This window comes from Chiroxiphia lanceolata, chromosome 6, assembly GCF_009829145.1.
Source record: "Chiroxiphia lanceolata isolate bChiLan1 chromosome 6, bChiLan1.pri, whole genome shotgun sequence".
Classification (NCBI taxonomy): domain Eukaryota; kingdom Metazoa; phylum Chordata; class Aves; order Passeriformes; family Pipridae; genus Chiroxiphia; species Chiroxiphia lanceolata.
The window spans coordinates 27193112-28343766 of NC_045642.1; the positions used below are offsets into that span (position 1 = coordinate 27193112).

The 1150655-nt window shown below is 39.3% G+C and overlaps 27 protein-coding genes, 3 long non-coding RNA genes and 3 pseudogenes across 81 annotated transcripts; 11 read left to right on the plus strand and 22 right to left on the minus strand.

Annotated features, from left to right (window-relative positions):
• Window positions 1-808: 808 nt before the first annotated feature.
• Window positions 809-30786, minus strand: EHD4 (EH domain containing 4). Its single transcript, XM_032689794.1, has 6 exons — window positions 30478-30786; window positions 22588-22764; window positions 18182-18279; window positions 10823-11235; window positions 7810-7974; window positions 809-5379 (listed from the first exon to the last, which is right to left on the minus strand). Exons 1-6 carry the CDS (start codon window positions 30711-30713, stop codon window positions 4843-4845), a joined length of 1626 nt encoding a protein of 541 aa, XP_032545685.1. The 5' UTR covers window positions 30714-30786; the 3' UTR covers window positions 809-4842.
• A 3672-nt stretch (window positions 30787-34458) lies between these two features.
• On the minus strand, window positions 34459-75619 carry LOC116788434 (cytosolic phospholipase A2 epsilon-like). Its single transcript, XM_032691277.1, has 22 exons — window positions 75608-75619; window positions 71091-71192; window positions 70665-70748; window positions 63707-63779; window positions 51924-52060; window positions 50984-51112; window positions 50289-50329; window positions 49678-49720; window positions 49211-49274; window positions 48129-48298; window positions 47912-48004; window positions 47113-47150; window positions 45832-45967; window positions 44188-44324; window positions 43643-43868; window positions 42027-42141; window positions 41461-41598; window positions 39626-39733; window positions 38343-38531; window positions 37284-37450; window positions 36382-36568; window positions 34459-34724 (listed from the first exon to the last, which is right to left on the minus strand). The coding sequence occupies exons 1-22, from the start codon at window positions 75617-75619 to the stop codon at window positions 34459-34461; spliced, it is 2655 nt and encodes an 884-aa protein (XP_032547168.1).
• Window positions 75620-82620: 7001 nt separating this feature from the next.
• Window positions 82621-98804, minus strand: LOC116787831 (cytosolic phospholipase A2 epsilon-like). Its single transcript, XM_032689789.1, has 20 exons — window positions 98718-98804; window positions 95993-96065; window positions 94912-95048; window positions 94384-94515; window positions 92907-92947; window positions 92145-92187; window positions 91450-91522; window positions 91086-91255; window positions 90865-90945; window positions 90085-90122; window positions 89266-89401; window positions 88465-88601; window positions 87825-88047; window positions 87023-87137; window positions 86554-86689; window positions 85278-85387; window positions 84533-84724; window positions 83897-84063; window positions 83336-83522; window positions 82621-82834 (listed from the first exon to the last, which is right to left on the minus strand). The coding sequence occupies exons 1-20, from the start codon at window positions 98760-98762 to the stop codon at window positions 82626-82628; spliced, it is 2445 nt and encodes an 814-aa protein (XP_032545680.1). The 5' UTR covers window positions 98763-98804; the 3' UTR covers window positions 82621-82625.
• Window positions 98805-103208: 4404 nt separating this feature from the next.
• Window positions 103209-136680, minus strand: LOC116787832 (cytosolic phospholipase A2 epsilon-like). Its single transcript, XM_032689790.1, has 21 exons — window positions 136183-136680; window positions 134838-134927; window positions 126256-126328; window positions 121763-121899; window positions 121153-121284; window positions 120070-120110; window positions 118646-118688; window positions 117798-117855; window positions 117190-117356; window positions 116988-117074; window positions 115987-116024; window positions 113987-114134; window positions 112762-112898; window positions 111588-111810; window positions 110252-110366; window positions 109012-109149; window positions 107965-108072; window positions 106604-106795; window positions 105679-105845; window positions 104172-104358; window positions 103209-103417 (listed from the first exon to the last, which is right to left on the minus strand). The coding sequence occupies exons 1-21, from the start codon at window positions 136663-136665 to the stop codon at window positions 103209-103211; spliced, it is 2973 nt and encodes a 990-aa protein (XP_032545681.1). The 5' UTR covers window positions 136666-136680.
• Window positions 136681-148673: 11993 nt separating this feature from the next.
• Window positions 148674-179735, minus strand: LOC116788435 (annotated as a pseudogene).
• A 4702-nt stretch (window positions 179736-184437) lies between these two features.
• On the minus strand, window positions 184438-209395 carry LOC116787834 (annotated as a pseudogene).
• Window positions 209396-212549: 3154 nt separating this feature from the next.
• On the minus strand, window positions 212550-244825 carry LOC116787833 (annotated as a pseudogene).
• Window positions 244826-251166: 6341 nt separating this feature from the next.
• On the minus strand, window positions 251167-272889 carry LOC116787830 (cytosolic phospholipase A2 epsilon-like). The gene is made up of 21 exons (XM_032689788.1): window positions 272863-272889; window positions 272489-272572; window positions 270516-270588; window positions 269557-269693; window positions 268611-268742; window positions 265662-265702; window positions 265173-265215; window positions 264359-264422; window positions 262521-262687; window positions 262282-262374; window positions 261881-261918; window positions 260569-260704; window positions 259041-259180; window positions 257797-258019; window positions 257029-257143; window positions 255849-255986; window positions 255259-255366; window positions 254609-254800; window positions 253913-254079; window positions 252883-253063; window positions 251167-251742 (listed from the first exon to the last, which is right to left on the minus strand). Exons 1-21 carry the CDS (start codon window positions 272887-272889, stop codon window positions 251504-251506), a joined length of 2538 nt encoding a protein of 845 aa, XP_032545679.1. The 3' UTR covers window positions 251167-251503.
• Window positions 272890-287859: 14970 nt separating this feature from the next.
• On the minus strand, window positions 287860-313491 carry PLA2G4F (phospholipase A2 group IVF). The gene is made up of 21 exons (XM_032689785.1): window positions 313280-313491; window positions 308930-309002; window positions 307265-307401; window positions 305847-305975; window positions 304334-304374; window positions 303712-303754; window positions 302472-302538; window positions 301999-302168; window positions 299849-299962; window positions 299304-299341; window positions 298253-298388; window positions 297400-297536; window positions 296100-296322; window positions 295446-295560; window positions 294081-294218; window positions 293525-293632; window positions 292410-292604; window positions 291916-292082; window positions 290670-290856; window positions 289135-289378; window positions 287860-289004 (listed from the first exon to the last, which is right to left on the minus strand). The coding sequence occupies exons 1-20, from the start codon at window positions 313388-313390 to the stop codon at window positions 289149-289151; spliced, it is 2559 nt and encodes an 852-aa protein (XP_032545676.1). The 5' UTR covers window positions 313391-313491; the 3' UTR covers window positions 287860-289004; window positions 289135-289148.
• Window positions 313492-317257: 3766 nt separating this feature from the next.
• VPS39 (VPS39 subunit of HOPS complex) lies at window positions 317258-341721 on the minus strand. Its single transcript, XM_032689820.1, is given in 27 exon segments — window positions 317258-319362; window positions 320467-320558; window positions 321126-321260; window positions 321409-321558; window positions 322211-322256; window positions 323180-323282; window positions 323762-323890; window positions 324357-324474; window positions 324733-324831; window positions 325421-325494; window positions 327704-327790; window positions 328064-328205; window positions 328777-328866; window positions 328868-328921; window positions 329781-329923; window positions 331045-331200; window positions 331974-332098; window positions 332467-332587; window positions 332988-333171; window positions 334664-334756; window positions 335444-335542; window positions 336542-336636; window positions 337621-337638; window positions 337641-337662; window positions 338443-338506; window positions 339819-339879; window positions 341544-341721. Coding segments are annotated over 27 exon segments (2649 nt in total). The 5' UTR covers window positions 341617-341721; the 3' UTR covers window positions 317258-319286.
• A 2004-nt stretch (window positions 341722-343725) lies between these two features.
• TMEM87A (transmembrane protein 87A) lies at window positions 343726-368546 on the minus strand. Of its 2 annotated transcripts, none has more exons than XM_032689793.1 (20): window positions 368397-368546; window positions 367321-367378; window positions 363450-363547; window positions 362530-362646; window positions 360848-360901; window positions 360688-360744; window positions 358965-359112; window positions 358199-358260; window positions 356111-356294; window positions 355160-355259; window positions 354320-354413; window positions 353071-353139; window positions 351924-352032; window positions 350755-350813; window positions 350435-350538; window positions 350000-350073; window positions 348746-348807; window positions 347499-347554; window positions 346288-346318; window positions 343726-345957 (listed from the first exon to the last, which is right to left on the minus strand). In XM_032689793.1, exons 1-20 carry the CDS (start codon window positions 368529-368531, stop codon window positions 345916-345918), a joined length of 1713 nt encoding a protein of 570 aa, XP_032545684.1. In that variant the 5' UTR covers window positions 368532-368546; the 3' UTR covers window positions 343726-345915. The 2 variants fall into 2 exon arrangements, with proteins under 2 accessions (XP_032545684.1, XP_032545683.1); XM_032689792.1 differs by lacking the exon at window positions 353071-353139 and adding an exon at window positions 353695-353766.
• Window positions 368547-368704: 158 nt separating this feature from the next.
• GANC (glucosidase alpha, neutral C) lies at window positions 368705-395341 on the plus strand. 5 transcript variants are annotated; one of them, XM_032689775.1, is made up of 24 exons: window positions 368723-368838; window positions 369944-370006; window positions 371523-371631; window positions 373174-373301; window positions 373728-373910; window positions 374756-374801; window positions 376153-376219; window positions 377598-377694; window positions 378257-378437; window positions 379289-379442; window positions 380642-380877; window positions 381872-381998; window positions 382890-382969; window positions 383854-383997; window positions 384383-384479; window positions 384857-384958; window positions 385400-385643; window positions 387314-387378; window positions 387928-388004; window positions 389215-389289; window positions 389704-389817; window positions 390361-390473; window positions 392022-392125; window positions 393467-395341. In XM_032689775.1, exons 1-24 carry the CDS (start codon window positions 368810-368812, stop codon window positions 393502-393504), a joined length of 2673 nt encoding a protein of 890 aa, XP_032545666.1. In that variant the 5' UTR covers window positions 368723-368809; the 3' UTR covers window positions 393505-395341. The 5 variants fall into 5 exon arrangements, 2 of the variants coding, with proteins under 2 accessions (XP_032545666.1, XP_032545665.1); XM_032689774.1 differs by having other exon boundaries at window positions 368725-368838; window positions 392979-395341; XR_004357467.1 differs by lacking the exons at window positions 387928-388004; window positions 389215-389289; window positions 389704-389817; ... (1 more) ...; window positions 392022-392125; window positions 393467-395341 and adding exons at window positions 386595-386723; window positions 386854-387084 and having other exon boundaries at window positions 368705-368838; window positions 387314-387379.
• Window positions 395342-396675: 1334 nt separating this feature from the next.
• CAPN3 (calpain 3) lies at window positions 396676-425491 on the plus strand. 2 transcript variants are annotated; one of them, XM_032689786.1, is made up of 24 exons: window positions 396676-397273; window positions 403480-403549; window positions 405293-405411; window positions 406042-406175; window positions 406592-406760; window positions 407406-407546; window positions 409977-410060; window positions 410472-410557; window positions 411264-411341; window positions 411770-411930; window positions 412484-412653; window positions 413275-413286; window positions 414467-414675; window positions 415193-415229; window positions 415794-415808; window positions 416981-417082; window positions 418424-418501; window positions 419186-419243; window positions 419847-419911; window positions 420963-421031; window positions 421617-421695; window positions 423224-423340; window positions 423814-423872; window positions 424460-425491. In XM_032689786.1, exons 1-24 carry the CDS (start codon window positions 396980-396982, stop codon window positions 424484-424486), a joined length of 2433 nt encoding a protein of 810 aa, XP_032545677.1. In that variant the 5' UTR covers window positions 396676-396979; the 3' UTR covers window positions 424487-425491. The 2 variants fall into 2 exon arrangements, with proteins under 2 accessions (XP_032545677.1, XP_032545678.1); XM_032689787.1 differs by lacking the exons at window positions 415794-415808; window positions 416981-417082 and having other exon boundaries at window positions 396678-397273.
• A 1063-nt stretch (window positions 425492-426554) lies between these two features.
• On the minus strand, window positions 426555-467881 carry ZNF106 (zinc finger protein 106). Of its 3 annotated transcripts, XM_032689759.1 has the most exons (23): window positions 467771-467881; window positions 459775-459860; window positions 458429-458490; window positions 454666-454857; window positions 450360-452450; window positions 448943-449573; window positions 448006-448075; window positions 446260-446414; window positions 446099-446159; window positions 445475-445816; window positions 440923-441703; window positions 440492-440547; window positions 439852-439997; window positions 439415-439549; window positions 438381-438497; window positions 437360-437551; window positions 435597-435659; window positions 434581-434700; window positions 434054-434125; window positions 432521-432592; window positions 431749-431895; window positions 430667-430744; window positions 426555-427338 (listed from the first exon to the last, which is right to left on the minus strand). In XM_032689759.1, exons 2-22 carry the CDS (start codon window positions 459826-459828, stop codon window positions 430688-430690), a joined length of 5616 nt encoding a protein of 1871 aa, XP_032545650.1. In that variant the 5' UTR covers window positions 459829-459860; window positions 467771-467881; the 3' UTR covers window positions 426555-427338; window positions 430667-430687. The 3 variants fall into 3 exon arrangements, with proteins under 3 accessions (XP_032545650.1, XP_032545651.1, XP_032545649.1); XM_032689760.1 differs by having other exon boundaries at window positions 426555-430744; window positions 440923-441700; XM_032689758.1 differs by having other exon boundaries at window positions 426555-430744.
• A 1137-nt stretch (window positions 467882-469018) lies between these two features.
• Window positions 469019-489035, plus strand: SNAP23 (synaptosome associated protein 23). The gene is made up of 8 exons (XM_032689819.1): window positions 469019-469127; window positions 476751-476856; window positions 477449-477490; window positions 478828-478876; window positions 479385-479502; window positions 482922-483074; window positions 483593-483737; window positions 486266-489035. Exons 2-8 carry the CDS (start codon window positions 476800-476802, stop codon window positions 486329-486331), a joined length of 630 nt encoding a protein of 209 aa, XP_032545710.1. The 5' UTR covers window positions 469019-469127; window positions 476751-476799; the 3' UTR covers window positions 486332-489035.
• A 3453-nt stretch (window positions 489036-492488) lies between these two features.
• Window positions 492489-497948, minus strand: LRRC57 (leucine rich repeat containing 57). The gene is made up of 6 exons (XM_032689816.1): window positions 497818-497948; window positions 496963-497139; window positions 495661-495796; window positions 494675-494943; window positions 494043-494228; window positions 492489-493403 (listed from the first exon to the last, which is right to left on the minus strand). Exons 2-6 carry the CDS (start codon window positions 497044-497046, stop codon window positions 493362-493364), a joined length of 717 nt encoding a protein of 238 aa, XP_032545707.1. The 5' UTR covers window positions 497047-497139; window positions 497818-497948; the 3' UTR covers window positions 492489-493361.
• Window positions 497824-502810, plus strand: HAUS2 (HAUS augmin like complex subunit 2). The gene is made up of 6 exons (XM_032689815.1): window positions 497824-498234; window positions 498451-498543; window positions 500337-500406; window positions 501228-501360; window positions 502028-502136; window positions 502274-502810. Exons 1-6 carry the CDS (start codon window positions 497962-497964, stop codon window positions 502421-502423), a joined length of 828 nt encoding a protein of 275 aa, XP_032545706.1. The 5' UTR covers window positions 497824-497961; the 3' UTR covers window positions 502424-502810.
• A 2735-nt stretch (window positions 502811-505545) lies between these two features.
• STARD9 (StAR related lipid transfer domain containing 9) lies at window positions 505546-606507 on the plus strand. 2 transcript variants are annotated; one of them, XM_032689744.1, is made up of 34 exons: window positions 505546-505626; window positions 519236-519305; window positions 521186-521302; window positions 546561-546677; window positions 548671-548703; window positions 548792-548853; window positions 549321-549433; window positions 555847-555916; window positions 557999-558071; window positions 558979-559046; window positions 559612-559709; window positions 559926-560126; window positions 560530-560627; window positions 562779-562856; window positions 563656-563730; window positions 564451-564630; window positions 568448-568499; window positions 569401-569538; window positions 570357-570439; window positions 571458-571561; window positions 574957-575004; window positions 582090-582280; window positions 584360-584843; window positions 585722-596920; window positions 597699-597896; window positions 598675-598858; window positions 599438-599584; window positions 600229-600334; window positions 600948-601090; window positions 601338-601402; window positions 601485-601690; window positions 602107-602186; window positions 602626-602784; window positions 603865-606507. In XM_032689744.1, the coding sequence occupies exons 1-34, from the start codon at window positions 505580-505582 to the stop codon at window positions 603964-603966; spliced, it is 15189 nt and encodes a 5062-aa protein (XP_032545635.1). In that variant the 5' UTR covers window positions 505546-505579; the 3' UTR covers window positions 603967-606507. The 2 variants fall into 2 exon arrangements, with proteins under 2 accessions (XP_032545635.1, XP_032545636.1); XM_032689745.1 differs by lacking the exons at window positions 505546-505626; window positions 519236-519305; window positions 521186-521302; ... (16 more) ...; window positions 571458-571561; window positions 574957-575004 and adding an exon at window positions 576853-577806.
• Window positions 606508-607565: 1058 nt separating this feature from the next.
• On the minus strand, window positions 607566-643134 carry CDAN1 (codanin 1). The gene is made up of 28 exons (XM_032689772.1): window positions 643003-643134; window positions 639817-640517; window positions 638051-638275; window positions 632198-632391; window positions 631657-631776; window positions 630881-630959; window positions 630532-630652; window positions 629402-629511; window positions 628640-628729; window positions 627476-627551; window positions 625071-625279; window positions 624326-624440; window positions 623380-623523; window positions 622616-622782; window positions 621933-622014; window positions 621154-621243; window positions 620029-620083; window positions 618873-619006; window positions 618066-618169; window positions 616431-616580; window positions 615959-616022; window positions 615396-615474; window positions 614242-614399; window positions 612792-612899; window positions 612353-612416; window positions 611020-611222; window positions 610182-610289; window positions 607566-609433 (listed from the first exon to the last, which is right to left on the minus strand). Exons 1-28 carry the CDS (start codon window positions 643096-643098, stop codon window positions 609308-609310), a joined length of 3972 nt encoding a protein of 1323 aa, XP_032545663.1. The 5' UTR covers window positions 643099-643134; the 3' UTR covers window positions 607566-609307.
• Window positions 643135-643965: 831 nt separating this feature from the next.
• Window positions 643966-645644, plus strand: LOC116787846. The gene is made up of 2 exons (XR_004357471.1): window positions 643966-644066; window positions 644703-645644. It is a non-coding gene; the product is annotated as an uncharacterized LOC116787846 (long non-coding RNA).
• Window positions 645645-648678: 3034 nt separating this feature from the next.
• Window positions 648679-734486, minus strand: TTBK2 (tau tubulin kinase 2). Its single transcript, XM_032689773.1, is given in 20 exon segments — window positions 648679-656243; window positions 657229-657339; window positions 657341-657479; window positions 657482-657529; window positions 657532-657747; window positions 657750-657812; window positions 657815-658493; window positions 674654-675254; window positions 676429-676640; window positions 677987-678203; window positions 679776-679933; window positions 683456-683581; window positions 684557-684649; window positions 685224-685289; window positions 702173-702277; window positions 704619-704759; window positions 705776-705849; window positions 711265-711412; window positions 713438-713597; window positions 734231-734486. Coding segments are annotated over 19 exon segments (3735 nt in total). The 5' UTR covers window positions 713507-713597; window positions 734231-734486; the 3' UTR covers window positions 648679-655774.
• LOC116787839 (photoreceptor outer segment membrane glycoprotein 2) lies at window positions 734440-755126 on the plus strand. 7 transcript variants are annotated; one of them, XM_032689808.1, is made up of 9 exons: window positions 734440-734487; window positions 735250-735461; window positions 736506-736629; window positions 737545-737718; window positions 743863-743967; window positions 744042-744295; window positions 747820-748488; window positions 752067-752313; window positions 753740-755126. In XM_032689808.1, the coding sequence occupies exons 7-9, from the start codon at window positions 747908-747910 to the stop codon at window positions 754004-754006; spliced, it is 1095 nt and encodes a 364-aa protein (XP_032545699.1). In that variant the 5' UTR covers window positions 734440-734487; window positions 735250-735461; window positions 736506-736629; window positions 737545-737718; window positions 743863-743967; window positions 744042-744295; window positions 747820-747907; the 3' UTR covers window positions 754007-755126. The 7 variants fall into 7 exon arrangements, with proteins under 7 accessions (XP_032545699.1, XP_032545702.1, XP_032545697.1 ...); XM_032689806.1 differs by lacking the exon at window positions 734440-734487 and having other exon boundaries at window positions 735232-735461; XM_032689811.1 differs by lacking the exons at window positions 734440-734487; window positions 735250-735461; window positions 736506-736629 and adding an exon at window positions 734685-735220.
• Window positions 755127-758568: 3442 nt separating this feature from the next.
• UBR1 (ubiquitin protein ligase E3 component n-recognin 1) lies at window positions 758569-822833 on the minus strand. 4 transcript variants are annotated; one of them, XM_032689765.1, is made up of 47 exons: window positions 822702-822833; window positions 814096-814352; window positions 811984-812062; window positions 809690-809800; window positions 804597-804727; window positions 803856-803994; window positions 802184-802246; window positions 801740-801863; window positions 799762-799869; window positions 799225-799313; window positions 798339-798437; window positions 797497-797654; window positions 796785-796884; window positions 796356-796484; window positions 795958-796138; window positions 795017-795078; window positions 794683-794793; window positions 793709-793774; window positions 793412-793513; window positions 792747-792810; window positions 792219-792343; window positions 790980-791032; window positions 789855-789957; window positions 789258-789306; window positions 787043-787197; window positions 785992-786091; window positions 784272-784381; window positions 783706-783795; window positions 781979-782160; window positions 780625-780830; window positions 779387-779480; window positions 776937-777089; window positions 776431-776528; window positions 775749-775842; window positions 774313-774461; window positions 772684-772739; window positions 772250-772346; window positions 770962-771029; window positions 769934-770084; window positions 769006-769093; window positions 767189-767322; window positions 765850-765958; window positions 763728-763784; window positions 763192-763269; window positions 762373-762543; window positions 762074-762175; window positions 758569-761601 (listed from the first exon to the last, which is right to left on the minus strand). In XM_032689765.1, the coding sequence occupies exons 1-47, from the start codon at window positions 822780-822782 to the stop codon at window positions 761460-761462; spliced, it is 5268 nt and encodes a 1755-aa protein (XP_032545656.1). In that variant the 5' UTR covers window positions 822783-822833; the 3' UTR covers window positions 758569-761459. The 4 variants fall into 4 exon arrangements, with proteins under 4 accessions (XP_032545656.1, XP_032545654.1, XP_032545655.1 ...); XM_032689763.1 differs by having other exon boundaries at window positions 781979-782166; XM_032689764.1 differs by having other exon boundaries at window positions 803856-803997.
• A 2936-nt stretch (window positions 822834-825769) lies between these two features.
• Window positions 825770-846460, plus strand: TMEM62 (transmembrane protein 62). Of its 2 annotated transcripts, none has more exons than XM_032690334.1 (14): window positions 825770-826036; window positions 828806-828917; window positions 829636-829773; window positions 830864-830909; window positions 834321-834462; window positions 835284-835408; window positions 835544-835666; window positions 836536-836691; window positions 838096-838255; window positions 840050-840163; window positions 841108-841270; window positions 842726-842830; window positions 843637-843755; window positions 844657-846460. In XM_032690334.1, exons 1-14 carry the CDS (start codon window positions 825875-825877, stop codon window positions 844981-844983), a joined length of 1992 nt encoding a protein of 663 aa, XP_032546225.1. In that variant the 5' UTR covers window positions 825770-825874; the 3' UTR covers window positions 844984-846460. The 2 variants fall into 2 exon arrangements, with proteins under 2 accessions (XP_032546225.1, XP_032546226.1); XM_032690335.1 differs by having other exon boundaries at window positions 825777-826036; window positions 841108-841192.
• PTGR2 (prostaglandin reductase 2) lies at window positions 833375-867151 on the minus strand. 4 transcript variants are annotated; one of them, XR_004357529.1, is made up of 12 exons: window positions 867111-867151; window positions 862937-863004; window positions 861507-861625; window positions 860322-860513; window positions 859205-859375; window positions 857968-858177; window positions 857080-857201; window positions 855764-855851; window positions 854951-854990; window positions 853834-853941; window positions 850377-850468; window positions 833375-835139 (listed from the first exon to the last, which is right to left on the minus strand). XR_004357529.1 is itself a non-coding variant. In XM_032690336.1 (10 exons), the coding sequence occupies exons 2-10, from the start codon at window positions 862971-862973 to the stop codon at window positions 853877-853879; spliced, it is 1044 nt and encodes a 347-aa protein (XP_032546227.1). In that variant the 5' UTR covers window positions 862974-863004; window positions 867111-867151; the 3' UTR covers window positions 853720-853876. The 4 variants fall into 4 exon arrangements, 3 of the variants coding, with proteins under 3 accessions (XP_032546227.1, XP_032546228.1, XP_032546229.1); XM_032690336.1 differs by lacking the exons at window positions 833375-835139; window positions 850377-850468 and having other exon boundaries at window positions 853720-853941; XM_032690337.1 differs by lacking the exons at window positions 833375-835139; window positions 850377-850468; window positions 867111-867151 and adding an exon at window positions 864745-864818 and having other exon boundaries at window positions 853720-853941.
• A 16337-nt stretch (window positions 867152-883488) lies between these two features.
• MIDEAS (mitotic deacetylase associated SANT domain protein) lies at window positions 883489-942531 on the plus strand. 2 transcript variants are annotated; one of them, XM_032691421.1, is made up of 13 exons: window positions 883489-883609; window positions 913773-915474; window positions 921024-921341; window positions 922288-922633; window positions 923054-923120; window positions 929214-929356; window positions 930212-930315; window positions 931584-931659; window positions 932782-932870; window positions 934009-934158; window positions 934361-934537; window positions 934936-935135; window positions 936483-942531. In XM_032691421.1, the coding sequence occupies exons 2-13, from the start codon at window positions 914008-914010 to the stop codon at window positions 936697-936699; spliced, it is 3354 nt and encodes a 1117-aa protein (XP_032547312.1). In that variant the 5' UTR covers window positions 883489-883609; window positions 913773-914007; the 3' UTR covers window positions 936700-942531. The 2 variants fall into 2 exon arrangements, with proteins under 2 accessions (XP_032547312.1, XP_032547313.1); XM_032691422.1 differs by lacking the exon at window positions 883489-883609 and adding an exon at window positions 883926-884021.
• Window positions 888629-891397, minus strand: LOC116788525. Its single transcript, XR_004357665.1, has 3 exons — window positions 891350-891397; window positions 891083-891159; window positions 888629-889909 (listed from the first exon to the last, which is right to left on the minus strand). It is a non-coding gene; the product is annotated as an uncharacterized LOC116788525 (long non-coding RNA).
• Window positions 928201-969476, minus strand: DNAL1 (dynein axonemal light chain 1). 6 transcript variants are annotated; one of them, XM_032691425.1, is made up of 11 exons: window positions 968701-968933; window positions 965730-965932; window positions 964696-964878; window positions 958513-958551; window positions 955440-955549; window positions 954726-954781; window positions 951920-951975; window positions 950578-950704; window positions 950019-950168; window positions 948260-948338; window positions 928201-929325 (listed from the first exon to the last, which is right to left on the minus strand). In XM_032691425.1, the coding sequence occupies exons 1-10, from the start codon at window positions 968909-968911 to the stop codon at window positions 948277-948279; spliced, it is 1197 nt and encodes a 398-aa protein (XP_032547316.1). In that variant the 5' UTR covers window positions 968912-968933; the 3' UTR covers window positions 928201-929325; window positions 948260-948276. The 6 variants fall into 6 exon arrangements, with proteins under 6 accessions (XP_032547316.1, XP_032547320.1, XP_032547319.1 ...); XM_032691429.1 differs by lacking the exons at window positions 928201-929325; window positions 968701-968933 and adding an exon at window positions 969386-969476 and having other exon boundaries at window positions 944303-948338; XM_032691428.1 differs by lacking the exon at window positions 928201-929325 and having other exon boundaries at window positions 944303-948338; window positions 950019-950114.
• LOC116788524 lies at window positions 961273-966992 on the plus strand. The gene is made up of 3 exons (XR_004357664.1): window positions 961273-961631; window positions 965204-965274; window positions 966788-966992. It is a non-coding gene; the product is annotated as an uncharacterized LOC116788524 (long non-coding RNA).
• Window positions 969477-970455: 979 nt separating the features above from the next.
• Window positions 970456-975835, minus strand: LOC116788522 (acyl-coenzyme A thioesterase 1-like). Its single transcript, XM_032691423.1, has 3 exons — window positions 974870-975835; window positions 973036-973238; window positions 970456-971290 (listed from the first exon to the last, which is right to left on the minus strand). Exons 1-3 carry the CDS (start codon window positions 975477-975479, stop codon window positions 970685-970687), a joined length of 1419 nt encoding a protein of 472 aa, XP_032547314.1. The 5' UTR covers window positions 975480-975835; the 3' UTR covers window positions 970456-970684.
• A 6158-nt stretch (window positions 975836-981993) lies between these two features.
• On the minus strand, window positions 981994-983776 carry RIOX1 (ribosomal oxygenase 1). Its single transcript, XM_032691278.1, is given in 13 exon segments — window positions 981994-982147; window positions 982149-982261; window positions 982264-982308; window positions 982311-982373; window positions 982376-982402; window positions 982405-982463; window positions 982465-982870; window positions 982873-982896; window positions 982899-982936; window positions 982938-982998; window positions 983001-983114; window positions 983117-983456; window positions 983543-983776. Coding segments are annotated over 13 exon segments (1638 nt in total). The 3' UTR covers window positions 981994-982033.
• A 7026-nt stretch (window positions 983777-990802) lies between these two features.
• NUMB (NUMB endocytic adaptor protein) lies at window positions 990803-1081507 on the plus strand. Of its 20 annotated transcripts, XM_032691909.1 has the most exons (13): window positions 990830-990896; window positions 1036876-1036998; window positions 1046763-1046906; window positions 1059022-1059096; window positions 1059466-1061427; window positions 1064283-1064360; window positions 1069733-1069807; window positions 1071740-1071880; window positions 1073314-1073515; window positions 1075373-1075675; window positions 1077397-1077546; window positions 1078391-1078534; window positions 1079558-1081507. In XM_032691909.1, the coding sequence occupies exons 5-13, from the start codon at window positions 1061368-1061370 to the stop codon at window positions 1080271-1080273; spliced, it is 1869 nt and encodes a 622-aa protein (XP_032547800.1). In that variant the 5' UTR covers window positions 990830-990896; window positions 1036876-1036998; window positions 1046763-1046906; window positions 1059022-1059096; window positions 1059466-1061367; the 3' UTR covers window positions 1080274-1081507. The 20 variants fall into 20 exon arrangements, with proteins under 20 accessions (XP_032547791.1, XP_032547808.1, XP_032547800.1 ...); XM_032691898.1 differs by lacking the exon at window positions 1059466-1061427; XM_032691899.1 differs by lacking the exons at window positions 990830-990896; window positions 1059466-1061427 and adding an exon at window positions 1019189-1019302.
• A 1194-nt stretch (window positions 1081508-1082701) lies between these two features.
• PAPLN (papilin, proteoglycan like sulfated glycoprotein) lies at window positions 1082702-1133980 on the minus strand. 5 transcript variants are annotated; one of them, XM_032691892.1, is made up of 28 exons: window positions 1133532-1133977; window positions 1121341-1121403; window positions 1111004-1111119; window positions 1109595-1109655; window positions 1109225-1109327; window positions 1108226-1108356; window positions 1107763-1107886; window positions 1106960-1107040; window positions 1105812-1105984; window positions 1105101-1105224; window positions 1104238-1104364; window positions 1103469-1103534; window positions 1101244-1101451; window positions 1099436-1099612; window positions 1097992-1098148; window positions 1097274-1097360; window positions 1096451-1096739; window positions 1096210-1096330; window positions 1095390-1095519; window positions 1093542-1094193; window positions 1092729-1092866; window positions 1091195-1091319; window positions 1090293-1090431; window positions 1088762-1088899; window positions 1087988-1088115; window positions 1087305-1087413; window positions 1085812-1085987; window positions 1082702-1085288 (listed from the first exon to the last, which is right to left on the minus strand). In XM_032691892.1, exons 1-28 carry the CDS (start codon window positions 1133538-1133540, stop codon window positions 1085113-1085115), a joined length of 4128 nt encoding a protein of 1375 aa, XP_032547783.1. In that variant the 5' UTR covers window positions 1133541-1133977; the 3' UTR covers window positions 1082702-1085112. The 5 variants fall into 5 exon arrangements, 4 of the variants coding, with proteins under 4 accessions (XP_032547783.1, XP_032547784.1, XP_032547785.1 ...); XM_032691893.1 differs by having other exon boundaries at window positions 1096210-1096327; window positions 1133532-1133976; XM_032691894.1 differs by lacking the exon at window positions 1103469-1103534.
• Between the last annotated feature and the right edge of the window lie 16675 nt (window positions 1133981-1150655).

Here is a 1150655-nt window from a genome sequence, read left to right on the forward strand (position 1 = left end):
AGTGGCACAGTAGTACTCTTATTTTTCAAGCTTAATACCCCCACTGAAGTTACAACAGAAATGTTTCACAGTTTAAGGGTGCCAAATATTGGAAGCAACAATTACCACAGAACTTACACACTGGTAGTATGGACATTTGTCTTCTTTCCCTGTTGTCCAAATATAAGCCTGAGGATTAGAGAACAGCTATGAAGTGTGCTGTAAATTTTTCAAAGTCTGAAATATCTTGTAAATGGAGTATGTAAAACAACACTCTTAAAAAAAACAACCCTCCATCTCCAAAACCCATTAAAACCTCATCTTCTTCAGATTATTTCTGACTTTCATAAGGAGTAGTTCAAACAAGTCATTGTGATTCAACAGCTATGTAGCCTTCCAGGAACCCACAATGTGTTGTTTGCACGTGAAACACTTGTTTTCATGTGACATATGGCATGACCATCAAGAGCCTAACAGCCTAGCTTGCCAACACTGCTACATATGAACTCTGCAGCAACTGAAATTTGACAGCAGTAGGAGCAATAGTTAAACCGTAGCAATCTGATGGCACAGGTTTATCCTTGGAGATGACTCAAGTAAACTATATGGACATGGGAGAAGGAGAGGGGTGGGAGGAATTAATTTAAGCACAACATTACAGTGAATGTTCTACTGACATAACTGGTTATCCTTAAGTAGTAGGTAGCATGGTGTGGAAGATGTCCTTGGATTTTTTTGGGACAAATAGCCTACAAGTCTTAAGTAGCAGGATTGCAAAATTTGAGCGACCAAAAGATTATTTCCAGAAAGAAGCATACAAAAGAAAATATCCAGTAGTTCAATATTAGTTTATTAAAGCAGCAATTTTTATCGCCACTTTCTAAAAATGAATACAAAGCATATTAAAATATATTACAGTATCTGCAAAAGAATTTATTGTGTAATAAAAGTGCAATAATAATGAACTTACAACTTTGTATGCCTAGCTGGACAAACCGAAGCACACTGCACAGACCAAGCCTTTCCTCAAAAATTACAGTGCCTCTGAAGTGAAAGCAGTATTTAACAACAATATTAGAAAAGGTGCGCATGTGAAACAGAAAATGAAGTTCATGTTCATTCTCTCAGTGCTAAGTTACACATACCCATCAAACCATACACTTCAAACTCTGCTTGAGGTCCAACAATTTAACAAGCCACCAAAATGAGTGCACATTGTGAAGGGAGGGAAGTGACAAAAAGAAGAGGGTGAATTTCAAGTGCTGGTGATGAACAATGCTGAAAGCCAGGGACCAAAATCCTGCTGCTTTGAGATCAGGTTCCACACAAATCCACACCATCCCCAACTAACAACTGGGACCTCACCCTGACAGAAATCTTCGTAAACTCACTGATTTCAAGCTGTCACAGCTTTAAAAGTCTCTTGGTGTCCTACACTGCTGTTATGAGCGGTAGTCCCACATTTTCTGTTTCAATCTACAACAAAAAACTCCTAATTTTCCTGGGAACAGAACTGTTGAAACTGTTGAACACTGAAAATTATAACTGTGCTATGGAATAGTTGGAAGAAGAGGTAAAAGTAGCAGTTTCTACTTTGGCTTATGGCAATAGACTACATCAGTGGGCAATGATTTCACAGGACAAACTACTGAGAGTTTCGAATGATCTTGCAGAAAACTAAAATCCTAAGCATAAAATGGCCAACTAACCCAACATCCTCATCTCTCTTCAGCAAATATTAGTAATAAACTAAACACCACAGATTACCTTGTACTTCTGTTACCACTAACTACTTAGAGCATAACGTCACGAGAAAAGCAATCCTGCTCACTTCTCGTGCTTCTAACACAGATTCACTAACTCCACAAAATGTTATCCAAACAGCTGCGTGTGGCTGGTTTAGCTAACTGAATGGGCTTGGAGAATCCAAAAAGCCAGACAGCCAGCAAGGCAAATGGGGTAGGCCCGTGGATTTGCAAGGAGGTAGTGAGAAAAGAGATCCCTTCCCCTGAGCAACAGCAACCTATTATATGAGTTTAGTTGTGCAAGAAAGTGCTGTTTAAAGTTCACATGAAATGTACTTTATTCCTATCAACTAAGTACAATGCTAGTTCACTACACCATATACCTAGAAACACATTCACGTAGGTCTGCATGACGACTGTGAAACACTTCTATTCCTCCAGACAGCCAGAGAAAATCCACCTCTACTCCTATACATTTCTTCATACTTTCCCCTTCCATATTCTACAGGAAAACAAAGCAAAATATTACAACCTCATCTAGGCAAAATATTTTAACTTACCAAATTATGTATTTCAATTTGTCTGCCTCAAGACCAAGTTAGCATACTGTCACGGAGACTGAGGAAAAGGCTGTGTTCTCCATTTTACTACCAATAAAACTAGAAAAATAAAACCACTGAAACTATCCTGCTCTTCTCACTGAAGGAGGGTATTTCTACTGGCATAGGATCACATAGCTCCAATGTGTTTGGAGCATCACCCCTGGAAGCTACACATGGTGAGAACTCAAACATGGGTTCATCCCTGTAACCCTGTGCTGCTGCAAACCAAGGTAAGGCAGTCGCAAGATCAGCAACTTCCCAGACCCTCTCAGCTTTGCCTACACTACAGTAGTCACATACACAAGCCTGCATTCTTTCTCCTGGTGGTCTCCTTCTTAAGCTAGTCAACAGCACTAAGCTGGTGAACAGTGTATACACTTGTTACCTTCTGCAGACACTACCCACAAACATGCATACATTACTACTTCCACTTTTTTTTTCTTAACACCTGCAATATCGATAGACTACTTTTTGTTCAGTCAAAAATAAATTACATAGAAAACAGTTACTCTGCAGATGTACAGTCAGACAGGCAGACTCAGTGTCATGTTTTACATCTCTCCTAAAGTGCACAGAGAGGCACTAAGGTTAATTTGGCTCCTAATTTAGATCTAAGAGAAATAAAGCTGGTATGCTTGAATGATAGGAAAACCACAAAAGAATAAAAAAAAAAAATCAAGTCCTCAAAAACTATGCCAGGACATCCTTGATACAGGTTGAGAAGCCTGGCAAGGTAAAGGTGTTCTTCTGCCATTCCTTAAAATAGCTTCATTGTTTTCCCATGGTAGGGCCCTGGCAAAATTCATTTCACATCAGAACAGAACCGATGCAGAAGGATAAGAGGTCCAGAAATATCTGAAGTTATAATAAATCTGACTGACAACCTACAAATATACGATTTGAAAAAAGAAGCTGAGGTTTCTCTTAGATCACCTACAGATGCGAACACAGAAGTGTGACTAAAACCTTAACTAGGAGACAACATTCAAACTACTTCCCTCCTCACCCCTACTGCAAGTATGCTTTTTACATTGCTCTGTGTCAGAAGGCACTGTTGCTGCCACTTACTACTGAGACTCAACGAAAAGTACAGTACCTTTGATGTATAGGGTATTTCATACTACAAATGGAATACAAGTCAATTCCTTCTCCTGGAGCAGAATTGACTGCCAAGTTTGATTTTTGAAAAGAACTGGCCCTCCCTGAAAGACTCAAGTTCACAGGGCCAAAAATTTGCATTCTTTTAAAGTACTGATAAAAATCAGTTTTAAGCAGACGATAAGTTCAACTTTGACTGTGTTGTTAGAAAATTAATGTTTATTAAGCATCTATTCCTTTCATGGATTGTTTTGAGTACACGAATAATATCTGGAGGGATTAGTCTATCACTTATTACAGTCAATGTAATGATTCCTGTTAGCCTCCCCATCCTTCAAATTTGCCAGCACAGGAATCAAATCTCTTTTTTGTTGTTGTCAGCTACATGTTGGCAAAAGAAATCGTTAAAAACTTTCTTAAATATATCATATACTGAAAAATACAGACATAACTGTATAATTACCTGTAAATAGAAATTAAATACCACTGAAAATTTCCCGAGATAATTTGATGTGCTTTGAAGGGGCTGACCTTAAACAATCCGAAAGTGAGACTTGATTTCAATGCACACATGATTTTTTTTTTTAGCTTATACAAAAACATCCTGCTTTCACTTTGAACCATTCAGGAATTTATTGTCTGCAGAGCAGCTAAACTGAAACCTCAAAGAAAATTCTCAGTCCCAGGAACAAACAAGATTCAGTTCTTATACTGATAATACTGAATATACAGTGCTATGTAAAACTGAAGCTGTTCTTCAGACAAAAAGACACACTGACAGATTGAAAGAATAATTTTAATACACTGCAGTTCTAGCTAGAGTCAGTAAAGTTTTAAAACAAGTCTGTTCATATTCTGAGCACTTAAAAGACTTCCCCATCACTCTTATTTCTCTAGCCCCTATAATACAATAAAAAGAAAAAAAATAAAATTTCCTTTTATATCAGCCTTTCCTTAGACTGTAGAGATGCTGACACCCAATTGACATCTAAAGTACATTTTTAGCATATAAATGTTCCTTGCATAGGCAGGTGAATTTAACATTTTGAGCTTCCTTGCACTATTTAGAATAGTTTGGAGAAACTTATGGTTGATAAGTATTTAGGACTGGTGAAGGTCAGCAATTTTTATACATGGTCTTTTCTGCTTTGTGATTACAAAAGCAGCAAGACATGGACACAAGACTACAAAACATTTTTACCATATGGTAGAGCTATATAAGGCACTTGTGATAAGCATGTCTGAGTGAAGATCAGCAGGGACAGCTACATGAATGTTTCCTTGCTACCATGCTTCTAATTTCAGTAGCTTGCATGAAATGTGCTGTGAGATTTAAGGATCTAAACCTAATTTCAAATTTTGGTGGTTTCCACACATTTGTTGAGAGATTTTCAAAACCCACATTCTCCTTGTGTTGTTCATTCTGCTGTCTGGAAAGGTTTCCTGTGAGATGGTGGCACCAGGTGAGAAGGTAGCGTGCCAGGCAATTCATACCCATCCAGTTTAATCTTGATGAGATGTTTTGCTAATGCAAACTCTTCATCATCCAACATCCCATCGCCATCGCAGTCTGCAAGTTTCCAGATCTTCCCCAAGACACTATTGGGTAGTTTGGAAGTCACCATCTCCTTCTTTGCACTAATCCCAGATATTTTGCCATTGATTGGTGACAGAGTATAGAAAATCTCATCGTAAGCAGGTTTATCTTTGGCAACAACCCATTCGTCTTCATCAGCTCCTTCCTTAGCACCTTCTCCATATCCGTGGCCAAAAGGTCCTGCCATGGTGCCATCAAATGCTCCACCATGTACCATCTCTGTGGGCATATTGCTCTCCTCCTGTCTGATTAGGTTCATTAGGGAGGCAATTTTGTTGGCCAGCATGTTATCTACAGCTTCGATTAGCTTTGGTTTCAAAGAATGAAATTTAGTGAAGTCACAGTTCTCCAACAGCTCCTGTGAATGACAGATTTCAGTGACGGCAGTTAGAAACATTTCCAATACATTGAAAGTTAACAGATTATTTTAATTTGAAGCCCATTCTTTAATCTTTTGAAGTGTTTCCATAACTGAAACTTCTCTTGAAGGAGAAACAAAACTGATCCATACATCCAGTAGACCGATCGAACACACTAAGACAATTTTGCACCAGTGTGTGAGTTTGTCTATTAAATTACATTTACAATACAATTTTCAAAATGACAATGCATAAAACCACAGCAGTTGATGAATATTACCCAGCAACTTTCCACTTGGTGATTTTATTCCAAACATCAAAGAAAACACGCAAGTAAATCCTCAGTCCTGTTAGCACTTATGCAAGTGTTTAAAGTTAAAAATAAAAACAAAAGTTTGCAGTATTGATCTGATTTTATGATTAAACTTCTTGTTTGTAGTTAGGTCAGGAAGAAGTGTCCTTTACCAATACGGAAAAACTGAGTTGGGCTAACAGCAGCACTGTTGTTATAGTAGCGCTGCCAGAACTCATGAAGTCATACGGTCCCTGCAGAGTTTGTGGAGTTTCATCTTTTACATAAACTACTAAGTGCAGTGAGATGTTTAACTAGGTGATATGTACTATTCCAACATAAGCCCAAGCATGTTTTACACTGGAGTGTTGGGAAATTAAAAATGTTTTAGGCAATTATTAAACTATTTCTACATGCAAAATGCTTGCCAGGAAGAGAAAGTTACAGTGGAAACTGTTAGAAAAGACCCAAACACCACCACCAGCCCACACCCTTCCTTAAAATGGTGTTACACTGCTTTAACAAATCACATCTATCATCTCAGGGAGCTGCTCCCACACATATCAAAATGATAATGACATGAACCCAACAAACCTGAAGCACAGGCTGAAAACTGTCAACCAACAACTATCACTCTGTTCAGGTGACATACACAGTCGCCTGATTTATACTGATCAGTATAAATTTATGTTGCGCAATAAATCTTAGGAAGCAAAGGTCAAACTTCTGTTTGTTTTGGTACAATTTTGTTTTCTCACAATTTTGCTTGTTATTACAGAAGTGACTGATCTCTCCTGCATATATTTGCTGCCATCTGCTGCTGAGGCTTAAGCAACACAAATTCTAAGTTTGAAAGAGTTTCATTCAAATTTTGTCTCAATGTACTAACTTCTCATTCTCCCATTTTGCATCACAAAGAAAAGCAGCAAGGGAAGAAATAGTCAACTTTTCCCACAGAATCCCCTTTTGAAGTCTAATTCAAAAAAAAAACCTAGCTAAAATACATCTTGCGCATCACTATAATTTAGTATTTCATGGCAATAGTTGATTTCCAAGTTAAACAGTTTAGTTCATGAAAAAAACTTGGGCATTGCTATAGACAAGTTAATCAGCCAATCATCATTCTTGATGATTAGCTATGAAGTGTACCACATATACTATCAGAATGATACACAGCATCACTCTGGAAAACATTCTTCAACACACTCATGACTACTCCATGGTCAGACCAAACTGCAGGCTCCTGATGCCTTGTTCTTCTGCTTCCAAGTTGAATTATCTTCCAATTCAAAAGCCATTTAAGAAGTCTATGATCTGAGATCCAAAAATTGCAAACTGAGGCTTGAGGAATAAATTGGAAAGCATTGTTAACACATTAGCCGTTCTTCCCTAGGATACTCTCTAAACAGCTCATCTCAAATCAGAGGATAGAAAAAGGCAAGAAAGTGACAGAATGCTGGTTATAAGCCTGCAGAAAGCTCAAAAGAGGAAAAGATAAAAGGTATTTAAAATTAACAGCAAGTATAAACCAAGAACTTCTATCTCCCTCCTTTGTAGAATACAAGCTTAACAGGACAGGAAACAAGTGAAAGACCATTTTCAAAAGTGACACATTTTAAGTTGGACTTTTCTGGTAACACGCTGCCTTTATTACTTACTGGCAAACAGCGCCACCAGTAAAGCAGGAACAGAGTAGGGGAAAATGAACTTGTGACTAAGGACACATATGTGATAGGATTACAAAAATTATATACATAACCACATTTAGGATGCGAAACAAGAATGAGCTTAACCTGCAAGTGTTCACTGCCATTTTATTTGCACATGACCTTTAGTACTATCTGCCATAAGGGACTAAACACTGACTAAAAGGACAGAAGGTCAGATTCCTTATGACAATTTCTGTAGTCCTTTATCAGTGAATGCACACTAAGCAAGTTATTGATCTTTTTTTTTGGATTCTGCACTGCTTCCAAGTCACTCTAATCCCGTAACATACACATGACCCACTTCAACTGCTCTATTGCTGAAGACCCTGAGCTATAACGCTGAGATACTCTGTCCTACCTTTTTCCAACTTGGCACTCCTGTTAGAAGGTTAGAGTACAATTCCACTGAAATAATACTATCATCTTACCTGCATTTTCTTGACTTCAGGGAAGTCCCCTGCTGAGATATGGTATTCCCTTTGCAGCTGGATGTAGATCTCTGGCAATCTGTTGATCAAGTCCTTCTTCTTGTTCTCTTTTCCAAATACAGAAGGCATCTCTTTTTTCAGATAGCTGATGATATAAGCATGAACCTAAGAAGAAGCAAAGCTAAAATCAAGCCAACTGTTTACCTACACTTCACATTACTGTTGTTCACTCAGGTCACAAAAAGAAACAGAAACATGTTTCCCTAAATCAGCTCAAGGAGAAGAAATTATCACATACTGTTTCTGGAACTTTGTGTTTACATCAACTAGCTTTTGCTCCTTTCAGCATTCCTTGGAGGGTCAAAGAGAAAGGAAACCCATTTAAAAGAAATACAGATGCACAGTTGCAGTTTTAAGAACCATGGTACAGCATGGTACAACAGAGAGAGAAAAAGCAAGGCCCCAAACACCTGACACTATACATGGAGCTCCAACCATATTGGTCCATCTGTCTCAGTGGTAGAGATTTGTAACTCATTTGTCTCTCCAGCTGTTGTGGGAATCAATGGGATAATTCCAAAAATAATCCAAGTATGCTAAATGACAGGGCTATCTATTTGAAGTGGCATTGTAATCCTACCTATTTACTCACAGAAAAGTGAGTACCTGTAGTCTATACACATGCAGCCACCTATGTAGATGACAGACCAGTCAGTATACTATAGGAACAGCACGCAATGGCTGCCTTGCAAAGCCTTAGGGAGAAAAGTAGAGTCTTTTCAGCATATAAGGAAATACATTAATTTAGGATAACAAGTCTTTAAACACATTGATACTGGCAGAGCTCTTAGAGCTTCCTATCTGCCATGATCGAGACAATCCAACATTGCCATCCAAATATCCGTCCTGCCCATGCACCCTCCTACCTTTATCCTTAACTATTCATCTCATCTCTCTTCCCATTCTCCCACAACTTTTCACCACCAAAAGGATCTACTTGGCCACACAGTGAGTGATCAGGTCCAGAAGAGAAACAGTGGTTGCACTTCTTAACTGAGGTGAGTTCACTTATCCAGCTCGTTGTGTGGTCAGTTATACTTGTTTTGCACATAAGAGTGAAGGCACAAGAGCAGTCTTCTTTTAGAAGCAAAGCACGACTATCACAGCTTGATATTATCAAACTCCTTTCCTAAGCTCTGACCTGGCCAGGACCACTAAAGACAAATGACCTCCACAACAGGATGCCTTAACAGAACTCGTGTCCTTCTTCATTTAAAAAGGATGCAGCTGTTCACAAAAAGAAGTTACTTAGAATTTTCACATGCACAGAAGAAAAAGTTAAAAAGAAAAATGTCCAGCACACTGGTGAGCAATAAAAAGTTGACATTTTGAAGACGGGGAAGACAAACTACCCTTAAAAAGCATCAGTAAAACAAGTGACTGCTTAGATGTGGTGGAAGTATAATACTTAATACCTACCAAACCATGACAGAATGTGTATTATAGTATTCTATATAAACCTTACACAATCTGCACATGGTAATTCTCTCCCATTCATTTCCTTATTTATTTAGGAGGAAACTGGGGGAAAAAATCTTTGGTTTTCAATAAAAATTATTTAAGCAGTTTCTATTTGCACAACCAAAATAAGCATAAAATCATGAAATTTTCTAAGAGGATAGATATAATTATTTCTCCATAATGACAGAATGGATTCAATAAAGACATTTCTAAGTTTATAAATAATTGTAAGTAATTTTATGGACCTTATGTCCAAAATAATGCTTCTACCAAAACCAGAAAAGTATGTTTACAATTCACAAGCACTAACAGTTCCACATGTGTATGCTAAGTGGCCTAAGGTCTGCCAGTATGCACATGTGTTTCTTGTAGATAAGAACAGTTCCCATCTTCAAAATGGGATAGTGAGTCACAAGACTTAAAAAAGAAAAAAAAAAAAAGGCAAAAAGCCTAATGCTCAAATTTGACAGCACATTAAGAGTTCGCTTTTGTTTCTAGTCACTGTACAAGTTTTAGAAGAGATTAAGAACAGGGTAGCATAGAAATAGGGCAAAAAAAGCCATCCATGCAACGCTGTAAAAAAAGATTTCTGAGTGTCTGTACTTTGAGTTCAGTTTTGAAGATAAAAAGACATCACTGGAAGGATTACATTGCTGCTTTCCTGCAGATAAACAGTTTATTCCCCTTCTGCAGCTGTCTAATTAGCATTTCCCTACAAGCATTGTATTTTGTATTCATGTTTATCCATTTTTATTTTACGTTTCATAGAAACACTAAAAATTATTCAATTGATGCTCTTTCAATGCCAAAACAATTGTAACAATTGAAAACAAAAAGCTGCCAACAACAGGCAAAAAACTAACTGAGATCAGAGCAACTTTTAAGACAACATCACTGTGATTTTAAACAGAATTTTCAAAGAAGCATCTTCTACTAGGTGCCCCCATAGCACAAGCCACAAAAAGAAAAAAAAGTGTATCATCATATTCAGAAAGTTAAATAAGCCAACATAGGAAATGGTGCATATCACAAAACAACTATTTATATATCAATGTAATTGCAAGCCCTCTTCGTTTTTGCTTAGAAGTCCACATGGAAATGTGTTCTAAGACAACTGCATTAACTCAAACTCACATTCTGTTTGATAACTGCACAGAAAATTGGAATTCCTGTTTGCTACCAACAGCTTTCGCCCTAAGTATTTCTAAAGTTAGTTTTCCTTTGTTTCCATTTTTCCAAATGACAAATTTTGTTTTTTGAGCTTTTCAAAACAACAAACAGCTTGGTAGTTCTTTTAACTATTATCCTAACAGCAGCTACATTATTACAAAAACACACTATAGAATCAGAGAAACAGGCTTGAAAAAGCGACAATTCAATCCATTTGCTAAAAACACATAGTTACTAGAGAAAGATTAGGAAGGCTGAGAAAGGACACAATCAAAGAGCAGTAGAGATTGCTCATTCAATTAATTTAGTTTTCTTTTCTTACCTTTGCAAGTCTTGCCCTTTTAATGAGATCATTGAGTTTCCTCACAGCAGCCTTCTGTGGGAGACTCTGGATATCCTTGAAAAGATCCTGTGCCTCAGCTTCAAAGAGTCTTCGATTCTCTGTGTTTCGGAGAGGGTGGGCCCAGAAGGAGCCAATGTAGACCCGCAGGACCTCTGGCGTGTCTATCACCTTTCCCAAGGACCACATGAGTGCACCGTAGACCCTCATCAGCTGCTGCGTGTCCACTTGGTCAGCCTTATTAAGCACCACTCGAATCTTGTCATCCTGACCCCGGAATGACTTAATAGCCTCTGAAAACTCATCAGATATATCCAGCTTATGGGCATCAAAAAGCAGGATGATGCGGTCGACCCTCTCAGCAAACCATTGGAGGACTTGGCAGAAGTCATAGCCTGAAGGAAGAAAACACTATTACAGTCCTACCATTCAGAAAAGCAAGAGAAGGTAGGGCTGGGGATAGAGAGCAAGGTGACCATAGCCTCTACCTGGGGTAAAAGAGGAGATGGACCATCAGGACAACTGTATCCTGCATTTCCTAAGACCAGTTCTTACTACTACCAGCTTTTGTTTTTATCACTGCCCTTCTTTTGACCTTGCCACCCATCTCTTATGTCACAATCTTTTGTGCTGCTGGGAGCTATTGTCTCACACCCACGTTTGCCTTCCCCCAGGAGTTCTGGCTCTAGCAGAGCACCCAAGCTACACAGGACTGAGGGCCTCTTATCACAATCTCTCTTCATCACTACTAATGTTGGCCACTTCAGTAGCACTTCTTATCAGAACTAAGAAGGAAAAAATGGTGCAGATGCAGCACTCCAATGCAAGTCAGCAACTAGAAATATTAGGATTTTAAAAGCATGTCCAAACTCATCTCTTCTCGCATTACATCACTTGCTGCTATTTCTGCCACAGTAGACTCAAAAATACAATTTACATGCAATGTGATTGCACTGCTGATGGCCTTGAGGACATGACAGATTATAGAACATGAGTAATGACCTCTCTGATCATCTAAAACAAGCTTTATCATGTTCTAAAGGAAAGTCTATTCACAGTACCTGTCTAAATACTTTTATAAGTGCAGCTGGTACCTAATTCACACAACAAACAGTATCCAGGAACTCCTTATTCAAAAGTGACACATCTAATCTGCAGTCACCACTGATGATGTGGCACTGGGCTTAGCATGGATGTGACTCATCTTGTATGAGTAAGGAACAGCAAAGTATGAGTTGGGAGCTGACATCCCTCCCCTTCTCTTCCTCTCAGAAACAAATCAGATCCAAAAGAGGGAGCAGTCAAAATTCAATGACTGGTGTAAAGTAATCCAAACGGAATCAACAGTTTCGCTCCCAGCAGTATATATTTAAATGCCAATAGCAAAGAAAGGTCAGGTACCAGGGTGTCTTTGGTCATTTCTCAACTGTGCAAGATAAACCTTTAAACTTCCAATCCCCAGCAAAGAAAGCCCAATTAGACTACTCAAAGTCTACTCAGATACAAGTAAAAGCCCCTTCACCACTCTTCATTCTCCCTAGCATCTTTCAAACAGTGAAAATAAATGGTGTAGGATGAAACATCGTAAAGTCGCTTAGCTTTTCTTAAGAGTCATTATTTATTATATCCTCAAGTTGATGGCCTTCAATAGGGAAGTCAAAAGCAAATCAGCTGTTTGTTTGGGTTTTTTATTTTTTTTTGCTTTCCAGTAGAACCTGACTAGGACCAACATCAAGAAAAGCAGACATACATGAATGTAGTAGGAAAAAATGACCTCCCCATTTGTCATGGACCATACTTGTGCATGTTTAGCAACTCAGGAAATAACTCAGCCTTAAACCTTTCATTTAAAAATTACAAACAGCATATGAAATTAAATCCAGAAATTCTAGTTAATAGTAAGAAAACATCCCTAATTACCTGTATTTTCTGCCCTGCCCCCTCCCCACCCCCCAAAAAAAAACTAAAAAAAAATCATAAAACTCCACTAAAAAAACAGACAGACACATCAAACTGAAAGGAGGGGGCTACGTTAAATAGCTGATAGTGCTGCTCTGGGGCTTTCCTAAGTTCTTTCCTGTGACCAGTTCCTGAAGGGCTGAATGCAAGCTGAAAGTTGAGGGGGCAAGGAGGAAAGCTGCACAAAACATCTTTGGAAGAGAACTCTTCTCCCCCTACACTATGCATCTATTCAAAACCAGTACGAGTAATTCATAAAAATTTAGCAGGAAATAAAGGGAGAAGTGAGATCCTCTATGTCACTTGCATGTCACAGCATAACTGCAACAGTACAGTAATGCTGAGCTACGCAATGGTCTGTTATGCTTCACTCACATGAAACGAAATATGGTTGATATTAAACAAAATTGCAAATTGAAGCAAGTTAAATTCTATGAAGTTTTACACAAATGGGTATGTGAGAGGGTGACTTAAAAGCCCAGTTACTTAGGTTCTCACCACCCATTTGATGGTCTGTGAACTAAAAAAAACAACTGCACAGGCAACAAGTGTATAAATAAATTAATTTACTTTAAATGTGGATTAAATATTAATGAAGCATTTGCTTTGAGAAAGAAAAGTCTTTTGAGGATAAGAAAGACCTCAAAAAATCTGAAAAATCTGCTAATTTTAATGAAAATTTGTCATTAGAAGTGAATTTATCTACAGATTCAGTAGTTTTACATTAGAGTATATCTGAACTACAGAGAAGTACTATATGGGGAAGTATTTTGATACATTTGTGTGGATTGTGGCTTTCAAAGTTGAGCAGTACTAGGTCAACACTCATCAGATTGGAAAACTTGAGCAAAAAGTTTTGGTGCTGATACTTTTCGGCCTCTTTTTGCTCTAACTGTTGGTATTTCTTCAAAGGATTGTTCCCAATGACTGATGTCAACAATTCCATCCAGATTGAGAACCTTTATGTCACCAGGTTCAATATCTACTTGTAAATGCATATTAGAAAGTGGCAAGTCACCCCTGTACCTAGCTAAGGGATAGAGGAAAGCAGTGATCCACCAGCAGCACTGTGGAGCTCTTGAACTCATCCCAAGCTGCAGGAGGGAACAAGCTGGTGTTTCAGACAGAGGCATAACTGTTGGGAATCGGTAATGGGCTGAGCAGAGACCACAGAAGAGAACAAAATGAAACTACACGGAAGAGACGAAAAACTCAGAGAGAAACTGCATGTGATTACCAGCTCTGGAAACACCGATGAATGATCATGAGCTACATGTCATCAGTACAGGGCAAAGTGTGCCCTGTGCACAACAGCCACTAGCCATACTCAAAGATACAGCTTGCAGTTGTGCAGTATGAGTGCGGGTCAATTTTCTGTGCCAGTCAGTGATACAGATTTAAAATATGCCCTAATATCATCTTCCAAAGCTTTTGCAATTCAGAAAACTATTTGAGAGACTTGATGGACTCCACCCATCCTCTTTTAGCACAGACAGGCAGGTAGAGTGTCCTGTTCTTCCACCCCTGGGGCTGGCACCATTGGCAGAGCAGCAGAGAGGCATCTCTCAGGTAAGTGCTGCAATGAGGAGCCTCCAGGCTCAGAGAACATCACCCACCTACCAGATCAATCAGGCGTGGGCAGAGTGCAAGAGCAATCCCACCTGCCATTGCTGTCTTAGCACCACACAACCAAGGTTACAACACACAACTTGGACAAGAACAAGTGCAGCCTTTCTCCCCTACCCAATCTGCTGTTCTTCTAATGCCACAGATGAGAATCTAATTTCCCAGTCTTTCAAAGAGAGTTCAGTCACACATGGAAAGACGTACCCTTCTGCTATTTGGAGCGGAAATTTCCAGTTATATTAATGAAAGCTTGTCTTAATCCAGCACTCCTGGATAACACACTTACTGCTCTCCTGTTGGCGGACTAATAAGGAGAATGTAGTGTCTCACTGCAAGGGAAAGCCTGACACAATGCTCCAACTATATATATATATATCACCTTACTTAATCCATAAGTACATTTTCACAAGCAGATTGAACTGTGAGAATTATCTGTATTTAAGTAACTCCAGTTTTAGAAATGCACACTAACCAATATCCATTTTCCCCTGAGCTCTTTCCTCATACTTCTTGAAAGACTTGCTTTCTTGCCACTCAATCATGAACCAAACCCCCCCTCGCCTTGCTAAAAGTGGTTCCTTCCTACATCCTGCCAGACACTCAATGTTCCTTCCAAATCTTGCAGACCATATGCACGTTTCTGTCTGACATAGACGTTGTGAACATCACCAGTGATGCTGCAGAAACAGCACAGGGAAAGGCACTGTCCGATCACAGGATAATTCTGGCATGTCTGCATATTCCCCTCCAGCCACTTGTACAGCCCCTGAAGTGACAGGCAGGAAGCTTCTGGCATATCCTCCTGCCGACAACAGAAGCAGGAAAGGTGTGTCATGAGACATCTTTGAATGTTGCACTCTGTATATTTTTGACCCTTCAAGCAATCAGCTCCTTCATCCATGGCCTGGATGCTTTCCAAAGTTAAAAACAGAGCCATGCTGGGAAATGGTGCATGTCCTGTATTTTTACGAAGTCCCTTTATCGTTTTCCTGCATTTTAAAACGAAGTTAACATTTGATTCTCTCCTTGGTCTCGGAAGGCTTCACCTTGCTCCTAGTGACATCTGTCAAATTTAATCATTATGCAGGTATTACATTAATTCATAGGGAAACAATTAAACAGCTGCTCATGAGAAGATGGGAAAAAACCCACTGACAACAAAGAGTTAAGGTTTTACACTGAGGCCCTGCAACCTTATTCTTCCATCAATGACTTTAAAACATCACCTATAAGAAAAGGTGCTGCTCACCGATGTTAGACACAAGCTAAATTTCTAGAAAGAAGAACTTTCACTGACAGAGATGCATTTAGGGACAGTAGAAAAGATCTTGTAGCATCCTGCTTACACATGCACACAGTGATTTAAAAAGTAATCAAAGCAACTCAAAGTTCAAAACATGCTAACGTAGACTTACAGCATAAATACGTTTAAGTCAGACTGATTCCTTCTGGAAACAGGTCACACAAGCCTTGCTGTGTGCAGCATCACAGGACAAATCAAGTTTGTACCCCAAGACCCACCTATATGGAAACAGCATAAGCAGCCCAAGAATCATATACAGGAAATGTATCTGACTGTGCAATATTTCAGCCAAAGATGAGTCTGGTATTGCCTAATCATGACAGCATGGAATAGGTGGATACAATAAGTCCATAGTCCCCTGTATGTATGCTGATGCTTAAGTAAATGAAACCTTTAACCCACCCTTAAAGCCTGAGGCACAGAGAGAACAATACTCTAAAGCCAACTCCCCAAACCTCCTATACGGTTCAACTGCACTGATTAAACCTAACAGCATACAGGAGAATCATGTTTGTGATAAAAGAACTATGACAAGTGATACATTCAAGACAATCTTTAACACGTTAAAAAAATTCATGAAATGCAATCTAATCAAGTTAAAGCCTTCAAAACAGTTAAGAGTTTGAGGTCATCACTGAGCTATGTCAGCTTAGGTGAAAGTCTACCATATCAAAGGGCAGGCCACCTAGGCCCTAACAATTGATAAGGTACATACCATCAAGAAACAGAATTTCTGAATAATAAGAGGAAAAGAGTCATATCCTTTGTCAAGTTATGAGAGTAATTCTAGATGGCAGTGAAGAGCCACAGTCCTTTAGGTAACACAGGACTATGAGTTAAACATAAGCTGGTGTGACACAACTGTCTTCCACATGGAAATCTGACACTTCCACAGAAATCCCTAATGGTGTTGAATTACACAACTGCTCACCTTTTCAGTGTCATATTAATATGATACTCTAGTTTTTTGCTTATTTCATATTCACTTCCATAATGTTATGAAAGTGGCAACAGAGACTTGAATGTTGCCAAGCATCGTTTTCTCAATTTAACAAGCAGAGAGGGAGTAAGATGCACCTAGTTTTTATTTGAGGAGGTAACAGGGAGCTGGAATCCACAATGGAGAAGTTGGAGATTTAAGACCATCTTTGATTTTATCAGAGTCTGTAAACTGAGACCTACACATTTATGATAAGATTTTTTCAGGATTAAAGATCATCAGTTATACATCCTATTTCTATCTAGAAATAAGAGTCCAACACGCAGTATTTGTTTTATTTCTGGTTTCACAACATTCAAGCCTTTGCTTGCACAGACACAGAGCACTCACACTGTTCACCTCTACTAGTCCACCAATAGATTGCAAAGGAAAGCACAGCACTCTCCTCATGATAAATGCTTTACGTGACTGTATGAGTAATAGAGGACAAAATTTCACTGAACAAAGAATCCAGAAACATCTAGTAGACCAGATTACTAAGCAAATATAATTTAGATTACAGTCCTAAGAAGTTAGTCCCTCATCCTGTCAGTTTAATGTAAAGACAAGACTATTGTTGCACAGTTGCCATATATTGTGCTGACACCAGAATTTCCTCAAAAAATCCCAAGTGTGATATGCTAAAGAACTGTTTATTTCCTCTCACACAGACATGAAACACAAGTTTCCATTTCTTAAACAAAAGTCTGAGAACAGAGGGCATAAGCCACACCCTGGATCACTATCATTTACAACTCCACAGAAAACTGACATGCACTTAAATGCAGCCGAAGAAAGCAAGGAAGGAAGTTGTTTACATTATGCTGCTTTTGTTTAAATAGTTTCTCAAAGACAGGCTAATTTCTTAAACAGCTTGTTAAACAGCATACAGTTCTTTGCAGAATTTTCATATTATTAAAAATATCCTCATTCCCTCTTCCCCCAGGAGGTCTTTTGACTGGAAATTATACTATGGCATGACCGAGCAACCTTAAGAAGCAACACTAGCAGCTTTGCCCGCTACAAAACCACCTTATTTATGGTCCAACCCCCTCATTTTTTAGACATGACCAACCTATAGCTATTATGAAACATATCTTCATTCCTGAACTTCAGTAGTGTATATAAGAGTCTATTTATCTTAACGTCGTCAAAAGCAATTAAAATTATGAAAATAAGGCTTTTTCTCAGGAGTGTCAAAGCACTAATTAGACAACAGACTGTGTAATTGTAGCCACTGCAGCAACAGCAGCAGATGACAGAAATCCCAACCCCCACCAGTCTTCAAGAGACAAAATTCCAAATCCTACATCCAGCCTTAAAACATGGGTTTAACAGGGCTTGCAGTATGAAACTTTGGGACACACCACCAGTCAGTACCACTAAAACCACTCCCAACAGATTACAATGCTGACTTGTTCAATAGAGCAAAAAGAAGTTAGTGAGATTGGTTATTGTCAAGCCCTGCACTCACCTCTACTGATGCGCTGCTTCTCTCCAGAGAGAATGCCAGGGCTGTCGATGATACTGATGCTCTTCAGTACCTGGTTAGGTAACTGAGAACACATGAACCTGCAGGAAAGAAGGCAGAATAGAAAACCATTAACAATAGCTCTAGCTCTCATACAGATTGTTGCTTGAGAGCTCCCCATTATGTATCTGATTTTAGAAAGACTCAAGTGAGATTTTAAAAAGTTTCCGAAGCCCTGATGAACCCTTATATTATTTGGCAACTATACATGTTTAAGAAAAAATATAAAGAGAGCTTCTTAAAAAAGAAAACACAGGAAAACATTGGAAAACTGTATGTGTAAGTGCCGATAAAACTCCAAATTTTGCAAGAGCTGATAACATGGGCCTTAAATGCAACATTAAAAAGACTCCATCAAACCACCATTTTTGCTAGGACCAAAATTAGCATACACAAAACAAAACTGTTCATATACTCCAACTTATGCCCAAACTCAAAGAGACTGAAAAAAAAAGGATAGCAGGAAGAAAGCCAAACCGATGATACGTTTATGTTCCAGTCCCTGGCATATCTCCCTCTCACCTGATTCAGCAGCCTCTGAGCAGTCCCCACTCCATAACCTGCTGCTCTCCTCAGGTGGGGCTTGTGGAAAAAACTGTATTTCTCCCACAAACCAAGCCAGAACTTTCACACTGCTTGAATCAAGAGTTCAAATTACACACAGCATGCTCTAAACAATAACCTCCTGCCTCTGCAACAGGAAACAAATTCAATGGCGGTATTATTGAAAAATAAATAATTCACAAGGACTCAGAGCCCAGCAGAACACTTGGTGTGTTACATCTAAGCTACTCTCATGCTTCTAGGATAGTTCATGACTGAAGAACTTCACCACCCCTCATCATAAACTGCCTTTAAGAGATTTGCATTAGAGTTTAATCTTCTTATCAGGGGCAGCTGAAGACTTCTAACAAGCACACAGTGTTAACCTACTCTCCTCTTTTGAGGCTGCCCAGCATGGGGTTAAGCTGCAGGCTCAGGCTTTAAGGATGCCTGCCCTGTGTCAACCCACGGCTTCAGAAGGTGTGCTGCCTCAAAAACAGCTTATCACAGACAGCAAGTCATAATTGTGCCAAGGTCAGACAAGAAGTCTGAGACCAAAGATAATCTGAGTTAGGAAGAGTTCAGGCAGGCAAATATCGGATATAGAATGTAAGTTATATCAAAATCTGGGTGCTACTTTATAGATACAAACGATTCAAAGGAAATTGGGAAAAAAAGTCCTTACACCTCACTTCACCTTGTTTTTTAGTGGACCTTGTAGTAATGAGCCTGTAACAAAAGTACACAGCGTCCCTTCCTGGGTACAACAGACACTGCAGCATCAGCTATGCCTCTCCCTGAAACCCAAGAGGGGACAAGGAAACAGCAGCCATCTGGGCCTGATAAAACCCTACAGTATGTAAACAGCAGCACCCTTCTTGGGTTTTGTTTGTTGGTTGGGGGGGGGTTGTTTGTGTTTTTAGTGGGACACCAGTGTAGAAAATACCACACATCTGAAGAAAATTTTTTCACTAAGGTAACTTTCTACTAGCTTAAGAGATGCTTCTGAAAGATCAACAAAGAAAATACATTTCATCATGTAAGCCATTACAAAAAGCGTAAATCACTAGTATGTACAGCATAAAGTAGCTTTCATAAATTTTGAACTTTTCAGAGTGAATTTTCATGTATGTTTTTTCTTATCACTTTCATTCAACCTTAGACAGCCCAGCGCTTGTTCAGTATCACCGAGATGTTTCTAGACATATCATATGAGAAGAGAGGCCCTGTTATGTTAGCTGAACAATACAGCAGTATCTGTATCAGAAAACAGAGAACTACAGGCCTCAGAAATGTAGGCGTTGCTGTCTTTGCAGCAGTCATTAGTGGTAATAGGACGAGAAAAGTACATGGGAAACACATATGAAATAGAAGAACAAACTCAGAATTAAGTGGCTGTTACTTTTTGAATATACCCAGATAAGCTCAAGATGACAGATGGGTTAAAAATCTTACCTCAAACTAACATTTCAGACAACTTAAAACTGTAATGCTAGTTGTATCTGAATATCTCTTTTCAACATTTCTTAAAAGCCCACTTCATGCAGGTCACACAAGTGCTGCACCATAAAAAGCAAAACTACACACTATCCACCTGAATGACAAACAGATTTTCACCAAAGAAAAGTGTTACAAAAACAGTTGTGTGAATGAGATGACTGTAATGGCTTATGACACATCATAAGAGAGCCGTGCCACGCATTTCTTCTCCGCAGCACTGATTTATTTACATAGGGTATAATGCAATATTCTTTCCTCACCTGCATCCAAGGGCACACTAGGTCATGTCCCCCTTCCCTTCCCAACTTTTAAGAAAAGTATGCAGGAGAAATAAGAGATTAGTTTCTACACTCAGGAGTCTCAAAGGAACATCTCTCCCAAGCAGTGAGATACAGGGGGAAATAAGCAGCAGTCATGGAAAAAACTAGCAAGGTAACATCAATAAATTAATGTGGCTAATTACTAAGTACAAGCCTTGATTGTACTATTGTGTTCTTGCTTTGTTTTAGTTTCTCCATTACCTCAGTCCCTGTTTCCTGTCATTTGGATAATAAAATTTGGATGAAAAGGGCACTTAACTTCATAGTCTAAGTGTCCATAGCCTAAAGTTCTTCCATAAGGCAAAACACTTGGATTGGGAAATCATTTAAACATAAAGTGGGAGCAGGGAGGAGGAAGTAGAGGAAAGTCTATTAAGGCAGGAGTGAAAAATGTGATACTGAGTTTAAAGTACTGTCAGCATGGCAAATGAGAGAAGGTAAAGTAAAATATGCAGCATGACTGCAGGTAAGATCCAGGGGAAGTTACTCAAAGACACTGAAGCCTAAGACATTTTCAACTAGGGGAAGTCATGAAGTGAAAGGAGTTTGCAAATTCTGAAAATCAGCAACGTGATCAGAGAGGCAGGCTGAGGTGACGCTAGCATCTAGATCTTCACTGCAAAACTAAGGAGCAAATATGACTGTTGGGGAAGATAAGGCTGCTCACAGTACTTCAATATAACAATATCACAGTCACAAATAATTTAGTCAGTTACTTTGAATGTACATCTTTTTAGGTAGCAAATAATCTTGCTTGCATAATATTCAGGACCTGATACAACTAGTTAGAGAGATGATTTAGGCAAAAAGTTATGCCTATACCATTCATTCAAACAAACACATACCATTATCATATGTTCCGTGCAAATATTTGAATACTGTGCAAAATACAATTTAGAGTAATTAACTTTTGATAGAAAGAGCACAATGGTGGCAAAAGGGAGAAACACAACAGTGATCTGGAGGACAGAACTTAGACAATAATCTAAAAATTATTATTTAAAATGAGACTTGGCTGCAGCTTCCCACAGCACATATTCTTATCTTAGCAAAGTGATAGTCAAGCCAACTATAAGCAGCTATAAACGTTCTTCGTTGAATAAGCACAGCAAAAGATAAAACTGCACATGATGAACTTTTAACACATATGCCAGTGTTTATCAGCCAAACAGGAAAGTTTATTGTTAAAAAGAACCAATTTAGATTAATTAGCTTGCGAAGTGAAGCCTCCATGTCAAGCTACAGTCAAATACAGGAAGAAAACAAGGTGATTGCTCAGACAATGTGAACAAAGTTATTAATAACTTTAACTGGAAATATTTAGCACGCTACTTAAGTTTACTATGGCAATACTCACAGCCCCTGAACAACTCTTCCCTTTTTAGAAATACACAGTAGTCATCCAGAAGCTAACACTATCTCCGTGCTCTATGGAACTATGGTCTGTGAAAACCAGCTAGTCAAAAATAAACAATTAAGAGCTTGAGTACATATTTTCTCCAGAAGGCACATTCAAATCTTCTCCATTCTTGTAGGCAGTTTTACATATCCCAGAAATTCACAATTTTAAAGAGCCATACCAAGACATCCAGTGAGATCAATGGAAAGGAACAGGACAGCATCAAAAGGAAATTTTTTTCCCCTTTTTTTTGATGGTACTTTTTATTAATAGTACTAACTTATCAGTTTTATTGAGCAGAAGAATTTATGTCTTGAGTTCCAGTTGGTGTAATGCCTTACAAACAAGTCACCAGTGGAGCATTTCAGCCTTTTTCTGTGAACTGGTTTTAACAAGGGTTTCCTGCTGAGAAAACTGAATCTCTCTATCCTAACAGCACCCACCCTACCTAGTACTGCCTTTTTTTTTTATTCACTTTAACTGCCACTGCTCTTGCTTGTATTTAAATATTTATTCTATGCTGTTCAAACAGAACACACAAAAATTTAAACATAAACATCAGAAGACAGCAAGCAAGCAGGTCCCACCTGTTCAGGAAAGCATTTCCAAAGCGGCTGAGTTTGCGGAATGGCTTCTTAGGATCAACAACTAGGGCATTTCCAGGAACGTTTCCTTCTGTATCTCCATACATCACAGCAATAAAAGAATCTGTGGTAGGTTCTGGACCAATCCGCATGCCTGGAAAGTCTTGTTCAAGTAGGTATCTAGAGATGCAGAATACATAAACATATTTATACAGAATAATTATCTTTATACAGAGATATTCATACAGACTGAATGACTAGGAACTATGATGAGAGCAAATACATTTTTTTTTTTGCTTTGATAATTCCCTAGGATATACATACTCTGTGAGAATAGATTATATTTTCCTGTATTTCATTATTTCATTATTTCTGTAACCTGGTGAGGAGGGGAGGAAGAGAACTGAATTAGTTTTTCACTACAACTTAACAAAGGGATAAAGTAAATCCCTTTACAAAAACAGTGTGGAAAGTATTCCCTCAAATGCACCATCTGAACCATTCAGGTGGATGCTTCTACCACTGATCTCAGTGCTGTCAGTTACATTACAAGACATGGCTGCTTTTCTGAGTTTTTTCAAGCCTATACAAGTGCTGCTGTACTAAACAGGAATGGTTTGAAACTGCATGTGAGCAGATTCAGTTGGCTGACAGATCTAACCCTTTAATGAACTCAGTACGATTTTACTAATTTTAACTCAGTCAGAACTGTAGAACTTGAGGTCTAACAGTAAAGTACTTCCAAAAGGCATCAAGTCAGGCAGTGTATGCCATTGGAAACCATCCTTACACCTCCCTCTGAGTAGGCCACTGACAGATGCAGACAGCACATACTCAGTGGACCAAGTCTTGACTTTCCGGACTACAAAGTCTGAAATGAAGTGTGTATTTAAATATTAAAATTTAATGGAACCAGAGCATGTATTTACAGAAAAGGCCTGCCTGCATCCCTTCCTGGATGGCAAGTGACAAGTAAGAGAAGCCCCAAGCCAATCAAGCAAACCTCCCTCTAGCCTGCATTCTTTGATAACTGCCACTATTCAAAAACAGACTCCGACAATCCCTGCTTAACTTTAAGCATGTGTGCTACTGTTCTCACACACATCAGCATCACTTTGGTGCTCAAGACTAAGACCAAAATGTTTTCAAGTCTGCTGTAATGTGACATTACAGGAGCATTAAAATTATCTCATCAAGTCATTTTAATCAACTACGATTTAACTATTTACATGATCAAAACAGGATCTAAACAAGAATTCTTCAGGCACAGGTGATGGTCCTACATACGACAACAGCACTAGTTAGGTTTCAGTGCATCTATATTAACATTTCTCTTACAATAAAGGTTTGTTTTGGCTTTTAATCCAAGAGCACTATGCCTGTTCTGCTACAATTTCCTAAGTCAATGTTGATTTGAAAGGACTTGCTGGTTGACTTTGCTGCAAAAAACATTTTACAAAGTATCTGTACTTGCTGAACAATTTCTGCCATTAAAAAAAAATACCCAAGCATTCCCTAACTTCATAGGTCAGTGCACAGAAGCTGAACTTAAGGCTTAACTAAATATATGTGACATATTTCAAAGACTGTTTTCCACTAGCCTTAGCAAACTGGCTCCAATTAGCTCAACCTATGATCTGGGAGCTTATAACACTTATTTACGTGAGATTTCCTGCAGCTTTCTGCTTCCAAACAAACAAATAAAAAAAAAGTCACTGCTAAAACTTGTGGGAAAGGGGAACCATAAGAACAATCATGCCAGAACACGCCCAAGTCAATTTGTTCTACTTCTAGAATAAACTGTACCCAATGCATATCAACAGGGAAATAAAACTGACTCCTCTCCAAAAGCAAAAAACTCCAACTCTCAAAGCTCTCTGCATATGCAGGATTGTACAATGCAGCAGATCCCTCACCTTATGAAGTAGATCATGTAACAAAATGAAGACAAAACCCCTTTAATAGCTCAGCAGTTGAACCCTTGATGGATGGAAACTGAGGACAAGTGTTGTAGCAAACAGGGGAACACCTGAAACACAAAAGTGTGTTCCTGCCTCTTCACAGAGCATCATTGCAGACTAGAGTTCTCCAAAACAGGACGCCAAGGCTAATTCATAGGAGCCAGTATAATTTTCCAGACAAGAGTTATCCACAACTTTGATTTTGAAAGATCAATTATACTTTCATCTTCTAAAATAAGATTTTTAACTTGCCATGATAAAATGTTCTATTTCAAAGTCTCTTAATTCTCCTCTTCCTCATTGTCCTTCTTTTAAAAGAGAAAGGATCTCTATGAGACTGGTAAATAAGTTCTTCTCTTGATACAAATTGTCATTCCCAGACTTCTGCTAACAGAGGCAGCAACTCATAAGACGACAGACAACACACACAAGAAGCTCCCACAGCAGCAGTAAAGAAGATTGTACTGAATCAACACACAGGAGGTAAGTCCCAGATTCCAGGTCAAAGAAAACTATATGGTGGGTTCTGAGTGCAGGAGAAGACACATCCAGGGTAACAGGGTAATTGCTATGCATCATAAGCTTATGAACCTGTTAGGCATGGTTATCCACAGCCAGTGATGGTAGTCTTCAATATGCCTAAAAGAGTAATTTCATGGCCTGCTCATGAAGTTGCTGCACATGTAACACTTGCAAAATTTAAACATTTAAAAGTGTGGAGCATCTTTCAGGATTTCCAACATCTTTATTTGCAGCTTGGAACTCAATACTGCAAATTCAGAATAGCTGCTTACTGAAATGACTAAACAAGAATAAAGTGCTACTGAACTGCAGTGGTGCTTCCAAGTTAATGTCACAAATGCAGCTTTAAAAACCTAGCTTCCTAGATAACAATTTAGGAAGGCAAGATCTCCCAAATACCAAGCCCCACCCAGCAGTCACAATGCTGAGCCTGGTACAGCTATTCAACAGAGACAGGAATCACTCTGCAAGGCAGGTATCTTCCATTAAGACTGGCTCACAATTGCACATCAATAATCAGTACAGACAAAAATAAACCCGTTCTTGAGCACTGGCTGTACAAAGTGTGACGGTTTTGGCTGGGACGGCACTAGTATGTGGCTGTGCTTTGAATTTGTGCTTAAAACTCTTGATAATACGCGGATGTCTTCATTACTGCTGAGCAGCACTTACATCGAATCAAGGTCTTTTCTGCTTCTCACCCCACCTCACCAGCAAGTGACTGGGGATGCACAAAGAGCTGGGAGGGGATACAACTGGGACAGCTGACCCCAACTGACCCAAAGGATATTCAATACCATACGGCATCATGCTCAGCATCTAAAGCTCAGGGAAGAAGGAAGAGGAAGACACTTGGAGTGACAGCATTTTCCCTTCCCAAGTCACTGTTATGTGTGATGGAGCCCTGCTTTCCTTGGAATAGCTGAACACCTGCCTGCCTGTGTTAAGTCGTGAATGAATTCCTTGTTTTGCTTTGTGTGTGCTGCTTTAACTGTACCTACTGAACCATCTTTATCTCAATCCACAAGTTTTCTCACTTTTACTCTTCCAATTCTCTCCCCCATCCCACTGCAGGGAACGGGTGTGAGTGGCTGTATGGTGCTTGGTTGCAAGCTGGGGCTAAGCCACACCAAGCTATATCATACTTCTCAGCATGAAAAGTACCCACACAAAAGGTATGAGCTTCTGTAAACTGAAAAGCTGCCAATGGTTTTGCATCATATGCTACATTAACACAGGAAAATACCTAGATTTTCAGATCTGCAGTTGCATGCTCTTCTCAGGAATTTTCAGCAGAGAGGGAGTTCAAAAAGGTTTACAGGAAGAATGCTTAAAAATAGCCAATGTCCCAAAGACAGTCTAGTTCAAATAACAGACATCCTGTTGACTCTTCTCCCTTTGTTTTCACCTGGGCTATAACCTTTCTGCTTTGCCAATAAACATTCAACTACGTTTCTTTGCAAGATGTAGTTTGCCAGTCTAGGGGAAACTAGTTTACAATGTTCCAGAGATAGAAAAGATTACTCACAATTCTGGATACTTCATCTGAAGTCTAAATGCTTTAGCTAAGCCATACTAACGCACAAATGCAGGTGAGCTGGACAGAGCAGCACTAAGCAGGGGTACTCTGTGATGCACTGGGAGACAAACTCAAGGCTTCTTCATAAGTCTGCTCACCTCCATACTACATACTGCACCAGATATTCCACTTATTTTTAAACACAGCAAAACTAGCAGATGTTTGCTTTAGTTTAAGAATTCTGCTCCAAACAACTCAAGGTTTTCATGTAGAGGTAGTATTAAAAAAAATTACAGCTTTCACTCAAAGAAATTAAGAACCTACCCCCCCCCCCCCCCAACTCCTGAAGAAATAGATGCAGCTGTACAAGTGATTGCACACTACTTGCAGACTCCAGATACTATGCACACAAAAGGGTGCTTTCACAAAAGCCAGCTCTGGCTGAGTTTAAATAGCAGGAAGCTTACCGTTTTTAACCTCTGAGTAATACCTATAAGCAAAGTAAAAGCACTGACTGGCAATCTGAGGAATTTACTTCTGGTTTGTCTCGTGTTGATAAGTTCTTTAAAAACAGCAGTCTCTTACACTTTTAAAATAGAAAAATTAATGACAAGGTAAACATTACTAGACTAAAAGTTTAATTAACTGTTAGAAGAAAAAGGTCAAAAACTACAAAATTGCATTGACTACCTTCTATTTCTTTTTCGTACACTACAATTCTCCCCTCCTGTCCCTCCTTTGGCCATTTTTTCTCCTAAAGCAGCCAGAAGAATTTGTGACCATTCCAGAAGCTGCATGGCCAATAGCTCACACACAAAATAAGGAAATGGCTCTCACCATCCTCCCACTTCATTAAACACAATCGGACAAGTATTAACGTTTGGGCGTGGATATATTTGTTTGAATTATCATCATTGTCAAATACTTGAATAAAACATTATCGCTGCACTACACCTTAGACAGCAAAACTGGCTGAATTCACTGCATTGTTCCAAGTGCCAAAGCGGATAAACAGCATCAAGTGAAAAAACATAAGAGCTGCTAGAAACCTGGAAGTATTTGTTTGCATATTTAATCCCAAAGGATATTCAGTCATTGCTAGATCAGTGTTTTCCATAAAGCCTTAGTGGAAGGAACTGGGTGGATATGGATGTGTCAGAGGTATGAAAATGTGAAGTTCTCACAAAAATGGCTAAATCACAGTAAATCCCAAATGAATATTTGACAGCTGAAGAGTATTGTAATATTCACAAGTAAATCAAAACAGTAAACACTTAGGTAGATGTAGTATGCCCTCCAGACTATGAAATGAAAAAATTAGAACAAAAAGCAGTTTTAATTAAGATTTAAAATAATGTTTATTAAAAGGTTTGCAGGAAAAAAAACCCCACTACCGTCTTCTACTTCATTCTAAGAAAAACTATCTATAGTAAACCAAGAATTATATGACAATCTTGAGAGTGTATGACTTTTTTCCATGGGAAATTCAGCCTACCAGAGGAGAAATTTATTTCTGGCTGACCTGGACATTATAATATTTTCCCATATCTTCATCTAAGTTTGGCACTCAACATACAAGAACTTCTCTTTTTTTTTCCCCTTCTTTTTCTTCTCTGAACTGGATTTTGAGTAACAGTCCCTATGACACTATTGTCTAAGTTGCTGCCCATCTTGAATGGAGTGTTTTCTCATGCTGATTAAGCCAATGATTATCTATTCCATACATAACACTGAAGTAATGAATATTGATAATGGTGCAGTCAGACTGTGGTCCTTTAGAAGCAGTAACAGCTGTTCTATTACTGACTTGGGCTCCCCAGTCAATGCCTGTCTTCTCCAATACCCAGTAAGGGATTAAACCACTCTGCAACCTACAAAAAACAGGGACAGGAGAAAGGGTAAGAGAGTGGATGAAGAGAAAGGCACATCACAGTAGAAGTCATCTCCTCCACTTAGTCAGATATTTTATTAAAACACATGAGAAAACATATCTGAAAACTTTATCTCTCTCAATTTTTTCTGGGCATCTTCGCCCAGCAGTGACCAATGCTAAAAAAAAGCTGGGAATAGCTGTTATAAACTATACATCTTTTCTCATTCAGACTGTACCTTAGTATCAGTCAATGCTGTTGCTCAGTATTTTATGAGGACAGTGATAACAAGTTCCTCGCAAAGCAACAGTACCAAAAATACATTTATGGCACTGCAAGGAATATCAGTGTTTCTAAGCACAATATTGACTTGCACTCCAGTCAAATATGGACAACTATAAAGGACAGAAAAGTTGAATGTCCATAAAACTGTGTTCTCATCCAAGGCAAACTTACAGGAAGGGAAAGTTTTTTCCTATGAATTGCAAATGACAGAGTAACTCTGCTGACAGGCAGGACAGGTTCTGGTATGTACATATTTGAGACTGTTCTGTCTCCCACCCCATGCTCTCCCTATTCCCTGTCCATAAGCCAGCTAACAATGCTTATCTGGAAATTTATAGACTCACAAAGCAATTGTAATTTTAACGAAGAACATGAATCAGCATGGTTACAGAAATGTTAGAAAAATCCAAATCATCCTTCCCACAAACACACACCTTCTTGTGACTATATGTGGGGATCCTGAAACGAGGTTTCTTTTCTTTTAATTACAGATATATTTCTCTTTTAATAATATTCCTCTGAGCAACACCACTTTATGTGTTTGCAGGAATTCAGTAATATAATCAGTAAAGAACCAAGTTCAAGCCTGCAATTAGCTGGTTGTAAAACCAGAAAAGACACATGATTAGTTCTGTAAACATCTGAAAAGCTCTCAGGTGATTAAAGGTAAACATTGCTCTTCAATGGAGAGGGGAGGTAGGTCTTTTGCACTGCAAAAAGAAAACAGTGTTATGGCAAGGCTGCCCGTAAGCTTTGGAACCGAAAGATAAATATTTGTAAAATTTACAGAAGGACTATAATGAACCTCAGATATAAGTAAGTCAAAATTTGATCCAATTGACTGGTCAGTGTCTTTTGCAGAGTTGGGCATAACCTTAGATTGATTTGTAAGGGGCACATGAGAGGTAAACACACTCAAATACGTGCAAAGTATTCACAGGTTGCGCTTACCCAAGACATGCTTCGGCTTCATAAAAATGAGCTTCTAAGAAACTTAAAAATAAAGAATACAGGAGAGACAGAAAATACTACAACAGGAACAACACTGTTAAGCTGCCTTAGTAGTGATACTGCTTTTTCATTGTCATTGATCAAAATAAAGGGACGGGCGGGGGGAGGAGAGGGTGGTGAGCCGTTCCAGGTACCCTACGCTTTTTGCCCAAAACTCTTGTCACGTTACTCTTTTATCATCACATGTAATCTGTGCGTGATACTTTCGGGAAAGAAGGGGAAGGAGAGAAGGTTAAACGGTCCGTGACAGCCGGTGTAGTCATACCGTTTTAATACGAAATGCCTGGTTTTCCTTTGAAATAATTTAGAGATTAAAAGAACAAAGAGGAAGTAGACACTTTCTCGGCAGAACACGAAACAGATAATATTCTTGAACAGGAAGCTAGCGGCGAGCTATAGAGCATGTAACAGGCTCGGGAGCGGCATCATCCTCGATACACCACGGAGGCTCTCGGCTAAGCCCCGCTCCTCGGGAGGGGGGCCGCCCGCCCGCCCCGCGGCTCGGCACGGCTCGGCGCAGCGGGTGGGCGGCCAGGCGTGCGGCCGCTGCCCCGCACGGGCGGGCTCGCCGCGGGGAGCGCCGCCAGAGCGTGGGAGGGATTAACCGCAGGGCAGCAACGCCCCGGGCAGGAGGTGACCGACGAGGAGCGAGCGGCCGGTGGGGGCGAGGCGCGCAGGGCGTCGGCCGGCGCTCCCCGAGCGGGGCCGGCCGCGGGTTGCCTACCGGATGAAGGTGGTCTTGCCGGTGCTGTACTGCCCCACCAGAAGCACCATGGGCTTGTTCTCGAAGTCGGCCTCCTCCAGGGCGGGCGAGTGGAACTCATGGAAGCGGTAGTGCTCCTCCAGCGGCAGCAGCTTGCGGAGGTAGAGGTCCCGCAGCCCGCCGGTCACCGTCTGCACCAAGTCGGTGCCGCCGGCGCGCTCCCGCCCGCCGCCCTGCTTGCTCAGCCAGCTGAACATCACGCCGCCGCCGCTCCCGTCTCGCACCGCCGATGCCCGCACTGCCGATCCCGCACTGCCGCCGCGCCTCCCGCGCACGCAGCCGCCCACGGGGCGGGCACAGCCGGGCCGGCCCCGGCTCAGGGGCGGTGCCAGCGGCGCCACCCGCGCTCGGCTCAGCGGCGGGGACGGGCGGGGCCATTCTCACTGCAGTACGTACCCTGGGTGCTGGGTGCGGTTTAGGGTTTTCTGAGGGTTATTACTTTTTTCATAGTCAGAGGATTATATTTTTGTGCCACAAATCCGCCTCCGGAGGTTAATTGTACGCGCTTCTCCTCTACGCTAAAATCTCAGCAATGCAATCCGGAGAGCTTTTGACAGCTCCGATCTGAACGTAGAATCGCCCAAATACTTTTCGTGTTTTTCTGATAATGGTTGCTGTCTCTGGATGCCAAAGAAGTCTGTGACTAAGCGCGGTGGTGTTTAGCTACGACAGCAGGCAACTGGTTTAAACAGAATGAAAAATCTTAGTATAACATTGAAATGTTTCTGTGGGACGTGTGTAACGATACGGCCTTTAGTTTTAATCTTAGGTCCAGTGTCGTGTTAAGCCACATGGAAGGATCACCTTTTCCACTGATTTTACAAGAGATTGTAGTGGAATATAACACCACATTCACGAAAACTTTGAAGAAGTAAATAAAACAAATACGTTTTTCTCTGACATGAAAGTTTGTCTGTGCTCACTATGTAAAGAAAAAAAACTTGGGGTCCCTGAAAAAAAAAAAAGGGGGGGGCATTTTTTTGCTGAATCTGCATGTAAACACTATGTCACAAGTTTTATCTTTTGTGCCTTGGCTCCCTTGCAGCATCCTTATTTAACTCCCCTTTTGCTGGTCCAGCACATCTACTGATTCACATTTTTAGCTAGGTATTTCTCTTCCTTCTCATTCCCATATTGAATACTACATTTTTTCAACATGCTCCAGCTCTTTTCTAAATACATCAGCAGGTTTAGATGTGCCCTTTCCACCTCCTTCCTCTCCATGCTGTTCCTCAAAGAACAGATGTTAGGCTTTAGCAATTCTCAGTCCTGGGCATTTAACCACTTTGCCTTTTCTTGGTTCCTTGCTTGGCATTTTATTTAGGGCCGTGCATATGTTTTGCAACTCTTTTCTTGCAATTTCCATGCTGAGTCTAAAGATTTTATACCATTTCACGTAGGGTCGTGCTGACTGGCTTCCTCATTTTTTGAAATCCCCTTTTTATAGTTAGGTTTTGTATTCCTTTCATTTTCATTGTATTTCTCTATGGGTTAATTCATAGGTAATTAAGTTATCCTTCTCATTACTTACATCTTCTCCATGTTACTTCAGTAATTTCTTTTAAATTAATCTTGTATCACCACATCTTTAGGAGGTCTGACTGCTATTGATTGAGCTATGGAAAACTTAAGTACAGCAATGTGCAGCGAGACTGCTTTCCCATTTGTCTTTGCTGCATCCAGTATTTTAGTGACTGGAAAATGTCACATACCTCACATACCCCACAGGGCAGGCATTGTCTCACACTGTCCTCCTAGTTTCTGAGATTTATGATTCAGTGCAGGACTGAGGCAGATGCAGAACCTTTGTATTTTTGCAGTCCCTAAAATTATTCCAGTGAATGCGTCAGTCAGTTTTTGAATGCATAAACTTTTATCAACAAGAAAATCCAGGGTTAGCAAAGTCTGTAACTTAATTACATGTTGCGTCCAGAACAACTTCACTTTATTACCTGCTGCTTGATAGTTTTGTCTGATTACCTTCAGGTCTGGTCTTAGAAGAGAGGTGCACAGTCATTCTTTGTTCATCTTCCACAGGGCACTCCAGATTTTCTATGTCTCTCTTCTCTGCTCCTGATGCCTCTTGTCCTTTTTCTAGGTTGCAGATTCCTTATCTATTCGTGCCTTGTGTGTAAGCAGTTCCAGCTCCTTGATCAACCCTGTCATTTTCCTCTGTAGTCTCGTTGAATATAGAAAATGGAGGTACTGAGTAATTATTTCATGCAAGCTTTTTGAAATGGGATAAAGTGTTCATTGTTCTCCATGACCCTTTTGTGTCTGCTGGAAAGCAGCAGAAAGGGCAGGGAAGTGTTTGCACTCACACACCTCGTTCTGCTTGTCTTCAGAGTTCCTGTCTAGATGCTTCCAGCTGTCAGTGAAATAATTTTTGCCCTTCAGACAATAAAGCTCTAACTGTATATGGGAACCTGGGAGTGCTTCCAAATTCCCAGGTCTGGCCGTGCCCTCTGGCTATGTCCTGTCCTATATTATGATGACATCCAGCATTCATCAGCACGACTGCTATCTCTTATTTCCATGAGAGATAAATATTGGGCATATAGTCCATACAGGAGCTGTATGGGATCTGGCAGTGTGCAGGTAAACGTTCACAGTGATAAACAGTGTGTAAATTGTGTTCAAGTGGTAAAGAGGACGATTACATTTCTGTGCACCACCTAGGAGAAGACCCTCAACATTGAGGGCAAAGAAATTTGTGAGAATTCCATTTTTGGCCCACAACAACAGGATTTCTTGACAAAGAATGCTACAACAGAACTGAGGAGTGAGGAAGCCTGTTGGAAACATGGGCTTGTAGATACAAGATGTCTAATAAATAAACCAATAGCACTGAATAAAAAACTTAGAAAAAGAATAAATGGAGAGTTGGGATTCAATCTGCCAAAAAAACCAGACTACTTCCTTGTAGCCATGTTAATGTCACAACCAAAGTGCCAGAAAGCTGAAAACTGATGATTAGTTAACTTCAGTTGCAATATTCTACAGCAAGTTAAAAAATCACATTTGCATGAGTGGTATTAGGTATACAATTTTAGCTCTGCTTTGTCTGTGTTTCTTTGTGTCTTTTCAATGTAATAGTCTCAAAAAATTTTAAAGCTTTAAATCTTTGTTATATGTCAGTAACATTTAAATCCAGCTGGAAAAAATAAATTAGCATGAGTCGTTTCTTGTGGAGATGGATCTTAAATGTAACAAGCGTAATCCCAAACTCAAGGGATTCCCAGGATTCTGGGTCATTTTACATCAAGGTCTGGAGCAGGCACAGTTTCTTGTTTAATAATTTTTCAACAGCTATGAAATGTCTGAATGTTGGATTTAATTGTCTTGCTACAAGAGGAAGAAGCACCTAAAAGAAATGGCTTTTACATGTATTTACTATGAAAAATGTTTATTTACTGTAACTCTTACTCAAAAAATGTGGTTTATTATATAAATTTAAGATTTATTTACAGCCACATAAAGTCTCCTTAGTTCACAAATGGCTTTCTTGATTTTATTTTAGAGACAATGGATTTTGTTCTTTGCTGCATTTCTGAACTGACAATCTTCTGTTTTTATAGCACAGGTAGAGAACAAACACAGTCAGTGTGAACTTCCTCATGCTTCTTTGTCCACACATTTTGGCCCTGGTCTGGAAGGTCAATTCTGCAAGTACAAATGGAGCACAGCCTCATCCAGCCACAATCCTGAGATTTTCAACAAGGGAAGCACATCAGTTTATTAAGGAAGAGCTCTGTCTTTTTCTGTTTATTCCCTCCACTGACAAGCAAGCTTTAGCAGTTTTGATGACAAATAAAGTGCTATTCTTAGCCTTCTTTGGCTTTTCTTCACTTCCTAATAAAATTAATTTTCTTCTTCATTAACAGGACTCATAGATATTTTATTTCATATTCCCTAGTTCTGGGCAGTCAGCCAAATGCTAGGTTACCCTCTGTCAGGCACACACATACCGTACCCATCAGGTGCTTTTTGCAGAGGTTGCTCTTTCTTGTGCTGCTTTTTCCGCTCCACAGCAGTATGCAAGGCCTGAAGAATCAAATCTTTGTTGTTCTGGACATTGTAGTAACTGAGATTAACAAGTTTGTCAAAATCTTCTTCTGAATAGCTCAGATTGTTTATGTAGTATGGACCACAGGCATTTGCAACATCAACATCACCGTCTGCCATCTCTGAGGGACTCCGTTTCACACCTAACGGAAAACAATGACTTGGTTAATTTACAAAAAACAGTGTCTGAGTGTTTCGCAGGCATGCAAAAATAGCGGATCACAACCCAAAATTTTCCCTTCGTAGATGTTTTATTGCTGGGATATTTGGTTGGCAGCAGGGAGTGGAGAAGCTTGTAGTGGTGAGTCAAGTAGGAGTTGTCCTGGGTACTCTTGGAAATACCAAAACAGGTAAAATAGTTCTTTTGAGCACAGGAGGGTGAGATTCCCTGTCTCCTCTTCTAGCTCTGGAGTGAGCTGTCAGCATAGTCCTCACGTTCCCCTCCTTGCTGACACTTTCCCAGGCCAGCCTCTGCCTTGCTGCAGCCTCCCAGCCACCACAGCACCCTACACTTTTAGCCAAGGTGCAAGTGAATGGCAATTACTCTTTCTCTCTTTCTTCCCTTTCTCCCAAAGCAGACAGCAGCAGCAAGAGCCTTGTGACAGCATGGGTTTTTTTCCAGATGATGAGCCTGAAATCATGAGTTCTGGAAATTATTGACGGGGAGAGGGGAGACACAACAGCTCTACAGAGCTAGAAGAGCTCTACAGAATGCATTATAGAAGAGCAGCTCAGAAGTTAATTCTCAGTTACTCTTCTAGTTCTTTCTCCTTTTCTCTTTTCCCTAATTCCCTTTACAAAGGGCAGCTGCAGAAACTAACCTTTCAGTTATCTGATCTTTGGAAAAAGCTGGGGTAGAACGGTGTGCACACCTGCATAAATACCCTTAGTCTATTTGAATCCTGTTCACAACCCCAGTTGTATACATCAAATATGCAATGAACTCAATCCAAAATATTGACAAAGCAAAAGTACCATATGATTTTTTTAAACTTATTTAAAATAAAATGATAAGGATGGATACAACTGGGACAATATTTTCTGCATTTGTTTTGATTTTAAATTTATTATACCATATACCAACCTAGAACTTTTGGCTTTCAGGATACTGTGGGGCTTTGAAGTGAACTCACAACTGGAGTTAGGGACTGTAGCATCTGAGACTTTTGGTACCAAGAGAGTAGTATGGCATGTGAGATATGGTACCAGGACTTAGAATTCATCTGTTTTGAAGTGACTGGCAATATTGCTATCGAAACTCTTTAAATTTCAAAGTAAAATTCACTGAAATGAACAGAAACTGTCAGTGTGGCTGTGTTGTACTTTCATCACTTCACTATGTCTCACAGCTACATTTTCATCACTTTGCTAGTTTGCACTTTTGTTTTCAAGGTTATCTGCCTAACTGTGAGCCTGGAAATTATTTTAAACAATGAAATCCTTAGATTCCCCAGAGCATTCTTTAACGGGAAAGGATGACAAGTATGAGAGGAAATAACCCTGCTTATTTCTGCCACTGCAGATAAACAGAATATACTTTTGCTCAGTAAACTCTAAACCTACCTATGAAAAGCCAAAAAAAAAAATCTGAAGAGGGGTATATGGGCCAAAGGCTGATCACAGCTTCTTCTCTACTGTCCAGGACAAATCACATATTTTAAGTTTCATAATATGGTTCAGATCTAAGCAAAGAGAGTCCAAGTCTGTTTTTACAGCATGATCTGAAGAACAGATATTGGCCAGTGAAAAAGAAAAAGAGGGTATCTGCTGCCTCAATGTGATGGGTAACAATAAACTTACCTGGTGCTTTGTATTCCCTGAAGGTGTCATTTACTAGAGGGAAAAATACCACAATGGGTGTTTCTGGGCTTTCTTGATCACCAACAATGTAGCATTCCTTCAGATGTGGGGTTTCCTGATCATCTGGCACCTTTCTAGGAAATGGAATTCCCTGTTTTGCAAAGTATTTAGAGGCTTCTTTCAGGGGCTAGTTGCCACAATAGGAAAAAAACAAAACAAAACAAAACAAAAGAAAACATCAGAATATACAGGAAGAACTTTGAATTTGACCAAAACCTAACTTCACTAGGAATATTTGTGAGGTAAGGGACAGGTACTGACATATTATGACACATACCCACTTTAGATGCAGATTGTTTATGGAGCCAAGACCTGGAAGGCCAGAGCCAAGTGAGATGGATCTGGGTCCAAATGCCTGTCTTTGAAAATCTACATGCCACATTTGGATATGAAAAAAGCTGTCTTTAGATGATGTTTTATTCCTAAGGAATTTAACATTCCTAAATACAAACTGTTCTTGCATTTATTTGCATATCTGGCCTTCTGCATCAAATCCCTCTATTGTTACAGTTGTATTGTCCTGAGAATATATTTTCTTATGCATAAGAATATATATGATTGCATTGAGAAGTCCTGGCACTGTTTAAAGGCATTTAGCTTCATTCATTCTGCATCTGACTGCCTTCAAATCAGCTGAAACCATTTACTCGTAAAAATGGGAAGATTCAGTTTACTAAATTATCACTTCCTGATAACACTTGTACTGTTCAATAAACATATGTAATCTTGGTAAGTTGTTAACTTATTTACACTTCGCAGATACTCTATGAGTAGAGGATCAGCTATTCTGGGAATTCAGTGATGAAACAGAAAAATAATAAAGAAGAATGTACAAGGCTCACCCCTGTCTGAGAGCCTGAACTGTAGTTGAAATGCAAAATGACATCCACTTTCCTTTCTGGTCTCATAAGGGGTGGATAACTGGTAGCAAAGGCAAATGCAGTATCAATCAGGATGAGGTAATCTGTTGCTGTTGTCAGGTGGTTTGGCTGAGAGTCAAGCTCACAGTCTAGAAAAGAAGCATATTTTTTCAAAGGAGGTACCTCAATGCAAAAGAGGTGCTGAAGAAAGTTTATTGTTAACAAAAAGAGAATTTAACTTTTCTTGGGTCTTAGATCTACCTATACAGCTGATGGGTGCAGTTCAGTCATTTCTCAGTTCCTCATCTGGCTTCCTCTTTTCACTATTTACTCTGCAATTTCTTTGGCTTTCCTCTGATTAAAAGGGGTTGATTTGGGGCTCTGGAAAACAGGGTTAATTCCATCCCCTGCTTTTATGTATGAGTCTGATCAGGTTGGAGAGGGGGTGGGTTGTGTTTTGGGTTTGGTGTGGTTTTTTGTTTTGTTTTGTTTCTTAAAATGGGATCTCACTGTCTCAACACGCTAAAGACATTTGGTGCCTTGCTTGCTATGAGAACAGGCGCAGAGCTACAATGGTACATGGAAGACCTGGAAGATCTTGATTATGAAAATTCCCAACCTGGATAAGAGGGAATACTGTTACAAAGGTTGTATCTTACTTACAATTAAAAATGTAACAGGAAATAGGGCTCCATCCCACATCCCATGAGTAATGGCCAGGCAAGAGACAGCGTTTGGTGGCATCAGTGCCACGTCACAAGCATGCAGGTTGGATGGCTGGCACATCAGCAGACATATGCTGAGTGACTGGTAGAGATGTTTCTCATCTATTGGTCATGAAACTTCATGAAATTTTTTAAGAACATATTTTTGAAGCCTCTCCTGCTACCTAATTTCAGCTTTCAGTGCAAACAGTTTCAAATATTATCGGAACATGGGTACAAAACAAAAAAGCAGTCAGATAGATAATCTTTTAAGCATGGTTTCTTTTTGATAAGGATCGTTTAAACAATAACTCAAAGCAGGGTGCTATTACCATACCTTTCCACTTGGAAAACTCGCTCTCTAGGTAGTTGTTGTTCATCTGGAGGCCCTTCAGGAAGTTATGGATTTCTGATGCTGCTGGACGTAACATTGCAACATCTCGGAAAATGTCTGAAAAGCTGTCAGTGGGACAAACCACTCGAGTATCCAGCTCATTTGGTCTTATAGGGAATAGGGTTTCATCATCTGCAGAAGAAAGAACAACAGTTCTTGTATGCCATTTCATTGTTGATGTCAATCTATGCAGTCATGATTTGGTTTAATATGTTTGGCAAAACTGTAACTTCTTTCTCTTTTTATTTCCAGGATTTCCAGAAATATCAGTTTTTCAGTAAGCTTTGAAAAATCTCTTTCTTCTTCTCACTTCACAGTGATAAAGACATTATTTGTACTGCAAAACGATCCACCTCGCCTGTTACAAATTTCATTGCTTTTCTCTTTTATGCACTAAATATCTTGTGCTTACTTTGTCTTCCTTTTCTACTCCATGTTACAGTTTCTTTCTCAGACACACGCATAAAAAGGCACATAAACACAATCTCTCAGCCACATAAATATAATTAATGTTCCTCACGAGTAAATGTAAGCTCCTTGTTTTAAGAACAAGAAACTACACCCCACAAGTGAAAGAAGATAAAATAAATAATCTTTTTTGCTACACTTCTCTTCCTTCTCATCTTTTTTCTCTGTAACATGTCTGTCTTGTGTATTTCTCTTTGAAATCCCACTCTGCAGATCTTTCTTCACTTTTTAGTATGTTTTACAAGTCTAATCCTTATAACTAGTTTGGAGTGACTTCCATTAGTACTGAAGTTTCTATCAATGCTTTGTAGACTTCAGAGATGCAAAGATGATGTTTGCTCTTGCTTCTGTGATTCTTCATGCCACACTTCAACTTCTGAGAAAAGAACTGGGAGATTGTGGAATGCTACGGGAGGCTTTTATTCTCTTCTACTCTACAGAGATATTTTTCTCTAGTATTGCACCTGTGCTCAGAAAACATCTCATAAGAGGGCCATTCTCTCTTTTTTTTTTTTTTTTGTGACATATTCCATGGGTTCTTTTCTTATGCAACTGAAATGATTGACATACTATAATACATGGCATTAATTTCCTCCAGTTTCCATGTGGATAATAGAAATCCCTGAAAAGGAAGTTCTAAAATGGCCTTGAAAAATTCAGTGAGAGAATAGAAGCACAGATAATAAGAAAAAAATATAAAAAGAGATAAAAAGAAGAGAGGTAAAATAAAGTAACATAATCATGTAAGAATAACCCACCTATGTCAGTAATTTTGTCTCGGGTCCATTTGTGCCAGAAGTCTTCTGAATGAACAGATATATACCAAGCATCCATAAGATTCAAGGAGAATACACTGCTCCAGATCCCTGTGGCATAGGATATATTTGACAGAAGATAAACCGATAAAGACCTGAAAGCATTTTCATTCACCTTCGGTATCTTCTGCATTCTCTAGCAAATGTAATTCATTATACTATACTAATTCATTATACTATATTAATGCACAAATAGAAGGGACTGTCTTTCTAAATTGGTATAGGAATCCAAAATGTATTTGAAGAATCTAATTTATTGGCATATATTAAGAGGGCTGGTAGCTTTTTTAGTATATCTGCTAACACATTCATTTTTGTTACATGGCAAGTAATATTTTGTCAAGTTCATCTTAGTATTTTCCATCTGTCCTTATCATTTGTTACTCTCCAAGTTCCCAGCATTTGTAATTCTAAAGGTTTCATTTGTTTCTAGCATAATCCTATTACAGGTATGCAGTTATCATGCAGGACTATCAAGTACATTCAAGATTAGTATGCTAATATTCCTTAGAATGAGGAAACCAACTTAAAAGTTTTGAGAATAGGAAGTGCAAATGTATGAGTCTTTTGATTTTTCTTCTAATTTTTTAGGATTTGGAGCATATCTGCATTCCATTTTCAAATTCATCTACTAACTGGTCCAGGCTGACACCCATCTGCAGTCTATCAGCCTGATGAAACATCATTATGTGATATGCTTGGATGTGCCAGGTGTCCCACAGTGCCTTCCTGAACCTTTCAAACTGGTGCTCTTGGGAGGAAGAGGCCACACCTGAGTAGCCTGGTGTTCTCTTGAGCCAACAATGCCAGCCTGCAGCCAGAGGGATGGGTTTGGCCATGCAGGAAAGGACCGCAGGACCTACATGATCAGTCCTTGCCTTGTTCAGGAGCTGCGGTGCAAAGGAATTTGCTGAAAACCTTTCGAATAATTGTGTCACTGGACACTGCCTGTACGAGGGGAGGAACTCTAGCTCACTGTCAGGGAACAGGGGCAGAAATGTCCTAGCATTGCTCTAGAGAAGCGAGGAAGAAAGCACCAAGGTGGGAGGTGTAGGAAGGGCCTGGTGACTTGCCAGCATTTCTGACCACAGAAGAGGAGAGCTGAGTACCTTATCTGAAATTGCAGCCAGGGAGAGAAAGATACTGAGTTGCTTCCTTACATCTCACCACTAGCTATAGTGAAATCTCCACACAAGCAGAAAGTCTCAACTTCTCAAAAAAACCCCCTGAAACTTCCTTTTTCCTTCATGCAGTTGGTGGAAGTAGGAAGAACAATGAGGCAAGAGATTGCTTTCGCAAAGGGAAGAAAGATTTCCTTACTGCTTTCACTTTCTTGTGCAAGAGGGAAAAAAGACAAATATTATGACCTATCTGCACTCTGAAATGAAAGTGTTATCCTAAGAATTAATCAGGGCTAGGTGTGACAGGAACTTTGTAGATAAAAGTGGGTATTTTGGAGACTTGGGTTGCAGAATAAACTGATGATTTAACTTAGTGGCAATGATATACAAGTTTTGTTGCTGACAAAGACATACAAGTATTGCGAAGGCCTCATGTCAGTAAGCATAACCACATATAAAATCAAGTAAATCTGTTCAGCTGAATAAAATCAGAGAGAAAACAAAAAATCCTTCAGATGGTAACCTGTTATCAGTTCTAATATTTTACCATATACTGCTCCTGGTAGATGAAAAAAATACTAACTGCTTCATTTCAGAAGAAGGTTTGTGCAGAAGCAGATTATATTATTTTACATTTCCCCAGAACAAAAAAATCACCTTCCAAAAAGCAGATTCTGGATTCTGGGATTTTCTTCATGAGGCGACCCATGAAGAACTCACTGCCAAAATCTTCTGCACGAATGAATGCTCCATATTTTGGGAATCCTACCTCATAAGGGGTGAATTCCACCCATTCTAAAAGAAAAAGAACAAGGCAGTCTGATTACAGCATCAGAAGTATAATTATTTGAATAAAACATATGATATTGGCCAGGTTAAGACAGACTGCTTTCTAAATAACACTTTGCAAGAAGACATTTATTCACTGTACATTTCACAGTGGTAAACGTTAAGAGCCAATTGTCCTCTTACATCTAAATGTCTTTACAAACTTTCTGAAGCTTTCTACAGAAATGCATACAGATAATGTCCTCCATCATTCAACTTTTGATCCTGAATACAAGATAAACATACTAAGGCCTTCAAAAAATTAACTATTAAATTTCTGCTCTGAAATAGATTGACCTTTTAGTGTATTTGTGCATTGAATTGATTTCTTCATCTAATCCGAAATTGACCCCAATTAGGAACAAATGTTAAATGCAATTCTAGAGTATTATTACCTCTAAAATCCTGGTCGCTGATTTTATCCTTCACATTGAGAGAGAGGTAGATGGGCAGGGGATTTTGACCCTGATTGAGTGCCTGCTGCTGATCTGTGAGCTTATGGGAGTCCTCCTGTTTTGAATAAGGACAGTAGCTGAGGACAGTTAGATGACACAAAGAGCTTCTCACTTCATCTAAGCCTGAGTGGTGACAACACAGTGCATATAAGACTCCAACTGGGATGCTCCCCACCTGTTTAGTTCAAAGGGTCATGACCCTCCCCTACCCCAGCACTTGAGCACACAAATAGTCCTAAGTTCATATGTTGAAAAAAATACGAGATTTCAATGGTAGGGAGAAAATGTTGTTATTCACATTTTTGTTTCAGAAAAAAATGTCTGGAAACATTTGAAAATCTCTTTCGAACAGAAATATTTAATTTCAAAAGAGTAAAACTTTTCCTGACTGCCCAGAGAAACATTTTTTTCCTCAGACCTGTGACAGAGACAAGGCTCAAACAGAGTTAGTCTTCAGTGAGCCTTGACCCTTAGTGTTTCTGCTGCAGAGCATACTCAGGCAGGGTAGAAAGAACAGGATGGTTTGGGAGTAGAATCAAAGTTTGAAAGGATGCTCAGTGCAGATCCTTCTCAAAGCAGAATTGAAGGTGCTCCTCCACACCAGAGCAGCCCTTGGAAGTATGGCTGTGTCACCAGGGCCACTAGACTTCCCTTGGGCTGTGTTGGTCAGGGGACAGGGCTGTGGCATTGCAGGGACACTCGCAGCTTCCTGCTGAGGAGACCCCCAGGGAGTCTCTAGCACTGTGATGTGGATGCGTGTGGGTTTAATCATATTACAGGGGGAATGTTTTTGGGAGGGAAATATTAATGAAGATTAAAATTGAGCTTGAATATCGCCTTTTGGTGGAAGTGTTTACAGGGTAGCATAATCCCATTAATAGCTCAGAGATACTGGGTTTGGGTTTGTGATTTTCATTTGTTGTCATATTGTGCAGCTTTTTAAAAAGAACAGCGGGATTTTCATTTAAATTTCTACATGTGAGTTCATAGAACCATAGAATGTTTAGGGTTGGAAGGGATCTTAAAGATCATCTAGTTCCAACCTCCCTGCCATAGGCAGGAACACCTTCTACTAGACCAGGTTGCTCAGAGGCCCACCCAGACTGGTCTTAAACACCTCCAGGGACAGGGAGTCCACAACCTCTCTGGGCAACCTGTTCCAGTGCCTCACTACCCTTACAGTAAAGAATTTCTTCCTAATATCTAATCTAAACCTACCTTCCTTCACCTTAAGGCCATTTCCCCTTGTCCTATCACTACATGCCCTTGTGAAAAGTCCCTCTCCATAATCTATATGAAAAACAAACAAGCCAGAAAAAAAAAACCCTTTCTGTAAGGGTGGCCAAACTTATGTTGCCCAGAGAAGTTGTGGAGTCTTCACCTGTGGAGATATTCAAAGCCCACGGTTCAGGGTAGCCTGCCCTTCCTGGTCCTGTTTGAACAAGATGAACTCCAGAGATCCCCTTCAATCTCAACTGATTTTTGATTTACTATCTTCCCTCACTGTTGTATTCACTAAATATTCAAATCTGAAGAGAAAGGTGCTGTTATTGTACCTTGTCATGGAGCATGGCTTCAATGATGAGTCCCCACAGATCCGTGAAACATAGCTGGTGTCCTTCCTGTTTCCTCTGGCACAACTCCTTCAAATAGTATTTCAAACGATCAGTTGCAAAACAAGTAAGAAACTTATTTTTGAGCACATGCTTTCGGGCATCATTGACTGTTTCCTTAAGATCCTTTTGGGACCAGTTAGGATCTTCATACAAGTTTGACATGGTCCTGAAAAAGAAAAACAAAACAAAACAAAAAACCATAAGGAAAGTGTGAATTACTGTGAGTTATGAAGCAGAGCTTTGTGGAGTTATGGAGGCTTGTGTATTATGTCTTAATTTACATGAAAAAACACCATGTATGTGGTACCATCCACGTATTTAATTAATTCCAAATGTGGGAAAATATTCACTGGAAGAAACAAAAAAATGCCACAGCAGAAAAAGAAAGCCCTTTCTTAATAGTAAAGATCATACAACTCTTCAGATCACTTCTTGATGTCATATATAGAAAATTCCTGTGACAACTTTGCATATCTTGGTCTTACCATGTTGTACCGGATAAACCAGTGATGTATGAGACACAGTCCAAGATGCTCATTTCCTGCACACTGAGAAGGTGAGCATACATGGCTGTCAGAGCTCTGGTTCCACCACCTGTTGTCATGATTGCCACCACAGGTACCTGTTCAATCCCAAAATACATGCATTTAGCGACATGGTCTAAGAAGGGAGAGAGACATCTTTGGTTAGAAAGTTACAGCACTGATAAAGTAGTAAAGATTCTGCATGCCAGTAGTCCAAGGTGAAGAAAACCCTGAATTAATAATGGGGCATATAAGGAGTAAGAAATACTTCATGTTTCCTCTGGTATGCAGCTGTGCATTAGAACATGAAATCCATCTTAAACATCGCATTTTCAGTGCTCTATTGCAAAATTATTAACACAGGCCAGCCAAAAAAACTAGAGGAAATGGTAACTCCTACCATCTGAGTCAGACTTTTATCGGACGCAATAGACCAGAAAACATTGGTGCTATCTCACGGTTTCCATGTGAGCAGTAATAACCTCTCTTTTCCTGAAGTTTCCTAAGGTCAGCTTCTAGTATTGTATAGTTATTTCACAGGCCATACTAGAGATGTCATGACTGATGGATCTAAGAGCACAGAGCAGTTCAGAACACCTGAGACCAGAAGCTGGTGACACCATCTCCTTTTACAATTGCTGTAGGGAAAGAGAAGCAATATTCACTCCACCTACCACATGTGTACATACAATACTAGGTATGCAAGTGAGCTGCAATTACTTCTTTCTGTGATCATATGGAAACCTAGGGACTGATAGTCTTAGAAAAAGAATTAATTTGTGAATATGAATTGGCTACATTAACAGTAAAGTCAGCTACCGTGCACTGGGGTGAATTAGTCTCATGTACAAATCATCAGGAGAATCTAGAGAGATTGTTCTGCAGGGAAGTATAGGTGCCTCTACATCTGAGGGGATGGAAGTGGTCCATAGCTTAGTGCTGGAATTTCAAAGCAAGTTCTTGTGTCTGAAAGGTCCAGCTGTGCAAAAAGAGCTAAACCCAGTTTAGGTCAAAATGAGGAAAATTTGTCATCTCTGCATTTGAGTTCAAGCTTCACACTGCAGTTGTGGGCACACAACTAAAAAAGGGAAACCTGATTTCCTTCTGCCTTGGAACCTCTGTTATTAATCCCCTTTGCCAAGCAAGCAGAGGCTACAGCAGGTGATGAAGTCAGACTGGCAGCATGCTGGGCTTACACAACAGGAACGTAAATGCTGGCACAAAAGATAAACAAAATGAAGTCCAGTTTTAACTGTGAGGGAATGAAGTGCTGAATCAACAGTTTAGATCTGGCTGAGATGCCTATGGGGCCTAAAAGAAGATTTGGCTTAGGTTCTGAGAGCACTTCGCCCTTCTCAGCATTATGGTGCAGACTGCTATTGAACACAAGGCTAGATTCTGTAGCAACAGGGCTACAAGGTTTTTATTATTGTTTCCTATGAGTACTCATTTCTTCTCTAGAATAAAGAAATCAGCCACAGAAAAAAGAAGTCAGCCATAGCTTGTACATGAAACTGTACACTGTGTCCAGGAAAACGTAAACATCAATGATATGTTTTGATACTCATCTGCGGAGAAAGCAGAGAATAACTATGTCTCAGGTACCTCATCATCCTGCAAGTTCTCTTCCAGCTGGAGAATGTCCTTCAAAGCAGCTGCAACCACCTTCTTCCTCTTGCGAATGAAATCCCGTTCCTGGACACACAGGTCAAACCCCAGCCGTACATCTAGGTCTTCCTGACTGGAACAAGTATCAAGTGTCTTACATGACATTTGTGTTTTATATCAGCATTTAATTTCTTCTACTTCATAAATAGACATGCCTTCATTACCAGGTCTATGTAAAGCAAAGCAGAGAGATATTAAATGTTCTAGTTTGTTCTTGGAGAAAAATAGTCCATCTTTCTTTGAATTGAGAGGTTTTCTTTTTTTTTTCCTCCCTGCCAAAGGTACCTGAAATTAAATATAGCTACATATAACATAATTGTTCCTTTTCAAACATGAATTCAGAAGCCTGCAGAGGGCAGTGTTTCAGAGGTGGCTTTTAAAAGTTGTGCAAACTTCCACTGATACCTGTGAAACGTGTACTGAAGTTGTAGATTTACACGATCAGATGGGTTTTCTATGTTTACAAGCACTACTTTTATAGTTTGGAAGCTGCTATGAAAATTCTTCTTCAGTGTGGTAAGAAAGTTTTTAAATTACTGTTGTAAATGGTATGTACATCTCATAGCATATTTACTGAAAATAAAGAGCATGATGGAAGATGTACCTGCTTTTTTGGAAGTTCTCTTCCGTTACAATGTGGTACACAATGCAACATATTCACCTTATAAATTTTACTAAGGCTTTAACCATATTCCAAAATACACGATGTGTTTCCTTGGTTTAGAAATAAGCATCACTTGATTGAGTTTATTTGCATTTATCTCATTGAGTACACATTGATTGTTTCAATTTTTTTCATATTGTAGAGCACTCTGATTTTGGTCCTTTAGTGAAAGTAAACAGTTAAAGAAACCCCTTGGGAAACAGAAAGGTTTCTTTCAATTAGTTTTGAAATTATGCTTTTATTGAAAATCTGAATTTGGCAATAAATTTAGAGGTATCAGAGTGGCCCATACCACGTAATATTGATTGCAGCACAATATGAATAGAAAATTGATGTGTTCTTTATAAAACCTATTCTTAACTCACTGTCCTATCACATAAATTCACAGCTGTTGAAAATTTTTGTGCTGCGTACTGAGTTAATTTTATTTTATAGTCTGAAATGAGGATAAACCATCATTCAGGACATCCAAACCATCATACAAAGTCAGTAACAAAGGGATTGGAACTTGATTGACAGCTACCTGAATACAAAGAACTAAGGAGATGTCTTACCATCTTTTCACCTTAAAGCGCAAATCAACTTTTCTGTGCTGAAAATTAAAAAGATAAAATTATGAATATTGATATTTTGTTTAAAACAGTCCTTTTCCCCCATGCAGACTGAGACATAGATCTTTTGGGTCATCATTACATCTACGAAGCTCTGACTCTCAATCAACTGAAATTGGGAAGATAGGCTCTCCTCTCAAGGTTTCACTAGTACCCAGAATGTGCACAGATTAACAAATTAAGACTTCAGTACTATCATCTGTAGTCCACATCTTCTCTATGTTATGAAACTCAGGTGTAGCTTGTGCTGGTACTAGTTTGCTACACGAATAAGTAACGGGAGAGCTGCAGTGCTATACCTCACCTCCCTGGAAGAGTCCACCACTAAATTTTGAAACCTTGAAACTACGTCCTCTCACATAACGATGTCAGATACAAGGCGAAGACAAAAAGTCTGAGCACCCCAGACTTGTGGCATGGGTTGCCTCTTGGAGCAGTGTACCAGGCTGCAGCCTCACCCCTCTTCCCAGTGGTTCCCAGTGAATTTCAGCCTGATTAAGTACATGGAGAATAGAAGGAGCACGAGAAAAAGCCTAGACATTTTCCTTCTCCCCCTTCTCCCCTGTATTCCCCATTTTATTTTGCTCCAAATAATTCACTTCGTTATGCATCACCCTAGATTGAAGGGGGATTAGAAAACAACTGTCTCTGTAAAGAGAGAAGTGGCCTTCAGTTTCTGCTTCTTGATAATCACAATTTTAAAAAGCTTATAAAGGATTCCCCATGGCCAGTAGACACTTACCTCACCAACTACTTCCTGCTCTGAGGGGAGTGACTTCAAAGGGATTGTCAGGGGAATGCTTCTCCTCCTTGCTCCACATGACACACAAGCACACTGAAAAGTAGCATGGAGTGCTTTTTGGTTAAGACAGAAATGTTCTTCTCTTGCTGCCTACTCACATGTAAATGCCAGGTCATAGGACTGTCTGTGTTCTCTACCATGTTCTGGGGTAACGTACAAAAGTGGGAAGCTTCCTCTTCTTTGTGAGTGTAACATCCAGGGAGGGTTGCTTGTATCTGGCATAGTGGAAGAAAGTGGGATCTGGGAGAGGGGAGCGGGAGTCACAGCACACTGAAATTGTCTGGCTTTCTTCAAAGGATCCTCTCACTGTAAATGTTAGCTCATTCTCTAAAACAATGAGATAAAATGCAACACAAAATTACTTATAATTGCAAAAAAAGGAACGGGGGAAAAAAGAAGCAAAAGGTAGCTTTGAACAAATTCCTTCTCTTGTTTTGCATTTGGAAAGCTGTCTTCCGAAAGTGATCCAAACCCCAAACATCTCTTTGTAATGTGCTGAGCAAGAAGTCAGATTAGAGTGTGATGTGAATGGCACTGAATTTAAGACTGATGCATTTCTGTTGCAATTGCATCATGACAGAATGAATACAAACAGGTACTTTGTGTTGTAAATTATCCTCATCTCAATGAGCAAAAGAAGCTCTCAGTCCCCTAAAATAAGATATTACTCTGCAGCAGATGACCCTATTTATATGAAGAAATTAGCTAATCCTGCCAGCGTGCGTTACACATGCTCTGAGATTGCCTACCAGATCCAGCCTCTCAGGGGATGTGGGCAGAGGAACTTCTAGATTCTGGATCTTGATCAGGGTCAGGCAGGAGCCAGCTGCTGAGTGGCTAACCCCTGCAAAAAATGAGGTGTTGCTATGCATATGCAGAAGGTGAATTGACAGAAATGCTGAGGAAAGTTAAGGTTATGGACTACCGTGCCTGAGGAATTAGGCTTCTTCAGGGTTTAGCAGCACTACAGCAGAGGTTTCCAGAATCTCAGCTTGGGATCTAGATACCTTCTGTACAAGCACCTGATGTTGTTTCTGTACTCTGGCACAAGGCTCCCCATGAAGTTGGAACCCTGAGCCTACACCTGCTGCAGGACTGGTAGCATTCTCCACTGAAGAATTTTTACAAATCACCTTTGATATGATCAATTAAAACCTTATTATTTTGACGATTCAATTTCTAGGCCTTGTTAGAGAGAGTAGAATCAGTAATATTCATTTAAACAATTAATAAGCTTACCTGAAAAATGCTTCTTTTGCATTCTGCTGTCCAAGTGAACTTCCAAGCAGGCTTCCTCGCGACACTACAGTAGGCATGATGGGGACAGAGAATTAGAGAACTCATCCAGCCACCTCACCACCCATGCTGGCAGATGTTGGCAGGGGCATTGCTTGAATGTGGGGGCCAACTGTGTTGGAGGCTTTTGCCATATCCAGTGACAGTGAGAATTCACTTCATTGTCACATAGGAAGATGGTGCTCTGCTAAACACATTGCAATTTTCAGTGGATGCAGACGAAATAGGGGGAAATCATAACAGTTGGAAAGCTTCTCTAAGATCATGCTGGCCTCCTTAAAGATAAAGCTTCTAGGAGAAAGTATCACTAAAGAACGAAGAGTGGGGATGTTTCCGTCACTGATGTTATGGTCAGCTAGGGTAAGGAATGATGTGGGAAAGAACACAAAAGAACAAAACAAATATTTTACCACTATTGCTCCATTTGTGATGATGGTTTCAGGAGGATCCAGGCTAGAAAACAAGAATAAATAATATGTATTTTACAAACAATATATTATGGATATTGTCCTGAACAGGACTCACTATTCTCTCTTAATTTTTTTATTGCAATTATTTTATTTGCTCCTTCTTATTGTCTCCAGAAGTATGCTCCCTTTATGCTATATGCCACATAATGACCCAGCAGAAATGATTAAATTGCAATAAGGTACCTGGAATGTGCTTGTAATAGCCTTAGTAGCACAAGTATGTCACAAGATGGGTAACAACCTTCTCCTCAGTCATGACTTTCCCAGAGAATGCTGCCCAGTAAATCTATAGACTTACTGCAGAGGGATTTAGCATCCAACTCTGAACTATGTAAGTAATACATAAATCTTACTAAAAAGTCACAGAATTAAAATTTGGAACGCTCCTCCACATCATGGCATTTTCCTTTCATGGGATGATTTGTTAATGCACACATCAACTTTGGAAAAAGATTGAATTTGGCTATTGACGTGATACTGATCTACAGAAGGTTTCCCTGCACTAATGCACCACTCCAAGCTGTTATTCTGATTATTGGGGTTTTACTCACATGCTCTCCAGTACAAACTCAACTTCCAACTCCTCCTTCCTCTGACAATAAAAAAAGAAGCAATCTCCATTAGCATGTGCAGAGGTTTTCAAAGCGACCTTCATTTTTGCAAGCACAGTTTCCCTTATGTTTTCATAAGTAACAATATTCTGTTTCATGCTTGCTATTGTCAGCATTAAAAGACAGAGATAGCTTTTTCTTCACCAAGGATAAGATTTCAATTGTACTAGCAGACTAAAGCGTGTTTGGTGCTTAAAAGTCTCCCTACTAAACCTTTATGTTTGCCAGCTTCCATGTGCTGAACATGGTATGATAAGACTTGATGTTTAGTAAAATATTGTGGAAATAGGCCATTTTCCTGTCCTTGTTTCTTTTTTCTTTTCATAGTCTTTGAGAGGATTACATAAATTGTCATTTTCTATCAGATTATTAAAAGTGCAAAGCTTCCCTAAAATTGCATCTACACTGGGGCTTGGGATTTTGGCCATGACATGTGCCAGAGGAAAGCAAGAGGAATTTGAGAAGGCTATCTATTTTATCACTGGCATGCAATTTCCAGGATTTTAATAAATTTTGCTACATTTTTACTACCAAGTTGGTCCTGGTGGTAAAAGACAGAAGAGACAGCATGCCTTTTTAATCAGAGGGGAGAGAATGGACATTAAGATGTACTAAATGTCTGACTGAGCTCTTACCTGTGGATTTAGAGGGAATGTTATAAACACTCTTTCCCCAATGGGGATTTTAGCTACATCAAAAAGCACAATTGCGTGGTCATCATCATGAATAATGTCATCATCAGAAACAGTAATTTCCAGAACATTCTGGGAAAAGAAATTAAAAATAACCAATTCATTAGCATGTACTCAAGAAGTATAATATTCTGCAGCTCTTGCAGGTTTAGCATCTGTTTTACAGAGAGGAAATAGAAAAATATTGATGAAAAAATGTCACAAGGAAGAGTAAGAAAGTGAGTCTTATCTACTTTATAAGAAACAGCTCTTAGTCTCATCAGTTAAGGCTGAACTGAGATATCTTTCTGGTCACCTTTTATGCTTTTAAGTAGCTCTCACAAAAAATGCAATCTTTTAGGGAGGAATATGGGTTGCCATATTCCTATATTGTTTCCTATCAACAGAGGTAATAAAGGACACTTCATATCAATAGTCACCTTTCCGGATCCTTGGACATTCATTCTGCTTTCAGCCACCTGTTCACAGCCATTGGAGTGTAGTGTAACCATCAGCAGCAAACTGAGTAAATATCTTCATCTTACTAGAATTTGGCAGCTTCCTGGCATTGATATGCCATTTCATGTCCTCTCAGGAAAAGATGTGTTTTTCTGTTATAGTGTAATTTTATATTTTTGTTTCATAGTGTCTCTCTGTTGTAACTGTCATTGTCCTGTTAGCCTTCCCCAAGGAGGTCATACTCACATTATCCATATATAAATAATAACTATCTGTTGGGAGTAAAGCAGATTCCAGCAAAAGCCAGAACTGTTTTGCTCCAGCTTGCATGGGGAATTTTAAGTAAACTCAGAAAGGCATTAGAAGACATGACCTCCTGTTTTGCTCTAAACTGAAAGATGTTACATAGAGACAAAGTGAAGAAGAGAGGTTTTGGTTTGTGTACCTTGACTTGTCTCTGTATCCGGAAGTAGAAACTTTCATTCCACACGGGATTTCTGCAGTTTTTGATGGCTTTGGTGTGGAGTTTTTCATCTGAAGCAGTTGGCAACCAGAGGCTCACATAGCAATCAGATTGGCTTACTGTAGAAACATAGGCACAAAATATCTGTCAGAGGAATCACAACACAAGCAGTGGAAACATTTAAATGCTCCATAGCTTGAACATGGGTGAGAAATGGCCAGTTCTTTCTGATATACATAGGCCAAACGAGAAAGATAGAAATCACATAGCTGGATAAAATTAATTTGCTCATCACAACACTATTTTTAATAAGCAGTGTATTCAAATAACTATGCATAATATCACACATTAAAATTAAAAATACAATCCTAGCTAGTGGATAGTATGGATAGCCAGGAGTTTTGTATTGCTCCTGATCAACAAAATTAGGTAGGAGAAATCACGACAGAGGCAGCACAATATGAGCTTCAGACCCTGAGAGGGATTGTGCATAAGTTGTATCTGAGGCAACTTAACTTTGTGAGAAATCTTAAAAGAATCAGGTTTCAGTCTGATTCAGATAGTAAATATATGGTATACCTGGTTATTAACTCTTCATGATGGAAAATCAATTATTCAAGTCACCTTGATCATTGTCTCCCTAGGTGGGGTGGGAAGGGAGCACAGTTGCTGCTTGAGGAGGTTAGTAGCAAGCTGGAGCCCTTTCCTGGCATTTGTTGATGCTTCAGAGACCTGGAAGCTATTTCCTACTTCACATCTCTCCTCAGGAAAAATGAAATGGCAGAAAGGATTTGGATCTTGTGGATGAAGGGAGTGAGCCTGCACTTGCTGTAAGGTACCACCTGCCATAGATCCTGAACCGAGTGAACACCAAACAGATTCTCAGACTTCGGACAGGAACTGTTCCAGAAGCAACTGGAACTGATCCATTCTGTTGTGCGAACACAGACTTTGGTGAGAAAAGAGGAGAAGTCTAGTCCCATGTCAGTCAGCAGAGATAACCACCTCATGAGCGGAGAGATGAACACCTACTGTGTATAAGCATGGCGCAGGTCTTGCGGCAGCTCCTCAAGGTTAAAAGAGAGTTTATCCTGGTGTCTTTGTTCAGGATATTAGATGTATTGCTTTAGAATATTTTGTCTAAAAATAACATGTTGGCTGAAATCCAGAGACCCTGTGATTGGGACATCTCCAGAGGAGGATGACTATTAGGCAGGAAGATTCCCATGTAACAATTCATGCTGAATCTGAAGGAATTTCTTGACACTGCCATGAGTTTTCTCTCAAAAAGGTAGTAGATTGCCTTTCAGATTTTGAAATTATTTTCACTGACAACATTTCAGGGTCTTAGATTTTTACATAATGGAAGTGATGGAATAATACATGGACTTTAATATAATATTATTACTTATTACTTGTTTATTATATTTAGTATAATATTATTTAGTATAATATATATTCAATTTACTATGAGCAGGAGGGCTCTGATTACTGATCTATCTCATAACTGAACCATCTCTCATCATTGTGCTGTCTGACAGCTTGCTGAGCTGTGATGTGCTCATCCTGATAAGTGGTATCACTGCCTCTGATCTACAGAGTTTCTCAAGAGCTTATAGGAAGCCGGTACAATAGCCAAGAATTAAATGTAGCCTCAGGGCAGCTGGACCATCCCTCCTGCCATAATGAGAGCACTTACCACTGCCAGTCTCAAGTGTTCCAAAAACATCCCCAAAATCACTAAAGAGGCTGAAATGGGACATCCTACAGAAATTGACATTTCTGAACTGATCTGAGACATAATTTCTCTCATTTTTAGTTTCTAGCCATCATAAGGTGCAGGAAGGGCTCATTTCTATATTTTTGCTGTAGTTGCAAAGGCCAATTATTTTCTTTTCCTTTATTTTTCTTAATGAAAGCCAAAATGCTTTAGCCTGATATTAAATTCCGACTTTCCACCACACAGTGTATAAAACAAGATTCGTGATAGAACTGAGAAAGATGGCAGTACTAAAACTCTGAGCCAAGCACGAATGGACAGCCACAACATTTATGAATGTCTTTTGTCACTGTTTTATCTGGAATTTACTGATATTCTCGAGTATTTTCTTTGACAAAATATTTTTGTGAGGCTACTTTCTAAAATTATTTTTCCATATGTGTGTTGATTTCTGATATGGTTTGAAGCTGGCTCCCTGCCAAGTCTCCAAACCTTACCACAAGAAGTCCCCGTCCCCCCCCAAACCCCAGGGAGAAGAGGGAGAAAAACAACTAAGAAAACCTGAAACGAGAGACAGCTAAAGTGATATATATAAATATACTTACACTTATGTTACAATTATATACAATTGAAATATATACAATTTCACAAGGGAAAGGGAAGGGGGAAGGAAAAAGGAACAAAACCAAAATAAAATATATATATATATATATCCCAATTAGTAGCCCAATATCTATCCACTAAAAGAGTTAGCAAAGAAATATCTCACTACTCTCCTTGGGACAACCGAGAGTCGCTCCGGAACAATTGCCGGCAACCTCCACCTCCCAGGGTTGACAAGGCCTTACCAGGCCTCGCTCCCCAGCACGGCAGACTCAACAGCAGGGAACCTGCACCTCCAAGCCGCCGGAAGGAAAGAGAGCGAAGGCCTTTCCTCCTTTCTTCTTATAGTCTGGCTTACGTAAAAATTGTAGGGAATACTGGGTAAATCTGGGCCCTTCCTTGGTTACAAACTGGTCACCAAGGAAGGCCTAGCCCAAACTACCACAATTTATTAAATATTTATGTAAAATAAGCTATTGACAATTAAAGAATCACAGAATCAGAGATTATGCTGAGTTGGAAGGGATCCAGAAGGATCATTGAGTTCAACTCTTAGCCCTGCACAGGACCATCTCCAAGAATCACAGTATATGCCCGAGAGTATCATCCAAACACTTCTCGAACTCTGTCAGCCTTGGTGCTGTGACCAGTTCCCTGGGGAGCCTGTTCCAGTGACCAATCACCTCTGGGTGAAGATCGTCTTTCTAATATTCAACCTAAACCTCCCCTGACATAATTTCAGGCCAGTCCTTTGGGTCCTGTCACTGGTCACCACAAAGAGAGATCAGTGGCTGCCCTTCCTCTTCCCCTCACAAGGAGTTGTAGACTGCAATGAGGTATCCCCTCAGTCTCCTCTTCTCCAGGCTGAACAGATCAAATGACCTCAGCCACTCCTCATACAGCTTCCCCTCAAGGCCCTTGACCTTCTTCATTGTCCTTCTTTGGACACTCTCTAATAGCTTAATACTTTTCTTATATTGTGGTGCCCCAAACTGCACACAATATTCAAGGTGAGGCTGCACCAATGCAGAGCAGAGCAGGACAATCCCCTCCCTCAGCCATCTGGTGATGCTTTGCCTGATGCTCCCCAGGGCACGGTTGGCCCTCCTGGCTGCCAGAGCACTGCTGACTCATATTCAGCTTACCATCAGCCAGGACCCCCAGGTCCCTTTCTGCAGCACTGCTTTCCAACATCTCATTCCCTAGTCTGTACTAACATCTGGGGTTGCCCCATCCCAGGTGCAGAATCTGACACTTCCACTTGTTGAAATTCATATGTTGGTGATTGCCCAGCCCTCTAATTTGCTGAGGTCTCTCTGCAAGGCCTTCCTGCCTTTGAGGGACTCAACAGCTCCTCCTGATTTTTTGTCATATACAAACTTGCTTAGTATCTCTTCCAGTCCTGCATCCAAGTCATTTACAAAGATGTTGAAGAGCACTCGATGGCTGTGCTGTCATTCAGAGGGACTTGGACCGGCTGCAGAACTGTGCCAACATGAGCCTCATGAAGTTTATCAAGGGAAATGCAAAGTCCTTCACATGAGGAGATATAACCCCATGCACCAGGATGGGCTGAGGGCTGACCAGCTGGAAAGCAGCTCTGCAGAGAGGGACCTGCGCATGTTATTGGACACCTAGTTGAGCATGAGCCAGCAATGTGCCCTTGTGGCAAGCGACGCCAACGGTCCCCTGGGCTGCATCAGAAGGAGTATTGCCAGCAGATGGAAAGATCGTGTCTACTCAGTGATGGCAAGGCCACATCTCTGGGTTCCCCAGTACGAGAGAGGTAAGGATGTAAAGTCCACAAAGAAAATGCAAGATTGGAGTATCTGATGCGTGGGGAGAAGCTGAGAGCCAGGACTCTTCAGCCTGAAGCAGAGAAGGCTCAGGAAGTCTTATCAATGTGTGTAAATACTTGACTGGGGGAGAGGAAAATAAAGAAGTCTGAGTCAGACTCTCCTTAGTGGTACCCAGTGGAAGGTAAAAGACAATGGACACAAACCAAAATAGGGGAAATCCCACTGAAACATAAGTAAAAACTTTGGTTTTGTCATGAGGGTGGTCAAACACTGGCACAGGTTACCCAGAAAGGTTGTGAAGTCTCTGACCTTTGAGATGTTCAGAACACAACTGGACATGGCTCTGAGCAACCTTCTGTAGCTGACCCTATTTTGAGCAGGGGGCTGCACTGCATGATCTCCACAGGTGCCTTCACACCTCAGCCACTTTGTGTCATTCTGCAATAACAAGGCTTAGTTGGTCACAGCCAAATTACATATTATGGTTGGTAATTACTCTGTGCAAATTTGACCTTGAAGATGATGTGAGGTGATACCACTAGGAAAAAGCATGCTTTCTTTTTGTAAAGAAAGGGGACTATGCCACATATGGTTTTGCCACAATTAATCTACAGCCACTACTGATGTGGAGAGGTTATTGTTTTCCAAAGGATTCCTTTGATTTTCCATATTTTCCTTGTACAGTGTGGAATACTGGACAGAGTTAAATCTAGAGAGGATTCAGAATTTTAAGGTAAAAAGCAGCTGCAACTCCCTGGATGGTCTGAGGTCAACATGCTCCCCAGTATAACAATAAACATCTGCTCAGAGAAACAGAACGGAGTGTGGAACAAAGTGGAGACTATGTGCCCCCCCTCCTTTCTAATTCCAGCAGAATGGGAGAACATTGTGGTACTAAGACTGTATAGTACCTGCCTGATAAGGGAGAATCAAGATGTTCTGCTGCTGAAGCCAACAACCATGTCGAACCTCCTCCTCAGGTGCCAAACCACGACCACCATCCCTCGCCCATTAGGCAAACCAATAGAAATAAAAGGTATTTATGACTAGAGACACTCAAACTCCACCCAAATATAAAGAAAATAGTATAAAAGTAAGTTGGAGATAAGGGGAAAGGGGGAGAAGATCTCCACTGAAACTACTGGGATCAGTCGACTGACTGAGTCCATCTTCTTCCACCCCAGAGGGACACCTTGGGTGAGAAATATGCTCTACACGCATTGATTGCTGCTTTTAGGACTAGAGCTTTTGCTTGCGCTTACCCCATAGCATATTAATTAGATTGCTTTGTATCAGAGCTTGTGCTTGCTTAATATATGTATCAGTAGATTGTTTTAAACACATTTTTGCAGCAGACACTATCACCAACAACCTTCTAACCTCATTAATCTGTCATAGTTTGTATTAATAGAAAGTATTATTCTGTAAACTGTTAAAGTAAATCCTGCAGTTGCCAGCAGTGGATAACACCTTGGTGGGACCTGCTGAGGGGTCCTGGCTCTGTTGAGTTCCCTCCAACAAAGGAGGTCAATGTACCCTCCCATCTTGTGAGTCTGTTGGTGAAGGGTCTCCTTACGAGATGCTGACAGACTGTCGGGCACCAGGGTCTCGACTTTCCTGGGGGACTGATGAGCAAAAATCTGAACTTCCATCTTTCACGTGACAAAGAGTATCCCCATGCTTTGACTTTAACTGAGCTTATGTTTTTCTCCAGAAGTGGCAGTTCGTTTGAATCCAGGCTAAACTGTGAGGCAAACAGTGAGAGAAATCAAATAACAGGACAGTTAAATGTCTGTTGAATATTATGAAAACTAGGATACCCTCATTATATGGGAACCCTTGAAATGGCTAACCAGCTTATATTGCTCCCTCTTATCCCTGAAAAAAGTGTACAAGAGAGCTACCGACAATGTTCCAGTTTATTCATTGCTACCTGGGAGCTAATAAAAAAAAAATCAAATTTGCATTTTCTTCATACTCTAGTTGTAATGCAGTTGCTGGGCTTTATTAACAGTTCCATACCATGCCAGGCCCTTACTTCAGTGCACGTGTTGCAGCTTCATTCCCTGATGACATAACGTCACCCCATGTGCATGCTGAGACTTCTCAACTCACAGTCTCTTTGAAAGTCAGCACTAAGTGACCCTGATATCCTTTCACAATTTTTAACTTCTGATTCAATTTGTATGTTAGTGGGACTGTTTCTCATCTCTGTCTTCAAGCTAAAGACGGGTTAAAAATACAAGACCGAAACAAGAAGTTCAGAACTACAGACAGCTGCTTGCTACCCTGTGAGAGTACAACCTTGCGAGCTGTACCTGAAATGAACCATCACATGCTAAAATCATTCATCTCCATCACAAGTAAGAAGGAAATTACAGCACTGAAAACCAAAGCATATAAGAAAAACTAGTCTTATAAGAACAATGAAAGTAAACTGTAAAGTCCCATCTGTCCTGTTACTGCGTTTCATAACATCAAAACAAAGAAATAATTTTCTCCTAGTGAAATCCTCTCTACCTGCACAGACAGGTTCCCCTTGAATTCTAGTTTACTGCAGTTCACCTAAAAGGAGGAGGAGAGCCACTCCCATTTCTCAATTGTTGGACGTGGTCTCTGGGAACATTTTTCCTCTCCAACATAACATGATACAAACAATATTAAGAAGTTACCTCTTACTGCTTGTCTGTCTGAGACAAGATTTAAACTGAACTCAGTCCTCTAAAAGTATCCAGGTGCAACACTCATCTGTAAGCACAATATTACTCTCTGTAGCTTTCTTGTGGAAATAACGAAAGCTCGTAGATCTACCATGCTTAATCAGTGATGTCCTTTACCAGGGATGAACGGAGTCCCCATATGAATCCTCCACCTTGTCCAGCCATTTAAGTCCACTGGCAAAGTAGGATTTTCTCCCTGGAGCAGATTCAGTGGGTGCAGTACCTGTTGCAGTCACAGCACAGATCTTTCGCACCCTGGGTCACCTCTCCGTCTTGCACCACTGTGCTCCCACCAGCACCACTTGCATTTTTGCAACAGGGCCATTAGTATAACCTGCACTAGCTGTACTCTACCTAATTTGCTTGTGCTTCTTTTCTGTAGCAATAATAACCTGTAATATCTCTGGAGAACCACTCTGATTTGCAGAGACTCCAAGTGTATCACCCCAGAACTGACTCATTTCTTCTGAAAGGATAAAATAAGAGCTTCCACAAAATAATTTCATAAGCTGTTAGAGGACTAAGTCTCTGAGCTCCTCCTTTATAAATATGCAAGGTCTCTCTTCATCCAAAGATGAAAAACAAAATGAAGATCTGAAAAGAAAAAGGAAGGTCTGAAAATGAGAGGAAGGTCTGAAAACAAAAGGAAGAGTAGAGGGAGAGGAATTATTGTTCTGACCTCCCAGTTAAGACCAGCAGGTTTCTTTCCACAGCTGACACAGCTTCCACATGCTCCTGATTTCTACAGTTACAAAATATACCTGATATGCACAGTCGTATTTCAATCCAAGACTATAAGTTTCCTACTTCGACTCTTGACTGCTGCTTCACAGGGATGCCTCTACGCACAGCCTCTTGATCTGGCAAGACAAATCCTCTCAGAGAAATTATCATCTTCCAGAAAAAAAGCACCTGTCAGCCTGAAACTCACTCCAAGTAATTTCTTGTTGGACATACGTCTCAAATTCACCTCTGTAGACCAGGCAGAGTATTGCTAACACTCAGCATCACCAAGGCCAAATATGTCAAACCAGACCTGACATCACCACTCTTCACCCCATCTGTATTAACGAGCCTGAACATGCTCTCCAGCAACAAAGGTCAACTCTTGGAATTTGGAATCAGCTAGTACCCATGTAGGCTGCCAGAATTTCAGAGAGCAGTATTGTCACAGAGACCTCTTTACTCAGGTCTTCAGTTACCTGAGATCCAGTGCAGTCCTACAGAGTTTTGCTCTTTCACAAGGCAGTAAGTAGTGGTGGAGAGACCACATCACTACAGGTCTATCACCTCTATCATCTAAGGACCTGGGAGAGGCTTCCTTCCACTTGCAGCATCTCAGGGCAGATCTCCTCTCTTGGTGCTTGGGCTTCAGGCGTGCCAGATGAGGCTGATCCCCTCACTGATGGTCTGTTTTGTCCATGGGAGCAGGGCAAGGTGTCAGCTTCAGCTGTGGGATTTAGAGGCTGTCATAAAACAAGTAAACACTAATGATGGTGCAGGTCTGTGTGGTCACCCAATAACTCATTTGTTTAAGGAGAGCAGCTGGAAGGTATTGGAGAGCCTATGTGACCATGGTCCTCCTCTCCTATCACCTGGCTCCTTTCTCATTCTTTTGGGAAGCAGAGTCACTGGAAGGGATGTTAGCAGCAAGGAAAGGAGCTAATAATAATTTTCCCTGCCAGCTCATCCTTGCCAGATATTCCTCCCACACATGGCAAATTCTGTAGAAGAAGTGGTGCTATTAATAGAGTTAGGAAACATGAGCTTTTGTAAAGGCCCTTGGCACTGACCTCCAGCTGAGAAGGAGCAAATGGACACACCAGTGACCTAAAAAGTAATTCTTTTACCCAAGGCTGTCTGCAGCTCCAGACTGAGGAGGGGAATACCACCACAAAGCAGATACCAGACTATAAGAGACCCATAAACTTCAATGAAATTGCTTTCTTTCTAGTACGCCCAGCACCTCTACAGCCTAACTGCATGCATCATCGGAGCCTGGTGATGACACCCAGCGCCTGCAGGGCAGCAGGATGAGTGTTAGTGATCTTATCTGGGCACCCTCCCTTCTAGAGCCCACAGTGAGGACAGGGAGTGCCAGAAATATTTGAGTCTGACCCATAACTACTACTTGGCATAGAGGTTATTTAGGAGTACAGTGGAAAATAATTAGCTCAGGTCTGCCAAGAGCATTTGCATGATAAGACAACACGATAACCAGTTATATGAAGTATTAACAAAACAAATGTTGGAGTGGAACATCACCTAAGTATAGAGGAGACTGCAAAAGTGGTGGAGCAACAGTAAGTATATGAAAAAGGTTAATTGATCCATTGAGGAGTGGGCTGCTTTCTTTTTGGTTTGATTTTTTTTCTTTGTGTGCTGAACTCCACCAGCAAGTGCTGTCTACAGGCAAAGGTGTAACATCAGATTTCAGCATAAGCTGGGATTTCATCCCAGGCTTGTGAAACACACATCCCATGGATCTTGAGGTGTGAGTTTAAAAAACAGCCAAGATTAAGTTGGGTGCACAAGACAGTGAGGACTGTCAGTAGAAATATATAGAAGTGGCATTCCCTGAAGCCAAGATTTGGCAAGTAGGTCAGGGAAAAACATAGAAACTCTGTGACCAAACGACCTAGTGTGGTAGTACTTGCAACAAACTGAGAGAAAAACTTGGAACGGAGTATTTTTTAGCCAAAATGAAGTGAACAGAAACTCTAGCAAGCAAATAATTGCATGTGCCAAAAAAGATGGGAAGTCAGCATGCAGACGGAAAAAGCAAGTCAAAGAATCTGTTGCACTTGGTTGGAAAGGTGGCTTGTTCCTGGATTTGATAAAGGAAAGATGGAAATATTGGGAAATCTGAAATATGTTATTTAAAAAACTGTCAGTCTTCCACAGATATTTCACAGTTAGATAGCACCTGTATCAGCTGCTTATTATCAGTTTTCCAGAAGAAAGATCATATTGCTGAGAAAAGGCTAGGTAAACATAATTTTGTAATTCTCATTAGCATACAATAGCACGTATATTAGTTTTGTGATACTTCAAATGCATACAGATGTTAAAAACAAAACATTAAGCTAAAAGGACATTAGTACCAGTGCAAAATCAATCACTTAAAAGATACAATATATCTTTTTGGCATTGTACTGAAGTATTTAAACCACATAATATCACATTATTTTTCCTTTGAGGCTCCAGCTTCTTTGAAAGCATGGGTAGGTTGCTGCTCAGCCAACAAAGAGCTATCTAATATTTGTTTATCTTCCTTGTTCAATAGCATGCTGGTTTACAGTGCTTCATTTTGATGTGACATCCTTAAGAAGTCGCAGAGTACCTGGGGGAATTACTGACAGGCAGAAAAGACATCCTTTTCTTACCTGCTGGTCTCTATATCTTATTTATTGGTAATCAACAAGAGAATCTGAAGATACTTCTCAGTGTTTCTAGGCCTTACCTCACATCTTAAATTAGAATCCCTCTACCCATAATAAAAGATTCAAACAGATAAGAGAGAAAAAATGTATGGGAGAAGATATTTGGTTATCCATGTTTTGTAAACAGGGCAACAGAGGCATAGAGCGTTTGGATGTGTAGATGTACTTAAACTTCTTATACAAAAAGTCTATTAACAGAGCTAAAAACTGAGCCCCCACATCCTGAGTCCTACTCCAGGGATGTACATTTTGCTGATAATGGGAATTTTCAAAATGTCTCCATATCACTAAGCAAGACTTTCTCAGAAACCACACTGTCCTCAGGATGAAGGACAAGGTCACAACAGTAATACTATTTCTGAGAATGCAGCATCATTTTACTTTGTGCAATCCCTTTGCGTAAGCTGTTGAATCATGGATCTTATCTTGTAGCTCAATGTCCATGATAGATCAAAGGTGATACTAAGAGAAATTAAATGAACACTTCAAAAGATTGAAGGTGAGGTTTTGCTCATACATGCAGTGTTTCATGGCTGTCAAAAGGAATAAAAATTAATTTTACCTTCTTTGCTGTCCTATAATATTTTTTCTATTCTCTGCAACCCAATATTACAGACTATGTGAGCTGAACACTTCTCTCCACTGGACCGGAAAATAAGCAGTGGTGACATCCATGTTTTTGAAACATCAAATAGAGCGAAATACAAAGAGATGGTGAGACTTTTATCTGTAGGATATTATGGCTTCAGCAAACTTCATCATGATCTCCCAAAAAGGAAGGAAAATGTAAAACAAGAGATGGACATATGATAAAGGGATATGTAAAATTGTAGTTATTAGTGATGTGTCAAATTCATGAGACACATGTAGGAATGGCAGGAGAAAATTCTTCAGAGGAAAACCTCTGTGAATGTGGACCACCAGGTAAGGGCTGGCCAAATATCACACATTTTCAGAGCACTTTGCATGTGAGCTGTAACATATGATGTACTACTGTCTCCAAAAGATTTCTGTTAGATATCTTTCACTCAGGGGCAAGATATAACAATGTGGCAGATGTTATGATGCCCTGATGCTCTGATACTGGAACATGTACACGAGATACCTCACTCAACTTCTGAGATGTGGCAGGGCTTTTTAGAGCAAAGAATTTAGAGGGACTGATGTGTAAGGATTTCAGCTCTATATTCTATGCATTTGTCATGGACATGGGATAGAAACATCTGTGTATTAAAACTGATGTTAAGATATTTTTACACCTCTGAAACAGACAACTTGTCAGATAAATAATGTAAAGAAATGTAAAGGAAAAAAGCAAACAACCCAATAAACCTCTGAAATTGTAAATAGATATTCTGTGGCAGAAATTGCCTTTGATTGTAATTTCTTAGCTAGTATGATTTACAGTATCTAGCACAATCAGGGTCTGAAACAGTACTTTAAGAGCTGTGTAATGTCAATAAGAAAATCTGATACTTACAAAAATCTGCCTGACGAGCATTTTTCAACTTTATGATTCTCACAGTGAGCAAGGAGTAAGGTGTCACTTCCTGCTGAATAAAAACCAACAAAGGAGATATATTTTAAAGTTTTGAATAAGTGATTGCAATGACAACCAAACACTGAAAAGAATCCAAGTTCTGTTAAAGCTATCTCTTCCATTTGGCATCACAGCAAAAATGCAACATGCGGCAAAATGCACTTTCTCCACAAACTTCATTGACCCTAAAGGGTATAGTTATCAAGCATACAAACAGAAGATGTGGAAGAAGAGAGTGAATAGAAAAGTGGAGAGAGAGTAAATAAGCTGAGAAAGTTCAGTTAGCTAGCTATATTAAATCATATACATGACCACTAGCATCCAATATGAAGACAAAATTCAGCGAATCCACAAATCAGAGATGCTTACATTTGGTTGGCTATTCACCAGCAACCTGTGTTGTGCTGTAGATCAAATGAAGGTCTATACAAAAGTTTCTGCTTTTAATACAATGTTTGGATAACTGGAGAGAGGAAAAAAAAGATTGGTCTTTTTACCTTTTCTTGCTTGTTTTTAAAAGAATCATTTTCATGGCAGGCAGGTGTCTAAGTGTTAGCACCTAGGGGAATGTCTCAGGACATACACAATACACAGCTTTGGACACACATTTCCATCTTGCTTTGTGGGAACACAAGTTTTCCTTACCAAATGTGCTTATCTGATTTATAGACGTGGAGTAGTGTAATGAAGTACATAGATTGGACTACAATCCCTAATTTCAAAGAAGGCTGTCTCCAATTCCTTGTTGAAGGTGCCAGGCCTGACCACCTTAGTCTGCAAAAGTTGTGACAATCATGTGTGCTTTATGGATTTTACATCTTCAGAGAACACGCTCATCATGTCCATTAGCAGCAGCTAGAGCAAGCAGGGTATTGGCAGAAAGGGGCAGAAAACAGGCAAAGCTTCATATAGCAGCACAGATGGCTATATTGATACCCTGGCTGCAGGAACAGTTGTAGAAGATTTATCAAAATAGCTGAAGTTTATAGAAAGGAAAGAGAGTTGCACCATGGCTGTACGCAAGAGACTGAATGAAAAGGGTAAATCAGCAGTGGGGGTGGTTACCTGTATCACTGTTTGCGAACGGAAGCAGACGAAAATGAGGAATTTCAGGAATTTCAGACTGTATTAAGTAATAAGTTCCCAAGTTGATGTATGATTACAGTAGGAACAGGTCTTGTTAAATAGAAGGGGTAACAGAACGACTGCAGTGAATGTCAGAGGATGAAGTTCTGCACAAGAAAGAAAATGCAAACTCTGTCATATCCTGAGATCAGACTACTGCTGCATGAAGAGCATTAATCTGCATACAAATGTTATAAGCAGATTCTTAATTGGATATCTCCAATAAATGGGAAAGATATAAATAGTATATCTATAAATAATATATATGTGAAAAAGCCACCTTGAGATAGTCAGGTTATGAAGTACTAAGAAATTTCTTCTGAGCAAAGCATTAATCAAAACAAAATGTTATGGCATTAAAATGAGGCAGATTTAGGAACAGAGAAGTGTTAGTTTGCAGTTCTAATAGCGAGGGTCTTTGGAAGTTATAAAATGATCAAACTTATTATGATGACACTTTTGGATTTGCAAAAAAATATTCAGCCAAATAATACTGAAGGCACAGTACATATTGGTGTCAAGCAATAGGTGGCCACTTCAGTAGAGGCCTGATGGTAGCCACTAATATTCAGAAAGAGCTCAAGGAGAAGTTGAGATAATGGCAGAAGACAAACAGCTCAGTAATTCTTAGTAAGGTAACCTCACAAAACACCAAAACATGAAGAGGTGGCCAAAGAAAGAAGTTGTTGTGAAAGCTAATCACCAAAACTCTGAAAACATTATCTGAAGTAAATGGAGGAAGATGACGAAATAATTGAGAGTTGTTATTTTCTGAGAAACTTCAAATAAAATAACTGGGATAAACTCCTGACTGAAACAAGACAAAGCACATACAGACATGCTGCTACTGTGACAAAAGTCAAAGACTGCTAAAAAGGTCGAAGTATAAGAAATCAATGACACAAGACAGTACATCAGCTGAAGTGTGTAAAGCATTAGACTACAAGGAATTTATCATGACAAAATTTGCTTAACCTCCCAAATAATTTCTATCACTATGAGAAGGAAAGACATGAAGGTCATAAAAGGAATTTTCAAAAAAATGCAGTAATTCTCAGGCTACGAAGTAATCCAATGAAGTGGCAAGATTGAATTTTTTCTAAAATGCTGGGTGATTGAAAGGCATTTTAAATAGATGTTAGCCTAAAATAACCAGAAAGCTTTGCCCATGTGCTCAAGCTTTTTGCTGTGAGGTACAGAAGCATCACACTCAAAACAAGAGTGCTTAGTGCCAAATAAATGCATTCTCTTTATCAGGATACAAGGGGTAGAATATCTTGTCTTCTGGGTAGGTATATTCCAAAACTAAAAAAAGGAATTAATCACTGTTGCTCAAAGTTGTGTGTAGGGCACAGGATATTTTATAGGGCTGTATTCTAAACAGGGGAAGTAACATCTCAACATTGTCAGGACACAGGCTGAGCCAGCTCCACAATATTTTTTCAGCCATTATTGTTAGACTATTTCTCTTCCATCAACAAGGAACCACGCCATGTCTACTTACCTCAACCTGTTTTGTTCTTAGAAGAACAAACACTCATTGGCTTTGTCCTTTTGTTTCTATAACTTTCTCAAAAATGGTACTCAAATTAGAGAAACACATAAAAACTTTGGCAGAAATATTTCAGGAGAAACAATGGAAAGAGTTAAAGAAATTGCATTTAGTATTGCTGATCTCTTAGCCTTCTTTAATGGCACCGGTCCTTCAACCAGCATTTTGGAACACGTGTTTTTAAAAGTTGCCAGAGTTGTGTATGAACTATTATGACTTTGTAAGTAGAATGACAGAAACAGAAATAAATGTGGGTTCTGCAAAGACACACTTTCACCAAGCACTGTTTGTGTGCTTGTACATTGCAGCAGACTAAAGTACAGGCTATGGGACGAATGCATCACAGAAACCTCATACTTTGCATGCAAATGAAAACAAACTGATAAAAAAGTATGGTAGGGCTATATTAAGAAGGAAAAAAAGCCAAACACAACCAAACAAAAAACCCAAACAAAACATTAGAACATATCCAGTGTTTCTATGAAGAACAGTAAATTACGACACAGATTAGACAGTGTTAAAGATTATGCAAGGATACAAACACCTCATTTTTGTAGAATCACGGTGAGAAAGTGGATAGGTATATTTGGTGTCACTGGAAGATAGCTTGGTGCAAAAAGCAGGATTTTATTTAAATTTTAAGAGCTTGACAAGGGAACAATAGGGCAGAGAACCCAATCAGAACAAATGTGCAGATTAGAAATTTGATTGAATGAGAATAAGAATTATTCCACACCTCCAGGAGGAGAGCTCTAAGCAGGGGCTGCATAAGAGAAAACCCACTGTGAGCTGTGCGTGTAAACTGTGTACTAGGAGGAAATCTCACTATAGTGCCCTAGAGAGTCCTATGAGAGCAAGGTACTGGCGATGCCAGCCGGAGCACACTCAACATTCAGTCATGGAACAAAGACCACGAGAGAGAGAATGGAAAAAGTGACTCAAGGAATTAAGAACAGAGGAAAGAGCTAGTGATGGGAGCCTGAAAGATACATTCAGTGTGTTTTGTGGCAGAGAACATGAAGTCAGGTAAGTCATAGCTGATCTTCCCTCAGCCTGAGCCTTGTTCCCTGGGTCTATTCATTGGGTCAGAATGATTTATCAGCAAAATCCCTTCTGCTATTAGGCTTCCCTCAAGAACATGATTAAGTTTGAAGGAATAATGAAAGTACTAGTTTTATCTCCATATCCTCACCATTTTTACTAGTTAGAAAAGGTTTTTCACAGCACACAGAACCAGTCTGTACCCCGAAATGTCATCCTCCACCCCTCAATGACACTCAGATGGCCATATTATAGAAATCAAAGTTCTTTGGAAACAAACAAACAAACAACTTTGTTCTAAAAAATATTTTCATCCCCTCCTTAGGGCATAAAATGAAGAACGATGTTCTTTGATCATAATAATAATAATTTGAGGCACCAATGCCTTTGAAAAGAGCTAATTATTAAGCAAACTATTAACTATAAAGGAAATCTCTGAGATATCCTCCTCACAGAAGTTAATGAAAAATTACTTCCTGTAATATTTTTCTGATGGCCAAACACCAGACATGAGAAATACTGCAGATAATTCAGACAGCAAATAACATCTTCGTGTAACTGAAGTTCAAGTCCCTGGTGCCATCAATGAAAGTCATACGACTAATAATTTTTTCCCTCTAGTCATTGCAATAATACACTGAACAATGCTAATAATCTAAAAAGCAAATGTGCTGCCTCTGCTGATTATCATTTGTGTTACCTTAAAAATCCATACCAAGCCACGAGCAACTCCTGATGCCTCGAATAAAGGAATTATTACCAAAAGTTTGAGAATCCACAGTACACAGACGAGTAAATCCTCTTGCAGTTCCCGCAAACAAAGATAAGTCTGTGTACCATGAACCTCTGAACTTCTCTCTGTAATTCAGAGTGATGGGCAGACTGAGCATCCTCCCTCAAAGGCTCATTGTTACCCTTGCAAAAGGTAACCTTACATGACACAGTTCAATCACAGATGCTTTTTTTATAAGAAGGAAGGGTGACAGGGCCCTAAGTAATGTCATGGCTTTTTCTAGTTTTGCGGCAAACCGTTAAGGAATATGTATAACTTAATGTTTATCAGCTACAGAAATAAAAAAATTATTAAAATTCTCTGGTTTCTGATTTTATGTCCAGCAGAATACTTTGGTGAGACTCTCTGCCTTATGTTAATAGTACTAACCTTGAGCTGAGATTATGCTTATTGGTTTCTTGCTCTTTGCATTCTGTGTATCAGTTTTCATTGCATACACAGGTAATAAGCCAATATCTATTTTTTTAAATTGATAATTTCCCAAGGAAAATACCCTTTTTTTTAATTTTTGGAAAGAAGTAATTATTCTATATAAGACAATGCACTAACAAATAATATCCAGTGATAAACTCTCCAGATTTTTGTAACTACTTATGATCTTCCTTCAGTATGTCTCGTCTTTCCTGTATTCATGTGTAAACTGCTTTAAGGCAAACTGGCAGTTCAGGAGTCCCTGAAAAAGCTAAAGAGATGTTCTCTTGATTCTTTCATTAATTTTAAAATACAAAAGAAGTTCCACAAAGTTGGTACATTTTTCTGAAAATTTAGTAGTGGGGCATATTTGGCTTTGCACTATAGGTAAGAGACACAGCTAAATTTCATGCACAGCCCCAGGCATGTTTTTCTAAACCAAATACAGTAATTATTCAGTTTATCACACAGCTATGCAAAGTTCTCTCAAACTCAAGCAAGTACTTGGGCAAATGTTTGAACATTCACATTAAGGAAAGTTTTATACCCTCTTTACTTCTTCTGGGGCTTAATGTCTTCTACAAGCATATTATCCTTTCTAATAGACCTCTGCTAATGATTATCCTCCTGTTGAAGATGGCAAGCCATGACTTGCAAAAATCTAGGCAACTACTGAAAACTATCCAGGAAACCCAATGCCAGTAAGATGCAGAAATTGGCCAGCTCAGACAAGCCTGTGCCTTTAATGCCAGTTTTCTACCCAGCTTTATTACATAGGAGAGAAGACATATTCAAAACCAGGAGACAAACAAGGAGTGTCTGAGAATCTCTTCATTGTTAAAAACCTGCGGATAGCAGACAGAACTTTCAGAAGTTCCCTTAGTAGTGAGAAATTATGACACAAATAATACATTAATGCTGTGGAAAGGGTTCCATAGGCCCTATATATAGAAGTTTATGGCCACAAAATCCTTTTTTTATATTACTTTATGTACATTCAAAAATATATGCTGGATTATAACGATCTCTGTGTAAATGTAAAGAAGGGTTGGATGCTTTTAGCCATGGATATTCTAAAGCAAAACACAACTTCAGAATGAATACATGAAATGATTACAAAACTGCTAAGGAGATTGGGTCATTGTTTTCCCAAATAGCTGCTTTTCCTGCTTGAGTACACTCCCTTGCTGAACTTTAGCACACAGACACACAGAGAGCAAATTGCGAACACCTAAATGCCATGTCAGCTTTGGTTATGCTACTTTCCCATTTACATCAAGTTTCACACCCCACTGGTAGTTTGTCACCCTTTTGTACACTAATTTCCATCTTTTGGAGCTGCCAGAATGGTGTTAATAAGAGATCGCTTTGATCAATTAGTTTGATAAGGTTATGACATACATAATCAAAACAGTGTTTGTAGTTTTCTGTTGATTTGGAAGTCTGATTACACACACAAAAAAATCTCTGTCACAGGCCCTGCAAATGTTGCTTAAGTTGTTCTTTTGTTGTGATGAGGTGCACAGTGAGCAAAGTGGGCATTTTTTCTGGAAATAGGCATTAATGTCCAGAACCCAAAGGATCAACAACACCCATGCTCTGACTCTTCAGTTCTGGCAACATTCTCTACCTCTTCTGGTTTAAAGCTCCATTAAATCCACAGAGATAGATATCATTAAAATAATGCCAAATTCAGTCCCATTTTAACAGAAAATTGAGAGCATTTTCACTAAAGAATTTCTCTAAGGAATAAAATCATGAAAATAACACACTTTGTGAAAATAGACAGAGGAATGGAATAAAAAAAAATAATGGAATGGAGATGTTTCACCTAAAAAATTTTTTCTTTCATTAAGTATTCCTATTTCTAAATAAGCATGTGAATCTTTAATAGCCAATTTTGGGGAAAAAATATCCTACCCTTCTAAAAAATATTGGTTTAGTCCTGCATATTTCTGGTTAGTTGAAGCTGGTACCTTAGCATCATCGCTTGGGGCTATATAGTGCATCGTCCACTTTCTTTCTTCATTTTCCAAGAGTCTTGATTTTCTGCTTGAATGCTGCTGAGGGAAGAAAAAAAGGGGATGAAAAGAAGAGATGAAAAGATTTTTCTACTTATTTCAATTCCTCAATTGAGATTGAATTGCAGAGTGAAATGGGCAATTTGCACCTGGTCCTCATAGTGGTGAATAAAATGATTGTGCCAGGAAAGTGGCAGTGTGCTATATGGAAAGATAAGGACTCCAGTCCTGGTAGATGCAAATATCCAAGAAAGGACAATCTTGTTTTCCTGGAGATTTATGTCCTACAGGTAACAGTACACTTGAACTGTTGTAGTTCAGGGACAAATCTGAATCAAAAACTCAGAGACTCCTTCCAGGCTGGTTCTGTTTTCCACTTACCTGAGGTAAGGCAGAGGTTGATGCCATCGAGATCGCTGCTACATTAAAAGAAGTTGCTGTGAATGGCACCTTAGTAGTAGGCTGCACAGTTGCCAGTGTCTCCTAAAACAAATTTACAGTCTTGAAGAATGTCAGAAGTTGCTGAACAGGTGTTTTATTAGATTGAGTCAGAGCCCCGCCCTTCCATGATTTCTGAAACCGGAAAATTTCCCACCCACATTATTTGTTCAAAGAGTAGGTCTGCTGTAGGGTATGAATGTTCATATGTGCAGGTCTTGTGACTGAGCAGAGTGAACTGAGAGACCAGATGGTTCCTACCTGGGGGCTCATGGAAATGCAATAATAGCAATAACCTGATGGATTATGTGATAGAGATCATCTATGAGAAACAGTCTTACAGTGATGTTCTGAAAGTGAGGACAACAATAGCCTAATAAACACATCTACCTGTTTTCTCCACACAAAGACCCTGAATTCCATGCATGATGGCCTCCATAATAAAATATAAATTTAAAAAAACAACAATGGATATGATCACTAGAAAAAAGACATTTATGTATGAAGATGTTAAGAATTCTTCTGAAGGAATATTTTCCCTGAAAAATGCTGTTGCATCATGGTTTCTGTGTGTACAACTCATTTTTATTGTAGTATTCTACTTCAAAAGAAATTAAAGAAGACTTGATAAGCTGCATTTTTGTGCTCCCTAAAACACAATGTATCATTTTTTCAATTTGAAATGTGTTACTTATTTCTGGGCTTCACATTTAATACAGTATGCATCTTAACAAATTTAAATGAGATTTAAACATTTCACATTGAAAAATCATGAAGCATTTCAACAAACAATAATGTCATTTTCTGATGCAAGAAACATCCAGATTTCTGAGCAACTTTATTCAAATCACCAGCCACTGGGCACTATTAGGAGATTATTGGAATTTAATGGACTGATTCTGTACATTTACTTTTTTTTTTTAATCTCACGAGGATCTGCATATGCCTAGCACATCTCTAGGAAGCTCAGTGATTAAATTTTCTAATTCATTATGCAAGCATTATTAGGCATACATATGTTTGTATTGAAAGTCCTCCCAAAAGATTAAAAGTAGTGCTGACGAAAGAACTTGAGATTAATAGGATGACAGGGCATGATGCTTCCTTTTACATCAGGTATAAGTATGAAATCACAGCCACTCTGACTGTGGCAATGAGTTTTGTACAGGGACCTTGTCTGACAGAAACTAGACACAAACCCAATCACTTCTAGCAGTTTCATGACATACTTTTCTTATATGAACTGAGGAGTCAATACAAAAAGCTGTTGTTACAAGAAGAACAAGACAACCTGATGATCTTATATGCAGTATTCCATCTTTCCAAAAGTTTGATTTTTTAGGTTTAATTTTGTATATTCATTATCTTTTTTTTCATTATTGTTTAATGAAATAAGCACATTTACTTTGCCAAAAATTTGCTTTGAACTTCCTTTCTCATTTTCAATGTATTGAAACTTTCTGATGGAACAGGAACTGCTTAATTGAAGCCAGAATTAGATAATCTACAGCAATATTTTAAGGAGAATCACATGCCTCTCCCATGCTTTGGTTAATGCTTTGCTTAATATGAGCACTTGTATTTCTGTTAAAAAAGTTTTAGATCTGACTTTTTTTTTTCCTGTAAAAAGGGTGACCAGACACCATTTAGAGAAAATTAACTGTACGCACGAAAACACACACATTTTCTGTTTCTTCTGCTACAACCTATTCGTATCCTTGAAAGAAATGCTAGAAGAGGTACAGAACCACAACAGAGGAATATTAGATACAATTTTTTTGTAAATGTGCCCCACAAACGTTATCAGCTCGAGGTCTTGTTTCTGTGACGTATGGAAGCCAATGGGTGTGAGGTTTTTGCATGAGATCCTGTTTTCACATTGTCATAGTGTACCTCTGGTTTTAAGACAAAAGGAAATGAGGTGCGGAAAGAAGCCTCCAGCATCCCTTAGGAAGCTGACCAGAAGTTGCTTGTTGCCTAACAACTAACTTTTCTTTCCTAACTCAATCCTTCCACATATAAAATACCTGTTCTTTAAGCTCAAGCCAGAGGCAGTCAAAGGTACCTTTGACTCAGAGCTGACACTGGTACGGAATTTCCTAAATTAGTTCAAGGTTCAAAATCGCTTTTTGCTATGAAGCACTATTCCTTTTGAGGCAAACGTCCTTTTCACAAGGCATGCACTTAGGATACACTTGACTGTTAAGTCATCTAGAAGTTAGACTTAGAGTAGAAGCTGATTGCTTGTGTTTCCTCTGTACTGAATGGAGGAAAAGGAAAGCATGGCAACTGCAAGTAGTGACTAAACCCCTCTATACTGGAATCTTCTGGAGAAGCCAGGTCATACCTGACGCCTAACTTCTGAATGTCTGGAGGTAGCCGGGGTGAATCCCACCCTAAGTAATCAGTATGTCCTCTTTAATCACTTGTTTCCAAAGTTACGGATGCTGAGAAACCTGACATTGAGGAACTTGGTTTTGTTGTTACCACATGATTCACCCTCTTGCAATGTGAAGCTGCAAAACACCCTTGGGCAAAAGCTCTATTAGCATATAAATAAAAAAATCCTCTCAGCGATTTATTCAAATAACGAAGAAGAGGTTTTGGGATTACAAGGGTGGCAGAGAATGCAAAATTCAATGTGGCAAGTATCAGTACAAGTACAAACTTCTGGCCATATTCCAGTTCAGGATCACCCCGTGATCATGAAGTGGACAGTCTGACATGGGACTGCTGTTCATAAAGCACAGGCTGTATTGTGGTTGCTCATGTCCAGGTGCAGTAAGGGAGAAATAGTAAGTTTGGTTTTCTGTGAAAGCTCAGACTGTAATCTGTGCAAGTTCAGCAGCAGCTTTATACAAATCTGAGACAAGTTTGGGACAAATGGGGAATGTCAGAGGGGAAGACTGACAGGAGAGACTTCAACAACTCCCTAAACGTAATGCACTCCTGACTTGTGGGGCAGAGCCCCAGTGGTCAAATAAGACATTTAGTGCAGCTCAAGGAGCAGAGAAACTATGCTGGGCTACCACTAGATATTTATACTTACAGCAATTTTGGGGTATTTTGGGGTCTGTCTGTCAGCTGCTGAGCTACTAGTTAAATGCAGATCACTCAAAAGTGCTCTGCCTTGAACTGATTGTCATTTAAGGCTTTTTCTGCAATGACTTTTTTTTCCTGGACTAGTCTGATGGTGCCTAAGACTACAATAAACATATTCTGAAATTACAACCAGTTGCTGAGCTAGGCCACTTTTAACAATAATGCTCAAAGACAGGTTGGATCAGATATAATTATTCAAAGATTTATTAAACTGACTGCTAAGGACAAACAAAAGATTAGATAGATTTTGTGGTTTTTTTTTTACTTTTCTCAATCATTCTTGATGATCCCTCTCTTTAGAGGGAAGCTCTCACAGCTTCTCTGCAGCCTACAGACTCTTCTTTATGTCTCATCCCTATATCATGGGCTTTTGCACATCATATACTTCAGCACATCTTCCTCTCAGATTTTACAGACCACCTACTGGAACATAGGAGAAAGGGCCGGTCCAGCTTCACTGAAAGCCCTTCTGGTGTATTCCTGATTAGTATCTTTGCTAGAAACAGACATCTTCTCCTCCTCAGGGTTAGAGCAAGATGAAGCTAAAGTGCATCAGTGTGATGCTTCAGATATTAAAAGTATATTACAAGGTGGCTCATCTGCATAAAAGCAAAAATGTTCAAGTTCATGTCAGAAAATCAAGAGATCATAACAATCCCCATGACAGTAGTGGCAAATATCACTCAGAAGAATCAGGTTTTAATATGGCAATAGCTGTGAAACTTTGGCTGATCCCAATAGTTGCTTCTGGTGAGCCATATGCCCTTTATTTGAATAAGATAAATATGTATGTAATAATGAGAAATGTATACGTAAATATATTTATCTATAATTCAAATATAGATTAATAGAATCTTTTAGGCTGGAAGAGAGCTCTAAGATCATTGAGTACAATCATTAACCTAACACTGCCAAGTCCACTGCTAAACGATGAAGGCATAAGGACAGAAAAAGTGAAATGGATTGATAAAATTTGAAACATAAAGTAAAATCAGCAGAAAAGGGAGTGTTTCTGTACACTGGGAGTATTTTCAGAGGGCTCTGTATGCTCCTCCACATGACAAATATGAAGTACGGATATTTGTAGTTACATTTATACTAACTTTACCCAAACTCAGAGAAAATGTAAATACAGAAAATATTTCAAAAAACAGTTGAAGAAGTACTTAATGTCCTGGACAAACACTGACAGTAGCTCACATTCGAATGGCTATTTGGTTGGCTTATTCTTTCACGGGAAGTAATCTCTCTTCTGATCTGACTTGTAGAAGACCTGTGCTTAGGCACAAGTACAATTTTTTTTTATTATGGAGCTTAAATATTTGTAAGGCATGCCCTGCATGGATTCTAGTTCTTACCACCATCACCATAGTCTCCCATCAAACACTAAAAGACACAGGAACTGCTAAAGCAACTTATCCTAAAATAACTGGCTTCTAAACATTTACAGCTGTAGTAAGTTAATGGTATCTTAGTATCTTAATGAAACCAGCATGCGCTGGTGAGGTACATCTTTGAACTTGCTATTCTTGTCTAATATCATATGCTATCACCAACTTCAAATTTCCAGTGTTCATTGCAGTTATCTCCAAGGGATAAAATACATTATAAGAATCTAGTTCATACACAAATCTATTGGTCACCAGAGTGCATTTCCTGACTAGAGAGAAAAATGTGGTTTCCCAAGAGGACTGTGATTTGAGAGTCCCAGACAAGATCAAGCAGACCTCAATGCAGGTGACAGGTTTGCCACTGATTCTGGCAGTTCCTCAAAGCCTTCCTCATTGGTAAGGATCACTTTTACTTCCTCAGTGTAAAGGTGACCGTGCCACCTTTCTGAGTGTATTGCCTTTTCAACCAACAGAGGCACAGCTGGAGTGTTTCCACAGACGTCAGGAGACTCCTTTTATCAACAAGGCAATGACTCAGGATTTGTTATAATTCCTAACTTTTCTGTTACAGAAGATGATAGCACAGTGCACTATGAGACCAGAGCCCACCTCTGATGCAGTACTGTGAGAGAATTAAGTCCTTGTCTCTTAATTAACCAAGAGGGACAGAAATAGGTGAGAGATTCTGCCCTAAAAGACACAGCTCCCTGCTCCTCCACAAGCTGGAGCATGTGGCTGTCTCCAGTATGAGAGCCCTGGTGAGAAAACATGAGTTACAGGAAAATGACATCCTTAGGTAAGGCATACTCAGATGAAGAAATGCTCCCAGCCACTGTGGGCATTTCCCATCCCACTTACAGGCTGAAGAGGAAGCACAAGATTAGGCGATGTACTCACTCCAGCTCATCTTTCAGTGCTGAAATTCCTGGTGCGTCTTCCCTGTATGAGGAAGGCCTGGCTGTTGCAGAAGCTCTTGAATCCAGTATCTCTCCACATGTGCTGAAGCTGTGTTTCCAATGCCATGTTGACTTCAAGCCTCGTGACCCATTGTGTAATCTGAAGCCGTGCGCATGGCAGCCAATCTTGCCCTATATACAGTGCGTTGTCACTGGGAATATGAAGTGATAGCCTTTCCAGGCCACCTGGCATGTCATACAAGCAGTACTTAACAAAGCCAGGCTCTGTTGGGAGTCACGCAGACATCCCCCAAAGCGCATTTTGTGCTATCTGAGCTATCACCCATGCCTCATACTAGCTGCTCGTGGGACTTGGTCTCAATGATGCTACATACCTGACTCCATATGGATACAAAAAAACAATTCCATTTCTCAGGGAGTCCAAAAGGCTTCGCAGTTGTCTGTGGAGCCAAATATAGGAGAATTTAGGGCTGGTAGGCAAAAGAGTCTCACTGTCATTCCACAAGCTCCCACTGAATAAAATACAAACCTGTGCAGGAATCTAGTGTGGCCACTTACTCATAAAAGAGCTGATCACAAAGATTAAATTATGTGAGCAACTCCACATGGAAAGACTTTAAAGAAACAGTTGCAAAACATCTTAAGGAAGTGTTTCAGTGCATAAGGAAAGAAGCATTCTCTGGGAGATCAAGATAGGCAACTATGTAAGTACATCCTATTACATGCTAAATTAAATCACCATTGCAACATGATACTGTGCTAAAACTCACAGACATCAAAGACAAACGTGACTCTTAGGTCAGGTCAAGAAAACACAGATTAAAGAAAGACAAATTTGTAGTGGCAAACGTTGCTGAATATCCATTATAATAAATGTAAGGGAGGCACATGTTACTAAAGCAGCTATTGCATGCAACTCTCACATAGTTTTGATATTTTGATCCCATGTGATGCAACGATTGAAACCTACTCAGATCACATTGCATAGATACAAGATGAAAAGAAGAATTATTCCCTATATTTCCACAAGTCCAAGGCAATTATAAGCTCAGGCTGGCTGTTGGTAAATAAACTTGTGATTGACCAGGAGAAATCTGTATTGCTTTGGAGGCTAAACATTGCGGCTTCATGCTAAAAAACAGTGGGAAAGGTCAGGAAGAGCTAAAAGATGTCTCCAAAGATGTAACAATTTGTTCTGCTGCAGGTGAGGAAATCTCAGTGTTATGATATGAGCTTTCCCAGTTTCGCTATTTTGGCTGAAAAACCTAGACTTTTGCATAGTTAATAAGAAGGCAGCAGCTGGATGTGAAATGCATGGTACATGGGAAAATAGAAAATACAAGGCTTTCAACATAAACCAAAATTTAAAGAATATAGAAAAAACCATCATTTCCAAGAGTGACATTAGGAAGTATATCTATACATATGTATATGTGCAAATATAAAGGAAATGTATATGAGTTGAAAGCAAAATGCTATCAAAGGTCTGGACTTAATTACTTCATATAGAAAGAAAAATAATTACTAATTATGCTGCTAAAGTAGGAATGTTAATAAAACATTTTTATTCCATATTCAGAAAGAAACCACTTTACGTTTCATCAACAAATATGAACTGCTTTACAACACATAGTCATATAACACATATTAAGACTGAACAGAGATCATTCTTACCAATTAGTGTCTAAAGTATAATCTAAGATTTTTGACTGTCTGTGGTTCAGATATTTTAATTCTTGGGTTACCGCATAACTGCGGAAAGACAAAAGAAAGTGAATATTGTGCCAGTTTTCAAAAGTAGCAAGAGGGATATGGTAATGTGCCAGTAGTTTTTTTACCCTGGCTGCTATTGTCATAATGGGCCCAATATGTGACTAATTAAAAACCAGTTATCATATATTACCACTCCTGGTTCTCTTCTATTTCTCAAAATGTGGGCTGGCAGTCACACACAACAAATGCTCCATCATTCCTGAAGTAGTTAATAGCAATACTTATTTTAAGTCAAGAGTTGTTTCAAGTTGAACACATTCTTAGCATTTATGTTTCATACATTTTGTACAGCATTTGTTAATATGCACGTTTATATCACATACATAGCAATTATACACTGAAAACTGCACTCAGGGAGTATTTTCCCAAAAAAAGACTGTTGATATGTAATTAGTTGGCCTTAGGCCAGTCATTAACTAGTACAATTTAATGTCTGGACAGCAGGTGATTCCACCCAGACAAATTCCATATATGTATGTGTTGTATGCGTGTGTGTGTGTATAAAAACACCAGGGGAGATTTGAAGCAAAAATTATGTCTGAAACCTTTGCACGAAGGCAGAAATGAGGTACACACCTCACTTGCATATGAACTGAATACCTAGCCATATGATTCAGTAAAGAGCTTAAGAAACATGGAAAATTAAAAGAGCAGGGAAAAAGGACAGGAAAGCTATTGGAAGTTGATATTAATAAAGACAGATATAATTGTGCCTTTCTTTTTATTTTACTTTTTTTTTTCTATTAAGCTTTGGGAAAGTCTTCCTTATATTTGGATTATGCACAGATATTCTTCTTTACTTATCTTAGTATATGTTGTAGAGGTGATGCTAGTGTGTTGCCAAAACTGATGTGGGGGTGTCCTATGAATGTACATTTCATCTTGCAAAGCAGGGTACTGAATCTGCCTCTAAGTAACCAGAGTGCAATGAAGCTGCAAAAGACGTCAAAGCAATTACAGGAAGTTCTACCAGTAAGGTGCACGGGATAGTAAAATCGTGATGCAAGGTAACCGCATGGAAAAGAAATCTTTCTGGAGTTAGCATTAGCCAGGGGTTCCCTGAAAAGTGATGAGCAATTTTGGTAAGCTCTGAACCATCTCTGAAAGCCAGTCGGTAGGAAGTAGTGTTTTTCAAGATGAAGAAGGAGATTTTGTTCTATCCTGCAATAGTAAATTTTTTTTACTAATAGTCTATTGTGCAAAGATAGTAAGATTTTGTTATGCAAAGACTGAAAAGAAAGTATATTACTAAGGTTAAAAATTTGTTTTCTAACTGATTTCAGAATTAGTTCTCAGTGAGAAACATGTCTGAAAAAAGTTTTCTTCTGAGGAATTTTTAAGAGTTTACCAGTCTCAAACTCTATCTGTTTTTGTGAGTGTTTTGGAAATAAACAAGGCACTCTGACTGCCAAATTTGCAGTAGAACAAAGATTGATGGAGTAATACTGAGGACAGGGCAATTATAGAGAATGATCTGACCTGCTTGATAAACTGGCCTGATTAACCATGGTAAAATCTAATGCACTGAAGTGCAAAGTTATGATTAAAGAAATGTCAAATGTATGTTACAATTTACTCCCCCTTACAAAAGGGAAGAGTGTACTGTGGAAAACACTAATTCACCAGCTTATGGAAGACAAACAATTTGTCAGAAGTCTCTAAAGGTAAATGAGGACAACTGGATTCTGTATATAGAAACTAGTAACTCATATGTGAGAACAGAAGAATAACAAAGCAACGTTAATCTCAGTGTGGAAAGGGTACTGAAGTCTACATTTGATAAAGGGACAAGGAAGAGTTGAAGGGAGCGCAAAAACAGAGATATAGCTGGATATAGCAAATAAAAGGATTTTTGTAATCAGAACATGAATGGTTGAATCTACTGGTTTGACAAAAAGAAAACTGTGATATAAGGTTGGTATATTTTATAAAATTGATCCTAATGAAGAAACAGTCATTATGAGATAGCTTTTAAATTACTAGGAAAATATGTAACATATGCTAATGTCTGGGCTCTGGCTAAATTAAATGAGGATGGAAACAAGGTGCATACTTACTGCTGGCACTACAATGTACCTCCATAAAATGTGGTGACTTCACCATTCCTGATATTTGTAGAAGAAGAGGGATCCATTTTCTTTAAGATAGTCTTTGATCAGCCACAGGTGATCAGGATTAACATTTAAGTAGCTGCATGACAGGTAACAGGTCTGACATCTAGCAAGTCTAACAAGATGATCTGATGGCAATTCTGGGCTTTATAAGTCATGGAAAGAAATAAGATACATGTATAATCTAGTGAAAATACAAAACTGCATTTGCTATTTTACTTTGTTCTTCCATGGTATAGTAGGAGCTAATCAGAGCTAAACAATTCAAGAGCTCCATGCTATAAAACAGACTTACTAAAGAAGTGCAGGGTGGTAGGACCATTTAGCAAGCAAGACTGGGAAAGCCCAGAAAACTGTCCCCCAAAGTTTTGCTAAAGGCTTATCATGTACTTGCAAACAAGGAGTGCAAAGGCAAAGGATGAAAAAACCTATATATCACTCTAGGCTTAGTTTTAGCCTGCAACAGCTTTGAAGGCCTTCTTCACATCTCCTAAGACCTTTCAACCTTATTTATTGCCTTATTTCAACTTGTTGAAATTCCTCTTTGGGTTTCACATGTGAAAGGTGTAAAAAGCCTCCTTCAAGCTTGTTGAATCTTGAGATAAGCCTGACTGAGTGATACCGTGCCCCAGAAAATGTCTAAAATGAGACATTTTTTTAAATTACCAGAGTGGTTTCAAAAAGTCTATCCATTTGGGGGGAGGGAGGGGGCAGGGAGAGTAGGATCCTAGAAGAAAAGGTAAGCACAGAACCACAGGGGAGATACCCAGCTCCCCACTGGCATGTGAAGGGCTAAAGCTGGAAGCATGAGTGATACTCTGCAAGGAAATTACACCTGACATGCTTGTAGTTGTAAGAACCATTCTTTGAGATGTGCACACTTACTGTGTAAAGAAAGTGAACTGGTCATGAAAAGATCAGTCCAACCTGACTACCAGAAGATCAATTCTTAGACTTTAATTCTGGGAGAATAAATGTAAAGTGAAAAAGAGCTGAGAGCCAGAACCTGTTCGTAATCCACAAAAAATATCTTTCGAGAATCTACCCCGGATGAACCACACTGTTATATCTGCAACTTGTCAGCAGGACAGAAATAAAAGCATAACTATATCCAGAGAGCTCCCTTTCAGGAACAAGGCAGGCATTTCCCAGACACCCCTCCCAACCACTGACACTTCTTCTTCCCTGTAGTCTAAAACAGAGAGCTGCACAGAGCACTATTGTCCTTGGCTGGCGTGTCATTGCAGAAACACTGTCCCACTCCCTCTGCCAGACTGATGATGCTATTTAAAGCTTCAGAGTGACACGACTCAGCCAAGCACACTGTGGATATCTTCATCTTTTTGTTGGGAAAGTAGAGGTAAAATTCTCCACGTTAGCCTGACCCTCTGTTTTCTTTTCTTCTCTAGTCTGAACAATCCAAGTGACCTCAACCACTTCTCATATGGCTTCCCCTCAAGACTCTTCACCGTCTTTTAGCCCTCTTCTGGACACTTTCTAATAGCTTCATATCTTTCTTACATTGTGGCATCCAAAATTGCTCGCAGTGCTCGATGTGAAGCCACCCCAGTGCACAACAGAGCAGGACAATCACCTCCCTCAACTGGCTGGTGATGCTTTGCCTGATGCCCCCCAGGACACGGTTGGCCCTCCTGGCTGCCAGGGCACTGCTGACTCAGATTCAACTTGCTGAGCAGGACCCCCAGGTCCCTTTCCACAATGCTGCTCTCCATGTGGCCTGTGCCTTTCTTTCTCTCTCACTGCATGCAATGTGCCACGCTGTTTGTCTCACCACCACCTTGCAAACGCAAAACACAAGCTGAGTTCATAAAGTATGCATTTAATGCGGTCTGCCCTGAGCACATTAAACTTAAACATTTAAAGTTCTTTCTCAAGGCAACTAGCACCATGTTTATTATCATCTTAGCACCTTCTTCTTTGTGGCTGCCCATCCTCTGTACCGCACAATGACACATACTTCACTGTTGTTGCTGAATTGCAATGAATTACTGCAGTGAAATTCTTTGGAGAAAAAAGTTTCTCTTCAGTCTCTTTTTTGTTCATCTGAGATTACCATTTAATAAGGTTGAGCAGGAATCCTTTGCAGCCTGCTGGCTAATAGTAAGAGAGCTTCAGTCTCTCTGCAAGTTAAGGGACATAAAAGCATCCCCCCCTTGTCTGACATTACTTCTTTATCTGCCTTTTCCGTGCCACTGCTGTGCGCAAGGCCTGCTTAATGAGGTCTTCATTATTCAGGATGTTGTATTCACTCAGCTGAACCAGACGGTCATACGCCTTCTCAGTGTATTGAATTGAATATGTTGAATAAGGGGAACAGCAGCCATAGAGATCAACTTTGCCATCTTCCATCTCTGACTCTGAGCGTTTCTGACCTAGGAGAAAGGAGCGAGAATCACTGCTGAGAGAAGGGAGTTACTCTGCTCATAAAAAAGTATACTCTTAACAGAGGAGGGAAAGAAGATTTCTCTCCAAAGAGAGAGTTCGCAATCTAAATTACTCATTTATGTTTAATTTAAAAAAATCCCACCACATAATTCTTATTAAAATTGACACTTCAGTCCCTGGATCAGGTGAATATCAGCTGCTTCACATGAAGGGAAAGAAAATGGTGATTATTACTCTTACACATGTCTACCCGAGACTTACATGGTACATCAAAGTTACCTGCAAACTAATTACTTGTAAGCTAAATAGCTTAGGGACTGAAACAGCATAGCCCTGGTATTGAATCTGACATGGTAAAAAAAGTAACTTTTAGCAGCAGAGAGGTTTGATGTACTGAAAAGAGCCAACAGTGAAGTTCAAGAGTTGGAGTATTAAATATATTCCTTTTAATAGACTGTCCATGTTTTGTAACATGTTTGATTACTTACCTGGTGCTTTGTATTTTTGGAAAGTATCATTAATTAGTGGGAAAAATAACAGTATTGGTGCTCCTGGAGTCTCAGCACCATCAAAGAGGTAACACTCCTTCAGCTTTTTCCTGTCTTCTTCACTCAAGTCCACCCTGGGAAAAAGGATTCCCTGCTCAGAGCAGTACTTGCAGGTCTGATCCAAAGCCTGAATGAAGGAACAAAGCAGTATTAAGACTTAAAATAGGATTACAGGGCTCAGGAAGTCTTGGCGTCCAGCAACAAAGCAGACATTTTCCAAACTTGTTATGTGAAAGCTCTGAAACCCCTGTTGGAAAGCACTGTGTAACTGGAGAGAAGGCTTTTGATTTTTCTGAGTCTTAGCACAATACAGTTGTATCATACAAGAAGAAAAAGACAATAGGTACAGCCTATAAATGATGTATCACACTGCAGCATTAGGCTAAAAATGTTAGTGGTTAAGACTTTTAGTAAGAGCAACATAGAAAGCACCTAAGTGTTAAAAAATTTTAGGTATACACATGCTGAAGAAGAAATAAGGACTGCTTCAATTACTCTCACCTGTATCTGGGATCCTGCACTATAATTTAAATGCAGGATGACGTCCACCTTTCTCTCTGGTTTTAAAAGTGGCATTATGCTTGTATTGATGAAAAATCCAGTATCTACCAGAGACAGGAATTCATCTGATTGTGTCAGCTGGTTGGGAAATGTGTCTAACACAGTATCTAAAAGGAAAGATTTTTCTTGCTGTAAGTGCAATAGTGCAAAACTAGTTAGCCTGTTTTCCACCCTTACACCATGGCCACATAGCCCTAACTGGTTTACCATCTTTGGGGAAGGGAGATTTGCCAGATCCCTTCTCTTCTGCCCTCTCAGCTCCAGTCACATGCAGTTCTGGACAGTAGCAACATTCATGAAGGGGGTTTATTATGCTTCTCCATTGAGTGCGTCTTTGAACAGAGGAAAGGAGAGCCACTAGCAGGACCTGGTGGCCCAGCCTGAGGAGGTGTGCCACCAGCAAACCATTGGTATGTAGCTCAACACTACACCATATTACGTCCTGAAACATGGCCAATCATAGATTGATCTAATAGTGATTCTGCCCAAATCTGCCTTCTAATCTAATATCAAATTTGGTGTTTTCTTTTATTCACTTTGTTTATTCTCTCTCTAGGCACACAGGTCTACTTTTACCTTTCCATCTGCAGAAGTGCGTGTTGTCCAGGTAGTCATTATGCATATGGAAACCCTTTAGGAAGTTGTGCTCCTGGGAAATGCAGAGGCGGTCAGTGAGAGCACTACGAAGAGCGTTGCTGAGGGGGCCAGGAGGGGTGAACAGACGAGTCTGCAGCTCGTGCGGCTTCAGTGGTAGGAGAGGTTCCTCCTCTGCACAGGAAAAAGCTGTTAAGTTCTATCTGCCTAGAGCAAAGTCATGACTCAAGAAGTCAGGGTAAGTAATAAAAGCTAGTGCTTTCTCTATTTAAAAGGCCTAGGATGAAAAGGATAACAAGTACAAATGACCAAATGAAAAAGAAAATAAAAAGCTACTCTTACTACTCAAATAACTTCCATACACAATCCAGACTTGGATAAAAAAAACAAGATCTGGTATCAGGCAGCAATGAAAATCTGCTCCAGACATACACACATTTGTGGAACAGAATGAATTCAGGCTTTGGAAAAGGACAACTGTTGTCCTTCTTTGTATTACCAAGCTCCTACTTGAAGCAGTCAAAATCATTTTGCTTTATTAATAATTTACAGATCAATCTTATTATTTCTGAACATTTTAATAATCTACCAACATAAGTGTTGAGCCCTCATAGATCACAGGACTGGAGATTTTTAAATTTTTCAGATGTGCTTTGCAGTATGAGACATCTAACATCAAGTCCATCTAACAATAAATACACAATAAGGAAAAAGTATGATCACTTACCTATATTGTCAATTTGGTCCCGGGTCCACCTGTGCCAGAAATCTTCTGACGAATGGGACAAATTCCAGATATACAACACATTGAATGAAAACAAACTACTCCACATGCCTGTAAAAGGAAAGAGCTTTCTAATTCAAACATTCACATATCATGAATCTCAAAACTGTTATAGTGAATCTCAAAACTGTTATCATGGGATGAAATTTGTGAAGTTTATGCTTTTCCATAGTTTATTTTAAAAGGGTGAGGTGTAATTTTAATTTGGCTGCTGATTTTTAAACCTTTTTTATGATATCCAGAGTTTGTTTTATGGTATTTAGGGCTGGAGATCTTTTTGAAATAATATGATTTAAAGTTTTTAGGAAAAAAATCCAAGTATCATGAAGCTTTTATAAAAAAAACAGATGAAAGGTTGCAATCTGAGAGATTTAATGAGAAATTATATTGATAAGGGCTAATGATCTTGTAGCCTCTGAGTTTGTAGGATTCTCTTTTTGCGAATAAGCCTGTTAACACATTGAGGCATCTGTTTTGACCATGTATTTTTGAGCTTGAGAAGCAATTTCTTTGGTTACCCCTTAGGGTACAAGTTCTTGCTGTTTTTTGATTCAGCAAGTGCACATGTATGCACATGCAGCACAGACTGAGGCTAAAATAGTACGGTACATACTCCTTCCTGCTAAGTGAAATGGCCAGTCAAAGAAAAGTTTGCATCTCAAATCAGTCACAAGCTGACAGCTTCTCTCTTTGTCTGGAAAACACATATCCACACTCTACTTAAGTCAACAGCAGAAATGTTTTGGTTTGAGTATGGCTGTGCCGTTTTCCCTCCAGTCTTACCTGGGCAGTGTGGAGACTAGGGGCAGTGACATGTGGCCAAAAGACTCTCTGGACCAGAGGGGGCCTGGTATGCCCAAACACACCCCAATGCAGTGGAGAATCAACATGAAGGCTATGTAAAATGTCTATAGGGAGCACATGAAATACTGACTACCTTATTGTTAGGCTGGAAACAATACTTTATTATTATTCAAAACTAACTTTAAAAATGTAAATATTTGACTGTCATTTAAAATTTTCTTTTTTACTGTAAACTGAATCCATTGCAGTAAATATTAATTCAGTTATGAGATATTTATCCTCTCTGGTAAAACTGCCCTGTTATTCATGCACCAATACTTTATTAGTGCTTAGTTTATATAGCTCAGAAATAAAAAACAAAAAACCCCCAACAAAACAAACAATGAAATAATTTGATGTTTTTGATAGCTTATCTTCCAAGAAGCAGATCCTGGATTCAGGGACCTTCTTCATCAATCGTCCCATGAAGAACTCACTTCCAAAATCCTCAGTGCGAACAAAAACTCCATATTTTTGCAATCCCACCTCATATGGGGTGAACTCCACCCATTCTGTGAAAAAGAACACAAAGAAGGAAGCAATGTTCTACTACAGCCGTCAAAATAATTTTCGTAGTTAATTCTAATATTTCAGACCTATAGCAATGAGTTGTAAGCAAGGTACAAATGAAAACTCATGAACATGAAAAGGCTTTGGAATGTTTTTGAGTCTGTTGCACAGGCAGTCACACTTTTACCTGACCACAAGGACATTATATGAACACACATCAGCCAAGGTTCTGGTCTTTAAATGAGGGGGGAGGGTTTAGGCTATCTAAAAAGACAGTCCCAGGATTTATCACCTTAAATACAAAGACAAATGACTCTCAGAAGTCTCTTAATTACCTTTGAAATCCAGAGTGCTATAGTTGTTCTTGACATTGACTGCAGTATAGATTGGAAGTGGGTTCTGACCATGATCAATGGCCCGTTGCTGATCAGAGAGTCTATGGTTGTCTTTCTGTGATTCCAGAAATATGGTTAAACTGAGACAAAAATTAGCATGGGAACATTTTCTCTGCATCTAAGCTTGTAGGGCAAAAAAATTTGTGCCTCTAATGTATAATATGTGCTGGGCTTATATTCTGAAATGTTCCATATTTTTCAAAATTCCCATAAGCATCTGAAATACCTGCAGACATGCAATTTGATGACAGATTATTTGATGATTCATTAAGATGAAAGTGAAGGGAAGTAATGAAGAGCAGAAAGCAATACTTTTGGTATAAAACATCTTAATTCATTATGCTGCAAGTTTATGTAAGACCTCTCACATCTTTCAAAAGTCTGCAGGTCTGTTTTTTAACACCTTTCAGGGTGTGCATAAAGTCCGCAGTTTTGTTATTTCTAAATAACTAATTTGCAGAATATGCAAAAAAATTAAATCATAATATTTTTTTCAGAATGTTAGTCTTGGAGTTTTCTCAGAAAAACACATCCAAAATCTCACAAGCAAGAATGTTGATTTCCACAGTGTGTGAGTATATAAGAGGCTGGCACCAAATGTTTTGGAAATGGCCATGCATTTGTACACACACAGTCTCGTAACGAACTACTGCTCTCAGAGGAAACAGAAAAATATCTTCTCCAGAAACAAATTTTCCGAAAATTGTAAGCCCTGTAAATGCTGCTTTATGACATACTGTACCCCATCATGCAACAAAGACTCCAGGACAAGACCCCAGAGGTCTATAAAAGTTGTTCTGCGGCCCTCTCTTTTCCGTTGGCACAGCTGCTTTTTGTAATACTTCAAATACTCCAAGGAAAGGGAATTTATTTTGCTTTTTGTCATATGTTTTCGAGCCTCACTGATTTGCTTGTCGAGATCCTTTTGTGACCAGTCAGCATCTCTGTACAAGTTTGACATGGTCCTAGGAAGAGGAAATACGTATCGAAGAGAGGAAAAAAGCACACCGAGGTTTGAAATAAGCAGTAGCCACATTTTATGTTTCTATTTCAAGTTCTTGATTTGAAATTAAGCTTTCCTGTCTTCAGTTCCCTAAGAAACTGTCATGTTCCCTTTGAAGTCACAGTCATCATCCCTGCCAAAACAGTTTGAGCGATTTTCCATAAACCGTTCTTAGAAGAAGGCTTGTTTTTGTGTTTTTGCAAAGTACGTGACTTTCCTCCACAATAAGACTTTAATCTGTCAATTTTGGAAGAAGATCATAAAAGTAGGACTGGTGAGAAGATATTATAGATAGACTCCTGTACATTAGCCCCAGCCTACTTCAGCACATCGGAGTCACCAGGAAGACTCCGGCCAAGAGCTGCCCAGTCCTACTTACCATGTAGTACCAGACAAGCCAGTCAGGTACGTGGCACAGTCCAAGACACCGAGTTTCTTGAGTCCCCGCAGACTGCCATACAGTGCTGTTAAGGACCTCATCCCTCCTCCTGTAGTCATGATGGCCACCACTGGGGTCTGTGCAACACATGGACAGAAAGGGCTGGCACAGTGATCTGCAGCTGACTGGGGCTCTCAGCAGAGACCTCATGATACATAAAGCCTGACACCACCACATGTGCCCAGACACAGATTTCCTTCTAAATGATTTCTACTGAAATATAGGCTACCATTCATTTCATAAAGGAGAACAGGAATAAAAGCAATGACAATTTTTGCTGAGGCATCTGACACTTGTCTCCAATGTGTTCAACAGAGATGTTTGGTAAAAAACAAAAAAAAATGCGTTCATTCTAACCAAAAAAGAGACAGTGAGGAAAAAAAAACAGTTGAAAAGGCAGGAATTAAAAAGAAATCTCACAGGTCGAAGAGAGGAGAAGGATTATCGAAAAGGATAACAATCATAGGGTAATGATGTGGAAGAAGCCATTTCTCTATAAGGAATATCTAGCCAGGCTTGCAATGAAGGGGTAGAAGGAGAAGGGTTAAAATCAGGACAGCAACAGCAAGGGGCACAAACAGCAGGATAATTTCAGAGGTATGGAATTATTGAAGGTGTACATAAGTTTTAAGATGAGGAAAGACCAGGAAAAAATTTAGCTGGGAAGAAAAAGAGGTCATATTATGCCATTATGCCCTCTCTGCTAAGCACTCAGAGGTTTTGAATATTTGCATGACAGACCTCGTGGTTCAGCAGATCCTGTTGCAGCTGCAAGACCTTCTTCAGAGCAGGAGCAACGTAATTCCACCTTTTGCATAGAAAGTCTTGTTCCTGCATGCAGAGATCAAACCCTAAACGCACATCAAGGTGGTCTGGGCTGGAGCAGAGATCAGAAAAAAGGAATATTCCATTCTATTATTGGTAGACAAGCTCAGAGTTTCCAGTACAATAAAATAAATCAGATCCACAAAGTACCACATTTGCAGGAGAACCCTTTTCTAAATTCCAAAGCAGGTATACAATGCAGCATGAAAGAATCATAGAAAAAGGGACTACTAAATTTCTAAGCAGCTATCAAAAGAAAACCTGAGGAAAGACAATTCTGCAGCTAATTTCTGAGACATCTGCTGTCTGTATTATCTCATATTTTAGCCTGCACTGAGAGCTGCTAGTAAAAACTTCTAATATTTGTCTTGAATTTGGCAGAAAAGTTTACATACTTCATGGTCAACAGTACTAGGTGATCAGCCATGCTCTTGCACAGTGTTATAGAAATGCTGAAAGACTATGCTGAGCATAACACTAGTTAGCATGATTGGCTTGTAATATTATTTTTTCTATTTTATGCATCTTTATCATTATTCATGTCTCAGTATGGGTTATCTGCACGTATTACACTACATTATATATAGTTGCTTTCAGCTCATGTGAGCATCACATCACTTGATCACATAACCTATTGTCCTACTGTGAGTTCCTCCTCCTCGTTAGTAAAGAGCCAAGGGTGAGGTGAGTTCAGCAAAGTACAAGTTAATCTCCAAGAGTGGCCAAGTCTCTTACCAGTCTTCTGCCTTCGCATATAAATCAAATTCTTTATCCTGGAAAGCAAGAATGTGAACAATGTGAGTGTGACAACCTGCTTTAGCACTTCACCTCTGCAGCCTCAGGAGGAATTTTAGCTTGTGCCATTCTAGCAATGCATAATTGAATAATCCAGCAGTGTATGTGAATTGACTGTAGTGTTTTACCAAAAGGGAGGCTGTTAAGTAATTCCTAATGTTTTCTAGTAAATGTAACATCTGAGGATAACTGCTGTTTACAGAGTAATGATAATATACACCTTACCCATTTTTACTAACAGTACATCTCTTAGGTAGACAGTCAGGCTGCAGCCACAATACCATTCTACACAGCAGCATTTGCTTCTCCCTTTCTGTGGCTTGTACCCCAGAACAGTCGTGGTCCTTTCATTCTATACGGATTTTTTTTAACCATGAATCTAAAAGTGCTTTGCAAAGCATGGTCAGAATCAGCAGGAGACTGAAGCTACCTCAGACAGTTCAGGTGCCCCATGGGTGTGTTTTTCTCAAAACAGAGCCTCAAAATTTAGCATGAAGTAAGATCAGGGTGTAGTAACAAGATGCTCCATATTCCCACATCCATTCAAATAGAACGAGGCACAAGCTGAATGAATTGCCAAAAGATCTACCACTGTTTGGTTGTGTCATTTTTGTCTGCAGGCTTTCATTGTCAGAATCAGCCCCCCTGGTAATCATTAGGGGGCTGCAGACTTTCACATTCAGGTTTCTCAGCCTCTCCTACACAAAAGCAGGCACTCACCTCTGCTAAGATCATGTTTTCTCCACTTGGAATGGAATGAAGTTCCACGTTTGGAGAGCCTATATCACGAACACGTGAGCACTGACAAAATACAAATACATTGAAGTTTATATTGTAAGGAATGTTACTATCTGTCCACAATGCCAATTAATGTTACTATATATGGTTCTTGATATTTTATATGCCATTACTATGTTTTATAAAGCTCAGTTGTAACATACTAAGGAGGGAGGTCGTTTCTTCCCTGGTAGTGTAACATCCAGCGTTGGCTGCTTGTATCTGGCATAGTGGAATTTGGCAGGAGAGGAGGAGCTGAAGACCAGATCAGATCCCAGCATAATGTCTTGGGTGCCCTCATAAGAGCCTTGCACTCTAAAGGAGAATTGTTTCTCTAAGGAAGCAACATAAAAGCAGACACAGAGTAGTTTTATCATCAAAATTGGTAACAAAGATTCATGCAGAGACTATCACAAGGCTGTTCTCATATTTTGGATTTATTGGGTTTTTTTCATTCTTACATTAATCCAACTGTCTTCACAATATTAGCACATCAGCTAAAAATAGCTGCTGGAGAAACAACCTTACTTGATAAAGACTTTTTCTCCTTTTTCTTCTTCTTCTCAACCACCTGAACTTCTAAGCAGCAGATTTTGCGAGACTGTAAGAGATATGAACAATAAAATACCTTATGACAGAGAATTTTCCAGTCTGACATTCTGTTCCTAATCTAAATGGGATGCAACCAGGACAAGGTAGGGGTGCAGGGTGAATGAATATGGCTTACAGAAGGGAGAAGATAAGGGTAAAGTGAAAAACAGCACTCTGAGGATCCCAACAGAGATTCAGAAGACTGATTTAGACAAAAATAATGAGGAAGCAAAGCTAATAAATGAGCAAATGTCATGGTTGGAAAGTCCTTGTGCAAGAACCACAGTTATGAAGGCAGGAAATGATGTGTGCCATCGCTTCGGCAATACGGGAATTTCAGGAAGAATTCTTCTAAGGAAGAATTCACTGCTGCACTGATGTCTCAGATGTAAACCACTTCCATGTGTCGCCCTTGCAACAGCAACGGGATGTTGGCATGGGGGATCTCCCTGCTATTCCAGCCTCAGCCTCTCCAGCAGTGCCTTCCACAAGGATGTGTTGTGATGAAGTGGGAAATGGCAGTGTTTCGGTGCTGGGTTTGCTCAGTCAAAGGGTATGTTGTACTATGACTTTGAGTCAAGTGAAACAAGTGTGGCAACAGGACAAGAAAGATTATGAAATACAACACTCACCACTAGTACTCCATTAGTAATGATGGTTTCAGGAGGACCTGAACTAGGAAACAGAAAAATACATTTATATTAACTCACTAAAATTACAGTATAGTTCATGAGCCACACCCTTCTCCTGATCTTCCTCTTGTTTATTTTTAGCTGCACATTGGATTTGAAAGAAAAGTCCCAGGAGAGTCATGGTACAAGTTTTCTCACTGTACTCTGTCAAGGCACAATTGTCATCCTACTGGCTCATCCAGTCCTGGAGTTAAGCAAAAAAAACCTCAAAGGTTCTGCAAGGCCAAAACATGTAGTGATTTTATACCAAGCCCCAAGCTGAGTCCATCGATGGTTTCATGGAATCCATTTTTTTAAAAAATTACAGTTTGTGGTAGGATGGGACAGTAAAAGCTATAAATCAGAAATCCAGTGCATTATTCCATGTTGTGCTTTCAAGGGAGGTGAACCCTCACGCTGATCTCAAACACAAACAATATTGCATAACAAATTAGCAATATTTTGGTCTTAAATAATATTCACTGCACTAGACAAAGAAAAGGTTTTAGGATGCTTTTCCTGTCTCCCTGAAGTTCATGGGAGGTCATTCTGGCATGCACCAATTTATTACACAGCTCATAACACAGATTCCTTGGGAAACCATGTTCATCAACAGCATCATCAAGGAATGATGCACTGCAGACAATTAGACTAGATTATTTCATGTCTCTAAATTGTTGTTTCTTTTTGCTACAGGTTATGTTGCATTTCAAGTTTACTCACATATTATCCAAGGCAAATCCCACCTCTAACTCCTCTTGTCTCTGGAAAATGAAGAAAGAAAAATGTTTTTGGCACTAGTTTACTGGAAGTCTTCATAATACAAGTTCTCATTCTCATCGTATAGGTACGCATGCATTATATGTGACTGGCAGAGCATTTAAAATAGAAGTACCTACCACTTCGCATCTGTGTGTCTTGAGCCTCAAGATTCTTTATTGATAGGAAGCTTGTGGATGGCTGTGATAGCCATTTTTGACAAATGTTTGGCTTGCCTGCTTCTGTGGGGCACAAGGGACAGACCTAGGCAGAGATGCTGTCTCTGAGAGAAGAAGGGGATCGGCCGAAGGGACCAATCCGTCTAGGGAAGAGAAATGGTGACATACAAAGCAGCTATGGAAGAGGAGAATCACTTTGTTTGGCAACATGTTGAGGGCTTTGGGTCAGAGGTAAATCTGACATTAAGGCCTGAACTGTGGAGGGGTAGAAAAGAGTATAATCCCTAGGGGGAAGAAAGCACAGGCAAGAGGAAAACGAAAGTGGAGGCAAAGAGATGATGAACAGTGAAGTGAGACCATGCTATGGGTTGCTTAGTTGCTCAAATTACCCACTGAATTAAAGACAACAAAAAGTTAATAATACAGGAGAAAAAAATTTACAAAGGCTTGAAGTGTATGAGCTCTAACTGCTGTAGCTGTGTGAATACTATAACAAAAGGCTTGAATATGGCACCTGTAACCACTCAAATAGTGGTTAGGTGGGTTACAACTAGCCAGAATTTTAACTTCACCAAGGGTTAGTGGAAGTCCACACACTACCCCTCTGGTATTTTGCAAAGAAAGAAATTCTCAAATAAGGTATTTAAAGACAATGAACTACAAGGTGGAGTTCGGGAGCATATAGATAAGGTAATTCCTCAACTGAATGGTGCATGACACGCACAAGAGGCTAGGAGAAAACTGGAAAAGGAGAATGATAGACAGAACATACTGGGAGGTGAGATGTACAACTTTCAGTCTCCCTGGACATTCAAAATAGGATTATTTCTTGCTGCCAAGCTGAGAGGCATGGCTTAGAAACCTTATCTAAACACCCATGCCACAGTCCATAATCAGGAACTAGTCTGGTTTGACACTTAGTTCTGATCACAGAGTTATTACTTCCTAATTACTAGGTTAAGTAATATGGTATGAGAAAAGCATCAAGTACTGGCATGGACACCCTCCTCAATCCTCAACTGGGGCAATCTTAGCAAAGTAAGAATTTTGCCAAGACACCTGAAATTCATGAGCCTCTGTGGCCAATATCAAACCCTTCAGTGTGCCTACAGATCATGTCAGACTGAAAAGTAACTTCCTTTACGTGGCTGGGCAGCCCATATACAAGAAGAAAAAAAGAGAAATTTTACAAACAACATTTTAGACAGAAAAGCAGACAAACATTCTTGCCAAGCAATTCCATTTCTTATTTCAGACCTCACCTGTGAATCACACTTGAAGTGCATGAAGACTTCCTCTCCAAGGGAAAGTTTGGCTATATCAAAGTACACTGTGAAGAGATGGTCATCTTGAGTAATGACATCCTTATCATAGAGTGCCAGCTCCAGCATATTCTGGGAAAGGAAAGGAAGGACTTTAGAAATGTGTAAGGTTTTATCAGAAGCAGGAGGTCCTGGGGACAACTGTTTTAAGAGTTGTGAGGCATGAGAGGACGTAAAAAGGACAAGAAGGGAAGGAGGTGGAGAGGAGATCAACTCCATGTTGGCATCAGCCTATGAGATGGAATGAGATGAAATCACAGATGTCTCAGATGCCATATTCTACCCATGGCTGAGAGAAACAATCATCTTTCATGTCATGGAAAACCATCATAAGGACATGTCTTATTCTCACATCTTTCTGCATCCCTCCTTGCCTCTTTAGAAAATTTCTTACGTCCCCTTTGCAGAAGGACAAAACCTGGCAGTTGCTCCCTAGGTCACAGCAATAGGGAAGTCCCAGTTCAGTACCTTGACCTGACTCTGGATCCTGAAGTAGAAGGTTTCGTTCCAGACTGGATCTTTGCAATTCTTGATGGCTTTAGTCTGGAATTTGTCATTTGAAGCGGTTGGCAGCCACACAGTCACATAGCAATCAGTCTGGCTTACTGTATATTAAAAAACAAAAACACATCTAAAATGAGGATTTGCTCTAGAAGAAAGAACGAACTGAACAACATAAAGTTTTGTTTTCAAAGCAGGGCACTACGATACATGATGGTATATTTTTCCAACACAAACATTGCAATTTAGGTAATAGGAATGGAGAAAAAACAGAGTGACATGATTCTTCTCTGAATAAATGTGATCAGAGATGCAATAAATATGTTAAAATCAAAGGGGTTTCTCCCCCTTCTGTGTAATCAAGCAATCACTTTAGACCAGGATAAAATAATCCAGGACAAACACAACAAGGGTTAAAGAAACAAAGTGATAGTTTCTCTTTTAGCCAAACAGAATGTTAAAAAAAAAAAACCAAACAAAACACTGTAAAAAAGCTTCCTGATTTCTGCATAAGTCAAGATACAATCTTCTCATATATTTTAGTTGCAGGCCAGCATAACAGAAGCTACAAAATGTAACAATACCTGATGGGCTTTTATCTGGGAAAGCTGGCTCATGGGGAATTGTGGTATTACTTAGCACTGAGGAAGCTTTGAGGACAAACTAAATTTGAAATAAGGCTACTCAATTTTCAGTATTTACTCCATTATCCCAACTATTTTGTCTTCTTTGTTACATAAATATACTCCAGAGGATAACACGGGAGATCTTTCTGCATTTCTTGCTTTCAAGAGACTGCTGCCTTTAGGGACACAGAGAAATATGTGCAATAGGCACAGCTGTGACTTTATAGAATAGTTACTTCTGCACAGAACAAGGGCTGACGCAAAGAAGAGCAACGCACTGTGTTCCTTGCTGGAACCAGCACACCAATGAGAGGACTTTCTCTGTCCATGGAAGAAATCTAGAAAGCACTTTTTCTTGAAGCAGGACTAGCTAGTAGCCTGTGAAGGTGAATGGGACCCTATAGAGCACTACAGATACTTACAGACATCTGCCTGGTGGATATTTCTTGCTCGTATGACTCTTACAGTCAGTAAGTAACACAGAGATGATTCTATCTGCAGGAACAAAACCAAACATACGAAAAACAGGAATGAGTGCTAAAGGTAGGTAGCATTTAGAAGACAGAAGTGATCAAGAGAGATAAACACCCAACTCATGAACAACTTATTTGAATTTTCTATGCAGCTATGAAATGGCCAGTAGGTTTATTCCTGCTAATATCTATATCAAGTACTAGACAGAAAGACTTCTCTACATCTATAGCATGATATGAGGATTTGTCTTATAGATAAGAAGCAAATAAATTCTCTAATAATCTAGCGGTATAAAGTGACAACATTCAGACCCAGCATGGGAGAAGATTTACTTTTGACATTTCCAGCGTGGAAAAGATGCCTTAGCCTTTTTGCAAGTGATAAAATTATCATCATGCTAATTACTTCCTATCCAATTATTACACATATTTGGTCTTCTGGGCTATGGGATATGATTTTCTCATATTCCTGCTCTTTTAAATGTACAGTACTCCCAGAGTCAAATGCTGGCCTCTGATCCTCCAACTGATTTTAAGGTCAGAGAAAGAGATTGCCGCTTTGCTTTGCTTTTCCACCGTGCTATGCACTCTGTATGTGTTTTTCGTTTACAGGGTTATAACTGCCCTCTGGAGCTAAGGTCACCTCTGATTTTTCCTCGTGAGAAGTTTATCTCTAGTTTTGAACCTCATAAACTCTTCACATCTGGAGTTTCTTTGCACTGTTTTGTATAAGAAATGCAAACAGCGTTTTACACCTGATAGGAAACTCTTGTTTGTTCCCTTTGGCTTTCCTGTTTCATATTACTCCATGTCTCTGACCTCATGACCTGCATGACTTCTTAGCCTCTCATATTGCTGCTCTGATCTCATATTGGAGTCCAAACATGAGTTCATATCTCTTCTCCTTTTACCATAAAAGGAGGGGGGGGGGGGAAGACACAACATGCTGGAATATAAATCAGCAGAAAAAATTTGCTCCAAAAGACCTAAAAGGCGTTTATTACAACTACAGGGCCATGCACAGGTAGTGACTCCACCTATACTCCTCCTATACTGCAAAATTACTATAAAAGATGACTGCCTGTCCTGAAGTGGCATTAGCACGACAGTGACCTCATTAGACCCATTGAGAAAGATGTTGGACACAGGTACTGCAGGAAAGGAGAGTAGGACTTTTGCTCTAGTTGGTCTGAGCAGAGCAATTTGGTATGTACTGTGTTAATAGTGTGCTGGGCTTACCATTCGTAAAAAGTGAAGAGCATCAGTGTTCATAGGCTTTGTGGAATATATGTCCGTTTGATGTCTCTCAAAATGTTTAACCTAAATGTATTAACGCATGCAGCCGGGGCTAATGAATATACGTTGTTGAGATTGGGGGCAGTTAGCAAGTAAACTAATGAAAAAAACAGGAAAAAATCAGCCTCTAGGCAACTAAAGTATTCCCTTCTAGGAAAAGTCACCAATGACGTTCATGCTGTTCAGCTGCACAGCAGGTCACTGTTTGTGTAAATCAAGGATGTCAAACCACTGCCAAGAGTCCAAAGAGTAGCTGTGGATCAGACCATCAAGGGCACTTGTATTCATGTCTAAAACCTAAGGCACAGAAGTGAGGCAGGTACAGAAGATGTTCAGTAATCACAGAGCCTATAACTGATGCTGCCAGTGGCTGGCTTTGGAGAAGGCAGTTCTTGGAAGGGCTTAACTCAGTGTCATGGTTCAGGTCCCTTGCACCCACCTTCATGCTGTGTGATGAGTCCAAAGTGCAAACAAGGCAGTACAGATTGAACAAAATATTCAGGCTTGTCGATGTGCCCTGTCATGACCAGGGAGCCTTAGCTTAGACATCACAGAGCTATAAATAACAAATGGCCAAAATCCCTTCAGCATTGTGAGTTTTGCCTAAAAAATTTTAGATGTTTGATGTCTTCTTCTGAACCTATGACCCCAGATGTATAGAGATTTGCATTTTAGGATGTATTTTCTCATCTTTGGGTTTTCCATTCAACTAATGAACAGAAAGTGTTGGCTGTTCCTTAAATTGTAAGCACAGTTGCTCAGCAAATTCACTCGTCACAAAACAGAACAAGGGGGAGTTCCTAGTTATTACTAAATGGCCTCAAACTAGAGAGAAGGACAAAAAACTTTTCTAGCATATCTAGTCCTCTGATTTCCTAGAGGAAAGATGTTGTGTCTGAAGTCTCCTTGAAAACTACTAGTTTTTTGTGGAAGCCAGAGAAGGGATCAAATTGAGGAAATCAGCTGTTGAAAATCCACTTCAACGTTCTGCCATACTCTTTGTGAGAATAAATGGCATAATTTCCCAGCTATTACAATCTACACTGGCAGTAATTTTGCCCTTGGGCCTTAACAAGACATATGTAGAGAAAGCCTATTCAAACCCATCCTTTAAAAGATATTAGTCTTGTTAAAACAGAGGTTGTTTCCCATGTGCCAAGGACAGGAAACCACATTAGGACTTCAACATGAAGCAAGGCTATGTAAGTGGAGTGATCAAAATGATAAGCGGGACTTTGTTTCACAGAGGGAACTGGAAGGGTTAGAGTAGCTAATTAGACTGTTTGGCAGATGCTGAACCCTATCTGTTTTCACCCAGTCTCCACCCAGCTGGAAAGTCCCTTTTATAGTTTCCTTTTGAAATTCTCCTTTGTGGTACCTTTGTCAGAGAAGTCCACTGTTCCCCTTCAGGATTCAGCCACATAGTTCCGTCTCCTAGCCGAGAGGTTTGAGAGATCAGCTCCTGCAACCAGAAGGGCCAACGTTATCTCTGGAAAAACCATCCTGTCTCTTAATGGCAATCCTCATTGGGAATTGAGAACTTCAGAACCGCAGTGACAGGGAGCCCATGATCAGTGCTGGCTGTAGAGCCTTGGCAGGTAAAGGGGTTTCCAGCAGTGCTTGGTGTCACTGCCTATGCTGTGCTTGCCCCAGTAAGCCTGAGCAGAGGCGTAGCAGCCAGTTAAGGTCCACCCTTTGCATGACACGTGGGGAGGGGAAGCAGCTCCTAGCTCTGGCTGTTAAAGGAACAGCAAACCTGTCTCCCATAAACACACCCTGTCATTAATCTTTCACCTTGAAGTACACCTCCGTGTTATTTAATACTTATTCTAAGGTTGCATATATTACATATCCAAAATTAAGAAAACCCCTAAATTTTCAAAATACTCCCTTTGTAAATAAGTTCTTATTTTCCAAGGAGTTTTTGCTTCCTTCCTATGGTTTACTATAATTTTTAAATTTTCGCTATTGAGATCTTGAAGCACTGACTTTCTTCATCCTATGCAGAATTATTATAGTCAATGGTATCTCAAGAAAATAGTATCATCTTTGCACTGCATGCAGTGTAACCAGTTGAGATCCCAGATGCCTTGCTTTGTTCTGTACCTTTCTTACCTGAGACAAAAGGCCATCTTGTTCCATTGTGGTTGCAGTCACATGCAAGTCCTGTGTTATCTGCGGCAATGCAATTTCACATCTCTCAGCTTCCACAGACACCAACGGTTCAAATGTCTCATATGCAGGTGAGCAACTATTTTATAAACTGACTCAGAGCCCCACCTCTGACTGGTTTCTAAAGCCAGTTAAACCCTCCCATTTTCTTATGGTAGGAAGATTAATCCTGTGGTCAAATAAGGAGGAAAAAATACCTTTGCCTATATAGTGTGTGGAAGTATGGTATTTGAGTCACTTTGCTCCATACTGGTCAATGGCAGGTTTATAACTAATGGTAAGAGAAGGATGCCCTTTTTTATCTGAGCACTGAACTTTCAAGTGAGCAAGACCTCAAAGTCTACAGAAGTACATACTCTATAATAAGATACAGCAAAGTACATAAATTGAATTTAGAATAAAACAGCTAATGAAAAAAAAAAAAAGAGACACAACACTATTGCTCTGAGCCTAAACAGGTTACTGCAAAAACCAGTTTAAGACTTTCTGAACCATATGCCCCTACAATCCCAGGTCTAGGCATGCAGGACAGATACACTTGCATGGTGGTTTAGATCCACTCAACTTAGGTTCAGCAGGGCTGGGTCTATCCTAAAGTCATTGTATTCCTTCCCTCTTCTTTCTTATGGTGTGTTATTATTACTTACATGCTTAGATGTAGAGTCCTGAAGCAATTACTTTCCTCAGCTTAGCTTCACCCCCATGAATATTTCTGCATCACTTTCCAGCTCAGACTGACTCCAGCTGCAAACTAGCTGCATTTAAGTGCCCACATCGGACCCAATGAAATCTGCCAGCCAGAGGCAAAACTCAGCACTGACCATGTGCTGCCTTCCTAAAAGTCCTCATCACACCTGTGAAACCACTGCCAGAGCAGTACACCTGCCCCTGTGAGCACCCAGCTGACTCCTATACCACCAAAACTGGCATGACTCCCAAAGCACCAGAAGAAGATTAAAAAAGATAGCCAAATACTGTTGCATCTACAACAGGTCAAAACAGGACAAAATCTCTGGGGGAGGAGCTTCCTTTGTTTCCCTGCTCCCGCAGTACATTGTCTATGAGCAAAAAGTGCTCATTCTCTGAGTATTCTTGAGCTTACCGGTCAAATGGTGCCACCAGCCAGTTCCCCTTTGCATATTCCCCTGCAAAATAACATCAACAGTCATCGCAGTCAACTTGGTAGAATAAATTTTTGGCATAGGCTATGGTATTTTGTAACACCACAAAGGGTTGTGCCTACATATATGGCATGTTTCATTTGTGTACCAGTTGCAATGATGTAGCTTGATGAAATGCATTTTTCATTAGGTCACACAAAACCCTTGGTAACATCGGCATCTTTCAGTCATAGTTAAAGATGGTGCTTTATAATGACACTTCCTTGGAGGGCAAAGCTATAAACCAGACTGTCCTCCAGGACTGGAAATCTGAGGCTGTAACTCCCACAGTACCAGGGGTCAAAAAGCTCTCATTTTCATGAATAGTGTTTGCAATCCACATTAGAGACAGCCCCTGCAGGAGGGAGGGACCATGGCTCACTCTGTACCCCTGCAAACTGTCTCTGATACATTCCTTTATCCACAATGCTCACAGCAAATATTTGGTGTGCTCTTTGCAGAGATAACAACAGTTTTGTTTTCCAGGAACAAGGAACACACTGTGAACCTGGAGCATGTTACTGAAATGTCTGAATATGTGGAGCAAGGCAGAATTTTCATTTTGCAAAGAAGCCTTTATTGTCTGGTACTGTATACACAAAGTATTTGCATGTAAATAACATTTCGTCTAAACTGGAGGCGGCATGAGTTTATGGCTAAAAACTGTGTTTGTATTTTCACAGCAGGATTTTCAAGTAAAAATGGAGGCAATTCCCAGGGTTATATGCAGAGCACATAGCATCCTATTTCTGATTATGACTAGTGAAACTACCATAGAACAAAAAAGATATCAGCAGAAGTTCAGAGTCATTCAAAACCTAAAGTTTTGAATGTTAATATTTATCCTGTGATCTTTAGGCTTGTAACATTAGGCTAAAGTTGCACAAAAATGTAAGGTTTGATTTGACATCATGAGTGACAAAAGTGTTGGCAAAAGTCATTGTGAACCAATTTGTAAGATAATTTTTCATTGCTTCTTGCCAAAACAAAAATCCTCAGAGAGTCATTTTGCAACAAGCCAAACATATTATTTGGCTGTAAATGAAACCTGTTATTTTCAGATTGGGTTCCCTGGGCTGACGAGGTAGGCAGTCTATTAAAAAGAACTTATGTTTCGAAACAAAGATGTTTTGTAAAATATCAACATGAAATGTTTCAACTTACCCAAGCATTTAACCTGGTTTATTTTAGCCACAGATTATAACACCTAGTTGATAGATTTTTTTTTTTTTTTTTACTGAAGAGACTCTTTATTCAAAATTTTTGCAGTTGTTGCTAGGACAACAAAGTGTATTTTTAATTTTACTTGCTCCTGGAATGCAAAAGTTATTATGGATTTATAATTTTTACACTCTCTGCACAGTTCAGAACAGTTCAAAAAAGATACTTTCCATAAAGGGAAAGAGGAAGGAAATTTAAAAATGCAAAACTACAACAAATATTAATTATGGTCTTGTGTTAGATCCCATGGATGGTTTGTGCAGATTGTTTTAAGATGGTTTTAGTTGCTGTAGACTACTGATTCACTCCCACACAGTTTGTACAGGCAGAATTGAACAAATAAGCAGTTTTGTTGACAGGCATATGTCCAAAACTGTTGGCATTGAGTAAGACAACGAAGTTTTCATTATCTATTGGAAGTAAAATATTTTCAAGCACCTTTTCTTTTTAATTTAAGAAGGTTATTTTAATATGAGAAGTAATTCAACTGGGAAAAAAAATTAAGGGTGTTTTATTTTGAAAACTTTGAAATAAAATGTTGAGATTTTATGTACTGTCTCAGTACAAAACAAGACTGACATAAATTCGCAGGAAATTTTGATGTGCCCAAATTACACTCTTTGCTTTAAAAAAAAATTTGTGTGAAAAGTCTTATGCCACTTCCTCCTAAGTTGCTCCTTCCCATCAGGTATAATTCATTCACAGCCCAAGAGAGCCCAGGATGTGGATGCAATTCATAGGGCTGTCTGTGTTCACACACTCATCCCTCCTTCCTCCTTCCAATCTCTGTGGTTGCTCTTTGGGATGCTCGCAAAACAGAGTTGACCCAGGGATCCAACGCCAGCTTCCAGTTGTGTCTCAGGTTCTCTTTGTTTTCCAGGTTGTACCTTGTGTTCCATGAAGAAGAATTGTGGGAGCAGAAGTTTATACTCCCTTCTTATGGCCTGTAGGTGTGTTGGCTGCATTGCATAACTACAGCACTCTGGTGGTAAAAAATTATTTTCCTTTATGTCACATGCAATAATCAGTTAGGCCTAAAACACTCTATTTTTAAAATCTAACAAATATTTTCAATAAAGAATGTTCTACAGACAATCTTACTTTAGAGAACAAAATACATGTAAAAATTTCTCAGGCAATATCTTTGCCTATAGATGCCACTTCTTGGAATAAAAAAAACCCTCAACAAACCACTGCACCACCTGGGGTAGTTTCTTTCTGTAGTGCAGAATGGCCAGTGTTGAAAAAGCTATGTCCCTCTGTGTCCTAGAGCATGAAAAACCCCTCTGAGAAGATAAGGGCAATTGGATGGGCGATCAGCACATCTTCTGCCTTCTCCTTTGCATTGCTATCTGCAAGGCCTGCATAATCATCTGAGAGTTGTTCAGGATGTTGTATTCGCTGAGATTCAGCAGCTTGCGGTAATTGTCATCGGTGTACCTGACCGAAAACATGCAGTAGGGGGAACAGCAGCTGGTCAAATCAAGTTGTCCTCCCTCCATCTCTGAGCAACAGCGCTTGACACCTGGAGAGAAAGAGTTGTTGTTGCTGTAACATAATGTTCGTCTCATTCAGTGTCAGGCTGCCCACAAAAACTCAGAGGGGACTTTTCTCCAGAAGAAAATTCATAGGGTTCAAATGCACAAACAATGTAAGTCATGTATACCCACTCCTAGTCAAGAGAACATTGTAGGCCTGAAGTGAGGGCAGAAGGGAGGAGTGAGGGATTGCATTGTAATGGTTATCTACAGCTTACTCCTAAACATCTGTCTCGTTAAAGCCATGGATCCAACAAGGATGTCAACCTGAAAGGGCACTTTAAAAACCACTCCTGGTGCACTTCAAGTCTTATTCTGAGCAGCTGGGATTCCTATGAACCTCAACTGAGGAAGAAGTCGTTAGCAAGAGAATAGAATTTAAATGAGAAAGGATCAATAGAAACATATGGAAACTTAGAGTTCCTGTGATCCCAGATGTGGTTGGATGGATGCCAGCAGGATCCATCTTTTTCTTTCCATTTCCTGTGTTGCCTGAATTCCACAAAAGCAGAATTTTAGACTTAACCTCCCTGCTGCCAAGGAACAGAACAAATGCATTCTAGTAATCCATGCTAAAGAAGAGGAATACAAAGCTGGTGACCTGGAAGAAAAAGAGTGACAGGCCCCCCGTTAACCCAGCCAGCAAAGATAGCCAGCAACAAAGAAAAAGGTTCCATCTGAGTCAGGGAAGCAGGCAGTGTTGTCTTTTTTTTTAATGCTTTGCCACTACTTGTAACTTACCAGGTGCTTTGTACTCTTGGAAAGTATCATTTACAAGGGGAAGAAAAATCACAATCGGACATCCTGGCAAATCTGAATCATGGAAGAGGTAGCACTCCTTCAGATTTTTCTTGTCTTCATCAGTCAAAGAAATTTTTGGGAATGGGATTTTCTGCTCTGAGTAGTATTTACACGCCTTATCTAGAGACTGGAAGATCACAGACGTGGTCAGCAATGAAATTCAACTTTGTTGTCTAAAGGCCCCAAATTGTCATCTAGTATTAAGGTTTAGTGACTCAGATCCATTGGCTGAGTTCTTTCTTATCAAGAGTTATTCCATACATAATTACAGAAGATAGTAACAACATTTCTAATCACAAGATGCAAACAAAACTTTAGAGTTGGAGAATTCATCCAGGACAATGCTTTTTTCAAAAAATTGAAGCAATTTGCAGAAGTTTAGGGTAAAGCATGAGTTTTAGCAAATAAAAGAGCCTGTGTTTAATATATTGTATAGAATTAACTAGAAAAGAAAACGATAGCAAGAAAATCTTTTAGGCATCTTATTATGTACCTGGAAGCCAGAAGATAAGAAAATTAATTTTAAATGCGCAATTATGTCTCTGCCTGTGCAGGCATTATGGCACAGTGTTAATTGAGATTGACAGTTTACTGAGAAAGTCTGAAGTTCTAGGCTATACCGTATCTTTTCCCTAAAATGTTTAGTAAAATACCATGTCCTAATATGCACTGCATTATTTACTCTGCACCATCTAATAGTGGACACTATCAAGCAGAAAAATTTTCTCCTAAAATGTTTAAAACTCTAGCAAACTTTTTTCCTAAATTTTATCTAACAATGAATGAGACTGAAATTAAACTTCATTAATTATATGTCTCATGCAACATACAGCTTATTAGGGGTAGCGCAGCTGTTCTTGTTCAGAAAAAGAAATTACTTTTAGGTAGGCCAAGATGGCTAATAATGAGTTTCCAATTAACCTCAGTTTCTGACATACAAAGGCCCAAACTTCTTTACTGCAAGCCCTTATAGACAGCTGATTAACTTTATCTCCATGAAACTGGGGTTTCTGCAGGAAGATGCTTGTCACTGAATTTTACTTGTAGCATCTTCTTTGCCAGCTCAGAAATTATCTGCTTCTGATATCCACTTAACCCTTTTAATATTCTAAGTCAGAAGAAATCGCTTCCTCATCTTTATGAATATTCCTGTGCAGGGTCTAGAAACCTGCTTGAGTCAGCATAAAACAGAAGAGGCTCTTTCCATCATTCTGGAAGAGACCATGCTGATGTTCCCTTGAATAATTTGATGTGTTCATAAACCAGAAAGAAGGATTCTGGGAGTGACAGGAAGAAATAAGAACATTAATCCCTATGGGGAAAAACAGACATTAAAATGCAGACATTAAAAACTGAAGAGCTGAAATAACCAGCAGTTCTAAATGTTACAGGCTGGACATTTACAAGTAAAAGGAAACACAACACATGGCAACAAGAACGTCCTCACCGATGTATGTGATCCAGTCGTATAACTTAGATATATGATGACATCTACTTCCCTCTGTGGCCTTAAAAGGGGTGCACTGCTGGTATTGATGAAAAATCCAGCATCTATCATGCCCAGTTGATCAGGATTTTGCACCAGCTGGTTGGGACGTGAGTCTAGCACAGTGTCTAAAAGGAAAATATTTCTCGGAATAAGAATTGATCTGCAGGTATTTTGACTGCAAAAAAAAAGTGTAAAGTGGAATTGACCATCCCAGAGGCCTGGTTCAATTTAATTGCCATACTACTGGACTGTCAAACAGGCGCCAGTAGGACTGCAAAATGCCTAAACTCCTGTTCTAAAAAATCTTCTGTGTTGAGTTTCCAGGCAATATATTCCACTAGCATGTCATACTCGTTAGTGCAAGTAAGCTACATCTGATGATTAACCTAAATCTGCCTTGCTTAATTTCAATCAGTGTTTCATCTCTTATCTATCATTGATTTGGAGAACACAATATTCTCAATCCTTTGTACATTTGGATTTGTGCCTCCCCCTCAGTCCCCTCTTCTTTGGACTACAAACCCCATTCCTTTCTCACTTTCTCTCGTAGGTGACATTTTCTTGGATATTCCAGTTGCATCTGAAGTTAGAGGCATAGTCTTGCCAAATTAAGCTTTCTCCCATGTTCACCCTGCTCTCTACCACTTTAAATTTGATTCTGCCAGCCGCAAGCCTACTCTATCAGTCTGGACTGCAGAGGGCTCAGCCAAGCAAATAAACACATATGTTTAAAAAAAGTGGCAACACTGAAGTCTTAGTATCTTATTTCTGTTCAGAAAATAAGCATTCTCTCAGGAGGTTTTTTCCGCTGCCAAGCCTGACAGGCTTCTTTCCTAAATTGTCCGCCCTGAAACCACCTGAAAATTATGCCAGTCCCCATCACCTTTCCATTGACAAAAGTGCTCATTCTCCATGTAGTTGTTATGCAGCTGGTAGCCCTTCAGGAAATTGTGGTGCTGGGCGACAGAGAAACGATCTGTCAATGCTCCCCGTAGGGCACTGGACAAGGGGCCAGGAGGAGTGTACATGCGAGTCCTCAGCTCATGGGGCCTTGTGGGCAACACGGGGTCTTCATCTAGAGGAGGGCAGAAAAGCTGGTGAAGTGCTTGTTAAATAACGTTCATTTCTGGCTGCCCTGGTGTACAGGGTCTGTTCTGGGATGATTCACTAAATACACACAACCTATTCCAAAGGAAAGGAGTGGCTGCTGAACAAAGCTCTCCTGATGGTCTTAAGCTTTGGCCTAAAGACAGTTCATCAGAAGCAGTCTTTAGTCCTGGAAAAGAGACACCTTGGGAACTAAGAAATTCAGAGAATGTTCTGTCAGAAGGAAAGTTACATATCCTCACAGGAAGGTATCAGAAGCAAAGGCAAGCATGGAGAAAATGGGGCTGATGCATATGCTACTCCTCAGTCAGATGGGCAACAACAGCAACCACGGGGTCTATTGCAACAGTGACAGCTGCTACCTAATATTCACTCCTGGCAGCATGAGCATGTGCTTAATCAGCAGAGTGAGAGCAGGAAAACCTGGGGCATGCATTCATATTCAGAAACTATGTCTAATTTTTAGGGTGGGTACCTGTCGTACTTCAGCAAGAGGTGTGGTTTCCTGAAATCACAACCTGCTTTGCTGGACCAAGAGGCTGACAGTGCAGCAGGAGAGACTTGGTGGTTTCTATGATTGTGCAGATGTATTTCTGTATTTTTCAGGATGTCTGTAATTATAGTTACTAACATATTAAATGATTTAGCAATAAAATCATGGTTTCTATATTTCTTCGGAAAATACCCTCTGGGCCTTATTTATCTTTGTGCCCGGATGAATCCAATGCACTAATTACTGTACTGAGTAATAAAATAAAAACCCAGGAAATATTATTTACCAATTGATATTCAGGTTTATTTTCTGCACAGGCAGTAAAAATAACCATATTCTCTGCCACTGGTTCTTGGTTCTGTATAGCTGAGAGTGAGCAATGCCAAAACACTTCTTGAGAAATGTCTGACCCCTCTAAAACTTCTTTTTAAAGAATCAGTAGAGCTTTAGTAAGTCTTGTGATTACAGAAGCCTTTCTCTCATTACCCCCTTCCTATTAGTCTGTAAAGTATGAGGAGAAGTTGCTATCTCTTAGGAAGATCCTATGATACTAGGTTCAACACAGTTGAAACGATGATACCGAAAGTTATCCAGAAGAGTAAATGCCTAAACGTCCATAAATGAAAGGCTTAATAATTTCTCACCAACTTCTTCTATTCTGTCTTGTGTCCATCTCTTCCAGAAGTCCTCTGAATTGTGGGAAAGTCCCCATATTTGTAACAGGTTCACAGAAAATATACTGCTCCACATACCTGTAAAAGGAATTAGTGAACACAAGGACACATTCTAACAAGAAAATGCATTTTTCCTTCTATTTTGACCTCTTGGCTTCATTTTTGAATGGGCTTAATACAAATATTTCTGAAGTTTCACACTGTTAAATTCCTCTTTCTATGGCATTATTCCAGGTCATGCTACCACCAGCTTTGAGACTAACCTACTGCATGGCTCTGCTAATGGTAAAGAGAGAAAAGAATGTGAGACAAGTAAAGGAGAAAAGACACGATTCACTCAAGAGACAAAATAAGAGTTTATATGACACAAACATCACAAACATATCCTTTCCATTCCTGTCTTTCTTACTCCAGCTTTTTTTTTCTTCACATATTTTGATCACCTTATACACACCCAGAATTTTTTCAAAGTGGAATGAACTGGGTCTTCAGATGTTTGGTTTATATGACAAGATCTCACACCGCAGCTTGTAAAGGCTCACAGATGCAGTGGACTCTAGCTCCACTGTGCACTCTTTTCTCCACCCAGGATTGCTCCTCTCTGCTTCCCCACTGGGGCACTGGTGGCTTTATTGACAAAACACAGTGCCATCATTTCATCTGTCATTTTAAATTTAAGTCTGACTACTACAATTGGTCTTAAGTTGGAGTGCATTCAGAGAGGAATCAGAAGAATAACCAAAGAAGTGGGAAATATTCCTTACAAGGAAAGAATTAAGGAGCCTCATCTATTCCATCTCGAAGACACAGATATCTCATCTACCAAGACAGTGACGAGAAACTGAAATAAGATTTCGGGAGTTTTACTGTATTTTTTTGGACAGACTACCGTTCCCATTTCCTAGCAGGCAATATCATAGCAGTGCTCAGTATGTTAGAACAGAAATATCTACCCTCTGGTTAACAACGTTGCATCCTTCCAAAGTGCTTCTGTGACAGGACAATGGAATACATTACCTTGAAGGTAGCAGATGCGGGATTCAGGGAGCTTTTTTAACAAGCGTCCCATGAAGAACTCACTTCCAAAATTCTCTGTGCGAACAAATGCGCCGTACTTCAGAAGTCCCACCTCGTAGGGGGTGAACTCTACCCACTCTGTAATACAGCCACAATGGGACACTTAGAGGGCTCCCACATGGGTGTGGAGAGAGAGGCAGCTAGGGTACACGTTGATTACTGTGTGTTTACTATGTGTTTACTAAGTTTAATTTTCAAAGCCTCACTTATAAATGACCCTCTCTAGGACAAGCAGCTGAGCTCAGACACAGTGGCAATGGGGAGGCAGGAGCAGTTTACTGTTAACTATGGTGTTGCCTAAGGCAAAAAGTTCACACTGGAAGCAAGGCAAGTCTCCAGATTTTACACATTCTGTGGGTTTTCCAGCATGTACAAGGTTTTGCCCTGCCTTTCCATACACCACATCTAGGTGACAGTACTTCCACTGTTATCAATACAGTCAATTTAACTTCCTTTAAATAATTTGTTTAGGTACAAAGACAGGTACCCAGCTCTTCAGAAATTGTATTTTTATAAGAGACCAATTCTACTCTTTATGTGTTGTACCAAGGAAGAGGGAGCTAGTCCTTGACTTTGTTGGATATCCTCTCCAAATGAAGCGCAGTTGTCCAATATAATTGCAGTGTGAATGAAAACTGGGACAGAAATGGCATAGACCATAATTTCCTTGTCATTCAGAAGTGGTTCAATTTTTCACCTCAACCATAACAAAATTTGATCTTAATTTTTGTTCTGCTTCTTCTCCTCATCTACTTCCCCTCATGGAAAAAAAAATAACCAAAACAATGAGAGAAGAAACAGATTTAGTAGGGAGTAGGTTGGAAACCTTCCCAAATTTTATCATAACTATGTGGTCATTATTCATATTGAAACTGTAACTGGGAATTAAGAAAAAACAATTCTCAGATAATTCCAATAGTCCTCATTCTAGGTAGGTCCAACAATATTTCAAAAATGGCATTTCTGGTAGAATTTCTACAGTGTATGTCTAGACAGTGAAGTGTTGCTCCCAAAACCCCTTGTATTAAAACTGTAAGGCATGGAAGTGAAGGTTATTTCTCCAAAAAGCAAAAGAACACACCATGATTGTTTTCTCCAAGTGCTACCAAGTGGAGAAGATGAAATCACAGGAATTGAGATGCCAGTTTTAGCCTCACATGGTCTGAACCACCATCCTTACCTTTGAAATCATTGGTGCTGTAACTGTCCCGGACGCTGACTGCCACATAGATGGGCAGTGGGTTCTGGCCATCACAGAGTGCTTCTTGCTGCTCTGAAAGTTTGTGAGGGTCTTTCTAGTTTTGGAGGTAAAAAAGAGGAGAGAGAAAACTATTTCTGCATATGTCTGTACATCCTAGAAAGTATTTCCCCGACAAGTAGGAGGAGAGGTAAGCTGCTCCTTAGGCTGAGGAGTGTAGTGGGCCATCCTTGTTCTCCTGAATCTGAAAGAAGCCCTTGAATATGTTGATACTTAAGTTTCCTTTCTTACTACACAACAGCAACCTCAATCCAGCCTTGCAAGGGGACTGGAATTTGGCATTATTTGCATCCCACTCAGCTTCTTTTCTGAAAAAGCATATTCTCATTGAAGAGGTTTATAAAAAATATATGTCATGAACTACTGAAAAATTTAAGAGCAGCTAGTTTTGGAAGATTAGGGAGAGGTTAATTGTTACACACCAATAGTCAGCACTGCTCAAAGGGAAAAATGCTTGGCTAGATTGTGAGGGGGATCTTACCTAGCTGAGAGTAAAAGGGAGGCATCTATCTAGCTTATACTTTTGTTTGATGTCAAGTGTTCCTCTCTGCATGTATTTATTTTCTGTTTACATATATATAATGCTATATATGTGCTTATATAAAAATAAATAAACAAACCCAAATGAATGGTTGAATGACTGCAGCTTTTCTGCCTCCACTGGAGGACACTACTGCCCAATCCTCAACCACTCACCTTTATTGATTTTCCAACTGCCAAAGCACACATCTTTGAATTGTGATCCAGATAGGAAGAAGAGAGAGTGGACTGTTGTTACTGTAAGAAACCACTTCCAGTAACAGAAAAGCAAATTTGTAACTACTTCTAAAAATTAGTATCATTTAAACCATATGAATAGTGCTTCTCAGCAAAAGCAAAATATGTACTTGCCTCCAATGTACTTGCAGATCAAGTTACCTGCCAGAGGATGCAGTTCACCAAGAACTCCAGTTGTTTCAGACTTATATTTTGAACTCCTTCTGCACGAGTAATTTGCATCTTAGACAGACTTCTTGAAATTGACTTCACTTCTAATTAAATATCAGCCAGAGTTCAAATGGCTGCATCCACAACCTAATTTATTAACATATAGAATGCATTTATCCCTAGGTAAACTAATAAAGGAAATCATAAAATCTGGTATTTGGTTGATGTGGAGAATTATACTATATTGAGGTACATTCTCTGAAATGACGGACTAGTTTCCTCTCTATCCACTAAGGGAAAAACACATGATTGAAATGAATATACATCATACCCCATCATTTAGTAAGTACTCAATCATGAGACCCCAAAGATCTATAAATGATGTCCTGTATCCCTCTTCTTTTCGCTGACAAAGCTGCTTGTTGTAGTACTTCATGCGATCCATAGAGAAACAGCCCATCTTGCATTTAGTTGCTTGTTTCTGGGCTTCACCAATATGCGAGTCCAGGTCCTTCTGTGACCAGTAGGCATCTCTGTATAAGTTGGCCATGGTCCTGAAGAAAGATAATACAGACAGCAAAAGTCAAAAGGAACAGAGGTTTACATTCAGGGATTCGCTTCTGCTTGTACATACTCTGGTTTTGCTGCTCCGTCTAGCAGAATGAACACTCTAGAGTTTCTGTGACTGTTTTTAAAGATGGTCCTGAAGAATAAGGTGGAGTTTTTTATGTTCTTGACCTGTTTTTTAAGTAGAACTGGCAGAAGCTTAAGGGATAAAATTGCCAGGTGTGAATAGAAGTACATTTCTGGAGCACAAACTAGGCAGAAAATTATAATAAATTTTCTTTTCTTGTATTTTAGATACTTAAATTCATTCACACCAGCTGCTGTCTCTTGGTTTTGATTCACTTAGTGTTAATCTTATGATACCTTATGATATCGCTATCCTTTAAAAACACTATCCTCTATTTTACCAGCCTCCTCTGCATGAGATAATCACATATTAGGCAGCTATAGGTCCTATGAGCAGGGAATAACACTGTCCAGGAGAATCTAGTCCTTTTACAAACTGGTAGGTTGCACTGGTAAGTGTGCACTATCCTGCAGTTTTTTTCCACATGACTAGCTAGAAATCAGAACAAGTCTCAGAAGTTAATGGGAACCATAACAGCTGGGACATCAGTGGAGAAATGAAGAGGCATGAGGCTATGGTCATCCACAGTTACACCCACAGTAACTACTTAATTAGAAAACACTTTTACAAGTGTAGTTGTCATATGCGCATTTAACTGCTGCAAACATGGAGTTGATAAGCGCAGTAAAGAACTGTTTATAAAAACAAGAGTTCATCAAATCAAGGTAATATTTAATGGCCTGCTACTGAGAAAAAGCTTGTTTCTGTGACGTTTGAAGAAAATCTGGTCTTGTCCAGTTTAAGAAGCTACTGTCTGCAGCAGTGCCACCCTCAAACGGCCTGGTCAAGCCTCCTGCTTGAGCTGGCTTACCATGTGGTGCCGGACAGCCCACTGATATATGTTACACAGTCCAAGAGATTTAATTTCTTGAGTCCCATGAGGCTGCCATACAATCCTGTCATTGACTTCAGTCCTCCACCTGTCGTGATGATAGCCACAACGGGGACCTGTTGGGCAGAGGGAGGATGGGACATTTGCACTAACAGCATTCAACATTGCACCCCAAACTACAGTGAGGCCTGGTCACCACACTCCACCCGGGTCCTGATCACAGAGCCCAGATGCATTTTCAAAGGATGGACTCCAAAACCAAGAAATGACTGCTACTGCTGCTTCCCTTTGGATGGGTTTGGAGATTAACCCAAATCTGAGTTCTTGCCCATCTCTTGGGCAAACAGGGGCACAGATTAATAAGAAGAAACCCTTCTGTAGGAGGAACAATGTATTTTCTCTACATCTCCCACTCCTTCACCACTTTTTTTCTTATTTCACACATTGACTACTACTGTATGAAAATCTCCATTCCAATCCCATGAAGAAATACACTCAGTTCACAGCCACTGTTGTTAAGTTACCCTCTTCAATGCCGTTATTCTTCAGTATCATGAAGTTACTCTAAAATAAATTATATTTATTTTAATATTAGTATTTGGTTAATGTGGAGAATTATACTATATTGAGGTACATTCTCTGAAATGACAGACTAGTTTCCTCTCTATCCACTAAGGAAAAAACACATGATTGAAATGAATATACATCATACCCCATCATTTAGTAAGTACTCAATCATGAGACCCCAAAGATCTATAAATGATGTCCTGTATAAATTATATTTATTTTAAGGAATTTCAAAACTGCAAGATATAAGAAGACATAAGAAGCGCTCAGAGATGTTTGCCCTAAACTCCTACAAACTGGTGAAATCTGAACAAGGGAAGAAATCTTCACTGTGTAATGTATTCAGCATTTCTGAACCAAGCCAGTGATAGCATAGCATGGCAGGAACTAACACACCTCAAATATGACAAATTCCAAAGTAATGAAGGATGAAATTATTGCAACTAGTGATTCTTGCAATAACAAACCTCAGCAGCACAAGCAAATGTGCTTAAGACATACGGACAATCTGGTACCTGCATAGCAGATGCATGTGGCCCATTTTACTGATCACTTATGTGTACATTCTAAATGTACATTTAGAAGTGTACATGAAGGCACCAGGGATTCAAGTTCTACCCCCTCAACACAAATGTACCTCTTGATCCTGCAGTTCCTGTGGTAGGTGAAACACAGTTTTGAGGGCACTTGCTACATATCTCTTTCTTTTTCCCAGGAAAGCCCTCTCTTCTGAACATAAGTCAAACCCAAAGCGCATGTCCAGGTCTTGGTGGCACGAACAATTACTAAGATAAAAACAGACATATATATTAAGTATTAACACACTCACATCAATCTTAGGACTTTCACTAAAATAGATTACATCACCCTTCTCTTAAAACAGGGTGATGCAGCTTGACAGGAGCAAGAGAGAATATTCTCAATTTTTTTTTTTAAATTAAGAAACTTATATCAGTTAGTAAGCTTAACTAGTGACATTATACTCCATTATTACTAAATGATGAAGAAACAATGTACAATACTTACGAATAAAACAAAATATTACAATAAATATTCTAAAACTAAAACAGTGACAAGTTTAGAAAATCTATTACAGTGGTCAAAAGGGAGTGTATTGATTCCCATTTCACATGTTATTTTCTCATTTTAAACCTAAAATAAATCCCAATTTTCAAATGTTGGCATTTCCAACGCGAAGGAAAATTCTCCTTTTAAATAGCCGGAGTGGGAACACTTCCCCCTCTAGCGGTGAGCATCGCTAGAGACAGTGGCTGCGGAACTTGGCTTGCTGAAGGAACCTCGGTGACATCCAGCCCCCCTGGATGAGTGTCGGCGGGTCACTGAGTTTAGTGGGGCAGCACTTCCCCCTCGATACTCTGTTGTGTCTGCACTTGCAGAAACTGTGTCACAGGTCAGTGCTGGAAGTTCTATTTCACATCAACCTTGACTCAAGGCACAACATTTCTCAGAGGAGATTTCATTGGTGTCTCTTCTGAAATTTAGTTAGTCATTCTTCAAGACCCCACTGTTGCAGTTTATTTTCCTGGGTATTTGTGCTCTTCCTCTCCTGCACCTACAAGCCATCAACGGGCAAGATATGGGGTTATGGTCAGATCAGAGCTACCCATGGACTGCTTGGCTGGCCAGCTAGCCCTGGTCAGGCACTGTCAAATGGCAGGGGCTTTCTTTTTCTTTCAGTGACAGAATTATCACTTCTACTGTGTCCATAATTCCAATTAAACTAGTAATGAAATATATTTATGAGTTTTCTTCACCATCGCATTTGGATAAAATCAACCAGATTATTATAACCTTATCTGTTAATGAAGACACACAAGGGGAATTGAGTTAGGTGGAGCTGCAAAAGCCTTTCTCCATTGTAAATCAAGATGCAAACAAACTGTTTTTAAAGTTCTCTGAAAGTAAAATAAATCAGCAGGAAGTGTTTTTCCTGTCCTGGAACAACACTGGTTTTCCTGTTGTCATTGATCACTTGCCTTTCTGAAACAAATGGTAGAAAACACTGTTTGAATTCAAAATTATCTCATTTTTCCCTTTTATTTCTTGAACAGGTACACACAGAAAAACACCATTTTGCCCAGTTCTCTGTGTTACAAGAAGTATCTTCATATTTGCTGATGAGTATTAATGAGCACATCTATAGATGTCAAATCACAATCTGTATTGTTTACCTTATCATTATATATCATTATATTGTTTACCTTATCATTATAACAGAATACAAGGTTTATTGCTACTGAATATTGACAGTTAAGCAAAAAATAATTCATAATTTCTTATCAAGTTAAATGTTTACTCATGTCTATTCTTGTTTGGGTTTTTCAGATTGCTTTGTTCTTTTTGTGAATTTCAGAGACTGACATTGACCGAAAACAATATTCTGTGGTCAGAAGGAGAGGGATAATGCTAAAATAAACACATCCTTATCAATGTTTATTGACTAACACCAAATCTTCCTAAGGCTAATCATGTATAATATATTGTGCATGTATTTCATGTTTTATTACAACCTCATTCTAGTTTTCAGACTGAGAGTGCTGGCTTCTGTCATTTCTATGTGGCTAAAACAATAACAAAATTGATGAACCAAGTCTTTAAAAATAGGAGATCTCTTACCAGGTTTGTGCTGTCACATTTAAGTCAAATCTTTTCTCCTGGAAAACAAGAGCATGTACTGTAATTTTTTAATTTTAATAAGACAGAAATTTCTTTTTTCCCTTTCTGTCTTGGGGTCAGAGCTTGATTTCTACCCAGCAAGTCTGGCAATCACAAAGCTAAATGTCTGAGCTCTCGGCATATATTTCCAAAAGCATTCACTTACCCTTAGTGTAATATCCCTACCTACAAATCCCAAATCCTTCCAGACTGCAGAAACCATTAACAATCCTGGTATAGGAGGTTACTGAGACTCATGCAGAAGATCCCATTTCATGTGTTACTCATAAGCTTTCTGCAGCATCCCGAATTACCATTTTTTGTGTGTTTCTTGTTCTTTATGTTCTAATACACAGCATATGTTTGACGTCCATAGTCTCACAGTGAAGAGATTGCAAGTCTGCATTTGCTTCTGCCAAGGCTTCATCCTGTCTTAAAATCGTTATTGCAATCTTCACGTGAACTGACAAAAAAGTGCTTTGTTCCGAGAATGTGTTTTAATGGTCCTATTCAAGAATTATTCTCATTATGTTCTTTAAAATCCATGTTCTGCCTAATATTTTCAGTATATTTTAATATATTGTCATTTGAAGTACATGGTTGTCTAAGGGAAGGTTTATTGACATTTTCCTAGCTTGTGCTCAAGGAGCAGCTTTCAGTTTGGACCCTAGGCAAAAGAGGAATCAGTGGGTTTTTGGGTAAGCTGAGAGATGTACTGAATGAAGCATCTTATTTTCTGACATCCTTGTTGGTCTCCATATACACTACTGGCACATAATGAAGAGTAGTAGAGTAGTAAAGAGTAGCCTCTGTGGAGAAAACTTCTGGAGAAACAAAGCTCCTGTTTGTTCAAATTCCAAGAAAAAATCAGAATGCTCTTAGCAGCTACATGGGACAACATTATGGGGAATGGTTTCTACTTGCATAACCTTTTATTCCTAACAGCTAGAAGTGATGCTTACCTCTGCAATGGTCGTTTTCCTTCCCATGGGCAGTGAATTCAGCATCACGACTGGGGAGCCCGTCTCTGTACTGAACTTACAGGACCACTGGAAAACAACATGCTTTAGGACAAAACCAGTAATGAGTTTACCCTCTCTCCCCGCTCCCACTTCCTTGAGAGACACTCATAATCACTCCATCACTGAGGCCACTCAAACTTACTGGGTGGTAGCGCTTCTTCTTTGGCAACATGACATCCAGTGTTGGCTCCGCGTACTTGATGTAGTGGAACTTGGTGGGACATGATGGGTTGACCACTCCGTTGGGGCCCAGCGTGATATCCTGTGTCCCCTCAAAGGAGCCCTTCACAGTGAGGGAAAGCTCTTTCTCTAAAGTAGCAAAACAGGTTGTGAGAAATGTTAATATGATTTAACCAGAAAATTGTGCTGGCTTGATTAAAAGTGGGGTGCAGGTAGCAGAGCTGTAGAGTTTGGACCAAGCCTTGCCCAGTGGGAAGCACTCTAAAGGGAATGCTGGCGGGAGAGGGACAGGAGCAAAGCAGATGTTATTTTCATAGAAGGGTGACTCTGAATGTTCTCACTGTGATATGGAACCAGTATTTCAACTTTAATGCAGATCTAATAGGCCTAATTGACATATATCTAGATGCAGTCACTGGAGTCTATAACAGCTTAATGTGTTTACCTGGCATTAACTTCACTGAATACTGTAAGTACTATTTATTCCACTAATACATTATATGAAAGGGGCATCTCCTCATCACTAAGCATGCAATTATTGGTAAATAGATAATAAAACAACAACTTTACTTGATTTTTGCTTTGTCTTCTCTGCCACTTCAACTTCCAAGCAGCAAAGTTCACGACACTGTGAAAGACAGAGTGCAGGAATCTGTGAGAAAGATCACATTTCACTCTCATTATGGAGAGCTATGAATCCCTGAGCTTTTGACCATGTCTAGTCACCTGAAGTTCTTGATTTCCTGACATTTCTGGGCTTTTTTCTCATGAGCCACTAAGGAAAAGGAAAAGCTTTGGAGGGAGATGTATGCATCCTCCAGTGACAATGACACAGTGAGAGGAATTTACAAAGGAAGAAAATCAGGAGCATTTTCAGGATAGCAGCATAAATCCAATGGGTTAAACTGGGAAAAAAATGTAGAAGGAAGATGTGTTGCTGAGAGATCAAGAGTCAGTAGTAGAGGAAGGGCTTTCTGAAGAAGGATTGCTATTAGTGTTTTGTGTTGGTTTCTTTTTTGTTTATGACACTCACTCTTCTTTAACATAATACAATTATGATAGGTTAATATTTAGTGCAGAATTTACCCACAGAGTTTGGTTCGTCTGCAAGTGTAGGAAAGGGCAAGAGAGGTTGTCAATAAGTGGCTGCACAGCATTTTTACCATTGTTCTCTGATAGATAGCAGTACCTATTTTGAAGTACCGGTACAAGAGGAAAACTGTGGTGTATAGAAGTATACAATAAATGGGAAATAATGGGATATCACCAACAAACAGGTAAATTAAATACTCCATTCTCAAAGTATCTAAATAGGAAGAGGGAAGAAAGAGGAAGAAGGGGTTTCTCTAACCCCCGCCCTACCTTCCCTTTTATGTTCAGGAGTCACTTAAAGAAAATATCTTAGGAAAGACACATACCACCAGCACTCCGTTGGTAGCAATGGTTTCATGGGGACCGGAACTGGGAAACAAAATGAAAAACATGTATTTTTTAGATCAAACAAATTCCACTCATCCTTGCCCAGGATGTTACCCTTTCTTCCCTCTTAGAAGAATGACAGAGAGACCCCAGCAGGTATGTAACAAGCAGGACCCCAGCAGGTGCGTAACAAACTCCTTTCCATGCTTGCTTGGACTGACCACTGCTCTGAGGGGACTCATCTCTGTACCAAAGCTGAGCAATATGTATCACGGCTATCTTTTTGCAGTTCAATCTCATGATCACCAAACATGGAATCTGCGGTTAGGCAGTCAAATTCTTCTCATTATAAAATGTAAAATAAATGTATTTCAGCTGTAACATGCTAATACACCAGCATATTCCTGATGGGAAGCCAGTTATAAGTATTTGCTGGTATGTAAATTATAGAATCATAGAATATACTGAGTTGGAAGGGACCCACAAGGATCACTGAGTCCAACTCCTGGCACTGCACTGCCCCAAGAATCCCACCATGTGCCTGAGTGCATTGTCCAAACACTTCTTGAACTCTGGCAGGCTTGGTGATGTGACCACTTCCCTGGGGAACTTGTTTCAAAGGGGCACAGGACAGCAGGTACCAATTAAATGGGGGGAAAAAAAGCTTTCCAGATCATTCAGGTGAAGTCAGGAGATAGTGTGGAGTGACTTCTGGCCTTGGCTCCCTGCTAGTATAAGGGAGCCATGCCTTAATTATCTTGTAGTAACACAGAGACAAAAATACTCATTCAAATGGATGGCAAGCTGACCATGCTGGAGGAAGGGCCTTACACTAGAGTTTCCAACACATTGTCATTATGTTGGGCATAAAGAAAACAGAATTACTAGGTCCCAAACAGTGCTGCAAGGGAAAATTGAAGGAATCAGAGATACGCTGGAAACCTAACCGGAATGGTTCAACACTAAGAGTCTGTACTATACATAACCTGAAACAGGCAAAGAAAAATTGATAGACATCAATGCTCACAGACTCAGAAAGCCTTCTGATTTGTCCACAGGTAGACAAATCAAAAAATCGTAGAATGGTTTGGGTTGGAAGGGACCTTAAATATCACACAGTACCAACCGCCCTGCCATGGGCAGGGACACCCACTAGACCAGGTTGCTCAAAGTTCCATCCAGCCTGGCCTTGAACACTTCTAGGGACAGGACATCCACAACCTCTCTGGGTAACTGGTAGGCGTGTCTTTGAAAGCAGCTAAGCTACAGAACAAGCTAATCAGTCAGTTGTTGGGGACTGCAGTAATGATGTAGGAGAAGGCTGGCACATTTTTACAGAAATACCACAAAGCACGACTTCTAACACTGTTTCTTTATCATATAATGATTTTTGCATTTTTAAAATAATATCTATATCACTTACGCAGACTCCAATTTGAATTCAACCTCTAGCTCCTCCTTGGCCTGAAAGCAAGAACAACATATTAAATGAAATAGCTACATAATGCTTTGTCCCTTGTCTAAACCTAGGTCCCTGATGGGCAATATTGAAGTGATTGGTTGCAATGCATAGCCTGTGATATATATTTCAGACTGAGTGGTCTGAATCAACATTTCAGCCAGACAGTTTAAGGATTCCTTCCTCACCTCCTTCCTTCCTTGAGGCATTATCAAAACAACCTGTACTTCTATTTCTTAGTGTGAAGCTGCTGCAGAAAGACAATTTGTTTCTTCCTTTATATTCTGAATTCTGTCTTTTTCTGCCAACTATTCCTGGCACTGTCCTGCCATGATTTACTGTACTTGCTATTATCTTGGAAATTTAAGATATTTTACACCCATCACTTTAACCTAATAAACAGAGACTGGTAATAGTGAGTGATTCAGAGTTAGTGTTGTGTAACCTCCTGTAAGGCAGTGTTGAACTGCATGAGCCGGTTGTGAATGACCTAGATTGGTTACTGGAAGCAATTTGTACATGGTAGCAAGAAGTTACATGCGAGATATTTTGCTGATCTCACCCTTAGATCTCAAAGGGAATCAAGATTCTTTTGCCCATTTTATAGATGGTAAATTGAGAAACAGAGTGAATCAGCCTTTCAGTATGGGATACACAGCATGGTAACTTCATCTTTGCTTTTTGGGGTGAAAGTAGATACAAGAAAAGGGGCAGTGGTACTGATTATGAGTTACATGGGGAAAAAAATTACAGATTATTCAGCCTTCAACAGTTGCATAGCCTTGGTCTTGCTCAGAGGTAGCTCACAGTAACAGCTCCCCTACATACCCCACTGTTTCAGTCTTATGGTCTTTAATAATCTATAAAAATATTTGGAAGAGTGTCTCAGGCTCTCATTTTTTACATTTTTTGTGCTTATATTTTGAATGGCAATTCAAGTACTCGTTATTGGGATAAGTCATCTATGGCAGGTTCAGAAATATTTTTAAAGTGTTGTAAAACTCTCCAGTGGTTTCTTGGTTGCTTTAGTTGTTTAATTGCTCTCACATTTGGGCTAGGCTTAAAGTACAGGACCACCGTTCTTTCAATTGGAAGTTTAGCTGTATCAAAGAGTGCACAGAGGAGATGGTCATCCGGAGTAGCAAAATCCTCATCATACACTGTCAGCTCCAGCACATTCTGGAAAAAGAGAGAGAAGGTTTTTTTGTAGTTTCCGCAGTCTGGACATCATTGGCTCTCGGTAAGAAATATTGTTGAGGATGTTCTTGAGAAGAAAGTTAAGACATTAAGTATCATCCTCCTTTGCAAAAATGTACTGTAAGTAGAATATTCATTCTTGCCTGGTTCATTTTAATTGCTGTACCATACTATATTGACTATACCTCTAAAACAACTTAGTTAACTCCCAGATTCTGAATCTATCTTGCTCTGACTCATACAAGTCTCTAGTTTCCCTAAAACTTCAATACTGAGCTCAGTTTCTGGCCCTCCTGAGCAGAAGCATTGATCAGACATAAAAATTTGGTTATCTCTACTGTTACACAGTTTGAAAAGTCCTTTATCATGAGTCATCCCTTAAACAATTCCTGGGAACAGTTTAGAAGATAGATACACAAAGTCTTCAGGTTGCATCAGGCAGATGACTTTAGATCCTTACCTTGACCTGACTCTGGATTCGGAAGTAGAAGGTTTCATTCCACACTGGATTGTTGGAGTTTCTCACAGTTTTAGTGCGTGACTTTTCACATGTCGCAGTTGGCAGCCACAATGAGACGTAGCAATCAGCCTGGCTTACTGCGTGGGGAAGAGACAAAATAGTTGGGAATGTGGCAAAGTCAGCAGTGCTGCGTGACACTGGAAAGGTTACTCTATGGTACCAACAACAAGAAAAAGTTATTTAAAGACAGAAATGCCTGTTATAATGTCACTCTTTTCAAGATTTCCTTCTGTAATGGAAAAAGCACAGACCATAAGATGACCTAGAACAGAAGGTGGTTTCTATTCTTCCTTGCGTGAGTTGCAGACAACAGTGATATTGTATATAAAAGAAAAGGGTGAGAATTTCCTCTTCTAGTCAGCCATTTCAGTTTCTCAGCCAACAAGATTTCCTGTGCTCACATGTGCATGCACTCACACATGCACGCACACACTCCAGTGCTTGTCTGATAATAGGTGCCTGGGACCCTCCTCCACCTTTTGAGAGCAACTGCAAAAAGTCTCCATCTCTGCCTTGCTTCCAGTCATTTTCTTGGTGAGTGTTGAATTAGGCATTGTAAGTTAAATAATTGCCACCTGCAGGAAGAGGGGGACTCACCCAAAATGCACTGAGGGTTAGTAAAGGATTTTACATCCCATTTCTCAAAGACACCTAAATTAAGGTATATCTCAAACAGGTCTAGCCAAAAATGCCATGTACTCTGTGCTGGGGGAATGCAATGTTTCTTCATACAGGTTATGCAAAGTACTTCAGTGCCTTGAAAACCTCTCTTAAACCATTCTTAACAGTAATTAGCATGAAAATAAAAAAGATGATGATGATTAAGATGATGAAAAAAGTTATCAGATTCAAGTTGTGGAGAAATAAATATATTCCTACAGAGTCAAAAAAATATTCCTCTGATGGAAAAGTTTGTTTCCAAAATATTCAGTAAGTGCTAGCCTTTTCCACATTCCATATCTTATTTTGGATTAAAAAAAAAAGGTTCTGACAGCAGTTTCACTTCACTTGTCCAGAGTCATATTATCTGCTTTAGTTCTACCTTCCCACCACTTTTATCTCTTGGCCTCCTTCCCTCTACTTTCTTCCTGATTGTATTAGTTGAGTAGACATTTCACCTCCAGTATTCAAGTTTCCTCCTCTCCTCTTCCCGTCCCCTCTCTTTCCCTTTCTTTTCTTCCCCTCCCTTCTCCTCCCCTCCCCTCCAAACCAAGTCCCAAAAGAAAGGAAAAGTCTGCCTTCCTGCTGTGTTCAAGCCCACAGGTAGAAACAACAGAAATTGCCCCAATAGTATTTGTTATCCCTCACACAGATTGCATGATGTGCTTTGCAGATTGATTACCTGAGAATCGTGATTCCCAGGCGTGTCTTTTCACTTCAGACACCCATGTCCACTTTGCACATAGGTCTGGGAGACACAACCAGGTTTTACCACTGCTGTGGTACAGATAAACAATAAGCAGCATCAAAAGACCCACATTTTAAGAAGAAGGAGGGGAAAGTCCTTGAATGCATTCAGAGGAGGGCAACAAAGCTGGTGAATGGGCTGGAATGAATGTCCTGTGAGGAGCAGCTGAGGACTTGGGGATCGTCTAGTTTGGTGAAAAGGAGACTGAGGGATGACTTCGTTGCTTTCTACAGCTTTCTGTGGAGGGGACACAGAGAGGGAGGTGCTGAGCTCTTCTCTCTGGGGTCCAGGGGCAGGATATATGGGAATGGTCAAAAGCGGCACCAGGGGAGGTTTAGACTGGACATTAGGAAGCATTTCTTTACTGAGAGGATGGTCAAACACTGCAGCAGGCTTCCTAAAGGGGTGGTCAATGTTCCAAGCCTGTCAGTGTTGAAGATGTATTTTGACAATGCCTCTAGTAATATGCTTTAATTTGGTCAGCGCTGAATTGGTCAGGCAGTTTGATTAGGTGATTGTTGTAGATCCCTTTCAACTGAAATAGTCTCTTCTATTCACAACAGCAAAGAAACAGTGCAATGCACAGGTGATGCATGTTGCTACAGGTTACCTGCAGGAGACTGCTAACATTGAAAACATTGTCTGCTTACACCAAACATCTCCCCAGTAAGGGTAGGTCTAGGCAGCCTGACAAGTCTGGCTGCCTTACATATTTTGCCTTGTTTAGGCACACCAGAAAGAGGAACACAGAGTCTCACTTGCACGTTCTTCTTGCAAAGGAAGTTACTTGCCTTTATGTCATTTATAGACAGAGTTGATTTAAGAACAACATTTAAGGCTGCCCTCCTTCTGTCTTAAGAAAGCACTTGTAACTGCCTGCTACTTGTGAAATTCCAAAATTAAGTCTACACGTTTCCAGGAAGCATGTCTCTCAAACTGGGAAGTCTCATTTGGAAGTGTTTAGCTTTTAACCAAAGATGATACAGAAGAAAAAGCATGAGGCCTTTTCACATTAAAAAAGAAATTCTTAATCACTTCACTACCAGGTGAATAATTCTTCACTTGCTCCAGAGAAGGAAAAAAAGGTAATTCTAGAGTAGTACTGCACCTGATCCACCCTCCATCTTTCAGGGAGATCCTTACTTTGGCATTTCCAAACAAGAGTTTGCATTTTGAATACCATGTTTAATAACCCTTGCTAGACTTATGTTCCATGAATAATTTCTTGTTGAACACATATATTTTAACATCCACACATTCCTGTGGAGGTAAGTTCCATAGTTTCCTTGTCTGTTATTTATTTTAAACTTGCTGTTTGATACTTTCATGAGCACTCACATTTATTCTCATATTGTGAAAAACAGGGAAAAATCGCTCCTTATTCACCTTCTTTCCCTATTCCTTTTTGAAGAAACAGCTCCCATGACCTTCTCGATAATTTTGCTTCCAGTCTTTAGGACTGTAGCCTACTTAGTCCCTCTGGATGTAAAAGTTGTTTCAGATCTGTCACTGTATTTGGTCCCTTTCTACAGCTCCTTTTGTTACTCCATTTCCTCAAGTGTTTTTATTTATTTTTTTCAATCTGTGAAATTCCATGCAGATAATAATGCTTTGAAGAACTTTGAAACTGCAAAAATAGGTATTGGAATGTATTTGGAGAACCTAGAAGTAATGTTATTAATTTTAAAATGCATTAAAAGTAATTTTGTATAACTACCATGACTTTAGATTTATCCTTGGAGATCAATGACTGTTGCCTGCTTGGCTGGCAAAGCACTCTGTTCTACTGGTGTGATTCATCATCTTAATTGTACTTTGAGATACAGAGCATATCAAGCAATCCTTAATTATATGAGTAGATGCAGCCAAACTAGTCAGCTGTGTATTTAATGCAATATTGCCTCAGTTGTGCTTGCTCAATCTCTTTCTACAACCTCATTATTTGTCTTGTTGCCTGACATGCAGAAGATGAGACCTTGAAGAGACCTTTCTATATTGCCTCTTCATCACACATGTCCCACCGCCATGGACAAGGAGAGAGGTGCAGAGACTGTGACCCAGTGATATGACCTCAGATACAGCTGATATCTCTCTTACTCGAAGCTGTGACATGGGGAAGTCCTCTGATACATCTTTCAGAAAAACATGTGATAATCACAGGGTAAGATGGGAATGGTACTGCAGAGTAAATCCAGACCTTCATCTTTCAGAAAATCTTCCTTGATTTTTCCTGTGCAAGAGACTATGGAACCAATTATTGCTGCTTACAGTGAAACAGGAGAAACAAAAGGATCAAGAGATAATTTCAGCATCCTTTCATCCAGATGGTCACATAGTTGTATTCACTCAAACAAAACAAACAGTTAATTTGTCTATTTTGTGTAAAACCCCTCTCCATGCAAGAGGATAGTCCATGTTCTTCAGTGGTGTTTTCCTTTCCTGCTTACTCACTTCCCACCACTTTCCTGCCATGTGACTCACAGTCTTGCTCAACTGCGAGACTGCTGTATTAGTGTTAGAAGGAACAAATCATCCAGCTCTCAGTCAGCACAATTTGTTTGACTGTCATTTCAGGGTAATTAATAATGGCTTAGCCTGGTAGCAATGATTGTAGAAAGCTTTTTTCTGTTCATTTCATCTTTGTCAGAACCAAGATTGAGGGGCATGAAAAGATTTTCTCCTTCCAGACACATTTCCCAAGATGCTACAAAGCATTACCAGAATCACCTCTTGTTTTTGAAAACACACAATGTGGTCTTCTTCATCTACCTGTAGCAGAAACTCTCCTTTCTTTGAGAGAAAGTACTTATCCTCAGAAACACATTCAAATCTTGAAACCAGTCAGAAAGCACAGACATAACACTCAAAAAGACAGCAGCAAGCAGCACAGACTGACTGGTTTATAACAATTTGTTTACATAAACAGTAGGTTATTTCAGAAACAATAAGAAAAAGTTGCTATACAGTTATAAAAAATATTATGTTGTCTGTATCCCAAGACACCACTAAGAATGGAGATACTTACAGGCATCCACTCGCTGGAGATTTCTCATCCGGATGATCCTTACGGTCAACAGGTAGCAGGGAGAGGATTCTATCTGTAGAAGAACAGTACAAAATGGAGTCTGAATAAGCCTTTGGTAGGAAAAAAGTTTCAAAAGTGCAAACTAACCGGATGCTACAATAATACAGTTGATAACATTTGGGTTTAGCATCTCACTATTCTGCAGAAGAAAATCTGCAACATAAGCTTCTGCTGTTAAAGAAATCAACATTTTTTATATTTCACTGTCTTTTTGCTTTGTTGTTTTGAGTGTGTATTGCTCATCAGAGCAGAAAAGAAAGGGATAAATCCCTGAAAACTCATACAGCCCGTGAGATGCTTGCAAAACCTCTTGCTCTGAAACTGCTGAGTTTAGCTCCACAACATAGCTACAGTAAGTCTCCTGAACAGAAAAATGCACTGGTGAGAACCATGGTGGAGTTGTCAAAATACTGGCAGTCTTACTCAAAGTTACAGTCAACCCTCTTAGTAACCACCCATGAGGTGCCATCTCATTGAAAAAAGTCCTGTGGAGAATATCTGTTGTCCTGGACTCCCATGGGATAAACCTGAAGTACCAGTCTTTAAGAGATACTTTTGCCTTCTGCTTCAAAAACATAGATTTCTTTGTTTTTCCATTTACAGTTGTAGGAGAAAATGAGTAACAATAATCTGAGCTTTTGTAAAGCATAACTGTGAGATAAACCAATGGCTGAAAATTGTTTCCAGAGGATTTAGAGGGCAAAGAGTTAGGTACGGGTTGCCTTTGGGGAAAAATAAAGAATACTACCTTCCTCCAAAAAACCTTGAAGATTGAAAGTGCTTAAGTTCCTTTGTTCCCTTTGAATGTCTCAACCTTAATCTTCTATAAAACAAGTCTCTCCAAATTTTGTGATTGCAGAGATCTCTTCCTGTTTATTATTGGAAGATAAATGTGATTTCCTTCTTCTAAGGAAGGCGATTTCCTGCTGGCTCATTACATAAACCTGTCTCTAGCTCAGACTTATCTGCAAAAGACTTTTCTGACCAAGGCAATAAATAAATCAGCATTTCCCGTAGCTATGACACACGGTCATTTCCTCACACTCCTAGAAACATTTCCACCTGCATAAGTGATTACAACAGCCCTCCAAATCATTCTTTTTGACAACTGCTATTTTTAACAACTGATTTCCTCTCATTTAGGAGCATCTTTCTATTTCTAAAGCACTTCAGAGACGTCCTATAATGACTATAAACAAGCAGACAAAATAGATGTTAAGACAGATAAGGATGGAAGAACCTCACTTAAAACAATATAAGTAATGTGGCCAGGTTTTTTTCAAGAGAACAGATCAAAAGGGCCTTATTTTCAGATGGAAAGACAATTATGTCTCCTTCATGACAAAAAATTACTTTTTCAGTGTGTAATTAAAATCCTCTCTTCTCTCTAACACGTCCTGTTATGCTAAAATTTCTTTGCTGAGCTCTTGAAAAGCATTCCTGCTTCCACCCATCTTATATGTGCCTCAAGAATTCTTTGGGTTTTTTTCCTTTTTCAGTGCTTCTTTATGATTGAAACTAAGAAATCCATCCACTTTTTATTTCAAGTGTTCTCAAAGGAGGAAAAGCCTAACAGAAGCTGCAAAATTTGCAAACTACTGATGAAAGGGTATGTCCTCAGAGCTACCCCATACAAGGACACTGGTTCACATTTCAGATACACTATAGCCAAAATAATACAGTTCTACACCCGGTTATTAACCCTTCTTCTCAGCTGGGTAATTAGCAAAGGTGGATCACCACACTCACATGTTAGGAATGAGCTTGGGCACCTCAGCATAGGTCCTAGAAGGGAGAAACTCGTTGTTCCTTAGGATCTGAATAAGCACAGGGGAAATTCTTGCAGGCATTTATCTCTAGGGATTGTGCAAGGTGCTGCCAGCTGCTGGATCAGCTCCAGATATGCTTCCTCTGACGAGTGGCATTGCTTGAGTGAGAATCAATGAATTCAATATTTGCAAAGCAGTTTGAGATTCTTAGATAAGAGAAAAGGTGGGGTTTTTTAATGATTTTTACGTGTTTTCTGCCATCTGATCACCTTCCTCCTGGTTCCCATGTAATGACTTTCTAATATGTTAGCCAGAGTTCCCCATCTGCCACGGGGAAATAAATTCTCAGAGATGCAGGTTTCACAAAAAGACTTATTGAAATTTCACCAAAAAAAAAAAAAATAAAAAAAAATCAGTGGCTTAACCAAAGCTACAGAAATCAGGACCTGTGCTTGCACTAGGGGACAGGTACATGCCACCAGCCAGTTACCTGAGGAAAAGGCAGCAGCCAGGCATCAGCTGTCCTGGCAGTCCTCACATGTGCCAGTGGGAGTAGCAAAGACAACTGGGAGAGTAGAAATCAGCTGGTGATCAGGCCTTGCTAGTTATTCTGCTCCCAGGAGGATTTGCTATTTTAATTAATTCCAGTAACATCTTAAACAATAGAAATGTATTTAAATAGCAACTGTGACAAGTATAACATGATGTACTAGGATCTAGTTATAGAGACAAAGAAAATAGCAGTCATGTATTTATGAAACGAAAGACAGAAGTTCTGTTATTCTGTTTACTTAACTTGTATTATGATCACTTAAAAAAAAAAAAAAAGAAAAAAAAGGCTGCCGTTGTGCAATGGTATTCCACATATGGAGAGGTTTCCACCACAGCCTTTAATAGTGCAAGTCTCCAAGCAGCATCCTGCCCTGGTGTGTAGTGACATACTAAAGCCATTTAGCACTGTCACATAGTAAGTTTGCTTTTCATGACCCATGTAGTCACTCTGTGACTGTTTCACTAATTCTCAATTTGTCAGCTTGTCCTCAGCTTGTGCTTTCCAAATTGTGCTCGTGTGTGTATAGCACAGCTGCACACAGTAGAGCACTCTGCTATGCCAGTGAATGAGCAGAGTAGGCATTGTTAGTTTCTCTAAACCCCCAGGGATATTAAGTTTTACTAGGATTTTGCAAACAGCAGCTCCAACTGACCTCATAGTCTCCAGAGCAGATCTCCTGGTCTCTTCTTCCTATTTTTCAGCGCTTCTTGTAAAAACAAATTACTATATTGGTGAAAGTAAGGGATTCCTCTGTCATGTGAATTATTCCAGCTTTCTTCCACCAGATGAGTAAGAATTTGAGAACAGAATTTCTCTGTCATGAGCACTCTGGTGATGCAGACTGTCTGCATTCCTGGCAGATTTGTGCCTCCATAGGTCTCTCTCAGCCCTCTTTAAAGTCATGCTTTTATTAAGATGTAGGTATGTGTGGCATGCATCCATCTTGAGAGCCACTACCGTAAATTACTCCACTAGTTTAGCTGTATAATATATCCTGTCACATCACAAGTGGCTTTAGAGCTCTGAAATGGCAGTACTCCTTATTGAGACAACAATTTATGAGACCAGAGAAAGGCTATACTTCTTCACCATTTTTTACTTGCTTTTCTCTCAGTACTTTTCTTGATTCAGCCTTTAGGGTTCTTCATCTAACAGACTCTTCCAGCATGGGCTATTGCTAGCAACATCTTCCCAGCTTGTGATATCAACAGTATGAACACCTACTGTAGACTACCAGTCACACAATTCCACAACAGTACGGTCAAATGTGTGCTGGGTGAATGTGGATTGGGGTTTTTTTCAGTGTAAGCTCTTTGTTTTAGCACAGATGTCTGAACAAATAACAGAATATTGTAGCTGCCTTCCCCAAACAGAGAGCAGTCATCCAAAAACACTGATCCAGAGAGGAGAATTTATCCTTGAACCCTCAGATTCAGCCAACACATTCTCAGACTTGACTGTTGCTCTTTTAGTTTGGCATTTATTTCAAAGCAGTCATAAACTAGCAAAAAAAAATAATGCAGATCATGAAATTCGTATTCAATTTGTGTGTGTGAAAATCGTATCATCATCAAAAAGCATCCAAGCAGGTGCTTTTCTACATGAAATGTGGAATGTCTTCCGCCTGGTCTCATGAGTGGGTGGCCTTTGTCATGCTTGGGGGAAAACAGTGATGAGGAAGCAGAGAAAAGTATGTGTCACAGTGTGCTGGTACCATTACCTATTTAAGTGCAACTGCACTACACACTACCCCACAAACCACCCTGCAAAGACCAGACAAGATTTAAAAATATCTTCAGTACAATCAGTTTACTTTTACAATGGCTGAAAAAGGCCATTTCTACAGACTAACCTGAAACAATGTGTGTTAGCTATGTAAATCATGAAAAGAACTTCCTCTATCCACACATTCCCAGCAATCACCCAGTAATAATGCCTCTATCTGTTTCTATGTGATCTACTAGCACAGCAGCCTTTCCTGGCAAAGATAGTTCCTTGCCTTGACTAAGGTACCGCTGCATTCCTGGCCCTGAGCAGCATTCTGTTGAGATGAAATCACTCTCAGGATGTTACAGGACACTCCTTTTTTCATCTCCAGGTGCTAACTTAACTAGATGGTAGCCAGGGACCAAATCAAAAGAATGAAAATACTTCACTGCTGATGGTGCTAGAGCTGGTATCTTGAGCTGACTGAGAGTCAAGTCTCTTTAAAGAGTGTGCCTCCGTAAGTTTTTTACAGTTGCAGGTGAAATGCTCCAGGCTGTGAACATCACTCAGCCAAGCCCTTCCCCAGCCTGCTAGAACCTATCTCCCACTGCTCTCGGATGTGCCAGGGGGTCCCCTGTGGCATGCTGCCCGGGCTGAGTGCGGTTGGCTGCTGCATTTGGCCACGTCTCTGAAGCACTTCCTTGTTCTTGACAATCTCAGACTCCACAATGGCAAAGCAGATGCTCTAATTGCTTCCTTCCTTCACCTCCTCCAGGCACTGGGGCTGGGCATCTCAACAGAGGGCTGTGGGGCTGTGTGGGTGCTGGGATTGCTGATGATCACTGTGGTAGTTTTCACAAGTTGTGTGTTTCCTGGTTTTTATTAATAATATATCTTCTAATAAGACCACCTTTTCACCAGAATTATAGGAAGTCTGGGTTGGATATTGGTGAACTAAAAACTCCCACATCTGGACAGAAAAGCCCCTTTCATGCATACAGCCACAGTAATCCTGATTGTAGCAGGGAAAATTTATCTGTGTTCACAGGAGCGTGACAGGCGTATGCGATGTCACAAGAATTTTTTTCAATTATTGATCAACACAACATAAATACTCTCAGGGCACAGTGATCCCATCAATGCAGAGATTTGTAATTAATTTATTTCTATTTAATAAATAAACAAATTATGTATTTATTATTTCTATTACTTAATATATAAATCTGCAGAGATTTATGATAATTCAAGCTAGTTGCATAGCTGTTTCAGTACTGTCAATGTCGCCTTCCATCTTTTAGTGTTTACAGATGTTTAATAATCAGACTTTTTCAGGGTTTGAAAAATAGGTCTATTTAAAAACTTAGAGCATTCAGCTGCATGTTCAAAATTATTTCCATATGTAGAACTGTAGCCAGGGGAATATGATAATCCATCTTAAAAAAAACCAGCGCCCTTTTATAGTGCCTTGCCCTTCCAAAGCAGAACAAACCCAAGAGAAAGAAATTAGACTGAGCATTAACCATCTGAGGATTGAGATTCTTTACACCTAATTTCAGATAGCTTTAAAATAAGTGTTTACATCTGACACCTGTTGAGCATTTCTGGATTCTCATCCTAGGGTAAACATTACCACAGGACATAAGTCATACTCTGAAAATGTCTATTTCAGAGAATCACCCTACTGATTCTCAAGGGTGTATAGAGGTCTATCTAAGACACAGATGTTTTTCATTTTTTATGTCAAACCATATTTCAAACTTATGAGCTGATGGAAGTGGCCTCATTTGACTTTATGAGGTTCATTTTTTAAGTGGGAGGTGTGCTGGAACACGTAATTTTGGTAGTCTGTATTTTAGGCATCTCCATACCACCACTCAGGGTGGCAGGAGAGGCACCTGGGCTCAGAACAACTTCTGCAGCTGAGCAGAGGTGCTGCTGGTGTCATGTTCCTGCAAGCACCATGGGGCTGGGGGTAGCTCAGGAGGTGTTGACTCTTGTCTTCCCAGTTGCTGATGAGCTTGGAGTTGGAACTGCTTCTGACCAGAGGCTCTTGTCCTTGTGGGAGCCAAGGAGCCCATGCCTGGCGCCAGAAGGGACCCAGCCCTCCTGCCTGCCTCAGCCCCTGGTTCACATTACAGAGTCTGACCTGTAGTAGAAGCAAATGTCAAAACTTGCTCCTAAACTTGCTATGCAACATGGCAGCTCATCACTCTTCTCATGATCTCAAGAACTACTTCCAGCTTCCAAAACCCAGCAGAAGCCAGAGCTCCTGCTTTGTACAAAGGTGAGAGCTTAACCTGCCCCTCTTCTGTTAATGGGCTGCTGTTCTCCCAGCTGCACAAACCCTGCAAAAACAAGGAGCCCTTGCCTGGCAGGGACATGACGTATGACTTGACCTGAGATGCAGTGCATCTTACTTTTGTTAAAACATGGCTTATGCTGAATTCAGAACTATGTATCCAAATGTTCCCATTACCTTCCCTCACATGTATTATTATATGAGACCTCCTGCAATCCTTATATATTTTAATATAAACACTGATTTTGGATATACCAGAGCTGGCCTTGCCTGCTGCTTTTATATGGGGCAAAGTACCAGCCAAGGCCCGAATAATACAGATTTCTTAATGCAGATAAAAATCAGCATGTTGGCAGAAAGCCACATGAAGTTGCTGGAATATGCTGTCATACATTTCTAACAGGCAATCCCTTTAAGCAGGCAGAGACCTTCATATTTAAGTCTTCTAGAAGTTTCAGTGATGAAAAATTTGCGTTTGAGAAAAACAGAGCGGAAAAGTGTGTATGTGTTCTTCACATGAACATATGATACATTGTAGTAATCAAGTAATGATCATGCAAGTGCGTTGGATAGATCCCCATATTCTGCTCAAGGATGAAAACACAAGGTCTCTGTAACCAGATGCAAGAACAACAATTCAGTTCCTCACCAATGCATTCTCATGAATTTTTGGGATTTTGAAATGTAAAAACTTATCTGTCACTGTGAGACAGGGGCAATATAGTGGTCCAGAAGAATGTTGTGGTCCCACACTCATCAGAAGATTCTTTTGGTCCACTAGTGTCACCCCTGCCCCCTCAAAATTTCATGACCCTTAAATGTCTTTGATCTAAATCTATATCCTGAGCACATAATGGAAAAACAAACACATCGCTGTGTGGGATTAAGAAATGGAGACAAGAAGTTACTTGCCATAAGTATAATTATGATAAATAATTATAACCTGGGAGTTCAAAACTTTTTTCTTTCTCTCATCATGATTTTAGGTTCCTTACCCCTTGTAAGGAGCAGACATTAAACCAAAAACTGATCAATAATTTTTTTCAGTTTTTACTGTCTACAAAATTATTCATCCTATACGTGGTCCAGAATTTCAGTATCCTACCAAGCTGAAGATACCAGACATTGTAAGCTAAATATTTGCAAGATGAAATGCCACAAAGACCCCAGAGTAATAGAGTATATCCTGTGAAAATACAGTATAATCTTTTAGTGACAGTGATTTTTATTTTTTTAATAATAATCCTAATATTGGGCAAACACAAAAGCTAAACTTTGAAACATCCACGTGAAAAAACCAAAAATACTGTGAATATGAATTTGTTTCAATTTCTTGATGCATGAATTCCACCAGGACTACCTAGCAAGCAACTTATAACAAAGCTCGCGTCTGCCTGTTCACACACTTTAGTTTTCAGATAAAGCTCCTTTTCATCTTGATTTTGGCTCAGCAGAACCTGTCTGCATGAATTATAGTTCAAATTGCCACAGAATTATATGCTTCGGAAGCAGATATTTTGTGGGACAACATTGTAATACAAATCACACTTAAACTTCTCTGATCTTGACATATAGGAAACAAAGCTTATATTTACTGCACAAACAACAAAGTAGCAGAATGAGAACCCCAATCAAAATCAGTAACGTCTAACAAAAATAAATCTATGACTTATACTCGAGCACAAGAAATAGCCCTACCACATTCAAGCATCATTCCTTTTACAGAATCACTTGTTAGTTTTTTCCTGATGGAGCAAGGAAGTGCTGAAGCCTTTACAGCAGAACATGCATCACAGTTACTTTTTGCTCTTTCAATTACAAAACGTATCGTGGAACAGAAAGCTTATCAATGGATTTCTTTTACAAGTAAATGAGGGATTAAATAGTAGATATTCTGCCTGCTCCAAATAAAATGTAATAGAGAAATACAACAAGTAATCATGAAAACTGAGCCACCAGGTCTGGTTGAAGGTGTCCCTGCTCATTGCAGGGGTTTGGAACTACATGACCTTTAAAGGTCCCATCCAACCCAAGCCATTCTATGATTCTATGAAAATCATAAATATAAGTAGAATAAAATGATTTAACTATAGACTTTAGGGTGTTTCACTTGTAACACACAAACTATTGTCATCATTATTTATCTACCTGAGCCTTTTCCCCATTTGCTTCCAAATTCTCTTTTTTATAATACCTTGAAATCACCTTTGTCTGGTACAGAAGTTTCTTCTTTCTTTTCTTGAGGTTCACCATCTCTCAAAGAATTGAAGTCTGAGTCTTCATCCTGAAGAAAGAAAGAAATTATAAGCAATAGCATTAAAACAACAGCAGAAGCATTATCAGGGTAGATAATTAATTTCTACTTGCAATAATTTATGCTGAAACCTCGATTAGAACAGCTGTTGGTTACACCCAGTTGAGTTACTGTTCTCAGATTAATGAACAAACCACCACATGGTTTGGCACACACTGGCACAAAATCTATATCAGGGGTACCCTTTCAACAAGTCAATGAAGGAAGAGCCATCACAGCTGTGAGATAACCAAAACGTGTCTCTGCAATTATTCTGTGAATAAAGGTTTGCTTTTGGTTTTGAATATGATCTTTTGGCAATCTGCTCCTGCTCTTAGCTGTGTTAAACCTCAGTTTGAAATATCCCAGAACATATTCTCTGAGTTAAACACAGAGTGTGAAACTTTTTGCAGTTGCAAAATTTTAAATTTAATGTTTCCGGTTTTTTCAGGAAATGAAAGTTCCAAAATAATTCTACAATGTAGGGTGCCTCCTTTTGAAACACTTTGTAGAACACTATTAAAGGACAGTTCCTACAAAAAAAATTTGAAAATATTCTGTTTCTGTTTCCAGAGTACTTCCTGAAATGATGTGCCTCCATTCAGTCAGGGAGCACACAGAACAATGCATAATGTACTACTAGTTTAAACTAAAGGCAGATCTTGAAATGTTGAAGAGAATGCAAAGCAAAATGGAAAAGTCAGAACTAAAAGGGGAATGTGTAAATAAAATTCAGTTCTCTATTCCTGGTCTCTATCCTGTCCTTATCCCATTTTTAATAACAAAAAATATGGGTTGGAGACATTATTATACATGTAAAAATTTTGTTATTGATACAGAAATATGAAGTTTTTAATAAAAGTAGTATTCAATTCCAAAAGAAAAAAGGCATTTTAAGTCTGGGTCTAGGTTCAGGCTGATAATTCAGCCCCTAAAGAATGTTTCCTTCCCTGTTCATTTTTTCCACTTTCTCATCTTTTAATGTCTCCTTAAGACCCTGACTTCTCTCATTTTTTCTATGAAGATGAGATCTTTGGTTCCTGTGGATTCAGGAGGACTTTTGCCGCTGAGAGCCTTTCAGGGAATATTTCTCCTTAAATTCCTTAAGGCAGAGACATTGCTGCCTAGTCCCATCAGACAGCAAGTTTGTACACTAGCTTGAATACAAACATGCTCACAAAGCAGGATTTTTTTTTTCTGTCAAATGCAGAGGACCTGAAGCAAATTTTTGAAGCCATTTTCTTACCTCTAGTCCTTTTGCCTTTGATGACATCATGGTCTTCCCTGGATTCATGTAATAGAGTGTTTCTGGTACCTCCATGGGTAGCAATTCTTGGGACATGTTTTCAGCATTTACTTCTGGCACCTCTACAGGTAGGAATTCTTTAGACAAGTTTTCAGGATTTACTTCTGTTACCTCTACGGATAGGAATTCTTTAGACATGTTTTCAGGATATACTCCTGGCATCTCCATAGGCAGGAGTTCTAGGGACGTCTTTTCAGGATATACTCCTGGCACCTCCATAGGCAGTAGTTCTAGAGACGTCTTTTCAGGATCTACTCCTGGCAACTCCATGGGCAGCGGTTCTAGTGATGTCTTTTCAGGATACACTCCTGGCAACTCCACGGGCAGCGGTTCTAGAGACGTCTTTTCAGGATCTACTCCTGGCAACTCCATGGGCAGCAGTTCTAGAGATGTCTTTTCAGGATATACTCCTGGCAACTCCATGGGCAGTGGTTCTAGAGACAGGTTTTCAGGATCTACTCCTGGCACCTCCACAGGCAGCACTTCCCAAGACATGTTTGCAGGATGTACTCCTGTGGGAGTCAATGACAAGTTATTTTATAAAATGACCTGAGGCCCCACCCATCTCATCTCTATAAGTAAAGGACTCCCCTCCCACTACCGAAGACAGTGGAGTGCCAAGGATAGACTGCTCCAGGGAAGGACCTTGCAGCACAAGCACAACAGCCAAAAGGAACGTGGTATCTTCCTCTGGCTGGGAACCTCTCCCAACCTGTGCCTGCCCCATGGGTCCTGCACTGCTGCCATCCTTTTGCTGTGGTTAGCAGAGTCATGGGCTGTCCTGCCAATCAGAGGAGAAGCACAGAGAGCACCACCACTGAGACCTGCTCCTTCAAAGCCATTTCTTCCCCACTGTGGCATAGGGACTGTCCTGAGCAGGGACAGCTCCTGTATGGGGGACACTGAACCCTGAAAAAGGCCTCTGAGTGTAAATAGCTACCACTGACTTACCTGTGTGCAGGTACATGCCTGTGCACTTTAGTCAAACCTCCCCATAGGTGGGGGGACCTGAAAAGAGATCCTAATACCTGGAAAGAGGCATTGGCCTGTGCCACACAGTAACCCCCTGGGAGAGGGCCACCCCCACTGCCTGACAGATCACTGCATGGACCTGCACCTCCCAGCTCTTCCTGGGCTGCTCCCATTTCTTCTTCCCAGGGGAGCAAGGCAAAGCTGTGGGCACAGGGCTGGGTCTTCAGTTTGCAGAGGTGAGCTACAGGTAGAGGAGGTGAGTGAGGAGCATGGAGTAGCAGTATCAGATTGTGTGTGATAGGACAGTGGGGGAGAAGGAAGTGGACATTTGCAGGGGTTAACAAAGGTCTTAAAGTCATGCAAGCATGACCCAGGATTACTGCTTCATCTGGCAGTACCTTAAATACAACCAAAAAAAGCAAGGAAATATCTACCAGCTGTGAAAAGCTGGTAGAAGTTATGCTTTTATAAATTTTCTAGAGAAAGGCAATTGAACTTTACATGGCAACAGCGGAAAACCTCTGTCAAGATGAATGGAATATAGTATCCAGTGGTTAAGTTCTATTAGTTTTATTTTTACAGAGATTTTGTTCAACCAAAGAGCATGAACGAACAAAAGAGCACATGAACATCTTCAGGCATACCCAGTGGAAATTATCATCTTCAAAGACAGAAAAACAAATAAATAACAAACTAGCAGCTCCAGTAACTGTAGGCTGTGTCATAGCATCTGCATTTGCAGCATGAAAAGTAGCTCTGCCCACACTGGAAGTTCAAGAGCATCTTTTGGCCTCAGGTCACGGACACACTGTGCTGCATCCTGGAGAACTCCTTTTGCAGCCTAATTTAAAGAACAACAATCATCCTTTTTTTTTTTTTCAACCTGATCAGAAAAGAAGACCTGGTTGACCTTGGAAGACCTGTCATGTGACGCTGAAAATACCATGATACTTGTTATTAGAGCAGGCCAACTTTCCCCAGGCTGATTAGTTCAGAGAATCATTAGCATAAGTGATGTAACAGAAACCCCTCTGAAGTTGATGAACCTTACAAAAGTTGAGATTCCTTGTCCTCAAGAAAACCTGTGGAGAAGAAAGATGGATTCTGTGTAGAGGCTTCCGTATCTGCAGAGTGAATTCCTCATAATACACATGCTTAGCTATCTGGAATGATCTTGATAAATCAAGTGCTGAAGTCACTACTCTGAGTGACTCCACAGGGAATGCCATAAAGAAAGAAAACTCCAAGGCTCTCATGAACAACTGAATGAGTGTTATCTCATTTAAAATCTGAATGCACAAAGCTGGATGGTTTCAACTTGTAGAATGAAAAGCAGAGTCTTCAAGTGGAATGATTTTATTTATTCACATTTCATATTTCAGTAATTTAAGGATAGATTAAGCAAAATAACCCACCTGTTTCAAAGATTTAAGTGTAGTTGCCCTGGCAGCAAACCACACACTACTCCTTTAATGTAGTACTTACCACAGTTTTATCTTGCTTATCACACAGAATGTGCCAAAACCAGTACAACCCTGTACATCCTCTACTGCTTAGTTTTCTTACTCGCACTACAATGCAGTCTGTGGAAGCATCACTAACTTGGCAGAGGTACCTGTATTACATCTGACTGCAGAGACAAGCTGTGGAGAAATGGAGCTCCATGACAAACATGTTTTTCAACATGTTCAGATGTAGCTTTGTGATTTCTTTTGTCATAGTCTTGGACTAGTTTGAAACTGCTGATAGCCAGGTCCCCCTAAATGCCTTGCAACAGTATATGCTTGCCTAGCTTTCAAACAGGCCAGGCAAAATGAGCCTGGGGATATTCTGACAAGGTGGAAACACAACCAAGACTGGCTATGACCATCTCACTATTCTCTGACATATAGATATTCCTATACAAAAAACAGCACTGGAGAGCAGAGTCAGATGGGCATTCTGGCTCAGCTACATACTCTTTCTGCAGGAGGAGTGGTGTCTTAGGCCATCAGTTTAGCAGTTAGCAAAGGAAGGAGATGTGGAGCAGGAGAGAAAATTCACAGGGGACAGGGGCACTACTGCTGTTTGTTATCTTAGCCCTGTAACAAGTAAGACAGAATCTTCTGGAAAATTATTTTAAAGTAAGTTTAAAAGTGCTAGAATATATTCTAGTTAAGACACGGTGACCATACTGAGAAAAGCATGGCACTTTACGTCCATTATACAAATGCATCAGCATTTGTATACATGTAGCATATAACTAGAACACAGCTCCAATACTGAGAGTTATTACTTTCCCAGTAGGGATACTAACACCATTAATGACTCTGTACATCACTGCAGTCATAGTTAAATAGTCTTTATGTTTCTTTCGCCCATGCCAGACAGGTCAAAACAGCAGGGCCAGATACAATAAATCTACGGGCAGGATGAGCTCGTTAGCCTCCTGGCAGTCATCCTAGGAGAAGGACAACTCTAATCTCAAACCCGGGCAGATGGAGCTCGCTTAGCCCTGTAAGGCCATCCATCTAAGAGAAGGTCACTCTAACCAAACCTACGTCCTGAGGATTTCGCTGCCACCGTCCAAGCTCGCTCGGCCCTGGTAGATGAACCTCAGGATTAAAGGGTGGGTTCAGTTCCGCGCATACTGCATCTCACCTAAAAAATCCATTGCGCAGGCTTGAAGGCTTTACCCACATGCAAAAAGTCCTGTAGCGACGGACGAGGGTCGAAACGGCAGGTGAAAGATGCACTGGGAGCCGCAGACTCAACTCCGCATGCAGGCGGTTCAGGATATTGGTCATTTGAGACTGACCGGAGTTGACAGTCTCTTGGGGCAGCACCCTGAACGACCAAGCAGCCTTTTCAAGGACAGCACTGCTTGCTCCACTCGGAGAGGGGCCTAGAAAAGGTGGCCTAAACAAAGCTCATCTCCACTTTCACCCGGTTGGTTAACCGCAGACCAACGGGCATCTTCCTCAAATGCGGTCGCACAAAGAGTAAAAGACAAAGGCATGCACCTGCCTCCAAAGGTGTACCTAAATTAACTATAGCATGTTGGAACATCAGAACCATGCTTGATTCTACGGATAGTGGACGTCCTGAGCGGCGTTCTGCCCTAATTGCCCATGAGCTGGCTCGTCTCAACATCGACATAGCTGCCCTCAGTGAAGTTCGCCTTCACGAGGAAGGAAGCCTCAGAGAACATGGTGCTGGTTACACACTCTTCTGGTCAGGTAAGCCCAGAACCGAAAAACATCTCTCAGGTGTCGGCTTCATGATCAAAAACTCTATTCTTCCCAAACTCGAAAATCTGCCAACAGGTCACTCTGACCGCATTATCTCCCTACGCCTTCCACTCCACAACAACCAACACGTCGTCCTCTTTAGTATATATGCCCCAACTCTCCAAGCTGACCCTGCCGAAAAGGACAAATTTTATGCTGACCTGCGCCACCTTACCCAAAAAGTGCCCGCAGATGATAAGATCATTATCCTTGGTGATTTCAACGCCAGAGTAGGTAAGAATTTTGATGCCTGGAAAGGAATATTAGGCAAACATGGTGTTGGTAACTGCAACGATAATGGTCGACTCCTGCTAGAATTCTGTGCAGAGCAACAGCTCACCATCACTAATACTATCTTTCAGCAGAAAGATAGTCTGAAGACAACCTGGATGCACCCCAGATCTAAGCATTGGCATCTCATCGATTATGTCCTGGTGCGACGGAGAGATGTTCGCGATGTCCTCCATACCCGCGTGATGCCCAGTGCAGAATGCCAGACAGACCATCGGCTTGTGCGCTGCAAACTCAGCTTCAATCTTAAATTCAAACCCAAAATGGGCAACATCACAAGGAGAAAACTCCAAGTTAACAATCTCCAATCAGCCACAGTAAGAGAGAGATTCCAGGCAAACCTTCAAACTAGGCTTGAAGACCGTTCCACAGTTTCTGCAGATTCCTCTCCTGAAACTACCTGGCAGCATATTAAAAACAGCATTCTGCAATCCTCCGAAGAATCCTTAGGGTTCTCCCTCAAGAAGAACAAGGACTGGTTTGACGAAAACAATCAAGAAATCCAGGACTTGTTGAGGAAGAAGAGAACCGCCCACCAAGCACACCTTGCACTGCCATCCTGTCACGCAAGAAAAACAGCCTTTCGTCTCGCATGCAGCAAGCTCCAACAGAAACTCCGTGACATCCAGAACAAGTGGTGGATCGATCTAGCTGAAAAAACTCAATTATGCGCAGATATGGGTGATCACAAAGGTTTCTATGAAGCCTTGAAGACAGCATACGGGCCTACATACCAGGTTCAAAGCCCTCTACTCAGTGCTGATGGCCAAACGCTTCTAACAGATAAAACCTCCATTCTGAATCGATGGTCTGAACACTTTCAAACTCTTTTCAGTACCAACCGTGTGGTCCAAGACTCAGCAATTCAGTCCATCACACAACAACCAGTAAAGTATGAATTGGATACAGCCCCCACTTTAGAAGAAACCCTCATGGCCATACAGCAGGTAAAAATCGGCAAGGCAGCTGGGGTTGATGGAATTCCACCTGAAGTCTGGAAACATGGGGGCCTTGCACTCCACACCAAATTTCACGAGTTTGTGGTGCGCTGCTGGGAGCTCGGTGAACTACCATCAGACCTTCGTGATGCTGTCATCATCACTTTGTATAAGAAGAAAGGTATTAAATCTGACTGCTCAAACTACCGTGGTATTACTCTGCTCTCCATTGCTGGCAAAATCCTGGCAAGAATACTCTTGAACAGACTAATACCCACTATAGCAGAAGGAATCCTACCTGAAAGTCAGTGTGGTTTCAGAGCCAACAGAAGCACCACAGACATGGTATTTGTTCTCAGACAACTGCAAGAGAAATGTAGGGAACAGAACAAAGGTCTTTATGTAACCTTTGTCGACCTCACCAAGGCTTTTGATACTGTGAGCAGAAAAGGTCTATGGCAGATTTTGGAACGTTTAGGTTGTCCCCCCAAGTTCCTTAAAATGATCATCTCACTTCATGAGGATCAGCACGGCCAAGTCAGGTATGGCAACACACTTTCTGAGCCCTTTTTAATTAAGAATGGTGTGAAACAAGGCTGCGTTCTCGCTCCTACCTTATTCACAATCTTTTTCAGCATGATGCTCCAAAGGGCCACAGCAGACCTCGACGATCAGGACGGTATCTACATTCGATATCGTACTGATGGAAGCCTGTTCAATCTAAGGCGTCTGAAGGCCCACACCAAGACCCTAAACCATCTTGTTCGGGAGCTGCTTTATGCTGATGATGCCGCCCTTGTTGCCCACACAGAAGCAGCTCTGCAACATTTAACATCCTGCTTTGCAGATGCTGCTGAGCTCTTTGGGCTGGAAGTCAGCCTAAAGAAGACAGAGGTTCTCCATCAACCTGCACCTCAGGAAGTCTTCCACCATCCCCATATCACCATTGGCGAATCAGAGCTCAAATCAGTCCAACAGTTTAATTACCTAGGTAGCCTCATCTCCTCGGATGGCAAGATTGACGGGGAGATAGACAACAGGTTGGCAAAGGCATACAGTGCTTTCGGAAAACTCCACAAAAGAGTATGGCGTAATAAACACTTGAAGAAAAGCACCAAGATCAGTGTTTACAAAGCCATAGTGCTGTCTACTCTCTTGTATGGTTCCGAATCATGGGTCATCTACCGCCACCACCTGCGTCTCCTAGAACGCTTCCATCAGCGCTGCCTCCGTACAATCTTAAACATCCACTGGTCAGATTATGTGACCAATACATCTGTTCTTGAGCAAGCAGCAGTCACAAGTGTAGAGGCCATGCTGATGAGAACACAGCTGCGTTGGGCAGGGCACGTCTCAAGGATGAAGGACCACCGCCTCCCTAAGATCTTGCTCTATGGTGAACTTGCCACTGGCTGCCGCAAGAGAGGAGCCCCGAAGAAAAGATACAAGGACTCCCTGAAACAACATCTCAGCCTTGGCCATATTGATCACCATAATTGGTCCACTCTGGCCTCAAATCGGGAGGCTTGGAGACACAGCATCTATAACGCAGCGGAAGCCTTTGAGAACACACGCAGGATCTCTCTCGAGGAGAAAAGGCAACGCAGGAAGAATCGTGTCTTGCTGAATACTTCATCTAAGGAGTCTTTCTGTTGTGCCTTTTGCAACCGGATATGTCTGTCACGTATTGGCCTCATAAGTCACCAACGTGCCTGTAACAAATGTGGATAAAGCCTTCCCAAATCTTCGTTCGCGAAGCCCAGCCATGATGATGATGTTTCTTTCATGCTACAGTTACTGATGCGCTGAATAAAGCCCAGAACTTACCATACCAGTCTTAGAGCTGCCTAATTGAAGTATAAATTTATGTTCCATTTTATCTCTCTCAGTTTTTATGCATGTTGCATATCTACAGTCCTCAATGGTTACCTGTACAGTGAGAAAGTCCTCTGCACCTGGAGTTCTCTCGCTGTGGGATGTTTTTCTATACTTGGAGAAAGTTTCCCAGGACTGCAGTAAACTAGAAGAGCAGTTCCCAAAGTTTTTTGAATCACTGTTGACTCTCAACATTTCTGCAGACTTACATGCAAGTTTATCATATCCTCATGAGATGGAAACCAGCAATATGACCAGTATAATGCTTCCTCCCACTGTGGGTTACAGGCCATCAGTTCCCGCACCTGCAGAGATCATGGACTAGAGATTAAGAGTGACCCAGAATATGAAGGATTTTCTGAATACTTATCTGTATGTGGGACCAAAAGATTTAACCTTTAACAAATTCTAGGATATCATCTGTTAAACCTCAAAACCAAATTACGTCATATTTGGATTAGTAGATACTAAGCCAAAAGAAATGCAGCTTAAGGAGGAATTTGTAGTATGATTTTCTTTTAAGACTGGGTGACATCCAGCTGAATAGCAGAAATTGCAAAATTAAAGAAACAACTGTCAATTGCACAAGATTTAGAAGCGCATATTAACTCATGGAGAAACTTGCAGCTCCTTACCTGATAGTTATCAGCCTCTGAGGATACTCCATTACCTCAGTAGAAGAAAGGAAATAGGAGGGGAGCAAACTAATTTACAGATTATTAGCTGAGGGAGAGAAGGGTGCAATAAGCAGCAGTTGGCAGGAAAAGTCAGTCTGCTAGAGGGCAAGGCACCATCTCTTCCCAGTGTTTAAAGGCAGAAAAAAAGAAGAGAGAGCTGGAAGCTAGGAAGCGCTCACATGCAACCAAATTATCAGAACCCCAGCAGTGAGATTTAATGCTATGACATTTTCTGGATTAGAGATTTTTAGTTGCTACTCTTTTTAAAGGACCAGTCTACCAAGACTGCCTTGAAGAAACTAGAGTATCTCCATTTTAAATGGTTGTCTTCACCACCTTTTGTTCCTGATTTCCTCTTTTGTTTCTTCTTTCCATTCCTTGACACCTTTTCTTTACCATTGACTTCTTAGATTTCCAAAATATATATTTCCTTCCTTAGTCCATCTCAATACCACATAGCTGTAATTCAATTTTTCACTTTTTCTTGAGTATCATAGTTTGTTTCCCTTCTCTCCTTTCTCCCTCCTTGTTTTTTATACCCTCTGTTTTCTTAATCTTTTCCCTTTGTCTCACATGTCTCCTACATACTGTAATTGTACTTCTGGAAACTTCAAGTTTAAATGATGAAGGTTTGGTCATATTTGGAATAAGCATGAATACTACAAGAATTGGGGCAGCTGGAATCAGGCTGTGACATCTGGATAAGCAATAGTGGGTTGAAGTGAATATGAAGGAGACCTCAGGGCCCCAGGAGGAAGCAACTGAAGACATGACAGGACATCCTAGAGTTTTGATATCACTGGATGGAGGGGTGAGAGAAGTGCTTTATGAACACTGAAAGTGTGCTGGGCTTCAACTGGAACCCTACAAGGGACAGACTTTCAGGAGGAACTCAAAGGTACAAAATTTGAATGGCATGAAGGACACACAGCTCTCACCCATTGCTAACTGCTGACCAGCATACCATGGCCAGGTATGGTATGCATGAGGTATGGTATTCCTCCATGAGGAAATGAGGCTCTGATGGCCTCCTCTGCAGCATTACCACTCTAGAAGACAGTGAGATATTGTACACACATAGCAGAGCTATACATGTAAACAGGTTTTGGCAGAGGGTTTCTCAGTAGGGGAGTCTTCTACCACCCATGTTCTCCTTTATCTGCTGAGGCAAACACATTTCCCATCACTCATGTGGTGCAACCTGTAGTCACATAAATGAATAGCTCACTTCACTTAGAATGTTTGCAGTAATCTCTTGTTTGACCACTTTTTGTGTTACAGAACAGTGTAAAATGCTTCTGCTTCCTAAGTGGCGCTCACCCAATAAGACTGTTCAAATTCTCACATGAGGGGTTAAAGAATCCCACTGCTGCTTTCCTTAGGTTCCTATGGTCTGAGTCACCCCACAGAGCTGCGCAGTTCTTCATGCACCTTAGTGACAATCGGAAGGGCTGGGGCAAATGTGCAATTGCATGCTAATCCCTTCACTTATAGATAATGAATAGGTAAGAAGGAAAAGCCAGACACAGAAAAGATGCAAAACATATTAATTACAAGTAAGGAGGTCAGCGTGTTAGTTTGTAGTTCCTATTACCACATCTACCAAGAGTTTTATCTTCTAAAACATTCAGGAAAAAAAATGTTAACTCCTGCTGATGCTAGCACCATGATACAGCATGGGCTTAGATTTTTGCATTGCTTCTCTCCCCTCTATTGTATTTTCTCTCCTGAAGGGATAATTCCATGAAGACACTCCTTTTTCCTGTAAAAGGAGATACTCCCAACCTGCAAAACCCAAAAGGGTTTTTAAATGCCCACATTTACAGCTGTTACCTACATTCTTTCAATGCCTCAGTACAGCCCAGAGACAGAGCACAGGAAACATACCCCATTAGCAGCTGAACCAGAACAAAAAATGCCAGCAGAAAAAGCCACAGTGGCCATGCTGGCCTGAGAGAACGGATCTTCTGCAAGTGTTCTGTGCAATTAGTTAATAAATGCAATGATAAAAAGCAAGCTGAACCCACCAAGTTAACCAACTCTCTAAGTCACAAACAAAGCACATCTACTAAACACAGATCAGGAGTGCTGATAGATGGTAGTCAGGAGAACAGGCCACTGCTGAGGAGCAATCACCTGGAGACACTTATACAGTATCTCAGAGAAGAAGAAAACAACTGTAGATGACATGATAGGGCTGGTGTCTTTCCCCTCTGCTCAAGGGGTTGCTTCATATCTCTGGGTGAAGGCATCCAGTGCCCCAGGAAAAGGTTGTCTGGATGCAGGCTTGAGCCAGACCTTTTTAAGGGTCTGTAGCAATGCAGGACATGAAGGTATTTTCAGGGTAACAAGCAAAGGCTTTGCTTGTAACTCAGGTGACTGTGAGTTTATCTGAAAGAAGAAAGGCATGGATGTTTCAGGATTGCAAGGGGAGAATTGACAAGAAGATCCAGTTATGGTCTAAGAGCTTTTCCCACACTGAGAGCATCACTAGGAGCTATCATGTGGGCCTGGTCAAACTGCTGGAAGGTAGGACAGACTTAGGCATTGGCAGGTGCAGCAGTGGCACGCTGGGAATAAATGGGGCCTCCCTCTTTTAAACTAGCTGTTGCTGGTTTAACAGAAGACAGGGAAGCAAAAGGGTATAGTTAAATGCAGAGATGGGAAGAGAGAGGCAGGCTTCTTGAAATTTGATGTCATCAAAGGACTTGGATGTTCAGGGCAGGAACTTCATTTGCAGACCTTTAGGATGCCCGAAACCTCAGCTCCAAGATGGGCTGCTGAGAGAAGTAACAAACACATGTGTCACACCAAATGGGTTTGTCATAATGATAATTAGGGAAGCCTGGGAGGGAGTTAGAGCTGGGACAGAGGAGAGGTAATGCCCAGAGGGACCAGATGACTCAGCAACAGAGATCACAAAGAGGGGAGCCCTTGATGAGCACCAGCAAGTAAACAGCCATTTCAGCACACTAGAGGTTTGAACCAGGACTGTAAATTGGACAGAGGTGTGAGAGCCTGGAAAATCAGCTGGGGTAAGGACACAGCACACCCAAGGGTCTGAGGTCATCAGAGGTGAGCACAGGAGACTAAAGTCAACAAAGGCTAGAGGAAGACATGGCATAAAGGAATGCTTGAAGGAAGAGAGACAGATTAGGATAGCAAGAGGGAAGAGAAATTTTCAGCCTTTTTGAATTAAAAATTTACTTTCTATTTTGGTTAAGATACAAGATATTCATAGCTCTGTGTTTGCCATTACATGTTACTTCAGCACAGACAAGTTGCTGCATTTCATTTAAATTTTAAGAAATTAAGGGCTGACTGAAGCATTAAAGCCTTTTTTTTTATTGGGTTAGTATCTCTGTTGTAATGAAACAGGTTTACATAGCATTTTTGTTACTAAAATCCTTCATAAAGCAAATAAATATTTTGGTTTTCATTTCAAAAATAAGCAGTTTCAACAAATTACCTTGTGCTATTTATAGTAGTTGCACAGATCCTGTGCTGCTTGTAGACAGTGAGGGATTGACAATGTCATTACCCATGAATTACCCATGGATGTCAGTGTAAAGCATTTAACTTGCCTTCTGACCACAAAATCTGTCTCTCAGTTTTTGAAGTTTTAATTCTCACAGTATCCCATCCCATAATAACAAGAAATACTACAAAAACTCTTGAAATTAATGGGATGTGGATACTGGGCTGAATCCTCTAAATACCATGACTATTCAGTGAAAAGCAGAACCCTGGATTAGGCACTTACGCCTGCATTAGAAGAGCTGATCCTGACTCACAGTACAGTTTGAAACAGTAATTCCAAGAGATTTTCAAAAACTAAATACTGCTGGTGTAATAAGGCTTCTACATTCAGAAGTATAGAAAATCTGAAATCTCAGATTATCTTTTATGTTTAGCTTGGCACATTATTCCTAACAAAATTTCTTACTGACACTATGGAAAATATAGTTTTCATGTTCTTTGAAGTTGTCCAAATGTATTATGTATTTTTCTGTTGCGCTAGATTTGTAATAAATTAAATATCTGTAGCTAATTTGTCTTCACTTTGCACATAACTTCTGACAGGGTAGTGAATTTTGAAAGAATTTGTACTGCTGTCCCAGATTCATGCATTTAAAAAACTTGCCAATAAACCCTGTATTTCCTAATCTTTAATTTACTGCATATACACATATATGCATGAAAAAAAAGTTCACCAGCAGTGAAATGCAAGATAAATAAAGCACAAGACTAATCATTATTTTGTTTGATTGGTTTATCTAGAATTGCCATGTGGTAGAGAGAAACCGTAAGTTTCCGAAGTTTATTGTGCTCATTCACAGACAGGTCTTGATTCTTTTGCAAGAAGAAAAAAAATCATGCAGATATTTTTCTGGAACTCAGGAGAGTGTTTATTTTTTGCGCTGTCGTTTCTGCTCTATGGCTGAATTCAAAGCCTGAAGGATCAGGTGTTGGTTGTTCAGAATATTGTAGCTGGTCAGTTCTATCAGCTTGTCAAACTCCTCCCCTGTATAGGTAAAGCTGTTTAAGCAGTATGGGGAAAAAATGGTAGAAACATCGACGTTGCCCTGCGCCATCTCAGCAGGGCTGCGCTCCACACCTAACAAATAAAGAAAGGTTGTCAGTGGGGTAGAGATTTGGGCCCACCTCCCACTTTCCAGGTGGAGCACAAGTTACTCTTCGCTGCCTTGACAGTTGCATTTCTCTCCCATGGGAAGGACAGCAGGGGAGGGATCCATCCCAACACAGCCAAAGGGCAGGCAGGTGGTGGGAGGACCATCTCTGTCCCATTGCTTACCTGGCTCTTTGTATTTTCTGAAGGAGTCATTCACCAGTGGGAAGAACACCACTGTCGGTGCCTCTGGGGTCTCTGTGTCTTCAAAGATGTAGCACTCCTTTAGATTTTTCTTTTCTTCTTCACTCATGTGGATTTTGGGAAATGGGATTCCCTGTTTTTGGAAGTACTTGGAGGCTTCTTCCAAAGGCTGAATTCAGAAAAAAAAAAAAGAAAAGGTCAGAAATTCTGCCACACCCCACCACTTTTCCTAGTGCACAATGCATCCATCAAAAGAGCTTCAAAAAGATATGGGAGCAGGGTTTGCTGTCAATATTTCTTCTGTCCTTGTCTCTTACGTGAGATATTAAGTACCAGTTATTAACAGAACAACAGTTCAAGGCTCAGCCTCCAACTTGCACTCCTGATGGTTGTTCTACCTCACGCTCCTCAACAGCCTTAACCTACAACATAGGTAAGATGTTCAAGGCTGTGGGAAGGGTGGCCTGGAAGCTTAGGACACAGAAACACACCTCTCTTGGAGAAAATCCTAAAATGAGTAGAATGGACAGGAATCTGAAACAGCATGGTTTTTAAATGCAGATTCAGAGAAATACAAACACTTTTTTGACTCAGTATGAAATATTTAAAAGCCTCTAACTGTCTTAGATGCCTTAGGATGGTTGTGAAAAGTGATGTAAGCAAAGAGTGATCTGGGAGCAAATACCATCTAAACTGAAATGTTAATCTTGCAGTAATTTTTGAAAATAGGATTTTTGTTTCTGAGTCTGGTTGGCATGTACGAAAATTTTAATCTTCAAGAACTTCTGTCTTATCCATATCTAGTAACAGGAATTATATATCAGATTATTAGCTGGTATTTGAAACAACAGATATGGTGTCAAAGGACAATTCTTTTCCATAATTTAGAATAACAACAAAAAAATCAGTTACTGTTCTAAGGACAACTGGACAAATTACTTCTAATTATACTGCATGTGGGTAACTTTAGATGGATATCACAAGACAACCAAAATGAGTTAATCAGTGGTGGTACCAGTACCAGATAAGCACTCTATGTGAAGTTTTGTCTTGATAGCCATATCAAGATCACAGGAGCACACACGTTTAGGAGATAGCACTTAGCTATTAGAGGGTTAATTCAAATGAAATATTTGGAAGAACTGATACCACTTCTGTTCTCTTCAGGAGATTTTCCATGTTTTACCAGCACCACTTGAGACACCTAAGCATCTGCATAATGGAATCTGCAGACCAAGAATCCTTCTCTCCCATCACTTTATTCTACATAAATTATTCTGAATCCTCAGAACTTAAGAAGGGCTAAGAGGACTAAAAGGCAGCAGTCATTATAAAAAAAATAGAGTGGTCATCGCACCAATGTCTGTGATCCAGAAGAATAGTTTAAGTGCAGGACAACATCCACTTTCCTCTCCGACCTCATGAGTGGTGGATAGCTAATATCGATGTATCCTGCTGTGTCTGCCAGGCACATGAACTCTGCTGTTTCTGTCAGCTGGTTGGGGAAATGCTCTAGTACAGTATCTAAAAGGAAATATTTTTTACAATCAGTGATTCACTGAAGAAGTAATATCTCTGTTGTTTGACTATAAGGGAGGAAAAATGACTCTTGACTCCCCATTACATTTTCTTTCCAAGATCCTGGCACACTACAGAAGCTCAAACTTGACACAGAAAAGAGAGACCTGTTCAAGGTAAAAAGACAAGGGTCTTTCAGTTCTCTTGTTGCTCTTTTTTACTCCGATGAGCAGTAATTTCCTTTCCTGGAATCAAGGGAATTCCTGAAGCTGATTTGGCCGGATGAAATTTAAATAGTTATCTTGAAATATTTTTTTTTAAATGTTCATCCTCTACCTTCCCTGATGAAGACACCAACCATTTAAGAAGGTAATAAATAATATTCAGGGGTGTTTACCTTTCCACATACAGAAGTTTTTGCTTTGAAGGTATGCATTGTGCACTTGGAACCCCTTCAGGAAGTTGTAGAACTTTGAAAAAATCACCCGCTCTGTCAGTAGCCGACGAATAATGCCCACGATGCCACATTCAGGGGTCACTAAGTAAGTCTCCAACTCATGGCTCCCATCTGGTGGAGAGGGTTCATCTTCTGAAGGGTAGAGAAGATGAACAAGTTTGTTGTTTTGATACAGTTCTTTGCAATACTTAAAATATCAGAAGGCATTTAATACTTGCTAGAGAAAAGAAGATCCTAATAAGACATGGCAACATACAATTAAATAAATGTAAAGTAGGAACAACAAGGAAATCAATCTTCAGTAAAGCATATTCCATGAAAAACAGAGTCAAAGTGGCAACAAACTTGCTAAAGCTAGAAAAAGTGATCTACTGTTTGACAGAACCCATGGGCTGATAACCTGCGTGAAGCTCAGGGTAGGCTGAGAAACTGGACCATTTCTTTCAAAATTGATACAAACTGACTTTGCAAAAAGCAAAAAGTGTCAGGAGACTTAGACATCCAGAAAAGAGCATAGAAAATGGTTGTGCGAAATGGCACCTTATCAGATTGGGAAAAAGGGACTTTCTATCACAGGCATTTATTGAACTCAGGATTCTGCAACACTTCCATGGAGAAACTGATGAAAAGTCCGTAAACCAAACTCACTAACCACATCTGAACAAAAGGACAGTCAACACCTCTAAGGAAAACACAGGTTTACAACAAGATCAAAGAAAATCGGAATGGAGCTTCACATAATTGCTATATCTAAGTCTTCAACAACAACATAAGAAAAGCGCCATCTGCTGAGGCAGACAGAGAACACAGCACTGAGATGTTTGTTAGAACACGAAGGTTCAGTGAAGGGCCCCTGGCAAAGACTGTTTATAAACTTCAATAGTTTCATATTTGCATAAATTCAGTTCAAAGGAGACTAATGAAAATAATATTGCTATGAAAGAATTCAGAGGGGAAACCTAGTTAGATGTAGCTGGCAACATGAAATCTTGGAATTTATGAGATAAAACAGAAATGTTACTAACCAACATCAACAGCCCTGTGTTGGGTACACCTCAGTGAGCGCCTTTCTGTAGGATCTGACGAATGGAAGGCATCCAAAAGATTGTAGGAAAAGACATTGCTCCACAGACCTGTCCAATGGTAGAGAACAGGGAAACTTCTTCAGAAACATTTTAATGGGAAATATCCCTAAAAAAAAAAATAACCTCTCAGCTTTGCAAGGAGTATTGGAAAGCCTCAAGGTTTTCAAATTATCACCAAAATCTGTATGAAGTTCTTTTCAGCAACTAGCATTCTGTCCTCAAAGAGGATCCTAAATAGTTTAAAACATTGTGCAATGCCTTTAGCCACTATAATTCATTACCACATACAAACTATTTTCCATCCTATAAGCAATTGTCATCAGAAAGCAAACCCATATCGTTTCTTATAAAATAAGTGTCTGGTCTACAAAGTATGTCATACACAAGTGGATACTCAGTTAAAGTTTGGAAGCTGCTCCTGGACTGCTAACAGTCAAATGGTTAGAGCACAATTTGGGACTGTCTTTAATAAAAGACATCTTCACTGTCCCTTGTAAGATTTCTCATTGCACGAGGTCTTGTGAATGAGACTTCTCTTTCTCTCCTCGTTATTCTCATCCCCATAGTGCTTCTTCCACTTTTTCTCTCCCACTTAAAAAACATAAAAATATCTCCACAGTGCAGAAATCTCCAAAAGTCTCTTGGATCTTAGAAAGTATTTCTTCCTCCACAACTCTGCCACAGGCCCTGAGAGGAAGAAGGCTGTGCTGCGCTTTGCCTTGAAAATCTCCATCAGTGAAAGCTTTGCAAAAGCCATACATTGCAAAGGATGCAATAATTTGAGTTGCACAATACAATAATTATTCATTCCATGAATTAGTAACAGATATAAAATTCCCTTTTAAACCTTGTTTGTTCATGAAGTGAGACAGGAAGCCAAGGGTCTGCTTCATAGGAAGTCCTTATAATACTAGGACTGACATAAGAAATGTTAAAAATGCAAAATTAAGAAATCACATTAGGGCTCTCTGGCTATACACTTAGAGGTTGCAACCAGAGTTGATTTGCATATAATTACTGACTAGTTTCTGTCAAGACAACCTCCTCTCTCTGCAGCTTGAGAAGCTTCTGTTCAGCCCTGCTGTGAGAAGGTAACTCCTCTGGTTTCTCCTGTCTTCTCTTGGTGTCTTTTCACTCCATAACTCTTCTGGCTCCCTCAGTCCTGGGACACTGTTTCTGCATTTTAATGTCTTTCAAGCATTGCTATCTCCCCAGAATTTTGTTATAATTACATAGCAATGTTGCCCTAATCTCTTGCACTGAATTTTCTTGGTACTTACATTTGCTGAAGTAAGAACTGTGGAGAGAGACAGTATCTTTTACTAGGCTGACAGAGTTGAAAAGAGCAGACAAGCTCTCATACACCCCAAGCATTCTTCTGGAAACCTGAGGGACCTGTATCCCATAAGCTCATCCAGTCTTTCCAGCTCTAGCCACTGCTCTTATGAAAGGTCTTTTCTCTTTCTGCAAATGACACACCTTGCTTTTATCCTTAAACAATCATGCTATCACTAATAGTACATTTTAATCATAACCCAAGAGGGCATTGCATGTGGTATCGCTAGATGGCAACATTGCTTTAACTCTCCACCTTATCCTTTTTAAAGATACACCTGTGGCTATGGGGTCACCTGCCTCAGGTGCTAAGGTTGAGAAGAAAGCTCTGCTCAGGTTGGATGTGTTGGGTGTGCTTGCTATCTGGACACCTCAGGTATGAGTACACTACTCCACTGTTATTGAGAAACTGCAATGGATGAACACCAAATAAGGAATACTACCTGGTGTTGCTGATTGCATGGATTTTTCACTTTATAAGTAAACCATTTCTTGCCAGTATCTTTGCTGTTCTGTTGGGTGATGTGCTCATTTACATGTAAAATATCTGTTGTTAAGGGTTTAAGAGTAGACAGACTTGTCTACAGACAACTGCACCCCAGAGAACGAATGTACAAAGGGGGGTAGTAAAGATTTCCAGTATTAGCTAAAATTAAAAGAAGAATTCCCTAAAAGCCTCAAAGCTGTTTTTCATACATTGCTGGATGCTACTTACTTTACTGAAATAAGAATGATAAAACTCACTGATTTATCATGATAGAAAAATTGCAAAGGATTTAGACTACTATTAAACTTGAAAAAATATCAGTAGCAGTTCAGAAAACTACTAAAATTTGCCATATTTTATAATAAACTCAGCAACAACCTTGCTTTTTGTTATAAGATCATACCATTCATAGCCAAAAATGATTTTAAGATTACAGTTTCAAATACAAAGGTTTTTGTGGAACTCTGCTGCTGGCTGGTTCAAAACGAGCCTAACCTTTTCAAGCAGCCCTGAAGCTTCAGGGCATGACGGTCACTGTTCAAGACAAAAGCAACAGTGAACAATGTGATTTGAAATTTCCTCTAAGTATTTTTTAGCTCATCTCCAGTGTTTAAGGAATTCAGTCAGAGGTGAGAACAACAGGGTGTACAATTGGTTTCAGTCCTGCACGATGCCAGGAGCTGGTTGCAATATGCAGGGGTTGCATTATTTTAAAAATAGAGGACATTTTTATGCAATTCAAATTTTTTGCAATGGAGCACATCACCTTTCATGAAACAAATGCGGGATTCTGGGAGCTTCTTCATAAGGCGACCCATGAAGAACTCACTGCCAAAATCCTCTGCACGAATGAAGGCACCATATTTAAGAACCCGACCTCATAAGGGGTGAACTCCACCCATTCTGCAGAGACATGAAACAAGCTTTAAAATCTCATTCCTATCTCTACTTCCCTGCAGGAAGGGCTCTGAAATGGTAAAAAAGCAGCTGCAGGACAAACCCTATTGTCAAGGCAACCACAGCCTGGCCCTCCTCAGGGTAAGGGGGTATCGTTCAACTGGTTTCAGCTGCTCACTCAGTAATCTTTCCCAATCTTTTTCATTCAGAATTTTCCAATGACCATCTCCACAAAGAACATAAGTGAAGTTTATACCAAAAGGGGTCAGCCTGTTACCCCACATGTGGAGCTAAGGTCTGTAAGTACCTTGGGCTGTCCTTAAACACCTCCCAAGATTCTCATGCCCCCTAGAAGATAATTCCTCCCAGAGCCTAGACACAAAGTTTAGAAAATTGAAAAAGAAGTTAAGGAGGAAAAGAAACTGTTTATAAAAACTATGGTTCAGCAGTACAAGAGGTTGCAGCACATGCAGTAACCGACAATGCAGATCATTTAAACACCGAACGAGCCCAGGTTTGCCATCACCTTTGAACTCTGAAAGGCTGTAGTCTTCCTTGATGTTGAGGATCATGTAGATAGGTATGGGATTTGACCCTGATTCAATGCCTGTCGCTCATCTGAGAGTTTGTGGTTATTTTTCTGTAAATTGATGAGAGATAAAGGGCAAAATCAAGGGACCTTTGTGTCATCGTCTATGGGCTTGCAAGATTACTGTAAAATAAGTATCTGTTTCCCTCTTAATTTCCTTATCCTCTATACTCATTTTGTGTCCAAACATTTTTTAACCAGGGAGCGATCTAAACTTTTACACATCCACATCAGCTTATTTAATTTCAGGTAGAGCTGTAGGACACTTTTTGAAAAAATGGTCTCCTGTTCTTCCCAGTAAATACATCCATTTTACATGGATATTTAAGTTTTCACCAAGGAGGAACAGAGGAAAAGAACCAAGTACGAACTCTGCATTTCTCCTACTTGTAGAAGGAGACACAGGTTTTCTACCCTACAAAATACCCTTTCAGCTGCTAATTATGCGTTCAGAGATATGTGGAGAAAAAACTCTCAGCAAATTTACAGATTACACTAAGTAGGTTGGGAGTGTGTGATCAGCTGGAAGGTAGAAGGCTCTAGAGGGGATCTGGAACAGGCTGGATCAGGGGTCCAAGGCCAATTGTATGAGATTCAACAAGGTGAAGGGCCGGGTCCTGCAACTGGGTCACTAAGCAACCCCCATGCAGCCCCTACAGGTTGGGGCAAGAGTGGCTGGAAAGCTGCCCAGCAGAAAAAGGACCTGGGGGTGCTTTTGACAGCTGGCTGAACACAAGCCAGCAGTGTGCCCAGGTGGCAAGAAGGCCCATGGCATCCTGGTCTGTATCAGAAATAGTGTGGCCAGCAGGACCAGGGCATGTGATTTTCCCCCCCTGTACTCAGCACTTGTGAGGCTGCACCTTGAGCACTATACTTAGTTTTGGGGTTTCTCACTACAAGAAAGACACTGAGGTGCTGGAGCACTCCAGAGACGGGCAATAAGGATCGTGAAGGGTCTAGATAAAAAGTCTTATAAGGAGTGGCTGTTTAGCCTGAAGAAAAGGAGGCTCAGAGGAGACCTTATCACTCTCTACACTGCCTGAAATGAAGTTGTAGACAACTGGAGGTTGGTTTCTTCTTCTAATAACAAGTGATAAGACAAGAGGAATGGACTCTAAGTTTTGCTGAGAAAGGTTTAGATTGGATATTAGGAAAAATTTCTTCACTGGAAGGCTGGAACAGGTTCCCCAGGGAAGTGATGGAATCACCATCTGTGAAAGTGTTCAAAACGTATGTACATGTCCCACCTGGGGACACAGTTGAGCAGTGAACATGACAGTGATAGGATAATGGTTGGTCTTGATGTTCTCAGAGGTCTTTTCCAACCTCAACAATTCTAAAACCCCTTTGTTATTCCACAGAAATCATCTGCTGGATAATGCTGCATGCTCTCAGCATCTGTCCCTGGAACTTCATATTCTATACAACAGTATTCACTGTTAGGGAAAACGCTACCCCATCGCTTAATGCTTTTTCCAGAAGAAGCCCCCAGAAATCAACACTAGAGATCTGGTAACCCTCTTGCTTCCGTAGTTTTAGCTCCTTGGCATAGTATTTCAAGCTTTCCAGGGAAAAGCAGCTTAGCTTGCATTTGGTCATATGTCTGCGGACTTCACCAATCGGTCTGGATAGATCCTTATGTGACCACTCAGCACTCTGATATAAATGTGACAAAGTCCTGCAGAAAAGAAAGGAAGTACATTGTCATATGCTTGTGACCCATTCCACTTTTTAGACTTAGATTTAAGGTCCACATCAAATGAAATCGCTGAGATTCATTAAAAACACCTTTTGGGCTCAGTTTGTTATTGAAAAGAAAAGATTTTTTGAGTTAGAGGACTCTCCCAAATCACTGGTGAAACCTGAGGACTTGCAAAAAACCCTCCTTGCTATTAAGGTTTATGCACAAGGCTGTGATTTGCACCAGAGTGACTCAGCAGGAAAGATCCTAGAGCTGAAACAAAAAGTCAAGGAAATTGTTGTTACCTGGAAGCAGTGCCTACACTGGCTCAGGCAATGTGCTCCTAATGCAGCAATGAAAAAAGCTTGAGATTGAACCAGTACACCCTTCTTTACCAAAATGAAGAGGATAATAACTTACACAGCAGGCTACAGAAGTGATGAAGATGTCTATGCTCAGGATCTCCTTACCATGTTGAACCAGATGACCCAGTGATGTATGAAATAGCATCCAAGAGACCCAGCTTTTGAAGACCCAACAGGTTGCCTAGCAGAGATGTCAGTGCCCGGGCACCACCTCCTGTTGTCATGACTGCTACAACTGGTACCTGTTTAAACATCAACACAGCAGTGGTAAGCAACACCTTTTTTACCAGCACATGTGGTTAGAGCTGAGTAAATTGTAACCTTTCAGTCCCACAAGAAATTCCAACATTTCACCATTTCCCCAAGTTGGGGGTAAAAAGATGAAAATTGGGTATTTTGCACAGAAAAAAAATGTAAATAGCTGATTTTGAGGATTTTGATTAAAATCAATAATTTTTTTTCTAAATTGTTGCATGCTGGCTTACCAAAACAGCTCAAAACTTATGGTTTCCAGGCATCTCAGTATTAGACTGAATTTTCCTTAGCAAAATATCATAACAGGAGAGCTGTATCTTGAGAACAAGCAGAGCTCATCCTCTCTTGTAAGTAAAATATAACGGCTAGATTACATTTCCTATAAGGTACCTAGAGTATATAATTGCAGTGATGAAGCCTAATTGCATGGAAATCTCAATTGTGTAACAGGAAGACAAATTCCTCCAAGGAACCCACTGAGAGAAGATGAGCCAACTGACATTTCCTACACACATTTCCAGGCAATTGCATCAAAGAAATGCTCAACTGTTTCCTGATTCAAATCGAATATTTCAGGTCAAAGCAAAGAATTTTTATTTGGGTTTATCTGACTATAAGGAAATATTCTCTTGCTGGAAAATCTGGAATTAGTAGTTAGAACTACTTCCTCCTAAAAAATTCTTATACTTAGGAAACTGGTTTTTTCCACTGAAATTAGTGTGTCAGTGAGAAACAATATGATCAGTTTGTGAACAGGGGCATCATCTATGGTGTCCAAAGTGACGCTGTCATGCATTGCCTAACATGTCTTTGGTCTACCTGTCCTGGACAAAGGGAAAAACACAGATGAAAGAAAAGGAGTCTCAAAATGAAAATTTCTTTTTTCTGAAGTTCCTGATCACAGATCGTGTTCCTGCCCTAAAGCTCCACCATCCCCATGCCAGCATGGGCCAAAATAATACAAACAGTGACTCAGACAAGCAGATCAGAGAAAAATGTCGTGTGCTGTTTGAGGAACTACAGCTGAGATGATGATCAAGAGAAGAGAGTCTGTGATAAGAAACCTCATCAGCCAGTGTTATGCATCACTTTAACTGTTAAATTTTCTCCCTCCAAAAGTCCGATAATATAAAATACCTTATGTGGCCTTGGTGAGTGAATGGTCAGCTAAAAGAGTAGGACTATTCAGGTCTATAATTCAGGTGAAAAATAAATAAAGAAAAAAAAAAGCCAAAAAATGCTGATTTATGGCATTCTATTTTCTGGATAAATACGTACTAAAGGGTTTGATACTACCTTGGCTCTCACATTGCTTCATTTAAACATTTCTCAATGCTTTATGTGGGGCAGTGAATGTATCAGGGATAGTTAAGGAATAATATGTGAATGGCTACAAGAATAACACATTCTTGTTACACAGCATGTTACAGTCCCTATGGTCCTCCCCATACCTCATGATCTTGAAGGTCTTGCTCTAAATGAAGTGTTTTTTTCAGAGCAGAAGCCACAAACTTCTTCCTTTTCTGTAGGAAATTTTTCTCTTCCTTGCACAGATCGAACTCCAAACGAACATCTAAGTTTCGTGACCTCAAACAAAGTCCAGAGTTGAATAGGGTGTGATCACTAAAAATTAATGTCTGTACCCATGCTTACAAGTCATGACTGTATTACTAGGCTTAGAAAAGCTGCTACTGTGGCCCAACAAAAGATATCACAGATAGTATAAACAAGGTAGAGACAAGGCTGAGAAAGTGTAAAAAGTAGCAAAATCTTACAGAAAGCAACAGAAGTGTTCTTTCTTACTACACTGATTTTCAAGAAGTATCTAACATAAATACTGCAATTCATATATGGATACTGTAAACAGTGGAATATTTAGAATTTGTTGCCTTGGGAACTCCAGATTTTATAAAACAAATACTCTGGATTTTTTACAAGTAAGGAAAGTGAAGTATAAACATGTTTTTCTAAACTCATAGCTCTACAGATTTTGCAGGTAGAAAACATTATTCTCCCCAATCAAACTGAACTTCTCTATAGTAGCATAACAGGAAAATTCACCCGGCACAGTTAACCACCTTCTGGACATGGGTAATAAACTTGGGTAAGTAGGTAAAAATAATCATTGACTGAATACTTTCTCCCTTAGTTAGAGAAAAGGTAATAAGGCAAAAACTGTGCAATGTCTTTTTTTCACAACCACAAAACCCAAAGGCAAAATTTCTACCATCATTTGATTTCATATGTAAATTGTTTCATCCTAGGAAAAAGTAAAACCACAATATAAGCACTGGACGTTATTTTATGTTCTTTCCTTTCAGTCAACTCTGAAGTCCTTCCCTTTTCTAAAGCCGTGTTGAGCCACAAAGTCATAACAATCAGAAAATCCATCTAATTTTAAAACTCCTCTAAATCCACTCCATTTTATTATATTGTTTTTACTAAAGATAAAAAGAGTAATCTACAGTAAAAACCATAAAAACCAACACCAGCTCTGCCAATGTGTTCCATTCTGTGTCACCATTTGCACTTGTTCTGATCTGCATTAGTCCCCCAGCTAGTCACAGAAATCCCTCTGTCAAATATCTGGCTGGGATTTTTGGTTCTACTTGGTTCTTATGAAAATGTACAGGTCCATAATCCTCTCTGTTAGGAATCTAAGGGCACTTGTAGCTATGTATCTAGACCCCTACTTCACACTGATCTAATTAACTCATGCCTATTAATCTTTGGTCCATAACTTCACATTTATTCTAAGAAGTGGGTATCAATCACCTTTGCTACTGCCACTTTCTCATTGAATGGAAGTGAATCCAGAGGAATAGTGAGGGATGCATGGCAGTCTTTTTTCTTTTCACCTGAAGTACACTGAAAAATAAATTATGATGTAGAAAAATATTTAATGTACACACCATAAAAAATGTACTGTCTCCAACTTTTTATATGAGTTCTTCATTCAGTTTTCAAGTTAGTATCTAATATTTAGATGTCTCAGGGGTTACAGCGCTCTTCCAGAGCTGAATGTCATGAAACATGGCTCTTAATTAAAAATACATCTTTCCATTTGCCTCAGTTGAGTGTAGAAAACCATGAATTTACTGTGCTTACTCAAGCTAATCATATACCGAGTAGAAAGGAGGCTTCTCTGCCAGAGCCATGTGCAGCTCTGACAGGTTGTACTTGATGTAATGGAAGTCCAGGGGCTTCACGGTTGCCAGAAAGAGCCCAGAGATAGCGTCTGGCTCTCTTCGTAGGAACCCTTCACTGAAAACAAGAATTCTTTTTCTAAAAAAAAACATGAAAAGCATACAGGGAATTAATTACTATGATCCTAGAAACAGAACTTAAGTGGTCATTCAGAAGTTGTCATTTTATATATTATATATATATATATATATATATATGTATATATATACATATACACCCTTCAACAATGCTTAAAAGCCTCCAACTATTTATCCATCAAAGGAACATTGCAAGAAGAAGGAGGAGAAGAAAACAGACAAACAAACAAAACAAAACATAAAACATGAAAGAGTTTATAGACCAGCAGTAACTGTTAAACCTGAGACGTACAGGCAATTGGGCAAAAGTAACTTGAGACAGAATACATATTTACTGCTATTTTACAGCACCTCTAAGATTCATTGTCTCTCTAATCATTCCCTTTAATTTCAAAGTCCAGTTTTTATAATTAGTTAGCACAGACACGCTGTAATTGTTGTATCTGCGAACCTGTCTATAGACCCCTAATCATCCAGTTCTTGTGCTCCATTTTAAGAACAAAGTAGGAAAATTACTGGATAAGAAAATTAAAAAAAAAATAATAATTTTTCAGTTTTTTGTTTCTAGTTTGAAGCCTAACCTGAAGTTTCTTTCTTCGTCCATCTGTTGTCCACCAGGACTTGCAAGCAGGAAATTTCACGAGCCTGTAGCAGGAATGAACAATGAGATAATTAAGTATATAAACATGTCATCTCTTACTCACTTCACTGCTACCTGCCTTTGGTCACCTGGCTCCCTGGAGTCTGGAAAACTGTTCACCCTGTGTTTGTTAGCTGATGAAAGAAAGACTTTGGCACTCTGAAATGCATCAAGTTTCAGCTGAACGAAAAATTGTGTGGTGCTTCATTCATCCAAGCACCATCCCAAGGACGGGAAGAGAGGGAAAATAACAGGAGAGGGAATAGGAATGTACTGAGGCCTCCCAAGGGTAAACTGATGGGTTGGCCAAATTACAGGCTGTCCTTGCAGCCCTGCTTTGTTGAAGCTGGACAGCCAAGTACTATATCCTTTAAATAGTGAGTTAGGGGCAGCTGAGGAAGCAACTTCCATATCATCCATGGAAGCTGGGTAAACAGATGGCCATGAGGGAGTCACAAAGGAAGTCCCCAGAAGGAATAACACAGAGCAGTAAGTCACTGAAAGAGCATTTCAGGCTTTGTAAAGAGGCTTGATATCACTGTGGGGGTGAAACATCTCTGGTATCACAAATGACTGTGTACATTCTTTCCTAATATATCCTTTCACAGGGAGCAGCACAACAGGATGGATGCCTGTCTGACCCCCATCTCCTCCCCTTCAGCCTTGCCTGCAGAGAGGTGTTGGGACACCTGCCGATTCACCACATCCCATCACTATTATGAAACAAAGATAGAAAAGCAATAGTTTTAAATTACCACTAATACACCATTAGTGACAAGCTTTTCAGGAGGGACTGGACTGAAAGAAAAAAGAATGCAATTAGAACTAATACGACCTAAATACATCTTACATGAACACCAAAGATAATACATTCCTTAAAGTTCTTCTTGGCCAGCATAGTCTCAAACATGTCACTGATTTTTAATTTTGGGAGACATCTGAAATGTGTATCTTATTTTTAAGTGACTGAACTTCTCATTACCATTCGTTCTCCTCTTCTTCTCATCTCCTCCTTTCTCCCTCTTCCAGAAAATAATGGGATAATTACTAACCAGGATGATTCTTTGGTAATAAGGAACACAGATTTTTAGCCAATATGCAACTAACTTGATCAATACCAACTGTTACTTACTGTGATGTCTAAGCATTTAAACTATATTACACTAAATGTTAACGTGTGTTTGACTGCTTGCAAAGGACAGTTTTTTTTGGTCCATATGGATTTTACTCACTGCTCTCCGATGTAAACTCAACCTCTAGCGTCTCCTGTTCTGTAAAAGCAATTATTATAAGCATTTGAATTAATTTTCTTTCTCACTAGCTGGTTGTCAATGATTATTCTGGCTCTTGAAACAGTTTCTTCAATCAAATCAAATTTTCCTGCAGCTCTAGGGTATACTAAGATGAGTGAAAGCAATCGAGTTAAAGTGATTTTGAAAAGTGTTCTCCCTCCTGTGTTAACCATCAATCCCAGGCCAACTGCTCTTTTCCATTTGGTGGTGAGGTAGAATAAAATGGCAGACAGTCCTAAACCTGCAATAGTGTTGGCTTAAAAATGTATAAAGCCTAGGGTTTTTCTATGTAATGTTATCAAAGACTGATACTGTTGTATAGAAGAGGGTATCTTAATTCTCTGATCAAAAGAACTCCTATAACACGGACAATACTTGCCAGTCACCAGACGTTAAGGTAACAATCTTCTGAAATCACTGTAGAGTTGAATACCCATACATACCCTATAAGAAAAGTCAGTGAAAGCAGCAATCTATAGTTATATCTAAATGGAATACCGTTCTCGTGTTAAAGTCATCACGTATGTGTTCGGCAGCACTGAATAATGAGATAGTGTGAGCAATTGGCCCCACAGATTTAGCACCTCAGTATGGATATCTGTGTTATATTCAGGTATACAAAAGAATTACAGGGCAGGGTATCAGTTTAAGTGAATACATCTGTTGCCAGAATATGACCAAACTCCAAGTGCTGGTTGCAAGGAAAAAAAATTCTAACAGAGGAATTTTGTTGAAGTGATGAAGTTTATATTTCCAATGAACCTATGTGAGCAATGGAGTCAAGAAAGAGGAGGGAAGAGGGAACTCTGGTGTCAGAAAAAAAGCTGCTTAAGATTGAGGAGCTAGTAAAAGCCTTCGGGGTTATGTTCAAGGTAGGGCAAACTTTGTCTACTTTACTGAGTAAGGTTCGAAAGGTACTTTCAGGATGTATGAAGTGCAAACCAATAGGAAATAAATCCTCCCACCTACAATTGCTTCAAAATCTTAGAGGTATATCAAAAATGTATTTCCTTCCGTGTCCAAGGCAGTTTATCCCTCACCTTGGATTCAGCGAAAAGTCAAGAGAACAGTTCTCCAAGTTGGATTTTAGCAATATCAAAGAGAACAGTGAAGAGGAGGTCATCTTTAGTGGCTGCATTTTCATCATAGACTTTCATCTCAAGAATATTCTGCAAATAGAGGCACAGAATTAGGATCTTAATTTGAGACCTTAGAGAGGCTAGGTGATGTGCTCAGCATGTTAGGGAACAGAGAAAGGATGGGGACAGTGAGAGATCACGTGCAATTTTTACATCCACACAAAGAAAAATATTCTGAACTTAAGACAGAGTTGGGTTTGTTCTGATTTCCCCTGCAGAGTAATTTAAATGACAAAGGCTAGTAGAATCACTGAATATTGAGCTTCCATATTGAAAAACTGTTTGGCCTCTAATTTGGTTTGAAGTCACCACTTACCCTGAACTGTAGAAACCAGCCAGCAGTCAAGACTTTATTGCTATGGGTGGAACAAAAAAAAATCCATGGATATAAGCAACAATTAGAATTTCTTAAGGATGTACCATATAGCTACTGCATAATTGCTAATTTTATCCTGTAAATTATTAAACAGATTAAACATGCAGATAATTATCATGGAATCTACGGAAACTGATTATTTTTGTTAAATTACACAAATCCCACTTTATAATCTCTCCTCTCCCCCCACTGTCATCTGCCTCTTTGGATGGACAGGAGAGGGTAACAACCACCCCTGTGCCTATTAGTATCTGGACATGGGCTGGCTCAGAATGCCTCCCAGAGCACTGAGCAAATGAACATTAATTGTGTTTTCCCAGTGGGGCAATAATTGAGACCTCTCTCATATTTCAGCAGCTCCTTTTCATATAATTACAGGAGTGCGTATCTCAGATTCTTTTTATGCACCAGATTTAACTGAAACTTGCTAAGAGGTTTGATGCTATTAAAGACAAAGGTAGACACATGATCTTATACACAACACATACATAAAAGAGTGGCATGTGAACTCTGTTGCTTAGAAGTTCATAATGTATCACAGAAAGGTCTACACTGAAATCTAAATAAGTGATTGAATAGACAAATATACTGAAGGAAGACACTCCAGAACTCAAGTATTCAATTTTTACTTCTATCATTCTGTAAGAAATTTTGACATCTATCATTCTATAAGAAACCAGCAAGTGAGAGATGGCAAGTGACCTTGAGTTTGCAGTTTACTGTCAGAAGGCAGAAAGGCTGTTGACCTTTAAGGCCACATATGTAAATGCATCACGCTGTGCCTCAGCTAGAAAAACAACTTTATTTGGGACTGACAGAGTCAGTCCTGCCCACCACAAAATACTAACAAGAGGCAGAGTGAAGCAGTCACTGCAACTTAGTTTACAGGCCAGCCATAAATAGCCTGCAAAGGATTATGGAAGGTGACGGAGGGGTTATGCTTTAAAGCAATACTTTACAGCTAGTAGAACAGGTTTGCACTAAAGAGCAGACCAGTTTTCATAGCTGTGATATTGCAATAGACAATCCATACTTGACTAAAATGACTGACTTATTTTCTTAATGACCAACTGATTTGAGTCCCTCAGTTACTCCCAGCTAGCCAGGAGGGACATGGTAGGGTGCTGGATGGCTAAGGGGGATCTCCCTCTGCACCACTGCGATGCTGTGTGGGAAGCAGCCAAGGGATCTGGGCAGTTCACTGTTTCTTCTGCTCCTGACAGAGCATCACTGGGAGCCAGGCAATGGGCAGAGCCAGCTGGCAGGGCTGTGTGCCACAAACTCTGGAAAGGGTTATCCTCCTGGAGCATCATGCGCACAGCACAAGCCTCAGAAGCCCTTTCTAGCTGACTGTCAGACATTCATCAAAACAGATGCCCTTCAGTAAACACCGCTGTTCCTGCTGAGAACCAGCAGAACATACACAAACCAGTTTTTCTCTTCCACAGTGGTAGTGTATTATGTAGTTTTACCGAACTCTGGCTACCGTGATTTGGGAAGTTGAATACCTTAACAAAACACAAGACAGGAAAGGAGAAAATAACCAGATTAGCAGACTCTGGTTCTGTTCAGAGGGTAAAAAGTAGAGCAATTGCAGTGTATACAGAGAAACCTGCAAGACCCTTAACTTAGTCTGCTGAGCCCGGACAGCAGTGAGACAGCAGTGACAGATGTGCCAGAGTGCTCTGGCTATCCGAAATGCTCAGGACACATCTTGTGCAGCCTACACTAAGCCACAGCCACCACCACCACCATGCTGCTGTTGCCACACACTGAAAATTACCGGGCCTAATGTCAGATGTCTTATCTCCTGCTGCAAACTTACTGTAAAGTAAATGTAAGGTCTTCCCAAATGCTGCCCAAGGACTAGTTCAAGCAGTTTCCTGTGGCCAAGATACTTTTCTAACTCCTTTGTGTGGTAATGCAGTTTTGAAAAACCTGTCAGCCTGAGCAGGTGCTCTGGTGTAAGAGCAAGAGATCAGTGGGTGTTTGTTCCCATGCATTGTTTTTCCCTTGCCTTTCGCCTTCCTGATAAACCTGCAGCACACTGTGAAATTGTGTCTCATCAGCATTTTGAAAGGAGTTGGAATTATTTTAGGTCAGCAGGGAAAGCACTGGCTGTGTACAGATGAACAGCTATACCAAACAGGACCAGTACCATCCAACCTCTGTGAAAGCAAGTCTGAGAACATGTATCATGGGCAACTTCTGCAGTCGTAGGCAAGAGGGATTGTTCACTGGAATGTAGCAACACTTTGAGCTATTCTGAATACTCTTTTGGAGGAGTTTATCAATGTTCAAGAGAGTCAGGGGACTGGTCTGCTGATTTGGCACTTGAGAGAGTCCTAATCTACCACCAGTACTGGGAAATGAACAGTGCAGGCTGTTAAACAGAGATGGATTGGCCCAGGTATGAAGTAAGCTTGCTTTACTTCGCCTACCACTGACCTTTGTGAACTGCTAGACCCTGATGTTGAGGTTGTCTTTCTGAGAGAGTAGACAGTAGGACTTGCAAATCTTCTAAAGCTTTAACATTTATCACCATGATAAAAGTTCAGCTAGTTTTCTATACAAACTTTAACTATTTATTTTGTAACTTTTTTATTGCAAGTCATTACAAAGGAATAGGAAAAAAATACAGCCCGCTGCTTCCCCTACCAAGTTCATTCGTGTGTTTTACACTACTGAATTTACTCTGAAATTTTCACTTTTACTCTTGAAAAGCAGTGGTTAAAAAATGGGGAAAAAAAGAAGAAAAATTAAAAGTATAGAACATTGTGTGAATGGTTGTGAAATGCTGTGGTTATTTTTTTACATATCGGAAAATCAAATTGAATTTTACTGCTGCAGTCTATTCCAAATCTCCTTATCTCTATCCTTGTAGTCCCTCACATGTATTTATTTTTATTTTACCCTACATATTTATCACTGAATGACATCTCTGCCCCAAAGAAAAACAAATGCACTCAGCATCTTACTTTTACTTGGCTCTGGATCCTGAAGCAAAATGTTTCATTCCACACTGGATCTTTGCAGTTCATGATGGTTTTGGTCCGGACCGTCTCAGGGGAAGCAGTAGGCAAGGTCAGGCTTACATAGCAATCAGTCTGACTAACTGCATTGGAAAAGATATTTGTAACTAACAAATTACTATAAATATCTTAAAGCACAGCCTTATAGCACTGTATATATTTTTTTCATGGCTAGACTTTGCAAACGAAGATTTGGGAAGGGTTCTACCCACGTTTGTTGTAAGCGCGTTGGTGGCTAAAAAGGTCAATACAAGACAGACACGTCCGGTTGCAAAAGGTGCTGTATATATAAGCTGCAAAAACGAGATACTGTTTCTATTATTTTCTGACAGCTGCTTATTCAATAGCATTTACTCAATTTGTTCCCCCTGCAGGTAGGAACTCTTGTCATTATGCAAATGTAGAGAAACTACTGCAATAGAGACAACTGGTAAGAAAAACGTACACATAACTACTTAACAAACACATTACTGGTATATCCACTGTGGGTTGCAAATTAAGAGGTTTCTGTGATAGAAAAGAAAAAGGCCTACATTTTAAGATAATCTATTTAAAGGGTAAAATACTTATTTAACTTTTGAGCATTTAGACAAGAGTCTGACTTTTTTCTTTACTTTTGAGAGGGAAACAGAAGAGTTCAAGAGGGTCTGGGTACAAAGGATCTTCCCCATCTGGTCTGCTACCCCCACACAGCTGTAACCCAGCCCATGTATTGAGCTGACTGTCTCACCCAACATGTGATCACATCCCTTCACCATCAAAAAGTACATAAAAATACCAGTGCACTTTCATATTGCTGATTTAAACTCTGAGCCTTGATACTGGAGAAAATTCTAATTTCTGAGGAAGGTGGTAATGTAACAGAAAGTTGCACAGGTAGCTACAAATACGACATTAAATCTTCATAATACATGGGGAGTGCTTTGAAGTTTGGTTCCAGGAACCACTCCCAAACACAAGCTGGGCAAATAGCCTCCTGGCTGGGCAAGCACAACTATCGCAGAATCATAGAATGGCCTGGGTTGGAGGGGATTTTAAAGCTCATCTAGTTCCAACACCCTGCCTTGGTCAGGGACAACTTTCACTAGACCAGATTGCTCTACCTGCTGGGCACTGCCACAGGGTGTTGATGAGTTACCTCTTGTGGGTTGCCAGAGCTTTTGAGGGAGAGGAAGGCTGGGTGCAACTAACTTTCCTTTTCTGTATTAGCCTGGTGTATGTAGAATATTTGTTAGTGGTTAGGATTCTCTCTGTTACTTATAAGAAGGGGTTTTTAGCAAGGAGCAGTGCAAGGCATCTGCTTCTAAGAGCGTAAAAGAGTTGATGCCTCATGAACCTGTGGTAACAGAGACCCTGACAATACAGTGAAGAATGATGGGACTCACTCTCTCTACCCTGTTAGTAAGCCTTCCTAGCACACCTATTTTGAGCAAATCTGCTGTCCCTCGTAGACAATGGACATATCTTTTGTCTGCTGGACAACTGCAGCTGTTTTTAATGCCTCCAGCTCTAAAAACTTGTTGTGTATTCACAGAAACAAGTCAGATTGGGTATAACAGGCACTGTGGTACTGTGGGATACGTACTGAGAGGAAGCATGACCAATTGGGTAACCTGCTGGAGAAGGTCTCATGCATGTTGGCTGCAGTCCCAGCTCTGCTCCAGACTGCTAAGTCACTCGGGGCAATTGCTTCCACTTATATTACTTCTCTATCTGCATTTCCCCACCAAGAAAACAGTGAATTATCCTTTCCTCTTTTGTAATCTGCTTAGAACACCTGATGATTAAAAAAAAAAAAAAAATTCCTGCTATTAATATTTCCACATGACCCACAGAAAGACAGTGCCTTATCAGTAATTATATTATTCTTTCTCTACCAGTCTCTTGGCTCTCATTCCACATTTTCTTTAAACTTGTGGTGTAAACCATGTTGCAATAAATAGGTGTTGCTTAAAGCAATTTGTGCAATCAGGTTATGTATGATTTATCTTTCAAGTCTTCTGATACTGTCCAAACAAGAAACATCTTCCAGTTTTTCAGCATGCATTTGATGTCCATGGGAGGTAAGAAATTGCTTTAACATTGCAAATGCAGATGTCTCTAATTCTTGTGTGTAATATTAAGATGTTTTTAGACTTATTATTTCAATCTTAAAATGCAATATACCTGTTGGTAACAATTTATTGGTAAAGGAGGTATTAAAATATTTTCTTTAGCTCTCTCCCACACAACATTTTCTACAATTCTTCTATTGATTTTTAACATTTTAAAAAGATAATATTAACTTTGCATAGTTACTTCTTCAGATGGTGCCTGAGAAGCAGGCTATCTGTCAGTTATGCACTAATGATGTACGCGGGTTTTAGAGAATTTGTTCATTTATGGTCTGGGATATCTCTTTGTTGTACATACAGTTATGACTCCCAATTAAGAAGAAAGGTATTGGATATTGTCAGAGTATCAAAGAAGTACTACACTTGAGACTTATACTCTTGTATCTAGATAGAGCTGTGGGGTAGATCTCTGTTTTTCCTCTTATTAAGGGTGAACAGCCTTGCTAAAGATTGGACTATCTCTCAGGTTGGCTATGGGTGTATTGTGTTTAGAGAGGACAAAGGACTGAATAAAGTCCCGCAACCTGATGATCCACGTTTAACACCAACTCAGCAACTAATCACTAATTACAGATATCAGTCACACTGGGTAATGCATAACTGGCTGAACTGTCTTGAGGAAACCAGAACAACCAGGAGAGATTTTGAGGTGTATAAGAAAATCTGTTGGGATCCAATGAACAAAATGCATTTAAATGTATTTTTCACCTTCAAATAATGAAGATAAGAAGTTGCACCTTTTCCCCATCAAAGGAATACCTCAAAAAATCCTGAAACAGTTGCTGCAATAATTAAATACCTGTTATCAATCTTCATGTTATTTATTAATTCTTTGAATGTCCAAATAACAACTAACAGTGCTGTCAACACAGATCTGCTGATATTCAATTTGTGGTTAATGTTTAATGTCAAGCAAAATGTCTTTTGATCTTAAACTCAACACACAATTGTGCAACAGTAATAAGGATTAGAATAAAATATGGTCCTTATCAAGGATGATCAAAAATTCCAAGGTACAATAACTTCAAAGAAGATGTGGGAGACTGTAAGCATGGAAAAAGGCAATGGTCAGCTCAATTTCTTAAATGGTGAGAAGGTCTTACAAAGGTCAGCCCAAGGAAATTTGTAAATATGGAAGTCCTACTCAGGAATCAAAGCACATGCTTCATCATAGTTGTCTGTTTTCTGAGTGCAAACTAGAAAGTCATTCCCTGAATGGAGTCTGCTACTGCCTTTTAACTCTGCAAGCCAAATGACAGAGAAGGAGTGAAGGATCATGAATCACCATATGGACCTGTGTCCTCTCAAAGCACTGTGGTTTCACATTTCTGCCATCATCACCTACTCATTCCAGTCTCTTCTCCACCCAAGCTTCTCCTTCATTCATTTCTTTTGTCTGCACTCTTTTCAAACCTCTTTTAAAACAGGGTTTGACACTATAAAATATTATAAAACATTTTGAAAGGTGTTTCAATCACTTGCTAACTAGAAGCCTCCACTAAACAAGAGAATAATGAAGTCTACTAGAAACATGTAATACCATCACAAAAGGCTTTAAAGTTCATACCTGTTCAATGAAGGATAAGAACTTCAATGCCACCTGCACTGGCATTAGAGTATTAGAGCACAGTAGCTGCTCTCACCTTTGCCTTTGAGACAGAGATGAGCCAAACATTTACCTAAGGTTCTTTGCTTCTTTTATCAATATCTCAGCTGGTAATCGGTTCAATCTCCTGGTGCCTCTGTGAGGCTCCAGCTACCCTTACTGAAGTCCTTGCCTTGGAAATGAGGAACTAAAGTTTTGAGAAACTCATTGTCTTCAAGATTACACCAAGAATCTAAAGGAAGTCATGGGGGAACATCACACATAATACATTTAACCACCAGACCAGCTTTCTGTTCTTACACACAGAAGTCCACGTGGCTGGAAGAAGATGCATGTATACCTACATACAATCCATTGATATCTAGCAGTAGAGATGTAATTATTTCCACAGTTGTAAGGAGGTACCCTGACCAAGAACCTTAAACAAATAGAACAGTAATGATTCTTTGATTATGCCCAGCATTGCACTTTTAGTGGAAGCTCATGCTGCTATCATGGCACAGAGGAGGGGTTTTGTCTCCACACTACTTATTAGAATACGTACCATAAAATTGCATACAATACAATATACACTACACTCTGTACACTACACTCCATTGTGGCCATCAAAGACTTGAGAAAGGAAAAAAAAAATAGAAATAATCTTTTAGATTAAAGAACACAAAACGGGTAACCTGAGGAAAACTAGGTTTATGTATGTAGCATACTGTAAGTAGCAATGAATTGAGGAAGTGAGAGACTTAGTTAGCATGAGTAAATGAAACCAAAAAGAAGATTGAATAGAAAGAAATAGAGATTGTTAAGAACTGCAGCTGTGAAACTGATTCACATAATATTCACTGAGATTGTCCCTTTATTTATTACTCATATTAGTAACTGTGGCTATGACTTTATTATAAATCTCAGTCAAGACCAGAACTCCATTTCAACAGATACTTCAGTAGTTGTGCAATTAGTTTCATCTTGATCAAATCAGCTTATGATTACAGTATGAAAAGGCCTGCATCATGATATGACATCACAGGGAAGATCTTCTTGATTAGCAGCAGTTTTTATACCTGTTTCAGTTTCTTAACCAGTTAGGAAATCCTTATTTACAGGCCTTGTTGCAACTTGGTAGTTATCCACATAATGAGTTCTCTGTTCTTGTTCAGACTCCTCTTGACAAGCATTTGTCCTGGTCTGCTTTTAGGATTTCTCTCTGTTAAAGCAAAAGCAGCCTGTCTGAGCAGCCAGTGACATCAGGAACTTATGTGAGATGCCCTGAAAAGACATCTATGCTCTTTTTCAAAGGACCATGTCCCAGGATGACTCTTAACCACAGTAAACATCAGTGACCATGGGAAGCAATTTCACCCTAAAGCAAGCATGCCATTAGCACTGGCCAGCCCAGGCATCTGCCTGTTGGCACTATCCATGTCTGCCCTCTGTGCACAAATGCTGCTGCTGCCCCTCATGCCGGTGCTACAGTCAGAGGTAAAGGTAAAGAAGTATACACAGCACTTTGCAAGCATGTCTTCAATCAATCCTTGTCTCACACATGCTTTCCTTTGGAGAGCATGGCACTGAAAGGGATTTTGTTATTATGATGGTGTTACACGGGATTTAGGGGATATAAAGAAAAACATTGGTAATACTACCTTCCAACTTCTAAAATCAATAGGCAGTATAGCATTGGGAGTTTGTTATCAAATTGCATAGCAACAGGCCCAGATTCAATATTACAGCTAAAGAAAAGCCTAAGGCTTTATCTAATGAAAATGCTGATTGAGATTAGCTTGTCGTATTAAAGAGAAAAAAAACACCAACAAACCAACAAGAGTAACCATAGGCCATTTCGTGAAAAGCTTTCTGCAGTCTTGGACTTTGCTAAATACCAAGTAGGACAAGCTACTATTTATAAAGACATTTTTTGTCTCATGAATGGAATATTTCTGTGAAATACATATATGTAGAAGAGGTTAACATTATATTTTATGTAGGCCATGAAAAAACCAGGTTCTCTCCCATATGTATCAATTTGCTATGTAGAAGTTATTTATTTTCCCTCCTGGAAGATCAGTGAACACTGTCACCAAGAAAAGGGCCATGAAAAACCAGATTTGCCAGCTGTGCGAGACCGCCCATGCCCTGCTGTGACTGCAGTGCCAATCTCTGAGATCAGTGAGTGCCGGTGTGCTCAAATGGGACTGTATACAAGGCAGGTCTGAACAGCCATGCTGAAAACAAGATCTGCTCTGGGGAATTTACATAGCACAGCTGGGATTTGGATTAGGGTCTAGTTCTTGCTATAAGCACCACACAGGGGTGAAATGCAGTGGTACTTGGCCAGCTGAGAAGTCTCTCCAGGAAGTAACTGTGTCGTGGTTAAATTGTGGAAATGTAGAGCCCTGCATAAAGTTGGCTTGAAGAAACTGGGAGGGAGGACTTGAAAATGAAAGCTATACCCTCTTCCAGTGATCTTGTCTGGTGGACAAGCCTTTGGAAAACAAGAGTTTTGCAACAACCAGTCCAATCCTACCTGTGGGAAACCTTCTGAAAGTCAATCTCCACTACATTAGCTGACATGGGAAGTCACTGAATGACAGAACAAATTCAAGGCCTTTCAGAACTGAAGGCAAAACAGATTTTTGCCACTACACGGGTGAGGCTTTGAATTGCAGCAAAGGTTTTTGAGATGGAAACCAGAGGCTGGACAAAGACTATTGCTGACACATAGAGTCTGTGTAGGTTCAGAGTAGACTAGAGGTGTTGCTGCATTCACACAGAAAAATTATATTTCACCTGGGAAGTTACTAACTCTGAAGTGATAAAAGGCTGTGGGAGCACACCATACAGAGTGCCCTGTATACGTTCCCTTCACTCTCAAGTGCCCCAGGCACCTGCCTTTCACCACCCTCAAACGCAGGGCAGGAGAGACCTTGGACTGATCCAGTACAGCTGTTCTTGTCCCTGTGCGCTGCAATGGGGGTGCAGGAATATGAAAAGCCCAGGCACCTCAGCTTGTGACTTTTGCGGCTGATGCTGCCACTGGCTCCCAGTGTTGCTGGTGCTGCAAACTAGCCCTGTTGGACAGCTTCCTCCAGGCTGATTTGCAGAAATAGTGGGTGCATTTATGAAGACTTGTGACCACCATGAAACTTTCTCAGTTTTAAAGCCAGAGACAGAGGCAGCCATATAGCTATTAATGATAAGTATTCCACTATATCTGGAATAAATACAAGGGGGAGGTTGTCTTGGTATAAGAGCTAACCTATTTAACATGCAAAAAAGTGCTTTTCACCCCAGACTGAAAAGGATCAGTTTTTCTGAAGCAGGCATTTCTGCTGCCCGTGCAAGGAAAGAAGAGAAAAAAAGAAATGTCTATAACTATTTAATTAGCAATATAATTATATAGACCCCCCCAAAAGAATAACATCTTGAAACTGGGCACAGTGTTTTCCAGTGACACTGAAAAGAGTATCTGGGTTCCTGTTCAGTGCAAACTGAGATGAAAGGTATCAAAGTAAGATCTCTTATTGGCTTCCAGGAGCCAATAACTTGGGGTATGACAATTAAATGCAAACACTACTTTTGACTCAAGAGCCAGATCTCTAAGCCACAGACTTCATGAACCACAGATCTCTTGGGAGAGTGGGCCAGCTAAAAGCATGGTTCAGCATTTGTCCTACCCAAAAGCATTTATTATAAGACAGTTCTGGGGACATATTTTTGATCCAGATGAAATTTTGGACTGGTCTGATAACACTATTCTTACAAATTTTCACAAGAAAAATTTAGTCAAACTCAGACATTCTTAGAAATTGCAACAACTATGTCTTCGGAATTATATATACTACTCAGATTGTAGTTACCTGATAACCTATATAACGTGGGAGCAAATCCTTTGGTTTGTGAGTAAGCCTTATTCCTAACAGACTTAAACTAGTAGCCTAGTACTTATTCTTACACCATGTACAAATACAACTGTCTGACACAAACAGAAAAGGTTACAAGATTGTGATTGTGGATGATTGCCACAGCTAACCTATAATAAAAAGTCAAGTTCTGTGTTACATGACATGTGCAAGATCTAAGGAGACATGGACGCTGTGGGCTGTGAGTAGCAGCAGTCCTCTGCACAAGGAAGACACACTGCCTGTCCAGTGCCACAGCTACAGAAAAGCAAAACATACTCATCTTTGACAGTCAGTCTTCCAAAAAACAGCTTACTCTAATCAGACTCTGACTCCAACAAAGCACCAATGGCTCTTTGCAATTGGAATTATTTCTGGCCATCTTTGAACTCTCTATTGTCATTTCTGTCTCTCTTAACAATTTCAAATTGCACAGAAATAGTGATTAAAACAAATAAATATGAGTGGGAAATATAATCTTTTCCTAAAATATTTGAGCCAAATATATTTTAAAAATTTGCAAATATTTTAACAAACGCATTAATTACATGACAAATGCACTCCCACAGAAATATCTTTAAAAAGTCACTATTGAGCAAAGACTAATCCTGGGAAACTAAAAATCTGTAGATAAACAGATATTTTATCTGCAGATAAACTGTTATTTCTCCACAGAAACAAAGACAGGTAGGCCTAACTAGTTATCTCTACTTTCTTCTTTAATCATTGTTGCTAAATCAGAGTAACTATTCGTGTACAATGAAATGCATAGTTTAGGATTCCCCACTTTCCTTTCAGTCTCCACTTGTCATGCTGCCAATAAATGCACTTCAGCCTAAACCACTCTGAATTTTGTACAGACTACAAAGTGAGCTTTGCTGTACATGTCAAGACCTCTCTTTTCCATGACTTTTTTTTTGACAGGTGCCTTTGTATCTCTTCCTCTGAGGACTTCTCTCATAATTCAGGTGTTGAAATCTCACTGTACAATTTTTTTGTCAAGAATGGAAGCGCTGCCACATAAGAATTCTAGTACACTCTCATGCTGGTTTTCTCATTCAGTTTAATGCTTTTTAGCAGTCTCATTTCTTTTGATCTGTATCACACCATGTCGCATGGCTCCACTAAAAAAAATTAAGTGCTCCAAGGGACCATACAGGTACAATGTAGATAAAAACTCACCGACTCTGCTGTGACACAGATAATTTGCTCCTGATTCTCAGAGAAAAATAAAATGTGGTGCTCTGTTACACAATAAAGAAAGGCAACTGGGATGGGGAATGGATGAAGCAGATCCTCTCAGACCCTGTCACCTAGCACTGCTTCTTCTGGCTCTCGACAGCAAAGACTTTCCTTCCCATCTGGCTTTGGAAGCAAATCTCCAGTGATAGAGCTTCAAACCTGCAATCAGGTAATCAAATATCTGCTCAAAATGAAGAGACAGGATAAAGACTAATAAAAGATAAAGAGCTAAGATAAATAGTATGGATTTCCAAGATCTTTTGTCCTCAAGAATGTAAAAAGCATAATTTCCAGCCATTATAAAATGCTGAGAAAGAGATAAACCTTCCTTATTTTAAGTCCAGAGGCAGATATTTGGTTATCAGCTCTGCGGGTGGTTGTCTTGATACTTTTGGCTGTCAGGGCAGCTTAGACATTCCCTTGGGTTGGCATCATTTATGCCAGAAAACAGTTCAGCTGAGATTTAAAAGAGAGGGAATTGAACCGTCCTTTCACTTTTCTCTGAAGATGTGCTGTTTTCAAGAAAAGGCAATATCCCTGTGCTAGGCTCAAAGGCAGGAAAGGAAAAATTGAATAACAATCTCCATGGAGGCAAATATCCTTGGTACTTATTTATCCTGAAAAGTCTACTTCAAATACATTCCAGTAAAGTTTAGACAGAAAAAAAAATTGTTTGACAATAGGCTATATAATACTCCTTTTATCTTTTTTTTTTTTTTAAAGTAAAAGGAAATTCAGAAACTGCAACTGAAAATTACACTTGAATTTTTTCATCAAAACTTGCTCTGAACCTTGTTAGCAGTTAAGGTACTTCACAGTACACCTTTGCTATTTCCACTAACAGTAACATTCTATAAACCAACAGATACTGTCTATACAAAACTGTATTCTAAGCACAGTCCACATTTAAATTACGCATCAATATTTGAAACCATGGTGTCATTTCATACACAGATACCAGTTACAGTGCTTGCTTATGAACTGCAAAGAAAGACTGTAGTACTCACGCAGATCTTTTTTTCTCAGATTTTTCATTCTTACAATTTTCACAAATAATGAACAGCATGGGCATTCTTCGCTCTGCAGAAAAGTGACAAAGTTATTATCTACATTAATACTAAATTGCTTATGCTTTATATAATGTGCTCTCCCATAAGTGCCTTTTGCAATTTTCAAAGCCATGCAGCAAAGTTGGAAGATAAACTGTTTGCTTTGCTTTGGACATTAAAACCATGTCTACGTAGAGTTAAAAAAATTAGGAAATATTCATCTGTATATATATATATGTCATAGAGAGAAGAAATAACAGTAAAATGGATAACATAGTGAAATGGTTTTAAATAATACTTGGTTTACATGACAGAACACATTAATTTAAAAGAAATCTTTACCAACAATTAGTCTGGAAAAATAAACCAACAGAGAGTGAATGTGCATGAGAAGCACAACCATCAAACATCTGTAGATAAAGATAAAATAAATTTAATTCTCTCAAACAGTTGTTTTTCACATGGAAAATATACTTTCTTCAGATAATTTATTTAGTAAAAATTCCAAGTTTCCATTAAAATCTTTATCAGGAATATTTCCCAGAAATGGTGAAGAGAAAATATTAAAGGTTGTGAGGAGTTCAGCTATTGTGACCAGGAAGAGGAAAACAAGGGATACAAAAGACTGCACAAAAACAATCTGTGGTAAAGCATATAATCACGATGCTGCTGACTTATCTATATTCATAAGCATCATGACCTCAGAAAAAGGCACTGTTAGGTGAGTGAGGTAGCACCAGCACAAACACAGCAAAACTTATATGAAAGAAAACAGCTTTGGAAGAGACGCTAACGAAACTTCCCCATCCAAACCATGGTGGATATTTGCAATAAGTATCATTAGCTGAAACATCAAGCACAGAAGGAAGGACAAATAACCAGACATGACTCAAACAAATTATTAATTCTTGCAGATTTTAGTACCTGAAACTTTAGTTGTTGCCTCACTGAAAGTATTACCTAATCCTTCTCCCATTCTCTGCTAGCAAAATGATTCCACTAAATCCCTTAGGGGCATTGTGTCACTCCTTTTTCTGGTTAGGAATTGATCCAGCTGAGAAGCTGGATACAAACTCTCCTATCATTCTTGAATTATGGTAAAGTGACCTTGGTCTGTATTTTGGGTCTAACTCCAAAACAGAAGGGCGTGCTTTAATGTCTTCTATCTGGATTCAGGTTCTGGATGAAATAAATCTCCTGTCCCTCCCCTCACCAAGAACCCTCTACTTTTATTCTCTCTCATGACGCTGTTTCAGTCGTTAAGGGCAAGGGGAAAAAACAGAGAGGATAGTCTTCTTCCTTGTTTTCTATGCATACTTTCCCTGCAAAGACAGGCTCTGTTCAAAAGGATGAACTTGTAGATCCTTTGTGTTTCTTTAACCAGTTTGGTTAGACATTCACATGTGTTATTTCTTAAGCCAAGGGGATCCCACATTTGAGGTCTCCAAGCATCAATGCACATTTATGTTAACACACCTCCATGTTATGGAGAGAAACTCTATAATCTCCATTTTACAACCAGGGGGCACAGCATGGTTAAATAACTTTCTCATAGACAAATGAGAGGTTTATTTCAGAGCTGAGAGGGGAACAGAGTATGTTCACTCCCTGGAATCCAATGGACCATTTTAGGGCTTTCCCTCCTGGCTTTGTTCCATGAAAAAAACCAAAACCACCCCCCAAAAAAAAAATAAACAAACAAACAAAAAAACCCAACCCCTCCCTCTCCCCCCCAAAAAAACCCCTTCTGACATTATGGACAAAGATAGATCAGATTTTTTCATGTATCCGTCATGCACAAATACCAAACTAGGATCATCTTTGTTTCCATGATTAATCGCTGTTTTTAGGCAGTAATCTTCCTGCATACTTCCAGGTAACTAGCACAGTTACCTGGACATCGCGTGTGTTATACTCTTAGCTGGCAGATGCTGGGTGAAAGAGCCAAACTTGCCTAATGCTTGAATCAAACCACAGATTCAGCCCAAATCTACAGTAGATTCCTGTGGGGCACCTCAGACTGCTTCCCTGCCTCCACTGAATCACCCACTGTGGCTGAACTTCACTACCAAAAGTGCCTCCACAGAGCAGCCGATATCAGCAAAGGTATCAGCCATCCTGATATAAATAAATAAATACATACATGAAATAGGACTAAAAGCTCACCAATAATTGGACTAAAAGCTGACAAATCCTCTTCTAGGCACCACAATCCCAGCCAAAAACCCACCTCAGGCCATCTTCAGCTCTCAAGAGCTTTTGTATTCTTACCTCAGGAGCACTCCAGTATGAGCCCATCCTGCTCCCAGCTGCATATAAGTCAGACAGATGTCACTTCACTGTTAGAGGCAACAGGTGGCAATGATTCATGAAGTACCTCTGCAAACTTTAAGGAGGCACCTGCTGAGGAGCAAGTGGTTTTTCCATGCTCCGCCTTCCTCATTACCTGAAAGGGAAAGTATGAAGAGAGAAGAGGAGGGAATTTGCTTAGTTTATTTGATAGCTAAATATGAGAGGTGTGTGTTTGGGGAAGGCTGTACACACCAAGGTGCCAAGAGTTATCAGCAGTTCAAGATAAGGGAGTGATGACACATAACTTATGCATGGATACCTATGACTTGGCAGCCTAAGCAATGAATGAACCAGAGAAGATAATAGTAGCTACATGTAGACTGGAGGAAACCAGTTCTACAGCACTCCAATCAGCAAACAAAAATATTGTGGATGAAATAATGTTATAAGACCTTTTTGTTCAACAAAATTTTATTTATTTACCTTTTCTTGGAGGTAGAGAGGCTTGAGTTGTTTGCTGGTAGATGTTTCCCCAGTCTAATACATATATTTGTCAGTGGGATATACATTTTCCTGCTTTCAGAAGCCTTCCACAAGCATGAAACTTCTGAGAAACCAAGACAAAGCCCCAATATATGCAAATTAAGGCATATATTGATTCATCTTAAATATTAACATCTTGATATTTTAAGTACAATGCAGTGTCATCCAACTAGGACACAAAAATGACACCAAACTCTTCATATTTCTGGCAGAGAACTGTACAGCAGCAGATATGCACATGAATAGCCCTTGTACAAGTCTTCTACTAACTTGCCCAGATGTCTGAAATGAAACTATCACTTCAGAACTCCAGGAGGTGATACTGTACGCTCACAGTACCCACAACCTGTCTTTCCCTTCCACACACACAGACATCAGGAAAAAACAAAATAAAGACAACTGACAACTTTACATTGAATGAAAATTACTTTAGTCATCAACCATTTTAGGATTAGAAATCTAACCTCAATACCCTTTCAATTAAAGAAATGTCAAAGCTTCAAAACAAGCTTGGCCAGCAGACTGGGAAAGGTAATTCCTCCTCTACTCTACTCATGTGAGACCTCACCTGGACCACATCCACCTCTGGGGCCCCCAACACTGGAAAGGTGTGGACCTGTTGGAGTGAGTCCATAGGAGGTCCACAGAGATGATGAGAGGGCAAAAGCACCTATTTTATTAGTCTGTTCTGCAGCAGTGAACTGATGTTTCCTGAGCCATTCCCCTGGGAAAGTCTGACTCGGGGATGAAGGGCTGCAGTAGCACTGAGACTCTGGAAGATGACGTTTTTCCCATAGGTAAAAAAACCCAAACAACCTCCCCCCCAACAAAAAAATAAAACCAACAAAACAAACACATACAAACAATTGCATCAACAACAAAAAAAGCATACAAAGCAAACAAAAAACCCCCACAACCAAAAACAAACAAACCAGAACAAAACCCAAGAACTCTAATAAACACAACTGAGAAGTTGTGGTGCTCACAAAAACATCTCTATCACACCCCGTTTTCAGGTGGACAATGGAGAGAAAACAATGAAAACTTGATGAAAGGCTCATGGGTTGAGATAAGGTGAGGAAGAGATCATTCACCAACTACCATCATGGGCAAAACAGACTCAATATGGGGAAATTAACTTGATTTATTACCAATCCAATCAGAGTAGGATAATGAGAAATAAAACTTAAATCATAAAACACCTTTCCCCACCCATCTTCTTCACAGGTTTAACTTTACTCCTGATTTTCTCTACCTCCTCTACCCTAGCAGTTCAGGGGGACAGGAAATGAGAGCTGTGGTTAGGTCATGACACATGATCTCTGCAGCTCCTTCATCCTCAGTGGAAGGACTCCTCACGCTGTTCCCCTTCCCCAGTATGGGATCTCTCCCATGGGAGATAGTCCTCTATGAACTTCTCCAACTTGAGTCCTTCTCACAGGCTGCAGTTTTTCGCAAACTGCTCCAATATGGGTCCCTTCCCTGGGGTGCAGTCCTTCAGAAACAGACTGCTCCAGCATGGGTTCCTGCCAGCAAACTTGCTTCGGTGTAGGCTCCTCCCTCTATGGGTCCACAGGTCCTTCCAAGGACCTGCTCTAGCACAGGCTTCCCACAGTGTCAAGCCTCCTTCAGGCATCCACCTGCTCCAGCATGGGGTTCCCCAGGGCTTGCATGTGAATATCTGCTCCACCATGGACCTCCATGGGCCAGAGGGGGACAGCCTGACTCTCCATGGTCATTTAACAGCTGGTTAAATAGTTAACAACTGTTCAGCACAGGTGTCAGGTGAACCTCAGGTCCAAAGCCTTGAGTACCTCCTCCCCCTCCTTCTTCACTAACCTTCATATCTACAGGGCTGTTTCTCACATTTCTCACTCCTCTCTCTGACTGCAATTGCTATTGCACAGCATTTTTTTCCCCTTCTTAAATACCTTATCCCAGAGGCACTACAACTGTCACTGATGGGCTCAGCTTTGGCCAGCAGTGAGCCAACCTTGGGCCAGATGGCATTGGCTCTGTCAGACATGGGGAAAGCTTCTGGCTGCTCCTCACAGAAGCTACAGGGGCTGCCTGCCTACCAAAACCTGTCCATGTAAACCAAATACAGGAGTGTTCAGCTGAGGCAGGGAATTACTGTATCACCCCAAAACACTGAGAAACAACCACTTCTGGGATAAGTCAAGGAAAGAAAATGGAGGACCAATCTCCAGATCTCTGTTACCTCTCCTAACCAAGGGGTAGGCTCTGCAGGAGTTTCCTCCACAGTATGGGCTGGAGGAAGCATGGAGCTGGAGGAAGCCCATCCCAGACACTGGCTGTCAAGTGCCTCTCCTTGAAGAGAATCTACTAGCAGTCCCAGAACAGGATGTGGGACAAAACATCTAGTGTGAACATATGAAACGCCACATCAGCTGCTGAGAAGATACTATTTCTGGTTTAGTTCAAATTACCTGAGATTTTAGGGTGCATCACAAACTCTGAAAAGTGACATACAGAAGGTGGAGCAGGCTGTACAAGGAATCCTCAGAGAACTGTTTTCACTGTCTCAATAATACATGTTTTCTGGCCAGTCTGGTAAAACCAGGAAGGAGCAGATGTTCACGATTCACAATCAAAAAGTCCACAGGCAAAGTCAAGCAGAGTATCTAATCCTGACAAAAATATCCCCAACAGGGAAAATCAGCTGAAAAGTGAAATTGTAGAGGAGTACCTCAGGGAGCCTGAAGACTTGGCAAAGCAGATGGAACACCCAGATCTTAACAATAACAGGAGAACTTTGATAAATATGATGATATCCTCCATGGCAGGCATTAAGGAGTCAGTCCCTGCCCATTTTGGCAGTTCAAGTACCTTATTTTGAGCTCATGAGTGGTGGGTCAGATAAAACAGTGAATGGAATTTTAGATAAGGTTGAAATTGTCTATGTACCTTGTTGGAAAACTGGTGGAGAGAAGAGACTTCTGTAGCTCTTGCCTACTTGTTTTAGGACAGGATCTACGAGGAGTTGAGGTACTCCTGTAAGTCTCATCTTGGCTGACCTTTGACAAACTCCCAAACGCCAGCATCTACCTTTCTTTCGCAATGGTTCTGTAGGACTATTATCAAAAAGTCAGCAAAAAATAACTTCTTAATCAGGTCCAGCTCTAGAAAAGAACACCTCTCTTTTCCGAGTTACCTCCGAGGAATAATTCACACTAGAAACAGAAGCTAAACATCTCTCTCTGCCATACTTTCTTGGTCTTTAGTGTGTTTGTGTGATGCACTGTGATGAAATGAACAGAATATTGGTATCTTACTGCATTTCTCCAGTATGGTTCTCTTGTGTAATTACCATAAACTCTGTAATCCCTTTTACATACTATCCATTTTGGTAATAGTTCAATTCACTATATCGAACAAGCTCCAGATGATGCTAAAGCAAAATGGCATTTTAAGAAGACAACTGCAGAACACACATGTGATCTGGGACAGAACACAGTTGATTGTGAGAGGAAATGGCAATGGTCTTTCAAGACAAACCTGTAAGTTTGATTTAATTGATAAGAACAGATGTCACCAAAGACCTAAACAGCCATGGATCTTTACATTCATTATATAATACAAATTGGAAAAAATCAAATATCCTTCATAAGATATTTATTTCACAACAGTTCATGACAAAAAGCACTTGGAAAACAAAATTCTTTAAAGGCAGAAGACCATTTAATTGAAGTTATTAAAACCAAGTAAAATTATTTCAATTGATACTTCATGGTCACCACCTTCTGTGTCTGAGGAGGGCTTTATGGACGTGCTACCAATAGTCTCAATGAAGTGCCGGAATATTTTGCATATGCAAAAACATTAGCAACTAGCCACCAAGACAATAGGAGGTTGCAGACAGAGAATACTAAGCTATTTCCCTATCACACACAGCTGAATTTTTGCCTCTTGAACATCACAGTGAGATGGGGTTAACAACATAGAGTGTTGTGTTTGCTACTACAGCTCTGAATCAGAAAGCAAGTACTGCTTAGTAAATTAAACTACATGGCTTGGAAACAAACACTTCAAGTTTTCATTTTTGAGAAGTTTACTTAGAAGGAGATGGCCCCTGTCAAGCACAGTGAAGTAGCTATCATGTACTATCACGGTAAATATTTAGGAAGGGAGAGGAAAATGCTGTTCAAGCAGAGGGCTGTGCTTGTGATACTGGCTGGCTAAGGGCTTGTTTCTTCCGTGCCACAGCCATGCGCAAGGCCTGAAGAATCATGTTCTCATTATTCATGATGTTGTAATTAGTCAGCTTCAGGAGCTTGTTGAAATCTTCTGCTTTCAGTGAGACCTCTCTGGTTGAGTATGGAGAGCAGAAACTGGAGATATCAACCTTGCCCTGTTCCATTTCAGCAGCACTACGTGACATGCCTGTCAAAGGAAAAAAGGAATGTGTTTGTACAGTCCCACAGAAATACCATACTCTGATAGAATACATCAAGAATAATGAGGAGAGATCACAGGTGCAATTACTATGATGATAAGTGCAGTGCTATGTTCCCTAAAAAATCTACTTCTGAACAAAGCCTATTGGAATGGAAAACACAAACAATGGTGTCACTAAACGTCATTCCATTGCAATCAGCACCTTCTACTGGTCAGTTCATGGCACATCATTTTATGTGGTCACTAGTGTTCATGTCTTATGCTGAACATTCTTGAGTACAATACAAACTAAAAGGAATAAAGAGATACACAGGACAGGAGGAAGCAGAATACTAGTAGCCTTGGAAATCATCATAAAAGCAATGTCTCAAATATTCACCCAGAAGGACACAGTACATATCACTTTATGTACTATTGCTTTGATTTTCCAGCATAGTCAACCAACACATTAAATGGCCTAAATAGAAAGCACAGTGGTACTCCACATATATATTTATATATGCGATTCTCCCCTAGATCTGACTGTCATAAAAACATAATTTGAAAAATATGCTTTGTTCTACACATTAAAGTAAACATTTGGAAATTACAAGGAAAAAGTAGTTTCCATTCCTCTAATTGAGGAACACGTTCCTTCTTTCACTGAATTACATCAAGACTCAAACTAAAATTATGCACAAGATTTCATCAGATTTTGCAAACAGTTTGAATCATCACATTTTGCAGTATAATCGCTAGTAGGAACAAGCAAACAAAGGAGTTTTGTATTGGGAGGAGGAAAAAACACCCAGAGAGTGAGAAAGCTCCCTGAATCATTAAAATTATCTGTGTACTGTTAACTTACCAGGTGCTACATATCTTTGAAAGGTATCATTCACTAATGGAAAATAAAGCAGCAGAGGAGCTCCTGGGGTGTCTGCACCATCAAACATGTAACACTCTTTCAGGTTCTTCTCGTCCTCCCTCAGTCCAATGCAGGGAAATGGAATTCCCTGCTCTGCGAAGTATGTGCAAGCCTGCTCCAGGGGCTGGTTGTGGCCCAACAGCAGCAGCATAAGGAACAGAGAAGACACCCAAGATCAGACTGCTGCCAAAGCCTGGTAATTCATGACAAATTGCACAAAAAACAGACTGAGAGCACTGGACAACCAGCAATAATGTGAGCACCTGTAGCCCCAGGGACTGCTTTTCTGTTGCCTGAGGAGACATTTGGAAATAGTCTTAACTAAATTTGCAGTCCAAGACAGTAAGCTCCACAGTCACATTATCTGTTTATATAGCAGTATAACTTGTCCATTGACCTCAATAGACTTTAGTAGGGTTTTGAGACCAACTACCCATTTCTATAACCCGGAATGTCAGAAATGAGATTTCAAGCTAACATATTTTAGACCTCAAAATATAGCACTAAAAACATTCATCAGAAAGCTCATTTGTGATGACCAACTTTGTTAAATTATCTAACAAAATACTATCACCTCAGTTGGAATTAAATATTTCCTGAAGAATTCTGAGTACAAGAAAAAAACATAGTGCAATATATTTTTTTTTCAGCTGCAGTACAGAGACTAGTATTTTTTATGTGGCTTTACAGTGTAAGAGCACCATTAAAGTCTCTTCCACTCAAAAAAATGACAGAACCTTAACCAGTGAAATTTGTGTTTTCAGTGGTGTCCCTCAGGGTCAGTTTACAATTACAAGTCTATATTTTGAAGTCTAAATCTGTCTGTTTATGTTTGGAATATCACTTTCAAAATCTATGTAACCATTTTAACCAAATCAGATTCCTGCAAACATAGTAAATGTGTTTGATGTCTTGTTTAAAGTCCACTATTCAAGAGAAAAACTGTATTTGTTAAAAGAAAAAAATAAAGATGAAGAAATTCTTCACTTACTGGTTGTTCCTGGACAGCTAGTAAATCACATTTAATATAAAAGACAAATAAAATTTTACATGCTTAAGCAAAGTACAGATTAAATTCAGCACCCGAATCACTAAGTTTTTCCAGCTATATTTGTGTTATTAAATCTTACATATAACTATAAAGAAGTTGCAGCTTGACCTTCATAACTTCACTATGCTGCTCTATATTTCACTTGTGAAACACTTAGGGCTATTTCAAAAGTAGTTTGAGAAAAATAGAGATATTTCTTCTCTATAAATTTCCATTCCTCTTTTGAGATTTGCAAGCAGCATGTTACTAAATTCCACTAAGTTCCACGTTTTATAGACACCTGTCTAAAAGTGTGAAAAGCAAAGGAAAAGCTGTTACTAAACAAAAACAGTTTTGAGACTTCTCACCAAAGTCTGTGATCCCCGTGTAATTTAAGTGTATGATGACATCCACTTTCCGCTCTGATCTCATAAGGGGTGGGTAACTGGTTTCAAAGAAGAAAGCTGCATCCACCAGCTCCAAGTGTTCTGAGTTGCCTCTCAGGTCATTAGGACAGGTGTCTAGCAGAGTGTCTAAGGAGTAGAAGATTCAGAGCTATTAGCAAACTGCAGAGATATCCATCAAGTTAGAAAGCAAAAGGAATGTGAGCTTCCCTCCATCCAGAATCTTCCTTTACTTTAGGGTAGCATGCAGCAATCCTAAAGTTCCTTCACCCTCTCCACTCACATTTTGTTAGTGTTTCTAAACCCATGAACTGCACCAAACCCTAGGCAGATGTTGCCTATGTGCAGAGCCCCACCCTAGCATTTTTCATCCCAGTAAGGACTTCCAGTACCAAAATGACCCAAAAACTGAACAGCTGTATTATTGAAAGTGAAAGGTGTGAGGAGTTACTCTGTTCTCCCTCCTCTCAGTAAACACTAACAGCTAACCATAAAACCCATTCAATTCTCTTCAGGACATACAAAAGTCTCTCGCTAGTTCCCAACTCCTGCGCCTGCCACAATGACTGCTGAGACATGCAGGCAGGAGAGCTGACCACACCTTTCCATTTTGTGAAATGTTCATGCTGGATATACTCATTGTGCATCTGGAGGCCTCTTAGGAAGTTGTGGTACTTGGAGACAGCAGGGCGATCTGTCAGGATATCCCGGAGAGTTGTGGAGAGGCCGCTCGTAGGAGTGAAAACGCACGTGGCCATCTCATATGGCTTCTCGGGCAAGTCTGGTTGTTCCTCTAGAGGTACATGGCATAAATGACACGCAGCTGAATTATAACCACAAATAAGAGGAGGCTAGACAAAGAGAGGAAACAAGTCTTCTGTACCAATAGTAATCATGTGTTCCTAGCTCTTGGCATTGTGATAGTTCTAGTTGGTCCAGGTGTGGACACCTGAATTCAACAGAAAATTGCAAATTATTATATAAATCCAAGCATAAAGTTTGGAGGGTTTTTTTTCTGAAAACATGGTCCACGGGAATGGGACATAAGTGTGTTCACTGGCTTTCCTTGAATTTTAACATGAAGATGCTCATGAGTATTGTCAAGAAATGGTCTTTAAGTATGGAGCTGCCTCTCTCAGCTGGTGTAACAGAGCTCCACTACATTTACTTCATTTGACCTGTACTAAGTCTTTCAGTTTAGTTAGATTTTGAGAGAGGGATGTGCTGTGTAGGGCAAATAGATGTTGAAACAGGAACACTCAAGCTTCTCTCTGGCTGAAAAATAGGCTTTGACAGAAGGCTTTGACAGAAGTATTCTTTCAAGCCTTTTAAACACAACACTTTAGGGACCACTTTATGTATCCATCCCTATCTCCTTTGCACCAAGGCCTGTCTGATGGTGCCTTTCCTTCTTATCACAGTCTCACTATGTATGCAAAGCACTGGCTATTCAGTAAAATCAAATCACTTGATTTTTCTGGTGTGTCCCATACCGAGAGACTAAGCAACAGGATGACAGAAAAACTCAAAAAATGAGAATGTGAGTGCCGTTAACCTGTTAGAGGGGCCTAGAGGAGGGTACTTTTATTTACCTATTTCAGTCACTTTGTCTTGGGTCCACCTGTGCCAGAAGTCCTCTGAATTGTCAGCTGCGTGCCAGGCATCCAAGAGGTTTTTGGAGAAGATACTACTCCACATTCCTAGGAAGTGGGAGAGGCATAATAAGTAGTGTTGAGGTAAACACAATTAAGTTCTTTTAAAAACTGCCTTCTGTTCCTTCTGCAGCTCTTCTGTAACATTTTCATATTTCTATGCAATTTTTGCACAAGTCCAGACACCTATTTCAGTGATAGATCAAACTCCAAAGGTAAACTTATTTCAGAAATAAATTCAAAATCTTTTCCCTCCCACTATGTTTTACCTGGAACATTTTTTTTTAAATTTTATATCATCACTTTCCTGCTTTCATTTCCTTTTTCTGTTGATAAAGGAATATTTTCAGCTAGCTCCTTCTCTGATTACCCTCTTTCTTGCTCCATTTTTTTCTTTTTAACTTTTCCATTAGCTTCCACAAAATCTCATAGATTTCCAACTTTGAAAATTTTTTGCAAGTTATGGGAAATAGTGATGCCTCAAAAGCACTCACAAAGGTACATGACAACTTATTTGTTATTTTAGTTTCATTTTATCATAGTCCAAATTATAAAACCACCTTTGCTAGCAAGGGTAGCTGAATGAGTCTCAGGAAACATGGAATTATCGAATATCCTGAGTTGGAAGGGATCCACAAAGATCATGCAAATCCAACTCCTGGCCCTGCACAGGACAACCTAAAAATTACACCATGTACCAGAGAGCATTGGTCAAACTCATCTTGAACCCTGTCAGGCTTGGTGCTGTGACCACTTCCCGAGGAGTCTGTCAGCTGACTGACCCGGCACCTGTGCTTCCACGTGCATAACAACAGGTTTCTGGGGACTAATTTCCCGAATCACTGGTGTTTGTATTAAAATCTTGCCAATCCCCCAGGCTGGTGAGTCACCTTGCATGAAACAGATTCGGGACTCAGGGAGCTTCTTCATCAGGCGCCCCATGAAGAACTCACTGCCAAAATCCTCTGCACGAATGAAGGCGCCATACTTCAGGAAGCCCACCTCGTATGGTGTGAACTCCACCCACTCTGCCAACACATGCACCAACAACGTTAGCTCCACTACTGAAAAGAGTGCAGTTGCCAGTCTTGGAATAACTTTTCAGGTGTCAGCTCTTGCGAGTAAGCTGGCTTGCACACGTCCTGAGTAAACCCTGCTGACAGCCACTTAACCAACTATCTCACTATCTATGAGTTTGTGAAAGAGCAATGTCAGGACTAAGGGAAAATTTTAATTCTTCTTTCTTTTTATTTAGTGAGTGCAAATGTTTCGCATGAAGGGTGGACTAGAACACAGATTGATTTCTATTGCTTTTATTGCCTTTAGCCAATCATTAAAAACATAGAATCATAGAATACTTAGGTTGGAAGGGACCTTAAAGATCATCTAATTCCAACCCTCCTGCCATGGACAAGAACATACATTAAGCAAACAAAAAGGTCCAGTGAATCCCTTTCTTTAAGAATTCTTAGCAGTCCTGAGACTGTGTCACAGAATTATGTTGTTTTATTAGTCTGAAATTAACATCTGAATATGCACAATCACATGCCAAGAGAGTTTACAAAATACTGAACTGTCACTGTCTATCCCATGGCTGCCCAGTTACTCTTTACATTTGGGAACAGTACTTCTAGTGGCTTTGAATGAGAATTTAAAACAATTCATCATGATTTACAGTATCCCCTAGTTGAAAAGATAGCTCTTTTTCAGATTTGAAACATTACCTCTAAAATCTTTGGTGGCAACTTTGTCCTTGACATTCAGGGCGAGGTAGATGGGCAGAGGGTTCTGACCTTGATTCACTGCCTGACGTTGATCAGAAAGTCTATGGTGGCTTTTCTGGATTTGGAAAAAAACCTGAAGAGTTAGCTGATTATCAGTTCTTTAAAGATATCAGCTTATAAAATCTGACATATGATTTTCCTAAATTTCCTCCTGAATTTAATTCTATGTGCTCGAATAACAGAGGATAAGAAAATCATGTTAGCAGGAATAATTTCTGCTAAGATAATCATCCATGTTTTGCATTCTGTATACACTGACAGCAATGAGTTGTTTCACATGCTTCTACCTTTACATTTTTAAATGTAAGTCAACAAGTAGGGCAGATCCGAGTAATTCAGCTGTTATCATATACTTCATCTGTTAATCATAAGGGTTCTTCAAGGCAGCATGTTAATGATCCTTCTAATCTTTTTTTTTAAACGCTATATTGAAAGTTAACATCCACAGAGGAAAAATCCTTGAGCTGTCCAATACTAAAAACTTATACATGAAATGGAGATTTGAGTATACTTAAACCAAATTAAATTCTAGAAAATTTTGCTATGCAGCACTGAGGTTTGAAATACAGTGTGAAATATGATATGAAATGAGATTATTCATTTTATCTGTTTCCTCTAGACAAAACATAAACCGTATTTACAGGATTTAAAAATAAAATAGCTTTTTCTCCAGCTATTGTCAGGCTTCTAGTTTACATAGAAGATTTTGCTTGTGTCATTACAACAAAATTAGAAACTGGAGGTCTGGAGAGATCAAATTCAAAGTGGCTGAAAGGCACCTACAAAATCATAGTTTTGGTAGTTAAGATGTCTCAGGAGCTCTGGATCTATATAGTTTCTTATCACTAAATCCCAAAGTTCTGTACATATGAGGTACATCTGCAGTACATTCAAGTTATGAGTGCAGCTAGTGTAAATATTGCAGCAGTGGAGAGATAAAAACATGGGGACATAAAAAGCACCTAAGAAACTTAAAATTTTCTTGGACAGATACAGTGTTAATTAGTTGGTTACTTTAGAGCTAGTCTGAGCATTTCTATGTTACATCTATGACACTTTAGGCTCCAGTGTAGACATAATCTATCTCCAAGTTATTAATGTAAATAAGTGGTGTTCTGCTTGCATACCGACTACAGTGTTATTGACCAGGTTCTCTTCCTAGAGCTTTAATTTCTTGTAATGGTCATAAATATTAAGTCAACAACTTTATGAGAAGAAAGATGTATAGACATTACCCCATCATTCAACATGGATTCAATCATGAGTCCCCACAGATCAATAAAAGAGGTTTTATGTCCTGCTTGGGTCCTTTGACTCAGCTCTCTGTAATAATTCCTTAGACTTTTCAAGCAAAAAGCCCCCATCTTGCACTTTGCTGCTTGCTTCCGTGCTTCAATAATTATTTCTCCGAGATCCTTACGTGACCAATCAGCATCTTCATATAGCTTTGTCATTGTCCTGCAGGCAGGAAACATGATGGAAAGCAGGGGAAAATGACAAGATCCTTTTGAAGCTCAGAGAATACACTTTGCAGATCTTTGGGTACTTACTGTTTTATCTTTTAGTTACTCTCCTCTTTGAGCTTACTTTGAGCAGAAATGCAAGTCTAAAGGCAACTAGTCAAAAATCACTTGATCTGGGATCCACACAAGCCTCTACATGAGCTGTCTATGCTGTTTCTGTCCAACAGTAAACAACCATAAAGCATCATTTTTGCATAGGATTAAGGATGTTTGCCCTTCCAATAAAGTCTACTCTTTGGGTTAGGGATAGGTTACTTCAGTGACACTAAATGTATGACGTACAACAGTCCTTTCATAGATGACTTTGGCATTAATAGCCCAAAGATGGAAGCAATAACTCAATTCACCACCTTTACCCTGAGACCAAGACAAAGCATGGGTTTTTCTTAACACAACAAACTCCAAGCAACAGTATCAAAACTCCTCACCATGTTGTGCCAGATGAGCCACTGATGTATGAAATACAATCCAGAACACGCAACTTTTGAAGGCCCAAAATGCTGCCATACATGCCATGAGTGCTCTTATCCCACATCCTGCTGTGGTCAGAGCCACTATAGGCACCTGTTCACAAAAAAAAAAAGAGAAGAAAACATAGATGGAAAAGTGGCATTAAGAAACAAACAATGTCAAAAGATTACAGAAATGCAAAAGTAACATCCAAACACTAGTAAAATAAACACATACATTAGAGATAAAGCAACATTGCTCTATAAAGCTGCAGGGCATCCCTGTGGAATATATTAGATCTTGGCACTTCAGGAAGGATTTTTATGAAACACAGACCAAACCTATTGGTTTGAAGCTCCTTCAAAGCTCAAGTTGAAAGCCAACTAGAAACAGAAGTTCTGGTCATCCAAACAGACAGCTGAACTGTCCAGTTGAGATCATTCTGATGGCAAACAGCGCCCCGGAGAAGAAGCTCCTGTCAAAGGTCCTCACTCATTCAGATGGAGGTAAAAAAATCACTTCTCGTTTCCAGGCCTGAGAGAAAGGAGAGAGAAAAATCCGCCAACATTACCCTTCCTGATTACCTCATGCTCTTGCAGATCTTCCTCCAAATGAAGAACATCCTTTAGTGCAGCAGCAACCACCTTCCTCCGGTTTTGCAGGAAATTCTGTTCATCAGTGCAGAGGTCGAACCCCAAGCGGGCATCTAGGTTTCTTGGCCTGAAACACAGACCCTGAGTCCTGTGACCAGGGCAAAAATATTCTTATTGTGGACAACTCCAGCTGTGCTTGTGTGTGTGTACAGATTGTGGACAGTATAACGTAATAAATGAGAAAGAACAACACACTTCTGGTTTTATTTGCTCATATAATTATTTTTTCAGTTTCAATAGTTGCTGCCATACATGCCCATAACTAGGCAACCACTGTCAACAGGCATTGCAGTTGAATAGGGAAACAGCTACCATGCCTTGAAGTCATTTGTATAATTCAGAAAAATCATTTCTTTGCAAAGCTGCTCTATCCATCTGTGGGCACAATAGTGCACACAAATCAAGATCTATTACTGAGATGCACTAGCAGTTTGGAAATTTGGAGGAAATAGACTTGTGATTTAATTCACCATCAATGTGAAAAGGAAAACCCGGCAAATAAAAACCTACAACCCAATAATGAACTCACATATTTGCTTAGAACTGGTCTTGCACAGACCCCTGCTGATTTCAAATGAGCTTTGTGTAGGAGCAAATGTCTCCTAGTTAGTGGATCAGGTCTTGCTGGAGACTCACTTACCATTCATTTGCCTTTGTATACAAGTCAATTGTCCTGTCCTGAAAATCACAATACAGACAGTGTAAGCAGCGTAACCTGTGCCTTCCTCCCCTATTCCATCCAGGGCCTGAGTTTCCCTGTCTTGGAAGTATGAAACATAGCTGGAGAATCTGGTCTGGGCTGTGAGAGACATTAACAAGCTCCAGCACTGCCTGGGTTGAGTAGAAATGGGCCATTCACAGAAGCTAGGTGGGCTTAGGGTTCCTCAGCTTCTCATAGTTTAACCGTCGTTTTCTGGGAGGGTCATTGAAAGCTGGACATCTGAACCACACACATACAGATGTTCTCTGTTTGATCTTCTGCTTCAAGCATTCCCTTTGCAAATATATATCTTACTTGTCATATCCATTACTGTTAGCTCACATACTACGTTGATGAACATACATATTAGACATGTCCTGAGGAAGTTAGTTTAAACTCAGAACAGGATTACACAGGGTATGACTGGAACCACGTGCAGAATAAAAGAAAAAATAAATATTGCATAATTGCAGAGTGACTGTCTTTCACACCTTATACTGTAGCATGCTTCATGTCTCACAGGAACTGAATCACTGAACTGTAAGACTAATCATTCGTCAAACTGATGGTGTTGGACTACTTCGTGTTAGGAAAGATTTGTTCTCACCTCTGCTATTGTTATTTTCTCTTGTATAGGAAGTGAATTTAGAGGTAGAGTCACAGACTCGTTCATATCCCTTTCATTTTGACTTGATGTAGACTGGAAAAACGGATAAGAGAAAAAATAAAGACAGTTACCTATTATACAAAAAAAGGAGAAAAAAAAAAGTAAAAGCAGTCTCCCCTGTCTCACTTGCATGCATGCACTTATCAATTCCCTGCAGACACAGATCTGCACAAGCATTCAGATATTAGTGGTCCCCAAAGAAATACACAGCAAAGAGGCAGCTATGTGTTAGTGGCAATTACGTACCCTGCTGAGATGCCTCCGCCGTGGTAGAGCCACAGTGAGCGCCGACTGACTGTACTTGATGTAGTGGAACCTGGCCGGGGAGGTCGGGCACAGACAGGAGCTCAGTGTGTGGGTCTGGGTTCCTTCATATGACCCGTCCACAGTTAACGCAAACTTTCTCTCTGAAGCAAAGGTGTTTCAAACTTAAGTTCTTCAAAAAACTGGGGTAATTTCTTTGCACAGTAATGTACATATGTTTTTCTTAAGTAATTACTTCATTTTGACACCCAAATTATAGGAAAAATAAATAGACTCATCTGGGGTTTCAGCTTTAGAGCTGGTGTGCAGAACGTGCCATATAGCTTTAGCACTACTGCACTTACATATATATGTGATTGCTGAGACTACTGCTGTATTCATTAGGTAAGGACTCACAGCTGATAACAGTTTTGGGGGAAAATCACACTCTCTTCTGAAATTTTCAAAATACCTTAGTATTATACCAGAAAATATTTTAGTATTACATACTGTCTTATTGCTGAGATGTTTTGAAAATTCTAGACTTCATGGAAAAAACATGGGGTTTTATAGCAGAGAAAAACTCTCTCTGGAATCAGTAAAATCTCAGTCCCTCTGTTATGTTTCCCTTTCCTTCAACCTGTAACATTTCTTTTGAAATATTTCTAGCACTTACAAAAATAGTGTCTGGTGGTTTTCTGTCTTCATGCAGTAAGCCTCAGATATGTCTGTTCAAGTAATTAAAAATGGTCTTTATATAGAATATCAGCCTAAGTTCAAGGTGAAATATACTCTGTAAATCCACACACTCAGAATATATAATCAACCTTCAAAAGAATTATCCCACTCAAGCTTCTTCAGTCACATCTATCAAACTTTTTTCGCTGTGACAGCTGAGTTCAACTGGATCATCCACGTGCTTAAGCAGTGTGCTGAATTGGGGTCATCAGGAGATGTCAGAATGAGATGTTTGAAAAGTTGCGTAGGAGGTACACAATTCCACAGGTCTGGACTTGACATGGTAGTGATACACTGCTTGAAATGTGCAACAAATGTCTCTGCTAATATACTGTGAGACTTGTGTTTCACTAGTGGTATGTTTAATATTGTTATACCTAAAGAAATTTTATTAAGTTAAATGGTAAAAGAGGCCTACCTCTTTCTGCCCATTTCCTTTTTCTCAGAATCCAGAAACAACAGGAGTTAGCTTGAGTTTAGGACTCAAAAAAATTCAATTCCTTGCACAAACACTTTGAAAATTGTAAGCATCTGGCAAGATGTTATTGAGAGGAAAATATTTTTTGGGGAAATTAGACCACATGCTCATCACACCACATTCTGCAATAATCTGTATATTTTTGATCAACTATAACCCCCTCCACAGGCCACTGGCATCAGTGGCATTTTGTCTGGCACCTCAAATAATTTTAAACTAAGATGTTCAAGCGTAAAACACTGAGTGCTTTCACCATAAAGTGGCAATCAAATTTGCTCATTAAGTCAGTGAAAGGCTCACCCATAGTGTCCTTCCTCATCCTCCCACCGTTCACCTGCACCTCCAAACAGGAAACTTCACGGGACTGTAAGAGACAACCAGGGCAAGAGATAAGGCATTTGCTATCAGTAGAGCTCTGCCTCCTCCAATCCCTTGGACCATAGTCTCAGGGTGCACCTCAAGGGAGAGGTGATTCCAGACTGTAATCCCCCTACCAGTCTAGGGAGATGGGATCAGGCTTCCACATGGGAAATAACAGACCATGTAGAGATGAGGAAAGAGAAAGGATATACTTGCTTCTGCCTGGAGGAGCAGCCCTGCAAAGGCCTGGGAGAGGACTGGCCACAGGAGAAGACTCTCCAAACAATGCTCAGCCAAGCTGTCCCTGGGCAGATGGAGGGATGTCACACACCTGAGCCCAGCTCAGTTTAGGCAAAGGCAAGCGCTGGCAGCAGCTCACAGTTTTCGCAGCTTCAGCCTCTCCCAGTGAGTCACTAGCTGGGACCGCATGGGAAAGCCAGAGCCAACACCAGCTTTAGCCTGCCTCTTGGTCAATGCCTTCATGCCACCATATGGAGCAACTGCCTGGTACCTTTAATACTAGCTTTGCAATAAACATTCTTATATGGCAGGGGAAAAGATTATGAAATAAAAATTACCACTAAAACTCCATTAGTAACAATGTTTTCAGGAGGATCTGGACTGAAAGACAAAATGGAAAACAACAAATTCAAAACCAACACACTCTTCTTTTTCTTTTTTCTTTTTTTTTAACTCTTCTTTAATGGTTATTTCATTATCTCTATCTTTAAAAGTCCATCTTCGTACAGGCAGCATGGACAAACAGTGCCAGAAATTCTACCTGCACATTCAATCCATTTTGCCTCTCACAGGCTTGAGTCTGAACTTCAAACAGTTTATGGACAAGTGCTGAACAGAGGAGCTCCTCACTGTATCAGGCAGGATCGTGTCCTGACACACCGAAGAAAATTTACACAAGGATGGTATATTTACAGGCATAAGTACACTATTGCCCCATATTGTTCAGTTCAAATCTGTGGGATCAGAGCTAAAAAGCTGGTGAATTCATCCAACATTCCATTAAAAAAAGAAAAAAACTATCAAATGATGGTACCTTAAAAATCAACAGCAGCACTAGCATTGATCTACATCATTCTCCCATTAACTGCACAGTCAGCACAGAAACACAGTAAAAAAAATTTTTAATCTATTTCTAAAACAAATTCCAAGTATCATTTTCCCATAATCTTATGACAAAGCAAATATCTGGGATCCCACAAGTAAGGAGAAAGAAGGGTTTAAAACTTATAACTTCTTTCTGTCAGAGACATCTCTATGCCCCCATCAGCACCTGTGCTCGCTTTTCTCTATGTCTGGATGCCCGGTGTAGAAGCATGCACATCATGCATGGTCATGCACCCCTTTTCCATTAAATGCTCTACACACGTTTCCTGAACACCCAAATCTACCCTCTGCTTTATTCAGATGGTGACAGTGTTAGGGGGCTGCATGTGTAAACTATGCTTTCTCAGTAACCTCATGTCTCCGCCTTACATTTTGTTGCCTATTTCACCTCACGCACCTGCTCTCCATTGTGAATTCAACCTCCAGCTCCTCTTTTCCCTGCAAAAGAAAATGAAGATAGTCACAGCAGGTTGGTCTCCCTGTGAAGAGAGATACCCTACAGAATCTGTGCTCTTCAGAGTTCTCTATAAGCCAGTGTCCACCTCTTGTTACTGCATATGCCACAATTTTATTCATGTTGTATTTGGATACTTCTAGTATCACATACTTCTAGCATCATATCATTAATTTAGCAAACTCCCAGTTCAGACCTTTGCAGGACACACATAATACATACTACAGGGCCTCTTGGTGGCTGCTCCCCCTTTCTGCGGTCTTGGGTTCCCCTCCCACCTGCACTATTTCACAGGCCACTTACATTTCCCCTTTTCTTTCTCCTCACATGGGTTCTCACACTCCCCACTGATTCTTAGCATGTGTGAAAGTGGATTTCTCCAGTTCATACAAATCATTCTGACCTCTCCCAGCCCTCACTCACTCATGCAGATGGGCCTGGTGGCACATTAACATGGTGGCACACTTGGCTGTATGAAGCCCAGGGTGTTCTGGAGGGTGCACTTTGGTTTGGTGGAGTCTGTACACATAGACTCTTTGTGTGCTCATCTTTATCTTTTGTAATTGCTTGTCCCTGAGATTTTCTTCAGAGGCCTTTGTGCAATTCCCATGATCTTCTTGCCCTCCCAGTGTAAGCACTAAGGAGAACATGGCACTGAGAGCCAGCTTTCCAAAACAGGCATCAAATCAAATCAACATTCACTCAAGTCCTTCTAGGCCTAAACATTGCCCTCGAAACTTTAGTATGAAGTTGTCTCAACCACATGAAATTGAGATCTGATGAAAAACACAATTTTTTTAATATTCAGTTCTGCAAGTGTTATGTTCATTTTCTAAATTAGCTAAAAGCCATATTGGGGTTGGGTTTATGACTGCAGATCATTACTTTTGTATCAGCAAAACACAGAGCTCAAAACCACCAGCTACAACTGCAAAATAATGGGGTAAACTCATTTTGACATCAAGGACAGTAAACAGACAATTAAGTCCAATTACATTGGCCAGCTCTTTCTGTAGAAGCACGATCCAAAATTTGCCATAATTACAGAAACAACTGCATGAACCCCTGAAACAGATGGACATACTCAGGTATGGACAGTGAGAAAGGCTTGTATAGGACACATAAGAGGAAAGCTGAGATACTCATATTCTCACCTGACTCCACCCCCTATTCTTTGTCCTTGAAATTTATCCATACCTGTGGATTAAGCTGGAAACTTAGCTGAATGTTTTCCCCAAGCTGGATTTTGGAGACATCAAAGAATACGTGAGGAGATGGTCATCTTGAGTTACATTGTCCTCATCACAAACTTTTAGTTCCAGAATGTTCTGGAATAAAAAATAATTAATTAATTAAATAAATAAATATTAAAGGTTTAACAGACATAACATGCTACAGATATTTCATTTTAGCTGAACAAAATTGACAAAGAATTTCAAGAATGAAAAAATACAAACACTGCAGTTGCTCTCTACATACTTTATTGGCTATGCAGGCAGATACGGTCTTACCCAGCCATCAAAAGCTAAATAGGCACAGCAAGAGGGTGTGAATACAGTAAGAAAGTGTGAATACTTCTCAAGGGAACTCAGAAAGCCCCACAGAATGGAAGGGCTATATGGTGTGTTTGATATCTGGTAAGAATAGCTAGAGGTATCTGCACTCTTACCTTAACCTGGCTCTGAATCGTGAAGTGGAAGGTTTCATTCCATATTGGATTCTTGCTGTTCTGGACTGTCTTGGTGCGGAAATGCTGCACTGAAGCTGTTGGCAGGCTCAGGCTCACATAGCAATCAGACTGAGTTACTGTTGAAGAGAGGGAAAGCAGGAAAACAACGGATCAATGAAACAACCTAGTACCTCATAAGGTGGTGCACTGTGTGAATTTTTAAGCTCAGTACACAAAGCAATACTCAGAATGCAGACCAACAAACTAACTGGGGTACCATCAGGCCACTGCTAGACAACTATCTTGCTTTACTATTGTGAAAGCCTGGTACTGTGCTTTCTTGAGAATTACTTTTTCTAAATTCCTGGAAAAATAACAAATGCTCAAAATATGCAATTGCATTGCTGAAAAGGCATCCATATGCATATGGGCCCATACACACAGCAGTATCACAGAACTGGGCACCGTAGACCTTAGCAGCTGTGATAGGGGCTACCAAATGGACAGAGCCCATCTTCTATACACTGGGCTTCCACAGGTAGGCATGAACATACCTTAGTATGTCTAAAGTAGTTCTAGATTTATGTTTTGTCTCTTCTACTTTCTGGAGCATCCTTCCTTTTTTCTGAGACCTCTGGCTGCCAATGCAGCAGGGATAGGTGCTCATTGCATTGAAGGTTCCCATGAAGCCCCACTGCTGTCACAGAAGACACACCTTCCACCAAGGTACCTGCTCTCACTCTGTTTTCTTCCCTTTTTGGAAATTTAAAGAAGGGGGTACACGGTGCACCACAGACCTCAACAGCACAGATTTTCAAGACAAAAAAATTCAAGAAAAAAATTCAAGAACTGTGGAGATGAGAGGAATTGAATTTAATCTTCTGTAAGTGGTTTAGAATGAGCACAGATAAGAAAAGCATTGAAAAGTTGAACAGTTTGATGGCTAACATTTGCTTTGAGAAGCAACTGTCCTGAGGCAGGGTTTCACCAGTAAAACTGTATAAAAAATATATTGCTTAATGTCACTATTTTCACCTGCATCTCTGTGCCTCAGCCAGCACAGTAAAGGTATTTGCAACACTAAATGTGCAGGTGAAAGCTTGTCTGTGTTTCACAGCAAGGAGAGAGCTGACCTGGCTTCTTTGTATGAAATTGCATTGCTTTTGCCTCCACTGGAGGCGAGTTCAGGTCATAAAGTTCCCCTATCAATTTTAATGTTCCCAGATGTAGTGACAACAGCTTTAGTCTTTTTATTTTCCTTTCTCAGCTGAAGAGGCCAGTTGTAGGGTTGGGCTTCCCACCTGAGCTCCACCATAAGTGATGGACGTTAAGGGCCAAAGCTTTGGTATGAAACAGTCATTAGGAGAAGTCTGCAGTGCTTATATCATCAAGCACTTTCATTCTAAGATCATAATGATCTACCTGCTAATATATTTTGTCATCATTATTAGGAAATAAAAGACAAATATGAATAATGAGATTAACAATCCCGTGGACCCACAGTCAGAATTCAGGCATGATTACCCTATAGAACACAATCTTTTGGTTAGGGATGACAACATATACAAGTGGCAAAGATAGCATGAGGAATATTGCCCATAAATGCCAATTCCATTATTAGAATTGCATTTCCTCTATTTGTAATGCCATGTACTCAGCATTCTTGCTGTTGCATAGCAAATAGACCTGAATAGTAGTGGAATAGGCTTAAGTCTTGTCACATTTAGTTTTACTAGCAGACCTGATTTGGGGAAACACAGAATAATTGTCTTGGCCCTTTATTGTCTCCCCATCTGCAACTCAAGGGTTAACAAAGCCAGCCTTTTTCTGACCCCCACCCCATCTCCCCTGAGGCTTAAGTCATCTTTATTTCTTTTTTAGTAACTCTGAATGTAAAAACAGCTACTTTGACTGATGAAAGTAGTTGTTGTATACTCTAAGATATATGAATTCTACAAAAATATCAAAATGCATAGACATCACGTGAGCTTCTAACAATTCTAATAGCTCTCAAAATTCTGTGTGTATACAGGAAATGTCCATATGAAAATCTTTTTTGGCTCTTAGGAAATCCAGACTGGCATTAGAACAGATTGCTGTTGGCTCTTGTCCCCACTAGAAGGACCAGAAGGACCCAAATGGATAAGGTTATGGGTGAACCAAAGTTTATTTCCTTGACACTTCTCAAATAGCAACACATTCTCTGACTACTCTGTAATTGATCACTCTCTGCTACAACACTGTGTCATACACCTGTAAGAAATAACTACCTGTCAGACAGCAGAGCTCTGACTTCTCATTTAGATCTCCAACTTTCTCTAGGGCACTTCTGACCCAGTCACTAAACAAGCATGCTTCCCTCTTCCCACCTGCCAAATGTGTTTGGTGATGTGTTTTGTAGTTGAGAGGTGTCCTCTGAAACCTAATTACTTCTTGTTTGTGACGTGTTTTCCAGGTGTTATGAAGGAGGCACTTAAAACGCCCAGGAACCTTTTTTTATACATCTCTGATACCTCAGATCCATATTCTGCCTGACCAGTTCCAGGTACAAGCAGATGTGAGAAATGGCAAACCACAGCATATCCTGCGCCTAAACTGGTTGGTCACTCCACAATATCCAATTACCTTTCCACGTACACGTACAAGGCTCCCATTGCCAGCCACATGCAAGAAAATCATTGTCACCCTGGTATGTAAGCCTAACCACACCTAACTACAACAATTACGCTCACACAGTATACAGACAACAAAGCATCACAACAGTGACCTGTTGTGTCCCTCCCCTCAGCCATGACACGTGAACAGCCATCAGACATGCTTGGGGCAGCAGCTGTGGTATCACTGTGGGGCAATATCCTGCCAAAAGCAGGTGTGGCAGCAGGTATTTATGAAAGCACGGTCTCTTCGTCCAGTTATTATGCTAAATGTCTAATTATCTTCCAGTTTAATAGCAGGACTGGATCTTAATTATGCTTTACCATTAGAAAGCATTACAGCAATATGACACATGCTAAAAAACACCATAGCCCCAGCATCATGCTGTGTCCCAAACAGTAGGGTACCAGCAATTCTGGCTCAAGATGAAATCTCACCTGTCTCAGAGGTCAAATTCAAGCAGGGCTAAACAAAGAAAAATTATTCATTCCACCTCCTTTTTTGATCCAATGTCCAGCTCACCTATAACCTGGGCAGAAGCCTCAAGCATCTTTTCCTCTTGGACTGCCTTTAGCTGCTCACTATTTCTAGGGGGTAGATTTTTCATTACTGTCATGGTATAGTTTTCTTCTTATTCTGGTGAAAGAATCTGAACCAAAACTGTGGTCTCAAACACTGTTTGCCCTGATCATCATCTTGATCAGGTCGCCCTGGATTTGGATCTATCCAAGTCATAAAATACAAAGTATCATCACCAGCTGAGAGAAGCATTTTTCTTCTTCACATACTGTGTAGGTGAGTAGATACCTGGCTGAAGGCAAGTGGACAGGCCAGGATTGCTGTTTCCTGGAGTACAGATTATTAGATAATTTACACAATTAAAACTTTTTTATATTCTTTTTTTAAATAAAAATGAGTTACTTCCATGAAAGTAAACGTTGTCCTTCTCAAGGCCCTTTACAGTCAGACCATCAGAATTCGTTCTGTCCTGGGAGATCAGTTCCTGTCTCCAGGGAGCATTCAATATTAATCTTCTAATAGCTAAATTTCAACAGAAAGCTTCCACACTTTCTCCCACCCTGCCCTTCACACTGGGTGGAGCACCTTATAAATATCCCTAAAGCAGTATCAGTAGTCTCATTTACACCCCTCCTTAAAACACCCCTTTGCTGAGATGTTGCTAAACAACCTTACTGTTTCTTTCCTGGTTTTTCCCTTGTTGGGCTTTATCAGTCCACATCCTCTGATATTATAAATATATTTCATGCAGCACCTAGAACAATAGGCTGTTGGAGCATAATTGTAAGTGCTTAAATGGTGAAGTAAGTAATAAATAACAGTGAAACAATAAGAACAGCACAAGAACAGAACACCAGAGGAAGTCTGCAGGTTCCTGCAATAAGCATCACATTGGAACGTAGTCCCTCAAACACTAATGTATTTCACTGATTATATTTCTTTTCAGGATCTCAAGGACCTTTGCACAAACTGATCCGTGGCAGAACTGCTACTACAATCCTGTAAAAAAATGTTTTTATAGAAATGTAAAATACACTTAATAATATTATAAAATATAGCATCAAATTAATGTCTTGTATTAAAAAATCTAAAACTTTAAATTTCCAAAATTAAAAAGTATAATTAAAAAAATCCATAAAAGCTTCAAAAATATCATTTTCTTACTAAGAAAATGATGAAGAATATTTTTAACACCAGTCAAGGTTCCTTTAGTCTAGGGCCCACAGGCAGTGGCCACTGAGGGATCTTGGAAGCAGGAAATGATGGCTTAAAATTGCTCAGCTCAGTATCCCCATCCAGTTACCTGCTTTTACCTTATTTATACCCTTAATACTGTGTTTTCTTTTCTTTTGCATTTGTTAATTTCACTTAATGATTTAGTTTCTCTACAGTATCTTGTTCTTTAGTCCCTTTGACTTCTTTTTTTTTTTAGGGAAGGACCTTTGGTTTGTTAAGGTTGGCCACCACTACCAGAAGTAAATATGCCCCACATTTAGTGATGGGTGTCTAAGGAAGAGTAAAAGAGGGCAAACATCATATAATGCTCACTCAGCCCTCACAATTTAAGATTCAGAGACTTCACGAGCCAACCTTCACTGGATTTTTTTCTTCTATGGACTTGTCCAGTTTCCACCTGAAACTCACATAAACTTCCAGCATTTGTCATCTCCTACCAAGGGGAGTTCCCAAACAAAAAGCCATGTCCTTCTATTTGTTCTGGAGCTGTGGTGGTTGTCCAAGGTCTGTGAGAGGCTGAGTTTGAAATCTGAAGTTCTCTGCAGAGAAACCTGTGTTTTTAAGGGTAGGTTGGATTGGTGCCCACCCCAAGGGTCTCACCCCATTAGGGAGTTAGGATGCAGAGGGGACACACACCCAAATCTGGGAACTGGCAAGTGTTCACAGGTCCAGGAATATCAAGAGGCCTAATGAGCCTGATGGGGATGTGGGTGTGCTCAGTGGAGACAGGAATGTGGAGAACACAAACAAATTAACTAAATTAACAGGTGTTATCAATGATATCAGCTATGCATCAATACACAAGTGGAAATTATTATAAATTACACACTGAGGGAGGAGTGGGAAGAAAACACAGAATAGTGCAATGTGCATTAAAAAGTCAGGGTTTAAAAGGTGGAATGAAACAATTTAAGTTGTCTTAGATAAAAATATTCTCTTAAGCACTGAACTTCCACTAGAAGTCTTCTGTTATCTATTCCATAGGAACATTAGTGAGGTTTTGAGATTCTCTTGTTATGGATTAATTTTCCCATCTCCGTTATTTAGAAAATGGAGAAGACAGACCAATAGTCAAGTCAAACTTCAACACCAGGTTGGGAGACTATGTAGACACTATATATTAAACAGTGATCCAAAAACTCTACAGAAATCTAGTGCAAGGTTGGGCACAACTGGCAAGAGATAGAAGAAGCAGTTTAAAACATCAAAAATCAATAAGGTGCCTGAAAAAATAGGTGACACTTAACAACCTGTTCTATCTACAAAATTTTGCAGGAAAAGGAAAGTAACAAAAAAAAAGAGCTGGGAAAAGAAAGAATTAGAAAAAAAATCAGTGTTAGGAAAATGGTACTGTAAAGAAGTCCACTTCACTTGTGATGAGGGCCACATGCTTCTAAGTTTCGTAAGGCTGTGTCAAGCTCATCTCCAGAGAACTGTAAAGATGATGAATCAACTCAACAATATTCCCCCAGTTTTACAAACAAACCAGGAAAATTTTGTACATTTTTTTTACCTCAAGACTCTCATTTTGCTGCTTCTCAGTGAAAGTCCTATAAAGTTATAAATATAACTTGTACTAGTTTTTACCTTGTCAGTAAAATTAGGCAGAGATTAAATTAGTTCATTGAAACTTTTGAAATATAGGCTTATTTTATATGATAAACAGACTATCAATGAAATATATGACTTCTACAAGCCTGGCTGCACAGAAAAACAGTTCTCAAACGGCTTTAAAGGAAATCTTTCTGGTAAATACTGCTCACAAATTTTATGCTCAATAAAATCAAATGTTATTGGAATTAAGCAGCTGTCAGTCAAAACTAGATTCAACATTTAAACATAAGCAAGGCAGTGTGCCCTGACCGGTATGGTTTTCTTTTCCCACAGGATGAACGTCCACAACAAGCAAAGCATTCACCTTTTGCAAGCATTTTTTCTGTTTTCTTTTTTCAAATTCTTTTTTCTCCTCAATATTTTGACTGATACTTCCATTTCAAAGAGAGGATAGCTTGCCAATGTTGGTGGCGAATGTCTGTTGTTCTGTTTTGTGGGCAAAACATGCTTCAGAGTGTCAGGTTACAGCCTCAGCCTGGAAAGCCCATGGTGTGGCTTTACTGCTGCTTCAGATGCTGTGCTGGACTACAAAATCACATCCGTCATTCTAACTGCTCCTTTAAAAAGCTTTGTGGGCTGGTGGGACATGACTTGGACTGGGAAGCAGAAATGCCTGAGCATTTCAGTACCTGTCCCATGTTCTAGAAGCTTTCTAGTATTGTAAAGGACAGCATCAAAACATAGTAAACTCCATTCAGAATAAAAATAGTTTCAAGAAGCATTGATCTAGATGAGAAAAAAGTGGAGAGGAAGTTTGGTAAGTTCATTATCATGCAGATGGTTTAACAGAACATGATTATCTGGGGAGATACCTAAGGGCTGTAGTTTTCCACAGCTCGCTCTTTCAGTTCAGTGTGCATATTTGAACATTCAGGTAGGTTTTAGCTGTAGCAGGGGATTTCTCTCCAGTCTATAACTGAGCTTCAAATCTCCTTTCTATGCTGTAGAAGTATTCCAGTGGGAAGGTTCATACAGATTCTTCTTCCCCATACATTCAGCATCAACAAAGTATCTTACTGCTCTTCAATAAGTGTTGGAGTGAGAAACTCTTCTTTACATGGTCTCTAGAGAAATTGTCACAGAACTTGAAGCAAATCACATTAGAAAGGCACAAAAAGATATCTTGTCTTGCATCTTTTTAACTGAACAACTTTACTTTTGTCCTGTTCCTATACAAACTTTCTGGATTCAGACCTTTTGCATAAATGAACAGATGCAAGACAAAATCAGTCATCTCCTCAGACTGGAGGTGATTGTCATTCACACCTTTTTTTCTAGTGCTCTGCAGTTCAGGTATTTATGGACCATTAATAAACATTTATGTAACTATATTCTTGGGCATTTTGTAAAAATAATTAAGAATAGAAAAAGCTAACTGTGAGCCCTCAATTAAGTTTTGAAACATGGCTGTGCCTATGGTTGAATCAAATTTGACAGTCCATAAGCTGTCAAGTGTGCAGTCCTGAGCCCACATAAAATATTCTATGATAGGCCCAGGGTTACACAGGCTAGATATTACTGTAAGAAGGAACCATAGAATGGAAGTTCTTATTGCAGTCTTTCCTGTGAACAAAAGAAAATTTATTTGCAGATTCAGATGTGAAACATTTTATCCATTCTATGTAAACATGTTCTGCATTACAACTGGTGGCTAGACTTCAGTGTTGTATTGGCAAGTATGTAAGAATAAATAATATCTTCTGAGTGCGCTACCTCATCTTCAGCATACCACGATCACACATCTGATGTCTCTCTCCTTTTATAAATAGTCTGTAGTGTTTGCGACACTTGGTAATATTCAGAGTAGCTTTACAAGCACAAGGATGCTCCTCCAAAGATACTCACACAAGTCTGCTTTCCTGGCATTTTTCATCTGTATGACTTTTACAGTAAGCAAGTTGCATGGAGAGGGTTCCGTCTGTTGAAAAGTACAAAATGTATAGGATGAGCAGGCAGAAAGGAAGAACAGAAGCATAGTCAAAGACAACACTGAATTAAGTGTTTCAGTTCCAATCGACAAAAACATTTCTAAACCGAGGTCCCTCCTTGAGTATTGTCTTCTTCCTAGAAGGTTGTAACCAGGTGTGGCCACAGACACAAAATGTACAATAACAGACCAAACCTCTGATGTTGTCCACTTCCCAATCTGAGAAAACTTGTGGTAACCCTTAGTTTGACGTGTCTGACTCTTACAACCAATCTCAGAGAAATGTGTGATAGAGAACCTCGCTGCGTTAATAATACAGCTGACATACATCTTGGTCTGTGAAAATTCACAGAATGTCATATGTATCCACTATATTACACAACAAACAGCAAACAATCTAGCAGGGCAGGAATTAGTAACATGGTGTAACAAAGCTGCTCATAAGTTGATTTATAGCTACATAATACCAATCATGATGTAGAGCAGTGCTGGGTTTTAAACAATGAGGACCTGAAAAGTGCCTTTTAGAGACCCATCCCAAACTTCTGAGAAGGGCTGAGTGAGAGCCCCAACTCTGTAGTTATTTCTCCCTGAATAATTCGGCTCACCCAATCTTCCTCTAAGCAAAACTCTCAGGAAAGTATCAAAGGAAATATTTGCAGCCTTCCTGTACTTAAAGGGAGTTATAAAAAAGAGGGAGAGCACATTTTTACAGAGATAGTGATAGGATGAGGGGCAACAGACTTGAACTAAAAAAGAAGAGATTTGCATTAGATATTAGGAAGAAATCCTTTACCCAGAGGGTGGCAAGGCACTGGGACAGGTTGCCCAGAGAAGCTGTGGATGCCCCATCCCTGGAAGTGTTCCAAGATGGGGCCCTGAGCAACCTGGTCCTGTGGGTGGCATCCCTGCCCATGGTGAGGGGGGTGGACCTAAATGATTTTTAAGGTTCCTTCCAACCCAAGCCATTATATGATTCTAATTTTGGGAAACCACCTAAACCAGAGTAGTTATCAAAAGACATTTAAAAAACCTGCAAGGAAACTGGTTTGTTTTTGTCATCCTCTCTCAGTCTAAGCAAAGATCAGACAAACAGGATACTTAATGAATATACAGGAGCTGAAGGTGAGGTACTTTTTTCCCTAGATAAGTAACCTTCTTAAAGGAATAAAAGGAGGAAAAACTGCATTTAATGATCCAAATGACAAAAAAAACCCCAAAACAACAATAACAACAACCCCCCCACACACACACACACAAATCCAAACAACAACCAAACAAACCCTAAAAAACTCCAACAAAACTACGCCAAAAAACAAGTGGAGCAAAAAGGAAAGAGAAAAACTAAGTAGTGAAGCAACAAGCACATATAAGAGACATTTCATGCACACTACCTACAGAGCAGGGGGTATCGCAGCAACAAATACATAGATAAATATATAAAAATGTGCAATGTCTTACCATTCATTCCCTTATGCCCCAAAACTGCCACAAATTTAAGAGAGCTATATTTAACATCTCATATAATATTAGTTTCCTGACTCTTCCTATGCACTCATTGACATTAATGATAACTACTTATTTTTCCTCATGGGTTGTTTTGCCTAGCCTCATTCAGTGGAAGCAAAAAGGCATCTTTTTTTTTCTTTCTAATTGGGGATTTTCAAAATAGATAAATTACTGCATCATTAGTCTTTTGCATTCCTGAAGGCCAAAACACAAAGTAGTCACAAAACCCAGACAGCAGCCCTGCTTTGCTCTTAGCTTTGGTGAAGAAGAATTCTCAGAGCAAATTGCAAGAGTCTGAACACCACCTCCTACAGCAGGTCCCATCTGCCACCAATGGACAGCCAGCTCAGCTCATTACAGAGCCTCCTCTTGCCTTTTCTTACCTCACTTTTGCTGTAGAATAGTCCCATTGTGGTCTTTTCTGCCTCTGAGCCAGGTGTGAAAGGTGTAGGTGGATGGCTAGAGAGGAACTTCTTGTGCTTTAGACTGCCGGGAGCAGGCAGGCAGGTGAGTTAGTGCTTGACTCAGCGCAGCCTCACCCTGCCACCACCACTTGAGCAATTCCCGACTCCTCCTCTCCCTCCTCCTCCTACTCCTTGCTGCCCGGAACGTGAGTGCACGCTGCACACCTGCACAAAAGTGCAGACACCCAGCCTCTGGCACTGCAGAAGGATGGTCTTTGCTGCTGTAGTTACAGAGAAATCGAGACTGAAAAGGGGTCTTCACAGTTATAGGCACTGAGCAATGTTACTTTTCAGCATCCTCATCACTTTTTGGCATGCAGGAGAGCTTGTCAACTGCAACCTCTTGTGGGAAGGTGACTGGAACCAGCAGGTTCATCTGGCTGCCCAGGAACGGGCAACAAGAACTTCTTTAGCCAAGAACATCTGAACAAACCAATGGTCAAACAAAAGACTTTTTGTAGTTTTTAGGCCTATAGGAGGTAGGTGGGTTTTTGCTTAAAGACATATCTGAAAGAATTTTTATTGTCCCCATCTCACATTCCGTTCTTCTAAACTTAAGCAGTAAACTGTCTTTCAACCAAACAGAATTGCAGTGACAAATATCATGTGAAACAATTCCCAAGTCACCTGTTGAAACTGTAATAGAATTTTCTTTACAAAGAAAAAGCTTTAAAAGCTCACTCACTTTCTCAAAAACTTTGTTATTTTTTGCAATCCAAATTAAGGTGTTTCAGTGATCTCCAAGATCTCCAAGAGGATACATTTGTGAGAGTGAAATTAATGTTGAAATTAATGTTAATTATTCTTCATATTCTCACGTATTCTTTATGTCTTCACATTTATAAGGCTTCACTGTGCAGACACTACACATCATGAGGTGGTTCCTGCCTCAGTGAGGGAATACATGAAGTGAGCACACAAGAAGTAAAATGGGAGTTTGAGGGCTGTTTTTTAAATAATCCTTGCTATTATGAAAATTATCAGAGGAATCGATTTCAAAATAATTTCATTTCACTTTGCAATGAATTGAAAACTGATTGATAAAGCACTTTCACGGACCTGAAAGAATTTTAATTTCCTAGAACATTTGGTACTCTGTGATATTCTAACTTAAGAACTAGATCCAACAAGTGTCACCCAGATAAATTTGAACACATTAAGGAAGGCTAAATAACAGATTACAAAAAGCAGCAGTCAAAGGAAGGAAAATATTCCTAGAGATTTGGCAAAAGCTCAGTTATAAGCCTAAATGTTTTTATGGATGATCTTGAAATAAAAAATATATAAAAAAGTCACTAGCACTCTGTTTCAAAGAAGATATTGAAACACTGGGAAACTGAAGAGCTGCAGAATCATCTGAAGAGCAAGAGGAACTCTCTCAGAGGGAAAGGCAGTTTCATATCAGCCAGCTGGGCACAATGAAAAGTCATGTTAATCAGGTTTGGGCTGCATTCTACACCTGCCTGGCTTTTTTCCATCCTGTGGTTCAGTAAGTTTCCCCTGTGAAACAGACTGAAACATCCTCCATCTGCTCTGTTTCATTTCCAGCAAAAAGTTCTCGAAATCATGACACTAATCTCAAATATATCTCTAGAAAGGACACAGAGGGATCACATGAGTTGATAATCTAGTGTATTGGAGCAGAACCACAATTACAGCTGCCTCACACATGGAGGGATAATAACTAGATTTAAACATACAATACTGTACCTAAAAACAGGGTTACACCATGCCCCTTCAAGTTTTTTCAGGAGCTGAACAATGAACACGCTCATAAGTGAAAAACATTGCCCACTCATCCTCTTCCACCACCCAATTTTTTCTAAGACCCACTGTCAGCTGGGTTTTTTTCCCCCATACATTACCTAGAACTTCATTCCATAAAAACTAATTTGTCACTTCGAGCATAGTCAAGACTCTTCTGATCTCAGCACTAATTCTGCCCTGATGACTCTGTCTGAAGTTCATTGCAACAATGGGAGCCTTTTATTAACAAAAGAAAGATAATCCAAAACATTTTCCAAGTTGCTGTGAATAATCTCTTCATGAATCACAGCTCCGCAGTGCAAGGGTGCTGTTGTGAAAGGCTGAGCTCGCATCTGTCTGTTGCAGAACTGTGAGAGTCCACCTTCCCCAAGAAAAACTCTAGGATTTTTGATGATGAGAAACCACTCTTTCAGGACAATCCCTGCAAAGACTATTTGTCCGTAGTGTTGAACAGATGTAAAAATATGTCTGGAAGGGATCTCAAAAGGCTCTCCTGCATTGCCTTATTCTATGCAAACAGCTAACAGGCACTTCCCACCTCATGAAACACTGGGAGAAATTGCAAGGTCATCCTTTAGGAGTAGTCAAGGCAAGTAAAGATGAGTGAGATAGGACAGTGAGCAAAGAGTCCAGGAGAAAACTGAAGTAAAACTGGGCAATATGTCTACTGCTTAGGCTGAATATAAGTGGTTCTGTGAATAGGAGCTCAGTTGTTTATCTCCTGAAAAAAAAATTACCTAATCCAGGGGTATTTTTTGTTGGTGGTGAAAACTTTATAGATTTTACAATAGTGAAAATAACTTAAGAAATTTATTTTAAAGGATTACTGAGGAAAAACAGCTAAATAAAAACCTCATAGTGGACAGACAATCAAATCAGAGATGACAACCTTCAATAATGAAGATAAGCAGGACCAGTACAATAGATTAGTTATTTACCAAAGAAATTCCAGTTTGAGGGATTGCTGTTCTGCCAAATGGAAAACCCACCATGTAAATACTGTTTTGATACACATTTTAATGTTTAACATATTTCATTGTCTTACACAACATTATAATAATTTATATGAACTATATATAACAATTGTTAAAGTAACAAGGTAACAAAACTAAAACCAAATCTGCTGCTTTGAAGTTTGTTTTGTATGAAACCACTGCTAAATTCCAGTCTGTTTGCCTGAACAGCTGTGTAAATAGGGTGGAGTCCAGCATGTCCTTAGGATGATGTGATTTCTACTGCAAGTATAACTGGCAAGTGTCAAACGTCTTGATCTCACCAAACCATAGGCAACCCAAGAAATATCATACAGAAAGTTAAAGCCAGTGTGTGGTGGCTAATAATTCCGCTGCTTCCTCCGTGCCACTGCCAAGCGCAAGGCCTGAATAATCAGCTTCTCGTTATTCAAGACATTGTAATCAGTCAGTTTCACCAGTTTGTCAAAATTTTCTTCGCTGAAACACACCTCCCTTGTTGTAAATGGTGAGAGGATGCTGGAGACATCAACTTTGCCTTCAGCCATCTCTTCAGGACTCCGTTCCACACCTGAGGGACAAACCACAAGGAGATGCACCAATAAGGTTTTATTGCAGCATGTGGCTCCTATCAGTCATTTACATAATTATAGGTAGAAAAGGGAGGATGGAAGGAAAGATATAATTTGCCAGAGGGATGTAAAAGTAACCTAGTAGCACTGTATTCTTTAGCATCTGGATCAAGCCTGTATCCAAATATGATTTTACATCGTTTGACATTTACATCACCCAAACAGGTGGGAATCAGAACAACATTAGCTGCAGCAATGCTAGACCACTGCATAGTCTTTGTTACCCAAACCACAAAAGCACAAGCAAAAGGCGAACAAGATACACCTGTACTAGATAAAATAACAACCCTCTCACTGAAAGTTCAGAAGTAATTATTGCACTCAGACAGAGGACATCATTCAAATTAAAACTGAAGAGCTCTGTCCGCTCAGTCCTCGATCTGGGGGACTACTTTTAAATACATGAACAAAACCCAGGTGAATGGGTTATCACCAAAACCACCAGAAGGTTTTGCCTCATCTTTGTTTGCAACCAGCAGTGCATAACAAGCCCATGTCTGTAGAGGAAAATAGCTTGTGTTGAGGACCTACCACCCATGGTATACATATTTTGGGGTTTTTACCTTCGTACTCTCCCTAGTAGTTCCTGTGAAATAATTGCCTATACTCATCTCAAATGTATTCAGAAAAGCTTCTGGAGCTCAGATAGTTCAGACATACTGACACAGAACAGGTTTGGGTTTGTTTTTTTTCACTGATGAGACTGATAATGCTGACATTGGAACAGTAAAATATGATAGTGGAGACATTAGACATGAAATGGAGAGGACTCACTGGGAAAAAGAATTTTATTAAAAATTGCTACCACAGATGACTCACCAGGAGCTTTATATTTCTTGAAGGTGTCATTTACTAGAGGGAAAAAAAGCACTGTTGGAGCTTGTGGACTGTCAGCATCTTCAAACACATAGCACTCCTTCAAGTTTTCCCTGTCTTCCTCACTTATCTCAATTTGGGAAATGGAATTTCTTGCCCCAGAAGTACTTCGCAATCTGATCCAGAGGCTGAATGAATGAATAAATAAATAAATTAATACAAAAAATCAAAACTGATCCAGAGACCTGGATATTTTAAATCCCAGCAGCAAGTAGCTAACAGAGTATTTTAAGGCTTGAATCTTCCTCTGGGAAGATGGAAATAGCCATAACCACACCAGACATTGCAGCTTATCTATTTTCCACATTGCTTTAGGCAAAATAAGAAAACAGTCTCTTTCTTTGAACTTGAAAATGAAGCCAAAAGCCACAGGACTAATTTCATAATTCCAGTGAAACAGGTTTCAGAAGGGGAAGGCAAAGAAACTGCAAGAATGGAGATGAAACACATCAGTCCAGATTATTCTGTATCATTGTCTTGATATCTTCATTATTTACCACTTTCCCAGTCTTTCTGTCCTCTCCATAATTGGTATTGCTTGATAATGACTCCCTATTAACAAATACATTTATCAACATACCTTACGACCTCATGAAAAAAAATTTAACAGCTATATTTACTATAAACCTATGTTTATTTTTATATTATTCTCATTATATATGCAACACTACCTATATTAATTTTAATTATTAATCACGTCTGGCATCAGCCAGTACATTCCCTAAGACTAATATGAATAAAGAGGCCAAGACACATAGATTTCTCATTTAATTTGTTAAAATATTGTCAGTCTTGCTTTGCACTCTTTCACTACAAGGATAGCCAAAATCAGTATCAGAGTACCAGAACACTTCTGTATCAGCTCTTCAAAACTCTTGAACCCACTGCAGTGAAGACCTTGATGATTTTAAAATGCCTATAATCCATCACTGTCTTCTAACATTTTTCTTAGTTACTGAGAAATAAATTGCTTGATGATCTAAATAATAAATCAATATTAATGATCTAATTCCCATTCCAATACTAAAAAGTTAGGCATTTTATCTGACGAGTTCTAGAAACAAAAACACCATGAATATCTCAGCTACCATGGCTTTCTTACCAGTGTCTGGGACCCTCCGCTGTAATGTCAAATGTAGGATGACGTCCACCTCCCTCTTTGATCTCAAAAGTGGTGGGTAGCTGGTATTAATGAAAAAGCCAGTGTCAACCAGGGAGAGTTCATTGTCTGCTGTTTCCATCAATTTATTTGGTAAGGAGTCTATCACTGTGTCTGAAACATAAATATTTTTCATTACAACAAATAAAACACAAGATTGTCTGCTCCTCTGAAGAAAGTTAAAAAAGGAAGAATGGAGAATTTTGTCCCACCTTGCCTCTACCTTCCTTTGACTCTAGCAGTACTGATTTACAGGAATGACACACTACTGCTTTTTCCTTCCTTCCTTCCTGGCACCATAAGCTGCTTTGGCCCTGAAGGGGAGATCCCTCCTGCCTCCTTAGGCTAAACTCAACTTGTCTGCTGGAACACAATACAATCAGATACAATTTCCCCTTCAACACACACCCCAAAATTGAAATGCTATTCAAAACTGGCTACGTGTTTTTCGATTGTAGAAGGGAGAAGTGGAATGTCAGAAGTCAGCCTCGTCTCTTCCTCTTTGTTGGAAAACCTAAATGATTTCCAAACCTAAACCTCCTTAGAATACTACTAAAAACATGCTGAGTTACTGTTCCTTTCCAGGTAGAAAATCCTTCACTCTCCAGGTACTTGTTATGCAACTGGAAGCCTCTGATAAAATTGGGGTACTGTGCAATGGTTGGGCGTCCTGTTAAGACATCTCGCAGAGCAGAGGAGAGGACGCTCGAGGGAGTGAATAGACACGTGTCCACTTCATAGGGATTCATGGACAGAAAGGGTTCTTCTGCTGCAAGACAGAAAGGAGAAGTTCTAAGTTTAGGATGGTTTTCTGAAATGATCAATATTTAAAAAAATTGAGTGACTAATACCAACAGTAATCACCTTCCCCTCGCCCCAAGAGGTAAATCAAACATAGTTATAAGCCTTAAGGTCCAGGCTACCAAATAAAACTCAGCATTAGACAGTGAATTAAATGACAAATACCTGCAGGCAGTGGGCTGCCAGGCAGTCAGCCCCAACTCCCACTCTAGACTTCCTCAAGTGATACCCGCCTCTATGGTAATGTGTGATAGAGGGGAGAGATGAGTCCCAAAACATACAGAAAGACAACACTGGCCTTTGAACAAGACACCTCCTGAATGTGAATATCACTCAGCTGCAATATCAGCTACCTTAGAGACCAGCCACTCCAGGTTCCCCGTGCAATTAATAGCAAGAGCGAGCTTTCTCCATGGGCAGTTTAGTTAAGAAAACAGCCCTCTGCAAGAGCTATTTTCTCTACACGCATTATTAGCGGCCAAGGAGAAACATACCCTAATTTAACAACCTTAAGATATGTTCTTATACATGACTTCTACATGTCTGCTGGGGAATGTTTTTGTGTCTCTGTGACCTTTAGAAAAAGGAACATCTTTGCCAAAGAAGCATAATTTAGTTCTAAATCAGGCAGAAAAAAAATCATAGTTGATATCTCTACTTTGTTTTCTTCATCTTTTTCTCTCGGACTTTGACGATATTTCTTTATGCATTAGACATCTTCACACAATATAAGCAATATATACTGGTGGTGAAAAAAAATTAAAAATCTCACCAATGTCTTTTACTCTGTCTCTGGTCCATCTGCACCATAAGTCCTCTGATCACAGCCAAATTCCAGACATACATCACATCTATGGAAAATATACTACTCCACATGCCTGTAATATGAACAAGTGAATAGAAGCTGATTGATGGAGTAGCCTTGGAAGAATTTTAATTGATACATACCTTCAGTTCTTCCACTTGGATACTTCCTTTCTGTCTGTATGGATACCTTCACGGCATATTTCCTAAGTATGTCCCTGCTAATGTAAACTCGCACCAGCTCAAGCTGTTTGTTGATGTCTTTCCAGTTCTGCCCACCACAGACCATGAACTCACTAGTGCCAGGTGTCTCTCAAGTAGACCACCTTTCCCACTAGGCATAGTCACCTTGCATATAGCAGATTCGAGTCTCTGAGAGCTTCTTCACCATCCTTCCCATAAAGAATTCACTTCCAAAATGTTCCTGGCGCGAATAGATGCTCCATATTTCAGGAACCAACTTCATAGGGAGTGAACTCCAGCCACTCTATGGTAACAGCAGCCAGACCATGAAAAGGCAGTAATATGTTAGCTATTGCTAAACAGAGGAATACTAGAAAGCAATAATGAGAAAGACACTGGCTAGTTCATAATATGCTCTTCACCAGCTATAGCTGTATCTGTATTGCTTGCAGTACTGATGCCATAAGGTCCTTCCACATCATGGGAGGGCAGTCCCTGGATGTGATACAGCATAAAGCTCTGGCCTCTTAATGCAGTTAATCTTACCCAGAAGTATGTATTGCTCATGTATAACTTGTTCTCTTTAGGGCTCTAGTGACAGAGAGCTCAGTATTCACTTGGTATCATGTATTCAGATGCTCATATTAAACAAATACTATGAAAATTAATAGTAATGGAGATTTTCCTGACACTGGACCCAAAAATTCAAAGTTTTCCCATTCACTGTGCAAAACAAGACCATGTGGAACCATCATAAGAATTTGTTTTATTACAAGGTTTTTGTGACAGGATAAATGGTGACTTGGACATCTTCTATGGTAAAACCATGTTAAATTCTGGCAATATAAAGAACTCAAATGCTAAACACTTAATATTTGTTTGGTTGGTTGGTTTAGTTTAGTCATTATTATTTGAAATGTTAATAGTTGTTTGGGGTTTGAGGGGTGTTTTTGCAGTTAGAGTGAAAGAACTATTGTATTATTAAAGCTGATTATGTGCATATTATTTAAGTTTGGATTACTTAAATTATAAAGTTGTTAAGAAATCTAAATCATAACCATTACCTCTGAATGCCTGGGCACTATAGTTGGACTTGAGGTTGATGGCCACATAGATGGGTAATGGGTTTTGACCATTATCCACTGCCTGCCGTGGTCCGAAAGTCTGTGCTCATCTTTCTGGTTTTGATTAAAATAGTTACGGAACGAGGTGAAAAACAACTTACACTTGAAATAAAATAGTGTGAATTATCAGCTTTATCCAGGTTCCCCATTCCCAGCTCACTGGATTGCTCAGAAATACCTGCCATGGAATATTCCAAACTTGGCAAATATCCCACAAGAAGCAGCTACACCCTATATGGGATCTCAGATTTTGATATATGCAGAAAAGTTGATTGTAGATTCAGCAAGAAAAGAACCCAAAAAACATTTCCAGGAAAAATTATGCTGGCAAGTGGAAGGAAAGGTTCTTTCCTTGGCTGGGTCTTAGCAAAGAATTTATTGTATTTTAAGATAGTTTGCAAGTATATGCATATGCAAGAATATATTCTGCTGCACATGACAATTTAAAACTTCCTTGTATAAACATAAACCAGATGGAAACTATTTAAGATATACTATTTTTAAGGTAATAAGACTTTTATCACTCTTTCTTAAAACTTGATATCATACTCAGAGAATGGTCTTTCCCACTACTTGAAACATCTCCATATGTCACATACTAGGTCACTTTATAAATGCATATCTTCATTTATGCTAGAGAACCAAATTATTTCAAATTTTAAGTCCCTCTTCTAGTGAGAATATTAATGTCCAAAGTGATTTTTTATGATTAAAAATATTTTTTTCTCAGGAATCTTCTTTCTTTAAGGAGAAAGAACACCTTTGACTGCTATGCCCTGGCTCCTTCAGTTCAAGGTCAACCTTTCTTCATAACAGTAGTGCTTTAAAAATAGATCTGAATATATAATATTTAATCAACTACTAAACTAATTATTTGCATTAGTAGTACTGAATAGCATCCCAGGATTTATTTTCTTCTTCCTAGTAGCTATAGAAGTTCAACAGGTTTGTGGAAAAAAAAGGAGTAATACCTTATCATGTAGCATGGATTCAATTACAAGCCCCCAAAGGTCTATGAAAGAGGTGTTATGTCCTTCTTTAGATCTCTCCATCAGGTCATTATAATAGTACTTCAGACAGTCCAAAGAAAAACAACAGGTCTTGGATTTGGTTACTTGCTTGCGAGCTTCCTTGATTGCATCCTCCAGGTACTTTTGTGACCAATTAGCATCCTCATATAAGTTTGCCATGGTCCTGAAGAAAGGTTAGAAGAAAACAATCAAAGAAAACTTTCGTGCAACCTGTTTACCTGTTCCTTAATTCTTGTGGGATTCACAACTAAAAATTAAACATATTTCAAATACTCTCATTTCAAGAGCAAACAAAACCACCAATCTTTCCTGGTTTGGTGATGACAAAAGTTTCTGTAGGCCCAAAAATGATCTTCAAATTCAAGGGAGGAAAAAACCCAAGACCCAAGGATATTAAGTACAAAGGCTCCACAGGTCCTCCTCAAATTCATTTCTTGGAAGGTGGGGAATATTCTAAGGAGCAGTCACTGCTAGTTTGGTCTAGTCCTACATTCAGTTCCATGTATCTGCTAATGGCTTGCACCAGTGAGAAAACTGGGCAGTCCTTAGACATGTCCTTGTATGGCCATTCTTATTTGTCTCCTTGAACTCATAACACAGACAAAGTTCTCAGACCACATACATACAGAGAAGTTAAAAGAATTTTGGGAAATCCTTAGAAAAACTTACCATTAAATTTGGATATAAAGGACTAACACTCAATTCAGTGAAAAAAAATTCTCCACTTCCAAACAGGTATAGAAGAGAGAAGGTACCTAGAATCTACTTGATTAAATACCTTAGTTACTTTAAGTTTGACATCTGCTGTATGCCCACTAGAAGAAGAGAGCACTTAACAATGAGCAACCATAGTTGCAGTTTCTCCAGGGTCAGTAACTTGGTGCCATTTGGTGGGCTTCCTGTGACATATTAATTCCACTAGCCCCACACATCTTTTACCACAGGGAGATGCACTGTAAATCCAAAATAGAAGTGAAAATAACCAACAAGTGGCAGGCATAAATTATTCTTCTCATCTTTCTTCAATTTCCAGTCTAAAGACAAATTTGTTGCATTTAGTCTAAAACAGTTGATAAAATACGAAAAAGGAATAGAGCATTCATATGGAAATATCAGGCATAGACTGAGTCAGTGTGGTGACAAAAGCAGTTCACAAATGTGATGATTGATCTCTTAATCAGTATGTTTTATCTCTTTGTCCCAGGAGAGAGGAGACTATGGGGAGAATGGAAATGCCTTTGGTTTGCTAAGTGCTATATAAGCCAATGGTGTTGTACAAAGAGTCAAGAGCATTGAACAGAGAAATCATAAACCTTGTTTGGGTCATTCTCACCATGTGGTACCCGATAAACCACCAATGTAGGAAATGCAGTCTAACAGGTTGAGCTTCTGCAGACCCAGCAGGCTGCCATACATGGCAGTGAGTGATCTCGTGCCTCCCCCTGTGGTTGTAATGGCCACCACTGGCACCTGTTCAACACAGTAAGGCAGAGGGAGAGAAAGCCATGCACCTATTAGAGACAAACAATCCTTACTGCAGAAATCAGATTAATGCAGGCATTAATACAAGCAGTGATGTTGCTTCATATGAAAAGGGTGTGATTGTTGCAAAAGGCTTCTGTTTGCTATCACCTGACTGATGTGAGAGGGAAGGCTTATGTCTTATCCACTCAGATGAGGCGGACAGGAGGGTGTTTACTTAATATAGAAATGGAAATCAACCTCATCACCCTGGAATTTTTCTCAAAGTGTATTATTAGAGGCCATCATGGAAAATACAGGATTTACCACACTGGAGCAGATTAAGGATCCATGATTCTGCCTCTAACAATGACCAGTGTTGCAGAAGAATGCACAGCACCCTGTAATCAGCCAAACTACACAATAGCTGAAACCTTCCTGGCCGCAGGCCACTAATTACTAATTACTTTACATCCTGAAGCACAGTCATTGATAGGGTTTCCCCCCTTTCACAGTCCAAGTGTAATTGAAGAGACAGACTATTCTTCTCTTAATCTTTTCCTGATCTAGTACACCCTTTGCTTCCGTTAGCATCTAGAGCTGTGTGGATGTTTACATACCCTATGGAAAATGTCTATTTTTATCTTTCAAGTATTAGCTTCTAATTTCATAAAGGAATATGTTATTCTAAAGTCAATGAACAGAGCATGAAAAAACAATTCTTCCATCCTAAAAAACCCCAAAACCACAGAAAACCCACAAAAATAGATGTCTTGGTACTCTAAACTCTTTCAGAGCCAAATCCAGGAAATGAGGAAAAATCTCATAATCTTAACTAAAATCAGAATAAATTCCAAAAATTGTGTTCTGGGTTTTACGTCTTGTAACTTTTTCATTATGAATTAAAACTCTAAATTTTTTTTTCAGTTCAAATGTAAGTCAGTTAACAAGGTAGAGGGGATTTTTCCTAAAATGCTAAAGAGTATTCTTGGTGTTCGTATGTTTACTTTTCTGATTTTCAGCAACCCAGCTAGGCATAAGCAGTTACAAAATTTATGACTCAATTACGGAGACAGGAGCAGGAGCTATAGTGGTACAGCTAAACTTGCAATAAGCTATTTCATCTACAACTCATGATGCTGTAGCATTCACTCTTCCAGGTTGATGGTTTTATTCTATCTGTTGGTTTTCTCAAGAATACAGCTTTTTTTGATGCAGAAACCACCCCAATAATTTTTTGTGAAACCACTCCAAATATTCTGTGAAAATATTTGCTTCTTCCTCTCAAAACCCCTTACATGTGCCATGCCCACAACCTTGTGTCTGTCACTGAGATAAGGCACACTCTTTCCCAGGCAACATCCCCCAGCCGTCCCATGTCTGCCCACTATAAATTTTACTCCTGAGACCCATGAGCAACACCAAGAATAAACAGGATTGGGCTGAATTGAGGAGCTGTCAAGAAGTTTTGGGTCTGTGAAGACATTATCCTGCTCCTCTGCTCTGCTACATTAACAGGCCACTGCTTCTCTTGCTCATGCCTTGCCTTGGGTGGCCAGGCCTGGCCCACAGTAGTAGCATTAATCAAGTTGGGCTTTTATTTGTGGTTTGAATTTGTGAGCCAGGCCCTGATTTCTGGAAAGGAGTTGCTACCATGGACCATATTGGCTTGCCTCATGCTCTTTCAGATCCTCCTCCAAATTAAGAATCTTTTTCAGGGCAGCAGCAACATATTTCTTCCTTTTCCGCAGGAAATCCTGCTCTTCCTTGCACAGGCTAAAACCCAAGCGCACATCCAGATCTCCTGAGCTAGAACAGACAATGGGACAAATCAATGCATGTGTCATTTATAGCTGATTTCAAGATCTGTAGGGCACGTAATCAGAAAATAAATCATCTGTAAAACAAGTTAGTTCCAAGTCTGCATATTGATCGAGGAAAGAAGAAAAACAAGAAAGAAAAACTGTCTACTGACAGTAAGGAGTAGCAGTCAGGATGAAGAGGAGTTTCCAAGGTACTTTAGATTTCTGGTTAACACGGACACAAAGACAAAGCACACAAGTCAGGGAAAGATCACCAAAAGGGGTAATTTTGGCCGTATTTTTTTTCTGTGTCATTCCTGTTTGTCACCATGACATCCTGAAAAATTCAAGTGATGCCATCATCACTTGTTCTCAAGTTTTGACAGCCCAATAACAGTGTTTAAAGTGATGGTCCTAATCAGTTACATGAGGGAGCTTGAACTGCAGAGCAAGGATCACTCCCTGCTCAGCCTCTGTCCTGGGAAATCCAGCCTTTCATGTGTGTCCTTAACAGATTCTTAGATAAGCATTTGCAAGCTTCATCCTGCAAATATACAGGAATATCCATCTTTCTTTTTTTCTCACATGTGCAGACACCTGGAATTTTGTCCCTTGAGAAACTGAAGCACTGTAGCAAAAATAAAAATCGGAAAAAAAGGTGCAAACCCGATCAAATGGCAGCTAATGTTATGTGCCTTCAACAACACAAATACACTCATTACTGAAAAGAGTATTAAATATTGACTAAATCTTCTTGGTCACATCACCCTCTGGTGGCTGCAAAGTCTGTCCTGAATATTATTTTCACCAATATTTCAGAAATTTGAGTGTTTCAAGGATTAATGCTCCTAACCCTCTGTTCCTCTGTTCTCCAGCAAATTTGGTTTATCCCACAGTGTGATTTCAAAAACAGAATAATTTCAACTGATTTACTCTACAAAACAAACAACTGTTTTAGTATTAGATTTAAATTAAAATTTGTCCTGCTCTCTCTATAAATCTGTGTCTTCTAGATTCACATTTCAATATATTTTGTTATGGTCTGAGGTTGAACAGGTAGCTCTGCACCTACCCAAAGTGCTCCCATGTCATGAAAATCCACCTTGATTCCCTTCTATATATCACCCAGTAGTGGGGATGGTGTGAACCATGTGAAGTTTTCAGCTACGCCATAAAACATCATCATCTTCAATTTTACCTATCACTGGTGCAATTCTGTCCCCGCAAGTGGGTTGTCAGAGGTGCAGCTGGTCAGACCTCAGCTTCCATTCTATTTGGTGAAGCAGGAGAAGGGGTAGAAGCCCTATGTTTGTTTTGGTGATTTTGCAAAGTTAAAGAATGATAGAGTTTATTTCAGTCATTATGCAAATCTGACTGTTGGTATAAACGGGAAATAAAATTAATATGTGAGTAGTACAGTTTTACTCACATATAAGAACCATAGTCATCAAATAAACTAATTTACTCAGAAGAAACCTATGAAGGCTCACATACTCATATTGAACTGCACAATCCTGTAACTGTAGCAGACTTGTACTCACCTCAAGCACCACATGAGCACAGGACAAAGCACTCACGTGGCATGTGTTCATCTCTCCATCTATCACAGAAAAAACCTACATAATTAGTTTACAGTAGTCCTGGATGATAGGACAAAAAGAGGCTATCTTACCATTTTCTTGTCGTCAAGCACAAGCAAAATGAATTATCCTAGAAATTGAGAAAGTAAAACTAATTACCACCAAATTTTAAAACATTCTTTCTTTCAAGCTCAGGCAATGCCTATTGAATAAGAGAGGTGGATTTTAAATAATAAATCATAAGGTTAAGGACTTTTTTCAAACAATTAGCCAGTCACATTTTCTCTTCTCTTATAAGCCTGTGTGTTTGGGGCAGGTAGTGCACCACAAGTTTGCATGTCACACCAGTCACCAGTGCACACACTTAGAAGAAGCAACAGGAATAAGTTAACTTATTAAACTAAAATAAAAAAATACATACAAAACCACTCCCACTATCAATATTTAGACAAATTAAAATCTGAATTAAGTTCATAATCTCACAATTTTTTTAATTATTAGCCATTCCAGAATTACCCCAATATAAAAAAAAAATCTTGAATGCATGTACATATGACAGTCATTTTGTTCCTTGAAACCACTTGGTTCTAATTGTGGGATGTAGGTTTACAATGATTTTCATATTACGAAAATTATTGTTAACACCTGCTCCCTTAAAAGTGACTATGACAAACTATTTTTTATCATTTACAATAACTAGCTGTACAATTTTACACAGTGATTTTTTTATTTGGTAACTTTATTTCTAGCAGGACAATATTAAGCACATTTTAAAAATATATATTTCGAAAGGTTCACAGCATTCACCTCTTCTAGTACTATTTCCTTCTGCAAAGGGAGAGAATTCAAAGGGAAAGAAAGGACCTCAGGCTTCTCTGTTTCATTTCCATCAGCCAGCTGAAAAAATGTAAAAAGGAGTTGGGTATGCACACAGGAAATGTTTGTCATCTCTAGAATTTCTCATGCTAAGAGGGCTAGTTCAGTTCACTGATTACATTAATTTCTTGTTCTAATTTCATTGAGGTTAATGGTAACAGACAGAAATAGAACTTACCCCTTCTGGCAATATAATATCCAGTCTTGTCTGGTCATTTATGATGCAGTGAAACATGATGATATGAAGGCTGGGACCAGAGTCCAGCAAAATCTTCTGGCTTCCTTCATGTGATCCTTTCACAGTAAATGTAAGCTCCTGGTCTAAACAGAGAGGTAGGGAACAAAGAGAATTTTAACTATTCTAAGCAAACATACACAGCTAATTAAAAACAAAACAAAACAAAAAAAAACCAAAAACAAACAAAAAAAATCTGCTCCTACTCTGCACTCTTTATGTCTGATTTTCCCTACACCACGATAACTAAGTAGACTTTGAGTGTCTGAAACAGACTGAAAACTGATATAAAATATCTTGGTGAATCTGTATAAATCATAAATATACAGAAATCACAGATTTTTTTAAATATCACAGCTTGCTATTTGATAGGTGCTTTCTATAAATAAATGAAACTAAGGTTTAGATTTAAAGGTGTGTCAGTTTAAAAGTGTTTTGGATTATCCATGCTGAATGACAGAGTCATTTATTTGACTGGTTCATTGTGCACATTTCATTATATTAAGACTACAACCATCAAATGATTCTATAAACTCAAAAATCAAGAAGATTGTATATGCCCTCATGTCACCAAAACTGAAACAACCTGTCAACCCCAAGTTTGTGTTTCTTGTACAGAAAAGCCTTTACGTTTACAGAGAGATAATATACAGTTCTCTTGCAAGATCAGGGCCAAGAAGCATATAATTTTATTTCACTAACCTTTCCTCCCCATGCTAGATTTCTGCCTGAAAGTTCCTGTAGTGCAACTCAGTAATTGCTACCATTTTCTTTATAAAGGTCAATTTTCCATCCGTGAATTAACTCACAATAGACGAGAGTTTTTGAGATTTGCCCCATGAGCAGCTCTACAAAAGTTACTGTTTTTTTGAATGAATTTAAAGACTAGCAAAGAATCCTGCTGTATTTATTAGAGCTAAATTTTACAAACAGTCCTGTTTTGATGATCCTGTGGTTGCAGAGTATTTTCATGCATTTTGGACAGACCCCTTCAGTGCAATTTTACGTTTAAGTTTTAAGAGCTTAAGTTTATTATTTTTACTAAAAAAAAAAAAAAGTCTCTTTCGGAACTCTAAATGTGCATAAACTTTATACATACTCAAACCCAAATCAAACATACAGGATAATATTTTTACATATTATTTGAATTATAAGATAATTTTAAAAGAAGATCCAACTTAGAAAAATTCTTTTTGGACAAGCAATAAACAAAAAAAGAACTAACATAATTTTTCCAAGTCTTTCATTCTAGTATATATGGCTCTATTTTTACATCAGCTTAAGATTTTACTCATAACCAAATACTTGACTAACTTGAATTTTGACAGATACAATCTTTTGTCAGGTGGGACATGGCAAAACTAAGAATTATATGACACAGCTACAGTAACGTGCACAAACATCTGTTATAATGACTTAATCACAACACAAAAACAATAGTTTAATGAAGCAATAACCTCACTTGTGGATTGCTGCTTCAGCTTCCCCATATCCACTCTAACCTCCAAACAGGAAACCTCACGTGCCTGTAGCAAGAGAGGATGAGTGATGACTGAGAGAAGTATAAATGTCATTGCAAGTGATTCATACTGTTCTCAACCAACCCCTCTGGTTGATCAATGAGGAACACAGTTATTATCTATTACTATGTCTTCAGATAACATGAGGGAAATAGAGATAAGGTATTTTTTTCTGAATATGAAATTAAAGAGGAACAGCTCACGAGCTGCTTGAACTTGGAGAGACAGTTAAGTAAAGAAGATGAGCCCTGTTCAAAATAATGGGTGCATTAAGATACAGGACTATTTTATGAGCATTGTATCACTTGCTTCACTAACTCCTGATAGTTCTAGGCCTCCAGTTTGTAGAACAGAGTAGGTGGCAATATTGGCTTTAGGACAGAGCTCAAAGTTTCCAGTTAGTTAGTCTGCACTTGCTATGCAGACACAAGAAAGATTGTAATAAATATATATTACCACTAGTACTCCATTAGTAATAATGCCATCAGGATAGTCCAGACTGAAAAATAAAACAGAAAATATAATGTCATGGGTGTGACAACTCAGACAAATATTTAAGTCTATTAGTTAACACATTACTCATTTCCCCCATCAGCTTTGACATTTCTGACTTCAACATTCTCACACAAACATACTTTAAAGCTTAAGATTAGATGATGACCTGAGTTGCAATTTTTCCATCCACTCATGACAAAATACGAAGTTGGATTTCTACTCCTGTGGTCTTACACATTTGCTTCAGCAAACCGTGCAATGAATACTGATATGTGACATATTGAGTTTGACGACAGCTGGAGGCTGTTAAATCCATCTTGATTGTTTTGATTGTTACAGTTTTACCCAAGGTTTTGTACTTCAAAAACTGATACAACTGCCTAGATTTCCACAACTTAAAAAAAAAATCACCGTAACAGCAGAAGTAATTGTACTCACCTCTATATAGTGACCTGCAAATCACACACGAGATTTTAATAGATCACTATATTTGTAGATGTGTTTCCACTTACAGGGGCAGAGGTTAATTCATAATATATTCTTATTTTTCCATCAGAAAAATAAGGCAATGTCCATTAAGAATATCTTATTATTTACCCGTTTAATAAATTGCACATGTAAATTTATATAGTATCTAAAGAACTCAGAGTAGTCAAAAGGGAATACTTTATGAAGATTGAGCACTGACTCCTCAGCCTGCTACAGAGATTACAAACTGTCTATTAAGACTTTAAAAGCTATGGATTATACACTCTGAGGTTTCACATAATTCTATAGTTTCTGTATTTTATCTCATCTGAAGCCAGATGATACAATTCCTTTGAAAACAGATGAAGGACATTGGTTGTATCCCCTTTAAGTGAAGATTTATCACAACAATTAGATTTCAGTATAAACACGCATTATAATAGCTTTATAAGATTTCCCATGACAAAGAATTCACCTAAAATTGCAAGGCTCATAAACAGCTTAAAGTTTCATTTCCAAATCAGTGTTTTCCTTTAAGAGAAAAATATGAGCTGGCTAAATACACTGTAAAACTTTCCATTAAAAAAAACCAAACAACAACAAAATCCAAGCAAACACCTCTCCTCAAAAAACAATTATACACTTAAGAATTTTGTAAGATCTTTCTTTGAAAGAAGAAGAATTCAAAGAACATTGGTCAGGAATGGGCAAGAAATACTCAGTGTTTCTACCTGTATACAGGGAAATGGGTATAAGTACCATACCACTCAAGTTTTGTTTCAGACACAAATTTTTGCACTTAATTATGATTTTGCGATAAAATAGTCATAACATTACATATGGTGTCACTATCTTCAATGCTTCATTAATAAAAACAAGGAAAGCAAGAAACAGCGTGATAAATATTAAAAGATTTTAGTCTGCATAGCCTGATGAAATGAAGGTGGAAAGAGAGGTAAAGATGTCTCTTCTTGAAAGTAAATGTCCAGTAAAGCATAGTATTATTTGAAGTACTGGTATCAGTAAAGTATAAAGTTAGCTGATAGTCAGGAGGTCCCAGGTATGACCCTCAAACATGGTGGAAAACCTGCACTGTTGTACAGAACAGCTTGGAATGCTCCTGAGAAGAACCAGGACAACTCAGCCATTAAGCACCAGTATCCGAATTTTCTCTATTGGGGTGTTACCTCTGCTGTCATTGCTGTAAGAAAGCCCAGTTACTGTCACTTGTTAGTTACTCTCCACACTGCACTTTCCATTTTTATATCCTGAATTTCAAGATTTCTGCTGGTCACAGCCTAAGACAGATGCTTTATTTTTTTTAACCTGGTTATCCACACACTAGTGTTAGAAGAGCAAAGGCACTCACTTTTCTCTGAAGCTTTGGAAATCAGCCACAGTTAGAAACAGAGATGAACTGCACGCAAAAGAGCTCTTACTATTCAGGTTGGCAGGGACTTTTGAATATTTTGCCTATCTTTGGAGCACTGCATAGCATCCATTTCCTGTGACTAGTTGGTAATTTCTCTACCAATCAACCTGCTATTAGAAGTCCTCATTACACACACTAAGACTCCTGTCCTCTCCTCCATCACAGTTTGGGATCTGTGGTCTTTTTTTATTGCAGACCTCCGTTTCACTATGAGAATCAGCCACATATTACCGCCTGTGGCAGGGAAAGCCAAAAACAGAGACTCTAGACATCCTTCTTCACTACATGTCTGTTGAAGGGGTGCCTAAGGCTGCAGTGGACTCTGTGAGCCCAGGGATCATTTCCCAACACCTGGTATACATCAAGCGGACTGGTATACATCAAACTGCTGCCTTCTCCTTTATAGATTGTGCCTGACTTATAATGAAACAGGAAACATTGTATGGGAAGTTACAGTCACACTGTAACTTATTCTTGTATTGCAGTTCTCATTTAGAATAGACTAGTGTGCTCCATTTCACCAGAGAATCCAAATTTTTTGATACCTATCTACAAAATTTGAATTCTTTCATGCCAGATCCAGCTTCCCTCCTTTTATTGGGTTCCATAATAATACAGGCTACTTTTCTGAATTTTCTGACGACTCAAGAGAAGCATGGGGTATAGTACTGTTTCAGTAAAGAAGGCTGTATTCACCTCAGATGTTTTTTGGTCGTCATTTTTCTCAACTTCTAACTTTTGTCTTCAGTGCTCCTCCAAAATATGAGCAGTACATTTGGTCCCCAATGGATGGAGACAGCCTGAGTGTTTCCTCAGCAGTGCCCAAACCAAATGGCTAGCATGATTCCCACACATGGGGAGAATTTATCAAAATAATACAGCAGAACTACAGAAAGAAAAAAAACTTTTATTTTCTAAAAATTATGCTTTTGCCATGTTTCAATAATCAATATTTAACTTTTATACAACTTATTGTACACCTATTTACATTTATTTATTGGCCTTCGTTTTAAATATTGTCTTTCACATTTGAAAAAAAAAAGGGAGAGGGAGCTGAGATGAAAGGTTGTGTAAGAGTGGTCCTTCATTCTTCTAAGAGTTGTTTGAGATGTACTTCCTCAACTTGGGACATCTGAAAGGAAAAAGAGGCCAAAGAGAAGATCAGCAGGTACAACAAATACCATGGGGTTCTCAGACCTCTCCTTGGAAACTCAAAGTACCTTTTAGTTCATCAGAAGCCTCTTTGTGGCCCCTCAATATCAAGTGTGGGCTTCAGTAGAAGTCAGAGGGGAGGGGGATGTTGAGCGAGCGAAGCCACCTAGTCCAGCGGGACTCAGACCCTGTAGCAACCCGTATAGGCTCATTCTGATGCTGGACCCTACCAATGGAAACACAGGGAAGAAAGCCCACATTACCATTGATAATCACCAGAAAATAACACAAAAAGCACTAAAGTATTCAAATCAGCAACCTGTGTACAACGACCTTACCTTTTCTGTCACTGCCGCTTGAGTGCAGCAGCTCTCATGGCAGCTGGGCTTGTGTTATGGGCCCATAAAACATTGGGCAGGCGTTTGCAATCCCTTGGCTCAGTTGCTGGTGACACTTGGAGGAAGGAGCATGCCTTTCTCTCCATGTTGTTAGGATCAAACATCTGGCTCTCAGTGCCTGCCACTCTGCAGCAGAGAGGTGAGCATTTGCTGATACTGCAGAAGTGGCATAAGAGTTGAGGCAACACTAGAGAGAGTATTCATCTTGTAGTTGTGGAAACCCACCTACCAAAATGAAGGGTTTCTTCCATTTTAAATAAAATAAAATGGGAATGAATGCAGAACCAAATTTCATATAGCCCATCAATGTATCATGAGGGAATTTTTACGATATTCTTTTTGGTAAACACAAACTTTGCAGTGAGAGTATAGGCAAACAAAAACAGGAGTGACAAAGCCACTATCATAGGTGCAACTTAAGAAACTTTCTTGGCCTGGGGTTGCACTTCATGTGTGATATTATTCATCTGAAATACTGGGAAGAAAGAACAAGCTAATGTAGTAAATTTGCAATTAGTGATGTCTGGAAAGAAGATGTGGCAGAAATTAAAAACTACAGATAAATAGCATAAGGAAAAATTGCTGGTGGGAATAATTATTGATTTCAGATATAAACTGCCATATTTACTCCCCAAATGTATGTTCTCATTGTTCCCATCACAATACAAGATTTTTAGAAAATATCCCACATTTAGCTGTAGTTCTTGTTATAAGAGGGTTCTCTTCCTCTGAAAATTATCTCTAATCTCTGTCAACACTTCTCCCATCCAACAGTTGACAAAAAGTTTGCTGAAACCTGCTGATCTTGTTCAACATATGTGAGGTCAGCTTGGTCCATAGCTTTCTGGTGACCCATCTCAGCTACTTCAGTTCAGTTTTTCAGACCTTTTCAGGGCTCTCTCATTTATCACAAACAATGTGATCCATTGCCTCCAATTTTAGTAGAAAAACCCTTTCATTAGTTACTCTGCATCATACTTTCCTTTGCTGAGGGGATAAAAGACCCCTCTCAACATCCTACCAAGATCACAATATTTAATCAGTTCAGATGTGCTTAGACTTTTATTCCAGACTTAACTGATGAGCAGAACAGCATTGACGGCCACACAAATACAAGAAATGCAAATGAGGGATAAGTAGGGGAAAAGTTTATCTCACTTCCAACGGGAAGCAGATTTTCTCAGTCCTACTGGGACCTCACACACAATTCCTCACTTATAATGCAACAATTTCTTCCCTTGGCAAGTGGAATTCTTCAGGCCACAACTATTACATTGGTCACTCAGGAACACTATGAAGGAAAAAAGTAGATCAGATGCCTTCTTGCTGTAGCAACTGAGCCATGACTGTCATTCTTTTTTAAACCACTTCCTTGAGACTACCAAGGGTCCTTTTTATTTGTAAAGTCCCAACCATTATCTTCCAACCAGTAGAATTGCTACTCAGGCATCACTTGCAGAAATTGCTGTGTTTCTGACTTTATTGAATATGACTCCAGGAAAAGGCAATTTGCTGCAATCTCCAACAGAAAACTTTGACACAGAGCTAGTGGCACACACGCTCCGAGGCAAATTCCAGCCTCCATCTCCATATGCAAACCCACTTGTGCACAGCATCCAAGTCAGACAACCTATCTGGACCTTCCCCATTAATATCAAGAGTATGATTCTATATATCAGCTCCATAAGCCATCCTCTAACTTTCAAAGGAAGGAAGGCCCTAGGCAGGTCTTCTGGGACATTGGGATGCTTACTGGGACTTCCCCATTGTCATTACTGATGTCATGACACTCCTGAAGGGTGACAGGCACTGTTTGTCTTGATGCCGCTAGGCCTTCTGCAAGTTTTGGCGCACAGTAAACAACAAACAATCCATCACTGATGAGTCTCCATGAGTTGTAATAGGAGATTCTGGGACTGCCTTTCATGTGAACACTGTGAGATCTTTCCTTTTCCATTCTTAACACTGAGTCATTGCCCTCTCACCAGCAAGTTCTTATTTCACCTGCTGTCGGGAATAAACACATTACTCAATGTCCACCAACACATCAGACCACGACCTCCTGAAGCATCCCAAATGCCTTGAGAAGCTCCCAAAAATATCACCACCTCTAAGGTTGGTTAAATAACACTTTCAGTCCGATAACATGGATTGAACTGGTAATAGAAACTTTTTCAAGTAACTTCCTCAGTCATGAAGTATATTTTGGGGACAGACTAGAGTACCCTTGATGCTGCAACAGACTCCCTCTCCAATTAGGGTGACAGGTTCCTAGACTTCTCCACAGCATGAATTACGTGAAACAAATACATCCTCTAAACAGTCAAACTCCACCAAAAGCTTTCAAGCCTACCAAGTGAAGCTACTGCTACTCCTCCACCTTTCCTGGTTCCTCAGTCCTCAGACTCCCACAGTGATCTTTGGTCCTTACTTTATGCAGAATATTTAGCTCCCTTCTCCACCATAGCTTCCCATGTGTAGCCAGATGAATTGAATAGATCAATTTACATTTTATAATGTTGTGGATGTGAAAAGCCAGATTCCTCAAGAAGGAGGGTAATTAAGACATTCAAACTTGGCACTCCTTCTTTTAAGGGTCAAAACTTCCTGAATATTGTCATTGTCCCCCTACTTTGTTGTATACTGATTTAATGACAAAAAAGAGAACAGTAGTCAAACAGGGCTAAAGTAACATTTCAGATCATTAAAATCTATAAATATGTATTCTGAAATCCTATTTTACTAGACTTGAATAAAAACATCTAGATACTGCTTTCAGAAACTTCAGGTTTAAGAAGAACTCTCCATATGAATTGGCTTTTCAGGCTATTTTTATACTAAATAAAACACTCTATTTAGAATTTAGGACTCTACTCACGTGTTCTGCAATGTGAACTCCACTTCCAGCTCCTCACGTGCCTGAAGAGAAGAGAAAAGGAAACAAAGATACATCACTTATTTTTCTTCTCAGCTTTCATCATACCAGTTACATATAATTTTTAAAATATGTATTTAGAATAGCACTTAGAAAAATTCCCAGAATGTAATGTCAACTGATGATATTGAATTTTAAGATATTGAAAAAGCAGTTGCTAAAACTAGTTTCTTGAAATCTAAATGCTATATGAGCATGCAGATGTAGGAACTTCTATTCTGCTAAAACAACTATTTTTCAGATTTTAAGTCCCAACACAAAAAGAGTCAGATGCTTTACTATGATTACAGTTTAAAGGGGGTGAAAATTCAGAATGTATACCAAGAGCCAACAAACAGGCCAGAAACATTCAGAATTAAGACTCTGGATAATTAGTTCCAGCTCGTTCCACCCTAGATTTTTAGCATAGTGCATGGAACACTCATACAGGAACTTTAAGTCTTTCTCATAATAGCAGCAAAATACTGTTTAAGTAGATGTTCCCTATAATAAAACACTGTAAAAGGATATATTTAGATGGAAGGAAAGAATCTACTTTTGTTCTCACCAACTCCAGTACTCACCTGTGGATTCAGCTGAAACTTCACTCGAACAGTACGTCCAACAGTGAGTTTATCTATGTCAAAGAGAACTGTGCAGAGTTCATCGTCCCTGGTGACTGTGTCTTCATCACAGACCTTTAGCTCCAGCACATTCTGCACAAAGAGGTTAAGAATATAATGGAGTTATTACTATACCTGGGAGCCACATAAGGCAGGAAAATCTCAAGACTAGGTTTTCTTCCCTTGCCCCTCCAATTTTAGGGGAAGAAGGAAAAGGAGAAGGGAAACAGAAAAGGGGAAGAGATTTGAGATTATTAGACTTCACATTACTAGTAATTCTACATACACAAAGAAGCAGGTTTGTTTCACTTCCCCAGGCAGAAGAGACAGGCAGGTCATGTAGAATATTCATGAATTTGTGATATTAATTGTTTATTTAATTGTTTATTTAATTAATTTGTGATATTAAATGTTTCTACATTTCTTTTATGGCCTTTGGGTCTAAGTGTATAAAACAGGCACAGGTACGTAAAGAAGATTTAAAGGATTTCCTTTCCACAATATCTAGAACTAACTCATTTTACTGTTATTTTTACATGATCTTGGGTTTCACTTGTATGTGTCAAGATTGGGAATGGGATAGTAAGGCCATATTCTGCAGGGCGTTCTTACTCTTTCAGCATAGTAGACGTTTAAGTAACAAATAGCTGGAATAGAACAACACTAAGGAGCATGTAAGCAACAAAGATTTTTTCTGAGAAATCTTTAACATCTCCAGTGCTTGGAAACTAGCTATATATGTATTGGTTTATTGTACTTTTGTGTAATCCACTATCTGCAGACATCAAATTATGAAAACCATTTATTTTCATTACCTTGACACGGCGGTCGATCTTATAGCAGAAAGCTTCATTCCAAACAGGGTTTTTGCTGTTCCTGATGGTTCTGGTCCGAACCTTCTCAGCTGAGGCAGTAGGCAGCCACAGTGTCACGTAACAGTCTGACAGGGTGACTGTATAGGGAGAAGATGAGTAGAGTTAAAATGTATCCAGAGAAAGAATTACTGCACAGTGCACATTTAACCCTAATAAGACAAAGATGGCACAGCTGGGGCTTTCTTCCTAATATACAGGGTATGAGTAAGTAGTACAATTAAGCATTTACAGGAAAATAGAGACATCTTCACTCATTTGCAATGCTCATTTACACCTTTTCATTTTTAGTCAGATTTATTTTTTTTTTTTAATGTTGCTTTATATTTGAAATAGCTCTGTACTCCACGTACAGTACATGCACACCTATCCACACCGCATTTTGCTTTATATTCATGCCTTTCCAAATGGCTTGAACAGACAACACACCTCAAAACCTTAAATCTGGGCTGTAGAGATTTATTTTCTATAATTTATTCCCCAGATTTGGGAAGAATCTCATTAGAGAATGAAGAGTTTCAATAACTAAATGAAAGCCTTTATTGAAGTGCTGGCTTAAATATGGAACAACAGATTCTTTTGCCAAAAAGCAAAGTGTTCCCCCATCAAAGCCGAAGAGTTTGATTTCTGTGCCACAAATCAGAATGTGTCAATTCCATATTCATTCATATATTTGACAAAGTTCTTAGAAGTTATATATTTCTCAGCAATTCTTTTGGAAAACAAAAATCAGTTTCATCACCGCAATTAAATTACTAGTTGTTCAATTTCTTCCTAATGTTTTATCTGCAGACTAGAAAGATTCTGCCATCACTCGTGTCTGGGGAAGGAAGCCATGAGTGCCACCAAAGACATTAGCTTCTCCTATATTCTGAGTCCTCGGGTTTGGAGGGAGAACTCCAGGGAGTGAGATTTGCAGAACCACAACACAGGCACAGACAGCCTTTCTCTCATACCTGTAATGCAATCTCCCTATTTCACATTAGCAGTGCTCAGTCAGTCACATGGTTCTTACAGCAACCTTGTGAGTCAGAAGAGGGCAAATAATTCAACCCATTGTCAAGCCCTGCATCACTCCCAAAACCTGTAACAGTGTTATTACATCACATTAAGAACAATTACTTCATGTATTTCCTCTTTATCTTTCAGTAACAACTGCAGATTTAGATTTTTCTACCAGCCAAGCTGTGCCTTTATTGTGTAGTTAACCATGCTATCACGATTAGCAAAATCTTGATAATGACTGTGGGAAGGAAAGTGTTTCCAGAGAGTGGCCTTAGTTACACCTAATCAGAAGAGTGTGACTGATCAGATGTTCAGCAGAGGCACAAGAGTAGGCAGATGAAAATGTAAATGATTAATGGTGATTTAAAGCTACAGTTTCCATTTTCAAAGGTCTTGAGACACACTGATGAATTACTTCACAGCAGCAATAAAAGGATTATGCAAATAAGTACATTGAGAAGACTTGAATTTCTTGGAACTGTTCAAGATCAGGTTGGATATGGGCTTTGAGCAACCTGGTCTAGTGGAAATTGTCCCTGCCCATGGGAGGGGAGTTTGGAACTAAATGATCTTTAAGGTCCTTTGCAAATCAAACCATTCCATGATTATATGATTTGCCCAAGATCTCATAATGTAGTCAGTGTCAGGGTCAAAAACACAGTCTAGTTTTTCAGGCCTATACCCAAACCTATTAAAATTATCTTTTTCTGAAACAACAGTAGGAGGAATACTGTTAAAGCATACTCTTTTTTCACTGGTGAAGTAAATAGGAACATAAAAAATAAATTGACACCACGACTTAACATAAAACCATAACATTTAGACAGACATTTAACATAAGACCAACATTTAACCATCAAAACCAGAAAACTAAAGTGGAGGAAATAAATGCTAACTTAGAATTGTAACAAGCAGCATACTGTTACCATTACAAACAGGTAGAAAAGGGACATTTTCCCATATTGAAAATACTGAGGTTTCAAGGAAAACTAGCTGAAATGTTTGCCTTTTTTATACCTCAGAAGAGGAAAAGACTGCCTGAAATATCCTTCCCACTGAAGACAAAAAAATGGACAGGTTTTTCACGATAATGCGAGTTTCTTTAGACAACAAATTTTCTGTTGAGAAAATACTTTCGCTGAAAAGCTTACAAAACTCTCAGACAGATACACTTTAAACAAATTCTTGGGATGCCCAAGTTCTGAATCTGGGGCATATCAAGGAGGTAAAGATATGATTTTTTTTGTTCTTGAGACCAGAATACAAAGCACTAAAGCCATATGGTACAGCAGATCTGCCAACAAGTTTAACAAAAAAAGATTGCATGATTCACTGTGGTAACAAGTGACCGCGAGCAAGTTGTTCCTGAGAAGGACAGACGCAAGAAACTAGGGTATAAGCAGATGACCTACTGGAGTACACAAATGCACCAATAATTGTGCATGCAGGTTGGTAGATGCAATTGCAGTGCTGGCCTATTTGGTTGGTGCAAAATACCATTTAGGCATTTGAACATCTGGATTTTGTCAAATGAAAAGTTATGCATCCGACCATAAGCCCAGAGAATGCATGTTTCTGTACATAAAAATTGATCTTTAAGTCTCCAGGAAACCTAGAACTTTATGTCTTATAAGGGGCTTTCATCTTGTCTAATGAACCAAGGGAAAACATAAAGAAGCACAGTAGTATTACATTGTAGAAGACTCATGAGTAAGTAACCCGGAATACCACAAGTAAGTGCAGTAGAGATTTGTTCCCTGATAGTAATCAGTCATTCAAAACCACTGCTTTTAAGCACAACTTCCATGTCATCTAACCACATCCCTCCTGCCAGAAACCACCAAATTCAACCTTTGATAAGTTTTCCCTCTATTCCTGACCCATCACACAAGTTAAAATCTAAAAATATAGAATGGATTAACTAAAATTTACAGCTGGTTTTCTCAGAAACTATGATGTGCTGCATGAAATTCTGCGGGTACCAAAAGAAAACTGATTTTGAGCCATGTTCAACGAGCTTTAAAGGAATATATTGTGGACTTTTTGTTTTATACCTTTTGGTTTTATTCTTCTGGTCTTTAGATTCAAATTTCCTTATTCTCTTTGTCTTTATTTCACATTTTTCCTTCATGCCTTTCCAACCTCTTTAAACAGATGTTTCACTACTCACATTTCTCCATTAAAGTGATTCAGTGACATAACTGCATTTTGAAAGACATCTGAACAAGTCTCAATGCACCTAGAAGAGTGTATTATTGAGGATCCACAACTGTGTCATGTAAGTTGTGAGGAAGATATTCAATGAATTGGAAAATTCAGAATTAAGTCAGTCCTTCCCCTGGGTAAGTCAGTGTCAGATCTGGACAGCAAACAAGGTGTTCTTTCCATCTTTTGCAAGTGTCATTTTCCCACTGAGGATTTCATTTTAAATTTGCTGCCACACACTCTGGTTCAACAAGCCAATGCCCACCAGCCTGCAGAGCAGAGACCGTGAATTGTTATAGGGCTTTTCTCAGCTGGATGTCACCAGACTCCCTAGACTTCCCTACTGCAGAGATTTCTTTTGTCCTGGGCCCTTCTCACTATTAACTCTTGTTCTGTGATCTGGCTATGACATTTTTCTCTTGTAGTCTCTATCCTAGACACACTTTTCTCACTTCATCTCACTACCCCCACTTAAATTCCTTTCAGGCTCTCACAGTAATGTTCTGTTCATTTTTTTTCTGACTTTTAAAGTGTTTCATTTTTTAGGTTAAATAAATTTTGAGACACACTGGATTTTATCATAACTTCTTGTGTATTTATAAATTTTGCAGAAGCAATAGAATGTTTTTGCTTGTACTTCTGTTATTTTCATAGGTTTTTCCACTACTGCTGATTTTATGTCTGCATTACCAATTCTCTCCTTTCTTCTATCCAGAAATTCTGTAGGAAATACTCAGGTTTCTTACTTAAAACCACAAGAATTTACACTGTTTACTGAACAGCCCTCTGATCAGCAGCTAAGCGTGATGTCAGAAGGGTAGGAAATATATCTCATACATTGAGGTATGAAAAAAAGACATAAAATGCATCACCTTGCTTGAGTCACTCTTTAAACTGAAGAGCAGAAAACAACATTTCAGTATCAAACTCAAAATAATTCTTGCAAACATGCAGCAATATATCTTTTTACTCCTGCACAATTTGAGAACAATAACACTGTCTAAATATTTTCTTTAAAGAGTTATACAAAACATCCAACAACAGTAGAAGTACTCACACAAGTCTGCCTTCCGGACATTCCTCACTCTTAGTATTTTTACAGTGAGCAAGTTGAAAGGAGATACAGGTGCCTACACAAAAATTAAAAAAAAATTTAAAAATATTACATTATTATTATACTCTATAGTCGTAGATTACTGTAACTCTAAAGTTCTAAGGATGTAGATAAAACAAGGGGTTTAAGGTTGAGCCAATATAATTGCAAACCAACTGGAACAGCTGGAAAACTGTGAACATTTTTGGTACAGAACTCTCTTCAGGTCTAAAATAGAAGCAACAGATTTAAAAATCACATATGAGTAGAGAATAGGTGCTAAGAGTTTGATTTGAAAAAGATAATTTCTTTCTAACATTGTTTCATTATTACCACAATAAACATCCCTACAGTATATACGTGGGTGCCCTCACCTCTTACACACCACTGCCTGCAGTGGGACAGACTGGATCACCAAACACTGTCACAGTAGCTGTGAAAGTAGAGATAAGGGGCTACCATGCACCAGCAAAAGCTCCCTCAGCAGCACAAGCTCCCCTGCACAGCCTAAAATGCCAGAAATGCAGCTGACAGTAGAGATACTTCTCATGAAGACTCTGATCCACTTGTGATCTTCAGCCCTGATCCCCTGCAGAAAGTTACAAAAATCATCCCAGAGATAATCTCAGGATTTAACTCATAACTCCACTAGATAAGAGACACCTTGGGCTCAGAGATATTAAGTCTATAATAACTCATAACTTCCATGGCTCATACTAATGTGTCTTCATATTTCTCAGGCTATAAATTAACCCTTACCCCACTTCACCTTAGAGACAACTACTTTCTCTCTCCCACAATAACATCTCCTCTATTTCATATATAGCATCTTTGCTTTTAAAACCAATGTATGTACAGATATCATTTCTCTCAACACATGCTTAAATTGGTATTTACTGATTCTGTTTTAGAACAGAAACAGGTTTTCTCGTGCCCAAAAACTTATCTAATCTTTCTCTCTGTACCAGTTAGTAAGAACAGATACTAACTCTACCCAAAAACCCTCTCACTCTTGCATTCATAGATACGCTATAAGCTAGTAAAGATAATACAGTGTCTCAACACAAACACATAGGTTTTATTACTTAATACAGGCATAAGAAGTGCTTTTATTAATCATAAGCGGCAAAAGTAAAAATGAGGTACTGATGTTAACTAATAAACTGCTATTATTTCCTTCATACGTGCTATATGTTTTGTTGAAACATTTTTCCTTCCAGTGGTATCACAAGGCTTATCCTGAAGTGTTTCACAATGCTTTGACAAAGTGTCTATCAACTGGGACTATGACACTGGACACTAAAACAATGTAATGAAGCAGGTCCTTGTCCTCACCACTGAAAACCTCAGCACCTCTGAAAAGGCAGAAGAGATGAAGAACAGCCTCCAAGAAATAGCCTAGGTAATCTCTAGCATACTTTCTTGCACTTCCCTTTGGGTTGACAAGAGGCCTGAAGAGGCAAAGTTAAAGGGCAGTGAGACAGTAACAGGAAGGTCAGAGCAGTCATCGATCTGAGCACCTTTGTTCTGCTTTATTTGACCTGACTAAATTCTAGCACAGGGCACAGTTTGCAAGCCCCTTGAATTGTCAGCTGTGGGACATTTCATTCTCAAATAATGTATCACACCATTATCTGCTCCATTATCCCAAACATGGTCACAAAGGATAACTTGGATAGACACACCTTGAAAGAAGAAAATCAGTTATTTGGAGGCGTGGGGGGAAGGATCACAGTCTTCCATCAAAAGCAACCAAAAGACATCATGCCCAAACTATATAGTTGAAATGCCGGAACTACTTTTCTATATGCATTAAATAGAACTGGGTAAAACACAGAAGCACTCCTAGGCACAGGGACCAACAGCCAAGGCTTGTCTACCCCTGCCAAATCCATTCACATTTGCCACAATTATTCTTGGTCCCTGCTTTCTCACCCAATAAATCATAAATGTTTTTGTCCTCAGAAGTGTTATTTCAGCAGAAGAGGTGGAGCATATCTCTTATCCAGAAAGGATAAGGCTTGAATCCCTTGACTATAGAAGAATGGACTTGAGCAGAAGTTCCCGATCCCAGGGAAGTGCTATTAACAACTAGGCTTGACACCATTTTAAAGAAATAAGCTTTGTTCTGCTCTTTGAAAACAAGCATCTAGACCTTTACTTTGTGAATCTCAAGTGGATAGTGGTATCTACCTGAAGCCGAGTGGTACACAGAGATGGGAACTATGAAAGGTATTTCTGTTCTTAGCTGTCCCTGGACATACCTATTTATGCAGTTCCCTGCTCAGCTCTTACAGGGTGTATCTTAGTCTCTAAGACTCTAAGACTTAACTTAAGGAAGCAACCCTCAGTATTTCACTTCAGGTTGTGGAGTCTGTTCCCATACTAGAGTCTTGGAAGTCAGACCTTATAGCTCCTATCTTTTAACTTGAATGCTTTGTCATGTCTAGCTGTCAACGACTTGCTCAAAGTCACACAGAAAAACTAGGGGAGCATATCTTAAACTGGGTAATCTGCTGGTAATTGCCAAGGACTTCCACATCTTTCCCTTTAATATGATGGTGCCCCTATCACCAGCTTAATAAGTTCTAAAGCCAGAAGGCTCCCAGGTCAGTTATTACACACACTTCAACTTTCAGCTTCTATATTTATTTCATCTGTGACATGATTCCTACCTCATAAACCGGAAACACAAGCCAGGCATTTTAATAATCACTTTTGAAACTACTTAAATACATGAGGTTGCAAATGGGAGTCTTGATCACACTATCCTGCGTCAGTTAAAAATTCAATTAAGTCCTGTGGCACACTTGTGCAATCCTTACATATCCAGTCCGTGGGAAGTCAATAGGAGTGTTCACATATGTGAGTGCTCATCCATATGAATAAGTTACATAACTTGTGTGGCTCTAAAACTGCTCTATTTCAGTAAAATTCCAAGCTTAAAAGTTTTTCATGGAATTTTTCCCTAGAGGAGACTAGAGTGAAACTTGTACAACAATCCCAAGTTACATCAAGAGAAAAGGTAGTTATTAAAGCACACATCTATTTGGAGCAGAGCACTCTTCCCTTAACTTTCTCATCAAAAAGAAATAGAAATCTCATCAGCACTTTAAAAGCTATGAAGACCAACACAGAAATCACTCACCGTGTCAGAAAGAGTGCCAGGGCTTTAAAACACAGGTCGCTGCCTTGCTTCTGACCTTGGTCAGGTATGTGGCACCTTTTAACTTCAAAGAGTTTTGGAGCCTCAAAGGCAAGCAGGATTTCATTACATTACTATGGCTACCACCTCATGTTAGGTCAATGCATAAGAAAGACTTTTCCTTGTACTGCATGTTGTGTATTTATTTCAACCATTTAAAAATATCCCATAGTTGGGTCTTATTAGGTCAGTAGAAGTTGCTACTGACCAGAATAAGAACAAACGGAACAGCAGTGACTCAATGCCTGTTTCTTTCCAAGAGCTATGCAAAACTTCTGTGGCTTTAGACTGCAATTTTCATGTGTTTTTTTTTCTTCTCTTCCTGTTTTGAGCTTTAGAACCAGATTTGTGTGTTAGAATAAATCCAAATCTTAGAAGAGAAATCAAGTCAAGCATTTTCACATTGATGTGTTTTGTTTCTCAAGACCATGGTTGTCTTTATTAATTTACTATGTCTCAATATGGCATAGTAATTTGGGTGATCTAAAAAGTGTTACTTTTTTGACTATCAGCATAAGGGTACTACCAAAATTTTCTCACCAGGTATTTTACATATTCACCTTAATTTATATAGCCACTCAAATTGAAATCACACAAAACCTATGGGTTGCCCTGAAACTGACTCTGAAAATGAAAACTCATTTCCTTAACAGAGCCACTGAGTAACAAAAACCAATTCAGGCATACCAGGTTTATATACTTATCATAAATACCAACTTTTATAGTGAGGAGGGGGGGAAGGAGATTAAAAAAAAGAAAAAAGTTCAGGTCATTCCTGATTTTTACCTCTGTGAGCCCTGGAGATTCAGGGCAGCAAGAAGGACCTCTGGGTCTTACTTTAAATTGTACACACTATATTCAGGGCAGTTCTGCCACCCTAAATATACCCTAAAGATAAGAGACACTATCTAAAGCCACAGAACTGTATAGGTTTCATACCTACTAACAATGTAAAAAGCACTAAGGCTAAAAAAACCCTAATTGATCCTCTAAACAAGGCTAGTTTTACAGGACTAAAAGTAATAATTTTTATGATTCTAGCATACTTCTTATGGATGTGAGACTATACACAGAGGCCTACACATCATTTTAAAAGCTAGTTTTTGAAGAAATTCTGCAAAGTTTTTGCTTTACCACAGCATTTCATTTTGAACAGAGAAGGTTCTCAGGCACAACTGGGCATCAGATAACTACCAATAACAGCAAATCTTCACAAGGTAGACTGAATTTACCACCACTGAAGAGAATCTCTGTATCACTCTGAATCCCACACATGGAGTCAAAGCCCTAAACAAACCAGGCTGGGAAATCCCCGTGTCACTGAAGCAGGGGCAAGAGTCCCTCTTTCTGACTGCAGATTCCCAGAGAGTTACAACTGATATGGCAGCCCCAAACCCACTGCAGATGTCAGAAGACAGACCCATCCTATTGCCACTGCCGTTGTTCCTCTTCACTGAATCATAGCAGCTTATCTGATATATTTTCTTTTATGCTAATACCTCTTAACATAAATGTCTGCTAATTGCCCAGGGAGTTTTCCTATGCCTATGCAAAGCATTCCTCCTCAGTTCAGCCTTTACAAGACACCTTTTGCTCTTTTTTTGCATTCTGAGAAGTCTGGGCACTGCTCCCACTCCTACTAGGCTAGATGAGATCATGCTTGTCAGGAGTCTGAACACAACACACTTATTCTGCAGTTTAACCTGTTCTGACATTATGCTTTTAAACACCGCATTACACAGAGAATTGCAAGCTCTATGACAGATCATTACGCTGCAAAGAAAGACTACAAGAAATACCAGAGCACTAAGAACAACTGAGAGACTCATTTGAATGGTCTTCTTATGAAGCAATAAATATAAGAAAAGGTGGTGTTTCAGCCAGAGAAATTAACACACACACCCCCCCAAAAAAGGGGGAGGAATTAAAAAATTAACATGGGTGAAGTACAAATCAGGCCAGACAAAGTGCAACACTGACATCATAAGCATCAGACACCAACAGAGACCAGACTATTTAGAGCTTACACAAAGGCACAGCAATATTTAATCTACAAAGTTGAGTTTGCAGCTCAGCTTTTAAACACTCAGTAAAACTTGCCCCGAGCCATTGAATTCCTAACATTTTTTCTGGTGATCTACATTCAGCACTGGACAGCTTTTAATGAAGGGCCAGCTAATTGCTACCTACCGTTCTCAACGCTGGTGCTGAGGTGCCCGTAAAAGTCTAGGAAAAACAACACAAGGCAAAGTTAAGAAAACTAAACTACATGTTAAATCCTTACTTTAGGCTGACATTTCAAAATATCTCACATTCAAAGCCATATTTAGAGCTATGCTCATTAATGACATTTGTTAGGTTCTTTACCAACCACCATCACAACACTCTGCCAGCTTCTTATTTCCTTGACATGAAGCTTTTTTTTTTTTAAGGAAGCATAATAAGTAACATAGTCAGCCCTAAAATGTAGCTTGAAAGTGCTGGTGTGCCATGAAGTTCTTTAAAAGGCTAGGTTAGAAAAGCCATCTTCGCAACAGCATCTGAGGAAAAGCAAACTAGATTTGCCCATACAATTTGAACCACTTGTTCTCCTCTGTGATCAGCTTCACTGGAATATCAGGCAACTTTGCCCACTTTACGCTTGCTATCAGCTTCTTTTGCTTACCTCATTTGAACTTAAATTTGATCCCATTGCAGCCCCAGTTGCATATAAGTCCAATATCAAAAGTTACTGAGTCGTATGGCTGGCAGAAACTCCTCACGCAGGTTAGGGGTGGAGAAATAGGGATTTTATGATGAGGCTCTCCCGCCCCACCCCTTCATTATTTCCCGTCATTAGGCATTCCCCTCCCTGATTTTTGCAGCCAATTAGAGCACCTCAACTGAGTCAGCAGAATAAAGAGCAATTCCTTTTCTACCCACCATGAGGTTTGGGGAGGACGCTGAAGCCCCTTTCTGCCCAGGGTTTGCTTTCTTGAAATGCTACTGCAAATGAAAAGTTTTGCATTCGTGCAACAGCTCCAACCCCCAAGCAAAGTGCTTCTGACTAATTAAATCACAGCTTTCGGATGATCTCCACACTGCCAGCACCATACTACAGGGCAGTAGAGAGAGATGTCAACAGCTTCTTTCCAAACCATAAACTCAAATACCTGTAGCAGTCTTCCCATAGCAGCACAGTTCAGGTAGGTAAGTCCTGCCATTCAGCAGGGTAAGTTACTCCACTGTGATGGCAAAACTAAGTGACTACAGGACCCATACTCCCCTAAAGCTACAATGGGCATCTCTGTGCTACACTTAGCAACCTCGACACGTGCTCAATATTCTTCTCCTGGATAATTATTGTATATGTAGGAAAAAAAAGTTAATTCATGTCCAGAAATCTCACAGTTTTATTTTAAATCAAACAAGATGAAACTTGGGGGTGGAAGGGTGAGGCAGGAGAGAGGGTTGTGCTCTCCTGTGTGGGCCAAGGGAGAACAGCACTTCACCCATCCTCAGAGCTTACTTCAAAGGGATCTGTGTGTGCTGGCTCTCACAGCGAGCCCAGCAGGCACGCTGTGGGAAATACCAGGGCACAAAACCCTCCCTAACTGCTCTTCACCCCGGTGTGCAGTGACTCATTGCCTGTAAGGCAGTGATTTAGAGTAGCCCTAAACTAACACACATGTGGAGGCTGGTAGAGTTAGAAGCATGCAAGACCAGATTCTGTCTCTGCCACACTCTTCCTGGCCCCTTTGCTTGATGACAGGAGGCAGCTAGTACTCCCCCTTGCATCATGAGATCCAAGAGATTATTTTAAATCAATCTGATCTATAATGATGAATAATTTAACTCATGCAGGTAAAGAAAGTAACTTTTCAAACTGCAGTGGATGTCACCTAAATGAACTTGCCTGTGCCATGGAGGTCAGTACCAAAATAATTCTGCACAGAGGAAGAGAGCAGGTGTTGCCCAAGAAATGTCATTAAGAGTAAAATCAATCTCTACTCCAAAGACAAAATATCTCCCTTAACTTTTGTCTTGATTACTTTTTATCTGTGTTAAATACTTATGAACAAATTTAGGTGAAGCAGTCACAGCTGAAAACCACTTACTTTCACTCCTGCAAAAATAGTCTTTCCAGCTTTTGAAAGAAAAATGTTTTCCTGGAAATATTCCAGTATTAAAATTTAAAGTAGGAATCTGTTTTCATTTAAAATGTCTGTAAAACATCCTCTATCAAAAGAAAGAGAGTAGGCTATCCAGCTCAACTTCCCCAAGTTATTCCAGGCAGATGTAGGTACCCATACAGATTTATACCATTCCAACTGTTTCACAGCCTATACAAGACTCCCTGACATTACATTGTCTTACCCACACTGTTTTTAAGATCTGTAAACGAGACACCACTTCACAATGCAGAAAATTATTCCAGAGTCAGTGCATTTTGTCTACTGAATGGTTTCTCAATGTTCAGATTACGTTTTCCTTTTCTCAAAATAATGTTATCGTTGACATATCAAAAACATGTTCCTAAATAATTCACTCTCTCCTACTCCTGACCAGCATCAGCTTTTGCAGCTGATTTTGTCTCCCTTAACCACTACTTGTCCAAATCACACAAGAAGGCTTTTGAATATAGTACCTTTGAAGGCTTTGTGCCAATCAAGAATTATGATCTCAACAGTTTTTCAGCCATGTAGTAAATTCATGATAGAACTAAGCACTGAATGCTCATAACACCTGTAACAGTAAGTCTTTGTCATCACTGAGAAAACTTGCTTTATTCACTGATGTCTACTATACAGTCTGCTTTAAAAAAAAAATAATCATGACTTTGCAATTTTTCCCACTGGAGTTTGAGAGGCAGGATTGTAATTTCAAAAAAATTACTATTTCAAAGGTCATGTATCCTGTTGAGGTTTTTTGCATTTTTCTTTAGTTCTTCCATAATTCAAGGAGAATTACAAAGACAACCATCAAGCATGCATTGAGTAAATTCATGGCTGAAGTTACCCAAAGTCTAAAGAGATATATATTGGTTCTTTTTAGTAATCACATTTCCAGAGTAACAATTTTAAATTGACAGTGATCTTCATATACATACTACTTACATTCTTTTCTTTTTAAAGATTAGAGAGACTGTGTAACTGATGAGGGAACACTCAGCAGTCTCCTTAAAGCTCTGAGCAATAACAAGGAAAGTAAAAAGGAAGATATAGTTTTCCTCTGCTCTTCACACACTTTGCAGTGCACACATACATGCACATGATTTTGTATCTGTGTATTAATTAAATTAATTAATTAATATTTGCAAAATGGAGCAAATATAAATATCCCAATGATCTGAGGCAGTCAAAATTCACCTAAACTAGGCCTGCTGCAAGTACTAGTTCACCCGACATGACATTCAGATAATTGTATATCTAACTGCAATAGGTTGCAGGTAAGAATAACACCTGCTTTCAATATCCCACAATTATCTTATATACCACTTTGTCACCTTCTGACAATGCAGGACAACAGAAATGTATGACTAATGGGGGATTTCATATTATTGCAAGAGAACAGAATTCTTGTACCACCCTTGGGATGACAATGGGAGTTGTCGTCATTTAAAAACTTTGAATGTAACAAGAAGGGTAAATATCCAAAAAACATTCTAGAGGCATTAAGAAAATGATAGCCAGATGTCACATTAGAAAATAATTACTCAGAATTAACACATAAAGCAAATTAACAAACATAGTGTCAGATATTTTGTGGGTATCGCCTTTCAGTTTGTTTTCTTTTTTCCTTTTTTTTTAATGTTTCCACAAGCTACAAAATCCACAAAGACCTAATCAGGCCAATCAAACAAGAGCAAACAGTTCAAGTCAAACGACAGTTACACAAAGGACCTAAGCTCAATAATCTCCACAGACAAGATTTACCATGGATGAAAAGTGTCACTTTCCCTCCCCATGGTGTCAGATTTCCAACTCTGAAAAATTCAACTTTGGCCAGATAATTTTTGGCTGCCACTAATTTAAAGCAACTCACTGGTATAAAAAAAAAAAACCAAACCTGAAAACAAACAAAACCACACACCCATACACATATATTTATATGGGGTTTTATATACATATATATAACTTTCACATGAATACGTCGGCATTTTTATTTTCGTGTTTCTACATAACTCACCTTCAGAAAACCTGTTCTTCAATACTCAACAGTATTTTATATCACATAAACTCAAAAATAAGATTACATTAAATGCAAAAAGGACTTCCTGAAAAAGTATTCACGGAGAAGGTGACAGAGGGCACAAGTTAGAGGAAAAAAGTCTGAAAAAACCTTATTATCCATTCGTAAGCAGGAGAGAACTTCAATCTGAATCTGAATTTAAATTCATGAGAATGAAAAGTGCAAAATCAGTCATTGAAGAGAGAGATCACACTAGCCGATGAGGTGAGGGTATTATATTTTTGCTTAAGAGGGTATTCTGATTATGACATATATGAAGGAGGACTTCTGCCTTCAAAAGACTATTGAGAAACTTGATTAAAACAATTCCACATGCCTTCAATATGTTTTAGAGAGATAAAATCTCATTCTTCCTACTCACTCAGATGAAGCAATTGGGCTGTTTTACCATCCAAAAATCATCACTAAAGTGTTGGCCCACCTGTTACCAACACATGCAACCCTCCCTTCAGACTTGTTGCAACAGAATTTCAAATCCAATACTTGTCTCAAAAAGTAGTAGTTCACTACCTTTATCTCTGCCTCTCCTTGTGCTCTGTAGCCCTGAGCATCCAGTAGCACCTCTCTCTGCCTTTGCAGGAACACTCAGAGGTTGCCTGACCTTTACAGGTTCATTCAACATTTCAAGCACTGTTCAAGCAGCTTTTTTGCTGCCCTACCCCCATGAGACCACAGGTGTGAGGAACACCAGCACCAGCCTGTGTCAGCTAATTACCCAGTAATTAGTTTGTCATAAATATGACAAGACACATAGTCCAAGACCTTTACAGGGAAATCTAGAGCCAATTCCAACCTGAACCAATTCTCAGAATATCAGGAAGTCACCTCATGTTACCAGCTAATTAAGGGGGTAACTTCATCCACAGTCAGCCTGAGAGATGTGTGAGCCCTAGAGTCTACAAAAATTTACAGTTAATTGTTTTGAGTATCATGCCACTACATTTAGCAGAGCTTGTGTGACAGGTCACAAACAGGTGTTTTCAAAAAAAAGAAATTGTTGCTGACCTACCTGGATCTTAAATAGAGCAATTACATCAATGCTGAATCACTTTGAAAAATCCAGCTGATATGTCACCAAGCCTCAGCTCCTTCCTTAAAAAACACCATCAGTAATACTGAATGTCTCTCCTCTGTTATTTTTGATGAATAGCTGGTAAGTCATTAAAACAAATGCCTCTTCCCCTATCATTTTATGCTGCCTTTCACCATCACATCACAGGCAAGATGATGAAGTATTGCTGCAATGTGAACAATATGAGCAGGTTTTAATAGAATGTAAAAAGAAGCCTTTCCTTCCCCACACAAGAAAGCAAATGAGTCCATTTTGGAGGAAACTCAGAAGCCACCAAGGTAAGACCACCGAGCTTGGGTCTCTCAGGGAAAGCGTTAGTCTCATGCAGTGTTAAATTCTTGGAGCCAGGTCCTAACACAAACATCAGCATTTTTCTGACTTCCCTTAAGTCAAAATACTGAGATGCTAAGCTAGACCGTTTGGATAGCCTAAGATTTTTCACTGGTTTGCTCAACAGGCCCAGATTTCTTAAAACAGACTCCCTTTCCTCAGCTCATTTTAAGCCATCCTAATTTTCTGGATCTGCTGCCAAAAACACACATCATCACCACACCTTGGGTGAGCAAAGCTGAAGGCTCAGCGCCAAGTGTTGTAACCACCAAAAACCAGTCAGTGCAATATACGAGGCACAAACTGTACTGCCTCTGTTACATCTTCCTGGAGCTCTGATAATAAATCTTGAAAATCTTTAAAACACTTAAAAGATTCTTTGCAAAAGGAATTAATCACATTTTTAAAACCTCATTTCATTATTGTTTAAAAATAACCTTACAGACATAACTGAGCTGTCAGAGTGACATCTTCCTTTTCTTCTTTGCTTACAGAAAACTATTGCAGTCTTGCTGGTGACACATAACATCAGATTATCCTACCCAAGAGCAAGAAAAGAAGGTGAAAAACTGGCTTTCTTCTTAAGAGAGCAGAGTTGGAAAAGACAGATTTATCAGTAACTGAAAAAAAAAGAAAAGTTGTTGGACTTGCCCACTTTAGATTCATGAAAATGAGACGCAAAGGTTACTGCCAACAGTTTCCTCTTATGAAAGGAGACTTTGTTCGTTTAATTTGTATTGCAGCAAAGCTTGACAGACACCTGCTAGTGATATCTCCTGTTAATTGAACTAATGCACAGAAAAGAGCTGTCTTAGGGGTAACAATGTTACCTCTTGCTTAAGAAGCAGAGACCTGTAAGACCAGATGACTGAGCCCATTATCATCTGACCACGACACAGGAGAAGGAAAGAAGATGTCATGGTCCTATGGTAATGTAGACATACTGCAATATACAGATGGATTTGATTTTTTTATATACTCATGCCAGTGTATTGAATGAGATGACCACAAAGGGGAACAGAAAGGGCTGATGGAAATATATGCAAGCCAAGTTCTGTACTCCATGTTACTAAATAAATACCTCAGCATTTTCAAATACCAGTATTTGGAGTAGTAAACGTCATATTATCATTCGAGTCATCTGCACTCTTAAAAGTAGTTTCCTTCCATTTTTCATCTTCCACGGTTGAAGCGGCAGCTTTTCTTTCATCCTTCCTCAGAGGTTTTTAAAAAAAGCTCTTTGTTCCCTCGATATTTGATTTCTTGGTATCAGAAGCAAGAATAGCTTTTCCCCAGATCAACTCACTAGCTGAGCTGAGTCCATGGAATTTAATAAAAAAACCATACACCAATGATTGTAGCTATAAAACTCTTCTTCTTAATAAGATTATGCATGGGTACTTAGTATTTGAACAGTAGCTATTACAATGTATGTATATTGTTACAGACAACAGTAAAGATCTAAGAATGATCAGTTAAATACATTTTCTTAAGCAACCATTTTTCTAAGACAAGTATGAAAATCTCATGAACTTTCCCCTGTCTGTACTTTGGATGGCAGTGGGAATAAAATTGTAGCAGCAGCTACACACTGACCACCACACTGTTGCAGAAGTCAAAGGAGTTCATATCAAATTTTGTTGCCATCGTGAACATCTGCAAGCTTGCAGATTAATATTCATTAGTCCAGTACCAAAACATTTGCATATCTCCTGGTGAGATTCAACAAAATATACTTTAAGAGAATTTATGTGAATGAGGTGATGAATAGTTTTTAAATCGCTTCTTTCGTTCCACTGCAGTTTGCAAAGCCTGAAGAATTAAGTGTTTATTATTCAGGATATTGTAGCAGCACAGGTTAAGCAGCTTATTGAAATTCTCTTCGCTATACGTAAGCAGACCAGTGCCATACGGAGCAGTACAGTTGGACACGTCTACTCTTCCCTGCTCCATCTCTGTGGGACTGCGCTCCACATCTGAAATAGGAACACAGCAATGTTATTGATGTGGAAAACTGCTACCAAGCAATCCAAAATACACAGTTACAGACACATGAAACTGAATTATCTCCTGAAAATGGTTCAAGGTTTAATTACTGCATAGGTACTATGTCTGCTGCACTAACAAAATATACAAGCTTGCTGTTTGACTACAGTTACAGCTGATCCAGAAGTGACCGACTGAACAATTTTTCCATATAAAATGCTTTCCTCTCTAAATTAAAGGTTTGCAACAGAATATTTCATTTTTTAAGATTTGGAATTTTGTATGTTTAACTTTCCAATTGAGTACTGAGATGATAGCTCTTATCTACCAACTGGTAGAAAATTATGCCAGAAAGCTCCTGGATTGGGAATTCTCCCTCTCAGGTGGCTGAGATTTTAAGCACATGCAGCAGAATACATAAGATGATGAACTGCATGAGGTCTTTTCCAATAAGCTGATAAATGGATTTTTGTTCATTTTTTGAGGAAAGTTTCCTGGATCATACAAAATTAGCAAGAAAAAAATTGGAGTTGAGCCATGCAAAAGTATTCATAAACTGAAACTGAATTTGCCAAGTAGGGGTTTTTTCTAGTGAAACAAACAAATTTCTTCTATTGCTGAACTAAATAAAACAATACAGCGATTTTTAAAAAATTACAAGTATCAAAACAGCTTGCTACCCTGGCAAAGCCTTTGCTTTATCATATGTTTTCAGCGCTTTCTGTTCTCAATTCTTTTTCATGTAAAAAAAAATAATAGAAGAAATTCTACCTTTGTTAACCAAGTAAATATCATATCTCTTTACAAGACTGTCTGGTGACAGTGTTAGCTACCAGTGGATATAACTTAGTATCTGCCTCTTCTCCTTTAATATCAAAGGAACACAAACTGTTTCAGCTGCCAGATAAGGGGGTTTCCCTCAAGGTATAGCTATTCATGCTTTTAATTTTGAATCTCTTCAGTCCAATCCCCGATTAGTTGGCCAACACTAAATGCATCACAACAGGACTGGGAAAATACTAATTCAGCCAACTCAGAAGCTTGCAAGTGTCCCATTTTGGAAGAGGAACAAATTCACTGAATAAACTGGATGTGACAACCTCAAAAAATTATTAATGCTGTTAACTTACTTGGTGCCTTGTATTTTTGGAAAGTATCACACACCAGTGGAAAAAAGGCCAAGATTGGTGCCTCTAAGCTATCCTCAAACACATAGCACTCCTTCAGATGTTCCCGGTCTTCCTGGCTCAGCTCCGTGCTGGGGAATGGGATACCATGCTCCAAACAGTACTCTGAGAATAGGTCCAGCGGCTGGCTCAACAGACAGGAGAGTTGCAACACAAAGAGAGGTTTAAAGTAAGATTACCAAGTCCCATAACTGTTATTTTGCTGCACTAGGCAATCTGGGATTGATTTATATGCTTATAAATAATACTAACTAAGCACTGGAACAAGCATATCATCTTGATTTTAATAGATCCTTGGTAATAGAAATTTGGTTGATTTGCTAACACTTAAAATTTTCAAAGCGAGGTTATTGTTTTCTGAAATTTATGTGATATTCACAACATTTTTGTGATTTAGAGGATTTGGGTAGGGAAATTTTGGTTACACATGGCATCTCTGATGACAGGTTCTTAAATTTTTGCATTCAGTGCATCTAACAATCTATGTCTTCAAATCCTCTTACAAATAAATTACATTCATTTCAATCAGATACACCCCTCAAGTTTCTTCAAACAGCAAAATAAATGCCTGGGTGAAACTTATGCCAACACCAAGAATCACATATAAAAGAAAAATTTCAAGTTTTCATTCAAAAATTTCAAAATTATATATTAACTAATTACATTGTAAAAGTTATTTAACTAACTATGAAGGAACTTGGTATCAGAATGACAGTCTGCAGAGACACATAGAATAGGACATCTGTGAACTTCTATTGTATCTATGTTCATGTGTATGTCCCAGCAAGATACTGAAAACAGTCCTGATAGAAACATTATGGTCACAGTGTTGAATAGTATCACTAATACGATCACTTAAGTCAATTAAAACCAGACAATTTTCAGGGGGGGGGGGAAAGAAAGAGAGGGAGCTGTCATGGTTATTCAGCTGCTGGAGTCATACAGATAAAAAATCACTGCTTCAAAACATCACCAGAGTCTGTGATCCTCCACTGTAATTTAAATGCAGAATGACATCCACTTTTCTCTCTGGCCTCAGAATGGGTGGGCAGCTGGTGTTGATGAAGAAGGCTGTATCTATCAGTTTGAGGTAGTCACCCATTTCATTTAGCTGGTTGGGAGAAGAATCCAACACTGTATCTGAAAGTCAAAACTTGTATTATTAATTACTGCAGGACCAAGTCCATTTCTTTTCCAAATTAGCATAGCAAAGGAAGAAAGAAAAGACAGTCCACATGTATTAGTCTTTGACACAAAGCCCACAGTTAAATATTTGTCTTTGACATAATTTTAGCATCTATAGCTCAACTCTGAGATCAGTAAGAGGGAGCAGTTTTGAGACTTGGCTTCATTCAAAATGATACATTATGCTGTTTTTTCAACTGGTGTAAATTTGTGGCTATCCCACTACTTCCATGGAAGCTGCAAGTCATTCTTTCATGGCTTTTCTTAGGAAGAATTCAAGCAAGCCTACTGTGGTTTCTCCAAGATAGAAACAAGACCAGCAGTAAATCATCTCGGGTTCAGCAAAACTAGTTCCACAAATATATTAATCAAATAATACTAATCAAAATTTGCCTTTATGATAAAGCTTTTCAAGTATTTGTCCTCAGCAAGTATCAGCACTCAAAACATCTTCAAAGATGCAACGAAACCAATTTACTATTACCTTTCCACATGCAAAAGCTCTCATTCTCTAAATACTTTTTATGTAGCTGCAAGCCCTTGAGAAAATTATGGTAAGTTGAAACCACTGGCCGTCCAGTCATCATTTCTCGAAGAGTATTAGAAGGGTAACCTTTGGGAATGGATAAACAAGTTGCCTGTTCATGCGGCTTCTTGGGCAGAGCAGGGTTCTCCTCTGGAGGAAAAAGAAGAAGAAGGTATATGTCTGCATTTGCTTAGAATGTTTCTCTGATACTAATAACAACAAAGAAAGGGGTGCTGGGCAGCCAAACCGCTGTGGCCACCAGCCCCATCTGTGATTGAGTGCATGCGCCATCATGCACAGTGTTCTGGGCAGAGGTGCATTCAGTGTCACACCATCACCTTGTTGTTCCCTGTCTGGCCTCTCCCTCCCTAAAAGGCTTCTGGTAACACTCTTGTGACTAACAACACTCCCCAGGGATGTTGCACAGTGAGCAGCACAATGTTTTTTCCTGTTTTCCAGCACAACTGTTTCTCTCCTGCTTTTCCTTCATTCCCAAGGGCTTGTTGTCTCCTAACCCAGACAAACTCTTTACCAAATGTAAGGTTTCACATTTCAGAGAAGTGTGAAGATAATGCAGATACAGGAGAAAAATAATCTAAACAACTAACCAATGTCATGCTCAGTGTCTCGGGTCCATCTGTGCCAGAAATCCTCTGAATGACCCGAGAGATAGACAGCATCCATAAAATTCTGGGAAAATATATTACTCCATGTGCCTTGAAAATTAAAAAAAAAAAAAGTGTCATACTTAATACTCGCTTGAATTTTTAGAGCACAGCTATGGCAATCTATTTGGATTCAGTTTCTGGTTTAATTATTAAGTACTATGAATTCTCACATCAATATCAAATGCCATGCCATTTCCCATAATATCTGGCTTACAACCAGGCCATTTTAGAAACTTGGCTGTGTATAATAGTCAGGTTGTGATTTTAAATATTTCAGATGATTAGTTTTCGTGTGTGTGTGTGTGCACATGTGAGTGTATACATATGTTCTATTTTGGTCTAACCTAAGATGTTTAGCAAATTAATCACATTTGCCCCAAGAATTTGTTTCTTCTTTTGTCACTTCTGGCTTATTCATTTGAGATTGAAATTACATTAGATACATTATCTGGTGTACAAGTGCTGCTACTTGCAGATCACCTCTGTGTAGCCAACTATAAAGGTGATGTTTTTTGGAGATAGCAAATTACCTTCCAAGAAGCAGATGTGGGACTCTGGGATCTTCTTCATCCGATGACCCATGAAGAACTCACTACCAAAATCTTCTGAACGAACGAAGGCTCCATATTTCAGGAGACCCACCTCGTAAGGTGTGAACTCCACCCACTCTGCAAATAATGTATCAAAACAGATTTATTACAGACACCTGAACACATGTAAAAAGCAGCTTAAAGAATCAAAATCTGGAAGGTCAAGGCTTATAGCTTCACCATGGTGGTGACAGACATTTCAAACCACCATGTTTTGAAACAAACATGACCTTTTACATGCTCATGTTAGATACATGCATGCAAAAGCCAAATTCACCTCCTCCACTAACACTGTGAAAATCCATTCAGGTTGGGGTTCAGATCCATTTCTGCACTAGGAGGCAAAAATTTGGGCTAATTTCTAAGGCCCTGCACAAGATATGACATTTTTAGCTCCTCTGAGTCAGTCAATGACAGTCAATGACAGTCAATGTCAGTCAATGACACCAGCTACCATTCGTTCTTAACACTACCAAAATCACAGCCTGTGAGGCTAAAAAACTTTGACCAAACCCTCTCCCCTCAAAAAAACCTTGGCTGAACAGACTAGGACTGGAGATGTGCCTAAAAGCAGATGATCAGGTTCAGTTGCAGGGCTTCCTGCTCCACTTGGGCCAGAAAACACTGTGGGAATACCGATCAGGATCACTGACTGGGGCACCGAGTGCTGTCCCTCCTCAGATCCTCTCTGGCTGCGGGGAGCTGCCTCCTGCTCTCACCCCTCTCCACATCTTCCCTTCTTCTCCCTTCTTTACCCTCTTCCTCCCTCTTCACAGCTCTCTTGGACTACTACTGCCTGGGCAGAAGACCCAGCAGCTAAAAGGGGTTGTGAGGAGTAGGTGGGGACAAGAGAGAAAAAGAGCAGCAGTGGTGGCTCTCAAGGCTGCCAGCAAAAGGCATGTCCATCTCTCACAGAGCAGTGTCTATAACACAGGTATCTTCCTTCCACAGTATTAGGATGCATGTTTTTCATGCAAGTAAGAAACCAGGTATGAAGACAGGGGGAAAAGAAATTATTTAAAAGGTGTTTTGGTTTGGACTTAGAGTAAAAGCTTTTGGCATCTAACCAGACTTAAAAGGAAACTCTTCAGAGGTATGAAGGCTGTATGATAATCTTTACCTTTAAAATCCAAAGTGCTAAAGTTATCCTTGACATTGAGGGACAGGTATACAGGTAGTGGATTCTGCCCCCGATTTACTGCTAGTTGCTGATCTGAGAGTTTTTGAGTACTTTTCTGTTTAAAAAGAACAGAAGTCATTGTAAAAGATAAACATGATGCATGGATCTAATACAGTATCCAAGCATGGTCTGTCAATGAAATATCCACTAAACCTCAGCAACTTCAGTTGTTTGGCCACACAAATGTGTTCAGGTGTTATCTGCCATGAGCCTTCGCCAAAGCACTATCCCTGATGCTCATGGGAATTTTGTCATGTGCTGGGACAGGGCAATGTGAGAAACTTGTCTGTACAGTCACTAGGATATGACTTGCTTTAAGGAAAAAAAAATATTTACCTGTCTTGGAGGTGCTGCAGAGAAAAGTCAACCAGGACCCATTTCCTTCAATACAGTTTCGTTTGCTCATATAGGTTTGTATTGCTGTGCCTGAACTTCATTCTGTCAGAGCCATCTTTGCTCTATGTGTTACTAGAATGATCACTTGACTTGAAAATAAAGTTTTCTTAACATTTTGAATTTTTTATATGCTCAGACATCTACCCTAGATGCTTACATTTTAGTGTTACTGTGCTATTATTCTTCTAAAAAGCGAAAGAATGAGCCCCTCAGAAGTCTTGATAACCTCTCCTGTAACTGAATCCAGAACCTTAGATATGGAAAGTTAGAAATACTCTGGAATACATGAGATATATATATAATATAAAATACCTGATTATGTAGCATACGATTAATGAAGAGTCCCCATAAATCTGTAAAGGACACCTTATGCCCCTCTTGCTTTCTCTCACAAAGCTCATTTTCATAGTATTTCATATCATCCAGCGAGAAACAGTGCAGCTTGCTCTTGATCACATGTTTCCTGATATCACTAATTGGCCCTCTGAGATCCTTCTGTGACCAATTTGCATCTTCATATAACTTTGACATGGTCCTGGATAAAAGAAAGATATTGTGGGTCATGACAGGGTACATGACAATTCATTGGGCTTATTACACACAGAGTTGGGTTTTTTTCAGGCTAGACAGGGCTCTTGCTCTCCAACTTTTACCTTAGAAGAGCACTTCAAAGCTCAGGCAGAATTTAGACCATACAGTGATTTCTTTTTGCTGCATAGAAACATTCAAAATCATCCTAGCTTGTTTCTTAACAGAATCGTAAGGGTAATAAAGCAATACTAATAACTTAACACAAGCTTTTACTAGATTTAGCCTTTCATTATCCAGGTTCAAGCCACAGCTTCTGTCTGAGGTCAGCTCCCTCAGCTGCGTCAGACGCTGTGTGAAACATTAAGCTGGAGTTCGGTGGTGAATATTGCCCTGGCCAAGTGTGAGAGCCCCCTCCTTGGGCATGCAGCAGGTGGGTCATCTCAGACTTTTGGCATACATAGGGCCAGACTTGAACTGTCAGTTCCCAGAGCTCAGGCAGATTCCAGTCATCCCCTCTCATCTCCACACCACTTGTTCTAGTTCTGTCTCATGTATCTTTTTAGAACAGCCCTCCAGAGGCAAAATGTTTCTAAATCCCTCAGCCCCTCCTAGTTGTGCAAGGCAGTCAGCACTGAGCGTTCTGGTGATTCACCACATTCCATCTTTCTCAGGGCTTTTCTTTTAAAGTCTACTCTTCAGAGATGTGTAGGAGTTGACAAATACTACAAGAGGATTTCTGAAGTGTAATGTGCAACTAGATGATACAGTTACAGGTAAATCATCCCGGCTTGTGCTTTTTTCTTTTAGTTTCTGTAAACACTTCAGTGTAATTATAGAAATACTGTAGTTCTCATTCAATTTGTTTCTTGTAACTAGAAGAAATAAGGGCTACTAAGTAGTCCCATGAAATGAGTACCAAAAGGAAGCCAAGCATCATGCTGGGTAAATTCATCAGCAAGGCAAATGTTCCACCAGGTTATCACTGTGCTAACACAAATGGCAAGCACCAGCCCAACTTTCCTTACCATGTTGTGGCAGATAAACCACTGATGTATGAGATACAATCCAAAACACCTAACTCCTGGAGAGCCAGAAGACTGCCAAACATAGCTGTCATGGATCGCACTCCCCCTGCTGTGGTCACGACTGCCACCACTGGCACCTGCTCAACACACAAAGAGTTGATCATCACCAGATGAAATAGAGAAGTAATGGCCATGCAGAAAAACTAACAGCAACACCTGATTCAGGTAGGTTTTAATTCAATTCACCCCCTTCATGGCACTGCCTAGGTGTGTATTTGAGTTATGTAAACTTTGGTGGGACTTAGTGTATGCTGAAAGCATTTTCCTGATCAGTGATGCTTTGGTGAGTCAGAAGCTCTAAGTATGGTTCTTGTATGGCATAATCTATTTTCAGATTTTCTCAATGTTTTTAATCTTTCCTCACCTTTTTGCCTCAAAACACATTTTAAAATGTGAGGTTTTAAAAACTGAGGTCAGAGGAACAGAGCAAAAGCAGCCTGCATAATTTTTTCTTCCTCTGCAACATTGCTATTTTCCAGGCAGATGGTGCAAAGCTTTATAGATCTAACACCATCTTTCTAACCCAAATTACCTCCACCTTCCCGAATACTAATGCCATGTGTATTGTACTTTCCTCAAGGATGCAGCAATTCTGTTAGACACCCTCTCTTTTCCCCATAGGTAGCACTCATCAAAAACTGAGACAACAAATATTCAGTTTTAGGATCATACAATGCCACTACCTTTAGTCTTGTGTTCACTGTATTTTACCATCTGCCTGGGGGTTCTGGTTTGTTTTGTTGTTTTTTTTTTAATTAATATGACTCATTAGCTCTTTATTCTGATTTAATAATAACAAGTTCTATTCTACTTGTTATTTAAGTTCATGAGCACTTTGACTTGGTTGACAAATGCTGTCCTGCATATAGAAACAAGGCTTGGATGTGCTGGGACCCAAACAGAGCAGTGGAAGAAATACCACACAGGCACACTCTCTTGGACTCTTGCTCAAGCACCACAGCCCCATAGCAGATCACTGTACTCCAGTAACACAGCAGCTACCTCTGAGTTCAGGGATCCCCAGGAGAGGAGGAAGCAAGAGGTAACACTGAAAAACACACAAGACAGATGCTACCATACCAATGTGCAGAAGAGTTGCAGCCTTCCTCTATAAGCCTTATATAGCAGCACAGAAAAGTGCCAAACAGGAGAAATGGCCTCAGTCTAAGCAATCACATTTCCCCAACCTTGGTTATACACACCTTTGTGTCAAGAAATATGGTCTTTGGGTGCCCCTGAGTGAGGATGGAGATTGGCAGAGAATAAAGGAGCTATAACCAGCCTCCTGTTTCATCCTCTGTGTCAAAAATTCTTGGATATTGTCTTATGTGCAAATGACAATCTGGTCTATATAATGTAGTCTACAATACGTGGAAGAGCTATATGGGTACTCATGCAAGTACATCATATCCACTTCTTTCAAAGTGGATCATAATGCTTCAAGTTCCCAAGATGTTGTCCCACATACCTCATCTTCCTGCAGGTCTTCATCTAGATGAAGAACATTTTTCAGAGCGGCAGCAACCACTTTCTTCCTTTTACAGATGAAATCCCGCTCTTCTGCACATAGATCAAACCCCAAGCGCACATCTAAATTTTTGCAACTAAAGCATAAGAGCAGTACAAGATATTACCTGCAGGCCTTTTCTAAAGCAATAACAATAAACCAGTTTAAAGAAAGAATCCTTCCCTGTACATGAAGGTTCTCCTGCGCAAATGAAGGAAGGTATTTGGATATCACAGACACTCTATTTCCGCCTTCCTATGGAGATTTTAGGCCAAAATTATGTCCTGAACTATTTCACACAATCATAAGTAAATTAAATAAATAAAATTATCTGCTTATTAAGACCAAAGAAATTAACTGAGTTCAAGTTGTTTCACATTGAGCTCTGATATCTGGACACCTCTTCACATTCTCTTGCTATGTATATGTTTCCTGAAGCACACAGAGAGCGTAAGCAGTTATTTAAACTTAAAACACTTTAGGCAAAAGGACCCTAATATCAAATTAGGCTTATCTCTACAAAAAACTTGTGCTGCAACTACTTCAGTCAGAAGATGTCTTTTAAGTGTGTGCCTTAATATCACACTTAATTAAGTGTGTACATTATTATAAATATCATGTGCATCTTCATTAATTCCATAACTTATATTTTCACAGGGCTACTGTTTCAGGGGGTTTTTTCAACCAAAAGATTATTTTGCCTCTTCTCTGAATTCAGTAGAAATCTCTTGCTTATCATCCACCTGCAACTAAGGCTTGCAATGTAGCTAACTCATCAGTAGGGGGTAATGTTGCCCTTCAGAAAATGTCTGCAAGTCAGTCAATAAATTAATTAGTGTCTATGTGTTTCACTGAAACGTGTCAGAAATGTGTTACACATAAAGGTGTATCTATTATAGGTAAAGGTTACAAGACACAGGGATTCTTAAGTATCAAAATGACAAAGCATCAACATTAGGAAAAATGCTGTGTTTTTCCACCTGTTCTATTCTAAGCACTTACCAACCAATTCAAAAGCTTGCATCATCTTATTAACCCTTCCCCCATCTTTAACCAATTACTATCTTTATTCTTAGTTTTGAAATTAGCTACTTGAAGACCAGGAATCTCACAGAATATTCTAACTTGGAAGGGACCCAAGTTAGAATATTGGATCATTGAGTCCAACTCTTAAGGGATTGAACCCACCTGTAGCTTCCTTTCATCTAAAAATGATATTATGAAAGGATAGGAGATGACCTAAGTAATCATTCAAAAGAAATAAAAGATTTACCCATTTTCCTCGTTCACAGACACTTCATAAGATTCCCCCTGAAAATCAAGAATGAAAACACCATAAATATTTAATAGAACTGAAATTTTTCAAAAGCAAGTTTTACAGTATTAGTAATTATTCAAATATATAGTTTAATGATATATCTTTGATGTCTTCTTAGGTCTTCAGCACACAATTATCACTAGGATCCTGCTTTTAAAATACTTTTAAAGCAATCAGTAATTCTGACTATCCTATTTTTTCTTCAAATAACAGTTGTATTTCCAAGTGTATGCAGAGCTGAACATACATATAATTCAGTTAATATATTTTTAATAAAAAATTAACACCCAACCAGATATTACACATATAGTTTACACTTGCTGAAAGAATTCCAAATGCTGTCAAAGGATACTCACTCTCATGACTGTCACTTCCTTTCCCAAGTCCAGGGAATGGAGAGGCACAGCCAGGGGACTACTTACACCCATTTCCCTTCTAGCTGAGCCATGCTGAAATAAATAGGGGGGGGGGGAAATGTTATAAGGAGAAAATTATTTATAAACCATAGGTACAAAAATACCAGAGAAGGGTTAACTCATGATGCTTCTCCCAAAAGTTACTTTAAGTGTTATCACCATCCACAAGCAAAACATACACAACAGAAAACATGCTCCTTTGGCAGTGTCATGAGCAGTCTGGGTTGACTGTGCTTGATATAGTGGAACCTAGTGGTTTCACTGCTTCCCCGTCTGGAGTGAGGACCTATGGAAACATCCTGGGTTTCTTCATAGGATCCTTTCATTGTGAACGTGAAATCTCTGCCTAAGAACAAGAAGCAAACCACAGAGAGATGTTAACTAGCCCTGAAAAATAAGAAATAAAAATGCCCCAAGTAAAGTTTCAGTCTTGGACTGCAATGTTTTTCCTCACCCCTAACCAGCGTGCACAAGGGCCAGGCTGATAAAGCAGAAGGCTGGTGCAGCATTGCACCACACAGTGCATAGGCAGCTTCTCCCCTATGCATCCCCTGCCCTTAGTCCCTCCTCCTGGAGCCTCACTTCTATCTCAGGAATTCTCAGCCTGGATTAATGGCTCTTGGGCAGTTAAGCTCCCCTTGAGCTAATCAGAAACACTGTCTGTTCCCACAGACTTCTGTCACCTAACAAACTGCTGTTGTCTAATAAACAGCCTTGGAACCTTAACTTTGTCTGAATCACAGCCCAGGTGGAAGAATATTATTGTTATCTGGACTTTTCAGGGAAAACTCTGCTAAGTACTGACACAGATGGTGGCCAGAATGGAAATTGAATGATGGCTAAAGCCAATCATCTTAAGACCTTAAAACAGCAGTCGTAAGTGAGGTCTTTTGAACTCACCCAGACTGCAGCAGGCTGCACCAGCACCCCCATCTAAGCAGGATGCCTTCTCCAGCTCTCAAGTTAGTGATACTCAGAGGACTGATCCCAAAAGCTGGCAATAGGGTCTAGGCCGATCCATCCTCTAAGCTCAATCTTTCACCCACTGAGAGACGCAAAGGCATCTGACCATAAGTATTTCACTGACCTCCAGGAGAATTTTTAACAGGTACCTTTGTCCATACTTATTTGTGTGCATGCATGTGTGAATTGATTTAAATACCCCACAGCAGGTGTAGTATGAATGTTACCGTCTTACACTCATAATTAAATTACTTACTTTAGTGCTTACAGCAAATGCTATTGAATAATTTTGTAAATGTTAAATTAGACAACGATTAAGTGCCACTAAATCCTTTACGGATAAGCCGTGATCAAGTCTGAGACTAAGTTTGGCAAGGAGGTCCACTCTGAACCTCACGACTCAGTGGAAGGGTCTCCCTCACTCCTTGGCACCCTTACCCTTTTCTATCTTTAGCCTTTTGCATCCCCAGTCTCCACATAAATAATTTTAGACTGATTCTAATCTGATTTTCCTTTGTGTGTTTCATATATGTAGTAAGTAATAGAGTGAACCTTGCAATCAAATTTTCTTGCACTTTTGCAAATTTATATTAAACCTGCTTTAGCTGATACCTTTGCCTGTGATTCTTTAAGCAATCTAAACCATTCATTTTTGACACCCTGCCAAGTGACAGAGAGCATGTGTTAAAACGGTGGACACCACTAGCAGCATTCACACTGCCTGAGTTTCCACTGTAGTCTTTGCCCTCCTGAGAATTGTGTCTCCCTTATTTTGCTTTCTGTTCTCACCACAATATTTCAGTTCCATCACACTGCAGTGATGTTTCCAAGTCTCCTAGCCTTGGGAGAACCTTCACAGTTTCCCTCAAGCTACACAGTTATGCCATCTTCAGAGGATTCTCACTATTAACAACTAGGTAATTCAGGAAACACCTCAATCCCTAAGCAGCTCTGATGCAAAAGAGACTAAAACAGATCAAGTATTTATCTAGATTCAGCTGCGTTTCCCATAGCATAAAAAGCAGTGACAAACAATTTAAATCAGTAACCGCACCCATGTAAGAGTTCTTCATTTTTGTTTCATTCACATGTACTTCCAAACAGGAAACTTCGCGAGACTGGAAAAGATAAGCAATAAAATCACTGGTCACAGAAACAGTTCAGGATTCTCACTGAGGACCTAGGGATCCTAGAGAAACACTGCACTCAGCCACGATAGTCTGTGGACATAAAGAAATTGTAGAAGCGGATTATCTTGTATAAATATTGCAAGCAATACTGTTGTCAAGGGAGCAGTATAATAAGGGATCTATCCCATTACATTTAAATACCATTCAATTCCCAACAGTTAACATAAGAAATTTTTCTCCCTAGCTAGGCCATGCTTTAAATTTTATCTACAGAAGAGTGAGCTGAAGGATACCTACAGCTCTGCAGAACAACTGGACTGATGGACCTATACTTTAATACCTTTCGGATGAAGGTGAAACTTCCCAAGATGCTGCTGCATAAGAGGAAGTAGCAGCAAAGGAGCATCACACACTTGGACATGGCATGAATAGAACCTTTGGCTCCAGGGTAGACATTCAGTAGTCAACCTTGCAGTCACATTGGTTCACTCCCTTCCCAACTTTCCTTGTTTACTGCCACTTTGACACTGAGCACCTCACTGGTATTGTGGCAGAGTGCTGGTCCAAGTCTCTCCCAACACAGAACGCACTACAGCCCCAAACAAATTCAAAACTTCACAACCACACCTGTGTCTCATCTGAAACAGAATAAAGGCTATACCTAAAGGCATAGCTATTCCAACCACATCCTTCAGTTCTGCCCTATCATAAGAACATTAGAATAAAAAAAATAATTACCACTAGTACGCCATTAGTAATGATCTTCTCAGATACACCTGGGCTGAAAAGCAAAACCAAAAAGGTTTATTTAAAAGTGGGTATATAAAAAATAAGCTTTTAAAAGCAAATAGTTCTCTGAGCTCAATCTTTCTAGCTGGCAAGTACCATCAGCACTTCTACCTTTCTCCTCTTTCTTGTGGTCACTGTCAGGTCACAGTTCCATACCTCCCAAGGACACTCATTCTTTCTTACCTCTCCTGATCAGTACCATCTCTCCTTAGGCTGAATTACAAAATAAACACTCTCTCTCAGCTATAAATAATAAATGAGGCTATCACTCAAGAAGGGATTTCACCAAATTCAGGAGAGAAAAGCAACCATGGGGAAGATGCTGAGATACAATGTCTGAGCACCAGTACATGGGGCCATTTTCCCAGTGCTGCATTACCATACTCTAAAAATGTAGTTTTCTGATGACAAATTCTGTAACATTTAGGCTTTACTCACATGTTTTCCAGTAGAAATTCCACTTCTAGTTCTTCCTGGTTCTGAAAAAAAGATTTATTTTTAATTTAAAGAAAATGAATGAAAAAATATTTTCCTTTGATAGGGCTCTGATGAATTTTTTATAACCCTCTCTTGCAAAGTTTTTTTATTCCTACCCTCTCTACGTCATAATGTAAATGGATGGAGTCTTCTGTGGCCACCCTTTCATTTCAAGTCTCCCCACTGCTCTACTGTTTACCAACCAGCTCTCCCCACAAAAGGAAGAGAATTAAGTATCACGGAATAGGGAGTGAAGGTCCCATTATGCATTTATTAGTAGGATAAGACATGAGTCAATCAATGCCAAGAAAGGGAGGTATAACAGGTGAATAATGTAGAACATACTTAAGAATGAATGGACCTAGTATGGTGAATAAACGAGCAGTGTGTCTGGGTTAAAACAAAATAATTTGCAGAGTATAGTGATTAAATATTAAAAAAAAGGCGGGAGAAGGGACCAAGCTGGAAACTAAAAACCACCAGGGTGAAGGGAAGAAGAGAGATGACTGGAGCTGTGAAGGTGAATCAGGGAAAGAGCTCATGAGAGACAAATCAAGAGTAAAGAGAGGGAAGAATATAAGAACAAGAATAGCAACAGAGAGAGTAACACATCAACAACACAAGAAGGATTGAATAACTGTATTACTTCACTCCAGCCATTTGCTGCTTGCTGTATGGGATACTGCCAATCCAGGAAATATCACACAAAAAACATGTATCAGAGAGATCTTCTGTATCACCCACAGGCAGGAAAACACTAATTACTGGAAGATAAATCTCTTTATGACAAGTGATGGCAACATTTTTTCATTCATATTCAGCACAACTAATATTTACTGCAAAATATTGCTTCTGTCTGGCTGCACACATACTTTAACTTTGTGAAATTACTGTGAAAACGAAGGCAAGTGTGATAATGCAGCTGCCATGGTAAAATCATCACTACAGTAAAGGTGAAGAGTAAATTTGTATTTACTAGTTCACATCAGTGAAGGAGACATCTCTGATGGCTCCTCTGAGGGCTGGATCTGTGGTATGTAACCCAGCAGCAGGTGGTTCTGCTTGCTAATTTCTCCCCAAGTCTCTGTTTCATGAGAATTAGATTGTTTGCAACAATCTGTAGTAGAAGGCTGGGACACAGATTTTAGAAAGCAGTCACCTTGCACAGATGCAAGAGAGACTGTATAAAGTATCAGATTGTGATCAGTCTGTACTATCCAAACTCAATGACAGTCTGTTTCAACCTTGTCCAAAGAACAGCAGAAACAAGGTTCAGAAGACCCTGGCTCAGAATACTTGCCTAATAGTGCTTTCCTTATGTTCCCACTCTTATTATGATGTTTTACACACACTCATACAAATTATATTTCTATTAAGTCCCAGTCACGTTTTTGTGGGTGAAAAACCCAGAGCATAAAAATGCAAAGACTTGTTAGGTCACAGTGAGCAAGAGGCACAGCAAAGCAATCCTGCTGTTCTGACATTACCCATCTGACCTCCTCAGGTCTTCTTTCTATACGTTGATAGATGAAAGAAATCATTATGGGCAGAGGTGCCAGTACAACCTATTATTAAGGTTGCCCAGCCTGTTCCATTACTAAGTCACTTTAAAAAAAAATAATCCTGTCTTCCAAAACTCCATGCACAGACCATAACCTGTGATGCCTCATAGGCATCAATTCATCATGATTCAAAGAAGGACAGCTTGACCAAGACATTCCTGAGACACAACTCACTTTGTCTGACCTCCCCTTCTTCCACCTTGCTAAACCAGTGGGTTAAGACAACCCAGCACATGCCTCAGAGCAAACTCACGGCTTGAATCACACCTCAAAAAATATCAGTCATATGAGGCTTTTTCTAAGGAAGGCTGTAGCCAGCTGGAACAGGTTTATTAAGCAATCCTTAGTAAGGACTGGTCTTCTAGAAGAGTAGTTAATAAGCACTGTTCAAAGCAATAGTAATACAAAAAACAGGGAAGAGGATTTTCCAAAGAGCCTGACACAGTGGTTTAGAAATAAATGGAGCACACCAGTTCCTAGGAACTGTAAACTGAAGCCCTTGTCAGAGGCATGAAAAAACCCTGAAGTTCCACTACTACACACCCTCCAAATAGAGAAGATGCTACGTTTTGCAGAAAGTAATCTGACTATGTATTCTGCTCTCTTAAAAGATGAGTTTGATTTCTCCACCTGTCCTCTTAGCAACTTCACCCACATAACACTTAATAAGATACTCTTTATCTCCAGTTTAATACAACCAAACACAATATTCTTTGAGATACAAGCAGCAAGCAAAACTCTTAGGTCAGACACTGACCTAGAAGAAAAAATAAAATACAGATGAGATTCTCATCCATCAAGGCCTGTCCATTCTTTGCTGGCTCGGCCACTCTAATAGAAATTTTTAACCCTACAACAAAAGAGCATAAACAGAGTTGCTGAGACTTTTTTTCTTAAGGTCGTTTATCAGAAGGAGAAAAAAAAACTAAGATACTATCATTAGAATGAAATGCTTCATTACCAAGCACATTATCTGAAAGAGCAGGACAAAATTCCTAATGAAGCTGAGAGAAAATACCCCCTAGCTGCCTGGAAAGGGGTCAGGTTTGTTCCCACCCCTGTCAGTCTCCTACAACAGCAATGAGATCCCTAATCATCAGCTTCTTCATTTTTTGCTCTCTCTGTTTTTAACAGAACATGGTTTTGAAATCTAAAAAAAAGGAAAATTCAGAATATAAAAACCATTTTGTATCTACTTACAATCACAATAGAGTGTGGTTTCTGACCCCTCTCCTAAAACCCAAGCATTTAACTTTGTATTTAAATCCTTTTAACAAAGTCTTTCTGTGAGAACAACTTTAATGGGACAAAATTCTGAGCAAGAGTATTATTTTATCTGTCCACTCACCTCTGTATTCAACTCAAAATTCAAGTGAATTTTTTCTCCAGGTTGGATTTTAGCTACATCAAAGCGAACAGTCATAAGCTGATCATCCGGCGTAAAAATATCCTCATCACAGACTGTCATCTCCAGGATGTTCTGAGGAGAGAGGCAGAGAAGGAGGTAAAATATATATTCTGGGACTGCTGAGCCCAAAAGGAAGCTCTAGTAAGAGCCAACCTGCAGACCTCATGTTGTTCAACGTGGGCAGACTCCTGAGACAGTGTGGAGCTCAGCTCACAGCCCCTGCGGCTCAGACTGCAAAGTCAGGGACTACCTTAGAAGAGGTAAGTCATCAGATCTGGCAATGAACAAGAGGTCAAAGGACAGGCAGCATTAAGTGACAGGCATGATGGCAACATGCACTGGACAGAACATGCTGTTTATCAGATCCTTTGTGGATTCACAATTACCACCTTGAGAAAATTTTGACATTTCAGCAAAAAGTAATAAAAAAGGGAAAAAACTTAGCCCTTTGCAAATAGAAGTTAAAGCACATGAACAAATTCTTTTAACTGGATTTCAATTGTAGGGATTTTCCTTGCAGTCCCTCAAGGCTCAGAATACCCATAACAGCGTGAGAAAATGTAGCACTACTATACCATAAGATGCTGACCCTCTGTCTAGGTCTTGTATCACTTGCACTCTGACTGCTCATCTGTTTCTGCTAACTCTACAAACATTTTAGCAATTTTTTACAACTGCTCTGGGACAGAAAGAAGCATTCAGCTTTATTTCAAATGTTCCATAACCTTCTGAGCTTACACTCATTTTTCCTGTTACCATCCTATTCTTCAGTGTAACTGAGGTCAAGCTGTGTGAGCCTCAAGACTCCCATAAAGAGCCTGCATGCAGCAGGTGAAGATGCCCCCTTTAGAAAGCACCTGCTCCTTATCACAGCCACAGATCCCACCTTTATTTCACTTTGTATCACGAAGTGGAAAGTTTCATTCCAGACAGGATTCCTGCAGTTGCATACAGTTCTTGTCCGGGCTTCCTGACATGAAGCTGTTGGCAGCCACAGCTTGACATAGCAATCAGTTTGGCTCCCTGTGTCAACAAAAAGTTGCTTGATTAGTACAGCAGTACTTTGTTATTATTTCTTTTGCCCAATCAGGGATAGAAAATATTAACCTCTGAGAAGTCCTAAGTATTTCATTAGATACAAAGGAAAATATTCTGGGGTTAGAGCTATTTAACTTTCCTATTTACATTTATGTCAGTTCCAAACAAAAGCCAGTTAAAAGCACTAATTCTATTCGATAACAAAAGCCAAAATATTTCATTTCAAAAGTACTGAACTAAGTCTTCCGTCTCTTGTGATTTTTTTTACTCCTATTTTCAACTATTTGCAAGGCTCCAAAAAAAAAATTACGTACAACTTCACTTCCTGAAATGTCTCTTTTTAAAATAAAATGAAGAATTTCTTTTTGGGGATTTTTTGGACCTGGTTCTAATTGTAATGCACAAGTCATCCACAACGATATAGCAATGAAGAGACAAACACAGCAGCATCCAACACAACTACTGATTATTCCTGTGTCTTTCACAAAGATGCCCCTTTCAGAAGGGAAATGGGTAACCTGTGGATAAAGGGGCATTGAAGAGTTAGGAGAAAGGGAAATATCACAGAGAAGCCAGTTAAGGGAAGGATAACTACTTTCCCAACACTGAACTTCTATTCTATTTAGCTTCTGTTAACTGTTTTCTAGATTATTTCGAGTTTAAATGAAAATTAAAACAGATACAACTTCTTCAGCCAAAAAAAAATGAGATATTATTGTAATCCAAGCAACAGGTGCACAAGAGCATTAAAATCAGATGGCAGTCATTTTCTTGCTAACCTATAAGCAGACCATCAGTGATACTTACACAGATCTGCTTTGCGGACATTTCTCATGCTTATAATTGTTACAGTAAGACAGCACAACTGAGGTACTTCCAGCTGCAGAACAATGAAAAAAAAGCCTTAATTATTAGCAATATTAGCAAATAACTCAGATATAAATAACATAACCTATTCCATAGCATCACAAAGGCCAATCTCTCATTAATGTAGTGAATATGCTTTTATTTTAACTATTTGAGACATTTTCTGAGAAGAAATACTTCCTTTTTATTTGACATTATATCATGTCAGATTCCAGTTATGTTTAAGATTCAGTTGTCTAAAGATTTAGGTTTTGGAGGTTAAGTTTTCATGCAAGGAGTAGGAAGAAATATCACAAGATAGTTTTCACCTAAAAAGTCATTCAATAATTGCCCATTTAAAGCCCAGCTACTTTTAAACTACAGGGTTTGCTGCTTAAATTTCAGGCTGAGTGCAATAGATTACAGCAAAGCACTGTCCAGTGTGCCAGCCTGGGGACCATGGGATGCCCTCATTCCTCCAGCAGGGACTGTCCATCTGCCACGTAACATTTCTGCAGAACAGGACAAGACACCCTCCATATTAGAATGCCCTGCTCAAGACATCACTGCTCCTGGCCAATCTGGCTGTGGGCTATGTAACACCATAACGTTCTTCACTATACCAAAATATCTGACCCTTAAAATGAAATAAAGGACTAAAAGAGGGCAAGAATAGTTCTAGAAGTGAACAGTCCAGTACAGGATTCCAAAACTCTTCAGTTATACCAGCACAAAGCAGGCTGAAATCAGAGGTTTCTTCCAGTTCACACATAGGACAGCTCCCTATAAGGCAGCTCTCGCATTTCAGTGCAAATTTGAAATTACATAAGATTGAAGAAGCTGTATTGTTTTCTCTTTTTTGGCACTGTGTGACACCGAGTAAAGATAACCTGTCATTCATAGCTAGGGTCTTCATTATTCAAAATGAAACCACATTAACACAGCATGGAGAACTGATATATGTACCTAAACCAGGGTTTGTTTGAAAACTAGAACTCAAGAAAGCAGGAATCACTAAAGCTTCAGCAGAATTTTTGGCAGCAGTGTTTCTGGGGACAGAGAATGAAAGGAATATACGATCCAAATTGCTGAAAGGTCAACTTTACATCCCAAATACAGAGGATTAATGTTTCATTCTCAGCTATAGTACCACCCATGTCCAGCAGTTTGGAGAAAACTCATTCATGAGATGGCTTAAGTACTAAGCAAATATGCAGACATAAACCTAATTATTATTCTATAGTGCTAGCAGTTAGTGAATTCACTCTTCTCCCAGATCTATTAAAGAGTTAGCCTCATACTTTTGCACTGAACGCACCTGGGGAGCAGATTCAGGAAACTCAAGAGGGAAAAAATACATAATAAAATTTTTACTTTTTGTTTATTTAATATCTTTTTATCCAGACATTACTCAGAAAACAGAACAATTTCTAACTTATCCGGTATGTACCATATTCAGCACCTTCCAACACCTTTTACCAGTTCATCTTCATAAAAATTAGTGTTTAGACAAGTGGTAGACACTAGAATAATCCATTTTATCTACTGATATGCCTTCATAAAGTAAAGGAAAAACAATTTAAAGACTAAGCCTTGGGTGTTACGAGATATGATTACCATCATGTAACGATGCCACAAGATGCCAAGATGCCATGTAATGATGCCAAGACTAAAATCCAGCTCTCCCAGTTCCTTGCCCAGCATTTAAACCACAAGTTCATTGCCTTCCCAATCCGTAAGTCATGGAAAATGTTCTGCACTCTAGAGAGCATACTCACAGAAGAAACAAATATTCCCTTAACTGTTAAAAAAATATCACCTCTCACAACAACAACAGTTAAACTTAGGGAGAGACAGGAACGGCTCATGGAAGATTGCAGGTAGCACAGCCATCCTTTATACCCTGCAACTTTGTCCATGTAACTATACAGTACCTCATCTTCAGTGCTATATGGCCTTTCATGATTCCTCCTCCTGATTCCAACCTTCCTGTGTGGGTTTGCTCGGATGAATCGATCCTGGGGACAAAGAGCCAAGAGAGGGGCAGGTAATAAAACCCAGCAGTCATTTTCACTTTCTACTCAGATATACCATGGCAGCATCAGGAGGCCCTACCATTTCTACTCTTCATGATGGGATACATCTCCATCTAACCAAGACCATCTATCTGCTGCTTTTACTAATAAATTTGCCCATTGTAGATGCGTTTTACATTTAAGGATAAAAATTCCCCAAGCATTTGCTTTTCATGAATATCAACCAAGACACCCGAACAGATCCTCCTGCCCCACTGCTGATTTTCACTTACCAGAGGGGAATAAGCTGATGATCCCATTTTCTCTGCTTTATAGAAGGCAACACTAATGCTCCAGTCTGTATGCCTCCCAACGCATAGATGCTCCTGGACCACAGTATTTTCCAACCAACTGTGGCCAGGAAGAAGAGTTGTATAGATTGAATCACAGCTCCACCTCCCACTGATTTCAAAAGCAGAAATGATGCACTTGTTCTGTGCCACAAAAAGACTTGCCTTTTTTTTTTTTTTTTGACAACACGTTAATTTGGGGAAAAGAAGGAGATTGGTCAAACATTCTATCATAGCCTAATCCCAAAATAAAGTAGTTATCCACTACTATAAGGTCTGAATAACCACACACAGAGGGATATCCTGGGGTAGTTGCAACCCTCACAAACTAGAAAGGACCTAACAGAACATTGCAATTATTGATATCTACTGTTACTTTCTATAGTCCTAAAATCTATACCTGTGCTTTAACACCATAGAGCAATCTGGACATTCAAACAACAGCATTCCAGCTCCCACCAACTTTTCCAGTCAGATGCACAACTGCAAGAGTGCAGTGTGAACCAAGTTCACCACAAATTTCAACCACAACATGGAGGTTGGCTCTCAGTCAGTGGCAAAAAGCTAAAGAAAACAGCTTGTTGCTTTCTTCTCTCATTTCTGTTACATATGGGATGTTAAGGGCTCAGCAGAGCCAGAAGGATCTTTTGTTATTGAAATGTTTTCAGTAACAGTGCTGCCTTCAGTTACATTATGTTAGAAACTCATGTAAGCTTTAACACAAATAACAGCATACAATTTTTTTCCAAAATATTTAAACATCCTTGTTAAAATTGTCAAGTCTGATTTCTTTTTAATTATAGCATAATTTCCCACTCTTTTGCTGTAAGAGCACTCACTACATAAAAACAAAAGTACCTAGTACTATTACTAAAATATGAAAATAGGAAGCCAGTTATTGCATTAAAAATTATTAAAATCACTAAAAGCAGTGGTTATTCAGTAGTGAGAAATTGCAGTTGAAATAAGTATTTTTTAGAACTCATTTCTTATTTTTTAGAATTCTCAAGTCGCTAAGTCAAACTGAAAACCCTTTTTAGAAGCAGCAAGACTTATTATAAAAAAAAATAAAAACCTGATTTTTCAACCATTTCTAATGAAAGTGGAACAGTTATGGAACAGTCTTATTACAATACAGACCTATTTCCCTTTGATTATATCAATAATGTTTTTGAAGTAGCACTCTCTAATTTGAAACAAGCAATTCAGCTCACAGGGTTACAAGACACTGAGAACAATAACCATCACATCACCTAACTCAGGCTCTGAAGTCTTTTCGTATTTGATGACAGTGGATTCTCCTCAGCTCTTGAGAACAAAAGTTAGCCATCCAGTTAGACAATATGGCATGTTCCCTGCTCAACTTGCACTCTTTCCACAATATCCACATTTGGGCCCTTTATGGATTCCATAAATTAAATTAAGCAATATTAACTGCTGAAACCACTATATCACTACACTACACATGCTTATTCTGCACATAATGAGAAAAAAGAAATCCGGCTAAACAGCTCTCCCATCCAAGAGCAGACGTAGCCCAGCCATAGTAGGAAATTACATGATAATAAGATCTTGTGCATCACAAACCATGGGGCAAGTGAGTCAGTCAGGAAGCCACAGGCCAGGAGACAATATAGTATTTCACCAATACCATTATAACGACAGAAGTCCTCAGCAATACTAGCTATATGGTGATACGAGGTCTGGAGACGTACAGACACTTGAACTGGGCCACAAAACTTGTAGCAGGGAGCCTGGGGTGGTAGAGGAGCAGAGCACTTGCAGCAGAACCAGCATAGGCTCTGCAGCCTCTTGAGAGGCAGCTGTGAGAGCTGGAGGTGCCCATTGATGGCAGAGATCCCAGATCAATTTTGACACAGGCGCAGAATCACTTTCCTCTCAGTAATTTGAGACAGCTAGGCGATGATTTCTCCAAACTCTCACAGGGTTTCTATAGCTATTTGACATCTCATATTTAACATCAAATATGAGGCAAAGGGGGAAAAGTCTTCAGAGTCTGGCTCACAAGCCTCACAAAACTTCTGAGAAAAAGGTGCTGTGACAGAGACCTCTTGATCTGAGCACTAATGCACCAATGCAGTCACAGGGTCCAGCTTAATTTCTAAAAATACTAGTGATTTTGTTTTTCATAACCACATAAACAAAAGCTATTGGGCACCATCTCTAGATATCAGGCTTCATTTACATGACCCAAATAAGCCATTCCAAAACTGAATAACTCATAATCCTTTTTGACTTAGATTCTGACAAAATCTGAAGTGACAGTGATTGAAATACATAAGAAATGCAGTCTTCATGCAATTTTCAGTGTAAGGCATTTGGGTAAAATGAAGAACAAGAGACATTAAGCTGCCTTTCCTGCTTTGATAATACAGAAAATTCCTCCTGAAACATCTTTCTTGTAGGACAACAACAAATAAACTCTTTGACTTAATATTGTCTGCTGCACATAAGCTGCACAACTGTACTCAAACCCTGTTAAAGTTCTGTTCTAACATACGATTCAGTATGGCCAGAAAAAAATATTCAGACTCACATTGCAAATTTAGGCCTTATTTACAAAGCAGTTGCATCAATTTTCTCAGGTTATTTCATAAGTATGTCAATGCAATCTGAGATGAGTTGACACAAGTGACAATGACAGCAAATGCACAAGCTGCTTTGTGTTACTGCTGAGGAGACAGCTCCCAAGGACTGAATTACTCAAGAGTACTTTCCTCTCAAACAGCACTACTGGGGTGACCCCAGTCACTGCTGAGGGAATGTCCAGTCACAGCACCCAGAATCCACCTTCATCTTCAGCTCAGATCAGAAGATATCACCTCTTTATCACTGACTCATAGGAGACAGGGTGGTCCCACATTGGAGGCTCTAAAGTTAGATCTACACCACCAGTCAAGCATGTGACTGTGGGCATGGGTTAACAGCCTCCAGGCAATGGAATTTCTCATACTTCTAAAGCAAAAGAAGAAAAGACCTCAAGACATCATCAGTGCTTGTTCTTTATCAGCACTCACTGTTACTACTTTTTTAATTACAGCTGTGGGCTTTTCCTACAAACATATGGGAAGACAGAGGTAAGTATAGAGTATGAATTTGTAATTGCATCTGGGTCATCATCCCTAGTTAATGAAAAGAAACAGGCCAAAACATTCTCTGGTAGCACATAAGGAGTGAACTGGTCTTTGGAAGTGCCCAGCTCTCTCCAGTGACTATGATTATCATCCTACACCACTCTGACACTTTAGATATTTACCTACAACTAGAAGTTTGCTTCCTTCCCTTTATTTTTTTTTTTTTTTTGGAAAGCACTTGTACACAGTGCAGCAAAGGAAGGCAGCTAGTAGGTCTATGGAGTATTTAAAAATGCCTATTAACAATGTCCATGATGTCCTAACTATTTGTACACTTTATCTGGACTCTTCTTTATGTGTGGCTGGCAGTGTGCCCAGGAAGCCAAGAAGGCCAATGGCATCCTGGCTTGCATCAGACATGGTGTGGCCAGCAGGATCAGGGAAGTCATCATCCCCTTATACTCAGCACTGGTGAGACCACCTTGAATATTGGGTCCCTCACTACAAGAAAGATATTGAGGTGCTGTAGCATGTCCAGAGAAAGGCAATGAACCTTGTGAAGAGTCTGGAGCACAAGTCTCATGAGGGTAGCTGAGGGAGCTGAGGTTGTTTAGCCTGGAGAAAAGCAGATTGGGGGAGGGGGGGACATGGTCACTCTGTACAACTACCTGAAAGGAAGCTCTATCAAAGTGGGGGTCAGTCTTTTGTCCCAAGTAACAAACAACAAGATAAGATGAAATGGCCTCAAGTTGCTTCAGGGCAGGTTTAGATTGGATATTAGGGAAAAATTTCCACTGAAAGAGTTGTCAAGCACTGGAACAGGCTGCCAGGGAAGTGGTTGAGTCACCATCCCTGGAGATATTTGAAAGACATGTAGACATGATGCTTAGGGACATGGTTTAGTGGTGACCTTAGAAGGGTTATGCTAACGGTTGGACTATGTGATCTTAAAGGTCTTTTCCAGACTAAATGATTCTATGATTCTACAGGGTCTTTAGCCAGCTGACCTTGCAAGCAAGACTGTGGATCTAGCGGCAGTACTCAGGTAGGCCTGATACTTGAACTCCAGCATGACTGGCCATTGTCTCCAGCAGAGGGAATGCAATGAACCTACGCTCCTCTCCAAGAAGGAGTTTAGAAAGCAAGGGGGCCCTTTCTGTACCTCGTGACTCAGTGGAAGGGCTTCTCCAACAAACTTTGTCTAAAGCCCCACTCTCACCCACAACAAAACTCCCACAAGCAGAGTGATGCCCAGCCGGTCTCAGAGCAACAACTACCTAGGAATGCTGCACCCTCAAGCAAAGACAGACCTCAAGACCAGAGAACATCTTGACACATCTGAAGAGTCAGGTTATCCATTTGACTTGAGAACAGATGGTTCCCAACATTGAAGAATTTTCCAGGTGATAACAGTTAGAGAATGCAGATAAGATCTATGAAAGATATCTAATGAAAACTGCTCTGAAATAATAAACATCAATAAAGTTTTGGTTTGCTAAAACCTACCTTAGATATCCAATGAAAAACAGAGAAAAATACAGTTTTAGATTGGAGAAGTTTTTTATCCACATCTGCAGTGAAATGATACATCACATTCCCCACACCCTTCTGCTTTAGGTCAGAATGAAGAAAATACATCACTCAGGAAGATTCAAGTCTTACAGTACTGATTTCAGTTATTGGTACATTTCTTTCATTCAAAGGTCACGCAAAAAGCCTGCAGTATCTGATCTGTTATTCTGGATATTGTACTTATAAGAAGCAGTTTGTCAAAATTATCCTTACAATGCATCATATTCATCTCCTCAGACAAAGAGCAGCTGCCAGTGAGAGGTACCACTCCTTATGTCCACACCTGCACAACTGTGCTTTGCTCCTACAAAAGGGAGAAGAAAACATTCCTACTAGAAAAGTTTCAGACTTCAAACTGGCATCAGTCTTGACAGAACCTCTGCCTGTGACTGTTACAGGCAGTGCTTTATAAAATGGATACTTAGTGGGAAGATATTTTAAAAACAATAACCTCACAAGTTGTGCTCCAGAAGTCATCAGAAGGACAAGGAGATTCTCATGCTTATCTATCTCCTTCAGAAGCAGTGGGTGATGGTTGTTGATGAAATACATAGCATCTCTAAGGCAGAGTTGTTTTCTGCTGGTATCAGTTGATCAGGGAGCAAGTCCAGCTGCCAGTCAGGAAAGCAGACACTCACTAGCCACTATTCGAAGGGTTGGTCTGTACCTATCTTCTTTGTGCAAGACAATTCAGAGATTTCAACCCTCCAGATACAGAAGGCCATGACTGTCTATGTCCATCACCGTCTCTTCACCCCATCCGAGAATAATTCCTTGGAGTAAAAAAGAGGTTTCAATTTATTAGACCCATTTAAATTTTACCACTGCAATATATGCCATAAAAGGAGGGCTTAAAGAAAAAAATTCAGATATTCAGATAAACTCCAGCAGACTAACAATTCTCCCTTGCAAAAAAAGCAAAAGCTATGGAGAATTTCCAAAATACCAGTTTTTCCCATGATTCCACTGAACAATAATAAGTGTTCAGTATATTCATAAGTTACTATGGGATCACAACAGATAATGACATTTTACCTTTTCTATTTCACTTAAAGAGTGACACATTAGACTAATGAACTCATCCAATTTCAAAAGCGCATATTTTCTTCATTTGTTAAAGGATTATCACACTTCAGTCCCAGAACAACCAGAATTTACTTAATAAAGTCACAGTGTAACATCTCATTAATTTTATTTTTCTTTTCAATAATTCTTGTGAGAATGCAAGCCTCTACGTCTTTGATCCCCAAACATTTCAGCTTCACAGAACTGAAGGAGACTAAAAACTGTATTTGTCATAGGAGGAGCATCTGATTAGATGCTCTGGACGAGCAGAAGTGTTGGACCTCCAAACAGAAAGCAGCATCTGCAGTATTGTGTCAAGGGTGAAGCTCGGGTGTAGGTACCCAGGTGTGGTACTCTCCATTGATAGAGTGCCACCTAAAGGCTGACTGTAGGAAGAGAAAGAGCACGCAGAAACATCAGGGATTTACATGGGCCTCAGAAATCCTATTGAATTACTTAAATAAATCATGAGGCAATTTCATAATCAATGATCTGGAAAAAAACTGAGAATCAGTGAATTCACCAGCATTTCAGAACAGTGACCAAATAATAAATATCCCAAAAGATTCAGATAGAACGTAGACAACAGAGCTGACTTCCATTTCCTGATGTGTAGTATGAATTCTACAGGACAGGGACCTCCACATGTACCTCCAAGTATCACAGAGTCCTAGAATGGACTTGGGTTGAAACAGAATACATGTTTTTCCGATTTTTTTAAGCTTCATTTCTTCCTGACACACTGCTTAAATACTGTTGACACATTATAATTGAACCTATGGTGCAACATTTTCCTTAAAGCATCATATACACCATTATGCAGTAATGGTTCCACAGTAAAGTCCAAGGTGAAATCTGCAGATAAAACATGCTTAAACTTGCCATGTTTCACAATGGAGTAATGAATGCAGCTGTCCAAACGACATTTTCTAGCACACCTCATTACAAAACACAGGTTAACTTCTGCAAGGAAAGCATTCACAAAGCACTGAAAAACACAGTCCCATCCACTCTGAAGCTACTTCTCTGCCAAGCTTCTCATTTCCAGCTCTGTTTTTCAACTTCTCTGATTTTCTAACAGGAAAAACTAACCAAGCAAACAAAAACCACATACACACACACACACACACAAAATGAGTTGGGAAATAATCTTAACAGCAGGGAAGCTCCATTGCTCTCCTACATTAGTGATTGGCTCTGAGGTGGAATGCTAAAGGAAAAATATCCCCATACTCTACATTTTAATAATGGATATGCCTGCAATGAGTCTACTAATCCTGACTAGGCCATAACAATGCTACAGTTGTACAGAGGTTGCCTTACAGTTTAGATTTAGATGCATGTAGCCCCTTTCCAGTAAGAACCCTTAGCACTGGAGATGGATTGCAAAGGTACAGAGACTGGTTAACCTCACAGCAGTACTGCAGAAACCTACTTTAATTTCTACTTGTCACAAAGTAGAAGAAAATGCTTGTGATGGTCAAATTGGGTAGGGACAGTAACCATAATTAGTCTTTTATAACGTTCCCCCACTGGGGCTATGTAGTGATTGTTTGTTTTAAAGTTGAAGTTTGTATGTAAAATTTAATTACCCATGATATTGCAGGACTTTTGTTTTTCTAAGGGAAAATAATTTTAACTTTTGTCCATAATTTTCTGATCAGCTTTTAGTGTCCTCTGAATTATCATACCTAGTTAATCAAGCTTTTCAGCTCTATGTGTTTACCCCTAAGGTAAATTCAGCCTGATATTTACATCAACATCCTTGGTTGAAAGCACATGAGGCATGAATCATACTCTCTGTGGAATTCTTAACGCAATTTCTGGTTTGTAGGACATCATACCACTCTTAGCACACCTGAGCTGACTTAATTGTGATGGTCAGCAACCCAACAAACAGTTCAGAAAGAAAAAAATTTGAAAACCAAATAAAACAAACAAAATTGAACCACAACTGAAAACCCAAACACCACACACACTCTTGAGCTTAACTGCAACCATGGATAAAACAATGCAATAGTCAAAATCATAGGCATGATTACACACCCACAGAACTACAACAATTTTTGCAGTTAATAATATACAAAGCTTAAAATTTGCAACAGAATATTTCCCATATCTGTGCTGTATTACTAATCCTAATTCCATTGCCCTGAAATTGAAAGATCCTTCTGTCATTCCAGGAAGTAACACAGTAACAAATACCATTCTATGGCATGTGAAATACAACAATCTACTCTTGCAACAGGCTCATGAAGTTACTCTTCCTGTAGCTCAAGGTCTTGTCTTACGATATTTTAAGATTATAAATACAGCAGGTGATGTCTTGTTGAGGAGTAGATGGAAAGTCATAGCAGTGTCATTTAAGAGGGTACTACTCCCTTTGCATTTGGAAAATGTGGTGGGTATGAAAAAGCACACAGGTATGTGTGCCAATGCTAAACCACAGACTGTATCTCAGCTCCTGCAGTAGCTTTTATTTTAAGCAGAAAACAGTACAGGTTCCCATTGCTTATATAGAGCCTAGGGAGATATCAGCATTTCTCTTCCTACCAGTTGTTGAGCTCTGATCACAAAGAGATGTGTGACAGTGGAACACTTCTTAATAATGTTGACTTACCTTTGTATAAATCATTTGTTCTATCAATTCATCAGCTTCTACTTTAGATGTCCTCCAATAAGTTAGCCTAACCATTGTCAAGTTTTTCACAGATTTCACAAAACTCTGAAACGTCCTTTTCATGTTCAGCCTAAGTTTATTCCTTAATGTATTTGTTCTCACACCAACTTTGGCCTTCTATCTTTATCTCCCTTTTCTAGATTGCTTTCATGAAAAGCAGACAGGTCCATTCTCAATTGTTGCTGTGAGAAGCAAATTAATCTGCAGTCATCTGGTATCATCTCAAATGGTGGGATTTCCTTTTCCCACACATACTTCTTCATCCATGCATCTGTTATGAGTTAATTTTCCTCAAATATGGGTGACCAATCAACATGCATTGTCCTACATAAGACACTATCAGAGCTTTGTTTAACAGTGTTAGTGTTTCCCTTTTCCCACTGGAAATGTTTCAACCTCCAACATCTCTGAATCTCATTACCTTTTTTAAAGCCAAGTCATATCAATATTGAGTTGTGATTAGATGCTTCTTCTTGTAATTGTTTTTTTCCCTTTTAAGGTGTTGATTAAAGTGTCTCACCTGAACACAAATGTGTGATTAAAAGTTGAGCCTGCTGCAGTATTTGCCACATCAAAAGCAAGAGTTAGCAACACTTCCAGTCCAGTTTAAGACTTTTAGCTGTGATTCCAGAAATATTTTTCATCTACTGGAGTTGATAATACTGTAAAGACTTCAAACTGTACTTCTTTACAGTGCTGGGCAATGTAACAACATTGCTTGGCTCTAAATAAATTCCTTGGAGAAATGCAAAAATTTCTTCAACCCTATTCCAAAATACAGCACCCTTAAGACAACACACCTTTTTTCCCCTGCTCCAGTATTTTCCCAGGCAATGGTTTTTTCCAGGTCACAGAGACCTTTACACTTCTGTTTCACAGAGGTAGCTTAAACATGCACAACAGCAGGGCACCAGTGGTTTTCCCTCTCTGCTACCCCTGTCACAAGATGCTGTTCCCTATTTCACCCTGGATCTGCTATTTCTCCAGTGCTGCCCTGAGCAACCTAACAAAGAAGCACATATTTTACCTCCACAGCATCATGATGCATGCATTTTAAGTTTCATTCCACTTGGAATCACTGCAGATACAATACGACCTATGTGTGGGAAGTGACTGGATATGCTGTCAAAAGATTTGCTGCCACAAAGCAGTTTGCCTTTGACACTAGAAGACAAAAAAAGCAGATATTTTCCTAAGAAGTCATCGTTTTCTTAATAGAGTATGATATCCCATTAGCCATTTTACATTTTTACTTCAGTACCTCAGGCTTAAAAAATACACGACAGAATTTATTATAAAAATCTTTCAAAGCATGTTATTAAAAAACGTAAGAATTGTTTCCTTATACAATATCATGAACAACAAGTGAAATTAATTACAAAGTCTTAGTTGCTAAGCACTATAGCTGAAAAGAAGCTTCAGCTAGAGAAGCTTATCAGCTACTTAGGACATAAGTTCGTCATCATCTGTGGAGGAAAAGAAATTATTAATATTATCATTAATGTGAATGCAAAATGGTCCCTGTCCATGACAATCTAGCAACCCCACAGAAGGGAGACTGCATTATCTGTAATATCTGTTGATCTGAGTAGGTGGTCTTGCAGGTGCACACAATATGCTCTTTTTCTAGAGTAATCATAGTTGATCAGATCAGAGAATGAAGTAGGTGCTTAATTCACTTAGTTCAAATTAAAACCAAAAGGTTTTCATAAACCCTTTTATAAATTATTCTGCTGTAGGGACAATTAAAGCAAGATGACAGTGATTTGAGTGTGAGTCAATTGAATTCACTGGCACAACTTCCAACTCTTACTATCATAGTAAAAACCAAAGTTCTTGACCTTGATAATTTTGTCACTTTCAATTTCTCAGTGGAATTGGGTTTTCCACCTTTTTAAGATTCTTTAGGAAGTAATTGGTATTATCTTGTTCATCCTCCCCTTGATCAGGTAGCCTGTAGTAAACACCATGAGGTTTCCTTTCTTGGCTCATCCTCCAGTTTTCACCCACAAGCCTCTCAACCTGGTTGTCTCTATTTTTCAAAGACAGTTCTGTGTAATCAATCTATTTTTTACATGTTTAAGGACTGTATGAAGAAATTCTATGAATTATGTATACTAACCCATGATGTTTTCAACTGGATCATGCCTTTGTTCCTCCCTTACCCTTTGGAAACTCATTACCATGGGAATGGATGTCAAACCTTATTTTTCTGCATGTCATCACATGTGGTTTCCTACAAAATAAGAAGTAGTTTAGTATTCCAGCTTTCTTTAAGTACTAACTTCCTGTCATATTTTGCTAGGTTTTTATGGTTTTATAGATATGTAGATAGAGAGATTTCCTTGTTCTTTCCTTGTTCTCCATAGTTCAGAAATTTATTGCTTTATGGCAGACTACAAAAATGTCTTTTACCTGGAATAGAGGATAAAGCAATCCTGAAGAGCTGTTACTTCTTCCATATAAATTAAGCTACTTTGGTGTGTAAATCCGGGCACATTTAAATGATTATCACACAGATCATTCACTTTGAACATTTATGAAGAACTAGAATAAAAAAAGTTATCCTGCCACAGGACACATACAAAACTGCTGTAAAAAAAAAGTTGCTGTTACTTAGAATTCAGTTTCTCCACTTCCTTTGACATCTTCAGTTGATTCCCAGAGTGCAGACAGCAACCCTTTGAGAACTGTATGATGGTGCAAATCCCTTGTCTCCACTTGCTGCTCTGACTGCTGACTCTGTCCCACTCACAGTTACCTTTTGTCTGCAAACATAAGCCATGCATGTCTCACATCTTGTCTGCACTAGTCCAGCCTGCTCAGCTGGACTTAGAACCCACGGAGTGAGTTCCAGCAAGTGTAGTAATTCAGACAAGTTTCAGAGCACTGAATTTGTTTGGTTTCCTGTTAGGAGTCCCTTGATGCCCTGAGGCTTCTGAGAGCCCAAAGCCAACAACAAGAAGAATCAGTTAGGGCCTGGACTATCCATAACAGCTCAGGTCAAGGACAACCACCTTACACCTGGACTCAACATGTATTGGGAACTAGATGCAATCACCCAGGTTCACTGAAAGTTGTAGGACTTGGGTTTTTACTCCAGTGTGGTTTAGACAGGGATCTTGAGCAACATATTTGAAAGAAAAGGAAGAAAATACACAAAAGATAGGTAAGTGAACAGCTACTCATAGAAGATGGAACAGTCAGGATCAGAAACTTGTGCCCATTTCTACAACAGTATTAACATATGAATTAAAATAAATCAGTTAAATTTTTAATACTATTCAGCATTTGCATTGCTGCACCTACTTCAGTCATATATGGCCCTCAAGTGCTACATGCAAAATTTGTTCTTTTGGACAGTCTGAGACATAGAGAAGGGGAGAGATAAGACAAAATGAAATCAGAGCCCAGGTAGCACTCTTGGGAGAACAGCAGTTCCAAGACTCTGCACTCTGGAGAGTTGAATACAAAATATTTTAAATTATTTCAACAGGATTATCTGAAGATATGGTTGCTTAAATGGTCCAAGCTCTCTTCACCAATCTTAAGGAAACATTCCTGTCCAGCAATTCAGGAGTCATTCTGGCAGTCACACTTGTGTTAGAAATTATATAACTTTTTTTTTTTTTTTAATTAATGTTAGCAGGTGGCTAAGTTTCTTTTCATAGACTCTTGTCAGCTTGATCTTTAAACCACTGAACTTTTGAGTTCCTCTGGACTAGCTCTGATAAGCTTCAGTAAACAAAGCCTGAGGGAGTTGAAGATTAGACATCTGGGATCTTAAATTTATGGTCTCTCAAAGACATGGAGGAGTAATCGGAAGGTACAGAGATCAACAATGACATTACAGCCTGAGAGTTGGAGAATGTCTGTCTGAGGAAGAATTACAAGAGGACGAAATAACGTGGACCAAATTAGCATTAATGGTGAGAGATCAATAGCCAATAAAAGATAGAATATTAATTAATGAAGAGAATTGTGTAACTTAGAACCAACGAACGTTCATTTCTTTGTTTGCTAAATGTATAAATACATGAAAAGTCTTGAAAGGGACATGTAGCTAGAATGATTTGCTACCTATCTCTGGCCAGAATAAAGTAATGCCTGGCTCACTGTCACTTAAAAGATAATGTTGGAGGGTTTCATTTCTTCCTGATGATTTTCAGTGACATACACCATCAGAGATTTTAACTGCTGGGATTGAAGCCCCTTCACAATGAGCAGCTCCAGTGAGCCAACGGCTGCCCTGCTTGACTCCCTGCAAAACCCACACTCAATGCAATCAGAACAGATTTCCTTACCAGCTCAAAACCAGGTTTCCCTTAGCAGAGTCTCAGATGTGTCGTTTCATAAAGCAATTTATTCACGGTGCAGTAACATAGAAACAGCCAGAGCTGGTGCCTCTGAGGAGGGACCCCAAACAAAGGACCCCCTGGGCTTTTTTATACCCTAGTGCATGAAAGTTTCAGCTCTTCCTGCTGAGCCCTCGGTTCCTGCTGTCTCTGAGTGTTCAGTCACCTGGCTGGGCCACAGGTCCCTGTGCCTTTTTTTGTGCAAAGGGTTAGTGCCAGGTCACAGCCTCTTGTCTAGGGCTTCCTGCCCCCAGAGCACAACCTACAGCTCTACTGCTGCTGCACACTGAGCTACTGGCACTGAATGTATTCCTCAACACCAAGAACACCAATCAACAAAATATTTGTTGTGGGGTTTTCTTCCTCCATTATCCAACAATCTTTCAAAGTACATGCCTGTGTACATATCAACTCATTTAATTGTGGAATACAGAAATTCTTCTATGATAAGTTTTTATGAAAGATGAAATTCCCAAAAAGTGTTTCAATGGACCTTGTATGATATATAAAAAAGACTGAAAGGGTTGTATTAAATCCACCACGTAATTAATCAGACGGTGACAGAATAATCAAGAAAAATGATATGAACTTCCCTTTCCCTAAACTACCACAAAACAGAGCCACAAAACATTTCCCAGATCCTCATGATAAATGTTTTCTGTCTAAAACCAAAAGCCACAACCACAACATAGTAAAGACTACCTCAAGGGCACCACTTCATTTTCTACATCCTGGTAAAAGAAAAAAATTTGGCAAGTAAAACTTCATAGTGTTCCAAAGCAGTTCATGTCCTGCAGGACACCACACTTGAAATAAAGTTAGGATATGAAAAAGACAGGTTAGTCTGCAGGCTATTTTTGTATACATCTTGTTTCCAGGCTAACATGCAGCCTGCATGCATACCTACTCCTGTAAAAGTATGGCAAGAGCAAGACTTAAGCACCCATGTGAGCTCTTCCTCAGATTAAAAAAGCTGACTCATTCCTCCCATTATCAGGGTTCCTTTCCCAATTGGCAGTCCTTTGTGAGAGAGCTCTAACCCTGTTACCTAGGATAAAAACACCAAAAAAAAGCCTCCCCGAAAAACTAAACAGCAAACAAACCAACTCCAAACTTACCTGCTTCCCATTTCTTCTGAATGTTCAGGTTGATTTCTCCTTAATAACTAGGTTTGAATTAAAATGCAATGAGAAAAGACACATTCCTCCTACAAGACAAGATGCATATTAACAAGACTGAAGAACATATGCCATATAGTAAATGCACAGACTTGGGGACAACTCCCCTGCCACAACATGGAGTTTCAAAAGAGGTGGCTACTTAAGTTTAAGAAATTAAATTAGGACCCCATATCTGGTTCCAACAAAGAAGCTCTGCCACTGTGGAAAACCTTACAGAGAAGCTGTGCCTTACGTAACTCCATTGTACATGTACATTTTCAGTAGAAATTTTGGAGAAAAACATTTCACCTTCCCGTCTATTAGGTAGTACCTAAATACCTATATCTCCACAGTATCCAAGCATCTCCAATTAGGAAAGAACCTTGAAAACAAAAATGTAGAAATAAATCAAACTATGCAGTTCAACGCAGTAAAGACAAAAAAAATAAGTAAGAACTCATGGGGAACAAAGGAAATTCTACCTTACTACAAATAAACATTCAAAGTCATGGCAGGTTGAAAGGCACCTGAGACATGAGTATTTGTAGACCTTATGTGGAAATAATATACATAAGTCACTCAGCAAATACGACAGATGTCCAAATCCTACAGAGTGGGCAGTCATGAGGCACCAATTATAAAGGAAAATTATAACATTAAGTTGCTGTTTCTCTTATTCCAGCTTAAATAAATAAGTGCTAAGAACATAAAGGATATATCCTTCCAGATATCTGATCACCCAGATGAAGGCACAATTTGAAATAGATCTAAAAAATTAATTTTGAGCCATGCTTCCTCAGAGAGAAGTCTCACAATGAAAAGATTACTTTCTACTGCTGTGCAACACCAGCCTGACATGGACTCAGTAACTCGTTATCCCACTGTCAAGTATCCTGATGCAATAAAAGAAACTATGCAATATAGTATTACAATGACTTCCTTGCTTACTTTTTATTGAAATGAGGAAAAATATATCAAGACAAGCATTTATAAGAAAAACTGTGAAAAGCATCTGAGAAAAACTAATATTTATTAAAAGAGAAACACATTAAAAAATATATCAAGAATCATCCTCATCTATAAGCCTTTACATTCTTTCATAAGACAAATTTTCTGTCTCCAGTTTTCAAATACAGAATCAGTACATTCAACTCAGTGTAAAAGCCACAAAAGTAAACAATGCTTGTTTGTCATGGTTTTGTATTACATATTTTTGTACCACATATTTTCCAACTGCATAATTCAGTCCTTTTCTCTGAGCTTTATGCAAAGTGAGGTGAATTCCATCCCACAGCACTGCAGCACATTGTTTCATTCATTCACATTTGTAAGGTGGGCCTACTTTGACTATTGACGTTCCTGAAATATATAGACACGCAAATTCCTCCAACAAAGGTCTGGTTGAACTGCACACTGAAGTGTAAGGCAGAAAATATCTAATTCAAACCCTTCAAAGGAGCCTTCCTTCCTCTTACACACAAAGAGAAAGATGAGACTTATGGTACTTTCATCACACTTTCATCATCTCATGATGATCAAACTGTAGGAAGAAGCAACACAATCCCACAATGTGTTTTAATTGTTAAACATAAAAAAGTGAATATTTATTTCCTCAAAAACAGATTGTTTATGAAAATAAGGTACTCAATATTGAAGCTCTGGTAGACTAAAAGTCATTAAAATCCCTGAGAAGGGTAGGAAGGAAATATCACAAAGATCTTTGAAATCATGAATGGCAAAAATAGAAAGCAAGTAATCACTGTTCAGTCTTGAAAGTATGCAGGCATCAGCCAGTAACAAGTTCAAAGCAAAAGGACACATCTCTCTCAGTGTGTGTGTATCTGTGGAATTACTTGCAAGATGATGTAAATTGTAAAAGTTCATGAAGGGAGATTCAAAAAGCAGGAGAGATAAAAGTACAGAAGAAATTAGTGTTTCCCAAACACTAACACACCTTTGACAAAAAGAGGTGCATCACTCAGTGGAGTTTGGAAGATTATTCTCCAGATGCTGGAACTGTTTGAATAGACCTCCCTAATCATCTGGCATCAGCCACTGTAAATTGAGATACTGGGCTAGATGATTCCTTACTCTTCCCCACACAAGGAAGCAACATCCATGTTGTACGGTACATCCCTTGAGTTTTCATCAGAGCACATCATCCAGAATGAATTTTCAGTGTCACATGTACTACTCCCTTGTCGAGAAGATAATTCCCAGCTATTCATTTTCAATATTCTGTCTTGAACCTCATGGCTTTTGTACACTGCAGCCTCTCTGTATCCTCAGCTCTGGAAGCTGCTCATGTATTGGACTTACTGATGACCTTCTTCAACTTCCTCCTTTGCAGAGCCAAGTTTAGGGTTTTGAAGAGAGTGTCCTTGCTGTTCAGAACATTGTAGCGATTCACTTCCACTAACCTACTGAAATCATATGGCTCAAAGGTGAAATTTAGTGTACGGTAAGGAGAATCCTTTGACTCAATGATGAAGTCACCAAAGGATTTCTCTTCTTCTGACTCACGTTCAACTCCTGCAACAAGAAAGAAAAAAAAATCATAAAAAAAAAAACCAGCCACAGTAGACTCCTTTTAGTTCAATTCCACTTGGAGTATATCACAGATAATTCTATTGAACCTTAACTTTTTCCCCAAAGCTCCTCTGCAGAGACTTCAGTTCCTTCCAAAATATCTGGAAGCTGAAGGCAAAGTGCTATTATTTGGAGCCTCTTTCCACTAGGCTCCAAAATACAGTACTAAAATACATTTCCATTGTGATAAATTGTTTAGTTCATCTACAATCATGCTTAAAATAGGAAATATAAAGCTCAATTCTTCCTGGAAGTACTGTTCTACACTAAAATAAAAGACACATCATGAGTTCAACTGCCTTTGGGACGTTAGTATAAGCTCTTCAAAATATGGTAACTCGTTTTTTTAGCACCCTGCCACTTAAATTTAAATACCATTTCGAAAGGTGAACATTAAAGTAGTTTGTTAATAACACTTTGCTTGTTGCTGTTAGAGAAATGAAAGTCTCAAGTCACATTCAAGCCCAACACTTTGAAACTCTTCATCTTGATGAGGAAATGCAGCCAGGGCCTGGAAATCATTATAGTATTGATATAGACAGCATTAACAGTGTGCCTTACATCCCCCTTGCCTGCACCAGTCCTGCACGTTCTTTTCTATGTATTCCAATTGTTTTCTTCAGGATGCTGTTTTCTCCCTCATAGGAGAAAAAGGACATTGATTTTTGCCTGTCTCTTTTTAAAGGTAAATAGCTCCATGTTTCATCCCAGCACTCTTGCCTGATAGACTTTACAGCCTATATGAATCACATTAAATGAAGAAAGGATCATTTATCACCTGATCTCACACTACAGGGGCACAGGTCACTTAACACGAGTTACATGATCTGACACACAGATTGGTCCCCAATACGTTGCTGCTTAGTGGTTTATTCTTATTCAATAAACAAATGAACTCCTTATTTAATTTGATTATTAGTTCTTTCCTATATATTCAGAGTAACTAGAAGTAACAGAATCAAGTATCAGAGCAGAAAGGTTCAGAAAGAAGCAAAAATTTAGCCTAATTTTGATTCTTTTGGTCCTTAGGTTTTATTTTTTGTCAGCCTCTTCTCCCACTCTCCCTTCCAAAAAACTAGTGGAAACTCATTCCGCCTTAAAGGTAAATAACAATTTAATAATTACAGGGTAATACTAAGATGAATGAAAAGAGGAACACTGAGCACACTGAATTTTCCCCATCAGCACACCCAAAGGATTGTTACAAGAGCTCTTTAAGATATAGTTCCTTTACCTGGAGCCTTGTATTTCTGGAAAGTGTCATTCACTAATGGGAAATGGACTACAATTGGAGCCTTTGGATTATTATCATCCACAAACACGTAACACTCCTTTGGATTCTTTTCATCTTCCTCATTAAATTTGATTTTTGGAAAAGGAATGTCACGTTCCTCACAATATTTCTGAGTCAGCTCTAAAACCTGTTGTCAAAGAATAAAAAAATAATTGCAACAGAATACCAGCTACACCTCTAAGATCATCTAACTACAATTCTCAAAGGGAAAGAGACTTCGACCAAAAAAAAAAAGGGGGGGGGGGGAAATGTGACAGAACCTCAGCTTCAAATCAGCAGAAACAATTTCTCTGGCTGGTGATATAGAAGAATGAAGAGCAGAATTGAGAACTGCTAGCAAACATCAACAGGTTGCAGCTGAAATTTTTTATGTATCTAAATCTATTCACCTTGACTTTTCTGCACTTAAAAATGAACACTTTTATATACATAAAATAACTTGTTTGCATGAAGAAAATCACCAATAACCACTTTTCCTTTAGAAGTGTATATCAAAGTAACAAGGATCTTATGAGCCAAACAAACACTCTTATTTTACGTAACAATCTACTTAGGCTTCTGAAAATTTTTGAATCTTATTATAGTTGTCAACTTTCTATCTCTTCATGACCTTCATAGGAAAAAGCATAGAAAAATAATGCTTGAAATGTCTTTTCCTATGAAGACAGGCTGAGAGAGTTGGGACTGTTCAGCCTGGAGAAGAGAAGGCTCTGAGAAGATCTTATAGCACCTTCCAGTACAAAAGGGGGCTTACAAGAAGGTTGGAGAGGGACTTTTCATAAAGGCATGTAATGATAGGACAAGGGGGAATGGCTTTAGACTGAAAGGGTGTAGGTTTAGATATTAGGAAGAAATTCTTTACTCAGAGGGTGGTGAGGTACTGGAACAGGTTGCCCAGAAAGGTTGTGGACTCACCATCCCTGGTGTTCAAGACCAGGCTGGATGGGGCTTTAAGCAGCCTGGTCCAGTGGAAGATGTCCCTGCCCATGGCAAATGGGTTGGAGCTAGATGATCTTTAAGGTCCCTTCTAACCCAGGTTATTCTATGATTCCATGAAAGACATAAGGATTTATTTTAATTTATTTGTTAATTAGAGTGTGTATTCAACATCAACTGATCTGTTGTCATTTTGAATATGATTCTGTGCTTTTATGTTCATGTAACGATGTTCTGCTACATCTCTCACCTCAAATGGAGCTTCCCAGGAAAAATTGAATGACAAGATAACATCCACATCCCTCTCTGGCTGAAGTACCAAAGGAAAGGGAGAGTTGATAGAAAAGCCACCATCCACTAAATATAAGTTCTCTTCCATGGGGGTCAGCTGGTTGGGAAATGCATCCAGATGAGTACCTGTAAGATACTCCAAGTAACGCAAGTAACTATATTGGTTCATTACACACCTCACAGTAAAAGCAACAAACAAAGTTTATGCTAGTGTTATAAGAAGAAAAAAGACATTCCAGCATGCACCTTCATCTGAGATTGACCTGTGAAGTCTTATGATGAGCTTGTCTTATATGACAGAACAAACACAGTGGATCAAATTTTTTGCTATGGGGTAAGAAGGGGTATACTCTCTGACTTCAGCAGAACAAAGTCAAGCTCACTTATGTTCTGTGATGTTGACAAAGTATTAACATATTATTTAATATCCCAAACACAAACAGACTCATTTACCTCTCCAAGTCACAAATTTCTTGATGTTAACATAATCTTTATGAAGATACAATCCCTTCATGAAGTTGAAGGTTTCTCCACATGTGACCCGGGACTTGAAGAAATCCTGAAAAATTTGTAGCAAGGGGCCCCCAGGTATAACCAAGCGAGTCTTCAGTCGTGCTGGGTCTCGGAAATGGAATCTTCGGCAGTCATCTGCAGAAGTCACAGAAGGATGCAGAACACAAACAAAATGCTTGTCCAGGTCCAATATTTCAATCAGACCTGTTTCTAGAATATTTAACCAGCTGTCCTAGGGCTGAATTTCTCCTCCAATAAGAGTACTGTTATGAAATGTAAATGAGCTGCATATGCCATAGTTGGACGATTTACATGCCCTGTTTAATGGATATAGCATTACTCATAAATCATTGCCCATATTAATTTCAAACAAAGAAACCTTTGTTACCAAGTGACAACAATTTCTGTCACATAAGACAACATCAGTCAAGCACACACAGTAGCATTTATAGTTACACAACAGCAAAAAGGGTGGGGTGGGGGGCCAACTAGGGCTGCAAAGGCAGAGAAGAAAAGATCTCTTCTTCCACTAGTTACTATAAGGCTATAACTATGCACAGGAATAACTTTCAGCCTTTAAAACACTTCCTTTTCACTGTCTGGGGGGCAATGTATAAATGGAGATCAGTGCATAAATACACAAACAGCTTATCAAAAATTACAAAAAGCAGGACAAGGGGGAAACTGAAAGCCTTTTTTCCACCTCCTGCTTAGCAGTCCAGCTTCTATTCTTCCTCTTCTCACAATTACAACTCCTGCACTGCAATATGTGTTTAAGACAGCTCCCAGAACTCGTCCAAATTTATAGTCAAAGTCAGATACAAATTTTTTTTAAAAGAAGGAAAGGAAAGTGTATTAAAGAAAATGTAATTCCGCTCTTCACTTTATGTGTGAACAAAGGGAATAACACACGGTAAAAGAGAGATCTGTCTAAATCCATCCTTACTGCTAACTCTTGAAAACTACACACAGCACATTTTTGAGTCATATTATTGCGATTATTCTAAAACCAGCAATCTTTTGAAAAATCCAGCTGTTTTCATGCATGCTCTTACCTACAACTTTTATAACATCTTTGAAAGAATCTAGAAAGCTCAGTCCTATACCAACCACCTTCAGGCAGATGTCATCCAAGCTTGCTGCAAAAGCACTGCCCCACATTCCTGCAGGAGACGTGGAAGAATTTAGTACTCAAAAGATTTTACATAGTGTAACCAAAAGGTCTATAATTCCATTGCCATTTGTCATGGGAGAAGGCTGTCACTTGATCCCTACTATTTTAACAGCTGATGTTTGAGTTAATCACGTAACAAATTCTGATGTAAAAATATAACGTGGAAATTTTTCCTAGAGAAAAACACCGAAAAGACAGTAGGGGAAGACCTACAGCAGACATTTTTGACAGGCAGCTCATAATAGAGTCATCCTGTAGACTCAGGACATCAGACTGTAATATTATGAACCAATACCTAAAACTTGAGAAAGACTTGACATTTTTTACTTCAAGTTCTTTAGCAAGGGACAAAAAGGCATGGACTTAAGCTCATGAGTCCTGAAAGCAGCACGGTTCCTTTCCATCTCCTCATTTGAATCATTACCATAATATCATACCTTGTAGAAAACAAATCCTGGGTTCTGGATGTTTCTGGATAAGTCGTCCCATGAAGAACTCACTGTCAAAGTCCTCTGTTCTGACAAAAGCTCCGTATTTGCGAAATCCAACTTCATAGGGAGTAAACTCACACCATTCTAAGAACAAGTCAGCAGGATATTTACTCATCTCAGAAGAAACATAAGCAAAAATATTTATCTGGTATTGTTCACACAAGGGAGACAGAAGGGAGTTTCCCTCCACTTTTCATGATTACTATGGATTTCCCTGCCTCTCTTCTCAGTAAGCCTCTATCTATTATTAATAAAAAAAAAAATCATCTATTATTAACAAAAACTCTTGTACAGGCTTTCATCCCATCTTGCTCCATCTTGAGTTTGCCACTAGAGAAACAAGCTGCCTATTTTACTTTTACTTTAAACCATTTTGATGGCTCCCTTTTCCATCCCAAACGGAAGTTACTTCATTTTTCTCAGCTTTTCTTCACACTGCATACCATCTCTCAGAAACTACTACAGTACTAAGTTGAAAACTCGATTGGCCCACAGAGTCAGTCTTCATTGTCTGCCTATCAAAATGTCCCCTTGTGCCTGAAAGATTTCTACAAATAGCTGAAAGGTAATCAGAAAGATCGTCAAGTCCAACTCCTGGCCCTGCACAGAACAATCCAAAAAAACACAGTATGTGTCTGAAAGCATTACCCAAATGCTTCTTGAACTCTGGCAGGTTTGATCAAATTAAATTCATTCACAAATTCATATGACATCAAATTAATTCAAACTCCTCCAGAATAAAATCAACAAAGAAAAAAGTCCCCTAGAGGTACACAGATGGACATAAATATTTGTGATTGTGTCTCCTGTATCTATCCCCACTTGTTGCATCACGTTTAAAGTTTCAGTGAAGGACTGGCCTTCCATTTTTTACTGTAAGAACTCAAGCTTCTAAAATCCATAATTTTGATGATGCAAACTACAAGGTGGCCAATCCATCATTTTACATCCTACAAAAATTATTTATTTATCTGAGACTTTAAATGAAAGTGGTCACTTAATTAGTAAGGACTCTAATTCTCTGATTCAGACATAGACATGTATTATAGGAATCTTCTCAGCTCCTGAAAATTTCAGGCAGTTTCTAGTAAAACATGTGGAGTGGTCAACAATGTTGAATCTCATTTCTCCATTTTAGCCATGATGAAGACATTTGCTATCAGGATGATAACATTCTGCCAATCAGTATCCTGTTGCCTCTTGCACTACCAACTGCTGCTTGAGCCACATTTCCTTTTGTCAGCTGCTCACTACCTGGATAGGTGAAAGGAATTTATTGATTTTAGCAAACAAAAATAAATTTCTATATACCTGCAAAGTCACCACTGCTCATATTGGGTCTCACATTGACAGCTGCATAGATAGGGTAAGGGTTCTGGGCCCATTTCACTGCTTCTTGCTGATCAGACAGCTTTGATGGGTCTTCCTGGTCACAAGCAGGGAAGGAGAAGCACACTTAGGCAAGCTCTGTACCCATGGAAACTGTTGCTTAGCACTTCTGATTAACAATACTACTAATTCAAAGTCCCTTTTTGTCCCACTGTCAAGACACATGGTTAGTTTGGCCAAAATATTTCTGCAGTTGCATACTTAGAATGTCTAGTGTTATTAATGAACTCAATATTCCTCTGATTTCCAGTCTCAGTTACATAGAAAATATTGCACAGTAATGCCATTCTGCAAAACTAATATCATTCTCTCAGGTTTAACCTGCCCAATACAAAAGCTATTAATTTAATAACAGTCATTCCAAGAAAACACAGCTTTTTTTTCTATAGCACTGATCTGTATGACTTGAAAATTCTTGAATAAAGAAGATACTATGTTTATTGCACAACGCTGTCTATGCCAGAACAGCTCACAAAGGTGGAGAGTAATTGGTTTCTTGAAATAAAACACGTGGGTATGTAGAGCTCCCACCCAGAAGACAAAAAGCAGTACACATCCAAACATAAACCCTTTTACCTTCTGCTGTAGGAAAAATTCCACAATAAGGCCCCACAAATCTGTAAAGGAAACTTTCCGTCCACTATTCTCCATTGCATTCAGCTCCTGGAAATAGTATTTCAGTCGTTCTGGGGAAAACGCCCCTGCTTTGCTGCTGGACACAGCACTCTGAGCTCTTCTGATTGCATCTTGAAGGTCTTTCTGTGACCAGTTGGGGTCTTGATACAGTGTCGATAAACACCTGAAAATGCTTATATTAATGTCATCAGTAACAAAGATCCTTATGTAAAGAATACTTTTAGCTAGTTATAATTAGTGCTTGAGAAGTCTAGTTGAAAGACAAAACATCATGAAGAGTAGAGAGTCCATAAATAAAGGTTCTTTGAATTCTAAAATGTGCTGGACACCCTGACACCTGCAGGACAACTTCATCCCAATTGATAACTTGCCTTCCAAGGATGTTCCAAGCATCATATGCAGGCACACATAAACCAGTTCATAAACCTGAGTTAACTCCAGACCATAACAACTATGATAGACTGGCTGACAGCAAGGGTGCTACTGCATGCAGCAACAGAGGCCATAGCCTTCAGCGGAACAGAGGTGTGATTAAAGAAAAAACTAGTTTGGACCATTGGCTACATTTGTTTGGAAGGGTCTCTGAGTCAAAAGGGGACGGTCAGATCACAAGGTCAGTGGAAGAGAACCAGGTACACAGGAGTTAATTTAACACACAAAGGTCTGGAAGGGAGGGTTACACTGTCAGGTTGCACAACTCCTCAGTGAAATCATTTCACAAAAACAACTTGTACTTAAAAGGGATGACTTCATCACAGACTTCAAGAACTGAGATACTGAAACATTCTAGCCATGTCTAACATTTCAGCACATTGCTTCAGTCCACCAAAAGGCAAAACAGTGCTGTGCCTCTCTTCAACCACTTACACTGTTTTGGAAGGTGATGACATAGTGGCCCATGTGGACACGTTTCCAGTGACTTGCACCACGTCAGTTATCTTCTTGGCAAGAGTAGAGAAGGGAGGAGGGTTTTTTAAGTCAGTGCCCTGAGCAGTTTTATTGATGTAATACATTCTAATATTCAACTGTCAGACTTGCACAAGCAGCAGATTCATAAATTTAACCAGCAGCTGCATGGGTTGGACATGATAATGAATCTCTTAAACTCTTCAAGAGTCTTACAGATGAAAACTGATAAAATATTAGACTTTGCTGTCTGACTACAGATGGTACAAATGTAATTTTGGTTTTATTTTGCATCAACACTAAGTTTCTGGAGCCAACACTGCATACAGCTTACCAAGTAGAGCCAGAAATCCCACACAGATATATTGCAGCATCCAAAAGGCCCAGCTGCTGAAGCCCAGCAAGACTGCCATAGAACGACGTCAGTGCTCTCATCCCACCTCCAGACCCCAGTACTGCTATGACTGGAACCTGCAGACAGCAAACTCAGGAGTCAAACCACAGACTAATCTCATTCAAGTCTCACTCAAATTTAAAAAAAAAAAAAAAATACAAAAATCAATATTTCTATTTACTTTTCAAGTGATTTTAGGTTTGATTTCAAGTAGAACTCCTTTCCCTGTTTTGTAATTGAAATATACTGGTTACTATAAAACAGCAGGGTCAGTCAGGGACAGTCACTTACTGAAACTGTTATGTATACTATCACACATTTACTTTCATACAATATATGTATAAGCACAAAAAAGGCAACTATTCTTATAACAGCAGCCAAACACCACCAAGCAAGGCATCAGGCCATGGCCTATGCAGACATAACAGTGTCCTCAAATAAGCAGTTAGGAAGCTATTCCTGTGGTTTGAGCTTTAATTTAAACATTCTGAAACAGACTTTCCCATCACAGTTTCAAGCCTAAAACCCAAGACACAAGAGTTCAACAAAAAAGTGCATACATTCTGAAATTTCAATGTTTTGCATTCCAAAACACACACACACACACATCCCTCAAAATTTAAGAAATATAACAACATTTGAGACTTCAAAATTAAAACATACCAGGGACTTATCTCACACCACAGTGAATGTAAAACATGTTTTCTGTTATAGGCAAGGATTCTTACACCGTCTAATTATCAACCAAGCATAAAGGATTTTATCAATCTCACTACAGCACCGTGCTCAATACCTCATCTTTTGGAGGGGATTCTTTTAAGTGAAGACTCTTTCTCAGTGCCTCAGAAACTACTTTCTTCCTTTTGTCCAAAAATTCTCTCTCCTCTTTACAGAGGTCGAAACCCAGACGTATATCAAGATCCCAAGTGCTGAAATAGAAGTCAAGCAAAAACACACCCAGATTTTGGAGGATTTGTAATTTGCGCGAAAAGAAATTTTTGTGAACACAAAATCTGAGTGCTGATCTGAATTACTGGATCAAACTATTAGATGAAATTTTAGTATATATACCAGTTATTTTGTACAACAGCTTTTGGAATGAAAAATGAAACTTCTCCACACTGTATTTCTCCCTTAGTGTTTAAATTCAAAATTTGCATCAAACAGTATTCAGATTAAGCTTCAGGAATTTCACAGAGGAAGAAAATATTCACAGTAGGTGAAGAAGATTGTATAAGGAGCAACTGACATCACTGTATTGACATGAGTGGTGAAATGAGGGGAAAAGCAATTTTAAAACAGAAGTTTCTGAACTTAAGAGGCAGAAGGGGGCAACTGCAATTGCCCCCATAAAAGGGGAGCAGAATCTTCAGATGACTGTATATTAAATGACCTTATCAACTTACTAACCAACTGCTTGGGTTTCAGTTATTCTTTCCTTTTTACTCCTTTCTTGCACCCTACATCTATTTTATAGTTCAGGCTCTTCACACACAGAGGTGTCCTTTCCTATTTGTCAGTACAGGACTGAATATATTTTGGGAAGTATCTGTACCTAACAAAACTACTTAATATTTACATCATCAGCTATTTTACATTTAAGTATTAGGAACACAAAATTTGTACAGCTCTCAGCAGTACTGACACCAGCACAATAGACAGTATTTGGAAATTGAAGACTCAGAGCTTTAAGAAGAAAAATAATCAAAGATATTTTCTTTTATTCTACCCCAAAAGATCAGTGAAGAGATGTCACCAGAACATTGAGGAGAGTCACTCAGTTCCTTTACTATGAGAATAAAGGCACTTCCTCATTTTTAAAGGACTCTGAGATTCCCACTCACCTCTCTTCAGTTTTCAAACTCATATCCAAACTTTGTTCCTGTGAAAAGAGAAAACACATCTTACAATTGATAGCAATTATACAGGTGGAACTACTAAACAGAGGTTATGACATCAACAGAGTCACCAGATACTAACCAGAACAGTACTCTCACTCATAAAATGACATCTCTGGAACACCCTTGCACCTATTTCAGACATTTTCAATAGTCTCCGCACAAAGCAAAAACATACTCAGAAAGCAGCGTGAAAGAAATTATTTCTTCTGCAAGTGTCTTGCTTTTCTCCTCCTCTCATAATTTTCTTTCACACTCTGACAGACTTTTTTGCTCTAGAAAGTGATGAACTTCATACTTACTTTGCAAGACCCCACTGTGAAAACATTTTTAGAAGAACTTCACTGAGTAATCTCATTATTTCATTCTAGATATCCAAGAAAACAGCACTCCTGAGAATCACGTGTAGCCTAACTTTCCAAATGCCTGAAGGCATTGGAGGAAAAAGTTATCCCATGTATGCTAAAACAAATGCAAAATATTGACATTACCTCTCCCAAAGAAATGATTCTATCAACTTTTTCTCCAATAGGAAGGGAATTAACTGGTAGAGTTCCCAATCCCAGAACTGTAGTATGCTTTTCAACATCAGGGTTCACGCCATCCTAATAAAAACCAAAATCTTAATTGAGCTCCACAGAAAAAAAGTTAAAGGTATGACTTTCATATGTCAAAACAGCAAACTTAATATCACTATAGCTAAATCTTTCTCAAAAGTCTAAGGCTTTTCAAGAGCATCCTGCTTTCTGCTTGACAGATCTTTGTCAGGATATTTCTTTCATTTAAATGGGGTTTTTTGGTTTTGGTTTGTTTAGGGGGGTTTATATGTTTGTTGTTCTTTGCTTTCTTTAATATACCTGTCTGCCACAAGCAAAAAATCTTCACCTTCAAGTACAAAACTTTCCCCAAAAATAGTTGTGTTCTTGCAATCTGTCTTCAAAGTAGGATTTGGAAAAGATACCAACAAAGCAACAGCATGAGACATACATAAAAAATACTACAAAATAAGCAATAAGATAGTTGCCCTAGGGACAAGATAATAGCATGTAATTTAAAAAACCTAATCAATTTTAAAAGCAGAGAAAATTAAAGTTTGCCAGGAAATCCTTGAGCTTTGTCCCATGTAGCAAGTGACAAGCTCTCAATACTGAGCTGTGTGCAGATTCCTAACTTTAAAAGACATATACTAAAAAAACCTCATATCAGAGGGTCACACTGAAACCTACACAGCCTACCAGGTGGGATGGAGCCCATACATCCACCACAGGGCTCAACCCTTGGGAAGAGACAGTATCTTGAAGGAACAACAGGTTGTCACCCTTCTCACACCAAGAACTGAAGTCAGACAAGGAACTACTCATAGATTTCACAGATGTTTTCTGACCAATAACAGCTGTCCTGAGTCCAATGTCCAACTAAGTTCACTAGCCTCCTCCTCCTAACAGGGAAAATAACATGCATTTAGGTACAGGGTAAGCAACTCTACCACGTTCCTGGCACTCTCCTATCTCTGATAAGAGAAGAAAGGTCAGACTTTCATGCTCTAGGCCAGCCATTGAAGGAGTATGTTCTGCTAACCAAGGTGGTTGGGCTGAGGTTTACCACCTGCTCCAATCTCCATGGTTGACTTCTACTGTGTTTTTGCTTGCCCGGCTCTGAGTCTTTGACTACTTTAGTCCAGGTCTCTCTCTTCAGCTCATGTCTGCTGCCTAAACAACCCCATGTCAAACCTATTCTTCCATATACTTTCTTGTGTCCTCTTCTCCATAGTTGCCTCTAGAGTAGTCAAGATCACCATTTGCAATCATGCTGCCCAACTGCTTGTGGCATGAAAAACATCATAGAATAAAGAGTTTCCTTGCTCTCATTTTTGGTGGCAACAGTCATCACAATGAATATTCAGTCACTCCAATAGGATGCACACACTGCATGGGTACTTGTACAGACTGCAAAGTAATAGACAAAGCTAAATAAACCTTTACAAGTGGCAACTGATTTACAAGTTTCTAATAGAAAGGACTTCCTATAGAGTATCTTCATGCAGCAAGCATGCACAGAGTTAAATTTCTTTAATCCCTGAGTTTGAAGAAATTTTAAATTGTTGGGGAGTGTATATTTTTAAGACAATTTCACCTCCTTATGCAATGCCAAAGACACAATGCAGTCTGACATTTTAAAACAAAAAAAATAGTACTGTGTACAAAACAATGATAGATAAAAACTTAAATCTCTGCCCATAAATTCCTAATACATGCCCAGAAAAAAATACATTCATTCAAGGCAAGCTTCTAGCCCAGAAAATTTTGGTCTGAGCAGTTACAATATGACAAAGTTGCATCCAGAAGGTACATCTGGAAGTGACTAGTAGCCTTTTTAATAGTTGGTCCCCAGCATCACACAAATATTTTACTTCATAAGAGACTTCCTTTAATGCAAGTTTTTGACATCCACAGGTACCTGAATAAAAACCAAAAACTGACATCCCTGAACATCTGAAGAAGTCTCTGGCCCTCTTATGATCAAATCAAGGCCATTCAATTTATATTTAAGGACATTTTCATGGAAATAAAGTCACCAGTTTCGGAGTGGATTTACTCAAAAGTGGGTTGTAAATTTTGTAGTAATCAGCATGGATGCTTACCTGTAGAACAGATATGGTTTGCTCCAGCTGCACTTGCAGTTCTGGACACATTTCTTTATCCACATGAAAAACAAATGAGGTTCCATATTGCTTCTCATTATCTGGTGTCCAAGGAATACTCAACTGCTTTTGATATGCCCCTGGGACAGACAACTTAATTTCACAGCACCCTGTGCATTAGAAAAAAAAGTTTAGACCACAGGAGCCATTTAAATAAATGTTGAAAATCAAGTACTTGTTAAGTGTAGCTGAGACTATGAAAACACAAGCAAAAACTCTATTGTGTGGTACTCAGTAGAAGTGACCCTATATTGTTAAGTATTAAAAATAAAAGCAAAATTGATTTAAAAAGTAAATTTTGTAGTCAGTAAATTAAAATGCACTGTATAGACAGAGAATCAAGTCTCCCTTCTCTCCCAAGGAATAAATATGTTGATAAGTAGTGCTGACTTCAACTCTACAGGCAGCCCTACCTTGCTGTTTCTCTTTTGTGTTTTCCACTTTGTTAACAGTGCCTTGTAGAGACAAGCAAGGATGAACCTATGTAAAAAAGAAACCAGTTCTGGTTATACAATTTTTAGTTCACTTCTTTGTTGAAGTTTAATCCACCTACTATATGAGGCGTAGGTTTACAGATGCAAGCTGTCAAAAAAAAACACTAAGGATTGTTTTGTTATTTCAAATAAAGACCAAGTTTTGTTTCACTAGGACAGGATTATTTGTTCTTGTTTCAAAATCAAAACCACTCTCCTTATTGCAGTTACTGGAGCTTTTTGCAACCAGTACTTCATAGTTACAAGCTGTCAACACCTGGGGTTTTTCTGTTTTTTCACCTTTTTTTAATGCATGTGTGAGTACCTATTCAGAACCTGTCCAGAAGCAAGCACTTCATAAATTCTTCCATGACTTTCTCTCCCAGTTTGTCCATGTCCTCATAAAATTTAGTCTCTCACACCATTCAATCATCACCCCTCTAGGACAGTAGACAAGATACTTAGTAGGCCACAATTGCCCTAAAAGAAACTACTCCACTGCCTAAATGTAAGACTAATTTGCTAAGGCAAATTGGAACACTAAAGCTTCTCTCCTGTGAAATAGTTTGCAGAACTGCGCTGTTAAGTGCCACCGATTTTTCAGGAAAAAAAAGTTAAAACTCTACATTTCAACCATTGTCCTTTTCTCCTTACAAAAAACATGACACGAGTCCCTTTTCTTTGGAGGGAGAAAAGAGGTAGTAATACCTTTATTTTTAATGTATAACACACTGATTTTCTTAGATTGATTCACCCAAGAGAACTGGGAGGCAACACCTACTTAGTAATGGCATTGATAAAAGCTTTGAAGTAATATGTGTTAAAATTAGAAGAGGGACTATACCTGGCCAGCATCTAGGCTGGAAAACACAACACCATCTTCAAGACTCACTTGCCTCATAAAGACATTTTTTGTTTACATTTTTTATAGCAGCCCTACTGGAAAAAAAAACCCCAAACCCAACAACAAAAACCAAGCCACACCTTTCTGCGAGTTATTATCAAGTTTTAAAAATTGAGGAATATTTTTAAATCAACAAATTGAAAAAAGAAAGGCAGATGCTGGAGAGAATAGGAGTTATCTGGAAGCAGGAGTGGAACACTCAACAGTTCTTTCTCCTGAAAACTTATCTTCTGGAGTAAATCACAATATATATGATTCTGACTTCCATGTACTCACCACAAGGACTCCATTGGTCAATACCTCTGTAGGGACATCTGAGCTGAGAAAGCAAGAGATTTAACATAAATGAGTTCTGTTTCTAATTTGCTTCATCCTACTTTGCAAACTAACTGCCTGGATAAGCAATGGGGTAAAAAGGCCCTCACTGGGGGATATCTGTGCAAACATCAAACATATATCCCTTCACAGAACAATGGAGGTTGGGAAATAAAAATTGTCTGCAACTATAAGCACATGATATAAGATCTCCCCACCTCAGTTATTGTGATAACTTAGAGAAAAGCTGAGCTTAGATAGGCTATCAGATAGATTAAATACTCATTTGTGTATTTCACATGGTGAACTGTGAAAGTTTTCCAGTCCTAAGTGTTCATCCACAAAGTCTTCATTTACTTCTCATGGAGTCGCAAAATTTATTTCTTTTTTGGTACCCCAAAAGTTTTGATGACTGGAGCATTAAGGATATTCGTGGTCAACCTTTAATGAATCAACTCAAACACCACGGGGAACTATAAAGTATTAGCCTTTCTATGGGCAAGACTGTCTCTGCACAGAAAAAGTGACAAAGACAACATATTTTCAGAGCTCAATTTCATTCAGCTCTTCAGATAAGACTCACCATTTCTCCAAGTAAAACTCTACATCCAGTTCTTCATTAGCCTTTGAAAACAAAAGTTGGACACTGGTGACCCTTTATCTTGAATATATAATTATGAGACATTTTTCCAAGAGATTAAGCTTTCTTCCTGTTACATACTTAGTAACCTCCCGTTACATACTTAGTAACCTCCTGTTAAAGTAATGGCTTTTATAAAAGTTCCAGTTAAATTTTGAAATGTTTAAATTTATGGTTTTAGTTATTCTTATTGTTCTTTAAACATTCCTCTCCTCCTGGACATATCCTATATGACCAGACACATCTATGTTTGAAGACACAAGCGCACACAAGTGAGAGTTGGCTCTCAGATCCATTATTCTGCTATGAGAAGAAAACCCTCCTCTGGCTCAGGTCCCACTGCAGCGCCATCTCTGCAAACACCTTCTACAGGAGGTTTTGTGCTACCTCCCAATTATTATTATCATTTCAGGAGCTTGCACTCTTAGGTCATTGCTGTATTTGTCTTCTACAGACTTTGATCCAGCCATCTTTTCTCCTACCATAGCATATAGTAAATATTTGATACCAGACATAATGCAGCTTTTAAAATAACCAAGTAGAGGCCAACTTGGGTACTTTTCTTTACTAAAGTTGGAATTTTCAGATCCATAATTATGGATCAAGATGACTTAAGCATTTAGCAAATTGGTAGAGTTAGTGGGAACAAGGGAGTTACTAAGCTTCTTTCCATGATGACAAATCATTTGGAGTGCCTGTGCCACTGCCCAATGTCTCCCTGAGAACTGCATACCAGTTAGCTTTCTTCTGACCACACCAACAGTATTGAAGCCCAGTTTCTCAAGAAAACACATCATTAGCTCACCTTTAATCCTGATCTGTTGTACAAATGTGTTTGTAGTATTTACAAAATAGATCAGATTGGTGATGTGGCTTTATCTATGTAAAACAGGCTGTCTTGTTGTAAGTCCATAAACAGGTGCACAGGATTTGAGAGTAGCTGATACACACATCACCCACATAAAGCAGAGGTTTAAGGTACTGAACATAGTTCAGAGAAAATAAGCTTTTCTTAGACTTCAGACTTATTAGATATCGAGCTAACCTTTGCAGCAATAAACTTCTTTTCCGCCAACTGATGATGCCAAACCAAATAACACAGTCTATAGTCCCCATAATGATTACTGACTGCAAATGTCTTTCATTTTAAAACCAGTTTATGTTCCTCTCATGAAAAATCAATTCCCTTTAAATGAAGATGTTTTAACATCTTCAGAATGAGAGCAGTAAGCTCAAGTTTTATTTAGCTGGGGCATGCCAAAGGCTGTGGAAAACACATAAAATCACTAGGGATTTTAGAAACATCCCAGTTGATAGTAAAACCACATATGCTGACATCACCTGTTGATTCATTTTTCCCTTCTAGCTTCTACAACACAGACAAGTCAACCAGCACATACTGCCAGATATCTGTAATGATGAGCTGCAGTTATTCACATTTGAGCCAGGGACTAACCTCAGGGTTCAACTTGAAAGTGCGCAGCAGGGGCCGACCCAGCTTCATGCCCCCTACATCGAAGACAATAGACGTGAGCTCATCACTGACAAGGACATCCTTATCATAGAGTGTCAACTCCAGAATGTTCTAAAACCAAACAGAAACAAACAGCCTAAGATCAAAGGACAAACACTTCCTGGGTATCTGTATACAACAGACACTCTGCATTAATCAATACCTTTCCCATTCCTGAAGAAAATTCACTATTTTCAGCAGGGCTTACAGCATAGTTAAGAAAAAAAAGCTCCTAGTTGACAACATGTAGCTAAAATATTTTCTGAGCTTCCCAACTAGAGAGAGGTTCCAGTTGAATGCATGTGACAGTACTTTCCACCCACTTCAGGCACAGATTTGCCTGAGGAAGCAATAGCAATTTCCGCTCTTCTAGCACGATTCCGTCCGGGATGTTAAAGGGACTGATCACTTCCTGCTTGGCACTGTCTCAGAGCTGGTAAATTCAAGAAAAACTAACTGAAATAGACACAATGAGTGCATATGGCATCCAAAAAAAATGGCACTGCAGCAACTAGTTTTCAAGTTACATTTTACTAAAGGTAAAATTGTGTTGGTATAGTCTCGCAGCAGTAACCAGACTGAGGCCTCATAAGTCTGCAGGGGAAGAAAAGCTAAACATTAAAGCTTAGTTTTCAATTTTCTTACCATTTAAGCCAATTAGCATTCCACATTTGTCACCAACCATTGTGGAAAGGTACTCCAGTGAGGGGGATAGTTTCTTGTTAATAAGCACCTTATTCCAAAGCCTAGGATGTTATTCAAAGCAATAGTATCATACTAAAACTGACCTTCTAAAGTACAGTTTCCTTCTCTCTACCATTAATGGCTACTTTGAGAATGAATGCTGACAATCTGAAGACTTTGTTCAATACTCTACTAGGTCCTGCACAGACAGCAGACAGATGTACTGTCCCTATTCAAGAGTCTGACTTTTGGTTTTCTTCATCATAGAAACTGATGGTAAAACTTGACTGCACGAACTAGTGGCAGTGAGTAGAAATTTGGTTCCCATTATCCTCATTCAGACAGCTACACTGTGAAAGTAGAAGCAAACATCAAATAGAAACTTGTTTTATCATGAAATTTTCTTGAACTTTACCAGGCAGTGCCGTAAATTTCCCTTCCTGAGTTGCATCACAAGGATGTTCATGGAACATTCTAGCTGCAATTTACACGAGAGTGCAGTTACAAACTGCTGTGGTTATCACTGGACATGCATAGTACAGCTTTTTGTACCACTGAAGGCAACTGACACCTTCCAAGCAACACGGGTTTTGAGGGTTGGTTTGAATGAAGTATCAAAAGCAAGCCAGTATACAAACACAAGTAGTCCAACCAGCTCCACAAAGTGCACTCCTTACCTTGACAGCACTATGGATCCGATACTGGAAAGTTTCATTCCATTCTGGGTTATCAGAATTGTCAACAACCTGAGTTTGGGAGACTATGGGAGATGCAGTGGGCAGCTTTAGTTCCACATAGCAGTCTGCCTTGGACACTACAGCAGAGAGAGCAGAGACAGACGTCAGAATGACTTTAATCAAACATAACTTTTCCCATAAACTCCTAATTTTCTAGATCTCATTGCATCATAGAAAAGTGCAAATTTAAGACTGGACTTCTACAGCAAAAGCCTTTAATGAAGTACATGTTCTCAAACGGTAGCAAATTGAATATTAGGTACCTATATTTCTTTTTTTCTGGTTCATCCAAATCGTAAAGCCCTTAATAAAAGAAACTACTATTTTAAATGAGGAAGATCAAATTTTGAAAAATGATTACTGTTGATACCAGGCTCATTGTCTCTTGTCTTGTCACTGGGTACCACTGAAAAAGCCTGGCTCCATCCTCTTAACACCTTCCTTTTAAATACTTGTACATATCAATGATATCACCCTGAATCCTCCACTGTGTCACTAAGTAGTCCCAGATCTTTCAGCTTTTCCTCATATGAGAGATACTCCAGTTTTTTTACCACTGATCACCACCCTCTGAGTTTTCAGTCCAGCTCCCTGTCTGCTCATCCAGCCCATACTTCATCAGTTTCTCTATGAGAATCTTATAGGAGACAGCATCAAAAGCCTGACTAAAGTCCAAGTAGACAACATCCACCACTGCTACACCTTCATTTAGTCTGGCCAGGAGCTGAGCTGTCTGTTTCCATTCCCTGAAAATAACTGATTGTCTTTGAGCTCTTCTTTCTTCCAGTTAGGGTCCCTTCTTCAATGCAAGTATGGGAACAGTTCTTCACTCCAGCTGAACAGATAGGCCATGAAAAAGAACTCTTCACAGTGTGAATCTATCCCTCAGCCTCTCAGGAGGGTTTTCCATTCCTTGAACAGTTATTTAGCATTCCAAGTAGTTCAGTGCTGGATGCCAGATATAAACTTAAGGCAGACTACCTTACTGGATTAAATCTGAAGTAATTAAATCTCAAATGAGTTTTAAAGATCCAAATGCCTCAAACATTCCTGAGGTCTTTACTTAGATGTGTAAATGGAAGGAAATATATACCATGTTATCAAAAACAGGAACAGATAAAAAGCAGCTTGTCTTGGAATCAGTCAACCACCTACTTCCTTAAAGGCTTCAATGGCAAATAGCAGGTACATGAAATAAAGCACTACTACAGCTGAGAAAATAAACATTTGGAAGCTAGAACTGAAGATTTCTATTTCCAGGTTCATGAAGACTGTTTAGCAGGAGCAAGGGTGAAACTTGCCATGACCAGAGGGCTGAATCCAGAGAAAGGAATACAGAATAGCTCACAGTAGGACAGGTGTAGGAGCAGGGAAGAAAAACATTAGCAGGAGTTGATCTTGTTCTGCAAAGTAGCATGCTTAATCTGCAGCTTGGCTCACATCAAGATTTTAAAGTATACATAATGCTTTACAAGAGAAGCTTTGTTCAGACATAAAGGCAATACAGTATGTGTAAGTAAGAAGCTCCCTTAACAATGCTGCCTGTGTTAGAGGTATGCACTGACCAACCAACCTGTTTTCATAATACCTTGACTAAATACTTACACAGATCTGTACCCTTGATGTTTCTGGCTCGGAGGACTTTCACTGTTAGGTTGTAGTAAGGGTGCTTTTCCCACTGAAAAGAAAGGAACAAGCTAAGTATTTAACTCAATTGCAATGCCTGTTCTATAAACACACTAGAATAAGTCCAGAGAAACAGATCAGACTAGCCAGCCCAAAATAAACTACTAATGAGTCAGTTGGGAATCTCTGCAGCACTTTCAGTGTCCTGGAGGAAGACCAAAAGAGACCAGAAGGAAACTCAATTCCCTTTCAGCAGCACAAGTGATATCTTAAAGTAACTCCTCATAGACTTCAGAAAATAAATCCCTTATTTAGGGTTTCCTCTAATTATAGATCAATTTTTAATTGCTTCCTTAGTACATTCTTACTGGACGATAAACAGATACTGAAGCTGTTGAAATAATTATGATCATGACTCGACTAGTTTAAGACTACTTGCCAAGGGCACATGCACGCTTGAGTAAAAGCAGACATGGCAAGAATCTTAACAGCATGGTCTCAAGACATAGAAGGCATATGCTGTTTACAGGGAGAAAAAAACCAACACTTTCTTGCAGGAACACATACTTCATGGCAGTTTGAGCAAGAAAAGACAAAACTTAAATTCCTTTTCATTCTGGACTGTTACTGATCTCAGCACTCTAAACATACATGTGACTTTACCAACATAGATCAAAATGTAATCCGTGCTCTTGAAAGCTTCTGGGAGACTATTTTTGGAAAGTAATATTAGTATCTAACTGCCAGCATGTGAAGTGGGAAAAAAAGCCTGACTGGATTCTAGAAGATTATGAAGGAAAAGTGGGTGGAGGGCGGAGAAGACAAGAGAAACAGCATGGGGTGACTTAGTACAGAGACTGTACAGAAATAATTGTGTAGGGTTCAGGAACAGAATGGGATTCTGCCTCATCTTCATCAATTATGACACAATCCTGGCCAGCTAGGAACTTTTTCTATTCTTAAATCACATTTTCAAAATGCTTTTCACAAGTGGTCAATAGCTTACATTCATAATTTCCTACATGGTTGGCTTGAGACGAGAGTTTAACTTCAGTTACGCTAAGTATTCATCTACAACTGAATTCAACAGGATCTTCACTTACAAAAAAAATGCTGCAGACTGACAAATGAGGCACTGAAACAGATTTCTCAGAGAAGTTGTGGATGACGCACTCCTGGAAGTGCTCAAGGCCAGTTTGGACGGAGTTCTGAGCACCTGTCTAGTGAAAGGTACCCTTTGCTCATGACAGGGTGGTTGGAACTAGATAATCTTCAAGGTCCCTTCCAACCCAAATCATTCTATAATTCTATGAAATATTATATAAATACATACATATCACTACATACCACATATCACTAACAGGAATCTCAAGGAAGCCAGTGAACCTTGAACTGTTAAACTCTTCTTGAATATTCCTTATCTGATAAATGGCACTATACTATGTTTGTTAAGCAGTCATGCATGGTAAGTTTTCCTCATTTAATCACATGGATGTACTTGCCAGCTTTTGCAAAACAGGGTTTGAACAACACAATAAAACCAAAGCATACATAGTATACTGAATATCTTTGTACTAAGCTGGTACCATCCACCCTGACCAACAAGTGAAGAGTAAAAATTACACGCATCATCTAATATATCACATATGCAGGTACCAAATTAAATTTGGACAAATAAACCCCAATTATACTATTATTAAAGGACTCATTTTCAGCACTGACATGTTGAAGATACTTATTCCTTTATTTGTTTCTGAGAACAAGACACGCCTTTACATCTAATTTCACCATGAGCCTTCACCCTTGAGATGCTAGTTTTCTTCTTTTTAAACCTTTCCTAATCACTTTTATTCAGTCATCGACACTACTTTCTCAGGCAAAGCCTAACCTCCTTTCTACCTCAGCAAGTTGAGGAATGCATTACACAGAGAAATTCAAGATTGTGTGTCATTCCCACAACTTCCTAAAGTGCTGCAACTCTCGCTAGTTTTTTGAGAAATGAAGCTCAAAATCACACTCCCACAGCTGTGAAAGCCATCTCACTCACGTAGCCTGGCTATCACCTGAAATTCACACACTATTAGCAGAGGAAGCTCAGAACACCCTGAAGATAGCCTATGTCTCTTTTATGTATACCATCTGTCAAAATGTAGTTACATGCTCAAAAAAAAGTCCTTTCCAAAGGTCTCTAACAACCTTTGATTTACAGCCAGTCATTACACAGCTGAGGATACATTTTCCACACCCAGATCATAATTTAAGGGCCTAGAACCCAACTGACATTTCACTGTGCTCCCAAGCCTGTGCTATCAATTATGCCAGAACCTTCTCATATGCCTTTTGTACTTATCTTTTAGCCAAGGCATAGCAAGGTCATAGCATGTTGCCAGGTGAGCTTGCAGAGTAATGAAGCATGGAGTATCAGATATGGTCTATCTGAATGATCAAGGAAAAGGCAGGTAGGAAATCTGTATGGGAAACAGAGAACAAATACAGATAACAGTTCTGCCTATACCAGTATATGTGACAGCATACCAATATATGTGTCTGATGCAAGCCACTAATTTCTACTTTGCAGTCTATGATTTTTCAGAATCACTGCTTTTCCAGAGCTTAGGAGAGTCCATCTGAAGCAAAAAAAACCCAACCTTTAAATCCTAAAATGAGGTACAAAGACTGAATTTTCGCATACTTAACTTCGCTAACATTGTCAGTACCTTTCATCTAAACTGAAGGTGCTGATGCAGCAGCAAGCAACTGTAAAAACTAGTCATCCCAGCTACAGGACCCGGAAATAACTGTCTTTATTCAGTGAGATGGAAGTGTTGGGATCCACTCCACATCTGTCAGTGCATGCCAGTTGCATTATAAAAATGCTGTCATAGCAAATAAAAATACATATTTTGTGTTCACAGTTACTGGGAAAATCAGGTAGCTCAAAGAAATGTCAGTATACCAATGGAGCACCTTCTCCCATATCTTGTTCCTGCTCCCAAGTAAACATGCTGCCCATTATTCCCTTCCTTGTGGCCAAGGTGTCACAAGTCGCTTTTAAACTCAAAAGCAAATACCTGGCTTTCCTAGGCGCTCTTTGCAGCTTCCCCTCCTCCCCCCAAGAGTGTGCATCTGCAGTCATGAATGGAGGCTTACAGATGCAGCCTTAAGAACCATGGTCTTTTGGCAGGCAAGATTTATAGTTAGTCAGGTTACAAGGAGTGCTAGCAGCTCAGTAACACAACAGTTACTGACAAACACTGGGGTCACTCTCAGTTTATTGTTGTTTGCCTTTAGAAGTGTGAAAGTAAAGCTAAACCTGGAAATTAAAGAGATCTGATCATGTTAAAACTCACAAGCCAAAAGGATGATCTGCTGCCTCACCTCCTGCTCAACTGCTATCAATTAGACAATACAAAATCTCTTCCTACCAGCCAGCCCAACTTCACTAAGTAGTGTTAAGTTTTTAAAATTTTATTTGTATAGTAAGCACTTAAGGGGAAATATAACATTCAGTGGTTTGCAGGTTAATGGAGGCTAACACTAGCCTCTTCTAGCCTGATTTCCCAAGTACTAAACAACAACATTAAAAGTCAAGCAGAAAATTTTTTATCATACAGCAAGCAGAAGTAGAGAAAGGCATACAAGCAGCAGTCATTTTGTGACAGTTAATGGTCATCTTCAATTTTAAATTGTATATTGAGGGATTAGTGTGAGAGCAACACAACACAGGTGATCAGATTACAGATCAGATCTCCTAGTCAAAGGCTCCTTCACAAACATTTAATGTAATTCAAAATTGAGGTTATTGGTCAGACCATGTTACACAATAAAATGATTTCACACCAGTCAAAGGACAAACACATCAAGACCACCTTAACTGTTGTGGTGCACTGCATTTGAACAGGGACTCACATCATTATTAATATTTGTCTACTTAAGACCATTAATCACTGTAGGATAAGACAGAGAGCATAAAGGAAGAGAATTGTAATCAAGGATATTTTGTAAGAAAACACATAAGCATGGTTTTGTCTCTACTAACGAGAAGTGCAGTATTCTCCCTCTAAAAAAGTACTTGGCATCAGCTTGTGTTCCCCAAAAACTAAGGAAACACAGACCTGCTCTGCATTTCCTCACACAGACCCTAAATTTAATAAAAGCCTGGCATCTCTATTAGCATTATCGTTCAGGGCAAATTTTAAATAACAACAAACTTTTTAATTCCTGTAGAAGTACAGAACTGGTTTTCCACACGTGCAGTAACAGGAAGTCACTACTGAACACATTGGCTAAGGAAAGCCAACTCAAAGACAGCACTATGATTTGTCTTACCCGCCAGTGATAAAACCCAGTCTCTTTCCTCTCCTTCCTTTGGAAAAGCACAGCTGCCAGGAAAGGCAGCACTCCGGGTGGAAGCGGGCCCCGCAGCACCTTATGGAACATGGGAAAAATGTCTTCTTGTCTCTGCAGAAAATCTGACAGGAACACCCAGAAAATAAGGAGAGTCCCTGGACGCCTGGCCGTGAAGCGCTGTTTGCTACAGACTGGTCTGAAGTTTTGCGCAGGACCGGGCTGCACTCCAGCTGTGAGAAACGGAGGTGTGGCCCGCACTTGCCAAACAAGCCAGTTCAAAACCTTGTCAGCAGGTTTTGCAAATACTGGTATAAGATAAGGGCAGCAAAGCAGCACTAAACAGGGAAGCTCTGGGTAGGAGGAAGCACTGTTTGTGATTAAGCCACAACATCAAAACCCCAAGTTCAGATCTTCTTTGAGAGTTCCAGCAACCTGATCCATGACTTTGACTGTTTTAAGCCCTTTTCAGAGTTTCAGCATACTCTAACAGAGTATTTTTAAATAAATTCCCATCTTACCAGCCTGAAGCAAAGCCAAATTTGTCACTGACTGTAGCTGTCCAGAGAGGTTTCAGGGAGGCCAGAGTGAAGGCATCACAATTTGGTCTGCAACAGGGTGCCTCAGAGAACATCAATTCTCCACTATGTCTCACCTCTCACCATGTGAGCGGCCGGTACAAGTATCCCTTTTCTCCTCATTTAGATATAGTACAGTCTTGATTCTTCCACCAAAGGTTCTCAAAAAACTGTACAAGAGATAGGGCAGATTTTTTTAGGAGTCTATCGTGCCTTAAAAAATATTTAAGTCGTAAAAGAAATTGTTTACTGGGAGTGATTAGTTTATTAACAGCTGCTGGCAGTTGGCTTGCTGGAGCTTTTTTATTAAAGAGCATAAACAGAAACCGGAGACCAAAAGACAGACTTTAGTGTTTCAACAATTATAAAGTGGCAGAAAATGTATGAAAGCCAGTAATGCAGCATGTCACTAGCTCCATACAAACATGAGAATGTGACACATTCCCAGCAAGGTCCCATTCATTAATCATTTCCTGTCATTCGTGTCAGTCACCATACCAGAATTTAAGAAAATTAATAAAAGCATAAGCACTGAAATTTAGAACATAAACAAGTCAGTGCTAGTTAGTGAATGCACAGAATTAAAAGTCAACACAGAGGCAAAAACCAAACATCCATTCTGAAACAGTCAGCAACTGTGGTAATGGTCTTGTGTGGTACCAAATAGGGCTGAAACTGGGCTGGAAAAGTTATTTCCTTTTCTGCACTGCACTGAAGGTGAAGGACTGGAGAAGCTTCACTCCTATGAAAACAGGCTGAGAAAGTTGGGGTTGTTCAGCCTGGATAAGAGAAGGCTCCAGGGAGACCCAATTTACAGTATTTAAAAAGGGCTTATATATTTACAGGCCTCACAGTATTTAAAAGGGGCTTAAAAAAAGAGGGAGAGTAACTTTTTACACTAGCAGATAGTGATAGGACAAGGTGGAATGAAGTAAAAGAGGGTCAATTTAGATTAGACGTTGGGAAAACATTCTTTACTCAGAGGATGGTGAGGCACTGAAACAGGTTGCTTAGAGAAGTTGTGGATGCCCCATCCTTGGAAGTGTTCAATGCCAGGCTAGATGGGGCCCTGAGCAAGCTGATCCAGTAGTGGGCGGCATCCCTGTCCAGAACAGGGGGGTTGGATCTAGATCTTTAAGGTCCCTTCCAACCCAAACCATTCTATTACTATCAAACTAGGTTTCATTTATCTTCAAAAAATTGCAGAACAGTGTGATTTTTTTTTAATATTTAATCTAATATAGTTTGACCATAAATTACAGGAAAATGGAGGTGGCCTTACATAGCACAGCAACATGGAGAAATCACATTTATTCTACAGTTTATTACAGGCAGTATAAAAAGCCTCTATCTTGTGAGTGCCCAACTGCATTTAAAATTAGGCTTACCTGCTTCTGACATTCTTGCTCCTCTTCCAATAAAATCTCTCAGCACAGGATCTCACGTTTATAGAATTTCTCTGTCAAGAAAAACTGATATGTTCTCTTTAGAACACGTGCTTAAGAATTTTCGTAGTCAACAACAGATCACCCATTAACAGTGTTTGTGTGCAGTTTTAGCCATCTACAGACACTGCTGTCAGTGAACTTCATACCCAAAGAGAAACTACTTGTTTTTGTCATTTCCTAGCAAGAAAACAAGCAAGTAAAAAGGCATCAAAAGATGAGGTAAAGAAATCCTCATACCCAGTAACTTTACTTCTGCTTGTATTAACATGTCCACACTGGTTTATATACATGTCATGCTTACTTTTTTTGTCAGCAAGCATGAAATGACACCATCATCAACTACACTACATAGTATTTAAAATGTGTCCAGATATCACATGGAGTCCCTTTTGGTCCCTTTAGCAACACTATGAGAGCTGAGTGCATAACTAGAAGAGATGAAAATCTGAAAGGATGCAATCAAGGACAGCATTGGATTTCGGGTTTGTTTTTTTTTTTTTTGGCAGGTTGGTCTTCTCCAGAAATATCAATACACTTTGTTGTTTAATTTATTCATCAGTGACCTGGATGAAAGGACAGAGTGCCTCCTCAACAAGTTTGATGACAACACAAAGCTGGGAGGAGTGGTTGATACCCCAGAGTGCTGTGCAGCCCTTCAGAAGGACCTTGTAGGTTGGAGATGGGCAGAGAACTGTCTGAAATTCAACAAGGGCAAATGCGAGGTCCTGCACCTGGGGAAGAATAACCCCCCGCACCAGTACTGGCTGGGATCTGACCTGCTGGAGAGCAGTGCTGTGGAGAAGGTCCTGGTGGACAACAAGCTGTCCATGAGCCAGCAGTGTGTCCTTGTGGCCAAGAAGGCCAATGGTATCCTGAGGGGTATTAGGAAGAGCATTGCCAGGTGAGGCCACATTGGGACTGCTGTGTCCAGTTCTGAGCTCCCCAGTACAAGAGACATGGAGTTTCTGAAGTTCAGTGGAGGGTTATGAAGATGATCAAGGGACTGGAGCATCTTTCATATGAGGAAAGGCAGAGGGAGCTGGGCTTATTCACCTCCAAGAAGAGACAACTAAGAGGGAACCTCATCAATGTATACAAGTATCTAAATGGAGAGAGTCAAGAGGACGGAGCCAAGCTCTGCTCGATGGTGCTGAGCAATAGGACAAGAAGCAACAGGCAGAAACTGAGGCACAGGAAGTTCCATCTGAACATGAGGAAGAACTTCTTTACCATGCAGGTGACAGAGCACTGGAACAGGTTGCCCGGAGATTGTGGAGTCTCCCTCACTGGAGATATTCAGAACCATCTGGATGCAATCCTGTGCTACATGCTCTAGGATGACCCTGCTTGCGCAGGGAGGTTGGACCAAATGACCAACTGTGGTCCCTTCCAACCTTACCCATTCTGTGAGATTCTGTAACATGGAGACAAAAGACTTCCTCTGTGGTGGTATCTCCCATTTCTATAGAATGGGAAAACTGAGATCTATATTCTACTTCCAACACTAGACTAGTCTGTGACCTACAGTTTAAACAGCTGCAAATCTAAACATTTCCTGATTTGGTCACACAGAGTTCAACATCCTTCCCCCAGCCCAAAATAGCATATCACCACTCACAAAAAAAATTTGTCAGTAAATTTAGTGTTCTCTAATAAGTACATATTTAATGGCATAAGACTTTCAAAAACATTATTCAAAGAGAGAATACAAAAGTGGTTTTAGTAGGATTTTGAGAACATTCACAAGCATCTATAAACTTGTAGATTTGAAAACCTAAGCTGAGAATTGATGACATGGCCACATTTCATTTACACATATTAAAGTGGAAGGGATACTGAGAATCCCTACATTGAGTCTGACTTCCAGGACAAAGTGGAAAATAAAATCTACAGCAGCCCAGAGAAGCTTAACTGCACAATGACTGAAACACACACTGGTTCACAATATTTATTACAACCTATTGCTTTAGATAAACCTGCTGTATGGTTAGTAAACCCAAACCACACTATATGAACCAAAAAAAACAAATTACAGCACAAACCACATCTCTGTAAAAGGTATGCAGTGGAGAGGCACAACCTTAGACCTGTAAGTAAGAGCACAATGAAGATCTTCATATGTGAGTACAGCTCTCCTTGTAACAGAAAATGAAGGTAAATAAAACTCATACTAATGGTAAAAATCAGAGTAGTATTGTTATATCTGTATACAAAGAATACAGGGTCTTTTTAAATACCCTTCTTTCATTCTCAATTACCTGTAAACACAGTTCTCTCAAACCATCTTCCCTCTGTACCTGAACCAGTATATAAAGATCTATACAGAATGTGCAAATCCAGTGTAAGTATTTTTAGGCTCTCTTCTTCAAATAGAAGAAATACAAGTTTAAAAACATTAACACCACAGATTCCCTCTACCCAGCCTCTGCAGAAAGACATCCAAGTACAGAAGTAGCAAAACACTGGACCAAGAAATCCATAAGAATGCATGAACAATAAATACAAAACACATGTGGAAAAGCAAAAAACAAGTTATCAAGGGAAACTACTAATACTGGCAAGGGAAAGTGAATTAGGACTCGTCAGCTTACAGCAGATCTGTTCCTAAAAACCATTCACATATAGGCTTAAGTAAACCTATAATGTTAACTGAGATCCAACTACATCTTAGGCTTACGGGATGTATTCATAAAGATGTGATATCTGGTAGTTACATGCCATGCTCATACTATTTAATGATACCATATTTATAAGTGTTGCTAGAGCAAGGTGTCAGGAGTCAAATAGCTACTCTATTGGGTTATTTGCTACTGTTGCCTTTTCATTATCACTCCACAGATTCTTTCTGCACCAAACATTTTAATACCCCTCTACCAATTTGCTATTTTATGCTTTTGAAAAAATAAGTTAGACAAAAATATTACAGCCTACAGTGAGTGTGGTACAATCTAGTTCTTGTGTTAAGACTTCTGGCCCAAGAATAATTTAAGAACAGTACCAGCCTGAGCAGAACACAGTTCTAGAGCACTTAAAATAGACAGATGCTGAAACAGTCAGGATTTTACTTCAGTGCTGGAAAGTGAGCCAGAGACTAAAGAATTTATATACATAAATCTCAAGCATAGTCTAGAAGCTCAAGCAATAACCAGAGTTCACTCCTTCCAGAAATTGCTTTAGAGGGTGTTCTCTGTATTTTGCTACGAGTGCAGGTATGAACTTCTTCAAATAGTATTTGAGCTTCCACTAAAGCTAAGAGGGAATGTATTCAGTGCAAACAACGAACAAGTTATTTCAATTTAAAGCTCTCAAACTAAAGCGAAAAGAAAAAATCTTACCAGTGATATCTACTGTTTGTCTGACTACCTCCCGTGAAACAACTTTTTATCTGAAGGTCAGGCAATAACACTGAATATCAATAAAGAGTCCTTTGGCCAGCACTTAAACATTTCTGTCACTGAGATGAAAGTAAAATTATACTTTCTATGTCTAGAAATAGACACAGAAGCCTCCTCTATGGCAAACACTTGATGATCTCCATGCAATGCTGATATAGCTGCACAGACTTTAAGGAATTTTATTTTTTTGAATAAATATTTACATACAAGGCCAAATCACAACATTTTCACCCTAAGAAAGTACGTTTTATTGTAAAACTTGATTTGTGGTGAACGGCCAACAGTTCATTTGCAAGGCTGGAGTGCATTACAAAACTCACTACAAAAATCAATTTCTATTCTTAATCTGAGTACTGAGAGTAGTTGCCAGCACTATAACAACTTGGTTAAAGTAATTTTCTAGTAAATCAATATTGCCAGGTAGGTACAGTCAGTCCACATATACAAATGACTCCTAGCCAGTGTAAGAGAACCTAGCAACAAGACTCAAAAATCTCAGACACATCAACTTCTTAAGTCATCAGTACTGAATTTCTTATGAGTGCTGGAATTATTGACCACGACAAGGTCAGGTGTCGAGTGTGTTGACTTCTTTGGAGCAGAAATAATGCACAACTATTGCATTAGGGTATCGAGCAAATGCACTGTAAAGAGAACAAAACACAAAAATCAGCTGTCAATACAGACAAGAACATCCAAGTTGTACAGAATCAGAAAGAGACACCTACATGAAAGTGACTCTCTCTTTTTTAAATTACAGCCTGAATATATTCTTGAGAAAACCAGACAAAAGAATTCTATGGATTTTGTAAGCCAGGGGTTTTTTTGGTGGTTTTTTGGTTTTTTTTAATCTATTTTCATTTCTGTAGGCACACTTCACTTTACTGCAACTTCTTAACAAGCTAAAGACTGGGCAACATGCTTGACCTTCAAAATCTTGTTGAACTTAACAGCATTAGAAAAATTCTATAAAACAAAAACAATACTGCCTGTGCAAACTTAAATTCTGATGCTACGTGCTATTCATTAAGAGCAAAAAACTTAATATGCACAGCAATACTTAGACCTATGTTTATTAAAATATTTTGGAAACAACCTTTCCTATCATTGTCAATGCTACTGATATCTCAGAAGAGTTTACATCAACAAGAGAAACAATGACTAAGTTAGTCATGTGGCATTTCACTCAAGTTCAAAGAGGAAAAAGTGCAAGTAAAATTTACATTATATATTAAGCCATAATTGCCTACTAGGAATAGCAGAAGAAAAGTTATTGGCATCCAGGTAATCAAGTAAATTAGTTTTACCTTTAGATATCCTACGATAATTAGGCTACAAAACGTAAATCAGTCAGAGAACTACAAAGCCATCAGATATAGAAAACTACACATGTATCTTAGTTTAAAATTCTTGATATCATCCTTCATAATTCTAGTTAAGAAGTAGGTAGTAGCAGAATAATTCTAAGCCTTTTAGAGTTGTGAAATAAGAATTCTAGGGAGTTTCTGAAGAGATTTTGTACTCCTTTGTTGAAAGCAGGATAAAACTCTTGCAGTAAATTCACTGAGTAAAGCTTTGAGGTATTCCCCATCACCCAGTTGAGCAATGTAATTTGTAATTCAAACAGTCTTCAAATAGCTCCCTCATACTACTGTTCTCTCTGGATATATACACATTTCAACTTTTCCAACATTTTTAGTTTAACAGTAACAGATCCATGTTTGATTCAGTTTACCAAGCTCTCTCACCTGTTACCTATCTTCTTTTTACAAACAGTGCACACCTTCTCCTCTGTAATAATACATTTCACTTGCTGATGCAAGATCCGCTCCTCCTGGACCTAAAGAAGGATAAAAAACCCAACTTGCTTAAAGATTATTGCCACACTACAGCTGCCTTCTAATCTGGTGAAACTGCAAACTGTCAAAACATTTAATTCCCAGTATCCACATTATCAAGTTGTGAAGCACAAAAGAAGCAGGTCTGTAGAGCAGAGCAGGTGGTATTGAACACCCCATACGCACACTATATGAATTACAGGATTTTACTTTCAACTTAGTCCAAAGACTAAGGCATTCTAACCACTAAGGGGTGTTAAAGTGAACTACTGAACTGCTTCCTTTGGTTCACTTTACTTGAAAGAAATCCAGTCCAAGCCGTTTGAGATGGTTCTGCAATGCACACCACAGCACAGTGAGTCCAGAGACTTACTGGAAAAACAGACACCTCATCCAAACTAAAATGAATGTAGACACCATCTCCTGCTGGGATGTTCAATCTACCTGGGTCACATTTCAAGTGCACTACAGCACCATCTAGAGGACACACATCCCGTATAAGGAACAGTTAATTTAAATATTGAACACGTTTTAACCGTTCCAATAAATGACAGGTGCTGGGTGCTTACCCTCAGAAACTCTGCATGGAGAAGATTCTTGAGCACTTGATTAAATCTTTTCTTCTGAGCATTTTCTTCAAGGACTTTCTCTAAGAAGATGCGAATCTCACTAATCTGTGTATTTGCTGGGAGTAGGTTTATTGCCTGGAACAAAATATACTTGTTAGGAAAAATTAAAAAGGAATAGAGACCAAAATAGAATAGAAATTGACACATTTAGCTTGACACTTACAATCCACTTCTGTAATCTTCTGCCAACAGTACAAACTGAGTAGTTACAGGTCTGATTTACCTTAGTGGTATCCAGTTTACTGTGATGTAGTTCCAAAACCTGCAGAGCAGCCTGCAGATTGGCTTGAGGCTCCAGCACTTCCATCTTGATTGGTCCCAGGCAATGAACACTAGGTGGGGAGAGATACATCCGGAGCAGTGACAGATAGACCTGTTGCACACAAAAGGAAAGTTCTGAAAACACTGCATGTATCCACAACTGACAGTGCTAGTAGAACCCAGTAATGGTACTAAGTTGAACCTATGGCACCCAAAATTCTGAAGCGCTCATTTAAACAGCTCTTACCTTAAAACAATACAACCTGAAAAGTACCAATGGTGTTCAAGGTCTTTCAAGACTTGCATTCTGAAGATTTTCTATAAAAGTAGTTAATAATGCCTCCCTCATCCATCTTTCAGAACTCACTCACAGCGTCAGAACTCACTCACAGCGTTTAGAAACCAACACTTCATTGCTTTTTACCCCTATCTTTTCTGCAGATGTACGTGGAATACAAACACAGTAATTTGTCTTTTGAGTTCCATCATAACTCCAGTGATACAGTATCATTCTCAACAAAAAATAAATAAAAAACACCCCCCCCAAAAAAAAAAAAACCTAAAACCACAAACAAACAAACAAAACCAAAAAGAACCCAATCAGTCATCCAGTAATTCCTAAATTCTAAGAGTTTATACATAGGTTCCCTACAAAAACCCCAAAAAAGTCTATACAGAACCAAAACTTTCAAGTCCTGAAAAAGCTATGAATGGCCTGCTACATCCTTACTGAACAGGAAGACTACAAAGATGAAGCTACTTACATCCTTGCTGCCATCTTTATTTCTGTCATAATGTTTATGGCAGTAGCTAGAACAGAGAGGAATCAAGTAAAATACAAAAACAATTTTAGAACTCATAGAATCAGTTCACAGAAATTAACATTTAAATGCTTTGACTACTGAAGTCATCAAGTTAAGTAACCATACATCCAATTTCGATCAATTAATCAAATTGCACAACAAAATTACACCATTTATTTTGCATTAAAATGCTGAGAGAAGGGAGGTTTTGTGTAAATCTCCCACTACCAATCAACTTAAAAAGCTTTAATGCAGAAGCCAAATTTAATTTAGCTGTGTAAGAAAAAGGGGGAAAAGAGATATCTCCAATCAACACATCACAGCATAATAACACATGTATAGATATTTCTAATTAGTGTATCCAAATCACAAAGAGAAGCTGTTCATTAGAGTACGCTGCATACTGGGGCTGAATGCCCTGTAACAGGCATTTGCTGAAACTCTCTTGAAATGAAGCTACATTGAATAGGTCCCAATGTTCACATATACCTGCCAGCGCTCAGGAGGTTCCCTGGCACAAAATAACTAGAAAAATACTGTATCTTTACTAAGAAGATTCTGCCTAACTGAAGGAGCCTAACTTGGCCCATGGGCTAATGAACGTCTCTCCAAAGAGAAAGGAAGCAAAACAACAGAAGTTCACAGGCTAAGGACACATGGAAACAAGAAACCCATTGATAGCAGTCATATTGCTCTAAAGTGCAATGACAGAAGAGCACGAAAAGGTAAACCTCAAGGGGACAGAATGAGCATCTGTAATGAACACATACCCGGAAAAGCCTAAAAGTCAAAAAAACATGGAAACCCAGAAGATCCTGAAGACTTAAGAGTATTCATGTTCCATATACAGAAACATTTCACTACACATCCATAGGGAAGTGAGCAAACTAAGACTTGCAAAAAAATAAAATAAAATAAAGAAATCCTTACTTTTCAGCCATATTGGTGTCCTTCAAAATATGAACATAAATAAAAAGAGCTTGTTCATGCTTCCCCATACGACCCAAGAGCAGAGCACGTTCTTCTAGGAGACCTAGTGATAGCATGAAGGATTAAGTCAATAGTTACACAGAGAAATGACAGAAAAAGTTCAATTAGTGATCAGACTATCAGTAGGAACTATTAATCTGTGCTCAGACTACAGTTTAAATTACATTGAGACTGTAAGTCTACACTTCACACGAGTCTCAGAAACCTTTTATGAATTCTTAAGTAACCTTAAGAAACAATAATCTTCAGACCTGTTGAAAAATTCAGGCTCATCAAAAAGTTAGGCTGAATATTTAAGTGATAGGAGATACCACAAGGTCTTAGGTCAACAGTTACAGGAATCCTGCAGAGACTGGCAAACCCAACTGTGCCAGCAAAAACAGTATACACACCAGTGGCCTACAACTACAGATACAGTCATCTTGTCTGTTTCTAGTTACCATGATTCTACAATAAGTGAGGAGGTTTTGCTGTACAATGCAATAAGCTAGGGTTTAATTAACCTATGAAAACTGAACTCACCATCAAAGGGGAAGTCACTAATTAGCCGACCAGGTTCATACCAGCTAGACTTCTCCAGAAAAAGTAGAAGCTTTTTACGGTAATCCCCCAAGTCTCCTCCTTCCTCCCCAGCAGGCACTGGAGTTCTATCTATATGGAAGAAAACAACATAAGCTAAATTCTTACAACTATTTTACTACACTAGCACACAGAAGAAGATGAACAAACAAATCATCATGAAGAGGAACTAAATGCTGATAGAACTGTTACGTGGATTGGGACTCCAGTGTACCTGCCAAATTATTTCAGCTCCTTAAACATCAAGTGGCTGGATAAAACAATACTCAGTTATTTAAAACCCTTCCCTACCCTTAACATGCAGGATTCAGGGAGCAATAGCTGCCATTCTACTTAATTATGAATAAAGTGTTGCTTGATCCCTTAAAATCTCTTGGGAGGCAATAAACTAGCTTGCCCTACAAACCCACAACTTTTGTTGTTCCAGTTCCTTCATCACTTAGGGTTGAACAGGGAAGGCTAAAAAAATATGGTATATGAAGGCTCCCCTGTGCTGTCCCATACCCCCGGTCTTCTCACCAGAAAAGGCTAAACATACCTGCAGGGAAAGAACTGAGATACTCTTTCATTAATCCCTGCACTTTCTCACAATACAGTTGGATCAGACAGTTGTGAAAGTCTGCACCGGTTTCTTCCCAAACATGAATGATGTGTTCCTGTGAATACATGTTAAGGTTCAGTTACAGACACTTACTCTGGGAAATAACTTATTATAAGCAAGCAACAGTTCCATGCTTGCCTTTACCAATCCTGACTTCACGATTTCATAAATTTCAATTATGGGATTTTTGCACAACTTATGGCAAAGCTAGCATTCTGTGAGATAGCATCGGAGTCTGACTCCTGGAGAACTACAGTCTTACATGTAACATTTTGTACTGAATGTAATGCACTAGTAGAGATTGAGTTCTTACCAGATAAGGAATAGTCAAGCTTTTAAAATTTTCTATCAAGAAACTGAGCACTTTGTCCCGTGGCAAAGCTTCCACTTCAGGGAGGTCTTCAGTAAATATCTGTTAAACAAAATTTTATTCACAGAAAGGTGTGGAGGTTTTTTAAGTGCCACAGTGTATTTCTCTGAGGCACTGAAGCCCAGCATATCATCACACATGCCAAAGGTAAGCACAAGAAGTATATAAAAAAAAAAATCTGAGCAGTTTATTCAGGCACTGAGAAGTTATTTCACATCTGAAGAGATTAACACACATCTCCACTTCTGCCTTAGCGAACACTCTTCTCTTACAGAGCCCAACATCTTCCAAATACAGGGAGTCAATTTTATATCAAAGAGAAAAAAGAAAATACGGAAGGCAAATCAACATTTGACATTTAAATACTCAATCAGGCTCTTGTGCAAGAAGTGTGACATCAATAACATTAAATGTTGTAAAGTATTCCAAGAATGGACAAGAGTAAGAACAAGTGAAAGACTGTCCTGCTCTATCTACTGCTAACATTACCACAGTACTGAACACAGAAAACACAAATTATATCTTTAATTGGATTAAGCATTAATACACAGCTTCTTACGTTAAGTTATCCCAATTCCATATACTGCATTAAGAATCTCAACGACAAGGTGCCTCCTTCAACCACACTTACCTTCAGTCCATCTTCAGGAAAATCTCTTAGCACCCAGACTGAGTAGGAAAATACCAAGTGCAAATTTTCTGTGCCTGGAATATAAAAAGCAGTAGGGCTCAGTGTTAAAATCCTAAGCATCTACCTACTCACAACACAATCAGATGCCTTCAGAGCCAGTCAAGCTTAATTTACATGAAGAATCCAATTTGTTTTTCTCCCTGCTCAAGTCAAGCAAATTGTTCATTCCAATTCAGCCCAAAACTAAGATTGGTTGTCTTAATCACATTCCAAGTCTCCCTTTAAGACTTGTTTTTAGTAGGGTAGAGAAAGCACTGTACTTTTCACTTATATAACTTCCTTCAGTCATTTTCCAGCCTGTCAGTCTAATGACTTCTATAGCAAATGGTCACATACTTCAAAACAAGTAGTAAAGCCTCATAGTACTGAAGTAACTAGCATAGAAACTACATGACATCTAATAGCTTCTCAGCTTTTAAGAAAATGTAGGACCTGCCCTTTTAGAAAGAATACTTTTGTTTGGACAATTCGGTTCACAAAACTAATAAAACACGCTAGGAAAACATGACTGTGTGTCTCTGTTGACACAAGGTAAGTATCAAATACACATCAGTAATACATACTTGATGACTTAAAAGACCACAGCTACAAGCCTGGAGGAATTTTCTGTAATTACTTAAAAACTATTTCGGAGTATTTCATTAAATCCACAAAAATCTATAGAAAAGAGTCAACTGAGGAAGAGTTTTTATTTCACTCAGAATGTAAGTGAAAGCAAGTAGAAATAGATCCTATACAACTAAAATAATAATAACAACAACAACAAAACCCACAATTATTGCTTAGTTTAGGAGATCATAACTACAGAAGTCTCACCAAAGGGGTGGGTAAAGGGAAAAATGTAGAGAAATCCCATAGTCTGAAATGCTTTTATCATCTTAGTTTAGGGACTCCCAGAAGTAACACTCATCAATTAACCAAGAATGGGCAGTGCAGCTAAAACAACCACACATATAGTGTTATGTTTCTATTATTTACTTGGGGGGAAATTCTGCAAGTGACACCAGTGTAAAACATTCCATTTTTCAGGAAGAGTCAACTTTCTATGTTGTTTCCACTATATTTCACTATTCTGAAGTAAACAAACATCCTTTATCAGTTTTAAAGAGCTGACCAAGAAGAATACAGAAAAAAACAATTTTCAGGGGGTCCTGAAACAGAAGTTCCAAAAGTCTAAAAAAATTTAGCAAGCTGCCAAGATTTTAAAAAAGTATTACAGATCACTTGGGTAATTATAGGTCTTAACCTTCAGCAATCTCAGGTAAAACAAATGAACAGCTGACATAAGTCAATTGAGATGAATTTATCAAGATGACAGAATTACTATTTAAGTAAGATTAGAAGTTTCTTTTGTAAAGCTGTGCTGAACACAACATACTTACATTTCTCTAAGGTGAGTGACATTACCAAATGACACCAATGAGTAAGAAGTGTTAGAGAGACATGGCACACATGGGAAAGGTCTCAATATCATTGTTATGTTTGCATTATCGCTGAATAAATATGTTGCTAATTGAAGCCAGTAGTTTTTAAAATAAGTAATTATGGAAAAAAAAATACCAAATTTGGGCAACAGTATAAGACTAAGAGATGAACAAAGGTATTTCCCTCATAAACTACGCACTACCAAACCAGCAGTGTGATACTTTTGAATAGTTTTGCTTTTAGAAATAATATTGGATGGAAGTGAACTATTCTCAGAATTAGCAAATAAAAAAATGACTCAAGAGTTCACAACAAATAGTCAACCAGACAAGTTTTTACCATGATGCTTGAACAGCAACTACAGTTGTTAAGTCATTATCTAGATCTACTTAAACACAGGAAACAACAACTTAATATAGGATTTTCATCTCATAAAAGACAATACAAAGACCAGCAACTAGAAGTTAAGACTTTCATCTGGAAAGCCTAACCAGAAGTTAAAATTTTCCTTTTGTCAGTGATGATAAATCATTACTGGAAGAAAATTCAAAATACTATGGCCCATTTTCTACCAATGGAAATTTTAATCAGAAATAAGGAATGTTTTCCAATAAGATACTCGAGTTTCAACAAAACGCCCTGAACTAATATTGAAGTTTGCATTATGCAAGAAACCAAACCAGATGACAAGGATATCTTTCAGTTTGATAGCCTCTAAAAGTTGCCAAACAGAAGAATAACCACTAAGCCAAATAGGAGTAACAGTTTCACAAAAATACTCCTCTCCCTGACACTCACCCAAATGCTGTAGATATTGCACTGTCCTCTCATGACCCTTCAAAGGTGAGTTGGCTTTCTTTGACTGATCCACCAGTACCTGTAGTGCTTTCAGAACAAAAAAAATTCATTGCTTTGTAACACAAGTATAGTCTCAACTTGAAGTACAAAAAAGTGCATTTTTCCTGTTCTGCTACTGAAGACAAAACAAAGTTTTGTTCTAAACATACAGTCCAAACTGTAACAGGAACAAAGACTGATCTGATCACCAGATGGTGATTAAACAGCCTCTTCTGAATACTGCCTGCTCACCGAAGACAAGTAAAAACTCAGTACAAGGAATACATGCTTCTATTTCTTCCTCTCCAATCATGTACTTACCTTTCTCGTGCAGACCTTTTTTCTCATACAGTATTATCAGCTCACTATATTTGTGTGCCTTCTTTAGTACATGCTCACTCTCCTCAATATGGCAGTGATTGTTCTCCAGGCGTAGCAGTGGTGCCACCAATGCTACATTTGTCTGCAAGCAAAAAGGGAACACTTAAAGGTACTTCACTGGAAGTGCAACTTCAAAGCATATAGTACAAAACATGAGTTGGAAGCAGGGGCTGGGGGGCAAGGAAGCCTTACAGCATAAGAAATACAAGAAATGACAGTTTAACATCTTAGAGTAAGGCCCATGTTCATTTCCAGCATTTCTGGGACAGAAAGAAAACTGTATCAGAGCTACTCCCCTTCAAGAACAGAGGTCAGCTCTGGAAAGCATTGAAACAGCAAAGATCATACTCTTCTGCATTTAAACACTACAAGGCAAGGTAAGCATTCGTTAGAACTTCAAAATACACAAGCATGCCCATGATCTTTCAACAGACACAGCAGCCAGAAACAGACACATCTGCTTATTCCATGAAACTGCTTCCTGATCAGTGATGAAACTAGCTAACCAAGTCTTACACATCATTTTTAGACCAAAGACAGACAGCTGTGTGAGAATTTCTAAGTAGCTCCTTATCCTCCTTCTTAAATATTCCTGAAATTCCAACAGAGTTCACGTGGCAAAGGAAAAGCCTCTAGATCAGATAGACACTCACATGCAGGTAACACTTTAACAGGGTGGTATCAATGATTTGTAGCAGCTTCTTTTTGGATTTGATCGTGGGTGTTCCTTCCATGAGTGGCGAGGGTACTGGACTGATGGTCAGAATCATTTAGCTTCTTCACTAGTTGACTTCTTTTCTGCAGGACATCAAATGAAATTTTTAACTGGAAAAGGCCATGAATTTCTACACCTCATCTCAGAAAACATAATCCACCAGTAAAAAGACTAAATTAAGCCAATTTAATAACTTGATTTAATAAATTGTTTCCAAAAGAATTTTTATTGTTACTAACTATTCAGCAGATGAACTTTACAACTACATTCAGGTGTATACATTTGTTTTGCAAATTTATAGTTCTGCAAAATGTTCAGAGTCTTGAGAAAATAGTCAGAAGGAAATTCTGTTAACCTGAGTAGAGACATTTCAGAGAAGTCAGGCAACATTTAAAACACTCGGAAAATTATTTAGGTTTTGAACTACTAGGCATAAAAACTATCCCCCTTTGGACACAAGCTTCCTTTTAGTCTAGTAAGGATGGTAACCAAACAATTCAGGTTCCAGTTACGACAAAATAAAGAGGGCAGGAAGTTACAGTGCCCATTATTTCCTGTTCCACATTTTAATGCATGCTCTTGACCTGTCTCCTGGACAGAGTGCCCTCCACAGTAGTCACAAACAAAAACAAAAGATCAAGTGCTCAGTCTTCTTCAGGATACCAGAAATAAAATACTGGACTCGTATTCAGATCCAATCCATAAGTAAATTTGGTCCAGTCACACATGATGTTTCCTACATAACTGTGGGGTATCTCACATGTTCTATTTCCCCTGCTTACTCAGGAGCTGCTGCCATAGTTTCCAACCATGAAGACAGCCCACTAAGGCTAGCATGACAGAGCTGGAGTAGGTGTACTGCTTCCTACACAACAAAGTAAACCAACAAAGCATGCTAAAACTGAATAACCCTGCTCTAAAAACAGGTAGAGGAGCACTCACTTGAGTTAGGTAGTCTATCAGAGCTAAATGTGCCTTCTCCAGCTCTGCCCCAGAGAGCCCTGGCAGGGGGTTGGGATACTGTAGCTGTTTCCTGTAATCTGTGGGCAGGAGGTCAGGATACAGACCCATCACATGAGTGGGATCTAAGCAAAAAATAACTAGGATTAGTAACCATTCATAATATTTTTGTAAACTCTTAGCATCAGCTTAGCTTTCTAACAGAGCAGTCTGTAGTCAAGTGGTATACCCACGAGATTCCAGATAACAAAATCCACTCGTTATAGAAGAGAAGTTAAAACAAGGCAAAAGAAGCAAGAGAAAAACTGTTTCAAATCCAAGCACAAGAAGTTCCAACATCTGCACTTGGCACACCTCGAGGACAAGCCATTATTATAACTGTCTTGCTGCTCTTCCTACAGAATCCCAGCATTAATGACTCTGACAGTAAGAGAGGACTTCTAGGAAGAAGCACTGTTTCAAGAGAAGATTTATTGTGCTTTTGACACAAGAACTGAATAGCACAATCTGTAACTAATGAATACCCACGTTCACAGAGTTGAAGCAAATTCAAAATTACTGTCCTCTAATTTAAGTTTAAAGTATTTTGAGTTCTCAGTCCTTTTCTTTCACTGTAGTTTTCCAAAGCAAATATGATGTGTCATCAAAACAAGTTCTACGTTTAAATGTACAGGAATCTTAGTCTTAAGCACAATTCTATGGTACAGTTGAGTCTTAAGTGTTCTTCCAATAGCCCTAGTACAAATCAGACATGTAGTATCAGAGACTATTTTGACTTCCAAAAGCACAGAAAACTTTGCTCGTTTCAGCAGCTTGGTTAAACCAAGGGTTAAGGGTCCTTTGGTCTGAGTAAAATGACACTGCAAATCTACAGATGTTCCTTACTTTTCATTCTAAGCTACGAGTAGGCTTTTAGCAGCTGCTGAAGCACTCAGCTTCAAGGGTCTGTGCACATGCTATGCATGCTGTAAAATAGCCTAGAATACAAATATATTCTGCACAAAGGGCAAACTCTTGATTTAACTTAATTTACTAGGTGTAGTTGATTAAGTACTATTACCAGTTTCACCAAAAACCAACTAAACAGCTGTCTAGGTTATTTGCCATTCACAGGGGATTGGTCTGCATAAGACACCACTGTTTTAAATTAAACAAAGCATTAAAACAAAAAGCCCCAAGCAACAGCCCATAAGTTTCATTTCATTCCTTCTAACCTAGGTACCTCAAAGCTGACCTAAGCATTTACCTGTACCAAGCTTGGCAAAAACTTGCATAGATTCATCAAAGCGCTTCTGGCAGAAAAGGTTGAAGGCAAAGAGGTTCTTTATGTGGTGAATTTGTTGTCGCTTCTCACTATCTGAATCATCTTTTCATTTCCTACAAACATACAAATTAACAAACACTAAAACTCTCAGGCCTCATATACAAGAAGGAAACACTCTAAGAAATAACAGGAGCATTATATATTGGACAGATTAAAAAGAAAAAAGATAATCTTTCAAAGTGAACATCTCTCATGGTGCCTGTCAGGTGCTATGCTTATTGTGTCATGGAGATAACCTGGAAGGTTTGAAAGCTACTTTTTATTTATCTACATAACAGTTCTGTCACAGCAACTGTCTCTTCATTCATTCACCTTTTCAAAATTTTTTTTCAAGTCAGCAATTCAAAATGCCATTAATTCATTTTTATGTAATTCCAGAGAAGTTTCCAGAAACCAAAAAAACCTAAAACAGTAAGAGCAGTACAATTAAACATACTGCATCAGCATCTATAAAATGTTATTGTTTCAGGAGTAGTACTAAAAAAAACCAAAAGCCATGTGACAAAACACATAAGTTCAAACAACACTGTTTGCAAGCTGCCTGAAGACTTTGAAGTCTAACTGACTTCAAAATCTAAAAGAAGGCAACCAATTAAACAGCTAAGAGGTAAGCTTTTACACACAGATGATATCTCAAAATCTAAACTAATCCACAGATTAATATGGAATAATGGTAGCCCAAAACTAAAGTTTAAGTCAAAAAGGCTAGAGTGTACCAGTTTGTGCAAAGTGGACAGCTGAGAGGTTACACTATGACTGACTGATTAGTGGACTGTAGGCAAGCAGATGGCAAATATCCTTTCATTTACTTTTGCACAATCACATCCACTGCAAACTCAGTTTTTGAGTACTTACTGCCAACTGCAAAGCCAACTCAAACTGTTTGTCCTGCAGAAGCTGCTGGATCTGTGTTGCTATGGACACCGGAATGAGCCGCCAAACAAAATGATTACTTGCCACGTATATAATATTTGTTCTGAAAACAAGATAAAAGTACTCAGTTACTAAGTTCCAGTGCTGAGAAAGAAGCAATACCCTATCTAAAAAATACAATCCTGGTTAATACACACATGGATCAATCTGATACAAGAGCAACTTGAGCATTATTGCAAAGCAGAAAGGACAAGAACGTATGTCCAGTGATCACAAATTCCCAAAGACACTCAACTCTGTAATTTCCTCCTCAAGATATGGCCTTCAACAATCTGTTCATAAAAAACCCAACAGACTGCTTTAATGCTACTTCATACACTGAGAGACCTAGAAAAGCTGCTCCCAGTTTTTCAGAGTGCTACCATATACCCAGAGAGCCTGACAACAGTAATAATCAGTTCTATCCAATACCCTCCAGAGGTGATGAAGCGTGGTCTCTGCAGCTCAATGCTCTGTACCAGCAGCCGGGGTTCAAAAGTGCGGATCTCCACATACCTTGGCAGAACAGCAATGATGTAGGGAGGCTGGTGTTCTATTAACAAAACAAGAAAAATTTAAATTGATTGCTCTCAAGTATTCCTTCAAATAAACCAGAACTTAAAGGCTTCTTTTCAAATTTTTTTCCCTTGAAACGTGCCCTTCTTTTCCCAGAAGAACTACAGTGCTTTAAAACTTTCATTTCAGACCTTGTCCCTTCATAAAGATAAGCATATGCCTATTTTATGAGGAGAAAGGCATACAGACTACAAGCAAAGAAGGTTAAGAAGCAAAAATAAACATACAAAACCTTTCCAATAGTACAACTTAAAATACTGTAGAAACTATCACACTCCAAATCCAGCTAATTTCAAAATACTGGAAACATAACGATCTTATCACATACAAAAGAGTAAAGAAGCAAATTTAAAAAAAAAACACCTGCTACTTCTCACCCATGGCTATAGGAATATCTGTCCAATTCAAGGCACATTTCTGAGTACAGACCCCTTCTTCATTAAGCACAACTGTTAGATCATCTTGGCCAACCGCAACTTTTCCATCTGCTACAGGAGCTACCAATGGTTCCAGCTGCTTCCCTGTGGGAAACAGTTCTTTGATGGATCCTTTTCCATCCACCTAGGATAATAAAGAAGATAAAAAACCTGGTTTTTAAAATAACCTTTATTTCACAGCCGCACAAGACTAAAGCCAAAAAGCCCTAGAGGGATTTACATCCCAGACTAATCACTAACAGGACAAGTGCAGTTTTAAAGAGAAGCAATAACATTTTCTGCATATCCTAACTTATCTTGTTTATACGTCATTGTGGAATACAGAATTAATACTTTGGTGTCTGAGATGATGTATTCCTGTTACTTTAACAGTAGCTGAGCACATCACTCATACAGGTTCATAAAACACATAGCACAGTAGCAATATCAGTTGAAGTGTCCAAACACTTAATTCAGGCCAAAACTTTAACACTGTTTTGTTATGGCATGAGTGAGTGCTGCCACAACAGCAAGAAAAACAAACTAAAAGCCTAGTAACTTGTCTAGTCTTTTTCCCCTGTCCTAGCCAGTCATTTTGTAGCCACATGCTGTCCTGGGAACTGAACCCACACAAAAAATTGCTGTTTCATGAGCTGATAAAACAACTCACTGCCACCAAAACAGAGAATCTTTCTCCTTTAACTCCAGCTACACATTCTTGCTGCTTCCCTTGCATTTACAGCTCAAGCATTTTATAAATCAACAGCTAGCTAGCAGAAAGCAACACCATAAATACATGTATATTTTTTCTGCCCATTTAGTGAAATGGAGCCATTCAAGGATAGGTCTGTCAAGCATCAGAACTAATCCAAAGTAGATATTTGGACAGGTAGTTTCCACCCTGGTTGCTTGAGCAGCTGCACAACTACTCATATAACTAGACTGGAAGGAATAAAATCTAGGAGAGCACTAGAGAAAGGCATCCCTTCTTTTGTGAGCAGCATCAGTTTCAAGTGATCGCAAAAATTATGTGCAGTTTTCCTGTTGCCTACAGATCAGTATTGCCAACCATGCAAGAACACGTGTGGTGCACTTCATCTAATTTTCCTATCCTATCTGCAGAAACCCATTATAAAGGCAGAAAAGAGAATCAACTATAGATGTAAATGAAGCGTAACTGGAAACTGTAATATAATGACAGTAAGTTTAGAGACTATCAAACTGAAACTACTACTGTTCAGCAAGAGAATCAAAAACAAAAAAATAGTTAAGCTTCACTGTATGTCAGATAAGATATTCTTGGTCTTTTTTCCCCTCTTTGAGCTATCTCCTTTCTCAATACATTAAACAAAAAGCAAGCTGAGCTTACACAGACTGCTGCCAAATCAAAATGTATCTTCTCCAATGCCCTTTTTCTGCAAGAGCTGCAAACACTGTTTTCAACAGTAACAAACAAAAGATCACTTCCCAACAACATCAGTTTAAAAGGACAGACTTAGACTGCCCTTCCCATACCAGAGTACCACATGCTGGTTTTCATAAATCTGTTAGCTAAGTCCCTGAGCACAGAAGCAGCCCCCATAGTGTTTAATGCAATCCAAATCTTCTTAAAACACTATTACACACCCCAGTCTTACCCGTATCAGGTAATAGTCCCTCTTGAAGCCTACACAGATGGAGTTTTCACACCAGGCCATAGACTTGGGTACGTCAGGCACACTGAAGTCCCCCTGAGGAAAACAGGGAAAATAGGTTAAACTGGCTATTACAGGAGAAAAGCAGAAGTCAAATCTGACAGCGCAGAGCGTAAAAGGCACCATATTCCCCACCACATGTGCCCGACATCTACTGGTCAAGGAATGGCAATATTCAACCAAAAGGCTAGATTCATGCACAGTAAACAGGTGTGCTCTGAGCTAACTGGTAATTTTCTAGAAGGGCATTGTAGGTGAAAATGCCTCTACCCGTTTCAATTAGTTATTTTTATCATTTCAGTATTCACAACTGCAGCTCTCTACACTTGTTGTCAGTAACCACCTTCTGACTTAATGACATATCTGGAAAATTTCAAGTAGAAGTGCACCCACTCTCATAATGTTGTCGTTAGGTATACATTCACAGATGCTGTATGCTAATATGCTCCACTGACCTACAGTGTACTACAACCAGAATTGGCAAAATATAGGACACAGCCCTTAATTTAATTTATTAACTGTATTAATGACATTAACTGTGATTCAAACCATCTATTTTCACTTTTATTTTCTGCTTTGTTGTTACAACTCTGCAGAACCAACCAGAATCAATGCTCCGGAAGTCAGCAGTGTCTCTGGGCAACGGGGACTGCACAGCAAGTAGTGAAGAGCAACTGCACCCCCTGCTGAGGCATATTAGATTACAGAAACAACACAACTCACCTGTAGTTCATGGAACTCTCTGTCCTTCCAAAAATAAAGCTGTAGCTTCTTACGCACTGCCACACACATTCGCAGCACCTCTTCCCCTGTACCTGATTGCTGTGAAAACAGACAGGCCTAACTCACAGGCACTCACAAAATAGGAGGCAAGTAAGATAACACAAGGCCAAAGAATCCCCAGCCTGAAGCAAAGCTGTTAACTGAAGAGCAGCTTTGTTTAAACCTGCCAGAAGGTCACTGCCTAAAAAAGGAAGGGGGGGGAAGGCGGTGTCAGAATACTTAAAAACAAACTTTGGCAGGGATTGTGATGCCAAGGAAAAGCAACAAATAAAGAGCACCAAAGGCATAAACACCACACAAACAGAAAATAAGTAGAGAGCAACAGTCCAGCCCTGAAACTAGGATAAATAGCTGGAACTCTGTGCAGTATAGGAGAGGTAAGGAAATGGAACAATGCAAATAATGTGTTATACTACAGATGAAAATATTAATAACTTCTAATATTCTAACCTATTGAAAAAGCTTCTTGGACAAGAAATACTAGGAAAGTTAAGTGCCTGTACACACAAACAACAAGCCACTTTGCAATGAACCAGATGTAAGGTGCTTTGAAACACATACTTTTCACCATCTAGAAAAACCCAAGTACTTTCTAGGAAACTATTTACACTTGAGCTTCCATGGGGCAAAAGAAAGAAAACATGATGAAGAGCACTTCTGGTTGTGAAGGCTTCTGAATTATATGGTAGGATGAGAAACTCACTTGGATAAAAATGAGTCACCTAATAAACCACAGCACAATGAACAGGGGACTGCTATACCTTATGGAACCATTTTATGGCTTGAATCTATCACAACTACCCTGGGACTCTGCAGGCCAATAAACAGAAACAAAAACATAACAAAAACAGTGATGGAGTTGCTTAAACAAGGGAACCACTATGAGCTAGTACGCTGGCAATTCTAGGAAAAGGGAATGGCTTTTATAATGAAGAGGACCTTTCAAAAAACAGACAGACAAAGTTAAGTATTTTATCAAAGCTTGCAATCATATTACGAACAGTAAGGACACCTGTGCCACTGTATTCCTCTCCTTACCTGGAGGTCACAAGTGAAGAGAGATGCACCTTTTGCCTTGGAAACCGTGGTGATTTGTTGAAATGTCAACAGGTCATGAACATAAATGTTATTTTCTGTTTAAACAAAATTCCAATTATTATTCAATATTTAATACATGTAGAGGTCATTGCTAATTCAAGTAAGTTATCACATTTTCGTTTATATACAAAGAAGAACTTCTGAAACTAGAGCTGTAAGAAAGGAAAGGACATGTTTTCACAAAGCTGAGAAGTGTTAAGGTACATATAAATACAAAAAAATGCAGAAAAGAAGACTAACACCAACGTTGGTAAATTACATGCAGAACTGAGAACAAGTGCTAACCAAGCAGGAGTGGGAGTGGAAGGGCCAGCAAGCAGGCCAGAGCAGAGCAAGTTCAAGATGGAAGATTGTCTGAATAGAGAGCATTTTGAACGGCTCCTGAAATTAGTGTAAAGTGAACAGTTGCAAACGGAGGGTACTGTGGTCAGGTTTTTATACGCACGAGGACACAAGCAGCAGAAATCTACACATGCTGGAGTTGGAAGAGCCGGAACTTGGAGATTATAAAGAAAGGAAGTAGCAACATAAGCAAAAAAACCCCATAGGAATATCATAAGGTCAAAGAAAGATAGTCAGAGCAAGCAAACTTAGACCTTCCACAGGATGGTAAAAGATTGCCATCTGCATATAAACCATATTGGTCTAACATATTAACAGTAAGTTTGTTATATCAAACAAGTTTGGACAGAAGTTTTAGCCCCTATCGTACGGTGCACACATACATGTGCATACTCAAATGCCGATACAAACTATATGTATATTACACACTCCAGTGTACAAATGTACTTCATTTCTAATCACAAAACAGCATTAATGCTCTGTTCTCCAAGCTGGCTTACGACAAGCAAAGCTGCTTCTCAATCCATGCCACTTAACGCTTCCTCTGCAAAATGGAAAGCTCAAATTCCACACAACTTCTCAACGAGACTGCTATGCAGGTGTGTGGAAGGAGTGCCACATTCAGACAAGTAACTGCATTGAGCTCATTAAATATTAAAAGGTTTTTCTTCACTTACCTAATAGACTGACCAAATTTTAAATTGAGAAACAACATGAATCTGAAAGGGAGAATGCTGTTAATGACTCCATTCACAAAATAAACCTCTGAACAAGGGTTGATTATAGATAGTCTAAGAAAATGCATCTTATATGATCTCAAAATAATGAAAATAGCAAGACAGTTATCTGTGCCCCACCTTCCTTCAGTCACTGCAATCCTTTTAACTAACACTCACTTTTTAAAAGCTAGAATGTAGCACTTGCAACCTAAGCAGGTAAAAAAAAGCTATAATAATTGGCATGTTACTAGTACAAAAACACTTCTAAAGGATATGCAAAGTGCTGCTGAAAGAGGCTGCATAATCATTGAGGTGTTTTCCCAAGAATCAATATAATCAATGAGCACGAGTTCTCCAAAAAAAAAAGAAAATGGTAGCAAGACTGGCAGTTACTTTAGTTCTACATTTCAAGTAAGGGGAATTACATTCACATTCCTATAGGATTGCAATCAGAATTAAATAATATATTACAGTCTGTTCGTGTATTACCATCATATTTACAAATATTCTCAGTCAGAGCAGCTGAAGGTTTACTGCTAACCAAAGCCCAAAATAAATCTGCAAGTTGCAATTCTTTGTTTTCTGCTTTAGCAATCAAACGAAGCTTATTCTGTTATGGGAAGAGGGGCAGAAACACCTGTCTGTTTCACCACTAGAGGAATCTATAGTCTTGGGAAATTTTTTTGTTAAGCTTAGCAGAGACTGAAGATGTACATTACTTCATTTATTGGCTGAAAACAGCAGAAAACTGTCCTCACATCAAGGAGATGGTATTCCTACCTGCTGAATCTTCTTTGAGAAATTCTTGTTGGATTTCTCTAGTGTCACTTCAACCTATTGCAACCTATCAAAGATTTGAGAGAGTATGTAAACTGAGTTGCCCTCACTCATGACTGCACACATCTCACACTAGTAGATTACAAATAATATGAAAGCAAACATAACACTGGAAGAATGACACTTCTAACATATCTGTGCTACCTTTGATTAATAGCTAAATGCATCAGAAGGTCCTCTACATAGTTAGGTGAAAATACAAACTACACTTCTTGTACCCCTCCGAGGGTCTCATCAATAGTTATATTTTTGCCTTGCCAGAATTTTAGGTTACAAGACTTATTTCTAAATAATTTGAAACCCAGAAATACAAAGATACCCATAAAGTCTTTATCCACACTTTATCCATCAAATATCAGCAATTTAAATTGCTAGGGAGCACATCACTGCAAAATAGACATGGAATAAACACTACACACAAGGGTTTAAAAGGAGTTTTAGGGAGAAAGACTTACAGACACTTTCTGATGACATAACCTCTCCTGGCATTGATGCAAAAAAGGGGAAGAAATTTACCACATGAGATAAGACACTAGCAACTCAAAACTAGCATGTTCTGACTGGAATAGATAGCCTACAACTTTCAGAAAAAGCAAGCTGAACTCATTCTGTAGAATCCAAGTAGCTACAAATGAACACTCTTCCAAGAGCTGAGAACTTGGAAACACACATTTGATTTTTACTTTCCTGTCCCATGCTACACAATATTACTGTGTTCAGTAACGTCAGTTTCTACATAATGGCAGATAATGTGAAATACAAATCTGTTATTGAAAATAAATTTTAACTAAACTGTAAATAGAATAGTTCTATTTGTGGCATCTCTAGAATAGGCTATGAACACTTATGACTGTCAAAGAGACAAGAAGAAGAGTATATACATGATAAAACTAGTTAGGAGGGATCCCTCTCCCCCATCTATGATGCTCATGGACTCACTGAATATATATGATCTTTCACTAATCCAGTCATTAAAAGATAACATCAAACCCCTCATAACTGGGCGCTGCTTTGCATATATTTGCGCATTGTATTCATAAAAATTACAGTAGCTTACTATAAATTCAAACAAATAGAAACCAGACATAAAACATAGTTTTAAAACAAAGGCTCACGTTACTTGCTGTCTTTCTTGCACATCTGAAAAATGGTATGAACACTTTCACCAAAGATCATACACAAATATTCATTAAACTTTATGTAGGGAAAAATCAACAATTAAACACACTTGTGTTAAAATCACTACAGCCTCCTAAAGTGCAGGAAATAAAAATAACATAATCAACTTTTTGTGCCATTCTTAAAATAAACTTACCTACGTCTTCTTGATCCTGTAAAGCAGAAGATGCCCTTGTTTGGTACCAACAAGGAGCCATTCTTCTATAAAGACACAGGAGAAAGAGAATCTAATTAGTTCAAAAGTACTGCCCTTCCCAGCTGTGCTGGGTTTGGCCAGAGTAGTTAATTTTCTTCACAGTGCCTAGTATGGGGCTACCTTACATTATCAGAGTACTTGGGAACTTTTTTTCAAATGCCAAGAGGACATTCTCTAGCGACTACTCGTCTCCTATCACCTCTCCAGTGGAAGTGCTCAGAAGTAGCTTTCATTGTCAGGAGAGGATAGCCTAAGATCAAGCAGTAACAGAACAAACAGACTAGGCATCACATTCCACTTGTTTATACAAAGGTAAATAAGCAAATCACTGCCTCTTCTGTGCAGTCAAAAGAGGCAATAAAGTATTCTTCAGATGTTATTATCTCTGAGAGGAACAGTGCTGCACAGTGGGAAGTACTGTCAGAAAGTAAAACAAGGAGTTCTACCTGGATTTGACTGTTGATTTTTTTTAACAGTCAGGTTTTATGAGAACTCTCTGAAAGAGTCAGCTATGTTTGGAAGGATAGTGGTAGCTTTGCTTAGGTGACATTTGGATTGATTGGACAACCAAGAGCCATTTAAGATTTATAAAAGAGAACCTTTTAATCTACGAACTCTATGGCAGGCTTTCAAACTCTTCCTCTTTACAGCATCTACACCATACAAAAGGCACAGAATCTTTATAGGTTGATTAAATAAGAATGAATTTCTTCCTCGCTGAATATCATATAGGAAAGCAGCATACATTAATATTTCTTTCTACATTTAGTACTGTCTCATTACCAAATATACTTGCATTTTAATAGTCTTGTTTCCTGCAAGACCTTTCTTCCACTAGTTGGTACAAAAGTTGTAGGGACAGAATTACACCTCTTTTTACACAACTCTACTGCCAGAAGGTTGTAGGTTTAGGCTTTTTCTCTACTTCAGCAAACTCAGTGCTTTCAAAGAGATAAAAGATAAAAGCTGCAATGCAGGAATAAACTATCTTCACATCCTCTCCAATACATAACTCCAGCATAAACAATCCATGTATAAATGGGGCACTACAATTCAGGATATAATTTCGGTCTTAAAACAGATTAGTGGGGGTCACAATTCCATCGTGTTTGGAATTCTTTTAATTATCATTTTGTGTGATGGTAGTACATCTGATGGTAACTGCCCAAGGCTCCAATAAGCCTCATCAAATCCTATCAATATACAGCTGGTGCTGTCACCTGACCAAAACCTTGACAGTCAAGTATGCCCAAAAATATAACCTAAAGTGATATACCATTAACACACGCAAATAGATTCTAAATCTAAGACCTCAACGTACCACCAGCATTCCAAGATAAACTTAAGTCAGAATACAGGGGATGCTCTTTTAGCAAGAAACTAGCTAGTCCCCTGTTACAGCCCTGGGAATCCTGGCAGCCTCCTGCACAGCCAGGCGGGCAGGATAGCGGGGCCCGGGCCGCGGGCACGGCCGGGAGCCGGGACAGGGGACTCGCTCCCGCCAGCCCGGGGGGCGGCAGGGCCCCGCCCGCACAGGGTGTAGCCGGCCAGGGCCGGGCGGCGCTGCCTCCCCCGGCCCGCTGCAGGGCAGGGCGCGGCACCCCCCGCACGGCTGACCGGGACGGGACAGCGGAGCGGCTCGGACGGCGGCGCGACCCCTCCGGCTCACCCCAGGCCGCCAGGCAGTCGATCTGCAGCGGCAGCTTCTCCAGGATCGGCACATGCTCGAAGGCGTCGTGCATGGCGGCGACTCCCGCGGCCCCGGCTGCCACAACACCCGGCGCAGGTAGAGCACCGGCGGGGCTGGGCGGGGCGGGGGAAAGCCCCAACGGGAAGGACCCCGACGGAAGCGCCCGCGCCGCCCGAAGGCTCCCCGCCTTTTCCGGTCCCGCCCGCCCCACCGCCCCTTCCGCCGCAGGCCCCGCCCGCCGCGCTGCTCCCGCCCCCGCTGGCAAACGCCGCGCTCGTCCCTCCACCACCCCGCGGAGGTCTGGGCACAGCCCGGGGCGCTCCGCCAGGGACAGAACGCCAGGAGCTGTCCCTCAGCGCCGTCCCCGCGCCGGCAGCCCGACAAACAGGAGCGGCCTGCCCCGGAGCTCGGGCGCGAGCGGGAAACGCACGTCGGCATGGCCAGGATGCTGTCCCCAGGGGGACTCTCCTCACCCTGTCGTAATCCGTGTGCAGCTTCATATAGCCCAAAAAAGGGACTGGCTGTAGCAAACACTCGTCTTCCCACAGCGTCAGTCTGAGAGGTGTTTGGTTTCCTTTGACTTACATAAACCAGAGCAGGTAGAAAGTCACATAGTATACAAGGACCTGCATAACCTAAGGCAATCACATGAGAATAGCAAGGCGTATCTTGCAAGTAAATGTCTATTTTTGGAGGTCATAAGTTCTACTTTAGTGAACTTACCCTATGAACTTGGCCGGAAAAGGGATAGAGTACTGATTTAGTGCAAGGAAACAAAAGTTTCAATAACACTGGGTAATAACGACTTCACATGCAAATAGTTGTAATCCAGAGAGCAAATTATTTGTGAGGCATTGGCCTCTTCAGGTTTTAAGAAGTACCACACTTTAGCATACAACATAAAATGCTGTGGATAAACAAAGCCCACAAACACCCACTGCTATATATGCAGAATAAGACAAACATACCCTTCCCTACACCAGGTCTTATGATCCTGACTCACTGCCTATCAAGCCTGTGATTCTTTAATTTCTTTACCATGCTGTGACCTCTTACTCAGTCCCTCCTTCAGAGTTCTCAGCAGGAACATTTTGTCACCCTAATGAAAAGCTGGTCAACAATATCAGCTGCTTCAGTATGTTTTCAGTTTTCTGCATGGTGTGCACATGCTGCAATCGCAACAGCAGTATCACAGCTACTTCTCACAAATCTATACAGAACTAATCAGGCACAAGAACTCTTAAAAAACTTCTGTCAGACATTTTTTCTGTAAGCAGAAAATTATTAGGAACAGGTTGTTGAAGATATAAATTTCCTAAAGAAAATTCAGCTTTTCCACATCATTTTAATTAATAAAAACACTTGTAGATTTCAGACCTAAGAGTAGATCTTTTCTCTCTCCAGCTCACCAACCAAGTCTTTCAGAGTAGTTTGCATGGTTTGTTTTAAAATTCCAATACCCTTTTGAAAGAATAGGTATAAATTTTAATTGTCTTCCCTGTCTACATAATTAAAGTAACAACCTGCAGGATTTCTGGTCAGGCATTTTAGCAAGCTAGCTTGCTGATTAAGCTTTCCTGAGCTTTTCCAAGTCATGGAGCCAACACATCTTTAGGGGCAAAACCAGGTTTCAGAAGAAGCAAAGATCCCCTCAGTAGAACCAACATACTTAACCAAACATGCTGCTGCAGGAGAGGCCACATTGCTGCAACTCCCTTGCACACGCCCTCTTTGCTCCTCACCCACATCTCATCCACTGCTTTTAGCCATCTCTCCTGGAATCATAATTGCAGGAGCAGCTGTGCACATGCCATAGCCCACACTATACTGTGGGAGCTGGGCACTCACACAATTTTTCCACAGGACTACAAAAAAGTCACAGCAGACACTTGCTGTAGGCTAGGAAGCAGATGCTACCTTCCAATGATACAGAAACTCTGCTAAAATAAGTAGAAAACCAAAAATGGCTAACCAAGGGATCAACAAGCCCCTTGTGGAATTCAGGACAACTTCAAATACTGCTTCAGGTAAGTACAAGAATGCAAGGGCAGAAGGCAGCAAGGATTGCCTAAGAACTGCCACTGTAGTCATAGGTTGCATGCACCACACTGCTACTACATTTATTTCAGTTTTTAAATTATTAATTCAATTAAACTATGAATACAATTAGTGAAACTGTTTAGATCTTTTACTTTTGTTCAGAAATTTATTATTTGCTCTACCTTTATTAACTTTCCAAATGACAGACTTCCACTCTATTGTCAAGCTCAACAAGAAAAAAAAGAACTGTTGGGAATAACTGCATTATAAATACTACGCAATAAAGAGCTAAAATCAGGGAGCTTTGTGAAGACGTTAACACTTCCTCCTGTGAGACAAGAGGTAGTAAGAAAGTGGAAGGACACAATATAAGCCTTTCTCCTCTTTGCCTAGCCTTTATTAAATAGTACATACAAACTGTTGTGCTTCCAGTAGAGAACATTTTTACCTATTTGTTTCAAAAAACCCAAACAACCCAGAACAATAGGACTTAAAAAAAAAAATCAAAACAGACCCCCCCCCCCCCATTAATAGCGAGCTTTGTGTAGCTTTATTTCACAAAATTTCCTCTCCTCAAAAGGACATGGAGGTAACATTTTTTTCATCTATATCAATTAAGCATAGCAAATTAGAAGTATTTTTTAATTAAAGATTCTACCTGTAATCTAAAGAAGAGCTATAGCACTCCTGCAGAAGCAGTGAGGTGCTATAGCCACAGCTTTTTTTTCCTCTGCCCATCTGCTGAGAGTTCACTGCCCCACAGCACACCTAGCAGAAGACACTATGTCCTTGTGCCTCAGCTACTCTACTGTAAAGTGCCACATTTCAGCTTGAATTGCTGATAAAGATGAACTACAGCTAAGCTACGAGACCTTACAGTGGAATGAATGAAGTACAGGCACATGTTATTTCTGCTGTCATAGCTATGAGTGAAGAACCAGAAAAGCTTACTCCCTATGCCGTTCCAGCAGCAGCCACATCTGCTCCTGAGCTGTCCAGCTACTGCATACCTGGTAATCATCAGCTGTAAAGGTTATGAACCTGAATTAGACCTTTTGCATACAGTCTACAGTGGGTTTCCATGAGGAAGTTATTGCAAGTGTAGCTGTTACAGCCAAGCAAAAAATAAAAACAGAACACCAAATGCTCTTTTTAATCTCAAAAGGAGAAACAAAATGCAATTATATAGGAGTCTGAAACTTTGACTGAAACACAGTGATCTCAAAGTACCTCTTGGCCACAGGACCAATTGGGACAGGAAAGCTCATCATCAGATCACTTACATGGGAAGCAATTCTAAACAGACACTGGGAATTTAACTATCCCAGCACTGTGGACTCCCCATAAAGCCTCTTTCAAGTAAGGCAGGCAGTGCTTGCACCCTCTAGAAAGCAATGCCATGTTCTCGTAGAAGAGCGCCAACTTCTTGGTGGGAGATGTTACATGTAAAGGGAGAAGAGCTGTGCTGAGTCATCTAGTTAATATCTGCTTAAGGTGTGGTCAAGCACTTTTGGAGCGCTGCAGGAATGGGTTTGGTGATGTTTGGTGGTGTTGTTTTGTTTGTTGTTTTAAATTAAATCATGCAACACGTGAGAGGTAGGGGCAAATAATTTTTCCAGGCATCCACCACATTGCCGGCAATGAGATGTGCCACAACAGCAAGTGTTAGCTCTAGACAGCTGTTACCTATAGGTCAATGGCATTTAAAATAGAAAATCTTTCATACACAGTGTTATGAATAAAATTGCACTTGATTTTGTTAAAAACTCATATCATTGTAACTTTTCCAAATATTTCCATTCTGGCATCTTAATTTTCTTCATCAACAGGAGCTTCCCTCTAAAACCCTCTCATGCATATTGGGCACATGACATACAACAGCAGTTGTATATACCAGTAAATGGGTCTGTTGTTTCTTCAGTGCTTACTTCTAGATGTCCCCACCCTCCCCCCAAAAAGGTACAGGCAGTTCACCTCTAGGTGTCAATTGTAACACTGAAATATAAACTCCTCAAACAGACATTAGGAATTTTAGTTTCACAGATTAAATATTTGAAAAGTTACAGAAGGTGCTGGAATAGGACATATGTAAATTGCTTAAAAATCCAAACTTGCAGCAACTTTGTAAATTCAAATTTCCAAAAGGTTTATAATGTCCTTGTGAACTTCTTCCACAGCAAGACACCCTCCACGACAGTAAAGCATCAAACTTTCAAGGCTGAGATCAACAAACAAATCAGCAGGATGCACTTGCTCCACCAAGCAACTTTAAAAGAGGCGTCTCCACTTCCAGTAGCAAAAAGCTACTCCTTCATTCCATTTTGGACCTTTCAAAGTGTGTAATCATTCTTTCCTGGAAAATAAAATACCCAATGGTGTCATTTCCCCCAGTAGGTTTACCTTATTCAGAATGTGCACATTCACAACAAATGTAAACTCACATGCATTTTAAGTCAGGAGTCCAACTTACGCAGCAGATATAGCACTTTTTTTAGAATACATATTTGGAATACATGTTTGTATTCTAAGAAGTTGTCCCCACTATCCTTCCCCCCTTGTAGCATTTTATTGCTGCACTGACAAGATCAGAGTCCAGTTCTGATAAGCCAAGTCTTTACCAGCTGACTCATGACTCCTTTGGCATGTGAGAAGACTAATTTGAACTGAAGACTTCTTTACTGACCTCATCTGAATCCAGAAGAGCTGGAAGAGCACTGCGGGGGGGGGGGGGGAGAAAAAAAAGTTAAAATGAATACATACTAAGAGCTTACGACTGACAACCATTTTTAACCTTATGTTGCTTTTAGGACACAGAAGAGCAACAAAGACAAACCTTTCAATTTAACAGAAATTAGAGAAAGACACACAAAAAAGGAAGTATCCCAAGGAGTATCCTCAACCACCTTTGCAGTTTCAAGTTCTTTTTTTCTATGCTTCTCATTATCAACTGAACAATTTCCAAGTTTCCAAATAAGCCGCTTCATTCATGCGGGAACACCTGAACTACACTGAAGAAATTTACAATATGGGACCATGTTGTAAAAACACGGCCCAGGAATCAAACAAGTTCCACTGGTACCCCAGCCTATAATAGATATCCCATCTGTTGAGATATTGTCTCTTCACAACCCTGATCAGACTCTCAGGAACAGAAAACCCTGCAGCAGAGGAGCTCAAAGTGTCCTTTCATACCTTACACCAGTCTAGTTGTCTAGTTCTTTTTTTCTTAAGGAATCCTATCAGTCTTCAAAAAATCAGTATTAGAACTGGGAAAACCAAATTCAACTCAGAAAATGCACTTTTTCATCCTCTAGAAACTTAACCTAATTTCTTGTCTTTACCTAACTTCAAGCAAAATTTTGTACTTCAATCCATAGCCTCTGCCAAAAATACCTGTTCAAATTTGTGAACATAATTAATCTGTGAACATCAGTTTTGCTACAAAAAAGGTAGCACTTTTCGGATGTAAAAGTTATTAAAAGCAGAACAGATGCAGACATCATACACAGCTGACTATACTGCCAGAAACATAAAAATTTCAACTTTATTTGGCATGTCAGTTGTAAACTAAACTAAATTATTCCATGGTTTACATTCAGCAAGATACTCAAGGGTCTTTTCAGAGCACTTAACAGAAAGAGGGTTTGTTTGTTCTGTCTTCTAGATTTAACTTTAGTGAAGTGCAAAATAGTCTGTGGTTTCACAGTCCAAGGCAGTATTCTTTAAGTCAGTATGTTCAAATCTGACAGACTGCATACAGCCAAGTGTCATCACACTAAGAAGTCAGAGGCCAGTTCCAGGCTCTGCTCAGCGTACAAGTTAGAAAGCATTCTAATGTATTTGTGTTCCTGTGGGCAAGGAACCTGCTTTTATTGTGACTATAAAAATACTCACACATCTGTCACTGATGAAGGAACATTCTCCTCTACCCACTTCAGGTCATCTTCTTGCTACAAATACAGAAATTAAACAGAAAACAAAGTCAGTTTCCCCAAAATGCTGTCACATGCAAACCTTTTTCTTCTCAACCTACTTGACAAAAAGTAATGTATTTAAAATGTCAGTTAAAAATTTAAACAAAAACCAAAACAAACAACAGGAAAAAACATCTTCAATTTGATTTCTGGATTACAGAAAACACATTCCAGGAAGAAATAAAAAAAGAGGACTAAAGAAAAACTAGCTGTGAACTCTTTAACAGTCTAATGGTGACTAGGAAAAGGAGGATCTCAGGACACTTTGGTTATTTACATAATCTAGTTTAGTCTCCCAACAAAGAACACTATCTTTTGAAGATGTATTAGATGAAACAATATAAAAAGCACAAGTTAGATTTATCAAAGGTATTGTCCATATTGTCAGGATTTCTCATTTCTATCTGGTGAACAGTCTCTTAATTCACAACACAAGCACATTTGTTCTGAAGTTGTGGAAATTACCCTCTCAACCCCCTGGGTCCCAAAACAGAAAAGTTTGATTTTTGTGTTATCCTCAGGTAAGTAGCAATCAACAGTTGCAATCAACCTTTGAGAAAAACAATGTCAATGACAAAAATATGACTGCTATTACAATGAATTCCTACATGTTCTTTCCACTTTTAAGTTTATGCACAAATTCCATGAAAATTCCAAGACATATTTTCTACCTCCTAGATGAATGTGGCTTGTAAGCCACATGGAAAAAAAAATGCACATTATTCTGAAGTATTTAGGCAGGTACATAACAATATCCATATCACCCCATTCAACTAATAAATCACAAATCTCAAAACTAAAAGGCAATTTATTTAAAATATGGCTGAGCCTCCCTCTGAGACTAACAAACTTGTTAAAATAATGTATTACTCATTATCAGAATATGGTATTATACAGTTCTATCTATACTGGATGGCACAAACAGTCCTAAAGAACAGACTGAATTCTAAAGTTTCCATTGCACATACAGGAAACCTGATGGAAAACCTGTATTTGCTTTCTTTTTAGAAGTAATGTAAACTTAAAATGCTTTGACTTACTGACACTGAAGCAAACCAAAAACCTCATATTTATTGGCTCAAAACTTTGCAAAACTACTCATAACTACTGTGAGCAAACAAAGAAGAGATGAATCTATATTCTTTGAGGTAGAGAGAGTGTACTCACAGCTTTGTTTGCTTTTACATTCCCATTTGGTTCTTGCTTTGTACTTCTCATTTTCATTCCCTCTGAAAACAAAAGGAAAAAAGACTGGGATAACTGAACTATAATTGTTCATAGACTGTAAGTGAAAGTGTTGAATCTTCATTTAGGATATTTCATCAGATTCAAGAGGCAGAATTAGACAAGTTAATAATTAGAGACAGCCTTCCCTTTGGAAGGCTTGTAGTATTTTTTCCTGACAGGTGGAATACCTGTTTTTTTCTGAATTTTGCGATTTTACCTACGAAATATAAATTTTCTAATCATTTTATTTAAGCCAGACATCAGCAGCATAGAACTCTGACACAGTTACCCAGAGAGGCTGTGAAATCTCCATCCTTGCAGATACTCAAAAGCCATCTGGACATGGTCTGGGGCAACCTGTTCTAGGTAAACCCTGCTTGAGCAGGGGGTTTGGACAGGATGACCTCCAGAGGTCCCTTCCAGCTTTAACCATTCTGAGACACAGGCAACTCCCAAAGTTTATTTTACCTACTGGCTGCTGACTGGCCACTTGGTTGACTTACCAGATGAACAGCAACATGCATCTCCCAGCCTCACAGATAGCCAGATAGAGCTGATTTGCCAAATGCACCTAATGGATTACACACTTCTCCTCAGCTGCTAACAAGGCAAACAGCACCAATATATCCCAACATAATGAATTGTGGACAGACAGCAGCAAAAGGTATGTGGCCCTACCTTTTACACAGCTTATAAACAGAGGTGTTACAACAGACAATTTCATGAATAAACATATTCATCCCTATGTTTACACTGGCCATTCCTATGCTAGGCCTTAACATGGAAAATGAAGATTGCAGAGTTCAGAGCACAGATAATAAATGAAAATTCTTAAATGGGATTTTAAAAGAGAACTGCACACTAAACCGCTGCCTAGCAACAATATCCAAGAGATCCTTGTCATCATGACTGGATTCAAACCTAAGACTTGACATATTCAATAAAACAAAGTCCACTAGACCTGGCAAAGCAACATCAGCAGTAGCAGTGTTTCCACTGTCAACCCCAGAATTAAACATTGGCAACGTAAACACTAAACATAAAGCCAGTATTTCCTCTACAACTACATGTATCGATGGCAATTGATTCTACTTTTCCAGCAGTAACGAATTTTTTTGCCAGAGAGCAAGACACCTTCGTCCACAAAAGTGTCTTTTTAACACTGAAATTAGGTGGAAAAATTTTTTTTCTTACCAAAGCTTTCCTTTAACATTGGCTCTTTCTGCTCATCATCATCCTCCTCTTCTGACAGTGGTGAGAAAGCAAACCTTCAGGAGTGAAAGAATGAAAGCTATCTTAGAATTGTATCTCTTGCCTCCCAAGAGATCCATTACCCCAGCATTCACATGACTTGATTATTCTGTGTAGTTCACTATTTTTAAGACCGATGCTCAACTACATAATCAAAAGTTTAAGTCACTTCTTTTTAAATAAATTCAGCACCAGGAACAGACTGGATTTTATGTATGTGACTTCTCTATGCTTACTTTTCCTCAAGCCCCTACACAGACTGCTTAGTATCCTTATGGATCGGTATAGAGTAACTAAAAATCACCCTCCAGTACTTCTTTGAATAAACAAGCATTCCCAAAACCCAGTATTTTTAGGAAGAGATAAGACAAGCTGAACCTTTGGTTGTTAGCAGATGGTCTCCACAGAATCATGATGACAAAAAGGATCATTGAAAACAATAAACGCCAGATGGCATCATCCACCCATAGCTCCTGCCAGTCCTGCCAAGAAATACAGCAGCACAAATGGAAAGTATTGAGAAGCAAGAAATTCCATGTCCTCATCTCTTTCCAAGGGTGAATTATAGGCATCTGTCAAACAGGCTCATTACTCACAACAGTGAGAATTTTAGCATGTGGTACTATGTGGCAATTTCACTGCCAAATGTAAACTTATTAAGAGGCAGCAATTGGAGAAAGCATTCAATATAAACTCACCGACTGACAGTCCACCAGCCTGAACTTCATGGTAGTCCAGATGATAAATACAATAGACGCTGCAATATTCAAACAAACAAGTTGCTTATTACTACAAAATATGCCAACTCAAATATCCCACCAACAGGACTCTTTCCAAAACAAAGACCAAAAACCTAAATAGTGAAGTCTTGAAATCCAATTTAATAGTTTTGAAAAACAAGAGATGGATTTATTGTACTGACCTTATATAATAATTTAGGCACAGACACATAGAGACACAAGGCATAAATCAAATATTAAGTATTTAGCCAACTCCTCACTCCTATTTTTCTTACATTACTTTTATCTAGCCACCAAACCATGGTTTCATTATCAGCTGACAAACAAAGCTTTCCTTGAAGCAACCCAGCAATCTGATCTGCTTGAATGCCTTAAGCATTCAGATCTTGACCCGCAACACTTCCAACGCTCAAAGTATGCCCTTACCATAATTTTACAATAGATTTCCTTCCACTAAGGTGTTCTAAGTTGACTAAGAACCATGTGCTGAATGGAATTTCAATCAGAGCTTTAAAAGGAATGTGCTTTTTTGCCTGATTGTTTAAATAAAGGCACAGTCTTTAGAAGTTTTCTGCCCATTGTATTGATAGCAGAGCACCTGGAAGCATCAACAGATTTGTTCTTGAAGTTCAGTTCATCACTATTATAAATGGAAAAAGAAACTGAACCTGTATGCTTCCAGGCATTATGTTACAATACTAAGAATACATTTTTCAAGAATCACTCTGGTCCTTCAGCTATCTGGTCTTCAGACATCTTAAAAATGAGAAAGTATACAGTGATACTGTGATTTTGGCAAAAAGTATCTCTGTGAAGTTAACAGCATAGGATAATAATCTTTTGCCCCCTAGCAGCTTATAGTGGGATTTAAGTGTTCCCTTAGAGGAGCTGCATTACTACTGATTTTATTAACATCAGGACTAATAATCCACTGTCTCTGAAATATCAACCTAACACTTGGCAAAGACCCACTGTTAGAAACAGGTCAAGAGTTAGAAATACCAAGAACTTTGACTGTATTTACAGAAAGGTCACCAAACTTAAAGATTTGCTTTAGTGACCAAATCAAGCCATATATGGAAATGGAAAGTGGTCTTATTATTTGATAGACGTAATTTTCTGCTTACCTGCTACTGCCAAGATGAGCGTGTTCGTGAAGTGCCGATACAAAGAGAGTTTCACAACATTCCTTCGAAGTTTTAGCAGCTTCATTGTTTGAGTTAAGCTGATGAATATGTATGAAAAGTCAAGGAAAAGGCTCTGAAGGGACAATCTGGTCACAGACTTAGCATGAGGAGACGCAGATCTTATGATCAACAGCTCTCCCACCCCCAGAGCCCTCCAAAAAGATAGTTCTCAGTAGAAGAAAAGGTTGATCCTATAGCAAAGGTACCAAAGAGCAGAATCAGTCCCTTATGACTGTTATTTAGTTCATCTACACCTATAACTCTCATCACATAAAGATGGTATCCAGGCATCTATTTTGGGCTATGGTCCATTCCTCCAGAAAAGTGTCACTTGTACTTCTGATAAAATAAAAGTCAAATTTGAACTAAAAATGAGTTAAAATCCAAGTAATCTATACGGGTGCCATCACACTTTCTTTTTTGTTTTATTCCCAGTGACAAAACAAGTGCTTAGAAGAGATATCATGATAGGGGAGAATTGTGGTTTTCATGGTTTGGTAGCAAGCTATTCACATTTTAAATAGAGCTTTTGCTAAGAAATAGAGTGTTCACGAAGAACACTTTATAGGGATTTTGCTATACACGAGTTCAGTATTTAATGTCAGTTGCTAAAGTCACAAAAGATTATGGTTGCTTGTCAAGACACCAAAAAGTGAACTGCCTCGTTTTGTCACCTACTTCAAGGTTATTTCAGATTTTACAAGAAAGACTTTTAGATCTGATGTTGCTAAGCAACCTTCTCCCCAAAACATAAACTGAGTCAGTTCTCCAAAGGTTCCTTCTCTGATGCCATGACACACTACACTAGAACAAACTGCTTTCACACTCAACAATCAGAGACTGATAACAGACAGACTATATTCAGGAGCAGCTTTAACACAGATTCATTCAGTGCAAGAAAAACTAGGTAAGCAGTAGGTAGCAGCTTACCTGAATACTCAATTACAGAAGTTCTATAACCTCTGCCAGAAGTAGAAAAAAATATATACTTGAAGATTATTTAAAAAAAAATTCAGCCCAAAAGACTTCCCAAAAAAAACAAATTTAAAAGAAAACACACCCCATCAAATAAAACAGTGAAGGATATCCACCAGCACAGGGCAGTATCTAGGAAAGCCAGGGGAATAAAAGCCAAGGAGGCAAGATCATTCTGGGCCTGGAGACAAAGAGAGAGCCAATAAGAACAAAACAGAAAACAAGGTACAGAAGTGAGGAGGGTGAGGCTATTTTACGTGAAACTACAAATACACCACCACAATGCTTCTGAGTTTTGCTACAGAAACAGAGGGCTTGAACCAAGAGTTTAGCCCAATGCACAGAGAGGAAGTGACAATACCACACTGTCAGTTCCCAGTTCTCCACCAGCAAGGCAAGAAGCAGTTTTCCAGATTAAGTCAATCTAGCACTGTTAAAAGGAGTCTCTGCTGAGGCAGTTGCTGTGATTAATTGCTCTGGACACTTCCATTACGGAAATCTAGCAATCAGCTTGTTAGAGATGTAGTAATTAAATCTTTTACCCTACCCATGGACAAACTGAAAGCTTCACTGGCAACCCCAAGTTTGACTAAAGAGGCAAAACTTGCCTTTGTGTTTACATCAAAAACTATCAAAGCCCTAACAGAAACAAGCAAACCACATTCTTTTTAAGTGTAAGACAGAAATAATAAGCTGTGAATAAGCTTGTAGCATTCTGAAGTTTATAAAAGGATATCCACAAAATAATACAGGCATCAATCATGGACAGGGCCAAGTTTGCTATCAGAGCCACAGTGTCATAGAAAAACTGGAAAAGTACCAAATATGTGACAGGTTAAAAACCTTATCCCAAAATACCAAAAACAGAACAACAGAAATCTACATCCCAAGATGCACTTCCTAATGAATCCAGGAGCAGCAGCACTTACACACAGTCACAGCCTCCAAACTGGAGTGGTGGGGATTGGGTTGTTTGTTGTTTTGGGTTTTGTTGTTGTTGTTTGTTTTTATTTTTTTATTCTTGGGTAGGGTCTTTTTGACTCATGACCAGGTGACCCAAGCTGTACGTTTGTGTCTGCAACTAGCCCTACCTAATCCAAAGTATTAGACACAAGGGTCCAGGCTGAAACCTGGCTAATCAGAAAACTAGTAGAATTATTTCAAACTATACAGAATTATATCCTACTAAATAGACAAGACACTGAACTTAAAATAATTGTCAATAATCCATATCCACAGTCTCAGAATTTAACCACTTCACTCTCTCTTTCAGCATAGCTCTAGATTCTTCCTTGGCATACAAGTAAATAAAGCTGCTAATGTCTGTGGCATATGGGAAAATTCAAGCAGTTGTTACTGACCCCTGTGACTCTAAGAACACCTTCCATGCCAGAAAATAATAGATAAAGAGCTCCAGCCATAACAACTTTGTGAAGAGTAACTCCAAGGCGAGGCCTGTAGGAAAAAAAAGTGAAATTCAGATTAAGTGGGGAACTAACAGTGAAGTCATGTCAACTTGAGTCTCACACAAGGTATGAAGCACATGAATAAAAGGTCCTTGTGACAAGCCACTTCTGGATCCAGAAATAATTTTATCATGGTGCTCAAAGCATATAATTAATTTTATCTTATGGTATAATGTGACCAAGGGAGAGATTGGTAACAGTCCTGTTTCCTAGTCAACCTGCTTAGTATCTTACAACCGTCACATCCCACTTCTACACCAGTTCCCCCAGTACACTCACACTTGCCAAAAGCTTCCACTACCACACAGTGTGTTGTTTTACCACTGAATATAGTTAGGGATGGACAGATAAGCAGCACTCCTAGCAACAGAAGCCTCCTAAAGCAGATACCCTCCTCTATCAGTGATTAATGACCTTCTCTAATTTCTGTAAGATGCCCTCACCCAGAAGGCAGGCACATAAAGCTCCCATTCCACTCAGGGGAGTATCTCAACAGTGACTCAGACACTCACCCTACAGCAGTATACAGAAAAGGATGGAAGGAAGAGTGATAGCAATACAGAACTGTATGTCTCTGTTTACTAGTGAAGAAGTCTAGATCTTCACAGCACTCAATTAAAGCACCTACCTTTTAACAAGCAAAGTACAGGGAGATGAATATTGCCCTAAGTTATTAAAAAACAATAGCGAAAACCCTTTAAATAGAACACAACAAACCTGTAACAAATTACTTACTTGACTATCCCATATCCCAAGCTGACTATGATGACCAGAGTTCGAGCCAATGATCGCTTCACAGCAGAGAGAAGTTCTGCCAGTATTACTGCTCCTTGAACTACCAAAAGCAAAGAGGAGGAAGTTAGGTTATTAAAATATAATTTCTGTTCTATTAACTATTGCATATGCAATTGTAGCACAAGAGCAGATATAGAAGGTAGGCTACTGAAGTGTATAATCTTTTTATTACCTACATCTGGAGTAAGCTTTCAAAAAAGACAGGTCACTTGGCATAAGAAAAAACCTACTGAAAAAGTTTACATCCACAGAAAGTGGAGAGTAAATGATCCATAAAACATTTATTCATAGGGTCAGCCTGGATACTCTTCCAAACAAGTCAGCCAATAAAACCTTGTGTACCATGGGTGTGGCCAATTAGCAAAGTCATAATGACATTTTACTTGCAGTTTCATTTGTATGCATCCAGCTTCAAAATTCAAAACTAGAGTACCGCAGTTTTATGTGAAGGAAATCTCTTTAAAATGGATTATCAGGTTGGGCTAAATACCAAGAGTTATCTACAATGCTGTCCCGTTGAACAATGAGTTTCACAGTATCTTTCCAAGGCCAACACCAACTGTCAGAAATTAATTACAAACTACACTTAGGAAGTCCTATTTTAAACTTCCAGCCAGCACTAAAATGTATACTCTCCAGAATCTAGCATTCTACATGCCTAAAACACTACACTAAGGAGTCAGACTAAGCAACAGCACTTTAGCTTTAGAAGAACACATAGCATCATGTTTTCAACATATAAAAAAATATAGAGATTCTGGTTCCTTGTTCTTCATTTTGAAACAATCCTCAAGTAATCATATGCTTAATATGCATCTGTCACCCCAATTTAGCATAAGCCATTAGAGCTATGCCCCGTCAATTAAACTGGGAGATGCAGCTGTCACCTACCAGATTCTCCCGTGTAGCGAATATTCTGGAACTCTGCATAGAAAACTGCTTTCTCAAGCATTCCCAGGAAGATAACGGCACCAATCCAGAACTGGATCCTCAGGAGATCCCGCCAGTAACAGGCTGACCATGCAAGCCATAGAACTCCGAAGAATACATACACAATACACATCACCATGAAAAACTATTACACAAAAAGAAATAAGAAATAGGAACTTTAGACCCAGAAAAATAATTTCCTTGTTTCCATTCCACAGCCGTAAGATAACTCTATTTTCTCCCCCAGTATAAGCAACTTTGGAAGTTTTTAAATAGACTGTTTCATTTGTCTTCTCTGCATTCTTTAACAGTGACAGTGTGATTTCTCACTGCCAATCAGAGTAACTGACTTTCTGAGCAACTGCTCTATTGAACAGTAGTCTGCCAATTTATTGACAGGCAGCTTTTCTAAGGAAGATATCATGAGCTACTAGATTTCAAAAACCCAGATAATAATTCAAGCAAATGATCAACTAGTAGGAACTCTACTCCTTTTCCCATATTGTTTTATTAATAACTTCATAGTACATTTACAGTATTCTGCAAATAAACTTACAGGTCACCTTTACACACCATTCCATAGAACAGAGATAAGCAACTAATGCTTGTAAGCCCTCTGTTCAAATAATTCAACAGCTTTTCTCAAAAGTTAATTTCCAGTAAACTGAGTTTTTAACCAAGCTTTAGGTCAGCCAAAAACCTGGAATTGAAAAAGAAATCCAGCTTTCATTTAAACATTAACATTGTGCATTTTTGGGTTTTTTTATGGTCCAATGTTACTTGTTTGAGAAGAACTTTCATGGTACATCTCCTACAGCAAACAATAAGCTTGACAATGTTACTCAATAGCAGATTTTCTAAAGGACAGCATCATATCAGAGCAAGTTAAATTTTCAAAAAGCACACTAAGAGGGATTAGAAGGAGAGTAAGACATTAAATGAATAGCAGGAAGTACTAAGCCAAAGTAATCAAGCAGTCTCCTCTTCCAGAAGGAAGATTTTTTTTTTAAAGCAAGCAAACTGAAATTAGCTGCACAATCCATTGAAACTTTCACAAACTGAAAACACTTTCCTTAGGAGAACAGCTTACTGATCCTTACAGATTTTCACATCTGACTAACCCATGCAGTTAAAATGCTAAAATCCTAGGCATGATAGTTCATGAACAGATGCTCCATTATGGAAACATTTAGAGAGAAAGACCTTTTTCTGGACCTGTCACATGGAATATTCACACTGGTGAATTACATTTCAATAGAGCTGCTGGTGGTTTTTTATTTCTGCGGGAAGTAAAATGTGTTTCAGAAATGCTGTTGGGCTCAGCTGTTTACAGGTCATTCTTGCCAATAAAGTCAGGCTAGAGACTTTGCTTGTTGTTGATCCCCAGCTAGTTTGCCTTCACTACATAAACATTAAAGATTTTTTATTTTTTAGCCTTCTCAACAGAGGAAACTAGCTACCAAGTCAATAACTCCTTTGAATAAAAAGGGGATTAGCTCTTTGTAGCTCAATTATGCTTTCACTGTTAGGTAGTATTAAAGACCTCCTCATGGGGTGTGAGACAGCTGGTGGAAGAAGGAAGATTAAGCTCTAAAAGAACAAAGAAAGCAGTGACAAATGAAAGGGTAGCTGCAAACAAAAACATGGAATAGCAAATTTTGTAAGATGTGAGCTAAGGCGAATAACAGCATCAGTAAAACTCAGTTTAGAGCTAACAATACTGATAACTTCAGGAACTACAATCTAACATCCGTTAATTCAAACAATCCAGAGAAGGACAACATTAGTGTCATGTGCAAGCATTTGAAATCTATATCTGTTTTCCCTATCCTGTACTCAGTAAAAAAGAAAAAGCAAACAAAAAAAAGCCAAAAAACCCTCAAAACAAATAAACTAAAAACCCCACCAAACCCAAAAACACCCTCTGCTAAGTAACTTTTTCTCCTGAGACACTGGTTCTGTGTTTCCTGAAATATGAAAGCAGAGTATTTAATTGACATTCCAATCAACTGACAATTTTACAGATCAAAGAAAAGCTGGTTTACTTACAATCATCAGAGGATAGTCTGCAAGTGAGAGATACTCATACGGCCCCTTCAGTTCAACTGTCACTGTCAAAAGACAATCCAATAACCAAATTGAACAAGAAGGAAGTCAGGACTTAAATGATTTTCACTCAAACATAAATTACATGTCTTCACATAGCTTTTAAATCTAACTTGCACTTTAATAAAGAAAGTTAAGACTTATAACACACTCAGCTAAAAGCATGCAATTAAAATTACATGGTCCATTACCAAGTAACTCATGGCAGTACTTAAAAGTAATTTTTGCTGGAGATTCACGTGTAACAAGAAAAATTCAGAAACACACCTACGTTAACTGCTTAAGGGGATTTTCAAACTTCTCTGAAGTTTGAATAGGTTATCAATGGATGGTTAGGTATCTTATAATATATCAAGGCAACAACTATGATCTTAGTACTCTACATGTTTTGAGCTTATTAATATAAATCACTGTATTGGTCTGCACATTTTTTAGAGAAAACACCAAGCCTCAAAATTGAAATGCTTTGGATTCCTCTTTATTTCCATCAGTAAACAGAAAGAACAACAGTCTTAGGATCTTCAAGACACTAGCAAGCACCTCTTTTCTTATGATAAGAAGGAGCTGTAGTAATACCTATGTGAAGTGATAGTGTCTGATGAAATTGAACCATACAGTATATATTAAAAGTACCTTAGGATACACTTAGACTGGTAATACATAAAAATGGTGCTGTATATTCATATTTCTATATAGACAGCTATCTTACTTGTAAAGAGCCTATTTTGATATGAGGAAGGTGTTGTCCTCTCCATTCTTTTAACTCTGGTAATAGAATCCTTTGCAGTTGTACTTCCAATTTGCACAATAAATATATATGGCCCATCTCGCCAAGTTTTGATAACAGCATTCATTGCCTGAAAATAAAACATCTAAATGTTAACAGTGCACAGCGTGAAGACAAAGACAGAAGTAGACTAGCCATACATGGGTGTTATCTTACATGTAAAGTTCACCTCTTCTGAGACCTAAAACTTGTTAATAAATATTTGATATGTAAATTTTAAATGTATTTATTAGACATAATACTTAAAATTTAGTTGTTTGAATGCAGAAGAATCCTCAAAGACTTGGGAGGTGACCACAGCTTTTTTTTTGCAAATTTAATACTGGCTTACTGCAAGAGTACTCAAAGGTTCTGTAAAAGAACTCAGGAGAGCATCCTAATTCTTCTTTTCAGACTGGAAGCATTAGGACCATCACAGAGATAAGTATTTCCTGCTGCAATCAACTGCTTGGGAACTGTACAGCTACATAAAGCTCAGCTCCCTGGTGAAGGCTGAATTTTACAGTGTAAGACAGAAGAGGTAGCTGAGAGATTTCCATAGTAGTCATTTCCTATGGACACTACTACTGCAGTCCCTGCAGCAGCTCCTACACCTGTAAGACTCAAATCCTGCCAATAAACTAACGGAGTAAGCTTGTCCAGATAAATATTTGCACCGCAAAACAAATCAGAGTTTTCTTTGATTTCCACAACTGAAGAACTTCTAGCTACCTCAGAAACTGCAATATTTACCAGGAGCTTTAAAGTTAAAACTATCTACATGTATGCCACTCGCATGACTACTGCAGAACTGCCACAAAGACTTTTTTTTATAATGCCCTCTCCAAGAGAATTTCAGTATTAAGAGCATGCATTTCTTTTAAGAAACCTCCTGACTGCAAGACCTAAAGCCAACAGCACATTATGTATAAAAAAAAATAAATCTGCTAATATTGACTGAAAATAAAACTTATTTAGAAACACAGTAAACTCAAAAGAAAATGGGTATATTTATATACACCAGTTTTGCCTTTAAACTATCTCTGTCTCTTGCTGCATTGATTCCTTATTTCACAACTGCACACACAGCTATTTATGTTTTAGCTTTAAAGTGAATGGCCTTTAAGTACACAAGGAGTTAAATACATTTTCTTTCTTGGCATCCAGGATGATCAACTTGAAGCTATTTTGACAATTGTTCCTCCTTGAGTCTTGAACATAATATATAATAAAAATACTAACAGGTTTGAAAATCAAGAGTAATCAGTCAACTTGCTAGGTACAATGTTTTAAAAAAATTGACTAAAAACAAAACCAAATGTATTCTGTAAGAATTAGTCACCATTTAAAACAGGTATTTTCAATTATTATTTTAAATTATAATGGAAAAAGAAAATTATTTGTTAATTTATACCATTGGTTTGAATGGTATGAGTTCTATATTTCACATACAGAAGAAGCAGTTACTCTCTTTCTGTTATTCTGCTTTCTGATTTTCAATACAACACTACCCAGTTTCAAGCTGAAAAATTCCAGATGTCAAAAAAACCCATAGAATATCCTACCAATAACTTCTTTGTATACAAATAAATATAAATTTAAAACCCAAACCAAAACAAAAAAAGACTGCTGGATTACAAGCCCTGTTTAAATTCAGTATACATACAGTTTTATCTGTCACCATGGTGTGATTTCCTGTGCTCTCCTTCTTATCTTTTAAGCCCTTAGGGAAACAAAAAACACATCACAGAAAAATGGATAAATCAATATGTCAAAATTATCTCTTCCATGACTATACTCACTCATTAGAAGGGAAGAAAAATTACCTCTTGTTTCTCAGGTGAGAGAGGTTCTGGATGAACAAATTCTTTATAGAAAATCTGCAGGATACAAGAAAGGTATAGCATTTATAGACACTTTAACGTTTATAGGCACTTTACACATCAACATGACCTTACCAGAACAGCTTCCAGTAAACTTGATTATTCTCTCAACAGCTGTATTAGAGAGCTTTCATTTTGATAAATCAACTGTCCATTTGTGGAGGGAGTCTGGTTTTCATCCCCTCAGATAACAGGTATCTATTTTTAGAACCCACAGACATGACAGTAGTGAAGTTAATTTTATTTTCCAAATATTAATCTGTTGGGTATCCCCATTACTAGATAAAGTCTGTGCAGACAGAAACAGGATTTTGAGATTTCTGCCTTAATCCATGAAGTAAAAAGTTCCTAGATGAGTGAGTGCCTATTAGAGATCCAGATTTTGCCAACTCTTTTAAACTACGGTGACTCAAAATCTAGTCAAACTGCTATACCACGAGAAAAAGCCTGAACAATCAGAAGAAATTTCTGTGAAACTTCAGAAATTAGTATCTGAGAGGAATATATTTTGTTAGAAATTCAGTAGACTTTTCAAAGGAATTGGATAATAATTCACTTAAAGACTTTTAAAACCCCAGTTTCACAAACCTGAACTTTCAGTTAAGTTGCCCGAATTCATATTACACAGCTAAACCCACAAGATCTCTTTTATAAAACCCAGTAAAAATAGACTGACACTTGTCATATTATTAAATATAAAAAGCAGGTAGCGTGTAGTTTTTTCTTTCTTTTTAAAAACCTTTCAAGCCATCTTCACACATCAGAGGAATTAGAGGCATTGCAAACAGATTATTAAAAACACTTTTCAAGTCATCTTTAGACACGTCCTTTTTCTTAAAAAAACCCCAAAACAACAGAACAACCAAAACCATCAAAAAACAACCCACAACACTAAGTTCAATAGTTATGAGATGTTTCCCAGTATTGTCTATCCATGAACTTGTTCAAACTACGAATGGCTGAACACAGATGCAACACTCCACAATTTGCCTGGAGTTCTTACGTACACCATTAAAGAAAGAAACCAAGTTCCACTGCCATTGCCATCAGCAGGATTGCACAGCTTTGCCTGCTGATGTACAGCCAGCACAGGGCTGACATCTGCACTTTGCTCCCACGCTAATTTTGCATCGTCTTCTTGCTTCCACTTGATTTGTTTCAAACAAGCACTACTATTTTTCAGTTTTAACCTGCTATCAGTGCTTAAATAATTAACTTCTCAACACTCATTTCCATTATTCTAAATTAACGTCATCTGAGCAATAAATGACAATCCTTTATTGACCCAAATTTAGTGGGATCTTTACTCTGCTGCCACTTCTACACAACTAGCAGTAGCCTCCCATAAATGAAACAAATTTGGAACACAAAACCACAAACAAAAAGAAGCACTGAACTTTACAGTGGTTTGGTTGGGATCTTTTTTCCACCATAGTGAGCCAGATGTTCAATAGCAAGCCAGAAGTAAAGCGAAACTAAGAAATCATCATCACAGCTTGGTTGTCATAAACAGATCTCCCAACCTATAGTGACACTTACACAGGACGCTAACACATCTAACAAGAATTACCACCTTCTCTATATATTGTATGAGACAGAGCAAACTGTGAAATTTCTACCCATACCTGAGGCCTAAAGAGCTCAGAGCAGTTTGGAAAGAGAAGAGAAGCAGTGGCATAGTATCCTGACCAACCCGGATGCTCTTCAGCTGTGGTCCCAAAATAGTTATCTGCTTGTTCATCCTGCCAAACATAGAGAAGAACTTAGATTAGCATCCAATATTTCAAATGGTTTATCTAAGTAGACAGGTGCAAGACCTGGAGAGCTTCACTCTGCACACACTCTTGAACCAAATTTAATAGAATAAAGGCCATCGAGACCACGCAAGATTATAAAAATGATGGCATACAGGCTCTGAGTAAGAACTAATACAGTGCAGGTGCAGTAGCCAGCATAAACTTCTGCCTACACAAACAAACTCTACATTATTATATTAAAGATTTAAGACTCAGTCTTGTGCTAGATTAGTAGTTACAACTGTCATAATTAATATTTAAAGCAAACATGGAAAAGTATAAGCCATATGAAGCACAATTGTATTCTACCACATTTGATAGAAACACTATACATTCATACAAATTGCTAATACTTACAATGTGCATACATAAAGAACAGAATTCAGACTAAACATGAAAAAATTCATTTTTTTCTATTCACTGTCATTAAGCACTGTTGTAAGTATTTTCAACTAGCATAAACTCACACGCTTTAGTTTAGTCAATGTACTTATTTAAGCTCCTGGGTTTAGAACAATTCTGACAAACACTTCGACCTTACCCAAAACCCAAAAAAGTCAGCAATTGCAGCAAGCTGTTGATCAATTCCATTCCATTCCAGAAATTTGTTATCTTCCAATGGAAGAATGTGTCTTTTATGCTCAAATCGGAATGTGGATGCAAGAGCAACATCTCCAATTGCCTCCCCACTAGATTTGCTTACCCAGAAAAAAAAAAATCTAACCTATGTTTTTCCATGCAATTCTTACCCCAAAGTTGAAGACTTCATTGTAGCAGTCAGAATATCTTAAGTACCAAGTAACATTGAAACCTAAGGAAGGATCACAAGCTTTTTCATCGCCTTCAACTATAAAAAACCAAAAAAAAACACCAGATAAGAACACTGTCTACCTTCCATGCTTTTCCTTCCAATCTGTGCAAAACTACCATAATTACATTTTAAACATGAAACTGAAAACAACAGGAAAACATTTTCTTCAAGTAACCCATTACTGTTCAGTGAAAGAAAGCAAGCACAGAATTCCACTATAACATCATACAATTCTATTAAAGAGCTGAAGATCATTTGGAAACCTTTTGTTCTGAAGACAATCAGGGATGTTTCTGCAACTGCAAATACCAAACAAGAGAACAGCAGTGACTCTCAGTGATTACAAAATAAAAAAACAGCCTCCCTTCCAGAGACAGGGGGGACACACACCAAGCGAAGAGAGCTAGGAACAGGATAATACTAAGAGCAATTTGCACATAAAATTTAAATATATCAATAGCATCACCAAGAAAATAAATAAAAAGGTAAGATTTTGCAAGTCAACATCCATCCCTCCCAAAAGACAAATCAGCCATCTATACGTTCACTCTTGCTGCCGATGCTGCAATGCTACCTAAAACAGCAATAAGACAACTTTCCACTTTGACTTATTAGAGAACAACATGCACGAAAGTGAAACCCAAGATCTTCCCCCGTCAGGAAGATGTTTTTTTGTGTTTCAAATATTAAACTAGAACCTCGTGAAAACAATTTGACATTAAGAAGGCAAGCTTCACCCTTAAACAAAATGAGCAGCAATTATTCTGGAAGAGCCATTTAGATGATTATGTTTGCATTTTCCCAGTCAACAGATGGCAAAACTCTTTTGAGTTAACAGCATGTTTGCAGTAGCTAAGAAGTTCCCACAACTTCACAGGCACATTCATCTCAGACTTTGTTACATGTACACTTTTAATGAATGTTTCCATACTGATCACTGCAGGTAAAAAATGCAATTAGAAGAAAGACCCTGCCATGGAATCTTAATTGACTAATCCCACTTTAAACCTCATGACTACTAAAGCATGTATATGTAGAGCTAAGAATTCAACAACAGTTCCTAATACCAAAGGTTTAAGGAAAATTACTGAAAAATAAGTGTTCTTATGACATCTCCTAGTAAGCATGAAAACAAGGCAAACATGTTCCTCGTTGCCCTAGATGTTGCAGAGGGCACCACAAAGAAACTAAAGGACAACACAAGCATTGCAGTGACATGGGTAGATGGCAAATTCTTTGATGACAAAGGCTCTTCTGATAAAATTGATCAAATGAGGAACATCTCAAAAAAAAGCTAGCAAAAGATTCAAAAATACCTTTTAAATACCTTTTTATCTATTAAAAGTAAAAAAGCAACTACATATTCAGCAGCAGTACCCACTAAAGGTAAAACAGGTCATGACTAGAAAAATGCGTGATATCTGCAGACATCAAAATTACAGAAACCTTGAAAAGGAAGTACTCTAAAACAGAAAAAGCATCCATGGCATTTACTGAATTCAGCAGTGTGGAAACCTAAGTTCCTCAGCCTTCAGAAAAAAGCCAGCAACATTCAACTTGAATGCAATCTTTGTACTCATTTACAGAGAGCAGGGTTTCTACCATGATCCTAAACAAGAAACCAAATGCCTTCTAGAATAGCACTTCAGAAAAGTAGTAGATAAAAATAAATTCATTATTGACAATACTAAATGCCAGCAGCAGTCTTCCCAGTCAGAACCAGAAAGCATCAGACACTAATATAGCACAAACATACCAAAAAAAGTCAAGAAGAGGAGAAAAAGAGACAGTGGAAAAGGAGATGCAGGGGCTCACCAAAACCATGGATGACACATGAGCAATCATGTTTGACAAAAAGGGTCATACTGTCCACACAAACATCACACGGCAGATGGAAGAGGCAACAGACACCAAACAAAAGGAGATCAGTTTCCACAGAGACATGGGCAGAAAAGAAAAAATATGCAAAGTTGAAGTTTCTCAGTATCACATGCAGTTTAAATATCATCTAGGCTGAGAAACTGAGTAAGTTCACAGCCTTTGTTCCTTCCTCTTCCCATGATTCATTACCTAAATTCATGTAAATCTTTTAATCACACTGGTATGTAAAACAGGTGTCTTCACTAAAGAATTTTAAGACTTAATGCCTGTTTAAAGGTTGCAAGCACAGTGTAGTTCAAGTCCACATCAGGAGCCAAGAGATCGAATTCTAACACCAGATTTGCCTTTTAACAAACAAATGTTATGCCTTAGTTCCTTCTCGCAGTTATTTCAGCATTAGACTTACCACATACTTCACTGCAAGGACCCACATCTCAGATGCCATGTTACTACAAGTACATTATTTCTATTAAACTTTGGGAAAGAACCTAAAACCTACCAAAGCTCCAAATGCCCTTTCAAACCCTCCTCCTTCTCCCCAAGGAGAAGATTCCTACCTTTTGATCCTGCAGCTGTAAACTAACAATTGTCTCACTGCAAGAAGCAAACCTTAGCATTTGAGCTACACTTGACAAGTGGGAAAGCCTTAACCCTGACATGATGAGTGTTCACTAACAACCACTCAAATACTAGCCTCCTTTTTCAGATTAATGCGGGATCAATGAAGGCACTTAAACTTCATTTGAAATACTGTCCCAAGAAGAGCAGGTATTGGAAATTAAACCTGAAAAACAGTAAGGTAAAACATAACAAAACATAACAGAGCACAGCAACAGGCAATTTCACCAAGAAGTATTAGCCAAACCCCACAATACCTTAATTTTCTCAGTTAAAAAGAATACAATCACTGCAGCAACTAAGTCTTGACATGACACAGGCACAGATTCCACTCATTGTCTCTTATGAGACTTTCACTTCCTCACTTGACACAAGTGCAGAAGGGCATTCACAGGCATTGTACCTGTGTAAGCACCCAATTAGCAGACAGAAACCAAACAGCTTCCTCCCCCCACCTCAATGGTAAGAACTGGTGCAGACCAGCTTCCCCCTCCATGGTGCAAACAACCTCTCAAAGCGTTCAAAGCACATGGCAAAGATTTCAAGCCTTTCAAAGTCAGCTAGTCACTTCTACCACTCACCTACATCATCTTACTGCCATCTAAATGCTGTGCTCATGTTCACAGGTAAGAGGGTATTTCACAGAAACTCTCCTTTGAGCAGTAACCTACATAACCCATCGACCTGGCCAGATCAGCAAAGAGTAATATGCAGAAAAAACTGAAAGGCTGCAAACACGTTTGCTCTTTAGCATATTTGCACACTGGGATCAGGAGAAGAAAACATCTCTCAGGAGATCTCTGCCATAGTGTGCAACATTCCCTTATCACTCCCAGAAACATTCAACTACAAAGGAACAAGTCCTCAAAAAGCATTGCCTCCTGTACAGTGGCATCAGTCACTGCAATACAAACAGCCCCTGTCCCAGTCAGAACCAGATCTCCCAGTCAGAGGAATTCAGCAAATCTTCAACAGGAAAAGCACACCTTACAGTACAGCTCAGCACGTCCCACACCTGATTACCCCCTATCTGAAATGAAGTGGTGCTCCCATTACCCATCTTGCCCTCTCTACAGGGGGCCTGAAGAGCCATTCATTTCTGCTCCAGCCTAAACAGATCACAACTGAGAAGCTTCAAGGCTGTTAACAGACCCAATCATATCAGAGCTATGGCTTTCATACAGTGCTAGATGAGCTGTCATGGCAGCCAGTGCAGTTAAACACTTCACAGTGTTTCAAGTCCCAAATGTTAATAGTAGGAGGGGTGTCCAAAAGAAGAAAAAGCAGGTTAATCCCTTATAACCACTTACATCTCAGGAAAATGGTGGTGTTGCTGAAGAGAATTTTCCCAAAGTTAAACTTCTTCCCCTGTAAAGGTGCAAAAACAGAAGAGACATTAGTGAGCTTAATGTCATTGAGCTTAAGTAAACATAATCTTCCATTCTGTTTTAAGTCAATACAGTAATGAAAGCAAATGCCAAATCTGGAGCCAGACTTACTGGACTTTCCAGTCATGCTTCACCACCCCTTCAACATACTCTTAAAGATGGTTTGAGAGGCTTGGGGCTTTTTGTTCTGCAAACGGAATTAATTTCACATTGACATTTGTTGAAACCATTACCATTTTCTTGTTGATGAGACAGTCTGGACTACTCAACAAAAAATTTTTTTGTTCTAAGAACCAAAAGAAGCATTTGCCATGATCCTTCAGTTTTGTTCCCGAAGCTCAAGGGTCTCAGAGAAAGCACACATTACTCCCACCGCCACGTAAAGGTAGATCTAAAGTGAGGCAAAACAGCTTTCCCTCGCACAACTGCAAGCACACATGCTTTGTCAGAAGTGCTGGAATTCCCTTCACCTTCCCTAAGGCCCGCACCTCTCTCGGTCCAGCGTTCCCGAAGCCAGGCCCCGGCGGTGCGTGCCGCCCGCCCGGCCGCAGGAGGGGCCGCAGGGCGCCTTCTCCCCGCACAGGCCCTCCCAAGGCCGGGCACCAGTCGGGGAGACCCTCCCGCTTTCCTTCCTCCCTTCCTTCCTTCCCTCCCTTCCACATCACGGCTTTCACAGGGGCCGCGCTCCCTCCGCTGCCCATCGAACTATTTCCCGCACAAGCCTTCTCTCCCCGCCGCCACGACCGACCCGCCACAGAGGGCTCCAGCCTGGTAGCGGGGAAGGGGGCAGCCACGGCCCCGAGCCCGAGCACCAGCCCCGGGTGCGGTCAGGCTTCAAAGAGGAGCGGCCCGGGCAGGGACGCCCCCGGCCGCAGCCCGAGGACGACGCGCGGAGCAGCCACGGCCTCTTTCCCCTGTTCCCGCACACGTTCGCCCCGACCGCCGCCACACCGCCCGGCCCGGAGGCTGCAGGGCCCGGCCGCGCTCCCCGCACTCACCAGAAGCACTGGCAGCCGCCATTTGGAGCGCTGCCCGGCGCCCACCGAGCCCGCCAGCAGCAGCACCGCCAGCAGCCGCAGCAGGACGGCTCCAGGCCGCCGCCGCCGCCCCCCGCAACGCGGCGCCGCCGCCATCCCGCCGTACGGAGGCCGCCGCGCTGGCCGCGCCTCTTCCGCTCCTCGCGGGGGGACGCGGCGGCCGTGGGCCGGCGGGAGCGGCGCTGGGCGGAGCCGCTCCCCGCCTCGGCCCGGGCTGTCACCGCCTCCGGGTGTCACTCGCTGACTCGGTCGCGTTCGGGTCTCGCAGTGTTCCCGGACTGACGTCCCTGCCGCCGGGCAGCCCCCCGCGCCCTGCCGCCGCCAGTGGGCTGTCACCCCTTCTCTCCGCGGGGGTCGCTCGGAGCAGCCCCGCCATGGAGGCGGCCACGGCAGGGGAAGTCAGGTAACGCTGCCCGGTGGGGACTCCTTGGCCGATCCTCTCCTCGCTCCTCCGATGTTGCCAGACTGGCTCCCCGGTTTCTGCGGAGAGCGGGCCCGGCTCCCGCAAGTGTGCCGGGGGCGAGGGGCGGGCGAGCGGGGCCGTGGCGGTGCCGTGGCGGTGCTGTCCCCGGCGCCCTGCCCGGGCAAAGCCTCCCCGCGCCCCGGGCCTCAGAGCGGGACAGCTGCACCGCTGGAAGGCAGGCGAGCTGCAGGGTTTTAAATGCAGCAACAAAGTCCCACGCACCTGGAGCAAAACATGAAAGGACGTATGTGTCTTCAGGCAAAAATGGGAATGGCTAAATTGTCTAAATATATGGGTTCTGTGAGATCTCCAATAATAATCTGTAAGGATCTGTAATTGTGACTGAGTTTCAATGGCTGCCGCCTGAATTTTCTATGTTGCATATATGTAATTAGTAAGTATTCTATAAGCATCAGTGCTTTGTCTACCAAACTAATACCTTATTCACTTCCATCTGTGTCTGAATTTAGCATGATCTAGAAAGTATTTTGATGATAGACACTACTGGCAGCCCATTTTTTTCAGGCAATCCAAAAAATTAGTGTTATCTAATAGATCTAAAAGTTACCCCAAGCCTAGAGATAACATAGTGCTGTCAGTAGGGCCATCAGAAGCCCTCCTTCCTTGTCGGTCCCACTAAAGGTAGGAGTGTGCAGGATTTCTTCCTTTCTGCCAGTCCTGCCTATTTCTCCATTCTTTTTACTGTAACGTAATAATTAACTGTAATGACTGCAGAGAGAGGTCTGGCTTCAAAATGCAAACCCCCAAGAATTCAGTCATGCTGAAATTCAGCTCCATTAGTCATGGATTCAATCATTTCTTGAACTTTCAAAGTTTAAAAGGAAATGGTTCAGCAGGGAACTAAATGTGTAAGAAGTTCTTCCCATATCTCAACACAGTAGTTCAAATTTCAACACATTTTATGTTGGATCAGAGTTCTCTGCATTGTCTTTAATCCTGACCTGTCTTGAAGAGGAACCCTGATATCTCATCATTCAGCAGGTGTTCGGTGGACACAAGTAAACTCTTTATCTGCTCTTTCTAGTGTACAAGATGAGGCTGTGGACAAAAGCGCCTTTAAGAAATGCAACCAGATTGCTTTTTACAGGTAAGGAGAATTGTAGTATAGACTGGTGGTTGTTTTTAAACTAGTAATATTAAAAGATACAGGAAGTTACACATTGATTCTTAATCGCAAGTCTGCTGTTTTCAGGATTTATCTTTCAAAGTCAGCATTCCACTCATCTATCAGCAAACAGTAATCACCATATTTAAAAGGTGTAATCTTACATCCAAAATGTCTTCTTTTAATATACAAAAGAATCAGTCCTCTCATCTGACTAAGATCCAGCAATATTTTAACTATAGTTCCACTCAGATGCAGGTTGTTTTCTTGACGTGGATGTTTTTTGACTATCTGTAGTTCAAAACAGCAAAACACTCAATAGAAACCATTAGTCTGTGACAATAGCATACATGATTACAGTCCTGTTGAACAAGTACATTGGCCAGAATTGAGTGTCAAATCTAAATTCTAGTTCACTAGTCTCTTAAAGCTAACCTTATGTTAAGTTATCTTTCTCATCCTATTTCTAACAGTGATACCTCTCCTCAACCTTTTTTACCTCCCATCCTCCATTGTCTTCTGTCCTGTGCTGCCTGACTGAAAGGAATGATTTCCCAGTGTTACACCAATTAGTCACTGATGTACTGGGTTACAGTCTCAGATATTCATATCTGTTCTGCAGGAAATTATGTTCAGAAAACAAACAACAAAAAAAATTTCAGTGCGAGCACAGCTCCTTTCACACCAAAACTTTCTAGAATATCACCATTTAACATAAGACCTCTAATTTCTCAGGAGGAGTTTGCTACACACTGGTAAGTATCAGATCCTGCCTTTACTCTGCTTTTAAAAGAAATCCTTTAACTGATTGCTCACATTTGTGTTCCTGTTTGCAAGGAAATTAAATCAGTTTACTACTGAAGAAGCTTCTTTTTAAGGTAGCCTCTAAGACACTTACCTTCAAATAGTTCATAAAACCTGGGCTTGGCAAGGAGCATTCTACAAACAGCTGAAAGAGCCTCTGTTTCAGGGTTTCTGTCCTAAAAACATTATTGGGGCCAAAAGCCACAGTTAAATCTCTGTAGTCAGCACACATGTTGAGAAACAATTTCCTCAGTATGTATTCAGGAGGTTACAAATTACAAACATACACTGCTGCATCACCACAGAATGTAAAAGCTGTTCACCAGGGTTGCCGAGATATATGACAGAAAATGAAAAACAGATTATTGAGCTGAAATTTCTGGGATCAATGAAAGAACAGTAACTGTAGAGCTAAGAATTTAATTGGACACTTGAATTAAGACTACTATTGTTTAAAAAAAACCTATAGAGTGGTGATGGGTGACCAATCCCCTCTAACATCTCATTCATAAAAATTTATGTGTGCTCAGAACTATATTCCTTTTTTTCCAAGTTGACTTGAAGTGTTGATAACTGTATTTGAAAAAATTCAAGACAAAATTATTAAGTAAACATTTCTACCAGTACTATGTCCCTCTATGTGATATAAACTACAAGAATTAGAGAGACCAAAAATAATTTTCTGTCTTGACAGGCGTCAGAAACTGTTATGTCCTGGAAAATCCTCGTATCAAGCATTGTTGGATTCAGTCACATTAAGTGATGAGAATGTCAAATTCCAAATTATTCATGTGGAGACTAAGGTGAGATCCCACCTTGCATAAGAGGGTGCTTACAGAAAGAGCAGTAAATATTATCAACAAGACTGAAAATATTTGCAGATTTTAAGATTCTTCAGTGATAGATATTTAAGATATAATGCAAACTATAAGCCTAAATATGTCCTTACTGGTCAGTATTTATTTGACAGCTTGAGGCTGTGCAAGAGAAAGAGGTATTTTAAGGAACTTAAAAAAAAATTAATAGCTTTATGAAAAATGTCAATAGAACTCTTTTTAGCTGAAAAATGGTTTCAGTTATTTTGAAATAATAAATTCTTTTTCTGTAATGGAATAAGAGGACATATATTCCAGAACCTCCTAACCATGCCTTTGTATTCCTGTGTTTGCTCAAAGGCAGTTTTTTGGAAAAAAGAAGTCATCTTTGCATTTAAGATGACAAACAGGAAGATGAGGGTCTTTTATTTCTCTAATTTAATGGCATAGCAGCTGGCACATTTACCCAGGCAACAGACAACCTAACCCATGCTCAGATTATGAGAGTTTGAAACTACAAGTCACTTCTATGCTCTAACCATCACACTATGTAGATACTTTTCATAGAGGTATTTTCTGTCTCTCTTGTTAATCCTAACCTTCTTTGCAGTCAACACAGAAAAAGGAGCCTATTTTTTGTCTAGATTTTAAGGAATATGAAAGACTGAAGATTCTGTGGCTTCCTAGACTATCTGGGGGTTTATACAAAGGTAGCATAATGTAAAATATTTCCTAGAAGCAGTGCCTGGAACTCCAAATGAATCTTTTCTGTCTTGCCTACTTTTCTTCTGGTTTTGTGGCTCTTGCATGCTTTCATGCCTTTGAAGAGAGCAGGATTGATTGGCTTCCACATAGTGGGAAAAGGTATCAGGCTAAAGTTCTTCAGCCAGTCTTGTGTCTCAAAGGAGGAGACATTAAGGATAAAAAAAAAAAACAGAAAAAAATCAGACTTGTGGTGTCAGGGTCCTCTATGGAAGAAAAGTAAGTAATTTTTCTAGAATAGGGTGACTTCCCAGATCCCTGAACTAAAAAATAGCAAATTACAGTGAGTAGGGCAGTATTAGCACATTTTCTTTAGGTGTCTTTCTGACACAGTTGATCAGTGTCAGCGCTGTGCATACTAGTGAAGACAGAGCACTGATGTTTTTGCAAAAAGTCCACATCTCAGGATTTTACCACTCTTACATTGACAGCACAGTAGTGAAATTGTACTAACCTTGAGATTAGTGTACACTGTTGCTGTTTTCCATGTTGCTGTGGGGAGAGAGCTGCAAACTGCAGCTATGTGCACTTTGTAAGTTGAGGATAAAGCGTTTGCTTAAAAAATATTGCTTCTTCGAAGGGGTGAAGTAGATTTAGCTGGTGTAAATTCATATGGATGATGATTTTTACTCAACAGTGCTAAAGAACATTAAATCAGAAAGCAGGCATGTTCATTTTTTTCCAGACAGTACGTGTTTGGTGATATTGTGTTAAAAAATAAGTTGATACTTTTTATCACTGACAGTTTATTTGTTTGTTTGCTCCCAGGTTCTTCTACAAGTAGAAATTTATGAAATAGAAGGCAATATTTTCAGGCTTAAAATTGATGAGGCTTCACCTCTCAGAGCAAGATACAAAGTTCCTGATGTTCTTATAAAGGAACCTACCACCCAGAGGTAAGTGATGGGAAGATGATTTAGCACCTTAGTAACTTACACAGCTTCATTTGCAAGTGTTTTTCTTTGTCCCTCATTTGCACAACAGTACAGTTGTCTCTCTACAATACGAAGTTGTTACAAGAATTAAATATAAAAATGCATATGGTTAATTTACATAGGAGGAAAAAGAAACTTGAGGCTATTTGACCCAATCAGAAAATAGCCTACCTGTTATAATGGGTAGTTTTCACAGCAGTTCTGTAGCCACTTGTTGCACTATGCAGTGAACCCCGAGCACAGCATGTATTTCAGGCATTCTTTGCCTCAGCATTACCCTTGAGGTTTGTGTAATGCATGTGGATATTCTTAGTCCATCTTTTGTTTCAAATTGTTATGTAGTTACAGTGGATTCACATGTTGCTGTTGTTGCTTTTCATTTGCCAGACTCTTCATATCCCACAAGGAGGCAGGTATTCTGGCACTGTCAAGTGTTAATGGGGACTACAAACTTCAAGTCACAGCAGACCCCTTCCAAGTTGAGCTGCAGTCCAAGGGTGAGACTGTTATGAGCATGAATTCCAATGGGTTGTTATATTTTGAGCACCTACAACCACCTCCCAGTGATAGGTACAGTATCTGTCTATTGCATCATCATATGTGCTGCTTGTGCTGTAGCTGAAAATAAACAATTCTATGGAATTGCAGTTTCTGAAAGCTCTTGCACGTTAAATTCTGTGTCCTCTTTTACTTTGTAAGTTTAGTAAGTATATGGTGAAGTTTTAACAAACAAATTCCAGATTGACTAGCTGCAGACTTAATCCCTTGCAGCAGCCATGTGCAAAATACTAACCTCATTTAATAGCCAATTCTGTAAAACACTAAAGTATCCTGGTACCCCTTGTATTTCTTGAGAATGAGCAATAGTAGTATGATGAAGTTATTAGTTTCATCTTTTTTATCACAAACTTACTCTTTAGGTAAGTTTTATTCACTTTATAAGCTCTTGAAGTCAAGTTTTGTTCAACTTACAATGTGCCATGTAGCTGCAAGATTTGACAGGTCAATCACACTGCAAAGTGCTGGAAGGATGAGAATCCACAATGCACGACATGTCATGACTAGAAAAAGAGCATAGCAAGTGTATCTCCTGTAGAGCATTATTTCAAAACCAGAATGATAAAGAAGTGAGGATCTTCTGAATCGGTAAAGTGCTTACACAGATGGAAATAAACATGAAAGGCCAAGAAGTCAACCTAACTTGAATATTGAGTGAAGGTTATTTTAAGGCATTGAATATTAAAATTGTTTGCAAGTTAAAGTTCTCAGCTATGAAATCAATTTTCGGAATAGTCAAGCACCAAAACTCTTAGATAATGTATAAAGCAATGCATAGTACTATTCGAGTTTTCTGTTTGAAATCCTTGCTTATATTAACAATAAATTGATTATTTCTGTGTATTTGTGTTCACTAGAAAACCTACAGCTCAAAGTGAGGAGGCAGCAAGTGATTACTTTAAGGTAACTCATACTTACTGCAATCGCAGCATGAATGTATTGTAAAAAAAGGAATTAAAATCACATTTTCCTTCCACCTGGTACTACATTTACAAATATAGTCTAACCACTTTCCAGTGAAATCCAAAAAGGACCTGGTATACCTATTGAGATATTTTGCAAATTCTTAGTTCAATGAAGATTTATGTGTTTTACCAAGTCTGTAGAAGACATCACTCAGGTAGATCTAGCACAAAAATGATTTTTTCCATGGCCTTTTTATTAATAATTTCTTTTTCTTATGTTCTCTTATTTGATCTGGAGTAGATATGTAAAAGGGAGTTTTGTAGTGATATTCGCTCATTTTCAAATTCCCTGTTCCTTGCAAAGACAGTTTCAAAATAACAGTCAAAAACTACACCTCCACATATGTTCAGGCTTAATACAGAAGTAAGATTCTCTCTGAAAAAATATCAGGTCCTGGCAGTGCATAGAGGCACATTGCACTTTTCTGAAGAGGTTGAGTTATGTCTGGGATATAATTTTAGCCTTCCATAGAGCAGATGGCTGCTTATTCTGCTGTCCTGTTGTAAATGGCAAGAGCTATGTGCCTTCAGCTTATTTATGTCTAAGCTCTGAGTTCTGCCAGGGCAGTCACACAGCTGCAAGAGGCCACACTTATTCTGAGATGAATGTAGAAAAGAAAACTAGGAAACACGCTACAAAAAGTGGAAGTTCTAGGACAATGAATGACAGGACACAAGGAGGCTAAAACTATCAGTTACACACACAGGACTCCTGAGTCTCTGGAGAGTTTTTTTGGTTGTCTGACCTTAACTGTTTGGGGGAGTAGGTTGGTTTCTGTTTGTATGGATTTTCCTGTTTGGTTCTATCCATGCAGTTTTGCATTTCAAAAACGTATTCAGCATCCAGCAGAAACCCATTTGTACAGTGAGAATAATTACTCACTGGAAAAACCTACCCGGGGAAATGGTAAAGTCCCCATCACTTCTGGTTTTCAAGATTTATTTCGCCAGGGTGCTAGATAATCTCATCTAGGCTCTCTTTCCCATTAAATGGTGGACCAGATGATCTTTTGAGGCTCCTTCCAAAATGGCCTATTTTATCGTTCTATGATTCTATCCAAGACCTCGAGTATTACTTTTATGCTGTAGCAGATGCCATATGTGCAATATGTGCATGTCAGTTTGGCAGTGTAAATTGCTGCAGCAGAATCTAAATGTGGTTTGGATTTATTTGTATTAACCATAATTGGCAAAAAAGCAGTTAACAATGGTGAAAAAACATACTTTTCTTAGAAATACACGATGTGAGCAGATGCATTTGCTAGGCTTAGCTGTTTCTGTTTGTGCAGGAAAAACAAGAGGATCTAGGTCTCTGGCGAGAGAAATTTGGCAGTTTCTTAGACATCAAAGCTCATGGTAAGCCTCAGTGTAGTTCTGAAAACAGCTTTGCTGCTTTGTATAAACCTGTGTTCATTCGTCTGTCTGCTTTCTGTTTATCTGCTTAAAATTTATCAATGTCTCACTCGCTCCTGCTTTTCAGTTGTCTTAACTTTGTTTTAATCAGAAATCAGTGATGGGTAACAAATTTGACAAAAGTACTGCATATATTCATTAGATTTCTGTTCAAGAGGGAACACAGCCAATGTGGTCTGTTTCGTCAACTCGCTGTGCCATTTCTGGCACAGTATAACACTATGTGTTGTCTGAATGTACATGTACATAATACATTATTTTCTTTGTATGTTCTTTTCTTAGTATTAGTACATAAGATTGATTTCACCTGTAGTTTATTCTCATGACATATCAGAAACCATGATATCTAAGCATTAATAATTGACACAAAGAAACTCTTTTTAAGTGAGGACTACAAAAGGGAATACTGAGCAATCCTAAGAGATAAGGAGGTTACATACACATGAGAGCAGTAGCTCAAATACAATTTAAATTATCAATTACCAAAATGTATGACCATCTGCTGTCTGTCTCATTGTATTCTGTATTAATTAAGTTAGTTAGCTTTGTTCATTACCACTGTCATTCAGAGTTCTATAGCAACCAGCACTACCCAGCAGCTGCAGTAGAGAGAGGGGGGTCTGAAAGCGATTCCTTTTGGTGACAGAAACTTCTTCAGTTCACAGTCAAGACAGAGAGGGCAGGAAGCTGTTGTCTCTTGTTCATGCTGTATCTGATGTATTAGGCCAGCATCAGGGTTTTTTCTGTGTTGGAGGAATAAAGTCCATGTGGTCAGGTTCTGATCCTGAAGCCACTGCTTGTCAGTCTACAGGATCTCTGGTCACCTGCCAAAAGTTGCCCTGGATTTAGTATTGTGACAAGATGATATCACTGGTAGGGACTCTTGTGCATGCTACTCCGCTGGCTGAGGCTGAAGAGAAGAGCGGTGGGAAAGAGGCAGCTCAGACTCTGAAGTCCACTGTGCTGCAAAGTTTGGCTTTTATGTACTGGGATAGAAACAGGAGATAATTTTAAGCCTTTCACTGCAGAATAAAGAAGTGGTCCATGATTATGTGGATTTGTTTGGGGGGGAGGTTCTGTTAAAGTGATTAATTTTATCTTCTTAAGAAGTTCAAAACCAGAATAAATACAATAAAGTCTATTTAAAGCATTACCTCTGTGAAACAAAAGTAATAATGGAAGTGAAGTTGAAAAGAAGTATGAAAGAGTTAATTATTGAAACTTTCAGTTGTTTTATCCAGTTAGGTTGCTCTGCTCTGTTGCTTTCAGATAAGCCTGAGCATGGCACTCTATGTTCTTCTTTTTAATGTTATTTCCACAGGTCCCAGTTCTGTAGGCATGGACTTCTCTTTACATGGATATGATCACGTTTATGGAATACCACAACACACAGAAACACTTCTTCTCAAAAACACCAGGTAAAGGTGCCAGATTGCTAATGAGTGCAGTTGGGGTTTTTTTTGTAGAGGAGAGCTATAACATTGTCTTAATACTTTAATGCAGACAACAGCTTGAGACATGTATATCATATAGTGTATATTTTAGATTAATTATACAGCAAACCACTATCCATGTAGAGTAAGTTGTTCAGCTTTCTCTTTCCGCTCTGCAATTTCATAAATGGCTTCTTCTGTTGTCCCTCAGTTTTCCATTCAGTTTTTTCTGGACTTTAGGATCAGTCATGTTTTAGCAGAACTTCTAAAAGAGCAACTCGATGAGAAAGTTCAGAAATCATATTTTAGGATTTAGAGCAAACAGTCTCACTGGCAGCAAAAATCTTGTTTGATTCAGATAGCGAGGACCAAAGCAAAGAAGCAGTAATCTAGGCTGCCCATATTTCAGCTCTGGATGCCAAACAAAAGGCCACAATACAGAGTGTTTACCGAGTATTCACCAAGTTTAGCGGAATGGCAGTAGAGTTAAAATTGGCCTGGTGCAGGATGCTTACACGTAATAAATACATCTGTTTGTTTGTCCTAGTGATGGTGATGCCTACCGGCTTTATAATTTGGATATCTTCGGCCACAAGATACATGATAAAATAGGCATTTATGGTTCAGTGCCCCTTCTCTTAGCACACAAGCCTAACAGAACTTCAGGAGTCTTCTGGCTGAACTCTTCAGAAACACTGGTGGATATTAGTACAAAGGCAGTAGCTGAGGTGAGAATTATTCACTTTCCTCAGAATTTAATAACAAAAGAAAACACTTCAGGGCAGGGCCAACAGGAATGTAACAACATTATTGGAGATTTATCTTTTGCTCCCTAATGAAGAATTGTCAGTCTCTTCCTCCTGTTCTCCTTAGTACTAAATTTGTTGTATTAAGCCACTGAAAAGAACAAAGAGATGAGTTATAGATCTTGTATCTTAACAGGTCTGCAGGAGGAGGCAAAGAGGTAATATGCAGAAAAGATCTACACAGGTGTACGTAGCAGGCAGAAGAAAGGGTGGACAAAAATCTTGACAATCTCTTGTATCTAAGGAATTTCTCAAAGTTTTTAAATTCTTGGTATTGGCACACATTTCTGCTAAGCAGTCTCATTCTGTGGAATGTAATTGACCTTCAAGAAACATGGAATGTTTGGCAAAGAAATTCACTCAAACTCTTGAAACACAAACATGAATTCTGTTAAAATTGAAACAATGAGGAAAAGGAAAATCTTGCTTTGTTCCAGCACTGCATTATGTGGTTAAAATTATTAATTTTCTTTTTTACTTATGATATAGATATTACTGAAAGATCCAACAGAAAATGCATAGTCTGTAATTACAGAAAAGTTTTAATTATTTTGCCCCTCATTACCCATTTTTCTTCATTAACTATTGCTCTACTTTGTATAAGCAGTATGCAAGGTAAAGGATTTGTGAAGGATATATAAGAAACATTCAGTGTGTATTTCTAATACCTGCCAGGTATGTGTTAGTGAATTTCGTGTGTTTCCGTCTTTGCTCCTTCATTGAATAAAAGTTTGGCAGAGAGAGATTCAGTTTTACCTTGGTTTCCTTCAAAGCACATGTCATCTAGATCTGCTGCAGAGACTGCTAAGCAGAGAGCAGTGCCTGTAACTGATGTACGCTGGATGTCAGAAAGCGGAATCATTGATGTTTTCCTGCTGATGGGACCCACTGCCTTTGATATCTTCAAGCAGTTTGCACAACTGACAGGTACTAACTCACATAACTGGAGTCAGTCTGGCGCGTTTACCTGGGAGATTCTCTGAGGAACACGCTGTACCCAAGAGCAGGTTAATATTTACCTAGCCCATTGTGAGCAGTTGTTCCCAAGCTGCAGTGTGTAGAGCAAAGGCTGGTACTTTGTGAAGACTGGCTTCCGTCCTTGTTTTCCCTAGCACTTGCAGCTGGTCAAACTTGGCCCTAACTGAGAAGCCAGCATAATTACTGCTATCTGAAACTGCACCCTTAGAAGAAGAGGGGAGATACAAGGGGCTAAAACTGCCAGTCACCATTAAGACAGGCCACCTTATAATGTGAAAAGACTGAAGTTATGAAGTAATGTGTCCTGGACACTAGAGAAATAAGATAGGTAAGTGTCCAGTGTGCCCCTTAGGGAAGGGAATACATCCCCATGCATATATGGGAAAGGAAAGAAACAAGAGCCTCAGGAAGAAAGTAAAAAAAATGGAGAAAAGGGGACTAACATTTTATGAAAGCAACATTCTTTGTGTACTAAAGAGAATTAAAGTACCTAAATATTCCTGGTAGTTCCTTAGTCTGTTAGCAATGTTTCTTTGCTGCACAGACGTTATGAAGAGAACGCGGCTCAGCTGAATGGAAATAGAAAAGTAGCCAGGTTCCAAGAAGATCTCGCCAAGCAGAAGTGTATGCTCAGGAAAGTTTCCTAGCTCCCTTTTCCTGTATGCATACATACAAGCATGTTTGCTAATTTTAAAAATTCCTAACAAGTTCAGTTCCAGTGGTTCTCCTTGTACTGTAACACCTGTGGACCTGTTTACACTACTCAAGTAGTCACAGAAATTGCATTGTACTGATTAAAATTTGTGTAATTGTTTGCATTAATGACAGATAAACTAATCTGGAATATTATTTATTAGAAAAAGATAAGGAATAAAATTATATTGGTTACTGGAATAACAGTTCAGCATCATGGAACAGCAAATTCCTTCTCACTCTCATTTTATCATTACAACCCTTTGCTCTTTCTGACTGCTGAGCTCATTGTAATGCTCATTATTTCAAGAGTTAGTCACTTTGGTATGAAGAACTTAGGCCAGCATTCCCTAGCTCCAGAGAGACACATATTAATCATGTTAACTTTTTCTAGAGTCTCTAGATAAATTCTTGAAGGACATTAAGTTTTATCTTCATTCATTTACTCTTCCTAGGCACTCAAGCCCTGCCCCCCCTTTTTTCTCTGGGCTACCATCAGTGCAGGTGGAATTATGAGGATGAGCAAGATGTCAAGGCAGTAGATGCTGGCTTTGATGCACATGACATTCCTTATGATGTTATATGGCTGGACATAGAGCACACAGATGGCAAGAGGTATTTTACTTGGGACAAAAAGAAATTCCAGAACCCCAGAAAGATGCAAGAACATCTGAAGAAGAAAAAACGCAAGGTAAAAACACTGGAAGAAAGAAAATATTTCTCTGTAGTGTGAGTCTACCCGATCTAGCTTTAACCTAAGTACTTCAGATATTGAAAACAGCTTAACTACAACAGAGTAAATTAGACTCTGTTGCTGTCCGGTGATGCTTACAGCATACAAGCTATCATGTTTGATTCAGTTCTTCATGCCATTTTATTATGTAGTTTGTTGTGTATCCTGACTATCAGGCTAAGTGTGACTCATGTGAAGCTCTGTCTTACAGAAGCAGTTCAGTGCTGTGATGGACACAGCAGAAAATTTTTCTTCCTAACATGAGCTTTCACTGTTGGTAGTTGCTGTGCTAGCTTCAGCTCTGCTTTGTGTTTCTGCTTTTACAGCTAAAATATTTTCCTTATAATTATAGAGGTATTAAAATGTAGACAATATCTTAAAGTTGTAGAATTGCTTAATTATTGATCTTCGCCAAAAGTCAATGAATGGAGAAGTGTTGAAATAGCATTCAAGTTTTATAATCTCTTGGTTGGAGCTATAGTACTTTGTCAGCTATACAGCAAATCAGTTAAAGGCAGCAGAAAATAACTACAAAATACAGTATCTGTTGCTGTTGTATCCTACACAAACTAAAATATATTTAAACGTCTTAAGGCATATGATTTTAAGCAGGCACGTGTAAGGCAGATATTTTCCCATTCACAGAATACAGCAGTGAAAAAAACTCACTGTTTTTAGGGGTTGGGATACTTGCTTTTACCTGAAACAATGGGGTTTGTCCTTTGTTTCAGAGAGGTAAGCCTGAGTTTATGCCCTCCTTATAAAGTCAGCTCCTACATGTAAGTCTAGCACAGTATATACAAGAACTGGTAACCGCTTTTTAAAATTAGTGACACAGCTGTCGTTTTTACCTGAGGTGAAATCATTCTCTGCCTTTTATCAGAAGGGAACTCTTACTGTTTTATTAAGCACAATTGATGCTAATCATGATTTTATTTTCTTATCCTGTCAGCTTGTCGTCATTGTAGATCCACACATTAAGGTTGATCCCACATATACCCTGTATTCACAGGCAAAAGACAAGGGATATTTTGTGAAAGACAGAAATGGGCAAGATTTTGAGGGCATCTGTTGGTCAGGTAAAAAACCACTCTGTCTCCATATTTTAGCTGTTTATTTTAAAAATTTTGCAGAATACTGTAATTGGTATCCATGGAAGCGAAATTAAAGTCTTACATTCCTTGCATTTTTTGTAAATATTAATAATTTCAAATACTTTGTGGTTTCTTTGATATAGTCATATTCTAATTGCCTCAGCTGTGTAACGTCCTCTGTTACATCTATTGAATTTGCAGATAGAACCAGTGCCTAGAACTAAAAAAATTGGATTTGTTTATGAGAGCAGCCATTCCTCTTCCAAACTTGTCTTGGATATAGAAATGCAGTCTGATCTGTTGCAGTGAGCACAGCTTATGTAGGCTGGATGAAATTAAGTGAACCCCTGGTACTGAACCTTTGATTCAATCATAATATAGAGATTTGACATGTTATTTTTCATAAGGAGATCTCACTGGGTAGAGGCAAAGCAGGTTGTCCCACTTCTTTACAGACAGGAAGCTCACAGTCCTGGCAAAGGAGCGATTATGGGAAAATTCAAGGACATGTTACAACTTCTGGTAGCATGGCACGATGTAGTTATTCAGCTTCTCAGTGACGCTTTCCTGTTTGAGTTCAAAATACCAGGGATGTTGTATTTCCCTGGCTTCCTGTTCACATCTGAACATGTTTCAGACTGTTAGCAGTCATCCTTAAAGGGTGCTGAACTTCAGACCTCAAGAATCTACATAGGGCAAGGGGTGTATTGAGTTCCAAGTCAGCCTGGAATTTGCTCTTGAGCTTTTATTTCAGAAACAATAGTGACTACATTATTGCTGCTGGTGAAAAGCATTGTAGCTTTAGGCCACTGTATTTAGGTGCAAAGACAATGCTCTTAAAATCAGGTAAATAATTGGGATCTCCCATATCCACAGGTTCCTCTTGCTACCTGGATTTCACCAATCCTGAAGTGCGAAAATGGTATGCAGATCAATTTGCCTTCAAAACATACAAGGTTTGTATTTATTTGCTCTGATCTACATATCCCAGAAAGCCTGAAAATGGAGAAGAAAAAGAAGATACTGGCTAAGCAAATTGTTGGCTTTTGTAGCTGTATGATTGTAATGTAGAGGAAAATATCTTGATAAGCTGAAGCACCATAGAAGGATTTTCTCCATGGACTTGTCTCAACTAAGATAGTTGAAATCCGTATGCCACCAGTGGACGTGCTCACTTAGTTGCAGCAGTAGAAGGGAGAAATTCAGGCACTTTAAGAATCACCTGCTGCATAATCTAATCCAGCTGCTGCTATTTCAGCTTTTACTACTGTGATAGCACACAAAGAGCAATGTGGAAGTCCTCTCTCATAGCTCATAGTCACTTTATTCTGACCGTCCTGCCTAGTGCTGAAAGTGTCTGATCAACCACTGCTGGACACCTCCAGTTCCCCCACCCTGCCCCAAAGTTCTAGTTTGCAGTAGAGTTGTTGAAACCACTCTCCTAGTAGATATGCATGGTACATATTTCCTAGACTGCTTTTCCTCTCCAGTTTTTCACCTCCAGCCTTCTCTGATTTTTCCTCATATCTGTTTAATACTTCTCTTTTCCCTGCCTCTTTTCCCTCACCAGAAGGCAGAAATAGCAAGTGCCTACTGAGTTTGTAAGAATTGCAAAAGGCAAGTGGGCTTGCAGGCTGCTACCCTGACCAGAAGGGCCTCCAAGAGAGATGAGATGAACAACTGGCAGCTTTCAAGTGACCTCAGAAGTGTAATTACCATGCCTTGCTTTACTGCTGCTGTTTCTAGTCACACCCCAGACTGGTCTGACACCCACTAGAGATAAACACACTAAGTCACAGCAATGGCTCTGTCATGGCCTAATTGCAACCCTGTGTTACAGGGATCCACTAATATCCTCTTTGTATGGAATGACATGAATGAGCCTTCAGTCTTCAAAGGGGCAGAACTAACAATGCAGAAAGATGCTGTGCACTACAATAACTGGGAGCATCGGGAAGTACACAACCTCTATGGATTCTACCAGGTAGAGTATCTGGAGACACAAACAGCAGTCACTCCCATGGAGTATGTCTAATGTGGTACTTTACACAGTACTAGGTATTCTGTAGCCTTCATCAAGGATTCTGCTGTGCTGGATATTGCAATATTTGAAATAAACTATGTGATTGGTCACAAGAAAATGTGACATCTGTGCCTTTCTGCCATAACAATGTAAATTACATTGACTGTGACTACACAATATTAATAATTTTTCATTCAATTATATTCTAATAAGAATTTGTTGCTTTAATAATAGGTATTATTTGTGGGTTCTTAATTTTTCTCACTTGGAAGGGCTAAAGAGGCAGTCTAGAAAATACCCTAATTAAAGAGTTCATCTTCCTGGCTTCTATATTCATGATTTTCAGCAAATGGCAACTGCAGAAGGACTCATCAGACGTTCTTCAGGAAAAGAGAGGCCATTTGTCCTCACACGATCTTTCTTTGCTGGATCACAGAAGTATGGTAAGGTCTAGCTGAATGCTTTCATTGCTACTTTGTTCTATTAAGTTTGATGGATAAGAGTCTAGAGAGGAGAGAAATTGTCTTAGAAATACTGACATGGTGAGCTCATAAGAGTGCAAGTGATTAAAAAAATCAGGAAAGCCTAGCAAAGCATGTACAAGTTAAAGGCAGAATAACAACCTGCGTCCTGTGGCAAACCACTGCCTACTTTTTCCTGCATATTTCAGGAACATGTATGTATAAAGAAAAAAAAAGTTCCAATGTACAGCAGTTCACGAGTGGTTCATGTCTATTCTTGTCTTCTTTCCTTAACTGCAAGCATAAATTGAAGTATACGCTTGGTTTTCCTGCATAATGCTGAAACTGGGTATTTCCAGGGGCAGTGTGGACTGGAGACAACACAGCAGAGTGGAGCTACTTGAAAATATCCATTCCAATGCTTCTTACCATCAGCTTGGCAGGGATTTCCTTCTGTGGAGGTAATGTGTTTCTCACTAAGCATAAATGGTGTCACCAAGCTTGTATTCCCAACACAGACTTCAACACAGATGGTGGAAAGCTCAACAGTCCAGTGCATTTCCAGACAGTTTCACAGATCAGTCTGGTTTCAGAAGCTTGAAACCTGGCTGTCATCATCATTTCTCCGCTAGCTCTTACGTGATGTCCATCCGGAGCAGCAGTCCTCAGGTGGTGTTCTGTAGCATCATTGTGACAGTCCTCTGTCACTGAGAAAGGTACTCAGCCTTCAAAAGCTCTCTTGAGATTTTTTTTGAAGGATAACTTGTTACACCGAGCAGAACAGCGAGCACACTGTGAAATGCATGGATTTATACACTTGGAATGTTTGTTAGAGGAGAGTTTCACATTTTTCAGAATAATTTCCAAAAATGTGTATTTTTATTTGTCTGCGCAATATCTAGCTGATGTGGGAGGGTTTATTGGAGATCCAGAACCAGAATTACTTGTTCGCTGGTATCAGGCTGGAGCCTACCAGCCCTTCTTCAGAGGTCATTCTAACATGGAGAGCAAACGGCGAGAACCGTGGCTCTTTGGGGAGAAGAACACCCAGATCATCAGGAAAGCCATTAGAGAGCGCTACGTCCTCCTGCCTTACTTATACACACTGTTCTATCGGGCACACACAGCGGCTGAACCAGTTATGAGGTAAGAACATAAGTCAGGAGATTTAGTGATTATCTTCAGGAAGTTACTTGGAGAAGGGAAGTTAAATTAGCCTCTCTTACTTTTGTGATTGCTTATTTGAATATTAAAAAATTACAAAAACACACACAAAAATTATAATAATAGTGAATTCTATTTTCATGCATTCTGCAAGCTTTGCTAGGGTTCTCAGAGGAAAATTATATGTTTTGGGTTTTTTTCCAAATGACACCTGGAACACACTAATTCAATAAACACTTCACAGTCTTTAAACATGTTTTTAAAATACTGTGGACTTCAAACTTCCTGTCATGATAAAGAACATTATGTAGTAGTCCAACCAGTACATAAAACAGTGCTTAATGGACTCTGAACTTGCTGATCTAAATATGTAAATACCATTTTGCCCCTCATGAAAATACTTGTTACTGCTTAATCGTTATTGTTCTAAAAGCTTACATCACATTAATAAGTTTATAATTTATGTCTGCAGTATCCCTTCTAATGTTTCTCTTAGCAGAGTATCTAATAATATAGAACAGAAATAAAATTAGAAAATAAATTTTTGTTCTGCTGCTCTCTAACCTCTAAGAGTGTGCTTCAATGGAACTGAATCCAGCAATTCTTTCAACAAGAGATGAATGTCATTAACCTCCCTGGTATTGATTTCTGTGTCTTCGAGGTTGCCCTAGAACTGTTCTTTCACACCACGTTTACCTTTATGTATTGTTACGCAGATACATTTCCTAAGTTTTAAAAACATAAAGGTGTTTTTGGGAATGGTTGAGTGATTTGGGTTTTGAAGATGATTTGCACATATATAGGCCAAGATGCACCTGTTGTATGCGCTGACATAGACAGTGGGTTTCTGTCTTTCTTGAAGTGAAGCTTATGTTCACGTGTGAATTGCCCACAATATTAAATAACACTTCTATTGTGTTAAATTTGGTGCAGTAGGTACAGAAGTAGAGAGGAAACATGATATTTTTCTCACTAAGACAAGCAGAGTGGAAAATGTGTCTCATTAGCAGGCACAGGAGGAACAGGGCTGCATAGAACAAGTGGATGCCTTTGAGTAAGAAGGTGAGCCAGGCTTTTTGTGTAAGGAAACCCAGACCCTGTCTCTCAATGAGGTATCATTGTCATAATCTCTCAAACTTTAAATATACAACTCCTGTTTTTGAGAAAGACTGAAAATTAACTTCTGGTGCAGGTTTTTCAGGTGTGACCAGGAGGAGACTTGCTATAGAAGCAGCAGTGAGCTGTTGAGAACAGGAAGAACTATGCTGCAGGGACTAGCTCATCAGCTGCCAGCATTGCTGGTACACTGTATCAGAAAGGCTCATTCATCTCTCCTTTGCTAGAAGGAAGGTAGAATTAGTGCAAGTTTGTAAGGAAGAAGGCAGGAGGGAAGAAAATGAGGCTGCAGGAGATGAAGTCATAGGTATATTGGAGTGTCATACGCCATGTTGTACTGGGGACTCTTTTATCAGTGACTCAAAGGGGAGCTTCGAGTCACCTGGCACAGAAGAGAACCTTGCCCTATCTTCAGTTCTTGGTAGCTGTACCTTGGAAAGAGAGGGAGAAAATGGAGCCTGAAAATGCCAGAAGGACTTGAACGGGCTGACTGGAGAGGAAAAAGTAACTGAATTCCACTATCTTTCTTTCTACAGGCCTCTCTGGGTAGAGTTTCCAGGAAAAACAGAAACTTTTGACGTGGAGTATGAGTACATGCTGGGTAAGCAGGTGTCTTATTCTCTGGAATTTGACTTAAATACTTTTGAGGTGGTAAAGTATGCATAACAGAAAGAAAACACAAAAATTCTGCCCAAGACTTTAAAAAATTATATTGTAATTGAATATAGAACTTGAGACCTCTTGAAGGGACTTGGTTTCAACAGCACTTTGAAAGTAGGGGGTCATATGAGGTGCAAAAATTGAGTTTTATCTCACTAGTCACTTTGAAAAAACATGGTTGGGTTTGACCTGAAACATGAAAGTTCACTGTAGCAGCTAAGACCATAGTCTGTTCAAAAATGGCAGTAGCAAACAACTACCACCCAAACACAATTGTTTTTCACTCCGGTATGGCTGGTTGCTGAAGTCAGGTAGCCATCAGCTCCTTACACATGCCATTTTTTCCAGTAGAAAGTGAACCTAAGCATATGGCATGCCCAAGCAAGTTCCTAAAATGGTTATGGGAGGCTGAAAACCCCAGAGCACACAGTTTCTGCTCTGGTGAGATGCAGCCTTGAGGACCACAGCCATGTTCATGGGTTTTTTCCAGGAAATGCTTTGTTGGTGCATCCAGTCACAGAGAAAGAGGCCAAGACAGTGAGTGTTCTGCTTCCAGGGTCAGAGGAGGTAAGGATGAATATGAACTGCTTAGCTGTTCTGCCCAAAGAAGTATTTTATGCAGGAACCTTCCAGCTCCCCATCTTGTAACTGCTGAGCACTGCTGCCATGTCAAGTGCTGGCCAGCCATCCTGAGCCATTCTGAACCCTTCCTTCCACCTCGATACCTTGCATGCTTGGCTCACAGGAAATTTACTTTCTTGCTTGTCCAAGAGCTGCTGCAGAAATCTCAGATTCCCTATAATTTAAATGTTCCCTCAAGGCTTGCTGCTTCTCACTGAACACCATAAAACAGCTTCACTAAATTGTCAATTTCCTTTTTTCATGTATTTCTCTTTGGGTTAAACTTCACTTTTTATGTGGAAAAAAGGGAACTTTGGAGAAAGGTCATAATGAAATCAGAGGGAAGCTGTGGGGAGGGAAAATTTTAACAAGGAAATACAAGTCTCAGTAGCCTGGGACATGTGTAACAAAGACTGACATATACAGAGATCAGTTCCTCTCTGAAGTAAAAGTATTTATCCACAGGATGGCACAGTCGTCCACTCCTACAAAGAGTGTTAACACTACAGCAGCTGGGAGGTGGAGGAAGGGAAATAATTTGGGGAAAATAGTTCCTAAGGGAAAGCCTGAGACTCTAGAGGGTAAACAACAAAGGGGAGTGTGTGACACCATACAGCCTTGTGACTCCACTAGGGCACCTGAGGACATGTAGAATTCTTCTCAGTGTAGGGAGAAAAACAGACTAGGCTCTCCAAACAAGAAAAATATTTTTATCAAGATCTCTGTGGGAATTGACTGCTTGCACACTAAAAGCAGTTAAACCTGCTGGCAAGCGTGTGTGGGAAGTTCGGGTGCAGCTCTTTTTTGTCACTTGTTATTAGCAACTTTGTTGTTAATTTTCACTTCAATATAAATATACTTTTTCAGGAACTAGATTAAAAAAAAAAAATGTTTCACTGTTTTGCAGTTCCAGATGCTTTAAGACATACAAGATATTATGCAAACTGTAGAAAAGATCAGATTATCTTTGTGCTTCAGGAATGAGAATTGATTCTTTCCATCCAAAAGGTCATTTAATTGAAAAGTGAATGTTTCCTCTTGCACATCAAATAGGTTGTTAGGAATAGTGACAGGCTAAGCAGGAGAGTAACTGCATCTGCAGAGGGAACAAATCTTGCCGCAGATGTCATGCTCATTATTTTTTCATTTTTTCTAGATTTGGTATGATTTCAGAAAATTTAAACGAATGGAAGATGCAGGCACTCTGAAGATCCCAGTAACACTAGAGAATGTATGTTTTTGTTTTAAAATGCTACTTCCTTTGAGCAGAAAAAATACTTTAGCTTTTGTTTTGTCAATAATCATAATCAGAAAAGTGACATTTCAATTTCTTTGTCGAAATGTAACCTAAAATAGCTGTTTTCAAAAAGTCTCATCTCCTTTATTGCTAGATAGAACACTACTGTGTCCTGGTAGTAAAGTGAGGTGATGTGAGTGTGACTCTTCCAAGCAAAATTATTTTGCTTATACACATACAGAAAGTTACTACTATTCCCATTGTTAATTGAACCATTGTCTTTATATATTTGTGGTAGAAGTTCACTTCTAAATTTTGATAAGAGAAAACTTCAGCTATTCCTGATCCATGTTAAAATTATATGATCAGAGTATATGAACCTTTCTACCCTGGCTTTGTTTTTCTCAGCTTCCTGTGTTCCAGCGGGGGGGCACTGTGATACCTCTGAAGACCGCAGCTGGGAAATCCACTGAATGGATGATAGATATTTCTTATGAACTCCGTGTGGCCTTGGACACAGAGGTACTTTGAGATAGTGTTCCCTTTTTACAAAGATGTCTTCTACTCCATCTGACCTTTGTAGGCCCTTACTGCCTATTTGATCAGCACAAGGGTATCTACATCTGTATGCCAGTGGCTCTTCTCCACTTCTGCAATTTGAGGGGACTTCCACCTCTCCTGCACTCTTCCTTCAAAGTGAGGCTGTCTGAGTATAGCAGAGGCAGAACATTTTTCTAACCTTTCTCAGCCCTCATCTAGTCCCTTGGAGGAAGAAGGAGAGAATGAGCAGGCCACAAGCTTCCTCTTGGACATAGAGAGAGAGTTTCCTGCAACTGTCTTTTCTAATAAATGAGGTGACACCTGACACTGGCATCCATTTACAAAACCAAGATGTCCAGCACTTTCAGAGGTGGACTACCTGAGCCTTCCAGGGATACAAGTTGCTAAAGAAAAATAAACACACATCTTCAATATGAAGCGTAACATATAGTGAGACATTTTTAGTTTCATTGTTCAGCACTAGAAACTGCTGTTAATTTGTGCTCCATCTGGTGTGTTTCACAGGCCTGTGCCACCGGTGAGCTCTATGTAGATGATGGACATTCATTTCAGTACCTCCACAAGAAGCAGTTCCTATATCGGAAATTCACTTTCCACAAGAACATTCTCACTTCCAGGTAACAGCAGTTGTGGACAAAAGCCACCCATACATTGTCACTGGAAATGTCTTTTCTAGTTCATGAGGCCTTCTTGCAAATGTAGCAGTATTAGTGTCATCTACTTCTTAGTGAAGTCCCAGAGTGTGCAGAATCTGTCATAAAACTGCAGAGATAAACAATGTTCTGCATAAGTCTAAGGGCAGCAACACATGAAATACTGAGTTGTCTCATTTTGTTTCAGTCTAGTCATATTGTTTCAGTCTAGTCAAATTAGAGATTCTGCAGATTTACTCAAGTACAAAGAAAGTCATTAGAAAGGGTAAAGCCCATCAGAGAGACAAAAGAAGGTAAACCAGGAGATTTGCAAGTAGGCAACACCTGGAGTGTTTTTTGTTCTAAAGTGTATTTTTCTAACATAATCTGCACTGAGAGAGTGGTTGGTTACTGGAACATATTTCCTAGGGAAGTGGTCAAGGCATTAAGCCTATCACAGTTCAAGACACATCTGGATGATGCTCTTATTCATATGATTTAATTTTAGGTAGTCCCGGAAGGAGCAGGGAGTTGGGCTTGAATCTCATATATCACTTCCAACTTAAGATATTCAATGCTTCTGTCTAGGCACCACAAACACATGCCATTGTATTCTCCAAAAGTAATACACAAATTTCACCATGTATATTGGCATGAAGAAAAGCACTTAAAAGGAGGCACAAGCAGATACAACCTGTAAAGGCTGGGTGGCAAAACCTAAAAGCCAAAAGGATCCTTAGCTGCTTGTAAGGAACAAGATGCTAGATACATCACTATAACACTTTTGGTATTGAAGTATGGTGCCAATGGGGCTGTGCAGTGCATAAGTGGTGATTCTGCAGACATTCTTTAGTCCTTCGGGGTTTAAATGTATGCAGGCAGTGGTCCTAAAGCTAAAAATATAACACAGAGCAAAACTGTAGTCTAGTTTGGATAATTTTAAAGTATAATTCAAATCTCTTGATCTGGAATATTCAATCTGAAGATCTTAAAAAATACAGCATGGGAAAGAAAAATTTTGCTAAATTGCTAGCAAATGTAGAAGTTGGAAAAAAGTAATTTTCAGATGAATGATACAACATTTGTTCACTGCGAAAAGTTTCATTTTGATTTGAGTTTTTTTGAGCTTTTTAATAAAAATTAAATTAGTTACAAAATGAAAGATAATTTTGCCTCGGATTGAAACATTTTACTTGAAAAAGTGTTAAAAATTAGCTTTACATTTTTTCCCCAGGAGTTTTAACTACTGTTTTGTGAAAATCCAGAACTTTCCTAGTAGTCAAAGCCATACTTTTTGCCATAAAATACCTTCTCAAACTTTTTCTTCTATATTTGTTAAATCTGATATGTGGTGAAAAATTAGGTGACAGTGGGAGAAAGTTTTACTTGTTTTTAGGAGAAAGGTAAATAGAGGAAAGGAAACCAGTATAGGAAACTTTCAGGATGAGACCAAAGTAGTACTTTCTCTGTATGATACTGAACCTCTACTGTTGGCCAAAAACTAATGTATATAAAATAATTTTCTTTTTTCAGCTGCGCCGATGAAAGCGGACAATACCAAACCTCATGTGTGGTTGAGCAGGTGATAGTTCTGGGATTTGGAAAGCAACCTACTTTTGTGACAGCCAGTTCCAAGGGTAATGAACTGACTTCTATTTTACTACAGTTCTTTGAAATCCTGTTGCTCTGCAGCCATTCACTAGAGATGTCAAACTGACAGCTCTATAATGGAAGCATACAAAGCCTCTTTGTTTAGTTTTCTTTGCTACTTTTTTGGTATCAAGGACAGAATTTAGTGAAAGGAGCCAGCAGCTATTATTACGTGCAGAACTGAAGCACACTGGCTTTGGAAGGCAATAGATACATCAGTAAAACTGGTTTGGAATTAACAAGTTCAGACAATGTTGCCCTGCACAGAACATGACCAGAGAGAGCATTTCAAATGAAGGCCCGTTTGCTCAGATCTGTAAACCTGCCTAGTCTAGAACAGGAAACTTGCAGACAAAACCAGATTTCTTGCTTATTCAAAAGCTCTGGAGTTCTTACTTATGTGGGGCTCTCTAGAAGTTGTGAGGGATCTTATATGGATAGGCAGTGGCATCTACAAGAAAGGGCTTCTAATTTCTGGTTGATTTTGAGGCATGTTCCTTCACTTTGGGAGTCATGGAGAAATGGACTTTCTGCCTCTACCTGTCAGGGGTGTTTGGAGGAAAACCTATGCAGAAACAAGGGTTATTTTTTTCTGAAAAATCCTTTAATAGTACCACAGTTTGACGTACCATAGTTTGAAAGATCAGAGAAAGAGAAATAATTATTTTCCAGCTCTGCTGCATTCTTATGTGTATTCTGGGCAGATTTGCCTTCTCTTTCTTTTTTAATCAATTCTTTCCACCAGTGGCAGGGTCAGTCAGAATTAAAAACTGAAGAGAGTCATATGTAACTGCGTTTCAGAAGAGTTCTTCGTAAATCAAACTCTCTTGTCCTGTCCAGGTGGGAAAGAAAAGGAAGTGGTTTTCACATATGATACGAAGACCTCTGCGCTGACACTGGGAAACTTAGCCCTGAGTGTTGATGCTGACTGGGAGATTTGTATCAACTGAGACACAAGTTCTTCAAAGAAGCAATTCATTGAGAGGTTGAGGAGAAATAAACTGGGAGGACTTAAAACATTCACTTGAATCCAATCAAGTCAACAAATATTTTTTCCACTGACACTCCCCAAACTAACATTTCCTACAATTTTTCTTTTAAAGCACTAATTTAAACTTGGATAGCTCTTCTATTCAGCAAAAGCAATATCACTAGGATTGTATCTTTGGGGAAATAAGCTAAATACCATTTGCTCCAGGCTAGCTTTAGTTAGGCAGTAAGCTTCAGTTCTGCCTTCACTTGCACTAAAAAATCATGAATTGATGGGGTGAAATTGGGGCTCATTGGCACAGGGCTTAATGTAAGTATTTGGAAATCCTATTATTCAGAGACTGAAGCACTTGAGAAGAGATCTGGGCCAGTTTGACAAGCAGCATCAGTAGATATGCCAGATGCAGAGGTTATCACCAGAGTTCTGCCTGCAAGCTGCCTTGTGTAAACAAACACAGAAGGAGCCACCCTGTGTGATTACAGACACTTCCCTTTTCCAGTCCTTATGACAACACAAAATGAGCTGGTCTGTACAGGAAAGTGAACAACAGGCTCACTAAACAGTTCAGTCACTGGAGGTAAGGTTTGAGTAGGTTGTGCCAGTCAGTTGTGCAATAGAAGACAGTGACATGGCAGTGCAGAAGGCTGTCCCACAGCTGCCTTTGAAACTTGGCTTTCAAAAAGGCAGAGGTCCACATTAACTGCAGTACTGGCTTAGGATAGCAGCTATACTCACACGGAAACATTTTCCATATTATTGCTCCCCTCTATCTGCAAGTACTACTTAAAAAAAAAAAAAAGTCTTTTATTAGGAAAGAATTGGCATTGATGATTGAGTGTCATTGATCAAAGCCAGCCCAGGGAAGCAGCTATACTCCTCCATATCTTCCAGCTCCTGCCAAGGTTTAGCTTCCATTACACATGTTTTAGTACTGTCTTGATCAGTTTTTAGTATCTGGCTGAGATTTGAGCTTGGCATTTATGGAGCAGTTTAATAATAATGGGATTAATTCTACATTTAGCCATCCCACTTCATGCTTTTCTCCCATTCTGTTACAATGCCAGCCTAATGTTCCCTTGCTTCCTTTTCACACCATCTCTGCAAACAGGACTGGTTTGTCCTGATGCTTGCTTCCCTTGCAAAACTAGGAGACATCCTGAGTCCCACATCCACTACATCCTGCCCGTTCCCTCAGGCCTTTCCATACTAGGCATCCCTTTTCACGGGCTGCCATTGCTCTACAGTTTGTTTGCCCTTTCCATTTGCTACATTTGTAAACTACGTTATTTTAAAACCAGTTTGCTTTGAGTCAAAACTGAACATGCCATCAGTTGGGTTTCTGAATATAAAAGGACATAGTTTACTTAATTTCTTTTAGTAAGATAAAGGACTATTTTCTAAAAACACTGGTAAATTAACTCATAGGAAACAGAAAGGGATAGTCACGATTTTTGCCAACATAACATTACTAAGTTCCCTGTGCTTAGTCAGTCATTCACACCTGCTGCTGTTTGTCCTCTGCAGGACAGATTTCTGGGAATAGCAACTGTGAGAGCAAACTGAGTGTTCCGCTCTTGATGACTCAAGTGTAGCTTGCTCCCCACCAGACCCTTAAGTTCTTTCTTTTTCATTCTGCAGAGCTGCTTGTCAGCACCTCCTAGGAGACCATGTGAGCCTCTGCTCCAGGAACTGGCAACATAAATACTGTTGTGCTTAATGCAGCTGAGTTAATCCAGGTAGAACAGTAGCAAATACATCTTTTGTGTCTGTGAAAAGAGAGACAGACACTATTTTTCTATCAGTTTCTAAGCTTTAATTGATGATTTCTGAATATGTTTAAGCATAGCAGTGCTTCTGACAGGATATAATTATTGTCTGGTGCATTTTAATGAAATATTTTAACTGCTCTTTCTCAAGTTGGAAAGTGAAATAAAGTAAAAACGAAGCGAGTTACATGCCTTATTCCTTCCAACTTTCTTTCTACCTTTGAGAATCACTACCGAGTATTCTTCCAGGGGTGTCTGGTTAAAGTGAATGCTAAAATGACTAGCTTTTATACTCTGGCCCTCAGTATGATATCTGCACCATGGTAAGTAGTCATGGGTCAAATTTTCAGTGGTATGAAGTGCATAACTTCTATGGATTTGATTAGGAATGAGTTGCTCAAAATCATAGCAGTCATGTCTTTAGATCTGAGGAAATAAATGTCAAAGAATATGATTTACATTGCTATTCGTAGTAACTCACGTACTTATCCATGTATTTATGCCATAATTGAAGAAATAAATTTTTAGTATATCTTTACAAAAGAAATAATTGAAATAAATTAGTGAAAACAACTGGAGAGAAAACTTCATTAAAATAAACTAGCAATATTAACATCGTAGATTAGTTCACTAAAGATTAGTTCATTTTTGCTCTTTTGTAAGAAACTACTGTTTCTTACAAAAAAAAGGACTCCATAACAAAACCACCTGTCCAGTAACAAATAAGAAAAGGAGAAATTGTATTTTGAACATGTGTAATTCCTGAACATACCTAAAGAGCAACATTGGCTTAGAATTGAGAAGTGCATGTCCACCTGCCATTCCACATGCAGTCGCTGTCTGAACTTTTAGCTATAGCAGTAGCAGCAGGTCATACCCTGACACTTGCTGACAATCCCAACAGAAAAAAAAACAAAACAAAACCCACTGCTAATCATTCACTTTATCCTCCCCAGCAGCCCACAAGGAGTTTGTCAAATGTCAGACCTCTCCCACTGACAATTCTTCTGGAAACAGAGCTCTGTATATGAGAATAAACAGATGTACTGTTATATTGGTCAGAAAGGGAGAATATGAAAGAAAGAACATATGCACAGGCTGCAAAATGAGCATCTTTGCTGAAGCTGTGCAGTGAAAGGCCCTTGCATCATACCACTTGCGTTGCAGAGTCAGATGGCTCCTGTAACTTTGGTATATCGTAACACAGAGAGAGCAGCCCAGTTTCCACACTAGGCCCTTTATAAACTTTTCTGCCCTTACACAAAAAGATGCCTTTTATATGGGAGGTAGCTATTATCAGGTGAGTTTTAGTGCTGCCAAGCTGCTCTCTAGAGGAACCAAACCCAGTGGGCAGGTATTGACCTGACCTCAGTAGCATCAAATTACCACCTTTTTCACCATTAGGAGTGTGTCTTTAGATAATCCTCTCTAATAGTAAATTTTTGTCTATATCTTTTCCACAGCAAAGGGTAGAAACAAGTAGAGTACAACAATTCCTCTACGAGTGGCAGGACGAGATTATTGCCTGGCAGTACCTCATAAATAACGTTCCAAAGCCAGCAGGTGTGTAGCTTCCAGTTTCACTGTTATCTAGTTAAGAAAAATATGAACTGCTTCCACCAGGAGTCGGCCCACACACAAAACCTGTCCCAGGAACTCACTTGGCCTCAGCACAAGCTGCACAGAAGTTTGACACCATCTCACTAACCCCCTCCCTCTCATTTTCCCTCTCTCTTCGCCTGTAGCTATTTTTAGATTTCACGGGTTAAAGTTTGTCCCTTCTGGACGCTTACACGCACAGGGCAGGCACACAGGCATGCTGTAGATACTACAAGTCAGACACAGGACTTAGCCAACAGATCATCTTGTCCCACCATCAAGGAATAAATCCCACTTTCTTATGACAAACTACTATCCATTAAGAGGATGAAAAGCCATGTGGAATTTTCTGGCTTGCAAATTTGACTAGAAGACTTTCAACAGATTGAAAAGACGGTTTACATAGCAACTTCCTCTTTTCTGAAATTTCCTTCCAGTTTGCAAGATCCTGCTTTCTTTCAGCATTTGCTTTATGCCTGATTCCCATGCCGTCCGCCATAAATGCAGCGGTGGCTCAGCAAACAGCTGCTGGGTCACTTCCCAGCCCTACTATTAGCACTACAACTGAAGGGGCAGGTGGGGGCACAGGGGGGATTTATTCTGCCATTATAAGTCGCAACCAGCCCATTATCAGCGTAAAGGAGAAGACCTATGAAGAGCTTCACAAGAAGTGCCTGGAGAAGAACATTCTCTATGAAGATCCTGATTTCCCACCAAATGAGTCCTCCCTCTTCTATAGCCAGAAAAGCCCTGTCAAGTTCGAATGGAAAAGACCACATGTAAGTAACATGTTTGCCGAGTGCCTTTTTCTATACATTGAAGTAACCACCCTGAGCTTACATTTTTGCAAGCTCAAAAATGTGTGTTGGGGAAGGCAGGCAGAATAAACTGGAGATATATTTCCTTAGAGCTCTCCTGGAAGATAACTAGCTAGGGCTGTGAAAGCTCAGAGAATGTGAATATAATGACTAAAATACAATAAACTGGAATGAAACAACAACAAAAAAAAAGAGATGGAATGAAATAGGTAGAAAGAGACATAGGGAATTTAATTTTCTTCTTGCATGGTTTGCCGGGATTTTCTCATGTGAAGCTTCCAAAGAAACACTCTCCTCATTCTGCAAGAAGTTACTGGGTTTACTGAGGCTTAATTTTTTTTAATACTACCTTGTTTCACTTACAACTTTATTTTAGCATTCTGCTGTTTTCCTAATGTGTGAAAGGACAAGTTATGATCTAAACCATACTTTTATTTAGTTGTTCCCAGCATTGCTTATCCAACTTGTATTGTTGGTTAGCATTTTACCCACTTAACATGAATGTGGGTGTCCTAATCACTATGAAGACTCACTTTTGGCTACTAATCCCATTCATTTTTCTTATCCTGTGGGTATTCCCCAGGCAGCCTTCCTTTTCTTTTTCTTCTTTTTTTTTTGGCTTGTCTCTCTCACAGACAGAGGACTGATTCTTCAATTCCCAGTTGATTCCTTGTCCTACCACAGGAGGAGTTATACTCTCTTCCTGTCATATCTGCTGGGCAGCTGCTTCCCTCCAGCCAGGCAGCCCCTGGGACACTGCCTTGGCCCCTGCCAGCTCCTGTCTTATAGTGAGGGTCCTGAGGAGCTTCCACAGCTCCATCTCCCTGGCAGTTTTTGGCCACATCTTCTGGATTTGCCATTCTTCCCCTGCACCCAAATCTGTGCCTCAATGGCAAAGTCAGTGGTAATAGATAAAACTGATTAGGAAAATAGATGAAACTGATTAGAACTGTAACTAAATAGCAAAAGACCAGGAACACTTGTGGGTGGTTGTTACAGCTGTGGAGGAAGGCTGCATGCTGCCATCACAGCAACAAGATGAGCAATGTGCAGGGATCAAAATGAGTCCCCTATCTGCTATGCCCTGTGCATGTGTGCCCTGTTATTTCTTTATCATCGCAATGGCTGCATCAGCCCCTGGAAATGTGTGTGAATGAGTTAAATGCAGCCACAAGTCACTCATCTTAAAGGGATGTGATTTTCCCTATTTCTAGAGAGGGAAGTGATACAGTAGTACAGTGCATGACTGCCAGCACTCTGGAGCAGACAGACTGCAAGTGTGCATATCAGAAAGCATCAAAACAAAACAAAAAAAAAATGCACAATGTAACTTCAGACTTGTCTAATATTAACTGTGCATGCATAGATCAAGCCTTTGTCACTGGGAAGGTTCAGACATGGGGGTCTTTATCCCAAAGATATTTCTTTAAGTCACTCATCAACAAGTAAGCTTGGAAGCTCTGTACTTACTATTCATGAAGAAGAAACAAGCTGGGGACTGTTTAAGACTTAAAACACAACCTAAACATCAAAAACAAAGCTATCGATGTTCTTTTGACACAAGTGTTCAGGCACCTGACATATCTGTGGTGCCAGCTGCAAGTAGAGCAGAGGCAGGAAATCCAGAAAGCTGTAGTCTGTGCCTGTTGAGTACTGTCATGCTGTGAGATTATGCCTCCAGTCAGTCCTGACCCTGACAGAGACAGCTGTCCCTGCTGGGGACACACCAGGCCTGATTTGTAGAGATGCCTGTACCTTCTGTAGCAAGTGTGGTTGTTTTGAAACAAACTCTATAATTCATGTCACTGCTGTACCCAGCAGGTGCCCAAAGAGGAGAGACTCACTCATCTGTAACGTTTTCTCCTTTTATCACATGTCCCCATCTTGTCGTTCATACCACAAACACAAAGTGAGACTGCTCCTGGGCGCTGATGCAAAAGACCTGTATCTATTGGCGCTGATCTCTGACTGACCCCAGGCTTTGAAACTGTAGGTTACATAGCACTGGTAGGAGGACTTGTCTGATAATATGTACACAAGTAGCCACGATAGACACGTTAACAGAACTTCATAAAGACAAATGAATATAAAGTACTAATAGCGGGCTAAAGAGTATTTTGCTAAGAGATGAAAGCAATCAGTGAAGCACCACATGTAAAGTCTCAACTGCACAGGCCATGTTTTGTAATAGTCTGTAAAGATATGGACAACTTCTATTCTTACTAAATTGTAATGGCTTTTTTTTTTTTTTTTTTTTGCAAAGGAAGAAACTAGCTTATAAAGTGGTAATTTCAATAACTTTGAAATTTGGATCAATAGTTGAATAAAAATGAGCTGAGATGCCCACTGAGCCCGATGTAAGCAACTCCCTCTCCCATTCGTGGGCTGTGGGGACCGGGGCCCTCTCTGCTTTCCCTGGCAATGTCTGTGCTGTGACTTGACCTTTTCCTTGGTGCTTCTGCAATTCATTAGTAGAGTGGTGAGAGGTGTCCAGCATCCCAGCCCCAGAGCTACCCCTTGATCTCATGCATCTGGCCTTACAGACTGTCCTCTTTGCAGTCAGTGCTACCCAGAGGTCAGGTATTCCTCTCCCACCTCCCAAAACGATTGGCCTCTGCTGCTGCAAGGGCAACAAGTGCATGAGGGCTGGTCTTGTCTGTCACTGACAGAAGGGCAGCTGCCATGCAGAGCAGCTGTGAGCCTTGGCATGAGGGTGGCGAGAAGGCCTCTGTAATTCTACACGGCTAGTGACTGCCATGCCACAACATGAATGCACGGAGAAGACCTCCTAATACTCAATCCAGGAAAAGGCCAAGTGACAGCCCTGAAAGTTTCCCTGAGTAAAGACTGGAAGATCCATCTCTGCAGTATTTCTGATCAGAGTATGCCTGAGCATGGTTTAGAGGGGAAATAGAACCATTCTCACCTGCACCAGGTTATATCCAGCTCAGTAACAGGCTGTGCTCAGTTTTCTTAAGGGCCACAGCCTCCCACAACTACGCTGCCTGTGGGAATTTCTCACAGCTGAGAGCAGGGAGGAAGTTACCGATCTTTGAGAGCTGAGAAAAAGTCTGTATTATAACATAATGCAGAGTATTGAGAAGGCATGCTGCAGTCCTGTTTGGATCTAATGACACTAGGTGTTGATAGGAAGGCTCTGCCATGACACTGTGCTTTCAAATGCACTGTCATTCTCATTGCTCACAGCTAGGTCACAGCATTAACCGCCACATTCAATGACTTCCTAATGGTGATCCTCTCTGCAGCCAAGAAAATCACCAGGAGGAGCTTTCTTTTCATAATGAATACAAATAAAATTAAGTCAACAAACTACTGGATTTTGCTTAGAATGAAAATTAATCAGTCAAATCTGCTGACTGATTCACTGCACACATGTGAAGCTGTTTGCATTTACTAATCACAAAATGGGGCCTGTACAGGTAGCACTACGAGCAAAGATGGCATTTAGTGCCACCAAGGCAGGACTTTCAGAGAAGGGTAATCTGACTCAGAAGCTCTAAAACCAGATTGGTGTCTGACAACATTGAGTTCTGCCTTGAACTGTGTAGCACAGCCCTTTAATAGCATAGTCTAGACCACAAGAGATCAAGGGAGAAGAATGAGGCTACAAATTGTCTTAGGCGGGCTTCCTCTATTTGGTAGGATCAGTTCAGGGAATTTACTTAAAATACCAGAGTTTATTAACAGCATATTTTGAAGGAATGAATGCCTTTTGCTGCAACAGTATGCCTGGCAGATTTTTTCCTGACACAGAAGAAAATCTAATGAAAATATAACAAAGGTCAAATGCCATTCTTAGTTGCATGCTGCCTTTGCATTTTCCAGTGCTCCCTTCCAACTGCCCAGAAAGCAGCATGCACCACTAATTGGTTTTTCCTGAGATTCTTTGTTTTCCTTGCTGTAACTTTGACTCTTTGTAATGAAATTTCAGTCTGAACTGAACCAACCCAGTGCAACACAAAGATCCTTTGGATAATACTAAGGCAGTCTGAGGCACTCAGATCAGAGGGGACTCTTTTAAATGAATCATTGCATCAATGAAGTGCAGCCTGTTGGGATTCTCTGTGATACCTTGACCTAAATGATGAAGAGCAATCCCTTGCTCAGCCAGGAAGACTGGAAGGACAGACCTGCCACCTGCATCTTAGACACCAGTTTGTCCTGCTCTGCTGACTGAGTACTTCAGCCCTGAAAGACCTTGGAACCCTTCTCTGCAGCTTCAACTATACTCAGCACAACTAGCACAGCTGGACATCAACTAGAGAAATACGATATTAAAATCATACTCACAGTGTACTAAACACATCTGGCCGCCATAAAGAAATGAAACAAAAGCATTTCTATCATAACTAAACCAGTCCAAATGACAGATGCATGATTCCCTCCTTTGCATTCCTTTACCAACCATCCTACAAAACAAATAACCCCAAGATGCAACAAATGGCCCTGAGTAACAATCATCACTGTACATTTAATATTTGGAAACACATAGGCACCATCTTACTACTTTCATCTAAAACACAGCATGCCGTATTTCAGAACAAAAGGAGCAGGATCAAGCCGAAATACAACAGAGTTGGAAAAAATACAAACCAAAAACCTGGCATCTCACAGTTGGTTTTCAGCAGAGCACCACAGCAATGTGAGGAAGAATATTTTCAACAAAGCAAGTGAGTGGAGAAAAGCATGAAGGCATCTCAAACAGCTGCCTTGACAGAACTGGAGCCCAGGACAGCTGACCAAGGCCCAAAATAATGGGACAATCCCTACATTCTCTCCCTTGAGGAGAATAAAGTGACGTGGAAGTTGGTCTCTCTATCTGGCTATATGACTAATCCAAATATTTACATCAAAGCTGATTACTCTGAAGGAGAAAAAAAGTGGGCTTAAGCCAAGGGAAATTACTAAACCTGAAACACGAGTCTGGGAAAAGCCGGGGCTACCCTGATAACATGAGTAAAAAGCTTTAGACTGCAGAAGTAGCATCAGCTGCCTGTGCTGCCACACAAGCAATTGTCAGTTGTTTCTTCTTTCTCCTTCCCACTCTAGTCCCAACATCTTTCAGCAGATTCAGTTCTTGGACTTTACTTTGTCTTCTTCCCCATTTGCAGCTGCTCAGGGCAGTGGTCCTCAGCTTGCAATATCTTTCTTTCCTTACCCTCATAAGAGATGGGGCCAAAAGTTATGTCTTTTTATTCTTCCCCATACCAGGTATTTGAATGAGAAATGGGACAAAGCAGGGGCTTTTTTTTCTCTGTAGGACAGGTTTCCCTTGGTTTTCCTACACTCCACAGTTCTTTGTCCTATATAGGAAAGGGCTTTGTAACCTTGCAATAGTCCCACCTCATTTGCTCATAGTTCCTACAGAGTCCTTCCCTCCCTACAGAAATTTCATAATTATTTATGCCTGTACAGCATCTTGTACCCATTCTGTACTAGTATACAGTATATATTTGTCAGTATAAATACTGACAAATCCAATACGTTTTGCTATGTGCAGGACAAAAAAAAAGACTTACTTGTCCTCAGAGACACATGATATTTTTGGCCTTCTTTAATGCAGCATTGTCAATTAAATACTTCAACATAAGAAAAAGAATAAAATCTCTTAACTAGTTATTTCTGGTAATTACATTTGATCCTGGGAAAATTTTGAGGAGTACTACCAGGGTTCATTCCTGATGAAATGCATTTTTCAACCCTTTTAATGCCCCAGCATATTAGTTACTGCAAATTGGACACCATAAACCTGCAGTTATTTTAAAAGTATTTATTCTAGTCCCCTGATATTTTTTTCAGCTACCCGCTCTCCTGTCTCCTCCAGTGTTTTGGTTTTTTTCATTACTGCGAAGAAAATATATTTTTCCCTATTCTAATTTTAATGTGTTTGCACCCTGTACAGAGGGAGCCCCCCAGGGTAGTTAATAGACCCTGTAGGTACATGAAGAAAACTCTGACTGAAGCTTGGAACATCCAGATTCCAAAACATTTTCATAGTGAAACTCTGCAGATGAAAACTGTGTGAGAGGTTTTGATATCCACAAGCTATCCTACAGGAAAATGTTCTAAAACTGCCTTTATTTCTGTCCTAAAGAGGCATCATAATGCATGCTTTTCCTGCTCATCCATCTGTTTCTATTTTGCAGGAAATCTGTGAGAACCCACGGTTTATTATCGGTGGAGCCAACAGAACAGATATCTGCCAAGGAGAATTAGGTATGAAATTCTTACATCAGCTCTGTACTTCTAAAAGTCTGCGACATGGTTTAGCTCTCAGTAAATTTTCTTTTTCTTCCACAATGATATTTGAAATCCCCTGTCTCAGTGTACCACTACACATCTACGGATTCCTTCTCTCTATAGAAAATCTTTGATATCTGCTTAGTAGCAATCTAGGCAAGAACTTTCAGTGAAAGATGCTTTGCAGGGTATTTTGCTTTTCATTAACTAATGTCATGAGTGTGTTTCAAAACACTATTTGGCCTTTCTTTTGGACTTTGAGGAGGGACAAAAACAGTTAAGATAAGAATAAAACATAAAGAGGAGTTATTTGACTGAGAGAAAAATCTAATCAGTTACTATTGTATCTTTTCAGGTGTTTAGTCCTGTCATTTTTGTATAGGAGTTTCTAAAGGCCATTAGCTAAATGTGCATTGTACTCAAGAACAACCACTATATTGAATACTTTAAGCTCAGATGCTCAAAGATACTTTGTTATATAGAGGCACCTCTGCAGCAGTCATCCATGCAGTGCTCACCTGCACTACTTTGTAAAGTCCTTCCCCACTCAGCTTTCTCGTGTCTTTCATGGTTTTATAACTCCTCCTGTGATCTTTTTCCTAAGCTAACACACCCGAATGTGTCTTCATCACCTTCCTAGTACTTTTTCTTTTTTAAATTTAATTAAAACTGCCTTTCTTTTTGAGGTGACCAGAACTTCACAGATACCAAGGGGTGGATGCAAATGAACTTACATGCATAATATGTTCTCTTTTTTGTCTTCCATTCCTTCCCTAACTACTCATAGCATTGTTTACTTTTTTGACATCTGCAGAATATTGGATGGTTTAGAAAACTCCTGGTCAAAGAGGACCCCCATCCTTCATAAGGGGAAATAGGTAACTTAGAAGAGTTACCACATAGTACTGCTATATGTATAGAGTTGGCTTTCCAAAATATATGCACCTTATGTATTTCTGTATGTCTTATCACTCTACCAGATTCATAGATTTCTTTTACAGCTCCCTGCAATCAGGTTAAGTTTTCACTATCTCATATAATTATCTCACTCCTCTATTGCACACTGCTCAGGCAAGCTTACCCTAGAGCCTCTCTTACAATAGCAGCTAGGTTTTAGTTTAGGGTAGAGTCTCCCTCTGCTGAACACAGAAGTAGTATGGGAGAAAACCACTTTCCCAGAGCTCCCACAGAGGCAGCCAACTGTACAAGATTCTGAAGGGGGAACTGAAAAGCATTAAAGGGAACAGTGTTTACAACAGGGCAGACACTTCAAATAGAAGAAAATAGCAGGAAAAAGCTCCCATAGAATGATGACTGGGACAATCATCTTTAGAGCAGAAAATGAGAGTCTGAACCTCAGCGGTAGGGAGCTCTACCTGCAAGAGAGTTATCTCTCAGCCAGTCTCTGTCCTAAGCTTGAAAGGAAAAATTAATGCAGGAAGTCAGACAGGCATCCACATGAGACGGGGAAATCTTAACACAGATAACAGTGCTCATCAGATTTTAGGCTTTTTCTAAATTACAGGGAACATCATCTGTGTAACGTGTGTACCCAGCCATGAACAATTTCTAGAGCGCAAATAGGTAAAATGCTGCAGAACACATGGAGAATCATGCTCTACTGAGAATTAACAAGTCATTTTTCAGTTTCTCAGTTTTTCCCTTTGATTCTAGTTGCTCTGTCCCTTCATTTTTTCTGCTGCTTCTGCTCATTTACAGGTAACTGCTGGTTTCTGGCTGCCATTGCTTGCCTGACACTGAATAAAAAACTACTCTGTAGAGTCATACCTCATGACCAGTCCTTTATACAAAACTATGCTGGCATCTTTCACTTCCAGGTGAGTCCCTCTGCCTAGTGGTAAGCAGATGTATTTACCCAAAATAGAGCTCAGCTCCTCTTGGCACGCTCTTTCCTCTAGCTTCTCCTCTCTTTGGAAGCGTGAGTGATAGCAGGGAGGAAAAGGGATTGAATTGCCTCACGCCAAATACTTCCATTAGGGCAGTCACAGAAGGGCCAGCCCATACAAGTAATTAGGGAGCATTAACCCACCAAGGAAGCATTTCCAGATTGCTGTGTCCTGTGCATAAGGAATAGGAACAGGTGTCCAGTCTTGCTTCACTGCTCAGATGCAGCACTAGAGCCAGCACAGACACATGGGTAGTTGGCAAAAGCATCTATTTTTAGGCCCACAAACAGCTAGTCTGTCAAAACAAGTTATCAAAGAACTTCTTATTCAGAAAAGGTTGACTGCTTTCCACATTTCCCTTGATTCTTTTAAGGGACCTCTCACTGTCCTGTACACATTGCCCAGGAGAATTCAGTGCAGCTGCCTCCCTCCCATTAGTTTTGGCCACATTACAGAGCAGTTGAGCTCCACATTTCCCTTCTCTCAGCCCGACTTTTCAGCCGGGCTCCCCCTCCCTGCACCAAGTCAATCCAGAGTGTTTTTCTGTTTGCCTTTATTCAGTTCTGGCGCTATGGAGACTGGGTGGACGTTGTCATCGATGACTGCTTACCCACGTACAACAACCAGCTGGTCTTTACCAAATCCTCCCAGCGCAATGAATTCTGGAGTGCCCTCCTGGAAAAGGCCTATGCAAAGTAAAACAAAATGCGGGACTGTGATGGGCTCCCCCTCAAGGCTCGGGCTGGGGAGGTGGTTAAACCTCTGCACACAATATTTACAACAAGCACATAGAGAGGCTCTGAACGTACCAGTGCCTTTTCCCATAGCTTCTCATGCCTCAGAATTGGGGATGGGCTAAAGCATAATTTCTAGGAAGTTTTGCTACTCATTCAAAAATCTACATTTGATTTTCAGCATACCTTTTTTTTTACCTATCTGTGCAGGGCGCATGTTTTAAAACTTTTAACTTGTGAGTTACCAAGCAGATGGTTTGGAGGTTTTTATATGATGTGTGTTCACATAGCTGTAGTTATACACACACAAGATAAATATAAAAATATAGGGAGGTATCTCTGTGTAAAAGAAAATCTTTTTCTTTTCTCTTTCTAAGACTCCACGGGTCATATGAAGCTTTGAAGGGAGGCAACACCACTGAAGCCATGGAGGACTTCACTGGAGGAGTCACTGAGTTCTACGAGATAAAGGATGCCCCTAAAGATATTTATAAAATCATGAAACATGCCATTGACAGAGGATCCCTCATGGCCAGCTCCATTGATGTGAGTCCATATGAATTTTGCAGATAAGCCATAAGAAATGGCAGAGGAAAGGGACCTCTCCATCCATAACCAAATATATGCAACCTTTGGAACTGCTTGGTTTAGGCAACATAGAAAACATCCTTTTCTAGGAGATGGAGTAATCTCCATTAAAGACCACTAGCAAATAGTGAGTGCCAAAAGGGAAATAAACAGAAGTAGAACATGGAAGTGGAGAGAAGGGGTACCAGCAAAACCAGCACCCCTTGCCCCCTCAGTACCCTCACTGAGGGAAATGAGATTAGTATGGGAGTGCTGCAACTCTGTTAAGACACAAATCCTCATGTTAAAGATGCTAAGTGTGCAAATACCTAGGAAATTAACCTTTTATTGCCAACGTGGCCTCAGATTGTCTTGATTTATTGTGGTAAATTTAAAAGTTAAAAAATTAATACTTTATAGAATGTGATGTTGCAGTGAAGGTGGGAGAACAAATGCTGCTATTGACCACTCTAGATAACTATGGACATAATGAAGAAGAAGAGAAGTAATCTAGGCTATCTTTTACAACTTATCTTTCTTCTACCCTTTCTCTTCTCTTCTCTTCTCTTCTCTCTCCCTGCCTCATCATACTGCATGATACTTTTCTCTCATTCTCTGTGCCAGGATAACCTGGGCTTTTCCTATGGATCAGCTCCTAGGAGCGACATTGGAGAACTCATTGCTCGCATGGTGAAGAATCTAGAAAATGCACAGATGACTCAATCTACTGCAAACTACCAGGGGATGGATGAGAGACCAGCCTGGGTTCGTATGTCTCCTAAGCAGTTGACTTCACAGTGCTTTTATTTACAAACTGTTAGAGAAACTTATAACCTATGCTTTTAAAACCTTATTTGGCTTCACAGAATTGTCCCAACACTAAAGAAATGTGTTTGACAGACGTGTTAAAAGACTTTAGTGCTTTCAAACACAGTGACTGATAGTAAAGGGCTTCATTGATACTGAGGCAAAGGGCTGTTGGGTCATGGCTTATAATTTCCAGAAAAAGAAAATTATTAGTGGATTTTATCAAGTCCCTCTCTTGCACAGGTGCTAGAGAACAAAAATGTTGAAGTACTAGAACAGAGCAAGATCCCTGAGTGTGTGTAGAATGTGAAAGAAAGAACAAGATCCCCAAGTGTGCATGGAATGTGAAAGAGACCAAAAGCAAGCTCTGCACAGCTCTCACTCCAGGCACAAAAGCCCTTGGTGAACTTATTTTGAGTGTTCTCCCACAAATGCAGGAGAATGCTCTAGGGATGCTCCTTTTAGATTACTGCCATTAAAGTCCTCATTTAAAATGCCCAACAAGGAAGAGGAAAAACATGTTCAGTTTTATATGTGCAATGGAATACAAAGTAACTCCAGCATACCTAAGTATCTTGCAAAATAAAGAGGGGGATGTTAAAACCATTTAAGAAAAATCCCATATCAGGCAACTTAAAAGATTTCAAATCTGTAGAGGGACATGATGCCTTCTCCTTCTCTGTCATACCTTGCCCTTTAGGGAGCTTCATTTCCATGACAATGAAATTACATCTCTTGCTTGGAAGGGGAGGGGTGGAAATCAAACAAAAATCCTCCACAATTACATCACCTAAAATTTTTGGTTGTGCAAACTTTCTTCTGCATTTACAGCTGAAATAGCTGATTTTTCCTCTTTTCACATCCATATTTAGTTCTTCCTAAAAAACTGAAATGCTACAATTCTTCAGGAAAGCCCAGTGCGACTGTCTTGTTTTGCAAGCATGGCTGTCCAAACCACCCACGTTTGGGGGGAGAACTTCCTCCCCAGTGACTGCCTACTGAAAGAAGATTGCAAAACTCTTTCTATATTTGCCGCCCCAGAAGCTGTTGTGCTGCTGGTTATTACATATTCCCAAACTACCACCAGAAAAAAAGTCATGATTATTGATGGAAAAAGGCAGATAAAGCCTGCTCTTTGAGAAGTGATCCAGGACATCAGAAGTTAATGTTCTCAAACAGAAAGAAGAGAAGGGGGTTCTGACAAGTAATGATGGCAAAAACATGAGTAGAAATTAAGAAAAAAGGAAATAGAATTGAGGCTATAGGCATAAAAAGTATGAAAATAGGATCAAGGGAAAGCAAAAACCAGGAGCAGAAGTGAAATAATGGAAAATAATTGCAACAGCCAGGAAATATTTGGATGAGATCCTCCCTGTGCAAGCTGAGAACGTATCTGCGTGACCTTACTAATTCTTCCTCTGTTTCCAGCCCTGCCTTTCTCACGCCATCAGATATGTAAAGAAGAGGTGGTAGAGTTACTGGCAGGGCCTTGCAATCACGTCCCAGCAACAGACATAACAGAGGAGGGGATGTTTTGCATATGGTCCACGTTTGTGTAGTAGGGCCTTCCCCTCCAACTGATACCAGTGATCTCTCCTACAAGTACAGCAACCTGTGTGCATCTGCCATCTTGCTCTCAATTCTTTATCTCCCAGATAACCAGCATTCTAAGATTTGCAAGTAAAAATCTATCAGACACACTAAAAGTTGATTACTAAGACAACAAATGTATTTACACCTGAGCAACACATTGCTATGCCCTTCCTGAATGTCAGATAGAAAAAAATTCAATCATGAGGATTTTAAAAATTATGGAATAAAATGTCCACTTCCACAGGAAATTAAGTAAAAACATAGTGTCAGTTAGTAGCAACAGTGTATTAAATAGGGTGTTTAAATGCCATTGTGATAAGATAGCCATGTGTAAAGATGAAAGTATTCTAGATGTTGATTTGCTCTGATGTTTCCAGTTCATATGTAATAACCTTATTGAGCTATATAAGAACATACTATCCTAGAAAAGGCTGAATAGTCCTACTAATAGGAAAATCTAATTACTTTGATTAAGCATGCTATATACTACCATGTTCTGAGTGCAAAAAGCAATAGTCTACAGAAAAGGGAAATAAGCCATAGAATGTCCTTTCCAATCAATATTAACTTCTTCCATTTTTAGTTCATGCTTCATTCCTTTCTAACCAACAACATGAATTCTATGGGCACTAAGCTTGACCACCTTGACAAACACAGAGAGGAGAACAAGGCAAAAAGTCCTGTCACCTGAACAGTGTCATCCTCCCTCCAAAAGCCCTGGGTGGCAATATCTGCCTGAGAGCAGCCAACTGAGCTTTGCATGACTCCCACAAGTCTTTATCTTGTGTCTAACAGACCATAGTGCCAATGCAGTATGAAACCCGGATGTCTTGTGGGCTCGTCAAAGGTCATGCCTACTCTGTGACAGCTGTGGAAGAGGTATGTACAGTCCCTTTCCTCCAGCTGTGGGGAGCTGTAATCTACACTGGCATGTGTATCTACATGTGACATGTAATCTACATGTCAGCTAAGCTATGAGAGCGGTAAAAAGCAAAACAAATTATGAGAGAAGGAAACAAAATTTATATTCAAATAAGTGAATGCCTTGTGGAGAAACAAACCTATCTAAGTTTTTGCTTTCTGGGGAAATGGATATTCCACCGCTTGGGCAAAGGTGGTCACAGCCAGCCACCTCCTGATCTTACAGTCTTCCTGCACTCACCCCAAGCAGGTCAGGCTGGGCTATGGCCCTGGAAAGCTCCATCACTGGAGAAGCTGGTGTAAGCAATTTGAAAGGCAGAATATTTCTTTTGAACCTCTCAGTCCATTCTTGTTGCATTCTTTAAATAGACAGTATTTAAAGGGGAAAAATTACGTCTGGTACGGCTGAGAAACCCCTGGGGACAGGTGGAATGGAACGGACCTTGGAGTGACAAGTGAGTAAAAAGGAGCTTCATGTGGTTTGAAAAAAACATTGCAGCTTTATATGCCCTTATGCAGCTTGTGCATGACCCTAACATTCAATGATGAATTTTTTTTGTTGTCATTTTGACACATGCACTTGGAAGTCAATTTTAGTTGAGTGTTTAGCTGAAGCTGAAAAAAAAAAGGGTACCTAAACAAGGTGTTAAGAGGGGCTTTAAGAAATGGAAATGAAGAGAGAGCCCAGTATAATGACACATTAAATCTGATTTTACTGTCTATCAAGTTCAGTAATGTCCATTTTCAAAACAAGATGTGACAGTAGAAAAATCTTTTAAGTTATGAAAGAACTGAAGGAAGCAAGGTGTCAGTGTGTTTTACTAAAGGAATTTCAATAGCTACCTCAGTCTGGAAACACCTTTTCCTACAAGCTATACAAGCTAAATAAAATTAACACAGTTCAGCAGATATTTTAGAACTGTTAAGGGGAAGTCTGAAGAGAAGGCAGAGAGAAATAGGACAATTGTTCTTTTTATTTGGGCATGTGAAGAGGAGGGTTGCATTGAGAACAAATGATTGCAAAGCTCACAAATTAAAAGTCTATATAGATGTAGCAAGGTGACTCTTGCCGTTCCCCTCTATGATATTTACAGTAAAGTGTAGAAATTTTAATGAAAGCTGTATTGCAAATCACAACTTAACTTGTTTACTCCTTTGAAGGTCAGAGGAGTGGAACTCTGTTAACGAAGCAGAGAAGATCCGCCTGCAGCACAAGGTCATGGAAGATGGGGAGTTCTGGTGAGAATATCAGTCAAAAACCTGTGCTTCTCTAGGAGAAATGAATCACATTGCAGTACTACAAATCTGCTAAAACCATTGCAGTGATCCCTTTCATATTTCCAATAAGCCCTGCTCTGTGCTTCCCTCATTTTCTCACCAGAGATTATTCAATGCAACCAACACAGTGTAATTATGCTACACTTCCACAAACCCTCTATCACCCTTCCTACATACCATCCTCTCAGCTCAGTTTCCCTGAGTTTGGAGCTATACCTGTGTTAACTGACCTACCAGCAGACCAAAACCATTTGGAAAACATGGCACTCCCACTGCAAACTTGTTTGAATACTGACAGTACTGCTGGTCACTCTCCTCCAGGTGGGTCTTTCAGACAACTGCCCACCATGTAAATCCATTTGGGTTCAATTTCCCCTCAATTCCTACAGGATGCCATTTCAAGATTTCATGAGGCACTTCACAAAGCTTGAGATCTGTAACCTCACACCAGACACCCTGGAAGTGGATAAATTCCAAACCTGGACTGTATCTGTCAATGAAGGGCGCTGGGTGAGAGGCTGCTCAGCTGGAGGTTGCCGCAATTATCCAGGTGAGAAAAGGGTTTTGAGAGATATGGCCTCTTTGATGAGGACTATGTTAGATCCTAAAGTCTAAGTCATATCACAGCCTGATCAGTGCTCAGCCACAGTAAAAGCCTTGCTTCCTCAGAGGACAAGGCATGCAACTGTTAGCTGGAAATCTTCAGTCACTGTGTTGCGACAGAACATCATAAGAGCCCAAAAGGCAGCCCTGACGAAGACAAATCATTGTTCCAACACTTCACAGTGCCCCAAGTGAAAGAGATAAATTTCACTCTAACAGATTTCACTTGGGAAATCCACTATAGTAGATTAGTGATAACTTTAGGGGCTTTGGAAGTTTATCAGATGACAGTTCTTCATATATCCTCCTTTGTTTTGCAGTTTTGTTAGAATTAAGTAAAAGCCATAACATGTAAAAAAACCCATCCATGTTTTAGCCCATTTTTAACCTTTCCCTCAGGAGCCACAGGCAGGAAACTTTAAAGTTCTATTTGATTGTGAGTATCATTAGAAAACTGAAGCTTTACTTATTTTCTTTGGGTTGTTGGTGGGATTTCACAGATACATTTTGGACCAATCCCCAGTATCGCTTGAAGCTCCTGGAGGAAGATGATGATCCTGAGGATGAAGAGGTTATCTGCAGCTTCCTTGTCGCACTGATGCAGAAAAATAGGAGGAAAGAGCGCAAGCTGGGAGCCAGCCTGTATACCATTGGCTTTGCCATCTATGAGGTACCAGCTCTGTTGGTTGCACTGTGGTCACAAATTCTGAGAGTATGCATTTACCAACAGAGTCACTGAATCATTCGGGCTGATTACAAGAATTGCAATTTTTGCTTTGCAAGGAAGTCAGGGAAAACCTGAAAGTAAGGAAGGAAATTCAAATCTTTGTAACTGTTTGTACCATAGTAACCTCAAGGTTTACCCCATCTATTAAGTAACATACTTTATAGGCTCTTACAGTGACCTAATGCCAGATTTTAACATATCCTTTCCCATATTTTCTTCAATCTTCCTTTTGTCCTTTCTGAAACTAAACTTTTTTTTGGCAGAAGAGTGTAAAAAAGGAAACATATCCAAGATGCATACATAGCAATTAACCTGTCCGTACTATTGACCTGACGAAAAAGTTGGTTTGTCCCTTGCACAAACATATTTAGTTCAGATCTTAACTGATCTCATGTAGACTCCAAGAAACCAAAAATGGAAGTGGGAAATTGCTTATCTAACTAGGGGCATTTTGATTACTGTCTATGTCCCCAGAAATCTATCTGAATGCCCTTCTGTATGATCTATAAACAAGAGTACTCACCCAGCAGCTCTGACTGTTTCTTTTCTTTGTTTCTCCCTAAGGTACCCAAAGAGGTATGTGCAGAACGGAGACAGATTGACACCTTGGTGTATATTCACAGCTAGTGTTACTCTAGTGCCTATCTGTAAGTCACTAGGAGACTGCCCAGTCAAGTTCGTTTTCAGGGATATAACAGCAGTGAAACTGCTAACCTTTCTGCTTTGAGTGTTTATCAGTAACATTTTGTGAGTAATTTTTAGTTCTTTTTCACTTGCACCCCATTTTCACTTGCACCTCTTCCTCAGTCCTTCTTTTCTACTCTGTAGAGACCTGGCCATTGCTTGCACAGTCAGTCAGTGAGCCCAGCCTGCAGGAAGCAGTGCCAGCGAGCACTTTGCCTCTGCACTCCATGCAGAACCACCCTAAACCATTTCCATTTCCTCTTAAAAATAAAGCCAATATCCTATATTCTGCAGTCACAATGCAGAATAAGACTCTATAGTCTTAGAACTTCTTTAGAAAAGTAATGGTATTTTCAGCCATTGAAGAAAGCTTATTAAAAGTACACAGACTACATTTTTTATGAGCCTGACAGTAGCTGAATAACTGGCATTACAAGTTTTGCTAACAAGCTCAACTGAAGGCTCTGTTACCTGGAAAACATGAAAATGACAGTCTGAATGTTTTCTTTACTGACTATCTTACAGATGATTATATCTGCAGAAAATATCCTGTAAGTGTTCTTAGCCCACAATTCTTGAACTTAATTTTCATATTTGGACCAATGCCATGTTTGATTGTCATGTTCGTTTAGCAAATACAGAATTCACGTTTTGTCCAGACAAGGACATGCTTCTAGTAGAAAGCACCTTCACTTCACCACTCTGCATATAAAAGTCTGCATACACCATTCCTTGCCATACCACCCTCCAAGGAAAGTAGCTGAACTTTAGTTACACACAACTCAGCATCCAACAAAACAGTCAAATAAAAATGCCCACACAGCAGAAGTCAGCCACACACTCTGCAGGTGGGCCGTGGAGCAGCCCTCAGAAGCCAACTTGACTCAGTCAGTAGCAAATTTTAGGTGATAGACTTGGTATCTGCCTCCAGGTATCACCACTCATCAGCTCCCTGCTTGCTAAGCTGCTGCTTCCTTTGTTTCCTGTTGAAGCCATGTACTGCCCACATGGCAAGCCATCTGGGGAATGGGCAAGGCTCCCTTGAAGACAAATTGACTCATTTGTTCTGCAGATGCATGGTACTAAGCACCACCTGCAGAAGGATTTTTTCCTCTACAATGCCTCCAAAGCAAGAAGTAAGACCTACATAAATATGCGAGAAATCTCTGAGCGCTTCCGGTTACCTCCCAGTGAGTACGTCATCATCCCATCTACATATGAACCCCACCAGGAGGGAGAATTCATCCTGAGGGTTTTCTCAGAGAAAAGAAGCCTTTCAGAGTAAGTTGCAGATCCATTTATCTGGTCATGTAGGCGGAGGTCAGCTCTCTAGTTTGCTAAAGTCATGTTACCAGTTTGCTGCACCCTGCTTTTTATATTCTTAACCTCATTAGAAACTCCAAGCTGCAAACTCATTTCCCCAAGCTTCCCCTATAGTCTAACAAGAACCAGCTTTGAATTGTCTTTTGAGAAGCTTACTACTTGCAGGATGTCCTTTGTAAACAAACCATTAGCCATTTACTAAGACCAAAAAACTTCTGTTTTACTTCCAGTTCACTGTAATCAAGGCTCTTTACAGGAGTAAATCAGGCAGCAGCCCTCCTGGAAATGGTTCTTGGGATGTTCAGCTTAAACTGGGAAAAAGCTACACCTAGAGCCTGGAGCTGTAATGCTTGAAGCCAGCCCACACCACTGGCTGTTCAAAAAGTTCAAGTGGCTGCTTACAAACCACCTACAAAAACCAGCAACATTGGGAACAGTCACTTTCCTGATTTATTTACTTTCTGCTTTCTACTAGGGAGGTTGAAAACATGATTGAGGCGGAGCGTCCATTGGTAAGTACTGTCCTGGTCCTCTTTTGTGTATGAGTAGGGGCAGGGAAAGGAGGAGCATCACATCTGGGGAAACCTACAGCAGGAAACCATTTGCAGCCACATGACAGCTCCTTTATCACAAATTCCCATGTTTTTTCACATCAAGATACTTTTATTGACACTTGCTTTGTATACACTATTTTCTGATTTGGTCAGACCAAAATTTAATTGCCACTTCAGATATCATTGATCTACGGGCACAGAAGTTCAATCTCCACTGCACTGACAGGTTCAAGGTAGAGTAGAGATTTTATTCAAGTGGACAAAGCCCCAGATGAGATGGGACATGGTTTTGCTATGGTTTTTGCAATGTCTGTCCTTCAGTATGCCATTCCTTGGTGGGTGCCTGTTCCCTCATTTTTGGTGATTTGAAAGCTGTGTGAACATAGGAAATGGTAAAATTTGTATGAATATAGGAATGGGAAAGATTAACATGAGAAAGGGAAAGATAAAAAAAATACAACTTTACCATCAGCTCTGCATAATCTGATCATACCCTTTTTAATTTTATCTCTTTTCATACAGAAGAAAAAGGGCAAGGTAAGTACTTGTACAATGTGCTAAGTGCCAGCAAGGCAAAGAGCACACTCAATGCATGCAGCAGGAGCAGAGTTCCTTGGTATAATCATTTCTCTGCATCTGGAACCTGATCTAGTTAATGAAGGGCACTGGATATGAGGCCATTTGCATGCAGCAAAGATTTTGTCTTTCTACATTGGATTCTAATGAAATAGCATTAGCATCATATACCCCTCTCATTCAAAGAGGTGGTAAAAGGGTAACAGAAACTTTTCAGCTTTATCAGGCTGATCCTCTGAGTTGCTCAAACTGCTTTTCCTTCCCCTTCACAGGCACCCTGAAACCCCTTGCTAGTGAAAAGCACCCCTTCTTCAGACATGTGCCCTCACATTTGCTTTCTATTGCCTAATGCAGCTACTCCCTTTTCCTGAAGTTTCTGCTCACCAAAGCCCAGGATTCTATTCTTGATTCTACACAACACATTTAGGACCTTGAAAATGTAATCTGACATTTTAATCTCAAGACAGGTTGATTGTAATTAACACTCTAGAGTACTCTACATTCACATCTTTTAGCAGTTTTCCTTGTTTCAAGTGCACTAAACCAGGACAACTGTACATGGCTGCTTACAGCTGAGTGCTTCAAGAATCAATACATGCAAAAGAAAAAACATGCTTCACATAACTAACAAGCTCCTACACAAATACTCCTTTTCTGTGTAAGATTCACATTGTGTTTGTTTTCAGTATTACTGTCCTTCAAAGAGATGGGCAAGCTCATCAATTTAACTGATGAGAATCTGGGAAGCTTATTTTGCTTAAAAACAGAAAAAAACCCCGAAACCCCCATCAACTGAAAAACAAACAAACAAACAAAACCCACAAAACCCAAATACATTCAAACGGTTACTGGCTTTCTGAAAAGAAAAGCTAGAAGCCAGAAATTGCACTATTTGGCAAAAAGACTTTTGCAGCTATTTTTAGCACAAGGAGAGCAGTAACTTCAGAAATTCCTCCACCTTTCTTTCTTTCTTTCTTTTCTTTCATTCTGAGACCTGGCTTCTCTACCATGCTCTCAGGAGTGGGCACTGTTGCTGCATGCACTTTATCACAGAGTGGTTGTCACCAAATATTTTCCCTTCCACTACTTCTTGTGTAATTTCTATTTCTCTTTTGCTTTCTTTCTTCTTCTAGCCTATCATCTTTGTTTCTGACAGAGCGAACAGCAATAAAGAGCTGACAGCAGATGAAGATGCTGGCAAAGACAGTGAAAAAAACCAAATAGATGAGAAAAAGGTTTCTGCAGCATAAAGCAAAGGGGAAAATAGGGCTTAGTCTGGCTAGCATGAAAGAGTGGCTGGGGAGAGCACAGGAATGGGTCAAAGAGGTGTCCTAAGATACCGAACAGCTTTTCATCAAATCTTATGATAACTTGTATCTGGTTTATGTGGATCTAATCAGAATCAAAAGACAGAGACTACCTCCTCAGTTATTTAACACCTCTGCAGGAGGATTCAGTTGCTTAAAAACATCTGGTTTCTCTCATGATTGCATCATAAAAGGATCCCAGCTGTGAGAGATCCCTCCCGATGAGCAGTGAAGTTCACTCCTGCTCAGCCCCCTGTTGCAGTACCGCTTCACACAGGATATACGCATAAATGCACCCGAAGGGCTTCAGAAGATCCTGGCAATGATCACAGCCTCTCCCCATTACAAACTACACCCCCCTACACTAGTCCCCGTTGGCCAGAGGATAAAGGACAAGTAAACCCAGGAGCTCCTGCATGCCTCCTCTTTTCCCTCTCTACCAGAGAGGAGGAAAGCAGAGTAGCAAATTCAGAGTTTCTGCCTGCAGGTGGGTGAGTGACAAGAAATGTGACAGCCAGATCCCACATTCAGGCTTGTGGCGTCTGGAGGCAGGGCTGGAGCATCTGCTTACAGGAAGGGTGCTGTTCTGCTGCATGACTGCCAGAGCACACAGGTGGCAAAGTGGGAACCAATCTAAATTTCCCTCTGCATTTAGACAAACAAAAACAAGAACTAAGCCAAGAAATTAACTTTGTTACATATAATTTCCTAGTTTCCTTTTTCAGTATCAGCTTCAGAGTTCTGGCTTGCCCTTTGCATGTGTCTGAGAAAGCTTCATGTTCATTGTTTTCTTCTGCCTCACATGCTATATGCTTCCAGCAACGGGCCCCCCACACTATGGAGAGCTCTCATCTGGTTGTTTATAGCCTACTGGTTGGCTGTGAGGCAGATATTGTGTCCCTGCCCATGGCAGAGGGGTTTGAACTAGATAACCTTTAAGGTCCCTTCCAACCCAAACCATTCTGTGATTCTATGATATGCCTCTTCAGCTCCAAACTTCTCATTTGCAATGTTTTGAAACAAAAAATTAGAGGATAACTGCCAGTGAAAGTAAGCATTTAGGCTCCTTCAAATAGAAAAGAGAACAATGGGATGAAGTTAAGTACTTGACAGTACTTAACAGATGGGAAAAGGAACAGGAGGACAACCCATTCCTCCAAAGGGCTCCAGATTCACTAAGATGATGCTCCATGTGAGGGCAAGTGAGCCATCCAGGCCCTTTCTCTTCCCCACTGGGCTAAGGATGTATCTCTTCTTTGCTTTTTTCAGCGTTCTTCAGCAAAAGGTCATGAGGAGAGTGAAGAGCAAAAACAGTTCAGGAATATTTTCCGACAGATTGCAGGGGATGTGAGTATGTAATTGATCCCTGTCTGCCATCAAAGCAGCCTAGCCACAACAGCACCTAAATCAACTGTTTCATGGATTCAAAACACTGAATATTAAAAGTTGCTTTGAATTTCCTTCCACGAAATTCTCTTTGAGATTTGAGGATAAGTAAAATCAAATTAAAAACCCCTTAAGCATACAGCTATCCTCATAGGTAGGTATAAGCTATTCCCATTGTGTATGAGGGAGCCTCATTTAAATTCAGCCTTTTTCTTCTATCCCTACTACAAGATGCTATTTTGCACAGCAAATATAAACAAGTCAGAAATGCAATGCCCTCCAGTATCCGCTTAACAAGGAAAGTTAAAGGTAAAAACAGATGAAAGAACAGCATAAACAATAGGCTGCAAATGAGATACAAAGATTTTTGGATTTTGCTATTTGTCTTATACACTGAAATTACTGGTCATTCTTCTAGTTGTAGTTTAATAAGCATTATATGGTAACTTCAGACCTACCTTATACTGCAGCCTCAAGAAAGATTCAGACTAATGTTTATATGAACTAGAACGCTCTCTAGTTTGAAACATGTATGTGCCATACTGAAAAGTGACCAAAGACTTTATACTTAAAGTCTTATCCATAAAATTATCTGATAAGTAAAGAACATTGTAATCAATTATATTCTCACCACATTTCCATCAGGACATGGAGATCAATGCTGAAGAACTTAGGAATGTTCTCAATAACGTCGTAAAAAAACGTGAGTTTGAACATATTTTTTACTAACCCTCAACAAAAAAAAAATCTGTGGTATAGCATAACCCCCCGCCTCTGAGTTTCACTCTAAAAATTATTTATGTTTTCAAACTCAGAAATTTCCTAGTTACATTTCCACGGGCATTGCATCCAAGACTTTAGCAAGCTGAACTTTTCACAGAGGTGATCTCTACAGATGATCAAGTACTGATAATTCAGAAATGAGCAAATGTTCATTGGAAGTACCATACAGAACAATACAGCATTTCTAGCAGTCTGCAAATTCCCTTTAAAAAAATTTCTAATAGAGAGACAGACCTTTCTCCCTGCTTAGCAAACTTTAGCTTACAGACCCTGAACTTGCTTAGTAACCTGGAAGTGAGTTTAGAGTTTTCCAGAGATTTTTACTGTATATAATAAGTCAAGAAATGTATCTCTAATTCACAGGCAGTAACATTACTTAGAGTCTTTTCACAGTTCTCTACACTCATTTCTTACTGGATGAAGGAAGTAGGTTTGGCTTTTGCTTTGATTAGAGTTGCACCTGAGAGGAAAAATCACTTGCTGATTTGCATTATCTGTATTCATCTGGGATCGTTTATTTCAGATAAGGACCTAAGGTCAGAAGGATTTGAATTGGAATCCTGCCGCAGCATGATTGCTTTAATGGATGTATCCTTTTCTGGTGAAAAAGGAGTGCTTGAAACCAGACTAGTCCACTATTTCTCACCAACACACACACACACACACACACAACTTAGTAAGCCAGGGAAGCAAAACAGCACATTGTAGACTCTAGTCAGATAACACAGCATTCTTGGTTTGGTTACATTCTAATTCCAGTCATCTCAACATTAATGTAGTTGCCAGACAAAATATATCCCAAAACAGAAAACTACAGAATAAATCAGTCGGTATGATACTCTTCCTTAGGTATCAGGGACTGGCCAGCTTACGTACTAAAGCATTATTTATTTTTTTTTTAAACAAACCCAACATAACTATAGTTCTTGCCAACAAACTTACTATATTTCTCTCCTTGAGTTTATAATGTATTACATATTGTACTGTATGCTCAGCATGCATTGCCTACAGAAATTGTCTTGGAACGAGCATAATAAAACACACTACAACGTGCCACATGGGGTTACCTCTGCTATAACATCACTCTGTTTCCCAGTTTGACATAACAGATGATTTTGAGAAGACATAGGTGCATTCAAACATAACCAGAACAAAATTGTAACTGCAAGCCAGAGCCATAATGACTGGAGCCTAAACACATTTTTGTAAATAGCTTTAGTCAACATTTTGCTTAGTCCTCAATTAATTTGAAAGCAAGGCAAAAAGAGCTTCACTTCAGGGTAAAGATCAGTTGTCTTAAAAGATATTGGGTGAGCTTCACATTTGGAGGCATTTCAGAAGAGCCCACTAAAACATCCTACTCATGCACTTTTATAACAGCTTCAGGAGCAAGGCTGTCTCCTGTGCCAGAAGTTTGCTTCTACACAAAGTACAAGCAGTACTTCACACTCCTGAAACAATATGCTATACACAGTAACCAAAATGTTTAAAAATATTTTACTGCACAGCTCAGCCAGCTCTTAATGCTGAGGAGATACTAAACTCAGTTTCACATTCATCCCTTCACCTGTAGTTGCAGACTTAATTAATTTTATCTTAAAAATGTTGTGGGTTTTTTACCTGAATATTTGCATCACAGACAGATGGCTCAGGGAAGATAAACTTTGATGAATTTCGACATCTCTGGGACAAGATTAAAAGCTGGCAGGTATTGCTGGTATTCACATCACTCTTCTTCACAGTTTCTGCAGTGTAAAAGTCGTGTAGGAAAACCAGAACTTTGTACATACACTACAGCAAAAAGAAAGGTTAAAAAAATATTGTGAATTAGCTTCTAAAATGAAAAGTAATGTCTCTCTTCATCCTACTTCACAACCTAAGCAAATAGCCTGAATTTCTGAAGCTCCTGCACTCGAGGAGAGACTTTCCCCATAGGAATAGCACAGGGGCTTACCAACTGAAGAAGGAGAATGATGGGAACTAGAATCAGGCCTCAAAAATAGCTTAATTAGGACAATCAAGAGAAAGGATTAACAGCATAAACTCAAGTCAAACAAGGAGAGTCTCCAGGGGAGGGCTTTTTGCTTCCCAAAAATTGGATCTAAATTATTTTACTTTGTGACTGAGAGGAGCTCTGTGCTAACAATCCAGACTGCCCAGCAGCAGGAATATAAGGCATATGGCAAAGCCTCCAAGTGCCTGAGGCACACATCCTATATCCACTCAGTGGCTACATGCAAGAGAAGTAGAAGTTCTTATTACTACTATGTATTTATTTTTTTTCTTTTTCCAGAAAATTTTCAAGCATTATGACACAGATCATTCAGGAACCATTAACAGCTACGAGATGCGCAATGCAGTCAATGATGCAGGTATTTCTCAATGCACAGTGTCCAAAACCTTATTTTGTTTGATGTATCACAGGGTGAGATCAGAAACACAGTGCTGCCTTGCAAAGACAGACCCTAGAGAAATGATAAAATATTTTTTTGCACCAGCAGAGCTTTTCAAATTTCCAAATGGCAAGCCTTGTATGTCTTGACAGCCAAATAGGTCTCTTCAGCTTCTCTTTAAATTTCTCATGAGTGATGCTCTGCTGCTTTAAGGATCTCCTACTCGGGGTCCTGCTGTTCAGGGAGATGAGGGAGTGCTGAAGACATTTGCTCTTATTTAAGCTGTGGATTCTTTATATTGTGTAAGTAACAGAGAACAGTGGAAAACCTTCAACCCAAGCGTACAGGCACTGAAACCCAGATGGAGCAGATCAGTGCCCAAGTTTGCATCAGAGGCAATCAATGAATGTTTCTTGAGTCATGTTAATGTTTCTTAGGTACTGAGCCACTGTGGGTTCAGTCTCTTCTACCTGCACAATGAGAAGAAAGTATTTTTGCAAAACTTGCAGTTAGTGAAATTCATCCTGTAAAGAGAGACTTGACTTTTCTTGCTTGTCTCAGACACACTGGTGTGCTTCTTTCCCCTGGAGAGCTCGCCTCCCTCTCCAGATGTCTTTAACTAGCTCTCTAAGGGAGCAAGATGACCTCTTTAATCCGAAAATCTGTAGTATCATTATAAACCTAGATGGGATGATGTCAGTGACACTTTGTCTTCAGTAGTATTTTGGCACATCAAGGAAGAGAAACAAATGGCTACCTTGTACTTTACAAAATATCAGTGATTGATCCTGTGCTAAAGACAAAACTATATCTGGATTTGGATTCCTACAGTAGAAATATGGGTAATTTTTATTTTCCAGGTTTCCGTTCTCACCAGGAATGTTGTCAATGTAAAAAGAGAAAATATTTAAATACCTCACACCCTGACTTTAGAACTAAGATGACATTTTACCGTAACCATTTCGGATCTTACAGCACGTAGGCTGTGCATGACCTTGCATTTAGCCAACAAACAGCTGTACCCAAATTGTGACAGACCCTTCTGAGGCATGGTCGCATGCTGCAGCATTCAGTGCCACAATTCAGTCACACCACACCAAGGGATTGCCTCCTTGTCTATTTTTTTACCACTGTGTAATTGTGTTTTCATAGAAACTTCCTCCTGTGCTTCTGTCGCCCAGTTTTTGTTGATTTGTTCTCACCAGGCCCAGCTGAGCAGCACACTCTTCGGTGTCTGCTGCTCTCCTTTTCACACTTACAGCCTGAGGTAACTCACACGCTACTGGCCCTCCCAAATCATAATTTCAAAATGTTACTCTTGTTTTAAGAAAGCAGCTGGACACAGTGAAGCTCCTTTTAGCTTTACTTCATTTTGTTTAGCAGCTGCAGCAGGACCATCCAGCCTGAGCCTCAGCTGGGCCTGGGAAGCACCTATGGCCAAACCACTCCCGGACCAGCGCTTCCCCCAGCCATGGCCCAGCTGTGCCCTGTTCTTGCTCCTCTGCAGGGTTTCGGCTGAACAACCAGCTCTACGACATCATCACCATGCGTTATGCAGACAAGAACATGAACATTGACTTTGACAGCTTCATCTGCTGCTTCGTGCGCCTGGACGCCATGTTCAGTGAGTGGCTGCCCCTGTTCTACTGCACCACCTCCCCTCTTCCCCCCAGACACAGTCACAGAATCATGGGTTCATACAATGGCTTGGGTTGAAAAGGACCTTAAAGACGATCTTGTCCCAACACCCCTGCTGTGGGCAGGGACACCTTGCACTAGACGAGGCTGCTCAGGGCCCCATCATACTCTCAGCAAAGCTTTTCAAAGCACTACTGCCTGTGCAGGGTATTATTAAAGATATGTGCTTAGGGAGTCGAAAATATTACAGCTGTCTCATACAAGCATAAAAGAAACACTGCGTTTCTCCTTTAATGAGCTAAGGAAAAACACAGCAGGAACACTTGCTGACTATGTAAGTAAATACCTGTGCAAGTTCGCATATCACAGCAGGAGCACCATTTGGTTTGCTATCTGGGAATCATCTTTGCACGCACAGTAATTTAATTTATTCCATATATTTTTGTTTCCTTGTTTTAGGGGCATTCCACGCCTTTGATAAAGATGGAGACGGCATCATTAAGCTCAATGTCCTGGAGGTAAACTGCTTTATGCCAGTATTTTTAACACTATGTCACAATACTGAATTTTAATTTTATTATTCATTGTACACGCTCTCAAGAGAGTTTGTCTGAATGGTCATCCAATTGATAAGAGGCCGCAAAACCTCCTAAAAATTTTGCTACCAATTTTACACAGAAAACATCCATGATCTGCCAGCAACAGCTGCCATGTAAGACCCCAGTTGGTGCTGAAAGTTACAGCTGCAGATCCTTCATATCATCTTTAAAGCCCTTCAAAAAATTTTTCAGATTTTTTTTATGAGGCAATTTAGATCAAATGGTGTTAAATGATAATGGAGTTTAACATAGTTCTTTACCTTTCAAAAATCTCATTAAGAGGAATTAGAAAGTTTCAAAATAAAAGCATGTTCTCTGCTACAGAGACCTTAAAAAACCCTTCACTTTTTGCAAAAGGAGAAATATGAGCAAGAGACTCAAGAAAAAATTCTCCACTGTCACTAAGTGACAGCAAGCGGCCGCCTTCCAGCTAGAAGAGGGTGGTGTCTCAATACAATTTTTTGAACGATACCAACAACTCTTTCATCCTTTAACTCTTCTTTCAGTGGCTGCAGCTCACGATGTATGCATAACACTGGAGCCAGTGGCCACCTTCTCAAGAACAAGCTCAACACTTCTGAGTAATGAGCACCATTCATCCCGAGGGCAAACAAGAGCACTTCCTAATTATGTGATTCACTTGCCAAGATAAACAGCGCATGGGAATAAGCCCCTGGAAAAAGAGACAACCATACTCTCGCAGGCACAACAGTGTGCATATTCTGTAACTACTTTTATAGCATCCTGACATTTTTTCTTTTGGGCAACATGGATTAATTTATTGATGACTTAATTAAGCTTTCTCTGCATGGTAAAGACATGGAACATATATTGTTATTCTGCTTGTGCTGACAACTAGAAAGGTTTTCCCTCAAGTCAGGTGAAACTGGAGTTGTATCTAACAGTGAAAGTCAGAGGTGTTTACTGCCACCTTGTAATTAGTAATTCTCAGTGCCCTGCTTTTGGTATTATCCTTTCAGACTCTTTGTAACATTTACTGAATATTTCACATGAGACTGTGCTAATTACATTAGTATTATGCATCCCAATCACACTGTTATAGATTAGGCTGTGCCAGCTGGATCTCTGCTATGCTAAAAATGTGACGGTAAGACATGACAGACTGCAATACCAAAGTACAGCTCAATCTAGTGCCTCAGCAAAACTATCAGAACTGAGAAATTTGCTCTCATTTTTAGTACCCTCATGAGATATTAATTACACATTTGGACATTCTAAGTGTTTTTCATTGTAATTGCATTCTCCATAACTTTGAGAAACTTGTTTACCATTTGAGGTAGAAAACCTCTTATACATACAAATCTATTTATCTACACACACACACCCACACACACACATTTCCCCCACCCCCCAGGGTCCTATTTCTCAACAGTACTCTGTATTTCTTTATTGCAAGAGGTGATTTGTTGCAGAATCAGACACAATGTCAGCATGACCACTTCGAAAATATTATTACAATGTGCAAGTGAAATTACTTTAATTGAACTAAAAATAAAAACAACTGGATTTTGGCCTAAGCTTTTTTTGGTTTTATTTTGAAAGAACAGATGAAGATGAAACATTGAGCACTCTTCCATCATTCCCCTGAATATACAGCAGCTTTTTGAGTTTTATGGCAAGCGTGAAATCAGCTTAATATCTCAAACACTTGCCAGTTTACTCCTTGAAAGCATTGGAAAAAAAAAAAAAAGAAAGCATTTGAGAAGTTCAGAGGTTCCCTTGTTATCAGCTTAAAGGATGACAGGCTTTCAGAAGTGGCCAACCCTTTTTCTATATAAAAAATGGAAGAAAAACCAAAACATGCAAAAGGGACCACATTTTGTCAGAAGAACCTTCTACTTAGTTCTCTAGTGGTGAAAAGTAGCAAAGCAATCAACTACTGTAAAGCAAAATTTTAAAAACAAATCACAGCATCCACTTTAAGTTATTCTGGTGAGTAGCACATTAACTGAAAGGTCACTGAAACAGAAATGTTTTGACTAAAGTTCTTAATGTAGTCTTGCACTGTAACTTACTCTGAAAGAGTAAGAAAATCCTATAGTTTTCTAAAGAAAAGTTTTATTCTCCTTTAAATTCTACTTTTGTTTTAACACAAATAATTTTTAAGATGACTGGAACACTTGGAGCCCCAGCTTCCAGCCACGCATTATCTCCATTAAGCTACTATTACAAAAAGTATGGCAGAGATGCTCTGAGTTGGGATGGTCAGAGAAGAACCAAAATCTATCAGTCAAAAGATCAAAATCAGAATTTTTAATTGGCAATTCAAAACTGGTCCTTAAAGTCCTGGTGAGTGAACCACCAACTTCCCTTGCATCTGGCCATGAAGCAAGGCAGTCAGTACGTCATCTTGGAGGCACCAGCTGGGTGGACAGTTTCCATTTCCCTGCCAAATGAGTAGGTCTGAGACTCCTGCACGCTCATAACATTCTGGCCAGTGCTGGAGCTTCTAAGTGGCTTGTCAGATTTTATCCAGACCTCTTAAAATAGGAAAAAAATTCAGAACAAAGTCAAGTTCTACCAAATCCTATGAAAGAATCATTCTATTTAAAATAAAGGAGAATCAGACTGACAAACCACAACAATATAAAGAACTTTATTTTTTCTCTTCTTTTTTCTTCTTTTGCCATGTAAAGTTTCATTATTACACTCACAGCTTTGTACCAAAGTGAGAGAAGAAAACCAGGGTCAATCTGTGCACACGTTCTACACAGTTTAAATTACTACATATTTAATCAAGTTGTTTTATTCCACTTTCATTCTTCAAAAAGACTGTTTAACATTACAGGAAAATTAAATTTGAGAAGCTGACAGGTGCATACAACAGAATTTATACCTACACAATTCACTCTTTGAAGACTAATTATTTTACAAACAGTAGCTGAAACCGTTTCCTTATCCTCCCTCACTGCAACTCTGGACAACTTAGGCTGTTTAAATTATAGTACCATACAAGCCTGAAAACAAAGAGTCACCTGTACCTGTGTTTTAATTCAACAGAAGGGAAAAAAATATATTTTCCCAACAAAAACATTTTCCCTGGCATTCATTGCGAGTTTGCAGTTATCATTTACCTTGATCTGGCATGATTGTACAGTTTGAAAATGTGCATTAAGAACTGCACTACTTCAAACACACCACACAGCCAAGCTCCTGCTATTTTGCAGAAGTCAACTTATGTGCTGACAATATGTTTAAAGTCTGTAATCCACACATAAGTGACACAAGGCAAACAGAAGCTGGGATATTTAATGCATCTGTGTACCAATGGATACAGCACTTTTCCCTCCATCTCCCTCCATGTACAGAAGCAGCAGCATTAGGCCATAGAGTATTCTGCACTGCCAGATAGCTGTATTTTTCCCTGTATTTGAAAGAGAAAGGAGAAACAAATATGGACCAATCCCAAATGGCCCCACCATATGTAGTCAACCATACAGCAAATCCAGAACTCATTATTTAATATTTGACTAATAAAAACCCCCCCACAGCTAACCACAAAATAAACCTTCACTCTACTCACTCTTTTACCCACAGCTTCTTACTTGCATAAAAAAACAAACCAAAATAAAAAATAAATAGTCCTGAAACTGGCTTCAGACATGCAATGCTGCTTTTCATGCAAATGTTACTCTGTTAAATTTCACAAATAGTTCCTTCCCAAAGTCATTACACTCTTAGACTGGAGGTATATCAGGAGTCAAAACTCTAAGTTTCAAGACCAGAGAGAATCTCATTAATAAAAACCGTGCCAATACATTAGTTTGGCATCTCTCTTCTGCAATTGCCTACAGAAGAAGTGAATGGCCAACAGTGAAATCTGCACTGAATTCCACCTGAACAAATAGGAAACCTCTCCATAGAATTCCAGAGAAGCCTGAAGATTTTCACAGCTGCATAGTTGCATAGCAAATACTTTCAAGACGTCCTCATGACAAAGCAGTGCAGCATTTTCCTCTGAATACCTAAGAACTTTTAAAAATTGTTTATAATAAATGAAGCAAAATTTTTCACTCATGCAGCTCTGCTATTTTCCCACCTCTTATCCATTTTAAGATTCTTACAATATAGCTGAAATGACCTGCAAAGTAGCAAAAAACACCACTACTAAAGCTGGACTTCAGAGGCTCAGACTTCTCAGGAGGACTGTTTTTGATGACAGATTAGAAAATATAATGGACTACAAGCAAAGGAAGACTTCTTCCACCAACCAGAAAAGATAAACCCAGCAAGCAATCAGGAATGCAAATAAAGTGTAATAACTGTGTTTGTTGCAACAGCAAGTGAGAAAGATCTTTACGCATTGCTGAAAACAGCTAAAAGAATGTGAAGAATCACAGTGAAGAAGTAACAAAATCTACTCTCACACACCATTTTTCAGAATGCTACTATTGCCCCACATGCTTGTCCCTGGGACACACCTCCGCATCTTCACTTCAAGCACAGTCCAGGAAGGACAGCTTGAGACATCCACACTGTTTATGCCATGCTTACATGCTCCCTCATTGTTGTTCAAAAAACTCCCAGAAGAACTCTTGAATATCAACACTTCTGGAAATGGTTTAAGTATTATGCAGTCTTCTGCTTTTAGGTCATTAAAAAAACGAAACACTCTCAGAGACTTTAGAGCATTACAGCCTCCATCAGAAAACGTTTACACTGCCTAAGATTTCCCTCAACCTGATTCTCTATTGAATTGCTTCATCCACAAACCACAAAAAGAAAGAAAGATAAAAAAAAAACCAACACCACCAACACACATCCCCAAAAACCAAACCAAGAACACTCTCAAAACAGCCTGAAGTCCGAGCCACATATTGCGGTTTTTTTCTATCCACAAACATAATAAAAAAAACCAACCAAAAAACCGGAAACAAAATCACCACAAAAGCACTGGAACCTCAGAGATCGAAGTAGGATGCTACTGCATCTCCTTCATATTTTATTCCCATCTCACAAAAAACATCATCAATATCAAGCAATTACAAAGAAAAGCCTGTCCACTAAGATAATACAAAACCAGTGTACTTCAGAGAAGGCCCTGAAGTTCCTCCATTTGATGGCAGTGGAACATCCATGGGCTTCCCTCACTTTCTTCGCCTAAAAAGGCTTCTTTATAGTCAAAGAATGAGGCTATAAATCTTATTTGGTCTATGGCTGGCAAGTCTCAAAGTAGTGGTGAAAGAGATGCCTCATAAAAATAGTACATTAAATTTTTTTGCAAAGCCCTGGATTCATTTATAAGCAGCTCAGTTTGACACTGGTCTGTCTTCACGTGTTACAGTTTAAGGAAACTCTGCTTATTTTACCCAGAGCAACAAGTTAGGCAAAAGTGAACACAAAGCTCCTTGCTGGATTAATCTCAATGTTACAAGGGTTCTTTGCTAAACTGGTGTCATTATGGGAGAGAGGATCTCAAGTGCAAGAAGTACCTTTTACTGAACTTCACAGGTGAAGTGTTCCCCATCAAGGGACACCTGCAGAGGAATTCCGACAAGTAGAAACAGCCTTCCCTTCTGCACTGGCCTCTCTGTGGTATTTTCCGTGCATTAGTAGAAACAAGACTTTCACATGTGATATGCATTTCGTATCCTCAGCTTCTGCTTGAGTACTTTAGATGTTAAAATTCTGCTCAATTCTTTCCAGTTGAGATTTTGTGAACTTGACATAGCCCAAGCTAATTAAGACAGTTAACAACAGAAACAAAAAACTGCCTGAGTGGATGCACGTAGACAGGCAGTGCCTTTGCATTTCTCTTAGTTTGCTATGCCATGAAGATATGGGACTGCAAAGCTCAGTCACTAAGATTCCAAATAAAATCAGGAATCCAACTGTGGTGTTGTACCAAGATAGTAGTGGTTATGCTGGTCTTTAATTAAAACAAACCAGACACCACTTATTTCTTTCCTGTACATAAAGACCTATATTTAAAAAGACTAAGATTGCAAAGCACATGAGTAGAGCCACTGTTCTGGCTGTTTTGCTGCTACTGACATAATTCTCAAGAAATAACTGCTGTCCCACAAATAAACAAAATACATCAGGAAGTATGGTATCTATCACTGCATATATTGTGCCAGTTATAGCAATTTTTACACAAGGAATAAAAAATAAGTTACAATTAACATTAAAAAAATTAATTTATTCCAGTCTCCATAAAATACCTTTTCTTTCTATGAAGAAAGTAAAAATGTACAGCAGAAATGCAGGTTACATTTAGAATTTGTGATATTCTGGTTTGAAGAATTTTATCAAAATCGGCTAAAAAATTGGATACAACATAAAAACAGACATGTCTTAGACGTTTAACAGGCTTCAAGCTGAGTTTGCAAACAACAGCACCCATTGGAATCTAAGCTCTCAACACCCCTCTGGATCTCCCAAAGACTATACATCTTAAAACAAACAAACAAACAAAAAACCATCAGAAAAAACCCCCAAACAATAAAAACCGAGGCAGACAAGAGGAGGGAATATTCTCGTCTGTCAATGAATTAAAAAGTTGCAAGAATTTGGGCTAAATCTTAATTGACCAGCCTTGCTTCTACAGAGTGCAACACAACCTGCAGTCTCCATAGCAATGCATTTCAGCCCCACTCAGTTTTTACATTCCAAGTGGGAAAAGAAAGACGGAAGACTGGAGAAAGAAACAGATGTTATTTGGAATAATTCTGACATATAAAATTACTTCCCAATGTGGGAGGTGAAAAGCTTCATGAGTCAATCCTGCTGTCATCCTCAGCATGTCTTTCAATGTGTCCTACAGCATCCTAGAAAAGAACCAGAGAAGTCAATTAAAAACAACCACCATCATCACAAAAAACCCACAGAAAACTTTGCAAAAGATTCTTGAAGCCTCAGTGAAAGTGGAATTCTAAATAATATACATTTCTTTGGCTTAAAACTTCTAAAAAGATAAATATCAATGTCAAGCTATTAAATCACATATATAAAGTATTTCACATACCACAATTTAAGGCAAATAAAACCCATTTTTTTTCTGACTAGAACAGCAAATCAGATAAAAACATCATATCCAAAGCCAGTGCTTAAAGAGAAATTAAGGATTCTACTTCGATTTCTTAGTTCTCAAAGAAACTGCTTCCTTCATATTTTGGAAAGCATTCAAAGGAAGGTAGTTTATATTGCCAAGGAGTAAAATGTGTATTTTACCAATCAGCCTATAAGTAACAGTCCTCCTTACACCCACCACCTAACCCTTTCCACATCGCTCAGCCCAACCCATGCATTCTTAATTTTTTCCCAATCTGAGCTAACTTTGGCTCAGAAATTTATCCACTATTTATTTAAAAATTGGTTTTGCTAACAATCTCACGTGAAAAATATACAGCATCATCATCTGGAACAATGAAAGGGGTAGTGATGGATAAGAATTAAAGGGATAAAAACCTGTTCTCAAGGCTGATGTTTGTTCATTTTAAAAATATCTTTTTCCTACAGAAACTTACTAATATCTTGAGTAGAATTTCTTTAATATTTTAAGAATCTTACCATTTCCACATATTTTACAATCAAACTGTTTTAAACTGATGAAACTGTTTTAAATGGACCATATCTTGTAGCTGCACTTTTCATCTGTCACAGGCTGAAGTGAATCCTGCAAGCCCTGTATGACTGTAACTGTACACAGTTAAGTCTGCCAAGACTAGAAAAATTTAACCCTTTTTAAGAGAAATAGGATCAAGTTCCACAACTGTGGTGATATAAAGTATTTTGTATTATCAAATACAACCACGTTTTTTCAACCACGTACCTGCTTGGAACCTTTCCTGGAAGTAAAGAAAGCGTCACAGTTCTTCCAACGACATTTCAGGGTCTGAAAATTTGGATTGGTGTGGTCAGTTAGCAGGTGTTGTTTCAGATGATCCACAACTCCAAAGATCAGTGAACATCCATGCCACTGGTAGAAAAAACATACCAGAATAAGCCAGGGAAATAGAATTTTAGCTAATCCTTTTATTCTTGCAACTTCATAATATTCTTCCAAAACTGCTAACACACATGCCAACTCCTCTAAGTTTTTTATCTTATTATTGCATTTCCATTTTCAATGGTCTATTCCTTTAATTACAGTTTACAGAAATTCTTCCTGCCTCTGTCCAAGCCTAGACCATCAGCAGGAACGACAGGAGGAAGACAGGAACTAAGTCTTTACAAGATTTAAGCTTACCTGTGACAGAGTCATTTGGAATTTAATTAAACTTATTTAGCAGAGCAAATCAGCTTGTCTGTGTCACTCAGGTGAAGTTTTTGGTTTTAAACAGTTACATGTCACTATTGAAAAACTGCCAGGAAGAAAAATAACTTGAACTATCAACTTGTTCCACAGCATATATATATACACACCAAAGATAATGTAAAATTGAACTCATGATATATACCTACATTTAAAAAGTACATCCACATTTTTAAAAAAATAATGAATTATAATAAATTAAATGTCAAGCTATCCAAGACTAAAGGAGTATAGAGAACACCCCCAGGAAATTCTATAACAAAGGAAGGTTAAACATTTTGCTTCTTACCCAGCAACGATAATTTTGCATCAGATTAAGCCTCACAGCTCTGACACTGCCATCATAGCATCCAGTGTAGATCTGTAAAAGAAACATTTGTGGATAAGCAAGCTGAGAATAGAAGAAAAAAAAAAAAAGAAGTAAAACTTTGAAGGAGGCTTCAGTGTAGAGGGTATTAGGCAAAAAACAATAAACATCAACAGGCAAGGCTTCTTTATTTAAAAAATGATAATAGCCTAATTCTTTTAAGATTTGCATTCATAGTTTACAAAAACCTACTAGTGAATAAGAAATGTTTCCATAATCTCTATTGTTGATAGTGTCATGTGTATAACAGTTTAGAAAACTTTAAAATATGTTTTATGTTACTATTCAGTAAAATTAAAAAAAAAGCAGGTGTAAATGTCAAGTTTAATATACTTCCAGGGCTTAACCAGTTATATGTATATCAAAAAAGGATGGAGAGGAAGGTTGAAGAAGAACATCAGAAATTCAAAAAGACTGATGCAGATTCTGAAAAGGAAGGCAAAATGACATCTTAAATACCATTTTTGTTTGGCAGATGCTCCACATGAAATTATCCTTTTGAAAGAACAGGATGCTAGACATTTATAATCCCATAACAATGATTCATTGTTAAAAAAACTCCTTGCATAATACAGAAAACTCTGCAAGCTAAAGAATCCATTTGTTATTTTTATTCATTTCAGCTCTCGGAAATTTGCCACTAGGATGCAACAGCCAATCTGTTGTGTGTAAGAGATTACACTTTAATCCTAAAACTACTACAGAAAATTATAATCTTTTGCTTGTCACTAAGCTTCTTACCTGAACACTTCTTTGATTTGAGAATGCCCACAACAGACTACTGGTGGGGGACAGTTCAAGCCTCAGATTCTAGTCACGTGAGATGTGATGCTTGGGTAGTATATATTCCAATTAGTAGGAAATCAGTTCTGTTGGACTTCATTGTTCTGTTATTAGAGATCACTAATTTACCTTTTATTTTATAATCTCAAAGAAACTTTGCAAGCAAATTCCTACATATGCAGACAAATAAGTGCTTTAATGACTACTTTAAGAAATGTGTATCCAGAAGTGCTTCTGAAACTTATCTTGCAGGGCAGATGCATGAAGAAGCCTGTGCACCTAAATCAACTGCGTATCTTTGTTTACATTCTATCAAAGGTTACTAGAGGTTTGACTCTAGCATCTGTGTGATTCCCTTGAGTAACAGTCAAACAGGATTGACACTTCAAAAAGAGGAAGTATTTTACTATTTCTGGACACTTCATTGTAGTCATTACAGTAAAAAGAGCTATTGTTTTAAGACTATAGTAAGCTAGAAGGTAATTTTTCTCCAGACAATAATATTACATAAATATAAAGCTGTTATAGCAACTTGACTTTTTGGCTGCATTTCCAAATTGTTCTTAGTCAAATAATAGGTTGATTTCTTTATCCGAAAAAATTAAACTGTCTTGTATATGCCTGGGGCACTTACAACCTTCTCTTTAAGACCAGTAAAAAGAAGGAAGTTACCATGCTTTTATGGATGGTCATACACATGATCATATCTGTGTGGCCTCCATAGACTTGCAAGCGGTCGTGCGACTTGAAAGAAACAGAAACAGACATTTAAAGCAGGACATTCAATAGCCATTTTTCACAGACATGCAAAGGATAATGCTTACGACAGCAGTTTGCTTGGTAGCAACTGAACTCCTCTGGTGGATTCCAAAATTAATAGCCACCTTGAAAGCTCATTGTTGCTTACGTTGCTTCTGTGAGTCTTTTTGTCCAACTAAGCACTTGGTCTTTCAGCAGACAAAACTAACATTTCCACCTTTTTCAGAGCTGTCATTGTCTTAGGTTCTAAAGAAATGGTTTAGGTTATATTCTTTAAAACCCATGTATTTTGGCTGGTGAGACAACTATATTTTCTGAGTGACAGCAAAGAGAGGGATAGGCCAGAGACCAGTAAGCACAAAGATGACTTCTATTTGACTTCAAAATAATTAATTAATGCATCTTAGGTAAGCGTCATTAGTACCCATCTATTTTCTTACCTGTAGTTCATAAACACGAACAAATTTATCCAGACATGCTGTCACCATCACTTTCCCAAGAATGTTCACAACCGTCACTGCATGGTTATGGCCCTTATAGATTCGTACGAGCTCTCCAGTCTGCATCAAGAAAAAGCAAAGGTAATCAGGTGTTTGGTTTTTCTTAAACAACAAAACAGCTTTACTTAACCCAGATAGGGTAGCTAGCTTCAATGCTCAATACTCAAAAATGGAAAACCCCTTTATTACACTTCCACTTCCTATGAAGGCACTTCTAGATTATGATCAAATATCATTTTGTTTGCCCGTCTTAACACAGAGCCATTCCAGTACAACAGAAAAGCATGAGTCTATGAAAAGTTTTCTCTCATCTTCCTCTACTTCTCTTTCCATCTTTAGTTACATATTCCCATCCACCTTGCAACTAGTACCATGCTATTTGTACCAGCAGTATTTAGTTAGCCACAAGGATCAGTGAGTAAATCTAGCTAAATACACAGAAATATATTTTTTTGTCAATTAAAATTTACCTCTGATAAATTTCTTAATCTAACTTATTGCATAGCTACATGAATGCTTCTCCTAGGACTGTGGAAAGATGGTGTAAAAGAGGGAAAGAGTGGCAGGCTAGAGATAGCTTTTGAACCATCTAGTTTGGAACACCATTCCTCATGTTTTTCCTGTAATAAAGAAACTCTTCCCCCACCACAGTATCTCACATGGGTTTGCTTTCAACCCTTTCCATATTATCAGCACATTTTTTAGTAATATTTGCAAAAGCAAGAAGCCCATTAAAAAGGCATTGCATATCATGTGACAAGAGTAGGCATGTTTATGTACTCTTAACATATCTTTATTTAGCTACAGTGCATAGTCACATTAACAAAATCATGAGACTTCCTTTTCTGGAAATTATTTGCTCCACCAGTGAAAAATGTGGAAAATACTGACTTTACAGCATAGGAATTCACTGCCTTAATAGCAAAAGTCATTCCATCCTTATATATGAGACTTACATGAATGTTGTGGGCATGGACAGACTGATCACTGGAGCCACTGAATACCAGATCATTCACAACCTTACAAAAAAAAAACCACAAGTTTTATTTTTTGTAACAGATATTGAAATGGGCAAGTGAAATATTAAGATGCTGTTCAGCTCAGAGTTGTACTGTAGTACTTCCTAAATTTGGCAGACTTCAAATCAATAAAGAATATGAAGAAAAAGCATGCACTGAGTTCTTTACCTAAGAGCTAGCAAATATATTATAATATCCTAACTATGACTTTTGACACTTTGCAACTGACATAAGAAGCTGTTTGACTTGCAGTCCACCAGGCTAATTCATTCTACCTGTGGACAATTCTCAGGCACAGGTCAGCAGCAAATCAGGGATCAAGCAAACTGAATGCAGAATGCTGCTCTGCACGTGCACACTAAAGCCCACTGTTTCCTGAAATTTTGGATATGCTGTGTACTTATATTCTGCTCATGTAAGAAGAACAATGCTCCTAACTAGTACTACTCTAGGAAGAAAGCTCACCAGATCCATCATGGATCAAGAAGGGACCACGGTATGCTGTCATTGAAGAAGAATTAGGACACTCTGCAGGGCAAAAAGGGCTGTGCCACAGCACTACAATAAATAAAGTGACAAACAATTTATGGAAGTCATCGCCTATCTGTTACATGATAGTGGTCACAGCAAAACAGTCAGACAAGCACATGTTCCATCTCATAATTTCAGGAGCCAGAAACCTGTAAATAAGTTAGTGATTCTGCTATTAAAAAAGAATACTTCTTGAGTTCATTTTTTCCAGTTTCCTCTGAGGTTTGTACTATCAGGTTACATGAAGACTAGCTTCACCTTTTCCCCAACTTTCCTTCTGTTGGCAAACTCACATTTAAAAATCCCCTAAATCTTCTAATAACATGAAATAAACGTGCTTTCTACATAGGTCTTGCCCTTGGATCACAACAACCCCATGCAACACTAGGCTTCAGGAAGAGTGGATGGAAAGCTGCCTGGACGAAAAGGATCTGAGGATGCTGGTTGATAGTGGCTGAACATAAGCCAGCAGTGTGACCAGGTGGCCAAGAAGGCCAATGGCATCCTGGCCTGTATCAGAAATAGTGTGGCCAGCACGACCAGGGCAGTGACTGTATTCCAGTACTCAGCACTGGTGAGGCCACACCTTGAGTGTTGTGTTCAGTTTTGGAAAGACATTGAAGTGCTGGAATGTGTCTAAAGGTAGGCAACAAAGCTGGTGAAGGGTTTAGAGCACAAATTGTATGAGGAGTGGCTGAGAGAGCTGGGGTTGTTTAGCCTGGAGAAAAGAAGGCTCAGGGGAGACCTTATTGCTCTCTGTAACTACCTGAAAAGAGGTTGTAGTGAGGTGGGGGTCAGCCCCTTCTCCTAGGTAACAAGTGACGGGACAAGAGGAAAAAGCCTTAAATTGCACCAGAGGAGGTTTAGAATAAATATTAGGAAAAATTTCTTCACTGAAAGGATGGTCAGGCATTAGAACAGGCTGCTCAAGGAAGTGGTGAAACCACCATCCCTGAGTGTTCAAAAAACATACGTAGATGTGGCAACGGGGGACATGTGATATGGCAGCCACACAGAGACAATTCTCCTACCAGATTACTCGGGTTTTATAATTTAAAACAGAGAAATCCTCTATTTCCTATCGCAACCTGTTCACTAGTAGATGAAGAAGAAAATACACATAATTTTAAGCATTCTTTGTCAAAAATGTTGTTTTCAGAGACACTTGCCTTCATGCAGAGTATAGTCTTGCTGTGACCTTCCAGGGTTCTGAGAAGCAGTCCATTCCGTGCATCTCGCACGCTGATGGTGCAGTCATAGGAACCCACTACCAACAACTTGCGTGCTCCTTCCTGAGCTGTGGCTAGACAGCTCACTGCTCTAGGGCCATGGCATTCAAAGGTATCAACCTGTTTATTATTCTGTTGGGGGAAGAAAAAAATGGTATTTAGGAATTAAAACTTTGCTATGACACTGACTAGACCATTGAGTCCTTTTTGTGTTGTACTTGTTAAAGCATCTGATTTCAGTTTAGTAACCCAATTTCAGCATTAGTAAGAGTTGCATCTTAACAACTAAGTTTCCAAATCAAGGAAATAACTCTTTATGTTAGGCTTCAATTTTCTGTCTTTGAAAAAAAATATTTAATTGTTTAGCAAAGGTCCTCTTGCAGAGTCAGAAAAGTGAAAGGAAACAGTGTTATGAGAAAAATGCAAAATAAGATAAATTTGTAAGGATAAATTTGAGAAATTAAGTCTAGAATACATGAAAAGAATAATCGGAAAAAAATAGTTCATTTAAATAATAATTTTTATTCATTTTTAAACATCATGGGGACTGCTGATAAAACCTCTTTGCCAGAAAAACATGTGACTCTCTTTTATAACTGCAAAAGGAGTAGGCAAAACCAGCAATACATAAAATTCTCTCACACTACTTTGAAGGGCAAGAAAGGAGGACTCACAAATAATCAGCTGTGTCAGAAATGACACAGGGCTGGTAGACCAGGAGGAACCTTAAGGAAAAACATAACAATACCGCAGCTAAAAGAAAGGTAACCAAAGGGACAGGGGATGGGATAGCTTCATGCACAGACAAAATAAAGGACCAAAAGGGGCCAACAGTGACCAATTATACCAAAATACTTCCATTACAAATACATTTACTATTCTAGAGAAAGAATGGAAAGAAACACAAAGTGGAGAGAAACAGCATCACAACAGGCTTTTAGGTGCCAATATTTAAACTAACCTTTATGCTGAAAGTAACCACAGTGCCATTTGCAAGGCCTGCATAAAGGATCCGCCATCTACTGTGTAAACAGAGCACTCGATCTTCCAATTTAAATTGTTCCATACACTCTTTGGTCTGGCAATAGAAAGAAGTGTTTAAAACTTTTTAATTAACTGAAAACAATTCAGAGAAAAAAAGCCTGAAGTGAATGATGGTTTTCACCTATAAGCTGCATTTTTTAAACCAAAAGTGCTGGAAAAAAAATCTGACAATCTGGTGTCACATGGCAGTTTGATCCTGGTTTTAATCAGGAACATTTCTCAGACTTGACTGTACTTCAGAAACTAGTTATAATCCTAAACACTTTATTCTATTCACGACCTTTAACGTACACAGAAATTTAGACTACGGACTATATATGTATATATGGAAACCACCCTGTACATGGCTGAGGTTGAGGACTCCCCATAGGGAACTTAAGAGTTTAAAACCTCTGGCAATTTGCTCCCTGAAGCAGATATTTGCTTTCTAGTCCTTCAAGTCACAGGTTGGACAAGCCTTCTTATCATTTACCCTCAAACATCCAGCTTCAGGAAGTCTCAGTCTGCTATTTCATCTGCCCTTGGAATAACAGACACCTGCTGTCTCTATAGCTGCTCTACAGCTAGAGAGAGAACAGAGAGCAGTGCCTTCCACAAACAATGAAATTAGACATATTCCATAAGCAATAAAGTTAGAAATGCAGCAAGAGAAATATGATATTCATGGCCAAACAACCATCCTACACTTTGTTGTTGCCAACATTTGGGATCATGTCATGCTGTTTCGGCAAAAACTCTACTGACAAGCTAGCCAAAGGATCTGGGCAGTTAATCAGTTAATACTTTGCTGTTTTGTTTGTGTGGGGAGGGGTTTCTGCTCTACTCTATGGTGGTATGAAGTAGGGCTTATGTCCAGCTTATATGGGTTTAAAAGGCTTTTTTAATTTATATTTGTAAAGAAACACTTGCATAAAAATGAGATATATGTTAACCAACACAGAGTTTGAGTACCTTGATATTGTAACAGTTGATAGTGTGGTCACTTGAGCCAGTGTAGAGTGCAGCATTCTTCCCATTTGTCTGAGTAACCAGAAGGCAGTTCACTTTTGAAGTATGTCCTTCAAAGATGGCCACACACTTCCTGCTCTAAGAAGGAAAGCACAGTGTCAGTGTAAACACCCATAATACCTCTCAGGATATGTGTATAACAGAATAAGGAAGGACAGCTAAAAAAAAGCAGGACACATACAGCAATCTATCTCTCCTTGCCTCTCCCATAGGCAGAAGGGGTTGGGGAGGGAGGGAAGAGAGTTTTGAAGAAAAGTATAGTATAAAATAAATTACGTGCTTGAAAAAGCAGCTGCTTCCTTAGCTACATAGTGAGGCTTTACAAAAAAACAACCTTTTGATTGCAATTCATTTAACACCATTCCCACAACCTTACTTACAACGAGATTGTAGGCACAAACAGTTTTGTCTGCTGAGCAGGTATACAACAAATTCCCAAAAATCTGAATAGCATTCACTGCAGCCAGGTGTCCCTCAAAGGTTCCCTCTGTAGGTTCTTCGTCCTCACCTGGCTCCGAAGACACTTCTGTAGGACAGAGATAAATGTATTTTGATTATGGGAACACTTTTAAGCAAACACACTACTGTTGTTTGTATTGTCAATCAGCAGAACTATTTAGTGGGCTCAGTACCTTGAAGTCAAATTTAATTGTGGGTCCCAGCTGGAGTGTGGAAGTGACAGAAGGCAATATAAAATGCCAGAAAGACCTTATATGACATTAAGTCCAGAAATATCTTTAAAATAGAAAAATTACTGTATTATTGTTTTTCCTACAGCTCTACAGAGACTGTGGAACAGAAGTGTTTGAGTGGGAGGGGGCAGAGGGCTGTGGAGGAGCCAAGGCACAAAGCATTCAGTGAGAGATGATGTGAGTAGATGTCACTTCCACTTCAGTTTTGAGTGCAGGCTTTTATCTTCAAGGCAAAATTCCCCTCTGGAAGCAGTCTGATTAAGACTTAACTCAAAGTCCTGCAAGATACCACATACTAAGTATCAGCAGGAAAGCATAAAAGATATACCTGAGGAGTTCTTTGATCCTCTCAGTGATGATATGGAAGTCTGCGTCTCAGCCACACTGCAACAAAAATAAAAATTAGCAAGATTGGACTTTGCATGTTCATTTTCAGACAAAATACTGGTGTAAGTAATATTCCAAAACACAAGACTCTGCACTTAGTACAAAATGTGTTGTGACAGATAAGCTCAAACACAAACTTTCCATGAAGGGCAGCCTTGTTCTCGTATTAAGAAAAATTAGTAGGTAACAAAACGCATTCATTTGTTGACCAAAAAAGCCAAGTCAGTTTTTGTTTTCCCTCTTAAGTCACTCCTAAATGAAATAAAAAGTCACTGATTTTGTAAGACTTTCTAAGTAAAAACAAAAAAGAAAAAAGAGAAGCCTCATCAATATTGTAGAAAAATACTTTTGAGAGGTCCACAATAATCTCACCTTCTTTTCCCATCATTCCTATAATTTGTGCCAATTTCACTGGTGGAGCTCACTTCATCATAACCAGAGCAAGATGCCTCTAGGAGTGCTTGATCCACAGAGCTGCGTGAATCCCTCTTTGATGGACTGTCTGGTTTCTCATCTCCTGACTCTGATGAACCAACATCAACCACCTCACACTGAGGTGCTGAAACTTCCACTAGTTCCAGAGAAGCATCACTGTCATTCTTATCTTTGTTTCTTGCTCTTTGAGCAGTAGCTCCATCCTCCTCTCTTGGAGAAGTAGATGTAGTAACTTTTTCTCCTTTAGGAACCTTTCCAGCCTTGACTTTCCGGACAGGCTTGGAGTCAATCATATCCTGCTCTGTATCGCTGTTCTCTGGCACATGGGCTGCCCTCAGAGTTTTCTTCTTCCTTAACCTTCTCCTCCTCCTGCTCCCTTTTTCTGCTGGGACTACAGTGGTTGCCAAGTGTTGCTCAGATGGTTCTGCTGACAATTTGGGGGTTTTATCCATTGGCATTCCTAGGAGGACTGAATGCTTTGAAAGAGAAGTGCTACACTGATGCAATAAAAATTCTTCAGCTACTGTATCATTTGCCTCGCTCTTGCTGAAAACAGACAGTGATTGAGGAGAAGGGTTCTCAGGGAGTCCAGACTTTACTCTGTCTGCAGCAGGTTTGTGGACATCTTGATTACTGTGTTGGAAACAAGATATCAACTCTGATAGGGACATGGTTGCAGAGATAACTGGATACACTGAAGTTTTCTGGTTGGTCTCTTCTGAAGAAAACAGAGGAGCGTTACATTCAATCTGTACAGCAATAAATATTTATGCAAAATGGCTCTCCCTGCATTTTTCCATTTACACTTAATTGTGCATGTAAAGTACATATTCCTGGGGGACCCCTGGTGGTCAGTGGTTAGGATGCAACACGCTCACCGCTGCGGCCTGGGTTCAATTCCCAGTCAGGGAAACTCCCCCGGGCAGATGGAGCTCGTCAGCCCTGTAAGGCCATCCATCTAAGAGAAGGTCACTCTAAACAAACCTACGTCCTGAGGACCTCACTGCCACTGTCCAAGCTTGCTCGGCCCCGGCAGATGAACCTTAGGATTAAAGGGTGGGCTCAGCTCAGCGCACACTGTGTCTCACCGAAAAAATCCACTGCGCAGGCTCGAAGGGTAAAGACCTTTCCCAAATCTTCGTTCGCGAAGATTGGCCATACACACAAAGTACATATTCCTACATGTTGAAAACTATGTGCACATGCAGATCTTCTATTTCAGTCAGCTATCCAGCCTTTAAAAAACATAGCTGGGGAATAAAATGTTTATCCGTGTAGCCAGAAGCAAAGGAATGGCGCACATCATTCAAGCTGCTGGCCGACTATATGCTTTTAAAGTTCTGACAATCTTTGGTGAATCCTACATTGTTGGCTTAAAATGCTACCGCTCCTCTCTGTGTGCTCCCTTACCAGCTGTCACAACTGCTGTAGTAATGATGCATGCCAAGCACAACTCAGCTGTTCAGTGACACAGTATGAAGACCTTGTGCCGAACCCATCTGAATTAGTTATTTCTACCAAGTTACTTGGACATAATTCTAGGTTGATGAGTCATGCACAACCCACTCTGCAGCATTGTACCACATCCAGGGAATGGCAGCACTGTAAGCCATGAGGGTAGGCTTTAGTTAGTTGGTTTACTTAACTTAGTTAGTTCATCTGTGGTGGACTATGCAATGGGGCAAACATACTCTCCCTGTCATTTATTTTAATTAATATGAACCAAAGAATGCAATCCCTCAACTCTCCTTAGTAAGGGCAGCATCTAACAGCTGTTTCCTGCACTCTAAAATTCCCTGGTTGCATTTGCAATAACTACAATCCAGAACAGGATGTTTCAAGTTGACTGCATTTATTGGGTGGGATCACACAATGCGAATGGGAAGCTGGTAGTATTTGAAACATTCCCGTTTCACTCTCAGAAACCACCAAACTAATCCTATAGTAATGTTTAGCCAAAAGCACATTACACGTCACAGTATAAATGAGACACTTTGGAATTACACATCCAACTAGAAACAGCCAAAATGAGAATATCTCACCCACGCCTTCCTCAGATGGGAAATTCCAAGATAAAACTAGAACTTGTTGACAACCCGTAGGGTATGTTGCATTTAAAATAAATCAATGGAAAGATGTTTTCCTCTGGACACATAACTGTTATACACAGCTGTAAAATCTGATATTCTCTATACGGAATAAATGAATGCTTAGATGAAGTCTGAACAGTTACTGTGTTGAATTATTCTCGTAAGAAGGCACACAAACCCTGAAATTGTGAATATGACTCTAATATCACGTGTCACTCATTTCCCACTGGGAGGGGCAAGGAAGGAACCTGGCTGCTTTAGAACAGGAAAATAATAGTAACCAGCAACTTAAACTGAAATTTCTAAACCCAAAAGTTATTCTCAGCACTTGGAGTACTGCAAGTGTTAAGAAAAAAAGTAGAAAATCACCATGATAGTGTAAAAAAACAGAATCACTCAGTTTTGCAGGTGGGAGAGATTCCTGACAATTAGGGGAAACCAAATGCAATCAGCTTCTTCAAAGCAAGGCTGAGCTAACCTCCTAGGGAAGCTAACAAGCCAAATGTTAAACCCCAAAGAAGTAAACAGACTGCCCCAGAGAAAACTCCACTTCCCGAGATTACAGATTTTACCTGATGGTAAATGCTTATTTCCCCTCCAAATTACTAAATTCATCTGATGGCAGACCCATTTTAAATGTAGCACATACAGAAGTTCATCAATACCAAAACTATGTTTGCTTGACAAACAAACACCAAAGAATATTCTTGCTTTTAACATGTCAAAAATAAGTTTGTAGAAAACTGAAAAATACACTAATGTGATTAAGAGATTTCTAATAATTATTGAAGTAATAAATATAGCTACACAGTGAAGATTCATCTTCATAAGAAAAAAATAAAAAACCTTTTCAGCTTCTCTGTTGTGAAGTCTGAAGATTCTGCAAGCAAGGCACTGCGTGCCACTGCAGAGAGTGATCAGTAAATCTTTATTCTCAGTTTTCCAACTCTAACATGAAAGAAAAACGACACTTCTTTTCACTGATGTTTACGCATAACAGTATGGCATATACCAATAAAAACAGGGAAGTGAGGAAAAGGTAGTGGCTTCTCAAAAGCTGAGCTTTACCAGTGGAAACAAAACACAAAAGCTGATTCTCCCCCTGTCCCGAGTTTACTTAAGTGTACACCCCCAAAGCTTCACAGTCCCTGTCAAATCCTCCAAAAAGAGATGAAGCAAAATTCACAATACTACATTAATATAATGTAATGGAGTGGTAGACAGGAAATGCAATGGGGACTAAAAAACCACAAAGAACACTATTTATAAAAAATTCCACATCCAAAGCAAACTGAAATAAGCTAAAAAAAAAAATCAAATTCTTGTATTTAAAGAAGTCTAAGCTTCAATTCAGCCAACATTTATCTTGTGCTTGAGAAAAAAATGTGTTTATAAAAGTAGAATGTGTTTTTTTCCAATAGTATTTTCCACTTCAGTTGAAGGGAAAAAAAATTGTGTTGGCTATCTTCAACAATGATTGATCTTATGAATCTTTATCTCAAATTGTCTGAGTTAAGGGTTTGGGCAAGTGACATTGTTATGGCAGACAAACAACTGTCATTAGAGTCACCTTGCTTGACTTCACAGGCTTTTAGGAAAGTAAGGGATAATTAAGCTTTTAATCTCTTTCTACCTTCAGTCACAGTAGCAAGTTGCAGTGGAAACTACCAATAGCATTTAAGCCTTTAACCACAGACTACAGTACACAGGTTTTATGGGTTTTAAACTGTCTAAATAAAGAATTAGCTATTTCATCTATAGCCATTAAGATATCATTTTCCTGAGGCAGTAGCTCTCCCATTAGTGGTTAATTCACCTGTTTCTCCTCCAGACAAAAGTAAACCCCTATCTTCATTGCTAGCCCTCCCCTACTCACTCCCACTCCCCTCACGTGAGTGAACAGTGCCTAACATCTAGTTAGGAGAAGATGGAGTGTTATTTTCTTAATACTACAAATGATACTCTTTGTGCTTATTCAACAGAGCCCAATTAAAACACAGAATACTCTCAATGTAGTAGGTCATAACTTTTTTTTTTAAATATTTTTTTATATTTTCAGGTACACGTTTTTCCTTTGTAAGCAGACTTTTTAGCTACCAACACTCATTAAATAATGCCGAGTAGAAGACAAAAATTATAGAGGAGATGTTACGGTTTGTTGGGGTTTTTTTCTTGTTTTGGCTGTTTTTTTTAATTTTAGTTAACTAAATTATTCCAAGAGGATATAACCTTCAAATTCATGTTTGTTCTATTTTTAAAGCAAAACTAGTTAGTCCTACACAAGTTAATGGGAGTTTACCCCTGCATGACAGACACAACTTATATTCCTTTGGGGAAAAAATTAATTTCCTTATTTTCTTAAAGCTAATTTTCTTATAACACAGCAAATCTACACATACCATCCTTCTGCTCTACTTCTTCTGCTCGTGAAGCACATGGAGAACTCTGGAGTACAGAATTCACATTTTCCTTTATGCCTTTTGGAGACATAGGTTCTCGTTTAACTTGTACTGAGGAGTCAGGAGCATCGGCAGGTGTGCTGCCAGAAGACTGGAATGGTGATGGCGTGTTTACATGAACAGAAGATCCTAGTGGAGGTACAGAAGAATACAAAGGGTCCAAAAGGGGCTGGAGAGGGCCTGCAGGAATTAAGTCAGCTGCCATCTGAGATTTGCTGTTTCTTCTCTCACTTAAGACACTGCAGGGAAGTTGCTCTGAGAGTTCAGAAGGTTCATAGGTTTCTAATGTCAAGAGACAAAATAAATAAATAAAAAACCCAGACAGAACAAAAATGTTCATATTTTACAATAAAATTTACTTGTGTCAAGAGCTCATTTCTTGCAGACAGTCAAGGAAGAGAAAAGTTTGACAAAAAGCCACTAGATGGCACTACCAAAATCGACAGATCACACTTGAAATGAAGACCTCATTTTGAAAGTCTACAATTTTATTGCACAGTTAAAAGAAGCAGATTCAAGAATATGAAAGTCAGCATTCTGTTGTAGTTTTATGGTATCTTGTACCTTGTAGCCCCTGTAAGATCTCAATTCTCTGACTTCTCAGTGTGCTCATTTCCATTGTTATCTGCAAAACAATTGTGGTTTGTATCAGTTCTACTGATTTAACAGGCAGTTTTTCAGGCTGCTAACTTGTAGTTCAGACAGTTTCAAAAGCCCACTGTTACCTGTTGCTTTAATACAAGGAACCGTTGAACCTCGACATATGCAGCCTGCAGGGCAGCCCTAGCCTGCAAGAGACTGGTGTCCACATTTTGCAGGGACTTGCTTAATTCTTCTTCTCTCAGCGAAATAGCCAACAACTGGTCTACCTGAGAACGTTCTGAAAAAGAAACACAATGTAGAGTGATTGTACTGAACAGTACATTAAGATACATTACACATGACACCACAATAAATACTAACACCTCAGAATGTAAAAATCACATAAATTAGGTCAAGCATTAATAATCACACAAGAAGCTGAAACAGAGTATTTATGCACAGGAATAAGCCATGTCTACATGGAAGAAGAGCACAGTCGAGTATTCCTCTTTACAGGATCTCCACTTTGACTCTAGTAACTATTTCAAAGTCTTGCCAGCAATGATTCAGTTTAGCTAAACAAAGTAAATCTCTTCCACAAAGATCTTTTCTTGAAGTACATGTGTACATGAAATACAAATATACACCTGCCATTAACATAATCAAAAGGTGAAGGCAAATTCAAGCTAAACACGATAAATTATTCAGTTAATTCAGAAGTCAAGGAAGGCTGCTTAAGAGAAAAAAAACCCAACAATAAAAAAATAGCTTACTATTCAGGATCATTTTGGGCCATAAGACTCATGTTTGCAATCTCTTCAGAAAGAGCCTCTGAGCACTGTACTCAGTAAAAGCTCCTTCTATGCAACTTCCTAAAGACCTCAGGCATTACAGATATTCTCTAAACAAATTGAATTTCAGTTTGGTCACTGTCTAGTTGTAGACTTAAAGCAAACTACACATGATGTTAAAGCAAACTAACGGGAAATAGAGATTTTACTAAGTACAATGTGTTATTAGTCTCTATAATGGACGCTAGTCATTGAACACAGAGGCCTATAAACAACCCCACCTTTTCAAGTAGTGAAATATTAGTTCCCACAAAAAAATCCACATTAATTGCTCTGCATTCCAAACAACTGTTAATATCAATAAATAAATAACAAAAGGAAGATAAATGGAACATTTGAAAGCCATCCTCTGGACCCCAAAGCTCCCAGATGGTGTTGCAATGATTTAGTTCCCAAAGAAATATTCGGCCTAAAACACAGATGGTTCATTTTGATATATGGTGATGCAGATGTGTTAGGCATCATTGAGAAAGATCTGTCTAATGCCAGAATAAGAGTTTTCTTCGGTCAGGAGCAGGAAGGAGCTAGGCATTCTACATTCATTTCCATTAAGAACAGGGAAGGAGGAGTAAAATTAGAAAGTGTTGCCAGAAATGTCAAAAACAGAACACAGAGAAAATTATACAGAGTACAAATTTTCTGGTATTACCACCCAGAATTGGAAAGGGAAACGTGCACGGCAAATTAGAAGGGAGCAATGGGCGCTTCTCCCTTCAGAACTTCCATCTAAAGAGGCAACAAACCTCACTTCTCTGAGCAGGGTAAAGCAAAGGTCCCATCTGCACAACAAGGAACATGAACTGCAGGCAGAAACGACGCACATAGCCTTTTCTTAGAAACAACTTCTGACAAATAAAGATACAAGTCCACAAAGAAGAACGTGTTGCAGACTTGTGAGCAGTTTACCCTACGACCTTCATTAAGTGCCCAAGAAGCATCAAAGTAACATTAAGGAACTAGTACTTTAGCCAAGCCAAAATACTGCTGGGTGTTTTAACCTCTACACCAGATGCATACATATATGAGATATTCACTCACCTTTTTTACCTTTGATTTTTCTTCTCTTATTCTTTCTTTCTAGACTGGGGATTTCAGGAGATGATCCCTCCTGCAAGTAAAATCATATATTAACAAGTTACAAGAACAATTTTGTCTAAATCAAAAAGTCAAATATCCATTGTCTTTTCAACCATTACTTGTACCCACAGAGAAGAACACACAATTTATTTTGCACATTCTTGTATAACTCATCCTTTGCTCTGCTTGTAAAAGAGGGAGGACAACAAAATGAGTGCCACATTTTCAACTCAAGTAGGAAGAAATATTAAAGAAGACGATAGCCTTCTCACTCAAATGTTTAAGACCACACCTGAGTCACATTTTTTGTTCTACAGTTTAAGTTGAGGATTACACAGCGAGGAATTAAAATTATTGTTTTCTGCATATAGCAAAGCCATTTTGAGAATTTGATTAGAAACATTTTTTTTTACCCTTGGATAAGTCCAAGACAGGACTGTGAAATAAATTTAGATTTAAGAATACTATTTTAAGCATATAATTTCATAAAAAGCTTTGTCTTTCCTTGCTTAACCACAAAATCAGGAACACCTAAGGAAAGCAAATTTCTACTACAACCTATCTTCCATTTAAATTGGGAAACATGGAGATTATTGCTACAAAATCAAGTAGTTCCACAGAAATATTTTAACAGCTCATATTGTTTACCAACATAGAGTGCCAGGTACCAAATCAAATAAAGCGCATTTGTCATTTCTACTAATTAAAAAATATTATCAGAAGTCCTGCACTAGGAAGCAGAATGGAACAAATTCTTAAAGAAAATTAAGTCAAACAAGCAAATCAGGCAATGAAATGGAGAAAGTCCTCCTTGCAAAGACCATTCCAAGGCTGAAGGACCATTAAAAGGGAAAATAAATCTTTAGGGCACCAAAGCTGGACAGAATTGCACACTTACTCCAGTTGCTCTCCGCTTCTTTCCAAGTCCTTGGCTGTCATTCTGTTCAGTTCCAGATGTGCAGCTACTATCCGTAGCTGCATCTATGTTATTAGACACTGCAAGAAGTGAAGTACTATTTGAAGCTGGACGATTCTCTTCTGAGATCTCTAGCACATTTTGTTTTTCAAGAAGAGTTGTTCTCTTCTCTGGGCTCTCCTGGTCTTGTTTTGTGAGGCCTGTGATCTCAGAGGCAGCCTCTAGGCTGTGACTTCTTCCAGTAGTCTCAGTTCTTTCAGACATAAAAGGTGACAAATTAAGAGATGATGCCTCTGTCTCCTGTTTCTGGTCAGCCTCAATGTCAGTGCTTGCCTCATATCCAGATGTTATGTGATGTGAGTGGCTGGCTTCAATTATTTGCCTTTGCCCACTTTCTTTTATTTTGGCTTGTTCACTGAAAAAGCTATAAGCAGAAGGATTTCTGTCTGCTATGACACTGCTTTCAGAAAAGCTACGTTTTCTGGCTGAGCCAGACACTGCTAAGGAAATGCCTTCCCACTGGAATCCTTCCAGAGTAGACAGATCAGAATCTTCACTGAGTTCTAGACCCTCTTGCTCATTTTGAACAAGAGGCACCATTTCTATGCCAAACCTTTAACGAGATAAAAAGAAAAATAAATACACACGTTACAAGCCAGCTAAATATAGAGAGAAGCCTTTCCCTCCCCCAAATGCACAGTAGTGCATTAAGAGATCTGACAAGTCATTACACTGGTATTCTGTGCTTTCTACCTCATCTGGCAATGGAATATCTTTTGCATATCACATAACCAGATTTAGTGGCTAAGAACTGACAGCATGATTTTCAAGTCAGAAATCATGTTGTTACAATTATTCCAAACCAGTTTTGTGCCTGTTCAAGGTGCTTCAAAAAACCAGGTTTAAAGAAACTTTCAAAAATGTAGTATTATGTAAGTGCTTCCTCTAAATACAAAAGCAAACTGTGTATCAAAACAAAAGATTAACAAATGAAAAGGGAGCATTTATACTGCCTGCAGCAATGCAAGCATTTCTTGTAGTCCTGAATAAAAAAGGAAATAAGCAGCATTGTTCCCATCCTGATGGCATTTTTACATTCTTCCAATTACCAGAACTGGAAAAACAGACATATTGTTACCATCCATATTCAGATATTAAAGTAACCATTATGAACTGATCAGAATGTATTAATCAGATTACTATTACTTACCTATGGATAGACGTTCACAGCAGCAATGATGAAAACGCTATATTATTCGTATATGCAAAAGATCAGGGTATAGCAAGCTTCATTATGAAGTCTTAGTTTTAAGATTTTGGAGTTCATTTCAGATACGGAGAAAAATAACCCTCCCCCCTCAACATGGCCAGAGAGGAATGGTAGAGGAAAGCTACCAACCTTGGTAAACCTTTGCCAAGTTCCTGTTTCTTCTTGGTTACCTGCTGGATGACCTGATCCCAGTTTACATTTCGCCGGGAAGCACTAAGAATCTGCCTGAGGGTGGGTTTAAGCCCCGACTCCTTCTCTGCCTCACTTCTCCGATGGCCACTCACATTCCGAATGCGCCGTGCGTTATTGAGATTGGGCTCTGGGAGATGTGCCCCGACTTTGCTCTTCAGACTAATATGCCGTGTCAGATCTCTTTGCAGAGAAGCAGGGAGGCCAAGTTTGCTTAAATCAGGAAGAAGGCCTCCTGACTGGCTTCCTCCTTTCTGAAGCTCGTTATCTGAAGGATTTTCAAAACCTTCCATTTCAAATTGATCATGTGACTTGACACACTCTTCATTCCCTTCTCCATCCTGCGAGGTTTTCAAATTCACATGCAAACCATCCTGACTGCTTGATGGAGAAACTGTGGATTCCATCCGAAATGTAAAATTTTTTAGTTCAGTGGAAGTAATACTTGAAGCAGCTAGCTTTTCATCATCTTTCTTTTCAGAGGTGGCAAGTCTACCTTCAGGAGTATCACAGGGTAAACAAGACCTAACAGAAGAACCCAACTTGTCAACACTTGCTTCTGACTTCTCACTTCCCATTAAATCATCACCGCTCACATCTTGTAATGAATCTAGTCTGAACTCCTTCTTTGGCAATGCTTTCCCAGTTTCTTCCCTATTCTGGTCACTTGTATCCTTGCAAGAGCTTAAGGGAGCATTTTGCAAGGAATGGTTGGACTGAACATCTTCAGGATTTTGTTCTGCTTCACTTAAGTAATTAACAGGCTCTCCAAGATTGCTACCAAGTACATCTTTGTTGTCATATAAGTTACCAGCACAAGCACCATGCAGCTTTGATGAATAAGAGGAGAAACCATTTGTTTCCAAGTTCACCGCATTCAAATGATTCTGCTCTTCACTACCAGTTGAGGATAAAAGAAGCTTGACATTTTTTAAGAGACTGTTTGTGTCTTGCTTTGTCAAGGATAACTTCGTATCTGCGATATTCAGAAGAGGGGATTTCAGTGATGGCATCTTATTACTTCCACTATCATCTTTGTTAGGCTTTTCACCACTGGAACAGTCTTTCATTACCTGGCAAGAATCAAGGTGATCTGAGGTTACATTAGAAGAGGAAGATTCTTCCTGGTTTTTAAGTTTTGAAAGGCTAACACTGACTTCACAAGTTTTTCCTTTCATTGATGAATCAGTAGAAGCCATAAGTACAGAATCCATTTTATCCGGAGTTTTAGAAACATTATCTTCAGACCATGGTTGCTGCTCTGCAGCTTTCTGTGACGGGTAGGGAGTCCAGCGATATGTTTTATCTCTGGAAGGACTGACGCTTTTTCCACTGGCTCTCGAAGTTTTGCTTTCTGGTTGCTTTGATGTACCAAAATCCAATGCCCCCTCAGAAGGAAGCTTATCGCTAGTAAAATCGAGCAAGTCACTCCTATTTCTTCGATTCCTGTATGGTAGAACATCCTCTTTCTCTGGTCGCTGCCATGGATACCTTTCCTTATTGTATTTAATTGGCTCTGACAAATAGGACTCTCCTGAGCTTCCAAAATTCCAGCCATTTGCACCATGAGGACTCGGTTTCCAGTTTCCTCCATAACTCTTGGAATTCCAGCTAGAAAAATGACCTGTTTCCTCTGAGTGCCACGCAGAACTTCTTTCTCTGGCACCGTGATGCCAATTTGATGTTCCTCCTCCTCGCCCACTTGGATGCCGAACACTTCCAGAATTCCCATAGTTATGCCAATTTGAAGAGCTTCCTGAAACATTCTGGTGCCATCCAGAGCGCCCCCTTGGGCCACCTGAATGTCTGTTTATATTGAGGTTCCTCTGAGAGTGTGAAAATTTGCCTTGCCTAGGACTAATATAATCATCCTTTTCCCACTTCCAGTCCCTTTGCGATGCATTATGATGATGCCATGACGACTGATCATAAGCTTCTCTTTCTTTGTAAGTAGCTCTTTCTTCTCTCCTTCTCTGTGATCTCCTGTCATCACATTCTAATTCTTGGTTTGCACAGCTTGGTTCAGCTTGCCTGCAAAACAATTGAGAAAAACCTAAACTGATGCTATTCTAGTGAAATCCAGCAGGCCACAAGCCTTATGCATTTTATTTGCACTGGGAAGAAAATATTTTTTTATTATTAATTATAAAAAGAGAGATGACTTATTGAGCTGCTTTGCTGTTCAGGCCTCTGTGGTGTTTGACTTTCCAAACTAATGTTGTACCTTTACTTAAATACGGCAATTTAAAAATTGCTCTTATAAGACCAACTGATTTAGCACAGGGACAGTTCAATAGACTAATTCTTAAATACTTCTCTTTACCTTGAAAGATAATAGTCCTTTCTATTTAATAGTTATCGGACTAATAAGAAAATAATAAAAAAAAAAGCTTCTTCATGTTGTATAATTTTGCAAGTTGAACAATCTTGATAGATGAAAAATTCATTAGCAGTGAGATAATTATTTTTTCTGAAGACTATTATGCTTGTGTTAGATGGTGTAACTAGAGTGAACTGAACAGAAAAAAAGCTAGGCTGGAAAATCAGTTATTCTACCTATTGGAGAGAACAACTGAGATGATGGCTCAGTGTATAAAGTTTAAGTTAAAGCACAAATATAAAACATCCACAAAAGTTGCTCCCAAGATATAAAAATATTTTGTCCTGTTTTAACCAACAGTCTGTATGAGCAATGAGTCTGTATGAGCCTTGCAGCAGCACTGTCTCCTGCCACTTGGATAGTACTTGTGCTTGGCAACTTACCATGAACACATGGCAAACTATCACATGTGCCTTTAAAGACAAATGCTACCTTCATAGCGACAGCTATTCCCAGTATCAGCAGTCTAAATGTTCAAAGTATTTATTCTACCAAATGAGGAGTTTTTAATCAAAAGTTTTTTTCAGAAACTGATTACAGAAATGTTTCATTCTGACATTACAGGAATACTTCCATTCTAGATCCCTGGACAAGAAAGAAAACTTTCACACCACTGCCCAAAAACTATTGATTTGAGTAAATTCAAAATTCATATTGCATCACCCTTTAAGTTTTCAATACATTCTGGTTCTGCTAAAAGATTACTAAATAATTACTCTCTAATGGGAATTGGTCTACTGTGTAAAATAATCTGAGCTCTAAGACAAAAAATGATGTTTAAGTGACACAGTAAATTTTAAGAGTTGACTCAACTAGATTATGATCTAATGGAAACAATTTTGCTGAATTAGTAACTTAATCCCTGTACTTTCTGGTTTTCCCCCTTCTCCAAAGAGCACCCAGCAGACAGATTTTCTAAGATTTTAGCTGCCTCAGAACAACACTGTACTGACAGCATTGCTCCTTTACCACAAAACCAGGAAAAGTGACATTTTTGCTATCTACATTGACCAATATGAAAACATTACCATTGTGCAGCACAGAGACACACTAGAATGATAGAGTGGTGTCAAAACCAAATAATCTCAACAGATTTCAACACTTGGAAACACTAATTCAAATTTCTAGCCACAGCAAGCAAGAGCTTCTTTCAAAAATCATACACCCCTTTAATACCATTGCCATGCCATAAACCTACTCAAATAATAAATTCCCAACTGGAACATCATACAAGCAATGCACATGTGCAGAGCCACGTGGAAAATAAAAGGCAACACTTATTAGTCTCTGCAGCCTTCTATTTCATAGTGAGCCAATAGACTATGTTTAACTCGTGGTAAGCAGCAAGGTAAAAACAGGTAAGAAACTTCATGCAAGGATTATGGGAACTCACTGTGACATTGACAGAACAATCCAATTAATTTTAAAAATAGACAGATTAATGTTTTATAACAAAACATGTTCAGCAACAGTTTCTAAAAGGCCAGGTTCCTACAGACATCCTCCACCCTAAAAAATATTAGCATTACTGTCACATTTATTAAACCTTTCAGTCAAAAGGGTGTAAAATATTAAAATAAAAACATTAGGGCTCTCAAAACACAAGATACAACACTGGGGACTCTTTTTACCCATAATGGAAAATACTGGTACTTCTTTACTAGTAGTAGCTCAACAGAACAAGAACATTCAGCAGAAGCACATTTACACATTTAAACTATGATATCCACACAGGTCTCTCGGATTGTTCTCACAACAAGTACACTGGCTACAGGCAGTTTACACTTCATGAACACCTGAGCCTTAGAGTGTATCTTCACTGTGTTAAAAGCAATTCTGTACCTAAGAGGAGAAAGGAAAACTCACCGTTCCTTCTTTTGCTTGATTAGTTGAATGAGTTCTTTGTCAAGGTATTCTTCTTCTGCCTCTTCTTTCTCTTCCTCTTTTCTGTCATGGGCATTAACATTGTCTTTGTGCAACTGGCTGGAGATGTGCTTGGCATATGATGACAAACCCACCAATGTCACTCTGCACACCCGGCATTCATGGTTGCTTTCCCTAGGAAGAGAGGCAGAGGGTGGACTTTCAACTCTGCCAACAGGCATGGCAGGCACCTCTGGTCTTACTTTGTTTCCTCTGAATGTCCTTGAGTTCACGGCAACTAGGTTTTGTTCAGTGTATTTAAGTTACTTGAATTCTCTAGCTTTTTCTTTCAAGGTTTAGTTTTTTGATGGTCAATTTTTAAAAGATTTTTTTTCCAACAATCAAGAGGTAAGAGACTTGGTAATAAAGCTGCGTTAACTGGTAGGAGGAATTCTTCTTGAATTGTTGTACTCAAAATCTTTTCAGAGGAAACATAGTGAGCGAGGAGGCAGAGTGGAAGGCTTACAGAGCTAGCAGGAGCTCTGAAGCCCTTCCATGGTGCCAGCTGCACTGGGGAAGCCTGGTGACAGCTTCTACATTTAATCCTTGCCCTGAGCCTTCCCCCAGTGAAATTTAGAAAAGGGAGGAGGCAGTACATGGATACAGCCAATCCTGATACAACATAACCTAAACTGGGACAGCTGAGACTGCTGCCTGGAATCCAAAGACTCCACAGCACACTGAGTGATAGGAGGGTGTCTTCAGTTCACTGTACTTTATTTGGTTCAAGTGTGCATGAAGTCTACTTTCTACTTTAGAGGACTTATCTTAAAAAATACAGAAATTATTTCAGCTGGAGAAAGTTGACAGCTGTGTCAGACAAATGGCTTTACTCATATTTCAGTGAATACTGGATTAAGGTTACAAGATTTTTTTACCTTTTTTCTTTTTAAGAAATTCATATTTCTAAAAATACCATATTTGTTCTTCAGACAAATGCTTTCAATACTCCAGTCTTAAGGAAATACGTTGTTAATAAGAAACCTAAACAAGGAAAATATGTTCACCAGGTAAAAAAAAAAAAATCAGAAAAAAATTAACCAGAGCATAGTCCACTGCAAATAACTCAGCAGGACCAAGTTAGGACTCACTGAGTGCATCCACAATACTTTTTTCAATTCTGCCAGCTAATAAAAGCAGATCTGCATGTCCCCATGACACACTTGAGACCAAATTCTTAGAATGGAAGTTTAATACCAACACACAGTTCATGACTGAGGTCAAGAAAGTAGGATCCATAAAGGAAAAAGACAAACATCTTTTTGAATCCTCATTTTTTCTAGGTAACAGTTAAAAATAAAATGAGAAAAAGACGAAAAGATGCACCTTCACTCAAGATATTAAGGCAACATCCTTATCAGAGTAGTTAATGAAGTGTCAGCAGCTATGTTTTATTTATCAAGGATATCAGTAGTTTTCCTACTAAAGTAGTTGAGATATTTAACCAATGCAGTCATTCACAGCTAGAAAGGATTTAATTTTAAACAGACTAAGTATTAAAAATTAGAATTTTTATATTTAATTATTTTGTATATTGCAGCCTAACTAATTTCAGATTAAACATCTGGATAAATTTTTTTTACAAGGTCAGTAGCTTCCAAATTTAGTCTGTATTTTCCAGAGTTGGGTGTACTTCAATTTGCACACTTCACACTCACTAATAAATATTCAAAGCCCAAATACTATATATTGTACTTTGGGCTATCTCATTAATCCAACAGAGATAACCAAATCACTAAATTTACTAATGCTGTTGGAAGAACCCTCTCCACACTCATAAATAGCACAGTTATGCATAGCTAGTAAGTCTTATTTTTAACTTATGTCAGCACACAAAGCTGAAAAATACATTCTTTTTACATAATTTCAAACAGGACACTTCAACAAGAAACATACCCCAGTGGTACTAATTAGGTTTTAGAGAACAATCCACATCCTTCATAAGATCAATGGTTCAATTCTTCCATAAATTTTTTATCATCCTCATTTATAGACTAACTAAATAAATGCAAAAAGTTGTATTTACTTTGGACAAAGCCAGTGATTTAGCAGCTGGCCTGAGGACAAAGAACTTGTGTCTATCACTTCTAACTTGAGAGTTACTAATTACAAAGCTGTAGTTTTTGTACCAACTGACAGTCTGAAGACTCAGGTGGCTAGTGACTAGACTTCTCTGATTGCTGTTAATCTACATGAGCCCAAAGAAAAACCACTATTTTTTTCTATATGAACAACTGCTTTAATTGAAAATTAATTAGCTAGGAGATCACTTAAGGAAATTTAGATTTCCTTCAGGTCTTTTCTTTCCTTATCCCCATTAATACCAGTCAGAATTAGCACACTCCATGACACACACTGATCATGTCTACACATTCCCCTACCATACGGGAACACCACATAATCTTAGTTGTTCAACAAGGCAGCCAAAAGAAGTTTGAGGTAAACGTGACAGAAGTATTCTCAATATAAAAGCAGCCAAGAGCTTTATTTACTAGATGTGTACTTGAGACTGTAGACTCAATGTTCCTCATACAGCTACTTAGTTGAAAAGAATATACAACAAAACCAGAAAAAACCCAGATAATTTTGTTTCCTTCTCTGCAGTGCCCCACACAATGGGGTCTTGGGAGCTAGACATGTTCTGCAGATGTGGCTGCGATCAAGTGCATCATGCCAGTTGAGATCTGTTCTGTTGAGTATGAAAAGGATTTCTTCTGTTAATGAACAGCTGGGGTAGGGCTGCTCTGAAACCAGAATGCTCTCTGCACTAGAAGCTTTTTGGCTTCTGGTTAGCTAACTTGTAGAGCATTTCTGTTCTTCTAACAATTATTTTGAGATCAGCTGAAAATTTCACTTATTTGGCATCTTATCTCTGGTGAACAGAAGGAGTCCACCTTCCCAGGGTATAAGACACGTCATGACACGATGAATCTTCCACACCTCTAAGAGTTGAAAAGAGGATTACTTCTTAGTCCTTTAAAAGACATTTAAAAGAGATTTGCCATTTCCATATAAAATTTGTGCTGCAAGATGATTAAATACTTAGGTATTTGATAGTATTTAATTCTCTCTGGCTATGTCAAAATCCACATACCTGAAAATGCCTTTTAAGTATACTCTGCTTGCAACTTGATTCCATATTATTAGGATGATATTTGAATATCCTTTAACTCCTTCTTTCTACTTTCCAAAAGTTGCAAATAAAATCAAGGAAACCAGAAAGAAAACACCATCCACCATGGTAAAATCCCTTAACCACACAACTGGACCAGGACAGCAAGCGACAAGGCAGTCACTCAAGCAGATATCAGTCTTCTCACAGTGTTTTAAAAGATTAACATCTGTTTCTACATCATTGAAAACTTAAAAAATCCCAAAACATTTTAAAAAGGAAAACATCAGTGTTGATGATTCTGCCAAAGGCAGAATTCTAGTGCTTCCAAGAAACCAAGCATGAAACCGCCTAGAATAAAGTAATTTTATTTCACTGCAGTCCAAGAAATGCAGATGAGCTTTTCTGTTTGCCTCCTGAGTTCCTGGCATTAAGAGAACATGTTCATTGCCAGCTTTATGACAAGGCATCCTATCAAGTGATACATAAAAATAAATTGTGCAATTCTGCTTGTATGGGAAATACGTCACGAGCTCTTCCAGAGAGTGACATACTAAATGCACAGAGAGGAAGGATGCAAGATTGTTCTCATACCTTCCCTTCAAGTTTTCAAGTTCTCTGTGGTGAAGCATGCTTCTCATGTGTTCTTCCATCTCCTTCAACATGGGAAAAAAAATAAAATTGGTCAAAACAAAACGGTAATATTATATGTGAAAAGCTCACTTTTGAGAACTCTCCTGCTTTGCACAAAGGTGTACTCTACTCCTATAGGGCTGTAGCAGTTGCCATTCCTGTTTCTGTGACTGTGAAAGCACCAGTAGGCGTGCTTTCAGGAAGTTATACGTCACCCTTCCTGAGGAAGGACACACAGAAATCCTTAACATTCAACACACGGAAAGCAGAATTCCAGAAGAAAGATGAATAACAGTGCATGTAGTAAAGCTTATTGGATTAATTTTTTACAAATTACTGTTGATAGTCATTTTAATTAAAAGTCTTATTGATACCACTCTTCAGAATCACAACACTTAAAACAGTTTTCCTGGGCAATCTGAGCAATTTCTCTGTATTTGTGTAATAATATAGCTGCAATTTCATCATCACATACTATTTTGCTCTGCTAGATGCACTTCAGAAACTGAGATGTCAGTTTGTTGTTTACAGCAACCTCGATCCATGAATTGCAGTGCTGCTATAATTAATTCCTGAAAGGGAGCTGCTGGAAGAGCAAGAACATTCATCATTCAGCAAAAACAAGCAGTTCAGAACATTTAACTTTCTTTTGGTGTTTGAGTCAAAGTGTTTGGAAATCTTCAAAGAACAGATACTAATCACTGTTCTCCTTAGCCCTTGAAATCTCATGTTCAAAGGGAAAGGAACATCAACCTTGAAGACTTGTGTGAATTATCACACTGGCATTTGTAACATCTCCACACGCCATGTGGCTAAGCAATACATGAAGGTCCGCTAAGAGACACCCAGTTTCAACACAGACTTTGCATAATATGCAGTACACAGAAGATGCACACCAAACTGATCCATTAATGAAAATACATGTTGTGCTATACAATTCCACTTTGTCCTTTCGTATGGAAACATAGACTTCTCAAAGGGAATTAAAATAAACTGTGTATTACAGTATTCTTAACACATCACAATTTACAGCAAAATGACTGTGTTTTTCACTTTAGTATCTTTATAAAATAATATAAAAAACTCAAAGACCTCATCATTTCTAGCATTCAGAATCAAGCATATTGCACAGTTTATTTCAAGAAAGATACTCCAAAGCACATGCAAAAATATTCTTCACGATAGACCTAGAGTAATATATATGTAGTAGACGGAAACTGCACTTCACACAATTTTACAATAGAAGCATTTCTCATACACGTTTCACATTGGTATTTACCGATACACGTAAACCATTGATTATTTACCTTTTTTGAGTTGTACACAATGTGACATAATACACATTTTCGTTGCCGAACCATGCTTATTACTCTGGAAAGATCTTATCCCATACCTGCAAATAAAAATAATACAAAAATAACCAACGTTCAGGATGACTTTTTCATTAATCCATTTTACTGAGGAAAGTAAAAAAAGTTACTATTCATCAAAACACCTGTGCTGAGCTTAAGAAAATACATGCCTCTCATGCATAGTCAATATTCTTCAAAAAAGATAAGGTAGTTTTGAATAGTCATCTAAAACATCTATAACAAAAAGTAGCTTTCCATTTCTTTCACTTTGTTCCTTGTCCTCCAAGACATAGCTCTCATTCTACAAGTAGAGATCCGTAGGAATCCTCTCAGCTACTCAAATCAGATTAACAAAGCACTCTTCAACTAGGACGATGACAAGGAGAGAGGAATTGGGGAAACCAAGCAGGGCAAACTCAGATCTTTATTTTAGTACAGAGGAGGGCTCAAGGAAGATATTTAAGGAAAATGAAACTAAGGCCATTCATGATATCAAAGACCACCAGCCTTGAAGGCTTATCAATCCATTTATTCATAAAACCTAACATTAGGTTTAATTTCGTATTTTTCTCATTAGCCTCTGTAAGAACTATGCATTATCATGTACTGAAATACTGATTTAGACAGCATTTTAAGATACATTCTCTAACACCATGCTCTGCTTGGGTACCATATGTGTTTGAATCATTAATAAAACCTATTAATTTTCCCAAGAGTACAAGATTATTCAAAACTTTGCACCAGAATATTAAACATTTTAACACTGATCTACTTAAGACTTGCATATATGCAAAAGAAAGCAGTAGCAGGTCAAATTAAATGCTGTATGTATTTTATCATAATGTTTAACTCAACAGGAGAGTAACTAAATTAGAGAGGTACATAACTGTCTAAGTTATAATACGAAGCCAGGTATGCCTGTTTAAGTAACAGGGTATAATCTTTTCCCTTTTCTTTCTCTTAAAATATACTAAAATGCAGAATGATTGAGCATTACTGTCAATTTTTATTGACATGGCAGAGGCAGTTTCTCACCCTAAACTGGAAACAAATGTACCTTCTTCCTACTACACAAAAATACAAATCCTCTTAAGTTTTGCTATCTCATAGTAGGCAACTTCAGAGCTAACTTAGCTAATACTATCAAACTTAAACTGCAAGAGCCTTTGTCAATAACTCTTCTCCACAGCTGACCCTACAAAGTTAGTTCTTATTTAACACTGACCTTCTGTATCAGGGGCATCAAAACCTCCAGATCACTAGAAGTTGTGAGCAAAGGGCAAGAACTGGATTTTTACCAAATCCAGACTACCTAGAGTTAAAGCAGCTCTGACATTCAGTGGTACCATCTGACTGTAAACAAACAAAAATTAGCAAGTAAAACCACACCCCTCTAAGTCCAAATTGTAATTCTTTGACAAGTAACTTTTTACCTCCAGATGTGCATGGCCATTTACAGTTAAGGTTTGCACCAGCATCTGTCCAGCTTAAAGGGGAAGGATCTGAGAGGTGCAATAGCCCTTGCACCTTTAGACAACATAGAGTTTCCTCCCTAAAAAAAATCCACATCATCATACCAAAACAAACACACTTAAAACACAACAGGAGATTCAATCACCTCATGTTCCCTAACCACCATTCTTGACCTCAGTGAAATACATGATAGTGTTTAAATATGCACCTTTTAGCTTCATCACATTGGCACCTGATGTATTTGAATCATTAGTAACAGCCATTTATTTTGACAAATCACCCCCAAAAATGTATAAGATTATTCAGAAGTTTGCATCAGCCTAGACCATACAGAACATTAGTATAAATTCATTTGGTATCAGTGATATGCATGCAAAAGCACCTGCCTTCATGGAAAGTCAGGATACGGAAGTACCTTGTTTTGGAACAAATTATTTTAAAAGCACATATAAAGAGCATAACTTGGTTTTAAACGTGTCAGTTGAGACAGCAGTTAAGGAAAGTTAAAGCTAATAAGTAAGAGAAAATGAGATATTGAGGCCTCATGATTTTCCATTAAGTTATTAGGCAAGTATAGCAGCACATCATCAACATACTGTTTACACACAGATCTGCGCAGCTGCAACAGATCTAAGGGAATTATTACTGATCATGCAGAAGTGACAAAGGTTTAGATGCCTATCCAACATAGGAAAGCTGTTTTAATGCAATTAATAAGGATGTACTCATGAAAAGCAAAGCTGCTAATCCTTGCACCAATTTCAGACACTTCCTTTTGTATTAAAATACTCTCTACTCCCCCAACATCCTTCACTAGCACTACTTTGTAGTTTAGTGGAATAATGCCCTACATGTGCTCAGGATCTTGTTCAAGATCACCCAAGTATTTACAGAATTCATTCTGCACAAGAGCGAAAGCAGCCTGGGACTTAAATCAGGAAAAGCAGGCCAGTTAGCACGTAACATTTAATAGCTCCCACCAGCAGAGCTAACGTTACACCTGTTTTGGCTAATTAAAATATATAGTAACTATACACGATTACAGGAAGAGTTTTCGGCTAACCGCCCAATCAACTGGGCATTACTTATGACAGAGTACTAAAAATACTAATGGAATTCAAATGCTATTGGATGTCACTATGAAAAGGGAACTTTCATCTCTAAAGAGAGAAGCCTCAGAGGCATGGACTCAGCAGCAGAGGTTCAGTAGATGCTACAGGGACTGGGAGAACATAGACAAAGATCCTATTTCCAGATCAACTCTTGATTTACTGTCTTACATAGGTATAAACCACCTCACATCATCCTTAGCTTTCTCCCAAATCCTTCTATGAAACCCATGGCTCACTTTAATTAAAGTACTTCAATTTAACTGTAAAAGAACTTCCAATCACATAATAAATCCATGGTATTTCCTCAGTCACTATGCAAAATCAACAAGAACCAGACAGCTTTTAAGCCCTGTAGGCACTGACAGCATTTCATCTCCTCATATACTGCTGTCCAATCACAAACCTTTCATACCAAGAAACTTGAGAAACAAAGCTTTCTCTAGATAATGCAGACACTTGAATTCTTAGCAGCACCAACAAATCACAAACTTTAAATATAAACAACCTTCCAGCTTTTATCAGATTTAACACTTCATGCTTTTGAAATCACCAACTTGCTGTATAACATAGGAAACTACTTTTAAGCAACTCGAGCAGGAATACGAGCTACTCTAAAAAAATGAGAAAACTGCAAGCAAAGATAAGGTTTTGCCAAAAAAGACCCCCACCACAACGTAAGAGAGAAACACATGTCAACAGCAAAATGTAGAGCATTGAAAACAAATGAGATGTTACAACAACTTTCTATTTTGAGGGAATGTAATTGTTCAGTGAGTGATTTTTTTTTTGTTTGTTTTCAAGGGAAGAGATGCATTTTACAACGTCATATAAATGCAACTTGCCCAAAGCCTGCACTTGCACAGAGCTTTGGAAACGCCACACAGTTTTAATTAAATTAAGCAAGTCTGCTACAGAGATTTTGGAGAACAATTCTCACAAGTAAAAATAGTCTACAAAGAAAATAAGGCATTAGACCACTTCCTGCTACAGCATCCATTTGTCCACAGTTATTCAACCTTACCGGATAACATACATTAAAAATGTACGTCAAGATTAAATCCACTACAGATTAGTGGCTGAACAGTCTGACTATATAAAGCCACAAGTGCCATGGAGTGGGGCAGGCAGCCTGGCATTCCAGCTGCCTAGAAATTCTCAAGAGGCTTCAAAGAGATCAGCAGTGCTGGCCTGTCTAAAGGCCTGCCTAAATGCTGCATGTCCCTACAGACAGCAGTGGAAATGCAATACTTGAGAAGAACAAGAGTCTACAAATTCACCGTGCAGAATGTTCTGCAGCATCATATTCCTCAGCACCTCAAAGAGGTGTCATTCCTATTGCCTTAGTGACTTCTCTCCTGCAGCAACCAATTGTACACCTAACAGTTGAGTTGTAGAATAGTAATACCAATAATACAGAGGCCTATGTTCAAATTTCATCACCTCAAGCAGAATTCACACAGAATAAAGCAGCAACATTCACTGACTATCTTTTCTTCCCAGATTTCTTGCCCCTGAGGCATTTGAATTTACTATGTTAGTATTACTAATTTCACTAATTACTTCAACCCTACTTCTGGGCACATGTGGGAGGTGGTTTAACCTTCCTTCCAAGATGCTGATCTGTTCAACCTAACCTAATCAACAGACAGAAACTTAAGGACTATAGTCAAGTCATGACTAACAGCATTATTCTTCTCCAGCATGCTATCATGCAGTGTACAAACTACTCTGTAATCACAGGTTTGGGGTTTTTTTAAATGTGGCAAAGGAGAAAACTAAATTACACACCGGTAGTTAAAATATTGTAGCAGAAGCCAAACTTTTAAGGTAAATTTCTCCCTGTTTTCCAAGACTTAATTTCACCCACATGACATACTGAGGGTACACTAGACCCCTCAGCACTGAAGCAGCACATCAAATGTTATAACTGGGAAGACAAGTGCTCAACTGTGTTGACACTGAGCCAGAAGAGAAGACTTAGCTCATAGGTCGAAGTTCTTTAGGTTCCTGTTAAGAGCAATAAAATTTACTCCACTAACTGGCCTAGAAAACATCTAGCAGAAACTGTTTGAACACCATCCCAGGAGTATGGCTGGTTTTTTTCACAATGCACAAGGAAAGTATGCTGGAGATAAGGACACTGTAGAGAAATACCTTAAAAAGATCAGCGCAGGCACAGGAACACCTGGCATGAACACAGAGTTTTCATTGACTTCTATTTTTATTTAATGTAAATCGAAGAACAGGACACAGACCAGAAGTATATATACACTTTAAGACACAGTCAAATTGCAATCTTTCTATACATAGCAATGCTAATAATTTCTTAATATCTGAACTAAGTTTTCCTTGCTGTAAATCGAGATCATTTCTCCCTAGTGAAAGTAAATGCTTTCTTGCTATTACAACAGCTTTTTACTCATCAGAATATTCAGGAATATACTCTGTCCCAATCGGAATTGAGTGTTGTTCAGCATTACTGCTGTATGCTGTTACTTAGAACACTAAACTGCATATGCCTGGAAAGCTTCTGTTTTCCCCTATACTCCCAGTTTGTTTTAAGGTATATGCAAACTCGTTTTCTTCAGATGTTTTCCGCAAACATCACATTTCTTGAGTCTATTAAAATTGTTGTTCCTCTTTCCAGATTGCCCAAAGCACTTCAAAAGAATTCTTAAAAGCTGGACATAGTACTCCATCTAAGACCCCTACAACCACCTTTTGGAGTGGTGAATTTTCCTATCCCTACTACTGTTACAGCCTCAAACATAATTGAAAATTACTGAGACAAAGTCTTACTAAGAAGCAACATAGTGATCCACAAGATTTAGGAAAAATAACCCAACCGATTTAAATATTTCTGTGACTTACAGGAGAATTCACATTACCAGCTTATTCTGGTAACCTTGAGTCACTTTATAAAGGGTCTTCAACATACAGACCTCCTTAAGAATTACAGAAATATCAGACACTTAATTTGACACTTATTTGTGTAACATTTAGTTGTATTCTTTTGTTTCCTTCCTAAGGACAGAAATGTCTCTTTCACCGATTAGAAGTTAAGAACAGGGACTCAGAAGCCACATCGAAGCAGACTACTCTATACATCCCATCTATTGCAGTTCCACAGAAGCAGGTACCTGGCCTTGTCAAAATAACTCAGGCTCCCTAAGAAAGATCTATATAGACACAAAAGAACAAGTAAGGAGAGTATCAGTCTGTAATTGGGCTTCCTCTATTTATACTGTCATTACAGAGTATGAAAAACCACTGGAGGGTGATTTGAGGCACTTGAACCAAGGTAGTCAGGTCACTCTTTAGTATGAGGAGCTTTCATGCCAAGAAAATTCAAGTTAAGGATCCCAAACATTAAGACAGCAGTCATGAATTGCCCAGTAATAGAAAGGGATCTGTCTAAATTATTCCATCTCTGTAATGCAGTTTGTCCCAGAGCTGAACAATAGCAGCTCCATCATCTTAGGACCAAAACGTAAAATAGTCTAGGACTTGATGAAAAAAACCCAAAACCTTACACTACAAATATGAAAAACACTTTTATAAAAACGAAGAAGTTACTTGCAATGCACAGTATCCTCTTACTTTGTTAGAATGAGTTCGAGTCAGACAACACCTCACATCTTATGACACCATCTGGTGGTAGAGTTCACAGAAGACAATGACCAGATGTTAAGAAGAGCTTTAACAATTCAAATGTGATTCTGAACAAATTTAAATTTGATGCTTGATATGTTATGAATTTTGTCTTTACAAGATAAAGTGGAAAGAAAAATGATGGAAAAATACCTCCATTTTACCTAGATAAAGTTATCTACAAGTCGTAGTACCTCTGTACACAATTTGGGTACGTATTTGTTGGATCATGATTGTTGTCATTCTTTTCACTGGATTTACAGTCCTGCATACAGTAAGATGCCTTTACCGGCATCCCTACAAATGCGTGGCATTTTTGGACATATGGACTAGAAGGTACCCAAAAATTAGTCAGAGCAACCAAACTGACTCAAGTAACAGACAAATACAGTTCAGCTAAAACAGAGGACTTGTTCCAAATTGAAAATGCCAGAATATAGCATGTATTTAATACCTTCACATTCAAAAATCAGTCATTAGTGGAAGATACACAGTGGTGCAAATGTAGCTGCCTTGAATTGCCAGTTCAGCTGAAGTCAAGCAAGGACTTAAAAAAAAAGCTAATACAGTTGCCTTTAATGAAAGAGACGTCAGGATAGGAATCTATTTTCCAAGGTAAGAAGTTACAGAGCCACATCCCACATCATATTGGCCCTTAGAGCCATCAGTAGTAATGCCAAATATTGTAGTGCTAATGAAGATATACTTTCAAACTTCAGCAAAGCTATTAACCAAATTTTTGGAAGGTTTAAATGGTCTTTTTTTAAGGCTAGGATCTATGAGTTCAGCAAAACAGTCAATTAGCTTAATGTAGTAATTGAGGCTTAACTAAAAAAGTAGCAAATAACAAAAGAACAGCAATAACCAGCAAACACATAGGAAATGCAGACCCAGGAACTCCTGTTGAAAACAAAGTCCAGGAAACCTCAATCCTCTTCTTTCTCAGGTCATGCCTCAGAACCCATTTGTTCATTAAACCTGGACTTCAGCAAGGAGGGAAGGTGAAAAGGAACATTTTTACTTGCGTGAGGACATTTTGATCAAATCATTATCAATGAGGATACTACTGTTTATACTGAGGTATAAACTTGAATCATCAATGCCAGCACTATCCCATGTTTCATAAACTTCTACGAACTAAAGTTCATAAGCACCCCTGAACAGCTCTTAATATAATTTAAGTTTGCATGTGAATTACCCTGCTTGCAACGATGAATGATCACATGGTACCTCATGTTTCATCGTACAACTAAGGCCGGTTTCACACTCTAAGTCCTACTTCTTTTAGGCTACTAGATACTTATCACCACATTCATACATGATTTTACTTCGACACATTTTTTTAGCTGTATGCTATGAGGAAGGTAACTAAGCCATTCTACTCAAAGCCAAAGTTCATCCCTGGAAACGCTGCTGGCAGGTATGAAGAGACCGCACGCCAGCTCCACATCTGTAACAGAGATCCTGCTCTAACAAAGCTCGGGTTTAGCAGGATAACAAAGTTCAGGGATCATTGCAGCACTACAGGCAAAACAAGGAGCATGCCCGCCTCAAGGCAGATCCCCGCTGTCGCAGCCTCTCCGGGCCGCGTTGACCACGTTGCCCCCCCCAGACCATCCCCTCCGCTAGAACCGGAGCGAACCCCACCACCCCCGGCCGCCGCCGCCGCCACAGCGCTCCCCGAGCGCTCTGCTCCGCGCAGCCCCGGTACTCACAGCTCGCACCCCTGGCCAGGGGAGCGGCCCGGCAGCCCATCGCCCTGCGGCACCGCGGAGGCCCGGCCCGACTGCCCCGGACCCGCCGCCTGCTCGGACCCACGCCGGGCCCGCCCCGCACAGACCCGCGCGCGCGGCGGGGCGGGCACGCGGCCCGCACAGCCAATGGGCCGGCGGCCTCGCTGCACGCCGGGAGGCACGTCTGCGTGCCCGCGAGGGCTGCCGGGAAGTGCAGTCCTGGCAGCGCGGGAGCTTCGCGGCGAAGGCGGCGGCACCGCGGCCAGCTGCGGGCATTTCGCAACCCATAATGATGTTACTGCTGTTGTATGTAAATACAGCGCTGAAAACACGCATAGTGCCACGTGCTGCCGCTCTAAAAAGCAGGCGCCGAAGCCCGCGGTTACCTCAGCAACGAGAAGCCACGAACATCGTGCTGGACCGGCCCTGTCGGGGCGTCTGCGTCCGGGAAATCTGCTCCAGGGGTGGTTTGGAATACAGGAGGGCAAAGGGGCTCGTGCCTGCGTTTTGCAGCGTACAATAACCTTACTCCATTGGGACTTTTTGTGAAGCCAAAGTCCGCAGGAGCTCAGAACATCCCGAGATGCTCCGAGAGGGAGAGGAGGGAAACCAAGGGCCTGAGATCGCAGCAGTTTCACTGGCAGAGGGACCTTGTATAGGCTCAACGAGCCGCGTAAGCTGCTGCGGCCCCGGTGCTGTGAGAGCTCTCGGCAGTACTGGCAGTGCTTGCAACCTTACAGCAGGTACGGGATCCGACAACAACCTGAGCATCCACACCCGAGAAGGAATACATCTTGGGAAAGGCTGCCCAGTCCAGCTGGAAAAGATGAGGTCTGTGACTGCCAACAGCAGCTTTCCCTTTCTGCCCTCGTTCTCTCCGCTGGTGACAGAAGAGAGTTGACACGCATCGTCCTAATAGAGAGAAACTTAACTGGAGGAAAAGCCTCGCTGATACAAACAGGGCTATTTCTGTGCCGCGCTGTTTGCTAACGCGGCTCCGCTCAGCGCGGTCGGACCGCGGGGCACCGCACGGACGGCGCACGCTCCACACACTCTGCATGGACACCGCGCACATCCCGCACGGCCCGGGGCGGCGCTCATGTGCCCCAACCCCGCGCGGCGCCATGAGAGGTGTATCAAGGCCTCTGCGGGAGCGGCTGGTTCCCACCGCCATGTTGGGAGTGGCGGATGGGCGGTGCCCGCCCTCACTTCCGGGGGCGGTGGCGGCGCGCGCGGGCCGGCGCTCGGCAGCGGGGGCGGGCGGGACATGGGACCTTAAAGGGGCGGCTGAGCACGGCCCAGCCCGGCTCGGCGGGAGGGAGCGGCGGCGGCGGTGCCGGTAGGTGTGCGGCGGGGCGGGCTGTGCTAGCTCGCAGCGCCCCGGGCAAGGCGGTAGCCGGGCGGATTCGGTCCTTGGCCGGTTTCCTGCCGCGTAGCGCCCTGAGCAGGGCGGGCGGGAGCTTCTGTGGGCCGAGGCGGCCTTGGCCCGGCCGCGGTTGCCGGCCGGTCTTGCCTGCACGGAGTAAGGGGGCGGTCGGGACGCGGCGAGGCCGGGGGCGGACCCGGGCCCTCCAAGCCCCTGCCTCAGCCTTGGGCTGCGCCCGTCCCCTCGTGTATGGGGAGGCCTTGCGGGCGCCCCCCTGCCGGTGGTTTTTATTTGCTTGGCGAGAGCCCGTGAATAGGATACAGGAGAAAATCCACTTATTGCTGCGTCTTCTTAAACCTACATTGTGCCCGGCTGCCTTTGAACTCAGCCGTAACATGTTGTAGTGGTAATCAAAATCATCGAACGTAACCTGTGTTTTGGTGCTTCCCTCAGCTGTCCGTCTCGATGCTCTTGGCTCTTCTGGGAAGCTAATAAGAGTCAGCTTTATTTTTCACTTTTTTTCCCCTCTTTTCACTTTCTGTTTCACACAAGAAGGTTATCAAATCAATACACGTGATTTGACAACCTAAGTAAACGAGCTTAAGAAACTTTGGAAATTTCTTGATGCAATTTCTGTAGCTATTTACCTTCCTCTTTTTTTGCTCCCTCAAAAAGGGCAGTATATGCTCAGTGTTCAGAACTAAGGATGTTGTTTTACTTCCCCTTCATAAACAAACCTGATCCTGTGCTGTAGAGAGAACAGCTATGTAGGGAGGTGTATAGGGACAAAGGGAAAGCCTCCTATGGTATTGATTGACTGATGGAATTGAGCAGTTAATTGCTTACTGACATTCTAGTAACAAATGCCTGACCTCAGCTCTGCAGTTTTTGAACTAGGTTATTATACAGCACAGTTTGTGTCATTAGAAGAAATGGAATCTGTTATTGTCTGTATGTGAATCAAAGTTTGATTATAAAATTCTGTTGGCCAGTAACTGATTTGAAGGAGGTTTCACGAGGCCTTTCCAGGGACAAAAATGAATTGTTGAGATGAGTACAGAACTGAATAAGCTGCACAGAGGAGGTGGCATTGCTCACGCCCGTTCTTTGTGCTATCGCCTCTGTGCAGTGTGTTCAGGAAGCTGATAAGAAAGCAGGAAGCATGCGGAGTTGTGTCCTGTTCTTGGGCCCTGGCCTCTTCCCCCAGGGTCACAGATGCTTTATTCATTTATCTTGTAGGCATAATCGTGTGGAGGAGTACATTCTGGTGCTGATACCTTGTGCTACCCTGCATTATCTGGGCTGAATTTCTAACAAATAGGATAATTGCTTGTGTTAAGGAAGGGTTTTTAAGAAAACAATAACTACGTTAGCGATGATGAATTTGAAAGAACAAAAGCCTCCAACCCTTAACACAAAGGTACCTAGCTTGTAAACTGCTTAATTTTTGATCTTTGCAAGCATGTACATACATTTCATAATTAACATTCATGTTTCTAAGAATATTGTTTCATGAATTTTTCTGTCTTCTGGTGAAGCCAACAGTTTGCTTTATAAGTGAAAGAACTGAGAGCATCCACAATCACCTGAGTCTGTACCAATTCACTGATGGCTAAAAATACAACTCATGGGATTATGTCTTTCAGTCAATTGCTGCAACAGTAGGGTTATGTCATCACCTAGCTCTTCCTCTTGTGATAAAATGGCATAGGCTGCGTTTCTCAATCTTACTTTTAGATGTACTGGAAAGTAGCTCTTCTTTTTTTCCCTGGTATTTATATGAAACATCCCATGAAAGAATTAGTGAATTGGGAGTTGTATGGGTTTTAGTATTCTTACTAAATGTTAAAAGGGTAGAGTGCAAGTATTACTTTCTCTTTCTTCTGAAATGAAGAGATAGTCAAATACTGTTATTTGGAAGTAGAAAGGGTAGGATTCTTTAATATCATGAATTTATAAAAATGAGTAACCTTAATAAGCCTTATGGTTTTGATATTAAAGAGATAATCTTATACCAACTTTCAGTTCTCGCAGCCATTGTCTTCCATGGCCAAAAGTATTATGTTGATTTCTTCTTCTCTCACTTTACTTCCTACTCACAAGAAAATTGTGGATGCCTTACTTGTTCTTCCTTTATGGAACCAAAGCACAGTCTACTGTGTGTTATCGATGTTACCAAAACATCTTCAGCAGAAAAAAACCTGAAATGCCCAACAATTGGTAAACATTTGTGTTTAGCTTTTAGTTTAGAGTTATTGGTAAAGAAGGAAGAAAATTTTGCGATATTGATTAGAAGCGTATCTTCATAGCAAAAGGGCTGGGTTCGAATAGAGGACCCTCAGATGGTGAGTAAGGGATCAATTTATGATATGTAGCAAATGTGGTGGATATATGACAAATTTCTGAAAGGTATTCTGCCTGTCAGAGGCACAAAACTGTTGCAGATCTCCAGCCAGAGATGCAGGACAAAAGTCTTGTCACTCAAGGTGGTTTTGTGAAAGTGCAATCAGTCAAAACAATTTATTGGTCTGATGCAAGTCGACTTGTCACTTTTGACAGCCTGCTCCTGTCTATAGTCTTTTACAGACATGGACTGTGTAACTGAAGTTGAACAAGCACTTTATTAGGTCTTGTAGTGCCCTGCAGTTAATTTAAATTCATAAAGACCAGTAAGGGTTTCAAGTGCTTTGGATAGCACAGCCTGAATGCGTCATGACTATCATAAAGAAAGGAAGTAAGTTGTCTTTTTTCCTAGAGCTAATGAGCATCAGAATTTCTTCTCAACTAGTGCTGAAGAAAAACGTGTTCAAGCAGCGTGTAAATTGCCTACTATAGCTTATAATAACTTGGAAGTGTATCATAAGCCTAAGAAGATTATTGGTATTGAAAAACCCTTGAAAACACTGTGCAGCCTCACTGTTGTACTGGCTTTTGGAACTTGTTTACGTTGGAAACTGAGTGTGTTGGCACAGAAAGCTGGCTTCCGGTTTGCAAGTAATTCTGAATGAAAATGAAAACCCTTAGTGGTAGAGAGGAGTATCTTAGACCGGTGAGAGGGACAACAAAAAAAATTTCATGTTAATTTTTACTGTGTGATCTGGGAAGGTGAGTGGCCAGGATGAATTATGTTGTTGCTGGCTGCATAAAACAGTACTTGGACCTTGAGAGTCTGTCAATTCAAATGCTTTTTTCCCCTCCAGAGGTTTTAATTTGCCTATTTTCAGGAAACCCAGCCAGTGAGCTGCTGTTGGATGAAGTAATACTGCCTTGGCTTTCTGATCACAAGCAGATATTTAGAATTGAAGATGTGTACATGCAGACAGTAGGTCACTGTGTGTATTGCTAACACTGAATTTGCTGCTATTCCACTACGAAAGTTATGGCTTGGCAGATGTTAGCTCTCAGTTCAATAGTTGGGGTTGGGACAGAACTCTGATTTAACACTTGTGACTGATCCACCTGAAACGTGGCCATGTGAGCAGTGCTTTTCCCAAGCAAAAATTTGCCCTGTCTTCTCCCAAGACCACCCTACTGCTAATACAGATATAACCATAGCTGACATCACTCTGTGTCACTCTCCAGTTTTTTCAAATTAGACAAAGAACCTACTAAAATGCTTCAGCTGCTATGGGTGTGTTGATAAACCAAATCAAGATCTCTAAGCCGGAGATGCTTTAAATGGATCTGGCACCATACCAAAATCAGCCCAAAAGTGCTTGTAATGTCCTTCATTCTTTTGCAGGAAACATCTTAATGTTTTAAACAGTTCGGTAAAATCACCCTTGCGTTCTTTTCCTCGGTCATCTCCAACCTAAGAACTTAACATAGGAGGATGAATTGAAACTTTTTCACAGTTTTTAGAGGCATGACTAAATGCAGAGTAAGTGGAAAAAAATGTATGTGCAGACATAAATCTATTTTCTTTTACCTCACTGTTCCTCTTGTCCAAGAGAAAGAAGTAACTTCAGCCTAAACCATCCTCAGCTGTCTTGGGCAGTAATACCATAACTTTAAAATGCATTATAGTGGCGAGCTTATGGGGTGGCTTAGCCTAACAGGACTTATGAACAGATAACATTGTGGTTGGAATTGGGATTTCAAGGAACTTTTTCTGCCCTCATGATCTCCAAAATAAAATCAGATTATTATGATTTGCAGGCCATGGATTTATTTCCTTGTTGCTCTTGTTTCACTATGAATCTTCCTTTTTTTATATGAATGTGTTGTAGTCTTAAATTTCCTGGTAGAAAAGTTTCATGAGGCCCATTACTTCATGAAGATGTATTTTTGTAGCAAGCTTAGTTTTGCATAGTCTGTAGGTGCCTTCCTATGTAAGGGGCAGAGGGAGACTTGTACTGAAATGCGTTTAACTTTAATCCTTGCAGGTTGGTAACTGAGTAAATACTGCAGAATACTTTTTGATAATGAAAAGTAAATACAGCTGACATCACATCCTTCTTCAAAGGAGTTTTACTTGTATTTAGGCACATTAGTTACTTGTTTAAAACTTGCCGGTCTAGAGAGAAAATAAGCTAAAATGGCAGACTGTTGTTCCATTATAGTTATGAAGTCTCATTTTGGGCTGTCCTCTTTTTTCACGTTGGTTACTTTGTGGTTAGGATTTTTAAAATGGAAGGAGAGGGAAAGCAAAACAAATAGGCATTGAACATGGATATTAAAATAAATGCTTGCCTTGGCAATTATCATAATAAAAATACATGTTAGGTACACTTTAGCCGTATCAAGTTTTTCTGTCTGTATATTTTGTCTTTATTGAGTAATCTTAATGCCTTGGATACAGAACCATTTTGTCATATACCATTAACTTAAGAGCTGGATACCTCAACGGGTGCTCCAATTCCTCAGCAGAAAGATGGGCGAATGAGTATCCTTTATGTATGTATACTGTGTTCTGTTGGAATAGCTGAGTTGTTATTTCAATACAAATGATGTCATCTTGGGTGTTGTAACTTCTTTAGAGATATCTTGCAGTAAAGGCACATACTATGTTCAGCTATTCCAATTAGGCATGCAAATATCAAGTGTGTATTTACGTCTCTGGAAACAGGCTTTTTTGGAAATATTTGGTTTCTTTTAAATTACTGTTGTGTGCTTTTTTGACTGTTTTAAACTGCTGTATGGTGAAAAGTCTTTTTACTGCCTAGGGAATGTCGTTTTCTATTCTGCTTTATGGCACTAATTGCCTCTGCGGAGCTACTGTGCAGGTTATGTGTGGGCTTACAAAAGCAGTGCTGCAAACTAATGGGAATAAAACTGGCTTTTTGGAATCTAACACATTGGGTTTGAATGTTCAGTTTTAAACAGAAATTATAATAAAACAAATTCAAAGAGAATGCTTTCTTGAGCCTGTTTTAAGAAGAAAATGCCATCTTGTTTTGCATAGCTCTAAAGACAATGGCTGAAAAGTGAAGGTGAGTAAGCTTGCTGGGAAGTATAGAGAAAGAAGAGTTCTCTCATTGTTCTCAGTGTCATAAGACCTTAAGAAATTATCAGAAAAGACTAGAAAATAACTGTACCCTATTATCCACGATAAAAGATCGTCAGAACATTTATCTCTTAACCAAGTGTTCTGAGTGGTTTTACTTAGCTTCCTCGCACATAGGTCATTTGTCTTTGCAGTTATGTGAAATATTGTTTTAGAGTATGGTTTCATTTCACAAGAGGCAAAACACTGTGTCCAAATATGAGCATCAGAAGATAAACACATGCTTACCTCAGCTTTGAGGAATCTTGGATTTTCTCTGTCTGCTATGTGGAAGGGTTTTTCCCTCTACATCTTGCAGCTGTATTTCTTCAGTGTTAGATCAATTTAAAACAGTTTCAAGACCAAATACCATTGATTTAAGGGGAAAGTGGAGGAATGCTGTGGGTTTCTATAGAACTTCTTGCTGACTGGCAGTGGAACTATTCAGGAAGATGTGAGCAAGCTAGGGGAACACAAAGCTTGTCTGTCAGCTGTTAGAACTGGTTTGCTGATGACACAAAGCTGGGTGGAGCGACTGAGGCTTCAGAATGCTGTGTAGCCCTTCAGAAGGACCTGGGCAGAGGTGAGCTGTCTGAAATTCAACAAAGGCAAATGCAGGGTCCTGTGCCCAGGGAAGAATAACCCTCTGCACCAGTGCAGGGTGGGATCTGACCTTCTGGAAAGCAGCTCTGCAGCGAAGGACCTGGGGGTCCTGGTGGACAACAAGCTGTCCATGAGCCAGCAGTGTGTCCTTGTGGCCAAGAAGGCCAATGGTATCCTGGGATGCATTAGAAGAGCATTGCCAACAGATCGAGGGAGGTGATTTTGCCACTCTACTCAGCCCTGATGAGGTCACATCTGGAGTCCTGTGTCCAGTTCTGGGTTCCTCAGAACAAGAGAGATATGGAGCTCCTGGAGCAAGTCTGGTGGGGGGCAACAAAGATAATTGAGGGACTGGAGCATCTCTCATACAAGGAAAGGCTGAGGGAGCTGGGCATGTTCAACCTTGAGAAGAGATGACTGAGAGGGGACCTCATCAATGTCTGTAAGTGTCTGAAATGCGGGTGTAAAGAGGAAGGATCCAGGCTCTTCTCTCGGTAGTGCCAAACAATAGGATGAGAGGCAATGGGCAGAGACTGATGCACAGGAAGTTCCATCTGAATATGAGGAAGAACTTCTTTACTGTGTGGGTGACTGTGCGCTGGAACAGACTGCCCAGAGAGGTTGTGGAGTCTCCCTCACTGCAGATATTCAGAACCCTCTGAATGCAATCCTGTGCTGTGTGTTTTTAGGATGACCCTGCTTGAGCAGGGAGACTGGATCAGATGACCCACTGTGGTTCCTTCCAACGTTACCCTTACTTCTGAACTTCTGTGATTTGGTGGCAAATACTTGTGTTTTCAAGCAATTATCTAATGTCAGATACAACTTCAGACACTTTCTGGTTTAGTGTGTTACTTTATCTTATTTGTGTCAAAAATGGATTGGTAGTTCCTCTGTCAGCTAACATAAATAGGACAAAGTTGAGCGGGAATGGTTTGATAGCTAACAGTACATGAAGTAGCTCTTCATGTGATTTGAGGAATTCACCATACCATAACAACAACTACTTCTGGAGTGTGACTGGAATCATTTTAGGTGGTGTTTTATCTATGAAAATGTTTCCCCTTCTTATGACTCTTGAAATCCCTCAATGGGAATGAAAAGAACACTTAAAACTTATGCTAGTAACTTAAAGATCTTAATGAATTTGTTTCTGGATTACTGGGCAAACCCATGTGCTTTTCCAACATGGGGAAACTTGTTATTTTAAGACCTAATTTCCTTATTTTTTTTTTTACCTTAAAATAACAATAGAGTTTTCAAAAACTGTTTAGGAACCCAAGTCTTGGAAAGGAAATTATTGGATATACCAGTTGTTCCTGTATTTCTCTTAGCTCCTAAGTTAGGTCATATCAGCTGAATAATTATTTTAGTGTCTTCTAGTCCTAGGTGTTGTACTAAGCAGAATGAAGTGTATAGGCTTTCATTCTTTGAACTACCTTCTAGTTTCAACTCTAAATACTGATGAAAGGATAAATATGATGCTTAACTGGTATCTCTTATTACAGGGGGAAGATTCTCTTTAGCGTGATTACATACAAGTAATATTACCTCATCATGGAAGAACTATCACCAGAAGAAATTCAGTTGAGGGCCAACCAGGTCACTGATGAGGTAAATATTGTAGGAAGATATCTAGGATTACAATACTTGCCTGATGAAATTAGAATGTCCTTTTAAAAATAGACAGACCGGAGTACTGATTCTGCAAGGGTGTAGCTGAATGTTTTAAATTTTCACTTTACTTGGCTAATACTGGAGTGAAGACTACTCCTAAAAATAAGAATGAATTTAAACATCTGAACTGTAAAGTCACCTGCTTGACTGAGCACTGATCACCCACCCACTCCTGACTGCAGAGACACAATGTGGGTTGAGTACCTACAGTCTTGTTAGTCATATTGATACTTCATGACTTTCTTATTTAACTAAAATCGATTTGAATATATCTCCTTTTATAATGACTTTCCAATGGGATAAGCAAAGTACTAGCAAGGACCAAAAACCAAGAAAAAAAAGTAATGTGCTGCTACTATGACTGTATTGTAGCATGTATTAGATATAAACAGGTTGATGGACCTTGGTATACTCATTGCCTTGCTACAATGAACTGGTAAAGAAGACTTTCATACACTGAGATAGATATATAGATAGATATAAATATACACAGAAAATTAATACACTCATTTTAAAATTCTCTTTGTAGTCTTTGGAAAGCACAAGGAGGATTCTTGGTTTGGCCATTGAGGTAAGGAAAAGCTTTAGAATTCCCTCTGGATTTAAGTATAAGAAGCAACATGTTAACTGTCACAGTTAGCTTAATCAGCTTTTTGTCTTTCTCAAGACACGCGTCAGTAGAAGTTACTGCTTTAATTCAGTAGTAGAGTTGGAATGACTTAAACTTCATGAATTTCACATTATGTCAGAAGGGTTTTACCTGTTTTTACCTGTTTTTCTCTTAAACAAAATTACTTAATCTCCAAATGCTACAGATCAGTTATAAAAAGTCTATGATGGTCAGTTATGACTTTGTCCCTTACTTCTTTCATTTGTCTTTTAGCTCACTTTACCTGTGAACAGTGTGAAAATGTCTCACTTTGAGGACAGTAGGGCTTTATTGGGTGGAGTAATAGAGAGCAGGGCTGCTTTTGGTTCTAAACAGAAGTAATTCTACATACACCTTACAATCTGTTCATCAGTTTTAACTTTAAAGATAAGACTGATGAAACTCTCAACACCCCTGTACATGACTTGAACCAAATCTGTATTTTGGGTTTATCTGAGTGAAGTTGTATGAGGGATCTATTTCCTTGTGCTGTTATGGCTTGCTGAAGATGCTGCTTTTACCAGTGAGGCATTGGAATCAGCATAGCCTAATGAATAACTCTCTAACACAAATGTGAAGTACATGTAGTGAGCCAACAAAAATTTCTGTTGATATCATAGTTTGGTGATTGATTCTGTGCTGCCAGTTTAATTTAAAGCATGGGTGCAACTTGCATGCTAGGTTCAAGACTTTGAGCCAGCAAAGAGCTGTATTGTAGTACATTCCTCAGTACTGATTTCTTTTGCTTCATGTTCTAAAACTAGTGATGGTCTATTCTCTTCATGATCTCTTGTGCTGAATTCTCAAGAATGGTTATGCAGGTTTCATTTTGTTTTCTTCTCTTCTGGCTTCCAAGACTCAAGGCCTTGTCAGCCCTATTGAAGGGTGTAGGGATAAAGAACAGACTCAATGCTGCTTCTCAAAATGAGGCACAGCTAGGTCTACCTTTTTAGCTTGGTGTTGTCATAGTTCAATATGATTATTACAATAAATTTTATCATCTTGTTGTAATGTAAAAAAACAAAGCCAAACCCTCACAAAAGCACCACTAACTGAGATAGGTGAGATGCTTATCAGCCTGTTTCACTAACATAGGATCTAATTTGAAACTTTAAATAGCTTTACTACAGAAGTTATTTCTAGCACAGTGTTTTATTATAAACTTGGCTGGATTATCCGATTTACTATGAAGACCTTCAGATTTTGCACTACTGTGTTGAAATCTGGTTTTATATCTTCAACTAAATTTCTTTCTGCAGTCCCAGGATGTTGGCATCAAAACTATTACCATGCTAGATGAACAAGGAGGTAAGTTCTTCCTTCTTGCTCCCTAACACTAAAAGTCATTATTATGACTGTAAGAAAAAAATCATCATTCAAGAGCTGTTGCTGAAACTAAAGGTTTCTTAAAGACTACTTATGTGAAAATGAGATTTGCTAGTTGGTTTTTCACAAGTGTTTGTAGTATTTAAAAGAGGTTTTAAAGTAGTTCAGAGATAATGTTAGTTACAATGTAATACAGAAGCTGCTTCTTTCCACCATCCCATGAATGTAACTGTGTGCATTTATTTTAAAAGCAGCAAAAAAAGTGCTGGTCTAAGGATAAGGAATATATTTTTCATGTAGTAAACAAAACTTATCACTTAATATTTATCTTAAAAAAAAATCCCAGAAGGCAGGAAAGAAAATAGGCTTTAGTCTTGGTATAAAGATAGAACTGAAACTTGTTAAGTTCCTACTTTAAAGAAATCTTAATATTCCCCACCCTCATCTTCCCCCAATCCATGTTTATTCAGGTTACTTGTTTCTTTCCTAGAACAACTAAATCGCATAGAAGAAGGCATGGACCAGATAAATAAGGACATGAGAGAAGCTGAAAAGACACTGACAGAGCTCAACAAATGTTGTGGGCTCTGTGTCTGCCCTTGTAACAGGTCAGTTATATTGGTACTTGGGTCTGAAGTTGTAGAATATTCCCAGTAGCTGCTGTACTGGGAGATGATCACTAATAAAAGAGCTAATTAAAAAATGCTAGCAAAGTTGATTCTTTTGGTTTGTAGAGCTGCACCCTTATAAAATTGTATAAGAGTAGCTAAAGCTTACTTGCATCTAACCATATGTTGTGCCCCTTCCACTGTAAATATAGCTGCTGTGTAACAATCTCCCCAATTGTGCCTTAACCTCCTTAAAGCTGATATTTAGTGGAATACTATCAATGTCCATGCAAATGAGACCAAATAGGACTGCAAATAAATATGTAAGTGCCTGCCTCTGAGAAATTTGACTCCAAAAATCTTTTTTTCACAAAAACGCTTTTGTACTAACTTAAAAGCAAGAAAACTTATTTTTTGGGGAAGGAAAGTAATATTGGTTCCCTAGGCATTTAGAAAACATTCATGCTTTAGGGAGGGTGAGAGTAGGAGAATAGGAGAACAGAACAGACATTGGTGTTAAAGCTTTAATCTTTTCAATAATGGCTATATAAACTCTTGCAGACCTGCTTCGCACTACCTTTATAACATCACTGTTATGGCTACCATATCCAAGTCAGTTGAGTAATCTTGTATGGCACTTGATTTGTACTTTTAAACACCTAAACAGCCTGAACAATGAGCAGAATTATTTTTTGAGGGTGTACTAGCTTAACCTTTAAGCAGCGTGTCGAATTGTTTTGAGTGAATTGGATGTGATCATATTTCTTCCAAATGAAGGAGAAATAAATTGAGTGTGGTAACTGAAACGAATAGTGTGTGTATTTGTTGTTTTTTGCTCTTTAGCATGAGCAAAAAAATCTTATTCAACTGGGAGGCAGCAGAAGTTTAGATAGAGATTCCTTGGAGTGGCTGAGTCTGGTTATCCAGGAGAATACTTTGAGGATCATTTAGGATAGATATGAATGTGGCTTTTAAGACTGAAAGTCCTAGAGCTTGAGGCCCTGGAAAAGACAGATAGTTCTGTCCTGACCTCTGGATAGGTATGCTTCCTGCTTTATATCAGTTGGATCAAGCTGGTGGACTTTGAGTATTTTGATACACTCAGTCTTTGTTTTCTATAGTTGATAGTCTTATTTCACTGAAGCTAAGCAGCTTATTGACACTGAGCAAGCTTAGAATTTGTGAACTCTTGTGGCACTCCCAAGTACACAGATAACAAGAAAAGAAATAAGAGTTGTGTACCAAATGGACTGTAATGTGCAGGAAAAAAAAAATCTACCAGATAAGTAGAGGGCAGTGCAGAAGAAGAAACAGTGAGTGTCTTTAATATATCTACTGGTACATCAATCTGTCAGTGCCAGAATTATTTGTCAAGCAGTTATCTCCAAAACTTTTCATTTTTTTCATGAGCATAAAGCTAAATTGGAACACTTGTTGAATTAAATATTGCTTTTCTAATTTCTCCTAGGCTTAGATTATGTATAAAAGCTTTCTAAAAACACAATACTGGCAGTACTGTTTTACAATCTATGTACTAATAACAAGTTGCCTGTTTGTTGGTCTTTACTATTCTTTCTTCTCCATTCTTTCCTCCATTCTCTTCTAACACTGACGCTTGCTTTCTAAAAATGAAGACTAGGATAAGAAGCTGTATTCACTTAAACTGGTGAAAGTGGATTTTAGGACAAGGTCAGTCTTAGTAGTGCAGATGCATATTTAACCAGCTGTCTGAAGTGATGCTTCTGTTGTCTTTGTGCTTGCATGTGCATGATGTCTGTCTGCATGCAGGTCTCCTTATGACTGATGTATTGTAATACTGATGTGAATAGCAAATACCCATTACTACAGAGGGGTAGTAGTTACAGAAATGGAGAACAACTGTTTGAGCTCTTGCTGGTATGGCAAGTTGTATAAATAGCTTTAGTTTTACAGAAATGAAACATGAGAGAAGTGAACATTTGAAATATTCAGTTGAATTTGAAAAACAGCTCTTAAAAACAGGTGGTGAGAAATTTTGTTCTTAACTGTGTTTAGGTCAAACAATGCTGTTTCTAGCTGTCTCCTTCAGATGTGATACTAATTTTCAGGCCGCTTGTTTTTTGGTAATAAAGTCCTTACAGTTGCCTCTGAGACCTAAGACTTTGCTTATCCAGAAGCAAATCACGCAAAGTTCTCCTGCTGTTGTGGCTTTACTATGAAAGAGATTAAAATATAATGCTCAATCTAGTTGCTGTAAACCTAAAGAGATCTGTAAGCTTGTGTATGTACAAAGAGCTAGAATTGACTAGTTTAGGTTTCTTTAGGGTTTTGCAAGGTCAACACTTCAATTGTGAACTGACAAGTGATTCCATTTCTTCCCCTTCGTGTATTCATTCTAGATTACTTTTTGTAGGATCTGACAGGGAAAAACCATTTCCCATTTCAAATACATAAATGCCAGTAGAATTAGGGGAATATTTCTTCATTGCAGTGAATTTCACACTTCAAATGTATAACATCTGGGCTACTGAAAGGCACTGTATCTATAGAAATTGATTACAGGTAACTGTAAAGTTAGATGTACTGAAAGACACTACAGATTCCCTTCAAAGGCTTTTAAAGAAGCAGAAAAGTGGCAGTGGAATCTGGATTGTCTAGCTTAAACCTGAAAATGCCAGAAAACAAGGTGAACATGAGAATACTCTTCTCAAAATGAGAACTGACCCCAATTTAGATCAGTTATTTTTGTGTTATATTTTCTTTCCTTCTTGCTTTTGTGGCTCTGTGATTCCTGAGACTGCTTTGTGTCAGTGTGCTTCTAAATTTTTTTTTTCTTATGAATTATGTGATAGAAGTATAATGGTAAGTTGTTTTGATTTAATGGAGTCAGTACAATTGAATTGCATAATGCATTAGCTATTTAAATATGATTACTGTTATTTTATAATCAAAATTACCCTGAGAAACATTAAAAAGAAAGACTTGGCAACAGAAAGTGTTTTATAAAAACCTATAGTGATTTATGGTTTTCTTGCATAGTATAGCTATTTGTGTTTTGAGGAAGTTTTTTCACTCATCCCCATTTCTTCCTGAAAAGTAATCAATCATGATTGATTATACTAATGCCTGTTGTAAGTGCAACTTCATCTTGTGACATGTAAGCCTTCCTGCTACTGTCATAAGCTTCTGTCTCCTGGTGAAGTATATTACTTTAATTCTTGTGTTAAAGCTTAAGATCACATTAATCACTGTCCTTAGTTGTGTTTGTACTATCAAGATATGAGAAATTGTATTATATAGATGAGGCTTTATCCATACAAAACTAAATCTCTTTAAGGCACAAGACAAATGTTTCTGAAAACCCTAGATTGATACTGAATTTCAGTCAGGAAGCCATATTTCTGAGGTAGTCGTTCAGATTTCTTATCTTTCTGGAGTAGGACAAAGAACTTTGAGGCCAGCAAGGCATATAGAGCAACCTGGGGAGATGGAACGGAGAACTCAGCAGATCATGTGATATCCATGCAACCAAGACGTATAAACCAGCAGCAGCCTCAGACTTCTGGAGGACCAAGTGGTGGATATATTACAAGGTTTGCTTGTTCATATTTCTTAGCAGTTATCAGCTTCTTTCAGATGCATTTTAGGTGAAGTTGTTAAATAGTAAGTTGAAGGAGTTGTTATAGCTTGGAAAGGAGATGGCAGACACCTATGCTGTGCTCATCTTACACTTTCTTTTTTTTTTTTTGTTTAATAGTGGTGATATTATCAGTCTATTTCTGGATGTGAGGACTATAGAGCTTAGTGCTCAGTTATTGAGGGGACTCTTAAAAAAAAAAAGGAGACTCTCTTAGTCATAAAGTGTATTTGAGATAAACTCATGTCTTAAAATTCCTCTGTTAGCTAGTATTATAATTTTTAAGGCTATTTTTGTAATAATGGCTAGCTTAGCACCTTTTTTTTGGTAGATGCTTGCTTGGAATGCAGGGGGCTTTGAAAGGGGAAAAACATACCTTGGCTTGAATACATTGTGCAGCAAAGTCCTATTAGACTAGATCTAGAGTAAAGCAAGTTCTTGATTCTTGAAACTTTACCTTAATTACTTGAACAGAATAACAAATGATGCCAGAGAAGATGAAATGGATGAAAATCTTGCTCAAGTGGGAAACATTCTTGGGAATTTGAAAAACATGGCTTTGGATATGGGCAATGAAATTGATGCCCAGAATAAACAAATAGACCGGATAAATGTAAAGGTAAGTGTCAAAGGTGTTCTCTGCTTTCAGCTTAGAGGTTGGAACTGAGAAGTTACTAGGAATGTGCTACTGTCCTATCTATCTGTATTTGCAGTAAATATGCATTAAGGTTATACCATCCTCTAGGTTGCAGTGATTTCAATGGGAAATATACCTTGATGTTTGGGTAAGTAGTGGAAGATTCAAATGCTTCAGAGTGTCAGGAAACCTAAATATACAGCATATATACAGGTTACTACTTACTCTGGTAACAAATAAACTTGATGGAATCAAAAGGAAAAACATTTACTGGAGGTATAACTGGGGGATTGTTGCTTGCAGGAAATCTTTTATGTGGTAGGGAATAGGTATTTTTAAAAATAGGAAGGTTCTTCTGGAATTTCTAAAAAGTCACTAGAATAATTAAATATAAAATAAAACAGGTAATTCATTGCCCTAATTCTTGGGGACAAATTAATATTGGGGCTGAGAAGACTTTGGAATAATGAGGTTTGTAGGTGCCCAGGGACATGGTCTGCCTTCATCTGCACATGAAGTTAGTCACAGTAAATTTCTTTTTTTATTACTTTATATTGCTTAAATATTAGATTCCCCAAACAGATTAAGCATATATAAATATGTTTGGCAGAAGGGGGTGTCTTTCAAAGGGAAACTTAATGAGTATTTTAGGCCTATTTTAGAAATGCCTATATTAAAAATTCTCTTACAAACATCCTGGTTTAGAAAGGAAATGAAAGCTTCAATGATTAGTGTATATTAAAGACTTCAAAAAGCAGCAGTGAATACAAATTCCTGTAAAATTTTAGTATTAAGACAAAATGGGAAGTTTAAAAATCTCAAAGTTAAAAATCTCACCGAAATGTGTAGTAGAGTTAAAAGCAAGATAAATTATGTTTTCTCAAATATACAGAGCTAGTTTGACAAAAATGCTGGTTGTACTTGTGTCAACATTTCAATTTTGTCTAGTAATTAAGGGGTTGTTGTATTAATAAGGCAAATCAACATGATTCTATGGAGGATGCTTTAACTGTCTTTTGCTGTTCTTGAAATTGTAGATCTGATTATCAGGTAAAAAAGTCAAACACTTTAAAGTACGCTAGAATATTCCTTGGAGTTTAAAATTAGGTGGGAAATTCTTACAACTTATAAAGCAGACTAAAAATTGCCTGGTCAAATGAACTGCAAGTAGGAATTACTGTTTTTAGCAATAGTGTTTCTAGTAGATTAAAGCATCTGGTTTTGGCCTGATGCTTTTTTGCTGTAGTGGTCTGAAAAAATCTTGCTGATCAAGTCTTACTAATTCTTAAAATATGATTGTATACAAGTTAGAATTGCTTTACAGAACACAGTGAAAATGAAAGTGCAATTCCTGGCTTTGTGACTAGCAACCTGTGTCAGGATAATTAAATTAATCCTCTTCTGTTGATAACTTTTTTAATCTAGTGAACAGTATGAAAACCAAATCAAAATGCTCAGTGTAAATCTCCAAAGGACAGTATCATATAAAGAAACAAAAAGCAATATTAAGCTTAACTTCAGAATAGAGTTGATGCTTCGTTTTTTTTTTTTTTTTCTTTTTTTAATTCTAACTCATCTGGAAAATATATGGACTTGACTAGGTGACTTTTGGTAGTCTGCAGTGGTGTGCAGGACTCCTAATCTGAATAAACCTGTAATGAAACTTATGTTATTGGCTTTTTCTTAGAAGCAGATCTAGTAGTTAGATGGATGTGTTTCTGAAATGTTGTTAGTCTCACTTCTGTATAGTAGATTCTTGCCCCTCCCTCTACCCTTGACCTGAAAGGCAGGAAGGAGAGAAAAGGAGGGAAGGACTTGAACTGCAGATGTCCTTTTGCCAGCCATTTGCAGTGTGAAGTTGTGAAATAGCTAATACTTGGCACAGGTAGAACTTCTTAGGAGTTCCTCTAATGATGAGGACATTCCCCACTGCAGGCTGGATAACTGAGGAATTATTTCAAAGCTCCTTATCATACCTTTCAATAAAACTGTATTTTGACACTTTTTCAACCTAGATGTTGTGAGCTGATTTTTTGATGCTTTATGGTAGTAAAACAATAATAAAGAGCTTTTTTGTACAAATACCATATTCTTATGACACTAGGACACTGGAGGGTGCGTGAATGAAAACCAGGGATTTGTGCTAAGCAAAATAATTCTGACTTTATGCCAGGTCTACTTTTGACTATCACTTCTAGTTCAGAACAACTTTGTTGCTCTGTAGAGGTCCTTAAGATGTCCAAAGACTTGGAGAGAGGGAATTTTCATCTCCTTATTGTGTTAATATTGTTCCTGACCAGCTGAGGCAAGCTGCTGTTTTGAAAGTCTACAGCTAAAGAGTAAAAACTATTTCTCCTGATTTTGTTTCTGCCAAAATTGACAGCATATACTGGCTTCCCTTCTGTCTACCGCAGTGATAATACCTTGGAATTCAGAAGTTCATGTCAGTTTGAATTTTTAAACTGTTTTGCATGGAGTCTGCAAATGATGTATGAATTTCTCTCTTTCAGGCTGATACAAACAGGGACCGCATTGAGCAAGCCAACATCAGAGCCAAGAAATTAATTGAGAATTAAAGCCTGCTGTCATTGTTCAATGACACTGTCTCTCCAGCTGCAAACCACCATATTCATGGATCTGTGAAACTTCTATTCTTTAATAAGAGGGGCTGGGAAAAATGAAGCAGTAACTTTCTATAGTAATTAATTTTCTCTTATTGCTTCATGTAAACATGGCTTTGACTCAAAGAAAGCAGCCAACTTCCTTCTACTCATCTGCCTTCACTTCCTCTGTACTGCTCAGGGCTAAAAGTATTAGGGCTTTGAGAATCTTCTTGCATGTTTTATTCCTCCTCCCAGTTTTTTCTTTTTTTTTTCTTTTTTTTTTTTTTTTTAATTTCTTGCACCGAAAATACAGTCCTTTTATTGAAGTTGAACAAGCAGGGGTAACCTGAATTCACAGTTGTGGAAAGTTGGAGAGGGCACTTTGCACTGTTTGAAATACCTCATAAGTTGAGTGTCTTCACTAAAATAGGGACTTGGTGAACATTGTCTAACTTGTATCTCTAGCATGCTAACCATAGCTTTACAATCCAAACCACATGACTGGTTTGGGGTTGAGTTTGTGGATCTCAAAATTGAAGAGGCCCATTACTTACAGCTTGTGGGCTGAGGGCTTTAAAACACTTCCTAACCACATGAACTTTAAGGTAATGGTAACTGGAGGGATATAGAGGTTTCCATTTCTTTTCTGTAAATTGGCATCACTTTGGAGGCCATGACTAGGAAATCATGCTGCGTTGTTCTGGTATTTGTTGTGCGTGTATATATATGCCTGATCTAAACCCTGTGCACACGTGAGTAGAAGAAAATAAAACTGTCTCCCTAAAATATTTATTTGATGGAAATTTTTACACCCCTCATCTGAAAGTTAACTTCTAAGTGTTTGAATGATGCATCTAAACTGGAAGAAATTGAGTAGAAAAGCATGCAGATCTCTTGCATCCCATATCTTATTCTCTTTTGGCCAGTTTTCACTGGAGTTCAGTTTATGCCTTTCTCCAGTACAAAATAGTGACTGAAATCTGGTGCAGAGTTTGCTGTCAGCAGTGACTTTGAGAGTACTTTTTAAACTTATCAAAACTTCTTTGTCACAGGTCTGGAGGAAGAAGTAGCCATTTATGAGCTGTATGCTAGTTCTAAATAAACTAGTTCTAAATAGATTCCTGACTGGTTTATTATTGCAGATATTGGGACTGGCAATTGGAAATATTACATGTCTGAGTTACTTGCAACTAAAAGTTCTTGTTCTATTGCAGAATAGAGGAGTTTCTGACCAGGTGAGGTGAAGCTCTTTCCTATGAAGAAAATCATTGTGGTTTTACTGTAATATAATTAGATTTATTTCCAGAATTTTTCTTTAAATCTTTATAGTAATTAAATTGCAAGTGGCTTATATAATTTTAACTCCACCCAGCTATATACTATGCCTGTTTTACAGTTGAAAGTGATGCTTTGGAGTAACCCATGATACTCAGTGTAGGATGGCAAAAATCTTCAAACCAAATTGATTGGAGGAATAATTAAAACTAATAGGATTATGGGGGTTTTTTTGGGAGGACAGTCTACAGGTATCCTGTAGCCACTAATATTGAATCCCAGGGCTAGAGATGACACTAATCCATTGAAATGTTTAGACAGTGTTAGGTATTTTGTTTTCTTTTTAGCATAAATACAGTCAGTATTAGGGGTATATTTTCAGTTCACTCCCAGCACAACTTGATATTTAAAGAAAAAAACCAAAATCAGCAACCACACACACACAAAACTCAACAAAAACCTAACCAAACAAAACAGAAAAACCCAAACAACTGACCAAAGGATGAAACAGCTGCATGTAATAAATAGGCCAGTGGCAGTTTGCCTTATGTGAGGAAGGTGAAGTCATTTTTAGGGCATTAGATGCTTCAGTACTGTGGATTGGCTCCTGTCTAGCTTCCAGTAATTGTTGGAAAGCCAATGAATTTCAAAAGCTTACTAGTTGCCCAATCAGTAAATGAAGATTATATGCTTAAAAACCCAAGTAGCAAAGAAGTACTTTTTAAGAACATGGCATAGTAAACTTCAAAGAACCACCTACATAAGACAGTGTAGGGAATTTTGGATGAGGGGTTTTTTTTTTTCCTTCTTACAAACTTCATGTTAACTGAAGGATTATTTGCTGCTAGTTTTGAAAGCAAAGTATACGTTATTTGTCTTCCTGGAACAGAAGACTGAAGTGGTTACCTTTATTCTGCTTACACAATGCAAACCTGCTCTGTAGCATTTGAACATTCCAAACATTGGAATGTTTTTCTCCGTTGCCACTACAAGTCCATATTCTTGACTCGCCTGAGCTCTAACAACAAATTAACACATTGGCTGACAGAACACTGTGATGGGTATATCAGAATTGTAATATTGCAATGAATACCACACAAGGAAATAATTTCTGAGACTCTGAGCTTGAGTATTAGCGGAGCATCGATACTATTTTCTGATCTGCAAGAGCCAAATCTGTGAGGGAGTTGGTGCCTTTATGTTAGTGAACAACACAGTCTGCTACTTGGATTGTCTTACTGTTGTCTATAGAATAGATGCCTAATTTTTGTATCTATGGTATGAAATCAACCCTTGTACATCTTTGTATGTCTGAATGCTATTAAGAATGAAGGCTTACAGTTTCTGCTTTTGATTGTTAAATTATATATTGTGCACAAAAATACATACTTTTATAACTGAATGTGTTCTAAAATTATTTTCTCTTAAAAATGTCGTTGTTTAGTTTCCTGTCCTTGAAAAACTTGGCAGAAGTAGTTGGTACTATGCAACTAGGAAGTTTCTCTTCTATTTTTATTTCACAGAATAGTACTAACAAAGTATGAGGTGTGGTTGGGAAGAGAGGACTATTGTGAACTTTAAGAGTCTACTTTGGATCCCTGTATAATCAACATCTCCAAGCTTCAAACTATGAAACGTGTCTATCTCTTTGAAAGACTGCAATTTGACATGGGTGTATACTTCAGGATGATAAAGAAACAAAAAATACCTTTAAAACTTTCCAGTCAAGTATCAGTAACAGATGCCTAGAATATACATAGTCCAGTAGGTAAAATCTAGTGATTTAACCTCCTGCCAATGCAATTTCACTTGTGAGGCAATTTAGTTTGTATTTTCTCTAATATGTAGAGCTTGAGATTCCCAGAATGCTCTTAAAGGGGAGTAGGTGTGGGGGAAAACACAGACTTTTGACTAGCAACAGTTCTGAGCCGCAAGAGAGAATAGCCTACCTGGGAAGGGCTTGGAAAAAGTACTTCTAATATAGTATATTACTAATATAGTAACTAGAAAAAAAAAGATTAGGAACAGCCTGCTTTCATAACTAGTCTGAGCAGGCAGCACATGTCCCAGGGGTGCACTTAAATGGCAATAATTGGTAAATTCAAGCTCGTCTATGCCTTGACAAAAGACCAATCTTCTTAACACAGCAATAGCTACAGTATGAATTGCAGCACGTGCTGCTTGTGCAGCTACCTGCAGAACTTACCTCTGTGAAGGCTATATGGTGAAACAATTCACTGTTTACACGATGCAGTGACTAAGTTGCTAATTCACCTTTGCTGCACTTGAAGCAATGCTGTGTCTAAATGCTGTTTGAATAGATGGATGATGTGTATCTTACTGAAATGGAAAATTGGAGAGCAAAAGGTCTGAAATAAAATACATTAATGGTTTACTTTGTTAACTAGGGTAGCATCTTCTACTTCAGTAATTCCAAGGCTATGAAACTGCAAGTGTAATTGTGCATGGAAATAAAATCATTTTATAACTTCAGTTGTAGAGTAGGGGTGAGGAGAAGGGAAAACAAACTCTCACTATAAAACTACAAGTAGATGATACAGAGCACTGAAATGTATAGAACAGCATTCTACTATGTGACTTGGTCACAGTATTCACTGCTGTGAGTTAAACATGTAAGGGTATCAGCCAGTTCTTTTTTCCTTGAAACAGTCATCTTCTGTTCTGGAACAACTTTTGTTAATCCAGAACTAACTCTGCTCCAATCAGTATTTTCCATGGTGCTTTCTCCATTTTGCTCTACAAAAGCTCTGATAGTTGTCATAACTCCAAAGTAGCAAAGGAGCCTAACAATGAGTAACTGAAAGGTTTCTAAATGTATTAGTGATCACATAAAAGAAATGTTATTTTCTCAAATGCTTCCAAAAGCAGTAAGACTTTTTTATAGCATTGCTAACTCCATAATTTTCAACTGTTCTACCATCTCTTCTTATACCTCTTTGTTGAATAGAAAAAAAAAAAAAGATAAATGAGAGAAGCAGCATCTCTGTGCACACATATTTCCTGTTAAAAAATAATAAAACCAAAATGCCACCACAGCAGAGTGGCACCACATTGCCAAGTCTATACATATTGATGATAGACCACTGTGGAGTTGTCAGAGCTGGTGAATGCAAAGGGAAATCTGGTAACTGAAGGGCTTTGTTCTGTTCATATCTTGTGCATAACAACTCTCTAGGAAAAACTAGTACTTCACATGGGATTTAGATATCAAGTAGAAGGAGGTAAACTTTAGAACAAGCCCACAGGCTTAATTTGCTACTGGCTTTGCCTGTCATAGTCTGTGGAATCTATTATTATGAAGCTGAATAGATTTCTGACTCTACAGGGCCTTGCATTATATGTTCTTAAAGCACTTCCCTAGTTATGTCTTGCAAAACAAAGTAGCCTCAGAAATGTTGTCTGCCATCAGCTACTTCTTATGAAAAGCTAGTAGGTTGTTTTTTTCATAAAGTGGTGGAAAAGCTAGTAGGTTGTTTTTTTCATAAAGTGGTGGAATTGGATTCTTAAAGAAAACTGTGTGGTGGTTTGAGCCACCACAAAAATCCAAAATCCAATTTCCAGGCTTCCCCCACCCCTTCCCACAATTTTATCTCAACACCAAAGAGAAACTTTCAGGCAAGAGGCTTCTATAGGGGAAAAGGGGAAGTATATATACATTTATTTCACACAAATAAATATACTGTACAAGCTAAAAGCAACTATATATATAATATTACACACTTCTATCAGCCCCTTTAAGCTTCTCCCTTAATTCAGTCCAGGAAAAGCCCTTCAGGCTGATAGGTAACCAGTCTTTCTCTCGTGGGAGTGTTCAGGGAACCTGATTCATTCCCCCCACCAACCTCCAGCTGTTTGCTGAAGTCTTTTCTTCCTCATGAAGTCCAAGAAGATAGCTCTGAGTGCTTTCTCCTTGGTTCTGTGCCATCTCTGCTGTGTGATTCTCTCTCTCATACCTCGGTTCTGTACTGTATCACAGTACGCATCCTGGAACGTTCATTCCTTCTCCGAGTTTTCGGCTGTCCTCCATTTTAAATCACTGCAAGGACATCCTCTGGGCCTTTCTCTGGTCCCTCTCCGATTTCACCTGGGGTTATCTCCCTGGCACCGGGCTGCATTCTGCCCGTCCACTTTGGCTCTGCTCCAATGCTGAGCCTCCCCTCTACAGTGAGAGGGAAAAGAAGAAGCCCCCTCCACAGTCTAGCTGCAAAGGTGGGGGGAAGAGGGCTTGGCTCCTCTCTCCCGCTTACCTTTAGGTGCTGTGAGTCCTTCCCTCATAACACACACTCACTCCAGTGTTGCCTTCAACCCTGGCTTAGGCCAGAGTTGTGGGCCACAGGGCCCCCCCCTTCCCCCCAGAGGGGAAAAAAGGGGGCCCTGCCACCCGTGGGCCTTTCTTACACCCACACCCCCACACAGCAGCAGACAGACAGACCGATTGCCAACAACTTCCGCCAGTTGTGTATATATGATTTTTCACAGGAGCGAACAAAACAAGCAGTGATTGGCCCTCCAGGGGAAACTGCCCTGGCACCCAATCACCTCTAGGCCCCCTGGCTCCCGGGGGGGGGGGGGGGGGGGGGCAATTTTCAAACCATGACAAACTGGTTGCCTGTTAAGTGATGGATCACATCCATCCTTTGAATAGCTACAAATAGGGAACTAGATACCTCTCTTAGTATCTTATAAAAGAACCACTTACTGCTAATCTTAATTTTGGCTGTTACGTTGAAGTGTAGCTGTTACCAACAGCTGACAGACCCAAGTACCTAAGTGAGGGCTTTCAGCTTAATACTACTTATTAAAGTGAAAACAGCAGGAGTTACACCAAATGAACTGATTTTTTGAAAATAATTTACTAAAATATACAAGTACATTTTCCTTTTCAGTATAAGTTACATAATTGTACACATTTTTACCTCTTTCTAGGTGCTTTTGGTAGTAAGGCAGCAGCAGTGAGCTGATGACTAAAACCTTCAGCATTGCTCTGTACAGAAGGAGTCAGTGCAAGGATATTATATTTTCTAGCAATATACATTTTTAGTAAATACATTGAAGTTGAACCTAGTTTTTATTCAATAAAGCTCAAGCAGAAGTGGGCTGTAGTGCAATTTTCGCTTATGGGAAAAGAAAGCCTATACAATAAAATATGAATGAAGGATGCTCAAATCACAATTTGTTTACTGGAAGCTGTTAATAAAACATTTAACCACAACTACTTGTGCTTCATAAAAAAAATTCATACAGGTTATAAATTAAAACCTTGCCTATAGAAGTTCTTCTCTGTAGAATAGTGCTTACTGCAAGACATACAATGCTTTGGTGGTAGAACTTCCATGTGCTATCATGGAAAAATGTTTCCAGAAGAAATAATCCTCTTACAAATCAACAGCCATGACAAAAGGGAACTGGCAACTTTGAAATGCTCATTCCCTTTCTCTGTGAAAGAACAAGCCGTGACAAAGGAGAACACATACTGTGTTAAAAGCTATTGTGGCACAAAAATCAAAACTGGCCCCTGGGTAGGTTCATCAGTTCAATACCTATGTTCTCTAGTTCAAGTTTATTCAATGCAGCCTTAACAGGCTCTATCAGTCTACTAGAGGAGGAGTACTCTGATCATTTCCTTCATCCGTCTTGGTTTAAGTCAGTGGAGCAGGTCCTTCTAGTCTCTCTTCTTATTAAGTAACATACCGGGTCAGAATAATGATCATGCAAACTTCTTCTTTGTAGCTGTAAATCGTTCCATGTACTACAAAGAAAACAAAAACCATCTAAGATTCATAAATTAATAGAGGATTTGTTACTGCTAAAAGCAGCTAAGCTTCTGCACTCAGACTCAAAAACATTCTGCATCTAAAGCATATTTTTATATCCCAGATGTAACCATTAGAGCTTTAATTTCAAACAAACAAAAAACTCCCCAAAAATTTATGCCATTTCCTGCAATTCAAGTCTCAAGTGTTAAAGATGAACTAATGTTAAATATGAAGCATCCATTATATTTTGTCCCATCAGAAGACACACACCTGTCATCATTAGCTGCCCTTTAAGAGATGCTGATGAAAATCATTAATCCTGAATCCTATGAGAAAGCTAATATTTGAAGAACTCTTGATATTCTTTTTAGAGATAAGCTGTGAATCCAATACCAGTGACAATACCAATATACTATTTTGTGCTTTTATTCACCAGCATAAATGCTTAGTATTCTGAGGAGGTAGGGGGTAAGGACTTCACTTGATAAAAAAACACAAAACAAAAAAACCCCAACCAACCAAAAAAACCCCAAACCAAACCAAAAAAAAAAAACACACAAAACCCCCCCAAAACCAAAACCAAAACCAACAAACAAAACAAACAAACAAAAACAAACACACAACCCACAAACCTTGTCATAACCTTCCAGTTCTCTGAGTTTCTTGATTTCAAAAAGGTTGCCTTCTACTGCAAGCAGTGAGATCTGGGAATCACTAAGGATACTTTGAGGAAGCATGCTGAGTTCTAGACAGTTTTCTTCTAAACGCAAGACTTTGAGGCGTGGACAGTGGGATATCTGCACTGAGATCTGGGAAATCTTGTAGAAATAAACAGAAAAGAGAAATCAGATTAAAATGGTAGTGATCCATGATCATTAAAGTGACTTGTTTCAGACTTATACAGAACAATTACCATGTTGTAAATATAAACTACATTAACTAGTTAGAATGTGTAAGCAACAAATTATCAAAAATCCAAGTAATTTTTTTTCTTCCATGATTACAGGCAACCTACACATATATTTACCACATTCCTACTCAAGAACTGTTCAAATAATTTTCTGCCTGACTAAATTCAGGATTTGTTAATCAAAGCAGGCACTTGGGTGTACTGGTACGTAAATTCTAGTTATGATCCCTCATTTGTGTTGTGTCCAGATGTCTTTTAGCTATAAAGTTTTGATACTCTCATCTTATGTTCCATGGATGTACTAAGTCCAAGATAAACCATGTTCTAAACTAGGTAATATCTCAGTTACCAGACCTGATTCTGATTCAAATTGAGTTCGATAGCCTGCAATTCTCCCACACTGTCGGGCACATTTTGGATCTGGTTTTTCGAAAGATCTACCACATCCAAGTGGCGAAGACCACAGAGTTGTGTAGGCACAGTCCGAAGCTGGTTTCCAGAAAGGCTCAGGGTTTTGAGAGCTGAAAGTTGTCCAAATGCAGCCGGTAACTGCCTCAGGTGATTGCCATTCAAGTGTAGTGTTTCCAGTTTTTTCAGTTTACACAACTCCTCAGGTAAAGCATCTAGAAATAAATGACAGAACAAACATATGACCTGAACTAAGAGCAGTAAACATTAATACCTCTTTAATTCAAATAAGCTTCTGCGTGGAGAGCAGTACTCTATTAAAGTAATTTCTCACAGACTTCCTCCCCATTTTCCATTCATCCCTCATTCTGCCTACACAGGTGTATATATAACCTTTAGCACTCCTGAGTTGCACTACAGTCAGTTGCACTATGGAGTCAAAGGTTTGTAAATTATGTTTGTTTCAAAAAGGCAGATAATACCTAATTAATGCATTAAAACCTAGTTTCTTTACCTCATTCTAATTTTTCCATAAAGTTGGATGTTTGTCAAACAGAAGCAGTAACAACCTCTGAATGGCCAGCAACATTGTCTACATCATCATCATCTTCATTACCTGTTCTCTATGCAAGTACTAAACCATATGACACTGTTAAACCCTCAGATCAGACAAGTCATAGAACAAAAACCTTATGATTTTAAGTGCTCGTGTGTCATTGTAAAACATAAGACAACTAAGTTGGCAATTAGTTTTGTAGAGTTTCTGGTTTTGGGGTTTTTATGCTGTACACGAATTCCAAAAATTTCAGTTTAAGTGACTAACCTCCCCATTTACATCCTGTGAGAGTTAAATTTAATAAATTTAGTTTCTGATCAGAAAACACAGGTTTATTATTTTAAAAATCTGTGCAGATATTAATTAGCAGGCATACTCAGTTTGTTGTTGTTTAGAGCAAGGCTCTTCAAAAAGGAAAATTTTCCAATGAGAGGTGGCAAGAGTTCTATTTTGTTGTTCGACAAATCTATTGTCCTTAAGTTGCTTGTTAGCTTCTGCAGATCTTCAGGAAACTATGGGGGAGAAAAAAGATACAGCATTTAAATAGTTGATACAATTTTGAATGTTCAAGTTATATAAAATTTTAACTGGAATTTGGATCACTATTACATACTGTCATATGCATTGCAATGTCCAATCACCATGGTGTGATTGGCAAATTTGCTTAATGCATATTTTTAAAAATATTTTTTCATCTGGGGAAGTAAAAAAGGATATAAAGAAACCACTAATACCGACGAGCAGTAGTTTTTCATCCAAAGTATTAAAATTAAAAAGGGAGAAGGAAGCTTGTTTACACTTGAGTCCTCTTGTGTGCTTCTCTTAAACATGTCTGTCATTTAAAATATCGTACAGCCAGTTAACAATGACATATTTTAGCAGAGTAAGATTGGGAAATTTTTCACTTGCTTTCCTTTTTCAATAATTATGTATAGCATCTTCCTTACTCTTATTTACACCCTGTATCACTTTGGTACTGAGCCTTGAAACTAAGCTAAAAAAAGAAAAACCTGACAATCACCATCAAGGAGTCCTGGTGAATAAGCAAGTGGGTTTGATTCTCCTTTGGTTTGACAGAGAAAAAGAGAGAAGGTAGCACAGTGGAAGAAGACACTTTAGAGAAGTCATGGAAAATTACGGCAATATAGTTATTTTGGCTATCCTGCGACCTGCTGCTTGACTAATGCTTCCAGAACATGGTGTGTTTTTCTGCAGTTGAGTCTAAGTCAAGACAATTTCCAATATAATAAACTCTCAGGATGCTTACAGCCCAATGAACAGACTATTGGTATGACTACAATTAAATACAATCTAAGTATCTAAATGTAACAAATTGTGGAGTATCTTTTTAAGTAACAATATGCTTACAAAATGTATATTTTCCCCTTCAAGCTTATAGCCATTTTTTAAAAAAAAGCATGTCATAACTAACACTTCTTGAACGTATACGCACTCTAAAACACAAGGTCATAAGCATACAAGTGCCCTGACAGATAAATACTCAGTCAGAAGACAATGCAGGCAAAAAGGAAAAAAGAAAATAAATCTTGAAATATTTTCCATTACCATTTGCGAGAAATACATGTATGCAGTGTGTTATGACAATGAGGTGGGAATTTCTCTCCAAAAGTGTCAGTCATGCACACAAACAGCCATGTTTCCCCTACTGTTACATTACCTCAGTAAGTCCCTTTCCAGTCAGCTGAAACACACCAGTTTTCTGTGCTGTCTCCAGGTGGGCTTTTAATGCACTGTTGCCCATCCTAGCAATTCTCTGTCAAGCACACGGCATTCGAGTGACAGTCTCAGCCAGTTTCTCTGTTACTCTGTGCTAGAGAACTGCAATCCAAAGTCTCTGTGATAAAGCAAATGTAAGAAGTCATTTTATGTGCACTCTCTCCAACACTACAAGCATTTCAGCACACTGAAACATTTCACTGCTGCGTTTTCATCTCCTTCATAACTAAAACCTACTCAAAGATCTGCCTAGCTTAAGGTGCCTTCATTCATAGCAGTTTTACTATGGAAACGATGTAACAAGCACAGTTAAAACTAAGTGGAAAAGCTCCACATTTCGCCTTTCAGCGCCCTGTAGCGTAAGGAGATTCTCCACGAAAACTGGCCGTGATTACTGCGGCACCTACCAGCCCTGGCCTGCCGACAATACTACGGTTTTATCTGCGTTTTTGGAAACATTTATTCTATTTAATAGAGAACTGACTCCTCTGCCGTGGCCCTGTTTGCAGACACACGACATCCATCTTCGTTACCCCAGCAGGGTTTAATCCCAGGACGCGAGAGTCACAGGCCGGAGGATTAGTGCCGTGTTCGCAATGGGAAATAAAGCCTGGGACACTTCTTAAGCAGCCGGCACGGGGAGCACGATAGGAGAGAAGCGCTCCCGGCGCCACGGCAGCAGCCCCCGCCCCAACCCCTTCGCGGCTGCTCGGGCCCCGACCCCAGCCCCGTCGGGGGCAGCCGGGGACAGCTGGCGGCAGCCAAGTCGGGCCAGGCCCGGCCCGGCCCAACCCACCTGTCCGGGCTCCGCACGCAGACGTTCCGCAGCGGCGGAGCCCCCGCACGGCCCCCTCGCTCCGCCCTTCCAGAACCTCCGCTTCAGCGGCGCCCACCGGCTGCCCGGAACCGGACGCGCGTTCAATTTCCTGCCACGCCCAGCATGGCGGCGGGCGGGCTCTCCCTGTCGGAGGCGTCCCACCGGGAGACTGGAAAGCCCGGCGGGCTAGAGAGGTGCTGCCGCGCACTCGCAGCCGTGGAGGCCGCCAGGCCCTGCCCCCACAGGGTGGACGAGCCCAGGCTGGAGCTGAGCTCGGGGCTGGACGTGGGTAGCCATGAGGAGCGGAGCGGCTCCCGCCCGCTCTGGAAGCCCGGGCAGCCCTCGGCGGCGGCCGCGCTGCTGGAGCGGTGCCTGGCGGCGGGCGCCGTGACTCAGGTACCACCCGGGGCCGGGGGACTGCGCAAGCTGTCGGCAGCGGGCAAAAGCGACGCGAAATAATGCTTGCGTCCTATGGGTTGTTCGGGCGAAACGTACTGTATCGCGTAGCGCAGGAGCATCAATAACTTTAAACCATTAAAAGCCATTATTGAGAATGTGCCTGGTACGTTCTTGCTGCCGACTGTGTGTTTTCCCACTGTTTTCTTTTTACAGGAGACATTGGATTTAACTCGCAGAGAAACGCCATGCTTTGTGAAATTCTCAGAGATGGAAAAAATGGCAAACATGCAAGCTGAAATCAATGAGGTACAGCCTTTACTGTTGTCAGTGTACACTCAACACTTTAGTACTTGGAAGTAGTACAGAGTTCCCAATGAAGTATCAGGCTGCCATGTGCCATGTTTCGTGTTTTGAGGGTTTTTTAACAGTTCAGCTCTTTAACAGTTGGTTCTTTTTTTCCTTAGTGGACTGAGTTGTCATAATGGTAAGAACAAAACTATGAAACAAAAGTTTTTACTGTAAGTAGAAAGACTCAGAAAGCTGCACCTTTAACTGAAGTGTTACCTGAAGTGTTCTGAAGAAACTGAAAAGTAAATAAAAATTTGTAGCTGACTTCAATTCACAGAAATGTATTTCTTTATAGGCAACTAGACCATTTTGTTGGTTACCAGGAGGTAACCTCAGTCATTTCCTACTGCCTGAATTGACTGTTGGCTTGTATTTTATAATGTTGTTTTAGACACTATATAGATTATGAAACTTGCTTTGTAGGAGAGACATGGATTTGAAGGGTGATTAAGGAATTGGCTGGATGAAAACAGCCAGCAAGTTGTGGTCAATGGCTCTATGTGCAGGTGAAGGCTGGTGACAAGTAGTGTCCCTCAAGGCTCTGTCTTGGGACTGGTGCTTTTTAATATCTTTATCAATGGCATAGACAGCGAAATCAAGTGCACCCTCAGCAAGTTTGCAGGTGACACAAAGCTGAGCAGTACAGTTGGACAGGAGGACAGGATATTATCCAGAGGGGCCTGGACAGGCTTTAGAAGTGGGCCCATGGGAAGTCATCAAGTTCACCAGGTCCAGGTGTAAGGTCCTGCACCTGGGTTGGGGCAGTCTCAGACCTGAGTACAGACTGGGAGATGAGCTCATCACGAGCAGCCCTGTGGTGAAGGACTTAGAGGTTCTCGTGGATGAAGAGCTGGACGTGAGCCAACAGTGTGGGCTCACAGCCCAGAAAGGCAACCTCATCCTGGGCTGCATCAAAAGCACCCAGGAGACTGAGGGAGATGATTCTCCTTTTCTACTCTGTCCTTGTGTCCTTGTTTCCTTTTCTACTATGTCTCTGCATATAGGTCTGGGGTTATCAGCATAAGAAAGACAGTCCAGGGAAGGGCCATGAAGATGATCAGAGGGCTGGAGCACCTCTCTTGTGAAGACAGGCTGAGAGAGCTGGAGTTGTTTGGCAGCCTTCCAGTACTTAAAGGGGGCTTAAAAAAGAGGGAGAGTGATTTTTTACATGAGTAGATAGTGCTAGGACAAGGCAGAATGGCTTTAAACTAAGAGGAGAGATTTAGATTTAAATATTAGGAAGAAATTCTTTACTGTGATGATAGTGAGGCATTGGAACAGGTTGCCAAGAGAAGTTGTGAATGCCCCATCCCTGGAAGTGTTTAAGGCCAGGTTGGATGGGGCTCTGAACAACTTGGTCTAGTGGGTGATATCCCTGCCCTTGGCAGGCATTTGGAACTAGATGATCTTCAAGGTGCCTTCCAACCCAAACTATTCTATGAGTCTATCATAAGTTTCTGTGTTTTAGGAATGAATTACAAGATCTGTCTTTTCCAGCACAAATCACCAATAAGTTGCAAAATTATTTGAGTTGTTTTTTTTAAACAGTTGTTTCCTATTGACTAACTACTACCACCCAGTAGTAGAAACACTTCAGAGGGCATGGGAACATGCTCTCACACAAATGCTCTCTTTCACATGTATGCTCTCATTTTCTCTCTTTCTACTTCCTCCTCCACCCCAAGAGAGTCAACAATATCTGGATAAGTATGTTTAAAATGAATTTTCATTTGATGTTATTATTGTTGTAGATAAAACTGAAAACTGAAATGATGCAGTTGGAGAATGAGACAGCAGACATTACTCACCTTTTTTACTTAGGTAAGTGCAGTTATACCAGAGAAAAACTAAGAGTCTTAAATTACTTAATCAGCAGATTAATATTTCCTCTGAGTATATCACATTTCTAGAAGTTACTGCAGCAGTCATCTCTGGATAGCTTGTTAGAGGTGGTACAGGTTTTATTAGCACCTAAAGAATGTTTCCATACTATTTGAACTTGCACTTTCTGCTGTCTCAGTAGAAGCTCTGTGTGCAACTCATTCTCCATAAAAGTGTGAGAGGGTGCTCAGCTCCCCAGTGTCAGTGGAGCATGAGTTCTGAGATCATCAGTAACCCTTGGCCTGCATGTGCTGCTCTACTTCTTTTCCAGAAACTCAGTGTATTTCTGTTGCATCTGTATGCCCCTAAAATTACTTGCATTTTTAATTTAGCACTTCGGAAGCATTTGTATTCATTTCTTTATTATTTCACACTTTTTACACTATAATTTTATGGATGCTTAAAAACATTTTATCTTGCTACTATTGTGCTAGGCTAATGAAATTTATTGTATTACTTCAGTGCTATGGTATAGTTCAAGAAATTGACTTCATCTCAAATAGAATTTATTTAAAACTATAGATAATGTAAAACAATTAACGTATCTGTATCTCTTTAAAGTAGGTGTTGTGACTTTGAGGTGCATGCTGATACTAAATCACACACACTCCAACAAACACCATTCTGACTAATGTCTCTCTTGCGTGTAAATTGTCCAGTGCAATACATCAGTGTTTTTTCTCTCTCTGTCTTTCTCCAGAAGAAATGTTGCTCTTGTTTTAGCAGGACAGTAGGTTCAACTTTGCAATTTTATTTTATAGGGAAAAAATATGAGATTTTGCAAGATATGAACAGTCACTTGGAAGCTGTACTGAAAGAGAAGAGGGCTCTCAGAAAGAGGTTGATAAAACCCAGATATCAGGAGAGCCTGCCTATTGAAGCTACTTTCCACAAGTAGGCACACAGAAAATAATTGTTCTTTGTTTACGTGAGTCCAAATTAATTTGAACTAGTAGGCAGTAAAAATCACGTGCTTTCATTCATCTTTCCATTGCTAAGAATAGAAATAAAAAATGGTAGCAGAACCTCAGCTAAAAGCTAGTAGTTTAGTCATTGATAAATTCACAGGAAGGTAGTGATACATATTTTTCTGAATATTTACTTAGGTTATTGATGTTGTCTTCAGAAGACTACAGAACAAGTTGCAATGTGTTGTTTTAAACAAATGTGCTAAATGCTTGATTCATTAAGCTTCTCCAGAGCAGGAATTGTTACTTTAGTGTTGAGTATCTTCCTTCCACTGTCACTTGCTCAGAATAAGTGTGAATGATTGCCAGACATGCATAGTGCATGTTTTAAAAATATAGTCCTTCTTCTTATAGTCTAAAAATCTAACCCAGTTACTGAAGAAGTGGATATTACTTCTGTAATTCCTGCCCTAATTGTTGCTGAGAGTCATAAAATAAGTGTGATTGCAGAAAAATTAATTAGATGGTTGGGAACGTGCATAAAACTGGAGAAGAGGACTAAGAAAATCAGGGCAAAGAAATAAGAACTTGTAAGTATTAAATTCTCATTGTTTAGCACAACTTTTGAGTAGGGGGCTCATTCTTGGTTACAGGTGTATAGTAGAGTTGTTGACTGATGCTGTGACTTTCACTGGGAAGCTTGAAAGCCATTTGCAGTCTGTAAGAAGCATCCCTCAGGTACCGAATATGATGAAGAATATGGTGAGTAGCAAAAGAACTGAGCCTGCTGTCTTGTCCAGCATTAAGAATGGAATGCTGTTTAATTGTTTGGGTCACTTTTATGTCCTGCTAGATTGACGGGATATATAGAGATTAAATCCAACCCTTTTCTGCTTTAGGACACCGCTTTGACAAAAACAGAGGTGTTCGTGATGGAATTGGAGGAGCTGACAGAGCAAATACTGAAATGGAGAGAACTGCAAAAAGAAGTGTATTCTGACAGCATACGCAATCGTGCTGAATTGGACTTTGGCTTATATTTAACCTAACAAATCATTTTCCTCAAATAGGATTTCCTCCTTCAAAAAACTACCTTCTTATGGTCTTCTGTGAAAACTGCAACATAGCTGTGTTGTAATCCAGCAGAGACTTTGCAGGTAGTTGTATTTCTGTTATTAAGTAACAGTTCTCCAACTATTTACTGGAAAAGAAGGATAGTGAGCAGTAGCTCACAGGAAGACAGGCTATTGAGAAGCCTGTTAAGGAATTACTTTTTGGAGTAGCTGGATAGGATTCCCTTGGAGGCTGTATCTTCAACGGAAATTTGTTTTGATAATTTCTTATGCATTTGCTCTAGTGTCTTTATTAATTTTTTTAAGAATCTTGATAAGACATTGTATTTTTTATGCCACTTTAATAAAAGCACTAGATTTCAAGAACTCAGTTTCTTGCTTTTTATTTTGTTGCAAAATCCCTTAAATTAAAATTACAGATGAAAGCTTATGCTTCCACAGGAGTTCCAACCACGAAATTAAATTAGTTTCAAGTTACAGTTTATTTTTACTATTATGTGGTTTTGTGGGAAAGCGGGGAATGGACTTGATGATACAAGATCGACCGATTTGCAAACCATACTTCAATGGTAGTGATAAATATATTCTTCAGATCCTCTTTTTCTGTTGCCTGCCTTAATGTCAGTGTCCCCCTTAGAATAAAACTTTTATTCCATGGCTAAGGCCAACAGTTTATCAAAAGCATTGATTGTTCCAGTTTGTAACCTGACTTCTAGATCAGGAAAAGACTGGTTGGTAAAATGTCACTGGCAGGACATATAATATATATATATATATATAAATAAAATATATATATATAAAGCAGGATAGTTGGTTGTCTGTGGAGGATGTCCAGTTTTGTATTCGGGATACGGAGCAGACTGGAAGTGGTGCGGATGTATTCCATTGTACTGTTGTGTCATTTATCTGAATTCTTCATACATCCAGTCTGTTGATCTCTGTTGCTGAAATAGGAGCCCTTTGCTTTTTGAAAGTAACCACTAGGTGGCTCAGTACCACAAGTTTCACAAGTGTATCTGATTATTGCGTTTAAAAGTAGAATTAAGAAAGAAATCTTTGGCTCCTTGTTGAGCACACTCTATTATGACTTACTTGCAATTGGTCTATTTAATATTTGAAATTTTCTGAGAATCCCATTTTGATCTTTTGGACTATATCATTCTGCTGGGTGTGATGACAAGGCATCCAACTTAACAATTCTCTAGCATACTATATAAGTATAACTGACATTCCTCTCTGCTGCTGTTGAGAAAAGTTAAGAGGATAGAAACAATTTTGATTAGGTCAAGCAGAATGTCACTAGATAGAATCTGAGAATATAAACTGGTATTTGAGTCTCCACAGACTTTAGTGGGGTCTTTGTGTGAACACTTGCTATACATCATTGCAGAATTTGTGTACAAAGTCCCATGTCAATGTTGTTTCAGATGTGGAAACAAAAATCTTCCACACAATTGCAGAGGAGCTGACATTTTTACTGAAAATGCTTTGCATATTCTGTGAAGTGGGAAGAAACAGAATCCAGACTTGTGGACTTCTTCAGGATGGGAGGTGGTCATAGGTTGGACTCGATGATCTCAGAGGTCTTTTCTGTGTTTGTGTAAATCAGTGTCCTGTACCTCTATCACAGGCTTAGCCTCTCTCATTGTCTTACAGTGATGATTTGGGTCAGGCAAATTAAAGCTGTTGTAATTTAATAATTTTAGAGTACAGTGAAAACACTTTTAGTTAGTTTGTTCATTATAATTCCTTGAAATACATGTTTTTGCCATATCCCAAAGAGTTAAGCATATTTTTGTTTTTTACTATGTCTGTTACTGAAGAGTTGATTGTGGAGTTGGTAGAGTTTAGCTAATTGCCATTTGCCATTGATGTACCAATTAATTCTTCAGTATGATTTAAAGGGATAAATCTATTGAAGTATACAGTGATTCACAGCTTGTAGATATTCATTTTAGCATCTCTGGGGTGAGTCATGAATGAAGTGCCAGGTCCAAAGGACCCATACTCACTCTGGAAGGTTTCTGAATTGTGGTACCTTTTTCATTTAGATTTAACGTTTCTGGAGCTTAAGGCAAATTGTCTCATGAAAAGAACTATACTTAAAGTCCAAAAAAAATAGTTCAGTTGAAAGGCAATTCAAACAGAAGTTGTTTAAATGTAAAAACAGTAGAGGACTGTAAACCACTCCTATATGATATTCAGATACAGCTCAGTTTATCATAATTTGAAATGCAAAACCAGAAAAAATGCATTTAAAACTGAGTAACAGAACTGGCAAGTGGAATTGTCAAAATAAACAGGAATTGCCTATCAAGCCTGGCATCTTCTTTATGCCAACGCTACTTGCTCTCGCATCTTCACAATAACATCAGTAGCTGATAGGGACAATGTTCTAACAAGAATGTTTTAAAAATCTTTCCGTGGTTCTTATGTTAGTCTAAACACAAACCTTTATCAATGCAACAGTTTGACATTGATTTCAATTATAGTTCTTTGGAAGTTTGAAAATTTTCTTTTAGATCATAAGTACGACCCACACGAATACTGGAGGTTCTCAAAGGAGAAGCAAAAGAAATCTAAAGCACTTGAGGTCTTTCCTTTAGCGCTTATATGGAAGGGATACTTCTCTTGCCTAAATTCCTGTCGAATTAATGTGGAGTGCTTACAGTGCTGGTCCCTAGTGAGCGCCTTCATGGCGGTGCCCGTCTAATCGGACTGTCGGTGCTGAACTCTGAGGTAAGGCCCGCGTTGTTTTGCTGCTGCAAATGAGAATTTCGGGGGGGTGGGGGGAGGAAGCAGTGGTATCCCCGGGGATATAAAATGTGAAATCAACGTCTCTTACTCTGGGGGTCCCACTCTCCCGGGCAGACCTGTTTCAGGCAAAAAACGGGGTTCGGGTGATGGAGAGGCTGCCGTGCGGCTGCTCCGGGCAAACTTTTCCCGAAACGCCCCCTCTCCACTCGCGGAAGTTTCCCTTCCACCCGCTCCGCGGGGGCTGCCTGGGCCGGGCTCTCCCCTCCGGGGCGGGACGGGCGGCTCCACTCCTCCCCGCTCCTCCCCATCCCGGGCGGAGGGCGGGATGAGGGGCCAGGGCGCGGGTGGCCGCGACTGCGGGGCGTGAGCGGAGCCATGGCCAACGTCAAGGTGGCCGTGCGGGTCCGGCCTCTGAGCAAAAGGTGCGGCGGGGCGCAGCCGGGGGCGCGGGGAGGTCGGAGGGGAAGTACCGGGGCGGCTGCGAGGGGCGGCCGCTGCTGCCGGTCCCGTCAGCCGGGACGGGATCGCCGCCGTGAAGCGGCTTAGCTGGGGCTGAGGGAGGGACCGCAGGCGCTGGGGAGCTTGGCGGTACGGCAGGATGACTGGCAGGACGTCTCTCGCCAGCTCGCTAAATAGCTTGGGAAGTTTTCTTGGAAAAGTCACCCAGTGGAGCTGTTAGGGTGACTTCCCACTTCCTGAGCTCCCCAAAATAGGACAATTGTCATCCAGTGTCAGGGAATCTTCCCTTCCCCTTCTGTTGTTGCTGTTTTTTCCAGCGGGAGGCAGAGCCGGATATTCCCATTGTCGCTCAGCTCCGCTCCCTCCCCGGCTTGCTTGGCTCCAATAGAAATCCCAAAAGATGCATGATACGGCTTGAAGGCAACTCCCACAAACAACAAGATGCCGTAGCATCTGTTGTTGTTTGTATATAATACATACTTAAAACTGTGCAGACTTTGAAAATTTGGGGAGGAAAAGAAAGAGAAAAAGCAAGCAACCCAAATTCCAGCGGCTGGTAATTTACTCCTCCTGTTAGAGAAATGCTATAGCACTCCAGATAGGAATGGTTTGAGAAGTGGTACAAGCTCAGTAGTTTAGAGAGGAGGGTAGGATCAGAAAGGTGGGCAGCCTCCTTCACGTGGCAGAAACTAATCTAATGCTGAAACAGAAATGCTTGTATGAAGGTGAGAGTGGAAACTCAGGGAGTAGTACAGGGAGAGGCTGTTAAGTAATTCCATTGACTCAACTTGTGATGGTGTGACAAATGGGATATGGAGGGAGGCAGAGATGAGTCTTGTGGTATTTGACCCCAAAGGCAATAGGCCATTTGTTCCTTCTACTGTGCTTCCACAACTGAGATCAGCAAAAGCATTTCAAGATGGATTTTAATATTTTATAAATGGAAAGGGGCAAGTGGCTGGATATTCTCTGTGAAAGGTCTGACATGACAACTTGCTTTTTAGCCTTGAACAAAATTTTCCAAATGTAATGACTTTGAGGCAAATACCAAATATGTGAAGGCTTAAAGTAACGTTGATAGACATGGAAGGGACTAAAGTTCTCAGTGGGGTTAAAGGCCTGCTCTTTTCCAGCTTCTTATACTGCTTCCATACTGTCATCACACAAACCTCTCACCGTCACTGTACACACACTCTGCAATTGACTCTGACAGGTACCCATGTTGCCACAGCTCCTAGGATCTCTTAGAGGTTTTAAGAAGGAAGACTTCCTGCAGAAAAGAATTCAGTTCAACTAGATTGAAGTACTGTAATATGTACAATCTCAATTCTAGCCAAAAATATTAAACTTGGCTTTTTAAGAGTGCCAAAAATTAAAATGCTGCAGGCTAAAGCTAGAACTCAAGATTGGTTGTTTCTAGACTATCATGCAAACTTCCTCATTGCTTCTTTTCATTTAATTTACAACAGCACATGAACATTCATTTTGCGTCTTAAAATGTACTGAATATTCAGATATTAAAAGATGTTAATGCAGGAGTTCTCAAAATCCTGCTTTCTGTTTAAAGTTTCTATCTTTTATAAACTGTGTTAATTACATCTGCAACTTGTTATTTGCATAAGGCAAAGAGTGGTCGTTTTGTTCTGTGTCTATATGACACCCATCACAATGACAGAGAGGTCCTATGCACAAATAATCCCTAATACTTATAAAGCCAGTACAGTTACAGAAAATGAAGTTTTTCCTTTGCCTAAGCTTTAAATAGCTTTGCAGTCACTGTTCTTCATAATGCTATCAGTCATTCTGTAACAGACTAAATGATTTTTTTTATCACCAAAATGTAGTTCTGGGAGTACATTCACTCAAATATGTTCACTGGAGTAACATTGCTTTAAAAGTCTTTATTACACATTTACTATTCTACATACTAAAAAAGATTTGTTACTTTGTGTTACATGGATACTTGTTCTGTTTAAATACATTTCCCTCTCACAATGAAATATGGAAGCCTGAATGGGTGCTATAAATTGACTATAGCAATATGTAATAATCAAGTATTAAATAGGATCTGGAAACTGATGAATCCGTTAATGGTTTGTTTCCAGACATCTTAATGCTTGGTCTATTGGATGTGAGACTTTTGTAAGGAAAGTGTAATGTTATTTTTGGCTGTCAGTCAGAAGCTGTTGATGGAAACACTTTCAATGCTAGCATGTAACTATGTGAACTATGAATGTTGTTGCCTTTTCTTTCTTGACTTCTTTGTGGAGTATGCCAACACCGCAGTCTGTAGTGGGGTGCTGCGATAGCAGACCTCACCCTCAACACCTGGTAGTAATGTGACTGGCTGAGAAAGTATTCCAATCTGTGTCTACAGCTCTCCTTGTTCCTGGGTAGCTCTCTTAACACTGTGTTGGGTATTTGTATGCTACAGAAATACCTGCAGTGTTGGACATGTCCTCTTACTATTTATGGCCAGCAGAAACCAATACTAGTTTTTATGTGCTGCTAATTTCAAACATGTTTGTCCCTTTGTTGTGGTAACTCATCGCAATTCTAGTACTTTGTTGTGACTGCTGATTGCTATTGTAGTGTATCTCAGCGCTGTGTTATGTGAGAGGAGGGAGGGAGGGCTGTTTGTGCATGGGAGGCCCTCTGGCAGGGGAACGATCCATGTGTCTAAGGCAGTATCGTGTTGGGACCAGGATGGAGCACAGCTACCTCATGCCTTTCCCTCCATGATCCACGTCTTCTGTTCTCTATCCAGCTGGTCTCAATTCATTTGTTTGTACCCAGGATTCAGTCCCTTATCACAGTGTAGTTTGAGAGCTGCTACATAAACAGTCTTAGAGTGCTCTGTACCACAATGAAGAGCCTCATACATTTCTATAGGATTCTCTTTCTGGCTGCACTAGAGAGTACAAGACCTTGCATTCCTTCACAGATTGTGGATTGAGTAAAATCATTCACAGCAAGTTTGTTTAGTTCAATTGTAAAGTTATAGTGGTGTTAGTTAAAAATTTGACACTAGGGCATTCAAATTGCCTTGTGATGCTTTATGAAGGCTTTAAAGTACTTTGCTGGGCCCGCCCTGAAGTTTGGGAGTTACTTGTGCAGGACCCAGCCAAACAGAAGACATATTCTGCTGTTGAAATATCGTCTCCACTTTTCGGCTGCCTCTGTGGCCTGGAAAAGGAGAGAGTGGCAAAGAGCTCTGATTTGGCAGTCTTTCCTGGTGTCTTTGATAACTCACAAATGAACTTTCCTATCCTCTATGAATCTCACAGACCTGTCACCTGAAAGAGATGATAAACAGATTAAGTAACGCGAAAGCTGCCTTTTGCCTTTTTCTGCTTTGTTTCTGAGCTGTAACTTGAAGTCTTCTGGCCAGCTCTTTATTCCCCAGTCCCTTCCAGAGTTCCTGACCTTGTCATCCACACTCTGGCAAATGAGAGCATCAAAGAAATGTCTGGGTAGTCCCAGGTTTCAAAACTGAACCACACTTCCAGCTGTGCAGGTATTTAGTATGACAGTCTGAGCTGCAGCAATTGTTTTCCTCATTACTGCTGCTCTGTATGACATAGTCCTCTAATTGTCTTCCTGGCATGCAGCAGTTAATGAGGCTTGAGGATGGGATGTGGGGAAGGAGTTAAGTTTGGGTTCCTAAGAACTCAGGTGAGTAAGCCTGTGTCTGAGAGGGAATTGTAGGGGAAGTTTGTCACTTTAAGTTCCCAGAAATTTGCTTGGTGTGCCAGACTTGAACAGTGTTCTGAGCGTAGCTGCACTGAATAGATGAGAAAGGACCTCAACTGATGGGTGCATTATGATGTGAATATTTAAAATCCATTTCTATTCAGAAGGAAATCTCTGTGCAAAAATAAAATTACTTTCAGATAATTTTGGAAATGATGCAAAGTAAATCACTTTTGGTTTTTGCTGGGTATGTCTTCATTAATCTGCTGCAGGATCAGCTTCATTAACTAATCTCTCTGCTGTGCTCCACCTTCTTTGTTCATTGTAATCACATTATGGTAAGCAGAAGGAAGAATTATTTTGTAAGGAACATTTGTTGCTGTTGCTGTTTTATAGACTGTGCTATTAGCTATTTTACATGTTCACATGTAACCACAAGACTTAGAGCAAGGTGGCCTACTGCTAACGAGAGTGATAACTTTTAATAAATTTTGTAGAAAACATTCCTTGAATCTTATGCATAACAGATGTTAAATGCTTTATCAAAATAAAATTAACATCAGATTGGAAATTGTTGTTGTTCTCCTTATACCCACCAAAACAAATTTTAAAATCCTTTTAAAATCTTTGTTCTTCACTAGTTGCTCACTGCTGCTCTTTTTAAGCAGTTTTTGAACCAATCTCCTTCAGGTTGTTGTATTTCAAATGTATTTGATGCAAGTGTATAATGACAGAAGATACTGGCATCATTAGTATTCATATAATTTTTTTTTTTACAACTTCAATCTCTGCTTATGTTAGCTTTTCTGTGCTGTTTGAGTAGTCTTTAAAAATATATATAAATTTAGGAAAAAACAGGTAACAGGTAAGAGCAGAAAACACCTTTTAGCTTGCTTAGGACTGCTACGCACTTCTCATGCTATTTCAAGGTTTAGACTAAGGCAGGCTATTGAACGCAGTATAGTGAAGTGTCTTTCTTATCCCTGACCTGGTTTCCTTACCCTTTTCAACTGTATATTTTCATAGATATATACCATGTGACCTTGGTGCTGTCACCCTCTCACACCTAGAGAAATGGCAGGCTTTTATTTACTTTCATCTGCTGTGATAGTTGAGTGAGTGTTTGTTCCTCTGTGTCCCTCTGTTACACAACAGTCCCTTTCTTCAAGTAGTGGTAGTTGAACTCTGTCTCAAAAGCCATGGGTTTTGGGATTGGTACCTAATGGTGTGAAAGAACTATCTCAGGCCTTCAAGGGTCTTTTGCTGTCTGAAAATCTGTACAAACTGCATTGTTTATGCATTGCTCATGATTTCAAGCTGTTTTTCCACAGCAGAGCTGGGATTTTTAAAAGAAAAGTTGAGATTTTAATTTTGCTTTTATAAAGAAAGTCCCTCCCCCAAACAAATGTATTTTAACATTTGTGTATCCTGTTAAGGCTATCTTGACACCTTCCCCCCCCCCCTCAAATGAGTTATTTCTTTTACTTAGTCTATTATTTGAAGTTTCGTGTAAACTGTCATTGAGGTGGCTGATCTTTTCTCTTAGCATCTGCACTTGGCATTAGCAGGTGGTTTTCATAAGCCGCATCTGTGTTTTGATAAGTGTACTGCATCAGCAGCTTTTACCAGATGTATTCTTCCTGCAGTTGCGTGAACCAAGTTTTCTAACTTTGGTAAAGGGCAGACATTCTAGCTTCTTAAAAGACCAGGACTCTGCATGTCCTAAGTGGCCACCACTGCCTGTTCCGTGAAGATGCTACTTCTGCTCAAGCTGTGTGACAATACTGTGCCTGTACTCATTTAAGCCAGGAGCATCAGGTGCTAGCTACTGATGGTTTACTTCCCAGAGTAAAAGGCTGTCTCTTATCTTGTTGCCCAGGTGAAACCAGTTACAACAAGGTCCTCAAATACCAACAGCAAAACCAGCTTTTGGAAGCCTTCTATTTTCTTCTAGATTTTTACATTTTCATAGAACACATTTCCTCACAAGTCCTAAGAATACTTTATGAGTGTAAAGTGTTTTGGAGCAGGGATCAGACTTTTGTATATGCAGTAAAGAAAAAGGGGGCACAATGGCATTAAAGAACCTGGCCAGAGCCATGTCTTTGCTGGGTGGTTTTGTTCTCTAAGATCACAAAGTGTAATATGACATGACTTCATGTGTAGAGATTGCATCTCCCCTGGGGAATGGTGCAGTGGTTGGCTGCTAGTCTTTGTGCAGTACATGGTGAGACATCACCACTGTGCACAGAGAATGTATGTGAGTTTTGGGCAGGGTTTCCACAGTTTCCCTTTCTTTAGTCCAATGCTTTATGTGAACTTTAAAAAGCAGTGCACTTCACAAATTTTATTACCACCTTCCTATTTGTAGCATAGATTTAAAAGAAAATAAAAGTTTTGTAGAATTGAAGGGTTTACTGTAGTAGCTGCTTTTAATAAAATGAAAGAGGTACCAAAGCAAGAGGGATGAGACAGTGCCTCACAGCATTCAGTGTCACAGTCATTTATTTAACTATGATTGCAGATTGAAGTTCTGTCCAGGTGGAATGAGAACTTGTATCCAAATTCTGGTTTGCATGGAAAATATGGCATTTGCACAGAATTCCGTTGATGCGAAAGTGTGAATGATACTATGTCATTGTTCAGTATACAGCTGGGAAATCAAGGCTGGATGAAAGTGGACTGACTGGACTGTAGCTTTGTTTTAAATCCTCCTTATTTCATGCTTCTTTAAATGCTGGTGGTATGATAGATTAAAAGACTTCCTCTCCTCTTCCCTCCTCCCCTCAATGCCTCTGCATGAAAGGAAAGCATCATTATTCCACAGCGATTCAAAGCACCACTCTATCATCAGGAGTATTTCTGACTCGTATTTATCAAGGAAGATGCCTGATGCTCCCGTTCCAGCAGTTAAAGAGTTTAGGGGTGGTGCAAACAGGAACACTCTTCTTGTACTGTGCCATTGCATGGACAGGATTACAGAGCTTACTGTGACCGAAGGGCCCATCCTGTGCTTTGTCTCCTAGCTCATGAATGTATATCAGAAGTCTGGTAAGATGAAGTAAAGACTTTAATGGTTTTAATAGGGCTGTATCTGAAAAGAGTACTGACAATGCCTCATGTTTGTCTGCACCAAATATTCGTATTTTTATAGTTACATATAATTTTCAAAGAAGACTAGGGGGAAACCATGCAAGGATGATGGTAATCACAAGGAATGGTGATTTTTGACTCTCAGATTGTGTTACATTGTTAGAGCCAATGCAGCTGGGAGTAGTTTCAAAAAATTACTTGAGCAGTATGTCTAGTATAGCAGCATGCTGTCTTGGTGAACTCTGTGTACTTGGCTTCGATATAGATTTTAGAATTATTTATAAACATCTGTTCTGAATTTGGTAGGAGGATTGTTGACTGGGTGTGCACTCCTGTTTGCAAGACACAGCAAAACAGTTTTGACTTTTGGATACAAAATGGTATTGAGTAATAAGAATAATGAGAAACACTGAAAACAAATTTTAGGTAAATTTACTTGATTGTTGATAGTTTTATTTTTTTTTTTATAAAAAATCCTGCATTACCCAAAGTGAGGTTTTTCATACTAATAGCACCTCAACTTTCACAGGTTACAGCAGCAGGTATAAGGATATATATTATGCTGATGTTGCAGAGGGATGCTGTGTTTGGGAAAGTTCTTGTTGTAGGTACCTTAACTTGTCAGTAGAGTGCAGAAGCTCTAATGGCTGAAAGCTTTGGCATTCCTGTCTACAATTTTTGATGGAGCAGCATGGACTCTTAATGCTCTTCTCATTGCACCTTTTTTCTCTCAACACCTGCCTCCTCACCCCATTTTGTCTGGGATAGTGTTCTCTGAAGCAAAATTTAGAATGAGCCCTGCATTGTCTGTTTCTTTGTTCCCATGGCCAAGGCCAGTCCCTCAGGAGGTGCAAAGATGGCAGCTTGTCAAAGATACTTCTGTCAAGGCCACCAATAAATAAGGGGCAGAGACATTGTACAGTATACTGTAAATGGAAAGGAAAAGAAAAATCTAACTCAGGTTTTCCCCGCAAAATCTTTAGACCTCATGACCAAGAAAATACTTGGGTTAGATTTGCTTCAGGATTATATATAAGCTGCTTACATGGTGATTGCATAGGTATGCCGTTAGAAGGCACAAAGTATCCTAGGTACAAGTGAAGGTAGTTTGGTAAATGTGTACCCTACCTGTAGGCTATCATAGGTATCGATCACATCCTGGCAAGTGATGGAATCCACGAGACAACAGCAGTAACTACTGGCATATAGTCTGCCATACTCACTGCAGGTCTGCTGTAGCTGTATTTTGTGGTTTTGGTTGTGTTTGTAAGCAGGATGTGGAGATGCACTCCATGAGAGTAAGCCACAGAAGGGTAGAAAAACCCCCAAAACCCTGAAGTCAATTGTTCAAAAAACCCCAGAACCTACATGATTGCCCAGATCAGCATGAAAAATCTCTCGATGCGGGGAGCGATTGATAATATTGCTGTACTGCTTTTGAGGTACTGTCTCGGCACAGATTGAGTTTGGAGTTAACTTGGGTGATGGGAATCGGCAGGAAAACACAAGTATTTGCAGTGATTACATTGCAGGGTTATTTTCAAAGTTTGTATGAGTAGACACAAACTTAATTCTTAAAAAATTTATTTAAGATTTTCCTTGCACTTGAATTGTATGTATTGGCTTTGGTATGTTTGATTACTTTGGTGAGTAATTTGCTGATCTGTATTTGTAGAAGCAGTTTTGTTACATGACTACTGCCAGTGACTCCAGTATTTTTGCTTTATTGCCTGTACGTGTTTCTAAAATAAACAGGCGACTTAAAAAGTCAGCTCCTTTGTTCTCCAAGTGCCTGACTTATTTGAGAGGGTGGAGAAGAAGTGGGGCAAATTTTGGAAAGTATAAAATAAACAACTGCCCCCTTTCCTTCCACCCACTGCTTCCTCCAGCTCTGTATACCTCCTTGCACTTCTGTACTCTGTGTCTGAACTCATCTCAGGAGATCAAGCAAGTTGTGTAAAAGTCCCTCTCAGGGGTCTTGATTCTCCCATGATTCTTTTCCAGTGGCTCATTCTTCTACATCTTGCAGAGTGTCTTTGTCCCTCTAGGGTTGGATTAGCTTTACATGTTGGCTGCAGAAATGATTTGTCATAGGAGCAGCAAATGGGGTAGGATTTCCTTTGGGCTGCCTGTGTTTTCTGGACTGCTGCAGCAGTCTGTCAGGTCTCTCATGTAGCTCCCTATTAGAGCCCTGCCACTGCATTCTGTACTTGTGTCACTGTTCTGTTGCTGGGTCTGCATTTTTTTAAAGCTTTCTGTGATTGAAAAGGTCCAGATCTTTCCTGGGATGTGCACCATTAAATGGTCTTTCTACAGCTTTATCTTTGTACAGATAGCGCGTTTTCTTGCAAAGCAATTTAGGAGAGATATTTCCCAAACATAGCATGCATTTTTCAAGAATGGAGGATGAGGAAACTAAATGTTAGGGCCACAGTGACTCCTGGGCAGTAGAAGTCAAATGTCTTACTGGAGAAGTGTACTTTGGAGTTGATTTTATTGGTGCAAAGAATACAACTTTCATACCTGTGGAGCAGAGCACCCATTCCTAAGGATGATGGCTTGTTTTGTCATTCAAATGCAAACTGTTGCACATATGTGTAAGACTGTGCTGATGAACACAGGTTTTGCTGAGAGAGCTTTTTAGTGTTTGCAATCTGGAGTTAAGGTCAGAACATCCAGAACAGCTGCAAGTCTGCTTTGCATCCTGGCCTTTAGGTATTAAACTGTGCTTTCTTTCCCAAAGTTCTCTGGTTTGTACCTAAATGAAGCACGATATAAACACATGTTTATGGGAGATCGAATGTATAGTTTGTAGAGCTGGTGGCAGCCATATGTTGTTTTGTTTATGCTCCCTGGTCTCTGGCTTTAAGCTGCAGGAGAACGGAGGGATCTCCATTCTCGCCACCCCTGTTCCTGCCCTTTCTCTTGCTTTGGCTTAGCAACTGTGCAACAGGTGTGCTCAGTGCTCTGGAAGGGCTGGCTGGTCCTGTGACAGCTTGATTATTTATTTTGGTGTGGTTCTTTTTCTGGTCACAGCTGATCTGAGTCATTGCATGAGTGTGTGATTGCTAGAAAGTAGGAACACGTGGGAGGTTGGAGCAGTAAAGAGTAATTACCTCTTGTAGCAACAGTCTACAGTTAAGATAAAAGTTTAGGTGCTGTGAATCTGCACTCAGAGTAAGGGGAGATATTATTTCTATCCTTGTTTGCTAGTGGCTTTTTTTGTTTCATGAGACTCAAACAAAGGTGCTTGGTTGCTGCATAGAACTTTATGGCTGCATAGTGTGGAATCCTTGAACCCTGTGGTAAAAGGTGATGTGGTGATTTTATCTTGTGTTGTTTGTGTCTTGCTGGGATTATGTTTATTTTAGTATAAGTATATATGTATATATGAGTATAAAAATTTTTATATTCAGAAAATTTTTGTATCTCAAAGATTTTATATTTGGAATTTCTTCTTTCTGTAATGTTCGGGTAGTGACTGTGGCCTGGGAGAACATCAGTTAATGAGAACCCACAATGTAAAGTCATTTTTTCATAGGGTTATGTATAATACATGTGGACTGAAGGCAGTGAGTTTCATGTAATTATTATAGCTGGGGTTGAGAATGCTGCTTGTTGTTGAGGTTGCTTTATATCTGCAATTAGAATACCCTGGCATTTAAAACTATTAAAAGCTTTTCCAGATTTCAGACATTTGAGCACAAATGCTCTATTCATGAATGCCTGCCTCAGGCTAGATTTTCTTAAAATTATTTTTAAGCTTCACCCAGAATAGTTCAGCTCCTGCAGGAGATATGGTTACAGGGAAATTATGTTTTATAATATATAAGAGCAACTTACGGTGACCTTTTATTTGAATTTCCCCATTGATTTAAAATTTGAAATCTGATGTGTATTTTTTAATTATCCATCTGAATCCTCACATTTTTGCCCAAGTTCTAAATAACTAAAACTATTTAACATGCTCAGTGAAGACTTATAATAACATATCAGACAAAAGGTTTAAGGGATCTGCTTTCTCTGAGGTTGTACTCTCAAGTATTGACCAATTGTGCTTGCATTGTCCCCTTAAGGGAAAAACCTCATTGAGCGCTGCTTTAATAAATTGAGCTCAGTGTTGTCCAAATAACAATTGAAGCCCAGGAATGGGACCTGAGAAACAAGGTCTTCTGTCTGATTTATTCTCAATAATCTGTTTACTGACCTCAGCTGGCATCCTAGAAGAAACACTGATTCAGTTATGGAGTGTACAAGTAAATTTGGGTTAGACAGTGACAAAAGAGTAGGATTTGGTACCTTTGGAGCAGAGAGATCAGTTTACAATCAGCTATAATACACCAGAAGAGGAGACACAAAACCTGCAGAGCAGTTGAAGACACTAGAAGTGAACGTGGACCCATGGACAAGACGTCAGAGAGAACAGCCATTACCCATAAGAGATGATGTGTGTGCATAGGAGGAGAAGGATATGAACTCAGTGAACTATGTGAGATGATGAGACTGGAGGATTAACAGTAGGACTGAAAATTAAGGATGCTCATGGGATTGGGAAGCAAGATAGGGCTGAGATCATACTAGGGCAGTGAAGGAAAGAGTATATGTAACTGAAGTAACTCCTTCCTAAAGGCTTTCTCTGTTTTTTTCTGTCTTCTGCTGTTTTCAGATTATTGTGACAAAATGTCCCATTTCCTCTTAAATCAGGCCTGCTGTACAGAGCAACTGTCAGTTTTGTCCATTAGCTCACCTGGCAGAGGTTTGTACATGGATATAAAAGTCCCTAAACTAAATTATGTTGGAAAGCATTTGCTGGTCAAAACACCTACAAAGTTACACATGTACCCGTTAAATGCATCATTTGCATGTTTCTACCTTAGATACAGTCTGTATCTTTAGGCACTTGTCCTTGTTCATTTGTTCTTTAGGGAGCCTTATGAGGTCTCTGTTCAGTACTCAATTATATGTAGTGCAACATTTGGTATCTAGCTGTACATAATGTGTTTCCCTTTCTCTTCTGATCTGACTTGGGGCAATGGTGATGAATATGTTGAACAGCTGAACACTCAGCTTAACTAAAATCTCTGGGAGCTGTCCTTGTATTTTCTATGTCAAGTGCCACGTATGTGTTACAGCAAGTACCAAGTTCAGCCTGTCTCAGGGCAGGTACCTCAAAATCAGTAATGTGAAGTACAGAGACTTCAAGGTGAAGCATTATTTCTGTCTGCAAAATGGGATCAGCCTGTGCTCAGAAATGTGTTTAAAACTTCTTTATGCTTCTTTATGGAAATCTTAAGTGTCCTAAGGCATTGTTTTGAATGCTGTTTTGGTACAGAAAGCATGGGGTAAAAACTGAGAACCGGAGAGGAGAGACCCCAGGCAGGGCATATTGTGCTTTGTGCCACCTGAAAGTTAAAGCTTTCAGTGAAAGCAGATTTTAATCAGTGAGGGACTAAATGTTTCTGCACACATGTAAGGAAATTTGTTAACAGGAAGATCTAGGGCCATGAATGAGTGGATGTCAACTGGATTTGAATTTTTTAAGTCTTGTTTTAGCTTATCTAGTTTCCAACTGACCTGATGATACTGATCCCGCTGATTATCAGGGGGATGTGTATACATCTGTGCTGGTTTAAAAGTAAACTGACAGGAGAAATGAACCCAATTCAAGATATTACAAGTCAGACTTATAATTTACTAAGAAGATACAGAGCAACAGTTGTTCTGTACAATGATACAGAGAAAAGTGGTTTTAACCCCCAAAGACAGATGTACACCCCAGCACCCTGGGACAAGAACAGAACAGTGTTCATTAGCCCCTGTCCTGAGCACCACGTGGCCCCCCAGTGCAAAGTAAAAGGAAAGGAACACCTGTTGGTCCAGATGACAGTGCACCTTCAGCTTAATTTTAAACAAAGTGTGGCTAAACTGCATTAAGAACAAAATCATTTTTATTTCTAAATCAATTTCTTACATCTTTAGAAAGTCATTAAGCTTCATCCAAAAAAAACTTTACCAGAAAGTTGCAGCTTACAAGATTTGTCAGTATCCGAGCACACAGCAAAATATAGAAGAAATATAAAGGATCTTTTTCTTGTTCTTGGCTTCTCAGTACTGAAGTCAGATAAATAGGGCACTGACCTCTTCTTCCTCATTTCTATCCTACTATGTATAAAAAAATCCAAGATAATTATTGAGAGAGATTAAGAATGTCCTCAAATAGCTATTATGCTTTCAGCCCAGAAATAAGGTGGCGTTTGCTGTTGGTTTGGTTGCTTGCTTGGGTTTTTTTGTTTGCTTTTGTTTTGGTTTTTTGGGGGGAGGGAGTTGTTTTTTGGGTTTTTTCCCTTTGACCATGTCCTTTTTTCATTTTTTTCTCATATGACTCATTTTGCATGTGGAAATTGTCTGTAGTAGCCAGTCATAGCTGCTTTCAGTGGGAATTTTAGTATTTATGAGTGCATGGTCCCTTGCACTTGAGAAACAATCCTGTCCGTTTACATTTCAAGATAGTTTTTTGGGTTCGTTGTTTGTTTTTTTTCTAAAGAGTACTTTTTGAGGACTACAACAAACACTCTGGATTAAGTGGTAAAAAATCAGTGTGACCTGACAACTCTTGTGGCTCACAAGTGTATGATGTGGATCCATACTCCACAAAGCACAGCCAGTCTACCAGTGCTCCACTCTACTTCCTTGTGAATGTTATTCCTGGAGTTTAGAAAACTGACATGCACCTTTCTGTTCCTTCATATTTTAAATGGATTTTTTTTTAATGTGTTCTGTTTCCAGAGAGACTGCAGAAGGAGGAAGAGTGATTGTAGAAATTGATGACAAAGTGGCAAAAGTCAGAAATGTAAAGGTATGCTGCTTGTCTTCTCTTTCTTATAGAAGGATCCTGATATCCTGATGCTTTTCTGTGTTTGCTTGGCTATTGGATGATTCTAACAGAAATATTAAGGGAGAATTTTAAGCTGGCAGAACTCTAGAACAATTGCAGCAGAAGTATGTGGGAGGATTGTTTTGGTTTTGAGGTTGATGTACATCATTCAAAGCTGTTAGTAAATAGTTTATGATTTTGTGCTTATCTTACTAACATCTGGAAAATTTCTTTCCCTATGTCCCTCCTCCTCTCATATTTACACTCAGAGTGCAAATGATTTGGTAAAAGACCAAGAGCTGTAAGAATAAACTGAATGCAGCCATCATCATTCGTGAGAGTTCTGGAGCCAGCATGCTTGGGAACTAGGCTTCTGCTTTAGACTCTTGAACTGCTTAAAACTGCCACAGTCCTTCAGTAAATTAATAGAACAGGAGCAAAGCAATTCTGTGCTGTCAAAAATGTTTCTGCTTGAAACTCAAATAAACGAACTGTGAGATTACTGTGAGGATCCCAGAAGATGGATGATTTTTGTATGTCGTCTCCTTTTTTCTTTATATCTGCAAGCAACCCACTTATTCCAGATTACTGATTCCAGAGAAATAATACACTAGGTTTAAAAGACAAACCTTGGCAGAAATTAAATGAAAAGATTTGAAATATTTACTTTTTTCCATTATAATTATTATTGTATTGATTACAAGTGTTTCTTATTAAATAAATAAGAGGGAAAAATATTAGGGGTATGAGAGATCTCGTGGATGTAAAGTGTTGTTTATTTTCTGTATCTTCTCTTTTCAAAGGCTGTATTTGCAGAGCCTGAGACTCACTACTTTCTGAAATATTTTTCCCCAGTTCCTTTTACATGTGACAGAGCTCTCAAAGAGACACATATCCTCTGGGACTGATGCTGTCTCTTCTGGTGCTTAGTCAGGGAAGGCTTTGGTCTCCACTACAGGGCTGTGAGGTCTGGGGCCTGGGAGGCTGCCTGTCCCCCTGGGTGAGCCCACCCTGGCAGGTTGTGGCCCTGGTCCTGCAGCTGCCTGACTGACTCCAGATGGGCCTTGTTAGACCTAGAGCTTTCTGTGGTTTATTTGTTTAAAGAGGAGCTGTGGCCTGCCCTGGCATACAGGGGAAACCTTAGCAGCAGTAACATTTATATGTTAGATGTGAATGGTGTTAATTTCGTGTAATGTTTTGACTCATTGGTGAGTAGATTGACAATGTATAGTTCCTTTTTCGTAAGCTTATCTGTTTTATTACGGATCACTTGGCCAAGATTATACAGAAAACCTTACGTGATTCCCTTAATTTCAGACATAATTTCTGACTACTGTGCTAGAAAGGCTTCACTGTCACTGTTACGAACTCATAAAGGTTAGGCTTGGACTGCGCAGTCCCAGTGGCAGAAGTATTAGCTTGCTACCATGACAAAGCAAAGGGGAAATGGGGGAAGACACTTGCATTTCCAACTATGCAGTGAGAAAATTGTTTTTGTCTTCTCAGTTGGTGCCTCATTTCTGCGATGCAGTTCTCAGTGAAACCGGAGAATGACAAAGAAATACCCAAAGGGTTAAAGCTCTCTTGGCAATACGTAGAATTTGAGGACTAGCTGAATTATGTTTATTGTATACATCTTGGAGAACCTTAGCTGCAGCAAAAATGCTTCAGCAGGTCTGTCATGGATGTCTCTGCTCACTCTAAGCATCAAAGAAAGTTGAATGAAGATGTTAAACTATTTGCCATTCCTTTTCCACAATATGGATCCTAGATTAGCTTCTTGTTAATTTGAAATATGCTTCCTTTTTGATCAGCATGTTCAGGGTGAATTGGTCTTTCTGTCTTTTTCCTTTTGTTGTCAGGTTGACAGTAGGCTTGATAGCAGCTGGGACTCAAGAGAAAAAACTGTGGCCTTCAGCTTTGATTACTGCTACTGGTCAGTTGATCCTGAAGATCCAAAGTATGCATCTCAGGAAATGGTGAGTGGTGCTGTTTCTCACACTGGGTTCCCATCCCACTTTGTCCTTCATAATCACATCTACAAGAAGAGATTGAGGTGTAGGATACATGAAATTTCATGTTCTACTCCTTAAGTAGGTGCAGTAGGAATGCAATACCCTTGTTTGTCAACTAACACACTTTCATTAGATATGTTAAATTTGGTAGTGATCATTAATGGTGATGATCTGAGGACTCTAGCTTAGAAATGAGAATTTTTTCAGGGATGGGAATCAGGACCTGGGGAAAAAGCTCTGAAGGAAAGCAAGAGTGTTGAGGTAATTGTTTTGAGAGGATTAACAGTGAAGTAATCACATCTTTAATGGTTGTAAATTTTACTTATAGTATATTGTTCAGAGCTCTTTTCCTTGACAAAGCATCAGAAATTTTATAGTTAGTGGAGATTTATCCTAGCGAGAAGATCCAGTGTTTGATTGATTGAAAAGAGGATTGAAGGATTTGGTATTAAAATAGGATGAGATTACAACTCTTTGTTAATAAACAAGGAATTATTAAATCTATAAATAAATACACTGTACAGCAAAGCTATCCAAATCTTTCATTATACATGCATATGATCACATATTTCAGCATTAAAATCAGGTTTTAGTGCTGTTTTGTCTTCAGAATCGTATAATTTCATTTTCATCAGTTGTCAGTACAACTGCTCCTGAAATTTTGACCTGTATAACTGTGTTGCTTTTCGCAGAAATGATCATTTAAGACTGAGTTAATTCTGTAAAATTTATGTTTCTCGTAGTGATGAGCACAGGATTGTTTTACTTCTGGGAGTCAATATGTGAAAAAAATGTCAAATTTGGCAATTACCAGAGCTGTAGATAAAATTCTTGACTGTGCTTCATTTTCTTTTCAGTACAGTAGTGTGGAAGATATTTTGGGAACTTGGGAAGTGTATTTAGCATTTAGAAAAGAAAATTGTCTTTCTAAAGTATTCAGCACTAGCTAAACTTCCATTTTAAGGATTACAAATAACAAATCTTTAAATTTTGAACTGCTGGTTCTCCCCCCAACTCCCTTATATCATCTTACTTGTTTATTTTGATTTTGTGTTCTTTGTGAGTTTCTCTCATAATACACTTAGAAGCTTCTTAAAAATGTTGAAAATACAGTTGGCTTTCTAGTTGAAATGGTTTAGTATGAAACACTGATAAATACAGTCTGCCAAGTCAGTTTTATCTTTACTCGGTATGAAAATTTATCAGAACTGCCAAGTGGAAAGTATAAATATTGGCTACAAACCATAAATTTTTGTTCTTGTTGTTGTTAAATACAAGTGTGACTGAAAAAGAACATAAAGTGCAATATAAACACTGCAGCTTCATTGCTGGGATTGAGTAGATATTTCAGATGCTGTGGAGAACCTCGTTTTATCATGCAATCCATTTTTATCCAATAAAGACTCTGAGGGGGAAATATGAACTCCTGGGCCATAGAAGATTAAGAAGTGGGAAGTAGTTTCCTTACTTATGCCTGGTGCCAACTGAAAGGACAACCAGGGCTGCTCCATGTAACTGTTGGAGCTTAGACAGACATTTTTCATGAGAAGTTAAAAGATGGACTGGTGCTTTGAAAGGCCTGGAGTCATGAGCTGATATCTTGGGCTTTTTGCAGTCTTCTACAATCTTTGTGATTGAAGAACCAGTAAAACATACCTTATATGCTCTTGAGAAGAGGCTGCTGGGATACTGCAGTCTTACCACGCTTTTATGCATTTCTCTGTCCTCTTACACTGTATGAACAAAGTTTATTGTGCTAATTCCATGTTTTGAATCATTAATTCAGTGATGAGCTTGAAGTTTCTAAGCTTCCCTAAAAACTTCAACAACGATGTTATCAATAGCCAAAGGAGGTTCAGTACCACTGTCATCCAGTAAAAACTTTCTTTCGTGAGCTGACCTTGGATCACTTTTCCCTTGAAGATGTCCTGCCAACTGCTATCATATGTGATTGGTATATTGGTTGAGGATGAAAAGTAGATAAAAGTATCTGTCTTCAGGTTCACTTTTGTAGAATGCTGTCTTTTAGTAAACTGTCTCTTTTTTGTCCTCTAGATGGTTGTATAAAAATGAAGTCCTAACAGTTTCTTCAGTTGTTAAGGATTCTGTGACAATGTAACAATAGTGGGGCTGGAAATGGTAGTGTTTAAGTAAAATTAGGATTTTAAAGATACAGATCTACTTCTCTGAATACTTCTTATAGTTCCTTCCAGATGTTAACATTGTATGCTTCAGGTTCCTGTCTCCTGTATTTCAGAGATGACTACACACAGTACGTTTTATTCCCTATATATTTTAATCATATACTTCAAAGATACTTGTAATAGACTTGGGTCACACATTTGTAAGTACTTTCAAATGTTTGGATTTATTGTTCTGTTTATGAAGACAGTGCTTTCTCTGCCACCTGTACTTTCCATGTATTTTCCAAAATGAGAATACATTTAGCCCACCTTTTGTGTTTTTCCTAATACATTCACATTAGTATTTTTAATTAAAAAAAAAAAGTGCAGAAGGTATTTTTTCACTTTAATTTGGGGAGAGCAAATCTTGCAAAACAGTAAACTGAAGAGGAATTGAACCAATTCAGTAAAATCTGCAATGTCCATGTGACAGATAATATGCCTTTACTTTTATTTTTTTAATAGCACTGAAATCAGAAGTACTTTTCTCCTTCAAAAAGCTGGGGCAAACAATCAGAAATATGAGTTATTTTTAAGTGTTATTGTCTACATATTTTAGGGGACTGAATTTAAAAAGTAATTCTTGTATCATGATGTATACAAGCTTTCTTGATTGGCATTACAGAAATAATGTAAGCAGCCTTGTGTCTCTGAATAGAGGAAAGTTTGCTAAATTAAAAACAAAGCTTTGACTACTGGCAGAAGAACACATCACTGTTGATGTGTGGGAAACAGGCTTCTTAGCAGATATAACCTGCTGGATAGTGGTTGGTTTTGGAAGATGGCTTCAGGTGTAAGTGGATAGTCTACTGTTATTTATGATTATTCTCTCATTTGAGGAATTAGATATGAGCCAGAGTTTCATTTTCTTTATTTCTTGCCTAACTGTGGTGAAATATGAAGATATACAGTGTTTCTAATGATCATCCAGTGATTGTAACCTTCATTTAGAAGTCAAGTATAAGTGAACTGAATTCTTAGTTTTCCTTTAGAAGTTGCATAAATTCTTTACAAAATATAAGATTTTTGAAATAGGTTAGCTATGCAAGCATCGTGTTCATTTTCCAAATAAGCCAAATTTTACAATGTGACCTCTGTTTTTTAGGTGGCCAGTTTGAGATCCTTGGGCCTGTTGCTTTTGTTTTCTCACTGGGCAGTTGAATACTTTGTGTTGATACTGAGCTGAGATTTTCATCTGCTTTCATAGGTGTGCAATTCTTTCCAAAGGAGAGTCTACCTTCTCCTTTTAAAGAAAAGTAGACAATTCTTTTTTCCCTAAGTGGATTTGTTGATGCATAAACAGAATAGAGAAATCAAGAAATACCATAAGAGAAGAGTAATTGGCTAAATCAACTGGACCTTCCAGCTACTGCAGGAAGGAAGAAAGGGAACAGATCTGCTAAATCCTTCAAAGTAGGGAGATATGAGCCAGGCACCAGAGTTACATGGCAGAGAGAAAGAAGCTGAGTATCAAAAAATTGTATAGGACCAGAGAAAGAACAGGTAATAAATAAATATTAATTAAGGACAGAAACAGAACATTGGATGGGCAAAGTATGAAATTAGAAATAAAAGGAAATTCTAAAATATTATAGACATTTAAGAGAAAAAGGTCATACATGGTTTTCTGATCTTAACTCTGCAATTTGTTACATGAATTTTTGATGGTTATAAAAGAGTGAATGGTTTTCCAAACCATCACTGTCAAGGTACAGTTATGCTCCTAAAAAGCCCAAAATAACTAACCCCCATCCTGCAAAAAGCCAAATTCAAAAAGAGAAAACCAAAACCAACCAACCAAAAGAAACAAAAGAAAAAAAAAAAACCCATACACCAAAAACCCCAAACAAAAAAACCCCACCCCTCAAAAAAACCACCCCCAAACCACAGGAAAGGGTAATGCTGCAGGTGATGTTCCTTTTCCTGCATTTTTGAGACAAACTTGATTTTCTGTGTGCCAGGTTGCTGCACAATTAATTCAGTCTCACAGAGGGAAAATTCTGGTTGTCTGCACCTGGGATTTACCACTTGCAAACAATGAAATAGTTTCCTCATGTCTTCCTGAATTCTAAAAATCCAAGGGTTTTTTGGGGGGAGGTGAATTTGATATGATACAAAGCCTTCTTTAGTAAAGGGGAGCATTTTATGTAAAAGCAATTATTGCTTCCTTCTCCCCCGCCCCCTTTCTCCACAGATGTCTTCAGGAAGCTGTGTGTAATTCTAGATTGTTTTTCAAAGACAATGTTGGAAATCTGACACTCTTTGGCCGTTATATAACTATGGGACTATCCTTTACTAGAGGTTCAGGACATTTCCAATTTACAGTAAAAACACTTTGTGATAATGTTATAATCATATTTAGGGTTGTGATTTCTATTCTTACAGGAAAATTCAGTCCTTCTGATTTATTCTGCTGGTTGAATGTGGAACTTAATATGTAGGTGTTGTGAGACATTTATAATTGTCTCAGGAAAAAACATGTAAAGTTAAACTTAAATAAGTTTTTGTCTGGTGTAGAACAGTTTGTTTCAATCTTTTGAGTTTCCTTTGTAAAACCTAAAATAGCTCTTAATGGATCTTTCCCTGGGTCTGGTTTAGCTCCACCAAGCAAAAGAGAATGTTTAAAACAGTTGCAAAACTTATGCAAATGCTCCCTTAAATCCAACTGACAAAAAAAATGTTTCAGCTTGATCTAATGCAACCACAGTTAAACAAATTATTAAGGGTATTTTGCACAAGAATATTCTTAGGGCTACAGGAACAAATGCAAGCATTAAGTATTCTTGTAGCTGGTTGCTATAGCTTCAGTCCTCAGCTTCCCTCCAGCCATCCTTCCCATCCGGTTATTGTGCACGCACAGTAACTGCGGTGGGCAGACTGACCCACAGGATGTACAAGCAGGTATTTACACACAGCAGTTGCCATAGATAGCTGATGTGTAGCAATCTGTTCCTTTTGATAAGAGCAATACATTCCATGACTAATAGGCTTTGAATGGCAGAGATAGAGAAATCCAGAATAGTGTTTAAGTTCCCAACCTGCACTGATTTCAATGGGAAACAAATCTCCAACTGTTTTTTCTTGAAACACTTTTTCTACATCTCAGGCTTAGCTTTTTGTACCCCAGTGCATCAGTTAAATGGAGATGATAATGTTTATAAGAGAAAACACAATTTAGACTTTAAAATTTTTACCTCAGGCCTTCTAAAGAATTAAATAAATAGTATTCATTTTGATCTAGGAAAGTCACACTTCTGGGCTTGATAACTATTTTATTTTCCTTTGACATTGTATATTAAGTTTATGCAGATGTGAATATTCCTTCAGCATTTCTCTGAATATGACCATTTTCAGTAATACTGTGACCCTCATTGGCCCTCCTACAATGCATTCATAAAGGCCCTTGACCATAAAGGCCATGACCAAACAAAAAGATAACTGTCTTTGTAAATCTAAGAAATATGAGAGTGCACAGAGGTAGTTGTAAACAGCTGAGTGATGATATACTCTTGAACCTTTTTCTCTGAATGCTTACATTGTCTTTTTGATGAGAAGTGTCTGCCTATCAGAGAAAAAAAAAGTTTTGGGTTCAGTATTTCATGTGGATTTCCCTGTATGTGGAAGTTGCACCGTGATGTGTCACATGAGAAAACTATTATCTTAATAAATCAGGATGGTTTTACAGTGAGAAACCAGTAAGGGTATGAAAGCAAGTCTTATTGCAAATGCCAGTAACTGCTCCTAATTTCTTGACCTTCTTACCTTCCAGCCCCACTTCCATTCTTCAGCACTGGCTTACTAATGTAAGCAGGAGAATAACAGTGATTTTTTTTTTTTTTTTTTTTTTTGGTGCACTTCCATTAAGCATTTGGACCATTGAGGGTTTTACAAGCCTCTTCAAAAGCAAGACAGTGTGCTCAATTAAAGGTTGTTTATATCTTAACTTTATATAATAAGTGACACAGGCTCTCTTTGCCTGTCTGTCCATTCTGTATATGTGTCTAGAAGGAACTCCTTTCTCTTCTAACACATTATCTAATTGTTTCTGTCTTTGTTTATAAATATACTCATTTGGAAAATATTCTGTGCTCTGAAGGCAGAAATGGGATTTACTAATGGCTCATGCAAGTGAACACACATGAGCCCTGTAAACAGTTTTTTTCATTTCTTATTTGTTTAAAAAGTATACTAAGTGCTTTCCATCACATCTGACTTCCTAGCATAGTTGGTTTTATAATGCTTCCAGCTAATAAAAGTAGCTGAGGAAAAGGGCAGACAGACAGATGATTTTCTTACCTGATTATCAGAGTGTAACTGAAAAGCAAATAGAGAAAGATGTTAGTTTTAATATGCAAGATTTTCAATATAGCAATAGATTTTTTTGTTTTGTTTTTCAATGGTTTTGTTTATTTGTTTTACATGTTAACTGAAAAAGTTTACACAAGTTACACAACAGCATTGTTTGGAAGGAAAACATTGCAACACATTTTCCAACCCTTCATCAAACTAAGTCACTGTACTCATTCCTCTTTTTTAAAAAAGTGCAAACATATTCATGCTTCTAAAGAACTTTACCTGAGAGACCTTTCCTCTTTGAGTTCGTGACATTTTCATGCTTCTGTGCATTCCCTGTGGCATTCACCTTTTTAATAGTTTTGTGAATTATCGAGACAAAAATCAAAACCTGTTGTCTGGCATATGCACCTAATTGTAAAAATGTATAAAACAATAAAGCTCTAATTTACGTATCTTGAAAAATTCTTCAGTTTTGTTTTTTCTCTCTCCTCCCCCCCCCTTGTCTTGGTGTAAAAGATGGGAGAAAGAGAAGGCAGCAGTGGCTGTGGGTGTAAATGGCATTTTTGCACGACATATTTGAAAAGCAGAAAGCATTCCATGCACAAGAGTTTTTTTCTCCAATACAGAGTGAGACAGAAGTCAAAAGGAGAGTGTGCTATAAGAAAAAGGCTTTTTGTGCAATAACTGGATCAGTATATAATGGATTATGTTGGAGGCAGGGAAACCACCATGAGTGCATTCTATATATCTTCTGCCAGCAATGCAGCTGCTGTGTTCAGTTCATGATCGAATAAGGTCGTTCTTTCTGACTCTACCAAGATTCCTTTGCAGAAAGCTTCTCTGGGAATTACTGTGAATAATTGCAAACTTCAAAGCAGGCTTTATTGGAAGACAAAAAAAAAATCAAGTTGATTTTCAATTTACTATGCACAATATTAAAAACATTTTAATTTGGGGAGACAAAAATAGTTTTCAGTAACTGAGGCATTGAGTTAATTAATAGGAATTTATATAGATAAGCTGTATGCAGTTGTCGATCTTTCTTACTTGCAGATGGATGTTCACAGTTTAAATTCCTCTGTGTAATCACATCACAGTTTTTCCTCCATACTCATAAAGTAGTGATATTTTTTCCTTCTTTTAATCTAATCTAAGGACTATTCTGTATTCTTTCTGTTTTGCAAATGGGTGCCATGGTCCAAGGGGGGATGAGGCCGTGACACAGCACAGACGGGTCCAGAGTCAAGGTAGAGGTGCAAATGGAATGCTTTATTGAGGTGTGTGGAGGTTTTATGAGTTCAGGGGGGGAAAGGGCTAGAACATGGGGTGGAGCATGAGACAGACAATCAGGGGAACAAATAGGGTTAGGGATGCAGGCAAAGGGGGAGGAATGTGGGAGGAACCAGGGAAGGAAAGGGCGAATGGTCTCCTCTCTGCAGTTTCTTCAGCCCATCAGAAAGGGAGGCAGGGAAGTGGGCATGCCTGGGTATGCCTGGGAAATACAAATCCTGGGGAAACATACAATGTGTATATTTATGAACACATAAAAACTGTAAAGTCTGTGTCATAAAGTCCTTTCAATCACTCTACATCTCTTTCCATTCCTGAAATCATTCCTATTCTGATTCCTGATCCTAAACAAATGGGTTCCCTTGTTCATTGGCAAGTATTTCCATGGCATGGCTGGTAACAGAATGGAAGGCCATATCCATGGTACTTCCAAAGTAGCAGATTGATCCAAGATTATTTTTTAACCTGGAGTGAGTTTTCTGCAATCTTAGGGATGCTGTCTGAATAACTTCAGTTAGGCTAGTCTTTTGGGAGCTGAATTGACTGAAAAATTAGTCTGAACTTCACCTAAGTCTCTAAGATCGTGTTGGTCCGTGAGTTCTATAGTTATTGAACGGAAGGATGCTGATAGACTTTTGGTTGGAGACTGGGCCAGGTTTGGAGATTTTATTTTCTGACATTGGGGTTTTATTTGGTTTTAGCAGGCAGCTTGCTTATGAAAGATTTTGTTGGGCAGGACTGTGCTAGCACTGAATAGTGAGATATGTTTGTTGCAACAGCTGTGATCAAGTTCAACACAGCCATTTTGTTTATTTCTGAAAATGTGCCGTGTTTCTGACATGTTGGAGGCATAAAATTGGAACTTGCCTTCATAAGCAGCTAAAGTCTGAGAAACCTAAATAATATGTCCTGTATCACTGTTTATTAAAATGTTTATGACCAGCAATTGTTCCTTTACATTATAGCAAAAAAAGACCCTTCCCTTTTTTGTAAATTTGTCCTCCTTAATTTATTTATTTTCAATAGTAGCTAAATTTCATATTTTTCCATTAACTAAGATGGTATGCCTCAGAGAGATGTGTGTGGCCTTAAACACAAACTGAATGAATCATTGTTTTGGCTGTATCTGAGCACCTGCATGCTGACTCCCAATTCAGTTTTGGTTTTAATCAACAAAAAAGCCTACCCTTGAGAGCTCTTATGTGAAAAGCAAAATTAACATCTCTATTCAGTTGTGGCTTTTCTGGCAAAGTGGTTTCTGATAGCAGCGCCTCTAAACTGTGTAAGATAGAGTGAAGGTGAATAAAATTAATTCAGTCTAGAAATGTTTGCAGTAGCCTCAGCACATCAAAAGCAAAATAGTTTGTCAGTTTAGGGTTCCTTACCTTCAGATGTACACACTAATATGGATAGGTTCTCACTCTTAACATCTTCAGTGTTAAAATGTCAGAACATTCTCATCTGAAGCAGGAGTGGTGATGTTCTGTGTCTTAGATTGGCAAATGTATTTTGAAGTATGTCTTACCAGACTACATCACATGTAATAGTTGATTAAGAAATTTTGGAGTGGACCATTGAAATCAATCCTTGCTGGATAAGTAAAATTCCTAAGATGCTGAATGGCAATAAATGTTTTCCTGGATTTTTTTTTGTGTGCCTGTAAGGATTGACTGCTTTCAAATTACATCTATTAACTTTAAGATGGGTCTCAGTTTCTGCTCCACTGTTATTACAAGTGTTTTCCATTCTGAATTTTCAGCCATCCCTTTCCTGCATGCACATATGTCTTTAGGAGTGTGTACATGGATTGTATCATCGATACCACGTGCTTTTATGGCATTGTTGGCAGGTTTTCTTACGAAGAAAAGAGTTGAGTCTCTAAAGAGTATGTGCCTCATCCCATGTGACAGACCTATATATAAAACGTCAGGTCTGAAAAATTAATCTAAGGAACTGTGAGGAACCAGACCCAAATTAATTAATTTGACCTACCTATTTTTTTATATTTATGGATTTTTATTTTATTATGGTTTCATAGACAAAGGTGGGTAAGGAAACCCTTCTCTAGTTAGCATTGCAGAAATGGAGACAGGAAATTGTAGGGGATTATTTAGTCAATGTAAAGTAGACATACTTTCAGGGAAGTTTATATATGTACTTCATATGTGGTTTTGAAGAAGAACTGTCTACATCTCTAGGATTTTGATCCATTTGGAATGTGACTAAAAAGAAGAGCCCAAATTACTGGTGCAAGTCTGCTTTATGCATTTTGTTTTGGCAGCTTAAATTTTCTGAGTTCGTAAATGTTTTGCGAGTTTTGTCCAGATTTTGGTTTTAGTAAAACATCTATCACTGTATATTGAAACTGGGCTTCAGTAATGCAACATTCATGAAAGAACCAATTGCTCTGAAGAGAAACAAAACAGAGAGACGTCTTGTGTTATGTTTTGCTGAGTGTGTTTTGCTATGATAGCAGAAAAGTGGATTTGAGCAACTGCTCGTAGACTTAGGAATAAATCACCTTTTTTTGTCTAGAACAACAATATTGAAAGCTTCATAGGTAATACATATTGTAATCCTCATTGTGGAAAAATGAGATTTCCTGATGAATTTTAAAAGTCGAAAATGTCTGAGGAATGATTCACAGGCTTTTGAAGCAAACTCTATTGGGACAGTCTATGAACACAATAATAATTTGGCCACATGACCAATAAATGTAACCTGAGTCCTTGAAAGAATGATCAAAAAGCTTCATTACATAGAGTCCCTGAAAGCACATATCTGTTTTGGGACAGGAGAGGTACATCTACAAATTCTATGAGCAGAATAGAAAGGTGCTACTTTAGCTCTTGGTATGGTGACACACATGCTTGGCTTGCCTCACTTGGGCTTTGGAATTCTGCCTCTGTGTCACACATAATCTCCAGGACCTTCCTGTACGGAGGTACAGGAGTATGTGTGACCTCATGCATCACACATGTCATGCATGAGGTCATCATGCTGCTTTAATAAGTGACAGTGCTCTAAGGCCCTTTTGTTTTCGAGTCTATCTTATTTTGATGCTCTTAGCTGCATTCTGTTTCTTAATGACTGAAAGTAAAGGCCAGAGTAGTTCATGAGTGACTAGTATATTTTTTTATTGCTATATGTTGTAACCTGTTTCCAAACAGAACATAAATTCTACTTTGAAATGTATGACTGTCTGAATTCACTGACCTTTTCATTACCTAAGCAAGATATGAAACTTACTTACTTTTGTCTTTTTTTTGGTGATTTTTCTTTTGATTTTTATTAGAAGGAAGAGCATTTCTCATAGCTGTCTTGAAATAGGAAAAAAAGATGGATTTGTGTTAAAAATCTAGAGAGAGTTGATAGGAATTTATTGTTGAAGCAGCAAGTTTTTCTTATATTCCATCATTTTTGAGTTCCAATCAAGTAAAGGGTTTGGTGGAGCTAGTTAATGTTTTAAAGCCAAATGTAATGATTGAGAAATGTTTTAGTCCACAATTTGATGCTGTTATTTGTTCCTTATTAATTTTTGACAGCTAACATTGTTATATCTCTTAGTTATTTTTAATGTGTCTTATAGCTCTAAACCAAGAAATTGAAACTGAATTTTCAGTTTACATTCAGAAAATTAGCAAGCTTCTTAAATTTTATGTGTGGAGAATGAGATAATTTAAAGCCTCAGCTCAAGTAGCTTTTGATATTTTTAATTTAAAATCAACAGAAACTCAAAAGAATTGTCAATGCCTTAAAGATACATTGAGTCTGAAAACACAAAGATTTCAGAGGACTGTAGAAACTTACTTCCAGCTCTTCGTGTACTCCTTTATATCACTACTGTGTGTCTGACTCTGTTTGGTACAGTACAATGCTTTTATTGTCTCCCATCCTACTGCATGTCATTTGCATAAATTTATTGCTTATTACAGTGTATGGAATGTAATCTTTTTATTTTCCATTTGCTATGAATCTAAGTGGTTTTCTACAACTGAATTTCACTGCCACGTTGAGTTCAAAGAGGGAACAAAATAGATTAGAAAGTCATCATTTACTTCTGATTTGATTAACCAGGAGTTGATGTTTTTTAACTCATAACAAACTGAAGCTGTATCTGTACAAGCCCCACTTAATGCCAGAGAATATTCCCTAAGCACTGCAGCTTGGTCATCCATGTTGCTAAATTGTTTGAATATTCTTGGTGCTGTTTGGCCTGGGACAACTGGTATTTCTCATAATGGTTTGAAGGCACAGCCTTGGCAAGGACCATGACCATTCCTGACTGACAGTTTTTATGTGGCTACTCTGCTTTGGAGGCTGAGGGTGCTTGATAGGCTGAACATAGGCTGGTCTGTGCCATGTGAGCTGGGCAATTTTAAATTGCTGGTGATGGGAGCTGACTGAAGAGCTGAGTTACCGGTAGAGGGATTATGGGTGGAGAGTTAATTTTGGAGTCTAAATTTTGTTGCATGCAGTTTAGCACCTTTGTTTTAATAGCTATGCTTCACACTAAGTATCAAAAAAACCAGAACTAATTTTTTTTTAAATGTGCTGTCCATGAGACATCTAGCAGCATGAACATTGTAATGTTCTTCTGTGGGAAAGAATCTGCAGACTGTCTTGCAGCCAGACTCTGCCTAACAGAAGGTTAATTTCTAAAGATGAGGAAAGGAACCCAGGGAGAAAAATTATTTGATACTGGGACTCTAAAGGACACAATGATACACATAGAATAATATTTAAAGAGGATGCTTTTAAAAATCCTTTTCGGGTCAGGCTCTTATTTTTATTAGTCCCTCAATCACTTTTTTAAAAGAAGTGTTAAAAGTGAAATACTTTAAATTATACAGAGCACTGTACTACTTTGACCTGCACTTTGTCCAGCTTTGATCAAAGCTGGCAGCCATTTTTAAAACTAAGAATTTGCAGATGCTATGACCTTTTTTTAATTTGAGGAGAGCAGACTATACAGATCTTGAATGTAAGAAGCACCCAATGTTTCTGCTGTAAGTCATTACGCTGAAGAGAGAAGTCTGAGCTGAATTTCCTGGGAGATAGATGGTCATCTTAAACAGCACAGCTGTCCGAAAATCGCCCAGCAACTTCACCATGTGGTCATTATATTCAATACTCTTTTGAAACAGAAACAGTATTCTCTAGTAACTGGATTTCTAGTTAGGTGAGTGATGAAACTGTTCTCAATCTAAAAGGGAAAATAATGGAACTACAAATATAAATTATTAGGTTGTCATATTTCAGTACATCCCGAGGCTTTGTGTGAACCTGTCTTTTTCTGAATCAGTTTATCATAATAAGACACTTGTATTAACGAGCTAAGGGACATGTATTTAAAATGTATTGATTTAACATACGCTCAATACAATACATTTCTTTCGCGATAGAACTGGCCATTGAGTTGCAAACTATAAGTGACAAAATTTATACCTCATCTTAAAGAGTATTGTACCAATACTTTGTAGAAGGGTAACTAGTTAATTAAATCTGGCATAAATGCATTAATGTCTCGTATTTCAACCCTTTTTAAATCACTTTTCTTGAGCCTCCGGTTCTCTGCCCATTGCTTGCTCATTTCTTGCCCATTTTAGTGTACCATAGGCACAAAATCCTTATTTGTAAAGGGATAAAATTTAATGCATCTTCAGCTTGGAAAAACTTTAAATGCTGATGAAACTTCTTCCTTCTGTCTCATTTTGAAAGGGAAAAAAAAAAAACAAAACCTCTGCATGTGTTTTATTAGTCCATGGAAAAAATTGTTGTTTTACTTAAACCAGCAGATGTGTTTTTCTAGATATTCTAAAGGCTTTTTTTTTATTATTTGTCACAGAAAACATCATGTCCAAGAGGGAAGCTCCAGTATGTTCTTCACAGGCAATGTCTTGCCATAATATTATTAAGATTTTCCTTTTTTTGAAAGCTTGCCAAAGGGTCTTTGTTCCTTTTGATAGTACCAACAATGTGGTTTATTACTGCGCTTGTAATGACTTGGAAATATGTGACCTTAATTGGGACATGTAGATTCTCTAGTTTTGATGCCTGGGGTTTTTTACCATTTTTAGCAGATCTGCACATTTTAATTTTTGAAAATATATGGTATTATCTTTTGCTTTATGGAAGTATTGGGCTGGTTGAGTTCTTATATGTTCTACAACTACTTTTTAGATACAGATGATGTGAACCATCTTGCTTTTTGCTTTCTACATAGTTAAGCAAAGTATGGTATGAACCCCTGAACTATCTTCATAGTGTGCCTTGCCCAGTTTTGAGGTTGGTGTGGTATGAAGTGAGTGGGGAAGACAAGGACAGTAAAAAGAAGTAGTTCTGTCCAGCCTAAGTAATTTTTGTCACTAGGACAAAATAGAAGAAACTGATAGTGTCTGCTGCTTTTTGTAATGTAACATTTCTAATTAGGTGAGCTGTGACTGTTCATTGCACCTTTGGCTGTTAATATGCAGCCCCCAGTCCTTGTAAGATGGAAATGAACAGAGGCCACTGGCAAAAGAGCAGAATTAACAATTTACTGAATCACTAGTCCTGGCAAACTTTGTTGTTAATATATTTTTGAGAATAAGATGCCAAGAGCTCTCTCTGTGAACTCATAAGTGACCTTAAATTACCTCCTGTTGTTTGGATTCTCCAGGAAACTGCTAAAACCGTACAAATTTAGAAACTACTTTTTTCCTGATAGTCTTGTATAGCTTCAAACCTTTTGGTATTTTTTTTTTTTTTAAGTTTTAGGAGGTACAGTAGACAGCATTATTTTTTTTCACAATTAAAAAATGCCATGTAACTTTAATATTGCAAGAATTTTTGAAGAGTTGAACCACAGCCAAGAAACTTACTTGGAGATTTGACTGCTGATTTTTGATCTTCTCAACAAACATTGAAATCATGTCTGAATTTGTATGTGTGTAGATTTTTCCTTCACATCCTTTTTGTGGAAGTCAGCTACACATGTAGTCCAGACTAGTTAGGTAGGTGTTTCAAGAGACAGGTGTAAAAATAGTCCCATTGCTGTAAAGGGCTTTACTCAGTGGAAACATCACTGTTCCCTGCTTATTGGAGAGTGAGTGGACTAAATGACCTTTAAAAGTCCCTTTCACCCAAGCTATTCTGTGGAATCATAGATCACTAAGGTTGGATAAGACCTCCAGGATCATCACATCCAACCATTAACCTAGCATGACCATGTCCCCAGGTAAACCGTGTCCCCAGCTACCACACCCACGCATCATTTGGACACCTCCAGGAATGGTAACTATCACTACCTGGGGCAACCTATTCCAATGCCTCACTACCCTTTCAGTGAACAAATTTTTCCTGATATCCAATCTAAACCTCCCCTGGCACATCTTGGGGCCATTTCCTCTGACCTTGTAACTTGTTACCTGGGAGAAGAGACTGACACCCTCTTCACTACAGCCTCCTTTCAAGTTGTTGTAAAGAGCAATGAGGTCCTCCCTGAGCCTTCTTTTCAAGAGGCTAAACAACCTCAGTTCCCTGAGGTTGCCTGTTCTTGTAAGACACATACTCCAGACTCTTCACCAGCTTCATTGCTCTTCTCTGGACATGTTCTAGCACCTCAATGTCTTCTTGTAGTGAGGGACCCAAAACTATACACAGTATTTGAGGTATGACCTCACAAGTGCTGAATACAGGGAGAAAATCACTGCCTCAGTCCTGCTGTCTGCACTGTTTCTGGTACAGGCCAGGATGCCATTGGCCTTCTTGGCCACCAGGGCACATGCTGGCTTGTGTTCAGCCAACTGTCAACAGGTACCCTCCAGGCAGCCTTCCAACCACTTTTTCCCCCAGCCTATAGCCATGCCTGGGGATGTTGTGGCCCAGGTGCAAGACCAGAGGCTTCACCTTGTTGAACCTCATAAAACTGGCTTTGGTCCATCAATCCAGTCTGTCAAGATCCCTCTGCAGAGCCTTTCTGCCCTCTAGCAGATCAACTCTCCCACCCAGCTTATTGTCACCTGCAAACTGACTGAGAGTGCACCCAATCCCCTTGTCCTGGTCACTGAAGATATTAAGCAGGACTGGAAAACACCACTTGTGACCAGCCACTACCTGGATGTAACTGCACTCACCACTCTCTGGGCCCAGCCATTCAGCCAGTTTTCTGCCCAATGAACAGTGCACCCATCCAAGTCATGAGCAGCCATGATTCTATGTGTGCCTCTCTGCCTTTGGGAATAGTGGTATCTGATTCCTCCCTTGTGAACTGTGCTTAGTGAAGATAGCTGGTGGTACTTAATAAGTGTGGGATGAAACCTACATGTGTGCAGGTAGGGTTGATGGAGTATCTGTTTCCCGACCTATGATTTTGGCAAGAAGCCCTGCAAGTATTCTAAAAGCTGGCCAGGCTTTCCTATTAGAAAGCATGTACTTTTATGTCTTTATTCTAAGCAAGCAAGCAACTGAAAAAAAAAATCCCTCTGATGATTAAAACAGATACAGTCCAAAGTCTGTTACCTGAAACTAGCAGGAATACATAAATCTACTCTTTTTTTAATTCCTGTGAAATGCAAAAGTAGAAGCAACTGCTGTATATCACTAGTAAGTGTCCTTTAAACCTTCTCATTTCTCCAATTATGGAGGCATAATTTCTTTAAAATACGAAATTTTTGTAATAAAGTTGCAATACTTCTGGTTTGTGTAGTAACATCATAAATATAATTGTTTGGTTGTATGGAATAAATTACCAGATTTGTTTTATTAACAAGAAATACTGATACAGCTTGTTTAATATTCCAATGTATAAAGAAAATATATATATATATTGTAGTATAGAATCAGGTTACATTTTGGTTCTTTCTTTAATACGTCTGTAACAACTTGAGTAAAAGGATTTGTTTTTTACTGGATTAATTTGATGAGATTAACAGTGCACCAGAATAAGAGAACATGGTAAGCTGCTCCTTTCTTGGCTTAATTGCTGCTGATAGCTTCATGCAAAAGACAGATTCTTCAATCCCAACCTTGGCAGATAAGACTCATAAAGGGAAACAAATTATTGCAAGAAATCTGAAGCCTTTTTGCTTATACTGTTAACAGTAAATTTGAGTATAAAGTGGAAAATTTTATAGTAGTTTCTTTTTTTTGTTTTTTAGTTCTGAGCTTGGATAGTGAAAAATCAGTTTTAAAATAAAACTTTCATTGCTTTATTTTTATGCCTTTTAAAGTCTTTTAAAATCTGAAGTGACTGGTTTTTTGTGTGTCAGTTTTCAGTGGAACTCTTAAAATCAGAACTCTTAGGTTTTCAGTTTTTCAGGAAGATGTGACCTTTTATTTATTGTTTATATTTTATTATTTATATTTTATTTATCCCTAGAGGTATTTAAAAGATGCACAGACATGGCACTTAGGGAGATGGTTTAGCATGGACCTGGCAGTGTTACATTTCTGATTGGACTCGATGGTCTTAAAGATCTTTTCCAACTTAAATTATTCTGGAACTCAAGACATTTTATTGAAACTGTTACTGTATACAAATAGTTGTAGTTGTAAAAAACTGATATTTGAGAGTTCCATGAGCACTTGCAAGGTTCACCCAGATTAAATAATGCCAAATAGAGGAAATTTACTTTTAGAAGTATGAAGTGGAGCATATCAGTTTTGAGTACAATTGAAATTCAGTTGTTACTGATAGTTTTACAAAAAGAATCTGCCTTGTAGAATTTATATTGGTATTTTAAAAAAATTGTTGATATAAGTTAGTATTTTCAATGTCTTGTCATCTCTTTTGCTTCATTTTGCTTAATTTTTACTTTCTTTTGGTCTCTTGTATAAAGGTGAAGAAATTAGCTTATTGCTAGAAAAGTATATTTTATAGGCTTAATAATTGTTTTGCGGTGTTGTAATTTTAAGAACTGGTGATCTAATAGCAAAAATATCAACTTGAGCTAGCAGATACGTGAGAAGAAAATACCCATTTCCAGCTGAAGGGAAAAAAGGCAGAAATCCAATCTCGATAGTTGTTCTGTTGTCTGAATATTAGAAACAATTGTTAGCCCTACTCAAACACTGAAAAATTTGGATCACTACTTTTTCGTCCCACCTCCTTGTAATAAAGTCAAGGAAAAATCTTTTTTCTGTCTCCATCCTCTGTCTTCTCACAAAATTAATGGCCAACTGAGAATTTATATTTGTCCCCACTGTCTAAAATGAGAAAAAAATTAGTAATTTAATGTTGCTTTTCTTTCCTTTCACATGGAATCACAGACATCCACTAATGACCTGGGATCCTAGCCAAGAGCTAGCAGCAGTGGGAGAAAATGCAGGATATTTATAACTTCATTATAATCCATTATTTATTCCTTACTCTCTTCATTGTAAGAGAGATATCATTCAGTACAAAAAAATCATCCAACTAACAAATCTCACAGTATTTATTTTGCTCATTTTAAGACATTATCAGTAAAACTACTCTGCTTTTTTTTTTTTTTTTTGGTAGATATTCAGACACAGATAATGATGGTATCACAACATTTACAGTGACAAATTACATTATTTTTCTGGCATGAAATTATATCTGGACCAGAGGAACAGGATGTCTAAAACATCTTCTGACCCTGGTGGAGTAAAACAGTGTGGCTGTAGAGAGCATTGTGTTGCTTCTTCCAGCTGTGACATTAGCCTTTCTAGACTTTTAGAAAAGCTGAAGTTTTTAGTTTCCCCTGTGGTTCCATTATTGAGTGATCTGGCCTAGAATTCACTCAGGAAAATTTTTCCTACATGGTGTATTGCTGGCCCTAGTGTAAGTCACTGTGTTATTGTTCTGCTGGTGAAGATGCACTGCACAGAAAAGAAATCTTCACTTCTGACATCCAACCCAGCAAACAGACACCCATGTGTATAGAGCAGCACTCAAACCTGCAGTCACAGGTTTCTAGGACACAGAAACAAACCACTTAGTTGCTCATCTGCTCATTAAGTGGTTTGTAGGCACAGTGTGGCAGGTTGTGTGTAGCTATTTACTTGTAATTTTCTCTTTCCTTTCCCTAAGGATGCTTACTGCAGTTTTATCTAAAGAGCTAGATAATACAATGATACTACAGAGTCATCTGTCTTTGCCTTTGGGAAAAGAGTAATTCACTCCTTTGCAGAAGGTGGGCATAATCAAAAAAACCTCGGTGTTTTTTGGGCATATCTGATCTTTAAATACGTTGGTTTCTTATAGCATTTGATAAGTTTGACATGTACCTGCCCACCCACATCCTTTATTGCAACTGTGTCATGACAGGCTTATCATATCAAGGGAAGAAGTGCTCAAAATCAGACAAGGAGTGTTCCTTAGCTGGGAAGTTTTGTCAGAATGTGTTCCTTAAGTCTTGATTGGGAATCCCAGAATTATACAACTGCTCTGAATTTTCTTTTGACGTACATGAGAAGTTATATATATCCAAGTAACTGTGTCTGTAGGAACTATTTTACATAAATTGAATGGAGCTCTTGGAAAAACAGTACACCTGTGATGATTCTGTTTCACAGAATATCTTTACAGAATGAGGATTCAAGTCTGAAGCTGGACTTCTGCCAGGTGATCTGCCTGTATAGATCAGAAAAAGAAACAGTTCCCTAAGACAAACAGTCCTTTTCCTATAGAACTAGACTATAGTTCCCATAGTCACTTTTAAATAGTGACAGTTTGTAACAATTAGCTTTTGAGGAAAGATGGAGAATGTTTTCACTGCATCTCCCTAACAAATATTGCTGTTCTCCTGGAGAGAATTACTAAGCCTAACATCTAATTCACAATTTACTGAAGGGAAGTGATTTTATGCATTCCTTAATGGATAGGATTTGCCTCTGTTGGTTTAATGGGCAGATGAAATACCAGAATAAAACTTACACAGAACATAACATGTTATGTGTGAATCCTAAAGCAGTCATTAATAAAGTAAAAGATTGACAAGTGTTTTTCAGCGTTGAAAGCTTTATGACAAGTAAGGCTGAACTGAGCTAAATCAGATATTGATAGAGTATCAAATGTTCTGGGGTTTAGATTGTATGGCTGTTACATACAAATTGCTCTTCTACAGGTGAGTGATAACAAAAGAGGAATCCCAGTTGGGCGGGAAAAGAGAGATCAGAGAGAAATGTGATTTTGTACAGGGAGATGACAATACCAGCAATAGAATACTGCCAATTCAGTAAAAAGAGAAGGAGAAAAAAAAGAAAACAGAGGGTGGAGTTGTGCCATTGGTGATGAAGCACTTCAGAAGTTTTAAAAGTTCAGGTTCTATCAGAACATTTATAAATTAGATTGATGTGGTAAGCACAGATTGTTTCTTTCTCTTTCAAAAGGAGACAGGTTTTTTTATGAGTGAATAAGATGTATTTTCATGATTTTATAATTCAGTGATAAAATGGCAGGAATATAAAGCTACCACTCATCCTGTTCGGTGTTGCTTATTTTCTTCCTCTCTCCTCCTAGAGGAACAGTATATATTTCTCAAACATTATTTGGAATTTTTTCTAATAGTTTTGTTTTACAATTCCACTTAAATACCTTCATCAAGGTTGAACTTTCATGCTGTTAAATTTAGTGTCTGTATGTACATCACCACACAGAGCAGACAGTTTTTCCACAGGAAAAAAAATCACAGCTGATAAGATGAACAAAGCAATCATTGTGTCCTCTCACAGGGAAAATTAAAGCACAAAGGATTTAAGGACATGCAGGAAGTCTGTTGGCAGAGCCAAGAACAGAACTGTCTCTTAAGTTCTGGTGCAAATGCCTCTGCCATGGGCCAAGCTTCTTGAGCTGGAGAGAAGCTGTTCCTTTCACTGCCCTGCTTCCGGTTTGACTGGGAAAAAGAAACTGAAAAGGCAGGATAGAGAGAGGGAAGAGAAATAACCCTGGTTGTGAAGCTGTGGTCTCTTAACAAGAGAGAAGAAATGTTCCCAAACTAACCAACCGATGCCTTCCTCCCCCCTTCTCTGTATCCCATTCAAGCCAAAAAGTAATGTTGTTTAAGTAATCCTAATGTCACAGTAGACGGTTCTGTGCAACTGATCAGCATAATGTGCTTCCCTGCTTTTTCTGGCCATGTACAGAAAGCCCTTCAGCTGACATTTGTTTAATATTCTTTAAAAGAAAACACACGCAGAAAAAGCCTTGCATTATTGAAACTACTTCGTAGATTCGTTTTCACATATTCCTTCCTTGCATCCTCTTTCTACTTTTTTATTTGAATTCATCTAGGGGAGTTTATGAAAGTTCGGGGACTAAGGCTTTCATTATTTTGGCAGAAATTGTTTAGTTCTGCATAACTCTATTTCATGAAATATTTTTTCACCTTAAATCTAAGTCTTGGATGCTACATCTGAGATGTAGCAGCAATTTAATTTAAAAAAATTTAGTCATAATCCAAACAGTAACAGCTTGAGGGGGGCAAGATTCTGGGAGGAAAACACACCAAATAATGAGATAGAGCATATCTGTAGTTCATAGCACATACTGCAGGACTGAGGCTTTTAGGTTTTATGCAGTTGCTTAAACTGTCCTGACCTATTAGTTGAGAGTGATTTTGTTTGTATAATAAATAATATCCCCTTTTTTATACTAAGATCATTTTGTAGCTGGATCTACTGCAATTGTCTCGACACTCTGAAGCTTTTTATCTGATGAGGAAGTTTTCTGTTTTCTTGTGTGCATGGCAAATCTTAATTGAAATTCAGCCATTGAGTTTTTTCAGCATTTATAAAGTCATTTGTTGGTTCTATGGTGAAAAGTAGCTGTTGACTGTGGTAGCTGTATGTCTTATTTGAGTTTAGACTTTTCCTCTTTCATTAAATTGTGGTATTTTAAAGGCTGTTTTTAGAATGTACTGCACAAGAAGATAATTTTCTTTTGTTTTTTTTTCTTCCCAGTTACATACCTGTGGGAATTTATCTTAGTATTCTAACTTTAACCTAATGTTTTATAGTAAAAGTGGTTTTGTTTTCGTGAGTTGTTTGTCGATATTGATGCTTGTGGACGATGCCTATAACAAGTAGCAATTTTAGTTATTCGAAAACCCTTTTTTTAATTCCTGCCTTTTTGCCTTGACCAAATAAACTCCCTTGAAATTTTGAAGATTAGTTTATTTTCCTAATTTTAATATTAAATATTGACCATTTTGCACACTGGCAAATAAGAAAACAGTTACTGTACAAATAAGATTTGATAAACTACTATTAGCTTGTTGCTCCTAAAAGGTTTCTCTCCTCTACTCCTTCTGCTTTCTCCTCCGTTGTCCTCCACTTCAATCAAAGTTGGTCTCTGCCTCTTCCTTGTTCTTTAAAAAAAATGCAAATATTATTTACCAGAAGTTATTTAGGGGAAAAAAACCCAAATGCCATAAAACCCTTATTTATCAATATTTTTCCCTTAAATTTGCAAATGTGGCATTACATCCTGTACCTGGAAGTTTATTGGATTTTTTTTTCATGTTACTCTGAGACTTCATTTGAGTGACTTGGGAAAACTTTCAGTTTCCTGACTTATTAAACCTCAAAGTACAACAGACAATTTACTGTCATATAAAATAACTGCTTTTTGTTTCCTTTTGCAATTCAGGTTCTGATTGGATTAAGAAAGGGAAGTTTTATGCTTGGTAAATTCATATTGCCAAACCTTCATTTCTGATAGAATGCTTCCATTATCTTCAAAAGTAAAGCATTTTTTGCTGTAAGAGGGACGCTATCACAGAATAAAGGCAACCCATTCCACTTACAGTGTAAAACACATATTTGCTGTTAATTATCCTGGTTGTATATCTGTTAAATGCGCAGTAATTCAAAGCAAGGTCAAAGACACCCATATTAACTGAACCTCATGTTACAATTGTCTATAGCATTAGTTTAAATCACATGCATGAAAGAAGAGTTTGATTATCTCCAACCTGTTGGAGGAACAAAAAAAAAACCTGCCAGGCAACACACTTGTGTCTTGTCTTTGTGTGTGTCACATAGAAGGGAGCTAGATTACAAGTGTTATCCACAGACCATTGGTTTGATAGTAACTAGGAGATCAAGAAACATAAAAAAAAAAGTCTTCATAGTATACACTATTTCTGGTATCTTCTAATGGAGTATTGAAATAGAGTTTGAAATGTTCAAGTGACCTGTTGTTAGACTTGACATAAATGATTATTATCTAATATAAAACAGTCTCACCCCCAAATATGTTCATATTACAGCAACTTGGGCAGCATTTTGGTATGCCTAAGATGCATGATTAGGATATTTTAACTACATTTTAGACCAAATCTTTCCCTTTATCCCACCTGTACTGCAATGAGGACTGAGTTGTATGATCAGGATTTGTTAGATTTGAATTGGAATCTGGCCACGTTCACAGAATCACAGAATATGCCGAGTTGGAAGCAATCCATAAGGAATACTGGCGAAGTACCTTGAATGATAACAGTTGTCTTAATGCCCTCTCATAACTTCTTCAGAAAGGCATGGTTTTTTTCCACTATTAGGACTGTTGACACATAATAACTTGTAGAATGTTTCGCAGATCACCATGGGGTGTGGGCCACGTACAGCTGGGCAAGTGCAGGGAAAAGACTTTGCAAAGCCAGTTAGGGCCTTGTTGAAAGAAGCACTCTTGCATGGAACAAACTGAACAGTGCCAATCACGCAGAGCAGCTGTGCAGGGAAGACATAATCTTCCCAGCCAAATGGCAAGTTCTCTGCAGGAAGCCATATCCAACTCATGTTCTTTGGAAAGCCTCATCTTACTGAAGTTTCATTTAAAAAGTGAGACTTGGAAGAGTCCCAGAAGAGTCTTTTTTTTTTTTTTTTCCTCCCCTCCTCGTGATGAACAAAACCCATGATTCAATCTATTACATCATGAAATATGCTAGTACATATGTCCTGAATGATTAATTGTAGTATTTTTTCTATAATCTGCAGCTGTTATTGCTGATGGGTATTTGGATTAATGCCTCTGATATTAGCACAGAAAAAGCTTTGGTTTCAATTACTCTCCTTCATTTTTAAACAAGTAATAAATTAATTGCTATGCTTTACTTTTCCATTTTTTTCTGCAGTACACTAAAACAAAGAGGCTTTTCTGACTAAATTGAGACTATATTCAGTTAAATGAATTGTAATTTATCCTCACAAAAGGAGAGAGTAATTTACCAGAAAGAACAAACACAAAACGGTACAAATCAGCTTTTAATAGAAGTTCAGTAAGTAATTTTTGAAATCCTCATACTTCATCATCCTAGGGTTGCGTCACTGTTTTCATAGTTATCCAGCTTTGCTTGTATTATACATCTTTTCTCAAGGCCTAATTCAAAAAGGTCTGATTTAAACCATATTTGTATTAAAGTGTCTGAGTAGCCATGTGTATTTAATAGAGAGTAAATGTAAGTTTGCTTTGTTTTACTGAGACTTTGGAGTTAGAGGCTCTTCCTTCAGGGAGTCCAATGTATGTGGAGAGAGTGCCCAATAATTTCCACAGTTGGCTTTAATTGCTTTAGTTATTATAAGATTGCAAGGAACTTTGTGAATATTAGTAAGAACATCTCACAATTTTCTAGTAATGGATAGTATGATTCCTGCTTTATCTGCAGGAAAATCAAACTGTGACAATGTTAAATGAGTTGCACAATGTCATACAAAAGTTTCAACAACAGAGCTAGAAGTAAAATGCTGTTGTTATAAATAACCAACTTCAATGTCCAGATGACATTGTTAGCATTGCTATCCCAAAGGCTTACCACCTTGGGAAGATTTCATTTTATTATGCTTAGCTCTGTTATTAACTCTCAAAGATCCATGGTGGACCTTCAGAAAGGAGGACAGCCCTTAATGAGGAAACTATCAGAGAATCAAGATACTTCTCTAGGGTGCATTTATCCCTGTTGTAAGAGGTTCTACCATATGAACTATAGGTTTTGAAGTTGATATGGAGTACTCAAGCTGTTTTAGGCCACTTCTGTGTACAATGAGCCATGCAAAATTCCTGAATTCATTCAGTGGTGATACTCTGAAGTGGACACAGTATTGCCTTGCTCCCATTACTTCAAGATAATGCATCCTGTAATTTCTTAGTCCTTTGTCCTGCTTGACTCCAGTCCCATTCAGTTTGCCCCCAAATCCTACCCTCTGGACTACAGATCTACAAACATCTGTCTTTCACACTTTTGTCACTGTTCTTCATCCTCCATATCAACAACCCAATGTTTTCCTGCACTTCAGGTTCCAAACCACTGTGCTTGACATACTAGTATTGTAAGAAAGATCTAACAAGTGAATGCAGGGCACTTAACATTGAGTCTGATAAATTTGAAAGACAAATACTGTGAAGATCCCTGTTCCTATGGAATTATTAAAGGGGCAAGATCTGCAAGTAATGGAGAGTGTTTATAATGAGACATATTATTCATGGACTGTTTTTTTTCTTTTGGTCTTTTCAGGTGTTCCAGGACCTTGGCACTTCTGTGTTGTCAGGTGCATTTAGAGGATACAACATCTGCCTTTTTGCGTATGGACAGACAGGTTCAGGAAAAACTTACACAATGATGGGAACACCTGTGAGTTACACCATTCATTTTAAACTTAGGTTTGAGGGCAAGATATCTAGCAGGAACATCTCTTTATTTTTAAACTGTTATTGTAGTGCTTGTTGAGCAGAATGCTTATACATGTTTCATTTGGTATTTAAGTGGATAAAATGAGAGCCTTTGCGTTTAGGTAAACCATATAGTACAGGTAAAATACTAGAAAATACAGTATAGTTTAAATATTTATTATTAGATAATCTTCATCTTACTATGCATGAATCTTACCATCAAGTTAGAGGACAAAGAAAAACTATACACCTGAATGTATAACCCTGAGTTTCAGAAACTGTAGCCCAAAGTAATACAAAGTATTAATTCTCATGGAATATTTTGGCAGTCTGAACTGTGCTGAAATTAAATTACTTTCACAAATAAAACTGAATAAAATTCTCAGTAATATTTTTGTAACAGGCTTAATTATTTACTTGAGATCTTTATTTCTTGCAGAAGTTATTCTTTGGCTTGTGGAAACTAATACTCACTTCACTTCTAGTTTTGAAATGTATTTGAATAGAATTTACAGAAGCTGTTACATTTTAAGATTGTCTACCAGGAATCACTTAAAAAGTGCATTTTAATGTCAGTAGTCAGATTAATAGAGTCAGTTGATGACTTCCTGTGTTCTGCTGTAACACAATGCAATTTGATTTTTATCCAGGAATATTCTTAGCTGTCGGTGAAACATGCCCCTAAAAAAGAAAAAAAATTTGATAGTTTGTGTAAGTGTACCAGGATTTCCTACATCCATGGGATTCAATTTTCAAGGGGAAATAAGGGCAAAATGAGTTCAAACCCTAAAGATAAGAAAAAGTCTGTTCTACTGTGGTTTGTGCTTTTGACAAGAATTTTAAAATTTTATTTTCTCAACAGACATCAACAATAGGATTTTGTTAAATGATTGCCCGTTTCTCCATTAATTTTATGCAAAATCAAATTTTACGCCATGAAAGCCTGAAGAACTGTTAAAATTGGAGTTAATAAGTGATAAACTAGGATATTTGTATTAGACTATTTTGAAAATATCTTAGCAATTCAAAATGGCCACCTCTTGAAATTATCATTATTTCCAAGGAAATTTCTGAATATAGTCTTTCTAAGAGATTTCTTGCTTAGATAATGATTTCTTTCTCCACTGGAATATTGCTTTGATCTGATCTTTAATAACATGTGTCCGCTGTGAAACAGTGTTCAGAACTAAGAAGAAACAAGTGTTTGGTATAAACTGAACTTTTGTACATGGTGGTCTACTTGATGAACCTGGACTTTCTCTCGTCAACACCATTTCAGGTGTGCCTTCTAAAAGCCTTTTGTGGTATTCAGCAGGCAGATTCCACCTAAGCCTTGGAGTCTTTCCCAGAGTGTGTTGGCGCTGCAATCACTGAAGTGTGAGCAATCGTGTCATAAGAACAGTTCATCAAACAAATTGACACCATTTCTTCAGTGCTGTGTAGACTGTTTGGGCAAAATTTAAATCAGCTAGTTTGGGTACTGTCAGCAACCCCATATCCTGTTCTCTCTGAGAGACAAAATTTATAAGTCTAGCTGTTTGAAGACTGCTCTGTGATGCCACAGCACGAAGAAATAAAGGTAGAATAAGGAAAAAAACCGAAATATTCATGACCAAGCAAATTAGTTTCAGTGTTGGCCTGGCTTCATCTAGACTGCAACACCTCTGACATAGATGTGTCCAGTATCTTTACATTAAACAGCTCTTGGATTTAACCCATGCCTCTAAACTTCTCGTTGATGCTGTGTAAGTTGCTCTAAAATTACTTTTGCTATAGATAGCCATACTGTTTTGAGCTACACTTCAGAGCTGTTTGTGCTGTAATCCACCATAAAGTCATTACTGCACTATGATTCTGTCCTTTTCTTATAACTTGGCTTTTATTTTAATAATAAGTTTTGCATGAGTGGTAGCAAGTATGTTGTTTAATTTTTTTTTTCTGTTTATTATTTGAAGGCGTCCATTGGGCTGACACCTCGTATATGTGAGGTATTTTTTTTTCCTTCACCTGCATTTGTTTAAGCAGTTACATTTTCTTAATGCATTTAAAATTTACATAAACTTCTGGTTTGTGCAGGGCCTCTTTTCAAGGAAGGAGGATTTCTCAGACCAGACAGCATCTTGCAGGGTAAAGGTCAGGTAAGTTTGTCACTGGTTTGGACAGTGATATGAAAGCTTTCAACAACATATTCCTGTGATCAAAATAAGTAAAAACTAGGTTATTTTGTTTCTGTTTTCTTAGATGATAGTAATTTTGGAGCACGGGGAAGAACACAGAGGAAGGATGAGAAAGTGCTGGTTTTAGGTTTCCATCCCAGTATAGTTTTTGGATGCTGTATGTTCGCTTTTGTATAGACAGCTGAAATAGGAGTGTAGTGAAAAATTACTTCCTGTTTGTTTAACTCCTAAATTTGAGCCATAATCCTACATTCCTTTCTTATTTATCATTTCCATGGACTTAATAAGCCATATGTTTGGAAATCTGGGGCTTTGAACCCGCTAGTGTAAAACATGTATGTAAGATTCAGTTAGTTACATTGTCTAAATATACAATTTATCCTTTTGCTTTCATTTTGAGTGCATATAGCTTTTTTTTTCCTATTCAGTTTTCTTGAAATCTATAACGAGCGTGTCCGAGACCTGTTAAAACAGTCAGACCGAAAGAAACCTTATACACTTCGAGTTCGAGAACACCCAGAAACAGGACCATATGTACAAGGTGAGAGTGGGCTTCACAATTAGCATCATCAAAATTGCAAGTAAATGTATATCAGGTCTTTATATATCTTTGCATATATTCCTGGCATGTTTCTAATTTCTTCTACTCTTCAAGAGTTACTTTCCTCGAGTGTTTTTTCATGTTAATATGATCATGTATAATACACTGAAAGCTTTGCCTCTGTTATCCTACTGGCTGTATGTCCTGCACCCTTTTGGTTGCTTTTCCAGGTATAGGTCATATGCAAACCATGGTATTTTACTTTCTTTTCTTCTGAAAAAATGTTAACTTTATCAAGAAATTCACCAACATCAACTCTAAATGCATTCTCCAGACCAGTCTAAGGTCCCTCCATAACTATTTTGGTCTCTGGCAGCAGAATGTACATTTAAAAAAAGAAAATGTAGATAAATTCAACTGTTGGATGTTGCAGGGCAGGCCATGATTAAATTCTGTATTATCCAAGCAAGAACCCCAAAAGCTTCATTTTTCTTCATTAAACTGATAAAGCTCAGGATGGGTAATGTAGGTGCATTATATGATTAAAACCATCATGACTTTTTATTTCATAGAATCATAGAATTATAGAGTCATAGAACATCCTGAGTTGGAAGGGACCCACGAGGGTCTTCAAAGTCCAGCTCCCAGCCCTGCACAGGACAGCCACAAAAATCTCACCATATACCTGACAGCATTTCCAAATACTTCTTGAATTCTGTCAGGCTTGGTGCAGTGACCACTTCCCAGGGGAGCTTGTTCTTGTGCCTGACCACCCTGTGGGTGAAGCACCCTTTCTGAATATCCAACCTAAACCTCCCCGAACACAACTTCATGGCATTTTGTCCTGGATCCTGTCACTGGTCACCAGAGAGAACAGATCAGTGCCTGTCCCTCTGCTTCCTCACCATGAGGAAGTTGTACACTGCAATGAGGTGTCCCCTCAATCTCCTCTTCTGCAGGCTGAACAGATCAAGTGACCTCAGCCACTCCTTTTATGGCTTCCCCTCAAGGCCCTTTCACCCCTCTCACAGCCCTCCTTTGGACGCTCTCTAACAGCTTTGTATCCTTCTTACTTTGTGGTGCCCAAAATTGCACACAGGACTCAAGGTGAGACTGTCTCAGTGCAGAGCAGAGCAGGACAATCCCCTCCCTCAACCGGCTGGTGATGCTTTACCTGATGCCCTCCAGGACAGGATTGGCCCTCCTGGCTACCAGGGCACTGCTGACTCATATTCAACTTGCCATTGACCAGGACCCCCAGGTCCCTTTCTGTGGTGCTGCTCTCCAGCCTCTTGTTCCCCAGCCTATACATTCATCGACGGTTGCCCCATCCCAGATGCAGAATCTGGCCCTTGTCTTTATTAAATGTTCGGTGATTGCCCAGCCCTTTGATTTGTTAAGGTCTTTCTGCAGGGCCTCTCTGCCTTCATGGCTGTTAAGGTATTTAAAAAAACTGCTTTTATTGTCCCCACAGTACAGTTCAACTTCAGTTCCAGTTGAGCTTTGGTGACACAAAGTTTCTCCTACATTTCACCCCTTCGTGCTTGTAATAGCAGCCCCTTAGACAGTTCATGTTTTTTAGTGAATTGTAGCTTTCAAATCACGTGACAGAGAACAGATGAAAAATGAAAAGGTGGTTTTTTCCCATTTCAGTTGTCTTTCTTACTTTAGTTCTTCTCTCTCATTTTTCTACTTCCAGTTCATTTTCAGTTTTGATTGATGCCTTCACCTCAGGGTCTCACAGAGCTTTCACTTGCAATTAGGCCTTCGGTACTTCGTAAATCAATTGGCTCCTGGTGTAAAGTTTGCCTGCTACATTGTGTGTCTGACCAAAAACGGACAAAAGGCACATGTCAAAATCAGTGCAGCAGTGCAAAATCATACACTGTAACTTTACACTGGAGATCAGAAGGAAGAGCCTTTTCCAAACTGATGCAAGTTTCTTAAATTAGTGAGGTTTTTTAGGAAGTAAATGCATACATTTCCTTTTCAGTTTGCCTTATTTAGTGGTCAGAATTCCAAAGTTGCGTCTGGTATCACTGACTCTGCAACTGCTTGGCTGGCCACTAAGTGGGTAGTAACACCTTGGGGGTATGCATTTAGTACACAAAATGCATATCACACAGAATTTTGTGGGTCCTGTCACATCAGATCAAATACTGATTTTTTTCTGGATTTTAAATAGAATTCTTGTGTCAGTTTGTTTTGTGAATTTCTTTTGTTCTCCCTGGTTCACTTTTCTCCCTCTCCTTTTCTTTACTCTACGGCATTACACATCGGATTGTTATCCTCACTTTAGAGATTAAGGCAAAATGTGACAACAGATAGGGTGACTTGACTGTGTGATTGAATAGAGCCTAGAATTCCCATCTCTGATTCCCTGGACATCTGTTGTATTGGTCACAGTACATCTAACAACCAGTGGTTGTTACCAATTCCTCTTCTCAACATTTGAAATCAGTGCTTGCAAAGTGTTGAACTTGCATAGTCTTATACACAAGGGTCTATCTTGCATTCTGGTTATTTCAGCTGTGCTTTCCCAGCACATCAGCATCCTGTTTAAGGAGAGCTAGAAAATAGCTGAATTGATGGTCTCATTAGTATGGCAAACTTATCATTCTTTGAAAAGCAGATTCATAGACATTTTGCCTTTATTGAGGTCTTTCCAAGATTCTTTCTACCTGCTTATCGTAGAACTTCATTGTTGGTGGAGTACAGATACTAATTATTTTCTTTTAGCAGCTGCTCATTCACCACACAAGAAAAGGTCTTTAAAATGCTTCCTTCCTTGGTAATTTCCATCTCTTTTCTCAGGCCTTATATCTCCAGTGATTCCTTGGCTGCATATAATGGTGCTTCCCTGTTTTAAAAGAAAATACAGTTATAGCTTCTGCCAATGGGCTGGCTTGTCCTTTGTCAGTATTCTTCTGGAACCTTCCAGGCCCATTCTGTCACTTCTTTTTCAATTCTGCAGTGACTTTTTTTGTTGTGGGGTTTTTTGGTTGTTGTTGTGGTTTGTTGGTTTGGTTTGTTTTTTGTTTTAATTTACCCCCTTTGAAAAAGGATTTTATACTTAGACACAGCTGAAGACTTTGAGTGGAACAGTTTTATGCTAGAGTTCTGAAATATGCTGTGAAGGTTCCCAGTTGATTAGATTTTGTAAACTGAGAGGAAAAGATATTGGCAAAGGATTAACCTCAGTAATATTTACCACTTTTGGCCACAGTTCTAAGTTCAGTTTTAATAATTTATTTTACAAGATTCTCTCTCTCTGAATATTATGACAACCTGCAAAAACCATTGTGTTAATGCCAGTAAGAAAAATTTTAATGGCGTGATTCACATTTTTCAAAAAACTGAACACATGCATGAAAAATGAAATAATTTCTCTACTGAAGGCATCATGGGATGTAATTAGATGCTGTTGTGAGACCATGTGAACAGAAGTGATTTCAGGCTCTGTGAGTCAGTGGCTTAGGGCAACAGATGACACAGTTGGATTTTTTTAGATGTGTATATCAATATATATTAATGAATAAATTTACCTATGTACAGTTTATGCAATTAAGAATTGTGACAGTTTGCTTTACTTTAGGCAGCTCTGGTGTCTGTTGGGGAGAGTGACTAATAAAGAAGGTGTGATAGCTCATTTTGGAACTGCATTCAGTAGCTCACATCGAAAACAAGCAGCAGTGACAAAGTCCAAAGGTCTTTTGAGTGCAGGCAAAGAGTACAGTCAGCTAGATTTTAATATGATCATATTTAAGAAAATGAAGAGGTTCACAGCACTGGTACAAAGTGTGCTTCTCAACTGCAGTAGTATATTGCTTCAATTAACAATTGCTGAGCTCTGTAATGAGGACCTTGTACATGTTGAAGTAGTCTTTGGCAATTTTATATGTAGTGTCTCTGTGCAGGATCAGAGTATTATATTCATCAAGAATATTATTTCCAATAGCTAGGTGGCTGAGATCAAAATGATCAGCAAGTTTATTAGAAGGGCAGCTTGTTTTGTGTTTCTCTCCCAGGCAATTTGCTGTATGGGAGAAATAAAAATGGTGAACATCAACAAGGCTCAGAAATTTTCCATTATTTTTCATAGATCAAACAAGATAAGGACTAGCATCTGTATTTGCATCATACTTCTTGCAAGCAATCAGCAATTTTAAGGTGTACTGACTTTGATCAGGAGCTCCCCAGTGTACCATTAGTTTCAGTTGTGTGTTCGGTGTCAGTGATATCCAGAGTACAGTTAGCAGTGGATGAAGAACAGAGAGAGACTAAAATCAGAAAACTTAACCCCTTTAAGGGTGCTTAGATGCTCTGGGAAATGCAATTTTAATTTGCAAGTCCACTGAGGAAGTCCCAGCTCTGAACACTAAGTATTTTGAATAGTTTCCAGCCCATCGTTTTTACATGTAAAAGCTGAGAGATTGTAGCCTTTAAAATGCTGAAAGTGTTTCAGTGCTTTGGATTGGAATCATTTCAAACTTCTCTCTCACAGATGGTTGCACTGTTAAGGAATCAGCCTCTCTTAAATCAGGAAATGATGCAATCTATTTTATTACTCTGAGACAGATTTCTGGGGGAGATCCTTTCTTACTCCAAGGCAGATTTCCAGACAAACAAGCGCTTTTGATCTTTCTATGGAATTTGAAAATGACCTTTCTTTTTCTAACAGCCAACAAAACACTTTGTCTTTTTTTTTCAAGCAACATTTGCAATATTTCGTTAGTCTTATCAAAAAACTAAATGCTTTGAACTCTGTACTAGATTCACTATTCCAGTGCTTATGGAAATGTAGGCAGGTAAGAATTTCTTCCTCTATTTTTTATGGTTGAGTTTTCATGTAGTTAAATAAGACCCTGAAAAAGGATCCAGGGAAACAATGTAGATAGTTTCCACATTCTGAGCTCTGAAGATCCCAGTGCTGCTGGAAAAATAATGGGCCTCTTTCTCAAATGGAAAATGTGATGACTTCTGGAATTAATGTGTTGTAAAGGGACACTAGAGAGCAGAAGAAATACTTTTGTTTGAAAATCATTCTATACTTTGTGTATGTGCAAGTGTGCATGCATGCACGCTGCAGTGAGGGGGTGTCTTAAAGTGTGGGTGATCCAAAAATCTTTTTTTTTTAATGTGTATCAGTTGTTAAAGGCCTAAAGTAAATTCCCATCTTTGACTTAGATTTTGTCTTCATTTAAAGTTATGCAAGCTGTTATCCTGTGAGAATAGACTCTGACAATGTCAGAAGTACTTATTTCAGTCCTGTTGAATTTTTCATTAATCTTGACTTGCATTCTAGCAGTAGATAAATTTTTTGATCCAAATAAATCAAATTTTTTCAGTACTTTGTCTTCACCCACACTTTTGTGGTCTGTAGTAAAACTGTCCAAACCTAAATCTGTGATGGGGGGAGAAAGTTACCCTGGATTCCAGCTGTGAGATAAAACATTTTGCACAGGAGTGTTTTACTGGGTATTGTATGATGAAGATTTGCTTCATAGCTCAGGTGTTTTTTAAGGAGTCACTGCAGTACAAATGATAAATAATCATCACCATAAAATGGAAATGAGGCATATTAAACTGGATTTATGGGAAACACAAGCCTGTTGAGGATAAGTTTGTGTGTCTGCTGGAATTTGCATTTTGCAAGGAGCTGGCAGGGCTGGTACAGCACAGCAGCACACTGCCCTCCACTGGGACCTGCTTAGTCACGACCACCCCTATAACACAGCAGGCTCTGAATGCAGTATTTCTTTCATTTGTATGACTGATTTCCCCCCCTTATAAATAAAATCAAATAGAAAAACCCCAAAACAAACAAACACACTGAAGCCTAAACTGAAAGCAGAAGACAAGAAAAGGCCAGATGTTTCATACAATTATTTGGGAGATCCCTCAAAAACCCTCTGAGGAGAAAAGTATATGAAGACTTCTAACTGTAGGCTGAAGCCTAACTAAGTAAGTGGTGAATATTCACAGGGGTTAGTTGGTTCTGAATTCTGTTAGTTGTGTGAGCAGAACCATTATCCAGAGGCAATGGCAAAAAGCTTTTTTACAGGATCTGTACCCAATTATTAGGAGTGACATAGCTGAACATTTATTATGGAATTAGGGTTATACTGGCTTTTAAATAATATTGTTCTGCAGACAAGCTGGAAAAAGATCTGCACTTTGAAGGCACAGTGCATCACTGAAGGATGGACTGCAATTTTTAACTTTATTTTTTAAAAATAAAATATTTGGGATTTTCTAAAAGAAAAGTTACTCTAGTTAAGAGACTAATTCTAGAATAGACTGTCATCTCAGCAGAACATCCTTATGCTTCTGATGTTGAGTAAATTGTTGGATTAACTGACTGAAACTTCCTGAGAAAGCTATATATTTAACTCTTCTTGAATCTTTGGCAGGATTGACTCATCATTTAGTTACAGACTACAAGCAAGTTGTAAAACTTCTAGAAGAAGGAATAGCTAAAAGGTATTTTATATAACAAAACAGCTCCATCTGTATTTAACACTTCTTCCACCGTGTGTTAATTTCATTGATGTTTATTTTACTGACCGTGTTGCCAATGCTTTGTCATGACAGGGTGTCAGATTTGCTGATCCTGCATAGAACATACACATAAGATGTTATGCATCCTCATATTATCTACAGCAAGAGCTATAATCACTCATGAAGTTGTTTCTTCAAAACTGATCCCATACTGACTTACCCACAAAATTCAACCATCTGTCCGTGATAAAAGATGCAAGCCAAGAAAACATTTTACTGTAAACAGACATCTGTTTTTCCCCTTCACTTGCTCATGACACTTTAGACTGCATAGCTTTCAACTCTCTTGTTAGTTTAATTTAGTTATCTAAAACTGCTGAAAATATAGTGTATATTTATTTATTTTCCAGAAGTATTTGGTTTATAATTATTTGGTTTAATTTCTATTAATATTTTTAAAAGTTCTTAGCCCGAAATCATGTGTGTTTGCTATGAGAGAACTGTGGGATTTGGTGCACTGGTGAAGTCAATGATTTTGGCTTTCTTTAGTCAAGACAGTTCTGTATCTTCTCAATAAGAAGCCTTGACTATTTTTACAACTGCCATTACAGCAATGGAAAAAGTAATATTTGAATGCAAATCACAGTTCTAAAATTGATATTAACTCTTGTCATAAAATAGTCAAGATTTTAGAATAACAGTGATGCTGGGAAGTAAATAAAAACTAAGCTGCATTATCACAAAAAACATAGAATATACATCAGGATTAAGTTTTGCTGCTTCTGCTTGTAGCAATTAGTAGATGCAGCTCTATGGTAAGAATAGATTATTTCAGAACAACAAGTGGGTAGAGCTGTTTTCTGTCATCTGCCCTTTACCTACTTGTCTTCCTCCTCCAACATCTGGAGACTAGTTTATGTTCTCCTGCTACCTCAGCTTAGGCTCACTTACAACCATGATGCAATAGGCCGCCTGTAGCTTCTGGCAAAACCTGCTCACGTGGCTGTGGAGGAGGTGTAGGAAGCAGAGAACAACAGGGAGGAGAGTCCTGGCTTTACCCACATGCTCTGGATGCTCAGCAGTGTACGCACAACTGCAGCTTTCTGCTCTCTAGTGCAACTGGTCTCTGCAGTACTCTGACAGCTGGGCTCGTAAAAAAAGCATGGTACCACAGTCCTTTTCTATACTGCTAAAAGTTACCTGCTGTTGTTGAGCGTAGGGCAAAAGTGATGCTAAAGGCTGTACGTGTAACTGATACTCAAGGCAAGCTACAAGAGTGACAAAAGAAAAAGATCTGTGACCTGGCTTCTGCCCTAGGCAAAATCCTGCTTTCTTTAGGTTTGTCTAATTAAAACAACAATAGAGAAAGTAGAATTTCCAAAAGTTTGCATTACAGAGACAGTGGGACGGTGCTGCTTCTCCTGCTCCTGTGCCTGGTACCCACTTGCCAGAGTGCAGTAGGTCAGAGCACTAGAGCTGTGTGACCGATCTGTCCATGTCATAAAATCAAGCAAGTGCCACACAGTGAATTACAGTATTCATTTAGTACTCACATGGGTAGACTGGTTAATCTCACTGGACTCCTCTAACAGTGTAAAAGAACTGTATCAGCCCTTTGACATAAAAGAGCCCCAAAAGTGGGGTATGAAGCTTTTTGGACCCTTAGGAAGTTCCAAGGAATAAAAATGGGGACAATATGGAGAAAATGTGCTGGGCTGGTACATTCAGTGATGTTAGGGTGAACTGTTTGATGCTGTTGCTGGCTGTACTTCTCTGCTGCATTCTATGCTTATGCAACACCTTACAGCTGTGCTGTAAAGCTGCTTTAAGGTATTTCTTCAGAGTGCTGCTGGTAGACAGAAACAGCTCTAATCAATCCTCGGTTTCTGCCCTTCCAGGTTCTCTGCCAAATGCTCTGTGATCAGATCCAAGAATGCAGCCTACCATGTTCTCTGAGTTTCACATTCCTTCATCTTCACTTATCTGCTGTATTTGTTGGTTTTTTATTTCCCTGAGTACTGGGAAGTAACCCGTTGTAATTGAATGGTTTGTTCTTCTTTTTAGAATCACAGCAGCTACACATATTCACAGTGCCAGCAGCAGATCCCATGCTATCTTCACCATCCACTACACTCAGGTTAGCTAAAAATAATTCAACTTCCTTTTCACACTCAAAAGCATTGTTCACTGTGTTGTGAATTGTTTACTTGTCATTGTTTTGTGCTGTTTGTATTAATCTCAGTGGAAACTGTTACTTATTTCCTTTGGATCACGCTGCAGATGTGTTACACTTCCTACACAGCCTGATGTGCTGAGTGTTTACTGAAGTATTCTGTTCCTTTGTGCAAGCTTATAGTCAGAAGTGATGCCAAAGACTCACTTAAAAAAGAAACGTTTTCAGTTTTAGTCAGCTCTTTGAAATGCAATACCCCTTCTAGAACACTGTGGAAATTGCATGTGAATATGTTTGAAGTTATGTTTTGTCACGCTTGTTTCAGATGCTTAATTGAAGTATAGCATTAGTTTAACACCAAAATTTTGTATCTGTCCAGCTTTTTAGATGTCCTTGTATTTTAGCATTTGGCATCCAGTACTCTCTCAGAGACAATGCAGCCTTTCTCCGGAGGAGTTATATCCTTCCCTGGCAGGGAACTCATTTAGTGATCCAATAGACCTTTTCTATCTCACACTTCTAACATCCTGTAATCACAGAACATTTTGGGATATTTTTCTGTAGTTTCACAAAAGACCTTTGGAATACATTAATGGAAAATAACTCTACAAGATCTACAAGAAAGCCTTTCACAGCCACTAGGCAGTAAAGTTTTTTTTCAAGAGGAAATTGGCATAAGAGGGTAGTTTCTCTGTCCGGTGAGAAAGCTGTTGAGTTAATAGTTTGAACACAGTCAGAGGTTCAAGGTCACAAAGAAAGGCAGTGAGACAGTCATATGTACAACTCAGTTTCAAATGAAAGAGCACATCAATTTTATTTTCATTCATTAATTAAGAGGAATAATCTTCCTTATTTGTGTTTTTCTCTCCAGGCTATATTGGAGAACAATCTCCCCTCTGAAATTGCAAGCAAGATCAACTTAGTGGACCTGGCAGGCAGGTAATAATATATTGAGGGGTAAAGAGGTAATTTTATTCATGTTCCAAAAGTTCCTAAGTCTCTAATCTTAGCTATGCATTTCAGTGAGGAACATATGGTTGTACTAGATGTGACAGAGAACAGAAAAATGGAAGTCGTGCTGAAGAGTTTTAGAACAGAACTTTTTTTCCCTCAAGAATGTGAAGGCATGTATGAACACAGAAAGTAGAATTGAGGGGACTTTTGTACTGAGCCAATCTACCCTTGCAGAGTTGTGAGATGTATGGTTTTTTTGTTACAGTCAGAACCACTATGATTGGGTTACCCAGTTCAGACTTGAGTTTATGTTTTTGGTGGGTCTTTAACAGAATCTTGCACCCATAACCTTTGCTCGTGGTTGTTTGGACTTTTTGAAATAGAGGGCAATATGAAGTATTCAAAGAATTTAGTTTTTTAATTGCAAAGCTCAAAATTTAAATTTTCTTTTATTTCTTGAAAATACATGATGTTTTCATATTGACTGTACATTCACAATTAATAATTTTTGTTTATTTTGCATTGTCTTTTTCATGTTTGCATGCTACAGTGAAAGAGCTGATCCCAGTTACTGTAAAGATAGAATTACCGAAGGTGCCAATATTAACAAGTCATTAGTGACACTTGGAATTGTCATATCCACTTTAGGTAAGCCCATCAGTTCTTTATACTGAAGGGTAGTGATAAAAGCACATGACTCATTTACCATGTGTCGTGTCTTAATGTTATTTGCATTTACAATAAAAAGCTGCACAGAGCAGCTGTGATGTCTTCAAAAGCTGTCATGACATCTAAGAAAATTAAATAGCCATGACAGGAAAAAAAATAACCCCTTTCCTGAGTTCTGTGGTATTTCTCCTTCAGCACAAAATTCACAGATGTTCAGCAGCTGCCAGAGCATTAACAGCATAGCAAGCGAAGGGGAGAGCAGTCATGCAGACAGTCCTTCCACAGGCAGCGTCAGTGGGACCAGGCGGCCGGCTTACATCCCATACCGTGACTCCATCCTCACCTGGCTTCTGAAGGATAGTCTGGGGGGCAACTCCAAAACCATTATGATTGCCAGTGAGTTTGGTTTCTGTTAATTGTTAACATCACTACCTTGCATCTTTAATATACATCTCTACTGCAGTGAGAAGACAGCTATACCACTTAGAATCTGTCCTTGTAAACATTTTCATAAATACTTCATAGAATAGTCCAGGAAATGAAAAGGCAGCTGGTTGTGCATGAAGTTAAGTTTAAGAGTTTCCAAGGTCATAGCTTTGATTTTAAGTGTTCATTCAGTTATAAATACAACCTTTAGAAGACATTCTCTGTGAGTTTAGTGAAATAACCCTAATAATATTTTCTGATTTGTTTTTAAAGAAGCAAGACTAAAAAAAAAATACACTTTTTTGAAAAATGATGGGTTAAACTGATTACTTTTTAAAATTGTGTTTCTTTTCTGATTGTCTTCTGTCTGTAGCTATCTCCCCTGCCAGCTCCAGCTACAATGAGACCATGAGTACTTTGAGATATGCTTCAAATGCCAAAAATATTATTAACAAGCCCAGAGTGAATGAGGTGAGGCCTTGAGTCCTGCTTTTCATTTTTATCCCATTTGTTACATGTGTTGTTTAAGGTTTATTCAGAATATCTGCTCTGTGAATAAAATTCTTGCTTCTTTTTTTTCCATGTTAATGACAGCTAAATAAGAGCCTGGATATTACAGAAATAATTTCTTTGATTCCCTGCAGTTTAAACCATTTAGAATTTCACACCTATTTTACATTCTTCATCTCTGTCCATTGAGTTTCAATCATCTTTCTCTTTGAATTGGTATGACATGTATGTTTAATCTGTGTCTTTATCATAAATATTGGTAGAGCTACAGATCTGTTATGACTATTTGTTACCATTTAACCTGTTACTGTAAGTGCATAACCCTTGCAAACCCTTCCTTTGGCAAGTTAAATGAACACTGTTAAGGTTGCCATCAAGAATTCAAAAGTTAGTATACCAGGCCTAAGGTAGCCTATGTAGTCTCCATTTGTCTTCTTTTTAGTACACAAAAATAATTAAGCCTTTAAATACATGGGAACAATAGTGACCACAGAGCCCCAGCTTCGTTCATTGCACAAAACAGGCCTGTTCCAGGAATGAACTCTGACTTTATGGCAGATCCATCTGTTCAATTGTACAGAGGTCTTTCACAGGCTGCACAAGTTAAAAGATGTCAGACTATTGAGGGGAGAGTCAGGTGCTGCATTCGAGGGCTGTATTCTGTTGCTGCCCCTGCTATACTATTCTTGTTCAATGCTAGTCCAGATGCTTAAAGCAAACCTTCAATGTGTGCTTTTTTCTCATTTTCCACCCTTACCCCTGTACACATTTATTAAATGTGAAAACTTAAACTCTCCCAATCAAAGGCATGATATTTAAACAGATTGATTAGTAGTTGTGGAGGTTTTAGACACTTATAGTGATAAGAACCAGCATTAAAAGTAATCCATGGGGAAATGCATAATTCTGTATGTTTTCGTAGCAAAATTCAAATAACACATAGTAATCAAGATCTACAATCACATATGCTAGAAATATAAAACTCTTGAATTGCTGCTCTCTAACTGAGTGTGCTTTACCTGGCCTTCTGCATGAGGCTGACTTTACATGTGATCAAATAACTTAAGAACTGAATCACAGTGTATCCATCTAAGGCATATCTGTTGAGTTTAAGTTTCAAAAATCTGATTCCAGCATTTCTTAATCTTTATGTCATTGACTTTACAGCTTTAGTAGTATTCTTTTGTGCTTTGGCCTGAGTGTATCAAGATTTTTTCTGTAGATAAAAGCATAGAATTTTAGAGATGTACTTCACTTATTTACTTTCCTAACAATACTCTGTTAAATATGGGCAGAATTAAACCCTTCTAATCCAAGGTTTCCCAAATTTAATTTGCATCTGTATTACCAGTGCCTTCTGACATCACTAGTGGTAGAAATAGTGTACTTAATTTTGTCAGCAGCAGTTCTCAACTCTTTGACAGGCTAAAGGCAAGTAAACACTCCTGGGTAAGCCTCTTGTCACATACAAGCCTCCCAGCTCGTGTTCCCATCACTCTCTTCAGCTCTTCGGTCTTACAAATTGACGTGAGCCAAAGTGTCACTGGCAGCCCAGAAAAAAATTGATTCTTTACCCAAGAGTTTCCCTGAACTGTCTAAAAAACTGGTTTCCAGAAAGTGCCAGTGCAGAGGTGCTTACTCTGAGAGTGAGATAAATGCCTCCACACAAGCAGGCAGGAAATTCTTTGTGTATCAGCTGCAAGAGCTTTTAATACCATGCTTGGTGACATCCTATCGTAGTCCTCATTAGTCTGATTTTATATATCAGCTTTAAAAAACAGCAATTTTCTGACTTACTGTAACAATTTTGAAGGTAGATCCTTAAAAGTAGTGATGTATCCAGCTAGTCATGATGGGAACAAATGCTATGGTAGGTCTGTGTTCAGAAGAGAGATGGAGCAAAGTTTATGGGAAAAGAGAACCTATTGAAGCTGGGAACCACCTGCCCTTAGGCAGTACATCCAAGGGGCCTGGCGAGTGAAGCAAGGAGTATTGCTGTGAGAGTGCCTGTTCTCCTCTCCTCCTGGCTGTTTGAATATCTCTGCATTGACTTCTTTAGCAAGAATTTTTTTAAGAATTTTTTTTTGAATGGTCTGTGCCTCAATGTTTCAGGATGCAAATGTGAAACTGATCAGAGAACTGAGAGAGGAAATTGACAGGTTGAAAACCATGTTGCTGAGCTTTGAACTGGTATGTAGCAATGCGGCCCCACTGGAGCTTTTATGTTACTTTAGGTAGCTACAGTTGCTTACTTTAATCTGATCTGTGTATCGTTCCATGTTTATTGTAACTGGAGGGAAATTAAACTGTTGTCTGGGTGATTTTGCAGTTATAATAAGGTCAACTGCATTTCTGTAATTTCCCCGTTTTCTGTCATTATATTGATGAACCTGAAGTATAAGCAGCATTCAAAAGGATTTCTTTGTCTTTCATGGAGTTGAATGGTTTTCCTGTCCACAAATACCATGAAATAGAAGTATTTTATTTTTAAGGATATGGAAACACAAAACCAGTACAAAATATTAATCACTGATGTAATTTTCCTGTCAGACTTGTGAAGTAGTGACCTCAAAAGTATCTTGGAGCTTCTACCCTACCTGAACGCTCTGTCCCCCAAAAGAACTTGTGAACATCTGTGAGCCCTCACAATGCAGATTACATCCCTGGTGTTTTTCTCCTTTTGAATAATAATAGTGTCTTGGTTTTCCAAGCCATGGAGAGATTGTTTTGCTGGGAGAGACAGGAACTACACTCCATAATTTATTTGCACAGAAGTATCTCTCTGTTATGTCTTTTTTACCAGTTCTTTACCCAAAAAATTGCATGCAATAGCTAGAGATGTAGGCTAGGTGCTAGAAGGGAGCATGTGTATTTTGTCTTTCCTTCTCCTGAGTTCGTCACTTTGGAATGCTGGAGAGTGAACTAATATGCCTGCCAGTTGAGAATAAGGAAAGTAACATGTAGATCTTGGTGGCTGTTGTTTATATAGAGAAATTCCAGTCCATCTTGGAGTGATGACAGGGATGGAAATCTGACTGAGCTGGTCCTTCAGAATGAAATGAAGGTGTGTATGATTTACTTGATGCTGTAACTATCCACTGTTTCACTAGGCCAGGAGAATAACACTGCTGTAGTTCTGAAACCGCAGTGAAAATGTTATTGGCTTAATCCTTTCCTTTTTACTCTGAAAATTCAGGAAACTGACACCCTAATCCATGTTAAGTGCACTCTACCAATTTATAATGAAAGTCTTGTGTCTTTAATGGGACTTAGTGCATTGTGTATCACTAAGTCTGCACACTCTACTCCTTGTTTGAAAGCTGTCTCAATACACCACAGTAATTAATTATACGGAGTCTGTCCCTTCTAAGATTAAACTCCTCCAATTTATTCAAATGAAATTATTGTGCACTCACTAAAACTACTAAAAAGATTTGGTCACTGGTGACCAGGAAAGGTTTGCGAGACCTTAAGTGTAAGTTTTGCTCAAAACCAGGCAAAATAACTTGTTAGCATGATCATGCCTCTTTCTGACGTTCTGGAAATGAGACTCCAGCAGATTAAACTGGCTTCACTTGGTGGTAGTACAGGTTTTTTCCCAATTTTTTTGTTGCCACAGAAATGTGCTGCAATTAGAAATACACCTGGTTTATTTCTAGTTGTAACTGGTGAGAGAATGTTACATCCAGTAACTGGAAAAAATGCTGATCTTTCTGAAGAAATTTATGAATGAGAAAAATTATTCTGCTAGTAAGTGAAACAGTTTCCTCTCCTATTCTTTAAGATTGAGCAATTGACCAAAGACTGGACAAGTAAGTGGACAGACAGGAAAGCCATCATGGAAGAATACAGTGTGGACATCAACAAAGAAAAAGCTGGAGTAACAATAGATTCTAGTCTACCTCATCTAATGGCCATGGATGATGATATCCTCAGCACAGGAGTAGTGCTGTATCATCTCAGGGTGAGATATTGTCACTCATCTTATTTTACTCTTTAATTTGAAAACATTTGTTTTCTTTGGAAATGGAGAGTGGTTAGGATGGCATTACAACAACAGCTATCAAAAAGTGAAGGTCTCAGATCACAAGACATATAATGGGGGAAAAAAGCAGAAAATACATGGAAATGGAGAAGGAAAAGAATTCATATATGAGCTGACCCTATATTCATATACGAATATAAATTGACCTCTTATGAATGCATGTGCAAAAAATTTGATAATGTATCACAAGCAAAGCAAAATACTCAAATTAGGCATTAGTAGTTTGTCCACAAAGCATGTATGTGTAAACATAAAGGATGGTGCTTAAAGTATACCAGACATACTGGTCCACATTTTATGAAATATTTGTATACTTAAGACTGGAATAGTCTTTATGTGTATAGATAAAAGTAAGCTTTAAAAAACACAAGCTCACTTTGCCAGTGACTTTGACATATTGCTTTTAGCTCTACCAAGTCTGCCAAGTAGATTCCAGGTGTGTAACATGAAGGGTAATTACTTGTGATCCTACTTGAGTAGCTATTTTTGAAGATCAGGTAGAAATCCTGGCCTCATAGATACTATTTTACTTTGTAGCTGCTCATTTAAGGCAAGGTTTTCACCAAGAAACTTTCATAACATTGTGTCTATATTACTGCACATTGTGGCATATGATGTGCATGGTTAGGTCAAATAGTTTTAGGGGATTTTTTTTTTGTTTTAGTAAGTCAGTACTAAACTGGAGTTTAAATTTTTTATGTTGTTTAAATGAATGGAAATTACTGAAATATTTGTGCCATTTCATGTGAAAGGAATGATGGATGGGCACCTCTACAGAGGTGCACTCATTGCCAAAACATGTGTTAAACATGTTTGAAAATCATGTATCTGTCTACTAATAAAAAATCTTTATCCAAACTAGGTTTTGTGGTGATTGATATAGTTTAGGACAGAGGATTTTTTTTATTCCTCTTAAAAATTACAACAAATATTTCAAACAGAAATCATACTATTCTTTTACCATGTTGGAAGAGAAACTTGACTAATTTTTCTCATTCCAGCACAAAGAAATTGTACCAGGTAATAATTAGGGACCAAGTAATGCTATCCAGTGCTGATCAACATGCAACTTCAACTACTCAACCCTACATTAACATTAAATGTTTATTAGAAGCAATTGCTACTACTTAAATGTTTTAGTGTTATGTGCCATTTTGGAAACAGCAAATGTTTTCCCATACTAATTTTGACAACAACTAAAGTAATTAAAATATATTCATTGTAACGGAGGAACCTGGTTTGAAGGGTCACCTTCTGAAGTCATTCGTGTCTCTGTCACACTAACATCTTTGTCCCTTCTTTCTTTGCTCCTAGATGCTGCCTTTTCTTTTCTTTGTGCTTTACATCTTTTAGTCTCTGGTGTCTGTTACCTTCATCTGAACAGCAAGAAGGTAAAACGTTAGCAGTTCCTTACATAACAGGGCTTAAACATGTAATAGCACTTTACATTGTACTTCTAGAGACAGGTCATGGCAGCAGTTTTCAGATCATGTAGAATAAATATTGTGTTACTCCGTTAGTCTCTTGATATTCCATAATATTAATTACACTAATCAATGCTGTGCCTACACTTAATTTTCTGGCTTTCATTAATAGAAGATGTATGTTTTCCTATAAATTAATTGACCTTATTTGCAAAGCTTAAAAATATGCGATTTCTTTACATTGTTTTAGTAAAAGATGTACTTCATAAACTTTTTTCAAAGTTGTAGTACTCCCAAAATTGAAGGGGGAAAGCAATCTCAGACTTTATGATTCTGCAATATATACCTTGGGAATTCTATCCTTAGTCATGAGATACAGCCAAAAGAGGGTAACAATATAAAAGCACTTCAATATATGTAAAGATGTACGATGACATGTTAAGGTCACGTTGTGCAGTCATTTAATCTGAAACATCTTTCACTTTTTCAGGTAGAATACTCAATATTCAATCACAAAAGAGTATAAATATTGAAATTATTAGCTCAGTAATGACATTTTAAAAAATGAAATCAACGTGGGCCTAGTTTATGGCTATTTTTGTTTTGTTTTCTCAAGTTAGGTTAGTTTGCTTGTATTGTATCTGTACCCTTGCTCTCACCTGCAATTTATGGTTGGTTTTAAACTCACCCAGGATCACTCCAACCAACTGAGATACTATTATGAATTTCATGAGCCAGTACTGCTGTAATACACTTTTTAAAATTAAATTGTATTACCAGAGAGTTATTTCAGCAAGTTCGAAAAAGTTTCTTTTGGAATTGCAATAACTATTTCCCTGCTTAGTGAAGAAGATAACTGATAAAGAGATCTTTTAGGAGTTGGTTTACTTCTCTTTGTGTAAAATACACATTGCAACTCACTTGATTGAGTGAGGTGAGTCAAAGGCCATATACGGATCATAAGTTTTCTGGAAGTTGTGGCCAACCCAGGTGGACATTTTGCAGTTGAGTCCACTGAACATTAAACTGACATGTATCTTGGTAACTACTCCAAAGCAGGGGCACTGGGCACAGTCCAGCTTTCAGCCTTTCCAGCAAGGGAAGTCTCAGCAGGGCTTGTGCCAGAGGAGTCTGTTAGTTGGTTCAGATAGCTGAGCACTGTGAGGAGCTGAATGATAACCATTCCCTTTCCCTCCAGTGCAGAAATCCTCTGTGATTTATCCATAATTACCCATAACTGCGTCATCTTAAACAAATTCTGTTTTCCCAGCATTCAGGCTTCTGATTACTGCTTCTTGCTTCATCTTTAAATCCAGGTTACAATATGCTCGGAGAAGAGAGCATATTCAATTTATTCTAATATAAATACAAAAATCACGTAGTTTATTGTCCATACTTAATTTTAATATGACCTTTAGAGGTCATATTAATTAACTTTAAGAGTTAATTAACTTTAGAGTTGCCACTAAAGTAATTTTAGAGTGTGTTTACTAATCACTTTACCATAACCAAGTATAGTCTCTCTTCAGAATTCAGAAATTATTTTGCTTTGATTTCCTAAGAAAAAGTGTAGAACTGATAACAGAAGGTAATAGACAGATGGTAAATTGATTGGCTCCTTTTGGTAGGTTTTTTTTTTCCTTATGGTATTGTTTAAATTACTGGTATTTGCATAGAAATACTGTATTCTGTTACTTTTGTTCCTTTCATTGAAGTTATTGAATCTTCAAGTTTGAGAACTTGCCCATATACCATGATCACTAAGACTTTTCATAGATGTAATTTAATTTTCAGAAATAAGTTCTTCCTTAGTAGTTAGATTGAAGAATTCATAAACTATGACAAAGTGCCCTTACAAATTAGGAATTTTATGACTTTTGTATCTGAAAAGCCTAGTTAAGTGAATAATCATTTTGCAACTTCTTTCTTTCTGCATGGATATTTATTAAAAGCATACTCGCTTTTCTACAAACAGTAAGTCTCACTATAAAAGTTCAATGCATCAGGATGCATGTTCATATTTAAAATATTTGTCTCAAGCACAGTCCAAAAGTTCATCTGTTAGGGGTTACTTCATCTACTGGAGTCATAGAAGCCGACATAGCTGCGTGATGAGAAGTAATTACAACACTAGGGGGAACAGCAGACTGAAGTATTACCAATTACATGGTGTTTGCTTCAAACAATGCAGTCATTGAGAGGCAAATTTTTTTTCAGGTGTTTGCTAAGATATTGTTCCAAAGCTTTTTTCATTACTATATGTAATCCACTTTCCTCAACCAACTTTTAAATTAGTTCTTTTCTTGTTTTAGGAAGGAACAACCAAAATTGGAAGAAGTGATTCAGACCAAGATCAAGACATTGGTAAGAGAATGATATTACAAATTATTTTATGATACAGTCAGGTCAAACCAAGAGGTTTACATTTGTCATGTGTAATAGCTAGGTAATGTTTGTTTGTCAGCTTTCTTTGTAGAAGAAGGTAAGTAGAAGAGACTAATTATTTAAGTTGGCTAAAATATGTTGATTATTTTTTGTTTAAGAGTCTGAAAAGTCAGTGGTCTTCACATCATTGAGATCTCCTCAGAATTTTCTTCCCACTTGTGAAATACTACACTAGAGTTTAAACATATCTTCATTTAACATCCAAGTCCTCGTATATTCTATCCTAAACTAGTGGCACAAGTGATCATGAGACATTGAAAATGCTTTTCAACTCTACTTGGACAGAGTGTTTTAGTATAAAATCCAAATTATTCAGAATATCTTTTATTTAATTTAATTTCTATTTTTAATTTTAGCAGTCAATCTCAAGAACTAGAAAATATGATAGAGAACTAAAACTTTATACTGAAATTGGAAACCTTGTAAAATCTCAGCTTTGGTTAGGTTCAGCTAAGCTTGGTTAAGTTTGTTTATTTTCTACCAGTAGATCAGTAAAATATAAACAATAAATTCCATAATGGCATTAAGAAAATTCAGCACAATAGAAAAATTTGCACATCAGCTCACAAATTAGAAAGTGATGTATAGTTTTCCAGAACCGGAAATAAAGAAACAATCTCACTATTTTCAATAATGAGTTTCGATAATAAGTTTTTCTGTGACCAAGTACTTGACTAGCAGTCAAAGACAGCAATTTAATCTCCTTGTTCTGCACATGATGTAGTTCTCTGTGAAGTGTGCATAGTGTCAAACAGTGTGTGGTACTCTATCCTGAGGAAAATAACCTCTTCAACAGGTGAGATAAATCTATACACTGTAGTTTTGCAGGGACAGTGGATTGAAAGGAATCATTGTATGATAGACAACAACTGTGGGGTCGTGACCCTGCGACCAGTTCCAGGCGCACACTGCTCTGTGAATGGATGTGAAGTCACTGGATCATGTCGTCTGTCACAAGGTAAGATTTGGTTTTTTTCTGTGAATGCTATGTTATAATTAACTTACCACTGGATTTCACAGACAAGGATTTATGGAGTTTGAGCAGATCTAAAAAAGTTATCTCTCAGTCAGCTACTGCTGCCCAGGTTTGATCCATGGCTAGAGCTTCCAGATTGGAACAAATTAATGGCCCCACAGAAATAAAATGAAGACATTGGTGACAATATTCTGACTCCTTTTGGCAGTAGTAGTCTGTAGCCTGCTGAAAAGGGAACACCTGTATTCAGAGGCACTATAGTGTAAAATAGTGGAGACTGGCTCTAAGCCAGCTGACCACTGAAGGGGTTTTTTGACAATTATATAACATGGTTGAAATGACCTTCAGCTTTTTCACAGTGTATTTAGGTAGAGGCTACAAGCCACTAAGTCATAGGCGATGATGAATGAATTCAGGTTAAATGGATCAGGCAGCCATATTTTTAGGTTGTTTAAAGTAACAATTCAGCTTCTGTGAACTTGCAGTTATCTAGATTCTTAAGAAGACAGTGTAAAAACAAGTCTTCAGCAGTGGGTTGGTTAAGTTTTTGGTATGAAGTCATGCTGTCCTTTAATGTGAACAGGGAATTTACGGTTTGCAGAGATCTACAAGATTAGTTTGCTTGGATGCTGTTATTATAGAATGATAATTCTGCCATTCCATTGTGGCAAATTTTAAAAGAGTTTTCTGTTCTGTGATGGTCAGAAAGCTGTTGGTCAGAATTCATTTTTTTAACAAACTATTCTGTAGTAGTTTGATGAATTGTCTCTGTAAATGTCTAATTTATTTTTTTTTCACAGGGGCCCTTGTTGTCCTAGGCAAGTCTCATAAGTTTAGATTCAATCACCCAGCAGAAGCTGCTATCTTAAGACAAAGGAGATCGGTAAGTTCTAAAACTGTATTTTTCTCGCCTAATTTTTCATTTATTTTCCTGGGTTTTTTCTTCTTAAAGCCAGCCTGATAAAGATAATATTTCTTCTTGTCATCATATTCACTTGCTTCATTTCCTCCATCTAATGGTCTGTAATGACACGAAACCTTTTGTGGGAGGACACTAGCACTTCTTTCAGATGTGCTTAGCAAAAGATGATGCAGATCCCTTGAGTAATTTAGTGTTTCCTATTTCTAGTCATGACTACAGTAGGATTGAAACAAAAAGGCTGAATGCTGCAGTGAAAAGACCAGTTAAGAATCTTTCCACATCTGATAATTTTCTGAATTTTCTTTCTCTGTCATTTCACTGTCTTGAACAAGGTATACTAAAAGAAATGAAGATTTATGGGATTACGTACTTAAGTATTACTGATTTTGGAAGCACTTAACTTTTACATACATCAGAAATAGATAAAATATTTCTTGGTATGTTAAGCTCAGGAACTAACTACTATAAGATATTATTTGGTTAGCTAGTTCAATAATATTTAAAAAATGAGATAATTCTTAAAATTACTAGCAGATGTAACTATGAAACCAAATTTAAGGAATATAAATTTTCTGGTTTAGGGGTTAACCATATTAGCAACTGATATTGGCAAGAATCCACCTTCTAGAATGGATTTTCATGTAGTAACATTTTATACCTTCCACTCAACTGTCCTTTTGTACTCACTTCTGTAGTTGAGATAAGGGGCTTAACTTTTTTTTGTTTTCCTTCTTAATTTCTTGATTAATGAAACATGCAGTACATTAAAATAGAACTGCAAAAAGAGATGTACTCAGTAACAAATACTTAGCAACTTTGCTCATTATCAAAGACTAAGCAGAAGTGTGAGATTATAAACTCACATGGGAGCTATTATGCAGCATTGCACATTGTAGTTAACAACAGTGGTATTAATGATAACTTGAAAGTTCCTGGGTTGCTGTGATTTATTTTTCTTCCTGTCTCATGTGTTTTGTAGATTAATGAAACCCCACCCACTCAGAGTTGTGGAGCTTTAGACTGGCTCAACTTAGATGGAAATTGCACCAATTCTCCACATTATGTCCTTTCTTCTCTTTACAAGTAAGTTTAAAACTGAAAAAACCAGTCAAACAGACAATTTCTCTTGCAGGATTATGTCTGAAACCAGGGACTTGGTTAGGCAACAAGAAAGCTATATATAGAATAAGTCCCATCACGTTGTTAAGTTATCAAATAAAAATGTCCAAGAAAGTCCACTGGCCAACTGATTAAAATAGAGCATTAAGATCCCCAAGCAACAAACCTGAAAAATCATTTAGGGATGCATAATTAAGAAAATGCCTCAGATGAGACTGTCAGACAACCTTAATTCAGTGCACTTGCACATCTCCATTACAGCTGTTTTGATTTACAACTAATCTAGAATTTTTACAATATTCTTACTTCAGTGCACAGAATGGACTTTTCAGGATATGATTTATCCAAGTTAATTTTTACCAATTCACTTTCCCTGCTAATTTGTTGTGGACATCAGGTTCATTTGTTCATAAATTCCCTTAAGTTCAAGTCCTCATTGAGCCCTTCATCTCAGAAAGCCAGTGTCATTCTCTCTTTTTTTTTTTTTTTTAAACTGAAGAGTAAATCAGGCATATATTTCGTTGAAAATGTTGAAGGGCTGCTCATACTCAGTGTTTAGTGTATGCTTTTATGACAGAGCCTTTCTGAAATGGAAAGGATTGGTATGATGAAGACTGATTAATATGTATCATAAAAATTAATTGAGATATATTCTGGTTTAGTTCAAAATAGAATATCACAGAATTAAATGTAATTAGATTCTTTCTCTTTTTTAATTCCTCTCAGCCTGGCACATTCAATTGACCTGTTAAAGGCAAGAAACAGCCATCTTTTCATTCATATCTGTTGATAGTTCTGCTTCTTGCTAGAGTGGTTTTGGTGTGGTAGCATACTGGGAGTCTTTTATCTTTTTCTAGAGGAAGTATCTCATTTTTATAAGCATAAAATATTATCTCTATTTAGAACATCTCTTCATAGTTCTAGTCAAATGGCTTCTTTCCACCTTTGATGGTGTGTTTTTATGTGTTCTCTTTAATGTATCTAATCTCTGCATTTGCTTTTCATTTGCCGCAGTGATACCTATCTATGAAAAATGTTATTTCATTTTGCTTCTTTACTGATTAACATTTTATGCATCATTGCTATTATTCTCTTTGGAAAAATTACAAGGAATTTTAAAAACAAGAATTTGTCTAATAACCTTCAAAAGTAGATACTAAGGTGCTCTTTACATGGGTGTAAACATCAGATGTGGAGCTTTTTCACAGAAGTTTTTTGATGATCTTAGAAAAACCTGCAGAAATCCAGAAGCATTGTGAACAGTTTATCACAAATTTGCACTTGTTTCCTCCCTTTTTAACCTGACAAAACTGCAGAACATTTCTGATTGATTTTTTTCCAGACCATGTTGAGATAGCAGATTTGTTTGTGTTGATCAATTTTTTTAATCACTTGGACAGGATATTACAAGCATATTACACTGTTTAACATTACCCTCATACTTAACTAGAGTGTTTCAAATGGTTACTTCAGTGAAAATGAAAAACATTATGGCATTGCATTTGCTTGATTTTTTTGAATGTCCATTTCTTACAGGAATAAGCTGTCAGCTATGTCTAATAATAGTAGTTTCTCACCTTACATAATACAGTGGTCTTTTTTTAACTCTTGAATAGTTATTTGGCATAGGTAAACTGAATTGATCTACTGAGTCTTCCTTTACAGTACCAAGTGAGTCTGTGTTTCTGTACAGACAAGTAGTTTTGCTCATGGAGGGCATTGTGATTGAGACATTTAGCGTAAGATCTATATTATAAGAATAAAACTACATATGTGGTCTCTCAAATGTCCCACTTCCATGAAGAAAAGTCAATGTCAAGTACTAAAAAGTGTTGTTATGGTTTAATCCCAGACAGCAGCCAAGCCCCACATAGCTACTTGTCACCCCCCACCACTGGGATCGGGGAGAGAATTGGAAGGGTAAGAGCCAGAAAACTCATGGGTTGAGATAAAGACAGTTTAATAGGGAAAGCAAAAGCCACACATGCAAGCAAAGCAAAACAAGGAATGAATCCACTGCTTCCCATGGGCAGTCAGGTGTTCAGCCATCTCCAGGAGAGCAGGACCCCATCACATGTGATGGTTACTTGTGTGGTGGGTTCACCTTGGCTGAACGCCAGGTGCCCACTCAGCCACTCTATCCCTTCCCTTCCCAGCTGGACAGGGGAGAGAGTAAGGTGGAAAAAGAAAACAACACAAATAGTGGGTTGTGATAAGGCAGTTTATACTGATGCAAAAAAAAGAAAGCAAAAGCAGCGTGCGCACACACAAAGCAGGAGCCAGCAGTTAATCTCTACTTCCCATAAGCAGCGATGGCCACTTCTCTGAGGAGCAGGGCTCCAGTACATGTAACGGTTGTCAGCAGGCAGCCATCAGAGACAATGAGTGCCTCTGGTCCTGCTCCTTGCCTCAGCTTTTATATCTGGGTTGACGTCGTATGCTATGGAATATCCCCTTGGTCAGTGTGGGTCAGCTGGCCTACTTGTGTCCCCTCCCAGGATCTCGCCCTCGATTGAAGAAGGAATGTTACAGTGCTGTGCTCAGCAGTAGCCAAAACATGGGTGTGTTATCAACACTCCTCTAGCTACCAATGCAGACCACAGCACTGTGAGGACTACTATGGGGAAATAAATTCCAGCTCAGCCAGACCCACCACACTTGGGAAGACAAACACTGTCACTCTGAACATCCTCTCCTTCTTCCCTCAACTTTATATACTGAGCATTATGTCATATGGTATAGAATATCCCTTTGGTCAGTTTAGGTCACCTGCCCCAGTTGTGTCTCTTCCCAACCTCCCTTGCATCCCCAACTTCCTTGCCCAAGTGGCAGTACAAAAAGCAGAAAAGGCCTTGGCTCTGGGAAAGTCCTGCTCAGCAATAACAACAACACCTCTATATTATCAAACCTGCATTCAGCACAAATCCAAAACACAACCCCCTACTAGCCACTATGAAGAGACTTTATGTCAGCCAAAACCAGTCACAAATTTGTCTGAGGTATTTTGCAAACTGTAATACAGGACTAAGGGGACTACGAGAGTGCTTATTTGCTCAGCAGTAAAAAGTTCACCCTAATGCAGGGTCTTGTCTCTGTCAGAAAGAGATGCTTAAAGGAAAATGTAAAAATGGGGAAAGCTCTCTGTGTGTGTGTGTGTGTGTGAGTGAGTGTCTTTCTCTTTTTCTCTGTCTCCCCTCTCACTTAATAGTTCTTGGTGTTCTCCCAGCTGCTAGCAACCTGCATCTTGGCATCTTCCTCTACTGAAAATAACAATAACATCTTTGTGTATAGCAGGCTTCAGTGAAATTTTTTTGACTTTTTTGGAAAATATTTATGATTTCCTGCTTTTATTTTTACAGTCAAAAATGTAGAAACTGTAAAGAAAACAAATGTTCTCCTGGACTAAGGTAAGAATATTAATGTGTCTAAATCATGCTGAAATTTTTGAACCCATTAGTTTTACATTCTCCTGCGCTACACTGATTTCCTCCAGAAGAGCTGGAAACTACACTTCAAACTTTAATTCAAAATATTTTATTGTATTGTGACACACTAAACTTCAAGCTTTAATTCAAGTTATTTCATCGTATTGAAACAAGAATCTGTATGTGCAGCTGTGTTATAGGCAAGTCTCTATAACCATGTTCTTTCTTAATTCTAGATTTTGTGCAAATGGTTTGTATCTTTGTTGCATGTGTAACCTGCATTTAAAAGTGTGACTACAGTGGGGTTTACTCTCAACCTGCTACTAATTTGCAGCATATTAGACCCCTAAATGTATTAAATTTTATGTCAATACTGTGAATACTCATTACTATATTGAAAATTCCTTGGACAAATTGGATTATCTTCTGCTGAGAATAAAATGGCTTAAGGGAAGAGTCAAAAAAAATAATTCCGAGCATCGAATATGGTTCGTTCATGCACAGAAGCACAGCAGCTGTGCATAGAAATAATTTAGAAATTGTTTGGTTTCCATGGGTTAAAGTACTTTTTCACCAAGAACTGATAGTACTTTGCTTCCTTCTGGATTTTTACTTCAGAATATATCAACATATATATTACAATAATGGTTACTTAATGGTATGAGTCTTATCTCCCATGCTGTCAGTATGACAATATTTTTCTCATCTGCTTTTCATGAATTGAATTACCAGTTCAACCTTTAATTGTACATTAGAATATTTTGAGAAATGAGAGAGAAAAAAATTTCTACCATTGCACACAAATATTAAAACTTTATACATGAAAATTTCCTTGAAAAGGGATATGATTAATTTTACTCTTGGTTGCTTCCTCATACACCTTACTCAGAAGAGCCCCAACACTTGAAATTTCTGGTGTTTGCTGTCAGCCAGCAAACACACAGAAGACTTGTGAATGGCATCAGTCATTAGATTATAATGTCACCACAAATGAGTCAGTAATAAAGTCTTGCTCCTGTCATTGCCTTAACACTATACAGCATATAAATATAAACTCTGATTTTATTGTCTTGCTGGTTTGAAAAAAAAAAAAAAAAAAAAAAACCACAACAGTGGAGTTGCTCCATTAGAGTCAAGTGGTATGGCAGCACACTGATTTAATTTTATCTGCTTGGAACATGTTTAAACTCCCTTTCCTTGAAAATACCAACATTGTTAAACTGGGGAGAAAATAAATCTGATACAGAATAACGCAACACAGTTATTATTCTAATGTGGTATAGTTAACATGTTCAACTGATATTTTTAAAATACTCTGAGTTTTCACTAACAGCGTTCATCTGAGAATTTCAAATGTAAGAAATCTTTTGCATCTCTTAAAAGATCCCTCAAATATTCCATTTCACAGAGAAGTGCACTGTGTCAATTACAGAAACTCTGCAACTTGCAGCAGAATCACGTATAGTGGGTTAGCAGGGGAACTAATTCTATATATAACTGAAATTGTGATGGGAAAACCTGTGTTAACTGAACTGAAATTGAGCAAGAAAGGAGTAACCTTTACTGGAGTGTGTGGCTGTGTCTTGTACCTGTGACTCTTTGCCAGAAAGAGGTCCAATTTTGGAGATGTATTTTAAGGGATGCCTTAAATAAGTCATTGCCTTACTGTTATTTTGGGGCCTTAGGCAAAGAAAAAGAGGTTTTGTATGGAAAGGCTAAAAAAAAACACATAAAAGAAGCACAGGTGTGCTTTTTCTGTAAGCAAGCCAGTTAATCAGAAATCCAAATAATACTTCACATGATGGTAATTTCTGTGGAGGGAATTAATCTACATGTACATTTCCAAAGATCCCTTATTTCTAAAGGTCTCTGACTCTGCTGGCCTTTCTGACCGATTTCTGATTCCTACCTCCTGCCCACCAATACCCAACTTTTGCTTTGAATTCTGTGAGTGGCATTCCTTCAGAATACAAGATATTCATATCTTCTTCATTCCTCTTCCCTTTGCTTTAGGGAGAAGGAGGGAGAGATTTGGGCCTCTGTGCTAGGCAGAAGCAGATGTATGATCCTGTGCAGCTGCGTGCTGCCTGCTGCTGTGTGATGCTCTGAGGCCCTGTGGGAAGTGCCCCGGACTGGACACGTGTGGAGCTGGAGGATAGAGCAGGAGGGGGTGTGGGGAGTTGTGTGGATGTATATTAGTAGATAGGCTTTTAACTCTGACTTGTGATTGCTCTCAGTGTGGGATTCGCAAGGATGCAAAATGCCTTGCCAGTATCTTTTTTTCTGCTTTATTTTTGACTCTCCTTCTCTTGGAAAAAAGCATTTGTAAAAAAAATGGGATTTGAACACCAGGCAGCCAGAAAGATGGGGATGCTAACTTGACTGATGTTTTCTTTTGAAAAACTGGCACATTTCAGCTTTTACCAACAGTGATTATTTTCACTGGAGTTTCTCTATTTGAGCCTTAAGATTTTGTTGCAGCAGATATTCAACCTCACCACAGAGCTATTGCTGCCATAGTTACTGGAAACTGCATTATGCTGTAGCAGCCGCCAGCCTCTGCATCAGCAGAAGTGTTTGGGGAAGAGGGGAGGAGAATTGCACAATAGCATCCCAGAGAGCTGACAACAAAACCGGCTGGAAAAAAATGTGGATTTACAGATGGTTCATTTAGCATGCAACGTGCAAACTTTGTGGAGAGGAAAATGAGATGGAAAAACACGCCGGCAGAATCGGTATAATATGAAAATTTTCTCAGTAATTTATGATTATCTTTAGTTTAAGGTTGGTGTCTTTTTGTTGTAATTTTACTTGCTGTTTTCAAAGGTTTACTTGGAGAAGGGGTAACTGTTGACACTTCTTGCTGCATTTGGTACATCTAGAAATCTGCATGCTTTTATGAAATTCTCTGCAGGGCTGCTTTTCTTTATATGCTGTATGCCAGAGTATGCTGGTCCTGTGAAACCAAGATTTTGTGTATGTCTTGATACCTACAGAAATGAAGCTGTTTCTCTTATGTTTGTCCTGAGGTTATATTAATTCCTGCTAGAACTATACGGAGTGTAGATTGCTTATGAGGAAAAGCAGGAATATGAGCAATAGCAGTCTGAACTTGATTCCTGTATCTCATAGTATTCCAGTAGTTCAAGCCTAAATTTAACAGTATATCTGATTTAACATTAAAGAAACAAGTAATCTCATCTACCTATTACAAAATTGGGCTAAATTCTTATGTTAACTGTATTGATATTCGTTTTTAGTTTAATCATTCAAACATATATTATAAAAACTGATTGTTCTTTGGATTGTATATTAGGTGATTTAGTTATGAAGTGTGTGTGAATCTGTTATTTTCTTTCTGAGCCATTGTCATCTCATTTCTTAGTTTAGTCTGTCATGTTATTTCCAAACCCAGCAAGAGTGTGTTGACATGACATAGCACGTTCAAAGGTAGAAAAGGAGCATTCTGACTTTATGCTCTTGGTTTCAGCAGTTTCTGTGAGAGATGGATCTGTATCCCAAACCAGACAGTCATTTTGCTCTCACAGTCAGTAGTCTCACAGCCAGAGGGAAAACATCTTCTGGCAAAAATGTATTATGTAAGTGGCTCTGCGTGAATTTTTGTTCTCTTTTTTTTCCACTCGAGAAAACTGTCTTTAAGAAGCAGCTTCAAAAAAAGAGTATTTAATGTGCAGTCTGTGTATTCACATCTGTCTTTACTGCCCTGCCTGGAGTTTTTTTTGTACTATTGAAAATTAGGAGATGAAGGAAAGAGACACCGAAAGAACACCAAAACCTGCAATTTGTATATATACATTCAGCAACAGTATTTTATTACAGAAACTAACCTTACAGAGAGAGAATTGTACCAACTAGCTACATCACCTGAACAAAAGCAGAAATAATACTGCAGTGGTTGCTGTGCTGTGTTTGTTTTTCCAAGGTTTAAAGTGAAGTATGGATATGCCTCTGTACTCTGCCTTTCTGGGGTGTAGTCACAGTATGGAACTATGATTAGTAACATCAGTTTGGCCTGCATCATGTTCTGCTCTGTGTGCTAACATACATGCCTGTTGGAAAGGATCTCACAGTTTCATATTAGTTCAGCAAAAAGCCATTAGCACACACATGAGGGAATATGCTAGTGCTGCCGAGAACAGCAAACAGCACGCTTCCACGTGCATTGTCTGCATTGCTTATCTCTGATACTTTATAATGTGGGGGTGGAGTGTGGTTTCAGCAATGTTGAAAAGTATGGGAAAAGCTTGTGACCCTCTCCCAGCTGTAAACGGATGTTACCTAACCACCTCTGCAAGCATTGTTAGGTCTTTGGATTTAAATGAAACACTGAGTTGATTCATATACTTAAATGGTTTGGGTTTCAGTTTGTAAATGGTTTGAACTCTGATAAGTCAATTTTATGGAAAGACTGGCTGAGAGCTAAAAGTGGTTAGGAAGAATGAGGGACATTTTATAAGAGGAATTTTACTTTCTCTAGTTTTAGTAAACAGTTGCAGAACAAGAATTTTTCTCTACTGTTTTACTAGCATTCTTCGCTTTTCACCCTGCTGGCAATGATTTACTCATTTCCCTAATCTCATACAGAATGGTCCTAATAATGATAAATCAATAGAAATCAACTCTTCTGATACTTGACTTCCTGATGTTTGATAATGCTAATGGTTCCTCATCACTTCTCTTGTATGAATGTACTTTGCATCTTTCACACGTGTCTCACACGAAGTGACTTGCCCAAGGTCATGTGAGACCAGTAACAGACTCATATTTTTCAACTTTTATACCATCCTAGGAATCAGAGCCTGTTAGTCAGTTATGTCTGTTAGTAGAACAGATTAAAGACTATCCCATTATCAGAGTATGCACAGAGACTCTGCTAGGTTTAGTGCATAGGCATCCAGAGGCAGTCCTCGCCCTGAAGACCTTGCAGCCCAAGTAGGTGAAAGCACAAAGGTGATGTAACTGCTTCAAAATCAAAGATCTTTTGTCTCAGATCAGTACTTTAACATCCAGAGTATATGGCTGCTCCCTTGGAACATATGGAAAATTACCTCAAGGCTGCATTGAGGAAAAGCCTCCCTCAGAGTTACTATTGAAATCATGGGAACTTTTCCTAAATGGGAACTTTCAAATTTAATACTGTGTTTGCAAAGTGGTTCTGCTTCAGCTAACCAGTCTAGCTTTAACCTCTGAGTTTGCCCCCAGTGGTTGGTGGCATTACAAATACCTGAACAGCTGGAGATTTGTAATCGCCATACGAGCATTTCAGTGCTGCAGTGAAGTGTCAGTTCAAACCTACTTGAGCTGAATGAGAAATGAGGCATCCCATTTCTATTTCCTGGAGATCAATTAAAGTTTATCTAAGAGGAAAAAAATTACAAATCACAGGGTGCTGGCATCTTTGTAGTCAAGCCAAGGACAAACAGATCTTGGAGCTGCCTTTTCTTATAATTTGTTCATATGAGTCACAAATAGGCACAAACCATTTAGCAGATTGCAGTAGCAAAGTTTGTACTCTGTTTTCACTGTGCCAGACAATTGAACAGAAGATGTTCTCCTTCAGTTACTCTCACCAGCATTACATTTAGATAAACATTACAGCAAAACTGAGTTCTGTTTTTCTCGTGAGTGAGAGTCACAGTAATATTGTAAATTATCGAGAATCTTAAAGGTTTTTTGCACTGAGGCTTTCCCCCTGCTTCTTAAGAAAGTGAAATGTATGTTCCATGTAAAGGTACTCCAGAAGATTTGTAGACTTTGGCTGCTTAATTGTTTCTGTATCTGTTTTGTCTACTAAATTAGCAGACAATCAAGTTTTTGCTGTAGAAATGATTGCTTTGAACACATGCTCACAGCTCTAAATAGAGATTTTAAATTATTCCTATGTAACAAAGGTCAAATACTCTTTTCACACAGGTGACCTTGTATTGGTAATGATTTTGCAAACTACATGATGTTTCCAAAGGTTCCCTTTGAAATTTTATTTTGGGGTTTTTTTGACCTTAGGGACTCTTTAGTTTTGGTACCTTTACTCCCTTTAGAAGTATAATAAATACATTGTTTACTTTATTAGTAAAATATATTCAGAACATTTTTTCAAGAGTCAAAGGTTTAATTTTCTGAGATTATATATAATAATGCAGTGTTTAGAAAAAAAACAACAGGCAAAGATCATATATCACCTTTATATATAATCAAACTGTAATGTTAGGAATTTCTTGATGATAGCATGTGGAGAGGTAAAATATATATTTTCAGAGAGTTATTTTAAATATTAAAATATTATGCTAATATTTTAGCATGGATTCTAATATTCTTAGCATGGATTATGCTAAGAATAGATACTACTTTGATCGTTACTCTGTGTGTGTGTATAAAATTTTGGCACACAGTAAGGAGACAAACATCTTGGAGGAGATTGAAAAGCAATTTTTCACAGGTTAGTCACTTTTCTGATCACAATTCTGCTCCAAATATAGAAGCAATAACCCAATATAGTCATTGCATCCAACAGAGAATTTGGTGGTCAAGGTCTTCCCTTGGTGCTGCCAGACACTATCGGTGTAATCTCAACAACGCCTGTAAATATTTCTAGGCTGGAGCTTTCTTGGTCTGAAAACAGGGCAGAATGTTTCTCATTTCTGTAAAGTGCTTTGAAGTACTTGGACGACAAATATTTTATATAGTGGTTATTAAATTTTGTAACTTATAAACACCCCTCCCCAATTTCATTTTTGTAAGACTTATAGCAAAATGAAAAGTGACAATATTTTTAAAATTCTTTTTGCTTTTATCTTTCTGGCAGTGGAATTACCTGCTTCACCACTAGGGCTTTCATGTTCGCTGGTATTTATGACACTTACATGATTGCAGCCTGCTGTGACATGCACATACACAGCTACTTTACCATAATGAGTTTTTGTCATAATACATCCTTATTAGACAAAACAATATCTTCAGTGTTGTCTGTCTTTCTTTAGTAAGATGACTTGTTTTACTACAAATAATATTTGTTTCTGGTTTTAATTCACTGTCAACATTTATAACAGCAGAGAAATAAATGCTGTGCGTGAAGAGTACAAGCAGAAACTGAGAGACCAGGAAGCTTTCCACAGAACACAGATTCAACGACAGCAGCTGTATGTTGAGGATTTAAAACAACAGATTCTGAGAGGACAGATCAAAGCAGAGCGGGAACTAGAAAATGACCAAGCACTAATCAACCAGCAAATCCAAGAAAGTGGGTACCTGCCTCTTCCCCTCCCTCAGTGCCCTTCCATTACTGCATACTTTTATCCTCTCAATGTTTTTGTCCTAGTGCTGCTTTATTTTATGGTGGAACTTTTATTACAGCTTATTACTAGTTTTCTCTTACAGTTGCCTTTCCCTTGAGAACAGTTACTAAGCTCTGATTACCAGGACTAAAGGGCCTCCTTCACAGTGCTCCAGCAGCACTGTTTAATTAGCTCTGCAGGTCACTGCTGGGAGAGAGCACCAGCTACTCCCCTGTGGCATTGAGCCTCTTCTCTTCTGGGCTGATCCCCATCCTGCCTCCCTACAGTTTTGCTCTGCTCACATCTGTAGTGCAACTCTGCCATGTTTATTCCAAAACTGGATCAAAAAAAGAGACTCATGCTTTGGTTCAGATAGGAGTTGTTTCTAGGAAGTTCTACGGTGTGCACAACAGTGATCAGATTTTAAATGGCAAATAGCTATGTCAGAAGGTGAAGCCACAGCATGTTTTGAGAGGTATTTTTTAGTGTCAGTGGCTTCTGGCCCCCAGAGGTGCTACTTTGTATGCAGGCAGCCATATTCAGCAAGATGCTTTGGGAGAGGTTGGGCTTCTCCTTAATGAGTTTATAGACTGATTTGGGAACATTTTCAACCTTGAGATGTTTTTGATCACTGAAATTGAGTGGTTAGTGTTCCCTAGTTTGTCTTCTAGTGAATGATTTGATCCAAGTTTCTTGATAAGCCAAGGGTACCTATATAAAGGCATCATTCCTACCTGGCAAAATCTGCTATTTGCTCCTGGAAGAAGAAAACTTTTGTGAATTTTTGGCAATGTCTCAGACCAAAACTTATGCAGTCAGCTGTCTTTTAATTATGCCAACCACAATGAAGAAGGAAAATTGTTTTGATGGGATACAGCAGCATATGCACAGAGAACAGGAGAGTTCCCCCAAAATACCTTTATTTTGTGGCTCTGCAGACTTGTTCTCTGCTTCCCTTTAGTTCTTCTGTTTTCGTTGTGTTCGTACAAAGCATAGCCAGGCAGGTAGTTTTTGCCAGCCAAATACAATTCTTCACTTGGCAACCCACCAAAGTTCTTCACCTTTTCTGTGCCTTCTGTGGCTCAGCTCCTGACAGAGGCAAGTTTGTGAGCAGAGATTAATTAGCGTCTTAGAACTTGCAGGTCTTTTGCAGGGAAACTGATCTGCCAAATATTCTGCTTGCTAAAACATGCTAAGGAGGACACATCTGGAAATAGAAAGTTGAGAAAAAAGGCTTTGTATGTGAAAGTTAAAAGTGTTATTAAGAAAAATTAACTAACATAATGACTAAAATACTTCCTTTTTATCCATAGATTAACCATTGAGCTAGAATTCCTACTTCTGTGCATGTGCTCTGTGTAGAGTGACCAACGTAAACAGAACAGGAGACTTACTGTGGTAGGGATCACTAATGAATCACGTTTAATAAGATGAGTAGTCACCAAGGAAGTGATGATGACAATGTCTATGCACTAGTGATTTCTTATATTAGGGAAACTTCTAGACCCCCAAATTCTCTCTTGCAGCTTAACTGTGCAGAGCTGCAGGTAGCCCTCATTCATCACATCAGACTTAAATACCTCTTCATTCCTACACCCCTGCATAAGCAACAAAAAGTTGCAGTAAAGGACTGCACATTGAAAAGTGCACAGAATTGAACGCAGGTCTTTTCATGCTTCCGCTGTATTTTAACAACAAAATTGAGGAGATGTTTGAGTGTAATCGTTGAGAAATTGAATGTGTTCTACTTTTTACTCACAAACAATGTCTTATCCACCAGTCTCCTTATCTGTACTGCCAAACCCCTGCTCATACCCTGCAGTTGCTACCCAAGTCCTTAACCCAATGGAGAGGCTTTCAGTTATCAATTAAGTAGAGCAATGATACATTTTCCTTTAAATGGTTTGCCAAGTTTCCACTCTACATGCATAGAAATTCTGTTCTCAAATGATCTCTTGAGGCTGATTAAATAAAGAAACAAGGTAGTAACAAATAAAGTTTTTCCTATGATTTTTACTTTCTTGTAATCTTTGTTTTGTTTACAGACCAGCAGTGGCTTATAAATGAGAATAAACGTCTGGCTGCCCTTCAGCAGCAGCAGAGGGAGTTTGCAGTGCAAACAGAGCCTACGCTGTATGCAGAGGCTGAGGTGCAGAGTAACACTGGGGTGGAAATCTGCCTTTCCCTGTTACAACAGAACAAGAAGAGACTGGTGCAGCTGGAGCTTTTGCGAAGACACTCCTTAAAAAAGGCTGAAAGAAACATAAGGCGGAAAAAGGTCAAATTCCAGCTGGAAAGAATAGTCAAGAAGCAGAAGTTACTGGAAGCCAAGCAAAACCTAGAGCAGCTGGAAGCTAGCTGCTGGCTCAGTGAAGAGTGTGTGAAACAATCCCAAGTCCTAAATGAAAATATTGCTGTATGGTCCTCTTTGGATCACCAATTGCAAAAGAGATGGAAGTCATTGGGTTCAAGTTCCTTGCAGCACAGGCAGCATTTGTTCTGTAACACACATCTGCCCCAGGTACCCAGGTAAGTTAACATCTGCCAATTCCTCTGAGCTTTCAAAAGTAATGTAAATTCAAGGTATTTTCAGTGGCCACCTATAATCCCAAATACCTTTCAATGTATTGAAACAATCCCAAAACCTGCAATATCAGTGAACCTACTATACTGTACATCCCACTGGAGCAGTTTGTCCTTTTCCATTGGGTTTGTACTGTGCATTCCCTATTTATGCCTTTGACATATCTTTCTCAATGTTTTTTACATTCCTCTCTCAAGCCTTTCTGCACTTTTTACCTCTTTGGGAATGCTTTCCAAACTGGCTTAACTCTTGTTATTGAGCTTTGCTCAGGCTGTTGGAAAATACTAATCTCTGCATCATTTTATCTTGATTCAGATCAAACTCTTCCTTCAGAATATTGGTATCTTTGGGGTGATTATGGATTGGGCTTTTACACTGGCCAGCCTTTCTCAAGCTAACTAAAGATCTCTATGCAATGCTAAAAAGTTGTGGTGCTAGGGTGTTTATCACAGCATGGTCCTTTGCTGTTTCTACAGCAGGAAATACTAAACTCTGCTAGGTGGATTTCTGTGACTTAGAACTATCCTTTATGTTTAATTAATGTTTACAGCTACTTGAGCCTACAGAGACTCAATACCAAGCTATACATAGCATCGAGCTATTCCTTTGCATGCAGAGCATATTCAGGATAGCAAGGAGATTGTGTAGCTACTGACAGAATTTAATTTTTTTTTATCCCCTGCTAGAATTTGCTTTTGAAAGGCATTAAGATTGTTGCTTCGTGAATTGTTACTCTTAACTGCAAGACATTACTGAGGTGGAAATGTTGTTAAATACATTATTCAAGCATGGATTGGATTTTATTTCTTCTTTATTTCCACAGCTGTTTGCTGAAGAGGGAGTCTCTCTCAAAGTTATCTACCTCACCAAATATTGATCAATACTGTGAAGGCAGTACAACGGGGAGGTTGTCACCTGTAGAATACCTTTACAGAAGTCGTGAAGACATTTCTGAGAGTGACGACCTTAATGATGACAAGGGGATCTCCTTTTCGGTCCAGAGGCAGCTAACTGAAAAACCATCTTCAACTGGAAATAAAAAAGTAGCAGAAAAAGACTCTAATGATTCAGCTATCATGGCTTGTATCAATAAAAATTATCAAAAAATTGCAAAATTGGATGACAATCCAGGGCAAGCTGGATCTCAAAACCAGACCTCTGAAGACTCCTCTCCTGATCTTTTTAAGGAGAAAGATGAGCCTAAAACCTTTATTACAGGGACAAGAATGACAAAATCAAAGTTGCTAGGAGATTTAAGTCAGCCTGCAAGTAGCAATCTAGCACAAAATGGAGCTCAGGTATCCAATAAAAAGATTAGAATGGATATCAATGGAAAAGGCCACAGGTCTTCTCCAGAAAACTTTCCTAAACAAGTGAAGAAAACTGTGTATGGAAACCCATCGGTGCACCTAAACCAAACTTTCATGAGCTGGAGGACAGAGCCAAATTCAGCCTTGCCAAGTCATGAGAAATCACCAGTGGAACAGAAAGAATTTCTGATGGCAGCCACATCAGTAGGAAATCTGACTAAGGTGAACTCACAGGCACCACTTTCTTTTGTTGAAAAAAAGTGGCACAGTGCTGAGAAGCTAAGTGCTGGAGTGTCCAAAACAGCCACAGATGTGCTGGGGAACTGGCAAGAGGATGACGAAAATGAGATTTCTGATACTGACAGTTCCTATTCTGTAGATTCTCTCTCCTGCACTTATGCAAAAGCTTTCCCAGAGAAACTGAAACAAGAAGATTTTGACAGAAATAAATGTCCTGCCAACCCAGAAGATTCTGAGAGTGATGACAGTCAAATGTCACAAGACTCTCTGGTAGAAAAGGAAAATAAAGCAAAAAAGCAAAATGCAAGCCAATTTCACAAGTTAAAGATCCATCATGAGCCAGCTAAGCTTTACAAAAGCAGAACTGAACACCATATTTCATCTTTTGTGACATCATATGCATCTCGTAGGAACCTGGTAAAGGCTGAAAGAAGCTTTTCTCTGGATAGTTTAGCTGATGGAGAAGAGATGCCAGCAGAAGATCTGGTAGAAGAATCCAAATCTGATTCATCTGATGAAGTGCCAACAGAGATTTTCTGGAAGTTACAAACTCCTAGATTACCAGCTATACAGATTGAAGAAGACCACGAGTCCAAGACCTGCAATAGAGATACAGAAGGAACAAGTTACGATCTGAAGCTGAGCAGTTCCTTTTATTTGGACACTAAGCCACAGCCTGCTTTGAGTAATGCTTGCAAGCAGTTGCTGAAGGGGACAAAAGTCTCCTTTGTAGAACAAGAAAGGTGTCCTAATAAAAGACTGTATTATGAAAGTGAAAATCCTTTGCTTACTAATGATGCTTGGCTTTCCTGTGACACAAAGGTTGACATCAGCAGCCCCAGAATAACAGCACCTTCTTCCCATGAAAATTTGGAATTTCAGAAAGCTCATCTGTGTTCTTTGAGCAAACCAGACCTTTGGCTGAAGAAAGATGATCTAAAGCAGTCAGCTGCTGAAGTTTCTTTTGTTTCTGGCTCTAAGCAGATTCACAGCATTACTCACTTATCACATCGTGTAAATGAAATAAACTCAGTTTTCTCCTCTGACAAATCGGAAGTACCTTTACCTGAAACAACAACTGCAAGGAGAGTTTCTGAGAGTGGATCATTAAATAAGATTCTTAAAGAATGGACAAACTCTAACGAAAATTCATCCTTGGAATCTCAAAATGTTATGTCCTCATTTGTTAGCTCAGTAGGACCAGGTTCTTCTTTTGTTCCTACTTCAGCAAAACATGATTATTTTAAACATTCAAGGTCATGTCATCCTGAACAAGAACAACTGGATGAATTAACTACTTACAGGTCTACCACTGAATGTACACAAACATTCAGCTGTTTGGAAAGCAAATCCACTGCAGACTGCTTGTCACTGGTATCTAGGAAAGAGGAGGATTCTCTCCCCACAACTCATCCAGAGCTGCCAAAAGATCACACTCTGCAAAAAACACCTTTTGTCTCCGTGTTGCCTGTGCAAACTGTGGAGCAGAGGAATGTCTGTTTAGATGCAGATTTAGAAGATGATTTCTTGAGAACTTTTTCAAAAGATGAGCTTGACAATGACTATAATAACTTGATGGCAAAATCAAGTGTGACAGATTCAGGCAGGGGAAGTGCATCTGTCAGTGCATCTGCTGCTGAATCTTCTATGGGACTTGCTCATAATATGACCTCAACACAGACATCTGCAGTAAAACACATCCAATTTGGAAACCATGGGCAGCTTTTACCACTACAAAAAATACCAACATGTTGTGATGAAGGTTTCTTTCTCAGTGACTTAGCAAATAAGAACTGCTCTCTAGTAAGCAACTATGAGTTTCAGACACTGGTTGGACATGGAGCAGAATCAACTGCTAGAGAATGTCTCCTCAGCTCTGGGGAGAGTAATTTGGAAACAATGCAAGAAACAGATTATGAACAAATATCTGCAGAAGACATAACAACAGAGACAGATTTTTCCTCACAGGAGACAACATATCAATGTCACCCTTTAGCTGTTGCTGCCAGTGCAAGTTACGGCCAATCTGCAACACCAGTAGAGATGTCTGAAAAAGAGATAATCTGTATGGAAACAAGCACAGATAGTTTGGCAGAGATTGTGCCAGAGGTGCCTTCATTCATAGGTCACAAAGAATACGAATCCAAGGATGAAGACTTGTCTTCACTGAATCATTATGAATTCAAACACAAACCTGTTTCAAAGGATTACTCCCACGAGTGTGCTCTAGCAGACAGTCAGGCAAGTTGCTTATCCCAGCAAACTTTAGAAAAGTCTACATTATGCACTGATAATATAAGAGAAGAAAGCAGTGAAAGCAAAAAACACAATGCCTTGAATTCTCAGGCTGTAGTTCAGAAAGAATTTTCATCCAAATACGAAAACTTAGTGGTAAATGAAGTAAGTTATTTCATAGTGAATGTAAATGGGAAAGACACTAAGTCCTTTCCTGCTGCTATTTGTGAGACTACAAATGATTTTCTCCCAGAATCTAATTCAAGCACATTTTACAAAACTTCAATGAAAGCTAGTCTTTTTCAAAGTGCATCTGAGACTGAAAATTATGATAAACTGTTGGAGCAGGTCACAATGGTGAAAGGAGATTGTAATGCTACATCTAGTCTTACTGTGGAAGTCAATGCCACAGAAAGTTGTTCTGATGTATGTTCTGGCTGCCTTTGCACAACATGCTCTTCAAAATCAACCGAGCAGAAAAACAGTACACATAAGACAACTGACATTTCTGTGGAATTTGATGCCACCATTCTCTTGGAAACAGAAACACAGAACAAATCTTTACTGGAATCAAGAAAAGAGAAAGAAGCCTTTTTTGAAAATGATTGCCCAGAGGACATCTTTCTTGTTGAAGATGATGTAAATTCAGAGTTGGGAAGGGTATTTGAATGCAACACAAAAGCATCGGCTACCATTTCTCAAGAGGAGAGTTCATATATAAATAAAGAATCCAAATTTTTAAGAAACTTAGAAACTGATCCAGAAGAAACCATAGCTCCTTATCAGAATACAGAGGCAAACAGTGATGCAGAAATAATTAACCAGTTAACCAGTAGTGCAATCAACTTAGAAAAAAATATATTGGAAATTAAACCCAGACAGATTGAAAGTTTACCTGACAATCCAGAAGCCAAAGTCCAAAGTGTAACTGAAGACAGCAGTGGAAAGGATTTTAAAGACATTAGTGTATCTCAGAATCCAAAGAAACCTACTGATATTGTAGCTTGTGAAGTTCAATGTGAGTTTAATACAAATCTGTGCCTGATGCATGAAGAAGTGGACAAAGACGAACTGCAGGAAGCCAGCACTGAGGTAGAACATACTGAGGAATCAAAAGCACTCCTGCATTCTGGCAGCCAACTTGAAACAAACAGCTTTTGCCAAAGAGAAAAAAGTGAGAAAACAGAAATAGGTATTTATTCACCAGAGTTTTCTGTTGCTCCCAAAACCACTCCTTCAGCTGCGTGTTCCCACACAACAGATATTGCTCAGAATATTTCAGGGTTCCTTGATACTTGCGAAGGGCTTGTACAGACAAATAGAACAACAGAAAATGTAGCTGCAGCTGTACTAATCACAAGGAGGCAAGCAAATATTTTAGAAAAACTTGAAAATGAAGAACAAATAAGTTCTAACAATTCAACTGAGTATTGTGTACCAAACTGTTTGCCCCAGGAAGACAAAGTTAATGAATGTGAAATGACTGGGAGTGAAAAAGAAATTACTGTGACACACACCAAGGAGCTGGTTATTACAAGGCAAGAAGACATATGCACAGATGAAAATGTTTTATTTACTGAACAGTTTCCAGCTTTGCATCAGATATATTGTGACAGAGATGTCAAAGAGGAAAGTTTAAATCAGTTTAAGATCCCTGAAAGATACCTGACAGCTTCGGAACTAGAACAGAATATACTGTTAGAGAATGATTCAAGATACCATGATCCTACTGAAATGAGTGAAGATGGTGACTCAGCAGACTCTGTTACAGGAATAACATGTCCTGAGACAGGAAATGTAGTTGACTCATGTGAATATTCAGTTGATGATAGTGCTGGTAACAACCAATACAGAATTGAACAAAAATCTGCAAGTCTCGACAGACATACATATACGAGTTGTGTTATGCAATCTCCTGAGCACAGCATTTTGGAAAACCTGAATGCAGGTATTGTTAGAAAAAGACCTGATATTTGTGAGCTGGATCCAGTAGGCTCTAGAGTTGAGGAGGAGAAAGTGCTTTTGGTGAAGCTAGTACAAATGGCCAAATCAGACAAACAAAAGCAGATGTTTACAGAAAACACAGAGGAGGTAGAACTGATCTTTTTACAAAACCCAGATGAACTATTCCCTGAAAACAAAGATAGCTACCAAAAGACACATGATGACAGCAGATTAAATGAAATCTTAAGAGAAAACCAGTGGGTGTCTACCAGCTTTTCTAGAAAGAACGAAGACATCAGCAAGCAACAAAATCCATCAACAACACTGATGTCTACAGAAAAAAACCAAGAACTTCAAGACTCCCCATGCCTGTCTGTAAATCACGTTTTATATCTTGGAGGAAGTGATGATTCCCATCTTGTTCAAGATGTTCCCACTGCATCGAAAGGACATACAAAATCATCTAACAGCAGTCTTGGAACTGGAGCTGTTCTGCCTTACTATGAAACATTAATGGAGAGTGAAGTTGGTGTCCATACGTCTGTTACAGGCAACAAAATGGGAGAAGACAAACATCTTCCAGATAAAATGCAAAGTAAGAGTGTAGCTTTTTCACAAATCATGACCACACAGGAGAGGCAGGAGGAAGAATTGTTTGTAGTTAAAAATGCACCTGATTATGCCATATCTGCACAACATGTCAATGAGAGCAGCTCTTTCACTCCCTACGGTGCAGGTGGTCCTGAGCCTGAAACTGTTGTACTTCAGCAAACAGCCAAAGGAAACTCATTTTCCTTGGAAATATTAGATTCTTCTGAAGATATTTTTCGGGATGTTAACAGTGCTCATGAAGAACACAGTATGGATTTAATGGTTAATAAACTATTAAATGACTGTCTTAATTCCAGGGAAGATACAGCTCAGGAGGAAAAGGATACCAGTGTGCCTGATTCACTGCTCTTGGATAAATCAAACCTGCTTTCTTCTTCAGAGAAAGAAGTGATGGAAGACATAGGGATGGGGAAAATGCATTCTTTACTAGAAATCTCTACACCAAAAATCTTTCACAATATTAATACAACTCAGGTAGTAGTTCAGTCAGGGAGTTCATCACTGCATGATGAGGAGAAAATTTTAAACACAAGCTGTCCTACAGCAAACAGTAAAACTGAAAATGCCAAGTTTCCTGCTGTAGCTGGATATCAGCATGAGCCTGGAAAAAGTCAGGAGCATGAGACTTCTGAAGAGTGCTGCATAGACCAATCAGGCCATGCTGTTTCTGAGAATGCTTCAGCCCTTTCAGAGGGCCTGAACAAGTCTCCAAGGGAAAATTCACATTATAGTAAAGAGTTTCTAAATTATAATAGGAGCTTGGGTGCTTCTGAACATTCTCCTGGTCTTCTGAATTGTGCAGCATCATCTGCAGGTAGTTTGATTGCCAGCAATGGAGACAAAACCGAAAATGATGCTATTCTCTCTGAAGAAACAAAATACTTTGAAAGTGAATCAACTGATTTAAATGTTTTTGTAACTTCTCCTGGTGTTTCTCAAAAAGGAGATGAAAAGGAAAATAATTCTGCAGTGGCAGAGGTCACATATGCTCAGAATAATAAACTCCCTGCAAAAGTGGGAACAAATCAAACAGAGAAAATTATTCAAGGTTATTTCCAGAATTGCAGTGACATAAAAGAAAATAAAGTTCATGAGTACTCAGAACACAGCAGTAACACTAATGGTGTGACTGTACCAGAATCAGGCTTGCTTGCTTCCCAGAGCCAAGGGCAGACTGGCAGTAATGAATCAAAGTCTCTTTCTTCCTACTCAACAGAAGAAACTCCAAATGATACACCATTTCAAAGCTCCAAGAACTTCAGTGCTTTTAACACATCTTGTTTACTTGAGGACTCAAAATCTCTAATATTTAGTCAGCTTGAGGACTCGCTCCAGGATACTTTTTTGACTGAGAAAGTGACCTCCAGTTCTGCAGACATGTGCTCTGTGAAAGAAGATCTTTCCCGAGCATTTGCAAGTGTCAATTACCCATCCTCAGCAGCATTTTCAGAATCTTCTTTAACTGCAGATATAGGCCATGGTGAAACTGGCACATATGATATTCCACATTTAAACATATTGAAACATTCTCCATTTGCTGTTTTTCAAATACAAGACACTCAGTCTGATAAGGCGGTTGTATTTGATGAGCCAGTATGTGCTTCAAGAAGTATTTTACTTTCTCTTGCAAAAGAAAATAGGCATTGTCCAGTGTCAGACACAGAGTGTAGTTCATGTAAAAATTCCGCTGGGGATGTGGAACCTGTATATGGAAGTAATCGTAAAAAAATCGACAATGATACAAAAGTTGATCAGCATCACTGGGATAAGGTTCTACCACAAGAAGCTTGCACAGAACACACTGAAAAAATATTAAGGGATAATCCTCTTTTATTACCATCGTTACCTTTTTGGGATACTGAAAGGGCAATTCTTGTTAAGGAGGGACAAATGAGAAATATCCTTAACAGAAATGAGGAAGAATTGCATTCAAATACTGAGGCTGAACATCTTGCAGTAAAGACAGAGCAAACAAAAACATTAAGTAGAGAACCTGCTGAAAAGCAAACTAATGTATCCTCAAATTCTTCAAATGAATTAATAGGCTCAAAAGTTACAGCGTTTGAAAATCTGTATCCAGGAGATGTTGCAGTGGCTCCTGAATACGCCTGCAGTTCAGTTAGTCCAGCATATCCCATACACAGCAGAAGCGCTGATCCCAGGCACCTGTGTGACACTGTCTTGGGATTTGAAAGAAACCCTGCAGATCTGCAAGATAATTGTCAGTATGTGCCTACAGGTGAACAGACAGAACACATACCAAATAGAACAAATCCAGGGAGTAGAAAAGAGATTTTACTTTGCAGAAGTAAGACAGGTTCAAGTGTTGATAGCCCTGCTGATGATGCTGATGTAGACAATTGTTCAACAACTGGAGACACTATAACGAGGAATAAAACTGCAAAATCAGAAAGACCAAAGTTTTCTGTAATAAGTAATGAAACTACCTCCATAAAGTTTTTGCCAGAAAACCATGATTTGCCTCCTCAAGAATCTAAAGTGGTGCAACTTAGGAGCAAAAGATCATATTCTACTACACGGAATACAAAGAGCTGTAAACAAAGTGAACACAGACCTTATTTACAAAGTCACAGAGTATCAGCCCCAGCTATTGCTGTTTTCTCTGATACAGAATATACTTTGGAAGCTTCATCTAAGGCAGATCCTTTGTTGTATTCTGCATCTAAATCACTACAAGATTTAAATATGAGTGTAGAGCCTCCATCACCAACTGAAGATGATCTTTATGGAATTGAAAGATTTTCAAAGCAGGAATCAAAGAACTTTCTAAAGGTTAAATTTAAACCCAGATTTCAGCAAAGAATGGCACAAACTAAGAAGTTTGCAAACTGTGATCCCAAAAATATACAAAATTTTGCAGGAAGAAGCCAAAGCAGCCAGTCTTTAAAAGACTGCACTACTCAATCTCCATCATGCTTACTGCCCACAGCTCACAGTTCTGTGGGTGCAGAAGTAAATGTCCATTCAAAGAGTAGTTCTGTAGTTCAGTGTAGTGAAGGTAAAGGTGAAGAAGGTGGATACCAGCCAGATTTAATTTTGCAAGACAATAAAGATGTAATCCACTTTAGTTCAAGTGATATCAACCCATATATTCACTCATGGCAACAAGATGGATCATGCAAGATTGGCTGGAAACAGTATGTTTTTGGAAGTGCAAGTGATGTCTCTTGCAATCAAATTCCTTTAAATATGGAAAATCATAAAGTTATGAGATGTTCCAGTGCAGACAATGGATTGAATTCTCAAAATTCTCCTTTTCATTCTCATCTAAGTTCATATGCTACAGCAAAAGTTTTATCAAGCACTTTAAGTAGCATTGAAGGTCTTCAAGGATGGGACAGTGTCAGACAAGACTTTCAGTCTGCATATTCGAGTGACAGTACCAAGCAGTATAGCAACATATCCAGTGAAACACTGGAAAGTAATTCAGAAAATAACACTGCTGGATTTGAGAATCCTTCTGCACAACCTGGTAACTCTTCAATGCAGGTTGATGAAATTGTACTCTTATATCCTTCTGAGACTGAAAGGTCTTCTAAAAAAATACCAGGGATTACATGTGAGCAGGGAACACAAACAGCAACTACAGGAAGGTATAAAAGGCAGAGAAGACATCAGAGAAGCTATACAGATGTTTCTGCAAAAAAGGAGGAAAGAAACAGAGATTTATTTCTTCAACCTTCTTGGACAAGCATGCAGAACCTGTCCATGCATCTATCACAGCTTCTGCAGAACACTTCTGAGTTGTTGGGAAACCTCTCCCAACAGAGTATTATAGATAATGAGCAGAATGCCACAATCAACCAAAGAGGAACTGAAGATGCTGTAAAGGCTACTAGATCAGATAGCTGCACTCAGACTACAGCAGATATAGGCACTCAAACTGAGACTTTGGAAGAACCTCAAAGCAAACATGAAGAAAAACAAGTGGAGGCAAAAATGGAAAATGAATTGAGAGCAGCTCAGGCAGTAAACAACTGTAAAGAAATTGGTGCAGATACAGTAGGAAAGATTCCCGAAAGGAAAGAGGAAGTGCTCTCTCTTGAAGAAAGAACAAAAGAACAAACAGGGATGAAAAGTCTGGGCAATCCTGACTTCCATGACAGTCTTGACAGCATTTTGGAAGACTCCTTTATGCATCTGCCTCTTTTATCCAGAACCTCCGCTCCTATCTTACATTTTCAAAAACCATTGTTTAATGCAAAGCAGAAGGATACTTTCACTAGTGCCAGAGTTTCATCTCTCACATCATCTTTGCCAAGCTCAGGGCAAGATGATTCTTCGTGCACTGTAGTTAGCAGCCCTACTAATAGCACCTCTTACTCTCCAACATCTTACACTCAAGATAAAAGAAGTGTCAATGAAACAGAGGCTCCAGCAGAAAGAAAATTTTGTTACAAAAATACCCTGCTAGTAGATAGGGCCTCTTCCCCTATTCTTACTCTTAGTGCTAGTCCCAACAGCCAGACTGCTTTTAGCAAGTCTGTCTGCACTATTAAGGAACGTCTTGGATATTCCAGTGTTGCTTCAAGTCCCCTTCACAACCAGAGAAAGCAGAGGGCAGTTCCACAGTCCAGCATGCACCCTCATGTAGACAATTTTTCACAGACAGAAACAGAGAGTGATTCAAGCGCTTCTAGAGAACATAAGGGCATAAGAAAGAAATCCGGTAGTTTCTCAGGTAAGAAAGCAGCCAATGAGCTTTTAGGACAGGATGATTCAAAAGACTTGGAGCAACAGCACAGACTGATGGTTGACACCCACACTACCATTTGTGCAAAGCGGCTGTATCACTCTAGCAGTACGTTGGAGGTGTCGGGCCACAGTGAAGTTGTAACAGGTGATGTCAGAGACCACGGTTCACTGGCACATTCGCTTCGTTGTATGTATGTTACAAGGGGAGGAAGAGGTTCTTCAGCAGGAATCGGACATGAAAAGTATATTGAGAATTCTGATACTGCTTTGATTCATAACTACTCATCTCCAAATGCTGATTTATTTTTTAATCAAAAAATTAGTGCCACTTGTTCAAGTAAGACAAATGCTGGCACATCCTCAGAACCTGTGGTAGAAGCTTCTTCTCTACAATTTCATGATTTCTTCTGGAGGAATGAAAACAGCTGCCCTCCCGCACTCTCTGATGTGAGTGATGTGCAAACTTCCTTCCAAGACGACAATACAGGTTTTGTCACTGAAAGTGAATGTGACACTGAAATTCCTCTCAACAAAAATAGTACTTTTGCAAAGCCATACAGGCCTCGGAGCTACAGTCTTCGTGACTTACCCATACACAATAAATTTAGCAACTGGTGTGGTGTTAAGGGCAGCCCTCCTCCATCGTTACTCAGCTTGAGTGGCAGTGTGACCGATTTACGAAGTCAGGCAGAAAAGATGACTAGAAGCAAACAAGCAACAGAAATGGAAGGGAAATCCCAGCCTTGTGACAGCAGGAGCAGAGAGATTGAGAGACTTCAGAGAGAGCGTGCCCAGATCATGTCTGGCATTCACCTGGATCTGCATCAGCACCCCCTCACAGTGGAACTGACCGAAGCAAAACTCAATTATGGCATTGGGGAAACAGATGCCCTGCTGAGGGTCCTTCAGAGTGGAAATGCAGATGATACAGTGGCAATTCCAGTGAAGCAGCAACTTTATGAAAGGTAAACTGCTTAAAGTAGTGTTGTATTAAGTATTTTGAATCCACTTCATGTAACTTAAATAGCATTTAGTAATGAGCACTTAATCACTTCACTTAATGAGTGAAGTATATGTGAAGAGATATAGTATTAAGCTTATTTTATAAATCTTTAAGTAATGCATTTAAGACAAAATTTTGGGGTTACTTCAAGAAAACAGGGAAAAGCATAAGATTAAGTGTAATTTGAAACTTGTGCCACTCCACTCTTAAAATTTCTAGTAGCTGTAAGCATGTGTACCTGGTGATCATGGGAATATATTTCATTGATTTATTGCAATGTAAAATAATTGATACATCCTATTTATGGGGATATCTCATTCATTCTTCTGTGAATAAATGCTGCAGTATGAATAAACCAAATAAAATTTAACCCCCCATAAATATGCAAAATAAATAATTTAAATCAAGATCCTTGATTCTTGCAATTGATTGTAGAATTCAGGTTAGGAAAAGGTTGAAACAAAAAATTTACCAGCTCCCACATTAATCTCCATCCTCAATTTGTCTCTCAACCATTACCAACAGTAACCAAGACCCTCTCGTGCATTTCCTGCTGTTAGAAAAGCAGTTTTAGAATTTCTGCATCATCTGTCAGCATGTGGACAAAGGAGTATTAGATGGTATTAGATTCTTATAAATTTTTACATTACAAAGCTACCTAATATTTAAGTGCCTTAAAAAATCAGAAAACGTAACTTTGCAGGGTGCATTTTGTCACTGCAATCACGTTTCCCTAACAGACACATGAGAGCTATTGAAACTTTGAGGAAGGAAAGAGAAAAAAGGCTGCAGAGATACCAAAGAAGCCGAAGTCTGAGTCCTCAAAAGCATTTGAGTCTGTTCCAGACTCTGGATCCAAGCCAGAGGGATCTAGATCTCCCTAGCAGACGCCGAGAATATCTGCAACAGCTGAGAAGAGATGTGGTGGAAAATACCAGGTAGGGCATTAGAAACCTCTCTTTTGGCCTAATGTTCATTAGCAGTGTTCACAATGGGTGCACATTGTTACTGACATCCAAGACTTCCGTGGCAGAATTCTCAATATGAACACATTAACCTTTGGGATAGAAAGTGTTTTCAGGAAAAACATGTGCCTGATTAAAAAAAAAAAATTAATTAAAATGTTGTGTCTAGTTTTATTTAAGTAACAAGTGTCCATAACAAGTGTCTAATTTATTATATGTATATGATGCGGATAGCCAAGTATTCAGTCTGGACTGATTGGAGACCAATCTGTCCTCTTAATACTTCACTAACTTAAAAGCCACATAGAATTCAGTTTCATTTCAGTTCAGAAAAGTTCTGCAACACTTCACCATTTAGAATTTCAGTTTCTCATTCCCCACCATATCCCCTAACAACTTTTGCTTCCTTTGTGGTCAAGAGATAGTTATTTTTCCAAAATAACTCACATGTGATATGCCAAAGCCCTGACCTTAGATCATATGAAGAGCTGACTTAGAAACCAGTGAAATCACTGCAATAATCTGAGTGGTAAACTGGACTTGCAGTCTGAGTAGTTTTCCAAGGCTAATGTCCACTCAGCCTTTAGTAAGCAAAGAGAAACTTTTTGGAGGCCCATGTGGTGAGTTTCACTTGTTTTTCTGGCAAACTTTCCTGTTCCATGGTGAAATATGGTTTTCTCACGGTATTTTGTAGGGGTGACAAAATTTCCTGTAATTATGTATGTTTCCCCTTACTTGCCTATTTTTACAGAGTTCAAGAACCAAAAAGAAGAAGCATTCAGCATCCTTCAGACATTGAACTGTTGCTCCGAGACTACCAGAGGGCACGAGAAGAAACTAAAACTGAAATTGCACGAGCAAGGGACAAACTTCGGGAGAGAGCAGAGCAAGAAAAAAGACGTATAAGGGAACAATTATTTTCTCAGTTACAGAAGGTGAACATTATATCAAAAGCATAAATAATCTTGACGTTCTCGGTATTTTCTTTTTATGTCATTTTTATTTGGTCTTCTGGGCTAGCATTGAGTAGTAGCATTGAGTAGTAGCATTGAGTAGTTGCATTGGTAAGGTAAAATCTTCAGTCTTTAACAACTACATTTGACCAGGAAGTTAAGTCAGGGGATTGAGAAGTAAACAAAGAGCAAAAGCTGGGACTGAAAAGAGATCTTTTAAAAAAAAAAAGGTTTTTCCTCTTAGAAACATCCTAGCATTGGTTTAATAGCCTGGACTCTTGTATGTGAAGAATAACAACAGCAAAAGCTGCATCTTCCCAGATTGCCTAGTTTTGCAAGGTGATTCACTCTATGGATTATATAATCCTAGTCTTTCAAACAAGCCTGCTTATATAATACTTTCTGTAGGGCAACTGTTTTTGTCAACACTCCTTGAAAGAAACTGGACTTCTTTAGGTCACTCCTCTTTCATCTTTCAGGCTGTTATCACTGATTTGACTAGCTGCTGTGGACAGAAAGTTTTGTGTGGGTTTGTTTGTAATACTGTGATACCTATTACAGGAAGAAGCGAGGCTGAAGACTCTTGCAAGTACAAGCACTTTATGTACAGACTCCAGCCTCAGCCTCTCCTCTGGCCCAACATCTGGTTACAATAGCAGTAATACTGCTACATATACTGCAAGTAACTTCAGCAGCCGGGAAGGGCAGGTGAGAAACCACGGGTCTGTGAGATAGATGTCTCCAGATGCTTCAACAATAGAGACATAATGCAGGAACAGAGACCTTTTTCGAGATGGTTTGTATTCTGTCACAGCTACTGAGCAGCACAAGTTTGCATCACGAGTACACAGATGAGTGACATGGGGTGCAGGGAGCATTACCATTAATTGCAAAGGACACTCACACTTTTATTTTTCCGTGGGGTTTTTTTGTAACACATAGATAAAAATAAAAAAGTCATTATTGTCAGTAATGCCACCCTCTGTCAAATATTTTAGAAACAACAAGCCTTTTCTTGTGATAAACCTGATAGAATCTGATATTCTCAGTGTGCCTCCCTCAATGATACATGCATTGCCTTAAGAATTTCTGTGTGTTAACATGGACTTTCCTGAAGCTACTTTTGAAGTATGCATCTGTGCTAGCTCCTTACATTTTGATTGCTAAATTTCCTGAGTCAAGGTATCATTTCATAACCAGAGGAAAGGCAAAGGTGTTACCTTGTGATAAAGAGAAGCTTCCCACCTTGTAAGGCAGATTTGCTACTAATATTCCACTGTTTATGTAACACAATTTATTTTTCCCTGTTCACTCCAAAAGCTCCCACTTCTGCACTTTCTTTCTTAAATCAGGTTTCTTCTGGAAATACATTGGTTTCAAGAGACACACGAGGTCGTTCAGCTGTTAGAAACAGTCAGCTTTATATGTTAGAGCAACTTCAGAAGGATTCAACATTTGGTAAGTATATCATACATCTGCTTATGTCTGAGTTGTATCCCAAAGCCTAATGACATTTGTCACTTATGCAAATCAAAATCTGATTTGACCCTAGGTATTTTGAGGATGTCCTTACCATTACATGACTTCAGAAAAATACCATTAACCAGTAGCCAGAGCCTGCTTAGAATTTATTGAAGAAGTAAATAGTGATTTGTTCCCTCTAAAACTGGTCTTTTGATGTTGTTACATCAAAGTACAGCGTTCTGAGACAATGTGAGGATAATGCTGCAAATGAAGGAAGGAAGCACAGGGGGGCTAAAGCTGCAACGACTATAGAATTGTACATACAAGTTCTTATTTTTAGCCTCAAGACTTAAGTTGCCTATTCTTCCTTAGGTTACTTTATTTTCTTATATGTGGTAAAAATTGTTAAAACTTGAGTAATGCAAGATGTAACTTGGTGTAATTGCCAATACACAGATTGTCTAGACAAGGGATGTTACCAGAACCTCATTAAGATCAGAATGACTGGGGGCTCCAATGGAGGACTGAAGTCCCTACAATTCAGAATAGTGGTGGGTTTCCTTTTAATTTTTTTTTTATTCCCCTATGGTTTTTTTGTCTCCTGCAGAAACCACCAGAATTCAGCCACCTCTTCCTTCTAGTAGCACCAGCTGTAGGTTCACTCATGGATTAACTATTTCTGTCAACTCCTCTTCAACAAAAGGATACCAAGATTTATCCAAACATATCTTGGCTAATGCTACCACTGAGGTAAGTATGTAAGCAGAGTTTTCACTTATTTCTGCATCTCCTTGTGGAAGTTGTAGCAAAAATGGGTGGGAAAAGTCTTGTTCTACGTTGCCAGTAGTTATCTATTTGTCAGATACAGAGAGGCACACACTGAACAATTTTAAAGCGTGGGGAAAAGTGAGCCAGGCTGCAGCCATGGGGTGCAGATTGTTGCATGTTAGCTGGAATGTTTGAGTGAAGCTGGTGTCATTTGTCATTGTTTTCTAAGGTAATGGCAGCATGCTCTCATAACCTGAGGAACCTCTACACATGCCAAGCAGCAGCTGGGTGGAAGTAAGTTTATGGCACGTCTTCATAATGGGTAGGCCTTTCTCTATACCTGGCCCTTGTGTGCAAATACTTTTGTCTTTGACAGATACCAATGTACAGAAAAAGAGGTGCAGGTGTACTACAAAGTCTTCCCTTCAGCAACAAGGCATGGGTTTCTGGGAGCAGGAGTGATAGAAAGACCTCTTTCCTATGTGTGGGGACTAGTGAGAGATCCTTGCAAAAGGCATCTGTATGACAGATCTATCAATACAGCTCGAATACACAAGAAGGTAACCAGCCACATTCACCTGGGTGAGTATCCACACAAATGACTGACCACCTTATCATTAAGATGGACTTTCTCAGCTCAGGTTGTCAGCCAGGAAGAAATTTAGAGGCATCTTATTTCATTTATTCATGTCCGAATAAACATTTTAATTAGGAAATATGGGAACTTCAGCTTTGCAACACTTTTCCAAAATAAGGATTAATTAACACATCTTGCTGAGAAGTACAACTAAAGTACTGAAAGTAAAGATAAACCTGAAATGGCTTGGAAAAGCATTTTAATGACATATTACAGCATCTTAACTAGAGCTCTGCTTCCAGGCAACAAGTCAAAATAAAATATGCATCTGCATTTAAGGGGTAGGGGAAAATTGTGACAAGTTAAAGTTGTCAAAGTCTAATTCCCCTTTTTTGTTGTTTTGGGTTTTTTCTTTCCCCAGTATATTTAGTGACCGATACCTCCCTATGTTACCTAAAGCAACCCCGGGATTTCTGCTGCATTACTGTAGAAGCCAAAGAGGTAAAGTGAACATTCTCTCTGAAGCATAGAGGAGTAGTTGTTCTGATATCCTCGTTCGAGGACAAAGGAGAGAAAGAAGTAAAGTTCATTTTCTTATTTCCAGAAGTGCCAGTGTAACAAAAAGAAAAGCCATGCCAATATCACACAAGTGAATTATGTATAAAACAGTCTTGTGAATGACAATTTACAATCAAAGCCCATCAGGCAGTAACATAAGTGTCACACAGTCTATTCTGGTTAGAAACATGCAAGATTTTGACAAAAACACATTTAATATATCACATGCGAAATAGTATTTCTCATTAAAAGAGCTCTTTTTAAGTAAGTAACATGATAAATATGCCTTATGGCAAACAAAGATATTACTATTTGCACAAATATACTGCTATATGCATAAGAAATTTTTCAAGTTGTCACCTTTATATCTTGTCACATGCAGGAGAACTTGTCTGTCCTGGCTATTCAGTCTGTTTATGATGCATCCATGCCTCATCCTTGTAAAGAAGCAGTGAGGGGAGAGATTTTGCCAAGTGCTTGGATACTGGAACCTGACATAGTGAATGGAAGAGATATCACCAGAGTTATTTACATGGCACAGGTAAGATTTTGCTGTATGTCCAACTGTAAATGCAAAAAGCCTGTTACATATCAGAACACTTAAGAGCTGGTAAGTAACAAAAACCACAGTCCTTATGCTATGCTCCATGAACTTTATGAAGTGACCATAAAAATTACCTCTACTTCACACTGTAATCTGGCATGATGCGTAGCAGTGCCTGCTAGACAATCTTACTAGGATTGTAATTAAGCACACATTCCTGAGTTTTTACAGCATCTAAAGCTGCTTGTTTGGATACCCAGCTCTTCTGTAAAGGTTTATTAGCAGTTTTAGTGTATGTTTTGTTCTCACATGGCAAGCCATTGTTTGCGTTTTTGTCTTACTGTGGACACAGGAAGTCTACCTTGGGTTATACTATGTTAAAAAATGTCTGAAAATACTCGTTAAATTTTTCTAGCCTAAGTCATTAATTCTTTACAGTTAATAGACACAAAGAGAAGTAAAGATTAGTATTCCAGTTAAGAATAAAAAATCCCACCATCCATTTCTTACAGACTCATCTGAAAAGTAGGCTCTCTTTGAGACAGTGGAACTTAGTATTTAAAAGTGTCCAGAAGAAAATGCTATAATGTGTAAAATTTATTTAAGTGCTTATGTAGAGATAAATGACATTACTCCTTTAAAATCACCTATTTAAAACTTTTCTAAAATACATTTTAAAAAACATCATTAATTAGTATATGAATTTTACAGTGCATATGTAAAATGTATATATGCATTTTAAAATTTTATATGCATTTTATATTGCCTTTTAGTATATGCATATATGTTTTCAGTAACACTATGTGTCTTAAACTAGTAATATTTAATCCAAGCTCAAATTCAAAAGCAATGTGGGTCATACCTGCTAGAAATAACATCAAATAGCAAAGCTTTGAAAGTCTATGGAGTATTGGGAAGGAAAAGATACAAACCACAGAGTAATGACAGCATTTGGCTGTAAAATACTGTCATGCTTAACGTATACTTGATACATCAGAGCTATTCCAGGCTGGAGAAGTGTTCTGTTAAAAAACAGGTACAAACCTCAACATGCAGCCTCTCTTCTAATTCCTGCAGGTGGATCTTGGTGCCCCAGCTATCCCTGCAAGGCTCCTGAATTCCATTGCAAAGCGGCAGCCCCTGGTGATTGCTCGACTGGCACATCTGCTTGCTAGTTAGTGTTTGGTACAAACACAGACACTTCACAGCTGCTGACATTTCACAAGGAGACATAAATGTCAGTAAAGGTAATGGAAAATGCTGGCTCCTAAGGCAGCCACCACCAAGCCTCACTTCAGGAGCCTTACTGCTAATGCTGGACTATACAGAAATATAGTCAGAGAAAAGGATCATTTGTTTTAACCAACGCTGCTTAGAAGAATGCAGCAAGTTTAGCTGGGAACCTATCCTCCTAGAGACGGCAGTGGGAAACCTCCATGGAACAGCAGAAAGGTGTGCTGTCTTTATAAAGAGCAGAGGAAGAGACTTTGCTTTACAATAGCCAGCATCTTAGAGTGTATTATTTAATTTCTGTTTGCAAGCAGTGATCAACCTTCTTCTTTCAGTAAGATTAGGCTGGAAACAGTACACGAACGGCTTGAGACCTTTTACAAGCTCTTGAGCAGAGCTGCAGAGCTGCAAAGCTACTTTCTAACGTTGAGATAAGTATCAAATGCAGAATTCCTAACTGTGTAGCTAAATCATTTATCTTAGCTAGCTGCCTATCCTGTCTTCCCCTTGAGAAGTTAAAGCAGCACAATATCTACTAGTCATCCAACATCCTGGATAGATTTTTCTCATGTAATTGGCTGTCTGCTTGCAGCCAGTGTAAGGTGTTTCAGATTGCCCACTACACTATGCAGCATCAGTGGAAACCAACACACCTCAGGACAGTTTTACTGCACTGCAGAATCAGGTGCTTTGAAATAAAGAAACCAAACAGACAGTTCCAAACAGTGACACTTTGTAATGACTAGGGTAATACTCAGTAATCAGCTTGTTTCTAGAATTTAAATCCTGCAAGTAAGAGTAGCTCCAACATTTTTCCACAATGGCTTTTTCTATTAGCCCTTCTACACATTCACCCAAATGCATTAAGAGCTGAATATATAGGCTGGTCATAGTCTCTTCACACTTCTTTTGTTCATAGCATGACCAGCTGATCCACTGCAGCAAGTATAGACCCTTCCCATTCAATTACCTCATGGGATTTCTGTTGAACTTAACTTAGTCCAAAAAGCCTGCTGTCAGGCTTTACATGTTTGTTCAACATACTTCTTAGTTGGTTCACATATTCCTTAATTTAAAACCACAACCAGTTCAAATATCCAAATAACTTCATTTCATTCTTCAGCACAACAGTACAGAATCACTTTAGATATACCTAAGCAATAAAAGCTGCTATGTTATGCTTTCATTAGCTCAAAAAAGCCCACATTATTCAAGAAGCTCTAGCACTTTAAATTTGTCAAGTGAGAAATGTGTGTTCAAGCATCCACCTTACTGGAGTCAGTGCCTGCTCCTTTAACAGTTACGTTCAGTAAAAGGTCCGTTTTCCCAGCATATGGTGAAGCTGGCTGCACTTCCTACCTTTGAGTTCAAGAGTCAAGATCTACTTTTACTATATCTTTGCACAGGTGTAATTTTGGCTTGCAGCTTCTATGTTACTTCCTGTTACTAATATATTAAGTTTTAAATGAAAAGACAATAGCTATTTTAAATTGATACTTAAGAGCAATTTTGATACATGCCAGCCTAAGGCTTCCTCCCTAAACTAGACCAGGTATAACAGTATAACAAAACTTTTCATTTAGAAATATGCTTTGTTTTATCTTTGGATGGTTGTGGTTACAATCTTAACACCAATATATTACTGTTCTTTTTTTTTGTGAGGCTTAGCCTCTTCCTAAAAGCCTGCCAGAGTCACAGCATGGCTCACTTGCAGCATCATGCATTTTTTCCATAATCCCCCAAGGAAGAAGTTTTCTGCTGTGAGAGAAATGACAGATTTCCTTTGGGGGAAACCCAGAAGGAAGAGCGAACAAGGTGCTACATTAAAACCCTAATAAAAACGAGGAGAAACAGCAGCACGGTGTATTGGGTCTGTCCCCAGTGCTGCTTTCACAAATTTCCACTAAAGATTTGCTCAGTGCTTTGCTTTTTTTCCCTTTTATTTTGGACACGGCACTAGTGATAAAGCAGTTTTTGTAGGAAAAACATCTAGGGGGACTCCTGTTGTTCAACGATGCCAGTGCCTATGAAGGATAGTGTCTTACTGTACAGTGCATCAGATGTTTATTTTTATATATACTTTTTTCCTACGTTTACAAATTAAGTTATTTATATATGCTTGGTTTGAGCCGGTTTTATATGCTATCAAAGCTAAGTTTTATTTTTATTGGTATTGAATTAATGTAATTTTTTTTTAATACACTCTTCAATTAATACTAAAAAGCCTATTTATATAAATGTTTTCTTTTGCAAATACAATATTTTATGGTACTTGCTAATGTATGGCATTGGTTTGTTTGGAAGGAAGAAACAAAAACCCAGCAGATATTGAATTTGTTAATCCACAACAGGCAAAACCCAACTTCCTGTAAGTTCCTGCTGAGCAGCAGATGATCAAACCAATTGTATTGAGCCACCTAGGGTTGCATCTCTGCTCTTAAATCAAGGTTGCTATTTTCATATCCACAATAAATGGTATTTTCTACACAAGAAAATGTGCCCCACCTTATTTTGCTCCAGCTATTTTTCCATCCAGTATAGTTCCATAGATGGATAACACAAGGGCAAGCTTGTGATAACAGCTGTGTGTCTCCCACTTGCCTGCTAAGGAATGCACATCAAATATGAACTTGTGGCACAAGAGTTAATAAGCCAGTCACTGCTTTAATTTGGGTTCTGTGACATATGTCGTCCCAGCAAAGGGTTGGTTTGTTTTTATTTTTGTATTTAAAAAAATGACATTGGCTGGAGCTTCTTCCTGAGTCCTGTTACACAACTCCCCTGACCTGCACATTCAGAAGAAAGTTAATATAACACTGTTTTTCCTAATTTTCTTTTGAGAATTGTGAGTTTGCAGTAGGGAAGACTGGCCGAAGAAAGGCCACAGACTCAGACCTAGCTTTCTGTGAGCTCTCTTCTCCCTACTGCTCTCCTGCTTGCAGCACCACTGGCCCTACAGTTAGAGCAGAGCACAGGGAAGAGGTGCAATGCCTGAGGCACTGGCACTGAGAGGAGTCCACCAGCCCAGTGGGACTGCAGTGTTGTGCATCCTCATGAGCACAGTCCCACTGCTGAGTGTCCACAGGCAGAAAATCCAGTGCTATACAATTGCTTCTAAGGTTTGGTTACAAAGTCAGGTGTCTGGATTTACAGAGCAAACGTGGCTGGGTACCATGGGGTTCCCAAGAACTGCAATAACTGCACTGTCATAAGAATGCAGAAACAGAGGTGCTTCTTACCTGGGTCCCACTGGAGAACTGACTGTTTCCTGGCCCATAGGGCACAACTGTGTTCTTTGGATGTTGTAAACTGCTTCTGAGGCTTGGCCACCTTTCAAATAAATCTTCCAAACGTTGTATTAGAGAAGGATAATATAGGTATGTTGAGTTCATGAAAATGGCTGTAGCAATGGTATCTACACAAACAGTTTTACAATACCCAAATAAAATCCATGCCAGAGCCAAGAGCTCCTTTTTTTTTTTTTGTCCCAGTGCCCCACCTCCCTCCACTTTTATAACAAAGTTCTATTTCAGTAGAAGCAAAGCAGCAGCAGGTTGGATAGCAGGTGTTACTGTACTTTCTCTGCCCCATTCTTTGTGGCAAGGCACCTGTTTTCTTCTTCACCCTAGTACGAAGAGGTTATATATTGACAGCTTGAACATGAGACAAGACATTTTATAACGTTTATTACGACAAACAGCAATTTCAAATGAGATCTGCAGCAAAACAAAACGTAATAGCCTCAGGATGCAGGTATGGCATGATATGGTGTACTTGCTGCTTCAATTTGTATTCTCATGTCTTGCTATATATGCAGCATGGCCTACTTTTAGGGACTCTCTCCTTCATTCACATCAGAAAACCCCCAAAATGAGCAATGCAGATGGAACATGCCAAATCTTTCAATACAGGGCTTAGTAAACAAGACAAGTCTCAGTACAGTTCAGACATTGATGTGCCTCTATGGTTTCTCTCTCTGCATAACATATATTTTAACAGAAGCTACACTTCTGCCTAATGAATCCCGTGTTTTTTCTTAAATCACGGACTCCAAGATGTTCCCTTTTCTCACCTTATACAAGGAAGAGGTTAGTTAATTAGCAAGCTAAAAAATCCTGGTCTTTACTTTGTCTGGATGTTGTTCTTTAACACAGAACTTGCTTTCTGAAAAAACCTACACTAATAGGACACTCCTAGACAAAAGGAAGTAATGTCCTCACTGCTACCGGGCAGTGGGCAGGAGATCCCATGAGACAGCTAATGAGCATCTAATCATATTCTGCTAGTCAGCAGCAGTCCCTGCCACAAACTCCAGTTTAAGGAAATACTTCGGGAGATCATATCCTTGGTGACAATCTGCCTGTAAGGGCAGAAAAATACCACTGTCCTCCAAGAAAAGGACTCCTTTCAAAATCTGCTCTCCAGGGAGCATGACAGTGCTTTTTCACTACTTTATCTGCTCTTCCAGGCTGTAGTTTTCTTGCTGCAGCACCTCCTGACTGAAAAAACCCAAACTCAAGGCAAGAAGAATTACAAAAACCAGTGGATAGCAGCCAGATGCCATTTATGTTCACATACTATAAAAGTGTCTTAAAAATACCGTCTTCAGTAAAAAATAAAAACAGATATTTTCTCCCTTATTTCTATTAAAACCCCTGGGAAATTACAAGTTCTATTTCCAACAAGAGATGGAAAACCACTTTAGCATCTACATCCTTTAAGAATAATGCCATTGATGGTCTGGTGTATTTAATATGATTTAACTTTTAAAATGAGTCTTAAAAAATTAAAATCAAACCTTCAACATTGAGCTTACAATGAAAAATAAATATAGGCACATCTCTGTATCATATAGGTTCACGTTGTCCTTCCCCTGACAGTAGAGGCTTTCTTACAAGACAGCATGAGAAATCACATTGAGTTGAGAGAAGAGACAGACACCAAGGAACTGTCTCTCTGATCACAAAGACACTTGTCCACTTGAATTGATTCCTGGGTTTGGTCACAGCCTGTTGCTGCACAAATAAAAAAAGTGCCTATAAGTCTAAAGAACAGCTGCTCTGAGCCATAATCAAGGTGCTTAAAGGACTTTTGACTTGGAGATCCATTTGCTGATGTAAATCCTTCAGCATAGTCACCACAGCAAATGTCCACGAACAGTGCAGGTTTTGCACAAAGTGACCCCTTATCTGCAGTATGCTCCCAACAAAGAGCTCCCAATCCATTCAGAAATGCTAAAAATCCCATTTGCGTCTTCCTTAGTAATTTTTGCCCACAGAGTCCACCTCTGCTAACTTTGTGCGGTCACAGTACCCAGAGATCGTCTGGTCAGCTCACAAGGGTTAGTCCTGAGCTCCTTTGTATGATGTTCTGATACAAATACTCTGGACAGCATTTTCAGGTCTTTTAAGAAATCCTGTAACAAACAGACACAAACCAGAGAACCCTTACTAACAAAAGTCAACAAAGAGGTTTACTTAATTTTTCTAGTAAAGAACCTTAGAAGGTTTAACACATTGATGGTTTTCCAGTGATGACCCTAGATGAGCTACAGAACTGACTGCAAAGATGAATGCCTGTAGGTCTGCATGTTCAGTCTCCCACCTAACACCCACACCCTTCTCAGAAAAGATCACTGCCACAGTTTAAATGGTTCAACATCTCCAACATGCAAGTGCTCACCAGCCATGAAATACTGCCATTTTTAGCAAGGCATTCGGGTGGTTCCCTACATTTTGACTGTGGCCAGAACAGTGTGATTCCTCTAGAACAGTCTTACTCCTCTCACACTCCAGTGGTAAGAGTCACAGGGTTTTAAAGTGCACTTTGGGTCAGTTAAAACCCTTCCCAACATGTCATTCTCAACTGGAACGCAGCAAGCGCATTCAGGCTAGAACTGAGAGCTGGAAACTGGGACAGCTGGTTTCAAAACTGGTTTACAGTTTTCTTGGAAACATTTTCGCTGCATGGGCAATACTGGATTCACACAAGTACAGCTTTCAGCCAAACAACAGCAACAGTAACAAGCTTGGGCTGCATTAAGCAGGAATGACAGACAGGAAGGTTAGAGGCCTTACTTATATGAAATAGAAATACAAGAATTGGCTGTTTATATAGCTTTACTTTTTATTTCACTTATTTTTCACACACATCTAATTACTTACTGAGGGCCAAGGGAGCTCTTCAAGGCTATGCAGGCAACTCTCTATTTCACTAGTTCTCATTAGTTCATGTTCTACAAGACCATGAAGCAAGAAAAGGAACAAATCCCACTGCAGAAGAGAAAAAAAATATCAAAAACTCAAAAAGAAATGGATTTTGTGTTTGTTTCTTTATCCATACACAATTCACATTTTTCTTTGGGATCAGAACGTGGCAAAAAGAAGCAAACACATTATTTATCTGGGTGTGACAATGAGGACAAGAGCAACATCCAAACTGAGTGAACAAAATTCTTCTACTTCATACATTGTGCCCTACCATAGAGTCTCATAATTTCCAACTCTCAGTTTACCAACACACCAAGTATTTAATTCCTGCCTGTTCAAGAACAGCTTGAAAAATTATTTCCTCATTCTGAAATAAGTTGGTTTTAGCTTGCAACTAAATAGGGTGATTTTCAGCTTCATAGCTGGGGTGCTTATAGCACCAATATGCATGCAAAAATGAAAAGCTGATACAAAACATAAGAATGCAACCAATTACAGAGTCATGTGTGCCCAGTCCTCACCCCATTCCAGGCCAAATGGAGCATTTTGCCATTTGTTCCTAAATGAAACTGTACCTTCCCGAGAGCCCCCCAGACAGGTATCAAACCCTGACAAGTAGCACATGGTCCTCTCTTCACTATCCCTGCAGAAACAGCACCAGGCAAGAGCAGAACAAGTCCCACTGGCCTGGTTCACAGAGGCCATCAGTGAACGCTGTGGGCAGGCAGAACTCACACAGAGTATCTGACCAGAGCGGACAACTGGCAGCTCCATAGATCAGAACAAGCTTTACCTCTCGCAGTTTAACTTCTGCAAGGTAACTAACATTCTTCTTGCTAAAGATCAGCTGCACAGGAACAGGTGTCCCAAAGTCCTCCTTCCAGACAGAGAGCAGCAGTTTTAGAAGGCCATAGGTGGGATCATTCTTTACACGCAGCCTCTCGGGGCTCTTCTTTGGGGATTTGATTTCAAGACTCAGAGGAACACGATCTGAAACTGCGAGGAAAGGATGAAAAATGAACTTCTACAGCTGCATTGTTTCTTTTTATAGTCATCATCTTGGTACAACAGCACACTTAGTGAGTACAAACCAGTGAATCTAAGAGGACTGGAGTTTAGAAATATGCAAAATTATGAGCTTTGAAACTATACAGACAAGTATTACATAGGAAGAGATTTATACTCCTCAGTCAAAGAATACCATTTGGTTGGCATATAGCCCCCATCTGGTTGGCATATAGCCTCAAGTCTTGAAAGACAACTGACTATATAAAGGTCAGTCTCATTTAATTGAAGAGAACCTAGGTGTTACTCCCAAGGAGAGAAGAGTAATACAGTAAAACAACATTTAATTCTATAAACAGATTGAACAATTGCCCATAGTTTAGACTATAGGCAGAGTTACATAACTTCATACAAGAGAAATTAAAGCTGAACAGTGTTTAACTGCAGCTAAACATAGACAGATGCAAGATATGAGATCTTCCTCGGTACAGCCTAATGGAATGGGGCAGATTTAGACTGCTGCCCTTCAGAATAAATTTCACAACATTAGATGTGAACTGCCTTCTGAAAAAATGAATTATGTATAAAACTTCTTAAGCAGGTTCTAAACCCAGGAAATGAGAAGGTTGCCCATTAAAAAACACCTACATTCAGATCACAAGCTACTGCTGAGAAAAACATATTTACACATTAGAGCAAGAGAAAAAAAAACAAACTGAAAATGCTCACGGAAGTCACAACACATAGGAAACAAGTTATTTCCATTCTTTAAAAAAAAAAAAGAAAAAAGCCATAAAAACATAATTTAATGAAAAAGGTTCTTACTTTACAAAAAAAACCCGAAGTCATCCACAATTTTTCAGAAGCAGAAATACTGGAAAACATATCCCATATTCAAATGAATGTATCAATAAATAAAAAACAATGGAGATGTGAACAAGGTCTGAAGGATGGTTAGTCACTGTACAATGCTGAATGTACATTCCGCAGAATGTAGAAGGGAATAAAAGCAACTACTCAAACATCCACGAGCTCTAAATACTTCAGTCTCTGACCTCAAGGATTTAAGGGAATTTTAATAACAGATTTCAGTCTTAAATAGCTTATCATGACTGACTTACCCAGCAAAGAAGCCAACTCAACAGAGCACTTTGCCAGCTGCTGTTCTGATGTGGGACACATGAACTGGAAAACACACAAAAAAAATTGTATCTTTCTCCCCATACTACAAACTGGATAAAACAGGCTTCACAAGGGATAAAAATAACTAAGCAGAGCAGGCAATTTACAGCAAGAAGCACAGAGCTGTAATCAGGAGACCATTAAAGACTGAAAAACAAGAAAAGATCATATATGAAAAGGGGATCCACAAAGGCAAATTGAAGTAACAAGTAGATCTACACAGTATAAAAAAATGCAGTGCAACATTGCCACATTTGAGCTCAAACAAAAAACACTCAACTGAGCTCAGCTGTGAGGCAAGGCAAACTAACAAGTTTACAGATATTGAGACAGCTCAAAGTCTCAAAGAATTTTTTTGTTGCTTTTTACATTTTTTACCTTTCTGCATTGAAGTGTCTGACTCAATCTTCCTAGCAAGCACTCCAACCAGACATAGTCAATCACTTCACCCTCATCCCGTGGGCCCACAGCAACACAGAGCACATCCTTGATGAAAAAGACAGCAGTAACTCACATATTAGTATCCTTCTCTTCCACAAACAGATCTTTGGACCTATGACAGAGCACTTCATAAGTAGCCCTCGGATTTTCATTAAAATAAAGCTAGTACATACATTTAAAAAGACAGATTAAAGCTGAATTTTTTACAACCTTACCAAGGTATGACTTTCTATGACAGTTCTCACTAATGTTATGAAGTCAAATTCAGCGATGGCAATGAGTTCATCTTCCTTAAAAATACTAGCTCTAAAAACTCTAGATAAATCTGACAGTGCAGCAAGCAAGTTCAGGGTGGAAGTGTTGGGAAATCCAGAGCCCTCTCATATTCTCAGGGAAGCTTCAGTGTCAACACAACTTATCCTTCTGTTTTTATTTTAGCACAAGCAAGAAAGCTTTAAAGGATGTGAACTTGTTCCCACTCAGTTGCTGGGAAAGCAAAGACAGTGATATCCAACATTACTGCTCAAACAGACAAGCGGTTGCAAAAAAAAAAAAAAAAAGAGGCAGAACATGTAAAGGTAAAAAAGTGAAGTGTTCAGAATTCTTCCTTTCCTCATAGTTTACATAGGTTATATGATTGTAAGATTTTAACAAGAACAGTGACTAGTTAAAAGACTGGGAGAAATAACCAAAATGTAATTTAAACCAGCTTGAATATAAAATTGCTTGGATCCAAGGCTAAAATTAAGTCCACATCATCACCCTCTTTCAAAGATATTATGATTCCCCCTAATTATAACTGAATGAAGGTACATTTGCAGACTGGCAAAAACCTTTCAATAGATCTGTACAGATTCATCAGACACTTAATTCAATAAAGAATTCCTGGTGTATAATATGGGATAGTCTACCAAGTTCTACAGACTTGAAAGGACCAGCAGGAAATACTCTAAGCAGGGTCCAGGAGACTATCCATAAAAAGAGTAGGTCCACAAAAAAGTAACTATTTTGATATGCTGACTCTTCAGCATACAACTGTACACAACACTCACCATACTGCAGTTTCCATGCTAAACATATCAAGAAGGCTACACTGCCAATGCCACCAGAAATCCTGTATTTGAGATAGTACTCCTAACAGGGAACTCTGATCAGACAGCAGGCAGGTGGTTAAAAAATACCTGAGAACTTTCCATTGTGCTTCCTAAACACTCCCCACAGTCAGTTCCTTAGAACCAAAACATTCTCTTAAAAAAAACTCCAACGAAACCCCATAAAACAACAACAAAAACAAACCATAAGAATTCCATAACCAACGAACCAAAAAACCACAAATGTGAAAAACAGAAAGGGAGTTAGGGTGAGCCAGGAAGTGAATGCTATATACCTTAATCTCATTGATGACTTGAGAGGGAAATGGAGCACAGTGCTGACAGCCTGGAGGGCAGTCCCTTCTCAACTCCAGAGTATCCTCACTGGGCAAGGGAAATCCTGGGACTTTAAGCATTCTGTTGAAGGTTGCCTTCACTTCTCTTTTGATGAGTGCTACAGAGAACAGGGAACAAGTCCTGCCTACTTCAGTTTTTCTCTCCAATGAAACACAGAATTGTTTCCAAACACTCTTAACCTCTCACACCGAGGGCCATGGTGAATAAGGAAAAAAGGCAGTTTACACTTTCAAACCCCTCTCACTCTGACCTCCCACTATATTTAATGGGCAGAGGCACATGTGGAGAGGGTGTGTTAACCCACAGCTTTAGAAGGCAGCCACACATTACTGCCAGGTACCACAGGCAACTCATCTCATTTTCCATCAAAATATTTCAGTCTGTTTAAAAAACACAGTAGCTAAGCCAGGAGGCGATGCCAAAGTAGAAAGCTGATTCAGCATGACCATACCAGTTCAGCCACTGTGCCCATGAAAGCCATACATCTTCTACCAAAATAAGTTTTGATCAACATCCAAAACACTAAACTCCTGTGGCTGCAAATGGTGCTTGAATATTCCTCACCAGACTCTTGCATAACCTCTTGAAAAAAATCGGTTTTCAGAGATTCTGAAGAGTTGCCAGAGCAGTATTACAGAGTAAAAGCACTTACCTTCAGCCTGCAGAAAAGACACCCAGTCCAAGAAGTATTTGTTTTACAGAAGATTTCAGCTCTCTGTACATATAAACCATAAAGTGGTTTGAGAGAGCAGTTGTCTAGCATACATTGGAAACGCTAAGACAACTTCAAAATAGATGACATTTCCAGAAGGAGCTTTCCTTAGAATTCCTTCTCTCCATCCTACGAGACTCTGTAACTAAAAATCACTTCCATGGGCCAAGACTGAAAGACCCCTGAATAAGATTCTTAGAGCTACAAATCATTCTTCTTATTCCTAAACAAGGAGGGACAGGGTAACTGCACACTTCCCACTAAAAGAAAAATTAGTATGACCAAGTACTTTACAACAGTAACTGTTCCTTGATCTCAGGAAAAAAAAAAAAAAGTACAATGCACAGGTTAGAAGCCCCAGTTCAAAGTAAAAGGACTCACCTGCAATGTTGGCAGAGAGCCAGCCACAGGCTTTTTCAGTAGCCAGTTCCACCGCAATGTTTTCTGCACTACTCAAAACCTTTACAGGGAGGACAACAAGTGACAGGAGATTTACTAACAGCCACAGCACTACAGTCAGTGAAGAGTCAGAATGAAGTCTAGAGGAAGAAAAGCTTAATTTTGGCATGCGACGAATAAACAGAGCACCACCACATCTGTGGGAACTGCTAGTTTGAGCAATACGACTGACCCATTTTGATTTTCCAAACCTCAACTCTTGTAGAAGTTGATGCTAAAACAAAAGCATTATCCTTGCAAGATGAATGCAATTTATATAACATTCTAGTCTCAACAGTTACCTATGAGCTAGAGTATCACTTTACCCAGAATACGCAAGGCAGCCCGGTAGAAGCGACTCTCCTTAGCTATCAGTCCTCCCATGAGGGCATTAATAGGTTCCCTTGACCTGAGCTATTAAGGGATCAGATAAATAGCAATGGAAAAATGGTAACAATCCAGACTTAAAGTCAGGGCCTTTAATAAATTTTAATGAATATACATACTGCTGCAGATGTCTCTTCTGGCAACAACACCCTTACTGCCTCAGGACCTTTCTTTTTGCAAAATCTACAAAAAAAGAAAGAAAGCATGGCACAGGATTAGTCAGAATTCTTGGACAATACTCAGAGGTTCACTACATGGCAATGCAATAAATCAGACCAAAAGAATCAGACAAGGACAGGGTAATTACAAGCCACCAAACTGCAATATCGGTTTTCCAAAGAGGGGAAATACAATAGCTGCAGTGGATGTCTGTGTGGAGCTGGATGCAGAGGGACACACAGCACCTTTTCCTTCCCACAAATACAGTATTAACTGGCTGGAGGCACAGCAGACAGTCACTCTAAGAAGAGCAGAGGTCATAGTTTATAATTACCAGAACCTGAGCATGACAGGCCAAGCTAAATTAGGCTTATAGATTCTTCAGTAAGAAGAGATGGGAAGGCAGAAGTTTAAATAAGTTTTCCTCCTTACTCTCTGCCTTTGATGAGTGCCTCGGCCCCTTCCTCATAGAGATGAGTGCACACCTCTTCAAGAAGTTTGTCATGACTAGCAGCATCCTCCTTCACTTTATCTTGCAACATGGCTTCAGCCCTTTGAACCAACTCTGCTACCAGTGTTGCCCTGTAAAAAAACCAAGAACAATCAGACAGACTGAAATCGGTACAAGAAAAAGCACACACTAAGTGTACCCAGCTGTTCTCCTCAGTTTAAGGGGATACTCATCTCGAGTGCAATAAACAACTCTGCTAAAAAAGAATCAATTGCTGTATTTAGTACTGTACCATCTCCTTGCTCTGTACGCAAGGAAGAAAGCAGCAATGAAGATATCAAAATAGTACTAAGACTCAAGAGTCAAAAGCCTTAAGATTTTAGTAGAAACATATTTGGTTACAGGTATACTTTCTGGTAGCAATGCCCTTGTATGCTCAATGGATAGTGCTCAGAAGTTCAAAGATGCCAACAGCAGCCCAGTACAACCAGCATTCCTTATGGGCTGATATCATTTAATGTCTTCAGCAAGCTGGACAATAGAACAGTGCAAAACCCCGAGCAAGCTCATGAGTGACATGCTGGAGGGCAGGGCTGCCACACAGAAGAACTGTGAAAAGGTGGAGAAATGGGCAGACAATGAGGTGGCGACTGTGCACTGTACGGGCTGGGGTCTGGCTACGGAGCAGCTCTGCAGAAAGGATCTGGGGTTCCCATTAGACAAAGTGAGTTGGCAGCATCCAAAGAAGGCCAACATTATACTGGGCTGACAATTGCAACAGTGCAGCCAGCAAGTCAAGGGAAGTTACTGCTTTCCTCACTGCCATGAGGCTGCATCTGGAGTAGTGTGTCCACCTTTGGGACCCCAGGACAAGAAAGCCATGGATAATTTGAGAAACTGCTGGAGAAAAGAAAAAAACCATTAAGATAATTGGGATGCACGTGGTCCCCAAGGAGACTGGGGTAGTCAGTTTCACTTAGCCCAGAGAAAAGGAAAAGGTGAAGGGAGAAGGAAAGGTTACAGAGAAGACAGAATAAGACTCTTCCAGGAAGAGCACAGCTAAAGGTTGACTGACCATATGCACAAACTGGAACAAGGGTTATTCTAATAGGATATAAGGAAACATTTTTCACAAATCCTGGGAAAATTAAGCACTGGATGGTACTAAGAGGCTGGCTGAATCCCCATCCTTAAAAGGTGGAAACTTTTCCAATTGGAAAAGGTGTCAATAAACCTGATCCAATCGGAAAGCTGGCCCTTCTTTGAGCAGGAGCTTGGATGCAATGACCTCCAGAGGTCACTTCTGATATGAGATTTTCCTATTATTAGCAAGAATGTTCTGAAAGGGATATAAAGTCTCAAAATGCTGCATTATGTTCACAACCAAGTGTTATACCTCCTTACACACCTCCTCTCTGCATCTCTTCAAAAATTCCTCTCTGTGATGGCAATAAGACATTTCTGGTCATAGTTTCATGTAGCCTTGGTGGTCTGCTATGCAGTATACTCTGAGGAAAGCTTTCTTTCCCCCATACACACAAGTTCAAAGGATCAACTCTGTCTCATTATAACGTAAAGTCACTTCTTAAGTCACAGAACAGATTACCAGCACTTACTTAATGTGCTTAACACAGTTGGATCCCACCCTCTCTGCCACAAATTCAACTGTTCTCCGTAGGGAAGAAGGCTGGTTGTGGAAGAAGGCCTGTTCCAACTCCACCTGTTCAAGAGAAAGTGCTACAGTTGATTAGAGCACTCCACCCAGACCCTTCTCTCATCAACACAGAAACAGACAGAACTACCATCTGGAAATGTACTAAAAGGTACGCAATTTGTCTACACTAGAATTTTCTGCTACTGCAGCATTCATCATCCCTGTAAATTAGTTACTCCCTATTCCCTTTTAGCCATTTAATCCAAGTTCATTATCAGGGTTTCTGAAACTACAAAAGCAAATGCTCTGTAAAGGGAAGAATGGGAGAGTTCTGACAGCACCTACTAAAAATGAGTCACCACATAGGGCTTGTTTTGGAAAGAAAGGATCCTGTCTTCTAAATACAGGTTGGTAATCCTGTAGGTTCCTACACAGGTTGTTCTTTAAGCAGAAAGCATGGCTACAATCTAACCAAAACAATGGATGAGAAACATACCAACATTTTATATTAAAGAAGAGGGAGAGAGATAAACAGACTAGTTGTTCCAATTGCAAGAATGTTTACTGAAGTTATCTGGATTTCAACACCCACATGGTATCCCAGCCACATAACTGTAACAGAAGAACAGGGAGAGAGGATACCTGACTGTTAAGCACAATGTTCCCTGCTGCCCAGGCCCATTCTCTTCTTTCCCTGGCATTAGGATAATACTGTGTACAAGCAATTTCTCCTACCTCGTTTCCCCTTCTGACTCCCTAATTTTATTACCTGCAGTTTCTGCTGTGTGACAGAAGCCTTGGGTGCTAAAGACTCTGCAGCTGTGGGAGTGATTTTTCTTATAAAGCCACCATTTTTTGCTCCACTACCAGTCACAAAAGAGGCAAGTAGTTTACGCAGCTCACCTGTACAGGAAAACATGCAAAACCAGTCATCATTGCCAAAAGCAAGGGGAAAAAAAAATTAAATCAAAACTCAAAAGAGAGAGTTTCACTTTGCCAGTTCTGTTCCTAGAGCAGATTCTCTCTACTTCTACAAAAGCGGAAGTTTTAGAAAAGCAGAGGAGTACCCCACACATTTAACTGGCACGGCACAGCAAGGCAGGCAAGGCTCTGAACAGAAAAGAGGCAGCTTCAAAAAAAGGGTCCCTAGCACATTGAACTTGTTCAGAAGGATCACGGAGCAGTCATTTTTATACATTGCTTTTTAGTGTGGCAAACGAGAACTGTAAAGTCTACAAGGACAACAAGGCAAGCAGTTACACAAAATTCCAACAGGGGCAGGAGAAAATACCAGAGGAAAAGCTTGATGACACGTTCAACTCCTAGAAGATTTTGTGATGCAGGTTTAACATAGTTTTCCTACTAAGTCCCAAGAAACAGAGCACCATCTCACCATATGGTGCTCTATTATCTACAGAGAGGAATTTTACCAATGGCAGACAATCCCAGGAAAAAACTCTCTCAAACAACAACCTGACAAAACACAAGGGCACAAAAGGATTCTTCCCCTCTGCCTGGAAGCAGAAATATGCTCAAGGACCAAAACATTCCTTGCAGTACAAACACCTCTCCCTATACCTAGGGTGGAAAAGCTGTATACTTACTCCTTATAATGTTTCTTTTCCAGCTTTTTAAGGATGGCTTCTCTTGTTCCTCTGGATTCAAGCCCTGTACATCACTTAACCTGACTGTGTAGCCTCCCTCCCCCGGCTTCACCAGATAGTATTTACAGCTCCATGAGCTTCTGCAATAGAGCTTTTTATCAAGGTTGACTCATACACAACTGAGACCTGAAGTTATGAGGAGGGGTAAGAAAGATGATCCAAGGACTTACAGTACCAAAGGACAAATACAAACAACTAAATAAATTTTAAAAAAGTACTAATATGTTTTATTTATATAGCAAAAATAAAAAAAATACTCACCAAGATAGGGACAGCAGGTATAAAGTAACTGCTGATCCACCAAGGGTACAGAGTCCTGGTGAGAAAAAGAAGGAAATGCTGAAAGGATACTGCGGGAAAGAAACAGTCTTCAAGTCAGAAATCCCATACATATGGTCACAGGAAGGTTTCAGGGCTGCCTTTCCATGAAAACAATAACTGGATTCCAAACACATAGTAAAATGATGAAGTCTGCAGCCCAAGTGTTCAGACAATCCCTGTAACACAGAATGACCTGCTCTACATTTTATTAGTGTAGCTCAGCCTTTGCTCCTGATCACTGTGGAAGCAGAGTTGAAAGCTGCCGTTTAAAGAAGGGAACCAGGACTGTTGCCACAGCTGCTACTCATAAGGGAGAAACCTATCCACGGAGGAGAATACACGAGGCCCATCTGCTATGCATTACCCTGCACAAATGCCTTCCCCCAGACTCACTGGAACCCCATGCTGTGGAGTCATGTCAGCCCAGTATTACACAGCACAGGCAGGGCCCTGGGAGGAAAAGGAACTTCAGATCCCACCCATAAAGGCAGTGTATCTTAGCAAATATACTCCTCACTTTTCAAGGAATACTATGTATCCCTTCGCATGTCTGGGAGTTATCTGAAACATCACACCTATAAACTCACTTGCTTTTCTGCTTGCTCATACTATTTTCAGTTCATCTACCCTTTATCATGTAACTGGAAAACAAGGGACCCCAAAGACAGCAACCTTGCTCATACAGTCCCATCTTACTACTTCTGTTTACAATTACTATTACTTATTTCTGGGAAGAGCTACAGTTCTATCAGCTCACCTTGTACTGCAATAATCAGTGAGTAGGAAAACAGCATCTGATCCTCCAGCACAACTTGGCACCTGTTCTGCAAACTATTGCAGCAGGTGAGATGGCTCCTGCCTGACAAAAAACCTAGAGCTGTAACACAGAGTTCACAACCCAGGATGAAATGCAATTGAGACACTTGGACAAACTGTGGCATCACATCTATTGTCCTACGTATTCTCAACGCAGCTGCCCTGAAGCCAAGATCTTAAAACTCCTGAGGACCTGGTAGGTCCATCTTCATCCACAGATTCAGAGGACATGGTACTGCACTAACTCACCAAAGCCTGAGCAGATGTCACAGTATCCATCATAAATCTCTCCTGCCTGTCGTCAGTGGTAAAAAACAACTCTTCAGGGACTGATGGAACCTGAAACAGAAAATCCAGCAGTTACAACCCAAACAACAGTCAGTAACTTACATTGTTTCTGATAAGAGGACAATGAAATCTCACCACCCTGCCACCAACAAAAAAAACCCAACTAGTACTAAAGATCCACTCTGCCCTAGGCACCTTTCCATAAAATTAAATATTTGGTTTGATCACAATAACATAAGCCACCTTCCCTATCCTCCCTCTAATACCATGTTTCACATTTCCAATACGTTCCCGCTAGGTAGTTACCTTGCTTCCAACTGGAGGCACAGAAGAGTTTTAGAAGTTCATCACACATCATCCCTTTATCAGACAAAAAATCCCCTAATAATTTAAGGCTGACAGCTAGCTGACAGCTAGCACTCCATCTTTGTGACAAGAGCTTCCAGTTCTAACAGGAAGAAGCTGTCAATGTGCTTACAAGGATGCAGATTAATAAGTACAGAATGTGTTTCAGATGCAATTAGAACTCCTTTTGGAAAAAAAAAATGTTGCTTCACACAATTTCACTAATGGAAAATAATTCTCCCTCAGAATACAATTATTCCTTAAACCCCACAAAACCCCACAACAAAATAACAAACTACTATTTTGAATTGGTTTAATTATTTCAATACTATTTTGGTTCTTGGCGGTTTTTTGCTTTTTCTTCAGGGAAGAGCTGCATGCACGCAGGAGACTACCTGAAAGAGCCAACCCAGAACTGCAAGGATCAGCAGCTTGTTCAGGAAACTCATCTTCTTATCTTCAGAAAGGACCATTAACCTGCCATGCAGCAGAAGCAGCAAGAGAAAGTGTGAGTTTTCAGCACCTCCATTTTCATTAAGGAAAAAATTCTCCAATTGTTCACTTTCTAATTACACCATTACTTGCGTGTCTGCCAAAAGACTGGAGAGCAAGCTCTACTTTTTTGTATGTACCTGAACAACATGCTGTCTTAAGTTTACACTGGAAAAGCCATTCTCTAGAATGTGCTTCAAATTTTCCTCATTTTTATAGGAAAGTAAGCTAGAAGATTATTTAGGCATTGGAAATCTTCTAGGTATAAGGATCAAATTCAAGGTTTAAAATTCACAGCTGCTGATGTAGATGAGCAAGTCGGGATTTAAAGACTTCAATTTACTTAATGAAAAAAACACATAACACATATTTGAATCAAAGATTAATCCCTGATCTTAGGATATGCTCCCTTTGTAGTTTCATGTAAGATAAGAAGTGCTGACAATCTGCACCAAAAAAAAAAGTGGTTTTTTTATAAGAATCTCAAACTAGTGCCAGCATGCATTCTCAGTCATCAAGTACCTCAACTATATAATCACATATTCACAGGAAAGTTCTTAATATATATATTTTCCCAGCCTCCTACCTGTATACCTGCAGCAAGAGACCAAATACTTTCCTGTAGTAATCCAGGAAAGGAGCAATATGATCCACAAGGGAAAGGTACTCCACAATCCAAGGAATAGTAAGGATAGAACGTTGATCTCGAACAGATTGTCTCAGAAGCTTCAATATATCCAGTATAGGCAGGGTCTTAAAGGACAATAGAAGTTATTGCAGCAGTTTGAAGTTACTTTTTGATACTTAAAGAAAAACTTTTATCTGTATCTTGACTTTTCTTTCTAGGATTTCATCTTCTATACCAATAAGAGGTGACTTCTAGCTAATGAAAACCCTTCTTTGCACATGAGCAGAGGTAAAAACCACACTACGACTGCAACCAAAGGTCCCACTGGGACTTTCAAAAGCAAGGCTATAAGCCTGACTACGTACAAGTGGAGTCATTGCATTCAGAATGACACACTGGTAGGAGATGGGTGCCAAACTTTCAAAATCATTCCTGCTAGCTGGATTTTACACTATAAATACAGCTAGGTGAAGAGTTCTAGTATGACAGACCCAGATTAGCAGAATTAACAGAAGACTGAGTACCTTACCATCAGTGCATTGCTCCCTCTTTTCTAGGTTATTCAAACTCATTTCCTTTGTTCCCAACCCCAGAACATGCAGAACCATATAACATCATCCAAGGAGCCACTGGCTCACTTCGAAAGGGCATGACAATTCATAATCCCCTCCTTGGATTAGAAAACCTGCCTGTCAAGTGAAGGACAATGTTAGGTTTCTTACTTGGTTTCTTAATGCTAATGCAGAATCTTGCAAGTCTCTAGTTGGCTGCTCCACAGTGCGATATGGCAAGAAAACAAGAAACCCCAGGAACTTGGCAAGGAGTCGCAGACTTAACAGGACCACAGTGAAGCGCTTCTTTTCATCCTGAAATGAAGAAAGGCAAGCTGAGGTAATGCTACCCTAAACTGGCAAAGCAAATACCTATACTAAACTTCTATTTCCTTCATGTAAAAGGACCACACAGCTTCATCACTGCTTTTAATAAATACGTATTTCCAAAATACGTATTTATCAAGCATTTAAAATTGCTTCTGTCTCCATTGCTTCACTTCATCACAAGAAGAAATTATTCAAGAGCTCTCTAAAACAAGTAGCTGCTCAATCTTCATATTAAGAACTTTGGAGTCAATGAGAGGGCAGAGCTGATCTCACATTGCCTCCTTTATACCACTACCACTTTGCAAGTCTTTGTGAACCTTTGGCAGCTACTTTGCTAATGAACTATAAGCTGTGACACCTCTGATAGGTATAGTTGAGTGAAGAAACATCTGAACAGGTATGAACAGGGATGACTACAAATTCAAACTAAAATCCTTCTATGTGGAAGAGTAACAAGGAGCTATTGCAACTGAGTGCAACAACTCAACTTGGTTATTTCCCTGATCTAACACAGGATACTAATAACCTAAAAAGGAGGCTTCCACTTTCCAAACTATTGTGCATTATCTCTTACGACACAGTTCTATGAAGCACCCCGAAGCATGCAAGTAAGTGGCAAGGGGCTCAGACTTCTGTAACTAGAGTTTTGACAAAACCAAACGAAGGTCTTCTCCTGTAATATAGTAGTGGCAGGTCCAAGCAATTCACAGGCAAGCCAGTAATTGTTTGAGTACTGGAACAGCTCAGAGAAATTCCTGCCAGATGTGTTTGCAAAAAACAAGCTTACCTGTTCATCCATATCCGCTTCCCCATCACTGTGCTCATGCTCCACCAGAGTAAGGCCATTCAGTTCAAGTATCTTCAGGCACAGACTATCCATCAGGTGCTGATTGAACTGGTAACTTCAGCAAAAGATCATGATGAGTCAGACTGGGCTGAAAACAGCAGTAAAACCTCAACTAACACACTGCAAAATTTCAAGCTTGTCTCATGAGCATCAGCAGACATCCAGTGGAACAGACTGACAGGCAAGAAAGCAAAAGACAAGACTAGTACTGGCTGACCCCCTTCATTTCCACTTCTTTTGTACTTTTTCAAAGAGATGCTATTTAGCATGTCTTGGCATAAGGATAATAAAACTGATCTGTCAAAGCAGGAAGCTGTGAAACAACTGAATTTAAGATTAAAGTCTCCCAAGATTAAATTCCTCCATGCTGTGAATTGTGAAAAACTCATTAAGCAAAACTATAAACCTGGCTTCATCCTGTACTCCTTGGCTTCATGCAGTATCACGCAAGAAGCACTTGTCCAGTCCACTGTCCTTACTAGGCAGCACTGCATGCCTTGGCACTGGGAAATGCTGAGAGCCTCTGAGAAAATATTATGGCTTTCTAGAAGAAAAATTATTACCATATATTACCATATAGTCTGGTCCCAATCTTTCTGAATAACTCTCTGCTGCAAGAGCAACATGCTGGTGCTCCTGTTACCCACACATTTCAGAAAGGAAACAGCAAGCACAGGCAGCTAACCTTCCTGCACTGAGGATGAAGTCCCTGAAGAATTGCTGACACCCTGGGAATGAAGGGGGTGGACAAGGTCCTCTGATGCTCTGAGGAACAACAAATCTTTCCTGCAGCCTCTTCAGACGGCTCAGATTGTCAGAACCCAGCATATTAAGGACATCCTGGTCTGGTGTGTCTCCCCAGCTTGCTCCACCACCAACAGGACCTTTACACATCTTTAGGAGACAGAAAGAGTAGGGAGGTGGAAATTTTGTAACAAGACATCATTTCACTTATCTCTCATCCAACATATTATCCTTTCCTCACAAGACTGTTTTTGGAGTAGTCCAAGCATGATCTTTTCAGGTATCCACATACAGAACAACTCTTCCTCATTCCAAAACATGCTACCAACCTCGGCCATAAGCAGTCGAGAGATCTTGCAAGATGGAATTCCGATCCTATACATCTAACTAGGTCATACCTAGCAGGCTACGTGTGGATGTGCAGAGAGAACATCTATCACTTGCATGATCTTCATGAACCACTCAGTAGGAGCTTTAGCCCAGTCTCCAAGGCTCATGATGCTGCACTATGCATTCCCAGATCAGGTTTTCCTGGAACTTCCACACAGTTCAATAAAAATAAAAAGTGAATGCCCCACTCCCTCAAACACACAGATACTACTCAAGACTCAAAGAATTACAGAACTGCAGAACTGTTTATGTTGGGTCATCTAATCCAACCCTCTTGTTCAATCAGGGTCAGCTACAGCACATTGTTCAGAGCCATGTCCAATTGGGTTTTGAATGTCTCCACAGACTGGGACTTCATAACCGCTCTGGGCAACCTGCTTCAGTGTTTGATCACCCTCACAGTAAAGAAGTGTCTTCTTGTGTTCAGATGGAATTTCCTTTTCCTCAATATGTGTCCATTGCCTCATGTCCTGTCAGTGAACACTACTGAAAAGAATCTGGCTCCCTCTTCTTCCTTCCCTCCCAGCAGGTATTTGTAATGCAGTGTTAAGATAACATGGAGCTTTCTCTTCTTCAGGCTGAATACTCACAGGTCTCTCAGCTTCTCCTCAAATAAAAAAAATTCTCCAGGTCCCTTAATCAGTTACATAGCCCTGCACTAGACTTGTTCTAGTAAGTCTGTATCTTTCTTTTCTTATGCCAGTGAGGCCAGGACTGGACACAGTCTGGACTGGACATAATGGAGTATATACTCCTAGCCAGTGATGAGTAAAGGGAAAAGATGACTGCACATCCCTGCATCTAAATCACGGTACTTTTAATGAGAGAGATCATACTAAAAAGCAACATTTAACTATGTATGTGAGCACTACTAGGTGAGTAGTAGTAGTGAGCAACTACTAGGTACATTTATTCCAAACAGAGCATCCTTCCCTCCCCAAAAGAATATCTTGTAACGCTTCCCAACCTTTAAATTATAAGGTCTCAACACAAATCCTCAGTCACAGTTCATTTCTGCAAGAGTATCATAATACACACTTTCTAGTCAGACACACCGGATTCATTGAAGATGCCTAGTTACCAGTTTAGATCTTTGGTTACCCTTGTGAAATCCTGAAGTCTTCATTAAGAAGGCACAGATAGAAATACAGCACCTAGGCCTAATTAAATCCTACTGATGCAACAAAGTTCATCTCACCTCTTTCCCACAATTTCCATGAACGCACATATACAATCAGACAGGACACTGACACAAACTCAGACTTGACACTAGAGGAATTTTCAACATTCCAACAGCTTGCAACTTCCTGGCAATGTGTGTGGGCTAACACTCAAGGTGAGGGTTTATGTCTGTTTTGCTATCCAAAAGAAACACAGCAATAAGCCAGGCATTTACAGAGAATAGAATGAATATCTATACTCCAATAAGAAGCATCTTCTCTTTTTTTTATTTCTTTAGTTACAATGAAGGCAAATGATGCTTGAAACTCACAAAAAAAACCCCACTCTAAATTACAACAGCAATACTGTATCAAAAACAGGCTGTTGCAGTGTTATACAGAAGAACAGAGACCTTTTGCAGATAGTAAGCTCATGCTGCTAACGAACATAACTGGAAATCTCTACATTTAATATACATGTCAAAACTTCCAGAAACTATAACTGTATTAAAATTAGAAGAACAAAGTAAATAACCATGAAGAATTAATGTTTATAGACCTTGATGTGCTCAGTGTGCCTTACTTCTGATTTAAACAGAGTTTATCAGTAATTTATCACAGATTATTTCTCAAAAAGGAAAGAAATTCACATCCTGAAAACTTGTGTATCCCAAAAAACAGGTTTCAATAGGAAAATCTCGAAGAAACTTGCAAGACACAGTTTGTTTTCTCAGGCCGAGGAAGGATCAAATCAGTTTTGACATACACCTTCGTTAAAAAAACCCAAGTCGTTTACCTGGATAAGCTGTTTCTGAAAGAGCCGGGCAAAATGGCTGTGGTTGCAGGTTGCAGATAGGTGAGCCATCATGGCCCTGTGAAGGGAAAGATCATGAAATTCTGACAGGAACTCTGTGGTACAAAAAATAGTGTTCTAATTTCAAACCATACCAAGAGCATAAAGTAACTGCTTTTAAGAAAGCAATCTCCAAAGGCCATTGCAAAAAGCAACATCTCTAAAACCAGGTTTCCCAAGCACTGAGCCCCATCTGTTGCTGATATGGAATCAAAAATTCTCCCTGAGCACCTGCAGAGCAAACAACTCTAGAGACAAAAAGAATCTCTTCCTTTCCTGAAATAATGCTGTTACTTGGAAAGAAGAATGAACTCATTCAGCTCCCACTCTTCCCTGTGCAGAAGAGCGAGCCGAGAGTTCACACATACAGAAGTAAGAACACAGCAATAGCGCTACTTCTGATGCCCCAGGAGATGGAAAATTTCTCAGTTTAGGTCTCAGCCTTGTTCTGCTCCTGTAGTGAAAAGCCACCTACATACATGTAACTTGAGTAGGTTGATGGTTGAAACTAACACAGAAACCCACAAGGCAACTGCTATCAAAACCATAGTAGTTTCTTTATGTATAATCTATTTTGATTAAGCAATAAATTAATTTAACAGTCTGCTTTCTGCAGAAAGAGACACAGTTGTCTTGTTTTCAGAGACAATACACTAGAAGCCCCTGAAATAATTAGAAGAGCCAACAGCTTCTGAACATACAACACAGGTCTCCACACTTAAGTGGAGTCAGACATCAGAAACTTGAAATGCACACACAAGTGTGTACAATAACACTGTGTATATAATATATATATTGTATACAATATATATATAGTGTATACAGTAATGATGCTCAGACCACAATACACTGGTAGCTCTTTCTGTGATTATGAATAGGGAAAGAGCTACATCAAGACTGATCAAATTAGGCCCTTGCCACTTACAGTTTGTTTCTTTTAAGATAGCAGCTGATACTTTTAAACATAGAAGCAAGTTTACATGGATAGTATCTTCCAAGCAGCACAGCTCCCTACAGATTAGTGCAGAAGACCAAGGAGATCGTGGAACTTAGGATGCCAAGTCTAGTATGCTGCACCAGCAATTCAGCTACATTAAAGACTCCTACCTGATCTTGTTGCCTAGAACTCTTTCAAAGTCCCAGCCACTTTTCTCATGGTTATCCTCCCATTCACGCAGAAGTTCATAAAATATGTCCCTGAGAATCAAGATATTTAAGGGAATGAATTCCCACTCTTCAAAATTTGTAGCAACAACAACCAAATATCTATCTCAGATTAAATAACTCACGTCTCTAAGCATTCAGATACCTTTGCAAAACTCATTAGTGTTAGCGGGAATTCAATGAGTTTCCATTTTCCATGTCTTTGACAAAAAGTGCTTGAGCTTATGCCCAAGCTTTGATGGAATGACCAAAACACCCATTGCCAGACAGACATACTGAAGATTGAGAGGCAGGAAAGAAAAAGCCAGAGGAAATAATATCTATGAGGAGAGAAGAAAGGACCAAGACAACTTGTCATTCTGCCCTCACCCTGTTGCTGCAAGCATGGAGAGAGGCAGCAGGAAGAATAAAAGCATACCAGATCTATATGCAGAAGCAATCCAGGAGGGTGACGCACTGTACTGGCATTAACAGAAGTCTCAATAACTCCTGAAGAATTGGGCTGTTTTTCCCTAAAGACATTAAGCATTTAGATCCTGCACTCAATATGGACAAAAACTTTTTTTCCCTTTTAACTGAAGTGAAAATTTCAAGATTTTTTTTCTACAGCACGAAGCATACATGAGACATTCTTAATATCCTTTGCTCACAATCATGCAAAGATTATACCCTGTGAGTCATACAGTAATAGTAGAAGAAACTTACCTTTGTTTCTTAAATATGTGAAATGCTCTGTCACTGGGAAAGTTAGAGCGATTATCAGTTTCTGGCTGGAAAGAAACAGACTGTACAGAGCACGGCAACAGGAGAGACACCTGTTCAAAACATAAAGGCAGCCATTAGACTAATGTAAGTCTCTAAAACAATCTGAGACTCAGAAAAGAGCAGGGAAAAGGCATGATGAGGAAACCAAGTTTTACTAGCCAAATTGTCCAGAGATTAGGTACTTCCCAATTGCTAACTACTTACTAATAAACACTAACGGTTTTACAACCTACATTACACTACAGAGGCAGAATCACTCAACATTATGAGAGAAAGCATCTCATCTCTCTAAATCTCTGCTGAACAGGTTGCAACCAGTGTTGATACTGTGTGGAAAGAATGATGCACTGTCAGTGTCCCTTCAATATCAGGCTTCAGAAAATGCAGGATAATGGCTGGCAATTCCTCTACTGTTACTCTTTCTCCAGCTCAAAAAGCCTATGTCTTCAAGTAACAAGAAACCTTTATTTACAACTTTAACAGCTTTAAAGCTCCGTTATTGAAATGTCCTAGTCTAAGAAAGTACACAGTACTTTCTTTGCAAAGAATAATTTCCATTTTTAAAAAATGCATGAAATGAGATAAAAAATGCATTCCTACCATCCAGCTTTACTTCCCTAACCCAGATAATTACATGAAGAAACCAGTTTACACAATCTGTGTTGTCTCCTCTGAAACTTCATTTGCCTAAAAGGAGTCCATATCTATGAAAGAAATCTACTTCTTCAAAACTACCTTCTGATTCTGCATCTAACCAATCATTCTCCTGGGATGCATGTTTATTAGATGAGAATCAAAAGCAAAACCTGACTCTATCAAAGTCTCTGGTTGAGGTCAGGGCCCAGAGCACAATGCAAGGATAGCCAGCAATGATTCAGTGCTATCACTGGACCTAGCAATTCACTCACCCACTGACAAGAAAAAGAAGTAGCTTTTAGACAGTTGCCAGAGACAACATGACAAGATACTTGAAGTAGAAGTAATGAGATTTAACATCAAAGCCATTGCAAATAAAAGAGGAACAATATAAAGGCTTGAAGAAACGTTAGCTGAGGTCTGCCAATTTTTACCTTGGCTGCGCTGCTTTCATAAGCCTGCCTGAGCCTCTTGTGCAAGGTGGGAGAAAAAGATGCAATCCGCTCATTTTCAGCCAAAAGCTTCAGAATCCCCTTTTCTAAATGGGAAATAATTCTGCCAAGAAAACAGGGATAAAAGCCAGATAGACAGACATAAACAACACATGATCAGACCTAAAGAAACGCTTATGCTTATGTTTTATGAGGCTGCCAAGTAAAGAGTTCTAAGCCACAGGTATTCAGCGTGAAATCCTACAGGTAAAGCTCTAAAACCCAAGCACACCTGCTTAATCCCACACACAACTGCAGACATAAAAGCAGAGGAAAACAAAATTCAACTCACTCATATTGATAGTCCAAGACTTGAACAGCAAAATAAACACAGTTGTGCACACTTTGGAAATGCTGTCCCCCTGACACTTCTAAGGGAAAAAAAGAAACATGAGACAACAGCACTTATCAGTATTTATAAACTAAAAGACCAACAAAGTTTTTAAAGAAAGTAGGAACTGCCATATCCAAAAATAGTCTTTCAGATTCCTGTCCAATTTCCAGAAGTTCCCACTCTCAGCCCTAAGAATGAGTAGTAAAACAAAGGTCAGTCAAATTGGGGCATCTGGGGTGGGAGAGCGTGTGGTGTGTATCACTCTTTTGGTTTTAATATCCATTTCAAAGTACTAACTGCATCAAGCTTAAGTCTGAATTTGACAAAAAACAAATGTAAGAATTACACATTTAATGGCTGGATCCTGTTGCACTCATATCCTAATCTTAAGCTAAAGAAACACATAGTAGATCAACAGCACTTTTGAGTTGCAGGGACCAATGCAGAAGCAACTTTAGCAAACCTGTCCTTCTCTTTAAAAGTCAGTGTTAGCAAGCAGCTACAGCAAATATCACACAGTAGCAGAAAACTAGATTCAAACAGGACCTAACAACCCCTCTCTATCATACTGCAGAAGCACTTCCCACACGTGTGATTTTTGTCAGCATCTCGGATGAGTCCCATGGTGGTAATAAGGCATTTTTATGTCATTTAAGACTAACTGTCCAAGCTGCTATATAACACATTATTATTCCATGGAAGTAACATTCTTTCTCCTCAATACTATTGCTTACCTCTACTACTTTCATTGATTTCAAGGTCACTGTCCCCATCTTCTGCAGTAGAAGTGCCTTTAGATGTCAATAGTTGCAGAACAAAGAACAGCTCCAGAAAAATATTTGGTACCAGATTTTCTGGAAGAGAGTAAACAAGATGTTAAAGGTGGATTATTCAATACTGTCCTGCTTTAATTCACAAAGGTAAAAAAATAGATTCCTGTACTCTGGTAGTCACCAAAGAACTCTCTCTCCGCACACAGCCACAGTGTAAATCAATACAGGAAAGATGTGTTAGGGAATAGTCCAGTTTCAGATCATATAATTTCAGTCTACTGCAGCTCGGAGTACTGCATCAGGCTCACCTCCTTCCCTAAACTTTTACCTAGTATTCATTTATTTTAATAATTGAGTTGGCTTAGTTTATTTTTCCAGATGTTATTTTTTGGTACAATGTAACTGTTCCACAACTTCCACTTCTCATCTACCTCCCTCTCACAACACACACGCAAGTTCAAAGCTCAAAGAAAGGTCAGTCTCACATCTTCTGGGTCTTCACCTGCTATACACGATGAATAGAGCTGCGCCAGACACTCCAGCTGCTTCTTGCAGGAAACCTTAGTAGGATTTGCACAGGTGACCAGATGGCTTTCAGCAGGCAGGCTAGCACTGCGAGTGTAGCTAGGCTTAGTCGGAGTACCAGGATCAAAAGACATCCCTGCAGGAGAAGATGCCTGGTGCAGCAATTTGCATCTGAAATTCAAGAGCAGCAACATATCATGTGACTGAAGATGATCCACGGCAGCCATGCAGCCAGAAGAGGTCTTTCTCTGGCACTGTAGCATGAAGGAAATCCTGCAATAACTAGCCATGTCATTTACACTGTCTAATGCAGCTAATAATAATTTAAGTCATCTTTCTCTTTGTGAGAAAAGATCTCAGGGTTAGCAACCAAGACTGAAAAGAATCGCATTCAAATTCCAGCTCTGTTAAAATAGTGTGGTGCTTTCACCAAATTAACCAGCTAACCTATGTTACTGCTTCTCATCTGAAATGATATTTGTTAAGGACAGAGAATCTGTTAGAGATCATGTGCTGAAAATTTTTACAACATCTATGAAAATAAGGTTCACATCCATATATTCAGATATATTTGTAAGTTAACGACACTCTGAGAAGACCCAATACCACTACATGGAAAGGCAATACAACAACTGATGAAAGCCCATACAGAAGGAACAAACTACTTTAATTGCTGGATTCTAAATCAACAATGATCACTCAGTTAAATACATAGACATTGTAAAAAACTATACCTTGAGATGTCATCCAAGGTGTGGCACGTATAAGACACATGAAAAACAGGAAACAAGCCAGTAACAGCAATATCAAATGACTGTTACATTTACACATGGAACATCACACCATGTCTTACCACACTGTCTCAAAAGTAAAATCTTTAAGTCACTTTAAGGGCTGTGGGGAAGACGGAAACATTTTTACCTGCAGCAAAGGCTTTTTTCTATTGGCCTATTTCTAGTGGAACTGTTGAACAAATTGTTCCCAAAATGGAAACAGAAACATTACTAAATAACAGCTCCCTTGCAGCAAACATAAGCACCCAAACTGATCGAACTGAAGAAAATTATTTATGAAGCACTTTGTAAACCCACCAAAGTAAGACTAATAATGCAGTTAGACTCTGTTTCACTTCTGCCTCATTGTTGTCATCTACCTCAACATAAAATTCACCTTTTGCCCTTGCTCAAAGTGACCCAGCCGTCTCGAGGCTGTGTTAGTTTTGTACCTCACTTTACCACCAGTACAGAGGACACAACAGCAGCTCCCAGTTTTCAAGCATGATGGGTCAGACAAGATCACCTCCTGCAAGATCCAGCCCACCGTATCCTGCTATTTCACTCACTTTAGCTTATATAGATTACTGGGACATTTCAGGTAGAATTCAGCGGAATAGGTGCTTCACTTCAGTGCAGAGAGGCAGGTTTGAATCCTGAGCAGTTCTACTACAGGTCCAGTACAAACAGTAATTCATTAGTCTCTACTGGATGTGTTTCAGCCAGTTCTGGACCCACTGAAGTGACCTGCAAGGCTTAGCAGGAAAAGAATTCCACCCATGTGTCCTGAGGAACTTCCCCAAGAACAAAACCTACAAAGAACAGCAACACTTCTGCCAGCAATTACAAACAATAGTTTCTCTATTTCTGTGCTTTGCTTTTTTTCTGAAGTATAAATCTTCACAGACTAACAGTGATATCATTTTACAGATGATGAAAGTCACACGCTAACTGAACAGGAGAGACAAAATAAGAAGCTAGAATTCACCTCATCTCACAGCAATTTTCAATAGTTACTGTTTCAATAGTTTGAAACAGAATCTCAAGCTACCCATGTCCTGTTTTCTCTGACTGCAAGCTTCTGCTAGCCTGCCTACCTTAAAAAATCATTAAATCACACTTTCACTACACTTGCAGCGTTAACTCATTTTCTTCAAACTGATAAGTCTTGGTGCAATTTTCAAACAGAGCCTAATTACACCAGCTCGAACCCACACACTCTGCCTGCACGATCTAAGGACAGCTGCACAGGAGATAGCTACGCATGCAAGCCCATGAAGAAGAAATCTCATGAAAGCAATGAGGACTGACTAAACTTCTGAAGTGAGGGTCATTGTTTCAGAGTCAGCACACCTCTAAAATGACAAACATGAGCTAGCTGCATTAATATGCTAGTCTGATAACAGAGTCACACTTGACATTAGGTAAATTATAGTTTAAGGCCACCTATATATGTCTTGGATATTCTTTTGGTCATTTTCACCTTGATATCAGTACCACCTTAAGACAAGGTGTCATGGTTTAGGAATGGTACTTCCCAATTTAGTGCTCTCGCTCAGACTCTCCAAAACACTTGCTTGCTCCCTTCCCCTCTCCCCCTCCCCCTGAAGTGGGATGAAGAGGAGAACTGGAAGCACAAAAGGTAAAAAAGATGGGTTGAGATAAGAACAATTCAGTGGAAACAGCAATGACATGAGAAAACAAATACTAACAGCAACAACACTAATGGCAGAGGGTACAAGCAAGAGGTGAACGATTCAACCAGAACCCCTCCAATAATAGAGAATACCCAACTGCTCTCTCCACGCTACACCGAACAAGAAGAGAATTCTTTCCCAGCCCCCAGAAAGTGATAGGAGGTGGTACAGAATAACCTCTGAGTCCTAGCCATGCACTCTCCTGGCTACTGTAAAAATTACCCCAGCCTGGCTGGAACCAGGACATTATCCACCCTTTATTCAGTACCATCTACATCATGTCCAAATCCTACACCTTCCAACTATATACATACATGTACATATATACACAAGCATGCGTATCATTTCCATAGTCAATGGCTGTCCCTCCAAGACGTCTGTTGAGTTCATTTTGTCCATGACCGTGGGTTCTATCCATCCAGGGCAAGAGGGGTGGTGTGCTGTCAGGCGATTCCAAGCTGCATCAGGAACTCATGACTGGTGTGTCTGGAGCAGTCCATACTCATTGTCCATGGTAGTTATGACATACAGTGGCAGCGTCATTCAGCAACCAATAATATATAATTCAAAATTACAGACTGTTCGCACCTAAAAGTCAAATCCCCTTAAGGTACATACGTTTCCCCATCCCTTGGCATTACCCACCAAGTGCACCCACATCCTTGAGCAAAAACAATCCCTCAGATACATTTGCCTTTGCTTGAGGTAGGACTAATCCAAACTGTCTTCCCGAACATACTCCTCATATGCACCACAGGGACTGTATCCCCTTCTACAGTACGTGGAGGTTTCGAGTGGGCTGGGCCAGCTCGACTGGTAGAGCCTCTGGAGTTAAATAACCAGGTGGCCTTTGCTCAATGTTTGAAGGTTCCACCACTCATTGCCTGCAATGTGGTTTTTAACAGTCCATGGTACCATTCAACTTTCCCCAGATGCTGGTGCATGATAGGGAATACGATATACCCACTCAATACCATGCTCTCTGGCCCAGGTGTTTATGAGGCTATTTTTAAAATGATTCCCATTGTCTGATTCAATTCTCTCTGGCGTGTCATGTCACCACAGGACTTGCTTTTCAAAGCCCAAGATGATGTTCCAGGTAGTGGCACAGGGTGCATCCCCAGCCATCCAGTGGTTGTTTCCACCATTGTCAGCAGATAGCACTTGCCTTGGCAGGTTTACAGGAGTGTGATGCAATCAATCTGCCAGGACTCCCCATATTCGTATTTCAACCCACCATACCACAAAGGCTTTACCCGCCTGGACTGTTTGACTGCCGTGCATGGTTCACAGTTATGGATAACCTGGGAAATAGTGTCTATGGTTAAATCCACCCTTCAATCATGAGTCCATCTCCATGTTGCACCTCTTCCCTGATGACCTGAGGCATCAAGGGCCCATCAAGCCAGAAATAATTCACCCTTACATTGCCAGTCCAGATCCCGAGACACTTTGATCCTGGCAGCCCAATTCACCTGTCCATTGTTGAGATGTTCTTCAGTAGCCCAACTCTTGGGTACATGTGCATCTACGTGATGAACTTTCACAGTCAGCTTCTCTACCCAGGCAGCAATGTCTTGCCACAGTTCAGCAGCCCAGATGGGATTAACCTCTGTGTCACAAGTCAGTGTAGAGGTAGAGAGCTGGCCATTTCTCTCATTCAGCAATATCTAAAGCCAGCTGGACGGCTTTCAGCTCTGCAACCTGACTTGATCCACCTGGTCCCTCAACAGCTTCTGTGAGTCGCTGTGTAGGACTCCATATGGCAGTTTTCCATTTTCGATGTATCCCTACAATACAGCATGAACAGTCAGTGAAGAGAGAGTGTTGCTTTTCATTTTCTGGTAGCTGAGTATATGGTAGGGCCTCCTCAGCACGTCACCTTCTCCTCTGATGATGAGAGTCCAAAATTCTCACCTTTGGGCCTGTTCATGACGAATTCCAATATCCCTGGGCAACCAGGGTTTTCCATTCAAGCTCACTGTGTGATCAGAGCAATCTCTTACTCCACGTAGCATTGGCATGATGTGTGGAAGGGACTTTCCCTTTGAACATCCAGCCCAGCACTGGTAGTTGAGATGCCAGGAGGAGCTGTGCTTCAGTGCCAATCACTGCTGAAGCTGCTCAAAGCCCTTCATAAGATGTTAGGATCTCTTTTTCAGTTCGGATGTAACAGGCCTCGGATCCTTTGTATCCCCAACTCCATCCTTGAGTCTCCACGGGTACTTTTTGCCAGAGACTCCAGGAAGGACCATTCTCCCTGCCTGAAGTGTAGAGAACATTTTTCACATCTTGTTCTGTCCTGACTCCAGACATGATGTTGACCATATTGACTCTAAACATGGTGTAGATTTTACGGAGGAGACATAGCAGACATATCAACAAGAATATGCTTCCCTTAACATCCAAAGGAAATTCAAAATTCTCAAAAGCTGTTATAACAGGCCTGAAGGAGAAAAAGGGGTGAAAAGCTGGGAGAAATCATCCTCCCCTGTTCTCCTCACAGACTGGGTACCATTATTAATGGACTCCCAGAGGTAGGACGCGAGGAAAGGGTAGGAGAACAACACTGAAGACACATCCCAAATGACCCTCATTGCCCTTAATGTTATCATGTCATAAACTGATATCTCACAGTACATCAACAAAGCAATCCTGATCCCTCTCCCTGCTCTGACAGAGCATGATGATGGGTAGATAGTGTATTTACAGAAACATATACAGGGTTAGGTACCACAAGAACATGAACAGACCAAGCAACATTGGGACCAGTGGCTCTGGACCTAATACAACAAATGGTTAGATCAAACTTGTTTCCAGCCCACTCTGGGCAGATCTATTGTTCTCTCAACCCTTTGCGTCCCACACTGGGCACCAAATAAAGTTGTTGTGGTTTAGGAGTGGTACTCCCCAGCTCAGTGCTCTCACTCAGCCTCTCCAAATCATGCACTGCTCACTTGCTCTCCCCTCCCCCTGTGGCAGGATGGAGAGGAGAACTGGAGACAAAAAAGGTAAAGATCATAGGTTGGGTTAAGAACAATTTATGGGAAACAGCAAAGTCATGAGAAAACGAACAGTAACAGCAACAATACTACTGACAGAGGGTACAAGAAAGAGCTGAATGATTCACACAGACACCTCCCAACAATATTGAATACCCAACTGCTCCCTCTAGTACACTACACTGACCCAAAAGAGAGCCCTTTCCAGTCCCCAGAAAATGACATGAGGTGGTATAGAATAACCCCTGGGTCCCAGCCATGTCCCCTCCTGCCAAACTTAACTCTATCCTGGCCAGAACTAGGACACAAGGGAATTAAGAATCAATACAAGCCTATCACCCCCCTGCTCAGACTGTACCGTTCTTTCTTCAGCATCTCCCTCTCCTCTTGAAGGCTGTTGCTTATCACAGATGTAAGGTTTCCTTCCTGGACAGTGGTAAAGGCCTCAAGGCTTGACCCAGATGACAACCGAGCAGCTGGAGACTGACTAACAGGAGTAGAAGTGAAGCACGTCTTTGGTTTTGAGAGGGGGCGCTCAGCACTTACAGGAGTTGGGTTGATTCGCCTCGATGGTTTGCTTTTGCTGAAAAAATGAGAAGCAATGCCACTAAAAACAAGGTAAACGACAAAAAAATTAGGTCTCAAGAGAGATATGCATGCAACTCTTGCAGAGAAATAATGCTAAAATAAAATGGATATGGAGTCAGGATACTGAATTTCTAAACTGTATATATACTTATTGATTTTATTCTGGTCACTGAATAAAAGTCGTGAAGGTACAGACTGCTAAAAACCACCTGCTGACCCTGCTGAAAAATTTATTAACAGATAACACAGTGCCACACAATCCTTCTAAACAGTTCTAATTTGAGAGGACAGGATATGCCCCATTTTAGTAAGAAACTGACGGTGAATGAGTTTCTAACATGACCAAGAGAAAAAAAACCACCAAAACCAATCAAGGTGCATTGTCCATCGCTGTCTGTGTAAGAGTCCAGGCTCTGAAGTTACAATAGGTCCTTTAAGTTTAAGGAAACTCATCCTTCCTGCATAAACTACTTAAGATTTATCCTTCAAGAAGAGATTCCATAAACTACTAAAAAGCACTAAAAAACTGGAAACGAGACACAGAAACATAAAGCATTACACTTCTCAAGGATTTGCTGGTTGTTACATATTCATTGATACAGTGTTTTCAAAATCCATATAGCATTGACTTCCAAACACTCCGTGACCTCCTTCCTCCTTCTTTTTCCTAGTTGAGCATAATGTAATTGAGGAAGAGATGCTGTCTATGCTGGAAACACACTTTATCTCCCTTGGCCAAAGAGCCTCATCTAGAGCACCGTCTGGACTCAGCATCTGGATCTGCTGTACAGACTCACACATTAATAATTTTCAGTTGGAATTTTGCATGTCCAACTAGAAAGTCCCACTTTCAGAGACCAATGACTGATATATGGAGTAAACAGGCTGACATGAAAGCCTTGTATTTGCTAAAGAGGATTTTAAAGAGTAAAAGAGAAAGATAAAAGGACTGAGGCAACACAAACAGCTGCCCAGAATCTAAACCAAAGTCACCAAGGCGACCAGGGCTTGCTGCAGACCAAGAATACAGCCAGCTATTTTGTCCATGATCACACAGCACAAAGCTGCACACTACATCTGCTGCCAGAAGCCACAGAATGTCAATCCAAAAGCTTCTTTGATAGCATCAGTAGAGCTGAAGAGCCTTCTAAGACTACTCTTCCTTAACAACTGCTGTTATGCTAAATGAGAAATGTGAAGAGCCAAGAAAACGCTGAGTTGTTAGAACATGCAAGGACAAAGATGTTCTTGGCTTAACATGAGCCGGACCGTGCACCGGTAAGCTGCAGGCAGCATCCCAAGCGAGAGGCTAAAGAGGAGTCTTGGGTGAGTTCAGAGAGTGGAAACCTGGCTACCCATTAAAGCAATACTCCCCTCCCTACATGGTGACCACAAGAAAGCAGTTCTGACCAAGGAGCCAGGCATTGTGTATTACAGTATCTTCTGCATCTGGACACGCACAACAGGATGAGTTAGTCAAAAAACAGTAACCTGCAGCACAATCCAAATGAGACAGCGAGGCAGACTTGCTCTTACTTTGTCCAGCCAGAGGCAGCACCCATGGGTGGGAACTCCTCCAAGTTGTTTAGGTTTAGCTGGCTGGGTGGGGATCTGGCAGAATCAAGAGGCACTTCACTCCGCTTCCTTCTCCCTCCACTCCACAATACACTGTCATTCTTTCCATCTTCCTCTTCAGCAAGGGAACGCCCCAGATCCCGAGCTACCTGCCGGCCAGAGGCACCAACTGAGCTGTTTCCTTTCCTTCGGCCTCGTCTCGCTGGCAGGGCTTCCGGCGTGGCTGTAAGGAAGCTCCCCAAGCTGGCCTTCTGAGATGACCGCTTCTCCCCGTGGTGAAGCACAGGGCTGTACCCAAAGCTCGGGCTGCTACTGGACACCGCGCTTGGGAAATCACCACAAGGGCTAGAGAGGTTTGACCCAGAAAAGGAAGAGGAACTGCTGGATGCTGTAGCAGGAGAAAAGCTGGTATCTGTGGTGCAGGTAGTCACTGAAGTCCTTCGGGAAAAGAGTTGCACTCGGCTGCTGGTTGCATGGCCTGCTCTCCTTTCTGATCCTGTCCTTTGGCTCCCATGGGCCTTGGAATTAGGTGTTTTAGCAGGAGTAGAGGGTCCATTAGTCAGAATCTGGCTGGTCTGCTCCCTTAAAAAATTTAGCAGAAAAGGCACAAAATCTTTCTGAAGCAAACTAAGAGATACCAGCTTGTCATGGATGTGGTTTTCCTACAAGAAAAGAGGACAAAGAATCAATATAAAAGAAGCCACCTTTTTCTTTCTGTCCATGTACTTAGATTCATTTAAGTAGTAACTGTGGGATTGCAATACATAATAAAAAACAACACGACTTGGCAAAATAGGTCACTGAAATTCAAGCAACCTTAGCACTGGTCACAGATCTGAAGATCAGCTTCCACACAAGCAATTTTGGCACGAGTTTTCAGATGGAGTCATTCACTTTGGTCTCTGACTGGGAAACAGTGGAACTGTTCCATGGAAACACCAGTAATACTCCCTGAAGCTATGGCCAGGGAGAACTTGGAGCAACTGGTACCCCTAAATTCAACATTTCAAAGACATCAATACTGAAAGCAGCTAATTCTAATAGAAAAATCTAAAATCTGCAACTTCTCTGTCCCCTCTTTGTCTATAAATGCCACTTGCTCCCACAGAGGGGTGCTATAACAACTGTTTAAGCACTCAGAGTCCTGCAGTGCCAAATACAAGACCAAAGCTGTTCTTCCCTTTCAATTAAATAATTTTCCTCCCTTTAGGTCTCAGAGAGGTCTAAACAGAAATTCTGCAACCTTAAGGCAAATGAAGTTTATACTTAAGAAACTTAACAAAAAACCCACCACTGACTCAACACATTTAAAATCTAAACAGGTAGTGGTGTTCTTACAAGGGTAAATCTAGACAAAAAGAGATTTCATGTTACATGCATAGTTCAAAGCTTTCTAAACTTGATAAAAATTCTTTTGTTCATAACACTGCACCAGGTTTCTGTCTCCTCTCAATGGGATTCAGCAACATTTGCCACAACAGAAGTTCTCATAGGCAGCAACTTATTCCTTACTAATATTAAAGTCATTGTACACGTACTCCAGTTAATTTATATTCACACCTCTACTAGATGAAAAGTCAAAAAAGCAAATGCTATTTCTGAAGGTGGTTTTTTGCATGAAAGAAGGCAGTGAAAGCATGCCTATGACTGGACTCTCACAATCCTCAATACCTATGCTGAAATTCATATTTGAAAGTGTGAGACCAATTCAGCTTCTTGGAAGAACATGAGATTCCAACACAGGTCAGAGCACAATCCCTGTGAGGTGTCAGAAGACCATCTCCAGTCTGAAACTGCCATGAAAGCTAGAGCAAGACGTAGCCTACCATCTTCTTGTGTGCCCCCGAGTTTAGCATAGAGGCACAAGATAATTAGTCTATACCATGCATAAGGTCAGGTACTTTCTGCAGCTTTTCAGAGCACAACCTGCATTCACTCATCTTTCTCTGTCTAAGTTAACTGAGGTTTGGTTCCTCCATGTTTGGGTTACAGCAAACTGCAGCTTCGTACTTGCTGCAAACTTCGTACTTGCTTTCTCGTGGTGAAGTAACTGAGCTTCTCCCAGCAGCAAAAGGCAGTGAGCAATTCCCTTGCAAGGGCAAACTTTTCGGCCTCCTCACCCCTTGCCTACGCAGCGCTAGCTGAGCTGCCAGCATCTCAAACTTCTTAACCTCCACAGACCTGCTTCTGCAAGTCACAGTTGAAGAAATACCACACAGCATAAAGCTGCTAGTCCATTCTTCCCACGCACGTTTAGGATGACAATGATACTCAGCAAACTCATGTGGATGACACCAGTGAGTTTTGATTTTAACACTAGGTAACACGCCATGAGGGGCTCAGGCAGAAAATGCTTTAAAAACAAATTGTATCTCTATGTTATTAGTGAAATATAGGCAGTCCTAGTCCACCTCTGGTTACAATGTTTTTATTTCCACGAGAACCCAAATCGTCCAGGCATATCCCATTACAAAACTCGACCAACAAGCACCCTCATCCAGCCCCAAAAAAGATCCTCCTCAACACCCAGGCGGGCCAGCCGGGAGGCGCGCTAGCGCTTGCATAGAACCACCGCCAAGCCCTGGCAGCCAAGCGCCTCGTCTTTCTCTCACCGCCACCTTCCCCGACAAAGACGCGGAAGCGTCACCCCGTCCTGTCACCCGCGTTTCCTCAGGACACACCAGGGGCGCGGCGCCGCCCCGCCGCCCCTCGCCCCCCCGCGCTGTGCGCCGGCACCCGGCACGATCCCCCGCTGCTCCCGCCCGGCTGGCGGGCTCAGCCCCGCGGATGTTAGCGGGATTCCCCGCCTGGCAGCTCCCAACGTAGATCCCGCCGGCGGCCTCGCCTTCCCGCCGCTCTGCCCGGAGCCCGCCCGCGCCGGGGGCGGTGCCGCCGGTGTCGGACGGGAGCTCGGCCCTAGTGCGCGGCGGCAGAACGGCACCGACCCGGGGCCTGGGCCGACCCGCGCGGCTTCGTCCCTCACAGCAGCGCGGACTGGACGGCCCCACTGCCGAGGAGCACAAACTTTCCCGCTCGGCCCCGGCCCGCGGCGGCGGAGGGCGCTGGGGGAGTGGCGCGGCGGCGGGCCCGGCCCCGCCGGAGCCGGGGCGCTGCGGGAGGGCGAGCCGACGACCCGCCGCGCGTTACCTCAGCCGGGCGGTGGCCGGGACCGTGCTGGAGCCACCGCACCACGGCGCTGACCGGCACCTCCTCCTGCAGCAGCAGCTCCAAAACCGCCGCCATTCCCGGCCGCGCTCCCGCCGAGCACGCGCACAACCCGCGCCGGGGGCGGGCCCGGCGTGTCCCCCCTTCCCGCGGGGGCGGTGCCGAGCGGGGATTCCCGCCGGGGAGGCGGGCAGGGGCCGCGCCCCCTCCCCATGTCAACACGCGGGGCACGGGGCGCCTGCGCCGGTCCGTGCGCGTCTTTTCCTCTCATGCGCGGTATTTGCTTCCCCAGCAGGACTCGGGCCCCGGCCTAGCGGCGGCGGCGCCCGCGAGCCGGGGCGGAGGGAAGGGCAGCGGCGCCCCCCCCGCGGCTCCGCACCCGCCCGCCCGCCCGCCCGCCAGCCCCCGCGGCGGAGGATGGCCGAGGACTCGCCCAAGCGGCGCAAGGCGAATTTCAACGAGGCGGAGACGGAGGTGCTGATCGAACAGGTGCTGAAGCACGAACAGCTGCTGTTCGCGGCGGGACCCGGCCGCGCCTCCCCGGGCCAGAAGAGGAAGGTGTGGGAGCTGATCCGGCACAAGGTGAACCCGGTGGCTGCCTGCCCCCGCGACGTGGAGGACCTGAGAAGCGCTGGCGGGACCTGAAGCGCCGCGACCGCAGCAAGCTGTGCCGCCTCTCGCAGGGCTGCGGGCCGCCGGGCCCCCCCGCCCTCGGCCTCCTTCTGGCCCCCGAGGAGCTGCCGCCTGCGCCGCCCGCCCGCCGCCAGCGCCGCGCCTATGGCTCCCTGCTGCCCGCCGAGGCCGTGCCCATCGTGGCGGCATCGACACGCTGGAGCTGCCCGGCGCCGTCGTGGGGGACATGGGTGAGTGCGGGAGCGACCCCCGCGGCACCGCCCCGGACCCTCCGCCCGGCGTCCCGCGCTCTCTTGCGCGGCGGGTCGGCGCCTGTCCGCCCGCTGCTTGCGCGCAGGCTCCTGACGGGCACCGGCCGCGCTGGAAATGTCTGGTTCGGATAGCCACCTTCTGTCCTTGGAAATGCCAAACGTGTGTGCACGCACGCTGAACTGCGAGCTTTGTGCTGTAGGTCATAAAAGTGCACCAAAACATCACCCAGGAGTAAAACCCTGTCCTGTAGCAGATGCTGCTCATCGTCGAGCCGTTAGAACCTGCCACTGATCTTCACCGTTGCAGTACTTATTCTCGCAAATGCAAAAGCCAAAAAGCCATGGCAGCACACAGTTCTTGCCAGTGCAAAGTGCTGCGAGTACATAAGTTACTGTATGGCAGAGACATTGCGCTAGCACGTTGAAATGATCACCTTCAATACCATGGGATTTCTTGCTATCAGGTGTTTCATCAATGCTCTTACTGGTTACTTGGCGCACAGTAGAGTGTGTAATGAGCTTTCAATGAACTTTGTCTCTTGGAACCTAAAGTTCAGCTTCTATGGTAGGGCTGGTAAAGGATCTGTAATGTGGGTAATTGGTGAATGCATATTTATGGTTTTCTTCCCACCTACCGAGGTGTATTCTAAAAGCATCAAAGATACCATTAGTATGAGAGTCTTGTTCAAGGACTAATGTTAGTGCTTAGTGGATGAAAACACATTTCACTGGACCATCGAGGTTATGAAGTTTCTCACTGGCTCTCCTTTGATTTTCCTCTTCCCCCCTCTCCTCTAGGGTTTAATGGCAATCCTGGCCCATCTCATCAATGCAGTGTTGAGAAGATGAACCTCAAAGAAGAAATAGTAGTGAAGGTGGTAGAGCCAGAAGAAAGCTCTGAGGACTGGTTGTGGTTTCACCTATCAAGAACTGCCTTTTCTAGGGACATCAGGCAGTAGTTCTTCTGGGAAAGTAAAGCCAAAACAAAGGCAGGTCTCAGGCAGACCAAATGAAATAACTGAAGAGGACCTACTGCAGATTCAGCAGACCCAGATGCAGGTGATCAGTCTGGCTTTGACAGCGTCAACCACAATCTTCGGCTGCTGCAGCAAGGCATGCAGGATCTGAGTAACAGCATCAGCATCATGGCGCATACGCTTGTTGCTATCAAAAACGTCTATGTGAAAAACACACTGGCCCAACCACACATGCCACGCCTCTACTCAGACCACAGCTGGGTACCTGAGCCCAGGTTCCCCCCAGATCTCCCCTCCTGAGGACAGAGGTAGAGTGCAGGTGGCTGGAAGCAGCAGCAGAAGCAGCAGCAGCAGCTCCAGCTCCATGGCACAAGAACCAGGTCCCTCCGAGTTTTCTAGGCCCTCTGTGAGAACCATAAGAAAGAACATCCAATGGCTGCTACTACTTCTGCTTTGCAGATGTGTAAAAACTTGAATATATGTAAAGTGACTGTGGTGTTAGGTGCTGTTTGTATGTTCTGCTCCGGCCTGTGACTGAAGGAGCAAAGTGGACTTGCTCCTGTGTTTTTCCCAGTGGGAAACATTTTTGCTATAGGGTGGCATTAAACACTAATTACCAGTCTCCCGTTTGTTAACTCTGTTGCAGTTGGCTAATAATTTTCTTCTGTTTTCTTTATCCTCTTAAAAAATCAAACATTTGAGTAAGACTTTTGTCTGTATCATCCTTTGTTTCATGTCACCTTTTGAAAACTAAAAGGCATGAGAGTGGGGTAGAAAAAGTAACATTATGGTTACTGACCACCAGGAGCTGTCTTAAGGCAAGTTGCTTAGTTCTTTGAGTAAACAAACCTCAGAAGTAGTTGGTTTTTAAGTACTTCCTTTTTCTAATAATTATAAAGTTGTGGGTGTTTGCTTGCTGTTGTTGGGTTTTTTAAGTCTGTGCTGTGCAAGGCATCCCAGTAAGAGTTGAGATACCTGCTTATTCTGTGGAATGGTTTAGGACTGAGCTGCTGATTCATGAATCTAATCCTCAGAATTCATACAGCATTGTTCCCTTGGCTATTGTTCATTCTCAGCTTGTCAAATGCACCTTCTCCTCAGAGACATTTTGTTTACTGCACTAGCAGGGTAGTCTGTTTTTTGTCATATGATTAAAATGGAGAAATACGGCTGCTCTTACTTTGCTCAGTTCAGAAGTAGCTGAGGTGGTGTTCTTACATCTGGTGTCCGTACGGGAGGGGAAACAAAAGCACTCTCACCTGCAATTTTGTCCAGTGACCTGAAAAATCATGCAGGTTGACTTCTTAAGCATTTATCACCAACATTAAAGTCCTACAGATAAATGTGGCCTATAGCAATGACTAGCTGCCTCTAGTTTTACAGTTAGTTTGCCCAAGCGTTCCTGCTGCACGAATTTAGCAAATACAACTGATGCAGAGAATGGCAACCCAATTGTCTCTCTTCTAGAAGCATAAGAATATGTGATCATAGGGTAAAGTATGTAATTTTTGTAGTCAACCGTGACAGAACGCTGTACCATATGAAAACGTACATTTCAGTTTTTCACTTCTGCCCTTATACCATTACAGTGGACTGATTTCACACACCTGCACTTCAGAAACCAACAGCTGCTGCCTGCTAAAACATGAACACAGGGCAGTCAAGGTGTTAGCAAGTGTTTCTCTTCAGTATCATAGATGGCGTAAAAGAAGCAAATATTTCACAAAAGTAAAAAGTATACATGTACAGCACACTCTCAGTTGGTATTAATGCCTTGAAGAAGAGAAGGTTCTCTTTTTTAGGTTTACCTTAAGAAAAGGAGATTGTGTGTGTGACAGACATTAATAAATTGCTGGGTTGAAGAATGAGAAAGACCTAATCCTTCTAAGTCAGATTTCTGAGTCTGTGTTGTTACAAGCTTTCCAAATTAACCTGTTGGAAGCATTATTTCTCCCCCAACAGTACAAATGTACTCTCTGGAGCAGGGTCTTCTGCATTTTGTTTTCATGGACAAAGAAGCAAATTAATGCTACCATGACATTCCAGGCAGATTAACAAAATGTGATCTAAACATTACCTGGTCCTTCTGGGCAGCAGTTTGACTTTGTCCAGGTGACAATTCTTACTTGTCTTTCTGTTGATGTTTCAATTCTTTTTGCAACTGTCAATTCTGAATGTCACAATACTACAGCATTTGTAGGGAGAGTTGAGGTGTGTCTGCTACATGGCTTTCTCATGTTCGAGTACTGATTTAAATGAGCTACAGTGCAAGTACAGAAAAGTTCAGCAAGATCCTAAGAGCAGAATCGGCAGATTGAATCTCCTGTGTATCAAAGACAAGCCAGGCAATGCCAAAAGACACTTCAGTGGGCAGACAATGACCAGACCTCAACATCAATCTGCCACAGCACCTTTGTTCCAATCTTGCTTCTTTCCCAGTCTGTCAGTTGTACCGCTAATGTATACTGGAGCCAGACCAAAATCACTCTTCCATTTCTGGTATGATCCGATTTACATATTTTAAACAAGGAAAATAAACTGAGCTACCTCTTGCCACTACAGAGTGCACAAATTTGTTCTTTTCAGCTTCCAGTTAATACAGCTGGTTTGCTATGTTCTTTACACACCCTTTCTGTGATCAAGTGATGATTCTGTTAGAGGCACCGAAAGCACACAACATCCAAAAGCCATCACATTAAGTTTCTGGCTGCTCTTAACACAAGTGTGAAACATCACTTTCTTGGACTGTTACTGAGTAATGAATTCCCCAATGTATTTCCTCTTGTGTGAAGCTATTTAAGCTATTTGTATAAATGACAAGGGCTAAGACCTGATCATGAACCTTAGTGAAAATACTGCCATTGATGTGAACAAAGGCAGAGATTGCTTTTAATTTGTCTTACATACAAGGCATAGCAGTGGTAATACTGAGAAATCTATCCAGAAAATTTTCTCCAATTCTTCTGGACTTGCCTAAAAAACTTGTTCTGCTGTGCAACAAGCAGGCAATATTTGCCACAGCACAGGACTGAGACCTGCAGGCACACAAACCACAAATATAAATTGTGATGATATTGCACTCTACTTTTACCTAATTTTACTAGAAGAGATAAATAAAAGGTCTTGGAGGAAACTAGAGCAACTGGTAGCTTATCAGTGCATTTCCCCATACCACGAGGTTCTCAGATTCAGTAACAACTTCCACTCACTCATTTCTCTGCTATCTGCCACTTAAGTGTATTGTACAGGTCTCCTCAAGAGGCTGTAAAAGCTTAGTGACTACATCCAGACACCCGATTATCACCAAAAGAAGTCAATTATAGTGGACTCTGACTAAATAAAAAAACTACAATTTTGAAGAAAAAAAAGCCAGCACCAGCTGGCTTTTCAGAACCACCATATTGTTACTGAAATTGACCTGATCTAGATGTGCCAATCATTTATTGTTTAAATGAATACAGACAGAAGGGATAAGAGCAAGAGCAAATAGAAAGAGAAGATTCTGAGGAGGCCACCTGGGTTTTTCTGTTCTTATTGATATGCAACACAGGAACCTACTAAATCAGTTATACTTCCAATCATTGATCCAATCATTCTGATTTGCAATATGAACATCTATTGATGCTGCAGTAGTACCAACACATGCTTGATTTTTGCTTTCTTGTAACAGAGAAAAAAAATAATCATTGCCAAAGTACTTTCTCCATTGAATTACAATAGTAAAAAAAATTGAAAAAAACCTCAACTGAAGCTTTATAAATTAATGAGTCATTATACAACACAATTAGGAATTGAAGTTTTGCATGCTGAATGAATATTTTATTTAGAACCAGTTTATAAAATAAAATACAAATAATTTGAAAACAAAACTTAAACATTGTACAAAGCCTTGATATGGTACAAATGAGAAAATAAATAATTACAACTTTATGTACAAATGACCATTACAAGGGCATTAACCTCTTTATGCTTGGGTGCCTGAGCAAACTTAAATTAAAAGAATGGCTTAGAAGATTTCCAAAGAGGGGAGAGAACTGCAATTACTGAGCAAGAGAATTTGAAGGACTCATCATTTGTCTTCCTCAATGGTAAAAAATTACCTTGGAAACTACTTTCCACTTAATTAATCATGCTGCAGACTTTATTGTTGCATACTTGATTTCTTATGGGGTGACAACATTGTATTTTAATTCATACACAGATTTCATTCTATGTGTATTGCCCAGAGATTTTAGATTAGCAGCCGTTGGTTTGCAGCTTCAAAAAGTCAGCACTTGTCGGAAGGCATTGCTGGTGATTTTCATAATTTACTAGATTGGATATTCATAGGAAAGCATTTGGAAATTGGCATCTGTTAGCACAAGCACTACAACTTCTCTCTGGGCTGACTCTGTAGAAAGAAAGTAAAAAGTTGGGGAAGAATTTCCAATCTTGCTTTCTAGCCAACAAAAGCAAAGAGGATGCAGAGAAGGGTGCTTGGCAACAATCCAGATCTCCAGTCAGAGGAAAAAGATGTGAAATAGCCAAAAAAACCCCCACCCTCACTTTGTGTCAAACCTTTATGACCTTGCCTGCCGTGCAGCAGATATACGTTAAAAGGATTTGGAAGTCAGGCAGACCAAACTAATTACACTGCATCTTTTGGAGCAAGCTATTCTGCTGTTACTATAAGTCCTTTACATAAAAGTTAGGTCAAAGATCAAGTGATCTCAAAACAACATTAATTAATTCCAGCTGAATTCCCACAGACACTTGTTGATGATCAGCACTTCACTTGAGTAGCACACTTGTGGTATTGTTTTCGAAGAAACCACATCATACTCTTGGCCAAAGCAGGCTCTCAGCAGTAATACAGAAAAGGTAGAGATCAAAAGGCATGTCATGTCATAATAATAACAAAAAAAATAAGTGAGTTTATCCTTTCAGCCCCTAATCGGGGAAGAAGCCTCAACAAAACAGGACCCTATACTAATTTTAATGAAATTTCACCTGCACAGAACAGCAAGACTTCCCAAGGATCCAAGCTCTTAATGTAGAGGAGGAACAGAAGCAAAATACATGAATGACATATGCTAACATTTGGGTTTGTCACTGTTACTGTTAAGAAAGAATGTGTTACCATCAATGGAGAGTAAAATCAGCCTACATGTTCAAACCTGGATGGCGAGAGTAATTGCCAAGTTAAATATATTAGTCTTTGAAACAATGGACTCCTGTGAATTATTCTTAAAAAACTACAAAAATTACCAAACAAAAAAAACCCCAAAGATGAATATTTAAACATGATTATTTAAACCACATGAAAATGAGTGATAAAACTTTCTGGCATTTGACTATGTCTTAGGATAATTCCAGACAATTATTACATAATCCAGGCTGACTTCTATATAATTTCTCTTTCACAAATGCTATATGTAGGGAAAAGGAAGACTGGCTTCCAGCAGACACCTGAGGTATTCTTGTGTGAGGTGCATGTTTATGGGATTTGCATGTATTAGCTAAAAAATGTATGACCTGTGCCTGTGTATTACATGTAGTCAAAGCATTGAACCTCACTTCCTTTTGCCGGTGGTCATGGTTATTGAAAATTGTAATAATTACAAGCAATGACATTTGAGCCAAAAGGAAAACAGCAAACAAAGCCTTCCAGTTCACTGCCTACTTGATTAGCTAAAAGAAGTAGAATAAAAATATTATGCCCTGTTCCACAAGTTTCAGAAACAGGAATCATAGAATCCTCAAGCCTGGAAAACACCTCCAAAATCCAAGTTCAACCACTAACCTAGCACTGCCATGTTCACCATCCAATGAGCATCCAAAGCTTTTACCAGTTGAAGAAAGGAATCATGGATAATTGCCAAAGCTTTCATTTATATAGCTGACAGTTCTATGACTGCTCCTAACAGTGGAAAAAGCATACAGAGAACACACCATAGGGAATCATGGTGTTTGTCAACCTAACCAGAGCTTTGCTCACTTAAAATGACAAGACAGACATGGCTCTCATCACCTCACAGGATCAGCCCTGCATAAAAAAATTAATATATTCTAGGCCTATAATTAGAAACCTGTTTGACTTTGTGCTCTCTTTTATTCTCCCATTCCTTTTCAGAAAATTACTCTCTCATTTAACATACAAATAAAAATTGGAGGCACATATCCTTAGTTTGTCACTAGACCCTTTAAAGAAACTGGAATAATCTGTTTCTTCTTACCAGAATTATGTTTCTTAGTGTTCCATAGATATGTCCAATTCTTTACGGAAAAATTCTGTTTACAAGAAAAAGACCTATACTGTAAGTCTGGCTTATCTACATTCTCATGAAAGAAAATGAAAATTTTTTTTAGAAGCATTAGACTCAACTGTTGCAAAATGTTATTGCAATAAGAAGGACTTAAAGGAGTTTTGCCCAAGCAGGACTATAGAATCAGGCCTTGTAATACGAAAAGACACAGAATCAGGAATTAGGGCATCATTAGGAAATTGTAGTAGAGGACGAGGAGACCAGAGTAAATCAAAGCAAAACATGCCTCGTCTCACTCTGGAAATGAATTCAGTAAACAGATGGAATAGCTGACACTGTTTTCTATCTATATGTATATACACACATATGTATGTATGTATATATATAGTTCTATATAATATACAGTATCTATATAAGTGTATATGTAGATACACTTATGTAAAAATGTGTATTTTTATATATATATAAATCAAAATTGTGTTTTCCCAGCTGTAGTTAACGTCTACTACTACAATCATAGATGATAGAGCTCTTGCAAGTCTTTTTCACATGAAAATATTTCAAGCTATCTTTAATATATAGACCAGATTCTCCCCTGTACATCAAGACTGTTTAGTGAGGTATGCAAGAAAGCTTGATCACAAACTGCAGACTTCAAGGTAAGAATATGTCCAGATTTCCCAGACAGGACGTGGCTGGTGGCTATAATGAATGCCTTGTGTCACTCCGCAGGGGTTTGCCTCCTGTATAATTATATATAACTAGCAGTTAAGACTTCATATTGTTCCTGCCTTGAGGCAGTGAAAATTACTATGCTTATCAATCCTGCTCAAGTAGTAGATAGGTGCCTAGCAATCATACAACTTGCCAGCATCGCTTTACTGTATCATACTATCTATTACTTTAGATGGTTTTACCTAAGTAGTAACTGGCATTTGCAATTAATAAGGAGGTTAATTAATATTAATACATATTTTTAAGATTGCAACTTAGATTGATTTTATCACGCAATACTACAGCACAAAGGTCTGTGTGAAATGTCCAGTGATTTCAAGTTCTATTGGTAGTTTTAAAGGCTTCATGCCTCAGTTTCTCTAAAAAATGCCCCAAAGTGCTGGCCACAACACAGGAAACACCATAAAGAGGAAATGTGTGTGCAGCATCTGTATCTGCTACATGTCATGGCTCCACTGCACTGCCCTCCAAAGAAATGGAGGCTTGAAGAGGACAAAGCAACAGCTCCTTGAATTTTCTTGTTTCCCAGACAATATCCCTATGTAAGCTTCTATGCACTACGCAGAGTAACTGTGATCATTTTATACTATGGAGAAAAATCTTCCCCGTCCCTGAAAATGTGCTGTGGAAACTCCTTCATAAACCATTCATACACACGCTGCATAAGGGCCACACACATGTACATTGGTGTTTTTCTGCAGTTGGATATTCAAATATTTAAGCTTACAGAGTCCTTAATGATTACACAGGCTCTCTAGAATATTAAGCTAATATTATGTATGAGTTGATCAGCTGACCATTACCTAACTAGAGTAAGTGATTTCTACCTTAGACTATATAGTAAGCAATTCTGTAAACTTTTGAGGGGAGGGTATCAAGCAGTAAAAAACTCAAGAAGAGCAGGTAGTTCAATATAAGTTATTCAGAATCGCTCCTCCATTCATATCTGCATGATTTTCCTCGTTAAATCCTGTGAATCCACAGCAAAAAAGCAACTGGGGATATACAGTCCTTTTACCTTTTTCTGCACCAAAAGAAGCCTGGGTCATCATTGCGACTGATATCTTTTTCTCTGTTTTGGCATAGTTTACTATTTTTACATTGGCAAGTAGTTTCAAGTACAAGTGAATTCTACAGCATTGATTTATTTTACATAGTCATGTCTAACAATGGACAAGCCTGTACTTTGAAGACAACACAAAAAAAAACCCAAAACTTCGGTGTATATTCTTTCTCAGCCGCAAAGTATTTACCTGTTTCTGGATCCTGCTACACTAGAGAGAAAATATAAACACCTCAACTTCAGCATTTCAGGCAAGGATGCATAAAGTTGGTACTGACTAAAACTGACCATGTTAATGTAGGAATAAGCTTAGAAGACCATAATAAATGCTTTTCAAAAATAGGAAAAATAATCATGGGCTGCCCACACCACCTTAACAAATAATTCCAGCAGTGCCCAGGGCAAACCATCACAATGTGTCCAAATTCCTTCTGACGGTATACCACCGTGGAAAACGGGGAAAAAAAAGATGGAATTTGTTGTCACATTCATCTGTTAGATATTCATTGAGTGTCTGTTCCTATATGACAAGTATTCACATTAAGAACTCACATTATGAAATAAAAATGAGTAACCACAAGACCTACTTGTAATAAAAAATAAAATACCTTTGAGTCTTTGTTCTTGTTCCATAGGCAAATGCACACATAAAATTACAAAAGAATAAAAGCAAGCTGTAAGACAAAATCATCGGCTGGTTGAGAAACTAGCAGTCCCTTCAGTCCTTGTACCAAGGTATAAAGGCTATTAGAATTTGTGCATTCCAGAATTTTTTTGGGGGAAATAGAAGATTTTAAGTACACAGGAACTAACAGAAAGGGAACTGTATGATTTGTGGTCCATAAATTACAAATGAAAATGAGAAAGAATGCATATATATAAGCATATACATATATGTATATATTAAATATTTATATTATATAATTTACCATGAGGACATGCAATTATTGGTATAGCACCTATTATACAATATAATACAAAGGAATATGACTTTCCAATGGTACAGTTTCTTCAGAAAAAGCAGGTATACCCTAACCTATTGCATTCATCTGTAGTGCTTGAAACCTGAATGAAATTAAGGTTCCCCACTGTGCTACATAACGTATGGGAAACAATATTACATACTCATAGTAAGAAAGGAGGAAAAAAACCAACACAGTCTGACAAAGCAAGTGAAATTCAGTGCAGCTTTAGGGCAGCTTTAATGCAGCATTAGAATGTGTTAGCTCAGAGACAAAATATTCCCTTTTAATCCAAAGGTATTCATTTGGCAGAGGTTAAATAAAAAAGCACAGCTGCTGGCTGGAGAGGCATATGACTACAGCAAGCAGATCAGTAACTGACAAGTCTCCTATGCACCCAGTGTCCCCACAACAGGAACAATTAGGGAGAGATGGCTGCAATCTTTCTCAGGCTTGCATTCTTGTGTGTTATTATTCTAACCCATTATTCTTTTCTGAATATAGCAAAAGGTACCATGCCTTTTCATTCTCTACAGAGATCCTGTAGAGTACAAGAGGTCGTCCTCCAATAAAGTTGGAGGAATTACACACTATGGACTTTACTGAGTGTCAACAAAGCTTGATCAAGACAACATTTAGGCAAAAAAAAATTACGAGAATCCAACCATAAAAAATATTTCAGATTTCTTTCTATTTGCTTTGATGACTGATATTCTCTGACTAGATTTTGTAAGGGTGTTAAGTATAGTTCTGTCACCTATAACCTAGTAAGTTCACAAAGTAACATCTCCTTATCTCTGTTTCATCTCTCATGATTTTAGAAAATAAATTATCAAAAAAACCAAATCTTGGTTGGTAGTTGTCTTTGCATGGTAGGATCTGTGGTTTAGGTGACCCATAACTAATGGAAAAAACAAAAGCCAGCAAAAATAAAGGTTCTTTTTTTCAGTTGAATTAAAGGTTGAAAAAATAGGTACTTCAATTTTCTAACTTATTTTCCAACTTACATTGCATTTTCTTGTAAATCTGCAACATCCAGTGAAGTGCATACATCTCTTTTTCTCTCATTTCCTGGACAGGAATGCTTTTCTACCGAATGTAGAACTCCACTATGACTCCAAAGAACTGTATCTGTAGAAATGAGAATTAGCTTCTTGGATCCTGATTACTAATAAGGAAATTTCTAAATAATATAGATACAAAAACATTTTGGCAAATGTTAGTAATTTTTAATGTCATCAGTGCTAAAAGGGACAAGGTATATGATACTTCCTTAAGTAAAAAATCCGTGCCATGATAGATAGTGGATAAGATGAGCACTGAGTGACTCAAGAGATGAGTGCAGCTCAAAATGAAAAAAATTTATAAGGGACAAATACTATAATCTTCTGTGTGCTTTTTTAAAACTGCAAAGCCATGCTTGAGCAGAACTTATCTCCTGAGTGATGACATCGTTTGGGGAATAATCATTTCAGGTTTTCTTACATACTCTTGAGTATGTAAGGCCTTAAATAATTAGGCCAAATCTTCTAACTAGGTAACAAAACACATCAAGGTAAATACCCTTTTTAAACACTCACCCTTGACGATATTTTTTTACTCTAACACATTGCACCTCTTCGACTATCTAGTCATTCTTTTTCTGGCCTCTACTTCCCCCTCTTGTGGATCTGCTTGCTGCCTGCTCTTAGGCAAAGTCCTGGCCACTTATTTACACAGAATGATTTCTTATGAATAGTTTACAATGTTTACTTTCTTTAAAATGTGCAGATTCAACACCTTTTTTTTTTTAATATACTTTTTTGATTAATTTTTTTAATACACAGTACACAGGACACAACATGCATCAGATTTAGGAGGAGACTTTATACCTGTTGAGGCCCAGTTCCTATCTGCTAAGCTTAGTGGTTGATTTGCTCTTTCCTGTGGGAGTCTTAGTATTTGGGGAATGGTGGAAGGAACTGCCAGACCCTTTCAGACCATTCTTGCTTGGTTTGTTGCAGCAGTGCTCTTGTTGGCAAGATCTCCTTGAAGATGAGGAGCCTGAATGGCTAGGAGGTGATTTACTCCTCCCAAGATGTGGGGATGAACTCCTCTGATCATGATGGGATCTCCCAGCCCTGGACGGAGAAGAACTGGCAGTACGGGGTAAAGAAGAGCTCCTAGGGGAGGCACTGGGACTGCGTCGGGGGATGACAGGGCTCTTGGGTGGTGTTTTTGGACTATGTGGAGATCCTGGACTCTTAGACTGGGTAGAACTCCTCGGTCTTTGAGATCCATTCTGTAGGATTTGAGCCAGACGAGAGATAAGATCTGAGTCCGAGCTGCTACTCCCTAGGACTCTGTATCTGCGTAACCTTAAGAAGAAATGAAGAAAGATTATTTCTGTTTCCACCTATTCAAAGTTCAAATAGAAACACAGTATCACTAGAAACAAAGGTGAGCTTGCATTGCAGAAGAGACATGTGAAGCTGAACTTTCCTGTAAGGTAGAGGTGTTTGCATCTAGGCTTTGGTTTCTGTGTTGTTCAGATCAACACACTATTTATATTTACATAAACTCACTCACATAAACAGCCTCTGTGTTTACAGGATAACTGAAATTTCCTGGTGGTGCTGGAAGTAGTGCACTGAAGAGCAGTGCTTACCACCTTTTTTACAGAGGGGTACATCCATGCCTGCACACCATCGGTACACTATTATACACAATTTTAAGGGATGACACGGCACATCACAACTTCCTTCAAAGGATTTTGCACCACTGTGCCAAAATTCTTGTCCTGGGAATGTAGGCACTGAAGAAACTAGATCGTGGTTGTCTGTATATAGAAGTGCCAAAGGCGGTTTCTTCTAGTATTCACTCTGCCCTCCTTTAATTAGTTGTTTTTACTTAGCCATGATCTAAGCATAGCTAATTGACTCAATACTGGTGGCTCCAGACCCAAATACTTAAAATGTCTACATTAAGAAAAGATTAATTTTCAAGGGGGCTGGCTACAACAGATCCTATTAAAATTTCTATGGGTTTGTGAATAATCAGCAGTTCCATAAAAGTGATCCCTCTTAAAGTGTAAAGATTTAGTTATAGATTGTCAGGTTTCAAAATATTGAATACACATCTTGGTGTATAAGGTTTAAGGTGAAGCAGGGTCATTCTTGTGTAATAACTTCTTCTCATTCATTCTTCAACAATGTGAGATTTCTCAGAGAATTGAAACCCAGCATTTTTTAAAAAATTTGTTAAAGGATAGAACTTCTACAGGATTACATACAGCACAGTAACTGCAGTCTAGCTCAAATCCATTTCCAACCTGAAAACCTATTTCTATTTTCTCTGCATTACCTAGCTTCTACCCCAGGTCTAGTAGGCGGTTTTCCTGGTGGTGGCCGAGGAAAGAACTGAGATGAAGTTGAACCAGTGACTTGATCAGTGGTTGCCCAGGACACTGGCCTTGAATCTTGCTTTTCTAGACTGAGGACTGCTTGGAGATAAAGAGCTATCTTCATTCTGCTTGCTGAAATGAGAGTCCAGTGTCAATCTAGAAAATGAAGCTAAGACATCATCCTCAGAAAATGGTACTGGAGCAGCAGCCATTTTTCCTCCAGTGACTTATCAGAGGCACTTGAGAGGTCACCAAGGAAGATTTGAGCTGTCTCTTTTCCATAAGTAATTTCACCAAGTCTGTCTGATGGGCCTTTTTTAGAAGAAGCTTTTCCTTTGCTGAAACAGAAGAGGAATCTGACATTGAGTCTATCTCTTGTGCTAAAACTGGGATTCGGCTCTGCCTGAATACAAAAGGAGACTTAACTGAGTCCTTCTTGGATCGGTAAGAATTCTCATTTTCTGAAATGCAGTGGAATACTCTCCATTTCTGGGAGAATTTTTCTCTTTTTTGTTCTCCTGCTGCAAAAAAGTAGTAAGGCCACTTGGTGGCATTTCAAGTCTTGGCTATGGACTTCTTCTTTATCAGAATGAAAACCATTTTCCTGAACAGTTGCTATTTTGTTTGCCTGTTTATTAACATGTGCGTTAGTAATTCTTGAGGGAGACAATTCTGATGCTTTAGGTGCTATTGACTTCAGACCCTCATCTTGATTTGGCACCAAACAGACGGGCCTTTGTTTTGATTCTTCAGCAGCTTCAGTATTTGTTAGAGGTTCTTCCTCTGCAGATTTTGAGTTTCCTGGCAAAGAAGAATTCTGCTCTTTGCTTAGCATTTCAATGCCATCCTCAGAAATCACTGGAAGCCTTTCTTCCTCAGTCTCCCCTAAAGGAATATTTTCAAGTTCATTCTCTTCCTGTATCCCACTGTGTTGTTCAAGTAGGTCCTTTTGGCCACAGTCCAGGACATTCATACTTTCTTTGACAAGTCCTTCTCTATCAAGCACCTCTTGGCTGATATTAAGTACCAAATCTGGTCTGCTGGCACGAGCTGGAATTGCATCTTCTGTCACAACCAAACCTGGCAAACTTTCCTTTGGAGAGGAAAGTTCCACAGTGTGTTCCACAGACTGACCATCCTGCTCTCTTCTCTCCAGCTGGTGGCCATAGTGAAAGCTCTCCGAAGCAGACTGTGTGGATGCCACTGAAGGTCTGGGTATTGTTATCTGCGTTGGAAAATTAAAGAAAAAGATAAGGAACTTGGCAATGTTATACGGGTAACACTCTTTAAATAAAGAGTGTTGTTTAAATCAAAATGCTTTTGATTCCACATCTTCAAGATACATTACATAATGATTCCTATGAATTGCAATGTTCAAATAATACCTAACTTCATAACATACATGTAGACAATTAGGAAAAAAAAAGTCAATCATCCCATTACAGAAATATGCAACAGGTAAAAACAAGCATAATGTCAGTAAAAAGTGCTGCAATTACCAAGTAAGCCCCCTGGAAATGAGATCCAACCAAATAGTCAGGTTTTTTATTTATTTTACATTAGTTTGAATACTCTTAGAATAAGTTGTATATAAATGTAAGATCTTTAAAAAGTACATAACAATATTTTAGACAAGTACAGAAGACAACACCATGATGTTTAGATTCAGAAATTCCATACCCCTAACACCTACATTTTTGTCCAGAGAAAACTTTCTGAGTACCTCAATTTTAGTTATTACTTTCCCTACTGAAGCTTATGCCTAGTTTTAACTAAGTAACCTAGTAAGAACATTTCCTTACCTAAGGTCATTAAGAGATTTACAAACTAAATATTCACACATCTAAATCCCCTAATGGGTCTAATCCAACAGATATGCATAAAGTGTTCCTAGAACTTCTATACATTACTGAGTCAGAAACCCCTTAAAAAACAGTGGTTACGATGAGTGCTTCTCTAGTACACAGCTTAATTGTTAGAGCATATGTCCAGGAAATGGAAAACCTGCATTCCTGTCTCTCCCCACTTGAGGACATAAGTCCACTTCCCCTAGTGCCATCAAGTAGGAATGGAGTTGCTCTTCACCTTCCCCATTGAAGACAGGCCACTGCACAGACAGAAATGTAAGAGTCATAAGGTCAGAGTGTGAGAGAGCACACACAAAAGGGAAAGGAGTTTTATCTCTATGGACATGGAAGGAATGCACTCTCATGTGAAGAGGAATCCCAGACTCTGGTTATACATATTATATGGGGTCATTTGGTATAAAGAGTATAAAAAAAAAATCAAGAGGCTACCCTTACATCTTTCTCTACATGGACAGAGAGTTCATCTCCTTTTTAATTTCTATTCTTTAGCCTCAAAAATTTGACACATTTTGAGTGTGTATTCAACAGAAAGTTGAGTCTGGAAAAAACTGGAGTCTGGGTTTGGTTAAAAACACTTTCTTGATTCACTACTGGTAGAAGACACAACTAGTGGTAGTCTATTTCTAGCGTTGCTAAGATTCGGCTCTGTTAGAAGACATTCCACTTTGTTGCAGAAATTATACATGGTACTGAACTTAATGGGCTTTTGTTAGAGCTAGTACCTTGCTACTACTGAGTGGCAGAAACCAAGCTCATCTGTCGGACCCATGTATTGGACTTGCATGGCCAGGTTTTAACAGTGGGAAGGCTACAGGGGTGGTTTCTGTGAGAAGCTGCTGGAAGCTTCCCCCATGTCTAACAGAGTCAATGTCAGACAGCTCTGAGACAGACCCACCACTGGCCAAGGCTGGGCCAACAGAAATGATGGTAACACCTCTGTGATAATATATTTAAGAAGAAAAAAAAGTTATTGTGCAGATTTGCAAACAGAGAAGAGCAGAGTGAGAACATGGGAACAACAAAGTATACACCAAGGTCAGCGAAGAAAGAGGGGCAGGAGGTGCTCCAGGCACCAGAGCTGAGGTTCCCCTGCAGCCCATGGTGCAGCCCATGGTGCAGCAGCTGTGTCCCTGCAGCCCATGGGGGATCACAGGGATGCAGAGATCCACCTGCAGCCCCTGGAGGAGACCCGCGCCGAAGAAGGAAACTTCTCATGATGGAGAAGGTTTTCCTGATAGGACTCGTGACCCTGTGGGGGACACACATTAGAGCAGGCTGTGCCTGAAGGACTGCATCCCATGGAAGAGTGATCCACCCTGGAGCAGTCAATGGAGAACTGTTGCCTGTGGGATGGACTCAGGTTAGAGAAGTTCATGAAGGACTGTCTCCCATGGGAGGGACCCCACGCTGGAACAGGAGAAGGACTCTTCTCTCTGAGCAGCAGCAGGAACAACCTGTGATGAACTGACCATAACCCCCATTCCCCACCTCCCTGCACACGGGGGGACAGCAGGCAGAGCCAGGAAGGAAGGAGGGGTGACGGGAAGGTGTTCTTAAGATTTATTTTATTTCTCATTATCCTGCTCTGATTCTGTCAGTAATACATTCAATTAATATCCCCATTTCGAGTCTGTTTTGCCCGTGATGGTATTTGGTGAGTGATCTCTCCTGGACCTTATCTCAAACCATGAACCCTTTGTTATATTTCCTCTCTCCTGTCCAGTTGCAGAGGAAAGCGATAGAGTACAGCTTTGGTGGGTGCATAACAATTCATACTGTGTACTCAACATTTACAAATACAGAACAACTCTCCAAAATAAGAAATGAGAACTGATAGTGAAGGAGATATCCTCAGATCTCCCATGAGTGTATAATAGCTCCATTGACACTTATACTGATTCTGTGGTTTTTTTTGCATTTTCTTTGTATTCCATCATTATAGGTGCATATTTACCACAATCAAACACAAATATTGAATAGATATTATAACAGTGCATTAGAACAAAACATGAAACGCGAATCACAGGCATAAAGCTCAGTTAAAGAGAGGATAATTATTTCTGTTAAAGAAATTACTTCTATACCATATAATGTATTCCAAACCTCTCTAATTCATCTAATGCAGTTTTTGGACCCTAACTGAAAAATGGGGAATCATATTTTTGAGAAATTTGGAATGATTAGCTGTTAGGCTACAGAAAGTCGTATTTTGCACCAGGGAGGGGAAAAAAGAAAAAAAGAGTAGAACTGTAAGATAACTGAATACTTGTTTCCCTAAGGTGTTTGTGGCCCCAAGTTGAGACTGATAGAAATGGAGGCCAGGACCCCAAACCAAACCCAAAAAAACCCCATTGAGAACTGCAGCAAGAGTCTACTTTTTGTCTCTCTGATGATTTCTTTGCAAGTTTGGGCCAATACAGTCATCCATGTTTGCTGAATTAAAATGGTACATTAAGAAACAATCTGCAGTTACTTAGTTTTGGCAAAACAGTCCTTCTCATCTCTTATTCTCAGTCCAGGTTCTTTCCTCTGAAAGAAACACTTTTGAGTTTGAGAAGGCTTTCTTACTTCAAAAGCTTTCTTTTGAAAGAATCCAAGAACATCAGTTCAGCTACAGAAAAAACAGAGGAAGTAGAATTCTTTTTTCAAAGCACCTTTCCATGATTAGGTCATTTAGTACCTAAATCTTGAGCGTGAAACAAAAATAGTTTAGCAAGAACTCTGCAAACAGATAAAACTGAAGAAAAAAAAACAAGAAAAAAGGTCTAGAAACAGGGCAAGTGTTCCATAGGTATCCATACATCTGTAGGTAGTTGCTTTAAGATAACACATCTCCAAGTTGAAGGACTCATCTTACACTGAATGACTTACTTTCATATGGCAGAGGAAGTTATCTTGGCCTGTCAGACAAAAATCATCAGCCCTCTCAGAAATTGTGATCTAAAAGCTGGGTAAAAGTGGGTTCAGGAAATTTTAATGCAATATTGTCCTTGGAATAACAGGTTCAGATTTTGGAGAGATCACTTGGGCCTTTGCTGTCCATTAAGCTCTGTCTTTAGCTTGTTTCAATATCTTGTTCTCCAGGGCTACAGATGCATCTCAAAAGTAAGGAAATGTAAAATATTTCCTTTTCCAAACTTTTCATTCAACAAGCTAGTCTAGCTGTCAATTCAAAGAACTCAGGATTAAAACATCAGAGCTGTCTTCCACATATCTGAAAAAGGATGACTTCTCTTAGAATAGAACAGTTCTGGTGTCCTCTGAACTTACAGAGGTAAGACAACCTTAGGTATTGCTTTCAGGAGGATATTTATCTTCTTGGTACATTTCCAGAAGGGCTGCAATTGCATTTGAATCCTCTTTTGCTCAAATATGTTACATGAAAATTCTCTCTTCCTAGTGATACCTCTCTCATGTCAATTCTTGGTTAGGAAAAACCAGCTCTGATCTGAAATTTATTTACATTTGTCAACACACTTCACATCATTTGCCACATCTGGAGAGAGAATTTTCTGGTCTTTCAGGTGCATCTTGGCCATACAGATTTAACACTTACACCCTAGAAACAGGGGAGTGGGCTTGTTGAACCACCTACAGTCAAACAGGCAGGAACTATTTGTGAACATAAAACACTGAACAAATGGAGAAAAGGATACTGAATGACTATTAAGAAAGATCCAGTACTACTAAGTAATTCATACTTTCAGAAATGGCTTTTTGAATACATGTATCACTTTCTTGATTTGTGTTCAGTAACAAATAAGTTTGTTTTCTCAAATGGCCAATAAACCCCTTATTAACCTTCTCAAAGCCCAAGAATTAGATTATATCCCTGTTAGGCTTGACATTTCAGCCATATGTGCAAGAACTCTAAATTAGTAACCATGCAGAAGTCCCTTTCATGCAGGGGTTGCTAGAACTTCAGGAGCATCTTTAAGAGATAAACAAAAGATCAAGGCCAATTTTTAAAAATCTGTGAATCTGTATGAGAAAACAGAACTTGTACAGAACTGAACCCTGTTAAATCATAGATGAGGTTGGAAGGGATCTTAAAGATCCTCTAGTTCCAACTCCCCTACCACGGGTAGCAATCCAAAGGCTTTTCATTTGGAAGAGTTAGATGTAATAGTCAATTATTGAAGAAATGGAAGAAACTTGTAGATGATCCTCCTAATGTGTCTTTTAAGATTTCTTTGGGTAAAGCATCATTTATTTGCAAGGCTGGCCACTACAGATAACTTCATGATTCACAATACACAGTGAAGAACGTAAAGTAAAGAGACTGGAAGAAGATTTGAATTCCTTAAAACAATTTAAAACTAAAGTAAATAATCCTGTTGCCTTAATTATCCCATAAATAGTCTTATCACTCTCTTGTTTGTGAAACCTTGAATGACAAGGGTCTGAGGAGAGTTAATCCTGACACATGCAAAATCCAACAATTTAAATAATAATTTAGTCCAAGTCAAGAAGACAGAAATCTCAGGGTTGTTCAATACATACCTAACTACAAAACAAATAATACATGGACTAATATGTAAAATTTAAAAACCCATCATGATCATAAATGATCCTCATACTTTCTTTTCTTCTGCCACTAAACACAGTCTTATCCTATGAGATCACTATGGTTAATCATGTCAATTATGTAAAACACTGAACCCGAGGAACAAAAGATTACAATTCATCTAAGAAGAAAGATGTGGGGAAATCAATTTCAAATACTACCTCTCAGCTCACTATGGTAGTTTATAACACCTATTATTGTAATTCTCATATTTCAACAGGAGTTATGTGATACAACAGATGACTGAAAATGGCTGAGACAACATGTGGAACAATGAATTTGAGGTTCTCCTTTCACTTCAGAATATTTGAATGAAACTATTACCACCACACTCTTGAATCTTTTGGTCTTCCTTAAATTGTTTCTTAATTCCTTTCTGTTTTCTCAAATTCGCATTGAATTGAGATGAGAAATTATACTGCATTTTCTTCAAGAAACTTTACAGGACAGCGAGGGGGATGTTAAGATGGAAAAAGAACAAAACAACAAATAACCCTCAGACATCCTTTATGACATCTGATAAACTTGCCTCCTTTTAAAACTTTGACAGGCTGCAAAAGCAAGGGATACACCTGCATGAATACCTCTGTGTACGTATGCAGCGAATTGCAGAGGAACGAAATACTGAGTTTAGGTCTGCAAAGTTGCTAAGTCTGAAAGATTTAAAGGTGTGAATATGGATTATTGTACAATATCAGCAAGTAATCATCCAACCTTTCAGCAATAGTTTCTTCCCTCCACTCATGATGTCTGGGTACTTCTGCAAGCATGTCAAGTGCTGTCAGGACTTCAGGCCTCTTGGAGACATGGTGTGGAGATTCATTGTTCTGCTAATCCTTTCATTATTTGTAATTTCTCACATTAATAAACCATCATATCACTTGGCATTCTGAAGACACTTTTCCTGACCAGTTTACTTTTCAGAACATCTTTCCTACCTTACTAAAGCTTGTGTATCGAGGGGAACAAACCTCACATATCTTTTTTCATTTCCCTGCTTCTTTTTCATCTGTGGTTAAACTCTATTGCCTACCAGGAGTATGACCAAGGTTAGTATGAGTCTGCAACTTTGGCAATACCAAACAAAAATACCTCCCTGAATCTTTCCAGTTCACCAGCTTCCTCCTCATACTTCATGAGTTTTAATTTACTTATGTCACTTAATTTCTATTTCCTTGCACAACTTTACATCTCTACAAAGAAATTTGAACTGCAGTTTGTATGAAAAAATAAAGGGCATATTAGCACACTGTCCTGTAATTTAATGACAGTATCACTCTCACATGAGTGAAACACTACTGTGCTTACATCTTGGAAGACAGCTCACTTAGCTTACTGTTCAGAACAGACCTCCTACTTTTCAATATCTTCCCTACCTACTACTATCATTCCTACTGACTTTTTAGAGTTAATCTTTTGTATCCCTTACAATCCATTTCCAGATTAAATTCACAGCAGGGAAAAAGTAAAATATAATTAATTATATATTTACTGAAGTACATGGGTTATTTCTACAAATAGACTAAAATTAGGATAAACAGGAGAAATATATGGCTGTAAGAGATAGTGTTAAGGAACATCAGACTAGAGATGATTGTAAGCTTTCATACTGAATCCCTTTCAAGAGACCCACATAATGGTACTGCAAGCATTGTAGGCATTTGTAGTAACTGGTAGTCTCCAGTTAAACTTCTTTTGTTAAAATTTTCACACGTGGCAGGCCCTCATCCTAGACTAAAGAGAAGTAATATATGAGATTTTTTATATCTACCACGATGGTAGCAGCCCCTTGGGAAGAACCTAACTTAAACCTCACGCTGACTCAATATAGTTTCTATCAGGATAGGGAACAGGAGGCATAACAATTCTGTAAAACCTGAAATCAGAACCCTTTTGCTACAAACCGTGGCTTTAACCATGGTAGCAGTAAAAACACAGACTCCCTGAACAGAGACAACCTTTTCTCTCATTTCCTTCCAGGGCACATCTATTTGATAATGTGCCATGTCTTAAAAATTAAATTGGACAAGTATATCCATTCCTGATATTTTAAATGCTATACCAGAGTGTTAACGAGCTGAGTTCAAAAGCAATCTTAACATACATGACACCTTCAAGCTAATGCCACTGACAAATTTACAATTATAAAAGAACACTGTAACAAGATAGGAGCACCTTTGAGGTTTTGTTTGTTTATTTGTGGTTCTAAAAGGGATTGTTAAATGTGAAAACCAATGTAAATATTCATTCTTTTGCTATCACAGACTAGTGAAACCTGCTAAAGTTTGTTCATTAAAAAAAAAGGCAAAACTTACAACATTTACTATCAGGCTCATAAACCTGAAACATCCAATATGCTTTCTTTCTCTAAATACCCCTTGAATATGTCAAGAAGCCTTACCTTATTCTTCCACAGGTCCCTGAATTCCAGTGAGATGCTTAAAATCAGGGCAAATTTTTCAACGCAGATTAGTATACTATTTCACATTTTGGATATGAATATGAGTGTGATGGCTTGCATTTCCATAACATCTTGTGTGGGAAGATTTCAGAGCATTTTGTAACCAATAATATAACTAAAATACTTTTTTTTAATGTTTCAACAAGGTACAAATTCGAGAGAAAAGAAAATATTTATATAAGTGCCAACTAGCTCAATCTGAGAGACAGAGATTATGCTCCCCTAACATACTGAATAACTGCAAAATCATTAGATTAAAATTAGCCCCCTTGTACATGTCTCATTAAGCACACTGAAAAAAGAAAACATGTTTGAATGACAGACAAAACTGGAATCCACCTTTGTTAAGGGCTGAATCGTATTACAGGGTAGCTAGTTTAGAAGTATTCTGCATGGCTGCCTTGGCTAGAAGAGGTGTTCTCTATCTTCCTGTAGAACTAGAGCTGTGAAACCATAAATATCAAAATCTGAGGTCACCGATTTTGATGGTTTCTCAAGATCCAGTTACACATTTAGCATTATGTGTACTTAAGCAGCCCTGGCCGGTACTTGCTGTACTTGCATCACCTTTACTGCTGACCTCAAACAACACTCTAAACAGCCCTCTAATGAGCAGAGTTCAGAGACTAACCTGGCTGAAAAATTCACAGAAAGAAAGAAAAAGATTATGTTTCAAGAGAATCTGCTGTACAATTTGACCATGTTATAGATGAAAAGGATGCTAATATCATTCTGGACATAATCTTCGGATTCTAGTCAAATAATTCTCTCTGGTTTTCAGTCAGCTGTAATGCTGCCATACTCCTTTCTTTATGCTGTAAGTTGAATAATTAAGGAGAGCTGAAGCAAAACACTCCGTCTGCCTTCCATAATATCTGTATGGCAAGAGAGGAGTTCTCTATCGAAAAATAAATATACACCTACATCCTAAACCCTCTCTGCACTAGTGAGCAGAGAATATACAGAAATTTCAATACCTCCTCTATCTGATATCAAAGTAGAGGAAGATGGTTTAGAGTTCCTAAGTCCTCATTCTTTAAAAATCTGGAAAGAAAATCACTTTGTTTGATTTTATAAACAAATCTACAATTTCTTATTTTTAATACATGCAATTAAATTCAACAGCACAGATCGCTTACCTCTGTAACTCATTAGTTATAAATGCTGAACAAAAATTGCAGACAGCAGGAAATATATGACAATAAATTCAGTACCAAACACTTATACAGAATGACATTAGAAATCTTTTTAATATTGAATTGGAGAAAAGCTTTGATTATTAACATGCATATTCATCTTTCATGCTGAAGAACTCCTAACTTGCTACTACCTAACATTACTGCATTATCAAAAAGAGAAGGACTTGCAAAAGTTTTTGAGTTCTTCAGTGAGCCATAAAGTATACAAGGCTTTCAATGTTGGAATGAACTATACAATCACATGCTTGTAGTTTCCATAGCAAATGAAAAACCGGAAGTTAAATTCTAAACAGAGTTAGGACTTCCAAAATCACAGCTCATAAAAGAACACAGCAGTTGTGGACTTACCCAGTAAAAAGAAAGAAGATGCTGAATGCTACATATGCTCATTCCACTAAGTAGCAACATTGGTCACATGACAGAAAAGTACATCACTTTGCATCCCCTATTAATATTGCAGCTGTATTCATTTCTTGGGTATTAAGGAAGCCAGGGAAGACCCTCTGCACCAACTTATTTTCTCTGAGCATTGTGCACAGTTTACTACATTTGCTAATTATACCTGCAATGGATTCTCATTGGAAAACTTAAATTGTAGATATACAGGCAAAAAAATGTCATTTGGCATCCTGGGACACAAACTAATCCCAAAAAGTACTGAAGCTTAACTTTTAATGAGTTGATTTCTTCTAAGACCTTTTTCCTACTCAATATGACAGTCATCATAAAGACTGTGGTATTTTGGTATCCCATCAAGTTCACAATAATGAACACTGGGGAGCTACTGTTCATCTGTTTCCATACATCGTGCACAGAACTATTTTCTTTATATTGAACTAAAAAGCAGTCAGGAGTTGCAGCAATAAAACCCACTGCTTTTTGAGTTAAGAGACAAAATGCTGACATCAGTACACTAGCTACTTTGTTTGCCTTGTTATCACTCACCACTGATCCTATGGAATTTTGAAAGTAACTAATGTTGATGGATTACTTTTAATATCAATACTCCTGTGCATTCTTCACTGAAAAAAGAAAAAAAGTCTTTAATATAGAAATATTTATATTGAAAAATACATTGGAAACAAAAGGCAACACAAAATATAATTAAAATGAAATATTAATGGTAAAATGATGATGATATGTTAGTCTTATGCATTAATGCTATGTCATACTGTTTTACCCAACAATGCAAGCTCATGCTCCTTAGCAAATCTCAGTATTTTTGTGACTAATACAAAAATTATGGTTAACTTTAATTATGATTCCAAGCCTCAATCTTTTTCATATAGAAATGAAACTGGAAATACAAAACTATGAAAAGTCCCCTTTCTCTAGTGACATTTTTTCTTATCTATGATCCCTGATAATTGCCATCTTTGTTTTATATACTGCAAGCAGTGGATCGATTCATTATTTGTTAATTTCCAAAGTAACAATCCAACTATCTCCAGATCTTTTTTCTCACATTGAAATCATTTAGAGTAGTCCAAATTTCAGTGTGTGTTCCAATTAAAAAAATCACCTGGTACTGATTATAGGAACACATTAAAAGAAAGACTTTAATCTTAGTTTTGAAAGAAGTAAAAATCTTATTTCCTAGATTTATAATCCTACCTTTTTTTCAGGAGAAAATCCCTCTGAGGAAGTGAATCTATCTTCCAGAACATCCAGAGATGCTTCGTGCTCCAGATCATAACCTGAATAACAGCTCTTTAAATATTGCTCTCTTCTAAGTGGCTCAATATATCTTCCTCACAGAGTATTCCTGACTCTATTCCTGAACAAGATTCACTGTTATTCCTCACTTGATCTTTCAAAATATTTCTAGGATGTTGTGTATAGCAGTATGATTAGCATATGCCTACTATCAGACTGTGCAGAGCAACAAAAAATGTTAAACTTTGCAGATGACTGCTACAGTGCAGTCACTTTTATGAAGATGAGGCTTATTCACCTGCTCAAGTTGTGCTTTTGAGATGCGAATGACAGGGGGGAACTTGTTGCCACAAGGAATGACAGGAAGCTGCCTACGACCAGTTGAGCAGGAGGAAGAGGAGTGGCTCTCAGCTGATTGACTCCTTGGTAAACCAGCCTCTTTCAGAGGGTCCAAGTGGACGGAGAGATAGGCTATAGGGCTCATGGTGCGGAGGATGGGACTTGAAATTCTTGGAGTGGAGAAATGCAGCATATGACATGAGTTGAGCTGTGAGAACAACATGGCGGGGAAGAAAATAAGGTTGAAAATGTTTTAATAAGTCTTGTTTATGCTTGCCTAAATGAAATCTCTTAGACAACTGTATTCACACCTCCCTCAGAGGCTGAAAGCTGATAATTTAAGAGGTGTCTTAAGACTAATCTTCACATTTTCCACCAACCATTTTCAAAAATCCAGTATCAAAATCAAGAGTGAGCATCCTTTCTCCAGCTGGCTTCTTCATTCAGTCAGTCTTAGAATCTTAGAATCATAGAATCCTTAGGTTGGCAAATAAAATCACAGATTCATTGAGTCCAAATGTTGCAACAATTATAAGGAGTCAGTAACAATCTAGGGCAAATTTAATAAACTAACCCAGTCAGTTTCAAGGACACTGTGTACATTAGTTGATAGTTGACTGGTCCTTGCAAATGCTTAACACATCCACACAACAAGACATCTGTGTCTCTGAGATTACTATATTTTTAGCATATACACCCATTGCAGGCTTTACAGCTACAGCACAGCAGCATACATTAAGAACTGGACCTGACAGGACTAATCAGAAAAGTTAATACTAAACGATTTTGATGAAATTTCCCAAATATGGCATCAAACTAGAAGGATACACTGGCCTCAAGAATCCAGGAACAATTCCTTGATCTTGAACTACATTATTCAAGCATTTAGATACAAGGAAAGAAAGAAGAATAGGAACTGTAAAGTCCAAGTGTTCCAAACAAATAATTTTAGACAATCTACATTTTCAAATTGGTTGCTGATGACAACTCTGAAATCAACTGGGTTTTTGCAAGACCTTTTCCAGCACAGAATAAACATCTAATAGTGACATATCTAAATACCTGTAAATGAGAAAATACCTGTAAATGAGATTGCTATACACAGTTTGCAACTCTTTGTTCCCATTACATTTAGAGAAAACCTCGAAGAGTAGAGATACGGAAACTTTCTGCAAGTTTCATGAAGGTGACTTTTTGTTTCCTACCACAGTACTTGCAATTCTAACCTGCATTCTTTGGAAACCAAGAGTACCTATCAAGCATTTCTGTTCCTAAGGAAAAGGTATTTTCAATTGTGTCAACCCTAAGGTTCAGTTCCCATAATGCATATCTGACTTGCAAGTGGGCAAAAAGAAAGTATTTCCAGTGTCTCATAAAAGCAGCAATTGAGGCTAGAAGGCATACGAAAATTAAACTACTTAGAACTCAGAAATAAATAAAAATTTAAGAACAAGCTTTTGATAAAACACAATAGTACCTCAAGATACAAAATTTCCATTTCAGTAATATTTCTAAATAATAAAAATAAATAGATTCACACAGTAAACACTCTTCTATAACACAGACACACACGCATATATATATATATGTGTATATATATATATACATATATATATGATTTTCGGTAGTCAAGTAAGTGTGACCAGAGTAAACTCTTGTTTAATTTAAACTGGAGATGAAAATGGAAATAGCTATTAGATGTTTAATTACTTCAAATCCATTATTATTTATTGACTGAAATATCTACTTAACAAATATACGCTGCAAAGTTTTGTGCATGCATTGTATGGAGTTCTTTGCAATTCAATACAAACACAGTAAATTAATGAAGCCATCATTCAACAACACAAAGTCCAACTCTATGCTCTTAGTACCAGATCAAGGAAAAGAAAACTACAGCTGTAGGATGCCAAGTGCTGCTCCAGTATAAATTTACCATTAGTCTAGATTAGTTCACATTCTTTTGACAAATTAACTTAATACCAGCAGATATTACAGCAAATCACATACTGTCTCTCCTGCAGCCAAAGTCAACACAAAGCCATTATCAAAGCATAAAGTCAGTACATATACCCTTAGCATGCTTCGAGTAGTTCAAGAGATACATGACTGTCTGCCCACGACTAAGCCAGATCAAACTGGTATTTGCTGATAGCACACAGAATCTGTATTGGAACTGGAAAACCATGACTGATAACATGAAAATTACTTCTCTTACTTGCAGGGGTTTTTTTTCCATAACAGCATAATTTGCTATAATTTTTTATGCCTGAAACTTTCTCAACCCTGAGCCAATAACTTACACATTTTTCTCTCTTATTTTTTGAGTTTGGGTTTCCTTTTTTAACTGCTACAACTTTACATTCTTAATAGAATGCTAATGCTGTGTAAAACAGGTAAGAAGTGATATTATCAACAATTACTGGAAGTCCACATACACACACAATTTCAGGAAGAACATTTAGCTACAAATGGAAGGACTACAGACCAGTAATTTCTTTCCTTCAGGAGTAAATAAAATTATGGGTGAGTATATAAAACGTTAGTTTCTCATACAGAAACATCCATGCTATTACTTACTACTTAAACAGTGAGCAATAAAGCCCTGAAAAAAACAAAGAACAAAGAAGAATCATCAAAGTAAAAAGGAAAAAATTAAAAAAATACAACAGTAAAGCTATTTTATTCATTCACCACTGAAATAAATACTTGCATACTTAACAAACCTATCAGAACAAGCTCAAAAACCGTAATTCCTCATGCTTTCTCCTAAGTGATAGTGAAGCAGGTCACTAGAAATCCTTATAGGAGGTATATTCATAAACATGAGGATCATGAATGCTGATATGTTGTAGAATTTTGAGCTGTTTGAAATGAGTGAACTATTTCAAAAATTATATTATTACACTACTATAATTTAAACATCTATTTTTAACCCCTTTTAGTAATACTTAAATCATCTGATTTATGGTTCTGAACTTAACATTCTTGGATCCAAGCCTGTTCTTAGTAACTCATGCAATATAATTAAATCAACAGAAAAATAAAATATGACCTTGCCTATTATTTTTATTGTTGGGAAACAGCTACTTAGAAAAAATTACTAAATAACAAGAACATCTGATGCACAAACAAGGATCATATTTAAAGAACAGTTTCAGGTGGGTAAATATTCTGAGGAAGAAGGAAAAGGACTCTACCAAACAGCTCCCTAAGGTCACTAGGACTCTTGAACAGAGAGAACTACTGTATGAAGAGGCATATATACGCTTTCTCCCAGTGAAGTGATCGGGACACTCACCTGTAAGAACAGCCAGGTTCCAGTACCTATCTCAAGGAATATTTACATATCCTTAATGAAGGGGAATACATCACAGTTGCAATAGATGCATTGCTTAGACACACTCTGTTCCCAGTTTCTAAATCAGCCAAATAATCTCTATTTTCTTTATTCCCAGTTCAGTTTATTTTTTCAACTGCATATGATTCACCTTCGAAACAGTAAGTTCCTTCCTGTCATTCATCCTGCCTTCACAGCACTACTTGCCCTTCCACGATAATATAAATCATATTAATTTCCCCCATTTTTGAGGTCATGACAAATATCCCTTACCTGCTTGCAAAGCCAAACTAAAATATAACATCATCCCAAATTCTACTTCAACCAGTATTGTAATACATCTTGCACTTAATTAACTTAGGTTACAACTGTTTCTGTTCCCACATTCCGAAGCTTCTTCCTTTCCAGATAAAGACAGTGTCCATTCTCTGCAGTGTAGTACGTAATATTTTTACCACATCTACTTTCAGTTTTAAGTAAAACAGCTATTTCCCCAAAAAGAGCCAGGCTTGTTTAAAGTGGAATAGTGCAAGCTGGTTTTTTTAATGGCTTTTGAAAGAAAAACACTTGATAATTAGTATTTTGTACAGGACCAAGTATTGCTCTTTTTTGTCTGTTTTTCTAAAGCTGACATTAAAATAGAAGAACTGAGTAGCTGAAAACTGAAAAATTTAAATTAATTTTTCACTTTTAGAAGTTTCTAACCCATCAAAAACTCTTTCATACAACTAAAATTTCAATTTTAATCTTAGAAATCTTCTGGGTTTTAACACAGTTCTGTATTTTCAATCATACAAAATTAATCTCCTATAAACTACATACTTCAAAATATGATATCTAAATATAGTCTTGCATGAAAGATATGATCTTGCATTTTCCATGAGAACCTAGGTGTAGTTAAAATTTTACTGTGGAGCTGTAGTTTACATTGAGTAGCTCCTTTTCCCTGTAAAGGATATTTCCACACTTATAATAGTAGTTAGTGACAAGTTTCTTTTTCTAATGAGCTGGCTGTAACTTTCACAAAAAGTGGTGATAAGTGAATAAAAAGTATAATGAGGTTTCTTGGCTCAAGGGAGCTTGAAAGACTTCACCTTCAGATCATAGATGGCACAGTATCTACTCAGAAAAGGGAAGAAATTAAACCAAGAGTTGATTTCCAATCACTTAATCATTAATCTCCCTTCCTCCTTAAGTAAAGACAAAGAAATCTTTGTTTAAAAACAATGACAAAGGAGAAAAAAGTAAATGTTCACAAACTGTGCAAATGAGACTGCTTTAGAAAAGATGGAGAAACAGAAAAAGAATAGTATGCAATGGAAGCAAGGCAATCTGTCAGTGAAAACTGGGGAGTAAAGTAGTAGTTGCAAAAGTATCTTACAAGTGAAAAGTAGCAACACTTTATGAAAGGCAACAAGTCATTTCAGAAAAAATGAAGGGAATTCCAAAGGTAAACACTACAGGAATGACAGTGAGAGGAAGTAACTGTTTCTTTCATTTCTACCACTTTGGTTTTTCCTGAAACATATGAAACATTGTAGCACAGTATTTTACATATTCATTGTAATTTTATGTTTATATATTGCAAATATAATAAATATATGTTTGCATGTCTCTCACTGATTAGGAATCACTGCATAAGGAGCTTCTTTAGTTAGACAGACAGACAGATGGACAGACAGATAGACAGCTAGATAGACACACAGGTAGATAACTTCTTTTTAAACAAGGTCATTTCTATGGATCATACCTGCAGAATTAATAGCCACTTCCACAGGTGAATGTAGACACTTGTATAACAGAACATGGAAGATCATTCCTCAAGAATCAAGTCCCATATCTGCTGAAACTAGGAATTTCTGTTACGCTATTGTATTTTAGTCACTGCCTTTACTATTTCCTCACATAATTCTGAATAAAGACAGGTTCAATAAAACAGTGATCGTTTCTCTTACCGGAGTGAGTGCTCCTTCTGCTTGAGCTTCCATAGGACTTGTAGGGGTGGCTGCAAGAAGCTGTCCAGCAGCTCCAGACAGAAGTTCCAACTTATCTGTAAGCTGTTCAGAAGCAGCAGGATGACACTCCATGTCCAGAACAAACTCCACCCCTGAAGTTTGGTTCTTGCCATTGACATTGTTTCCTGCCCAACCACCCTGTCTGGATTGCTCTTCTCGAGGGGACTCTAGAACTTGTAGTACCTCTGGCTCTTCATCTGAGGGACTTCCGGTCATTTTGTGCCCTAAAGCCTCATTTGTCTTGAAGTCTTGCAAGTCCCGTTCCTTATCTATTATCACCCATTCCTTAGAATCAACCTCCTGCCTGCAGGAGCTTAAGTTAACAGCTACAAATCCATTGCTCATAACACCATCAGCATGGTCTGGAGAAATAGCCGACCCAGGCTTTGAAGCATCTGGAAGATATTCTTCATCATAGTGCCAAACATGGTCCATGCGAGCAGTCACAGGAGCTTGAAGGGGTGTTTTCTGAGAAAGAGGAGGAACAGCAGCAGCAGGAGACTCTGTCGCAGCATTCAAGTCTTTCTGCATCTTCTCCAAACTTGAGAAAAGAAGTTAATATCTGAATTAGTTAAGAATTAATTAAATATTGTAAGTTACATTTGAGGTTTTTTGGTAGGAGAAAACTAGATTTATATAAAAATTTGTTGTCATATTTTAGAACAATCTACAGTGGTTCCACAATTTGAGACAAGCAAGTCTGATGTCAAGTAAAAATGGACGGATGGTCTTAGAAATGTACACATATTATAACTTTCACTGTAACACATCGTATTGTATTGTAAATATAATTACCAGAAGGGAGAATAGTGAATGGATAAAAACTCAGTGATGAGGCTACCACCAGATGGTCCACTGTACTTAATTTAAGTTACAAAGCAGAGACTCAAAGCAGAAGAAACAGATGTCTCCAGCAGCACTTATTAGGTGCTTTCAAGAAGAATGTTATTTATTGACTGATTCCTTACTTATGCTTTGCATAATTTGCTTCATCAAACAAATTCAGATTCCTAACTCCGCTATGAAGTACTTAGAAGGAATCACTGTCATCATCTCAGTTTGCTTCTACTGTCCCCACTCAGCCTCTACCTTTCAGTCTGATTTCACTGTGTCCTTCTCCCGTTATTCTTTCTACATAGAGGCCAACCGATTGAATCTGTTTTCGTACATCTGTCTCTTCTCTACCCTCAAATTCCATTTTAAGATCTCTGTCTTCTATCAAGTTTTTTTATGTTGATGCAACACCTTTGAGCGTAACTAAGCCTGCTGCATGCAGGAAAATTTCTAACTTTACTTATTAACTCCACTTTCTGCAAAACTTTCCTTCTCATGTCATATAACCTAATCTCATGTCACCTTTGTTGAGCACCTGATGTCATCATTCTTACTTAGGATGAGTTGTACTGACTGTAAAGAGTATGTCACTGAAGAAAAAGTTAATAAACACCAGAGTTACACCACTTGGCCTTGAAACACAAAATTCTCAAGTGTGGAAGTTTGACTTTAGCTGTATCCTACCACTGATCTTTTTTTAAAGAGGTTGCCAAGTAGTGAAATCCATTAATTGAGCAATATTATGAAAATATTTTGCTGTAGCTTGCATAAACATACTCAGCACCTCCATTTCTTGTCTTCACAGGGTAAAGGAAAGATAATAGTATCCTTACTATACATGCTTGAAAGATGCAATCATAACAATAAAATAATTTCTTTACCAAGTCTCAAGAAACTTATCAGCGTCTGGCTTTGATTCCAACGTCATACGCTTCTCCAGTTCAAAGCTGTGAATTGAACGTAACTTTCGCACCAGTGGAACATCTCTGTCTAACTGGGTGGTCTCTGAGCGAACACGAATTGGAGAACCGAGACTCGGCGCGTTAAGCATTCCATTCACTGGCCCATGGCTGTTTTCTTCCTCTGTGGCAGCCTGTGCAGACCGTAAAGTAAAAATGTAAATCACTAGGAGTAGCAAACCAGAGGAAGACAAGGTACTGTATGATGAATATCATTCAAGTTTTTAGTATGTGAAAAGCCAAGTTGTATTTGGAATGGTCCTTAAGTTCACAACGTACTTAATGTAGTTTAGATATGCTCTTCAGTACACACCTACAACAGACAAAATACCAGTAATATACTAGTTCTGAGTAGGTCTGAAAATGGTAGTCTCAAAAACCAAGTAATTACACTTAAATTGACTCTGATATTTCACACCCATCTCTGAAATTTTCTTTAATAATAGTCTGAAACCCGGCACTTGGTAGCATCTTTGGTCTGCTTTACAGTCAAGTGCTTTTATTACAGAGAAGTTAGCTTCCAAGCTATCTTTTTGATCCTCTGGAGCATGTAACACTGTTACAAACTAAATCTATTAAGTACTTCTGTGACTTCAAAATAGGTTTTAGTCCAACTGCGTTCCACCTTGTATACTAACTGAGCATGATTTAGAGCTGGAAAATCATGATCATCCTTAGTTCCTACAGGTATGGTTAATAGAAATTGCCTTTGTTTAAACCCTTCTCCCCCTTCAGTAAAAAAAAACCAAACAAATAAGTATATTTAAAAATAGGCACCATGCCTTGTTCTTTCCCACAGTGCATTTTTTTCTAGCAAACAAGAAGTGATAGCTTCAAAACTAGACATCTCTCCTAGATAAAGAACATTTCAGTACCAATACTTCACGTTAAAAACATTTTTTAATCAAGAAATAGGGCTATATTTGTTTGAGTATGAAATACTATGATTGTGAGTAAGGGAGACAGCAACCAATTCTCAGAGACTACTTTTGAAAATAAAGTGGCATTCTCTTCCAAAGATTAGCCCAGGAATCTCTGGATCAGTACAAAGGCATAATATCTTATAGAGACAAAACTACCAAGTTAATTAAATGGATACTACCAACCACACTACTAATCTGCCAGTTGAAGAACATTAAACTCTTTTTAGTACATTTAGTATCTGGGTTCTGCACAAGCAAGATGCAGGAAATTTGCTTTGGTTTCATTCAGTGAGCAAGAATCAAGATTGTGTCTGAAGAACACGAACATGAGTAAACTACAAAGCATCTCAAATGATCAGCAAGCTATTTATCAGAGACCTGATAAAGTGGCACAAGGCCCAAAAGTCTGTCTGTTTGTTTCAGTATATAAAATGTGTTAGCTCTACCATAAATCTGGCTAATCAGTATCATTGCTGCATTATTAATTATATCTTATGTGCACTACGAGAACAGGAAACTGTTCAAAGATGTTCTTCACATTGCAGATCTGAAAGTACCTTACAGATCCCCAGTTTTATTTTGTTTCTGTTTGCATCCATTTCTTCCCAAACATCTTTTTCCTGAGGACGCTGATGGCCAGGGGATCCAGGTAGTTTCTCTGGTGAGACACCAACTGGAATACCATTCTCTCCATCACTGAGTTGTTCATCAGGAAATACTTCATCTGTATTTTCCCGCAGCAAATCTCCTGGGATAGGAGTGGCGTTGGCAATTCTACAAAAGCAGTTTAAAAAAAAAAATTAGAAAGGTAAAATTTTTGATACCCTCACATGTTTACAGAAATTATTTTCTATTTAAAAAGCAAACAAACAAAAATTATAAGGAAAAGCATGTTTATGTAGAAAACTAAATCTTGTAAATTATTTAATATAAAACCCCTTACATTCTGGCTTTCACAATTTATGTTTCTTTAATTTAGGCACATAACAAAAGATGTAAGTCAAAAAACCAATCACTTAAAAGGTGTTTTTTAGAAAGTTTTCGAAACCACTTGAGAGAAAATTTGTTAGAGATCATGTCTGGGCTCAGCTTCACTCCTGACTCTTCTGTACATATTCTTCTATTCAAAAAAATTAATGGCAACTTTCATCATACAGTTTCCTTTACCCAAAAATTTGACAGAGGAACAAAACATACTGTGTGAGGAAGAAAAATTACTGAGCAAACTAAATGCAGTTTTAATCACTATTTTTATCAAAGTGCTATTTTTCTCCAATTATTGATAATCAAAATATAAGCATAACACTAACATGACATTATATTTTAATCAAAGTTCTGTAATCCCATTGACTTGAGGCTGAATAGGGCTAAGGTGTAGCTCAACATCTGAAACTGAAGCAATGTTAGTCCTAAAAAGTGAAGGCTCACAAGGTCAATTAAGTCATTCTTTTACAGTCGCCAAAACTGTTAATTGCAGCCAAGACTAACATAACTAGTGTGATGCTTAGTGTGATAGTGGGACTGATCCATGTGCAAAATCCCTGGCAGCCTCAGTGCATTCAACAGTGCACACCATACACCTGTGTAATGCTAACAGATAGTATAGCCAGTTGGTGTCTTGATGGATACTTACTTTAACAATTTTTTTTAAATTACTTCGAAATAGTGAGAATTTAATACATGAAATTCTGGCATTTTTCAGCCTCACTACACTGTCAAAACTCCCACCTTTGTGATTTTTAGCTAAAAGTTGATCTATTCAAGGCCTAGAACAGGCCTAGTCTTCCTCCCCACCCATGAACACCTCTTATATTCTTCAATCCCCTGAGTATAGGTATTATTAAACATCACATCTTATCCAACTTACTTTATTGCAGAATGTCTCAAATACCACATTAAATATTATTTTAAACACAATCAAAATCTATTTCCAAATTTCTTAGAAAGATCCATTCATTTTTCAAAGTTATAAGGAAATGGTAGCTAGAATTTTATTCCAGAAAACAATGGGTTTATTTCCAGGCAGTTAAATTTCCAGGCAGTTAAACTCAGGACACATTATTTAGTTTCACAGAATATGATTTAGCAAAGGATGAATGAGCAAATTTATATGCAATTTCCTGGAGTATAATTTTTTTATTGCTATAATTTTAGGATGCAGTGCTGATCTTTAAGTATAACATAAACTGGAACCCTAAAAAGGGAAATACTTCAAATGCTCCCAAACCTTCACTCCTCTATGTATTCAACATTCTGTAGAAAAAAAACCCTAAATTATGGAGATAATTTCCTTTTGGTAGGAAGCCCCTCTGTGGTTATTTAAGTGACCACGATGTGCCTACATACCCAATTGCAGCCGGTGTAAGACGAGTGTGTAACTGAGGTGTGGTTGAAGTTGTTGTTGTCGTCAGAGAGCCATCCGTTCCACTCTTCTCCCAGTCAAATGGGTCACTTTCAATAACTCCAAATGTCTTCATGCTGTTGTCAAACACAGACATGAGAAGCTGAAAATGAAAAAAAAAGTTAATAAGCTTCATTTTTGTCCAAGAGAACAAGTAATTAAGAAATATCCTCAAGTAATTAAGAAAAATATCCTCCTGTAATATTGACAACAATTAAAAAAAAAAAAAAAACTAGTTCTTTATGTTAATCACTTCTCATTTTTCAAGATTTCAAACTCACGATACGCAAAATTCTATTTTATTTAAAAAAAGAAGAAAAAAAAAATTCACCCACATCTGTCTTTTTATCAGGCATGAGGCAATGATACACCATAGACTTCCACAAAAAGAGAAATACACACACACAGAAGCATGACTACATTGCTGCAGAATAGCATACAATGGCTCTCCAGCAGAGGAAGAGAAAAGAATATATTTGGTAGCATTGAGAAACCAAGGAAATGAATGAGATGTAGGGAAGGATTTGCTAATTCATACATTTCTGTCATTAAGAACCATGGATCATTTACTTCTTCTAATACTGACATTCATCCCACAAAAATGTCTAAGTTTTCCATCCTCATTTTACACTATGAGAAAGCATTTAGAAAAATTTGTGACCATGACAGGAAAGGAAACTGCATCTACTATCCTCTCTTCATGAAAAAAACTGTCTCATTCTAGTCACTGATGGGAAGGCTGTGTCCATATCATTCTCTTACTCTAACATTTCTAAATTTATTTTTTTCCTTAAAAGCTAATACTCTAGCTTTCACCCTTTTTTCCAATCTAGGATGCTGAAAATTTTTCTACAGTATCCTTGGGCATACTCTTTAGCAACTTACTCTCTAGAATCTTCCGTGTGCCAGTCATCCCAGTCCGTTCTGTAACCCTACTGAATTGCAGAAAGCCATAGTTCACACTGTCCCTTAGGTACCCTGTTTTATTCTCCTCTTCTTGTAAAACTTACCCAGTATCTCTGAAGTAATTTTTAAAGTTATTCTCCTTTAAATGTTTTAATGAAATTTTGCTATAATTCAAACTCAAATGCTTAACATCAGGAGGCTGAAGCAATGTGTGCACTAATACCTGAATAAAATAAACATCTGACATTGCCAAACCACATATGGATTCTGGGCCTATGTCATCAACATTTTAGATGGTAGACTCTTCAAAGCAGGGATGTCAACCAGGGACATACATACGTTCTTGCTCAGTGCCTACCCATAAATACAAACAAAGAATGATACATATCGAAGGTAGGAACAGCATCTCTGCAAACACAAGTTAAGACACACCAGAGTTTAAAAGAACATTCTCAGTGCTCTATATAAAATCCTTCTCTGGTCTAAAGCACATGAGCAAGATTGTGTTGTAAGGCTCAGGATGCAGCTATGCAACTGCAAATGTTCCATGACCAACCACAGGACTGTAAATTACTGGGCTGTCTTAATCATGGAAAAACTCTGTCTAGGTATTGCGTTAATCCCTGAATGCATGTACTATGTTAGATAAAAATAGAATACAGAAAAAGGTTTAGCAAAAATATGCCTGTGTATATGCTTTATCATCCAGGATACCATAATGTAAATAAAATATATTTACCAGTCTATAATCAAGGTTTGTCCATACAACATCAAAATTCCTGCAATCAATAATTTTTATCATAGGAAAAAAAAAATCTGATGCATCTTTATAACTAGGCATACAAAACATTGAAATCTTTTTCCTTGATTGTAAACTACAGGACAATTTTCATGGAAATTCGTAATAGAAAAGATAAAAAACCCAAGGTATTTATTTTTCAGGATTGCTGAACATTTTCTGTATTTCTAATAAGGAAGGTTTTTTACATTCAAGTTAGTTCTACTCTCTTATACGGATCTGAATCATGGGTCATCTACCGCCACCACCTGCGTCTCCTAGAACGCTTCCATCAACGCTGCCTCTGTACAATCCTAAACATCCACTGGTCAGATTATGTGACCAATGCATCTGTTCTAGAACAAGCAGCAGTCACAAGTATTGAGGCCATGTTGCTGAGAACACAGCTGTGTTGGGCAGGGCACGTCTCCAGGATGAAGGACCACCGCCTCCCTAAGATCTTGCTTTATGGTGAACTTGCCACCGGCTGCCGCATGAGAGGAGCCCCAAAGAGAAAATACAAGGACTCCCTGAAACAACATCTCAGCCTTGGCCATATTGATCATCATAACTGGCTTACTCTGGCCTCCAATCAGGAGGCTTGGAGACACACCATCTATAACACTGCTGATGCCTTTGAGAAAGCACGCAGGATCACCCTTGAGGAGAAAAGGTAACGCAGAAAGAATTGTGCCCTGCAGAATATACCACCTAAGGGGTCTTTCTGCTTTCTGCTGTGCCTTTTGCAACCGGACATGGCCTTTTTAGCCACCAACACGCTTGCAACAAACATGGGTAGAGCCCTTCCCAAATCTTCATTCGCGAAGCCCGGCCATGATGATAGTGCACAAAAATTGGTCTGTTTTCCAAATGTGCAGAAAAACATACTAGTACATTTAGAGAAGTCCACTTGCTAACAGGAAATTAGTTATTCCTTGAGATTTTTAATTATTTCAATTCAAATATATCTTGATTTCTTTGTTAAACTTACCATCCAAAGCACTGGAATTATTCTTATCAAAGTTACAATTCCAGACTTAGTCAGAATTATTTATTTATTCAGTTGAACCAATTCAACTTGAACACCAACAGAAAATCATTCCTTCTGGTGTTTCTGACTTAGTGAGTTGAACAAATGCACAGAGGCAGACAAGTAGTACAAGCGGGAAGCTAACAGGAATGTGTGTTTCTGGGAGCCTGAGGGAAGGAACACAGGGACAACTTGTTGTGGTGTGCTATTAGATCAGTTCAACTTCTCCCACAATTTGTGAGATTGAAAAGCCTCTCAAGTCTCTCCCTCCCTGCTTTTCCTGAGCATTCCTCTGCTGCTTTCCACAAACTGGTATAGAAAAAAGTTCTATCTTTATTTATTGTTTAATCATGGGTCAGCACTGAGTGAGTAAGACATACATTCTTCAGCATATCCTGTTGGCACATATCAACTTATCGCTGAGTAGAGGTTGCTCATTTCAGCAGGCAATATTCTCAAACAAAGAAAAATTACTAGTTTTCTGGTGATCTCTGTAGGCAGTACTTTGGTATTAAAAACCCACCATGAGTGCCTGTTGTGCTCTAACTGTAGGTGCTGAGTTCCAGACTTTGGAAAACTGCCAGAATGACTATCACTGAGAGAACAATCTGCTCCATTTAACTTACAGAGCACCCACTAGATACTAGAGTATCCTAACAGAATACTGACTGAAAAGCATATTGTCAATTGTTTTAGAAGCTTAATGGCCTTACATTTCCCAAATGAAAAAAAAAGACATACCTGAACCACAAAGTTTCTGTGACAGTAGATGGTCATTAAAGTAACTTTGTGGTGGCACAAACCATAATAACTACCAAGATTACACAATGAAATCAAAGAAAATTGAAGATGAAACAGCATAAAATTCTCATATTTATAAAACAGAAAGACAAAACAGTACAAGTGTTTACCTGGTAATCAGGCTTTGTAAAGTAATCTAAATTAGAAATGTGATCCAGAAAGATGTTAAATTCTTGAGGAAGATGTTTCAACATAAGTCTGTGTTCGTACCTTTCTTTAATGGAGCCCACTTGCTCCTAGGAGTAAGTAACACAACAAACATTACCACATCTTCATTCTCTGCTACAACATATTTACATTCTATGTTACAGCCATTCAATACACTACTAGCCAGAAAGACAGGTCAGTACATTACAATGAATGGTACTGAGAAAGGCCATTCTACATCAGACAGAAAGATAAGAGATTCTGTCATTGCTCCCAGTACACTTGCAAAATAATGTACAAACTTCAAATTCAATATGAAAAGTCATTTAATGTTCTGCTGTGTTTGTGTTGTGTTTGAATGCTGACTGATATCAAGGATTGTCATTAAACACTCCAACTTTTCCAGAATGTATGTTTTGAAGATTTAAATATCCTGTTGCATCATCTGAAGTTCAGTCATTTTTTGGTGTTTATCCGGTCATGTAACATGAGTAAATCAACCAAAAAAGAGCTGCCACCTATATATCACATTGTCATCTACACAAACCACATCAGAGAGTAACCAGGTTTCAGTATAATTTCAGAAGAAGTTGTATGAAGTAATAACAGGTTAATTAGATGATGTTTCTTTGTATACCTCCCCTAGGATATATGACTTAAACACTACCACATATTGCCCAATTCACTTTTGTTCACCAGCAAATAAGAAAGGCCCATTTCACAAGTAATCAAAAGAGATAGGTGTGATAGGTGAAATAAAGTACTCAAGTGAAAACGGGAATAATGAAATAAGAGGCAAATATACACTTACTTATGCTATTTAAAACATTTTCAATCTACAGGTAAACCTACCTCCTGCCTAGGACAGTTCATAAAAAAAAAAAAAAATTTGAGTGTTTTTTACACCATGACACCAGGGACAAGAACTAGCACTAGAAAACACTGGAAAACCTCATGTTAAAATTAATGAACCAATAATTCTTAGCGGAATCTTTATCACAGCATTTCCCCGGAATCCAAAAGTATATTTCCCTCATGCTCTTTGGTTTCAACTCCAGGTTTACCTTATCTTTTATTTTCCTCCAAGGCAGTTGCCCAACCACAAATTCCACCAACATGTAGAATAGAGACCAAAGGTCATCATGCCGACCCATTTCCTGTGAAAAAGAAGTATTTTTCTACTGTATATTACAAATACCTAAGACAGGAGGGAAGACAAATTCTTTACTGCTCAAGAGTTGAATTATAAAATTTAATATAATCTACACTGCAAAACAAGTTTCGTTAAGTCCAGCAACTATTTTAAGGAGAAAGGTACAAGTAAATTTCAATAGAGAAACAACAAAAGTTGAAATGTGTTAAAATGACACTACAAATGTCTACACTGGGAGAGCTGTTTATTCAGATTTCTTTACTGTATGATGTTAAGACAAGGTACTGGACATTATGTACCTCATAAAATACAGTAACTTCACCTTTTTTAGTTTATTAACTTAGAATACAACTGAACACCAAAGATAATTATTAAAACCATTATTATTTCTACACCAAGAACTTTTCTATCCTCGACTACTGTAAAGTATATCATCCTTTCACAAAATTTGTAATTTCTATTAATTTCTAAATAATAAATGCATATATAAGAATACAAAAAAGGGAAATGAATAATAACTGCATTACTGACTTATTTCAGCTATATGAGATGGGTATGATACAGGTTGAGATACTCACTCTGTTTCTGTGAGCGTTGATTGATGCATATCGTACCGTTCCTCGAAAACCAGCGACAGCTCGTGGCTGTCAAAGAATAAAAAAGAAAAGATTCTCATTGTCAGAAATAAACACTCTGACAACTTAACTTGGCATCCACAAAGTGAGTATGGAGCCACAACATATCTCATTTGAGACTTTTATTTCAGTTTACCATATTTCTACAAGTTCTCAGTGGAAATACAAGTGACATTTGTCACAGTTTTTTAAAGTATGTGATAGTTTATAAACTATGATCTATTGACATCAGTATTTGCTGTCCACAGGCATCACATCCTGTTTACCTCATTCCTCATCACAGTCATATGGCAGAAATATTCTTCTTTTTTCTCCAATGCTGAAACTATTTCTTAGTTCTAACGATAAGAAGTTTGAGGGTTTAAATTCTGACAGGATCTAAACTATAACTTCTTCCTCTTAGCTAAAATACACCAATATTATGTGGTATGAACATATAAGCAGCCATTTATTGAAATGTGTTAGCAATATTTTCACAAATTATTTTCTGAACTAGCAAACCAACCAATTTTTTGAGACATTCCAAGAGCAGAGTAAGCCACAGGTAAGTCTCAAAGCTATGGCTGAGCAATAAATAGCAAAGGCTGCACCACAGGCATCAATTTAAAATGTTTCTTTCTTTTCTAGTTTCTGAAAACAAGCATTTCCTCCCTTAAAGTCTAGATATCATACAATCATAAGTCAATTGGTGTTTTATAATCACAGAATACATTTTCCCATGCTTCTTTTCTTCAAATAAAACATTACAGAAAGAATTATATAATTGAAAACAGTCATCATTAGTAGATATTTACAATTTAAAAAGAAAAAAAAATCAAACCGTGGTGTTATTACTTTGCCTAAGGCAGATATCCAATCCATGCTACCTCCTTAATTAATCATTCTATGTAGACAGAACTGCCAGGACTGGTAAACTTGCTTTCTTTTATGCAGTCTTATCTTCCCAATCAATACTTCTTTTTGTTTCTTCTAACAATGAACGTAGGAAGCTTCAATTATCTATCTCACCTCTGACTTGTATTTAAAGAGATATTGGTGATCTGTCTGCTTGCCTAAGACTCACGATAATTCTTCAGATTTTAAAAAACTTTGGCCAATACATTGAAAAGTCTGGTTTTATACACACACAAACATAACCACAATACACAAATTATTAAGATAAAACACTTCCATCTCTCCCTACCTATATATAGGTATAATTCTTTCTTATCCACCAACAGACACTATACAGAAATACCATTTAAATAAATCAGGAGTTGTTATTGCAGTCAATAACTCTGGCAATTGAATCCAGCAAGATTACGCAGCAAAGTCTTTAATAAAGGATTCAACAGTCCATATAATCAACATCTGCTAGAGTAGTATGATGAGAGCTGAACCAGCATTAGTTAAGAGAATACCTTCTAGGATGTTCTTAACATGAAGAGGTTCTCAGATGATATTCCATAAATCTTAGCATTTGCATGTTATCATAAAGTTTAAATGGTGCTTGGAACACATGTCATGTTCAGGCAGGACAGACTCAATTGTCTGTCTTGTTACTGTCTTTAATCTTATATCATCTTATATCATATACTGAACATTATCCTGCATTGAAACAACACTGTAGTTGGAGAAATAAATTTTTCAAAAAAAAGCACTTAAATCTTCTTCTTAGTAGTTGTGCAGGTTGGCAAACCATGCAAGTAAGAATAATATAGTATCACTGCCAAGACAATCAAAATACACATAAATTTACAAAAAGATGCAGTTTAATGAATAGCACTTCTCCAAAAGGGCACTGAGAGCTTAACTTTAAAACAGCTGAGAATACAAATTCCATAGATCTCAAGAGCATATAGTTTCAGAAGATGAAATCAAATGCTTACTATCTTCAGTCTCTGGTATGAATGTTAGAAAGGAATGACTATATTCATTTTTACTAAGTTAAATATTTCCATTCTTCTGAAAATAATGAAAAATACGAAAATTAGGATGAAATGAGGCTTTTATTCTAGCATAACAACTTCAATTCCTACTTGATAACTAGGACAAAAATGCTTCAGTTGCTAGACAGAGCAATAAAAAAAGACTAAGAAATGTCATATGAAAACTAAATTATCCCATTCAGTTTACAAAACCTAACAATCTGACTTATTTCAGTTCTGTCCTGGGGGAGAAAAGTCCATATGAGGAATTTCATTATGAACCTATTCAAATGCCTTTGAATGTTAAAGTCACTGCCATCTCTACTAGTCCTAAGATGATTTCAATTATCTGAGAATCACCTGGATGGGAAAGGGTAAAAAAAAAAAGAAGAAAAATAAAGCATGAGTAGTGCTTCTATCTATGAGCTTATCATGAAGCGAATTCTGAATTATTTACTCGAGGATATCTAAATCATTTTACTCCCTCTTGCCTTAAAGTATAGTTTCTATAATCTGACTTAAAAGCATATGTAACTCTGTTATATTTTAAGACACAATGAAATTAGTAATGCATCTGGTCACCATTTAATAGTGGTATTACAATGCCACACAACAAGAATAAAATAACTCTATCATGTCACTATCAAAGTGAATGATGGCTCTGTAGGTTAAATCAGGTTTGACTAATTAAGAATAGAACATACTGACTTCTGAGCATTTGCTGTTTCAGAACTCTTCGTGCATCTTACAGCATCTCATGAAGCAAAAGAGAAATACTACAGGCGATAACAGCAACTTCATGGATGATTCACTGCATTTTTTTCAAATAAAAATTCTCCTCTGCTATTACTGATCATCTTATTTTGTTTCAGGACATCTCCAAAACATACTTTGCAAATCTTCAACCAAATTGTACCTTGTTTGGGTCAGTTTGCATTAAAAAAAGTTTTTCTAATATAATTAACTCAGGCAGTCATCTGAAAGTCAGGATTGTCTCGGTTTTGATTACTGTCACTAAACTCTTCAAATTTTGGTTAAAATAAATTATTTTCACATGCACATGAAGCAGATTCAATGACCATGGTGAATTTTTCTACTCATAAAGGTACTTCTAAATGTAACATCAGATTTCTTTGCAGGTGGCCCTGCCCTGGAAACATTTGACAATGTCTCAGATAAACTAGATGCAGGAAAATAGGAGTTCCTAGAAAAGTGAACTATTTCCTCTAAGCACACAGGTTTGCAGATTCCTGGGAGACACTACGCTTACAAACCTGTCTGCAAATGTGGCTTCTTTGGAGGGGTGTGGTGGAAGCAAATCACTCTCCTCAGTTCAGTGTCTCCAGATAAATGCTCTGGGTTTATTGCTCTGGGCAACATTGGAAACATTACACAGAGCAAAAATTTAACTTATTGCATTCATGCAAAATAGATAACAAACATGAAAAAATAAACCAATACTGATTCTTTACATTATATCTCACACACACCATGGTTCTCCCTATCAATCAGGCAATGACTGAGTATTCTTAAGTGCCTCTAGGTTTTGCACTAGGAAGCCAGCAGTGCTGCCTCTAAAGTCGAGTTCAAAAGCACATGGGGGGGTGAGTAGAGAAGTAGCCACCTATGTTACCCCTATTTTCCTTTGTTAAAGGCAGAAGAATCCTCCTTTTTTATCTTTTTTCTTTAAAAGATCAATTTCCTAGTTCTGATGCCCACTAGGAATATATTTCCATGATTGGAACTACACACAGTTCCAATTTTTTCAAACATTTTTTCATACCAAATAGCTTCAACAACTCACATTCCAATGCCACCTTTCCGGGGAATACAGGCTTTGCAATCTACTGTAATGCCCAGCATGCTTTAGCACCAGTTAAAAATAGATGAAAAATTCAGGGATCTTCTGGGTAAGGAAAGATGAAGCAGTTGAAATACGATTGCCATAAAAATGTATTATACATCTTAATTAGTTTTCACTGCATAAACAGTTCTTCAAACCCACACAGTCAGCTCTGTCTTAAAATCCACATCAGACACTAATAATTTAGTACTCGCACTTATAACTCTTTATCAACCCATTTCCTATAGTTATTGGTATAACACGTTACTTAGACTCAGATCTACCTAAAAAAATGTGATTTCCAAAAACTGATTGCAGCTGTGTGATCCTATGTTACCAGAAGCTGTGTAACAAGCTAACATCTAAACAGTACAATTAAATTTTGCTATTGTGAGTTCTAACAGACATGTGGTGACAAATGAAAACTAACTCCTACTACATGTGCTATAAAGAGCATCACCATTTCTAAGACAGCAGTATTTGATACATAAACCAAGCTCCTGAGCTACTCAGTTTTCAATCTGGAGTATTTACTCAGCCAATGTGATGCACTAAGCTGAAAACGACGATCGTTCCAAAGCTGATTCATGAGCAAACAAAAAATCTGGTGGGCTGGAGATGGTAACAACCTACTAAGTGTCTGTCTCCAACTTGCTGCAGTGAAAAAACACACAGGATAAATCTGCCATGTCTATTTTTGCTTTGCCCTATGCAGTCTGTCTTTCTTCTTCCTCTTATACCATGAGCTGAAGCAGAGATTACTGTAGGAGGAAGACTCTGCATAAACCAGCTATGCTCTGGCAGAGAATTTCCCCAGAGGGCAGAATATTGTTTTATTTATCTCTGTAAGTCAAAATTTTACAGTTGTTCTGCGCTATCGGAAGTTCTGTGCTCTTAGCAGAGTTATGATTGAAGAACCAATACCTTAATTTTTAATTCTTTTGTACATATCTTATTAAGTATTGATAATTATAACAATTACACCATATATTAAAGAGCTGCATAAATCCAGAAGTAGACTATTTCAAGTAGTAGACTTATTTCAACTATGAATGGAAAGCAAAACATCTCAAGTAAGCTAATGAACATAAATATACTCTCTTTCCAATTCTCTTCTCCATCCCACAGGGGCAGAAGAGGGGTGAGGGAAATGAGCAAGAGGCTGAGATTAAACCACAACAGTAAAATAACACATTTTCCTTCTTAAACTATACAAAATAATTTTTCACAACTTAGCAGAGAATTTAGCTCATAGCTCAGAAGGAACTGGAAACTAAAGTTTCCAGTTCGATTTTGGTTTGCTTCTATTTTCATCAGGAAACAAATCTTACTGGACCAAACCATCTATCTTTCCACTACAATAGTTTTTAATTTCAGACAAATAGCACAGCTCTCAAAGACTTCCAGTTCCTGCAAGTTTAATGAAAATTGGTGATTAAAGACAGAACTCAAATTAGTAAATTGACACAGAGACAGACAGCTAAAATTCAATTAAAATGGTTCACATCCATCTTAAGAGACACCACTGAGTTGGTCAACCAGCATTAATTTTAGATGGCAAGCAAGTACATGCCTAGTCCCAAAAGTGCAACCATGTATTGGTCGGGAAAGGAGGGTGTAGTATGAAGCTGCAAATACTAAGAAATTTGGAGGGCATAAGGGAAGCCCAAAACAATAAGTTTCACCATTCACAGAAAAATTTCTTTCAAAAATAAGATCAAGTCTCAGCAGAAAAACGATTTCTCTCTTTTTTTTTTTTTTGTTTGGTTTGGTTTTGTTTTTTTTAAGGCTGTTACAGCCTATTCCCCTGAGCATCTATTAGTTCTATAGAAAATAAAGGAACTGCTGAATCAGAATACAGAACAGCTATACAGGACATTTCAGACTGCTTAAATTAAATTTCTAAGTTAAATTGTTTAATGATTGTTTGGAAACAATATCAGTATTCTGCACACTATAGGAAAGTAGGAAAAAAAAACCAATAGACCCTAACAGTTACAAAGTATTTTATTATAATCATTTTTCATATCTCAACTATTTCTCAACTGTTCCTTCAGGCAGGACATTAATATTGTGTATTCTATTTTATTTTTTACCCCAAACGCCAGGTCACAAGGAATCTTACTCTCAAACAAATAACCACACATGATTTTCTAAAGTTTTTTATTTAATTGTTGCAAGATTATTCAATTGACACGTTACAATGAAATTCATATATCCATTCTACTTTTGTCACTAAGTCAATTGATAATGCTCTTTTTTCATCTTTTGCATTAACTAACTGTCTTTTTGACCTTGTACTATCGCACACTAGACATCAGCTGTCTGTGTGTCAGTAATACAACCAAACTTGCAAGGATCATGCTCAGTGGATGCTGAAAATGCTACATATATACTCTATAAGATTGTGCCTTAAGTAATATCCCTCTGTGTCCTTGAAGGAGGTTATGGCAGACAATAATTAGTGTTACACTGGTAGGTGTAACACAGATATATCATTATGCTGCATAGATCTGTCACTGGTACATGTATCACAGCAATGCACTACTTCAAAAACTTTTGAAACCTAACAGTTTAATAGTTATTGTAATCTATTAAAAATAATGTCTGCACAAATCTCTCCAAACTAACTCCCTTGTCTTCCCTATAAAATTATCACTAATTCAGAAATGGAACCTCAAATGACTAATGTCATAATTCTTTCAACTCATGCAGATTACTTACATACCAGTTAAACAAAGGGCTCTTGACTTAGTCTCTTCAGCAAATAACCAACCTTGTACAGTAAGTAGGTTCCAGTCTTTGATGACTTAGAGGACATAAGAGAAAAAATTAAAGGAGTATGTATAGCCTTTTGAAAAAAGACCTTATATGTTTACATCTTGCACTGAATGACTGTGATATTATACAGTAATTTCTTTTCTATAGAACTGAAAGTTTTAAAGAAAATATAATGCTGTAATATGTCATCTTAGACTCTTCAGCGGAACTCCATTTACTGAAACAAGCTTTTTTTTTCAAGTAGTCTACTCTTTAAAAAGCTATCAACTATCAAATGCTTAGTTCAGAATTTAGAATGGAATCTTGCAAACCTCATCTATTTCCAAAAGTATATATAATGTAGTCTGACTGATGCAAATTCAGTAAACAAAAACTGAAAACATAGTTCTAAAAATATTTGTTCTTTAGATCATTTCTTTAGCAAAAGGTACAAAATTTAATTTAATAAACATGGAAAGGCAGAAGTGGGCTATCATAGGAAGGGATAGTCAGGTTTCCAAAAAATTACTCCAGCCATCTCTTCCAACACTACTTTTGAATCATTATTTATTAATAAAAATATTTATTTTACAAACAAAGAACATACAGTAAATAGTTTTCAACTCTAATTTCAGGAGCTTACTGCATTCTAATTTGGCAGCTGAATTACATCACATATGTGCCTATTGCTCCTTCTTTTACATTTATTTGTGCCGTAATAGCTGAACTGATTTTGCTAATTGCAAAACACACAATCGGTGCAACAACATTATTCAAATAAATTAAGATTTACACACTAACATTTTTAAATATTTCTTTGCTTATGAATTCTTGTTCATTCTATGTCTTTCTGCTGATTTACAGCAAGTTCAGTACAAATCTATTACTTATTTACAGTCCCAGCTCTTGAATTCTTGCACAAAGTGCTGAAGAGAAGCAAAGAGAGGTGGCTGTTTAGGAGGCTGGTCTCAAAATTCATGATTAGATACCTGCTCTATGTTCACGGAAAGCTCGTAACAGTGAAAAATTGAAAGAAGTTTAGCTTTGTTTAGAAGAAATTCTTTACTCAGGGAGTGGTGAAGCACTGAAACAGGTTGCCCAGAGAGGCTGTAGATGACCCATCCCTGGAAGTGTTCAAGCCTAGGCTGGATATGGCCCTGAGCAACCTGGTCTAGTGAGTGGTATCCCCACCCCCAGCAGGGAGATTGGAACTACCTGATCTTTAAGGTCTCTTCCAACTCAAACCATTCCGTGATTCCATGTGTTCAGTGCTTCTTCACACTCATTTCTGCCTTTGTTAGATAAACACTGAAGAAATTTTTAAAAATCTGAATTTAGGATTGCCCAGTTACAGACATTTCCTCCTGGGAACTTCTCACGCACAGGTCTTTACTTTGTAACCATTAGTGCAGAGGTGTCCAGTATATCATAGCTTTTAGGCAACTGATGAGGAGGAAAAGTAATTTTTTGTCACTTCCTTGTTCCAAACAATTCTGTTGCAAGATAATGGCGCGTTCACTCGAAGAAATAAAGTATAAATAGTCTACTCTGAAGTATTTCCGTGTGTAAAAGCCTCTGGGGGCTATTATAAGGATAGGAACCTATTAACATGTTTTTCTTCCTCTATCATAGAATCATTTAGTTGGAAAAGACCTCTAAGATCATTGAGTCCAACCATTAATCCAGCACTGTTAAGTCCATCATTAAACCACATCCCCAAGTGCCACATCCACACATTTTAAATATCTCCAGGAATGGTGACTTCTGGGCAGCCTGTTCCAGCACTTGACTATCACCCTTCCCATAGTTTGAATCTTTCTGTGACAGCAAGGAGGAGAGAACGATGGTGTTATCAGTTTGGTAGAGCAGTAACGAAGAGAATCCTTTGCTGAGCTGGAGCAGACTAGTCCTTTGGGAGAACTGGAAGGCTCTTGAGAGCTTCTCATGCCATGCCTGAATAGTCACGTAGCTCTAGCTCCACATCATAGGGTACCTCCATGCTAAGCTTGAGAATGTGTGCTGAACTACTCAAGTACTTGTGTTTTTCAAAAACAGGTTAAGAAAATGATAAAACAGGAATATTGTCAGGTTCAAATTGTTCTTTGTGACATAACATGTATAGTAACATAGCACCTACAGAAACACTTCTTTGTCACGTTCCTCAATTGCAGCCAGGACAACAGCAGCCTAACTACACAGCAGTGTATGAGCACAGTAGTTAATGAGACATGACTCCAGTAAACTCTACTCACACAAGAGTATCAGCGCAAGGAGGAGGCTAAAGAGAAGTTGTTGCAATAACTGGTAAGCAAATAACCTAAGGACCGACGAAAATTTTATCAGAAGGGAGAAGGCTTGTGGATAAATTTTAGAGAAGTTTACAAAAGTTTCAGTGAGCAAATAATAAGATTTAGTTACAACTTGCAGGTAAAAATGAAATGAAGAAAAGGAGCTCAAAAATTGCACTTTACATTTAAATGACAATACATGTTAAATATGAGACAAGTAGTACAGCTGAGGAAGATGAAAGTATTTCAAGTGGAAAAATAAGTATGATTTTCCTTGTTTGGGTGCACACATGCAATCCTCAACTAATCATATCCCTGTGTAACGTACTGTTAGGAACTGAGAGAGAACACGACTGAGAAAAGACAGCATAAGGTAAATGCTAGCAACAAAATGCTCCTCAACAGGATGAAACAACCACTGAACAGTACATTTCACAAAATGACGTGGACCCTGCAGTACCAGGCTTTCAACAGTATGGAAGAGAAGTCTGTTTAGACCTGTTAACATATTTTAGCCAATTATTTATAATATGCTTGATGTGGTGCGCTAAGAATTGAAACGACTCCTTGGAACATTTTTGTACTATTTAATAATTTTCTATGTAATCCACTGCCATTTAATAATGTACTCATAAACATTTCCTAATTGTCCTCGGATTTTGCTTCAATCTGTCACTCCAAACAGAGATGCATCAAGGAACTGCTAAAGAAACAGTGTATCTTTAACTAAAACCAAAACCTGATCAATAGCACAATTCTCTGAAGTTGACCAAAGGGCTGCCAATCAAACTTAATAGGTGGTCTCATTTCAATCCAAATTTTAATCTGAATGCAATGTTCAGTAACTATTCTTGAACAATTTCCAGTATACAGACTCTTACTTATAATAAATTCATGCAGTCAAGGTATCATTCAGTAGTTACTAACACAAATCCTGGCACTGAGGCAAACAAAGAAAACTGCACCAGTTTTAGTCAATACTATCTGTGGACCACTTCTGAGTCTTTTTTTTCTTAACGTTATATCAATGTTTGCTATAAAAGCATTTACTTGAAAAGAACATTGAGAAGCATATATAAGCAATCCATCTTTAAACAGTCTGTGAATCCAAATTGCCTTCAAAGAGGACAAAAGATTTGCAGTGATCATTTTGCTTACAGCAGTGTAGCTTCACTATTGCTCCTCCAGTTCTTAAAATCCCACTATCCCACCTTTTTTCCCATCATAAAAAGCATTTAATGAATATAGCTTCCACTCTTTCAGTACCATAAAAACAATGTTCTCTTCCAAACACAGAAATAAACAATCTGCAATTCTTCTGCCAAGATGACAGGAGGTAAGGCAGAATAAGATGGAGGTATTCTCTAGTCTTGCTCAGCAACCAAGAAAATCCAGAATATTATTAAAAAGAAACATCATGCAAATCAAATGTATAACCATTCCCAAATTTTCGCAAGCAAAAAACAAAATGAAAATACGAATATACAAGGAAATTATACTTTCACTCCCTGTACTTAACTGAAGAACAATAGACTTCCAAAGCTTTCAAAATAGATACAATGCTCTGCTTTGTTATCTACCAACACATTTCTGTGCAGCATTCTGTGCTTGGGTTGGGTTTTTGGGGGGGTGTTGTTTTCATTTTTTTTTATTGGTTCTTGTTTGTTTGGGGCTTTGTGTTTGTTTGGGGTTTTTTTTTAAGAATTCAGCTTCTTAAAGGATATTTCTAGGACACCACCTGTCACCCTAAAGTGAAATTTGAAGACAAAATTTGCTGGAAATCCTCGGAACCTGAGGGCACTGAAGAAAGGCAAAGAGTACTGAGCTGATTTTGTACATAACCACCTGAATAGAATAATATATTCATTGTTTGATCTGAACAGATTTGTAACTGTTTCCCTAGACAATAAAAAGACCTAAACATTTGCATTCACAATTGCTTTCACTGCATTTTTCTGACGGTCAGACTGTACAGCAGCTGGTGTATCTTCTGCTTTAGTAGAAGTCAGAGACAATTTTTGTTACTGACAGGTCACCAGTAAAAAGCGTGAGTAATGCCTCAGAAAATTTAGGTCCATATGCTATCATCTTTGGATTGGAATACTTTTGTCAGTGTTCAGAGAGTAAGTTTTGTGACTGCTTTAATACAAAACATACCAGAAAAAAACAGCACTACATTTTCTAGTTGTTCTCAAAGCAGGAATTCCCAGCTTGGTAATGTTTAAGATTTCAAATTTCCAGGCTAAAAAAAAAATAACAAACTGTAGAGTTCGATGTAAAATACTGTAAACTTCCTTAATGTATGTTAAAAATAATGCAATTTTTATTTTTTTACTTATTTGCAAATAAATACAGAAAAATTTAGACACTTGAAATTAAGGTCACGTTAAAAAAAACCCTATGATGGTGAGAACTCTGATGAAGCTCTTTGTTTTGTTTAAATAACAACTGAAGGATGACCTAAAATCTAGTCATTGGGAAGGACAGGAGAAAGGTGGGGAGATGAGGAATGCAGTCATAGGCTAACTCTCCCTTTGACCTAAAAAGCCTTATTTATCAAAAATACAACAGTTCCATACACAAAAGAGTCTCCTCAGAACACATTTCAACCCACTAATCAGGATACTCTCAAAGAGGAAGCCCACCTTTCAAGCTAAGAAACAAATCGAACAAAAAGGAGTTTTCTCCTTCAATTACCTTTGGTGAGTCCAAATCATCAGACAAAGGGGATTGGCTGTTGATCTGAACAATTCTCTAGCCTGCCAATCAGTGAAACATGTATACTGAGTAGAAAAACACTGATGTTTGAGATAAAAAGGTTTTATCTAAACACCACCTACTCGTGGATAGGTTTTTAATTGGTACTCCCTAGTTTTGTCACATCAGCTTGCATATGTTACACTATCTTCTTTGTAAAACAAATACAATGTAGTTATTTAGAATTTGCAATCCACACGAATAAAAGACCACAAAACTCAGGCCTGTGATAATACATTACATTCGAATTTGTAGATTTTTAAAGAATTATGACCTAAAATTATTTTTCAAAGGTTAATCTCTCTAACAGCAAAGACCATCAGCTTCTTTTTTTCTTTTATTTTGCTTTCTTTATATTAAATTTAATAGTACCTCAAAGAACAGCTGTGGCTAATGTTCACTTTAAAACAAGAGTGATGACAACTGCTATCTGCAGTACTGATGATGTTAAGAATGCAAATGTCCTTCAGATTTTGTCCCTCAAGGTTTTCTATTTCTGTACCACAGCTGACACCCTCACTTTCCATTTTCACCATGTAAATAGAGACACAGAAATTGAAGGCTGTATGAAGTTAGGTTTACACCCAAAAAGAATCATTTATTCTTTGTCTCAAAAAAAAAAAAAACCAAACAAACAGATGCTAGTACTATTTACTTTGGCTATCTCTAAGACAGTGGCAAACAAAATGGTAGGTATTGCACTCTCGAAAAGCAATAAACAGCAGACTATGAATCTCATAAATATACTAAATTTGCATCCTGCTAAATGTATTTGCTTGATGATTAGAGTCTCCCCACAATTAAATTCTAATTACCCTGCTTTGGAGTAATCCATTCTTATCTACACTATCAATTCAATTGTTGGCTTCCTCTCTCCAACAATGTATTTGCTTGTCCAAATTTCATCCTTCTTTCTTTCAAAAGCCTACATCATCCCCAGAAGTTTTTATTCTCCTTCCCACACTAAATTTTCTCTCTTCCAATCTTTTCCCTCACCAGACAAGGCTCCTCCTACCCATCAGGGTTTCCTTAGCAACTTCCGCTCTATCATTTAATTCTACGTCTACCCCAAATACCTGCATCCTAATAATGTCCCTAACATGTAAAATTCAGTTTCAGAAGCCTATACACACACATACTATTATCCAATTTTCCATATTCTTCATCCCATTCCCAGCTACACATGTAACACTGTTCAAGCTTTCACAAAAGTATAATTGGTCAAAACATCACAGAACCACAGAACATGCAAAGTTCAAAGGGACCCACAAGGACCATCGAGTCCAACCCTTAGCCCTGCACAGGACCATCCCCAAGAGTCACACCATGTGCCTGAGAATATCATCCAAAAGCTTTTTGAACTCTCTCAGGCTTGGTGCTGTGACCTCCTTGAGGATCCTGTGTCAGTGACCAACTACACTCTGGGTGAAGAACCTTTTCCTAATATCCAACCTAAACCTCCAGATCTTCAATGAGTACAAATCAAAGAACAGGAAAAACAAACAAACCAACCCAGATCCAAACCTACCCACTGTAAATACTGAACTATATGTTAATAGACCGAACACATTTCCAAAGACCTTATCTGCACGAGTTATACCTTTTTCTATTTGCTCTTGAAGCAACGATGTGGCACAATAGATACATTTCATCTGCACTCTAAGACACATAATGATGGTACTACCTACATCTAGCATATGCCATTTGCATTTAAGGTCTTGGCTGAAAAGTTTTAAGTTTTTATGACATATTTAAGTGAGACTTCAAGTTCTTTAGTTAATAAAACAAGGTTAAGTAAATTGAATAGAAAATATAAAATTACATACACTGTCCTTTTTAAACAAGTATGAATTATTCTACACCCTTCCAAGCAACACTATGATACGCATTTGTCATTACTTTGCTTTCATCATTCAGAAACTTACAAGCTGCAATAAGTGTTTGTTTCAGCCTTTTACGCTCTAACCAGGTTATAATGTCAGATCATACAACAATGAACTGCAGCACTTCTCTACTGTCTTCAATATATTCATACATTTTACAAATGTCTTATTACTGAGATTCAACAGACATATCCCTCTCTCTTTGAAAGTTAGCTCCTCACAAGAAGAGTCATTCAGACAGCTGTAAGACAGGACAACTTTGTTGAAATTAATCTATTTCAAAATCAGCAGTTAAAAATATTGTATTATCCAGTAGTATTTCTGAGAAAGAACTATTTGTAGCGTGAAAACGTGTGCAAAGCTTTGGTTTTGCTTTAGATTTTATGTTAATCTATTTTCCTTTCAGTTTTGAAGATTCACCAACTGAAGTAGATCACTGTAGTAAAATGACACTATAATAAGAAAACTGCAACTAATTAATTTTAAGGTTAATACGTGGAACAAATGGGAAATTGTCTGTGCTGACTGAATAACCCAAGAGAATGTAAAACCTCTGGGTCTTTAAGATGACCAATAAAGGTATTACATTTAGACTGAATGTTCAGACACTGGGGCAGACTAATAAACCTTGAACATATTTTCATTATGTAAAATTGTCCCTCAAAATGTTCCTTAATTTCCTGAAATGAACTCTTACCCCTGTTTATAAAGTGGGGTAATATTTTCCCATAAAGAAAATGCTGATTTTAAAATCACAGTCTGGATAATGATTATGGAATACCAGAAAAGATTAGTCCTTTTCTAACAGTTATTGTATTACATTTATAACCAATTCTAACCCTCTTCACTAAGTTTACAACAGATTACTACCTATACAGTGTAAAAAGAAGACTTAGAAAGTGCACTTCCTTTGTAGAGAAGGGAATAAAGACAGCTACAACTAAAATATTTGGGAAATACACAGGAAATGTATTATTTCATTGTTTTCTGAAATAGAGTTCTGATATCACTGAATGAAGAAATTATATAATTCTAGAGAGAGGCTTTAAAGGCTATTTCAGCTGCAGTGGGGGAAAAGAAGCTTATGTAAAAAAGCAAAAAAGGCAAAAACAGAAGTACCAGGGAAACCTGGAAGAATAAGGAGAAAATTTGATACTAGTTTTTATAAACACAAAACATATGCTTCTAAGTTTATAGCAATGTATGCTGAGTTTGAAAAACTGGTGGAATTCACCTGCTCTTTAACTTCATGCCCTCTTTTATATTGAAAGCTTGAGTCAGATGGAATGGATGACCCAAATAACATTTCATTGGCTAAGCCCCCAAGTTAATAAACAAGGAAAACCTAACTGATGATTCACATGAAATATTTGGTTCCCTTCTTAATTATTTGTTATGTAAAAATCAGTGCATCCTGCAGCAGTAGTTCATATGAAAACTGCTGTTGCTTACTGACTTCAAAAGCTTAAGCTTTTCATGAAAAAGGGATTCTGATGGATACAAAAATGTGAGAATTAAGATGACATTAATACCTACAGCAGCAGTTTCCTAGATTCCATCATACTCTTGGTGGATGAATTAGAATATATCTCCTTGAAGTTTTATTTTTTCCTTTCAAAATCAGTATTACTGTTATCTGGCTGCTGCAAACCAAAGGTCATTTTAGACAATCTAATCAAACTTGTCTCTAACAAACAAGAAACAAAAGCCTCCTGTGGTTGAACCTCAGCGAGCAACCAAGCCCCATACAGCCACCCGTCCACCCAGCAGGATGGGGAGAGAATCAAAAGCAAAGAAACTAGAAAACTCATGGGTTGAGATAAAGACAGTTTAACAGGGAAAGTAAAATTAGGGTTATAAAAAGCTAATAGTCAACCAGTCAGCTTTAACTATGGAACTGGTTTTTACCAATAGAGTACTATGTTTTTGAAGAACATGCTTTTACATTGTCCTGGGGTATTTGCAGGATCTGCTGAACAAAACTAATGAAGCTTAGAAGGATAGCCTTAAGGAGAAGCACATAGCACATTTAATGAAAATATTAACAAATTTTATTAGTAAGCAATGCCAACAATATGGGTGCTCTCTACACAATAGTCATTTCGAACTATGACATACAAACAAAACCAGTCTTTCTCCCCACCACCACTCCAATCTATAAATATGGGTTACGCTGTCAAAAAATTCTAAACAACTTAAATTGAAGAATTACTTCAGTTACATTGTAGGGCACTGCAATGAAAAACAAAAGGCAACAGGTGAGTTTTTACAAAAGAAGGAACAGCAGAAATATTGAATTTTCTGTTGTTATCACCTATTTGTTTCTGAAAATGCTACCATTGGTGTGTGTATATATACAGAAACTTGGGAATTGTTTTCTCTTTGAAATTACAGGTCAGCTCAAAAAACATTAGAAGCAGCCAAACATACAGAACATGACAAGAACACCGAGAAATAATAAAATAAAAGAGAAGTAAAACTACTTAAAATGTTTAGCTCACCTTTCCAACAGCAGCAGCCACTCTGTTGGTCTCCCCTGCTCTTTGCTTTCATTGCAGTGTCCAGCATTATGGCTGAAGGAATAGAGTACAGCAGAACCCCACTAATTTACCTTACTAATTCACATACCTCATAATCTGCACAAAAAAATCTGCCACTTTCCCAACTTCTTAGGCAAAATAAAAGTGAAAATCCTGTAGAGATGTCTTCTATCACTCACATCATATTTATAAATATGCTGCACAATATTGACTAGTACATTAGTCAGTATTACCATCAAAATGAAAACTAAAATAGCTTAATAAAGAAAATATGTTTCTTTAAAACATCACCATGTACCATGGCCCGACTTGTTCATTTTCAAACTTTGAAATTAACAAAATTAACTGCCCATCAGTGAATTAGGGAGACTCCATTGTACTTAAAATTGTAATTTCCTCATTGATATGCTTTTATCTACAATTTTCTTCAGATTGTTTGCATTTAGAATACAGTAACTACACTTAATTATGTCTTCATATATATTATAATTAGTGTCCTATCACTGTTTTAATTATTCAGACTTTCACTTTCAGAAGATTATATAGATTCGCTTTAGTGTCTGACTTTTATTTTTTTTCTCCTCATAGTTGTTGGGTTTTTTTAAACGCAATATACAATACCAAGTGAAATTCAGTTCTGGTATATTACTGTGATAATTAATGAAAACCTGACAGATTATCCCAGAAATCATAGATGTACACCTCTTCCTCAAGCCAAAAATCAGAACCTGAATCATTCCCAACTGCCTGTCTTTTAACATAATCAATAAATCACATGGCATTTCTGATCTGGAATAGTGTTTGTCAAGCTCAGAAGAGTTACCAGGTCAGTGGAACTCCCATACTTCTCCAGAAGAAAAGAGAGCATACTACCACATTCAAGTATTCGAATTTCAACTGTGAAAAAATCTTACTGGTCTGACATCCCCACATGAGTTGGTAAACTGCCGTGCCAAGCCAAAATCCAGCATATAACACTTCCTACAGGTGCTAGGAAAACGTCCCATTGCGAAGTTTGACTAGGAAGAAAAACAAACACAGAGAGAGAATAGAGACATAGACACAGGTTTCAATATGTTCATGTATTAATGCAGTAACACAATCATAGAAAATTCTACTTCTGCATCCTTCCTTCCATATTTTCACTTTTATCAAACTCCCATTAAATTTGAAGAAAACCTTGTTAAGAAAAACAGACATCCAACTTAGCACATCTGAACAGTGGGCTATATTGTCTGACAAGATTGTCATCTTACTTTGTCACTTAGAATATATTAACTTCTAGCAAGCATTTTCGAACCATGTCACCCACTCACATATATTGATTTGGACATCACAAAAAACTACCAACCAAATTGCCAACAAATTCATCTAAACAAATGCACTAATATCGTATATGCAGAATACAAAATATGGGTGCAAACAGCCTTTTCCTTCCACGGATGGGGAAAGAACCAGCTTTAAAAAAATCAGACAAACAAGCACAGAAAAACGACAAACAAGACCGACCAAACAGTGAAAACAGTGGAAAGTCAGTGAAAACTTACATAGGCAATTAATTCTAAAAAGCTTCAGTAAATTTTCTTATTTGCCCTAAGGATTAACATTCCGTGTTAGCCCTTTAAAAAACCCCACCACTATGATGCTGGAACATGTTGGTTGAATTAGTCTCAAGTCTCTCCCCATCAAATCCCCTTAAAATGGATTACATGATAAAAAAAAAAAAATAGAGCTAAAAACTAAGTTCTGTGAAATAGAATTGAAACCACACACCTGAGCAAACCGGAAGTTTAACACAATTAACCCTAGGAAAACCTCTTTTTCCATTAAGTGAAACAGCAGTACTAGTAAATCTGAAATTCAAAACTGCTTCACTGTCTACAGTTGAGGGTAAAAACCAATCAAAACTATGAATTGAGTGTGATCAACACTATTCTTAAATGGAACAGAATTTCAGCATTGCCTAATTGATCACGAGAAAAAAAAATCAACCAAGGACTTCAAGATTTCAGCTCAAAGCTTGCTTTTAGCATATAATCTGTCTAGAAGAAGAATAACAAAAGAATAAAAGAACTTGTATTTTCAAGCCATGAAAACTGCATATTAGAAGCAATCATGTCTTCTTTTGCATTTGTGAGTCACAACATAACTTGTAAAGGGGAAGAAAAGTTACTTCTTTTATGAATCTAATATATTACCTCATAGTGCTGTTTATTCTCTCTCAACCTTTAAACTTTTGGGGTTTTTTTTCCTTCCCCTGATCAAACTCTCCATTTTCATCCTATTTGAGCCCACAAACTCCACCAAGATACAGCTAGACAATAAGATGTCCCCAATCCATCCTGCCAGCCATAAGGGAACACATTTCCCATTCAAAACTTGAATTGCTTTCATCATCAAATTTTTGAGCTCCAGCTAAGTTCTTCTCACCTATTTCACTTGACATTCACTGCCTCTATGCCCTTTCCCTATTAAATGAAGTCTTAAATGCAGATGGTTCAGGGAGAATACAAGTTTTATAAAGAGTTGCCAGGAAGAAGTGATGAAAATGAAAATTTCCTAATGCACAGAAACTAATCAGAGGTTTTAGGTAAGCATCATTCAGTTGACAGAAGTTTAGCTATATATGTCAGATACAACCAGCCATATGTGCTTCTATTAGAAAACACAAGATTTGCTTATTTTTTTCTCATTTTTTTCTCATTTGCAAATTTTGACAGTTCAGAGTTCTAGTCATATCTTAAATACACAGCAATATTAAAAAGAGGTGGTGCAATTTCAGGAATAAAGTCAAAACCAGAAAAATAGTAAGAACAAAAGCTTGATACTATCAGGAAGGCACTATCCTCGTGGCATGTTGAAAACAGATTTTATTAGAATTGCACAATAAAAAAAATAGTTTTCTCTTACTGTCTGTCCTTCCTTTTCTTGTTTGTTAAGAATATATTAAATACAAAAAGATTGCTATTGAATGACTTATAAATACACCCTGCAGTTAGTATCTATTCTTTTAGATTTATTATATGACAGTATTAATTGCCATTAGTCAAACACATTATATGATATCTCATGGCAAATACTCTTGATTACATGATGCTGCAGATAAGAGTTGGAAGTTTTAACTACAGAAAATTGCACGGAGGCCTAAATTAACTGGGGACAATGATGACAAGGACCAAAGTTACTGTTGTTGCATTCCAACATTAATTAATAGGAAAAAATCTGTCCTATCTGATGATTTAACCTTCAATTTTCTGTAATTTTTGCATTTTAGCATCTAGTATAGAACCTATCCTTATTTATGCAGCCATCTAATGACCACATCTTACTTGCCTGTTTTGATTTAATGGGCAGACTTACTGGTTTTATGTCCCTGTGCAGGAATCCCACAGAATGAATACTTTCAATAGATTCCAAAATCTGCTTCCCAAGCCGCAGAGTGGTACTAATGGTGAATGTTCCTCGAGATTGGCTCCGACGCAGATCTGCCAAGTTCCGACCCTGATTAAATCAAAGGGACATTTTCATAAAAAAATACTAAAGCCAAGATTCACAAATGGTGTAAAGTCTTCCTACTTCTTTAGCTGTTCATGGTTAACCATGGAATACTCTCAATACCTATTTAACATTCAAGGATAACACATTTCACCTAAATGTAATGACTATATATCCCTGAGTATCTCCAACACTAAATTTAGAATCTGTTTTTGAAAATATGAATCTTAGTATCACTCTACTCCTAAATACATAGAACAAACTAATCTCTACTAGAAGACTAGTACAAACACTATTAGTTAACATTATATCAGTGTCACACCTGAAAAAAAACCACTGAAAAAACGCTCACAAAGACTTCTTTACACTCACCTATTCAAGGAAAAGTACATAATTTAATTACACATTATACTGAATAGATGAAAAATATACTATGTAGGAAATGCAACCCCATGACATCACAAAACTGTTGGTCTGCCAAAATAACAGATGATCAACAGTATGAATTAGAGCACACTTTTCCTAGTATTCATATTCACCAAGATGACAAAGGACAATAATCCCATAACCTTCAGTGTTAATCACCCGTTTTATCCCTTTTTACAGGAACAAGTCTTTCAGGAAAGTGAATTAAGTGTTTTCTTTTATGTGCAAAGGGTATTTTTTTCACTTTTATCAAAAAAGTCATCAAAATGCAGAGACAAATATAATACATTTTAGACTATCTTCAAGTGAAGACTTGAATGTAAAGTATCTTAGAAGACATCACAGTTCACTCTTCATAAAGTCAGGTCTTTCTCAGGATGCAAGTTTTCTCCTTTTTGATGGAATTATGGAAAGGATATAAAAGGATAAAGATAAAAGGATATGCTCAATTTAGGTTTGCTCACTACTACACGTTCATGATCTTTGGGGTATTTTTTTGTTAGGCATCCTCTAAAATTTTACTAGTATTTTCATATATGCTTGGCTAATAAACCAAAACACACAAGCAAACATTGAGCTCTGTTTGATACACTGACCTGCAACTGCATGACCACATAGTTAAATCTATCATTCCGTCCACATCCGATGAATCTACAGACATGATCTTTTCCTGAGAGAAAAAGAAGCAAATTAGCCACTAATAATGAAATTCTGTGGTTTATTCCTTTAAATACTTAGTGAATTACTTAAAAAGATAGCTATATTTCTTTAGAGATGTTCAATAAACTAAGTCCCCCACAACTCAACAGCAGTAAAACCAAACTTAGTTCTACTTGTAATTATACAAAAGATTTTTCCCATAATATATGAACCTCTACCACAGCCATCACTCTTCCATAAGAAAACATGCATGACAACATGCCTAAAGGTCCAAAAACTTGAGGTATTTTGGACTTGAGAAGGTTATTTTCCTACAAAGCTGACAGCTTGTTATAGACAATATTCCAAGCCACCACTTCTCTTTTCTATAAGCTGCAGCTGCTGTGATAAAAGAGAACAGTAGTAGTTACTTGTTGGGCTATGTTTTGTATTAAAAAACTGTAGAAAATATAATTCAACAAATCCAATTTATTAACATATTTTTTCTAGAATATGATCTTTGTTATTTAGCTACAAAAGATAAATTCAGCTCAGGTACACTGAAACAGAATAAAAAATATTATAGTTTTGTTTAAGCTGATTTTCTGTAAAGCCTCCTCCTGTCCTAGGAGCAAACTGCAGAGGAGATGAAGACTAGTAAAAAATAATCTCCTTACTATCCTGCAGTTGTAAGTCAAAACATAAGACTCCCCAGCAAATAAAGAGAAAAAGGCAAGCCAAAGACTGCAGTAGGGAAACAGAAGGGGAATACAAATTCATTGTCATTTTGATACCTGTGTTCATTGACTTGGAGAGAAGCTGGAACCCCTTATGACCCCACTCTGTGACAGAACAGGGAACTGTAGGGTTTAAGTCCCTCAGGCCATTTACCTTCCTTTCTGACACTGTGGAAGCTACAGCCAATAGAAAGCTGACGGTCTCAGGTGCTTACTAAAGATATGTAAAATTTGTGTCATCTAAGGTTTCTTTCATGAATTTCTTTACCCTTAGGATTACCAGACTGTCATAAAGGGGGGGAAAAAAAGTTAAAAAAAAAAAAGTGAAAGGAAAAAGGTAATTAAAAAATTCAAAAAAAACCATTACTTTTTTTCAAATTACCCTTGTGGCTAGCTACAGATCTGGGGAGACTTTTTGCTACTCCTACATTTACTGCACTCATAGGTCCATCAAAACCCTACCTGACCCTATAGCTTCTGAATATTCTCACTTCACTTGACAGAAGAGTGGTTGACTGTTTATTGCTTCCTCAGGAAGCTTCCTGACACGTACAATTAAATCAGGTAGGCCCATTTAAACAAAGAAAATGTTACAGGATTCACCAAAATAATTTCTTTTAAAAGAAATCTCCACAATTTCTGCAAATACATAAGTACTAAGCTATTAAGTATCACTGCTTTTCCTCCACTTTTTCCTTCCACCCATTCATTTAAGTAAGACAGGTGGTATTACAGACAGTATAATTTTATGAAAAAAAAAGACTTAGTAGCAAATTTGTCAAGATGAAATTTTGTATATTCATTGCTGCAGTTTCCAGTTAATGAAGTCTCATCTCAAATATTTATGATTCATTTTACATCCACTGTGGGTATGCTGAAGGAACATCTTCAGAGAAACGTATATTAGTCAGATTTTATCTGTCAAATTCAGCAAATGTCTAAAATGTGGTTTGGTCAGAGAAATTCCACTTTAACTGGAGCATCAATTCAGTTTGTGTGGTAAATTCTCTGGAAACTAAACTTCTATAAAAACCTGAGGAAAGAGAAAAGAGAAGTGAGGCTGGTACACCTTATTCAAATAGAATGATCCTCCACCACTCCAGTGGGGCTACAGACATCTACTAGAGCCTTCCACATATTCCTTTTCCCTCAGCAAGAAAACAGTATTTTCTCACACTTGTGAGCTACACAGCTGGGGTGCAGGGGGAGAAGATGACAGTAATAGGCTGCAGCAAACAACTATGCCCTTAAAAAACCTCCTAGGGAGGGTAAGAAGCCTACACATCATTGCCCAGGCTGCTGCAGCGTATCACTGTAGTGAGCTCCAGAGCCTACACCAAGCACAGCCCATCACTAAACTATGCTCAGGAGCTGTAAATGAGTGAGGGAGAAGTCTGTAAGGTTGTGTGAGACGGAAACCAACTGAGTGAGTCTCACTCTCACTGAGTGAGACGTGATAAATCTGTCTCCTCCCATCTGACTGTGGGAACAGATGGCCTAACAACATGGTTAAACAAAACAACCATCTGTTGCAGCAGAGTTCTTTTTCTTAAAAAAAAAAAAGGAAAACCAGGGAGCTTAAAGAGTTAAACAGTATTCTGCAACACTAACTACGAGACAGAAGGGGAAAAAAAATTTAAGATGTAATTGATGACTAAGCTGTAATAAATGGCCACATCAGTGAACATACCCCTCCTTCATAATTAAGAGAGAAGTCATAAAACTACTCACATATTTAAGCATGTTTTGCTAGGTCAGAATCTTAAAAGAGCTTCTGTGAAGCTTTTCACTGTTCACTGTACTGTACCCACAAAGTTATTACTCATTTTACCCACGTAATGATTGACCACGCTGTTTTAATTTTCAAAATTTCTGAAAGTTAAGAATGATAAAAAATAGTACATCCCTGCACTTCTGCCAACTGCTGTTCTCATTTCAGATTCTAATGCAGAGACACTCAAAAGCATGTTTAGAATCCTAAGAACGTGTCTACCTCTAGTAAAGACTGGAAGAGCTGTTCTGCTTGATTGAGACATATTACACCTCTTTATTTATTTTTTTCCTAAAAGCCTGTTTTTTCGTAACTTTCTCAGAAATTGTACAATTTTTTTTTAAATCAGATCTACACATCAAGAGAATTCTGAATGACTCTGTCAGCTCATGTCTCTCGCTGCATATGATTCAGAGATCAAACTTTCCAACTATTTGCAAGAAAAAGGATTTTCATGACGATTATATTCTTTCCTCTAGGTCCAAGGTAACTAGAACACCTTGAAAGTAAGAGAACATAAGCCCTTTGAGAAAAGGAAAATAATTATATACATACATAAATACATACACACACTTGCCAAAAAGGGATAGAAGAACAAGATAAAAGTTGTTCTCAGAGGATGTACTCTATTAGAAGGTTATTACAAAAATATCCTAAAAGAACTGTTTACAATTTCACCTGTTCTGAATCTATATTAAAAAAAATTGTCAAAAAAAGACAAATTTCTACATGGTAAATGAAGCATTTAATAAAAAATTAATCTTCAAGAAACAATTATAACATTGTTTTCTACTCCCCATTTTCATCCATTTTTCTTGATTTTCTCTACACTTCTAAGTTTTAGATTTTCCATACTGAAAACTTGGGAAGGTAAAGAAATTAGCGGAAAAGGCTCCTAGGAGCAAAGATTTTACGTAAAACATAAAATGGTTTCTACCATAACCTTATTTAATAAAAATCCTTTAAGTATGGATAAAAATAGGTGCATGTAAAAATAAAGTTCTCTATCTGTGCCAACTATAAACCTCAATATATGCAAAAGCTTCACCTTTGACCTGCTTCTTCCCTGTAGTTGCTTTCCTGATCACCTACAATATTTCCTGTCTTAAACCAGAGCAGTAACGGTGTTAAGTGTGGAACTTCCACAGCAATGACTAAAGGTCACTTCTAGTGTTATTATCATGAGATCACTAACTTCTTTTAGGTTTTTTTTTAACTGTACAACAGAATAAAAAGATATAAAAACTAAGAAATAATATATTTAGATTGTTTACTCATAAGAGAGGTTGTCAAAAGAGCTCCTTCTAAAGACCTCATACAAAATTTGAGTTTCAGTTACATAAAAGCTTCTAATCATTGTTTGCTCAAAGAAATAATACTGAGAAAACAAATAACTGAAATATTTGTTCAGCTTATATATTATGTGGATTATTTGTCTCAGTGGATCTGTTGTTCAGGTGTTTCATTGTTCTGTTCCTTTTATCTAGGCAACATTTACCATGGTTCAACAGAACCAAAGACTCTACTGTAGGAAGATTTGGGCTGCTAAAGGAATTATAATGTTCCTTTCAGTCTTCCTTTGGGAGTATAACTTCTGAAAGGCCCTACAACAATTATTCACATATCAATATTTTATTATTACAGCAAATATTTTTTTCAAAAATATTTCAAAAGGTAAAAAAGTTTTTACTAAGAAAAAAATCATTTTTCTAACACCTTAACTCAAAATCGACTATTCTTTACAGTAGAAACTTATAATGAGCTACAGTTATGCAGTCATATATAAGGTCATATTTTTATAAATACATTGGCATTGTAGTGCTACCAAAGTCCAATATTTTCTTTCAGACCTACTATTTTCCTTATTGCTTCAGCTATACCATTTTAAGGACTCTGGGTTTTGTAAAAATAGAATCCAGCTCATGTGTGCAGAAAAAAAAAAAAGAAAAATTAATTCAGAGCATTTAAAAACTCTGGAGTTACAGAGTATTTGGTTATTTGGTTATTCAAAACTCACTATCTTTAAGATAATCTCTTTCAAGAATGCTGACAAATGTTTTCTAAACTTACAATTGGCAATACTGAAATTTGCTACTCATCTCTGGACGAGAAACTCTAACATTCAATCAAAACTAAAATGCAGTCCTTGAATCTCCTTGTTCAATTATATAATACTAGATTTTTTTGTGAAATTCTTTAAACAGACCAACGTAGGAGTAGTTTGTTAACATTATAACATGTGACATGCTTGCCTCTTGAATCTATAGAAGCTGTCAATTACTGCTGCAGTGTGACCTTTACAGTACATTAGGCAGCACCATATGTCATCCAGATTTTGTTTTATTCAAACCAGGAGTTTGGAAAAATTGGGCTGCTGACAGGAACACATGTATTATTCAAAATCTTCCAGATTAAAAACAAAAGATTTTAAAGAAAAAGTCTCTCTTTAAGCTCTTTCAATAATCTTATGTTGTGAAAAGCAATGAGGAGAAGCAATTGCATATTTCTCTGTATTGATAGCTTCAGACATTAAAGTATTTAAATGCATATAAAAAGTGACTATTCAAATTCTGATTCAAGGAACTGATCCCTAAAAGTATTTCAGGATTTTACATGTCAGTATTTTTTTCCTACAATTACAGTACTTTAAAGTTGGAGGTTATGTTTGTTCGTGGGGATTTTTTTTAAATGTTTCCCATTTTGACACTAGAATTCTTCATTTTATTTTCATGTCATCCCAAATCAAAGAAAAAGTTAATTGTAGCAAGACTTTCAGAATCTGAAAGAGCTTCTATTCCACTTGTTATAACCATTTAGCAGTAATCGGCAGAATATGAGAAATATTTGCTCAAAATATAACTATATAAGAGATTATAATGATTTTTGAAAGAAGACACACTGACATTCTACTTCTGGCATATCCAAGGTACAGCCTTACCTTGCAGCTTTTTCAACACAGCTACTTCCATTTTCAGTACTTGCTTTGGCTGCTGAGCTGATTCGACTTTCAGTGCAACATTTTCCCGAGTAAGCAAGTCCAGTGCATCGTAAATTTCTCCAAATCCTCCACCTCCTATTTTCCTCAACTACATGGGGGAGGGAGAAAGAACAAAAATATATTTTAAAGAGGGTAGAAGAAAAGAAACAAAACATCTATCCTTCTTTGTACTGCCTGTCATACTGCAAACACTCTTGTATTACAAATAGATTTTAAAGTAACATAATCATATCCTTCAGTACAGTATAAAAGAGCTACTGAATAATCTACAAAGGTATGGTTAACCACAGTTTGAAAGAGAACACACCTGATCTCTATCTGCACTAAATTTCCTGTATGTAATACAATAGAAGAGTGCACTAGTATTCCCAGCATGAATCTGAGCTGTCAGTATGCTGAATAAAGTCTTTCCTCAAATAGTCACATACTACCCAGAGACCTTCAAATACAAGTGCATTGTGACATTTTTAAAATATGCCATCTTCTTCACTTTTCAGAAATGCACACACTGAATACTAAAGTTATACAAGTTCTTGGACTCCTGAAAAGAGACAGCATTTTCTACTATATGAAGTAACTTACACACAACAGCTACATCAATAAATTATATGAAATGGCTAAGATTATCTTTGAATACACATTTCAAATGTTACTCACATTTAAATGGTTCACCAATACCATTCTTATTAACAGACATATTAAAGAAACTTGCAGCACTGAAAGTTTCGTCTGTGCTAGGAGAGGTAAAAAGAATGCTCATGGCTCATTAATAAGTTTGCACTACATTCAGAGCAAATATTACTAGTTATGTTTCCACTCTGCTTTAAGTGTTCAGGGGAAACAGACACTTGTCTGGTTTTCAGTATCAAAAACGTCCATGTTATTTTATGTAATACTTCTAAATGGCTATCTCCCCCATAGCTAACACTCTAAAACCGATAAAATAGAAAAGCAGACTAAAAGAACTTACTCTAAGACTGATGTGTTTTTCAAAATGTCATCTGAAAACATACAGTTTTCAGATAATCTATTTATTAATGGTATTTTATTCTACTTGATCTGATTCAAGACTATGCTTTTAGTTTTTTCTTCAATGCAGTACTAAGATGAAATATAAGAAGGTATTTTACAAATACTTATACTCCAGAGGTAGCTCTTTAGGTTCTATTTAAACAAAAGGAAATATAAAGGTTTCCTACACAAAGCTATTGGCTTCCTGCCCATTTAAAAGGAAGACAGAACACAAGACAGTTGAAATTATTTTCTCTATATGAAGTCGAAATGAATGATGAATCTGTATTTTCTATGTTCCTTCTTACAGTTTAAATAAAATCTTGAAACATGGGACTAATATAAAGCAAATATGGTGCAAGTGATTCAGAATCCCTTCACAGCCTACTAAACACACAGAGATACTCCAAATGCTCTATTGTGAACTGCCTTTTTTTTTTTTTTTAATTTTAAGCAAAAAAGAATAAAGTCATCAGGGGAATGGAGAAGGAACTACGAGAAAACCTGTTTTCCCCATCAAAAATAGCTTCAAATGGATACTATTTTCCTCAAGATGAAAATCAAGGATATGAACACCAAAAGGAAACAGCTATTTATGGTAAAGCCAATGCTGGCACACAGTCAAATGAATATAAATCAGCCAGGAATAAATCTATGCTACAAAATCCAATAGATAAAAGGAAGAGCAGCAAAGTCCTGAAAGATCTTCATATAAAGCAGGAATATGAAACTTGCTAGTTTCACGAGGGTGTCTGACTGATCTCCAAAATGGAGTGCCATAATCACTGCTTGACTAGATTCAATATACTAACAGGATTCTTCTAATTGTGCTCTGAACAAGCACTAAATTGGGATTTAAGAGCTTCTCTAGGTACTTACCAGGAAAAAAAATAACCCACCTTAAATCCCCATAGCTTCTTTTAAAAGTAGGATAAGAGAAACAAGTGGTTTTAAAGCACAATCACCATTTAATGGTGAATTAATCACCAATTAAGCAAAATACATCTCACAAGAGTTTTCAAACCAATTTCAAAGCACAATCTAATTCTTTTTTAAAAACATGTTTTAAAGAAGAAAAAGAATTGCAGGAAGGCATACTCACCACCTTCCATCTTTCTTTGACCAATATTCCCACACTGAGGATATCAGGCTGCTCCCCTCCTCCACTCATTGCAACCTCCTGAGGTGATGGAGCTGCTATGCAAAGTCTAAGGCAGTAGAAACCATCCAGATCCTAGGAGTGGCTTCCATTTAACCAGTCACTGCAGAAACAGAGTAGAAGATGGGATTTCAATGATTAACAGACTAACATGAAATATAGAAAAAGTTGTGTTTCTCGTCCAGCACCTTAACTAGTTTTTGTATCCCATAGTGTCCAGTGTTGAAATTCTAGACAAACAGCTTCCAATACAGAAAAAAGTTTTTTACCTGCTCTCACTCAAACCTCCAATTCCAATCTCAAAATGTAACAAACAAATATAAACATTTCCACAATTACATTCTATAAGCAGTTTCAAAATGTTGCAAAGTATAATTGCATTTTAACTTAACTTTAATAACAACTTTTTAAATCAAATTATTTACCAAATAGTTGTTTAAATAATTAATAGTAATATATAATAAGTTTAAAATAATATTAACCAAAAAATTAAAACATTAAAAATAGATATGTCAATCAGGATTGCACTGCATACAGACTACTCCACATTTTACAATGTGTTTCACATAGCTAGGATTACTCATGATTAAAAACATTTAAGTACAATTTTGTTGATTTATGTCAGGCTATAAATAGCTAAAGGAAAAAAACTTGTCTTCAGTAATTTTGAGAGTTAACTTTTTTAATTTTCTGGTTTCAGCAATCATTCATTGCTAAATTGAATTTTATATAGCATTATAAAAATTTGTATTTTTGAGATTAATATATGCATGATGGTTCCCATCAGTAACTTCTATCACCAATCAAAATCTTATTTCAGTTGTTTGAAGCTTTTCTAGAATTGTGCTTTTTTGTTACACTGGTATAATTATACAAATGTAACTCTTTGTACAAACTCTCTTATCCAAAGACAATACTCTTCAAAAAGGGTATTTGTTTTGGATTTATTTCTATCACTTTCAAAATAGCATCAACTGCAAGCGAACAATTGGTTTTTTCCTGAATCAACACACAGATTATATGCAAAATTGGTAAACTCGTTCTGATTTAAATTAGCAGTATGGCCTTCCACATGGCTAAATGTCAAATTTACTACTGGGGCTAAATTATGCTTTTTTTAAAAAACACTCTGCTGCTTAAACGACTTGGCTTTTAAGACAAACATTTGTTTAACATGATAGTAACTGTGGGGGGTTTTTCATATTCTTTCATATTTCTTTTTCATATTATATTTATGCCTCTTTGCTTCAACTGTACATTCTAACATTTAAACCAACTCCAAACAAAACAGAACCCCTCTGAAGAAAAATTAATCTGGATTAAATTTATACCAAATTAGAGTGGATTACATCCCTCTAAAGGAGTGCTCACTCAGATACGTAGCCTGAATTGGTTTAATTCAAACAAATGAAGGGAAACCAAATTAAGATTGTGTATTCTGGGTAACAGCATCCACCCCGCAATTTAATCAAGTGAAACTAAACCAATTTAAATTCTACCAGTGCTAGTAAATCCTCCCCTGCAGATAAGGTCAAAATTACAAAAAGAACTATGGTCATTTATGCGAACACCCTTAACATTACTAACCACTGACCACAGTTACTGCCCTTTCCAATAGAATTATCATAACACAGTCGAGAACTAAGTAAGTCAAAGACAAAATGAAATGGTACGAATGAAGGGGAAAAAGGTCTATTTCCAAAATTACACGCTTACAGCACATAGACATTTTTCCATTTACTCAAACATTTGCTTCTCTTTCCACCGCCCGCCAGTTACATCAGAGTAAGTCGTGGTCTTTACCAAATAAATTGTTCACTCCTGTTCACAGTCATTTTAGAGTTTTTTGTTAATACTGCTATCAGACTTGATTTGATTCCTGACTTGATACTTTTTTTTTTAATACATTTCAAGTTACAATTTATGGTCACAGCTCTGACGAACATTTCTGAGAGCTATTAATTCATGTATCCTGGAGCTTATTAAGAGAGCATCAGCAACCAGACCCAGAATGCAAAGGTATAACACATATGTCCACATAAATATCCCATATTTTAAGAATTGTCATAGAAGTATTACTGTATGTAACATCTGTATGGCCAGGGTAACAAAATCTTCATTTATACACAAGTCCTCAATCCTATTCCAATACACTAATTCCTCACTATGTCATCCTGTATCATTACAAAGCAATAACATATATTCTATACCATCAGTAACTGGTAATCAAAGCAACAAAACACCAGCAAAAGTTGTCTCCTGAGCCTTGGAAGACAAGGTACTAAACTGTTCCTGAAGCTTAATAATCAAGTGCAAGCATTATTTTACTTGAAAAAAATGGAAGTTTTACAAACACGTTGAAGTCAATTTGAAGAATCTTGTTTTCTTCAAGACGCCTAATAAAGCAGGAGGATTCAGTGACAAATTTGAAGGCCAGAAAGCTTGAAATTGGCCCAAACTTTTAGATGATCAGGCCACATAAGTGCACCCTCTTCAATGAATTAGCACACACTAATTTAATTTAATAGTCCAAATAATGAATAGTCCCCTAACTTCACTAGGAACATGTTTCAGTATGTTCCTTCCCTCACTTTGCTTCAAGGTTGAATATGTCTAATTTTAGGGGTTTTACCACCAGACTTGGTTACAGTTTTGGTAACCAAATTCCATACCCAGTAATTTCACCTCATTTAAACATCTAAACATTTTTTCAACCTCCTCTAAATTAATAAATTAAGCTTTAAGCCTTCCTTCCTATCCCATGGGTCTTTTACACAGCTCTCCTTTGAAAACCCTCTCCTTGCTCCACATTATTCTTGTGGTATGGTCAGCAACATTGAGTTACACATCCACTCTATCTCACCAATACCTAGTATGGAGAAAAGATGTTTTTTTATTTATTTGCAATAGCAGTCATTTCTCTAATTTAAGTCTGAAACTGCTTTGTACTTTTGCTAAATCACAACTTTATCAGATACTTATACACCTCCATGCTTACACTCAGGCCCTGTTGCAAGCACATGGTTTCTATAAACCACTCATTATTCACAATCTGATCTAGACTGAGTTTCCTTGCTCTGATGTGTTCTTAACACTGTATAACTGAAATCTGTTATTGATGTACTGCAGTAGATAAATATCTTTATGTTCCTTACCTAAAAACAGGTAACACATATTCTAGTAAGTGCAATCTAGGTTACAATCAAATTTATGTGGAAAAAGAAAAGGACATTATTAGAGAGGACTACATTCAAAGGACTTTTGGACAGACATAAATATGCATTCTTTGGAGGTGGTGCTCAGGTCAAGATCGAAAGTGAAATTTCTCTGAATTTGGAACAATTTAAATTCAGATTGACCCGTTCCAAATTCCAGATGAATTAATGGCTCATAAAAGTACACACAGTTCCATTTGTAAAACTGAAATACTTTGCTTTCAGCACAGCTCTTTAACAGCCTACAATGCTGTTAAACAATTTAAGAAAGCTCCAGTATGTTCTGTATTCCACTGATGCAGATGAATAATTAACGGTATACGGTTAAGGTACAAGCTTTCCCTTACTCATTCAGCAGATGAATCCTTGAGCAGTACAGTTTTATAGGTGGTAGTACAATTATTTTCAGTACAATGAGCACTTCTTAAAAATTCTCCTAAAAAAGTGACAGTCATTTTAATTGCAATATGTCTCAAAAAATTCTGTACTCATTAACTCATCAGTTGCCTTATCAGATCAGTTTATCACTTCAGAAGAACTTTTGAAAATAACAGCATTACCACAATTTATTTCCAGATGACAGGTCATGGAGTAACTACAACACAATAAGGATACTCTGTTCCATAACGTAAGCCTAGGAATTGATCATAGTATAACATAAGAACAGGTAAGGGAGCATTAGTACTAATATCCAGAATACTGCACAAACAGCATCCATTATTTAAAACCCTTCTATCCACTTAACTGATTTTAACTACACATCAGCCCCACAAGAGACTTCTTTAATTTATCCCAAACAAGTAAAATAAGAGATTATATGCTATTAGAAAGCAATAGTGCAAAACTTGCAGAAAAAAAAAGTCAATTTTGTAATAGCTGATTCTAGCTCAGCAAGAAAAGACAATCTTTTCACGTAATTTACATGCATGTATACAGTTTCTTCAGAGATAGCCCTAAACTGAAGCCAATCTCTGTTTACCAGTCATCATAAATGTTTAAATTCAGACCTAAGATGTAGCACAGACAACTTTGGCTGAATGGAGGTACTGTAAGTTCCAGGACAAAGCAAGTAAGCACAGAAGATAATTTCTGTTCTGTATAAAGGAATACATGTCCTCTTGCCTCCACTATGGAATAATATCAACCTTTTACTATTAAGAACTCTCTATGCTTATTAGGAGCTCTATCTGCCTGCCTTCAGTTCACTTAAGAAACTAGTAAATTAACTGGAATCTACCTAAGATGGTTTCCACTTCTGTACTTTCTACTTTTGAGCAGAAGAACTTAAGGAACAAACAAAATTTTAACAGCTCAGCATAATGAGAAAATCAGGGCAGGAAAAGTTCAAAGGTCCTAATTCCATCACATTTATGATAAAGTCCACTGTCTTCAAAATACATGTTGAAATTGTAAATTCCAAGGCCAGAAATTTATTAAGTGCATCTATTTGAACACCCAAACTAGAAAGTTATCTTACAAATAAACCTCAATATTTTCTAAATACGTCTATTAAAATCTGGGGTTTTGAAAATCACCATTCACCACATAAATAAGAAAACAAATTTAAGACCTTGACTTAAATTTCCAACTTTACTGGTTGTGAAGAAAATCTTTTTAAAAATTCAACACATTACCAATGCCATTTTAGGTTTTCCTTTCTTAAGCTCTTGAGTGCCAAAATACTCATCACCACTTGCAGATTCCAGGTGTGAAAAGCTCCCAGCTGTCTTGTGTGCTATTGCCAAAGAGCCTATATTTCCTTCTGGCAACTTCTGCACTTACAGATATGTTGTTATTACAAAAGTGGCAATATTTTCGCAGTTTGAAGGCAGAGTTAAAAATATAACATTTAGTTTCAAGTCTTATTTTAAAAAGACATATTTCAAGCTACCATACTATTTTCAGTTTGCAAAAGAATTCACTACCAAAATGTTGCAAAAACCCAAGTAAGGCAAGTTCATCAGAGGACTGTATTTTCTTTCACTAAACCCACTAATACATGTGGCAAATCCCTACAAGCTTGAGGCACACAAACCCCTCTTCAAGTTCAAAGTAGAATTAACACCTTTAAATTAAATTGAACTTGAAAGCATTTGCACTGAAGTAAACTTCAATATGTTTCTTGATCAGATCAACTGAGATAAAGGGTACTCAATACCTTGCCATAAAGAAAAGAAAGCATCTTTATGTGCATGACAGGGAATGACTAGATGTTTATGGCTCCTATCAGAAACACAGAATGCAATTTATCACCCACAGAAAATCAGAACATTTTGGTCAGGGAAAATTAGAATTAGTCATAAATCAAAAACCCTATTTAATCCATGATATTTTTGCCATGGTATTTTTCAGATGTGTGACTTAATGTCCTAATTTGATCTGTCACACAATTGCACAAAGACTTATGTCAGAAAAAGAGAAAGAATGGAAGTTAGCTGTGAGAGACAGGTAAAGGCTGGGCTACTGTGGTGCTTTCAACTCAAATTCAACCTCAGATGCAGAGCCTTTAATCCTAATGTGGAAGCCTAATCCTTTGGAAAGGTTAACTTCATTTCAAATAACGTATTATTCTACTTGTCAAAAGTCTTTTTCAAATAAATGTGCAAATGGAAACTCAGTTTGGCAATGACCTAAATTATACACTGTCACAATAATTATTTTTCAAGATCCTTGTAAAATTTTCATTGTAAAAAAGTGATAGTCAAGTGTGGTTTTAAAGAAAGACAACTTGAAGTCAAAGAATTAAGGTATTTTAAACAGTGGCATAGTATTATAATATCAATCTACTTATAGTCTGGATTTATCAGCAAAAATAAAATCTTTATTTCCAGTTTTCTGAAGTGTTGGAATAGTCAGTCATCTTCTTAGGATAAACTCAAGAATATTAATAGCTTACCAACAAAGTCACTAACTACATACGAAGGAATAACATAAATTGATCCTTTAAGATGGTCTGAACTATTGCCCTTTCCACTAATACTATTTCTATTTTTTCACAAATCCATTTTCTCAGCAAGGAAAAACATAGACACCCAACACATGCATACAGCACACAACTACAGAAGACAAGAATGAAAACGATACACTGCTCTGAAGACCTTATAGAGGAGAAGAGCTGCTGCTAAGGACTGTGCAAGAATGATGTGAGGGCACATATACAACTAACTGCTTAATGCTTCATCCAAACAAGTAAAGTTCAGGGCTAATTCTAAACACAAATGGGAGTAACACAGTTTTTTTGAAAATATAAGAAAATTAGCAGAGAAACTTTGATGAGACATTCAGATAGATGGCATGTGAATAGCAAAATGCTGTCTGCACCATCAAATGATCAACAAGGCTGCCAGCAGCAGAGAAGCAGCCCAGCTGGCAGCCACATGACTACATTCGCTGTATCATGCCCAAGCTGAAGCTCCATCCATGAAGCAACCTGGACCTCACTAACAAAACTGGAGAATTCCCTTGATATGTCAGTTGACAAAGCACATGACAAAAACATGGTCAATGAGGCCTGACAGTTTACTAAGCAGAATACGAGAAAAGAGAGAAATAATCTTTTTTCAATCTGTAATGTCTAATCTCTTAGCACCCATATCTTAACTCTAAATCTGCTGCAGTATTGGGATAAAGAGAGGGCATTGGCTGTGCAGACACAGGTATTCCATCTTCTTAAATACTTTAAATACATCTCCTTAAATACAGTAGCTCTCCTTTTTGCCAGTGTGTAAAATGAGGTCAGTAACTGCTACAGCAAGCAAGGTGCCTCCATAAGAGCCTAGCTAACAGGAAGATGGGATTTGAGGGAGTCCACACAGTGCAGGACATCTACCAATCTCTGAAAGGCTTCAGCCTCCTCAGTGAGGAGACTGGCCATCCTATCATGCCATGCAGCAATCCCAGAAAGAGTTAAGGAGGAAAGACACACCACCATGTTACAGTTTATGCAGGAGATGCTTCAGTATGTTCAAGAAGACTTGTACTTTCCAGCAGCAAATCAACAGTATTAGAGAAGTTAGGCACAAAGAGAAGACAAAAAACCACAGAGACCCTGTGCTAACCCTCATGCCAAGACCAACTCAGCACTGATGTCAGCATCCCTCACACCAATGGGTAAGGCACAGCCACATGAAGTGGGTCCTTACGAACTGCCAAATGACATGAGAGATGGGAAATGGCTTGGTGCTTGGCTGTGCTGAAGGAAGGTGGCACTGAGGCAGCTAAATAAACATAAAGGAGGTATTGCTAGCAGACTGGCACAAGTTATTACTTTACCTTCAGTTTGGCATGGCTGTAGACAAGAGCTCTCTACAGTGCCAGGGAATCTCTCTTGTTCACAGGATATTCCACAATGATCACATGGGCTCTGGCAATATTGAATCTAGAAATACAATACACAACAACAAAGGAGATGGGTAGCTCATCCAAGACTGTCTGACCAATCTGTCCCTAAAAAAATATTGGTGCTGAAAAAGGTACAGGGACTCAAGTCAACAATGTGGCTTGGTTAGAGCATGCACTTGCTTTGTAGTTGAAGCTGGCTTCAAGCAACAGTGACTGAAACTTGAGCTCCTAATCAGAAGTCCTGCAAGGTTTGAAATGGAAAACAAGTATTAAAAAACTGAAATGGAACTTTGGCAAAGGCATTTGAAGTTGGTACAAATCCAAAAATATCAATTTAATTTGCAACAGAAAAAAATTAGGTTAGACAGTAGAAAAGTAGATAGCGTGGGCAGCTAATCACGAGCAGAGACAGGCTGCATTAGGCCAAAAATCCACCCAGCCCAACCTCCTGTCTCTGACTATTGCCAGCAACTGATGTCTAGGGAAGAATACAAGGACACAGAAAGCATATAATCAGACTTCCCAGAATATTTTCTGAGGATATAGTAAGCTGGGACACAGAACACAGAAACAAAGATGGTATTTAAGATTTTTCATCTCCAAGTTCATCAGAGCTTTTCTGAACCCATGAAAACTTTTACCACCCATAACACTCTACTTCAAGCAAACTGTAACTTGACTTCATTTTGGGAGAAAAAGCATCCTTGTTTCCAATTTGTTTTCTGCTACTTACACTGGAAGTTCATTAACCCTTGTACAGGAAGGCAGTGTACAGTTGTTCCCTGTTCACCTCTCAGTCCTACACAGGGAATACACTGCTACCATATGCCTCCTTATTTACCTCTTCCAACTACTTAGTCTTTCACTGATTTTGATCATCATCTGTGTGCTTTTTGCAGTTCTATGTCCCCTCTGAGATGTGGAGACCAGCATTGTTACTGGGGACTAACCTGCTATTTTCAGAGAATGTGCAAGACTCCATTCAAGAGAAGTTAACTGCTGTAAATTTTAAAATTATTTATCCCTACATGAATTGCTTTTATGATAATTGTCATTCATCATTATCTCAGAGCAGCAAGGTCTTTCTCAAGCTCTTCCTTATCTTCATCTTTACTAATTTTAATAGCCTTGTATCACCAGACTATGTAATTTCAGTATTTGCATCTTATCTAGATCATCTGTAAATACACACTACAGTACACAGAGCTACCCTTTTTAGGTTGATGAGCTATCATTTAGGAAGATCAATATTTGTATTTTTAACTCAGGTTCCATTAAATAAAAACGGGTTTTTTTCCACAAACTGTACACATATAGAAAACCTGACTCAGTATCTTCCATCTGGATCATCAACAGCTCTGCTTTCAAATTTGGAATAGATTCCCTGGGTATCTAAACACAATGCTCCTTCAAAAGAAGGAGCCAAATTGGATGGGGCCCTGAGCAACCTGGTCTAGTGGAAGGTGTCCCTGCCAACTCTAAAGTCCCTTCCAACCCAAACTATTCTGCAATTCTGTGAGGGACGACTGTGAGGAACTGCTGGGTGACTTCATAGTACTGTATAACCAGGAGATAAAATGGTGGGTGAGGTTCTGTGTAAGTACATGTCAAATTATGAATATCAGAAAAATAATCCTACCTTCTCATTAAATATGTGAGAAACTATTAGCAATAAAGAATAAGAACTTGGTGTTCTGATATACAATTACAAAAGATGGCAACTCAGTGCTAAATAGCAGTCAAAAAAAAAAAAATCAAACATTAAGAATTCAGAAAAAGCAGATGACAACATGAAGATCATGTATATAGCCACGGTTCACTAACACCTTAAGTATTGTATGCAATCCTAGTTCTTCCTACCTGACCAAAAAAAACAAAAGGTTCAGAAAATGGAACAAGATAATCAAAGATACAGACTAATTTCCACATGAAGTAATGACTTAAAATCTTTTTCAAGAGATGATGGGAAGTAGAGAGGGATATTTGATGGAGGTCTATAAAATCATTAGGGGCATGGAGAAGTTGGCTAGGAATCAACTATTCATGATGTCATTCAATAAGAGAACCAAAAAATATCAAAGTAGATCAGCAGGAGCCAAACTCAGAGCAAACTGACATGAGCAACTTCTTGCCAATGGGATACTGTGAATAACAAAAGTTTACAATGGTTCAAGTGGATATTGATTAACTACACAAAGAAAGAAAACTGCTGTGGGTTACTGAAAATACATATTAAGTATATTCAGCTCAGGAAGTTCTTTACTAGAAAATGAAAAAGTACTAGAGGAAATTATCATTTATATTATCTCTGGTTTTGTATTTTTCCTTAGGCATCCACTTATGACTACTGTTGAATACAGATCTTTAGTCTTTAATCTATCTTGTTTGGAAAGATAGAGAGAAGACAAAGAAATTCTGCTCCCTGTAACATAAATTCAAGTTATCTGAACTGATGAGCTGCAACTTGAATTAAAATCTTCTGCATAATCTTTTGCAAGTTACTTAAGAGAAGCTACAACCCTAAAACTGGCGACTAACCAGCATAGTGGGAACGACATGATAAAGCAAACCATTTCAACTCAAATAAACTCTTCTGGTACTTATGTGAGGTTGTTATTTTGAAAAAAATACATTATAAATCCTTGTATGCAAGAAGCACTCACAATCTTCAAGCACAATTTGTCCTGTTGTTTCCACTTCTATTCTCCGCATACTGTCCCCTTCATGCTGGGTTTAGTGCCTAGTCTCAGTGTCTTCACATATAATACTCTTCCTATATTTTCTATTCCCTCCAGCACCTCTCATTCAAATGCAAATTTTCACATGGTCATTAAAAACTAATACCAATCACTAATATTATAAGCTGAAATTCTCCCTCTAATAAAGGTGCATCAATCCACTCTGCAAACAGCAATGAAACTAATACCATGTAGGCTTTCTTTATTCTGGATTAAGATGTTTTGTTTTCCTAATTACATTCAACACATATACACCTATTTTTGATATGGCACTATTTGCACACAAGAAAGAATGATAAAGATTTCTACATTGTTTGCTAGAGAAGTGATCACACACTTTTAGTGACAGAGAACCTCCTCCCCCAAGAGGACTAGGTTTTATCACATTATTAAATATTTAAAACCATACAAGACCCTACACCCTACATAAAAAACCAGGGTAAAAAGATGCTTTTTAATCCATTTGTTGGTCACTAGCATTTGTCAAGGCTGACAAAAGGTCAATTTGACCTTCTAAAGTTTGTTGAGATGGTAGATGGTGATGGAAACAAGAGAAAAGATTCAAGTCTTAGGTGCATTTTCAGAATTTTTACGTAAGTATTGACAGCTGCAGTAGTGAATTGCGAAAGGTGTTTTTAATTTGTTTCCATCCAGTAGCCTTGCTTCAGTCTGGCAGCCAGTAAATAAGTTCAATAGCCACTAACAATTGTTCAGTAATAATTTTAAAGCTGAAAAATTAAAAATAGTATGTGAGAGGCTTACATCTTAGTTTTAAGAGAAAAAAGCACCCATGGATGGAGTAACAGTGACACTCTCAAAATACTAAAGTACTTCAATCAACTAGTGAGAGATTACTTTTGTGTGTGTGTGTGTGTGTGTGAAATAAAATTGCTACGCATATGGTGATGCATAAGAAATGAAGCAAACTTATCAAAACATGTCATGGATTAAAAAAAACACAATTCATGGAAATTATTTCCCATCACCATGTTTAGACTATAGCATTCAATTCACACACATGAAGCCTAAATAAATAAACTAATCGTCTATTTTTGCCTTTAATACATCTACAGTTGCCTCCTTCAGGTTCCATTACTTATCTATTCCTATTCTCTGCCCTAATCTGTGCAGTATTGCTTTGCATTACACGGAATAACAGCCATGTCAAGACATTCAATCTCTTAGTCTGAGAGCCACGGAGTCCTCACAGCAGAAAGGCATTCAAACCTCTCACCAGCAAAGGTCTGAGGAAAAGGAATTTGATGGGAAAGGGGGAGAAGGAGGAAAATGCCAGACGTTCAAACAACTTCTTGCTTTTCTCACAGGTTTTGTTACTACTTCCTCCTAATTGTTGAGGTGGCCATCAAAGAGCTTCCGCTCTGATCAAGACTGGCAGGTATATCTGCATCAAAGCAAAAATTAATGCAGGCAATCAGAAATGCAATATTCTTTACAATACTGCTATATTAACACACTTTGTGATAAAGAATATTACACAATATACATTTTAATATACATATATACATACATCCCACATATATGTGATTTTACATTATACACATATTTGTTTATATTATTTACATATATATTCCATGTACATTATATATACACTATTATATTTTTATGGAAATACAAAACTTCGTATTAATGAGGATTCATGTCTTTAATCACAACTACTTACACAAAATAGCAGCAAATTTGGCAAGGTAGCTACATATAAATCCAAACGAATACGCCCTAACACTTTGTAAATGGGGTATGGTACTTTTAAAAGCAAATTACTAAAATAATGGGGGGGGAAGCTACGTAAAATAATAATTAAAAATAGTGCTATCACTAATCATCTTTCAAGTATATAATAAAGAAACGAGTGGTGCAGGCAAGAGAACAGGACACAGGAATTTCTGAAACATGGAGGAAAAAATGAAACTAGTATCAGTAATAAGCTGGAAGTTGTTTATAGATGTTAGTGTTATTTTCCAGGTTCATCTTTGGAGGTTGTTTTATAGGGTTCTCTTGAGGTCAGAGCTGAGATGACAAAATGGGTGATTTGTGAAAATTGTTAATCTACAGGTAATGTTTTTGCCTTTTATACACTTGCCTGAAAGTTCACTGTGATGCACAGTGATTTCTTGTAGAAGTGCATTGGAAAAAGTTTTTATCTCTTACTCGAGGATGGTACAGACATATTTGGTGTAAATTAGATGGCAAAGAATCTGTTCCTGATGATGTGTTTAACATGACTGGGGCTGTTAAAAAGCCAGGAGCTGCAGCTCTGGGAAAACTTTCACAGTAGAGTTTTTTTCTGGTATAAGTAGCAAAGGCACAGAGATTTTCTGTGCAAGTCCCAGGACACAGTGATATGAGAAGACCAGATGCTACTGTCAGTGGCAGCCTTCTTTTTGCAATGAAGCAATTAACTCCTTGCATGCTGCCCGGGTGGCTCTCAGAAACGCGCTCACCTTCAGGCCGCGCTCAGCCCGGCTCGGCTCAGTACCTTGGCCAGCTCCGGGCGGCCCGCGGCTCCTCCGGCCCCGGCAGCGAGCGGGGAGAGACTGGGACGGCGTCCCAAGCTCCGGACGGTGCTGCGCCTCCTAGTCCCAGGATAAATATTAGGGAGATGCTACTAAGTCAGACAGGTTGAGAAAGACACATTTGAATAACTTTTATCTTAGTAGGTATTTGCAAGGAGATCTCTGATTTATCACTGCAGATTCCTGAAACAGAGAGCGCTGCAGAAGACAGTTAATTTTAATGTTTGGAAAGGATAAATAAAATTACTTTGGTAACAGGTCATCAGCTCAAGATCAGTTCCAGGCAAGGACTTGCAAGAAGAGGACTTGAGCATTAAAGAATTAGCGGAAGGCAATAAAACTACTGCCATTCAACTAAGTTCCCCTTCCTATCAAACTAAATTTTTACTACGGCATTACCAGTTTGGCCTATAAAGATAATAGTTATTATGGCACTTATAGTTCTGTAAGACATCTAAGTTTATATCACACAGCATAGTCTCTTTTTAAGAAACTAAAATGGCAGAAAATCAATTGATCATACATTAAACAATAGGTCCCCGAGTATAATTTTAAATTAACTAAACTAATATTTCTCTAATTACTCCCATAAGAGTCAATTTCTGACTTGATAGTGAAACATTTTTTACTAGGGAAAAATTATAAAGTTTGTACTTGATGCTGAGATCAAGAAGTGGTATAGAACAAACTGCATCAACTGCTTAATCAGACTGCAAGCAAACTACTTTTATCCAACTTGGATGAAAGAAGGCATTATACATCAAGGAACAAAGAATAAATGGAACGTTACCTAACACAATGTAGTAATCAATCAGTTCTGATAAATGCATCTGCTGGAGTGTTAAGGTTATGACAACTATGGATGAGTAGACAAATAAATACTATGAGATATTGTAATACCTCTCTATCTGCTTATTGTAGGACTGCTAGAATATTATATCCAGTTCCGGTGCTCATATTTCAAGAAAAGATTTTTTTTAACAAAAATATGCAGAAAACCAAATTATTAAAATACTGGTACTATGTATTGAGTGTCAAAATTACAAAGCTCAGTTCCCAACACACAAATCATACAAGTAAAAGGTTGAGTCTTTAGATTACTTAAAAACATAAAAATATCTCTAAGGTCTTTAATTTTCATCAATAAGGATATTCTACTATTAGAATACTGTATTAATTATTTCAGTGGATTCCTCATTACTGACCATTCTTAAAAGACAACAGAATAATTTTCTACATTATATGCTCTTACTCAACTACTGTTAGCACATTAAATTCAGGGAAGTCCTAGGGAAGCTGGTGTTACACACAAAGTTGCCTCAACAATCACAACAGTTCCCTTGGTCTTCAAGCGTTAAGGCTGAGATAAATGATAAGGTTTTTGGCTTTGAATATTAATTATATAATCATATTTCATTAAGAAAATACAATTATCCCAGGTATATTTAGTTTGCTGGGACTGTCTTAAGTCCACAAAAGTACTTAAAAACAGTCCACAGATCAGTTGGAAAAAATAAAACGTGGCAGAATGATGAGGTACAAAAATCAATAAGTTTATGTATTAAAAACATGGAGATTAAGAGACTCTCAAAAATTACATGAATTTCTTACAAATCAGAAGAGCTAACAGTGCAAGATCAGATTTTAACTATCTTCCAAACAAACATACTAAAGTTATTCCTACAAACACAAGAGCAAAGTTTCCCAAAAACCTTTACAGCCTTTCACTTTATCCTTACTTAAATAACAAAAAGTATAGCATATTGGCATCACATATTTTAAGAAATACTGGTTGTATGTAAATAAAGACATTCAATACCAAATCTCTCCAAATTAAAGCTTGGGCTATAAAAACAATCTTGATTGTATTGTCGACCTATGACATGCCATATTTGTGTATTTTGAATGTTTAAACACTTGATCTATACAAACAATATGTCTAAAACTAGAAAAAGTTTTACTTCAGATTGACTGAGTGCAGATTTAATTTTGTAGATATGGAAACAGTAACACATGACGCTATAATGGCAAAGTGTAATAACCCTAAAATAATAACAGTATTCTTTAAGTTCTCAAATTTACTTAAAAGAAATACAATTCTATCAAACCGAGTTATAAGTATTTTCCTTTTTTTGTATTTTTTTTTAATACACCAGGATCAAGGAAAGGTTAGTCCAGTCTTTGAATATACATACAGAAGCACTGCCACATGAACAAAGTATCCTAGGCTCAAAACTAATGAAATACATCAGAACAACAGGAAGATGTCCAGCCTGAAATTAGCATCTAGCCCAAATTTCCTTTAAATCAACAGAGAAGAAAGTGCACCATCACCTCAAAGCAGCCTTTCACAGAAAATGTTCCTCTTTCTCTTGCATCCTCCCCGAGTTGACAATAGTCAGAGAGACCTATCAGTTGAGCACCCAGGCTACAGTAAAAGAAAGGATCTGGTAATGACTACCTCAGCTACACATTCAGGGTGAAATTGCACATAACAGCATGACCTAGCAGGAGTTATAAACCTATCTCAGCCCAAACAACTCTCTTTCTACAATCATTCTCTGTCAAGTTAGTGAGTTGAATCAGCGCAGCTCTGAGATCAGTGGGCACCAGAAAAGGCACAGGCAGAGAACATCATTTTCCACTTATTAACAGAAGCCAGCTGTTAGACTGGTTCAACAATAATGTGTAATTTCATCTGCAGGAGCTAACATGTGAAAAATATTCTTCTGTCTATGTACAGCTATAAATAAATGACAACTATCACCAGACAGTCAATAAGAGAGCCTCTTTCCTGCACACATCTGCTTTACTGTTGGGAGGCTCAGGGCTTGCTCCTTAGCTTCACCCTTAATTTCTAGTTCTTGGCTAGTAAAGACAAGAACTGACTGGGTTAGCCAGCACATTTCTCCCACAAGACCAATAAATATTTTCTTCATACTGATCTATCCTGCGATTCCTTCAAACTTTTCTCCAACCAGACGAATTGTTCAACAGGTTTCCCCGCTGGATACACTGTCTTGCTCAAAACTGCAAAACTATAATTACACCCAAATAATCCTGATTATAAAAATAATCTCTAGAGCTTGACGAAACAGCATATAAACATCATGCAGAAAAAGATTGTGATCCTGTATCAATTCCTCTCCTTCAGCTCTTAGAGTACAACATTTCTAAGGCTAACTTGACTTAGGGAATTATACTTTGATTTTATTTATAGACTACAGGAAATGGAAAATCAAAACATCACATATGAAGTAAGGGCATTCAGTAAAACTCAAAGAGTAGCACTCTTTGCCTGACACAATTTCTACCAGTTGATGATTCCCATTCTGGATCTATTTAACGCAAGATGCTGACAAATAGACAGGAAAAGAACTATTTCAAGACATTAAATAACTCAATATAACAATACAAACACATTCTAAAAAGTCACCGGTTTGATTTGGAAAAACACATTCTATTTACAGATCAGTGCCCCTTCTTTTTTAAATACTTCAACACTGCAGCTAAACAGACATCCTTCATTTGCTCAGAAGCCACGCTGCTTGCCACGAGTGGCATTTGAAGCATTACTACAGAAGCAAACTTAAAAGCTCCAAGACACATCCTGCTGATAACACTACACCATAAAGCAATATAATTCTTACTACATTGATGGACATCATTATACCAAAAATATGTTGTTAAAATCCTCATAAAAACATTAGTACCCTGAGACACCGCGTGATAGAAACAACAAATACTATCTAAGAATTATCTGGGAAGTGACAGAGAGCAGAACGAACCCCCTCTCAGAATCAAGAAGGAAGAACTTTCCTAACTGTGGATGAGTCCAACAGTACGATTTTTGGGTAACCTGAAGTGCATCAAAAGAAGTAATAAAATTATTTCCATTTAAACAGACCAGGACTACACCAACCCTGACCATTTCCCCTTTTCCCCATGTGAGCTCCACATAGTAACCTGTCCCTGCAACAAGTAACAAATTCCTTTGCAACACCCAGATACAAAAAGATGACTTCATATTAGAGACCACATCTTTTACAAGCTCTCAAAGCAAGTTCAGCCTATTTTACCCTTCCTTTATACATCAGACAGCTCTGTATTGGAAAAAAAAATACTCTCCTCATCAATACCATCAGTAAGCTGGCAAACTTCATCCATGAAAACCCATCCATAAAGGAGGCCTTCAACTCTTCCAACTACTCAGATGCTTCTCCTGCACTGAAATGCAAGGCTAAGCAACATACACACGTTTCTTCAAAATTAATAATTACAGGAGAGAGTTCCCCATCAGTGCAAATAACCTAATTCTCAATAACTGATTAATCTCTTCAGAGACAAAGTAACAGCATGAAATACCCTTTGAGTGATGCTTTTCATCACAGAATTGTTCTTAACCATGCAGTACAAGAACCATAGAAAAACATGCCTGAACACAACAATGAACACATTTTAAAATTTTTAACCAGTTTTGTTAAAAACACTAGACTCCTTCATTTTCCCAGTTTGCCTTCCTTTCCTCACTTCTCTCAAATTAAATCTTTCCCTTCTCCCTCAAAAAATTCCTCAAGGTTTTCAAAATTTGTCTCCATCAACTGACAAATAAGTTTGAAAAATAAATTACCAAAAGATACGATTTGCACAACATGTCAAAAATGGAAAAAGATTCTCAACCGGATCAAGAGGTGAAGTGTCAAAAGGCCAGATTTTATCGTTTGAATTTTCCACTACGTGGTTTTCAAAATTAGTGACCTATAAGCTAATACAGAGAAAGATGGACTATAAATTTAAACTGCTAAGAATGCCACCTCAATTTCATAAGCAGCTTAGAAAAAATCAGAGTTACTAAATTCCCTCAAAATCACACTATTTAACACATAGCACTGAAGGGGAATACTCTAACTCTAAAATTTTAATAAATACAATAAAGTTGTAAAGGATAGGTAAAAAATTGGATGATATTTTCAAATAAGTTATTTTGAAAGAACATATATAGTTACTAAAGCCTCATTATATAGTAATCAATGTTTCCAACAAAGACAGGCAAGTTAAATTTTATTCTACCACTGGGTGACACAGAATACAGTACAACAATTAAAGCACCCTATTAGTGCATGGAAAGCAGAAAAATGAAACTGCCTCATTTAGTTGTACTCTGTCATCCAACTGAAAGTTTGTATTTCCTCTTCTAGAAATTAATATGTTTAATTCCCATTCAAGTATCCTAGATACTAAACTGCTAAACAAAAGAAAACTAAAATATTAACCATTCAAACAAGTTTCTTTCATCCCAATCATGGACAAGAAGTCAAGTCGATAACAAGCAATTTTTAAACACAACATGATCTGTAGATCTTGGACTCCTTAATGTACACCTTGCTCTTAGTCAATTTTGCATTTTACTTCCTGCCCATCTATACTTTAACAACTGGCCCATCAGACTGATCTGCTAAGTCCATGGCACAACACACTGCTCTGTGAGATCAATCAAAGGAAGCTCAGGTTTCTGTGTCATGAGGAGAGAGTTTTTACAGAGAGGGAGGAAGGGAGGAACAAGGGAGGAAGGACAGTGGCTGGTCCACACACAACAACGCATCCCTGTGAGACCATGACGAATCCTGGTGTCTTGTACTGAAAAGGCAGCTGTTTCTCCTCCCCTCTAGCCAAACACAAAGGCTTTGTGTAGTGCTTTCCCAGAGAAAAGGAAAGAGACAAGGCAACACATAGGAATAGGCAGAAACTGTCAATCTCCTTTGTAGAACATCAATTCATTCCCACTACATAAACAAGCCTTAACTAACACAGAAAACACAGGAGTATATTAATATACCATAGAGTGCAACTTCATACGCTAAGCAAATGCTTAACCTTTTGTACATGTAAATCTAGTATATACATGGTAGAAACTGATCATTTAGAAGCCAGTTTTGAACAAGGAAAACTCCACTCATATCTCTTTTCTGTCATACTCAAAAATCTTCTTGATATAATCAGCCACACTGAAGAACCCCCTCTGGAATTTGTGATGTTAGAGAAATCAGAGCCTGCAGTATGTGACAGCAGTACAGTGACTACACTAAACCCAAGCAACATCACAATATTCTAGTTGTTCAATTTCTTCTTCTCATTCTAGCCCCATCCTTTCCAAATAGGAAGTTTAAAAAGATGCTGAACTACAAGTGCATAATGGCACACCAGAAATATATCAGAGAAGAACAAAGTATTTGTCAGAGATAATTGGTTCCATCTTCACATTTTTTAAACTATGATATTCTGATGCACTATTTTCAAAACAACTTTTGACTGAAGATGACATAAACTACTGCAGTCAAACTTTCCTATATATAATTTGACAGGCCAAACGTAAATAAGCATACTTCTGGTTTAACAAGTTAAGAAAGTTTTACTACTTTTTTAAACGTACTTCACACTGTAAAGCAAATGAATAATCATCAATAAAGTATTCTGGGCAATTTAATACAGAATAGAAATCGTGGATATCTTTGTACCACGAGTTCACATCATTAAAAGCTCAAAAAACATTTTCAAAATCAAACAAGAGCAGCTAAAAAAGCTCTAATCTATTGTTTTCTCAGATACAACAGCTGAAAGGAAGTAACGTACCTACAAGCATAGTGTATGTTCAACAGAGGCATGGCATTAACTATGCAGAATATAAAAAATGTACTCATTTTTTCCAGAACCACAACAGAGAAACTAGTCACATGCTCTAAGGCTAATACGATACTTTATTTATTTAAGTATGTTTTATTTTAGGGCTTTCAACCTTCCTGCAATATAGCTTACTAATTCAGAACATTTAAGCTGAAATTCAACTGGTTCTGCACATACAGTCTAAGAAAGCCATTACAACGTATTTTATAACTCATCTTCTATACTCCTTTTGGGCTTAATTATAAATACAGTAGAAGGTTCTCAAAAGCCTGTGCTATACTCTGGGGTCATTCTTTTGTGTCCATTTCCCTCGACCCCCATGACAATATATTATTATTATTATTTGTAAATGCATCCCCACTCACACTAGCCAGTTCTTCCCAACTGCTCTGGCTCACACCAGAGGTTTTGGAAACCTCATACCGATCTTTGTCCTTCCATTGCTTTTGCCCTAGAGTGACAACAGACGCACAAGGATACATCCAAAGATCATCTGTAGACTCGGGAACAAGGTAATTTCCCTTTTCCTTCTCGTAAAGTTAAAAGTACGTATAACAACGTATTTTTAAATCCGTTCCATACGCAGTTTATACGCTCCCTGTTACCGCCGTGGTGCGAGCACCCGCGGCCTAGCCGGGCATATCTGTATGCACGGATCGATGCAACTGCCGCTAATGGCTCCAGCACTCGGAGCGCCAGGCGACAGACAGCCCGCTTCCCGATCCAGCCGTGCCCACACAGCATCCGTCACACGCATGCCACGGCCCAGAGCTGGAAATATAGACGCAGCTATTTTAAAACAGGGATGTTTCGCCGTCAGAACACGTAAATATCTGTACCGTTTGCCTTCTTGCAGCAAGTGGGGGAGGGACGACAAAAAAAAAAAAAAATCTCGTGCCTATAAATCTGAGTTTTCCGTGGAGGCCAGGGCAGCGGTGGGTGACTGCTGCTGGAGCCCGCCAGACCTGCCGACCTTAACTCCACGGACCGGATCGCCCCGTGCTGCCCCCGCTGGAATAACCCCCTCTCGGGGAGGGCCGTGGCCCCGAAGCTCCCGCGCCCGGCAAACTCCCTCTCACGAGGGGAGAGGAACCGCGGCGCGGCTCCCACGCAGCAGCCGCCGGGGCCGGGCCGGAGCCCGCGGGCCGCGCCCCGCAGAGGCGGCCGGAGCGCCCTCGGGGACCGGGGTGACGGCGGCGGCCGCGGCGCAGCCCCGCATGTCCTCACCTGGAACGGGGCCGAGGCGGCGGCTCCTCGGGGCGGTAGAGCGCGTCCCTTCGGCGCCCCCGACCCCGCGGGGATGGTGCGCGCGGCGCGGGGCGGGGGCTACAGCGGCGCCCCCCGGCCCAGCCTCCGCCCCATGGCGTGCGGCGCGGTCTCTATGGCGACTGCAGAGCCGGGCCGGCCCGCGGGGAGGGGTAACGGCTGCGCGCAGGCGGAGGGCGCTCAGCGGGTCACGGGGCGGCTCGCAGCGCTCCGCAGGGGTGGGTTGGGCCCCTCGCCGCGGCCGCCGCCATCCCTGCGGCAGTGCCGGCCGGAGCCCGGCCGCGCTCACCCGCGCCGCCACCCCCGCGCTCGCCCTTCCTTGGCCGCGGCGCCACCGAGCCCGCTGTCCTCCGGGGCACCGCCCACATCCCCCTTTCCGGACGATGATTGGGCAGCCGCCGAGATTCCTCACGGGCGATTGGCTCTGGGCGCGGTCAATCCGGGCGCCGAGGGCGGCCGGCCCTGGACGCGGCGCTGTGCAGTGCGGGGTTGGTTGAGCCGACCAGCGCCGCTGCCGCCGCGGCTGCCCCCGCGCAGCCCCGGGACCGAGGGGCGGGAGGGGCGCTGGAGTTCTCGCTCCCGACGAGGTTGCAAGGGTCAGCGGCCGTGCCGGACACTGGGGCCGGCGCAGGGCCCTCGCCGCCGCGTGGCTGCTCCCGGGGGGAAGCTGCGTCCTCCTGACGGTGCCGCCTCGGCCACGGCGGCCGGGGCTGGCTGTGCTGTCCGCACCTGGGCGGGGTGCCCGAGGCCTGACGGCCACAGGCCCTGCCTGGCCTCCGCTGGGACGAGAAGGGCTGAGGAGGGAGAGGCTTGGGAGGCGGAGGCGGGAGGGTCGCCTCAGGGCCCTCTGTGCCCTGCGGGGGCCAGCGCTGCCCTGGGAGCACAGCGCAGCTGTCACCCCTGGGCTCCGAGCGGTGACAGTGGGAAACGCTGAATGTGTCCCATGCCTGGGTGAGTCCCGTTATCACAGCTCGCTGCAGGCAGGACTCTGCAGCCCCGTAAAGACATGGAGCGGGCGTTCCTCAGTGGATGCCATCGTGCCGTCATCGCACAACAGCCGACAGGATGCGATTGCAGGGCCGCAGTGTCACCCCAGAGCCTGCATCCATCTGGCAGACCAGCAGCCAGGAGGGGCCTGTTCTGTGGGAAAGGGGAAGGACAGATTGGCTGTGGTCACAGCAACTTGTATGAAGTGAGTGAACACACGGTAGTCTTCCCCTCATGTGAAGTTTCCTTAAGGGAAAAAAAAAAAAGTGCTTTTATTGCCCTACTCTCAGCCAGATAAGATGATAGTGTGAATAATTTAAGCCCTTTCTTCATTCATCACAAGGAGATCATAGTTAAAGAGTGAGGTTAGAAAACAGTATCTCCTACTGCTGCTTTAGGAATAGGAAGATCTTAGTGCTTGTAGTTTACAAGTGAGCTACCCAGAAGTGGGAGCTGTGAACCAAACCTAACAGGGAGCCCAGACAGTTGGGACTTGCTCAGTGCCAACTTCAGCCAGATGCTTCTTCATTCACAAAGTGAACTGCCTCGAGCAGGGGGCCACCAGTTGTAATGGTGTGGATAAGCACTGGTGATAAGCATGTATTTCTTTATATATGGTGAATGCACATTGTATAATGCATCCTAACAACTGAAGTGGTTAGTAAGAAAACCGATATAATGTTTCCATTCACTGAATGGAAACAAACCAGTGTTAGTGGCAAGAGGTGGAGAGAGTTGTTTTTTGGTTTGGTTTGGGGTTTTTTTCAAAACATCTTTTATTCAATTATAAAATGTAGTTATGAGTTCTGCTTACCTTTGAAAGGCACTTACATATTCTCAGTTGGAAAATATTCTCCTGGAGCTACATATTTTTTCCAAATCTGTCTTAAATGCCTTGCAAAGGTGACAGTTATTCTAGGATAGCCTGCTCCTCATACTTGTTCTTCTTATGCACCAAACAAATAATTTTTTCACGTTCACTCCAAAGTAGGCAGTACTTTTCCTCCCAGATTATAATTGAAGGTAGATGAGTGCCCTAACCAGCTCTTAGATGTAATGTGGTAAATGTAACGAGGGGGTCATGAATATGAATCCATTTGTAAAGAGTACTTTATTGTTCTCCAGATAATTGACATGTTGCCTGAGGTGTACAATTCTTCAGGAAAATTTTCTGATTCAATTAAAGAGAATGGAAGGCCTTAACAAACTTGTTTATCTGGTTTGTCTGTTTACCTGTTTATCATTGCAGGTCCAAGGGGCATAGTTTCTCTGATATCTTTGGAACTTCACAAGTTAAATTGTTATCTAATACAATCACATTGACATGCACATTATCATGGAAATCACATCAGTACAGGTCTTCTTAGCATACTGTAAGTCAGCATGCACACTGCAAGCTTTGAAAGACCAAATAGCCTTTCCCTTCATTGTCAGTTAGTTATAGTGATCTGTTAGCTCCCAAATTACCATGCACTTTTCATAACTAGACAAAACCCGAATGGTTTGAATGAAAGTCAAGCAGGGAAAAAATTAAGACTGAGCCTTTTCAAAAGGAAAATCTGTTTCCACTTATGTGAAGGAGGTCCTTACAGAAAAGATCTAATCTTTTTTAACTCACTGCTCCAGAAATACACCAAGAGTGTCAAGGCTTTCTGTTCTACTATTTTTGGTTCAGAGATGATGGTAAATATAACAGATACCAGCATTTCCTCTGTCAGTGCAAACTGGCAGAATATCTTCAGCACACACCAAAAAACCCCCAACCAACCAACTCCAGAAAACCACCAGCACATTAAAATTTCTAATGAAATATGAAATCGAGGTAGTGTACGGTTTTTTGGTTTTGGTTTGGTTTTTGGGTTGTTTTTTTTTAATAGTACATGTAGTTAAGCTTAGGTGCGTTGTGTTGATTTGCCTTGGAAGAAGTTACCCTGAGCCAAAGTTACCCTGTCCTATGCCCTTTATTCAGCTTGTACATTGTTAGTGCTAATTGACTGTCTCAATGTAAAAATGTGTCTCTTTTTGCAGCCTTTAATCAGCAGCTGTAAACCACTGCAAATGGGCACCTCTGTGTTTGTTCTGGAGATTTTTAAGTATCTCAGGTGGTGCAAAGTAAATCACAAAAGCAAACTGTCCTGGTTTCAGCCAGGATAGAGTTAATTTTGTTTTTAGTAGCTGGTACAGTGCTGTATTTTGGATTTAATATGAGAATAATGTTGACAACACACTGAGGTTTTAGTTGTTTTTAAGTTGTTCTTACTCTAAATCAAGGATGTTTCTATTTCCAGTGCTCTGCCAGTGAGGAGGTGCACAAAAAGCTGAAGGGGAATATGGCCAGGACAGCTGACCCAAAGGGATATTCCATACCATAGAATATCATGCCCAGTATACAAATGGGGAAAAAGTTGGCCATAAAGTTCCAGTGGCTGCAGGGGGACAGGCTGGATATCGGTCAGTGAGTGGTGAGCATCACTTCTTTGCCTTGCGTTTTGTTTCTCTCTCTGTATTTCATTAAAATTAGTAGTAGTGTCAAATTATTACTATCTTTTATATTCTGTTTCAATTATTAAATTGTTCCTATCTCAATCCACGGGGTTTACCTTTTTTTTCCACTTTTTGCTTACTGGGGCAGAAGTGGGGGAGTGAGCGAGCAGCTGCGTGGGTGGGAATTAGTTGCCAGCTGGGGTTAAACCACAGCACAAACTGTCTTGTCTTAGTTCAAAACTAAATGTCTAACTTGGCTGTAAACTGCAAGGAGAAGAAAGGTACTGCACACCAGAACTCTGAAGTTAGAGAGCAGGGGGATTACTGTGAGAAATTACTCCAAATTCCAAAGGCTTACGTGACCAAACTTTATTATAACCACGTAGTTCCTATGGAAAGATGTGGACAAAAAAATTTAATGTGCTGGTATGTGCATGGCATATGCATGGGAATATGACTTGCTGAGAAGTTTGACTGTATGAAAAAATAATCCCCAGTCCTGTAAAGATGTTCTTACATGTTTAATATAGCTTCAGTATTTAATAATAATAATTTGTAATTTTAAATATTATGCATAATTTATTAAGATTAAATATAGTAAGTATTAAATAGAACTGGTCTGAATTTTAAAAAATATTGAAACAGGCCTGTAAAGACCAAAGTGACAGCAAGCTATTTCTGGACACAACTAGAGATAGCTCTAGCTTTTATGATTTTTTATTTTAAAAAAGATCAGAGAATGAGAATATACCCACATACAAGCTTCTAATATCTTTCTTGTTTGAAGAATTAGATCAGAACTTCCAGGATTGTCTGTAAATGGAACACAATTTTCTACTGCTTCCAACTTCTTCTTCCTTAGGTTTCATAAGGGATAGCAATGGAAAAATAAGTTTGCTTTCCTGGAAATCTTCTTTCTTGTGGGGTGAGGGAGATGTGAGAATTTTCATCAGTGGTTTTTGTCTGAAAGAAATGACCTAATGTTTCTTCAAGGAATCTTTAAAAATTAAAACCCACACCTTGACACAAATGTATGCACATGGCTGCTGATGGAGAAGGGTGACGATTAAAAACGTGCAAGACCACTTGAATTCTACAGTTATTTTCTTCAAATAAACATGTATGGGAGTAGATGACTCATCCTGCAAAGTACAGACTTATTGATTTCAAGCACTTCCATTGGAACTTCCTTGCCTGGACTTCGGGGGCCTGGGGTTATTTATTTATTTCTATATGAGTCAGAAGTTCTGAGTAATATTTCTGCTTAGTTGACCACAGAAGTGGAAGACAAAGCTCATAAAATTTTTTAGAGAGTCAGAAATCAAATTATTGTCAGGACAGAGAAGAGAGAAAAAGAAATAAAAAAATAAAAGGAGGATAGCAGGAAGCACAGATTTCATAGAGGTGGTTAGTCAGTAAATGAACATCCACTAAATTCTAGAATTTGTTGAAAATTGTAACTAAAAATTAATATATAAATGGAGCTGGAAACTGCTCTCACTGAAGAGTAGAAAAGTAAACACATTTCTGGCAGAAGTCAATGAGCAAAGGAAGTATTGATTAAAGACAAGAAAGCACTTACCAAGTTCTGTGGATGTTTAAACAGTTATCCAGTTCATAGCAAATGAAAAATCATAGACCCTGACACATCTAGTTCAGCCCTTTTTCCAAGGAAGGACCAACTGTCCCCACAACATTCCTGGCCAGTGTTTGTGAACCCGTTATAAAAGTTGTTTTGTTGATGGAAATCAAGCTTTTTCATGGGCTGTTTTGCTATTCTCACTAAAAGAATTATTTCACCTGTTATTCTCCTCATATCCTATCACCAAAGGAATTTACTCCCTTCCTCTGTGCAACTACCTTTTTAATTACTTGAACACTATTTTCACCTCTCACCATCAGTCTTCTCTGCGCTAAGGAACTGAGTTCCTTCAGTCTTTTTTCACAAATCATGATTTCTAGACATAGTGTCAATAAGCATGAAGTCACCACTGAAGGGACAGAGGGATCTTGGATCATTTTAGAAGAGCTCTAAGAGCACTGTGTCTAGGCGATGGCTTTTGTCAATTTGAGAGCTTCAGGAGCTCTGTGAGTCTTTTTTTTTTCTTGGTAACTGTCTTTTCTTTCTAAAAGAATCTCAAATTCCCTACAAGATGTCCTGAGTAATACTGTTCAGTTTAAATTATGTTCTAGAGAATGAAAAACAGCATCAACATCAGGTTTATAATAGCTGAGAATAGGGAGAGTTCCTGATTAGTATAGGAGGTCTCTTTGATGAGAAATGTGACAGTGTATATCTGACTACTTTGCTAGGGGAAGAAGGGTCAACTGGTAGTATAGTGCACCTAAGTATTGATGCTATGAGATATGGAATTAAAAAAGGAGATTTTAGCTCATTATGTAAGGGGAATTCTGTTGCCAGGCCTCATAATATGTGTATAATTCCATTCTGCAAAGAGCTTCCTGATAACTGGCTTGTAAGGGTAAGATTCATATTGAATAAGGTACAATGGTGAACAGGAAGATTGCTGCATGGTCTTGTTATGAATAAGGTTGTAAAAATGCATTCTAGTCTTTGGAAAAAAGTTACAGCCAAGATGGAAGTTTTAGGTTACCAACCAATTTAAAATACAGGTTTACTTCCAGCTTTACTATAGACTGCTGGTCTGATTTTAAGGTGAATTTCTATGCCTTAGTTTTCCATTTGTAATGACTCACCATGAGTCAGGAGTGGATGACTCAGAGGTTGTGGACAGTACAGCTTCTATGGATTGAAATCAGAGCCAGCTTGACAGGTACCAACATGGAGTTTCCTGCAATACACAGTAGCCCGAAAGATTAGCCATACATGTGCAGTGCAGTTCATGCAGGTCTGCTAAAATTTCCTTTTTACTTGAGACTGGATTCAGCATTCATGTTGTTAGAACCTTTAAGCATCTGAAAAATGAAAATTGTAGTACTTCTTTTTCTGATTTGTTTAATCTGTGATGTTCTTCAGGTAATTAAATGAGCTACAGTTACAGTTTTTGTATTTTTCATGGAACATAGTACAGCACTGTAATACAGTGTATAGCTGTAGTTGAAAAAACATATAACTGATTTAGTTTTCAATAAGCTTTGTGTCATTTTAATGTACATTTTTATGTACAAACTGGGTTCTTTTAAATTATTGTCTATTGCCATTACTTCTTGCCTTTGAGTTTTGACATTCCCTCTGTCAACTCTGCAATTCCATAAGAATTTCAAATGTTCTGACTTAACATAGGTATCTCTATCTAACTAAAACAACCATAATAATCTAAATACCACTATATTTCCTTCCCTAAAAGTTCAGAAATGTAATTGAGAAATGAATGTTCTGCAAAGACCCAGTTGTTTCTATTTGCTTTAGTCTCTCAGTATCTACCATGTGGTTCACAACTTTACAGAAGCCAAAAAAAGCAGATGGTCTGAATCCCCTTGTTCGTGCTCCCTCCCCATTAACACGTATCATGGGAATCTATTCCTGAATATGGACTTGTCCTCTGAAGCACTGACATGTTAAAGAAAGGCCGTATAGTACCTGCTTGCATCAGACTCACTGAGTGCCTCCAGCTTTAGTCCAGTACTCCAAAATCTCATATCATTAGTTATCATTTACATTAAATACATAATGAAATTTAAATCCATCCAAATATTTAAAAAAAATTAATTTTTGGAAACTAGGTGTAAAATTAAACTTTGCAGCATGCGTCATCCCAACTAGTTGTTTCATCACACTGATTTGTAACACATCTGTTCTTGCTTGTGGACTTTATGAATGGTACTAAATAGGTAAGTAATTGGCCAAACATATATTAGATTTACCTCTTTCAGATCCAAAGCCACAGCACAGCAGTCTCCACTGTGAGCAGGAAAGTGTGTGATTTCTTTCTGTACCGCTCAGTGATAGATGTCAGCCCCACATGTTCAGCCACTCCTGCAGAGTTACGAAATGCTATTCTGTGGTCTTGGTGCCCAGGCTTCTCAGCATGTCTGTAAGAAAATGCATCATGGTTAATTATAGATTGCCATAAAACAGAACTAATTTCTGAATAATTCAGCTTTTGATATTAATTGCACCATTTTCCAATATGAGGTGGAAACAAAATATAAAGGCAGCATTGACCTCTAGTTGCATTAAGATTGGATTTAGGTAATTTCTTAAAATGAGGCATTCTTGAGCTTCCATTAGCTCTGTGAATGACCTCTAATCTCTTTAACACAAATTAAAAAAAAAAAGCTTCTTACTCTGTATTGTCGAAAAAACCTACATAAAGCAGCAGTGCCATCTCCTGCCTGCTTGCTTTCATGAATTCAAATACTCAATTTGTATTGCAAAGCAACCACAGGGACGGTGGATTTTTCTGCTAGTAGATAACTAAGACAATAACATTTTCTAATACTTAGGGACAACATACATCTGCAGTTCCATAGATGCGGGCAGTTTTCACAAGTGAACTTTTTCTGAACATAGAAAAGAACTTCAGTCATTCGTCCAAGATTTCTAAAATATCACATCCCATCCAGAACAGTAGCTCAAAATGTGTACAATTCTGTACTTGTGCTGTACACAAGGAATACATTATACCTGTTAAATATGCTTCTGTAGAGTTATCTGTACATAAATGTACATTTTTGAACAGATCTAACATATTCCCTTGGGGTTTGCACAAGTACAGCAAGTCCAAAGCATGAATGATTCACGTGCAGAGGAATAATTCAATGCAGTTGGGGTATATTTGATTGTATGCAAGCATTTGTGTGGTCCAACTGCAGTAGATCCAACAGGTCCCAGATATATCACATGTGCTCTGAATCAATAGCACATAAGCAAGTTAGAAAGCTGGAAGTCCTATTTCAAATACTTTCTTTTAAAAGGTGAAGTTATGGTAAATTACATTTTTCTGAACAAAAGTTGCCAGCAAAAGGCACACTGGGCCTTTATGGCTCCAGGGACTTCTTCCCCACATCAAGGAAGCAGGTCTGTATGTTTGCCATGCAGTAGTGGACAATGCATTGCTGGATGGAGCTTGTAGGAAACATTAGATATGAGTTTGATTGTATCAGAAAAACTGAAAAGGGAGAGAATTTCACTGTATGACTTTATCCTGTTGGAATATGTCCTTGGGGATTTTCACCACATGGACACAACAGAATGTTGCTGACAATTATAAGCCTCCTTCTTCCATGCAGTGATATATAAAATGGCTTCTGCCAAATGAACGAGATTTAATTGTTTTTAATTTTTAGAATATTGTAGCTAGATACTCCAGTCTCTGCTTTACACCAGACTTTGACAGAGTGAGTGGCACTGATAGCTGATCTTTCACCTTTCTCCAGTAGTAAGTGTGATAATACTGCTGCCTGCAGAGGGGTGTCTACCTTTACGTGAGACCCTAAACGAGGTGAGCAGGTGTATTCCCAGAATACAGAGTTAGAATTACAGTATTATCAGGGTATTGTTTTACTGCTTATTGTTAGCTGGGAGAGGACAGTTTATGCTTCTGAGAATATTCATAAACATTACAATGCTTGGTGCAGGGTCCCTTGCAGTCAGTCGTGCTCACCGAACTCCCTCTGCTGTGCCGATGTGTTATGGACCCTATGGACCGAACCTGGTCCTGCTTAGTGATTCAGTTCTGGGACTGACATCACCACTAACTTGATCAAGCATTGCTGCAGACTCGGCTTGTTGCCACTACTGTTGCCAGTTCAACCTAGCCACATCCATCCCATAAATTCCTATGTGTTGGGCTCAGAAATGCTTTTGCATTTGATTCTGGCTTGGAATAAATAGAGCTAGATAAGAGTCTAGGAACAGAGGTTTCTACTAGATTGTTCTTGAACCTGGAAAGCTTCCCAAACCAGAATCTACTGTCAGTCATGCAGGATGATCCAATTGCTCTTGGTTACTTGAATTCCTTTCTTGCACACAGTTGCATTCAATACACAAGAGGATGGACAATTCCATCCAAAGCAACAAAATATGGAATGATGGGTAAGGCATTTAATACTGAATGTAAATGATGATTCCCTAAGATAGATTTTCCCTTCCCACAGAATCACAAAGTTTCATTATTCTCATTTTCTCTCTTTTGAAGGCATATTTATTGTTAAGAACAAGTTAAGAACTATTGAAGACATTAACAGGTACTGAAGAACAGTCTCTGTCACTGACTAGTGCAAACCTCCGGAGGGGTAAAAAGGTAAAAGAAGTTCCTATAAAACATTTTGTTGATGAGATCTCAGTCCACACTCAGTTAATTGGCCTGTTTTGCAGGATTTAACCTGGTGGCATAAGAACCCTGAAATAAATCTCTTAGCTACGATTAGAGATGAAAGACAGATTAGCATGGGCAGGAGAGCTGAACTCGTTTTCTCCGTCTCCATTGGCGAGTCAGTGTGAAGACAGGACAACCAGAGACATCAGGAAATCAGTATTTCCATCATCCTTAGGATGTCTGATTCAGGTATTTTCTTCCTTGTATTCATGAAGTTACCAGTTTCAAGTTCCTATTCAGTCCTCTGAAGCAGGTTAGTAGTTTCTTTTACAGTGTCACAAATAGGAATGTGTGTTTACCTAAAATGGCAGATTTTAGCAAAATCAGTAAAATAAGATGTGATTTGTTTATGGCAAAATTGAAGCCAAATTTCTTTGGAAAATTTTTATCTAATAAGTAAATGTTATTAACAAGTAAATAGCTGTGCTATGTCATGTTCTGTGTAGTTAGGGGATTTTGATAGCAAAGGAATAGGTAGGTAGCATCTTGGAAACAAAAGGCTACTGTATGGTGATGGAAGCTGTGTTTAAAGTGAGTTAGACAAGAAAAGCTTGAGAACAATATTGATATTGGGGAGAAATTTACACATTTATTTGGCTTCTTCTGTTGAAAGAAATATTTCTCCTTTTATAGAATAAAATCCAGTTTGCTCTCCCATAGCCAGGGAAAAAATGCCTGTGTGTATATGATTCATAACTCTGGAGTGGCTTCTCTGCAAAGGTTTCTAAGAATTTTGACAGAGGTGTTAGTTCCACTGAACTGCTGGGAGTGGTTTTGGTTTTACAGTAACCTGCTGCAAAACACAAGAAGAGATACATGTTGCAGAGCAAGACTGATACTTTTAGCTGATAACTGCACTTCAGTTCTTTCATCTGGAAGAACTTTCTTCCTGGTGCTCAAAAAATGCTACTACACAGCTGTATGAGTGTCGCAAAACATCTTATGCAATAAATTTATTCAATACTTCATTAAACAGTTAGGGAAAGAAAAATGTTATGGTGTATTTACAAAATTCATTATGATGGGAAGAGAGTCTTCTCGTTATCTGAAATTAATTCAGTAAACTATTAGCATAGGTAAAAATAACCTCAAGATAAATATCCATGTAGAAGCTGGGAATACAGGAATGGAATGGGTAACTAGTTCTTCTGTCCCAGACTCAACGCACTCAGAGTTTCATGAGCAGCAGAGTGTGTCCCAGAGATCCTTTGTGCAATCCCAGGTATATCAGTGACAGCCAGGATCAGTCAACAAGTGGTCACTGCATACAAAAACCAGTCATTCTGCCCCCCTCCTCTGGCACTAGGGCTCATATGATCTTGTGCTGCTGGAGGACTGTGGTGTGGGTACCTCTGTTAGATGAATATGAATATTTCATGAAATCTGGTCTTACAATAATACTAAAATTGCACCAAGGAATCTGGAAAAACCATATGAGAATTACTGGAGGCAAGGAATTACTAGGAGAGTTCCTCTAGCACAGAATTTTGTTTTTTTTTAATTTTAGGCATCTGAAAATGGGGGAGGGAGCTACATCAGAATAGCTACGTGAGAGCAAATGTACCCCTGCTTATGGAATTCAGCTTCAAATTTCTCTGTGGTTAGAATATGACAGAAAGTCTCAAATTAAAAAGCTTCCCAGCTTGCAGTAATGAACAGCTAAAACTTTCCCCTGAAGGAGGATAACGGTCTGCTAAACTCAGGTTTACACTTGAGCCTCAGTCTCCCCTTATGCCACAGGGACCCCTCCATGAGCTTGGACAAGCTGGTGCCTTCTCTGAAGTAATCATGGCCCCAAGCCTGCCAAAGCTCAAGGGGCATTTGGACAGTGCTCTCAGGCACATGGGTGGATTGTTGAGGTGTCCTGTGCAGAGTCAGGAGTGTGACTCAATGATCCAGCTTGGGTCCCTTACAACTTAGGATGTTCTGTGATTCTGTGAAATTTACAGCTTCCAAAATCAACAATGCCTCTTGAGCAGATGAATTTTAAGTAAAGGTAAAACTGTTTACAACTTTTGTTGAAATGTTAAAGCAAAATATGTTTGGCAAGTAGGGTGTTTTCAGTGACATGTAACTATATGTGTGCCTAACAATTGAGAGGCATTTTGCAAGTACATACATATAATTCTTCGAAGCAAACAGTGCGTGATGCATTCATTCATATATGCTGGCCATGGCACATGAACTGCATAGCAGCAGTCAGGGAATTTCAAAACAGATTCTCTCTGTTGTGAGCTCCGAGACCTGAGTATCAGGGGCAAATAAACCTATTAGCAGCTGTCATCTACAGCTATTTAAGGTCAAGTCACGAACTGCTTAACTGGTGAAGCAATCAAAGATACTGTCTCCAGGCTTATCAGGCAGGCTGTCAGCTGAATTCATATGGGGGCTTAATTCTGTGCCAGCAGAGCATGATCCTTTCAAATAAGGTCTGAAAGATACTGGTAGAAGAATGGTGTGAAGAAAGTGTTATAGTTTTATAAATGACTATTCTCTGGACTTGTTTGCACAGAGGTGTCTGTCATTGACATGATTATCACACTGTGATCACAATCAACATTCATCCCATTGCACGTGGGAATGACATTTAGGATTCTGACTGGAATATGGGGGGGTTAAGAAAGAAAACCAGTCCACGATTGGTGGTAGGAGGGTTGGATTAAGGTGTGATTGTCACAGTTCTCAAGACAAAGAGAAAGAGCAAGCAACTTCAGCTGCAGGAGCAGAGGTTAAGACAGTAATGGAGATTCCCTGAAGATTAAATAGGCCTTATTTAATACATCATGCTATTCCAAGAACTGTTTTTTAATAAGAACTTTCAGAAAGAAAGGGAGGTCTATCAGAGAGAGAAAAAAATAGAACATCCTAAACTGATTTTTTTCTTAAGGTGTGAAGATGTTCTGCCTTTTTTTGTAGGGTGATTTGTTATTTCACGTAAAAATGGTTGTGCTTTTATGCCAGATGAAGTGGAAAAATGCAGTGGAGGATATTCAGCAAAAATATATTCAGATCATAACACTTAAAACTTAATAAAATTTTGATAATATTTTCCAGAAAACCAGCACAGTCACTGATAGTTTAACTATTTGTATAACATTTTGTCTCTGTTGATAACTGCAGTAATTTTCCCCCTGCAGTTTTTTGCCAGTGATCATATCTTAGTACTGTACATGTAGGGATAATACTTTCTGCTAGCAAAATCCCATTTTACTGCACATAATAAATGAAATTACTAAAACTACTCATAGGATACTGTGTTTCTGGTGTTACTTTCACATTTTTTTCTATAGGGAAACAAGGCTTATATGATTGTGCTGTATATATTTGTGTTTGTCCTGCTTATTCAACTTTTTAACACAAACCTGGCCATAATACAGTAATCTAAGAATAATAAATACCTATAATTGTCAAGAAAATACAGGCAACAAGTTCAAGGGAAAAAACACTGTGAGTGTTCTGGAAGGAAAGCCAGCAGCCCAGCTCACTTCTAGACATCAGAAGGCCTGCACAGAAAATTGCCCTTGACAAAAATGCACAGAAATCTAGAGTCATTGGTTGTACTGTTCACTTGTTTTCAATTGCTCTAGTTGGTCCTTAGAATTTCTTTTTTTTTTTTTAAGTGTATGAAATTTAAGCAATAAATTTCACTGGGACACTCCCTGGGCAGGACTGAGAGTGCATGAGGCTGCCCAGGAAGTTCTCTGTAGTCTCTATAAATACCTGGTCAAACAGACGGTAATCTCTCTCTCTCTCTCTCTCTCTCTCTCTCCCCTTCAGATTTCTGCTGCATGCCTTGGACACATGCCCGTAATCAGCTTACGAGCTTCCCTTGACCTACGCTTCTTTTCCTAATGCTGATCTGACTATGGCTGTCCTCAAAGTAAAATTCACCAAAACTAAGAGGGACAAACTGGCCCAGATCTTATGGATACTCAACTGGGTTTCTGTAGTGAGCGGGATCATTCTCTTCAGTCTTGGCCTCTTTCTGAAAATAGAGATCAAGAAGCGCAATGAAGTGATGGCAAAAGGGGACATTAACTCTGTCCCCAACATGCTGATCTCTGTGGGGGTCATAGCATGTATCATCAACTTTCTGGGTGGAAAAATCTGCTATGACTGCTCAGATGCCAACAAGTTCTCTCGATGGAAACTTGTTATGCTGCCATATATCGTATGTACCTTCTGTTTTACCTTCTGCATCCTGGTGGGTGCTCTCATGTGCTACACCATGAAGAATGAGCTGGAAGAGTCTCTCTACCTGGGACTGAGGGATGCCATAAAGTTCTATAAAGACACGGACATTCCTGGACGATGTTTCTTAAAGAAAACGGTGGATTTGTTACAAATTGGATTCCATTGCTGTGGAAACAATGGCTTTAGAGACTGGTTTGAAATTCAGTGGGTATCTGCTCGTTATCTGAATATGGCTTCTAAGGAGGTTCAAGAGTAAGTACTTACTAGTCATAACAAAAAATTCTAGGAGAAAAATTCATTCAAGAAGGCAAAGTCTTTTTACTGGACCTTTGTATCTTAATCAAAAAAACTGCAGAATGACCACATTACTCGCAAAATACGCTACCTACATGCACAATCAACAGTTGCCTTTTGGTAACCTTTTGGGGATGCTAAGCAAAGCAAAGATGTATCTTTCCTTTTTTTAATGTGGTGAGTTAGCTACCTCAAAAATTTAATTTCAGTTACAGTGAGCTGCTAATGGAAAGAAAAAAAGGATTGTTCTATCAATACATTGCACAGTCAATCCTAAACACTGAAACGCCTTTCTCCTTCAAGGTATTAGATTCTGCAAAGCCAAGTTCAAATCTGTATGTTGACATGTGAGAAAGTGCCAAACACCACATACACTGAATAAAAAAGGAGAAAAAGCCTTTTCTTTTTTTTTTGGTAGTAGTGCCTCACATGATGTAGCAACTGTAGAATTATATGTTCGAAAAGAAGAGTCTGGTAATACTTACAGATGATAGAAAAAGTAACAATTAAAATTTATGTAAGAAGACAATTTAGTATGTAATAATTCTTCTAAAGCTGAAAAAAGTCCTCACTGACAAGAGTGTAGTAGCTTTGTATTCCTTGGAAAGACAAACACAAAGAGTTTGACTGGCATTTGTCAAGCGCTTTGTTTTGTTGAACTCAAAAATAGGTGACAATAAAGGCAGAGAAAGGGAGGCCAAAGATCTTATTTTATCAGAATTTGCAACTTGAAACTGCTATCATTGCAAAGTGTATATACAGAGTTGCAAATATGCCAGAGTGCAGGACCTACGAGAATACAGATAAGAGGTTATCAGCATGCATAAGACAGTTGTCTGTGGAAATAAAGCAAGATTTACAAGTGTTCTCAAGAGAGAAGTTAGGAAGTATCACGTAGAACAAACTGACCCCAAGACTTTTTCAATCCTGGTTCCACACTGAAAGTGACATGACAACAAAGAACTGAAGAGTAGTATCTTATTGTGAGGTTCAAAAGTAGAATATACTGCCTTTTATTTCTGTGAGGCATGCAGAAACAGTAATGTTTTATCCAGGGTCTTAACTAAACTGTTTTCTTCTGCAGGGTCACCTGTGCTCTGCAAATTATTTTGAGAATACACCGTCAGTTAATTTTTGTCCCACTTTGGCAGAAGGTGACAGTGAAATGTGTGTGAGGGAAGTAATTTCAGAACTTTTTTTACGGTGTATAAATTGGTTAATTTCATCTGGATTGCCAGAATGCAAGTTGGTGCTGTATAACTGCATTATACCATGATTTCTAAAAGTCTGGTAGTGAAACATTTAATTAATGTGAAATCATTGGAAGCAAAGCCCAGCTGGTAATGTTCAGAAAGGATGGAGAAGGAATCAAACTTTTTTTTGGTTTCAACCTGTACTGTATGTCGGTTGGTAGATTAAGAGGCAAAGCAGCTGAGAACTGAGATACTGTCAACTTACATGTAACCTTTGTAAAACTGAACTTTTCACCTTTCCTCATGACCCTCTTCCCTCCCCTCTCTTCTATAGCCCCAATGCCAACACCTCAATGTGACAAGGCACAGAGACAGTCAATGGGAATGGTCGGAAGATGAGGCAGGTTACAGCAGTACAATCCTGTCATTGCTTTTGTTACGTGAAAGTCATCTTTTTTCAGTCTTAAAAGTAAATTTTTGCTTGACAATACCATAACAACTTTGAATTGCAACAACAAACAGCAGTGAATGCCTCACACACTCAGCTCAGTCACTGAGGTCTTACCTTCTAACAGTACCAACATTCTTTAATTTGGCACTGACAGAGAAAACACAATCGCAGGAGGACATAACCGAAGTCTGGAAACTGATGCTGTTGGCATTAGAAAGATTCCCCTTTATAACATATGGCAGGAAGAATAATAAAAAAAAAAGTTGAATTGATGCTTGGGATCAAAAGAAAAGATTAAGACCCAGTTTAAGAGATTGTATTTTATCCATTTGAGATGCTGTACTGTATCTGGGTCATTAAACATACATAAAGCCCTAAAATACAGAGGGCGTTTTCCTGAACCAGATATAAGCTTCCCTTTCATAATGTGCCAGTTTTCCTCTCCTCCCTCTGAGTCTTCTTTTCTCCTCCAGCATTCAAGTTTTCCATTTTATGCCTCTCTGACTCCGGTCCTTATTTCCCCTTCAGCACATGGTTTGCCTGTGCCCATGACACGGCTCACACACTTCAGTATAGTTTCAGTGCATTATTTGGGTTCTTTGCATTGGTTTCATTCTGCTGCCATTACCAGAAATGTGATGGCCGCAAAGTGAAGAGCTAGACTTGAAAATGGAGAGGAATTTATGCCTATCCCACTCCTAGGTGGGAAATGGCAGATGCACTTGCTGACTTATTCGGAAAGATCTTTGAGAAAGATGGTTTTGAGAGTACCTTAAACAAAACAAAACACACACCATCACCCAAATAAAAAAGAGAAAAAGGATGAGGAAAAACAAAGGAAAAAAGAGTGGAGGAAAAAAAAGGAAGGGAGGAAAAAAAAAAGGAAAAATAGAGGAAAGAAGAAAAATGGAGGGGGGGGGAGGGAAAGGAGGTTGTACGTCGCAGGCTCACAGCAATAAAATAAAGGCAATTATCTTACCATCAAAGCACTGCCACAAATACTGAGCTTCCTAGAAGCTTATGTTTCATTTGAAAGTACTTCTCTTTAACTAGTAAGTCATTGTGTGGACTTCTGTTTCCAAGCAGTGTCCTTGTGCTGAAAATACTAAAGACTTCATGCTAAAGAGAAGGTAATACAAGGAAAACAGATATCACAGATTCATTTAACTGTCCCAGAAAATCATGATTAATCCGAGACTGTGTTCTCTTCCAATTCTATTTCCATTTTTTTTCTTATTCCTATTTTATCTTTTCTCTTTCCCCACATGTTTTCCTCCTGATCTTATGGGGGAGGGAAAGGAATAATTTTTAGCAATCAATACTATTTTTAAAGTTACAAAAAGTATAGTTTCAAGAAGCAGAAACTCGCTTGTGAATTAGTTTCAGAATATGTGCTGAACTAGCCATTGCAATGGGTACAGTGATGAGAGCCCAGCAGAAAATTTCCAGTGGTTGTCATGGTATGCAAAGTTATTCTTGTATTAGGTTCTCTCCTAAGGAATGACTGAATTGAAAATCAATGCAGAAGTAGTGAAAGAGGGACATAACTTCCATTAGAGTTCCACCAAGCTAAGCAGCTTCAGAAATTGTCTTTAGTATTTTCAGCACAAAGATACTTAAAAAGGCAACACCTCCATGAACACTGAACTCACATCTTGTGGCACAGTACCACAAACCAGGTGAGGTGCTTATACTTAAATACAGACCATTAAAAATTCCATTTTCCTGTAGTAAGCAACTTTTCCAGTTGAAAATATATCCCCAATTTCCTTTTCTTACATTGGAGAGGCCTACATTGCAGCAGACTTGCATTATTTCTTTTGCTAAAATCACAGGCACCGCCTGCTGCTGATGCGACTTTTGTAATGCCCGAAATTTCTGTCCTGTTGCAGCCGTCTAAAGAGCAATGTTGATGGGAAGTTCCTGGTGGATGGAGTACCCTTCAGCTGCTGCAACCCCAGCTCCCCACGGCCCTGCATCCAGTACCAGCTGACCAACAACAGCGCTCACTACAACTATGATTTTCTGACGGAGGAGCTCAATATCTGGGTGAAGGGGTGCCGAGAGGCCCTGCTCGATTACTACACCACTATTATGCGATCGATTGGCATTGCAGCATTGCTTATTTGGTTGTTTGAGGTAAGTCTCACAAAAATGGTCTGTGTCAGATTAATCAGAGTCTTGGAAACAAATATGGTGTAACAGTAAAAGTGTCTCAGCAACCAAAGTCCACAGGCACTTCAGGAATGTTGCAGGACTTCCTTTAGTACAGGACTTTCCCAAAGTCCACAAAGCAGAAGCAAATCTCCTTGAATTTGAAGACTATCAGGAATTATGTATATAATTCTGTATATTTACAGAGCTTTTTCAATAGAATACAACATATTTTTTTCACTGAAGCACTTACTGGATCAGATACAAGACGATATATGCACTGACACGACTGCAAGGAAATTACATGAGAAGGTCTGGGGGTAGTTTTAGCTCAGTTTTAGTAAAGAATATACAAAATGCGAGCAGGTCTTTGGCTTAATAGAAAAATTTTGTTTATAGTTAAAATTGAGCATAAGTATTAATATCTCAAAGCCTCCTTTTTACATTATATATTCACCACATAAACAGTACTTGCAAATATGGCACTGATTATGCTGCTGATAATGCAATCAAAATAAGCACATCACAGGGAAGCATACACCCCTGGAAAGGTGCAGTCTTCCTGCTAATGTCTGTTAAGAGAGTTGTCTGGATGTTGTCATCCACAAGTAAAGGACCTCCCAGTGGCACAGGCTACAACAGAATTTTCTTATCTTTTTAATAGGTTTTAGTTTTCTGATTACTGCTCCATTACATAAATATTAGGACTGTAATTAAAATAGTTCACAGTCCTCAAGCAGTGCTTGGTGGTGGTGCCAGAAATAACAGGCCTTTAGCAGCATGTGAAAAAACCTGAGAACTGGCTCTCTGTGCTCCCTTAAATATTGACAAGCTGGGCACACTGATCTCGATTGTGACAGAAACTATGACAGCAGGGCTTTTTCCAAAACTTATACTTGAGCCTCTGCTATAGGCCATCCTTTTTAATTTTCATACCTTGGCATGCAGGATACATATGGTTTACATACGAATTATTAAACCTCCTTGGAGGAACTATTGATTTAATCAAGGTCAGTGGGAAAAAAATCCATGGAAATTAACATAGTACTTTTTTTTTTCCCAGTGGCTGATGGTTCCACTAATTGATCATCCATTCTACATCAATTAGTTGCAGTCTCTGAGGCTGCAGGGTTCCCGAGTAATTCTAGGTATTTCTATGCTAGTAACATGCAAGGGGGATTGTTACCTGAAGAATGAAGAGAGAATCAATCCATCTCTCCCTTGTATTTTTCATTCTAAAAAAATGCAATTAACTGGGAAAGTGGTTAGATATATTGCTTGGACAGAGTTTGTCTGCTTTACTCAATACTAGTTATGAGGCCTGTAAATACACAAATCAGAAAACTGACTTAGTGGTAGGATTGAGGCTGTGATTTCAACTTGCTGTTTAACCCCTAACTGTTTCTTACAGCTCTGTGTACTTACTGGTGTTCGGTACCTACAAACAGCCATGAAGAATGTCCTTCTGCTCGGAGATCTGGAGGGTGAATCAGATGGTTGGTTACTAGAAAATAGTTTTGTGGAAACTGCCAAATACAACATCAGTATCATTAAGAACCTCGGCAAAGCCAACCAGATCTCCACTGTATCAGGCATGAATGACCCTAACATTAATGTTCAAAACACAGACTGTGGCAAAACCAATGTTTCAACAAAATCTATCCCTGCAGCTAGGTAGGCAAACCTTCGAAGGAATGACATCACAAGTGTAGCTTTGCTGTATTACAGTACTACAGTTACCAGATTTTTCACTGGTGGGGTAAAAAAGGAAAAAAAATGAAGACAATTGAACAAACCACAGACTGGTGACAGCTCCAAAAATGCTGATACTTCTTTGGATGGATGCATTTTTACTTGTGAAATCCCTGATTTTCAACACCGCACAAAACTTTTTGAATTTTTCCCACTTTCTCTCTTTACCTACAGAATTCTATCATGGTCTGAACATGCCAGAGTAATCACTATGCACAAGCAAATGTTCCAGAGATGATGGGTCTACATCTACTAACATACACATTAGTCTAATATGTACCAAAGTTTGTCCTTACTGTCATTATACCTACAGAAATCCCAGCAATGGAAATCCCCAAAGAAATTATTACACTTGATAAGAAGATTCTTTACAAAAAAGACAAAAACTGAAATGAAAGCTCTGTTAGTCCAAGATAGGAGAGGAACTTTTAGCTGAAATGTACCTATATTGCAGCCCTTCTAACAGAACCTACTAGCTAGGTGAAACTGAAGGCAATGAAAGTGACTGTAATGTATTTCATTTATATTTCCCAAAAAGTCTGAAGTATGTCTTCATTTTTCCCCCTCCACAGTCTAGGGAAAGCCACCTGCCACACCTCCGTGTAAGTCAAAGGGTACTGCTGAAAGGAGTTCTCTGCTTAAGAAAACTGACAGCTCCTGCAAGGATATTTGAAATTCAAAGTAGCATGTGATAGCTCTAGTTTAAAAACAAGTAGATACTTCCCCTAAAACAAACACTGATGATCCTAGATGCTTACAAGCTCCTCATTTCAAAAGTACTGAACACCTTGATCCAGGGGCAAGAAGATAAGGGACTATGTGAAATCAATGAAGGCAAAGTCAGACTGACAGCTCTCCCATCACACTCCTAGTACAGCGCTCAGGAACTTTGTTAATGCTTGGAGTGAAAGCCTTCAATGTCCAAGACACTTGTAGTTACAGGATGCCCAATGACACTAATTCATCATTAGTAGTAAGCAGGAAAAACATATCGATACAAAATAGAGGTTAAAAGACAAAATAAAGTATTTTACTTGTTACTGCTGTGAGTGCATTCTTTGTGGATAGTCAAGTAAAAGAAGATATATCAATGGGATATTCAAAGCAGAACTATTCCTGCTTTTGAAATTGTGAAGAAGTAACAGTAAAAATGCCTTTACCTAACAACTGTTGTATTCTGTAACACTAGAAAAAGCAAGGATTATACCATAAGGATATATTGTAAATAAATTGTGGAATGTAATGATCTGTAGTGCAATTCAAGCAGGCTATATGCATGACCATAATTTCAAATGCAACTGCTTCACTGCTTAACATTTGAGGCCTATACTTAAGTTTTTTAAAACTCCTTCAAAGAACTAGGTTTGTAAGCTGAGACTACCTTCCACAAGAGCCGTTAACTCTTTCCTTTGCATTGCATTTACCTATGTGTCTATACTTCTAGTCTTCATTGCAATCACTTTGCCCAGTGTGGAATTAAAAATTAACTGGTGCATAATTCCCTCAGCCACTTCTGAGAGCCAAAAATACTTACCAGCTGCTCTATAATTAGCTGATACAGACTGGAAAAGAATTAATACAGTTTCCTTGAGAGATCAAGGAAAAGGACAGTCATATACTGCAAATTAATCAGATTTTCCAATAGCATATGGGGTTTTTTTTAATGCAGTATATTTTTCTTCAGGTAAGTATGCAAAGTGTGTCAGTCAATAGCAGTCACTTCCTCAAAACAATTCTAGTTGATCTACATTTGGAAAAACAGATCTCAGTAGCCAAAAGCTGTAAGATAATCAGAAATAATTCAGAGAAAAACAGAAATTACTCCTGTAGAGTTTTTTTTAATTAGGAAAAAATTGAATCAAGAGATCTAAGAATATGCAAATTCTAAAAAATAAAATGCTTTCAACAATTAAAAAAGAGAGGAATGGTTCAGCATGATGAAAATGGTTGTAAATCAGGATATCAAAGCATAAAGAAAGAAAATCTTACTTTGTATTTTAGGAAACATTTCCGTATTTCCTAATGGCAAAACATATTTAACTGTTGAAACAGATAACACCTGACATTTTGCACCACTTAAAAATCTCTTGGTCAAGTCTTAACTTGCAGAATTACAAGAACAGTGAACTTACTCTTTTGATAACTTTCTAGTTGATGGATTTGTCAAGACAGATTTGGAAGGAAGAGTGAACGGATCATCCAGCCTGAGCATCTCTTTAAAGACACAGAAATGTCAAGCAGTATTTGATGTAAAACATTATCATGAAGAACAGAGGTGTAAGTATCACCTACACATCTTCCCTGGCCCTCACACAAGCTCATTTACTTGCATATGAAGAAAACACATTTTACTCTAAAAGACTAGTTAGCATTTAGCAAGTTAACCTTCGTCTCTCAGCCAACTGCCAGAAACTGCAGCAGTAGAATGTGGTTGCTTTTGAAATTAACTGAGTTTCAGAATACATTTCACAGGGAACAGTCCTTGTCTGGCCTATTACCAGTGATTACTTAAGTCATTAAATTGTTGATTTCTATCCTGTCTAGGCATTCAGAGTCTCCATCAATATAGACACATTACAAAAAGATGATAGCTCATTTCACAGTCATCAGGATAAAATTTACTTTTCTTAATAAATGCTTTCTTCTTTGCTTTGTATTTATTGGTTTCCCCAGAATGTGGAAGTACACCCTATATATCCAGCTTCCTTTACAGCACCTGTCACAATAGCTGGGATTTCCTGCATCATCACAGCCACTGGATCAAGACAACAAGCTCAGGCAGCAGCACAGACTCCACCTTAATTCTGTGTAATTGTTAAAGACAAAGAAGGCATTAGCGAGCCAAGCCTTTAAGCCAGGGCATATGCTCAGATACAGAAATAAATACGACTTGAGGGACACTTCTTATCCTACTTATTATTAATGCTTAATCCAGTCAGAATTAATAACAGTACAGCAACTTCCAGAGTAAGGCACTCATCTATGCATAAAATTATTTTCTTTATCAAGTTCTTAATTAAAACAAAATAAGATAAACACTGTAATGTTCAGTTTCTGGTGAAGGCACTATGACAGCTTCTACAGAAATTGCAATTACAATACTCTAAAGCTTTCTGATTACCACTGAAAACACTTACTCTACATTGATCATAAAGAAAAAATAATTAGCAAGAAATATAAAAATGTAGCACATTTAGGTTTTCTTAAAATGAACACTGAACACAGCTCAAGCAGGAACTCTGGTACATTGGGATGAGCTCTCTCTGAGCTCTAGGCCTGCATCTCTATACTTGTACCCACCTCAAGAGGCCAACATTACACTTTAGGCACACTTAAGAAGGAGGAAACAAAAGGTTCTACAGTCTACTGAGAAAGATTAACCACGGCTCTTCACAAACATAGCAAGGACTCAAAACAATCATAAAATCCACAGCCCCCACTTTGTGCTTCACAGCATTTTGCTGCAGCTTATTCACTCAAGCATGAAGCCCAAAAACCTCCTAAAATTAAGTCTGATGGACTGTAAGTTGTTTTACACTGACCTCATGAGCAACAGTCACAAGGAAATGAAAAAAAACCTCTCAGGTCCCATTTTAATGTTTCATGTTTAACTTTATACCTCGTCTCCTCTTACTTACCACTACATGAAATCACGTACATAATCCCTTGGAATTTCAGCTCGCCCTCCTTCAGCGCACATTTCCTTTACATTCAGTACGGCCGAAAGCAAAGCTGCATAAGTTTAGAGAAATGTAGCCAGGATTAGGAATAACCAGATTTGAGAGGCTTGTACAGGAGTGGATTTTCATTATTAGCCATTTGTATAGGAGTGGATTTTCATTATTAGCCATTTGTTTTTTGCATCAACCCTCAAATTTAGCCTACTTGCAAAATACTCATGAAAACTAACAGAAGAGATTTGTGCCACAGAAATGAAACAACTTCCATTTTTTAAGAAAGCATCTTTGAAGATCTTAATAGGTTAGAAGAATCTAAGTAACAAACTTAAATGTTGTATCATGAATCTGACTAGTTTACAATGGAGATTATTCAATGACATTGGCTAGAAAATAAAGTGTATTTCAACCATAAAGCAAAGTACATGATGGCCAAAATATTCCTCTATATTTTTTGTGCACTAAGATTTTTACTATGCAAGAAATAGTGCTGTAGTTTTTTTCTTTTTTTTCCTAATTAACAGGATTCTTGTTCTAATATTCTTCAGAATATTTTTACTAGTAGACTTTATCTACCTCTACCTTTTACCTTTTCAGGAATTGGTTCTTAAACACATTTGCTTTACTAAGAATAAGCATAAAGAGCAACACCATCAACACCCAAATTCTGTAAACTTAATGGTGCCCAAAGCTACAACAGCAGAGGATGTGATGACAGTCAGCAGCCTCTAACATAAAAAGGGGCAAGAAGTACTGGCCATTTCTATGTGAAAGATTCTTGACTGTTTGCTTAGCTCTGTAATAAAACACCTTTTTTTTTTAACATGTATCACACAGCACACCATACCAACACCACAAGGCTTCCCTTTCTAGAGGTTGTTCTGATAAACAGTTCTTATTTGACAAGATACAAAAACAGAATCACTCAACTACATTGGTTTTAGGACATCTAAATATTAAATTCTGCACTTAAAACTTATTTTACAAATTGAGGCAGACACTGCAGGAATTTGCATCTACAAAATACTGGGAAAAGTTTCAAGTAGTATATTTCTTTACTTAAGAAAAAGCACAGCATCATTCCTAATGGTACAAAAATTATACAGACTACAGGAGTAACTGGTATTGTCTACCAACCATTTACTAACCCTTCTCCTTTTTCATACTGACAGACACCAACTATGATGCTCTTGTAAAAAGAACTGTGAGGTGTCAAATAAAAATTGAATAATCTACGAGAAGTTACTTTATTTCTTTTTTTTTTAAATATACATATACAAGATATTTTATTTCAAAAGCACAAGAACATTATACAAGTTCAAATTTACATTTTTGCAATTAAAGATACCAGTATGTGCATTATCAAATAACTTCTGTCAGCTTGGATGGAACAGAAATCAGTGGCATAAGCATCTTGCAATCACTAAATACAGATTATACTCACAGTGAACAAAACTGCATAGTAATTTATGAAATGAAAGATGACCACGCTAGTCCATGAATGATATGGGAGCCCATTTGCTAAATTAGTATGTGCAAACGTGCAGAAAGATGCAACTTTCTTCTCCCACTTCTTCAGCTACAAAGAGATTTCTAGAGCTTTAAACAAGCTCACCTGCTCATACCAACTCCTCTTCTTATATACCACAGTTCAGACAGAAAACAAAATAAAGTGATCTCACTGCATATTTGACAACGGAATTTTTGCATCAGTGAAGTGCGAGATAACTGAAAGTTTTTTTGATAAATGAATTAGTAAATATCAGAGGGAAACAGTAAGAGAATACAGCTTGGTATCAATGAGGCATACATCTGCTAGTATTAATTCAATATTTTTGTTGGTAAGAAGTGTTTTGATGACATAAAAATCATCAGTGCATGCAAGTTTTCATGACAACTGTTCTAAATTCAGTATGTGAAGACTAACAGAATTAATGTTTGTCTTCAAAGAGTTTAATATTCAGGTTTAAAATCTCATAGAATCAAAATAAGGAGAATGGTCTTAATTTCAAGAAACAGAATACCTTAAAAATATACCAAAGCCAACTTTTTGTATCACCAGGGAAGGATTACAGCAGAAGTTTTTAAGAAGTATTTGAAACTAGAACAATATTTGAATTAATTGGTATTCCATTTTTAGATTAGTTATGGTGCTGTTCAGTGCACTTATACATACATACTCAAAAAACTTTAAAAAAAAAAAACAAACAGGAGAAGAACATTTAAATCTAAATCATTATTTGTGATTCTACCATTTCACATACAATTGTGGCAAAATGAAAAAGACATCATACAAAAACATGCTCTCAGACATTAATTTGAAAACCTCCCCTTGAAAGTCTTATTAAAATGGCACAAAAGAATCCAAACAGCAAAGGGGCAGGGAAATTTAGGGTAATGAAAACTTCAGACTTTCAGATGGAAATGGTATTTCCTGGGAAAGCATTTTTACCCATCACGTTAAAAATTCTCTCATGTATATTATGGTTGAAATTCAGAAAACAGAACAAACATTTAGAACTAAAGCAAAATAATGTATCATTGGGAGAGAGTTCAATCACAATGTGCTATCAACTGGAGGGCAAAGAAACAGACTTAGCCACCTTTTTTTCCCTTTTCTGGTCTACCTGGCACTGAACCACTGAACATGCTCCCCAAAACACACCATTTCATTTATGCAGGCTGCAAAACATGCTCCAAACAATAGTAACAGAGGACGAAGAGTGGAAAACCCCTCAAATATGAGAAAACTTATTTCTGATTCTAAAACTTGCTGCTTTCGGGACTTTATTTTAGTCCAGTGATAGTTTTGAAGGTCATTTACTTTACTGAAGTCTCTGGCTCTTGTATAACTTGCAGAGCTACACTACAGCTACCCAGCAGCAGTACTTTTACATTTGATTCTTGGGGAAAACCTCAGAAAACAAACTGTAAAAAAGTAAAACTAACCACAACCTAGCCAAATACTGTAGCCCTAGACCTCATACAACACTAATAGAGGACAAATTTTTTAGATAAAGTGCAGTTCTGGTAATGCAAAAAGCACAGACTTAATTTTTTGATGCAACAAGCAAGATGGTAATTCCGACCATGCACTTTCTATTCATTTGAAGAATTCATTAATGAAAACTCTTCATTAAATCCCAGTGTACAGCTGAATGCAGACTATTTCTGTAAAATTTACTCTCTATTGTACCTGTTGCTACAGATGACTAAAGGCCTGGTACCACTTCCACTCCAATATTATCTTGACCTATTTAAAGCTTCACTAAAGCTTGGGAAAAGAACCCAGAGAGAAAGTAAAGGAGGCTTTTCCTTGGCAACACCATTTTGGTATGTTCTCAAGGTATGGAAGAGACAGAAGTGTGGTGTGTGCTCTGAAGCACAGCATTTGGGAAGCTGTCCTCATGAAAATACATGAAATAATCACAACTTCTGAAAAAAGTGGAAATATTTCTGGATATGAATGTTCAGTAATAATTACTGAATGTGGTTTTCCTTTTAGAAAGGAGAAAAAAAATACAAGGAAAACATATGACATGAGATTCTGTTTCATTATATCAGTGATACATCCAACCTAGAGAATCCACCAATTGTGTCTGAACTACAGAATTCACTTGAGTACATTTTTTTTACTGCCACCCTCCTTTCCTTTTCCAAAGTACTGCCAAAGGTAATAGTTTTCACTAAAAATCAAGAGACTCAGAGCAGTTGCCAGTTGAATCCAAAGAAGATCTGATTGGTTTCTTGGCTCCTGGCAATCTCCTCTATGATGCAGTGTTGCTGCCATAGCAGATGGAGCTTTCGGTAACGCTCCCGGCATAAGTGCAAGGGATTGCCTCTTCTTCATAGGAGAAAAAAAGAATAACCAGTTAGCATATAAAAATAGCAACTGCAAACTGTTCCATTAATAATCTAACATTAACACTAGACTATATTAAATACTTGTATGAACACCAATTCCAACAAGTGTATTGGAAACGTAAAAAAAAATTCTACGTGTGACAAGTAACAATCATCATTTCCAAGATGACATTTCAGCAATAGCAGTTGTTGCATGTTTCTGATGAACAGCATACAAAGTATTCTTCAGAAAAGTAAGGAAGTTTAACAGTACCAAAAATTGCTTTTTCCCATTATAAACTATCCATTCATGACTGGAAACTGCCATCAGGAATTTGAAGTTAACCAAGTTCACCAGGCCAAGACATGTATTACAGCGCTGTACGTGACAGCAGGAAGAACATGTTGTCCAGTGGGTATAAGAAAGAAAGAGATACAAAAATAGAAATATAGAAAGTTAAACATTTACTTACTTTAGACCCGGATCTGTTTCTCCATACTCATCCAAGTAGGGTGCAGGGTATAAGCAGCCCCTGGTTTTACCTTCAATAAGGACGACTTTACATTCCCTGATTCTTAAGGGGAAAAAAAGCTACATTTAAAACACAACTCCAAGCAGATCCTTCACTTTTTAGGTGAGCTATAATTTACATCAAAGCAATGCTTCTTCGTCTCAGATAAAAAGAATCAAGTGCTTTGACAAATTGTGATTTTTGAACTTCAAATATTTCTCTTTACTCTTTAACACATTAAATTCTCGCCAGCTACTTACTTGAGAAACATACAGACTCCAGCTCCACACTGAAGAGCATGAGAAGTACAGGCTCCCAACTCCTCTCCATTCACCAGTTCTTGACAGCAAGTATTCTGGGAACACAACATAGCCCCACAGAATAAACACAATACTGGATGTTTTTGTTCATCATCAGAAGACCGTGGACATCTAAAAGAAGTGTAACCAGAACATTACAGTAGGAATTACAATGTTAAAAGAAATGTTAACTACGGATAATATTCCTTAAAAAACAAAATGACCCAGTCAACCAACGAAAAACCCCAATCCACAATCAAACAAAAACCTAAGACAAACTATGTCATAATCATTTCACATATCTGCCTCTTTGGGCTGTGTTTTTACATTGCTTAAAATATTTTATTTGCAAGATATCTGCTTTGAGCAGGAAATCAAATTAGATAATCAGCTGTAGTCCCTTCTGACCTGAATTATCCTATGATTCACTCTTTTTGGCATAAAACAGTACCAATCATCTGGGCTTGTTGTGTCCAGTGCAAAAAATAATTTTCAGGCCTGTGGCCAAACCAAATTGCACTGGAGAAAAATGACCAGGAGTAAGCTATAGTAATTTTATATGCTATCTTATGAAACACAAGTGACTTCACTTGCTACTGTTGTGTTTCAGATTTAAAGTGAACATGTGCTGGTGTTGGCCAGTATATCCGTAACAGTGCCTTCACTTCTACCAAATAATTTCTGGATTGTTTTAACACCAGTTACAGTAACTGCAAGAATATAAAAGTCACTAGAAGTGGCAAAACAGCTAGGAAGACAACTAAATATGTCACATCTTACCTAAACTGAGAGGCTTGGTTCAGAAGGCAACTGTAGTCTTCAGGAAGCTCTATTAAATGATTTCTTTTCCTAGGATACCTGTGTAAGTGAAAAAGAACTATTATGACAATAACAAAGATCAAAGCAAGTAACTATGAATTCCTGCGAAGCTTTCGGTCCTTTCTGCAAACTTCTGCAGTTCCAGAGCAATTCTTCAGTTCTGGAATCCCAAGTGAGAGGCTCCACATGGGAGCTTCAACATTTCTACAGTCCAGAAAAGGCGCTGAAATTAAATTTCATATGTAACCTACAGGTATGAAGACATTCCATATTTCAGTTAGCTTTTGTTTTTCCTACAGCAGCAGGCTAGATTATTTGTCTAACAATGCTGTACATTCCCAATGGAGAGGGAACGTACACAATATACAATCATTTAAAGATAAATGTACTTTTAGTAGTAGAGCAGGAGGAATAAAACACAAGCTCTTTAACTTGGCCACAACAAGTTCTTTCAACTGTTCTGGGTGAAAAACAGAAGAAAACAAGAATAAGCTTACCTTATTGTAATGCTTTTCCCCTTCAAACAACTTAACACCACTGGGTCAGCACACCACCTATTTCAAACAAACATTTGCAGATTACAGCATCTGATAAAAATATACATTCAGGATCACTAAACTAAACTACTAAGTGATAAGCAAACTTAGAACACCGATAAAGCATTGATAGTTTAGCTAAGAACTCACAACGAGAAACAGCTTTTTTTTATGCTTTTGCGTCAGGAGAAGACTTTAGGCTTGTATGCCAGAGGAAAATCCTATGTGAAAGAACACTTAAAGTTATTATCATGCACATGAAAACACAGGGTTAACAGAGTTAAATGCAAGCAGCCTTCAGACATCTTCAAGTTCTCAAAGTGGGCTACAATACATAGCACCTTTTGGTAAATATGGGCTGAAAGACACAGTGTAAATAACTATCGTACACTCTAATAGGAAAACATTTGTTGTTTTTATTTAACAATCATCACCTAATGGTTATTTTACTATGGTTTGTTATATGTTGTATGCTTGCTTAGAATGGCCAAATGTGTCTACCAAAGCAATGGTAGATATTGGCCAGTTACTGAACAGAGGAATTGGTATGTTTAAGACATCTTTTAAGTTATTTTTACAAAAAAGGAGAAGGGAGACAGAACTGTAGCAGATGGTCAATCTAGTATGCTTCATTTAACACAGTTCTCAACAATCATCAAATTCAGTCTTCTGAAATAAGTTCTGTGAGAAAACATAAGGGAACTTGCATGATGATTTGGCAACTGTTACTATTACATTAAATATGTAGCCTCCTACTTGAAACCTGTTTCTGATTGGAAGCACTGTAACTATTTGCTAACCCTGCCTCTAGTGATGACTTTCCAATGTTCACAAGCACTTATCTTCTGTGTTCTCTTTGAAGCACCATTACACCTTTGAGCAAACACGTAGGAACAAGTAAGACAAACTTATAATTTTCCTGTGAAAGTTAATTTATTAATTTATAAGTAATTATACATACTACACAAGGAATTGATCATAGTATGTAGGTAATTCTTTAGGTCAACTATATGGACTCTTAGTTGGAAGTCAACAGTTCCATACATCCCTAAATTGAAAAATCTAGACAACAAAACAGAACAGATGTTAAAAAAACCAACCAAACAACAACACAGCAAAAGCTAGCAAGAGTCAGAGAATTTTGCCAAGAACCAGGAATTATTACAAATGCAGCCAAGTGCTCAAATGGTCACATTAAATACATAGAGATATTCTCCAACACAGTATAGCTGGATTATTTGTAGCTGGGGATGGGGGAGGGTATGTCTCTTTACTTCAGCTTGAGTTTTTGAATGCAGAATTTAACAAATTCTTTCTTTACTGCTGCTTTTTTCACAAACCGAAAGAGGGGAAATTTAGGTTAGATATTGGGAAAACATTCTTTACTGTGAGGGTGGTGAGACACTGGAACAGTGAGGGAGGCTGCAGATGCCCCAGCCATGGAAGTGTTCAAGGCCAGGTTGGATAAGGCCTCAAGTAACCTGGTCTAGTGGAAGGTGTCCCTGCCCATGGTGGGGGGGGTTGGGACTAGATGATTTTTAAGGTCCCTCCCAGCCCTTAAAAATCTTCGATTTCATGATTCTAGATGGCAATTTACATAACACTCAAACTGTACCTTTAAACCATTAAGCCAATTTCCATATTGGAAATGCAGAGAAGAAACACTGGAAATGCAAGAAGAGGTGCAAAGCCTCAATCTGCCAGTTACTTAATTTTCCATATTCTCATTTTATAGTTTATGTAATCAGCATTTTTGCTCTAGACAGATTAAAAATAGGCAAATACATAGTAAGTGGCATATCGCACAAGCAAAGGTTTATAATAACTTCTTTCTGACTGTATGGTTTCATATAGGTCTGCAAGCACTATAATTAATTTATAATTATTTAATACTGGGATTACCATAAAACACAGAACATTTTGTGTTTTTCAGTGCCTTTAAGAGATTCGGTGTACCTATGCACAGCAAACATTTAGAACTTCAGTACGAATTTGAGCTCAGCTATTTACTAACAAATTTGATCCAGAATTCCCACAGGGAATCACAAGAGAAAAACATGGCCTGTCCAGCCCCAGTTAGTACCTTTGAAGCAGTGGATTTACTGTATCCCAATACTCATGGAAGAGCAGGAACAAATTTGTAGGTAGAGAGAGGTAACTACAAAGTGCCTTGAATTGCCCTTCTTCGGAATCTGTAAAAGAAAAAGAAAACATGAACAACTGTTTAAGTGTTCCAGCACTGCTGAATAATTCACTCAAAACTAGGAATCTCCTGATCCCTTTTCCACTGAATAATATGTATCCTACAGCTTCAGCATAGCTCCTAGCTAGTACTATTGGATGTTACTCCACTGACTTAATGAGAGCTATAGTAATTTGGATTATCTGAGGATATGCTTAAACAAATTTGATATATATATTAAGTAATTTTTAAATCACGCATAAGTTACTGTAATAACAGAATTCCTTGCTTAAATTACTGCATAATATGTGACACATCTTAGTGTGGTAGATTCTCTACTTACATTTTAGCTTTTCACTATCCTTATGACCTTCAATGATATTCAATTTTGCTATATCACGTCAGTGCTAACAGATTACATAAAGCTGGGCTAATTTAATAGTTTTCTGGGTAGCCATTTATGATTTCTGCTACAGAAAACGGCATTGTTGGGTCACCAGAAAGACTCCTCCCTATAGAATCAAAGTTCCACACTAATGCCAAGGATAATAGCATATCCCAAAATGCAGAGATTTTGATTCATACATCATAATAAAATGCAAACTTAGTTTACAGTTTATATAAATCAATTTTATATTTTTCTTGTAAATGTTATATTTCATCTCAGTTATTCACAGCAATTTTGGTCCTCCTTTCCAAATAGTTGATGATTCTGTGTTTTGCTGCATTTTGACAGAAGAGAGAGTATTTTTTGGTTTAGTATCTGTAATGCATTAGGGATCCTTTAAGGAAGAGTTTCAGTTTTATAATGTGCTTTTATTTCTTCTTGGCTTTGTTTTGCTCAATCCCTGTATTTTTAGAATTTACCATCATTAGCAACTACATGAAAAGGTTTGGGTTTTTTAAAAATATACTCCAGGCTACTTCTCAGGTGATGTAATCTAAATCCACAAAACTATCCTTAAATCACAGTATCTTTTTATCCACAAATACTTACTATCCTCACACCACTGACAGTTCACATATTTCCATATACTCAGAAGTAAGACTCTTCTATGAAAGTAAGGCCAAGACAACTCAGTTTTCTCATGCTTGTCCCTACCTGTACAGATTAGTAATTCTTTACCTTCCAAGTCTTATTTTAATGTATTGACTATTGTTAAGTTATTGTGAACATTTAAAATTCTTTCAGAAAAGAGAAACCAGGTAGACATAGATACATTTTTTTTCTCATATTTACCTTGTAGTAGTTCTTCAGGTGGAGAAACTCCCAGCAAATAATGAAAAAATAAAGCAGCACAACGAAGGTAAGGCATGATGCCTTTTTTAACACAGTCCCACACAAGCCAGCCTGGAATATCCTGGCTAAAGCAACTGTAATACACAAATGAGAAACAGCTGCATTAGTTCACCTTGCAAATCCTCCTAGCACTTTCACAATTTGGTAGAATGGCAGCTGTGTAGCAGCAACACTGATTTACGCCAAATTCTGTGAAACACGGCCACCAGCACTTAACTCCTAACTTCCCCTTTGCCTAAGGAATAAGTACTGAGTTTACATACAACACTTACATTAAGTCTTCAAATTATGTCAACTTATATTTTTCTCAGAATTATAAAAAATAAATAGCCAATACATTGCTGTCCATCTCTAGGTTACTCAAGATAATCTGATATAAACTGTGCAACACTGCAACATAGCATCACACAGAGAACTGATGCTCACACGAGTTGTTTTTTTATTACCAAAAGTCAGCAATTTTTTGAAATTGTGAAAGATTTTGATTCAGTTGGTCTTTTGAATGCAGTTAAAAATGAGAAAAAAATCCCTTAAACCAGCATAAATACCCTTCAGGAACAATAAAACCAACAGAATAAAAAAATTAACAACTCATACTTCATTATGGAAATCACAACAAACACTCAGGTTGTTTAAAATAAAGCTGTATCAAACCCATTTTTAACAAAAAATACTGGAGTGATACTTAGTAATTATTATTGTAGTCTGTGCAATATGAGCATTTAGTCTAAATTTCAGAGTAAATTTAACTTGCTTATAGTGTCATTGTTCTCTTAAAATTTTAAATTTTGTGAACTTCCTGTTCACATAAATGTGAATTTAACTCAAATATTGACCAGTACTTGCTGAGGAACAACCTGTCAAGCCATATTATAACATCACAGACCATTGTAAATTTATTATGCAGACTGTGCTGTTCAAGCACAGATAGGTCAGAGTCAGAAGATAAAAATGCATACACAGAAACTAAAACACTAAAACTATCACAGCTGGGTTGCCTAAACGCTGGAATTTAATTTTGTACCTAGACATCTTGGTACAGTGACCTAATTTTCCAAAATGCACAGCACCTATGATTCTAAGCTCACGCCTCGGAAAAAAATTCCTCCTGTTATTTAAATACCAAATGTTAACTATTTTAAAATTTAGACTTAAAACTTTTAGACAAGCGGATAGCACTGTCAGTCAGTGAGAAACATATCTTTGCAACTAGCCTTGGTGAAGATAGATCAAAGAAGAGTTTGCAGAGGGTGTATCCATATTTTCTACTTCATTTCACACAGATACTGAAGTATTAGAATCTGCAGCTATACCTATCAGAAAAGTCTGAAACATGGGCTCTAACATTCAAATGAGTAACTGTGTTCAGCTTTACACTTTCTCCCCTTTTTATAGTAGAATCATTTCCTTCTTTCTTGATTCCATCTATACTGTGAGAGATCTAAAACAAAATAATCAAAGCAAAGAAAAAGAATACTGTAGTTGGTTGTATTTCTCTCCAGAATGGATACAGGTATTTTTCAATCCTCAGACTAACAGTTTACTCAGTTCTCCTCAAAAAGTAGCTACTTTAACTGAAACTGTTTCTTTCAATAGTTTCAGTGTTCAGGAACATGGGAAGAAAGCATAGGGCATTGTGCTAACTTCCCATACAAAAGGGATCATTTTTTTCCTGTCTTCTGTGTTCGTGCAGGTCAATCCCTGTGTATTGCCATCTTTCCAGGAAAATGTAATGCTGCAACTGAACTGCTACTTACCCACTGGTGTACTGGCAAACCTCTCTACAGAAAGACTGTGCAGACTGTGCCTCCTCACTGTTGTCAGGTGAGCAAGCAGTGGAGGATTCTGCATACAAAAAGATGAATCCACTGTAAATCTATTCCATTGTGGCACACTTCTCTCTTACATATACTGAACCCTTTTTATTTTATTGCATTACAGAAGTATTTCCACTTTATTTTGCTTAATTATTTATTATTTAATATTTTCTGCCTAAAAAATGTTTTCCTAAGACTGCATTCTATAAGGAAGAATCAGAATAACTCCCTCATTGCTCATCCTCAGGTAAAGAACTGCTTCCTTCCCTTGAACTTTTGAAGTTGTTGTCCTACACAGCTTAAGCTACAGGAATTTTTAAAAATTTTTAATTTTTTTTCATTCCCATCATGCTGAAGAAAAAGGAAAGTAGTAGCTAGAAAGCCTAGAGGTTACTGACAGTTTTTAACAGTATTATGAAATATAGAGAAAAGTGAAATTATCTCCTGTCAGTTTACAGGATTTGGTATTTCAGATCTGGGTATTTACTAGGTTGAAGGGTAAAGAAAAATTTATTTGCTAAGTGCATACTGACTGTTACTGCACAACTCAAGGATGCTGCTCGGCGGAGGTTTGTTTCTCCTATGAGGAGTGAAGAGAGGAAAGTTACCTCTGAAATGACTGACTGGAGCAAGTACTGACACATCAGTAATGGTTTTGTTTTCTTAGGCTAAGCACACAGAAGTGATTTAATAAAATGCTCTGAAAATGATATAGTGCTGTACATTTTTTACCAGAAAACAGTTATTACTACCTAGCACTGTAACTTAAGAGAAAGTTGATACCTGGAAAACACTATCAGTGTCAATCCATTATTTTTCAGAAACTGTGTAAAAATGCCAGAAAAATCCAACCCAAATACAGATCTACCTGTTGCTGAAGAGATGACAATTTGCATTATGTGTGCCAGTGTTGCCAGATGGAAGAGGTAGAGGTGGTTATAGGCTGAACTAATTGATGAAGGTTGCAAGTCTACAGCATCCTCCCAGTATAATGATGGAAAGGATAACACAGCTCCCACCTACAGGGAAAAGGAAGAGGCAAATACTAAAGGTACAAAAACTTAGTAATAACTACAAGGGTAATAGAAATTATATTTTCACTATACATTTGTATTTCATTTCTGTAGTCTATTTGAATATGCTCATTTATCTTGCTAGTTTTAATTCAAAGTGTAGCAAAAACTCACTGGAAAGTATTAACTATTTGAGCCCCCTGGCATGTAGGAAACTCAGATATAGTTCCATTGTAATTGCCAGTTTAGATACACCAGGACAGGCTGTCTAGTTCCTAAAAAGCTTAATTTCTGTTCTTTGACGTAAGACAAAGCACACTGAAAAAAGTGAAAAATGAGACCAAGCATTAGACAGAAAGGCAACTAGGACAAAAAAAGATTTTTATTTGGTGAGTTTGGTTTTGTTGGCTTTTTTCTGTTGTGTGGTTTTTGCTTGTTTGGGTTTTTTTAACAGCAGAAGAAACTAATACAGATTTGTATTAAGAACTGAAAGAAGATGCTAAGTAGAGTACAGAGGGTAGTAAGAGAGAATATGAAGGAATCAGAAGGTATGAGATACCGACTGAGACAAAGGGAAACAGAGAAAGAAGCCGAGTGGGTGCATTTCTTGGGAGTTTTTTTATGTTTAATAACAATGCAGGTGCTAAAAAGAAGACTGAGACTGCAAGAATGAAATTTAGTAAGAGCAAGACAGAAAAGACTTAAAATTTGAAGAATAGCAGAACAAGAAGTAAACATATATAGCAGTCATATGTAATCATTTGATTGCTGCTCATGTAATCATTTGACTCGTGCAAGTGAACAGATAATGCAGGACTATCTACAGGGTAAATTACACAAAAATTTATCCTCAAAATACGAAGAATAAAATGAACCTGCTTACCAAAATGTGGAACATATCTACTTCTAAAAGTGATGGAGTGTCCTCCACTTTAAAGTTTGGTAGGAGAACTACAAAACAAAGATATCAGTTATACATTTGATACACATTATCTTCTTTAGGATTGAACTGAAGTCTCAGAATCTGATTTTAGAGCTTCTACCATTTCAATGTTTTCACCAAAAGAAAGTCCAAGTCTCTGAACTAAGGAAGTATCTCTTTAATGAACTGCTTACCACTTATTTAATTGATTGTTTAGTTCTTTCCACATGCCCAAACAGCTAACAATTTTAATTCACATATCTTCAAAATTCTGATTTATAAATCTTTATTTCTCAAGCTCTAATAAAGCACACACGTTAAGGGTGAATGTACTTAGGCACTGTAGGACTAGATGCCTCACAACCTTACCCAATACAAAAGCCTAAGTACCACACCCAAGAATCTTATCAAATAGAAGGCATTCACAAAGGCCAAAATACTAACCTCATCACTATGAAACATGGATGATAGTTATGTGCCTCTAACTAGCTCTCCCTGAGACCAAAATATCTTAAACTAGGCTGCAAGCAGCCTTTTGGAAATACTAGAAATCACAGAATCATAGAATGGTTTGGGTTGGAAGAGACCTTAAGGATCATCTAGTTCCAAACCCCCTGCCATGGACAGGGATGCCACTCACTCACTATACCAGGCTGCCCAGGGCCCCAATCCAACCTGGTCTTGAACACTTCCAGGGATGGGATGTAAAAAAAAAAAAAAAAAAAAGGCCCTCTTTTAGTTTAAAATGATTCCCCCTTGTCCTGTCAATATCTACCTATATAAAAAGTCCCTCTCCCTCCTTTTAATAAGCCCCCTTAAGATACTGGAATGCCACAATGTGGCCTTTCGAGGACCTGACTTCTCATGCTGAGAAGATGAAGTCTCACAATTGAAACAGAAATACCTGGTTTGTGGCTTTATCCACCTCTTTAGAACAGAATTTGAGTAATTTTGAACATTCCCAAACACAGTTTGTTAACCAACTGTAAATATTCCAGACCCGAGTATCTCTAGGCCTATGTAACCTGGGATAGAGGACTTTTTGGGGACTTCAGTGATATTAGTTAACAGAATTACTGATTACTTAAGTTCAATCAACACCTCATGATTTCAGGTAACATTAGAGAAACTGAATTTAGCACTTTTGTCAAGTAGTCTGACCCTTGCTTCTATGCTTTATTAACATGTATGCCATTTTGAAATAGAAACTTCTGTAATATAAAGGTGGTAAATAAAAGGAATACAATACCTCCTAGAAGACGAATCAGATGTTTCTGAATCAGGACCTGTGGTGATGTTGTTCTCTGAGCAGCTGCAAACTGCACTAATGCTTTAAGGCCACTGTGCTAGAGCGCAAGAGAAAATGGTTGAACAGGAAAAGAGGATAGATATAATAATGAAATAAAATTGTAAAAACATATCTACTTCTACAAACAGAAAACACATTGATAAATTAATTTAATATTGATAATTAATTTAATATTGATAAATTAATTTAATATCAATTCCCACATGTAAGTAGAAATATTATTCTTCCAAAGTGTTCTTTACCAATCTAAACATTTTGAGAGATATTTCTCAACAGAGAATGATCTTGAGATCAGCAATTTCAACAGTTTTATATATGTGTGTGTATATAAACTTTTTTGTTTAAAACATATTGCATATCTTACTTGTCCATACCTGTCTATTTTGTAGAGATCCAAATAAAGGCTTGCCCTCCGTTTCCAAGAGGTTTTCTTAAAATTAAACACAGAAGACATTAGGTTGCTTTGTTCTACAGCACCTAATATTAATTTATTCTTAGCATATGTACTCCTTTTTAAAGCTCAACTTCATACTGCCAAGAGAACTCTCTTGACAGAAATCTAACTTAAATAGTACTGTATGTTTCAGAGAAAAATGGTTGCAGTGAGCCTTTTAAAAATTTTCAGATTTTCAGATCTTGCTAACTAAGGATTTAAAGGAACACTTTTTCACATGAATGAAGATAACACATTCATTCTGTGGATTTAGTTTTATTTTCAGTTACCCTTTTGCAATGCTCAAAACCACCGAGTTACGTTCACAGAGATGCTATACAGCCATCTTAACATTCTGTGTTTCTACGCTAAACCTGAGGGTAAGGGGTTGAAAGGGACCCTAAAAATCACCTAGTTCCCACCTCCCTGCTATGGGCAGGGATACCTTCCACTAGACCAGGTTGCTCAAGGCCTTATCCAACCTGGCCTCAAACACTGCCAGGACTGAGGCATCCACAATCTACCTGGGCAACCTGGCTAAATTCACACTACTGCATTTGACTGTAGTTTAACAAAAATATTTCAAAAAGAAAATTCCCAAGTTGAAATACAATTTAGTCTTCCTCCCTAAGTGCACTGGTTCTGAAGGAATAATAAAGATAAAATTAGCCCATAAAAATAAGAAACTAAATTAACTCAATTGAGTAAAAAGGTATCGATTTAAATGTTTTTGTGCTTTATTCACTTCAGAGATGAATCAGAACAGCTGGAAATTTTCTCTTTGTTTCCATTGGGAGGTTTTTATTTGGAGGTTTTTTGTTGTGTTGTTTTTTTTAGTGTGTTTCCTTTTTTCTTTTAATCACTTCTAACAAAACATGAAGCCCTTTTAAACTTAGGACTTCCATACATCAGTTTAACACATAACATGTGAGTTGCTGAGGAAACATGGGAAAAATCAGATTTGTACTTTCAACATTCTGGCTTTTGGGAGTAACACCAATTTACATCCCTTGGGTCAAAGATGCTTTGAACTTCCTCTAGAGACTCCAGTAATACAGACAGCTAAAGTTCCTTGTCCAGGCAGCTTGGTTACACGCCTGTGGTTTTAATAATGCACTATGACTAGACTCCAGACCGGTATACTGAAGCCATGTAGGTAGTTTTGCTTTACAATTTCACAGAAGCTTGTTCTATTTGCAAACAAAAATGAATCCAAGGAAGTAGTGTGGCCTAGGATAAGTCAAACTGTCACAGTGACCCTTCTATTAGTAATGTGGAACATGATCACTCCCTGTTGTCTCAGACTAAACTCAATGTTGGCATTCCATACCTTATTTCATAAGATACTATCTAATACAAACATCCTATTATTTATATTGGATTACAGATTATAACAATAATAATTCTATTATTATATATGTAATTACATAGAATATACTTCGCTATACTATTATATTGTTCTTACTTATGTAGAACTATTATTTACACAATCAGATTGCATAAAACTATACAATCAAGCAACAGTAAGATTTCAATTAATGAGAAAGAATAAACCCAAATTATGCTTTACCTATACACTGGATAGTAAAAGCACATGTGCTCCAGGTCATCATAGGAATCCGGGAATCAGCTTCGTTTGGAGCAACTTTTAGCCCAACTCTATAAATGGTGGTGGCAAAGAGAATAAGCATCTCCTTGATACTGCTTGAGTACTTGGCTCTGTAAAAGCAAGATGAGATAATTTCAGTCCCAATTATTAATAGTGCTTATTCCTTACTGGTCAATCAATCACTAAAGAAGTCTAAGTCCAAACCAGCTATTTATGAAAGAAATCTTGAATACAACGACCCTTTGTCTGTACAGAGGAGAAAAAAATCACTGGTTTCCACTATTAAACAAGTACCTTGACATAAAAGGCTTTACAAATTGAGGGATTAAGAGCTGCCAGGCTGGGAAGAGATTATTTCTGTATATTACCTTATAATTCGCATGTGAAAAACACAACCACTTAAAGGCAACTAAAATACAATGAAAACAAACATTTTAAGAATTGTAAGTGCTGAAGTAAAAATCAGAAGGCACTAAAAATGGAAAGAAGGACATTTCAAATCTATTTTAAAACATTCAAATTTATTTTAAAACACCTTTTTTAGCAGTTAAGATAAAGGTAAAAGTGTTATGTACAAAAGCATTTAGCAGTTTTAATGGCTTGTGGGTTTTTGTCCAAGTCATACACAGAACTTTTTAACAGTAATGTTTGACATTTGTATTAATTCTCCATATGTCTACAGCCAAACAATTGCAGCATAAAGTCTGGAGTTTACTCAAGTTCATACTTAAACACCACACTGTTAAAGTTCAAGAATCTTTCCCACGGAGACCAGTTCCCAAGAAAAAATTTGATTCAACTTTCTGAAGACATTTTTGCAAGTAATAGATACGTGTGAGTACTTTGCATAATCATGTCAGTCAGAAGTAGCAGGAGCAGAGTACTCACAGCATGATCTAAAAAGAGGCAGCTGAGCACACTTCAAAAGTAGCTATCCATTCATTGTTTTAGTGGGTGAGTGCTTTTGCCCACTGGCATAGAAACAGACAACACAGTCCTATTCCACTGAGTAATCCTTATTACATTATTGCATCCAAAACAAAGTGTAATCTATGCCTGAAACAGATGTGTAGCAGGAAAATTAAGGCAGACAGGCAGTAAATAACTTGCCCAGAGGCACAGCAAGTAATCCAAATCACTAGAATTGTGGATTAGAACATTCCAGACTTCTAGCTTTGTACCAACAATATAACAACTACCAGACTGGATTTGACCAAAACATCCACCTAGTTCTGCAAAAACCTGATATTCAGTGAATGCTTATGGAAAAGAATAAGTAAGTCATTATTTAGAGCAAACAAATCATATGTCTTTTCTTCAATACAGATTGTGAAGTACACATAGGTTATTTAAGAGAGAATTAACATAATGCAGAGAACACTTCCAGTAACACTTACGAGGACTGAACTCCAAAACTAAGGATGGAATGGAATTCCAAAGCAGAGTTCCCCATTCCCTTGTTGGCAAAAGCTGGAAGATTTTGCTTCTCTCCTTCCAGAAAAAAAAAACAAATAAACAGATCCACATTAAAACCCAAGTAAGTTGTTAAAGTTTTTATAGCAGTCTAATAGAAGTGAGTTTACTTTTTACTTTAAAATGATTAGAAAATAATTGTAAACACACCTCACCAGCTAGACTATCTTGTATGATTCCTACTTAAGTAACATTTGCTTCTATTTCCCAGAACAGTAGTTGATTCTCTGTATCTTCTGTTTCCTAAATACTTATACATATTTTTATTTTGGCCTTTTTAATTTAGTTTCTCTTTTTTACTACATCAAAGTCAACATAAAAGTTTAATTAACTCTGAGCGTTAGTTTGTTGATATCCTCTCCAAATGCACATAATTTTTTCTACAGGAAAGATGGAAAGAATTTAACAGAAACCAGAAAAATCAGTGAGGACACTGTGAAATCAAGACATCAGCTCAGAAAGGGCTATGACTTTATCCCCAGCTTGATTTGATACTGTCTTGATTGACAGCCAAATGTATTCTTTATTTTAAGTTTTCAGTTGGTATTAGTTAAAACATGTACTGACATATATCCATGGAATAGTTTAAAAAATAAGACAGCAAACCTTTAGCATTTTTCACACTGTAGCCTGATATTCTGACTGTGACAATCTCCAGCCACCTAGCTAGGGACAGGATTTGAGCTACTGCCTCTGCATCCTCACTGAAAACAAAAACAGAAATCAGATTTTAGTTTAACACTCACAAGAATCACCCGAACTTTAAAAACAGAAGACACAATTAGATCCAAACACAAACTCAGTATTTGCTGGGCTTTACTGGCTTTGCACATTTTGAGCAAACGGCACAAAAGGCTAAATACTAAATCTAGGTACTTTCTCATTTGATATCAACTCCAAAAAACAGCCAGTCAAAAAATGCCTTTTTTTAAAAATAAAAAATTGACTGCCAAAAGAAGTATATTTGGCTGAATAATCAATAAGGAGATATGCAGTCTTTTATACAGATTAGGAAGCTCAAACCAAGTTTTCCATCCAAAAATCTGAAACTCAACCAGTCCCAAAATAATTTTTATTTTTTTAATTAAAAGTTATGCAATCTGGTATTTCACCTGTTTATTTTTTGAGCCTGCAATGGAACAATAGGAATCACAGTATTGCACAGAGATTTGCAAAGTGGACAGAGATACTCTCCATTCTCCAAGTCAAATATCTGTTCAACGTGCAAACGCTGTCGAAAGTTCAGCTGCATTGCTTCGAAGTATCTGCAACATTGAAAAGGAAATTACTAGGAAGTGGAATGGTTCAAATGAGACATGAAAACAAATGTTCAAAGTGTTATTATACAGTAAACACTTACTCAAGAGAAAAAAACAAGTCTCTTGTTGGATGTGAAAATAATAAAATCTTTGAGCACATAGATGAACTTGGGCAAAAATGCATGGAAAAACGATGGCAAGTTTCTCTTGCCTATACAATCCTTTTAAATTTCATTAACATCTTACAGAGAAGCTGTCCTTACATTTTCTACTTTTTCCTCTTATCTTCAACACAATGAAATGTTGTATCTAATATCTCTCATATGCAACTCATTACAGTAAATTTGAAACAGGAATTGCACATATTGTTATTTAATTTTAGGAAAAAATACTGGTAACAATTCATGAATAATTTATCAGCTACTCTGCAACGACTGAGTCTCATTTCAAGACAATGAAACTGTAGCCTTCCTATAACAGGAAGAGAATTTATATTACGATATCGCATTTCAACTATTTTAAACTCAATAGGAAACCAAGAAATAACTATGATCTTTTTACAGGTTTCGTTATAATTCTGCCCCTTCACTGGATGCAGTAAGCCTTCAAATTTCATTAATGTCTCAGAGGTATTATTACAAACAAAAAGATCCAGCGTTTAAATCTTCTTGTCTGAATACATGCAACTAAATTCGGTCCTAATTTTCCGACTGGCTGTGTAGCAACTGAGAGACAGATATGAAATAATCTAACTTGTGCACAAAGGTAATACAAGATTTTTTTTTTTGCTTGAAATCATACATCTTAAGGGAATAAAATAAAATCCCATTTAGGTAATAAGAGAAAATGTGTATGCAGGGACATCTGCAGAAGTTCTAATAAACACAGATTATTTAGAAATGTATTTTGTTACAATCAATAAAATTATACATTTATTTTCCTCACACTCAATCAACTATGTTTTTGCAAGCAACTACCCTTCCTTATACATCACAACTACAAGGATATTCCATTCATTTGAACTTGGACTGTTTTAGAGGGTTGGCAGTATTTTTAGGCTGCACATAGAGAGGTATGGCAGGCATCGCTGGGAGCAACATTAGTAAGTTAGAATGTCTGTTATGTAATAAATAAAAGACTATACTCAAACCTTCTGTGCCATCCCGCATGAGAAGAGCCTGTTGTCCATTTTAATCCCATTAACCCATACAGCAAGTCATCTTTTCTTAAAAAGAGCAAGGGAACTGAGCTCCAGTGTTGCACTACTTAGATCTATGCAGATGTAGATGGATCTGCCAAGAGCAGATGTATTATACTCAAGGAACATACTTCTGTATCATTTTAAGTGTGTGCACCTATTTATTCTGTAACGATGTTTTATTGTAAAAAAACTATATGTACACACATATAGAAAAGTAAATGATAAGCACTAGAAATTTAGTAAGATTTTTTGAAGTAAAATGGCACAAGTACAAACAACAAACCTCAAGAGATTGTTTATAATACACAATAATAAAGAGTAGCTGTCATGACCCAACTCTCTATCTGTTGACAATTCACCAGGATTACTTCTATTATTATTTCACACTATTTATCTTGTTTAGACCTTTGTGGAGTCAAATACAGGATGACTCTATTCTGCAAGCTAGGGAACTCAGTCTTTTAATATTGAGGTTGCATTCTAATCCAACACACTTGATCTAAATTGTGGGTCCCCCAACCTATAGAAATCTAGTAAAGTTTACAGCCATTGTATCAATTCTTTGTCCTTATCTCTTATTAAGGGCTTGTTCACCCAAATGGGAGGGGTTGCGAAAAAGTATTGGTAGATTTAACCACTCATTCTATTCTAAATGCAAGAATCCCATCTAAAGACCCACTGGAATAACTCAGCTTCATCCTTTAAGTATTGACCTGGTGACAGACCTTCAAAGTACTGTTACTCTTGAATGCTCACCTGTAGGAAGATTCCTACTGGTTCACACTGGACTGCTAAAAGTAAATTCACTAGATATGGTTTCTTATTCTTGACCAGTTTTACACCATTGGTTTTATTTGCATAAATTAGTAATCCTTAGAGGTTCTTCTTTGGGTCATAAAGGGCCTTAAAAACTTTTGATGATGATTTTCTTCACCATGTCAAAGCATCTCTTATGCCATATTTCATTTTCAGATGAGCACAAATAGTTGTGATTCCTTAATTAAATATCCACTTACTGTACTGTGTTTTCAGTGTGCACTTAGATGATCTGGAAAATAGATTAAGTAAAAGCCATTAAAAGGCTGCAAATACACATCCTTACTTCTGCCAGCAGGCTGCGTGCATCACATGACCACAGCTTCCTGTGTGTGTCCCACAAGGTAAGTCAGGGTGCATGAAGAGAGGATCTAGTGTATCTAGAAAGACACGGCAGAAGGAAATTATTAAAAGAACAGTAACATAACTTCCCATCAGTAGGATGAGAAAGGAACAAGAATATACACAGAACATGAACCTTTTTATTTTCCTACAGTTGGCACAGTCACATTAAAACTTCATTTGGCTAACTTTTCCAGATCAAAAATCCAGCAAAGCAATCACAAGACAGAACCCACTCGAACTACTGAAGGCTTCCCACTAATTATGAAGAAAGAGACAACAAAATTCAAAAGCAACAGCCAACTGGTTGAACAGCAAAAAGGGCTCTTCCCTCTCCAGGTACTGTTTCAACTTTTTTTATCCTATTCCGGACTGCATTTCTCTCTTTTTAAAATTAAAAGCCGACAGCACTGGGTCTTGAAATTTTATTTATTTTTTTTTGGTTAAAAAGAGAGGAAAAATGCAAAAAAGACAGTGAGTACTTAAATTTCCCTTACACCTCTATTTATTTTCTTCTTTCCCTTAAGTAACTGACCAAAAGTTCTATCATGTTTAATCAACTGCTACTTACAAAGAAATTGTGGTTGGTCTTTGTGTTCCCTGCTACCAACATGCTACTGTGCAAATCTAACTCTTGTGTTTGTATAATTTTCTTGTATTCATTTTTTTTTCATTCATCAGATGATATCAATCCTTGCTTACACTTTGCTACTTTTTTATATTGTTGCTTTTATTATTTCCTAGACATGGGAGGAAAAAAAAAAACCAAACGGAAACAAACACCCAAACCCTTTTTGGGCTGCCATACTGGCCTGTGATAATGTTCATTTATTTCCTCCATATTGGGAAAATTTGCTGTTGTACTTAAATAAACACAAACTGTGAACAGTCCTGGATTTTTTCCAGGGCAACTACTCCTACCAAATCTACATGTTCGATTAAATCTTCTTGTGAGATTGAAGCACTTCCTGATTTCCCCCAGCAACAAATCTAAACCTTCATACACTTCTCATTTAAGTTTTAAAGCATGGATTTTAGAACAGTTTAAAAATTTTCACATTCTTTTCCTTAAGTAGAGTAAACCATTCAGCAGTCTGACCAAACATATGAGTTTAATTGGTTCAAAGGGTATGAGCTCTAGGTACAGTACTGCTTGTAGTCTTAAAAAGAAAAATCACATACCTCCTGAGAGTTCAAGAATTCTGCTCCTATTCTGAGTTAAGGCAGTTGATTTCTGGACACAGGCAGATAACACCATGGCAGCACTTTCCAACTTTACTTCTTGCTCCTCCTGACAAAGAATACAGGTCAAGACCTCTTTCTCAGCAACAGATGGACCTCGTTTGGGACCCAAAGCAATTTTGGAGTAATCAATTGCTGAAGACACGCTGTAAGATCATAAGTGACACAGATAGAAAATAATCAGGTGGCTTTTTCTACATAAACTTAATTCTTCCAGGCATCTAACAAGGTCATACACTCCTAATATTTCTGGTTTTATACCACATTGCTTTACAAAACCAAATGATGACCAAGTAATGAAGAAACTTCTCAGTCCTCACTAAAATGCACTATTCTTTAAAAATAGAAAGTGGAAGCCAGCTAAGATAAAGTAACACAGTGAAATGGATTCAGACAGCAGGAAATTCAAGAAGCTATATTCAATGTAGATTGGATTAAATATATTTCAATCTTACAGACACATTAAAATTGTTTTCCATTCTTGAAGAAAACATATTGAAAATGAATGCCACTACCTTAAAACAATGCTTCATGACACAGTAAGCTTCCATATATTTTTTAAATATTCCCTATTCCAAAGTTCAACAATGACTTATAGAAGACAATTTATTAAAGACCAAAGCATATGGAAGTGATCTGTGCTTTTCTTTCAGCAGCTATCTCTATTTTCCAGTTTTGTGAAGCCCCAATTACACAAAAATTGTGAGCTGTATTACATATACTCTATTGTTGAAGTATCTCTAGAACAGGAGCAATCCATATCAACAAAATTATAACCAACAGAAACCAAACATCTTCAGTATGAAATAAGATTTTAAAACCTAACAAACAGAAATATCAGTGATTTGAGCTACAAGAAGCATGTATTCTTCTTGAAACTTAAGCTTAAGACACATTGGCTTTCAGATTCTTTCCAAATAAAACACTTCAATTTTCATATAAAGTTGACAGTCACCTCCAAGATTACAGTGGTGTCAGTTCAGCAGGTTTCCAATGATACTTTTTTAAATGTTAATCAATATAAGCATCCATCATTTCAAGAACTGATTTTTTTTATAGTTTATCTTATGTTGTCTATAAAGTGATCCACTGTTCTTACATCAGCACACATGTGCTAGTTTATATATAATTCTTTAACAGAAGAAGACTTAAAAGTAAATAGAGACACAAGTTTGTTGACTGCAATGACACAATCTGTCCCCTGAACCTACTTATGAACTTTACGGAGCATAACGAGTTTATGTAGCAGGTAATGAACTCCTCCCACCAGAACTCTGGATGTCTTTTTTCTCACCTTTCTTCCTCCATAATAGCATCTTCTTTCCCCTGAGCCTCCAGTGTGTTTTCATACAGGAGCTTATGGGTTTCAATGAAATTCCTCTGAAGTGCAGACATCTGGGCCATTATCTTCTGACGGTGCAACCTTGCTGCTTCTGCCTTTCTCTTCCGCTCAGCTTTCTCTTTATCCTGAGTGCTCTGTGTCTTACAATAAGAGAATAAAGAAATCACAGGCAACTGAGAACATCAAAAAATGAGAAGACTCTTTCCTCAACTATAGGTATTCTAACGACTGACATCAAATTCCTTAACTGACAATGTTTTACTGCTATTTGAAAAATAAACAAAACTCAAATCTTTAAATGGGACTAGGTTAATGAACCTAGCCAGAAGACTGTACTTTCGTGGTCCACAAAAGGTCACCAGTAAAATTCCTAGCCCAAAGACAAGATCAATAATACCTGAGCCATTTTAATTAAGTAATTGTCTGTTCTTAAGAAATTTTAGTGAGGTGAGCATCACAAGCCTTCTCCAGTATTCTGTTATTCTCCCCATAAGCGAAACCCGTACTGAATATTCAGTATCTTCCTTACAAAACTGAAGAAAATTTTATCTTGAGCTATCAATGACACAACAAATGTAGCAGCTTTTTATGTATCTGTGTATTGTATTTTCACTATTCTTTATGGTACATTGGAAAACTATTCTTCGTCCAGTATTTACTCATCTATCATGTTTTCAAAAACTATAAACAAGGTATTTCTATGCTTTAGAAATGTAGAATTCAAAAAGCAGGCAGACTTAATTAAAACATATAGAATCTAACTCCTCCTATTCTATTATTTAAGGGACAAATTGAACATTATAAACATTGCTTCCATTGACAACACCATTACTTTTTGAGAAAATCAAACAACAACAAATTGCTCCATAAGCAGTGGAACAGTAAGACACTAATTTCTTACTGACTTTTGTATTTTGTTTGACACCTTACCAGATACTATATGACACCTACCTCACAAAAGAAACACAGTATATGCTGTGGTAAGTTTAGAGCTATGCATGCAATGACCAGCCAAGAGATTGTTTGGCAGCAAGCTGTCGCCAAACAAAATGTGTAAGAGCAAACTAGCCGGTCTTTGCATACTGTCTAAGGGTAATTAGATTCTCTTCTGTTCAACTGCCAACTTGAAAATGGGACTGTAGTAATCTTTGAAATCTCCATTTCGTTGTGTCACTTGACCACTGGATTAAAAAGTTATTTTGAGAGAAGTGCAAAGAGACAGAATAAATACTTAAGCCTCATGTCTTTACACAATCAGGCAAAGCAGATTAACCTCTTGACAGGGCACGTAAATTACAAGACATCACTTTAAGTGGATTTGTATTTCTAATTACTGTACAATGACAATATAATAGAAAAGGTGGTCAGATCATAAAGACAAGAAATGGCAAGATGAACACAAATTACTTCCTTCACCCCCCTCAGATGTTTCACTTAATTTGGAAGTACAACCAAACCCAGACATTAGCTGCTGATAATTCCATGAAACATGTTTAGCACAAACTTCATTTATTAAAAATATTATTATTGGAACTAAAATCTTATTTGTAGACAAGATATCAGAAATCAATTTTAAAAATTCGCATTTTAGGCAACAATGAATTTAGTCTCATTATTGAAAATAGCCATTCAAAACATTAAATACAAGGCTTCCACTGAACTTTTATTTTTATTATTACCTCATCACCTTTTGTAGCTTCTGAGGCTGATGCAGCTGCTACTGTTGTTAAACTAGATTTTTCCCTCAGTCTTTTCACCATGTCAAACATCTAAAAATAGAGACTTAGATGTTAAAAATAAAATGCAACTTGGCTCTTACTACAGTATAGATTAATACAATTACAATAATGCAATATATAAGCACTGGAACAGCTTGCCCAGAGAAGCTGTGGATGCCCCATCCCTGGAAGTGTTCTTGGCCAGGGTGGATGGGGCCCTGGGCAACCTGGTCTCATGGAAGGTGTCCCTACCCATGGCAGGAGGGTTGGAGCTAAATAATTTTTAAAAGTCCCTTTCTAAGCAAAGATTAGCTCTTGAAATTAGCAGAGCAAGTACAGTGACTTCTAAGTGTTAACACAGTATTTAAGAAGCCATCTGGTCTGGAGGAAAAAAATGTTGCAAAACATTAAACTTTGAGAAATCATTGCAGCTGTAAACACCGGATTGGATGTGGGAATCCTAACAGCTTTCATAACAGCTTTCTTCATGACTGAAATCAGATCATACTTATCTCTCCCTTGTGTACCTGCAGTATCCAATTGACTGTGTCCTTCTGTGCCTCTAACTGAGGAACTCTCTTCAATTTTTCCAGAAGCATTAATACATTCACAGCATTTAAGGCTGAACTTCCCATTCCTTTAAAAGTGAAAAATAGAAAAGGGACTTCATGTATTTACAGCCATGGACATGCCTTAAAGTATTGCTAATTATATAACACACATACATGAACACAACCTGTCTAGTTACTTTTCTTGTTTAATTTCATCTGTTTATTTCATTTATATAAAGTATAATCTATCCCCTTGTAGATCAGTAATTTCTGCTTTAGAAAATCTTTGCTTAATAATTTCTGCTTAAAAAAAGAATTGCTTTTCACTTCCAAGGGAAGCAATAAAGCTCTTGTAGCTTACCTAAGTTTGCTAACAGCTTAGCTTGCAAAAGTTTATTTCCATCCCACAAACTCTTATTATTACAGGAATTATTTCCTTCCTTACAACTTGGTGACTAGCTTATAGCATTCTAGGCCCTTCTCTAACACAAGAATGCTTTAAAATTGAGACCATTCCCTTCAACAAGATTTCTACTGCAGCACATTATACAAGAAATTAATTCGCACATTTTTAGTAGGGAGACAAACACATTATAAAACCAATTTTTTTTTGTTAAATCACTTCTCTGTAAGAGCCTTCTTACAAAAATACTGATTATTTTTGTATCCTTTACGTATAAATGGGATTTTGGTTTTTCCAGTTACGCAAATCTAAAGGTGGTAAAGCATTCTCTAGCACCTAATTAATGTGAATTTATGCCTATAGTTGACATAAAGCTTCTTAAATGGAAATACATTCCATCTAAGATGGACTTAAGATGACACTTCTCTTTGCTCAACAATAAGAAAAAATTTAAAAATAACGTGAAATTAGAGTATTTTTCAAACTCACATTTCAAATACAACATTTTTATAACTAACTAAAGGCACTTCAGTAGTTTTATTCACATAGGAGGTATTTAAAACACACATAGATGTGATGTTTAGGAACATGGTTTAGTGATGCATTTGGCAGTGGTGGGTTAACAGTTGGATTTAATCATCTTAACGGTCTTTTCCAATCTAAACAATTCTTATCTCTGTTGCACCTCACAAGTAACAATTATGTTTAGTTTGATAATGGATTTTTTTTATTTGTTCTTACACAGTGAAGCAGAAACTCTAAATAAAATGAGAGATTATTTAGAAAATGCAGATTCCAACACCCACTCACTAGTCTTAAGTGTAAGATTAGGAACTGCTTAGTAAGGATTTGAAAAACAAAAAAGCACAGTCCACAGCCACTAAGTTTCTGTTTCTATTATCAATCACTACAATAGTAAAAGAGTAACTTGCAGGTAATTCAATACTGGTACAGCTCAGGAGTACAAAAGATGGAGACAGTTTACTTAAATCCACTGCCATTTTTCAAGGATTTCTTAGTTTCCATTTCAATGGTGTTCTTGTGAAGGGAAAACCATTTTCAGTTATGTAACACTAATATTACTTTCAATTTCTTTCCCACAAAGAGAAACACATATCCTCTTCAATATACCTGACAACTGGGAACAAAGGAAGCTAGTCCAAACCTGGTTACTTGATTATTTTTAAAAAAATATTTTATCAGGTTTTAATATAAAGCAAAAAGTAAAATCTTTCTGACTCAAATCACTGATTAATTTCTTCTAGTTTATTTATTTTAGGAAATAAAACATACGTGTTGCTTTGTGATAAAAATCAAAGGATACTTCTTCCTCTGGAGACTTCTGTAACTGCTGCTTCTCCTCTAGTAACCCTAAAGAAAGGAGATGGAGCACCTGAAAAAAAGAGAAAAATACCAAGTGTCATCCAATGTTAGAGATAAGAAAAACTGGCGTATGTAATAAGAGCGTTTAATATAGTTCTGTACAATATACTGATTATATCCATGATAAAACACATGAAAAAGTGCAGAGATCATACATGGTAAGTGAAATAAAAATGCACAATATAAATTTACTGTGTATTAGTTGCACTACAACTAATAAACTTGCACACTCTTCACATTAGTAAAATGTAAAGCTTGTCTTTTTGCTGATATAAATCTATATTTGGTTAATTCCATAATCCAAAAATTAGCAGGTAAGGCAAAGCAATTAAACAATCCATGCACTCTAATGAACAAAACCTATTATTTCATGTAATCTGTAAATTCAGGTCTATATATAATTCTATAAATATTAAAAAAACAACTTTCAAAAACAAACCAACCAACCAACCACCCAAAAAAACCCCTTTCAACAGTGTCAGTAATTCCTTTTTTTAAAGCATAAAGTCACTGTGGTAAAATGAAATACTTACAAAAATTACTTTATTCCATGATTGAGGCCCTAAAGACATTTATGTGCTTACAAAATGAAGCAACTCCAATTTCTTTAAGATTATCAAAGGGTGACTTAATTGCACATGAAGTTTCAAGACAAAGATGAGGTAAGTAGGATTACGCATTGAAACGGCTTCAGTGATCAGGCAACAAAGGTAGGAAAGAAAAATAGAAAATTGGAGAATATTTCCTATTTAATATTATTGTGTACTGTGTTTTTATTTTACAATGGAGATAGATAATTAGAAATATTTTCTTCATCAGTAAGATTTATAAAAGCAGGTTTGGGAACAAAAACTAAATCCTTATCATTCAAAGTTACCTTTACATATTTTAATCTTATCATAAGCAGTTAACATGGTCAGTACAGGAATGGCCATAGCAAGATGACTAAGGCTGACCATACCATTTGAATCATAGCCTCAGTCCACAAGTGGGTTTCCAGTTCCACTGCCCTCTGAAGAAGTGTCCGCAGGATGTGCATCATAACATCACAGTTCAGAATCCTCACCACGTTGCTGAAGGCAGGACTGAAGTCTGGAGGAGGAGGTGGTGGCAGTGCTAGAAAACAGAGATGTGCAAATATATCACTGAGCTGGCATTCCACCCAAGACTGCAGGTGAAAAGTAGAGAGCACAAAAATACTACTTTCAGTGAAGAAAAACTGGACTTTTGAATTAATAAAACCACGACAAACACAATTGTTCACCTAAGACAGCTCTCATCTTTAGCAAAGCTAAGTACTTATATAAACCACAACTAAGTACTTACATAAACCAAAATTAAGTTCTTACATAAACCACAGGCAAGCTAAGCTAAACAATCGATCACAAGTACTTAGTTGTATCTGTAAATGCAAATCTTTAATACTTTGCATTGTCTTATGATTTATGTATCATTATTAAACATATAGTTTGTGTTTTGCATCAGATATAAAGTCTTCAAGTCGTTAAACAAAAGTGAGCAGTAGAGCTTCCAAAGTCTCATACTAGTGTCACATGTATGGAGCTCTAAATTCTTTCTTCTACAGGGGAATTCTGATCATTTCTAGCTATGCACATTTTCTGAGCTAATACTGAAACTGTGTGATGTGGTAGCTTCTCCTAGAAGCTACCTGGAATCTCAGCATTTACTAACAGAAGCTTATTTAATGCCACAGTCTTTTCCTACCTGGAAGCACTGACTTAAGTCTTCTTTTGGCACCCGGATGCCTATTTTCAGAAAACCTTTGTGAATGCAATGTCTCTAACTATCAATCTTTGACAATTTAGACTGAATGAATTTTAACAAGTTACTGACAAAGACAACACAGTCACTTAAGAGAATATGCAGGAAGTGCTTGCAACAGAACATGTAGCCTCAGGGGAACACACATCAAATGTAAACAGTTATCCTTTTATTTTGGAACTGCACTACCCAATTATATGAATGTGAGTTTCTGACCATTACATCTAAGTAACTGCATTTTTTAAAAGTTCTACAAAACCAATACCCCTGATAATGTCTTAGAGTTGCCAAAGTGAAAGGGGAAGGCAGGAATTCTGAAGGTGCTGCTGAAAATGCATCAACTGTATAAATAAAACAGTGGAGGAAGAAACCAAAAGTCATTCAAACCCCTTTTCCCCCTCTCATTTTCAGCTGTAATAATCCTCTGAGTTACTTACAACTGAAAGAAACAAATTTTTTTCCAAAATGAATGTGATTTCCAATTCAACTGTGCCCCTCCTAAATGACAATGCCAATGTATTCTTTTTCAGTTCCACAGTTTTTCAACAGAAAGGAACCTCAAGCAAATAAAATTCATAAGAATTAATTTTAACCATCTTAGGAATGAAATGCTATAGTGCCTGTGATTGTACACAAAAATCAAAATACACTTTAGAGTAGGAAGTAAAGATTAAGATATTCAACTGAAAGGGCAACCTGGGAAGAAAAAATAGTTACATCTGTTGCAACTCACAAAAGCAGGTGATAGTTGATTTTATTGAATTGTTCGTTGTACTTATTTGTTCAGCTCACCAAGTCTTCCTCAAGACAACTCAATTAATGCTTGTGACTTGAATGGGTAAAAGTAGACTCGAAAGGGAAATAATATTTGTGTTACAATAGAAACACGGGGGTTTATTGTTTTATGTATTCATAGTTTATAAAAAAAATTATTTATTAAACTTTAAAGTCTCATTCTTGTATTACAGAATGGATATGAGCACTAGTTCCTGCAACAACCTAATCTACATGGCATTATTATTTCTCAACATTGAGCTAAAGAAAATACTCACTAAAAAAAAAAAATCTAGAAACTTTTGCCTCTTTGTTACTTCACCATAAAAACTCTGAGCTGTGCATGGGTTTGTCAGTGGGTACTACAACCTGTTTTTTTGTCTATATGGAAATTAAACCAAAAATTTCTAAACTCCTATTTTTGTCTTAGATAAGTAAAAATGATAAAAGAAATGTCAGGTGCTAATTAATTACAATTACTACAAATAACAACAAATCTAATATGAACTCAACTATCCGCAATTAAGTCACAAGACATCTCCAAAAGCTCATTATACACATACAAGTACATACACTACCAAATTATCACATTTTTTGAGTCATGAGTTTCAAATTTTTACCTTCATCCCTGTTTTCTTGTTTTCTTCTTTTCTTTTGTGTATGCTCAGCCTACAAAAAAAGCAGTGTTGTTGTATCAGCACCTCTACAGAAGTACGCAATGAAAGCATGAGAAATCCTACACTAGAAATCTGGCAAGATATACAGTGAATACCTGGTTGTCTAACTAGAATTTTGTCTGAAATCTGTTTAACAACATTGCATTTTGCATTGAAATTTGTAGTAGAGATAAATAATTGGACACATTTGCTTCTTCAATAAGAGTTACAACAGCAAAGTTTGGGGTTTCCTAGTACAAAGATAATTCTTATCATATTTTGTTCTTAGCATATCGAGTTAACAGAGTTAATATAGGAGTCACCATAGGGGAAACACTAATGCAAACCAAATACCAATTGTAAACAAAACACTAATGCAAACCATTGTCAATTTGTATTGACAATCTTAACTTCATTAAACATTTAAAGTTCGCAGCATATACTCTTTACTGAATCAGTTCCTTTACATTCCATTGCTTCCTTTGATACAATAAAATTCTTTAGACATTGATAAGTGTATGCTATTTTTTAACCTTTGAGAGTGAATCTTACACTGCTTACCTTGCTGTGCTGGGTCTTGGTATAGTGATAAAAGAACATATTGAATTCCTTCAAGCACTCATCTTTCAGTTCGTAAACTCCATGGCCAGAGACACCTGGTTTCCTTACAGAGAAATATTTCATGACATACAAATTAGTAATGTATGTTCAGCACATCTTTAAATGTAAACAAACCAGTAATACAACTTATTTTCTAACGCAAGTGCAATAGTGATGGTTACTTCATTGACTTACAAAAAGCGGGGAGTGAGTACATTTATCAGTCCTTAATTTTCAAGACTGTTTACTAGTGTTAATTCCTAGAGCAGCAAACCCTTTCTAGTCTATACATCATCTAAAGTACACGATACAGCCGCTGAAAATTCTTTTAAACTTTATGGCTTAGAATTTCAGACACTGGATGTTATTGTATAAAATTCACTCCTTTCTTTAACCAAACTACAAAACCAGTAATACAAACAGCTACTTTCCAGTGAGATTTTTTAAACCATCCATATAATTCTCAAAGTAAAATGCCTAGGTACATCTATAGTTGTTCTTAACTAAACATAAAAAAGCAAGTCATACGAAATTTAAAATAAAGTATACTAAAATAATTAAAACAAGATAATTTTCTTACAAAAATAGCAGACATTTGAACTAGTTTTTCTCAACTACTACAATTGATTGTTCTATATTTGCACGCACATATATATGCACATGTATATAAAATTAACTTCCACCTGAAAATAATGGAAAGTTAGCAACTAAGTAACATTTAAACCAATTATTAGATGGCAATTGTCAAGGGTACAATGAGAGTTGTTAATGTTCCTAGCCATCTTTGGAAAAAACAACAACAACCAAAAACCAAAACCCTTTTGAACATTCTAGGACATGAGACTACTAAACTCCTGAGACTCCTCAAACTGAATTTGAGGGAAAAGGGTGGCAAAAGGAGAGAAGCAGCAGTATCTTAGGATAATCCATACACTTTTCTTTCCTATGCACACTTGCAAACATATACTTCAAGACAGCAAAATATTAGCTGAACAGAGACTGTACAGTTCAGTTTGTTTAACCCACATAATCTAAGAGCTCTTACTTCACATACAAGCTACTTATGAAACAACATTAAGAACTTACTTAAATGTAGCCACTTTATCAATTACATTCTCCAAGCCAGTTTCATTGTTCTCCTGGTAAAAAATTTAGTTTGGAATAAGTATATAAATATCTTCAGTATTACGCTATGTGTAATAAAAATAGGCAAACAGGTTTAGATAATTCCCTAATTCATGAATTAATATATTTTGCCTGCTGTTAATCAGAAAGCAGAAATTCATAATTGACAAGTTCCAAGGAAGTATCAAAAATGGATAATATTTTCAGTTAATCATGTAAAACTTTATTAATAATTGAGTTGATCTCTAGAAACAGGGCAGTGCTCACCCAAACTCAATGGAGGGAAAAATGGAGGTTCAGTTATTTTAAAACTGTGAATGTGGATATTATGATAATATTCCATGGTATTTAATTTACAATAAAACTGTAGCTTTTTTGCATTGACTGCCAGCCCTGAAAACTTGCACAGACTATAAAATCTAACCCACATCTCTCTGCTTTGCTTGCATTTTCAGCAATTGGGATAGAACGACCGGGAAATCTGTGTTTTCAAATAGACTTGTACAACACCTGACTTTGAATTGATCTGCACAGGTTTAAATAATCAAAATTATAGGATCAAATTTACTGATGGTACACAGGGCTGAATGGAACTCAGCCGCATGGTCCTATAGGGCCAACACAGAAAGTTTCAAAACTTTTCTTTTTGAATCCAAGAGAACTAGTAGGACAAGAGGGCATGGTCTTAAGCTCTGCCAGGGAAGGTTTAGGTTGAATATTAGGAAAAAAATTTTTACAGAGAGAGTAATCAGACACTGGAATGGGCTGCCCAGGGAAGTAGTGGATTCACCGTCCCTGGAGGTTTTTAAGACGAGACTGGATGTTGCACTTAGTGCCATGGTCTGGTAACCACAGCAGTGTTGGATCAAGGGTTGGACTTGATGATCTCAGAGGTCTTTTCCAACCCGGTTGATTCTATGATTCTATGAACTATATCCGAATATTCTAAAAAATTCCACCTCTTAATCAAAAACCATAAGGCCCATATAAGCCTTTCCAGAATCCATCCACACTTGAAATTATGACATTTACCATCAGTAACGTGTGTAAGTCACTTTGTCATGTTATTTTGTAATTCTGAAACCAACATTTAAGCTTTTAATCAGAAATAAAATGCCTCCATATTAAGATAAAGTTAAAGAAGAAAGACAAACCAAGAAAAAGTAAATGAAGGGAAAAAGTAAATAAATCAGGACTCACATTTTCAGGCAAAGACTTAGTAATTGCACTGTGAGCCATTGGTTCAATACATAACAGATGGATGATCTCTCTCATTATAACATCTTCTTTTGTCACATTGCTGATTCCAGGAACATATCTTTCCCCTGTAAAAGTGAATCAAAAGGAGAATGGCAAATATAACAGGTATAAAGCAAATCTGAATTTTCTGCAGCGATAATGCTATTGCTGGCACGTTTCAGTATTTCCATTTGTCAGAAACCTGTCCCAACTGTATGAGAGTAAAAAAGCCCAGCTTCCTAACAAAATGGGCCAAGATGGACTTTCTCTTCATATTCTACTTTAATGTCAATTATGATGTTATTTAACAACCTTTTTCACTATGCAACCCCTATTGTTTCCAGTTGACAAATATTTGTGTTACTGAATCATATATTTAAAATAGGTACTCTCCAGTATAGTCTTCATACCATCTATGTTAAAGAAAGTCATCAAGCTGATTTCGTCAAATTAATAATCTATTACTACAACGAGAGAACTGAAACTTACCCACAACATAGATGAGAATCTGTAGCATCTCTTCTATTAAAATGTTATATTGTTTGATTAAATCCTACAAGAGTTAGAGAAATCAGTTTAAAAAAAAAAAAACATAAAACTTCAGGAAAATCCGTCAAATGACACTGAGCTCAGCCTTCAGATCTACTAATTCAGTGAAGCAACGTACTGTAAGAAGAAACTTCCAACAAGCTGGAAAAAGTGTCTGCACTTGTAGAGGAGATTTTACTCAGCAACTGAAGTGCAAGATTCACAGGCAGGAAAAGAAACAACAGCTAAAAAAGTACCCCAAATGAAGGGTTATATTAAAGTTCAAGCCTCAAGAAGTAGCTTAACAACCCAAGAAACTTCCAGCCAAAATAAAAGCACGTAACATAGCCTAAGAGACATGGAAATTTTATAGTGAAGTTATTTACATGGATTTTGGTAGACGCTCTATGAAATAAAGGTCAAAGGGAGCAAAACCTGTTTGCTAATTTTGAGTAAGCCTCTACAAATTCCAAATACAAAATCATTTGTCCAACCACTAGCTCTGGTGTTTACTGAGTTCTAGTGTGGTCATAAAAATGCAGCTATCAACAGCAGTTAGTTTGTCTTAGTAATGTTTTGTATACTCAAAGCTGACAAACTACCAACCAGGAAAACTTGCTACTTACCTGATCTTTGGTGGGTTTGATCTTTTTGAAAGCATCAGCAAGCTCGTATCTCTGCAGCATCAACAGGAGGAACTGGTTTGGATCCATAAGAGATGCACCTATCTATCAAAAAAACCAAACTAATAAGAACATCAGTTACTATTACAGTTATTCAGTCATTAAAAAAAATTGCCTTTCACCAAGACAAAAAATTTAAAATCATACAAATTTAATTAATATAAATTTTAAAAATTACATTTTTTTTAAATTCCCTGAAAGTTTTAAAAGACAAGAAAGCAACGATTCAAAACATTATACCTGGAGCATGATGATGTCTTTATCATACATCTCTTCTCTGCATTTAACATCTTGATAATAGAATACCTGAGAAACAGGAAAACAAAATTTAAGTAGAGATATAAAGTAACGTACTATCAAATATGCACCAGTTAATCTCTGAGGCTTTTTTAAACTGTACCACATCATTATTGAGAAAAGGAAAGTCCATATTTCTTTCAAAATAAATGTGTACTTTGACGAAAGTGCTAAATGGTTTTTCACCTATGCAGAGAAAGTCTGTGCCATACTTCATACCCCATTCCAAAAGAACATAATTCTAATGGCTGCTACTGATTAAAGTAGAAAGATCCTCCTTCTCCTCAGTTCTCAGAAAGACAATTCTACAGGGTGCTACCAATATTTACTTTGATTTCACCAAAGGGTCCCACGCAAAATCAGCAGAGAATTTCTGCCATCAAAGGAACAAACAAAAAAACCAAGTCAAGCCAAAGCAGGTAAATGCAAGGCTAGACTCTTCCTTTTATGTTTAGTTTTGCAATAGAAGTCCCAAATATTAGAAAATGTTTGTATGTCCAGCTATATGGCTCTCAAAACTATAATACTGAAATAGTTTAGCATTTGCATGTAATAATTTCCATACACAAGAGAAACTTCTAACAACAGTACTAACAGTACTTATGCAGTGATTATGAGATCTGAAAGTACCTTACAAGCAGACACTGGTCACATCACTACTGTTTCAAAGAGTAAGAAACAGTCATAACAGAGATGAAAATACTTATCTAAGGGAGGGTCCAAGGAGGCAAGCCATTACTGAAGCTGGAAATAAAACCAAGTAATCTAAATTCCCACCTAGAAACCTTTGTATTTAGTGTAGGAGTGACCCCTGTGACCCCTCTCTGCACTGGATAAAACCACCCCTGGGAGCATGACTGAGAAACCTTTGCATACACCTTAGGACCAACTTGCCACTGAATATGGTAAGGGAGTACCTGGCTTATCAGAGAGAGTCCATTCCTTCTCCACATCTCTGCAGCAACCTGAGCCACCAAGACAAGACATCGCAAAGGATATTCTACTAGCAGCTCCACTTGAAATTCTTCCTAGAATTTAAAAACGAAAAAAATAGAAAAAAGAAAAAATCAACTAACAATAAGTCTGTTCATGATTTCAGAAAGGTAAGTTCTAGTGAACAAAGACATATTGACAGCTGCAAAATAACTTCATGTGAGCCATGAAGGTTACAGGATATAATTTTAAGCTTTTTCTTCCCAGAGCATAAATCACAAGAAGCATTTGAGGGGGAAAAAAAAAAAAAAATCTTACAGGAGAAACAAACTCATGCAATCTTGAGATGGCTCCCGTCTTGCTTAATCGTACATGAAGACCTACAAAAACCAACAGGAAGAAAAATTAGAAAATAAATCAAAATCAGTGAAGGTTCTCCTCTAAAAGTTAGCTAAATCATCTACATCTCAGAGAATTACAGAAAAAAGTCAGTTTATTTAGGAGACTTCACAGTTTCCTTTTTTTTTTTAAGATAGAAGATCTACATTATCACAACAGTTCTCACCAGTCCATTGAGCAAATTAATTAACACCATTTAAACTGAGTTCTAAATAGTATTAGCAAAATTTTATTTCACATTTAAATCACATGTCAGTAGTAAATGAATTTCAAGACTACAAGGTTTAACAGATGGTATCTTGATATCAAATGATGTGATAAAGAATCTACAGCTTAATAGCATATGATTTCATTTGTTTTCTACAGAAAGCGGTGATCACCCACTGCTGTGGTCCTTTGTATTGTGACTGGAAATCTGTCCTAGCATGGTGCAAACATATGTCTTTTAGGAGGAGCATTTTAACAGTCCTAAGACACACATGACTGGAAAATAAATTTCAGATACAGTAATAATGAACATTCATTTAGACAAAGCAAGTAGAAATAGAAACAGAACCACATAAATTCAAATAATCCAGAGAAAACTGATGATCTCATTAAAAAGGGAAAATTTTCCTTCTTGTCTTCTCTCTCTCTTGTTTAAAAAAAAAACCATCTTCCAGCCTCCATGGTAAATATTTTTTTCAGAAAAACTTTCCCGCAGTGGGACACATGAAGAACACATTTGCCTTATCACAAGAATGTCAGAAAGTCAGAGAGCAACTCATCTGTGAAACACTGAATCCAAATGCCTTTTGGAGTAAAGAAATACAGATGGTTGATAAACACAATTTAAAGAGCAATCAAAATACACCACCTACCAGCAAGAGTCCTAGACAGTGGCAAATGTATGCTGACAGGATCTGCAGACACTCTGTAAGGTCTGCTCTCCAGGGTATGGCCACATAAGTGAAACACTGTCTTTTCCCGAGAGCGACCATTTGTGCTGCACCTCATCACAGCTTTATGGCATTCTCTGTAGGCCCTGAGCAACAGCTCTTCCTAGAATTTCAAGTAAATGCATACGTTATATTTAAAAATCATGCAGTCCATCCTTTCTCTCTTTGTCACACTGTAGATTAATTCTCTCAGACTCATTTTTTTGTGAAAACCATATTGAACAATAGTGAGCTATTTAAAAAAGCTGCTATTTAAAAAGCCCTGAGGAATATTCACAGAAGGCACGCTCGTAAGAATCCCAGGAAACTGATACACTTACATCACAGGCACACCACTCCTGGAACATCAAAAGAATGTTCTTGAGCTGCATCTGTATAGCAATAGCTGCTTCCCAGTCAGGGTCCACCTCAATGTGCTGACCAATCTGTCTTTTTATCTCCTCCATTCCCTGAAATGGAGATTCCACAAAATACTCAAGCTAAATCAGTGATCACAGGCCTAAAACAACACAAAATCCCACAAGTAAATGGTAAAATCCAAGTTGTTTGGATGCATGTAGCTAAAACTGGTATTATTTCTGTAAAGTAAACAACTTTTTCACCCACCGAAGACAGGGACTGAAGAATTTGCCACCGTAATTGCATGTTTATATCCACAATATTGTTATGGACAAAAAGAGGAACAAACAGAAGAGCTGTAATACTTCTATAATAGCATATTAGAAAGAAATTATTTAAATGCATTGTACCTGCATGCAAGTTAGAATCCTTAGGAAAGAAACAAATCCTTCCAAAAAACGCTCCCTCAGGCGGTCTGTCCATAACGTAGGCTTGCTGACTAAGACATACCTGTCCCCAAAGAAAACATTATCATCCTTAAGCCCAGACTTCTCTTCTGCTTATGCTAGTATTTCAAGTGTTTTTTGGTTTAATACAATCAACCGCATTGTCACATTTACATCACCCTCCCCACCTCAAACTACTCAGAAAACTTTCACCAAATACTAGAGTTGCTAGTAGTTTGGTGTGACTCCATAATTTGAAATTAACAGGTTTTTTAAATTGCAAGGTATTTGAGGTGGCTTGCTTTTACATTAGTCAATTTATTAGACTAATTTGGTACCTGTATGAGTAGAAAATCCTATGCAGATAAGAATTATACAGCTTTCTCAGAATGACAATGAATAGGAGCCGAATTTCCCATACTTAGATATATTTTATTTATTAATGTGTTATATGCAATTGTATCAGTGAAAATCAAAATATGTCTTTATAGAATAAAATTTTGGTATTTTAAGTTTTCACTGAAAAAAACCCCCATTAAAATTTCATGTGTGTTTTTGAGGGATTTGGTTTGGGGTTTGGTTTTAAAGCAGTTTTATCATCAGTTTCTGAATTGAAACACCTCATCCTACTACCAGTTTTCTTAGAATTGCACTAGCTTCTCAGCTTTACACTTACCTGAGGTCATATATTACTGCATATACCCGATTCAGTTTGTCCTGACTGTAGCCTTGGAAGTTGAACTTGTCATTTTTGTCTAGGTACTCTGGAAGCACTTCTAGGAGTGTCTCTGTAATGGTGGTGATTACATTTTGCTCTTCAATAAGATGTCGGGCCTGCGAGAAGAAAATGAAAATTTTTTCTTCCTACTATTTTGTTGAAGAGAATTGGCAAAATACTTTTTCCTTTGAATTCAGTCTTTCTGATTAGAAATTATTTTAAGCATTTGCAAAGAGTCCAAGATAAAAAAACCTCAGTATTTATTATGTAGGAATATAGCTGCTATCGACTTTGTATGTTTGTTCAACTCTGACAGCAACTATATATAATGGATATGTTTTCTTTCCTTGAAAGATCATGTAGGAAAGAACTTTTACATTAGTATTTCAGGCAAGAAACACATAACCTTTAAAACCTACAGGTATATTTCCACACACACAGAGGATTTAACATATTTCACCCCCACAAAAAGACATTTAACCATTTTCTACCCCCTTTCCCCGTTTTTAAGGTTACATAAGAAGGTAAATGTCAATAGTAAATAAATACAGAGAGTTAATGCAGACTTGGATGTGCCTAAAACTTATACTTATTTGCATTCCCTCTACATTCTGTAATGAATTTTCATATCATCTCAAGCTCCTGCTTTCATACCGGCCTGTAACAAATCTCAAAATCATTCATATTCAAACTCAGTAATGCATAAAGACTCTCTGCCAAGAACAACAGTCTGCAAAGGTGGTACTGCTAGCAATTCCCAAACTTGTTTTGCATTTCTTGCAGAGACAGGCTGTACATACCAGAGTGGGTACAGTGAACATCTGAACTGAGAGTGCTGTCACAGAGAGAACTCTGTCGTGATCATCACTAATGTATTCCTTTTGCAATGCCTTGTAATACTAGAAAAAGATAATATTAGGGACATTAAACGAATGTTAATAAAAATGCTTACTTTTTTATTTACAAGAATTACATCTCAGTGTCCTTCTTCCTACCTAAGAGAAGCAGTTCAGACTACAGAAACAGTACAATCTTCTCAATGCACCAAAGCAATTCAGTATAGGTCCCACTGTCTTAATACTGAAGATAAGCACAAATTCAACTGATTTGTCAGATTGGAACCAAAATTTATTTTCTCCTACAACCAATATTCCCCAAGAAAAGATATTTAACATCTGAAAAAAAAATCCATATAGACATTAACTTATTATAAAACAAATCTCCCTCCTGCAGTGAGCTGCATGGATAGTTATTCAACAGCTGTCTATAAAAGAGTCTTTGTTTGCTTTGTTTCAGTCCAGAGAAAACCATAACATGTCAATAGTCCTTATCAGAACTAAAAGGTCTCACCTTAAAAGAAAAAACACTTTTTCTTACATTTTGTATATTTATAAACTATTGTATCTAATTTTCAAAAAGAGAGGCCAGTTTCAGTTCCAGTTCACCTGCCGTGTCAAAAAATACATGGAATACTAACAGCATTCAAATAGTATATATACCTACATGATTCTAAGGAACAAACCAGTGACATGGGAATTAATTAACTGCATTCTATGAAGGCTGAGCTAGTTATTAAAGCTCTGCTTGTTGAAAATTCATTATTTATAATGAAACAATTTTCAGTTTGGGGAGAAATTTTACAAAGCTAGTACAAATTCATAGTATAAAAACCAAATAACCATTTACCTTCACAAATTCCACAGCAAAAAGTTTTTTGTATTCCATTTCCATGAAAAAACTACTGAAGATAAGCTCATGGAGAACCTTCCTTGCCCCTGCAAAAAGCCAATACAGTGCACGTCACTTTGTCATACTAAAATGCAGCTTTTTGTGGAAAAAAGGAACCAATTACTAAACTATAATTAAAAATCATTACAAGTCTTGAAATGGTTACAAAGTATATGAGGAAAGTTATTATTTTTTTCTGTTTTTCACATTTATCAGTACGCATTTAAAACACTGAGTAAGCACCAAGTTACTCAAAGGTTGTATCTTGTGAAAAGATTTTTCAAAATACAAAAAGCAGTAAAAATTGAGGGGGCAAATATATAGCCCAAATATCAATTAGCTCAGCTGTAAAAATAAAGGCTGTATAAAAACCATAATATAAAAACTATGAAGAAATGTAATTCTACCTGCTTAGCACTTACTTTTATCCATTTGTTACATACACGTGAAAAATTAATTTGCCTCTTCAGTTTAGAGAAACATGGATACACAAACCTTTATGAAGTTTTGCATCCCATAGCATCAACTTGCTTATAAAGCATGGCTTTTCAGATCCAGCTTCTTCTTTGAGACATATTTGACAAAAGATCTGGCGAAAGTCACCTATAGGGAGAAAACTATTCATTTGGACAAGAATGGCTTGATAATTAAATTATATGGCCCAAGAAAACGAGAACTACAGAATTCTGTTCTTTAAAAGAAGAAAAAAAGAAGGCACTTCACTATGAATTATTTTTAACAATGTTTTTTCTCAATGAATATACTCCCACATACCCTTTCCTTTACTAATTTCTTCCAAATATTCTTATCTGATTAATTAATAAATCCTGTGATGCATAAGAGTATTTTAAAATTAAAATCGTTTAGACAGCTTTGCAAAGCAGATCCATAAGAAGAATTCACTATGTCTGCACAGAAATGCACAGGCTAGGCAAGTCTAGGCTGGTCCCTGCCTTGGGCCTTGAAAGTCAGTCTTTTGTAGAAATTCAGAAATTATTTTACATTTTCTTGCACCTATCACTAAATAGAGTACTTGTTGAAGCGGTTTTGGGGATCAACATTTGCAGTCACCTGTGTGTTATTAACATTCAGAAATGAAGCCTTATATTACTAATTTGAAAAGGAAAAGTGTCATGAATCAAGTTCCTGACAACCTGGAAATAAACATTATAAAATGTTTCCTGATCCATATTCTACCACATCCATATTCTATCCTGTTTTCCAGCAAAAATGGGAAAAGAACAGGAACTACCAGATCACAAAAAAGTTCCAGCTGAGTACAGAACCTGAGGCTCTTAAAGCCTCTATAGATATAATCCCGAACAACAAGAACAGGAATGCTTGAATTTTAAGAGTACTTAAAAACTCTCTTAAAAACATACTGAAGTGTCCATTGACCTACAACAATTTCCTAACCCTAAATGCTACACTCAACATGGGACACTCTTTTTAAGTTTTAGTTTAACTCATAAGCTAAAAAGGTAATGCTTAAAACCATAAAGTTTTGGGGATTTGCTGGAGCATTGGACACCAACTTGCCTATAATCACACAGAACTGTCGGTTGCCATTTTAGATAACGTCATGAAATTGAAAATATAAAAAACTATCCAGGAAGAAAGCTGTGGGTAAAAATCAAACTTTCACTAGAAACTTTGAAACAAACCACATAGTCAAAAACTTGTACTGATTAAAAGGACTAAGGAACTCAGACCAGTAAGAAAATACCAAGGGTGAAAAAAAACGCAAATTTGAAAAGAACAGAAAGCTAAAATTTGTAAGCTACCGTAAAGAATTACAAAAAAGCACAGTTCTGATCTATGTATTTCAAGGGAAAGACTGGCAAGTGTTCAGACAAGAAAAAGATAAGAAATTCACTTTATTATCCTTGCAGAAGAGGCTAAAGCCAGATTTATCCTATCAAGGAGGAGGATAAGCAGTGAGTAGAGCTTAATCTATGCATATTTGTACTGTGAAGAGAAATTTTATAACAGTTTTAGTGTGGTAAAACGCAGGTATGAAAAAAACAGTAACAGAAATCAAAAGTACATTGATTCAGAAACCTTCTTTAAAACCATGAGCATCATCAAACACCAGAACAATCTTCGAAAGCTTAAAATAGACTTTCCACTACTACATAATGTTTTCAATTAAGGCTTTACTTTGCTTATTTTACTGACACTAATTAATCACAGCTATCAAATCTGAAGCAGGAATTAATTCAAGCAGAGGATATATGTTTTCACTGATGGAGATGTTCTGCAGCTTTCCACCAGCACCAGGGATAGCGGCTTTTAAATAACAGGGTGTGTGATGCTGAAATGCTACTGTATTATTTATTTACTACTTAGGAGGAACGTGAAAGTATTTTAATTAAGGTAATATCATATACAACATGGCTAAAGATATTTCTGAGAGAATTAGTCATTCAAATACTGCCATGGCATTATTGTAACAAAAATTAGTTACACTTACTTGAATAGCTCATGAGTTTGTTCAGCCAAGAACCAAGGCGCAAAGCAAACTTCTGGTGTGCCATAACATCAGCGTGCAGAACTTCCACGTGAAGTGGTCGTTGAGAAACATTTTCAGAATGCCTCTAGGAGTCAGGTAAATATTAGTACTTTGTAAAATGAAGATAACGTTCATTTCATTATTTATCTTCACCACCCAGTATCTCTCCCAACCAAAGAAGGAAAACAGTTTGATGTTTTATTTCTGAAGATATCTATCTATGTATCTATTTATCTATCCATCCCAAATATGGCAGGGTAAATTAAATTTTAAAATGTTCACAGGTAAGTTATAAAACCATGGAAATACTAAGTTAAAGACTTTAAAGCAGACAAATAATTCTTCACTATTAATACTGATGAGGTTGATTTTTTTTTTAATGAGAAAAGTATTTTAGGAAGTTACCTTAATTTCTTCTTTTGCTTCCTGACAAGAGGCATAATGTCCTGCCTTAACAGCTCTACGACCCTGTTTAAAAAAATATTGACACCAATATAAAGCAAACCTAAAATGTGACAAGTCTGACCCTTTCTATTATGTTTTTTTTACATAACAGAAAAACAGAGACCAACATCACTCATGGTGCTATTAGATATCTAGAAGCATATAAAAATTAACATAATTGTCTACAGAAAAAAGCTATTTAAATTAACAAGAGAACAACAAAGTAAAGTCTAGGTATGTTCATATTATTAGATAAGGAAAATTCATGTATACATTAAAACAGATGAGAACGATTTCTACATATTACTTTAAATACAAATCATATCAACTTGCTTCCTAGCACACAGTACACTCATCCTGAATTGCTTTTCTACAACCTTTCCTAAAATTTCTCACCTCTGAGTATGAAATACCAGGGTATATTGTAAACCTGGGTTTAATAGCTCTTTCAATAAAGCCAAGAACAGGTCCAGCCTAGACCTCAAATTCCACTCAAAGAAAACAAGAAGTATATGCTTCCTTAGCAATTTCTCCACATAGCAGAACTTCACACCAGAAGAGAGGAAGTAACTCTGTGTTGTGGAACTGTTAAAATTAAAATGCTATAACTTAGTCCTGCTATAACTGTAGCAGGCACTTAGTAAAATGAACAGCCTGATAAATTCTTGATCCAAAACTTAAGACTTAAATCAAAAGGAATTTTCCTAAGGGAAACCTTTGAAAGTTATTCTATAAACATGCATGCATATACATTTTTTTACAAAACCTGCAACTACAGAACAAGACTTGTAATTACGTAAGACTGACCCTGCTAACTAAATACAACTAAATTTTCACTACTTGACAAAGAGAAACAAACAGAAAACAGTTTTTACAGATTAAAAAAAGATTCTGATATTAGTAAGATGTTTTATACGTAAATATAAAACAAATATATATACAGTTTTAGACAAAGTCTCTCCATGTGCAAACTTTTTTTTATACTTCCGTGAGGTAAAAAAATATGGTTACAATTCAGATAATTCGAACACCGGTCATGCTTTTTTTCCCATCCCACTGGAAAAAAGTTCACATTACTAGTATAAAGTCTTTACAAGGCATATTAGTTCAAAAAATGAAGTAGTAAAATTGTCAGGTTCCCCCACATTGCTTCATGGATTCTTCCTCGTTTTACTTCCTTTTTTTGAAAATGTTAAAAGTTCAAATTAACTCTGAGCCAGAACAAGTAGTAACTCTTGCAAAATGTAAGGTACATTTCTGATTAAATGCACCTGAATATGTGTATTTCTGACTCGTATATTTTTCAGAGAAATACTACTAAAATAAAACAATCGCAGCTGAGAAACAAAAAAAAGATTAAGAAAATATGCTAAATATGAAAGGAGCAACTTCAGATAAATCAGCTCTTCCCTTTCTCAAGAAACTGTTTTTTTGTCTTGAAAAAAAAAAACTAACATGGTTTAAAAAAATCAAAACTTTCTTAAAGCAGGCACTGATTAATAGTTACTCTGCCATGTGCCTTTCTCTCCTCAAGCTCCAGCAACCAAGAAGCAAAGGTTCTATAAACAAGTGACTGTAGTGGCAATTCTTAATGATTAAAAGGTGACTTTCTCCCATATCCCAATGCACTAACCTCTTTATCTATGGCAGTAGTATGCAACTGGGCTTCACCAAGTTCACAGCCAAGTGCCCTTTGCAGGCTGTAGATGACATGGTCATAAGAATGGTGTTCATCATTGAAAAGGACACAGTAGTAGCTGTCTACTTTCTCTCTACTGGGAAAAAGGTAACATATCATCATACAAATAAAAATAAAATTGTAAATAGTGTCCTATCAAATACAAGCAACAGTTTACTTGATAGCTTGAGAGGAATATCAAATATAAAAAAAAAAAATCTTAGAAGAAAAATCAAGTACTTTCTTCATGACAGTGACATGCCTCCTGCCACCATCTATACCAGAAAAAGCCACAAAAGCCATTTATCAAGTACAAAAGAGAAGGTTTTAAGTTATTTGATATTCTCAGCTCTGTTCTGCTCCCTTGTCCCTTAGGACATGCCTCATCAGTGTCTCCTACTGGCTCCTGGCAGGTCTCTCCACTGCCCTGGCATTTCCTCTCCTGTACACCAAGACCTGCCACTGTACTACAGATCAGGTTGGCTCAGGAGCAGTTCCCTTTGGTGACTGATGGAGCAGTTATACACTACTTTTCCCATGAAGCATCAAAAGGTTTTCTCTATATAACTCTAGGTCAAAAATACTACAGTGCTGTTTACAGGGATTTCAGCACTAATATGTCAGCACAAGGGTGAGAATATCCCAGGCAAAATTATAATCAAGAGATTGAAGAGAAAGTTGGAAATAGGTCACTACCTAACTGTGAGCTCCGGAGGCAGTTCCTTTTCTTCTTCCCAGATAAGCATATCTACAATGTATTTTATCACAGAGGGAAACACCCTCCTAGAGTGTTCCATAATTTCTTCATTCAACTGACATTCAGAATTCTGTAAAACATGAGACAATATTAATATGGGAAAGAATTTTAAAAAAATTTTAAAATGGCGTTGATAGAATAACTGAGATTTGTTTCAGGAAATTATCCTTTTTATGAGTGTCAAGCAAATTACCCTCACCGAATTTCTTCTATTCAAAGTTTTTTCACCCGAAGGGCTCTCAGTAGTATTCCAACAGTTTCACCTACCTTTTTTTTATGTATCCATGTTTTATCTAGGACTAAATTACAAAAGGCATCATCAAATGTGTTAGAAAACTTCAGGGTTTTTTTAAACTTACATTTAAAAAAGCTGTTCAACAGCTTTCTGTACACATGCAGATATTAAAAGTTTGCAGTCCAGATCAAAATTTTTCTCCTGCATTGCTTTCTTTTTTGTGGGGGTATTCTGTCAAACATTTTTGACAATCAAACAGCATTTTCCAAGGAATACTAACTCTGTTTTTTTCAGAGATCCCATCCCATCCCTAGATATCATTCAAAACCCTGAGAACGGACGTATTTCCCATCCATGCCGACAAAGCTCATCAAATGAATTGTCTACATCACATAACATTATTAATCATTCCTATAAGCATTTAAGCAGGAGAGAAATTAAGGTTATAAGCAAAAAAAATCATTACCAAATCTGTACCTAAGAATGAAGCAATAACTACTGAGGTACAAGAACAGATACATTGCAATGACAACGTATGACAGGAGGGCTGTAATCCAAGGGCCTGGATGACCTGTGCCACACTTCCCTTTCAGTATACACATACAGAAACGGGATGTAATGTACTTAGTAGTGGTAATGCAACCAAATCCAGTGATTTCATATACAGTCATGACACAAACAGAAGCTGATGTCTTCTACAGTATTTGCATTAAGTTTCCTATAATTTTAGGTTCATTAAAAATGCCTATAAGATCTGAATAGGCATGTTTGTGCCAGAGTGAAAGAAAAGACGAGAAACACAGATGCTTTCCAGGAATAAAGCTTTTCACACGTGACTTTAAATCCCAAAGTACTAAGGGCACTCACTTCTGCAATACACAATCTGACATATATTAAATATTAAAGAACAGAAAGAGCAATGTATTTAATACAACTAAGAACCATATTTTCAAAAATTCTTACATAACTACAGTCACATTTATCGACTTATGAAGCAGACGGCTTTTTAAAAAAAAAATAAAATCATGTTGAATAATGCACTAGATATGATGGAAAAGCTAGAAGTGTAATGGAAGAGAAGAATGTGTTAACACGAGCAATTACTTCTAAAGCTCTGAACAACAGTTTTCTGACCTGTTAAGCATAAAAAGAATAATTTGGAGTCAGACATGCAATCTAAAAATGTCTGTCAATGAAATCATGGTCTATAAATATCGCTATGGGTACATATTTAATTTTGGATAAGCTCATGGTAGATCTTCGTAACTAAGAATGTGAATGTCTGGGGTAATTATGTTTTTCACAGACTGATAAAGTTATCATAATCTTCATGTTTGGAGAAGAATGAAAAAAAGCTATAGTGCTAAGCACAATCTAATTGAACCGAGCTGTAAATATACTAATTTTTTCCAGCTTTTCTTAAGAGTTTGGCTTTTTAAGTACTAATGTATGTTAAGAAAAAACAACAAGAGCTGGAAAAAACTCAGAGCTGTGCACAGGTACTCTATAGTAAGACATGCTGCTCTCCTTCAGTCTGTAAAAAAAAAAAAAAAAAAGGGGGAGAAGAAAAAAAAAAATCAAAGGAAATCACATCAAAGGATTTATAAATTATTAAAAGTGGTGCTTGCACTCATACAAGTAGTGAAAAGTTAAATGATGCAATGCCATCTCCCATGCTATCCATATTAATATAGAAGTCACAGTAAAATGAAATTAAGACACATCTAATATAAATTGAAAGGGTAAAAATAAAATTGTCTCAGAACTATGTCCAAAGACATGCAATTGTTTAAGCTTCAAGGTAAAGTTTAAAAAACCCAAAATCGTGGAAGAATGAACAAAGTAAGTTCAGGTACCAAAGTTTTAAAATCATTAACAATCTTTTTTTTTTTAAAAAGTGCCTGGGAAGTATTATTTCCTTATCTCAGACACAAATCTTTAAAGTTTGCTGGTTTTAAATATATATTTAGGCAAAAAGATTTTTATATTTCTGGCATATGGAAGTCATTCATTTGAAATCGATAGGAAATGATAACTCCTAAAAGCCTGGAGTGGGCTTTCTAAAATTATATATTCTCTGCAGTTAAGAGTAACTAAAGGAATACTGGTTAGGATCATCCAGCAAAAAGTGCTTTTTGTTTGACAAGCATGGAATAAACACTTCTGCACTACCAGAAAACATGCTGGAAAAGAAATATGCAAGACATCTGCATCAAATGTGCTTTGCCACTCATTTCTTTAATAAGCACTGTATGCTGAGAAAATTCCTACATTATGAATCTCCCTGATTCTCAAAACAGAGAAAAAACCATAAGGTAATCCCAACATTTGCAAGATTCTTTGTCATAAAGAATCCATGACAGACAGGTCTTTTATTAAAAAAGAAAGATGGTCATGCAACGTAATCTTTTAAATAGTTACACATAGTATATATTTATATGGTTGATGCATTGCATTACTGTAGTGGTTGTATTTCTACTCTTTTACTAGAAAGTCCATATATACTGGCTGCATAATAGCTACATATATTGACAACGAAGAACTAATAAGCAACCTTTTACTTCCTCAAATTCAAATAATTGTCTCATTATATGTTTTCTATCATTCACAGCTCTCAGGTAGCACTTAATGTAGGAGTATGTTCCAGTTTATTTGACAGCAGTTGTAAAATATCTTTGGACTTTCACAGCTCCATGACAGAAGTGATGGATTAAACAAATTCACTGCAAGCCAACCAAAGACCATAACAGAGATTGGTAGAGAAATATTCCTTGAAGAAGCATGGGAGGTTCCCTGTTTCCTTATGATCACAGGTATGATTATAGTTCTCAATTAAGTTGAAAACAGAGAGACACTGTGTTAGCTGCAGTCACTATTGATCCAATCTGTCCTTTAACTTTATCTCCATTGTACATAAATGCCCTGAAGAGTATTCTGAGCAGCTTATTTTCATCCAAACAAACAAAATGCCGAGGAGCCCTGAACACAGTTTCCCCTCAAGCTTTGTTTAAACTTGGTTTTGAAAAAAAGCCCACAAAATTTGGACAGCGTGATTTTAAACAAGAGTGAAACAGCTTTTTTGGTAAAATTGCTAAAGGTTTCAGTGTTTTCCTTAACATTTGCTTTTTATTTCATTACTATGAAAAAGCTGTTCTAAAGGAAAGGGAAGTAAAAAGCAGAGTATGCTGTCATAGAGGCCAATACCAGATCCATGAGATCAAAATCTATACCTTGCAGAGAAACATGTTCCTCTGCAGGAAGTAAAAAGGACTCTGGTCAGAGTTGTAACCCAAAAGTAATATTGTTCTCAAAAGTAAAGCGCTGAAACAACTGTTAGAAGAACTCATGTAGACCTAAATTTTAAAGGCAGGAGATATAACAAAGAGATTCTAAACAAAATAGATTGTATTTCTTGAGATGTGCTTCATAGGTCCATGTTCACCCAGCTATCTGTGTGATTTCTTTTTGAGCCATCCCAAAAGTTGAAATCCACAATGAATGCAAGTTACTGTCTGTAAGACAAACTGGTGACCTGAGGAAAAAGTAGTATCACTTATCTAGGAGTAATGAAGATTTTTCGTCTGGAACACTTAGTTCTCAAGTGGAAAAACAGTTAATTCTCAACTGAGACATGAACATTTTGTGTTAATACTGCTAAATTCTCTTTGTGATATGATACAGACCTCTCTGCACTCAGCTAGAAATCTGATAGTGAGCACCTTGTAGCATAAATTTTCCACAGTATCTAAAGGTGGTATTTGAAGCTGGTAGATGCGAGTTCTCTATCTTCCTGTATGTCTTTATCAACACTACCAGCAATCTAGCACTCAGAACAAAATCCTATTTTCCTTCAGAACACCAGGTACTACTGCATGGCAAAACAGACTTGGCTGAAGTAGAAGCAGGTGAGCTTTGCAGCAACAAGCTCCAAGTGATAAAGAGATGACCCCTTCATGAAGCTTCAACTATTTTTATCTTTGAAATCCATTAATTATCATGGGTTTTTTGAAGGATGAACAAGTGAAGGAAATCTTTGTCTCATTTTTCAGTAAATCCAGAGCTCTTTATTCATTTTCTATCTGACTTTTTTGCCAGATCATAAATAACAGCAGTTTTGCAACAAAACCATGAGGAGTTAGGGGTCTATTTGCAATGAAAATGCTAAGGTTTTTTGTCCTGATTATCTCAGATTGTACCACTCTGAAAAAACACAATTTTACCTGAAGCAAGTGATAGGCCTACATTCTCTTTGAGAACTCCCTATAAGACAGCACATTTCTCATTAAAATGCTGCTTTATGAGGTACGATAAGCATGAGACACCCCAGCATAAGAGGTTAGTTTCAACGCACAGAAACTTATTTTAGTCATAGTGACACAAGAAGTAACCAACAAAAACAATTGTTCAGTAACGTAAAAAAGAGAAAATATTATTAAAATCAAGTACTACATCTAAACATTTACTAACCAATGGTAAACCAATTATTTGCAAGTGAGAACTGAGTAACAAACATAACAAAGAAAGGAGCAAGTGACTGCAATTTTAATTCCAAATGAAAGACTGAAATGCACAAGACAGGGTGATGAAATTGTCTCTGAACAAACAGGAAAAAAAATAAAAATCAAAGGATGTCAATATATATGTTTGATTCCAAACATCTTGACCAAAGAAGTCCCGATTCAGCTTGACTGAACCTGCTACATAAATTATACAATACACATATAGGAATAAGCACTTTTAAAATAAAAAAGGCAATATTTACAATATTTACTATTTCACTTTAAGCAATATTCTTACTTCTTTTGGAGAACTTGATGATCCAAGCTCGTGCTTAGTACACAGTGGTCCAGCCTTCCACGCCTCTGTATCTCCACAGTCACAAAAACCACCTCCAGTGGAGCTATGCATCTGTAAAAACCATGTATTTCAGTCATGAAATATGCACATAAAATGCAAGAAAAAAATAGAAATGCACATTATTTAAGTCAAACACAAGTATAAATACCTATTGAAAAAATAGAAGAGATGCTGCATATCCAACAGACTTACCACAACATCTTGCTTTTTTTAGATAAAAGGAGACTTATCAGAGGAGCAGTGGGGTAAAATTTAAACTTTGAGCAGAAAATAAAGGAGGAAATATAGCTGCTGCTACAAAAAGGTATTCAAGTCTTAAATAAATTTAACTAGAAAGTAGGTCAAAAAGCCTATGACTGATAAATGCCTCAAAAATGGCAAAATAATAATTTCTGAGTTTATTCCCAAAATTATAGCAAAGTTGCTTAATGCCTTTTTTACAAATTACTTCATCAAGTTAGAAAATAATATAAAGAAGAATAAGTACATATTAAAGAGACATTTAGTAGTACCTTCACTTCTAACCAAAAGAAAAGATAACATGATCACATCTAAACACATTCTTGTAACTTTAACTTTGGATTACACTTTCAGAAAAGTACAAGTTCTGATCCTTCATTTTGGAAAAAAGTTCAGACAAAACTCAAGCAAAAAACAATTATCTTTGGCTTACTCCAAATCCCCAATCCTGAAACAATTATAAAAAACCCTCAGTGACCCAATAAAAAGACATTCAAAAATCTGTTATTTACTTGAAACATTTTAAAATAACCTGATCTAATTAGAGATGCTTCAAGCAGGTGGGTGGACTAGGTGACCTTCTTAGGTTCCTTCCAGCATAAATTATTCTATGAATCTCTAAAGAGTATAATCTGTATTGTTTAGATTGCATATTTACAATGAAAATGCAGCAAATTTGCTCTCATCTGACTACGTATTTCCATAGCTGACGTCTTGCCTGAAGCAGTTACTGAAAAACAGGGAAATAACACCAGCTTCTCAGGCCAGCTATGATTCCAAACTGCTCTGTAATCATTCCTGTCTATTTTCCCTGGGTTTTCATCCTACCTCTCTGTAAACTGTGCATGTGCATGCGTAAGTATAGAAAAGTTATATCCACATTATCCAAATACTTTTGTACGTCTTTGAGTCAGTATCCGCAATATATGCTCAGATCAGTACACAAAGACTTACACAGAGGGGCAGAATATTGTACTTTAATACCAGTCATTTTTGAGATTGCTAGGACCCTCTTCCAAAGTGTGTCACATTGAAACATACCCACTTAAAGGAGATTTATGAACAATGGACAATAGAAGAAAGTCAAATCTCTTCAATGGACACCATGCCAATGAATAGAAAATCCAAAATGAAAAAAATCTATTCCCCTTTTTAGTCATGAAAGATAATTAAATTGAATACATAGCGTTTCTGTACATTTTCTTGTCTCTTGTAGCAGACTTAGTCCAGTTGTAAAAATGACACAATATATTATTTTCCATTTCTGCTTCCAAAGTTGTTGAAATTAGTTCTCAGTAAAAAGGGCAAGCAAAAAAGGAGGTCTGGGAAGGAATCAGATGATGACAATATAGGCAGCAAGTTGTCTAAGAATTATTTTAAAGAACCTTCTTTAATTAAAGCGTGGGAATCTCTCAAAGACAACACAAATTTGGTTCAAAAAGAATCAAAAGGATGATCCAATTCTAGAACAATCTCCTCAATTTTAAAAATAAAAAAAAAAAAAATTGATGCTTAACGTTTGGTGTCACTTCATCATTGCCCACACTAAAGCACTAAGTAGTTTATGCAAATCTAAATGGAGGAACAAAGTGGACATGTAGAACCTGTATCCTAAGTGCTGAAGTAATGCCCCTTCTAGTTGCACATTCATTCTAAATTTGCCAACAACACTAACTGGGACTTAGGACATGACTGCCATATTTATTCACAGTTTTTTGCTCTGACTTACACTTGTGTGACGCTGCCAAAGAGAATAACAATGTATGAATTCATAAACACTCTTTTATCCTTTGGTTCTTCAATTAGAAAGTTGCTGTTCTTAAAAGAGGCTTTACATAGTTAGAAAGACGAGAGAGATTAAGTAATTCATAAATCCCAGAATTTCTTTTTTTTAACAATAAAATTACTAATTGTTTATATACAGTTTATTATATCCTAAAAAAAAACTTCTCTAAAGCTACAAGTATAATTGTATTAAAATAATATTTTCCTACCTTGTACCGGTGATTCTTGTGAATGCTATTCTGGAAGCAGTCAATACAGAGCACACAAGTTGGATCAACTGCGCAGTCTCTGCAACAAAAATGGTAACTGTAACTGGAAAACCTTCTAAAACAAACACATGGAATTTTCATGCACAAAAGAAAATGCTGCTCTGAAAAAAAAAATTGAGATTAACAATACTTCAAATTATAAAAACATTGGCTACTCCCTGTCACAGAAAGATGATAGTCTTGTTAGGTTTGAACTATGTATTCAAACCTGTTATATCAAATTCCATCAAAATCATGCTCATTTTCCACTTTTGTAACTTGCTGCTAACTTTTTCTGGTTTTGCTAAAAATGAGTACCTATTAAAACCCATGAAGACCCTGAATCAACCTTTATTATTGCTGCCAGCATCTGTAGTGATGTAGTGAGTTTGCCAATTAAACTTCCGCTAGGTTATGTTTCTAACTTTTAGAACAGTTAGAAATTAAAATTTAAAGAGAATTCTTTATTAAATGAGCCAGGAATATATACTTTGAAATTTAATCTCAACAGTTTCGGTCATGCACTTAAATACCAGAAAATCTGGAACTACACTCACGGGCAACCTAGTTCCATTTTTTTCTGTTCCACATACGTACTTTTTTTTATATTGCATTTTTACTTAAAACATGGTTGCTTTTATCTTTAAATGCTGTTTCATTCTATGCAAAATGTGGATGACAGGTGCTAAATGACAACATATCAAGTTTTTTTACTTTATACCACTGTTCAACATTTAGTTCAAGCCTCTTTTACAATACAATTAAAATAGCATGATAATTCTGATTTCAGAAATAACTTTCTTTCAAACCTTCAGATTCTAATAATCATTACAATAATCTAATACTTCAGTTACATTCATTTATTACCATAAATCTACTGAAAGGTGAGTTAAAAGAAAGAAAAATTAAGTTAGAAGTGCCTGCTAGATTGGAATGCCCAATTCATGATGTTTAGGCTTTAATACTTCAGAGTATCTATTATTTTTAGCATATTAAAAGTCTAAAGCAAATGTATATCTAGCTTCAGTTGCAGTAGTACAAATGACAGTATCTTGTATAAATACTACCACATTTTTGCAAGACAGAAACTCAAAAAACTAAGAAAAACAGACCTCTTCTGAGATACATAGCTTTGTCTTTTTGCCTGCTATCACACAAGAACTCCACAGAGGCAGGAACAGAATTATTCCTGTTACAGCAGCACTAAACTGCCTTGTCCATCCTTTTCCTTCACACAACTGTCACACTCACTACACACTTCCTAGTACACACAAAAGGACTTCTTCAAAGACTATTCTCCTTTCATACACAGCACTAACTTATTCTTAGAAAATGCTGCAGAGTATGTGACTGATTAAAACTTTACAGTATAATTCATAAACATAATGTTTACAGAAAGCTTTCATTCTGACATTTCCTAAATTCTAAGGGCTGGACTTTTTAGCCACAATAATATTTTTCATCCTTAATAATATTCTTTCAGTATTCCTGATTAAATTTTCTAGGCTTTTAAAATAAACTGAAAAAAAAAAAAAAGAATAAACTACAACAATAGCATCAAACTAATGCTCATTAATTGCCAGCAATATTTACATTCACCACAAAGACTGCTGGCTTTTTAATATAAATTTTTTAATTATACTCATTGTTTATATAATTGTATTAATATGAATTAATAAAGTAAATTCTATCAAACCAGCGAGCTACTACCTTTAATGTACTTCAGGATGGGAAAAAAGGTGAAAAAATGACCATTGTCACACAGTTTTTGCTTAAGCAAAGGACTGATGACACTCAAAAATGATGGATTCTGGTTTAGACGTTTTAGACTTTGAAAGAGTGAGTACAGTACCATACACAGATTTTTATGCCTCTTCTCCCTCACTTCAGGTACAGACCCCATACTCATACCCTACCATCCAATATCTTTAACGAATGGTTTTCAGTACTTTTAGTATCCTTTCCATTTCCTTCCCCATTTTTCTACCAGAGCCCTCTTTTCATATGCAATTAAATGACTTTGCTGTGTTAACTCACATAGGAACATTTATGATAACACACCTTCATTCTTACCTGCAAGAGTATGTTGTCTCCCCTCCTTTGAACACCTTTCCACAGAGCTGGGAGGTTCCACTCTGTTGTAGCTTCTCCAGGAATATATCTGGGTCCTCCCCAAACAAATAACACTCCAGGGGATATAATATTGCTGCCTGGACCATTTCTTCTTGTTTTTCCAGCAAGGGGTCCATTTCAGCTGAATAAATATTTGGCACATGTTTTGCCAAGCACTGTAAAAATGTGCCTTGGAAGTCGAATCTTTCATCACACCACTGCAACAAAAAGTACACCCAGAGATAAACATAAACAAATAGATAAATACGAAGAAAATAGGATTAAGCACTTCTAATGCAGAAGAGACTTCCGAATTCATGGTAGAAGTCAGTTCGGTGAGCAAAAAATTCCAAGAAACCATGGTTTCCCCAAGAATTTCTCTACTATTTTCCTTTTAGCACCCACACAGAAACCTCTGTTCCTTCGAAGTCTTCTGTTAAAACAATCTAAGGCAAGAGCTGGCAAGTGCTATATTACTGTAGAGCAATCTGTGCACTAATGAATTTCCAACTACGTGCTTCCCAACAGGTCAACCAACACACAAATCTCAACATCTGTTCAGCTGCAAACAAATGGAAAGAACAGCAGCCACAGCTGGAAAAAGTTTGGTATTCCTTCCTTAGCCTGCTTATAGTCACAAAACATGTATCAATTTAATGGTCTTTGAAAGTCTTACTGAACTGGTCATCAGAGGTCAATTGCCACTGAGGGAGAAAGAAGCTCAAATGATTATATAAGCTTAAAGTCCTTGGCAAACCAGACAAAAATGCAATTTCATTTTTATAAGACAATTAATAAAAGTACTTGAGTTTTGGTTTGAGGTTCTTAGTCCCCAATTTTACTTGCATCTTCTCTACTTCTCTGAACTGTTCTCTCTGATTGTCCTATTTCTGTCTTTCAAGTCTAAATATTCTTTCTTTCACATTATTCCCATTATTTACAAATAACTTTTGTTTTTTCCCCATTGCAAATCAGATAATAAGGCTCCTAAAGACACCATCCTTTCATACACAACCTTGGTTTATGTCCAGAAATCACAGAATATCCTAAGTTGGAAGGGACCTACACGGGACATCAACAGAGGACAACTCCAAGAATGACACCATATGCCTGAGAGCATTGTCCAAATCCTTCTTGAACAGTAGCAGAATTACAGCCAGGACCACTTCACTGGGAAGCCTGTTCCAGTGCCCAATCATCCTCTGGGAGAAGCATCTTTTTCTAATATCCAACCTAAACCTGCCCTGATACAGTTTTGGGCCATTCCCTCAGGTCCTGTCACTGGTCACCACCAGTGACTGATCTCTCTCAGTGAAGAAATCAGTGCCTGTCCCTCCAATTCTCCTCATGAGGAAGCTGTAGAGTGCGATGAGGTTTCCCCTCTCTCCCCTTTTCTCCTCCTTCAATCACATGTTCTTGTCACATTCATCTTTTTTAAGATGAGGATAATCCTCAAACTGCATGAAAGAGGAAGAAGAAGGGAGACAGGAGGAGCTGCAAAGCTACGTTTCTCAAGTGTAAGCAGTTCTGTCAAAAGAGGAGACACAGCAACCACTTGGTCCTGATTTGCGCTGTATAAGAAAAGCTGTAATCTGTAAACTTTAACAGCTTTTCAGAAGAAAACTGTGAGAGAAGCAGTACCTCACAGTACCACTTGAGAATGAATCATTAGGTGATAATCTCGTCTTTCATGGTAAACATGTCCTCATCTGTGCAATCAGACTACTATTTCTTCCCATGTGTAAGCACACAGAGGTCTTTCCAAAAGTGAATTCCAACGAAACACATAGGTTTCTTGTACATTCAAAAGGACAGTTAGTAGGCTTTTTAAAAACCCTTTAAATAATCATCATGCCAAAAGGTCAGAGGATGAGGAATTATATTTCCCTACACATACTTCTATAAAATATATAAAATATCCGTCATTGATATAGCAAATATATCCATAGCTAATTTTGTCTTTCACAAACACATTCATTTATGAGTACTACAAATAATAACATGAATGAGAGCTAAGGAATTATATAAGGAAAAAGAGAAAAAAGTTAACAAACTCTCTCAATTCACTTTTCATCTGCAGACCAAGCATCAAATGAGATTTCTTGCCACTATGACAGACTTTCTTTATCATTGCAGAGCTTTATTATGTACATTAATTCAGCAGCCATTGCTTCCATGACAATTTTTGATTTACCTTCTAAGTACAGTTCCCTTTGAATTTTAAAGTCTTTTCAAACTAACAGCTTTCATTAGGCAATACTATAAAAAGCAGCTCTACTTTAACTACACTGATTGACAAGCTGATCTTTTAGTGCACAAGCAACTGCGTACATTTCAAGACTGTATTTTTAGATCTATACATTAATCTAATCAGTGAAAAGAATGAATGTTAGTATTTATAAACATTAAATAACAAATCATGAAGGAATAGACACTACCAGTAACACAAACTAAAACCTGCACCTGGTCCAATACTCCAGTTAAAAGCAGGAATAAAAAAGCTTAGTTTTGTATAACATAAATCTGTCAACCGTGAGATGAAAATACCAGTTGCCTGTCATAAGAGCAAGTAGATGCAGCATTTTAGAAGTAAATACTTAAAATGCTGGGGACATAACGATTTCAAGCAGGTGCCATTCAACATAAATACGAAATGCAAAAGGCTGCTTTACTTTAATGCACAGAGCAGTTGTTACTAGTGAAACAGAGATTAGCAGGACAACAGATCTCAGAAAACTTTTATTCTGATATTGTCTAAGCAATTGAGGAAACATAAAAGACATTAAAAGGACAAATACAAGTTCTTTTATAAGTATGCAGAATACTTAAAATTTCTTTAGAAAGGAACCTTCAAAACATTCTTAAACTAACACTTTCATATTTGGTTCTGCTTTTAAAATTTTAGTTCAATTTTTCCTTCTCATTATTTGGTTTAAAATTATCAGTTTTCTAATGCACTGAAAATAAGATCCAACTAGAGTACAGAACACCCAAGCATTATTTTTAGTAAAAACAACAAGGAAACAAGGCAATCTGTTTCAGCCTCAAAGACATATATTCCCCAAAGAAAAGCCTTCAAAAATAAGTACTAGAAATTAATTAGCATATTTCTTCTTCCCTGCTTTAAATCAAACTGAACTTTTTTTTCAGGAACATAAATTCTACCATCTCTAAAAGGGCATGGTTCAGGGAGTTAAAATGGAAACTTGCTCACTTGTTTTATCACATTCCTAATGTGTTTCACATTCTCCAACAAAGTATAGCCAATGTTTTCAAAGAGAATCTAAGCTTTAAAAATGATTGTTTAGAACACAAACACAAAATTTCTGGTTTCTGACACATCAGGTCCATAGCTTCTTTATACAACGTAGCTAAAAAACCAAACCATAATACCAAATTTTGGTCTGCTCTGGATATCAGTAGTTACACTGAAAGAAGCAAGTTTGGTTTCAAAAGTTATTTTCTCTTGCCACAACATGGGTAACACTCAAGACTGTCTAACATTGTCCTAACAAAACATCAACTTTAACCTGAAGACAAAAAAATCCCTGTTTGATCTCTATATTCATTCAAACTTTGGCCTCTGTGACAAAGCAGGGTTGCCAACTCATGTTAAAAGATGCTTTAATGATGCAGGTGTTTGCCCACGGGGAATAAGACTCAAAACCAGCACAGACTACTAAAGCTTTGTCTACAGCAGAATCTACCTCAATTCCAGTAGTCACCAATGAATTCCAGCTTCACTGAACCAGAGCAAATCAGTGACCACCTGGAGAAGGACAAGTAACCACCAGCACCATCTGTTACCATTTCAGCTGCTGGACAGCTAAAACTAATGCCTGCAGCAAGGTAAACAGACCCAAGCTGCAAAACCTCTTGGAAACTGCAGGTCCCACATCACTTCTAATCAGACATCTCCAAAATCACCTGAGTGCAGCTGCAGTTCCTGGGGGTAAGCACCTGAATGCAAAGAGGTGCCCAAGGAGACTACTGGAGTTAAACCACAGTCTGTAGTTCTCTCTGCCATGCTATAGGCATCTCGATTGTACCTCCCTACCAAATGGACAAGCCAACCTAAATATGCTGCAAAATTAGCAGGATGCTACTAAGTAGGTACAAAATGCAAAACATAGCCAGAAATGCCAGAACTAATTTCCAGGTCTTTGAGATATCTAATCACCTCTCATGTTCCAATTTTTTTGGTCAAACCTGCATGTGGTAGATAGCAATGTACAACTAACAACAGAGAAAACAGGAATTCAGTATCACATAGAAAGCAAAACAGTAGACAAAATACATATTTTGGGGGAAAAGTTATTCTCCCTATAAAAATAGCAAAATCATCACATTTGCAGAGTTATTTGTAATATTCTGTGAGACAAAATTCGAACTTTTTCTTTAAGTTCTGACTATGACTATTCATTTATAGATCATTTTTGTTTCTAGAGAAACACAGGAAAGAAATACTTTGATTCTTTCCTTCTTTGATCCTTAACATCCATGCTGTGGTCTCCTACCCTTAAAGGAACAAGGTAGCTACGAAATACTTAGCACCAGGCTGCACTTCAAAACATGCACCTACAGTGAATATTTACAGAGAAGTAATTCATTAATACGTGGGGAGGACGACAAAGACAGAAAACAACAACAGTAGGTTTTTTAATTTATTTCTGTGTACTCAAAACTCATCTTACAACCACCTAACGTCCCAATTATTAATTTTACAATCCACTGTAAACATAGTCTAATTCTGCAGCGGATGAATGCGTAACAAAATTAAGGTGACTCTATCCATATTTAGCACTCACTTGGCATCTCTCAAACACTCTCTTATACACCAAATCTAACCAGTTTATCCCTAACGCTCTGGCATTTAGAAGACACTGAAAGTCGCATGCTACCAGGAACATTCCCTTGCAGCTACCTTCTCCTGGAGCCACATACCTCTCACAACCGTAATAGTAATAGTATTGCAGCACCATACTTTAGGCACTTTATGTGGACTTGAGCAAAGATAACAAATACCTTTACAATCATAGTTCACCCCTGCACTAACAAAAGCCACAAACATTCCCAAGAAGTATGAGTAAACATGGAAGTGACAAGGAAGAAAAAACCACAGCACTGCTCGATGTCATAACAAAGATTGCTAAATATACAGGGATGCAAATAGCACCTGGGCAGTGCTCCAGTTACCTGTTGCAACTTTCATGGGCTCCACTTCACACAACTGTACAGCTTACACTGTTCTGCTAATGTGCTGCACTTTCTAAATACAGTGGTTTTGACTAAATGCATTTCAGGGCTCAATTGCATTAAAGGATATGCTGGTTTACCTAAAGGTGAGATTTTAAACAAATTTAGCTCAACAAAGTGATGTAAAATTATATAGACGTCATCCTGTCTAAGCAGGTCGATTCAGTTTAGGAAAGTTTAGATTTAAAACTGGAAGTCACTGCAATTCCAACTCAGATGCCTAGCTCAAATTTCATTGAATTCAAGAAATAATCTGCTCATGAACGTGAATATCCCCTCCACGTTACTATTTGATTACAACACATTTACAGTAGCAAGACTCCTCATATGCATTTTCTCAACTATATAATAGCATTGAGCAACCCAAAAGATCTGAAATACTTCAGAATACACAGGCGTCTGTGCTTGTAAAACAAGTGTTTTACTTCCCAAAACTGAAATTCAAAATCTTCCTGCCTTTAAAGGAAATACCCCGATAATAAAGCTTTTCTGTTCTTGTACACCACTACCCCACTTACATCTTATCTTTTGTTTAGGAGTATTGAATGATAGCAAAACATGGGACTTTCAAAAAACAAAATCCCTTTTCTTCACAAATATTTCTAAGATACACCTATATAAAAATTTGAAGACTTAGTATAAATTAAAATCTTTGAAATAGTTTAGTATCTAAGCCCTGCTCATATATTCCAGCTAGAAGCCACCAAAGCAGGCAGGAGTCAAACTGGAATTTGTTTAGAATACAGATGGACAAACAACCGAAGGGCTGGATTCAGCCTGTAAAGCAGGCTTTTGTTAGGCCACCAGCAATGCCTGCTAGCCAGCTACTAGAAAAGCCAAGTCCAGCCCATCAGTCAGACAAAAAGCTGTGGATCCTGTTGGGAGAGGAAAGCAAGTAAACTTAAGTTTGGTAGACAGGGTGCATTACCAGGTCAGTGCCCAAATTCAGTCCACTCTCTTTCAGGATAACGCAGGAAGCGATACAGCCACCACGGAGAAGCAGGGGGCAGAAACAAGACTGACTTAACCAATGCAGTGAAACACCAACTCAAGTATTTCCAACTACTGTCATCCAACCTGAAGAGCTGAAGTCAAGGGCAGAGAATAAACCCCAGAGCTGGGCTGGGTTCAGAAGAGTTTATTACCTGAGTCATCACCATCCACTCCAGAATCAGGCTGGCTCCTGCAGAATCATTCAGGTAATCCTGCATCATATGCCCAGTGCTCTGGGAAGGTTTGCAGCCAGATGGTTGCAGCCAGATGTAGTGCTGCACTACAACCAACAGCACCCAAACAAGGAGAGCAAGAGACAGTCTGAACAGGCTGACACTGAGACCGATTTGACAAGTTCAGTAAGGCCAAAGCTCACTCTATTCAGCCAGTTTTCTGCTTCACACTCTCTGAAATTCCCAATTATAGCACCACAGCAAAAGGACATTTCAGACCAGCTGCGCACAGTGAAAGCACTAGTCAGTCGGGATATGTTAGTTCCACTTAACTAGTACCATCTTTAGTACAGCAGTAAATTGGGTGTACTGCTTCCAGACTACAGCCGTCTCTGGCATCACTATAGCCAGGTTTGCAATCTAACATCACAAACGCTGTCAGACACAACCTAAGTACATATCCTAGGCTCCTCTTCTCCCTTAATACACCCTCACTCTGTACTCCCTGTCAAAATTCCTGCAGTTTGCTCAGATATACAGCAGACAACACAGTCTGGGTGGCCAACTGCCTCTCCTGGAATAATGGTAATTCTGGCCCACAGGCTCTCAGTTGGCTAAAACCACATAAAAACTAAGACAGCTTAGTGGAGCAACATCATCTTTGAGCAGCTGGGGATCTCTTCAACATCTGAGTTTTTCACAATACCACAACTATCAGTTTTATGCATTGCTTGGGCTAACTCAGTCTCTCACGTCCCCAGATAAAAAAAGGTTGATTTCTTTGGTTTGCTACTGATTGCAACTATCCCCCTCAGTACCACTCTGACTCTATGTACATGGCTCTCAAGCTTAAGAAATCACCTGACTCAGGTTGCAATTTTTGACACTATAACGCAATCAAGCTGCATTTTTCCTAGTTTAAAACTGAAACGTTTCTAATACAGAATAAAATCCCACACATAGGCCTGTTATGGCCACAGAAATATACTTAAGGATGCAGTCTGGGATGACTGGGCCGTTTCTAATGATATGCATATACCCTTATAATTCCGAGGAAAAGTGCAACAAATAATGGCTGCCACATGCAAGACAAGTTCCATCAGTAAACACCCTCCTATTTTTATTAATGCTGTGTAGCATCATGCAAAAAGCAGTTATTCTACAGGTTTGCCAGCACTCAACTTTAAAATATCTGCAGTCAAGAATTTCAAAACTATACTGTGTGTGCAGACTTACAGAAAAATGGAACATAAAATATAAGGTTACTGATACACATCCATCTGACTTTCTTTCTTTAATTCATACCCTTTGGTTTTAAACTCCTCCATCAAAAGTGTTTTGAATATAGTAATCACTATACAAGGTTGTGAAGGAAAGCACAGAAGGCATGTCACTAGTCAGGGTCAACATCAAATTCTGCTCAATAATGGAATATTAAATCCACAGATGAACAAAATAATTTACAGAGAAAAAAGAAAAAAAAAAGAGGGTACTTCTGTTCAGCAAATAAACAACTGTCTTCATCTACATCCTTTCTAAACAATACTATTTGCTGCTCCGTTCACATTCTGCAAAACAGTAATTTGTTATTTGGTCTTTTTTGTTCCATAGTAAAGTCACCTTTAATTAAGAAAGGTAAAGGCAGGACCAATATAAAAGATGCACATATACACCACAACGCTTTAAGAACGCAGGAAAGTTTCTGAAGGTTTCTAAAGTTTGATCTCACTTAATTACGTAGAGGTCAAGTAAGACACAGGGGGTGTGAGATGCTGCTTCCCTCTGGGCCGCCTGACAGCGGCTGTCCGGGCCCGGGGCAGGGCTGGTTCTCCTCTCCCAGGGCAGACCCGGCGGCCGCCAGAGCCGCAGCCAGCGGAGGCCCCGGGACCGGGTGCGGCCCCCACCAGCCGGCGGCGAGACCGGGGGGCAGCGGGCCGCCCGCTCCGGCCCCACCGCCCCGGCCGGTGCCGCCGCCCGCTGGCTACGGCGGATGCACAGGGGCGCGACCCTCCGCGGCGCCGCTCGGCAGCTCCGGAGAGCCAGCCCTGCTCGCCCGAGCGCCGGGGCGGCAGCGCGGGCAGGGCACAGGCTGCCCCCGAGCGCGGACAGAGGGAACCGCGGCGCCGCGCCGGGCTGCAGCCTCACCATAGCTCGCTCCGGGGCCTGCGCGGAGGCCCGGCCGCCCGCCGCTCCTGCTCCGGGACCTCCGTCGGCTCCGTCCGCCATTTTGAGAGCGAGGGACGCGGCCGGCGGCGCCGTCACGGCCCGGAAGGAGCCGCCGCCGTCACCGGGCGCTGCGCCCGCAGCCCAGGGCCCGCCCCGCGCGCAGCCGCCGCGGCGTTCCGGCAGCGCCTCCTGCCTCCCGCTGCCCGCTGGGGCACAGCGCGACCCCGGGGTCCGTTGGGACGGTCGCCATCGAAGCTCGTGTTGGTCCTTCGTGCAGAGTTACATGGATGGAGCTCCTCCGCGGGCACTTGAAACTGCACCGCGTGGGGGTTCACTTTGCGCCCTGCCATTACAGATTCAGAGAATCGATTAGATTGGAAAAGACCTCTAAGATAATCAAGTCCAACCTATGACCGAGCACTACCATGTCAATTAGACCACGGCCACATCCACTCTTTCGTAAAACACCGCCAGGGACAGTGACTCCACCACCTCTGGGCATTCCAATGTCTAATCACCCTCTCTATGAAGAAACTCTAACTAATATCCAACCTAAACCTCCCCTAGCACAGCTTATGTCCTCTCATCCTATCCTTAGTTGCCTAGGAGAAGAGGCCAACCCCTGCCTGGCTAGTAAGATAATACCATAAGTAATTTCATATACACGGGTGCAGAGTCTCACCACTTCCACAGACTTGGCTCCCATATGTCTCCCGTATGGGCTAAGCAAAGGCAAAATTTTACAAACTAGGTCCAAGTATAGGATGCAACAGTAGCTTTAAACAAAGGCCTGTCTCCAAGATTAAAATCTTCCTCCACACCTCCTTCCTACAGCATAACTGTTCTGGGTACTTCACATTTGCTACTTTTGCAGAAGATTAAGGCATTCAGGAACTCGATTGATACATGACAGACCTGGCCTAAGTGCTGCTGGAAGTTTTCTGGATTGTTGCAGTCTAATTGCACAGTTCCCTATGTTTGTACCTTCTTAAGGCTGGGCAAATAGGCAAACAGCCATAGCATTGGACCTTGGGGGCATACATATCCACCTATCCACCTATCAAATGCCTGAAATCTCTATCAGGAAGACTACCTCCTTCTGTTGTAGTCTTCCTGTTTCAATCCTTCAAGCAGCTTTTCCATGTTCTTCAGTTGTCAGTACACATGGGATAAAGTTTACAGGTGACTTTTTCAGTATATTCAATGATTTTTCTCACCGCATCTGGCATCAGGTACTCTTATATCTTCAGAACATCTGAATGTAGCTTTTCTGTCATAGCTACCACTTATCTTCATTTTAAGAAGTCCTGCAGACTTCTTTACATTATTGAAATCTGTCACTTAAAATCACTGTGTAGATATTATCATTGAGACAGGATTAGGCATGAGATGTAAAAAAGACAAAGAGAATTTTGCCATTGAGCCACTTAACCATTAATTCAAAGCTTCATCTCATTTTGTCTATCCATGTTGCTGATCTATAACCAATCCTTTTTAACAGCACGGCCAACCACTAACCAAATGTGTTTGCACAACAGCCAAGTGTAGACTGTGATTACTGGAGTCCTCCACATGTTTTAGCATCAACACTAGCAATTGTATAATCCACCTCAACATAGGTGAGCAAGAAAAGCAAGGCAGAATTCCAAGAAAGCAACAAACTCGGTCAAGTGCAGAAGGGCTGCCTGCAGCCCCCTGTGCTGTGAGACAAGCAGCTTGCATGGCCATGTCTTGTAGCTGAACTATCAGTGTGGTTTCACTATACTGTGGTGACTTTTAGAATTTATGCTGATGCAAATCAACTGCTTTAGTTGAACAAGACTTATTGTTAGACTTATTTAACAAAATAACACAAACAAAGACTTGGAACCCACATGCTGGGAGACAGCAAAGAAAGTGGCAACGAATCTCTGAAAAAGCAAGTTGGCACCACTGCCCAGGCAGAAATGGCACAAAACACCAAGATCTCCATGGATACTACAGTAATAGAGGAAAGAAGAACAAAACAGGGATTCAGATCAATTTTAATAGAGACAAAATGCTGTAGTTTGGCAGCCCTGCTAGACACAAAATAAAATGGTAGACCTCCAGGAAGAAAGGGAGAAAACCCCAGTTGTCAAGATTACTCCTGAAGATTACCAGGATTACTGATTGCTAACTGTTGATTTAGAAGCAGTTGTTCAGGGTGTTCTTTGGGGGCAAGAGGGAGCAGACAATCAAGATGGAAGGCAGCCGAAAACAATCAAAGCAAACAAACATACATGAAGTCCTGCAAAAGAGAGGCTAAATTATCAAGAACGTCTGAAAAGGGGTGTATTATATTAATAAAGTTTAACTGACCTGAAAAGTTAAAATGCAAAAATGCCAAAAATTAAATCTTTATCCTATGACAAATCATAAGAAAATATAATGAAAATTACGCAATATTGAATTAGAAACTTCTGATATCTGAAAAGTTGTTTAAGAATACTACATTAAATATCAAAGAAAGTGACAGAAGCTTTTTCAGCTAAACTCATGCTTAAGATGGTAAGAAAAAAATCTCAACAGTAAATGTGGGCACTAGTTAGGAAACAAAGAGTTATTAGCAAAGAATAACGTAGCAATTATGAATCTGTGCAGTTACTATAGCAAGGTTTAAAATGGTGTATATGAAAAAGAAACGTTCAAAATACCATAAAAAGACTCTTTAAGTATGTCGGCACCAAAAAAGGTCAGTTGCCTAGATATCAGAGCAGGTAGAATTATAAATATCGTCAGGAAAAAAAAGCTAAAGTTTACATGCTGTACTCGGAAGACAGCAGGATGAGACACTGATCTCTTCGTACGTCTGGGTTTTGTTTTGTTTTAACCTAGGCGTTTCCAGGCACCGCTGCGGCTGGGAGGGGGAAAAGCGGGCGCGCTCAGGACGGAGGGAGCGCGGGCAGAGCCGGAATCCCCCGACCTCGCCGGATAAAACGGCCGAGAGAAGGAAAGCGCCGACCCGCGGCCCATCTGGCACCGGTCCTCCGAACCAGCCGCGGCCGAGCGCGGGGCGGCCCGGCAGCCGGGGGGTGGGACGCGGAAGTGCCGCAGCCGGCGGTACTGCCCGGCAGGAGGGCGGGAGACAGGAGCGCTCTCCAGGGGCGGGCACCGTGGCGGCGCGGCACAGGATGCTGGGGCTGGCGGCGGGGCTACTGGCGGCAGCCGCCGTGGCGCTGCTGCTGGACTGGTACGGGCCGTCGGGGGCGCCGCCGGCCGCGGGGCAGCGCCGCCGCTGGGCCCCGCATCCCGCTCCCGGCGCGGCGGCCGCCGGCCTGCTGTGGGTCGTGCAGGTGAGTGGGGCCGGGCGGGGGCGAGGGGCGGCCGCCGAGCTGGGGGCAGAGCGGGCACACCGGAGTTACAGGTGTTTTGCTAGGCTGCCCGAAAGGTAATGGAATACATTCAGTGCCGGTAGCTCGGTGTGCAGCTGCAGTGGAGCTGCACGTTGAGCTCTGGGGAGCGGGAGCCCGAGGCAAGAGGCCGTGACCTGGCGACCCTTTGCATGACAAGGGGCCCGGAGACCAGTGGCCCGTCCAGGTGACCGGACACTCGGAGACACGGCGGGAGCGGACGGCCCCCAGCCTTCTTCCACTTAGACTGTGAGGATATAAAACCTCAAGGGTTCCTATTCTCGGGGTCCCTCCTCGGAGGCACCAGCTCGAGCTGTTATTTTGTTATTTAGTAATTGCACCACGATTAAATTATTTTAAGGATCTGGACTTCTGAGACTCTTGTTTGGGGAAACCTGGGATCGAGCTGGTAAGGAAACCTGCTCTGACTGTGAGCGTGGTGTGTGTAGCTGTGAAGGGACTTCGGTCCCAGCTCAGGTGGTATGAGAGTGATTGCCGGAGTGGCTCCTGGATGGTCGGATAGGGAAGTTTCCTTAACAGATAAGGTGGAAGCGGGTAATTAGTAATCACCTAATTGTTACACTATATATTGCATACCTGATGCAGTATTGTCTAATATCCCGGTGAAAAGTGCAGGCTCTGCCTGTCCCTTTCCCCTTCCAAAACTCAGAAAGGTTGTGTGGCTGAGAAAATAGTTATGCCGATTTTTAGCAATAGAACAAACTAGACTAGTAGTCAGAAGGTTAAATGTACATAGCTTTGTTTCCAGGTTAAACATAAAATCCAAGTTAACCTGGCATAGTCCTTGAAGCAAATTGTCGTGTCTGAGTGCTTCTGTGGCCTCTTCTGACTCTTCTCCCCAGAGCATTCTCAAAGCACTTAGTGTAGAACTAGCTGCAAAGGTGTTTACATATTTGCAGTTAATGGACAGCTGAGTTGTCACAAGGGTTGCCGTGCATTTCCTTCGAACAAATAAGCTGCTTTTACTGTTTTGTTTTTATTCTCAAACTCAAGAACACTTTGTCCGAATGTATTAACTGCAGGTGGTGTTCTTAGTGCGTGAGCTGGCGCATTATTAGTCCTTTTGTTCTCTCCATTTGCTGTGCATTTTCAAAGTATTTTTTTTCATAATTTATCCTTAAGTGACTTAAGACTTATTTTTACTGCAGAGTAGATTTCAAGACAAGATGCATGTTTGAATTAATGTAAGTAGAGCCCCTATCTTGAGTTGCTATCTTGTGAAGAGTCAACTACAGCAGCATATAGCAGCTGCAGAGCTATACTGACAAGCAGCATGCACAGCTTCATGCTTCTCTTGCCATGTTTTCTCTGGTTGTGTTACTTCAAGTGCAGTTCTCCCAAGGATAGGTCACAGCACAGATAATTTAAGACTTGGCTTTACTTTCAAGTGGTTATATTCTCTTTCAGGCCTCCCCTTTAGCAGCTGCTTTATCATTGACCTAACTTGGAAATTAAGCAAGCGCTAAATCCAGCATTGTGCCTGATGATCTTGTGGGAAACAGGCTTCAGGCTCCCTGGTGACTCCATAGGTCTAGCCTAGGTCACTGGATAGAGGCCAAGATGATCCTGCAGTTCCTTGCCTTGTTTTTCTTCCCATCCACAGGCAGAAGTTCCATGTAATTCCAAATGGGGAATTTTCCTAAGCAGAATTAAAAAGCTGTATACAAGTAATATTTTCTACATATGCAGATGACTGAATAAGTAGAAGTAAGGCATTTTGTCTCCAAGGTATTTTATCTGAATTTTTCAAAAAAGTAAAGGCTTTACAAGAACAGGTTTATTAAATTGAATGTAAAAGGTAATGTTTTTCTTTCCAAGTGATATTGTCAGATGAGCATGGGCATGTGCTTACTGTTTCTTGAACATCAAGTACCATTTGTTTAAACAGAGGAGGACAATTTAGTAGTTGATTGACTGAAGTGGAATGGAATGTGGAATTGAAAGCATTCACCCAAGATTTATTTTGTACAGCCCTGAAAAGCCACAGTATAAAAAAAAAATCGTATTTGTCTAATTTTTCCCATCCTGCCCCAAATGGTTCTTCTGATGTGAAGGCTTTGACTGGTTCAGAAACAAATAGCAACTTTTACTGTTATGTACAAGTCATATCAAGACTTCATGGGCAATCTTTGCCTTCTTGAAGGCACACAGAGTGGGATCTAAACACACTCATTAGATCCATTAAAAAGCATGGAGAGAATGTTAACAATCCTTTCACCCAGGTACTGGAAGTGTCACACCAGGTACAAAATAAGTTATTGTATACTTCAAGTCCTAGGTAAAATTTAACTCTTCTTGCTTTGCAGAACTATTTTGTATTCTCACTTGCAGCAAAACCACTCTGTTGCACCAGAAACTCACAGAATTTGAAAGGCAGCAGGTCACTTACAGTCATCACAACTTACTGTGGATAGCTAAGTACTTTCCCATATTATTGTATGCCCTTAGTTTTAAGGAAATTTTTTTTATTGTGATTTTTTTATGTGATTTAGGGGTTAGAGTTGCAATATCATATGCTTGTTCTGCTTTTGTTCTGCCCTAGTCATCCACATCTTGTGTCTCCCTGTATCTCTAATACTGGTGTGAATCACTATGATTGCCCTGATGTTGCATTCTTATGTTGGGTTTGCAGAACAATCTGGGTAGCAGTAACCCTCTACTTGGGACAATGTTTCATTCTTCCCTTTGCAGGTGTCAGATATTCATATCAGCAGATTCTGGGATCCCAAACGAGCTCCCGACTTCGAAAAATTCTGTTCTGAAACAATTGACATAATTCAACCCGCACTTGTTCTAGCAACAGGTAAGCAATTAAAAACTGTGAATTTCCTGTTGAAATTCCTTTTCCTGTGCTGTCAAAGGAAGAGCAAATAAGCAACATTTTAGGATCTCAAGAGAGAACTTTAAAGTGTTAAGGTGTCTTAAGCAATGGAAATGAAATTGCAGCTGAAGATAGACTGCTGGAAGCAGAAGAGAATAACAACTCAAGAGAACTAGTTTTTGCTTAGTGTCTTGAGTCTGATGGTGAGTTTAGTGTGTTTTATATGTAACAGACACAATTATGCAGGATAGCTATTGTTTTCTTAATATTTGTTGCTACACCTTAGTCCTTGCTAGCCACTACCTTCCTTCTTGTCGTGCTATGCCTACGTGAACAGAAGTGGGAATGGTTCGAACTTTAATTGGAACTTGAGGCAATACAGAAGCTGTGAAGTTAAACAAAGCTCTTATGACTAAAATCTTCAGCTTTAGTGAATGCCTAACAGTTTGCTTTGTTTTGCCATGGCATTAGTGAAAGTGTTGCAGTGATGTGGTCAATAGATGTCCGATGAGGCTGCTGCATCTACATTAGAAGGCATTTCCCCTTATAGTAACCTCTTGGACCAGATACAGGAACATCCAGATTGTACTCAGTAGGCCTGCAGCCTTTTACACTCAGAGGCAGGGATGCATGTCTAGTTACAGTAGTTGTATAAGCTGTGTAGGCCTCTAGTTATAATCTCACCTTTGTACACCTCCAGGTGACCTGACAGACGCTAAGACAAGAGATAGACTGGGGTCTGAGCAGGTAGAAGAAGAGTGGAAAACTTACCAGTCAATCCTGAAGAGATCAAGAGTCATGGAAAAAACCAAGTGGATAGACATCAAAGGGAATCATGGTAAGAAGGCAATGAAACATCTGTCTTTCCTGTGATCCTGCAGATCACAGCATATAGAGGTAAAGTGTTAGTAGTCACTAGTATGTTAGTGGTAATTATGAATCGAGAAGGGCTTGCCAACCACATGTCTACTGATGGCACACTTTGTTTATAGGCACTAACTGGAGTTTTACTACCAGAGAAGTAAGTCTTTTTCCTGGCAAGTTGTAGAACATACCATCAGATGTTAGTTTCCAGGTCATTAGTTTATATACCACATTATTTAATGGAGGGGCAAAATGTAACCTTACCCTACTGAAGAAATTGTTTCAATTTACTTTTCATAGATTTCTCACCTCCCCGGACCTCAGGTTTAAGTTAAAAAGGTAGCAATAACACTCGAGCAGGTAAAGAAAATTTGGGTTCTTTTGAATAGAAAGGACTAATGGCAGTTTGTACACATCACAGTTGTTACCACGTTCTAATCAGTCAAACTCAAGTTAACAACCTTGTAGGCTACATAAACCAGATGTTACAGGAAGGGCAGAACGAGAAAGCCTAGCATTGGGTGGGTGGGGAGAAGTACATGCTTTGTCATATATATTTGTCATATATACCGATTTCCCTATCAGGCTTCTGTTACCAGCCTTAATGGAGAGGTGGAACCCAGTTGAAGTACAAACCTCCCCTGGTTGCTGTTTGATTTACACACACTATTCTCTGATGCTGTTGCTACTTTATTTTCTGTGAAGGAATTAGGTCTTACTTATAGAGAATTCACCCAAACCAAAAAGCTTCTGAAAAGCTCTGTGGTCAAAGTGGAGAGAGCTTTAGCTGTTGGCCACTAAATAACAGTTTACATTCCCACAACAACTTTATCTTTGAATTGAAACTTAAATGAGAAAACTATTGCCACTTTTAGGTCAACTGCATCAAGTGTATAATGTCTTCTCTGCAGTTAGACACTCTGCTTGTCCATTATGCATTTAAAAAAAATAGCTCTTCAGCACCTGCTGAGATCACTGTATTTCAATACTACTAGGTTAAATATGGGGGTCAATGATCAATTTGATCTGCAAGTTTCCTCATTTCCTTTTTCTCTTCCTTACAGATTCATTCAACATTCCACACCTGGATAGCGTTCAGAATTATTACAGGTACTTTTATTTACCATACAGATGCTGTTATATTCAAGGTCAAACTCACTAAACAATATCCTCCTTTCAGTTATCATAGTTTTTCACTGACTTTCCTATAGTCCAGCATCATATCTGCTATTCCCTCTGTCTTTTGCGTTGTCAGTTAGTAGAGCAGAATAGGTTGATAAAATAGAGAATTCTTTGTGCAGACTTATCTCTTATCCTTCTGTGTTTAACACTGAATGGGATAAATCTGTTCATGTCTATAAAACGTTCTGTGCGTTGTGTTCAGTTTCCTCAGAAAAGTTGTGATATATTTTTGTAAAAGGTGTTCCCAGAGAATGTTTTTCCTACTTAAAATAGGTGGGGAAAAAAGCAAGCTAAAACTTCTCTTTTTTAAATATTCTTTCTGTATGCCCAAATGGATTTTCATGTCATATGGGTCTTAATTTTATTTGAGCCGTTTCTTCCCACCTGAGTCATTTTAGAAGACTGAAAGTAGAGAAGCAAGAAGGCAGATGATGATGGGAGGACAGATATTCTTCAGGGATATTCATATGAGATTTAAATGTGAAGATAGGTGAGGAAATTTTCCCCCCCTTCAGCTGGCTCTATTGCCTGTACATTATAAAGGTAGGCTCAGTTGTAAATTGTGTTTAACTTCTCAGCTTCTCTTGCCCTTCACATCTGAACACAAAATCTTGTCTCATAATATTGATGGCACTTTCAATTTTGACTCTTTGGAACTGGAGGAGGAATTGGAAATCTAAATTTTACTTCAACTCAGGCCCTTGAGCCATCCTCTTTGCAAAAAGAACACAGATCAAACATCTGATAGTTCAGCTTGCTTCAGTTCCCTGTGACCCAGCAGGAGCAGACACATTTTCCCACAAATTCTATGCTATGGGATCCTATAGCAGTTGCATTTGCAGGAGAATGTGGAATTCACATGGGCATTTACCAGGAGGGGATGATTGGTGCTAATAAGTCTTTTGTATGTGCTAGTGCAGTGCACATCCCTATGTCTTTTGCCAAAGTTATGGCTACATGACAATCTCCCACTCTAGTTTAAGGCTGCTATCAGAAGTCCTAGTGAGACACAAGGGAAGATGTTGCACCAGTGAATTCCGAGGATCATCCCTGAATTGTTGTTTGTCCTGGACAAGCCTGCTGTTTTGTGAAGATGTATGGATCACCTGCCTCTAATCCACATTGAAGATGTACTGATAGCAAAAGGGATTGGAAAGGATTATGGTGAAATTTCCAAGCAATTTAGACAACCTAGGAATTTCTGAGTGAAATTCTTAGTCAGGTGAAAAAGTCTTTGCTTATTAATTAAGTCTCTTGCTAAACTAATATGTTCTTATGATGGCGTTGTTCCATTATAGTCTGTCATCATAGCAAAATAAAGAAACTTCCATAAGATTTATCATACTTTCTACCTAAGATCGAAGAAGGGCACTAAAAGTCCTCAAAAACTATTAAACATCACTTATGGCAGAACCATCATGCAGGGATAATTTTGTTAATCTAATACTTAATTAGAACAAAAATATTAAGAAAATGTTTAGTCTCAGTCTAGGAGAGAGAAGAGAGCAGACTAAAATGGAGTTGGTTTTTTATATATAAAAATATAAATAATATGAAAATATTAAAATTATAAAAATAGAAGCTGGGAAAAGCAGTTATTCGCCACCACATTCTGTTGTTCATTATGTATTAAAATTAAAGAAGGCAGCAGGTTGTATTGATATACAACAATATTTTTACACAAAACCATGGGTTCCTATTTCATGGCCACAGGATTATCAGAGGATGATTTAACTGTTACACATATTCTAAGAGGGACTAAAGGTAGAAATCTTAGGATTATGATACTGAGCTTTCCCATTTTCTTATTGAAGTTCATGATGTTCATAAAGGTAACCATAACTTCAAGAAAATAAACATTGTGAGAAGGTTTCCATGGCGTTAGAAGTATTGCTTTATGTTGAAAACTTGCATTTAATATATTGGCTTTTATTTTATTCAGGACAACTTTTCAGGCAGTTTTATTGTTTATTCTGTTTGGTGGAGGAATAATGCTATGAACTGTTTTCTGGATTTCTATGTTCAAACTATACTCATCATCTGAACTCAGGAATGTTTTAGCTTCCATATATCGTGCAGGGAGTTTAAAAAAAAAAGCCAAAAACCAAACCCATATAAGAAAGCCCAGTCGAAAACCCCAAAAGAAAATTAAAAAATTGAACCAAATGAGTTTTAGTTAATTTTAGATTTATACACAATTATTTTAGTTACAGAATTCAATTCTTAATAGAGGGATTTAGTAGCTACTCTTCGTTGGAATGTTATGTGTCTTTGCCAGTAGAAGATGTACACAATTCCCATCTACCATAAAGTATCAAAAGCACTTCAATTTTATAAGTTAGAAAAACTGAAATTATCTGTTGTCAATGGAAGGAGAGAAAGAAACATATGTATACATTATTATATGTATTTATTGTAACCAATATTAGGATAAAAGCACAGGAGAAAAAAAAAAGGTGGAATTAGTTGACATGTCTTTTAAGTCCTCCCCTATTCACAGTTCTTTCTTAGAGTATTTGAAGACTAAGATTCAAGAGTTCAATTAATATTCAGTAATGTGCAAAAGAATAGCAACCCTTTTTCTGCTCTCCTCTTACTCTTTGAACAAAGAACTCTGATGACATTCCACAGACCTGATAATGACATTACCAAGAGAACTGGTAAGATTTGCTACATCAAGAAATAAAAAAGAAGCAGCAAAGAGAAATGCTGCCTTCTTTACTATTTATAAGATTTAATGTAGTGTCTCTGTTTTCCATCTTTTGGAAAATAACTGAAAAAGTTCAACATTTCTTTGCTTCAGTATCATATTCCATTAGCCAAGAGCTGATTATTCTACATCAGAGTAACTTAAGAGATCTCTAACAAAATAATGGAGACAAGACTTAATGTCCCTGATATGCTCTAGGTGAGCAAGGAAAAATTCTTTTGGATACCATGATAAATACAGAACAATTTTCATTTTTAATTTGTAGTTCTCCTTTAATTAAGAATCGTGTAAGATCCTGCTGTTCTGTCATCTCACCTGTTTGTTGTACACTGCTGGCCTATCCTTTATCCATAAAAAAGTACTGTGTTGCTCAGGGAAAGCATATTTGTGCTAACATTTTTTTAAATGTTTGTGTGCTAACTTGCTGCTTGTCTTAACACATAACCCATGTAATGCATCTTCTTTGAAGTACAGATTTTTCAATGCCATTGACTTTTAAGAGACTACTGCAGTAACAAGAAGGAGCTAGATCTAATGCTTGCAAGGCATCTTGCGTTTATACTGTGCAGGTCACTGTTGTCATTGCTACAGGCTTTCCTAACAGCAATATTTCCACTTTATTTTGTTAGGAAATACTCTGCCTGGCATAAAGATGGCTCTTTCCATTACATCCACACTACCTCCTTTGGGAACTATTCATTCATCTGCGTGGATGCCACACTCAGCCCAGGCCCTAAGAGACCCTATAATTTCTTTGGGATTTTAAACAAGGTATTGTTTAAGTCTTGACCTTCCATTTGGCTGTCTATTTTATTTCTGTGGTGGTTTGTTTGGAATTTTGATTTGTTTCTATATAGAAAAATTGTTTTGAATATGTATGTTTGTCTAAAAGAGTGTTTACATTTTTAAATTATTATGAATGTGGGACATTTATTTAGAAAAATTAGATTTTGAGACCTTACTGGTATTGGAAGGCTCTCTGGACATTGATTTAATACTGGAATTCAGACAAGTAGGAGAGAATTTTTACTTCCTATGTAAAGTGTTACTTTTGCTTAACTTTAACAGCAATGGCTGAGTAATATTTTTAAGATTCAGCATCTGAGTTCATTTAGGTAAATGACTGAAGCATGTGGTGCACAGGTTCTGTGGTCTGTCATGCCTCTACAAGGCCATCTAGCAACTCAAGAAATGGTAAGGATGATAATTGTAAGGTAAAGATGTTTGTAAAATTAACTTTTTTTGCTATATAAATAAGCAGTAGAAAGGATAGGAATATTGTTTACCAACATCTTTCTTGACATTTCATTTTTCCTGTGTTAGATTGCAAAGAAGGCATTGAGCGTCTGGTTTTCATTTTCTTTTTCCAACATCAGATTTTAGGGTTACATCTAGTGGTATAGTTGTTCACACACAGGTCCCTGAAGCAACTCACCTGAGAGTATTCTCTGTAATAAAAGAAAAAAAAAAGAGAGAGAGATTAATTGCATTCTTCATTAGTTTCTCTCTGCTTTCCTTTTGCTATTCTTTCACAATAGCCTGAATGTTAATCAGATTTGTTTGTTTGTCTTTCAAACAACTGTCCATTTCAGAATCAAATGGCAGAGCTATCTTTGATGGCAACAGAAAGTCTGCACAGCAACCATACTATCTGGTTTGGCCATTATCCCACCTCAACAATCATCTCCCCAGCCCCAGGAGTACGAACATTAATGAGGTAAAGTCTTTTTATCCTGTGTGTTTTCAATTTAAAGTACATTTCTCGCCTCACTTAACATGCTTATCTCTCACTTTTCAGGTTTTCTGTAGTGATATTTCCTTCCCACCCAAATAATCACAATTCTTTTATTAGTTCTGCCACAGCCTATTTATGTGGACATCTCCATACATTGGGTGGGCTTATGCCAGTGTTGCACAGTCAGCACCGTGGTGGCACTCTGGAACTCGAACTGGGAGACTGGATGGATAATAGGAGGTAAGTAAAGCCTGTGCAAGCAAATTATTATATGAAGCCCACCTGGCTATACTGTGATTCCCTCTTATGCTGTCTGGTGAATTTGAAAGGAGCATGAGATTAGAATGACTGGTTGTTACTATTAATGCTTTTGAAAAATGTCTTTGTGTGTAAGTTTGGGATTTTTTTCCCATACTAACAGTGTGCTAATAATGTACATCATTTTTTATTAATTCTTGATATATAGAATTTTAAAAAGGGACCTCTAAATGTCCATTTAGTATGTGTTGTGTTCAAATGTATATTCAAAAATATATTCAAATGTAGATGAATAAATTGTAACAAAATTCAGCATCACTACTTCAAAATACCCATGCTCTGCACTAGCTGTTAGAATTCTAGATGCATAAATAGTCTACATGAGAAATGTTACCTTAACAGCATATCAAAACACATCTGATGCTACATGGAGTGTATAGTAGTATATTAGCTTTTATTCTGCAGTAATCCAAAGAAGATACTTGTATGCATACAGGGAAAGGGCACAGTGGGGTCTTGGTCCATAACTAGAGTACCTGCACAGACACTGTAGTAATGTATATTATATTTGAGTTATTTAACTTATTGTTCATCTGTATGATTCATGTGAAAAATTCCATAGATCTTGCCACCTGTAATTTTGAGTACTGCTTCCATGATTTATAATAAAATGAACCTAATCAGAGGTAACCAGCTGCACAGTAGAGTTGGTTGATATAGAATCAACTACAGAAGAGAATAAATGGAAAATAAATCAAGGAAGTTCTGTTTAGGAACTTGAGAAGCATGGGAATGAGCTGTGCACGCTCATTTGTTTGTATTAACAATTTTTTTTTTTCTTTTCATTATAGGTACCGGCTCCTTGCATTTGACCATGACCTCCTTAGTTTTGCAGATCTTAACTTTGAAGAATGGCCTGTAGTTCTCATCACCAATCCCAAGTCCTTCCTTTACAGCAGTTCTACTCATGAACCACTAGTCAAAATTCTTCATTCCACTCATATCAGGTACCCTGTAGTCTCTTGATTTCACAATATTTAGCTACATGTATATGTATATGCACAAAGCTTTCTTTTAAATATGTGTCCACTGTTCTCAGAATTCACTTTTCTCTGGAAGATTATTCCTGAGAACTCTCTTCATATCACATATGGGATAAAGAAATTGTATAGAAGTGATTCATGTTTATTTATGCAGTTATTTCCCCTCAAGTCAATTGAACTTTTTTATGTAACCAAAGCTGATAGAGTTAGATTAATATGTAATCTGTGTTGTTTAAATCTGTGTTATTTATATCATGTGTTCATGTTGCCTCTGCCAATTTCAGGATTTTGTCTATGTATTTTTTCTCTATTCACTTCTCAGCCTCTTGTGTTTTAGTTTTACATCCTTTATATATTGAAACATAAGAAGCTTCTGATTTTCCAATTTTCATATTGGTTTTAAATCTCTCCATCTTTCCATTTCCTCTTCTATTTAATTTTTTCATTTATATGTCAAATTTCTTGGCCCTTTTCAACATTTTGTATTTACTGTCAGACCAATATGCTTGAAGTATTACATACACAGAATTACAATCAAAAAAAGTTTGTCATACTTCTCATTTAAGAAGTAGTGTCCAGTAAGTGTCTCTCTTTCCAGTTGCCTATTCAGAACCTTATCTCAACATTCTTATGATTATATTAAATATATGAACTAGTAGAATAGTTCACCATAACTGTATGAGACTTCTTTATTTGACTGAAACTGGAATGCCTTTTGTATTACCAGAAATGAAAGAAATTATATGTGTAATAATTTAAGTCTACATTAGCATGACTGATTCTCTGAATATAAGCACTGCCAAGTGATAATACATCTGTTGGTGTCTGAGATCTGTAATACCAGTCTTGTGTTCCACTCTGTGTCTCATAAATGTGGTTACAAAGACTGAGAAGTTATATTCTGACTAGCAAAGAGACAAAAAGAAGAAGAAAAACCCCACACCAAACACAAAGGACTTTAGAGTGAGAGACTGGCAATTTTTAATGAAGCCATCTATAAGTGTTTGATTATGTCTATATGTGCAGGAGGATGCATCCCATTTGTGTTAGCAAAAGTTTTGAAAGCAAGGGTTCTAAGATTATTTCTGCAGGACCTTATGATCTCTGCCACTTTTTTGTGTGTTCCACAGCCAGTTTTCTATCCCGTTCTTTTGTGCACTGCCATATAGAACTACATTTCTTAGATGTAGGAAAGAGCTACTACCACGTTACCATTAGCCTACCATTACTTCACCGTTTTAATTTCTAAATCTTTTGAACTCTGTAGTACAAGGTACTAAATCCCTAGGGACTTCTCTTAAGGAAGCAATGAGAAGTCTGCAAGTCCTGTAACAAATCTGTTTATTTTGCTCTTTATTCACTCCTTAGAATTCTGGCATTCTCTCCTTCTGTCATTGTCTCCGTCAAAGTCTACATAGACAGAGTTCACTTGGGGAATGCACATCAGGTGTCTGGTCCTCTCTATGTGCTGAAGTGGAGCCCACAAAACTACAGTGAAGGGTACCATCACATAGATGTGACTGTCCAGGTGAGGTTGGCATTCTTTGTATTAAATTTCTTTTGATCTCCAGTCGTAAATCACTATTACATTTAGTAACTGAATAGTTTTGGAAAAGTGAGGAGAATGAAGTGTTACCTTAAGTCAGGTACCTGAAGAAAATATGAATACTCAGTTGCTGGACATTGTTTCTGGGATTGTCCAAATAGCATCTCAGCTGTAATCACACCAAACATACTGAACCCTTACCTATAAATAAACCATTTCTTAGGTACTGGAAGATAAGGTGTTGTACTGGGTTTGTGTGGCAAAGTATTGATAGTGGGAGGCTATACGGGTGGCTTCTGCTGGAAGCTTCCCCCATGTCCAACAGAGCCAGTGCCAGCCGGCTCCAAGATGGACCCACTGCTGACCAAGGCTGAGCCAATCAGCAACAGTGGTAGTGCCTCTGGGATAGGGTATTTAAGAAGGGGGGGAAAGCTACTGCACAAGAGCAATTGTGGGAAAAGAGGAGCAAGAATATATGTGAGCTCTGAGGTCAATGAAGAAAGAGGAGCGGGAGGTGCTCCAGGCACCGGAGAAGAGATTCCCCTGCAACCCGTGGTGCAGACCATGGTGAGACAGGCTGTCCCACTGCAGCCTATGGATGTCCACAGTGGAGCAGAGATCCACCTGCAGCCCCTGGAGGACCCCCCACTGGAGCAGGTGATGCCTGAAGGAGTCTATGACCCCATGGGACCATTGCACTGGGGCAGGCTCCTGGCAGGACCTGTGGAGAGAGGAGCCCACCCTGGAGCAGGTTTGCTGGCAGGACTTGAGACCTGTGGGGGAACTATGCTGGAGCAGTCTGTTCCTGAAGATTGCCACCTGTGGAAGGGACCCACGCTGGAGCAGATCAGGAAAAACTGCAGCCCATGGGAAGGACTTGTGTTGGAGAAATTTGTGGAGGACTATTTCCTGTGGGAGGGACCTCACGCTGGAGCAGGGAAGAGTGTGAGGAGGAAGGAGCAGCAGAGACGTGATGTACTGACTGCAGCCCCCATTCCTCATTTCTTTGTGCTGGTGAGGGAAGTAGGTAGAAAATTTGGGAGTAAAGTTAAGCCTGGGAAGAAGGGAGGGGTGGAAGAAAAGTGTTTTTAGGATTTGAGTTTACTTCTCTTTGTTCTACTCTGATTGATAATGAATTAAGCTAGTTTCTGCAATTAAGAGTCTGTTTTGCCCATGATGGCAATTGCTGACTGATCTCTCCCCATCCTGATCTTGACTCATGAGCCTTTCATTAAGTTTTCTCTCCCTTGCCCAACTGAGGAACGGGAGTTACGGAGCAGCTTTGGTAGGCACCTGGCACCCAGCCAGGGTCAATCCACCACAGATGTCAGTTACATATGCAGAAATATCAAACTGTTGAATAAGTGAAGCACTGTTATTTTTTATCAATACTGGTTTGTGGCAAGTACACCAGAAACAAAGAACAATGAAGCTTCAAAATATTTTTATATGGGCTATTACTTAGAATTGAATTTTCAGAAAAAAATTGGTGGTGGGATCAGTAAACAGTCACTGTCTTCCACAAGTTGCTGAGTCTCTGACAAGTTCTCCTTCATATGTAGCACTTTCAGACTCTGAGCTTATAATCACCAAGTTACTTGAAACTGTAAAATTGACAGCAAGTAATCATTTGTAGGTAGAAGTATTTAATACAGCAGCATGCTAGACATGCATGCATCAACTGGATCCTTCTAGAAAAGCTTCAGTGATAATTAGGACCTTGTTATTTTGTGTGCTACTGGTATCTAATTGTTCTCTTACTTTATATCAATGTAGGATGCTTCAGGAAGAATTGGCACACGGGGCCATATATTTGCTATGGAAGAAAGCCTCTCTCTTAGATTTGACTTTTGGCCATCTGTGATTCTTCTCACTGACCACTATGTTCTAGTAAGTACTTTCATCAAAACAGCTGTCGTTCCCTTTTGGCTTCCCAGAGCTGCAGTAGGCATTTTCCTAATTCCTGGTAGACTCGAATGCAGTTCACTTTTTCCAGATATGACTCCATTGGAATTCCAAAATACTTCAAGTTTCTCAAGTTGCATGATCCAACCACAAATGTACAGCAGTGGTTCATGCAAACAGTTGACCTCCTGGATTTAGTTCACAATTTCCATTTTCGGGCATAGGTATACCCACATTTTGTGCAAGCAAGAAATTGAAAAGAAGCTACTGGACATGGTAGGAAAAGGAAACATTATTAAAAAAAAATTCCCTGTGATCTGTTGCAATATGTGTTCTGGCAAGAATGCTGGAAATATTCTCACTATCAGCTGCTGACATTATAGCTAGCTGCAGCAAAGAGGAAGGCAAAATTCCTGTCGACTTCAGTAAGTTCCAGATCATATCCAGATGTGTTACAGCTCAGTACATGCAAAGAATGCATGTCAGAATAGTTTAGGTGCACTTACAGAACAACGTAAGAGCGTCCACGTGACTGTATTCATATTATTATTGGCTCAAAGTTATGATTTTTGTTAATCAGTAACAGATGTTCTACACTGTCTTGAACCGCAGTTCTCTTCAGCACTCAAAAAATGTCTGGCCTAGGAAGTGTATTTGTACTTTTTCAATTGATGTATTTTACAACCTCCATTTTTTTAAAGATTCAGGTCTATCACTTTCAGCCATTCAACTGAATTCAAGTCAGTATGATACAAGTTCAGTAACTTAGAAACTCTTGTTTCCTTTTACTCCTCATTTCAATGACATCATCAAGCTTTGAATATGTGTTTCAGTTAGAAATCTTTGTACCATTCTATCAATGTCCATAAGGAATGCTCCAAGGCTGCTACTACTCCATGGCTGGCTTAGAGTCAAAACTCTCTTTTCAGGCTCGTGTGCTCTTTGGACTGATTGTGCTGATTCAGATCACCTTGCTGCTTGTTTTCAGATACCTCCAAAAGCCAGTACTCAAAGGTATGAACCAATGTTTGTGGGTTTTAGAGAATCATTTTTCCCTAAACTTTTTACTGTTTGTCTGTGTGCTAACAATAGGTAAGTAATTGCGCTGTTAATGACCATATGCGTTTTGCATCTACTACTCTGGGGTTCAATTGGTTTCTCAGAAGCTGCTGTTTTGCTTTTAAGGGTACCTGGAAAACCTCCAATATATCAAATAAAGTAAATTAAAAACTAAAAACTTCAGCAGGCATCTTTATTTAAACAAAAATTCAATTGATTGAAGTCTAAAGTTTTATTTTAATTTTCTCCAATGCATAGGGAAAGGAATGTTTTATTTTGTTTTAGTTCTGTATGTGTGCTTGTTTCACTACAGTTGTCACAGAATTCTTTGTCACCTGAGTGGAGAAACAGATTTCCTTCTGCAAAGATAATTTTGTTAATTTTTGCATAGAACGTGAACAGGATTGGGTCTTTCTCAATATTAAGGCCAGTTCTATCATAACTTGATATTTTTTTTGTGATAAATCTGGTAAATTAAAATTACTACTGAGAAGCTTGTGTGCTTATCCTTTAAACAATTATTTGAACCACACCTTACTAATGAGATTTTTCTGGAAGCCACCTCCCTTCCTATTCATATCGGTGTTTATCCCTTCCTTTATACTCATAATCACGTAGCATCCTGAGGTAACTACAGCAACTGCTTACATAGAAAAAGAATAGATTTTCTGTTGCCTTTATGGAATTTAGGAACTAAAAATTAAAAGAGCTGACTCTGTGATCAGCTAGGTCCGTGTGGACCATGACAAATGCTTTACAAATTAGTGAACAAGTCTGTTAGTGTTGTTGATTTCCAAAGGTCAAGCTTGCCCTCTAGGGGTTAATTCTTTTGAGAAGGGCAGCCACATAATAGTTGAAACTCCACAAGCTAACTTCTGTAAGAATGCTCACTTGGTCTCAATCTGTTAATTGTCTGCTTCAATTTAAAAGTTAATACTGTTTTTTTCTGCTAATACACTTATCAGAATACTGTCATTTTAATGCCTAGCCTTCATTTGATCTGAGATTCAATTTAAAAAAAAAAAATCCAGTTAATCTGGTCCATGCTGACGTGTCTTTCTGGGTTTGCACAGCAACTGTTTTGATTTTCTTAGTTTTCATTTAATATGTACTTTGTCCATGTTTTTCATTCTAGCTAACTTAATTTTTTGGGTATAGAATGGTTGTTCTATTTTATTTACATACAGTAAGTATATTCATTTAGAATGGCAGGTTCCTCTGCTGTTTTTAATATAGATTTGTGTATTTATCAGGTCTTTACTTCCAGTTATCACAGTAATGGGAGAAATGCATTCCTTTGCATTTATTCTGTAGACATATGAAATATTACTATATTCCTTATTCAATGGAATGAGTACATAATGTGCAGATTTGTTTCAGAAAGACCAGTATTTTATATATATATATATATATATATATATATATATGGGGAGGGGGGCGGGTTGCAACCTGAATTAAGTATATTTTTCTTAAATATTGTCTCTTTAGAAAAGCCAGGATTACTTACTCTGACTTCGTACTCTCTTCATGTCTTCAGTAAAACAAACACCTTCTACTACTCAATTCTGGTTCTGAATTTATACACCATTCTGGGTAAGTAGCATAGAGTACTGGAGGACATAAATTAGTATTTTGAAATTACACATCATATCCTGATGAAAATTAAGACTTCTAACATTTTGGAGAACGGGAAAAATCTACTTAAGTTACAAAATCTCTGTGGAACTTGAAAAGTTTATGTCCAAAGAGACTAAAGGTTTGTTTATAAGATCCTAACTTAGAATCGCTGAATTAATTAAACACTTAAATTGTTAAATTGCTCTCCCTTGGTGTAAAATGAGTATATGGAGGGTGCATTTCACATGACATGTCACTAAGACATCTCAGCTCTCATGCTAACAATTTTAGCTTATTCTCCTCTGATATTACATTACTAAAATAGCTACTTTCTTGGCAGTCAGTGTAGTATGCATAACATAGAACAGCCTGCCTATTTTAACTTCTGTGCTGAGCCAAGCTGGGATTGCTTGTGACTGCATTTTTCATGTCTTACTGTAATTCTGGGAAAAAGCTACCATTTGAAAGGATCTACCTTTTCACTTCTCTCATGAGGAAGATGTTATATGTGGTGTTGAAAATTGTCACAGAGATGAAACAAAAGTATTTTTGTTGCATGCCACAACTCCCTGGTATACCAAATTTTCACATCCAGGATGTTCACCCTTTTGCTGTTTGTTGAAGATGAAAACATAGGGCTTATTACTCTGAACAAGCAATAGAGAAATCACTTTCCCCAGTAAACCGCTTTGTGCTCAGGAGTACAAAAGGCCATGTGGCAAACAGCCATGTCTGTGTTGTGTTTCCTGATGGTGCTCTATGTTTGGCTTCCTCTCTTGCAGGACCGTGGTTTGTAGGTGAACTGATAGATGGCCAGTGGGGGGCCTGTTTTTCCTTTGGGGTGTTCGTTGGTGGTTCCTTCTTACAGGGCAGTATGACATTTGTGGTTGGGATTTTACAGGTACGTATTTATAAAAATTCAAGCTAACGAATTGCTTTTTTCTGGGATTTGTTTTCCCAATTTTTCTTAATAGTTTTATAAAGAAAGGAGTCTTGGAAGGACAGAGGAGATTAATGGCTGTGCCTGACAATAACAGATCTTTCTTAACTTTCTGCAAATTTAAAGGGCAGCAAGGAAGGAGGTTGTGCATTATTTTCTTCAACTTCTCTTTTCCCCTGTTTGATGTTGCTGTGGACTCCCTGGATGTCTGGATTAGAGGCCATCTCTATAGATTCACTTCTGGTTTTGTCCTCGGCTCATGCACAGGTTGCAGTGACGAAGCAAAATAAACTGAGTGGCCAGGGCAGCCCTTGCACCCTGAATAACTCTTCAGATCAGTAGGTGTCACTCTCCAAGCACACAAGTCCAGTTTTCCCAGCAGTGGTTTCCCCAGCTGCCATTCATCTGAAAGAGAGGGTGTAGTTCCTTGGCATTTAAGCCAGACCAAGCCAGTGTTGCCTCCTCCTTCATATTCCCTCCCTTAAACCAGTGCTAGGACTTGTCTGACACCACAGCGGGCTGGGTCAGAGAGTTGAACTGATATAACGATCCTCCATTTTTACCATACTAGCTTTTGCCAAGTCTGTCTCCCTGAATCAGCTCCAAGAGAGGTCAGATGCACTTCAGTGCCTCTCATTGCAAGGGAGTGGACAAGAATGCTTGGCCTGAGACTGAGGCACAGGCACTATCAGCTCTATCAGCTGCAGAGTCTTGAAGTGCATCCTGAGGTTCCATTTCTGGAAATTGTACTCAACCCTTAGAACAGGACAGTTTTATGTGCTTATATCTTTCTATGCCTTCATATGTCACCCAGAACACCTGTCTGGCTTATTGTCATAGTTTTCTCTGCTCTTTTTTTCAGATGTTGTTTTTCAACCTGCCATTAATGGCCTATCTGTGCTGGTGCCTATTTTTGCGATGCCGGGGTCACAGCTTCCGCTCTCACATCCGTCACGTCCGACGCCTCACAGCTGTGCTTGTTCACCTGGCAATGGCACTCCTCCTGGCCTGGCAGGTCTATTCCTGCTATTTCCTACAACGAACCTATGGGACCTTGGCTTTCTTCCTCTCCCCAATGAGAATGTGGCTGGTGGCACTGACCTCAGCTCTCATTTATAAAACCTGGACACTGAAATCATCTGAGCTCAGAACTTACATAGTAGAAATGAAAAACTGTCAGAGCTCCTGAAGTACAGTATAAGTATTCCAAATTCTTTGTCTTAAAAACTGTCGAGATACAACCTATCGTTTTGTGATGCTGGAATTCCATGCAGCTCAACCATTAGGTGGTAAGATCTGAAGTTGCACCTGCACTGCTACAGAACTGTATTAAATAGTAAATGTACAACAATATGTAGTACATAGTTTTCTTGTATTATACCATATACTGTATAATATATGTTATACAATACAGTTACACATTCAGTCAAATGTATAACAGTGGGTTCTTTGTGATACAGAACATGGATATGTCTGGACATGTTTGTCTATTACTGTGAATGGAAAAATATTTTTGATTTATTAAATTCTTTATTTTTATAATGCTGGGAAAAGTGAGCATAAATCTTGATAATGAGCTTCAGGATTTTTGCTTAACTTTGATTTTTATTTCAAGATTTACAAGATTTTTACAAGAATAACTACAAGACTAGACCAGATGTCTTTATGAAGTAATAGTGGTTGCAGAGGTGCTATGGTGGCCTTCACAGTAAGAGTCCTATGCTTATACACTTTCAGTGCATAATGCTGTATACAAGCAGATTATAGGCTGTTAGGTGTGTATATGTGTGTTTGTGGTCATGTTTACCTGAGCTGTGGACTATTGCTCTTGTTTCCAATTCTCCCATATCTGACCAGTAAAAAGACAGTGAAAGATCAATGTTGCTGGGATTTTCAGCTGTAGTCAGAGTTCAGCGTCAAAGCAATGGAGACCATGTCCTCAGGATGGGAGATCCTGGAGGAATTATGTGGTCTGGTGCCTACAACGTCTGTAACTGAGCAGGTCAGGCCTGTGTTTCTGAGTCTCAGTCAAATGCACTGAAGAGTGACCTAAGGGAACTCTTTTTTTGTTTTCACTTTTTTTGAAGTCCAAAAATGATAGTACAATTAGTTACATTTATGAAGAATGCAAGGATCCAGAGCCAAGAGAGCCAAGGTGCCTTGATTTGTAAAGGAAAACACTGGGTTGCTTTACAGAAGACTGCTGTGAGTAGAACATTTAAAATACTTCAGGTAATTTTACAGTAATTTATTTATGGCTCCTCAAAAGAAAAAGGAGAGGTAACTTACTTAGGGCACCTGTGACTGTAGTAGAACATAGGAAAATAAACTGAATTGGAAGAAAATGCTGACTACAACAAAAACTTTTTGTTATTTCTAAAAGATGACAATTTTCCTTCTCTTTAATTTGTTCTTCAATGACTGATGATTACAATAGAGCTCTCATTTGCATAAGTTAAATACACTGTTAAGACAATACAGAATGTAATTTGTTGCTACATAAGTTTGTTTTGCAAAGCTGTTAGAAAATCAGAGGCAGGGCACAAAATGTATTTGTGAGAAATGCTACTGAAAAATTAATAATGACATTTCACAATTACTTTTATGTGATAAGGGAGCATAAGAATTGGCAATAAAATATATCGTATTTCTACCCTGTGACAAGACTGTTCTGAAGTGAGACTTTTTTTTTGGTGGTGTTAGCAGTCAATTGCAACATAAACAAATCTCAATGCAATCCTATGTCTATAGACTTAAAAATCTTACAGTCTGTCAAATACTTACTTTTTGGCTCTGTGGGCTGTGTTTGGTAGATGGATGGAATTCTGTTAAAGAGCTCTCAGTGCCATTCTTAGTGTGGCGAGCAAAGATATTTTGTTTGTAGATGCATTATCCCTGGCTCCAGCAACCCAAAGAAGAATCACATGCTCCTAATGTGGTTGATGTGTGAATTATATATGTATGAGAGAACAATGTAATAAATTTTGAGAGAAAGGGGCTATCCTACTGTCCTGCTTTCACAGTGAAGAGCACACTGTAGAAGCTTAGAGCTCTACCCTACACAGGAATCATCTCTGACCTCATGCTCTACAGACACAGCTATTGCAGCTTTTTGTTGCCTAAAAGATAAGTAAAACTTATTTTGTCTCATGTTAATTCAGATTTTCTCCTTCTTAAACAGTTTTCCAATATTCTAAAACTTTAGTAGGAAAATCCTAACTTTCCTACTTGAGCTGTACACTTTAACACAGGAAGATTTTATTTACCAATACTGTCTTTGAAGTTTCTTAATTCTTTATATCTCAGTTATTAGAGGCTAACCCCTAGTCTGTGCTTCTAATTCAGCAGTCCCTATCATGTAGGCAAGTGGTTGCCCAAGTTAACTATAAGTAACTAAATGCACAACACAGGATGTCTTCCCTTCAAATTCAAACAAAATAAATGGGTTTCGTAAAATGCGAGTCATCTCCTAGAATCACCACTCACTTAAAAAACTACTAGTAACTGGACAAACCTCTGACAACTATGCAGATAAATAGATAAATTATGATAAGTCTGGGATCCACCCTTTAAAGAAAATTGGATTTGCTCCTCTGTTTGCCTGTGGTGCCCAGAAGGCACAAATCAACATAACAGACTGAAGCAAGACATTCCAGTGATAACAGATCCTGGGTTGTCCTGATGAATTGCCCGAGTTTGGTCTTCTTTCAAAATAAAGCTCTTCTGCTCTCTAAAAGGTTGCATTTTTACTGAGAAGATAACACAATTTTGGCTGTAATGTATCTTAGCATCTACATCAGTCAGCATCAGTGTAAGATCTCATTGTGTTACATGATTTGGCATTTTTTTTCCAGTTTATGGATGAGTAGTGGATAAAAATATTTATTGATTTTTCTATTTGAAGAGAAGCAAATGCCTTTGGCATTCATTATTTCTGGCATATAGTTTTCTTTTGTTTAAAATAGTATTGATGTTTCAGGGTAAGCATGAGAATACAGAGGTCTGCTGAAGTCAAAAATCCTTTACAAGCTCTTTATTGGACAAATCAGAGCTACGTGATGTGAGCAAAGCACGTGACAGACCGTGCAACCAGACTGCTGAAGTAAGTACTGTACATACTGCTCGGGGACATGAGTATGATCTGTGACAAATCAATCTTTCATAGTATAAAAGCTTCTATTACAATACTCTAGTTGGGTTGCTTTGGTTCGGTTTTTTAATCTACATAAAAGTACACTTGAAATTATTATTTGGAAAGAAAAAAAATCTGACAGTGTCTTCCAAATGCATTTGGTTGTCTTTTTTGTTTTCAAGTCCCTTGGAAAAAGTATGTGTAATTTTTCATGTTGCTGTTTGCTTATGAAGGAATTATTCTGTTCATTGGTGAATTACATCCAAGATGCTGTGAAATGCATAACATAAATAAGAAATAGTTAACAATTTGCCCAGAGAGTTACAGGGAATGAGAAGGGGGTTATGACACAGAGTCCTGCCTTATTGGTGCAAAATGTGAGATATGTGAAAATTTTCTTAAGAAAGGATGTTCTCTGATGTTTAATCTTTTTTATACCTTCACACCAAATCAACAAGAAAGAAGATTTAATCCATGAAACAGCAGCGAACAAGCCAGCTCTAAGCGATGTCCAGGTGCTAGAAAGACAAATTCCTTGTTGGCCTTGACAGTTTAGGGCTTGGCATGCTTGAAAGATCTCAGACACAGTGGGAGGTTAACAAAGCCTGGGAAGAAGGATGTACCACTGATGGCAGACATGAAGAATGGAGAATTTATGGGCCACGAGGACATGCAGAACCCCCAAGATAAGGAAGAAACTAATTAAGCCAACTCAGCAACTGTGCTGAAATCTGCTCTGACTGGGTAAAGGTAATTCTGGCAGGTGGAAATCACGACCACAGACTCACAGACTACCAACCCAAGAAACCCACCGACTCAAGAGAAAGACTAAGCATACAGACTAATTACCATGAGAAGCAAGAGAATCATTAATAGAAGGTAGAGAAGTAATTAATAAGAGACTATGCAGGTTGTAGCAAATGGACACTAATTCCTTTGTTTGCTAAAACGTATAAATAGTAAAAATTATAACAATGTCTCCTTTCTAAACTAGACTATGTGTCTGTGTTTAGAGAGCTCCTAAAACCTGAAACAATTACACCAGCCCAAACAAGCCTCTGAAGGTTGGGGGTTAAAAATGTTACAACTAACTTAAGAAATTGTGTCCTCTGGATGAACTTAGCAGGTTATAACGTGAAAACCACACCTCTGAAGCTGAGGCTCTCTGCCTGTGAAGACCCCTACCCACTGAACTTGCACAATGAATTTAGAATGCACTTTTAAATCAAGGTGAGAGAAATTTAAGCCAAATGCAGCTTAGCCAAATAATGGTGTTGATTCATCATGTCCATATTGCCTCAACAGAACTGTATACATACGCTTGTATTTTCTGGCCTTCGATGTGCTAGCTTTGGGGGTTACCACCTAGCACCCCCTTCAACCTTGTATATCTACTGGCTTTGCACACCAGGTGAAAGATTCCACTTTTCAGGGACAACAGTGTTAGATGCCTAGCATCCTATTCTACAGTATGGCAATAAAATCAAATATCTCGACTCAGTGTATTGATTGGCTCTTGCACACTGGATGAAATAACCCTACTTTAGGGACAACTGTCACACAACTCCTACTCTACAAATACTGGTGCTTCTAGAGTCAGTGATTAACTATCTACTACATCCAAAGCATGCTGGATTTTTGTAACCAGTTATTTGTTACCCTTTGTTAAATGACACCTCTCACAGTACAAAATATATGACAGCTGAAGAGCCACATTATTACAATAATTGTGAAATTAGGGAGAAAAATATATTTTTATAACTGTTGGCACTTGGTTTAAAGAATCTTCTCTCTTTGGTTTTTCTTTGTTCTTAGGAGGTAACATGAACCAGGATTCACAGGTAAAGAAATACTTCCGTGAGAATCCTAAACATTGGGGGTATCAGGATGAAGTTTACTTTGACTGTCCCCATCTGTTTTTTTTTTTTTCCCAAAGGCTCTTGACTAATGCTCCTAGAACTTGTATTGCCTTCCATAGCTTACCTAACTCCGGGAATGCTGCTGCAATCAGGCTGCCTTTATTACAGTAAAGAATCAATACCTCAGCATGATCTCACTCTGGATCACCCCTCACATCACAACTCTTAATAGATTTATGACTTGCGTGGATTACTAAGCAATTGCTGTAAAAATAATACTGCTGGGAATGTTATAATTTTATCACAGTTTGTTTCAGTTGTGAAAAATAACTTCCTAGAGGATGATTACTTCTGGAAGGTGTGTCAACTCACAGTGCCAGAGACGAGCTCGCTCTGCACTAGCTCTTCAGCAAAGATAGTTGGAAAGAATAAAATTTGTACTTTGGACAAACAAATGCAACTCTGGAAACATAAATATATTAAACTGAGCCTTTCTCCCGTAACGTATGAAAAAAAATTAACATTTTAACACCTGTTTAGTAGTGGTTATTACTATGATTGCTTTCTTACATTCATACAACACAAACTCACCACAGTTCATAGCCGAAGTCCCTTTTGAAATATACAGGTATTTAATTAGCTTGCTTTGAATACTATCCTATGTATACTTCCTTCCAAGCAGGCTGGAATAAAAGAGAACAGTCCTCAGTTTTAAGAATAAAAGACATTTCTCTCAAAACAGGCTGTTGAAATGGAAATCAAATTGATAGACTGGAGGATGCCATATATAGGGAAATGCATGTTATAGGACATTGCAACTTTTATGTGGGTTAGCCTTCAAGGGCAGAAGAAAATAGGAAAACACCATGGTGACACCATGCCCCAAAAAGCACCCAGTATTCTCATTTGTAAAAATATTTTTGCATCAATAACAATCTTCAGAAGCAGCAGCAATGGAGCCTCAGGTTAAAGCCAGATTTTCTGCAGTGTGTGTGTGTGTGTGTGTGTTATGGTTGGTCATGTGGAGTGTTAATGACTCATATATTTGGAGTGGGTTGTTTTGTTTTGCATTTACATATTTGCTCTAAGAATGAACTGTAAGGATGAGGAGACTTATTCAGAAAGATTAAATGTGTTAGAGTGCATTAAGGCTAATCTGCCTGGCAGAAACTGAATGCAGAACACAGGGTGCATAGAGTGATGGTGATGCTGTTTCAGTCTGAATGTTCCTGTCAGGCATATGCATGTAGGAGCGAATAAAGAAAGGAAAGGGGACAATGGGCACATCAGCACACTCACTGGGGACACTGTTTGGAAAGGCTGTATTCCCAGCAGCACTCTCCTCATTAAATCCAGTTGAAAGGAATCCAAGTCTAGACACAGTGCTCAGGATCACTGCATTTCTTGCTGCCTCCCATTCTAATATACACATCAATTACCAAGTCATACAAGCCTGCACTGCTTAACTTTCACAACTGAGTTATTCATCTATTAACAGTCAATATGCAGGAATTCATAGAATTTTGCTCACCTCTTGCTTTCTGTCTTTCGTTTGCCAACTATGACAACATACTGAAGTTACTGTATAAAAATTTTGGCTTCTATTCCAGTGTTCTTGAAATAAAGTACCATGAGAAGGTTAAAAATTCATTGTACTACAGGACACGAAAAAGAACTTATGAAAAACGAGGGAATAACTAAACCTACAGAAACCAAGAATCGTGACTGGAGAAGTAAGAACAGTATAAATCAAACTACAAAGCCAAGGAACAACTTTATCAGAACTTTGTGCTCATTAATATAGTAAAATACCTGCTCACAGGCTAAGATCACCCCTTATTCACATAAGCCTTTTCCTGATAGAGCATGCAAGGTAAAATAACAGTGCACTGTATCTTTAAATGGAGACAAGGAAAAGCAAAGTCAGTGACTATAGCTTTAGGTGGTTGCCTATGAAGGAAATTACAATTTTTTTATTGTTCTAACTGTATAAAAATGAGCACCTGTCATAGTGAGGGTGTGCTGGCTTGGTGGATTTGCCACCCAGCACCCATCTCTGCACAGACAAAGAAACAAAGATCTTGGCTTACTGCATACTGGGTGATGATCTCACTTTTAGGGACACAAACTGGATTCACAGTCCAGCTGAAAGTGAACCAGTCCCCTAGTTTTGTATTTGAAAAATGCATAACAATGCTTATTGTTATGATTGTTTTCTTACATTCATACAATAGAAATTCACCACAGTTCATAGTTGAAATTTCTTCTGAAATATACAGATATTTATTATTATTTTAGACAATCTAATGCTATACTGCAGGTCTCTTCTCCTCAAAGTTTATGGCATCCATCACTGCATGCTTCTTTCAGGGCCAGCTTAGGCACTAGGAAATGAAAGGACTGTTTTTCATATTGCTCACAACAATATTAGGCAATGCTGATACCCTTACTTTCCACAGCACACAAAATTATTTTCTTGCAGTGTTTCTTTCCCAGTCCTTGGATTCCACTTAGTTTGACCTGGGTAGTCACTTAATGCATAACCCATTCTGTGGACAGTTCAGCTGACTGCTCATTTTTCAAGTTTCCCTACTGAGATGGTAAAAGAGCATTGTTAGACTAAAAATTCAGAGCCAAGAGAATTTACTGAGGGAACAGAAAATCAAGTGTCTGCAACATTACCTCTGTCATTGGGCAGCCTGTTTTGAGATTCTCTGTCTGTTACCTTGGAGAAGTGAAAACAACAGTAAAACTAGTGAAAATGAGGAGATTATAATAAATATAAGATAGAGTGAAATTTAGAAAAGGAATTCTAAGAAAACTTCATTTAAGTCTGGAATGCAAAGATTGAAAAGAGTAAATAAGGATCACCCTACACCTGAAGTATCTCTGATTAAGGTCTCAGGTTGCATGCAGAGGGAATTGTAATCGAATTAGGTTTCAAGGGCTCTGAAAACAGAGGATATAATGACACAATACAGAGAATGGATAAGACAGATTGGTGGAAATTTGCTTCAGATGGCAAAATGGAAATACCTTTGTTATTAGAGACTTTGCATTCTAGAAATGAAATTTTTATTGCAATTATCTGGAAAAAATAAGAATAGTTATGTTCTAAAATGATTAGCTGGATTGGTTGAACTGTCAGGGAAAACTTACACTAGTAAATTAAAAATTCCTAGAGAAGTTCCTGGGCACCGAGACAATCTAGCATGGGAATGGTGCACATCTACACTAGTAAATTCTTCTAAAACCAAAACTAGGTGTCTATATACAAATTACTTACTGGAAATTGTTCCTAGTGATATCTAGTCCCTCAAGATTTGAACCAAACTTTGCAATTTGTTGTTAATCAGTAGCTATAGCTAGGCAGATATGACTAAGCAATTGAATAGTAAAATTTGTATCTTGGCTAATCCTTTGTTTTAAGGGAAACAGAACACAATCCCAAAATCAATGGGCTGTCTGGACAAGAGCCACCAGGAGTGAAGTCAGCAGGACTGAGCAGTAACTGGAGGACAGGTAATTCCAGCAGGTGAGATGGTGACCACCAACCCATTAACCATCTACTCAAAACGGACCCCGACTGGAATGGAGGGAAGAACTGCACATGCAGAATAATTAGCATGAGAAGCAAGAGGTACAACCAGCAAATAAGGGTTTGAGCACTAACTAATGAAAAAGCCATGTAAATTGTAACCCATGTATGCTGATTGCTAAAAATGTGTAAATAGTGTAAAGTTTTGATGATGGTGAGCCAGCCCTTTGAGGGTTACTGCCTTGGTGTGTGGTGAGCCTGTGTTTGGGACAACACTGGGATTTTCTAACTTTTAAACCATACCCATGAAATATGTGCAAGGGTTATAGCTGGCAACTGTCAAAACCACCTCAAAGAATGTATTACTCATTTCAAGTATAAATGATTGCATTCCTGTTTGCAGTTCTATTTAGTTTATTAGCATTCCAAAATCTCTGCTTTCAATTCACACAGAACAACTTGATGGTTTATTTAAAAAATGGAAATTAGTATAAGTAAAAGCTTACTCACTATTAGAGACAGATTGCAATTATTTTTCTCAAACCAATGACTTTTACTTAGAAACTGAGACGATCTGTTTTCCGATATTGCCTCCACTCATCATGGACTGGAAAGCAGCTTCAAGAGAAGTAATGAAATAAGTTAGTGCCAAGTAATCTTTAAAAAAGAAATCAAAAATGGTAGAAGCAAATGTATTAAACAGCTCCCTAAAAAGGAGAGATCCCATTTTGGGGCAGCTTTGTGTCGTAATTTAAAAAATCTGATTTATAAGCAACTGTTTGACCCTATACAAATTAACGATTACATTTGCTGCTGTTGTAATATGTCATGCAAACATCAAAGAGAGACAAGGCATGACTGGAGAGCCCCCAAATGCTGTGGGTTTTACAAGCCTTTGTGAGAGAAAAGGCTTATAAATATTGCATAACAGTGTGAGAAGCTGGTACAAAAGAATATACCTTGAGTAAACAAAATATGAAAGTATGAAATATGACTGCTGTATTTGACCAAATTCCTTCAAAATACATATGTATACCAGTAAGCAGCAATTAGCAATGACTAGAATAAATTGGAATCTCTAAGATTTGGTTATCACTTAATTCTATGAGTTCCAATCTTGTGGGACTAAAGACTAAATGGACTAAATCATACTCTTTCCCCTTACTTGACAGGGAAGCATTCTTACAGTACATCTTTGATCACATGGCTCATGTCACAAGACCTCCTTTATTTTTATACTTCCTTTGTTACAATATTTTGAACAGGCTACATGATATTTTGTTCTGTTAAAAAAAATTCACTTTCTTTAGCAATCTCTAATATGCTTTGCCCTTTCTTGGGGTCATTTCATTTTATTTTTTGTTAGCAAATCCAATAACAACCTCTGTTAGATACTGGGCCTTTTTAAAGTATAACTTCAAAGTTGTCAAAATAGCATTTTCTTACACACAAGTTCTAAGAAACAGGCAGCACATTAAACCAGTAAGATCAGGATGACTATCGTCAGCTGCTAAGGTAGCAGCCTAAAAAAAAATAATCTAAATTTATATTCAGTGATTTTATAAATGTAAATTAATTTTCTTACAGAACACTAATACCTCATTAAAAAATATTTTAAAAATCTTACCACCAATGTTTGCTAAGCCTTCTACCATGGTCTCTCTGACCTGTCAGTGCAAACAAGTCCTTTTAGTTTCTTTCAAACAAGATTAGCATTTCACATTTCTTAGAAACATCCCAAGAAACTGCCACAGAAACTACCAAAATCTAAAGATTTCTCTTGCTACGATGGACAGTGCTCTGTTTGGACCAGACTCTTTCATCAAGAGAGATATGGATATTTTCTCAGAAGTGTGCAGGTGATTTAATTCTTCATTCAGAACAGGAACTGTTTAATTCTTCAATTAGATCCCTGCCTCTGCCAAAATTTCACATCTCAGAATTTTCCCAGGAAAATTTACTGATCACTAGAAGAAACAAAAACTAATTCAGACAGACCTCTGTCTGAAGGTATAGATTAAGCATATACCTATCACAAAATAATAAATGATGATTATAAAGCTTGAAATAAAATTTCAGACAAGATCCTCAGAAGCATTCTGGACACTTAACTGATCAGATATTTGAAAATCATATTTTTGAAGGCCTGATCCTTTAACTAAAAAGTGCACCCTATACTGAAATAAAGAAAACTGAAATAAAGACATGAGCAGCACGTAATTAGAGAAGTCTGTCATATTAGTCAGACCATCCTCACAGGTACCTTCTAAAACAGTGCTATCTTATAAGCTTTCAATCATACTTACACATTCTTAAGAAAGTCTGTCCAATTCTGAGCACAGTAAGAGAGCCAGGGACAAAGAAACTGGTCTTCTTGTAGTCAGACCATGATCTGAGGACATAGTATCAGAGGCCATAGATCAAACCTAAAAGTTCTCACCTTCAGTTTACCCTCTTGGATCCACTGGCAGAGTTGTAATATACTAGCTTCATGTTTGTCCATATAGTTCAACACTAAGAATCTTTCCCTGTGAAAGAAAAGAATGAGTTTTGATTTAAGAAACATTGATAAGCATCTTAAAATATTTACAAAAAATTTTCAGGAAACAGCATTGTTGAAACTGAAGGGTTATGGGTACAAATTACAAGGAGATGTAGCTCAGACCTTTGCCAGCTTGTTGTGACAGCTCCCTGCAGTGGGAACTTGACAGAAACATCTCTCTTAGACAAGTAATTCTGTTCAAGTATCAGAGATAAGAGTAATAAAACTGATATCACCAGAATAAGCAAATGTCCATAAAATGTAAGCAAATTCCTATTATTTTTTACCTTTTTTTTTTTTGTAGTGGAGAGAATAATTAGTGGGGCTGCAATTAGATGGTGACTATAAATTAACTTCAGGCTACTCAAAATTTTGGATATCCTGCTGTCACAGCTTTCTATAGCAATCAAGAAACTGAAATGATCATCAAAAATCATAATTACTTGTAGCAACATACTGACTAAATTCTGCACTGTATTCTACTAATTTTATCCATTTTTTGAAATGCAGACAAGAGTAACAGGGACAAGAAAAGAATTCTAATTAGAAGAGGTCAATCCATTTGCACAGAAATCAAAAGTCTCCCCAACTTTCTGCAATGCAATGACTGAAAACTCTCCTAAGACTCTGCTCCCAATCTCTACTTTAGCTGCATCTGAATCCTGATAGGAGATTCAGCAATTCCCAGTGTCATAACAAAACTGTTTTACCTGTATATGTCACACCTACAGTCCCATTATATAAAAAAACCTCAAAATACTAAAAATGTAATTTCAATAAAATTAACTGCATCAGCTGCATCCTTACTTCAAAAATATTTGATTTTCTCTCTGCCTGAATTACTACACTTTGAGAGAAGGTACTCTGAGAAGGCACATTTGAGAACAGAACCACAGCAACACCTTCTCTTGTACTAAAGCATCTATCAGAAATTCCAGGACTGCATCTATCCATCACAAAAAAAGTGTAACAACAGACATGTATGAGTACATGTAACAACATCACTTCCCATTTTTTATGCTGATAAAGATAAATGTAAGAGAAGGGATTTACTGACATTGTGATTACAGTTTCCTTTTTAGGCATGGCAACACTCTGCTCAGATTACACATGTCTATTGAGGATCTACAGACTACCTCCCAAACATCAGAGTCACAACAACACATGTGCAATCGACCTGGAACCTGGTCATTAGTTCTGGAGGAGAAATGTACCTTGTGATGTTCCTTTCTTTCTGTATTTTTTCTATGTCAGGAGGCAGCGGAGGAGGATAAGGCACATCTTTGTTATATTGAGAAATCTGTCCACACAGGATGATATGGCTGTTCTGATTCATCTGTTTGGGACAGCACAAAGTGGGAAAAATTACATTCCTCTGTCTCAAAAACTAAATTTTTTAGAGATGCAACAGATTATATTGCAAAACTTTCACATGAGCCACACCCACACTTCCTGTAAAAGAGTGGGAAAATTGCATGCAGTCTCATTCAACCTATGACAGCACTCAAATAGGTAAATGCAAGGCAACAGTGAAAAAATAAATGCTATACAGCCTACTGTAATTTAAAAAGGCACTAAATAAAAGGAATATAAGAAATTGTTATCTTACTGTGTGCCCTTTTTTCAGAAGAAGGGTAATAGGACAGAGAAATTTAATACAGCTGTTGGATACAGCTGTGATTTAGAACTCCCAAAGATGGCATTGCCACTGAAGCCTCCTTGTCATGACACAGAGTGGTTGTATGTTAACAGTGAAGTCTTTATGGAGGCCCTGCAGAACTAGTCTTGCATCAAGCCAGAAAACGAAAGCTGGCAAAAGACAAGATTACTGCGCTGTACCAAGTCTCCTGGCCTAAGATGTGAGAGACGAGAAGCAGAAATCATGTTTCAATTACTGTACTGCCAGGTTAGTCCAAATGACAGATACTGATTTCAAATATCTGATTTCTCCTCAAGACCAGGATCGGCATCTGGATTAGATCCCTGAAGTGGAAAACCTGCTCTGCTGTATTACAGGATGGACTCTAGTATGAATTAATTCAAAGCTGGGCATGCAGACACTGCAGAATAACTAGAATAAGCCTGACAGCTGGAATAATCACCTGACTTATAACCGTATCACTGATGTCTCCACCAACATTGTCAAAGTAAACATCCACACCACCTGGGCAGAGTTCACGTAGCTGTTCTGCCACATTTCCCTTCTTGTAATTGATAGCAGCATCAAACCCCATTTCTTGGACCAAAATGGAGCACTTTTCATCTGTGCCAGCGATTCCCACCACTCTAGAGCAGCCCTCCAGACGGCCAATCTGCAGGCACACAGTTAAAAAAAAATAACAACAAACCAACTAAAAACCCCAGACTATAAAGACAAGTCAAATCATTCATATGCATACAAGTACCAGTGGGTTAAAGGGGACCTTAGAGAGTGTTACAGTTATCCCCCATCCACTAAACCACAGGCAGCAAAGTCCAGTGCATGCTCCCATCCCATGTGACACAATTGCCTCTTGTCACTCCCTCCTCACACCTAGATAAGGGGCAGGTACAATTTGCCATCTTTCCACAACTCACTGACTGCAGAAGATTTAATTTGTGGAGTCACCAATGACTGGCAGTACTTGAGAACCAAATATAGCATACAATTACATCTGCTAAGTAACATAAGTAACATAACTTAGCTAATAAAAGGGAAAAAAAATTAGACAATAATGGATGTAAATACATTCTTCATCCATTTGCTTATGCATTGTTTCTTCGTAGCTTCTCTCTATTAGTAAGTCTAAAGCTTGCTTAATAGCTACTGTGTTTGTGTCTATGAGTACGTATTATATATATATATTTGTAGATATGCATATACACACTGCAACAGTGTGCAAAGCAAACTGAGGAGGACAAAACGGCTGTAAACCTCAAAACACAAAGAATGTCACAGAACACAGCACTAAGAAGGGTTTACCACATTTTTTTCTTCTGACTACAGAAAAAAAAATTAAAGTCTCTAGTCAACACAAAGACAGTGTTGAGGTGGCAGGCTACTATATAAATATATATAAATACAGGTATTTACACCATCTACTTTACTTATGCTAGCAACAAGTAATCACCATGGGCTGCTCTCTCCTATCCCAGTTTCATGACACTTAGTTTCACATCTAAAATGTCTCCCAGTGAGACTGTGTGCCAAATCTGTGAAACTGGCTCTTCCCATGGGGTTATACCTACTCATGTTTACAATGATTTTATCCACGTGTTTAGTAACCAGCATGTTTCAGCATGTTCCAGAAGACAACACTCAGTCACAGAGTATGTTCATGTGTCTTAAGCCCATCCTACCTGGCCAGCCAAAGAGCCACAAGCACCGGCTGCTCCGCTCACCACCATCGTCTGATTTGCACCCACAGCCACGTGTCCCTTCTCCCTGACACCCAACAGGGCCGTCAGTCCCGTGATCCCAGCTGCACCGAGAAAGTAGGAAAGGCGTCCATTTACAAGCTGTGGAACAAGCTACAAAACAGAAACGCGCATGGTGTCTTCATTTGTTTTTAAGGTGAGGTTTTGCTGTTTGATTGCCTGAAGATAGAAGACTAACTCAGGATATTTTCCAGGCAAGGCACAACTGGTAGGGAGGAGCTATCTCTAGACCAGCTCTATCCTAACAACAAGTTCATACAAAAACTTTATATTTCCATAGTTTTAGAAAAACTTTTTAAACAAAGCCACTCCCAAAAACTTAAATTATGAAAGTGTCAAAAAGCAGTTGGGAGACAAGAAGTTTCCAGCAAGTGAACAATCCCTATAAGGAATGAAAATTCACCATTTTATCAAATCTTCTGATTGGAGATCAGTGGCAAAGGATCCTAAAGAGAGGAGTTTATTGGAAAGTATAAATTCTCTAACTACAGTAATTTTCTATGTTACAAGAGAACGAGCAACACAATATATCTAGTGCACTGTTCCCTCTCCACTTTCAACTTAATATTGAATACCCTTTCTTCAGTGGATGTAAAATCTCAAGTAAAACTTTTACTAACATATATTAGTGAAATAAATTAAACATGTTGAAAGCTTTTCATGTCTTATAACTACACTCTCATGGATCAGGAGTTCTACTAGAGTTAGAATAATTATCAGAATTAATTAACAGAAGGACTTTCAGGCAAATTTATTAAAAAAACAACAGTTGAAATAATACTGGCATGCCTGCTAACCAACAAAAGCATCTAAATTTTTCTTTGCTACGAAAAAAGAGAAATTGATACAGATTTTGGCACCTATGACTGGATCTGCCTTTTGAAAACTAGCTGTTCGAATAACGTTGGCTTGTTTTTGACTAAAAACTAGTATCATTAGCAGTAGTTAACACTAGTAGTATCAGCACTTATTTAGGAAAAAAAAAAAGGTTTAGTAAAAGAAATAGTAAAAGACAATCCGGGCTTTGCATTTATATTACCTTTTGTAGCAAGTTTCCATCGAGAATTGCCACTGTCTGCCAGGGCCAGGTGAAGGAAGTTACAAAGTCTCCTTCAGCGAGGTTCTCATGCTTGCTCTCCTCCACAACCCCAACACCGCCACCATCAGCAACTTCAGAGAGCTGCCAGGGCTGGAGGTAATCGGAGCCCGTGTCCTCATTCATTCGGCAGCGCTGAAAGAAAAGGCTTTAACTTGAGGAGATGTGTTTAAAACTTCAAACACAAAGGGCTCCTCAAAAATCTCTCAATAAGCCCCAAATATTCATAATCTTGTCTTATCTTTCCCCTTGTTTGCTCAGTACAAAAGGAGGATGGACCATTCTGATCTCCTCCGGCAGTGTTACCAAAGCCAACACATTCTATAGATGTTGCCTCAAAGGCACCCACGGAACCCAAGATGACTGGCTCAGATCTGACGAGAATACCACAAATTCCATTCCTTAACTGAATGAATCTTAGAAATGCAGGATTGAAAAAAACACCCACAAATCACTTAGTCCGTGCCTATGCACTGAAGGGCAGTCAAACATATGTAGACCATCCTTGACAGAGATCTTTTTAATGAAACATCTTGAAATCAGAAGTATTTTCTTTACATTTCCCCCTGTTGCCTAAGTTAGTACTTCAGGATTATTAAACTTTTTCTTAACTCCCAAGCTAAAACTACTTTCCAGAAATGTAGACTTTTCTACTATCTCCATCTATGCAGGGAATAAATGCTCAGAGTTCTCTTTATAGCAAACTTTTAAAGACTGTGTCTCTCTGGTTCTTCTTCCACCTTCACTTTCATTTCAACCCCAACTCTCCCAACCACATGATTTTTACAATTGTATAGAATTGGAAAATACATATATAAGAAAGGCAAAATTCTTATAGAATTTTAAAGGTTAAAGGAAAAGCTGATACAAACAAATCTGTAATGGTATACCAGGGCTCACAGTCCCTTCCTGGTTCTATAAAGTCATTTTTCTACATATATCCAAGGCACATTAAAGCCGAATTCCTTCCCAATATAACTCCATCAGAATGAATACAATTATTAAGTTATACTAGAGATATACTGGAGTCCTATAATTAGTAACTTCAGTGTTAAACATCATGACAGGTACAGAATTGAAGGTATGTTATAAAACAAATTCTGGCTTAGCCCTAAGTCCATCACCTACCATGTAAGGGTCCACAGAGAGATAGAGGGTTTTAACACGCACTTGTCCCGCTTGGACCGTATCCGCTATTGTACTTTGTTCTAGTCGGAAGTTTTCAGCCACTGGCACTCCATTCTTCCCTAGAATTATTTTAAAATCAAACAAATAAATGAATCAATATAGAGCTTCCCTTAATCAATACAGGAAGGCCTTTTTTCAAGGTAGGCCTTTTTAGAGTAAGTTAGGTTATATATTTACTCAGGTATAAAACTACCTACCAACTTTCAGTTTCCATGCTGTTTGCTACACATGATTGTTATCAACAATTAGGGCAAATTTAAAAAGATAAAATCAGGGACTGTTCCCATTCTTAAAAACGGTTCTGTATACCCTTATATGCTGAAAAGCCCCTAGTGGTCAAAACTAAGATATGCACTGGGACTTCTCACACATAACAAAATCATCATGCATTATTCTGCCAATAGCAAATGACCATAAATTTTAACCAGTTTTAAACTCTCACCTTTCTGCCTCTTTTGACTCAAGCAGGATTGAGGGAATACAGATCACAGCCACTGCACATGCATATGCTTCAAGAGCATCCCTTCGCATATACAGACAGACCTCTTTAAATTAAAGCTTCCCAGAAACACCTGTAAAACTGTGCCAAGAGCCCCGGAACTGGAGCCTTCATCCTCGGGTTGGTATCACATGCAGCAGATCAATCAGACTGACAACTGGAACCACTGGCACTAAAAGGAGACAGCCAGACACCCTTGTATATTTTAAGTCAGAGTGACTGCACAACTCCAGCAGGCTACTGTTGTAACATTTTGAAAGACTTATTTGCAGGTCAAACAATAGTTCTTACTGCTTAGGACTATTTTGGCATTAAGCAGCATACAATACTCCCTGCAAAACTTAATGTCTTCTTCAACAGAAAATTTAAGAACTCACTATTCAGACTATTCTGCTGACATCCATAACATGGCAAATGTGTAAGCCAGAAAGTAAACAAACCCTCAAGAGTATAAATTTATAAATTTAAAAAATAAACACTTTGAAACATGGAATAAAAGATCCAATATTTACTAAAAAGAAGCAAAAATTAATAGTAACAAAATATTTTAGTCATCTCTTAAAATGTAAAAAGAATAAATGTCAGAACTAAAAAGCTGTTTGCTAATCTTTCTTCCCTTTGAGCCCCTACACTTAAGAGTCTTCTCATATATTATGCATTAATCCTTTTTTTCTCACCCAAGCGTTTAGAAATCTGTATATACAGATTAAATAAAAGCGCTTCACAATAAACTTTATTTATTGCTGCATGCAATACTAAGGCATACAAATGCCAATATCTCAAGTTAGTGCCTGTTTCTACCCTCACCATTTTGGAGCATAAGGCAACCATAACACACACAATGGCTTCTTTATCAGAGAGAAATACATACCAGGCCGTGAATTCAGCACTACTCTCTGTATAATCATCCTTGCTTTGCAGCAATTTTGCACTGGATTTCTACAAAAGAAAATGTTGTTTGAAGGACTGAAACATAAGTTTTCTTCAAAAAAAGAATATGGGGGCAAAGTATTTAGTAATTTGGAAACTGGGGATGAAACACGGGCCCCACCAGCTTCAGCATCCACGCCCAAGAATCATACAAGGAATCATTTAAACCAACCTCACACATAAAATAAATAAATGTGTGAGTAAGGAGTTTCCCTGTTTATCTTGTTAAAGCCCAGATTTTATACAACTTCACAGTAGCACATGCTGGAAAGACTGAAAATTATAATGCCCCATGCTCCTTGTGAGACCATCACCACCTCCTACCAGGCTGCAGGAAATGTGTTTGATTCGCTTTCGTGTGCTGACTGAGAACACTGTTCCCACCCAAAGGACACAGAGACAGCTTTGCATGCAAAGTCAGGTGCCACTCAATAAAAGGCACACAGGCACGTCAGAATATCAGTTTGCAGGTACTTGATAAAAAGAGATTGATGTGTAAGATGTGTTGTGTGAAACAGTAATTCTTTCTACTAGCAGTGCATTTTCTCCTAAGAAATGGTCTGGCTCAGAGATAAGAAAGAATTAGATTTCCACTTGATCTGATCTACAGAATAATTTTTCCTTGACTTTAAACAGTTTAAAAGAGGACTGTAAATCTGTGGTCTTGCACCTGTGAGATGCAAAGTGATTAAGAGGGAATTAACCTGATTTAACAGGAGAAAAATCATGATCTTACATGCTTTCAGAGCTAATACAAAATAAAAGTGTTACTACTGTTCTCAGTAGAGTGCCATAAATAACCAACATCCACATGAACCAAGGACATTATGGAATGAAACATGGTAGCTGATGTCTTTGTCATAATGTTTGTTTTGCTGAAGAGAACGGCAAATTGGAGTGAAGCTAAAAGATGAGCCCTGAAAGAGTACATCATCACCACTTATCCAACACCTTTATTCTTTGAACACTGCAAAATACAAACCCTTCTTCTGTATCATTACAGTGTTTACATTACAGCACTCACAAACCATCAAAAACTACAGCCTGGAGTGCTGAAAACATAATTTAAAAGTTATCCAGGAGAAAAGGTGTCCCTGGCCTTTCTCTCTCCTCTAAAACCCACAACTGACTCAAAACACAAGTATCTTATTAAAAAAAAAAAAAAAAAAGATAAAGGTTTAGCACTTGATTGTGTCTGCACTTGAAAAGCTACTTATTTGGCAAAATTTATTCTAGAGTTAATTTCTTTCAGTATTTTAAGACCTAAGGATGCTACAAGCTATAAGGAATGAACCTCAAACATGTCTTTACAGCATCACATCAGTGAAAAATAAGTGACCTGCAGAGTTCTTTGGACAAAACAATTTAGAACAACAGTCTAGAAAAAGACTAGAAAAAGAGTGGGAAAAGTATCCAATATAAGTTTTGACTACTTCTTTGAATGCCTGACATTTTGAGGGAACAAAAATGCTGTTTATTTCCCTGGTCATTCTCACAGCTTTTGTTTGAGGAGCATGTGTACTAATTCAATTTGAAGATCTTCCAGATATTGTGAGTGGGTGGACAGAAAGCTAAGCTGGCAAGTGAATTGTCACTCATTTTATGATAACTGTCACAGTAAATACAACACTGCAGATGGACCATTTATTTCTAAGTATGAGTGCACTTACAGTGGAAGTCAGCAACACCATTACGCAAGCAAATGGTCACATTAACAGCACAGCATACTGCGAATCAAGCTTTCCTCACCTTATAAACAATATGCAAGTGACTTAAGAAAATAAGTAGAGGCACCATCCTTTAGCACTGTAAACTGAGGAAAGCTTTTGGAGAGAGAGAACAGATTTTTTTAAAAGTGAAATAAAGGGGATTTGTATCATATACACAATCTTTTCCAACACACGCATAATGCCAACATGAAGGATGCTTTTGACTCTGTTTTTTTAAAAAGACAACACAAAGCAACACACATTAGCATTTTTTAGCTTTTCCAAACAAAAGCAATCTGAGTTGGTTTTACAATTTAACACCAAATAGAGTAAAAATCAATAGCAAGTTTTAACATCATCATTCTGTGCCAAGTTCACACTATCTGACCCATACTATAAGTACAACAGGACCATTAAGCAGCACAACAGCAGTATCTGCATGGGAGTATGTTTTATGTTTTAGCCCAGTTTTATTCTTATCCCTTTGCTCCCTTGCCTTTCCCCTTTTTTGCAGACACACACGACAACTCCTTTTAAAAGCATTAAATAAATTCCTCAATGCTAAAATGCTCCAGTTTGTTCATTTGTCCTAGGCTTGGTTCCTAGAACTTCTTGTTTCTGAGACTGCCTGTAAGACACACTTTTCAGTTACATATACTTTTGCCAGAATGATTCACCTGCTTTCAAGTTGTTAAAGCTCATGCCACATGCAGCCTAGTTAAAAAAAAAAAAAAGGAAGAGAAGGTTGCCCTGTATTAGGCCCAGGCAGCATGAAGGAAGAAGGCAGTCAGTTTAAACAGAGGACAAGAATACTTGGAAGTCTTCTGAAACTGCAGTGTCAAAATGGCTGGAGCAAGGATCCTCAGAGGAAACTCAAGAAAAGAAATTTCAGGAAAGAATGACTCTGAATGAGGAATGCGCAGGAAAGAAAGACAAGAAAAAGAACTGGAACTAGGAATCAGAACAGAGAAACGTGGCAAGAATAGCAACTTAAAGGTCAGTAAAGCACACAAAAGACAAACAGCATGGGGAGAGAGAACTGAAGAAACTGGGAATGATGAATGGGAAAGAACCAAGGAAATGGAGACAGGAATGACTGGTCAAAAAGAAAAAAGTGTAACTAGTAAGGTGAGGTAAATGGAAATGGAAAAGAAAATGTAGTGGATTAAGCACCAAAGTCTCCACCACATCCCTAAGGAGCTCTACATTTGATGAATATTAATTAATCACAAGCCAGAATCAATACTGACTGTAATGAATGGAGAAAAGCACATGCCATAAAAAGGTTGAGTACTTTCATGAACTGAACTAATAAATCCAGATTTCCTAATGTTCCATGTCTTATCACTGAATTCTCTGGTGTGAAGTTCCTCCCACAGTGTTTTCTTCATGTGGGCTTTCTGACACACTGTTAAGGGCTGAGGAAAGATGCAGTCTTTCCTCCAAGAAAGAAGCAGATGAAAAAGAAAGAATGACCATGGTAGTAGGATCTTGATCCAGCCATCTTTTTTTTATATATTCCAAGAAGCCTAATATTTTTGAGCTTTTTATCAGATTTCATTGACATACAGAGCAAAAGTTCCAGTAAGGATACACATTCATATCTACATACAATAGGACTATATAAACTTTACTTTTTCAGATTTAGGTGCCAAAAAAAACCAAACTAAAAGTTCTCAGGTACTGCATCTTGGGCTTTTTTTTTTTTTTATAAATAGCTGTATTGGAGTTGCTGAAAATTATTTTAAAATACCATATATTTATATAGTATATATGCACAAGGATTATTTTTTATTTAGCAGAATTTCACACAAGGAACGTAGACTGTTCCCAGAAAGGCAGGTGCATCACCTGACGGGATTTTTTTTTGGGGGGAAGCCTATGATGCAGTATGCAGGCTCCAATGTGAGAGCAATCTCAGAGAGCGCACTGATTATCCACTTTCCCAGGTATGCCTAAAGACCGCGTTAGAAGTCACTGCTGCCAAAGGTGGAGGAGCCCCTGCAGGCAGGTCGTGATCAGCGTCAGAAGCTGCGGACAGAACAGCGCCGGAGAGGGAAACCGAGAGGGGCGAGAAGCAGCACAGGGGGTTCGGTCCTACGGGCTCATCTGGAGGTGCCGTGGGCTCCTCTCCTCTCCCTCTCCCTCTCCTCCGTGACAGCTCCACTGCCCCAGCATCCGAGAGCTCAGTAAAGCTCCATTCCCGCTCTCGTTCCAGGGATCGGGCAATCCCAGCAGCCTCTTCCAAGCGCCACACCTGTGTCCCCGCCTGCCCCGCAGCGAGGAGGCGCTAATCCCTGACGAAACGACTCCCGGGAAGGAGGACCGAGTGGACTCTGCCGAGCTCCCCCCAGGCGGACCCTCGGCACGGCTCCATCCCCCAGGACCCCCGAGGTTCCCGCTCACCTTGAACCGCCCCGACCGCCCGACAACAACCGGGCCCGCCCTGAGCCCGCCGCGCGCGCGCGGGCCTTAAACAGGGAAACGCTGGGACACCCCCTTAAAGCGGCGATGCCCCGAGCCCGGCCCGGCGGGCGCGCGGAGCTGTGGGGGGATGGCGGCTCATCGTCTGAATCGCAGAATCACGCACAATCATATTGAATCATTACGGCTGGAAAAGGCCTCCAAGATTATCGAGTCCAACCTTTGACAGATCTACACCTTGTCAACTAGACCATGGCACTAAGTGCCACGTCCAGTCGTTTCCTGAACACCTCCAGGAATGGTGACTCCGCTACCTCCTTGGGAAGTCTGTTCCAATACCTGACAACGCTGTCCGTGAAGAAATTCTTCCTGATGTCAACCTGAGCCTACCTTGGTGCAACTTAAGACTATGTCCTCTCATCCAGTCACTTGTTGCCTGGGAGAAGAGGCCAACCCCCACCTCACTACACCTTGAGCCTCCTTTTCTCCAGGCTAAACAAGCCCAGCTCCCTCAGCTGCTTCTCATAAGGCCCTTCACCAGCTCTGTTGCCCTTCTCTAGACTCACTTCAGCACCTCAATGTCCTTCTTGCAGTGAGGGGGCCAGTACAAACACAGCACTCGAGGTGTGGCCTCACCAGTGCCGAGTACAGGGGAACAGTCACTGCCCAGGTCCTGCTGGCCACGCTATTTCTGATACAGGCCAGGATGCCATTGGCCTTCTTGGCCACCTGGGCACACTGCTGGCTTGTGTTCAGCTACTGTCGACCAGCACCCCGGGTACTTTTCCACTGGGCATTTTCCAGCCACTCTTCCCTAAGCCCGTAGTGCTGCATGGGGTGGTTGTGACCTAAGTGCAGGACCTAGCACTTCAATTTATTAAACTGAGTCACTGAGAAAAGGCACTTAGAGTTTGTGAGGGTTTTTTCTTTGAGAGCACAGTTAACACCAGATGTTTGCTCCTTGCATATTCCAGTGGATGAGATTCTGTTCATTGCTGTGATATAGGGCTGTTTATAGCCATTCCTAAAATTCCAGTAAAATTGCTGTTGTGTGCAATATAACATATTTACTATATACATGCTTTTTCTATGCTTGAATACAGATGAAGATGTTTCTTTCCTTAAAAAAGAGGCTGCAGGAAGAGCCATAACTTTCCTGGGATGGGGCTCAGGTCCTGGCGCTGCCTGACAGGATTCCTATGTGTATGCCCTATGTCATAGTGACTCATCATGCTGTAAGGCAAACAGGTCTGTGAAGTGGCCACTGAGTCGATGGCAATTACTGCAAAGCTTGGAGTGACCACTTAAGACTGGAAAAGCTCTGACTAATGATCCCAATAACTTTGTACTCTGCCTCTCACATAAAGGTAGGCAAAGCCTTTCTGTTGTAGTTTTACCCATAGCGTTGTAGGTGTAAGTGAATGATTTTTATTTGTGCCACCATAATATATAAAACTTTGCATTTCACATTAGTTAAAATGACATAATTGGAACTGAGATGGTCTAGGGGGCAAAAAATTAAGTATCTTAATAAGGGCATTTATACCTCCATACTTTTTTTTTTCCCCAACTTGAATCAGTTGATCTAATGACAGGTCAACTTATTGTAATTGCAATGCACTGAAAGCAGGTCTTCAGGGTTGAATATGTCTTCATAGTTTCGGATGAGCATATCTTGCATGTAGGAGGCCTGCATTCAAATGAATGAGCACTGACTTGCCTCATACTTGTGCAAGAAAAAAGCAGCACAATTATTACAGAAATAATTATTTCAGAAAACAATGTTACATGTCACTACATGAGCAAACAGGAAAATGATTAGTGTATTACTGGAGAGCACCCTGTTAATTTAGAAGCTGTGTATCTCAATTACTAGTAATAATTGAAAGAAAAATGGGGAAAGGGAAAAGGTATGCTCTATATGGACACATGCACCTGTCTTTTTCCTCTGTATTATATGACCACAATACAACTTTAGGTATTTTATAAAAATACCAAACACCCCCCTCCAAAACCCTAAACCCAAACACATTAAATAGTATTTCAAAAGTTCTGTACAACCCTACATTCTCTTGCCTAGCAGACCAGCTGTGTTTCCTCCACAAACAAGGTTATCCTGGAAGGTAGTTACAGCAATCATCTGCATTTTGCTGTTTAACCCTTATGGTCACGCTCACCTCCCCCCTTGTCTCTTTTGTCAAGTAATTGTTAAATGAAGCTATTATAAAATAAGCTTAGGTGTGTACTTACACTGCAGTAGCTATTCTGCACTGACTTGCCTTCTGGATACATTTTCGACTCTAAAAATCCCTTTTTGTGGTTCAGCTTGATTCACCTCAGACTCAAACATACAAATTCACCCCTTGTGTGAAATAAAACTGTCTATGCAAGCAGGCCATTTTAGAATAGCTGTTACATAACAGATATTAAGGATTGTTACCACTTATAAACAAGGCTACACCAACCTGGATGTCATAATTTTAAAGTCAACCAGACATGGGGCAGGGATGAAATGGAGGATGTGTTTGAGCTGGGAGATGGTTGAGGTAATTGTCAACAAACTATTGCTGCCTACCCAAATAGGGAATGTCATTCAGTTGAGCCTTACTTCACTGAACAGATCCTCAAGGTATTCTCTGACCAACTTCAGGCAAATTTGAGAAAGTAAAAACATTTCTTGGTCACCTAGTGGGATAAAAAACTAGTCCCATTTGATCCTTTTAGAACAAAGAGGAAACAAAACCCAAAAAAGGCTCATGGATAAGTCATTACCTCACAAAATCATGTGTAAACTTGGACAAACTGTAAAAGTGAAACAGCTGCCTTGTTCAGTGGTAAAAATCATATTGCCATCAATTTTAGTGAAGCCAAGAGCAATAGTTAAAATAGAAGTCAAAAATCAAAGTCTCAAGGTTTTCTTTTTTTTTTCCTTCTTTAACTGACTGTCTGACTCCAAATTACCTTTTTGTTCCTGTTTACCTGCCCTTAATATAGAAACAAAGTTACATGTTCTGCCTATACTGTGAGGCTTAGATGTTTTTAAAGTACAAAGTAATCCTGTTCATTTTCCAAGATTTGCTGGGCTCATGGGTCATTTTGATTAGTCTACATCATAATAATTCACCTTTTACACATTGCCATGTTCATGGGTAACTCCCTCTCGGCAGATGTGTCCCCTTTCTTTGTTATTTTTAATAAATGTCACTATAATAAGTAGTCTTTAAATCTGTCTAGATGAATAATACAGATGTTGCTTATGTAATTGAAGTGCAGGTGGGTTTTGGCAATCAAAATCCTCTGGGGTTTGCATGAGCTCTAAATGACACCAGACGCTTTAGCCTATGTGTGTTAGGGAGCAAAGCTGTTTATGAGGTCTCTCAGGAAACATCCTTCATGGATTCTGTGGATAGGAATGATCAGTTAGATTACTCAAATCCAGCACAACTTAAATCTTTCTTTTTGATGTAACAAGTCTCTTTCATGATAGGAAACTAAGATGTCATCTTCTGCTGTGGGGAAGCATTTTTTCCAAGGGTGCAGAAAGTTAGAGAAACATTTTTTAAACTGTTCTTTGGAGAAGTGATGAAATGTTGATGGAGGTATCTTGAGAAAAGGTGTGTTTCTCCATTTACAAAGCGGACTTGTGGAAGAGCTCTGTGAACCCCGTGTTCTTGGGTAACAAAATCAGTTCACTTGTCCTACAAATTCTAAAACACTGTTTCAGGCTGCGGTAGGAAAGACTATTGCAAAATTTTCTGTGGTAGACTTGATATTTCTGATTTTCTAAACTATTAGTTTACTAGTCTTCAGTTAAGTTTCGTGCCCTCTTTGCTGAGCAAGAAGACCAGACAATGAGAAGCCTCCCTTGTTCACTCGATGAAATGTCAGCCAACAGCCTGAAGTGCTGCTGAGTGTAGTTTGAGCTAATCCATGTACGTTTGCATGAAATGGCTTAAGAGTTTGCAGATGATTCATTCTGACAGCTGAGCTGTGGATGCAATAACTTCAGCAGAGGACAGGAACACCATAGGTCGTTACAGCCATTTGCAGTGACTATTTGAATCAGTGTAAGTGATGCAATATATGAATGGAAAAATTTTAGCTTGAGACAGCTGCTGAGGTTGAATTGAGCTATTCAGCTGCCATCACTTCAGAGTGACATCCCATGTCATGGAGTGCAGTTTAAAGGTGATTTATGAGCAGCTCAGCTACCTGTTGGCTGAAAATGCTAGAAAGGGTAGACTACTGGGGAAAGCAAGTTGTCAGCTGACTCAAGTTATGCCATCCACTTCTGAATTGTTTCTGCTTTTGCAGTTCATATTTATGCATGTCCTTCAATGTATCCAACAATGTATCCCCGGTGGACTGAGCATTAGCTTGAGGCAGAGATATTTGTGGGAAAGTTTTGCAGGTGGACACTTAGCTGTCATAAGAGACTAACGTCTTCTGGTGCTAATTGTTGGGTTAATCACAAAGTGAGCTTCATCTGTACAGGTAAGAATACAGATAAGAAGCAATTGCTACTTTTAACAATAATTTGTTTTTCTGATGTTTAATGATTGGGAATGCCCCAACCCATCTTTCTTTGTCATCATTTCAAAACTTTCATCTGGGTTCTGACTGGCTGAAGGGCATAGGTAGGACCTGGATTTGCTCTGTCCCTCACAATTTTTGTGATGGTAAAGAAGCTTTGCTCTATAGACACACTTTGCCAGTCAGAACTACTGATTTTGATACAGATTTACACACAAGATTATCTGTAGGTCACATCTTGAAGAATCACATGCATTTTAAGGTAAATAACTTCTTTTATTAGTAAAGAAAAATATGTCAGCAACACACCTTTATATGTGGCTTCTGTAAGGAGAACACAGGCTTAAAAGGTTTTTCCATAAATGATGTTGGGCCTGATCCTTAACTATTTGGTATTTAATAATACCTTTTAAAACCATAAAAAGTGAGCACAATATGTTATCAGTTTAATCGATACTGATTACTACTGTTTGACCATCATAAACTTTATTCATAATTTTGCTTCCTTATATGTCTGTGCCTTTTTTTCATCCTTAAGAGAAGAAATAAAATACTGAAATCCTTGTTGCAGAGACTGATTTTCCTTTTGTCTTTATTTTGTTAGTGACAGTTTCTTAAATCCAAGTTACATTTTGATATAACTACTTATTTAATGTTTATAAATGACCTGAGCATATTGCAGATGAAAACTATCCTATTGCTGTGCAGCATCATATCAGGATCACATCTTTCATTTTTTATTGCAGAACAGTTGAGGAAATTAGGAATTTCTGTTTTAAACTGCTAGATAAGCATCCTACATTTGTGCAGGAGCTTTCTTTCTTTATTGCTCTGTGTGCCATTTCCATTTAATGATATGTCCCAGTTACACATAAAAAAAAAAAGTTCTACTAGTACTCTTTCAGAAATCTGCAACCAGTGAAGTACTAACATAAGTATGGTTAATCTTTCACACTCTAAGATTCAGACATGTCTCTGTATCAGAACAAAAACACCTTGAATTTTCCCAATTTAATTTTCATCACTCATCTGTTGATGAAAAGACACCATTGAAAAGTTAAAATGTGAATGTTGTTGTCATGGCCTGTAGTTGTTGTACATGCTTTGTCATGCAAAATTGTAATTCAAAACAGGAAAGATTGAAGGGTTTTTAAATGAAGAATACTGATAATCTTGAAAGTATTTCTCTTACTGCTGTTTTTTCCACTTTGTCTAAAATATGCTGTGAGATTTGAAACAAAGTTGTTAAATTTAAGTGATCTCTTATTTTGTCTTGCTTCCCACTAGTGTGAATGGAAATTTGAAACATTTATTGAAAAGAAAACTAAATTTGTCATTTAGAAAGAACTGAGATTATTGTAAATTAAGCTGCATTATGTGAGAGTCCAAGATAGTAGACCATCCTGAAAAATGTGAGGAAGGAAGAAATGTGGTCACAAAAGCTCAATTACTTATTTAGAACACAAAATGATTTTTGTACAATCAAACTTACACTGTGCTAAGATATGTTTCTTTAGTTTAAAATTGCTGGCAGCAAATGGTCAAGACAAGTGTTTCTATTTAAACGTCGTCATACATATCATACTATCATATGTTTCTGAGGACAGAAAATGTACGAACACCATTTGTTGAGAATGCTATCAATTGCTGCATCAGAGCAAGAGGCAGCAGTGTGTGACAGACCGTGTTGCATGGTGAAATCCTAATATTAATTGAATATTTCATAGTATTTCTGTTATTTTTTGTAATTGAAATTAAAATTCATTGTAAAACTGCTCTGTTCTTTTTTATTTATGCATCCCAATGCTCAGAGAGCTAATGCTAATGGCTTATAGAAGCACAAAGAGAACAGGGTCTTCTAGAATCAGAAAAAAATTGTTCATGTGAGGAATATGTATGAGGCTGTGGGAAGTTATATGTGGTATAGCTTCCTTATAAGACTTCTTGGTATGCTAATCCTTGATCAAGTAGAATTGAAAAATCCATGTTTCAACCTATCTGTTTATGAAAAAACACATTTGGGATGTAGATGAAAGATGGAAGCTGATAAAAGGTGAATAAAGGCAGGTGTTGACAAGGAGAAAAATTAATTAGGAGGAAGCTGCTTCAGAAGGAACTTTCCTTGCACTAGTATCTTGTTTCTGCAGTGCTATTTCTGAAAAGCAAGTACTGGTTTTTGGAAGAGGACTATGCAGATTTGCAAAGTCTCAAGATAACCAAAGGCATATTTTTTGGAGCTCTGTGTAGGGCTTATTCCAGAGCTGCTGGATATAAGTAAAAAGTTTCTCATCCATTCAGCACATGGATGTTCCCTTCTGAAAATTTACAGCACTTGGTTGTTATCAGCCACTTATTAATGACTATAATATCAGTAAATCATCTGTTGTACTTCACTGGCCTGGAAATGAGAATTTGCAGAGACATTCACCTGTTTTCTCTAAGGAAAAGAAGAGTGATCAGTAAGCACAAATGGCCTGGAAGGAATTAACATGCCAGTTACTATATTCTTGAAGACTGTGCTTGCCCTTATTATCATGGGTGATAAAGTATTTTATTTGACATGTGAAACTTAAATGGCAACTGTTTTGAGTCTCTGCTTAGCAGCTGTAGGATAAGTGTGAGGGTTGTCTTTTAGAGGGTGTTTAACAATTGGTAGCTGGCAGGGCTGAGGCAGCTCAGCAAAACAGGTTTCAGATCAACACTGCACACCGTGTTTCACCAGCATAGCTAGTAGGCAGTGAAGTGGCTTCATACCATTTCTAAATGACTGACTCTCAGGGCATTTTGGGAAAAACATTCGTGCATCTACTTAGGAAATGAGTACTTTGTGCAGCTTGCTGTGATGTGCCATGCAAGATAGTAGTAACAGGATACTCCTCTAGGCCACTTAGTGGGTACTGGCTTTACAAACACTGCAAATTGCATTAATTTAAGGTAGAATGGTGAATGAAAATTGACAGGAATAAATAGGCTGTATCTTAGTTCTGGCAAAGATGTTGGATATTTTAATTATAGCAATACATGACTAGTTGGAGATATCAGGTCTACAAATCAAGGAGCTGTCCAAGTAAACTTGTGACACTATTTCTACAATTAGTATTTTCTCACAGTTCCCAGCACTACTTTTTGGAACCTGAAATGGCATTACAGAATTTTGCTTGGATGTCAGAGAAATGTAATCAGGATGCTGTTTTCTGGAACAGACTGGAAGAATTGTGGCTGAGGGTCTGCTGGTGATACTTGAATCACAGCTGATGATTCTAAGACTGAAGTGCACGCAGTAGGAGAAAGTTCAATTTTTAAAACCAATGCTCTCCAAAAATATGTTCATGTTTAACTCCATTACCTGATTCTTTTATGTCCCTGTTCATTTTTGTGTGTCCCCCCTATGCAGCAAAGCTCCACCCTGCAATTAGAAAGTCATATGTCATAATGAATTGTGACAGTGTTTTGTTGTTAGGAAGTCCTCTTTCTTGTCCTCTCTGTTGCTTTGAACCTCTGATAACGTCTTCTGCTCCTTAGCCAATCTGCATCTTTCAAGAGCCTCCACTAATCTTTCACAAAAAGGAAAAAATCCCCAAACACCCAACTGTTATAGTTACATGAATTGAATAGCAGTAACATTGTTTTCTTAGTAGTGCAGATATTAGGAATGATGATCCTATAACTTTTCTTACTATACATTGTTTCAAGATAAGAGGAGGTTTGAGGGTTGTCCATGGTGGGCTTTTTGTTGATTTGTTTGGGGGGGTTGGGTTTTTTTGTTGTTTTGGGTTTTTTTCTTAATTGGGCTGGTTTTTTCCCTTGCAGATTTTGGATGCGATTTTCCTGAACCACTTCCCATTCTTGACAAAGTCTAGAAGAGATAGGTTTTCTCCATCTCTTCTGTGATGCACTTTGATATGTAAAGCCCAATATCATGCTTCTACAGTGATTGCTGGTGGACAATGCTACTCCTTGCCTTGAACATGGTGGATTTCTGCTGTTTCTCGTTAGAGTGGCACCATGAAGACAACATAAGCATATTCAGAGCACTTCTTGTGGGGAGGAGATTCTGCTGAAAGCAAGACAGTGATTGCTTTTTTTATTGCTTGAGGCAGTGGTGATATCGGAGGATGCCTCTCTCATACACATGAAGAAAGAGCAAATAAACTAACTTGCAAGTATCTAATAAACAGAGGCTATGGTGAATCCAGCAGAGACAGAAAACACTCGAGCAAGTGGTTTTGCTTGGTATTTGAATATTTTTTCAGTTGCTGCCTTTGTAGGTCATACGTATTCCTGTCTGTTCTACTGCAGATCTCAGTTACACTATCGTCCTCCAGCTCGTATCCTTTGCTTTCTCAGTCCGCTGTGGCTTCAAGGAACCAGACAAGTCTCTGCAGAAGCAGGGGCAGGGGGAGATGAGGGAGGAGCATGCATTTGCAAGAGAGGAAAGATCACGCTTAGTTTATAGCAGGGGAGGGTTTTGAGGGTACTTGCAAAATGTCTGAAATGCATTGATGAAAGACATCATTGCTGCCTGTTTGAACTGCTGCTCCCCATTTTCTTCAGGCTAGCAATCTTGTGGCAGCATGAAGGTATGTGTTTCTGTTGATTAACAGAAATACACTAATAATGCGCAAATGCTCAGTGCACAATATACCAGTATAACCACACCCATATTTCTGCCTTGGAATACCACATCCTAGCTAGGGCTGTTGCTTTGAATTTGCATTTTATGCCCTATGTAGATATTGATAAATAGGTCTAGTTGTAGACTGTACTATGAGTATAAGGCTTTTGAGGTTCCTGTTGACAAGAAAATAAAAAATTAGCAGGTTTCTATTAAAAAAAGAGAAGGAGAGACAAAAAAGGGGAATATCCATAATGACGTTTGTGGTGATAAACACACAGAGAGTAAGTGAATTAATTTTCCTTATAATGGAAAGTACATGCTATGTACTTTATAAGAGAACTAAGGAATAATCAGAGATCACAGAGACAAGCAGACCAGCTAGTTGGGATAGGTCACAACTTGGTATTGAAAGGCATCCGGAGGACTGTCAAAATACTTCTGGAGTCCAGGCCTGGAAATCAGTATGATGCAACTTGCACACAAATTCAAGAAGAATAAAAACTGCACAGCAATTTACCAAATACACTGCAGCATAACAGTGATGACAGGAAAAGCTCTGCAGCCTGGCTTGCACCAATGCAAACTCCCAGCACAGGCAGGCACGGAGTGTCAGTAAAGAAAGATTAAAGAGCAGAGGGACAGATAAGGTCATCAAGGTGCATAACTAAGTGGTTGCAGATTATTTGGTACATGCATGTCATATATATCTTGCATGTTTCTGTCTCCCGCTATGATTGATTTATGTCTCCCTGTCCTTCTACCATTTATTTATGGGATGGAACAGGAATGAATCCTCATGAGACAGAGTACCATGTGCTACCTGTGGAACCTGATGTTAGCAAATGCTTGCTTTTTGATTCCCCTGCTGGTCCTAGATTTGAAACATACTGCATATGTTTCAATTTAATTGCCATGGTACTGAGTCATTGCCACTAAAATCTGTTTGTGCTGAAAGCTCCTTGAATGATTGTAAGTGTCAAATGATTTGAAATGGGTTTTGAGATTGCTACTTGTAATATATCAGCTACTGAACCTCAGGAGTTCCTGGTTAAGAGATGATTTTAAGGATGCTCTTCTACATATGCACATACATAAATGGATATATAAAAATTGCACATAAAAATAAGACATAATAGAAATATTCCAGAATCCTGCAAATCTTTATATACAATACATGATTAGTTATGAGTAGTTTCTTGATGTCAATGGGGCAAATAATATTTTCATATTATTAAATAGACTAATGATCAAATTCATTAACTTCTGTGTGCTTCAATAAAAAATTGGTCTACTCAGCCTATTAAAGGAACAGACTGGATTGTCATCTGTAAAACTAATACCTAATAGCATTAATGTTATAAATGTTATAAATGTTATAAAAAGAAAAATATTCCAGCTCATTGTTTCAAATTCCAGTCTTTATTTCTGTTATTACACTAAATTCAATCAAGCCGTGACTTTACTCCACAGTACATGCTGTCAATATTTCTTTTTCTTTTGTTTGTTGGGACTCTGAGTGCTTCTAGGGGGTTTCTCTGCCTGGGATCAAAGCCAACCTAAAGAAAGCACAGCTGGTTATCTTGGGGAAGAAGAGATAGAATAAGCTTTACTGGAAGTCACTTGCCAAAACAAGCCTCAGTGGGGGCTTCTGCCATATTTTCTTGGGAGCTGCTTTAAGCTAAGGCTCTTGGATGTGGCCTGTAGTAGCAGAGTGTGTTCCTTTAAGACATGTTGCACTCTTGTAATGCATAATGAGAGGTAAATTCCAGAAAGAAATCTGCTATAATAGTAGTCATCAAACCATTTAATGATTCTAGCATTAAAAATATGTATTAGAATTTAAAATATGCATATGCCCACCAGTTCTTGATAATTCTTGCCCACCATATTTTTCAGGAGTATTTCCACTGATCTGAAGTATTCTTGATCTTGTTGAGATCTATTAGTGCATGCACTTTTCCTGAAGTAGTAGTATTATTATTTATATTATCTAAATTTTAATGATAAATAGCTAAAGAGAGCTAATTACTTTACAGTGCTTAACATTTTCAGAATTCTAATATAGAATACTATGTATATTAATTAGTTCATTTTCTAACAGTTCCTCTTACACAGTGGATAAGAAAATAAAATCTCTAAATACTTAAGAAATAATTAGATGAAGTTTGCAGCCAGCTTTTTAAAAAATTGTCTTATTTTAAGTGATTTTTTGTTTGTTTGGCTGGTTGTTTTTTTAATATCATCTTGCTTAAGGTTATTTGAACCTAATTTTCAGAAGAACTTGTGTCATTGTTCAGTCAGTTGAAGAGTAAGAAACATTTGGTATCCTATAATTGCATGTGTAGACTACTGACACTTAGATGAGAAGACATGTTGTAGTTTAGTACAGTCTGCATTCCGAGCTCCTAAAATACAGGAAAAGTATAGTGTGACAGATGAGTTTACATGTGGACTTGAGCATTTGGAGCTAACCAAAACTCAGCTATTGAACCCCTCTGTGGCCTTCAGCTCACCACTTAGCTTCTTCAAATATTGTATTTTTCTCAGTTGTAATGAACAGTGAACAGTGTTACCACAGACTATTGTTTGTATACAAATAATGTGGGATTCTGGGAAAAGTGATAGCAAATGCAGAAAGGACTGTAAAGTTTTTAAGGCTTCACAAGCTAGCAAAATTAGGAAGGAAGGTCAATAGTTCTGGTTTTCAGCATGCCATATAATTTGATACTTCATAGATTCTTGCACTGTCTTTCTCACCCCAGTGTCTGAGCTTCTTTCAGCAGCATTTAAGTAACGTGAATAATTTTGTTTTATATGTGGTTTCTTTTCTAAACCACAAAGGGTGTCTCTCCCTTTCCCTCATGTAACAAAGGTATAATCCTGGTTCTCAGGGAGCCAGTTCATGATAGTGTGTGTGGATGTGTATACATTTGTATTTACACACACATGCTTTATAAATAAATACATGTATTTTCTTCCTAAGTTGATCAAAGAAGCTGAATCTTGCTCAAGTTAGTGAAGTAAACTCAGTGTTTTAATTTTAAATTCAGATATGAAGAGTCAAATAAATGTGCAAGTTTTTTTTTTTCATTTTGAAAACTCTTTTTAAAAAGGCAAACCTCTTCTTTCTGAACATTCTATCTCTGTCTGCATCAAGTTTCCCAAGAGAAGTTGTACCCTAGAATAATATTTCAAATGTAAATCTTGAGTAATTAATTTTAGTTCTGACAGAGATGGGAGATAGACATTGATATTGGGGAAATTCAAATTTCTCTGTAGTAAAGAGTAATTGGTCTTGTATAAAAAACATTTTTACAAACATTTTCTTCTGTAATAATGCTGGAAAATGGTGGCTATGAGGGAATGGGCTTCTTTGTATTTAGGCTGATGGTCTTCTAAATTGACAAACTCAAAACTAAAGCCCAACAAACCTGAAACACACACAATCACTTGTATTTCCTATGATAATTTTTCAAACTATTTTACTATTTTTTAATTAAGTCTCCTCTTACATGAGATAAGGGGATTTGCTTCTTGAATCACACTATCACTCAGGTTGGAGGGGATTTTGGGAGGTTACCAGTTCAACCTGCTGCTCAAAGCAGGGTCAACACCGAAATCAGACTATCCTCACTAGCTGTTGAAATTTCCACTGTTTCAATTTATGATAATTGTCTTTCTCCCACTGCATACCTCAACAAAGGGCCTTGTTTTGTCTTCTCTTGTAGGAAAAGACCTAATCTTGCAGCTACTAGAAGACTGGTGTTAAGTCTCTTTTACCTGTTCCTGCCACAGTAGACAACTCCGGCTTCCATTAGCCTCTCCTTTCATAGAACATCTGCCAGCACCTCAGCATCTTGGCTTCCTTCTGGCTCTAGTTTATCAACATCTTTTTTGCATTGGGGTGCCTGTGCAATGGCAAAAGATTAGTCTGGTCAAAGTGCAGGGCTTTATATTAGTCTGTGTTGAACTTCGTGTGGTTCCTGTCAGTCCATTTTCTACCTTGTCTAGAGACAGCCCTGCCCTTGAGCATTGAATATATTTATGGGATAAACATTGCAGCTATTCATTACTGGCTTATGCTGACATTAGTTTTTTAAAATAAATATCACATCCAATAGAAATTTTAGAGGAAATTTCAGTGTGATTATGAGGTGGAAATTTTTGGCTTATCGGAATCTGAAACTCCTATTACAAAGGGTGTAAATACTTTCTTACTAGCTATAGTGGTTAAGACCTTCATTTTATACTGAATTTCAGCGAGAACTACTAGCTCCTTATTGCCTCCTATCATTCTGGAGCAATAGTTCAGCTTCTGAGGGCTAGAAAGAGGATGGGACCTTGGCTCTACTCTGACGTGGTGAAAAGAGTGCCACCTACTGAGCCTGTGGCCCAGTTTTGCAAACCTAAGTATGTAAAGCATAGTCTTTAATCCAAATTCTGACTCAGTGCAATCCAGTTTATTAATGATATGAGTTGATGCTGTTACACTACAAGATGTGTCTGTACAAGCCAAAGAAACCTGAGATTTTATATGCTGATAGCTAGGAAATCTTCCTTCTTCAATGTAGCAATAAAATAACGACATAACAGGGAATGCATATGTATTAAGATTTGTTACTGTAAAACTGATGGAAGTGCAGCTGTCATGTAGCATCAGCAAATGTTGAGAAAAGGAGAAAGAAAAAGAAAACTTAAAAAGCATAGCAAAAGCTGCTACTGATAAGAAAAAATTATGATGGCTGGTTCCAGAGAAGATGTAAGGACTGTGTAACGTGAGGAACAGTCTAGGAACTAGATTATACACCTAAGAGTGGGTGTATAATGGCAAAATTTTTACAAAATACTTCATAAAACTTTTATTGCTCAGTAAGATATCAGTAAGATAAAACAGTAACATGCAGTTCTATAAACACCATGGTGTCTAAGTGTGCTGCTTCTATTTTAGGTCTATAAACTAGTTGGTGTACCTACCAGTTCACTTGTTTTTGTTCTTATCCTATTTGGTATGTTTAGGAAATATGACCATCCTTTCCTACAGATTTTGCACCTTATAGTGTGTTTCAGCTTTGTCCTTGTGGTTACTATGCTTTCTTTGGCTCAGCAGGATTCCTATCTACCTTATATGTTATTTAGGAGGCAATTATCAAAACCAACAACGTTAGAATGTCTCCCAGAGCAGGGCAGAAAGCACACTCCCTGGCCTGCGCAATGTTAGCTTCTGTAGCCGGATGATGACGTTTCTGCCATTGTCTGCTGCTTTTACACGATTAAGTATTGTGAAACACAAGACACTGGTCATCATTTTGCTCCAACCTCCAAAGAGGTGAAGTACAACATGCATTTGTTCTGTCTGCAAGGAAGAGATACACTTTTCCGTAACAATATGATTTACAGTCGCAGAAGACTGGTGGTGTTTGTGTTTGTTGTTGTTGGGTTTGTTGGTTTTTTTCCCCTCCAGTGAAAAGTGAGATAAGCAATTATAATCTTATCAATATCTGATGTGCTTCATGAGAGGCACTGATTGCCTAACATTTGTAACAGAGAGGAAATAACTCCAGTTTATGGAACCTGTCTTTTTAATCTTTACTAGGGCAAATTAAGAAAATGGGGTTTACGCCTTTGACTACAGCTAGTCATTATATGTTCAATTATTTATATTTGCTTTACATATTAGGTAAATTGTGAACACCTGTGAATATTCTTTTTGTACTGATTTATATAGTTATAGATCTATTGCTTCTGTCTATTCAGAAGTTTAGAAGAGTAAATGAATTAATGGTAATATGAAGAGTTTTCCTTGAAGGTTGATGCAGTGTCTATTGAGACAATTGTATCAAATGATAACCATGGTTAAGAAAGAAAAAAAACTTTACTAGTAGTACCCGTGGCTACTATTTTGCTCTTTACCTCCATGTGTCTCTCACTGTTATTCTCTGCACTGTGACAGGAAAAGATTGGGTGTGGTAATTAGACTACTGACCTGGGACTCGTCAGAGAAACCTGGTTATGCATCTGATATGTTCTGTAGTCATGGGCAAGTCACTTCTCTGGGCTTCTGTTTCCACACATCTTGAGCTTCCCTGGTAAAAAGTTCTGCAGGAACTATTGAGAAAGAAATGCAAACTACAGTAAGCAGTGCAAAAATTACTTCTGTATTTCACTCTATAGAGCAATACATGCTGGAAGGGAAACTGCCCTGCTGGTCTGAAAAAAAAAAAGAAAGCAGCTATGCTACTGCGTGCACTGAATGATATGAGTCTGGATGAAGGTAAACACGTGGCAACGTGCACGTTAGAGAAAAATGTTTCGCATTTTCGTGTTGCTTGGCACATTTCACTGAATGTGAGTATAATCTGTGAATGCTGTCTAAAGGTCATTTTATAATCTAAAAGTTTCATCGATTGTGAACAAACTCGAGTAGCAGAGCAGTCTACAGAGGGAGCAATGACAAAGCAGCTTCTTTATTTCCTGCCTTAGTAGGGTAGAGTAGCATGCCTGTATTAGCCAGCACACTGTGTTTTTTATTCTCGGACCAAGGCAACAGAGGAAGCCATATTCCAGTAGACGAGCTGAACGTTTTCAGAAACCTCAGCAGTATGTGTTCTTGTGAAAGTACATTTCAGGTGTTTGGCAAAATAGCCAACAGCATAGACGTGACCTAAGGATTTGCGTAAGACAAAAATCCTTTCTCCCTTCCCAGTTTTTCCGCTTTTTCTTCTGAAAAAGCTGTGAAAAAAGGGCCCCAAAGGGGGAAACAGAAAAACATGTTTTCCTCCGGTACAAGTGATTCCTTAAAAACGAAAGGTGCTAGCTTGTTTTTCTTTAGACAGAAAAGCCATGAAGCCTAACTTTGCTGGGGAGGCCGGCACTGAACTCGCGGCATCAGAGCGGTGCGTTCCGCCAGGTGTTGGACACGGCAGTATTTTGCAGGGCTTGGCTTCCAAATCAGTGCTGCAAACTCTCTGCCCGCCCCTCACTCGTTGGGGTTTTCCCCTCCTTCCCTGCCAGCAGCCACAGCCGAGCGCAGAAGGTCAAGCCGAGATGTGTGCATAAGGGCAGGGGGCCCAGGCCGGTGCCGGGCAGAGGCGCCGAGAGCCCGCCGGGAGCTTCGCCCGGGGGGAGGAGGAGGAGGGCGGGAGGAGGAGGAGTTGAGGAGCCCGGGCCCGGGAGCCTCCCCGCTTACCGCACTAGGAAGTGACGCTTTCCCTGAGTCCCGGAGAGAAAGAAACAAAGTTTGGGTTTTTTTCCCCTCCTTCTGCGCCCCCGCCCCCCTTTCCGAACAGGCGCCCCGCGTCCCTCGCGGCGCCCGCCGTGCCTCGCTGCGCAGGTGAGCCAGCACGTTCTCTTTCTTCCCTCTCCTGTTTTCCGCGCCTTTATTTTTTTTTTTTTTTTTAATTCGCAAGATTTGCTTCCGTTTTCCTGCCATTTTGGAGAGAGGGGTGACTTTCCTGGGGCTTTTCTTTTGAGGGTGGTGGTGCGTGCTTTGTGTGTGTGTGCTGGGTGCAGGATGAGGAGCAGAAGTACCTGTGGAGGTGATGAAGGCGGCTGGCTCCGCGCCCGAGGCGCGCAGCCCCGCGGGGCCGGGGCAGCGGCACTGCCGGCCCGCCTGCTGCGGGGGGCCGTGCTCGGCTGCTGAGCCATCGCCTCCCGCCTTGCCGAGAGTTGTTACGAACGCTCCGGAGGGGTTTCTGCGCGGCTGCCTGGCTGCGGCAGGGCGTTCGGGATGTGTCCGTGTCCGGGTGAGCTGCCTGCGGATGGTACTTTGGGGGATTGGTTTGGGTCGGGGGGAGGTTCCCTTTGCTCGCTGCGTGCCGGAGCCGGGGCAGCCCGGCGTGTGCGGCGGCCCTGGGCGCTGCGGGGGAGCCGCCGAGCCTCGGCCGCCGCCGAGCGAGCAGCGTGGCCGGGGTTGGATCGCTCTGCTGGGGTTTACGCAGTGGAGGGGGATGGGGAGGAATTTGTTAGATAATTTCTGAAAATCCCGTGCTCGCCAGCGTACAGCTCTTTTCTGGCAGCAACTGCAAAGGACTGATTCGTTGCAGTTAGCACTAAAAGCTAACAATACACCTACGCGCGTATGTGAGAGTCTTATATAATACTTACGGGGTTTTTTTTAAACAGGCATAAGCAGGATTTATTTTTGGTTTGTAAAGTCTTGTGTGGTTGCAGCTTGCAGAATTAGCGAAACATTCAGTTTGCTCGACAGAGATTTACTTTCCATCTTCTTTAAAACAGCTTAATTTTTTATAATAATTTGATTTCATTCCGACTACGTGTTTTGAGCGCAGTGTAAAGGCCATGTGTACTGGAGCAAGCAGTTAAGGGAGGGGAAGAGAGAAAAGAATTGTCCTAATGCGGACACTGATATTAGGTTGTTTAGAGGGCGAGACTGCAGTTCCAAACAGCAGCAGCTTTATGACTGTGTGTAATTACAGAGTGATTGCATAGGACAGCATTGTTGGAACGAATACGTATACACAGGCTATTGTGCAAGATTTCTGTACCGAACAAAACCTAGTTTTGCATTGCAAATGCTAAAGAGAACGTATTCTGCGTTGAACTGCCACGTTCCTCTTTAACTTCATCGGAGAATTAGAAGGGGAGGTGGGGAGAAGTGGAGCAAGGCTGATCATAGAAGTCACGGACCTGAAATACTCAGCAGAAATGCCGCGAGTAGTCTCTCAAATCACAGCAGACAGAAACTGAAAGCTCGTTGAATCTGTGGGTTCATGTTTCTAAAGTGATTATGCAGCAAGTGAAAATCAAGCAGGCTTGCTAACGCTCCTGCAGGTTTAGTGTAATTCTTGCTCCGGTCTGATTTCTTGTGTGCCTGTGTTAAAATAAGCAACTGCAGTTCAGTTAGCTTGCTTGGAAATGGAGAGAAGAGCATTGAGAAGAGTTTCTGTGTCAGGCCACAAAAAATTAGAGCTTGAAAGGAAGTACGCTTAGAGCATGCTGCTTCAACTTTAACTAGAGTTCCATCTCGTTCAGTGATCTTGCAGGCAGTATTGACTGAGGGGATAGTAAGAAGCATTGGGAATGTGTGCCACTGACACTGTACTAGTAAGTGGTTTAGGTAAGACTTTGAAAGACTGACATAGTTATGCCAAAGTTCTTGTGGGTGCAACTTAAGGTCACTAAGATTTGTTTTTCAGAGGTGCTGGTTGTCTGTTATTTTTATCATCTTAGTTTTGGAAATACTTAAAATTAAGGAAATATCAGATCTGAAACATTTCAGATCTGGTACTCAGAAATTGGCCTTTCTAATATTAGAGACATTTTTCTAGAAATGTTGTCTTTAGGCATCACTGCTGATGTCTTAAGTGCAACAAAGGCTTGTAAAGTGTTTTGAGTACTGTGATGGAAAGTACTATAAATATGGAAAGCTGCTTTAAAATTACTTGATGTTCAACTAGAATATATTTTAGCTAAACACGCAGATCATCTTATTATTGGTAGTTTCCTCAGGTTGTCAATGAAATACTGCATGTAAAATGTATGTAGCTTTGTTAATGAAGAATATACAGATGTACTGATGGTGTTTGTTTGTTTGTTTGTTTGTTTTTTAGCAAGTGGCTAATGATCTATAGGACAAGGCCTGTCACTTGTCAAGCTTTCATAGTGATCCTTCTGTAATTTTATTGGAGCATTTTCTTTTAATACAAAATGCATATATGTTAATCTGTGCATTACTGTGGTGTTCTACCTGTAGATTTTTCTTGGGATTGTACTTCATGTCTTGACTGACTTGTCAATCTATCTTATACTGGATGTTTTAACGTCAAAATTACCTCTGGAGTAAAACAGGAATAGTGCTTAAAGATTCCTTGGATCATTTGTGGTACTGATACAATGTAGTCATTCCTTATGCTAAGTCTTTTGCTTTTCACAACGTGTGTGGTAGGAGAGAAAGTTTTAGGCCAGGATTCCTCAGGCTTGTATACTAAGGAGTAGGTAACTTGCATGTCCTTGAGTCGTCCTGTGGAATTAGTCATAGATATATATACATTTGTGTGCATGTTAGCAAAACAGAGGCATAGCCGTGCTGGCCTTTAGCCCATTGAGGTGCATGGGAGTAGTTGTAATATGAAATGGTGAGAGCTGTAGCACAGTACAAGCATTTTGAGAATCTGCATAGACATTCCAGATATTGGTTATGTTTTTGCATTTTCACTCTTACTGTCACCTGTCAGTGGTGGCTGCAGAACTGCAGGAGATATTTTCGAGCCTGTCATCCCTTCCATGACACTGTTCTGTCGTGCTGCTAAGCTATCCCTTAAGTTGCCCCTGATGGAGGACCTGCAGCCTTTCTTTGGAAATGGGCACCTTGGTGATGATGGTACAGCAGTGTGTGTGTGGGGAGGTGTGTCCAGGCCTGTAAGGAGACAAGAGTTGACTGTCATGAATCAGAATGGGAGTCTGCCTAGCCTGTGGCCTGGTTTCCAAAGGTGGATATGTTTCCTATATTCTTAGCAGTTCTTGAGTTTCTACTCAAGAAGCTTACCTGGTTTTCTGTTGAGCTTAGGTAAGCATTTAGCAGACACTTTTTTTAACCTACTGATGGAATTGTTGAATGAGGATGTTGGTAAGAACTCATTTTTGTTATTTCACCTTTTCTAAAAAAACATCACCACCACCAAAACCAGGTATCTTTTTCTTGTCTGAAGCATTGTATAAAATCTTAGTAATGGTTGCAGTAAATTACAGTTTATGCTAAAATGAAGTCTAGTAAACTTGCATGCTAGTCTCCAGTGCAATTAGTTAAATTCTAAATCACATAAAGTGAGAAATAAACCACTTTTCTCTGAGTGTTCACTGTGTGAAAGGGGGAGGTGAGGGAAACGAGCTCTGGTGGTGAGGTTTTGTAACACATGTCCAAAAAGCTGCAAGTTCTGGCATGGGCAAGCCAAGGCTTATGAGTCACAACCAAAGAGAAGACTTGTCACTGAGCAATTTGTAAATAGGAGGGATGTACTGCTAATTCAAGGAAATATCATCCTGAGGACCTTCCCTAATAATTGGAAGTGTGGCAGAGGCTGTCTGTCAGATGGGAGTTGTTTGTACTTTGAATCACACGTTCCCTTTAGTGTGATTTGACAAAGATTTCTTGGTTTGGATGCTCATGTGTTATGTAGGTCCCTGAAGGAGGTGGTTGGTCAAGTAACAATTTCAATTTTTGTAGCTGCATACCAGCAACTTGCATTCTGCATGGGAGCTCCTTGGCAGCTGCAGCAACTCCCAGTGCACAAATGACATGTGTTTGCAGCATGAGGCTGCTCAATAAGCAACTCACAATGCTTTGCATAACTTCTGTTTCTGAATGGTCTCCAACTGTAGCCCTTCTCAGTGCTCTGCTGATCAACTCCAATGACTGAAAAATACACAGAACGTTATGAGTAAAAGCTGTAGTCGGCATGCTGGGAAAAAATTTGAATATATGCATTTTGAATGCAGCCAATATGCAGGTATTTAGGAGCAACCATTCAAATGGGGATGCAGAGATAATCTTGGTAGTTGATTCTTTGCTTTTCTGGCTGTGTTGATGCTTTTTATCATATTTGGACAACCAGAGATAACCAGAATTCAAGTAATATAATTCATTACTATGTATATAATATGGAAGATGTGCAGATATTCTTTGAAATGTACATATCCCAAAAATTAATGTTCTCTTTATGTACAAGTGAATTACATGAATGCCCCTTGTTGAATTGACAGCTGTTGTTGTTCAAGGAGTTGAAAACTGGGAACAACTTGATTTGGAGGGAGCGGCAAAGTGTTCAATATGTGTTAATTTTTTGTTTGTTTTTAAAGGCATCTTGAAAGGCCTACAGCAAAACATGAAATAATGCTTTCTTTTTTACTCTTCATTAATTAATGAAAATTAATTATAAAGTTCTATATCGGTTGACTTAAATATTGGTAATGATTGAAACTTGTGAGGGGAAATGGAGGAGAACGCAGTGATCTCTTCAATCTCCTCTGACCGGTGACAGGACTCCAGGAAATGGCATGAAACTGTGTCAGGGGAGGTTAAGTTGGATATCAAGAAAAAGTTTTTCACCCAGGGGGTGGTGGGGCACTGGAACAGCCACCCCAGGGATGTGTTCACAGCACCAAGCCTGACAGAGTTCAGAAATTGTGTGGACAATGCTCTCAGGCACATGGTGTGAGTCTTAGGGTGTCCTGCACAGGGCCAGCAGTTGAACTCAGCATATTCTGTGATTCTATATGTTAAATGCTATTAATGACTGAAGTAGTAAACTGAGAAACAGTTTTGATATCTTTTTTACTAAATATGGTACTGATTCATGTTCAGTGTTGAGATATAAAGAGACAGGAAATGGAATAAAGTCCATATCCATGCTTTATTTTTAATTTTCTATATATTATCTTTTCACATGAAAATTGGTTCTCAGTTGCTTGGCTTTCCCCATAATAGCTCTACTAATAGGAAAGGTTACAGTGCAATAATATATATTGGTTATCCTCTTGTCATTTATTTTGGGAAGACAAATTAAATGTGTATGTATATTTATAATTATACGTTAACACACACTGTTCTGTTAATACACCATTAAATTTCTCATGTTGTAACTCAGGTCCCCTGAGAACGTTTTTTGACTGTTTGTACTATTATTTCAAGCTTGAATATTGTGCTAAATTTTGGGGTTTATCTTAATTTGTTGTCTTTGATAATGTTGCTTTTGGTGTTTCTAGAGCTATAGTGACCAAAACATGCATGAATTGTGATTAGAAGGTTTATTCTTGTCTTTTTTTTTTTTTAATGAAAGGCATTTAACTGAAAGGATTTTTGAAATACTGGTTTGGTTTTGCAGCCTGGTAGTAGTACAGTGTTGTATGGTTGATTTCCAGGTACCAGATCATCTGCTTCCCTTCGGTGTGGATACACTAGAATCTGTTGTTCTCTGAAGCTGCCTGCTGTGGGGCAGTCAGCCTGCTGAACTGCTTGTCACCTTGTCTGTGAAATGCTTGTCACCTTGTCTGTGGTGTGCGTCATGATGAGGTCCAAAGTTGAATAATCTCCAGTTTGAATCATCTCCAAATTGCCTTGTTACGGTGTAGTTCATAGGTAAAGGTGCATCCCAGGTTGCTTGACATTGTTGTGTGATTTCAGACTTGGCTTAATCGTGGATGCTTATGTGCGGCCTTGTCTGCTGCGCCTGCGTACGCTCAGGATTCCTTGAGCATCTCCTTTTGAACTCCTGCACACGTCTCCTGGCAATTCATCATTAATTGCATTATTGTTTTGAGGTTTATAGTAATGCAAGTCAACTATTCTTGCAGCTTTATAATACTCTTATCTCTTCAGATTCTCCATCCTGAACAGTCACCTTTAAACACATTGAAAAGTAAAGCAAAACGAAGTGCCATACATTAACAATACTCCTGGGATTTCAACTGGATTATTCGCCATAAAACTGTTCTAATTTCAGGCTTTATTTCTTCCTACATAATGTATTGATTATTCTTTCATGCACTTTGTGAGAGTTTGCTGTGTTTGTGGAAAATTGCTGCACTTAGGCGGAGGAGAATTTAGCAAACTATTTTCCTATTTTAAATTTGGTTTTATACCATTTGAGAAAAAAATCCCAGCACTGCCAAATTCCTGGTGAAAGGAGGGAGAGAAAGACACAGCCATAAGGCCTTCTGATTGCTTTAGGAGACTCCAGAGATGACAGTTCAGGATCCCAAATACTCATCTGTGTGAAACTGTCAGGGAAATCTGACTGGTTTAGTTTGATTTCAAGACTTGAAAAACTCTGAGTTGAATTATTTTCTTAGAATCTTTTCTGACAAGCTCTAGATGTTATCCTATATGAGACATGCTAAATATAGGGAACAATTATAATATTTATTCTATTTAATTAAGATTATAAATTTTGGTTTTTTATTAGAAAGCTATTATATTTTGAAATTTCTAGAAAATGTAAATATTTTTTCAAGTCTGTATCATGAGTAAATCATGTAGTCTTTCTGTAATGGTATTTGTTTAAATTGATGTGTTTTAAGAGATATTGAGATGACTTGGAGAAGTAAAGGAATATATTATAAATGAAAGCTATGACTAATGAAATATTACTGTACCGTTGAGCATTCTTAAGGGTCTAAGCTGTCCTCCTTGAATAGTTGGAAAGTCTCTTGCATGTAAAGGGTGAGATTGCAAGGAAATAATTGTGCAAAATGTTGCATTTGATTATGGGCTTCAGTTTTTTCTTATTTAATTTCGATATTGAAGTGGTCTTTGTTGCTATTTCCAAATACATTCAAGAGTACAAAATGTATTTAAGAGTACAAAATGTATTCTTCTTTCCAGTTAAAGTATGAGAATTACATAAACTCCTCCTCAGTTTAGTCCTCTTCTTATTTTGTGAAGTGAAATATTTCAGGTATGGTACTGACTCAGCTGACTTATTTTGCTATTGCAGCTCTCTTTCTATAGAAAATGTACCGTAACTTTTTCTGTAGAAAAATTTGATCTGTAATAAAAATGCCCTTTTATTGCCTAAGAATATGAAAAGAAGAATCTGAAAGTCCTTATAAACAATTAGTTTTAATTTTGAATTTGAGATGTAAAGAACGAACATTTGAAGAAATGAGGTATTAAAAACCCAGGAAATTTGGTGTAGCTGATACTATACTTAGGTTTTGCACATGTTAAGAGTGAGTAAGGGGCTGCCTCTCAGGAAGCTTTGTTGAAATCAATGCTGATGTTTTTTTATTTAAAATATGAATTAAGTTAGCTGATTTTTTAATTTGCAATAGAAATAAACCTGGTTACCTTATGTAGTGGGTTGACTCTGGCTGGACCCCAGGTACTCACTACAGCTGCAGTACTACTCTCACTCCCCTCTGCAACTGGACAGAGGAGAGAAAAAAAATAGCAAAAGATTCATGAGTTGAGATAAAAGCTGGGAGGGGTCACTTACTTATCACCATCACAGTTCTTCATGAAACTGCTGTCCCGTGGGGCACTCCTCCATGGGGTGCAGTCCTTCACGAATGAGCTGTACCGGTGTGAGTCCCCCACAGGGGCCACAAGTCCTACCTGGGAAAACCTGCTCCAGGGTGGGCTTCCCTCTCCACGGGCTGCAGGTGTCTGGCAGGACCCTGCTCTATCTTGGGCCTCCCACGGGGTCACAGCCTCCTTCGGATATCCACCTGCTCCAGCATGGGCTCCTCCATGGGCTGCAGGGGAGTCTCTCCACCCCGATGTTCCTCCATGGGCTGCAGGGGCACAGCTGCTCCACCATGGTCTGCACCACGGGCTGCAGGGGCCTCAGCTCGGGTGCCTGGAGCACCTCCTGCCCCTCCTTCTGCACTGACCTTGGTGTCTGCAGAGTTGCTCACATGCTCTCATTTTGCTCTTCCCTGGCTGGAATTCTTTCTGCGCCACAACCTTCTGTTCTTAAATGTGTTATCACAGGGGAGTTACTCTCACTCTTGATTGGCTCGGCCTTGGCCAGCGGCAGGAAGTCCGTCCTGGAGCCGGCTGGCATTGGCTCCTCCAGACAGGGGAAGCTTCTAGCAGCTTCTAACAGAAGCCACTCCTGAAGCCCCCCCCGCTACCAAAACCCAGCCACGGAAAGCCACTACACCTTACCTTTACAGAGGAAATTAAAATACAGAGAGCTCTGTTAGCAAAAGAAATAAAATGCAGATTTGAAGCTTTGATTTGTAAAGTTTTTCTCTGCAACTGGAAGAGCTCTTTATTATTCATAATAATTACTATTGATATAAATTGCACACTGGAAAATTCAGTTTCCTTATTTAGGTAATCTCTCCTAGCATTTTAAAATGAGCCAGCCTGCCTATGCAGGTTTTTGTTTGTTTGTCTAAGAATGACATCAACATACGTTTGCTAAATTGTTAAGCACAGGAGACAGATGAAACTTGGATAGACTGGTCATAAAAGAAGCAAGGCATCTATAACACAGAGGTGATAGAGCAACACTGGAGACCTTTTACTGGCCTTCAGGTTGCACTGCTGCTTTTTAGCGAGTTTATGGATTTCTCCACTAGGCACCTCTGCAGAGGTATCATCAGGCAAGTATGAGACCAAGGGCAGTGGCCCAAATACTTGTCAACACCAACAATTGCTTGACCACGCATACGAGGATATTTAGTTAAAGGGACAGTGTATTTGATACTTGGAGTTGATGTTAAAACACCCGTGTTGTCCTGTGCTGCTTCTTCTGTGCTGACAAAAGTCATGTTGAAATGGCTTTTTGTTTTTTGTTTTGTTTTTCCCAGTGGTGATAAATCAATAATCTGTTCCAATCCTGATCAGTAATATTCTATTATTATAGTACTGTCAAGTTACAGTTAATGTTTATGGAAGAATGATATTTAGATGAAGGGCAAAACTTCCTGTTTTTAAAAGACAAACCACCAACAAACAAACATTCTCATGCACACACAAAATAAAAAAATGCCAAGTTAGGAAGATACTTAAAATTTAGAAGCTTTTAATGCTTCCTTCATGAGATATATTGGTATTTAAACTATACTTGAATTTTGATCTCAAATGGTAAATGCTAAGTCCATATACTACAAAATAGCATACTTCAAGGACCATATGACAAAAAGCAAACAAGAGAACTCAGTATTTGAACTGATTCACGTTACTCAGCTAAAGAGCAGAGATGGCACTACCATTTGCAGCAACTCTTTGGTGTCAAATACAGAAAGATAATTTCTTATAAAGCAAAAAAATCCGGTTTTCTGTATTCTCGTCAAAAGTCTGAGCAGAGATCTACTGAAGAGGGTTTTTGAGAATAACTCAAATTGCATAAGATGATTTGCCTCTACACTTTACATCATAAGCATAAGTAAAAAGGACTGCACCTGCTCTCAGGCTACATGGTATAGATAAGTCTACAGTTTTACTTTCATATTCTGAGGCAGTATGATTTTACTGCAGGTTTTTACCATTTTACCACTTTTTAGTTTGAATAATATGTAACAAAGGTGCAGGCTACATTTAGACCTTTAGAAGGCTAAGTGACCTATAGGTTTCCCTTTTGTCAAAAATAAATTTGAGGGTCTGATTTGCAAATGAATGTTGCAATGCTGTGACTGGGCCTGTACCAGCAGTTCTTATGGTGATCTGTTTCAGGAGTACGGCCTAGAAATTGAAGTTAGGGGGAGCTTTCTAATATATATAGCTTTCTAAATATATGTTTAAGAAGTCACATCCATACTCTTCCCAAAAAGGCAATGGCTTTGTGTAGCCTTTTAAAATATTAAATAGAATCTTACTCTTAATCTCTTTCAGTAGGCTGAAGTGCTTTTATTGTTCTTTTTGTGACAACCCACCCTTAAGGGGAACTGATGATTTATGATTCCATTGAACCTTTTATTCACCCTTAGACAAAACAAGCTGCTTATACTGAAACTAAAATGGTCAGCACAAGGTACCTTGAGCTTAAAACAAGTCACGCTCTTTGTCCTCACCCAGAATACCCATTAGGCCTTCCAGTCATGGAATTTCCTGGATCTGATGTATGAACCTACACTTGCATCTACAAACTTAACATAGTTGTTAAGACAACTATCGGATAAGTAGGACTAAAGACGGGCAGACTCGAAAGAGAAGGCAAAAAAATGCTATTCAGGGAGGAAGTGTTTTCTGGTGCCATAGGACACACAAAAAACCTGTTTCCATCTTTCTCCCTTTCTTGCAAGCTGGCTGCTGAAAAGCAGTTTACACTGTTTGTACCTTGTTATCATCCTCGTTTTATGGTGAGGTAATTGTTTTCAACCAAGAGGCTACAGAACCTTACTTTGACCTAACAGTAGTGGCATAGTGTGAGTGGGAGTGGAGATTTTGCCTCACGAGGGTGAGTTGATTGACAGGGGCTCTGATAGGGGAAGGTGTGATATGTGAGTCTGAATTTGCATCTCCATGGCTGGGTGAATGTTTTGTCAGCAGACTGTGTACAGGAGTTCACATCCTCTCACACTGACTGTGTTTGAGAAGGAGCTGACTTTGCTGTTATGAAATGGTTACTGGCACCCTCTGTGGTGGGCACACAGAGCCACTTAAGATAGAGGCACTTAAGTCTTGGGTAAAATAGCAACTTTTTGCATTGAACTGCAGATATATATTTGCCTATATGCATTCTCTTTGGTTGCCTTTTGACTAGCTTTTTCCCAGACATTGTAATTAAAAGGCTGATTTTTGGTTCTCTGTGAGCTGCTTAATCCCATCATATTCTAGAAATCTGAGATGTGGAATTGAGGCTTCTGGATTGTAGTCTAGAAATGAGTCACCAGTTTCTGTGTGGAACGGATTCCTAGAATCATAGAGTATGCTGAGTTAGAAGGGACCCATCAGGATCACGGAGTCCAACTTCTGGCCCTGCACGGGACACCCCAAGAATCACACCGTGTGCCTGAGAGTATTGTCCAAACGCTTCTTGAACTCAGGCTTGGTGCTGAGTAGATTGAGTTTCCCTAGCCAGGTTACTTGGCTTTAAATCATGTTGTCAGTGAACAAAATTATCTCCCTGGTTCTATGCACTTGGGTGATTTCAGCTAGGCCCTTATGCAGAGTTATTTCATACTTTTCTGTTTCTGGGTTGGATAATTTTGTCAGTGTTATTGAAAAGGTAAAGATGGAAGAAACCAAAGTGGTGGATCAACTTTCTCCCTTAGAGCATGGGTTCAGGGCATTTTTTACATTTCTCAGCTGCTGTATTGTGGGTTTTTTTATTGTGAAGATGATTAGAACTGCTTAATTTTGCTGTGTGCTAAAAAGCATCTTAAGAAGACAGTTCTTTCTGAGTGACTTGATTTATGAGAGAAGTTCAGTTTGGAGGTAGAAGAATATTTTGTGTTCTGTGACAGCTATAACAGAGTAATTTTAAGCGACAGAATTTGCTTAAGAAAGTGCTCTAGGTTAAGTGTAGGATGCCTGGCTGTTTACAAGTAACTGTCTAAGCTGCACAGTTTGGATGCATGGAGGCAATGTGAAAATCTATTGACATCTTTAGTTACTCAACTGGTTTATTTTTGGGAACTCGTGAATTGGCAGGACACAGTGACCCTGTCTGAAAGGGAAAAGCATCATGACTTTGAATGCAGGAGACTTAGTGAGTATACTTGCTACTATTTCTTTGCAGCAACTATCATGGGGATTTTAACCCTTTGCTTTTCCATGAACATTTTTGCATAGTGTTGATATATTTTAATGAAAATCTAATACTACTCTGTCAGCACAAAATGGCTTAATGTGTCAGATTTGAAGAGTATGAAGTTTTCGTGCTTGAAAAAGGGGAAAAATTATTTGGTGATAGATTGCTTCTTAGTAACCTTTTATGTTATACCCTTCACTGGGAATAGCTATAGCTTGGATTCAAAACTGGTCCTGGTCATAAGAGGCTGCAACATAAAAAAGACAGAGCAATCTTGCATACAAGTGATATTGGGTTACAAGCAAGTAAGGAGCTGAGAGACGTTGTATTTATGTATACAAAAGCACAGCTGTATTTTGTATGACACTGATACTGTTTTTGCACTCTGTGGCTAGAGAGACCCAGTAGACAGAATTAAAAATTGACAGTAACAACTGCAGAGTGTTGTGGAAATTTTGTTCTTTCTGTTGTAAGTTTTCTGCTCATGACTGGTTTATGAAAACCAGTACCCTTCGCATAGTGCATACGAGTGAAACCCAGAAGGCTTTCTTGTAGTGTGTTCCTTGTAGCTGCTACTTATAGTCCTGGTTTGGAGAGCTGATACAAGTTTGCATGGAGAGTTTATTGTGGAAGACAGTTGGTTTTCTCTTGTCCTTTAATATCCAGTACTCCGACAGCATCAGAAATTCTCAACTGCATTATCAGTTTAGTTGAAAACAACTTCATTGCTGGAAATAAATAACTTTAAAGCATTTTACTTAATGTTAGTTGCAGTTGTCTTACTGAAAAGTTAAAGTTGTGTTTGTTACTCTTAGTTATTCCATATCCCTTTATTCATTCACACAGTTCACTTGTAGTCTCACACTAGCATTGCAGGATTTCTTGCAAATGCTGAATTGCAAGAGCAGATAAGTTACTGATCACTTTGAAAGGAAAGAATCACTGATTTGATTTTTGTGTGTTATAAAAACAAAATTTTAAAAATGCCCACAGATGAAGAAATAAAATAAAACAAAGGTTAAGACTTGGCAAACTGACTGGACTTATGGAGACCATTTTACTTTAAAGGTGACTTCTCCACCATCCTTTTTTTTTTTTTTTTAATTAGAAATAGAAGTGGCGTGGGGTTTGAGGTTTGTTTTTTTGGGTTTTTTGGTTTTTTTTTTTATTAAAAGGAAGATCTGGAAAACTCATGTGTCTGGAACAATGTCAGCTTATCTATTCAGTAACAGTCCTGGTCCCCTACTATTGTTAAATACAATTGCTGGAAAAATTTGTCTTGAGTCTCACATCTTAATTGAAGGCAGGGATGTTAATACAGTGAGTTTTTTTTTTTTCTTCTCAGTACTGTCAGTGCTAATTTTCAACTTAATTTTAATAAATTTTTCTTTTGTCTAGCATTTTTTATAAGATGTGCCTAATTTTAAGAATACCATTGCATTATCTTTTAAATACTAAAATATAGCCAGCTGAAAATATTTTTCCCTCCTCTTTGTGGATGACCTTAAATACAAGTTTAACAATTACAAACACCTTATTGGTTAAACATGAAAAGTAAAGGTGAAAAAACTCTGAGGTCCTTGATGCATCTTTTAAAAGAACTTGTTGAAAGCAAAATAACTGCTTTTATTTCAAAATTTAAACAAAGGAGCATGTTTTTGATGATTGCAAAGACATTATTAATATGCTGGAACCTTTGTAATTTAATTGGATTTTGTTGTGTAATGCTTGTTTATGGGGATAAAGCATTATTTTAAGAAAAAAATATTTAAGTAAGTTACTTAACAAACAATTTAGATTGAAGAAGTTGTTCATACCTGTAGTGTGTGTAGTCATGTAAATGCATGAAGTTTACATGTAGTCATGTAAACATACAGCATAGGTGTAACATATGGCCAAGATAGAATACAACTAGTTAATGATAAAGGGTGTTGTTTGAAGTCACAACAAGCACATTGTGCTTGCAAATAACATTAGTCTTCTCTTCTTACCAAACAAGATATACAAATATGTTACGGCCTTAATTTCATTGAAAGCATTGCATCTCTTGGAAGTTGAGGATTAAAGCAACTGAGAGAGAATTTGTTTTAGGATTTTTTCTTGAAGATTGTTGGTAGCAGTGTATGGGGGTTTTTTTAATATTAAAACAAAGCAGAAAAATCTTCCCCATTAATGAAGTCTGAGCACTGTTATGTAGTTAGACTTTTTAATCTACTGTTTTAGGGAGCTTGCTCTCTTTGCAGTGGAGAAGTTGGAAAAGGAGCTGTGTATATTCATTGCTTGTAGAAATGCAGAATAAGTAGTATAAACAACAAAAGGGGCTGTATATTAAAAAAAAAAAAAAAAAAAAAGGAAAGAAAAGAAAAGAAAAATTCTCATCCAAGACCTAACTGTAGTAACTGTGTTCCAGGATGCCCTTCTCTGTAGTAACTGTGTTCCAGGATGCCTTTCTGTGCACTGCAGGACAGAGTGCAGGACTCTGTACTGCCAACGTCTATAGCCCTGCCTGCCTGTGCAGGGGTGTTTAGTGCCTGGCTGAGCCTGAGTGGGCCTGAATTAATGAAGGTGGGGACTGAGTGTCACAGCAGCTGCAGCCACAGGTCGTGGCATGCCAGGCTGCCTGTGAGGGCAGGGGGAGCTGCCAGGTGCCTGTTTGTGGGGGCAGCCCACATGACTCTCAAGACCGGTGAGCTCAGCTGCGGGGTGGACACAAACCCTTTGAAAGATAATGTTTCTTCAGGCTATCACTTGGGCTCTTGCTCAGCAGCTGAGGCATTTCATTGGGAAGTGCAACATCAGAAAAGCACGCTTTTGGACTCCAAATGGCTTTGGAGCAGCTGTACTGGAACAGCTAAATAAATATGAGCCCCTGTAAGAGGAAATAACTTTTCTACCAGATATATGCACAGATGGATTGTAATCATAGTGAGTCCAGTGTTTGCCTGAACAAGAGGGAAAACTTCAGCAGAGAGCTATAAATGGAAATTTGTGCTTATACCGGCTTCTTGTAGCAGCGATTGGAGTACACTACTCCTGTTTAGTAGGAATGAGACAGGCATCTCATGGAGTTTGAAAAAATAAAGGAGCTAAGGAGACAGCAGCCATGAGCTACAACAGCAGTGTACACTAAAATATATTGATGACCAGATGCCTCCAAAAGTGTCAGGGAGCAGTTCTTCTACAGCAGTGTGAATGGACCGTGGTAACATGGGTCTGTGTGCTGGAGGTACTGACCTACTGGATATCAATGTGCTCAGAGAGAGCAGAGGAGGATAGCATTCCCCTGCTGGGGGAAACCCAGTGTTTTGCTACCTCCAAAATACAGAAAAATAAGATATTAAAAAAAAAATTGCAAATTTGGAAGATATCTAGTAATTACAGATACACTTCCTAAAATATTTTGTAATAGTAGAGCAAAGTACTGAGCTAAAATTATACATAGACAGCACTTATGAGAGTTGCTGCTTATTCAGGAAGGAATTATGATTGTAAAATAGTGGATCTGGTATAAGATAATTCGAGGTTTATTTAATTGGTTTGTTAATGAACAAGAGAGTCTTTAATAAATACTGAAGTACTGAAGTTCATAATTTTCAAATTCTAATATGTTTCATGAAGAGGGAGTTGTTACTGATGTGATTTTGCTTTAAAAAGGCAGCTTCAAACTGAAAGCAAATTTGTAGGTTTAAATGACACTCTCTGTGTCTTAAAATAAATGGATTGTCTCTTGATAGAAATGGTGCCAGTACCCAGAGGGAGGCCTTAGGGCCATGTGATGGAGTTGCATGCCTTAAAGACTAAAATGTGACTTTAAGTTAGTGCATACATTTGTAATTGCATGTCCGTCTTTTTTTCTTTAAAAAAAGAGAAAAAAAGGCTTATTCAGTTTTAGTGTGGGAGACAGGAGGTGGTCAGTGATTGCTTTTAAACACTGAAGTTTTCCAGAATGCCTGGGAAGGACATGGTGCTGCTTTTGTGGGGCACGTTCGCTGAGGTTGGTGCGGCAGCAGATCTCTGGCAAGAGCTTGCTGTGCTGCACAGACCAGTTTTCCACAACCCTCAGCAAGTTGGTCACCACGGATTATTCTTTCCACATGTCGATTTTGTGCATGAAGCTACTTTTGAGAATTGAAGCCAAAATTCAAGAGTTTGCTTGAAGGGAGTGTTAACCATTTATACATATACATCTCCCCGCATTCCTCCCCAGAAAGATGGTGGAAAATATTCCTAGGCTGATTTAGTGTAACAGCTTAGTCACTCTCAATAGTAGACACTGCTCTGAGTATACAGATTAGCAAGAAACACACGGTGGATGGATTTTATTACTGAAGAATTAGTTCTCCACACTGAAGAGGAAAAGAATGTGTCCATGTTCGGCTGCAGAAATTTTTACTACTGCAGCTAGACAAGCAAAGTATATTTATTGCTGGGGACTTTATTTTAAACTGTTTATTCAAAGACCACCAGAAGTGTCATTTTACTTAAGGCATAAAAAGTTTAAAAAATGGGAGTGTGGCAGGCAATTTCTTTTTTTAACATTAGAACTGCAGATATAGTTATTTTAGAATTTGAGCTAGTGAAGTGATACTGGGAGCTGAGCAATTGACAGCTGGGTTTTTTTCAGCTACTGCTGTTAAAAACTTGAACCTCTAAATCCAGTGTCTACTGAATGCTAGGGGGAAGTTTGTGTATGAAATTTTTCAAATTTTTAACAATTTGCAATATTTGAAACTATAAACTGCTCCTCCAATTATATTGAAAAATTTGGCACAAAACATACTTTCCATATTAAAAAAGGTGCTAATTCCTCTTTACCATGCAAATATCTGTGTATAAAATTAAAATATATATCATCATCATGGCTGGGCTTCGCGAATGAAGATTTGGGGAGGACTCTACCCACGTTTGTTACAAGCACACTGGTGGCTAAAAAGGCCAATACGAGATAGACACGTCCGGTTGCTAAAGGCACAGCAGAAAGACCCCTTAGGTGGTATATTCTGCAAGGCATGATTCTTTCTGCGTTGCCTTTTCTCCTCAAGGGTCATCCTGCGTGCGTTCTCAAAAGCATCAGCAGTGTTGAAGATAGTGTGTCTCCAGACCTCCCGATTGCAGGCCAGAGTAAGCCAGTTATGTTGATCAATATGGCCAAGGCTGAGATGTTGTTTCAGGGAGTCCTTGTATCTTCTCTTTGGGGCTCCTCTCATGCAAGTTCACCATAGAGCAGGATCTTAGGGAGGCAGTGGTCCTTCATCCTGGAGACGTGCCCTGCCCAGGCAGCTGTGTTCTCAGCAACATGGCCTCAATACATGTGACTGCTGCTTGTTCTAGAACAGATGCATTGGTCACATAATCTGACCAGTGGATGTTTAGGATTGTACGGAGGTAGCGTTGATGGAAGCGTTCTAGGAGATGCAGGTGGTGGCGGTAAAGGACCCATGATTCAGATCCATATAAGAGAGTAGACAGCACAATGGCTCTGTAAACACTGATCTTTGTACTTTTCTTCAGGTGTTTATTTCGCCAAACTCTTTTATGAAGCTTTCCGAAGGCACTGTATGCCTTTGCTAACCTGTTGTCTATCTCTCCATCAATCTTACCTGTCAGAGGAGATGAGGCTACCTAGGTAATTAAACTGCTGGACTGATTTGAGCTCTGATTGGCCAATGGTGATATGGGGATGATGGAAGACTTCCGGAGGTGCCGGTTGATAGAGAATTTCTGTCTTCTTTAAGCTGACTTCCAGCCCAAAGCTGAGAAGTATAATTAAAATGGTAAACAACTTCTTTTTATTGGCAGTGGTTTTATGTCCAAATCTATCCTATTATTTCCAGATAAAGTATAAGTAGAAAAATTATATTAAAGAAATTACCAAGTCTGAGAAGCTACCTTAAAAAAACAAAAGGGGTGGCACTCTAAGATGTTATTATTGTATCTTAGTTGGATGCGTGGTTCATGTCTTTTGAAACAGTTTGTCCTCCTGTGGTATCTTAGTGGAACTAAGTATATATAACTGGAAGGCACCGTGTTCTAGAAAATGGACAAAATCTACTGCAACTGTAGGTGCAAGAGGAAGGGCATCTGGAGAATCCAATACACTTGTGGTTTCAGGAGGGAGAGATTTTCTTCTTTCTGCCATTTTTTTCGTCGTCTCACCCTTTTCTCTCTTATTAGCTTCCTACGTGTTGCAACGTGAATGGAAACCAACCCCCGTACTTGACCTCAGTCTGAAATCGAAAGTGATGAATTCTTCAGCCCTGGGCCTCGGAAAGTGCTGCTGGGGGAATCCCTGTCTCTGCACTGATGCTACTGTGAAGCTTTACGCCAACGCCAGGGTCACACGTCTTGCAGAAAGTGAGCTGAAGTTAGCTGGAGAACGTGGAAACCTTGCTTAAGCAAAGCTGCTGAGTTTAGAAACGTCTGCAGTAATAATACAAACTTAGCCTGCTACCTGCAGGAACTGTGTACACGTAGAAGCCATTCTTTTATCTAAACTTTTGTTTCTTGAGGGTATGATATGCAGATAGCAATGAGTGTGAAATTTCTTCTGCTTTTTTGTTGATTTTTATGACTCTGACAGTACTTTTGTGACTGATTTGGCAGATTTTGTCTGCAAGGGAACCTTTTATGCAGTGTTCGGGCAGGCAGGCAGAGAACAAAGCCACAAATACCAGTGGTATGAGATTTAAGAAGAGCATCGACTTAAGACTTAATCTACTGTGAATACCATCACAGTTATGTGCAAATTAGTACTTGTTCTTTCTTTCTAAGTAATACTGTGACTTAGCATTCCTCATGCATAGCTCTCAAGGCTTGGTTTTCTTGTTGTTTGTTTGTTTGTTGTCCTCCCTCCCCTAAATAGCTGCGAAAAATACATAGCTGTTTATGGAGAGGGGGAAAATGAGATTTGCATTTCAAAAACTCTGGCCCCTATTTTATTTTTTTCTTTGAAACCTTGTTATGTTTCACAACCAAATGCGTGATGGTTCTGCTCCTCCCTTCCCCCTCTCACCCCTTCAATAACAGAAATCTGTAGGGCAAAACAGTGACCAAGGACCATGGTGCTTCCTGACCTCTGGGGCCTCAGAAAGGCCAGTGATGGCAGTGGCAGAGCCCTTTCCGTGGTCTGCTGAAAGAGTCCTTGTTCCTGCAGACCAGCTGCTGCAATTTGTGCTGTGTTCCTGCTAAATATCAGCAGAAGTTGCTCTTAACTTCTCCGGATTAAACAGAAAATTCAGTTAAGAGAGTTCAAAGGATGGAAGCTTGTCCCTGCACGGGTGAGCTCCATCATGCAATTCTGTCATTCATCTGTATCTTATGGGCCTGAAAACTGTTTCTTATTTGTGGTGCCTCGGATGTTGCAGTTGTGGGAAAAGAACAAAAATTCTTTTCCCTTGGAGTGGTTGTCAGGAAGGAGATTGCAAAAATGAGAGGAATATGTATGCCATGGTAATTGCTAAAAGCACTGTCTTACAGATTTAAGAGCTCTATTTTTTTAATTCTCTGATTCCAAAGTGTGCTTTTATGCTTTACCTGCCACCTTGCAAATGCAGTTTATGAGCAAAACTGAGATCAAGTAATTATAGAAGAGTAATCTCTTGTTGGCTACCTTTTTACTTTTTAGTGCAAAACGGGCTTCTTTGTCTCTCTTTGTTTACCTGTTAAAAGTACAGAATGTGGCACATGACCCATGTGGTGAGGTTGGATGAATTGGTGTTAATATATTGCTTTAACTGTTGCAAAGTATTATGTAAATGATGACTATTCCAATAACATCAGGTTTGTTTGTGGAGAAATTACTTCAACTACTTTCCCCCAGAGAAATTTGTCTGCAGTGTAACATCTGGTAGAATGTTTTTCTGCCTTGGTTGATTCCTAAATCTTTTCCAAATGGGGAAGAACTGTGTAACAAATGTCAGCCTGATGATGAGAGACTGGATGTTCATTCTTATTGTTTGGAGATTTGCTGAAAATAGTAGAGTCATCAGAAGTTGTGGGACATAAACTGAATTAGTAACCTGTTTAAAATAAAGTCAGTGCTATCTAGCTGGTGTGGAAAAGTCCTTTAGAATTTACTATCACAGAATCACAAAATGGTTTGAGTTGGAAGGGACCTTAAAGATCATCTCATTCCAACCCCCATGTCATGGTCAGGGACACTTTCCACTAGACAAGGTTGCTCAGAGCCCTATCCAACTTAGCCTTGAACTAGATGACTAGATGCATTATGGATTATGAAGGAGAATCAATCACAGAATTTCTTTGTTGTGAGAGGATCAGGTTAATGGAATCCCTATACCAAAAGACATGATTAGTTTATTAACCTTTCATTCCAAAGTGAAAACTATATTATGTAAGGGATTTTATTTTTTTTCTAAGTGATTTCTTTTGGAGATGGTCAGGTATTTAGCGCAGATTCTCTTAACAGCTTTTCTGGTGAGTTGCTGTATGGCTTTCCAATTATTTATGACCTGGTTTGTTTTTTTTTTTTCACAAATTGCAGGGACTTAATATTCCTGTTAATAGCAATTACATAGTTTGTATCTTGGGCAAATACAGTTGTTCAAAGTGTAATGTGGTGTTACTGACCCAAAATGTTATGACTTCAATTAAAATGTATTTATGTTGTTCCATGATTCACAGAGTTGACTATGTAAGTGCAGGATACTTTCTGATCTTCTTAACACTCATAGAATTCCATGTTCAGGTGGATTAATGAATAAACTTAAGTTTGTCCTACAGTATTGAACTTAATCACTGTGACCTTAATTTTGTGTACTAAGAACTGAGTCTTTTACTCAATTTAAAGTAGCTTTGTAAAGGTTCTTAGTAGAGGAGACCTTTCCTCATGCTGTTATTGAATGACTTTTTCTTTCTAGTTATAAAGTGCAGGATGAGTGGTTTGGTTTCAGGTAGGCTTGTTGAGCTGAATCTTCAGGAAGCTTCTGACTTTGCTCTGAGTAATATATCAGTATGAGGCTGATGTCACTTATGCCCCATTGTGGTAGTGCTTCATAATGTTAGTAAGGATATGAATAAGCCACTACAGAAATGGGAGAGCTTTGTATTTGATCCAGTATTGGTGCCAACCATCTGCTCTTTCCTTCATCCACTGAAATCCCTGTGCCTAAAAGGAGGATATTGGGCAGGTGTCTGGCAGGGAACTGGCAGGGAACTCTTGAATCCTGGGGCTTGGAGAGTGCTTTGGTTCTTTATTAAAGATTAGGAAATCAGAGCGCTCTCTGGGCCCCTGGATTCTTAAAACCTTGCTGTTTTTCACCATGTAATGATTATACTTGCCCATGTCTTTCAGTGTTCCTGCTCCCGGTATTAGTGCGCATTTGCTTGGCTGCGTTGTTGTAATGCCTGACAGCCCCAGTCATGGCCGAGAGCTTACTGTACCTTGTAACAGACCAGCACAATAAAAAGACCCTTTTATAGTCAACAGTGACAGCAGGAATTCTTAAAAGACATAATTTTAGAAATTTGGACTAATGCCCTGTCAGTGCTGTTACAGACTGACTGCTTGGGTAGTTTTATAATAGATTATCTCAGTCAATACTATCATCTGTCTGCTAAAAGTGTGTGGATGTAGGCAAACCAAGGTCAGTACTGCTTCAGCTTAGATAACTGCTGGTAAACAAAGATATTTCTGGGTCAAGTGAGATAGAGGCAGGCGTATGACAAAAGAACAACTGCTTTACTGTGTGACCTTTTTCCTTCATTTTTTGGCTTACTCATCTTTGGTTATCACTACCCTGTTTGCATCATGTCTCAAATTAGACTTCTAAGCTCTTTGTGGAAGAATCCTCACCCAGGCTGTTAATGGCTACTGTTGAAGATAATACAATTTTTTTTACTAATATCAGACTAATATCAGTGTATTGGGTTTCAAGTATTATTCTCATTTTATGAACCAGTCTGAAGTGTCTTGTTTAAGATGCATGTCTGTAGCAGAGCTGGAAACTGATCCCAGATCCTCTGGGGTTCTGCCTGTACTTTTAGTCTCAGCTCTTCTCCAGCCAGAGTTGGGTGAGTGATGATGCCTGCTTGATGGTGTTAAGAACGTCCATGCTGAGGGCTATGGCTTAGGTATTGAGTGCATTTCAGTTGCTCATGAAGAAACCCCTGGGAATGGGAAGTATCGTTGTGTCTGTGAACTTTCACCATTCTCTTCCCTTATTTGTAGCCCATTACCTCTTGCAAAACCTCGAAGGAATCTGTGGAGCACTCAAACCGTGCTATTCCACGCACTGGACATCTATGCATGCCTAGTTTTGTGCTGGAGAGGCTGAGATGGGAACACCTGAATTTGCAGCAATCTTTCCTGTTGCAGCTCAGTGCATTCAGATGTGTTTTCTTCTCAGGGCTAAGGTGCAGACAGATTTGCTTTGTTTCTGGGATGTCCGTGCAATTCAGCAGCTGATGTGTTTGTGGCAGTAGAGGCATTTGGAGTGAAGGACACATTGTGGTTATGTCAGGTATGTGAATGCGAGGGCAGGGAAAATGTTTTGGCCTGCTCTTTGCCGTTCTGACTTTGGAGCCTGCTGCGATTCCTGCATTTTGGAGTGTTGGTCTCTCTGTTGCTAGCAACTGCCTTCCCTGACAGCGCCAAAAAACCAAAAAGCCTAAAATAGCTATCTAAGGGCTTACAATTAGAACTGTTAATGCATTTCCAGTGGGAAAGAATAGTGTTCATGTAACTTTATAAAGCCTGAAAGCAGCATTTCCTACTCTGTAATTGCTGTGCTCATTCTGCACTCTAAGGCTGCCTCAGCCTCTTCAGATCATGGTATTTATCATGGCAGGTTATAATAGCTAATATGCCTAAGCTCAATATACAGTTTATAAACATTAACCAATTTAAGAAATGTACCACGTACCTATTTTATTAAAGGATAAGCCTGGTCTGTGTTGCAAAGCCATTTGTAAAGATGGGCTTTCCTGCATATATGTTTATAAAAGACTGGTTTATGTAGCTGCCTCTCTCATAGTGCAAGATGAAAGACTGGTCTGGTGTAAATCATGAATCGTGAGTTTTCATGAGATGGGGTTCCAAAATTTCAGTTATTTTGGAAACATCATTCAAAGTTTTGCTCAAAAAGAAATGAAATTGAGGATCTGACTTGTACCTCTTCAATAGCTGATAGAAACAATGTTGTCAGTTCCTTTAAAGATAAATCAGGTTTGGGTTTTTTTCTGTTGTTTAATAATCTGCTAAGTTTTAAAATTTCAGTTTGTCTTTTTATTAGTTTTTCTTCTTTATCTATGCTGATTTTGTTCTGGTGGAGCTATTTGTGTAAGCCAGGTTTTGTCTGGCTTGTTTGTTATAAGGACAAGACTAATCAACACTTAATGGGCATTTTCTTTGTAACAACTTCTTGTCTCTTTCTCATCCTTTAAAACAAAATTATGTGGAAAATCCCAAGTGTGTTTTGAAAAGCAAGCCTCCAATACTTGTGCCAAGTTTACAGCTTGAATTGAGGAAGACGACCCAAAAAATAGGTTATTTTTTGAGTGTTCATGGTACATAACTCTAGAAGAAAGAAAACTTCTCTCTGAGGTGCATCTGTGGTGCTTCAGACCCTGTAATTCAAAACCCAAAAATCCTTCTCTATAATGTCGTACATACTAGAATGGATCTGTGTGTTTAGATGGAATATGGAAAATTGTGGTGATGGGGATAAATCAAACCAGTCCATGGATGTGAATAGTAGGTCCAAATTGAATCAGATTACATGGTTTGGTGAACTTGAAGACCATTTGAACAGAAAACCACTCAATTAAATAATGTTTATGAGTGCATTTTCGCTGCCTCACCTTTATTATATCCTTTACTGTAGACCAAAATATTTTATTGAAGTAGGATTTGTATTTCTCCTTGGATTGAATAGTTCATGAGGTGTAGTTCATATTTTTCCGTTTGGGTATGTGTATTTTTCCCAAACTATATGGCAGTTCTACATTTTGTGTTATTTTGCTTGCTATGGTTAATTAACCTCTGGTGCTGAATGTCAGGAATGGTCTAGATTGGAGCAGTAGTTTGTTGCATCTGGTGGCACAATACAATCTACCTGATTTTGCTGGCACAAAGTCCTTCAGTATGACTGTTGTCTCCCATGCTTCACCTCACAGAGCTGATGGATTTCACTTTTGACTCTCTGGTTAGTACAGTGGTTTAATAAAGCTTTATCAGTTCCCAGCCTCTGAAAATGGGAAAGTGAAAGTGGTAGCAAAGTATTTTTAATAATGCTACCCTCAGGGCAGAGGCACCTTTGTACTCACTCATTGTAGTCACAGTCTTTCTCTGCAATAGAAATGGGCCAATGACCAGTGAAAATTTGAGTAGCTTATAAATATCTGCCATGCATACTAATTTAGGTATGTGTTTGCTAGCCCCAGGCAAGCACCTTAAGGAAACTGTGGAAGTTGTCAAACTTCCTGGATGCTCTGCTTTCCCTTTTGTTGTCTGTCTGTCAGTGAAGCAGCTTTCCTTTCATCTCTTTGCCTTTATTATGGGCATGCTGTAGGATTCCTTTTTTTGCTATGCAGTGTTACAGAAACAAACCAGCCTTCCTGATTTCATAGCCTTTATTGATTCTAGTGATACAGTTCTCTAGATTAGTTTCTTACTGGGGTAAATGATTGATACCTGTTTACATTCTTTTGTAGTAGGCTTCTTTTAACTGGAGACTGTTCAGGTGGTTGGTTTTGCTTGTTCACTTTGGGCTTCAGTTGCTGCCCTTTTGTATAGAGATAGGCATTCTAGGTGTACCAATTGGGATAAGGTGACAGGAATGTAAAACCATCGTCTTCCATTTATGTTTTTGGCTGTCTTGGACACAGTTGTGTTTCTCGGTTGCTTTGAGCTTTCTCCCGCCTTTCTTCAGGAGATAGATTGCTGTGCTTGATGTATAGAATTTACAAACATGGTCTGTTTTCTGTTCTGTTACCTTTCCTGTTCAGGGTGTCTGAAGGTGGTGAGTAGGAGGTTGCAAACAATCTGCAGGAATTTTTATGTAGCTAACTGTCTGGAAGAAAATGTGACAGAGTGTGTGCGAGAGGCTTTGGAAGGAGGGATTGAAGCTGTTTTCATATACAGCAGGGTAAGCATAGGATATGTGCAATAAGGTTTATAAATGTTTTATCAAATGCAAAAATTGTCCCATGTTTTCTTCCCTTTCTAAGTTCGTACTCAAGACTGTTGCAAATGGTGCTGCTGGTTCTATAGGGGCAAATTTCTGTCAGCTGGAACAAGTTTCTTGTTTGTGATGCCCTGTATATCTTCAGTCATTGTAAAAGCACAAAGAACCAAAACCTACCTTATTGAACCTCTTTGATCCTGCTATTACACTGGAGGAATTAAATTTTCTTTTGCTCTTTCTGCACATGTGTAGATGGCACACCCAATTTTCATCTTTTACAGGTAGATTTAATTAAACCTGTGTTTTCCTGTAGGTTTGAAGGGGAACTGGTAGCTAGTATCCTTTATTCTGTGCTTAATTTTTGACTTTCCTTTTGTGTGATCTTAGAAGTGAGTTAGTTCCTCTGTTTCTGTTCCTCATTAATAAAACATGTGTCATGATTCTTTATGTTTCATAAATGTGGGATTTGACCATAATAATGAGCAAATTGGAGAAGGAAGGTTTGATTGGGCTGTGTCAGAAGGACACCAAGTAGCTTTCTGCATTTGACTTAAGTGTAACAATTGTTCTTGGAATCTGTTCATCATCATTAAAAGTGATTGAGGTTCTTACAGGGAAGATAGACAATTTCAGCTGCTGGCAGCAGGAGGACTTAGTGAGAAATGATTCTCATCACTCTGATTTGACAGATTTCCTGTAAGGAACTGTGACAGCATTGCTGTATATTAGCTAGAACCCAGGAGCACTTTATTTTACAGGAAAAAAACCCAACTAAAATAGAGGAATTTAAAAGCTGAGATGGTGGAATAGAAGATGGTCTATAAGCACTGAATCCTTAATTTTGCTGAGGTTTAAGGAGAAGTCAGAGTCTTTCCTGAGTCATTTCTGCAGCATTCTGTCAGAGAATTGTGTGCAAATTATCTCAAAGGAGATGAGGAGTGTGCGCAATTTAAACTTGCTTATCATGCCAGATACAGGTGGTACAGCAAATGGACTAAACAAAGCACAGGACAGCACAGCCCTCAACAGGTGAATTAAAGAGTAAAGTTTAAGCTTATTGCAGTGTGTGAGGTCATGATATGTGAAATTGTACAAATATGCACATGCTTAGTGAAGAGATATTTACAGACATGCAATAATGGTGGGTGGATATTAAGTATACATGCAACAAGTTTTAAAGAGAGGTAGATATATTTTACATTAAATGATTGCAGTTGAGTGTTTTTAATTTGTCCCCTAAATCAAATAACCTTTAATTAAGGTTTTATGGCAAACTCTTCAGGCTAATGTTAAACTGGGACAAGATGGTTGCAATGGATAAGGATGTCTAAACAATTCTGCTTTGGGTTGAGTAAAATCTGCTGATGGGTCCTCAGTGCTGGTACCAGCCTAGTGAGTGGCTCTGAGTGCCTGTGCCTTGCACTTCTCAGATATCTCTGCTTTGAAAGGACTTCATAATTTCAGAACCAATGTCCTGGATGCAGGCAGAGACTCCTCCACGGTTCTGTTTTATACTTGAGGAAGTCCTTCAAGATGCTCTGCCTGAACGTAGCCCACACGGTGTTTAATTTGTTTTTATGATTTTCTTTAAGGCAGTACTGCAGATACACTGGAGAAGTTTTAGCTAAAAATACTAGCTCTGACCTTTTTCAGTAAGGTCCCATAGCTTACTTTGCTTATGTATTTTTCATTTAATTCCAGAAAATACTGCATATGTGCCCACTGGGTGTATGTGTATCTAATTTGACATTCTTTTTAGGTCTAGAAGAGAAAGCCTTGCAATATGAAAAATTCCTTAGAAACCTGAAAATATTTACAGTTCAAGAGATGTTCTTGAATGTCAGAAGTTCCTGGCAGTGAAAACAACTGATGATGTTGCATGTCAAATCTTAGCCTTATTAAAACAAAATACACTGATGCTAGGTTCTGCTTTTTCTCTGTGCAGTGTAAAAGCAGTGCAAGGTGTGATAACACCTCAGTATATTTGGAGGTAAGACACAGTATCTTCAGGGAATTACAGTATTGGAACTGAATAAAGCTTTGTGCTTTATTCAAAGATAAGAAGTGGTCAGGGGTGTACTGCTCCAAAGCACACTTAAGGCTGAAAGTGTGTTGGCATTTTACTGTGCTACTGCAGGCTGACTCTTGTGCTGAAATTAAAATAAAACAAAAGGAAAAAAAGGCCCAAAGCTGGTAATTGGCTAGGATGATGATAGCATGAGCTAATCCCTCAACCTCAGGGAGGGAAGCCTGCTTAGTCAGAGAGCCAGCAGTGCTCATCCAGTGAAGCTGCCAAGTGTGAGCTTTCCTGAAGCATAGTCGTGCTGCAGCTTGAACATTTATCACTGCAGCTTAAACTATGGACTATTATTATTATTAGGATGACATAAAAGATATTCTTCTTCATTTTTTTCTATATAGAAAGAACTTCTAAAGAGCTGGTTTTATGATGTGTTCTTTTACCATCTAATATTGGATGCACCAAATCCTCTTTTGTTCTTGGTGATTGCTTGGTTAGGATATAGTTATTTTTGCATGTAACTGGGATAACTGGGATGTTCAGTAATCATGTCTTGTTCAAAGTACCTTAAATCTTTTTCCTCCTTGGTAATGTCCTTTTCACTATCCTGGGTCTTGTGCTGAAGAACAGGTTCACTTGTACATTCTTCTTTGCCTTTAGGTTATATCTGAACTTACTTAATTTTAAACTTTGCATCTTTTTATCTTCTTCCCAGATCAGTGCAGTTCTAAACTGGTCTGAGCTAGGTCTTGTAATGCTGGTGGCTTCTTATCTAGTAATGGAAAAAACAGAGCCAAAGTCCACACAACTGGAGGTTTGGAAAGCTGTGCTAATGCAATGCTTTCTCACTAACCTGAGAATCCTTTTGCTGAAGGTCTTCTGAATACTTGTCTGTGTGGTAGCTGCAAATCTCAGCCACCACTATTAAGAACATCAACTGTTTTTTTTGTGATTTTTTTTTAATTTTAATTTCTTTTTTTCTTCTTTTTAAATTTTTTTGAAGACAGGTTAAAAACATGGACCCTTGAAGTTGAATGCCAGCTTTTTGGCAGTTACTGTTACATTTTTCCTCAAGGTGTAGAAAATCTACAGCAGAACTTCAGAAAGCTGTCTGACAGATTAAAATTTGATCTAGTGATAATATCTTCTGGTTATCACAGAAAACCTTGCATTGTTTTTATTGTGACTGATCAATATAAAAGCAAATAGAAGCATCAGTGGAAGGAAAATTGTTACTAGGTTGTCTAGTTTGGAGAGAAAAACAGCTTGTGATAATTTCAGAAAGTAAGACAGTGTCAGAAACCAGTGTTAGTAGTATTACCTCAGGTCTTATGGTTTAGCTGTTAGCGCTGATACATTTGCAGTGCTGCAAAAAGCAAGGAGAGAGGATAACATTAATGCTTCTGAGAGGCATATAGCAACCTTTCCACCTCTACATTTTTGTGACCAGGGATTTGTTTCCTGCTGGAAGATGTTTTTTCCTTTCCTAGTGAACTTTTGAAATAGGAAAAACTTACTTTATGAAGTATTCACTTGTATACTAGTTGCAGTTTAGAGAGAATTTTCCATCTCACGTGTCCATAATTTCTCCTGGAGTTATTTTCGTCCTGGTTAGAGAGGCCTGGAAAACGAGCTGAGACATTGTGCTTAGAGGAGGGAGGAATGCCCTGGCTCTGTAATACAAGGTGGCAGGAGTCCATGATTTGTAGCCAGGGTGAAGGGGGAGGCAGCGTGGGGGAACAGCTATGTAACAGCCTGAGGAAGTGACTCACTTCACTCTGAAACACAGTCCCATGGTTCCAGTAGCACTGAAGCCAAGCTTGGCTTCTGAGGTGGAAGTTGTGTAAGTTAATTGAAACTCTTTGTCTTTTCCTCCTCCTCATGTTTCCAACCCCACCTCAGTACTGCACTGTGCCCATATCTGTTTAGAGGAAGCTCAGATTACAGGACTTCAGTGTGCTATATAATCTCTGTTTATTATTTTTCATTTTAAAGAGAGATAAATGGATCGCAGGTTTCATTGGAGTGGATATGTGTTAGTCTTACCTGCTCCACTCAAGAGAAACTTGATCATGTAGCAAAAGGACTGTAACAACAATAAGGTTTTAACGATTTGTTATAATCTTTCTGAAATATGTTGGCAACGTGAACTGAAGTGGAACAGAGTGCGTATTTAAAAAGATAGAGACTTACTCTTAATAACTTGAATGTTAGTAGTACTAGTTTAAGAATTTAATTAAATTTAAAACAAAACATTTTAAAGCGTTTTAAGTGTCCTAGTAGAAATACTAGCATATGTGTTAACACATTAGACGTTAATCCTGCAAGGCTCTTAGAGTTTGTGGATAGCTTTTTTTCTATGGAAGAAGAGGGTGAGAGGGTAGAATTGTCTTAGACTGCCTGTTACAGAAAGGCTTTCTTCTATTATGTTTGTAGCTCTACAGTAACAAATATTTACCAGTGTGTGGGAGCAGCTGTAACATTCTGCCTGAACTACTTTTTGGTATGACCTGAGCAGGAGCATTTGCTTTCAGCTGTTGAAGAAAACATCTGAGAGAGCAATAAGTAGAGCAGGCCCTGTCTCCAGTGCTTGGATGTTTGGTGGGCAGTTCTTAATTGGAAAGCAGCTGTAATGACTGGGGGGGGGGAGTGGGGAGCAGTGTGACTGATGAGCTGCTGCCTGTCCCTTTCCTTCAGAACACTGCATTGAGCATCTTGCTGTGTGTTTGGCTGCAGCCTTCGTGTACATGTGTGTGTTGTAAAGGTCTTTGGGAAATGTGGCCTTTTGGCAAGCCATGAAGGTTTTTTTGTTGTGTGGTTTTGAATTGAGATTAGAAACAGATTATTCTGGAAGACATAGAAGTAATTGGCCAGATGAGAGGGAGTTTAAGAGAAAAACCTTCAGGATGAGCTTAAGTGATTAGTCAGAAGTCTGTGTACAATTGGGAGTTGCATCATGCAAGTACAGCGTGATATCTGTTTTGTAAAACTAAGTTGTTTTGGTTTACATTCTTGTAGCAGGTCAGATCTATTGTTTCTTACCTGTATTATCCTGGTCTTCATTTCCATGGGAAACAGGACAGACATACACATTGTTGCTTATCGCGTGAATGTTCATAGGCCAGTTATGTCTGGTGATGATTCATTGCCAATGCTTCTCTATTTCAGGACCTGTAACTAAGTGGACCCTACTGACCTCTGAACCACAAAGTATAGGAGTGAAAAGAAGTGGAAGAAGCACACAAAGAAAAAGGAAGTGAATGCACTTTCCTCTGGACTTCTTTCCTGCCCTTTATTACTAAAACTGAATGGAAAAGAGAGACTTCTGTGCCTTTCCTCCCCCAGCCTTAGGGATGGGTGGATTGTAAATACTATGCATGCAGCCGAGAGAATAGGCTGAACCATGAATCTTCAGGCTCAGCAAAAGTCTTCAAGCAAAAGGACTGGGAAACGAGTTGCCTATTTTAATGAGCAGGAAATAGGTGTGTTGTCAAAAGAACCACAGCAGCAGCTTAAGGAAGGACAGTACTATGGTCATGGAGGGAATATACCGGTCTCCCAAACTATGGAGATTCCTCACACAGGAGGATTAACAAGTGCACCCAACAGTGTTGCTTTGATGAACTCTGTTTACAATCAAGATAGAGGAGAATCAATGATGATGCCCCAGTCAGTAACAGCTGTCAAATGGCAGAATTCACTAATGGGAAACCGGTTGCCAGAGAGGGGTGACAGCCACTGGCAGTCTCCACCTTCAGTGTGGAACCACAGTATGGTTTTTGGAGGCAACCCAAAAGGACCCCACTCCAATGCTGGTGCCCCAGGCTTCTATGGCCACCCAGAGGCCCTTAAAAGAAATCAAGAGAAAGGAGTGTTCGTGTCACAGCTGGACTTATATGGAGATGCTGTCCAGCAGATGATGTCCCAGAAGGCTCAGCTGGAACAGCAAGCCCTGGTTAGACAGCAAGCTCAAATGAATTCTTTTCATCAAATGCAAAAGCAGCAGCAGCAGAATCAAAGTCTGCCATTGCAACCTTTCCAACTTGCATTTGGTCACCAAGGTCAAAAGCAAGGTCTTCCTGAGTTGTTACATGTCTTTCAAGAAGCCCCAGCTTCTTCCAGTCCAGCATTTACTGCTCAACAAAAGCAGCAAGCTCTTCCTCAGCTGCAGCTGTTTGAAAATTTCTATCCTCAGCAGCAGCAGCAGCAGCAGCAGCAGCAGGCTGCCGCACAAACCTTTGGGTTGCAGCAAACTACTTCCATAGCACAACCTCATGTGGCAGCTGCAGCACCTCAGCATCACATGGTGGCACACCAGTTTCAGCAAACAGAGAGGAACCAGGAACTATTCAAGGCATTAACAGAGCAGAATCAACAGACTGTGCTACCTCAGACCCAGATTCCCTTTCCAAGAAGGTCACGGAGACTCTCCAAAGAAGGTGTCCTGCTGACATCTGCAGGAGAAGTGTTGACTTCCAAGCAGACAGAAGAACAACCTGGCAATTTATTTCTGCATCACTGGCAGTCACATCAGCAAGAGGTCCCATTACAGCATCCGTCTGAATCACTGGCCCACAACAAAAGTGGCTTTTTGCACCCCAAAAGAATGGATCTGGAGCAGAAGGATGTCCTGGTCAATAGTGAGCAGTGCCAGATGGAAACAGACAGGCAAGCCCCAGCCCAGAACGGTAGAGATGAGGAGAAACAGGCAGCAGCAGCTGAAGAAAACACTCAGAGAACTAATGATTTTCAGGGAGTCAGAGGTGGTGTAATCCAGAGTACTCGACGGAGACGACGTGTTTCTCAAGAAGCCAATTTGCTGACCTTGGCCCAAAAAGCTGTTGAGTTGGCTTCTCTTCAGAATGTAAAGGTAAGGTATACATCCTAACCAATATAGCACGTTTTAGACTACAAAATAGGGCTGAAATGAAAGGAATTTATGTTCATATGCAGGATAGGATGGTATCTTGAACTGTACGGCAGGGGCAGCTCTGGAGTGGAGGCATGTAAGTTCAACTACTGTAATTCATAGATGCAGGAGAGCAGAGATCTAATGGAGTGAAACCACCTAAGGGCAGTTTTATTTCACTAAAACTGAATGTGATTTTAGCCCAGGATTTCAAAATATGGATGTTTTCATCTTAGGCTTCAAGGTGTCAGGAATTTTGAGAGACAAGTGTAAGCAGTGTACTTGTCTTTTTACCAATTTAATGTTCTCTTCCTTTTCTGTTAAAAGACTGCTGCTTACCTGCCAGTTTTTCAGTTTCAGCAGTTGAAGCATTTCTAAATTGTGCTCTCTAAAAATTACATAATGGGCGTTCAATATTTCCCAAATATTAAATGCCTGAGAAAGCCTCACTTACATGAAGAACTTATACCAGGCATAACAAAGGTCTGTCTCATGCAGCATCTTGTTTCTGAGAATGACCTGAGAATAAAGTCTGCCTGTAGACTGTCTGTAGGGCTTGATGGGGAAGAAATCTAGTGTTGGCTGATGAGGTAGTTCACCTCTCCTGTCCTTTTGGCATCCCATCGGTCTAAACTGTACAGTATATATTCCATATGGCAAGATGATAGAGTTCAAAATTAACTATCCAAGGGGGAGGCAAGGGATTTTTGGAGTTGGGTGGAGTTTTTTGAGGGATTGTTTTTTGAGTATTTTCTTACAGTAGTGGTTTGACTAATCTTTCATTGAGTGTCTGTCACGAGAAGTAACCATACACTTTACCTTGGAAGCTTTTGCCAAAGGCTGATGAAATACAGATGTTAGGGCATGAGCCACTTTTACCTACAGTTTTTGCCACTTGTGTTGCTGCCCAGTCAGACAGCAGAGGGAAGAGTATTTTATTCCCAATCTTGTTCTCATCATCTTTTTTTTTCCTAGTTTGTTTGTGGCTGGTTTTTGCCCATCTCTTCCTTAGAGGAATGTGCTATTTCAGTGAAAAAACAGTACTAAAAAACAATGTGATGAATATCCATAGCCTGCTTCATCTCCTTCACAGCAGGCAGCAAACAGTAACTGATAGTTGATGCTGCCTTCAATCCTTTTTGCCCTTAACTCCAGTTGAACAAGCAGATTTGGTAGAAAACTAGTAGTAGTTAGTAGCATGGTCTGTTTGCTCATACATTTCCCAGCCATTGTGTGGTTATATTGCAGAAGGCCTACAGTTCACGTTGCACTCTGATCACCAACAGAGTGGCAAGAAAAAGCAAATAGAGCATCTAGGAAAAGGCCCTGAGAGGTGAAGGAAGGAATTGGCCATTTGAAGGCATGTCCGCTTGCAGCTTGATTCATAATGTAAAGACCAAACAGATAAGTGTTTTGACAGATGCTCTTTTGTTCTTTGCTGTTATGCAAGCAGCTTGTTTGCTTCCATGATGGCACTAGCAGAAGAACTCTATGTTTAGATCTGTTCAGGCCTTCAGGATAAGCTTTTGAAGGATGTTAAATTCTTACCTGAGGTCTGATGGATTTTACATCTTTAGGGGGTTGGATATCATGCAAGGGAGAAAAAGAAAACGTTAACTGGAGAAAAGTGATCTGCTTATCTTACTAGTGTCCTTCTGTTACAAACAACCTAGAAGCCTTCTCTGCATGGTTCTGTGAAGAGTGTGTACCAGGCTGTAGAGTTAAATTGTTGATGAAAGATACATCATATTTTGAACAAGTTGTTTGAACATTCCAATGTAGGTGTGTGTATCTTATGCAGAAACAGTATTCTGGACAGCAATATCTGTCTACATGCAGTGTCATGACTGATGCTTTGCACCAGAGCTGCCCATCACCTGTGCCTGCCTTTTTTCAGGTGGTGCAAGCTTATTGCTGCTTACAGGCTGTAGTAAATTCTCAACTCTTAGTTTTATGGTTTCATTTCACATATAGCTGTTATATTGAAAAGGGCAGTGTGATTTGTTGTCTTAAATAGCGCAGAAAACTTTTCTCAAATCTGAAATGGTCATCTTAAAAGTGTCTGCATTTAAATATTCCTTTATGGAAGGGAGACAGAGGTTTTGGTTACCTGGCCTCTTCGGTAACTTTGGTTACCAGGGCACCAGCTGCTACATACAAGAGAAAAAAAAAGTTTTATTTGTGGAATTGTGGTTCTGGACTCACCTACAAAAGAAAAAAAAAAGTTTTATTTACAGAACTTCTTCATGGACAAGCTTTCTTTTTAACTGCAGAGAGAAGCTGACTCTACTTGATGCAAAATGATGGCAGAAAGCACTGTGTGGGCAGGTGTTTCTGAAAGCCTGGTGTGCTTTCTTGTCTGATCACAGCAGTGGCCTTGAAACAGTTCTTCCAGCTGTTGCAGTTGAGTTTTGTCTGTGAATTCTGAGTTTTTTAGAAACAACTTGAGGGATAGGCAGGATCAACGCCAGGGACTGTACTAGTTCACCCTGCAATATTTATTCAAGAGTCTAAGTGAAAGTGCAACAAGTTGCACTTGCTGGAGTTATCCAGCTGACCTGCTGCCCCAAATTCTGCAACAGGGATGCTGAGGTAGCTGAAAATCCCCTAGCAGTTCTAAAACTGAAGGTCCCATCCCTTGGTCAGAGACTCCTTTCTGCTTACCTCTAAGAATAATCGAACAGTTGAGAAAATATTTGGAGATCTGAAACAAGTAGCTTAATTCCAAAATTAGTCATGTCCCCTCTTAGTAAACCTTAGGTATGTGTGGTCTTTCATGACCAGAAAAGCTCTGGTGCAGACCAGAACATCTTTAAGGATGTCTCAACTATTTATATATTTAAGTTCCCAGTGGTGCCTTTTCTCAACCTTTGCTCCTGTTCGGGTCTCCCCTTCCTCTTTTCTGTTGAAGGGTCATCTCTCCTGTCATTAAGGAGGAGAGTCCTTTGCTGGTAACCTCCCAGTCTTGAAAATAAAAAGAGCGTGGTTAGCTGATTGTACAGTCAGAGAAAAGTGACATCTTTTGTGTGACTAGCTGCCATAATTTCCTCCTTGTAGTCAGGAAATTAGTTCATGACTCTTGACTACAGAGATCTGTGTAGCACACAGGAAGTACCTGAGGTTTGTAGATTGGTCAGAATTGGTGCTTGTTCACATATTCCCATTGTGATTACTTGTTTTATTGCACAAAGTGGGCCAAAGTGCTTGCACTAATGAGAGCTACATCAGGTGGATAAAAAGTAACCTGATTAAAACCAAGACTTTTCTTGACAGTGGTCTGAACAATGTGGTGTGAATGCGCTGCTCCAAACAGTGGTTCAAAACTACCTGCTGTGGATCTTGCTGTCAGGAGATGACCCCAGAGCTATTCCAGGTGTTTAACTAGGCTTCAGTAATAAGGTGATTACAGCATCAATTTCCCTGATGAATGGAGGCCTATGGAGAGCAGCATGTGTGAGCTGCTTCTTCAGGTGTGGGCAGGACCAGTAGGCATAGATATCTGTTTCCAGTAGATGACCTGTTCATGTGTTTAAAAGGCATCCTTGTTAGTCTCTCTTTCCTGAAGTGATGGAGGGAGGCTATGAAAATTTACAAGAGTCCTTTACTACCTCGAGGTAGTGGGTCCTAGAGACATGTCTGTCAGCATGAATGCTCTCCAAATCCAAAATCGGTAGTTTTATGGGAAAGTACAGGTGTATGTCAGCAGCCTGGAGTGAAGGCAGATCCTTGGAGCTCATTAATTTCTCCTGAAGCGCAATCTGGGACAGCGGAAGCCACTCGTGGCTTTACAGTTGTGTGTTTCATCACTGCGTGGTAGGGGCAGACATTTGCAGTTTCTGTGAAGAAGCAGTCAGACTTCTAAACTGCAGTGTCGTTTACAGGATAAACCTTTCTGTGCTCACTTAGCCCTGCTCTAATAAAAGGTCTTGGAAGGAGGCAGTCCTGAATCTTCTTGATATAGTAGATTTTAGGTGCTCAAGCTTGGTACCTGGCATATTTTGAAGGCTTAATGTTTTCCAGGGTGGACCTGCTTGCTCTTAAAAACAAAAAAAATTACCAGGACTCTCATTTGGAGAGAGACCAGAGCACTAACCCTAGGCTCTGACTGATGCATGTTGTGACAGTACAATTGTGCTTCCCTCATATAGTATCAAAATGGGACTTCAGCCTAGTGTCCTTCTAGCTATCATGGGCCAGCTGAAGCATGTTCTCTTGCTCATCAGTGAAGCTGAATGACTTTCTTCATCTGTGACCACAGTGAAATGACTGGGGTTGTGTCTGAACCCTTAGGACAAAACCTCTCATATCAGCTTTTTCATCAGGACTAGGTACTCATTATGACACACAATAGGTTCTGTTTGAGGGCTTCAGTAAATCCCTGCAAAATTTTGAAAGTCCAGATTGGAGACCTGTTGCCATATCTGAGAGATTATGTGTCTTAGTTTCTACCTAAAAACCACAGCTGTTCAGCTGGATTTCTCAATAGATTGTGGCTCTGATGGAGGATGACTTTGCATACTTGATCCTATCCAAAGGCTTTCCAAACAGAGCTTGAAGGTGGGGAGATGTTCTGAAACACCAAAAGGAGCATCTTCTACAGCTTCTACACTGCACTTCATCAGAGCTCAAGAAGACCTTTTACATCCCTGGAGAGAGGTGTTTTTGAAAGTTGTATTTAACATCTGGCTTCTAAGTGAGCTGGCAAGTGCTTCAGAACTGAGAGTGAAATGAACATGTTGATAGTAATTTGAAGGACTAGAAATCAATGTTCTCTAGCAGTACTTAAAGCCATTTGGTGTTAGAGTATTCATGTGTTTATCCAGTAACTCATCCTCTGTTCCCATATCCTTGGAGCTCAGTGTGATAGGGTTTCCATGAGTAAAACAGACATGGAAACCATAATGTCAATGCCAAAAGTGCTGCCTTGCAGAATCAACAATACCTTGTTGATTCTCCAAGCATAAGTCCTTCATGCTCAAGCCTAGTTAGACAACAAAACTTAAAGGCTCAAGTTATAATAAGAAAAATTCTTTTTTCCTGTAAGTCAGAAAAAAAAATGCAGCAAAAAGCTAGCTCTGCTTTTTTTTTGTGTGTGAGAGATTTAATTAAGATATGATCACGGTTCGGTCTTTCCTGGAACAGAAATCGAGTATTTGAAATTAATAACCTGCAGCTTTTGATCATTACTAGAACTGAACAACCTTTGCTGGAAGTTATAAAGCAGGGCACAAATTTATCTGGAAAATAAAATGTCAAAACATAGGTAGCGAAATGATTCTTAAGAATGATGTATATAAATATTCTAGCAGTTGAGACTATGGGCAGTCCTCAAGTAATTCTGTAAAATTTTGGTAACACTCTGAAGTATTCTTTTTCCTTTAGTAATACCTCCAAATCCATTTCAGCTTGCAAATTGCATTGAGAAACTTGATATACACTGAAGGTGAGATATCATCTGATTTATTATGCAAGTACTACAGAACTTTTTAGGAATCTATTTTTCTTCTCAGGAACTGGATAATTCAGAGGAGAAGAGTGTGCTGGTAGCAGCTCCAGGACCTGCAGCTGCAAAAAGTGTTGTGGAATTTGCCAGTTCTTCACCAGCTCCCAAAAAAGCCCGGGAGGACAACAGCCTTGTGCCTCTTATCATTCCTGTGTCTGTGCCAGTGAGAAAAATTGACCTGCAGAGCCTTGAAAAGGAAAAGTCTGAGGATGGAAAGCTGCCGAGAGGCCAAACAAATGATCGAGCTCCTTGTGAACGCAAGCCTTCTGTGATAGTCACTCGGAGGCGATCTAATCGTAATACTAACATGGAAACCTCAAGTCAGGTATGGATAGGCTAAGAAACCAAAGATGGGCCAGATCTGTTAGATTTAATTATGCAGTTTTTAGCCATAAACTTTTCTATGAAAGTAGTTTGATCTCAGGCCTTGAACTTGGAATGTGTGTAGTCTAGGGATTTTTTTTTTCATCATAATATTGCCATATATTTGGGCATTGCTGGCTTTTCATGACCTACAGCTAATGCTATGCCCACTACTAAACAGTGAACAAAGCCATATGGGCAATACTACTAGATTAATTGTCTGTGCCAAGAGTGGTTTCTCCATACATTCATAGATAATAATAAATTGTACAGAGTGCACATATCTCTCTCTACGAATAAAATCCAAGGTGAAGATTTATTCTCATGGAGCTGAAACCTCTTACTGAGGTTCTGAAGGTCGCTACTTGTGTTCCCTGGTAGCGTGAGTGAGTAGGTGGGTTGATTTGTTGATTTTTTTTCTTTTTTTTTTTTTTTCCTTTCATCTCTCTTCTATCCAGAAGTACAACAGATTGTTCAGATATCAGAGAAATGGCAGGAATCTAAGTAATTCTCTGAAATTAGATGCTTGACCATCTAATAAAATATTGTTATATTGTCTTCTGTTCTCTTACTGCTATTTGATATCACACTGGTATACCGGGATTCTGCTATGCTTTTGTGTCCTCTTTTAAAGTTACTATGAAGGTTGGACCAGATGTATGTGTAGTTCTTGTAAAATATAACTCTATAATCACTCAGAGGTAGTGCTGCTACCTAATAATTCCTGTGTCCATTCCATTCCCTGTCTTCTTCCTCCCTCTTTCCTTTTGTGCTAATTATTGACACCCCCCCCCCAACTGTCCTATCCAGATTTTGAGCTGCCATGAAAGTGTGTTGTCATCTCTCTGAAGTTTTTCAAATGACCTCAGGTTTTAAAATTAAAGTATGTAATTTTTTTTTTCTGCTAGCATGAAGATGCTGTTCCAAAGGATGAAGCAGAGGGCTTTGCCCGAAAACCAAAGCAGCGGCCAAGACCTGAGCCACTCTTCATACCACCAAAAGCTGGCACCTTTATTGCACCCCCTGTTTATTCTAACATTACTCCATATCAGAGCCACTTACGGTCACCTGTCCGTCTGGCGGATCATCCTTCAGACAGGAACTTTGAGCTACCTCCTTACACTCCTCCACCAATTCTTAGTCCAGTGAGAGAAGGATCTGGGCTATATTTTAATGCTATCCTCTCTACAAGTGGTCACTCGGTTCCACCTCCAATGACACCGAAAAGTGGTCACAGAACTCTTCTTAGATCAAGTAAGTTTTTACTTTATCCTTCCTTTCCTGGGTAATCTATGATTAGGAACTCTGGAGTAATAGAGGGAAGGTTATGCCTTTAGGAAGTGTGGTTGTGTGAAACTGGGGCTTCTTAATCACTGTCTGGGGAACTGGGATGGAGGAAATGTGTTGTTGGGGGTGTTAAGACTCGTTCATGGGCAGTCTGCAACACCCCCTGCTGACGTTCTTCAGAATGGAAAAGTCGGTTCCTCTGTAGCAGATTATCAGTATCTTGAACTGAGGGGAGGAGGGCACGTTCTTTGTCATGTTAAGCTCCTTTAGTGTGTGGGTACCTTTTTTGAGAGATGGACAGCTCTGATTAGATTTGCAGGCTGTGTGAAATGTAAATCTCAGATATGAAGCTGAGCTCTCTGAGCAGTTATTTTTTTCTGCTTGCAGATAGTTCAGAAGTTACCCCTCCTGTTCTTACGGTAGTGGGGGAAGCCACCCCAGTCAGCATTGAACCGTAAGTACACCATAGATCCTTAGCGTCTTAGTAAATGTGCTTCCTTTCTTCCTCCTAAAACTTCAGGCTGCTCTGTGTACAACTGGGGTATCTGTTAGAAGTATTAAAGCTTTTCCTACTGGTGATTCAAAATATAAGTTGTCTTCATTAAAAATTACTCTGTACGAAAAATAATGTTTGTTGGATGTAATTCTGGAGATAATAATTGCTTTCTGTTACTGCTTGTCTGTCTCTGGGCTGAAATACTATTAGTTAACTAAGGGTGAATCTGTCCTGTTTTGTTGTATAGGAGCACTTTGTATGCTGCATTTGTTTTAGTGGGAAGATAATGCTCTTTTAAAGGAAGGACAGAACAGTATGGAAGACTGTAGTTAGCTCTCATGAACCGGTCAGATCACTTTATCCCTGTGGTGTGTTTTAGCTGCAGCACAACTATGAACACTTCACTCCCCCCAGGCGAGCTCAGTAGAAAGTACTGCAGCCGGTGGCATATGGGGGATGTGCCCTGAGCTAATAAACCTTGTTAGTCGTTTTAGCTGACTGTGTGCCAGGAAAGCTCAGATGTATGTGGATGCAGCAGCACTACGGAACACAATTTGGGGATAGTGCAGCTGGTGTTGTAAGCTTAGGCTTGGGGCCAGTCCTGCTAAACCTGAGCAGAGTAGCAAATGTCTCTGCACAGCCTTTGCAAATGCTCTGGGAAGTGTTATCAGCTCAAGCTCAGTGCTGCAGAACTACACCAAGGTAGTTCCAGTTCATTATTGCACCTAGTTAATGAACTCTTGCAAAATCTAATCATGGAGATGCATGGCATGGAAACACCCATATTGGATAAAGACACCCACGTGGCTCTGCACTGACTGTACAGTGTGGAATCTCCACTCTAACTCTGCAGTGTATCCTGTAACATTTGAGATATTTAACTCAAACTCTCTCCAGATAAATACAGGGCTTATTTTGCTTTTTCTTCCAAAATGACTTATATTTTAAAAATGGACTGGAGCATTTGTTGACAATTTATTTTTTTCTTGCCCTTTTTCCATTGTGTCTTCCTGTTTGAAGTTTGATTTTCTGCACTTGTGGTAGGAGGCTGTCCTGAGCAAGTGTTGCAATTGTGAATTAACCCAGATTATTCTTGTCACCTTTGCAAATCTCCTCTAGACTGAGCCCATTTATGAAAATAAACACATTTGGTGTTGTTTAAATCCGTTTTAGAAACGGTCTAATTCATCTTTTTGCTGTTGGTTCATTTCACACTAATCTAGGGGAACTTCTTGAAAAGATTTTTGTTTCTCTTCCCTCCCCCCCCCTTCTCCTGTTTTGATCTTTGACCTCTCTGTGGTGCAATTGCCTTTGGCTGTTGTGTCTGTTGGTTTAAATTGCTGAAGTTAATGGCATAATGTTAGCTGTGAGTTCAGTTGTGTGTGAAAATTTGAGGACATGTTGCTGGAAGTTTCAAACCATAGTAACTTAGTAATGCAAGTTCATTTCCATTTGCCAAAAGGGAGTTACGTGCAGAGTTGTCTTGCTGTCATTGTCATTGTCTTACTGAACAGATGTTTAAGCAGGTAGATAGATAGCTTTTAACTTTTAACCACGATAAATTAATAAACTGGTGTCATTCTGTGTTTGGCAGCAGTGTTGTGGTCAGTTATATAGACATACCTTCCTTGAAGAAAATGTGGCAGGAAGCACTTTTTTTGTAAAAGAAAAAAAAAATGTTTAATTTTATTTGTAGTCTTGACCCTAATTTGTGATTATGCAATAAAGTGTTCTTAATTGCTTGAGCTTTCACAAACCTTCTGCTAATGCTTCCCAAAAGGTCATTTCATTGCAGAGATTTGGAATAGGAAATGTGATAATGAAGCTTAATTCTTTGTGAAGTGGTACAATAGGCAGTTGGTGTCACAGATCCTTGTGTCCTACTGGTTTTGTAATTCAGTTGTGTTAAAGTCTTGAAGCTACCCCTCAGCTAGGCAGCCTTAAATGTAGCTGTGATGTATCAGCTGTGAATCACCTTCCCAATTCACAGCCTCAGTTCAGGATGTTGCCACACTCAGCTGCCCAGTGGGCATCGCAGGGGCACCATCATTGCTTACAGGCAAGAACTCTTGTTGTACTGATATCTAGGCTTCATCAGCAAAGGAACAGTGGAATAATGCTTGAGGTGGACCTCTGGAGGTCCTCTGGTCCACCCCCTTGCTCAGAGCAGGCCAAATTAGATCAAGTTGCTCAGGTCAACTCTTGAAGTAGAATGCCAGCTTTATTTGGCATTGCAGGTAGAAGGTGCAATTCTTAGTCTTTGCTAGCACAGAGATATCATTCCAAGTTTAGTTTCAAGATAAAAAGTAACTTCTGATCGCCTTTCAGGAAGGCCCACATCCTTTCCCTCCAGCTTTTCCATTTGTATCTTTCCTTCTCACAAGTAAAGTCAGAGGAGTCTGTGTCTTGGGACACAAAATCTCTAAAATTTCCTAGTGCAGTTAACAGTCTTTTTATCTCTTTGTAGTGTGTAGTGGGTTGTCTTTGACTGGATGCCAGGTACCCACTAAAGCCGTGCTCTCACTCCTCTCTACAACTGGACAGAGGAGAGAAAATATAAGAAAGGGTTCATGAGTTGAGATAAGGACAGGGGCAGATCACTTACCTATCACCATCATGGGCAAAACAGACTTAAGAGTGGGGATATTAATTAAATTTATAACTAACAGAATGAGAGCAGGAGAATGGGAAGTAAAGTAAGTCTTATAAACACCTTCCCCCACCCCTACCTCCTTACCAAGTTCTACCTCCTCCCCCCACAGCGGCGCAGAGAGACAGGGAATGGGGGTTACGGTCAGTTCATCACACGTTTCTGCCGCTGCTCAGAGAGAGGAGGAGTCCAGCGTAGGGTCCCTCCCATGGGAGACAGTCCTTCACGAACTTCTCCAGTGTGAGTCCATCACATGGGCAACAGTTCTTCACAAACAGCTGCAACATGGGTCACTCTTCCACAGGGTGCAGTCCTTCAGGCACAGGCTGCTCCAACATGGGTCCTCCACAGAGCCACAAGTCCTATCAGGAAAACCTGTTCCAGCATGGACTCCTCTCCTCATGAGTCAGCAGGTACCTGCCAGGACCCTGCTCCATCATGGGCCTCCCATGGGTCACAGCCTCCTTCAGGTATCCACCTGCTCCAGCACGGGTCTCCTCCAGGGGCTGCAGGTGGATCTCTGCATCCCTGTGATCCCCCATGGGCTGCACGGGCACAGCTGCTTCACCATGGGCTGCACCACGGGCTGCAGGGGAACCTCAGCTCTGGTGCCTGGAGCACCTCCTACCCCTCCTTCTCCACTGACCTTGGTGTCTGCAGAGTTATTCACATGTTCTCACTCTGCTCTTCTTTGGCTGCAATTTTCATTTGCACAGTAGCTTTTTTTTTTCCTTCTTAAATGTGTTATCACAGAGGCATTGCCACCATTTCTCATTGGCTTGGTCTTGGCCAGTGGTGAGTCCATCCTGGAGCTGCCTGGCACTGGCTCTACCGGACATGGGAGAAGCTTCCAGCAACTTCTCACAGAAGCCACCCCTGTAGCCTCCCCACTACCAAAAACTGGCCACAGAAACCCAATACAAGGTGACAGCAAAGTGTCAGTTTTCCGATGTCATCCCTTCTAGGGTAGAGCATAATCCATAACCCTTTCCTCCTCTGTGAAAGTGCAGGCCATAACAGTAAGCAAGACTAATCACAGTGAGCAGAAGACACCACATGAACATCTCTCTGCAGTATACCACAATGTGCTGAGAGGAGGGCTGGCTTACCAGGGTGGTTGTTTTGCTTTGTTTTCTAGCCATGTCTTCTCAGTGTTGCATGAAATCTCTTGCTTTTTATTTTTAGTCTGGATTGTGCTTTTTGTGTCCAAAATGAAGAGAACATGGGAAGGAAAAATGGAAGACATTTTCAACTGCTTTAGTTCTTCCCTGCCCATGGCCATGATTTGTGTCATGTTCCTATTGATTTACCTTCGATAGGTATTGGAGATAGGTATATGTTTTTGGGAAAAAGACAGATAGTATATGGCAGCCTGTTTAAAACTTCCCTGTTACATCTATCATGCTGGATGTCAACTTGCCATCACCTACTGAGAGAAAGTTAGCACCAGTCTGTGTATCTAGCAGATTCTGCTTGTCCAAGTAGGAATCCCACCCCGACAGAGTTGAGTTGCTGCTGAATGGATGATGAAGTCAGAACAAGTGTGTAGGCTAGTTAACTTCTGTATCTCTTTGTTTACATATTCCTCTTAAGTAAATCTGAGTCTGCTATAGATGCAAAAGAAACAGTTTTTAAAATCTCTTTTTATGTGTGTTAGAAGTCAGACATTTTTTTGAACACAAGCTTTTCTAGCACATGACATCTCATGATTCCGATGTTTACTGACAAAACCAAAATGATGTATTGGGTGTAAAAGAGGGAAATAAGATGTTTGCTTTTTCTCCTTAAATGGTACTTGTTTCCTTCCCTTTGATATCTTAGGACTTCAAAATGTCCTATTGAAACACTTGCTAGTATCTCTCTGGATTTTTGTATGGGTTATATGTGTTGTTTCAAGGCCTACCCACACCTTTTCCAAACTCTTGTTTTTGTAATGGACATGCATGTGTCATTTCAGTATACCAGAGGAGGAGAAAAGTCTGGATTTATTTCTTGGATGTTTTTGTTACTATTCCTTATTGCACTAGATCGTGCTTTTTCTCTGGTAGTTGTGCTTCTCCTCATACTGGGGGGACACGAAGCCAAGACTTGAGAATTATAGGAAACCTTGCCAGGGGGTTTTACCTTCTTTCTAATGAAGCACCTCCAGAATTTAATCATCTTGTGCACACTGCCTGATCTGTCCTCTCAAAAAAAGAGCTTATTTCTATATACTTTACTGTTTCAGGAGCTACCAGTGTGGTGCTAGTTAACTGATATCTGAAAGAGACACACTTTTGCATTAAGTATAAATACTTTATTTCAGAATAGGAGGTTTTCATTGTATTCTAAGTGGTCTGAGCAGCAGCTGTTCTCAAATGTCTTAGATTTTCTGATATCATGGTTTCCTGAAGGGTTTTTTCTTTTTGCTTACTTAGCTTGAACATTTCTTTTGTTCTCTCTTCTGGACCTCTGAATTGTATGTATAGTTTCTGTGTTACTTAGAAAGTTATCCTTGGCCATATTTTGCAGAGTTTGTGTAGCTACTGCTGTCTCTCTGCATATTTTGCCACTGAGACATAGAGTAATGATAAAGTACTTCCAGGCTGTCACTACTTGCTGTGCTCTTGGTGTAGACCTCCAGACCTCAAAGTCTGGTAGAAGAGTCTTTTTGTGGGGGTTCTTACCTATCTCTGTGCACAAAGTCACATTTGCTAGTACGGAGTAGAATGTCTCTGGATGGTCCTTTGACTTAAAGCAAGTGTAGGGCTCTGTTGATTGCGTGTAGTGAAAAATCTGTGTGCTGATTCAGATCTAAAAGTATGAGATTGCTGCTAACAGAATGGGATTTGGTTTTGATACAGAATGAGCAATACTGCTTTCATTACTTCCTATTTTTTGTTTAAGTTGTTAGAAAGAATATCTAGAAGACACTAGCTTGTGTCAAGATCATAACAGACCAAATTTTGATCCTGCTTTGAATTGGCATTTGGACCAGATGGCATTGTGTAGGTTGAAAAGGACTTGTGGAGACTATGGTTCTGCTGTTATGGCTGACAAAACCCTGATACTTAAACAGGCTCACCCGTCTTATGCATGAGGAGCAAGCTTGCCATAAGAGGAGTCTGTGTGACAGCCTCTCAAAAAGTGATGTTTATTGGAAGCTAATAACTGTTATTTGAGCACCTATTAGGGGATGCTAATTTAAATACAACCTCCAACGGTTGCTGATAAGACAATGGAAACTGGTAATGGACATAAAACGTCTCAACTTCTGAGTCATAATGTAACCTACAACACTGTTGTGTTATATGCAAGAGCCTGCTGCATTTGTTTCTTCATAATTAGTGTTTCTAGCAGAGATGGAGACTTCCTGGATATTGTAAAGGGGTCCTGACTGTTACTTTTCTCCTTTCTTGCAGGCGAATAAATGTAGGAACTCGCTTTCAAGCAGAAATCCCATCACTCCAGGACAGGTCTCTGGCAGAAGTTGATGAGCATAAAGCAGAGCTGGTGTGGCAACCGTGGGGCGACCTGGAAACCAACAAAGACACCCAAGAGAATGGTAAGAAGGTGGAAGGCTGGTAAATAGGACTGAATTGTCACAGTGGTTTTAGGGTAACCACAGATCTACTGTAGGCGTAATTTAAAATCTCTGAGCTGCCAGTCAAGTGACATGTTTGAATGGTCTTGGAAACAGTTTTAGGAGTAAAACGTGTTTATCAGGTTGCATGTGTGGGGAGGGGGAGGTTGGTAGGATTGTTTTTTTTTTTTTTAATTGACAGAAAACTGGGACCATTTGTTTCTAGTCAGGTAAAGAGCAGCCTTTTGCTCAGTGAAGCTTCACTGTTTTTGTTAACATTTGAAAGCCACATACACTTCTGTATTTTTGAGGGATGTTCTGGACATAATAGTAAATTTTGGAAAAATCAAGTTTGTAGACAGAAGTCAGGATGAGGAAGCAGGAGTTATGGCAGCTAGTAAGCAGACTTGAGGAGCTGTCTGCTTTTGTTGCAGATGAGTTGTGGCCTGTATAAATCCTGAAGGGAAGAGGAAGTGGGCAGGCTTGGAAGAAATCTTTCTGATTAGAGAGGAAAAAGGGTATTGTGAAATGGAAATTCACAGTATAAGAGGGGATTCAAGAAGTTGCTGAGGTGAAGGGAGGTGGGAAGACATTATAGGAGGGAGGAGATTTGCAAGAAACTCTGTGTGGAAACAGTACGGCATGACCTTGCAGTCTAATGAGTTCTTGGGTCCAAATTTGACCCAGATAAATTTGCAGGGACATTCAGTTTCTCTGAAAGTTTTACTTTCTGTTATGCCTAGTCCTCCTTCAAAAGAGCTAATTAATCATGGAAATCTGTAGGAAATTTCATTTTAATCCTCTTACCTGAATTTTTTTGTACTCCTCTGGAAATAGTGGAAAACCTGCTAGCTGCTGCCTGTTCAAGCATTTTTCCTGGGGCTGGAACCAACCAAGAGCTGGCGTTGCATTTCTTACATGAAGCAAAGGGAAGCATTCTGGTGAGTCTTCCCAGGTGTTCAACTCAGTGTGGTCAAAGAGGTTTGGGAAGGTCAGATAACCTTTCACTCCTGAGAGGAAAGCCTTGCAAACTCCTTGCAATGCATCTGGCTTCCACTGTTTAGTGTCCCTTGGATGTCCCTGAAGTGGGTTCTGTGTGATGTACAGTGCCATGTTCACTTACTATCTTTTATGTTTCCAACTTCAACATGTTTGGCTTTTTAAGAGATGCACTGAGAGTCTGCCAGGGTGAGTGAGCCAAGACTGATAAATGAGTCTTAAATGTTGTCTTCCTGGGAAGATTACCATGTTGGAAGGAAAAATAAGAGGCCGGGGCTGAAGCTGAGACAGAGTGCAATGTTTTTTTCTTTTTGTTTTGGCAGATCCATTTAACTTCTCTGTATCTGTAGAACGGCTGTGCTGCTACTTTTTTATCAGTATTGTAAGACGTGATACACTTCCATTATTGTGCTTTGACACTTCTGGGAGTGGTCAGGAGTATCCCACACTTTTGCCTGACTGCTTGTTTCTTGTCCCCTGGTGCTGAATTTGTGATACTGCATTTACCTGTATGGAGAAGAGAACAAATACAAAGTAGTTTTTGTGTGCATGTGTTGGGTTTCTGCCAGCCCACGTTGTGAGTGCTGTTTGGTGCCATTAGGGAGGAGCAGGACTGCCTCTGGCAGCAGGAGCTCGTTGTTCAGGTGGTTTACACTGCCAGTGGAAGCATGACTCTGTTGTCACACTTCCTACTAACTTTGAAAGCACTTCCAGTTTAAATACAAGTGAAAAAGCAGCTTGAGAGGTGGGGGTTTTTTGTGTATGTGCACGGAATATTTCAGTCGTGTGACTGCTATTTTATTTTGAAATATTGCTTAGTTAAGAGAGATCAGATCACAATGACTTGGATGTGTAAGCCAGGCATAATTTAGGGCAGCGTTTTTGGATGTGAGTATGTAATAGAGGCCTTTGGTTAATGAGAGGAAACTGCTGCATGGTCTCTGTCTATGGAATTGGCTCTCTCCCAGTACTGTGGTGATTGTATCAATTCACAGATGTGAAGAAGTGATAAGAACAAACCACTTGCCTGTGGTACCCAAGACTAAGTGGATAGTCAAGAACGTAATTTTTGAAGTTGTCTGAACTGTTAAACTGTGCTATGGTTCTTTTCAGTTAGCTTACCACAAAAAGGGGAGGATTAACAATTGCCTGATATTTGTTTTTAATACCCCAAGCATTAAATTCATTATTTTACTTGTATTTATCTTAGGGAGCTCTGACCAAACTACTGTTGAAGAGGCCAGTGCGGCCGCCTACCCACCCTTTGGCAGATTATCACTACACAGGTTTGTTAACCGAATAACTCTGTGCTGCCTGCTTATCATACTGGAATTTTTCTATTATTTTCTGATTTTTTGAGGAACTCTGTAACATTACAATAAGATTAAAAGACCACTCCTCTCCCATAAATCAAATGATGACATGCCAGAAACTTTGCCTGTGCAAATTATGACACTTATAAGAAACACTGCATCTTTCTGAATATGTGCATGTGTGTGTTGGCATATGTATGTGTTCTGATTTCCTTTATGGGGAAAAGAAAATGCAATCCCTTGCACTGAGCCACAGAGAATGCAAAAAGATAGAAAGAAAGGCTGCCATTGCCTTAGAATCACAGCCTGTCTGGCATGAGTTTCCAGGGTAGCATTAAGCAGGGGTTTTATGACAAAGAGCTTTCAAGCTTGGTGAAGAAGCCTCAGCCAGCTCTTGATGCCTGTCAGTGTTTCTGCAAAATTTAAGTGTCATAAACTGCCTCTGTAGTCTTGCACCTAATTAGAAAGTAGTCAGCTGTGTGACACTAATTTCAGTGATCAAGAGTAACCTGAGACACCTGAAAGACCTGATGTAAGGTGGTAAAGCATAGAAATTACATTTCTTCATTATTACACACTGCTGCAATGGTTGGCAAATATTACTTGATTAATATCTAAAAGGAAGGAAGGAGTTAAAATTGTGTTTATTATTAGAGGCAAGGAATATTTGAGGAATATTTGAGATATAATAAATCTTCAAGTTCAGCGGATTGCTGCTGGAAGAGAAGATCCTGTTCTCCTGCCCCACCATTTCCTGTCTATAAAATCTAGTGACTGGGCCACCACAAAGTATGTCTATTCACATTGCTGTTTGGTTGGGCAACATCTTAGTTCATCTAATTGAGTGGTTTTTCAAGCTGAACTGAGTTAACCTGTGGTGATGAGCATTAGATCTAACACAAAGGAAGTGACGAGAGGAGAACTGAGGTGGAGCAGTAGGGGAGGGTTTAACAGCAGTCTGCAGTTTTGCTGGAGTAGGGGTGAGGAGAGACTGCACCCTTATATGTGTGTATTAGTCTTACTTAAGGCAAACATGAAGAAAAGATCATTTGAAATAGCATGGGCTTCCATTACAACTTTTGTTTTTACCTGCAGGATCAGACAAGTGGAAAGTTGCGGAAAAAAAGTTATTCAACAAAGGCATTGCAATCTACAAGAAAGACTTTTTCTTAGTCCAAAAGCTTGTAAGTAACCTTTTTTTTTTTAAATTACAACAACAATACATTCTTACATGTTTGTTAAGCATTTAATATAAGAAGTTCAATCTTGATTTTTTCTGAAACCTCAGTTTTAAGCATTAAGTCCTGCACTCAGAAGATTTCAGAGAAATTTTATCATCCAGCACAGCATAAAATCTCACTAGAAAGCCAGAACAGTAGCGTTCCTTTCACTGTTGTTCTTTACTTAACCTTGGTACTTGCTGCATTACTTCCATTAGTCCATGCTGCAGATAACTCCTCTGCAGGGCATATTTATAGAGCGCTGGTAATGTTTGGCTTAAATGGCTTGCCTGTGAAACTAAATAGAAACACATCCTTGCCACTGATGGAAAGCACTAGGGGATGTGTGAATGATGTATCCTTTAGGACCTCTCTTTCCAGTTTCTTGTGGCAATGATTGTAAAAGTGATCACTCCCATATTTTGATGTGGTATGACATGTCAGCAAGGGGGAAGTCACTGAAGGAGAGTGCAAAACCAGGAGCCGATACATATTTACTGAATAAATTCCCAAAGGCATTTAAGTTGCAAAAGCTCAGAAGCTAAGAATGTATTCCAAAACTTTCAGAAAAATCACTGATACAGGATATGTAGATGGTTCATGGGTCTGTACTGAAAATTGTCTACCATCATATGCCTATGAAATGCATGTGGCCAAAATGGGAAAGTGCTGCAAACCTTCATCTCCATTTTTGGATTGGTATTCTGGTCTGGTCTTCTCTGAAGTGCTACTGGAAAATAAAGCTCCCCCATAAAACTGAAAGGCTGCTTTCAAGGTTGACAGCTCAACTGGAACATTTCAGAGGCCAAGAGGTGCATTAAGCTTACAAAGTTTAAGGTTCTGTCACCTTTACATTGACCAGCTTTTCTTTGGAAAGTTGGTCCTGTAGTTCTAAGTGAATAACAATGGCAATAGGGGATGGGCTGTGGGATGAGGCATACAGGTGAGTGTGACACAGAAAAGAAGGCTTTAGCAGCAGCTGTGGTGGAATGGAGATTACTGAGGAAAGAAAACACAAAGTATATTTATTGCACCCTTAGTAATTATTTATAAACCTTCTTATAATCATGTGATCCATTAGACTTTGTTTTTTAAACACCAGATAAAAACCAAAACAGTGGCTCAGTGTGTGGAATTCTACTACACATACAAGAAACAGGTGAAAATTGGTCGGAATGGGACCTTAATCTTTGGGGACATTGATGGTGCTAATGAGAGATCTATGAAAGATGAAGCTGAAGTTGACATCAAGGTAATTTCCTAAATTTCTTTCACCTCTTTTGGACTGTGGTTTGAAGTCTTGTGTGTTGTCTCATTTGCTGATCAAATCAAAAGCAGAAACAGTCTGGCTCCTCTACAGGAGGAGTCCAGACTCATAAACTTGTGTCCTGTATCACATAATGACATTTACTTACAGACACCAAAATTAACAGTTCCTTTATCTTCTGATGAAGAGTTCCCATAGGTTTGCACGTGTTCTTCCTCTCAGAAGGGACATCTTCAGTGAAGAACAGGGGCATATGGAGGAGGAGGAAGAGGAGGAAGAAGAGGAGGTGGAGGAAGGTTTAGAAAACAGAAAGAGGAGTGCAGATGCTCTCAAAGATGAACAGACACTACAAGATGGTGTAATAGTAAGTGCTGCAGTGTGCATATTGTGCTTTCTATGCCATCTTCACTCTGCAAGTAGTTTAGAAAATAGCAGGTGGGCAGTTCCAGGTGTAAAAAGTTTCTACCTCCAACTTCTCCCGGAGCAAGAGACTGGACTGAAGTAGCTCAGAGTATTACTATCAGCCAGATTCTGTGCTGTGGGGGGAGAACTGGGATGCATAAGAAAGAAAAATGAAATGTAATTCTTTGTGGTTGGTGCACACATAAGGCCATGATGAGAAATGTCCTGAAAGCCTGAAGACTTTCTCGTTAAATAAAACCTTGATCTGGAATAAAGGAAGCACAGGAGCTCAGCCATTGTTTTCCTTCTGATGGTGAGTTTAAGTGTCAATTTGCCTTAACTCTTCCCCTCTCTCCAAAGACAAGTGATGGCAATACACGGAATCAAGAGGCAACTGTCATAGGCAGAATTGGAAGGAAGCCAAGGGAGACAACCATGAAGCCTCGAAAGCTTATTACTGCTCCAGTGCAGAGGAAGAAGCGGAAACAGAAGATAAAATCAGATGCTACCAGTAAAACTCAAAACACAGAAAACACATTTCCATGTAAAAAATGTGGCAGGTAAGAGCAACTCTGCTTCCAGCAATAGGCACAGAATCACTGTAGGGCATCTCCTGTGGAAGCTTTTTCTCAAATGAGCTTTTCATCTTTCTGTTTAGGCCAGAGATATTGCAATAATTTTAATGACTTATTGCCCCACTAATACTTGCAAACTACAGACTGTTTTTCCTCAAATGGAATAAGACACCACCTGCATTTCAACTGTGTGCACTGTTTGGTGTTAAGCTGTACTTTCAAGCAGCTGCTGTATTGCCCCACTGTAACACTTGCATTTTTGTAATGAGTAGTTTCTATGTATTTGTTGGATCACATATTAAAACCATGGTGTAGACTTAATAACAGTGGTGTAGAAACGTAAGACACTACCATTGTTATAGCAGCAGGGATTAGGCCAGTAGGTACATAGTTCATCTAGTTAAATTTGCACTCATCTTTGGTGGATGTAAAATATGTTTGTCTTTCCTTACACAGTTCTAGCAGTTTTTGTAGGTTTGTTGCCAACAGAATCATAACTGTAATTCAGTTTTCTACATAAATTGCTCATTTTTAAAACAAGAGAGTCTTGTAATACCAGTGGCTATCCTTTTATTTAAAAAAGACACCAAGTTAGAGGATGGCAAGAAAATGCAATCTGTCCAGTTACCTCACCAGGGCTATGACAGATTCCTGCTGTGGCTGGAACTTTCCTGAAGGCATCCTGTCTCTGTGCCCTCAGGGCATTGGAAAAGGCAGTGCTGTAAGAGGTCAGGCAGTCAGGATTTGGTCTTGGCCTCTGACAAAGGACAATCAGGAAAGGATTCTTAATGGTGTCTAATCTTTTCTTGTGGCATTTGATGCAAAATCCAAATAGTTAATGGCAAAAGATGAAGGAACAGATCATAGAAGTGCAAAGTCAGGAGGAAAAAGCTCAAGTATTTCTAGCTGTGTGCACAAGGCTCAGGAGGGCACAAGGCTCAGGAGGGGCACTGGGCCATCGTTTGCCTCCGTGTTTGTATTTTTCCAGCACAGGGGAATGCCTGAAAACCAGGGTCCTGTTGTGTTAAGCAGCATGTGCATAATTCTGATACCAGCACTGCACCTCTGAATTTAGAGCTGAATGCGAAATAAGAGGAAATAGCCATATTAAGAAATGAAGCAAGTGGTTTGAGGGTGCTCAGGATCTCCTGCTGGCATTCCACCTCGTGCTGGCATGCCAAGTCAGCAGTGGTGTTTGCTGTGGATGCTCTATTGCAATGGCAGCGTGAGCTCCGGTGCTGAAGCTCACAAACTTGAGGCTGGAGCAGCAGCAGCTCTTTTGGAGAAGTCATGGGAGAGACCACTGCTAATGTACACGTGTGCCTTCCTCAGGGTGTTCTACAAGGTGAAGAGCCGCAGTGCTCACATGAAAAGCCACGCGGAGCAGGAAAAGAAGGCGGCTGCACTGAGGCAGCAAGAGAAGGAGGCAGCGGCAGCGGCGGCGGCAGCAGCAGCCCAGAGCCAGGCCCGGCAGGAAGAGAGCAGCGAGAGTGGGAGCAGCAGCAGTGGGAGCAGCAGTGCAAGCTCAGATGAAGATGGAGAAATATAGCAGCTGACCAGAAGTGGAGGGAGTAGTAAGGCTGGACCCAACCTCCCTCTTGGTGGTCTCACTTCTTTTGCTTGCACTTTCTTACCTGAACCATCAGGTCTCGGTTTCAGTGCTGCCATTTCCTCATGCTACATGTTCCACTTCACCTTGCCAGTACTGACCAAGCCAGAATGGTGGATAACTTGGATTTTTTTTTTTTCTTAAGACTAATAAGATTTCTGTTGTATTTATAATGAAACCCAAGGTACATAATAGGACTTTGTCACCTGCAGTGGAAGTGAGTTCTCTCAGGTCAGTCAGACCTTTCTTTTTGTTCTTGTCAGGAATCATGGTAACAGGACTCTTGAATATAAAGGTTTCCAGACCAGAGCAGGAAAATGAAACTCTACTCTGAGCTAAGTGTATCCAGTTACTGTGACACTGGTGACTTTTAGATGTTTCCTTTCTCAGCAAGTTCTCCTTCCTGTTATGCTTTCCTGCCTTTCTTTCTGAGCAATTATTCAGGCAGACAACAAATTTTGTGGAAAGATAGTGTGCACTTTTGACCTCTGTTTCACAAAAATGAAAAGTGGGATGAGCAAGACACTCTTCTTCCTTTTGAGAGGAAGTTTTATTTTTCAAACAGAAGCCTGAGGTAATTTCTTTTACAGCATTAAGAATGCAGCAATGGATATAAAAATACCGTGTGAGATTAGAGTAGCCACAGGCCTTGCGGGTTGTCTCATCTTGGAAAACAAAATAGTATGCCTTTGATTAACCTTAAGGAAAATAGTCTGGGCTTCACAAGTGCAATTTGAAATGAAAACTGCTGGGTTTGACTTTGCATAAATGGGAGCAAGTTCGTTTAGTGAAAATGAACCCAAGTTTTGTGCACTGGATTGTGTGCACCTCAGAGATGGGAGGAATGGACTCTCATCTCCAGCAGTGATGCATCTGTGAATGTTTTTTAACTCTCAATATCCATTTCTGTCTTGTGGCATCCCTCATTTACTCCTTGAAATTGCCATCATCAAGAGCTTTTACGATGGGGTCCTAGTTTCCCAAATACTTCCTGTCAGGAAGAAACTCCTGCAGGAGAAACTTGTCACCTATTTACACACCAGTGGCTGTGCAGCACTGCCTGCTGGGTTGTCCTGTTGAAAGGCTGACTCTTCCTTTAGAACTGACACAAGCTAATAGCCAAAAAGTCTATCCACCAAAAGCTCCTGGTGAAAGAGAGTTAAGAAGAAGTAAAGTGGTCCAGGTGACAGATGTTAGATTTGCACAGGATTGTTCTGTACATCTTGTAGCCCACATTTATCATTACTTTGTAAGGATGCAGAGAATTGGATCACTTCCTTGTGCTTCATGACTGGTTGGTCCCAGCCCATACCGTGGCTGCCCAGCTCCCTCCCTCCAGCCAGTCCTTGGAGCAGCACTGATCCCCAGCTTCCTGGGTGCTGGCACTGTGTCATACTGGCAGTACTGAAGGAGCCAATCGCTCCTGCATTCCTGAGCAGGGATCCAAGAGACATTGTTGGATGTGAACTACAGACTGTACCTGACTGGCATATTTTTTTTAAAAAATCTTGACCCTTCAAGCTGCTAGATAAATTCCCGGTTATCTATGGAAAGTGGCTTTAACTCCAGCATGCCATCTGGCAGTCTTCCTGCCCTGTGGTTTTATGCAATCATGATGGCTTCACTCATTTGTTTGGGAGGCTCGTGTCGTACCATGTTTGCTTTGACATATCTATGCCTTTGCATAGAATCCTTTTTCTTAATAGCAGAAACAGTTACTACTCTTACAAAATCAGTAGGAGTATCATGAGGACTGCACTTTTTGCAATGTTGACACTTTTGCCTGTAAGTGTTCAATTTTCTGCCAAGATTGTATTTTTCATTCCTGTCAAAATTGGGTTTCCTTTCAGCATTTGGATGACTGTTTCATGCATGGGTCTTGTTGACTAACTAGGCTGTGGAAGCAGATGGCACTTCATGAACTGTTAAAATCATTCAAAAACTGCAAAGAACTAAAAGCTGCTAATCTTTAAAAAGAAACTTAAGCAAATCAGTCTTCTTATTAAGAGTTTCAGTGTTGATTGTTCTGTCTTTTTCTTTTATAAATTGGAGAAAATGCTTTTCCACCGTTATCCTAGGGCCCTTGGGGAGAACAGAAGCTTTAGCACACTGTGCCAGGATGGAGAGTAGATGAAGCAGCTGGACTTCACGGTCCACTTATAGTTCTGGAATTAATTCCAGTAAAAAAAAATGATGCAAATAAACAAAGTTCTGACGTATGTTTCTGGGAAGTTGCCAGATCCTGAGAACTGCAGGGCAACAGGTCAGAAACAAGCAGGGCTTGTGAGTGTATCTAAATAGGATTTAAAGTAATGTAGATATTCTACTCTATAGATGTAGAACCTGATCCTGTTGTAAGGGATGTATTTGTCTGGAATACCTGTGCTGCAGCAGGTCTAGAAACACATAATAAAGAAATGGAGGCAGAACTCGCACACATTGAGAAACACGGCAAAAAAATGAATATTTTTTTTTAGATTGGGGAGGAGATCTGATTAAACTTGAGAACTAAAATAAAGTTAATCAAAGTGTCTTAGGAAAATGCTTTTACTGTCCTTGCTAAAGCAGTACAAAATCAATCAATGTAATCTCTTAGGGAAAAGCAGAAGCTGTTCATATTGGGAGAAACCAAAGTTCTGTCTAGCTTCAGGTCTTGTTTCTAACAGTGCTAAGGAGCAGATGCTTAGGAAAAAGTGAGGGACGGGATGAACTAGGTATAGTTCCAGCTAGAAAATAGGTTGCTAAGCTAGAGGAACTTATGTCTGTTCTCCTGTAAGGTAAATCTGCAAAGAGTTTTGTGCTGAGATGTACTCGTCTCCTTATGGGCAGAAAATCAGGGTATTTCCCTGCACGTCACATGCATTTACTAATTTTTTTTTTTAGTCTCTGGAAGTCTGCCTGGGTGATAATGAGCAAACATTTAGTCATGGCCCTTAGGAGTTTTCAAGCTTGAAGTAGTTTTAGCTAAGGCACAACAAATTATGGTGAAAAACAACTGATCAGATAAAATGATCAGTTGAATCCTTTGAAGAACAAATCCTTTGAAGAGCAAATCATGGGATTGCATTAAGTACCAATTGTTTCAAATACAATGATGCATGAATGCAAGCATTGTTATAGTCTTCCGAAGACCAGATCTTTCACTGATTTTCCCTATTTTAGGAAACTGATATAATTTTTCCTCTGATCAGGGACAAAGCATTGAGGTGCTGATAAGGATAAATTGGAGATTTTCTTTACTTGCACAAAAATGTTGTGTATATTACACACTGATTCCAGTACTGGTTGTTCCTCTCCCACCCTGCTGCAGTATAAGAGAACAGGAAAAGTGGACACAGTGAGGTCTGTCACTGGGAGAAAATCAGAAAAGGGCTTTTTCTGAGGATAACCTCTTTAACAGCTGTGGGTTAGCATGGCTGACCACAATCAGATAAATGTTCCAAGTAAGTGGCATCAAGTTGGAATGTTTCTGAGCATATTTACAAATTGCTAGTAGCCACCAGAAGACCTCTCTTCTGTCATGGTAATAAGGAAAACCATTTCTCCAAGTATCATCTTAAAAAACAAACAAGCAAAACCAAACCTGCTGCCCCCCCTGCTTACAGTAGGAGTTTGGAATTGATCCTACATTTGAATTAGATCGTGCCTACTAGCAAAACTTGGCAGAGAATTGTTTAAAAAAAAACCCAAAAACAAAACCCAAAAACCAATCCCAATTTCTGTGGACAAAGCATTTGAACTGAATTTGTCTAATCTGGAGTGAGTCATGTTCCTACTGTTAGTGGGGAGAAAATAACTTGAGTGGCTCTTTACTGCAGTACAGGCTGTGTTGTTCAGTTAGGATTTAAGAAAAAAACACCCAAAAGAAACAAAATTCTTGTCTATGTTCTGTTGATATATCTGTTTTAAAACTCCATGGTCATTATTTTCCATCATTTAAAGGCCTACTGATTGATCCCCATTTAGTGTAAGGGTTTGCTGCTAATTTAGAAAACAGGCAGTAAAAGCTCAGTCATTAAGTTTGAAGAAGGCATCCCTTTGCTTTAGCTCTTTCTGTGGGAATAAATACAAGATTTATAGACTGCAATTCTGTCAATGTGTTGTGCTAATAGATTTGCCTTTTACAGTGCAAGATCAGGCTTCAGGTGGCTGTATTTCAAAACCATTACCCGAGTCCTGATACCAGCATTGGGCATCACGGAGATGCAGCAACAGGTCACGTTTTGCCCTGATCACATACTTCTGCCTGTGCTTCTTTCTGCCTGTTACAAATAAATTCAATCTGTCAGGTTTGTGATCTGCATGGGATAGCATCTGATTTTTTTAAGACTGTGTGTATGTAACTACTAGAATGTAACTACTAGATAGGTGCATGCACGTGTGATGCATATCTGATATAGCTGCAGATGTTTTGCAGTCTTGCTGCAAGAACCACTCTGCATTTTAATTTATTTTATGTTTGTCCATTTACTGATACAGCTAATGGTATCTGCGAGAACTCGGCTCTAAGTTGAAGGCCTACAGAATTTCACTCAGCTGTGCAGGGCTGTGGCATTTTGCTGGCTAGGAACAGGTAGGAATGGAGCTGCTTAAAGGCAGGGCGGAGATAGAAATTCAAAAGCTTAAAGGTAACTCATCTGTTAAATCCCATTGTAGACAATGTCCAAATTAGCTAAAAATACTCTCTGGTTTGTCAAACTGAGGTTTTGGTTATTTTTATCATTGTAACAAGCTTAGATTAAAATCAACATTTTAAAAAAAGTGTTTCCTAAACCACTCTTAGCAGTTACACACTTCTTAATTCTCTTTCAGGCAGTGGACTAGAAAGTTTCTATAGATACATATCTTTATTTTAAAGAAATGGGAGTAGGGAGGCCTGTTGGCCCTAGGAGTCTTCTCTGCTTTCATAAAATGGCACTTTCAGTCCAATGCTTACCTCTGCCAGAAACCTTATTCTAATCCACATTTTCCCACACAAACTTTCTCCCTGCTTTATCTTCTGATCTATGTCTGGAAGTTCATAAAGCTTTAAAGAGACAGAGAAGCAGAGTCTACAAATCATGTTTGATTTCTGTGGGGGTGAGTTTCTATATAAATTTGTCACTTGGGTTCAGCTGCTTTACTCGCCCTCCTCCTCTCCTGTGTCATATGTTAGGAAGACACAAACTTTGAATTCCCAGCTAAGGATCTTTCTTTCCAAGACTAAGATTCCACTGACAGCTGAGCCTGAGAAAAACCCCTTAACTTCTCCAGATTAGATGACAACATATATTTTTATAGAAATGTAATTGTGTATTTTAAAAAAGTTTCCTGCAGCTTCACCACATGTATTTTTCCCCTTGTAGTTCAGATTTGATATGAACTTTTCTTGTGTTCATTCTTTTTATGTTCTGTTTTTAAATTTGTAGTCAAAGCTTTGGTGTACTGTACAGGAGCAGTCTGCCTTTGTAATTACTGTATAAATGCTTTATAATAAAGTATATTACTTTTATTTTAACAAGTGAGCAGACACTTCCTTTTGTGTGTCTGCTGCCTAGGGCACCTTTTAAAAGACTGTTATGTGTTTAAAATGTACATATATAAATATATTTACCTGTTGCTGTACAGTTGTGATAGACTGGACTGAATTTATTTTTTGTGTGCTTTTTTATAAAATATTAATACACTAAAGGAAATCTTGCTGATGTGATTGTAATGTACTATGTAACTTATTTACTTAATATCCTCTATATATCTAAAATACCTTTTATTAAAAGAGGTTTAAAAATCGTTTCATAGCTGAGTTTTTTGATGGTATGAGGGAGTGTCTGGGGGGGCTCAGGCTGGCTGTGGTGCAGAGGAAGCTGTTAAGAGTCCTTCTAGCCAGGCTGCTCTCTCATCATACTCACCTGTGTTTTTCATAGCAACCCTCGAGGCTGTTTCTCAGTGTAAACCTCTCCCCCAAGACACCTGCCTGCAATGTGTTTTATGTCTTATACCCAAGAAAATAACTGGCAGATGCGGCTCCGTTGCTTTACAGAAGTGTTGATGGGATGTGTGTTCCACTTGAAGCCCAGCACCCTCACAGAAAGCCAGAAACAACCTTGGTAGTGTGCTGGAGATTCATGGGGAATAGTTCTGGGTCCGCTGTGCTGTGAGTAAGGCCTGTGAGGTTCTGACACTACCTGAAACAACTACAAAGACAGTGGGCAGAGCAAAGGCATCATGGAGTAACTTAGTACCTGAGGGGCCTGCATCACATTCCTGGGTGGCTTCAGTTGTAAATCACATTGCACCACATTTTTCAATGGTAGAGTTTAAAAAGAGAGACAGGTTGTCTGTTACCTGAATCTAAGGGGATTTTTAAACCTATTTTGTTACACAGCACTTATTTTTGTTCCTTCTAGCAGTAGCTGGATCTCTTGCTGTGATTTTAAATATCCATATGTTTCCATCCATCCTCAAAATACCTTTCTTCTGCTTTGGTACTTAATTGTTTTTAGTTAACTAAGTTACATAGGTGTTTCTCACACCTATGGGCATGACATCTTTAAAAGCTGCCAATGTTTTGCTGCACAAAGCAGATGGCAGGAACACGTATCAGTGCCTGACCGGCCTCCTGTGAGATTGCAGTGAGAATCTAAGGCAGCACACCTGCTTTATTTTTAGCTGTTATTTTTGGTTTATTTAATTTATGCTGATGGTTTCATTTCAATGTTCTTAGCAAAGCTGGCAGGAGAAAGACTCAGTCCAAGACAGGAAAATGCTCGTTTTTTTCAGCTCAGTGTAGAAGTCCTTGCTTTAGCTTAGTCCTGTGCCCGTGGCTGTTGATCAGCAATAGCATTTGGAGAATTAAGTGGTATTTTGCTTGGTGTGCAGAAGAGACAGGGAACATCAAGGCCTTCACTTGAGATAACAGATCAGAACTTTAAGGCTTTAAATAAATGTGTTTGCCTTCCCATCAAAGCCATCTGGCAAAAATGCTAAAGTTTAGTAGTTTGTACTAAAACTGTGAAGCCATGCAAACAAACTTTGGACTATCAAAAAAGTCACAAGTTTTTGACATTTCGGTTTCCATTTTTTTTTTAACTGGTGGATCTAAGCCCAAGCTTCTGGAAGTTATTTCAGATACTGAAAGAGACCTTATAAAACATTTTAGTGATTAGTAAGCTTTGAATTAGTGCTATTGTGAGGAATTCTGCAGCAGCTCCCTGTATGTTTTTTAAATAGCGTTACAACCATCGCTGTAGGATGCTGCTCTTGTCATTACTGAGACAGGCTGTGGCACACAAAGTGTTTTCTTTATGTCACAGTTTTGAAATTACATTTCAGTGACATGGTCTACTGAAGGCTAAAGTTTCTATTAGAGAAGCCTTCCCTTATCTGGGTTTAATGGAACTGATAGTATATTGCTGTTAACAGAATTTAAATTCAAAGTGAATTAGTAATTTTGTACTGAAGAAAGAATAGCCATTTCTTTAATTTATTTGGATTTTTTTTCTTATATAGCAATAGTAGACCTAAGGATTTCTTAGGACCTAAGAACAAATTCTGACAACCAGTGTCTTAAAAGACTGAAAAATATTTATGTATCAGATGACAACGATCACAATATATCAGCATTTTTAAAGTCTTAAGTTATTTTCTGTTCTAAAATAGAGAGGCAATAAGGAACAGCATTTACATGCTATCATACTATTAATACATTGCTCCCTGAGCAGCTAGGAAAGTTTAATGAGAACAAAATTGAATTTCTGAACAGTCTTCACAAGCTGAATTATTTCATTACACAACAACCAAAGACGTTTGTATAAAATAAGGTTATATTATTTTTAAACCAAGTTTCACAGAATAACATTTATAAACATAGGCCTAAATAATTTAAACACAGCAAATTTAACAGCTTTTCATGCTACAAAATTATGTATACAAAAGATAGCCAAAGGGGATGTTAAAAGTGCTCTCTTGCTTGAAGATTTTTCTAGATGAGCCTACTTCTAATGTAAACTGAGTCATCTGCTGGTTCTCAGGTCTCTTCTCTTATTTTTCCAGCAGTTCTCAAAAATCACTGCATATATCAGCTCTTTTGAAGACAGGGCACCGTGCCAACAAGCAAGCAAAAAACTTAGCTGTTTCCTACTACTAATTTAATTTTAGGATATTTCTCTAAGGAATAAAGTGGATGCTACTCCTCCGTAAATTCACAGGGAAAAGCAGAATTCCACATGGCTTGCATGTTTTACATGGGTACTCTTTTCATCCATGAATAATAATGTGCTTATTACTTCCTTGGATGTGGTGTGCTAGGGAAGAGCAAAGTGTACCAGTGAAAGCCAGGCCTTCCCGCCTCTCCCTCGGACGTCCCTCCAGGCGCACAGGCCGAGTGTCGCTGTCAGCTTATACGTGACATTGGGTAGCACCAGCAATATGCAAACCATCTCTTCTAATTCTACCACCTCTGTATGTCTTCCACCACATCCAGTGCATAATTTTAAAGTGCAAATTTAAAAATTCAGGAAAACTTATTTTGGAGGAGAAAAAGTTGGGGGGGGGGGATTGGTCTTGAGAATAATCATGACTCACTAGGAAAAGCAAGGTTAAGCTAAAGCTCTCACCCGGCTTCAAGATGAAGCATCTCCAGACAAACACGAGCCACAGTTTATTCTTTTCTTACTGTATTGTCTCCTTGAGATTGATACATAGTTTTTATGAGAAAGGTTTTAAATTATATGCTAATTTATCACAGCATGAAGGATGAAAGGTGAGGGAAATCTTGTATCTCATGCTGCTGTTATAATTGTGTTGAGACTGGATGCTCCATTCCTTCAATAATTTTTTTTCTTTTTTGGTGGTGCTTACAGTGCAGCCCCCCAAAAAAGAGCTTTAGAATTTGTGCTGTTAAATGTGTGGAAGGAGCCAGTGACAGTGAGCCACACAGTATATCCAGCTCCACCACCATCTACAACAGTTCTTGAACTGATTCCCATAGGTGTAGCCTCTAGTGGTCACTTAAAAGAGCCAGGAACTGCTCTTATCCCTCAAGGCTTGTCAATGGAGCTGTGTTTCATTTCAATTGTCACCATGTAGTCAGAACACTAAGTTTCTATTTTGCTCTCAGAATGTCCAAAAATAGCCAAAGTGTAGAGTATTTGCTGTATCTAACATGACCTTCAGAAATGTACAGACTTAGACCATATTTAGATATTAAAAGATCAACCAGCAGGATTTCTTGGTATAGGCCTGTGTTCGTCACTCCCTTTCTCTCCTGTCACATCTCATGTGACAGCCACATACACCACACTTGCAGATGTTGTTCTAGGAGGCACCAGGTACAGAGGTTCAACCACTTTTCTTTGTGGCCAAGCGCTAGGACAAGAGCACCACATGGTCTATTCTGAAAATATCTCCAGAGATGAATTTGGCATTTCTGTTTGTTGGAAGCATTCAGAAGGCAAGTTTTGTGTCACTCAAGCTCTGGCTCATGGTACCCACACTTTCCCACACTTCAATTACAGTCGTGAAGGGCACAGCCCCCCCCCAGCAAACGGGGTCAGTAGGGCTCACACGTGCCGTAGGCTCTGTACTGCCAAAGCACATCCACTTTGCCAAGAGTGGTTGGCTCCAAGTGAACTGAGAGGCTTAGCTTCAGAAGACACCCGTATGAAATGGCTGTTGGTTATAGGCACTCTCTCCCATGGTGCTTCTTGGTCAGTGGTGCCTTTACTAATGATAAAGCGAGGAGAATACTTCTAAAAGAAATAACATACCAATATGAAGTTGTCCGTAAGCTAAATCCAGTGAACTAGTTAACTACAAAACTAGTTTCTGGTCAAGAAAATAGTTTGTGCTGAGTGAAGAATGTCCACAGTTTTTGCTATTGTGCTCTTGACCTTCTTTTTAGTAACAGATCTAAATCAAACTCGAACCTCATCAACAACTGCCAATTTAAACTGGAATGCTTTAGAATTCCTCTAACAATCACAGATTAAGTAGCAATATATTGAAAACAAACTGTGATTGTCTTGTAATCATCTACTTCCCAGTGCACTTAGAAATTGATTAGAGAGATAATATCTTCTACTACAATTATACCTGGAGCTTGAGATCAGTACCACTGTTGCCTGGGCCAATTACCTTTTTTTCCTGACCATGACTTTCAAGATTTCTACTCCTGCCACACCTTCACAAACAAAATAATTAAGAGTGGTGTTCTGCCTCCACCCCTTCTATGTCTGGGCTGGAACCAGCAGGTACACTTGTCACCACCTGAATTTAAACAAAGATGGTACTACAAATTAGAAGAAAAGCTTGGTAAAAAACCAAAAAGGAGCTGCAGAAAAATCTACTCAGGTGACTCAATCTGTTCTTCAGAGAAGAATTTAAACCGCACTACTGGCATCCCACAGTGCAATTGGGCCTGTCTTCACCATTGTTTAATACTTTTCACTAGTAATAGTCATATAAGAACTAGTTACCCTGCAATATAGCATATTTAGTACATCTTCAATACTTTTTTCCCCAATGCCCACTTTCCATCTCATCCCCACTGACGACGTACACTTTCTCTCACTGCTTACACCTGTGCTTTTTCTTACACCTGTACTTTCATAAAAAATGAGTAGCCCCAAAGCCAAACTTTTCTGTCCTCAAGCCCAGGTCTTCTGTTCACTGCTTGTTTCTCTATTAGGATCAGCCTACTTAGTTATAGGAAGATTCCAGAGCTGAGAAGGATTATGTCCACCAGTGACCCAATCCAAACCCAGGAACCAGCTGCAGGCTAATAGGCCACATATTCCAATCCAAAGTAATTTTTTAGTTAGAGATGAAAAAAAAAGCTAGCAGATATTTTAGTCTCACTGAAACCATGTAAAGAATTCCCATTGCCTCTTAATAAATAAATATATATAAGTTATGCACGGCCTCCTAAGCAATGCAGTTGAGTTCCAATGTCAGAAGCCCATTTCAAAACTTAAGGCCAGGAACAAACGATCAGATCAATACCTTTTTTGTGCGTGTATCCACAACTACTGGGCCTGTTTGGCGTAACAGTTCAGGGAATAAAAAGGCAAACTTGCATATTAAAAATATTGAGGGAGTCCCACGACAAAATTAAACAGAACAAAGCTTGTAAGGTTCTCTAAACCACAACATTGTTCTTTTGGCCTCAGTGTTTCCAATTAAATGTTGGCCAGCTGCACCTAACAAGCTAAAATGGTTCTCTTACAACCCAAGAGTGAACAAACATCACTAATCAGGAATTAAAAATAGCTATATGTTAGTTTAGGTAAAGATCTCTTGCTAGCCAAAGAGCAGATAAACTCAGCTCCACTAGTCTCTACAGAAAGTGTCATAAGCTTGACACAATCAGTGTGACCAATTTTTGGTAACTAACTCTTTGGATGAGAGACTGTGGAGATAAGCTGGTCTTTTAAAAATGGCCCAAAGATTTTCTTCAAATATTTTATATAAAATATAAAATATAAATGCCAAGCTATCTGGAGTCACTTAAATAATTAAATACCCAACAAGAAAGTGTCATCAGTTTGCTTCTTCTGCTCCTTCTGCTCCTTCTTCTTCTTCTTCTTTAACAACTAGGGTACCTAAGAGAAAGAAAAAAAAAAAGAGAAAAAAAATCTGTAAAGATTTATGAACAGATTATTCAGAGAAAGACATAGTTAATGCTGATCTACCTGAAAGCTGTTGGAAAGAGTCAAGAGTTGTATTTCCTGCCTGTTTCTAACCGACATGAACTTCTGCATACCTGAACCGGTCTTAAATAGAAAAGCTTTCAAGTGATGAGCTCTTCTGTTGGATATTTTTTCAGTTTCTTGGGTAACAGGGAATAAAAAGGTACTAAAGCAGGATCTGCAAAGATCAATCTCAAGTGGTCTTTGGGAGATGCACTACATCAGTTCAACTGCCAACAACCAACATCACCCTTCTCTTGGGGTGATGTATAGCACCCTTCTCATGGGGCCCCTACTTTGTGCTGCTATTTCCACAACATACATGACCAAGATTTAGTATGGCTAGTAAGTCTAACCTTATACCTTTTTTGTTTCACTCTCAAAATGTTTCCTACTACAACAACAAATGGACTACTGCAGGCCACTCTTCCTAGCAGTGCAATTCTCTCATCAGGCTTCCTCTTCCTCTTTTTACTGCAGTTGATCTAGTTTTAGATAGAATCTTGTAATAGATTTCCCATCTATTGTTCCCTGTAATTAAGCTGTCTCCTCTTGTCAACGTCCCTACACTCTTCCCTTCCCTACTGCTATTCTCTTTGTTAGTGTTACCAGTCCCGCTCTCCTCTTCACTGCTTTAGTAAATGGGATAACAGTGAACAGCTAACATCTCCATTAACAGAAATTAACATATTAAAAATATATTTTAAAATTATCTAATTTTTAGTTACTAACCAGGACATAGTTTAGTATCTTTTCATATCAGAGTGTCTTGAATAGGACAGCTCACAAATTACAGAATCACAGAATATGCTGAGTTGGAAGGGACCCACAAAGACCATTGAGTCCAACTCCTGGTCCTGCATAGGACTATCCCCAGAAGTCACACCATATGCCTGAGAGTGTTGTCCAAATGTTTCTTGAACTCTGTCAGCCTTGGTGCTGTGACCACTTCCCTGGGGAGCCCTGTTCCAGTGCCCAACCACCCTCTGCGTGAAGAAACTTTTCCTAATATCCAACCTAAACCTCCCCTGACACAACTTCAGAGCATTCCCTTGGGTTCTGTCACTGATCACCACAGAGAAGAGATCAGTGTGATGGAGGAGGATATTCATGCATTTAGGAAACTTGCATGAAGTTTTGAAAATTTGCCCTTGCATCCAAAGCAAAGCAGAGCATATCCCTGTCTACCTCCACTCCCTCATGTCACCTCTTTTGTTGGGAAAACTGTACATCAAATTTGCTGGGAAAACTGCAATTCAACTTGGCAGATGAAAGCCTTGTTAAGTTATTTAATACAAAATCTTTCAGTTCCCTATTAGTCATATGCTAAAACGACTTGGGTAACTCAGAGTAATGCCCAACTGTAGGCTGCAAGGCCACTTAGACTTAACACTCCAAAATCCACCAACCACTCTCAGAGGATCCTGCAGTCAGGATCTGAGTAACTACTTCTGAATAACTCCAAAGAGCGGAGGGAGGAACATTAATTTCATGAGCACACAGATGAATCTCTGAGGTTATGATTAATTTCCCTGTGGTTGTCTTCATATTACGCTGTTAACTCCCACCGACTGCTTCATGCCCCAAACTCACCATCCAGCTTTTTCAACTTTGGTACACGTTTGGTTGCTTCTTCAATCCAACTGTTCTTCTGATCAGAGGAGGCATATTTCTCTTGTAGTGGATTGCCTACAAACACCAGATCCTCTAGTAATGGCAGCTCTGCCAGTCTCACAAACTCTGCTGTAACCACAAAGGTGAAAACACCAACCAGATTGTGGAACATGGAAAGAACATCTGCACCACACATTCCTTTCAAACTCAGTTCAAACTTAAAGAGCATGGGATACAACAGGAGAGGGACTGCTTGGGCTCTAACTGGTATCGGGTTAAAGAACAGGTGTGCATTTTAAAAGAGATCCAAGAAGATGATTCAAAGCACAAACTTCATTGGACTTAGAAGTCAAATTCAACATTCTAACTATTTTTACTCTCTTGAATGAGTCGATATTTAGGGATTCTGCACATGTCTGCAGGCTTGTCAGATGGACTCAAAACCTTGTAAGATACAGCACTATTTTTTACTTGGTGACTTAAGTCATGCATTCATCATACTACAGGAGAAATTACAGAGTAGAGATGCAAGGCTTACCCCAGTCTTTCACCAAATTATTTGACATATAAAGAACCTTCAGCTTCCTCATTACACGGATACCCCTCAGTTTCTCAATTAAGTTGTATGAGATCCACAGCTCCTCTAAAGTATCGGCAACTGCCTCCTGGAAAATGACAGGACTGTTCAGGTAAGCAGAAGTACCTCTTCCTTATTCTTCAGATTCTTTCTTCACCTCGTACAGGACACCTCATGTGAAAAAATACTAAGGTGTATTCATTTTAAGCAGGTCCCCAACTATGCATGACAAATGCTTGTGGGAATTAAAAGCAAAATTATATATGCAAATATAAGTAAGGAGGACAGAAATCGCAATATTAGAATAAAACAAGAAATAGCTGGCTGGAGTAGTTGTTCTTAAGGTATAGGGGCAGAGGAGACAAATTTTGCTGCTTGTGCCCTGCAAGCATACATGAAGTGAATGTGATTCAAAAACTGCTTTAGAAGGGATGTTATACAGTATGAGAGAGAATCATTCATTCAGATGCGTGTGTTTGTACCTGTTAGCCAGAAATTGCTTTCATAATTCTCTCAATAGAGAGGGTTTTTTAGACCAGTCATTACACATTAACTTTGTATTTTACACCTAAGAGATATGGCATCTCTGAAGGTGGAAATAGCTTTGAAGAGAAACATTCTGCAGAAGAAACACACAGTATCTCTTGAGAAAGGAAATAATTTATATATTCATTAAAAATGTGTTGATTGAAAAAAAGTTCTTCTGCCCTGAATTAAAATGTAACAAAATTATTGATCCAATTTTTTCCTCAAAAAATTTTTCCCTACTTGGGAGACTCAGTCCTACGATCATCTTCTCTAAATCCATACAGCTCCAGGTGCCAGCTGGCATAAAAGAGACAGACTCTCAGGAAATGTGTGTTCACAGAACTGTCAATATTTGTAGTAAAGAATAGCCTAAGTATCTTCAGGTACAAAATTCTGTATACAAAAAGTCTGTAGGAATTACATTCATGTAAAGCCAGTGGAATTCACATGGCTTTACAAATGGGCAGCAGTTTTCAAGTAAAAGCTCTGCTCATCTTTGTATCAAAGACACCAAAATCTCTCTTTCTAAAATTCTTCTGAGTAGTAAATTAGTGTAGCAGAATTTCCAAACATGAAGAGAATTTAAAAAAAAAGTGAAAGATTATCTGAAAATTCAGAAGCAATGTGTAACAAGAGGGTGAACAGATCATAGCAAAAGTAGAAAACAAAATTTTATTAAATTCAGCAAAGACTTGTATAAACATAGGGGAATTACCCCACAGTCTAGACAGTATTCCATTTTGTTAGTGAAGAATTGATACTAAGAAGCACATACCAATCCATTCAAGTTCTTTATGTTATTTCTCCCCAAAGACAGAATCCTCAAATTTTCTGTAACAGATAAAAAAAAATCTTGTTAATAAACAGGGGGTTTTTTTTAATAAGAAGATGCTAGAAGTCAGGTAAAACACCATATTCTATTTACAAACTGCACTCTGAACAGGCTGTCTTAAGAAAGAATGACCTAACAGAAACAAAACCTCCTGACTACACAGATCAGCAGGAATGGATACAGGAGACAACTCAGAAATACACTCATGAACACAAAGCTGCTCATGTGTAGGTTCCCCAGTTGAAATTCAGTCCAGATAAATACGGAATAAAAATTATTATTTCACCTTGCACCTGAACTCTAACTGCTGACTTGCTTGTTTTGATCTTACATAATTCATATCCCTTCTCCTCCAGGCAAAAGTTGTTCTGATCTTATTTTAAGGCAGTAGATTTGGTTTCTATACTAGAGGCAGCATATAAAGCTGCCTTACAGATGTCTGATGACAGGCATTTCAACTTCGTCTAGCAGGCAGACAAAACTCCTTTCCAAGTGAGCTGTTCATGCTGGGGTGTAGTATAATACTAGTGTACCTCAAAGCTATCACAAACTAGCAGTCTTTTTGATAATCATTTTCATTTATCCCACAAACTTTCTTGTAGCTGTAAACAAGCAAACTGAGTTGCAGCATGTCACTGCATTAGCTTCAGATGTATACCTTTCACAAATGTTTTAACACTTCTTAACTGCATTAAGAATGAAATACTTAATGATCTTGTTTTGCTCTTGTATGAATAATGATTGAAAATACAGTAATTAAGGGCAAGATCAGTGCAAGTTTCAGCCAAGTAGCCACAGATGCTCCATAGACAGCACATGTAGCATCTTGAGATTGCTACAGATGAAGATTCAATGCTAATCAAGAACAAACAGCTGTACGTTCTGTCTCAAGAAATGCAAGGATGAAACCACACCTGATGAAACCATACCTACTAAAACCACAGGAAGATTAGTTTTCACTAAAAAGTTGAGGTACAATGAAAATTCTTTTTCTTTTGAAGCACAACAACTTAATACATGACCATGCTCAAAAAACAAAGAATCATAACCAGTAAGTCTAAAATTTCATGTTTAAACTAAGTCTAAACTATTTTATGCCTACTATAGCTAATATTCTCCAGAATATACCCAAGTATCCCCATGAGGGAGGTTTTTATTCCCTTAAAATGTATAATATCTCAGAACAAGAGTGATAAAAAACAGTAACAGCAGTTGGAAACAATTTTAAGACATGGCTTTTTAAGCAATCTGTCATTTTGGTATTTGTGTCCTTTCATTTCTCACAGATTTCAAAAGCTAGAGCAAATCTGCGATTTATAAATGTGAGTTACAGAGAGAATAGCTGGCTAGATCAAAAGGCCATCTCCCAGCATTCTCCCTCATGGAATATTTATACTCTCTAAAACACAAACTAACACTTGTTGCTGTCATCTAAAACCTCTTCCTCGTGTACAGATACAGAGGTGCGATCATTTACACAGAATTATCTACTTGACATAACTACCATATCAGGTATATACATTATAATCACATTTTCCATCTGAAAACAGTGTAGATCTTTGAAATAAGCAAAAGCAAGTATGTAATAATTAGCACCCTGTTTATAGCTGTAAGTACTGCTATCTCTCTCTTTCACAGAAGCCAACAGACAGTTCCTCATTTGCTGTATCTTTAAGAGACAGAAGCTGTAGGCTTTAGGATCAAGTCTTTGGTACAGACTGGATGCTTTGAATCCACTTTTTATTAATATAAATATTTAAGATGCTTTAAAAGCTTTTAATGTTTTATGCACCAAAAATTTCGTTGATTCCACTTTTATGTATAAGTGGCTAATTATTTTCTCTCATGATAGAGTTACTCAAATTGAAGTATTACAGTACAGTTATTTGGAAAGACTATTGGAATATTTTTTCCCTGATTAGAATTTGCAAATTTTGTGAAGTCTGAGCATATTATGAAAATAATTAAGTTCATAAAGCTCTTTGAGAAACCTATTGATGTGCAGTTGGAGAGGACAAGATTCCAGGTTCCTTGTCTGTCCGCTGGCATTTTAATGGGAACGGAAAAGCCTGGAAGCTCCACCCCAAAACCTGCAGCTCTTTGCCAACCTCATGCCACAGAGTCAAAGTCTTGAGGACAGACTATTAAGACTTCTGTCCTAAAGTTAGTAGCCCAGTGAGTTTGATAGACAGCTGTCCAAGAAAGAAAAGTTCTACTTCTAGACAGGTGGCACATCCATTTATAAAGCATGAACAAAATGAAACCAAGTATATGCAATCCTCTGCAAAGTGGAACAACATTTTTCCATCCAGGTCTACAACACTCCAACCTCACTTCAAGCAATAAGGCAATTGTGGAGTTGTTGAACTGCAGACTATATCCATAGTGTGGAAAACGGTCATAACATCACTCTGGAACTGATGAGGTGTTGAATAGCACAGTGAGGCCCACTGGAGGGTACTGAAAGTGCTTACTGAAGGGAATTTTTTGGTTTTTTCTGTTAAACTTGCACTGAGACAACTGTCAAGGTTAGTGCAGGGATACCTGTTTCAATACACCATTACTGCTAAGCATGCACTCTCCAGTAAGACTGATAATTCTAACATTGTAATTGTAGTGTTCTAAGAGGAAGGAATAAAAAAGGATAAGAATAGGACTAAATAAAGCTGGTTACATACAACAAATGACAGTATATATCCTAACAAACAACTAAAAAACAAACATTACGGCTGGTTGGCTTGTCACTTACTTAGGTTGTTCAAGTTGGCGATTCTTTCAATGCAGTTTGTAGACAGCGATAGTTTCCTTTAAAAGCAAGAATAACCAATTCACAGTATATATGGGATCACTATATCGGAAGAATTCCACGTCTAAACACCACTGCATTAGAAATAATTTTCTATTGTTCTCTCAATAGATGGTGAACTGACTGTATGTGTTAACAGACTCAAAATATCCTCAAATCATCAAGGCTTCTGGAACTTTATTAGCTTCTGGGAAAATACCATGAGTATGACATACTGGATTATCTTTTGATGCCTGGCCTTATCAAAGGCATAGATGTTTATTTCTAAAGTGGCTCTAATCTCTTTCTGGAAGTCCTGCTTAAATCCCTGCTTTTTTTTTTTTTTTTTTCATAAATTTTGGAGTGGATCATAAATGTGCCAGTTAGTTGACAGACTCCAAACACAGACCTGTAATTATATACCATTTTTCTGGGGACAAATATTAATACAGAATCTACCCTAATATTTTCTGAGTAAGTCGCAGGGATCTTTGAATTAAAAAGAGTAACTGTGTGTGGAAAGAGAAGCTCAGCTGAGGCAAAAAAAAAGAGAAAGCCGCTGCTTTGAAGGCTACACTTAAACATAGTAAATACATATTTGCACAGTGGACAGCACAAAAACTGAAAAAAAGAATGAAGAGAATATTTTGTTTCCAATTTGTTTTTAATTGAACTTACTCGCAGTTAACAAGTGTGGAGAGAGATTCATCCATCTTCTCTACAGGAGGAACCTGACCGTACAGTTTTACCTCCTTTGCCTCTGAAGCCTTCTGGCCATTTTTTTCTTCCTAAAGAAAAGAGAAGGTGAGGAAGAGGCTTACTGCTACATGCAATTACCAAAAATTACTATATTTAAAAATTACTACAAAAGCAATTGCTATAGAAATAATTCCAATATACTACTAAAAGATATTACTGAAAAGAGAAAGCATTTTGAATCCTGTTTATCAAGATTCCTGATGGTGTAGCACAAAAAGGGAAGGCTAGCTTATTTTCAAAATAGCAAAAGAACTTACACATTACATATGCTTTTTTAAAAGTTGTGTTTATTAAATGAACTTAATTGAGGAGTCCTGTACTGTAAAGAATGGAAAATAGATGGAGGTTTAAAATTCTGAATTAAGGTATTTCCATGGAGACTAACATATAGGAAACATCAGCCTTGGTTAATCTGTAGCAGAAGCAGAGTCTTAAAAGCTCTGCTAGAAAAGTCTCCTTCACATTTCATCCAGAGACCTCAGAACTCACACCTAACTCACAACAGAAACTGAACATGGGGGAGTGGGGTTTTTTTGGGGGGAAAACCTCAACAGATTCATAGAGTTAAGAATCTATAAAAAAAAATTGTGATTAGCCATTAAAAAAGAATGGGGGAAGATTTCACACTTTAGAGGATACAGCAAAAGATGAATTTCCTTTTTACAACCTAGGCTGATAATTTTCTAAATTAAATACTTAGTAAAGTTGAAAGCCTTAGAAACATGGCCAAATAACTTCAGCATCTGGGTTTATTAAAAAACATACTCTATTAAATCTTTTAAAATTCTGAAGTGATGGCAATTATTGGCTAAACACTTGGAACAAGTATCTGTTTGGGGAGTAGCAGCAGTTTGGACAGCTGCCTCCCTGACAGCACAAAGGGAGCATTTTGTCAATTCACTCAGTGTTCAGTGGGAGGACTGGAGGTCCATTAACAAAGGAGAAATCTCAGTGCTTTCAAAACAAGGACTCTTGTTTTCTCTCCCATTTTAGGCAGCTACTGAAAAGAGAGAGCTGAGTGTGGCCTGGTTTATATGGCTACTTTGTAATGAAATTAATCGTATCCCAGAAAGCTTTAAGAATCCCACAGCAGAAGATCAGGTTTTGATAATGTTATTTTCCTTCTTATGAACCCAAAATACTTCAGCAAACTTAATTTAATAAAAAATTAGCACGTTGTCTTGTACAATTACTTATATTCTAGATTCTGTCCAAATTCAGTGTGACAGTATTTTTACTCATAATTAGCGATTTAGCAAATAACACGTCAGATGTTTTGCTAGAATATGGCTATATGTATATAAACTAAATCGCTGTATGAATGTGAAACTTCCACTTTCTTTTCTAAGAACAACACGGTATCTATTTGCATTTATGCTCAGTTTCTAATCTATTGGTTCATACCATAAATAAAACTACATTTTTTCTTAAAAACATGAAAGGGAAAGAGCTTCCAACACAGACTCTGGCCAGCAGTGAGCAGCTGCAGGTAGAAAATTCATCCTGATTGTCAAGTACTTCTGGAAGAAAGGTCAGCTGCACAACCACAATATGCCATAGAGAAACCACAGGTAGCACAGACACACTTTTTTAAGAATAGGTTATATATTTGCTAAGTTGAAGCTGCTTTAAGTTGCTTTGATTTACCTAATGTCAAGCTGGCTGTAGGGCATAGTAAACCCTTATGCCAAAGGGAAGAAAAACACGCAGAATGTAACACAACACCAGATCCAATCGTACAAGTCACATGGGATCCAGATTAGGAATAGTAAAAGGAAGATTTAGACCCACCCCCAATAACCTGAATGGAAAAGCAAATTCAGCACTTCATGCCTAACAGTAATGGAAACTCACTGACACAGGCCTATTATCTCTAAGAGACGTGTGACAGAAAAGCAAATGGAAAATAAATCTTCACTACGAAACACAGAGCTGAGGTTGTGAAGGGCAGAAAGAGTGAGGGAGGAAGAGCAAATTTTTTTAACACTCAGTTCACACCTCCAGTAATGCTAATGTCCACAAGTTGTTGCATTCTAGCTCTTATTAGGAGAGCAGGAGTGAAGTTTGCAGGATATGTCAACATAACTGGGAAACCCCTGAAATACTGAAGGTACTAAACAATGATAAAATTCAAATGAAATAGTCTTCAATTCCAGGCTAGTACCTTGAGCTGATGATAGTACAGATCTTCTGGTTTTCAAGTGTACCTGCCCATGCTGTCTCACATCCAGATTTCTAGAGACCAAGATATTTATAAAACCTTGCTCTAGCAGCTGGCCAGAAATAGAGGAGGAGTGCATGTACACGGAGCGGCACCTCTGTGCCCTTATCTAAAATTCACTGAGACTGGGGAAAGAGTCTCACTGATTTTACTGGACTGTGAACCTGACCCCAGAGCATCCTACACCATCATTTAAAATTATATTCACACCCTTGCCAACACACAGTTTTCTAAAAGACCAGGTCAGTCACCAGGAGACTAATGACCTTCTGTATTAACACAGTATTTTAAGAGGAAAAACAAGCAAGAAACTCAGATTCTGAGTTAAGCTTTGCACAATATGAGGGACAACATGCCAAAAGACATGTAGAAGTTTCATTGAATTCAGTACAGTGAAAATTTCATACTTGTTTATTCTGTGGGAAGGACTACAGTCAGGTAAAGTGAAAAGAGCATAATTGAAACATAAGACATCTCCAACTTTAAGTCCCTTTGTAGCTTCACGCCAATGCATATGCAGTAGAATGAGGCAGGAGAGCAAAATAGACTCATCTTTACCAGTCATATCAATTTAACAAGAACATACAGAAAATCCAACAGAACGTATTATACAACAACAGTAATCATCATTTTACTTTGTAAAACTTCTTAAAGCAGATGTTTCAAGCAAATGTATTTCCTACAATGTTTGAAAAACAAATTTAACTGAATACAGTCAAACCCCATGCCACAGAGTACTGCAAAGCAGCTAGACACTGTTCTAGTACTTACCCATTTGGCTAGAGCTTCTTTGATAGTTGTTGCTTTGGCCTAAAAACAAAACAAATTTAAATGAATATTCACTGCAAATTTATAATTGGCTTGTTCACTGCAAACCTATTTCCTCTCCCTTCTCTCTCCCTATCCTGCTTGTCTATCCCCTTCTACCACTTTCTTGTATTGCCTTGTGTCAGCTGAGTTGAAGAAGCTGGAAACCCTCGGTGTCCCATAAATTTGTTTTCTGAGGTACTTGGCAGCATTTTCAGAAGCAAATGATGGGCTTAATGTCAGGACATTATCTTCCTGATCTTACTCTCTGCCCCATGGGACACTGCTTGTTTGCTCTGATGGTGAAATTCAATTCAAAAGCGTAAGAAACTATTGCACTGAAAATTGTGATCTAATGCTCTTAAACCCTCACACTTTCTATTGTGCATTAGCAACTTCCCGTTTGAAAGCAAGCGTGTGAGCACACAGAATGATACAGCCTCTTCAGATTCACTGAGGAAAATGAGGTACATCTTGCCAAAACTAAAGAGCAATCTGGATTGTTTATATTTGGTGTTTTCTTTCCAATTGCTTTGCATAGAGTTGCATCATACGATGTGAAAACATGTATTATTCAGTTTGAAAAATCTGAGAGCTGCTGTACAAGGCTTTTTAGGGACTGACCCACTGACCAACTTTCTGTTGTCACTAACTCCAACTTTTCTATCTCACATCAGAGTCTTATAAAACCACATGAAGATATCCAAAACAGTAGTATATAAACAACATATTTAATGCTTCTCTAAACACTAAACATATTCCAAGATGTCTTTTGGATTAAAAAGGTTTCAGAAACCAATCTTTCACAAACACTGATCGACAGCCTCCTTTGTACAAATGTAGAAGGACTCTAATTTTGGCATCTCTGTTGCTCTTATGTGTAGCACTACCACGTGTGGATAAAAGCAGTCTTTCAGGTAACCAGATATAAAAAAACCCCCTACAGTAAAAGTTAAACCAAACAAACTAACTTCCACCCAAAATCTTACAGGCAACCAAAATCTTACACCTCAACCGCAGAGCTCTAGTGTTGGGTACTTTACTCTGGACCACTGGAAACACTGGTCTCAGGGCAAAAGACAATAGCTGAGGCAGCTGCTTATAAAAAATGGCCACAGCCACTGAAGACCCAGCAACCACCAAGACCCAGCAACACCAGGGAGCCTGAGCATGCACCTCAATCACCAATATACACCTCCACTTAGACATGTATCACTGGGCATCCTCAGATGTTCCAGCTGCTTCTGCTCATTGACAAGTATTTGTTTCTAGTCTATACCAACTGACAGCTAGCTCATGGTCCCATTGGAGATGACCTGGCAAACTTGTGCCAGGTAGCATCTCCTCAGTGTCTGCCACAGATAAACAGCTGCATGACCTCTTCCTGTTCAGAAAATCACATCCCTAATTCCCATTCCAATAGCCTCATGCAATCCAATTAACAGCTACCAGTGTGCCAGCAAAAACAAGGGGCTTCCAGCTAACTGGGTTTTCTGGACAGAACTTCACTGCTGCTTTTATAATTATGGCAGTAAATCAGTACAGCACTTGGGTACATGATCTTGGTCACTCATGTTGAAGGCAGAAATGGATTTATATGACCAATATCTGCTTCCGTTTCTAAGTCATGCCTAAAACTGGATTGGATCCATCTGAGCACAAGAAGCAGTTTCTTTCCTGACCTCTGCTGACTTATCTCTGCTGAGTTGCTGGAAACATGGACATCAGCACAGTGATTTGGAGAACATATGTCAGAGATTTCATTCTCTTTGAGGTGTACTTGAAATTTCTGTAGATAAATAAGAGTATCTTCTGCCAAGCAAGATTACCTAAAGGAAACTTCCCTCTGAGCAGCTTATTTTCAGGGCTCCTCTACCTGCATATTGAACAATTTTATATAGGTATTTAGACTAAAAAAATCATAATAATTAAAATACTCAAAACGCCAAGTGATTAATTGTCACCCTGAAGAGTCGCCATCAACACGGCAGGAACAAGAAACAGAATACCTTAAGGGGAAAAAATAACCACACTTGTATTACAATAGTTATAACAAGAAGTATTTCCTCTCCCTAAACATGGCAAATGGACATAGACTATTTACAAAATTTAGTCCCCCAGGAAAAAGCAAAACAGCGACACTTCGCCTTAATTTGCAAACATTTATTTATATGTTCAATAGAGGAAATCGGAATTGCACAGCAACCGACAACAAGCTAATCGCTGTAGTGACCGCAGACACCGCTGCCTTAAAAACGCTGAGGTTTGTGTACGATGACATCCCAGACTCCCCGCTGCTTTCACCTATCCCGAAATGCCCCTTTCTCAAGGCACAGCATCAGGCCACCACGCCTCAGCCGCCGCCCCGAGCCCCGCGCTGCCCCCCGGACAGCTCACGTCGAGCCCAGGCTGCTCGGCAGGGCCCGGCCGCGGAGGGCTCCGCCACCGCCACCGTCGGCCCAGGGACCGCTGGGCAGCGGCCCCGGGGGGACGCCGCTCACACACCACCCGCGGCACCAGCCCCGCGCCGCCGGGTCCCGGTCCGTCCCGCGCCCCCCCCAGCCGCCGGCGGGCCGCGGTGCCGCCCGGCCGCCCCCGCCGCAGGACCCACCATGGTGCCGTTGCTACCGCGAACGCTCCGGTTGCTACGGGCGCGGGAACGCCCCGGCCCGGAACTCGCGTCGGGGGCGGCGGCCGCGGCGCCTTGTGGGACGCGGCGGGGGGCGGGGGGCTGTGCGGGCCCCGCACGGGGAAGGCGGCAGCCCCGGGCGCTTTGGGACCCCACGGGCGGCTGTGAGGCCTCCCAGAGGTGGCCGGTGCAGCTGATCCAGCCCCCCGAGTACTAGTCCCAATGGAATGTGATGGGAGCTTTGCCTGGCAAGGAATTACTCTGTCCAGTACTGGGTTCTTCAGTACAAGAAAGAAAAGAAGCTACTGGAGAAGGTTCAGAGGAGAGCCATAAAGATGATTAGAGGTCTGGAACATCTCTCTTATGAGGAGAGACTACAAGACCTGAGCCTGAATTGTCTAGAGATGAGAAGACTGAGAGAGGATCTCATCAATGGCCTATAAGTATCTCAAGGGTGGGTGTCAAGAGAATGGTATCAGTGACAGTGGCCACAAACTGAAACACAAGAAGTTGCATCTCAACACGAGGAAGAACTTCTTTACTTTGAGGGTGGCAGAGCACTGGCACAGGCTGCCCAGGGAGGTCATGGAGTTTCCCTCTCTGGAGACATTCAAAATCCACCTGGACATATTCCTGTGTATCCTACTCTGGGTGACCCCTTCTTGGCAGGGCAGTTGGACTAGATGATGTCCAGAGGTCTCTTTCAATCCTAACAATTCTGTGATTCTGTGAATGTAAACCTATATAAATAATGTGGCTTTAACTAAGGCCACAGACACTCAGTTTAATGTACACTTCAGGAAACAGCTATGTTTTCTGCAGTGTCAGCAATGCGTCTTTGGTCCCCAGGTAGCATTGTAAATACACAAAATGCTAGTAAAAAAGTTGGCTGGTTTTCTACAGGCCCTTCTATGAATTATTTTGTCCAGAAATATCCTGACCCTGACCCATTCATAAAAGGATCTTCAAAGTAAAATTACATTCTTTTTATTTTTTCCTCCTTTTTAAACAAAGTATCATTCAGTTTTCCAAACAAATGAACTATTCAGAAACAAAATCTAACATCAAATTCTTAGGCAAGGTGCTTTTTAATAAGCGTTTTACTTCTCTTTCAAATTGCATATATCTGACAAAATCTAACACTGAATTATTTTAAGGCTTGTGCTTTAGAAATTAAGTGTGAGGACTTAACCTACCTGGCTTTTATTTATAAATTAACATTACTTCCTGATCCTCCAGATTGCAACCTTGCATAGCAATGCATATGCTGAGGTAGGACTGCAGTGTGGAGACACAGGTATTGGCGCTGCGAGTGACAAAACAGGGTTAGGGGAGGTGCTTCTCTTGCACAATTAATTACACAGCTCTGACTACTGAAGATGCACAGGACAAGGCAGATAGACAAAGAGAAACCTTCAGACAACCCTCTCCTCTGTGGTTGCCACTTGTAATGAGTCTAGAAAAAAGGCAGGGTACCAAGTATCAGTGACACCAATAAGCACATCACAGCAGGCTGTGGTCCTGGACTTCTGGGGCTGCTGGTGTTAGCGGATGTTCAAGCACTACATATGACTTGGCAAAAGCCTCTTCAGCTAGTGAGGAGGTTTAGAGACTAGGTATGAAGACATCTTGTGTGGAGTTAGCAGGATGAGGCTTCTCTTGTAAAGAATCGTAAAGATGGATAAATTGTTCAATTGGCATTGATTGTGTGTAAAGAACATGTGACTTTAATCAAATGATAAGTAATAAGTTGCAGAAAGCTAATAAGACCTGAGCAGTAGAATCATGACAGTTAACTGGAGAGAGAATATCCCTGAGAGCAAAACAAAACTGATTACCAGAAATGAAGGGTTTGTATCTTCCTGGGCAGCTCTCAAACTGGTCTGACAAAATGACTTTGGAAGGAGAAATTGTCTTGATAGAGGTCCTCATTAAACAGGCCTGCTGCACTGGCACCATTTCAGCAAGACCCTTTAAACAGATCAAGTGATTTGGGAAGAAGTTGTTTCTTTCTACCTGAAAAGTGGGGGAAAATAAGGTACTAGCCAAAAATTAACTAGGATGAAAAAAGAACGATCTCAGGCAGTGATGGAAAAGATATCCTAGACTTGAGTTTAGGGTTTTTTTGGAGGGCACTGTTAGTTTGGTTGGGTTTTTTTGTTTAGCTTTTTTTTTTTTAAGAATTATGACTCTAAGTTAATCATCGCCATAAGGTGACAGCTTTTTACAGTCAGTATAAATCTTCTACTGGCAAGGTTTTTTGTCTCTCAACTCTGCTTCCTCCCTAAGAACAACTGTCAGCATCTGTTGACATCATTACTAAAAAGGTCCAAGAGTAATTAATCCCTTACTGGCTGCATTTAGCCATGCTCTAACCTATCCAACAGAATTCTAATACCCTGAGTGTCAAATGCCAATCCAAGACATTACAGGAACAAGTAGTTACACCCCCAATACAATACAGTGCTAGTGCCGCTGTTCTCCCTGGATGACAGGAAAAGTACTCTTCATTTTCTCATGCTACATGTAGTTTTTCTTGGAAAGAAACAGCCTGTGTCACCAGAAGACCACTGCATAACATATACTAAGTATACAAGCCTCATTGCAAATAGACATCTCCAGCTTCCTGCAAATACAAAACATTTCCAAGGTGTATATGGCTGTAAATCTGAGTTCTGGGCTAAGGTAACTGAGGACTCAAAGCCAGAATCATTCATCATTCTGATGTCAAAGTTTATCATCGTCATTCCCCAGGGGTGATCTGTCTGTCATTACTGAGGGTGCAGGCGGGCTGTGAACACTCTCCAAGTCATAAATACTGCAAGCAAGCAAGTACCTACTACACTCTTCAGATACTTTTTTCTTCATATCATGACCACTTTGGGCTGTCAAATTTATACCACAGTGCAGCCTGCTATTGTTTCACTTCTCCTCTGTGTACCTAGTTAAATAACTTAGGCTGATCCAAATAAATATCTTTCTTTTGGATTTATACTTGTAGCTAAGTAGTCATTTGGTTATTTCACATTTCAAGGTTTTTCTCAGTCAGTCCCTCCAATTCACCGTCCATTTTGGTAGCTCAAGTTCAGTCATTGCAGTTCTGCAACAGCTTGCATGTGTGTAAATGTTCATCCCAAATGCAAGCGCAGAAACTCCTGAATCTTTCCCCAGGAGTGTTCCTGTGCATGGCATGTGCTTTGCTCTCTCACCCCCCAGAACAGGCACCCCCAAAACACGATCCATAGCTACATGACAAAATGGAGTAGAAGGAGGATCAATTCGGTGACCTGCTTCCTGGATAATCAGAGTTCAAAGTTCTCTTTCCCATGCTGGCGTAGACGCCTGATTGCCAGCTCAGCATATAAGGAGCTCTTCCACATTCGATCATCTTCCCCTACCACTAAGAGAAAGTGTCCTTCTGCTTTTTCAATGGGGATCGTGCAAGGAGAATTAGCAGGACTCATTGGATCCTCCAGAGCTTCAAAAATATCAAATACACCAGTGTCAGAGACACTGACCTTGTTCATATCAAAACGCAGCCCAGGCAGAGTCATCTCACCGTAATGGAGGTCTGCAACTGTGTTTGAACTACAGCCAGAGATGGAGACAGCAGCCACGACTTCTGGCAGGAAGGTGATCATGGAGAGTGCTAATTCTGCCCCTTTTCCAGTCCCAATCACTCCAACTCCTGGTCCTTTCACCTTCAGATAAGATAGGGGGTGGAGAAGAGAGGAAGAAAAGAATAAAGGAAGTATGCATTATAATGCGATTAGCCATTAAGTGACTTTGGAGTTGTGTTATTAAAAAAGGGAAAGGTTAGGTTAATTATTGATGTGACCTGTTGGAAAGCTACAGCCTGGACCCAGGCTCCTCTCTCTGTTTACTGTCTTATTTTTCAGACACATCAAGAGCTGTCAAACCCCACAGAAAATCTCAGAGACAGGTATAAGATGTACCATCACTTGATCCTCACCTGGGCCCTACTGCATATGTTGATACAAAATTTTTCTCTTTTTCCCAAAACAGGTAGCAAGAAATTCAAGCACGTGTTGTCTCAGGCAAATAAAGTAACCTTACAAATTGCATTTGAAGGATTAGTAAGTAGCATTTAATCTTGTCTTTTTCTAGCCTGGAAAGAAAAACTGAAAGCAACATCCCAAACCATCGAATCCATTCTTTCAATGGCTGTTGAGCAGTTTTGTATTATCCTCTCTTAAACTAATTGCTTTTATTAAAAAAAAAAAAATTATCACCACTGCTCCTGTTTGGAGGATATTCCAGCACTTCACCATCCTAATGATCAGCAGTCTTCTAGTTTCTAGCATGAATTTATTTAACAGACAGTTTGTGCTGGAATAAATTCACTCTCACAGTCATATGCATAGCCACCTATGCAGCGTCTACAATTTTCTCACTATTAGGCCTAAACCTGCCCAGCAGAAACTGATACTCAAAAAAAACCCAACCAAACAAAAAAACCCCAATCACCACCATCACTTGGGCATGACTGCTGAATCCTCCCTTGTCCCAAGAGATCTCTCATTACACTCACTTTTGGGTGACGCTGTAGGAATCTAGCTGCCTCCTCAAAGTACTCGAGTTTGAGTTCTTTTAAGACCTTAGGAAGATCTTCAAAGTCAAAATATGGCAGAGAAAGAGCAGCAAAACCACGGGTAGCCAGGAGACCGGATCTAAGTTCAATCAAGCCTCCTTCATCACCATACATGTCAATCACTCCTGGAAAGGGGCCATCCCCTATATTAAAAAGAAGTGGTACAGAGGACAAGTTAACAAACAGGACACTAAAAACTATCTGGTGAACAACAAAATACAGAATGCTTAAGACATTTGCTATTAATGGTCATTACTCTTCCATTTGCGCAGCAGAGATTAAGAGAACCAGCGCTGTATCCCATTTCAGCTATTTCAAACTAAGAATAGGCCTTTAAATTCCTGCAAAAAAATGTGAAGTTAGACTTTTTCTTCTTTAAAAAAATCAAAACCAACTGTTCTAAATGTATTTTTCAATGGTCTTAACCTCCCGCCTTCAGAACAATCATACCCTAAGTCTGCTATTTTCCCCACAAATATGTCACATCTTAATTAACAAAGTGCAAGCTCATGAGTAATGAGCAAAGAGCACTAATCCCTCAAAGTCAATTCTACAAAACTTATGTAAACTCTGGAACAAACTGCATTGAGCAAAGCACAGCAAAGAGACACCAATTGCTAAACAAAATCAACTGGACTTAACTAGCTCTATCTCAACATCAGCACTGTAACACTTGGTAGGAGAACTGCTACTGCAGATGTGACCAGACGGAGGGTAAAACTGAGAGCTGTATGGGTGTGGTTACACGTGCATGACTGATATACAGATAAACATGACATACATGTGTACAATTTGTCCCACAAAACTACAGAAATAATCAGAACTGCAATTTTAAACAGCCATGTGTTTGCAGCCAAGGTTGTGTTGTATCATGTTTGTATTCCAAGCCAGCAGATCTTGGGTTAAAAGGCTAAGGATACCACCTCGTGGAGTTATAAAGACCCCAAGCAAGCAATTTCTTTTTTTCTTTTTTTTTTTTTTTCTTCCCTGGCCACAAGATGTCACCTCTGATGTACCTGGATCCAGCTCACTACAACCATCTCACAAAAAGGACCTGCTTGTGCAAGAGAGTGCTAACTCTCTGACATTACCTGTATGCACTAAAGAAAAGATCTCTGACTTCAACACACTTGAGAAAAGGAAGTTTTGGACAAGACATGCTAGATGGTGGAAACCTCCTAAATTAAAGCATTAGGAAGTCAGAAAGGGACTGAACCATGCTTTTGTGTTCTCTCTCTTTCAGTTCTGATCTTTTTTTCATAGAAGTTCAATATTCTTGAGAGAAAATATGTTGAGATAAATTTATCATAATGTCATGATCAACAGGAACCTTCAGCTAACAGCAGTCAGCCTACATGGCTGGAAAATACGTAATTTATTTATCACCTCTACCCAGAAAGCTTTCTAGCAAGAACATGTAATCAGAACACAGTCAAGCACAACTGTTTCTCTCATGAAGAGAAACTTAAACTTATAAAAGGATCCTGGACTGCCTCCCTGAGTGCCTACACATGCCCAAGTATAGTTTCTGCATAGCTCACTGAAAAGCAGGATAAAACACGATAGACAAATTTACTACCGTTTAAAACCAAAGAAACACACCTTAGCTCTTATGTGCGAATTTAGAAATTTTTCATATTAAAATTACACCATAAGCCCACTTACATCATTTCACTTTTACTAAGAATGGTTCACATTTAAGATTCCTATCTTAACAGTATTAACATATTTTTGTCCCTGGAGCAAAGGAGGGTATGGTAGTAATGCTGTAACTGGATCCTCCATCACGAAGGATGCCAATATCATTTAAGTAATGATTCCAGACTTTTCCCCACTATTACAGTGCCAAACTTGCTAAAGCGGAAAATACAGTTCTATTCCACTGAGTTCAGCAGAAGTCAAACTCATCTTCTAAGGCAGGATAGCAAAACAATCACGTCTCAGAGACGGAAAATCCAGCATGCTGACTAAACATCTGAAATTCAAAGTTCAATCTCTGTTGTTGTTTTTTGCTTCAGTGAACTTTGGATCCACATCTGAATAGATAAAAAAAACCCCTGGTTTGGAAATTCACTGAAAATACTTAAATACCTAATACTGTAGTGATACTTACAGGAGCTGCTGAACCAAGTAGATTTAAATTAGAGGTAATGTGGAGGGCAGTTCCTGTAGCACAACAGTCAGGGAACTACAAGTTTAGATCATGGCTAAAGCATACATCACTGGTGTAAAGTTTTGTTTTCCAATACCAGTAGGAGCCCATCAGAATATCACACCTCATAAAGCACAACCATCCCACAAGCAGAACAGGCAAAACTTGCTGATAAATCTATTCTGCCTGTTTACCACAAAAGTAACCCAATTACTAACTCAGCGTTGGCTCCGACCTAACAGAGGGGGAATAAGTGTATTTTCTAGAAGCTCTTCTATTGTTTTGCTTACTGGCATGTGTTTCACATGGAAGAAAAATGCCTCTGAGTGGGACAGCACAGTCTCACACAATGAAACGCACCAGCTTTTCTGAATGTTACATATTGTGGTAGACCAGAACAAACATCCAACCTACTGAAAAACCGCAGGCAGAGTGCAGCGATGTAGTAAACTCTAGAACCCCTGTTCTCCTTTAGCTCCTTCCCGTCCCGCAAGAGCCGCCTGCCCCGTGCCGCCGAGAAGGATCGGGACACGCACAAGCCGGGCCTTGTCCCGACAAGCACTCGGGAGCGTCTCCGTAAGGTTTCGGGGAAAAAAACTGGCCACCTGTCTGCAGGAGGGCGTTCCGCTCATTGACAGAATACGGATTCCGCGGGTGGCATATGTGTGTTTCTGTTCTGCGAGACTTTCCCTGCTCTGTTCAGAGAAACCGGGGGGTTCCACCGGCCCCGGAGCGAAGGCCTCCGGCCGGGACACTCACCCGGCGGCAGAAAGAGGGAGCCCCTTACGACTCCTTCCTTCAGCCGGATCCTTCGCACGCCGGGGGCCATGAACCACCTCTCCACCTCGGTCTTGGCCACCACGGGCCCGGGCAAAGCGCCGGGCGGGCTGTGGCCCTGGTGGACCAACACCTCCACCTTCATCGGGGCGTCGGTGCTGCGGGGAACGAGCCGCTGGTACGGCCGCTCCATGGCGGCGGGGGCGAGGCTCCAGAAGAGCCCCATGGGCTCCACACCGGTGTAGTCTCCGCCGTGGGAGGCGTCCGTGCCCAGGTGCAGCTCCCCGCGGCTGTCCGCTCGATAGTGCGCGCACGACTGGAAGAGGCAGCCGCGGTCACCGGCCGCCAGGGCCCGCAGAGTCACCGGCTGCCCCGGGCTCAGCCCCGCCACCCGCGTCTCCACCCGCTCGTCGGCCGGGCCGGCGGCGGGGGACACGGCCAGGCTGGCCGCCCGGCGGGACGGCCGGGCGCGCAGCAAGGCCCGCGGCGGGGCGGCGGAAGCGGCGGCGAGCGCTCTCCACATGGCGGCGGCGGAAGAAGCTGCGCGGAGCCGCCGCGCCGTCCGCAATATCAGTACCGCGGCCGCCGCCCCCTCCAGGCGGCCCCAATCGAGAGAAGAGCCCTTCCCCGCCGCTAGGAAAGGCGGACAGCCCCGGGCCGCTCCCACCTCTCCCAAATCATCCAAGCGACTGGAGCAGCCAGCCGGGGAAGGGCAGCCAGCCGCGGGCCGCTCCAGCCTCCTCCAAGCCGTCCAACCGACTGGGGCAGCGAGCCGTGGGCAGCGGCTAAAGTTTCACTTGAAGCTATTACACAGGGAATGCAAAAGCCCGCCTGACGCACGGGGAGCAGCCGAGGCTGGATGCGGCCCGCGCGCGCTGTCAGGCACGGGGGGTGCAAAGTGTTCGGATACACCAGCGCAAACTCGCCGGCAACATCCAGCGCCTTCTCCTCCAACCCTGCGCCTGGGTGCCCAACGTTACCGAGGATCCCCGGCGGGGCTGACAGCTCACCCCGCTGCCCCCGCTGCTCAGAGAGAACCAGATATGCAGCCGGAGCCCGGCTCCGGCACAGCACAGCAGCCGCCCCACCGCCCCTTCCAGCCCGCCTACCCCTGCACAGCGCTCGGCGCCTCGTGGAGCCGCCGAGCCAGCCCCGCAGCCGCACTGTTTCCCGTAACTTTTGGAAGCAGGCGCTAAGGGAATGTACAGGCAGGAACGCTACCCTCCAACAGCGCTGCGGACCTAGACCGGATACCCACCCAGCTGAGGAGATGCCCGAGAGCGGCTCCAGGATGACTACCAACAGGGCCGGGTCTGTTGTTTTCTCATGCTTACAGACGTTCAAAACCTGCATGTGCCCAGAATGTCACATCAGGCTAGGGGCTGTTGTCGCCTATGAACGGGAGATTTGCTACCTGAGGAGCAGGCACATTATTGCTGCTTTTGCTAAGTGAATATCAGATATTCTTAAGGCATTTTAGTGGTGTGAGAGAAGGGGAATGAGCAACACAGGAGAGGGACGTGCACAGGGACAACAGAAAGAATACTGGAGGCAGGAAGAGAGAACTGCTGCTTCCAGAAAAACTAGAACACTGGAACGAGCACACAAAGCTGGCTCTGGTAAAGGCAATGGCATATGGTTCCTCTGAGAACACTAAGGTACATTTTCACCCCAGTTCTCAGCTTGGATAAGTTACCTTCCACTTAATTTCACATTCAAAGAACACCCAGCCTTACCACATTTGTCTTCCACAGCTTTTAATCCTATACTACACAAAGCAGGAGGCCAAGAACCTCTAACCAAGGTTAGAGGAGGGTGCAAAAACAAAGCAGCTTTAATGCTTTCACCCGCTGTCATCCTCCAAGAAACCCAATAGCTTATTCTCTGATGTTCCTTGTTCTCATTCTGAGCCATTTAACAAAGCAATCTTGAAACACCAGCATCTTCATCTGTAATCTACTTCACATCACAGATTACTGGATGTTCCAGATGGCTTGCCTGTGAGGTGTTTCCGGAAGAAAGCTTGGATCTGCTGCCAAGCATCTATCTGTGCCTCACAGTGTGCCTTGGGCTCCCCTCCCCACTCCACAGGTTTGCCAACTAGCAGGTGCATTGAGGCTGCACACATTGGGAAAAAGGGAGGTTCGATGTAGTGCCCTGCTCCAGGATAACAGACTATCTCAGGCTTTTCCTTCCCATGAGCTTGCAAACGTTTGCTCCCCTCAACTGCAAAGAATTCGCTTTTCCAGTTGCGATCATCCTGGCCAACAATGAACAAGAAGCGACACTCGGCCTTCTCCAAAGGGATAAAGCTTTGCTGGTCAGGCCCTTCTAGTGGGTTGTTCAACGTATCAAAAATATCAGCAATCCCAGACTTGCCGACCTTGATGCGTTTCAAATTGATACTAAGAGGTGGAATGGTGATGTCCTTGTAGCGGAGCACTGCACCCACATTTGCCACTGAGCCATTGATAAGGGCAGTGGCTGTGATGCCCTTTAGGAAGGAGGCCATGGAGGTGCACAGGTCACCACCCTTTGAGATTCCAAGCAACCCAATTCCTGGACCTTTAACCTGGAGGTGAGAGAAGAGAAACCACAAGCAATGAACCAAAGCGTGCCACTTCTTTAAGATGTTGCCACGTTTGCAGCCGTGCCTGTCCCAGATTTGGACCCCAAGTACAGGCATCTAAGATCCTGTTTGCAGGGCCCACATCTGAGGGACCCTGGGCACTGTTCTGTGCTTGATTTATGGTCCTAAGCCCTACTGGGACTGCAGCATCATCACCTAACAAAGCTACAGGGTTCAGTGCTGAAGCAGAGAATACAGTGTGTTTGCAGATGTGCAGTCCCAAATTCACTTTGCCTATAAGGCAGTTGAGGGAAGAAGAGGGAAGGAGAAGGGGAGGCTTCTTCTACAAATACTTTCTTTCAGTGCAAAATGCTCAAAGTCAGCAATGACTATGATATTGTCATCACTTATGATAATGTATTTCTTATACTCAACCACTGTCTTTGGTTTCCCTATTAAGAAGATAACATGGAGTGGCAGGCTCCACATCAGCTGCTCTCCCTCTTCTCTGGTACGCTTGGTGTCAAACTCACAGGAAGCATTCTGAGGTACCTTACTCATTAAAATGTATCTTAAAAAAAATAACCTATTAAACCCATTTTTCTAAGAGGATTGTACAGTCCTCTGGAGTCAATCTAGAATAGGTTACCTTCATTTTCTTTTACACAAGGCAAATTAACTAGAATAGAAAAATTAAATGACCTTACAAGGTATTGAAAGCCTCCAAGGATATTGGAAGAAGGTTAGCTAATACCACAACTGCTTCAAAATCCAAAGACCCTTAGGAGCAAAAAGGCTCTGAGACAGCATCAAAATTTAGTATCTTTCGTATCTTATCACCAGTGTAATAGGCTCCAAACCCACTGACTTTGAAACATGGAAAGGGAGAAATTAGAAAATACAGCTGAAACTTTGCAACGCATTAAAAACATGATGAGGGTATCAGTGGAGGTGTTAATGGGAGGCAATGGTACTGCTCTCAGGGGAAAAAAAAAAGACAGGTGGAAGCAATTTTCAGATTTTTTTGGGCAGAGAGGTGGCATGAGCAGTTAAGGTTAAGGCATCTGAAAAGCAACCAAGACCTTTAACATCTACTCATCTTTCTGAGGTTGAGGAAGGTATTTGTTTTCATTCTCCGGAGAAACCAAGTATTGCCTTATGTGCCTATTGTCATGCACAGCTGCTTGCAAGGAGATGCAGAACCAAGCAGGTTCTCTTTCAAGAAGCGTTTACTTAGAAGGATCCCTAAGTGCACAACTAGTTACTAAAACCCACGCTCACCAAATAACAACATTTGGGGTGATTCTAACAGCGTATAAAATACACAGCAACAAATGTGTACTGGTGGATTTCCTTGAGACTTGTATCACAGAAGGTTATCATGTGCTCCACAGCTGAAAAGGACATTAAGATCTGCAGGACATTCTACAGAGCATAAACCTAAAAGCCCTGCTGGAAGTCAAATAAGTCTCCAGGCAACTAGCACCCTAGTTATGACACTGGGTTGAATGGAGTAGAAATTACCAGTATGTTACTTATGTGTCACTGTTTCTCCTGGCCACTTCAAAAGGAAGAATTGGAATAAGCTGCCAGAGAGCCATTGTAATGGGAATTAAAGATATCAAACAAATTAATCACAGCCAACTTAACAGTGATGCTATTTTAAATACAGCAGCTCTGCCCCATCTGCAGTCTGACAGGACCGAAATAATGAGAGTTCACTGTAGTGAGTCAATGAACAAACCAACCTGGGTGTGTTGTAACATATAGTTTACAGCTTCTTCAAAATATTCCAGGTGGAATTCCTTCATCTCTTTGGGGAGATCTTCATAGCTGTAGTAAGCCAGAGCCAGCACAGCAAAGCCATAGTTGGCCAGCAGGCATGCCCTGTATTCAGGGAGTCCTCCTCCAGTTCCGTATAAGTCAATAATTCCCGGAAAGGGGCCATTTCCTGCGAGAGACCATATAACAGGACACATTAACCCACAATTCTTAAGTTATATGCCAATATCATAGGCCTGGGAATGTGTCTTTTTAAAAAAAGAAAAAACCTAAAGCAGCAGAATGGTGTTAAGGGTCCTAAACTACTGTGCCAGTTTTAATTAAATGGCTACATTGCTTCAATATTAAACAAGCCAGCAAAAATTAGCAGGCCTGGTAATGTTCTGGATAACATCAGAGAACATGTGGCTGGAAGAGAATTGATCTTTTGAGAGTCACAACTAGTTTCTGTATCATGTAAATTCACTGCAAAGCTATCAAGCTCTGAATTACACCCAGGAGGCTTTTCCTTGCTGCATTTCTCAGTATCAAAAAAAAAAATCTCTTCTGATGATTTCAGCTTCTCAGTTTCAGTGTAAATGTACTATGGCCATTTATTCTAGGATTAAGAGAAGAAAGTATCTGAAACTAACCTTGCTAACCTGGTAAGAGAACCTTTACATTAGGTTCATCAGGGGACAAGTCCAAAGCTGAGAGGGATTGCCACAAACTGCTAACAAAGTATAGAAAGGAGGAGGCCAAGAGGGAGACTCCCATTCCTGCTCAGGAGGGAAGGCGAGGCTTCCCTCAGGTGTCTGCAGACTAACATAGAGAACATGGGCAACAAGCAAGAAGAACAGGAAATTCACCTCCAGCCTCAAGGCTACAGTGCAGTCAGAAGCCAGGACACTGGCTGGGACAGCACGTGTGATTTCAGCGCTATCATGGAGGAGTTGCCAGGGACAGACAGGGAAGAAAGGGGAAAGCACATAATACATAGAGGAGCTCTTTGAGTACATGAGCTTGGTGAAAGCCTCTGGATCACAGGGGGAAGGAAAGCTGGAGTGTGGCAGTGGTGCAGCTGCTGCAAACCACTCAACCAAGGGAATGAGGTTTCCTACAGCCAACTAGCAGAAATCTGGACAGCTGCTGGGAGGACAACACAGCATTTGTCAGGCAATCTGAAAACCTCACAGACCATAGTAATGATTACTTTCTGACAAAAATACTGTAAGAGCAAACCTGTCTAATGCTTTCCTTAATTTTCTGCTCACAAACAAGGAAGAATTGGGGACAAATGTGGCAGCAAAAGGCAGCTTGGATTGCCTTGGGCTTCAGCAACTAGGATATAACTGAGTTCAGGATCTGTGGAGAGGCTGGAAAGGGAAGCAGCAGGCTTAAACTCTATAGTTTGGGAGAGCAACCTTCTACTTACTCAAAGAATTACTAGCTGAATTCCCTGGGAAACAGCCAGGTAGAGGAAAGGTATCTTGAAGACTGGCTGACACCACCTCCCACAGCATTTGGGAATAAGAAGGGTATTGTGATAAATGCTTTCATGTCCAGTAAGAATCAATTAAATAAACTCACGTGTGCTTCAGCACATATAGCTGCTCTACGTAATTAGCGTACCCAGCAGACCAAAGAGAGTTGGGCTGATCAGACCGCTCCTTGAGAAGTGTCTAGTGCCAGCTGGCAGGGCCAGGCTTCCCCTTGTCCTCAGGGGAAGCCTGGAAGGGGTCACGCTCCGGGCCTGGGAGCGCGGGGCCGAAAGCAGAGCAACATCAGTGGGAGAAGGAGCCCGGCACGGCCGGTACTCACCGGGGGGCAGAAAAAGCGTCGCCCGGATCCTCCCCTCTCGCACCGGGACTCTCCGCACGCCGTCCCGCAGGAACGCCCGCTCGTGCTGCGCCTGGGTCAGGAGCCGCCCTGGAGGCTTCTCGTGGCCCTCAAACACCTCCAGCTGCAGGAGGAAGGGGCTCTGAACGTCCCGCTTCACCAGCCGCCAGAAGGGCCTCTGGGGCTGCAAAGCCCAGAGCAGTCCCATGGGCTCCAGGCCGGAGAAGCTGCCTCCCGGCAGCGCAGGACAGCGGGCGAGGTCCAGCTCCCCGTCGTCCCCCGCCTGGTAGCGGGCACTGGCCTGGAAGAGCTCTCCCTTCTCATCCCGCAAGGATGTCCTCAGTGTGACCTGTTGCCGCGGGCCGAGGCCCTGCACAGCGATGGCCAGCGGCTCATCGAAGAGACTGCGGGTGGCGGGCGAGAGGCGGATAGAGGGGGCCATGGAGGCGAGTCCACGGGCAGAGGCTGTCCCGGGGGTCCACGCGGGGCTGCGGCACCGTGGGGCTGCAGGCGCGGGGCCGGGCCAGGGCAGTCGCCTCTGCCAGCTACGGGAGCTGGCCCGGCGCAGGGAGCGGGCAGTGATCTGCCACATTGCCCCGGGTAGTTCCCGCCTCTGGGGGCGGATTCTGGGGCAGGTCCCCGCGGAACCGGAGTCGGGATCGATCCCGGAGTGCCGCTGTAAGACCCCGCGGGCAGGAGCGGGGCGGTAGGTCCCTCGCCCCGCCGGCCTGCTTCCCTGCCGCCCTGCCCCCCTACTCTTCGCTTCTCCTCTGTCTTCGACCCTGCCCTTCCGGCTATGGGAGGGTTCTCTGTCAAACTCTGCCGAGTTCTTGCGACCTGTCCTGGCCCCAGAGAGCTCCTCAGTGTCCCCCCGAGCTCCCCTGGACCGGACGGTGGCTGCGGGCGGGGGGACACGCGGGGCAGGACGGGCAGAGGCGTTGACGAGCCACCGAGCAGAACCGCAGTCGGGATTCACCGTCCGGGCAGCGAAGGGCCTGTGTGGGACCGACCGCACAGAGATGGGGCAGCGCGGAGCTGTTGCTCGCCGGCAGCGACCCCGAATAGGGCCGAACTGTGCTGTGCCTCTCAGCCGAGAGACCGGAGCGTGGGCCAGCCCCAGCCGGGGCGAGGAGAAGCCACACGAGCACCAGCCCGGCAGTGCTTCGCCTCTCCTTGCCGGTTCTGCCTCTGTATTGGTTGCCCCAAGGCACGGGCAAGGTGGCTTATGTCTCCACCAGGCTCTGCTCAGCCCTGGCAGCTGCACAGCCAGGTGAATTGGGAAGGATGGTTAGGATCGTCAGTAGTGCAGGAGGGATGAGGAGGGAGTGCTTTCACAGACTCTTTAGGTAGGTCAGGAAATATCTGGCTCTTCTAGTAATGGATTTTGCAAGGTTTTAAAAAAGAAGGCCATTCAGTCCATTTTGCCCAGAGCTGGATCTTCTGATCCAGAAGGAGCTGCAGAGGGACAGCTGTTTCCTTAGGCTCCCAGAGTATTCCTGGAGATGCAGGTAGGGGTGCCTCACAGTCTGAACTCCTCATGTCTGACTTAGTGGTGTGAAACAAGTGGAAGCATCTGAGGGAATCCTGAGCATTGTCCTGTTTGGAAATACTAAGTGGTCAGAGGTGTTGGACAGAGTCTCAGCAGCCTTTCCTTCCCTGGGGAGATTACCCATTCTCTCCTAAACAGATGAGGTGCTTTGTCATCTGGCATTTGGGCATGTTGTCTGGTGTCTAGCCCTCAATGTGTGGCAACTACTCCTGTTGTTGAGAAGAACAATCCTTGGTTTACTGTAGTGGATTTGATCACCAGCTTGACCATAGGCTGGAGCAGATGCTAAGGGAAAAGTTCCTGGAGGCTTCAGCAACATTCCTTCTCCTCTATGCTTGGTGACACAAGAGGAGTGGAAGAGTGAAGGTAAAAGGGTTATTTTCTATGGTGTCCTGTTCTTACCTGGGCAGCCCTTGATCCCAAGCTTCTGCAATCCCAAGGTTTCACCCTGGGAAGAGAGAGTGGTCAAGTTGCAAACCCTGCTTCTAACCAAAGCAGAACAAATGACTCCCTGGCTTTCAAATCTCAGTCCTTTATTACAATTCTCAACCCAATAACAAAAATTGAAATGTTCCACATCATGTGGGAGAAGATCACAATGATTGTAAATTCAGCAGGAAGTTTTTTGCATTACATCTTGGAGCCAGAAGTATCCACTAGCCAGAACACAGCATTGTGAAGGGAAGATGGGAAGAAGGCACAGAAGGCAAACGACCTTCCCCAAGGATAAACCAGAAACAGTCTGGCAACCTGGCTATAGCATCCATTTTTGCACACTCCCAGCAGCACAGAGATCAGAGACATTTCCATTTGCAATGAGACATTCAGCATAACAACAGTGAAATCCCTGCTCCAAAATTGTGATTTGGCAGGTGTTGCTTTCAAGTATGAGCTGAGGATAGCCTGTACATGTAGAGACCACAGTGATATGCAAAGTACTGTCAAGAATGCCTTAGGAGAATAGAACCCCACCAAGAAACATAACAGTGCATTTGGCACATGAGGTGTTTTATAAAAGGCAAAAAATGCCATGCATTTTCTTGACACTTGAACAAAAAGGTTCAGGGAAGAAGAGAAAAGGCAAACCCATTTCTTTTCTGAGTCATGGATGCATAAAGTCATGGAAGATACTGTAGTTGTACAGCTGAGACAAACTGTTAGATTGATAACTGTAACAGAATTTATCAGATCTGGTTGTTCAAAGTGTGTGTTGCTTGCACATCACTTGTTGCACATTACTTGTCATTTAAATATTTCTGGAAAAAAGCCTGGATCTGTGGCCAAGCATGAACCTGAGCTTTAGAATAAGCCCCGAACTCCTCACCCAGGACTGCCCGCTTGTGAAAAACGGGATGGTTTCCTATGGGGTACAAAGGGAAAAAGGTAGGATCTATGCAGTGCCCTGTTCCAGGGTGGGAGAGAATCTGAAAATTTTTCCTCCCTTGAGCCTGCAAAAGCTTGCAGACTTCAGTAGCATAATACTTTCTTTTGACAACAGGGTCATCTTGTCCCGCGATGAATAGTAGCTGTGCCTCAGCTTTCTCTATTGGGATCAGGCTTCGGTTGCCAGGGGCTTGAAAGGAGTCAATAAGGACATCAGAACAATCAAGAATATTGGAATCGGTGACCTTGATATGTTGTTCATATGTGGTCAAAATGGGGATGGTTTTAACCTTGTAACAGAGAGGAATAAATGTAGCAGCCACAGGGCCATTGAGGGAAGCAAATGGCTGTGATGTTCTTCAGGAAGGCAGCCATGGCGAGAGACAGTTCATCTCCTTTGGAGTAACCAAGCAGGCCAATCCCTGGCCCCTTCACCTGGCACATGGGAGAAAATGTTCATCAGTACTGAGCTGAAAAGCGTGACAGCTGGTTCATGGAGGGGAACATTGTCTAATGCTGAGAATTTGCAAAACTGCATGAAGAAAGTGATGGCAATGATTAGTTTTTCTTCTGGACAAATAACAGGAACCTCCTACGCACAAATTGTTTCCATTCCCATGCAAAATGTTCCTTGATGATAGCCAAGAGAGAGCAAGCATAATGATACCATTTGAGCGCTGGTTGCAAAACAGAAGTAAGGCTATCCAGAGCTATGGTGGAAAGGTTTTGGTAGTGGGAAGCTGTGGTCTCTGTGAGAAGAGACCAGGGCTTCCCCCGTATTGGACAGGGACAGTTTTAGCCAGCTCAGAGACAGACTTGATGCTGCCCGAAGATGGGGTGGAGGTGTTTTTAGTTTTGTTCTTATTTCTCACTGTGCTACCCTGTTATTAGCTGGCAATAAATTAAATTAATCTTCTCTAAGTCCAGTCTGTTTTGCCCATGGTGTTAGTTGATGAATTACGCTCCATCCTTATCTTGAGCCGTGAGGTTTTTCATCTTAGTTTCTTCACCTCTCCTGTTCCTAAAGGGGATTGAGAGAGTGGCTAGGTGGGTATCCAGCAGAGCCAGTTGACAGCTTACACAGTTAGCTACTCGTAAAGGCTTTTTTCTTTACCCTTCTTAGACTAAGGGGTCATATGGGGGCATGTGATGACAATTCATGAAGGCTGCTTCAAAAAATGCATGTTTCTGTTCTCCACTTCCGCCCACCTTGTTATGCCTCAGACACCATCTCTGTCACTCCACATGATGGTACCTGAATAGAACCTCATCCTCTGCCCTTCCAGTGCATATCTGTTTGATCCTTCCCCTTTCTTAGGCGAGCATTCTGGTAGATGCTAGCCATGCCAGGTGAGTATTTGTACAGCTTTCCCCAGAGATAACTCTGGCAGACTGACAGGCACATCAAAGTGGCTGCAGGCGGCAGGCGAGAGGCATACGGAAGGGGCCGGGGATGATAAGTGAGTGATGTGGAAATGCTGGATAGGAGAAACCTTGTCTGCCATGACCACAACCATGCTCAGCAAAGAAGGCTGGGAGCAATTTGCAGCTTCTGTGATCCACTCAGCTGCATCATGACTGTATTTAAGCTGGATGTTCTGGCTTCTTGTGCCTGGGCAGCCAGTCATGGAGTGCTGCCTCCTCCTCCTGCCCAGGTGGGACGGCTGGCTTTGCTCCCCACTTTCTGTGCCCTGTGTGGTTATTGTGAAGCCAATGGTCCTTATATCCTTCAAAAAGATGCTGTACCAATGCCCCGAGGGGCTGATTACAAAAGCAAATAAAACCCAGCTCTCTCACAGCTCTTCTGTCCTGCACAGCTCCTCTTGGAAAAGTTGCTGGATGTGCTCCCTGTACCTTCATTTGTGTTTCTGCACTGTTTGGAACCATGTGAGGGAACTCTCAACATGGTCCTTGCCTTGCCTTGCCTTACAGCATGCAGAACATTCCCCTCCAACAGCCATGGTGTAGCCTCTGGAGGACACAACACTGCCCTGTGCCTTTGATGCTTGTGCCATGCTGCACTGTCCTTACAATGTGGCCTTCAGGCCTGTGTTGTGCCGCACAGATTCCAAGCCTTATGGGAAACTCAGCCATCTCTTCCTTACACAGAAGCTCACAGGCAGCTTCCAGTCAGTACCTGTGGTTACGTGAGCTGCGTGGCCCTGCACTTGTCAAACAGTGCAGCAAGATATTCCCATGCAAACATTGTCTCTCTTTGACTGTAGACGTGATAAATAGAGCTGTTTCCTCATACAAAAATCTTACAATACCCTAAAAGACTGAAAGGGGAGACATCTGCTATGGACCATGTCTGCATGATATGCTGTATGTGGGGTGGAGCCCTGTCACATGCTTCATTGCTCAGGGTTCTCAGCATCTAAAGAGGTGTAAGATTATCTATACTAGTCTCTTTTTAGAGTGTTAGCTCTAATAAATAGCATTTCTAGATACTTTACAGAATGTGAGTGCTTTTCTTACAAAAGTGCTTTTCAGGGATCATAATGGACCAGCACCTCCCAATGCAAAAAATTTGGCATACTCCACCAGTCTTAGTGAGAAATACCTTTATGGAGAAAGACCAAGAAAAGAGAAACTCTGTGCCTGCTAGCCCTGCGTAAAACCATGAGGAGTATGTGTAAGGTGTTTAGCCCAGGCAGTTTCCTTAGTAGATTCAGAAGCTGGGGAGGAATTATCAGAATTCCCACCCCAGCTGAAGTATTATGTTGTTTAGAAAACAGGGTCCAGGGAAAGGAAAAGCTAAGGAAAACTTGTGCCATCTTTGATTGTCATTAATGTACTTGAAATGGACATGGGGGTGCTTACAACCATCATAGAAAGGACTGCATGAGCTCCTGGTGCAGCACTGCACCCACCGCAAGTCCCCAAGCAGCAAACTGAAGTGCAGGTGCCCATGGTTGCACAGGGGCCACAGAGCAGCCCAGGAACTGGGCATGAGATATTTACCAGGGGCATGAATGGTGGGACAAGGATGGCTGACCCTCTACTAAGGATGACAAAAGGGTCAGAGGACATGTGACAACAGCATTTCTGTCCAGCCACTAGTGATTTACAGATCAAAGAGGGCTGCAGGGCACCTCAGCACGCTCTTGTCCTGTGCAGTTTTACACAGCCCGAGTTTCAAGATTTAGCAAAAGCATACAGGCAAAAGAGGGAGGAAAGGCTGGCACACTGGCTTTTGCAAGTATGGGACCTTGGAGGACATAGTGTACACTTAAATCCTAACCAGTTAAAAGTGCATGTGTGCCACCTTGCAAAACCCTGATGATCCAACAGCTCAGAGGACCACAGGGTAATACACCCCGCTCCTTGTGGATATAGCTTCAGGAGGCTTTAAAGACAGAATAACCCTCACCTGCTGACTGCTATGATCAAACAGCATTGAGGAAAAGCATATTTATGGAAACTGGCCCCACAGCCAGGCATGTGTTCATGAAATTTTATAGGTCCTTAAATGAAACTTTTTTCACGTAGCACAAAAAAAGCCATATTAGAGGGTGCCCCATTTGCTTTGAAAGGACCAATAATTTCATTGCTAGGGGCTGCCGTGGGAAAACCAGTAGGGGAGGTTATTTTATCACTAAGACACCTTGCAGACTGAAGAAGATGCAAGTGAGCCTGAAACATTTCAAATGCAGCAGATGATGTTTGCCTAAGGACATCTTGCTGCACTGTGTGATAAGGCTCACGTAGGTAATGTAATTGCTGGAACTGAGTAGGAGCTGCCTGCAAGCTCCACTTCCAAGAAGAGCTGGACAAATTTTTCTGTGACCAAGGGATCTTACAACACAGCATAGGCCTGAAGGCCTACGCAGCAGGCACAGCACAGGCACACAGAATGCTGACCATCACCAAATCTGCCTGTGAATAATAAGAGTACTTCCCACAGCAGAGCAGGCTGCTTTAAAATACTGTGAAAATACAAAGATGATTTACTGAAAAAGGTCACCAGTTCCTGAAGTTACCTAGAGTGTAGCACACGTAGTAACATTTTCCCTTCTCTAGTCACTCAGCCACTCTGCTCCTAGAGCAGATACCCATTGTAATCAGAACATTTCCCTACCCATACCATAGCCCTTCTGCCCCCAGATGAGATGCAGGGACTGGACTGCTGATTCACATCTAGTAGGTGTAAGGCAAGACCAAGACAGAACACTTCCTAAACAAATGTATGTTTATTTTGTTAAAAAATAAGATTACACTTGCACCAGAGGCTTCTTCGTAGTCAGAATGCCCTTCTCAAACAGGAGTGTGGCTAGAGAAATCCTTTCCTCCAAGGTTTCACATGGAAGGTTACCCACACTGTGTGATTGGATAGGAAGACAGCAGAAATTCGATACTGTCTGTATACTCGGGATCTAGCTCAAGGAACTTGGGTTCTTCTTTGTGATACACTCTTGAGTTTTCTGTCGTGTAATACAGCACACACCTGCTTCTTCTTCATTACATAATCTAACAATGCCATGGCGGGGGGTATTTCAGTGTCTTTTGTTATCTGTATATCAACATTGTGAGGGCCTCCATCTTGCCACCGGCTGGGAAGCCATAGATACTTTGTGCCTTTCACTCTGGGTAAGCACAGGGGGCAGACAGTCATGAAGAAATGACTTGGCCATCTGATCCACCAGCATCGATGGGTGCATAGTCAATGAGTCTCTTTATCAGGCTCTGCACCTTCTCCATAAAGGCTGTTCGCCGAGCATCAACTGCGTCTGAGTTGGCAACCCCCATGTACCCCAGGTAGTCCATGGGAAGCCCTCGCCGGTACTCCACATCCTCCTCCAGGGCCATCTGCAAGGCAGCTGGGAGGAGCTTCTCCAGAAGGTCCCCCCAGGAATTCCTCTGGTAGGAAGACACAGTGATGTGGAGCGAGTGTGCATCAGGGAGACAGTCGCCCTGGTGGATAAAGCCACGGGGGAAGTACAGCAGGTCCCCGGCCTCAAGCACCGTCTCCAGCACAGGCTCACCGAGCTCAGCCTGCGTTAGGTTTGAACTGGAGAACTGGGGCAGCACCTCGGCATCCGTCCGGGGCTGTAGACACGCCAGTGCTTCTTCCCCCCAGCTGCAGCACAAAGGCCTCGATGTCATCATAGTGGGGGGAAGCCCTGTGTCCCTGGTGGCGTGAGGTATGTGTTGGCTCCCACCATGCTGCCAAACTGCCCTGCAGGATGGAGAGGAAGTGCCAGACGGTGGGGGAGAAAACCTGTGGGCAGAGGAGCCGCAGGGAGCAGCCGTTCTGGTAGAAGTCCCAGACGACGGCAGGCAGGGCCCGACCCGAGGATTGTGCGTTTCCCGCACGCCCTCGGCGTAGCTGGTCACGTCCAGGTGGGTGCCGAAGTGCACTTCGCCGTCCCGAAGGGCGGCGTCCAAGTCGGCCGTGGAAAAGAGCCCCGCGTAGTACCTGGGGTCGCCTCGCCGCACCAGCAGCGGCGCCCGCTCCCAGTGCTGCCCCAGGAACTCGCCCGGCGCCACTGGGGCCAGCAGCCAGCGGAACAGCTCTGCCGCCCGCTGCCGGCTGTCTTCCAGCCGCCCCAGCCGCCGCAGCAGTCCCGGCACGCCGCCGCTGTCCTCCCCCGCCGCCCGCGGCCGCCCGGATGGTCGCGGGCCGCCCGCGGCTTCCTCCCAGGCACAGCGCCGCCGAGCAGATTGAGAGACCGCGGACAGACGGCCGCCCACCCGGGCCGGGGCTCCACGCGGAGCTCCACCGGGAGCTCCACGCGGCTCGGGGGCGCGGCGGGCGGCGACGCCGACCGAGGCGGGGCCTCCGGCTCCGGGCCGCCGCCTCCCGCTCGGCCGCGCCTCGCCCGGGCCTTGGCCCGCTTGCGGCTCGCGGGCAGCGGCGCCCCGCGGCGGCGCCGCTCCAGCCGCCCGGCCCCCGCTACCCGGCGGTACACGGCGAGCGCCGACAGCCGCCCCAGCTCCCGCTGCTCCGCCGCCATGGCCGCCACGGCCCCGCCCCGCCGCATCCGCCGGAAGCGCCCCGGGCACGGGATGTCGCGGGGCTCGGAGCCCGCACGCCTGCCCCCGGAAGGGCATTTCCCGAGTGTGCTTGTGGTGCTGCGCGGAACATATCTTGTGTTCTGTCATCACGTCCGCTTAAAATGTGCCGGGCGTATTTGCTTCCCCCCGCCCGAAAAAGGAAAGGAGAGGCGAATCCCCTGGGAACCGATGCAGGCAGATCTGTTCCTTGTCTGGGAAGCTTCGCTCTGGACGTATGCTCTAAGCACGTTCATAAAGTTATTCTTCTCCGAAGGCGTAACATAAGGATGTACTTTTGGACTGCCTGCAATTACTTTGCAGCTTAATGAGGCGAGATGAGATAAAACCGATTTCATAAGGTTCTGTTGTGCAAGGAATAGAAATCCAAGCTGGATGGAGCCAATTCTGGTGTACCATCCCTCCTCCCCCTTTCTTGTGCTTCTAATGGTGATGACAAGTTTTGGTTTTTTTCCAAATACACTAACTGCTAATAAGATGGGCAGACCTTCGTTCCCTCTCTATCTCTCTCCTAGGCCTGAAGCTTCATAAAAAGACAACGTTAGTGGTGCTGTAGGTACCTGGACAGCCTGAGGGCTGCTCTGTTCTTCCAGAGACTGCAGCTTCAGCACAAGAAGCTTTGCTGGAGGGTAGAGGACAGACCAGCAAGACTCTGATTGTGGCAAATGTGAAAAACTGTAGAGGTTTGTATTGTCAGACGTGTTGATGCTGTTCTGATCAAGAAACTTCAGTACAAGAAATTCACACTTCAGTACTTTTGTGAGAAGAATGTTATGGACTGCAGTAATTCATGGGAATGAATTTTGCATGAGAATTTCATCTCCAGAGGCTGCTGTGAGTCTAAAGCATTTAACTGGAGCAATTACCCAAGTGTGCCCAGAAACCCTCTGGTTCACAGGGTGTTATTAACCTCTCACAGATATGAATATCAGCTGCATACAATATGTGAAACAGCTAACATTCACAAGGCATATGCAGATCTGCTGCGTGGGATACTGAGTGTACCAGGCATAGGATGCAAAGCTGAAAAGAGAACTTTCACCTCTAGACAGGGTTTAAATCCAGACCTACATTTCAATTTTACCACAATTCAGGAGCAGAAATCAGTTAGGCCTAATGAGGATAAGTTCAGCTGTTAAGTCTCAAATTCTAGAACATGCAGATATCTTAAAATTGCCTGTTGCTTGAATCGCCTTAAAACTGTAAGCAACAAAGACCCTTCTTGCATATATGCAGTAACAACTATTTTCATTTTGGAGGTATTTTTCTGACAGAGTTCATCGGGCACAACCTTTGCAGCCAAAGTTGCGGGAAGAGCAACAGCAGAAGACTGTCCCGTTTGTACCACGGTGGTTTTCATTAAAGGAGACAGATTTTAGGCGTGCGTAAGCAACACTTCAGCCTCCCATTTCACGTCTGGACCGTTTTTGGCTTTGCCAGCAGGTGGCAGAGGCCGATCAGCGCTCTGCACCCCTGCGGTGGGAAACACGCATGGAAGAGGATATCGTACTTCCTGTCAAGAGGACTGGCGTGGATGAGGTTTGAAACGAGAGTGCAAGCAGCCTGTGCATTCATGTGTAGACTGGAAGAGAAGGGAAGGGCGAACTCTCTATTTCAATCCATTCTTTGTTTTCCCAAGGTTAAGCCCTGATTACCGAAATAATCTTATCAGCTGAAACCGTTTCAACAGAACTGGGCCCTTAACAAAATCGAGATGCAAGTGCTTTGAAATATGGTAGAAGTTAGGCCATTGCATGCTTTAGTTATATGTAAGCATGGCTAAATAGGTTTGGGAGGGGGAAGAATTTTGAAAAACGTAGGCATCTGGATTGTTATTTGTGTTACTGCGTAATTTACTGGAGTGCAACTGATCCTTCTCAGAAGCAGCCGGGCACTGTAAACAGAGCCTGACCTGAGTTACACCAGAATATCTGTAATGACTGCAGCAAAGCTGTCCTGGATGTTTACCAGTACAGGGGGGGTTCACAGTCTTATTCAATGGCTCTGATCTTCATATGGATGTCACTTTCTACTGCTGAGAGGCAGTTGATTGACACTGGATTATTTTTTGAGGTATAACAAAGTCTCTGAGTGAAGGACACAGTGGAAGATAATAGTGGTGAAATCTCTATGACAATAAAGTGTTTCTTTTGACAATTTAGACTTTCTAAGAATAAATGCTTTCAGGAATAAAGAATGTTGCTATTTTTCCATGTGACACAAGAAAGGGTTTTGACCTAGGGCAAAAAGAGAGAGCTTCAGTATCACAGAGTACTCAGATGGTTGTCTAGGAGTAGCCACAAGGTCCACTTTAATGCTGTTTGCATTAATTGTCTGATACTTCAAGGGAGTTTGCTAAAGAAAGAAGTGTCACGTACAGCTCTTTAAATAAACAAAACAAAAGTAGCGCAGATCTCTGAATGATTAGGTAGTCCCCAGCTGCTGCTCACATGACAGAGTAACAACTGGAGGCTCAATTAAATTTCTTAATTAGAATTTAGCACAAAGTTACTCAGATTTTATGAGCATATAAGCTGCATTGCCAAGAGCCACACATTTTATTTAAGAGGACATATAAATGTGGTGAGTACAACCTATTAAAGAAGCACAAGTGACTTCAAAAGAAGTAAGTAAATGGCACCTCAAAGAGATGGTAGGGTTCATTTGATATTTTAACCTTATGCCATTCAAATAATGGAAATCTTGAGTTTAAATTGCAGTTTGGATAAGTCCTGATCTTGTAGAGCTATGAACAGTCTTCACTAATGAGTGGAAAGGGCAAAATTCTTTGCAATTTTCAGCATATCATATGCTCAGTTGTTCACCACCATGCAAACTTTCTCTGTTCCCAGCAAACCATTACTGTAAAACAGTCATTTTTAGAAAGTTAAACCCAGTTAAACCTTTTCTCTTTATTAGTTTGCTGGCAACCTTCCTTTTGCACCTTCCTCATGCCAAAAACTACCCAGTAAGGAAAAAGAACATTTCAGGCCTTCACTTGACAGTTTTTCCAGCTGACAGTCTTTCTCATACAGCCTAGCGACATGCACTATGTCATCACTGGAAGGACACTGGGCCTGGATTGTGAAGCCGTGCTCCTTGTGAAAGCTATAAAGTTCATTGCCAGATAACAAGACTGAAAGCTAATTCAGGAACTGTTTCTCAAGAGCTATCCTCTGGCCTCCCTCATCTGAGTGAATGCACTCACTCACTGAAGCATCTCTTGGCAGAGACTTTGGCCTCTCTCCAGCTGTTTCTCCTCTTCTTGGGGATTTTCTTACTCAGTCACTTGTTGTGGTCTTTAAGCCTGTTATCTTGTACACAGATCCCCACTGAGAAGAGAAGCTTTCCCACCATGGAACAGCCAAATTAAAACACATTTATAAAAATAATAATTAGAAGGTCCAGTCCTCCCTATGAAATTATCTTTTTGGAGGGATTTGGAAGCACAGATATTTTCTTTAGTACCATGTAACACTAAAAATAGTTAAAGCTGAATTTACCTGATGTATTTAAGTAGGACTGGTGACTAAGTTTACTTACCCCCTTGACGTGTGTCAAGGGCATGGTGTCCTTTGAAATAATTTTATGAGGGTTTTTGTGCTCCAAATAGATGCTCGTCTAGCATTTGGTAGCATTGTGCAGATACCATCTGCAGTGACTAAATTCAAAGCTGCAGACTCCCAGCGCTCCAGCAGAAGAGAGAAGTAATGGTCATGAGGGGAAAATCCTCATCCTAAAATGAAAGCAGAGAGAAACCTGAATGAAATATTTGCTCTGTGGGATTAATCACATCTAGAGAACTGAGATAGAAGGTATAGTCCAACCCCCTCCTGCATAATCATATATCTTGTGCTAGAGAATTCTTTTGATATGCACAGTGTGGCTCTCGATGAGCTGTTTGGCTGATGCTTTTCCATGGAAGACAGATTTTAAAGGATTGTTGCTATTCATATCCTTTCCGTATTAATGATGGCAACTGCATAGCTTTGCTCATTAAATTATTTATGGCCCACTATTTCAAGATTAACATATAGCCATGTTAACATAGGGCAGCACCATTCAACATTTGCTTCTTTTGTTTGTTTCTCCATTTCAGAAGCCTTGCAAGAAGACTTTACCTTTATTTCCTACACTGAAGTTTTCTGAAGTACTTTGAAATTGCTTGCTCACCTCTGACGCAGCACTACCAAGACAAAATATTATGAAAACAGGATGTCTTGATTTAGCAACCATATTGTTCAGATCTGCTCAGAGTATGACAGGAGAAAGCCCATGTACTACTTGCTTATTTGCTTCCCATAGCAGATTTACATTGCTACTAGACACATATGGCATTTAAGAAGTATTTATGAACATTTTCCATGCTCATCCACATACACAAGCTCCCAGTGTTTACCTACAGTGCCAAAAAGATGGAATTCCTCTTGGTGAGCACAGTTATAGCAGTATAAAAATACTTATGTTGTAGTATTTATACTGTATGGCTTGTTCCTAGAAGGGATAATAGTATGATGTGATTAAAGAAGGGAGATTTAATCACTGACATTGTTTTAGATAACCAATAGGGAAGAATGATGTTAAGCCTCTGGGTATCTGCAGCTGAGGATAAGGAGTTTGCATTGTCATGGATGTGTGTGTAATATTCTCAGGTCCTTAGGGGATAGCATACTATCCTGCTGTCCCAGGAAGGATCTTGGCTAGAAAGGCACAGCTGACAGGAGTCAGTGGGCATCATAGGAACAGTCAAGTCCATTAATCCTGTGTAATTGCCCATGAAACCCTGTTCTCTACCTTAAGCAAAAGGTGAAAAGGGGAAAATTTGGTTTGGTTTCTTGGCAATGCTATGAAGTTTCTCCCAATTCTTTGTTATCTATAAGGATTAAAGCACTTGAAGCATTGCCATCAAGTATCAGACCTCAGAGAATTAATTTCCCCCTCCCTCACATGGAAACTCTGTGGGAAAGACTAACTACACAGAACGTGACTCGGACACACAGCGCGGCACTGTGAACGTGCAGTTTTGCTATGCTGGATGCTTGTCCAGCTAGGTGAACCTCTATGGTCATCTTCCTTTCCTTTCCCACCACAGCCTCCTTTCCCTTCGGTCACCAGTGACCATATGGGGAGGTCAAGCTACCAGCTGAGCAGAGAAACAGTAATGGCAACAAATAATTTAGCTATCTAATAATATTTGTAAAAGCTATACATAGCTGAAGCATACATTAGAATTCTATTTACAATAGCATGTCCTGGCCTTTCCTGGCCAGCCCTCAATACTTTTCATTTCAAAGTAGAGCTTCTTGATAATATGGGAATTGTTCATTAGAAATTAAGGTTAGGGCACATGTTTTATAAAAGATTCTGTCAGAAATTCAGAAACTGTGAATAGATGCAGAGTTACACTGAAGCTACTGGAATGCAGTATTCTAAGAGCTATGTCAGGTCAGGAATGTTTTCATAAAATCAAAACTTAGGACTGGTAGAAATATCCGTCTAGTCATTTTGGAACATTTGGCTCAAACACAGCTGTGTCATACTACTGGCTGAGAGCAGCAGTCCTGAAAGTAGTTGAGAAGCAACTGTGAGAGGGAAGGCAGCTCTCTGCCTTGGTTTTGCTTTCCAAGCAAAGGGATATTATGCAAAAAGATATAAGAAAAACCCCCGTATCTTCTCAGTTTATGAATGCGGGATGATTTGGGGGTCAGAGCATCAGTCTGAATCTCAGAGTCATGTAGTGCTCGTACTTCTGCCTGAGCACCTCCTATGTGAACCTGGTAAATGATTTTGCACATGATGTTCTGAAATTCCCAATGATTTCAGTTGCCTTATTTTCTGGATGTTTGCCAGTCAACATTAAGGCCCATGTTCTTTGTTGCTCTGTTTCTCTGCTCGATTCAGAGACAAAGAGGCATAAGGGGGATGGTGCACGCAGGGAGAAAGATAATAATGCAGAGAAACCTCATGTAATCTTTGCATTTCAATTTCCTGATTTTTCTTTTTTATCAGCTGAGTGCTTCTGGAACTGTTCTGGCTTGCATTTTGGATGAAGTAGCAGCTTGAAAGTCTGGTGAAAGGAGACAGCTGTTGGAAATACGCATTCTCGATAATGCGTTCAGGCCAAGCCCCGTATGCGCAGTCACAAGGGTTCTGCTCCCGGAGGATTCCCCTGGGTAACTTCGCTTTGAAGCGCAGCCTCCCTGCTGAATTCAGCACCTGGTACTGCCTCCACTTCGAAAATGGAGGCATGCTTGTGTTTCTTGGGCCGAAGGAAGGATAAGCCGGGAACATTTTGGTTCTCAGAAAGTCGCAATCGTGGAGCTTAATGCAGAAAGGAGCCTGCTCACGTTTTTCCTGCCAGCCCGGCCTCTGGCTGATGGGGAACATTACGTGCTCGGTTTCTGGAGCGCTGGCATTAGCAGCACGTCTCACTGCAGCCGCCGGGCAGGAGTCAGTCATCGTATGTGGTTTATCGGGGGGGAAACCAGGGTAGCACTGGGCCTGCGGGAGCCATCCTCCTCCTGGTGCCCCCACTGCCGCAGCTGTGGGGGGACGAGCACCAAGGCCGGCCGAACGGCCGGTAGCAGGCGCGTCCCCCCGAGCCGCTCCAGCGGGACGCGGACTGAGCGGCCCCGGGCGGGCCCTACTGTGACCCCGCGCGGCGGCCCTGCCGCCTTCCCGCCCAGCCCCGAGTGGGGGGGTGGTCCCGACCCCGCACTGGCACCTCGGGCAGCCAATCCTGGCTCGCTGCTCCCACCGCCTCAGCCAATCAGGGCCGGAGCGGGTGAGTGGGGGCGCCAGAGCCCCGGCGTGAATAAAACACCCGGGACCCGTGGGCGGGGAAGGGCGGGGCCGCAGCTTTGATGGACGGCTCCTTACACCAATCCGAAGGCCAAACCCTGGGCGCTCGGCCAATGGGCGGCCGGGTTGGGCGTGGCGGGCGGCGGGGGGCGGGAGCGGCGGCCGAGGGGGCGGGGGCGGAGCGGCGGCGGCGGCGGCGGCGCTGCTCGGTGGCGACGGGCGGCGGAGGAGGCGCCGGAGGGAGGTGGCTGCGGGCGGCAGGTGAGCGCAGCCGGGCCGCGGTGCGGGGAAGGGCCTTCGCCTCGGCGGGCGGGGGTCGGTGCCGCGGGCGGGCGCGGCGGGGCCGTGCGAAGCCCGCGGGGCGCGGGTGGGTCCGGCGACGGGGGGGCGCGCCGGAGGCGGGGGAAGCCTGAGGGGCCGGCGTGGGGGGTGAAGCGGGGGTGCCCCGCGAAAGTGCGTGGGGGGCCGGGAGCAATGCGGGTGCGCCCTCCGGTCCGCGCCCTGGGGGGGGCGACGGGGTGGGGCGCGATCCCCGGGGTGCGGCAGGGCGGGGGCCCGGCGCAGGTGGAGCCCGCGGGGGGCGGCCGCGGCACCGAAAGGCCCAGCGGGCTGCACCGAGCTGACGGCCCGGGGGAGCGACCCCCGCGGCGCCGCCGCTTCCTGGGGCTCTCCCGGGGCTGCCCGTGCCTGCGGTCTCTCCTAGGCCTTGAATCCCGGCCAGGTTTCCGTCAGAGGGTCCCTCCGGCGCGGCCGCTCCCGGGCGCTTTGTATCGCCTGCCGCCCCTGCGCGGCCGCGGGAGCGAGCGGGAGCTCCGGGGAGTTGGGGCTTCCCCGAAATCCTCTTCCTCGTCTCAGCCGGGGCTGGGGCGCCGTGAAGTTCGGGAGCCGTCGGGACGAGGCTCCGAGGCGATGGCGCTGAGGACCCAGCCTGGCAGCGGGAGTTGTAGGGGAAAGGGCCCCTCCGAGCAGCGGGACTCGCTCGTCTCCTTCCACCCGGTTCGTGGCTTGGCCGGTGCCGCTGTGCGTGTGCGGCAGCCCGCCAAGCTGCACAAAGGAACAGCCGGCCGGGTTCGGCCCGTCCTGCGGGCGCAGGAGGGATGGATGAGCAACAGCGTGCGAGGCGGGGGCTGCGGCGGGGCCGGGAGCATCGCCTGCTCGGTGCTCGGGGGGTCACGAAGGGTTACAACGCAGCTCCTGTTCGGAATGCGCTTAACTCCTTTTGTTGCGCTCACGGAGATGAACAGTCTTCAAGAATGAAATGATGCATCCCTCAGAGGAGAGTTAATGCCTTGCAGCAGCTCTGGTCTACGACTCCTTCGGTCCAGTCGATTTATGTAACCTACTCGTTAATGGTTTATGGAATGATAAGGGAGCCTTTTCTGTGTGCTGCTCTGTTTCAGTGTTGTCAATATTTCGTAATTCATCTGTCCAGAGTAGGGGATGCTCATAATTGTCAACAACGTCTGTTTGTACCGTTTAAGGGGTTTTTATTTTGTTTTACTTTGCTTTCTTGTTGTTTTGTATTTTTGATCATTCTTCCTCTTCAGATAGGCTCCTGAATGAGGAGAGCATGTAAAATGGAAGGCACAGTCATTAGGTTTGGCTACAGTATTACTCTAGGTATGGCTTGTAGCAAAAAGTGGATTTAAATGGATTTCTGACTCAGTTCTCTTTGACTTATTGATCTATGGTTACTTCTGAAATGGTCTTTATGATTATGCAGAAGTTAGTAGTTACCATAGAGAAACAATATTGTTTTTTTGTTCGTCAGCGTGTGTTTTCCATTTCTTCATCTCTTGGCAATTCTCTGTGGAAATGCTGGTTTTTTTCCCTTAGCAAGTCTTACGGAGAAATAATGTGAATGAAGTCCAGAAAAATGAATTTGGAGATGTGTTCATCTTTGCCTGTGATTCTGAGACTCTTGGTGGCCTGAGTTATCCTACAGTAAACTCTTTTTAATCTGTAATTGAATAAGGTGTTGGTTTAAAGCCTCAGTGAAAATTCAGATTTATGGAACTCTAAACATATCAAAGATTCTTTTTTCGTAAAGTATACATGTGAAATGCATTTCAGATCAACCATTTAAATCCTTATTAGCAGAAAATTTATTTTTCAGTCTGGGAAATACTTTCCTGCATTTATTACTTATCTTAAATATGTGGAAACTGAAGGTGCATGTAAACTAGCCAGAGTAAACAAGTTTGTTTATCTTCTCACCCTAGTGTTGTGAAACCCTCTGATTTTGTATTAGGAGCTGACAGCATTGTGCATTTAGGAAGAAAACAACCCAAACCAACAAGCCACGCTGGGCTCTTAAAACTCACAAGACTTCTGACTCTTGCATTTTGTAGTTTGATGTAGCTGCTTGGTGTCAGTGTCAGTAGTTTTCTTTCTTACCAAAAAGAACGTGATGGGATAAAAGCTTTCTGAAATGACAGTGAAAATCCTTGCAAAAGTACTTACCTCCCCAGGAATAGGGGCTATTGGGATAACATATCGTAGTAGATTTTTTTTATAATATGTTTGTGTGAATTTGTTACAGCACCATACAAGATCCTTGAATTCTGCCTGTAGCTGGTTTTATTCCACAGTAATATTGATGGAGCTGCATAACGATGGAAAAAAATTAAATTACCCTAATGCTATAGAAATTAAATTTTCTGCACTCTAGAAAAGATGTTTTACAGAATCTGTCAGGTAGGAGATTCTCATGACAGCCTAAGATGGTGTAATTGATGACTTAGGGGTTCTGTCCTACTTATTGCACTCATCCTACACATTCTGCTGACCTTGTTCTTTTTTTTAGGGGGGGTGTCAAAGTTTATTTGTATTTTTATTAGTTTTGCCAGTTGTCCAGCAAGCTTGGTTTAAACTAATGTGAAATCATGCCCTTAGTCTTGATTTTGGAGTTTGTTTTGATCAGTGAACATATATTAAAACTACAGATTACTTGTTCAGTCTCAACTGAGATCTCAGTTTTAATAAGTCACATTGGAGTGTATTGCCTTTCTTTTCTTGCAGAATACTAAGCATAAATTCAATCAAACTAAGACTTAACATGTCCTCTGCAGTCATATTATTGCATTACCACCAGAGCAGCTTTGATTTTTCTGCCAGTGCTTTCACCAAAAGGATCTGTTTTCCCTATGTTAATCTTTCTTTGCTGATCCAGCTGAAAATGGTTGTACAAAAAAATGTTAAGCTTCAGTTGGATCAACTGCCTGAACTGACTTCGTGGCTATACAAATGTTATTGCTTGCATAGGAGGAGGAGGCTGTGACTGCTCTTTTCTGAAGTGGCTCTATTTTAGTTTTGCCTAAGCTTGTCAAGAAACTTGGCAGCTTAAACTGGAGCTGTGGTGGTCCTCTCTCCTTCTTGACTGTGCGTCTTCCCCTGTTGGCAAGGAAGCCTTTGTGACTGTGAGTTAAGCAAAGTCGGGGAGTTAATCAGGCTGGTAATTAATTGCTTTTTTTGTTTTGTTGAATTTTGGCTGGATCATGTTCTTAACTGGCTGATCATCCAGGTCAGGGGGTGGGAATGGGACTTCCTGTTGAAATGAATGAGATAGGGGGTTGGAGATGGGGCCATAGGAGCTCTGATTTAAATTTCTTTGAGCTTTTCTGAAACTGTACCTTTCCATCAACCTTTACATGACTTGGGCTAACAAAGGCCTATAGCAAACCGGTTTAAGCTGGCTTGGGTAATAAAATAACAAATAAATTGAAGAGTGTTCTTCCATTTTTCTCAGCTGGCATTTTGATGTGGGTGGAAACAGTAATGAGTGGAGGATGTGGAGCTAGGGATGGGCTAAGCACAGTAACCTCAGACTGGCACAGATGTGTCTGAAAGAGGATGTGTTCTCATTTTAAGTGTGGGATCCATCAAATACTCATTTTGAATTGATGTTCTTTATGGTGTATTGTTGAAGCAGATGTTGCATCAGAAAGAAGAAAATTTTCTTAACAAGCAAGATTCAGAGGACTGTTCCACTGCGCAGGAGGCCGTGTTTGTTTTTTTTTTTTTTTTTTTTTTCTTCTTTTTTAATTTTTTTCCATTTTTATTGACCAAGACTCACAACTGACAGACGTCAGTTTAAAAGTAGAAATGACATCATGTCATATGTAGCTGGAGTTAGACATTCATCCAGAATCCTTTGAAGTGTATTGTTAGGAGATAGCTCTGAAAACTTGAATTGCTTTGTTCAGTACTTGTCTTACAAAGTAATTATTTGTGGAGTCCTGGTGTTCTGTAGTTACCAGATGTGATAGCTTAAAGATGTTTCTGGCTACTAATTTATAGAACTTCTCTTTCTGTAGACTTGTGACAAAGTGTGTCAGGACAAATGATTTGTATGTGAGAAATTGGTTGAAAGGAATAGGTATGCCAAAATGTAAAGGTGCTCTTGAGGAAAATGTGAAGCCATTAATTTCAGAGTCTGGGGATCTCAAACAAGTTCTTGGCTTCTTTGAGTGCTGAATCTGTAGGATTTTTGAGATTTTGCCGGTTGGTTTTGATGCTGAAGGCAGAACCAAAGTTGTTAGCCTTCTAAGTGAAAGAGTGGTTTCAAATACATTGTATTAAGACTTGGACCAAACTGGAATCTTTTTCTGATTACCTTTCCTTTTCTGGGAAACAACAAACTGGAATTTCCTGGTGAATTGGATTGTAAGCAGTACTCTGTAATATTTTTACCCAGAGGGTTTATTAATCAGAGCTGCTTTCTGTAGGTATGTACTTGGTCGTTGGCCTGGGCTTCTTCACAGGCCACCGATCTACGAGCTGCAAGTATTACTGGGGCTATTATAAAAAAACATGCACTTGACCAGAAACCACTCTTAGTGTGTGCTAACTTCATTCTTAATTTGCAAGTGACCACTCTTAATCAGTTTATTTTTCTAGGGAAAAAACTCCAAACATTAAGAGTCTCTCTCTCCTTCTACATTTAATGTTGTTTAAACTTCATTAATGCAGTTCAAGCCTGTGCTGAGGGTCCACTCCCAGCAGTGAACTGATTTTAGACTGTTAAAGAAGCTTATTTCTGTAATCCACCAAAACTAGAGATACCTTGGCTTTTCCAAGGCTGATGGGCACCACTGAGCTTAGAAGTACCAAACTCTCCTGGGTACTCAGTTTGCCTTGCAGTGCTGAGTGGCTGGTAAATGCTTGGGTCTTTAGTTAGCTGGTATCTTTGTGTGTTGACTTAAGATTTTGGGTGAGGATAGTCTTCTTTCAAAGGCATTAATTCATCAACTGCTGAAGTAAAAATCTGTGGAGACATGGGAGGGAATTTGTTCCCCATATGGAGGAATGATATAAATAGAACCTTGGGTCACAATTGATATAGGCTGGATCTAACTTTTGTTTAGTAACTAATGGTAAAAGTGTTGGATTTCTGTTTCTTCACAGTATGAGGAAAAAGCAGTTATGTTCCTGTCTTCCAACAGTAAACAGTTTAACAGTAAACTTCTATATTTTTTTCTTGGATTTTTTTTCCTTTGGAACTCAGTAGCACTAGACTAGCTTATGTGAAGCAAATAGCTGAATACCATAGTCCCATGAAGTTTAATTGCTGACTTGATTTTTTTTTTTCCCCTCCAATATTTGTTTCTTACTGAAAGTAATAACCTGAATTCTGTGGAAAAAAGAGCAGTATGTTCTTTTTCTTATAAAAAGACAGTTGATACTCATTTGATTTGTACAGATTGCTGTAACTGCAGGGCTACAGAGCTGTATAGGCTGTGCTCCGGGGGTTGTGACTGCCTTGTCTTGGCAGTGGGACAGATGAATTTTCCAGTCTTTTCCCCTGCTTTACTAATATGCCTTTGTAAAACATATACTTTTTTTCTTTTTTTAGTTAAAGACCGAGTATTTTATTGTCAAAGTCTGCTTAACATGATCTTTCTCTTGACTGTTTTTCATTTACAAGAATGAGATGTGATACTGTCTCCAAAAAACCTGCGAGGCTTAATCTGGTGTAGGAAGCCTGAGAAAGAATTTACCCATCATTGACCATTCGGGTGGTGCTGGTCAAGGCTTAGTGCTTTGTGCTGGGCTGGAGTTCCTGTGTGGGTTCTTCCTTGTAGTTCTGATCAGTGCAGAGTCTGCATTTATGTCGAGTCATCGCATTTCACTTGAAATGTCTTATCACCTGTGCGTCGAATTCCTTCACTCAGTCTGAAAATGCCAGATATAAGAATTGTCTAGTTTAAGGTCTTCCGTAGACCAGACTTCATAGGATTCAGTGACTGTGATGTTGGTTTTGCTTTTTGTATTTTAGCAGGTATTTACTGATAAAGTGGATTTTTGGGGTTTCTTTCCTCCTCCCCCCAGTTGAATTATCAGTAGTCTAGTTAATGGTTAGGGTTAATTGTATACTCTCATATTAACAGGCCTTGAATATTATCAGAGTTTAATATTAATGTTCAGTTTGGCTTGTGTCTATAAACTTTGGTATTTCTGTGTAGGTTACAGTGTCTGTGAAGAGCATCTCATATAATGTGCTCTTTCTTTAATTGGATTTGCACAGGGTAGCTTTGAAATAGTGTAATGACGTTTCTATGCATATTTGTTTACACATGAGGATTACTTTTTTTAAAATAACATGAACTCGTTTTTTAGAGGCAATTTGTTAGTTTAAAGCACCTCTCTACTATGCAGTATGTGGATTTTCCTATGTCTAGAAAGCAACCTATAAAAAGCCACTCAGTCTTTGAGCAATTGGGCAGCCCTCTTAGCTTGGTAGCAGAAAGCCAGCCTCATGCAAGGAATGAAGGACTGTGATTCAGTTGGCCTGAATCTTTTTGCTAGGATATTTTCTGAAAGTGACTATAAAATAGTTTTTATAACAACTTTTTCATAGTCAATTTTATGTAGAATATAAGATATGTGTTGGATTTACTGTAGGCAGCTGGCAAATAAGAGTCACTGAATGCTTTGTCAAACTCACTGGGTATGTTTTGAATAGATGCATCTTGCTAATATTCAATATGGATCATTTATCATTTCATTTAGATGTCTGTAATAGTGTTATGTGGCTTTTATTTTTTCATCAGGTTTTATGTGGGCAAATTCTGACTCACTAGATTAGATGGCCCAGAGACTCCTCCACCAGTCTGTAATGAATGGTATGGTAACTAAATTAAGTAATTTCTGTGCTCCCCCAGGAGTGGCACAGTGGTCCATCGAAGATAATTTTTAGGTTTTCTCTAAGCCTTTTACCAACCTGAATACTTTGTGTCTTGGATTTTCATAAGGAGTACTCACAGTCTGAGAGTGTTATCCTCCAAATAAGGTCACTGTTATTTTTTCTTCAGTACTGCAATAGAAATTTTAGTAATTATTCAAGAGCATTAAAAGAATGCTTGTAAGATTGGCTTTGCACAAACTTGAATGGCCGAAATATATAAATATTTCTTTGCTGTCTGGCGAGGTAAGGTACACCCCTTTAAAGAGGTGTGTGCTTAGTACTATCTGAACGTTTTCCTCATTCTTAGACACACAGAATTTTTTTCTCAGAAATTACCTTTATTGACATATATGACATAATAGAGATTCATTTCCATTACCTCACGTTTCAGACATGGTCCTGTACTTCAATTTTATTCTTGATTGCAATCAGTTATTCTCTGTGTAACTAATTTTTGCTTTGGACATCATTTACTTTGCATTCAAAGAGTTTGTTCTCAAAGTAGTCAGTCATACCCACACATGTTCAGCGTCTTGCCCATGCAGAGACCAGGAACCTAGAAAAAGGCAGCATTGTTCGTCTGCCTACAGTGTTTGTTGACTTGAAGGTAAGGACCCAATTCTGAAAATCATACGGTGTAAAGAATGTTTATCATTCAAGTGGAGAAGAAAAAAATCTCTACCACATATTAGTTTAACTGTGAAATTGCTGTTCTAATACTGTAGATACAGTTCTTCCTTTCTTCTGAGATAAGCAGTGCTGACGTCAAAATACACCAAACACAGTGAGATCCTCTGAACTGTGGAAATTTTATTCTTGTTGTGGAAATCCTAGGGAAGATACAGAAGTAGATAAAAATAGTTGTTTTTGAGAAAATCCAGGATGAAAATCTGATTCTGCCTTAATTTCATTTTTCCTCATTTTTTGTGCCTTATTTCTCAATAGTGTACTGTACTGCTTTGATTTGAATGAGTATTGTCAATTTGTTGGGGAGAAAAAAAGTTTTCCACAAAATGGCTTGCCTTCTCCTGTTGGATATTTTCTCTTACCAGCAGAAATTTAGTTGATTTGATGGTCTGTTGCTCTCTTTCATCTCCTGCATTTCAGACAAAAAAATAAATTAGGTGTTCAGAGGTGAGAAACGTTTTTGAAATATGATGTATCCTGGAATTGTCTGAGATGCTGGATCATGACTTATCTCCAGTTTTACCTGATGAGAGCTAAGCTTCTTGCGCTTCTGAATTGGCGTTTAGCATCCCAGGATTGTATATTCTGTTCTTGAATTGAATAAACAATAAAAAAATTTCCCTTTTCCAAGTTTGTTTTCAGCAGGGTCAGTTCCCTGTTTCCACTTTTGCGAACGCTTAGCCCTGAAGCTTTGGGTGGAGGAGGATGAACAGAGGGGCTGTGCTGTTGCTAAAAGGAAGTGACATGGATCCGGTGCATTCGGCTAATGAAACTGTGAGCTAGTATGTTTTGGAAGTGGTCCTGCCTGCCTTACTCACCCTCAAAAGATCCCACCTGAGGTGAAGGTTATTCATTCAGGAGCTCTTCACTGGTGTTTCTTCTAGATCTGTAAGTGATTTCTGTGGCACAGGTAATGTTGGCTCCATGCTTTTTCAGTAGAGAGGCATCTGTAGCTCTAGTTTTGTGAGGAGCCTAACGCTGATCATCTTGTCATGGGATCTAAGTTTCAGAGAGGAGAACACATCTCAAATCCATCAGTGATGGCAGATCTCCTGACTGCTACCACATTGTCTTGCTGTCTGCTTCTAGTAGACGCTAAGATTTTATCTAAACCAGCTGTGTTCTACTCACTGCCTTAGCTCTTGTTCTCCATATAGCACGTCACAGTCTGGTGGCCAGACTTAGTTCTGTCCCCCTGCATAATGGCCCTAGAAGTAGAGGTTTCTGCAAGTGAGGGCTGTGCAGCCCTCTAACCACAAGAGCAGTAACTGAATGGATGTCTTGTTTTTTGTGGCATTAGATCAAGTGGGAAATGGAACCAATTAGTGTGGGCAAAATGTAGGCAAATGATAAAGTGATTAATGAGGTGATTTTGAAGATAGTTTATCTTGTAACGATGCTAATAATGTTACCTTAGAGAGGAAAAAAAAAGTAGTCCCAAAATCTTCCTTCTTTCAGATTTTCTACAAAGAAGAGAAAGCATTTCTTTTTACAGAGCTAGGCTATGGGATTGCTTATTTTGTTCCCCTTCACACATTGTCTCTAGCTCCAGTTACGTCTAGAAAGGTACAAACATGCTTACTTCAGTCTTAATGTGGCTTTTATGTAAATGATTACTTATTGTTCAGTGTACTGCTTCAGTGTTTGGTCTAGGTAAATTGTGCATAAGCTTCCTTTTCTCTTTGAGAGACAGTCTTTCGACTTTCTAATGTGCATCTTTCTTCTGTGAGAAATATCATATAAAAACTGATGAGTTGAAACTAGGTTTGCCTTTATATTCATGAAATAGCTAATGATTTGTTGACTTCTCTATTTGAGATGGCATTGCATCTGGTCTAGTTCTGTGCAGAGATACTAGATCAATCTACTGTGAATTGCTGTCCCAGTTTCTTCAGTGGAAAGGGACTGGCATCTGCCAGTCTTGCGTTGTATCACCCCCAAATCCTGGGCTGCTGTTCTGTGGTAGGTGTAAAATGTCTATAGCTGTCGTAGTTTGAAGTTCAGGTTAGCATTAATTCCATCTTCCAGAACTTGCTTTCAGATATACTTTGTGGCATTTGTGGATGTCACCAGCAGGTCATGACCAAAAGTTGTGGTTTTACACTGCACTTTCCTTGGTTTACCGTGTGGTGCAGTATTTGTAAAGCATGTATGGCTGGCAGGGCTCTCAAACTGCAGACCTAATTTTTGGGATATTCTCTTTTCAGAAAGCTGGAAATGGTACCAGTGTTAAATACTTTGGGAATTGCTTCTGTCCATAGCTGTTTACATGGAACTGTGAATAGCCCTTCCACTCAGGACTTAATAACTCTTAAGATCTAAGCAATGAGTTTGTTGAATTCTGGTAATCCTTAGCTTTTGCTTCATTTAGGCACCTTGTCATGATTGAAGACAGTGATTAGTTTAGGGAAGTAGCAGGGATGGTCTTGTTTCTTTTTTTTTTCCATTTTATTATTTTTTTCTCAGAAGCACCACAGTCTGTGTTTTCATCTTTTAAAAACAAACACATAATAGTTGCCATATTAGGTGTCAGTTTGGAAAAAAAAAAGAAAAGGAAAGAGAAAGGTAATGTTCCCTTAGTAATCCTAGTATGGAGTGTATGAAAATCAGTCTAATTTACGTGTAGGTGTTCAAGAAAGCTGCATTGCTCTATTAAATTAGGTATGGCATAATTCTGTGTGTGCTTTGGGGACTTCATTATCTGCTGTTTTAAGTTTGGAACTGGGTTACAGAAGTTCCTGGATTTTAATGCTAATTCTTTCATGCAATTTAGAAGTTGTTTTTATTTTCCTGAAGCTAAGAAATCATGTCCCCATACCCTCCCCACGGGTCTTTAGTCCCAATAACATTTGTAAAGGACTTAACTAAGAGCACTGTCATTAATGTATATTATTTCTGATATTATATATGTTGTAATTTCGTATTGGAGTTGGGATCACCTAAGTTCAGATGCATGGAAAATGTGTGGGGTGGTTACTGTTTAGATTGTAACATATTTCATTACTCTCAGTCTTGTCCAGAGCAAAGTTAGGGAAGTACTTCACATTCATTTAAGGTTTTCATGACTTATCTATTTGGGAATAGAAATACCACTCAGGGTTTGTCTGAAAGGTGATCAGAATAGTTTAATATGCTTAAAATTCTCCTTTATTCTGTAGTAAGTACAGATCACTATGTAGTGGTCTTTAAGCAGGTAGGAATATTTCTTTTAACTGTGACTAATGGAATATCTGAATATCAGAAATTCAGATTAGCAGGAAGGGGGAGAGGCAGAACAGTAGCAGATTGTATGATTCTGTGAAATCAGTGAAATAAATCCAATGTGAAGGACTCATTCAAAATAGAATTCTTGTGGTTCACAGGAAGTAAAGGATGTGGAAGAAAATTGCAAATTCTTTGCTGATTTTGCAAACCATGTTCCATAGTGCAGCACAAGTTTGTTAAAGAAGAAGCAGGTTCATGGATTCTCTGCTTTTTTCTTTCCTGTTCCTTTTTGGTTTTTTATTTATTTTCTTATTTTCCTTAACCTTCTCCCATAGAAAATTCAAGGCAAAAGGTGCAGGTTCTTGTAGTGAAAGGCAAACTTGTAAGATCTGGCTTAATTCTAATTTTGTTCTACAGATGTAGTCACTGATAGGTTATTTGGTGTTAAATCCAGAAGACTTAAATTTTTCAACATGAAAGTTTTAAGTTCTTGGCAAGCTGTGAATCATGATTTGGTTCTCCTGAGTGTGGTGCATGGTGGAAAGTTAGGAATGGGAGAATCTCATTGAAAACAAAGAGTAGTACTGCTCAGCATAGCAAATAAAAGTCTAGACTCCAGTCCTCTTACCTTCTAGCTTATAACCCTTGGGATTTATATTTGTAAACCTCTTTGGAAGTTTAAAACGTTTCTATGGTTAATGGGTTAGTCCTTCTAAAATACCTCTGAAGGAGGTGCTAGATGTTACTCCTAGGCAGTGTTATCACATTCAGAGAAACAAACAAGGCCTGTTAACTCAAAAATCTGTTTCCCAAGCAAGTAGTGTTCACTAACAAGTATTTCTGATCCTGGCAATGACATTACTGAGGATGTCTAAGGGTGGCCCTTGATATCTAATGCATTCTTAACCCCGCTGCTGCCACTGGAAGAAATGTTCTCACTGTCTGTTGTGTGTTTCTGCTGCATCTTTTGTATTTGACTTTTTCATAAACTGTAATCATTCAATGAAACCAGCAAAAAGTGAGTATTTTCTGCTGCTGTGGTGAGCTAGATTGTCTCCAAGTGGTCTGGTAAATGCTGATGTAAGGGAGAATGGGAACTAGGGGAAGCAATGGGCAGTTGTGTTGGTACAGCCACCTCCTGCAACCTGGTTTTAAATGTGAAGGAATCATAGTTTAGGTTCTCCAGTGCAGGGAATAGAGAAGATAATTTACAGATAGTTTATCCTATCTTAGTTTCCATGTGGAAGTGGCATGTTGATGATTTTTGAGATGATAGGGGAGCAAAAAAAGTTGTTTGTGTGTTTTGAGAGGACAAGTTGCACAGGTGGTAAACAAAAAAGTAGTTGCTCTTGGACAAATACAGTGTTTCAACTTTTTTTGAGGGGAAAGTGTTTTATGTCATCACTTTGAAAATGTTCTTGGTTCTAAGAAAAAGCAATAAAGAATACAGTGGACTAGAGAGATGGGCTAAGGGCAAGCATGGCCTTCCAGCCCAGTTGTGAGGGCCCCTTCTGAAGGAGGAGAGGCTGATGGAAGTTGTGACTGACTTGGCGACTATGGGTGCTTTTTTTTTCCTCTCTTAAGTGTATGCATGTAACACTCTTACTTGGTACGTGTGATTTTTTTGCTTTAAATGAGGGCAGGTTGGTCCAATGGCAGGTGGGTTGTTATGTGGGAAGTGGTGGTGCTATAGCTGGGTTGATTGGATGGAACAAGTGCTGGGCTTGCATGAGAACATGTCCATTAGGGAACTTCACTTACACTGAACCTTGAGCAATAGCAAACTTTAGGCTGTGAGAGGACAGTGGGGGTTGCTTGTGGTCCCTTAATGTCTGTTTTCATCTTACCCCACTGCTGACTGCTCTTTCTGCCTCTCAGGGGAAGGAAGAAGCAGCTCTTGTCTGCGCCGTCTGCCTATGAAACCTTATTTCAGGAGCCACCTCCTACAGAGAGCTCTGAGCATTGATTTTTTTGAGACAGATGCTCTAATGGAAATAAGCATTTATATGTTAGTTTCTGAAATGTCTTCATTTGATCAGCTCTTGCTTCAGAAAGGCTGTGTTGTATTTCTTTGCTTTTAACCCCGAGGCACCAGGGAGCACAGATGCAGCCACTTGCCTTAACTATTCAGTACAATCTGTAAAATTCCATATTTCACTTGTTAAAGAAGTGGAATTATCAATTCACTATTATCTAACCTGTTACAGGTTTTGTGTAAGTGAAGCATCAGGTCAGTACCTTGAATGTTAACTAACACCTTTCTAGCAAAAGGCTGTAGCAGTACCAGGTACACATATCTGGTAACATTGTAGTTGATTGTCAGGCTATTAGTCCTTAAAGTCTGCGAAGAATACAGAGTTTTTAGAAAAAAAATAATTATTAGCTTTAAGTAGCCTGTACAAGGAAACCTGAAGTATAGGTGAGTTCAATTAAGTTGGAAAATTCATCACATGGACCAGTTAATAGGAAGGTAAACACCTTGTATTTATGGAAGAGCTAAAGAATTTTAGCCATGAAAGAAATGCTTTATGATTATAGACTCAGGAAAATTTATTTGGATAGGAGGAAGTGTTTAATTTCAGTCTGCTCCAGCCAACTTTTCTGTAATGATAAATGACAAGTAATTGCTGTTTTTAAAAGTTATTTTGAAGTAAACTTGCACATTGCATATAATCTGGGAGAAGAAGCCGAATATTAAGTACACTTTGATCTGCTTCCTTGGTAAAAATGCCTGCTGTGTTTGTTCAGCTATACTTCATACTTTATCCTTACCATTTCTATGGAATTTTCCAACTCTTATTCTGAAGTCTCCTGTTTCTCTAAAGAATGGTGATTGAGCTTTGCTGTGTGCAAGTCTGACTTTAAATAGGCAGTAAAATAGTAGAGTTTGAAACATGTTGCTTCCCAGTTTGTTTAGTTCTGTGATGAGGACAGCTGATCTAGAAAAATCTTAGTGGGGTTATGCATGCTTTGATTTTATGAAAATTAAGTTTGCCCAAAACTTCCCAACATAACTGTTTAACTTTTTGTTTTGGAGTTGTCAGGTCTCCTGGGTGTTGATGTTCTGAAGCTGATTCAATAAGCTGCGTGTGTGTGTTGAGCAACTCTTATTTTTATGCCTGAAGAACTGAGGGGTTATTTGTCTTATGGTGTCTTCAAAAATGGATGTTCTGGTATTTCTAGGAAACCTCTACCAGTTGTTCTAGTAATTTATAAATCTCTATGTATAGACAGGCATTCAGATTTTTAAAGTCAGAGGCTTTATCTGTGCCAAGCAAAGCAGCATCAGGTATTTTGTCCCTGTTTCGCTGGAGCCTAAGATCAAAATTCCTTCTAAATTTGGCAAGCAACTCTTGCATTGTTTTCTGAAACAGTTGTGGGTTTTTTTAATATTTTTTTTTAACATTCCTTGATGCCTTCATCTGTGCACAATAGCTTGTACATGAGCACAGGTGTTCTGACAGGTATCAGAGTGGGCTGCCTGAAATCAAATGTGAGACTTGTGTTTAGGCATGGACACAGTCCTACAGATATACCTTAGGAAGAGAGCTGCAGAGCAGTCTAAGCCTGAGGAAAACTATAAACAATGGATGCATTTGAGCACTGTTTAATACAGAGGACATGTTAGGGTAATGAAAGTGATTAATAATCCAAGTTATTAGTTGACACTGCCTCCTGAAATGATTACTTATGCAACTAATTTGATTTTCTCAAATTATATAGTGAGAATGAATTGTCTTTAGTGAGTTGCCTTCAGCCTAGCTAGCTTTGTCCAGCTGGTTTAATTCTGAATAGCAGTTATTTCAGATTCTGACTTTGCAACTGTTCCAATGCAACTTCTCTACGAACAAGCTCTTGGCTATAAATGTGAACAGGTTGGCTTCAAAGTGAAGAGTTTAACAGAAATTGAAGTATGAAAACGGCTGAGAGTTCAAAGTGAGAATGCATATTAATGGAAAAACCATGTGAGACTTTTGGAGAGCAGCTTTTGTTTGATTCTGAAAAAGTCTGAATGAAGTCCTTTTTATAATTGATACTGAAAGGTTTTTTCCCTACTTGTTTCATAAAACTTGATCATGAATAAAATCAATTTTCTTCTTGTCAAACCTGGTTTCCCATTATTCTTCAAGTGGGAAAGCTTAAAACTTATAGAAAACTTGAAAGGACAGCTCTTACCCTGGAAAGGCACATTTTCATACTGAGTAGATGAAACAACATTCCATGCTTATTTCTGCATGTGCCATGCCTGCTCAAAGCAGGCAGAGCTTAAGAGGAAAATTTTCCCTGAGTATGGTTTCCAGCTCTTGTGCATTTAGATCAGCACCCTTCCTCTCAGTCCCGTGAGTGTTTTCAGGAGGACTTTACTGCCTGTTGCTGCTGTAGGTCAAAGATCAGATTCTGGTTTCAGAGCAATTGCTGACCTCCAGGCTGTAGAGGCCTCTGACTAAATTGCGCAAGTGAAGATCTTCCTTCAAAAGCATTGGAAGCAAAGTCAGTGCACAGTTATTTTCCAATGAAGTGGTTTGTTTTATTAGCACAGAGAATGGTGTCTACACCAAAGAAGTACTCGCAGCATGAGCAAAGGTATGTGTTGCTTTAAAACTCTTGCTGTTCAAGGTGGATTCTGCCTTGTGGCTCTCAGGTCCCACGCTACGTTAACGTAAGCAATGAGGCAGGTGTAGGACAAGTTTTTTTTCTTCCTCCCATGGTCTTATTTAAGTTTTTTCTTATTTTTTCCTTTTTTTTTTTCCCCCCAGGGGTTAAAAAAATACAGGAGTTCCTGAAGACAAGAAGGGTATGTTCAAAACATACTTCAAGGAGAGAAAAGAGATACAAGAAATTAAGTAATTAGAGGTTTTAAGTACAAGGTGAGGACCATGTCTTTAAATAGGAGTGACTTGCAAAGCTTGTGTGTTGGGGTTTTTTCTCTTTATAGATGCTGGAGCCAGAAGGTCTGCTATGATTCTTTTAAAATCAATTTTGGATACGAAAGTGGGGGAAAGATCTCACGGTTATGACAAGTCATAAGTCTGTAATTTCATTTTGCAATTAGTTCAGTCATGCCAACTGAAGCTTTTCAGGCTCACAAATTCAGCAGTGTTAGATTAATCTAACAATTAGAATTTGTGTTAAAATACATAGACTTAAACACCCAGAAATCCTCTGTGACTGGCTTTGCTGAGAGTGAAGATATATCCACTGAAGCAGACAACATAATTCTTAAATGCTGGGTAAGATGGAAAATAACTATGACTGAAGATGGCTAATGTTTTTCAACTAGCAGGACTTAAAATATGAAGAAGCGTCTTGTAGGAATTCTTCTTCTAAAGGCAATTTCAGCCTGGTTGCTAAGAGACAATCTTGGGTCAGCTGGTAACAGTAGAGATGGAAAAATGGCCATTTCCAGTTTTTCTCTTGAGCCTCAACTCTACTGGGACGATGGCAGTGTGAACCAGAAGTGCCAATTGACAATGCCTAAAGGGTATGTGATGGTTTTTTTTTAGTTCTGACTGTAGGAGGCTGAAAGCAAGCTGATGCTCCCCCCAAAAAATTTAGAAGCACTAAGAAGTTAACCTGTTAACAACTGGTAACATCAGCTTTTAAAAAAAGGGCTTACTTTTTGAATGAGTAAGGTAATTTTAGGGGTCATTATTTGTCTTAATACTGCTACCAAACAAACATGATGTCTCCATCTCTACATAGGCTTTATATTAGTCTTCTGTATTATTCTTAGTACAGCTTTCAGTCACAAAATAGAACTTAAAATAAAAATAATAGCTATATAGTGAAAAGAATATATATGTCTGGAAATTGGGTAATGTGGTGATACTGAAGCAGTTTGTTATTTGGTATCCTTACATCCGGCACTGTTGGAAAAAGAAATTCTGCAAAAGGTAAATTTATCAGTAGAATTTGAGTCTAAAGCATGCAGACTTGCAAAGTAGGATCTCTCTGCTTTTGGAGTAACTGGTTGTGAAGGTGATTTGTTCTTCACAGAAAGGTAATCTGTAAAGGTAGTAGAGACATACTTGACCAGTAAGGTGGGAAAGGGGTTGTATTTATTCATTATCTCTTCTATTGTACTCTCAAACTTGAAGGCAATTTAGGTGTTGAGAACAGAAAAGGCTGAATTTCTCACAGGTTTCATTCCCTTTGTTAAGATGGGTGTTCTTGAAAATGTGTATTCAAATGAAACAGGACTAAGATACGGCCTAGTAATTGTTAATAAAAAGTACCAAGTTCCCGTACAAATGTTCTCTTACATCTGTATTTAAGCAGTATTTTCTGCTTTTCTTCTTTAGTTGTTTGAATAAAGGCAGACATCAATTTCTTTGAAACTCAGTATGAGAGTAAGTTTGAGTCTTTCAAAGGTTTGCTCTAATAACTGGGGGAGATGTTGCCAAAATCCAAAAGAAATTGTGAAAAGCATTTTAGTAATCGATGTAATGTGTTTTAAATTTAGTCCTTGAAGACTATCTAGTAGAAAAACTATTAGTATTAGGAAAAACTGTTGCTGTTAATACAGTCACAAACTAAACAAGCAAAGACAGAATTAAGCATTTACTGTTTCACTCTGAATAGTTTATACAGGTCTATTGAAACAATTCCTGCAATTGGCAATATTGCAGTTTACCTCTTCTCAATGCTTTGTGTTATGATGCCTTAATCATACTTAACGATGAAGTTCCAAGTTGAACAAGTTTTGTCAGCGTGGAAAAACTGTAATTCTTAGGTTGGTTTTTTTTTTAATTCCCTATCAGGGATGTTGGTGCACATGGAGTAAAAGGCCGAACTTGCAGGTTGTAGGTTATCCTGTTGCTGTTAAGCTCAGTTGAAGCACTTCCCGGAGCGTTTCCAGTGTTGGGGAGTTGGTGTGGGGATGATCTGCAACCAGGCTGTAGCTCTATAGCTCCTTGGCTTTATGAGTTCTGGGCTTGGGCTGAATCTACTTGGGTGGGTCCCAGGCTTTGTTGTAGGGGACAGTATGTACACTATAGGGCAGCCAGCCTTTATCCTGGATAATGAGAGTCTGCCTCTGTGTATTGATTCAGTCTGCAAACAGTGTGCTGTACAACTTGGTCCCAAGTTGGAGTTGTCCACTCTTAGATAATGCAGCTGTGGTAACTTTTTTCCTCTCTCTGGAGGAAAAAACCGCCAACCCACACTTTGCCTTGTGGTATCTCTTCTTCATCCTGGTAGAGTTAAAAGGAGTAATATTTCTTTATCAGCAGAGCACAGCATGCTCTCCCATAGCTCTGTAAAGCTCAGTGGTGTGGAATATGTGTTTTAGCACATCTCTAATTAAATTGATTTGTTCTTAGTGTACTCTGAGTATCTAAAACATTTAAAAAAAAAAGAGAGAGAAAACCAAAACAATAGTGAAGACAAATGCTTAGACTTTTGGAGAAGTGTGTCTTAGTCCAGGGTTTGAGTCACAGACAGAGTTCTGTTTAAATTAAGTGCTTTCTGGGATGTGGAGTACTATTCTGTCAAAATGTTACCTAACTGACCCCCTCCTTTATAGTTGGTGATTTAGTTTAAGGTGCAGGTACTGAGCTTATTATGTTTTTGGCCTTTGCCTATGCCAAACACACCCAAAGTACTGGACTTTATGAAATTCCCCGTCAAGATAACAAGGTACAGAGTTTCCTCGTTGTCTGAAGTAAGGACTCTGATACCCTATTGAGTACATGGGCTTATCTAGGCAGTCCAGGTATGTTTGGATAGTTGTCATTAATGAATTTGGTCCATCATAGTACTGAAATTTTTGTCTAATTCTTATTGTCTAAGCACTTCTTAACAATTCTTCTCTTTAGACAATTTGTGTTAGCTTAAATAAAGGCATACCATGTGAGCTCACTGGGCCTACAGGCACTAGGGATTGGGCACCTAGTATCTTGGCCTGGGTCCCTACTCACCCTCATGACTCCAGCACCTCCCTTTTTTTAAAGAGAGAAGCATGAAACCTTTAAAATGCAACCAGTTTCATCTCTGGCATGCAGTTTTCCACTCTTTCCACATTTAACTTCTTGGTGTTTAGGTAAGGCTTATGTTGAGTCTCTTGTTTTCTTCATTGTGGTTTTTTTTTTCCTTAGGGACCCCATTTTGAACTACACCAATGTAGTCTAATGGCAAATTTTTTACTAGGTCAAATTATTTTATAGTTAGAAATTAGAAGCAATGCAGTTTCTTTTGGTGTCTGTCTGTGATAAATACTTACACAAAGTAGACCTAAAGCAGCAGGGCTGTTTTGTTTGGATTATACCTTATGCTGTAAATCACATCTGCATATTTTTTTAAAACTTCAAATGTTGCATTCTCCTCATATGCCTTGGCAAATTATTCCAGTGGCTAAAAGTATGCTACAAATATTAGCCTAATATTAAATCCCAGCTACTTGATCTAGTGGGAAAAAAGCAAAAGATGAAAAGAAGTTTGAAGTCTTTGTCATTTAGATTACGATCTAGTTGTTGCTTAATTTTCTGTTATATATTTCAGAAGTCAATTAAGTAGAGTATAAGAACTCAGTTTTCATGTATGTGTGGGAGTGGGTTGAGCTTAACTTAAAATATGGGCTCCTGAACTCTAGGTGATACTTAGTGATAAATGGGGAGACATGCTGAGTGGACTGCCAGTGGATTTCCCTGCCCATATGTTCTGAGGTCATTTCTTCTTGCAGCAACAAGTATTGACCTATCCGTCACTTTCTTACTGGCATAAGTAGACTCCAAGATAGTCTCTGTGATGGAAATTCAGCTTACATTCCTTTTTTGTCTATCCATGATCTTACGTTTGACTTGTCATAATCCATATTGAAATAAATTCACAGTTGGAAGGAATCGACCATTTGTTGTTGCCTCTGAATTTGTCAGTTTCTGATATTGGCAGATTTTACTGTTAAATATTCTTCTTCTCAAGCATAAGTACAATACAAGCAGTATTAAGCCTCATGCTAATCTCTGCTGTATGCAAATAGAAATCAGAAGCATCTTCTTCTTTCCCTGGTGGGCTTCTATTTACCTATTAATCACAAAGGTAAACATTTAACCCACTTGAAATTAAGATTATGCAGATAAATTTTATGGAGTTTATATGCCTTTATTTAACTCTGAAATCATGCTGGTAGAGGTTAGTTTGTGATTGTGGTGATTCTTGTGACAGAAGCTTAGAGCTTATGAGTGAAATAGTGAGATTGCACTTCATTCTTTATTTGTTAAATATTTGTATTATGGAGGTCTGGAGATTTCTGAGTAGAGAGAAAAGAAGGATTTCATTACTGTATTACATCTATATGATCTGATTAATTCTCAAATTAGTAATGTAAGAAACCATGGGTTACAAATGAGCTTAGCAACCCTTCCATTATTTGCTGAATAGGTAGTATGGACATTACAAGAGCTTCCGAGATGGGAAGCAAACATTAGAATCTCTAGAGTGTTCCTCCTAAAAGTATTGTATTTTCTGAACATAGTAGGACTAACAGTATAAAAAGCAGGGTATAAAATCATATATTTCTACGGTGAAATTCTATGGCTGAATTGTGCAAGTAAAAACCTGCCCTTTCCTCTTTACCAGATATGAACTGGTTTATATGTACTCCAAATTAGGCACAGTATATGCTTCAAATTAGTCTATTTTAAGTTGTTTAAATTAACTTCTCTTAAAGTGGCTCTCAGGAAGATGGAATCCAGTATTGCATTATGCTCACTTTTCCAAAGAAGTTGAAAAACCTATTGTACTTCACTGCTTTTTTTAGTGCAAAATGCTGTCCAAACTTTTGGAAATAAAACCAGAAACAGCAATCCAGAGTCTTTAAAATAATAGTTTGTTCCATACATGTGAAAGCAGTTTTTGAAAAATTTTGGAAACCTCAGATGGCAACCTTCACTTTAAAGGAATACTAAAATGAATCATTCTTAAAATAAAAAAAAAGTCTGTGGTGGCTTTTGTCCAGTAATAGGAAAAGGATTGGCTCTGGATATGAAATGCTGAGCTTTATTGCATTTGTATTAGGCAAAATTATCAACATTGTATTGTAGAGGCTGTGGCACATTTTTGGCAAGCTGATACATTCCTCCCTTTTCTCTTGCTCCCCTCCCGCTCAAAAGTTTTTGTCTTTCTCATCTGATATTGAAGAGAGAGAAATATGGTATGCATAAAGATCTCTGAAACTAACTTGAGTTTGGATTTGATGTGAAACTAAACTGTTACCACAAATTCAGACTACAGAAATACACAAAATTAAAAAACTTCATCATCTTATTTAAATAAAACCAAATATAGTTAAACTGTAAAATCAGGCAGTAGGGAATTAACTGCCCAGACTTTTGTAGCTAATACCTGGCAGAGCTGAGAAATGTCTGTTGTGTAAGCTCATCGTGCCTTCTCCATGTGTGTTTATCATCTTTTCTCCATTGAGAGCAGGCTATTACAAAAGATGACAGTGAGTTAACTGTAAGAAAAAACCCAACAAATGTCATGTTATCACAAGAAGTGTATGATAGCATGATTGAAGCTACTGTCATGTTCTATTTTTAGCAAGTATTAACTTGGTCTGTGGTTTCTCAGAAATCTTGGTCTCTGTTGGCTGAATTTGGAAGAACAGCAGAACCTGTAATTTGTGCGTTAGTATGGTAAGAACTTTCTGTCATCAGACCTATTGAATGCCCCTTGTACTGTAGCTGAAAATATCTACTTGCCATGAGTTGACACTTTGAAGGATTCTTTCAAGCCTGTTGTATGTAAAACCCCATTATCAAGGTTCAAAGGTGGCTCCACATGCTGCACACAGAAGATCTTTTATGAACAGGCTTGGAATGCTACATATGTGGTTATTTCTAAAGCAAACAGAGAGTAACTCTTCTGCTTTGCCTCTGTTTATATATAGACACAGATGAGTTAAAAAGCTTGATTCATCTGCAGCCCACTTCTTATTTATTTAATTTATCAAAATAAAAAAGTCTGTAAAAAGTAACACTCTCCTTTAAATGGATAATGAAGTCGTTTAGGACCAATATTTATGTAAGTGTTTTAAATAAAGCTAGTAATATTTAACTTTAAAGATATTTCTCTGGGATGTTTTACATCTAAGGCTAAAGAATTATGTCTCTGAGTTGAGAAGAGAGAAATGGAGGGGTGGGAGGGTGAGGGGGGCCAAGCTGACTCCTTATAGCCAAGGATATCTAAAAATGGAGCATAAATAATAATACTAATTTTCCTTTTTTATGGTGTCTTCAAATTTTATGCAATAATGTATTGGGTTTGCATGGCAAGGTTTTGGTTGTGGGATGTGAGAAGTTGCTGGAAGCTTTTCCCATGTCCAGCAGAGCCAATGCCAGCTGGCTCCAAGGCAGACCCACCAGAACAGTGGTGGTAGTACCTCTGGGATAACAAATTTAAGAAGGGGAAGAAGTTACTGCATGGGAACAATTGCAGATAGAGAGGAGTGAGAATATGAGAGAAGCAATTTTGCAGTCACCAAGGTCAATGAAGAAAGAGGGGCAGGAGATGCCCCAAGTGCTGGAGCAGAGATTCCCCTGCAGCCTGTGGTGAAGACCATGGGGAGGCAGCTGTGACCCTGCAGCCCTTGGAGGTACAAGGTGAAGCAGATGCCCACTTGCAGACCCTGGAGAACTCCATGCTGGAGCAGGTGGATGCCCAAAGGAGACTGTGACCCTATGAGAAGCCTGTGCTGGAGCAGGCTCCTTGCAGGACCTGTAGGCCCGTGGAGAGAGAAGCTCAGGCTGAAATATGTCTGCTGCCAGGACTTGTTACCCCACAGGGGACCCATGCTGTCTGTTCCTGAAGGACTATTACCTGTGGAAGGGACCTGGAACAATGGGTTCATGAAGAACTGCAGCCCATAGGAAGGATTCACGTGGGAGAAGTTCATGGAGGACTGTCTCGCGTGGGATAGACCCCATGCTGGAGCAGGGAAAAGTTTTCTTGTTGTCCTACTCTGATTTGATTGGTTATAAATTAAATTATAAGCAAACTTGACCTGGGAGTCAGGATTGTTTTACCCATGATGGTAATTGGTGAGTGATCACCCTGTCCTTATCTTGACCTATGAGCCTTTCATTATATTTTCTATGCCCTGTCCAGTTGAGAAGGGGGAATGATGAGGATGTCTTTGGTGGGCATGTGGCCTCCAGCTAAGGTCAGCCCACCACAAAATTATAACTTTTCTGACAAAGTTCAAGTACAACATTTCTGAAAAAAAACCAGAACAGCCAGTAATTAGATAGTGGAAGGCATCTGGCTGACAAAGCTTTTCAAGTGATGGCAGATATCTAAAAAAGTCATAGGGGAAGTATCTAAATAAATATCTTCTCTAGGAAATTGTTAGGAAAGTCCAGAGATACTTAAGAAGCTGGGCTTCAGCTTTACAGATGCAGTTTTACATTTTGACAGCTTTTATTCTCAAAACTGTTGGTGACATCAAAAGCTTTCAAATATCCAACTACCACATGAACCCTTCAGCACTGTTAAGTTCAAATCCTTAGTGATATGCTGGCATTATGGCTTCTTTATCTCATCCATCACCTTAGCGGGTGACCACTGTTGCCATTTTCTGCACTTTGCGTATTTGAAATGAACCTGTAGACCACCTGAAATACTTTGTACAGTCCCTGAATTTTCCTCAAGAACAGACTAAAGAGCATGTTCATTTTAGTAAAGTTGAATTAGAGAAACATTGGTTGGGCAAGTAATACTTTTCTTTTGTCCATGTGGGCAAACCAGTTTTTCTCCTTCAGTGGTAACCAGCATAATGTAAAATATGTGTATTTGGGTCATAGTTTCTTCATTTCATTTGTAATCTGGTATTTTGGGAGGATTGTTTTAAGTTTTCCTGTGCTGCTTTTATTGATCTTGAAATTTCAAACTGTAAAACTAATGAAACCAGCAATATGCTTCGGAAAAGCTAGCAGAAAATTCCTTTATTCGGCTCCTGAAGGCCTTTTGTTTTGGTTTTTCCTTTATGAGAGAGAGTTTAGTGCTGGTTGTTTTCCCATGAGGTGTGTACAGAAGTCACAATATGCTTATGTACAGTTTAATGCAGACAGGTGACGTGATGGGGACTTAAATTGTAAAATTTGGTAGCATTGTCCTGGTCATATCAATATTTCTGAAAATGGAATGTCCCTTAGCAAGTTCTTTGAGAAATGTGACCTGGCAGTGTTCACTGTTACTCTTGTTGTCTGGTCTACTCCAAAGTGGAGTTGTCTGATGAGCTGCATCTGACCTGTGGATCACCAGTAAAAATTTTTTGCTTTGCTCTGCTAAAGCTTTTTCTATGCGTGTTTTCCTAAAAAAGTAAATACTGTGACTCTAATAGTTATCTTCTAATTACTGAATGTTACAAGTTTCTGGACAAAGTTATTTTAAAATATTTTAATAAAATTGCTTCTTGTCAGTTGATCACACTTTTTCTTTGGATGTGTGCAGAAGTAACTTTACAGAATCGCAGAACATTCTGAGTTGGAAGGGACCGACAGGGACCATCAGGTGAGGTACAAAGCAGTCTCTGTGTTCCATGCTCAGATGCTGCTTTAGACATACGAAGTGCTGAGTAGTGTCACCCATAGTCCTCTTTCAAGATAGACTTTCAAATACTTGGTCAGAATTGTTTGGATATGGATGTGGCTTTGGGGGTCCTGGCCTTTTGGGAGGCTTGAGATGTTATGCATCTCATGTTAATACCTGGATTTTCACTTCTTGTGTTGAGAAGTAATACAATTTTGCTTTTTGAATGGATAAACATTAATGGTAACTAGTAAATTAATAAAATTTAAATAAACAACACTAATTTTCATAGAACCTTCTTTTTCTTCTTTACTCATTTGTTTAGTACCTATTCCATGGAATTTTGAATCTGATGGGTTAAACCACTTTTCACCAATGTCCATTAGGATGCTGAGCTGTTGGTTGCATCCACGGAGTAGTGGTCAACAGCTCAGTGTCCCTGACACTGTGGTGTCCACAGTGACAAATGGTGTCCCTCAGATGTCTGTACTATTTAGTGTCTTCACTAGTGACACAGACCAAGGGATCAAGTGCACCCTCAGCAAGTTTGCAGGTGACATGAAACTGAGTGGTGGGGTTGACAGAACAGAAGGATGAGATGCCATCCAGGGGGACCTGGACAGACTTGAGAATTGGGAACCTCACTGAGATTCAACAAAGCCAAGTGCAAGGTGCTGCACCTGGTATCAATAACACACTGGGGGATGAACAGATCAAGAGAAGAGGACTTGGGGGTGCTGGTGGATGAGAGACTGGATGTGAGCTGGCAATGAATGTGCGCTTGCAGCCCAGAAAGCCAGTCGTGTCTTGGTCTGCATCAAAAGCAGTGTGGCCAGCAGATTGAGGAGGGAATTCTACCCCCCTGCTCCACTCTGATGAGAACCCACCTGGAGTTCTGCATCCAGGTCCCCAGCAGAGGAAGGACATCAGCCTATTGGAGCGAGTCCAGAGGAGGGACACCAAGATAATTAGAGGGATGGAGCACCTGTCCTATGAGGAAAGGCTGAGAAAATTGTGATTCTTCAGCCTGGAAAAGGCTCTGGGGAGACCTTGTTGTAGCCTTTCAGTGCTCAAAGGGGGCTATAAGAAAGACAAACTTTATAGCAGGGTCTGTTGTGATCAGACAAGGGGTAGTGACTTTAAACTGAAGGAGAGTAGATTTAGATTAGACATATGGAAGAAATGTCTTACAGTGAGAGTGGTGAAACACTGGAACAGGTTCTCCAGAGAGTTAGTGGATGCCTCATTCCTGGAAATATTCAAAGTCAGATTGGATGGGGCTCTGAACAACCTGATCTAGCTGACGATGTGCCCTGAAGGGGGTTGGACTGGATGAACTTTAAAAGGTCCCTTCCAACCCAGACTGGTCTATGATTCTGTGAAAACAATACTGATTTTTACAGGTATGATTTATTTCCACTAGTAAAATTACTTGCTCAGACAGATCTTTGTATTCACTACCACACTTTAACAGACACAAAAACCCCTTTCTGACTATTTTCTGAAGGTACCATGCCCATCATTTTTTCATCTGCCATTCTACTTTTGATGATCAGGTTGTGGAAAAGAAGTGGGTGAAACAGCTGCATGTGTTTGAGGTTTAGTGTGGGTTGGGGGTCAAACATAAAAAGCTGTATTTATACTGGAAAGAGAGAGAACTGTGCCAAACTGATTATACTTGTAAATGCACTGGAGTTTTACCTAAAGCACTGAGCCAAAATGGGTGCTTGTTTTGGAATAGATTTAATTGAAGTTTTGTTCGAAGGCTTTTTGATAAACTTGTTAAATCAGTTTGGGAGCCACTACTTTGTAGGGAACTGGTTAGGGACATACTGTTGTTTTTCTCCTTTTTTTTGTTTATTTGTTGGTTGATTTGGTTTTTTGTTGGTGTTTTTACAGATGTTCAGACTCCTTGTGCCTTTTACAGTTGCCTTGTATCACACAGTGGCAGAGTGGCTGGGATGCTTCCAGCTGGATGTACTAAAGTATTTCTGGATTTCTGCAAAATTGGGTTTTGTTTATCCCCCTTAGAAAGCTTGAAATAATTTATTATTTTGAGACATGCTAAAATTTGAGAATACACTGCTTTTTATAAGTGTGAAGATGATCTCATTTTCTTGACAGATGTCAAGCTGTTAATATCAGCTAGTGTATACTTCTCTACAGCTTTTAGTGCTGCCGTTTCACTGGGACACTTTGTTTAAGCCAGCATATCACCCTAAAGTATGGTTCTAATTCTCAGAACTGCTCTTGGCACCCTTTACATGAGTGCAACACTTACTATCCTGTGGCATAAAGCTGGCTTCACTATGTACATTTTGATAGCTCAGTCATTTGCTATGTACAGTCAGAGCTCTTTAATGCATCCTCTCCAGACCTAGTGAGTTGTTTAAATTGTTTGTTAGAACACTTCACCTCTTGGTATGTGGATGATGTTGCCTTGCCTTAGAAATGCAGGGCTGGTCATAAGGTATGGGTTGATACATAAGATGAAAGAGCTGTATGTTCTAAACCACAGAATACATAACCAGGGGGATGCATCATTTAGATTCCTGAAGGTAACAATTCACTTTCATCACAGTTATAAACAGGGAGGTTGTGCTACTGTTGAGAAGACAGCTGTGTGGCTATCTAATCATGTTCATTTCAGTCGATATCACATCTGTCAGTCAGGCTCTCTGGTTTTGACTGCAGGAGCAAACTCTGCCATCATTAGTGTGATACTTGTGTTGAAAGGTTAAACAGAGTAGAAAGGCAATTTGTAGTTGGTTAAGGTGGCCTTGATTTGTTTGTATTGTATTACAATGGTGGAATTAGAATAGGCCCAGTAAGAAGTTTTTCAAGAAGTGCCTTTTCCCTTATTTTACCCTTTTTTGAATCCGAACTTTGCTTCACCTTCTGCTTGTGTGTGTGTGAGGAATGGAATGTAGAAAAGATATGACTGGGAGTGGCTTTGGACCTGTGTTTTCAGGTAAGTGTTTAGGGACATGAAAGGCAATGAGAAGGACTTCTGCAAGTATATCAGCAGCCAGAGGGAGACTAGGGAAAATATGGAAAAAGCTGAGGCCTTTATTTGGTCTTTATTGGTAAGATCTGCCTTCTGAGTCCCGGGCCTTGGAGACTAGTAGGAAGGTCTGGAGCAATGAAGACTTAGCCTCAGTAGAGAAGGACCAAGTAATGGAACACTTAAACAAGTTTGCTATAAGGGAGTCCATGGGAGCTGGCAGAATGCACCTATGAGTGTTGAGGGAGCTGATGTCATAGCAAAACCAGTCTGGATTATTTTTGGAAGACTGAGACAATAGAAGACTGTTCCTGAGGACTGGAAGGAAGCAAATGTTACTCTTGCCTCCAAGAAAGCAAGAGGGTCAGGGAATTTATAGACTGCTCAGCCTCACCTTGACCCTGGGAAGATGATGGAGCAAATTCTCCTGTGAAGCCATTTCCAAACATGAAGAACAAGAACATGATTAACAAAAGTCATTGTGGCTTTACAAAAGGCGAAATCGTGCTTGACCAGCCTGTCAACCTTCTGTGACAAAATGACTGAGTTGGTGGAGGAGGAAAGGGAAGTTCGTACTGTTTGACCGTAACAGTTCGTTTGTCATTTTCTCCCTTAACACCCTTGTTGACAGTCTAGCTGATGCCATCCAGGGTAGCTAAGCAGACAAGGAGGGGGATTTCAAACTGACTGAAATGTTGGGCTCAAAGGGTTGTGAGCTATGGTGTGAAGTCCAGCTGTTGGCCAGTTACTAGTGTTGGTACTAGTTCCTAGTTGCCAGTTACTAGTACCCTAGCGGTTGATAGCAGGGCCAGGGCTGTTGATCATCTTCGTTAATGACCTGAATGATGGGACAGAGTGCACCCTCAGCAAGTTTGCAGATGATGCAAAATTGGGAGGAATGGATGACACAACAGACGGTTGTGCTGCTGTTCATAGGGACCTTGGCAGGCTGAAGAAGTGGGCTGACAGGAATCTCATGAATCTTTGAATCCCATGTTCAAAAAAGTTCCTCAAGCAAATCTGCAGGAAGAGCGTCTGCATTCCAGCATCATTCTTCTGGTACTTCACTTTTCATACCATTGCCAGCTGTTGGCAGACTGCTTGTACTCTGCCTTGAGCAGCATGCTGCCATTTACATGTGGTAATTAGACTAAAATATGCAAAACTGTTTGGAGAGAACTGTCAAAGTCCTAGAGAAGAATGTGATAACAAAACTGAAAGATTTATTTTAATGGTACTTGAAGTGTCAAGGAGGTGAATTTCACAGCTCTGGACCATTATTTAAATGTAACTTTATACCAGAGTTGAGTGAAGCAAGGAATGTGAAAGTGGTTTTAATCACAGCTTATGTAATGGTTTGCCCCTTGAAAACTTCAGAGTTACTGCTGTCTAGCCCCGTGTTGCTGAACCCATGGTCTGTTATGCTTGGTACAGTCAGTCCTACTGCCACAAGTTGCATTTGGTTTGCAAGTTATTTCTTCGTGAAAGTGCAACGTTTTTTACAGCTGTCCTTAGGTCTTCAGAACTAATGTCACTCTACGTTGCTGTTTGCTTAAGCACATCTCTTTCAGTATTTCAGATGTCTTGGTTTGTTGTTCTCGTCTTTTGAAATGTTTTAGCTGGAGTTAATGGTTGCACAAAAAGTGAATTGTGAGGAGACAAAACCTGTGAGGATGAAGACTAAGAACACACTCTTAGGTTGTCTGTGTTTATGGGTGACCAAAATTGCTTTAATAGAAGTGTTGGGGTGTATGTTAAGTATCTTGTATGATGCCATTTAAAGCATTTGACACAAGAAATTGGAGTCCAGAAGAAGGACTTGAAGATGACCCATGTTGATTATCATGGCCAAACTCGCATATTAAGTAGTGGTTGTGTGAATTCTGGAAGGTTTTTCATAAAGTGAAATTTTAATGTGACTACAGTTGTTTGAAAGGAGCGAAAAGCAACAGCTTTGTAGCATCAGTGCTGCATCTGATCTTAGTAGTACATAACAGTTCAGGAGAAAAACTTGGAATAGGTACATGATATGAACTATACTCTTCTCTGCTAAAAATCCCAGTGTATCAATTTCTATTATTTAGGGTTTTGTGCTGGTCTGTTGTAGTCTATCTTTATTTTTGTCCGAGACTGTGACATCCTTCAATGGCTTTTTTCTTTCATGAATGGTGGTGTATGAGTGAAAAAGCCATCACAAGCTTCTAAATTATAGTTAGTTTCTGGAATGGAGATTCTCGTCAACATAGTTAAGCCAAAGTAAAAACAAAACAAAACAAACAAACAAACAAAAAACCCACAAAAAACAAAACCCCCAAACATAAAACTTTGATTAATGTGATTATGCAAAGAAAAATTTCAACTTGGTGTCACTAATATTTGATGCAGATGTTTGTCTATAGACACAACACCTTCTTGGGCTTCTGTGGTTAACTTTTTGCTTAGGTTGGCTTGGCAGATGTGTCAGAGCTAGGAGTGGATTTTGGAAGTGCATCAGTGATTGATGTCCATATGTATTCATTTTGCTAATGAAATCACACGTATCACGAGTTTGTGTGAGAAGGCAGGCTGGTTGGCTGGAGGTGAACAAAAAAAGTCTCCCCTAGTTTTCTGAATCTAGACATATTAATCCATTAGGGTCTGTGGTTTCCAAGGTACTGTGTTATATCCACTTCTTAAAGGGGCATTCTCAAGCTTATTCGTAAATCAAACTTCTGAAAACTTAAATTTGCTGCAACATTTTCTGCTGACAAATATACCTAAGTGTCTATGCGTCATCATACTCCAATCAAATGCAATCAGTGTGGCAATTGCTTAGATAAGCCTTGTTGGAAGGAATATGTCAATAGAAAGGAGCTCCTGTTTGAATCCTAATAATTCCAGTTGGAATGTGTGTTGTCTGCTGGATTGTTATTTGAAGTGAATGCCAGAAATTCTTATGATAAAATCAGTGATAATCATTATGCCAGTTTAAGGAGACAGAAGCTCCACGCCAGAAATTCATAGGAAGCAAAATCTGCAAAATGTGATCCAAGATGAGACTGTATGTAGGCCATGGAATACCTCTCTCCCCAAATGTGGGTACTCAAATTCTGGAAGTCTGTCTGCCTGTGTGAACCTAGTTTTATTTCTTGTCTGTGAAACTGATCTTACAATTTTGAGATGCTCTTGGCAGGGAATTGATAAGAAAAATATTTATATAGTTGCAGCTGTGTGGTTCTTCCTCATGTATATACTTGATTCCAGATGTCTAAATCCAAGCAGGAATTAAATGGGGTTGATTTTCTTTTTTAAAGAGGTAGTAGTCAGTCAGTCAGCTCCCTGATGTGTACAGTAGCATAACTGCAGTGTAGTTTGCTGAAGATTCTAAAGTGACAATACAGTTAAGAAGTGTTTTTAACAGAGTTGGTTTCTTATTTTTAAGTAGAGGTAATTGTGGAACAGTGTAATAAGGGACCACAGCACTACAAGTAGGTAGGCAATCCAGAAGCTTATGAAAATTCAGCTGAGGTTTTTTTGATAGACTTTGCTTCATCTGAAGTTGGACCTCAAGGGCTAACTTTTGTACTTAGAGCTTGCTCAGTGCGACCTAAGCTGAACAGTAAAAGTACAGTGAAAACAAAACAATTTCATAGCAGCTCTTTGGAGAAGGGATATTTTTGCCTGCAAGTTTGTTCAAAGCCCAAGTAGCAGCTCATAATGTAGTGGCACTTTCTAAAAAATTATGCTTATGCATCTTTTCCATATAATAACATATTTCATTCCTATTTAAAATAGCATTTGTGAATTTAGTGATACTTTTAGTTCCTGAGAAATGGAGATCTTAATCTTGCTTTACTTTTTAGGAAATGGTGTGTATATATTGCAAGGAATGTAAGCGGAATCTGTAAATCTTGACATCTAGTTTATTCAGTCTGGACTATGGGATTTGCTTTGTCATTATGTAAAAAAGTACAATGTGAAAGTGTGCTTCACTGTTTGAACTAGGATTTAATATAGGCAAGCTTAAATTTGATTCTGTGACTTGGCTTTGTGTTTTGCTGTGTGTTGCTTCCACAATTCTCTTTGCTGTTTGATAAAATTACATTCTGTCTCTCAAAAATTCTCAGCCATTATCTTAGCCTGATGTTAAAAAGTGAGGTAATGTATTTTATCTAATGTATGAAAAGCTTGAACTGGAAAAAATATTAAGTGTTTGAGATCTCACCTGCCAGGTTTTTTCCCTCCCCATCTCAGTTTCAAATGCAAGTATCTAGAAATGCAAACTGATTGCTGACACTTAGTGATTGAACTAAATATGGGAGCAAGTTTGTCCAACTGTCTCATTCTAGTAAATATTGTTAAGGGTTTATAGCTTTAACCTGAATTAAGCTTTTCTGTAGTTTTCAGAAGACATTTTATTAAAAAAAAATTGAAATAATGTTTCTTATTTGCTCAGTGCTCTCCACTTGCATAAACTTCAAGCAAAATGCAGAGATCACTGCTTCATCTTGAGGAACTAGTAACTAAATATAAAGATCTAATAATAAAAACACACTAAAACCACATTCGAAGTCATTCAAAGAGTCTGGACCAGTCCTTTTAGTAGTTGTGTAGTTGAGAAGATAAGAATTTTTGACCAATAAAAAGCAATAATTTTACTTAGGAGGGAAATAGGTAAAATATTACCATTTTATTTAGGAGCCCTGCAGTTTATTATTGACCTAAACAGATTGTTCTGTAAGGACTTATTGCCAGTTCTAAGAAATAAGGAAAATGAACCTGATTAAAATACTTGTTGACCTTGTACCTTATGTCGTGGGCATCTCCTTGCAGGTTTGGTGATGTAGTCCTAGAAAAGGAAACACAGAAAAACCCCACAAAAACAGTAAACATCCCATTTTTCCTGAATAGATGCATACAGTTTCCTTAATGAACAGATCTGAACTATATTCCGATAAATTCCAAATATCTGGATTGGAGGAAATAGAAATAATTAATAGCATTTTTGTTCCACTAAATCAGTTCCAGGAAACATGTAGCTTCAAAAGAGAATGAATGTAACAAATGAAAAATTTCACACTAGACTGCCACACAGGGAGCTTCACAAATACATTGTTCCTAGTTCACCAGGATTTGTGAAGTGGACAAGGCTTGGTTAGAAAAGCATCTATGTTTTTCGACAACAATTTTTGTGAAAGCCGAAATAAGTAACTAGCTGAAGAGTATTTATTATCCTAATCTCCAAATTTGCACACTTCTTACTGCTTTCCTGACAGGATGTTTTGGAGGACAGTGTGTCCCTCCCTTGAGGTCTAGACAGGACAGGGAATAGATCTTCATCCTTAAGAACTGGAGCCATTTTAAACAATGATGCACCTTTGATATGTGATTGTCTGCAGAGAAGAGGGGTATCAGCTACAGCACTTCCTCATATTGTGTACTCAGGAACACGTCACTAGGAAAGTATCAAATCTTTACAAAGTCCACATTGTAAACTGAACTCTGTGCAAAGCTGTAATTTATGAAAGCTCAATTTCTTGAAGACCTTTGTACTAATTAGTTTAAAACTCTACCCTTGCTTTGTAGATATAGTTTAGCAGGTTGCTTTATTCCATGTGACACAGCTGTTTTAAACTTAGCAAGATAAATGCTAAGGTGTTTGTTTGGATGGTGGGTTTTTTTGTTTGGTTTGTTTTTGTTTGCTTTTGTGTTTTCAGTTTTTTGTTTCTTTGTGGTTTTTTGGGGTTCTTTTGGTAGTATTTGGTTTTTTCCTTTTTCCCTTCCTTTTCCTTTCTCTTTTTTTGTCCCCCAATCATGACTCTTACATCCTTCACATCTGTATAGACTGACTGTTAGACAATTTTATAGCAGAACTAGAGAGCTGGATCGGTGAGGATTGTTTTGTTTTGTTTTTAAAGCTGTTTTCTGCTGAAGTCTTCTTGTGAACTTTCCTCTGTAGAGTAATTTCCTTCTGTCCTTATGGGGCTATGAGTTGGTGTTAGGTGAGTGCTGTTTCTGGATTACTTGCATTATTGCTGCCCAGTTTAAAAGAGTGTCATTAGTTTAATTTCAGTGGCATGGATGTAACATTTCAAGAACTATTTGACACAAGGAATGCGGGAGGTATCATGCCAGCTAATGCAGATGGGGCTTATTTGCTCACTGGCCTGCAAACTGAATTCTGAACCAGCAGTTTAATGTGTTTTCCCAGGTGAAGCACTCTGCTTATGGGGTCCAGAAAATCTGTCCTGAAGGTGTTCTCCAAAGAAGCTGAATCCCATTTGCGGCAAATGAATCCAAGCGGAGACAGACTTTGTCCAGGCAGAACTAACTCTCGTAACTTCATTACCCCATATATATATATACAGACTCTGGGCCCGAGCTACTGAGCCAAGCCAGATGTTTCTTATCCCCACACATACCACACACACCCAGGTGACTGCTTTCAGTCACAAAGAGCAATCATGCCTCAAACAGCTTTCTAGCTTGACCCTGTGATTCTTTTCACACACGCTAATTTAGGTCTGGCTAAGGACCACGAATTTTTGCTTCAGTATTTTATTCTTCTTTTATCATCCAGGTGGCTGATGTTGTCTGTCTAGCTGCTCCTATGCCCGTTTTACTGCCAACATGTAACACTCTTACAGATGAGTGCAAAGAGACTCTCTTTGTAAATTAAAATGAAATTATGAAGGGGGGTGTGTGTCGTGCTGTGGTGGTGATGATTTTTTCCTCCTAAGGTCTGAATGAACGTAAGTCTGATTTCTGATTACAAATAAAAGAGCTGCAAGAAGACCTAATGCAGTGGTTTGATAAGTGGTTAGCTCTTTTGTAAGTGGTTAGCTCTTTTGGGAGGAGGGTTGGGAATGAATATCAATTTTCATAAGAGGTTTGATTTTTCATGTTAAACAAAAAATCAAACAAACAAAAAGCTGCTTTATTCAGGCAGTAGACTCTACTCACCAGAATGACTGTTGAAACAAAATCATTCTTGATACACAAGCTGTAGACTTGCTTCAAAATAGAAGTTTCAAGTACTGGTACTTTTTAGGACTTTAGGCTTTAATTAAGAAGTGGTTGGCTTGCAGAAAACCACATGCCAACTTAAGCTAAGTGTGTAGAATTCTAATAGAAAAATGGTACAGTAATTAATAGTACCTAACAATTTCATCAGGGATGAAATTGTTTTTTAATTCTAAGTGAATTAGACATAATTTTGGTGCACTCATGGCAGTTGGAAGGCAAATCTTTTCCCTTTAAAGGGAGAAAAAAGAGGAAAAGGATAGGAGAGGAAATCATGGGAGACTCTTTGGATTAGATTTAATATTCACAGCATAGTGATGTGTTGACTACTGTGATGAAAACTTTCTGTTAGTACCTTCAGGGAGATGGGGAAGAGGGGATTATAGCTGTGACTTTCCTACTGAGAGCCTTTAATTTTTGTTTCTACAGAAATAAAGAGGACAGTTGTCCACTTCTGAGCCTTTCTGAATATAAATGTGATGTTGTCTTCCAGGGATTCTTTTTCTTTGTTTTTAGCTAAGAAGTGCTTTCTTTCCTCTGCTGTTTTTAATGGAACAGAAAATGGAGATGAAAAGGCATGAATTTTCCTTTAGGCTGGAGTTTGGAGAGATGCACTTGTCATCTGTTTCTCTGCTTTGCATGGGTTGTTGAGGATTGAAATCGATTGGGGCAGCAGGACTGGGAAACTGTGTTGGAAGAACTGGGTAGGACTGGTGTCATCACTTTACAAAGTACATATAGTACTAGTCCAAGCTCTTCTCTAACCCATCATCCCAAGCATAGGAGTGATTTGGATCAATTTAATTCTGGTGGCTTTTTGTGTGTGAATGAGGGAGTGAGATAAGACTGTAGAAAAGCCCAGTGTTATCTTGGAGTGAAACTCTCCAAGTTAAGCAAGCTGGAAGTCTGGCCCTAAGTCACATTTTATTATTAATATTAGGACTTTGGTTACTTGAAGACTGGTGGAAAGGGTTTCCCCCCAATACACACATATGCTTATAGGATAAATAGCTATAAGTGAACATGTTCAAAACATAACACTTTGGTGTATGTTTAAGTACTGATTGATGTTGTGGGTGGGTATTTCCTGATACTTAATGATGGTTTAGAAGAGTTAGTCATCATTGGCCAGGAAATACCAACTCCAGATTAGATCAAGTGCAGTTATCTAAAAGATATTTCAGTGTCCATCTGAACACATGGTACGTTGCCAGAGGCATTGTGTTCATAGTAACATCTTGTTTTGGTGTTCAGTTATAGAATAAGTAGTTGTATGGGGGTTTTGTGTGCTATAAATATGTCATCTTGAAGTCACTACCTCTGCTGCCACAGGTTTTAGGAAGTGGTTGGGCAGTGTTGCCTAAAACTTGATTCAAATTCTGTAACTGTAGAATCTTGGATTCTAAAATGAAAGAAAACTTACCATTTCTCACCCTCCCCCCTTGGCAACCACAATTGCCATCTATGTAAATTTTACAGTACTTCAGGTTGGTATTAAAACTGCATCTTTTCAGGTTGATCAGGTTCCCTTACACTGTCTGAATGGGAGTTCTGGTTTTGTGCTCTTAATCCAGTGTAGAAGCATTAGTTTGTACTTGGCATGACAGAATATATAAGTTTATTTAAGAAAAGTGGACAAAAATGCAGCGGCTGACCTATACCACTGTCAAACAACTCTGGTAGTTATAACCAAATGGGTGTTTTTTATGTTTTCTGACATTTTAAAAAAAAGTATTTCTAAGTATTTGTAGACCACTTTTCCAGAGATACTTATTCCAGATGTTTACTCCAGTCTTTACTGTCCGGATATTTGCTCCAGTCTTTACTTAAACCGTATTAACTGAATATTTTTGGGGAGTTGAGGGGGAATAAAAGCCACCAATGACTTCTGTAATTCTGTAAAATAGGCTGAAGCGAGAAATTCTGGGAGTGTCTTCCTGGCTACCTTTATCTCTAGTCTGCCTTTTGGTCTCTTTCCTTTTCAGGACAGGTGAATTTTTCTAGCTGTAATCTTGTGAAAACATATATTGGGACTTAGCTGTGTAATTCTAGGCTTCTATGCTTCCATTAAGTATTAAGCTGCTTTGGAATAGGCTGAAACTTCCTGCTGTCTAGGCTTGTAACTGTCTCATTAGTACACCTTGGGATCCTGTCTCTGCACAGTTGTTTTTTAGGTGTGCGCTGAAGAGTTAAAGTAGCTTTATCAGTCGCACGACAAACTTGGATGCCATGGGGGAAAGCAGGATTCATGAATAACTCTCAGTTCAGTTTATAGAACTAAATATATTACACAGTTTACATACCTGGGAGCAGATTTAAAATGTTTCACTCTGGACTTTACCCTGCTCCTTGTCAGCTGTTTTTTGCAAGTTTTCTTAGTTTTCACAGCTGGAGCTGGCAAAGCCTTGCATATGCCTTGAAGATGCAGAGGGAAATGAGGCATCTCCTGTGGAGAGCAAGCAACCTGTGGTGGCCCGTCCCACTGATGCAATTGCTCAGGCTTTGCAGAAAAGGCATGGTGTTTGCTGAGGTTGTTGTACCCAAGAGGAGGACTGTTTTTGCCTACTAAAACCCACTAGTTTCCATTCTCTGTCACAGAAGTTTGGACTTTATGAGGACATTAACTGCAGGAAAAGAAAAAAAGGGGTTCAGTAGATTATATTTTTAATTTTATATAGACAGTGTCAATGCTGCTTCTGGTGGAATGTAATAAATGTCAGTCATGGTATGCTGTGCTAGTTTCTGTAGCAGAATATAGCTACTGCTTCTGATTGAGTTGTCCTAATATATTATGATTGTAGGAGTCTGTTAGAAAATGTTTGCTTTGGAGTCAGGTTTCTCAGAACTGATTGTAGGTGCTACCAAACCTGTGCAAACCCAGGCAGCTGAAGATGGCTTTGGTTTGTGTGCACTGCCGTGTCTCACGAATCCAAGTTAGGTACCCTGCATGTAGCCTTTATTTTGAGGCCAGGTCCATTTGGTATAGGTTTCCCAGAAGTGTTTCAGTGTACCTGACCCAGGATGAAGGCTGTCCAGGCCCTTCCTGTTGTGTCTCACGTCTGTATACCTAATGTGAGGGGACGTGGGTGGTGAAGAGAATTTGCAGGGAGTGTCTCAGGGCAGCCTGTCCAGCAAAGCCTGTGTCACAGCCGCATTCTTACCTTGCGTTCTCGCTCTTGCAGAGCTTTACCTTTGCGTGCTCTGAATTTTGGAGAACTGTGTCATCTGGATTTATTTGCTGTAGTGTAACTGGCCAAGTCTGTGTGGGTAGTAATCTATGGACTCCTTAAAACAACAGACTTTTTTTTTTCAAATGGTAAGTAAAGTACTATGGGAACCATCAGTTTAATTCTGTAGGTAGAAGTGAATGTTTTGTAGTTTTCAAATCCTGGATGAACTGGATTCAAATTATTGAAGGAGGTATTTGTTAGCCCTCCTGTTTGAATTAGGTACAACAGGGTGCTCTCAGTCAGTTCTGCTTTCTTTGACCAGTTGTGTATGTGTTTATTCCCTGAACTAAGCTTGTGAACGTCCCCATCATTTCTTAAAAACTGAATACCTCTATCTTAAAACTTTGTGAGTTTTAAAATCTGAGAGATTCTATGAAAGATTATAAATTAATTGTGAGACATCCTCAGGAAGTTTACTCCTTTTTTAAATGTGTATCCTAATGTAGCTGAGAATATCTTGTAGAAGTGCTTTTCTAGTTCTCTGGACTCATCTCTACCTAAACCTTTTACTTTAGTTAGATCTTTACCTAGTACTTCTAATTGTATGCAGGGTGAGAATCTTTAACTGCTTATAGTACATTTAGAAAAGGTTACTAGTTGCTGGTATGTTGAAACAGTTTGAACATTTGAAATTTATTAAATATACACTGGGGTTTTTTACATTGTATTTAGTAGATACTTTTAAATGTTTCTTTGTTTTGAAGATTTGAGTCTTGCTCGAATTCGCTTTTAGACATCACCCTCATTAAGCTGATCCATAATGCTAATAATATTCAGACTTCTACTCGAAATCTATTTCTTCTGTGATGCCTGTCAATAATTCGCCACTGTAAAAGCTGGATAAGATGTCACTTAGCAATAGGTGTGCCAATGATGAAGTAATTTCTTTTTATTCATGTTTTAGTCCTTATGGACATAATCCATAGTCAGTAATACTGACACACACTGTCTGCTCCCATAATCTCTGAGTAACTATATCTACAAAAAACACATTGTTTCTTTTTGTTCTCATTCCCAAAATAATTGTAGGAAAGAGAAATAGTGCCAGAAGACTCAGTTCTGATTTTGCACCAGGGTGAGCATGGATTAACTTTGCATGATGATCATCAGCCTGGGATGCTTAGATTTCGCAGAGGTGTTCAGTCATGCCTCTTGCTGGTGCCTTGCTATTTATTCCCTTGGTACTTTCCCGAGTCTCCCTTCAAGCAGAAGGGGAGCTCTACTGAGAGCTTCATGTGCTGTAGCTATTTTAATTTTACCGACATAATGTGATATTATTATCCAGCAGGAAATGTAGCTTCCTGCTGTGAAGTCAAGACTATCCAATATTTTAGGAATGCTTTCTAACCTTCTTTCCAGCATCAGGGAGATTAGTGTGTCAAATAGCCCTGTCCTGCACTATCCCCACCCCTCTACCCCTTCAGGAAAAAAATTTACAAACTTGCTTTAGATGTCCTGACTTGTGAAATGTAAGATAATTTTTATTCTATTCAGATATTAATTGTTTCTTAAGTCCAGGGTGGCTTCTAGAAGAGGGCTGTAACAATACTGAAATTTTAAAACTCCTTCTTCGAGAAAAGATACTTAACTACAGAGAACATTTTGAAAAGTAAAAATATTCTTAGTAGAACAACCCTCTCCCCAAAATGAAACAAACAACCAACAAAAAAAGATTCAAGTAAGAGCAATTTAACTGCAAAAACTGGAGCAGATCATCTATGTTTATCTATAATATGATCCTATGTGTGGACAGATTTTAGGTATATTCTGTGAAGTTAATTTACATGTTAATTCAAAACTTTTGGGATTTTTTTTTGCCCTATTAATTAATAAGGAAGGATGGAATTGGCATATCTGATCAGCACTGATGTCCCAAGTCTTAACTTGCAGTATTTTAAAAATACCAGAACTATTAAAGATTAATCTCAGTTTTTCCAGAAATTACCACTAGATCAGGAATTACAGAAGTTCATTTTAATAAAGCATGTATTCACTCTGAGCGTGTTGTCAAGTCTGTAACCTGTATTTTTTTTTTTCACTGCAGAAGCAGGCTAGAAATGAGGCAGAACAAGTGCAAGTCTTACAGCCCCTCTCTGAGACAGAAAACATGGAAATGCCTCTTTCTGCAGAGTTTTGTTTGCAGTGCAAAACTGGAGCCTCTAGGGAGGATGCTGATGCTCCTTAGCCTGACAGTGTGACAAACACTTCATCCTTATGTCCTGTGTTACAGGGCTGTCTGCTACCAGATAATATGGGTTTTTTCACACATATTTTACCTGTTTTATCTAGAAAAGAGAAATTCAATAACAGAATTGTATGCATTGGTATGTAGTAGACAAGGGGAATTTGTAAGCCTCTGATTTTTTTCCACAGCCTTGTTTCTTGATTGCTCTCTTTTTGTGAGAGTTCAGAACATGCAGGCCGTATGCCTTAAAGTAGGGCATTTCCTGAATCTCTTCTTATTCCTTAATTTTGTATTGCTGAAACTTTGTGTGTAATTAGTATTTGGATCTCCTACATATGCCTGCAATCTCCTCCTGTATCTACAGAACTAGATATTTATAGCAAATCCACCTAAATGTATTATTCCAGTGGTGAGAAACTGACTCAGTGCACATTGTGATGCTTCCTGCGCCTACGTTGGTAACCAACTGTTGAGTTTTGGCATGCGTTGCATTCCTGGGTGTGGTTGTAGGACAATCCAAGATAACCTCAGTTGGCTTTGTTACAGCAGCTCGTTGCATTTCAGAAGTTCATGTTAGAGGCTATCAAAGCATTTAATTCCAGACTCTGAAGTTATTCTGTCACCTTCAGCTTCAGTTCTTTTTTGTAAGATTTGAGGGAGAGAGAAGTTATATGACTAATAAGAAAGGCCTGGTGTAGTTCACAAACTCAATACATATTGAATACATACATTTTTAAAATACTGAGTCATGGGAATAAAAATTTCTGTAGTTGTGGTGGCTTGTCAGTTTTAGGGTTTGCAATCCTGGGTATGCTGAATTTCATCCTATTCTTTCTGCTATAGTTTCATGGTTAAGGAGGTTTCATCTTGTAACACTAGTAAGTCTGCTTCCAGTCCGGATGGCTGCAGTGTTTAATCTTGAGAAGCTTCTAAAACACAAGTTAATGGACCAAGACAGGACTGACCCTCGAATTAAGCTTGACTACAGAAGAATCAAGTACAGTAAAGAAAATGAGGACTGAACATGGAAAAACCCACAGTAGCTGTCAGACATGATGTATGGACTGCAACCCCCTCTTGTGACAAGGAACTTCCAATAGGCAACGTGAATATGAGTGTACTGGAAACTGTTGTCACTTAATAACGTTGGCATTGCTCAAACTCAAGACTTGGAAAGGCCGAGGGAGTTTTGTCGGTTTGTGTAGTCTGACACTGTGTACTTTATAAAAATGTTTCTGTATAATCCCTATATAAACAATGCTGGTGGTGAAGTTCCAGTGGTTTCACAACAGAGAGAGGTGAGAAAGGAGAACCTGATTTTTGCGAATGTGGCCCCTTTCTTTGTAGAGTATTTTCTTATAGACTGTGAGGGAACAATAAGAATATAAGAATTCTAAATTTGTTAAAATACTTCATCTCTCCTTAATAAAAAAGGAGTGATTAAACTAGGCTGCCCTTAGAAATGATTGTGTTATTACTTTTGCAACTTGATAGATTTCATTGAAGAAGCCTTAGTTATTGAAAATATTGAGTATGGTAACTGAAGAACATGCTATTGCATTGATAATTGATCTTTTTGGGTGATATTTATGAGTTTATCAACTTTACCTGACCACTGCAAAATATCAGTTGGGTGTTACTCTTAAATGTGCTTAGTGTGAACTTTGAGGAAGGGTGGTTTGTGGCTTCCAACAGTACTTTTTGAGGCATGTGATTCAAATGCCTGTAGACACTTGATTAATTTTACTGTCATGAGACTAAGTTGGCCAGAGAAACATATGTAATAGCTACTTGGCTTTTTCTCCTCCTAGTTTATATAAGTTCTGTGATGTCGCCCTTTCTGAGTAGGAATCCAGCTTCTAAAGTCTCACTCTTGGCAAAGCTGAGTATTTATGCTTGTATTCAGAAGGGAAGGGTTTGTATAAATGCATCTCTATCTACAGTGGTTGAACTGCTATGGATGTCGAAAGAAACCTCTTCTAGCAGATGAGGAGTTCTGTAGTTCTTGTCTGAGAACTCTCTCCTTTTCCAAAAAATAATACCAGCAGAGGAGACCACTGCCTTTATGTCATGCTAGCGGTTTGTTTGGTGTGACGTGTGCAGCTCCAGAAAGCTGCAGGTAAGGTGCTGCTGTGTAGGTGATATCAGGGGGTGAAGTTTGAGCTGGGAAGATAGAGAACAAACCATAAGCAGAGTAGAAGGACAGCTCTGTAATAAAGATAATTGCAGTGTACCTAGTAGATGATCAGCCTTTGGAATTAAATCTGACCTTTAAGAAGTAATGCGAAGTACTTAACGCCCAGCAAGTGCTAGAAAATGTAAGTAGGGAGACCCAGTGCATTCTGATGGAGGCAGCCTTTGGTTTGGTAGTGCTTTGTAGATATATTTTTGTAAGACACTAGTTACCATCAGTTAACCAGGAGTGAAGATTGCTAAAGCTGCTGGAAGAATGGTGCAGTTTGAGTGGACTTCCTAAGTTCTGCCATGTGGACTGATATTTTCTGGCCAAGTGAAACGTATGACTTTGATAATGTCAAAGGGACATAAGCAGGGGTTATGGTCAAGATCCACTCTTGTGGAATTTGCCAGCAAGAAGGAATTATGACAATTCCTTCAGAAATCTGATTTTCCTAGAGTGGAGTAAGCTCACTTTCTACCTCAGTTCAGTACCTGTGTCACCAACTCACTATTTGTATGCCTTCCTTATAAGTTCTGTTTCTGTGAATGTAGTAAATAAGGTGAAGGTTAATGTACGTAGAGGAATTGTAATTAAGGAATGTATAATTGATTTGCTGTGAAGAAAGGTGGTGTTGTCTCCTACATAATTTTTGACATTCTAAATGATGTTATCCACATTGTCAATGTCGTATATGCTGCCTATTGTGTAAGGGAAAACTACACATTGTGTAAGGATTTACTTTTTAAAAGTTTTCTGGACTGTCCTTTTCACTGAATCCCTGTCATGCCTGCCCTGCTGCTGGGTGCCAGCTGTTACATTGCAGGCGTTTTTAGACTGCCTTCCTCTTCATCCTGTCTTCTGCTGCCAAGCTCTGTTGCCGCCCCAGGAGGCAGCTGTCTTTTGTGGAGGTAAGGTGATGTTCTCTCTACCAAGACGACTACACAAGGCACATTATTTCATCTGTCAACCTGGGCAGCAAGAGCAGCACAATTTCCTACTTGCCTGGACTGTAGAGCTCATACTGCTTCTGTGTCAAGCTCATCCATAACAGGAGTGAAATTTGTTGCTTGCCACTGTGACCCTCCATCGGCAGGCAACACACAATATGGCCATGGTAGAATCTGAATATATTATCCAGAGGAAACGCATTTGAGTGATGTCTTGGTTACTTTGGTCTGCCACTTGCTCTGTGCTGTGTCTGGTTTTTGAGGAGTGACTGGTAGCAGTGTGCTTTGCTGTAGATGTAGAAAGGCTGCCAATGGGTGCAGGATTTCAGGGTCCTTGGGCGATATTTCTGTCTGTGCTGAGCTTGAAGCTTCATTGATTGCTCTGATGGACATGAGAATGAAAACAATTTTTCCTTCTTATTTCCTGTTTGACTTTTCTTGGTCCTTTGCCAAGCAATTTAAAGTTGGAAAGATGACAGCTAGTCTATGATTCAAGAGGCTATTACAGCTGTGTGGTTTTCCAGCATGTGTTACTTATGGGCAGTGCACTTTTTGGAACTCTCTGCCATCGAACCGTATGTGTTGCAGTACATCATTGTAGCTGCTTTACTGCAGTCAACATTTCATTTAGAAAGGTGAGAGACATCTGTGGATTTCACAGATCCAACCCAGCTGAGGTCATTCAGTCAGACTGGTGTGTTCGTGAGGACTGCTGGCAGCACTGGAGCTGCTGAATTGCCACTGTTTTTGGCAGCCCTGCCTGTGCTCCTGGGTACTGACTCCTGGGCAGCCTGATCTCCCTCTGGGAGAACATGACCTGCTATGTAGCTGTGGGATATGTTTAACTTTCTGAAGGAGATGGAAGCATGATCCCATGTGTGATACACAGTATCCTACTTTGCTTAAGATCAAGACAGGAGTGAGAAAGGTAATTTCTATACCAATAAGAAAACAACTTACATCTGTAGTTCAGAGTGGTATTAATATTGGACTTTATTCCTGAGTTTGAACAGCTGTGACAAAAAAGCCAAATGCTCAATTTGTTCGAATAATGAATATCTTTGTCTTTTTTTCCGTGTCTCAGCTGGCCCCTTATTCTAAATAAAGTTAATAGATGCTCAGTTGCAGCACAATATACAATATTTCTGTAGCTCTTAGCGGTCCTAGCTGATGAAATGTGCTTTACTGATGGCTTGAGATATTTCTGAGTTAATTCAGCAGATATTGCTTTTGTAATAAAAGGCACTTTTTCATGCTCTTTTGCTGTTTTTCTTAAATGTACCATTTATTTACAGATCAGGGCTAAAATAAATGAAGTAGTTTAGAATCAGTTAGGTGGCAGAACTGTTCATAGCAACGGTGAAACAGGAGTTTTGTGAATGTGTTTGGGATTTTGGTATTCATGGAAATAGGTGAAAGTCTTAGCTCTTTGTATAGGTAAACTGGGACCCCAAAAAGGCAACACCAGCATTTTGAGATGCACGTCTAAACTTTGTCTTTTGAATTGGTCAACTGTTAAAGTGCAGTTGGATAAACTTCATCTCAGTAATAGGTGTTCTGTATCTTATTGCACTAAGAACACTTTTGATCTTAATTTCTAGATTCTGCAGACAATTTCAGTGGAATGCACATTCTGGCCTTTTCTTAACATTGATTTTGAGACGTGATGCAACTTGTGAAGAAAACACACATTCAAAGGCTCATTCTGGCTTTTAATGCATGTTTGTTTTTTTGTAGCAGAAGGTGTGTGCTGATCTTGAAAGAGATAATAAAACCTGTATGCTAACAGTTGAAATTCATGGGTAAGAGAAAGCTTACCCAGGAAAAAGTTGAATTAAGATCCCAATATTTTATCACGAGGAAAGTGGTAGAGTAAGACTGAATCCATTATACCCTAAGCCAAAGACTTGGCTTGTGTTCTGAACTACCATAGATTTAATTTTGACTAGAGGATAAAATGCTGATGTGAGTGCTTACAGTGTATTTGGTAGGTAAAGCAGTTCTACAAGTTTGGAGCAGTCTGTCTCAGGTAGTGAAATGAGATTTTACCCCACCCTGGAATATTATATTGGACTAACTGGTTTAAATATTGCTTATAGACTGAAATTAAGACCTCACTGTGGTCTTGGAAAACCAAATATGTTGACTAGATTGTTAGAGAATTGAACATGTTGCTTCCATGTTTTGATTAAAAAAAAAAAAACTTCATTGTCATGAAGGAATTTTGTAATGATTAATTTGATTTTAGGTGAAAAGGTTAGAAACTATCTCTTTGGATGTCTACAGAGTTATTTAGTTAGAAAAGTATATTTTCATTGTTAGGTATACTTAAAGTGGGTTTGTATAACTGAGCTGTGTTTTCAATGAGTTTAATGGGAGTATAAATAACCAGTTCGGAGTGGGACCCCTGGATTTATAGATGTCTCAGGCTTTATGTGATAATTCTCACCGAGCATGTAATTGTGGATTCATGATACATTATTGCTGATTACCAAAAATGTGTTACTAATTTTAGTGATCATCATGAAATCTGGTAATTTCTGTGAAAGGAAATGTCTCAGAGATTACTATCAGTGTTTAAAAAACAGTGCCTGTGAGATTTAGTAGCAATAGCAGTTAAATTCCTATCTCCTGTCTCCATAAAGACCAACGTTGTGAGGATTACTATCCTCACAAGCAAAAGGCTTTAAATGCCAAGTGATAGGAAGAGGGAGTGGGGAGGGAAGTATGCATCTGTTTATAATAGCTAGTGTTAAAAATGTGACTTGGGAGTTCTTCCAAAAAATCCAAAACCTTAAATGCAGTATGATTGGTCTTTTTATACCGTAATTTTTTTTGACCAGTAAAATCTACCACCCAAATCCTCCCCAGTTCCACTGAGGAAAATCCAGCCTTGACTGGAGTTGTTGCAAATCGGTATAATGGTGTAATAATTCCAGATTGTGGCATTGTTCTTTAAAAGAAACACTTGAAATAATCTAAAAATCCATTGTCTTTTTAGGTACAGGGAGAAAAGGACGTAAGTTCTCAGATGAAACCTTTTATAGCCCCTATTGGACTTGACCTTATCATCTCTCTTTTTTTTTCAGCCCATAGCTTCATATTTTTTATAACCATGGAATCAAGGTTATAGTTTCAAGCGAGAAGGATTTTGAGAGAGGGATTTTTAAGAAAACTATTATTGCAGAACCTGAGGGGAAAAAAACCAAAACGTAAGTCACCAAGTCATTGTATTCTTGCTATTGTTGTATGAACTTCATGTTCTGATAACTGATTCTACCATACTTGGGTTTGGGGATTTTTTTTGCACAAAATTACACAGATCAGGATTTTATTAAGGTAAATGCTTATAAAACATATTTCTTCAGTTATGTTGCTATATGTAATTTTCAAAATCACTAAGTGTGCCACGAAAGTTGTGCTTGGATCTTAAGGCTTTTCAATAAGCAGACACAGGAACCATTAGGCATGAAATGAGGTTTTACTTATGTCTAATCATAAGGAATGCTAGTTGTCTATGTACAAAATTCCAGAAAGCTGGAATTGTGTTAGAATACCCTATTTAGAGACCTCTCATAGGGACTATGGTAACAGATTCCTTAGATGTTGTGTGAATTCTTCTGTGGGTGATGAAACATGTGGCTTGTATTAGCACCCTAGAGAGGGTGCAAAATATTTTTTAAGGTATTTAACTGGTGAGGGAATTCAGAAAGCATTGCATCCTGTGTGCCTAAAAGAATTTATAGCTTGTATCTGTCTGGCTTTGTTAAGCTAGCTTCTGATTTGATTATGTTTGTGTAAAAGGGATTTGGGAAATAATCATGCTAGTTCCTTGTAATATTTTGTGAAGAGTTATTATGAGAAAAGAGTTATGGAAAACTCAAAACTTGCACTGGACAGGTGTACAAATGTTAATTTTAATTCCTAATATAATAAATAAGATTTGTGTGAAGAAAAATTTATGTTCTTACAAGTCAGCCGTAGTTGCTATGGTGGACACAAGAGTGGCTTCTGTAAGAAGTTTCTGCCCATGTTTATGTGAACTTTTTGTGTTGTTAGGCTTAATAAAGGATGATCAAATGATTTTCTGATGTTCTGACAGCCAGAAAAAGTTGCTGCATCCTTCCTCTAGGCTCATTTTTATGAACAAAACCTGCCATTTCCCACAAAAGCATGTTGCAAAGCCTTCAGAATTTCACTTTGAGTTACAAATGAATATTAAAATGCCTTTTGTGGCACTCACCCTTCTTCTTGGCATTGGCTGCAGTCACAATTTAGCGTGAACAAGCTGAGGAAAATGCACAGATAAAAGGACCTTAATTATATTTATCTAACTGTTGGAGGATGGGAGCGATTGAAGCGTCTTGGACTGCCATGTAACAGCTGCCAGGCAGTGACTGACTGAAGTGCTTGGGCCCACTGCAGTAATGGTATAACAAGGAGTTATCTGTCATTCTGCGAATGACAAACTTTGTGGCAGTTTAGGCTTTCATTTTGTAATTGAGGTTGACTAGTGCACCCATGGGTTGTTGCCACAGTAATTCAAATTTTGTGAGCTATCTGGAATATACGAATTCATTTCATTTGAATGTCTTGAGCTATAGAAACTTCTCCTTCTGTGGGTTTGGGAAAGGGAGATCCTTGCCACCTGTAGTGAACCAGCTCTTGGTGGTCCAGACGTAGCTGTGAGCTAACAACTCTGCGGTGGTGCTGTGACAGCTGTGACATGGGGGTTTGGGCAGCTGAATTGGCTGTGAAGGGACACTGGCTCGTGAGTTGTACTGGTTCACAACAAAGGCTCCATAGCACAGTAATTCTCTTGATACAGTGTTGGATCCCAAGGAAGAATAGAAGGTTAAGACAGACATGAAGTAAGACTTCCCAGCTGGTCAGATTGGACTGGGTGATTTCCTGAATGGAAGGCTGCACCTCCACTATAGCCTTTGGAAGTTTTGATCAAATAATTAAACTCTCTGTGTGTGTTTTTTAATCCCTTTTTTTTTTTAGTTTGTAACATTTCCCAGAGCTAGGAATTGTGCAAGTTAATTCTGTATCATGAGGAAATATCCTTTTATTGAAACCTGGGCTGCTGGAGAATTCTATTGTTTTTTGTTGTTTCTGCAACATAAGAACTGGAAAATCGTAATTTAATTTTCTAACATGTGTGATACTATAGTTTTTCTGTCTTTCCCCACTAGCAAATTGCTTTTCTGAGGTGAAGACTTTTGATGTATCTAATATGTCCTTGAACAGAAGGTGTTGATATAGTCCTTGCTATCCTTGTTACCTTCCTGTGCCTCTCAGGTCTTGGATTTGGGTGATCAAGGGACATGTTTTTCTGCTCTTTCAGCCCTTTTTGTACTCTTTTTAATATCTAATTTCATTTCAAAATTCAGCATATATTTGTAAGGATACCTTTTAAACTGAGATGTTTGTGTTTGAAAACCATTGAATTGTCTGATATGTATCTGCCTTAATGTAAATGATTCACTTGGAAATGATGTGCCTTGATTAGTTAAAATTCTTCACATGTGTGCAGATGAGCTGCAAAGCAAAATGACTTGAACATCTTTCCACAAGGCATGGCTAGTGTTTCTTTGCTAAACATTTACTTATTTTCAGTTATTGTAGATAATATAGTTCAATTAGCTTTGTATCACATAAAGTGTTTAAGAGACCTGCTTTACACTGGTGACTGACAGTCTGCAGGGTATTTTTAGGGTGAACCTACAAAACAAGAGGATTACTGCCTTATATATCTGCACTTAAACCTCTTAGCATATTCTATAGGACCATAGTCAGAGCTTGTAGTTGCTGTGGTGTCCGATGAATTGGTACATTTGCTTTAGAATAGTTATTGATGGAGATAATGAGTCTTGCTTGCTTTCATTTGCTGAACTTTAGTTTGTGAGAGGCAAATTATTTCTCTTACAACTGCTGGAATGAGCATTGCATATCTTTAGGAATAACTTCTGCCTTGCAATGATCAAACTTGTATTTTTGTGAGAGTTTAAGAGTCTGAGTGTTTGCTGTGGTGGTATTTCTGTTACATAACGTTGTGGAATACTGAGTACTGTATTTAATTGATGCAGTCTGGGGCTATTTATGTTTGAAAAGTCTAGCTTATTTTACAAAATCCTAGAGGATAGGGCCTCTAGTAGCTGAATGTTTTAGCCCCACAGTTGTTAACAGTGTATTGCAGTACAGCTCATTATTTCATTTCCTGGTATTTCATAAGCTGTCTGCAATTTTTGTTTAACTCTGGCTTTTGCCAGTAAGATGTTGCTGTCATAACACTGTTTTTTCCTCTCCTTCCACCCTCATCCATGGTACAAATAGACTTGTTAAAGTGCTCTGGAAACAGCTGTGGTGTGCTCTCATGATACCTTAGCTCAGGTATGAGACAGCAAGATATGTGATGGGTTTGAGAGGATGGTTAGTACCTCACAGCTTATGGTGACAATGCATCACGATTTCTAAAAATGCTGTCAGAGACATAATTGTCACAGCTCTGACCTCTTTGGTCTTATATAAATATTTTGAGGTTTCAATTTCTGTTGTGTTTTCAAAGTATGATCTAAATATTACTTTCACTGCTGGAAGGTGAGTTTTCTACATCTGGTATATTTGTTTCAGTAGTCTTTTAATTATGTATCCAATACTTTGTTTATCTCCAAAAGGAAAATCCCCTTCATTTGAATTCTAAATAATAACGATAACAACAACAAAATGTATTTATTCGCTCAACAAATGAAGAAATGCTTCACCTTTATGCATATTTTGATGTCTTAGAATGCTTACTTGTAGTGTTGTATTATTAGATCATAATTGGGTAATGAAAGGGTAAATGGGTTGGAAAGCCATGTGGTGAATAATGTGGTTAGTCATACTGGATTGTGAAAGCAGGACTGTTAACGTTTTAGTGAGCATGCTCCTATGGTTACATGCCTTCATTTGCTTCAGTGTGACAGTGCTGGATTTAATTAGATTTTATGGGATCTAAACTTACAAAAAGGCTCAAAGTTCTGCATTCAAAATCTGACACATGAGGTGACCTTTTCTTCCTTAGAAGATAAGGGTACTCTGTGTTCTTGTGCTGGTGAATAATTGCAGAGAAGCTGTTGCAGGGCAATTGCAGCAAGTTTTGGCTAACCTTTGCAGTAGGCTTGGAGAGATAGGACATTACATGTTTTTGTACTGTGTAAGTGGGAGAGGAGGGGAGGCCGTTTGTTTAGCAGCAATGCTTAAAAAGGATTTTTCAGAAAAGTAAAACTCCATTCTGGCAGCTTCATAATAGACAGGGGCAGACTATTTACCTTGGCAGCAATCGACTTGCTTTCCTAGCCTGCCTCTTTGTTGTAAATGAAATGTTCTTACGTTGTCGTCTTAAATTTAGGGATTCAAACTGTACATTAGAAAGCAAAATAGATCTAAGTGTTTTGAACTGCTTCTTTCTTATTTGTGCTTGTACTGCAGGTAGGCCTGCCAACCCCAAATATCATCCCAAGAAAATGACCTGAAACAAGCATATTTCCTTGCTGATGTCCTAGTGTCCTGGTTATAGCCAAGATCTACAATAACGCTGAAGTGTCAGCAGGGAACTGACTTTTATAGGAAAAAGAAATGTGGAATACTCCTCTGGAATACAGAAGTGTGGGCTGTGTGTATTTCCTGATGCAGACCCTTATGGATTTTGTAATAAGATTCAAATTTTGATAATGCTCAAAAGATAGCTGTTAACCATTAGCCTGTGAGCAGGTGTGACCAGGTTGTACTTGCACAACAACTCAGAGCCACTGAGTTTTCTAAGGATACAGGTCTTCGCAGCCATGCAGAGGAATGTTTTCTGAAGTGTTTTCCTGGTAAGGAGGTTAGGTAAACACGTTTTTTTCAATGAAATTAAGATAATTTGCATGTCTTCTTAGGTCTGAAGTATCAGGTAGCTTTGGCAGGAAAAATGCATCTTGATTCAGAAACCTTTGATGTCAAGAAATGCCTGCTATTTGTTATGCGAAATCCACATTAGAGATGGATGATCTTGCTCTAGGTTTCAGGCTCTTTTTGGCTTGTTCCTTCATCAGTGTTAGGTGCATTTCACTGGGGAAGAGCACATAGGAGCTGATAGTTGTGCATTTGCTTATACTTCACCTGTGTGTGTCCAGCAGGCAATAGAGGTGTGAATGAGGCTTCTTTGTTGTGGTTTTTTTTTTTTTTAATTACTTAATCTGATAGTAACATGTTAATTGAATTAGTTTTATGATGGAGGTTTGTAAATTTTAGAGTGGTCCCTATAACACATTGTTCTTAAAACTATATTTCCCTGCTGTTTGAAATGCATACTTCTAGGAATTTGATTCAAGTGTCTGCTACTGCTGGTGGTTCAGGCTTGCAAGAGGACTTTGTACTATAAATCAGGAGGATGGAACTCCGGGGGTGGGGAAAGTGGGGAGGCGGGTGTTCCCTCCTGCCCCCAGGTACTCTGTATTTGTTGCAAGCAGAGGGTACTTTGCCCTTATTTGACCTATGACTTTCTTTTTTCTAAATTAGTAAAGTAAATAGGAAGCAGTATTAAATTCTGAAAGAAAACAAAAGTAATCCCAAACCCTTTGAATGTTTTTTTAAAAAACTGGCTGAAGACTAAATACTAGTTTTTGTCCTTTTCCATTGCAAACAGAAAAGATAACAGATAACTGAATGCAGATTAAATAACCTTTGTGAAGGCTAGAGTTCAGAAGAAAGATTAAAAAATGGGTTTGTGCTTTTTCTTTGTCCTCGGTGTTGAAACTGTAAGTGGTTGCTTAGGGTGAAATATGTAGTATGCCCTGGCTTAAAATCTAAGCACTTAAATTTATGGACACAATTCAGGTACTCATATTGTCCTTCTGCCCTGCAGATTCTATAGCTTGGATCCCCTTGTAGCTGCAACTGCTATACAAAAAACATTCATGCATAATCTAAATGAACAGCTTACCTAAAGGTAAGGGGAAACATGGGTAAACTGTTGCAAGGTAAGCTGAGCTCCACATTTGCATCATCAGCAGCTTTCACCTGATCTAACTTCAGTTAATATGAAAGTACCCATCTCTCACTGAAGGGTAAATTGCTGGCTTGTGCTTACTGAAGGGTAAAAGTGAACACACTTGTACAGCAGAGCAGCTAGCAAGACATGAATTAACATGCTGGTTTATCTTGCAGTAATTTGTTCTGCAGCCATAACCTGACGATGCATAAGCCAGTGAAACCAAGGGTGCTTCAACACGCATTTTTATCGGTGACAATGTTGTTTCTGTCTCTGTTTCTGACAACTCTGCCTCTGAGCTGTCAGTGGACTGATACAGGCGTAAATGGTAGCTTTTCTGCTGGTCAAAAGAATAATAGTGCTAAAGCTCTCCTTAAATTGGCTTAGGAGTTCTGTTTCCAAAATATAACAATTTGCATAAAAATAAATGGCAACAGAAATTTTAAAACTCACTTGTCTTTTTGATGCCTTTTGTAGGTGCTTGTATGGTGCTTTGGGAACTGGTCTAATGTTCAGTCTCATATTGTAATCTCTTGGATTGCAAAAGTGATGAAGGTCTTCATGTTGTGTAGGTGGTTTTGTTTTGGTTTTTTTCTCCAGTGGACATGACCATTCAAATATTGAGCCGTTCTGCAGTAAGCTGCCTGTTAGAGATAACCTTGAAATGTACCAGGACCCAAAGTGGCTCTGTTTCCTCTTTTCTCCAGAAGATCTCAGTGCTTTCAGTCTTTGTTAGCAGTTTGTCTCTGATGTAATGTTATGTTTTGTGATTTAATTAGATTTTGAGTTCCCTGTCTTGGCTTCTCACCAGGTTTATCTTCAAATACTGTTTTTCCATTGTCGTCTCACTCTCTGGGTCCAAGCTGGATTTGTAAAAGTGAAAAAGAAATAGTAGTTTTGGTGGTTTGATTTATTTCTTCTTGAGTGATTTTAAAATACTTTTAATCAGAGGACAAAACCAAGTTGCTAAATATAAAAATGTCAGAGACAGATAACTTTCATCTTACATAATCCCAAAACAGTATAGAACTTTGTACAATATCAGTGATGCTGTCTGTTTAGTAGAAAATATCCTGATAGCTTGTTGCAGTCTAGGCTGGTGTCTGTTGTGTTAGCAAGCATGCTATGCTTGTATGGAAATGCAAAGAATTCAAGTAAAAAACTCTCACTCATCTTTCTTTAGAGCGCAGGGGTTTTGAGCTCCAGACAAAATTAGTAAAAATTTCAGCTCTTAAATTGTAGCAAGTCATGTGCTTCTCTCCTAAATCCTCAAATACTCAGCCTGTGTGAATTGTTCTACTTAACACTTTCCCATCAGATGACAGTTCTAGTTATATGGGGCAGACACGCATGTTATCAGCAAATTAGGTGCTTGTAGGACAGACTGCTTTGCAGCCTGCTCATAAGTCTTTGCATTTCAGAAAACTCAGGTGTGGGCATTGGAGAGAGCTCGCTGGTTGCCTGACCAGAAATTAATTTTGCTATTTGCCAGCGTTTCTATCAAATAGAATAAGCTATTTTTCAATTGCTTGTTGCCAGTGTGACCTCAAAATTGGAACATGTAGGAAAATGGGTTTGTTTTTCATTGAAAGGGAAATACTTTGGGCAAAATGCAACTTCAGCTTCTCATAGAAAGTGTAGTTGAGGAACTCCTATTCTCATCCTCCCCCGTGGATTGAGATTCCTGGTCAGAATAAATGACTGATAAGGCACCAGTCTCATGGACAAAAGCAATGCCCAGGAGGGAGAAGTCCTACAGAATGCTCACATAAGCAAATGTTATGATAAGACAATTAGACTGCGGTTTTTCACAGGTGATGCAGTGGCTGTGTGCTGTTCTCAGGTCTTGTTTCATTGTTCACTGAAGTTTTCTAGACTCAGAGTTACCTTGAAATTTGAAACTGGCACATTAGTCTTACTGCATCTGACTGTATTGGTTTAAGGGTCTGTTACCCCTTTTGGCAGAATGGAGTATCCGTGCCCGTTTCTCACTCTTCGAGTGCAGGGTCAGGCAGCTGGGCTGTGGGCCATGCACTGGCCACACTCCTATGCTCTTCACTGAAGCAGCTGGAGCAGCAGTTTTGCTCATCATGCTGTGGCACTGCCAGTCTGCAGCAGGGGCAAGAGTGTGTGTCTGTCCTTGTGAGCTGCAGGACGTGTATAATGTGTTCTGTTTCCTTTAGACTGAGTGGTGCCTAGACTCCTCCATCTGCAGTTTGTAGAGCAAAATACATAACTATATTGCTATAATGCCTCTCTAAGCCTTAATGGAGAATAAATCCTTGCAACTCCTCTTAAAACTCAGAGGATTGGCTTTGCACGTTCAAAGATTTTAAAATGGCTCTTGGCTTGTAAAATAAAGAAACCCTGTTTATAGAGAAGTGTTGTGGTTTAGCCCCAGATGGCGACTAAGCCTCACACAACTGCTTGCTCATTTGCCATGATGGGATGGGGGAGAGAATCAGAAGAGCAAAAGTGAGAAAAAGTTGAGATAAAGACAGTTTAATAGGTAAAACAAAAGCTAAAAAAAAAGGCAAGCAAAGAGAAAAAAGAATTCATTCAACTGCTTCCCGTGGGCAGGCCAGGTGTTCAGCGATCCCCAGGAAGGCAGGGCTCCGTCACATGTAGTGGTTACTTGGGAAGACAAACACCATTGCTCCAAATGTCCCCGCTTCCTTCTTTCTTCCCCCAACTTTTACATGTCGAGCATGATGCCATATGGTATGGAATATCCCTGTGGTCAGCTGGAGTCAGCTGTCCCAGCTGTGTCCCCTCACAACTTTTTGTACCCTGCAGCCCATTCAATGGTAGGGTGGGGTGAGAAGCAGAGAAGACCTTGATTCAGTATAAACACTCTTTAGCAACAACTAAAACATCAGTGTGTTATCAACATTATTCTCAGCCTAAATCCAAAACACAGCACTGTACCAGCTACTAGGAAGAAAATTAACTCTGTCCCAGCTGAAAGCAGGAGAGAGTTGCTGCTTCAGCTTGTTCAGTGGTAAGAAATGTGCATGGTTTTTATTTTGCACATATGTTCTAACCTCTGAATCTGCCTAAGTAAATTTAGGAAAATATTTTAGGTTACTAGTAATGTCAGGCATTTTGCAGCTATGAGGGAATGAAGTTAACACTTCTTTATAACTAGATAATTTTGACTGAGAATCCTTGAGCAACTTCCTATCCCCGCCCTTACACTGAATATTGAGTCTTTTTATTAGTAATAATTTCTCCAATAGTGTCTTGGCTAATTGTAGTTTGAATCCAATAAGGATGAGCATGTCTGAACTGGCTTGTTATATAGAAATTGATACATAAGAGAATAGTGTATAAAAAGCTTCAAATTCTAAGCTTTGGAAGTGTGATTACAGAACTATTTTCCCCTTTTAAAGAAGTTCATTTCTCATTTAAATGTAAGAACTTCTACCAGTAGACTAAGCAAGGGCTGGACTGTTCCACTTAGTAAAAGCATGAAACTCTCTCTCATACTTAAAGAACAGCAGAAGCACCTAATTTAGGAGCAGTTTTAGAGCTATGAATCCTTGCCTTGCATGAGTGCCTTGTAAGCTTGTGCTACTGTTGTCCTGCTTGGTTGCTTTAGGTAGGTGTTCAAATTTGGGGAGACAGGTTTTCATGCTCATCACTCTTTAGAGCCTCTCCTTCGTCTATTTTAGGTAATCTTATGCTCCTAGTAATAGTTATTTCTGGGTCTAATGTTTCAGTTGCTGTGGAAAGTTACTTAACAAATAATGTGGATTTGTGTTTTCTGCTTTGAATTGAATATCTGACTTTTCTCTGAATCATTGTTCAAAATATTCTCCTTTCACAGGTACTTCTGTTCATCTTTGCAAAAGCTCAGATTTTTCACAGGGACATTTGTCATGATAGTGGTTGACCCAAAGTGGCTAAATGTGTGTTTGGTACCTATTGGCAGTATTCTTTTTTTTCTTCTTCTAGGACGTGAAAATCTGAGAAATGAACAAATTACGGCAAAGCTTTAGGAGAAAGAAAGATGTCTATGTCCCAGAGGCCAGCAGGCCCCATCAGTGGCAGACTGATGAAGAAGGCGTTCGTACTGGCAAGTGTAGTTTTCCTGTTAAGGTAAGAGTTTCTGCCTTTCTTTTGGGTATCCATGAGGTACTCTTGCTGTGAATTATAATTTGGGGGTTTTTCGGCAAGCATAACCAGCAGCATGCTTCGTTACACACTTGTTTTACAGTCAGCTCTCGTTGCAAAGGATATGGCTTTTTTATTAAAACCAGGTGACTCGTGTAACAAGTGCCTCGGAAAATCAGTGTGAGATATCCTACATTGTTATCTACTTGAAATAAATCAGGTAGCTAGGCAGAGGAATAATACAATATTTGTCTTCCTTTTTCTGGAAGAGCAGAAATGATAGACCTCTTGAACTGCATGGAAAGGTACTCACTCTATGTTGATAGTGTAGTTGCAGTTATGATTTGACTTGTAGGGTAAGTGGTGGGTTGTGATTGGAAAGCAGTCCTTCCTCTTGATAATTGAAAACATTGTCAAGTAACACCTGGAGTTTTGACCAGTGCATGAGGTTAGAAGCACTTGCTAACTTCTGAGAATGCCTTCTGTGCTACAATTTAGTGTGTGTTTATTTTACAGACTATTAATACACATGAAACTGAAATTACCTTTTTGAATTCTGATAACTTCTTCCAGATTATGAGAGTATTACAAATAGGTATTTTCTTTTCTTTGTCCAATTCTGCTTCCCCCCCCTTTTTAAGAAACTGTATTTTAATATTTTAGAATAATATTTAATATTAATACTTAAGAAATACTGTAATAGAAATGAGTATAAAATTTAAGGTGTCTTGTTCCATATACTCCCCTTGTAATCAAAAGTTTTCTCCTAAAGGTACACTAATACTAGATCTACAATAAATTGGAAGCAGATGACACTTGGGGAAAGCTAATGGATTAAATATGTATGTACAAGGAACACGGTCTATGGTTCTGATACCTAAGGACCTTTTATTAATTTTTATCTTTATTATGCTTAAAGTAATTCTGTCTGGTAGTTAAACATGTGATGTTGCTAGGTGGAACTCTTGAAACTGACTGTTTCATATTTTTGTGAAGCTGTGGGTTTGTGCACATATATAGTAAGTTTGAAGTAACTTTCACACTAGGTTATGCTCTATTGTAGTTGCTTTTACATATACTCAAGTGTGTACAACATTTCTCCTATGTTGTGATTGCTTGCTTATTTGTCTTTGTCTTGTGTTATTTTTCTGCTAAAAGGAAGGAACTGTAATTTAGTACTAAACAGAGATGGTGTTTTGCCAAAGCTTTGAAAGTAACTGCTCTGTGATTAAGGTTTAACACAGTCTAGGAGAGAAAAGAGTTGTAAGTTTGAGGATGGTTATTTTTTCATAATTTAGGTATTATACAGGGTGAAAAGCAACGTACTCAATTTCTAGGCATTAAGTTTTATTCAAACTTTTTCAATCCTTTACTGAACACAAAGGGTGTGAACCGCTGCTCGCTGTTTAAAGACTGACTTTTTTTTAAAACTCTCAGTCAGGACTTGCACTTCTAATGACAAATGCTTCCTGTATTAAATAAAGCATTCATCTATTCTGGGCACATGTACCCAAAGTCAAAAAAAGGTTTTGAGCTATTCTGTGCTGAAAAGGCATAGAAATGGATGAATCTTTGCATCCTGTCATCATAGTGGGACTTATTTACACTTATTAGTCCACTTTTAGTTGGAATTCACTGAATTAATTTAATTTGTTCTTTGGAAAAAATACTCTAAGCTGAACACATCTCTACATATGTTTCTTGGTTTGGTCAGAATGGTAAACTATTAATATTTAAAGAATTTGCAATTAGATGAAAACTTAAATTCAGAACAATTTGATATTAAGAGGCGTTATACCTTATTTGATTAGAATTTATCATCCAAAATACTGTGCCTTGCTATGGACAAAGTGGAAATTTTTATTAGGCTTGAGAGGCAAAGTGTGTGTTAACTGGTGTTTAATAGATACAGACAGGAAGTTTGCCATTGTGAGTGAACAAGATAAACCAGATGTAGAGTCATCGGTTTAGTGGGTGGCACTATATTTTGCTCACAGAAAGAATAGAACTTTGTCCTATTGAAGAAGAGTATCCTGTTACGCTGTTCTTGGGTATTCTTTTGAAATTCATACATTCCAGGAAAAGTATGCCGTCTCCTATGTCCTTAAATGTCTGATGGGGTGACTTTTCTTCCTGATGCTTCTCAATGAAGCAGGATAAATTGAGATATTTTGGGGAAAATGGTTAATGAATAAGAGTGCATTCAAATCTGAAAGATGGTAAAAATGCCTTAATTTTCTTCATGTTCCTCAGTGGGAATTCCAGAGTGGTCTGTTGCCTGTAATGTAGCTGCTCAACCACAGTTTAATAGTTGCTGGGTGGTGTCTGTTCTTATTCATTATGAACTGCCTTGCCCACTCCCTAAAAATCATCATCTATAAGTCTTTGGAGCTCAAAGTGTAACTGAGTGGCAAGACCAGAGTCTGGCTTTTGCAGGGATTATGAAAATTTTACCTGTGCTCAGTGAAGACCTGAGAATTGTTAATAAATATTCTGCAGCTGTCTGTAAGGTTTTCTGTTTGAAAGTAAAGTACACGAAACTAATGTAGTAGTGGCTGTGCTTGTTTCTCCTAATGCTGCTATTTTATTTAGGTAAGACTAATATTCTCTTCTTTTTTTTTTATTTTTTTCCTCGAGAGAGAGGAGACTTGTGCAAGTGTTAGGGAACATTTGCTCTCAGTTTCTCTTGTAAAAGAAAAAGACCAAGATATATGTCACTCTCTTAAGTTGGTTTGTGTTTTAACTTCTTGCCTTTGGGCATTTATATTTTGCCGAGAGCTGGGATGTTTGTAGAGTGCTAGCGCAGATTTATCCTTTTCTAGACATTACAGAACACGTGGAAGCACTTTGCAAGTCATGTTGCAAATAGGATTTCATCCTGCCTCCAGGCTTCACTCCATTAGTGTTGGACAGGGTCTCCAGTAGCTTTGAGGATGCTGTACTGCAAGCACATTTAATGTTATTGAAAGGTTTTCTATGTTGGCATGGTTCTTGAAGCTCTTCCTGTGCTATGTCCACACTGATCCTTATTGTTAAAGTCCTTAAGTGTGCTGTTGAATTTTGAACAAATCTGATAAACCTATGGATTGCCTTTGTTTTGGTAGAGAAGATGCTCTGTGGAAAGTGTTGGTAAAGCCTATCATGTTGTTGCTTTAAAATTCGGGGCAGTGGATTTGACGCATGGTTGGTTCTTTCCAGTGCTGTGCTCATAAATTTGGAGATGGTGATAATCATGGGTGTGTACTGTTACTTTAAGACAATGACACTCTTTTTTAACTCTGTTTAACAGTCTGTTTTTCCACTAGTTGGTGAGGCTGTGTTATGTGTAACCAGCTACTGATCATATTTTCTCAGTGATCTTCATGTGTGTTGAGGTATTTACAGATAGTTGTTCTCTGTGTTGGAATTCTGACCATACTTGTGGTGGTAATCTGACACATTCAAAGTAGGACTGTGCAACGACTACTGACTTTCCTGTAATGTTCTTCTGTGTAAACTGCTTCGAATGCACGTTGAAAGATGCTGGAGTGATGACTGAATGGGTTTTTTGCACTCCACTGCATCAGCAGAGACAGGTACCTGTCTGTCAGCAAAGGTATGAAAAAGATGTGTTTAGAAAAGTGTGACTTGCAGACTTTTGCTATTCCATTAGGAACCTAAATAGTGTTGCTCTCCTAACTTCGGTGGTGTTGGAAACATGATACATTGCAGCTTTTATAGATGTACAAGAGTTACCCTGTTATTAAATGGTGCACTGGTACATCTGCTGGAAAATCTGTGCAGAAGAGTATTTTCAGGGGGAAATTCTTTTTTCCACTGTCCTAACAAACTGAAAAGTAAATACTGTGTTTCAGTAGCGAATCCTTCCTCTGAGAGGAAAACTGTGCCAGATACATGCAAGACATAGGGGCCTTAGATGAAGACATTGTATTTTAAACTATTCAGAAGTGTATTATACTAACAGACATTGCAGCTGTGCTTATCAGTGCTATAATTTATTTCTACACAATTGTATACATCACAATTGCAAAAAAATTGAAGTTCATTGACATATACATTTTCAAACTTGCTTTCTTGCTCCAGACACTACCTCACTGAGAACATGCAGCTGTTCTATGTTATAATGACTAAAATATTTGACACTAGGGCTTCTTTTGTCTGAAATGCCTTTTCGAGTGTCCCTCTGGGTAAGTGGTTTTCATTCATACAAATGTACTTTAGAGTAACTGGCCTGTGAAATTTATATCAGAAAAATTAGGTCATTTCCTTCTACCTAACAGAACTAAACAAACCAAATATTTGCAAATTCTTAGTGGTTCTAACCAACTGGACATGTTAAACAGAATATTAACAGCTGATTGTTGTGGTTGTAGAAGACACAACAGTTGTGTGCATTTTGGATAACTTACTGTCACTGTCATGTTTTTGGTGGTCGGTCTCCTTTGACTTTAAGGTATCTAAAGCTACTGTTGCCTATAGGCTGCAAGTTTACTTGTATTTTTTTATTCTGTTTATTCCAGCTGAAAGACTAGGTATATCAGTGAAAAAAGCCCATGTGGGAGAGTTACAAACCACCTTTCTATCTCTGAAGTCCAGGGTTTTCTTCTGAGTGCCTGCTATCACTCAAGTTAGCCTTTCCACTGGATCTTGATTTCTGTGTTAGTGTTGATAAATAAAAATTGTATGGATAGAGTTGTACTTCCACATAAAAAAGAATTGGCTTTTCAGAGCAAATACTCCTCCACTGTTTCCTATGTAAGCCTTGCTTTGGTGGGAGATGTCTGTAAGGCAGTGTGTTACCCTGTTTTCAAGCAGAGACAGAAGAAAAGGGACCAACTGGCACTGAACCCTGGGAGTATGTCACTGGGACCTGTGAGTGTCAGTTCTCATCCCTGGGGTCCCTGGGATGACCCAGCAGTGTGTTATGTCATTAAGCCATATGTGGCCCTGCTGAAACCACTATCCGTAGGAGATAGGCCATTTCTCTCACTTTGCTTTGTGCTCTCACACCATTCATAGCTTCCCAATTGTCTTCTTTAGTTTTGGAATTTGCATATTGGACTTCATTGCTTAACGTCAAATTTATAAATCCCACATTTAAAATTACCTCTTACTTTTAATAAGTTTACAAATACAGTTTGCATGCCGTTCTGTTCCACCAGGTCAGAAAGACTGGTACCAGCACAGGTAGCTGTGGCTTTTGTTCTCTGCCTTAAGTACACTTCTACTTTGAAATAATAGTAACTGTGGAAGGATTTACCAGCATTTTGATACTGAAGTGCCTTTAAGTTAGGCATGTGATATTTTTGACTGTAAAAGCTTGAGATACTTGAATAGTCTTTGGAAACTGTGTTAAGTATTTTTAAGAAGTTAATATGACGAATCTGCTGATTTCTGAAATGTTGCACAGCCTTACACATTAAACACTAGAAATCCCTACCTCTGAAGGCACGAACTGATGTTAGCAATGAACAATGACCGTTCTGTTGAATGCTAACCCTCAGCAAGCAATGGTGCATTTTAAAATCCTGCAGCATATAACATCACAGGAAAAAGGCTTGAAGACAGGTAATTATAAAAGAATGGTGACTGTAATGGAAGGTGTGATGCTTGCCTACAATATATTCCTATGCATTTTTGTCACAATTAAAAGGAATGTAACGCAGTCCCTAATGTTTAAATGTTTCACTCTTGTGTCCAATCCTTAGTTTTGTTTGAAGAGCCTTGCAAACAAGGAGTTTTAAATGAAGCTTCTAGCTCGGTTTTAAAAACCTCCTGTCTTTGACTGAGGTCAAATTCTGAAATAGTTTCATAAACTTCAAGTTGTTTTAAAGATGACAGTTAACATTTAGAGCCATAAAAATGGTTTGAATGTCCTTGCAGAAATATTCATTTTAAATGTAATTTAGGTGTTGGAATCAAAGTTCTCATTGGGTTACACCTTTTAATTCTGTTTTTTTAAAATCAGGGGATCTCCAGTATCATACATGGAAACTGAATTTTTTGCAGGACTTGAAGAAAAGGTACAGACTACACCTGTGCAGTGTGTGTATGAAACTTGGTGCTATCAACACTTGATTTTCTTCTATTTTTTCTTTTATTTTTTTAAGAGAAAGTTTTAAATTTATTTAAAAATGTTGAATTCCTGGAAAAGTAGGAATTGCACATCAGAGCAAGCAATGAAAAACCGAAGTCTGACAGTACATGCGTGAAGCTGGGAAGGGGCTAGGAGAAAACCTCATCAAGGGAAATTTAGGATAGGCATTAGCAGTAACAGCTTGGCAAAATAATGTTCCATTCTAACAGTGAGGCATATAAACTACAGAGTAGAAGGTGCAGCCTATTGATCTCCAGTTACAGAAATGTCATAATACTTCAAGACTGAATTCTCTGATGTAGATGTGGAAGAAGATCCTGCCCTGAGGCAAATGCTGTCCTACATAACCTCCTGAGTTCCTTCTCTGCCTCATTTTAGGGATTGGTAAGAATATGAAGAATATAGCATTTGTGTATCCTGTATTGAACTTTGGTACCTCATCTTCAATATTCCTAACTGGAAATGTTTGTTATTCCCTCACAGTGTTGTTTCTGTTCACAATGATAAATGTCATGTGAGAATCAGTAAGTGAAATGCACAGTGTGGCTCTTAGGTGGATGTGAAGTGAAAGACACAAAGAACTGCTGGTATGGATACTGCTTTAGATTCTTTTGATCCACACTATTCATAGACATTTAGCAGGCTTAGGCTGCTACAGCTCCTTTTTTGGGGTGTTTAACAGGTTAATGAGACATTTTGATTTCTAGTGATGTGCATAGCATCCTAACTAACCTATAGCTTTGAGTAGTCAAAATTAAACCTTGTTGAGGCTTAATCATAGAATTTCTGTTGTCTGTACTTCTACAGCTTTGTCTAAGCAAACATCTGTTTCAAACTGATAAATTAAAAAAGGCAGGAGCATGGGTGTGAGAGGAGGGAAATAAAGTGTTCTGCATTGGAATGTAAATCTTACAGAAGTGAGCAGAAAAGTAGCTCAGCTTTAAGACATATCCAGAGTTTCTGGATTTAAGCTTATGTCTAGTTGCAAGACAGCATTTCACTGTGAAACTTTGGAACTCAGGCTTTAAATCTTGAACAATGCCAATCCCAGAAGCATATCTACACAGATGTCAAGTAGTCAGTCTTACTGTTGCAACTAATACCCCAGAATTTACAGAGAGGAAGAAAGAGGAATGTTGCTGCCTCTAGGAAAAGTACCAAGGAATGCTGGTGTGCTCTTCTCTGTGGCAACTAGTTTCCTAGCACAGGACACCTTGGACAAGACTTCAAGTAAGCTCATTTTCTGTGTCCGTCTAGTTTCAAGTGTAATCCGAAGAACCCAATCTGTTATTGCAAAGTAAACAGCGCATGTGAACATCTGCTGATACAGAGGGAACACCCAATTATTTGTGTAGCTGAGTCTGTTTCAAAGAAAGATTGTAACAGCATATTACCAGACTTGAAACAAAAGTGGCATGAGTGAGTTGTCTAGGTAAAAGGAGCTCTGGTGAAGGATCTTTTTGCCAGCTATTATTGTTGAACTTTGAAATTTTGAAAACTGAGTCAATCAGTATTTGTGAAAGAAATGAAAATAAACAAAGAAAATGAGGGCATTATTTCTTGTACTAGGACACAGATGGTAGATCTGTTTTGTTTCTCATCAACAATGTTTTTTACCTGATATATCACCCCTTGATAGGAGCTATTTCAGTAGCATATATTTGGGGGAAGACAGTAGGACTGACAGCTTCACCACACTTAATATGGTAATTTGAGTTGTTCATTTTTGGATGAAGTTGGAAAAAGTTTAAAATGTTGAAAAAGAATAAAGTTTCTCAAGCACTTTTCAAGTTGTAAGGATGTTTTGCTATGTGACTTGTTCTTCTGTCAATTGCTTTCTGTTTAACCTGAGATACCAGAAACCACCATCAGTGAAAGAGAACATAAAAATCAGAGGTGAAGAGGGGAAGTTTTTTTTATTTTTTGTTTAATTTGCTGTACCGTCATCCTTTTTGTTTTCTGAAAATGTTAATATAAGTAGTACTTCTATTTAGTAATGTTTGCATTAAGAGCTTCTCCAACAGCTCCTGAAAGTATTTTATTTGGATTAGAGCTTTTATGTTATGTTACTTTGTATGTGGATTCTGTCCACAAGGATTTTAGCTTTCTGTAAAAGCATTGGTGGTTAATTTCTGGTATAACGATTAAATCTCTTACAGAACATCTTATGTCCGAGAATTGCTGATGTCATGACTATCATTCATTGGTTGCTATGGAAATTAAGTGTGAGTGCATTCAATATTAATACTGCATCCCTGCTATGTGCACTTTCCTGATGGAAAAGTACTCGCTTTCTCCAGGAACACTAGCTGCAGCAATCCCTGTGACAAGAAATGCTCTTTGCAGACATATCCGGGGTACCCTCTTCCTTACTGTTCTCAAAGTCATCATCCACCACAGTATGGCTTAGGCAGTTCACATTGATTTTTGTGTACGAAGTTGTTGTGTGTCCCAGCCCTTGAGTGTGTTTGTGGTAATGTGCTGTCGTAGATTTGCAGATTCACTTATATAGGGCGAGCCCAGGCACTTCAGCAGTATGTTTCCTCTCCTTTAGTTTGAAAGGGAAGTTCCTTTAAGAGATCCTGAAAGGTTGTTTATACCAGTGTGGGATTTGTGTATCTGTTTTTTAAAGTGGTTTCCAGGTAATCTCTTAACTGTAGTGGAACAACAGAAGAATTTAACAATGGTTTATTTTTCCTAAGTCCTGAATTCTGGTGTTTAAGTTTAATTTCAGACTCTTAACTAGTAGCTGTATTTCCTTTATTAAATTTTGAAATGTCACTTTTAAAATGCTGTTGCACTAATAAGTTGAGCCAATATTTCAAATTTAAGGCTGGGTTGTGGCATAATTACAATTCGATACTTCTGTGTATATGTAAGCATACCAGAAAAGGTCTCAGTCTTTGAAGCAGTTTTTTGCCAATTTTCTTAAGGAAATATTTAGTTTTTTGATTATGTCCCATTAAAAGTCAGATAAATATTGTAGCATTGGTTAAATACAGTAGCCACGTGTATCTGCTCTCAGCCTGGCAGGGGAAAAAGTTTTTTAGAAATAAGCTTGAAGATTTTGAAGGAGGCCTGCTGCTTAAGGGACACTTGGCTAAAAGAAGAAGAGGCCCACAGCGTTCTGATTATACAGCTGAAATTTATTTTTACAAGAAAGAAACTTAAAAGTAAATTGGCATGTATAAGGACTTAATGTACCACCACCCCATCCTAGAAAAAGAAAAAAAACAAAGCAGGAAAAAATTCAAAATTACCTGAAGGCCACTGATAACGATGAACGTCTGGTTTCTGCAAAAATGGTGCAATGGCAAAAAGAAGTTTTTTTTGATGAAGGACTGAAAGTGTAATGTGTAAATGCAAACAAAGCAGCTTTTGTCCTCCATATAATAAAGGAGTATTGTGTGACAGTGTAATTTCTTTTATAATTCAGAATTGATTGATGCTCAATGAGGTCTGTGGATTGTAGCCTTTTGGTGTGGGTAGATGCACTTGATATGTGTAATAATGTCCGCATTCACTGGGGTGGAAGCAGTGTTTGAAAACTGCAGCTAAACTTACTGTCTCCAGCACCAGTGGCATGACTGATTGCTGAAAGTTGGAGCATGGGACTTGAATAGAGGTTTGGCAACACAGGGGAAAATGATTGTCTGTTTTGGAGTGTGATATGAGGCAATATTTACTCTGCTCTGTTTCTCCCTTTTCCAACCAAAAGGCAGGTTGCCAAGAATGGGGACTGAATGGTTTGAATCTTCAGTTAAAAACATTTTGTCTACACTGGAGTAAATGAGATGTGCAGATAGCTCAGGAAATCTGAAAATTGTCTTCTATTTGAATGATACTTAGTGGTTGTGCAAACTAGATGGCTCATTCCCTACATGTGTTTTTTTTCTGTCCAGTATAAACTTCAGTCTTGTTCTGTCTATATCACTCTATATCACTCTCTTTTTCAAGAGAAGTTACTAAACCCAAAACTTTCTCATGACAAGTATCTACAACGACAGAATTTCTGCATTTCTGGACTCTGGAATTTCCAGAGGAGTCATGGCACAACTGAATATCCATCTGTGATAGTTGTTAATATACATACATACTTCCAGACACATAGTAATTACATCTTTAGCTGTTACTATTTGCGTATTCTTAGGATTAAAATGTTCTAGTTTGTGTTTTGGAGAAATCAAGATATTGTGCAAGTGTTCCGCAAGCTCAGCTGAGGGAGTACAGTTGCTGCTTTGGCAGCTCCAGCATTCAATTATAAGGCTTCAGCCTCACAGAGCTCATTTTTGAAAAGCTCTAAAGTGTCAGATCTCTTTTATTTACCTTCTAGTGTCTATGCAATTTATTTTTCAAGCTGTTCTCCAGCTGTGAGGGCTGGTTTAAATGAAATTCTCATAGAATTGTTCCATCCACATTTAACTCTGAAGAAAAGGCTACATAGTGAGATTTAATGTTAAAGCCCTCTGTCACTTAAGATATTTAAACCTTTCAGCAGTTTAATGATATATAGAGTCTCCTTCTGGAGCACCTTACCTTGCATGAAAAGACCTCAGCTTTCCAATTTCTGTTAAATCTTTAAAACAGTCTTGATTTTGTCCATTTAGTTGAATCTATTATGTTAATTTAAGACTGCTTCAGTATGGTGCTAACAAGTGAAATATTTTTGTCCATCTAGCTAAGTATGGTATCCTAATTAATGAAACAAAATCTAGGAGATTTCAGGTAACTCATGATAGAATATTCTGTTATTGAGTGGGATGTGTCAGTAGATTATTAAACCTAGGTCACTACTGCATTATGTGACACAAGTATTGGTTCTTATATTTTAAAACCACTTATTCACTCTCTAGCTAGCCTAGAATATAAATGCTGACTTGCATACAATTCACGTAAATCAGGGGAAGTTTTCTCTGACCTATAGCTCTTATTACAAAACTTCAGAAAGCTTTTAATAGTTTCCATAACTCTTCAAGAGTTAAGTACTTTGAATAAGGATATGAATTTTTCTGAGAGAACATTTCCTTCCCCTATCAAAAAGAACTATGATTGGAAAAGGTAAGGAAATTGGAAAAGTTAGAGCTAAAAGTTACAGAAAGTTACAGAATGTAGAATTAAACTACCCCAGACACTACACTCTGATGTATTTCCTGCAATTGCTTTCTCTATAGGCTAATATTGTTCTGGGTTGTAAATTTGAAAGCTTTGAAACTTAAAGTTTCTATTCAGTGTTGTTTTGCTGGGGTTTTTTGTTTGTTTGTTTGTTGTTTGTTTGGTTTTTTACGTAGTGCTTGGTAAGATGAATATGCATTTTTGAAATCTGCATATTTAAAAAACAAATTAAAAAAAATTTTAAAAAAATCAAACCCCCAACCTTTTTGTAAGAATGATGAATGTCTCTGTGTCCACTTAACAGCCTGTTGGTGTAATGAAGATAAACAATTTTGGTTTACAATTTAAAAAAAGGTAGGATAGAGAGGAAGGGAGCAAAGAAAGATTTTTTTTTTTCTGTTTGCAACATTGAAATTTCTTGTATTTGGACATGAACATTCGAATATATTTATTCATCTTACCATGTAGTGTAATTCAGTTTTTGATAGTAAATATATTTATCATTATTCAAAACTAAGTTATTCACCATCATCCTTATATTGATGTAAGATTTTCATGCTATGCTGGTAAAAGAAAAGACTGAAACTCATTCTGAATAAGCAGGAAAATACAGTTTTTGTACTTTTCAATTTTATATTTTCCCCGAGTAAGGGAAGTCTGTCTTTGCCTCAAAATTCCTAGTTGTATTATGCTTTTCTGCTGATGCTGGTGCACCACATTATATACACAGTCAAACCCTCAAATGCAGGTCTCAAAAGAAGACTGGCAAAGTGCTGTTAGTGTCTGTCATCTCAGCTATACTGAGATGAATTCAGAGCTTGGTTTCATCAAAACCCTGGGAGTTTAAGGAGCTAGTATTAAGCTTTTCTCTCCCTACTCTCTTTCCTGCAGTACTTGGGACATGTTGAAGTGGATGAATCCAGAGGAATGCATATCTGTGAAGATGCTGTGAAGAGACTGAAATCTGTATGTATATTTTTTTCATGACAAAGTTGGTTTTGGGGCTGTGAGTGTTACTGGAAAAGGTCAGTTCGGCAGCAGTGCCCCAGCTAAGGACTGAACTTTTGACCCATGTTAGGAGAACAGTTGGCCGGTTTGGGACCACTGCTGCAGTTAGGGGGACATGCTGATCTGATGATGAGAGGGAGAGTTACAACTGTTCTTTCTACCTGCAGAAACTATTTGCAAAACAAATGTGTAAATTCTCTGTGACCTTTCAGGCTAAGTTGGTACCCACATGAGACTTGAACCATTGTTTTTTAACAGCTTTCTCCCTCTCTCTCTTTTCTTCTCCCCCTCTCTCTCTTTCCCCTCTGTTGCCTGCCACTTTAATAGTGACTTAATTCACCATTATTATACAAAATATTACTTGTTTTAGGCTGCTTTTTTGTAATGCACTGCAACATTGTAGTCATGCATGAAATAATCTGGCTTGCATCTGCTCAAAGTGGCCTGAAGGCTGCCTAATTCTGATATGTCATGAAGTGGGCTGCTCTTAGTTTGGCTTCTGTGAACGTTTGCTCCTGTAAATGGCACTCGTTCAAAGCTCTTTGTAGTTCTGTGGCTCATTTGAAGAGGTCTTGTCATCTCTTTCCTGAAGTAATAATACCACAAAATCCTGCAGAAATAGCAAACTCTAGAAAAGCAGGGATCAGTCTATCAAGGAACTGAGGCTATAACATCATTGAAAAGAACAGGAGAAAGGACATAAAAAATTTGAATTTTGAATGAAGATGGAGAACCGCAATCCTTGTCATCATTTCTCTTACATGTTTTAGCTATATATTCTTCAGTGTGCCTTCAGTGGAAGAAACTCTTGTATCCTTGCAGCTCAACAAAATCACTGAAGTCCATCAAACACTTCTACTGCACTTCTGCTAACTTAAAATATTTGCTATTGGACGTCCCTATTTTTTCCTCGCCAAATCTGAGAGCTCAAATGGCTTCCATCTAGACCTGTTCTTCCCTTCTTTCTAGCACACAGTGGAAGATTATAGGTAATCTTTTCTGCCTTCTGTTGTGCTGTAAAGTTTCTGAATTGGTTTAGTGCTCTGATTAAAATCAAGTCTTTTCATTCTTTTCTCTCAACTAATGTATAGCAACCTGTTAAAGATGCATCCCATCTGTTCCCATTCAGTCCACAGTGATTGGTGATTGATTTTTATTAAAAAGGGCCACACAAATTAATTTCTTTGTTCTCTGGATTTAATTTATGTACCTAAAAGTGCAAATACTGACCACATAATGAATTGCATCCGTTTTTGTCCTTTTTTGGTTTTTGTTCTCTCAGAATACTTTCTGTTAGCACACCAAATACCACTGCAGTATCTACGTTATGGAACTTCTCTCATCCTCTTCCCTGGGGAGCTATGCCATGAAGTAGCTGTTTTCTAGTTATAAAAATCTTACAAGTCCACAAGTCAGTTAAGAGTAGCTAAGCTTATAATTAATGAGACATAGTAAAAGCATAGCACCCAATTTCTTCTAGAATCTGGATAATTCCAGGATTATGGTTCTTGATCACATGAATTATTGATTCAAATGTCAGACTTAGATATCTAACTTTTACAGTGCATTCCCTGGAAATAAATAGTTTAATTTCTCTATTCTGTGCTATGTCATTAGTCCACATTGTCGATGGTGTGAATTCTACCCATTCTCCTAAATTAAACATTTTTCTTCAGATAATTTTGATTTTTTTCTGCAGTTTGAAGTTTTTGGTGTCTGTATATAAACTGAACAGAAGCGCACATCTCTTACAACTGCTATTTACATTGTCTCCTTTGTCAGTGTTGGAAGTTGAGAAGTAGAGGTGAAATTCACTTTGGGCCCCAAGAGGAAGATTCAGGTTACTGAAAGTACTTTGTATGTGCTGTAGTTGTTAGACTCCATCAGATCCAAGGTTCATTTGGAGCTGCTCACTGCAATTCAAGCCATGCCCCTCTCCCCAGCATGTAGTTTTTAAACCAGAGGCATTTCTTTAGGACACCACTATTGCTGAAAGCTCTTTTCTGTTCAATATGCTCTCTTAATTTAGCAGAAGCCAAACACTGGGTAGTGTTTCAGCATGTGAGGAATATGGTAAGAAAACAGTTTGTTCTTCTGGTAGTCTCTTTCTTTCACACTACTTAGTTATTTTAGTGGACTTTCTCTTGATTTTGAAAGAATTACAAGTTTAAGGTGCAGTGCTCTCATACTGAAAGACTAGCTTAAGGGAAATTGGACTTCACTTTTTGTATGCTTAAACTACATCGAAATGTATCTCAGCTACTTCAGTCTTTCTTTTTTTCTCTGCAGGTAAGGGGTAGGTTTTATAAATCCAGTCAATAAAAATGAGAATTGTTGAAATATTTGTGTCTTGTAGCTTTTAATAATTAAGTTCTGTCTGTCTTTACTTATTTTAATAGATATATTTTTCCCTCTTAATTCTTGCTCTACAACAGTTCACAATTCATTTGGGGAACTGAAGGCTGTTCTTTTATAGGGCTGACTCCTGGATTTTAAAAAAAATTAACGGGATTTGTCAAGAATATAGAACAATGTTAATCAGTTTAATTACTGCTTTGCTTTTTGAAAGAAAAGATGCAAACAAATCTCTCTGTCTCTTTATTGTGTGTAATAACCTTTCAGGGATTTTTTTATTGCCTGTTCCTTGTATGTGGCATAATTATTTTTGAGTATTGCGTCTTGCAGAACCTGAAACCAGTTAATGGGTGAGCATCTTATTCAAACGTTGTTTAATTGACAACTGAGTAAAAGAAGCCACTTTAAGCTCGAGAATCCCTCATCCATGCTGTATTCTGTTGTTACAGTTTTGTAGCTCTGAAACTGCACACCAAAAATACTTAATTTTCTGTCAGATGAAGTGGCACTACAGTCTCATTAATAGATCAGAAATCCATGTATTCAGCTATTAGTCTGTTATTAACACGAGTTTATGTTATCAATGGAGCTTGCATTTTTCCCTTAAAAGGGTATTACCAATGTAGCTTACATTTTTCCCTTAGTAGGGATATATTGCTAACTCTGTATACATTTCCTATCTGGTAAGATCCTTGTAGTTGGACACTAAGATCTAAATGGTTTCTTCATAACCACTTAACTGAATTTAAAATATTTAGTGCCAACTGAATAGTAACTTTAAGGGCCTTGTAAGTGTATTCGACTCAGGTGTGGTAACATCATATAAAGACAAAAGTATACTCTCTCATGTCATATTTTTATTTTAAATCAGCTTTAGCTTGTAGTATGGTTTCTAACTTGCCACTTTTTGTTTTAAATGATGCATTTGTTTTAATATATGTTCTTGTTTTAGCAGGTAAAGAGGCATAATTTAATATTTTAAAATATGCATTAGTTATCTCTAAACTACATTAACTTAGTGTTGTTTAAAACCCATTTTGCATGATGCCTTTTCCATTAACCTTGTCTAGTTTATTTAAAAAAAAAATCTTGTTTAACAAGCATTTTGCTGAGAGTAAAATTAACCATCACCTAAAAATGAGGTAGCTTCTGGTGAATCTCTTTAGCTTTTGCTATCTTTAAAAAACTGTTCTTCAGTGTAACGCAGTAGTCATTGCTCAACTTGGCAGCAGCATCCAACCCCTTCTCATTATGTACACTACATTGTGATTAATCCATTAGTTCCCCTCCTAGTGTTCAACACATCCCGTCCAAATACAGAACCGTTCCTGCCTCCAAAAATTCTTAAGCTTTTCAGCTGACTGAACTTGAAGATGCTCTTTATGAGTTGACATGAATGTTGCAGACACTTGGTAAAACATACCGTAGAAGGACATGGGGCAGAGAGGCACACAGCAGCAGAGGCCAGGAAATGCAAAGTTGAGATTGACACTCCCTTCTTAACTTTGTGTTTCCTGGCTTTTGTTGACTTGCGTCAGAACCATCGCTTTGTTTTAAATATAACCTTGTTTATCAATCAATTCTGGAGACACTGCCTCAGGATATTTGTGGTAATATTTGTAATATAATATTAACGGTGATCAACAGGTTGGAATTGCACAGTGTAAATGTGGGGTCAGGAGCTGTCACAGAGGTGCTCCCTGTCTCATCTGCGATTCTCCACCTCCTCTTCATTACTATTATACAAAAGCTTTCTTAGAAGTGAAACAATTTGAAAAGATAGCAGGAACAGCTCTATGCTTCATGTCAGCTTTCCTCAAACGCGGAGCAGCATGTGGCTGTGCTCACAGAGCACCAGGCCTGGGGAAGTGTTCTCTCAGCCAATCGGTTCAGATCTTCTAGTTTAATTTCCACAATCTGATAACAAAATAAAGCTGATAAACTAAACTGCATGCAAATTTGCTTAAAATTGCTTGCTGCCTTTTCTTAATGCAAACATAGCAAGCAGTATAATCGCTTCCAGGCTGAAGAAATTTAGGAAGTCGTAATTCAGCCCTTGATATCTTTGCACTTGTCTGTCTTTCCCCTGTCTGAGCTGACTTGAAAGACTGTTCAGCCTATCCATTCAGAGTTGTAGAATGAATAACTAGTATTTGTATAAATATTACATAAAGTCTTGGAAGGCTTTAGAGAAAGAGGAAGGGCTCTCATTTGTCTTTTAGTTTTACCACAAGGTAACATGAAATTCTTCATTCTTCGATGAAGACTGCATAAGACGTGAAGCATAAGAGTAGAGTGTAAACCAGAGCAACAAATAAAAGGAATAAAATGAAGCAGTATTTACCCCTGCTTTATAACAGCCCTACGTGCTTCTCCAGCTTACAGAGCATTTGTGTGGGAAAGAGCGATCAATACAGAGCAAACTTGACTGCAGTTCTGGAGTTAGGACTCTGCATTTCACAAGAGCTCATACAGTATTTTAATTTTTTAACCACTGTGTCTGCTGCCAAGTTTGGTTTATAACCTAACTAAAAGGGACTAAACAAGGGAGAGTGAAAATAAAGTAACCACTTTGCATGAAATTGGGGCTGAGGTTTTCTTCTTTCCACCAATTTCAGGGCAGTAGCTTGTTAGAATTGTGTGTGTGCCCTTTGATCTGCATTTTCATGGGATTATTTTCACATTTGCCTGTCGCACCTTCTCATGGATAACTCTAAAACCCCCTTCCTTTCCCTCCAAACCCTATTCTTGTGTGTGCTTGTTGGTTTGAAAACCCTGGGACATTTTAGCTACCTACAGTAATAGCGCTCGACTTGTCCCCCCTGTTCCTCCAGGAAAGGAAGTTCTTCAAAGGCTTCTTTGGAAAAGTAAGTTTAATGCCTTGTTTGTGCTTGCACTATAAGGAGTTACATCCCTGGTATAGCACTGTTGAGAGTTCCCATATCCATTTCAGAATATTTACTTCTAAAACAGACTTGGGTTCAAAGTAAGAATATGGTTTAAAAAGTAACCTGAAACAGAAACTTAAATCTCTATGAACTGTATTGGAGATCCAATGTTCTGAAGTGATTTGGTCTTCCTGAAAAAAAATTAAAATTTTCCTTTTAAACCCTTAAACTTATGCCAACCTACATCACCTGGGCAAATACCTACAGAACAGTTGAGGTCTGTGCCTTGTAAGTGCTTCGTGCTCAGCTTCCTGACACCATGAGTTGGTCCCCAAATGTTAGCACTGGGAGAAAGCAGTGTGCCATCTCTTTAAACCTTCCTTTTTTGAGGACAGTCCTAGTTCAAAGGTATATGGAGATGAGACCGGGCATTTACCTGCTATGGTTTCCTTATTTCAACTCAGTTTACAGTTTCTGTCATTGCTCTTGTTTTCATGAGGACAGTGTCTTAGACAAGAAGAGAAGCAACTCTTTGTCCTTATTAAGAAGGTGCTTTACTGTTGTCTGGGTGGTTTTATTCCTGCTGTCTACATCTCCACAAGGCAGAAAGACCGCTCTCTCTTTTCCTTCTCATCTCTTTCCTCCCTCTGTGTTTAAAATTTTGTAAAGCGTTTTAATTTAGCTTTCATATGGAGTTAATCTAAAATACGGCTTCTGAAGTATCTTGTTATAAAATGAAACTTTGCTTAAATAGAAACTAACAGGTTTGTAACATCCATACACACTGGAGTCTTTTGAAGATTATTCTGTGGTCTCGGATTTGTTTTGGCTTTGCCTGGGGAGTAAGTAAGGTTTTTTCAACTGCTTCTTTTTCACTGTTCACTCAGTTAGTGATGCGTGTCACACAGGGACAGCTGTTTCCCCAATTCAGTTTTCTTCCTATGATCTAGGAAAGCACGTGTCTAAAGTGTAGTGATGGTGAGGGGCTAAAATACAGTAGATGGCAGATCTTTCAGATTAGTGAGATCATTCCTATGCACAAATGAAATTTAAGAGCTGGAATCTACAAAGACTGGAGTCAAAACATGCTGTTTGCTTTCGAACCCAAAATGCTAAATTAAAAACAAACAGAAAAACCCCTACCTCAACCTGATCAGATATGTTGGTTTTCTCTCTGCTTGTTGTTATTAACTTATGTTAGGATACATGAGAGAGCAAAGATGTAAAAGGACAGATATTGGCATAGTACTTAGATAAAAATCTTTCTTTGACTTTTTAAATTTTTAAATATGCCATCTTCCCTATTACATCTTAGTTGCTTTCTTAATGAAGTCCGATACTTAAATACATCATTGTAGATTTGCTTTGTCTTATATTATATTTTGACAAAGAAGGACCTACTTCTACTTCAACCTGTGAATTTCATTAATTAGCACTGAAATCACTTAAATCCACAGTGTTTAGGTATCCCCATAGCACCAGTATGGCAGTGCCTTTTTTATAGCTTTGGCCTATAACAGTAGCCTGCATTTAGGGAAATCTGCAAAGAAAGGGACAGCTGTTCTCTTATTAATAATTGAGAAATACTAATAACTCTAATATCTTTTGGCTGTCTCATCTATAATTTCTCCCCAGATGCCTTGCATTGGGATTAATATAATATTCCAAACTGCAGAGCTGCTTAAAACATGCTGGCAGCCCTCAGAAAGTCAGTCTAGACATGTTTGCTGCTTTCCCCGTCCATATTTTTCTCCTCATAAAAGGTAAATCTGATAGATTTGTGTCTGGAAAGGTTCAATTGTTTAGTATTGAAAATGCTTTTTTTTCAGCTTTAAATAAAAATTAGATGTCTGTTAATAGCTCTGGGTTAGGCTTCTGCAGTTATCAAATAAGATGCCTTTTTAGGCAGCTCTTCATCTTTTTAAACTAAAGCTTTTCTGTTGAAAAGTGTAGTAGTACAGATTTGATGTTCTTCCTTATGTTTTGCTTCCACTGAGTGTGTGTATTTCTCATCACACAGTGTTTTATATGGAGTCTGAAATGAAAAAAAAAAATTCTTTATATATACCTCAGACTCCACATACATCTTAGAGCTGTTTCTAAGTCCCAGGACAGAATAAAATAGGCAGAAATGCTAGAAACAATGTAGATATGTTTAAAAAATGCATTATTGAGCAACTTCAATTGTGCTCTGGTGTCCTTAAAACTTTATTTTCCACCTTACAATAGAGTAACCACTCTTTGTTTGGTGGATGCCCATCTTTAGGGCATTGCGAGCTTGTCAGTGAGGTTTCCTTTGTGCCCAGCCCACCATGGTCTTGCTTTGTCTTTGGACCTGGAAGAATGAGTGCCTGCCCTCCCTCCTGGAGATGTCTGAGGACTCTGAAATTAGTCCAGATAATGAATCTTCTATTGCAGCAGGTTAGTGACTTCCCCAGAAGTGCTGAGCAGCGACGTTTCTATTGGTGCTGACTCAGCACTGACAAATCAGGCTTCCAGGAATCGGTTCCACACATGGCTCTCCTCAGGCAGTGTTGTCATCCAAAAACTCTGGAATTCATATGAAGACAAGCTACTGCTCTGGATCTCTAGGTGAGGTAGCAACATTTAGGACCATACCATTCCAGTGGATATTGGCTATTTGCTTTAAATATTTGTGTTTGGAGTTGCCTGTACATTTCAGTGTTTATTACACAAGCTGCAGTTCTGCAGTGGAGTTTGCTTTCCATACAGTATCTTGTATCTGGTCTGATCTTTGTCCAGTATGTGCCAGAAGTGCAAATGCTCTTATCTGCTTTGTAATCATGATTTACTGGGCGGTATCCCGCCCATAATGGAGTAGTACTTTGATTTGTATATCCAATATAAACTGATTTGGAGAAGTATGTTCCTTTAAACATCACTGGGAGGCACAGATAAGCTGCGAATTCAGTAAACGGGAAAATCATTCATTGCCCAACTATAGTAGCAGTGGGTTTGGGGTGTAGACTGTGAGCTCTTAACACTTGGCACTGCATCCACCATCCATAAATCTAGAAGAAGGAATTGGGAGATGAAAGTACGTTTTCTTTTTCCCTTAATGTAGCAAACCCATGTTAGGTTATCTTGCATGTGGAAACTTATGTTTCCAGTGGGAAGAGGGGACTTAGAAAGCCCTTTAGTCTTTTCATTTTATTCTGAGAAACATGAAGTTCCAAGTGTTAGCTATTTCTAAATCCTCACTTGGTAAAATAGCAGGTGAGGAGTAGCACTGCTGAAGATCATTACTGTTTTATGAAGTACCCAGCTCAGTTAAACTTGACTTTAATACAAACTTTAGGAACTGTTCACAGTTTCTGTAGGAACAAGATTTTTATTGTTTACTGGTGAAATATGTGTAGCTCTTGTTCTAATTATGGTAATCTAAACCAGTTACCTGCAGGCATTATCTTCTCTTGATTGTTTGTATTTGCTTGAAATAAAGATCTTTAAGACTACTAATGGCTATAAGAAACTGATACTCTTTTAAAAACAGTTCAAGGAGACAGACCTCTACACCCCATTTGGTTTGGAAATAATAGGGACTTTTAGGCTATGGGAGCTATCTGAGCATTGAAAATACAGACTGTATTTTGTGGGTATTGATACTTACTGCCTTTTGAGACCAAAATTAGAAGTGACTTTTAAATGCTGCAATATTTTTAACACAAATGATGGTAAATTTAAGTACATCTTCCATTAGGAATTATAATGTTTCCATTAGGCATTCCAGATTCTGAATGAAACCTTTTCTGGGTTACCCACACTGTATGGTCATTTAGAAACTGGCTTCTGCAAGTACATCTCTGTAGTTTGCTTTCATGCTGTGCTTATTTTCTTTGTTTTCTCTTTAAACGCTCTTCTGTGCAAGTCAGTGCCATGCTCTGTTCTCATCAAGCTTTTTGAAAAAGCCCGAGGTGTCATTGCTGCTTCCAAAATGGGGACAGATAGTTCCTCCCCAGAAAACAAAAGTTCTGCCAGGCCCTTTTTCTTCACACTTGCTGCTTTCTCTGAGAATGAAACCAATGTGATATAATTGGAGACTTTTCATTCCAAGATAATTCATCCTTACAGTGTTAAAATTGGTGTTGCAGACTTGGAACATGCAGTAGCTTATGTCAGAATGTGTCCTTGTTCTGTTACTTGTTGAAAAAATATAAATTATATACATTTGCAATACACTATTAAAAAAATTATAAAAAAGTTGCAATTCTTGCTTGAAGCCACTAGCTGATACCCCTTCATCTTTTTTTTGTTGTTGTTGTTGCTTTCTTCACTCCCTAGAGTGGTCTCTGGTGGGTGTCATTAGCAGCCACAAACTGTGCTTCAAAAAACATTATGGGGAGAATATTTTATTAACTGGTTAAAGTATGGGGCTTGTGAATTAAAGTAACACGCTAAAAAAAAAAAAAACAGCTATTTTTCTAGTAGTAGTTCTCAGTAACAACCAGTAGAATTATGTTGACCTATTTTGGCTTGAATTAATTCGTTTCAGAAGAATATGATATTTATACTGTTTTCTGTAACTTTCCCTTGAAAAGTAAACAGTCTAGAAAGAATCTGTAATTTAAATGGCTCCTGAAGCCTTCCTGTGTTTCCCACTTTTACTTACCCTTAGCTTGCAACAGCTGAAAGTTCCCACAGTTGGGTCTTGGATAAAAGCCAGACCTCTCCTCTGCTGTATCAGACTGCCACACACCATTGCTTTTTCAAGATACACAGCAAATGGTTAAGAAATCGTATTTTTCTACCTCTCTTCCAAGATTTGACATTTAGCTATTAAAAAATTAGTGAAACATGTTTGGATTATTGATCTTAGCGTTAGGCTTATGAGCTTGATGAGTTACATAGTACCTGATGATTTTAGAGTGCTTTTAACACTGGTTTGAGGTGATTCTGCCATGTGACTATTGGGGCAGAGGGTAGGGCTGGTGGAAATATCAGGTAAGAATTTTCCTATGTTTAAACTTGTGCTAAAGAAGCTACCTGTGGTGTAACTCCTTATGAATTAGTGTCTTCTGACTCTAGTGGAATTTTTCACCCACTTGGTCAGTCTTGAATTCTTTACTGTCAGTGGATGTACACCTTATTTTTGCCTCACCTGTCCTGTGCCCTCTCCCCATCCCCACGATGTGCTGTTTCTGAAATACTGGCTTTGGCTTGGTTCTCTGAATGTTTTGCAACTTGGATTGAGCTTTGGGCACCCTACTGACCGTGGACTTCATCTACACTTAATGTTATGGTTCTTGGAGAGGGGGAAGCAGGTTTTATGTTGGCATAAAACTTTGTTTTTGTTTTTGTTTTTTTCTTTCCCTTTTTTTTTTTCTTGAAAGTCTGGGAAGAAGGCCGTCAAAGCAGTCCTGTGGGTTTCGGCAGATGGACTCAGAGTTGTAGACGAGAAAACAAAGGTTAGATTTCCCTGGGCAAAAGTTTTAAATCTCTCTGTAATAATGCTATAATCTCTCTATAATGTGCTATATCTTCAAATGGACACCAATCTCTTTGTTAATGCAAATGTTGGTATTTGAAAGGAAGACTGAAGTGTGTAATTAGTTTAATCATTTCTTGCTTTGTAAACATATGTACGCCTACTAATTTTTTTCCCAGTTAATTCTACACTATTCTCAAGACACATTTTATAAAACATGGCAAGTGTAGCACAAGTTTGGAATATTTTTTGTTGCATTTACTGAAAAAACCCATCTTTTTCCCCAGTAAGTTCTGTTGACAGTGAACTTGGAGAGTCCCTTGACTTTGTTCTGCACCACTGCAGAAGGTTGCAATAATAATACATAGGCAAACTCACATTAATCAATATAATGTATATATAAATCAATATAATTTCCAGTGCATCCAAATCCTAGGATGGGTCTGAAAGAACAAGACCTTCCAAGAATGCAATGAAGAGAGTAAATTAAATAGGGGGGTTGTGCCTTCAGACTCAAGCTAAATAGTATATGAGTATATCAAATTTGATAGTCTCTAAGTCTAATATCTAAGCTGTTGGTCTGAAGTGGAAGACTGATGTATTTGTGGCATCCTTCTAGATTATTTTACAATTTTTTTATTGTGAAATTACTTTTTTTTTTTTGTGAAATAGCAGAGTATGTGCCACCAAGGCACCTGTGTGCAAGTAAGAGCAAAGGATTCTTGGTTTTATGTAGATGTAGGCAATTAGAAATAAGAGCTTTAGGCTTCCTACTACAAGTGTTCTAGTATTTTAAAAGATGGCATGGCTATCAGAAGAGTTTTAACTCTTGTCAATCTGAAATAATTTGCTTTATATACATATAATTAAACACTTACTTTGTCAACCTACAAGATATTTCTACAAGCCATCACTGGCAGGCAGAGATAATTCATGTCCCTCCGCAGTACTGCCTGTCAAATATCTGCTCTGTGGCTAGACTTCTCCAGGGCTGCTGTTATGGAATGCTTCATCAGGGCTAAAACTGCCATCTCTCAAGAATTCAGTTTCTAATACAAACATACTGATGTGAGTGAACTCAGTCTACTGATTGCCTCATTTAAAAGTAATAATACGTTATTTTTAGAAACGTTGCTGCATATATGTAATATTTTCAAATTGAATTTTAATAAGATGTGCAGACTCTGAAGTTAATTAAAAGTATGAAATTTAAAAAGAAAATATACTATTGCCTCCTGGTGGTTCAGTACATCAGCAGAGGTGCCAAGTACTAGCCACCAAACAAAAGAAACAATTTTGAAAAAAGTTGATAAAATAATTTTTAATGAAGATGACGTAGTCTTAAACTGTACTATCTCCTTTTTAAAAACACTTCTATCAGTCTGTGGGACTAAATCAGAGATGTTTGATACTACCAGTGCTGCTGGTGCTTTTCCATTGCATCGCTACTTAGCTAGTTGGCAGATCAGTTTTTGCTCTTTTTGTAGAAGCTGCTAGACCTTTTCACACTTAAAGACCTTTCCCACAAGTTTCAGTTTGTGTTATAAGCACAGTAAAGCTTTTTGATTGCAAGACTATGGAGCTGCTGTAAAAATAAAACAAAACAAAAATGTGTGCTTCCATAGTCTAGAGAGAGATCATAGGAATTGTTTGGGTCCCTAAATTCTTAAGTGGTGCTTTGGCACACTTCTACCAAAGGCATCTATTGGAAAATGTGATCTGTTCTTTTTCTTTCTTAAGTGGAACAGATTCTGAATGGTTACTTTGTTGACAGATAATTAATAGCCAGATCAGGTTACCCTCTTTTTACTATAAGTCATCTTTGTGCAGTTACTACTAAAAATTACTTGTTCAGTGTTTTTCCATATTTCCTCACGTTTCTTTTATTGTGGGGGTGATTTTTTCCCTCTAGGATCTTATAGTTGATCAGACAATAGAGAAAGTTTCTTTCTGCGCACCAGACAGGAACTTTGACCGGGCGTTCTCATACATCTGTCGAGATGGCACAACGAGACGCTGGATATGCCACTGCTTTATGGCTGTGAAGGACACGGTAAGTTTAATGTGGTGTGTGCCCAACTCTTCTGGCTCATAGCTAGAAGTAATGGTCAGAAAAACTGAGTACCTGGAACACTGCAATATGTTTTGACTCCAGCTGGAATGTTACTTACTCCTTGAAAATCATTTTAGTTCTAATTCCCTATATCTGAATTATTTGCCATTGCTCTGTGGTGTCGTCTTGTGGAGAGAAATGGTGCTCAGCATGTGTATAAAAAGAATGCAGTCAGCCTCAGCTATCTCCAGCAGAAAGGAACTACTCTGGAAAATTTTTTCATCTGAAAATATTTACAGCCAAAAACTGAAACAGTTTTTCCAGGATAAAATCAAAGTAAATACAGACTGGTTATGAATGCAGTCTCTTGTATGCAGATGTTTTCTTCAGTGAAAAGTCATCCGAATGCTAAGGAATGGAGCTAAACTGAATTGAATTAGCATTCTGTTTGCTTCTAGAGGTGTTTTGAGTGGAAGGTTTAAAGTAAGTTACCTCTATCAGTTTCTTGCTGTGTAGACTTAAGTAAGTTATTTAACTCCATCATCTGACCTTTCCTTCTATCTGCTTTTTGTTGATTCCTGCTTGAAACCTCATGCAAATTTATTGTGTGAACTCCACAGAGCTGCGTGTTCAGAGTAGTGGTACTTGCCAATTTATCATTTCTCTTTTAACAATTAAGTTAGAAATTCCCAGTAAAACTTAAGTTAGAGCTGGAACATTTCTGTTTTCCTCTGTGAATAACAGGTCAATTCACTAACTGATTATGATAGATGAGTTGAGCTACTGGTAGCAATAGTGCCTCTGACTCAGCTGTCACCGCCGCATCAGCTGGGTTGCTGGACTTCCTCTGACTTGAATTTCCTTTCCTTATTGCAGTTATTGGATAGCGGATCCTTTTAACCTCACTGGTGAATAATGGAAGTGCTTTTCAGAAGGCACTCTTAACTTATGCGTTTGGTCAGGGCCATTAAGAGGTGTAAGTAGTCACCACTGTACTTTTAATTTTCACACTTACACACAAAGGTTGTGTCTCCCTGAGCCCTCTGTAAACTTGCTCCAAGAATAGCACTCATCTGTCCTTCAGGATTTACACCTTAAGATGGCTTCAGGAGAGTTTCTTTGTGCACAGATGTATCCAGAGGCAAGCGATCAATACAGGCACATTATCACACTATCATCTTAGTAACAGTTGAATTAAACAGGTTATCCAACAGTCTCCTTCAGGAGACTTCTTGGGTGGCCTTCTTGAACATGGCTTGTGCATTAGTAGTTGAGTGTCTTTATATACCAGGTTTAATTTAGAGCCATACTAAAGATGACCAATTACAGTAGTTCTCTTTAATGCCTGAATTAGATGCATCTTATAAAGACAGGTTATGCCTTTGCGATGTTTCTGTTCCGGTTACTGTATGACGCAATGTTGTCTTGTGCAGGGGGAAAGGTTGAGTCATGCCGTGGGCTGTGCATTTGCAGCATGCCTGGAGCGAAAGCAGAAGCGAGAGAAGGAGTGTGGAGTGACTGCCACCTTTGATGCCAGCAGAACCACATTCACTAGAGAGGGGTCATTCAGGGTCACTACAGCTACTGAACAAGCAGAGAGAGAGGAAATTATGAGACAGATGCCGGATGCTAAAGGTACGAGATACAACTTAAACAATCATCTATAGCGAGCAAAACCAGCACTGAGGCCTGTGCAAGGATTTAGGCTTAACATCCTTAGAGCATTCCCTCTCTTAAACCTTGCTGTGTTCAAACAATATTCCCAGACTCTTGTCACTTCACAGGATGCAAAAATCGCTCCCAGATTCACTCAGAGCGCATTTTCCCATATCCCTTCTAGAAAAGATGCAAGTGGCTTCATATGTGAAAGCTGCTTCTGCTTTGTTTTGTCAGCCTGCTTTATGGCAGAGAACACTGTAGGTACTATACTAAAAGGCTTTATTACAAAATTATTATAAAAATAGGACAAGTTTGCCAGACACATCTAAAGCTTATGGTAAATGAACAGAAAATGAAATGCATTTTTCTTAGAAAAGAATGTAATTTTTTTTATTATTTTTATGGCAGATTACAGAGTGTATGTATAGAATAATGCTGCATGGGGGAAGAACAGAGTGCTTTCTAAAAAAAACAGAACAAAATAATCACCCCTTCCCAATAAAACACACAACTGTTACACTGTTAATTACATTCAAAACTAATAACTAACTGATTTTAGAGGAGTTAGTGTTCTGAAAGTGAAGTATAGAACTTGTTACTCAATTTTTATTATAAGTAGTGGAGTTCTACAGCTAACAAAAAATAAATATTATAAATATTGTTCATAACTCCCTTTACAGTGGAGTCAAACTTTTGTTTCAGAGGATTTCACAGCAAGTTTTATGCTGCCCCTCGATTGCAAAACTTTAATCTTTGTTTTCATCATCCATCTGCTTGTTCCCGTACGTTAGTTTCAGAATGTGCTAAATGAAGCTTAAACATAAGGCCTTTGTTACTTGAGGGCATGAGTCAAAATCTTGACTCAATGAAGGTGTGTGAAATCCTTTCCAAGAAAGACTGATTAGAAAAGTTTCACTTGAACGAACAGCTGCAACTCACGGGTACTGAAGCTTGCAAGACAACATAATTAGTTCCTCCTACCATTCCAGCTCCTCAGAAATCTCTAGTCTGACTCCTCTCTTTACCAGATTTCTAGTTGTTCTGCTGATATGTCAAAAAAAAGTAATTGTTTTTCTTAAAACGTTTGGAAAACTATATAGGTAAAATAAGAATTCATACCAGCATAGTGAGATTTCCCCTTGTCCTGCTGTGTTGATGATCCCCAAAGCCAATTCATTTATGAGTGAGAGTTCTCCTAGAGATGGAAAACTCCCCATTGCTATTCTATTATTTCCTGGAGGAGCTGGGGTACTGCAGCCTGAGTGCTGAATGCAGTCTAACTTGTTAAGTGCTGCTGCTACCTTTGGCCTGCTAAAGCTTGTGCAGTGTGTTTGGCTGCTGCTGCTGATTCTGCAGGGCTGGCAGGGTGGCTTTTGAAAGAAGGTGCTAGAGCTGGGTTCTGTTCCCTGTTGCTGCTGAGCTATGGCACCCTAAGTCACTTAAAACAGTTTGTAGTAATATTTTGGCCATGGTTCTGTGTGGGGGAAAGTAGAGGTCTCAAACACACCATACATTTTTTAGTCTTACTCATAAATGAATTGCAAGTATTTTTAGAACTGGGGTCTCAGGAACAGCTAGAGAGAATACATATGTTAAAGCTATCATTTCTGGGAAGTGACCTTAGTAAGCTGTGGAGCCTGGATGTATGTAAAGTGACATGGTGGAGACCATGGAGTTATATAGAACTGAGTTTTCTGCTGTGCTATTAGAAACTCATTTGGTAGAGTACTGGTTATGTAAATTCTTGGAATTTCTTCAAAACAAATGGGAATAGGGGCAGGCAGTTGAACAGTACTTTGCTTTACTCTCCTAACCTCACCCTGTTTCCTCCAGCAGTTGAAACAGAAGTGAAAACAGTAGCACCAGGTGCTGCACCAAACAATACTGCCCCCTCTTCTGGCTCACCAACCTCTCCTACTGCTGAAGTTGCTGCCTCTCTGGATAAAGAAATGAGCAATCCCCATGCTATCCCACGGAGACATGCCCCTATAGAGCAGCTTGCCAGGCAAGGGTCTTTCAGGGGCTTCCCTGCCCTTAGCCAAAAGATGTCTCCTTTTAAACGCCAGTTGTCTTTGCGAATAAATGAGCTGCCTTCAACAGTGCAAAGGAAGACCGATTTCCCCATGAAAAACTCAGGTAAAACCAAATGGTTCCAGTGAAACATTAGCTTATATTGTCTGTTCCTCCTTTCTTTCTCTGTGGCTTCAAATAACTCCTTATTTTCTAGTAAATCCTTCTTCTTCGTGTTATCATTTATCATGAACAAACATCGCTATGTCACAAAAATTCTGCTTTTGAAATAGTCAAGAATTTCAAATGCACTATCCACATGCAGAAGACAAAATATTCTAATCACTGTCTGAAATACTGGATCACAACTTGAAGTGCTCCAGGAATGGGTGTTGGTGAATTAGTAGGTGCTGGCTCTTCCCTCTGAGTCACTGAACCAGTTCTTCCACTTACTGTCAGGGCATCCTGAGAGACAAATCCCTTCAAGGCCTTAACCACTTGTCAGAGGATCATGTGATGATTGTTTGTCCTTCTGCCTGTCTGAATTCTTTCTGAGAACAATGAAATTGCTTTTCACCTTGCATTAAAAGAAACTTAACTGTTTAAGTTGTACAGTTTCCACGTGATGGTAGTGCAGTTTTCTAAAGTCATCCCAACATAAACACATGGGATGCTCAGTACCTTGCATAATGTCCTAGAGTTCCCTTAGCTAGATTATCCTGGAGGCCAGCTGTACTCTCACTTGGCAACAGGGCTCGTTTTGGGGTTCTAAGCTTTGAAGTAAAAATCACTGTGACAAAGGCAAACTCAACAAAAAAACTGACTCCTTGTTTAGTGACCTGTGCTTTAAGACCAGCACTGAGTTGATTAGTTTTACAATAATAGTGCACTACTCACTAGTGATACTCAGTGAGCACACTACAATCTGAATTTTTCATGATTCAGAACAATTATGATGCATGTTTCCATATATACCACTGCCAGTGCTGCTTACTGTCACACTACATGCACTGTATTGGACTATCCCTCAAAGAAACAATTTTTGGGCATGCCTCCCCTTATGTTTTAGGTATGGTGCATGTTGAGTCCAGCCATCTTACGTTTCTTACACTATTTGTGCTTGATTCTGCCTGCTTATGTCAGTTCTGTGCAATGAAGGACTGATGATAGGTACTTTTGATAAATAATGCAATTAGTAATAATGAGAACATCTGGTAAGCTGGCAGCTTTACTCCAGATGTTACTTTATCCACATGATGCTGATACTTGGTTTAAAACTGAGTGTCCATTTTATTTGAGCATTCAGCTTTTGCTTTTATGATTCTAGCACAGGAGCTGGGGATTTTGGCTACTGCTGAACTGGAACAATCAACATTCTAACTCTAGAATTAACTTGCTGCTCTGCATTGCTGTCAGCACATTTAAACTTCATGTAGTTACTGTAGAAGCATGTTGTTGGAACACTTAAATCTATCATAAGTATTTTTATTTCACAGAGTGCCAAATCTTAACACCAAATCCTTGATATTTTTAGCACTTTTTAATACTGAAAGATTTAGATCTCTACTAAAGCTATAGAAAACCCTTTTACTTCTGCTATGAGCATCCTTTAAATTTGGAATGGTGATCTCCTTACTCTCTTGACTTAGTCACAAAATACACTAATGTGGTGTTCTATTTCAGGTCAGATCATCAACACTAATTTTAAAAAAAGCTGTTGTGCAAATCAGTAGCAAGACCATCTAGGACATAAGGGAACTAATTATATTTCAATTTCACATTGGTATTTGTAAATTGTTTCTGTATCCTTTAAACTTCCCATTTAATGAATTCTGTTTACATTTTAGTCCCTGAGGTAGAAGGGGAAACAGACAGCATTAGTGCCCTGTGCTCTCAGATCACCAGTGCTTTCAGCACACCCTCAGAAGACCCTTTCTCTTCGGCCCCCATGACAAAACCAGTGACAGTAGTTGCACCACAGTCTCCTGCCTTTCAAGGTTTGTGATTTCTTTGCGTGCCGCGGTCACGCTGGGTTAGGCTTGAATGCACAAAATGTTGCTTTCCAGTAACACGTGGTCTTAATTACTTGTGCGAGTCCTGTTACCAGTATTTTGGGTGAATGCATCCGGCTTTTTTCATCCTGTCTGTTCAGTTTTTCTGTGGTTTTGTTTGTAACAAAAAATTCATGCACCTACCACACGATAGTTACCTGTAAAAGGGACTGGCGTTGAGATAATGGCTATTTCAACATTCTGCCTCCTGAACTGCAAACACCTTACCAATTGTGTGTCATAGGAACCAAATCTCACAAGAGAAGAGATTTTGTGCCACCACAATTACTATTTTTCACACAAATTCTTAGATAAGTTGTGGTGAGATAGAACTCATAGCAGCTGCTAATCTTCATTTCACTGCTGTGCTTTTATGCAAGTTGTGTGAAAAAAGAACCACTCCATGTTAAATGTGGTTATTGTTACTTTGTATCTAAAATGTGTTCTTTTGAATCTAAAATTAACCATACAGTAACTTCTGGTGAACTCTCTCTCTTCCTTATAAAAACAACAAATTTAACTTCCGTTGGTCATCAGAATTCAAGGCCTCTTAAAATACATAATTAATTCTCAATCCCACAATTCTCTTCATAAGTGTTGGCTTGGTGAAATGGAATTTACTACTTTTATTGACTGTCAGTCCAGTTTGGCTAATTTACACAAACTGCTGTCATGTGGAAGTGTCTAAAATTGTTGTATGTTGATAGGTATGACCCGGCCCACTAATATTCCAGTCACGTGCATGCCTTGCATGAATTAATCGCACTGATGTTGTCTGCTCCCATTTTAGTTAATGGCACTGCCTCTGCCTTCTGTGTGCTTGCTGCTAAACCATCCCAAGCTGCTGTAGTGTCCACAGCTATGCCAGTTCGTGAAACCAATCCTTGGGCTCATGCTCCTGCTGCTAATACTGGAGCTGCAGCCATGGTCACTGGTAAGATTGGAAGTAGATCCGGTGCACTGCTATAAGAACTTGGATCAAAAGCATAATTAAGCCCTTGAGACAACTGTCAGTGCCACTTAATGGCAAGTGGAAGGAACAGGAACAAAAGACGGAAGTAGTAGCCTTTTGCACGAGTGGATGGAGGGAAGCGATGAACTTGCTGGTTCTGGGTCTATAATTTGGACTGATTCTTATTTTGGCAGCATTTTAGAAAATTCAGTGCTTAAAAAGGAAGTAATGAAGTTGCATGTGTGTGTGTGTATGAAGGGGAAAGAATCGATGTGTACCCAAATTAATTTTTGTGTGTTCTTTCCACTAACGTACATAAGGAGGGATTAAGTTGGTTGCTTAAAGGCTTTAGAGGTTCATTTCCCCTGTTTAGTAAGTTTAGTCTGTTCCTCCAGGCCTTGTCTGCAGTTATACTCAGTGTAGGGAGGTGCCTGAAATGGCTGCCACCCATGTGGACACGTGTTGTAGAAGGCTACAGTCTTAACTAACATAATTTCCTGGTGTAAGAGCCACTCAACAAGAGAAACTTTGCTAGTGAAGTAGTAGGTTCTACTTGGCCTCCTAAGAGCACCAGACTTCGTCTTTAAAACAGTTTCTATAGCTTTGTGTTCTAAGTCCGCCAGTCCTGGCTGTTCATTCAGCAACTGATACTCCCCAGTCAGATGAACTAGTGGTTATGGACTACATACTGCCACCAAGTTATGAGTGCAGGCTCATAACTGCATGCTCTTCTGCGTGCCCTAAAGTCTCAGATGTCTCCTATGAAGAAAAATACCCATAGATCTGCATTTTAGCAAAAAAGCCCTTGTCTACCCCTTCTTGATAAATGTCTTTCTAGAACAGAACAGTGCAGTGGATGCATAAAGATGCTTCCAGTGTTGGTAGCATCTTTCAGTCATGGTGGGAGGAGGCCTGTCTGTCCTTGTGTATACCCTCCAGCCTTTCTGACTTATAAAAGAGTGAGGAGCGGAAATATCAGTGACTTGCCCATGCTTTTCTTCCCAGGCACTGAATGGAGCAGCACCTCCTCAGGTGCAGCCTCACCAAGTCTCTTCCAAGGAAATCACAGACGTACTCCCTCAGAGGCAGACCGCTGGTTGGAAGAGGTCTCAAAGACTGTGAGAGCCCAACAGCAGCCAACCTCAGCCCCAGCCCCACAGCCACTGCTCCAGCCTCCTCCAGCAGCTCCAGCTTCCCAGTCAGCACCAGCCTTCCCAGTCAGCACCTTCATTGCACCTCAGCCTGTGCCGGTGGGTGTGGTACCGCCCATGCAGCCAGCATTTATTCCAGCTCAGCCCTATGCTGTAGCAAATGGGATGACCTATGCAGCCCCAAGCGTCCCTGTGGTTGGAATCACACCTTCCCAGATGGTAGCCAACGTCTTTGGTACTGCAAGCCACACTCCAGCAGCCCACCCACATCAGTCCCCCAGTCTCGTCAAACAGCAGACGCTCCCGCAGTACGAAAGCAGCAGCGCCACAGCCAGTCCTTTCTTCAACCCCCCCGCGCAGCACAACGGCTCCACAGCTTTCAACGGAGTCGACGGTGGGAAATGGGCTGCCGAGGACAAGCATTCCCAGCCCCCCGCGGCTGCTCCACAGGTAGACGCATTTGAAGCACAGTGGGCAGCACTAGAGAGCAAGGCAAAACAGCGCACTAATCCCTCCCCAACCAACCCCTTCTCGAGCGATTTACAGAAGACATTTGAGATTGAACTTTAAGCGGTCCTATGGGGGAGATGGATAAATTGTACATTAGGATAGAGGGATAAAGGGAGCAAAGGGGACTGTTTCTGATCAGTTTGCTTTGATAATCCCAAAGGTCCCTTAAAACAAAAATGGGTTAGAAAGAGGGAGCATTATGGGGAGGACATAAACATACGGAGAATTTAATGTGCAGTTCTTAAAAAGAATCCTGGAGTCACCCCAGTCTGCATTCCCTCCTCACTTGGAAAGCTGGAAGTTGAATGGAGGAAATAAAGGCACCCAGTCCCAAAGCCTGTTCTGCAGAAACATCAATCATCTCACACAGAAAGGAAGGCAGATTTTTGTACCTGTGTCCTTCTGATGCCCTGCAAGTCCTGGATGTTCCCCCTCAGGGAAAAATGGGGTAGGGTGGGGGGGTGGATATGGATGGGATGTTGTCACCTTAGCAAAAGCTAGGTTTGTGGAAAAAGTTGAGCTTCCATTTTGAGTAACAAAGTGAATATTATATGTAAAGAATAAAGTAAAGCCAAAATCTTTATTTTTATGCATTTAGAATATTTTAAATAGTTGGATATTAAAAGCTGTATGAGTTGTAAGTAATCTTGCCAAAGGTTAAAAAAAATGGGGGTTGGATGTAAGAAATTGTACATAAGATTGATTTATCTCTGATTCTTATTGTAAGTAATATTGGGGGGGGTGGAAAAAGGGGCTCTAGCTTGTTCTTGTATCTGTTCATTGTAAGTAGCATATTGCAACAACAATCACAACCAATAAGTCATTATATCGTAGTTTTAAACAAAGAAAATTAAAGAACAGTATTGTCATGGTTCGAAAACCATGGGGAAAACTTACTGTTTTTTATTGGAATCAATCTACATATTCTATATAGTATGGTTTTTTCCTTTCATATATTGCTGCAGTTTCTTTGTCTTAATCTCTTGGTTCTAACACTACTGTGACAACTTACTGTAATCATATCTATATCCTGGGACTGCCTGGGAAATCATTTTATGTTTGTCTGTCAATAGTTCTTAGCAGTTTTTAACTTTGGTTTTGTTTTTTCCCACTGATTTGTGAAACCTTGTGGTTAAGGCTGCAGCTGGTCCAGGTTCTGCCTCTGGTGACTTGTGAAAACCATCTCATTTTAACTTTACTTTTAAACTTTGGCCTTACAAGCAAATGTAAGTTATATATATTTGTACTGATGATTTATAATCTGCTTTAACAGAAATAAATGTTGGTGGTAGAAGCACTGTCTGTGAAAGTTTTATTTCCTACCCTGATTCAGTTTTCAGTATTTGCCCTTCTGGGTATCTTCTGTGTTGTTAGGTGAATATAGGTAAGCCCTGCTTGCCAACCTAAAAGCTTAAGAATAATATCTTAACACCTCTTGTTTATTACAATTTAAGGTTACTTTGAACTTTAAGACTGAACTTGCAAAATATCCTTGTGACCCATAACATATAAAGCTCTGAAATGGAGGCCGTTACTGATAACATCAGATTCTAGGTTTGCATCCCTGCATTTTCCGTCACTGAATATTTACAGAGAGACAAATATGAGGACATTAACATTTAGTAAGGGCAAAGAGGAAAACTCGCTTTGTTTTTCTTTTCCCTACTGCTAAAAGGAGCCATATGAGATGATGGTGTGTTTTCACTCTTTTTCTGTTCTTCCAGTGAGCTCATACCTACCCTGTTAGTATGACTGGTTCTCACTGCATTCTTATGGGCACCGTGTCAGTTTAGACACAAGGAGAAGTCAGACTCCGTAAAGTGAAGGGGAAGAAATGCTTCCTTTGTCTGCCCCTTGTATTGGAGCTTGCCAGCAGCTTCCATTTCCAGGCAAGTACAGTGAGTCACACAGTGACACAGTCTAAAAACCGGTGACTTTTTACAAACCTGTTTTCAGTATGATATGAATAGTAATGGAAACACTCCCTATGGTATTTGAGTTGGTATTAATGCTTTTTTCAGCTTCCAAAAAGCTAACATAGTTGTAGACATTTATAGTAGGAAATAAAGTAGCTATAAGTTATTCTGTTAGTTTCATATCTTTCACAGTAAGTGTCCCAAGATAGCTGAAAATAGCCCAGTATAGCTACACCCTTCTCCTGCCCTAGAGATAAGAACTTCCTACAATCCATTGTTTTGGGAAGTAAATGAACATCTTGATTCTTGGATAAAAAAAGTAAACATTGAGTCAAGTGGTTAAGTAAGTGGTACTATAGAGAGGGAGAAGCTCAATCTTATCAAACAGAAGAAATGTAAAGACCCATTAGATAACTTTTACAGTGACGGGCATGTATTTAAAGCAGGGAACTGCATGCCTGCCAATCTCATCCTTCCTGCCAGGGTTATGCAGCTGAAAGGAGGTCAGAATAAACTCTCCCCTAAACAAAGTATTTTCAGTGTCAAAGTCCTGGCTATCAAAATGCAGTCTTGAGAAAACACTTTCTGACCCCATCTTGTGTAACCACACAGCTTAAATGATAGCTGACTACAGAGAATATTTAAATACTCTAAAAATAGCGTCTCTGACATAGTAGAAAGGAATTTTATAGAACTGACTACTTATGCTGGGACAGGAGTCTGATACACCTTCCAACCATGCCCCTGAGCAGGTTTGCAGCCCTTGACTACCCGTGGATGCCTGCCATATATAAACTGAAGGCTTCAATAAGGCTGGAATTTACAGCGTCTGCGATTAGTCCTCTGGTCTCAAAAGACAAAATCCTACTATAATATCCTAAATACACAAAAAGGTGCTGGTCTGAGCTGTGAAATGCAAAAATATGTACAAACACAGTTTGAAATTTTCAGGACTATCTCATTGTTCTTAAATAGCCAGTGATTTCTACTTCAAAACTTAACTGTAACACTTGCCCTGCATTACAGCAGAGGAAGTTTTCCCTGATCAAATTAAAGGGTCTTAACTGCAAAAAAAGAATTTTCTCTAGCAAACAGAATCTATCAGACCACAGGGAGAGACCCAGCCCCAAATAGGTGTGTGACTGTCACCTCTCACTCCTGTACTGGATTGCTTCTGCCTTCTCAGTTTTGTTCACATCTTTAAGCAGTGTGTTCAGTCCTGAAGCCACACCTGTGCCGATGAGAGTGCAATCATCAGGTCAGTAATTCTTATTTTTAGGTTCATCCAAACTGATTTACTGGACTTAGAGTACAAACCAGCTTTAGGCTGTCAGCCTGAGGATTTACACCTATATATTGCTGGTGCTCTGATGGGTACTGAATCGGGACTGAAGGAGTGTGGTGTGAGCATAGTCCTGAATTAGCTGCTTCCTTAGAAGCCTTAAAGTAACACAAGTAGAAGACAAAAGTAAAAAAAACCCCATCCACCACCCCCCAAACAAAACATCAGCATCTACACACCAGTCTCCTAATTTGTAGCTACATCTATGCAAATAATACATGGGTAATGATGCTAATTAGTATGGTCAACCCATCCAAGTCTCAGCAGGGAGTTTGGAATGAAGAAGAAGGGGAGTGTCAGGGCTGATGCTTGGGTAAAACAATAGTGTGGAAGCTGTAAAAAAAATGCTTTTGCTCAGAAATAATTCCACTTTGAGATACTGAAGATGCCCAAGGGCCTTTCCTGGTTTAACAGGAATATAATTATATAGTCTCACCTTCTGCTCTCTTAATGCCTGAGACTTTCCTGAGCCTCATCCTTGTTAGTCTTGAAATGAAGGATACTTTTCAGCTACAGGTACTGTGCATCTGGAAGTCCTAGCTTGTTAGCTCATAGCAGCAGGCATCAGCCCAGGCCACATGCCAAACCAGGCTTTCCCTGACTTAACTAACTTTTCCCTGGAAAGCCAGGCCATCCAGGACTTAACTGAGACTACAGCAGATCATTGGGAGGTTTATTCTGTCAAGTCAAATGCACCTACACATGTATTTCTATGTGTATACTATTTGTTTCCTCCAAGCTGAAATTCAGCACAGTGCTACCACCGACTCCAGTTTTGCGATAAATTGAACAGCACAGTTCTGGTTTGAGGAAAAAAATTATTTGTGTTGAGCCTTCCTAGAATGAATGATATTTAAACTGCAGCATCTCAGAACAGCTAACAGTGTTGGCATATTCATCTAAATTACCCCTTACATTCACGAAGGGCTAGAAGTATTTTTCTGTTTTGTCTTAAGCTTTCTGTGAAGCACTGCTCCTGTGTTTCACTCCAAAGCTGATTATAGTCAAGTAGAAACCAAACTGACCCTACTAGAAATTTGTCTAAGGTCTACTGGAATAAAACAGCTATAGTAACCTGACATTGCAGCTGCAACCCCAGAGCTAGTAAGCCCCTGGAACCCAAACACTAATTTTATATGCATCCAGCTGTTTCTCATTTAGCTGTTTGCATTTAGATGGAAAGCGCTTCTCAGGATTACAAATATTCATTGCTCATTAGTGCTTTGGTTAAGGTGGTTCAGGCCCAATTTCAAACACTTCAGAGATTATTTTTTTAAGAGCACTTCTCTCTCTTGCTTGTATAAAGAATTGGTGTCTGTCTCCCTCTTTCATGCTGGTTATCTGCTTTCTCTAGTCACATCATCCTTACTTTCCCAATATTATCTTGTTATATGAATGACAGCAACTACCCTGAAGAGATGGATTAGGTACAGCAAGGCACACGGGGGGAAAAGGAGTTTACAATAAACTTGAGGGTAGTGGGTCTCCCACATTTGAACCTTTACACCCACTACACACTGTTCAATTCACCCTCTTGAGCAGCAGCGCGGAGCTCCCAGAACAGTCCCATGCAGTCAAAGAACAGAGTTCAGACTTCCAGCCTTGTCCTGGGTCACCTGTACTTCGCCGTGGGGGTGCCTGTCACCCGCGGTGACGCGGTGCGCTGGCCTGCGGTCGGTGGCGAGCACAGCTGGCACAGCAGAAGCTGGAGTAGTATTCGTTACCACAGAGCTGGGCCTGCAGGATCAGGTCACAGTTGGCGAGGTGGGGCTGGTCCACGCACTCTCTACTCAGATCCACAACATGACTCGTAGTAGCTGCAGTCAAGCAAAAGGTGAACCAGCTGTAAATTTATTCTCAGCTTGCTTTTCCCTCCCAAAAGACACAGTATGTTCCTGCTTCCTCCACCTCACTGGTTCTGAGGGGATTGTTTTAAATTTAGTCCAACATCAGGAATGAGATGATGAGTTTCAAGATGAAACTGATACCTCTGGTGAGGTACAGGAGGAGAATGCATTTTCAGGGGCTGACCTCCTGACAAGAGACCACTCAACCTACACTTTGTGTAAGGTCAGCTGGATGGTGTCCACAGTCCAACTACAAACCTTGCAGCCAACTATTTGGTCAACCAACTATGGTATTTTGGCCTCAGGATGTTATTTAGGCTCCCAGTGCCCCGCTTTGCACCATCCTGCTTTTCTGCCCAGGGAAAGCAGGCTCCTGCTGCTCCCCAAAGCCCAAGGTTGGTGGTGGACTGGCACATGCAATGGGCAGACTTATAATAGCGGCCAAGATACAGGCACTGTGCAGGGAGAAGCAGGAAGACCAGGCTGTACTCACTGCTAGGCCTGTTCCTCAGCACTTTCACCTCCGTGCTGGCACTGACAGAGTTACTGCTGCTGTAGGCACTGCATGTGTAGGATCCCTCATCAGCCTCTTGGACGTTGCTTATGATCAGGCTTCCATCCTGGGACAGGTGGATGTGGTGGCCATCCCCCCGCATGGGGACTCCATTCCTGTGGTGAAAAACATGTTGTATCAATATTCCCACCCATGGCGGCTAAAGGAGCTCTCTGTGCTCTTTGGAAACTGATGTTCCATGAAAGGGGAGAATTTTTACAAGTTCAGCAGGAAGTAAGAAGAAATCTCTAGCCACAACTTGTCCCTATATTGTGTAGTAACACGAGCCTGAGGGAGTCTGGAGTCTACATCCGTTAGCCCACAGTCTGCGTGGGAGGTGGTTCGCTGTGTGCTCCATATAAAGACATTGCCCTTTCCACTAGTACACATTTTTGAGGTCTGAGGGACCAAGAAAAAAATCCAATGTGCCTTTCCCTCTCTCCAGGTTGTGGTCTGGCAGTACTTGTTTGGCTGGCATTGATAGCTGCGCATATTGCTTGAGGAGCATATGGGGTAGTGAGCAACGTGCCCTCTTTCCTCTCTCTTAAAAGTTTCTTTAAAAAACCAGCAAGATTGTGTCTGTTCAGTTCCTCCTGGAATAATCTGTGCCCAGCAGGAAAACTGCCTGAGTTGTGAACTCCTAGTTACCAATGAAATGAAATTTGTTTCACTGAAAAGGGTTTCGTTCAGACTCTGAAACATGCAACATTTTGTAAACTCGAATACCAAATATGTATGGAAGAAAAGCTCTTTGTTAGATGGTCCACTTCAGTCCTAACCCTCAGAGTACAGGGATTTAAACAATTACCACTCCATGTCTCTGGATACTTTGTAAGAAGGCTCAAAACAGAACTGATTATTGCCAAACAGGAGAAAAATCCCCACCAAAGACTTGCACAAATTCAGAGTTTCCCAGTAAACAATCAAGAGAAGAGGACAAAGCTTTTCACCTTAAAACACTTTTAAATCTCCCTTGCTTCCACTTAACAGTACATGGAGAGAAGTATTGCAGCAGGAAGCTGGGAGAAGAGTTGCTGTTACTGTAGGGGCTAAAATGTTTGTTAGGGCTAGGCAGAGAGGGTTTTATAAAGAGCAACTAAAGGTTTTCCTCTGATTACTCATTTTAGTTCTTGCTATTGTCATGTTAACTAGCCTTCCAGCACAGAGTCTTTCTGAACTCCATGAAATCTTCGTTTAATGTTTGCTTTCCTCCTTATTTGACCGGAACATGAACTTGATGACCCTGCCACACCCCACAGGGATCTTGGTAACTAACATCCAAGTTGTTTAAGAAAGGGTAGGTGATACTAGTTGGGCTGAGAACTGTGGTCTCTGCCATAACTGGCAGGCACCCTGCATTAGTATTTGCATGGTAAATGATGAGGTTTGTAAAGAGAAGGAATGGGAAGTTGTTCTGTCTCATTTTTGCTCACCTTGACCACCTTATATTCACGTTGTTGCCAGTCACTGTACAATGAAGCTGAGCAGTACCTCCTTCAGGTACTGTGATGCTTGGCAGAAGACCGGTGATCCTCAGCTCTCCTAGACCAGAAGGGAAAACATTACTGGCAGGAAGACAATGCCGAGCTGCACCTGGTAGCAGGAAAAGGCTCATGCCCAAGTCCAACACAACCCATGATGAGCTGCAAGTCCCTAGGCCTTGAAACAGCATGTTTGAGGCTGTGCTGCCGTTGCTATGTGGAATGTGGATTTCCTAAGGGCTTTGGTCTGAGCAAGGGCAAGTAGCAGAGGCCTCAAAGAGCATTTTTGTCCAGCTGGACATATGCATGTTACATGCACAGAAGGACGATCTACTCAGTTTCTCTTGCTCTTATACCCATTGTACACCAGTGTCCCACAAACAAGGCCCTGAGAGTGACTCTTCCTATGCTATCAGTGCCTTTTCCCACTGCCTGGAGCACCATGATGTACTAGACACATGCAGATTACCATTGGGCAAAACAACTCACTCTTCCCTTGCCCTCAAGCTGCCTGTTAAACATTAGGTGCAACAGCAAAGAGGCATGGCCAGCCAAGAAACCCACACTCCCTGCACAGCCCTCCCTGTTTCCCGCTTTGTGCACACATGTCATGCATTCCTCCATCCATCCAGTACCTAGGGGTCGGAACAGGACCTGGCGCTGGTCCAGGTCACGTCCATTCGAGGCAACACAGGTAAAGAAGCCGAGATCTTCAGGGCTGACCCGGCTGATCACCAGGGCCCCATCTGACTGCTGCCTGTGCCTGGGGAACAAAACCAGAACCTTCCTCAGCCTGCGCTCAGGTCAGGATGGACCTCCAGACAGCAGAGCTGAAGCAGTGCCTCACGCACAATTGTGCAGTACTACTGAGCAAAGGTTTAGCTGCTCAAACACTGCAGGGGTTGTAATACAACCCTTAGTCGTCAAATCCCAGAACTGGTGCCGTAGATGCTGGAAAAGCTTGCTGCTAGAGCAGGTTTCTGGGAGCAGAGTGAGGACAGCTGCAGGAGAGCAGCACCAGTAGCCATGAAAGTTCACTGCAGGCACCCTGATCTCTCTCTGCTGTGAACCTCTGCCCTTGCTCACAGACCAGCTGGGTTTTGGCAAATTTGCTTGCCACATGTACTTTTTCTGCTAGCTTTGTAGATGAACAAATTTCAGCCTTGACTCACTTGTAGACCCGGTGTCACAGCTGTTCACTCAAGGGTTCAATGTTCAGACTTTGATCTGTGAGTGAGGCTGGGGCAGGCAAGCAGTACAGTCTAGCCCTGGTGGAGGAATTTGGCCAGCATAAAGAAGGACAGGTCGTTGCTGCATGGCCAGCAGCATCATTCTCTCAAGGAGGAGTCAGGAAAGGAAAGGAGGAGGCTCTTCTTCACATGAATGGTTGAAGCCACCTGGGAGCTCACCTGGGAGAGGAAAGGGGCTGCCCATCTTTCTGCCACTCAATGGTGAGAGTGGGTGATGCTTCCACTGTGCAGGGCAGTCTGACTCTCTCCCCAACACTGGCCTCCACTACCGTGGGCTCACTCTTATCCATTCTCAACCTGTAAAGTTCACAAGCACAGCAAAAGATGTAGAAACTTCCTTGTTCAGCATTTGACCTTTAGCACAAGGCTTTTGTAATCACAAGCCTTATTCTGTGTCTCCAACAGAAAAGGGTGGTCTCTGCACTCCTATCTGATGCTTGCCATTACCAGCATTCAGCAAAGAGCAGCCTCCATCAAATCCTGCTCCAGTTCAGCACAGCTTGGTGCTGCACTCCTGCCAGCTTAACCCATTACAGACAGCAACCCTGATTCTTACAGCAACCCTCCATATAACAGCTGAGGAAGCACTAACAACGTGAACACATGACAAAATGGTACAAAGTCATGAACAGGGCACCAAGTAAGCTTCCCCCAAGGTGCTTATTTGGCACACAGAAATGAACCATTTTGGGGTGTGAAAGAGCCCATTGCAATTACCTGAATGCATGCAAGGTCCAGGAGCTGGTCATCCACTTCATGCAGCAGAAAGGTTGAGGTCAGACTCTCACAACACCCATCTCCTCATGCTCTTTGCTCTCTGATAACTACAGCTAAGCACCATTTTACAAGGGAACTAAACTATGATGATCCCAGAGTCAAATAAAACATCATCTCCCTGACCCCCTTTCTCTGAACTGAATTCTTGATCTCAAAAAACAAAACAAAAGAGCAACGCTCTTAATTCAGTGAATCACTTATTACTGCTTTTAGGCAGAAACAGCTAAGGAGATTGCTGGGGAGTTCAGCAAATTGGCTGGGTTTTAGGTTGTAAACCCAAAAAAAGGGAGGGATCAGATCACGGTCCCATTTATTCTGGAGTCCCGACACGCTGTGTTTAAGGCAAAAATAATTTGTCCAATTTTATTTCTGTGGAGCCTAGAAGCACCAAAAAAGCCATGCAACAAGCTACAAAATATGCCAGCACATGAGGAGATAGGTTTGGGTCAAATAGATTTGTTCACAAAATATTTAAAATTAATGAGTGGAAGCTAGAGCAACTAGAACTGTTTAAAATATACATATGTCTATTTTGTGCTAGTTAGGCAGTTCCTATTTGCTTTGGTTTTTTCCAGAACAGATTTCTCTTTCTGCCTACACTAACTTGAACATCTAAGGATGCTGCCCCAATACTTCTTTTGTCTGAGCCTAACTCCTTTGCTGTCAGCTTCTCTGTGCATTTTTGCTCAGAATATGCTTCTTTCAAGAGACCCTCGGGGACGACAGAAGACAGCTTGCGACTGGGATCTTCTCCCATTCCCGTTGTCAGCAGTTCAGTACTGCTTGCTTCCCAACCGGGCCCCAGAACAGCTGACCCAGGACCTTTCCAATCTTCAGCTTTTCTACATGAAGAGATGCCATATGGTTCATCAGCTGGTCACAGTAGACAAACTGTTGCTGTGTGTGAACTTACCTGTATGTGAATTGCTGATGCACAGGGGACCCGGCTTCATGTACAACTTTCCTGCCTCTGGATAACTCTCGAAGCTGCTGATTTTCCTTGTGACGGACCCGACCTCTCTCACCCTCTGCCAGAACAGTGCTCTGGTACTCTATTCAAAACAAAATGCCATATGTGAATAAAAGGACATTTCTTACTGTGACCTGTTGCGTAGAGTTTCTATGAGCTTGGGAGAGCTTGCTGAACTGGAGCCAAAGAGCCCTTCAGCCATCTGTTTTCTGGCTGACTAGTGCAGTAAACCTGCACTGTCTACTAATGAGAGTCACAGACCTGCAGGCAAGCAATTTTAGACTCCTTTCTCTCCTCTGTCAGTGAGCATGTTGCAACATCCCTTAGGCCACAATGCCTTCTGCCCCAGTTGCCATTGCTGTTGCAAAGCACAATTCAGAGATGGAAGGCTACAGGGTGCCTTGCTGGCTCATCTTTTGAGACTAGAAATTTTTTTTGGTTTGTTTCTGAAAAAAAGCACATTTTTCAGAACAGGGAATCATTTGTTACCCAGCAGAATCTGTTTGGGCAAAATACAAAACATAAATGCACCTGCACTTACAGGGATCAGGAGGCAGCTGATGGCTGTCAGGGATGATGACACAATCGCTGTGCTAGAAAATGGGGCAGGTTACAGGCAAGCCACAACTCCAGTTACGGGGTGGCACTGCAGGGAAAGAAGTGCTTTAGGGCTAAGGCTTTATCATGAGAGAACACCACACTAAGAGAGGCCCTACTGCCTCCACACTCCCTCTTGCCAGTGGAGAAAGTTTGCTCCTGCAGCTGGCTTTATTGAGCCTGTGGTCAATAACCATTAATGAGGAGCCCTGAGCTACTTTTCTGGTGTTAAGCAGAAGATAATTCACCTGTGATCTGTAACTGAATCTGTCGGCTCTCTGTCTTCGCGTCAGAAGTGAGGCATGTGTACATCCCAGCATCCTCTGGCTTGACGTGGCTGATCACTAAGGAGCTGTCAGACTGGTAGGTGTGCCTGCAACACGTACAAGGATTGACTGCCTCTGCCTGGCCACCGGCAGCAACTGGCCAAGGCAGAGCAGCCCTTCGTGCTGATGTTACATAAACCATCACCATGTAGTGCCCTCACTGGCTTAGAAAAAAACAAAACCCTGCTGACCACAGAGGGGTCACAGGCAGGGGAAATAACTGTGCCAGAAAGGAGGTCAGGAATAGAGAAGAAACTGAGATGGGAAAACAGGGAACTGCTTTCAGTAATCCTCTCCCATGAGGAGGCAAATTGCCCTCCCAGGGAGGAGCTTGAGTCCCAGCAGTCAACTGCAAACAGAAAAGCATAACTGGGCTTTTCTTAACTGTAATTTTCATAACACAAAGGGACTGACTGGCTCCAAACTCTTGCTGGAAACAGACCTCCCAGGAAAAACAAGTTTAAAATGAGTTTAAAAAAAAATTGATGTGCCAGAAACTTCCAGCCACAGGAACTCCGGGTTGTTTGGCTGTAAGTTTCACTCTGGACTAGTGACCTCGTGCTGCCCCAAGATGAATTCAAGAGAGACATTTTTCTGCATCACTACCCACGTCAGCTTCCACTAGTGCCTTGTTATGGGACAGCACTTGCTCTGTTCATAACTCTAGCCAACATCTCATTACTGGTACAGACTGTACCTGTTTCTTCTATGTGCAGAACAGGTGGACAGTTCATGCTCTTAGGTCAATACACGGGCCTTTTTATTTCTTAAAAAAAAAAGGGGGGGATGAATAACGTGTGGCCATTTAGGCTGGGATAGTTTAAATTTTCTTCAGAGTAGCTAGTATATGGCTGTGTTTTGGATTTGTGCTGAAAACAGTGTTGATGTTTTCATTTTCATGATGAGCAGTATTTACACTAAGTTAAGGCCTTTTCTGCTTCTCACCCCACCCCACCAGCCAGTGTGCAGGGGGTGCACAAGGATTTGGAAGGGGACACAGTTGTGACAGCTAACTCTGACAGACCAAAGGGATATTCCATACAATATGACATCATGCTCGGCATGTAAAACTGGGGGAAGGAGGGAGAAGGAGGGGCCACTCAGAGAGATGGCATTTGTCTTTCCAAGTCACTGTTATGTGTGATGGAGTCCTGCTCTCCTGGGGATGGCTGAACGCCTGCCTGCCCATGGGAAACGGTGAATGAATTCCTTGTTTTGTTTTGCTTTCACCTGCAGCTTTTGCTTTACCTTTTAAACTATCTTTATTTCAACCCACAAGTTTTCTCACTTTTACCCTTCTGATTCTCTCCCCCATCTCACCAGGGGTGAGTGAGTGGCTGCATGGGGCTTAGTTGCCAACTGGGGTGAAACCGTGACAGTCCTTTTTGGATTGCATATTTGGCACTCTGCCCAGCAAGGAGCCCATCTGCTCTACAATGAAGGGAGCTGAGCTCACCTGTCAGAGGAGACTGGTCGGCTGTTCTTCATCCATTCCACTCTGGAGAGCGGGGACATGCCTGTTTTGCAGACCAGCTGGATGTTTTGTCCCACAACTGCTGTCACAAGAGAGGGCTTGGCTTCCTCCAGGATTGTTCTGAAAGAGAAAGTGATTCTATTGGCACTTTGGCTGCCCTCCTTTGTGTCCTCTAATCTGACTCTTGATGAGTTACAACCACAAGACAAAGCATGACCAGCTGCCCTTTCTCCTGGAAGAGAGTCCTGCAACCCCTCTCTTCTGAACAAATTAAGTTCAGCTCGGCAGACGGACATAGATCCAGTGCAGACATGTTTAGATCTTGCTCTATGCATTCTTGATTTTCAGGGTAATACTGACTGGATCCTGACCCAAACTCTGCATCTTAAAAGTCTTCCATAGAACAACCCATTGCTACTTTATGCAGTGCTGAGATAAAGGCTCTGAAGTCAGAGTCAGCTAAATTTGTTGGTCAGAACAAGGAAAACACCTATGGATTCTCATTTACTGTGTAAGAAGGCCTCCCAGACAAAGACTCCAGGATTCTGCAATCGTTTCACACACCATACTGAAGTGCTGTCAGAAACCAGGGAGAGCGCAAGGAAAAAGACAGCAGGTAACTCCAGGGCCTGAATAAGAATAACTTGATTTATCAAGGGGTCATATGTATAGCTAATCCATCACATGGTATTCCCAGATAGCTGGTCCCAATGGGGTAACACTTTAACCTCAGAGAAAGCTGCACTGATGCTTCACAATCAGCTGGCAGAAAAGGGTGGAGGTAAAAATCATCACCTGTGCAGAGCCTGTGCTGGGAACAAGTCTGCAGACTCCTGGTGCCCAAATCCCTCCGTCATGGAAACACCTGCTCCAAAAGCCTTATGCCACTGCTTGCCTTCACGGGGCAGCACCTGCTGGCCACTGCTGCTCTGGCTCTCTGAGGGCCCAGGCGCTGCTGTTTCCCACAAGTGCAGCTGGCTCAGGCTGTCCAACCTGCTTTGCCGTGTGTTCCAGCGCTGGCTCTCCAATATACCAGTCCTTGGCAAGGACTCTGACAGCACCTCACTTCTCCAGCTGTCCTGTCTGCGGCTGCCTTGTGTAGGGTGTGAAGCCCCATAGGTTCTTCCTTCTTGGCTGTGACTTGCAGACTGTCTTGTGGGTGATTTCTGCTGACCCTCAGTATCCCCTGTAGGAGAGTAGGAGCCAGCCTGCTGGCGCTGCAGGGCTCCTGTGCCAGAAGAGGGCTGGTGCTCCAGACGACTGACCCCCACAGAGTTGTGGCACACTCTCATGCACTCCTCTTCTGAGGCAAAGCTGTTTTTATTGCCATGACAGCCACCATACCAAAATCGGTTGCACTTGCCAACAACACTCACAAAGTACCAGTGAGTGGTCCAGTTTGTGCAGGGGCCATGAGCACTGGGCAGCAGGCATATCACAGGGTACGCTACCAAAAGGAGCACAACAGAGGGAGATGTGAGGGTCACAAAGCACAAAGGTCCAGCTGCTTCAAGCCACCTATCTAGATGACCTGATGTGGGCAGAGGGCAGGTGGAAAAGTAGGACACCTGGGTTTTGCAGCCAGCTCTGCTTTGAAAGTGGGCAGCAGCTCACATTTTCCTTTTTGTGTCAGTTTTGTCTCTGACTGAAGAACCACCATCCTCAAAGACATTTCTGAATCTAGATACTCGACAGATGTTTTACAGCCTTCTTTGGGGAATTGTGCAACTGCAAGGCTGCCTCTGGGGCTTCCTCTTCCTGGCTACCATTTGCACATTTCCAGCCCACAAAGTGAGAGGATTAGACCCAGTTGTGAAGACTCATGCACTATAGAAAACCCCCCTCCCCACCCCACATTGCTATAAAGAAGAGCACAGCCCAATGTGTCTACAAACCCGGCACTGCACTGAGTCACATGCTGACAAACACTGGAGGTAGGGCTCTGACTGAGGGGTCCTTTGCCAAGCTGTGTTTCAGCAGAGAGAATCCAGAGAACTTCCCCCTTCCCCATGACAGCCCCACAGGATTGGCCACAAAGCAATGTGTCTGCTGCAGCAACAGGGCAAGGAAATGTAGGAGCAATGTGTCTGCAGAGGGTACAACTGGGCACTAAAGGAACAGAGATGCTTTTGCCCAGTAGTTCTAGCAGCCTTATAGCATAGCAGGCACTTGATTGAACTTTGCTGGCTAAAGGCATGCACACAACCTTGAGCAATCCCTCCATCCTGATGTAGCTCTCATTTCACCCCTGCCCATGAGCTGTTTGAAGGCTGAGAATGGCCCTGATTGCTCAGAGGGGCCCTACTTCTCCTAAACCTGGGAAAATAATTTGGGGCATACCAGGCTGCATCAGGGTTTCTTCTCAGGGCCAAACAGCTCCCCAGTAGTCCTACACACAAACACACTTCTGTCCAACTATCAGCAGAAGACCAGAATTTTTGCTGTAGTGGACAGAACTGAACCTTCTGGCTGCTTTTCTACACTCCCTCCAATTTTATGCTGCCCCAGCCAACAGGTAGAATTTCTTTTCAAAGAGATAATTTACTACATTTTACAGAGAGCAGAGCCTCTACACAGGAAGCTTGCATGTGCTCCTGGACTCTTTTCTGTGTTTCTAAACCAAGAAGCCAAAGCATCACTTACGATAGTTGGGCCTATTGAGACATCCTTCCCCTCGAGGACCTGAAGCTGAAGCGACATTGTCAAAACAGCAGCCGTACATGGAACTGCGGCACTCGCCCGAGGGATGCTGCTGGGACAAGGCTTGGCTTGCCTTAGAGACAGGAATTGAAAGCCAAAATTTATCATGCTTACATGAGGACAGTACCACATGCAAGGCACCGTGTCCAAGCTGTCAGCTGCAGAAGGCCAGCTGTTAGAGGCACCACTATTTGTTTGTTTGCCTCCTAGAGGCTTTCATGCTGGGAAGGGTGGGGAACTTGGCTGTCAGCCATGGAGCCAGGGCTTCACTTCTCTGCAAGACAAACCTAATCAGCCCAGCAGCCAGACAGTTTTTTCTTCTGGCTCCAACAAGAACCCCAAGCTATGAGAGGGATTATCTCTCTGCCTTCAATTAATCTGCAGAGTTGACAAACAAAGGCAATTAATAGTGGCCATGTTTTCCCCATTTTTTTATCCTAGAAATTGGATGGCAATTTCATGACTGACAGAAATTTGATTATTCAGGATTATTCGATCAGTTCTACATAGGATGGTCGTCTTCTTCTCAGACATCTCCCCACCACCCACTCTGTTCCCTGCTTATGGAGGATCACAGGTGGATGCTCCAGATCGAACAGGAGTGAGGTGGGCCAAAAGGCTTGATGCCATGCCTGGAGTATTGATTCTTCAGCATTACTAGCAGAGATGAAGCCCAACAGAAACCCACAAGTGAGTCACCAGGGTCAAATCTGAATTTTTGTATCTGATGAACTCCAAAATTGCAAAGAGCTTTTGTACTTACTGCTGGAGTGGCCGCAGTGGGATGATTTTGGCTCATTCGAATGTCACGGTAATATTGTGGGCATCCCATGTTGTTTGGACCCTGGGCAGCTGAAACTCCATCAGGGCAGCACCCATACCTAATGACAGAAGGGCTACAATAATACCTTACCTGCCCAGCTCAACAGGCACGGGCTATAAGTTTCAGGAAGCCCCCAGGAAAGGCAATGCCTCCCTGCTCAGGCCTATCTACTTCCAACTACCTGTTTTGGTGACAGGTGCTGAAAGGGCAGCCTCTCCCCAAAGGGCCTGAAGCCGGAGTGTGCCCATCTGGACAGCAGCCATGTGGGCTCTGGTGACAGTCCCGAGAGCCAGGCCCTGCAGTGGGGTCCTGAGAGAAGCCGAGCTGATGGGAACCTGATAAGCGTGACTGGGGTTCCCAGCGAACAGCAAACAAGTTCATGCCATGGTCCTTGGTGGATGGAACGCGGTGATTCCCAGAGGTACTGTGGATCATGGTGTTCCCAGGGAGCATCCTTTCATCACCAGAATCTGGGGAGAGAACTCATTAAAGTATGTAGGTGAGCATCAAAATCTGGTCAGTTTTCCTCATCTCTGCTCTTTCACCTGCCCAAGGCTATGTGACAGGCTTTTCTGCATCACCTGAATGTGTGTCTTCTGGCCAACCCTTCCAGATATGGTTGTCCTGAGGGTCTTTGCTCACTGCCCTGACCATTCTTTCTCCTGTCCCATGAAAAAGCACCTGTCATGTTACTGTGATCCCTTCACATCATCCTTTCTTCTTCCTACGATCTGCTTTGGGCACCATTTCTCTCAGCCACAACCTAAGTCATGCTGACAGAACCCAGGATCTGTATGCTGTATACAGAGTCTTCTGCACGGCTATATTCAAACACTGTTCACTGTTGGTGTAAAAGAATCTATATTTTATCCCTGGATCCATGAATTTCTAGAAGCCCATGAAAAGAATTAGAGAAATGAATAAAGGGAGGATCCTGTTCCCTACCACACCCTATTCCAAGTCCCCCATCATCAAAAACCCAAATTAAGAAAATTTTTCCAAACCTGGGGTGCGGCCGTTTGGGTTGTAACGTGTCAGCAAGGACTGGCGAGTGACATCATGTCCCATAGTGTCCTGCATACTGGGGACCTCTGCAAAGAGAGACATACACAAAATGAGTGCAGTTAGTCCAGCCCTATTCTCTAATAATTGCAAATACATCCAGTAGTCAGCAGGAGACAAAAGCAGATGAAAATGTTTCTCTTCTCCTGGAACAGCTGCTCAGCAGCAATTGGATTCAATTGGACTGTCAGGACAAGTGACCTACAATGGGCAGGCAGACAAAAGTCAGCATTTGAGCTCTAATGTGAAGACTAGACACAGACAGCAAGCAAAATCTTTTGAGGAGTTGTGACTTCTTTATAGTTGGTCCAATGAGGGATGAGAGTTTGCTATAGTTTTTAGCTACTGAGCCTGCCCAGGTTACCATCCTTCTAGACTGGGAGTCCTGGGGTCAGTCTGCAGCACACACTGGATGAGCCATCACAGAATACGGAATTCAAAATGAATACACACCAGTTTTGTTCCCAAGCCTGTTGCATACATTTCAAACAGCACAGGTACTGGGACTCCAAAGATGCTTTGTGCACATAACCATGGCAAACTCACAGGATGGAGACAGGCAGGCAAGAAGATGAGAACATAAGCTGATGCAGAACTGTGAATTTCTATTCCTAAAAAAAAGCATCTTGGGAAAAGCTGGTGTGCAGCAATACCACTCACGCTGTGGCAGGTAGCAGGGCTGCATGTTGCAGCTACCCAGGGTGGCTGGTTTCTCTGGCTGGATGGCTTTGCATATCTCAGGACTGTAGAATTTGGAGTCACCGTCAGCACAGATGACTTGGCGTGTCCGGATGCCTGAATCGCAGCTCTTGGAACACTTGGGCACAGAGACAAGGCAGTGAGCAGGCAGCAGAGGCTGAATGCAGAAACCCCACATACCAGAAGTGTGGAACAGCTGCATGAATAGCTGCAGGCTGAGCACAGGTTCCTCCACCAAGACAAAGCAAACAATATTTCAGCTGGATTCATCTGAACAATTAGAAAATCATACTTTAAACCATTTTACCATTTTACCTGAGCCATGCTCAGCCTGTAACATCCAGACAAGCTGCTGTTACCCACAGTGGTATGTCATGGAGCTTGAGCGAATTATTTCAGCCTGAAGGCACCTCAGTTCTCTGGGGATCCACCAGCTGTGAGGGGGTCAGTTTTGAACTATTCATTCAAGAGCAACAATATACAACTGGAAAGCAAACTGGTGGCTTTCTTGTAAGCAGTTAACTGGAGTTCGCCTCACTGGAAACTGTGGATGAGGAGGGAGCAATGAGCAGTGGCTTGGGGGAGGGGATAGTATGACGTATTTGTGTAACCCACCCAGCTCATGGCAAGCTCCACAAACATTGGGAGAGTATTTCTCTCTTATTCAGAGGCAGATAGGAGCCCTTCTAAAAAATAGAAAGTGAGGGGAAAATCAGATTAAGACATGCAACTTCTTTAGCTGTCACTAAAACTTGGCCCACATCTCATGAATAACCAGATGTAACACATTTTAACTCAGAACTAGTTGGTCTGGCTAGCACAGAAATGAAAAAGCGTGTTTGGAAGTCACCTGATGCATTGGATCTACCTGTATCTCCACCCCCTGGCACTTTTCCCAGGTTGAACACAGTCTGGCTTCCTCCACAAAGACAAGATTAATCCATCGGAAGCACAGTTTATCTGAATAATTACAAAAATATACTTTAAACGATATCACCAAATGCAATGGCAATCACCAAATGCTCCAGCCTTGAAGCCTGGAGCTCTAAGCCGTACTTGGCCAGAGAGCTTCTTCTGCTGATCACAGAGATGGAGCAAAGAACTGGGAATAAGCAGCAAGACTGGACTGTTTCAGTTTATTGGCTGCATTTTGCCACTGTCACTGAAACTATAATCTGCCCCTCAGAAGGATTTATTTTGGTAGCAGCTGCACACCAAGCAGGTGGCAGATTAACTGGAGCATTACTCGTGCCAGTTACAATGCGACTGTGAGCCAAGGGGCTGGTAATGAGGCAGTACATGCTCCCAGCCTCAGCCAATGTGCAGGCTGCAAGGATCAAAGCTTGTTGTGAGGAGCACAACAATATAATCAGGAATATCCGAACCATGAAAGTGCGGTGCTCACCAGACCCCAGTCTCCAACGTGCCAGCCAATTTCCTGGATGCAGTTCTCCCTAAGGCAGGGCTGGGTGGCCGATGGCTTTGGCTCCATTAGACAAGCAAAGTCCTGAGCCTGAGAGCCCTCCTGTGTCTTGCAGGTGATGGTCCGGGTCTGGACTCCTTCCCCACAGCTGGCTGAACACTGCAGAAAGGGGATCCAAAAATTACAAAGATGCGCCTTGTTTCCTCTTGCAATTCAAGGCCATTCTCCCTAATATTAGGGCAGAACACCATTTTGAGATTGCCTAAAAAACCAGCTATCATTAAAATCATCCTCTGGGGTGGGAGTTCCAGAGTAGTTGTTTATGCTGCAGAAGAGACAATAAGGCATGGGAGCATGGGATAGGGCCTGGGAGATCTGGAAGTCACTGGATGATTTTGGCCTATGAACAATAGGATATGAACAATACACGGTAGAAAATATCTGGAAACTCATATTATTTACACCTGATTAAAATCAGCCACGGTAAAGAAATCTAGAGAAGATAAAAGATTAGGTTCTTATACTGCTCATGTCTTTTCCCTAAAGACCTTGTGCTCCATTTTTACGATGTGAAGCTGGAACACAGCTTCTCTAATGGTAACTGATTTGTGACATTTTCAATGCCCTCTTAAATTCACAGTGGTATTTCCAGGAATCCAGCCTACTTCTCCATGAATTACCAAGTTCTCTAACAGAGAGTATTAACTTAGAGACAGTCTGAGTTACTTCAGATGAGTTTCCCAGCTATGTTTCAGCCATTCATTTACTAGATTGACCTTTTATCTCTGAGAGTACATGTAACATAGTCACTTTTGAGAACCCCAAAATGACTCACTTAGGAATCAGTTTGTAAGAACTTCTCCAAACAGTGCTCTTACTCCACAATCCTAAAGTCACACCTGGAATCTCACAAAAGGAAAAAATATATAAAAAAGGACTTCCCAGTCTAGGTTATCATGCCTCGAAGTTGCATTTTGTGCTGCTGCACTACTCAAAGTACCACCACAAGATTGTAAGTCAAATGTTACAAGCGTGCACGTCCTTCTTCTAGAAGAGGAAAATTCACTAGTGCTTTATGGACTAAGTAGATACTCCCTTTACTTTCTAAGCCCTTGGAACATAAAATGTCTTCTAAAAACCTGGCTGGCTTCACTGAGCACATACAATTTGAACTGTTTCCAATGCCATAGATATAAATGCACACAGGCATAAAAAAAGGCACCATGTGGCTGTGTTTGGAGAAGCCCTGTGCAGACACACAGAAAACAGCAGGTCACCAATGTTACAAGAGTACCTTGCTTACCGACTCTTGTGACTGAAGTACTGCTGTCCTGGGCTTGTAATGCTGAGGCAGCAATATGGAAATAAACAGCACAGGTAGGAGCCAGGAGCTCCTGTTTTACAGAGGAGGGAGTGTTACTGCACATCCTCAGCTGATGGACAGCAGCTCTCCTGCCCACTCTCTGCCTTTACCAGGCCTGGCTCAGAAACCCAGCCAGTGCTGGGTCTGGTGGGTTTGATAAAAACACAGCAGTGGGGAAAGGATTGGTAGACCAGAATAGAAACAATATGCAATGAGAAGTGCAGAGGCACAGGGGCATGCACAGTTTTGAGGAACACAGATGTGTGCATAGGAGGGCTGCAGGGACAAGTCCTATACCTCTGCATGCCACCTGTCCAGGGACACACATTTTTTATAGTCCCAGAAAAGAAGCCTTGCTCTTTATCCCCAAGCTTTGGCACATCCTCCTGCAGTAGGTGCCAAGAGGCTGTTACCCACACTCCCTCACCTCTGACCAGGGCCCCGTGCTCCAGGTGGCACACTGTCTCACATTGCAGGGCTGGCTGCTGCGAGGCTGCTGGGCGAAGGCCATGCACTCAGCATTATCCACCACCCCTTGCGAGCTCTGGCCGTCGAAGGCCACGCAGTAAACGGAGCGAGTCTGGGTGCCCCCACCACAGGTAGCTGAGCAGGATCCCCACTCTCCTGTTTTCCACCTGCAAGTCACAGAATCAAGAAAAAAAAAAAGTAAACCCAGCTAAACTGCCTCGAGGCACAGAGGAGGTCAGTGCCAAATTCCTGTAGAAATCAAACAGGGAAAATGTCCCTTTGCAGAACAGAGTCAGAAGTGAGTTCCCATTTGACCAAGTGCCACTCAGCTTAATTGGCAACGCAGAGCATGAATGCCACTCCATAGACATATCCCAAGCTACAAAACACTTGTTTCTCTGGAAGTGCAGAGCTCTCCCAAAAAGGGAAGATTTCTCTCCATGGCTTTTGGTCTCCTGATATCTGCAAAAATGTCATGCCTGGAATAAAACGTCAAAGAAAAATAAAGAAAAAACCCAAAGAAAACAATCCACATCAACTAAAAGAAAAGCAACCCACACCAGCCTAACTATACATTATCAGAAACAGTAAAACCAAGGCAAGCCCTCACTCTGCCTGCAAACCATGCCACACACTCTCAGAAGTGCTTGTTAACTTTTCTCTGAGAGCCAGTAGAAAGCTGGTTTATTCCTCCATCGCTCAAATTCTCTAACAGCACACATAGAAAAAATCCCAAAAAAATATAAATAGATTTTGTCATGTATTTGATTGCTGAAGCTGCTGTAGAAGTGATACACCCTTGCTAGTAGAAGGGGGAATGTCCACCAAACAATCTGTTTGGATGCTAAAATCTCTGCCTGTGGCTGCTTCAATATCTCAGAGCTGCCCAGGCAGCTGGGAGCACAGCTTAACATGGGGTGGCTTCAGGGACAATATGATGTTTCATCCCTGACTCCAGTGTGCTGTGCAGTCAAAAGGCACTGGTTGTGTAGGGGGAACATCATGGTGATCTGTGTGCCAGCTGCTATATCCCCTTGCAGTCAGATAAGCCCCAGCCAGGGAGTGGAGGCAGTTCACGTTTTCTTCCCTAGCATTCCAACTACTTCCCTAGTCTGGCCCTTGCCACACCTAAACTGAGTTTCAGCCAGCCAATTCACATTCACATCCTAACAGGAACTCCACAGTAAACTCGGCCACATTCACCTCCATAGACGCCCTTCTTTATTGCTAAAGATGCAAACATCAGCCCAAAACTGAATAGCCTTTCCTATAAAATAGGAAAGGGAACAAATACAGCCAATAGAAGCCACTTACAGTGGTGTGGTTGCAGGGTTTATAACAAATTAGTTGATTAAGATTTTTCAAAAGCTCCAATGGTAATAACACCCCACCCCAACTGTTTTCTGCCTCCTGTAAAGCAAATGTACAGTTTTAGAAACATTGTATTAATCAGATGCACTCACCTACAGCTTCCTTCAATTGCAAGTCAAGACATCTCTGACACTTGTTTCGTTTTCTTTGTAAGACAAGGTCAACAACCATAAGGCTGGGACTCTTATCAGAGGGCAAAAATTGCAAGTCCTAAGCTATTAGCAGCTTGCTGGGAGACAACTGTTTTGTTTTTGATGCTTTTAACTTCTCATATCTCAGCGTACATTATTGTATCTGTCATATCCTGGTACTCATCACAGTTTATAGGCTCTTTTCTGCCTGTTACAGGGCCCACGCCAAAGAAAGAAGAGCTTTTAAGAAACTGCAGCTTTTGCTATGGCATGCTAGCATCCTGGCCAATGTTTCAATTGCTCAATCCATCATGCTCTCTTTTCATTTATGTTCTTTTATTTATCTTGATAAATAAATTTTAAAAGTCTTCCAGAACCTCTTTACTCTGATTCCAGAGAAAAAACAAGTTATCAGAATAAGCAGCCAGATATGAAGAACTTGTCCCCTTTTCAGTCCCGTAAGAATAAAGTTACCAGAGGCATGTGCAACCACCTAAGCAAAGCTGCCAGCCAGCACCCTCCACCATCATTTTCACTGGCAAGAATCAAAAGCGAAACAACATCCACTGCTACCACCAGTGCCAAAGAGGAAAGCCCCCACGGATTCATTGGGCAATTAAGTGGAGAGTAGAAGAGAGCAGCTGCCTTCCTGTGCTTTCTGTAACTTCCTTCTCCTCGTTACCTCTTCATCTGAGAGCTCCGTGCTCCACTCTGACTCCAGGCTTGCGGCAGATAGACGTAAGAAGTCCTTTATACACAGAACAAAGGATTTAAAGAACTTAAAGCAAGTAACTACAGGTTAACATATTAATGTATTCAGAAATGCTCCAACGTGCCCTCTCACACACAACAAGCGCTCTCAGAGGCCTCCACTGCACCCACCAGATACACAGAGAGATCCACAGCTAAGGCTCTGGTTACAGCTCTGGATGCCCATGTAAGAGCCAAGTGAAGCCAACTGTAAGGCTATGCCAACAAGGGACAAGGTGGAAACGGCTGAGTGAAGGGGTTTGAAAATGCTAGAGAATGAAAAAACTCCAGGATTCATCCCTTTCCAAGAGCAAGGACACTGGGAATGCAGAAATTACTTAAAATGACACCAGCTCTGACCTTCTACTGTGTCTTTGCAGGCTCCAGCTCAAGAAAACAAAAACCAGAGAATTTGTTTCATGTCTCCTACGTGGGCTAGAAGACTTTCCATACTTTGGAAAACAGATTTAATTTAGCCTATAAAATGAACACAGAATATATTAAGACCTCTTCTTGTGCACACAGAAATGCTCATCACAGTGCTATCACCCCCATCCTTTGTCTTGGGCTTTCTCTAAGAAGCGAAACACTTCTTTGGGGAGAACCACGCTGGAGGGTAAAAGTGAGTGCGTCATTCCTTTTCTCAGTTCCAAAGCACCTCAGGAAGAAGTCAGAGTTCAGAAGAAGGAAAGAAATCGTACCGTTTTGTCTGGGGACAAGCCTGATGACCACATGTCCGGTTATTGTCTGGTTGTGGTTTATTCCTGCACATATAGTCCGGATAAATTTCATTGTCTATGGTACAAAACACCAGCCGGGATTGGAAACCTACAGTACAAGCAAGAGAGTATCTGATCAACACAAGCTACCCAGGACTAGGTTTACTTGCAGCTCTTCATGCTTCCTACAGGATATGAGTGCCCAGGCAAATACAGTCTCAGCACCTACAGCCAAAATATGGCAAAAACTACCAAAGTGGCCATCAGCACAGAAGCCCAGAATAGGCTGATAAGAACTCTATATACTAATCAACTGGAGAGGGGTTTTTTTGTTTGATTGGTGATTTTTTGTTTGTTTTTTTCTTTTAAACTTGAAATCCATAATGTTCATGGAAGAATCTGTAAACAGAACATGACATGACACTCCAGTGTCTGACAGTCCTCCTAGAGAGAGCGAATCTTCCAGGTTGTGGTCAAGAAGAATGATGTGATTTAGTAATGTAGGTCAGATCAGTTTGGACAGGACATCTAAAGTGGTTGAAAAGATCACGAAGAGCCAAAGCAAAACAAAACAAAGGCTATCTATGAAGATTCTTAACAGGTTGTAGTAATATGTCTAAGGACTAGGGCATGGAAAATAATACAAGACAAGGCATGGGGCACAGTCCTGTTGTGACTCCATGCATGACCCTCCCTTGACAAAACCTTAGCTGCCCCCTGCAGATACCTATGCTGCCTTCCAGCAGAAGACTGCTGGGAAGCAGCTGCAGAGGGCAGCACATTGTCTGCAGGATGTGGATATAAACTCCACACCAGCTGCCAGCGACCAGGTCCTCTCTTCTTACCTCCTCCACATTCAGAGCTGCATTCACTCCAGGAACTGTAGCTCCAGCTGTAACTCGTGGCCTGTCCTTGCAGGGGCAGGTAATACTCGTACTGTACCCCCGTGTTTGGCTCCTGGCTGATGAGCTGTGAAAGCATGGGAGGAAGTCAGGGAAATAACACTTTTCCTCTCCACAGAATTTCTCCACCATGTCTGAGGGTTTGAGCTGACTTGCACTCCTCCCATTCAAGAAGCACTGTATTTTCTTCTTGCCTTCTATCATACTCTGGAGAGCACTATTTTTTAGAGAAGGGTGTCTTCATCCCTCTTGGTTTCAGAAGATCCAGCTGCTCTTGTCACAGTGAGTACCTTTCCTGCCCTACAGCACAGTTTAACAAGCAGCGTCCTGGAGCCTGTCCCTGCCCCAACACTGCTTGGTCCTGACTCTCACCCCCCTTAAAGTCAGAGTCTAGGGGAATAGGCAGGAAACCAACACTGAGCCTTGCCTTGCTCATTTGTGGGCAATAGAACGAGAGCAGCAATTTGCGCTGTTTCTGAAAGAAGACCACCTTGGTCTAGCTTGAGGGCCTACAGCCTTGTAAGATTCCCAGGAGCCTCATCACTTCATCAGTTTTTCCCACGTGGTATCCACCAGTGCACTTCCACTGCACAAATCGAACACCGCTATGCAAAGAGAGCAGAACATCAGCAGGGAGCAGGCACAGCTGCTTACCTCAATGACGAGAGGTTCTGTGGTGGGACCACGGGCATGGAGGAGCTCTGGGGCCAGATCACCCTCCAAGCCCCGGTCGTAGTGCAGAACTGTGCTGGCCACCTGCAGCGCCCGGCTGAAGTCGATTGTCCAGTGCCCGTTCAGGTAATACTCCCCTCGCACGTTCTTAACAGCTGGGCAAACCCACACCCCAGAGAGAGAGGATCATAAGAATTCCATCGGGATGCTCATGCTTTCACTCAACACTGTGTCACAAGCAAATGAAGGTGACCATCGTCCTCCAACAATGCTGTCCTCCCATATGGCTCTCTTGCCAGAAGCTGCTCCACATTCAGACAGTGGTTCTTGCCAGCTTTGCTGCAGACCAAGCACTTTTTTGCTGAACAGACAAATGCCTCCAGCATGTTCCCGCCCTGCCTCTGCATTCCCCACTGTGCTAGGGCACAGTCTTTGTCCTGCTTGCCATTAAGATGTGGGATTCACATCCCACTGCCTCTACACCACTAACTAGTTCATCGGATATTCTCTTCAAAAAACAGAGATGGGTGCTGCATCCAGTTTTCTACAAAGAAAAACATCACCAGACTGATTTGTCCAAAGCACTGGGTGATGGAAGAGTCAGAATGCAGATGAGTATTTGCTTTCTCCACTGGAATTTCCTTAGCCCTGTCCAGAAAGCTAGGTGAGGACATTTCTCTCTCCTTTTTGCCCTCACATGACCAGAACTTGAGGTTGTGCAAATGCCCAAAAGAAATCTATGGAGAAAAGAATCCCACTCCAAACTTTTGGATGGCAGGAGTAGTTAGGGTTTACATTCACCAAACAACAGAACTCATAGCCAAATTTTGTTATATCAACTAGACTCCTTGTAAGTTTCCGGGCAGGAAGTCTCAGTGTGGGTATTTTTATTCCCCACTTAACAGCAAGATCTCCACAGGACAGAAAAGGAGATAAATGTGAAGCTCTGAGTTGTGCTTCAGTAACAGCTCAAGATTACTCAGTATTCAGATCCTGATGTCCAGAGAGTTTTCCCCTCTGCCATATCATGCCCTCGAGACAAACATTCCAAAGTCCATACCTCAAAACCAGATTTTAATATAATGGCTGGAATCCAAACAGACTGACACAGATTCTGACGTAAGTCTTACCTAGAAAGTTCCTGCTGGGCATAACCTCCTTAACTTGGATGCTTGTGGCTCCCATAGGGATGATAAAGATTTGATTGTAACCTGAAAAAAAGGGAATTATTCAATATCTGTCTGTGGATGCCACACAGCCACTCTTCTGTGCCAAAGATGCTCACAGTTTCGTTGGTGCCTGAAAAGCATGAGCTTTTTTCAGGCGGCTTGAAACATTTCCACTGTCATTTTGACTGCATTCTGGGTAGTTTCACCCTATATTATCCACAGGTCATGTGTGTAAAAAATTCCTCAGAAAAGTAAGCACACATTTTTTTAGATTTTAGATTTTAAAATCTTTGGAATGTCAGCAAGCATCATATTGGAGTTCAACACAGAGAGATGTGACCACAAATGTACTTGTTATCTTGAAATCTTTCAAAATTGGCCAAATGCAGCAGACGCAGTCCCATTTCTAGCCTTACACTAATCCTGGTGGGGCTCTCAAGATACTGGACAGTCTTACAAAGGCAGTACATAGCTGTGTTCTTATGGTACATTTATAGCACCTGCTTGAGAGGGAGCAGGGAAGGACACCAGCATCATGGCAAGAGCTTCCGTATGTACAGAGATTAAGGACGTGATACCCAGGATAAGGCCATCAGTACATTTTCTGATGCTAAGGCCACACACCATACAGACATTTCAAGTGAACATCCAAGCATGCCTACAACCATCACATGAACAGGTGCCCCCACCAGCCCTTGTAGCAGTTGACTTTCAGTTTAAATCTCTCCTTCTCACCTGCCCAAACCACCTAGGATCATCTGTACCTTTGGGGAGGCTGGTCACATCAAAAGTGCCCTTCACACCATAGCAGGTGCTGCCATCTCCTCCACACTGCAGGCACTTGTCCTCCTTCTTGTCAGATTCCAGCATATTATCACAGCCAACAGCCTGTCAGAGCACAGGAGTACTAATATGAATAAACCATAATGACAGAGAAAATTAAAAAAATGGCCAAATGTTGGACAGATCTAATAAGAAAGCCTGAATGTATGAAGTCTGTGAAGTCAAGATAGGGCAGAGAAAGAATTGACAGAGAAAGGACAGGGCTGATATCTACTATTTCACATCCAGAGACAGATAAATGCTGTCCACATGCTCCTCAGTACCTTGAAAGCTGAATGATTCACCTTTTCTCATGCTATTATGAAAGGTCAAGTAGAACAAAGGGAAGCAACAGAAAGACTGACAGACCCAATGATGAATGAAAGAAGCAGCAAGATGACTAACCTGACAAACTCCCTCTACACAGATGTCCCGTTTGCCAGGTTCACAGGTAGTCCCATCAACCACAGTTTCCTTGTGCCTGTAGTAGAAGTTCTCTCCCTTGGGAATACAGTTTAACTCACACTTATTGGGTGCTGGCAGGAGAGAAAAGACAAACATTATATTATAGCTTGACAACACATCAGAAGCCTAGTTTTAGATCACAGGAGCAGAAACAGAGGGGTGGACTGATATTAAGTGGCAGATATTGAACAAATTTCTGGGTCACAAACCGCTGGAGGCTGCAAAAATACCCTGGTAAAGTCCCACTGTATGCAACTGTTTCCTCAGGGGACATTGGTTCAGGCAGATATTTGGTTACTCTTAGTAAGACTGTTCTTATGCTCCCTTGGAGTACAAGGCTTTCCAGAATGAGAACAAGTGCTGATACAGAACTGTTAACTTAACAACCAACACCCCCCCCTTTAAATCCATCTTAAAATCTCTCATAATTTGTTAACAAACTGTGAATGATACTATATCAAAGCTCAAAGCAAAGACCCCCTGGTTCTCACACCTGCCTTCTGAGTTAGTTCCTCAAGAAAGCAATTGAAGAGATGTCATATTTTCTGAAGCACTCATTAATTATATGCATTTGTTTCTTCTGTACCCTACTAATATTGTTTTGCCAATATTGGAAAATACAGCAGAGCTTCTGCTCCTCTAATACTTCAGAACATACTGCAAGCAGTTCCATATTTCTTTAGCAATGCTTCTGAAAGAATGGCTGTTACAAGAGACAAGTATACATTGCTGCAATGCTGCCTCCTGGCCCATCCATCCAGTGCCTTTGTGACAGCAATGCCTTGCTGCTGGCAAAAAGATTTTTTCCATGCCACCCCCTGCCCCACACTCCAACTGAGAGTTTCCTGTGAGGACGCTACAGTAAAAAACATTACAGTCACTTCAAAACATACTGTTCATAAGTAGGGATGAAATGCAACCCTACATGTTCATCATTACCTCCATAATAAGGAAGCCACTTGTACTTCTTTCCTTGGAATTCTGTCCCATCAAACTCAGCACACTGCTCTGCCCGAAAATCCCGGGAGCCTTCTGGGCAGCTCTGTTTGGAGGAGAAAATGTATTAGGTCTTTATAAAAAGGAGGAAAATTGAGTGTGCAATAAAAATTTGGGTTTTATTGTTATTCCTCCCATATCAAATCAGGGGCATAATTTCAATATACTTTTGAAGGGGTTTTATTAATGAACTGCATTCACCAGTGATGCCAGAGAAACAGAAGTTAATAATGACATTATTTCTCAACAAGAATTACATTTTTCTGGGGAAAAGCAGCAACAGGCAAGAAAAAACAAAATCAGAGAACTATACCTGAACATTACATGACCGATAGCTTCGTGTAGGGCCAACACAACTGGAAGGACCTTCTGTCCTAAAAGTCAGAAAAACTACATGAAGTTCTCTGAAGAATACACATGTAAAAAGTCATCTCATGGCAGACATTACAAATCACCTTCACATCAAGCATATCACCCTCACAGAGTCTCCTGAAACAGCAAAATAACTAAAACGCACTTCTGCACCACTAAAGCAAGCTGGGATCTTCTAGTTCTGTTTTCTGCTATGGTTCGTGTTCTGGCATGAATGAGACACAGGCCATGAACAACAGCAGTACAGCTCTTTGGGATCATGTTTCAACTAAATAATGGAAGCAGAGCTTTTAGTCCATTCTCCACCAGCAAATAGTTGAGGTGTTCATACAAGACAGAGAAACATGTTATGAGCAGCAGGAGGGTAGTGGCCAATTCAGAAGAGGTATGTACATCATCTATCTTGCTTTTTACAGGCAGACTAGGCCCATTAGCAGGAAGAGCTAAACATGCCCATGGAAAGTGTGCAACATCCATATTCTGGCCAAATGACTCTGGCTGAGAAATATGGAGAGTAACAGTTGTGGAGGAAATTGATCTGAAAGTCAACCAGTGTCTAATACCTCAATATTCCTGAAATGGAGAGACAGGCCTCCAGGGATTCTGGCAGGTGTATACCATAATGGGCTGCTTTCAAAAGAGATCCTTCCTTATTCTGTGTGGGAAGAAGCAGCTCTTCACAAATCTAGATTCTTCTATTACAAACCCCCCCTCTCATTTCTCTAAACACAGAGAGGCTGGGTTTTAAGATATTACTGAGAGTCTGGCTTTTTTTACTCCTTTTCTTTGTTTTAATCCACAACAGGATCTCTAAGGTGCATCATTCCCAAGAGGTGCAGTACCAGACACCATCCTCATCAGAATGCAGCTAAGCCAGCTGCAAGTGAGGTGGCACAGTGCTAACACTTCTTAAGCCAACTCTGCTCTTCCTTTCCTCTGGGGCAACTTACCTTCCCGGGATTTACGGGCCTGAGAAAATCCTGGCACAGTCACCAGCTCTCAGGAGAGGAACCAACTTGCTCTGGACTGTTCTCCATCCCCCCAGGGCTTGCCATACTAGACCTCAATGAAGAGCTGCTGCCATGCCAATCACCTGATTGCATAGCCTTGGATCAACAGAGAAACTGCTGTGCTCTATCAGAGGAGCCAAAGCAGGGATGTGTTGAAGAGGGCACTATTCAAAAAAAGTAGTTATAAGACTGAAAGTGAGGTTCATCTCAAAGGGGTCTCATTCTCCTGGGATCGAATACTAGGTTGTTTTTGTTCTGGATGTATATTGGAACATAACTGCAGGAGCTCAGTAACAGAAAAGCACATTTAAAGAATCAAAAAAAGGAGGTTAGCCCTCACCTTTGGGAATAGCAGTGCCGCTGCCGAAAGCTGACTCCACCGCCACAGCTCCGACTGCACTTGCTCCATTCACCCCAGCTCCCCCAGACATCAACCTGCCGTTTCATACGGTGGCCCTGTAAATAAAAAACCCACAGACATATCAGACAGACCTGGTGACACAGGAAAAAAACCAAATGGAAATGAGGCAGAGAACCTATGTTCCTGCTGTGCTGTATTCCTAGTATGAGAAGTGGCACAGAATAATAAATCAGAAACATCAGGCCTCTAATATCTAGGAGTATTAGCTTCCTGAAGACATATAGCACATCCAGCTTTTTAATCTCCCTTAACCGCTACTCTTTGTCTATTCATAGAATCTCAGCAGTTTTGAATAACCATCTAAAAGAGGATAACATCTTCCTCTCAGCAAGGCAGCAAAGGCAAATCATTACTTCAGGGACTATGAGCACTGTCACTGCACACCAGATCAATAGAGCCACTTAATCCCAAATCCTTGGCTCCAAGCCCAATACTTAGGAGAAATAAAAGCAGAAAGGAAAGCCCTGGAACACTTTTTACTGCAACAAAATTCCATACATGGACCCTTTTTCCCCTTACCCAACTGTGTCCAATGATGATGCCAAGGCCACCATTAGCTACAGCCTTAATTAATTTTGTATGTAGAAAGTCTGAATGGATACTGACATTAAAGAAATAACCACAACAATATAGACAAGAAGTTACAAGTGCAATGCAACCAACCAAAACACATTGTCTTAGAAATATATTAAATATCATATTTTCAGGAAAAAAAGGCCTACTGCAGCTCATGGGCTCTACATACAGCAGGACATGGGTGGTTAGTGGGAAGAATGGCAATATCCTGAAGAAAAAAAAAGAATATTTGCAAGATGCAGCAGGCAGAGAAACAAAAGGTAAAAAGTTATTGTGCGGTAATATAATTCACTTCCATACACACTGTATTCCACCAAATTTGCATAACCCCCTGGTCTAGGTCTCTGTTGACTTGAACACAGCACCCCACACTCCCATACTCTACATTTCCCTGCTCGTGCTCTGTGTCCATTCCTTCCCGTTGTCCCCCTGGTACCCTCATGTAAGCTATTTTCTGATGATCACCCCAGCTAGCAAGTGCCAGCATAAGGGTTTTCTGCAGGAGCGAAGGAATATCCTGGAAGTGGAGATTTCAGCACGGCAGGAATATGAACCCTGATCAGCAAGCAATTTCCACCCACGTTCCAAGGTCACTTTCCATGGTCTACAGAAAAGGATGGTACTGAGGAGAAAGCTTCTCAATTTAAGAGCATAATTTTCACTTCTGTTAACTGATAACTGCTTTTACACAAGACATCCAAGTCTCTGCTAGAAATAGGAGCTAGTCTAATAAATCATCCAGTGAATCCAACTCAGGTAAGACGCATAGGTTAATCCTTCCTTGTCATTTAGACAGGTTTAATGATTTTCTACACATACTCGCTGCCTGACTGTATTTCCAAATTACAGTCTTGTTTCTTTCCTTCACCCTCTTTTAAAGAATAATTCCCTGCTACTGGCAGAGTAATAGGCAGAGATATTAGCCAAACATATCTATGTATTTACCATTAAATTACTTACAACTATCTAGCTGCAGAGTCACCCCAAATTATTATCTACATTGCTCTAATGTGAAACACTTTCTTCCTAGCCCATGCTATTTAATTTTCTTCACACAAGTTCTGTGCAATTCTTTCTAATACTTCTGGTTCAGACTAACTGTGTTTGCCTTCACCACTCGCTCAATGGCACTACCCAGGTTACAGCCACTTCTACATACCTTCTCTTGGCCAAGTCAACATCTCCCTGACCTCGTGCCAAACCCCTTTTCCATTCTTTCATTCCAGATATTGAGTTCAGTATTTGTCTTTTGCATTCTCATTTGCCTTTCTGGGAGTAATCCCAACAATAGAGTTTCAACTTTCAGCAAGGCATTTTATTTTCCCAAGTTTTTCTTTCAGACATCTAATTTCTCCCTCTGTAAGCCCTCCTCTTTTATTCTCAAAAGAATAAAATATGCTACCTCTACACTTTTTTTCTCTACAATCTTATTCTTCTGTATCAACTGACTGATTTAGGAACAGTATTATCTCACCTTGGAAACAAGGGACCTTTCAGTCAGCATAAGGGAGAAGGAAACATGTAGATAAAAATCCAAAGGAAGAGCATTTGAAAGTCAGATTACTGGAAGGCAATTAGGATAGAAAGCCCTTCCTTGATACATACGCGTGCACACGCGCACCCCCCTCCCCCGATAAATATTCCGATATCCCTCCTACAGAACTACCATTCTTTATTCCTTTTGTAGAGAGGAAAATCTGCAGCCTTGTTGTAAGGCTTAATCACCTGCAGAGTGCAGGAACAGTAATTTTTCTCAGTATCACTCCATTTACATACACCCCAAAAGGAGCATCAGCCCAAAGAATCCTCCCAAAGCTGTAGAGTGTTAGAGAAACATTTTAATAGGGGCCCAACTCCCATATTTGGAAGTCTGTGCACAGTCCTCATTACTTCAGTAACTGCACACATGTATACAGGCAACTACAAAGCTACATATTTATAATAAATAATAAATATATTACATAATCCGATAACAGTATGTTTTTAGATGCTGTCAGATAGTTTCTGTTCCAAAAGCCTCTTTTTGCTCTCTTCAGACTCTGGAATGCTTTTATCTGTTGTCAGCCAGGACAACTAAATTCCATTCCCTCCCGGATTCCAGAACTAATAACCTATGATCTTCATCACTGTTACAAATTCATTTGGTTCCATTCTTCCCTTGCTTCAGCCTAACATGTGTACAAGGATGTACCTTCTTTATCTGCATTATGAATATATTTTAATGTTTCAAGAAAAGTGAGAAAATGCATATAATCATCTTACCTGATTTCTAAAAACTCCAAAAAGAACTGTCAGTTAATGCCCAACTGCTCTGTCTAGTTTTACTGCCAGTTAAGACACCAGAAATGCATACCTTCTGGGAATATTGATGTTGCCTATGACCCTGGCACCACATGCTCTCAGTGCTCATTTGCACACAGGCTGCTGTAGTATAAAAGTTTAGAATGCCAGGGATTCCACTTTTATGAACACTGCATTGGTTTTATCAGTTCCTATGGATGAACTGCTGATGTAGTTGCAGCATCTGCTGTTACCAGGCCAACTACAACTGATATAACCAGCAAGTAAAAGAGCTACGCCTCTAGAGTTCCAGACTCCATCTGCAAAGAATTACAGTATGCATCAGATACAAACAAAACAATTCTGGAAAAGAGTCCTAGATAGCATATTACATACTACATAATGTTTATTTTTATATATGAAACATGGAAGGGAAGTTATGAGCAGGACATGACTCAGAAAGACATAAAATGCCGTCAGTATGTAAGAACACTTTAGAAGGGGCCCTTGAAAGACTTTTCAGTCAGTCTGATGAGATGAATAGGAAAATATGCATGGGAAGAGGACTGTGCTTCTCAGACAAACACATTGCAGGCATGCAGTGATCCACAAAGTTCATATACTCAAATGGGGACTAGTGATTCAGTGTGAATAATCTCCTAGTGCCTTACTGCAACTCACATACTACCAAGCTATCAAAGCAAACATCAATTTACTTTAGAGTCACAAGTGAGCAGTGAAGTTTTGCAGTCACATGTCCAAACAACCTACATTCCAGTTCTTACCCCTAGTATTTCCCTTACTCCTTGGACATCTTTAAGAGCCTAGAGATAACCAACCTGAACTACTTTGTGAATTTTTTTGTGCTTCCTTTTCAAACTGACAAGCAGCAACAAAACATCATGTTGCACCACTCCAACAGTCATTGCTCAAAGCACATGGTTACTGATAACCACGCTATGCCCCAGAGATTTTGGACAAGGCTAGTGTTTGCTTTTAGCCCAGGTTGCATAGCTTTGGTCATTGAGCTGCAACTGAAGCATCATTTTGGACACTGGAAAGTTGTTACTGTGACTTCTGGGGCTGCTTCACAGTTACTAGATTCCATTCAGATCAGATATAAATCTGTGCTGACAGTGAGAACATGGTGGGGAATCTTTGATGTTGGAGGTTGATGACAAGGCCCTGTACAACTGTTACCCACTGAAAACTGATATTGCTCATAATGAAAAAATGATGTTATAATGTGGTGTTACTGTTACGTTATGCAGTGTTTCTGTGGCTTAAAACTACATTCAAAATCAGACTCTCTCTCTCTTTAACCTTTCTTAGTATTTCTTAGTATGAAATAATACTGCATCCTTTTATTTGAAAAATATCTACTTTCTGGGGTTTATAGTTTTTGAAATGAGATTAATGTTTATTTTGACACACCCTGAACTGTAGCCTTATTTATGAAACATGAAAGAAGGATACGAACCAAAGACTTTACAAAAGAAAATTATCACCACAATAATTTCTGTAATGGTTTAATTGCCAAAGTCTTGGCAATTAAGAAGTCTCCAGTGAAAAAATACAGCTTTGTTAAGTTTGAATAGTAACTGCTTAGAGAAAAGTTAATTGCTTAGACAAAAGTTAATAAGGGAAGGGGAGAGAGAAAGTGTCCAGGTGCCCCAAGGGCTGGCTGCTCCCTGTGGGCTGGGGTCCAGTAGCAGGAGGCTGTCCTGGAGCAGCAGGGCAAGCCAGGACACAGACCCAGCCCTGGGAATTGGGCACCTGCAGCCAAAGACGGGCTGGACATAGGACTGCAGGTGAGCCTAGCTTATCAGGGTCCACAGCTGGGCCAGGAAGGGTTGTGCAGATGTAGCATCAGGATGATGCAGGATGCATCATCAGTACAGCATCACTGGGGCAGGAACTAACAGTCCCTGGAACCTACAGTGGGGTCCTGGGCAGTGGGTAGGGTGGGTGGAGTCCGGTCAGTGCCCTCAGGACCCTAACAAAAACAACCTACAGTCCTTAGACCATGTGCTCTTCAGGAGGTGAATCGTTTGCTTCTCCTTTCTATATCCAGAAGACCTACCTGGTACTACAGTGATGACCATCGATAATATTTTCATATAGTTAAGCTCTGTATGACGTGGCATTCCACACTCAAACATAATTGAAAGGGAGCTGAAAACATTCAGTATGTCTTACACGTTTATAATTTAGATACATGCTACTGTTCCAATAGATGCTTTTTCAAGATGCATTTTCAAGAAAATCCATCTACAAGAAGCTAGGATATTAGCCAAAAATGCAACCAAAAATAAGCTAATTAATCCAAACCACATCAGCAAGGCATTTTTTATAATTCTGTCTTAACCACTGATCTTGGCTCAAACACAGCAGGCTTGCAAAGAGCTTTGAAGGTGAATAATGCCAAGTACCATTTTTATGAATAATGAATAAATAATGAAAGAATTGTATTAGAGAAAAACTAGAAAAACAGGAATGAAAGTGAATAAGATGGTGACAGCAGGAAGCGAAATACAAAATGGTACAGAAGAAGAGAGTATCTCATTAAAACATGCTGCTTTACAAAAAGGAGGAAAAAATCCAGGCTTCGTTAGCTTTAATGGCTTGTGGTTTACACTCGTGTATGTCTCCTTTCATTCCTCTCTACCACACTAGCCACAGCTTGTTAGCATATCCTGTCAAATTGACTAAAATCCAGCAGTTCCCCAGCACCTCCATTTTCTCAAAACACTTGAGATTGTCCCTACGTGATTGTACCCACTCCCTCATGATTCTCAGGTCTCTTCCATGTTCCCTTTGTTCACCTCTCCAACGACCCTCACTCTGCTACCTCTCTCTGGTCTGTCCTACCATACGCTTGGCTCCTTCCACATCCACTGATTTCCTGTCAGTTGGGCAGGATATGGTGTATGCCTTGCCCACTGCACAACTAGGTACATGTTGCCCCATGGGACTATGCTGGCTTGCTGGTTAGTGGGCAGAGCAGATGCTAGTTACTTTTCAGAAATGGAAAGACTCCCAGAAACTCTGGGTGGCCTAGAGATGACTAGAGTATTTAAAGAACTCTCTAAAATGATAATGCCATTGCAGAGAAGTCAAACTAATTCTTGGAATCCTTGTGGAAGAAATGGAGGACAGTCAGAAAACTCTACAAAGAGGATGATTGTGAGGAAACTTTATGACCCCAAACTTATTTGGAAAAGTGGACAATACACACAGTATGAAGTCACCACAAGTTGTTTATCCAAGAGGCCTAACAGGAACTCAAGGATAAACTGTTGCATACTAGCAGACAACTGTCTCAGCTAAAACCACTTCAGCATCTGATTATTGGAAAGTGCAAAATCTGACACCAGTTTGCAAAAGGATCCTGGGGAACTCTACACTCACATAGTATAAGACTGATGTCAACCAATAAATTAATAGAAATTATAACAAAGAACAGAATGAGCAGGCACCTGCATAAATACAGGATGTTTCAGGGAAAAAAGCCAATAAGGTTTTTTTAAAGGCTAATCTTTCTAAGATTATTGCAGTTTTTTGAGAGATTCACAAACACATCAACAGGGTAACCTGTCAGATACACTCATATTTCAAAAAAAATCCTTCACTTAAAGCTCTGAAGGAAGTTAAGCAGCCAGAGGACAGTCCTTCAGTGGACGATGAGCAGGTCACCCACAGACAAAGGCAGGAATGAAATCTCCATCTACTGCAAGAATTGACATTAGCAGCAGAATTCCATAAAGAACCTGAACTGCTCAACACACTTATTACTTAGTTTTTTATTAGTTATATGTTTATTATCAATTATGCCAAAACCACAGAAGTAGTGAAGGTAGCTGATAAGGGTAATTCAGGGTAATAAAGGACAACAGAGAACCAGAGACATACTGCAAAGAATTATGGAAAGACATTATAGTATAAGTGACTTGTCACTAAAATGACAGTGGAGATTTCATGTAGGCAACTTAAGTGATGCACATGACAAAACATAAATCCTATCCTAACAAATAAAATTATTACGTATGAATTGATCTTTAGCCCTCAAGAGCAGGACCTTGGTGTTATGATAGAAATACCATGTTACTAGAACTCTACATGGCTTCTAAGAGACATTGACTAAATTCAGGGAAGAGAAATAGAGACATCTCTAGTTCAAAGGGTCCATACACTGGAAGTGTATTGGGAGAAATTGTACTTGCCAATCTTTTAATAGTTTTTTCTAGATGTGTGTTTGTGACATAGATGGAGACAGGATATAGAAAAATGAACTGGTCCTACCCAGTACAATTATTCTTGTGCATGTTTTCTACCTTTCACTCCATAAGAATACTAGTAAAATCTCCTTCTCTTTCTCACTCCTCACAGTAATTTTTACTATTTCTGTATTACCTTAACTTCGAGGTCCTTGTGCACTTTCTGCCCTTTCTGTCAAATCTGGCTAAGGCATTTAGAAGTTTATTCAATACATTAACACTGTTTAAACAAAAACAATGCTAATTTCTTTAGAATAAATTAAAACCAGCATTTTAACCTAGAACTGCAGATCCATAGAAAACAATGGTGTTCAGATGAAATGTATCTGAACATGCTGTCAGCCAAGCTTCAGGCCAGCCTTCACTTTAAGCACACCTGCAGTACAATCTAGGAGCAAATGTAAGTATTGGACATGATATAATGATCAGCTAATGCCTATTATCATAAAAGATGAAACAAAACTCTTCCTCAGATAAGCAGCTTTCCCTTGAATTTGTCCCATGGTATGGGCAGATACAATATTTCCCACCTGGAAAGAAGGACTTCCAGATTCAAAAATTTGCACCACCAAGCATACAATATACACATTCCCAGCTGTAGTTTCTAGTGCTACTTCAACACAAACAATAAAGGAGCTACAAGTAATGGGTGACCTCCCTTTCCAGATCCTTCCAAGCCTGGTGAAAAGGAACACACACCACAGGTACTGTGTGGCAAGCCTCTCTCTATATTCTAGCATGAAAGAAGAATTGAAAAGTACACTGGGTCCCACCAAGGATGGAGTACTGGGCAGGAAATTTCCTGCAGTGAGTGGCTTTGACAAGCAGGAGTCCCTCTCTTTCTGCTTAACACTGCCTGCCATGTCTGGCAGGCAAACCACCACACTCACTGCAAGCAGAGAGAAGATGTCATTTCTGCCCTTATTCTGCTTGCTGCTTTCCCTAGCCTAACAATAAAGTAAAAACAAGTTCAGCTACTCCCCTCCAAAACCAGATTAAAACCACTAGGCATCAATCTATACCCTTTAATCACATGCAGACCTGTAGAACCACTTCCCTACTCTTGTGTAAGCCTGCAGTTCACACATTTATACCTGTACTCCTATTGGCACTATGAGTCTCTCTGCATGCAAGTTCATTCTCTCCTGCACCTGGGTCAAAGAAAAGGTGTCCAAGAAGCAATCACTGTGTGCATTGGTAGACAGAAGGGATCTAAGAGGCAAGCAATTAATTCTGGAATAAAACCCACACATGCTGATTTTAGTTCTACCACTATCATCCTGTTCTTCCTGAGGTATACACGATTCACTGTATAGCTAGAGGTGATCCTTTCTACCAATGTGCTGCTATACTGGCAGCTCATTTGACACCAAAATCAAAACAATTGCTGCTGTCTTAGCTGCAAGGCTGCTCTGGATCTAATACCCAATAAAGAGGTAGAGCCTCAGCTTCTTAGATATGTACTACTATAAATTAAATGAACTGTTTCTCCTTCAGTGTGGAGAAATGCACCACGTCATTGACAACCTCTTATACTTCTGCCACTGGGAATTACAAAAGAACAGCACAGGGAAGGCAGTTTTTCAATGCTAAGCAATATGGATTAAAGTTATTTTTAAAAAAACCTGCCACCTCAGGTAAAGTCCTAAAGGAGTGGAGAGGGATCTAGAAGAGCCATCAGTTCTCCAGCTTATGTCCCCACCATGCAGTATTCCTTACCTCAGTTTTCAAACTCACCCTCTGCTTCCCTTCCTTTCTCTAACCATTTGCATTTATAGCGCCAGAGCAACCACTCTTCTGCAGCAGTTAGATGAGTGCTCTGCTTTTTCAGAGTTGTTCTAGTTGCAGGTGTTCAGGCATCTCCTCTACTCTTTGGGTGCTTAGCCTGGTCTAGCACAGAATTGAGTTGCCATTGCTACAATCAGTCCTGCCAGCTCCACCCTGCCAACCATCTCTTGCTATGGTTCAGCCTGCTTGCATTAGCATCTGGTAAGGAACAGCCCATAACAAACAAATGCCATCTCTCTCTTCCCTACTAGAAACAAAATGGAGAATTGCCACAGCAGAGTGCCTCAGGGCTGATCGATCTTCTTCTTTCCTCATGACTTGGACAGATCCAGCATGTCAAGGAAACTGAAGTTTAGTGATGACTAGGCAAAAGCTTCTCCCTTCATTCAGCAAGGTTTCAAGAATGCTACTGATGGCATGCAGGGGATAGAGTCTAATGCTACAGAGAAATGCAAGCCTTCACAGCTGCAGCATGTTTCAGTCATACCCCTTCCCAAAAATCACCAGGTTGGAGATAAGCAGGTGAAGAGATGAACAGAATATAATGTATTCCATTCTGGTTCTTTAAACATACAGCATGGTCTTCTACTAGATCTTAGATAGCAAGAGCTCATTTAAGCATATTTCCATCTGTAAGACAGAAAATATGGCAACTAACAAACTCTGCCTGATTTCTGGTCTCTCAACCCTGATCTTCAAAGGTGGCCTAGAAAGCAAAACACTTATTCCAGGTGATAATTGCATCTTTTTTTTTTTCCTCCCATCTCTGCTCCTTTACACCTAACAAACATATAATTTCTTCCTTTGCTAACACTTCCACTCTACTCAGCAGGCCATCTTTTACCTTCGATGTCCAACTCACTAATAAAGTTGGACTTAAACTCAGAGAAACTGTTCTCAGAAAGATCCTGTGTCTCTCTCAGAAAGGAAGAGGGATCCCGGTTCTTAACAGCTGCATTCTTTTTCTGATAATATCAAATTGGCATAACATAAAGATTACCTCTCTCAGTAAAGCTAAATCACATGGCTGAGAATTCTAAGATCAAAGAAAAGAGTAAATGAGCTAACCAAAAATTCATTCTCTTTACTTCAAGTGACAATTCTTTCTAGCTTTGAAGCAGGAGACAGCAATTACTGCTTTGCAGATAACATCCCTAGAGCCAAACGGACTACCAGAATTCTGTTATTTAGTCGCCACAACAGGACTGAGGACTTGAACCCATTAGCTCTTTCAGAAAATACTTTCTACAAAACACTTGAGTTACAAATGTTGACAGTTCTTAAGAGAAGTATCTTTCATATCTTGTGACAGTGCATAGAAGAGCATTTACTTACTGAAAATACAGAAGGTGGCACTACTGTTAGCATGAGCAGAAGGAACAAGTTCTTCATCTCTGCCTGTGGGAACAGAAAGATTACTGATCAGAATTGCTTGCTTCTTTGCTGCTTGTTTGGTGGAAGAACTACAATACTACACACTAAAAATGGAGGAGGAACTAAAATGAAGGTGAGAGAAGAAAAGCAGTTTTATCACTACACTCCCTGGATAGATGAAAGCAACTGCAAAGACTGAAATTACCCTGTACGGAAAGCCGGAATGTAATTACTGAGTGTAAATATTTCCCTGAACTTTCCTCTGATATTATGAGAACATCATCCCCAGGCACAGTGGAAGGTGCATGCTGTTGCATGTCTGCCCTCCCATCCATTTACATATACACATGATAAAATACTTGAAGATTGCAATGACTTCCACTAACCCAAGGTAAGAAATTCCACAGTTAACATTTCTGTACCCTGTAGTCATCTTGCGCGGACTGGTGAAGCTTCATGTCTGTCTTTGTGTGGTCTCACTTGTTTAAAATCCTACAGTTCATCATGGACAGCTATAGCTACATTCAACAATGAGTAGTTATATCCCTTCTGCAGAGCTAGAAGGGAGATCAGGTCACACAGATTGGTATGGCAGCATACAACAGTTCCTAAATTTGGGGCATTATGCATGTTTGTGACCACAATACCTCATTGGTACATTGCCTGTTGCTATTTAATCCTTCCTCTTTTGAGTTGCAGCCCACAACAACCACCACTCACCAGCATTCACAGCTGTGACCATGGACACTTCGGCCACTAGAGACTGACTTTCTCATGATCATTTTCTCATGACCTCATGACAAATTGATTAATCCCAGAAAAAAAAGGAGACAGACTTGATATTCCTAGTATAGTTTTATCTAATTTGGGCTTCTTTCTAACTTGGGAAAGGAAAGGTAAAAGGACAGAAGGATAAATTTTCCTTTCACTATGTGTGAAAGAATCAAGGAAGAAATGCTTATCTTATCAGTCCTTGTAACAACATCTGTTTTAATATTAAAACTTCACATATAGCTCCTTTAGCCTAGCCTATGAAATCCAGCTAAAATACAGAACATGCATCACTATTAACAGTGATAACATTTATATAAAATCACTGTTGCATCAGAATATCAAATCAGAACCAAGAAATACCCAAAATGAAACCTACTTGATCTAATATTCGCGCATTTCAGGTTTTTTTGTCATGGGCAACCATTTTTCTCCTAATCCTAGGTCTCACTGAATCACAGCTCATTACAACTCTCCAAGTCTATATATATCATGGATTTTGACATTTCCAACATTACCTGTTCTGGGGATAAAAAAGCATGTTCTTAAATGTTTCTCCCTTTCATATGTAAAAGCTACTAACTTCTGAAAAATCCAGTTGCACCAAATTCTGTGTGCAAAATAGCCATGAACAGGGAAAATGTAACTGGAAAAACAAGCACTGGTAAGCATCTCTCCCTAACTACTGAATGCCAAACATAAGATTCATAAGAAAATGGACTTATAGGAGCTTTTCATATGAATAGACTTTCATTAATTTTGTATTAGTCATTCCTAAGAAACTGAGGGAAGACTATGTACACCCTATTACCCACACATGCTACTACTACTCTTCCCGTTCAGATCAAGGAAGAAATAACCCAGAGATACCTCCATAAGAGGTCAAGTACACTCTCTGTGTACTTGTGTACAACCAAAACATAGGCTAGACCTGTGTCAAAACCCTATCCAACTGCAAATCTTTTCCCAGTGGAAGGACAGGCAAGAGGAGACCCTTTTCCTACAAGTTCCATGCACACAAACACTAAAGCTGTCCTGAAGTAGTTCACACCACTAGCAAAGGTCACTGTGAAAGCAGCCTCTTCCTTGAATCATCTTGGTATCAGAGGTAAGTATTTGAGATCACCTCCTCTTCCTACTACTCAGTGGAAAAAAAAATCTCTTCTCCATCATTCCTCTCTCATATATTCCATTCCAGGCACCACTCTGGGTTTTTGGAGATGGCCTTGAGAATCAAACGCTTGTTCTGCTGCTAATGGACTGCCCACTCAGCCCTTTCTAACATCCGAGCCAAGAAGCAGACAGGAAGCTGAGACCAAACCACGTGAGGCTCCTGGAGCAGAGGCTAGAGGAGTGGCTCACCAGTGTTCCCATTCCCCAAGCAATTAGTATTTTGGATGATTTTAGTCAGATAGGATAAAAAGAGTCTCTGAGGAGACAACTAGAGTCAAAACCCAATGTATGGGGCAATCCCAGGCATCAAAGCAGCAAGAGGTTACAGCTCTGGTGCTTGCTTGTATTTTTGTGTCACTGCACTTGTATGGTAATTGCTATCATATGTCTCAAATTTGGCATTAAAAAGTTTAGACCATCCAGCCCTAATAAATTAGTCAACAGATTCCAGGAAGGATTGTCAGAAGGAAGAACAGGGCTGTCTGTATCCTATTAAATCTGTCATTGCAAAACAAATTTTGTATTTGATTATGTGAGCTTCAATAAACTTGTTATTTTAAAAGCTTCCTCAGATATAGAATTCAGCATTTATCCCTTTCACCTTAGTTTCAACCACAACAGATGGAACTAGGGAATCTGTCCAAAAGCTTAAAAAAACCTTCAAGTTCTGTTTCTGGATTTAATGGCTCTAACTCCTTGTAAAACCTGGGGTACAGCAGCATATGTTTATTCTGATTGTTTGCCATTCTTCTCACTGAAGGCTGAGTACGCAGGGGAAGGAATGAAAATGACAGTGTCTTGCAGTGCTTTCACTTGTAACAACAGCAGCTGCTGTTCCCTGTGCCTCCTGCCCTTCTCCAATTTTCTTCAACCCTTCCCAGTTCCCTTTTCTCACTGTGTGCTAGAACAGCATCTCTACCCCTCCTCCACCCAGAAACAGCAACAGGGCTTGAGGGGAAATGGTGACTCTATGTGTAAGATATGGAACAGCTGCTGAAAAGCTCACAGAGGGATTCCTGCCATAGTACTAAAATATGAAGTTATCTCAGGGAGAGGATTTACAAGACAAGAATAAGTTCACAACAAGTAAGGAACCACCAGAATCTTCAACCAGAACTAGATGTGTACGCAGCTGAAAGCTCTGTTCATACACCAGAAAAGATTAAAATTGTCTATCCAACCACAATCTGGCATTAACTGCTCAGGTTAGGTGAATAAAAAAGTTGAAGTGGTGACTAGTCCCAGCCATCTGTAAGCTTGGTCAAAAAGAATCCGCTTTGTAGTTCAGCTCTGGACTGTTTTCTGTAAGAGATGCTGACCCAAGCTCCTCCAAACACAGGGGAAGTTCAAACTTAAATCTAATTTTAGCAGCCCAGGAACCTTACTTCTATTCCAAAACAGGTGGGTGAGAGGGCTACGGAGGAGATGACTACAATTTTGTAACTCTGGACAGAACACAAGAACCCCACTACGACTGGAAACTGGGGTAAGTACCCTTATTTCAGGGCTTAACACTGAACCCACTTAGGAAAGAATCTTTTGCCTTAACAAATAGAAATTCTAGAAAAGACAGACAGGCAGACTTGGAGACTTCTCTGCAGTGGAGCCAGCAGTGAATTGCTGTAAAACTATTTTATTTAGTTAGAAACTCTTATCCAAGCAAAGGCAGGCTTAGCAAGATCAATCAAATCTTCATTAAGACCAGGAGTATGTTTCAGAATCAAGGACAGTTTTAATGACTCCTATATTTACTTTATGTGTGTAAATCCCGCCTTCCAACACACAAATAAGATTACTTACTTAAAGTTGACCACTTTTCCAAATAACCTCTTAACATCCATGTTCTTAGGGAAACAAGACCTATTTTGCCTGTATATATATGTAAAAATAACATTGAATCACCTAGCTAATTTCGGGGTCTCAAAAGCAATAAAATTACATTTTGAGGGAAAAGATACTAGGCCAGGATGAAGAGAAGTGTCGGACTTTTAATCCATTTAGATGACAACTTTTTCTTTTCAATAGGAAGGAAATTCAGACTTGAAAGAAATGTTATGAATAATTCAGCCTTGCATAAACAAGAACCTAAGCTGTTCGGGCACTACAGAATCAGATCATAAAGTCAGAATAAAACAGGTTTCACAAGTTCCACTGCTCACAGATTTATCAGTTTTTCTCTATTCTTTTTGTAAATAATTGGACATTCGGTGTTACATGGTTCTTCTCTGTTTAACACGTAAGACAGACCAGTCTTCTTTGGTCTGTGAGCCACATTTCTAAATCATCTTTGGCCAAAGATACATATCACATATGTGGGCCAGGGACTGCTCTAGGAGTGGTTCATAGGTAGAAGGTAAAAAGACCCCTTCAGGGTTCCCTAGACAAGACTTATCTGGACATGCAGATAAGTGGCAAAGCCATCCAGTATTACTGACTTCGGCAGGTATTTATGGTTCATTTTATCTCCCAGATGAGGATTTGAATTACCCAACATGGATCTATTATTCCCATCTGAGGTAGCCCTGACACAAAAGCTGTCTTTGCATGGCTTGTGAGGTACAGATTGACCACTCCAGCAATAAATCTTTGCCTGTTGCAATATCAACAGAGTATAGCACATCCAGCACTAAAGCAGAAGTTGCCTCAGTGATCCCACTATTCACACCTTTTCAGAATTCTCTCACCTTTCCTCCACTCTCCTTTAACACACGAGATCTCATTTTGATGTTTTATGTTTAGAGGTTTGGTTGACAGTGGTGGGAAGTCAGAAAGGATGATATGTTGCCCAGTTATTCACTGACATGAATTGTTTTAGTCATTGACTCAGAGCAAAGTATTTGAGCTTTCAGACTCACTACATTTCCTGAAGACATTATGATTTTTGCTTTGCTCTAACAATCTTCCAGGATATCTTGGTTCCAGCTTGCTTTTGTTTGCTTGACAACTGAGAAGGACCTTTAAGTTTTTGCTGGAAGAATTAGAAAAGGGAAAATAAACACATACTGCAAGAAGGTAAGATGAAGGTGGGGAGAGAAAGGGGTTCCATGGAGCAGGGATGAAGGATAGAGAAAAACTTCCATTTACTTAAGCTGTGTGCTGAGTTGGGAGAGCATGAGGACCACATCACACAACTCAGAGGAACCAGGATACCAATCATCACTTTAGGCAGAGGATATCACATTCAAGATACTTCTTAATACACCTGTTTTCTTCCCTGACTACAGTAAGCCATCCTTTTCTAAAAAAAAATTCCCAAAGAAAATCCCGGCCCTAGTGTCCTTTGGCTTAGGGCAGATAAGTCAATTAATGTGCATGTGCCTGTTAAAGCAGGAGGATGCTGAATTTCCTTTGCCTTGACCATGCGATGAGCCACAAGTCATAAAGAGCTGTTTGTAAACAAAGCAAGGGATAAATGTTTATAAATGAGTTTAAATAAAGACTGGTTGAAAGGGCTTATTGGAAATGGAGACAAAACCAAAATAAAACAACCCAAGTTGTCCGAGTGAAAGTTTTACAGCCATATCTTTACCACTGGTACCCAGATTTAGTAATTCATTCTAAACACATGCTAGGAGTTGAAGAATCCTCATCAAGAAAGCAATTCCACTGAGATATACTTTCAGCTGTGTTATGCATATTATGAAAGATAAATTTTCAGCTGGAATAACTTTAAAATTCACCTTGTTAAATGAAAAAAAAAATTACAAAAACTTACTGACAAGCACAGCAGCTGGAGAAGTAAGTAGTAGTAACATAGAAGAATAGTCTTTCAACTAAGCCTTCAGCCTGATTCCTAACAGGCACATGAATCTGCACCAGGCCATTGCTTTATATGGCTGACACAGACTGACAGCGTTTTTACAGAGGACTTCTACAGCAATGTCAAGGTCAGCAACACCTGGGGAAGCTATAGCAGCCTCTGACATAGAGCTTTAATCTGAATACTGAAATCACGCAGGACAGTAGTTGAAAAATCATCAGGTTCAAGAGCAAGATCAACACACAGAGGTTCTAATAAGGTCTCACACAATACCCTATCAGTGAGTGTGGAAGAAGCAGACCTACTTTTTCCCCCACTCTCCAAAATCTACAATGAAGTATCTAAGGCTTAAGTCAGTGAAGCAGCATCTTCCAAGTAAATCTGTTCACTATGCCAGCTCTTTACAGGAGCTAATATGGTATTTCATGAGGGCAATTTTCTGTCTACCTATTAATATCAGCTGAGAGTCAATTTTATGCAACTAGCCTCCCACTATTAGGTTTGCAGCAAGAGATTTATCATAAGGAGTAAAGATAGGATTCCACCTTCTATTTTGGTAGTCTCACAGTGCTTAGCTGTTAATTAAATCTGGGAGCATGTAGGGATAATGACAAACACACACAGACTAATTTAGACATTGCAACAAGAAGCCACACACTGCCTATGGAAAATACATGAAAAGGATATAGTCTCCCAAACACTAGCATAATTGAAGAGGAATGACTAACAATCTTTTACATCTACTGCTATCTTGTCACAGCTTAAGCTTAATTTCTATGAGATATTTAGCCTGACCAGAAATTTCACCTGACACTGAGCACTGCTGCTGTTTATAAATCATAGAATGGATTGGGTTGGAAAGGGCCTTAAAGATCATCTAGTTCAACCCTCCTGCTATGGGCAGGGACAGCTTCCACTAGACCAGATTGTTCAAAGCCCCATCTAACTTGGCCTTGAACACCTCCAGGAATGGGGCATCCACAACTTCTCTGGGCAACCTGTTCCAGTGCCTCGCCACTTTCTGAGTAAAGAATCTCCTCCTAATATCTAATCTAAATCTCCCCTCTTTTACTCTAGAACCATTGTCCCTTGCCTTATCACTACCCACCCATACAAAAAGTCACTCTCCATTTTTTTTCTAAGACCCCTTTAAATACCAGCAGGTAGCAATGAGGTCTCCTCACAGCCTTCTCTTCTCAGACTGAACAACCTCAGCTCTCTCAGCCTGCCTTCATAGCAGATGTGCTCCAGCCCTCTGATCATCTTTGAGGCCTTCCTCTGGACTTGTTCCAGCAGGTCCACATATATTTCTTATGCTGAAAACCCCAGACCTACACGTAGCACTCTAAGGGGGGTCTCACAAGGGCAGAGCAGAGGAAGAGACACCCATCCTGCAACCTGCTGGCCACGCTGCTTTCGATGTAGCCCAGGATGCAGTTGGTCTTCTGGGCTGCAAGCACACATTGCTGGTTCATGGCCAGCTCTTCATCCACAAGAACCCCCCAGTCCTTCTCTGCAGGGCTGCTCCCAATGCATCCACTTGAGTCTGTACTCAGGTCTGGGATTGCCCCAACCCAGGTGCAGGACCTTACACCTGGACATGGTGAACTTGGTGACGTTCCCATGGGCCCACTGCTCAAGCCTGTCCAGGCCCCTCTGGATGATATTCTGTCCTTCTGTTGTGCCAACTGCACTGCTCAGCTTTGCGTCACCTGCAAACTTGCTGAGGGTGCACTTAATCTCCCTGTCTGTGCCCTTGATAAAGATATTAAAGAGCACCGGTCCCAAGACAGAGCTTTGAGGACACCACTTGTCCCCAGCTTCCACTTGGACATAGAGCCATTGACCACACCTCTCTGGCTGCATCCACCATCCAATGCCTTATTCACAGAATAGTCCACCCTTTAAGTCCACCCTTCAAATCCACCTCTCTCCAATTTGGAGATAAGGATGTTGTGTGGGACTGTGTCAAAAGCCTTACAGAATTCTATGTAGATGACGTTGGTTGGTCTTCCCCTGTCAACTGCTGCAGTCACTCCATCACAGAAGGGCACCAGACTGGTCAGATATGATTTGCCTTAGTGAAGCCATGCTGGCCTTTCTTGGATCATCTCCTTTTCTTGTATGCATCTTAACATTGCTTCCATGATCTTCCGAGGCACAGAGAGAAGCCTCACAAGCCTTTAGTTTTCTGGGTCTTCCTGCGTCCTCTTTTAAGAAATAGGAGCAATGTTTCCCTTTTTCAAATCACTGGGGAGTTTGCCTAACTGCCATGATTTTTCAAGTATCATGGAGAGTGGCTTGGCAACTACATCAGCCTGGGATGCATCTGCTCAGGCCCCACAGACTTGTACCTATTTAGTTTCATCAGGTAGGTCTCAAGTCTGCTCTTCGCTTACAGTGGGAGGGACTTCACTCTCAAACACCTGGGCAAGCATGTTAGCCAGCTGAGACTAATCCCTTACAGTTCAAATTTTGAAGTACTCTTTAGGAAAAAAAAAAGGATTTTAATGCTAGAAAACTGCTTCAAATTTTATTTAACTTCATTCTATCCTAATATAAATAAGGCTACTTCTGTGCTATGCAATGGGTTAAAAAACAAGCGTTACCTCAAAATGAGATTTTAAAACAATGCAAATTTTTTCTGCCTCTCTTTGCAAGATCTACATCTCTGTTCACCGAGAGGATATTAGTGTTACATTCAGCAGTATGCTTGTAGTATATATACATAGGGAACACCTGTATAATAATTTAAACAAATTTGCTTGGGGACTAATAATAGACAGGAAGATATGAGAGTATTTACCCTGAACCTCATGTGGGTTTTGATTGTTGCTGCCTCTACATTTCTGGAACCTAAGTTACTTTTTTAAAGTTAACTCAGTTTTATATATATATGTGTGTGTGTGTGTGTGTGTGTGTGTACGTAAACATGTCAAACACACCACACTTGTACAGGTACATCTCTTCCCTAAGGAATCACTCTTACTGTTACTGTGATGCAGACATAGCTTCAGTGGCATGAAGCAGGAATTTCCCCAGAGAAGTCTGTGGGCTTGCTTACATTACTGTGCAAGGGAGAGATGACTAACATAAGATGAACTAAAAGAAACAGAAATAAAAAAAAACCCGCAACCTAAACCAGAGCTTTAGACTAACAAACTTAGGAGGCAGAATGTGTGCTAGTGGAATTAGGGCTGCTGTCTCCAAGAATACTGGCTCTAGCATCTTTCATCTGTCACTAAAAAATAACTTCATAAAAAATGATCCTAGGAGGGTGCGATCACTCTGCACTGCCTGGAGAGCTCTCAAAGGAAGCACATGCTCAGTGGTGTGATCACAGCAAAATGACAACAGTCTGATCTAAAAATAAATTGGTTCTTTGCTCTGAAGCTGGTTTCTCCCACAGAAACCAGAATCCAATTACTGCTCTAAGGGCTAGGCAGAGAAACAAACAATCTGTGGATGGCACTTGTTTTCTATACATCATGTCTGCATGCCAAGAAGGTGAGCTTTCCTGTGTGAGGAAGCCTAAACAAGTGATTTGATCATAGACTATGCATATGAGTAGAAACCCACTCAAATACTTTAATATAAAAGTCTCTTCTCAAACATGTAGTAACCGTTATTATTCATTCTCCAAGACAGGACTGGACCACAACAAATCACAGTTCAGATCCAAGAGTGCTAAAAGATGAGACAGAAACTATCCAGCAGAGTATAATTTTGAGAGAAATAAGTTCTTTTGACAAGTCCATCATATTTGGGCATAACTGCAAATGACTGTACTGAATCTGAGCAATCATCTCTCACTGTCTAGCATCACTTTTGTATAATCCTTCCCACAGACCTAAGAGCAAAGCAATCTATTTCCTCTGGAGTTTACTGAGCACTAATATGTCACTGGGGAAACACTTCCTCTTTCATTCAGCTAATGATGAACCTATAACACTAATTGTGAGGACTACTATAATTGCATCCTGTGTATTCTAGGTGCTGTTCTCATACAAAACAGAAGCTCCCATTCTCTTATAAAAGAGCTATTTTTTTTCTGTGTATTATTAGTCATTAGGTACATACATGAACTAATAAAATGCTTAATGTTTTATTAACAGTTAAAGTCCTCCCTGAACAAAGAGAAAGTCTTCTGGTGCCTAAGCCCTACCTGTTCTGAGGCACAGAACAGTATTTTGTCTTCTTTACATTACATTCAGAAGAAGGGGCCCTCAACCAAGATCAGAGGGTTTTTTCCTCCAAGTTTCCTGTTTTAACAGAACAAATAGAATAAAATTTGTTCCTTTAACTCAAACTCAAGTACTACCAAGAAAACCAGTTGCAGCAACGTAACTCCTTTCCTGTTTCCTAAACTCTTTTAGCAAGTCAGGGCACAGCCATTCCCACAGACTCCAAGCAAATCTTGGTGCCTAATTTCAGAAGCAATTTATCCCTGAGGCAATTAGATCAGGTAAGATCTACCAGCATTCTCTTTTACCAAGCTGGTAAGTAGCTGGATCTGAAAGAGAGCCCATCCCAAAGCCAAAGCTAAATGATCTGCATCAGAAGTTACTACCTGTACTGAACAGCAATGTTTAAGATCATCCATTCTCTGAGTTCTCTATATCATAGTGGTTGCTACTTTCCCTTAATATTGAGACAATTTTGTTTAATACTTAATATTCTTTTTAACGTATATACATAGAGAGACCAGCAAACAAAGCTCTGCATCTTTGCTTGAAAATCACCTAAAATCATTAATCAAACATCTTGTATCAAATGCTACATTCAGAGTGGACTGTTTACTAGTAAACAGATTTGGAATATGCAAATGCTACAAAGAAACTATCCCAACCCCAGCACTTCTGCAATGCTATCAAGCACTTACACTCATGGAGTGAAATATTTTAAAAAACACTGTGAGGTGTCAGGACACTTCACAGTATACGAGAACCTAAAAATAGGCCAGAAAAAGAAGTCTCAATTATCTCACTCTGAACAGAAAAAAAGAGAAAAACTTTCAGAGAGAGCAAATTGGTTCTTAATTTTTTTCATTTTATTAATCATTTCATTCACTGTCACAAACAGGCATTAGTTTAAGTTAGTGCCATACCAAAGACATGTAATCTTATGTGCCCTTGTTCCCCACCACAAACACCTCCCTTCGCTCCCTGTAACAGCAGAGCATTTGTCCTGGAAGTTCAGAATGAGGTTGTCCAATACACACGTGGCTGTATAGCACATTGGCTCATCCCCACACTGCACCTCAGAAAGAATGGCTTTTCATGGCTGCTCTATCTATAGAGACTGGGATTAAAGAGTGTGGTACATCTCTAAGAAGCCAGGGTAAAAACATATAAACTGCAAGCCAGGTTACAGAGAAGCTTTTGAAGGGCCTCATAAGTATGTTGCAGAAGGGATAAACCAAACAAATGTTGTGAAGACACTTTCTAAAGTAATAAGCAAAGGTGTTTGCAAACCCTCTTTAAGGTCTCTACAGACAGACCTAAAGAAACATATCATCTCACTAAGCTCCTGAACTAACAGTAGTTATTCCTAGTCCTAGGGACTTCATTCAAAGCCAACACTACCTTCATCAAAGCTTTGAAACTCAGTTTTAAATTAACTGCTCCTCTGACCACCCACAAGGAACATCAGCACACCAGGTAAATCTATTGCCATTCCACATTGCTACCAGCCCATTACCACCTCCATGCCAGGACAGGCCTCAAGCATCAGACTTCCTCAGGGATGGAAGATCTAGTCCGGAAAATCTCCCTTTCACAAACAGGTCTGTTGGCTCTGACCGCATTGTTTGGCTGGGCCTCCCACACAGATCCTGTCTCACGTGGCTGAAAGCAACACCAGACTGATCTGGAGACACTCCCTGCCCTCAGCACCTGCTGGCACATGAACAGAAGCAGCTGAGACTCCAGGGGCAACAGTGAAGGGGTACAAGAGTCTTAGAACCTTAGGCAGGTTTTTATTCCTACGTGCAAAAATTACATTTCTCCAGTCAATACCCCTGCTACATTTGTCTTGCATTCTGCATCTTTTTTAACAGAGCATGTATATGTCTGATCCCAGTGGGCTCGTCCAGCATCCTATCAAATGGGTACCTTCCCCTTCCACCTCCCTGCTCCACCCAGCCGCAACATCAGGAACAGCAGGTCTGATTATATTAAGTCTCAGTGTGATTAACTGTGTGTGAAAGGGATTCATGTGCACCAAATGCATAGAGTATCTTCTTCCCTCCCTTCTGGGAAACAAAATTTTGCAGTCATAAGGACTCTGGTCTCTCCTCTCCCCTGCATACTTTTAACTGAAAGGAAAAAAAATGGTGGGAAATAAAAAATAGTTTAAAGAGCACAAACAGCACTGAAAAGACTAATAGAGAACAGATATCCAGGTAGAGGGATCAGGAAAGAGCCCAGAACACAGAGTCAACTCTTACCTTCTGCATGTGCCTGTGAAAGGTGAGCACAAAAATTGGAGATACGTGCACCACTCTGCAGCCAAGCTTCAAAAACCAGTTTCCTATAGTTCTTGTTCAAACAGTGGCACTTCAGTACTCTTCTCTCCAGCTTCTGTTTGGTTACTAATCCTTACTGCACAGGAAAAGGAGAGTTGTATTTCATTTAACCCGTTCAGCCTCTCAGTTTCTTCACAAGAGTTTTCACTTTTGCTTTGGAAGGCCAGAGTCGTAAGCATGCACGCAGGCACGCCTGCTTTGGAATTGTTTCTAGCTTCTGTAGTCTGTGTGTGAGCACGCATATGATCTCTAAACTGTGCCTAAAGTTGTTCAAGGGGCGGAGCACTTTGTAAACTAGTTTCATTTTAGCTGTAGGCAGCATATCAAAAGAGAGACAGCTATCCATGGATCCATTTGGTATTCTTTTTCAGTAAGTTCCTAACTCTGCAAAAAAAAATTAACTTCATATTTACTTTAAAATTATAGTCTGAATCACAGTTCACAGATATGCTTTTGACAAAAGAAAGTTTGAACTTAAATACAATTCACAGCTAGATTTGTGTGTAGGCAAAGTCAAGCAGATTTCTAAGGTCTGAAAATAGCAGCACTTTAGATACGGATCGGAATTTAAACAAAGATGATAGCAGCACAGGTTTCTCTATTTTTTCCTCTAACAAATGCCATGCAATGCAGAAACCCTCTGAAAACTACTGCAAAGGAACAATTTAAGAAGATAAAAACTGCTAAATGAAAAGGAATCTAGTTGGATGCATTACAAGATTAAACTTGTGTTATTAACCATGAGGGTACTGGCATTGCATAACAACTTAGCTGTTGCTGTTGTTTTATTTTGCAAGAGATAATTCTGTCCCCTCCCCCCCCCCCCTTGATTTTGTCCTCTGCTTAGTAGAAACCAAATAAATAATGAAATACAGAGACCACAGATCTAGAAAAATAGATTCTGGTCCAGCAATTACAATAGCTACCAGCATTTCAACCCTATTTAATATTTTGACTGAGGTCTCCAAGATTATGAGAATAGCTTTAAAGTCTTAAGTTTGGGTTGATCTTTCACATTTGCCTTCCAGTTTTAGAGGTTTTTTTCATCAGTAGTTCATTTGTAACCATGAGAAACAGAACCTTGCTTTCAAAAGGAAAGATGAAGCTTCTACCTTCAGGTAACTCCACACGTTGGATCTTCCAAGGAAGATATGAATGTGCAATGAAATTTCCAGAACTGACATCACTACTGTCTTCTTGGCCACCCTACTGCTTTAGATGATAAAAAGAGACAATATCCTTGGCAACTGTTGACAAGCCTAGATGCACACAGTTCCAAATGGAAAAGAAAGTTTCTAACAGCCTCATAAACGTATCAGGTGACACAGAAGCAATTTTATTCCAGGGCTACAGCTCTTTTCATCCTTGCTGTTCAATCCCTGTCTGGAAGCTAGCCGCAAAAGGTACAAATCCTGCTGTTACACATCCCACAGGGGACAGAGTTCAAATAAAAGTCACATCTTTTCCACAAGCAAAAGCAATCCTGTACTTTCCTGTCAAAGCTAAATCTGCCACAATAAACAAGGATAAGCCCTAACAGGAAACCCAACACAAAACATCAACACCTCCACATAGCAGCAGGGGAATTCCAAAAGACTGAAAGACACAGTGCACCCCAGAAGAACATCTAATGGTGGTGCAGATACGTGGCTACTTATGTAATCCTTGTCAGGAGAGACAATGATTGGACATTGGAAATGCCTTAATTAAGAATATAGAAATTATTGTCCTGCCCCTTTAGATTCAAATTTTCTTTTAAGAAAAATAAATCTGGGCCTTGGGCCAAGCTGTGGCTCCTCCTTTTCCACCAGAAAGAAGTTACATCAGCACATCCTTTTTTTATCCACCTGTACTCTCAACTGGCCATTGGCTAATGTCATCCTGCCAGCTGTCACTTTATATCCTAAGCTTCATGATATTTGATCAAACCACAACCTGACCTCCTGGCTTTCTATGAATAAACCAAACTTTCAGATCAGTTTAAAGCTTTTAGCCAGTACCATTGGCAAGAAAAGGCTTGAAATCATCCCAAAGGCTCAAAATCTAGAAGACAAAAATCCCCACAACTTCAGATGAGGTTATAAATGTGCAATTATTAAAATGTTTCTTATGGTAGCAGGACCTTCAATGAATGAATTTTTGAAATACAAAATTTAGGAATGTTCCTGTAGTTCTTGTGTTCTTGTTGATAGTTTAAACTACAAGGGAATTCAGAGACGGGGAAAATATGACTGCCCGTGTTGGAATCTAGACAGCATACATCCAAAAAACAGCTTTGCCTGCTGCATTGAAGAAGTTATTGTGTAAACACATCTGGAGTAATTTTTAACCCCATAGAGACTTAATAGATAAGCTCCTCAGATGCTGAAATGAAAAACAGAAGTGACCAGACTTTTACCACAACTAAGCAACATGAAACATTGATTAAACTCCTTTTATTAAAAAAGAAAAGAAAAATATGCTCATACTTCCTGGTTGCAGCAGAGATGTGACAAAATCAGAACCTGTTAGTACAGGATTTGAACTTGAGGCCAGTCCTCACCAGGAAAAAGACAAGGCAAATATGAAGTTAACCTTTGCCCTGTGGTTCCACAGAAAGTTTGGTGCATGTACCTTTTCTCTGTGAGAAAGGACAAGATCCCTGTGTTGAAATTGTTTTCAACACTTCCCATTTAGTGAAAGCAAGATAACCCACTGATTCAAGACCATTCTCATCTCTTCATAAGACATTGATAGGTCACTATGGAGTCAATACAGTCAGGACCAGAGGAATTTGCCTCTTGCCACTAGTTCTATCCAGTGGTTAGCCTCGAGGCAATGGCATCTGGGTGTCACAGATGTGACTAAGAAGGAACAGTTGAGGTGAATGCATACCGAATTGATACGGAACACGATATCCCTTCTAACCACATCAGTGAAGTGCTTTTGGCAAGAAGCAACCTCTACAGGAGCTGTGGCACTGGGATTTCAACAGTTAGATGGTCAGAGATCAGTAGTAAGGCTTCTGCTTTCTCTTTTGTTATACTCCAGAAGTACTTTTCTTGGGAAAAAACCACCAGGATTCCTTACTGCCAGAGACTGTTTCCAAAGACTGTCTAAAGATTTGCATGCTTTACTGGACGCAGCTCCAGTCTAACTAGTTATGGCTATCTAATACTTACAGCATTGTAGAGAGGTGACCTAAACTAGATGTCACATGCCCACCAAGATGCTCTATCACCCCTCATCCTCAGCACAACAGAGGAAGAAAAATGGGTGGAAAAACTTGTCAAACATGATAAAGGCAGGAAGATTACTCACCAGTTACTGTCATGGGCAAAACAGATTTGACTGCAGGGGCATTAATCACTGAGAAATAAAAAACCAAAACACTCCTCCTTCTTCCCAGGGAGGAATTTAACTCCTAACTTTCCTACCTCCTCTCCTCTCTCCCTAAGCAGCAACCAAGAAATTCAGACAACACTCAGAAAGCCTCCAGAAGAAGAGCTGGTCCCTCTAGCTTGAGCATTCACTCAGGGAAGAATCTGTGTTCAGTTTGGTTTCAAAATCTGGACCTCCAAGGAGACTTCTGTGACCAGGAAATGATGGCACAGAGTCACATTACAAACTGCTGTTCTTGATCGCTCACTTTGTCATTTAGCCAAAGAGCAAGGATCTGGGCTGTTTTGATTATGGTTGGGTCACATGCTTAAAAATAGGATGTTTGCCTTGCTTTGTTTTCAGAATAATATCCAGTTTTTTAGACAAGTGCAGTGGCCTAATCAAGGGAAATGTACAACCATTTACATACTTTAGCCTACTACCTGAGGCATTTTATTCAGGGGATATGCTAAAATATTTCTGAGCATAGGATAATACTGAACAGTAATCTGACATCCCAGGTAAGTGTGTTGATGGCTGAATGAGGAAGTAAAGAAATAACGGTCTCTGGGATGTCAAACCAAGTCCACTGCTACTGGGGACATTTCAGCATGTCACTCATTCCATCAGCTGCACAAGGGTCTGAAAATAGCAGGCTTCGGCTTACTCTGCAAAGAATTAATCTTTTGACATATTGGTTTTTTTTCTTACTGTTTTTTAAAGAAATGACAGTAAAGTAAAATTTGATTCAACCTGAACTGAACTTTTTTCAAACTTGCGTAGTGCACCAATAACTTCATTCTTCCACACTCTCTCTCACCATTGCAGGGTAGGCACCTGGTTTAGCCCTTGGAATCACAGCCTCTCAGTATATACAATGTATTCTCGTCAACCCTTCAGGAAAAGCAGCTCAATTTCATGTCCAGATGTTACAAAGTCCTTAGAGGAAAGGTGGAAAGTGTATTACAGACTGATGAACTCTGCTGTACAACCTAACTGCATCAAAGCCTGTTATCCTCTTGCAGTAACTCTTACACTGGTTCATATCTGCTCCAGAGACCTGTCCACCTATGAACTCCTTCAAGCACTGAGAACTGTTGCAGAGGAGTTGACCCTGTACAACTTTTGTATAGATACTGCTACTAGCAGAGGCAATTTTATTGTGGTTTGCCAGCATGCAGCCACTGAAGTCAGCTTCATTCCTATCCAGTCTCCCTTCTTGGACACTTCCATATAATGCAGCCCAGAACAGTGGAAACCAATGCAATCATTAGTATTTTGCTATAGTCTGCTCCAGGAATGGACTGACTCACAAGCACTTGGTCTAGCAGGGTCCTCTTCTCTTAGTCTCTTCTTAATGATGAGCCAATTCCTGTGCTGTGCTCTCCAAGAGACAAACAAATTTACTCCTTGTATTCAGTAGATACCTCTCTTCATCTGTTTCCAAGATGAGGGAAATAGCAAGCCTGCCACTTCATATTTATTTTGATTCTCACTCGAATGAGGTAGGACTTTTACTCAGGTCGACTTTCTAAACAAGCTGGTAACGCTACATCAAGTTTCAGCTCCTCATCCTTACGACATTTAAAGAAGAAAAGCAGCATATATTGATAATGCTGGTATTCAAAAAGCAAAAACAACTTCAAAGTGCTGTGACCAATTCCATGCAAACTCTGTTGCGAAAGGCAGTCCAATACACTGCACCGTAGGACACAAAGTGAAGGCACTATTCCATTGCTAAGACTATACTCGGATACACAAAGATTTGTGTATAAAAAACCAGAGGACCTACATGTAATGGAGTGTACATCATTTTTAAACCAACCCAACTACTCCTGAGTTTAACCCACGTAGTCAAAACAAGGACACAACTGAGTCAGTTGGAACGGAAGGGGTGTTACATTAACTTTTTCTAGCATCAGATAGCACATCCAGTTTTTCCAATGTCCCACCCCAAATCTCAGGTTATTTACATGAGATCATTCTTAGAGCTTTCCTTAAAATCAGACACTTTGAATCCTGTTAACTATTAAGGAACTTGTCATAAGAACACTACAATCCCATTTTCTTTTTCGGTATCATGGATTTAAATATTGCGTAGGGCAAACTTGGCAGCCACACAGAGAATCTCATTTAGAGAGATTAATCTCTGAACACAGAGAGATCTGGAGGGTCTCCATTAGTCCATTCCTTGATGCACAGGATTTAAATAGGAATAATTATATTCAGGAAGCATACACACACACACACTCACTCAAAAAATAACATATATATTCATCAAAAGACGCAATGCCTTATCCAGAACAGACACTCCCCTCAGCTGTTTGCTGTCCTTTTATTGTTAGTTTTACATTTTAATGATATATAAAAAGTAGAAGAAATCACAGGTGGTAAGCAGATTTGAGCTAGAGAACTGATTTCAAGAGAAAACATTTTTAGTTCTTATACAAATAAATATAGTGATTAATGTTGATTTCTCATGCTCCCCAAGCTGTCACTGGTGAGCAAGGAGCAAAGGGTCAAGGCTGGCCATTTGTATTCAGATTACATTTTAAAACATAAAGGACACTCTCTAATCTCCCAAATGTTTTCCAAATATTCCAATCTGCTCCACCCAAAATAGCAAAAAGTAAAAGTCTAGGTCACACAAATTTAACAAAACATGTTATCACATGAAAGAAAAACAGAAAAACCTGTTCCCCGTGGCTGTTCCAGTGCTTTGTTTACCACACAAACATCAGCTCTTTGCTCAGAAGGTCTTGCCCAGAGCTCAGTCAAATTAATGGGAAGATTTTTATTTCCAAAGGCTTTGGACCAGGCATAGACCGATGTGGCAGAGGGGAGGGTGGACAAGGAACCAGCTAATTCTAGGCCTGATCTCAATATTTTTATAATCACTGACAAAGTTACAGTTATTGCCACCAGGGCTGGACTGAGTCCGAAGAGAAGATCTTGCTGAACTGTTCTGTCCTGCCTGAACCTCTATGGGGAACCAAAGCAGCCAGGTTCTCCTTTCCTCTGAGCTGACTCCCTGCTCTCAATGTGGATAGTCCCCTTCACCCCCACACAGTGCACCTGGGCTCCCGGTGCCACACACACTCTGAGGCCCTCAGGGATGGAAACAGCTTCTCTGCTTCTCCCAAACATCAGCCTTTGCTGGGCATGGGGAGCTTTGCCAAGCAGAGATAACAATACAGGAAAGCTTTGGAGGGAAGAAGGAAGCTGGCTACATCACAGCGAACATGAAGAAAGATCCCCCTGGAACTATTCCAGCTATTCTCCGTTGATATATTCAGGCTTTTTCTCTCAGCACTCTTTCCACACTCCCCCCAGAGATCTCACACTATTCACTGTGGAGTCGAAAATCCACAGGGACTCTTAGCTGGGCTTGGCACTGACTACCCCAAATGCTGCTTAGGAGAGACAGGAGAAGAGAAAAAAGCTGAAAGCAAAACCTCTGACAAGCAATTCTCACCCCCATGCCCCACATACATTTATCCCTAGTAATTCCCTGTCCATTTATACACATTACTTCTGCTAAAGAAAAGTAAATCCAGTGCCAAAATATAGCTCTTTGGTCAAAAAAGTGTTATATTCAGCAGTGGTTTAATCTCTAGCATACTAAACATGGAGTCATTAAGATTTAACGCTATTGAAATGGAAATTGAGACAGAAACCTTTCCAGTTCTTATACTTCACTTTGGAATTGGAAGAGAACAACACTGACTGTAATAGCATTAAAAGATCCTCTGGACCAACATGCCGTTGATAGTAAGTACTTGGAAGCTTGAGGCACAACGTAAGCTCTTGATGATATCTTCCAGCATCATGCAGCAAGGAAGCTGACACTGTACTAAGAACAGCATTACAGCCTCGCCGCACAGCACAGAAAAGTTAGCAACAAAACAGAGCAACAGGGGCTGTCAAGACGATGATCCTTCTCTCCATCTCAGCAGACTCTCGTGGCACAGCTCTCTCCCATGGCTCAAGGCAGAGACAGTCCTTTTGCCAGGCTCTGTCCCTGTGCAACCCGTATGGGGCATGAGAAGGTGCCCAGATCCTGGCAGCCGTATCTGTACGCCTATGGCTCAGATCTCCGACAAGGAGATTTCCCTCCAGCATAATGAGGTCTTTAGTCACTAACAAAGGGGCCTTCTGGGGCAGAATTCCAGCTGCGCCTGAGATCTTGCCTCCACAAAGAGATGATTTTTTCCAGCACACAGGTTCAGTCTGAAGAGGAAGGGAAAGGGTTGCTTTTACCGATCCAGGGATTTTCAGTTGCAGCGGTTGAAGGTTTCTGTTTACTCTTAGATCAGGGTAAGAAATCTCTTGCTTCTCCTTCCTGCTGCTTCACAATTGCCGGTTGAGCTTCTGTGCTTGCCGCTCCTTTGCCTCAAAGGCAAACTTGGTGTCCTGCAGCTGGGCAATGGCCTCTTTGGCCTCCTTTAGGTCCTGACAGATGAGCTCATACTTCTCTGTCAGCTCTCTGTTCTCTCGGCGCAGTTCTTGTACCACCTGGTTCACCTCCTCCGTCTGCTTGGTGCAGTGGATCTTCAGCTGCTCTACCTCAGAAAGCATGATCTCCATGTTCTTGACCAGTGACTCCAGTTTCTCTTTGGACATGGTGTCAGGATCAGTTCTATTCAATATGCCCAACCCAAACCCAAAAGGGACAAAGAAAGCCACCCTGTGCAACATGCACCAGGAAGTCTGGCAATGACAGTCTTGTGGTCGCTTTTTATACTCACTCTTGCTCATCCTCCTCCCTTCCCTTTCCTTCCCTTCCCCAAAGTGACTCTAATCTTCTTTACTTGGTTAATCTACTTATTTTTATTGCGCTGTAGAAACTGACTGAGGGGCTGACAACCCCGCAGTAACATATGTGCTGTGCAGCAAAAGCCAGAGCAATAATGAGACTGTGCAGCCTATCCATAGAAAAACAGCTTTCATCTGAAGAATTCCCTTGGGAACCCCTTGCAGTACCCATTAAAGTACAAAGAAACCTCTTCAAGCCAGATGCCTACTCCAGTCTTGTGCACCCAGTCCCAAGAGCACAGCCTGACTTTCATCTTACTGAGGTAAGCAATACAAGTCAAGTACAGGCAAAAAGAATTGGCCTCAGTTTCTCTTCCTCTCTCCTAATCTTATATTTTGGCAAGACGGAAGAAACAACCCAAAATTCCTAGGTTTTTTTTCCAGAAGCTCTATCCAACAATAAACACTGCAACAGCCTGTACCTCATCTTCTATTGAAGGTATTCACAATGGTTGTCACAATCAGTGGCAACCACAGCTACCGAGCCATGTACCACTTGAAGGTGGCCTGTGTTCTGTTAGGGACATGCAGGCCAGAAATTTTAAACCCTGGTACCCCGTCTCTCACTTCAGCTCCATCAGTAACGTTGGCTCTAGAATTCACACAAAAACTTATTCGTGTACACACCTGGCACACACAACAAAGTGTCAAATGGCCACTGAGCACTACTGAACCTCTGAGAATCGAGACTGAAACATGCCAGTCTCAATACACTGATTACTCAGGTCACACCAGACAGCAGGGTGATCCCAGCAGCCACAAGAGATTAAGAGAGTCTGGCCGACTTTCTGAAGTTTGACCCAGACTTTCTTATGTATCCAGTTAATTAATGCACTTGCCTAGGTAATAAGAATCATTAATTAGCCAAAAATCTGATGTAACGATATCACCCTTGAGAAATTAATTTGGCTGAGAAGGTGTTATTGCATGTGGCTCTCCAGGAAAGAACCCATGCAGTTGAGCACTGATCATCTGGCCAGAGGGCAAAGACCACAGCAGAGACATGAATACAGGCTTGCCCTTGGGTAACTTGCAAATTAAGGGCAGAAAAGCGTGTCTCTCCTTCCTCCCCACATCAGGAACATCTCCTTAAGGCTGAGTCTGTGCCTTTTCAAAAGGCCTCAGTCTGTTCCACCCACCCACAGAAATGCAGAGTCTCATTTGCCATACAGCACACAGACCTGTTCTCACTGTACTCACCTCACAGAATTATGTTCCAGTGCACAGTATTGCATAATGGCCCTTACTCTTGCATGCTGTTTTGCAATTCCAATTCCCCTTAAAAAGACCCCTAGGTAAGATCCTGTAGTTCCATCACACACATTCAATACCAGGTTGAGAGAGAATATACATGTTCACATGTGTAGCTCCCCCAAATACATTTTTTCTTAATTTTTCTCCCAAAACTGTTGCTTTTTTCTCTCACTATGGAAAGTTTCAGATGCTTCCTCCCACAGCTCATTCCCCCTTCTCCCCTGCTAGGCTCAGAGAAATGAAGCTCTTTCTTCCAGGAAATTTTACATCTCCTCCAGCACTGGATGAAAACACTGCTGGATGCTGGCCAAGCTCTGACAGTGTTCAAAGGCCTGGGACTTCTCACAGCTGGGGGTTAAAGAGTCACTCACAAAGCCAGCCATCCTACTGCCTCTCACACAAATGCACCAGCAGACCCCTCTCATCCTGGCAGATGGAGTGCTTTGCACCACACTTTGAAATGAGCAGAATGACATCCTTCAGATGAAAAGAGAGTGGGAGAATCTAAACATAATTAGAATATGTCCTAAAGTCCTTGAAGAAACATTTGCACTGGCTGTCAGCCCAGATCCCACGTGATGCACATGGCACTGGAATAGGCTGGAACATGCTGCAGCATTACAAAACAGCAGGTCTTCATTAGTGTGGAATCTTCCCTGTCTCCACAACTGTACACGTTGCACCCAAACAGTTTAAATAAAGCAGAATTACAACGATGCATAAAGGGAGTGCCACAGAGGTCATCTACTTGGATATTAGTAATTGATACATCACCTCTCACTATCTTACTCTCCAAATTACTTAAGTTGCCTTGGATACAGACAGAATCTTGGCAACAGAACTGGAGTAAAAGACACTACTGAAATAACAATGTAAAACAAAAACAAGGAGTAGCATGAAGAGTTTCTATAAAGATAGATGGTAATAATTACTATGCTTGGTTTGATTTAAAATATTCTTTGATGAAGAAGTGGGAATTAAAAGTGTGCTCATGGAAACTGCAGTGGGAGAATGATGCAAAAATCACTAGACCTAGAGAAATGCAGCAATGGGACTAACTGTAGTTTCTTACCTTAATTAATGCTGGACTCCACTGTTGCAGACAAACCAGAGGAAGAGGCAAACACGAAGAGTGAATTCAGCTGGGGAAACATGCAGAACAGCATACCTGAGAAAAACAAGTCAAACCACAAGAATTCAGTGCACAAGGACACACAGCAAACAGCAGTCTTAGGAGTGCTGGGGAAATAGCATGTTAAGACAAAAATTAGTGACACAACATATCAGGGGAAAATAATAAAGCACTGCTAGGCTGTATTACAAAGAGGCATTGCACCATAAGGGGATGAAGTACCTCCAGCTTCTCTCTCCACCCCGCTGGAGAGAAAATGTAATGTTTTGTTCTGGACATCTTGTCATAAAGGGGCCAAAAAACCCCTTGAAACTTAGACAAGTGTCCAGAGAAGATGCTGATATCAAAAAAATTTGAACTCTAGGAACCAGGTTTAAGAAGGATTGAAAACTGCATGGCAAGATATTTCTAGGACTGTGTTGCAGTCATGCCCAGGTCCTCTGCACGTTTCAGGGAAGACAGCTCAGCTGGAAGAATGTTTCTGTAATTATTAAGGGCCTGACTCTGCAGTTGTATTTTTGAAAACATCAGTGATTTCTGTGCTCTCAGCAAATGCTACCTCTCTGGTCATTTCATAGCCACACTAATCAAGAAAAATTGTTGTTAAACCTCTCACTACAGCACATGCTACATTGATAGTCACCGTTGCTAAATCTATCAGCTCTCTTGTGCACATTCTTTATCTATTCCACCTTTCACTCTGCATAGGAGTTTGAGATACATGAAAGAAGGAAAGATAGCGCTAGTTAGGAACAAAACAGGAGAGCAACTACTGGAAACACCCACCTCTGCTTCTCTGGGTGATGGGAAAATTTTAGAAAGTGGCACAGGTAGAAGTCAAACTTCTCATGCTTTCCCATAATGGATGGGAGCTGCCACATCTGACTGTAACACCAAAATCAACTATGCTGGCTTTAGCACTAGAAGCAGATGACAGTATGAGGGTGCCAAGCTCAGGATGGTTCATACATACTTGTGCCTTCTTCATAGGTCTCTGAGCCAAAGAGAATCAACCATTCCTCTCACACACAGGCACACACAAGCCAAAAATGCAGTTTTCCTATCATATGCATACCTCTGAGAGTCTGAGGAGAAGACACAAAAATCATACTCTTGAAGTATCCACCTGAAAGCAGACTAAAGGCATTCCAGTTTCTAGTGTATTTAAAACAGGTTCTGTGAACATTTGTGGAAAAAATCATTAAGCTACCTCACCCTCTCTCTGGAGTTTTCTAAGCAACAAAAGGGGGACAATTCACTGGCCTAGAATTTTAAATGGGAAGAAAAAACTGCATACCTCAACAAGAATGGTTTTTAAATGACTGCTCAGGTTGATGAAGCATGCCATTTGGTACAAACCCTGCAGAATAAAGTTACACATACCGTATCTTCTCAGGCACATACTTACATTGCTGTATCTACTAGTTTTATCAGTCACAGACACAAATGTCCAGTGCAATGTTCACACAACTGCAGTGGGAGACAGCACTTTAATGTCTCAGAGTAGCTAGTTTAAGGTTATCATCTCCAGTTAACAATGGTCATTATTTTAACAAATTATTTTTTTCAAGACATACAGTGCATTACTAACTGTAGTGAAAGTGTTAGAGCCCTCAACACTGTTTTTTCTTGCAGCCTTTTCACTTATCCCTGGTTTATCCTCAATGGCATATGTAGCAGCCAGTGCAGCATTTGCAAGCTCTGTGTTTCACAATCTAGGAATTCCACTTGGGTAAAGGCATTCTATACAAATTTATTGCAAGATTAAGCATAAAGAGCTCTCATCTCTATACTAAAACCACTTGAAAAAAACCCCAAACAAACAAAAAAGCCCCAAAAAACCAAACCCAACTAAAAAACCACAAGAGACCAAGCAGCACCTGAAGGCACTGACCTTTCTTGCACCAGAGTGGGAGACATTTGTCCCCAGCTATTCAATTTGTTTCTAATAAAAGACAAACACCATTGTTACATGTGTCAAAATACTCAGCACTGTGTAAGGCATTGACATAATGATGTCAATCATTCCTGCAGAGTTTAGAGACTATTGATAAAGTCTGCTCTCTTATTAAAACATGAGATTTAATTTTAGCTACTATTATAAGCATTAACCATATCTCATGCAATTTGGCAGGACTTGAATTCAGCTGCACAAAAAACTACATGATTTACAGGTTTTGATCTAAAATACTGCACCAAAAGGATGCCTACCCAAAACTATGATCAAAATCCTTCACACAAATGTCTCAATGTCTCAATACTGTAGGTCTCTAGAGAGGTATTAATGAACACAGAGGTACCTTTTTCCATTCTGCCTCCAGCTACTCAGCAGCCAGATCAAAATAATTAATTCAGCATATACAGCTCAGTAAAGAAAAACTGATACCTTCAACAGTTTTCCCCAAATTGGGTTGATTTCTCCTTAAGAAATCAACTGGGTAGCAAAAATACCAAGCAGCGACAGGTTGATTATATAAACTGAAAAAAACCCTAACCCTCTACTAGGACTTCTACCATCTAAGAAAGGGAAGAAACAGTTCCCTCATTAATATTTGAGGTAAAAAAATTTCGAAAGTGGGACAATGTTGAATACTTCAGATTAAATAAAACAGTGGAACGTATTAATGACTATTTTTAAATGTTAAGAATGTTTCAAAACAGAAGTTGTTCTAAAATAAGAACTTTTCTTTTGTTCAGAGTGTCAAACTGGAAAGTTTCCAAAGCCCCTCCAAAGAGTAACACAAGCAATTCTGCTGGGAAGACATCCTCTATTGCACGTAACCAGTCTTCTGGTAAGGAGACCTCCTGGGGACCACAAGAGATCGTCTGTGGGGCTTTCTCCCCCACACCAGCCTCCTTGGCCTGTGCCCCATCTTGAGGGGTGCTCTCTCTCCATGGTACCTGAAGTCAACACTGTGAGAAGGAAGGGGAAAGTGGAAGGAAACTTCTTCCTCACCCCTTAGTGCAGACAAGGGGCCAGCCAGCACCTCCAGAGCCTGCAAGGGCAGATCACATGCACAGGACTCAAATGACGGTCCCAGTAACTCAGTGAGCAAGGCACCCTGAGGAGTAATTAGATCTGATGATAACATAATAGTCAATGGTTTGTCTAATATATCTTTCCACAACATGTTGAATTAAGGGCTGCTGGAAAGGAGGGGAATGAGCAAAAACCAATTATCCACGAGCAAAAACCAATTATCCATAAGCAAAACTTTACAGAGGAGCAAAAATAAATATATATATATATTTTTAAAATTTGCAAATAAATAACCTTAGAAACATTCTTTCACTCATTCTGTAGTGTGATTTTTTTCCTAAAGACTGAGTGTCCATCCTGACAGAACATGCAAACTTCAGGAAAACAAAAAAGTAAAAATTCCCAAACTGCTATTATTCAGCACATATGAATTGAAATATTGGTTCAAAGAAAAGATGCACACTGATTATTTGCAGGACATGAGGTTATGTAATCCAGTACTGTAACCAGACTAGACCGAATAAACTGGCAGTGGTGCAGATGTCAGCAATTATTGAGAAATTTGATCTGGTGAGAAGAAAGCCCTCTTTTAGTTCTAGATACATGTGAACACTCATGTCATTTTTGGTTCAGGATGCCAAATTCTATTACAATGATTATTTTGAGATGGCATTTAAAACTCACTTTATCCAGCTAACCCAATGTTCAAAAAACAGTTGAAGAACCTGCCAGTTTTCTGTGGATTTCTCTTGACTACCTGTTGTACCTTTAAGAACAAGTCACTCTGCATTATACAAATACTTCAAGGAATTTTTAATTGCATTCACTGTTTAGCAATATAGAAATATGACTCAGTGTTCATTGAGAAGCCTCTCACTGTAAGGAATGGAAGCATTGAGGATGAAAGGACTTCCTCAAAAAGGATGCTTTTAAACTATAGGAGAACCATAATGTCAGCAAGCCCTTGCCCAGAACTACCTAGGAACAGTGTCATTTAACCATGACAAGCTGTCAATGACAAACACTGGCATAAATAAAGGCTTGATCCCAGGTGACTTTCTCCTCCAAGCTTGTCGTAAGGTCTGTCTCAGCAAATTTCAAATGCTATCGAAGTAGACAAAAAGCACTGCACTTTCTGAATGCAACAAGTAGCATCTTCTCCATACTGTATCCTTAGCTGCCTGTCACATAAACAGCCTTGAAAATCTTTAAGCAGATTAAGTACACAACAGCTTCATCTCCAGAGGAAGTGAGATTAAAAGGTTTATTGCTACTATGACAACAGCTAGGTTCTGCTGTTCTTAAAATAGTTTTGAAACCTTAGCAGTGACTGGAAATGCATACATGCCTCCCCTACAGGATTCATCATGTACTAAGTACAGTCCTCCAAAAAGAAATCATTTCATAACAGTCTACTTTTTTTTAACCATGTATTTTTACCATGCTCTTTAATCCCTTGTTACGAGCACTAAGAATAGAAAGCAGTAAAAAAGGCACAGTGCTGCCATGTGGCTGTGATTACAGCTTTAGAAGTGATTATTGCTGGGAGCTGGCTGCAGGCACCAGGACAGACACTGCCCTCAAACAGTAATCACCCCACCCTGTGCACAGTGGGGTCTAATCAGCCCTCTACCCGCTCTATGCTGCCATTTTTGGCCTTAAAAAATCTTTCCCTTGATGCTCACAGGTATTCTGTAGTGTCTATGTCTGAATTAATTCCTTCCTCAAAGTAACATCCACTTCTGGAAGTAGAATTTGTCACACAGTTCATTACCAAACAGTATCAGTGAGGCTTGTGCCCAGGGCATAAATCTGCCAATAACTAAATGGTAGCAGGACATTCTTCACTTGAGTATGCTATTGTATCAGTGATTGGCATTTTATTGCTGAGGATGGTCAAATAAACCATTGATTCAATCAAATATGCAGCTGCTACATTTGATGAATGTCCAGCTGTGCTCTGAAGCGTTCTCCAAGTACGTTCATGCTGACCTGTACAACAAAACCAGCAAGAAGTATAATCCTTAACTGACAGCAGCACTACCCCGATAAAAGAGGGTAACCCTTATCTAACACTACTGAAATCAGAAAATTATTATGAACACAGAGGTCTATTCATTACTTCAGTCAGTTTAGATTAAAAGCATACTTCAAAACAAAGAAAAATCAAATCTAATCCAATTACACTGGTATTTTACATCAATGTCTCTTGACCTTCCTGCAGCAAATCAGAATTTAAAGAGAAGAGAAACAAATACAGATTGTAAAACTCAGGAAGCAACTGATTGTTGCCTTATCCAAACCTGTTCTGTTAGCTCCTGCCTTGTTCTTTTCTCTATAGAGTTCACAAATTCCTGACATTTAGAGGCCTTAAATATAACTTTATAATAGAGATTTCTGGTAATTAAAAAATACCTAGCAGTAACTGCTACAGACCTAGCTGAATTCTCCATGAGAGCTGATGCTGTCAATAAAGGAAATTTATTTACCTATCCCCAAAAGATTACATTAAAAAATGGAATTAAATAAGAAAACAAATGGGTAATCAAATTAGCATATTAGATTGTATCTCCAAGTTGAGTATTTATCCTCAGTAAGATAAAATACTATTTTCCAGCTTGTCAGACCCCAGCATATACTAGTGCCTGGCTTTACTCCTCCCCACATGGATGGCTTTGTGCTTCCCTTGTTAAACTTCAAGAGACTGCTCTCTGCCCAGTTCTTCAGCCCACTGAGGTCCCTCTATAAATGCTGCATAGTTATCTGGTCTATCAGCCACTGCTTCCACTTCTCACATAATCTACAAACTTGCTGAGGGTACACTCCATTCCATCATCCAGATCATAAATGAAGTTGAGCAGCTTGATCCCAGTATTGAGCCCTGTGATAAACCACTAATGACTTGTCTCTGATTGGACCTTGTACTGCTGATCACAACCTTCTGGGCCTGAGCAGTGGGTCAATTTTCAGTCCATTTCACTATCCACTTATCTAACCCACACTTTGTCTGCTTGTCTAGAGTGAGGTTATGGGAGATTGTCAACGGTTCTCCCCTCATTCAGTAAGACACTCAGCTCATTGTAGAGGGCAAGAAGGTTGGTCAAGCATGATTTTCACTTCATAAATCCAAGCTAGGTACTCCCAGTCATCCTTTTGTCCTTCATGTACTTGGAAGTTCTTTCCAGGATGATCTTCCACGTCATCTTCCCACAGACTGAGGTGAAGCTGAATGGCCTGTATCTCCCCCATTCTTTTTTACTGCTCTTCCTGAAGATAGGACTGAAATTTGCTCTCTTCCGATCTTCAGAAAGCTCCGCCAACTGCCATGATCACTCAAAGATAATTCCAGATTGGCCTTGCAATGATGCCAGCCAGCTCCCTTAGCACCCATGGATGCAACCTGTCAGGCTTCACACACTTAAATACATCCAGTTTGTTTGCAAGCTCCCTAACCTGATGTCTTCCACCAAGGTTATCTACCTTGTTCCAGACTTTCCCTCTTGTC

Excerpts from the sequence above, each read along its gene's own strand:
- EHD4 (XM_032689794.1), bottom strand. The coding sequence starts at position 30,713 with ATGTTCAGCTGGCTGAGCAAGCAGGGCGGCGGGCGGGAGCGCGCCGGC. Across the intron at positions 11,236-18,181 it reads GAAGCAGCGCATCAGTAGAG|GCTATGACTTCTGCCAAGTC; the intron begins GTGAGTGCAGGG and ends TTCTTCCTTCAG. Across the intron at positions 7,975-10,822 it reads AAAGGGCAAGACTTGCAAAG|GTTCATGCTTATATCATCAG; the intron begins GTAAGAAAAGAA and ends GCTTCTTCTTAG.
- LOC116788434 (XM_032691277.1), bottom strand. Across the intron at positions 42,142-43,642 it reads AAGCCATGCTCCATGACAAG|GAGGACTCCCATAAGCTCAC; the intron begins GTACAATAACAG and ends TATTCAAAACAG. Across the intron at positions 41,599-42,026 it reads CAGCGACCAGGATTTTAGAG|AATGGGTGGAATTCACCCCT; the intron begins GTAATAATACTC and ends TTTTTCTTTTAG.
- LOC116787831 (XM_032689789.1), bottom strand. The coding sequence starts at position 98,762 with ATGTGGCTGAATCCTGAAGGGGAACAGTGGACTTCTCTGACAAAG. Across the intron at positions 90,123-90,864 it reads AAAACATGATCTTAGCAGAG|GATAAAGAATTTGATTTATA; the intron begins GTGAGTGCCTGC and ends CTTGCTTTCCAG. Across the intron at positions 83,523-83,896 it reads GTGCAGGATCCCAGATACAG|GCTTTGGATCAGACCTGCAA; the intron begins GTGAGAGTAATT and ends TCCTTCATTCAG.
- LOC116787832 (XM_032689790.1), bottom strand. The coding sequence starts at position 136,665 with ATGGAGTTGCCAGGAGTATATCCTGAAAAGACATCTCTAGAACTGCTG. Across the intron at positions 134,928-136,182 it reads CAAAGGCAAAAGGACTAGAG|GATGAAGACTCAGACTTCAA; the intron begins GTAAGAAAATGG and ends TTCTTTCTTCAG. Across the intron at positions 126,329-134,837 it reads CAGACAAAGGTGATTTCAAG|ATAGAATCCTCTCCCTGCTA; the intron begins GTATTATAAAAA and ends GTTCTTCTACAG.
- LOC116787830 (XM_032689788.1), bottom strand. The coding sequence starts at position 272,889 with ATGGGATCATCAGCTTATTCCCCTCTG. Across the intron at positions 265,703-268,610 it reads ATTTTGAGTTGAATACAGAG|AACCAGGAAGAACTAGAAGT; the intron begins GTGAGTGGACAG and ends TCTTTTTTTCAG. Across the intron at positions 255,367-255,848 it reads CCACATCTGCTTCTTGGAAG|GCACATGGAGTAATATATTT; the intron begins GTAATTTGCTAT and ends TTAATTTTCAAG.
- PLA2G4F (XM_032689785.1), bottom strand. The coding sequence starts at position 313,390 with ATGTTCCATAAGGTGCTGCGGGGCCCGCTTCCACCCGGAGTGCTGCCT. Across the intron at positions 299,963-301,998 it reads AAACCATATCTGTTCTACAG|GATGGCGTGAACCCTGATGT; the intron begins GTAAGCATCCAT and ends GGTTTTTATTAG. Across the intron at positions 293,633-294,080 it reads CAGGATTTGTTTTCTACAAG|GAATGTGGGGCAGTGCTTTT; the intron begins GTATGATATTAT and ends CGTCTCCTGCAG.
- TMEM87A (XM_032689792.1), bottom strand. The coding sequence starts at position 368,531 with ATGGCGGCGGCGCCGCGTTGCGGGGGGCGGCGGCGGCGGCCTGGAGCC. Across the intron at positions 359,113-360,687 it reads CCATGGTGACAGATAAAACT|GCAATGAATGCTGTTATCAA; the intron begins GTATGTATACTG and ends TTTTATTTTCAG. Across the intron at positions 350,539-350,754 it reads GGCTGGTGGACTGTCAGTCG|GACTGGCAGGAGCTATGGGT; the intron begins GTGAGTTTATAT and ends ATTTCTTGGCAG.
- GANC (XM_032689774.1), top strand. The coding sequence starts at position 368,810 with ATGGAGGCGGCCACGGCAGGGGAAGTCAG. Across the intron at positions 380,878-381,871 it reads TGAAGAAGAAAAAACGCAAG|CTTGTCGTCATTGTAGATCC; the intron begins GTAAAAACACTG and ends TTATCCTGTCAG. Across the intron at positions 390,474-392,021 it reads AAGAACATTCTCACTTCCAG|CTGCGCCGATGAAAGCGGAC; the intron begins GTAACAGCAGTT and ends TTCTTTTTTCAG.
- CAPN3 (XM_032689786.1), top strand. The coding sequence starts at position 396,980 with ATGCCGTCCGCCATAAATGCAGCGGTGGCTCAGCAAACAGCTGCTGGG. Across the intron at positions 406,176-406,591 it reads CTGGAAAAGGCCTATGCAAA|ACTCCACGGGTCATATGAAG; the intron begins GTAAAACAAAAT and ends TCTCTTTCTAAG. Across the intron at positions 421,032-421,616 it reads ACAAGATTAAAAGCTGGCAG|AAAATTTTCAAGCATTATGA; the intron begins GTATTGCTGGTA and ends TTCTTTTTCCAG.
- ZNF106 (XM_032689759.1), bottom strand. The coding sequence starts at position 459,828 with ATGGTTCGGCAACGAAAATGTGTATTATGTCACATTGTGTACAACTCA. Across the intron at positions 458,491-459,774 it reads TTGTGTACAACTCAAAAAAG|GAGATGGAAGAACACATGAG; the intron begins GTAAATAATCAA and ends CCCATGTTGAAG. Across the intron at positions 441,704-445,474 it reads AGAAGTAGAGCAGAAGGATG|AAGAGACCAACCAGAAAACT; the intron begins GTATGTGTAGAT and ends TGTTTTCTTCAG.
- SNAP23 (XM_032689819.1), top strand. The coding sequence starts at position 476,800 with ATGGAAGAACTATCACCAGAAGAAATTCAGTTGAGGGCCAACCAGGTC. Across the intron at positions 477,491-478,827 it reads TTCTTGGTTTGGCCATTGAG|TCCCAGGATGTTGGCATCAA; the intron begins GTAAGGAAAAGC and ends TTCTTTCTGCAG. Across the intron at positions 478,877-479,384 it reads CATGCTAGATGAACAAGGAG|AACAACTAAATCGCATAGAA; the intron begins GTAAGTTCTTCC and ends TTTCTTTCCTAG.
- LRRC57 (XM_032689816.1), bottom strand. The coding sequence starts at position 497,046 with ATGGGCAACAGTGCATTAAAAGCCCACCTGGAGACAGCACAGAAAACT. Across the intron at positions 494,229-494,674 it reads TCAATTTGAATCAGAATCAG|ATTTCCCAGATCTCAGTGCA; the intron begins GTCTGGTAACTG and ends TATTTCTACAAG. Across the intron at positions 493,404-494,042 it reads AACTGGAAGGTTATGACAAG|TACATGGAACGATTTACAGC; the intron begins GTTTGTGGGTTG and ends TTTTCTTTGTAG.
- HAUS2 (XM_032689815.1), top strand. The coding sequence starts at position 497,962 with ATGGCGGCGGGCGGGCTCTCCCTGTCGGAGGCGTCCCACCGGGAGACT. Across the intron at positions 498,235-498,450 it reads CGGCGGGCGCCGTGACTCAG|GAGACATTGGATTTAACTCG; the intron begins GTACCACCCGGG and ends TTCTTTTTACAG. Across the intron at positions 502,137-502,273 it reads CGAATATGATGAAGAATATG|GACACCGCTTTGACAAAAAC; the intron begins GTGAGTAGCAAA and ends TTTCTGCTTTAG.
- STARD9 (XM_032689744.1), top strand. The coding sequence starts at position 505,580 with ATGGCCAACGTCAAGGTGGCCGTGCGGGTCCGGCCTCTGAGCAAAAG. Across the intron at positions 569,539-570,356 it reads ATCATGTCGTCTGTCACAAG|GGGCCCTTGTTGTCCTAGGC; the intron begins GTAAGATTTGGT and ends TTTTTTTCACAG. Across the intron at positions 598,859-599,437 it reads TATTTTCTCAGTTACAGAAG|GAAGAAGCGAGGCTGAAGAC; the intron begins GTGAACATTATA and ends TACCTATTACAG.
- CDAN1 (XM_032689772.1), bottom strand. The coding sequence starts at position 643,098 with ATGGCGGCGGTTTTGGAGCTGCTGCTGCAGGAGGAGGTGCCGGTCAGC. Across the intron at positions 627,552-628,639 it reads GTTCTAGGCAACAAGATCAG|GGCCATGATGGCTCACCTAT; the intron begins GTAGGAGTCTTT and ends TTCCCTTCACAG. Across the intron at positions 622,015-622,615 it reads CTCTTGCTGCAGGTATACAG|GTTAATGGTCCTTTCTGAAG; the intron begins GTAGGAGGCTGG and ends GCTGCATGGCAG.
- LOC116787839 (XM_032689808.1), top strand. The coding sequence starts at position 747,908 with ATGGCTGTCCTCAAAGTAAAATTCACCAAAACTAAGAGGGACAAACTG. Across the intron at positions 748,489-752,066 it reads GCTTCTAAGGAGGTTCAAGA|CCGTCTAAAGAGCAATGTTG; the intron begins GTAAGTACTTAC and ends GTCCTGTTGCAG. Across the intron at positions 752,314-753,739 it reads TGCTTATTTGGTTGTTTGAG|CTCTGTGTACTTACTGGTGT; the intron begins GTAAGTCTCACA and ends TGTTTCTTACAG.
- UBR1 (XM_032689762.1), bottom strand. The coding sequence starts at position 822,782 with ATGGCGGACGGAGCCGACGGAGGTCCCGGAGCAGGAGCGGCGGGCGGC. Across the intron at positions 796,485-796,784 it reads GGATTCTAACTTGCATGCAG|GGAATGGAGGAGATAAAAAG; the intron begins GTACAATGCATT and ends TCTCCATTTCAG. Across the intron at positions 794,794-795,016 it reads TGCATGAGTTTGTTTCTCCT|GAAGAATTTCAAGTGGAGCT; the intron begins GTAAGATTTTTT and ends TTTAAATTCTAG.
- TMEM62 (XM_032690334.1), top strand. The coding sequence starts at position 825,875 with ATGCTGGGGCTGGCGGCGGGGCTACTGGCGGCAGCCGCCGTGGCGCTG. Across the intron at positions 838,256-840,049 it reads ACATAGATGTGACTGTCCAG|GATGCTTCAGGAAGAATTGG; the intron begins GTGAGGTTGGCA and ends ATATCAATGTAG. Across the intron at positions 842,831-843,636 it reads GAATTTATACACCATTCTGG|GACCGTGGTTTGTAGGTGAA; the intron begins GTAAGTAGCATA and ends CCTCTCTTGCAG.
- PTGR2 (XM_032690336.1), bottom strand. The coding sequence starts at position 862,973 with ATGATTATACAGAGAGTAGTGCTGAATTCACGGCCTG. Across the intron at positions 861,626-862,936 it reads AGTGCTGAATTCACGGCCTG|GGAAGAATGGAGTGCCAGTG; the intron begins GTATGTATTTCT and ends AAATAATTCTAG. Across the intron at positions 854,991-855,763 it reads TCCAAGAGGGTAAACTGAAG|GTCAGAGAGACCATGGTAGA; the intron begins GTGAGAACTTTT and ends TTGCACTGACAG.
- MIDEAS (XM_032691421.1), top strand. The coding sequence starts at position 914,008 with ATGAATCTTCAGGCTCAGCAAAAGTCTTCAAGCAAAAGGACTGGGAAA. Across the intron at positions 932,871-934,008 it reads TTTTCTTAGTCCAAAAGCTT|ATAAAAACCAAAACAGTGGC; the intron begins GTAAGTAACCTT and ends TTTAAACACCAG. Across the intron at positions 935,136-936,482 it reads CCATGTAAAAAATGTGGCAG|GGTGTTCTACAAGGTGAAGA; the intron begins GTAAGAGCAACT and ends TGCCTTCCTCAG.
- DNAL1 (XM_032691425.1), bottom strand. The coding sequence starts at position 968,911 with ATGGAGCGGCCGTACCAGCGGCTCGTTCCCCGCAGCACCGACGCCCCG. Across the intron at positions 965,933-968,700 it reads CTCCCTCTTTCTGCCGCCGG|GGGATGGCCCCTTTCCAGGA; the intron begins GTGAGTGTCCCG and ends TTTTTAATATAG. Across the intron at positions 951,976-954,725 it reads CGCCAACTTGAACAACCTAA|AAAATTTGAGGATTCTGTCT; the intron begins GTAAGTGACAAG and ends TATCTGTTACAG.
- LOC116788522 (XM_032691423.1), bottom strand. The coding sequence starts at position 975,479 with ATGTGGCAGATCACTGCCCGCTCCCTGCGCCGGGCCAGCTCCCGTAGC. Across the intron at positions 973,239-974,869 it reads GACGCTTTTTCTGCCCCCCG|GAAATGGCCCCTTTCCGGGA; the intron begins GTGAGTACCGGC and ends GGTCTCTCGCAG. Across the intron at positions 971,291-973,035 it reads ATATGTTACAACACACCCAG|GTTAAAGGTCCAGGAATTGG; the intron begins GTTGGTTTGTTC and ends TCTCACCTCCAG.
- NUMB (XM_032691900.1), top strand. The coding sequence starts at position 1,046,781 with ATGAACAAATTACGGCAAAGCTTTAGGAGAAAGAAAGATGTCTATGTC. Across the intron at positions 1,059,097-1,064,282 it reads CTGTGAAGAGACTGAAATCT|CTACCTACAGTAATAGCGCT; the intron begins GTATGTATATTT and ends GGGACATTTTAG. Across the intron at positions 1,073,516-1,075,372 it reads ACAGATGCCGGATGCTAAAG|CAGTTGAAACAGAAGTGAAA; the intron begins GTACGAGATACA and ends TGTTTCCTCCAG.
- PAPLN (XM_032691892.1), bottom strand. Across the intron at positions 1,103,535-1,104,237 it reads GCTTGTCCCCAGACAAAACG|GACTTCTTACGTCTATCTGC; the intron begins GTACGATTTCTT and ends CTGTGTATAAAG. Across the intron at positions 1,097,361-1,097,991 it reads GCCCTGCTACCTGCCACAGC|AGGTCCCCAGTATGCAGGAC; the intron begins GTGAGTGGTATT and ends CTCTCTTTGCAG.